Below are 1,150,931 nucleotides of genomic sequence, written 5' to 3' on the forward strand. Positions count from 1 at the left end.
TGTCTTATAACAAAGACTGCAAAAGAGGGAGAAAATAGAACTCAAGAACACTAATGAATATGTCCAAGAATATTTTTCTCAATATTTCCTCTACATCAATAGGAAATGCAGTGGGTCCCCCCCCTCCCCGCAGAGAAGAGCAGAAGGGGAAGGGCCCTCTCACACCTCTTCTTTGGAGTCAACTTGACATTACAATTTGGCAGTATTCGATTTCTATCTGGTTCGTTTTATCGCATGCTCACCCAATACTGTTGTTGTCGTCATGGCATAGTTAACATTTGGTGGTTTTGACCACTGAACTGAGCAGGGAGGCAGCCACTCTTACGCCCTTCACCACCGTCCCCCACCCCAGGACATCCACCTTCCGTGGGCAAGCTACTCCTCCCCATTTGAGAGTAATTTCCTTTCAAAACAAAAATTGGGCAGATGCCCACTTTAGTACCAACTTAGTTGGTTATTTAGGCACAGTTACTGTTTGTCCAGAGAAATCCTGGTAAACATATTCTCCCTGTCCGGGCATCGTGGCCAGCACCCTGTGAGTTTGGGATGATCAATACTGGAATGAAATGAGGTACCCATAGGTCATTCAACAGTTTATTTAGTCACAGGATAATAGAACATTTGGAAGGGGACAGAGCCCCCTTCATTTCCATCTGGTCATCAGGGTGGAGTGGGGGGACTCAGGCAACCTTAGAACATGCACCACCACCTTGGAGGCACCCTGATGCCACATAGGTGCGCCTTTTATGCCCCAACAATATGGTCAGGAACTTCCAGGAGTTAAGGTTAGAATCAACAGAGATAGAGCTTAGCCACCAGACCATATAATAGTGGGGTATCGTTTTTCTTTCCTTTTAGAGAAAGAACTAGACTAATCTAGCTAACAGGGGTTGGGGGAACCCTGGTAGTCGGTGGTCTCATCACACCCTGGAAATTGGAAAAAATCAAATCAGGAACTCTCTTCTTGAAAGGGAAGATAGTGGGAGAGGGTATTCAGATACAATGCATTTTTGGACAGGGACAGGATGAAAGGAGAGAGAAAATAGAATAAATGAGAGTGGGGAAGAATAGAGTGGAGGTACAGCTCGTAATAGCAACTGTAGGAAAAATATTGAAGCAACTTCTCGGTGGAGTTATGATAAAGAAAGCAACTCACTCCCAGAGACAGAGCCATTGGAATCTGAACCCAGACTGAAGTACATTTTTTTCTCTCTCATTATTCTGGATGTTTCTCATCTTCTTGGGGGGGGTATCCCAGTTTCACACATTCTTTCTGCTCACCCTTCTTCTCACCATTCTCAGGCATGGGCCCCTAGTCTCACAACAGTCCCCAATCTCAAAGTCAAGGCAACATTCCCCAGGGATTAAGGAGGAGACCAGTGGAGATTGATGCCTTCAAGGTAGAACTGTTGGTTATAATCAATCATCACATCCATTTCTAGTAACCTGAATTCCCCTTTGTGACTCTTGGAGAAGCTGTAGGGAAGACAAGGGTCCATGTATATGGTTTCCTGCCCCTGCTGCCTTCACTGTGCATCCCGTTCAAATAGTTTTCCCACATCTCTCTGTGGTCATCATTTCTTACAACTCAGTAATATCCTTATTATATTCACCCATTGTATTTACATACCCAACTGCTGGGGCCCCATTACCTTTGATTACTCTTTTGTGCTCAAACATCATTTTAAAACAGGGCTGAAGAATCAGCCTGAATCCCCTAGATCCATCCAACCCCCCCCCCCCCCCCCCCCCCCCCGTGCTAGATACGAATCTCAGAAATCTGGAAAATATTTGAATTTGATTCTAGATTTAGGGATTAATATGAGCACAAATTCTCTATTCAAACCCCAATTTTAAGAACATCAGCAAAAACAATGAGTCTATCTATTCACACAGAGAGTAGTTAGATGATGGCAGGACATTTGCAAATCTGAGACTCTCCATCCAAAACTGTCATTTGCAAAGATGATTTGAGGGAAGAGGACACAAAATGACTCTTTATATGGCCTTCTGGTCTACTCCCACCTTGCTCCCTTCAGGCCAGTGACACTGGCCTCCCGACTGTCCATGAACAATCCCCTCCATCAACCGGCTCCAGCCACTTTCTCTGATCACTGCTCAGGCCTGGAAGGCTTTATCTCCTTGGTCCACCGGCTTATTTCCCAAATAAAACCTCATTTTCTGCAAGACCCCTTCCCCACCTGCTCTTCATTCCAGTGACCTCCCTTTAATTAGAGTTCCTATTTTTCCTCTCTCTAGCTTGCTTGTCCACATTGCTTACTCCTTGTCTCCCCAGGGGATTGGAAGCTCCTAGAAGACAGGGGCTGCTTTGGGCTGCTTTTGTAGCCCCAGCTCTTAGTACTGTTGATCAATCCAAGAAAGAAAAATCAGACAATATCTCGGTTGCTCCCAGCAACTGTCAGTGCTCATTCACACTGCTTAGCGCCATTCCTCCTCCCAAAAGTTCCTTCAATACCCAAGGAGTGGGGGTGGAGTGAGGGAGATGAGACAGAGGGGGGGAGACAGACAGACAGACAGACAGGCAAAGACAGAGAGAGAGAGAGACAGAGAAAGAGAGGAGAGAAAAGAGAAAGGAGAGGAGAAAGAAGGAAGAGAAAAGAAAGACAGAGAGGAAAACTCAAGAAGAGAGAGACAGGCAGAAAGCGAGAAAGAGGAGACAAATGAAGAGAGGTGAGATGGAGAAAGAGAGAGAGACAGAGAGAGAGAGAGACAGAGAGAGAGAAGGAGAGGGAAGAGGGGGATAGAAGGAAAGAGAGAAGAGAAGAAAAGAAGAGGGGAAAGAAGGGAAAGTGAAAAAGGGGGAGAAAGAAGAAAACAAAAAGGGGACATGAAGGGAAAGAGAGGGGAAGTGGGGACATGTTTGCAGGGGGAGAGAGAGAGAGAGAGAGAGAGAGAGAGAGAGAGAGAAGCTGGGCCAACTGAGTCTGGCAGAGGTGGAGGTGTCTTCCCGGGCTCCCTTCCTCTCCTTCCCCTCTTGGCGCACCTTTGCTTCTGCTAAGTGCAGTCACACAGCTAGCCTTGGTGGCCCCCAAAGACATCACCCTGCCACCTCGCCCCATTCGGATCCTCTGTGATTCTAAACTGCTGTAGAAGAGGGCCCGCTCAGATGTTCTTTTTTCCCTGAACTGGTGCCAGAACAAAGCGCTCGGCACAATCAATGTGTTGACAGGTTGTAAATAAGCGTCTCTGTGAACTGGCCCGCTCCTCCTAGCAGCCCCAGCCTTGCCAGGGTAATTACCCATTACTCCCCATCATCTCTCTTTGGTTCCGCCAACCTCCCCGCTGCTCCCCTCCTCTGCCCAGGTTCTCTCAGGCTAAAATGAGCTGCCTCTTCCCTTCCACTTACTGGAACCCCAGACTCCTTTTTAAGCTCAGCTCTAGTCACCTTCTTCCTTCTTCCCACCCCCACCTCTCAGAAATGACTTCGAATTTATTTGATATTTTTATGGTGTTCCTCTAGGTGCCCTTCCTCTCCCTCCACCCCCACTTATGGTTCTGAATCTTAGTTCCTTATGAGCAGAGACTGTTTTGCCTTTGTTTTTATAACCCCAGCACAATGCCAGAATCATGGTAGGTATATAATAGAGGCTTGTTGAATTCAATTGAATTGTTTAATTTTTATTCTAATAAATGATTTATGAACTAGTTGTGGGATGGGGAATCTTAAGCTATAGTCTCATGTCCAGAATATGAATGATTTAACAATGTTTTTTAAAAATACTAATTTGAACTGCAATTAATGAGTGAGAAGCTTGAATTTCTATGATATTGTAAGAATGAAATATAAAATGTCATACTAGGGGCAGCTAGGTGGTGCAGTGGATAGAGCACCGGCCCTGGAGTCAGGAGGACCTGAGTTCAAATCCAGCCTCAGACACATAATAATTACCTAGCTGTGTGGCCTTGAGCAAGTCACTTAATCCCACTGCCTTGTAAAAAAATCTAAACGATAAAGTTAATTTTTTTTAAAAAATTCTGTTTTGTGTGCATACCATGAATATCAGTCTTTTGTTGTTGTTTTTGCAAGGCAGTGGGGTTAAGTGGCTTGCCCACAGTCACACAGCTAGGCAATTATTAAATGTCTGAGGCTGGATTTGAACTCAGGTCCTCCTGACTCCAGGGCCGGTGCTCTATCCACTGCACCACCCAGCCACCCTGAATATCAGTCTTAATCAGCTTGTGATTACCTTCTGTAAACCTACAGGAAGGTAGTGTGTCACTGTATTAATTATCCAGCAAGGGAGTGTATGCAAAATATGCAATGTCCACCAGGGGTCAGCCATTTTCAGACACTAGTTGAAGTGATGCAAGTGTGGCAGAGCCTCCCAAAAGGCTGCAGTATTTTTATTAGTTGTATTTAGGACACAAACAAGGTGAAGAATTCCTGTCCAATGAGACTTCTGGAGTCCCTTGGTTACGAGCTAATGAAGAATTCTCAACATCCTTCTTACATTCTTATTATGTTATTAATTCATACTTTTAACGAAAGTGCTTGTAAGGTGCTATAATAATGACTGTCCCATCCAGAGTTGTCATTAATGAGCTTTATAATTGACCTTACCCCAAAGGTCAAGAAGTGTGAGTAAATAATTTCATTTTCTCATTTAGCCCAAAGAATTAAGATACTTAATCTGGTAGAAAGTGACAGCTAATTACATAGATTTGAATAATTTTAAACTTTAAAAAATTAATTTAAGTATCAAATGGAATAATCTAAGAAATAGTATTTAATTAGTCTGGGATTTGGACCCAATGTCATTAAGGCTGTTAGCTGCAGGGGCTCAGAAAGGGCAATCTGGGAAATCATCACCCAGAAGCTGATGATGACCAAAGTCATCATCTAGGTTCTGGACTGGTCCATTAGCAGCACATTCTTCCTCCACCATCAGAAGATAAAGGTGCTAAAGGATGGAGAGTTTTTGAGAATGAGAGGTTGAGGTATAGACTAGACTGGAGAGTTGAGGAATCTGAAAGTGGATGGAATCCCTTCCAAAGGTGACTCTCCCCATCATAGCAAACAACTGGTAAAGTGGAAGCAAAAGGAAGGTAAGGGAACACACATTTATTAAATGTCCACTAGATGCCAGGAAATACTTCACAAATATTATCTCATTTGATCCTCATCCTAACCCTGAAAGCTAAGTGCTGTCATCTCCCCCATTTTACATTTGAGGGAACTGAGATAAACAGAGGTTAAAGTGACTTTCCCAAGTCACACAGATAGTGTTTGAGACTGGATTGGAACTCAAGTCTTCCTGACTCTTATCCCAGAACTCTTTCCACTTCCAAGAAAGTAAGAAAAGGACACAGTAAGAAATGACCGTTTGAAACTCTAAGATGTTTGCCCAGACCAGAAATGCTGAGGGTACTAGCATCTTTCCTCATCTGTCTATCTCCTCATCTATCTTAAGGCTTTTCAAACTTTTTTGTGCCACTCAAGAACTCAACAAACCAACCTTCTATAGACACCTGGCTATCAACAGAATTAAAATGACCTTGAGCCAGTTCCCTTGCTTCTCTAAACCTCAATTTTCTCATCTATAAGTTTCTTCTCTACAATTGCACTTACAATGCAAAATATATTCACTCATTAATGTGAGGGGAAAATCCCAAATCTGCAGGCACGCTGAGTCATGACCAATGGAGAGTTGGCACCTTCTTACAAGCAATACCCCAAACCCCCATTTCCACGTACAATTGCCTAACAAGTCTGCCATCACAGAAAACAGATCAGAGCCTGTCTTAACTGTCTTCAAAGAGAGACACTGTAGGCGGATCTGTGGGAGTTTTTGGATCTCAAAGGTCAAAATGTCCCAAGAAATATAAAGTGACTAGTGAGTGAGGACAGGCCCTCAGAAGTCACCTTTCTCCCCACCTGAAGGAAGATCTTTACCCCTCTCTCAACATGTGATAAGTCCTGACATGCCAAGACATTCCTAATGAGGGACCACATAACCTCAACTCTCATCCACATGAGTAATCATGGTCATGCATGGACAAATATGATACCAAAATATGAACATTGTTTTTAATGACCTCCATTTAAAATAAATTCTTAGGAAATGAAAAAGAAAGTGTTAAAAAATAAAATATCAAATGATTTAATAAAAAAGGGGATGGTGGTGTAATGAGCTGGGAAGCAGAAGCCTTGAGTTCTACGACGAACTATGTGTGTGACCCTGGAGAGGTCACTTCACTCCCTGGTCTCTTTTCCATCTGTCTGTAACACGAAGGGGTTGAACTAAATTCCATCTCAGACCCTGTTGGCTTGAAAGCATTTCCCTGCCCTGGTCCTGCTTATATGGTACATAAACCCACAGAGTCCCTCTCATTTTAGGGTCTTAGTTAGACCTCTCTTTCATAGTCTTTTCTCACTGGCCCAGACAGGCTGGCGTCACCTGAAATCTCTTTGTTGGAAGGGACCCCAGTGACTAACTGGGTTAATGTCTACTTCCCACTCTAACCCTGGAGGGGAGGGGGTCATTCAGCCTGTCCACCACTCACTGTCCTAAAGTCTTTCCTTCCTCCCTGGACAAGAACAAGAGTCTGCAACCATCAAAAATGCAACATGGAGGTTGTACAGGGCTATGATGCTCATTCAAGAACTCAGTGGCATAGGCCCTGTCTCTGTGAGGGCTGCCTAATTTCTCTGATCTAGCTCCATATCCTCAATATTGGGATGGGCATCATCTCCTACCCTGCAGGATGGTAGGCATGTTTTGTAAGGTGTCCTAAGTGACAACTGAGAACTCCAATGGATGTTATCATATCATGTTTAGGAAAAAAGTCATTTATCTCAACTTTTGAACTTCTCTGCCTTTCGTTTCCTTTTATTTGACCCTAATCTGATTTTCAAGTCAAAAATTTCTTTGGGGCCCTGACTCTCAGAGATTGTTAGCCTTGGTTAGAGAACAGAGGAAAACAGATCAGAGGAGAAGGTCATGGGTCTCTACCCACCCTGCAGGGTCATTAGGAATTCAACAGCCAGGGGCCATGCCCTACCACTGGAGTCTGGCCACAACCTGGGCTTGTTGCTGGGATGGAGAAAGTTGTCTCCTTTCAGAGTAAGGAGGCCGCCTTTAGTGGGGAGATGGAAACGCACCTAAGGATGGGTCCTCATTTCGTCTTTTTTGCCTCTAATAGAAGACTGTGCTGGAAACAACTAGAACCTGGCTCTAGTATGTGACTCAAAGATTCCTGTAAGTTGGAAGGATGAAAGGGGATTGGTTGATGGGTGAGGATGGGACACCAGCCCCCATCCCACCCCATGGGAGTATAGGCATGGAATGATTTATTCAAAAGTAACCCACCTACCCCCTGCCACTGAAACTCATCTTCCCAGAGGGCTTAGTCCATCCATATGGAGTAGAGTTCCAGAGGCTGGGTCCTTAGAGGTGGGTCCCCAGAGGCTGGGTTCCCAGACACAACCAAGAACATGGACAAGTAAACTTCCAAAGTTGGCTTGGAAGGCTACTTTGGTTGATGGTGGAGAAGAAGATGAATCCTGGGGGACAACTGGTTGCCTTCCTGCCAAGGCTGAGAGGTGTCTCTGGTGACCTCCTTCTCCATAGTCTTTGTTCTGTGTTCTGTCCTGGAGCCAACTGCCCCACAAGTGTTCAGGGTTTGCTGGCATAACTCCTGCTGCCGGGATGAGTTCTGGTTCCTTCTCAACGGGGTGGAGAAGACCAAGGGAAAGCCCTCCTTACAGTAAAGGGAGTTGTTCTGCGTGGCCTCCACCACCATCTCGAGAAGCCTCACCACACAGTCTGAAAACAAGTGATTCAACCAGAAGTGGCCCTTCTGGAATGCAATCCTCAGGCTAACGGGGCCCGACGGGATCTTGACACTGAGGCTGAATAGGCAGTCTCCCTGGGCACTGTCCCGAATCAGGTATGTACCCACGGGCTCTGCTGCCAGCCGGGCATGAGCCTCACCCACTGACAGAGGGCCCCAGTAGAAGTCACTGGCCTGCAGAATACTGAGAGAACGCTCTACTACTTCCCATTCGTGGTTGCGGAAGGCCCGATAATGGGTAGGCAAGTTGGATTGAGCTGGGCTGAAGGGAGGTGCCGGCTGCCGATGGGAGGGAGAAGGTCTCTCAGATCCTTGAGTAGCTGCTCCGCTGGCCCTCCCTCCGAACGTCTCCCACATGGCCCATGAGTCCAAGAATGGAGCATCCTTAGCTTCCTTACATCAGACCTAGGGATGAAAGGGAAGGAGAGACATGACTCAGTAGTGACATCAAATGTTTGCCAGGCTCCCAGTTGAGTTGGATGGGCAGAAGACAAGCACCCAAACCCTGAGGGAGGCAAGAACCAGCCCAACTCTCAACCCTGAAATTCAGGTGAATTCATGGACTCATGGAATTCTTTAGTTAATAAGATACCCATTTCCACTACCAACCCCAAATCTAGGTCCAAATGAGCTTCATCCCCATCTGAGGAGTCCTGTGGGTCAATGATGCTGCTGTTTGATGCAACAAGATAATGATTCCAACTTGCTGGGTGATTGGTACAATGGTTCTAGAAGCAGTGGGTGCCACAGACGCATCACCAGAGCTGCCCAGGTGAGCTACTTGGAAGCCAACTATTCATCAGGGAGGATGCTGGTAATAAGTTGGATCAACATGGACATCAATCAGACCATTCCCTCCACGGGTACAAATCTCAACCATCTATGTCTTTTTAGTCTGTTCCCTTCTCTTTGCGATCCTGCTTTACAGCCAGTATAAAAGATCCATGTATCTTACAGTCTTCTTATAGGTAGAGCTTTTATCATGGAGGGGTAAGAGCACAGCCCCCAGGTCATTCACGTTACAGCCCATTGCCTAAAGGTTGGTAGCACGTCTGCTCTAAAACAGTCTCTCTTCTCCATAGTCACCAAAAATATAAGAATGTTTGACTTAAGGGACCATCTGAGCTGTTTAAAGCTTCCCCTTGCCCCTAGTCCCCCATACTCAATGAGGATTATGAACTTGGCTGTTGCCAAAAGGTTGGACCCAGCATGGGAGCTCCTTGAAGAAAGGGATGGCCAGGGATTTGCCTCTCTTTGTATCTCCATCTCTTAGCATGGTGTCTGGCCCCAAAGGAGTGCTTACAGAATGTTTATAGACTGACTCCCTGCCAGTCCCCAACCCACAAATTCCTCATGGCCTTCTCCTAAGGCACGGAAGGTTCTTAGTGGAGAGTAAAACCATCTTGAGGAAGTAAATCATGGGTCCTTAGAACCATGAAGTATGGAGTTGGTCATACCCAAGCTATCAGCATTTCAGATGAAGAAGGCTCTGCTCTCCCATAATATTTTCATGTGATGAAGCCACAGTAATTAGAATTCAGGCTTACACTGTGTTAAATTAGTGAAAAAACCTAATATTTTTAAGGGTACAAAAAACCCAGTGCCTTACCAGGGTAAACTTGCTCCAAATGCTACCTGCCCATTTTTATTTCCCAGTAGCTCAGGATAAGATTGTACTGAGGATCTCATTCTCTGCCACCACCGTAGTCCTCAATTACATGTCAAGCTAATATAAAAAACCCTTCTACCAAAATCACCGGCTCAGAAGCCTCAAAGTGCCACTCACAGTGAATGGCCAGCCTCTGGATTTAATGGAGAATTGGAGGTGAATGCTTCCCACAAATTGTTTTTAAAGTAATGTGTTTATTTCCCAGAAAGACACAAAAACCCAGATTTCCCCCGGCGTTACATTAGTGGAACCCCACCAAGGTTGGCTTAAAAAAAAGTAAACCACTTCCAATTAAAATAAGATCAAATAAAGGCAGCAAATAGGTAAGGTATTTTTGTTTCTTAGTAGCCCCCTCCCTCATCCCTCCTGCCATGTTCTCCAGTTATATTTCTTGAGAACAATTTGGTTTTCTGTCCTTGTTTGACAAGTGAAAGCTATAAATTATTTCAGATGCTGGGTCTAGGACCCTTCTAGTCTGGGTGCAGTAACCTCAGCATGCTAACTGAAAATAATGATGTCTTTCTGCCAATCACGGGGAGGGCTCTGATAGACACAAATTGTGTGCCCATTGTCTAACACAATGTGATAACCCATCATGCGGGGTCTTCTAGGTAAGCCTTTCCTTTGTAAGTTCCATTGGCCTTCGAGGTCAAAAACAAGATACTGATTAAAGAAAAATCCCATCAAGAAAGGATATTTGTAGACATTTACATATATTAATTATGGCAATGGCTTTTAACCATCGCTATTTTGGTGATTTGGGGGCACTCTAAGTAAGAGCTTTTCCCATATGCTCAAAATTATTTTGTCAGCCATTGAATACACAGAGATTGCGTGAGCAACAAAACATGGCCCCGATATGGTGGTACGTCAACAGCTTTCGCCTAGGTCCTTTGTGCTGAGCCATGAAGACCCTTTTGGATCAGGAATTACCAGGGGCCAACTTTTCTAATTTGGTCACTTCATTGTTGACTTTTGAGGAGGACTTCTGAGTAACAAACTGTTACCAGAAAGGAGAGAAATCCTTTCAGCTGTTGACAAGAACGGTGTGACAATGGCTTCATTTATTCTGGAGCAAAGAAACTGGATGGTCCATATGGAACACACTTGTTAGTATCCATTAGGCAAGGAGTTGCTCAAATGAAAAGAGATGGACAATTCAAGAGCTGCCGTATTGCTTCCAGCGTTAAAAGAGGTACCTAGAGGAGGACCTCTGGGAAGAGACATAGACGTACGAGAAGTCATGGAAGAGAAAGGAACAGGAGACAGTAGCAGGATAAAGGAGAGACCAGGAGGGAGGTGGAGGCCAACACACCTTGGCTGTGGATTGTTGTCCCAGTTCTGAGGTCAGGACTCAGAATCCTTAGCTCTCTCATTTTCTTTTTTTTTTTTAATTTAAAATTATTTTTTATTAAAGATATTATTTGAGTTTTACATTTTCCCCCCAATCTTGCTTCCCTCCCCCACCCCACAGATAGCACTCCATCAGTCTTTACTCTGTTTCCATGTTGTACCTTGATCCAAATTGGGTGTGATGAGAAAGAAATCATAGCCTTAAAGAGAAGTCTAAGAGGTCTCATTTTCAGAATGAAATGTGAACAGGAAGATCCTTAAGGCTCCACTCTGAAATGTGGTGTCTAAAAATGATTATTGCCCCATTTTACAGGTGAAGTAACCAAGACAGGAGCATGGTTCATTGTGATTCATACAAGGACATAACATAAACCAACATCATAAATCAATGTATTCTAGCCTAGTACTGAGGTCTTCAACATGGATCCCTTTGGCCTTCTAGGTCAAGAACTCCTCAGAATCATCTCAAGTAATAGAAGAAAATGTTAAATTTCAATGAGAGTTTACTGAAAATAAGAAAGCTTCAGGAGCCTAGGACAAGCATTCTTTTTTTTTTTAAGTTATTTTGGGGGGGATTTTTTTCATGGGTTAAGTGACTTGCCCAAAGTCACACAGCTAGGTAATTATTATGTGTCTGAAGCCACATTTGAACTCAGGTCCTCCTGACTCCAGGGTCAGTGCTCTATCCACTGTGCCCTCTTGAACTAGAGAAACTCCTCCTTGTATAACTTTGGATGTCCAGTCTTTCCTAGTCAAGCTTTTATTTATAAGGAAAAACTAACCCTCTGCTCTCTAATGCATTGGGGTCTCATTTTTGGATTATGCTATACTATTCCCAGCATCTATTCCAACATAAGAACTGGAATTTTGAGGAAAACAAACCTGCCTGAGGTCACAGGTTCAATGCCATGGTGAGGTTATGGCCCATCCATAGAATGGTCCAGGTCGGAGCAAAAATGTCCCCCTTCAGCAGGCCCTATCAAGCCCTTCCCCCTTCTCCCTGTCCTTCCCATCCTCCTCTTCTCCTTGCCTGTCAACCTCTCCTGGAAGACCCTCCCAACCCCAACCCAATGTAGGGGAACTGTATTCTCAATTTAGAACTCGGGCATCTATATGGTAGAGCCATTGTTTGGTTTCTCTTTCCTTTGAACACCTCCCCACTCTGGCCCTTGTTGCTATTCTGCTCTATGACTATCTCTGGGTCCATCTAAGAATGCCCCCTTGGTGAAATGGGAGCTCTACATGCCCAGATTCTGATGCCTCCTAGGGAGATGCCCTCCTAGGGCATGACTCTGGACTCTCAACAACTGTGCCAATGGACGGCAAACCCTAGGAAATCCTACTAAACTGAGACAAGTTCTGGTTTGTTCAGTGATGAACTGTAGACCGGATACCAGAAGACCTGCCTAGCTAGATCTGGAGATCGCCACCGAGGCAGAAACATTTCTTCAGAAACACATCATGAAGATCATATATGACTGAGGTTCTCAGCCTGGGGTCCATGAACTTAAAAAAAATATTCTGATGACCATAGTTCAATATAATTGGCTTCCTTTGTGCAGCTTACTTTATAAATGTAAAAATATTATTCTGAAAAGAGACCCATGAGCTTCACCAGACTACCCAAGGGATCCATGACCTCCCCTAAAAGTCTGAGAACCTGTGATCCACTGTGTCACTCAAAATCACCGTGGTGAGAAGGCAACCCAAGGCTTATTTTTCTACTACCTTGTAATGAGGTCTCTGGTGCCAGAGGAGGAAGAAACCCTCCCTTAGCTCAGTTTGGGACTTTCTGGTGGAAACCACTGGCCATGAAAAAAAGAAATCCTAAACAAACTGCATTAGGGCTAGCTTATAATTGAGATATACATACCATAACGTTTACATTTGTCAATGAAACTTCCCAAAAGTTACAGGCTAACTCAAGGTCAGAGATATTTGGGAGTGTAGCAAATCTATGGTATGTTACTTCCACTTTGTGGTTGTCTTGAATTCTTTTCTCATTTGCCAATTAGAATTTGGGTGTGAAAAATGTCTATGCACGGGGTGGCTAGGTGGCACAGTGGATAGAGCACCGGTCCTGGAGTCAGGAGGACCTGAGTGCAAATCCGGCCTCAGACACTTCATAATGACCTAGCTGTGTGGCCTTGGGCGAGTCACTAACCCCATTGCCTTGCCAAAAAAAAAACAAACTAAAAAAAAGTCTATACAAAAAAAAAACCTCACTGGAAAAGGAAATAAGGAAGGCCTCCCATTGTGAATTTTAAAATCACTAAGCTGTTTCCACCACTTGCTGGTTTTTTTTAGGTTTTTGCAAGGCAATGGGGTTAAGTGACTTGCCCAAGGCCACACAGCTAGGTCATTATGAAGTACCTGAGGCCGGGTTTGAACTCAGGTCCTCCTGACTCCAGGGCCGGTGCTCTATCCACTGTGCCACCTCACTGCCCCGCTACATGGACTTTTTCAATAGCCACATAAGACCCGACACTATAATAATATTAATAACAATAGTTCGTCTGGACAGAGTACTTTAAGGTTCAATATACTTCACACTTTTACCAGTCTGCTCGTCGCTGAGGGGAAGGGGCGGGGAAAGGAGGGTGGGAGAAAATGTGTAATTTATAAATATGCAAGTGGATGAATCTTGAAAAACTTTCATTACGTGTAAGTGGAGAAATAAAATAAAATATCAATGAAAAAAAGATTTTAGATGCCATCTCCTTTGGTTCTCACAACAATCTTGTGTGAGAGGTCCTATTATCATTCCCAAAGGGCAGATAAGGAAACTGAGACAAGCAGTGGTTAAGTGACTTGCCAGGGTCTCCCAGCTAGTAAATGTCTTAGGATGGATTTGAATTCAGGTCTTCCTGACTCCAGGATCAGTTCACTTTCCACTGCGCCCCCTTGTGGCCTCTAAAAGAAAGGTTGCTAACAAGTTAGGATTTCCAGTTCTTATGGGATGTTAATTATTCTTATTTAAAAAAAGCACCAAAATGTGCTTATGAAGGCTTTGCAGAAATACATATACAAAACAGGATGGACAGGATATAAATCCATTTCTCTGCTTATCTAGAGATTTTTAGAATAGAATACTGCTGAGAGGGCGGGCCACCCAGTTCTTAGACACCGGCTTTCTTAATTTGACCCTCATTTTGCCTTTCTAAATCATAAAGATCTTATTAGAACCATTTTAGAAAAGTCGCATCTTCCTGGGACTGTAATAGAGCCAGGGATTCGCCTAGTTCCCTAGCCCCAAAAGGTACAATGCAGGTCAGTAGGCATTTGCCACTGACTCAGCAAAGTCAGATGATTCAGGGGAGTTGTGGCCACCGTGAGACCAATTCGGCCCAGGCCTCTTTCCTTCCAGCTTGGTGGAGCCAGGACAGTCAGATTTGAAGTCAGGAAGACTTGGGTTCAAATCCTGCCCTGTTTACTTAAGATCTGTGACCTGGCTGAGTTTTGAGATGACTTGGAAGGTCAGAAATGCTGCACACACACCCCACTCCATCGCCCTTGCAACTCTCTGAGGCAACTCAGACTAACCTTGGACTAATCTAAGAGTGGGGGGCCTTCCCAGGAGAGCCGAGGGGAGGACCAGAGAGGCCTGAAGGGCTCCTTGAGAGCTCTTCCTCAGCCTCTTTCCTTTGGAATTCATGGAACAGAATTGACATGGAATCCTACCCGCTGAGATGATGAGCGGGTCTTTCAGATCTAAGCCCACACACTCACGTGACTATGCCCATACTATGGAACAGCCGGGGGAGAGCCGTGTTTAATGTGTGCAGAGAGAAGCGGGATCCTCCCTGTCCTAACAGCATCATCACTCGCCTCTCCATCTGTCTCTGTCCTAAGCAGACGGGAAGCAGTCGCCCCCAGGGAGCGGGTCTCTTCTGGCTCTAGACCCCTAATCAATTATGAGCCACAAACCACAAGGACTCCATAAACAATAGGGAAGGGGAGGGAGACAGAAAAGGAACCATGTCCCCCCCCACCAAGCTCAGGCAAAAGGGATTACGGGTAGCCAGAGCAGGCCAAGAATGAGGCTTTACCTCCCATGGTTCCAGCACTGCCCAATGGGGTACCTGCCCAAGCTGATGGCACACCTGGGATGTTCAGGGCCTAGGTTCAGGGTCAATCATCTCTCAAAGCCTAGACCTCAGGACAACACTATTTTCCCAAGCAGCTCGGGACAAAACCCCACTGGAAACTCCCTGAAGAACCAGGCCAGGTTTGTGTGAGGCCAGCAATGACCAAATAGTCATGAAACTCTATGAATTGTAGATCTAGTAATGCAACCTACTTTTGGTGCGGGAATGGAGAAACTAAGGGGATGTAGACAATGAAGACAAGAAGGTGAAATGAAGATCTGAGGAACCAGGGAAACTGATGCACAGGGTAGGGAGCACCCAGTCGGCCTCCTCTCCAAAGAGATGCAAGAAACCCAGAAACATGAACATTATCACTAATGATAACTTGCATTTCTATAAGCACTTTATCTATAGCCATTCTGCATGTTAGATGGGTCAAGTATCATTTATGCTCTTTATTTAGCAGATTGGGAAACTGAGGCTTGGAGCTTAGGTGATTTGTCCAGCATAGTGGAGTTTACCAGTGTCAGAGCTGGGATTTGAACTCAGGTCTCTGAACAACTCTGTCCACTGCACTAAGCTCCTAGATGCCAGGCAAGATTAACGTTAATAGATTATTTTATGAAACATTATGGAACTCGGTCAGATTAAATTGATGATAAGGACTGTTCTCCGTGAGGAAACTCTACATGAACCTGACATGAGGGAAAACCACAGACGTTCCCTACAAGACTCCATTCACAAAACCATTCGTGGAGAAATCCCTTTTAAACTCTTGCCTTCCTAGGTGGCCCATCTGCTCCTCTGGACTCCATCCTCTCCCCCAGATGCTTAACACGTTAGAGTCTACTAGGGACATTGTCAGCCACCTTCCAGATTTCAAATAAATCACCAGGGTGCAGTGGATAGAGCACAGGCCCTGGAGTCAGGAGAACCTAAGCTCAAATCTGGCCTCAGGCACTTAGTAATTCCCTAGCTGTGTGGCCTTGGGAAAGCCACTTAACCCCATTGCTTTGCAAAAAAAAAAAAAAAATCAAATAAATCACCAGCTTCTCTCATGGGGAAGTGATGAGGGCAGAGGGGAAAAGAGTTGTCATGAAGGCAGGGAGACCCTGGTTTCTTGATTGAAGTCAAACTCTGACTAACTATTCCAGGCTCAAAAGATAGGAAGCAGTGAGGGATCTTAGAGACCATCTGGTTGACAGATGAAGAAACTGAGACACTGGATGGAAAGATCAAGAATTCTAGGGCTAGCCCTGGGGTCTCAAAGGGCAACCCCCCCATTTCACAGATGAGGCTTAAAAGAAACATTGAGGAGTATGTGGCAGAGCTGGGATTCAAACCAAAGTCTTCTGACTTCAGAGACATCACATATAATTAATAATAGCATTGCCCTAGAGCTCCAAGGTTTGCAAAACATTTTATGTATATTATTTCATTTGATCCTTACAAGAAGTCTGGAAGGGAGGTGCTATTGCTATACCCATTTTATAAATGAGGAAACCGAGGTTTAGTGACTTACCCAAGGCTACACAGCTCACAAGCATCTGAGGTCACTTTTGAGCTCCCGTCTTCTTGACTCTTTTATCATAATAACCCTGTGCAGGAGGTAATGCACGTTCTTAGTATTCCCATTATATAGAGAAGGAAAATGAAGCTTGGAAAGCTGACATCACTGACAGACAGCTAATAAGTGGCATAGTCAGGATTCGGACCCAAGTCTGGTGCTCTTTCAATTATATTTTTAATTTGGCAAGGGCCTTATGGATGATCTTTAGAGACCCATAGCTCAGGAAGGAAACCCAGGTCCTCTGTGCTTGCAACCCCAAAATAGTCCAACACACTCACCGAAGGCCTGGTATGACTGATCTTAGTAAGGCCTAAGCTGAGCTTCTTAATAAACATTTTACTTAAACTCATTTGGTTCACATTTTGTTTTGCATGAAAGGGCAGAGGTTGACATGCTTTGGAATCTGAAACTTTTTCTACAGTCACTAGAGAGGAACAGCCGGGGAAGTACCAGCTTTCTTTCCCACCCGCTCTGCCAATGTGTGCCTCAACCCTAATGCATGGGGAAGCCCAGCCATGGCTAGAGAGGGAGAGAGGCAGGTCAAGCTATGGGTTCTGCCAGCCTTTGCTTTTTTTTTTTTTTAGGTTTTTGCTAAGCAATGGGGTTAAGTGACTTGCCCAAGGCCCCACAGCTAGGTCATTATTAAGTGTCTGAGGCCGGATTTGAACTCAGGTCCCCCTGACTCCCGGGCCGGGGCTCTATCCACTGCGCCACCTAGCTGCCCCTGGTAAGAATGAGATCATCTGGGAAGTGGAAAGCCCTCAGAAGTCCTCCAGGCCAACTATGCCACAAGAGGAGAGAAATTCCCTCTTCCAATTGGATTGCAGCCTGCAGAAGGAGATGCTGCTTCTTCTTCACCCAGGGCCACAAAGAGCCTACACAGCAAATGGACTCAGAGCTACCAGCTTCATTTTTCCTTCCCCTAGAATAAATTCCCGACTCCCTAATACAGTGAAAAGGTAAAAAAGCAAAACGCTCTCATGATCTTTGGCTCCCAGGATCCTAAATTAGACCTTGAAGGACAGCATCCGGTTACATGTCCACATGGAAAGAGGAGCCCCTCGTATGCCCAGTCATCCAGACCCTCCCAGTGTGTGGAGTGCCATACAATTCCCAAACATATCAACACAGCAAAAGGTTTTAAGTCTGCTCCACATCCCTCCAAGCAGCCAGAACTTCCCAGTCCAACAGTCCCTTCTCCTTGACTTTTCATTGCCTTCGTCTGAAAGCCTAGGCATTAGTGGGAAGGAGGAGATGAGCAGGCAGAGTGCCAAAGCTTGGGGTGGACCTAGAGGCTAGGGGGACCAGTGCTGGAAAGAACATGCAGAACATCAAAACTGGAGAGTCACTGTTGGATCTCTCCAGACCCAAAAAAGAGTCCCCCCCCCCCCCAAACATACCCAGATAACTTGGGAACATACATGATCTCATTTTTAATCTGATGTAACAATAACAGGTGTTAACAAATGTTATCTTATTCGATCCTCAAAACAGCCTGGAAAAGTAGGAAATTATTCCCCTTTTACAGAAGAGGAAACTGAGGCAGGCAGTGACTTGGTTACCCAGCTCATAAGTATCTGAGACTGGATTTGAACTCAGGGTTTCCTGACTTCCACTGTTCTAACCCCTGAGCCAGCATCAGTGGGGGGGATCAAACCTTCTGACTCTTGAGTAGGGTTTCTTCCATCCTGTAGATACTAAAGTATCATCACTATTTTGTCCTTTGTTTTTCTGTCTCCCCTGATGTGCCTAGGTCAGGGTAGGAACACACCGATAATTCTTAAGCTGAGCTTGAGAAGCCGTGTGGCATAGTGGGGACTGAGGCAGCCTCACAGCCAAGAAGACCCGGGTTTGAGTTCTGTCTCTGACACACACTAGCTGAGTGATCATGAGCATCCCGACTGTCTGTTTGATAGGTGAGGAAATCGAGTTTCGAGAGCTCAGTGATTTGCCTAAGCACGAGTAGGCCTTTTGGGCTGGACCTCACATCCAGTTCTCCTGACGCCCGAGCCAGCATCCTCTCCTCAACACGTAGGACCACAAGCGTTTAATATGAAGCCTTGATCAAGTGCCCTCCCCCCGTCCGACTTCTCTTTAATCTTTGTTAATCCTCAGAAGATCCTAAGCAAGTGGCTCAGCAGCGTTTTTTACAGGATGACTTACATGTGAAATGCTTCACCATACCAAAGAAAGGCCATAGGCACCCACTGGGTGCAGGAAACCTTGCAAAACACTTTATGTATATTATTTCATTTGATCCTTACAAGAAGTCTGGAAGGGAGGTGCTATTGCTATACCCATTTTATAAATGAGGAAACCGAGGTTTCCTGGGCTCGGGGGGGGGGGTAAGACGAAGTAGTAATGACATGGCCCCTACCCTCCTGAACCTTTCAAGTTAATAAAGTAGAAAAGACGCCGACACAGAAGCTATGATGGCCCATTAAAGAAGGTTAGGGGAATAGAATGGTCCACAGGGGACAGCTTTACCTATCTGTTCATTTGGTCTTCTCTCCCACAACCTGCTGCCAAATACGCTTTGCATAGGATTATCACAAAAGCCAGTGCTCATCCAGCACCTTAAGATTGTGAAGCCCTTTGCAATCATCTCGTTTGATCCTCACACTAGCTCTCTCTCCTCACACCCATTTTACAGATGAGCAATCTGAGGTAGACAAGAGGTGAAGTGGTTAATAAATGAATGTCTAAGACCAGCTTAGCATTCAGGGCTTCCTGACTCAACACATCACCTGGCTGCATAGTCTTCACGGTGTGAAGTCATTATGAGCCCAAGCAAATAAAAAGATAGTCAAGGTCATCCTTGGTTCAGTTACTCTCTATTAAACAGCTCTCTGGGTCTGCGGGCAAGTGACCAAGGACATGGACCCTTTGCCATGACTGAAGGCTAGCTCCCTTGAAGAGAAAAAGGTCAGAGTGCCCTTCTCCCAGCCTGCCAGGGGAAGGACCACAAGCCCAAATTTCCTCTTCAGCTACTGGGCTGCCCTTCCCCTCCCAAGCAGAGAAGGTCCCAGAGAGCATCCTCCCAAGGTGAATTACCTTCAGGCGGGCACCACCCCCACCGAAGACTGGCCAGGCTCAGACCCCTCCAGCGTTTCCTCCCCAAGGTTGAGCCAGAGCTCCAGTATCCATCATCTCCATCCTATCAGACTTCATTTCTGTAGGTTAAAGACAACAAAAGAGATTCATTCAGGTGTAGAAAATGATTTCTGAAAGCCCTTTCCAATTAGAAATTCCAAGGCTCAAGATGAATTCATTGATCCATGGTAAACCAGAGAGAGGATGCTGTCTGTCTTTTTGAGACAAGACTGCTCCCTAAAGATTCTGCCCTTTTACATCTCCCCAAGTGCCTAGAAAGAGGCAGCCCCATGAAGACTTGTTCCCAGGAGAGCCTTACAGCCAGACCATCCTCTTCACCAAGCATGCAAGGGAGCAAAAGATGTGGGGGCAAAGCTCTTCAGACTTCAGTCTCTGCCCCCCAAGCGAAGGAGGGGGGATTTCAAAATGAGCTGCTTTAGGGAGATACAGCCACGGTTCTCCTCCACCCAACGCCATCAGTTGGTACGTGAGCCATCTTGGCTCTGGAATCAACTGTTGCCAAAGACCCTGGCCTCATCCTACCTTGGCCAGAGGCGCAGGCCTCCAAGCCTAGAAGCGGGCGGCCGGATTCAAGCCCCAGCTTCCCTAGCCCTGCCGAAGAAGACGCAAGCATGGCTCATTGGCTTCTGTTTGTATGGACCAATGTTTGCGTCTCTGTCCGTGAGAGAGGAAGAACGAGCGGCAGCAGGCCAAGTGAAAGGGGGAGGTGAGAGAGAATGTGTGTTACCAAAATATCTTGAGACCAGTTCTTGGAAATATGCAGCCAGGCTGCTCAGCTCTACCAAACACTCATTTCCTGTGAAGTTCACCGAGACATTTTCATCTTTCCACCAAAAGAAAGGAAAATGCAAACAAATCAAGCCCCCTCTCCTGGGAATAGAGCTTCCATGGCTTTTTTCTGGCTCAAAGGCATCTTAACAGGAGAGCAAAATTAATTAATGAACCTGGCTGAGAATAATTATTCACGTCTCCCAAGGTGAGATGGATATCTGCATAGACACACATACATTTCATAATCTGCCTGAGACACAGGGGGTCAAGCTAGGGAGGCTGGTCTAACTGTCCATTTTCTCAGTTTCTTTGCCATCACCCAAACTGGCTGGCCTAATCATGTTTTGGTACAACAAGCTAAATAAGCTACAGGAGCAAGCACCTATTGTATGTGCACGAGGGACAAGCTTCCAAGGGCACTGCTCTCCATTCAGATGACAGACAGCCTTGGAAATAGCTAAATAGACTCACCTATGGGACCTCTGCCTTCAACACCTTTCAAAAAGGGCAGCTAGGTGGCTCAGTGGAGAGATCTGAGTTCAAATCCAGATCAGACACTTAGCAATTGCCAAGCTGTGTGACCTTGGGCAAGCCACTTAACCCCATTGCCTTAAATAAATAAAAAAAAAACATTTTTTAAGATCTTTTGAAAGTCTGTAATGGAATTTGGATAAGTATTTCTGAGCTCACACTTAATGAGGATTCAAGAGAAGAGCACCAAAGCAAATGGTAGGCATGTGATTTCTCAAATCGAAGGCCAGCGGTCAACGAAGCGGCCAGTTTCGCCAGTCCCATCCCGCTATCATCCTCTAATAAGTGATTCACTCTGTACCTCTCTCCCTTCATCCAGATCATTCCCTCATTTGATGGTGAGCGCTCTGAAAATGATGCTCACAACGGCTCACTCCTGCAGGAAGCTGCTGGCCCAGAGCAATTAAAGGCTATTTTTAAATGGGCACATCTCCCCTGGGTGGCACAGCCAAGGCATTTGATCAGACCTGGAAGAGTTTGGCATTCAGGGCCAGCTGGGGCCTTGATGCATCTATCAGCCCCTCCCTCACCTGAAAGATGAGGAAACTGGAGGCAAGAAAGATTCAAACCACGGCCAGAAAAGGGCCCATATCTCTGGACTTCCCCTCTAACATAAGGCTCTGGGTCGTGTTTTTGTTGCCACATTTATAAAACAGGTACCAGGCCTCTATTTTTCGTCCATCTTCATTTCTTTATGTATTATTTAAATAAAAACTCTCCAATGTCAAGATTTCCAATTTAGATGTCCAATGAGGTAATATTTGGAAATGCTGGTGCTTAGCGCAAGGCCTGCCTGGGACATAGTAGGCTCACATTAGCCCCCCACCCAACCCCCCAGGAAAAAAACCTGGAAACAAAGCAGTTTATAATAAGAATTTATGAAATTTAAGCTCTATCACTCCAAGAAGTTTACTGAAGAAGTAAAGGTCTTAGTCTTGTGAGAGGCAACATGGGAGGGCAGTTACGTGGAACAGAGAATAGACCACTGGCCCTGGAGGAAGGAGACCCTGAGTTCAAATCCAAACTCAGACACTTGCTATTTACTAGCCGTGTGACCTTGGGTGAGTCATTTAACCCCATTGTCCAACCAATAAAAAAGCAGTGGGGGAGGTGCTGTGGACCAGTGGTCAGAGTTGGCCTGGCTTCTGCCATGATCTAGATTTAAGTCCCAGTGTCCAACATACCCTGGCTGTGCGACCCTGACTGAGAAACCACTTCTCAGGTCCTAGGCACCTCTCTGAAGGGCCATGGTGCAGAGGAGGTGGCAACTTGTATTTGTGGAGGGAATTGCCTCACTGGGACTATTTCAATTAAAGCACAGGTCTGATTGGAAAACAAACACACACACGCAGACACACAGAGTGATGAAGCCCTGCCTGCCATGATCCAGCTGTGATCTCATTTTTAAGATGAAGAGGAAACAGAAGCCTAGATTAGAGAGTGATGGGCAAGGACAGAATCCCGTTGCCCGCCCTCCCGGTCCACTGCAAAGGTTCTATTTCTGCTTGAACCAGCTGGCCAGCCATTCTGCCCGCCAGAGGCTCCAGATGCTGGAGAAAGCTCCCCAACTGATTTCTCCCTTCACAGCTCATTTTCTCGCCACCCCAAGCATTCCTCTCCCACTTGCCAGCACTGGATTGCCGGGTCATTTCTGGAGAAGGATTTCATGCTTGCGAATTGAAAATAACCATCTATGGCAGAGCAATCTGACCCCAGGTCCTGACTTGCATGAGAGAATTGCCAGCATAGGACGCTTCCTCTGGTGACCCCACATCCACAGGGGAGCAGAAGCGGCAGGTGAGAGTGGGGGCAGAAGAGACAGGAAACGGTCTCATTGCTTCACAGCCAAAGGAAAGACCAAGAGAGACAGAGAGACCAAAATAGAGAGGGACAGAGAAAGAAGAGAGAGTGAGAAAGGAAAAGAGAGAAAGAGTGAGGCAGAGATAGAGAGAGAGAGAGGAGAGACAGAGACAGAAAGGAGAGTGAGGCAAGGACAGAGAGATAGAAGAGAGTAAGACAGAGACAGAAAGGAGAGACAGAAAGACAGAGGGAAGAGAGACAGAGACAAAGAAAAGAGAAGAGAGATAGTGAGACACAGAGAGAGAGACAGACACAGAGAAAGGAGAGAGACAGAGAGATGGTGACATAGAGACAGACAGACACAGGGAGACAGACACAGAGAGAGAGAGAGAAAGACAAAGACAGAGAGAGACAGAGACAGAGAGAGTGAAGTCCAGAGACAGAGACAGAGATAGAGAGACAGAGTTCCTGTCCCTGCATCACACTGGCAACTTAGGAGGGTCCCTCAGGAGGGGCTTCCCCTACATGGTTTTTTTTTGGCTTAAACATTTTCAGTTTTGACATGTCATGTAATCAGTGACCACAATTGTAAAAGTGGCTTTAAAGGAGGTGTCGGCTCTTTCTTCCCGGTTCAGACTTTTTTCATACAATAAACACAAATATGTTGACTTTTCAAAAAAAAAATTCCTGGCTGGAACAACTTGAGAACATGAAAGTCCCTGTAAAATGTTACCTTGATATGTGACTTGTAGAATAAAATCCAGAAAAACAATTAAGGTCCCCAAAGTGGGGGGGGGGGTAACCTTGTAAGGTAGTGAGCTCCCCATCACTGGGAGTGTTCAAGCAGAGGCTTGAACAGAAGAGGTTCATCCAGAGGACAGGTGTTGGGCCCCATGGATTCTGAGGGGACTCACAACTTCAGGGTGCTGGGGCTTCCTGAAAGCCTCTGAATGCCTTTTTCCATTATTTCCAGGATTCTCTCCTTCTGGAACTAAGTCCCAGGGAGCCACAAAAGACTGGACCCTCAGATCTGGAGGTGGCACCCCACCCACCACATCAGATAGCCCCAAAGGAAAAGGAAGAGCTGAAGGAAGTGGGGCTGGGGGCCTGCGGGTGGTGGGTTTTCTTAGCAATAAGTAGTGAACCATCAAGTCATGACAAAGTGAGGAGGGGGTGATTGGGGAGGGGAGGAGAGAGGAGGAGGAAAGAAAGCCCAGCGTCTGCCCACCGTGCCCTTGCAGCAAGGCCCACGGCCCTTTCCAGAAGGCTCACCAGGCTCGGCTCATCATCCCAGCCAAACCCTAAGGAGGGGGCGCAAGATTTGTTTCAACCTGGAGGATTTGGCCAGTCTGCAAAGGAGTCTGGGAAGCAGAATGTAGTGTGAGGAAGGGGAGGGGGCGTCAGCTTGGGTGGAGTGTGGAGCTGCCCCTGCCAAGGTCTGCGGGCACCGGGTTTATCTGGATTGTATTTTGGAAAGATAGACAAGTCTTCTTCCCAGGTGAAGATCCTTAGCCCGGGTTCTGGGTTCTGAGCCTGAAGAGGAAGCATGTGGCAGAAGAAACAAAGGGTTCCCTTCTCCCCCCAAAGGGGAGGCTTCGTGCCAGGCAGAAGTTTCTAGACTGGTTCAACCCAGGGGAGACGGCGGCTGCGGCCCCTGGAGAAGCCCCGACCCTGGGCCGGGGCGGGTGGAGCCGGCCTCCCTCCGGGCCGCCGGGTGGGGGGCCTGGGCCCGTCCCTCCCCTTAGGGGATCCCGTCTGCCCCGGGGGCACAGGGCCCTGCAGGCCGCTCCCAAGGGCAGAGGGCCGGCCCCGGGGGGCAGCTCGGAGGGCCGGGCAGCAGGGGGGGGGCAGCTCGGAGGGCCGGGCAGCAGGGGGGGCGCAGCTCGGAGGGCCGGGCCCGGGGGTGCCCCGCTCTGGCACGCGGGTGGGGGCTCTCCGGGGCGCTTCCCTCCGCCTCTGCAGTGGCATTGACCTTCCCCTGGTCGCCGGCGGGGGGGGGGGGCGGTGACCTACAGGCCCCCCAGGTGTCGGGGCGCCCTGACCCGCCCCCCGCGCTGCACCCCCTTCCACGCGGCGCCCCGGCCGGAGGGGAGGGGCTCCGACCCCCCCCAAGGGGCCGCCCCGGAGCCCCGGGCCCACGGGGGGAGGGGAGGAAGGGGCTTCCCGGGGGCGCCCCCGCCGGGAGGGAAACTGAGGCCCGGAGGTGAGGCCCGGAGGTCCGGCCCGGGGCGGGGCGGGGCGGGGCGGGGCGGGGCGGGGCGGGGCGATGGAGGCGCCCGAGCCGTGGGGCGCGCAGCGGCGCCGGCAAACAGGAGGCGCCTCATAAGTGCTCGGCGGAGAAAGCCCGGCTACCCGCGGAGGGGCTGAGGCCAGGGGCCCGGGGTCTGAGCTCCGGCCTGCGCCCCGCTCCCGCGCTCCTCCCGGACCAGGCCCGGGGCCCCGGGGCGAAGGCGGCTCAGGCCAGGCCCGGCCCGGCGCCGAGCTCCGCCGTGCGCACGCGCCAACCCGGCGCTCCGCCCCCGCCCCCGCCCCCACCGGCCAATCGCGGGCGGGCAGCGCGGCCCGGGTACCGCCCACCTCGCCCCGCCCCTCCCGGCGCACGCGCTCTCCGCTCTCCTCCGGCTCCCCCCCCTTCCCTAAACGCACGCGCTCTCTCGCGCTCGCCTAGGCGGAGGGGGCGGGGCGCGCGCGGCCGACAGGGAGGCCCCGCCCCCTCCCCGCGGCGCGCTCCCGAGCCGGCCCAGCCCCCCCCCCCCCCCGGGGCGGTGTCCTCACTGTCCGCCGGGCCTCAGGTTCCTGTCTGGTCCGCGGGCTCAGAAACTGCTCCCCGGTCCGGCCCCCCTCACCTGCGCCCCATCCCCCTCACCTGCGCCCCATCTCCCTCACCTGCGCCCCATCCCCCTCACCTGCGCCCCATCCCCACCTGCGCCCCATCCCCCTCACCTGCCTCCCATCCCCCTCACCTGCCTCCCATCCCCCTCACCTGCCTCCCATCCCCCCACCTGCGCCCCATCCCCCTCACCTGCGCCCCATCCCCCTCACCTGCGCCCCATCCCCCTCACCTGCGCCCCATCCCCCTCACCTGCCTCCCATCCCCCTCACCTGCGCCCCATCCCCACCTGCGCCCCATCCCCCTCACCTGCCTCCCATCCCCCTCACCTGCCTCCCATCCCCCTCACCTGCCTCCCATCCCCCTCACCTGCCTCCCATCCCCCTCACCTGCCTCCCATCCCCCTCACCTGCCTCCCATCCCCCCACCTGCGCCCCATCCCCCTCACCTGCGCCCCATCCCCCTCACCTGCCTCCCATCCCCCTCACCTGCCTCCCATCCCCCTCACCTGCCTCCCATCCCCCTCACCTGCCTCCCATCCCCCTCACCTGCGCCCCATCCCCCTCACCTGCCTCCCATCCCCCTCACCTGCCTCCCATCCCCCTCACCTGCCTCCCATCCCCCTCACCTGCGCCCCATCCCCCTCACCTGCCTCCCATCCCCACCTGCGCCCCATCCCCCTCACCTGCCTCCCATCCCCACCTGCGCCCCATCCCCCTCACCTGCCTCCCATCCCCCTCACCTGCGCCCCATCCCCCTCACCTGCGCCCCATCCCCACCTGCGCCCCATCCCCCTCACCTGCCTCCCATCTCCCTCACCTGCCTCCCATCCCCACCTGCGCCCCATCCCCCTCACCTGCCTCCCATCCCCACCTGCGCCCCATCCCCCTCACCTGCCTCCCATCCCCCTCACCTGCGCCCCATCCCCCTCACCTGTGCCCCATCCCCACCTGTGCCCCATCCCCACCTGCCTCCCATCCCCCTCACCTGCCTCCCATCCCCCTCACCTGCCTCCCATCCCCCTCACCTGTGCCCCATCCCCACCTGCCTCCCATCCCCCTCACCTGCCTCCCATCCCCCTCACCTGCCTCCCATCCCCACCTGCGCCCCATCCCCCTCACCTGCCTCCCATCCCCCTCACCTGCGCCCCATCCCCCTCACCTGCGCCCCATCCCCACCTGCGCCCCATCCCCCTCACCTGCCTCCCATCCCCCTCACCTGCCTCCCATCCCCCTCAGCTGTGCCCCATCCCCCTCACCTGCCTCCCATCCCCCTCACCTGCGCCCCATCCCCCTCACCTGCGCCCCATCCCCACCTGCGCCCCATCCCCCTCACCTGCGCCCCATCCCCCTCACCTGCCTCCCATCCCCCTCACCTGCCTCCCATCCCCCCACCTGCGCCCCATCCCCCTCACCTGCGCCCCATCCCCCTCACCTGCGCCCCATCCCCCTCACCTGCCTCCCATCCCCCTCACCTGCGCCCCATCCCCACCTGCGCCCCATCCCCCTCACCTGCCTCCCATCCCCCTCACCTGCCTCCCATCCCCCTCACCTGCCTCCCATCCCCCTCACCTGCCTCCCATCCCCCCACCTGCGCCCCATCCCCCTCACCTGCGCCCCATCTCCCTCACCTGCGCCCCATCCCCCTCACCTGCGCCCCATCCCCACCTGCGCCCCATCCCCCTCACCTGCCTCCCATCCCCCTCACCTGCCTCCCATCCCCCTCACCTGCCTCCCATCCCCCTCACCTGCCTCCCATCCCCCCACCTGCGCCCCATCCCCCTCACCTGCGCCCCATCCCCCTCACCTGCCTCCCATCCCCCTCACCTGCCTCCCATCCCCCTCACCTGCGCCCCATCCCCCTCACCTGCGCCCCATCCCCACCTGCGCCCCATCCCCCTCACCTGCCTCCCATCCCCCTCACCTGCCTCCCATCCCCCTCACCTGCGCCCCATCCCCCTCACCTGCCTCCCATCCCCCTCACCTGCCTCCCATCCCCCTCAGCTGCGCCCCATCCCCCTCACCTGCCTCCCATCCCCCTCACCTGCCTCCCATCCCCCTCACCTGCGCCCCATCCCCCTCACCTGCCTCCCATCCCCACCTGCGCCCCATCCCCCTCACCTGCCTCCCATCCCCACCTGCGCCCCATCCCCCTCACCTGCCTCCCATCCCCCTCACCTGCGTCCCATCCCCCTCACCTGCGCCCCATCCCCACCTGCGCCCCATCCCCCTCACCTGCCTCCCATCCCCCTCACCTGCCTCCCATCCCCCTCAGCTGTGCCCCATCCCCCTCACCTGCCTCCCATCCCCTTCACCTGCGCCCCATCCCCCTCACCTGCGCCCCATCCCCCTCACCTGCGCCCCATCCCCACCTGCGCCCCATCCCCCTCACCTGCCTCCCATCCCCCTCACCTGCCTCCCATCCCCACCTGCGCCCCATCCCCCTCACCTGCGCCCCATCCCCCTCACCTGCCTCCCATCCCCCTCACCTGCGCCCCATCCCCCTCACCTGCGCCCCATCCCCACCTGTGCCCCATCCCCACCTGCCTCCCATCCCCCTCACCTGCGCCCCATCCCCCTCACCTGCCTCCCATCCCCCTCACCTGCCTCCCATCCCCCTCACCTGCGCCCCATCCCCCTCACCTGCCTCCCATCCCCCTCACCTGCCTCCCATCCCCCTCACCTGCCTCCCATCCCCCTCACCTGCGCCCCATCCCCCTCACCTGCCTCCCATCCCCACCTGCGCCCCATCCCCCTCACCTGCCTCCCATCCCCACCTGCGCCCCATCCCCCTCACCTGCCTCCCATCCCCCTCACCTGCGTCCCATCCCCCTCACCTGCGCCCCATCCCCACCTGCGCCCCATCCCCCTCACCTGCCTCCCATCCCCCTCACCTGCCTCCCATCCCCCTCAGCTGTGCCCCATCCCCCTCACCTGCCTCCCATCCCCCTCACCTGCGCCCCATCCCCCTCACCTGCGCCCCATCCCCCTCACCTGCGCCCCATCCCCACCTGCGCCCCATCCCCCTCACCTGCGCCCCATCCCCCTCACCTGCCTCCCATCCCCCTCAGCTGTGCCCCATCCCCCTCACCTGCCTCCCATCCCCCTCACCTGCGCCCCATCCCCCTCACCTGCCTCCCATCCCCACCTGCGCCCCATCCCCCTCACCTGCCTCCCATCCCCACCTGCGCCCCATCCCCCTCACCTGCCTCCCATCCCCCTCACCTGCGTCCCATCCCCCTCACCTGCGCCCCATCCCCACCTGCGCCCCATCCCCCTCACCTGCCTCCCATCCCCCTCACCTGCCTCCCATCCCCCTCAGCTGTGCCCCATCCCCCTCACCTGCCTCCCATCCCCCTCACCTGCGCCCCATCCCCCTCACCTGCGCCCCATCCCCCTCACCTGCGCCCCATCCCCACCTGCGCCCCATCCCCCTCACCTGCGCCCCATCCCCCTCACCTGCCTCCCATCCCCCTCAGCTGTGCCCCATCCCCCTCACCTGCCTCCCATCCCCTTCACCTGCGCCCCATCCCCCTCACCTGCGCCCCATCCCCCTCACCTGCGCCCCATCCCCACCTGCGCCCCATCCCCCTCACCTGCCTCCCATCCCCCTCACCTGCCTCCCATCCCCACCTGCGCCCCATCCCCCTCACCTGCGCCCCATCCCCCTCACCTGCCTCCCATCCCCCTCACCTGCCTCCCATCCCCCTCACCTGCCTCCCATCCCCCTCACCTGCGCCCCATCCCCCTCACCTGCCTCCCATCCCCCTCACCTGCGCCCCATCCCCCTCACCTGCCTCCCATCCCCACCTGCGCCCCATCCCCCTCACCTGCCTCCCATCCCCCTCACCTGCGTCCCATCCCCCTCACCTGCGCCCCATCCCCACCTGCGCCCCATCCCCCTCACCTGCCTCCCATCCCCCTCACCTGCCTCCCATCCCCCTCACCTGCCTCCCATCCCCCTCACCTGCCTCCCATCCCCCCACCTGCGCCCCATCCCCCTCACCTGCGCCCCATCCCCCTCACCTGCGCCCCATCCCCACCTGTGCCCCATCCCCACCTGCCTCCCATCCCCCTCACCTGCCTCCCATCCCCCCCACCTGCGCCCCATCCCCCTCACCTGCGCCCCATCCCCACCTGTGCCCCATCCCCACCTGCGCCCCATCCCCCTCACCTGCCTCCCATCCCCACCTGCGCCCCATCCCCCTCACCTGCCTCCCATCCCCACCTGCGCCCCATCCCCCTCACCTGCCTCCCATCCCCCTCACCTGCGCCCCATCCCCCTCACCTGCCTCCCGTCCCCCTCACCTGCGCCCTATCCCCACCTGCGCCCCATCCCCCTCACCTGCCTCCCATCCCCCTCACCTGCCTCCCATCCCCCCACCTGCACCCCATCCCCCTCACCTGCGCCCCATCCCCCTCACCTGCGCCCCATCCCCCTCACCTGCGCCCCATCCCCCTCACCTGCGCCCCATCCCCCTCACCTGCGCCCCATCCCCCTCACCTGCGCCCCATCCCCCTCACCTGCCTCCCATCCCCCTCACCTGCCTCCCATCCCCCTCACCTGCGCCCCATCCCCCTCACCTGCGCCCCATCCCCACCTGCGCCCCATCCCCCTCACCTGCCTCCCATCCCCCTCACCTGCCTCCCATCCCCACCTGCGCCCCATCCCCCTCACCTGCGCCCCATCCCCCTCACCTGCCTCCCATCCCCCTCACCTGCGCCCCATCCCCCTCACCTGCGCCCCATCCCCACCTGTGCCCCATCCCCACCTGCCTCCCATCCCCCTCACCTGCCTCCCATCCCCCTCACCTGCGCCCCATCCCCCTCACCTGCCTCCCATCCCCCTCACCTGCCTCCCATCCCCCTCACCTGCCTCCCATCCCCCTCACCTGCCTCCCATTCCCCTCACCTGCGCCCCATCCCCCTCACCTGCCTCCCATCCCCCTCACCTGCCTCCCATCCCCCTCACCTGCCTCCCATCCCCCTCACCTGCCTCCCATCCCCCTCACCTGCGCCCCATCCCCCTCACCTGCCTCCCATCCCCCTCACCTGCCTCCCATCCCCCTCACCTGCCTCCCATCCCCCTCACCTGCCTCCCATCCCCCTCACCTGCGCCCCATCCCCCTCACCTGCCTCCCATGCTTCTCCCGGGCCGGGGAAGGGCGAGCAGTCATGGGATGGGCCCTCCTCCGGAGGAAGGCAGAGACACCTTAGAGTCTTCCATTCCCAAGAATGCATGTGTGGACCCCTGGGAGGTTCCGGCCAAGGGTGCAGGTGAACGAGCCATGAGCCTAAGAGGAGAGAACTCAGGGCAAGGGGCATCTCTGCCCCAGCCAGGGAATTCCCAGCTTGTCAAGAAAGGTGCGAATTAGTCCTAATTCCTTATACACAAAATGACTAATATGTAAATATGTGAAATACAACCGAGGGCCGGGAAGGGAGAGTGGTAGAAAAATGGAGAACTTATACATATGCAAGTGGAGGGTTGTAGAAAAACTTCCATAACATGGAGTTGGAAAAATAAAATATCAATAAAAGATACAAAGGAAGGAAGGGAGGGAGAGAGAGAGAGAGAGAGGAGAAAAGAAAGAAAAGAAGTGGAAGGAAGAAGAAAGAAGAGAAGTGGAAGAAGAGAAAGAAGAAAAAGGAGGAGGAGGAGGAGAAGGGGGAGGCTAGGTGGTGCAGTGGATAGAGCACCGGCCCTGGAGTCAGGAGGACCTGAGTTCAAATCCAGCCTCAGACACTTAATAACGACCTAGCTGTGTGGCCTTGGGCAAGCCACTTAGCCCCATATGCTTTGCAAAATCCTAAAAAAAAGAGATGAGTTTGCACAGTATATCTTAATACTGATATATCTGTTTTGTTTTTTCAAGGCAGTAGGAGTATATGACTTACCCAAGGTCACACAGTGAGGTCATCATTAATGTCTGAGGCTGGATTTGAACTCCAGGGATTTACCAAACCTTAATTGACATATCAACAGACTCTGGATATTGACAAATTATATTCCAATAAATTCTGATAAAAATTTTTAAAAATGAATGTCAATCTCTTATCAAGAGAGGACTCCAAAACTCTCCTATTTTCATCACAAATTTGTATGAGCATGCATTTTCACTTTATTCTTGTTTTAAATCAAAATACAGAAATAAAATCTATGTTGAAATAAAAAACCAATTTGTCTAAATATACAAAAAAACTGAACCTTAGGGGTAGCCCTCTTTTGTTTACATCCACATTCTGGTCTTGGGAGCCTCCTAGACCATAAGCTCACCCTCATGACCCCTAGGCTAGTTCCGGTCCTCATCCCCTCTCCCAGCCTCTTAGCTTTCCCTCTGACCTTGAGCCTCTCTGGAAGCCTCCCCTCCTGGCTTAATCATTTTCTAATTTGCATTCTCATTTCTTCCCTCCCACCACCCTGTAAATACTTCAGGGGAACCAAGGGTGCTGGTTTTTCCTCTTGGAATCCCCAGCAGTTGGCACAGGATTTTCCTTGTATGCAGGAGGTGTTTAACATATGTACGTTGCATTAGAAAAACTGGAATTGACTGGTACAAGGGATGGCAAAGTCTAGTGTACAAAAGACTGGAGTGCAAAGAGTTTTACCTAAGGTAGGAATTGGCAGGGACGGGGCAGGGCAGGGCTCTCCTCTGCTGATGGGGTGTCATATTGGCACTGTTGCTGAGTTTTATCTAGGAGGGACCCGTGCTTTCAATGGTCTAGAGAACCTCCCAGGTGAGGCAACTCTTTTTACTAACATAGGTCACTACCTTTTGTTTTTCCAATTGATTTATTTTTCCAATTACATGTAAAGATAATTTTCAACTTTCACTTTTATGAAGTTTTCTCCCTTCCACCCTTCCCTCTCCTTAACTTAACAAACTTGATATAGGTCATGCATGTATGATCATGTTATTCATATTTCCCTATTAGTCATGCTATGGAACAAGAATCAGAACAAAAGGGAGAAATCTCAAGAAAGAAAAACCCAAAAAGGTGAAAATAGTCCTCTTTGATCTGCATTCAGACTCCATGGTTTTTTCCTCTGGAGGTGGATGCCATTTCCTATCACAGGTCTTTTAGAATTGTCTTTGATCACAATATTACGGAGAAGAACTAAGAGGGTCCTAGTGGATCCTCTCCACAATGCTGCCGTTACTATGTTCAATCTTCCCGTGCTTCTCCTCACTTCTTTTAGCATCGGTCCATACAAGTTTTTGCAGGTTTTTCTGAAATCTGCCTGCTCAACATTTGTTCAACCATTCCCCAATGGATGGGCATCCCTTCAGTTTCTAATTCGTTGTCATCACAAAAATAGCTGCTGTGAATATTTTTGTGCAGGTGGGTCTTTTCCCCTTTTTTTATGATCTCTTTAAGATTCAGACTAGTATTGGTATTGCTGAGTCAGTTTAATATCCCTTTGGGCATAGTTCCACATTGCTCTCCAGAAGGGTTGGATCAGCCCACAGCTCCACCAACAATGAATTAATGTCTCAGTTTTCCCACATCCTCTCCAAATTCATCATTTTTCTTTTCAGTCATATTAGCCAATCTGATAGGTGTGAGCTGTTTTAATTTGCATTTTGCTAATTAATAGAGATTTAGAGCATTTTTTTCATAGGACTATAGATAACTTTAATTTTTTCATGTGAAAACTGCCTCTTTGTATCCTTTGACCATTTATCAGCTAGGGGATGACATTTATTCTTATCAATTTAACTCAGTTCTTTATCTATTTTAGAAATGAGGCCTTTATCAGAAACACTAACTATAATCATTTCCCCAGCTTTCTGCTTTCCTTCTAACAGTTGATTGCATTGGTTTTGTTTGTGCAAAACCTTTTCCATTTAATGGAATCAAAATTATCCATTTTGCATTTCATAATGTTCTCTATCTCTTGTTGGGTCATAAATTCTTCCCCTCTCCATAGATTTAACAAGTAAACAATCCCAAGCACTTTTCTAATTGGCTTCCAGTATCACCCTTTAGGCCTACATCCTGTACCCATTTTGACCTTATCTTGATAGAAGGCGAGACGCTGGTTTATGCCATACTATTTCCAGTTTTCTCAGCAGTTTTTGTTAAATAGTGATTTCTTAGCCCTTTGGGTTTATCAAGCAATAATTATGGCTATTTACTACTGTGTCTTGTGATCCTAACCTATTCCACTGGTCCATCACTCTGTTTCTTAGCCAGGAGTAAGTAGTTTTAATGAATGAAACTTTACAATAGTTTTAGATCTGGTAGAACTGGGCCACCTTCCTTTCTTTCCATTTCTCCCCCCCCCATTAATTCCTTTGATATTCTTTTGTTCCTCTAAATGAATTTTGTCACTTCTTTCTAGTCGCTTTTTGGTAGTATGATTGGTATGGTATAGAATAAGAAGATTAATTTAGGTAGAATTGGCTCAGCCTACCCATGAGCATCAGTATTTTTCCAGTGGTTTAGATTTTTGACTTTATAGATCAATTGATATAGTTCTAGGGTTGCCTACAGGTGCAGGTCCGCCAGCCAGCACTTCTCAGAGGCCAAACTTGAACCCAGGGCTTTTGGCTCTCTCTCTCTCTCCTCTCTCTCTCTCTCTCTCTCTCTCTCTCTCTCTCTCTCTCTCACACACACACACACATATACACACAGACACACAGACACACACACACACACACACACACACACACACACACACACACACAAGAGAACTCAAATAGTAGGAAGTAGACTGTGCTATCTTCTGTAGAATTGAAAGTGAGCTTTGCTTTCCTAGAAAGACCATTTGTGGTCTCTGCTGCAGGCGGGCCCCCAAGGTGCTGGGGGGGAGGATGTTGGGGAGAGAAAGAGTCAGAGGAACAGACAGATAGCACCCCTTCAACCAGGGAATGACCCGACCCACCTGGCCCACCCGCACCCTCCCAAATGAAGAGGGAGTTTGCTCAGGAGGGTGCATTCATAATACAGCTTCCTTTTCAAAAAGGAAATTTTCAATCCATTTCTCCAGGCTCTCCCTTGAGCTGGGGAGGGGGCAGGGAGGGCCTCAGAGCAATTGGCTGAATTCACTTCACTTTTCTAAAAACTGCCACTTTCTCTAGACTTCCCTGGCCCAGGATTTCTCTTCAACTTGAACCTCCTTCCTCCTTTTTCCTCAAACCCCAACTTACTCCAACTCTCAGAGCTCCTCTGATGCAAGGAGGAAGACCAGAGAGGATCTTGGAGCAGGGTCTTACACTCCCAACTCCTATGTGCCCCCTCCCCATTTTACAAAGAAACTGCAGAGGGGAAGGGGAGGCAGGCAGGCAGATTTGGTTCTCTTTGGAGGAAAATGGGCACATTTTCCCAAGCCTTAAATTCAAAGGCAGGTTCTTCCTTCCCCCTTCCTTCCCCCAGCCCAGCCCCCTCCTAGAGCAGGTCACTTCTGAGTAATGAAGCTGAGCTTCTTTCCAGGAAAGTGAAACCCACAGGCCACCCACAAAGAGGTGACCAGGAAGGTTTGTACTGATCACACACACACACACACACACACACACACACACACACACACACACACACCCTGCTCTATGGGAGAGAAGACTATCTAATAATCATGACCAAGTCCTTTACTTCTCTCTCTCTCTCTCTCTCTCCATTTCTCCATCTGCCAAATGGGGCCACGAAATTCAAACTCCCAAACTTCGATGAGATTTGGGGAGATTTGGCAAGCCTTCAAGCATAATAAAAGTGTGAGTTTTTGGTTTTTTCCCAGAACACTTCAATACATGAAGTGACTGAGGCATCTACTATCCCCCATGAAGGGGCCTCAGAAGAGCTAGTTCAGGTTCAAGGGACTCTGTGGCTCTGCTGCTCCTCAACCTGAAAGCCCCCACCAAGGTTTATCTTTTCTCTAGTCAGGCAAAGGTCATGATTAGTTCAAAACAAAGGTATTGGTTGAATGAAATAATACAATAAGACTTACACACATTCCCCTCATAAATTATATCGGGGACACACACATCATCAATAGAGAAAGCGAGTAGTGTAGAGATTCTGCATGGAGGTCCACACATGGAAGGACAATTCACACATCTGATTCTACAGCAGGAGGTGTCAAACTCAAACTCAAAGACCTGCAAAACTCCCAAGGGCAACCTGAACATATTAAAATGTAATCAAGAAATGTTTAATTAAATAACAACACACAAAAAATACAATAATAATAGTAACAAAACACAAATAAACAAAAATACAATGCAATGTGGCTAGTTGAACCTTTTTGACTTCATTCTGTGAGGGTAGAGTGGCTAAAACTCCTCTCTAGTAGGATTGATGGTGGAGAGCTCATTCATCCTTGTAACTACATCTGGCTAAACAGAAACCAGGATCAATGCTCCTTCCCCTCTACAATTATCAGCCCCCTAAACTGGATTAGCAATCAAAACCTTCTCTTACACAGAGCTCTCTAGCTTAGGGTTCTGACAATCTAATAGACCCCCCAAATCTCAAATCTTCTCTGGCTTAACTGGAAATGAAATGAAGCTAGAACCAAGGGTCAAAGTCATTGATCTCCACTTCTTCACTCCCATTTCTGTCTTTATTATACCAAACCTAAATACTTTCATGGTCTCCCTAGACAGATAATGTCTTCTAAGCTCATCAGAAAGGTGCCCAAGTGTGATGTGAAGAGAAGGGGGAAATCGTTTACCAAGTGGGGGAGTAGGAAAGGCATCGTGGAGGAGATAACTTTTGAGGTGACTTTACAAGGTAGGTAGCAGAGGGGAAAGGAGGAAATTCCAGGTCTAAGAAATAAGGTAGGCAAAGGTGTGGAGGCTAAAAGGTCCTTGGTATGTTCACAGGACAGAGGTTTTCTCAGTAGCATTTTTGCTTTTTTTTACTATGCCTCCCTTAATTGTCCCGGGTCCACCTAAATGGACTTTTTAGGGAAAGGAAGCCCTTTGCTCCCTCTTCTGGAGAATGAGGTCACTTGAAGCTCTAAATTTGTGATTCTAGGACCCCCAAGTCCCTAAGTCCCCTCACTTGTCCTTCTCTCTGTAGGGTGCCCTGTGCAGAGAGGATCACACATATCCATCTACCAAAGAGGATGATAGGAGCCTCAGTTTCCAAACACTGCCTCATTCGGAGGATATGTCCCACGTGCTTTGGAAGTTTCCCTGGCCCATCTCAGTCTTGTTTTCACCTTCCATCCCAGGCTGATTTCACATTGTCTCTTTTACCTTCTTAGACAATCACAGGCTCTTTTGGGTAGAGCTGAGAGGCCATGTCAAAAATTGTCATTTTACAGTTGGGAAAACCGAGCCCCCAGAGGGTTGAAGTGACTTGTCCAAAGTCACAGAGCTATTAACTGGCAGGAATTTGAACCCAGACCACCTCACTTAAACTCAGTCATCTTTCTCTCGTCATTCTCACTTAAATATGCCACTCTATGCTTTCCTAAAATGGAAGTTCCCTGAGGGCAAGACTGAGTGCCTGTTTCCTTTCTAACACAGTCCCTCCAGGGCCTGGAAGGTGCTCCTTTATGCTGGTTGATGGATTAACCAATTGTATAGGGTCCTGGGAAGATAGGGTATGAGCCCCTATAGTCACATGCAAGGGGATCCATTAATTCTTCCATAGGGGACCGACCTCCCTCTGCCAGAGCTGATTGGGCCACAGGCCATATGTATCATAAGACTTGGGTTCAAAGCAGCTTGAAGGAAGGGCACACCATTGTTCCTCACCTCCCAGGCTGTCCTTGGACCCCCTCCCAAAGCTGGCTGTCTAAACACCACTTTCTGACCATCCAGCCAGGTAAGACTGATGTCACAGGGTGGGAGAGGACCTATGCTGGCTTTGCCCAGGCCAGAACAAGGGACCACATCATCCTGGTCACTTCATCCAGCCCTCCAGAATAGGGCATAGCTCAGGGACTCAGTCATGCCCCCCTATCTCCAAGTTCTGCCCTGAATGGAAGGACCTGATGGCAATTCTTCCTTCCCTTCCTTCACCCCCTTCTTTGGGGGACCCATTGTTAGTTAGGTCTCCAGAAGAGGGATAATAATAAGGCTTTTCTAGAGCATGATGAACAGAAGTGGGGGACAGAATCTACAGTCACACATATTTACATAGAATTCTTTGATTAGGCAAAGAATCCTAGAACCAAGGAGCTGGAAGGGATGGGAGAGGAAAAATCACTTGGGAGGTCAGAGAGCAGGTCAGTTTGACTGGATCCCAGAGTGTGGCTGGGGAGAAGAAACGTCCAGAGAGGCTGGTCTGTAAGTTTGGGGCTGGACTGTAAAAATGAAACAGAAGAGTTTACATTTTCTCATAGGGGAAACTGGGAGCCACAGTAGGTGGCTTTTCTTTCTTCTTTTGGAGAGGTTATTGGGGTTCAGTGACTTGCCCAAAGTCACACAGCTAATAAAAGTGTGAGACCAGATTATCCACTCTTTCTACTGTACCACCAAAGTAGACTCTTTGTCTTTCCTTTTGTTTTTTGGATTTTTTTTTTTTTTTTGCATGGCAATGGGGTTAAGTGGCTTGCCCAAAGGCCACACAGCTAGGTCATTATTAAATGTCTGAGGTCACATTTGAACTCACGTCCTCCTGACTCCAGAGCCGGTGCTCTATCCACTGAGCCACCTAGCTGCCCCTTCTCTGGATTATTTAATTGGTCTCCCTGCTTCAATCCACCTCTGCAAAAATCATCTGAAGCCCAGGTCATTCCCTTTGCTCAATAAACTCTATGACTCCCTGTTCCTTGAGATTCAGCACAAAGGCATCTCTTCAGCATTCCAGCCCCTTTACAGCCTTATTATACATTAGTTGTCCTCAGTCCAACCAGACTGGATACCTGGCTGCTTCGCACCCAGTCTCCGCATCCAGTCTCCACATCCCTGTCCAGGTCTCCTTTCTCCTAACACTTCTTCCAATCTCAAACTTCCATCCGGAACTGCCAGCACCCCTCACCCCAAATTTTCCCAAATTTCCTTGCCATTTATTCTGCCTCCCATAGATTGTGTACATGAGCCCCCTATTAGAATGTGCCCCCTGGAGGGCATGGTGTGTTGAATGATTGTCTCATTGCCCCCAGGACAGAGTGCACCCCACTGTAGGCTCTTCATTATTTGCTAGATTGTTGGTCGATGGTGAAAATGAAATGACTTTTTCAGAAGACTTTTTCAGAAGATTTGCCTCCCTGCCTTTCTTGGGGAGAAGGAAGTGTCAGGAGAAAAGGCACCTTCTTTCAAGGTCCTGAGACCTGGGGGGCAGCTAGGTGGTGCAGTGGATAGAGCACCGGCCCTGGAGTCAGAAAGACCTGAGTTCAAATCAGAACTCAGATACTTAATAATTACCCAGCTGTGTGGCGTTGGGCCACTTAACCCTATTGCCTTGCAAAAAACTAAAAAAACAAAACAAAACAAAAAAACAAGGTCCTTAGACCCCAAGGACTTTTCTTTCCCTAGCAGTTAATAACCCAGAATTCCTGCCACCCCCACCCCCCCACTCAGAAAAGAGCAAGATGAGACCTGGAAATCCCCCACCCCAGGGTCCTCTGTTTCTGGGTAATTTGCAGCTCTGTGAAGTCCCCACATGTTTCCTCAAGGAAACCACTTCCCCTCCTTGGAGGCCTGAGGTTTAGGGCCCCCTAGGGTGGCTTGTGATTGGCAGCAAGCCTTTCCTTGTGCCTGGCCTCAGGAAGCCCTGGAAGGAAGCCACCCTAGACCTGGCTGCCTGGAGAGTGTCCGGGCAGTCATGGGGGTCCCCTGGATGCCTCCTGGAGACCTTCACATTCAGCTCAGTATTTAGGATGGGCTTATCCTGTGCAGAGACACAGATATGAAGTAAGACAGCCCCATATCTCATGGAGCTTAGCAGCAAATGATACCAGCCTCGAAGGGTAGACAAGAAAGGGGACCCAGGAAGGTATTGTGGAGAAACCAAGGGTGGCACCATGGGGGAGGCGGTGCTGGCCCTCCAAGGAAGGGAGAATGGAGAGGAGGGCACACCAGGTGTAGGAAACAGCCTAAGCAAAAGCTCAGAGGCAGGAAAGTGAGGAAGGAACATGACCACAAGTGGGGAGTTTTCTTGTTTGCCTGACTGGGCCCCACTCCCCAAATGATTGGGGTTTTTTGGATTGATATTTTTTCCCACTCGCGTTATGAAAGTTTTCCAACAATCATCCGCTTGCCTATGTATGTTATACATTTTTCGACCATCTCCCCCTTCCTTCCCCCCTCCCTTAGCCATGAAGAGTCTAGTAAAAGTCGCACCTGCTCATGTGTGCATGAGGAGTTAGGGCCAAGGGTAAAGGCAGGGCCAGCCTCGCCTCAGGACCCTTCTGGAGCAGAGCTGGGTCCCCTTGATGGGAGGGCTCCCCTACTTCCCAGCCTGCCCAGTGGGGCTCCAGCCCCCATCCTCCACAGAGTCTTGATGGGGCCCCCTCCAGGCGCTGTGGCCTTGCTCTGGGTTTCGGTGGCTATGGGGGTGCTCGTTGATCGGGGCTGCTTGATGCAGTCTCTTCAGGGGTATTGCATTGCAGCCTCCTCGGTCCATCTGTGGCTCCCCTTCGCCCTTTGGACAAACTTTGGGGAGATGGCTCCTCTGGGAAAGTCTCAGAGCTGGGTCCCAAAGGATCCAGAGAGGAAGGGGGCTTGGCTGGATCCTTAGGGTCGCTGTGGCAGGGCTAGGCCAGGTGGGGGCAGCAGAAGACAGCAGATGAAGCCTCTCCAAGGCAGGACGATGAGGGATCCAGATGGGGGGGAGCCAGCAGCCTAGTTTGTGGGAGACAGAGGAGACGGCATCCCAAGGCCTCCGGGACCCCGACTCTAGCCACCTAGCTGTGTCTTTCCAATCTTTTAAACCTATTTCATCTCTCTCATGTGGAAAGCACACACTGATGGAATCCATAGATGAGTAAAGGAGAGGCCATTTCTGTCCCACCCCTGCCCCTACCCCCTCTTTGACTGCTTCTCCTGCTCTCTCCTGATTTGGACTCAGGAAGACCCAAGTTCAAATCCAGCCTCAGGCACTTCCTAGCTGCGGGACCCTGGGCGAGTCACTTCCTAACCCGTTTGCCTCAGTTTCCCCATTTGTAAAAGGAGCTGGAGAAGAAATGGCCAAGCCCTCTATCATCTCTGCCAAGAAAACCCCAAATGGGGTTGTGAAGACTCTGACTCAATAGAAATGACTGAACGAGGATGTACAGATGTGTCTTCACCCGCCTTGCCACTGGAAAGGAGATTCAAATGGCAGGTTTTCCAGGCTCCTTGAAACCCTCCCTCCCCAGGCAAAGTTTTAGATATAATCTCAATGTAAAGCAACAAAGATATAATTCCTCGCTTCAGATTGAGCCAGGGCTCCACATTAGATAACACTGCCCACTTTAGTAAGAGAACAATAGTCATTTCAAGTGTGACCCCCCAAGGGCCAACCATCCCCTTCATTCAGGCCAGGGCCAATTGGATTGGTCAAAAGGGTGCCCACCCTTGCCCAGCCTAGACCCCGACTCTGGCAACTTCTCTGGACAGCTCTGGTATAGGGAAAGGGGCAGGAGTGTGAGGCCTCCCTGGGATCGGGCTGCGGACTGACCAGTTTAATTTTACTCAGTGTGTCCGAGCACCTCATCTGTTGCTAGGGAAAGATTTCTGAATATTTCAAAAAGAGGAGGGAGGGTGGGAATTGTCTTTCCTTACCCCGGGGCCAGGAATACAGGCAGAGTCTGCTTTGGCTCAGGTCCAGGCCTGGAGGCCTCTGGGAGGGGGGGGAGGAGAGGATGCCAACGGAAGCCGAGGGAGATGCTGGGAGAAAGAGGCCAGGAGAGGCCGCTCACCATGGGGCAGGGGTGGGTTGGAGATGGCCCCGTTCCATGTACTCATCTATGTTCTCCAATGGTAGCTTTGTTTCCTATGTTCCCCAGTGGATGCTCGAGAAATATTTGTTGGACGGATCACTGATACCTGCAGGTGTCTCCCAGCTCCCGTTGGAGTCGTCTTGGCAAGAGGAACAACTAAAATGATTAACAAATAAGTGAATTAAAGATCAATGGATCGGGGCAGCTAGGTGGTGCAGTGGATAGAGCACCGGCCCTGGAGTCAGGGGGACCTGAGTTCAAATCCAACCTCAGACACTTCATAATTAACTAGTTGTGTGGCCTTGGGCAAGTCATTTAACCCCATTGCCTTGTGAAAGAAAGAAAGAAAGAAAGAAAGAAAGAAAGAAAGAAAGAAAGAAAGAAAGAAAGAAAGAAAGAAAAAAGAAAGAGGGAGTTTACAAAGGTACAAGAAAGAGACTAGAGCCCTCCTGGCATCCTCCAATGTCCCAGGGCCTAAGTACATAAGATGCCCTGCTCAGGTTGGGCAATTTAGTGAGAGAATGTTTGGGAGTCCATTTCTTATTTACTTTTTAAAAACTTTTGTCAATATTGATAGTAAATGTACAATTCAACTATATTAGTGGGAAAGAAAAATGTAAAAAATACATAATTTACAGACTCTCTGAGCTGGAAGGCCCAAGAGTCCTTGTTCCTCAACAAGTGATCTTTGCTTAAAAACCTCTAAGGAGATAGGGTGGCTAGGTGGCCCAGTGGGTAGAACACCAGTCCTGGCTGGAGTCAGGAGGACCTGAGTTCAAATCTTCCCTCAGACACTCAATAATTATCTAGCTGTGTGATCTTGGACAAGTCACTTAACTCCATCGCCTTGTCAAAAAAAAAAAGAAAAAAAGGAGAACTCCAAGGAGCAAGCTCCCCCAGCCTCCCCAGGCAGTCCTCTCCCTTTGTCTCATTCTTCCCCTCCTCAAACCCAGGGACCACTCGAACCAGCCCTGTTTGCTTGAATCTGCTGACATAAGGGCTGGATTTTCTATGGAGCCCTTGGCTCTCTGACCTAGGCTAGTGTTTCAGCTGAAGAGGATGTTTCGGGGTTATTTTACGTGTGTTTGATTTTTTTTTTATTTCTGTGGGGCATTGGGATAGTGACTTGTGCAAGGACTCACAGCTAGTAAGTGTCAAGTGTCAGAGGCTGAAGATGTTTTGAGTTGTTTTATGTTTGTTTTTTTAATATGTGTGGGACATCGGGATAGTGACTTGCCCAAGGCCACACAGCTAGTATCAAGAGTCTGAGGCTGGATTTGGACTCAGGTCCTCCTGACTCCAGGGCTGGTGCTCTAGCCACTGGGCCACCTAGCTGCCCCTGAAGAAGAGGTTTTAATGCCATTAGACCTCTCTCATCTGGCCAAGGTTAGGTGCTGATTCTATTCCATGTGGCATTTATAAAACTGCACCCCTGGCCAAAGTCTCCCATTGCTCATCTCTAATGGAAAGGGAATAGATTGTGCCAGTTTGGCTTCAGAAAGGGTCAGGAACGGTCCATGTGAGGTTTGCTGCCTGGCAATTCCAAGAGGAAGACCTGGAGCAGAACACCTGCCCACAGAGAGGCGGATCTGACGGCAGCCTTCAGTGCGGTCAGAAAGGAGGGCCCGGGGAAAGCTGTGGGGAAAGCTGGCTGCCCGGCGAGCGTGGGCATTGGCCATCGTTCCGCGATGGCTCGCTGGGCCCGGCTTCTGGCTAGTGCGCGCGGCTCTCCTGCTTCCCCAGTCTCCCAGGGAGAAAAACCAGGCTGTGGCTTATTCCCAGGCCTTTTGACCCAGCGTTTGCCTCGGGGTGGTCAGATGCCTTCCCGGAGGGCGAACACGGCCCAAAGGTTCGCCGAGGCGGCGGGAGGGGTTTAGTTGGAAGAGACTACAAGCCAAGCGAAAGTGGAGAGGCGGGTGGCGCGTGACGGCGGACACCCGTGCCGGCGCAGCCTTTGGGGCTGAGATGTGGGGGTGCGCGTGGGCGGGGCCCCGAGTCCTGTGCTGATCGTGGCCCCACGGCCCCCGCAGTGTAGCGTTCCGAGCGCCGCACCACACTATGCGCGAGTGGAACCAGCATTCACAGCAAATGGAGAAACATTGAAAACTGTGCCCCCCCCGCCGGACCCCCCCCCGCCGGACCCCCCCCCCGCCGGACCCCCCCCCGCCGGACCCCCCCCCGCCGGACCCCCCCCCGCCGGACCCCCCCCCGCCGGACCCCCCCCCGCCCCCCCCCCCCGCCGGACCCTCCTGCCCCCTGCTTCCCGGGGGCCCCGCGCTGTGCCCGCTGGGGGGCTCGCGGCCTGGGGGCGGGGCGGGTGCCCGGAGGAGCCGCCCGGCCTGGCCCGGCCCTGAAAGGCAGGACGTGGCCCGGCCCCGGGGCGGGGCTGCCCGGAGCCTCCCCGGAGCCCGAGCCGCGGCAGCATGGGTGAGGGCGGGGGGCTGCGGGGGGCTGCGGGGGGGGCCGGGGGGCTGCGGGGAGCGGGGGGCTGCGGGGGCGGGGGCGGCCCCCCGGCTCCCCTTCAGCCCCCCCGCCCCCCAGGTCTCCTCTCGGAACTGAAGGTGTCGGTGCCCTGGGGCCACATCGCGGCCAAGGTGTGGGGGTCCCCGCAGGGGCCCCCCGTGCTCTGCCTGCACGGCTGGCTGGACAACGCCAACTCCTTCGACAGGCTCCTCCCTCTGCTGCCTCCAAGTGGGAGCCGGGGGGCCGGGGGGGCTGGGCGGGGGGCCGGGGGGGGCTGGGCGGGGGGCCGGGGGGGCTGGGCCCGGGGGGCCGGGCGGGGGCCGGGGTCCCAGGCCTGACCCCCCCCTCCCTGCAGGCTTCCACTACGTGGCCATGGACTTCGGGGGCCACGGGCTCTCCTCCCACCATCACCCCGGGTTCCCCTACCAGCCCCAGAACTATGTGAACGAGGTGCGCCGGGTGGCAGCAGGTACGGGGGGGGGGTGAGTCTGCCGGAGGGCGAGTGGGGTCCCTAGACAAGCTGCGCCTCCCGGGAGAGGGCAGAGGCCCCCGGGTCCCCCGGGCCCCCCGACACAAGGGCATCAGCCAGCCAAGGCGGAACCGGCCGGGGCGGGGCGGGGCCTCACTGGGGGGTCGGGGCCCTCGGGTGGGGCCCGGGACAGGCCCCCCACACGCTCTCCTCGGGTTTCCAGCCCTGAAATGGAATCGATTCTCCCTCTTGGGACACAGTTTTGGTGAGTGCGGGAGGGGGGCAAGGGGGAGGGGCGGCGGGAGGGGGAGGGGAGCTGAACTCTGCCCCACTTGTTCCTCCCGTGACCTTGGCGGGACAGAGAGGTGGCACGGCGCCACCAGCTGCCTTGGCAGAGCCTGCCCCGGCCTCTATGGTGCCGGGGAGCGGGCGCCCCCCAGGGGCTCTGGGGGAGTTCCCAGGGCCAGGGAGGACCCCGCAGCCCCCATCTGGGGCCCGGGTGGCACGAGGGCCTGGGAGGTGGGGCTCAGGCTCGGGCGCGGGCGAGGGGAGTCACTCTGCGGACTTTCCTCCCCGACCTGCAGGTGGCACCATCGGCGGCATGGTAAGTCTCCGTCTCTGCTGCCCCCGGCGGGGGCTGAGGGGGCACTGCCAGGGCGCATGCCCACATCCCGGGAGCCAGAACCCTGGGCCACTCACCAGCTCTGGGCAGGGGGCGGGGGGCTGAGCCAGAAGGCTGGACTTCCCCCACCCGGGGGAGGGGAGCGGCTGCCAGGGCTGCCCGGGGGCACCGCCTCCTCTTGCCCCCAGCGGCTGCCTAAGAATAGCTCTTCGGGAAGGTCCCTCAGCCTCTCCTCCCCAGTGCCAGGCAGGGCAGGGGCCGAGGCCTCCCCGGATGCCTCCGTCTACCCCGGCCGGGGGGCGGAGGACTCGTGCCAGAGGCTCCACCTGGACCCTGGATCAGTCCCTGAGCACTTATTGAGCTCCCACGGTTTACAGTCCTGCCCCCCCCCCCCCAGACAAGTGCATAAGAATACGGGTCCCTGCCCTCCGGGAGCTTCCAGGCTGGGGGGGGGGGCGGGGGGGCATTAGGTGGAGCCTGGCCCAGCCTCGCCCCCCCCCCCCCCCCAGTTTTCCTGCATCTTCCCGGAGCTGGTGGATAAGCTGATCCTGCTGGACTCCTCTCCCTTCTTCCTGGAGTCCAAGGTGAGGCCCTGGGCTGAACCTGGGCCCGAGTGTGGTGGAGACGCCCGCCCAGCCCCAGGCATGCCCGCGACCCCCTCCTTCATCCCCTCCGTCCTCCGCGGCAAGGGCAGCCCGGGTGAGTGAGGCCCCTGCCCCACCCAGGCCTGGCTCTGCTCCGCTGAGCCCAGGTGAGGCCCCCTCCCTGGGCACGCCCTGCCAGCCTCCCCCACTTCTAGTCTGGGGTCTTCCCCCGGCCCGCAGGGCCTCAGTGGGCCGAGGACCCCCCTCAAAGGACGGAGCCCCCAGGGAGGGGAAGGAGGGCCGCGAGGCAGAGGCAGGGCGGTTTGTCTGACGGGACAGGCCCGGCTCTGCGGGCGGCCAAGTCCAGGAGGGACAAGAGGTGGGGGAGTAGGACCCCACAAGGCAGGTCGGGCAGGTGCCCTTTAGGACCATTGCCAACCTAGCCTGGCATCTGAGGAATGGCCGGTCAGCTTGGCCCAGTGAGTGGGGGTGGGGAGGGAGAAGAGACCTGGGTTCATCCTGACTGCTTTCTGGCTGCCTGGGGCAGGGGCTCCCTGCCCCTCACCCTGGGCAACGTTCCGGACATTGGTGGGTGGGGCCGTCCGGGACTCCTTTGCCAGGGGCTGTTGGGGGTTCGGGTCTCTCCTGGACGGTCCCAGCCGGACCCAAAGGAAGTCTCTGCACCGGGGCAGTGATGGGGAGCCTGGGGCAGAAGGGACCCCTGGGGATGGGAGAATGAGGCAAAGAGGAAACTGAGGCAGGCGGCTGGGAAATGACTTGACCACGGTCACACAATCAGGAAGCGATTGAGATCACGTCCCCAAACCGTTCTTATTAGAGAGGCGGCCCAGGGAAGGTGCAGGAGAGGAAGGGGGGTGTGGGCGGGAGGGCCAAAGGCTGGTGGGGAGGCTCACAGGGCGGGCATGCCCTGCTGGGGGAGGGGCAGCTTCGGGCTCCAGGCAGGGGGCCTGGCACAGTCAGGGCCAGGAGCGAGGGTGGTTCAGGCAAGGTCCAGTGCCCACCCCCACCCCCACCTGCCCTTGGCCTCACCCCCCCCCATCTCCACCCTCTAGGAGATCAAAAACCTGCCGACCTACAAGCGGCAAAGCATCGAGCACGTGCTCCTGGTGGAGGCCAAGGACAAGCCCCCCAAGGTGCTGAGCCCCGAGGAGATGCTGCAGAGGTAGGGCCGGGGCCCACGCGGGCCAATGTCCCAAGCCATGCGTGGCCGCTCCCCCGATCCTTGGGTCCTTGGCCACAGCGCCCGCTCGGGACGCACGCACACTGACCTCACCCGGGGGGCTCCCGGGGCAGAGGCCGCCCCCTCTCCCCCGCGGCCCCCGTTCCCCAATGTCCCTGTGCCTTCCCCAGTTTTCTAAAGAACAACACTCAAGTGGGTGAGGAGTGCGGCAAGCTCCTGCTGGAGAGGGGCACCACCAGAGTGGCCCAAGGTTAGAGGCCCCTCGTGGCCAGACCCCCGGGGCCCCGTGGGGGGCCAGCTGTGGGATCCCCGCTCCCTCCAAGTGTGGCCCAAGAAGAGAGTGGCCCCAGCCCGCTGTGGAACGAGGAGGGGGACCAAGGGTGGGGGGAGTTCGTCTCAGCCGCCCGGCCCCTGCCCGCAGCCTGCCTCAGTTTCCTCCTTTGTAAAATGGGGCCCACGGAAGGCTGTCATGAGTGTAACTGGGAAACACCAGGGTCTCCCTCCCCCTTCTTTCCTAATCTTCCCCTCTCCTGCCTTCTGAGCTGTGGGGAGAAGCCCCCCAGGGTCCCACCCCCATCCAGCCGTGCCCAGACAGCCAGAGGACCTCCAAGGAGGAGAGTCCAGAAGAAGGCCTCACTCTGGGGAGGGGCCACACGGTGGGGAGGGTCTCCCAGAAGCCTCGTTAGACTCCCCAGCTAAAGGGCCCCCTCCGTTCTGGACCCTTAGGTTTGGTGCTGAACCGGGACCGGAGGCTGAGCCAGGTGAGTTCCTCTCCCAATGCAGAATGACCATCCTGGGTGCTGGGGGCCCTGGAGGAGTTGGCGGCCTCCCGGAGAGAAGGTTCAGTTGGGTCTCTGCTGCTTCCTCGGGGTCTTCCTGGCAGAGATCCTGGGGGGGGGGGGGGTTTGTTATTTCCTTCTCCAGCCCATTTGACAGATGAGGAAACTGAGGCAGAGGGTGAAGTGACTCGACCAGGGCCGCACAGCCGAGGTCAAATTTGAACTCAGGTCCTCCTGGCTCCAGACCCCGGGTGCTTTCCACTGCAGCACCCCTCAACTGCCCCCTGCGGGTTAGGAAAGACTCGGCCACTGACCGGCTCTGCCCAAAGTCTGACCTTGACAAGGTTTCAGCACTGGGGTGCCCCGAGGACAGGCTCCCTGCCTGGGAGAGGAGGGGGCCCGCATCTCGTGGGTGCCCCGGGAGCAGCCCACTCGGGGAGAGGGGCAGGTGTGAAGGAGGGCCCGGGGCAAATCTCTCCCCTGGGGGCTTGGTCACGCCCTTAAAAATCCCGACTAAACATCGCGAATATAATATGAAAATAATGAACTGATGATGTGGCTGTCAGAGGGGGGAAGGGCCCCCAAGACCCCCAGCCCCCACCCCCTCGGTGAGCCCGGCCCAACAGCGGGGTAACAGCCCCACCTGGCGGCTCCTGGGAATTGTTGGGAAATCTCGGACCATCACAGTCATTAAGAATTCATTGATTGGAATCGAAAAATTTTGAAACCGTGTCCCGGTTGTTTTGCCATGTAACTGGGGGGGGGGGGGGGGGTTGAGGTTATACTCGAAAGAAGCCAAAGAAGCCAGGGCAGTCCTCTGGCGGCTGGGCGACCTGGGGCCGGCCCTCCCAGCCCTGCCCTTCGTCCTCGCAAAGGAGCCTGAGGCAAGGGGGGGCCACATAGCTGGCTTAAGGGAGGAAGTCGGGCGGAATTTGAACTCGGGTCCTTGGGGACTGCTCCCTAGGGGCACCCCGCACGATCAGTCAGTCCCCCACCTTTCCCAGAGGAGTCTGGATCACCAGGCGTCAGGCCAGGACTCCTGCCTCCCCTGGAAGCCCGTCCCAGACGGCCTCTCGGCTTCCCTCTCCCATGGGGAAGACCCTACAGCCAGGCAGCTCACTAGGAGGCTGCAGTCCCTGAGATCTGGGTTCAAATCCCGCCTCTACCAGCCTCAGTTCCCTCAACTGTAAAATGGGAACCCCCCCCCCAGGTGGTGAGGCTCAAAGTTGGTTTTTATTACAATTCTGGGCCAGACATGTCCTGGCACCCTGGGGGGCACCCAACGGAGGGTCTCACCTCGCTCAAATTTGCTGTTTGATTTCCAGCCAGAGAATCACTTTGAAGTCCTTAGCAAAGACCAGTTTGAGTATATTTGCAAGAAAATCCAAGCCAGAATCCTCGTAGTGAAGTAAGCACCCATAGGGCCCCTCCCTTCCTGAACCCCGTCCTCTGCCGCCCCCCCCAGGCCCAGGGTGGGAGCCCCAACCCTCGGGGGCCCCTGAATCCCACCCAGCCTCCTCCTCAGTTCCAGACAGCTTTGGGACCGCAGGAGGCCTTGCCTTGATTCCTTCCTGCCTCCTTGCCTCCCTCTGCCCTGCTGTGAGGGATAGGGGCGGGGGTGGCATTCATGGACTTGGCTTCCAGGTGGGCCTGGGTCCCCCCCCTCGATCCTGAGGGCCAAGGGGACCACCAGAGCCCTCTCCTCTTAGGGCCGACCAGGGATACAGCTACTTTAGACCCATCAAAGACGACGAAATCAGAGAGTCCATGGACTATATTCTCCAGTTTTTAAAGTCGACACTCAAAGAGGTGAGATGGAGCTGCCCGGTGAGGGGTGGGGCTGGGGTTGGACAGGAAGGAGGCCCCCCCCTCACTGAAGGACCCCCTCGTTTCCAGCGCTTCCAGTACATGGAGGTTGTAGGCAACCATTACGTCCACATGCGGGAGCCTCAGCACGTGGCCGGAGTCATCAGCGACTTCCTGCAGAGCAACCCCTAAGTCGAGGCCCACCCTGCGGCCAGGCCCATCCAGGCTGGGCCCATGGGCAGGCAGCCAGGGCCTGGCCACCTGGGGGAGGGGAGCAGTGAGGAGCCCAAGCCCTTTGGGCAGCACCCCTGGGCAGTCTTCTGTTGCTTACTGAATAAAAAGCTCCGGCTGACCTCAGCACAAGCAACCTTTATTTACAATTGTCCTTTATTTACATCCTCTGGGAAAGGGCTGCAGCTTTTCAGAGACAGGGCACCCCCAGAAATCTGGGGGCGAGGGAGGGGGAAGCAGACAGCTCTGTTCTCTCTCCTCACTCTGGGTTGGCTTGCTCCCTTCCCCAAACCCCCAGATCAGGTGGGGAAATGACCACTCGGGCCTCTCCTCAGTACGGGCGGAACTTGCGCCTGGCACGCATCAGGGCAATTCTCTGCTTGTCCTCCTCAAACTTCTTCCGCAGCTGAGCCAAGTCTGAGAGGGAGAGAGCGGTCAGGGTGGAGGAAGGGTGGGCAGCTGAGGCCTGCTGGTTCCTTGGGCACTGGGGCCTCAGCGTCCTCATCTGTGGAATGGCTCTACTGGCCAGGGCCCTGAACCACCTGGATTCCAATGGAGGCCGGTTTCCTGCTCCCTGTGATCTAGGGAGAGGGTCTGGGGGCAATGAGCCATCTCCCCCCACAGATCTGGGCACAAAGGGTCGTGGGACTGGTCAAGGAGAGAGGGAGAGCAGCAGGCCTGGAGGAAGGGCCCTGAGGGGTCGGGTCTGGCCTGGTCTAGCCAGCCCAGCCTGTTGGAGGTGATCCAAGGCCCAGGAACCCTCTGGGGGGGGGGGGCATCTAACACAGACCCTGGTTCTGTCCAGCCCTGCCCCCCAAGGAAAGAAGGGCCTGGGGAAGGTCTCTCACCCAGCAGGGGAGGGGCTGGCTGCCTGGAGCCAGGCCCACTGGGAGACCTTGGCCCAGTGGCTGCCCTTCCCTCTCTAAACCTGTGAACCCTCGGCTCCTCAGCTGTAAAATGGGGGTCAAGATGTAGGTGGTGAGGGGCAGCTAGGTGATGCAGTGGATAGAGCACCGACCCCGGAGTCAGGAGAACCCGAGTTCACGTTCAGTCTCTCAATAATTACTTACCTGTGTGACCTTGGGGAAGCCACTTAGCCCCACTGCCTTGCAAAAACAAAGTCAAAAAAAAAGGTGTAGGTGGTGAGACCACCCCGAGCGGGCCCACCGGTGGCTACTCACGTTCCATCTTGGTCTCGCGGTGCTGCCAGGCGTAGAAGTTGAGCAGCTCCTTGCGGGCTTTCTTGCGCTTCTCCTTCTCCAGCACACGGAGGCTGGCAGCCTCGGAGCGGGGCAGGCCGGGCCGCCGGCCCTTGCGGGTCACCTTCACCCAGCCCTCCTCGTCCGGGACGCCCTCCTCCGCCTCTGCCTTGGCGTCTTCCTGCAGGAGAAGGCTAGGTCTGAGTCCGAGTTCCGACCCTCCCTGGCTTCCATCCCAGGAGCCTCTCAAGCTTCCTCGGGGAGCCCCGGGGCCAAGCCGCAGCCGCTGCCCCGGGGGCCGGAGCTGCCTCTCGGGCCTCTCGGACCCCCGCCCGCTGCCCGGCCCCGGCGGCCGTACCACGGCGATCTTGCGGTCATACTCCTCCATGAACTTGTCCACCTCCGCCCTGAGGGCCTCCGGGTCCACCAGGGAGTCGGCGTAGTCCGTCACCCACTCTGGCAAACAGACAGCGGCGGGTCAGGGCCCCGGGGCCCGGGCTGGCCTGGCGGTGGGCCCCGTCTCTGGGGCCCCCCGCCCCCCCCGCCCCCATACTGACTCTCCACGCCGGTCTTCACCGGGCGGCTCTCGGTGGACACCACGAGGGGCCCCTGCAGGGCGGCGGCCCGGGCCAGCGCCGCCGGCTTCTTGAACACCACGTAGGCCACGCGGAAGCCCTGCGGGGGGGTGGAGGTGAGGCCTCTGCCCGCTCCCGGGCCCCCCCAGCCCCCCAGCCCCCGGGGAGCCCCCATACCGGGACGGGGTCCGGGCGGAAGCAGGGCGCGTCGGGCTGCGCGGGCGCCTCGGCCGGGTCCGGCTTGTCCAGCAGATGCGCCGCCTGCACCGGGCCGCAGGCCGAGAAGAGCTGGGCCAGGCGGGGCTGCGGAGGGGAGGCGGGCGGTGAGGGGCGCCGGGGGGCCCCCCCCCCCCCGCCCGGGGCACCCCGCCCCCCTCACCTCCGGGCAGTACGGGGGCACGTTGAGCACGAAGAGGGTGCGGTCGGGCGGGCAGTGCGGCTGCGCGGGGCCCCGCGCGCGGTGCGGCTTCACGTACAGCAGGTGCGGGGCCGCCTGCTCCCGGGAGAACTTGATGGGCACGGCTGGGGGGCGGGGGGCGTCACGGGGGCCTGCGCCGGGGCCCCCCGCGCCCCCCCGCTCCGGCCAGCCGCTCCTGGGGGGCCCGCCCCTCCCCGCCCCCCCGCGCGGCACGCCCTCCTGCCCCGCCCCTCCCCGGTCGTCTCCCCTCGGCGCGGGGGGCCGTGCGGGGAGCGGGGCGGCGCGGCCGGGGCCCCCGGCTCTCACCTCGGTACCCCGGCGGACTCTGCGCCCCCTCGGGGGTCTTTTCCTCCACACGCGTTTTCTTCCCTGCCGCCATGATGGGAAACAGCGCGGGGACTGCCGGGAGTCGTAGTTCGCGGCCGGCCGGGACGTCGCCTCGGAAGTGACGACGCGCCGCCCGAGTCACGTGCCCCCGCGGCGGGAGGCGGGCCCTGCCGCGCCGCCGAAGGCACCGCTTCCCGCGTGGCCACGCAGGCGCCGGGGGTGGGGCCTCCGAGCTCCCCGCCCCTCCCCCGGCCCCGCCCCCCCGGGCCGCACTCGGGGCGCCCCTCCCCTCCCCCCCCCGGGCCGCCCCTCCCCTCCCCCCCCCCGGGCCGCACTCGGACTCGGGGCGCCCCGCCCCTCCCCCCCGGGCCGCACTCGGACTCGGGGCGCCCCTCCCCCCCGGGCCGCACTCGGACTCGGGGCGCCTCTCGGTATAACAAACGTTTATTCAGAAACAAGTGAATACACAGTCCCGGCCCCGGGCCCCGCCCCAGCCCCTCCCGCGGGGTGCAGGGTCCGGCCGCCTGGGGGCCCGGGTCTTCTCGGAAGGCCCCCCCCCCCCCCCGCACGGCCCCACAGGGGTGCCGGGGCGCCCCCTCGGGCCGGGCCCCACGCGGCTCCAGGGCCCCGCGCGGGCGGCAGCAGCCCCTCCCCGCGGCGGGGGCCGGGGCGGCCTGGACAAAACAAGGGGGAGACCCCGGGGGGGGGGGGGCTCGGGGCACCGGGGTGCGGCCCCCGCCGGGCCTGCCTGCGGCCGCGGGCCCTCAGAGCTTGATCTTGAACTCCGTGGGCTGCACGGACACCGAGGCCCCCGAGGACTTGAAGAGCGCCCTCAGGATGGTGTCGGGGTCCACCTCGGCGGCGGGGTGCGCCGGGGCCCCCGAGCCCAGCCTCCGCGGCTCGCCCTCCTTCTTCACCGACGGGCTGTCGCTGAGCCGCCTGCGGGGACACGGGCAGGTGAGGCGGGGCCCCCGCAAGACCCCACTTCAGATCCGGCCTCAGACAAGAGTGACCTGGCTGTGTGGCCTTGGGCAAGTCACCTCACCCCATTGTCTTAAGTGGGACCTCTGCCCTCCCAGCGCCACACCCCAAGGGGCACAGCCTGCCCAGGGGCCCCCCGCGGTTACTCACAGCAAGATGGGTTGGTCTGATGTGATGACGCTGCCATTCATGTGAAGGTTGCATTTCATCGGCTGCCCTGAAAACCAGACGGGACACAACGTTGGCAGCGCAACGGGGGGCACAACCGGGCACATGAGGCTGAAGAGCCAACCCGGAGGCGAGGTGTCTGATACAACCCCCCCACACTGGCCCCATCCAAGCTGTCTCCTCCCGGTGGCACCGGGAGGTGCCGGGGGCTGCACCAGGAGCCCCAGCAGTTGGCTCCCCAATCTTCACCCCACAACGCCTCCTGTAGCCACTCTCAATCCTCACATTGCATCAGTTCATACAAGTCTCCCCAAGTTTCTCTGACACCACGGTCCCCCATGGATGGGCCCCCCCTCAGTTTCCAATTCCTTGACACTTCCAGGGGTTAGAAATGACTTTGTACCCCCTCCAAGTTTGTTTCACTGAGGTCTGCTTCCTTAATCTACCAGCCCCCTGGTGCCCCCTCCCCACCTCTCCCCTGTTTCCGGGATTTCCAATCAACTGTGTTTTTTCTCCCCTCCTTCGATGAGTCCAGCAGAAGACAGGTCTCAAGGGTCGGCTCTTCGGCCTTGGTCCACCTCGTCTGCCCCTGGCCACCCCCGCGCTCTCCCCACGAGGCACACTGGAATGCAGCCGGCCCTTCCTCCTGGAGGGATCATTCACATCAACCCTTTTCGGTGTCTGGTACACAAGTTCAAGTTTCTCCACAGCGCCAGGCCCGAGTCCCTGGTGCCAGCCCTGGGCCTCCGGGCTCTCTGCTGCCTCCCGGCGGTGGCTGTGAAATCCCGGGGGGCCCTTTCTACTCCTTCAACCCTCTAGCTCTGGATTCTGGCTTACAAAGTCCCTTTTCATTTGGGGATTTTTCCCAAGAGGCGACTCTCCAGTTGCTCTTTGCACTCCAGATTTCTTCAAGAGGACTTGTGAACTTTCGGGGGGGGGGAAGGGGGGTCCAACGATTCATTTTTTCTGTGATGTTTTCAGGCCAGTAATTTTTACTTGGGGATGACTCTTTTCAACCTTTTGACTTCCTTGTCACCATGCGGTTGGTCGCTTGGACAAGATTTCTTCCCCCTTGAGCCTCTTTCCATTTTTTTCTTCCATGGCTTTCTTGGCCTATTCTTTATTTCAGCTCTCTCACTTCAAGGATTTTAAAATTCTGACTATGTCTCTTCTAGGAATATTGGCACAATCAACATGCGGTGGAGTCATTTCCTGCTGGGCCTGGGTCTTGAGCTGCCCTGGTATGGCATTAATCATCACTATTACCATCACTAATCCCACTCAGGGAGGGAGTCTCTATTTCTTTGTTCATTCTTCCATTCTAGAGACTTGATATGAAGTCGAAAATCTAACAAGATCTTCTCGAGGGCCAGTCTGGGCCGGTCCTTGCTGCTTTCTGAGAGAGCTTAGTGTTGAGCTGTTCCAGGATCGGAGGGACGCCAGGGCCAAGGGGCCCATGGGCTCAGGGCTCCCAGAGGGGGGTCTGGCCTAAGTCTGCTCAGATGCTACAGATTCCAACCCAACTGAGCAGCTGGGAAGCCTTGTGGGTTCCCCCGTGACATGGGATTCCTGCCTGGGCCATTCCTCTGCAGCTTGTCCTGGTCTTGAAGTTAGGATGACCCCGACCACTCTCAGGGTCAGACCCCCATCCACCACTGCCCTTAGTATACATGCAGTCTGGTGCCTGGGACACTCTTTACCCCTGATGGTCAGCCCTGGGCCCAGCTGCCTCCACACTCTACCCTGATCTGTGAGGCAGACCTGGGAGGTGGGTGACAAAGCTACTCGGTGGCACCTGAACCTCCAGCTGTAGGTGCCTCAGGCTGAAAGGGGCAGCCTCTCCCTGGGCACCAGGCTGGCTCCTCACCTTAGTACCCAGAGGCCCTCCATCTGTCTCCCTACATCAACCTAGGCTGGAAAAAGGATTCACATGACTCTGGAGGGGGGTGGGAGAGCTCACCCCACGGGTCTGCTTATTCTGCTACCTCAGTAGTAATACCCGTCTGCCCATCTGGGCTACTTAGTCTGGAGGTCTCATCCATTCTAAATCTTGCTTCATCTGTTCCCAACAACCCCCCCCACACACACACACACTTCTCCCTTCACTCCTGAGTTGGTGCCATACCTTCTGACCAAAACCAATGACCATGAAGGTGAAGGGTCCTCAGAGTCGTCCCTCCCCGCCCTCCAATCCTCTTTCCCAATCTCTCCTTCACACCACATCCAGACTCCTCTTCCTCGTCATCCTTTTCAGTGCCTCCCAAATACACTGTGCTCACCATTTGAAGTTTCCTGCTCTCCTCTCAGATCAGGCACTACTCGCCCCCAGGAACCACCACCTAACAAGGCCTCTCTCCCCTTCTAATAATCAGCACAGGCTCTTTGCCATCCTGGCACTGTCAGCCTTCCCTCCACTCACTGAGCTCCCACTGGTCCTCCCCAATGCCCAGATCAAACTAGTCATGATGACTATCCCATGAGGCCCTGACTTTATGGTCATCCTTCAGTCAGACAGTTGGAGGGAGGGCTGGGTCTCGCCTTAACTCTCTCCAGTACTATGCTTTGCATCCAGCAGGTCTAAGGGAGGAGAGGAAGCCCTGGGCCCCCTCCCAAGCCCAGTCCCTCCTCCATTCAGACCCCTGGGCTCTCATGGAACTAGGTAAAGTGACACTACAGGGGGGAAAAGGCATTTTCCTCTTGCTTTCGATTTTCATGCCTCCATAGAGATGAATTCTTTCTTTCTTTTATACACAGTGATGAAAAATGGATCCGATACAGTGAGCCAAGATGGGGGTGCAGAGGACAAATGATAGACCCTGTCTCCTTCATCTTCTCAGCAGAGAAGTGGTGGTCCCCAGGGACAGAATGAGGCATATGTAGACAGACACGTTTCTTAAGGAAGGATAAGGGGGAACAGGGCATTGTTGGAAAATGACATTGACTTTTTTAAATCATCAATTTAAAAAATACCCTACAAAGAAGTGGAAGTAGAGGAGATGCCCATCACGGGGAGAAAGGTCGAAGATATTATTGGCTCATCAGGAATGAGGACGATTTCAGGAAGCCTGGGAAGATGTCCCTGAACAGACAAAGTGAAGCAAGCAGAACTAGAACACTGTGCCCTCTCTCAGCTATTCTCAGCAGTACAAAGAGCCAAGACAACTGGAAGCACCGAAGATGGACTGAGGCAGTCTGAATGCAGGCCGAAGCACACTAGCTTTTACTTTGTCTGCATTTTCTTTCATGACAAGGCTGGTCTGGAAAACCTTTATCAAAATACTTGGCTTCTCAATGAGGGGGAAAAGTGGGAAAAGGCAAAGAACTGGGAAGTCAAAAATTGTAAAAAAAGATTAAAAAATTCTTTTTACATGTAATTTTAAAAAATGAAATATGGATCACCAGAAAATTCAAACCTCCTGGGAGGGCCCCTGACCCTCAATCTGCATCTATTGAAGGCAATACTTGGGGTCCACAGAAAAGAATGGCTATTGAGCTCCCCAGAAGGGGCTCATTTCTGCAGTGGAAGCCTCTTGGTTTGGAGCAGAAGGGGAAGAAGCAGAGACCAGTTGAACGACCCCCCCCCCCCCAGCTTACCGTCTAGACATCTGTTGTTGTATTTCTTATAGGCGGTGATGGCGTCTTCTTTCTTCACAAACACAACCTCAGCCACCCCGGGATGGACCAGGCGGGCTCGCTTCAGAGCCCCACACACACAGAAAAGTTCCTGGGGAAACCAGAGTGAGTTAGAGCCGAGGACCCATTCAAGTCATCAGACCATAGGCCAGATAAGCTGCTGCCACTTTCCACGCTGCCCAGAACTGACTTTTTCAAGATTATAAAGAATTCAATGTGATCAGCAAGGTCAACAGGTTTTAATCTAACTACTGAAGGAAACTGGGCAGGCAGAATCTGTTAAGGGCAGGATTCCCAGCATCCACCACCATGTCCCAAGGTGATGGTCAGGCTGAGGCCAGGCCCACTGTCAAGTTGTGCTTTTGAGAAGCAGTTGAGTAGCGCTGGAAGGGAGCCCCCACTCTGGTCTGCTCCATCAGTTGGTTAGCTTGGGGGAATGGGCAAGCAAAATCAGGACTGGCAAGAGAACGGAATGTCTTCTCTCCATTTGTCCTGTTTTGAAAATGATGCTTAAAAATCCCCTCCCAGAACAGAAGAAGGGAAGCCCCTGCAGAGGAGGAAGGCCGAGGCCTCTCCCCTGGCCCAGGAAGAGGAGGGCACTCACCACAATGTCCTCCTCGGTGACTCGAGGGTGCAGGTTGTTCACAGTCATCTTGGTACCTTCCAGAGGGCTAAAGATGGGCTGTGACCCCAACAGGGGCAGAGCAGGTGCATCCACACAGCAAATCCATGGGGAAGATACAAGTGATCAGAGAAGGCAGAGGAACAAGAATAAGCCCCCCAGGTATAGGCAGCAACCCCTGGACCCCAGGGGACAGGAAAACACAACTCACATTCTCTAGCACACTTCCCCTCAAAACCTCTAGAGAATAACTCTCCCCATCTTCCAGAGAAGCTGCTCTCGGGTTCACCGAGGGCTCTTTTCATGGCTTACCTCTCGGAGTTAGATCAAAGCTACAACTCGAACTCAGGTCTTTTTGCCCAAGACCAATGCAAGTTCCTGACACTACTTTCCTTGAAGAATTTAACCATCTGAGTGAACAGAAGGTTGGGGCTTTGGGTGGGGTGGTGGAGGCTGTGGGTGGACCCTGAACCTCTTCCCAGTCAACTCTGGGGGTATCCCAGAAGCTTTAAAAAGAATCTAACGATATTCTCTTCCAAGAAGCTCCCAGAGATGAGGAGCCTCAGCTGACGTAAACTGTTTCTTCTGTGAGAACCAAGTACACCTGTCCCAAGGTCACCTGGGAGGGATCCTTTATCCTGGCCTCTCTAAATAGCAATCACCCTTGCACCCCGCCACTCCCCTGCACACCCTTGCTCTCCAGGACACTAACTGGAGCACCCAACCCCTTTTTTACAGAAGGGAAGTGACTGGCCCAGAGCAGCCTTGTGGGCTTCTGTGCTGACACTCACCTCAGCAGGGGGTATCTCTTTGGGGGGTTCTTCCTTTGTAACCAGGGTCCGGGACATGTTGGTCAAGGCTTTTGTCCGCAGAGGGGAAGGTGGGGCTGGAAGGGCTGTGTACGTGTCATTCTGGACGACTTTGGTGAGAGGAAGGGTCTTGGATAAGGAGAATTTGGAACCGCTAAGCCCTGCCTGGAGAAAGAGAATAACATTGTGAGTCAACACGCCAGACCCCACAGCTTCCCCCAGCACCCATGGATTTTAGAGGGTCTGCTGATGCAGAGTCCGAGCTCTGGGATTTGTGTCATCTTTGACTTCTGTGAACTGAGACACTGAAGCCAAGAGTCCCTGCTCCAGGTTGAGGTCTGGACAAGTGAATCGCCGCTTTTCTCTTCTCTGAAGGACCCCAAGTGGAAGGGGCTAGGGACACAACAGGGCAGAAGTGGACAAGGAACTAGCCTTGTCCCTGAGTGGTTACCCAGGGTGGGACAGAACAACGGTGGGAGCCGAAGAAGAAGCCGATCTCAGCCTGAGCCCTAATGATGAGGGCGGCTACCAGGGAGTCTTCAAACAAGTTGTGTGACCTCTGCAAGGAAGGGGGTGGTCATGGCCAGAGTCCCTTCCAACTCTGGTCAGGATGAAGGAGGAAGAAAAGAGGAAGGGGCCATTTCTAAAATTTCCATTCTTAAAACTTAAGGAGCTGCAGGAACGAGGATGGGAGGCCAGCACGACCCTGTCCTGGGGTCTTCCTTAAATTCCTTGCTTCAATGCCCACAGGTTCTTTCCAGAAGGACCTGCAAACTCCTGCTCTGGGACAAAGGCTGCCTGCCCAGGAAAGCAGGCAGGACCCCAATCAAATTGAGCATTTCTCAGTTTGTGAAGGAAATAGGACCTGGGGCTGGTCACTGGCCAGGATGCCTTATGGTATAATGAGACCACCAAATGGGGTTCTGTCCCAGACCATACTCAGAGCCCGAAGAGGAAAGGCCAAGCAGGGGGTCCTCCTGGCTCTCTTCCTTTATTTTCAGCACACTAAGCCCCAAGGGTCTCCTCTGGTTGCCTCTGGGAAGGAGGTCTGCTAAAGGCGTGCATGAGCTCAGGACCTGGGGCTTCTGCTCTGGACACCACAGATGCAACTGTAGCTTCTTATTGTCCGCACTCTCCCCCCTACCCTGTTTCTCAACTCTTACACTTAGGGACCAGAGACAGAGCCCTAAATCCTAGTCTGTGGAGAGGGCATCCAGACTTCCCTAGGATATGAAGTGGGCCCTGGGTTGGGCCGAAGACTGTTCAAGCACACAAGGATTCTGGGAGAGCCATGCTCACAGGTCCTTATTCAAAGAGGGAAACCGAACCCCCAGAATTCCTATTCCTCTCCTCTGGAATGACAAAACAGGACAGGCAGAGCCCCCCAGAGTGTCCTTACCATCTGCTGCAGGAAGCTGGAGGGGGCGTTGACCTTCAACTGTTTGCTGGCTGTGGGCACGGAGGCTTCATCATCTTCATCTGCATCATACAGGCTCTGAGAACGGCACAAAGCATCATTGGCACAGCCCTGTCGGCTGGGGTCCTCCTGCTCATGGACATGGGGAAGGGGAGGCTGGGGACACCTGACTGAGACAGGAAGAAGCTCAGTCCTAACAGTGAGCAAGGCCCAGATGACAGCCCGGCCTGCAGGGAGGCTGGGAAGGGGAATGAACACACCTAGAGACAGACAACCACACTCCCACTGACAACAGTCACGGTATTTCAGATTACTTCATATATTGGTTGAAGGCATTAAGCATTTTCTTCAAAATGACCATCAGAACCCCAGCCTCCCTCACTCGGGAAGCTCCTCCACTTTTCTAATTCTCCTGAGACTGGTGGAACCACCTGCCACTTCTTGGCTCAGCTCCCTCCTCTCTTACTTCCAAAGTCTAGGGGATCTGTCTTTTTCTGGGATGGGTCCTTTCTTTCATCCAAATTCCTAAAGACCCAATCCCTTAAAACAGTGCTATGAACAGAGAATGATTCCAGGAGATAGAAAGAGAACCTTTCCTCACTTGAGTCAGTCTGACTGATTCAATAAATAACTTCTCCTGTCTAAGGAAGCCATTTCCTAACTTGGATGGAACTGAGATAATCAGGGAAGCTCCACATTTACAAAAGGGTCCTCCCAGCTCTTAACAGTCTATGATTTAAGGACAGCTTCCCCAACACAGCCCCCTACCAGCACTAGAAAACATAGAAATAAATGAAACTTTCCTTAAAGTGAGAAATAGTTTCTATCTAAAACCATCAGCAAGCATTATACATAATGGGGATGAGCTGGAAGCATTCCAATAAGATCGGATGAGAAGCAATGATGCCCATTATTACCACTATTATTCAATACTGTTCAGAAATGTTACATAAGGGGCAGCTAGGTGGTACAGTGGATAGAGCACTGGCCCTGGAGTCAGGAGTACCTGAGTTCAAATCCGACCTCAGACACTTGATAATTACCTAGCTGTGTGGCCTTGGGTAAGCCACTTAACCCCATATGGCCTTGCAAAAAACTAAAAAAAAAATTTACATAAAAGAAAAAGAAATTAAAGGAATTAGAATAAAGAGGAAACAAAACTCACCTTTGTAGGGGATAGGATGCTATACTTAGAGAATCCTAGAAAATAAAACTAAAAACTAGTTGAAATAATTAACTACTTCCCTCTCTCAGAATTAGATGAATGTAATCATAAAATAAACAAGAAAGACATCAAAGAGGTAAACAGAATTTTAGAAAAGTTAAGATATGATAGACCTCTGGGGAAAAAACTTAATAGGGACAAAATGGAACATATACTTTCTTTCTCTGTATATGGCACCTACACAAAAACAGACTCTGTATTAGGACATAAAAATATCGTTATCAAATTTGAGGCAAAGTAGAAAAATTAAATGCATATTTTTCAGATGTAAACTAAATAATCTAATCCTAAAGAATGCATGGGTCAAATAACAAATCACAGAAACAACAACTAATTTCCATACTAGATAATGACAATGGGATCAAAGCAATGGAATTCAATCAAAGTAGTTCTTAGGGAAAATTTTGTATCTTAGTTTACATGAATGGAATAAAGAGATCAAAGAATTGGGCTTGTTTTGACAAAATACAACACCAATTCCTGTTAAAAAACACTAGAGAGTGGAGGAATAAATGGACAGTTCCTTAGAGTAATTAGCAGTATCTATCTGAAACCATCAACAAGCATTATATTCAATGGGGATAGACTAGAGGCATTCCCCAAAAGATCAGGGGTGAAACAAGGTTGCCCATTATCACCACTACTATTCAATATTGTATTAGAAATGCTAGCTTCGGGGCAGCTAGGTGGCAGTGGATAAAGCACGGGCCTTGGAGCCAGGAGTACCTGGGTTCAAATCCGGCCTCAGACACATGATAATTACCTAGCTGTGTGGCCTTGGGCAAGACACTTAACTCCATTTGCCTTGCAAAAACCTAAAAGAAATGCTAGCTTCAGCAATTAGAGAAGAAAAAGAAATCCGAAGGAATTAGAGTAGGGAAGGAGGAGACAAAATTCTCACTCTGCAGATGACATGATAGTCTACTTAGAGAATCCCAAGAAATCATCCAAAAAACTACTGGAAACAATTAGCAATTTTTTTAGTTGTTTGTGTTTTTTGTTTTTTTTTTTACAAGGCAAATGGGGTTAAGTGGCTTGCCCAAGGCCACACAGCTAGGTAATTATCAAGTGTCTGAGGCCGGATTTGAACCCAGGTACTCCTGGCTCCAAGGCCCGTGCTTTATCCACTACGCCACCTAGCTGCCCCAACAATTAGCAATTTTAGCAAAGTTGCAGGTTATAAAATAAACCCTCATAAATCCTCAACTTTTCTATATATGTCTAGAAAGACACAGCAGGAAGAGCTAGAAAGAGAAATCCCATTCAAAGTAACCTCAGACAATATAAAATACTTGGGAGTCTATTTGCCAAGACAGACTCAGAATCTTTTTTTGAAAACAATTATAAAACACTTCTCACACATTAAATCAGATATAAATAACTGGGCAAACATCAACTGCTCATGGACAGGTAGAGCTAATATAATAAAAATGACAATTCTACTAAAACTAAACTACCTGTTTAGTGCCCTACCAATCAAAATTCCAAAAAATTACTTTAATGAGTTAGAAAAAGTTGTAAGTAAATTCATATGGAGAAATAAAGTCGAAAATTTCCAGGAGCTTAATGAAAAAAAGTGCAAAAGAAGGGGGCTTAGCCCTACCTGATCTAAAATTATATTATAAAGCAACAGACATCAAAACTGTCTGGTATTAGCTAAGAAATAGAGTGATGGACAGTGGAATAGACTAGGTGTAAAAGCAGGAGACGATTACAGTAATCTGCTGTTTGATAAACCCAAGGAGTCCAGCTATTGGGATAAAAACTCTTTTTGATAAAAACTGCTGGGAAAATTGGAAGTTAGTATGGAAGAAACTTAGATTAGACCAACACCTCATACCCTATACCAAGGTAAGATCCAAATGGGTACAGGATTTAGACATAAAAAACAATACTATAAGCAAATTAGAAGATCAAGGACTAGTTTACCTGTCAGATCTATGGAAAGGGAAGCAGTTTATGACTAAGGAAGAGATGGAGAAGATCACCAAAAACCAATTAGATGATTTTGATTACATTAAATTAAAAAGCTTTTGCACAGATAAAACCACTGTAACCAAGAGCAAAAGAAATGTAGTAAATTGGGAAACAATCTTTACAACTAGTGGTTCTGACAAAGTACTCATTTCTAAAATATACAGAGAACTGAGTCATATTTTTTTTTAAAAAAAAATAGCCATTCCCAATTGACAAATGGTCAGAGGATATGCAAAGGCAATTTACAGATGAGGAGATCAAAGCAATCCATAGCCATATGAAAAACTGATCTAAATCATTACTTATTAGAGAAATGCAAATTAAAGCTTCTCTGAGGTACCACCTCACACCTCTCAGACTGGCCAATATGACCAGAAAGGATAATGATCATTGTTGGAAGGGTTGTGGGAGATCTGGGACACTAGTACATTGCTGGTGGAGCTGTGAACTCATCCAATCTTTCTGGAGAGAAATTTGGAACTATGCCCAAAGGGCAACAAAAATGTGCATCCCCTTTGACCCAGCAATATTATACCCTGAAGAGATGATGAAAAAGGGTAAAAACATCACTTGTACAAAAATACTCATAGCAGCAAGTAAATGTCCTTCATTTGGGGAATGGCTTAGCAAACTGTGGTATATGCATGTCATGGAACACTATTGTTCTATTAGAAACCAGGAGGGATGGGAATTCAGGGAAGCCTGGAGGGATTTGCATGAGCTGATGCTGAGCGAGATGAGCAGAACCAGAAAAACACTGTACACCCTAATAGCAACATGGGGGTGATGATCAACCTTGAGGGACTCGCTCATTCCATCGGTGCAAGAATCAGGGACAATTTGGGGCTGTCTGTGATGGAGAATACCATCTGTATCCAGAGAAAGAGCCATGGAGTCTGCACAAAGTTCAAGGACTATTCCCTTTAATTTAGAAAAATAAAAACCTGCTATCTTATTGTCTGATCTTGCTATCTCTTATACTTTTTTGTTTCTTCCTGAAGGATCTGATTTCTCTCTCATCACACTCAATTTGGATCAATGTACAACATGGAAACAAAGTAAAGACTGACAGACTGTCTTCAGGGGATGGGAAGGAAGTAAGATTGGGGGAAAAATTGTAAAACTCAAATAAAATCTTTAATAAAAGATGAAAAAAGAATTGGGCTTGTAACAAATTAAAAACTTCCAATTAAATACCAAATTAGAAATTCTGAAAAAAAAATCAAAGGAGAAATTAATAAAATCAAAAGTAAGAAAAATGCTGAATAATAAATAAAATTTCTAAGAGATGGTTTTATGAAAACAACAAAAACAACAATAAATAGATAAATCTTTGGTTAATTTGATTAAAAAAAAATAAAAAACCAAATTGCCAGCATAAAAATGGAAAGGTGAACTCACTACTATTGAACAGGAAATTAAAAAGTTAATAATTCAAGGCTATTTTGCCTAACTATGGCAAAAATCTGAGAAGTGAAATGGATGAATATTTATAAAAACATAAATTGCCCAGAAAAAAAATTGAACAAGCCATTAATAAACTCTCTAGGAAAAAATCTCCAGGATCAAATGGATTTACAAGTGAATTCTACCAAACATTTTAAGAACAATAAACTGTAATTCTATATAAACTATTTGAAAAAAATAGGTGGGAGTCTTGACAAATTCCTTTTACAATACAATTTCGTGCTGATACCTTACCCAGGAAGAGCCAAAACCAAGAAAGAAAATTATAGACCAATTTCCCTAACGAATATTGATGCAAAAATTTTAAATAAGCTATTAGCCAAGAGATTACAGCAATTTATCACTAGGATAATTCAAAAATACCAGGAATGCAAGGTTGGTTCAATATTAGGAAAACAATCAGCATACCTGATCATGTAAATAACAAAACTAAGAGAAACCATATGATTATCTCAATAGAAGCTGAAAAAGCTTTTGAGATAATACAGCACCCACTCCTATTAAAAACCCTAAAGAAGGGGCAGCTAGGTGACGCAATGAATAGAACACGGGCCCTGGAGTCAGGAGGACTTGAGTTCAAATCTGGCCAAAGACACTTAATAATTACCTAGCCGTGTGGCCTTGGGCAAGCCACTTAACCCCATTGCCTTGCAAAAACAAAAAAACAAAACAAAACAAAAAAGAATACACTAAAAAAACCCTAAAGAGCACAGGGATAAACGGGGATGAGCAGTATCTATCTAAAGCTGTTGGCAAGCAGTCAAAGTAATGGTAGAAGTTAGAAACACTCCCAGTAGGATCAGGAGTAAAATACCGATGCCCATTATCACCACTATTTAGAACTGTATTAGAAATGTTACTTCAGAGATGGAGAACACCACTAAAAATAAACTAGATAATTTTATTACATTAAATTAAAAAGCTTTTGTGCAGGCAAAACCATTGCAACCAAGATCAAAAGAAATGTAGTAAATTGGGAAACAATTTTTACGACTAGTGTTTCTGACAAAGGACTCATCTCTAAAATACATGTCACTTTTTTTTAAAAAAGACAAGCCATTCCCCAATTGACAAATGGTCAAAGGATATGCAAAGGCAGTTTACAGATAAGGAGATCAAAGCAATCCATAGTCCTATGAAAAGTTGCTCTAAATCATTACTGATTAGAGAAATGAAAATTAAAGCATCTCTGAGGTACCACCTCACACCTCTCTGGCCAAGGTCACCAGAGATATGCATATATTCTTGCTTATTAAATGGATTTGTTGGCTCACCAATGAACCCTGACCTAAACATATAAACCTAAACATAGAGCTAGAGGTATGTGTGAAAACTCTCTAATAAGAAGTCTATGGACTTCAAAGGTTAAAAATTGTAGATTCTATCCAGGGAGCAACTGTCATGTCTGAGATGAGTTTTGTTATAAAAGTCTGAGTATCAAGGAATAAAGTAATAGGGTTTGTATTATGACCTTACGTGTATGTCTCTATTCGACCTGACTCATCAAATGAATGTTTAGACACACACTAGAACTATTGCTTGAGGATAAGCCTGGAGGGATTTGCATGACCTGATGCTGAATGAGATGAGCAGAACCAGAAGGACACTGTACACCCTAACAGCAACATGGGGGTAATGATCAATCTTTTTTTTTTTTTTTTTTTTTTAGATTTTTGCAAGGCAAATGGGGTTAAGTGGCTTGCCCAAGGCCACATGGCTAGGTAATTATTAAGTGTCTGAGACTGGATGTGAACCCAGGTACTCCTGACTCCAGGGTCGGTGCTTTATCCACTATGCCACCTAGCCACCCCTGGTGATGATCAATCTTAATGGACTTGCTCATTCCATCAGTGAAACAACCAGGGACAATTTGTGGCTGTCTGCGATGGAGAATCCCATCTGTATCCAGAGAAAGAACTGTGGAGTTTGAACAAACACCAAGGACTGTTACCTTTAATTTTAATTTCTATTTTTTTTTTTTTTTAGTTTTTGCAAGGCAATGGGGTTAAGTGGCTTGCCCAAGGCCACAAAACTAGGTAATTATTAAGTGTCTGAGACCAGATTTGAACCCAGGTACTCCTGACTCCAAGGCCGGTGCTTTATTCACTACGCCACCTAGCTGCCCGTTAACCTTTAATTTTTTTTTAAAAAATTGTTTTATTATGTAATTCTGCTCTAACTCATACTATGTTTCTTCCTTAAGGATATGATTTCTTTCTAGTCACATTCAACTTAGATCAGTGTAGACCATGGAAACATTGTGAAGACTAACAAACTGCATTCTGTGGCGGGTGGGGGAGGGAAGCAAGATTGGGGAAAACTCAAAATAAATGAAACCTTTCTAAAATTTAAAAAAAGAGAAATGTTAACTTTAGCAATAAAAGAAAAAGAATTTGAAGGAATAAGAACAAGTAAGGAGGAAACAAAAGTCCTTCTATACAGATGACATGATGGGAATCTTTAGAGAATCCTAGAAAATCAACCCAAAACTACTTGAAACAATGAACAACGTTGGCTAGCGGAGCAGGCCGCTTCCTCTAAGCCAAGTTCAACTTGAGGACAGGGGCTGAGACTCATGCCCCAGTTTCCCCAGCAGCCTCACATACAGCCTGGCTTGCAAGATGCCCTAAAGAAATGCCTGAATGGACTTAAATGGGGTCTGATTTGAACCTCATAATAACACAAAGTCAAAGCACTGAAGGAGAGCTTGTGATGAGCCCCATTTTACAGATGAGGAAAGAGAGGCTCAGGGAGGGTTCCTGAAGTGGAATTTGAACCTGGGTCTCCTCCCTTCCAGGCCAGAGCTCTCTCCATCTCACTAGCTAGTGCTCCTTAGGTTATACAAATGTTAGGTTACGAATGTCCTCATCGTGAGGAAGGGGAGGAAGGCTAAGCTGAGGGACTCAGGCACAGTCCTACAGCTGGGAAACAGGGAAACCTGGCTGGGTTGCTCCCCTCTCTCTTTCCTATTCCTGCCTCCTGTCCCCTTCTACCCCCCCCCCCGCCAATTTCCACTGGCAGAGCCTCCCAAGAGCCCAGATCAGCAGAAGGGAGTGCAGGTACCTGCTGCCTCTCCAGGGTCACAAGAAATCCAGAAGTTGAGAAGGCAGAGGGGTCCCTGGGCCCAGTTTCTCTCCAGAGTCACTGAGGCTACTCCCAATTCCTCTGCATCCTCAATGTCAAAAAAAAGCTTCCCTATGTAGCTGAACTCTGCTTGCTCCCTGGCACCCCAATATTTTAGTCAAATGACAAACCATGACACCAATCCTCCTCCACCACTGAAAGGCTGGAACGAGGGTCCTCGGGAAGCCAAGGGTGCCCACCTGTTTGTGCTGATGGTTGTTGACCACGTTGATTCTCATTCCAGCTGGATGGGGAAGGACTGAGAGGGCAGCCTTCTGCTGTGGGATGAGAACCACGAGAGGGTCAGTCAGTCAGCTGGTCAGTCACCAGACTCCTGGTCAGTTTACCTCCCACTGATTCATCCAGAGATGGGTCAGGGCCCAAGTTTGCAATCTGACCCAGCGAGAATGATGCCATCAGAACACTCTTGGCCCCTCCCCTGAAGCCCAGGCCTTAGCAGAGGCCATGCCTGGGAGCCCCCCCCCCCCCCCCCGCCCCGGACCACGGCAGAAGAAGCAGGAGAACATCCCTAACTCTGGGGTGCTCAGAACTCTCCCAAGACGTGACCACCCCCCTAGGATATGGGAGTTGGCTCCCAACAGGCCCCTGAGATCTCCCCTCATCAGCTGGCCCAATCCAAGGAGCCCTCACAATACTAGTCCCATGAGGCAGGAGAGCACCCCAAGTCAACTCAGGACAAGCATGAAAGCTTAGAGGAGTCAGAGGCCCATCCCCCCTGACAAAGGAAGAGACTGAGGGTCAGAGCAGTCTGGCGCAGACTTGCTGCAGCACAGACAGGAAGCCAAGTGCCTAGGCTTGCTGAGGACATGGCCCTGGAGTCCAACCCCCCTGAGCCTGGAGGAACTGGAAGAAGGACACTGGGACCTGTTTATGGGAGGAGGCTCAGAAAGGACCTCTTTCCTCTTAAAAAGCAGAGTCCAGGGGTGGCTAGGTGGCGTAGTGGATAAAGCACCAGCCCTGGAGTCAGGAGTACCTGGGTTCAAGTCCGGTCTCAAACACTTAATAATTACCTAGCTGTGTGGCCTTGGGCAAGCCACTTAACCCCGTTTGCCTTGCAAAAAAACCCTAAAAATAAATAAATAAAAAAGCAGAGTCCAGCAGAGCAAGTGTCCTGTGCCAGGGTAGTCTGGAACTGCCCTCCCCATGACCCAAGCTCCTAGGCTGCAAACTGGAGGACACCAACGAGGACTGAAGTGCCTCCCACCAACCCCCCCCCCCCCCCGCAACCCCACTGACAGGGTCCTCTCAACTAAAAGGGCACCTCTGATCACTGAGTCAACCTGATTACAATTTGCTCTGAAAGCCCTTATTCTGTTCCCTTTGTAGAAGTCACAGACCTGCCATGCAAGTCCCCCCTACCTGGATGGTCTTGGTGATCTTCATGGTGGGAGGCAGTGTGCTGGTGGCCGGCCTCAGCAAGGATGCGGGCAAGCTGCGCTTCAAGCTGATCTTCTCCCGGGCATCGACCACCTTGGTCCCCTTCTCAGGTGCCACGACCTGCTGCTTCCGGGAGTTGAGCATCTCCCGGGCATCCTGCACTTTGCCCTTGATCCGGAAACGGGCATCTTTCTGCACAAGTTTCTCCCGGGCATCTTTGACTCCCAGCTTCTGCCTGGCATCTGTGAGGCCAATCTTCTGCCGAGCATCAAACGTCTGTTGGAAACCTGGAGATGGTGCCGGTCGACTCAGGAGGGTCTGTGGGAGCCCGATGCGAGATCGGATGCCTCCAATCCCAGGCCTGGCATTCAATCTATAAAGAGAATCGCAAAGGTCAGACGCATGGCTTCCCCCATGTCCAACTCAGCTCAGGTTTCCCTGAAGCCGCCCCTCCTCATTGTTTCTTAAAGCAGCCATCTGTCACCATCCCCATGGACAGGCATCCCCTCAGCTTTCAACTGTGCACCCGAGTCCTTGTCCGCTTTCCCATGTGTAGACCTGGCGGCATCATGACAGGGCAACACCAAGGGCCACATGGAGCTCAGAGCTGCCAGCGCCCCAGCCCCTGGGGTACAAACCTGCTAAGTTCGCTGACCAACCTTCCCTGGCTTGCCATCCTACCTCCAGCTCATTCTAGAGAAGGAAACCGAGGATGTGGGGGTCACCCAGCGAGGGGGTGTCTGAACCCAGGAAGACTTGCACACCCAAGACCCTGGGCGCACCTAGACAGGCGCTGAGTGCCCAAGCCCCAGCTCACTGATGGTTCGCTCCTCCGCAAGCAAATGGGGCTAGTCTTGGAGGACAGGTTCTGAAATCATTGGGGAAGAACATGACCTGCGTCACAAGATCTGCTCCTGATGGTGCCTCGCCCAAGTGGGCTTTTCTTTGCAACTGGTCGTCTCCACACTGGACAAGCCACGATGACCTGCTCAGACTCTGGAGTCCATGAATTTTTATTTATTTAAGGCAATGGGGTTAAGTAGCTTGCTCAAGGCCACACAGCTAGGTAATTATTAAGGGTCTGAGGCTGGATTTGAACTCAGGTCCTCCTGACTCCAGGGCCGGTGTTTTATCCACTGCACCATCTTCACTGTCCCTATGGGGTCCATGAACTTTAAAAAACAATTTATAAGTATTTCAAGAGAATGGATTTCCCTTCTGACCCTGCACTGAAAAAGACTGTGAGACCACCCCGAGGTATTCCCAGGCCACCCAGGGCCCTTCCCCCAGAGCCCCAGACCTGGCCCCTTCAATGGGATACCCATATGCTTGGTTTCCTCCTATGGAAAGAGGGAGAAGCCCGACCAGATACAGGCTAACATCTTGGCAAGGCTGATGGCTCAGACTTAAGAAGGGGAAGTAGTGATCAAGCAGCTCAAACTTGGTGTGTGTGTGGGGGGGTGTTGTCTCCTTCAGAGTCAGTCTGCAAACAGCCCCAAGTGGTCCTCTGCTCCCAGACCTGGCATTCCTTGGGTCCAGGCCTCCCAAGGGCACTGGACTGCCCTCCCCTTCAGACCACACCTAATCAATCACAATCACTGAGCAAAGCTCAAGGCCACATCCAACATCCCCATGTCTAATATCCACCTGGAAACCCAGAGAGAGGAGACATGGGAGGAAGGAGGAGCTGGAGAGGAATCCCTAAGGAAGGGGGTGCACCCCCTCCCAGAGGTCCTGACATGGAAATGGGCCGTGGGGTACAGCAGGCCATATGGCCAGGACTGCAGAGACTAGGTAGACACAAGGCAGGAAGAGGCCCAAGGGGCAGGGTTTCCTGAGCAGGGGGACAACCTGGAGAGAGCCACCCTCTGGCAGATAGATGAAGAGGGGCAAATGACCAACTGGCTCTGGGAGAGCGGAAGAGGGAGGATCCAGGGGGACCCGGCAGCCCCCAGAGGCAAGGTGGAAGGCGGTCTGTCTGCAGACACATGGACCAAGGAGAGCGTTCACAGAGCCACCTCTGCATTCAGGAGGAACTGGGGGTCCCCTGCCAATGGCCGTGCCATCATGACTGGCACCTCCAGCCCTCAGTTGGGGGGGAATGTTTCTAGACTCCAGGGCCAAACACTGTCCCAGTTCCTTCCTTCCTGCACAGTCCAGGCCCCTGGAAGGCACTTCCCAGCTGTGTCTATGCTCCTGGCTGCCCCCCTCCCCAAGGCCTCCATATTCATGAACCCCCCCAGAAAATCCACCTGCTTCCTGTGGGCTTTGGACCAGCCTCTGAAAGTCTTGGAGCCCCATTGCTCAACAGTCCTGTTCGAATCCCCATTTCTCAGCTGAGGAAACTGAGGCAAGCAAAGGGGAAGTCGTAACCGAGGCCACATACAAACTCTTCCTCAGCTCCCTTCCCCCTGCCCCCAGCACAGCCTTCTCCAGTGATCAGAACCAGGCTAAAATAGCCCTGAGGAAGTTAACAGAAAACCTAAAAACACCCAAGGGTGCTGCCACGCTGGCGTAGCTGGGAGCCAACGGCCCGGGGCCTCCAGCAAAATGCCCACCGGTGACTTCTTGGTTTATCCAAGGCTCACTTCTGACCCGAGAGCCAAATTGCAGAAGAGAGGAGCACCAGCTCTGGGGCGGCCCATGCGGGCACCTCATAAATGTCTCCTGATTCCTTGGTGGACAACACCAGGGAGCCCTGGGAGACTGTGGGGGAGAAAGCTGCTGAGATAAAGTGAAGGACTCCCCTGGACTGGTGCTGACTGCTGAGGGCTCACAGCCAAGACTCCCTGTGAAACCAGGGGCTCCAAGGAGCTGCCACAGATCACCCAATCTCTGTCCTGCCTCAAAGCTCACCAGACACCAGATAGCATGGCATGGCATGGAGAGAGTTCAGAGACCCAGGCTCAAATCTTGCCTTCGACACCTTGTGGCTGTGACAAGTCCCTTAACCCAGCTCAGTCTCCCCTTCTCTGTAAAGGGTGCACCCCAATAGCCCAGAGTTCCCAAGTGGTGTGAGGACTACAGGAGATAAAGCAAAGTCCCAAATTTGGATTCCTGGGCCCCTGAGGGTCAAGGCCTCCTTCCCAGACCAGGGTCCCTCCACCGTTCCTCCTGCCTCTCAAGGTGCCCAGGTCCGGCTCGGGCTCCTGCCCGGCCTCAGGGAGGCAGGGGACTTCGGACAGCTGGGTGCCGGGCATGCTGCACCCCAGCTCTGCCCTCAGCCAGTTGCCAGCCTCCTCCTCACTGGGAGCTCCCAGCTTCCCCTGAGGTCTGTGCTCCGGGAGCTCATTACACTGGGCCCTGGGCTGTTCCGGCTTTGCTGCTATTTTAAAAATCCATCATCCTGACTAGCTGGCAGACTCCTCTCACCGTCATCATCAATAGCAAATACAGGCGGCCCCCACACATCTGCCGCAGGCGCTGCCGGGAAATATGGATTCAATTCAACACTCCCTCACTCCAGGCAATAAACGTGTATCAAGCGCCCCCCCCCCCCCAGCTGCTCATCACCCGGGATAAAGAGGATAAAGGGACAAAGGTCTCTGCTCTCAAGAAGCTTATGGGGAAGGGGGAAACACACTCAAATCCCCCAAGGGGCTGCGAGGCTGGAGGTTCCAAGGAAAAGGGGGAACTGCCCTCATTCCCCAAGGGAGCTAAGAATTCCCAGGTAAAGTCGAGCAAATCTACAAGTTAGACCTGGGGGGAGCTTGAGGGGAATTCACACAGTAGATTCAATGGAAGACAGATAGGTTCGTGCCAAGGCTCCCCACAGAGCAGATGCCTGGCAATCCTAAAGCAGGTCATTACACCGTATTTTAAAAGCATTACCCAATGGGCTTGTCTAGATGCATGAAAGTGGGAGAGGACTAGGCCCTGGGAATATGGGGGGGCAGTCTGGGGCACAGGGCTGAGACAAGGCCAGGGGCTCTAAGATCACGAAGCCAGACAACAGGTGCTGCCGGGGGCCTCTGCACAGAGGAACCGTGGACCCTAATGAAATACTCAAGGGGAAGCGGGGAAGCGTGAAGGGCTGGGACCGAACTTAGGGGTGAAGGTGCGGCAGAGACTGTGACCTGGGAGGAGAGACTGAAAAGGAAGTCGGAGCAAGAAGAGGAGAGGGATGGAGATGGAGTGCCTCGGGGGAGGGCCCTGGAGGGATGGATGGCGGAGCCCAGGGAAACCTGGCGCTCTGTACCCTTGGGAGCAGCCAGATGGATGCCAAGAGACAGATGCTTAAAATTACAGAGGTAAGAGACTAGAAGAGAGGGGTGTGGGGGCCCAAGGAGGGGGCTGCCGCTAACAAACTGAGCACAGAGGGCACCTGCAGGTGAGAGGAGGGTGGGCACAGCCCCCATGGCCCCTCCTCTGGGGCAGTATCTCTGGGAAAGTCTCATTTTCACGAGAGCTATAAGATGGGGAGGGTGTAAGGCAAAAAGAAAACAAGTGTGTGATGCTGAGGGAGTGGGAGGGGCCTCGACAAAGGATGGGGAGCCTCAGGTGGCACCCCAGCCCCGCATCTCACCATTCCCCACTTGTTCCTTCAGCCAGTGGGGGAGGGCAGGAGGTGTTCGTGTTCTGATAACTTTCTCAACTCACCTTTTAGCAAGGGTGCTAATGCTGCTGAGCCTGGGCCAGGCCCCTCACTTCTAACAGGGTCCGCTCCTCTACCAGGCACCAGCCTCCCAGTCACAGAGAAGCTGACCTAAGCCTTGCTCCCCCAGACCTTGGGTCTCCTCCAGAGTCCTTTGCCCCCCTCCTCTCTTAGCTACAATCAACATATCAAATCTATTAAGAACTTACTATGGACAAAGCAGGTGCTAAAAGAGGAGGAAATGAAGAGGAAAGGCAGCCCCCCCCCCCCAGGAGCTAACAGAGTGAGGGAGGGCCACAAAAGCTCTGATGGGCAAGGGGGCAAAAGTACAGAAGCCAGGAGGTAGAGCGTGCTGGAGGGGCAGGAGAGGAGGGGAGCTCAGGAGCAGCGCCCAGGAGGGCGGCCGAGAGCCCACAGGAAAAAGGACTGCGCCAGTGGGTGTCCCGCAGCCCGGCAGTTCCAGCAAACAGTGAAGGCTGAAGCTGTAGAGGGGTAAAAGGTCAGGAAGCCCGACTGGCTCCATGGGAGGAGGTCCCAAGCCCCCCCAGTGGGAGAGTGGGAGAGACCACCCTGGTCCAAGGGCACTAGCCCTCCCTCCTTTTCCCCATTGCCCTGCTCTGGCTCTGTAAGAAATGATGCTGAGGATGGTCTCAGAAAATCCCCCGAAGGCTCAGATGGCAGAGGGGAGGAGCCCTCCTGACCCAGGCAATGACCCAGTTTCTCCTCTCTTCCTTTAGGGGATTGTGGCCAAGGTGGAAATGGGGCTTATTTTCTTGAAAGACTTCCCAGGTGAGTGGAGTGAAACTGAAACCTCAAAGTGAAAAAGGCCCTGGAAGAAGACGGCAAGGGGCTCGGCCTCCAGAGCCCCTCAGCCTGGTTGGTTCTCAGGCCCCCCCTTCCAACATGAGGGTGGGGGTTTCAAGGACTCCCAGATCTCTGGCTCCAGGTCTCTTGGAGCTTCTAGTCATGTGTCCAACCAAACATCCTCAGTGCCCGTCCATCTGACTAACGCTCCCAAACCCATCTCCAAAAATGACTTCAGTGTCTGCCAGGGCTCCTGCTCCCCAGCCCACTCCAACATTCAGCAAACCTAAGCAGCCTCTTCTCAAAAAACCTTCATTAGCTAAGAAGAGGAAGAACGAGGGCAATGAATGCCGCATTTGTCTTACTGATGTTTGTCTTGTACTCTCAAAGGAGACTCTGCCATCGGGGAGGTGATGCCATGACAAGCTCAGGGATGGGGGTGGGGGTGGGGGTGGGAATGCGCTGTCCCAGTCACCAGCCTCACTTTCTCCTCCAGAACCATCTGGGCCCAGGGGTCAGACACGAATCAGGATGACTGGAGATGACCCTGGATGTGAGGCAGTCAGAGTGAAGTGACTCGCCCCAGGTCACACAACTGGTAAGTGTTAAGTGGCTGGGGCTGGATTTGAACTCTGATCCTCCTGACTCCAAGGCCAATGCTCCACCCACCGCGCCACCTAGCTGTCTATTATTGACACAACTGGACCCGCTCCCACATCCTTCACCAGGCAGACAGTTTTCCAGTTCAACTGGGAAAACCTCTGGAGAAAAATCTCTAGACCATGGAAGCGCCCCTCCCTAGCCGAGCCTCAGGCTTCCATCTCATTGGGGCCTCAACTCAGCCAGGATTTTGACAAGTTTTGGCTCCTTTCTCCACTTCAGGGACCTGAGTCTGGCAACTGATGCTTGCCAGGTGAGGATGGAGTGAGACCTCCCTTCTGCAGCATCCTGGAGGAGGTACAAAGGCCCCTCCTACCTACCACTAGAGACAGGACGTTTGAGTTTAAGCTGAAAAGAAATGCCAATCATCATCATCCTTGTTTTATAGATGAATAAGCTGAGGCCGGGGTGGGTGGGAACTGGCTCACGGGCCTGGGCCTGGTTAGAGCCAAGACAAGGGCAGAAGAGAAGAGAGCCATGGTCCGGTCAGAAGCCACTCTGGTGGCCTGGGGATGGGGCAGTGCAGCCCTATGGACAGGGAATGACATCAGAGGAGGCGAGGTCCTGCCTGCAACAGATGGAGAAGATCCGGAGGATGGGGGTGGGGTTGTGCAATGAGAAGACCGCCCTTCACAGAAATGCCCCAGTTCAGGGGGGGGAGAGGAGGAGGGGGGAAGGGAGGAAGCCTGGAGTTCTGACAATTCCAAGATCATGAGAGGTGGCAGGAGGGGGGTAACTGAGGTCAGAGAGGAGACCAGAAGCCAGATCCTGTCCCATATCAGGCAATCTTGGAAAAGGAAAATAATCCTGACAGGACCAGAGAAGGAAAGCACTTTGTATTCTAACAAAGTATTGACTTTTGGGTAGAGCCCAAGACTGGGGGGGGGGGGGGTATATGTGCCTCGGTGGGCTCCAAAACCGAGAGAGAGAGAGAGAGAGCAAGCGCACCAATGTGGGGGAAGGGGCTGCTGTATAGTAACCCACAAAGCCCCAAGGATCACTGCTCCTGATGTAGACTTAAAAACACCAGAGACTGAGGCACAGAGCTCTGGGCTCTCCCAGCTGCTCAGCAAGCCAAACGACCTCTTTCTAGGGACAAGACGATTGCCCCATAGAGGAGGAACCCCCCGACCAGCTGGCCACCAGCCCTCCTTCTGTAGCATGATGGCCCATGCGCTGGGCAGTGGTGGAGAGAAGCGCCCTGCCAGCCACGGGGAGACTGACTCACAGGAAAGTCAAGCATCTGAACCAAACAGCAAGGGGGGGGGGGTCCTCTAATTAAAAGTGATTTACAGAGAACCTGAACCTTTAAGCGTCAGCTAGCAGCTCACTTTAATCCTAGTGACTCTACCACTCTACCATCCAAGGGCTTTTCTTGGCAGACTGGGTGGTTGGCCATTTTCTTCTTCTCTGGCAGATAAAGGCACACAGGGGTGAGGGCTGCCCTTAACTGGGAAACCAAACCTCCAAACTTACCTTGGAGTGGAAGACTGACTTTGAAGTTATGAATTTCTGAACTGAACTGGAAGACAAGGGCAGGTGTCAGACAGTTTTACCCAAAGGTCAATGGAGACACAGACTAGAAGCAATTACAAAACGGAATCGCTCAATTTGATTTGTTTTCAACAGAAAAAGCCAGTAAAGTCTTTTAGAAATCGGGAGTCAATTATTACTGTCCCCCCAGAGCTCTCCAGGAAGACTGAGTTAGAGGCCCCCTCAATACAGAAGATCCTGGACAGTCCTATCACTCAGAGCTTTGTCTATAAAATGGGGGCGACTCTCCCAAGTCTAAATCTGTGACCTCCGAGGGGCAGGGGCTGGGAGCCAGGACTTCACTGACCAGGCAGTGGGTACAGAGAGCTGGTGGCAACCCCATAGACCCACAACACTGCCCAGTGAGGCAGCCATTATGTTACAAAGGGGCTGGGAAATAGTTAACAATCTAAAAAGACAATAAAACACAGAGAGGATGGCATTGTGAAACCAGGCCAATGGGTAGCCTGTACCTAATGGGGTGTGTATCTCACTCAGGGCATGTGGGGAGTGAGTGGCCCAGGGTCACCCCGGCCCACATTCCTGACCTCAGAGATCTGCAGCTACAGGGGCCAATGCTCTTACTGCTGTCTCCAATGAAATCTAAGTCAGCTGAGGCCCAGAGTTCTGAGGACATCCCCACTATTGATTGAGAAGGCTCCCAAGCACCGATACAAGGTGGCTCTAGCTCCCCAGCAAGTGCAAAGCTCTCCAATGAGTGCGGACATCGCCTGTACAGACGAAGGTTGGAAGGCAGCCTCCTGGGGGGGGGGGCCCAAGCTCTCCTGGTCCTGGAGGAATGCTGAGTGACTGATGGACTGGCACCCCGCAAGGATCCTTAGAAAGCTGACATGTCTCCCTTAAAGTGTGTGGACGGTAAGATGTGTGGCCCCACACACTTAGTAGCTGTGTGACCCTGAGCAAGTCACCCTCCCCAGTCTGCTTCAGTTTTGTCATTTGCCAGATGAGCTGGAGAAGGAAATAGATTCCAGAAGCAGGGTCACGAAGAGCTGGACACAAGTGAACAGTAAGATATGACAAAAAACCCAATTCTTTGGGCCGCTAGGTGGCACAGTGGATACAGCATCGGCTCTGGAGTCAGGAGGACCCGAGTTCAAATCAGACATCAGACACTTAATAATTACCTAGCTGGGTGGCCTTGGGCAAGTCACTGAACCCCACCTCCTTAAATTTAAAAAATTAAAATGAATAAATTAAAGAATTCTTTGAATTTAATTGCTTTCTGGGATAATCTAGCTCAGTGAAGCGGGTCCAACTTCTGAAGCTATAAACATGGCAGAGACAAAGGAAGACACTTAGGGAACTATTTGAAATAGAGGAACAAATCAGCTGCAAATAGAATACAACCAAAAAATGCATTTCAATTTTCTCATCTTAAGTCACCATTGGGACCTAAAATGCTCTAGATACATGATCCCTGTTGTACCCCTCAAAGCGATCCAGAATGGGGAGGCTGTGCTCACTGTTGCACCCCTCAAAGCTCTCCGGAAAGGGGGCTGCGCTCACTGTTGCACCCCTCAAAGCTCTCCAGAAAGGGGGCTGCGCTCACTGTTGCACCCCTCAAAGCTCTCCAGAAAGGGGGCTGCGCTCACTGTTGCACCCCTCAAAGCTCTCCAGAAAGGGGGCTGCGCTCACTGTTGCACCCCTCAAAGCTCTCCAGAAAGGGGGCTGCGCTCACTGTTGCACCCCTCAAAGCTCTCCAGAAAGGGGCTGCGCTCACTGTTGCACCCCTCAAAGCTCTCCTGAAACAGGGCTGTGCTCACTGTTGTACCCCTCAAAGCTCTCCAGAAAGGGGGCTGCGCTCACTGTTGCACCCCTCAAAGCTCTCCAGAAAGGGGCTGCGCTCACTGTTGCACCCCTCAAAGCTCTCCAGAAATGGGCTGTGCTCACTGTTGCACCCCTCAAAACTCTCCTGAAACAGGGCTGTGCTCACTGTTGCACCCCTCAAAGCTCTCCAGAAGGGGGGCTGCGCTCACTGTTGCACCCCTCAAAGCTCTCCTGCCCCCCCCCTCCCCGGGTTCGGCTGCCTCTCCCCCCCCACGCTGGCGCCCCGCCCTCCCTCGAGCTCAGGAGTGACCGGCGGCGGCCCCAGCCAATGAGGAGGCGGAGAGCGCGCGCGGCCGCCGCGGCCCGGCCAATGGGGAGCGCCGCTGGCAGGAGGGGGTGGGCTCCGGGAGGAGGGGAGGGCCCGGGCCGGCCGAAGCGGAGGGCCCGGAGCCCGAGGGAACCCCCGGCGGCCCGCCCCGCCCCCAGCCGGCGTCTCGGCGGGCCCCGGGCCCCGGCTCCGCGGCGGCCCCGGGCGGGGAGGCCCACTCACCGGCCCTTCACCGTCACGCCGCGCTTCCGGATGAGCTCGTCCAGGGACAGGTCCGCCATCTTGCGCCGCGAAAAACGAGCACAGGCGCCGCTCACGCACTCGGCGCTCCCCCGCCCATCGGGGCCGGAGCAGGGACGCGACTGCTTCCGGGCCGGCTCCCGGTCCTTCCGGCGGCGCGCTCCTTCTCGCGACAGCCGGCCCGGCCCGCTCTGGCCAATGCGGGAGCGGGGAGGGGGCGGGGCGGGCGCCGCCGCAGGGCGCCGCCTCCCATGAAGCCTCGCGCCGCCGGCTCGCGATTTGCATAGGGAACGCGGACCGTTAAAGGCCTCCCTTCGCGCTTCCCGGAGGCTTCCCACCGCGTAACGGCGGGGCCCGGGCCCCGACCCGAGGCGGGCGGCCGCGGGGGCGCTGCGGGCGGTCGCGAGCGGGCTCACCCTAAGCGTGAGGGCTGTGGGGCCGGCTCCCGGCCGCGGCCCGGCCGCCGCCCCGCCATGCCTTAAACTTATGAGTAAGGAAAATAACGATTCGGGGTGACGCCCGAATCCTCACTACGCATGTGAGAGGAATTTTTGAGCGGGTACAGGTTGCCCCCGCGGTGATCCGCCTACTTCAGCGGGATGCCCGGGCGAAGCGATCTGCCCGTCCCGTGTGCTGCCAAGGACAGATGGGGGCGCAGCCCCGGGGCCACCCCGCGGGGGGCTTGTGAATGAATGAATGAGTGAGTGAGTGGGTGAGTGAGTGAGTGAGTGAGTGAGTGAGTGAGTGAAGGACGGAGCCCGGGCCCGCCCGGACGCGGAGGGCTCCGATGTGCCCGGCTGCGGGGCACCGTGCCCCTGGGGAGGGTCCGCGCTGACCGCCCTCCGGCCGCGGTCGGGAAAGCTGGCGCACACTCGGGGGAGGTGGGCCGGCTGGGGCCCGCGGGGCATCGGGATGGGCGGAGGCGGGCTAGTGCCCGGTGCCCCCGCCTCGGAGCAAGGGCTGCCCGCAGCCCGTGCCCATCCCCCCGCGCCGGGCAGGCGCGTCCTTGGGGCGCCCAGGGCCGGCCTCGGGGGCACTGTGTGGCTCCAGTGGGGGCCAGGCCGTGCGCTTCAGTGACTCCCGAGGCCGGGCTGCGCCCCAGCTTCTTCACCAGGAGCCATGAGATGGCTCCATGGCGCAGCCCGCGCAGCCCCGGCCCCGGAGGCAGGAGGGCCCGCGCTGAGACAGCAGCCGTGCGGCCCTGGCCAAGTTCCTGCACCCCGGCGCCCCTCACCTGCGCCATCCGGCTGCCTCCCCCACCGCGGCGCCCCGCGGCTCTGGCCTTCGCGGTGCCAGGCCCCCGAACCAGCCTCGGCCTCTCGGGGCCCCGGGAGGAAAGCCGACTCGTTGGAAGACAAAGCACCCAGCCGCGGCGGGCAACGCTGAGCAGAGTTTTATTCTGTTTTCTGCCCAGAGGAACCAGGGCCCGGAAGAAGCCGCTGTCAGAAGGGGAAGCGGGACAAAGGCACCACCGGCAGCAGCCCGCCCGGGGAGCCCTCGGATGCCCCTGGCAGCCGGGCGGAACCGCGCGTGGCGAGCCCGCACCCACACGTCCCTTCCACAGGTCACGCCGGCCCCAAGCTCTGCCCCACCCAGCACCGTGCGGGCACCCCCGGCCACAGGCAGAAAGGGGCTCCGTGCCCACCCTTCCCATTCTCCGGGCCCTTCTCTCTCTCCAGTCCTCTTTGCAGCCCTCTCTCCTTCCCAACACTAGACCACCCCACCCCCTCACCCACAGACCCCCAGTCATTCACTCCTCTACCCATGGGTCTACGTGGGCACCTCTCTACCCACCCCGGCCAAGGGGCACTGCTATCTGCAAAGCAACAATGTGGCAGAGGAAAAGTTGCCCCTGAGCAGAAGGCGGCCTCCTCCCGAAGGGGAAGGAAAAACAAACCTCACGGGTGCCGCCAGACGTGGGGCTGCTGGGCAAGGAGGCCCGCCTGGGCCGGGGCGGCACCTCTGGTTGCCGAGAGAGAGAAGGGAGACTCCCCGGGGAGGGAGGGGGCTGGATCGGGGCTTCCTTCTGCACTGCCATCAGAGGGGCCGGGGCAGGGGGGCTGGCTGGGACCTTGGCTAAGCACGCCGAAGGGGGAAAAGCGGAGGTCCCTGGCTCTCTCTTCATCTCTGTCTCCTTCAGTCCCTCACCCCTCATTTCTCCTCTCTCTGGGGGTGTCTTTGTTTCTGTCACTCACACACACTCATACAGCCCTTGGCCACTCGAGGGTCCCTTCTATCCCTGTATCAGAGGAACCAGACCCTCTTGCCCATATTTCCTCTTCCAACATTCCTGGCCCAACCCTGGCTGTGGCCCCAGGTTTCAGGCTCCCCCAGGACGGTTTCCCCAGACTCAAATAGCTTTTTTCCCCTCTCCCTTCTGAGTCAGAGGAGCAAACAAAGCCCCCCCCCCCCCCTGCTGCCACCAAGACCACCTGCAGGAGGGAGCCTGCCTTCTTTTTCTCTGGAGACCACTGAGGCCCCAAGAAGAGCCCAGTGACAATGCCTTCCTCAGTCGTGACTTCCCAGGAGACTGGGTCCCGCTGCCCGGCCCCACCGTGCCCCCATCTGCCTCAAAAGCCTCAATGACTTGCAAACTCTGCCAGCCTGAGCATGGGTAGTAGTGGGGCCCTTGGCTGGATGTGGCCCCGGGGAGCCCAGACCAGCTGTGGCTAGAGCCGCCTCCTTTTGAGAAGCCCTTTCTTCCATGGGAACTGGCTTTATTGGAGAAGAAATAATAAAAATTAAAAATTAAAATAAAAAAATAGAAAACCTTCCAAGACCAAGAGGAAAAGACTCCAGCCTTTTTGGGCAGCATGAACTATGAAAAGCTGTGACAATGTTCCAGCCGAGTGATGCAGGACCACCCGCCTGGGAAACTGTCACCCGGGGCACAAGAATGGAATTGAGTCACCCCACCCCCCCAGCAGGGGAGGGGAAGGTGGGAAAGCCTGCCTGCTTTAGGAGGAGGGGAGGGCTGCCAGCCTAGAGACCTATGGTCGGGTGTTGCTTCCCGGCTGCTGATGTGGGCCCATTGGTTTATGTGTGCGTGTGAATATGTGGATATAGATGTATAGAGGTGACCTTGTACCCATAAACCAGCTCCCCGTCTATCATGTGACCCCCAGGTCACCCCCCCCCCCTAAAAAGAGAAACGCAGGTCCGTGGAGTATCCCACTTTGTCCAGGTTGGGGATGCAGGCGTACTGAATCATGGGAGGCGGCCCACACATGAGGATTAGGGGTTCGGCTTCAGGGGGAGGCATGTGCTCCCGGATCATATCCTCATTCACAAACCCTTGGCTGTAGTCCCAATCTGAAGGGTCAAGGGAGAAGAAAGGAAAGAGAGTTCTCAGTTTCCCTTTTCCTCCCCAGCCCCACCTGTCGACATCTTGCCCATCCCTCACGGCCCAGCTCAAATGTGCCATCTCCAGGAGGCCTTGACTTCCCCACCACCACTGGGACAGGCCCCCTCCCTCTAGCACATCCCCCACCCCTCACCTTCAGGGGCTTTATCCACGGTGAACCAGAGCTTGAACCGGGCAGAGTGTTGGTTCCTGAGTTCCTCCAGCTCAGATCGGAGCAGAATGTCCTTTTCTGTCTGCAGGAGGGAAGTCCCCCCCACCCAGGGGAAAGAGTCAGGAAGCAGGGGAGACCAGGGCAGAGTTCCCATTCCCCCTTGTAATCCCCCCTACTCCCACTGCCCCTGAGGCTTCCCTTCTTCCAGGCCCATCATGAGGAAAGTCCTCTGGGGACCCTGATGAAATGGGGGGGGCGGTCTAGTCCTATCACACAGGGAGACAGTGATGCATTAGAAGTGGACAGCTCTGATTCTTCCCACCCCACCATAGTGAACCTGAGGGTCATCTGGAACATTACATTAGATAATAGGAGTTCCTTATATTAAAAAGAGAGGGAGGCAGTCACTTTGTCAAAGGGAGTTTGTCAGAGGAGGATTTTATAAAGCAAAGAAACACCCTCCTCTAATCACCCAGATAGAAAAAACTAGATTTTCCCACAATAGTTTTGTTCCCTCTATTCATTTCTATTCGTAAATGGTCCCAGGGAAGATGAGAGACACCAAGGTCACCCAGAGGCAACATCAAGTCCTGGTGATGGGAGGAAGGGGTCTCTGCTCTCCTCTGCTCTAGACAGTGGGAAAGTCAGATTTAGAAGCCAGGAAGGACCTTAGGCATCAGAGTTTGACTCTATTTTTTGGGGGGGGGGGATAGGACAAACATGTAAACAATTGTGAAGTACAGAGAGGGAAGGGATTTTTACCCGAGTAAGGAAATTGTCAGCTAAGATTAAAACTCAGTTTCCAATCCTGTGCTTTCCCTGACTTTATTTGCACCTCAGTTTCCCTATCTGTAAAAATGGGCATATAGCCTCATCTACCTGATCTAGGATCATACAGCCTAGAACTGGGAGGGGCCTTAGAATAGGTGAAGTCAGGTAGGTAGAGGCCATAGGCAAGTCACTTTCTTTTAGCCTCCGTTTTCTCATCTGTAAAATGAAGGACTTAGACAGTATGACCTCTTAGGTTCCAGGTAGCTGGGGGCTTACGATCCTCAAGCCCAAGAGCCCTGAATTCGGGCCACCTCTGCCCTCAGCCTGTGATCTGCAGTCATGGCCCACCCCCTCAAAGGACCAGTGAACCGGACCCTCAAACAACCCCTGCAATGCTCAGTGATCACAGAGACTACGAGTTTGTGTTTCTGGATCAGGAAACTTGAGCCCCGACCAGTGACGGTGGCTGGACCAAGGTGAACCCCGCCAGGAGCCAGTACAGAAGAAAAGACCGGCCTCCATCCTCTCTGGGGACCCATTTCCAAGTTGAGGTAGGGCTACAAAATAGACACAAGGAAAGGAACCAGGGCCAGGAACAATTCTATTTCCTCCCCAGATATTCTTCTTCCTTTCCTCAGAGTGGGTCTCTGTGCCCACCTGTGAGTCTTCAGGAACCAACCAAATAACTGAGTCATGCAGTCAGCCAGTAAGGACCCAAGAGTTCATAAAACTAGCCTCCCCCCTCCATTTTGCAGAGGAGGAAAAAGACAGATTAAAGAATTTGCCAAGTTCACAACAGATCATAGATGTCTAAGGCAGGATTTGAAATCAGGACTAACCAACTCTGTCCCCCATGCCACATTGTCCAGTGACTTAACTTTACAGATGGGGGGGGGGAGAACAAGGCCCAAGGAGAGGCAGCAGGCACCTGCCCAGGAGCAGTTGGCAAGAGAGAAGCAGCAGCAGGGATAGAATCTGGGTCCCTGGTGGGCAGTTCAATGGCTCAGCTGCATGAGGGAGCTCTCTGTGGGATCCAACCCATAATCTCTGCATTCTAAAGTGACAAGGCTCCCACGTCTCCATGGCACAGCAGCATTCATGGGTAAGAGGAGGCTTTATCCTTAGGCTGAAAGAAGACTTTGTTTGGGACTGTTCTGGGGCCCCAGGTTGCAAGGGGACAAGGACAGATGTCATCCAAGGGTTTGAATCTCTGAATCCCAAGGGATGAAGCATCTATTCCAAGGTCAACTTGAACAAAGATCTCCTCTACAGCACATCCAACAAGTGGTCAAATGGGCTTCGCCTGAAGACCCCCAGTGTTGGGGAGCTCCCTACTTCCCAAAGTGGCCCGTTCTACCACCTAACAGCTCCCACAAAAGGAGGACATTTTTTCTGATCATTGATCCTGTTTGTACACACTTGTTTCTATGTTGTGAACTCAAACTTCATGGGCAGGAGGGGAATGCCAAGATTAAGAGTCTAAGACACTAAAAGGATGACACTGCTCTCAATAGAAGTGGAAAAGTTTTGGGGAGAAAAATGAGTTTAGTTTGGACATGATGTCCCTGGATCACCCAAATGAAAATGTCCAAAAGGCAGTGACAGACTGGAGATGAATATATAGCTCTGGGAGTCATTTGCAAGGAGAGAATAATGAAACCCATGGAGGCTGTGACCCCTGAAAGAGAGAAAGAGTATTCAGGCCAGAGCTTTGGGGACTCCTATAACTAGAAAGCATGATATGGATGAAGCTCCAGCAAAGAAGACCAAGAAGAAGCAACCAGACAGCTAAGAGGAGAATGAGGAGAAAGCAGTATCCCCAAAACCTATCAAGGAGAGCAGGTACTCAACAGCATCAAAGGAACCTCTGATTGTGAAAGATGAAAAGAATGGATTTTCCACTTGAGAGATCTCTGAACTTTGAAGAGGGCAGTATCAGTTGAATGAGGAGGTCAGGACCCAGACTGAAGGGGGGCGAGAAGAGGATAAAAGGGAGGAGATGGGGAGAAGTGAATATAGACAGTTGAGGAAGGGAGGAAGGGTTGAACAAGTTATGGTATATGAATATTATGCAGTACTATTCTACAAAAAATCATGAATGGTCAGACTCTAGAGAAGCATGGTATGAATTACAGGAACTGATGCTGAGTGAAGGGAGCAGAACCAGGACAACATGGTACACATTAACAACAACACTGTGAGCTGATCAGTAATGATGGACTCAGCTCCTCTCAGCAATTCAGAGATCTAGGACAACTCTGGGAGACTTGTTATGGACAATGCCATTGGATAAAGAAAAAAACAAAACAAAAAACCACAGAATCTGAATGAACACTATGTTCATTTTTTAAAAATTTCTCTTCCGTTTTTCCTTCCTATCCTCTGGTTTTCTTTCTTTTCCCTTAGTCCTAATTCCTCATACAGAAAGTGACTAATATGAACATATTAGAGATAAATGTACACTTATAATGGTCGCTAGGCTTAGGGAAGGGGGGAAGAAAATTGGGTAACATAAATATGCACATGGATGGATGTTGAAAAACTTTCATAACATGTAATTGGAAAAATAAAATATCAATTAAAAAAGGGAGGAAGGAGACAGGAGAGGGGAAAGGGAGAAATGCAGGAGGCTAAAGGAGGAAGAGAAGGCTTGGAAGAAGTTTGTGAGGATTGAGATGGGGAGGAATAAAAGGACTATCTGACTCCAATAAGGACCCAGATGAAGCTAAATAATATGGAGTGACAGTTTCCAGTAGTCATGGTTGTGTGACTTCCTCAGGTTCCAACCAGTAACACAAAGGAAGGAAGAAGAAAAGGAGAAAGGGAGGAATGGAGGAAGAAAGGGAGGAACTAAGCAAAGATAGAGACAAGACCTCCTTTATATACTGGATAAGAGAAGAAGGGATCTTAGTGTGAATAGGGTGTCTCATACCTCTAGTTTTTTTTTTCATAAACAGAGAAAGAAAAAGAATCTGGTGCCCTTGTTCTGATCACAGTGGCAACCTCTGGGGTCCAGCTGCCCCAGTCTGGAATGTGGTATCACAATGAATAAGCCAACAGAGAACAATACAGGTTATTCTTCAGAGAGCCTGGGCGGTGTCACCCACAAGAAGACTAAACAAAAACTGAACAAAAATCCTTAAGAGAACTGATACCCTAGGAGTCAGAACTAGAAGGAACCTTTGAGATCATCTAAGAGCCTTTGGGGAGAGTAGGTGGAAGAAACTGGCCTCAGCTTATCCTCTCACATAGTCACAGTGCTAGTAGGTGGGATTTGAACCCAAGGTCCTTTAGCTCCAAATCCTGTGGAAATCCCACTTGCCCAGCTCATGATTACAGGTGTACAAATCTTGATCATAAGGGCCATTCCAGGGCAAGCCTTCCACTTTAGAGGAGGAAACTGAGACCCAGATCATTTCCATGATTTGTCCATTTGTCCAAGTCAACTAGTGTCAAAGGGGAACTTCAAACTCCGACCTTGTGCCAAGGTCTTTACCACCACAGTTCCCTGCTGAATAGGTGAACCCTTCTAAGGTTAGTTATGCACATGCCCTGCCCCTTAACCAAAGCTCTAATGGAGAATCTTCCCAAAGTGGAAGCCCAGACTGGATGTCATCCAAGGCTTCCCTTCCCCTGAGACCCTTTGAGTCAGTGGGTCACGCAAGTCATACAAGACCACCCCCAAAGTCAAGGGTCTCCAGAGGGGCTTCAGGTCAAAGATGAGCTCCCACCAGGAGCCTCTAAAATCCCTCAGATAAGAGTGCAGTGGAGAGAAAAGCCAAAGCAGCACATGATTTGTTAACAAGAACAAACGTCCCTGGGAAGGCCCCGACTCATGGACTAGAAGCTGACAAGGGAGAGAGGGGAGAAGGCTGCGATTGTTGTTTGTTCTTTGTTCTCAAAGACATGACATCAGGGAGGTGATGCTAGGACAAGCAGGTGAACTGGATTTAAGTGAGGGGGAGCTATGCCGTCACCACCTCACTTTCTCCTCCAGAGCCATCTGGGTTCAGTGGTCCGAGAGGGATCAGGACAACTTGAGATGGTCTTAGATGCAGACCTTGGCCTTTAAAACCAAGGTCTTTCCCAGGTCTCAGTTTGTCTGAGGCAACACCTGTTCGGTGATTAAGGTTAGGTAAGAGAGAGATGAGGCAAAGAGGCCAAGAAGAACCACCTATAAAAAAGAAAAAGTTTTGTAGAAAGGGGAAGACCCTCAGGTTTTCTCCGTGCTTAAGGCAAGTAAGAATGAAAGGAAGCAAGAGCCTCTTTTGTATGATCCCCCCCACAAACAAATCAATCTGGGAGAAGGAAAAAAAAATGAAAAGAGAATGCCCTGAGAGTCAGATCATGGGATCCAGGTCCACGAACCGAAGGGACCTTGAGGAGTTATCTCTCATATAGAAGGGCAGCTCGGGGCACCAAAAGGCCTGGCATCAGGGAGACTCATCTTCATGAATTCAAATTCAGTCTCAGACACTTATTAGCTGTGTGACCCTGGATAAGTCACTTTACTCTATTTGCCTTAGTTTTCTCAGTTGTAAAATAAGATGGAGAAGGAAATGGCAAACCATTCTAGCATCTATCAAAAAAACCCTTAATGAATGGGGTGGCTAGGTGGCGTAGTGGATAAAGCACCAGCCTTGGAGTCAGGAGTACCTGGGTTCAAATCCGGTCTCAGACACTTAATAATTACCTAGCTGTGTGGCCTTGGGCAAGCCACTTAACCCCACTGCCTTGCAAAAACCTAAAAAAAAAAAAACTCTTAATGGGGGCAACTAGGTGGCACAGTAGATAGAGCACCAGCCCTGGAGTCAGGAGTACCTGGGTTCAAATCTGGCCTCAGACACTTAATAATGATCTAGCTGTGTGGCCTTGGGCAAGCCACTTAACCCCATTGCCTTGAAAAAACTTCAAAAAACAAAAAAAAAACCCTCAATGGGATCATGAAGAGTCAGAAACTACTGAACATCATACAACAAGGAGAAACTGAGGCCCAGGGAGTAGAAGTGACTTGTCCAAGGTTATTGATAGAATCACAGATCTAGAACTGAAAGGGACCTTCAGGCAAGAGGTCCCTTCACTTCTTGAGCCTCAGTTTCCTCATCTGTAAAATGAAGATAATAAGCCTCAATGGGAGGGAAGGGAGAGGGGGCAGCAGGACAGGGACTCTATCTCTCCATTCTCCTGAAGTGGGTAAATAATGACCTGCAAATGAGGAGATCCAAGGCAGTTTTAGGAGAGGAGAGATCCCAGAAAGCTTCCCCTAGGATGGGGCCTGGGAGGGGTGGCCAATTCCAAATCGGGACACTGGGTCTACCACATGCGAGCATATATGCGAGCCCTCAGTCTAGAGCATGTCAGAGACCCAGGGGCCAGGACTGACCTGATTGGCAAAGAGCAGGTGGCAGACAGTATGATCATCAGGGTCCTTCATGATGGCACGGATTATCTGCAGCATTGGGGTGATACCTGGAAGAAAACCAGTACGTGTGTGTGTGTGTGTGTGTGTATATGTGTGTATCCCCAGCCTTCACCCTCCCCTCCTGCTTTGGACTGGGATAGATAGGTGGAGGACAGGTGCAAAAGAACCTTTCACACTATTGTGTCCAACCATGAGCCTCTGTGAAGCAGACCCAAGACAACTGGAGTTCACTTGGCCCTCAGGTGAACTGCCTAGGACTCAGGTTGGGGACCCGTTGGGCAAGCAGATAGGAACAATTTTAGAGCTTTTAGCAGAAGAGACCCCAGCGAACCTCCTTGTCAACGGCTCACTTCCTTGGACTGCTTATTACAACCTTGGGGCTTACCTTTTACTGGAAGGCTGTTGGCCATTTTTATTAAAGGGATTGTTTATCTAAACCATCAGGCTCTGGGTGATCCAATATGATGGCTGGGAAAAGCACTGTCACCCCAGGGAACCCAGGTTCGAGATGGTGGGAATGGGAAGTGGAGATCTACAGGCCCAAAGAATCCTCCTCACTCACCTGTTCCCCCTGCAATCATGCCCACTGATTTCACTATCTTGATGGCGGGCTCTGACTTCTTGTCCGGACGGATGGCAAACTTCCCTGGAAGACAGTTCCATTATATGAAACAAAGTGGGACCAAGAGAGCTTCAAAAGCATAACCTCCTACACAGAGAAGCCGACACAGGAAGCAAAAATATACCCTTATGAAAAACCTGAACTGGAACCAGGACGTCGGCCATAATTTACTCCGGTCTCCACATTTAATATCCAGACGGGGAAAGGGATTGACCCAACATCCTTCACCCCCATGAGGATTTAAATTCAGCTCTATGAAAGGGTTTGCTCAGCCATGTCTCAGGTGAAGCATGATCTGAAAGTTCTTGGTGACTGCTGAAGAGCTATGGCAGAGAACTAGGATCCTGTTTTAATGAATAATTCACCTTTTCTGAATTAAAAAAAAAGTGAAACCAAAGACTACATAAGTAAAATGATCATAGATGCCTAGCCTTGAAGAAGAGATGGAAAAAATGTCCTTCTAAGATGACAGCATCACATGACTTAGATCAGACACCTTGGCCAGGGGGGATTTACACCCCAAATGCAGGATTGCTTCAATCTTTAGGAAACTAGAAACACATCTGACAATATTCAAAACAAAACGTCAAGTGATGTTTTCGTTTTTGTTGTTGTTCAGCTGCTTTGGTTGTGTTGGACTCTTCTTGATCCCATCTGGGTTTTGGGTTCCATTTTTTTTTTTCTGGAAAAGCTATTGGAATGATTTGCCATTTCCTTTCCCAGCTCATTTTACAGATGAGGAAACTGAGGCAAGCAGGCATGTGACTTGCCCAGGGTCAAGTAAATGTGTGAGGTCATATTTGAACTCAGGAAGAATCCTATACAATATGAAATCAATTTTATCAATAGATGCAGAGAAAAAAAAATTTTTTTTAGTTTTTTTTTGCAAGGCAAATGGGGTTAAGTGGCTTGTCCAGGGCCACACAGCTAGGTAATTATTAAGTGTCTCAGGCCGGATTTTAAACTCAGGTTCTCCGGACTCCAGGGCTGGTGCTCTATCCACTGCGCCACCTAGCCGCCCTGCAGAGAAAATTTTCCACAAGATCTAACAACCCATTCCTACTGAAACAAAACCTTGAAACCATAGGATAAATGATTATGTCCTTAATATATAAAGTAAAATCCATCTAATAGTAAGAGCCAGTCTTATCTGTCTTGGCAATAAACTAGAGAGATTCCCCCCAACCCCAATAAGATCAGGTGTTAACAGGCATGTCCACCATCAATATTCCCATTCACTGAAGGGCCAAAAAAGTTACTTGAAACAATAAGATGACAAAAAAGAAATTGAGAGAATAAGCAGAATCAAAGAAGAAATAAAATGATTGCTTATGGCCAATGATAATGATTGAAAGGGTTAACTGGAGAGCTAGCTGAAACAATGACCAACTCCAGCAAAGTTGTAGAGTATAAAGCAAATCCACACAAATCATCCACAGAAAGTATATTATCAATAAAATCCAGCAAGAAGAAATAGAGTGAGAAATTTAAAATAACTTTTTGAAATTCTGCCTTCTAAGACTAACACAGGAACCATAGGAACATAAGATTTTTTACACAAAAAAATAAGAGAGAATAATTGGATAAATTTTGATTGTGGGTGGGCCAAGCCAATAATAGAATAAAAGTGATATATTTCCTAAATTATTTTATTTTTCCTATCAATCAAATTTTTAATGGATTATTTTATAAAATTATAACAAAATTCATCTGGAGGAACAAAAGGAAATGAATGAAAAAAACAATTACAAAAATAATTAGGTAGGGTTTAAATAAAGAGATTGATCTGCAGAAGATTAGATAAAAAACAAATAGAAGCAAATAAGCCCCATAGTTTTGTGACTGATAAACCCAAAGTTCCCAGATATTGCAGAAAAAACTCACTACTCTTCAAAAACTGTTAGGAAAAATGGAAAGTAGTCTGGCAGAAACCAAGTCTATCCTAAACTTCACATCATATGCTAAAATAAGTGCCAAATGAGTGGCATAAACAAATTGCAGGAGCAAGGAAAAAAATACCTATTAGATCTATTAATAGGGAAAGAGTTAGTGCCCAATCAAGAGATAGAGAAGACCACAGCTGGTAAAATGGATACTTTTGATTACATAAAATTCAAAAGTTTTAATTTTGATTTGTTTTTACAAATAAAACCAATGCAGCTAAATTGAGAAGCTAAACAGGCAAATGGGAAAAATATTGGCAGCAAATATTTTCTGAAAAAAAAGATCTCATTTCTAAGATATATAAGAAACTGCTTCAAACTAATAAGAGCCATTTACTAAAGAATCCTAGAGAGTGAACTACAAAACTAATTGAAACAATTAAAATCTTTTGCAAAATTGCAGGATATAAAATAAAGCCATATAAATCATTAGCATTTCTATATCTTGACAATAAAAATCTAGCAGGAAGATATAAAAGGGAAAGAACAAATTGTTTTCATAGAAAGAAATCCAAGTCATTACTAGTCATGTAAGAAAAAAATTTATTCAAATTGCTAGTAATTAGAGAAATGTAAATTAACATAACTCTGAGGTTAAACTTCATACTCATTGGATTATCAAAACTGACAAAAAAAGAAAATGACATATTCTGGAGAGATTATAGGAAAACAGCTATATTAATGCAATGTTGTTGGGTTTTATGAACTGGTTCAGTCATTTTAGAAAGCAATTTGGAACTATAGCCCAGAAATTACTAAACCTTGTGTGGTGCAGGAAGGATACCACTCCCTATTAGGGAAAGCAAGGGCCCACATGTTCAAAAAATTTATGGTGGTATTGTTTACAGTGGGAAAGAACTGGAAACTAAAGGGGGGGGGCCATCAATTGAAGAATAAATAGCTGGACAATTTATGGCATATGAATGAAAGAAATGATAAGCAGGAAACACCTGGGAAGAGTTATATGACCTGATGCAAAATGAAGTGAGAACCAGGAGAGAATAATGTATACAACAACAAAAGATAAACAAAGACTCTGAAGAACTTAACTCTCATAAACACAATGACCAACCATGATTCCAGAATTGATGATGAAACATGCTACCCAACTCCTAATATAGAAGTGATAGATCCAGAGTGCAGATGAAAGCATGTTTTTTTGGAAGTTACCAACAGGAAATTTATTATGTGTGTGTGTGCGTGTGTGTGTGTGTGTGTGTGTACATATATATATATATATATGTATATATATTTAAAATAAAGATTTTGTTTTTCTTGTGTTCTCAATTGCAAGAGAGTGGGCTGTAGAATAGGTAGAGTGTCATCTGAAAATAAAAATATTTAAAAGAGCAAAGAAAATGGACTTCCCTCCCTTCTTTGTAAAAGTGGAGAAATATGGATGTGGAATGTTGTATATCCTGTCAGACTCAATCCTTAAGAGGGTTAGTTTTAATCTACTACCTTGTTTTTCCTTTGTTTTTTTTTCCCCCTCATTCTTTATTACATTCTTTGTTACTCATTGGACAGGTAAAAGGGGAAGAAATTATTTGGAAGTCAAAGTAATGTGATAACACTAGATGGCAAAAACTGAAACCCAGTTCACCTTTTCCATGATAGACCAGCAGTCCACTGGGGCCTCTGAAGTCAATGGTGTCATCAATTTTCAGACTCTCCAGATACTGGGACATCTTTCCACCGGCAGGAAACTTGGGATGCGTGTCTTTGAAGTAAATCTAGAAAACATCACCCCTCCCTATTTAAGTCAAACTCCAAGGCCAGCAGTCCCCTACGGTCTGGGTCTGAGAGCCACTGCTGTCCTGGGCCTCCCTCCAGGGCTGACCCTTCTCATTCATCAACGGTGACCCATCTCTTCCCTTCCCACCACCTGCGAGTTGAGTCCTTCTCCAGCGTCTGACCTCAATGAGCAGTCTTATTTGAAAGCAGCTTGACCACTTAAGTAATACCGCCATAGAAATGAATGATAACAATTTAATAGATTCCAAATCACTGATTGTCAGAGCTGGGAGGAACCTTAACAATAAAATTAACCTTTCATTCTATAGGTTAGGAATCAAGAGATCCTAGGCAAAGAACTGGAAGGGACCTCAAAACCCATTTAGGTCCAATATTTTACAGATGGGCAAACTGAGGCATCAAGAGAGGAAAGCTGACAGTAAACAATAGAGGTAAGACTTAAATTCAAGTCTTCTGCCTTCAGGGCCAGTGTTTTTCCCATTGTACCTCAGGGCTTCCCATCCTTAGGTCCAGAGAAGAGGGTCACTTACTCAAGGTCATAGAGCAACATTAAGCTCCCCAAGGATACTTGTATCCCCAAAGAAGTACCTACTTCAAGTCCAGATTTCATAGTCTTTGGCAGGCTGGTTAGGGAATAAGGAAGAGAGAGAAGAGAGAGAGAGAGAGAGAGAGAGCCCTGAATTGAGAGTTGGAGAAGCTAGGTTTGAATCTGCTGGTCTTGTGCCACTTGTGTCACCTAAAGCTCATTTCCTTGATCTATAAAATAAGGGAATTGGCCTGGATGGTCTCTAAGATCCCTTCCAGCACTGAGTCATCCAGTTCTAGGAGAGGGTTTTGGGGGGAGTTGGGGAGATACGCATTCTGGTTGCCTTACCTAACCAGGAAGGAAAGAATGGTTCTTGCTCAGATCCCCCATTCCAGTGTGCTCCCAGAACTCTCTCCAATCTCCTACAATGCCCTCCTGAGCATCCCCCAAATATGCATATGCCACTGTCTGATGCTCCAGGATGACTCTATTCTAAAGGGCAAGAAGGTCCAGCCTCACTGTTCCCTCTCCGCCTCCACATACATTGTCCCATCAGCTCCTAAGGTTTTAATTACACACTCTCGGTAATTTTCAAATCTACCCATCCTGCCCTCACCTCTCTCCTAAATGCCAATCTTGTATCTCCAACTGCTTACTGGACATCACAAATGGGATGTCCATCAGTGATCTCAAACTCAATATGTCCAATGTCCTCACCCCAAAGTCCTCCCACTTCCTAGCTTTCCTATCATTATCAAGGCCCCACCATCCCCCTAGTCATAGCAGTTTTCTCTCTCAAACCCCACAGATCCATATTTTACCTAAAGAATATCTCTCAACATCTCTTGGCCAGCATGAAGTCTCCCAAAGGTTTTGATGGGTCACAGTAATCTGTAAGCTCCTGGCCAAGGGGGCAATGTGGGGAATTGGGGAAGGAGATAGAAATTCAACAGATTCCAAAAGATGTGGTTTTGTTTACAAAGTGATAACTGGAATTCACTAGCTAAAAGTTTAACATAGGCTCTAGTCCAATGATGGAAAAAGAAGTAACAAGTGATAACTCCTGGAAGACCCAGAGGAAACGTTCAGGTTTCCAATAAATATTAGCTGCCAGCAGCCACCTCCTGGGGCCCCTGGCACTGTTGGGAGAGGTGGAGCTCACCTTGATAACCAGATCCACAAAGCCTTTGTCATCATCACTGGAGACTGGGGTGTAGGGCCGGATAACCAGGTTTCCATCGATACGGGCGGAAAGGTAAATATGCTGACCTGGAGGAAACAGGAGGCGAGGGTTTCAGGTTGGTATTCTCTAGGTAGAGATTCTTCCCATTGTGTGTATCATGGCCACCCTTGATCAATCAGTCTGGGGAAGCTCATGGTGTTGTCCAAGTCAGAATCATGGGGCAAAATCTGTTGTGGTTCAGTTGTGACCGATTCGTTGTGACCCCTTATTTGGGGTTTTCTTGGCAGAGATACTGGGTTGGTTGGCTAAGTTGAAAAATGCATAAAATCAAATCCCACAGGTTACAAAGGAAACCAATCATATTGGAATAGGATGAAACAAGCCCAAAGAGATTGGAATAAGAAGCCTTGATTGAGGATGGGGAGAAGGAAGGGAATGAGAAGGAGGAAGAGGAGCAAGAGGAAAAGGAGGAGGAGGAGGAGAAGCAGGAGTCCTTTTCTTACTCAATAGTCTTAGCCCAGTGGTTGACACCCAGGAGTCAGGACCCAAAATGGAAGTCCCCAGGCCAAACATTCATCCTCAACCTTCTGAGTCACCAGGAGCTCACACTGAGATGAAACCACCCACATTTTCCTTTTTATTATATATATGAACATGTTCATTTGATTTGCTGTTTACATTTAGCCTAAAAATAAATTAAGTTTTCAAAACTGAGGTCTCCGTCTGTGAGATTAGCAGGTCTCAGAGACTCCTTCCCTGTCTATGTCCAGGAGGAAGTCCGCTACTTTGCCAGACTTCAGTGATGGGTTGGTGGCTTGGTTGGATGGCCTTTATTTTCCAGTTTCTTATTTTTTATTACAAATGGCAGCATTCTAGATGGGGAAGGGAAGGGACATATATTCATTTCCATATTATGGATAGGAGCTACAATACAACAATGCATGCAACACATACACGGGAGCAGGGGGGATGTAAAACCAAAAGATAGCAAGAAAAATGAAAATAAAAGCAGTGTGAGCAGGAGAGTTCACAGTCTCATTGATCAACTATAGTTAAAGCAATGGATCTATAAAAGAATCTGACCAGGCCCTAGATTGGCCACCAAAAAACCCCACAAAAAAACAGAAAACAAGGAGAGAGGTCCCAGTGGCTCTGGAAAGGTCCTCCCCCCCGAGCCCCATGTCTTTCCATTCCCCATATCTCCCATTGCCCCCCCCCATGCCTAAGCATGGTCCAAGGAGACCAGGCCTTCCTTGACCCCCTATGGGTGCCCCAGGGCCCAGAGCAGGACTCACCGATGGGGAGGCCCAGCACATGCTGTGGAGATGGAAGAGCGAATCGGAACCTGCGGGTGTCATGGCTGATATTCTGAAAGGGGAAACCAAAAAACAATGTCCTAATTAAGAGCAATCAGAGAGGCACAAAAGTACCAGGACTCACTTTTTAAATAAAATTTTGTAAGGTAATGAGGTTAAGTGACTTGCCCAAGGTCTCACAGCTAGCTAGTCAGTATCAAATATCTGAGGCTGGATTTGAATGCAGGTCCTCCTGACTCCAGGGCAGGTGCCAGGAGTGGTCTTAAAGATAGGAAGGCCTGGGTTCCAGTCCTGCCTTCACTGGTTGTGGTCTTGGTAGAGAAGTGTCCTCACCTGGGATTTCATTTGGACCTATTCCCCTCATTTCTATATGTTGATGTTCTTTGTGATGGAAGAGGGCCATGACATCATATATATGGTGGCATGACTTTTATATTCTGTTCATAATAGTGAGGGGGATATTGTGCAGAGACATCCTCCTGACTACCTTTTCCAGAACTTTTCCACCCCATGATCTAATTTGAGAGGAAACAGGACTTCTGGGGATGATCTAGATGCTGTGAGAGTCCTGGGATCCATCATTTTTGAAGCACCTCAAGGGACTTTTTTCACTCTTTGGGATAAATCACACTAGGGAAATTATAAACATGAAGAAACTAAAGTTAAGAAGGTTAAAGGTCACACAGTTGGGGTACCTAGGTGGTGCAGTGGAAAGAGCACTGGCCCTGGAGTCAGGAGGACTTGAGTTCAAATCCAGCCTCAGACACTTAAATAATTATCTAGCTGTGTGGCCTTGGGCAAGCCACTTAACCACAATACCTTGCAAAAAAAACCAAAAAGTAAAAATAAATAAAAAATTAAAAAGATCACACAATTAGTCAGTATCAAGGCAGGATTCAAACCCAGATCTTCTGCCTCCAAGTTCAGAACTCTTTCCAAACACAATGTGTCACCCCCATGAAAAAATCTGGGCAAATGCCATGAAGAGGGCCTTGGGGCTGTCTGGCTGTCGGGACCCCCTCCCCATCATCAACCCCATGGGAATCCCATCTGTCCATCTACCTCTCCCTCACTAGCTATCTCTTCAGAAGCCCTTGATGCAATGGATAGGGACTTAAGACTTGAATTTGGATGCCCTCCTTGTCTTTAGAAGATAGGACCTTGGGCAAATCTGCTTTCCATGTCTGTCTTCTCTTCTGTAAGGTGAGGGGTTAGATGCTTGCCATCCTCAGAACAGTCCTTGCCCTCCCAGTACCATCTCCTTAAGAGTCCTGCCCTGTACCCTGATTTCTGCCTCCCCTCCCCTCCCCAGCCGGTCAGGAACCTCCAGAAACAGAATGCGGCTCAGCATCTCAAAACAGGAAGGAACCTCACCAAGGGCCACCTGAGGCAGACCAGAAATGCCTGGTTATCCACCTTCTGCCCCAAAGCCCCCTGTTTTTTGTGGGGTTTTTTTAGTTTTTTTTTTACAAGGCAAATGGGGTTAAGTGGCTTGCCCAAGGCCACACAGCTAGGTAATTATTAAGTGTCTGAGACCAGATTTGAACCCAGGTACTCCTGACTCCAAGGCCGGTGCTTTATCCACTATGCCACCTAGCTGCCCCAAAACCTGATTTTTTTCTTTCTTTTTTTTTTAATGTTTTTGCAAGGCAAATGGGGTTATGTGGCTTGCCCAAGGCCACACAGCTAGGTCATTATTAAGTGTCTGAGGCCGGATTTGAACCCAGGTACTCCTGACTCCAAGGCCAGTGCTTTATCTACTATGCCACCTAGCCACCCCCCCAAAGCCCCCTGTTCATGGGGACTCTTAACTGTAACCTCCCAGGGGTTGCCCCCTCTACTTCTGGGCAGCACAAGTTGTTAGGAAGTTTGTTTTCCCTCTGATGGAGCTGGAATTGAACCCTCTAACCTGGCCCCCACTCCCCTGGCTCTCCCCTTGGGTCAAGCAGAGTGAGGTTAATGAGTAAGGGCAGTGAGGTGGGTGTGGAGGCAGCGAGTTGCTGTGGAACCCTTTTTGGTCTTTTCCTGCTCCTCATGACCCCACTTAGGTTGTTTGTTTTTGACAAAGGCACTGGAGGAATCTACTATATCCTCCAAAAGTCAGGAAGACCTGAGTTCAAATTTAGCTTTGGATACCTACTAGCTATGTGACCCCGGACGAGTCACTTAACTCTATTTGCCTCAGTTTCCTCATCTGTAACAATGGCTGGAGAAGGAAATGGCAACCCACTCCAATATCTTTGTCAAAAAGAACTCCAAATGGGCTTTTGAGGAGATACAACTGAAAATAACCTCAATAACAATCTGAAGGCAGCTAGCCTGCCTGGCTCTCCCCCAGCAAGGTTCTTCAATAGGATGAAGGTTCTCAGTTCCTTCAAATGAAACACTGGAAGCTCCCAAGGGGAGGGATTGTTTGACTTTTTATATTGCCAGGCTTGTGCAGAGCTCTTGTAGATGCCCTCCCATACCAGGAAATTCCAGTTCTTTTCCCTCCTGGTCACCCTCCTGCACCACCCCCCCCCCCAAACGTATTGGTTCCTTCCTTACAAGAGGCTCAGAACTGATCCCACTAACCTCTACGTGAGCCGATGGGGCAAAGCCCAGGACACTCTCAGTTCCGTCTCTTAAATGTAGCCTCAGCCAATGGGGTTTCTCTATTATACTGGAGCATTTGTCACCAGGGCCCTTTTGGAGGCCCATTCTGAGCTGGCAGTCCACAAAATTTCACTCTCTTCTTTTTCAAAAATTTACTTGTTTAAGGTAATAGGCATAAGTGACTTGCCCAAGGTCACATAGCTAGGCAATTATTAAATGTCTGAGGCTGGGTTTGAACTTAGGTCCTCCTGACTCTAGGGCCGGTGCTCTATCCACTGTACCACCTAGCTGCCCCCCCTTCCTTTTTCATGACTATTGATCCTCATTCCACATCGTGACCAGGAAATTTCATCTCCCTGACCTGTGACTATAACCTCTCTGTCCTCGGCCACCCAAGTCCTGGAGGGGATGGTAGAGGAGAGGAAGGACCAGAGCCATATGCAGAAAGAGCCCCAAACCAGAGACCCACAGCTTTGGACTGGATAGTGCAATCAAAACTAGCTGAAGAAACTGAGGTTTAGCTTGGAAAGGAGAGGACCCAAAGATGCTGGTTATCCTTAAGGACGGCTATTTGACTGGGACCCAGGAGGTGGGGGTAGGGGAGGCAGGAGGTAGGCAGAGAATTACAGGGAGACTTATGGAAAGAACCATGTAGAACGCCTCTCAGAGAGGAGGGAGAGAGAGCAAACCTAGAACTCAAAATTTTTTAAAAATTGATATTAGAAATTGTCTTTACACATACCTGGGGGAAAATAAAATATTATTAAAACAAAAGAATCAAGGTTCTTCAGAAGTGACATGGATGCCTTGATAGGTAATGAGCTCCCCATCACTAAAAGGTCTTTCAGCAGAGCCTGGATGACTTCTGACCAGGAATGACAAGAAAGATTTCCTGTTCAGACAAAGGTAGACTAAAGATGTTGTGAGATATCACATGAAACTAATTGTGTCCTCCAAACCAGGTCTTTGGAAGAAAAGCCTAGAGCCAAGGCAACTAGGCAGTGCAGTGGATAGAGTACCTGCCCTAGAGTCAGGAGGACTTGAGTTCAAATTTAGCCTCAGATACTTGATACTAGCTGTGTGGTCTTTGGTAAGTCACTTAACCCCATTGCCTCACCCCCCCCCAAAACAAACAAACAAATGAAAAAGAAAAGAAAGAAAGAAAACCCTAGATCCAACAGGAACCCCTCCTAACAAAACTGTTGAAGGATGCAGGGGCAGGGGCATGGCAAGAAAGGTTTAACTCAAGCTGGAAGTCTCCCTTTTCAGCCTCAACTCCTACTGTAACTGAGTTCTGCCATTGCTGTCACTGGGAGCATGGCAAGATCACCTAGACTTTCTGGGACTCAGTTTTCCCATCTATAGAATGAGGGAGTTGACCCCAATGGTCTCTGGAGCCCTTCAGGAAGCTGATCCTGGATCACCTGTGTGTCTCTGGGCAAGTCATTTAAAATCTTCTGTTTTGTTTTCTTAACTGAAAAATAAGAGGGGCGGGGAGTGCAGCTAGGTGGCACAGTGGATAGAGCACCGACCCTGAAGTCAGGAGTACAGGAGTTTAAATCTGACCTTAGACAATTAATAACGACCTAGCTGTGTGGCCTTGGGCAAGTTACTTAACCCCTTTGCCTTGCAAAACTAAAAAGAAAGGAAGGGGGTTGGATAGTCATTCCCTGCTGGCTTCCTGTGCTGACAAGCCTCTTGCTCTGACATCTTCATATTTGACATAACCATCATCCCAAGACAAAATGACTCAGGATGTTTGGTGAGTGGCCTAACACTTCTAAAAAAGGTCTAAATACTGAGGGTGCGGGGGCTGGAGCCTGGATTATCTAGCCACAGGCATGGTGTGTGTGTGGGGGCTGTTATTCCGGGGAGGTCAGGAAAGTCTTGGAACAGAGAAGGGATGAATCACAAAATGACAGTTAGGAGAACCTTAAACAGGATGTCAGAGCTGAAGAGATCTTAGAACAGGGATGTCAGGCCAATTTTGGAACCTCCCCAATTTTGAAGAAATAGGCGAAGGCCTCTGGAGTTTTGTTTTTTTGTTTTTGTTTTTGTTTTTTTTTTGGTAATTCTTCTTTAGAGAATTTCTCTTTAGAGAAACTCAGAGGCTGAACAGACCTGGATGGGTTGCAATCTATACCGGTGAAAGGACTACACGCCAATAGATGTGACTTGCCTAGGATCCTATAGCTAGTGTCTGAGGCTGGATTTGAACTCAGGTCTGTCAACTCCAGGATCAGAGTTCCATGCCCTCATGGCCTCTAAGCAGTAGAATGGGTCATCAGGATAGGGTCTTCAGCAATATCAGGACAGGTAGAAGGAGCTGAAGGTGTTTAGAATGGAGAAGAGAAGGCTCAGAGGGACATGAGGGTTGTCTTCAACAAGGGCTGCCATGATCCACTTGGTCCCCAAGGGAGAGTCCCAGGGACTCTGAAAGGACTTCCTGACTATCAGAGCTACTGTCCAGCAATAGACAGTGCAAAGTAGTGAGCTCCCCTCCCTGGGGAAGTTCAGCAAAGACTGGATAACAGCTTGAGTCTACAAAGAGTCTGTGGTCCCAGAGCTGGAGATTGGAAGAGACTTTTCTCAGGGTGCTCCACATAAGCCACTTCTCCTCTGACTATCTCCATCTTCTCATCTGTAAAATGGGATGATCACATCTCATAGAGGTAAATATAAGCCACCTTTACTTGGTTTATTGACTCCACCAGTACAAGATGGTGGAGTTATGTCCCCATTATCTAAGCCAAGTTGAAAAAACTGGGGAGGCTTAGCCTGGAGAAGAGACACAAAGAGCCCAAGAGAACTCTCTTTGAGGATGTCCCATAGAGGAAGAATCTGCTTGACCCTAAGCTCTGACTGGGGGTGATGGGTGGAAATTTCATCTGGCATTAGGCATGCCAGTAAACAGAACTGTCCCAGAATGAACTAGTGAGTTCCCCAACCCCATCGGTGCTCAAGCAGAACCTGGCCAGCCACTGGCCCGGGGTGCGGTGGGGTCCATTCTAGCTTCACTACAGGCCTCTCCTGCTCTGAGGGTCAGTGCCTGCCCTGCCCCACTTTGCAGTTCTAGGTGAGAACCAAAACGGAGACAGAAGTGACACAGTTTGGTGAAAGCCAACATTGCTGAGAGAGGGTCATGTCAGGGAACATACCTGTCCAGGCCCTGGGAGCCAGCCCAGCCATGACATCATCCAGTGGGAGAAAGGACACAAGGAACAGTTTGTCGGGTTGGATTTTTGGTTACTCAAATGCATGTTTACAGGGGTGGGAAGAAGAGAATTTTTAATGGGTAAGTTGGCTTCAGTCCTTCCTGTTTGTATGGAACATTCAAGATTCAAAGAGAGTCAATTCAGTCCTGAGTCCTTTACAGGCCTTGAAAATAGACCTGGATTGGGTGGTCCAGTGGCTAGGCCTTAGAGTCAAGAAGCCCAGAGTTCAAATATGGTCTCAGGCAAGCTAAACTATGTGCCCCTCCATGAGTCACTTGGCTGCTCCCTGCCTCAGGTTCCTTATCTGTAAAATGAGCCTATTAGAAGGAAAAACATGGAAAAGCACTTGCTATGCAAACCTTAATAGCAATCTAGGAATGGAAACTATAATTATCATGCTTATCAGGGGATCAAGAGATTGCTGTATAAATGTTCACTATTATTAAGATTATTATCAGTTCAGAGGCAGGGACACACTAAGCATCGCTTTGTTTCTTTCCAGATCGAAGAGAGGGTTTGGAGCAGTCAGGGGGGCCTCTGGTCCCAGGTCTCCTACTAACTGGGTGACCCTGAGCAAATAATTCTACCTCAATCAATCAATCAATCAATCAATCTATCCCAAGGATTTATTAAGAGTCTAATTTTGCCAGGTCCTGGAGATGCAAGGAGAAAGAATGAGACAATTCTTATCTCACAAGAAGCTTTATTGCAGTTGGTGAAATAAGGAGGGTTGGAATCAGAGTCAAAAGGATCTTAAAGAGTCATCTCCACCTCCTGGAGGAATGCTTGCTAGATAATCAACTGATGATGAGGTCATTCTCTAAGAAGACCATGACATCAGGGAGATGCTGCCATGACTAGCAAGTGACTTGGATGTGAATGGGGGGGTTGGTTAAGTCACCAGCCTCACCTTCTCCTCCAGAGCCAGACATGAGCCAGGATGACTGGAGATGGCCCTGGATGCCAGGCAATCAGGGTGAAATGACCTGGCGAAGACCTTTCCAGAGAAGGACCATGATATAGTGGACAGTACTAAGCTTAGACTTAGGAAGATCTAGGTTTGAATCTTGTCTCAGACCCTCATTGGGTGACCCTGGGAGTAAAATGAACAACTGTCTAACCTTTGAGTGATACCATAAGTGATGAGAAAAGCAGGGAGTTTCATCACCACTGGGACAATTCCTTCCCAATTAAAACTGCCCAAATGTCAAAATTATTCCTTCTATCAACCTAAAATCTTTCTTTTTGTACTATTTTGTACTTTTTGTACTATTAATCCTGGTTTCTCCTTCTAGAACCCCATTATTAAGTCTAACCCAACCCCTATAAGGTTGCTTTTCTGACCGTGGGTCCTATATTTGCCTCTCACAACCACGTGCCCTTGTCTTTTCCCCTTTCTGACTAGGCCTCAATCTCCTTTTCTGTAAATTGAGGGTCTCTGACATCCCTACCAGATCTAAGATCTACATCCCATGAGAAATCAGGGTCCAGTTTCCTCCTCTCACTCCCTTCTTTTTTTAAAATTTAATTTAATTTTTTTTATTTTTGAATTTTACAATTTTTCCCCTAATCTCACTTCCCTCCCCCCACTCCCACAGAAGGCAGTCTGTTAATCTTTACATTGTCTCCATGGTATACATTTATCTCAGCTGAATGTGATGAGAGAGAAATAATATCCTTAAGGAAGAAAAAATAAAGTATAAGAGATAGAAAAAATACATAACAAGATAGCTTTTTTTTTTTTTTAAATTAAAGGTAATAGTCTTTGGTCTTTGTTCAAGCTCCACAATTCTTTATCTGGATACAGATGGTATTCTCCATTGTAGCTATCCCAAAATTGTGCCTGATTGGTGCACTGATGGAATGAGTGAGGTTGATCATTGCCCCCATGTTGCTGTTAGAGTGGACAATGCTCTGGTTCTGCTCATCTCATTCATCATCAGTTCATGCAAATCCTCTGAGGCTTCCCTGAATTCCCATCCCTCCTGGTTTTTAATAGAACAATAGTGTTCCATGACATACATAAGACCACAGTTTGCTAAGCCATTCCCCAATTGATGGACTCAATTTCCAATTTTTTGCCACCACAAACAGGGCTGCTATGAATATTTTTGTACAATTGATGTTTTGACCCTTTTCCATCATCTCTTCAGGGTATAAACCCAGTGGTATTGATGGATCAAAGAGGATGCACATTTTTATTGCCCTTTGGGTATAATTCCAAATTGCTCTCCAGAAAGGTTGGATGAGTTCCCAGCTCCACCAACAATGTACTAGTGTCCCAGATTTCCCACATCCCTTCCAATATTGCTCATTGTCCTTTCTGGTCATAATGAGAAGTGTGAGTTGGTTTCTCAGAGATGCTTTAATTTGCATTTCTCTAATAAGTAGTGAATTAGAGCAATTTTTCATATGACTACATATTTGATTTCCTCATCTGTAAATTGCCTCTTCATATCCTTTGACCATTTGTCAATTGGGGAATGGCTTGTTTTTGTTTTTGTTTTTATAAATTTGACTCAGTTCTCTATATATTTTAGACATGAGTCCTTTGTCAGAAATGAAAGTTATATGGAGCAGCTAGGTGGCACAGCGGATACAGCATTGAACCTGGAGTCAGGAGAACCTGAGTTCAAATTTGGCTTCAGACACTTAATAATTACCTAATTTGTGTGACCTTGGTCAAGTCACTTAACCTCCTTGCCTTGCAAAAATAAAAAAAAGAAATACTAGTTGTAAAAATTGGTTTCCCAATTTACTATGTTTCTTTTGATCTTGGTTACAGTGGTTTTGTTTGTGCAAAATCTTTTTTAACTTAATGCAACTGAAATGATCTAGCTTGTTTTTGGTGATGTTCTCCATCTCTTCCTTGGTCATAAACTGCTTCCCTTTCCACAGATCTGACAGGTAAACTATTCCTTGATCTCCTAGTTTGCTTCTTTAGATAGATTCTCTCCTCTAGGCTTAACATTCTTTGCTCCTTCAGCTGTAACTTTTAAGGCCAAATATGCCCCAGGGCTGAAGTCTGGGAGCCATCTCAGATTTCTCATCCTCTTCCTCCTCCTTAGGACCTCTTCCTTTCCATCTTGCCCTTTCTCTGGAATCCCTCATAGTCTATTCCAGGTCAGCTTGTGGCCTCAAGGATGGGAATCCAATCAGACCACAGCCACTCTCCATAAAAAAACAGCTGATAGCAATATGATCTGATGGGAAATGTGTTGGCTTTGGAATTGGGAGATTCCTTTTGAATTCTGGCTCAGCATGTGTGATTGTACTATTTTCTCTCTCTGGGCCTCAGTGGTCTCCTCTATAAAGAAAGTTGGGACTAGATCGCTTTGTTTGAATGTCATTATCCAAGGATCCCTAACATCTACCCCCTTGCTCCCCCTCCCATCCCCTCCATGGTCTCCTGGGTATCTTCTAGGTTGATCATAGGGTCTTCCTTTGAAATCGAGTCATAGCAGATTGCACATGGGCAGTGGGAAATTTGTTTTGATTGCCTGGATATGTTTATTACAGGGCTTGGTTTACTCTTTTTTTTTTAATTTAACGGGATGGGAGTGATGGGAGAGAAAATAAATGTTTATTAATTTAAAATAAAATAGAGAAATGACATGCCAGAGACTGTGGGAAACTAGGTATAATAAGGAAATGTTGGTGGAGCTGTGAATTGGTCCAGCTAGTCTGGAAAGCAATTTGGAACTCTGTTCCCTAAATTACTGAATGTGCATACTTAGTCTTTGCCCCAAAGACATCAAAGGAGGAAGATAAAAGACTAAAGTGTACAAAAGTATCGATAGCAGCTCTTTTGTTGGGGCAAAGAATTAGAAACTAAGAGGATGACAAATTATGATATATAAAGGTGATGTGACCCTGTTGTGTTGTATGACATGAGAAAGGATTTAAAGAAACCTGGGAAGACTTGTCTGAACTGATGCAGAATGAGGTGAACAGAACCAGCAGAACAATTTGTATTATAAAACACAGTAAAAATAAGCAACTTTGAAAGACTCAAAGAGTGAACAATGCAATGACTCAGGGAGGATTCATGTTGAAGCCTGCTGCCTACCTCCTTACAGAGAAGTGATGGATTCAAGGTAAAGACTGAGACAAAAATTTCTGGACATGTAGAAATATTTGTACATTTGTTAGAAGGGTTGTTGTTTTTCTTTCTTTTTTTTTCATTGCATGGTAGGGGGGAGAGAATAGGCAAAGAAGAGTTTGAAGGGGAAAAATAGATTTTTATTAAAAAAACTTAATTTTCAAAAAATTGAAAGATAGAAAATAAAAGTGAAAAAAATGTAAAGGTCTAGTAGAATCCTATTACTTTTTGCATTGAATAGCTTTTCTGATTTTCTTCAGAGTTCCTAGACAACCAACACACCAGCTGTTTATTAGAGTAGGAGCTACTCGGCCCTCCAGAGGTGAATGGAATGGCTGAGTATTCCTAGAGGCGTACCTAGGCAGTGATGCCAGGGAGATGCAGCAAATGTCAGCAAATAGCTAACTTGTACTTTTCTCTGTTGACTTTCTACCTTACCAAAAGATCCATCACTGCAAACTTAAAGAAATGCTATGGTTTTGTAACATCTCTGGGAAAGCTTGCTGTTTTGTGCCCTTCTGCACTGCCCTTAAGCTGACAGAGTATCTCAAATACTTTATCTGGTCAGAAACTTTCACAATATATCATGTATTTAGTATCTTGTAAACATTTCCATACATTTTGTCCAAGCTATCATGCCCCAGACAAGGACCAGAACCATCTGACCCCTGGAAGGGAGACTGAGGCACATAAAGAATGCTGACATAATAGAATGTTGCCCAAGTAATGAGCAAATTATTCTTGCCTGTTTCTGACTTGCTGCAGAAGGCATCCCCCCAAGCCCTCCCCAATCCCTCTCAGCTCATCTCACTTGTTTGACTTTCCCTTTAAATGTTTCTCCCTGTTTTCTCTCAGGTTGACAGTTCTTGGAGCTCAACCTACTTGGAGAAGCATAATAAACTAATCTGTCCCCCCACCTCAGGGTCATCAAGTCTTTGAATTCTTTCAACCCCACTCAGACTCTACACTTCATTCGTCGGAGTTCAGTAGACAACAGCTACTGGTGATGGGGCCTGGGATCTAGGATCCGGAGGCACCCCACAGTCCAACCAGGAAGCGGCAAATTTTAAGGGAACTCAATCCCCTTGACTTTCCAGCATTAGTGATTTTGCATAGTGGCCCCCAGAAAGGATTGTCCCCAAGGATAGAGGTCACTCCCATCCCCGGCTGGGCCCTATCACTCACCTCTTTGTCAATCAGCCTCAATGGGTATTTCACCTCAGGGTTCTCTAGGGTGATGGGTGGAGCTGACTTCCCGAAAAGCTTCATGAAGAGGCTATAGATGAACCAGACAGGAGATAGCACAAAGCTACCCAACTGCAAAGAGATGGAAAAAAAAAAGTCATCAAGGGCTCATTGGAACCCAGGAAGGGGAAGGAAAATGAGGCATCTGATACTCTTAAACTTGTTCTAAATGAGACTCTTCCCTGGTAGCTTTAATGGGTTGCATTTTTCAAGAAGTCCAGTTTCTCCAGCTCCCCAAAGGGTCACAGATAAGGACCCTAAAGGTCACTGTAAAATCCTTTCATTTTCCTGATGTGAGAACCTGAGGAGAGGAAAGGACTGGTCCAAGGTCACACAGATAGGGACAGGACTTGTGTGGGCTATGTGAGGATAAGTCAAGGCTAGGCCACAGCAAAATGAGGAGAGTCAAGTTGACTTGCCTTGAGATTCCCTGACTCTCCCTTGAGTCACCCCTGGCCAGCCGAAGCCCTGTGTGCCCTCCCCAGCAGGCCCACCCTGCCTTAAACCAAATGACCTTTCCAAGTCTCAAAGAAACACACAGACATACAGACACACACACAAATACACAGACGCCCCTTTTTTATTTTTTGTTATAAGGGATGGGTATCTGGGAAGAGAACAAGAGAAGTATCAGTGATTTACCAAGACATCAATAAATGTATATTTAAATAAAAATATATAAAATGTAAAGGATTATTATAATTATAAAGGAGAGTTTCCGAAGTTCTTAAGCCCCTGTTATCCAGGTGGTGATTGTTGCTGTGGTTATTGTTTGCTATATAGTTCGTCCTTCCTTCTTGTAGAGGACCATAACTTTAGGGAGGTGATGCCAGCACAAACATTTGATTTGTAAGGGGGGGGAAGGGGTTGTGCTAAGTCACTTTTTCCTTTGGAGCCAACTGGGTCCAGATGTGAGTTGGGATGACTGGAGATGGCCATGGATGAGAGGGGATACCTTGGTCTTTTTAAGCTAAGAAATTTAATAGGTCTCAGTTTGGCTGAGGCAACAGTCATTCAGTCATTAAGGCTGGACAAGAGAGAGAGAGGAGACAAAGAATGGCTTATTTACCTAGTCAAAAAATAAAATAATATCAATCAATCTGGGAGGAGGGAACCTCAGGGTTTCTGAACAAAACAGAAACAATCGCTATTTACACTCACTCTTAGCCAATCAGGGCCCGAACAACCACAACAACCTTTGAGAGTATAAGAAGATAGAAGAGAGTGTAAGATGGAGGCAGGAAGACTTGGGTTCAAATCCACCTTGTTGTATTCATTAACACTCTTAAGTAAGACCTATAAACTCTCCCAGCCTCAGTTTCTTTATCCATCCATAAACTGGATGGAATAATACCATAGAAGCTTCTTAAAAGTACAGATGCAAGAATTGGTTTTGCTTAACAGAAATAATATTACAAAAGTTTTTTTCTTGTTTCTTTTAAATAAGTGGAAGAGAAGGTATAATTTTTGGTTTAAATAGGTAGAAGAGAAGATAAATAATTATCACTTAAAGAAAAAAGAATACTGTAGGGTCAGAAATTCCCCCATAAAAGAGAACCCTACAGTATCTTTGCCTGGGAGTGGCTGGAAGGCCTAAAAAAAGGCAAAGCAGGGAAGGCTCCCAAGGACCCAAGGATCGGGAAAGGCCCTTGTGGTAGGTCTGAGCTTATTTTGGAATTCTGTCTCCAAGTTCTCAGTCCATTGTGTCAAGAAGCTTCCTAAGAAGTCACCCCAGTGGAGGAGCTAAGCTGAGCATGCACCAGCTTCTGGATAAGTTCCTTTCTCCTTTCCTCCTTTCTCTTAGCCTAGACTCAAAAACAGAGATTATAGTTGTACTTTGAGTTGGGGAGTTCAAAGTTGACCACAGAGATTTACCTAGCTGTGCGGCCCTGTTCCCTTCTCTCTGCCTCTCTGATAACAAGAGCACCAATCTCCCAGAGAATTGGAAGGATCAAAAGAGATAATAGCTGTAAAGGTGCCCTGAAAACCTTAAAACCCATAAAGAAATTAGCTAGTATTATTAGAATGCTAGGCAGCTCAGGCTAAGAAGTTGGCTCCAGAAGCCTCTGCCCCAGACTGCCTATGTGACCATGGGCAGACTAACTGAGGCCACCTATGCAACACAGGATCTTTAGAACATCCCAACCTAAGACCCAAGGAAAGAAGAAGAGCTGGATCAAGTCACCCAGAACATTCACTGCAGAGTCACAGAGGCCGCTGTGGTTAGGCCAGTCCTGAGTGGGGAGCACCTCCCTCCGCCCCAGCATCAACAGGGGCCAGCCTGGGCCTCTGCCTAAGACCTCCATCCATGGACATCTTACTGATGCTGGGCATACTGCTTTTAAGAGTTACCATCACTCTATAAGCAACTGCCAGTACTAAGGGCTAGGGCTACAAAAAGAGGCAAAAGATAGTCCCTGCCCTGCCCTCAAGGAGCTCACAATCTAATGAAGTCATTCATTATACTGAACCAACACACACACACACACACACACACACACACACACACACACACACATACACACACGATCCAATTCTATCCTGGGGGAGGCCAACTAGAACCAGTCTAGTCTCCTCAGCTCCAGAAAACCCTGAATATATTGAGAAACAAATGAGAAAGGATAGAAGGGGCCATTAAGAGAGAACCCTAGTGAAGTCTCTTCCTCTATAAAATGAATACATTAGATGACCTTCTTTCCCCCTTCCTTTTTTCCTTTCTTCCTTCTTCCCTCCCCCTTTCTTTCTTCCTTCTTTCTTTCCTTCCTTCCTTCTTCTTTCCCTTTTCCTTCTTTCCTCCCCTCCTTCCTTCTTTCCTTCCTCCCTTCCTTTCTATAAAGTTTCATTATCTTCTCTGACTCCCATCCTGAATCTGTAATAGAAAATTCTCTTAATGCATGCCACAATAAAAACAAATTTAAAAAGAGTGACTCTGCAGGTAACCTTTTTAACATTTCTCAAGATGAACACATTTAAGCAACCAATTGTCAAACACAAAAGAAGCGAACGCTCCACGAGTAGGAAAGCACTAGTTACTATGTGGTGATGAGCTCTCCGCTATTTTCTTTTCTACTCTTAAGAAAAATGCACACTTAGGATTATTCTGACATTTCAATTGTAGCTGAGTTCATTCCAAAAGATCTTCAAATGGAAGGAATTAATAAAAATGGCCAAATTACCATCGAGTGAATTTTCATGTATTATACATTCTTCAATACCATGGAACTCTGATTTTCTAGGTGTGGGGCATCCTCTCCTGCCAGAGATTACAGCCCCATGTGTCACTATATACATTTAACTGAGCTGCCATGGTTAAAAATAATTCTTCCCCCAGTGGCTAGCCATTTGACTCTAAACTGGCTTTTGGCTGATCATGAGGTCCACTCGTGGGCTCGTAGTGCTGCTTATCCTTAGTCCCATCCACACCACAGTCTTTTAATAGCTGACATTTATAAACAGCTTTAAAGATGGGAAACAACTGAATGTCCATTATCAGATTTGACGCACCCAAATAAAACTTTAGTACACGATATCTGAAGTAGACATTTACAATCAAATGATTAAACTAGAATTTTTAACTGTCTACTGTGAAAAAAAATAGGCATCTCCTGTGAAGGAGTTTAATTGCTTGGGCCTCCATTTCACATTCCACAGGATGAAGGGGTTGGTGGACCTGGTCTCTGCCCCATAAACCTAGGGTCTCACCTCAGCCTTTCCCATTCCCAATGATCCATTTGGTCCCTCTTTGCTTGGAATTATTATTCAAGGCAATTTACTTTGCTATGTGACCCCATTCCCTTCTCAGGACAAGATTTTAAGCCCTTGGTTGTACTCCAAATGCAAGCAAAGGCTCTATTTCCTCCAATTCTCCTCCAGCCTTCAAGGCCCCAGAGCTTCCAGAGCTTCCTCCTTAGCCTACGTCATCTCCTTTGAAGTACAAATAGGCCATGGGGTGCTTCTTAATTAGGGTGATCATTGGACAAAGTGGGCAGTGAGAATTTTTATTCCTCTTTTACAGATGGGGAAATCAAGGTTCACAGAACGGTGGGAGAGGTAAGAGATGATGGAGTCAAAAATGGGACCTGGAGCTCCAATATCGCACATAGACTGCCATTTTTCCAATAAGGAAAACACAGAAATAGTTTGGAGTTGGGAGCCTGGGTTCAAATCCTGAACTTGCCACTTCTTTCAGCTTCCTGGACCTCCCTTTGAGGTGGGGTCAGAAGATGCTGGTCTGTGAAGCCCTTGGCAGCCTTGGGTGATAGATCAAGAGCCCAAGTGAAATTAGTAGAGTTAGAAAGACTAACTGGACCAACAGAAAGAATAATGGACAGGGAACCAGAAGCCCAGGGGTCAAATGGGCCCTCTAATGCTCACTGCCCACATGACCTTGGGTAAATCACTTAATTGCTTGGGCCTCGATTTCATCTTCCATAGGATGAAGGGATTGTGCACATAACCTCTGCCCTATACATCTAGGATCTCAACTCATCCTTTCCCATTCCCAATGATCCATCTGGTCGGGTCCCTCTTTAGTCGGGTCCCTCTTTGGTTGGAACAGTCTCCATTTACTCAGGTAATTTACTCAGCTGTGTGACTCTGTTCCCATCTCGGTGCCTCAGTTTGTTCAACTCTAAAATGAGCATGATAACAATAGTACCAATCCCTCAAGGGAACTGAAAGGATCAAAAGAGATAATAGCTGTAAAGTTCTTTTATTAACCTTAAAACCCATAAAGTAGCTCTTTAGTATTACTTGGGAGACAGGCAGGCCAGCCTAGAGGTGAGAAGCTGGGCCAGCCCAGGGCTCATGGGTACCCTCTGCCCTAGATTAGCTATGTGACCATGGGCAGACTATCTGAGGGTAACCCATCAACAACAATTTTTTTCCTATTTTCTTTTCTTTTTTTAAAGATGCCAAGTTATTTCAATTGAAAACTCCTGAATTCCAAACTTGGTGACCACACACAGAGCTAGAATGAAAGGAGGAGGCTGTTATCTCAACTTGCTAAGCTTTTTTGTGGTAGGAAGAGGACATAGTTTAGAGAAGCCAGGCTCCTTCTTTGTACAATGGGGAGATCCCTAACCCCCCCCCCAAGTTACTCAGCTTGTTTTTAGCCCCTTCATCCAGCCTTGAGGGGCACAAGGGGGAGGAACAGAAGCTGACGTGCCAGACATCATAGAATTAGACCAGAAGGAAACTTGGGAATGGTGACTAGTCCAGTACCTCACTCTATGACTGAAGGAACAGGCCCAGGGAGAGAGAGCTAGAATGAGCTCTCAGATTTAGTTCATGACAGAGTTGGAATCTGAACTCAGGTCTTCATTCTTAATTGATTACTATAGAGCTCTTTCCCCTCAATAGAGAGTGTGCTGCCTCCTCCTGGCATCAGCTCCTCTGGTTTTCCCAACGCTAATGCTTTCCCCTATTTCCATCCATCCTATTTAATGGCAATAATCTTGGCCAGGCTCCTTTCAAAGTCAATCATTTAATCACAACCCTAGATCACCTTCTGTGTGCCTAAGACTTTGTTAAGTGACTGGCATTCAAACATCAAACGAAACCTTGTCCTTAGGAGCTTCCCTTTAACTCTACCTCGGTTTCCTTGTCTGTAAAATGAGTGGCTTAAACCAGATCCACCATCTATATTCCTTTCCAGGTTTGGCACTCTCCTGTCCTTTTCTGAATCATAAGAAATAAAACACCAGGATGCCACCGAAGGTCTGATCCTAGACAAAGAGCTGACTCCCCTCAGGAATTTATCTCTGTAAACAGAGTAGGGGTGGGGGTGGGGGGGATGCTCTGCTGGTCAGGGCTTCCTGCTCTAATAGGTGGTCCCATAAGGGGTGTCTGGGCCTGCTGGTCTCCTCTCCACCTTTCTCCAAATTAGAGACTCTTTAAAATAGAAAATCCAGAGTTTGTCCATGGGTGTGGCTGGTCCAGGCTCCAGTCAGGCCAGGGTGACTCACACCCTCCAGCTCCCATTCCCTCCAGCCCACTGAATTCCTTCTCTGTGGGGTGCCCAGGCTCCTCCCTGCCAGGCCTGGGGACTAAGGCTGTGCCCGGGGGAGGTGGGGGGGTATGGCTCACCTGCTTGTTAGCCTTCAGTCTGCCTCTGGGCCCAGCTCTGGCAAGGGAAGTGGGAGGGGAGCAGGGAGGAAGCCAGGGAGGGACAGGGCCTGCAGGGAAGATGGAAGTGGGGGGGACCCAGGAGATGGCATGTGACAGCAGGTTAGGGGGCTGTCGGCATAGTCAGTAGAGAGAATCAAGACAGTCACATCATACCATGGAAATACTGTAAAGACTGACAGACTGGCCTTCTGGGGGGTGGGGTGGGGAAGGGAAGCAAGAATGGGGGGGGGTTGTGAAACTCAAAAGAAATCAAATCTTTCTTTAAAAAATAAAATAAAATGCTTCAAAAAAAAAAAAAAGATAGTCACATCCCCCAACACCCCAAACCGATGAGGATGAAAAACTCTAAACTGAGAACAGGGAAATCTGTGTTCTAGGCCCACTCAAGAACTTGAGCAGGTCCCCTCCTCCCCTCTATTAACTTCAGTTTTATCTCCTGCCTAATGAGGAACTAGACTTAAATGGTCCCCTGGCCTAAGGCCTCCCAGCCCTGACATCCCCTGACCTAAGGGCCCTCCCAGGACATCCCCTGGCCTAAGCCCCCCCCAGCCCTGACATCCCCTTGTCTAAGGGCCCTCCCAGCCCTGACATCCCCTGGCCTAAGGCCCCTCCCAGCCCTGACATCCCCTTGTCTAAGGCCCCTCCCAGCCCTGACATCCCCTTGTCTAAGGGCCCTCCCAGCCCTGACATCCCCTGGCCTAAGACCTCTCAGAGCTCTGACATTCTCTATCCCAAGTTTAAAGCTTCCCCCATACACAGACACAACTGACCAATACTCAGGACTATTTCCCTCTTTCCAAAAGCAGGCTCGAGTCTTATCCCAGGAGTTTGCTGGTGGCTGCAACTCCCAACTTAGGCCCACAAAGCTGAGCCAGCAAAGCCAGCCAGGTCATTGAACCAGAGAGCTGGAAAAGTCTAGTGGAATGAGTTCTCTCAGGTCTACCCAGACATACTCCTACCTCAGCATAGGCCCTTCATGGGAGGCCTATCATGCCCCATTCTCTCTCTCCCTCCCACCTCAGCCTCTCAGGGAGCTGATACCTGCACCAGGGGTCACCTGGACCTAACTCACAGGGAGCAAGGGAGGCCAGGCGACTGTCCACAGGGACCCAGTCAGCCGTTTTCAGTTAAAGGAAGGGAAAGACCCACCACTTCCTGGGCTCTGAGGCTGCACCCTTCCTGATAAGAGAAACCCAGCCCCTAAGAGCAGGTCTGGTCCGGGGGCACACCCACCCTGAGGCACCCAGCTGCCTGATTTGGTGACACTGTCTACTTTCTGGAAAGTGGGAGAAAAGGAGGATATTGGGGAGAAACAGCAACATCCTTTCCACTATCCTAGGTCTGTTCTCTGCTCCCTATTACCTCTCATCACCTCTCTGGGCCTCAGTTTCCTTCATAAGGTAAGGACAGCGAGGTATCTGCCAGTCCAAGCTATGCCAATGACACTCCTCCCCCCATTGGCCCCAATTTATTCTTCTATAAAGAGAGGGGGTTGTGTTGTAAGGTTCCCCCTGGCTGGAAATATAGGGTCTTCCCTGACCTCAGTGTCCTTTTCTCTGAGATGAAGAAGCTAGAAGAGACATGTCACATATGATTCCGACATCTCTTTAGAATGTACAAGTTTGCAGAAGCATCTTACATACATTTGCTCTTCCCACCCTGGGAAGTTAAGTGCTGTTGTAAGCCTCCAACTTTACAAGTAAACTGAGGCACAGAATGACTGCCAGGGTGACATAAACAGGAAGTATCTGGGCCCATATTCGAATTGGGGGCTCCCTGGCTTCACACTCAGAACCCCACAATGATTTCCTCCTCCTTTTCTTCCTCCTTCTGTGGGTCAGACCTGCCCCCATCATACTTCCTGTTCACAAATACAGTTCTCACACCCCCCTGGGAAGCTGAGCATTATTCCTCATTCCTCTCATTTCTCTGATAGAAATGTTGAACTCTGATGCCAAAGCATCTGGACCACAGTCAGAAGATGGAGAAAAAGTCCCCATCCAGGCCCAGGGCTACTTCTGGCCTTCCCTTGCACACTTCACATTATCACAATCCTAAGAATAAGACTCTCTCTTCACTGCTAGGGAAGGACTGGTTGACTAAACCAGGCATTATACACTGAGCTAAGTGTGGGGAAAGAACTGCCCTTTCTTCCTCACAATCTCTTGAGAACTGGGGGGAAGTGGGAGGAGAGTAGGTTTTAGTCAGCCCTCTCCTGTTCTTGGACTGAAGGGTCACTTCAGAGCCAGGCAGCTTGGAAGAAGCGGGGGGTACCAAGAGACTTTGGACCAAGAACTTGGTGGGGCCAGCCTATAGACTAGGGGAATCCAGATTCAACTGTGATCTCAATCCCCTTCCTTTCCCCCAAAGAAAGAGAGGGTATGATGGGGGGGGGCAGGGAATAATGCCCCCCAGTAGTTGGGGTAGATATTTGTATGTTTGCTCTTGTTACATCTCTGAAACCTCCCATTGTAAAAGCTAAAAAATAAATGAAGACATAGTTCACCATCCATTAAAATTTAGTGCTTAGGATCTTACCTTTGCGCAAAAAAGATCAGTCTACAAAGTGTTTTTCCACATCTACCCTAGGAGGCAGGGAATAACACCAATGAGTGACTCAGTAATTAGTAAATCAGGATATAGTCCAAAGGCATAGAGCCAGAATTCAAACCCAGGCCCTTCTGATAGCAAACTGCAATAATAGGGGCGGCTAGGTGGCACAGTGGATAGAGCACCGGCCCTGGAGTCAGGAGGACCTGAGTTCAAATCCAACCTCAGACACTTAATAATTACCTAGCTGTGTGGCCTTGGGCAAGTCACTTAACCCCACTGCCTTGCAAAAACCCTAAAAAACCCTGTAATAATGGTGGGACATTCCATTCATTTTGGAACAAATCCTTTCCCAATTCCTTGCCACAAAGAATCAGAGGGAGAAAAGCTTTAAAAAAAAAGTGAAAGGGGATTCTGGGAAACTAAGCAACACAATAACAGAGTCTGAAAGTATGTACACTATTTCACACCCATAGATCCCCACCCCTGCAATAAAGTGACACATTTCCTCCATTTCTTGGACCAGGCTTGAGCATTATAACATAGAATGGAATACTTTATTATTCAATTGTACAAGAAATTCTGTGCTCAGATACAATGGTGGATAACCATGAAGTCCCTGAAGCTTCCAATCTATTGGTCATGAGCTGGGGAGGGATGAGTTATGTATACAAGTCATTAACAGGGGTTAATGAGAGATCTAGCCTTAATGCTACAGGAAATGGAGGGGATGGGGGAGAGAAGGACAAAGAGAGTGCAGGAGGAGAAGGAACAAGAGAAACAGAGAGAGAGAGAGAGAGAGAGAGAGAACGAGAATGAGAACATTTTTGATTGGGGAAATCTGGGAGGTTTTTATGGAGGAAGCAGTTTCCAAAACCCTACCTCATCTCTCATCCTACAGAATAGTTGCCAGGAGAATTAGATGGCTAAGCCAGGATGGTTCAGAAAGACTGGAAAGATGGAGTGGAAAAAGGAACCAAAATACCATCTTTGGTCTCAGTTCTTTGAAGAAGAAGATCTCAAGGTGGAAAGGATATATTCAGAAATCAGTGTGATGTAAAAAATCAAAAGATATCAATAAAAATATAATAAAATTTTAAGGTAATTATTAGCCAAGAACATTTAAAACAAGAATCAAAGGAACACCTCCAGGTGTGGTTCCCCAGGCCTCCCCCATCATTGGGCTTAGGCTGGTATACACATCTGGCTACTGGACCTGGATGGCTCCAGAGGAAAAAGTGAGGCTGGTGCCTTTGCATAGTTCTCCCTCACTTAAATCCAATTCACCTGCAAGTCATGGAATCTCTTCTCTGAAGTCATTCTTCCACCATGAAGGACGAACAATAGCGGCAACCTTGGAGTCTCTTTAAAGGGTCCAAAGAGCCTGCCCTCCCATGTGGGAAAGATCTATAGAACATTCCAGCCTCCTTAATCCTTTCTAGAATGGACAGAGATGGGAACTTGCCAAATGTTACATGACTTATCCAAGGTTCCACAGCTACTCCAAAGCTTCTGAGGTCTTCCCAAACTCTCAGGCCCTCCACTAAATCACCCCACCTCTCAGAGCAAGTAAACACACAAAAATAAATGACACATGAGAGAGTAGCCTGGAAAAAGAGACAGAAGAAATATCACAAAGCTTTTGACAAGTCCTAGTTGATTGAATTTTGTGATAACTGCTCTCTGCCTTAGTTTCCCCTTTTGCAAAAAAGAGGACAGTTAGTTATCCAAGTGGATAATGTGCCTCTGGGTCCGGAGTCAGGAAGACCCTACTTCCATAGTTCAAATCCAGTCTCACACATTTAGTAGCTGTATGACCCTAGGCAAGTTATTCAATCCTGTTTACCTCAGTTTCCTCATCCGTAAAATGAGCTGGAGAAGGAAACGGCAAACCACTCCTGTGTCTCTGTAAATCATATAACCTCTCTACCTTAGTTTCTCCATCTGTAAAATGGGAAGCCACTTCAGTATCTTTGTCAAGAAAATTCCAAATAAGGTCATGGAAAATCACGACTGTAAAACTGAACCAGCAACAAATGGGAAGGGCTGCACTGGATCCCATTGTCCTGGGTGGGAAGAGGGCCAGAGGATTTGGGGCTGTCATCCAGAGGCCAGGTAAGTTGCAAAGGGCTTTGCAGGGCCTTGAGGAGGGCAGGGCCCACTCCAGACTCAGAGAGGGAGGGCTTTTCAGCCTAGCCCTCAGCCCCAGACCCTTTCCCAGGGCCCCTCCCTAGCTTTACCAGAGACACTTTGAAACAGAAAAAAAACCACAGCTGTGGAATCATTAGTCAAATCAATCAACAAGCAAGTATAAAATTAAGCACCATGGGTGTGTCACCCAGGAACTGGGCCAGCCCCTGGAGATACAAAAAAAAAAAAAAAAAAAAAAAAAGCTGAGAGTTACACAAAACAGCTCCTTGTGGGACAGATGGGAAAACGGAGGTCTAGACAAGTGACGTCCCACATCCAATTATCAAGAGAGGTATGATTTCATACTACAATGATATGGTATGAATTTAATAATTTAGTTTCTAGAGATCCTTTTCTCAAGCAGGATATGGGAAATGGTGAAAACAAAGCAGCCGAGAGAAATTTGTTTTAATTTTGACAAGTTCTGCACTCTGTGTTAAGTGAAGTCCTACAGTACTGAACCAAAGCAGAACCATGACCCCAGGACCCTACAATCAACTTAGCCATTCCCACAGGCCTGGAGGAGATGGAATCAAGTCCCAAACCTCATTGTCCTAAGATTCACCTTCCCCCTCCCTCCCCACTTGTGATAGTGTAGATAGATAGATAGATGAAAGATAGATGATAGAAATATGATAGCTAGAGATGAGAGGGAGAGATGATGGATAGAGAGATAAAAGATATGATAGACTGACAGATAAATGAGAAATAAGATAGATAATGGACAGGTAGGTGGGTAGATAGACACAGACTGTATAGATGATAGAGATAGATAGTATAGATAGGTGATAGATGACAGATAGTGATGATAGATGATAGATGATAGATAGATAGATAGATGATAAGATTTTTTTTTCTGTCTAAACTATAGCTAGGTGGAGTTCCAATCAGGAGAAATCCCATGATTTGTTGCTTATAATGAAAGTAATGAATAAAACCATTACATGATGACTGACACTCTGCCTCTGGCCTGCTCTGTTTCACCCAGGTTAAAGAGGAACTCTAAAATTTGGTTAACAAATGAATGGTAGAGGCAGGGTTGTGCTGTTGAGGTCATTTTCAGTAGGGTCTGCCTTCATGACCCTATATGGGGTTTTCTTGGCAGAGTTTGCCATGTCCTCCAGCTCATTTGACAGATGAGAAAATGGAGGCAAACAGGGTTAAATGACTTGCCCAGGGTCACGCATCTGGGAACTATATCTGAGACCTGATTTGAACTCAGGTCCTCCTGACCTCAGGTCCAGCACACTAGTACTAATGAAACTTTCCATGATGCTAAGCTGGCAAAGACGTTTCCACTCTTGGGCCTCATGTGACAGGAGAGATGACATCTCTTCTCTAAATTGCTCATGTTCTCTCCCTTGTAATCCAGATCCTAAGACATTGACTGAATGAAATCAAATCCCTCCTTTTTTACACAGGAGGAAACTGAGGCCCATAGAGGGTTAAGGGCATAGGAATACTGGTGCAAACTCATAGGAAGAAATGGTTTCCATTTCCTGTGTGAGCTTTCCACTCACTGGAAATTGGCCAATGGCCCAAATCAGGGCTCGACTTTTGGAATTTGCTTATTGGCTGGACTTGAGGGAGCAGAGAGGAAATGTTCATAACAGAGGATCAACTGAAAGGTTGTGAGTTCTGGAGAGAACAGGAGAGTGGGCCGTTCAACTTTGAGAAGCATACCATTGGTTAAGTTTGCTGAATTGGTGTAATCCCATGGCTCCTCTACTCTAGGGGTCTGCAAAATGTGACCAGGTATCCACGGGGTCTGGGAGGCCATGTTACAGGGTCTGCATGACAATACCATTGTGTTCTGATTTCTAATCCAGTGGCATGATAGGTGTAAGAAAAAGAGAAATCAAAAGTTTGTGGAGGCAGCACCTAGTGAGGGGGCTACACAGAGGGCCCTTTAGAACCTCCTGGAGCACCAAGGTTGTGTCTTCAATGCCCCTCACATGTGCCAGTCCTTCCCCCTGAGTGGCTGGCCCTCCATTCAAATAGCAGTTGGGCAGGATCTAGGCAAGAGAGGTTTGGGGCATCTTTAGTAACCAAGTGGGGAAACAGGAACTGTTTAGGACAGGGAGAGAGAGAGAGAGAGAGAGAGAGAGAGAGAGAGAGAGAGAGAGAGAGAGAGAGAGAGAGAGTAGTAGAAGGGGGAGATGAGCTGGCCATAGGATGGGTGAGTAGAGACAAATGGGATGGAGAGGCACAAATGGAGAAACTGAGGAAAGGCAGCCCTACAGAAACCTGAGGGAGTGCCAAAGCTAAGAGTCCCGGGCGGAGGGGTGTAGCTGCCTCACCGGAGGGCACTCCCACGGGCGGGAGACCCCGGAGCAAATAGGAAAGCCAAAGCAGTCAGCAACTGTGCATTAACCAGGCAGCTTTGTGAGGCGCATTGGCATTCTTGGCCCCGCTTTACAGAGGGGTGAGCCAGGAAGAGGAGGGTAAGAGCCCCATGAGGGGGCAGGGCAGGGCTGCGGGGGCCGCACGGGGGGCCCCCCGCGGGCTGACCCGGCCGGCCCGGCCCCGCCCCTGGGCCTCAGTTTCCCCGGACGGGTGGGTGCCCTTCAGCCCCGGGGCTAGGCTGGCCGGGGGCGGGGCCGGGTGAGGGGAGCCCCCCCGGCGGAGAGCTCAGAATAGCAGGGGGGGGCAAGGGACGAGGGGGCCCCCCGGGGGCGGGGCCGGGTGAGGGGAGCCCCCCCGGCGGAGAGCTCAGAATAGCAGGGGGGGGCAAGGGACGAGGGGGCCCCCCGGGGGCGGGGCCGGGTGAGGGGAGCCCCCCCGGCGGAGAGCTCAGAATAGCAGGGGGGCAAGGGACGAGGGGGCCCCCCGGGGGCGCCTGGGCCCTCCCCGCCCCCGGCCTCCCCCGCCCCCCGGGGCTGCGCGCGCGGCCCCCGGCCCCGGCCCCCTACCGTGCTCAGCTGGCTCCCCATGGCGCCGCCCGACTCGCCGCGGAGCCCCGCCGGCCCAGCCAGGCCCGAGGCCGCGCCCCGCCTCCGGGGTGGGCCCAGCCGGCCCAGGGCGGAGTCCGCCTCCGCCGCGCTCCGAGGCCGGGCCGCGGGGCGGGGCCCGCTGGGGGCGGCGCTGGCCCTGTCGGTGCGGCCTGGCCCCCCAGGCGGTCTGACCCGGGCGCCCGCAAAGACACCGCGAGGTGTGGATTTTCACGTTTTTCTCCCCCCCACTTGCCCATAAGAGAGAGCCATCTCATAGGGACAACCATGCTAAACATACATCCATATTCGAATGGGGTTTTGGTCCTTCAATGTTTTTTGGGTTTTTTGCAAGGCAGTGGGGTTAAGTGATTTGGCCAAAGTCACACAGCTAGACGATCATTAGGTGTCTGAGGTCAGATTTGAACTCTCCTGATTCCAGGGCCGCTGCTCTATCCATTGCACCACCTTTGAGTTCCAATTCTCTCCCTCGCCAACCCCCTCTTTGAGAAGACAAATAGTTTTGAGATGGATGTTGTCATGCCAAAATTTCCGTAATAAACCATGTTGGGAAAGAAAACATAGACCAAAAAGAAAAATGCCTCAAGAAAAATAAAGCAAACAAACCACGTTTCTTTTTTTCACCAAACCTTCTGAGAGACTAGAAATGAGTTAACTTAAATCCCAGGAGTGGTGACTGTGGTGGACAGACTGCAGGCTCTAGAAGTCAGTGAGGGCAATCACACTGGGGATCAGACCCTGTGGGTGTCAAAAACTAATGGAAGAGGTGCAGCTAGGTGGAGCACTGACCCTAGAGTCAAAGGAACCTGATTCCAAATCAGGTCTCAGACACTTAATACTTACTAGCTGTGTGACCTTGGGCAAGTCACTCAACCCCATTGCTTCACAAAAACAACAAAAACTAATGAAAGAGGAGCACAGGGAAGTATTGGTGTCTACTGGGGCCCAGACCATTCTGCATGACAGACAAACCCAAGAGCAGCATTAGAAGCAGCTGCTCAAAATCTGGACAACCTCACTGTGTGCACAAATGATCAACTTTTCATCAAAGATATAATGATTGGAATGAAAACTGGAAAGAAAATGGCTGGAAAGCAAGTAAAAATACCATGATTCAGGACATGGATGTTAAGTGGAAGTGTTGGAAGTATGTATCTGCTCATTCAAAAGACGAAGTTTGGGGGCAGCTAGGTGGCACAGTACATAGAGCACCGGCCCTGGAGTCAGGAGGACCTCAGTTCAAATATGACCTCAGACACTTCATAATGACCTAGCTGTGTGGCCTTGGGCAAGCCACTGAACCCCATTTGCCTTGCAAAAACCTAAAAAAAACAAAAAAGAAAAAGAAATGAGAAGACTCATTCAATACTGGTAGATATTGAAATTTCTTTTAAAGTGTTCCTCTGTTTCACTTTGCAGTATAATCATTTTCTTTTTATCTCCCCCCCCCATCCCTGTTTTGTGCTTGAGCAGTAGCAGTATTCTATGGCAATCTTTGTTCAATTTTTTTTGGTTTGTTTTTGCAAGGCAATGGGGTTAAGTGACTTGCCCAAGGCCACACAGCTAGGTCATTATTAAGTGTCTGAATTTGAATTTGAACTCAAGTCCTCCTGACTCCAGGGCCAGTGCTCTATCCACTGTGCCACCTAGCAGTCTGGTCATTTTCTTCATATGCTTTCTTGGTTTTTTTATTTTAATTTTTCTTTAATAACATAAATAAAAAAGAAATGCCTACTACAAGCATGTACTACAATAAATAAGAAGATAGATATCCTTATCTCTGTCAGATCCATCTGAACTCTGACTTGCTCAACTCTTGCTCCAGACCACCTAGAAACCAGTCCAGACTGCTTGATTGCTCACCCAGATTGGGTTAATGGGAGTCACTCTCTCTTTTCCTTCAGGTAATATGGACTATGAAACAAACCTTGCCATCTGCCCTGCTGCTGTTTCCTCAGGACTCCCTGGTTTTACCCCTTTCCTTCCTTGTATGCCCTACAGTTTCCCACTGTCATCTGACCTCCAGACATTCTACACATGCCTGCCTGGGCATAATCACCCTCTGGTGCATTCTTAGGACTTGGAGAACTTGGAACTTTAAAAAGTCTTCATTTACTCAACAGCTGTTGTCTTTCTTCCTGTGCCCCTTCACCCCCAAGAGTGCACTTGACCACAGATATCTCGGCAACTTAGTAGGTAAGGGGTTCAATAAATGTTTTTCATTAAAAAAAAAAAAAGAAAGCAAGTCAAAAGTCCGCTTCGTTCTGTAATCTGACACCATCAATTCTTTCTCTGGGGATGGCAAGCATTCTTCATCCTAAATCCTTCCAAGTTGTCTTGGAGCATTGGATTTCTGAAGCTAGTTAATTCATTCACAGCTGATCATCTTACAATATTGCTTCAACAAACACTTATTAATCGCCTACTGTGTGCTGAGCTTAGTACTTAGTGACATGAGATACAAAGTGCTCACCCAGTCTAATGAGGGGAGAATGGAGAGGCTACCTGCATGTCCAGCCAAGGACACACTGTCTACCAAGGATCAGGCATTCTCACATGTCCACAGATCTGCAGATATTAAATGAGTATGGGGCAGAGATCCTAAGGACTGGAGATTTGAGGAAAGGCCCTGGGAGCCGACAGCTGAGCAGGCCTAGGAAGAAAGGTAGAGATTCTGAGAGGCAGAACTTAGGAGGTGCAACCTTCTTGTTGAAACTGGAGACTGTGTTGAGGGGACAAAAGAAGGGTGAAAGCCCCATGGTGGAGGGCTTTCAATGACCAAGGCTGGCTTAATAGTCTAGGCCAGAGCTGCTGTGTCATCTAGCTAGCTGCTGACTGTGTAGGCAGAGACAAGGATAAAGATGGGGAGATCCTGGGGAAGCAGAATTAGCATCTGCCTGGATGTGGCTGGCAAAAGAAGGGGCATAGGGGAGCCCCGGGGATCCAAGTTCTGAACTTGGGTGCCTTAGAGGGAAAGAAGGAAATTTAAAAAGGGGGGGGGGAATTCTAGAGTTAGAGTTAGGGAAGACATCTTAGCCAAACCTTTTACAGGGGAGAGAATGAAAGCTACTCTCTTTGCTCTAGGACTGTTATTGGAAAATGTAATCATAACTTTTTCTTCCTTCCCTCTCTTTCCTTCCTTCCTTCTTTCTTTCTTTCTTTCTTTCTTTCTTTCTTTCTTTCTTTCTTTCTTTCTTTCTTTCTTTCTTTCTTTCTCCCTCTCTTTCTTTATTCCTTCCTTCCTTCCCTCCTCTCTCTTTCTCTTTCTCTCTTTCTCTCTCCTTTTCTCTTTTCCTTCCTTTCTGTCTCTCTCTCTCTCTCTCTCTCTCTCTCTCTCTCTCTCTCTCTCTCTCTTTTAGATTTTTGCAAGGCAAATGGGGTTAAGTGGCTTGCCCAAGGCCACATAGCTAGGTAATTATTAAGTGTCTGAGACCAGATTTGAACCCAGGTACTCCTGACTCCAAGGCTGGTGCTTTATCCACTACGCCACCTAGATGCCACCCCCCTCTTTCTTTTCTTATTTTCTTATTTTCTTTCTTTCTTTCTTTCTTTCTTTCTTTCTTTCTTTCTTTCTTTCTTTCTTTCTTTCTTTCTTCTTTCTTTCCTTCTTTCTGTCTGTCTCTCCCTTCCTTCCTTTCTCTCTTCCTCCCTTCCTTTTTCTCTCTCTTTCTTTCCTTGTCTTCCTTCCTGTCTTTCTCTCTGTCTGTCTCTTCCTTCCTTCCTCTCTCCCTTCCTTTCGCTCTCTCTTTCTACCTTCCATTCTCTCTCTCTACCTTCCATTCTCTCTCTCTCTCTCTCTCTCTCTCTCTCTCTCTCCTTCCTTTCTTCCCTTTCTCTCTCTCTCTCTGTCTCTCTCTTCCTTCCTTCCTTCCTTCCAATCAGGGTTAAGTGACTTGCCCAGGGTCACAGAGCTAATTAATGTCTGAGGCTGGATTTGAATTCAGGTCCTCCTGACCCCAGGGTTGGTGCTCTATCCATGTTTCTAAAGCACTCTAAGTGTGAAGGGCCACACTGGTGAGTTCTGGCCTGGAAGTCAGAATGTGAATTTAAATCTTGCCTCCAACTTACTAGCTGTATTACTTTAGGCAATGCCCTCACTGCCTTTGATTTCCTACATTTCCTAAATAGAGGGTTAGACACTGATTTTTTCATAGCACCTACCAGCTCCAACTCCTTTTTTCCTTCCTTCCTTCCTTCCTTCCTTCCTTCCTTCCTTCCTTCCTTCCTTCCTGTCTCTCGTTCTCTTTCTTCCATTCTTCCAGTCAGGACCAGAGCATTATAATGCTCATTTCACAGGTCAGGAATTTCCTTGCTTAAGACTGAGTCTAGGTGAACTGGAAATATCACTTCTCTCAGTGCCTAAGAGGATGCTGGTAAATGTTTAACAAGTGGCTCACTGGATTCAGTTTAATCAACTTTTCTCTGTCACTTTCTTAAGTCTAGAGAAGCAACAACATCCTAAAGCAAGCTCTGATTCCCCATTTCTGAGGTCCTCATCATCATACTGAACATTTACCAAGCAGCTCTCTTGACGGAGCTGTAGCAGGTTGCAGCATTTCCCTCTTGGGGTGGTCTCTCCCAATCATGGTCTCCAATGCTTTCACCAGGCTTCACACCTGCCTTTGAACTCTATCCAATCTGTCACTCAGAATCAAAAATATTATTTCAGAGGTACTCTGATGGGGCCTAGGGTCTTAGATTCAGAAATTAGAGATCATCTAGTCCAAGCCCCTCATGCTACAGATGAGCTAACTAAGGTCCAGAGAGGTCACACTGGGAATAAGCATCAGATGCAGGATTTGAACTTGTTTCTCTTACACCAAAGTTCTTTCCATCACCCCCAGGCTATCTGTTTCCCTTTCACCCCAGTACTGGACATGAAACTCTCTTAATACAACCTCAGTTTATAAAGGCTTTCTCGCCTGCCTTAACTCATGCTGACTCATATAAAAAACCTGCTGACTCATATAGAAACTTCCCAAATCTTCTTCATATCAACTGCTTTCAAACCACACCTCCTAACAGCTGCCTCTAGGCATGCACAATTGCTTTTTAAAAATAAGTCCTCTGTTTCATCATATTCCCAGTATACTTTCTCCTCCTCCGCCCCAAAAACTATCTCATATAACAAACAGCATTTTTTAGAGAGGAAAAAAAATCCACACAACTGATTGATACAATAAAAAAATCTGAAAATATGGGCAATGGGTTACACCTGTGGCCCTGCCACCTCCACCAAGGAGTAGATTGGACTTGTTTTCTCATTTCTTTTCACTTGTCCTGCTTGAGCTTTATAATTCTGTTACATTTACGGTTGATTTTTATGTCTTTTTAATTGCATTTACATTTTTTGTCATTGTTTTTATATATGTATATATATATATATATATATATATATATATATATATATATATATATATATATATGTTTCCTTGACTCTGCTGACTTTATTCTGCTTCAGTTCAAGATAAATCTTCCCATGCTTCTTGCACACACATTTATTACCACACAGGAATATTTCATTTCATTCATGTATTACAATTTGTTTAGCCATTCTCCATTGATAGGCATCCACCTAGTCATCACAAAGAGTGCTGATAAAAATACAGAGTATATGGGGACTCCAAATACTTTGGAGACTATGGCTTCCTTGGAAAGGAGGGAAAGTCACTATTGAAGTCTCTAATTCAAAGGATATGGATGTCTTAGTCATTTTATTTGCATGATTCCAAATTGCTTTCTAAAATGGTTTAGGATTTCACAGCTCCACCAACAATGAATTAGTGTGCCTATCTTTCCACAACCCCTCCAACATGGATTGTTGACATTTTGGGACTTTTTTTTGCCAGTTTGCAGAATGTGAGGTGAAAACCAAAAGTTATTTTGAGCTACATTTCTCTTATTATTAGTGATTTTTTTGTTAAATAGTATTTTATTTTTTCCAATTATGCGTAATGATAGTTTCAACATCCATTTTCATAAGATTTTGTTTCCAATTTTTCTCCCTCCCTTCCTTCTTCCCCTACTCAAGATGACAAGTAATCATTAATAGATTGTACACATACAATTGTGGTAAACTTATTTCCACATTAGTCATGTTGTGAAAGAAGAACCAGAACAAAAACCAAAGACCAAAAAAAAGTAAAAATAGTATGCTGTGATTTGCATCCAAATTCCATAGTTCTTTTTCTGGATGTGGATAGCATTTTTCATCACCAGTCTTTTAGAATTGTCTTCATTCCCTGTATTGCTGAGAAGAGAAGTCTATCATAGATGTTCATCCTACATTGTTGCTTGTTGCTGTGTACAATGTTCTCCTGGTTCTGTTCACTTCACTTAGCATCAGTTCATGGAAGTCTTTCCAGGTTTTTCTGAAATCTGCCTGCTCATATGATTCTTATAGCACAATAGTATTCCAATACATTCATATTCCACAATTTATTCAGTCATTCCACAATTGTTGGTCATCCCTTCCATTTCCAATTTTTTTTGCCACCACCAAAAATAGTTGCTATAAACATTTTGTATATGGGGCCTTTTCTTTGGGATACACACCCAGTAATGGTAATCCTGGATCAAAGAGTATGTATAGTTTAATTGCCCTTTGATTATGCTTCCAAATTGTTCTCCAAAATGGATGGATCAGCTACAACTTCACCAACAATGCCTTGGTGTACCAATTTTCCACATCCTTTCCAACAATGGCCATTTTCCCTTTTTGTCATCTTAGCCAATCCGATAAGTATGAGATACCTCAGAGTTATTTTAAGTTGCATTTCTCTAATCAATAGTGATTAAGAGCATTTCTTCCCATAAGACTATGGATAGCTTTAATTTCTTCATCTGAAAGTTGCTTGCTCATATCCTGTGACCAGTTACCAATTAGGGAATGACTTGTATTCATATACATTTGACCTTGCTCTCTATATAAAGAACTTTGAAGTTGGCATCACAAGATGTGAACAACCCACAAAGACTTGGCCAAGTCTTTGGACCTCATTTTTCTTTTGTGTGAAGTGAAGTTGGGGCTAAATCTGCAATGTGATGAACCTACCCCTCAGTCTATGGAAATTCCCTGACACCTCCTTTTTCCTCTGAGAAACCAATTCTTTATTTTACTGAAAAGAAAACTGAGGCCCAGAAGGGTTCTGTGACACCATTCATTGCTCATGGATCTAGAAAGGATCTAATTAAACTGCAGTCCATGAACTTTTTCAAAAGTCTATTTGACAACTGGGCTTCTATAGAATTGACTTCTTGGTAATCCTTTGTATTGGAAAAAAAATGCTTCTGGGAAGAGTTGCCCAAGGAATCCAAGACAGCCAAGAATCTACATGGGATTTTAGAAGTCACCTAACCTCACTCTCTAGAGAGAGACCTGCTCTTTCAATGGGAAGGGGGAAATGACAATGACCCAAAAGCAAGGTGGCAAAGAGCAGAACCAGTATTCGAACTCAGGTCCTTGGATCTTTTTGAAAAAGAATCCCAACATGAAGACATCCTACTTCCACTTGATGGGAAGTTCACTACCTTTCAAGCTGTCCACTGAGCTCTCATGGTTAGGAAGGTTCTCTCCAATTCTCCTTCCCTTTCTTAGTCCCAATTCTGCATTCTGGGGCCAAGCAGAGCAAAGTAGATACTGATGCCCTCCTCCTTTTCTGCTGAAGCCCTGTTCCCTTCCCATACCTAGCCTCTAAGTTATCCCCACCCTTTCCCTGGGCTTCTTTCAAGTCTCCTAAGGAGAATGATGTCTTTTTTTCTTTTTGAGACAATGAGGGTTAAGTGTCTTGCCCAGAAACTGGATTTGAATTCAGATCCTCCTGTCTCTAGGGCTGCTGTTCTATTCACTTAGCTGTCCCTCCAAACCTCCTACTAGGGTTAACCTGCATGACCCAGCCTGGTTTCTTCAGGGGATGGTGGGAAATGGATAGACCAGTGGAGAGATGGAGCCAGCCTATCCGTGAGGAGATGAAAGAGGGAACCACATCAAAGGCCCTTGGGTGGACCTGGGTCAGACAGGAAGAAACAAGAACTCCTTGTTTTATTTAATGAGAAAAACCCAGTGCCCTAGTGAAGGGGCATACCTGGTTAACTGGGGAACCGGGTTCTGAGAGGAGGTAGTGGACACCATGTCCTGGAGGGAGGAATATCAGTCTGACCATGACTCCCCAGGACTTGTTCTTCTGGAGTTCACAGGCTGCCCAAAACAGTGCTGGAGGGACCTCAAAGGTGTTCTTGTCTATCTCTCTGATTTTACAAAGGAGGAAACTGAGGCCCAAGGTCACCTAGGTGTTTGTTGGGTGACCCTGTAAAAAGCTGGGACCTCCTTCCCCAGTCCTGTGTCCTGCCTCTGAGTTGCTGAGCCTAAGCATAAGGCTTTGTACTTCTCTCTTATGGTATTTCAGCTCATTCATTTTAGTCCCATGTTCCAACATGTGATCAGATTTCTTTGGATCTTGACCCTGTGGTGGGGTAGCTCTCCCTCCTGGTTTGGTGTCATCTGCAGAGGTGTTGAGCATGCTATTTGTGCCTTTATCTGAGTGACTGACAGCACAGAGCTAGGCACAGATCCCTAGGCACTCCACTGGAGACCTCTCTCAAAGTTGATATAGAAACATTTATAACATCTAGCCTGTTCCTGAATTCTAACATACAACTCTCAATCTTACCCCTACCTCCCCCCCCCCCATAGCATAGGTTAGAAGGTAAGTTCTTTGAGGTCAGAGACTACTCTATTTTTGCCTATGTCCTCAGCATATTGGTTTGTGAGGCAGTAGGGTTAAGTGACTTGCCCAAGGTCACACAGCTAGTAAGTATCAAAGTGTTTGAATCTGAATTTGAACTCGGGTCCTTCTGACTCTAGGGCCAGTACTCTATCCACTGTGCCAACTAACTACCTCTTCCCCCTCCAAGATACAGTAATGTAAGGGGAATTAAATTGAATTGTCAAATTTTCTGAAAAGTATAGTTAAAATCTTTCCATTGGGGAAGCGATGGGTTATGGAGACAAAATGTTGCTTACTCTGGCAGACAGTCACTGTTTTGTCTGTTTTTTTTTTCTTTTGATTGGTGTGACTTTGGCTATCCTTTTGTATGTAGGTGGAAATGGGTCTGAGTTCCAGATATTTCTGCTGAGTATTGTGGCATTAATTATGTCCAGAAATAAGAATGATCTTTTAAAAGGGCATCAATACTTTTTTTTTAAATAAAGGTGAGGGATACTTCAAAAAAATACTCAAAAAATCTAAGTAAGGTAAAAGAAAGTATAGGGAGAAAGGGAAAGAGAAGTTAGGGCAAAAAAAGAGGAGAAGAAGGAAGAAAGAAGAAGGAGGAGGAGGAAGAGGAGAAGGAGAAGAAGGAGAAGGAGGAGGAGAAGACAAAGAGGAAGGAAGAAAGAAAAGAAAGAAAGAAAGAAAGAAAGAAAGGAAGAAAGAAAGAAAGAAAGAAAGAAAGAAAGAAAGAAAGAAAGAAAGAAAGAGAAAAGAGTAAGGGGAGAAGTAAACGACTGGAGCTGTCATCCAAGACACTTATGATGAAGTATCTTATGCTAAAAAATCCCCAGAGAAAGAACTGATGGTTTCTGAATACAGATTGAAGCATTTTCTCTCACAACATGGAAATGTTTTTCATGTCTACATATGTATAATCTGTATTGAATTGCTTGCCTTCTCAACAGGGGAGGGCTGGGGCAAGGGCATGGTAGAGAATTTGAAATTCAAGGGTTAAAAAATTAATGTTAAAATTGCTTTTACATGTAACTGGGGAAAAATAAATAGGAACCTCAGCAATAAAAGAATGGAGTTGCCTTGTCAATGAAGAAGATTCATTCATGTGAAGAAATTCGGAAGCCACAAAGGGGAGGCATGATAGGGAGCATCTGAAGGAAGATCAATGGAGGCAGGATCAAAAGTTACCATTTCATCAGACTACAGACCACCTGGACAGAAAGAGAAAATAGATGAGGAAAATATCACAGGGCTGATACAGAAGTGGAGAGACACTTCAACTACAAGGACAGCTTCCACAGCTCTTTCCCCTCCCCTCCCCTCCCCACCGCTCCTTCTCTTCTCTCTGGGCCATTGCATTATGCTACACTTGTTTAGGGTGATGGGGAGGAGGAAGTTAGCTCATGATGCCATTGGTTTAAACCTTGGCTTAGAAACAGTGTCCCACTCTGTAGTACAGGTCAGCCTGGTCCTGGCCAGGGGTCCCAAGTGTGGACAACTTCATAAAGTTTCTATCCAGAGTTTCATTTTTCCTGCCCCCCCCACCCAAACACACATGCGCAGACAAAATTGAGATCCTAAGAAGAAAAGTGCATGTTGGTTTATATACAGTAATTAATAAGGAAATGCTGAATGAAAAAGAAGGGATTTGTCTGAACTTATTTAATATAGTTATAGAAAGTCTAGGACTAGAATGCAGGTTTTCTAATTCTCAGTCCAATGCTGTTTTTATCGTCAACCTTTTATTTACTGTTGGGGAAAGTGAGTCCCACAGAAAGGAGTTTGTGCTTTGTGGGTCATGGATCTAGCTAGAGCTGTCTAAGGTACTAATTCCTTATTATGTGACCAGGCCTTGGGTTAAGGATCAAGGATATAAAGAAAGACAAAAACTTGGTCTCTGCCTCCACAGAAACAACATGGCAGTCACTCGGTAGTTATAGGATAGGTCATGTCAGTGGGAAGTGTCAGTAGGAACTGGAGGCAATGGAGGGTTCGAGGAATGAACACCTGTTGAAGGTAGAATCTGAGCTGGATCTTGAGGGGACGCAGAGATGGGTAGGGACGGCATCCCAGCCTGAGAACCCCAAACTAAGGTTCAAAGCCTTGGAGTCTAGAGATGGAGTATCATGTTCAAGGAATAATAAGAAGACTCAGATCATTGGATCAGAGTTAATGAAGAAAAGCACAATGTAAGAAGCCCAGAAGGCTGGAAAGGGCCACACCATCAAATCAGCAGATCAAAGGGTTTTTCCAATGACGGGGAGAAGAAGGAATCAGTAAAAGGAAATTGACTGGTAGCCTCTGATGTCCTTCTTCCTCTAAATCCTAGGATCCTGTGAGACTTGCTCCATCACCAGCACAATACTGTAGACACCTGACTGGTAGAGCTGATACTCGAACCCAGAGCTTGGAGTCTCTTCTGACTCCAGAGACAGAGGGATGGGTGGGGAGGGAGACTTGAGTAGCTCTTGGAATGAGTTCTGGCTCTTCTTCCCACTAGCACCCTATTAATACTCATTTATTCTACAATTCTATCAATAAGCATTTATTGATCGCCTACTGAATGCTATGGCATGATTTTTGACTCTGGGGATACACAGATAAAAATAAATAAATCCTCACCCTCAAGGGGTGGAGGTACAATGATGGAAAGGGGGGGTTGAAAACAACTGGACATATACAAATTAGCTGTAAAGTAATTCAAAAATGATGGGAGCAGAGAGGGCATTAGCAGAGAGTCAGGAGAGGAGGTGATTCGAGCTGAGCCTTGAGGGAAAACAGGATTCTAAGAGGCAAAGGTGAGGAGGCCTGCCTCTGCAACAGCTCACATTTTAAGCTTGGGGTCACTAGAGGGCATTGTGGGCACAGCACTGGACCCAGGGTAGGGGATGCTCTGCCTGCTCTCTACGACAATGTTTCCAACACAGGTGCCCTTCCAATATTGATGCTCCCTGGCCTGGGTGGGCTTTTCTTTGCTCGCATCAATGGCTTAGGAACCTAGAGGAAAAGATGCTCCCTTGTCAACTATTTTGCTTTGTTGTTTAATTAAATGTATTTTGCTTTGAATAAATGTGTCTCCTGGCTGACATGTGATGAAAAGAAAACCAGTTGGGGCTCATGAGAAGCAGAGTTGAGTAGATGCCTTGCTGGGCCTAGGAAAGCAAAGAAGGGAGGAGTCTCTTTAGTTCTTTTTTGTCTTTCAGGTGTGGCCCCAGGGGCATAGTGAGAGTAGAGCACTAGCCCTGAAGTCAGGAGGACCCAATTCAAATCCAGCCTCAGACACTTACTAGTTTTATGATCTTGGGCAAGTCACTTAACCTTGATTGCCTTCCCATCAAGAGCCTACTCCAGTCTTCTTGATTCATATCTAGCCAGTGGACCCAAAGGTCTCTGAAGGAGAATGTGAGTCTGCTGACTTTGCACAGTCCTCCCTCCCTCCTCCAATCCAATTCATATGTATGTCATAGTATTATTTCCCATTTCCTCAGATGTCATTAAAGGAAAGGGCTTCAACTCCCAATCCTCTCTCTTCCTGGTACCTTTATTTCTCTGACCATAGCTGGTCTGGACCACCTTTCTCTGGAATACTGGTCTGAGATTTTGTAGAAAGTCCTAATTAGAAAGATCTTGAGGCATGTTAAAATGACAGATGATTCTTCCTCCCCTCTTCTCCCCATATCCCCAGATAACTGCATGGGGGGGGGTGAAGGGACCACCCAACATTTGTTAAGCTTGGGCGTCCTACACTGTGACTGACACCAGAATACAAAGACATGGGAAAGGTGAAACAGTCCCATTCTCAAGGAGTTCACATTCTATTGGGAGTAATGGGGGAAGGGGAATGTGAGAAGACTGAAATGGAAGCCTGAACCTTCTGGATGCCCATCAATCAGACTTCGGAGGCTTCTTAGGTTCTGGTGAGGGGAATGCATCCTTAAAAACCAAAAATCTATGTAAAGCCATGTGTAGCTCTTGGAGTAAGGGCCTTGGTCAGCAGCGAGACTTCATTTGTTCCTGGCCCTGGGCTGCCCCAAGTGCCAAGAGACCTCATTGCATTTTATTTCTTTTTGTGGTTCAGTCGTTTCAGTTGTGTCTGACTCACCATGACCCAGTTGGGGCTTTTTTGGCAAAGATACTGGAGCAGTTTGCCATTTCCTTCTCCAATTCATTTTACAGATGAAAAGAACTGAGGCTGTTGTTGTCTATCCTTCATTTTTAAAGACTGATGACCTCACAAGTGAGTGAATTAGATTTAAATGAGACAAACCGGGATAATGGACTTTCCCAGATCACACAACGAGTGAGTATTGATATGTGAGATCACACCTGAACTCAGGTCTTTCTGATTTGAGGTCTAATTTGAGGATCCATTTTGCCACCTAACTGCCCATCCTAACTCTGAGGTTACTATTATAGACGATATTAGGGTGTAAATTCAGGTGGAAGGTGGGCGGTGTGGTGTAAATCTTTGATTTACTCCTACCGTTCACCATAGAGCTTCCTTCCCACCTGAAGCTGGATAATGCCAGTACAGCAGAAGATAATCCAGATCTTAGGCTCAGCTCTGAAAAATGGTTTAGAGATTATCTAGTCCAATGATCCCCAAAGTTCGTTGTTCTGTGAACTCTTCCCAATAGAAAAAACATGTGGGGGCGGCTAGGTGGCGTAGTGGATAAAGCACCAGCCCTGGAGTCAGGAGTACCTGGGTTCAAATCCGGTCTCAGACACTTAATAATTCCCTAGCTGTGTGGCCTTGGGCAAGCCACTTAATTCTGATTTCCTCGCATCCAGGCCATCTCCAGTTGTTGTCTGGAGGAGAAAGTGAGACTGGTGACTGAGCATAGCTCCCCTCACTCCAATCCAATTCATGTGCTTGTTGTGGCATCACCTCCCTTGATGTTGTGGTCTTCTTCGAAAATGAAGGACAAAATTAATATTTTATTTTTGCATAACATTTGGAAAATTGTTAGGCTCTTGTAACTACAGTGATCATTTTTTGCCCCCAAAGCTCCAAATTAAAATTTATATTATATAATTAAAATGATCAAATATAACATTTTATTCTACCTATAATTAGGAAGACAGAATTTTAAAACTATAATTATAAAATAACTGTGAACATTTTATATGGGGCATTTTGTAAGTACCAAAAGAAGCAATCTGGTAAGACCTCAAGTTTATTTTTTTTACAAGGCAAATGGGGTTAAGTGGCTTGCCCAAGGCCACACAGGTAGGGAATTATTAAGTGTCTGAGACCGGATTTGAACCCAGGTACTCCTGACTCCAGGGCCGGTGCTTTATCCACTGTGCCACCTAGGCGCCCCAAGACCTCAAGTTTATTAACTACAAGACTTCATATTAAATTCATTTTTACAAATTGTGTTGAGTCATAACATTCTTAATGAATTAAAAACCTGGAGGACGCTTAACTGATAGAAGTATCCTGTGTAAAGTTTATTTCGATGTTAGGTTTTTTAACTGGACAAAGGCTCGTGATATTTAGCTCATTTCCAGGGCAGCAGTCTTAAATCTACTTATACTTCAAGTTTATCTCTTTATTTTTTTAATTGGTTTTTGAATTTTACAATTTTCCCCCCAATCTCATGCCCCCACCCAGAAGGCAGTCGGTCAGTCTTTACATTGTTTCCCTGGTATACCTTGATCCAAATTGAGTGTGATGAGAGAGAAATCACATCCTTAAGGAAGAAACATAAAGTATAAGAGATAGCAAAATTACATAAGAAGATAATGATTTTTTTTTAAATTAAAGGTAATAGTCTTTGGTCTTTGCTTAACAAACTTCACAATTATTTCTTTGGATGCAGGTGGTATTCTCCATCTCAGATAACCTAAAATTGTCCCTGACTGTTGCACTGATGGAATGAGCCAGTCCAACAAGGTTGATCATCGCCCCCATGTTACTGCTAGGGTGGACAAAGTTTTTCTGGTTCTGCTCATCTCACTCAGCATCAGTTCATGCAAATCCCTCCAGGCTTCCCTGAATTCCCACCCCCCTGGTTTCTAATAAAACAATAGTGTTCCATAACATACATAGACCACAGTTTGTTAAGCCATTCCCCAATTGAAGGACATTCACTTGATTTCCAATTCTTTGCCACCACAAACAGGGCTGCTATGAGCATTTTTGTACAAGTGATGTTTTTACCCTTTTTTCATCATCTCTTCAGGGTATAGGCCCAGTAGTGGTATTGCTGGATCAAAGGGGGTACACATTTTTGTGGCCCTTTGGGAGCAATTCCAAATTGCTCTCCAGGAAGGTTGGATGAATTCCCAGCTCTACCAACAATGTATTAGTGTCCCAGATCTCCCACATCCACAAGGTCCATTCTTCTAAAAACCTTGTGATGGAAAATATCATCCACAACCAGAGAAAGGACTATGGAGTCTAAGTGCTGAGCAAAGCAGACTGTTTTCACTTTTTAAAACTTGTTATATATGTTTTCCTTCTTCTCAAGCTTTCCCCCCATTTTAGCTCTGATTCTTCTTTCACAACATGAGTAATATGGAAATAGGTTAAACATGATTGTACCTGTATAATCCTTATCAGATTATTTGCTGTCCTAGGGAGCGAGGGAAGAGAGGGAAATAGAAAAATGTGGAAAGCAAAAACTTGCAAAAAGATCAAAGTTGTAAACATTTGTGCATGTAATTGAAAAAAATAAAATAAAATAACATTAGAGAAAGAGGAGGAGGAGAAGGCAAAGAAGAAGGAGGAGGAGGAAGGAGAAGAAGAAGGAGGAGAAGAAGAAGAAGAAGAAGAAGAAGAAGAAGAAGAAGAAGAAGAAGAAGAAGAAGGAGAAGAAGGAGAAGAAGTTTCTTGGCACAAGTATGTGGTGAAGAATGGCAGAATTTAGTGGATAGAGCACTGGCCCTGGAGTCAGGAGGACCTGAGTTCAAATCTGTCCTCAGACATTTAATAATGACCTAGCTGTGTGGCTTTGGGCAAGCCACTTAATCCCATTACCTTAAAAAAAAACTAAGAATGGCAGAATTTTTACAAGCTCTTTTGCTGAGAGCTGAAAATTCATTTTTAATTTTTGGTTATCTAACCAATCGATAGAAAGAAATAGTGGGTTACCATATAAAATATTTCTTTTTCTCCTAGCTAATGACAAGTGCTATATTAAATGATGGATATATTTAAAGTTCAATGACTGTATCACTTTGATTTTCCACAATATTTCTCTAGAAATTGTGAGGGGCAAAAGTGCTGACTTTTCAGAAACAGTGCTAAATTAGTCTAAGCCATAGGCCTCAGTTTCTATTTCTCAAGAATCAGATGAGCATGAGAACCCGGATCTCCGGCTAGAAAAATTATGTCACCCTAACCATATAAGGTGTAAACAAAGACAAGCCTACCCCCCCCCCCCTTCTCTTTGGACCATCAAGTTTGAGCAATTGTTGTAAGGGGCAGCAGAAAGAGGAGGGGGAGTGGGTGGTGGCTTTTGTGGTTTTTGAACCCTGCTTCAGCTTCTGTAATTCAGCTTTCCTGCGCGCTCTCTCTCTCATGTTGGGAACTGCCCCGCTTCTTGCAAGAACCGAATTAAATCTTGCCTCTTTGCTGCCACTTTGAGAGGACTCCGAGGAGTCATCTGGGGTTTGGGGCTCAGTACCCTGCACACAATCAGGAACACTCTTCGCACGTGCCTCCTCTTTCCTCCACCCTGGGATGCTCACCAGAGGCCTGGCCAGAGTGAGGATTGATGGCTCTGCCTCAGTGGATCTTCTTGGGCAACCAATGGGATGATGGATGGAAAGGGCAATCCATATAAATGCCATCTCTCGTGACAATCCAGAGCAATGGCACCCCCGCTATCAGGAATTCATTATAGTAGTGAGTCGAGATGGAGTGGGAATTAGGGCAACCTTGACCAGACAGGAGGGGAGGATGGAGGGGGAAGGGGGTCCTTGAGTCTCCCGAGTCTGTTTTGTTCCCTTTCTCCTCACCCCACCGCCTGCCCCCAAGTCCCTGCCCAGCCAGCCCTTGCCATGGTGCTGTAGACTAAGTCGCTGTCTACTCACCAGGGTAGAAAAATAGATGGATTTCCTCTATTGTTTGTAGAGGACAAGGCCAGAACAATATGACCTGCTGCCTTCTAGAAGTCACCCCCAACCCACAGCCTTTTCCATGTGCTCCCCAGTTTGAGGGGAAGGGGGGGGGGACAGACTCCAAGCTCCTTCCCACTCCTTCCCCTGGCTGCAGCCCCTCCATCTGGCCAAGTGAAGGGCATCCAAAGGCCCTCTCTTCTCTTTCTGGAGGTTTCCCACCCAGCAGTGGCCACTTTGAGTTTCCAGAGGTGCCCAGCTGTGGAAACCTCAAGGCTTTGACAAGAACTGACTGGGTGTTCCCATACCTGCTTACCTGCTTGGGCAGGCAGATGAGGCAGGAGGGGGTTGGCTTTGGGTCCATTCCCTTGCTTCTGATTGGGCCTCCTGAGGGTGGGAGGGCCAGTTCCCTGGGGGAGGGGGGGGGGGCTCTTCAAATGGCTTCAGAAAAGCAGCTCCTCCGGGGAGGCTCCCTTGCATTCAGCCAAGCTCCCCTCCTGACAGCATGGCGAGCCGGTAAGAGAGCCTGGGACCAGAGCCAGGTCTGATTGGGCATCCCTTAGAAACTAGGATCGGATTCCCCTTGTCTCTCCCCGGGCCTCTCCCATCTCCATAGTCCAGAGGCTCAGCCCCTTGCCAATCTCCTTCCCCAATACCCCCACCCACCCAAACCCTTTGTCAAACCCACCTAAGACCCTCTAAGAAGCCTCTAAGGACTTCCCCCTCCTCCCACGACTCCCTTCAAGAATCTTCCCCCCATCCCTCTCTCTTTGCTTCTGTACCCCTCCCAAAGCCCTCCTCCTTCCCCCATCTGCCCCCCCCCCCCAGTTCCCCTTTGGGACCCTCAGAGGAAAGAGGGATGTCCCAGGGTTGGCTTTGAAAGGTAAGGCACTCTTTGGTCCCCATCTTTCTCTCTGAACAGAAAGCTTAAGTTCCCAGAGGGCAGTACCATCCATTTTTGTCTCTGTTCTCATCACTCCAGCCTGGTCTTTCGTAAGCTTGCCCTCTGTAAAATGGGCATTAACAGTAGTGAAGGCAGTACTTTGTAAATCTGAAAATTCCAGAAACATGAGATTAAAAACCAGAATAATACATAAGATGAGAGATTCATGGATGGGAGAGATCTTATTAGACCCATGTCCTCATTGCATGTGTAAGGCACCTGTGGGACAAAGATGGGAAGTCGCAAAAGAAAGCAGAAAATGAAGGCATAGGGCAGCTAGGTGGTACAGTGGATAGAGCACTGGCCCTGCAGTCAGCAGGACCCGAGTTCAAATTCGACCTCAGACTCTTAATAATGACCTGTGTGGCCTTGGGCAAGACACTTTAACCCCACTACCTTGCAAAAAACTAAAAAAAAAAAAAATGAAGGCAGGATTCAATTCCTGGCCCTTTCTAAGAATCTATTGTTCTTTCTGCCACATCATGCCCCCTCCCTGTATGAGACAGAGGTGATAGGGAAGGAGAAGGATTGGGGCACTGTAGAAACCAGGGAGGTCTTCATAGAGGAGGCGGCATTATGGGCCTTGAAGGGTGAGAGGGATGTTCTCTATTCCAGTCTATGGCAGGAGGGCAAGTTTGGGACTGGGCCTCCCTCATATGTCATTTAGCTTTCTCCATCCTATTTCTCCTGGGCCTCAGTTTCCTTATTTGTAAAATGAGAGTATTGGACTTGAAGGCTCTCCGATGTCCCCTTACGCCCTAACTCTGGGGTCACAGATCTTTTGGGCAGTGCCCTCCTCCCTGAGGCAGCTCTCTCAAAAGCCAAAATGCTAGTGGTTAGAGCTTTGCCTTGGAAGTAAGTTGGCCCAGGGCCATTGAAACCCCTGAATGACTTGGTATTTTGTAGAATTGGGACTTGGCCACTTTTCTTGGATGGGACCTGTTGGACTGGTTCTGCTGAGAACCAGTGCAAACACTGGCTGCTGGATCTTTGAGAAGAGAAAGAAGGGAGGGAGGGAATGGGGGGGGGGTCCAGGACCCCTGCCCAGGGTCATTCCATCCCTGGACTCTGGCTCTGACATGCTATATGATGGTAAGAGCCCCGGGTCCTTCCATGTGTAAGGTTAAATGTATGGATGGGAAAGCCTAAGATAAGAGGACAACAATGAGACAAATGGAAAAGGGTCTAAGCTGATTACTGGAGGAAGGAAGGGTGGGCTAGGTCCCAAGAGACTCCAGCACCAGTTGTAGGGAGATGCTTTTTACAGGGTGAATGCTATGGGAAAGCAGGGTGCTTCCATGGAGGTTTGAGAATTGCTTGGAGTCTCATAGACATTGAGAGGCATTTGGAGCTTCTGTAGAGGTTAGGCTGCATTTTGTAGGTTAAGTTTCGTTTCTCTGGAAGTGATAAGGAACAACCTGGGCAAAAGTGAAACCAGGCCTGGCTCCAGCACAGTGTCGAAATGGTTACCAGACCCAGCCAGCCTGACCCTCCTAGAATTCCCCCTGGATCAGGACAGGGCCTGCCTCTTTTGGGCTGGGTTTTTTAAATTTCCTCTAGTTCAACTGTCAGCAGGAGAAGAACAAATAATCCAATTTACATAAAGGGTAAGGTTCTTCCAGTTGTACCGGCTCTATAAACAGCGTAAAACCAAATGCACAAAAAAAGTCACTGTTGAGTCCATGGAAAACTGCTGCCAGGGGCCTCTGCCCACCCTTCCCCCTTCCCTCCAACCCTGGACTCTGAGATGCTTTAAAAAGTCAACACAATTAAGCCATTTGACCATGCACTGACTGAGCCAGATCGTGTAGTCCTCATTCTTTATGTTATAATTGGCTCATGAATACTTAGTCCAGAGAGATTAAAATGGTTTTTATTAAGATATCTTAACAAAATGGCACACTTCTCTCATGGTGGGAGAGGGGGCGAGGAAATCCCAAAATACAAGGTCTTTTATGCACTTTGCAAGGCCTTGTTCCTGCCCCCCTCATGCCAGTCATGGGCTGGGTCACAATCTAAGTGATACATTGGTCCCTATACAACCCCCCTTCCCTGCCCTGCTCATTATATTCATGAGCCAGAACAGTCAGATCTCCTTGAGCCTGCCCCAAAGGAGAAGGTCTAAGACTCTAGGTTAAGTTCAAAGCAGGTGGGGTGCTCTCATCAGTTTTTGATCAGATGGAGGCACCTGCCCATAGGCACCAATAGAGGCAGAGCCCAGTCTTCGTCATGTAAACTAACAATCCCCCCTTCACATTCTTGGGCAACCCAAACACCCCCATATTCCTCACACTTTCCCCTTTTCTTTTATAATAAGAATTGGGGGTTCCTACTTATTAGGGATTTCTTTCTTGAATCACAATCCTTCTTATCGACATTACTGACTTTTTCTTCTACCAAGATTTTTACTTCCTCATTATCAGGCTTGGACCCAACCCATTTTTCAGATTTGTGCAGGAGCACATGTCAACTGTCTGATATCTTTTACTACTTGCCTATTGACGTCTTTCTTTAGGCTACAACTTGATAGATTCAATTTGCCACAAACTCCTCCAGTCAACAGATTTGTTTGCATGACTTAGCCAGCCAGCAAGTCGAGGGCCCTAGCTGTCTGATTGGTAATTGTTTCTACTACAACTTAGAATCTAATCAGGATATAAATTGGGGTTCCATAGCCTTGACTCCCATCCTGTGCTCAGGTAGCAAGCCCATAAGTCTAGATAACAACTCCCTGACCAATCCTTGGCAGATGTGCATAGTGCAGCAATTTTCTTTACCATAGTGGATCCTGACAAGGGATCCATGTGTCATCATTACATCTCCCATGAGTCCCAGTCCACCTATCTCTTTAAGTTGTACAGTTCAGAATATGTGTATCTCTCTTCTGGACATGTCTACAGCCATTTGCTACTCCCTAGGAAAATATCCTGGCTAGACTGGTATAAGCAATAGTCACCCTGACTCAGTCATATGTCACTGGTGTTTCTCTCTTCTGGACCAGAATCCTGTGCCACAGTGCACTTCTGACCAGGAACTGAGAATCTAGGCCAGACCCAGGGGGACTGGCACCCAAGGCCATTTCTCAAACTGCTGTGGTCTACAGCAAATCCAACAGTTAGCCACACCACAAGACTGGCCAATGACTTCTGTCAGCTAGATGCTCCTCCCATCATTACTAATACCCCATTCTCTAGAGATAGGACTCTCCCTAGATGGGTTATACAGACTTATGTGGGATATAATCATGCCACCCAATAATCTTCCTCCTTTTCTCTCAATGGAGAGCATCCTCACCTGCCTCTCCTCCTCCTTTCCATAAGGAGAGGGGCATAAGTAGGGGTGTCACACTCACAGAGTCAAGGGGGAGTTACAGGTACAGACCCCCTGACTACACAATGTACACATGTGAGAGATGGTGGAGATGAACTGGTCCAGGATCTCTCCTTCTATCTTCTCTTCTCCCCTGGAGACATCCAATGTCCTTCTGCATCTTCTGAATCTGTTCCAAAAAGTCCTCTCCAACTCTGGTGTCTTGTTGAGATCTTGACTTCTGGTAAAGAAACTACTGAACATTTTACTCAGATTAAAACACATGTTTTCATCAGAAGACAATGAGATTCTGGAGCTTACGACAATTGCCATTATGCCTTACTCACTGTTCTATTGACATACATACTTCAGTTTAGTACAATAATCTTCCATAAATGTTTTACTACATGAGTAAACACGGAAAATTACCATTTTGACTTAAGCTTGTAACATATACGTTCAGTACAAAAATAAACCCAGCATATGGTTGAAAAATAAAAACAGTCTTAACTTTTGCTCTCATCACAACAATGACTCATTATTAACCAAAATGAATTTTTTTTCCAAAATATTTCCAAATATATCATAGATTCTCATTTTCCTGATGGACTTATCTGGCTCACCTTCTTTTCCCTAAATTAGACCTTGAAACTGAAATTATTCCAAGAATTTCCCTTTTCTCTTCTTACCTAAATATCCCCTCTAACATAAAAATTAAGGAAACTTTTTTTTTAAGATTTTTGCAAGGCAAATGGGGTTAAGGGGCTTGCCCAAGCCCACTCAGCTAGGTAATTAAGTGTCTGAGGCTGGATTTGAACTCAGGTCCTCCTGACTCCAGGGCCCGTGCTCTATCCACTGCACCACCTAGCTGCCCCTAAAGTTAAGGAAACTTAATTCCTATCTAAACATGTAGCTGATAGCAGGTCTCAGAGCCACACCCCTTATCTATTGCTGGCTATTAAATCCAATTCACCTGAAACTTCTTTTTCTAGTGTGTTTAGTTACTATAAAGATTTAGGACATCAAAGAAAAATTCCTTTATAGATATTAGTATTGAATGTCAGTATCCAGGTAGAGGTCATGTTGGTAGCTAAATGTCTTAGACCAGATTTATTCTTCCAGATGAGACATTATCCAAATGAAATTTGGGGGTAAATGAAGTCAAAAGGGTCCAGCCTCAGGTCATACTGAAAAGCCACCTCTTCAACTGTACATTCTTGTTACCTGACATCTTCAATCTATTGGCTTCCTGGGCCCCAAGAACACATTAACCCAGTAACATTTACTTTTTGCTGACCATCCTGGTATCTGACATAAAAGGAGAAAATTGATTCAAAAGTCCCATGATCTAAAATAGTTGTTTCACCTAATTGGAACTTCCAGTGAGTCCAATTCACTAAACTCCCATTATAGTCTTAATGGGGTCCCAATTAATGAACTCCCTACTGAAAGCTCCAAGTGTCCTTCCTGGGTCCTTGCAAAACCAAGAATTCTAACAATGACTGGGCCTACATGCCTGTCCGACCTCTTACTGGAGGCCTCTGATTTCCAGACCCACATCCCTTTGTCTGAAATCCTATTCTATCTCTATATAAAGATGGTATATCAGATTCCCCTTGGCTAGATACCCCTCCTTCTAGCCTGTTGTATTTTACAACAAATAAATGCCTCCTTTGGCCTAGAGACTTCTTATCATCTCCTAAACCCTCACATAACAACTAGCTAAATATTGTCACAGAAAAAAAAAATCTGCTCCCGAGCTCCAGGTCTAGTCTTGCTATTATGTGAGACCTTGGGCAAGTTACCTGCTACATTTATTCTCAGGAAAACCTAGGGAGGATCCCATCTCCTAGGGGAAAGATTGAAGCATTTTGGAAGTCATTGACTCCATTTAAATTCAGGGGGAGGGAGTACGCATTTATAGAGCACCTACTGTGTCCCAGACACAAATAATTCATTTGATCCTTACCATAACCCTGTAAGGTAGGTAGGTATTATAATTTTCCCCATCATTTTATAGGGAGGAAACTGAGGCAGACAGAGATTAAAGTGACTTGCCCAGGGTCACACAGCTAGTAAGCATCTGAAGTTAGATTAGAAATCAAGTCTTCTTGACTCCAGTTCTTTGTCCATTACACTACTAGTTGCCTAAACACAGGGGGATAGTATTTATTGCAAATAAATGTCATAATTATTTTCCATAAAATAAAAACTCAGACTTCAGGGATATCAGGAAAAAGCTAATCTAATTCTTATTTTATAGACAAGAAAGCAGAAGCCCAGAGAAACAAAGTGACTTATTGCTTTAATCTCCACTATTCCTAGGGGGGAAACTGAGGCACAGAACTATCAGGTGTCACAAAAGTGGTGTGTAGCTGAAGTATTGAACATAGAAACAGAAAAATCTGAGTTTTAATCCTGCTTCAGACACTTACTAGCTGAGGGACCCTGAGATACACTTAACCTTAGTTTTTTCCTTCTGAGAAATTAGAAATAATAGTAATAATAAGACCCACCTCAGAAGCTCACTTACCCAGGTTGTAAGCATCCAAATCAGGATTTGAACCCAGGACTTTCTGACTGTCCTGTGTTTAATCTAACATTTCCTTTTACCTTGTGCCCATCCACTCCACAGATGCCAACTAGGACAATCCCAGGGATGTCTCTTGGGAGACCTGTCCCACCTCAGGCTGACAGATGCCCTCCCACTCTCTAGGGGTGTTGGGAGGACAGAGGTGTGGAAACTACAGGAATGGGTGTTAGTTAGAGGAGAACCTCAGTTGTCCCCCTACCTCAGAACTATCTCTCTAGCATGACCTCATTTGGCAGCTGGGTACCAGAAAAGCTGCTCAGGGACCATTCCTAAGTCATGGTAAGTAGGAGGGGTGAGGTTTGAACCCAGCTCCTTTGACGCCAAACCCTTTGAGCCACAGGGGAGCCTGCCACCTATAGCTTGATGCCTTGAATCTGCTTTTCAAAATCTGCTTCTCTGTTTCCCTGCAGGTCAGTTTTAAATCATGAACTCTCTAAACTTTTCAACCAACTGTGGGATGCCGACATTAACCGCTTTGGCCCTGGCAGAGACTATGCCATCTCTCTACAGGTGGGTGTTTCCAGTGCCTGGTGGTAATCTGAGACAAGGGATGGTTGAGGAGGAGGAGGAACCAATCAGAGTCTGTGGACTTTGTTCGGAGGGGCTTCCCTCCAAAGGGCTCCATGAGGCGGCAAGAAAGCACTTGTTCCTCCACCTCTTACATTATCTGCCTCAGTTTCCCCAACTGTAAAATTGGGAAACTAAGAGCCCCCTCTTTGTAGGATTGTTGTGAGGATAAAATGAAATTGTATTTGCAAACAGTAGTGATGGAAGGATGGCTCATTTGGGAGGTCTGGGAAGGAAATGCAATTTAGATTCTAAGGGGTAGATCTGGGCAAGAAGACAGCAGTGGGAGGTTAAGGTCAATTAGAGGCGCTTGTAGCCGGGAAGAGGGAGGAAATGCACAATGTCCTTCTAGGTTGACCTGGATGGAGAAGTAAAGACACATGGATGGATGAGACCAAGTACTGTGTATTATCCCCTCTGGGATAACCCCTCCACAAGGTTGGGTCCCCAAGGAACAATTCCTGCAGGGTCAGGGGTTCTGTGAGTCAGAACACTTTATCTAGAGATTGAACCTTCACTAGTTCATTCACTTTCTTTTTTTTTTTAGTTAGTTTTTTTTTTTTTTTTGCAAGGCAATGGGCTTAAGTGGCTTCCCCAAAGCCACACAGCTAGGTCATTATTAAGTGTCTGAGGCCAGATTTGAACTCAGGTCCTCCTGACTCCAGGGCTGGTGCTCTATCCACTGCACCACCTAGCTGCCTCAGTTCATTCACTTTCGATACTCAGCCAGTTGATGTAATGAACTCAAAACAAAGCATTTATTGAGATGAATAAAAACAACAGACCGCTCCTTCCATAAACCTAATGCATGTCTTCCCATAAACACCCACATTCTAATGGAGAAAAGTGGGGTGGAAGAACCACTTTGGAAGATACTGCAGTGCCTTTCAAATTATCTGCCAAAGGGCAAAGTTCTAGCTCTCCCGCCCTGGTGTGGGCGCTGAGTTTGCCATCACTAGGGAGAGCATAGCTCTTCCCAGAGCTTTTTACCCATAATCATTATTCCCTTGAAGAAGACACGGCTCTACGGTCTTGAGGTCATAGGGTCCGAAACATCTGGACGTCACGAGGATATCCGAGATAACTCTTCTTAGCCCCTTAGGTTTGCAGGGAAGAAAACTGGCCATTGAGGAAGGTGGGAAGGTATGAAGGAGAGTAGGCCAGGACGGGAAGAGAGCAATGGAATCGGAAGGCCCGACTTCAAAGGAGAGCTGAAGAGGAAGAGCCTGGAAGTCCCTTGGGCATGGGTAAAAGGGAGCTGCCGGTTGTGGAGGGCTGCTGTGTCTTCAGAGAAAACCAAACTCCGGTTTGGACAAAGAAGAGAATGAGATGAAGAGTAGAAACCTAGAATGGGACCCAATGGAAGGGATGCAGGGAGGTGGATGGGCTGGTAATGGTCTGTGTAGGTAGAGAGGTCCTATAGGTAGAGCATCTGCCCCCATGAAACCATCCAGTGCTTTCTGCTTCAGAAAGGGACTGGGGCTGGACCAACTTCAGGAGTTTCTAAACTGAAGATTTGGGGTCACCCAGGGATCACTCATAGTCCCTTCTCTGTTTCCCTCTTCCTCTCCTAGGGGAAGGCAGACTTTGTCCCCCAAGGTGTCCAAAAAACCACTGACCATGCTTCTCAGTCTCTCTTCCTCTGGGTGAATGAGGGCCGGTTACAAAGCATCAAGACCTTTGCAGGTAAGAGTCACTCCCCACCTGGTGGGTTGCACTTCCAGCCTAGCTAACTGGTCCTTGGGCACTGGACTCATCACCAGGCCTATGCTTGCAGTCTTCCTCCTTGGCAAGCCCTGTCAAGGCTTCTATTTCACTGATGGATATTCAGGAGCCCCCATCAGAGTATCCTCATTGTAAAGACACATGTGTGTGAGCATGTGTATTCTATCTCTTATCTACTTCCTCACTTAAATCCAATTCATTTGCAAGTCATGGCATCCCCTTCCTGATATCATGGTCCTCTTCAGGAGTGAAGGCCTTGCAAAAAACAGAAACATCTACTACCTCTGAGGCTGCTTAACCTATCTAACCTTGGCCAACTGGCTGTCTCCTAAATTATGACTTGAGGATTCCCACAAACCAGCTTGCTGGCCCACCACCTGTAGAAGCTTGAAGTTTTTGGTATGTTTTCAATCTGTTATCTCACTTAGCCCCGTGACTAAAGGAATCATGGGGCAGGAATCATGGTCCTTCTTTCATAAAAGCTAGAAAAATGGAGCCTTGGTTCAAACTTAAGTAATTTTTCTTTTTTTTATTCTCATTTTGTACAATTTTTTTACATTAATAAAATATTCTTGTTTAAGAGTAAACAAAATACCCCCTCCCCCCATGAATATAGACTTGCTTGAGTGATAAAGTAAAGGGGAAAGAAAAAAAATTAAAATAAAAAAATAGTAATAATTGTAGGTATGGCTAGGTGGCGAATGGACAAAGCACCAGCCCTGGACCCACGAGCACCCGAGTCCACATCCAGCCCTGTAAACCCAACAATCACTCAGCCGTGTCACATGCAAGCCACCCGATCCCCACTGCCCTGCAAAAACCAAAAAGAAGAAAAAAAAAGACCCAAAATAAAATAAAATAGTAATAATAGTAGGGGTGGCTGGGTGGTGGACAGAGCATTGGCCCTTGAGCCAGGAGCACCCGGGTCCAAATCTGGCCTCAGACACCCAAAGATCACCCTGCCGGATTTGCCCTGCGCCCTCCCCCAAATAATAATAAAAACTGTGCTTCAGTCCTTGTTCCAACACCAACAACTCTGTCACGGGTGGATCACATTCTTTATGATGATAAGTCCATCACAAAAGTTACTTCCATATTTTTCCAATGTTGCCATTGCTGATCACAGCTCCCTCCTTTCATATTTCTCCACTACCATGTATTATATTTTCTCTCTCCTTTCACTCTGACTCTGCTGTAGTGTCGCTGAGTGGCACAGCAGACAGATCCCCGGTCCTGGGGCCAAGAGGCCCTGAGCCACCCTACCACCCCTTAGGCCCAGAATCCACCTGGCCCTATGGTTCTGGGCAGGCCCTCCAATCCCAGCCCCTTGCAAGAAGTAAAAAAGAAAATGTGTTATATCTGACCACTCTCCCCCCATGGTCCATCCTCTCCTCCTTTATTCACATCCCCACCCCTTCCCCCTGCTCCCCCTCTTCTTACTCTAGATGCCTATGCCCCATTGAGTATATTTGCTGTTTCCTCTCCTAGCCATCTCTGATGAGAGCAAAGGTTCCCTCATTCCCCCTTGCCTCCCCCCCCTTCCATATCTTTGCAGTAGCTCATTGTAATAAAGAAAAATCTTATTATATGAAATATCTTGGCCTATTCCCCCTCTCCTTTTTCTTTCTCCCATTCCATTTCCCTTTTTTTATTGACTCCATTTTTACACCATATCTTATCTTCGAAATCAGCTTTCTCCTGTGCTTCAACTATAAAAGCTCCCTCTACCTGCTCTATTAACTGAGAAGGTTCATATGAGTATTATCAGTGTCATTTTTCTATGCAGGAATACATGCAGTTCATCCTCATTAAGTCCCTCATATTTTACCCTTCTCCTCCACTCTCTATGCTTCACCTGAGTCCTGCTTCTGTTTCTGGATCAGGGCTGCCGAAAGACCAAGCTGCTGGCTGTGTGCCCTGAGGGCTGGGCTCCACGTGCTCGCTCTGGCAGAATTCCCCAGCTGTTCCCCCACTTTGTGCCCAGTGTTCCCCGGGGTGCAGCTCAGGAGACTCCCCCGCTGCTGTGAGCCGAGGCTCCCAGCGCCCTGGGGCTGCCTCCGGGAGGCTGAAGTTCTTTCACTCTAGCGGGCCACCCCTCTGGCGGGCCGCCCCTCCGACCCCGACCCTGGGGACCAGAGCCTTTCTGCTCTTTTCCAGGTTACCTTGAGTAGGAGAACTGCCTCCCTGGGTCCCTTTGTGGGTTCTTTCTCTCAAAAGTTTAGTTAGAGTCCTTAGTTTCTAAGTTTTATCAGAGAGTGCCTCTTAAGTAATTTTTCTTTCAAAATCCTTTCTTTTTCTACTCACAATGCTCTTGGGAAGGCATGGTCCTCATTCACAGCTGAAGAATCTGAGGCTAGAAAGGGAGACTTTGTCCAAAATGGCTAGATCCTGGGAGTTTTTCCATTGCTCCTGGGGAGGCTCCCTACTTTCCTTTCTTTGTCCCAATGAGTTGGTCTCTGGGTTTTTTTGGGCAGCTTTTATCTCCCTTTTGGATAACTACGAGACCTCGACGGGCATAGCAGAAGTTGTGACCCCAGAGGAAGAAGCAGAAAATAACCGATTCTTGGATGCCCTCTTAGAGACGGAGGTGATGAAGGTGAGTCAAGGCCTGCTCTGAGTTGCGCTTCTCCTCCCTGCCCCCCCCCCATCTTCCTTTTGCTTTAAGTTACATTCATTTGTTCAAATAACCAGTAACCCTGTACTAGGCACCTACTGTTTCTGGAGCTCAGACTTGAGACATCCAGGTTAAACAGAAGTCAGAGTGCTGGACTCAGATCAAGAAGACACTAATTCAAATCCTACCTTAGATAGTTCCCAGCTGGGAGATACCCAAGCAAGTCCCTGAAACCTTCTCAGCCTCAGTACCCTTGTCTGTAAAATGGGAATGATGATAATTAGCACATTTTATCAAGTTATTACGATTTGTTACCTACTGCTTTATAATAAATGATTTAAATGGGAATAATAAAAAGCACTTAGAATGACCCGTTGTTGCTTCCTAATTCCTCATTACACTATTTAAATGGGAATAAGAATATCTGGCGTTTATTAAATCATGATTTGTCACATTACAATTTGTAATTCCTTAAATGGGGGTAACAGCCAGCACTTATTATCAAATGACGATGATTTGCTAGGTTGTAATTTCAAAACTACTTAAATGGGCACGACTACTTCTTATCAGATTATTATAATTCACAACTGAATTTTTTTTAGGTTTTTTCCAAGGCAAATGGGGTTAAGTGACCTACCCAAGGCCACACGGCTAGGTCATTATGAAGTGTCTGAGGCTGGATCTGAGCTCAGGTCCTCCTGACTCCAGGGCCGGTGCTCTATCCACTGCACCACCTAGCCGCCCCTAGGCTTCTTATTCCTATTCTAATTGTTGGATATTGAGGGACTTGGAAAATCGAGATGAGATGTTTTTTTACCTTACCTTTTTTTGACGAGTTTAGAATTTCTCAGAGCTAAAAGGAATCTTGGAGACCAGAGGTTCCGATCCCCTCATTCTCCAGATGTGACTTGCTCGAGGTCACCCAGCTGTTAAACAGGAAAAGCAAGATTTGCATTCAGATCTCTCTGGAGCCCAATTGAGTAGTGGTAGGATTGATCCCTGTGATCCTCAGATCAAATCTGAAAGGGAGAGAAGAACCTTGGGAAGAGCAGTTGGAGTAGAAAGAGCAATGGATTTGAAAATGGAAGACCTGGGTTCAAGTCCTACCTGAGACATTTTCTTGCTGTGTAACCTGGGGCATGCCGCGCAGACTCAGTTCCTTCTTCCTAGATGAGCATTCAGGGGTCTTCCAACTCTAAATCGATGACCCTAAGTCTGGGTCAGGGCTTCCCTCTCTTTCCAAAGAGAAGGTAATTTTCAGCTAGGACATGTGATTATCCTGTGAGCAACCTTGGGGATTGCCCAGGAACAGAGAGTCCTTGGATCTGGGGCAACTTTAGGGTCGACTGGAAGTTGTAGGGTGATGGCACCCTGCTCCAAAATGAGAAGAGTTCCCATTTCTTTTTTTGTTGTTTTTTTTTTTGCAAGGCAAATGGAGTTGTGACTTGTCCAAGGCCACACAGCTAGATAATTATTAAGTGTCTGAGGTCAGATTTGAACTCAGGTCCTTCTGACTCCAGGGCTGGTGCTCTATCCACTGCACCACCTAGCCACCCCCCATTTCTTTTTTTTAATTTTTTACTTAAGGCAATGGGGTTAAGTGACTTGTCCAAGGTCACACAGCTAGGCAATTATTATATATCTGAGGCTGGATTTGAATTCAGGTCCTCCTGACTCCAGGACTGGTGCTCTAGCCACTGTGCCACCTAGCTGCCCTGAGAGCTCCCATTTCTAAAATACAATAGACCCTTGAGGTTGGGGATGAAAGTATTATGATCCCCATTTTACAGAGGAAGAACCTGAGGCTCAGAGCACCTTGCTGGAAGTCCAGAGCTGAGAGCTAGAGGTCAAGCTGCCTCAAAGGGGCTTCCATGCCACGGGGCTCCATGGCTGTGGAATGCGTAACTCATCCCTTTTCTCTCTTCCAGCTCGCCCATCAGTACCTGGTGAGGAAAAACTGGTCCAAGCCCAGCCTGATGGATTTCAAGGCTCAGCTCTACAGCATCTGGTTCCAGCTATATTCTCGGGAGGGACGAGGGTAGGGAGTTCAATTCAAAGTCAGAGGGTACTGGGTGAGGACCCTGGCATCGGTAGTTGGGTGACCCCAGGGGGTCAGGAGAGACCTGGAGTGCAGTCCTAAATTGGCCATTCTTCAGTTCCTCAGTTTCCTTATCTGTCAAATGGCTCCTGAGGTCTATTTTAACCAGGATTCTCTGACTTCTGACTAGTTCAGTGACAAGTAATACCTAGAGTGCCAGACTTGGATTTCAGAGCTGAGTTCAAATCCTGCTGTAGACAATTACTGGCTGTGTGACCCTGGACAAGGTACTTAACGCTGCCTGCCTCAGTTTCCTCATCTGTAAAATGAAGGGAGCTGGACTAATGTCTGATGTCAATTCTAGCTCTAATATTCTATGATCTGGGAAGGGTAGAGAGAGAGGGCCAGCCAGGTCTGACACAGGGCAGGCATGGTGGTAGGTGATCATTGGTTACCTTTCTAGCCAAGGGCTCTGGACTGAGACACTGCATCCTGGACCTGGTTCTTGAGAAGGTCAACCCAGAAGGTGGCTCCCTCCCTGGGCAAGGGTCACTGTAGGATGATGATACTAAAAATGCTCCCCATAAACATTTCTAAGGTGCTCGAAGGCTTCCATGTTGCTTTTCTCCGGAAGTGGTTAACTGCACATATTTTACAGATTGGGGAACAGGGGCAGGACTCGCTCATAAATATTGGAGCTGGGGCTTGAATCCTGCCTCTTCTCCTTCCAAGTCTCCACACCTTAGGAGCTGCCCCAAACACCTTGGGGATGGAGAAGGGATCGGGAAGACGAATGCCACCCAGGCGTGATGTGGAGTCTTACCAGGGAGGGAAAAAAAGTACACAAACATTTATTAAGACCTACTTTGTGTCAAATACTTTCCAAATGATATCTCATTTCAGCCTCACAACAATACTACAACATAGATGCTGTTATTATCACCATTTTACAAATGAGGAAACTGAGGCAGGGACCTACACAAGGTCTCACAACTAGTAAATGTCTGAGGTCAGATTTGAATCTTTTTTTAAATTTTTATTTTTTTAAGGCAATGGGATTAAGTGACTTGCCCAAGGTCACACAGCTAGGCAATTACGAAGTCCCTGAGGCCAAATTTGAACTCCAGTCCTCCTGATTCCCAGGCTCTATCCACTGGTCCACCTAGCTGCCCCATCGGAGGTCAGATTTGAGCTTGGGTCTTCTTGACTCTAGGTCCAACTCCTTCATGTCACAGGGTAGAGGCCCTCTCTTCCGGCTGACACCCGTTCTCCTAATCCTATAGGCCAGACTCTTGTGGTTTCGAGCATGTGTTTGTGGGTGAAACCCGGCGAGGACGGGACATCCTTGGCTTCCATAACTGGGTCCAGTTCTACCTGCAGGAGAAGAGGGGAAACATCGATTACAAAGGCTATGTTGCCAGACAGTCCAAGAGCCGGGTGAGTGGGCTGGCCAGGAGTCCAGGGGTCCAGTTGGAGGGGGGGCAGTACCTCCCCTCTCCCTTCCCTCCTCTCTGTTCTGGCCTTTCTCTTCCTTCCTCCCTCCCTCCTCACTTCTATTCCCTCTTTCCTTTTCTCTAATCCTTCCTCTCTTCTCTTTCATCCTCCTTTCTTTCTCTTCATCTCCTTCCTTTTTCTTCCCCCTCTTCCTCCTATCCTCTTCTCTCCTCTCTCCCTTCTTCTTCCTCCCTTTCCCTTCTTTTTAAGTATCCCCTCCCCCTTGAATAGACTCCACACCAGACTTTTCCCAAAGCTCCGCCTTCCACCTCCCAACTCCTACAAGTTGAACCTCAAGGCTCTAACTCTTGGCCTCCTTCCATCTCCTTAGTTGCCTTCCAGATTCAGTTCAGGAGCCCCCCTGCCACAGGAATGGGGGAAGGAGATATGAACCCATAAAAAGCATCAGTTGTCATCCAGGATTATTATCAAGTTGTAACCTCCAGTAGAAAGTCAACTCTTTGAGGGCAATCCTGATGCCTGGAAGGACTGGACTGAAGTGAAGGGGGTGAAGGATTCCAATAGATGTTAAGCCAGATGTTGCCAACCCAACCAGTTCAGGCTGGGGTCCAGATCTTTGTTGTGGGGCAACTTTTGGCCTCCAGGGGTCGCCTCTCACCCAGGTTTCTGCCAGTTCAGCTCCACCTGCTCCCCTCACTCCCCACACCTATTTGGAGACTCCCTGGACAGCTCCCGGGGGACGGGCTGAAGGAGTCTCCCTTGGGGATTGCAAAAGAACCTCTGTCTCTCAGTCACCAATCTGACTCCCAAGATAATTTCGGGTGCATTTTAATATTTGTTGCTTACAGAATCCCTTTGAGGAGGCAGAGGGGGGCAATGGAAAGAGGTTGAATGAGGCTTGGAGAGAGAAAAAGGATTCACCCTAAGTCACACAGGTTACTCTTCTGGTTTAGCTAACCCCTGATAAATAGAGATTTTAGTTGAATTCAGTAAGCTCCATTTTGTTTTTAATGTTTTCTTGAGGACTTTGATTTTTATATTAGTTCTTCCCCAGCACATTCTCCACTGAATGTTCCTATATAGCAAAGAAAACCTAACCAACCCATTGACCCCATTGGGTGGCTGATGGTGCAGCCCACTCCTCACGCATCTCACCCTTTTACCAAGAGAGTATGTTGGTCATTCCAAAAGTGAGCTAGAGATTGAGGGTGGGGTGCCCAGAGTCCAGATATGAAGAAGAGAATGCGCTAAGAAAGTCTAGATTTGAGCATCTGAGGGCATTCAATGAGCAGGAGGTGGTACCTGAACCTTGAAGGAACTACACCTCTAGCATCCAAATCAAACATCTTTATCCTCAAAGAGTCTACCTTGTACTGGGGGGGCAACAAAGTCAAAACAGATGACATTTATATGGCACTAAACCTGGAATCAGGAAGATCTGGGTTCCAATCCTCCCTCTGACCTTTGCCAGCTGTTGTACCTTAGTGTCCCTATCTATAAGCTGAGCTTGGAGGAATCTTAGAACATGGACCATCAGGGCTCAAAGGGATCTTAGGACCTAAAATGGGGAGGACTTTGAAACATGGGATGTCAGGGTTGGGAGGACCCTTAAAACTTGGAATATCAGGGCCAGGAAGGACTTCTAACATTTTCTCTTCTTCTGACCCCAGCCTGATGAAGATGACCAGGTGTTGAACCTTCAGTTCAGCTGGAAGGGTTTGGTGAAACCTGTGGGCAGCACCTTCCTGGGTGTGAGCCCTGAGTTTGAATTTGCCCTCTTCACCATTGTCTTCCTGCAGTCTCAGGAAAAGGTCACTCGGATGCTTGTCCACATTGAGGAGTATGAGCTGCAACTTGTGGTCACCCGCCATGGCCGTCATATTGGTTCTGCCTACCCTGTCCTGCTCAGCAGCAACAGTGAAGAGTTATAGAGAGATGGGGTTGGCTTGAGGGCCAGGGAGTCCATGCTGCAGGGATAATGAAGAAAGCCTTCTTGGTAGATGTCTCTGGTCGGTTATTAGGAATAGAATGCAAAGAGGGACATAAGCTATTGTCCAGACTCTAGTGGAATGTTAGTGCTGGTTCTGGTCCCTAAGTATTGCTTTGTGTCTCTTTGGACAAGTGGTAAAAACTATTCTCTTTCTCAGATCTGAACATTTCTATGTATACCTCTCCCTCCTCATTTTCCAAAGGCAAGTTAGACTAGTTGTGATTTCACTTGCCTCATTCAGACTTGCTTCCTAAAGTCTGCCTGAAGGCAACGCTTGCCAACTTTCCTGAGAGGAGAAACTCTTGAAGAACACAGCTAAAAGGGCCCTATTGGCCATCTTCATATTACAGTTAAAAGTGAGACCCAGGGGCAGCTAGGTGGTGCAGTGGATAGAGCACCAGCCCTGGAGTCAGGAGGACCTGAGTTCAAATGTGACTTCAGATACTTAATAATCACCTCGCTGTGTGGTCTTGGACAAGTCACTTAACCCCATTGCCTTACAAAAAATGGGAAAAAGAAGTGAGACCCAGAATCAAGATCATACAGCGAGGTAAAGCTACAGCCCAGTTCCCCAGAATCCTGGTCCAAAGCCCCTTGTCTAGCATCAATGAAATTCTGGATAGGCCAATGTTCTCTAAGTACTAGTTTCAGGCAAAGCTCTCAAGATTCCGTCCAATGGAAGTGCAGAAGCCAGAGCTGTTTTTTAAAAATTCTGAACTTAAAGAAAACAAAACAAGGGGCAACTAGGTGGTTCAGTGGATAGAGCACCGGCCCTTGAGTCAGGAGTACCTGAGTTCAAATCCGGTCTCAGACACTTAATCATGACCTAGCTGTGTGGCCTTGGGCAAGCCATTTATCCCCATTGCCTAGCAAAAACCTAAAAAAAGAAAAAAAAGAAAACAGTCAAATAGAAAAAAAATCATCTATGAAATTCTCTTATGTATAGCTTGCTTCTTTTTTTAAGTCTACAATAAATTCAGCATCAGACTTTCAAGGCTATCCTGATGGTGCTTCCTTCTGTTTTCTTTCACGTATAAAAAAAAAAGAAGACTTCAATGACTCTCTTTCTCTCCTTTTTTGGTAACTCTTCTTGCTTTTCTTCCTCCCCACCTCCTGCAATTGAAAAGAAAAAAAAACAAAATACCCCAATCCTCAAACTAAATATCAATAGTCAATAAAACAAATTCTTACATAGAAATGAACATCTTGTTCTGCACTTGTGGTCTGTCTTGTCCTGGTCAGCAGGTGGTAGCTTGCTTTATCATTGGTCCTTCACCTTCTGAGTCTTTCAATATGGTATTTCCTAACAGGGTAGTTGTCATGGTATAAATGGTTCTCTCAGTTCTGCTCCCTTCATCCAAGTCTTCCAGGTTTCTGATCATTTCTGAGAACAAATGAGCTCCAAAAAAGCACTGATGCCTCACCCATGCCTATATTTATTTTATATGGCATGGGGCATCTCATCTACCTAAGTGATACACTATCCACTATTCACCCAAGAAGGAGACAGGGAAACATCGAACGGGTTTTATCATCTCCAAGAATTTCCGTGATGGTGTTGGTCATTCTCCCACATGCAAACTGTAAAACTCTGTAGATAGACTCTATAAAACACCTTATTCCAGAAGTAACATTTAGGCTGTTGAGATGATAGCAAAAAAAAAAGAGCAAAAACCAAAAACAAACAAATCCATCTAACTTTGCAATAGCACTAGGAGAAGAAAAAGAAATAGAAGGAATTAGAATAGGGAAAGAGGTAGTTATAAAACTATCTCTTTTGCAGACTATATGATGATATACTCGGACAATCCCAAAGATCAGCTAAAAAGTTAGTTAAAACAATAATTTTAGCAAAGTAGCTGAATATAATGTAAATCCACATAAATCATCAGCATTTCTATATATCACAAGCAAAATTCTGCAAGAAGAGATAGCAAAAGATACCCCATTTAAAGTAACTTGGAATCTACTTACCAAAGCAAACTGAGAGAAATGATTGTTAATAACTAATATCTTGGGGAGATTCAGAGGTTCTCTCCTTCTTCCAAAGTCTGGATTTTAAAAATTTCAGTCTTTTTGAGGGATATTACTATTAAGGAGAATGCAGTAACTCCTCATCTGGGTCACACCCCACTCAACCTTACAAAGAATGTAATACAAGGTAGGGATGCCCCTTGTGTTCTACTCAAGCTTGGGTGCAGAGAGATCCTTTTGTCTAGGTTGTCCAAGGCTGGGGGTAGTCTGAAATAGTTTCTCTGTCCAAGAGTACCTTGCTGTCACTTGCAGCCCCTCATTTGAAACATCTACTCTTAGGGAAGGATATCTAAACTGTGAGTCTGCCACCATAATTGTCTTTGATCTGAAGAAAGGACCAAATGACCAACCTTTTGTTAATAACCGGCTGGTCTTATCAATAAAATGATTAAATCACCCCAAAACTCCTGAAACTTTTTGATTGTCTCAAAACTCAGGTACTAGGGGCAGCTAGGTGGCGCAGTGGATAGAGCACCAGCCCTGGAGTCAGGAGGACCTGAGTTCAAATCCAGCGTCAGACATTTAATAATTACCTAGCTGTGTGGCCTTGGGCAAGCCACTTAACCCCATTGCCTAGCAAAAACCTAAAAAAAAAAACCTTTTTATACAAATAAAATCAGATTTAAATAATTGGAGAAATATTAGTTGTTCATGGTTAGTCAGGGCTAATATAATAAAAATAAGTTTTTACCTAAACTAATTTATATATTCAATGACATTAAATTACCAAATTAAATGACCAAAAATTCATTTTTCTAAGTTAGAAAAAATAATAACAAAAAAGTCATTTGGAAGAACAAAATGTCAAGAATACCCAAAGAACTAATAAAAAAGGTAAAGGAAAGAGTTTCATCAGTACCAAATCTTAAACTATATTATAAGGCATCAAAACTATCTGGCCAATCTCATATGTGTAAAATGATATCTCAAGATTGTTTTAGGCAGCTAGGTGGCACATTGGCAAAGATGTAGATAGGGAGATCGGTGGAACAGAGTAGACATGCAATTTATAGTAGCAAATAAACACAATTACCTTGTATTTCACACATGTAAAGATTTAAGATTTGGGGATAAGAATTAATTATTTGGTAAAAAATAATTATTGGGAAAGCAGTCTGACAGAAACTGAACATAGACCAATATCTCTCACTTTTTACCAAGATAAGGTCAATGGATATGTGATCCAGACACAAAAGAGAGAGAGAGAGAGAGAGAGAGAGAGAGAGAGAGAGAGAGAGATTACAAGAAAATTAGAAAAACATGGAACATGTTATTTAGAAGACTTTTAGATAGGTGAACAATTCATAAATAAATGAGTTTAAAAAATTAGGTATAAAATGGCTAATTTGATTACATTAAATTAAAAGATTTTGTACAAAATAATACAAATACAGCCAAGATGAGAAGGAAAGCAGAAAATTGGGGGCGGGGGGAATTTTATAGACAGTTTATTCGATAGAGGTCTCATATCAAAAAATATATAAAGAACTTTGTCAAATCTATAAAAATACAAGTCATTCCCCAATTGATAAATGCTCAACCGATATGAAGTTATCCAAGGAAGAAATCAAAACAATTTATAGCCATATTTTAAAACTGCTCTAGATTACTATTGATTAGAGAAATGCAAATTAAAGCAATCTTTTTTTAACCATCTTTTCTTTTTTTTTTTGGCACAGCAATAGGGTTAAGTGACTTACCCAAGGTCACCCAGCTAGGTCATTATTAAGTGTCTGAGGCCAAATTTGAACTCAGGTCCTCCTGACTCCAGCGTCAGTGTTCTAACCAATGTGCCACCTAGCTGCCTAAAACAATCTTGAGATATCATTTTACACATATGAGATTGGCCAAAATGATTGAAAGGGAAAGTGACAAATGTTGGAGGAGATGAAGAAAAAGTCTGGAGGACAATCTGGAATTATGCCAAAAGAGTTATCAAACCACCTATACTCTTTATCCAGCAATACTGCTACTAGCAGGTTTATTTCCAAAGATGATTATGGAAAAAGGAAAAGAACTTTTATATTCTAAAATGTTTATAGCAACTTTCTTTGTGGAGGCAAAGTCCTGGAATTTGCAGGTTGCCCATCCACTGAGAAATGACTGAACAAGTTGTGACCGTGGCAATGGCATTGGCAAAAATGTGATGGAGTAAGTACTATGGTGCTATAAGCTATAAGAAATGATGAGCCTAATGATCTTACAAAAACATAGAAAGTTTGGGGGTTTGGGGCTTTTTTGTAAGGAAATGTGGTTAGGTGACTTGCCCAAGATCACACAGCAGAGTATTAAGTGTCTGAGGTCAAATTTGAACTCAGGTTCTCCTGACTCCAGGGCTCTATCCACTGTGCCATCTAGCTTCCCCCCAAAATGCAAAAAGTCTTGCATGAAATAATGAAAAGCAAAATGAGCAGAACTAAGAAAACATTGCATACCTTAACAGCAATATTATTTTAAGAATTATTTTGAATGAATAAGTTTTTTTTTGACTATTTTAAGTAAGCAGATTAGCTATAAAGGACATATGAAGAAAGGTGCTATCTGCACCTAGAGAAAGAATGGATAAATAGGGATCTATATAAAATAATTTTACATACATGAATATATATATATTTACATATTCTTTTTTTGTATTTTTTTGGTAAGGAAATGGGGTTAAGTGACTTGCCCAAGGCCACACGGCTAGGCAATTATTAAGTGTCTGAGGCCAAATTTGAACTCAGGGACTCCTGACTCCAGGGCTCATGCTCTAACCACTGAGCCACCTAGCTGCCCCTTTATTCATTTTTGTAAGAATTTTGAATCCCACATTTTTCTCCCTCCCTTCCCTCTCACTTCCCCTTTACAACAGGCAATAATAGAAGCTACATCTCTTTAACTATGTCAAACTTTTTTTATGCAAGTTATGTTGTGAAAAAAGAATCAGAACATGAGAGGGAAAAAACCCCAAAACATAAAACAAATTTTAAAATGTGTAGATAGTGCACTTTAAGACGCAGACTCCATTTTTCTCTGGATGCGAACAGCATTTTCCACTACAAGTCTTTAATTGACTTTGACCACAGTATTCCTGAGAAGAGTTAAACTGATCCCAGTTCATCATCACAAAATGTTGCTATTGCTATGGGCAATGTTGTCCTGGTTCCATTCATTTCATTCGGCTTCAGGTCTGCATCACAGTCCTTGGCTCTCAATCATTCATACTTTGTATTTACAATGATTTTCTGCCTCAAGGATTCACTGAGATGAAGAGTTATGAAAGGTTATTGTGTGGGATAAGAATCCACTTAAAAAAAAAGAGAGGGGTGGCTAGGTGGCGCAGTGGATAGAGCACCGGCCCTGGAGTCAGGAGGATCTGAATTCAAATCCTGCCTCAGACACTTAATAATTACCTAGCTGTGTGGCCTTGGGCAAGTCACTGAACCCCATTGCCTTGCAAAAAAACCTAAACAAAAAATACAGAGATTCCTCTGAGCAAAAGGAAAGTTTATTTTGGCTTTTCTTGAGAAAAGGGCACTCCCAAGTTTCCCGAGGTGACCACCAATGGACTAGCACCATTGCCCCATCCCTAGGCCCCTCTCTTCCAACCTGATTGGTTAAAGTTTTTCAGAGTTACAATCTTTATGCAAAAAAATCTACCAAGCAACAAAGAGAAGAATTAAAGGTTTTCATAAAATATTACCTCACCATCCAGATGGCAAGGGGATCAGAAGGAGATTTCTAATGACCTTCTGTTAAATGAGTTCACGTCTGAGTTTGTAAGGTCTTCTTAGTTTAGCACTTAGCAAACAAGAGAAGGCAGGCTACTGTTCTCCCAGTCTACTATCAAACAGGTGGCGAACTAAGACTGCAAGGTCTCTTCTCTGGAAATATTCCACTGTTTCCCTCCCTAACAGAATCAATGCAAGGTCTTTCTGGAAACAGTCCACTGTTTCCCTCCCTAGCAGAATGGGGAGGGTGTCTGGTTGGGAATGCAAGGCCTCTCTCCCTCTCCTAAGACTGAGAGTAATAGTCTGTCTTTGTTTTAATGATTTTTAGCCCTGAGAGGACTTCACTAAGAATATTAACTCTTAAGAGGGAATATTCCACTCATTATGAAGTCCAAAAAAGCAAAACCTTAAAAATGATCCCTATCCTGTAGGAGATTAGACTCCCTGAGGGGATAGAGTTGATTTTTCCTCACTAGAAAACTTTAAGCCAAGGTGAGATAACCACTTGTTTTGTGTTGTCAGACTGATTGGGCTAAAGTGCAATGAGGTCTCTGAATTCTAACATTCTATGCTATCTTGGGTATCCTAGGTAACCAATCATCTCAAACAAGAGGATGCAGTTGATGAGGTCTTTGACCATCATCTGAACCCTACAGAACAGATCAGAGACTCTCTAGACTTCTGAGTCTTAATTCTTCCAATCACTCAAACTTAGTCTCTGCTAACTTCTCTGTTTTGAAGGTATGTGCACTGAAAGATGGTTTTGGAGCATTTTCCCTTCACTAGCCTGGGATGCCCACTGGTCCACTATTATGGTTCATCAATATTGAGCTGGGAGCTGTGCTGAGACCCAAAAGTGAGTTTTGCAAGAACAGAAATGGGGAGATGGCTGTGCTTTCTCTGGGAGAAAAAAAAATGGAGATGGGTCAGCATTAGAAGAAAGGCAAAATGTTGTATTTTGTCAAAGCCTTTTTCCGCCTATTTTGAAATAATCTGATGATTTCTGTTGAGTTTGCTATTGATCTGTTCAATTATGTTGACTGTTTTCAAAATATTAAATTATTCCTCACTACCTACTATAGCTCTTACTTGATCATTGCATATTATCTTAGTAATGACTTCCTGGAATTGCTTTGCTCAAATTTTATTTAACATTTTTGCATCAAATGTTCCTTAGGGAGATTGGTCTATGATTTTCCTTGTTTTGATTCTTCCTTGTTTAGGTGTGCCATATTTGTGTCATAAAAGGAATTTGGCAGAACTCCTTCTTCTCCTGTTTGTTTTTAAATAGTTTGAATTAGAATGAATTGTTCCTTAACTGTTCAGTAGAATTCACTTGTAAAGCCATCTTGACCTGAGACTTTTCCATAAGAAGTTTATTGATGGTCTCTTTAATTTCTTCTTTCTGAAATGAGGTTATTGTATTTTATTTCCTCTTCTGCTAATTTGGGCAGTTTGTATTTTTGCAAATATTTGCAAACCATTTCACTCAGGCTATCAAATTGATTGGCATGCAGTTAGGCAAAATAGTGCCAAATTATTTTTTTTTCATTTCCTCCTCTTCAATAGTTCACTCTTTTCACTTTTGATACTGGTAATTTTTTTTCATCAGATTAACCAAAGGTTTATTCATTTTATTGTTTTTTTCATAAAACCAGTTCTTAGTTTTATTTTATAGGCCAATGTATTTCTTGCTTTCAATTTCTGAATTTCTTCCTTAATTTTCAGAATTTCTCATTTCATTGGGCTCTGTAATTTGTTTTTTCTAGCTTTTTTATTTGCATACCCAATTCATTGATTTCTTCTTTCTCTATTTTATTCAAATAAGCATTTTAAGATGGAAAATTCCCCTAAAGACTACTTTGGCTACATCCCATAAATTTTGGTATAATGTCACATTATTCTCATTTTCTTGTATGACATGGTTGATTATATCTATGAATTGTTGCTTGATCCACCCATTCTTTAAAATTAAATTACTTAGTTTCCAGTGAATTTTTTGGTTGATTACATGATTCCATGTAATTTTTTATTGAATCATGACCTGAAAAGTCTGCATTTGTTATTTCTGCCTTTCTACATTTGACTGTAGATTGTAGGGTATGTTCAAGGAAGACCAGTGCCTTGGTGTGAGGGCTGCTTTCCACCTTTGATATCTGCCTGAACCACCTAACTCTTACCTGTGGCTCCAAGACAATGTACCATGCACAGCACCCACATCCCAGTAAACCATTTTGGCAGGTGGGCTAAACCAGGCTGAGGGTAACTGAGGGAGTCTCAAATTCATTGGTGAATAGTAGGGGGTGTCTACCTCAAGCATTTGAAGTCTTCCACTGGTGGAATGGGCAGAGGAGAACACCTGTTTCCAATGGCCAAGGAGCCAGATGAAGCAGGTGCTACGGAGTGCTTAGAGCTTGGATAGACATTGAAGATGCCAAGGTCATCCACTGCATCCAGAGGCATCTCCACTTGTCTTGATTCTTGTCTTGCCACGCTGGATCATGATGACTCTGGAAGAGAGAGTGAGGTGGTTGATTTTGTGTAACTCTACTTCACTTAAATCTAATGTATACACAAAACAAAAGACATCACTCATAACCATTCCTCACAGTTCTTTCGTGACAGGTACATGATGAAGCAGCAGGTGAGGATACCCCGGAAGCTGTAGTCATAACCTTACACACAAGTGACCCAGGTAAAAAGGTCATTTCCCCACTGAAAGCAGCAGTGGGATTTGACAGCCCCACCTCATCCTCCCCCCCACCAGTGACTGAGCTGCCTTTTTAAGCATCACACTGCTCATCTCCTGATACGGGGAAGGGGCTAGAAAAGGTGCCCTAAAAATGTCTGCTTACCCAACCCTGGCCTGATAAGCACAGCAGGTAGGGAATCCCACAGTGTGGTTCAGACACAAAAAAATCTACAAAAACTTCTTCAAAGAAGATTCCACTCATCATTGGTGCATGGAACATGCACACTCTCATGGACTATTCAAGTCCAATAGACATGAATGACCAACAGCTCTTGTGGTCAAAGAACTCAGCAGGTATAGTGTCCAAATAGCAGCTCTGAGGGAAACAAGGCTGTCAAATGAAGGCCAGCTGACTAAAGTCGGAGCTGGATACACGTTTTTCTGTAGTGGTTGTAGTGAAAGGGAACACCATCAAGTTGGGGTAGGTTTTGCAATCAAAACTAATCCCATCAACATTCTTGATTGTCTCCCAAAAGGGGTGAAGGATAGGCTTGTGTCAATGAGACTGCCATTTCCAGGAAAATGCCATGCCACCATCATCAGTGCCTATGCTCCCACCCTGATGAACACCAATGAAGATAAAGAAAAATTTTATGAAGATCTGGAGACCCTTACTGTCAATGTACCAAAAAAGGACAAGTTTATTATTCTAGGTGATTTTAATGCTAGAATAGCTCAGACTACCAGACATGTCAGGGAATCCTTGGGAGGAATAGAGTTGGAAATAGCCATAACAATGGTCACCTTCTACTGAAGACTTGCACATCTCATGACATTCTCATCATAAACACTGTCTTCTATTTCCCTAAATGAAACAAAACTTCCTGGATGCACCCTTGTGGTAAACATTGGTTATCTTCCTAGACCATGTGATTGTAAGGAGAAGGGACAGACAAGAAGTGAGTGACAAAGGAATGTGTGGTGCAGAGTGCTGGACTGATCACAGACTCAACCTCTCTAAGTTAAATATTCAAATTAGTCTAACAATTAACACCAAGAAAACCCAGGTGCTCCATCAGCCAGCACCATACCATCCATATGTGGAACCATTGATTACAGCAAATGGAGAAGTTTTGAGTGCTGTGGACAAGTTCACTTCCGTTGGCAGTGTCCTTTCCAAGAAGGTATGTACCTGTGAGGTTGGCACTCACATTGCCAGAGCTAGCTCAGTATTTGGGAGGTCCCAAAAGAAAGTGTGGGAGAGAAGAGGTATTAGACTGCCACCAAAGTGAAGGTCTACAGAGCCGTCTTACTCACCTCTTTGCTATATGCCTGTGAAACCTGGATAGTTGACTAGTGCTATGTCAGGAAACTGAATCACTCCCGTTTAAATTATCTTAGGAAGATTCTGAAGTTCACCTGGCAGAAGATACCAGACACCGAGGTCCTTTCTCAAACTAAACTGTCTAGCATTCCAACATGACCACAGAGAGTGAAACTACAATGGCCTAGACATGTTAGAATACCAAATACATGCTTGCTAAAAACTGTTTTATGGAGAACTCACTCAGGGCAAGCGCTCACATGGGGGTCAGAAGAAGTGATACTGAGATACCCGGAAGATCTAATTGCTTTAGAATTGATTGTACATCATGGGAGACACAGACACAGGACCACGCAGCATGGTGTGCCCTCAACCATGATGGGGCTGCACTCTACGAGGGAGGCAGAATTGAATCAGCTCAAAGGACATAGTGTACCCACACCAGGTGTTCACATGGGCTATTTGTGCCTGACCTGTGGTAGAACATCCTGAGCTCGTATTGGTCTGATCAGCCACAGCAGGACATACTGTCTTTTGTCTCAAGCAGAGTGATGTCACTTTAGTCTTTTGTCAAGAACCAACCATTTACAAACAAAATACACACACTTATTTGTGTCTAGTAGTCGCCATCTCTAGGATGAGGGGAGGATTAAAAAAAAAAAGGAAAAAATATAGAAATTTACATGCTGATTTTGAGGTATATTTGAAAGGAATAGCAAGTTGAGCCTAGTAGATTTGTGGGTTCATGTATAATCCTCTGTTTTAAATTAAACTATGTCATGAAAATACTTGTTTTTATTCCATAAATATATGTTGATGTAAAAAAAGGGAAAAAAGAACTGTTGTGTGCTTAACCAATCATTATCTTCAGATGTAATACAATCTTTGTACAGTTCCTGTAAGGCTAAGTCTTATTCTCTAGACCTGGACATGAATTCTTACCTGTTCTGCCTTATCACATCATTTATTTCTAACTGGATTCTCTCTTTGTCCAACAAACCTTGGCTGACCTGATACTTGATCACTGCTTCTAGCCTTTTGAGAGCCTTTGAAATCATGATACTAATTTCTTAAGAAATGTAGAAAGAGGCTAATTCCACTTTGGCTTCCATTTGGGGCATTCATGATGTTTAGAATGCTTTACTGAAGTTGTTTCCTTTTACATTTCAATCATTTCCCTTAAATTCTTTGTGCCACATCGAACTCCTGTATGTGTTAAAAAGAAAAAAAAAAGGTAATTATAACTATTGATATATTATTTTTCACATCCATAGCCCCCTTCCATTTTCAATTACCCTCTGCTTCTGTTCATACAAAACTTCCTATGTTTCTCTAATTTCTTCCTGTTCATTGTTTCTTAGTATCTAAAACTCCCACATTGCATTGTGTTCTACAACTTGCTTAGCCACCCCTCAATTGGTAGACATCTGCTTTGCCTCCACCTGTGTGGTCCCATGAGGAGCAATGCTATGAATATCTTGATATGTATATGTGGGACTTTATTTTTGTCTTTGGCACCCTTGGGAGCCCTACATGCTCATGGGTCTGAATAGGTTAGTGACTTTTCCTGGACAATTCCATGCTTAGGTTTCATATGACAAGAGTCACTGTCCATTCCTAGCATGGAGTTGAAATGATGGTCCAGTGCTAAGTAGACTGGGTGTGAGGCTGGTCAGTCTCAGAATGGAGCTGGAAGTATGGAGAAATGACCTAGGGAAGCTTATTGTCTTTTTAGTTCCTTCTAATGGAATGATACTGAACTGTTTTGTCACCTCAAAATCATCCTACCTGCATGTTCTGATGGTGTTTTGATCACTCTCTCATACCTCAACCTTGGCAGGCTCTGTACCACACTTTGTTGTAGTGGCAATATTTGAGTTGTTGAGATGATCCCCAAGAAAAACATTTAACTTTGCTTGAGAAATATTTTGGTGTTTAACCAACCATCAGATAGAGAACACTCTTTGTACAGCTCCTGGGGATGTGGGGGGGAAGGAAATTCCTCTTACAAAAATTCTTCACTAAGTATAAATTTGCACTAAGTGTAAACATTTGTGTACACACTGACCAGACCAAGGTCTTCAATCTTTGGGGTTGGTCCATCTCTTTTTCAGGACTCAAAGTAGCCTGAAATGACTCTGAACTAATCTGCCCTTAGTTGCACTGACATTATTACAAAGACAAAAGGAAATATTGCCAGCCCACTAGGAGCTCATAGTCTGGGTGTTAAGAGAGTTTACACTACACAGATTTGTATGTTCACCTGGCAGTTTGATGCTGAGAAGAGGGGGTGGAATGGAAATATGGAACTTATAAACATGCATGTGCATGTGGATGAAACTTTCATAACATGTAACTGGAAAAATAAAATATAATATCAATTTTTAAAAAAGAATTTGCCCTGGAGGTTTTGGCATCACCTTGGTCCAGTCTGGAAGCTTCTGGGATACTAGTATCCTCATCGATGAATGTAATTCCCCATTTATGTCATTTTCTCTAATGGGAAAAATTTAATCTCTCTCAGCATCTTATTTCCAGAAAGTGCCTCAAAAAGTCTTGTTTTCTACATTAATTCATTTGTTTGTTCATTTGTTTTTTTATTTCTTTCAAGTGAGTTTTGTTGGTGCCTTGTTTTTACCTCCTGGTAATCTTCAGATGTGAGGCAGTATGGCGTTAGTACATAGGGAGCCTTCCTAAGAGTTAGGAAGACCTAGGTTCAAGTGCTCCACCCCCACACACATATCCTGATTTATTGGGGGGTGGTTCATAACTTTCCAGTGTCCAAGGTAACTTTCTAGGGAGGGTCATTTGAAGAAAAGGGGCCACTCCACACTGCTAGAGGGAATCACAGCTTCAGGCCCAAACAAAACAAAACAACAAAATCTATAATCCCCTGCCACAGCCCCCAGTGGGTGAACTCTCCTGTGAAATAAAAAAGAAAAAGTCAATTTATAGAATGACCATGATTCTAAGAAAGCTTGTAATTTGTAATTGCATTCTGCCCCAAGGGTCCACCACCTTTCTGTGAAATGAGGGAGATATATTTCATTATCTCTTTCCAGGATCATTCCTGATTATTCAATTATTCAGCACACATTTCCATTTAGTTGTGATTTCCATTCCAATTTTGTTGTGATTCTTTGGTGTGAGATGTTAGGCGAGGCACACAAGAGATTTGTTCACTCATTTATTTATTTTAATGTTTTAAAAAACTTTTGAATTCCAAATTCTCCCACCCCCTGCCGGCACTCATTAAAAAGTCAAGCCATATGATGCTCATTACACATGTGAAATCATGCAAAACAGGGGGAGGCCTTGATAGGACTAGACTGAGTTCCCCCTTGGAGCCAAACGCATTTGTGGAACGGGGGATATGGGCAAAATACGATGATTTTTATCCGTTTACTTGCCTTCAGAGAAAGAACTGAAGAAGTCTGAATGCAAAGGGAAGCAGAGTCCTTTTTGTGTGGTTCTCTTATTCTTTCGTACCATGACTAATATGGAAATGTGTTTTATATGATTGTGTATCATAACCTTCATTAAATTGCTTATCTTAGGGAGGTAATGATGAAGGAAAGAGGAAGATGGGTTGGAATTCGCATTTTTTTAAATATTAAAAATTGTCTTTCCACGTAATTGGAAAAATGCTATTTAAAAAATAGGAAGAACTGAGTTCAAATTCAGCTTATTTACTAACTCTGTGACCCGGGGCAAGTTATTTGGCCTCTACTTGCTTCAGTTTCCTCATCTGTAAAATAAAATTAATAATAGCTCCTACTTTGCAGGATTGTTGTGAAGATGAAACGAGATCATAAGTATAAGTGCTTAGGACCCTGGCACACATAGAGATCTTACCCATTATTATTATGATGTGGAGAAGCAGTGAGGTGTGATGGATATAACACTGGGACCTGCATTCAAATTCTGCTTTCCTAGCTGTCATTTTATTTCTAGACTCAGTTTCCTCATCTATGAATTAAAGATCAAATTCTTACCCCCAAGTCACAGAGGTCATCTAGTCCAACATCTTAGGAAATGGAGACCCTGGGGAAGTACTGTAACTTCTCCAAGGTCATACTGATGGCTGATCCTTCACCCTAACTAGGGTGGAAATTCACTTTTTCCTTTGATGCCTGTGCTCATAGGACCCTAGATTTAACAATTGCTAACATTTACAAAGTGCTTACTATTAAATTAAATAGTAAATTAAATTTAGAATTAGAAGGGGCCTGACAGACCTAGCCCTTCATTTGATGGATGAGGAAACTGAGACCTCCTATAGGTTAGGTATCTGGACATACAGTATCTCAGGGAGGAATTAAGCCCAAGTCCCCTGTCTGTAGGGCCAGTGCCCTCCTCCCCAACTCTGCAGTTTTGTCTGGCCAGCCCCCAGGATCTCACAGACTAAGGGTGGGATTAGCGACCAGTGTCTGTGGGGCTGGAGATGCTGCCAGCTATTCTCCCCAGGGAGTCCTCGCTTCTGTGGGAGTCCGACCTCTAGTCCAGGTTCCTTGGGCCTCCCATTCGGGTTCTCTGGTTTCCTGGCAGCAGAACCAGCCTTGGGAGGCCAGCAGTTCCCAGACCCAGAGCATTCCCTGGGGCCCACTTGGCCATTCAATGTTCTGGTCTATAAATGGGCATGCTGAGCTCTCTGTAGGAGAAGGGGTGGAAACTGAGAAAGGGGGAGTCAACAGGAGAGTGGAAGGGAGGGGCAGACTACGAAACTGAATCCCTGCCCATACAAATGCTGCCCATTTTGTCATGATTTAGCATCTTATGTTTCTTTAAATGACTGGCACCGGAAAGAAGCTGAATGGGGGGGGGGGGGGCTCGATTCCTTCCTGGACACGTCGTTCTGTGTGGCAGAGGGCCAGAACCCCACCTCACAATTCTGACTTATCTTTGGTGTGACCTAAGACCAGTCTGAAAAACAGAGGAATGGGAGAAGGAAAGATCTTGAGTCTGGAGGCCTGGGTGCTAATCTTGGATGGGCTGCTGCTTAGTCTAGAACTCCTTCCTGTGGAGAAGACACTTTCCCCTCTGGGCCTCATTTTCTAGTTCTTTTTTTTGTTTGTTTTTTCATTTTTGTGGGGCTTCAGAGTTAAGTGACTTGCCCAAGGTCACACAGTTAGTATGTATCAAGTGTTTGAGGTCAGATTTGAATTCTGGTCCTCCTGACTCTAGGGCTGGTTACTCTATCCATTGTGCCACCTAGCTGCCCCACCCCATTGGGGGACTGGAGGGTTTTGGGGTTTTTTTTAGGTTTTTGCAAGGCACATGGGGTTAAGTGACTTGCCCAAGGCCACACAGCTAGGTCATTATTAAATGTCTGAGACCGGATCTGAACCCAGGTACTCCTGACTCCAGGGCTGGTGCTTTATCCACTACGCCACCTAGCCGCCCCGGAGGGTTTTTTAAAATTTATTTAAGGTAATAGGGTTAAGTGACTTGCCCAAGATCACACAGCTAGGCAATTTTTTTTTTAGTTTTTTTTTGCAAAGCAACAGGGTTAAGTTACTCACCCAAGGCCACACAGATAGGTCATTATTAAGTGTCTGAGGTCAGATTTGAACTCAAGGAACTTTCAGTCTAATGGGGGAAGCAATGTGCAAAGGGCTGCTTCAAACAAAGAGGAAAATAAGAGAAATTATTGCTATCTACAGAGAGAAAGCATCATTAATTTTTTTAGTTGTTTTTTTTTTGCAAGGCAAATGGGGTTAAGTGGCTTGCCCAAGGCCACACAGATAGGCAATTATTAAGTGTCTGAGGTCAGATTTGAACTCAGGGACTCCTGACTCCAGGGCCAGTGCTCTATCCACTGTGCCGCCTATCTGCCCCTGAGAAGGCATCATTATTAAGGGAGATTTTTGGAGAAGGTAGGATTTTAACTGAGGGCTAGAGAAAGCCAGGGGTTAGATACAGGACAGAAAGCATTCCAGACATGGGCACAACCAGTGAAAACGATAACACTAATCATACTATTTATAGACCATCTTAAAGTTGACAAAATGCTTTACAGAAACACTGCAACACTGCTTTGAGGTAGAGGTATAATTATCCCCATTTTACAAATGAGGAAACTGAGGATCACATCAAGTAAATATCTGAGCAAGATTGGAATTCAGGTCTTCTGGACTCCAAATTCGCATTCCATCTGCTCTATCTTCTAGCGGCCTGGCTGCAAATGTAGGAAAGGGGTATAAGATATTAAAAACCTGGAAAGGGAGGAGGGGACACGTGTGGAAGTTGTTGTAGAGAGATGCCATAAAGTAATAGGAAAACTACGAAGGAAGGAAGGTGGATTTGGGCAGGAAGCTAATGAGTTCAGTTCCAAACTGTAGTACTATGAGGTCTCTATTGACTTCCAGTTTGAGACATCTGATAAGCAGCTGGAACCCAGATGTGGAGGTCAGGAGAAAGATTAGGGAGGGCTGGGTAAACGGATTGGAGATGTCTGCAATGGTAAAAAAATCCATCTCTAAGAGCTGATGAGCTCTCCATGTGAGGTAGTCACAAGGATGAAGAGAAGGGAACTCAGGTCCAAGCCTTGGAGGTCACTCATATTTAGAAAGCATGGCCTGGACAAAAGGTCATTGAGAGGGATGTTCAGATAGATGGGAAAATCAGGAGAAAATGGTGTCATGAAAACCCAGAGGGAAAAGAGAATCCAGGACCCGAGTGAACAACGGTCAAAGGTGATAGAGAGCAAGAAGGATAAGGATGGACCTGAGTTCAAGTCCACTTCAGACACTTACTTACTAGCCGTGTGACCCTGGGTAAGTCACTTGCTGAGAGACTCCTGTCCCCATCTTCAGGAGTAGTAGTAAGAAGCCTGGACGTGTTGTCTGTTCACGTGGGCTTGAAACCTGGCACTGCCTTGAGTTGTATGATCTTGGACAAGCCACCTTCTTTTGCGGGCTCAGACTCCTCATTTATGAAACAGGGGTGATAATCATCCTGCTCCCTCTCTCCAATAGCTCTTCATAAACCTTGCAGTGCTATAAGAAGTGGGAGCAGATCCTAACTGACTGGGAAACCCTTAGAGAGCAGAGCAAGGTAGGATGGAAGCCAGAGATGACTTTGCATCTCCATTTTGACACAGTTCTAGTTCAGACATTCGCCAGTATTTTACAAATGAGAAGATATTTGTAAGAGTTGTAAGCATCACAGGTCCTGCAGAAATGCTTTTTTTTTTGTAGAGGGCTGGGTCCCTGAATATTTGTCTGAGCTAATGGGTAGGGCTGTAGCCATACAGAAAAAAACTTTTGTTCCATCAAAACAAGAGCACACCCAGCACACCCCCCAACCACAAACTCTTGAGTAATCCAATTTCTCTTGGTCATCTAGACTTCTGCAAGCTCTGGGAAGCCACCCATAGTCCTGAGATACTAAAGTCGATCCCTCTCTATGGATCAAATCCTTTTAAAAATAATCTAGAAGTTTTTTGGAGGGAAGGGAAACAAAATTCCCTGAATGTTGACCATCTCAAAAAGGGGTAAAATCATTCACAAAGAAATAGGAATTGACTATGCTTGATTTCTCCTTCTGGGAAAGGAAAACCTCCCATCTCCTTTCAAGCCTCTCCTGTCTTAGCTCAGCAACAGGCCTGAGGAAGGCTGCCAGGCAAATGAACTGGCTCTCCGCCTAAAGGCCTGTTGGGGAAGAGCTCAAAGACGAGAAACATGGCTTATAAATCTGCCTCCACCAATTTCTATGTTCGTGTTGAAGTCATCTAGTTTAAGGACAAGAGTGGAGAGGAAGACTATGTCATTGACTGGCATGACCTTTGCAAAGTGCCCAACCCTTCAGAGTCTCAGTTTCCTCCCCTGTATAAGAGAATCATCGAACTTGAAGGAAGCACAGAGAATATTTTGTTCGAATCCTTCTTTTTACAGATGTGGAAACTGAGTCCCAAGGATTGAACTAGGTCACATAGTTAATAAATATCAGAGACCAGATTTGTACCCACATTGTCTTGATTGCAGTTCTTAATTCTTCTTTCTCCCCTGACATCACCCCCCCCCCAAATTTAACCAGAATGAAGAATGGATGGAAATCAAAACATTGTAACAAACATAGTAAAACAAAAACAAAAATAAAAAATAACCCCCCCCCCCCAGTGGCCACATCCAAAAGTGTGATCCAATTTTTCCATCCTCTCTTCATCAGGAAGTGGGGAAAATGCTTCATCATCAGTCCTACAGACCCATGGCTGGACAGCAGTCAGTATTCGGAAGTCTAGGGGTTTTTGCATGTTGCTGTCCTCATATAAATTGTTCTCTAGATTCTGCTCACAGCAGTTTGCCACTTCTTGTGGCCTAAGAGACTGAAATCTCTTTCATCATTGTTCATGGAAAAAGAAAACATTAATATACACTATGTGCAACTGAGTCTAGTTCTTGCCTTTCTCCCTCCCTTTTAATTTTCCCTTTAGGATCAGGAAATTGGTTTGCTCGTAGTTATTCCCTCTCAGATACTATCCTTCTTCCCTCCTCTCTATCCTTGCTCATTTCTCTCGTGAATTTGCTGCAATTGTACACTAATTTCGGTGTGTCCAGCCTTCCTACATCCCCTTTAGATAAAAGTGAGATCCAACTGCTGCCCACACCCTCCCTTCTCTTCTTTTTAAAAAAAATATTTTATTTATTTTTCTAATTACAGGCAGATAGTTTTCAACAATCATTTTTTAAGGTTTTGAGTTTCACACTTTTCTCCCTCCCTCCTTTCCCTCCCCCCATCCCCTTGACCGAAAGCTATCTAATATAAGTTATACAGGTATAATTAGGTTAAACAGAAATCCATATTAATCATGTTGGGAAAGAAGGGAAAAACATAAAACAAATTTTAAAACTTTTAAATAGCAATCTCTGGTCTGTATTCAGACGCCATAGTTCCATCTCTGGGTGTGGATAGTATTTTCCATCATAAATCCTTTAGAATTGTCTTTGATTATGTAAAGCTGAGATGAGCAAGACCATCATAGCTGATCATCCATGTTCTTCTGGTTCTGTTCACTTCACTCAGCATCAGTTTGAGCAAGTATTTTGAGGTTTTTTTGAATTTCTCTCTCTCATGATTTCTTTTTTTTTTTAAGTTTTATTTAAGGCAATGGAGTTAAGTGACTTGCCCCAAGGTCACATAGCAATTATTAAGTGCTTGAGGGTGGATTTGAACTCAGGTCCTCCTGACTCCAGGGTCAGTGCCCTATCCACTGTGATACCTAGTTGCCCCTCTCATGATTCATTACAGAACCGTAATACTCCATCACATTCATATGCCAAAATTTGTTCAGCCATTCCCCAATTTGTCATCCCCTCAATTTCCAATTCTTTGTCATTATGAAAAGAGGTGCTATAAATATTTTTGTACATGTGGTTTTTACCCTTTTTGTGATCTCTTTGGGATACAGATCTAGTTTTATGAAGAAAAAAATATGCTCATCTAGCACATCTTGTGAGTTTCTAATTTCTATCTCATTATCTAGCTGGAATGGAAACATCTTAGCCTTAATTTCTTTCCAAACCCATCCTGAGGACTTTCCCACAGGAATTGGGTACTGAGATGGTGGGAATCAACTCGGCCTCTTCTGAGATGAGAATTGTCTCAAACCCTTTTTCCCCTTTTTCCCAGTGATGGATGCTGTTGTTAGTGAAACAGTTGCACTTGCAACTGTCCCTAATTTCTCTTCCTTCTACTGCTCCCTTACACTGATGTTTGTCCTTTACTCTTGGAGAAGACCATGATATCAGAGAGCTGATACCATGACAAGCACACGAATTGGATTGGAGTGAGGGGGGGCTGTGCTAAGTCACCAGCCTCATTTTCTCCTCCAGAACCATCTGAATCCACAGACAACTGGAGATGCCCTGGATGTGAGGCAGAGCTAAGTGACTTGTCCAAGGTCACACAGCTAATAAGCATCAAATGTTGGAAGTCACATTTGAACTCCAATCCTTCTGACTCCAAGGCCAGTGCTGTATCCACGGCATCGCCTAGCTGCACTAGCTCTCTCTGCTACTTCTGTTGTCTGACCAGAGGGCTGCAGTGGCCTTTGTTGCTGCTTCTAACTGTCCTTCTGTTCATCCTCACCTCCACATTGTCTTTATCTTCTTTCCTCTAGTTTCCACTGATCATAGCAATACTTAAATTAACCCTTTTCCCTAAATTCTTCTGGGTCAAAGTCAGTCTTTTAACTTAATTCTTTCACATTTGTTCAAATCCCTGAAACCTTTAGTCAGTCACATTTTCCCGGGCAACAGTAGTGTTGATTCAAAAGGTATGCAGTTTATAGTCCTTTGGGCATAGTTTCAATTGCTCTCCAGAATGGTTGGATCAGTTCACAACTCTTACCAACAGAGCATTAGTATACCAGTTTTCCCACAACATGTATCTCCTCCAACATTTATCTTTTCTCTTTTTTGTCATATTAGTCTATCTGATAGGTGTGAAATGGGAGCTCAGAATTTTTTATGTACATTTCTCTAATTAACAGTGATCTAGAGCATATTTTGCTATGACTATGGATAGCTTTAAATTCTTCATCTGAAAACTCTGGTTCATCTCCTTTGACCATTTATCAATTGGGGAATGACTTCTATTCTTATAAATTTAACTCAGTTCTCTATAAATTTTAGAAATGAAGCCCTTATCAGAAACATTGGCTATAAAAATTTCTTTCTGTTTTCCTTCTAATCTTCTTTGTGCAAAAATTTGTTTTGCAAAAACTTTTCAATTAAATGTAATCAAATTACCCATTTTGCATTTCATAAAGTCCTCTATATCTTATTTGGTCATAAGTTTTCCTTTCCATTGATCTGACAGGTAAACATTCCTTGTTTTCCCATCTTTATGTCTAAATCAGGACTGTCTTCCTTTTGGATGCTTTCAGTTTTCAGCATTTTTTTTCCTGGATTTTAGCTATGATATTCCTGGGAATTTTTCTTGTGGGAAGTCAACGGGATCAGAGGATTCTTTCTAACTTAACTTTGTCTTTCTGACTTGAATAGATCTGAGTAATTTTCATTTTAATTTCTTAAAATCTAATATCTAGTCTTAAAAAAGCACTATTTTTTTCAGAAAATAATCTTAAATTAGTTCTTGACTAGTCTTCAGAACTAGTTTATATTTTTTATTAGCTATCTTATATTTTCTTCTTTTTTCATCTTTTCATTTTGGCTCATCTTTCTGCTGTCACATATAGTTGGTGAATTCTGTTTGGCCTACCCTAGTTTTCAGGTCATTTCTGGAGTTAGATTTACCACTTTCTGTTCTGTTCTTGGTCTCTTTCCAAATTTTTTTTGAGAAATTTTTTCATTTTTAAAAACTTCTTGCTTAACTAGCTACCCTAAGTATTAAAATTACTTACCTCTTTAACTCAATTCTCAATCCAATGAAGGTAAAATCGATATCTCCTCTTTCCCTGGGGTCTTCTAAAGCGGTATCATATTCATGGCTAGCAACCCATGCGACTCATCAAAATCCAAAGTACAGTTGGAACAAGATTAAAATTTAATTGAGAATTGTTTACCAAAAGAATGCAATTCAACATGAAAAAAAAATAATCTCTTGCTTCATTTCTCAGTGTGAGAGAGAGACCACCATCTCACTGAAGAGGAAATTCCCTAAAGTTTCTAGGGAAGCAGGGGAGAAATTAGGGAGGAGTTGAGCTGGCTTTTTTTTTTTAGGTTTTTTTTGTAAGGCAAATGGGGTTAAGTGGCTTGCCCAAGGCCACACAGTTAGGTCATTATTAAGTGTCTGAGACCAGATTTGAACCCAGGTACTCCTGACTCCAGGGCTGGTGCTCTATCCACTACGCCACCTAGCCGCCCCCAAGCTGGCTTTTCTTTTTCTCTCTGGAGCAGTCTTCAAGAGGAGTTGGAGCCACTGGTCCCTTTCCCCAAAAAGGAAGGTTTCTTTTCATCCAATCTCTCCCGTCAACTCCCCTCCTTCCCAGTGACACATGTACATCATTTTTTCCAGTAATAAAGAGTCTTAAACAAATGCTCCAGATTTGAATTGGAGTTACATGATGATGATGGGAAATTTTAGATTAAGGGAGAGAGATCACTGGTTTGCAGGACCTTTGTGTGACTCAGACTCATTCCCTCTTACTTCTTTCCCTGCTCCCTGCAAAGTGGTAGAGATAGATTTGATGATAAGAAGATAGGGAGGTGAGGGAGAGTGGATAAGATGATTTATGGGAGGGGTTGAAGGAGAGAATAGTTTGGGGGGGTGGGAGACTGGGAATGGGAGGGAGCCTAAGACTGGAGGGGAAAATGTATGTCTAGAAAGAGGAGCTGATGGGGAGAATGGAGAGTCGGCAGAGGTGGGATAGACCAAAAGAGTAGAGGGGGTAGAAGGAACAGAGAAAGGGACCTTGACAATCATCATCATTTTACAGTTGAGGAAACTGAGGCTCAAGGAAATTCAATTACTTTCCCAAGATAGCAAGAGGAGAATTTAAATCTAAGACCTCTAATACAAAAATAGTGCTATTTCCACTATATCATTCTGGGAGAAATGAGGCACAGGAATGAAGGGGAGTGGGCAGGTCCACCCAGCATGGGAGATAGGACTCTGCAGGGAAGAGATGAAAAGAGAAAATATAATGTCCTTCAAGTGCTTGGGAGCAGGGGGTTGAGCAGATTCAGAGGAAAGTCTCCCATGTTCTCGGACTTGCTAAATGGGGCCCGATGACAGAAACCACTAAGAATCTCTTTGTATAGCTTCCAAGAAGTTCATACTTTCATGATTGGGCTAATGCCAAAGCAACCCATACCCTCTAAGCATCCTGACCATTTCAGGAGGAGAAGAACATGAGCCAAAATGAGAACCTCCAGTCAGGGGTGGTACCATACTGGGGAGCCAACCACGGTCCATCCAGAGTCTTCGCTGGGAGATCAAAAGTAGAGAGAAACATTATAATTTAATATTTAAACAGCATGTTTAATATTTATACAATGAGGCAGAATTAGTCCCTTTATGAGCTAAAGATTCCAGAAACACTTCACTGCTCAGTGATTCCAGACACAGCTGGAATGTTTATTAAATAATTTAATGACGTACACACTGAGTTCTGTACCCCTAAACTGCAGAAAGGGGTGGGTAGAGAAGGTTCTGTGCTTTCTTTTTCATATATGCTCAAATTTTGATGCCATAGGGTCCTTGTGAACAGTCTACTTCTGAGAGGGAAGTAAAATGATATTAGATCTGGAGTTGAACAGTCTACTTCTGAGAGGGAAGTAAAATGATATTAGATCTGGAGTTGATCCCTCTAACCCAACCTACCCATTTTGCAGGAATAAACTGGGACCCAGAGAAAAGAAAGGACTTACCTAGGATCACCTAGTTAGTGTCTGAGGCAGGATTTGAACTCAGGTCCAATGCTCAACCTATGCCAAGAAGCCTGCCATAGATCATCCCTCTCTCTGTAACACTACAGCATCCAGGACCATTTTGGACAACATACAAGGGCTTAGCTTAGCCAAAGACTGCAAAAGACTTATCTGAAACTTGAGAAGAACCCAAGTTTGGGGTAAATCAATTGTCCCTATGTCCTCCTTTCATCATAGGGGCAGACATGGGCTCTGGAAAGTTATGCCACTGGAGCCTAAGAGAGAAAGACTAGGGGCAACTAGGTGGCACAGTGGATAGAGCACCAGCCCTGGAGTCTGGAGGACCTGAATTCAAATCTGACCTCAGACACCTAATAATTACCTAGCTGTGTGGCCTTGAAAAACCCAAAAGGACTGCCAGAGCGAGAGAGAACGAAGAATACAATCCCATGATGCTCTGTGAGTCTGTCTTAAGCATCAAGGTTTGGTGGGGGAAAGGGGAACTTTTGAAAACTGTTTACCAAGTCATTGGACTTAGATTCAAAATATGACTCTGCCACTAACTCCCAGTATGATCCTGGGCAAATCACTTCACATCCCTGAGTCTCAGTTTCCCCATCTGTTAAATGAGGTGAACAAGATGTTCTTGAGGCCTCTTCCAACTTAGTCTGAGAAGTTGCCATCTCTATGGGTGGAAAAGACGTGGAGAACCCCAATGAGAAAGGTTAACTGCACAAGGTATGGGGCTGTTTACAGTTCTGTGTCTTCACACCCCTTATTATCCACTAAGGCCATTATCACTTTCTGTACATCACCCTTGAAATCCTGCTTTGAACCTGCCCTCAAACACTCTCTGAGCAATCTCGGACAAGTATCTAAATTCTTACAGTCACTAGTTTGCTCCTCTGGAAATGACCACAACAACTAGGAAATTCTTTGCTGTCACAGAAGCACTCTTCAAACCTCCCAACCAGAAAGAAATGGGCATGACTGCAAAAGGGTGGGAGAGAAAACACTGAGGAAATGAATGTAGGCTCTGAAAAGGAGACAAATGTGGGTCATCAGGGAGACGAGGGCCGCTTCCAGCATGGTGGTCGGTCCTTTGTGGGCAAGAAGCCTGGAAGATGAGACGTGCTCATTCACATCCACACCATTGGGGAGATCTCTCATCCCTTGACTTATTATTAACTATAGGAAGGATGGACTGAGGATATCTTTGGAGTTTGGGGAGGAGAAATAAGGGAGAAAAGCATATCCTTCAAACTTGGAAACTCAAGCTGACCCAAACCAAGGAGAACCTTGGAGATTCAAAGCTTTGGGGCAAGGTCAAGAAAATGTCAGTGGAGATGGTGCATTTATTCCCTTGGCAAAATCACATGCCATGGCCAGTGAGGTTTGCTGCCAATAGACCTTTATAATAAAGGTAGAGAGCAATGACTTTGGCCCCCTTCTACTTGTCGGATCATTCTAGTTTTTTGGTTGCTATCATTTCTGAGTCCTTCTGCTCAGGAACAAGATGGGAAAAGTTTGATACCACCAGTGATCCTTTTATAGGCCAGCAAAGAATGGCATCTTCCCCAAAGGTTCTAGCCAATTTGAGTGCAACCTCAAGCAATGAGACTTGAGAATTGTCTCCCGTTCTCATTAACAAAATGCCAGTCAGTTGACATGTCCATACTCCATAGGATGTGTCAAAGGTTCCATATGCTCATCAGATTCAGTAGTAATCTCTCTTGATAAACATTGACTAATCTTCAGTGTAGTGGTCCCAAGAAGAGGAGGGGAACTGAGACATCTTGATGCGTGTTTCTGTTTGGAGCCCCCAGTGCTCTAAGATAGCTTGACCTCATTCCTAAAGGATTAAGTATTTCCCAAACAAAGATTCACAAGTAAAAGAAGGGAGGAAAAGGAGAAATTTTGGCTCTCTTAAGATGGCTTCATAGGACCTGGATGATATCCACCTTGTTAGCTTCAAGCTTCTGAGCTCCCTAACTTCCATCCTATACCCATTGTCAGTGGAAAAGGGAAAGGGAATTGGGGTACTAGGTCTCAAGCAATTTTGGGGAACAGGACTTTCTCTCATTCACTTGCTAAGGCATCCTGCCACACCCTGATCCTAGATGAAGTCAACAAAGAAATGACTCTTTGACGGGCAGAGATAAACCAGTTCTGAGCCAATCCCTGAGATTGTTGAGCCTGGCCAGCTCACATTTGTTTATTATGCTCAGTCTAATGTTATTTCGATCCAGCTAAATCTGATTACAGTCCCAGCCCAATCATTTAGAGGCAAAAACCCTTCATGTGTCAGAAGAACAAGATGCCACAGAACAGAATGTTTTCATGGAAGTAGAAAAGGGAAAAAACCCAATAAACCCAGCAATTATCCCCTCTTACCCCCACCCCCTCCCAATAAATATTTTAAAAAAGAAGGAAAAAAGGGTGACCCAGTTCATTCTGTAAATGATGACATCTGTGCCTGAGAAAGCTCTAGAAGAAACTGGCATCTGGTTAGAGTTGAAATAACATCTCTGGAGTGGGGGCAGGGGCCAACTCATTAGCTTCCCTCCAGGCCTTGTGCAAGGCCTCCACCCAGGATTCTCAAAGCTCCAAAGAAATGCAAGGGATATTAGCTTTGTAGTCATAAGGAATTCAGGGGTCATCCATTCTAGCCCCCTCGTTTTACAGTGAGGAAACTGAGGTACTGAGGGTAAAGCAACCTGCCAGAGATTCCAAAGGGATAAATGGCAGTATAAAGATATGAACTGAGGTAGATTCCGGATTCTTCCCACTGTACTACCCTTCCTCTCATCTCTCTCCCTAGAGGTTTTCCAGGTCTTGGAAGCCAGAACTGAGCTGCCTCCTACCTTGTATCCTGGTTCCCCAGGCAACGAGGACCTGCCATCCAAGCTTGGAGTCTTGGAGTCAACTTCAGTCAGGACCCAGTCTAGCAGAAAAGTGGGTGCATGGGATACTTGCAAATCCAATGCCAACCACCTTTCTGGACTAGCAGTCAGGAAGCAGAAAGGGCTAGTTGGATCTGGATAGGCTTCCTCTTTGAAAGTGTCTAAAAGGTTTCAGACTCCTCCTGCCTCATTAGCCAATCAAAGTGGCTTAGTCAAGGATAGCAAATAAACTGTTGGTTTGGTCTCCCTTTTGGAGAAGAAACAGCTCTATGATATCAGAGGAACAGAAATGAAGACAGGACAGAGCTCTAGAGGCAGAGGATGAAACACGATCTATTGAGGAACTCTCCCCTTAATCCTTCTCCATCCCCCTCCCCCCTCCACCAGATAATCTGTGAAGAGGACAAGGGAGAGGCGTGTAACATGTCATTGTTCAAGTTATTTCTCCTTCACTTCAAATCACAGCTCAGGAGCTCCCACTCGTGTGTGACTTTTGGACCAAGACCAGGAGGAAAAAAACCCCAACAGCCCACGACCTCTGTATCATAACAAAGAATTATGGTACATATCTTCTTTCCTGCCTGTTTCAGCCTTGGTAGGGGAGCAGAACCTAAGTTGAGATAAACAGATAAGGTGAGTAGCCAGGGTTACTTATTACCCATAACTCTCTGTTGCCTAGGGCCCCACACCATGAAGGCACTGGGTGCCCCCAACTCAAGGTCCTGACCATTTGGCTCTCCTCCTGGGTATCCTGGTAGGGAGTCATCCAACTGTGTTGACTTCTCTTCTCCTGCAGACAGATTTTAATTCTTTCCAGTAGTTACAAGAGCTGGTTTTCTCAAGTCTCAAGATGTTTTCTTTTACCCTTCTTCTTTTTTTTTAAATTTAACACAGTTGGACATTCAGAGTTGAGAATTGAAACAGGAAAGGCCAAGCTCAGCCCTAAAAGAACCCTCCAGTCAGGTTCTCAAAGTCTCAGGAGAGTCTTTGGGAAGCTCACGGGCAGGCAAGGGCAAGGAAGAGCAAGGGAGACACTCAGTGAAGATCATGAGGAAGAGAAAGTCGGTCCTAGATTTGCTCTACTGGTGGTTTGTTCTTTCTTTTTCATTCCTATAAAGATTGGTTTTCAGTGAAAGGGAAGGAAAAGGAAACATGGGGGGAAAAAATAACCAATGAAGAAGGCAGAACCAAGGACGGAGGATGGGACTGAACTTCTGAATTACCTAGCGCAGGAACTCAATTCCTGGACAAAGAAAGTCTCTACCAATGTACACTAACATTCTCAGTGACTGGTGGTGGGTATAGCCACTGAGGGATTAATTAAAATGACTTGTCCAGGATCACACAGCAGCATGAGAGGTGGTATTTCCTAATCCCCTGATCAGCTATCTCCCTCCTGTTTGTCTATCATTAAAAAACAAACAAAAAGCATCCATTAAAAATGTAACTAAAAAGAATATGTTAAAACAAGACATTAGGGGAGACACAGGGAAAGCACTGGAGAAATCTTGAAAAGCTCCTGGTGAAGTCTCCATGGAGATTCATAGGAGGGTAGGGGGCTTTATTGGCCTATCTTCCCTGTGAACCCAGAAACCACTCAGGTTTCCACAATGGCCAAGCCCCAACCTCCCACTCAGGCCTTCAAGGAGACTCCTACATGAATACTTGACTTTTGGAGAACCATTTCCAAACTGAGAATGCCAAACAAAGAAGTGTTTTCCAGCTCACGGTTCCCAACAAAATCCAGGAGAATGGGAAACCCTTGCCAACCAATCTTTACCTGCTTGGATGGAAACTCCTCAGAAAGTTGATTTAGTGAACTCCCTCTTTCAAATTCTAATTAATATCAATCAATCTGATATGATTTTAAGTTCTGTATATTGGGTTCCAGAGCTATGAAATTCAGATGGTAAAAATCATTTGTGCAATCACAGGAAACTAGCTAAAGACCCTCCATCTTGTTTTTCCTGGCCTTTGCTCTGGCAAAGGTGACTCAAATACATGGAAGGTCCCAATTTATTCTTGTCCTTCTGAACCATTCAAATGACCACCTTGTGATTATATACTCAGGATGGATAGCTTATGCCATCTCCTCTTGTCAAACCTAAGAAGTTGCCTGTCCATCTTCGACCTATCTTATGAACACCCAGTCAGTGAAGATGCCCCATGCTTCACCCAATCTATAATCTCCCTGCTAATATGTCATTTTTGGCCCTCAAGAGCAAGGTCTATCAACCAATGAGATTCTGTATTATACCACGCCTCTTTGCATATTTAAATATCAAATCCTATTAAAAACAAGGTCCCAGAAGGAACAGGCATCTCAGATCTTGAAGACCTGAGGTCCACTTCATTAGAGAGGACAATGAACCCTCTAATGAAGTTCTATTGGCTCAGAGCTCTGCCTCAGTTTCTTTATTGTAGGTAGGGCAATTTTTATCCCCATATTCTTCAGAACTTGGCTTTGATCCAGTTTTTTCTTTTGAATCTAGCAAAGTCAGGGGGCCCATGGGAAAAACAAAGCTGACTTCACTCACTGAGCTTCCAAGAAAATGTGAGAGTGACGGTAAATGACAGGAGATTGGGGGAGGAGCATCTACCAAGCTTAGGAATCTTGCCTCAGGCATCCTAACACAAGATTAAAGCCTGACCTCAGCACAGGACTTCAAGGAGGGGAGGGAGACCTGTGTTCAAATCCTACATCAGAGCCTTTTTGGCTCTATAACCCTGAACAAATGACTGTAACCCTCTAAGCCCCAGTTTCTTTCCCTGTGAAATGGGACTAATAAAGCACCTACCTCCCTGGGCTATTGTGAGGTTCAAATGAAATCGTGGAGACAATGTGATTTCAAAACAATGTCAAAAGATGAGTTGTTCTTATTGTATCTCTTCTTCTGGTCTTACCTGATACGTGGGGAGGGGGAAAACAGAGAGAGGGACTGTTTTTAGAGGCTTTCTCAGTCTCTTTTAAAATGTCTTTCTCAAGACCCCCTCACCCCCCAGAGTTAGTGGTTGAGTCCATGCTGGTTGACTCAGTTCCATTCCTAAAAAGGACAAAGTGTGTGTGTGGCGGGGGGGAATAAGATATTGGGGAAGACAAGGAAGCTTTTCCCTTGGGTACTCTAAAACTCAGTTCCCAAAATAGGAGTTCCTGCTTCCAGGCTTCAAAGAACTGAAGAAGTCATATTCATCTCAATATTCAAAGAGACCTGGCAGAGTGGAAGGAAGCTCCCCAGAAGCTTTTGATTTTCAAGACTTCATGAACAACCCTTTATTCCTTTTACTTTATAGACAACCTCTTCTTGCTTTGGGCATTTTCTGCTTTCTTTGCCTGAAGTCTCTGTCCCATCTTCCATTGTCGGATCTCTTGCGACAAATATCTCTCTTGCCTCCATGTCTATTAACTCTTCCTCTATTCTTTTCTTTTGGATATCCACAGTCCTAACTGGTGGATGGCTACCAACACAGGATAGTTGGAGCAGATCTTCTGGGAAGATCATCCATCCCTTCGGGTCTTCAGCACACTCAAAACTCCCTACCCATGAAAGATGACATGTGGTTTTAGTCAGAATGGGCCTTCTATCCAGGTGCTCCTTTCTGTAAAGATGGTGGATAATGTTGAGCCAGTGGTTTTTGGAGGGGGCAGGGAGTCTGGGGTCCACCGCAACTCTTCAGAGATACATTTTCATGACCTCCGATGTCATAGGGCAATATCGGGAGAAGAGCTGTGCTAGAAGGACCTTGGAGGTGATCTCAAAGCTGACACTCTGGCTCTTCTTATTCCACACATGGACTGCGTAGGTCTTCCTCAGCAGTGTATGAAACTCCTGTAATCTGATGTCTTCAAAGTATTTCTTCCAGTTCTGCCATGTGATAGGATAGAAGGCTTCCTGGGGCAGGGCTTGGACCCCTTTGCAGCTGTGGTGATCCTGAAGGCTCCGACTGCCACACCACTTTTTGAAGACCCGAGTCAAGAGCTGAGGGCCTTGGTGGCCCCAGATCCAACCATTGTAATTATCCACAAAGTCTTGCATGCAGAGTTGCATAAACTCATGCCTGGGTTCAAAGGCCAGAAAGGCACCATTCAGCACATACTTGGACTGGGTGCCTAGGACGTTGCTAAAGTTCTTCAAATTCTTAAGGACGATGAAGTCTGTATCCAAATAAATTCCCCCAAACTTCCACATGATGGCTATTCTGGCAGCATCAGAAAGGATGGGGAGAAGGTATGGCTGCCATCTTTGGTGGATAGAGGCATACCAACTGGCTAAAGGGGTGTCCTCAAAAAGGTCAGTCAGGTCCAGTGGCTGGAATTCCACATTGGAGAAGCAACTCAGCAGAGAGAAGCTCAGATGTTTAGGGAGGGTGGAGTTCCTCCCAACCAAGCCCTTCATGAGGACCACAATCCTGGTACCAGGATGAGTCCTGGCAGCCGACTCCACTGAGCACATGAAGAGGAAGTTTGGATTGGTCCGATCAGAAGTTTCCACAAAGAAGATGTCCCCTGGCATGGTCGGGGGCTCACCCACAACAAGGGGAGGAGGTGAAGAAAAGATAAGGGAGCATTTAACCTCTAGAGGCAAATTGTGGAGCCGGTCCTTGTATTTGGATTCTGTCATCCAGTAGAACATGATGCAGACAAGACACATGAGCTTGAAAGAAATGGCGAGCAATGCACACACCCTCCTCTGGTTAGTGGATCCTCGGAGAAACTTCAGCATGCACACGAGTTGCCTGGACATGATCTCCAACCACACAGAGGGCTTCTGAGACAGGGAGATCTGCAAAAGAATTTACATGATAAGACACTTAATACTTACTGAGCTGTGTGACCTTGGGCAAGTCACTAAACCCCATTGCTTTGCAAAAAAAAAAAAAAAAGAATTTTCATGGTAAGGAAAGATTCCCAGAGTCCAAAGTAAGGAACATTTTTCATGGTAAATAAAATTATAGCTGGGATTCTGTTATTTACACCATAACCTACATCTACTAATGACAATGAATACTTCTGTCACATTTTAAAGATTTCAGTGTGTTTTACTGGTGAAACAAGGAAGACGGGATGACTTAGACCAATTGCTTCTCCCCTCCCCCCCCCCAGTTCAACAAATAGAATTTGCAGTCTTCAGAAAAGGGTTAACACACACAATAAGAGGCATACTTGCTTCCATCGGTGTAATCAAGTTTGAATTTGGGCACAGCTAATCATTGGCTGGTTTTAGCACTGACCACCCCATGGTGACCCTTTAAAAATCAAAGTATGGGGGCAGCTAAGTGGAACAGTGGATAGAGTACTGGTCCTGGAGTCAGGAGGACCTGAGTTCAAAAAAAGAAAAGTTAAAAATCAAAGTATACTCTAGGAATATAAAGGAATGCAAGATAAAATTAATTGTAAAATGTCTGTCCATCATAATGACAGTTTTTGATTATTGATTTACAAAAGATATTCCTCCTAAGTCCCCAAGGAAGAAAGTAAAAAATGCTTGTTGAAACCATTCCCCAATTGATAAATGGTCAAAGGATATGCAGAGGCAATTTACAGATGAGGAGATCAAAGTGATCCATAGTCATATGAAAAATTGCTCTAAATCATTACTGATTAGAGAAATGCAAATTAAAGCATTTTTGAGGTACCACCTCACACCTCTCAGACTAGCCAATATGACCAGAAAGGATAATGATCAGTGCTGGAAGGGATGTGGGAAATCTGGGACACTATTACACTGTTGGTGGAGCTGTGAACTCATCCAACCTTTCTGGAAAGAAATTTGGCACTACACCCAAAGGGCAACAAAAATGTGCATACCCTTTGATCCAGCAATACCACTACTGGGTCTATACCCTGAAGAGATGATGAAAAAGGGTAAAAACATCACTTGTACAAAAATATTCATAGCAGCCCTGTTTATGGTGGCAAAGAATTGGAAATCAAGTGAATGTCCTTCAATTGGGGAATGACTTAGCAAACTGTGGTGTATGTATGTCATGGAACACTATTGTTCTATTAGAAACCAGGAGGGATGGGATTTCAGGGAAGCCTGAAGGGATTTGCATGAACTGATGCTGAGTGAGATGAGCAGAACCAGAAGAACATTGAACACCCTAACAGCAACATGGGGGTGATGATCAACCTTGATGGACTCGCTCATTCTATCAGTGCAACAGTCAGGGACAATTTTGGGCCGTCTGCGATGGAGAATCCCATCTGTATCCAGAGAAAGAAGTGTGGAGTTTGAACAAAGACCAAGGACTATTCCCTTTAATTTAGAAAAAAAAAAAAACAGATATCTTACTATCTGATCTTGCTAACTCTTATACTTTATGTTTCTTCCTTAAGGATATGATTTCTCTCTGATAATATTCAACTTAGATCAATGTACAACATGGAAACAATGGAAAGACCAACAAACTGCCTTCTGTGGGGGCTGGGGAGAGGAAAGCAAAATTAGGGGAAAAATTGTAAAATTCAAAATAAATCAAATCTTTTTAAAAATGCTTGTTGAATGACCAGATGAGGTTTTGATTATGTGGATGCCATATTTTGACAAGACTTGGAGGGCAGGGAGAGTAAGGAAGATGGGGAGAAAAGTAGAGACTGACAAAGAAATCAAAAGAGGGAATGTTCAGCTTAGAGAAGTGAGTTGGGAGGAGTGGATATAGTATGGGCACCATCATCAGGTAATCTGAATAGTTATATGAAAAATTTATTTCCATTTGACCTCAAAGGGCAGGGAGAAGGTGCAGAGAGAATCCAACCTCCAAGTGCCTCCTAATCAGGGAGAAGGTAGGCTTGGTAGGCATCCCCTCTTAGGTACTCCTCACATTGGAAATCCTTTGTCACAATGGATGGTGTGTTGAGGAATACCAAAGAAGGAAGGCCTGCCCACCTACACCTCAAGCCTGGGTGCCCTTCCAACTCTGGGATGCTGTGTTCTGGGCTTCTGACTTTTGACTGCACTTGTTGCTTCCTTTAGGAGATGCATTTTGCACTAGGGAAGAGAAGAATCTAGGGGGAAGTGGTTGTTGGCTTAACTTGAATTGGATTGAAGTGAAGCAGAGTTGCACAAACTTGTCAGCCTCAGTCTCTTCCAATTATCTGAGTCCAATGATAAGTCAAAAGCCAGGAGATGGCCCAGGATGCAGTGGATAACCTTGGCATCTTTCAGGTCTGACCAAGCTCTAAGTGCTCCACTGTATCTCCTTCGGCCACCATCAGAGCCATTGAAACAAATGGTTCTCATCATCCTGTTCCTCAAAGAGTAGGCTTCATAGGCTTGGGGCAACCCCCCAACTCACCAACAGTCAGTTGTCCTCAACAAGTTTAACCGCCTGCCAAAATGATTTTACTGGGGTGTGGCCATACTACTGCTTCCTGGAGCCACAAGTGAGAGTTGGGTACAGGTGGGTGAGCAGCCCTGAAAAGGCCTCAAACCAGAGGTGGAGTCCAAACTCCTCTTTCAGTCATCAGAAAACTAAGGCTAAGAAGCAGGAAATGATTATGCCAAGGTCTCCTGGCTAGCCAGTGACTGAATTAATTTCAAGTCCCATTCATAAATGGTCATCTTTCATTATTTGATGGTGGCAAGGTAAGTGCTTCAGATGGCCAAAGGGGAAACAAATATCGATGCTATCAGAAAAACGAAATGTAAGAGGATTGATGCCCCAGACAAGCACTGATGTTTCTGACAAAGGCAGTGGATCCTGGCCTAGTCTCAGTTGTACTCTCTTGGAAGGGACCAGCCTCCTCTAGACCTCAGAGTGCTTTGGAACAAGGTAGATCTTGTGAAGGGACAGCTAGTTGGCACCAAGGATGGAGTGCCCAACTTGGAGTCAGAAAGACCTGAGTTTGTGGGGTGGCTAGGTGGTGCAGTGCATAGAGCACTGGCCTTGGAGTCAGGAGGACCTGAGTTCAAATCCGACCTCAGACTCTTAATAATTACCTGTGTGGCCTTGGGCAAGCCACTGAACCCCATTGCCTTGCAAAAACTTTTTTTTTTTTAGGCTTTTGCAAGGCAATGGGGTTCAGTGGCTCTTGCCCAAGGCCACACAGCTAGGTCATTATTAAGTGTCTGAGGTCAGATTTGAAACCAGGTACTCCTGATTCCAGGGCCGGTGCTTTATCCACTGCGCCACCTAGCCACCCCTTGCAAAAACTTTAAAAAAAAAAAAAGACTTGAGTTCAAATGTGATCTCAGATGCTTCCTAGCTGGGCAAGTCACTTCACCTGCTTGCCTCTGTTTGTTCATCTGTAAAATGAGCTAGAGAAGGAAATTCCCAAACTGGAGTCTTGGAGAATTGGACATGACTGAAACAATAATGAGTCAATAAAAACTGCAGCCCAGTCACTGATGGACCTAATACATCCTGGGAAGGCTGGGAAAATGCTGAGCATCTGGCAGCTAAGGAATTCCAGAGAATCTGTGACCAGGATTTCTCAACATACATGATAGCTGTAAAGTGTGCTGACCTCCCTACCACGAAACTGAAATTATTTCTAGGGAATGCCGGAAGTGGGTCCTAAGGCCTGTGCCAGTCCCTGGGAGCTCAGCAGATTCCCTCATCTTGTTTACGTTTTTTAATAATCTCACATAGGATCAGAAGGTCCATGATGGAGCCAGAAAGGGCCTCAGATTCAGTCTTCCTTATTTTATATATCAGTAAATTGAGACATAGGGGTCTCCCTAGAAGGTCCCCCCAAGTTTATAGGTCTAGAGTTGGAAGAGAATATATTTTGGTCCAAACTCCTCATTTTCCTCATGAGTAAATTAAACTTCCATTCAAAAGACACCCAAAGTCACCTGGGCAGAGTATTCAGGCATTATTATCCTGATTTTACAAATGAGGAAACTGAGGCAAGTCAAGTGACTTGTCCTAGGTCATACATGATTCCAAGCCCAATATCCTTTCCATTCTGTCACATTACTACTCTCCAGGGAAGTGGTAGTAAGAATAGATACAATTCCTGGGAAAATGGGGAAAACAAACTGCAGCCCATGCCCTAGGTTGGGCCTCCCTTTCCTCTGTAAGATGAAGGGTTGGTTGAGTTCTGAATTTTAACATAGCCCCAGAAACCATCCTCTTGGCAGCGTCTTCTTCCCTATGTGGCCAGAGATGTGATGTTCAATGTCTGAAATCTTGAGGGCAGGAGAGGAAGAAAAGGCATTTTCTCATCTTTCGTCTGGGTTTAAAAACAAGAGGCTTCCAGTAAATAGATGGAAGATTGATTTTGGTTAGGATGAGAAGTGGGGAGGGGAAAATGGAAGTGTGCCTCCTTGACAGTCGCTTCCTTGGACTGAGGCACTGGAAGGAGCCTTGGGGTATCTGGCTCAATTAGCATCTATGCAGATTGTTTGGATCCAGACAGGCCTTAACTGAAAGAGTTCCATTCTGGGAGAACTCACTAGCTCTTGGACTATACCTGGGGCCGAATCTAATCTAATAAGACTTTTCAAAATATTATTAGTTTTTAATATTCATTTTTTAAAATTGAGCTTCACAATGTAAAGACTGGCAAATTGCCTTCTGTGGGGGTGGGGGAGGGAAATAAGATTGGGGAAATTGTAAAACTCAAAATAAATAAAATCTTTTAATTTAAAAAAAATAAAAGTTGAGTTTCCAATCCTTTCCCTCCCTCCAACTCCTATCCCTTCTATTGAGAAGGCAAGGGTACTCCTACAAAATAGATATCTAACTTGCCATGTAGAAAGGGAGAAAGGACAAAAGGAAGAAAATAAGAGAAAGAGAAAGGCAGAAAGAGAGAGAGGATAAGAGAAGAAAAATACAGTTCAAAACTGCTTCAATGTGCATTTTAAGTCCATCTTCACTCTCTCAAGTGGTAGAGAGTTTTTTCCATATGGGTTCTTTCAAACCATCTTGGATCAAAGTCATGATCAGGGTAGCTATGGCTTACACATATAGGAGAAAGGATCATTATTACAACACTGCTTTCAAGATGGCACTGGAGCATCCTAGAGGCAAAGGGAAGAAAATGGAGTTGGTTGAAAAGATAGAGGGGCATGGGACCTTGACTTTGGGATGATTACTTTGGCAGAGTGGAGGATGATTGTAGTGGGGGAAGATTTGGAGGAAGGAGACCAGTCAGCAACCTATTGCAACAGTTGGGGACCAGGACCCATTCCACCTTTGCCAAAATCAGGTCCTCCTGACTCCTATTTTTTGGTTTGTTTTTTTTTTTTTTGCAAGGCAATGAGGTTAAGTGACTTGCCCAAGGTCACACAGCTAGGTAATTAAGTGTTTGAGGTTGGATTTGAACTCAGGTCCTCCTGACTCTAGGGCCAGTGCTCTATCCACCTCACCACCTGGCTGCCCCCATTGCCAAAACCAGAAGTTGGATTGGCCTTGCAATTGCTCTTTGCCTTCAAATTCTCTTAGTATAGGATTCGAGACTTCTACGAGCTTCACTCCAAGCAATTTTGAGTGAACATGTTGGGGATCCAAAAAGAGGATGTTGGATTCTTGATTTGAGTGATGAGCTCTGAAGTCTTTTCCTCCTCAGAATCTGTGATTCTCCAAGTTCCCTTCAAGATACTTAGTGTTTGTTAAAGAAGAGACAATAGACTTCCCAGAGCAGAGATAGGTGGCAGGTATCTCCATCTTCTTAAACTGTATCAAAAAAATGGGCTTAAAGCAATGACTACAGACATGTGTTACATGTACCATGGACAGTCCTTTGCCATAATGGAACACTCCAGGGCAATTTCAAGTACCCATAATGAAAAGAATCATCGTTCACTGAAAAAAGGCTTAGGGATCAAGATCCCATGATTTGCACCTGGTTTCAAGGACTACATCTGAGGATTTTAAGTTAGAAAATGAGATATGGGGGCTAGGTGACATAGTGGATAGAACACTGGCCCTGGAGTCAGGAGGACCTGAGTCCTCAGACATGCAATAATTACCTGGCTGGTAATTATTGGGCAAGCCACATTGCCTTGTAAAAATGAAAGAAAGAAAAGCAAAAAGAAGGGGAAGGAGGGGAAGAAAAGGAAGGGAATGGGGTGGCTAGGTGGTGCAGTGGATAAAGCACCGGCCCTGAAGTCAGGAGGACCTGGGTTCAAATCCAGTCTCAGACACAATAATTACCTAGCCATGTGGCTTTGGGCAAGCCACTTAACCCCATTGCCTTGCAAAAAACCTAAAAACAAAAAGAAAAAGGAAGGAAAGAAAAGGAAAGGAAGTGCAATGTAGAAATAAACAGATAGGGAACCCCAAGAGAAAGGGAAGAAAATTCTAGGATATTGTTATACCTTAATTGTTGCAGGCAAAGAGCCAGACTGAAATAGTCAGCTGGTGATGTAGGTATATGTTCAATTGAACAGAAAATGCCTATGGTTTGACACACCCCAGACATACATGCTCAGGGTCCAGACGCTGGAGGACAAAACCCCAGGAGATCCCCTCCATACACAGTTAGCAGCCCAGAGCCAGAGTGAAGATGACGCCAGCTCCAAGGAATAAGCAGGCAGAGAGCATGCTGAAAGGAGATAGAGGATAGCCAACTCTTTCTTCACCCTGTCAAATCCAGATAGGAAAGAGGGCTTTCTACTCCTGCTTAAGTTGACCCCAAGGACTTTTCCTTCCTATCTTTCACATTTGGAAGTGTAGGAGAATGTACTAATTTGCCAATGGGCTACTGAGAACGGCTCTCTTTTCCATTTATTTCTCCCTTGTTATTTGCATTGTTTGTTTCAATTATATGCTTTTCTTTTGGGGGAAAAAAGATGTGCCAGGGCCATGATGACTAAATGTACAACAATCATTTCAAACTCCAAACTCCTCTTTGACCTTCAAAGCCCGCGAGTTCTGAAGGGTTCTCGAGATCTCCTCAAAAACAATGATCTTGCATGCGACATCCTTCCCCCATTTTTATCTGTTCCAGCCCTGACTGTCCATTAGGGCCATAGAAAAGGGATCAAATCTAGAATTAGGAGGGTTCTGGGTTCAAATCTAGCCTCTGACACTTGCTGGCTGAGTGACCCTGAGCAAGTCACTAACTATAGAATGTAAATATCTTGAGGATCAAGTAAGAAAATGCACGGGAGGCAATAGGAGAAAAGCAAGTGTGCTAATCACTTTACAAATCTGATCGCATTTGATTTTCACAACAACCCTGGGAAGCAAAGCTTTTATGATCTCCATGTTACAGCTGAAGAACCTAAGGCAAACAGAGGTTAAGTGATTTTCCCAGGGTCTCTCGAGTGCTGTTCAATTTGAGATGGAGTTGGACCTCAGGGTTCTATCCATTGTGCTCCCAGCTGTCTCATGAGGGATCCATGATGAAACTTCCTCCTTATCACCCCAGATGTGATAAACCCCGGGGGCCAAGTTGAGCTTGGATGGGGTCGATGCAGATATTTGGTTTCCTAGTTCCGAATACTTGTTATATTTTTAAAAAAAAATTTTCCAGTCTGGGAGGTGGAACATGGAGGAGGGAAAGAGAACAGATTTTGGTTCATTGAAAAAACAAGAACAAATTTTTTGGTAAATGTTAGTTGACTAATTGATTGATCATAGTGGGGGAATGTCCCAACCTTAGAAATTCCACTCAGACGCTATCATCTCTGGGAACTCTCTCCCAATGACCCCAACTGAAATTGTTCCCTTCCTCTTCGTATTTTCTCACCTCATCCTTCCTCCCCCCCCCAATAATGAATTTGTTACCTCTCCTTTCCTCTGATATCTTTTCCTCCTAGCAGATTGCATTTTTGGAAAAGAACTCCTGGATTTTCTTGCAGATTCAATGTGTACTTGAGAAATGATGTGTACCAGGTTTATGGGGGAACGATTCGACTATTGCCATGCTTTTATGATGCCATTTCAATGGATGTTTTCACCTTAAGTTAATTGTAAATTACCTGTGAAAATTTAGTTTACCTTTTTTATTTTTTAAAGGGTTGGCTGACCAGAACAAAGGGGAGTCCACCAGTGGGGGCTTGTGAGCTATGGGTGGGAGGGGCAATCCAGAAGGTACACTGTGTATCTTTAAGAAGGGGCAGCTAGGGATCATGTGCTGGCCCTGTGGTCTGGAAGATTCATTTCTACAAGCTCAAATTCAGCTTCAGAAATTTTCTGTTTGATTGTAAGTCATGTAACTTTGTTTGTTTCTGTTGCTTCATGTCAAAGGAGCTGGAGAAAGAAACGATAAGCTACTCCAGTAGCTTTGCCAAGAAAAGCCCAAAGGGTTTACAAAAAGTAGGGCTCATCAACAACGATGACAACGATGATATCTTTATGCAAATATCATGGGAAACAGCCAGAAAGAAATGTCTTTGTGAAGGAGAAGCCCAGAGGTGAGACCCTGGGCCCATTAGCCCTTCACCATATTTGGAGAGGGGAGCAAAATGCATCTAAATAGTGAGTGTCTGAGTCAAAGTTGGCCCAGAACCAACACTTGAGTAGCATCCATTATGTTGACTTCACGCCAAACAAAGCATTTCCCTAAGTTACTCCCCAAAAGAATTGTCTCCTTAGTCACAGCACTTAGAGCTGGAAAGAGTTGAGAAATCAGCTCCCCCAAAGGTCTCATTTTTCAGGTGAGGAAACAAGAACCCATTGGAACTTGAACCTGGCTCCCTGATGTCCAATCCTGTGCCCTTTTCTAGGATGCCTTAAAACCGGCCTTGTCTTTTGGGGAGGTAGAGGTGGAAGGAGAGATCTAGATGCCATCTATGGGCATGGGAGAGCTGAGACTTAGAGAGGTTTTTTTGTTTTTGCAAGGCAATGGGGTTAAGTGGCTTGCCAAGGCCACACAGCTAGGTCATTATTAAGTGTCTGAGGTCAGATTTGAACTCAGGTCCTCCTGACTCCAGGGCTGGTGCTCTATCCACTGTGCCAACTAGCTGCCCTGACTTAGAGAGTCTTAAAGACACCCTTGGGCAGGTGACCTGGCCCCCATGAGTTCAGAGGGGCAGAAAGCCCCTGAAATGCTCTGCCTCACACTGCAGGGGCAACACCAGGACCTCTCTTTCAGCAGCTGGTGCCCCTGGGACAGCACCTAGGGCTCAGCAACATGGTTCCTTCACTCACTTCTCCCCAAGAACATTCAAGGCTTATTCTGTCCTCCTAAATCACCCAGCTGCTAAGGCTCACCCCAGACCAAACCATTCTCCAAATTCCTGCTTAAGGGCCTCAGGAACTCAGGCTAGCTATTCCCAGTCTCCTCCCCCTTCAGGCTTCCTTAGAGATCTCAGATTCTTTTCTTCTGAGGTAGAAACCATCTGCTTCCACCTGGCAGACTGGCCCTCCACATGGAAGGTTCTTGAACTTGGACCCAGACCCCACCCCAAACTTCTGCAAGGAGACTCAGCCTGCTTCCTATTACCTCCGGACCCTAGATTCCAGGAGAAGCCAGTCTAAGCTAGCCAGCTCTATGGCTGAAAACCATCCCCAAGTATCCATCCTCAAACTCCGTTCTTTGTGCTCCCCAATCCCAAGGAGCTGGTCCTCATTTCTCCTCTTATCAGCAGCCCCCCAATACATATACTAACATGTATTCTACTTTATCTGCAAAATGGAGACAATAAAAGGCTCTGCCTCCCAGGATGGGAACCCAGGAAAGCTATTTGTAAGTTCTCACATCCTCTAGAAGTGTAGCAAAGAAGGGGGTTGACTCAAGACCTCTGACCCTATAGATAGGAGGGGGTGGTGGGTGCCCAGATGGAGTATTACTGATACAAAGAAGAAAATAGGAAAATATAAAAAGCCTCATGCCAGCCCTTAATGAGTCTAGATTTTATTGGGAGGGAGAGTAATAGCCATCCACATAAAGCAACACCAAGCCATTTCAAGAGAATAGAGTATCAATAATTGGCAAGCTGGGGATTCTGTAGCAATGGAACCCCTGAACTACAGATATCAAGGGGGCAGGGCAATGCCTTCTCTGCACCTGGCCTGTTCCATGCTACTCAGGATGTTCTCCCCACTCTCCAGGCCTCAGTTTCCCCATTTATAACACCAAAGAGTTTAGGTTCCCTGATCCAAGGTGTCCCTCCCCTAGTTCTGATTCATCTACTGGGCAGATCCAACCCAAGCCTAGCATTTGGGGAATGCATAAACAAACTGTGATCAGGATGAAATGCTATTCTAAGAAATGATGAGCCAGATGTTCCCAGAAAAAGCATGAAAAGATTTCCATGAGCTGATGCAAAGTCAAATAAATGGTGTACAAAGTATCAGCAATATTGTAGGGTGATCAGCTGCATCTGGTTGGGGTTTTTTTTTTTTGGTCAATATTTCATGTGGCTTTATGAAAATGTTCTGCCTGACTACATCTAGAAAACATATTGCTGACCTTCTCAATGAAGGAGGGAAGAAAGGATGAGAGAAGAGAGAAAATAGGGAACTCCAAGTGTTAAAAATGAATGTTAAAAATTATTTTTACATTTGCTAAATATTAAATAAACTTAAAAAAGAGGAAGGAGCAGTTAATGATCAGTTAGAAATAATAAAACCCACATCTAGCTCCTTTTCTTGCTCTAACATGAGAATATGTCCCAAGCAGCTGTGGAATTCCCTACTGGCACCTCCCAACGGAGAACACAGAATGATTTGATTGTTATTTGGAGAAGGAAGTCATGAGCCCTGTCTCTGAAACAGGGGTTTTAATCTTTTGTGTATCAGAGACCCCTTGGGTGGGCAAGGGAAGTGTAGGGAACCTCAGTCAGAATCAGGATCTCAAGTGCCTCTCCCCCTCCCCAAGATACAGTAGTACAAGGAAAGCCAGTTATCCTGAAATGGTTTTTAAAAGGCTCAGAACCTTCACAGAGGATCTGGACTGACCAACTTCTCAAACCCCCGCACCAACCCTGCCCTTGCTCTCGGGGGTCAAAGACCTTATCCCTTACATATTTGAGTGAAAGAAATTGCTCTCATTGGTTTGCCAAGTTCTATATTCCCTCTCTCCTTCCCAGATCCCCACTTTGAGATCACCCCAGCATCAGCCTCCATCCTCTCATCCCAAAAGAGGAGGCCCTTCTCCCTGTCTAGGCCCAGCATCCATCCCCTTCACATGTCTATCAGTCCCTCTCCTTCTGGGCTGCCTTCAGACAAACCAAGATCTCTCACCACCCAACTCTACCATCCTCTCTAGCTGTTGGGGCACCTACCTGGATATACCTGGATAAATGATTCTCCCTGTCAAGCTGCTCCTTCTCTGGCTGAGGCCTATGTGCAAGTATGGATATTATATATACACCAGCCTCCATCGCATCCCCTGTCAAATATTAACTCTTAACTCTGAGCATCGATGATTCCTAAAGACTTGCATCCTGCTTCACCCACCACCCCCTCCTCTTAATCCTTATCATCCCCCCACCTAGAATTAACTTCATCGGCTTCCACTCTCCTCCACCCTCCCCCTCAATAGTGTCCCAGGTGATCTTCCTAGAAGTCTTTTATAACTGGGGAAATCATCTGGAGGATCATATTGGTGAGTTAAGGAAAGGATTCAAACATTTTGGATAATTGCCAGATCAAAGCTAGGCGTGATGGGAGGGAAGAGAGAAAGAAATGGAATCCGGCACAGTGCCAGTCCCCTTGTATGATGTCGTGGACAGATGTGGAATTCTAGGAAAACCACACATTGAGAGAGAAGCAGAAATCCTAAGGGCCATGTACCCTTGAGACCCAAGGCAGGGGAAAGGGAGTGAATAGAAGCTTATCAACTGACCAGTAGTGAAACTACTGCAATAGTGAAACTATTGCAAAATGGGCTGGGGCTATCTAACACTCAACATGTCGAACCACAGCTCATCACTTCTTCCCTTCCAATCTTTCCTCCTTGGGTTGAAGAGAACACCATCCTTCCAGACTCCTGACCCTGGCCTTTTCCATGACTCTCCCCGCCCCCATCTAATCAACTGCCATTGACATTTCTCCATCAATGACTTCTCATAATCACAGTTTCCCAAAAGATGACCTTGCCTCAGGCCTTTCCCTGGCCCAGGTCATCCTACACATGGATGCCAAAGTCATTGCCCTTAATAAAACTGGAGGCCAATTAACTCCAGCAGTTTCATGGCTAGGATAAAAAGTTTCTCTGCCTCATTTTAAAAGTCCTTCACAAATTAGTCCCCACTCCCTATCCATCCTTTGGCCAAAGGGACTGCTCTCTCAGAGGATACTCTGCCTTGCTGGAATGTACCCCCTCTACCACCTGCCTCTTAGAACTCCAACTCCCCCAGACCCTCCCTGAGCCCTCTCCTCTAGTAATGTCCCCTAGTTACCAACGCCTTCCCCATTCACTTCTCTGTGTATGTGCTAACGGACTAGAGGATAATTTAGTACTGTAAAAAAAAAAAAAAAGGAGCAGCTAGATGGTTCAGTGGATAGAGCACTGGACCTCAAGTCAGGCTAGGCCCAAGTTCAAAATTCACCTTAGGTACTTACCAGCTGTATGATCCTGAGCAAATCATTTAGCTTCTGTTTACCTAATCCACTGGCTAAGGAAATGGCAAACTGCTCCAGTATCTTTGCCAAGAAAACCCTATGGATAGTATGATCCATGGGGTCATGACATGACTGAACAACCAAAAAAAACCCCAAAAGACATCACTACAAAATTATTTTGTTTTTAAATGAGAAGGAATGAAGTGATAGTGGTAGAGGAGATGTTGTCAAGAGTATATTTTATAAAAATGGGAAAAGTCCCACATGTTAAAGGTCTGTGGGATTAAAGCAAGACCCCAGTAACTCAAAGCCTTCTCTTTCCAAGCCATCAAACACCATGCCAGTTGTTGGCCCACTTTCTAAAACTAAACCTTGATCCAGAGATCATAGGAGCCATGAGGGAGCCCTAGAGATCCCCTCAGGAGAGCCAGGGCCTCACCAAGGGGATCCCATTTCCACGGACTAGGAGGCAGCATGGGCAATGTCTCCATCCTTCCTGCTGGGAGGCCACGATAAGCTCCAGACAGCTCACAAGACTTGAAGACTACTCAGTTCCCTATAAACTCCACCTGGCCAAGAAAAGCAAATTCCCCCAAGAAAAAGTTTACCCCTACTCACCCCACCCCAAGGAGAATAGAGAAGGAGCTGCACCTGTGGAGGGGAACTCCACACCAGAAGCAAAAAACAAATGACAACTGACAGGTCTATAGTATTTTAAGGTTTACAAAACTATTCCCCAAATGGAAGTTTTACAGAACCATTTTATAGATGAGAAAACTGAGGCAGGAGTGAAGTGACTTGCCTGCAGTCCACCTAGCCAGTAAGTCTGAGATCATTTCTACTCAGATCTTCCTAGGCCCAACTCTTTCTCCTCTATCACCTATGATGGAAGGAAGGTGGAAGCTGACTAAAGAAACCTGAGGATGACATTTTTTTATTATTCTCTCTGGGTTTTGTTTTCCTGGCATTTCCCCACAGATTCCTCCCCACACCCAGAGGTTTATCCTTTGGAACTAAGAATAACTGAGAAAGGTGGGGAGGGAGCACTTCAGCAAAACGAAAACACTGTCAAAGTTGAACATTGGGTGGGGATAGAGGTAGGACCACACAACCTGTTTTTTCATTTCAGGATTTTCCCCCAAAAGACTCTGGAGATAGAAAGATAGCCAACTTTCAGATTGGATAGTCCCTGGCCTCTATTCAACTCTGGTCATCAATATGGTGCTCTGACTATATCCACTCCAGAGAGGACTGAAGGAAATCACCATACTTTCCCCATTTCCAGATACCTCTCATGCTCCCCTTCTCCCCCCCCAAAACCCACAATCCCTGGCAGCCTTAATAACTTTGAGATCTTCCTTTGTTTTTAAAAAAAGATGAAAACTGATTATATTTGCCTTTAAGCCTAGGATGGAATGAGCAGGCCCTTGGCCAATTTATCTAGCCTCAGTTAAGAACAAAAGTGAAAAACAAACAATTTTTGATGCAAAAAATATTTCCTGTTACTAACTCTTGCTACAAGGGGATTATGATTTCAAAATTCAAGCAGTCACTTCTCCCACAGAACTCCCATTCTAGCATAACTAATTCTACTGTCCACACTGCAATGTATTTCCTCTTTCAAAAGCCACTGAGTCAAAGCAGATGGAATACTTCCTAATGGCCTAAATCAAATGAGCTCCTAGGGATGAAATCCAGTGGTCAAAATAAAACCTTTTATTAAGAAGGCTACAGAGTTCAGGAACTGCTATGGGCAGGTATAACTGGTGGGCCAAAAAGACCTGGATTCAAACTCTGCCACATAGTGACTGTGTATTTTCCTTTCCCATCATTATCAAATCACTACCCACAGTACATTTCAGATGGAATGCCCTTGGACACCTCCAACTCAACAAGTCCAGAATAGAACTCATTATTATTTCCCTTCTAAAAAAATTAAAATTCTCCTTCTAAAAACAATTGAACCCTGCTTTTCATCCCAAGCTCTCTACCCTGGCAGTATCTTGACTCTTCACCTGAAATCACCCTTCAGGTCCAATCAGTTAAAAGTCTATACAAAACTGATTTTCTTGCTGCAGCTCAGCCAAGAGGCTCCATCTCCCATCTCCAAGTCAATTAACGGGATCCCCTCCCTCCACTCCTCATCCTGGGCTCCTGAAGAATTGAGTCTCCTTCAAGGACCCACCTCACCAAGGTCAAGTTTGTCTTGTGTCCACCTATATACATTGGGAGCAGTGACTGTTTGAATTTTGCATTTATAATCCCCACATGTAGCAATTAGACAAAGGAATCAAAGAACTCATGGAACCACAGAATTTGGAATTTGGAAGCGACCTCAGCAACCTCTTATCCAGCCCCCACACAAAGAGAAATTCCTTCCATAAAAGAGATCATCCGGTCTCTGCCTGAAGACCAAGGAGGAGGAGCTCACTTCCCTGAAGACAGCTGGTTGCACTTTGGAAAGGCTCCCAGTTTTGCCTTCTGGGACCAAGTAGGTCTAGGAGGGACAGATGTGACTTCTCAGGGCCCCCAGACACTTCCCTGGGCCTAGGGAAGGCAGTGAGATGGCTGGAATTAGAATCAAGAAAACTGGAGTTCAAATCCCACTTTACACACTAACTGTGACTCCAAGACAAGTCAATTAGCCTCTTTCAGACTCAGTTTCCTTAACTGTAAAATATGGGTGATAATGGAACCTACCTTAGAGGACAATTGTGAGGATTAAAAAAAATGTATAAATACTTTACAAATCTTAAAACTGACTATAAAAACTATAAAAATGAATTATGAGGAGGAGGAGGAGGGTGATGCTAGGGATAACCTCCCAGATTTAAAAAAAAATTCATAACAGAAGGAAATTTCAGCTTGAGGTGAGTAAAAGTGAAGATGTAAATATTTTCTCCATCCAAGTTCACAGAGTCACGTCTCCTGGACCCCAGGTTACCATTTCCTTCTCTAAAATCTACAATAGTGGGGCGGCAAGGTGGCATAGTGGATAAAGCACCGGCCTTGGAGCCAGGAGTACCTGGGTTCAAATCCAGCCTCAGACACTTAATAATGACCTAGCTGTGTGGCCTTGGGCAAGCCACTTAACCCCATTGCCTTGCAAAAATAAAACAAAATCTACATTGCAGGGAGAACTTTCTAGAAGTGAATAGACTGAGGAATGAAGTCTCACAGCCAGTCTGCCCTCCTCTGTCCACCTATCAACACCTAGAGGTTGGGCAAAATAGTGAAGAGAATCCTGGATTCAGAAGCCTATCCCTCCCTTCTCTTACATTCACATGTGTGAACTTGTGCAATGAATGTCTGGTGGTTATGTTTTTGTTTAATTTGTAAAATGAGGCAGGTAGGTTAGAACAGTTTAATTTCTTCTATCATTAAATATCTGGTACCAGCCAAATGGTTTGTTTATCTCTACTTTTTCCCAGGTTCCCCAGGTGCGGAAGAAGAAAGCTAATTTCTAAATATGCCCCTTGGGATGCATTTGGCCCCTTCCCACCTTCTCACTGTGTAGTGCAATAATGCAGGGAAAAAATTTGACAAAGAGTTAGAGATGTGAGCAAGATTGGGGGGAAATTATAAAATTTTTCTTTAAAAAAGTTTTTTTAAAGAGTTAGAGATGAGGAGGAGCTGAGCATGTCTCCAAGCTTTCTAGCCTGGATGAATGGGAGCCTGCTGGTACCTTCAATAGAAATAGGGACTGGAGGCAGAGCACCCTAGCTTAAATGTCAAGTCTGAGGAGGTGCTCTGCTGAACAAGCTGTAGGCGAGTGTGATCCTTGGACAAATTCATCTTCAGTCTTGGGTCTTATTTATCTTTTCTGTAAAGGGAATTGGTTCTACTGGGTGACTGCTAAGGTCCACGATCTTTAGTTAAGCTCCTACTGTAGTGAAAGCATATCAAAAACCTTTTGGTAAAATTGAAAATAATCTTTCACAGAAACACTTTTTTCTAGAACTTTTTTTTGGGGGGGGTGTCCTTTCTAGAATTTTTTAAGAAAAAAAGATTCCTTTCTGGAATTTTCCACTTTAGACTCTAAAGAAAAATGGATAAGGCAACGGATCTTTCTTGGAAAAATGGATTAAAGGTGGAAATCAACCTTTTAACAAAGAAGTCTCCAAGTACTGAGGCATAGGAAGCTAGGTGGCTCAGTGCAGGTCTTGAGCCAGGAAGACTCACCTTCTTGAGTTCAAATCTGACCTCAGACACTTAGTTGTATAAGCCTAGGCAAGTAATTTCATCCTGTTTGCCTCAATTCCCTCATTTGTAAAATGAACTGGGGAAGGAAAAGGCAAACCACTAGAAAACCCCAGAGTCAGACAGGATTGGGAAAAAAAAATGAACAAGAAAATTTGTCCAGGAAAGAGGAACCCTCTTTTGCCCAAGAGATTAGTTTAAAATTAGTTTAAATTAGTTTAAAAAAGCCAAGGGATTTCTGAAGAAAGTTCTGAAGGAAGCCTTGAGGCAGAGATGAGCATGGAGAACATTCTGGGGCCAGATAGCCAAAGAGTTCAGAGGGAAGGGAAGGAAGGCTGGAAAGGAAGCAAGGCCAGGTTGGGAAGAGCTCAAAGGCCAGTGGATCTGATGGCCGATCCTGGAAATGTCAGGGAACCACAAGAGCTTATATCCAAGTAGGCATTTCTCAGTTCCTTCCTGTTGTCACTTTGTCTTTAAATTCTGCCTTCAATTCCATTCAAAGGGAAGCTTCCACTTTGGCTCCAAAAAAACTGGAGGAATTGAGGAATCCCAATGAATCCTTGGGGGGATGGGGGTCCAGAAAGGAATGGTCTGGTACTCAACTATTTTGGAACAATAACCCCAAATTATACTTAAACATATTAAGATTTTTTTCAAGATTCCTAGAAATGTTATCTCAAATGGTATGAGGTCTTGTCCTAACATATAGGGTAACTCTGTCCCTTTGAACATCCCTCTCTAGAAATGCTCAGATATTAGTGTTAAGGCAAAACAAGGATGTTGCCTTGAGGAGCCCATCTTCCAATGGGGGAGTTAAGTGTTGAGTATCCAAGGTCACATTCAGAGGAAAAGCACTAGCAGTGGGGAATCTGGGAAAGGACTCCTGTTGTCACTTTATCTTTAAATTCTGGGTATCCAGTGATTATAAAAATGACTTCCCCTTTTAAACCAGACTCCCTTCCTGAAAATGCATTGTTATAAATGACTCACAAATACTTAGTCCAGAGTGATTAAGATGGCTTTAATTAAGAAATCTTAATAAAAGGACCACCTCTCTCTATAGGAAAGAAGGGTGCTGAATTCCAAAAATGCTGGGTCTTATATGCACTTTGAAAGGCTTATACTGGGGTCACAATGTAATTGATCCATTTGCCCCCATATGTTTTTCCCCAATCTGCTCATTATACTAATGAGCACAAGGGAGGGAACAGTAATCTCCTTGAGGATGCAGACCCCAGGTTAACTCAGAACTAGATGGGGCAAACCTGACCTAATCTCAGGTTTTGATCAGTTTGAGGCTAATTCTTTTGTTTTATACTCATATACCTGCCCATAGGCACCAATACAGGCAGACCCCAGTCTTTGTAATGTCAACTAATAATCTCCCTTCACGTTCTTGTGGAAGTCAAACACCCCCATATTCCTCACAATTCCCCCATTTTCTTTTCTTTTTTTTTAATAAGAATTGGGTTCCACACCTTATTAGGGATTTCTTTCTTAAATCACAATCTTTGTTATTGACATGATTATTGACTTTTTCTATCAAGATTTTTACTTCCTCATTTTAAGAAACATGACCCTGTCCTAATTTCCAGCTTTGAACAGGAGCACACGCCAACTTTCTGATGTCCCTGCTTATTTCTTTACTACTTGTCTGGTGTCATCTATCTTTAGGCAGTGACTTGATAGATTCAATTTACCACAAATTCCTCCTCCTCCATTTAACATATAACCTAAAACAAATCTTGTCTCTCTTGTTTGCATGGTTTTGTCAGACAGCTAGTCCAGGTCCCCAGCTGTCTAACTGTTAATTGTTTCCACTTCAGCTTAGAATCTAATCAGGATATAATTGAGGGTTCCATATCCCTAACTCCCATCCTGTGCCTAGGTAGCAGGCCCTAAAGACTAGATAAAAACTCCCTGACCAACCCTTGACTGAGGGGGGAAGCAGCGATAATCATAATTTTCTTTACCTTAATGCTTGCTGACAAAGGATTCAGGTAACATTATTACATCTCACATGAGTGTCAGTCCACCTATCTCTGTAAATTGTACAGTCCAGAATATGTGTACCCTGCTTCCAGACATAAGTCCAAGCCTGTCCATGCTGGTATAAACAATAGTCACCCTGAACTGTCACTGGTATTTCTTTCATCTGGACCAGAATCCTGTGCCATAGTGCAACCCTGACCAAGAACTGAGACTCTAGGCTGGACTGAGGGGGACTGGCACCCAAGGCCAATTCTCAAACTGCTGTGAACCACCCCAAGTCCAACAGTTAGCTACACCACAAGACTGGGCAATAACTTCTGTCAGCTAGATTCTCCTCCCACCATTACTAATACCCCAACTCTCCCTCCATAGGATATACAGACTCATGTATGACATAACCATGCCACCCAATAATCTCAACCTTTTCTCTTAAAGGCATACATCTTCACCCTGCCTCTCCTCTTCCTTTCTATAAGGACAGGGCCATAAGTAGGGGTGTCACACTTACAGAATCAAGGGGAAGTTACAGTTATCAAAGGAGCAGATCCCCTGACTATACAATATATACATGAGCGAGAGATGGTGGAAATGAATTGGTCCAGTGTCCATCCTCCCCTGGAGACATCTGATGTCCTTCTGCATCTTCTGAATCTGTTCCAAAAAGTATTTTCCAGCTCAGGTGACTTGATGAGACCTTCTCTTCTGATAAAGAAACTGCTTAATATTTTACTCAGACCAAAGCTCATGTTTTCATCACAAGACAATAAGATTCTGGAGCTTACTATAATTTACATTTTGCCTTGTTCACTGTCATATTGACATACATATGTCACTTCAACACAATAAACTTCCATAACTGTTTCACTACATGAGTAAACTCCACTGAGAATTACTACATTAACTTAAGCTTGCAACACATATATTTATCAATCATCTTAGTACCCTGCATAGGTCTTAAAATAAAAAGTCTTAACCTTTTGCTCTCATTATAATGATGACTCAAACTAGAACTTGAAATTGTAATTGTCCTAAAAATTTCCCATTATCTCACCTAAATATCACCTCTAACATAAAAATTAAGGCAATCTATCTAAACATGTAGCTGACAGCAGATGCCAAAGTCACATACCTAATCAACCTATCTGGCTATTAAAACCAGTTGACCTAAAACTTCTTTGGTTTGCTCAAAATGGCCTACTATAAAGATCCAGGACATCAAAGGAAAATTCCTTTATAGATATAGTTTTTTAATGTCAGTGTCCAGGCAGAGGTCATATGGGTAGTTAAATGTCTTAGGCCAGATTTATTCTACCAGGTGAGATATTATCCAAACGTCACAGCTGGGGAAATCAAGTCAAAAGGGTTCAACCTCAGGCCATACTGAAAAGTTACCCTTTCAACTATATACCCCATCACCTAGAATCTTCAGTCCATTGCTCTTCTTGACTCCAGGAATACAATGACCTATGTAAATGTTTTGCTGACATCCTGGTATCTGACATAAAAGAGAGAATTGATTAAAAGTCCCGTGATCTAACATAGTAATCTTACCGAATTAGAACTTCAAGTGAGTCCAATTCACTAAATTCCCAATTATAGTCATTATGGGGTCCCAATTAACGAATCCCCTACCTAAAGGTCTGAGTATTCTCCTTGCTAAAAACCAGGAATTCTAACTATGACTGGCCCTACATGCCTCATCTCCTACCTCTGATCCCCAGACTGACAACCCTTTGCCTGAAATCATATGCTATCTCTATATAAAGATGGTTTATCAGATTTCCCCTTGGCTAGAGACCTCTCCTTCTAGCCTGTTGTATTTTGCAACAAATAAACATCACCTTTGGCTAGAACAATGGCCCATCATCTCTTAAATTCTCATATAACAATTAGCTAAATATTGTCACAGAAAAAAATCCCCTCAAATTACCTTTCTTGTGTTTATCTTTCTCATATCACATAGATGCTTTTACTTCAAAGCAAACAACTACAGTTTTGGGATATATATAAAACCACAATAATCCCAATTTACATACACACACACACACACACACACACACACACACATATATATGTAAAACTGAAAAATTTCTATACATAAACTTGTTTAACTACCAGCCATGCTTAACATACAAATCATTACTTTCAGAGCTCTTTCAAACCATTAGAGCAAAATGATTTTAAATTTCTTAACATATGTGATTATTATAACAGATAACATTGTTATTATATAACAAAACAGCAGTAAGACTCATGAATTACTAGATTATACAAAATAATCCTTCCATTATTCCACTATAAATAAATCCACAGATCTATACTAAGTTCATTACATAATTTAAAATTTCAGAGATCCCAGGAGGGGTCATAATTTTTGATATTTCCCTTATTAGCCATTCAAAGTAATCACATGTTAATTCGAGGTTTTAACATTACAACAGGTAAACAAATAATTGTAAATATAATCTCTCTGCAGTTACAAAAGAATATCACATAACTGATAAACACATCCTACTCATCAATGAGTTACCTTACAGTGGGCCACACAATTGTTATTTGTTCAATCATCCTTCAGAGTCTCCCACGCCAACTGTCTGCAGTTAACATGAGAAGTCCACATTCTTGACTTCTTTAAAATTAAATACACAATTATTAACTTACATTAAACATAAGATCCTTACACTAACATCTTATTCCCTTAGAATAAAAGCAAAATGAATATACCAATATCTTATATTTTTATCTTCCAAGCTTCTTTACCCAGATCCTCCAAGAATCCAAACTCATACACACGATCATTTAAAACCCCAATGTAATTCTTATTTATTCTTATTATGGTTAATCCTGTGACAAAGGACTAAATCATTAGATGAAAACTCAATTCATTTAGTTTGCCATCAACAATACGATTTTAACTTTCCAACAGGTTAGTCTGGTAAAAGTTTTAGAGTCCCTTATACAGAGAAATCTAATGCTCATATTCCCAAACTCCATCCAAAAATAATACAATTATTATCAGTATTAGGCTTAACATTAAAACAAATTAGAGAATTAATAAGCCCTCTCCATAAATGCCCTTCACGAAACTCCTCTCCTGTGTTTTCTTCCCCCACAAAAAAATCAGTAAATATTCCTGATAACATAATTATATATTATTCAATATCATAGATAGACTCCCAAGTTTCTTCACATACAATTAATAACATAATTATATATTTTTCTTCTCAGTAACACAACACCACTTTCCTTTAACTCAAAGGTCAATAAAGCTCAAGATTTCAAACCAATTCAGCAATCTAGATTATGTAATCCCTCCCATTCTGAACAAATTTTGTCAGAATGCAACAACACTAATACACCTCTTTTAAAATCCTCAGGGGGTGGAGCCAAGATGCCGACAAGAAGGGATTGAGTCTTAGGAGCTCTCTGATAAAACTTGAAACTAAGGACTCTAACTAAACTTTTGAGACACAGAACCTGCAGAGGGGCCCAGAGAGGCAGTTCTCCTACTCAAGGTAACCTGGAAAAGAGCAGAAAGGCTCTGCTCCCCAGGGTCGGAGGGGCGGCCTGCCAGAGGGGTGGCCCGCCAGAGCTAAAGAACTTCAGCCTCCAGGAGGCAGCCCCAGGGCGCTGGGAGCCCCGGCTCACAGCAGGGGGGGAGTCTCCTGAGCTGCACCCTGGGGGGCACCAGGCACAAAGTGGGGGAACAGTGGGGGACCTCTGCCAGAGCGAGCACATGGAGCCCAGCCCTCAGGGCACACAAGAAGCAGCTTGGCCTTTCCTCAGCCCAGATCTGGAACCAGAAGCAGGCAGAGCCCATAAGCAGGAGCCTCCAGGGCATGAGCCCATTGAGCTGAGGGAGGGGAGTGAAGAGAAAGACTGCAGAGCTCTGTCCTCTGCCTCTGGAATAGGACTCTGGGGCTCTGACCACATTCAAATCCTGATCGCAGTCTAGGTTCCCCCATAGAACAACAGGGCCCCCCCCCCCCCACCTCAGCCCCATGGCAGAGGGGGGCGCTTATGGTCATTCACAGACCAGGAGGGAGGACAGAGCCTCACACACTGAGACCCTTGTGGGAGTGTACCAAAAACTCAGGAAGCACCCCAAAACCAAGCCCAGGCTGGGAAAATGAGCAAGCAGAGAAATAAGAGGAAGACCATTGAGAAATATTTTGCATATGAGCCCAAGAAGGATCAAAATACTCAGTCTGAAGATGAGGAAGCACAAGCTCCTGCATCTAAAGTCTCCAAGAAAAACAGAAATTGGGCTCAGGCTATGACACAGCTCAAAAGACTTTGAAAATCAAATGAGGGAGTTGGAAGAAAAACTGGGAAAAGAAATGAGAGAGATGCAGGAAAAACATGAAAATGAAGTCAGCAGACTAGTCAAGGAAATCAAGAAAAATGCTGAAGAAAATAGCATGCTAAAAACCAGCTTAGGTCAAATGGATAAAACAGGTCAAAAGGTTATGGAGGAGAAGAATGCCTTAAAAAGCAAAATTGGCCAGATGGAAAAAGAGATAAGAAAACTCTCTGAGGAGAACAAATCCTTCAGATAAAGAATAGAATTCAGGGAGATTGATGAATTTACCAGAAATCAGGAATCAATACTTCAAAACCAAAAAAATGAAAAATTAGAAGAAAATGTGAAATATTTCATTGAAAAAACAACTGATATGGAAAACAGATTTAGGAAAGATAATTTTAAAATTATTGGAATACCTGGAAGTCATGATCAGGAAAAGAGCCTTGACATCATTTTCAAAGAATTATACAGGAAAATTGCCCTGATATTCTAGAAGCAGAGGGCAAAATAGAAATGGAGAGAATCCACCAATCCCCCCGAGAAAGAGATCCCAAGAAACCAACCCCTAGGAATATTATAGCCAAGTTCCAGAACTCCCAAGTCAAAGAGAAAATATTACAAGCAGCCGGAAGGACACAGTTCAAATATCGTGTTGCTGCCGTCAGGATCTCACAGGACTTAGCAGCAACTACATTAGAAGCTCGTAGGGCTTGGAATATAATATACCAGAAGGCAAAAGAGCTTAGAATGCAGCCAAGAATGAACTACCCAGCAAGGCTGAATGTCCTCTTCCAGGGAAAAAAGATGGACTTTCAATGAACCAGGGGAATTTCAAATGTTCCTTTTGGAATGGCCAGAGCTGAACAGAAGGTTTGATCTTCAGATACAGGACTCAGGTGAAGCATGGAGATTGGAGGAGAGGGGGAAAATAGGAGGGACTTAATGAGGATGAACTGCATGTATTCCTGTATAGAAAAATGACACTGATAATACTCATATGAACCTTCTCAGCTAATAGAGCAGGTAGAGGGAGCTTTTATAGTTGAAGCACAGGAGAAAGCTGAATTCGAAGATAAAATATGGTGTAAAAATGGAGTCAATAGAAAAAAAGGGAAATGGAATGGGAGAAAGAAAAAAGGAGAGGGGGAATAGGCCAAGATATTTCATATAATAAGTTTTTTCATTATTACAATGAGTTATTGCAGTGATATGGAAGGGGGGAGGCAAGGGGGAATGAGGGAACCTTTGCTCTCATCAGAGGTGGCTAGGAGAGGAAACAGCATATATACTCAATGGGGTATAGATATCTGGAGTAAGAAGGAGGGGGGACAGGGGGAAGGGGTGGGATGTGAATGATGGAGGAGAGGATGGACCATGGGGGGAGAGTGGTCAGATATAACACATTTTCTTTTTTACTTCTTGCAAGGGGCTGGGATTGGAAGGCCTGCCCACGACCATAGGGCCAGGTAGATTCTGGGCCTAAGGGGTGGTATGGGGGCTCAGGGCTTCTTGGCCCCAGGACCAGGGATCTGTCTGCTGCGCCACTCAGCTACCCTACAGCAGAGTCAGAGTGAAAGGAGAGAGGAAATATAGTACATGGTAGTGGAGAAATAAGAAAGGAGGGAGTTGCGATCAGCAATGTCAACGTTGGAAAAATATGGAAGTAACTTTTGTGATGGACTTATCATAAAGAATGTGATCTACTCATGACAGAGTTGATGGTGTTGGAACAAAGACTGAAACACATTTTTTTGTTAATATTATTTGGGGGAGGGTTCAGGGCAAGTGGGGCTGGGTGGCCTGCCTGGGGCCGCATAGCAGGGTGATCTTTGGGTGTCTGAGGCCGGATTTGGACCCGGGTGCTCCTGGCTCAAGGGCCAATGCTCTGTCTGCCACCCAGCTACCCCTACTATGATTACTATTTTATTTTATTTTGGGTCTTTTTTTTTTCCTTCTTTTTGGTTTTTGCAGGGCAGTGGGGATCGGGTGGCTTGCATGTCACACAACTGGGTGATTATTGGGTCTATGGGGCTGGATGTGGGCTCAGGTGCTCGTGGCTCCAGGGCTGGTGCTTCGTCCATTGTGCCACCTGGCCATACCTACAATTATTACTATTTTTTTAACTTAAATTTTTTTTCTCTCCCTTTTACTTTATCGCCCAAGCAAGTCTATATTCGTGGGGGGAGGGGTATTTTGTTTACTCTTAAACAAGAATATTTTATTAATGTAAAAAAAACCAGTTGTACAAAATGAGAATTAAAAAAAATAAAATAAAATAAAACAGCTAAAAAAAAAATCCTCAGAGTAATTTCCAAAACTCTAGTTCTCAAATGAATTAATTTTAAAAACAAAGTGAGAGTCAGGAGTACAGCACTTTTAGGCCACCTGGCTAGAGCAGAGGCATTCATTAAACATTATTTCCTTTCAATAAACTTATCTCCCAACCCATGGTTTTTATATTTTCTTCCTCTCCTGATCACATATCACACCTGTGGTATTCTTTCCCCCTTAAGGGTAAGCACTTGAAGTCTCCTGTCCCTTGCCCCCACTCTTTCCATGGACAGGACACTCCTCCAGCTAAACTCACATTTAGAGTTTGAGTCTTAACAAGATGTCAGATCAAGCCACCAATTGTGCAACCCTTCACCCCCATCCCCCAACCAGGGGGACAGTCATAAGAATAAGCAATCTTCTCTCCTATAACTTCTCAATCTTAATCATTTCCCTAGAATTCGTTGTCTTCTAAACTCTCCCATAAAACAGCCTTTTTCTTTGAGTCCCCCCTCCTCTCTCATCTTCAGTCCCACTCAGAGGGGAGGAGCTAAGCTCCTTGAGGAAGACTGCAAAACTACTTTCTTCTCCACCACCCTCTGAAAACTCCTTTTGCCCTTCTGGTTACCAGCCACAAAACTCCCTGCCCTCCCCCACCCCCAACCAGTCTACCAGTAACTTTCCCGGTGGGTTTTAAATTTTGGAGGAAATTCCTGGAGAGGAAACCCAAATCCTCCTCTCTCCCTTTGGAGCACCCTGTTATTTTCTAATGCTCTGCCCTCTTCTTTGGGTCCCAACCTGGAAGGTTGTCAGACAGGTTAAGGAAGTTCCAGCCAACCCTCCTTACCATCTTAAGGATTGCCCCTTACCTCGGTTTTACCCCCAGACATTTTAATTAATCACTTGGCTCCAAGTCCAGGTCAGGCTTCCCAGATATTTCTCCACAAAGAACATCAAGAAACATGCTTGAAATCAAACTGTTTGCATGAGCTATTTTCTTGTGTTCTTCCAGGAAAACATCAAAAAGATTTACATTCATAAATCCCAAGAGAGCCCCCAAATTGTTATCAATAGTTCATACTTAGTCCAGAGTGATTAAAATGGCTTTAAGACATTTTAACAAAAGGACCACCTCTCTCTCTAAAGGAAAGAGGAGCGCCGAATCCTGAAAATACTTGGTCTAATATACACTTTGAAAAGCTTGTTCCTCCCTCTTCATGCCAGTCATTGGCTGGGGTCACAATCTAATTGATGCATTTCCCCCACACATTTTCCTGCATCTGCTCATCACACTGATAAGTATAGGGGAAGGAACAGTAATCTCCTTGAGCATGCCCACTTAGACCTAGATAGGGCAGATCTGATCTAATCTCAGGTTTTGATAAGGTTAGAGCCAATTCTTTTGTCTTACACCCATATACTTGCCCACAGATACCAATATAGGTACACCTTAGTCTTTGTAATGTAAACTAATAATCTCCCTTCAGAGTCTTGTGGAAACCAAACACTTCCATATTCCTCAGATGCATGCAGTTGCAAAGTTAAAGAAGAGCCTTGGCTTCTGACTCCCTAAGTCATAGCCATAGGATTGTGGGAAGAAGATGCATGGATGCAGCTAAAGACTTGATGTGAAAAAGGGTAGTCTTGCTGTGGTTCAAAACCTCTGTCTGATCTGTAATAAATTGATCACCATTTGAGAGGGTTAGCTGGGATAAGGTATAGGAATGGGGCCTAGCAGAGGAGGATGGAGGCTCTGTGAGGCTCATCTGTGTATGTGTGTATGCGTGGGGGGTGTTCATGAGAAGGAAAGTATAAAAACTGTTAGGGAGGACAGAGGCTTTTTGGAGTTAAGCTAGGACCCAGAACAAATCTAATCTATTTATAGGACAGGATGAAGATGTCAGGAGAGTGGGAGGGAATCTGAAGGGTCCTAAGAGGTTTTTATAGTTAAACCGCTCAGCTTCAAGACCAAGACCTCCAGGGCTCTCTAAGCCCCTAAAGGGAAAGAAGGTGGCCGATGGGAGAAGGCTCTGGTGTCCCAGTTCTTCCTTACCACCAGTGTGGTTTGACTGTCCTGACCTTGACTATTGCTCAGTGGGAGCACAACCATTCCTCCAACAGGGCTCAATTGTGTGCAGGAGGAAGGGAGACTCCATCTCCAACCCTACCTCCCCAGTAGATGGGAGAGAGACACACACAGAGAGAGAGGTGTGTGATATGTGTGATGCATTAAAACCCACTCAATGTGTGAGGTCACATAATTCCAACAAGATTCCGAGATGGAGTCATTTAGGCCAAGTGTTCCTGACACCCACAGAAACAGAAGCCAAGAAGCTGGAGGGTTTTGCCTGGATAAGCTCTTGACCTGCTGCAGGGACCTTGATTCATTCTCATTCATTCTCCTTCTGTAATCATTGGATCCTTCCTCCAATTTGTGGGCCTAATAGAGAAACTCCCCTACCTGAGCTTCACCTGAGATCTTTTCACCATATCTGGGTCTGATTGGGAAGGACCCTCCAACATCTGGCACCAACTACTCATTTTCAACCCAACCCCCACTTAGGGAAGATGATCCTGCCACCTGAAGTCTATCTTTGTTTTAATTTGTTTTTTCTTTTTTCTTTTTGCAAGGCAAATGGGGTTAAGTGGCTTGCCCAAGGAGACACAGCTAGGTCATTATTAAGTGTCTGGGAACTAATTCGAACTCAGGTCCTCCTGACTCCTGGGCCAGTGCTCTATCAAATGTGCCACCCTAGCTGCCCCTTGTTCTTTCATTCAATTAACAATAATTGTGGCTCAGTAAAATCTCATTGACAACCCTACTGCCACTGTGAGGCCTAACTTTGACCCTGTCCCCTCCCCACCTTCCTGCATATGAGGATAAATGTCGTCACATAATGTGTGTATACGATTTATTTGCCTTCTTGCTGAGTGATCACATCACATGAAAACTCATGATCACATCCCTTCTAGAGTACCCAATTTTCTAGACTTCCAGAATCTCAGTATTTGCTTCATTCTAAGCTCCTGAGCCACAGGGGCCAAATGAAACACAATTGTATCAATCACCATTTACCTAAAGACCTTGTGTTTGGGACTCTCGGAGTCCAGGCAAAATGGGTGAGGGTGTGACACACATTTATTAGCCATGGGCAAGTCACTTAATCCCCTTCTGCCTCAGTTTACTGCCTCATCAGTAAAATGGGGATGATAAAAACTGCATCCGCTTCCCAGGGTCTGTGAGGATCAAATAAAATACAACTCGTCTGTAGAATAAGTGCTAGTCGTTACTAGCCTTAGTAACGGTGACTAGTGAGAGGTCCCTTTTAGACTAGCATTCCTACAAAAACCCTTGGAGAAAGTTACTGGGCAGTCCTAACATCTATTATTCCCCACCTTTGGCTAGTAGAGAAACTGAGGTTCAGGCTCCCACGGAGGAGTTAAACCCAGGTTCAGGGATAGGAGAGGGCACAGGTTCTGGAGCCAGGGGTCCTGAGTTCAAATCCCATCTGTGCCCGCTATACCTGTATGACCTTAGAGAAATCCTTGCCCTTTTTCTGAGCCTGCTTTGCATACCAGGACAGATAGAAGACTGGACTTCTGGCTATCTATTAAGAGAAGCCCCAAATGGAGCCAAGATCTAGCTAGAAAGGATCATCTCACAGAGGGGAAAAGTTCCTGACTGAGCAAAGAGGAGGCTCACGAGAGGTAAAACGAATAATTATGAGTTTATAAAACCAAGATTTGGGGCAAACCAACCGGTGCAGTTAAGATTAGAAGTAAACTGGGGGGGGGGGGTGACTAGGTGGCTCAGTGGATAGAATATGGACCCTGGAGTCAGAAGGACCTGAATTCAAATCCAGCCACAGAGATTTAATAATTACCTACTGTGTGACCTTGGGTAAGTTACTTAACCCCATTGCTTTGCAAAAAGCAAAAAATAAATTTAATAAATTAAAAAAGGAGAAGTGAACTGGGGGAAATCCTGGAAGGGTGCTTAGAAACTGCCAAGTCAGATTTGGGTGGGGTCCTCAAAACATGGAAGGGGTTCCTCTCCATCTCTTGGCCCTTTGACAGGACCCCTCATTCTCTTCCTTCCTTTCTTCCAGTCCTCAAGAGGCAGGGGGGCAAGTCTTCTACAAATGATGATGATGATGATGATAATGATGATCCCAGCTAACATTTTTTTTAATTTTTAAAAAGATTTTATTTATTTTGAATTTTATAATTATCCCCCTAATCTCAACCCCCCCCCCCCCCAGAAGGCAGTCCATTAGTCTTTACATTGTTTCCATGATCTACATTGATCTAAATTGAATGTGATGAGAGAGAAGTCAGATCCCTAAGGAAGAATCATTAAGTTTAAGAGAAAGCAGAATTACATAATGTGATAACGGTTTTATTTTCTAAATTAAAGGTAAATTAAAGGTCTTTGGTCTTTGTTCAAACTGCACAGCTCTTTCTCTGGATACAGATGGGATTCTCCATTGCAGATGCCCCAAACTGTCCCTGATTGGTGCACTGATGGAATGAGCGAGTCCATCAAGGTTGACCATCACCCCCATGTTCCAGCTAATATTTAGATGTGTCCCCTGCTTCTATTTACAATTATTACATTTGATCCACCCAACAACATTGCTATCATTAATCCCATTTTACAGATGGGGAAGCTGAGGCCAACAGCAATGACGTGATTTGCCCAGAGATCAGACAGATGGTGTTTGAGTCTACATTTGAATTCAGGTTTTCCTGATTCTGGCCCTGAATCCATGGTACCACCTAGCTGCCTTCAGTGTCTTTGATGCCATCTCTGCTTACGTTATTCTACAAACAGTGCCTTCATCCAATGCTGCCTACTCTCTAATTTCCCATCCCCTCCCTAGCTAATTATTCCTTCTCTTTGGCCCATAGAAAGCCTAGTTATTCCAATCTCCAAAAAGCTCCCCCTCCAAGCCAACCCACCAAGTCCTCCTGCCTTCGCCTCCTCTCACCGACCCTTGGGTTTCTAACGGTCACTGATGCCATCTTCTCCCTGGACGATCCCACAACCTGAAGCTTCTCTACAGAAAGACACCTTTGAACCCTCATCTTAAACTTTGTCTCCTCTGGAGGCTTTTCCTAACCCTCCCCTTTTTTGGGTTCTCCTTCTCCTTTGCCAGGCCACCCATGCCATGCCCCCTCCTGACTGTCTGGCTTTCCTACCTGCCTCACTATTCCTTTTCAAAGCTATTTTATGGTTCAGACATTACAATCAAGTCTGATTTTTCATTTCTTGGCAGAGATACTGGACTGGTCTGCCATTTCCTTCTCTAGCTCATTGTACAGATGGGTAAATTGAAGCAAACAGGGTTAAGTGACTTGCCCAGGGTCATACAGTTAGGAAGTGTCTGAGGCAGGGTTCCAGAGACTTCCTGACTGCAGATCTGGTACTCTAACCAGACCTTTCAAAACCATGGGTGTTCCCTAAGTCTTTGTACAAGTCTTTAATAAACACACACTCTTAATGACCTTATCATCTTCCCTAGCTTTAATTTTCTTCTCTATTCTTTTGACACCTTTGTTCCTTTCCTGAGCTCCAGGCCCCCACTGCCCATGGGACATTTCAACCTTTGTGCCCTTCAATCTTGTCCCCCCACAGGGCCCCCATGCCCCCTCTTTCTGGCCTCCACACTATTCTTCCAGCTCAGGTCTCACCACCACCTGCTTGTGGTTTAGCCCAGCCCTAGGCCTCACCAATTCATGGGACCAAAGGGATTTTGCTTCAGCTCAGGAGGGACCTTGTCATGTTGCTGCCCCCTGAGCTCCCACAGCCCCCTTGGACCTCCAAGATGAAATAGCAGCTCCTCCCACCTTTCTTTCCTGCCTTCCTGTTCTCTGCAATCCAGCCAGGCTGGTCTTCTGGCCAGGCCCCACTGGCCATCCCACCCCTTACTCACTGGGCCCTGAGGATCTGGCCTCGCCTCCCAACAGGAGAGCCCCCCCCCCCCCCCCCGCCCAGCCTCTTAGTTTATATTTATTCTCTATCTGGGTTCATACGTCTAGATGTCCTCCTGCAAAGAGGGAAATGAGCTCCCTCGGAGGAGGAAGGCTCCATCCAGTCTGAGCTAGGGGAGACCGGTAAGGCACACCTGCTGGTGGGCCGAGGAGCTAACTGGTGGAATGGCAGCAGGAGGGAGGGAGCTTAGAACAGGGCATGGCAGAGCTGGGAGGGGGCTTAGAACAGGGGACGGCAGAGCTGGGAGGGGGCTTAGAACAGGGCATGGCAGAGCTGGGAGGGGGCTTAGAACAGGAGATGGCAGAGCTGGGAGGGGGCTTAGAACAGGGCATGGCAGAGCTGGGAGGGGGCTTAGAACAGGGGTTGGCAGAGCTGGGAGGGGGCTTATAACACGGGATGGCAGAGCTGGGAGGGGGCTTAGAACAGGAGATGGCAGAGCTAGGGGGAGCTTTAGAACAGGGGTTGGCAGAGCTGGGAGGGGGCTTAGAACAGGGGTTGGCAGAGCTGGGAGGGGGCTTATAACACGGGATGGCAGAGCTGGGAGGGGGCTTAGAACAGGTCATGGCAGAGCTGGGAGGGGGCTTAGAACAGGGCATGGCAGAGCTGGGAGGGGCTTAGAACAGGGGATGGCAGAGCTGGGAGGGGGCTTAGAACACGGGATGGCAGAGCTGGGAGGGGGCTTAGGACAGGGGACGGCAGAGCTGGGAGGGGGCTTAGAACAGGGCATGGCAGAGCTGGGAGGGGGCTTAGAACAGGGCATGGCAGAGCTGGGAGGGGGCTTAGAACAGGAGATGGCAGAGCTAGGGGGAGCTTAGAACAGGGCATGGCAGAGCTGGGAGGGGGCTTAGAACAGGAATTGTAGAATCTGGTGCCAGAGGGAGAACACAGGATAAGGAGGGTCTGAGCCCCGGCGGAGGGACCTCAGATCAGGGTCACCCGGGGGGCCGACTCGGGAACAGGAAAAGCTGGCGCGGTCGCTGTCCATTTTCCTTCCCTGGCTGCCCGGTTTCCATCTCTGGGGCCCTGCTGGGTGGGGGGCGGGCAGACGTGTCCCCAGAGCCCTCCCGCCCCCAGGAGAGCCCGGCTGGGTCCATTCCCTTGTGTTCACAGACGGACCAACTGAAGGCAGCCCCAGCCCCCGGGCGTGCGCCAGGTCAGCTTTCTGGGCAGCCCCCCCCGGCGCACCCCGGCCCCCCTCTTTCCTCACAGGTGACTTCAGCACACGCCCCCCCAGGTTGGTCCCCCCCCAGACCTGGGCGACAGACACATCTCAGCCCTCACCTCGCCTCCCCCGTCCCACCGATCCGGGGTCCCCGGGCCCAAGGGCGGAGCCCCCCGTCTTAGGGCGCGGTCCTCTCCCCAGGGGATCCGCGGGTCCCCCCACCTGTCCCAGGATCCAGAGGCCTGCCCGACGTAGCTGGGGGCCCCAGGGGACCGCGCCCCGCCGCCTCCCGCAGCGGCCGGGCCCCCTCCTCTCCAAGCCTGCCGGGGGTCCCCGCCCGCCCGCGCCGCCTACCTCCTCCGGCCCGGGCTCCCCGGCTGCCCTGGCCGCCGTGCCTCGCCTTCCCCCGGGCGCCGCGCTGCCCTCTCCGATGCTCCGGCTCCACTTTGGTCCAGCCAACTTGTAGCTGCGGCCGGGCGGGCGCTCCCCGGCCCCCAGGGCCCGCCCAGCTCCCGGCCTGCCCGCCTCCCGGCCCTCCCCGCCCTGTGCCCTCGGGCTGGGACTGGGATCCCTGGGGCCCGGCGCCCGACTCCGGTGTCTTCTCTCCCTGCGGTCGGAGCCAGTGAAAGCGCTTCACGGCCTCCCCCCGCCCCCACCCTCCTGCCTCGGTGGTCCCCGTTGGCATAGCCTCCAGCCCCTCTAACCTGAGCCCCGGGCCCCCTTTTATCTCCATCTCCACCTCCCTCCCAGCTTTGCCGGAGGAGCCCCCCCATTCCCAATTAGACTCTGAAGTGGAACTGGGGGCCACCCCCCTCGGGGAAGCCTCTCCCGATTCCCCCTCCCTCCTCTGGTACTAGGGAGCCCTTGGGCACTCTGCCCCGGACTGCGGGGCCTCTAGAAGCTAGTTGGGGGGGGGTGAATCTGAGAACCAGAAAATGATAAATTTTCCCTTAGAGGTGACAAGATTTAATTTTAATTTTAATTTAATGACAAGATTTGTTCCCCCTTCAAGTTCACTGCCAAGGTTCTACTGCCCCCCTTGTGCTATGTGGCCACACACACACGTGTTCATAAATGGGGGTATACACATCCATACAGAAACACAGCCCGACTCCATGGATCTATTTGTTCATTTCTTACCTGTAGCTGACACTTCCTGAGAACCAGCATCCCCAGCATCTGGACCAGTTGGGAATATGGAAAGAAATTATTGCTTCGTGAGGGACTGATGGAATGATGGATGAGAGGCAGGAGGTGAGGGACTGAGAGCCAGTCCTGGAGTCCCCAAGTTCAAGGTCTGCCTTTGACTATTATTAGCTGTGTGATTTAGGCAAGTCCCTTCACCTCTCTGGGGCTCAGATGATTTTATCTATATGGTACAGAGGATGCTTTTAGAGTGGTGAAGGATGTTTCTCTAGAAGGTCCTGACAGCAAAAATCAGAGGACACAGGAAGGGGCCATGGTTTGAAGTCAGAGCACTGGGTTCAGGTGGTACTTGTCATTTCCTAACTGGGCAACCTGGGGCAAATCCCTCACTGGCAAGTTTCCTTCCCTGCAAAGTCCCTGCCCTATCTCCCTGACAGACACACATCCAAATTGCCAGGTGAGCAAACGATGGAGGATGTGTATAGCAAGCACCTATGAAGGGCACAGCACATTTGAAAGCTGGAAGGTCAGGGTCCAGAAGTTCCCACTCCAACCTTATACTGAAGAAGAGTTGTTGGCCAGAGCCAGAGTCCCCTGCCTCTCTGGACACCAGTTCTCTCTTCTAGAAAATATGGGCATCAGAGGACCTGATCTCTAAGCTCTCTCCCCGCTCTGACATTCCCTTTCCACAGAAGATTCCTCCCAGCTCTGGCATGTTCTGTATTCTAAGATTCCTACCAGCTCTGACAGACTATGCCATTTACTGTGGGACCTTTAAAAGTCAATCCCTTCAGCTGTTAGCACCCATCCTTCCAAACCAGAGTGCCTAATAGGTGGCTGGCTCTAAGTAATTGTAGCTCTGTATGGAGACTAAGGCTGGCTGGATAGATAGATGATAGATGATAGATAGATAGATAGATAGATAGATAGATAGATAGATAGATAGATAGATAGATAAATAGATGGAGATAGATATATAGATAGATGATAGAAATAAATGGATGGATGGACAGATGGATGGATGGATGGATGAATGGATGGAAAGATAGATGAATGGATAGATAGATGATAGATAGATAGATAGATAGATAGATAGATAGATAGATAGATGTGTCCTCTGCACAGAGTTGACTGCTGGACCCAGAAGAGCTGATGAGAGTACAATGGAAAAAGAATTACATTCTTAATGGGCATGATATGTTTGAAGATTCAGCTAAAGAACCTGCGAAGGAGTGGTCCAAAAGAAGGAGAACAGATCACAAAATCCTGGAGAGAAAAGTGAATCTACCAGGAAGTGATCAACCAGGAAGAGAAGCCAAAGAAGAACAGGATTAAAAGGAAAAGTGGCCAAACTGGCTTGAAGAAATGAATGATAACTGAAAAGAGGGCAGATTGAGTGTAGAGATGAGATCAGAAACCAGGGAGCGGGTCTACAAAATGTCCCAGACATGATCAAGGAGCCAAACAGGGGCTCCACGGGTGACATGAGAGGAAATCCAGACAACACTAACAATGAGATCCATCACCAAACAAAGAAGCAGATGAATAGCCTTGCCAAGTAGAATGACAGAAATGAGGGCATCACATAGCAATGCACTTCCAGGTCATAGTTACTAGAAAACACTTAAAGCTTATGCTTGGAGATTTGGCCATGGTGATGAACTTTACAAGGTATTGGCCACAGCTGTGCAAAATGAAAAACCCATGACTTGTGAGAAACCTAGAAAGATGCAACCATAAGCTCAGAATTATTATACCAGAGCATTTCTATCTTTCACAAATGTACAGATAAACAAATCCTGTACTACCAAAACCAGCTCCCAACATCCTTGAGAATTCAGGAGTAAGACAACACTAACCAATAAAATCATCCCCCATAAATATCCAGTAATAATACCGAGCCATTAAAATTTCAGAATATTTTGAATAGATGCCACCATTCTGAACACTTTTAACCTCCAAACTGCTTGGACTGAAAAGCTCTTGAAAGGTAGAGCTTTGTGGAAGGAATCAAAGTTGTGGGAGAGCAGAATAAATCTAATGACCAACAAGCAAGTATAAGGCTGGATGGAGATGGATGGTCTGGAGATGCTTCCAGAGAGTCTGCAACCCCAAATATGTATTCAGCTACAGATACACACACACACACACACACACACACACACACACACACACACACACACACACTTATTTATATATCCAATCAACCAATTAATTTTACTTAGATATGTAATACTTCGCAGAAAGCTAAAATGGTAGGATAGGGACTTGTCCCCAAATTGTCTCTATCTAAACTCCAGGGAACAAAATAAGAATAATGAGAAAACGATAATAATGAAACGTTTAGTTTCGCCACACAAATGCTCATGATGTTGACTTGACTTGAAGGTAATGAAAAGGGGAATATTACTTGATGGCTCTTATGAAATATCTGCCAGTGGAATACGAAGGGTTTCCATATGTGACAAAAACCAATAAATGAACAGGTATTTATATTAAGCTCCAACTCCTTGCCAGGTGCTGGGAATTCAGAACCAGGAATTGTGGGAAAGGATCTCCTCACTTCTATAAGGAGGAGATAACATGCCCATCACCAAAGATCAGCAACAGTTTGCTAACCAAAGTGAATGAAACCAATGGTTGAGTCAGGAGGATTTATTTATAGAGTAGGGAGGCTTATGAGGGTGATTCAAGATGAGTTCTCAACACCAAAAATGATAGAATAGTCATCCCTAAGGAACTCAGATGTAAAGGTCAATACAGAAGGGGATAAAAAACAGTAGAGAGCATGGCCACGCAATCATAGCAAGATGCAAACCTACTCAACATCTAACAAAATAGAAACAAATGAGAGACTCGTTGAAGCAAGAGATGACAAAAGTCATCTCCTATTGTTCTTCCTAATCAATACAGAGCTCAAAACATCCTTTAGAAGTCAGGGAATAAATTGTATACAAGTCAAAGCAGAAGAATGGACAAAATTGGCTTTTTAAAAGCTGCCCGGGGGGGGGGGGGGGGCGGAGCCAAGATGGCGACAATAAAGGATCGAGTCTTAGACGCTCTCTGATAAAACTCATAAACTAAGGACTCTAACTAAACTTTCCAGAGACAGAATCCACAGAGGGACCCAGAGAGGCAGTTCTCCTACTCAAGGTAACCTGGAAAAGAGCAGAAAGGCTCTGCTCCCCGGGGTCGGAGGGGTGGCCTGCCAGAGGGGTGGCCCACCGGAGCGAAAGAACCGCAGCCTCCTGGAGGCAGCCCCAGGGCGCTGGGAACTGTGGATCACAGCAGCGGGGGAGTCTCCTGAGCTGCACCCTGGGGAGCGTCAAACACAAAGTGGGGGAACAACGGGGGACCTCTGCCGGAGCGAGCACGTGGAGCCCAGCCTTGAGGACACACAGCAAGGTCTTTCTGCAGCCCTGATCCAGTAACAGAAGCAGGCAGAGCCAGTAAGCGGAGCCCCCAGGGCATGAGCCCATTGAGCTGAGGGAGGGCAGTGAAGAGAGACTGCAGAGCTCTGTACTCAGCCCCGGGAACAGGACTCTGGGGCTCTGACCACATTCAGATCCTGATCACAGTCTAGGCCCCCCCCATAGAACAGCAGTGCCCCCCCCACCTCAGCCCCGTGGCAGAGGGGGGTGCTTATGGTCATTCACAGACCAGGAGGGAGGACAGAGCCTCACACACTGAGACCCTTGTGGGAGTGTCCCAAAAGATCAGGAAGCACACCAAAACAGACACAAGCTGGGGAAAATGAGCAAGCAGAGAAACAAGAGGAACACAATTGAGAAATATTTTGCAAATGAGCCCAAGAAGGATCAAAACACTCAGTCTGAAGATGAGGAAGCACAAGCTCCTGCATCTAAAGACTCCAAGAAAAACAGAAATTGGGCTCAGGCTATGACAGAGATTTTAAAAAGACTTTGAAAATCAAATGAGGGAGTTAGAAGAAAAACTGGGAAAAGAAAAGAGAGAGATGCAGGAAAAACATGAAAATGAAGTCAGCAGCTTAGTCAAGGAAATCCAAAAAAATGCTGAAGAAAATAGCATGTGAAAAACCAGCTTAGGTCAAATGGAGAAAACAGTTCAAAAAATTATGGAGGAGAAGAATGCTTTAAAAAGCAGAATGGGCCAGATGGAAAAAGAGATAAGAAAACTCTCTGAGGAGAACAAATCCTTCAGACAAAGAATAGAATTCAGGGAGATTGATGAATTTACCAGAAATCAGGAATCAATACTTCAAAACCAAAAAAATGAAAAATTAGAAGAAAATGTGAAATATCTCATTGAAAAAACAACTGATATGGAAAACAGATTTAGGAAAGATAATTTTAAAATTATTGGAATACCTGAAAGTCATGATCAGGAAAAGAGCCTTGACATCATTTTCAAAGAATTACTACAGGAAAATTTCCCTGATATTCTAGAAGCAGAGGGCAAAATAGAAATGGAGAGAATCCACCAACCCCCCTGAGAAAGAGATCCCAAAAAACCAACCTCTAGGAATATCATAGCCAAGTTCCAGAACTCCCAAGTCAAGGAGAAAATATTACAAGCAGCCAGAAGGACACAGTTCAAATATCATGGAGCTGCAGTCAGGATCACACAGGACTTAGCAGCAGCTACATTGGAAGCTCGTAGGGCTTGGAATACAATATACTGGAAGGCAAGAGAGCTTAGAATGCAGCCAAGAATGAACTACCCAGCAAAGCTGAATGTCCTCTTCCAGGGAAAAAAGATGGACTTTCAATGAACCAGGGGAATTTCAAATGTTCCTGTTGGAATGGCCAGAGCTGAACAGAAGGTTTGATCTTCAGAGGACACAGGTGGAGCATAGAAGTGGAGGGGAAGGGGAAAATATGAGGGACTTAATGATGATGAACTGCATGTATTCCTGTATAGAAAAATGACACTGATAATACTCATATGAACCTTCTCAGCTAATAGAGCAGGTAGAGAGAGCTTTTATAGTTGAAGCACAGGAGAAAGCTGAATTCGAAGATAAAATATGGTGTAAAAATGGAGTCAATAGAAAAAAAGGGAAATGGAATGGGAGAAAGAAAAAAGGAGAGGGGGAATAGGCCAAGATATTTCATATAATAAGACTTTTCTTTATTACAATGAGCTATTGCAATGATATGGAAGGGGGGGAGGCAAGGGGGAATGAGGGAAACTTTGCTCTCATCAGAGGTGGCTAGGAGAGGAAACAGCATATATACTCAGTGGGGTATAGGCATTTGGAGTAAGGAGAGGGGGTGACAGGGGGAAGGGGGGATGTGAGTGATGGAGGAGAGAATGGACCATGGAAGGAGAGTGTTCAGATATAACACATTTTCTTTTTTTACTTGTTGCAAGGGGCTGGGATTGGAAGGCCTGTCCAGGACCATAGGACCAGGTGGATTCTGGGCCTAAGGGGTGGTATGGGGGCTCAGGGCTTCTTGGCCCCAGGACCAGGGATCTGTCTGCTGCGCCACTCAGCGACCCTACAGCAGAGTCCGAGTGAAAGGAGAGAGAAAATATAGTACATGGTAGTGGAGAAATAAGAAAGGAGGGAGTTGCGGTCAGCAATGGCAATGTTGGAAAAATATGGAAGTCACTTTTGCCATGGACTAATCATAAAGAATGTGATCCACGCACAACAGAGTTATTGGTGTTAGAACAAAGCCTGAAGCACATTTTTTAATATTATTATTATTTTTTTGGGGGGGGTTCAGGGCAAATGGGGCTGGGTGGCCTGCCTGGGGCCGCATAGCAGGGTGATCATTGGGTGTCTGAGACCGGATTGGGACCCGGGTGCTCCTGGCTCAAGGGCCAATGCTCTGTCTGCCACCCAGCCACCCCTACTATTATTACTATTTTATTTTATTTTGGGTCTTTTCTTTTCTTTTTTTTTGTCTCTTCAGGGCAGTGGGGATCAGGTGGCTTGCATGTCACATGGCTGGGTGACTGTTGGGTTTACGGGGCCGGATGTGGGCTCAGGTGCTCGTGGTTCCAGGGCTGGTGCTCCGTTCATTGCGTCACCTGGCCATACCTACAATTATTACCATTATTTTTTTAATTTTAATTTTTTTCTCTCCCCTTTACTTTATTGCTGAAGCAAGTCTATATTTACGGGGGAGGGGGTATCTCATTTACTCTTAAACAAGAATATTTTACTAATGTAAAAATAACATTAATTGTACAAAATGAGAATAAATATTAAATTTAAAAAAATAAATAAAAGCTGCCCAGGGTCCCCAATACTTAAGACCTCCAAAAGAAGTCTTCCTGAAAAGTGGAAAGAGTTCTGAAAGAGAGAAAGAGGGAGGAACCAAAGCCTTATGGAAACAGGAGGCAGGGTACCCCCCCCCCCACTGACAATGCCCATTTATCCATCTGGGTCATGGACAAAAGATCGACCTTAGAAAGAAGAATCAAGATAGGAGAAGGATGTCCCAGGATCACTTTTTCTATCTAAATTATGAGGATGAGATGAGGAAGGGGCGTGGTTCTCCCTGGAACCATTTTTTCCCATTCTCTCCCTACCATCCACCGTAGTAATCCCTTATTCTTCTTGCCCTTCACTCTAACAGGGACTCTTAAGAGGCTGGCTGCCCTCAGAGTTCTCTGAAGGGGAGGAAGGAGAGAACATATCCCTAGGGCTCCCTGGTCTGGGAAGGATGGATCCAGAGCCCATAGATATAAGACTGGAGAGAGAGACAGAGAGAGACAGACAGAGAGAGAGAGAGAGAGAGAGAGAGAGAGAGAGAGAGAGAGAGAGAGAGAGAGAGAGGAGGAGAGGAGAGGAGAGAAGTCAAGAAGGGAGGGGAGAGAGCACTCTGTGGGAGAGGGTCAGGGTCATCTATGCTGACATAGGTGACGAGTGGGAAACTGCAGTGAATAAGAGCCAATATCATTTGAAGGAACTATTGCCTGTCTTCTAATGCTTGCGGGGCTATCACATGAGAAGAGGTTTGCGGGTGGCGGGGGAAGCAAGGGGAATAGTACATCTCTGGAGCAGAATGGACCTTGTCAGGGCTCCCCGGTCAGGAAGCTCTATCTCTGGCAAGAGTTGGTCGGACTTCGGCAAGCCCTGGGGTATCTCTGAGTTCTGAGCTTCCCAAAGATCCCATAGTCCTCTGGTCTCTCTGGTAACCAAGCCGTGGCATCGCATTAGGTCCAGTGAGGCCTGTGTTGGGGCTGCTGCCAAAGTCACCGCCACAATCCACCTCCACCTGGTTGTAATACAATTGCAACATTCTGTATCATCTTACATTGATGCTGGATCTGGCCTTTACTTGAAGCCTTCTAGGAATGGGGAGCTGACTGCCTCCCAGGTCCTTCCTTGTGTGCCTGGACCCTGGGGGTAGGACCCTCCTTGGGGTGCTAGGAGCCCCCCAGACCTTGACAAGGAGGAGGATGGGAAAATGAGAACACGGCTCCTCCAGGTGGCCGGGGGAGTTGGGATTTCCCTCAGAGTTGCCTCCCATCCTTTTCCTCTTCCTCCTCCCCCATCAACCCCCCGGCTCATGCAAAAGGCTGCAACCTTTGGGGCTTATGCAAAACCCAATGCGCCTGCTCCCTGGGAGTGCCTGCCTAGCAGGAGGTCAAAGCCAGAGGCTGGAGCATTGGGGGTTCCCCCGGGGGATTTCTTGGCAAAGATGTAGCTCAGGAAGGGTACTGCTTCTTTGCTCTGGGAGTCGGTGAGTAGCAGTGGCACAAACCCAAGATCTGAATTCAAATCCTCCTTTTGTGACCCTGGGGAAATCAGATCCCCCTAAAATGAGGGAGTTGGCTAAGGGTCTCTGAGGACTCTTTCTCTTTGGATCCGGGAGCCTTGGACACTTTCCCCAAAGCACAGGGACATGGGACCTCGGTACTGGGGGCCTAACCTGAGGTAGTGGGATGGTGGAAAGAGCTTTGGAGCCAAAACCTTGCTTCCTTGGCTACCACGGTCACTTCCTGGGGGGCAGGTCATTCCTCCCTGAAGCCTAGGAGCCCTCCAGCCCCCCTTGGGGAAGCTTTACTCTGTTGCCACTCACAACGCACTCCATAGCACATTATCTGATCCCTTCCCTGAGCCAAGCAATTCCTGCTCCTTCCCCTGGGGAGGCTGGTCCATCCGTCTCCTCTCCTGAGGCCTCCCGACTCTCATCTGAGGATGAGAAATAACAGCTTAAGTAGCCCTGCTGACCTTCCAAATGCTCATCTGATCCTCACAACCCTGCAAGGAAGGGGCTTTCATTAGCTCCTTTACATATGGGGAAACTGAGGCAGGGTTGGGGACTTGCCTAGCTACAGTCACACAGCTCTGACGTCTGAGAGGGGATTAAAAGCCAGGCTTAGGACTCTGTCTATTGCTTCTGGGCCTCTGAGCTCCTTCCCTCCCCTCCATGTCCTTGACATCATCCTCCCACACCCCATCTTTATTCCACCTTTGATGAAGAGATGAACCTTCTGGGCCAGGCTGTTCCTCTCTTCATGCCTTTTTCTGGGCTGCTCTCCAAGTCTGCCACGTCCTCCCTTCTCCTGGAGACCAGGAGAACATCCTTCAAGAGTGCTCAAACGCCAGCATCTGGAGGCCTTTACCGGTACCTCTCCAAAGTCACCCAGAGAGTTTTGGAGAGATCTCTACCTGTGGAGGGCCACTTATCTCCAGGAGACAGTGTCTAGAGTGTTGGCCTCAGAGGCAGAAAGACCTCAGATATAGGCAGCTAGGCAGCCACAAAATGACCAAGTCATTGTCCTGCTGCCTGCCTCACTTTCCCCATCTGTAAAAGAAGGAGCATCCTAGCACCTCCCTAGAAGGGTTGTTGTGAGGATCAGCCAAGATAAAATTAATTGGGAATCTTCTAGAGAAATGCTAGTCGTTGAGGTTTTGTTTTTTTTTTTTTGACACTGTTGTTGTGTCTCTCCTTCCTTGATGGAATAGAAATTTCTTCAGGGCAGGAACTGTTTCTCCAGGACCTATTTCCCAAGCCTGCCCTATAACCGACCCCCTGACTGTTGCATGCCTTCTCCTCCCTGGATCTTGGCTAAGTCACTTCCCTTCTGGGGTCTCCAATGGGAAAATAGAGGCTCCAAGAGAGCTCCTCAATTCAATGAAATCCTGAAATTTGGCCATGACTAGTTCTCTAAGTCCCCCAGGGTGGACCTTGGGGCTCCCAGACCCTTCTGCCTGTCACCCCAAGGCCTGTCAGGGATTCTTGAGTCCCAAGGAGGCTGCGCTGTGGAGAATTTTAGAGGCCGTTAGGGAGCTTCCTGGACCCCCCCGAGATTCTTAGAAGTAGAGTGCATGCGATAATGGAAGATGGGGGCGTCCTGCCATCGCCATTAATCCTTTCTATAACCACAAGCCGGGCCCTTGGCCCCTCTGGACCTTAAGTTTCTTTTTCTGAAAATCAAGTTTTGGGTACAGGTATTTCTAGGGTCAGGGAGCTCCTGGAAGTAGAGAAGCTAGGGCTGAATCTGTGTTAGCTCAAAAAGTCCCCTCCCCTCCCTGGGCCTCAGTCTCCTTCCCTGTAAAGTGGTCAGGCTGGACTCAGGTGGCCGCAGAAGGTTCCTGTCCCTCTGGCAGGGAGAAGGGGCTCCCCAGCCAAGCCAGGGCGGCCGTCCTTAGCTGCCCTTCCTCCAGACCTGGTGGAGGAGGAGGGCTGCTCCAAGCTGGCGGCATCTCCCGGAGGCCGGTTCCCTGCTTCCCTCCCGCCCGCCCCGCCCATCTCCATCCCTATCTCCATCTCTGGCTCGGTTTCCCCGCAGGCACCGCCTCCTGCTGTGGCCATGGGGGTGAGGTCACTGGCTCCTCTCCCTTGGGCCTTCAAGAATTCTCCTTCCCTGGTTGGCTCAACCTAAAGATGCTACTGGGGAGTGGGGGGGGGGAGGACCACAAGAGAGTGGGCTGGGAGGGGCAGAGGCTGGAATGGGAGGATGGGGGAGGCTGGGGGAGGGGGAAAGGCTCTCCTCCCTGCTCAGCCCTACCCCCACAAAACAGTTTCTGGAGCCCTGCTTACCGCCAATAACCCTCTGGGCAATCAGTGGGACCCCCTTCTTTTGGGGGGAGAAACACCTGTCCTCAAGCCTCATCCACTGGCCCTTGAGTCTGAGGACTCGGGATTAGGGAGAATCAAAGAATGAGGCCACTTTTTCCTTCCTTCAGTAAATATTTATTGAGGGCCTGCTACATGCTAGGCAGGAGCTGACCCTCGTGCGAGAGAGTCGCTATGCCCCAAGGAGTGAATGCGAAATATGGGAAAGCAGAAATTGGGAGGAGGGGACTGGGGAGCAGGGAAGGCTTCTGGGATGATGTACTTTCTCAGCTGAGTCTGTAAGAAAACGGGATTCTGAGAGGCCCAGATGGGGAGGGAGGGCACTGGGAGGGGGACCAGGAGTTAAAATTTCATCTACAGGAAACACCACCTGGAATGTTTGAAAAGAAGGGCTGGGTGAAGGACTGGAAAGACCAGTCCTGGAGCCTGCTGGGGGTAGGGTTCATGCCCCAGAGGCCAGTGGGGTCCCGGGGGGGGGGGGGCAGGGGCCCCTCAATGGCAGAGCCAAGGGACTGAGGGTAGAGCCAGGGGGCTGTGGGGAGGAGCCGGGGGACCTGGGAGTAGGGGGCCTGAGGATGGGGAGCTCCTAGCTGGGGGGACACTCCTTCAGGAGGGAAGTGACATCTTCTAGCACCATTTTTCTCCCTCATGTTTTGATTCTGGTCCCATCCCTGTGCATCAGTTCAGAGGTCTTTGTAGCTTCCTCCAAAATCCTGAGGTTACTTCCCAGGGCTGTGGAGTAGAGTCCAGAATAGCATGGGAGATAGGCTGGAATTGCCCTTGATCATATAGCTAAGGGCCAAGGTAGGATTTGAACCCAGGTCTCTCTTGCTCCCAAGTTCAGTGTTCTTTCCACATGCATCACTGTTGCTGCTTTGGATCCCAAACACAGGTTACTTGGCCCCTTCTGGATGACCCTCCTTGCCATGGGAGGTGGATCCACGTAGGGAGGTGGAGGAAGGTCTGTGGAGGGAGTCACACCTTGCACCACCCACCGGGCACTCCATAAACCCTGGCAGGCCCCTAATCTATCACTTGTCACTATAACAAGAACTTCCCCAAGCCAGATCATTCTATCTTTCAACCGTAACTCCATTCCCAAGGCCCAGACACAGGGAGGACTTGCCCCTTGTGGGGTTGTCCTACCTCTGAGACCTGGGAGGCCTCTGCTGGGATCTCCCCGGAGCCCCCATCTCCATTCGCACCAGTCCCCAGGCCCTAGTGATCCTGCTTCACTTGCCAGCTCTGTATGAACACAATGGTCTCAAAAGAGTCCTCAAGGCCCAGAGTCCAGGCTGGCTCCTCCAGGAAGCCCTCCCGGCCTCCCTCCGTTATCAGCTCTTCTTTCTAGGGAACCTCGCAAGTCCAAAGTGACTTTAGGAAGTGCTCTGGGCAGGACTCCAGCCCCCTCCCCCTTTCCTCTCTGCCCCAAGGACTGACCGTTTTCTGTTCTATATTGCAGGGCTACTTCCATTGTACATACAGATCGGAAGGATCTAGATGGGCGATTGTGAGGAACTCCTTGCCCCAAGACTGGGCTTTGCCCGGGCCTCTCTTCTTTCCTCATCCTCACCAACTCCTGCCCAGCCTACTCAAATACCCACAGAAGCTCGGGGGGGGGGGCAGACCCAAGGAGTCTATTGGAAGACCAGAAAACAAGGCATCTCCACCTAGGTTTAGAATGAGGTCCCTGTTGGGAAGGGCCAGGCCTCCAGGGACGAGGCAGGGAGCTCCAAGGCAAACATCACTAGTTATCTGGTCAGAACCATCTGCTCCTGTCCTGGGAGGTGAAAAACGAGACTTTCGCTCTCAGAGGCTAATAATGGCGCATCTGGATTCATTGCCCTGATCCCCTTATTGATCACAAGAGACGGGGGTGGGGAGAGGTGGACATGCTAAGAGCATCCACGGGTCATTAAACAAGTGCACAAACAGAACATTCAGGAAAACTGAGCTTCTCCTTTCTGCTGGGGTTGATCCGGTTCAGCTGACGTTGGGGGCAAACCATCTGTCTCCAGTTAAATCTGTTCTATGATCTCCATGGAACCCGAACTGAACAAAACAGAAACTTGAAAAAAAAAATGCTGGTTTTTCCAAAGTATTGGCCTTCTAAGAGAGTGTGGCAGCTGAACCATCTTAAGGGTGAGGTGGAGGGGAAGGGGACATGAAACTGAATGGGAGCTGGGGGTTGGAAGAAGGAAGAGATGCAATGATGGTGGAAGGGGATTGGAAGCAGAGGGGCAGGCTGGGAAGAGGAGGCAGAAGCTTGGGGGGATGCTGTTTCTTTAAATACTTTTTAAAAAAACTCCATTGTGCCTTCTGGCTGACTATTAAAGGCAAGTGTATTGGTGGTAGGGGCTCAAGCTTTGGTTTTAAGTAGATGTGGATAGACATATTGAATCTCTTGGCCTTAGGAAAGTCAGTTCAGGGGGACACAAGGCAGGAACCAGGAATGGCCTTGTCCTATAACGAAGCCTGGTCCCATTGGCCATGCTTTCCCATCACTTGAGCCCTTCTGGGCCTGGACAAGAGGAGTCCTAACCTCCTCCAATTGGAGCTAATGGTAAAGGAGAGGGGAGAAAGCAAATAAGTTATGGAAGCAGAGCAAGATAAGAACAGCAAATAGTACCCCCACGCTTTTAACAGAACTGATGACAAATAAATAACAGAAGGGAAGACCTCATATCTCTGACCACATCAGAGGTCACAGCTGTACCAAGGCCTAATACCGTAACCAAGGTAAGCCAAACACTCCTACAGAAACGGGCATAAAGGATGGAAAGTGCACAGGAGTAGACCCATTATCACAAAAACAACATTGAAAGAACAATTCTGACCTGCTTGCTCTCTAATCATGCCGTCTGGGCCAAGAGAAAGGTAAATGACACGGGGTCACAGACTGAGAGCGGTCCTTCTCCCTACAGACACCCCGTGGTGGGGAGCCAGGGTTCGAGCCCAGGCTTGCCTATGTCATCCATGCTGCACACTGCTTCCTATCCCTGCTCTCCCGTTCGCCTGTCACCTACAAAGTCAGAGTGGGGAGCCCTCCCTGGGATTTAGGTATCTCTGAGACCTGCCTTGTTCTGCTCCTAACTCTGAGACCTCTGAGGTCTTAGAGGTAACTTGCTGCTCCTTCAGGAGCTGATTATCTAATCTATGACTTCTTCAGGGCCCTTCCTATATACTGGCCACTTGGTTTTCCTGTACTCTTAGGACCCATCAGAGTGGAAAGGAGTAAAAAAAAAAGGAAGAGACCTCAAAGAAACCATCTTTGACTCTCAGTTGTTGTTTGTGCAAGGCAAGTGACTTGCCCAAGGTCACACAGTTAAGTAAATATTAAATGTCTGAGGCTGGATTTGAACTCAAGTCCCCCTGACTCTGCCAGGGCCAGTGTTTACCCCCTAGCTGCCCTGGCTCCCAGTTCTTAAAGGGGGGGAGTGGATACTGAAATGTATCTAAAGGGAAGCCTGAGGATTCAGTAGAGTCAAGGCATCATATTGTATCTCAGTCTTTGTAATTCATTCTTATGCTGAATCCCAGATGTGGGACAGAGGAGATCCCACAAGCTGCACAGACCAACTGTTTGATTCTACTGAAAAAGACCCTGAGGCCCAGGAGGGCTTCCGACACAGAATCAGTGTTTACAGATCTAGAGTTCCTCATTTTCCAGGTGAAGAAACTGAGACCCGGAGAGGTTGGTCACCTGTCTGAGAGGGCATAAGCAAAGATATGAGGAGGGTTACTGGACTTCAGGCCTTTCCCTGCCGTGCTGTTATTTCAGGGCCTTAAACCTGATAGCTTGGTCTTGCAAGAGTTCATTAAGAGGGGCAACTAGGTGGTACAGTGGATGAAGCACCAGTTCCAGAGTCAGAAGGACCTGAGTTCAAATCCCTCAGACACTTAATAATGACCTAGCTGTGTGACCTCAGGCAGGTCACTCAACCCCATTGCCATGAAAAAAAATTTAAAAATGAAATTAAAACAAAGTTAATTAATGTCTCTTGTTAGAGCACTTTCTAGAGTCAACTACTTGCATTTTCATGGTGCCTCCATGTATTTCCAAAAGCTTCCCAAATCTTTGTTCCATCCAGTTCCATCAGCGCCAGAGCCTGCTGGTCAGCCTTGGCAAGTTCCCATCCTTTGCCAGTTGGTCATCCCGGTTACTGAGCATCTGCCCCCCATCCGAGCCTTTCTAGGTGAGGTGATCTCAGTTATTCTCCTAGTTCTGCTCCCTTCAATCTGCATCCCAACGTCTTTCTGAATTCCTCTGAATCCCTCATGGTCATGTTCATGATTTCTTTTATAAATTAAATTGAAAACAAATTCAATTTAAAATTAAATTTTATTTAAAACTAACAAGCATGCATTTTGTTTCATACCTTCCCTGAAAAAAAGGAGAGAAAATATGTCACAAATTCATTCCTAATTGGTTATTGCACAATAACATTCATGTGACACAATTTTTCCAACCAACTGGGCGGTGTGCCCATTTGGTTTCCAGTCTTTTTGCAATCGCAAAAAGTAATAGGAGCATTTTGTATAGACCTTACTTTTAAGATGAAACTTAATAGGCATTAAGAGAATATCCTACACTTGGGTTCAAAATCATTCCCTTCACAAATATATGAAGAGGGAATCTCGACGAGTCAGCCGTTCTTCTGGGAAAAGATCTAGAGGTCTTAGAGGCCCACCAATTCTGAGTCAAGCTAAAGGAACTGCAGGTGCCTTCAGGGAGGAATGTTGGCTAGGAACAGGTAGCTAAAAGTCCCGGACATATGTCCTGGACACATCTGAGCAGGGCACTTTAAGAAGGTCATTGGCAAATTGGAGATGGTAGCAGTGAGCATTGAGATGAGGTCAAAGAAACTGGAGAGATTTGACTTAGAGAACAAAAGGCTCAGAAGGCCACAAAAGAGGCTTCAGGAGCCAATAGGGTTAAAAGTCAAAAAGATCTGGATTTAATTCCTGCTTTGGGTACTTCTTAGCTGGGTAAATCAATTAACCTCTCTATGCCTCAGTGTCCTCATCTGTAAAATGGGTGGAATAAAACATACATTGTCAAAGATGGCGGATGTGGTGGTTTATTTTGTTTAGTATACTTTAGTGATAATACTGATAGCTAAGGGTAGAGAGAGATGATGTTATAAAAATGTATCACTAATCTTCTCTTCTTTAAGGATATGATTTCTCTCTCATCACACCCAATTTGGATCAAGGTACAACATGGAAACAAAGTAAAGACTGACAGATTGCTTTCTGTGGAGGGGGAGGGAAGTAAGATTGGGGGGAAATTGTAAAACTCAAATAATATCTTAAATAAAAATTAATTAAAAAAAGAAAAAATGTATCAGTAAAACAATCATTTTATAAAAAGTGAAAGTCCTTGCAAAGGGCACTGTGCAAAATTGGAATGAGCTAACTCAAAAAGCAATTTCCTGTCATTGGAAGTTTTCAAGCAAAGGCTGAACAAATCAATTGCTGAGAATATTTTTAAAACTAATTTTTTCAATCAAAAAATTCAACCTATTTTCTCTCCCTCTTATATCATTTTTTCCTTTCTTCTCCTCTCCTCCATGAAAGAAAAAACAAAACTAATAAATTTGCAGTCAAGCAAAATGAATTCTCTCTTTGGTGGGGTCTTCTTCAGTCTCTGGAGTCCCTCACTTCCCCATCAGGAGGAAGGCAGCTGGCTTCATCACTGGCCTTGTGGAATTACCACCATGATCGGAATTCCTCAGTTTTTCCCAGCTGGTTGTCCCTTCTATGTGGCTGTGCCTGTATACATGGTTCTCCTCATTCTGCTTACTCTCTCTGTATCAGTTCAGTTAAATATTTTTTTTCTGAAATTTTTTATTTATTTTCCAAATACATGCAAAAATAGTTTTCAACATTCATCCCTTTGCAAACTTTTGTATTTCACATTTTTCTACCACCTTCCCTTCCCTCCCTCCTCCCCGTGGCAGGATAAAATTTGATAGGTTGCACACATACAATCGAGTTTCCATATTTCCATATTAGTCACATTGTATAAGAAGAACCTTAATAAAGCTGGGAAAATCAGGGGAAAAGGAAAGAACATAAAAGAAGTTCTAAAAGATGAAAATTGAATATTTTTGCTCTGCATTTGGACTGTATAGTTTCTTCTCTGGATGTGGATGCGTCCTTAACAGATCTCTCAGGATCGAGAAGTTGCTTCCAACTTAGTTGTTCATCTCACAATATTGCTGCTAACGTATCCAATGTTTTCCTGGTTTAGATAAATCTTCTTTTGGGAATTGTGTAAAAGAAATTCTTGGCTGCTAGGGAAGGGTTCTCAAGCTAGGTTTTAGAGAACTTTTCTGCTATTTTTTGTAAACTGCATTTCTTCATAATCGGTTTCCTTTGTAATCTATGTGCTTTAGTTATGTTTCATATGTGTTTCTAGAAGAGGTTCATAGGATTCATTAGAATGATGTCCAAGGGTTTCCTGGAGAGCGCCCAGAAAAGACCTCTGAGGTGACCGAACCATAATCTCAGAGCTCGAAACCATCCAACACAGATCCCTTGTCCAACTTCCCAACGTCTTCACTTGGCGATCTCCAGGAATAAGAGGGGTAGTAACCCTGAGGACCTGGAGATCGAGCTATGCCTTCCCATTCTCTGACAAAGGATAAAAAGTATCCCCAGACTTGTCCCATCTGGGCCAAGAGGATGAGAGGGGACTCTGCAGATTTCGAAGGGTCAAAGTCAATTCATACAATGTCCTCAAATTTGGATTGGATCTAGTAGCCATGTTCGAGTAAGCTGTTGGGAAAATCTGGGCCATTTACTCCAGTCTCAACTACATCACTCTTCACCACATTAGATTCCTTTTCATTTCAAAGAAAAACACGGGGAAAGGCAGGGATGGGCAGTCCAGTGTTCCCACAGCAGTCCTAACTGGCCAGGCTGGGTTCGGTCTCAGCTGGGTTGGGCACCAGGTCTGGTGGCCAGAAGCCTCTTCAGTCACTTCTGATGCTGCTGGGGACTAGAAAGGGTTCTGGGAGCTGAGATGCTGTAGATGCCCCAAGGCTAGTCAGTGGCCTTGCCCTGCACTTTAATAAGAAAACAGAGAGGTTTGGGCATGACGGAACAGGATGCATTTTTATAACTTTGGCAAAGAACACCAAGGCTCTGGTGAAAACAAGAGTTCTAAGGAGCCTTAGATGAGATGATCTCCAAGGTTCCCTCCTTGTTCTGTGTTTGTCTGTATTCACATTTGGGAGGAAGCACAGTTAAGTAGTCAAGAGTATCAGATCTGGCGTTAGGGGGGGCTTCCCCAGCTCTGGGCCTCAGCTCCTCCCTCCATGAGTTAGGGGGTCAGGCTCTGGACCCACGAGGACCCGTCCAGCTCCAACTCAGGATCCTGGGAGCCATGTTCATGCTGGGCTGTCAAAGGTAAGCTCCTTGAGGGTAGGAGCTCCCTTGTTTTTGCCTGGGTACGCCAGGGCTAGTAGAGCCAGTAATATCTTGTTGGGTTAGAAGGGGGGCAGTTTTTTTTTTGAAAGATGTTATTAGTTTTACAATTTTCCCCCTAATCTTGCTTCCCTCCCCCCACCCCCCACAGAAGGCAATTTGCCAGTCTTTACATTGTTTCCATGGTATACATTGATCCAAATTGAGTGTGATGAGAAATTATATCCCCAAGGAAGAAATATAAAGTCTCAGAGATAGCAAGATTACATAATAAGATGATGGGTTTTGGTTTTTTTGCAAGGCAAATGGGGTTAAGTGGCTTGCCCAAGGCCACACAGCTAGGCAATTATTAAGTGTCTGAGACCGGATTTGAACCCTGGTACTACTGACTCCAGGGCCGGTGCTTTATCCACTGCACCACCTAGCCGCCCCAATGATGTTTTTTTTTTTTAATTAGAGGTAATATTCTTTGATCTTTGTTCCAACTCCACAGTTGTTTCTCTGGATACAGATGGCACTCTCCATTGCAGACAGCCCCAAATTGTCCCTGGTTGTTGCACTCATGGAATGAGCAAGTCCATCAAGGTTGACTATCACCCCCATGTTGCTGTTAGGGTGTTCAATGTTCTTCTGGTTCTGCTCATCTCACTCAGCATCAGTTCATGCAGCTCCCTCCAGGCTTCCCTGAAATCCCATCCCTCCTGGTTTCCAGTAGAACCATAGTGTTCCATGACATACATATATACCACAGTTTGCTAAGCCATTCCCCAACTGAAGGACATTCACTTGATTTCCAATTCTTTGCTACCACAAACAGGGCTGCTATGAATATTTTTGTACAAGTGGTGTTTTTACCCTTTTTTCATCATCCCTTCAGGGTACAGACCCAGTAGTGGTATTGCTGGGTCAAAGGGTATGCACATTTTTGTTGCTCTTTGGGTGTAGATACAAATTTCTCTCCAGAAAGGTTGGATGAATTCACAGTTCCACCAACAATGTATTAGTGTCCCAGATTACCCACATCCCTTCCAACATTGATCATTGTCCTTTCTGTCATACTGGCCAGTCTGAGAGATGTGAAGTGGTACCTCAGAGAAGCTTTGATTTGCATTTCTCTAATAAGTAATGATTTAGAACAATTTTTCAAATTGCAACAAAGAGATGGATCTCTTTGATCTCATCTGTAAATTGCCTTTGTATATCCTTTGACCATTTGTCAATTGGGGAATGGTTTGTTTTTTGAAAATATGACTCAGTTCTCTGTATATTTTAGAAATGAGTCCTTTGTCAGAATCATTAGTTGTAAATATTGTTTCCCAGTTTACATTTCTTTTAATCTTGGTTAGAATGGTTTCATCTGTGCAAAAGCTTTTTAATTTAATGCAGTCGAAATTATCTAGTTTGTTTTTAGTGATGTTCTGCATCTCTTCCTTGGTCATAAACTGCTTGGAAGAGGGTCAGTTTTAAACATGATCCGAGGTCACAGTGGTTGGCTGCAGGTCATCAAACTAACTGCTTCCTCTTCCTTACTGTCCCTTTGGGGAGGGGGTGGTTTGGAAGGAGCATTCCCATTTCACAGATGAAGAAATGAGGCCACTTGCCCACAGTTCCCCAGCTGGGTCATCCCCAGGGCTGGGATTTATATCATCTCACCTGCAAGGCCAGTGCTGCTCTCCCCATGACCAATCAGCAGCTGAGTCCTACCTGTCTCTATGGGTCTCTACATGGCTCCAGTACCCCCAGCACCAACTCCCCAGAAATACTCCATGTCCAATATACAGGCCACACCATCTACTGCAATTATTTATTAGCTTTAGAAGTTTACAAATTTGAGTTTATCATTTTAAGAGATAGAATCATGAACATTCTAATGGAACCAATTTTCTGGTTTGCCACTTTTCTGCTTATATTTTTCTTGCTGTTTAAAGTACAACCAAGCCATTGGATCATCAGAGATTTGCTGAAATCTAAGATTCTAGTAAAAATATCAATAAAACCGTTCATTGTCACAATGAGTCTCCTCAGCAGTACCGGTGGAACTGATGTGTCAAGCTCTGTGTGTGCTTGTGTGTATGTATGTGTGTGTGTGTGTGTGTGTGTGTGTGTGTGTGTGTGTGTGTGTATGTGTGTACCTGGTTTCCTCCCCATCCAGTCCTTCTGCCAGATCTCCTTGCCTAAGTGAACCTCAGGTTCTTTGCTTGTGTGTCTCCAGAACTGAGAGGCCTCACCCTGCAAGCAGCAAGAGATTCATTCCTGAAGCTACATCAAAGCTTACCTTTATTTAATGCACTCATTGGAAATTTTATAAAATCTTGTATTTCATACAAAGTTAACAATTTAAAAAGGGAAATGTTTGCAATACAATCTTCCCATCCCTTTAGTCAACAGAGACATGGGAACTTTGGAATGTGCTTGGGATCGTTGAGTGACATTGGTCCCTTTGGTGGTGGGGCATCTTCTGACACAGATTGCTGGGAGCAGGAGCTCGGAGAACCCCAGATCTCAAAGCTGACTCCATGGCGATTTGAGAGAGGTGGGGCAGATGGGATGCCGGCCCCTCCCTTGGGTCCCAGCTGTTATGGGAAATGTGACTAGACATAGAAAGGAAGGTAGGGCTTCCTGGGCAGGGAATCAACATGTACCATAAATTAACAGAAATTACTAAAAAAGCTTCTACTACAGCAAGAAAAACAATTTCTCCAAAAGAAGTGAACCACTGGAAAGCACCCTGCTTGGTAGAAATGTGGCTGGACTCTTGGCAGGTCAGATGAGCCAGGAACACAGAAGGCAGCACAGCCACGCAACTCAAGCCGCCACTGCAGTTCCATCAGGAGCCATAGCGATCCTGAAAAGGAACGGGCGGTGACCACCAAGCATCCGTCCCTAGGCCTGCCCTGGCTCCCTCCTGGGGCTCTTCTCCTCCCAGTAACACTAGGTGGTGGACCTCCCCTCCATCCCTATTTTACAGATGAAGGGACGTGGCCACGGTCATATCCATCCTGAGCCTTGGCTCCCTGCTCGCAGCTTCATGCTGCTTCTGACAAGGACACCATGGACATCTGTCTACCAGGGTCCTTAATCTGGGGTCTCTGAACTTGGAGGGGAAGGAGGGCTCACGCCTGTGACTGAACATTTCCTTCCATTGTTAAGCAAAATCCTGGAAGCTGCCCAGGGGCCTCCCCACAATGGGGGGGCCCATGCCCCATAGGCCCAAAGCCCAGCTGGCTGGAAGGCAGGGGAGGAGCCTCCCCAGGCCTCTTGTTTCCAGGCTTCTCCACAATAGATGTGGACTGGAGAGAGAGGACCTTAGAAGCACAGAGTACACCTCTACCAAGTCTTCTCAAATAACCAGAAAGAAGCCCCACCTTCCACTGTTTTCTTCTCTAAAGTGGGTGTTGTGACTCAAGTCTTCCTGGGCCTCCAGGATCCTGGGGGCCAGTCACAGCTGAGAGATCTCCACACAAGTCATTTGTTTTGGCTCCTGGCAGCCCAAGCTCACTATCCACATAAACATGCCACAGAATGTCCTAGGACCCTATGTGGGTGGGGTCTGAGCAGGATACCCCTCCCCCACAGCCTGGAACAATAACAATGGGGGGGCAGGGCTCTGGAGTATCCCACTGACCTGAATGGACGTCATGACTCCGTTGGCCAGGACAGAGAGCTTCCCTGCCACAGATCTCACTCCTTGCTTAAACTGTGTTATGTCCGGGGCATTTGGCAAGACATTGCTAAGGTTGTAGTTTCCTGAGGGAAGAAGGAAAACCTGTGTCATTGCCCATGGTCCCTGGAAGAAGCCAGTATGGATGCATTGGGTGCTCTATCACCCATCTACCCTTCCCTGTCGCCTACCAGCTGCCTGGATAAAGGAGAGACAGACGGGGCAATGAGTGCCCCACAGGCCCGCCCTCAGCACCAGGCAGTCATGGCTTCCCCCCACATTGGATGTACTCTTCAAGGCCACGTCCCAGATTGTTTACAAGTTCTGGATACCTGTGTGAGTGGGGTGAGAGCTCAGGGTGGGGAGCCCAAGCTTCCCTGCCCTTTCTATGCCCTGGAAGCTTGTCAAGGGGCCAGTAGCTGTCAGAGTAACTGATAGATGGGCCTCCGAGGACAAAAGCCAGCCAGGCTGAGCCAGAATGGGCCAGGCTGGGCAGACTGGGCTGCCTACATCCTGGGACCTGTTCCTGAGTCCTTTAGAAATACAAATAGCTTTTCTAGGGGGAATCTGACCAAGGTTTTCTTGTTTTGATCCTGGGTGATGGCAAAGTCCAGGACAAAGCCATAAGCCTTCAAGACCCAGTCACAGGGCAGGCAGGAGAGGGTGGCCATGATGGTGGGGGCCAGGTTCAGTGACTTCTCTCTGGGTTACCACAGTGGCCTTGGAAAGAGCACTGGCCTTGGAGTCAGGAAGACAGGAGTTCAAATCAAGTCTTAGACACTTGACTCTTACTAGCTGTGTGACCTTGGGCAAGTCACTTAGCCCATCCAGGGCCATCTCCAGAGGAGAAAGTGAGGTGGTGACTTAGCACAACCCTCCCTCACTCAAATCCAATTCACTTGCATGTTAAAGCATCCCCTCCCTGATGTCAGAGTCTTCTTTAAAAATGAAGATTTATTTATTCACCACCTAGTGTCCTTCATCTGTCCTGGGAATGACAGAGCCCCACACGCCTGAGGGCCCCTCTCCAGGCCCTAGGAATCTCTTATGGCCTCTCTCTTTGGTAGCCTTGGTTTCCACTGCTGTTTCTGGGTCATCTCCCAGGCCTACAGTGCCCCTGATCAGACTGTTCCCCCCTCTCCTGAGTCCCTCTAATAAAACACAGAATTGGAAGCTCCCTGAGGGTAGGAAGTCTTGCTCACTGTCACCCTCGGGACCAGACCCCCATCATGCCTCTGGGTCCCCAATACAAAACCTGGGCAGAAGCTAAGAGTCAGCCATTTCCACTCTGTAGTTAAACAGACCAAACCAGACAGCGAGCATCATCTTTGCTTCCTGTTATTATGAAACTAATGGGATTAGTCTGTCGACAGACATCACAGAAACCCACTTGCTAAAATGAACAAAATTCTACTTTGTATAATCAAGTCTGGGTTGGCCATGGCAGCACAGAGGATAAAAGAGAGGCAGCCCCAAGAAGGCCCAGCCTAACAGCTTGGGGGGCTCCCCAATGCTGGTATCAAGTGCTGCCCTCAGTCGGGAGGTACAAAGACAGTGCCCCCCACCATGGAACCTATGTATTAAAAAAGCAGGGTTGACGAGGCCAGGATCAGAGTCAGCATCCAAGGGAGATGGGCAATGATGCCATCTCTGCTCTGAGTCTAGCTGGCACCATCTCCTTGGGTCGAGCAAGGGCAGCTCAATAGGGAGTCCTCCCAGACTCCCAGGAGCCCCTCAATGATTTAAGTCACAGAGATGCTGGGTGGGGGAACGACACACAGTCCCACTTAATCCTGCTAAATAGAATTCTTGCTGAAATTTGTAAAAAAAAAAAAAAAAAAAAAAATGACTGCTAACAGCAAGACTTACACAAACAAATAAAATTAAATGCACCCCCCAAACAAAGGGCCATATCCTGTCCTCCAACTTTTTCCCTTAAGGAGGGCTCAGGGGATGCCAGTGTAAATGAATCTATATTTACAGCCAAGGATTGGCTCTTGGGTCACTCTTCCCCCTCCTCTCCAGCCCCCTCCAGTTTGGGGAGGCCACGCCAGCTGCCTTTCTAAGGCCTCTCTCCAACCTCTGAACTGCACAAGCCCATTATCTCCCAGAGTCTGGCAGTAGCATGACCTCAGTGGACATTAGGGAAGTCAAGGTTATCCAGGCTTACCAACCAAAGAAGACTCTGTTTGGGCAGAACATTGGATGGAGCCAAAATTGGGGCTCTCAGGAAACACCTTCTGAGGGTGAGGTTCTCCCTCACTAGAATCCTGATGTTCACCAGGTGCCTATGGATGGCCTTGTGGAGTTTTCCTGGTGGCCTTGGGCCATCTCTGCAGACACACTGACCCTGCCAGGACCAGCACACCCAAGGGAGCCAGTCTTGGCCCAGGGCTGAACCTCAGTTCCACCACTTAGCTACCTCTGGGCATTCTTGGCCTAATTGGCCCCTGACCAGGAGGAGGAAGAGGAGGTCCGACTGCCAGGATGGTCTCTGGGCTCCTCCCTGCCGGACCTATAGATCGATTTACTGGGAACATGCTTCAGAGACTCACAACAGTGCTGCTGTCTGTACCCAGAGCAAAGGCTGAGATGCAGCCAGAGCACTTTGAGTTTGAAAAGCTTTTCTAGGGGGAATCTGTCTCATTAGAGACCACAGCCCCTTTGAAACTCTATGCTTTTGTCTAATCGGCTTCTTGAGACTCCTCACACACACAACCCTCATCCCCCCCCCCTGGGCTTTTGCCTGGCTGTTCCCGTGCCTGAATCCCTGGTTTCCTTTAAGGCTCATGTCCAAGGAGCTGCCTCTACCTTCCCCACTCCCTCCTTGTCCCATCTAGGTCGTCTTGCTCCTATGAGGGCAGGGAATGTCTGAGTTGTCTTTATTCTCAGACTTTAGCACCAGGCCTGGCAGGACAAGAGCAGAGAATCTGTTCGCTGAAGTTCCCCTAGGAAGGCTTCCACATGGGGAACTGCAAGAGACCTGGGGGAACTCCTGAGGAACTAGGCCTGGGCAGGTGGGGCAGGAGCCCCAGGTGCTATGGGGGGGGGGGGGGGCTTGGGCTGGGTTCCACACCCTAAGTTCCATCCTCTTTCTTTCCCAGACCTCCCAGGCTTCTCTGTAGTGACCTAACAACACCCTTAGTATCTGGCTTTATAAAGCTTTGGTCTATGGCATGGCCACAACCTTTGGCTGAGCTGCCCCTCTGAGCCTTATGACTTTTGTGCCTAATGAGGGGTGACCCTCCTGCCTCCTTCCCCAGGATCATCCAGAAGAGGGCTTAGAGTCAGGATGGAGCTGGAAACATCTGGCTCCATGGCCAGCACCAGCCCTTCCTCAGTATGTGAGCAGTGAGGGCAGACCAGGCCTGGCAGCCTCCACCTCTGTGGGGATGTGGGAGTGGTGCTTTCAAGAGAGCTCAGCTACAGATCTGGGAAGGGATCACTCGTCATGCTTCCTCCTCCAAACAAGTTCCCCTCCTTCCTCCTCCTGAGCGGAGGCTCTGGGGGAGTCAGCTGGCTCCAGATGCCCAGGCAGCTGCCCCCTCTTTCTGTTCCTACCCTCTTCTTCAAGACTGACTTCAAAGCACTGAAGCTGGTGAGGCGTCCAAAGGCCTGACCCTGATTGGCAAGAACGCTGCTGTGAACCTGGATCTCATTGAGTCCCTCCACAGGGCAGCTCTGTGTCCAAGAAACAAGAGGAGCCCACTCTGGTCTTGTGTTGGCCAGGGGTCTCAGAGAAAGCTCCATGCTCTAAGAAGATGGGGTCCTGAGGGAGGCCAGGCCCTATGGCAGGGAAGCCTCCTCCACCAAGAGGGACAGGCCCCCATGACAGAAAGCAAAGAAACGATGAGCCAGCTTCTGGGTCCGAGGGGAGGAAGCCTAGGGAGAGGAATGACTCTTTCCAAGAAAGAGGTGAGTCGGGAAGTGGCTCCTGCAGCCTGACCCCCTTGAACCTCAGGGGAGAAATCTTGGTGAGCCCTCCCAGGGATTGAGGGTCTGAAACCTGGAAGGGCTTGTCTAGGAACGAAAGAGTGACTTAGGAGCCTGAGACTTGTCCATGCAGATGGCTCCTTGAGTCCAGGGCTCCTAAGAGGTGCAGAGTGTTGGAAAATTCTACTCAAAGTAGCCAATTTTCAGTCATTTTTGACATGGTTGTCAAGATCAGAATGGGGGGGGCGGTGCATCTAGGTGGTGCAGTAAATGGGTGAAGCTAGATGGTGCAGTAAATAGAGCACCGGCTCTGGAGTCAGAAGGTCCTGAGCTCAAATCCAGCCTCAGACACTTAATTACCTAGCTGTGTGGCCTTGCAAAAAGCTAAAACAAACAAACAAAAAAAAAACAACCCAGAATGAACTTAAAGGAAGACCAGGGAAAGTCACCAAAGCCCTGTCTGCTCTCAAGTTGTCATTTCCTACCTGTCTCCTCCCTTTCTGAGCTAATACCACCCCCCCCCACACACACACAGAAAAAGCTGTCTACACTCGCTGCCCAAGGTGTCTCCTTACATGCTCCTTAGGCCGCTGCAATTTGGTCTATCTCCTGGGACCTCAGGGTTGACAAATCCAGGAGCTTCTGCAGCATCCCTGCCCCCTGTGATACCTTGGTGACACTGGTCCCAGACAATGATCCCCTCCATCTCAAACTGCTCCTGTCCCAGATCTCCCCATTTCTGGTGAGGGTACTCCCTTCCCTGTCCCCTAGCTCTACAGTGTAGATGTCCTTCCTCACTCCTCACATCCATTCAATGGCCAAGTCTCAGCATTTCTTTTTCCTCAAAGGTAGCTCTCTTGTTTCTGTCCTTAGGTGGCCACCACCTTGGTACAGGTCCTCACCATTCAGAGATTCCTGGCTGTTCTCCTTGCCCCAGGCTTCTCCCAGTTTTGGCTTCCAGTGATTTTCCTAAGGCCCAGGGAGGCCCAGGGCTGGCCATGTCATTCCTCAGTTTGGTAAACACCGAGATCTCCTCTGAACTTGAGGGTGAGTCACAGCCTTCCAACCTCCTTGATCCGGCTCTTCCCAGGTCAGCCACCCCAGCCTGTCATGCTCCCTTACACAATACTTCCTTCTACATACATGTCTCCTTCAGTCCAGCCACAGCTGCCTTCTTGCTGCTTCTCCCACCCAACTGGCCATCCCCTGCCCCCCAGACCTTTACGCCCTCCTCCTCATCTCTTAGAATTGCTTCCTTCCCATAAGACCCAGTCCACAACCCTTTCTTGGAGAGGCCCCTGAGTCCTGGTTCCTGGGGCCCTCCCTTCCTATTCATTTTGCACTCTATATCTTTATCCACAACATGTTGCCTCCTCCATTAGACTATAAGCTTCCTGAGGGCAAAGATGCATCAGATCATAGTTAAGATATGCATCCCTCTTTTGAGCTCATTCCCCAAAAACTTGATTTTCCTCCCTTACTCTAAGTCAAGAAGACCTTGACCACAGCCATGGCAATCAGAGAAGGGTGATCTTGAGAGGCCTATTTCACATCTCTAGAACTACACAGAAATGAGCTGGAGGTTTGTCACCTGGAGTCCCCCTCCAAACCTGAGGAGTCCAGGTCATGCCGACTTGGAGGTGCCTCTTCCCTGATAACCAGGGCACCTGTCTGCCAACCTCCCCAGGCCGGCTGTCCAGCCTTACCTGATGATTGTTTCCTCTGATCATCAAACAAGTCAGCTGAACTTATGGAGGAGCTTCCTGAGAGCCTCTCGAGCCGAGCCCTTGTCTCATACTAGAAGAAGAAAACACAGCAGGTCAGGGGCTGACATTCCTGGAAGATTCTTTGTGTTCCCACTTTATCAGGTTAAACATAGGCCTAATGCCTCTCCCTAAAAATGGGGTGGCCCCACCGGGGCCTCTGTTCTTTTATAAGACAGAAGGATCGAGCAGCCCAGTGGGTGGAGAGTGACCCTGGGACCATCCTGCCTCGGACAAACCTGGCCACGTGACCCTGGATAAGGCTATCCAGCACCCCTATTTTAGACACTCAATCAGTGCGCCCTGCCTTAGGCATCTCAGTAAGACATAGAAAGAATTTGAACACTTGGAAGCATCTGAACTAAAGGAGTCAAAGAACTGCAAAGAAACAAAGACCAAGGTCTCCATAAGCAAACAGAGAGAGAGAGAGAGAGAGAGAGAGAGAGAGAGAGAGAGGTCCAGGAGGCAAGATGGATAATTTAGATTAGAAAAAAAATTTAGTTTTTACAATAATAAACTCAATGCAGCTTAAATGAGAAGAAAAGTAGGAAATTGGGGTGGGGGGGAGGAATCGCTATAGCTAGTCTCTCTGAAAAACATCTCAAATCAAGAACCATTCCTCAATTGGAAAACAGTCAAAGGACAGGAAGAGACAATTTTCAGAGGAAGAAATCAAAGTTATCAAAAGTCATATGAAATATGTACCAAATATAAGTTAAATAGCTATGAGGTATCACCTCAAAGACAAAAGTTGGAGGGGATGTAGGGAAACCAGACACACTAATGCACTGCTGGTGAAGTTGTGAATGGGTCCAACCATTCTGAAGAATAATATGGAACTATACCCAAAGAAAGACAAAAAACTACATACTCTTTGATTCAGCTATATCACTGATAGGTCTGTATCCCATAAAGCTTAAATGAAAAGGAAATATTTGTACAAAAATATTTCTAGAAGCTCTTTTTGTGAGTACAAAGAACTGGAAACTGAGGGCATCCCCCATCCATTGAGGAACAAGTTGTGCTAAGAAATGACAAGGGGCATAGTTTCAGAAAAAGATGATTCAGAAACTGATGCAAAATTAAGTGAATAGGAAAACATTGCACAAGCTAACAGCAAGACTGTATGACGAAGAACTGTGAAAGTCTTCACTGCTCTGATGGGTACAGTGACCAAAGAGAATTCCAGAGGACCCATGACAAAGTTTGTTCCCTCTAGATAGAGAACTGATGGACTCAGAGAGCCAACTGAGGCATCTTTTCTTCTTTCTTTTACTTGTTTTGCATGGCCTTTCAGATTTGTATAGGTTTTGTTTCTTGTAGGGGGAGGGAAGAGAATTTGGAACCAAAAAATGCCTTAAAAGTCTCTGTGCTAAAAATAAAAAACAAAATATAAAATAAAATACAATAAAAGAGTTATGAGAAGCACTGTGGTTGAATGGGAACAGTGCTGAGCTTAGAGTAAGAAGATCTGGGTTCAAATGCCAGTCTGACTACTTCATGCAGGTTCCCCTTTGAGGAGCCCCCATGTGTCCTGCTACAAGAAGTCAAAAAGAGTGAGTGTTTGAAGCTTCCATTTGTCCTTTGAGAAGCCAGACATTTTGAAAGAAATGAGCAGAAGGGCCCTGCCATCCCTCCCCTGACTCTCTGATCTTATGCTAAGTCCTTAAGAAATATTTACTGAAAAAGAGGTACAAAAATCCAATAAAGAAAATAATGCCTTGAAAAGCAGAATTAGTCAAATAGAAAAGGAGGTACAAAAACTTTCTAAAGAAAATAATTCCTTAAAAATTAGAATCAGGCTAGTGGAAGCAAATGACTTTATGAAATATAAAGAAGCAATAAAACAAACTCAAAAGATTGAAAAAGAGAAGAAAATGTGATTGATCTGGAAAATAGATCCAGCATAGGTAATTTAAGAATTATTAAACTACCTGATAGCCATGAGTCTGGATATCATCTTTCATGAAATTACCAAGAAAAACATTCTAGAACCAGAGGGTAAAATAGAAATGGAAAGACTCCACCAATCACCTCCTGAAAAAGTTTCCAAAAGGAAAACTCCCAGGAAAATTACAGCCAAATTCCAGAGCTCCCAGGTCAAGGACAATCAGAGGGCTTAGAATATAATTATTCTGGAGTGCAAAGGAGCTAAGATTAGATCCAAGAATCACCCAGTAAAACTGAGTATAATCCTTTAGGGGAAAGAATGGATATTCAATGAAATAGACTTTTAAGCACTCCTGATAAAAAGACCTGAGCTGAATACAAAATTTGTTTTGTTTTTTTGTTTGTTTGTTTGTTTGTTTTGCAAGGCAAATGGATTGCCCAAGGCAACACAGCTAGGTAATTATTAAGTGTTGGAGACCGGATTTGAACCCAGGTACTCCTGATTCCAGGGCCGGTGCTTTATCCACTGTGCCACCTAGATGCCACCTAGCCCCTGCTGAATACAAAATTTGACTTTCAAATACAGACTCAAGAGCAGCAGAAAAAGATACACAGGAAAGAGAAATCACAAGGAATTATAAGGTTAAACTATTTACATTTCCACATAAAAAAGTCACACTTGTAACTCCTAAAAACTTTCTCATTATTAGGGCAGATAGGAGTATACATAGACAGAAAGTTCAGATATGAATTGAATATGATAGGATGATTATCTAAAAAAAATTAAATTAAGGGGTGAGAAAGAAGAATGCACTGGGAGAAGAGGAAAGGGAAAGAATGGAGTGACTTATCTGATATGCAGGAGCAAAAGAGCTTTTATAGTAGAAAGATGGGAGAGATGGAGGAAAGTAAGTGAACCTTATTCTCATTGGAATTGGCTCAAAGAGAGAATAACAAACATACTGTAGAAATCTATCTCACCATAGAGGAAAGTGGGAGGGGAAAGGCATAAAAGAGGGGTTCCTGATTGACAGATGTGAAGGGGGGAGAGAGAGAGAGAGAGAGAGAGAGAGAGAGAGAGAGAGAGAAGTAAAATGAAGAAAAATCATAGCTGATAATCATTACCACAAATAAAAGATTCAAAGCAAGTCTCTTTGATAAAGATCTCATTCTCAAATATATAGAGAACTAGGTCAAATTTATAGAGATAAGATCCATTCCTCAATTGCTAAATGGTCAAAAGATACAAACAGGTAGTTTTCAGACAAAGTAATCAAAACTATAATAATATGAAAAAATGCTTTAAATCACTATTGATTAGAGCAAGGGCTTTTTTTCCTACAGAGTTCATAATGTCAAAGCCATACAAAATCATCAACTTAAAAGTTAACCTGCTATAGTTGTTCAAAAGTTTAATTAATGCATCCCTAAAAAGTTCCTAGATTTATTGGATTTCAAGTCCCATCTATGGTTGCTGTGGTAATGTCAGACCAAATGATTTTGCAGGCTTTATACTGTCAAAATTCCCTCCTCCCGGTGGATTAGAGAAATGCAAATTAAAACAACTCAGAGCTACCATCCCACGCCTAACAGATCAGTTAATATGACAGAAAAAGAAAAATGACAAATGTTGGAGATGTAGAAAAATTGAGACATGAATGCACTGCTGGTGGAGTTGTGAACTGATCCAACCATTCTTGTGAGCAATTTGGAACTATGCCCAAAGGGGAATACAACTCTGCATATCATTTGATTCAGCAAAACCACTACTAAGTTTGTATTCCAGAGATAAAAACAAAAAGGGCAAAGAAACTATGTACAAAAATATTTCTTTTTTCTTTTTATATAAGTGACCTGCCAAAAGTCACACAGCTAGGCAATTATCAAGTGTCTAAGGCCGAATTTGAACTCAGGTTCTCCTGACTCCAAGGCCGGTGCTCTATCCACTGGACCACCTAGGCACCCCTACAAAAATATTTCTAACAGTTCTTTTACTGGTAGGAAAGAGTTGGAAATGGAGGAGATGCTCATTAGCTGAGCAGTGGTTGAACAAACTGAGGTATGTTACTATGCTCTTAAGAAATAACGAAGGGGGCGGCTAGGTGGTGCAGTAGATAAAGCACAGGCCTTGGAGTCAGGAGTACCTGGGCTCAAATCCAGTCTCAGACACTTGATAATTACCTAGCTGTGTGGCCTCGGACAAGCCACTTAACCCCATTTGCCTTGCAAAAAAAAAAAAAACCAAAACCTAAAAATAAAGGTGGGGTTGGTCTAAGATCAAAGTTTGTGAACTTGGTCTTTAAAAAGATTTCTAGTATATTAACTGTAGTTCAACAAGATGAGCCTCCTTTGTGAGGCTGTGCTTTGGTTTTATTCACAATGGGCTTTTCAGAAGGGATGCCTGCTTGCCCACGAGATGGACACTCAGTGAAGACCTCCTCTTTGGAATATCTGGGTCACATCTGGCACTTTGATCCGAGAGCCTGGAATTGTTCAATTCTGTCTAAGTCTTAGGTTGAACCCTGCTCTGAGATGCTATTTCTCTCTCTCACACACACACACACACACAGCTTTGTTTCACTGGGGTCGAAGCTGATGACAAGACTAGTCCTGGCCTGCTTTCCCCATCAGTGGCAAGGCCAGGGCTAACCTATGTTCATCCAATATGGAGCCAGGGAGTGACTCTGAGAGCCTAGCACAAGCCTGGGTCCCTGAGGCCCCAAGTAAAGGTATGGTGTGAACCATGCCTGGGCCTCCTGAAGGTCAAAGTCTTGCTTGGGGGAGAAGTTAGAAGCAATGTGGGGACATTCCATATGATGAGGGTCCCTAAGTGTGCACAAAATGCTGGGATGGGAGAGCTGGAGAAGGCCTGGAGAACCACATGGACCCCAAGCCAAGACCCATGGCCTATATCTTACAGCAGCATCCCTCTACTGCCTCCCCTCCTGCCACAGAAACCTTTATAATACTTACATCAGCCTGGTCTTGTCTTCCAAAATACATGTCCGATGAGATGGCTTTGACATTGCCAAATTTTTTTTGTGCCTCGTCTGTATGTCCAGCTGGCTCATAATCAGGTTTGCGACGTGAAGTTGGTCTACAATTAAAATTAAATTGGCTTCAAGATTACAGCAAAAATGGACTTAATTGAAGATAAGGTGAATGCCATTTTCATCGATAATCTAAAAATTTGTATTTGCATTTGAAAAGAGAGTAGAAAATGAGAACAATCATTTTAAGAACCAACTCTTCAGAACTGGAATCTTCTAAATGAAATCAACTCCCCCCCCTCTCCCTCTCCGTCACGCAACATATACAGACACTATCATTTGGTTTCCTCTTAGACCATCATCCTTCCAAACTGTGGCTCCTCTACTGTGGGGTGAAAGTCAGTCCCTCCATTCAATTAGTGAGCAGAAAGCCCCTGACCAAGGGACTCTGGGCCAACCAAGAGGCAGTGGCAAGGCCAGAGGTGTTCCACATCTCTCTTGGCTGTCTGTTCTCTGCCACTCCAGGAAGGGATGCCATCAAGGATTCTGTGCATGAGGATCCCCAGAGTAAAAGAAAGGGCAGCCATGAGCAAAGCCGGGGAAGCCCAAGGGCTGCCCATGATTGGGGTGGGCAGATGGACAGCCAGACCTAGGCTACATGAGCATCACATTGTAAAATATTCAGAAGAACCTGGGAAAGCTGGATGACCTGCCTGGCAGGTGGAGAAAGAATAAAATGACAATGATGAGGAGAACAGTTGGCATTTATATAGTACCTACTGTGTTCAAAGTGCTTCACAAATTTTACCTCATTTGATTCTCACAATACCCCAGGAGGGAGGAACTGTTATACTCCTCATTTAAAGGGCTGGTCCAGGGTCATCCAACCCATAAGGATCTAAGGCAGATTTGAACTCAGAGCCTTCCTGACGATAACCACTGTGTTCCCTAGCTGATCCTAAGAGAGCCAAGAGAACAAAGAGTAGCCGTGCTGACTCCAACAGTGTGGATGAAAAAGCAGTCGCTGGTGAAGGATGGGCCCAAGGCCTAGGGGATGAATGCCAAGGAATGGATGAGAGACAGTGGGAAAGGAACCTTCTCAGGCAGGGCTGCTCTAGACACTGGTTTTCCTAAGTCATTTTTCTCCTTTCAATGCTGGGAAGAGATAAAAGCTAGTTCCATCAGTCATTTCCAATAAGCACCAAGAAAATGGGAACAAAAAAAAGGGACCTCCCCCACCCCCATCTCCCTCAGGATGAAAAGAATGACTCCCAGCCCTGTGGCCTGCAGGGCCTGGAGTCTAGGGCCTTCCTCTCTGACTCAATCTCAATGATGCAGTTGTTACACACAGCATTTTGGGGAAATGTGGAAAAGTCCTTAACTTCCTCTATTTGGTTCCCCTTTCCCCATCCCTCCCTCATCCTGCTGGTCACTGTATATCCACTGAGATGAACAGCTGCTCCTGGGGTGGCCAAGGTAAGTTTGGGGGACTCGGAGCTGGCAGGTATGGAAGTTTCAAAAATCTACCATGAGACAAGCCTAAGTGCCATGGGTCTGCTTGGTCCTCGGGAATGGCTCAGTCACCTTTCTTGGGAGGGGCCTGCATGCTCTCTCCTCTGTCCATCCATGGAGCCTTCAAATCCAAGGCTCATAGAGGAGCTGGAACCTCCAAGGGAAAGCTTCCTGGAGGAGATCATGCCCAAGGAATTCCTGAAATTAGGGTCTGGCTGGGCCTGATCACAGGTATGCTGGGCAGGAGGGCTGAGGAGCCAACTGGCTTCCTGTACAGAGCTGGACCCAGAAGGGAAGGAAAGGTGAGCCATATTATTGTGATGGTCAAAGACCCCCAGATCAGGAAGCAAAGAACAAAGGGCCACATCACCACCTGCTGCCTGTGCCACCCTGGGTCTCGGCAGTGTGCCTGAGAAGACCTGTGAGGACCTTGGATCTCAGCCTTGTGACCCCATGGAGTTGCAAAGGGCTCTGGAGGGGCTGGGCTGGCCTGGTGCTACTAAAGTTGGGTCATCTACATCTACCATCTGGGGAACCCCCCACAGATTGACTTAGAAAGTGACATGTTTGGATCTCCCACCATCCTAAGTTCTGTGAGGGCCATACTCAGGGGTTTGGGGGGGCTTCCTGAGGCCTCTCACAGTTTTAAATGACCCTCTCGTAGGGGGTTGAGCTGCTGGGCTCTGGATATGTCCTGAGTCCCTTTACTGTTCAAGGGTTGACCACAGTAAACTGTTCAATCACCAATCACAACAGCCAGATGTGAGCCTGCCTTAAATCACAGCTATGCCACCTTGGACAAGTCATTGTCTGTGAATGGCAAGATTATTTGTCCTCCCTACCTGGTTGCTATGAGAAGTCCATTAAAAGATTGTTGGGAAAAAAGTTTTCCACAGGAAGCAGCTGTTAATGAGGAAGGGGCTGAAAGAAGGGCTCAGGAGGAGGGCCTGGGTCTCTAGAAGCGGCAGAACCACCCAAGCCCAACTTGGATGGGAAAGTTTGTTCGCCCCCACCCTGCTAGGTGAAGCCCAGAGTTCTGGGACATACCTGTCTGCATAACTTGTCCCTTTTGAACTCAGGATGGTTTCTGTCTCTCTGAGGGGCTCGTTCCTCCAAAAGAGGTCTGTGCTATCATCCCATTTAGTGAGACTGTTGCTCCTCATTTCAGCAGGGTCTTCAAGGTACCTGCAGGAAAGAAGCACGAGAGGGCGACCTCAGAGATCCAAGGGCTGTAGCGGCCATTCTGCCAGGGCCCTGGAATTGGCTTGTGACTTCTCAGCACCTGGAACCCACCAGATGGCACAGGGAGCATTCATATGTAGCTGCTGCCCATCTGGAGTGCTTCACCTCCCCCCACTGTCTCCATGTATCCCAGGCTCCCTCCTCCTCCTCTTCTTCTGCCATTTCCTATGCCTGGCAGACCCTCCACCAGAACCAGGTACCCTCCTATCCTCTAAAGTCTAACGTGGTGGGGCCTCTTCCTTGGATATGGCTCTGCTAAGAGGCTCTAGGAGCTTCTCTCCAGCCCCCTGGCTCATGTACAGGGCTCCACAATCAGGTGAACCCTAGCTTTGAAGCACTACTTGCCAGCTAGGATCTCCTGTCCAGGCGGCATGAGAACCACCTGCATACCATTTCCTTCATTGGGAGGCAAGTGAGGATGCCAGTGAAATCCCTATGTCTAAAGTTCCAAACCAGCCCAGCCCAGGCCCCACCTTCAGACCTGGTCTCAGACACTTCCTAGCTGTGTGGTCCTGGAGAAATCACTTTACCTCCTCCTCCTTCCCTGGGTCGTAGTGAGGATCAATAGAGACCATGTTATAAATGGCTTTTCCTATCTGAAAGTCTACCACTAGGTTGGCTATTATTGTTACTATTATCATGCTGTACCCATTTTCTGTCTCAACTTTGCTTCTAAACTTCTTTTTTATCTTCTTATCTTCAGGAGAAAGAAGGTTTGAGGTAAACACCCCCCACCCTCCCCAGTCTTCGAGTATGTGAAGACAAAATCAGACTCCGGGGCAGGTGTAAGGCGGCCACCTTAGGCTTGATTGATTGGCAAACTGGTCCAATGACAAGACTTGGGAATGGGCTGCAATGGGATAGTGAGGACTCCCAACCCCCTGGAGTCTCAGGTACAGAGCAGATGACCAACTGTCAGTACTGTCAGCATGGTGGTCAGCTAACAGCCAGACTGACAGATGACACACAGGCTCAAGTTGGAGGGGATGCCCTTCTCCCAGATATCCCACGGGCAGTGCCAGGTGGTGAGGCAGGCATTTGTGGCTGTAGAGAGGACAAGGCATCCATGTCCACCATTTTGGAAAGGCACCAGCTACAAATTGGTCCAATTTTTTCTGGTTTCATGAAACCATACTTGTTACTCTCACCCGCCAGGCTGCTTATTTATAAGCTACACACATACCCGGTTGTCAATCAATAGCTCAGGTCAGAGCTTTCCCCATCTCTACCTCCGTCCACCTGCCCCTTGATGTAGTTTCAATGGCTTTGCCAATCCCACATTTCATTCTTGATCCAGCCTCAAACATTATGGAGAGTTATGGATCCTCCCCACCCCTCTTCTCTGCTGCAGTCACTCAGAAAAGTTGCTTAGTAACAGGGGGCTGTTTGGATTGTTCTAGATCACACAAAAGAGCCAATTAGGCCACATTTGCTTTCCAGACAGAGAAACAGTACGTGACATTTGGAATGGCACCAATATCGAGGGAGCCACCACAAGGGGTGCCTTTTATTCCTCATTGTGTGACACAAATAATTTGAGTGCATATTTTCTGAAAAGAATAAGGTTCACTTCAAACGAAAACTCAGGATGGCATCGATCTAATTTTTAAAATAGAAACAGCTCAAAAGTCCTTCCATAATTCATAATATTTCAGGATTAATGGGCTAATGAATAATTTGGAAGTGGTAAAAGTTGTTCAGAGAAGATTGGGGGGAATCTGCAGAGGAAACCAATTCTCCTCCCAGCCCAACCAGATCTGTGACCTTCCTCCAGAGAAGGAGAACAGAAAATAGCTCTTGTTTTCTTCCCTGATGATGGGCAGGTAATGATAAGCCTTTCTCCAATGTCCCCCTGCCAAGATCTAACAATGGAGTCTTTCCACAAAAAGACCATCTGGTCCCTAGCATCAGTCCATAAATGAGTGTCTCTGATTCACTGTGACCTTTGTCAAGGGCAGACTCTTGCTATTCCTAGCTGGTTGCCAGTGGCATGGTCCAGGCCAGGCTTTAGAAGGGCAGGTACCCAGGTTACAGCTCAGGACTTGTACCCTGGGGTTCCCCATAGCCACAAAAGGAGCTCATGAGGAACTGAGGAAGAGCATAGAGGAAGGAAAACCAAAAGAAGCTTCACTAAAAGAGGGGAAGGTGACACGGTTAGCTCTTTACAGGATCTGGGGGCCTGAGCGGATGGCAAGCTCCACCTGAGGTAGCAGTTGTGATGGGACATCCACAAAGATGAAGATGGGCTTGGGCTGCATCCAAAAGACAGGGAGGTGCCCCTCCCCCTCCCCTGAGGTTTAATCTTATCTGGAGGACTGTGTTCAGTTCTTGGACTTCCAACAACCTGAACAGTGTCCAGAGGAGAGGAAGCAGCATGGACAAAGGCCTCTAGGCCACAGCAAATTGGGATCTGGTGCTAGAAAAAAAGCATGTCAAGCCTAGAAAAGAAAAGATTCTCCAAGAATCTGAAGGATGTCCTGTGAATGGACTCAGATTTGTTTCCTTTGGCTATAGAACACAAAGAGCAGGAGGCTCCATTCTGGTTTTTACTGAATGACCAATAGCACCCCAGTTCAAACTTCTATGGCCCATTGTAAGGTTTTGATGGCTCAAAATGAGTGCAAATTACTGTTCTAGACAGAAACTTTGAGGGTTACCTTCCATCTTTGGGAAGCCATCTTTTGTCTCAAATTTTACGTAGCCTTTAGTCATTGAATGAGTACGGCCTCAGACAAACTGAGCCAGGGAAAGCTTTTCATTGAGAAAGGTGACCATCACCAGTCATCTTGACTTTTGTCCTACCACTGGTCTCTGATGACTCTGGAGAAAAGAATGAGGCTGAGGACTTTGCCAGGCTCTGCCTCACTTAAACCCAATTCCCAGGGAAATGTGGACGTTGCACTTGTGATGTCACTACTCCTCTTCAAGGAAGGATGAACAACAACAGAATGTATTATAAGGAATCAAACAGGAAAGTAGAGGGGAAATGCCACTGGTGCAGAGTTCGAAGTTTAAGTATGACATGGATTGTGGGAATGAGTCACTTCTCTCAGGGCCTTCATTTGTGTCATCAGGACCCTAAAAGATGGTGACTGAAATCATCTCCAAGGTCCCTCCCTGCAGGAGATACTGTTATGTAAGTGAAGAAGGAGTCGGCCAATATGACTGGAACTCTCCAGAGATGTGCAAATGCAGATGCTCCAAACCTCTGGCACAATGGACTGGAATGACCTTGGTTGGGCTAGCACAGACCATGATTCAAGGGGAAACACTTCTGGGTAATATAGCTCTATAAGTTGTGGGGACTCCCCCTACCTATAGTGGTACCTTTTTAAAGGGAGAATGACAAATGATGTCCACAATGGTGCTACCTGAAAGGAAACCATTGATTATCATTCTCACCCGAGGTTGAGCTCTCTTTGGGCCCTGGGCCCAGGGATTCATCTGCTCCCCGTCTCCACAGCTGCTCTCAGAATTACAAGAGACAGGCATAGTGCATACCAGCCACTGCCAGAAGCTCCTTCTCTCTGTTTCTCTCTCTCTCTCTCTCTCTCTCTCAAAACTCACAGTCACTTATTCAAGTAAATAGCACAAATATTACCCCTCCTTTACAGAGAAGGAAACTGAGGGCCTTGTCTGGGGTCCCCCACAGCTCTCAAAGCCAGAGGTAGGGTTCAGATCTTTCTTTCTCCCAAGTCCTTCCCAGCACACCAGCCTCTGCTAATGCTGCCCGGCCAAAGCTTCTTAGGCACGTACTACTCTTTTCACTCCTCTCAGAGAAACCTCCATTGACTCCCGACTGTCTCAGGTGAGATTTCCAGATCCGCCCCTTTCTGGTCAGATCCTGACTTCTCTTTGACCTTCTCCCCTGCATGGAAGGGCCCCCAGCTTTCTGTTCCCTGACTTTGGCTCTGGCTGCTCCAATTCTTAGAGCATCACCCCCCTGCCTCCTGAATTCTGCTCAGTGGCTGAAGTCCATCCCCCTCAAAGGCTGCACCTGCTAAGAACCTTTCCCTTAGGAGGGACATCTCCTCAGGGTCTTAAGGCCTGAGAAACATTTTCCCTCTTATCATCCCATTTGATGCTTACAAAATCCCCATGAGACAGCAATGCAGATGTTACCATCCTCATTTAGTAGATGAGGACAATGAGTCTTGGAGGGTGGCCTATGCTAGTCTTTATATTCCAAGGAATATGTGTGTGTGTGTGTGTGTGTGTGTGTGTGTGTGTGTGTGTGTGTTGTTTGTGCTTATGTGGGATGTGTATGTTGATGTGTGTGTGAGATGTCGGAAGACTAGCCCCTTTACTATTCAAGGGCTGACCACAGTAACCCGTTCAATCACCAATCACAACAGCCAGAGACCCCAGCTATCTATATTCATGGACCAGATGCTCGCTGCAAAGCTAAGGATGGAGGCATAATCATAGAAACCAGCACAAGTCCCAGAAGGATGGTTATAATTTGCCATCAATATGTGGATTCCTAACCCACCAACTATGAGACAACATCCCATTCTGCACTCTGACTACACCTCCTTCCCAAGCAGGCTTCCAACATGTCATTTTGGTCTCCTGAGTAAACCCACCCACTTGGATAGAATGTGTTTTATCAATTCTAGGGCCTGCCAGATGGCATCCCCCACAAAAAAAAATGAATAATCTGTCATTTTGTTAGATAAATCAACCTCTAGTGAATTTGTTTGGCTCAAACTGGTTGCTATGAGCTAGACAATATCTGGGGAATCCAAAGAGTTAAGGGTCAGGCCCTTGACCTGCTCAGGTAGGTGCCCCAGCAGGGCCATATTAACAGTGACAAGACAAAGGAAAAATGATTTGTCTGTATCACACAATTCACAGGTTGAGAGTCCCTGCCCTGAACAATCACAATTTTAATGTGTCACCTTGCACTGGATGAAGTGAAATATGAATCCTCTCTGTCATCACCATACTTCTTCCTTGGTTTGGCCAGAATGGGCGTCTCCTGTTCTATGGTCTGCATGTCTGACACCACGGAGTGAGAAATTCCACTGTCAAAAAAAATAAGAAACACATTAACAATCAGCAGCAAAAAATGCATTAATCAACTCAAACATTCATTTTTTACTTTTACTGTTTAGAGGGAAATGCTAAAGAATATTAACTTCTTTTAATTCTTTTAAATTGAATTTTAAAATAAATATGCAGCCAAATCCACAACAATGAGACTTGCATGTTAATCTTTGATTTATTTTCTCCTTTTCACAAGTCCCAAGCCCCCATCTTGGTTCCCAGCTATCACATTTCAAACATGGAATAACCTCCCCCTTGCACCCATCCTTTGAGGTGGATTGTGTAATTTGCTTGCTTCTAAGAAAGTTGATCATTTTCCAACCATATCAAATTATTCAGTCAATAAAACCACTTATTAACAGGGACCCAATCCCCACATTTAAGGGCTAACAGGATTAGAAGGAACAGATTTTAATCCATTTAAATGAGAACAAGCAGCAGCTCACATACCTTCGGGTGTTCCCAAACCCCATTCCAAGTCTCTCAGCTTCAATCTTCTTTTTACCACCAAAATTCATTTTCTCATCCTTCTTCATTTGAATCTCCAGATCCTTGTAGGCCAAGCGTAAGGAGGACACCCTACAAACACCCAGACAACCAGACAACCACTGGATGTTAATTTCTCATTAACTCCAACAAGACTCAAAGAAATTAGGCATGAACTCTGACCTTGGCACAGTCCATTTGGGGCTGGGGCCTACCTGTGGCCAAGAACCTCCCCTTCCCTCCAACATATGGCATACTCTCAATCAGTAAAGGATAATCCTCAAAAAGGTAGGCAGAACACAGCTAATTGAGATGGAAGCAGAAGAGCCCCTGTTCTTCCCTTTCAGGGACCCCATGGTACTAGTTGGGCCTTGGAGCTGCAACTCTAGCCAAGGGGATGCCCCCAGAAGTTGCCATGATCTCCCTGTGAACCCCAGGCTGGGTCCTGCCTCAATTCTCCGTCTGCCCTAACATATGACTCAGGGTTCTGCTCACAAGGAAGAGTTAACACGTTTACAGATATTGTAAAAAAAATAATTTCTTACTCAGCATGCAATTTTAATTTTATCACCACTCTGCATGTTTGTTTTTAGTGGTGAGAATGAGTGATTAATGGAAGTATGTTAAACACCATTGTCCACGTAGTTTTTACCAGATCGGGGAGGGTGGTAGAAAAAATGTGAAAACTCCCAAACTTGCAAATGGATGAATGCTCAGAACTACCTACGTCTGTAATTGGAAAAATAAAATTTCAATTTAAAAAATGGGTGACTAATTGATAGGAATACAGAGCACAAATAAAGGAAGTGACCTTAACAGTAAATAGCCTTGCCATGGCCCCAGCCTCAACTCCAAACTCCCTCTCTCTCTCTCTGTCCTTCCTCTTGATCCAGGTTAAGGTTCACAGGCAGGGAAATCCCAGAAGCAACTAGGGATTCTGTGTGTGGTTAGCTCCCCAAGTAGGGTCTCCTCAGTTAGACTCAATGCCTCCTAGTAGCATGGGGTCCCCAAGAGGGAAGAACAGGGGTGGTGGGGTGTCTCTTGCCACCATCTCAATCAGTTCTATATTCTACATGCATTTTTGAGGATTATCCTATGTTGATTAAGAATATGTCATATACCAGGGTGGGGGCAGGTTGGGGGGCCCTTGGCCACAGGTTGGACATAGCCCTGTAGGAATGCAGTCTCTCCTGTCCATCTCCCAACATTGTAATATTGTGTGTGTGTGTGTGTGTGTGTGTGTGTGTGTGTGTGTGTGTGAATTATGTACAAACATTTTAGGTTCCCATGGCAGTCCACAACCTGCCTAGAAAACCTTTAATCTCTTCAGGTTCCCTGGGCAGCTCCCAAGAATAGCTCAGTTCTTCTGGAGGGGGTAAGGAAGACCTCTGGGGACATCTGGACCAAGGAGGACCATGCTGAGGACAAGGGTTGCTCTTGGAGCTGGGTGCTGGCTTCCCCAGGAGGAACACAGACTCATGCTTAACTCCTTTAGACCAGGGGCATCTTGAGGGCAGGGACTTTGTTTCCCTCTTTGTCCCAGCCCCTCTTGATATACAGTAGGCATTTAATAAATGCTGGTTGACTCAATTTTTTTTTCTTTGGCAAGGCAAATGGGGTTAAGTGGCTTGCCCAAGGCCACACAGCTAGGTCATTATTAAGTGTCTGAGACCGGATTTGAACCCAGGTACTCCTGACTCCAGGGCCGGTGCTTTATCTACTGTGCCACCTAGCCGCCCCTGGTTGACTCAACTTTCCCTTAGACCAAGGGCTCTAAATCCTTTTTGAACCAGTCTGCATATCCAAAGCCCATGGATACTCTGCGTTTTCTCTAATTTAAGAGAAACAAGAATAAAGAAAACTTTGACAAATGAGCTAAATGAGGGAGCGGGGCTTGACATGATCTGTCCTTCCTCAGTTTTACACCACAGCAAGAACCACAAAGGTTCTTAGACAAAGGTGCCAGGGACCTCATTCCAAAGGAGCCTGAAGAGAGATCCTCCAGGGGGCTCCCTGGCCAAAAGAGCCCAGACACAACTTGATCTGCAAACATCCACCAGGTCAATCATAAAGCTCCAGTCTGGGCCTCGTGTTCAGAGCTACCCATCTGCCCTCCGGGGCTTGCCTTCTAGGGAGCAGACATAGCATGTCCCAAATAAATAGACACATAAAGGGAACTTGACAGGGGACAGAAAACAGGAATAAGTGAAGGATCAGAGGAGGATTCAAGTTGCTGACGAGAATCAGGAAAGAAGAGAGGGTGACAACAAGGGAGGATATGGTATGGGCAAAGGTCTGGAGATGGGAGAGTTTGGAGAAGGAGCTGATCAGTGTGGCTGCAAAGCGGGGTTCAAGAAGGGGAAGAAGGGCAGGCCTGGGCTGCAGAGGGCTTTCCATTTGAGACTCCCTGGCCATCTGTCTGATAAAACCTCTAGCTCCTGTCTCAGAATCATATTTTCAAATGGATGAAGGAAATGCTTAATTTCATTTCAAAGCTAACAAAAAACAAGTCCTTTTCCCTACTCACATTTGTGGAGTCCTCAGAATTCAGGTTAGAAGCTGGGTATTGGAGGCAGAGATTAGTCTCCTAGACACACTAGTCACTAGTGTGTCATCCTCAGCCCCCCCCCAACCCAAATAATTTAGGCTCAAGAGACTGGGTAAGGAGCACATGGCTGGCCGTCAGCATCTAAACTCAGACCCTTTGATCGCCAACTGGATGTTTGGTATTGGGAAGGTTGGGAAGGGAGGCCTGCTAAGCCTAGCTAAAAGTGCCGAGGTCTGGGGAAACTTGTGTGAGTCTGTACAGGGTTGGTCACAGCCTCTTCAGGAGTCAATGCTAGTCTCCCTAGCATTGTGAGAGCTTTCAGAGAATTATTTTGGCCTCTCCAGAAAGAATGGGCTGAAGGAATGAAATGGGAAGTGGTGACATCAGTAAGGAGGCCACTGTTAAAGGTGGGGTGACAGGGGTCTAAGCTGGGTAGAGAGGGGAGGGTGCTGAGCCCAATGTTGTGGAAGGATGAGGGAGAACCCAGAAGGACCTTCTTCAAAAAGGGGATGTTTGGAGAAGAGGTTTAGGAAAGAAGATCAGAAGTTCTGTTTGAGATGCTGCTGCTAGCCTCCTCCAGGACATGTGTGGTGTATGGCCAACAAGGGGACTCTTGAACCAGGCAGACATGAGCAAGAGGCAGACTCAGGGGTGCATCCGACAAGGAGGAAAAGTGATGGGTGGTCCCAGGTCACAGGCTATAGCAGAGGCCCTGGCCCTAGCCTCAGGCACCCAGCTTCACTCTTTAGAGTCAGTCTCAGTGGGGAGGCCTTGGTTCAAACAAATTAAAACATCAACAGTTCAAACTATAGCCTTTGGGGTTGGATTTAGCTTCTGTGTGGCTGGACGGCTTATTCATCTTTTATAAGTGACTCTTAAAAGGCTTTCTCCAGGAACCCTCCCAGGTGTACCTGGGCCAAGCTCTGCATCCCTGCACTAGTGGAAATGGGTTCAGCTCCAACATGGGGCACCTTCCTGCTCTTGAACTTGCCTAGCACCACCCAGATCTCCATGAGGTGTGCAGATGCAAAGACATGGCCTCCATCCTCAGACTTATGGTACCTCAATCCACATGGTAATTTGGGGGGGAAAAGTTGCATTATACCCCAGTATAATTACTTTCAAATAGTAGCAGTCAGATTTATTCTTGAAAAATAAAAGATGACTGCGTTTTTTTGTTTTTGCAAGGCAATGGGGTTAGTGACTTGCTCAAGGTCATACATCTAGGTAATTAGTGAGTGTCTGAAATCAGATTTGGGCTCAGGTCCTCCTGATTCAGGGCCAGTGCTCTAGCCACCTTGTCCCCATGACTGAATTTTAAAAAAAGCAAAAGTGAATTATTATATTCTTCTTCTTATTATTATTATTATTAGTAGTAGTAGTAGTATTCTACTCTTAAGAAATAATGAAAAGTGCCACAAATAACTGAAGAAAGGTACTAGAGAATACTACAATGAATTAAGATCTTTTTTCTTCATAATGTTAGGGTTTGAGGATAGGGTTTCCTCTCAGAAAGCAAATGGAATTCCCTCCTTCACCCCAAGAGTCTCATAGGCCAAGGTGTGGACTTAAGCTGATCATTGCATTGGTGAGCTCGAGTCCAGGGCCTTCCATATGCTGAGAGCTTAGGCCCATTCTGCCCATCAACAAACCCAAAGTAGGTGGCAGTTTCCAGTGGGATTGCCAGAGGTCTAGACAGAGATGCAAAGGTGTGTCACTGGCTGCTACTGGAACACAAGTGGGGTTAAGGCAGAGCTCGGGTGAGAGGAAATGTGATAGAAAGCTCTTTTTGGTAAGAGAAATGGCCATGTGGCCATTCTGGTCTCCTCTGCAAATGTGTGCCATGACTGTGCCCTCGCTCACAGGTATGTGAAGCTGGTTGGCTTCGGTCGAAGCCTGCGCTGCTGACGCTCCAAAAGGCAGGCCATCCCCCTCACCCAGTCTAAGGAGCACGTGGCCATCAGCATCTAAACTCAGACCCTCTGATCGCCAACTGGATGTTTGGCAGTGGGAAGGTTGGGAAGGGAGGCCACCGAGGCCCTGGGGGAGCCTGCGTGGGGTCTGTACAGGGTCAGTGACAGCCTCTCCAGAAGTCAGGCTCCAGATCTCCAGCATGACGCTACTGTTGCCTCATGGCAGCTTTGCCCAGGCTCCCGGACACCAGAGCTTCTGGTGCCACCTGGTGGATACATACAAGAAAAGCCCGGGCATCAACCTGGGAGTGAGTGAGGAGGAACCCAAGGAGAGAAAAAGCACAGATTAGGTGCCTGCTGTCCCACACTAACAGGGTCAGGCTGCTGCACCCCACAGCGGAGGCCCTCTGATGCCCACTCCCCCTGCACCTACATGGCCTCTTCCTTGGGCGCCAGGAGGTCATCCTGCTCCTTCTTCTTCTCCACAGCCTGGGCCTGCTTTTCAATGTCACTGAAGCTCGAGCCGCTCACCTTCTGGGCTCCCAGACCTCCTTTCTTGGCCCCGAGCTGAAAGAGAAGACCCCTGGTGGTCACGGGGCAGCTAGACAAAGGCCTTCACAGAAGGACTGTCCGCTCTGCTCAGTGAGGGCGCCTGAGACAATGTTCCGGCAGAACAGGAAAGATGGAGCCTGACCACAATGTCCTGATGTCTCCCTTTGCTCCAAACTGCATCGAGGAACACCTCCCCACACCCCATCTAGGACAAACCCTCCATAACCGCCTCCTGGTCAGACTCACACCCATGACCAGGGAACTCCAAAGCACAAAGCCTGCCTTTCTAAGGAGGGCAAATGGGCCCCAAACAGTGGGGTCAGCTGGGTTGTACATGCGACTCACCCCTTTTCTGGCTTGGGTTGGTTTCTTTTTTATGAGAGAAGAAACATCTACAAAGAAAAAAGAAATATTACTTCAGCTAAAGAGAAATAATCTTGTCTTTAGGGCAGGTTTTCTATGCCCACAAAAACCCAAATTCAAAAGATTTCATTATACATCAGAATTAACCCGCTAAATGAAAGATCCAGGCCCAGCACTAGAACTTTGAACAACAGAATTTGGGGGGTGGGCTTTCAGCCTGTTCCTGGTCCTGGCCGGCAGGCAGGATGCCGCCTTTTTGAAACAACAGGCCAAGGAAGCGGGAATCTCAGGTGCTTCCCGGCTCCCAGACACCTTCAGGATCACTGTTTTCATGTCAGTTGGCAAAGTCTCCAGAATGAGGGGGAGGGTTGGGAGGGAAGGAGCAAATTTGGAACCAAAAATGTAAAAATAAAGAATGACTTCTATGTTTTCTAAGTGGCAAAGAAAAATGGTCATATGGCATTTTTCTCAAAAGATAACTTTTCTTGTTTATCTCCTGATTACTAGCAGCAAAGTGGTGGACTACAGGTGTGGAATGAGGCATACATTTTCTGTCTAAAATGAGAGATGTGATATGTATATGAAATAAACTAACAGCAATCATTTTAATTCAATTCCACGCATTTAAGTGTCTCCCGTGTCTATGGCAACTAGAATACCAGGCTACCTTCCAAACCACATGAACTATTTCTCTCATGGTGATGTCCAGCTAAGACCAGTGCTTGGGTTTCCAGAGGAACAGGAGGAGAATTACCTGACGAAGCTTTGGGTGACACACTCAGGCCGTCAACACTGGGTCCCTGCTCTGGTCCACCTGCAATTAAAAACACCAAGATCCACATAGACAAGAATGCTCTTCAGAATGGACTGGTTCTCCAGACCATCCCAGCTTCTACTTCTTCTGGGTTCTTTTCTCCCCCTAGTTCCTCATACCCCTTTCTCATCATAGGGACCTTTGCTGATTACTATATATACTATATGTGAAAATACATGGCCCCAAATGACATCTCCCTTATAGGCAGGTGATATGAGCTAAATACCTAAAACTGGTATAAACTGAAAATCTGCAAATACCCAAGGAACAGAGGATCAGTGACTAGTGCTCAAAATATCCACAACATCTTGTATTCCAGGCTTCCAAAGAGAAGGAAGACCCAGCGCCAGAGGTTTTAAATGATTGCTTAGCCTCATCTGGTAGCAAAGGAATATGGCTTGGGACTGTCAGGACAATCAGCTCTGGTCTCTAAGAATCCTAACTAGCAATAAGGTTTTGGTTTAAGCCATTAAAGGACACCGATGCCCACATGCTCAGAGCTCTGGGCTGGTGAGACTCAAAGCAGAGAGGGGGAGAGACAGTCACTCCTCTCCCCGGCTTCCTGAAGTCCTCCAGGACAGAGAAGCCTGGCCGGCTGGTCAGCTCTCCTAGGTGGGGAAGCTGGGGTCAGGCCCATCCGCTCTTTTGCTACCAAGCCCCCCCAATTTTCTTCTCATGTCATCTTTCCATCCACCCCTTGAGGTGATGATTTTCAGCCCTCATCCGAACACGTCCAGATCATCGATGTTCTTTAAAGGCAGAGCCCAGAACTGACCATCAACCCTGCAGATGTGGCCCAACAGGCCAGAGGACAGGTCTAGCCCTACACAAAAAAGGGCCTAAGTTCACCTCGAAGCCCACAATCAGATGCAGTTCCTGAGATTGGAGTCTCATAAAAGCGGTCAATTAGAACAATTCAAAATCTACTCCCCTTCTATACAGTCAAGCCAAATGAAAAGGCCCAAGTGAATGAAAGGGGCCGATGGGCCCTAAGAGAGGGGCCTGGATCTTACATTCTGTGCCTAGCATAACATAAATGAAAGAAAGCTTAGAAACCATCCTACTCTCCTCGAGATACCAATAGAGAAGCTGCTGCTCCCAAAACACAAAGCAAGTCTGACCTGCAGTGGGTACCCTGGACCTAGCTCCTTCCTCCCTATGCCCCAGCTTCTAGCAGTGCACGAGAAGCTCCAATCTGACTGGATGGGGAGGCCAAAGTCCACCCGAGAGCCCATCTGCCAAGGTGGTGGTGGGGGTCATAGAGAGGTTTGTGATTTGGAAATAAGAACACTGCCCTCTGTGAGATTCCCCTGTGCCTGAGTGTCCTCTAAGATTCATCCCCTAGAGAGGGAAGGTTTCCAAGTTTTGTGGAAGGCTCAGCATAACTGAGAGGACTCAAAGACTGAGAGGTGTCATTCTGCCTGTCCTCCTGGACGTCTCTCCTCGGAAGGACGTCTGATGACCCGGCCCATCCTGAGTTGAGGACCATGGCCTTGACGAACAAAGTCAGAGAGTAGTTTTTCAGATCTGGCCTTCTGAGAATCCTTTTGCAAAACTCTATTTTGGGGTCTGGTTTTTCTAGCCAGGTCCCCACACAAGCCTACATAATCAGCAAATTTAGAGAAATATCAATAAATAGTATGTTAACCTAAGTCCATTTCTTTCTTAAGACATTTATCCCTTTTTTAATTGAAAATTTTTAAATTTTTCTAATTACATGAATGTCCCTTATTAGGACAACTCTGGACATTAGTAAATTTCATTTTTTTTAAGGCCAAATTCACAGTTTGTGGAGAGTGGTGGGTCCCTAAGCTATCCAAGCTCCATGGGCTTTCTTTTTTGAACAATGCACTTCCTGCCTTCAAAGAGCTTACAATCTACCAGCAGAGGGATGTGGAATGCACACATCTGCACTAAGTATGAGGTCTATAAAAAATAAAAAATATATATTGTTTGGGGGGTATGGCTCTCTGGGTGGGGGATGGGGCAGGGCAACATTGGAAAATAAAGGTGATGTAAAAACAAGATATTCACCAATAGTAATATTTTCTATTTTGTAGAAAGGAAGAATCTGGAAATGACTTTGTTCCAAGGGCTCAGGGGAAAAGCCCCTCCAAGCCTAAACAGGGAGTCAAGGGAGACCCTAGAGTGGGAAAGTGACTAGACAAAGGGCTCAGAGCTCCGCAGGCCACCCTGTCCTGGGGCAGGGTGCTGGCAAAGAAGGACTGGCCCTACCCTGGGGGCATCGGTCCCCAGGCTCCACCAGGGCTGTTCCTCCAGACCATCCATCACTAGTAGGGCTAGACTTGATGGATGGAGTTTTACAGATTCAGTCTTTAGAGAGAGGGTTGTTTGTTCCCTCCCTCAGCCCTGCCATCCCCCTGGTCTGCTCTCTTTTCCCCTGGTTCTCGGGGGGGGGGGCACTTTCTTTCTTAGATACTTTTTTAAAAAAGTGATCTCAGGGGTGGCTAGGTGGCTCAGTGGATAGAGCACCAGCCCTGGAGTCAGGAGTACCTGGGTTCAAATCCGCTCTCAGACACTCAATAATTCCCTAGCTATGTGGCCTTGGGCAAGCCACTTAACCCCATTTGCCTTACAAAAAAAAAAAAAACCTAAAAAAAAAAGTAATCTCACAGATAGCCTTTGGTTTGACATCACCAGTGTTTGCCAGCTCCTTTCTTTCCCTTCTCCCAGAAAGTAAACCTTATAACACTGAAAGCAAGGGTGAAAACCAGATGAGCAGGGTTCTCCACACCTCAAGCAGCTAAGCCTGACCTGACCTGTTGGGCTTCACCCGCAGTCACAGCCTCCTTTGCAAAGGTGAAAATGCTCTTTCCTCTCTTCATTGGGCAGCTGCTTGACCATCATAAGTGGACACCGAGGCAGTCACTCCTAATTCTGCTCCCTTTCCTCTGCATCAATTGATTGGTACAATCTAGGACTGTCCCTCCAGTCCCAGTCCATCCCAGTCTGGCTTGTTTAGCTCTTCTCTCCCCTTCTGGGCAGCTCCTGATATGTGGGTGTCAGTGGGGACTTTCTGACTTCCTAGGGAACATCCTAAAAGCAAAACCTCTGGGTCAAGGGGCATGGACTACTGAGCAATTTTCCTTGCAGAACTGAAGTTGCTTTCCAGAAGAGTTCCTCCAAATGACAGCTAACCAACAATACACTGGGGTGCCCTTCCTTATGGTATTATTTCCATCTTTGGTCATTTTCCCCTTTTGCTGAGGAAATCATAAGCATTTGGAGTCATTCAGATGGGTTCCTGAGAATGATGTAGAACATCGCTTCCTGCGGTTCCCAAGAGCATGAGATTCTTTCTGAGAAGAGTTTGCTCCTTATCAACTGGGGAAAGGCTGGTGGTTTTTTCCCCATTTTGCTATCTCTTAATTGCCAAGTCTAATCACTTTGACTCTGTCCTCCTTTGTTATCTCTGCCCCTATCCCTTTTTTAGTCCACCATCTATCCCTTGCCATGTACAGAGTCCTCCATGGCTCTCTTCCTGCAATCTTATTCAGTCCCACAGGTTCAAATATCTTAACCCAGGATGGCCTCTGCCTACATCCCATCCCCAAAGTCTAACTAGACCTCCCGTCCCATCATACCAACTACCCACTAACATCTCCAACGTGCCTCCCAGCACCTGTTTTTTTCCATAATAGAGTTGATTTTTTTCCCAGCAAAGCCCACTTCTTATAGGTGCCCAGCTATGCAACTTCATTATTCTTGCCTCTTGCCTCTTCCTCACTCTCCACAAATGATCAGTGACCAACTCTTGTTAATTCTTCCTCCATACCTCTCCCCTGTCACTACTCATCACCATCCTAACTCAGATCACCTATTGCCTTATGGTGTGGACTAACTGGTCCCTGCTTGCGTCTCTGGCCTTGGCAACCCCACACAAGAGTCCAAAATCAGCTTCCTAAAAATACAGGTCTAGGGGGCAGCTAGGTGGTGCAGTGGATAAAGCACCGGCCCTGGAGTCAGGAGTACCTGGGTTCAAATCCGGCCTCAGACACTTCATAATTACCTAGCTGTGTGGCCTTGGGCAAGCCACTTAACCCCATTGCCTTGCAAAAAAAACAACTAAAAATACAGGTCTGGCTGCATAACCTCCCTGCCCCAAAGCTGTCAGGAGGAGCCCCCCACTATCTCAAAACATACAAGACTCTCAGTCTGGCATCTCCCATGCTGGACTTTTAGCTCCTTCACACCAGGCCAAGCCTGGGTGGTTCTCTCTAGGCCAGGAAACCCAAAACAAACACTATGACTCAGAGATCCCCAGACACTTTCCCCACCAAAAAGGCTGGGGGTACCAGCAGGAGGCACAAGTCTAAGCAATACCCTTATACAGTACTCAGTGGCAGGAGAGTCTTACTCACCAGTCCACATTCTTGGGGATTTCTGTGGAATTTTTTTCAAAAATAAAGTCATAAATGTTAACAGATGTATTTACCCCCCCTCACGCCCAACTCTACATGAAAGCTGCCAACTGTGAATTATTTTAGGAAGGGAGGAGTCTCTCCCAGAATCTTCCATTTTGTTCTAATTGTAAAACAGAAGCCTCCCAAGTATCTACCTTCATTCTTCTCTGGTGTGTTTTCTGAAGAACTTGGACTGAAAGAAATTGGGTCTGGTTGTGCTGATGCCCACTCTGGTTCGTGAACCTGGAGCAAAGGGGGAAAAGTTAGTGATGAGCCAAACCCCAAACTATAAAAAATAAACACAGGGATTGGGGAGAGCCCTAGCTCCAGAGGCTTGATCACCTCCTCTCTTCTCTCCAGAGGCTGGCTTCCAACCAACAGTGGGATGAGCCTGTGGAGCTCCTTGAAGCCAGGTTGGACAAAGGGTGACCCCAAGGTAGCAAGGATGGTGCTTTGGAGGAAAACTTTGTACCACACCAAGACCCAGCCTTCATTACACAGAAGAAGTGGGGCCAGGCTGGAGAAAATGGAATGTATGGAAGAAAGACCTAAGAAGTCACCTCCAAGGCCACCAAAAGAAAAGGGGGTGAAGGGTTCATTGCCAAGGGACACATAATGTACTACCTGTCTTAACCCAGATGATTCATGCCCAGACAAGGGAAGCTTTGACTGGTCTAAGCACTGGAAGAATCTTAGAGCTCCCCTAATCCAACCTCATCATTTTAGAGAGAAGGAAGCCATGACCCAGGGTGGAGAAATGACTGGCCAAGGCTCCCTGGGGCAAAGGGATTCCTGTGACTTTCACTTTAGGGCTCCTCCCACTACTCGTTTGTCTCCCAATGAATTTTTAGAAATAGCCACATGACTCAGGTTGAAGAGAATTATTCACCTTTGTGTTGAGTTGGTCTTTAATGAGTATTTGCTGAATAAGAGAAATATTGAAAATGTATGTAGTGCTTTCGTCTCAATAGTTGATCTCCATATTTATACCAATGTTTATCAATCACCTTCATCTTGTTTAAGTTAAAGGTATGGCACCAAGAGAGGAAGAGTCTCGTGGCTCCAGCTGTTAAAGCAGGTCTCTCACTCCAAAGTGGAAAAGGAAAATGCCCAGGTTCCTTCAGAACCAACCTAGTCAGTGATGGTGATTCCATTAGAAGTGTGGATTATTTGGTCATCATTCCCCATACTCCAAGTTTAAAAAAATATTTTCATTATGCAAGAGTACAGTCATTTGGAAAATAAAATAAAACAAAGGGAAAAAATGGACAAAATTAAGTAGAGGGCATCCCCGACCTTGAGAGAAGCATGGGAAGCAAAGAAATCCTCTTCCTTCTGCTGTGGTGATGATGGTGGAACCACACAGCTCTCCAGCCACAACTAAAATAGAAACACAAAGCAGCCTTTAGACCAGGGGGAACATGCCTGACCACAGGATCTCAGAGCTGAAGGACTCTGGAGATAACCAGCCTAACCAGATGACACCCGGACACAAAGTCCTTGGGCAGCGTTTTCATTGGGGCCCATCCAGCCTCCAGGCCAATAATCCGTGAATGGAGAACTCATTGGCTCCCAAAGCTGTCCATCCTGCTATGGGACAGTCACTCTGGGGGGTACCTCCAGTCTGCTCTCAAGGACCTACCTACCCAAGGTTAATCTTTCTTCTCCAAGTCAATGGTTCTTGGAGAAAACAAGGAGCTCTGGTGTCTAGAGATGTCTACACAAGATATAAATGTAGCTATGAAGAAAGTTGTTGGTGGGGAAGTGCGCTGGGAACTCAGGAGACAGATTAGGCTTGGCCACTTAGATGTGGAAATCTTGAATGGATGTAACACCAAGGGAAAGAGGATGAAGAGAAGAAAAAGGAAGTGGCTGAGGATGGAACCTTGGAGGACACCCACTGATACAAGCAAGACCTGGATGAAGAATCAGTCAAAAGACCAAGGAGGAGTGGTCAGAAGAGAGCAGAGTCAAAAACCTGCTAAATGCTTTGGACCCTAGCCCTCAGTTTTAATTCACCCACAAAACTCTAGCTACAGTTCTTCCCAGCCCTGCATAGAGGAAAGAGCATTGGATTTGGAGTTCAAAGGACCGGATTCAACTCTTGGCCCTACCCTTAGAAACAGCCTGAAGTCCAGTAATTTAATCTCTCTGAGGTTCAGCTTCCTCTTCTGTACAATGGGAACAGAACTTGTACTTTTGAGCAAAACTGACCTATGTAGGGGCAGCTAGGTGGTGCAGTGGATACAGTACCGGCCTTGGAGTCAGGAGTACCTGAGTTCAAATCTGGCCTCAGACACTTAATAATTGCCTAGCTGTGTGGCCTTGGGCAAGCCACTTAACCCCATTGGCCTTGAAAAAAATCTAAAAAAAAAACTGGTCTATGTATCCAAAAATGTAAATTTCTTTATACTGTCTGATTTTTCGCAATATTCCACACCTAAGGACCTCTGACTTACAAAAACAGAGTAGGCTCAGATCTCTTTTTTATATTTCTTCTCTGGAGCCATGTTTTGTTCTTTGTAATTCAGTCTTGCTATTATTTTCATCTGCATTTTAATATCTTCCCAGAACTTCAGATTCAAACTCATCCTCTTCCTGTCCCCCCAAAGCTACTTTACCTGACTCCCTGATCTTTGTGAACGGTTCCACTGCTCTCAAGTAGGCCCCTTATCCCCCTTCATTCTATCCCTCTCTCGTTTGCCTCTGTAGTTACTTTCAAATCTTTCATCCCCAGGATCCAGAGCCCAGAGCTGTCTCAGGAAAACTCACCAGACTAGCTAGGCTTGGACCAAGGGAGCTGAAGGAGGTGATGGAGAGGGGGATCTGCTGAGGAGGAGGAAATGAAGACCCAGACAGAAAAGGATTGGCCCAGTATCAGGAGGGCAGAAGAAAGAGAAATGGGACCCACTGATGTCCAGGCCAGCACATCTTCCATTGCTGCAGACCACGTGACCTTGGAAATCCCTCAGTCTGAGCTGTCCAGATTCTGCCTGTGCTGGGACTGGTGGTCAGAGCCCGACAATGTGGCTGTGTCTGACCTTCTTCTTACAAATGGGAATGAGCTCCTATCGACCTCACCCAACAATGCACCGGCCAGTGACAGTCAGCTCTGATGCTGACAGCTTAAGACCTATGGGAGTCTGGATGAATTGATTCAAGTATACCCAATCCTGTACGTATGCTCCCAAAGGAGGAGACGTGAAAGACAAAAAGATCATCAGAACATTTTTTAAATGCACAAGCAAGAAGGAAAGACAGGTGACTGGGGCAGGAAAGGGAAGGTGGCTTTGAGACTGTAGACGACATCACAGACTTTCACAAAAGCAAGCTGCAGGTTTTGTAAATACAGCTCTTTTCTATTCTTTTTATGTGGAAGGGCTGGTGTTTGTGGTGTCTGTCAAACACAGAATAGCAAACGTTTAAATCTCTGCTTATTAATTAGGGACTCCTCCATTTCAGGGAAGGGTTCTGCCTCTTGGGAAGTCACTTTAGCTGTGAGCTCCACTCCCTGTGCATGTCAATTAGTTGGGAAGGTATAAAAGGGTGGACAAGGTTTCTTGTGCTAGTGACTAGCTATATTGGCCATCAAGGAGTGGGGCCAGCAGGGAGCTGCTGCCCAGGCCTCATCTGATCAGGGCTGTTGGGTAGCAAGGCGGTAAGAGGAATTAGCAGCATCAGTCAGAGCAAAGCAGGAGATGTGGCAAAGATGCCCCAGTACAAGGGGCAGGGAATCAAAAGGGCAGAAGAGGCCAGCGCAAGCTAAGGTCAAGTCATGTCACGTCCAAGATGCCTTCAGCACGCTGACCAGGCAAATGAGTTTAGGAGGCCTGGCTTTTAGGGCCAAGGTCTTGTCCCCTTTCACTTCATCTCCAGGAGTGTGGCCTTGGAGAACTGCCCCATAAGCCCCATGGAATGCAGCCATGCTCTGGGATGCCTGACAGAAAGAAATGTTATGCAAATCAGAAATCCTCAGGGTGGTGGATAAAGCACCGGCCCTGGAGTCAGGAGTACCTGGGTTCAAATCCAGTCTCAGACAGACACTTAATAATTACCTAGATGCAAGCCACTTAACCCCATTTGCCTTGTAAAAACCTAAAAAAAAAAAAAAAAAGGAATCCTCTCAATACTTACATCGGTGCCATGCTTCCGAGATGCTTGGGAAGCAAGAGATTTAATCTTCTCCCTATAAAGCTGAGCTGCTCGACTGTTATACTTGGCATTGGAATCATTTGTTGTACAGCCGTGTTGATGAAAGAAGGAAGACTGTAAAAAATGGAGAATGAAATCAGTACTAGAAGATGTGGTTTATGAAGAGATGGAGAATATCATTTAAAAGAAATGAAGAGGGGTGGCTAGGTGGTGCAGTGGATAGAGCACTGGCCCTGGAGTCAGAAGTACCTGAGTTCAAATCTGGCCTCAGACACTTAATAATTACCTAGCTGTGTAGCCTTGGGCAAGCCACTTAACCCCATTTGCCTTGCAAAAAAACCTAAAAAATTAAAAAAAAATGAAGGCCAGCTAGATGGCACAGTGGATAGAACACTGGCCCTGGAGTTAGAAGGACCTAAGTTCAAATCTGGCCTTAGACACTTAATGATTGTCTAGCCATGTGACCTTCAGCAAGTCACTTAACCCCATTGCCTTGCAAAAAAACCCCAAAACAAATGGAGAATATCATTAAAAACAAACTAGATAATTTTAATTACATTAAAAAACCTTTGCATAAACAAAATCATTGTAACCAAGGTCAAAAGAAATGTGATAAATTGGGAAACAATTTTTACAACTAGTATTTCTGACAAAGGACTCATTTCTAAAACATAGTGAACTGAGTCAAATTTATAAAAACAAACAAGTCATTCCCCAATTGATAAATGGTCAAAGGATAAGCAGAGGCAATTTACAGATGAGGAAATCAAAGTGATCCATAGTCATGTGAAAAATTGCTCTAAATCAATAGAATTAGATTAGAGAAATGCAAATTAAAGCATCTGAGGTACCACCTTACACCTCTCAGACTGCCCACTATGACCAGAATGGACAATGATCAATGTTGGAAGGGTTGTGGGAAATCTAGGACACATACATTGTTGGTGGAGCTGTGAATTCATCCAACCTTTCTAGAGAGCAATTTGGAATTACACCCAAAGGGCAACAAAAATGTACATACCCTTTGATCCAGCAATACCACTACTGGGTCTATACCCTGAAGAGATCATGAAAAAGGGTTGTGGCAGCAAAGAATTGGAAATATAGTGAATGTCCATCAATTGTGGAATGGCTGAACTGTGGTATATGTATGTCATGGAACACTATTGTTCTATTAGAAAACAGGAGGGACGGGAATTCAGGGAAGCCTGGAAAGATTTGCATGAAGTGATGCTGAGTGAGATGAGCATAACCAGCAAAATATTGTACACCCTAACAGCAACATGGGAGTGATGATCAACTTTAATGGACTTGCTCATTCCATCAGTGCAATAATCAGGGACAATTTTAGGGTATCTGCGATGGAGAATACCATCTGTATCCAGAGAAAGAATTGTGGAATTTAAATAAAGATCAAAGACTATCACCTTTAATTTTTTTAAAAAACTTATCTTACATATTATGTAAGTTTGCTGTCTCTTATATTTTATTTTTTCCTTAAGGATATGATTTTTCTTTCAACACATTCAATCTTGATCAGTGTATAGCATGGAAGAAATGTAAAGACTATCAGACTGCCTTCTGTGGGGGGTGGGGGGAAGGGAAGCAAGATTGGGGGAAAACTGTAAAATTCAAAAAAAATTAAATTTAAAAAAGAAGATGTGGTTCATATTGAAAGGAGATGATAAAAGTATTTACTTCGCAACTCATTTATTGGGAAACATAAGCAAAATGTGCTTTGTTTATTCAACTGAAACTTAAAAAAACTTTAAAAAAAGAAAACTGTGAATTCATTTAGAATTCATCAACAAACTAAAACCCACTTCTCTGCTCTGCAAGTTGACAGAGACTAAAACAATGTCTCTCCACATGCTTAGGTACAGGACTTGAATTCAAAAATATAGTCTCTGGTGCTTAGCAGTAAGTCCAGGTCCTTCCCATGTCCCTGAAAGGATGGTGGCAGCAAGATTAGACAGTGGTGCCCCATAGCCAGAGGACTGCCGCTTATCTCACTCTCTGCTTTCTTAGCTCAGGAGAGTCACCTTTGGACTTGTAATGACAGAACAAAAATGATTCATAAGGAAGAAATGGTCAGATTACACCTAATTGCTCTGGATCATCCAATAGTTATTAAAGACCTACCATGTAGGACCAGGTCTACCAGGCACCAGGTAGGATGTTGGACTATTAACAGTCCTTACTCACAAGGAGCTGATGTCATTTGAGTTCAGCAGGTCCAACTGAGCAGTGTTCCTCCAACACTGAAAGAACTAATGCAAGTGTTTCCTGGACCCTGAAAGATCCCAGAGAATGAGGAAGGACATGGATGGAGAAGGGTCAAGGTTCTAATTTTCAAAGAGAAGAGAATGGAGCCTGCAAACTATAGGCTAGAGATCTTGACTTAAATTCCAGGCAAACTATTACAATATATTATTAACAAGATGGTGAGTGAACATCTAAAGATAGAAGCAGTGATCCCAAAGAGTCAGCCTGGCTTCAGCAAAACCGGTCACACCACACTAGCTTCACTCTCTTTTTGGACAGTATGACTAGCCTAGTAGGTCCACAAACACTGGACACTTGACCTAGATTTTATTAAAGTATTTGTTTGATAGAGTAGCTCATTCTCACTCTGGGGGTTAGATGTGAGTACAATATGTTCAGAACTGGTTAAAAGGAAAGCGTCAGAGGAGTCCCCAAATGCTTCAATGTCAACTTGCCAGGTCTCTAGTGTAGTACCCTAGTACCTGGGCTAGTCCCTCTATCATTGGCTATTTTTATCAACGACTTGGAGCAATATATAGCTAACACAGTTACATTATGTGCGGATAACAGAGAGGTGGGAGGAGAGCTGACAGGTCTGGGCCCCATCTGTCAACGATGTAATGGACTAGATGGCCAAGACCCTCCTCACCCAAAAACTGGGTGTAACCCAGAGATTTCAGAGGGGCAGGTGATGTTAGGTGAGCTTCTGGATATCTGTAAATGAATGGGTAAACCAGACAATTTCCAAGTTCCTTTCTAGCCCCTGCTTGATGATCCTTTGAGGAATCCCATGCCGCCTTCACTGAGGTTGGCTGCCTCTTCAGACTCTAAAACCAGAAGTTGGTCTGTTCAAATGATGAAAGAACCACATAGTTAAGAGTTGGAAAGGAACTAGGAGGCCAGCTGGTCTAACACCTTTATTTTACATCTGAAGAAACTTGGGCCCAGGGAGGTGTGGGAATTTGGCCAAGGACACAGAGGTAGAAGGCATCAGAGGAGATCCTGAACCTAGGTCTTCTGACTCCAGTCAGGCTCTTTTCCTACACTCACTGCTGCCTGTGATGGGCAGAAGGTTCATGGACCTTCTTCTCTGGAGTCTGGGAAGTTCCCACACTGACGAAAATGGGTCTCCTATGGCAGGACCCCTGTTCTCTTTCCATTTTTCTCTTGCTGGTCTTCTTATTGGTGACAATATTCTCCAAAACTCTCTCCCCTGCTCTGCCTTGGCTTAAAGGTACTAAGGGCCAACCTAGAACCTTCCCCTGCACTGAGGCGAGAGGCGAGGTGGCCCCTCAGAAATAGCCTCCTGTTGCTTTTGATGGTTTTAGATTTTTTTCAGTATTGGAGCGGGGTTTTTGGCTTCTTACCTTTCTATACCTTAAATCCTGCCCAAACGTGAAGCTAAGAGTTCTCAAGTCAAGATAAAAAAACAAATGTATATCTAATTAATAAGGAATGATTTGGTCACCTAAAAGGAACTCTTTTCTCATCTTCAAATTTGTCCAACTTTTGGACTCTCCCCAGAAATGGGGCAGCCAGATGCCTCTGGATCTTCCAGGGAGGGCTCTGGGACTCCACTTAGTCTGGGGTACTGGAGAAGGCCTCAGAGCAGGAATGGTTACCAAACTGTTAACCAAAAAATTTCAATTTTTTTTAGGTTTTTGCAAGGCAATGGGGTTAAGTGACTTGCCCAAGGTCACACAGCTAGGTATTTATTGAGCATCTGAGGCTGGATTTGAACTCAGGTCCTCCTAACTCCAGGGCCAGTGCTCCACTGAGCCACCCAGACATCCCCCAAAACAGTTCAATTTTAAGATGGTCAGTCTCCTTCTGCAGAGGGTCGGCTTCCAAAGTGGGAGTCTATACAAAGCGGAGACCTAGAAGTGTTGTGTAGGTATGCAGGTGTGGGTGAATATGTGTGGTCTCAAATATGTATGCGTACTAGATGGAAATGAGCATGACATCTATCCCTGATTCAATCCTCTCTCCATCTTCTCTTACCAGGCTGTCTTTCAGAAGCAGATAATCCCCATCTGGAAGGCTGCATTCCATTTAAAAAGGGGCCACGAGGGGACTAAGTCTCCCTGAAGACATCAGATGTGATTATGGTGTGGAAATCCTTCAGCCCCTTGGGTCTGACCCTTGAACTGCCCCCTCTATAAACACAGATGGCATTCTCTTTTCAGTCTCTTTTTCCTAGAAGTCTTCAGGCCAAGTGCCCTCTCAGATCTGAAAGGAACTCAGTGTCTGCTGTACCCCACAGTAAAATGACAGAACTTAGCTATCAGGGTGACAACCATTAAAATAGCAGCCCCCCCCATTTCTGAGACAAACTTACAGCATTGGAGTTCCCTCCGACTTGCATGCATCTCAGCTGAAACCAAGACCAGTTTGAATCCAACTCAGTAGACCTAAATGAAGAGAACATTTGCAACTTAACTTAGATTTTCAGCACCATATCACTTTGATGGGGAAGGAAGGGAGAAGGTAACTTGAAGGTTTCTGGGAGTTTCAGAACTCCACGCAACTCCAAAGCTTTGGTATTAGGGTCCACTTCCATAGTAGATGTAAAGTAGTAGCAGAGGAAATGAATGGCCCAGGGCCAGGTCCAAATGAATGGAATGGTTCCAGGTTCCTGGTCCTCACCTACGTCAAAGGAAAAGGGGAGGCAAATTCCAGGTGCTGAGAAGAGCTGATGGACAGGTAGAGAGGGACACCAGAAAATGGGTTCATCCTTCACATACAATGGAGCCTCACTGGTCCGACCATTCCCACTATTCATCTCTATTCAACGGGTGAGGGCACTTCCCATTCAGGCAGGAGGATCCAAGGGCTATTGCTCCTTAGGTCCTCCAGTTCAGGGGCAGAGGGGAGGTGGAAGGTAAAAAGGGGAAGAAAGAAGAAGAGGGACAAGGGGGCAGGGCAGCCCTTCCCCCAGATAAGATATCAGGAGTATCTAGGAGTGAACAGTCCTAGACCAATAACCCAGGTAAAGCGCCCCAAGGCTGTCAACCAGTAAATTCCATTTTTACTGGGATCATCTTTCAGATTCCAGTCTTCAAACCATTAGAAGATTCACTACAACAATTGAGAAAGGCGTGAGCATCCTATTCAATTTTCATTCATTAAAAGCTTCCAAAGCACCTACTTGCCTGAGTCACCAGCGGATTATTCAAGGTACCACCATAGTCTATCCCTAAAGAGACAAGAAAACTAACAACTTCCTTCAGTCAGGTTGCCTCTAAAGAGAAGGGAGAGAGAATGTCAATGAGACTGAAGGGCGAAAGCAAGATTTCCTTCAATCCCAACCTTTTCCGGCTATTTGGGCCTTTGGAAACCTTTTAGCCCCAAGAGAGGTTAGACAATGATTCCATTGGGCTTTTCAAACTTAACCAATACAACTCCACCAAAAACGATGATTAATAATAATGATGAAGACAGGTCCTGTGCTAGGGATTTGGCAATGAAATCATTTGATCTTCTGGACAATCCTGGAAGTTAGGTCTATTATTATTAACTCCATTTTACAGTGGAGGAAACAGAGGCAAACAGAGTTGAAGTGACTTGCACGGGGTCACACAGTTAGTAAGTCTTCCTGTCTCCAGGTCGGGGCCTCTGTTCACTGTAACTTTGATCCATACCCCTCAAAATGTTTCTGAAAATAATAAATAATTATCTTTTCCTACTGGGCAAGAAACAGATGTGTCAAAATTACAAACATTTCCCAAATGTTTCAGCAACCCTTAAGGAACAATGATTATCAATGTTTCCTACAATAAGCATCAAGATATGCTGATGCTAACTCGGGTTTGATTCCATAGATGGATGCTAAAGAACAACTCAGCCACCTGGGTGTGCCTCTGCTGCCTCATCACCCACTTGTTGCTGCTGATTTGTTTCTTGGGTTCGGTTCTGCCCTCCCATGAATCGAGACTCAGACTCAGGAATGCAGATTTTGGGAAGAAAATAGAGATTTATTAAAGGAAGTTACAGTATATTAAGAAGGTAATAGAAAAGTTAAACGAGTTTAAAGAAAAGACCACATGGATTGCTGATTGAATTGGCCAGGCCTGCTGGCCAGGGTTCAACAGGAGAAGGGAAGGTAAAAGAGGACCAGTCCTTCCCTCTGATCTCCTTAAATTCTCTCCCAGAGTCCATGGGAGTGGGTAATGACCTGGTAATGCCCCAAGTCCCTCATTGGAGATTTTGCCTTTTGGGAAGGGGTCTCTTTTGGGTGGTCTTCCAGGGCCTGTGCTCCCTGGCTGCCTCACCAAAAAACAATGCGATCCAAGTCAGGATGAAGGTCAGATCCTCAGGTGTGGAAGGAAGAAGGGAGATTCCCTTTACAAAGCAAACAAAAGATTTACAAAGTTTGTCTCCAACTGGTCTCATCACTGCCATGCCCAGGTTTCTTTGCTTCAGCTCACTCCTCAAGGGGCTATTGAACCTTCTTCCCATCTCAATACTCTCTACTGAAACCAAAGAAAGGAAGTCTTCTGACTCCTCCCTCTCTAACTGATGGTGACTACTTCAAAGATATGATAAGCAGTTGGGGAATGCAGTGGATAGAGCACCAGGTCTGGAAGACTCATTTTCCTGAGTTCAACTCCAGTCTCAGACACTTCCTAGCTAGGTGATCTGGACTAGTTAGTCACTTCATCCTTTTTGCCTCAGTTTACTCATCTGCCAAATGAGCTAGAGAAGGAAATGGCAAACCACTGAAGTATCTCTGCCAAGAAAACCTCAAATGGGGACATGCCTGAAAACGATATGTGTGAGACAAATTTACTGACTTAAATAAAATTTTGAGATTTCTCAAGGTATGAAAAGTTTTATTCAATTCTCAAGAATAGGGCCCACTCTGTCTTTTTTTTTAGGGGTTTTTTTTTTTGCAAGGCAAATGGGGTTAAGTGGCTTGCCCAAGGCCACACAGCTAGGTCATTATTAAGTGTCTGAGACTGAATTTGAACCCAGGTACTCCTGACTCCAGGGCTGGTGCTCTATCCACTGAGCCACCTAGCTGCCCCCACTCTGTCTTAAAACAAGAAGAGAGAGTGAGGCACTGGAGCAAGAAATCCAAAATCCATTTATCCTAATGCAATCTGCCCCCCCCATCATCATTAGTGAGGAATGTAGTCTTCACAATCTAGACGTGTAAATTAATCTAAAGAAAAAGCATATAATTCAAACAGAGACAGGTTTCCCCGCCCCCTCCAGGAGGAGGAATGTAGAAACATCTAGACTTCAATCCAGATAAGACAGGGTCAGTTTACTCTTTACATTTCGGCCAAGGTAACATTAAGTTGCTTGTCAGGGGAAGAAAGGCGGAAGAAATACAATGCACAGTTCAACTGCCTTCCATCTATACTATTCTGAAGAAATCTCAGACTTTATCCCACTCAGATAGAACAATAACAAAGACATAAAAGCTTTAAATTTAATATATTAGTAAACATCAGTTGGAGGAAATCAATAAGATCAGATTGTATATATGTGTGTGATTTGCTACCAAATGTTTTCCATTAGATAAAAGAATGTCCTAAAAGGACTCTTGATAACTGTAATTGCTTTAGGAACCTTAGAAATTTGGCTGTTGTGCCCAAGAAAGCAAATAACAAAAGATGATGGTCCTAAATGAGATGTTTTAAATTTGATCTTGAAGAAAACAGAGGGCACCAACTGAAGGAGGGAGAACAAAGTCCTGCCTTCTCTTTAGGTTCATTTCCAAATGCCTCAATACCAGAGTTTGGAATAAGAACTAAATGGTCCATAGAGTCTCAAGTTGGATTGAGGATCTCATAAATATAGAGTGGTTTTAATTAGTTGTAAGAAACTTTTTAATCATGACCTTTTCCCTGTTTGAGGTGTCTCTAGGAATATCAAGAGAATTATTATTATTATTATTATTATTACTATTATTATTATTATTTTAAATCATTCAATAAGCATTTATTTAGGGGGGGTTGCAAGGCAATGGGGTTAAGTGACTTGCCCAAGGCCACACAGCCAGGTAATTATAAAGTGTCTGAGGGTGGATTTAAACTCAGGTACTCCTGACTCCAGGGCTGCCCCTCAATAAGCATTTATTAAGCCCATTTTATATCAGGCATTATATTAGGCACTGGAAATACAAAGACAGAAATGACAGTTTCTGACCAATTTATCAGAGCCAAGTTAAAGGTGAGGGAGTGCTGGTAAGAGGCAAGGCCTGTATCTCAGGCTATAAGAATTGATGGCTGAGACAAGGAGGGAGGGCTGAGCAGCAAAGGAGCTATTTTTACAAAGTCAAGTCCTCAAAGATTTTCTAAAAAACTCTTCCTCTAGTCTCCTGAGAACATCCTCGGCAATGGCAAGGGTGCAAGCAAAGGCAGAAAGAACAAATCATTTGTGAAAATGGAAACATTTCAAGTTTCCAGATATATTAACAGATAGCTGAATTTAATGTTCTTCCTATAGTTCCAATGTCCAAACTCCATTAGATTTCTACTGACTTTCACCACATGGATGACTTCCTGGAAGGCTGGGTAAGACTCTCCTATATTTTATCAAGTCTTACAACAAACAGGCTTAAGCAACACTATCCTGAAACCTCCAAAGTGGCCTGGAACCTGGAATGTCGATCTACTGGAACAAAGACCTTTGCAAACTGCAGCAACAAGGAGGCAGCAAGCCCACTCCAGATCCGAGTATCAACAGACACTCAACTCAAGAAACCAAGATGCTGACTTGGAAATGCAGCTGAGTTTGAGGGAGCCAAGCTGGACAACTTGTGGAACCCAGTGCAGGACAGATCCCTGAGGATATAGAATTCCATGGGAAAACGTCCCCAGAAGCAGGTGACTTCCTGCAATACATGGTCAACCCGGGACAATGGTGAAGAATTCTAGAAAGGAGAATGAGCTGATGGTGTCTGAATACTTTTTGTCCCCCTCCCACTTGATTTTTCTTGAGGTTTCTCTTTCTTTGTGGGGGGAGGATTATGTTAACTTTTACAACATGACTACTGTAGTATGGAGCTTCATGGCTACACATTTTTTTTTTTAGGTTTTTGCAAGGCAAACGGGGTTAAGTGGCTTGCCCAAGGCCACACAGCTAGGTCATTATTAAGTGTCTGAGACCAGATTTAAACCCAGGTACTCCTGACTCCAGGGCCGGTGCTTTATCCAATACGCCACCTAGCCGCCCCAATGGCTACACATTTTTAACCTACACCAAATAAGTGGCTTGCTCAGTGGGGAGAATGGGGCAGGAGGAAGGGAGAGAACTCAAGGTTTTGAAAGTAAAGGTTAAGACTTGCTTTTGCATGGAGCTGGGGTTAAAAAAATGTAAAAAAGTTAATCATTAAAGGTCATTAAGATGTATTCCTGTATCTTGCTCTTTTCTGTCTTTTTGATTACATTATATTATTGTTCACTGCTCACTTCAAAATGTTGACCCTGGGGAAAATGGGAAAAGGGCCTTCAGGTTAGCTTTAGAACACAACTGGAAGATGACATTCAGGTCCTCTATGTTAGTTCCTTGTAAAATTTTTAAGTAGAACTCAACTCCTAAGATCTGAGCTCCCCAATGTGAGGTGAGGGGCAGGTCACTATTTTGTTAAAATTAATAGTGTGGAGGCTGCAAATGGATTTTGGAAATGGTCCTGATCCACAATCTTGTAAAGAAGTTTTGTTCAGACTCTGAAATTTATTTTTTTAAATTCCTTGTCAAATTTATTATAGACTGTCCCAATAACTCAGAATTGTGAATCTTTAGGTGGTCCCAGGGACCGAGATAATTAATTCCTTTTTAATTCAGGGCCAAAGGAAGAAGTGTCCAAATCAGATCTGGGAGAGAACAACACTGATCCCATTTTGTGCTACAGCTACATTGTTTTTCTTTTTCCAGGTGTCACTAAATGTACAATGTCTATCTTTAGTTCTCCTTTCCCCCAATCATTTTTGGTTTTTGTTGTGATTGTCTTTTTGCAAGGTTAAGTGACTTGCCCAAAGTCACACAGCTAGGTAATTATTTAGTGTCTGAGGAAGCATTTGAACTCAGGTTCTCCTAACTCCAGTACTGCCTCTGTACCATCTAGCTGCCCCCCCATCACTTTTTTTTTTTTGCAAGGCAATGGGGTTACATGGCTTGTCCAAGGCCACACAGTTAGGTAATTAAGTGTCTGAGGCTGGATTTGAACTCAGTCCTCCTGACTCCAGGGCCGGTGCTCTATCCACTGCGCCACCTAGCTGCCCCCCAACCACTTTTACATGGGACTTTGAATAATCTTTATCTTGTCTAATAAGGCCTTTAATAGGGATTTGGCAAATGCTGACCTATGCAAATGCAGAAGACCCTGTTTTCTCTAGTCTGGTAACAGCTGTGCCAAAGACCTTGTGGCTGCTTCAGCATCCTCCTCCTCTTCCTCAAAATGTCCCTTTTACAATCGTGCACATGTCCTAACTGACCACTCCCCAAACTGAGCTGTAAGCCTGTCTCCATGACCTACCTCATCTCATACATGTGTGTGCATCACCTGGGGAGTTGGGAGATACACCTGTCCATCACCTCCTTTTACAGGTGTCTGCCTAGCCAGAACCTGGGCAGGGGCTATTAAAGAGCTCGAAAATCCTTGCAACAAATACATCAGCCTTTTTGAGTCTTCTTCCTCCCACTCTCCCTGCAGCTTTAATAGCGGTGACCACATCAAGCTCCTTGACTTCCAACACATCGGCCTTTTCTGGCTTCCCTCCCTTGGGTACAACTGATGGCTCCTTATTGGTCCACTTTGATAAATCCCATCAATCCAATCTTCTTCCCTTTTCATGGACTGTCCCCAAGTTGGGCTGCATTCTTTTCTCTTCCTTTTCTGTTCCAATGAGTTCAATTCAGGTCTAGGCCATCTCCTGACATTCAGCACTGTGCTACTGCTGGCAGGCCACCTTTTCCTGGGGGTCCCATAGGTACCTTAAATTCAATGAATTCAAAACAGGTCTGAATAGCTCTCTTCACTCTGACTCCCACCTAAAACCCTGCTCTCCTTGAAATTTCCCTATTTCTTTTTGAGGGTAGTCATCCTTCTGATCTCCCAAATTCCAAACCTCTGAGTTGTCTCTGACTCCCCCTGCATTCAGAGCTTCCACAATAAGCCCCCCCCATCTTTCCAAAGTCAACTGCCACCCGTGCCCTGGCCACTCATTCTTCTGCTCTGTTCAAAATAGACTATTCACCATTGCCTAAAAACATTTCCTCTGAATCTCTGTGATAATCTTCATCATTAAATATGTCTTGAAATTCTGCTGATCCTTCAAGGCTTGACTCAAATGCCACCTCCTGCCTTTGTCCTCTGAATGCCCGGGACCCTCTCTCTTCCATGTCCACAATGCTCGGCAGCTCTCCCATGGTCCCTCTGAGGATTCTCCTTATATTGGAAGGAGATGTACATTCATCTGAACTCCCACAGGAGACTACCAGCTCTTCCAGGGACCATGTGCGAATCATCTTCCTATCCTCCTCTGTGAGTATGATGCTAGATGACCACTTGTCAGTTCCATGATGGTGGACCACCACAGCAGGCCATGGGGGTCACCCTTGACTCTTACCTTCTGTGATCCTCAATGTCTGATGAAGGCATACCAGCTGTCATCCTCATTCACCCTACCAAAACCACATCCTCTGAAATGTTTGCCAGATCTATTATTTGCTTACTTAAACCTCCCCCCAAACCAAAGGTTTCTTATCATTCAAATAAACCACCTTCCAGGCCTCTTGTTTACATTTATTTGGCTCCTTCTCTGCTCCCTATTTAAAAGAACTGGATGGTTGGTTCTGTTCCAGGCAAAAGCAAACTTTTCTGAGCAGCCCATCTGACAAGGGGCTGGCGGGCTCACAGGGTCAGATGCATGCTCAGAACTGTGGCTTCTCCTTTGATGTCGGGAGGTGGGGTGGGGGTAGGGATTCCAGCTGTCTCCCAAGCACACCTCTGAATTAAATTCTCTGGGTCAACTCTTGGGCATTCTATGGATTTTGGAAAGTGGAGGTTTCATCATCCTCCCTGTCTGTGGAGGGGAATGTGTGGCTCATCCCCAAGAAATCAAACAAAAAATTGTGTACACTTCCTTCTCTGTTCCCCCAAATGGAAAACAAAGAAAATAGCCATAGTCAAGCAAAAACAAATTCCTTGTTTTTTAGGCCATGCCTTAAATATTTCTCATTTTGTAACAAGTTCGACACCTGGCCCTGGGGAGATATGAACAGAAGGATCCATGCAGAAAAGGGAACTGGAATTGGAGTGCCTGGGCCCCAGAGAGGAAAAAGACCTGTTGTGGCAGGCTCAGGTTTAGCTCAGGGATATGTTCTATTAGACTTTGACAAGGCCCTCCCAAAGTCCTGCTCTGACAGGGGAGGGTAGGTCCCACAAAGCTGGGAAGGACTTACCCACTGAACCAAGGATGCGACAGAAAACCAAGGAATATGGTAGAGTCAGGACTGAGGAGAAGAGGTGCTTGAGGAAGGGGATGGCATGAGGACTGGCATGAGGAGAGGCCGGGAGCCCTGAGCTGGCCACACTCCCCCTGGAACTAGGAACATGTTGAATTATTAGGCTCTGATCCTAGCAAGTGGCTAACAGTAAAGAGTACTATGGGGGTGGCTAGGTGGCGCAGTGGACAGAGCACCGGCCCTGGAGTCAGGAGTACCTGAGTTCAAATCTGGCCTCAGACACTTAATAAAGACCTAGCTGTGTGGCCTTGGGCAAGCCACTTAACCCCATTGCCTTGCAAAAACCTAAAAAAAAAAAAGAGGTCTATGTATAAATGGTCACCCTGTACCAAGCCTCCCAGGGAGAAAGCATTCATTGAACTGGTAAAGGCTGCTGGGAGAAGCAGAAAAGAAGGTCATCTTATCCTGTGGGACTTAGTGAAGGACAGAAGTGTCAAACAAAGCCCCCAGGTCACACTATGGACCACTATACTCCCCAGTGCTGTCCAAATCAGATTAAAAGTTTACTGGGAAATAGAAAATAAATAAAAATGCAATAAAACATTAAAGAACAACCAAACAACCCTATGTTTGCTACTTATATGTGGTGATCAACCTTTCAAAAATTTCAAAAGACAGCCCACCAGAACCAAGGCCCCCCATGATCCTCTCCCTCAAACCCCCCCCCCCCACCTCACCTACAAGTGGAGGGAGGTGGGTCTGTGCCTCTGGCCTTACCAGGCTCTAACCCAGGCTGACCCTGGACTCCATCCAGGTGGCCCCCCCCCAGAAGAGCAAGGTGGCCAAGAAGAGATGTTCACACAGAAGAAAAGAGCAGGAAAAGGCCAAGGGGGAAAAGGGAAGATGTGGAGAGAAAGCAAGAGAGGCTGGCCTACAGAGGGCCCAGAATAAGGCACTGGGGTCAGGAAAGGGCAGAGAGCAAGGAGCTGTGAGTAGTCCCCCAATCCTGAGCCTCAGCAAGGTTCCTTGCCTCACCCTATAGTTTTAAACTCTGTAGGGACAGAAAAAGGAAGAGAGAAGGGAAGTCCTGTCCCTGCCCAGGCCACATCTGATGGGACTGTGTCTCTAGAAAATAAACATGCATAATAAGATTGTCCTAGACATTAGAAATCTCCCTTTGGGAAAAGGGACACAAGAAAATGATGATGCAGCTACGACTGAGTCTGGCCCCTCTTCCAAAGGGGGCAAGAACCAGAAAGTGCAGGTGCACAGCAGTGAGACCCCACCTCCACCCCAGACTAAGTTCCTTCCAGATGAACCAGGCCAGGTGGCAAGAGAGCTGCCCTCTCTGAGAAGATACTGCTATTATGCCCCTTCAGTTTTCTCCAGGACCCAAAGGAAAGCCTTATCTCCAGGACCCAAAGGAAAGACTCATCTCCAGGAAATCAGTGTGAGGACAAAAGATGGAAGCCGTGGCAATGAGAGTTTCGACCAGAGAAGCTCCCCTCCAGGCCAGCTGGGCTGGCTGTCCTGTTCTTGGCCAGGAGCTGGAGCTGGGCTATGGTGAGGCAGTAGGTCCATGAGGCCCAGCCGGCACCTCCCCTCTGAGCTTAGAGGCCAGGTTGGGGGAGAACTCAGAGCTTCATTTGCTTTGGGGTCTGTGACCTGCGCGGGCTGGTCAGATAAGGGCCATGCCCAGGAGGGCAGGAGTGACAGTGAGTCATGGGTGAACCGTGGCTATCTGATGGCTTCACTCACAGAGGAAGAGTGGTAGTCAAAGTTTTGGGGTGATCAGGGACAGACATACCCCCACATTGCAACAGGTTAATGTGAACCCAGAAACAGTTCCCAGGGGCAGGGACATGCATCAGACTGTCCTCAGAGATCCTGATTGTTAGAAACGAGACCCTAGAAAGACAAAGTCCTAGAGCCTGGAGCTCAGAGCAGGGAAGGCCCAAATGGTCATTTAGTCCAAAGGGAAGAAACTGACCCAGAGAGGGAAATGGGTTATTGGAAGACCCACAAGCAAATTAGTGGCCAGCATGGATGGGCTCTCATCACTAACAAGAGTCTGCCCCAAGGAGATCAAGTAAAAATGGAACTGGTCCTTCCTGCAAGGGAAGAGAGCTTTTCTTTTTGCTTCTAACCAGGTCCCCACTCCCATTTTCACTGCACTGGACACCTGACAGCAGATCCCCACATGTGGCCAATAGTTCTGGGTCCATTGGCTGGTTCAACACCAGCCATGGATAAGATTATGTCAGTGGAAATGATGTCGTGACCAACATATGGGCATGATGACCATGGAAGTACCTGCATCACTTTGACCACTTTCACCAGATTGTGCACAACTGACTAGGGTAAGGGTGGAAAGAGAAAAATGTAGAACCTATTTGTTGAAAGGCTGTCAGGACATATAGTTGGAAAAGGAAATAGAAAAAATGACGTAGGAAGCCAGACTGGTGCCCCTGAAGGCCCAGGGATGGGGTGGGGGGCCAACCGATCCAGGGGCAGGAACTGGCTGATTCAGGACTCTGCATAGAAGCCATAAACCATTCATTCTTTCATTCATTCACTCTTTCTGGGGCCATATTTAATCTCTTGATTCTCCTGAGTCCATCCAGAAGCAGACCCACGAGGGCAGCCAGGACCAGGATGGTGATGGTCACTCACCGAATGAAGCTCAGGTGAACCCCAAGGGAGCGGTGTGTGCCAGAGCAATCGATGCAGAGAAACACCCCATAGGTGATGCTGGCCCAGCTGGGGTTCTTGGCTCCACAGTCAAAGCATATCTGGAAGAACAATGGCACCCATGAGTCTAATGGGTCACCCTCTGACATCCAGACAGCACTTGACCAGCTAAAATTGAGAATTCAAGGCTGTAACTCTCATCACTGGAGAGAGAGCTCAAAGCAAAGTGGAATGTCTGGGGATCTGGGATCAAATTCTTCCCCATGGCCCCAGGAAAAGCTGCTCTACTCTCTGGTTATAAGAAAAGGGCTGACCCCAATTGGGCTGGAGTCTGACCCTCCAGGGCTCAGCCAACCAGGAGGAGGTGGAGGGAAGCCCTGTGCTCATGGCCATGACAGTGAAAGGCCGGCCTCCTTCCACCCCTTTCACTTTAGGGAAGGAGGCATGAGTCAGACAGGATGGTGGGGTGGGGTAGAGAGAATGGAATCTGCATCACAGTTCTTATGATATTATTTTTCCCCTGAATCTGCCTTCCTCATTTTCCTAGTTCTATTGAGAACAAAATCTCCATCTTTTCTGTCAACCCAGGGTCAGCTTTGACCCTTCTCTCCCCCTCCCTGTCATATTCCCTTGGCTGTCCAATGTCTCCCCCTCTCCTGACCCTGCCCAGATGCTCAGTCCATCTGGCTGCTCAGTCTCTCCCCACTTCAATGGAGCTAGAAGCCGATGCACATGTCTGACCATGTGCTTAAACTGCCCTGGCTCCCTATTACCCCAAGTTGTGTCATCGTCATCTCCTCTGTTTTATGTCTATTTTCTGTGTAGAATAGTCATAATTATTAGCAGCTTGGTCATGTTTATAATTTACAAATCAACATACATGTTGGGGATATATGCTCAAGCATTACTGATGGTTGGGGTGCACATTGCAGGAAGGCCTCCCGAACGTTAAGTTTTTAGGATACCAACACTGCTTAGGAAAAGAAATGGTGCTCCTTCCAAGTTTCTAAGTTTTTCTGATATACCTAAAACCTCCTCCAAGCCTTTCCACCCAGAGGGAGTCCTTTCAGATGACTTCTTCCAGGTGACATTTGATGATAATGATGTTTGTCCTTCCATAACATCAGGGAGGTGATGCCAGGACAAGCAAGTGAACTGGATTGGAGGCAGGGCTGGGTTAAATCACCAGCCTCACTTTCTCCTCCAGAGCCATCTGGGTCCAGGGGCCAGATGTGAACCAGGACGACTGGAGATGACTCTGGATGTGAAGCATTCAGGGTGAAGTGACTTGCCCAAGGTCACATAGCTAGGAAGTGTCAAATGCCTGAGGCTGCATTTGAATTTAGATCTTCCTGACTCCAGGGCTGGTGCTCTACCCACCTGATAGCACCATTTAATAAAGGGTGACATTGAGGGGTGTTGAGCCAGGCTCTCTCCCCGGCACCACCGTCTGGACCAGGTATTCATACCTAGTCAGTCTCCGGGCCTATCCACCAGGCTGCTGGGAGGATGTCAAGGGCCTGGAGACTGGGCAAGTAATATTGGCTCATTCCCCCTGCTGCCCACAAAATCATCTTTCCTTTCCAAACATGACCCCGGCCAAAGCTGAATAAGCATCCTCTGCCACCCGCCAAGCAGTGTGGCCGGAAGGGCAGGCCACCTGACCTGCGGGTCTCAGGGAGGTGACCAAGGCTGACAAGGCTCTTGGTCACGGGGGAGCGTATGGGCCTAGAAAATACGGGGCGTGCCCATCCCTGGGGCTTGGGTTTGAATCACGACCATGACCCTGCAGAGATGGCACTGGGAGCCTCAGTTCTCTCATCTGTAAAACATCTTTTTTCAGACCTGGGTCACGTTTTGGGTGTCACAGCCCAGGGAGCCAGGGGCAAAGGGCTGGTGGCCGTGGTGGAGGGGCGCTGCCTGGCGTGGCCAGGCTAGGTGTGCACCAGGCCCGCAGCACCAGCACGGCAGGCGCCCCCAGGGGAGGCCCGAGCGCCGGCTCTGGTGCGGGCAACACACACACAAAGGCGGTGGCAGGCCCCCCGCAGCCCGGGCTCCCATGCCCACGGGGTGGGGAGGGCAGGCCCCCCGCAGAGAGCGTGCGGAGGCAGGAGAGCAGAGTGCCAGTCCTGCCTCCCACCTAAGTCCGGCTCATCGGGCCGGCGGGCTGCCGGCGCCGGGCACTGCGCTTGGCACGAGAAGCGAGGGGTGACCGGCTCAGCGCCCTGCGCGCCGGAAGCGCCACCGCAACGCGGCCATCAGCGCTGCCAGGCCCGCCGGGCACGGCCACGGGGAAGCCCCCACCCCGACCCCGGGCCGGGCCTGTGCCTGGCGGAGCAGGCGGGCCTGGCAGGCCGGGCGAGCCCGAGGCCCGGCCACGAGGCACAAAGGGGGCGCCCAGCCCGGGCCCCGGGCACCCCCATATCGGGCCCCGGGCGCCGGAGGCGGGCCCCTCGGGGGCGCCTCGGGGTCCCGGCCCCCGGCCCCACAGGGCGACGTGTCCCTGGCGGCCGCCGCTCCGCCCCCTCCCCCGCCCCGGCCGGGGTCCGCGCAGGCGCACGAGCGCTCCTCCGCCGGCTCCCCCGCCCGCCGCGGGCTGGGCGCAGGCGCACTCCGCGCCCCCCCCCCCCCCCGGCCGCGCGGCCGTTACCTTATTGGGCGGCACGGAGCGGAGGCGCCTGAACACGGCCGCGATGTCCTGCTTGCTCGGCTCCGCCATGGCCGAGGCGGCCCGCGAGGCGGCCCGCGAGGCGGCGGCTGCGGAGGTGGCGGCGGAGGCGGCGGAGGCGGTGGCGGCGGCTGGCCCGGACGCGACGGGGAGCCCGGGCCCAGGGCAGGGCGGCGAGGCCCCGCCCCCGCCGGCGCCGCCTCCCCAGGCCCCGCCTCCTCCGCCCGCGCCGCCGCCTGACTGGCCGGCCTGGCGCGCGCCCCGGCCCCGCCCCCTCCCGGCCCCGCCCCCGGGCCCGCCCCCGCCGCTCCGCCCGCGCGCCACATCGACGGCTGCGGCCGGGGGCGGGGCCGGGGCGGGGCCGGGGCGGGGCCGGGGCGGGGCCGGGGCGGGGCCGGGGGGCCCCGGGGTGGGAGAAGCGCCCACCTCTGAGTCCGAGCCCCCAGCTCCTCATTCGCCCCTGTGGCCGCCCCCCGCCTTTTCCTGGGCCTCAGTTTCCCCGGGACCCCAACAGCACGGCACAGGGACGCCCCGGGGCAGGGGTGCTGGGGCTGCGGACCCCTCTGCCCGGCTCCACAGGGCCTGGACCCGCCGGTCGGCCGGGGCTGGCCTTGGCCTCACGTGCGGAAGCCTGGTCCTTCCCCTCCCCGCGGCACCAGACCCCCTGCCGCACAGCCCCGAAGTGGGCCCCAGGCCCCGCGATGCCCGCCCCGGCCCTCCCAGCCCCTAGGCCTGAGCAGGCAGGCGCAGAGTCCACCTGCGGCCCGGCCAGCGGCGAGCCTTGCCAGTGTTTAGGCAGAGCCCCAGACAAGCCCCACGAGCTCACGGGCCAAGGCTCCTAAACCACAGGGCTTCCCCTCAATGTTCAGGTAAGGAAACTGGGGGACCCACCAAAGATGGCCAGCATAGCACTCAAACACGTCCCGAATGAACCCAAAGGAGCCAAAGCAGAGACTTGCAGTCCAGGGAGATCAGATAAAGAGAGATGGTCAGAATAGCAAGGGTCCCTATTTACCCGGCAGCGGCCCGGACACAACGTCCGCCAGCCGGCTGATGACTCAGGAAACTGAGGTCATGTCACTTAACTGACGCCGAGGATAAGCCTGTCCGAGCCCCTTCCACGTTGTCCTGCGTTCTGGTAGTTGATGTCTATCAGGAGGAAAACAACACAGATTTCCAACAGCTGGGCTCAGAACTACCTACCCGGCTTCCATTTGGACCGTGCACTGTTTTTTCTGATTAAAGCTCCCATCCTGGAGGTTGGCACAGGCTCAGATTCTGCTGTGGGTTAGGGTGACCCTAGGCTGCCTGCCAACCCCATGTGCTTTCCACACCTGCTCAGAGATTGGAAAGAACATATCAATAAAGGATCACAGTCACCCTTCCTCTAAGGAGGTGGCTGAACGGATCCCCGCACTCTCTCAGCAAGCATTGGGGCTTCAAATACTCCTCCCCCTTGTCACTTCCAGGGTCTTTCTCTGTCACCATCACTTGTAGTCACCTTCCCTTCTTTGGGGTCCAGCCTAATTTGTCACCCTCTCCAGATCCCGGCGGTTGTTACTTCCTTAACACTCATTTTCCTTAAGAAATGCTTTGGCCATCATCCATATGGTTCATTTCCCTGAGGTTCCCAAAGCCTAACATTCCTTTTTCTGACCATAATCTTTTATCATTTCAGCTTTCTCAATGCCTAACCATGATCTGGCTCCTTCCTGTGACCTCTACCCCTCTGTCCTTTTCTAGGCCATCACCTCTGTACTGGCAGCTTCTCCTTCTGTCCTCATTTCTATCCCTTGGTGAACCAACTCCACCCTACTTCTCTCTCTCTCTCTCTCTCTCTCTCTCTCCAAGGCAATAGGGCTAAGTGACTTGCCCAAGGTCACACAGCTAGGTAATTATTAAGTGTATGAGGCTGGATTTGAACTTAGGTCCTCCCAGCTCCAACACCAGTACTCTATCCATTGCATCACCTAGCTGCCCCTACCCTCTGTCTTTATGAATGTCAAACATACTCTTGCCAAAAAGACTAGTTTATGGAGAGCTCACATAGGGCCAGTGCTCACAGAAGGGTCAGAAGAAGCAATAACAGAAGGCCCTGAAGGTCTCCCTCAAGAACTTTGGAACGATTGTGCAGCATGGAAGACCCTGGCATAGGACTGCCCAGTATGGCGTACTCTCATCAGAGAGGGAGCTGCGTTCTAGAGCAAGGCAGAATAGAAGCCACTCAAAGGAAACATGAGATGTGTGAGTTTAGAATAACCACTCCAGGTGTTCAAATGGGCAATCTGTGCCCAGCCTGTGGTAGAGCATGCCAAGCTCATATTGATCTGATCAGACACAGACACTGTGTAACCTGATCCAACATAGTGACGTCACTTTGGTCTTCAGTAATGGACAAGAATCAACCAACTCTCTCTCTTTAATCCCTCACCCTCTTGTTCAACACCAGTCCCATCTTGATGAAGTGGTTTTTTTGTTTTGTTTTTTTTTCCACAAGGCAAATGGGGTTAAGCAGCTTGCCCAAGGCCGCACCCCTAGGTAATTACTAAGTGTCTCAGGTCACATTTGAACCCAGGTCCTCCTGACGACAAGGCCGGTGCTCTATGCACTACATCACCTAGCTGCCCCTATCTTGACAAAGTGTAAGCCTGAATCATTCCTACCATCCGGCTTCTTTACCTCTATTCACAAGCTGCTGAATGGAACCAGAGGAACAGGAAAAACCTCTCCTTTTTCCTCTCCTCTCCTGTCTGCGATGGAGAATACTATCTGTATCCAGAGAAGAAATGTGGGATTTGAACAAAGACCAAAGACTATTGCCTTTAATTTAGGGGAAAAAAACCATTATCTTTTTATTTAATTTTACTATCTCATACTTTATTTTTCTTCCTTAAGGATATGATTTCTCTCTCATTACACTCAACTGAGATCAATGCATACTGTGAAACCAATGGAAAGACTAACAGAATGCCTTCTGTGGGGGGTGGGAAGCAAGAATGGGGGGAAAATTGTAAAACTCAAAATAAATAAAATCTTTAAAAAACAAACAAAAAACAAAAACAAAATAGGACTCCTCTTTCCTTCCAAATCCTCCCCTCTTCAGAACTTTCCCATTAATTCTGAAAGCACCACTCTCATCCTAGTCCCCCAGGCTTAGGATCAATGTTGACTCCTGTGGCTAAATTAACTGTCTCTGTGTTCACATTTCTCATATACGTGCCCTTCTCTCCAATCACATAACCAAAACCTGACTCGGGCCCTCATCACATCTCTGAACTATAAGGCAATCTTTTTAATTGGTCTCACTGCCTCTAGCCTCTCCCCCACTATCCATCCTCCACTCAGCTGCCGAGATGGTACATCAGAAGAGCAACCCAGGCTGATCATCAACTCTGTCTAAGGACAAAAGCTCCGACAGTCTCTGGGTTTCTCTCAAGGACAATTCCTGGAAGTCTGAACTACCTGCATAGTCAGTATCGTAAAATGGAAAAGAAAAAACAAACCATGTCTTGAACTTTGCCTTGGGTGACAACACCTGTGGACTTTAGTTAGTGATGGAAAAAGAGCCAACCACCCATGTACACATGAGGAGTCACCTTGTATTCCCTTCTGATGAACTGTCCAAGAGTCCCATGGATTGTGTGTGTGTGTGTGATTTTAGTTAAGTCCTTCCACATCCATATTTCCTTTGATCCACATTCAGCTCTAGAAAGAACCTTGGGCATCTTTTCCATCTTGTCCCCTCATTTAAAGAATAAATTAGGGGCAGCTAGATGGTGCAGTAGATAGAGCACCAGCCCTGGAGTCAGGAGGACTTGAGTTCAAATGCAGTCTCAGACACTTCATAATGACCTAGCCGTGTGGCCTTGGGTAAGCCACTTAATCCCATTTGCCTTGCAAAAACCTAAACAAAAAAAAAAAAATAAAGAATAAATTAGTATTGCCTTGCTATGAACTTGACAGACATATTAGTACTTTCAGATAGGAAGAAGGAAAACCCACAAATCCCCATCACTAGGGGCTTGGGGGTGACGGTGGAGGCGGTCTTTAAGGATGCGATCCATTCGTCTCATCAGCCCCCAAACTGTCTTGTGGCACTTGCTTCTTTTGGGAGCTCCCTCTGGGCTGGCCCCCGCCTCGGCTGAAATCTCAGTCTCAGTCATAACCACGGGCCTAGTGAGACTAAAGCTCCAGCTGATACTGAGTGGACGTTGTCGTTGTCGTTGTTATTTTGTTAGGGCAGTGGGGTTGAGTGACACACAGTAAGTATTGAGCATCTAAGGCTGGATTTGAATTCAGGTCCTCCTGTTTCCAGGGCCTGTGTTCTATGCACCACACCATCTAACTGCCCCTTTTAGTAAATATTGAGAGGCCCAATTAGCTTTTTTTAAAAAACTAGTTATGATTTAATTATTTAATATTATTTAATATTATTTAATTATTAAGTGTCTGAGGTCTGATTTGAATCCAGGTCCTCCTGACTCCAAGGCTGGGTGCTCTATCCACTGTGCCACCTAGCCGCCCCTGACCAATTAGCTCTTAAAAGGTCTATTTACTGAGAAGGCATTGGGAAGAATGGGGTCCAACCCCCCAAGTCAGGGGCACATTCTATCTCCCCCACTTTGGGGTCTGGGGAGACAGATTAACCTAAGTACCAGCTCCACAATGGGTCGCTTCACCACAATGGTCACTTGTGAACATAGCATCTCTGATAGAGTCACCCTCTTGCCTGCAGGATGGGGGGTTTTTGCTTGCTAGGGAGACTCACTTTGGGTCCCCTGGTTGACCCCTGTGGCCCTTGCTTACTCCTTGTGTTTTCACATCTTTTGATTCTCTCAAGATGTCACTAGAGAGAGAAGGAAACTCTTTTTTTCTGAAACAGTCAAAGCCTCAAAGTCTTTGGATCAACCTATACTGATTTTGGTTAATTCTGCAGGCATCTATGTCTGCTGACTCTAACACCTTGGCTAGAGGGAGCCCTATTTAGGAGAAAGATGTCCAGTTTGTTACTGTAGAGGACACAACCATCCTCCTGGTCTTCCAGATTCCCAACCTAGGAATCATCCTCACCCCCTCACCCCCATATCCAGGCTGTTGCCAAGGCCCAGAGAATCCACTTCTGCACCATCTCTCCATGACACCCTTACCCTGGTGAAGTCCCTCATCCCCTCAGGCCTGGATCATAGCAGTAGCTTATGGGGGTGTGATGGGGTCTGCCTGCTTCACTCTATCCTCTGTCCATTCAGTCTCCAAAGGGATTCTTCTGAACAGCAAGAAAAGCCATGTCAATACCAATGAACTCCAAGGGCTCCCTATTGCCTCCAGGTACCACTACAGAACCCTCTGTTTGGCATTCAAAGCCCTTAGTTCCCTGCCACCTTCCTGTCTCCTCACACTCATCCCCCATGATGCCGGCCTTGCTCTTCCTCCCTCAAGACTCACCTTCTCCCAGCTTTGGGTCTTACCCCTGGCTGCTCTCCAGTGCCTAGAATGTTCTGCCTCCCCATGGCCCCTTCCAGGTTTCCATGGCTTTCTTTACATGTCAGCTCAGACCCACCTTCTCTACAGAAACCTTCCCAAGCCCCTTCATTTCAGGGCCTCCTCTCTCCATCATCTGCGACGGATCCTGAATGTAGCTTGCTGGTACATAGGGATTCGCCTCCCCATCAGCCTATGAGCTCCCTGAAGGCAGGAACTGCCTCTTACTTCCTCTCCACCAGCCCGCTAGAAGTGTATCATATCTATTGACCTGACGCTCTGCGGTGGTCTGGGTTTGGCCCAGAGCATCCATCTGATTCTCTGTTTGTGGGGGGTCAGGAGGGAGATGGGCATATTCATAAATGATGGATGAAAAAAGGAAAGGGGTCAGGAGGAGAATCCCGGGAAGCACCAGCCCATAGTCATTTTTTGTCATTGTCTGCCTTCCAGAAACATGGCATGAATAAACTGCTTTGGTTTTTCTGAAGCTTTTCTCCTGCTCCTTGCACTTGGCTAACCTCAATGGCCTTGGACATCATCTAGTTCTATTTGTTTTGGCTTTTATCTGCCAAACTCTGGCCTGGGTAACAATGACCCAGGCCTTTCTGAAGGCAATCAGGGCACCTGGATCATAGCAGTAGCTTATGGGGGTGCGATGGGGTCTGCCTGCTCCACACTATACTCCCTCCGTTCAGCCTCAATCATCGCAATCAGGGCAGCCTGAGGGAGCCTAGACTCAGGAAAGTCCAGTGGGGCAGCCTGTGAGGACATAGGAACTCCTCTGCTTCTGCCAGGCTCTTGGTGACAAGCTGGTTCTGCCCCTTGTAGCCTGGGCGATACACTCCTTTATGGACCTCATCCCCCTCCTCTGTAAAGTGAGAGAACAGGACCCGATCTGTCCTTTAAGCCTGTCCTCTTCGGTGATGTGTCCATTTCTTTAAGGACTAAGAGATCTAAACTCACTGTGGGACCTTGGGCTAATGACTTCCCCCAGGGTCTCAGTGTTCCCATCTCTCAAGTCAGTTTGGCAGCAATGTGGTAGAGTAGAAAGATCCCATGACTTGGTTTGGAAAGACCTAAATTAGCAGCGTGCCTAGGGCAAGTTCCTTCCCTGGACAGAGCCTTACTTTCCCCCTGTAACATCATTAAAATAATAGCTAGCCTTTATACAGCAATTTAAAGTTGGGGCAACTGGTGCCTCACTGGATAGAGTGCCAGGTCTGGGGTCAGGAAGCCGAGTTCAAATCTGGTCTCCCACACTTACCAGTCACGTGACTCTGGCTGAACCCTATGATGTGCTGGGCCTTGTTTCTCATCTGTAAAATGGGCATAATAACATCTATTCCCAGGGTTGAGAGATCCAACGAGACCTTACATCACTGACAATAAGAGCTAGTACCTAGAGAGCACCTTAAAGTTCGCAAGGACCCTACAAACATCATCTCATTGCATCCTCACAACAGTCTGGGGAAGTAGGTGCTATTGTTATTCCTGGTTTACAGTCAAGGAAACTGAGGCAGCCAAGGTTAAGTGACTTGGCCAGGGTCACAGAGAAGCATGTATTCATCTTCACTTAGGCAACGTTCTGGGCTTCCCCACATCCCTGCACTGGGAGGCCCTAATAAAAATTCTGTTGGAGTTGTGCTGGGGAACGATGCTGGAGGTGCCCATGCTGTGAAGGTACCCGACTCCCTGGAGGCTCCCTACCCAGGGGTCTGTCTGGGGATCAGTATGGGGAGAACAAACGACCTGGGCTCCAATGCCAGCCACATCAGTCATCGGCTGTGTGACCCTGGGCAATGTCCAATGAGCCTTGGACGCCATGGCCCCGGTGGTCCCTCCTATCTGAGTCCATGGACTCTCTATGGAGAGCCTCTGCTGATAATCCCACCCACCCCAAAGCTCCCTCCACCCATGGACCCTCTCAGCTCCCCTAGGTGTGACCCCTTCACCAGTATATTCTGGACATGGAGACTCACTGGGGAGATGGGATTGGGCATTGGGAGCGGGATGTTCCCAAATGGTTACTTACAGACTACTCTGGGACCCAGGGCACTGAGAGACATTGAAATGCCAGTGTGAAGCCAAACCAAAAGGTCCACCATGGATCCAGAAGACTCCCTGATCAGTTGGAGGCATCCCCCCCGGGGTAGACTACCTCAGTTATCTTAGCCTGTTTGCCAGTATAACATTGGGTAACATCCTTCCCCTCTCTGGGCCTCAGTTTCCTTGTCTGTCACATGGGGTAGAGCCCCCCCCATCTGACATTCCTTGTGGTAAGATCCTGTTAACCCGCCCCCCCCAAAACTCTTACTTTCTAGATGTGACATTCAATGTTCCAAGGTCCCTGCCAGTCTATGTTCCACAGTCTGACTCTTTCTAACCTGGGTCTCGAGTTTTTCAGCTGTGGACTGAGGAGCCTGGGATTCCAGGGTGATTGAATCACCCCTCACCTTATCCCTTTCTCTCCATCTAGTGGCCCCCAAACCTGCAGGCCACCTGTGGCAGATGGCTATCTCCGTGACCTCCCCTCCGACTGCATCCCTGGTGCTCCCTGTATCAAAGTCCCTTCTTGACCACCGCTGCTGGACAATGCGTGTAGCAGGGATAGTCCTCACTGGTTGAACTCCTTTCCACCTCACCACCTTCAAATTGAATTTGGGGTGTTTAGGTCCATTTCAATCGACCTATTGGAGTCAAAAGCTTCCTCAGTATCTCCTGGAGCTATGTCGTTATCCTCAGGGCAGACCCCTTGGTAGGTGCTTCATTGCAGAATTAATGTAGCCCACACTCAGCCAGCCAGCCAAAGGAGGGGGTGCCCCATGGAATCTCTCTTCTAGGCACCTGGGCAGGCTTTCCAGGTAGGGCTGTTAGAGAAAATATATTGAGAAAGCTTTTTTTTTTTCCTATTCAAAGCCACGTTCTATTCAGTGCAAAATGTTGGAAACTGGACAGTCCAGCTTCTGTCATTTCTTCGGGAGAGGGAACCAAGGTCCAGAGAGGGGACATAACTGACCCATCATTACAGAGGAGCCACACTGGACCCAAGAGCTGAATCCCAAGTCCGAGGGATTCCAGATGGCATCCCATGATATCAGCAAGCTCGACTGTCTCACCTCAGTCACCCCAACAAATGGGCTTTCCTATTCAAGTTTCCAGCTAGCTTTTCCAAACCAAAGTCATTAAAGAGGGTCCTATTCAGTCTCAGAGCAGGGTCTGTAGGGAGAAAGGAACATCCCAGAATGTCCTTGTTGAAAGGGACCTTTGAACATGGAATGTCCAAGTCCAAGGCCTTATGGATGCTCTCTTTTTAAGGTACCCCTTTAATGCAAGACAAGTGGCAATGGAAATTTTGGGGGGCAGGTCATTCTGTGGAATGATTTTCCTCCCCAGGGGGTTGGGGCTGTTTCTCCCTTGAAATTCTCTGGTGCCCTTAAATGGTCTAGCCGGAGCTGGGACTTGCTCACTAATCCTGCCGCTGACTCACCACCCATCCACCTAGAAGCCAAGATCTGCCCCATGGAGAGCAGCAACTTGTTTCTTGGCCATTCCATGACACAGCAGGCTAGTCACATGTCTAACCTTTCCCAAGGTTTGCCTTTGATAATAGGGGATGGTTGGAGTAATGGTGACCTAGCTCCAGGAGATACTGGGGAAGCTTTTGACTCTAATAGGTCGATTGAAATGGACCTAAACACCGCAAATTCAATTTGAAGGTGGTGAGGTAGAAAGGAGTTCAGCTGGTGAGGAAGGCTTATTGTCCAAACTCTACCTGTCTGCCCATGAATCCCTTCTAACAAAATCCCCAAGCAGACATCCCTCCTTTGTCCTGAGACCACAGGTGACAAAGGAAGGTTGCCCATTTTGAGTCCAAATAGTTCTTTCCAAAGACTCTTTCCTAACAGCAAGCTGAAATCCAATCTCCCGAGATTTCAACACATTTTTCTTACTTTTGCATCCCGAAGCCAAAGACAGTAAACTTCATCTCTTGGCCACAGGCTCAGACACCTTCTGTGTCTTCCATCAGTTAGGTTGTTCACCCAGCTCTTGTCTGACCACATCCTGGTGGTGTCGATCCATCAATAAATGTCTAATAGTAAATTCTGTGCCAAGCCCTGGGACTCTACCCTCAAGAAGCTTTGAGAACCATAGAAGTACGTTCAAAGTGAAGAGAAGAAATACAAGGTGGCTTGGGAGGGAGGTGGGCATCCCATTTGGGGGAAGAGGGAGATTCTATTAAGTGGAGGCAAGGAGGAAGTGTATTCCAGGCAGGGAGGCTGGCAGGGAGGCAGACTAGGGATGGTCTTCTCTATGGAATCCTAGATGAGGTTGGAGAGGGAGGTTGAGACTGGTGGGAAAGGACTGAAAAAGCTAGACAAGTCAATTTAAATTGTGTCCAGGAGGCAATAACCCACCACTGGCGTTGTCACTTTGGGGAGTGTCACTGACAGCTGTGAGGCGGATGAACTGGAAAGGGGAGAGGCCCAGGTCTGGGGACCCATGAGGAGGTATAGTCAGAGGGAGAGAGGATGACACCTGGTGGCCATGTAGAGAAGGGGTTCTGGAGAGAGAATGAGAGGGGGCTCATCTGTGGGATCCAGGCCCGTCTTCCTCCCCTCCCCTCCTCTGGCCTGGACACTAGGGTTGTGCCACAGTACAGTCAAGAAGACTCATTTCCCTGACTCAGCTGTGTGACCCTGGACAAGTCATTGCACCTATTTACCTCAGTTTCCTCATCTGCAAAATGAACTCGAGAAGGAAATGATTAAAACCACCCCAGGATCTCTGCCTAGAAAGCCCCAAAAGGAGCTATGACAAGTTGGACATGACTGAAAGCAACTGGACACCACGAACCCCAACCTCCCTGGTCTTCTTAAATCCCATCGCCACCTCCTGCACCTCACTTCAGTTACCCACAGGGATAGCCAGGGCTCTCACCATTATCTCCAAATACTAGACAGCTTCAGAAGCAGTGATGAGGAAGACACATGGAAATCTGGTCTCAAAATTACTAGTCATACGATCCTAAGCAAGTCATTGACCTGCTGCCTGCTTCAGTTTCCTTCTGTAAAATGGGAAGAACAGCCCCCCAGGGGTAGTTATGAGAATAAAGTGACTTCCTATTTGTAAAGCCTTTTGCAGACTTTCAAGAGATTTACAAACTTCACCCCCCCCATAGCCTCCGCCCCCTGTTGTCTCCTCCACTGCCCACCCTCTCCAGTCCTTCCTGGCACCCGCCGTCCTTCCACTGCAGGCCACTACCCTGGCTCTGAAGTCACTAGCCTCCGTCTCTGATGCTCACCCTCTCCATCTTCTCCTTGGAGGTCTCGCCGCTTCGTCTCAATGCTTGCCTCTTGCCCAATCTGGGCCCATCGTTTCCTCATTGGTGTGTTGCCGAGAGTGGCTAAAGGAGATCCCAGACTCGGTTGACTGGGCCCATTCTACATTCAGGTTAGGCAGCGAGGTGGCCTGTCTGTTGGTTACTGTATTGTTCCTTGCACAAGCTGTTCTCTTGCCTTTTCCCAACTCCCTTCTCCCCTTCTCCAAGGACCACCCCCTCTTTTTGAATAGAAAAAAAGGGAAACCATTCAACAGAAAATTGCTTTCCTGTCCATTTCAACACCCCCCCATCTTCCCTCACATTCTGCCCCTCTACCCTGCTCTGATTAGCCAGTGGCCTTTCACACTCCCTATCAATACTTTCCCTACTGCCTTTAAACATGCCCTTAAAAGTCTTCGCTAGACCTTACCATCCCCTTAGCTTAGCATCCCATACCCACTCTCCCTTTCTCACCAAAGGTCCATAAAAAAAAGTCAGCCATCCCCAGTTATTCCCCTGCGTACATTCTCCTCTCATTTGCTTCTCAATTTCTCCTCAAACTGAATTCCAGCCTCTTTACAACTCAAAGTGATCTCCTAATTATCTGATCTGGTGGTCTTTTTAGTCCACACCCTTACTTGCCTCTTGGCTGCCCCTAGGCTCTGGACCTGGCCTCCCCTCCCTCTGGGTCTCTTTGGTGGGTTCATCGCACCATTTTGTTGGCATTTACCTCCGAGCCTGTGCCCTGGGCTCCTTTCTCTCATTTGGATTCTCCCTCAATGGACCTCAGAAGACTATGCAACTTTCGACCCAAATGGACAATTTTAGACCTAGTCCTTCCCTTGAGGCTGGATGTAGGGAGATATCCGAAACTCAATCCATTCCAAACAAGACTAGTCAGTCAAGGCCCTTCCAATGGCCTTTCAGTGCGATATTCTAGATGGGCAGAGGACATCAGGACCACCACCTCCCTCTGGAAAGCCCCACTCCCAGCAACATGTTGCTCCTCACCCAGGCCCATTCCAGACTTACCCTAATGAGTCTTGCTTCTACTGGCAAGTGATCTATTTGGGGGGGGGAGTATTCCCCCCCCATTTTATCCCAGTGAGGTGAAGATATAAACCAACTAGCTAAGTTAAAACCCAAGGCGCAAGAAAAAGGGAATTCTCACATTCATGAGATTAATAGTTTATTGATTTTCTAAAATATGCATTTCAAAGAAGACTCCAAAACTGAGGTTTTGACAATGTTTTTTGGCTAATTTTTAGCTTGTGGATGAATAATTATGATGGTAAACTTCCATGACAGACACATCCACTTCAAGCAAAGTATTGAGGCTCATGGGAAATGTTCCATGAATATATAATCTATGATCTCCTAAAGCAAAGAGCATAGCTAAGCAATGCCTACAGCATTTTAGTTACACAAAATAAAGACTTTCTCCCCTCCCCCCCCCCCAAGGTAATGCCAGAACAGGCTCCTATAGAGGAACATGCCAACTTACCTGGCCATGACTGACTCCTTGTCTATGGGGAAGACCTAGTTTTCCATTGATCACAAATGGACAATTTCGGTACAACATTACCTTAACAAAATGGAGGGAGTTTTCACAGTGTTCTCCTATGAGAACTCACAGAGGGACTGCTGAAATCCCAACTGATCCCAAAGGAAAAGACTGCAGCCCTGGATGTCCCTGATCCCTTTATTTTTTGGGGGGTGGTGACCAGAAGCCACATTCATTACAGAGGGATCCACCAAGCAGATTTCAATATGCCTTAATTTAATAGTGGTGTTCAAATCAGATCCAACTCATTTTAAAACAGTAGACATGCTCTTTAGATTTTCTGGATGTCCAATTTTATCTATACATATCTATATATTGAGACATGACTGACAAGAGAGGCTAAGAAAGAGCTTCTGAATTGATTTTACAGGTGCATTTTGAGGAAAAGTTAGTCTCCATTCTTTTAACCTTCCAAATCATTGATAAAATTGTTGATCAATTTGCAAAGAGTGGAGTCTGAAGAGGACATAGCTTGGCGATATTCGGAATTTTGAGTGCTACTTAAAGCCTACTTTGGAAAACCATCTAGATAGCAAAAATGCATTGAGAGCACTGAGGATTGAGGCAAACACATTATTTTCTGATCTTCCCATGATCCATTGCAACAACTGTCACCTGCATTTGCTGTTCCTCTGCAGCAGCCAACCCACATGGACACAGAGCCCCCCTTGACTTGAGGGAGGTGTGCAGAGATTGGCATCATAATTTACATAGAAGTGAATGGATAAATAAAAAGGTGCATAAAAAAAGGCTAATTGTACAGAACCTTGAAATAAAACAAATCTCAAAAGGAACACCTAAGAAAATGAACTGTAAGTTTTTAATTTGAGATGCAGATGACACAGGAAAATAATCAGTTAAACAAAAAAATAATCAGCTGAACCCACCATTTAATTAGAGGAATAAAGAAGAGGAGGATGTGGGAAGGGTTCTTCAAATCCATGATAAGAAAGCTAGCCAGGGAGAACAGGACTCGGAATATTTCTGGGTTGTGCTGCCTTTCACCCTTAGCCCTCCAGATCTGCATTAGGAAGGGGCTTCACAACCCCCCAAGGGACATGACCAACTCATCTGGCTCCAAGGGCTCACAATCCTGAGGCCCAAAGCAACAGAACCATCATTCTGTGCAGGAAAACAAATATGTCCATTCTCTGCACCATGTACGTGTCTATGGGCACAATGCACACACCCATCTGTCCAGGGCCCACAGTGAATGCAGCACTTTGGGGGTGCTTCCTTCTGGGTCACTGAATTGCCTCAACGTAATTTGCTGGGTAGAGGCCGACCTGCCCGTTGTCCAAACGTCCTTTGCACCAGCCTTGTTCATCTTCATCCTCGATTTTGGTCAGCTCGTCTCCTGGAAGAAGCAAAGCCAAGAAAGCCCAGAGGTAAGTGGCAAAAGGAGAACATGGGCCAGTAGGGTGGCCAGGGCTCCCTGCACTCTGTCACAAACACATGGCCTGAGTGCAGACCGAGACTCCCAAGAGGTATGAATGGTGGCACTCCAAGTAAAGATGCAGGATTCAAAATAAGGCAGCAAAGGAAGGGGGAAGAGAAAACACATTGCTATGGGGCCACAAAGACCCTCTTATTCAATCGCTATACCAAGTGGGATTTGATGCTATTTTTTTATCTTCATTTTTTACAGTTGAGAAAACTGAGGTAAACAGAGGATAAGTGACTTGCCCAGGATCATCCAGTTCAGAGTTTAAGGCTGGATTAAGTCAGGGATTTTCCTGACTTTTTATAACCACTGAGCCACCAGTTGCAGGAAAGGGAGGAAAACTAAATGGGAAAAAAAAAATCTTTGCATCAAAAGTCAATAAAAGGGGCAGCTAAGTGGCATAGTGGATAAAGCACTGGCCTTGGAGTCAGGAGTACCTGGGTTCAAATCTGGTTTCAGACACTTAATAATTACCTAGCTGTGTGGCCTTGGGCAAGCTACTTAACCCCATTGCCTTGCATGCACAAAAAAAGGAACAAAAAAGAAGAAAAACCTAATCTCCAGTATATACGCAGTGCACTAATACAAATCTAAAAGACCAGAGTCCTACTCCAAGAGATGGCCAAAGTATTCAGAGTTAAGGGGAAAAAAAGATTTTGTAAATTAGCAATGAAAATTCTCAGCTCCTACCAGGGCCCCATCAACATACCGGCCTTGAAACTGAGCTCATCATGTTCCTGGCCTTCATAGTCGTAGAGAGCCCGCACCCGCACTGCCGTCACCGAGGTGGCGTCTTCATCAAATGGGTTGGAGTCTCCATTGGCGTCCGTGGAGGAGAATGGGTTGTTGGCCTCCTCATCGGACCACTCAGTTGGGTAACTCTGAGTTTTCTCATAGCTGCTGACGCTGAAAAGAAACAGGCAGAAGCTTGTCGTTCAAGGGCTGGCAGCCCTGTGCTGAGTGACTAGCGCCCCCGCCCACCATCAGGGCAGACTCAGAGCTGTAGCCCGGAGGGGGTGAAGGGAGCAGGAAGGGGAGAGATGCCGGACTTGAGGTGAACATCCAAGCCACATTCACAATCAGAGCCAGGAAAATATGCCAGGGACAGAGTGAGTGCCTGAGGGCACCTTCAGAACGACCACCCTCTCAGCAGAGACCGCTGGCAAAGCCAAGCTCTGGTAGATGCTGCCCAGCCGAGCAGTCGCCTCTGTGCCGAGGGCTGGCCGAGCACTTAAACCATGGTTAAGAGTAGGACTAGGAAGAAGCAAACCATGATGGTGTTAGCAGGCGTCAGCCAGGGCGCCCTGAAGAGCCCGGGGGCCGACCAAGAACGAAGAAGAAAGACACAGTTAGGTGGGCGAGACAGAGCCCGGAGGCCAGGTCTTCATGCAGTGTGGAGTGCTGCCAAGCCCTCCCGTGCCGCTGACAATCCCCCTGCCCCGGGAAGCCCGAGCGGAGAGCGTGGAGAGGAGGAGGAGGAGGAGGAAGAAGACAGAACTGCAAACTTTCTTTCACCAACTTTTTCCGCTTATTGTCCTCCTTCTCACTGACAGTACTTTCTGTGTCGTCTTCGTCCTCAAAAGGGTTGTAACTTGACTGGGACTGCACTGACTGTACCGTGTCACTCTGGATGCTAAGGTTACTATTTGGGAAAGAAAAAGCAGCAAAGTGACCGTGTCTATTGTCTATTAGGAGGTGGCGGTGTGCCGATGTCCGGCTGCCAGAACCCTGCGCCAATCACGTGGAGGAGGAGGTGGCCACCCATGGTCTGTTCTGTCCTGAGAAAGGCCTCCACTGGCATTCCAGCCCTCTGCTTCCTTCTCAGGGACACCTCCATCTGGCGCAAGAAGACCAGTCCTTCCACTGATTCATTCCCACAGCAAATGGAGGGGGGCCAAAGGGCCAGAGCTGCCCTCCAAATTGTCCCAGTCTTTGGAATTGCAGTCACCCCCCTGCCTGGGCTGAATGAGCTGCAGCAGCTCGTTGGGGCCTCACAGAGAGGGGGCTGGGACTCTCCTACCCCAGAGGTTGGGGTCACCCTGGGGAATGGGAGAAAGGCCTGGGAGGAGCTGGTTTTCTTCTGCTCCAGCTGTGGATGAAATGAAGGCTAACTTTGGAAAGTGACCGACCCAGCTGGGAGTATGTGGGGCAGACCTTCAGCCAGTCAGAGGTCAGAGAGTATAGCCCTCCGAGGGTCAGCTGGGCCCCGGCCCAAAGGTGATATCAAAGGCTTTGCTGCAAGCCCACTCCCCTTGGGAACAGCCACCCCACCCACTCCTAGGTGGCTCCTAAGCCCGGGTCTGAAGGGGCCAAGCTGAGGACGCCCAGCCTGTCCCACTGAGTCGCCACAGGGGCCAGGGCACTCTCCTGGACATCCCGGGTATGCAAACCTAGCTGCTCTGCCAGCAAGACAGTCAGGGAAAGCAGGCCCAGACCCCCAGAGACCCTGGAGCCTTGGTCCAAAGGCCTGACAATGGAGCTGCTCAGGGGTTTAGGGAAACAGCTGGGGCCTTGGAACTTCTGCTTTACAGTCAGGAGCCCCTTGAGTCTCACAAGCACTTGGTGAGCCAAGAGAGAAGCGGCCGCTTTTCTTCTCAATTTACAGAGGAGGAAACTGAGGGACCTAGGTCCCTAGTCCCTCACCCCAGGCGAGGAGCAGCTTCTCCCCAGAAGCCCCTTGAAGTCTGATTTTTTGGGAGCACCCTGAAATTCCTGGACTCCAGGGATGGTGCTCCAGAGAGCTCTTTCCTCAAGCTACTGTGTCCAGCAGTCTCCCCTGTGTACACCCTTCCCCCACTGGGAGCCCCTTGAGGACATTTGCATTTTCACACTTCTAGAGCCTTTTACCTAATAGGAACTGGAAAATGTAGAAGCTGCACTTTACCCCCAGTGGGCAAAGAAAGCTCCTGGTGACTGGGCATCAAAGGTGCTCCCAACAGCAGGGGCTCCTGGAGGACCCAAAAGGGCCTAGGATGGAGGTGGGGAGGAGGCATGAGAGGGCACCAGCATCCTTAGACAGCTCAAGATTATATACTAGCTGAAGCTGATTTCATTTCGAAAGTGAGGATCATCCAGAGGCAGCAATGGAGCCAATGAGGGCCCAGGACCAGGGAAGGAAGCAGGGGCCCTGCCCCCTCTCGCAGTACTTACTGCTATTTGGTCTTGTGATGTTTCCCCCAGGGAGGGGCTGCAGACTCACAGCCAAGGTCCTTTGGGGGACCCCTGGCATATTTTCAGCATCCCAGTGACCACTGAGAAGGATGCCTAAGGACCCTCAGGTGGAGTGGAGGGTACCCATCAGCGCTCACCTGCTGTGCTTGGTAGGCAGGGCCTGGTCGCCAGTCTGATTAATCCCTGTTAGAGTCACGCCATCTGAAGCCTTCTTCTTCTCTCGCCTACTCAGCGTCCGATTGAGATCTGCAGACCATTCCTGGACAGCAAGCAGAGGGGGAAGGAGAAGCCTTTTAAAGATGAGACAGCTGGCATCTGCCCCCTTTCTTGTCTTCAGTTCCCCTTCTCTCCCTCATCACCACACAACAGCCTCTGCTCTCCAGCACCACAGTGCCTACCAAGAGCTCTCTGCCTGACAGCCTAGCTAGGATGGACATGCCAGCCAAGCGAGACCCATGCCACAGAGGAGCCAGGCTCAGACCTGCCCCTAGCCCTGGGGACACCAGGATGTCAAGTGCCCTTGGCCTCTCTTGGGGACCCGAGCCTTTGATGTGATATCCTGGGACGGTCCGGCTAGAAGAGAGCTCTGAGTGTGAGGTTCAGGCCTTGCTTCTCCAAGTCCACAGCTCAGACAGTGCGCACACAAGCTCTGGGCACCAGCCTCCCACATGGGAGAGCAGGGCATGTCCAGAGGGAAAAGCAAGCTGGCACAGAGGCGTGCTCTCTGTCACACCTGGAACATTCCTTTTCTCCTTCCTGTCCCAACAATAATAATGCCCTGGGGAAGGGGCAGTGTCTACCAGAGGAGAAGACAGGGCAAGCCCCTTCCTTTGGTTCAACCTATAGGTCATCTCTTCCTGATGGCAAGGCACCCAAAAGGCCCCAATGAGGGAGGGAGACCAGGCCATCAACAAATAGCAAGGAGGACAAGGAGGACTGTGCCAAGCCAGTGAGCCCCATGGGGAATGGGAAAGCCTAGCGACCAACCGTCTACCAACCTTTCCTACCCCAACCCTTCCATAGAGACTGCATCCAACTACTGAGGCTCACGCAGAAAGGAAGCAGCCCTTGCCCTCTAGAATATTCCATTCAGGAGGCAACAGGTACCCTCCGAGTGGAGACAAAAAGGCTGCACACCAGATGCAGGGCAAACTTGCAAGCAGAACCATGACATGCATAGATTCCCACAAGGTCGTCACGAAGGGGGGACCTGGAGGGACCCTCTAATGGGAGTTCTTCCTCTGGGCCTCCCAGATGCTCATCATCAGACATGCAAGAACATCAATGAGTAAAAAGGGCCTCTTTCTTTCCACTACACTCACTGAAACTGCACTCCCCCCCATTCTTTACCAACACCACTTTGGGAAGAGGGCCTAGGCTGTCGAGGGGTCCCTGACCCAAAGAAGCTTCAGAAATTCTGACCTGTCCTCGTCTTGTAGCTGCTCCAGGGGGGTCAGGAGCCTGCCCTGAGAACTGCTAGACTCAGTTGTTCCTTTGAGAAAGGCCAGACCAAGGTGGCTAAGTGGCACCATGGATAGAGCACAGGCCTTGGAGTCAGGAGGACCTGAGTTCAAATCTGACCTCAGACACTTAGTAATTGCCTAGCTGTGTGGCCTTGGGTGAGTCACTTAACCTAATACATTGTTAAAAAAAGAAAAAAGGCCAGACCTCCAACTCTCTCCCTCAGAGTGGGGCCAGCTACAGTTACAAAGATGGACTTAAAAAACCAGATGTCCCACAAGGTCACATGCCTGTATAGAAGCTGTCTTCTGGGGCGGTTAAGTGACACAGTGAATAGAGCACCGGCCCTGGAGTCAGGACAACCTGAGTTCAAATCTGGCCTCAGACACTTAATAATTCCCTAGCTGTGTGGCCTTGGGCAAGCCACTGAACCCCACTGCCTTGCAGAAAAACCTAAAAACCTAAAAAAAAACAACAAAAAAAACTGTCTGGCAGCAGGCCAACCAAAACAGGAACGGAGCGGCTCACCCAGGAGGCAGGCTGACGAGCTTCTTTCTGAGCACTGAGTCACGGGCCTTCCCCTCTTTAGGGGAATGGCTGGTTTTTCATCTGGATCCCATGAAGCCAGGCTCTGGGCTTGTGTCTCTTCACCTTGGTTTGCTCTTTACTGCATTAGAAACCAATTGGGGGGGGGGTCGGGTTTGGGGTGTGTGTGTGTTTAGGTGGGGGGAGTAGAGTATAAGCCCACTGCAGGAGAAATGAAGGCAGTGGCTTTTGCATGAATTTTCCTTTCTCTCCCAAGTCTCCAATTTTCAGGACGACCTGGCAGGGTTCTAGATGCAGTCTGCACAGATAGATCTGTCTACTGATCTCGACTCTGAGAGCCAAAGCACATCCTGGGATATGACGAACAAGAACAAGGAACTGGACGAATGCATCAAGAACATCAAAGTATCACTTACTTCATCCTTATGGTATGGAAAGCATAAAAAGCAAGATCATTTCATTAGAAAAGATTTACATCTGGATGGCCACGGGCTCAGAAAGCACAATGTGGGGCGGCCTCTCTCCCTTCTTACCCCCCCCCCCAGGGTGGTCCGGGGGGAGTGCCAGCTTACAAATCTGGCATACAGTAGCAACATGACTCTCAGTAAGAATCCCCATGTCTCAAGAAGTCCCAAGGGCCCCTGCTTCTACACTGCAGCCCCTCCCCCAAGTGCTGTCCTAACCCTGGCTCCTTCTCCCCCAGGATGATGGGGAGAAGAAGCTGTTACAACCCCAGAGAGTTGGTGGGGCCTGTCTGTTCTCCCTCCCCAGCAAGTCTGTGTTGGGAACTCTAAGAGTTCAGGGCAGATCTGGACCCCACTCAAAGGAAGGTCACTCCCAGGTGGATCCTAGCTGGGGTCAATGCCATGACTGTGATGGGCAGAAATGGTTTCTCCCAACCATTTCTCTGCATCAGGACCATGCAGCAGGTGAGGAGGAGGATGAATCTCTCCTGTGCATACAGGCTGGAGGTCATGGCCTTGGTCACCCAGACAGGCCAGGTTCTGGGACTCTCCTCAAAGTGGACAAACCATTGAATCTCCATATTGAGATTCAAAGGCATCAGCGGAAGGAACTGTTCGGGGGTCACCTGGTCCAATGCCCTCATTCTACAAAGGAGCAACCTCAGGTCTAGAGAGGGACCACAGGTTAAGTATGGATCACTCAAGCTGGGGGAGGCAGCCCCAATCAAGTTCCCCATCAGAGGGGCTAGATGGACATTTGGGGGTGGAACCATGAGCCCATAAAGGGCAGAGCCCCCCCCCCACTTCCATCTGCAAAGCATCTTGGAGTCACTTCAGAAGAATGAGAATTTTAATGGCCAAGATCTGTCGAATTTTGACAATGAAAGGAAGGCCAAGAGCAAGGGTGATTAAGACAGAACAAAGCAGATTTCTCACCAAGAAAAACCCGAAAGTTTTAAGGGAATTGTTTCAACTCCCCTTCCCATTCTAGGCCCAGCTGTAAACCTTGAGTCTTCTGGGCAAGGACTTGGAGCAGAGGACAGAGGAGGAAAACCGAGGCTCAGGGAAACAAAGTCACATGGGCAGTGTCAGAAGAGGCTGTGGACCCCAGGGCCTAGGACCACAGAGTACCCACTCACCTTTGCTAATCTGACCAACCTTTCTTGGCACGGCTAGGAAAACCTTTCCCAACTTAGTTGCCATAATTCCAGAGCAGGAAAAGTCCTTTACCCCGAATCCCCTCTTGGTCCTCTCCTTAGCTCCCCATAGCATCCTACTGAGGGGCTGGAAAGCACCTGCCACCCACGTGCTCTCCTCATGTCGTCTGACCCGCTATGTCCCCAGTGTCCCCTCTTCTCCAGCATAAACACTCACAGTTTTTTCAGCTGTGCGCAGTGAGGTCCCAGCCCATCCTGCCTAGCCCTGGACCCATTCTGCCTCAGTTTAAGGTACACTTCTGCTGACTGCTGGGGGCCAAGGGATTCCAGAGATGATTCGGGCCTCCACCTGCCTGGTCAGTCATCTCAGACATCATGGTTCCAGCACAAAGGGCTAGCTGAGAATTCTGGGCCATGGACACTTTCTAAAATAGTCAAGTGGCTCAGCTCTTGCTGCCCCTTCCCTTCCTGGAACAAGGATGAAAGAAAAGGCCCAGGGAGGGCTCACTGCCTACCTCAAACTGCGGCCAGTTCATGGACATTCCAGGGCCATGGTTGGCGCGGAACCATCGCAGATCCTCCACCGCGTCTGCCGCTTGGATGCTCTGCTCCAGCTCTCTGTAGATGTTCTTGTAGCTGGATTGGGGAGAACAGGAAGAATTGTCACTAGGATGGGAGGGACAGCCCCATGCTGGGCAGGAGCAGACACAGACATTCATGCCCTCCAGTGGCATCGGGTCTATCTAGCTGGGGAACTAAAGCAGGGACACAAACCCTTCTCCTGTCAACGAGGAAAGAAGATGAACCAAGAGCTCCTTTCCAAGACCTTACAACGGAAGATGTAGCAGTTGAAGAAACAGGCCCCCAGAAATGATGTCATTTGCAAGAATCCCAAAGCCAGGAAGGGACAAGTGGAGGACTCCAACCTCCCTCCTGGGGGTCCTTTCCAGATCAACAACTCCATTGGCCCAAACCAAGTTACATCCAAGGCTCAGGGGAGGTCCCTTCTAACTGCAAGGGCAAGAAGGAGGAATCTGAGCGGCCTTTACAGAGGGCTGGCTGTGGGAACTTGGAAGGACTCCGGAGAGAGCCAGGGTTCTGAACACTCTGTCCCACCCCATGCCTACAGAGGCCTGGCTGACCAGGAGGGCCCCCCATCTCTCTTCACCGGCACAAGCCCCAGGCTGGCTGCTGTGACTTCTGCAGGAATCTGATCAATCAGGAAGTGCAGGCGGGGCTCTTGGGAGAAGCTGAGGCTTTCTGTGCCTTAACCTCCCCTTCTGAAGCCCTGGAGCTGCTGCCTTCATCACTACAATACTCAACAAACATCGATCAGTTCAGAGCCCACAATGTCAGGCACTGTCCAAAGTGCTAACTGTTCAAAAAGAGACCAAAGTCAGGCCCTACCCACAGGAGCTTTGACTCTGATGGGGAAGACACTGGGCTAGCCAGAGATAAGCCAAAGAGAGGAGGTCAGAGGAGGAAAGGCTTCCTGCGGCAGGTGGGTGAGCCTCGGCACCTTCCAAAGACCCATGGATCCCCTTGAGGGAAGGGACAAGGGTTTTGTCTTTCTTTGGATCCCTAGTGCCCAGCCAAGGCAGGGATTCTTTGTGAAGGGACAGCAGGAGAGATGAGATGCCTGATTTTAGGGGTGAATCCCACTTCAGGACCCAGCCTAATGAAGGCTCTGCCCTCTCTCCCCCTTACCTGGCAATGTTCGACAGGTCCAGATGCTTCTGAACCTCCAGCAACACCTCCCGGAAGAAACGCAGGCGTTTTTCCTCAAACTGCTGACACTGTTCAAAGACCTGCTCCATGTTCTCCATGTACTGGGGGGTCCCCTGGTCCAACTCCTTCAGGGACTTCTCATACTTCTCCTTGGTCTAGAAAAGACCCATTTACATCGTCAGCCAGTAATCATCATTCACCCCTCCCCCTGACTCAGCAGCCTCCTGACTGGGCCCCTAAATAGCCCCCCACAGAAGTACCACCCACAGATCCTGCTGCTGCCTCCATCGCTTTACAAACAACGAGCCACTGGGGGGGAGGGTGTGTGTGTGTGTGTGTGTGTGTGTGTGTGTGTGTGTGTGTGTGCTGTGTACAAAAGAACCACAATGTCGGCTGCTATTTGGGGGGGGGGGTATTCCTAGAGAGGGAGAGTCAGAAAAGGCTTTGAGCAGAAGTTGGTGTCAGAACAGTTTTGAAGGTCACTAGGGCTGCCAACAGACGGGAGGAGGAAGGAGGACAGGCCAGGGTTGGAGAGCTCACATTTCTGCTATGAAGAACATCTCAGGGACCACTTTGGCTAGGGGGAGGGGGATAAACAGATCCCAAATTTGGAAAGGGCTTTGAAAGCCAAACAGGGCTTTCTGTTTGATTGTGGAGGCAACAGGGAGCTCCAGACCGTGCAGAGGAGGAAAGGCCCCTGGTCGGCTCTGGGTGGGCAGAACGTCACTTTGGCAGCTGTGTGGCGAGGGGGAGATTTGATGCTTAGAACAAAAGGCTTAGTCCTGGCAGGAGACATGAGGAGGCCTGAGCCAGGGGGCTGTTGGGGAGTGCAGAGAAGGTCCTCCAAGGAAAAGAAGCCGTGCCCCTAGAAATGTAAGGACCATCTACCCATGGGCTCTGCAGAGGGAGGGATGGGAGGAATCATGGAAGATGCTAAGGTTTTAAACCTTGTTAAACCTGTTTGGTAAGCATAAGAACAGAGGAAGAGGAATGAGAGGGTTAGTTGTACACAGGCTGAGACAGAGACGTGGACATGAGGCTGGAATCTGCAGCCCAATGGGAGTTGATGAGGTGATGGAGTCAGAATGAGGGGTCTCAGACTAGAGATTCGGGGACCCTCATGTTAACAGAAGTGACATGGAAAATGGCCCAGCAGTGGAGGCTGAGAAGGGGTTTTCAGCTAGGCCTAAAGAGAAGCAAGAGAGTCCAGCATGGGGAAAGCCCAGAGACAAGTTGGGGTGACCAGGAGAGATGGCAGCGTAAGAGGCAACACAGGGTGAGAAAGGAGAAAAAGTTATCAGACAAAGGCAAGTCTGAGCCCATGGCTAACTCTGCAAGGGCTGCTACAGGTGAGTTTGACTGTGAAAGGGAGGAATGACAAATTGAGGGGACAGTCAGAAGGTCTAGGGAGGCTTGGCAGTTTGGGGGAGATCTGGGCATGTTTGGAGCCCACAGGGAAGAAGAGACGGTGAGAATAGGCAGGAGGGCCTGGGATCAAGGTTAGAGGCAGACAGCATTAGTCTTGGGGAAGAGGAAGGTCAATTCTTTAGCGGAGGCTAGACCAGAGGAGCAGAAAATGAGAGATGATTCCAAGGGTTTGGAGGTGCAGAGCCTTAGAGGAGGCCCCCCCAGGGATGACTGATGCCCTGCTAATTACCCGAGGATTGGGGAGGCCCTCTGCCTTGTGGTCCAGGCAGACTGGGGTCCATCTATGGAACACATCTGCAATGATCTTTCTGTTACTTCAAATTCATCCTTTAAAACTCAGTCACTCCAACCCTATTAGACTGGCTATGGACAATACTATCCCCTTTCAGCCAAAGAAAAACAAAACAAAACCCTACAGAATCTGAAAGAAGCCTATACTTGCCTTTTAAAATTGTCTCTTCTTTCCTGTCTCACGGTTTTCTTTCTTTTCTATTACTCCTAATTTCTCCTAGAGAATATGACCAATCTATAAACATGTTAAACACAAATGTCTGTGTACAATGTTCACCTGACTGTTCACCACCGAGGGGAGGGGGTGGGAAGGGAGGGTGGAAGGAAATTATGTAACTTAAAAATAAGCATATGTAATCTAGATGAAAGTTGAAAAACTTTCATAACATGTAATTGGAAAAATATCAATAAAAATTTAAAACGTCAGCTACGTGATGTAGTACATAGAGCATCGGCCCTGGAGTCAGGAGGACCTGAGTTCAAATCCAACCTCAGATGCTTAATAATCACCTAGCTGTGTGACCTTGGGCAAGCCACTTAACCACAATGCCTAGCAAAAGAAAACAAACCTAAAAGTAAATAAAACTCAGTCCCTCCCATCCAGTCTCCCTAAAGCCAAGAGCCTTCTCTCTTCCACATCACGTCTCTCATGTGCTGACCATGAGTTACTTCTGTTCTACTCTCCATGAAGCTTTAGATGAGAGCAGGGACTTGGTGTCTTTGCCTCTTTTCACCCCCAGCACAAGAACCTGGGAAGGGTCAGCAGGAGGAACAGTGAAATTTTTGTTCATGGCTTTGGTTTTGGCATCATCTCTGTTTTGTACTGGATTTCTCTTCTACCCCCTCTCAGAAAACTATCTCCACAAGAGGGAAATGAGGAGGAACTAATTCTGTCTTGACCAGTTTCTGGGGGTAGGGAAACCAAGAGGAAAGGCTGGAAATCACCACCTCTCCCTAGGGGCCCTTGTGAGCTCCAGGTGAGCTCTCCTGTGTGGCCGGCTCTGCGGCCCTGATCATGCTGCTCTCTCCGGTCCTTGCTTGGATACAAGTGGACCACATCTCAGTCCTTCTGATTCGTACATTTTAAAGTTTTCTTTTTGCTACCACAGAAAACACTACTGTGAATGAATATCCCAGTCTGCCCGAGACCCCCCTCCCTGCACCTTCTTTGTGCAATGAAGACTTGCTTATTAATGTGGCATAATTTCCAAGTCAGCCACCTGGGTAGAGTCAGGCTCCTGACTTATTAGAGAAGTGATTAAAGTCATGAATAAATGAACAAAACCGATAACAACAAGGATCTTCACCTAAAGGTTTGCAAATCATGTTACATATGTCATCTCATTGGACTCTCACAACTCTGGGAGGAAGGTCCACTGCTATCTTCATTTTAGAGATGAGGAAACCGAGGCAGAAAGAGATGAAGTGACATGCCCAGGGTTTTCCAAATAGGAATGGCCTGAGTCAGATTTGAATGCAGATCTCCTTGACTCCAGGTCCAGCATTCTAATCCTACAGATATCTAAAATGAAAATAGCCTCAACTTGAACTATTTAAACCACCTGCTGGAACTAAAAAGGGAGTGATGGTAAAGACACTGCATGGACGCCTGCCATTCCCTAGAAGAGGATAGGTGCACCAGACCTCTGGAGGCCAACTGTGTGTGGGAGAGGGAGAGGGAGAGGGAGAGGGAGAGGGAGAGGGAGAGGGAGAGGGAGAGGGAGAGGGAGAGGGAGAGGGAGAGGGAGAGGGAGAGGGAGAGGGAGAGGGAGAGGGAGAGGGAGAGGGAGAGGGAGGGAGATATCACAATCACGATCACATCCACTGGGGTTGAAGCCTGGCTCTGCTCCCTCACTTCCACAGTAACCTTGGCCACCAGGTCACCTCTACAAGCCTCAGTTTCCTATGGAGATTAGAACCCAGCATCTTCACATCTTTTTGATTTTTCAACCCCTGATCCTAGGACGGCCAGCCAAGAACAACACTGCTGCAGACTCTCAATTCACTGCAGAACCGTGTGGAGGAGGATGCTGGAGCCAACCTGGCCTCCCACCTTACCGATGAGAAAGTTTTTAGAAACAGTCCAGGAAGGTGAGAAGAGCAGGCCCAGCCAAATGCACTTTCCAAGTCAGAGTCAGAGGAGACTGATGATTGAAGTTACTGAGGGTCAATTTTCAGCATAAGTGAAAGAGAATGGAGCAAATAATGGGAAAACCCCAAATGACGTTCAAATTTCACTAAGAAAATCACCAAGTACTAAACCATGTGCCTCCCCTACTTTCTACCATCAATCACATCTTTGTCCCGATCTGCAGATTTTGAGAGTGGGAATGACCTCAATTAGCATCTGGCCTAGTCCCTCGGCAGCAAACCCCACTGCTGCCTCCCAAGGAAGGCCATGTCACTTCTTGGCAGGAGTTTTAACTATTTCCAAGTGTTTTCTTAGATCGAGGCTAAACTTGCCACTGTGCAACTTGGACATGCGGTTCTGTTTTGTCTCATTCTTCCTTACATGAAAGCCACTCGAATTATCTGAAGGCAGCTCTCATGGTCCAAAACCACCCAGAACCCTCCAACCTTCTTGTCTCAACCCAATACTCACTAGGCCCTTTCGCTGTCCTGGCTGCCATCCTTGGACCACTTTGTCCAAACCAAGCAGAACACAGAGAAAGGGGGCCCTTTCAGGGCTGCCTTGGCTTTCTTGGCCATCACCTCCCACCCTGCTGACTCTATTGGCTCACAGGCCCCTAAGGCTCCCAAGGCTTCTTTCAGACAACCGAGGCTTTGGCCAGCCTCCGCAGGCCAGGCTTCCTCAACCCAAATGTAAAATTTTACACTTCCTCTTCTTTATTTGATTTTTCTCAGTGGTGTAGCCATGGCAGCTTTAACATCCACACTCTTACGTGATGACTGTGCAAGGCTACGGATGAAGCCCACCTTCAGTCATCTTTAGACACCTGACAAAGGCCAGTGGTCACAAGATCTCTCAGAAAGCATTTGATTCAGTGGAGTAAAGGGGGCCTCCTCCAAAAGGTGCATCCAGAATGTGTCCAGACAGTTGAAACAACAACAGAGAGCTCTGATGACCATGTGCCTCCCACTGCTGAGCAGCGACTGCCAAGGGTGCTTCCCATCACCTGGAGACTGGTCAGAGGATCCCGATGGAAAAGCTACTTCCCTTCCGTGGGAGGTGCTGCCATCCTTGCTACTGGTAGAGGACATCCCAGAACAGGGCAAGGTTTTCCTTTGGGTATGTCATTTCCCCCCCAGCTAGATGTCACCCGAGAGAAAGAAGGCTTTGCCCCAGACTCTGTGGGGTCCAGGGGTGGACAGAACCAAAGGCCGGCCTGCATTTGGGAAGTCATGCAGCCACCCTGTCAATGACCTTGAGAATCTCCCAGAAACCGAGGCCTCTACTTTTCACACCCCTAGTCTTCCAGTGATGATGTGGGGCTGACATCAAAAACTCTCCCACTCTCAGAAGACTTCTAACTGCAGGTTGCTGAATGGGCAACTACAAGGTGTAAGCCATCTAAAATCCTCCTCTATGGCTTGTGGGTAAAAAGCACAACTTTATAAATAAAATGTCACTGCTGAATGAGGAAAGAAGATTGGTCATGCACTGTGGCAGGAAGAGAAAAGGGGCTGGGGAGACCACCCCCTAGGACCATAATCTTGGGAGGCAGGGAGGCAGTCCCAATTGCTCAGAGAAAGAAAGAAGGCTTTGAAGCAGGCGGTTGCAAGCTGGCATCCTGAAGCTGCCACATGCTGCCTGCTTCACCTATCTGGGCCCAACACTCCCTCAAATCTAAAATACAGGGTGAGGGATGCTGGATGCCATGGTTATTCAATACCTTCCAAAGCTATGTATTATGATCCCCTTAATTTTTTTTTTAATTTTTAAAATTTTATTTAACTCAATGGGATTATGAGTGACTTGCCCAAGGTCACACAGCTAAGCAATTATTAAGTGTCTGAGGACACATTTCAACTCGGGTCCTCCTGACTCCAGGGCCAGTGCTCGCTCCACTATGCCACCTAGCTGCCCCCTTCCATAATCTTTTAAAAACTGCCTTTAATTCAACAAATGTATCAAACAAATAATTATTAAGTGTCCAAGTGTGGGTACATTGTAAGAGGCAGGGATGGCAATCGGAGGAAGACAGTAAAGTTCAAAATCCAAAAAATGGGGTTAAAGGCCATGCCTTAGACACATCCTGGCTATCTGGCCCTGAGCAAGTCAGAGCCACAGGATCTGAGAGTTGGGGACTCAGGGCCTCTGGTCCAAGCTCCACATTCTTTCACCTCTCCAAAGTGGAGGTTCAGCTTCCACCTCTAGTGGCAGCCCTCTGGCTACTGAGGGGCAGCTTTCCTGACATCGAGCTTACACTGACCTCCTGCTATCTTCCACTCATCACTCTTGGTCTTGAGGTCCAGTCGACCAGGTCTGGTCCCTCTGGCACCTCAGATACTCTAAGCCATCCTGAGGTACCAATCTGTATCAGTGGAGGGAGTTCTCTGACCAGGAACAGATGAACACAGCTATCTGACCCCTCCAGAATGTACACAGGATGGGGTGAGAAGTCTTGAGATCAGCCACTGACTCCAATACTTCAATTAAATTAAATTCAGCAAATATTTATAAATGGTTCATCAAGGGCAAAGCATTCTCTAATCTTCCCACAACCTCAGCTCTCTCTACTTTCCTTTCTATCTTTTGTCGTTCACTTCTAAGAGAGAGAGAGAGCGCGCGTGCGTGTGTGTGTGTGTGTGTGTATTTGGGGGTGAGTGTGGGGGGGGTGAGTGTGTGGGGCCCTTCAAGTGCTAGCTGCTCCCTTCGCCCTTTCTCCTTTGCACAGATTCTCCTTGGGTAGATTTTGGCCTCCTTCACCTCTCTACTGAGCCCCCTGCCTCCACTGGGTGCTCAAGACCCTCCTCTCTCCTGTCTGAGGGCTCCTTCCCAGCTCCTCTGCAGCTGCTGCTTCTTCCTCCAGGTCATGCCCCCTCCCTAACAGGGAGAACTCCCCAAGGCTCAGCTCAGCTCACCTGGTGACCCCATCAGCCCCTAGATTTCTTGGCATCTTCATGGGTATGACTCCCAGATCCCTCCAGGCTGCCCCAGCCTCCCTCCTGATCTCCAGGTAGGCATCATGGCCTACCCACCAGACATTCCAAACCGGGCAGCTCAAGCTCTGGCTACCACAGAGCTCATTTTCTCTCTCATCCCGTCTCTAAGCGGGTTCACAGCTGGCAAGACATCCTCCCCTTCTCCCTTCCCTGAATGCCCCAGACAAAATCCCAGCCAGTTGTTTCCATCTTCCCTGATTCCTCATAAGCCCAGCACTACAGCCTGGGTCCTCATCATTGCCTGTCTGGGCACTGTGGCCTCCTCCTCCACGCAGCTCCCGAGGGGGCATTTCTAAAACACAGGCCGCTGAACTCCAGGGGCTCCCCATCCCACAAGACAAACCTCCAACCTCTCTTTGTGGCCTCGGTTCACCTTTCCCAGGACCTGCCCTCGATGGGCCTATGGGGGGGGGGGTCCTTAGGCATGATCCCCCTGGCACTCTGCCGAGGCAGAGCTCACGAATGCATGTTGGTTCTGGGTGTCCCCTGAAGAGACGGGAGGACAGAGGGGTGCAGGGCCCAGGTTGGACAAGAGCTAGCTACAGCTTCTGGTACAAAGGGGATGAGTGTGGATGACCGCTAAGGACTCAGATCAAAAGTCCTCTAAGCGGCCGCAGGGAAGCGGCGTGGCTGTACCTTCAGTACGTCTTGCTTGCATTTCTCCACCTTGTCCTGGAGCTTCTTGAGCTGCTCCGGGTTGAGGGCAGGGTCCGCCTTGCTGTTGTTCTCCCGCGACACAGCCAGCTTCTCCTCTTTGCAGGCGGCATGGTATGCTTTCTTGGATGCCTCCACCTAGAGGGAACAGTTCTCAGTATTCTATTTCTAGGATTTAGGAGGAGGAAGCAAGAATGTTCCAGCTGGGCCCGACTAACGGGGCCCTCTTCCACAGGAAACATCCGAGATGAGGAAGAGGTGGGGGAGAAAGGCCTGGAGCCGGAGGAAAAGAGAGGAAAATGCACAGGCCATGGGCAAGATGGGCTCCAAAAAAGGAGGAAGGCCCCCAAAGCCCCAGGGAAAGCCAGTTCAGGAGAAGCAGGTGGCGCCATTTTAGCTGCAGGGCAGAGGCAGCCCAGGGCTCCTGGTCCCCTCTAGAGCAAGCTCACCAATGACCTGCCCCCAGCCCTTACTAAGCCTGGGCCATCAGCCGAAGTAGGAACCCTCTCATCCCGATCCCGACACCCTACCCCACCCCCGCTCAGGAAGCCTTTGTTCAAGGTGGGGAGCCAGGTACCTCCTTGAGCTTCTTTGCCCAGGGCTTCTGGGCCTTCCTGAATCCGTCCTCTGCTTCTCGGGTCTCCTTGAACCCCCCCATCATCTGCTTGTGAAATGCCTCTTTCTGCCAGTTCTTGATCTTCTCAAAATCCTCATTCATCAGGGAGGCCTTAACTTCCAGATGCAGCTCGCTGACCTTCTCCGCTTCCGACATCACGGCGTTCCAAGCCTTCTCGACGGTGCCATATTGGGGACCTAGACACAACAGAGGGGTCCGTGTGGGACTGAGTGGCAGGCCTGGGACTGCCGGCAACAGCTGCGATGGAGGATGGGACTGCATTTCCATTTCCGTGACCAATCTACCCCTTCCCCGCATCCCCATCCCTAACCCTGCTGAATATTCAGTCCCTACTTTGGAAGTCCAGACAGAAAACAGTTTGAGTGGTTTGCTCCAATATTTTTTACTTTATTAACCTGGTTTAAATATATTTTTAATGGCACCAAGTGCTTTTTGTGAGGGAGGTTATAGGAGATGTAGAAGGAATCAAACTGAAACTCCCACCCCTGCCGCAGCCACTGTCTTCATTCCTAGGCAGGTGCTGTTGTACAGAGGTGAGGAAAATCAGGAAACCACGCTGGACCACTACCAGATGGTTCCCTAAGCTCTTCTGGAGCCTCCCTGTTTCTGGGCAGCCCTTCTGATCTCTCCCCACTCCCCCCATTCTTCAGCACTATCTCATCCCTCCTGAATCCTCTCAGGACTCCCCCATCTCCCCCTCAGCTAAGGATCTTGCCTCATCTTTCACTCCACATGAGCAAGGCCATTCCGAGAGCTCTTCCTGACTTCCTGCTTCCCATCCCCCCCCCCCCAGTGGCTTCCGCCACTCTCCTCTCCCTGACCTCCCTCCATCCCTTCTCCTCTCCCTTCACTTATCTTTGGTCACTCCCAATCTACCGGACCCTTCCCTCTGGCCACCCAGTATGCCATGCCTCCTCGGTCCCCAATACGCCCAATAGATCCACCCCTCTCTCCTTTGGTGGCTGGACTCTGAACAAGGCTATCTCTAGGAGATGCCTCCACTTCTTTTCTCCCTCTCTTCTCAATGGCAGCCTGGCTTCCCACCTCACCCAAGTCACAGTGATTTCTCCTCCATCCTTGACTTCTTTGCCTCTGCTGCAGCCTCTGATGCTGGTGCTCCCTCTCTCTCCTTGTCTCTTCTCCCCTCTCCCTTCCATCCCACCCCTTTGGGTCTCTTCTAACTGCCCCTTCTTTGTCTCCTTTGCTATCTCTTCATTCAGATCACTTGGGCATTGGTAACTACACAGGGTGGGGGGCAGGGGGCACCCAGGCCCTCTTCTCTTCTTACTCTATGCTAATCCCTCAGTGATGTCTTCAGTTCCCATGATTTTAATGATCATCTTTACCCAGATGACCCTCAGATCTAGTGGGCCAGCCCCAAATCTCATCTAGTCTCTATCTTTAATTGCTTTTTAGACACCTTGAGGTATGTGTTGCAGAGAAATAGTAAACTTAGCACGTTCAAATCTTTAGAATGCACAAACCCTGGCCACTCCCTAACTTCCTTGTACTGTCAAGGGGCCCAGGACCCCCCTCCTCCCTCATGCCCAATCAGTGGCCACACTTCTGTCATTTCTACCTCGGTCATTTCCCTCCTCTGAGCCAACCCCAGTCTGACCCTCCAGGCCCTTTCACCTCCCCAGTTTGGTCAACTGCCCAAGCTGCTGGGGGTCTGCCCACCTCAGGCTTCTCCCCCTCCAAACTATCTTCCTTGTCAACCTCAAACCAAGCTTGTGACCAGGTCACAGCTCTGCCTATGGCCTCCAGCAACCACTATAAAGTCCTCTATAACCATTCCTCCACCTCCCATTTTACACCTTCTTCTCCCCCTTGGGAGTCTTCGGTCCTGTGACCCCGGACTCTGGCCTGTTCTTCCCACAACAAGCTCCATCTCCCGACTCCGGGCGCTCTGCCCCCACCTGGGATGCCCACCCCACTTCTCCAAGAAGCCTTTCCTGGTGAATGCTCCTCCTGTGGGAAGCCCGTCTGCAATCCCACTGGGGGCCCCTAGGGGTCAGCGTGTCTCTTCTCTGCCAGTCCTGGGCATGGGCACGCAGCAGGTGCTTAATAGATGCAGACCCACGGGCTGCGGTCTGAGGCCACAGGAGCACGCTCGCTCAGCTCAAGCCTGCCAAACATCTGACCTTTCCCTCAGGCTGCAGGCTTGACTTCAGGGAAATGTGCTCCCCTGGTCTGGGATGGGGAACACCATGCTTAGGGAAGTACCCCCCAGATCACTGGAGGAAGGCGACCCCACACAGGGAAGGCCCTGAAGCCTCACCCCGAGAGCCTGCCCCCTGCCCAGCTCCTTCCCCCACTCTGCTTCTTGCCTAGTTCTGGCTCCTGTGTCCCCTTCCTGGAGCCTCTTCTGGGCCTTCTGTCTGGGGCTCTGCCCCAAGACAAACAGGGCTGGAGCCCGGCTAGTGTACCCAAACCCATGGGCACCATGCTTCTGGAGAAGGTCCACCCATTGTCACCACCACCCTGCTCCCCGAGGGAGGCTGCGCTGCCAGCTGCTGGCACAGGGGCTCATTGAGCCTCACCTGCAACATGGGACAGTTTTAGAAATACCTCTGAGGAAATGAACAGAGGCTCTTAGCCATTGGGCTAGTGAGAGCTGGTCTCAGTCTGGGGGCCTGGAGCCACACGGGATCTGAAACCAACCTTCTGGCTCCTCCAGAGATCCCAGCCATGTCCACGCATTCCTGGAGTCCTGACCCCAAGGGCTGCCCAGTGTGTGGACAAGCATGGAATGGTCACAGAAATGCCTGCCTTGGAGGAGGGAGGGGAGCCCAGTGTAAGTCCCACCTTGCCATAGGGAGGAGAGCTCCTCCCCCAAGGTGGCAGGACCCCTTGCCATCAGAGGGCCTGGCTTCCTTGCCATGGGTCACTCCTGCTCTTTGGGCCTCACTGTCCTTTTCTGTAAAAAGAGGACAGGACTAGAGGGTCTGAGATCCTTCATGGGACCCTCAGGCTTTTCAGGGCTGGAAGGAACTTGGGGAAAAAAAGAAGAAGACTGAGGATGTGCTGCTACTGAAAGAGGGGCTTCCTTTGGAGGAACTTCCCCTGAACCCCAGTTTCTGTCACAACCAGGTCCAGCTCTGCCACTGAGCATTGAGGCCAACCATTTTAGACCTGGACGTGGCTGGTACTAGTCATTCTAGAAGTGGATTATTTACAAAATCACTTTTCTTTTCTTTCCTCTCCTCTGATTGGAGAGAGGAGGGGAGAGTTCCATTGGGATGGAAAAACAAAAGATATTAATTAAAAGAAGGTTTAAAAAGGAAAATGACCAAAGAGGGGATCCTATGATAGCCACTCATTTTACAGATGAGGAAACTGAGGCCTCATTCTAGAAGGAAAGGGCCCCACCTCACCAATGATATGCCGAGGCCCAGGCATCAGGGCAGGTCTGCTCTTACCCTTTTCCACAAGCTGCTTCCATCGCTTGGCCCACTCCGTAAGCTGCTGTGCATAGGCCTTCTCAATGCGTGCCCGCTCATGGACGCAGTTCATGAGGTCGTTGCAGAGCCTGTGGCCATCATCAATCCTCTTGACCGTCCGTTTGTAATTCCCAACCTAGAAAACAAGACCACATTCATGTGTCATGGGAACATCATGGGGGAGAACCCAGGGGTCCTGAAAAGGCAAGACGGGACGGGATGAGACAACCCCTCTTAAAGACCAGGAGAGGGATGGTACCCAGACAAAGCAACAAGGAGGCCCAGATGGCATTTTTGCCACCACCAGGAAGTGACATCACATTTTCTTAGTTGTCATTTTGGAAACACCCCCCACCATTATTCTGTGGGTGGTTGCCAGGGGTCCTCCTGCAGGAGCAGAAGAGTCTTTGAGGCAGAACTGACAAGCTCCAGCAAGTGTCTGCATGTGGTTCTCAGGGTGGGGGTCCAGCCGGGTGGCTCTGGGGGATGCACAGAAGCAAGCCTCACCTTCTGGCTGAGCTCAGGAGTCAGCCCAGCTTGGCTGGAGCACAGCATGAAGGGAAGGCAACAGGCCTGGGAGTGGAGGCCGTGGCCATTCTGGGGAGGCCCTGGAAATCTCTTCCCATATTAGGCAGCTCCCAGAGGTGTGCCAACCCCATGGCCCTAGTGAGGAGGCCCTGCCAGTGACTAGGGCAGAGGGGCCTGGACCTGAAGTCAATTCAAATCTGGCCTCAGTTGCTTCCCTTCTCCTGCCTTCCAGTGGAAGCTCTGCTAAGGAAGGTGTTGTGACCCAGGTACAAATAACAGGGCCTGGGTTGGGCAATCAGAAGAGCTTTATTTTTCCAGGATGGCACAGGCAGAGGTGTGAACTGCCCAGAGCCCATCTCAGGGACATGTATTCAGTAAGAGCAAGCCCAAATCCCAGAACTGAATCCCTCTGTATAGTGGGGGATGACAGTGGGGGATACCTTCTACCCACCACTCTCTGACAAAGAAGAAGCCAAAGCACACTGCCTGGCAGAGAAGGGAAAAACGATCTTATCTGAAGACAATGTGATCATTTGCCTAGAAAAGCTTCCATTCAGGATAAGGACACAATGCTGGTCAAGCCACAAAATCCATCAGGATTTCTCTGCTTAGCAGCGACAAGATGCAGGAGGAAACAACAGGAAGGGAAATGCCACTCAAAACAGTTGTGAAACTTAGCCAACCTAAAAAAAGTCAAAGGGAGCTCATTTCCAAATCTTTGACAGCTTTATAAGGGGGCATCTTATTCATACTTCACCATCTCAGTACATTAGTTTTACAGTTTGAAAAATCACCTCCCACCCTTTCCAAAGTATCAGCTTGTGGTAATTTTAGATCATAAAATGGTAGAGATGATCTGAGTAACACCACAGACTTCCTCCAGAATTTAACAGGAATCCATTTCATTCACAGCATACTAAGTCTTTCCAGCTGATCTGCAGGGACGGCCCAACTACATAGCCTTGGCCCTTCCAAAAAAACATTTATTTGGGTGAGTATGGCAGAGTGGGAAGAAGTGCCACCTGAATGCATGCACCTGTACAGGACCCAATGGGGAACGAGCCAACATCACATTTTGAAGAGATAGTGTCCTAGGGGAATGGAATCTTGTCAAGGGCTTCTCCTCATCTGCTGATGTAAGAGCATGCTTTAGGAGGTTTTTGTTTAATCTGATTGTATTGATGGCTTTCCTGATGCTGATGCATCCTTGCATTCGTGGTCCACATCCAACTTCCTCATATTGAATGATTTGGGGGTGAACTACTGTAAGCCTTTTTGCTAAGATTTTATTTAAAAAACTCTGGATAATATTCATTAATGAGTGTTCTTCTATAACCAAAGAGCAATAAAATTAATCATCTCCTTTGGCCCAGTAATGCCAATACTAGGCCTAGAGCCAAAAGAAATCATAGAAAATGGGACAAGTCTTACATGTTCCAAAATATTCATAGCCGCTCTTTTTGTAGTGGCAAAGAATCGGACAGCAAGAGGAATGCCCATTAACTGGGGAATGGCTGAAGAAGTCATAGCATATGAGGGGCCGCTAGGTGGCACAGTGGATAGGGCACTGACCCTGGAGTCAGGAGGACCTGGGTTCAGGTCCAGACTCATACACTTAATAATTGCCTGACCTCGGGCAAGTCACTTAACCCCATTGCCTTAAATAAATAAATAAACAAATAAGCAGTTATGGTATATGGATGTTACGAAGTACTATTGTTCTATAAGAGAAAACATGAGTGGTCAGAGTCTAGAGAAGAATGAAAACAATGACAGGAACTGCTACTGAGCAAAGGCAGCAGAAGCAAGAGGTCACTGTCCACATTAACAACACTGTGAGATGATCAACTGGGGTGGATGCAGCTCCTCTCCGCAGTTCAGTGATCAAGGACAATCCTGGGAGACCTGTTAAGGACAACACCATCCCCCTCCAGAAGAAAAACAAAACAAAACAAAAAACTACAGGATCTAAACAAACATTATGCTCACTTTTTTGAAAATTTCTCTCTTCCCCCCCCCTTAGTTCTAATTCTCACACACCAAATGACTATTATATAAACATGCTAAACACAAATGTACAACATTCATTAGACTGTTTACCACTGAGGGGAGGGAGTGGAAGAACAGTCTGATTTCTAAATATGCAAGTGGATGAGTGTTGAAAAACTATCCTAATATGTAACTGGAAAAATCAAATATTAATTAAAATGACATTGTTCTCAAATTCCCTTTCTTAGCTTTCTCCTTCTCTGGTTTAGGTATTCAAAAAAATTATAAAAATTTTCTTAACATGTAATTGAAAAAACAAAATGTCAACCATGAAAAAATCAGGAAATTTATTGGTTTCTCTTGAACGCTTTCCTTATTTTGAATTTTATAATTTTCCCCCCATCTTGCTTCCCTCCTCCCACATAGTATACACTGATCTAAGTTGAATGTGATAAGAAAGAAATCATATCCTTAAGGAATCTTGAATGCTTTTTTGAGAATTCTCTTGAATAACGAATGGAATAAACACAGAAAAGCCAAGACAGCCTCATGTGAACTGATGCAGAGTTAGGACGATGTCAACAGTGAGTATAACGTATATGGACAGAATAACAACATAATGATGAAAACTGAATGTTGTGGTATTACAAGCTCTGAGTTTGGTCCCAAGGAAGAACTAGGAGCAGGCATTTCCAGAGGTGGAGCACCATGGATATGAACTACTACACGTAATGTCAAGACTTTTCCCATCTTTTCATTAATTCTGCCAAAATGTTTTTTCTTGTTATAAAGGGCAGGTTCTCTGGGAGGAAGGAGGGAAGAAGGGATATACTGGGAAATGTAGGTGGTAGTTTGTTTTTTTTTAGTAAGCCCCTCATGTGATCCAGCTCCTGTCCTGAGCACTGGGGAAGTAAAGAAAAGTTTAGGAGAGTCCCTGCTCCCCCAGAAGTTTGTGGTGAGATGGGGGAGACAGTCAGCAAACCCCTCTGTGCACACAGACTTTGTTGGAGGGAATCACTGAGAGAAGACACTGGGATTGAATGACATCAGGAAGGGCTTCCTGGAGGGATCTGGGAAGGAAGGCAGGGAAGCAAGTGACTGGAAAAGAAGAGGAACCTACAGCCTGTGAAAAGACACGATACTGATACAGTTTTTATTTTAAAACACAATCCAACTGAATTTTGCATCCCCTCTATTCCCTGCCTGTGTTCTCACCAAAGCACAGCTTTCAAGGCAGATTTTGTCTTGACCTTGTTCAAGAGCACCGTGGCCTCAATGGTCACTGCATCTTAGAAGTGATGGAAACATGGCCCATCAGCAGGCTTGGCAGCCTGAGGTTTCTGGGGGCCTCGACACAGGTGTCCTCTCAGAGGCCAATTCATGGATGAGTTTCGGGTTGGGCTGGGGATCGGGGCAGCAGCATTTGAACTAGAAAAGAATCAAGGGAGCCACAGAACCAGAGAGGGCAGGGTCTCATCTTCCCCACCCCAGAGAGATAATGGTCAGAGTCTTTTCTTCCAACTCTCCAGAGATGCAGCTGTCTCAGGAAACTACTCCAGCTCCTCACAATCTCCCCGGTCATGAAATCCGTCTGAAGGGCCAAGCGAAACCTCTGGCTGCCAACCCGCGCCTGCCTCTCATTGTCCAGTCCTCGGAGGCCGCACCCGTCAACCTTCCTGTGTCTCATTACGGGCTCTGAGACTTATTAATTAGCTGTTGTGCAGCCTCAAGCTCATCCTTCCAGTCTATTCTGAGCCAGATGCTGGGTGGGGCTTTGAACCATCTCTCTCCTCCTGTTTCTGTCAATTTGCTCCCATCCTGGGCTACCACAGGGCTCGCAATTCCATTTACAAAATCACTTCACTCATTCTTATTCACTTCAAGAGTATCTGATGGGGGCAGCTAGGTGTTGCAGTGGATAGAGCACTGGCCCTGGAGTCAGGAGGAGCTGAGTTCAAATCCGACCTCAAACACTTCATAATTACCTAGCTGTCTGGCCTTGGACAAGTCACTTAACTCCATTTGTCTTGCAAAAAAAAAAGAGTATCTGATGAATGTTGGGACATAGGAGGGCTCAACCAGGATTATAACTCCCTGGACTCGATGAATTTGCTGTGTGTGTGGCCCTACCCCCATCCCCTTCTCTGTGTCTCCCTCTCCCTCCTGGCTCTCCTCTGCCCTGCTGAACACTCCTCTCCTGCACAAATCCTCCTCCGGGGCTCTGGCCAAGACCCTGCTCTTCCTAAGTTCCCAAGAATAGATGACCATCTCCATGCTAATGATTCTTAGATTTATTTATCCAGCCCTAACCTCTGTCTTGGCTTCTGGACATTTCAAATTATTCATATACAGATATAGATGTATCTCAAACTAAACTCACTCTCCTCCTCTTTTCCCAACTTCCCTACTCCCTACACATCATCTCTCATTTACACTTCCTCCTCCCCTGACAGTGGACGGATGAGGGGTAGGTCTTCACCTGCCCATGCCCAACTACGGCTATAGCTGCTGAGGGGAGGGTTTGTTTGCCTCAAGATTCTCTCCACTTCCAACCTCCAACTGTCAAAGCCTGGGTCTCACTAGGTCACCTCCTTATTCAAGAAACGCCACTGGTTCTCTATGGTCCAGCATGCAATAGAGCATCCTCCACCTGTCATTCAAAATCCCTTCCTCCCTTTCCTTCCCATTCTTTGTGATCTGCTGGCCTCAGAGCTGTTTTTCCCACAAGCTATTTCCTGGCCCAGCTCCCATGTCTTTTCACGGGCTGTAGGTGCCTCCTTTTTTCCAGTCACTCCCCACCTTCCTTCCCAGATCCCTCCAGGAAGCCCTTCCTGATGTTGTTCAATCCCAGTGTCTTCTTTCAGTGATTCCCTTCAAAGTCTGTGTGCACAGAGAGGGGTTTGCTGACTGTCTCCCCCATCTCACCACAAATTTCTGGGCGGGGGGCAGGGACTCTCCTAAACTTTTCTTTACTTCCCCAGTGCTCAGGACAGGAGCTGGATCACATGAGGGGCTTACTAAGTGAGGGCTGATCTGACAAACAACTCTTGACATGTTGACTAACAAGGCTTAAATGAAGTTGTGATGAGAGATTGGCCAGTCAGGATCAGCAGGAAGGCTGAGGTCTAAGCCCCTTGGTTAAGTGGTCTTTCTGGGTCATTTCCCATATTGGATCCCATTTTCTTCATCTATAAGACTTGATGATGTCCAAAGGCCTTGTCTAGTTCTCAAGTATGATCCCATTCAGGAAGCGCACCTAGAACAGGATGCACAAACTAACCACACTTTTTGCAGGGGTTCCAGCATCTTCACACAGTTTGATGATCGTCCATTGGGGCAGAAGTGTTTAGGATGAATTTGACCAGAATTAGTCCAGCTGCTTGTGGCAGACTCAGGTCTAAAACATAAAGGATGACCCCCCCCACCTGCAAACACCTGCAGAAGGCCCAGCAGGACCTCCAGTCTGGGGGACTCACCGAGTCAATTTTCATCTCCACGTATTTTTTCAGTTTATTATCAGGCCAAGACTTTCACTAGTTCTGTCTGCCTGGCTTCACAAAGCACTATTGTATGTGTGATGTCATTGAACTGTTAAGAGGCCAGTACCGTTTTCTTTTATTAAATTTGATTCAGCCGTTCCTCGGGGTGGCTGGGCCAATGGCAGCCTGTCCACATTAACCTCACCGAACTCAGGGAAAGACAGTGTGAAGAGAAGCTTTCTGCCATCCTCCCATAAGCCAAAGTGCCTTGGCAACTATTTGTGGAGGGATTCCCAGGACTCTGAAATCTGCGGGGAGGAAGCTGTGTGACCTCAGTCTGTGGTGAAGAGGCAGGAGAAGACTGTTTGTCAAGGGGAGGGGGAAGAGAAGGAAGGGTAAGAGAAAAATGTGGAACTCATAAGTTTGCAAAGAAATGAATGTTGAAAACGATTTTTGCACATCACTGAAAAATAAAATAAAATAAAGTGGAGAGGGGAAAGGAGAGGAGAGGGTTCATTTTACAGACTCGGTGTTTAAATCTGTAACTTTGTTTAACCATGAGAGCACTGAAGGAAGTAGAGATAATGAATCTATTTGACTAAGAGGCCATAAAGATTGTTCTATGTTAGCAATGATTTCGATCTGCCTTGTTAACCTCTGTCCTAGAGCTGGCCCACTGGTATTGGCCTCTCCTCACTGGAGGATGTGAAAGTCCTGCCGGCCATGAGGGGCAAGGCAGAGGTGAAGGGAGGTGAGAGCTGTAGCCTTCCCCTGCCACCCCTCCAGGAACTCTTCACGTTTCGAGTGCCGCTTCCAGTTTTGAGCAAGAAGATGGAAGCAGCCGATGCCCTTGAGGTGCGTGAGGAGAGACGAAGACATGAGAGGAGCAGCAGTCTCATCCTGTCCACATCCCTGGCATGATACTCTATAGACTTGGGGAGTTTTCCCTGGCTCATGATCAAAGCCCCAATCACACCGCTCACACATTCTGCAGGAGTCCAAAGATGACCTTGAGTCCCCTTCAAGGGATCCTCAGTTAATTTCTCCCACAATACAGAATCCTCTGAAAACCAGTTTAGGTTGAACTCTAAAATAATGTACTGGGCTGGAAATACCCTGGGGTTCTCTGGAACACCCATAACTCTTAATTAAGGGACTTGTCAATGGGCCCAAATGTGAAAAATAAGATTGCTTATGTAAACAAACTGTTTTTCAGGCTTCTTTTGAAAGCTGACCTTGGCCAACATCCAACATCCTAAGGACCTTTAAAGGGTGCATTTTTTCCAGTGATGGCAGAAACCCAAGAGCTAACCTGCTCACTGTTGTTCTAAGTTTCAAAGGCAAACTCAATGTGCTAAAGTGTAAAACCGAATTCAACTTCCTAGGGTCCTGTGAGTTCACAAAATAATAATGAAGCAGAGCTGAGGCAATGTGAAGAGGGTGGAAAGAATAGAGCAGAAGGCAGGAGGTTTTTCTCTCAAGGCCTGACTCTACTGGAGGAGGGAGTGGGGTTGGAATTCAGAGCTTCATCACCTGGACCCCTCCACGCTCACCCCCACCCCTTTAGCAGTTTAGTAGTGAAATTCATGGGCCTATTCCCAGAATCATGTTTTCAAATGCCTAAAACCCACAAAGGAAATCCCTTTGAATGAAATCCAGTGATTGACACCTGGATCCCATCCTTTCCCATCTTGGTTCAGTCCAACTTTTCACAACTCCATTTGGGGTTTTCTTGGCAAAGACAACTGGAGTGGAGTTTAAATGCAGAACAAAATTTATCTTCAACTTTTAAAAGTTGTCTTGGGTACTATGGTTTTTTTGTTTCTATTTGATTCTTCTTTCACAACATGATTAATATGGATCTATGTTCAGCATGGTTATACATATATAGCCTAGATTAGATTGCTTTTGGGGTGGGGGGGGAAGGAAGGAAGGGAGAAAAATAAAACTCAAAACCTAGCAAAAAATTGATTGCTGAAAGCTACTATTGCATGTAGTCGGATAAATAAATAAAATATTTCCTGGGGGGAAAAAAGATACAAAAGTGCTTTGCCATTTCCTTCTCCAGCTTATTTGGTAGATGAGGAAACTGAGGCAAATAGAGTAGAATGACTTCCCCAGGGTCACACAACTAGGAAATGTCTAAAGTCACAATTGAACACAAGAAAATTAGTTTTCCTAACTCCAGGTCCAATATTCTACCCATGAGCCACCTAGCTGCTCCATTCTTCTGTGAGGGGGGGGTGTCAATTTTATAACACACCAATGAAAAACTGAATCCTATGATATATTCAGTTTTTTAATGGCTTATTTTTCCCATTTGCAAATTTATGAGCTTCAATTTTTTTCTTGTTTTTGTTTATTTTTTTTTGGCAAGGCAATGGGATTAAGTGACTTGCCCAAGGTCACACAGCTAGGTAATTATTAAGTGTCTGAGGCAGAATTTGAACTCAGGTCCTCCTGACTCCAGGGTCTGTGCACTATCCACTTTTTTGTTTTGTTTTGTTGTTGTTAAGTTCCACATTTTTCTGCTACCCTCCCCATGGCGGCAAACAATCTGGTAAAAGTTGTACATACAATCATGTTTACCATATTTCCCTATCAGTCACACCGTGAAAGAGGAATGAGAACTAAGGGCAAAGAAAAACTCATGACCAAGAAAGGAAAAGCATCAAAGAACTTTTAAAAGGGAACAGTGTCTGCTTTGCTCTGCATTCAGATCCACAGCTTTTTCTCTCTGTGGATGATGTGGGTGGCGCTGGCCATGGCAGGTCCTGGATCTCCGAACTGTACCCACCCAAGTACTATGTTCAGCCAAAAGATGGAGCCCCAGTCACTAGCAGACCTAAAATGTGGTTTCTATATTTAGAATGGCTCTAATGCAAATAGTGAGCCCTGGAATGGGCAGGATAACCCAGGAACTGCTCCCAGGGTCCTTGGGAAATTCGGGACAGGCACCCGTTGGGGATGAGAGGTGTTCTAAAAAGGTTTAGGATGCTGGGTACTAGAGACATATTCTGACTTGGCTCTGTGGATGCCAGGAGAAAACCAATACTTGAGAAGCACTGATCCCACCGATTATTTCTTCTGGGCCTCCAAACAACCCTGGGAGGCAGGGCCACTCATCCTCATTTTACAAAGAGAGGGGAAGTGCCTTGCCCAGGCAGGATCTGAATTCAGGCCTTCCTGACAGGCCCAAGGCTCCAACCACCATCCCTGGCAGCAGCATCACAGCAGGAAGGGCTCCAGCAAGGCTCTCTGGAGAACTCAAGCCCATCTAACCCAGAGAGAAGGGCATGGTATCAGAGCACTCTGCAGAGAAGCTGGCCAGGCCACATCCCATCAAGGGCATAAAAGGCAGGGCAGGCCATACCACTGTCCTCCCTCCCGGCCATCCACCAGGCTCTGGGCAGAACAGAGATTCAATCCTGGGGTTCCCTGGCCTTCCCATTACACTTGGCTACACGGACTGGCTGGAGGAGGCCTCCCTCCTCCTGCAAAGGCTGCCCCTCTTAACTCAAGGGGGAAACTGGAGAGATCCAAGGATTTTCATTTAACACCCCTCTCTAGGTCAGTGCTCCCCCTCTGTCCAGGACGTCTGGCCCCACACTGCTTCTTCCTAAGCTTGACCTACTGAGAACTTGGGGACAGGAAAGAAATCTAGAACCCCCAAAAGCTGCTTTGGAGAGTCCTCCTGAGGGGGTTAAGAACCTTCAGTGTAAAATGCAGGCAATTTAAATCTCTCTCACACCCAAGCCTCAGAATGTCCCCAAACTCTCTGGGGCAAACGTTGCCAGTGCTCCTATTACCTGATTTTACCCACGAGGAAACCAAGGTTCATAAAGGTACCCTACTTGTCCAGAACCAGATAAACTGTGGCGCCAGGATTGGAACCCAAGGCTCTCCTCAGTCCAAGTCTGACGCACTTCCCGTTGATAACGATAAAGACAAGAAGCATTTCCACAGTGCTTTGAGTACTCAGCAAACATGACCTGAGTTACCCTCCCAATAGCCCTGAGACCCAGGTGCTCTTAGTAACTCCAAGTTACAGATGAGACAAGGGAGGCAGAACTGCTTGATGACTTGCCCAAGGTCACACTGCTGGCAATGGTTGAGGATGGATTTGAGCCCAGATCTTTCCATCCACTGCATCACTAGCCGCCTAGGGCATCAACAGCCAAATCACATCCCACTTTCACATTTCACATGTTAAGGAATTGCCCACTCTTATCCTATGAAGAATTAACTGTGCTGTGACTGAAATGGAGGTATTCCTTCTATCTACTGCTTCTTGGAAGCAGCACCCCAGAGGTGACAGAGACAAAGCTGGCCTTGCAGAGCTCCTTTCATGCACAATCCTGGCAGGATTTTGAAACTTCTTTGCTAAAATCACAGACTCCTTGGAAGATGAGATCCCTCCCAGGAAGCCTGGCCCTTCAGGATGGGAGACAAACTCCCTCAGCACTAGCGGGACCAGAACAAGCTGTGTCTCAGGCACTGATGTTGGGGGCACCCTCAGCCCAGGCTCTGCAGGGTACCTTCTCAGCAAACTGCCTGGGACTTCCTAAGAAGTTTGCCCCCACTGAGTTCTCCTGAGTGTTTCCCAGCATCCATTCCTGGGAGCCCAGGAGTCCAGGGAGGTGGTCACTCACATAAGGACACATGGCTAAGGTTGAAGTTGAGATTCTGAGTGTAGCTCCGGGCTCTGCATTCAGGACTCTGGCCACTGCATCTCACTGCCTGCAGTTCAGACTACTTTATAGAATGGTTCCATCTCAGAATCAAGAGGGATTCTTCAAAAGGTCTTGTCGAACTCCCCCCCCCCCCCGAATCAAAGGACCCGGGACAGACAACAGACAACATGGATACTGTCACGAAGGAATCCCTAGCTGGGTGACCACAGGTAGGCCACTCAAGCCCCACTCTGCTCATCTGGAAACAAGATCACGGAAAATGCATTCCCAAAATCTTAGAGAGGTGCAAGGGCAGTGGTGTAAGACTACCCCAAGAGATGGATGGTCAGAAAAGGAGAGGAACTGGTGATGATCCCTGCTACCCACAGAGCAGCAGAGCCCCTGCCATGGGGAGGCACTGACATCCAGAAGCATTCCTTGGGAGCCCCCAGCATCCCAATCAGGGCCTGGGATCAACCATCCTCACACTCACCATGCAGGGGGAAGATCTTTCCCAGTAGCAGCAATTGGGGCAAGGGCACCTTCAGGGAGGTAAGAAACAATCTTGCCCAACTGGTTTTCTATTCTCCAGGACATGTGTTCCTCGAGCCTGTTGTATTAAAAGCCAGCACAATAGCAACCAATGAAAAGAGGTCCCAAGGAGGAAGCAAGCTAGCATGAGTCACTGAGGCCATTTTTCAGGCCTCAGGCCCCACACTGTCAAAGAAGGTAAGTGCAGGGTGGCTAGGTGGTGCAGTGGATAGAGCACCAGCCCTGGAGTCAGGAGTACCTGAGTTCAAATTTGGCCTCAGACACCTAATAATGACCTAGCTGTGTGGCCTTGGGCAAGCCACTTAACCCCATTTGCCTTGCAAAAACCTAAAAAACAAAAAACAAACAAAAAAGTAAGTGAATTATCCGGACCCTAAGGCTCCTTTCAGCCCCCATCTCAAGGACTCTGAGTGGTGAGTGGCAGCATGAGATAGATAGTCTAGCCTGGGTGGGGCACTCTGTAATGGCTAGATATGGGACTCCCAGAGACCTTAGGAATGATCTCATCCAAGCCCTTATTTTATAGAAAATCCAGGCCCAAAGTGCTTCTCCAGTTTAACTGTAAGCAACAGATCTCTTTTTACCAAATCAGTCCCTTGCTTATCTGTCCATACAAAAATAAAGGCTTAAAAAAAATAAACATAGAACAAAAGCACTTTGATTTCACTCAGGGTTATAACTGCCAAAGAACCAGGATAAAAACAATCATTTTTATTAGGACTAATGTCCAGATGTGGGAGTTTAGAAAAAAAGACCAGACAAAATGATTACAAGGGACAAATGTCCAACAGGACAATTTTCAAAAGTTTCCTGACTCCCCCCCACACACACACTGTAATGTGCCTTAATAATAAGGGAAAGATAGAGCTCAACCTCCAACCAAATCCAGGAAAACAAGCCACTTCTGGCCCCATCCTGCTCCTCTGTCTTCCCAGACACAATGCTTCAGGGTAACAGACATGGGGGGGGGGGTGGCAGAGGATGCCAGGAAAGAGGCCCTAGACCCGGTAAGCACAAGGCCTCAGCTCCAACTCCACTTTGGTTGTTTCACCTGGGCAGGAAGGCCTTGGGCAAATCCTTGAGCCTCAGTTTCCTCATCTGCAAAGGAGGAGGTTGGACTAGATGGTCTCCCCTGGGTCTCCTTAACCTGCAGGTTTATATCCTATGGGGCCTGGGACAGTAGATAGAGAATCAAATATAAAGAGCTCTTCCACGGCAAGTGTATTAGAGGAATAGAGCCAAGGCCAAGGGAGCAGACAAGGCTCCAGGCACTGGCAGAAGGGGCAGTATTCTCACTAGACCCTGAAGACAAGAGCAAGTCCAAGGGGGTAGCAGGGGGAATACATAGCAAACAAGGCCTGTTTTCAATGATGATTTATATGAATGAAAACAACTGAAACAACTGTTTAACTACTGGATCACTGCCTCTCATTGTGTTCGATTCACAGCCCACAACTGGCTTGGACTCCCTGAAGGTCAATGTAGAGGGCTCTTTATCCATCCACCATCCCTACCCCCAAGTGAAAGGGAAGGAACACATATTTTCTCATAAGGATTCCATTTTGTCTAAAAGCCTAGGGGAATTTGGGTCAACAATATTCATATAAGTGGTTCTTTTAAATCATCTCAATAATTATTGTAACTATTTTGTTGTCAGAGAGACAGGTAACTCAAAAATGAGCAGGAAGGCATGTTTGGAGTAAAGTCAATTCTAAGTCACTGAAATATCTTCCACATAGTTTTCAAAAATGATGAGACCTATAAAAATCCTTTTTGGACCACTGAGTCTGGTTGGACCTTCACTTGTTATGTCCATGGTCAGTCCTCACCTCTTTGTGGGCTTTCCAGCTCAATGGCCAAGAAGAAGGTGAACTGATGTTGGCCCAACACATCATCTGTTTTTCCTCAGTATCCTCTCTTCAAAGGCACCCAATTCAATGATCATTTTTTATTATCATTCTCCTGACTTGGACACCTAACTCTATTCTTTTTTTTCTTCAAGTCATTAAGTGTCTGAGGCCAGATTTGAACTCAGGTACTCCTGACTCCAGGGCTGGGGCTCTATCCACTGCACCACCTAGCCACCCCAACACTTAAATCCAGACTACTTCTTCCTCCTTCCTACACTTTCTTACCTTGGATTCTATGATATAGAATTCTCTTTTTCATCTCCTACATTTGATTATATCATTGATCATATTATTACCCCTATTTCTATGAATTTTATTTTTAAGAATATTTTTATCATCCAAATTTCTTGTGTCCCCCCTACCCCACTTTCAGAAAATCATATATAACAAAGAAAAAAAAAGATGAGTTTAATTAGTAAAAATATTGACACAGTCTGAATAGATGCAAGGTTCCACAGCAATGGTCCTACCAGGCCTGAAGGGTGTCTCTTCCATTTTAAACACAGTCACCATTACAAAAAAAAAAAAAAAGATCTGCAGTGTGAGAAGTGGCATGTGTGAAAATGAATCTAGTTTGGGCCTTGGCTTGTCCAGTTAACAAGAACATTAAATATATGAGCCTGACCCTAGTGTAGACCAGTTAGGGTTTATATGCCTGCTGACTCACTCTGCCACTGCAGCCAGCCAGCCATTCTGTCACAGGGCAGGGTTGCAGTTAGGGGAGGGAAGGAGGCTGTTCGCCACAGAGTTCGATAGACCAAGACTGTATGATGGATTGAAGCAAAGTCCTTCCCCCTCCTACAGCAGTCCTTTCCCCTTTGGGCCAGTTGAACTGTTCTGTTCTTCCTTACATCAAACTTAATACCAGGTCAGGACTGAGAGGCTCTGAGTCTTCACTCAAACATATGCTGCACCAAGGCTCAGGTTATAGAGAATGGATTTTTTTAAGCATTCAAAATATGTGTTTACAGTCAAAAAGATTACTCATCTGGGTCCAAGCTAGTGGAGGATTGAGAGGTTGGTCCTTGGGCACCCAATAATTTCTTACTGCCCCTCCACACACAGTTGGCATTCTTCTGATACCACCTTCCACCAGGCTGAGTCATCTCCAGGTCACAGAAGAGGCTATGAAGGGAGGTCTCCCTCAGTGCCTTTAGGTCCTGGCCATCACCTGTGTTACTGGCAGCTGCCCACCTGTTCCCATTCTAATGGAAAGACTTCTAGTGAGCTCTTTCCAGGTAAAGACCGAGTTCAGAGTTATTGTTAAGGACAAGTCTTGACGCGAAAATCAGTCTCATCATAAGAACCATGAAGGAGGCCGAGGAAAAGCAGACCAACTCTAAGGATACTGGGTTCACAGGTATGCTGGCTCCAGATATCAAGGACTTTTCATTTCAATGATAAAGAGAAACCTGCCCTCTAACAGGTAAACCAGTTAAATTAATCAGTTTAAAAGAAAACCCCAAACTCCCCCGATTCCCAGTCTCTCATATCCAAAGACTTCCCAGACTCTTCAGAATAGTGCCCCAGTGCTCTCCTTCTACACATCCCAGAAGAGCTCACTTGCTCCAGAGATCATGATGACCAATGGGTAATCATCAAAACTGCCTGATATTGGTTAAGAAATAGAGTAATGGGGGTGGCTAGGTGGTGCAGTGGATAAGAGCACCGGCCCTGGAGTCAGGAGTACCTGAGTTCGAATCCGGCCTCAGACACTTAATAATTACCTAGCTGTGTGGCCTTGGGCAAGCCACTTAACCCCACTGCCTTGAAAAAACCTAAAAAAAATATATATATACCTAGACCAAATGACTAGAGTAATCAACTGACAAACTCCAAAGACTCTTAGTTTCTAGGATAAGAACTCACTATTTGATAAAAAAAAAAAAAAACTGCTGGGAAAACTAGAAGAGAGTATGGCAAAAGCTAAGTATAGACCACATCTCACTTCCTATACCAAAATAAGGCCAAAATGGGTGCAGAATTTAGTGTGATACCATAGACCAATGAACAGATCGAGAAACACTTTGAAATTTGTGGAAAGGGGAGAAATCTTTGATCAAAAAAGAAATAAAGTACATTATAAATTGCAAAATGGATGATTTTGACTATATTAAATTAAAATGGTTTTGCACTGATAAAATCAATGCAGCCAAGATTAGAAGGAAAACAGAAAGCTGGGAAACAATTTTCACAGCCAGAGGTTCTGAAAAAGGTCTCATTTCTAAAATACATAGAGAAATGAATCAAATTAATAAGGTTATATTAGTCAATCTCCTTTGAAAATAGCCAAGGACATATACAGGTGGTTTTCAAATGAAGAAATTAAAGCAATATATATAAAATCATATGGAAAAAATGCTCCCTTATTGATTAGAGAAATGCAAATTAAAACAATGACGAGGTACCACCTCACACCTATCAGGTTAGCTAAGACTAAAAAGGAAAATGCTCAATGTTGGAGAGACTGTGGGAAGATTGGCTCACTGATACACTGTTAGTGGAGTTGTGGAGCAATCCAATCATTCTGGAGAGCAATAAGGAAATGCCCAAAGAGCAATAAAACTGATTATGCCTTTTAAACCTAATAGCACCAATACTAGATTTATACCCAAAATAAATCATTAAAAAAATGGGAAAAGTCCCACATGCTCAAAAATATTTACAGCAGCTCTTTTAGGAGTGGCACAGAATTGGAAACAGGGGGAATGCCCATAAATTGGAGAGTAGCTGAACAAGTTATGGTATATGAATGTTCCATAAGAAACTATAAATGGTCAGACCCTAGAAAAAACATGGAAAGGATTACAGGAACTGATGCTGAGGGAAGGGAGCAGAAGCAAGAGATCATTGTACATATTAACAACTGAACTGATCAACTCTGATGGATGTAGCTCCTCTCAGCAGTTCAGTGATCAGGACAATTCTGAGAGATCTGTTATGAACAACACCATCCACATGCGGGGGGGGGGGGGGACAACAAAAAAACCACAGACTCTGAATGGATTTTACTTTTTAAAAACTGCTCTTATGTTTTTCCTTCCTATCCCATGATTTTCTTTCTTTTCCTTTAGTTATAATTCCTCATATAAAAAATGACTAAGATATAAACATGTTAAACACAAGCACAACTTTTACTGGACTGTTTGTTCACCACAGAGGGGGGAAAAAAGTGAGAAGGAAAAATGGTAGAAAAATGTGTTAACTTATAAATAGGCAAGTGGGCAAAAGCTGAAAAACCTTCATAACTCTCGGGGGGGGGGGAAGTGGGGGTTCTGTTTGTCTGGGGGAGTTTTGTCAGGGAAACTTGATTTTTCTTCTTTCTGTTACTCTGCCATGTTGACCCACCCTCCAACAAGCAACTTTCTTTTTTTTCTTTTAAAGGTTTTTGCAAGGCAATGGGGTTAAGTGACTTGCCCAAGGCCACACAGCTAGGTTATTATTAAGTGTCTGAGGCCAGATTTGAACTCAGGTACTCCTGACTCCAGGGCCAGTGCTCTATCACTAGCTGCCCCCAACAAACAACTTTCAAAGGAAGTAATCCAAACTATCAAGAGCATGGGAAAACATGCTCCACTCACTAATAAATTAAAGAAATGCAAATTAAAACACCTCTCAGGTTTCACCTCATCCCCATCACACTGGTAAAATTGCCTCAGATAAGTTAAGTGACAAAATTAGAGGCCAAAGGCACATTACCTCTCAATTGATGAAGCTGTGTTTGGTCCTGTCATTTGGGCCCATGGTTCCAAAGCTACTATGTGGAACATACCCTTTAACTCAGTGATACCAATATGTGGCCTATATCCCACAGAAAGAAACAGATGTACTCATATACACAAAAATATCGACAACAAGTATTTTTGTAGTGTCAAAGAACTGGAAACTCAGGGTGGGGGAAGGGGTGCCCATCCACTGGAGACTAGCTATACTGTCATTTGTTCAGTGGAATACCACTCAGTCTGAGGAAATGATGAAACTGGTGAGACTTGTCTGAGTTGATGCAGAGAGAAGAGAGCTGAACCAGGAGACCAATTAGATAACAAAAAGATTGAAAAGACTGACAACTTTGGAGGACTCAGGAATTCTAATCGATACAATAATTAACCAGGATTTGAGAGGACTGCCATGATGCCTCCCATCCTTCTCCTGAAAGATGCCTAATGAAATCTATGTGTTTGGATACAACCAAAATGGGCATTTGTTACAACTCCTTTTTTCCAATGAGGGACTGGGAGAGTGAGAAAAGGAAAGAAAATGAATATTTGTCCACTGGAAAAAAAATCTGGGGGCAGCTAGGTGGCATAGTGGATAAAGCACCTGCCCTGGAGTCAGGAGTACCTGGGTTCAAATCTGGTCTCAGACACTTAATGATTGCCTAGTTGTGTGGCCTTGGGCAAGACACTTAACCCCATTTGCCTTGCAAAAAAACAAAAAAAAAATCTGCCATCACAACATCTTACACACACTTGATCACACCCTGATCTCAATCTTGACTCACTTCCCACCCCCCCATTAGTCCAGACCAATGTTCCCTCTCACCTGGACTGCTACTCCGACTTGGCTTCCTTGTATCTAGTCTCTCCCCTCTCCAATCTAGTGGCCATCCAGCTGCCCAATGAATGTTCCTCAAGCACAGGTCCAACCACATCTCTCCCTTGCTCTTTCCAGAATGGTTTCACATGTACTTTGTTCCAACTGAATAGGCTATTCCCAGGCCTTGATATTCCATTTCTCATCTCTAAGCCTCTTAAGCATCCCTACCTCTAGTCAAGACCCAATTCAACCACCTCTATCAGGAGCTATTTCTTAAATGTCATTTTGCCGAAGGCACTTGAGCCACATATCCGTGCACATGTCAGCCTCCCCAGCCCCTGCAGAAGTGCGCTTCTCCAGGGCTGGGTCAAATTCATTGTTGCCTCTGTGTTCTCAGCACCTGTGAAAAGTACAGCCCCCACCCCCACCCCCACCCCCAGCACAGGAATTTCCTCAGGAAATGAAGAAAAAGATAGTTATTCAAAAATAAAAATCAATTATTGTATTTGATTATCAGGGTTGCATCTGACTTCAACAGGATTACAATTAAATTAAAAAAGAAAAGACTTGGGGCAGCTAGGTGGAGCAGTGGATAAAGCACCAGCCCTGGAATCAGGAGGACCTTAGTTCAAACCCAGCTTCTGACACTTAACACTTATTTAACTGTGTGACTCTGGACACCTGTCCAAATTGACACTTGTCACTTAGCCCCACACTAACTTGAGAGAGAGAGAGAGAGAGAGAGAGAGAGAGAGAGAGAGAGAGAGAGAGAAAAGACTGCATTTTCTATATTTGGACCTTGGCAAAAAGATTGAGCAAAGCAATTGTTTTCATCCTTTTATAGATGCAGTACTATTTTAGGTTATTATAGTAAACACTACGTATTGCTGAATTTGAGCCAGAAATTCCATTTTCCCTGTTGGAGGTTGGGGGGTGAGAGTGGTAATGGATGTGGTCTATAGGCTTCAGATAACTGGGCATTGTTCAATCAATAGTAAAAGAAAAGCCCCCAGTTCTGCTACTTCCCAGGCTAGAGCCCTGACCCATTCTGAAACAGGCTTCCGTGAGACAGTGTCCAGGACAGTTCTAGGAACCAGTTGTTTTATTCAGCTGAAATCTCCAGGAATCAGCATCTCTCTGAACTGACTATAAACAACTACCCTCCTTAAATAGGTGTGAGTTCACTTCAATGATAAGGTAAACATTACATAGGCCAGTCTGCCCTATTTCATAGGGAAATGCTACCACACTAGCCATGGTCAAATGATCCAAAGGGAGGCCCTCAGGTGACAGAGTCTCAAAGCAAATGGATAGGGTTTAATGGACCCTAGTCACAGGTTTGGTTGGGTTAAAGAGTTTCTTGTGACCTCTATCCAGGTCTAGGTGGAGGAGTCGTTCTTGAACCTTTACACTTATTCAGAAGCACAGATACCATTAAGTCATTGTGAAGAACTGACCAGCCAACAGGCCCCTGAGTGAAGGGAAGCAGTGGCATAGTCACTAAGTGCTGGGGATTCAAGGGTTAAGAGACAAGACCATGGCTTGGAAACAGAAGCAGCATATTTCAGAGCCCCTGGATTGGAGAGGCTTCAGGGCCAGCTCCATCATCCAGCTTTAGCCCCCACCCTACCCCAACAAACCCCTCCCCAGAGCTCTGCTCTGAGCAGGTAAACTTCTGTAGCATGCATTCATTCCACCTATTCCACTAGACTGGTGTGGAGTCCTTTGTTCGATGGCTGCCCATGGATGAGCAGCTACTAGAGGGGAAACTGAGGCAGAGCAGCTTCCAAAAGCCACAAAGTTTCACCCACAAAGACCACCCAGCATTCTCCTTCACCCCCTCTCTTTCTACAGTCTTGAAACTCTTATGATGCATTTTGTAGGTCTCTGGTCGAGCCAGCCTGGACATCTAAAAGGTCCCCCTGGTGACCAATGATGTTGTCCAGAATCAGGACCAAAAGTCCCACTGGTCAAGGAACTTCTGAGCCACATCAAAGAGAAGAAGACAAGTCTCACCTCCCAGAAGCTGTCACTGGAAACTTCAACGCCAACAGAATCATCATAAGTCACAGACATTTCTTCAAAAGTTGAGGAAGAATCCTCGAAGACTGAGGCTTAGAATCACTGGTGCAAGGTGTTCTACAAAAAAAAGGGGGGGTAGGGGGAGATGATGAGTTTATTGTGTGGATATTAGTCTCTAACTTTCAACGTAAAGAAGGAAAAGATAATTCCACTTCACAAATAATTTCCATTTCCTAGCCTGGTCTTCTTCCTAAATTCCCTTGAGAGGAGGGGAGAGGAGAGATGATAAAAAAGTTAAGAAATACCACATTTTATCCATCAACAACAGACTAGAATGAAACTTGACTGTTCAATATTTTCCTGGAAATGCCAAGGACATGAGAGAGAATAGAGAATAGAAAAACTTTTCAAGCAAAATTCTTCCACTCAGAAGGGATTACATGGGGTGTAATAGCTAAGGTTTCTTTCCCAGGTTATCATGCTTTCCCAGGCTTGCTCTCTTTCAGTCCTAAAGTTCAGAAAGAGACTCCAAAGGTGCCACCTGTCCTTGCTGTGGCTGTGACCTTGGGTCCGAGAAGCATCAAGACCAAGGAAGTCCTGGTTATACTACTGCCAATGACCACATCTCCTATACAAAGCCTCTAATTTTCTCCCCAAGCAAGACTGGTTCAGAAAAAAATGAAATCAATCAGCAACTGTGTAGTGAAGTGATGGTCCTGAAACAAACTCATTAATTCAGATTTTAAAACCTTGGAAAGAGTTTTTAATTAAAAGAAGTTAAGGAAATTTTTTTTTCCTCTATAAAGTATATGGAGATGAAGCCCATCTAAGCCACAAAGTTCAGAAAAAGGCTTTGCCAAGTGGGTATGGGGATCCTCTGGGGAGCTCTGGAAGCAAAGGGTGCCAGGCTGCTGAAGGAGGGGACTTGGCCTAGAAAGACTCACTGCATTTAACTGGCAATCTTAGGCCTTGAAAGGGTTCCTGTATTTTAAATACTTTGAAATAAGAGTCTAAACTCTGTATCATCTTCTCCCTGGAACGTTCTCCCCTTCCCCTCCCTCCACCATAGAGCCAAACTTGCCAGGCCTCAAGATTCCATTTCCAATCTCAAATCTGTATGAGCCCATCCCAGTCCATTGGAAGCCATTGGCCTTCCCTTTAACATGACCTTTTGTCTACTCCGTAGCTATCTTTGTACCTATGTTTATTTACCTGGAGCTCCCAGGGAGCAGGGACCAGACCTAGCTTCTCTGGAACCTGTGGCCCTCAGTGCAGAGGTTGTTCCATGACTAAGTGCTTGGCTTATAGACACACTTAGTAATATAAGTGTACTCTATGATTAGCACTTCTTAATTGCTTGAAGACAGAAATACAAAAGAGAAGCTGTCTCTGCCCACAGGGAACTAATACTTTCCTGGGAGATGGTGATATGTTCACAGATCACCAAACAGAGGGCATAAATAAACTGGAAGCTCATTCCAATGCTAGGGGAAGCCCCTGTGGCAGAATCTCCATCCTGATGGGCTTGAAACTCCAGAGGGGCTTTTATTTTCTGACAGAAGCAATGGGAGCCTTTGAAACTTCTTGAAGACAAGAGGGACGTTGTCCCCCCACAGACGTAGAGGGAAGGTCAATTTGGTAGCCATGTGTCAGAGAGGAAGCTACCGGAACAGCCCCAGAAAGCAATGGTGCCCTCCTAGCCAGGGAGACTTATGGCATGAGAAGAGAGAGGGACCCAAGGGAGAGGAAGGGAGTGATGGGGACAGTGAAGAAGAGGATGGTAGGCTGCAGACCAGGGCCAGTAGGAGAAGAGGTGGGCTTCAGAGGTCCGATTTAGACAAACGAGTTTGAGCTGCCTAAGGGACATAGAAGAGAGGTGGCACTGGAGTTCAGAAAAGGGACAGGGGCTGCCACAAGACAGGAGAGGAAGGAGGAAGGAGGCATGCACTGAGGAGCTGAATGTCTCTTGGGATGAGAGATGGTGGGAAGAGAAGGTGAGAGGGCCTGGGCATGTAGGGCCAGGACCTTCCCTCACATATTTTACATTTATAGAGGATATAAATAGCTCCAGTTGCATGGTTACAATAAATACATCGCTTCTTAAGGGCAACTGGCCTTAACAAAAATACCAACGACTCAATGGTTTCGTCATCTGAGTCTTTGTGAAATAAAGACAAAAGAAACTATGTGGAATATTAGCTAGGAGTTCAATAAAGCCTAAAAGGCCAGTGTGCCTTCCCTGATGGCATTTTCTCAGAATGCATTTCTCAGCCACTATTTTCTCCATTGACAACACCCCTAAAGGCAGATCCCCTGGACACCACAGTGGCACAAGAATGACTGTTGCATTCTTAGGTTTCTGTTCCCGAGCTTAATAAAATGTGAGGGATATAAACCTAACCCAACCAAGCCCAACAGCTCATGATCTAAGGAGCACAGGCTGGATTTTCACACCTTTGCCCTTGGAAAGTGGCACCTGCAGACCTCAGAGCTCAGTCCAATGGCCTAAGAGTCACCAGATCAGAGAAGAAACATGAAAATAAATGGTCAATAAAAACCAATTATGAAGCGAGTCCTCTGAGAGGTCCTACGTCTACCATATTTCTCGTGCCAATCCGTGGCAAATATGAGGGGGGGGCTGGCCAATAGTACAACCAGGTGGATGTAACACTGGATGAATAGCCAGACCCCAAAGGAGCAGCTAACAAGCTTCACATTGACCTAGAGGGTGGCCAGGGACATGTCTCAGACATCTGGCATTGGACCACTCCTATTTTTGACATTCTGAAAAGTAAATGAATAAAAGCTTAAATTACTTCTGATATTTATACCTGGGCCTAGGCAAGTCAGAGACCCTCTGGATGGCTCAGTTTCCTCAACTATAGCATTCATCAGACTTACAGATAACATGGATCTGGGGACAAAGACAACTCCCCTGAGTGGCAGGCCCCAAACACTGGTGAAACATAATGTCCCATTACAATCCATTGAGGAGGAGGTCCCCCTGGGAGAGGGCATAAGGTTCTCTGTCTTCCCTTGCTGTCTACCAATGGATTCGAGGGACCAGGCTCATCCACAGTGGAGGCATCTACAAAGAGCTAGTCTTGGCCATGGTGCTCTAGGTCCCTGAGCTAATGGAAGGGGACTACCAGGAGTTCCCCTGGTGGTGGTGGGGGGAAGCAATGCTCTTTGGATACGCTCCCTGGGAAAGATCAAGTGGGCAGTACTGCATCAATCACACTTAAGAGTCTAGTAGATGGAGTCTTATTTACTTCAGTGTTAGTTCCTTATCCTTACTTCAATATCTTCCTTAATTTACAAAAGGTTTTGTTGGGGGGCGGCTAGGTGGCATAGTGAATAAGCACTGGCCCTGGAGTCAGGAGTACCTGGGTTCAAATCCAGTCTCAGACACTTAATAATTACCTAGCTGTGTGGGCTTGGGCAAGCCACTTAACCCTGTTTGCCTTGCAAAAACATAAAAAAAAAAAAAAAAAAAGTTTTTGTTGGTTTTTCTTGGGCATGTGGGGAGAGGGTCAGATGGAGGGAATCATTACTCTGCGGCCTAGCTGCCACAGTCTTCATATATGACCTCAGTTCATTTAGGAAGCAATTTGCAAGTGACTTCTAGGTTCCTTTTACCCACTTACTCTCTAAGAGGGACCGAGGCTCAGTCACCACCACTTCCGGCTCTAAGGGCTACTTCTCTTGCTCCATCAGATCTGCTCCTTCCTGCTTCCTGTCTCTAGAAACTCTAACATCTCTAGTCCTCTGGGTCTGGCCTTGACCCCAAAAGTCAGGAAGGGAAGAGCTTCCAATGTAAATTCAGCACCCAGTCGGATCTCAGCCTAAATGTGAATGATGATCCTGATTGCCTGAAATAGCTCAGACTAGGACTCAGACCACTTTGTCTAAAATAAAAGTCCTAAAACCAGAGAAGATGCACTCCTGTAGATCCTAATCAAACTAGGCAGCATTTAATAAAGCACCCATAGAATTCTGGAAGCTCCATGCTAAAAGTTGAGGGTCAAAAGAAAGGCAAAAAGACACCCCTGCTCTCCTGAAGCTCAGTCAAATGGGGGAAATAACATGAAAACATGAAAACAGCCATACCAGAATGAAGAGGGATGAGGACAACATCTTCTAGAAAATGGGATTTGAGCTGGAAAAAGCTAGGAGGAAGAGATGGAGGGCATTCCAGGCAAGAAGCACAGGGGAGAGACAATGCCTGGAGAAGGAAGTTGCTATCAGTGGGGTGGGGGGAGGATGCTGTGGGACATGATGAGAAGTTAGGGGGAAGAAGGCTGGCAAAGTGGGAGGTGCTTGGACCCAATCAGAGGACTGGGTAGCTGCTCTCTTGGGGTGACTGAAGAGGGGGGGACAAGGTCAGACCTGGGCTTTGGGAAGATCCCTTTGGCAACTGAGGGAAGGATGGGCTGGAACAGGCAGAACCACAAGGAAGCTTCAACAATAGTTCAGGCCTGAGATGATAAGGGCTTGCAGCAGGGGAGGGAAAGGAGGAGAGAGGAGAAGCAGGCCATATGATTGCTCTTAGGTTTAAAATCACCTATTGTAAGGAGGTGTTACAAATAGACAGTTTTCTTCCATTATTTTGTATAATTGGGAGTTAAATAGGTTTTCCTTCTGAAGATTTCAAAGCATAACTAATATTTTTCTGATTAACTTGATAATATTTTGGGGAAATATATATGTGTGCTCCTTGAAGGGGCATCACCCTGAAGGGTGTTTTTTGGTATCACAGACTTAATCACAAAAAACTGATCAATGGAAAAGCTCTTCTTCTAGAACCAATGTCTTTCCAATTTCAGAGGATTGACACCAGCCCTGGCGTCTCTCTCAGATTACTCATAAAAGTTAAATGATAAGAAAAAGTTAAAAGCAGAAAAGTTCTTTTTTCTTGGCACAAGAAGCACAAATGCTCTCAATAATGGTTTCACCCAGACCTGATTGTAGGAACTTTCAGAATACCTCAGCTATTATTAAACCCTTATGACATTCACAAGGTCCAACCAGACCACATGCATCTGCTCCAAAAATGGCAGAAGCGCTCTATTCTCTTTATACATATTTCAGGTCCTGCTCAGCTGTTTTCCAAACTATTTCCAACCTCAAATTTCCTATGACTCTCAACCATGTCCTCCACATTTAGCCAAATTACTGAGATTACTGTGCTCTGGGCCTGGCCTGCCCTCTACTATCTCTATGTCCTTGCAAAAGGTGATATCCCTTGCCAGATGCGCATTTTTGTCTTCTAGATCTTGTATCTCTGTTCCAAGAGGAAGATGATTTCTTCCTCCTCATCCCCTACCTTTGTCTAGAAGTTATTTGATGGGAACATTTGCCATTTTTATCTTTTAATCCCGAGGGCTTCACATGGTCTTAGCATAAAGAGACACTGAATAAATGGTAACACAAATAGTAATACAACCAAAACATTGGACTCCATCTAGAACATAGAGCTGAGAATACAAGAAAGACTGAAGGTCTGAGTCAGAATTAAAAGCTAGATTTCTCTGAGGGCTAAGGCCAAATACTCAGCATCACTAGAGAGGCAGGAGAACACAGAGGAAGAAAAAATCATGCTCACTCAGCTGAGGAAGATAAGGGAGACTTCAAAAAGGAGCTAGCCTCTTTGTGAGATGCTGACAGAGGAGATTTTGCAAAAGGATCATTTAAGCAAAGCCACAAAAGGAGTAAGGTACTGGGCACAGTTTAGATACAACAAAGTGTTCATCTGTTTAAACTGAAATGGAAAACTCAAAGGGAGCAATGAACTAAAGGAAGGTTGAAGCCCAAGGAATAGGGCCTGGAATAGTATTCAGGGTCTTCATGAACCAGGAGGAAGAAGTGAAAAAACATTTCATCAAAAAATGACCAAAGCTGTGTTTCTGAGGATTAGCCTGGCAACATGCACATGACCGGGTGGAAGAAGGGAGGCAAAGTTGGGCAGCTACTGGCTCACTGGCAAGGGCACCAGCTTTGGAGTAAAGAGATGTCAGCTGTCATACATCCAATACCAAAAAGGAGTGATTAATGGACCAATGGCAATGAGATGACACCTCTAGTTGATCTACCCAATGATTGGTCCTTAGTTCTATGCTCTTTGACATTTTTAGCAATGACCTTGAAACTACAAATGACACATTTATTGAATTTTTAAATGACACACAGCCATGAAGGATATAAAGTTTTTCAAAAGATACAAATAGACAGATAGGTAGATAAATAGATGGAAGACAAATAGAGAGATACAGAAATATTGCTATCTAACTCAAAATCAGTAGTCACCGGAGCTAAAACAAAGGACAACATACCCAGTTTCCAAGAAATCCTAACAGCTAGAAATGAGATCCTGATCCTCCCCAGAAGCAGCAACACAAAATGTGGGGGTGGCCCAGTGAGGGACTGCCTCCAGTGACATGGTGACCCCTAAAACTACTTTGCTCTTCAGTCATCCACTTCAAACAGTGTCCAGGCAAGAAAGGTGCAGATGATGCCCCTGCTCTTCTTGGCTATATCTGCAATAATGCAGAAGGTATTAAGACTTTGAGAAAGGAAAACTTAGCCTGTTGCCTGGACAGGATATTTACTTTATTTTATTTTATTTTCCAGTTGACAGGTCAGGCCAATGCTCTCTTGGTCATTCCCCCAGGGAGACACTTCTCCAGCAAAAGTTGTCTCTACCGGGGTAGTGCAGCCTGTTTCATTATGGTGACTTGTCAAATAAAGGCTAGGGAACCTTTGGTCCTCAGGGACAGCAGGTCTGATGGTCTGTCCCCATTCATCCATTTTCCGTGTCTGAGGTGGGAGACATTTATCTCAATCATACACCTCCTCCTTTGTGCTGGGGCAACCTTCATGAGAGCTTCATCCTTCATGTTCAAGGTCGAGCTGGAGACAAGGTAGTGATCAAGACCTTGTGTCATCAGTAGGGATTGGAAACAAAGCGAAGCTCCACTTTAGGATGTCCCAAACCCTTGGAGCCTGAGCTCAGGAGTCAAGAGGACTACTACAGAAAACATGAAAGAATTGTTCTTTTCCATGATGAGCAGTTTAGACTAGTTCTCTATTGTTCTTGGATCAATGATTCAGCACAATACACCATGGCACCCTTGAGCTTGTGGAATACATGGGAGAAATAGTTATTCAACGGAATCATCTGATGTTGAAGCTAAAAGGGGCCTTAGAGATTATCTATCTGGTCCAATTATCTCAAGTTATAAACATGAACAAATGGCTGGTCCAAAGTGATTTAATGGCAGAGCTAAGGCTGGAATCCAGTTTCCCTGACTCCTCACCTCTTTACCAGACAATGAAGCCCTCTCAGTTCAGAAAAACCAAAGAAGGAAATAAATTCTCAAAGATCAAACTGGCATGGTGTGCCTCCATCAGGGCACTCAGGGCACCTAGCCTCTGAGGAAAAGAACCAATCTCCTCGTTTTACAGTTAGTGGGGAAAAAGCCAGAGAGGATGAACAAAAACATGGCCCAGATCAAACAGCAAAGAGGCAGAGAACCAGGTCCTGATCCTGATTCCTCTCACCACTGCTCCTCAATCCAAAAAACCCTCAATGCTGTCCCTATCACCACACAGTTCCAGTCCAATTTCCTGCCTATGGAGAAGCTGCTGGGTCAGCACAGTCCGAGTGCCATCAGGAAGCCAATCACTCCTGATCAGGCTGCTTTCCAAGGTAAATACAATGGGTATCTGTATGGTCCAGGCAGAGTTTGAAAAACTTCCTGTGTGCTACTGTCTAAACCAAAGGCTTTGAAGCTGTAGCCACTCTGAACAGACAAAGTCTGACATCACCAAATCATGATCTAAATCCTTGCATTGATTTCCTGAATTAAAAATCACTCCTCCTCCAAAGCCCCATTCACTAAACATTCATTATCGGCTTTTCCTGCCTCTCACTAGTCTTAGCCTGGTCTTCATCAAAGCTTGAAATCAAGAATGGAATTGTAATCCTAAGGCCATCAGTCCTGCTTTGTGAGCCTCCTTGACCTCTCATTCATTTGTTCACCAGACAATCAGGCGCTAAGGCAAGCCAGAAGAAAATGAAAATTGGGGACCACCTAGTGGATTTTACTTTTAGAAACAGCCTAATTTCTGACAGGAAGCCAGAATTGATTGAGGAATGATTTGTAATCCCCCCCTGCCTCCCCCAAGACTCCCTCCTTCCAGGCTTCTCTACACAGTCCAGATTGTTGAGTCAGATATTATTACATTTAAGTCCTGCCCCCAGGAAACCCAAAGGTAAAAAAATACAGACCTTGACTCTGAAGGGCTCACAATCTAATGAGGGGAATAAGATTTGGGGAAAGAATGGGATACAAGACATAATCCAAAGGGTTCTAGCAAAAATGTGAGACAGCATCAAACTCTGGGGTGTGGAATGATAAGGGGAGGCTTCATTCATTTAGTACCTGGTGACTGAGTGGGAGCACAAGGACAGGAGGGCTCTGACAGACAGATGCAGAGGGAAGTCATTCTTGGCCCAAAGGTCAGTGTCTCCAAGCGTGCTGAGGTGATAAAGGGCAGGCCAAGCCTAGGGGATGTCTAGCAGCATAGCCTGGCTAGAAGGAAGACTTCATGAGCTGAGCCAGGAGTGAATAGGCTTGGAAAGTGAAGAATGAAACAAAGCAGCCTGGGGATGTCCAGAAGATCCCCTCTTTATCTAATTACAGAACCAATCAAGGAAATTAGATTTGTTCATTCCTAGAAATGGTCTGCTTAGATCTGTCTAACAGGGCGATGGCACTCACAGAAGGTTGGAGGGATAGGAGAATGAAAGCAGTGCTGGCAGTTAGGAAAGGCCTGCAACAGATGTCATGAGTACTAACGAGGGCCTCCATGGCCCAGACAAAGAAAAAAGAGGAGAGGGAGGAGATACAGGGAATATGGTCTCCTTAGCTGGATGCATGGCAATGTACCAGTGATGCCTGTTGAAATAAGGCCACTATGGGGTGGCTAGGTGGCGCAGTGGATAAAGCACTGGCCCTGGAGTTAGGAGTACCTGGGTTCAAATTCGGTCTCAAACACTTAATAATTACCTAGCTGTGTGGCCTTGGGCAAGCCACTTAACCCAATTTGCCTTGCAAAAAAAAAAAAAAAGAAAAAAAAGAAATAAGGCCACTGGAAGGAAAGGAAAACTCCAGAAGACCTACATCTATTTCCTGTGAGGTTGGTTTAAAGACACCCACAGGGAGGTGTGCAGCAGATAGAAATGTGAGATGAACTCAGGGGAGAGAGCAGGGCTGAAGATGCATGTGGAGGCGATGACTGGAGCTGGAAGAAGAGAAGAGCAACCTAAGGATGAGGACCAAGTCCAAAGCATGCCCAACCTTGGGAGCAGAAGAGGAAGCAGAATGGACAAAAGGAATGACTCAAGTGAAAGGAGAATTGGCAGTGTCTCAGAAACAAAGGAAAGTGAGAATAATCCGAAGAGGGAGATCAACCCAATTAAAGCGCGCACATGCACACACACACACACACACACACACACACACACACCCATATGCTGAGGAAAAAGTTGGTAATTGGGGAGCTGCTGGTAGCTTTGCTCAAAGTGGGACAGGGAGGATCAGACACCAAGGAGTTACAGAGGAGGAATGGTCACTATGGGCATTATTTGAACCCTGAAGGAATAGTCAATATTGCTCGGTAACCCCACTGACCAGCAAAATGTGAAGAAAGCTGTGACCTTTCCTGAGAAACAGGTTTTCTAAATGACCAGCAAAGAACTTGGGGCCCACAGTAGTTTACGGTGCAAGGACAGATAAGCATGTGATGGTTCTTATCTCTCAGATGGGAACCAGTAGGAGGTCAGGGAAAGAAGCAAAGCATTCCTCAGATCCAATGAGCCCTGACATGACCTTGCTGTATGATCAAGGCTGCCAAGGACTGAGGAGAAAATGTCTCAAGCCGTAAAGAAGGTTCATTAAATCACAGCCTGAATGCCAAATGAAAGAGACCCTGGTAGAAAGACTCGTGACCTTCAGTACTGGAAGGGCCCCAGAGAACAACTGGCCCAACCCTGGAGGAAAAGGAGGCCCTGTCTGGGAACTACTCTTCCAAGGATCCCTAGGTGGCAAATACAAATGAAGCCCTACTCCCTGACTCTTTCTACTGACTACACCGAGTGATCTTCCTCTCCAAGGTCCACTTCAACTCTACATGGAGGCAGTGGCCTAGGCCTCCCAAAGGCAGCCAGAGCTGGGGGAGCGGGGGAGAGAATGATCAGTTCCAGTTGAACAGTCGCTGAGATCTTATCAGAAGGGAAATATCATTGTCAGTGGTTTCTTATAGGTAACACTAAACTAATCTCCAGCTCCTTGGCCTCAGATATGGAGGACACCTCCACTGCTTCTTGGGAAGGTTTCCTAAGTCCCATATGATGATTTCTTAACTAATCCCCTAGAACAGGGTGGGGAACCTTTCTTTTGTCAAAGGACAAAACTTAAAAATTAGCCTGCCTTATTTGGCCAAATATTTAATCAATTCATCCTTAAAAAGCTTCTAAATTCATTGAATTTTGAGTCTCTTCTGCAGTTGCCTTGGCAGCCCCAGACCAAATGTTTCCACAGGTCTTATATGGCCCTGAGTTGGATGGTCCCTGCCCTAGAATAATCTAAGATGTCAGCCTACCCCGAGGGAGATTTAGGGAGGGGATCTTCTCTGTGGGGACTCAGTAGGACATAGTGGGCTCTAACACCTGAAACACCCCCTCTGCCTTCTTTTATTCACCCAGCACTTGCACAGTATGCGGTGCTAGGCTAAGGAAGAGAAAACGGGTGGGTAAATGCAAAACTGGACCAGTGGCCCTCATGAAAGGGGTGTTCCAGAGTCCCCGGGTCAGGGTCCAGCATGAGCACCGACTGTCTAAGACGTCATCCCTCTGGCGGTGAGATACCCACCCACCCCCATCTGCACACAGTCTCTGGATTCTTCCCACAGCCTGGCCAAGAGAGCTTACCATGCAGACAGAGAGTGGTCCCAGATATGCTTTGAGTACAAGCCAAGTCTATAAGCCCTATTAACAAATGCTTCCTACGTGTTGAGGACCCAGTGAAGGATAAAAACAGTCCTTGCTCCAAGAAACTCACAGTGCTAATGGGGAATACAATATGGGGCAGCCAGACCTGGCAGTGGATAGAGAGATGTAAGTTCAAATCTGACCTCAGGCATTTCCTAGCTGTGTGATCCTGGAAAAGTCACAGCCTCAGTTTCCTCATCTGTAGAATGGCAAACCAGTCCAAGATCTTGGCCAACAGAAGTCCCAAATGGGGCCCCAAAGAGTTGGATATAACTGACACATGCCTGAACAACAGATGGACAAACTGGATCAAGGATAAACAGGAGATAATCTCATAGGAAAGGTGTTGTCACTAACAGGGTCCAAGACAGACCTCTTGCTCGAAGAGGAAATTTAGCAGGGACTTGAGGAAAGCCAGGAGGAAGAGAGGAGGAGAGCACCACAGGCCACGAATCACTGCCTGCAGAAATGCCTATATATCGGCCTGGAGATGGAGCACAGTGTGTGTGAAGAACGACAAGGTCTGTGCCCCTGGATCACAGAGGATGGGGCAGAGCCAAAGCTGGAAGAAGCTGGAGAGGCTGGAAGAGAATAGGTCTTGGGGGGTGTGTGAGACAAACAGGTACAAAAAAGGCAAATGATCAGTGTTGGGGGGGGCAGTGGGAAATCTGGGACACTAAGGCACTGCTGGTGGAGTAGCGAACTGATCCCCCCATTCTTAAAAGCACTTTGGAACTTTGGCCAAAGAACTCTAAAACTCTGCATCCCCTCTGACCCAGCAACACCACTGTTAGGTCTGGATCCCAAAGAGATCATAAAAAGGGGGAAAGTCCCACATGTACAAAAATATTTATAGCAGCTTTACCACCATAGTGGCAGTAAAGATCTAGAAATTGAGAGGATGCCCATCAACTGAGGAAATGCTGAATAAGTTATGGTATATAAATGTGATGGAGTCATACTGTTCTGCAAGAAACCATGAGTGGCCAGACTTTGGAAAAGTCTGGAAAGACTTACATGAACAGATGCTGAGTGAAGGGAGCAAAACCAGGAGAACACTGTACACAGTAACAGCAACATATTGATCAACTGTGATGGACACAGCTCCTCTCAACATTACAAATGATCAAGGATAATCAAAAGACTTGTGATAGAAAATGCCATCTATATCCAGAAAAAGAAAACAAAACTATGGAATCTGAATACAGAGCAAAACATACTATGTTCACATTTTAAAATTTCTTTCTCATGGATCCCCGCCACCTTCGTTCTAAATTCTCTCCTATAACATACCCAATATGGAAATATGGCAAGAGTGCTCGCTGACACTGGGAGGGGGGAAGGTAGAAAAATATGGAAGTGAAAAAATTTGAAAAAGGAAGGTCTGGGTCCCAAAGAGATCATAAAAGTGGAAACTACTTTTGCATGAGATTGGAAAAATAAAGTAATAAAAGGGAAAACAAACAAAAAAAGTCAAATAGGATTTTCTCCTGGATCTTGGGAGGCTCTGGAGTTTATTGGTAAGGTCAAAGGAATGATGACATGGTTAGGTCAATGTTTTCAGAAGATCATTCAGAGAGCCGAGAGGAGGATGAAATGGAGAGGTAAGAATGGTGGCAAGGTGGCCAACCTGAGGTTATTGTCAGAATTGTTATGTCAGGGAACAAGGTCTGCAGTGGGTGGGTAGGGGGCGACAGGGCCACTGTGATGGGGTGAAACTATAATTCTGAGATCGAGCTATGCCTGAAAGAGATCTTTTTATTATAAAAATACAGCCATAAGAAGATTCCTGCCCATGTGGCCTTGGGCAAGCTACTTAACCTCACTGCCTTGCTAAAACCTTAAAAAAAAAAAAAAAAAAAAGATTGGTCCACATTGGTCCACACTCTGCATGGCTGAACACAGACTTCAGAAGATTGCTCCCTAACCATTTCTCCTTGCATGACTGCATGACTGACTGCACACAGGCTTGAGAAAATGTCTCCCTCTCCATTTGCCCCTATCTTTATCTACATAGTTTCTGAATTATACTTTGCTGAGAATCTTCCCTGCAGCTGGGGAATTGCTTCCTCCATCTGGTTCTGTGATTTCCTTCCATCCTACCTAGCCCCTTAGCTCATCCCTTCAGTAGCACATTAAAGTCCCCAACACCTGGTCATCTGGCAAGAAGGAAAGGTCAGATTCTCCTCTATTTGGTTTCACCCTGTTTTCTCAGCACCAGTAATTAGTCTGACCTGTGCTAATTGTCTCACAGCTGCTCCTTAGTATAATCATTTAAATTTGACTCTGAAGGGATCCTATTGTAGGTGTTCTCTCATGAAACAGACCCCAGACCAGGGTACCAGAGAACACCCCTCCTTGGGAATACAACTACAACAAGGGGAGACACCAGAAACATTCCAAAGGTAGAATCAACAGTAGATTCATTTCACAACTATGGAGAGGGGGAACAATTCTTGACCAAACATGAGACAGAGAGAATTGAAAAGCATCTGAACAAAGAAAAATCGATGCAGGAAAAATTAGAAGTCAAAAAGCTAGAGAAAAAAATTCTTTGCAGTAAACTGTTCTATTAAAGGGCTTCTTATTCAAACTAGACAGAAAACTGATTTAAGTATCTAAAAACTAGAGCGAGTCCCTATATGAGCATGCAGTTCAAGGGAAGATGCCCATGTTTTCAAAAGCCATATAAAAATGCTCTGAACACCAGAGAGGCAAAACAACTCTAAGGTTCCAACTTATATCCATAAGATAAAGAGAGGTAACAAAAAGGGAAACTGACAGTCACTGGAGGCTCTATGGGAGGACAAACACACTACAGTGTCATTGGTGCAGAACGCTTCAGTCACTCTGAAAAGCAAACTGCAATTATACACTTTGAAAACCACTAACCAGAGCCTAAACCCTTTGGTCAATCATATTACAGCAAGGCCTCCATTCCAAAGAGATCAAGGACAATGGGAAAGGTCTCATTTATACAAAAATATTGATAATGGCACTTTCTGTAGAAAAGAACGATGCAGTGGATAAAGCACCGGCCTTCGAGTCAGGAGTACCTGGGTTCAAATCCGGTCTTAGACACTTAATAATTACCTAGCTGTGTGGCCTTGGCCAAGCCACTTAACCCCATTTGAGGGAAGGGGAGGGGAGGGGAGGGGAGGGGAGGGAAGGGAAGGGAAGGGGAGGGAAGGGGAGGGAAGGGGAGGGGAGGGAAGGGGAGGGAAGGGGAGGGAAGGGAAGGGAAGGGAAGGGAAGGACTGGAAAATAAGTGGGCAGGGGAAATGAACACCTAGGGAAGGGCAGAACAAATGAAAGCATGTGAATAAATGGAATGAAAAGGATGGAGTCAGAGAAAGCTTTGTACACACTTTTGCAGGGTGAAAAGAGAACCATCGAGAGAATAACATAGACAATGACTCCAAGACTGTAAAAATCAATGCTTCGGAAGAGATACGAACTTCAAGATTCAATGTCTCTCTGACCCAGAGAGGTCAAAATGGGAGGTGGGGGTAACTTGTTGATCCCTTCCACTTGACTTTTTATTCTCTTACATGGGAAGGCTTTTCTTTTTTAAATGGGAGGGGAAAGGGGTAGCAATGCCCTACCTGCCCCCCCCCCCAAAAGAAGGAAGCAGTGTCACCTGGAGTCAACAGAAGGCAACTCAGAAGGAGACAGAAAAGGCAGAGAAGACTGGAAGGAAATGAACATGTATTTATTATTTGCTTTTTTAGAAGCATATGAGAACTGTTCATAACAGAGATGTGCTGTTTGCTAAGCAGTCCTCTTTTTCTGTACTGGAAGAATTATCTGTTTTAACTGGTGTATGTCAAATCCCCAAAACCAAAAGATTAAAAGTGCTTTTTTAAAAGGTCATGAGAGGGGGTCGGAGCCAAAATGGCAACAAGAAGTGATCCAGTCTTAGGCGCTCTGTGATAAAACTTGAAACTAAGGCCTCTAACTAAACTTTCGAGAGACAGAACCCACAAAGAGACCCAGTGAGGCAGTTCTCCTACTCAAGGTAACCTGGAAAAGAGCAGAAAGGCTCTGCTCCCGGGGGTCGGAGGGGTGGTCCACCAGAGCTAAAGAACTTAAGCCTCCCGGAGGCAGCCCCAGGGCTCTGGGAGCCACAGCTCACAGCAGCGGGGGGGAGTCTCCTGAGCTGCACCCCAGGGAGCACCGGGCACAAAGTGGGGGAACAGTGGGGGACCTCTGCCAGAGAGAGCACCTAGAGCCCAGCCCTCGGGGCACACAGGGAGCAGCTTGGCCTTTCCTCAGCCCAGATCTGGAAACAGAAGCAGGCAGAGCTGGTAAGCAGGAGCCTCCAGGGCATGAGCCCATCGAGCTGAGGGAGGGGAGTGAAGAGAGACTGCAGAGCTCTGTCCTCTGCCCCTGGAACAGGACTCTGGGGCTCTGACCACGTTCAGATCCTGATCGCAGTCCTGTGGCAGAGGGGGGGCACTTATGGTCATTCACAGACCAGGAGGGAAGACAGAACCTCACACACTGAGAACCTTGTGGGAGTGTCCCAAAAGATCAGGAAGCACCCCAAAACCAGGCCCAGGCTGGGAAAATGAGCAAGCTAAGAAACAAGAGGAAGACCATTGAGAAATATTTTGCAAATGAGCCCAAGAAGGATCAAAATACTCAGTCTGAAGATGAGGAAGCACAAGCTCCTGCATCTAAAGTCTAGAAGAAAAACAGAAATTGGGCTCAGGCTATGACAGAGCTCAAAAGACTTTGAAAATCAAATGACAGAGTTGGAAGAAAAACTGGGAAAAGAAAGGAGAGATATGCAGGAAAAACATGAAAATGAAGTTAGCAGACTAGTCAAGGAAATCAAAAAAAATGCTGAAGAAAATAGCATGCTAAAAACCAGCTTAGGTCAAATGGATAAAACAGTTCAAAAAGTTACTGAGGAGAAGAATGCCTTAAAAAGCAAAATTGGACAGATGGAAAAAGAGATAAGAAAACTCTCTGAGGAGAACAAATCCTTCAGACAAAGAATAGAATTCAGGGAGATTGATGAATTTACCAGAAATCAGGAATCAATATTTCAAAACCAAAAAAATGAAAAATTAGAAGAAAATGTGAAATATTTCATTGAAAAAACAACTGATATGGAAAAGAGACTTAGGAAAGATAATTTAAAAATTATTGGAATACCTGAAAGTCATGATCAGGAAAAGAGCCTTGACATCATTTTCAAAGAATTATACAGGAAAATTGCCCTGATATTCTAGAAGCAGAGCGCAAAATAGAAATGGAGAAAATCCACCGATCCCTCCGATAAAGAGATCCCAAAAAACCAACCCCTAGGAATATTATAGCCAAGTTCCAGAACTCCCAAGTCAAAGAGAAAATATTACAAGCAGCCAGAAGGACACAGTTCAAATATCGTGTTGCTGCCGTCAGGATCTCACAGGACTTAGCAGCTCGTAGGGCTTGGAATATAATATACCAGAAGGCAAAAGAGCTTAGAATGCAGCCAAGAATGAACTACTCAGCCAGGCTGAATGTCCTCTTCCAGGGAAAAAGATGGACTTTCAATGAACCAGGGGAATTTCAAAGGTTCCTTTTGGAATGGCCAGAGCTGAACAGAAGGTTTGATCTTCAGATACAGAACCCGGGTGAAAATATGAGGGACTTAATGAGGATGAACTGCATGTATTCCTGTATAGAAAAATGACACTGATAATACTCATATGAACCTTCTCAGTGAATAGAGCAGGTAGAAGGAGCTTTTATAGTTGAAGCACAGGAGAAAGCTGAATTCGAAGATAAAATATGGTGTAAAAATGGAGTCAATAGAAAAAAAGGGAAATGCAATGGGAGAAAGAAAAAGGAGAGGGGGAATAGTCCAAGATATTTCACATAATAAAATTTTTTTATTACAATGAGCTATTGCAATGATATGGAAGGGGGGAGGCAAGGGGGAATGAGGGAAACTTTGCTCTCATCAGAGATGGCTAGGAGAGGAAACAGCAAATATACTCAATGGGGTATAGACAACTGGAGTAAGAAGGAGGGGGGAGCAGGGGGAAGGGGTGGGGATGTGAATAAAGGAGGAGAGGATGGACCATGGGGGGAGAGTGGTCAGATATAACACATTTTCTTTTTTACTTCTTGCAAGGGGCTGGGATTGGAAGGCTTGTCCAGGACCATAGGGCCAGGTGGATGCTGGGCCTAAGGGGTGGTATGGGGGCTCAGGGCTTCTTGGCCCCAGGGCCAGGGACCTGTCTGCTGCGCCACTCAGCGACCCTACAGCAGAGTCAGAGGGAAAGGAGAGAGAAAATAGAGTACATGGTCGTGGAGAAATACGAAAGGAGGGAGTTGTGATCAGCAATGGCAGTGTTGGAAAAATATGGAAGTAACTTTTGCGATGGACTTACCATAAAGAATGTGATCCACCCGCGACAGTTGTTGGTGTTGGAACAAAGACTGAAGCACGTTTTTTGTTATTATTATTTGGGGGAGGGTGCAGGGCAAGTGGGGCTGGATGGCCTGCCTGGGGCCACATAGCAGGGTGATCTTTGGGTGTCTGGGGCCGGATTTGGATCCGGGTGCTCCTGGCTCAAGGGCCAATGCTCTGTCTGCCACCCAGTCACCCCTACTATTATTACTATTTTATTTTATTTTGGGTCTTTTTTCCCCCTTCTTTTTTGTTTTTGCAGGGCAATGGGGTGATTGTTGGGTCTATGGGGCTGGATGTAGGCTCAGGTGCTCGTGGCCCCAGGGCTGGTGCTTCATCCATTGCGTCACCTGGCCATACCTACAATTATTACTATCATTTTTTTTAATTTTAATTTTTTTTCTCTCCCCTTTACTTTATCGCCCAATCAAGTCTATATTCATGGGGGGAGGGGTATTTTCTTTACTCTTAAACAAGAATATTTTATTAATGTAAAAAAAAACATTTGTACAAAATGAGAATAAAAAAATAAAATAAAAATTAAATTAAATTAAAAAAAAGAGTTGTAAGTTTGGTCATGAGAAAAAAAAAGGTCATGGGAGGAGAGGAAAACTGCAATAGCTAAAGCTCCCTAAAACTCCTGGAGCTCTTTGGCAGAGAGGATGCACCCCCCCAATATGACCACTTCCCAGACAGCACACATGGTTGCTGTGGACACTTTCTCTTTGACCTCATAGTCAAGGGCAGGGGAATTTCAAACCATTCTGTATTGTTAACCAATCATGGATGATGGGAAAGAGTCAGAATAAGATCTCTTCTTGAGAGGCCTATAAATCTCTTTGGGAACATTATCCAAGAGTCCTGGATCATGAGGTCTGGGCTCAAATCTAGATTCTGTCACTAATAAGCAGTGTCTCCCAGCCAATCCCTTAAACTTCCTGGGTCTCAGGGTTTTGTATTTAGAAAATGAGAAGTATGTACTCAATAATCTCCCACATGGCAGTTGGTAACCAATCAAAAGTCACACAGTTTCTAAGACTGAAGGTACAAATGTAGAATCTAAAATGTCTAGCTTTTCAATCACAGGACCTAAGAGATGATGTCTATAAGAAGGTACATTACCTTTCTATTGAAAAAAAAAAGATGTTTTATTTTCTCATTTTTCACTTCCCAACAAATATTCTACCACCATCAACACCGATTTTCAGGTATAATCATTCTACTTTTGTTTATTTTTTTGAGAAGGAGGTAGGAAGGAGGAATCTTCCGCTAAATATAAACTAGTTTTAACCCAAATGTTAAAATTTAGGGGTAGCACATAGTTAATACTATTGAGATGTAGTCTGTGTCTTTTAATGATAGTTTTGGCCTGGCCCTTCATGGACAGCTGCCTTCTGGAATGACATGAAGCTAATTCTATAGGACAAAATGAATCAAGAGAAGGGGGGGGCCAGAACATTGCATAGGGGGTGAGACTGAGATCATGCCAAAGCACCACCTCTGATCAGGAAGCAGAAAACTCATACCCAATGCTGTACCTCCCACAGCTGCCACCACCACCAAAGCCTGCACCCCACTCCTTACTCTCAGGACTAGGCATTCTGCTCAACCCAAAAGGGACAAGAATATTCTGAACCCAACAAATTCACGAAGCACAATATAAAAAAGCAAGCCAATGTGAGAGGTCCTAATGAGGTATCATCTTCTGTTTCTCAGAAAGTTACTTGCTTCCTTGCTTTATTTTTTTTTATTTTTGCAAGACAATGGGATTAAGTGACTTGCCCAAGATCAAACAGCTAGGTAATTATTAAGTGTCTAAGGTCACAGGTACTCCTGACTCCAGGAGCAGTGCTCTATCCATTGTGCCACCTAGTTGCCCCTCTCAAAGTTACTTGGGGAATATTTGAAGATACAAATGTTTTCTCTGTAATTATAACAATCTAGAAAGGGAAGACAAACCAAAAGTTAAATTAAGAATTAAATTTATGTATTTAAATAAATGAATCTTGAAAGTTCTCTAAACACAACTAGGTTTAAAAAAACAGAAAATTTAAGCGACTGCAAAACTTGTTCATCAAATTTCAAATGTGAATTACAAAATTAAATATTTTCAGAGTAAACTAAAGTTGGAGACTATTCAGATCAGGGAACCCCAACATTAATGAAGCTTCATAGAAAAGTGCACAATTATGTCAACCACTACCAGAAATGGTGGTAGTGGTAGTGGTAGTGGAGGAGGAGGAGGAGGAGGAGGAGGAGGAGGAGGAGGAGGAGGGTATCAAAGTTGAGAGTTTTCCTTCCATGTACTGTCATGGTCATGAACTCCAATGCCCTGATTGGAATCCCTCCAGCCCTCTGCTCTTTCCTAGGAAAACTCCCTACTCTGGCTACCCCATCCATGCTCCTTTCCCTTTCTGGAATGCTCAGTGAACTCAATCCTCTCCTCTTCATCCTCAGCACTGATTGTCATGGGCACTCACTACAGCCAGGCAATCCTCTGACATCTTCCAAATCAATTCACTGTCCCAGGTACATCAGTTGTTCCCAACTTTTCATCCCGTAAGCCTCCACTGGCAACCCCTCCCAGCAGCTTCTCAGATGCAGTTCCTCTCCTCCTGTCACTCAGATGTTACCTCACCATCAGAGGCAACCTCTTCTTGTCAAAGAAATCCCCTCGACATGCCCTGAGGAGCTCATTCCATCTGTCTCCTCCTTCAGACCACTTCCTCCATCACCCCATTATCTGACCCTCTCTTCCTCTCCATTCCTTACAAAGATGCCTTCCCTTGCTAAGACCAGCCTACTAACTAGAATCACTTCTCTTTCTTTCATGGCTACACATTTTGAGGTTTACACCTGGTGCCTCATGCCTCTCCTCTCACCTGCTTCCAAGCCCTCTGGAATCTGAGGCTGCTCTCTCAACAGTTGGTCACAACTGTTCTCTTGGAGTGACGGCTCCAATGGCCTTTCCTTAGTTTTCTTGATCCTTTTGCGCCATGCCTCTTCTCCTGAATCCTCTCAAGGTGGTCCTGACCTTGCTATCTCCTGGCACTCCTGCTAATTCTCTGTTCTTCCTCAGTCTCTTTGGCTCTACCTTCCTCCAGACCAAACTCACATACTAGATGTATTCCAGGGTTGATCCTGGGCCCTCTTCTCCCTCTCCACTCTTTTAGTGATCTCAACAGCTGCTATGGGTACACTTTCATGGAGATGACTCCTTGATCTATTTATCTAGCCCTATGTCCCACATCACCAATCAGCAACTAGTGTAAGTCTCAAACTGGATGTCCCAAAGCCCCAGATGTCCTCAAATTCCCCATCTCCAAAATAGCATTATTTGGCCCCAGGCCTTCCTCCCTATCATCCAGGCTAAGGCTGTGGGTCTTATCCTCAACTCCTCACTTATCCTACACATGCGATGGACTGCTAGTTCATGTCATTTCTGCCTTCACAGTATCTTGTGTGGCACAATGACAAACCATGAGAGCAGAAAGCAAAGCTGCTTAAGCCTTCTTTGACCACTCTTTTCTCAGCCTCTGGATGACAAAGGACAGAATCATAACAGTCCATCAATGGTCACCATTATGTAGGAGATGGCAGAGGGCCATGAGCTGCCTTCCAAGGAATCCGAGACATTATTCTCATTCACTAAGTGGCCTGTGAGCTGGGATGGGGAACTACAATGAAGGACTCCAAGAGGAAGAGAATCTGCAAAGTGTTTGTTGGAAAACTGGACTCTGATCTTCCCTGAGGAGGTGGGATTTGGCAGGAGCCTTGAAGGAAGAGAAAAATGTAGAGTAGGTCTCAGAAAGGAAGAGTAGGTCTCAATCAGAAGGCAGAATGGAGAAGGGCAGAAAAGGTCAAGAGGAGGAAAACGAGGAGGATGACAAAGCATAGGGATTCCTGAAATCAGCAAGCAGTCAATAGCTCCACTTGGTTGAATCATCAAATATGCATTATTGCCCCCACTTCAGAGTGGAAAAAATTAAAGCTCTTTAGCATGGGGTAGCTTTGTCAAGATCACAGTGAGCTAGATTTGGTTACTTCTTCCAATAGTGTTTGTTGCTCTGGAGTAGGAGAAAAGAGGATGAAAGGTGGGAGTTATCTAAGGTCAGGAATTTGTAGGTTAGAAAAAAGTAGGAGTGCAACAGCTATGGCTTAGAAAAGGTATTATATCCTGCATACTGTTTGAGGAAGATACGAAAGGTCCATATGGCCTAAGTGTGCTTCAAGAACATCAGCATTAAATAGACTTTAATTCATTTGTAAAGCAAAATTAATTGGTAACTTTACAAATGTCCCAAACTGAGAGTTTTCTGAATTGGATTCTAATTAGATTCAAGAAAAGACTCTTAAAAGTCTTAAAACTCTTAAAAGGACACTGAATAGTGTTCCAGTAATTAAAGCTTAGAGAAGGGGTATGTGGTCACATACAAATGACTGCCATGATATGTCACCTTTAGAGGGAACAGTAATTTTGGCATGAAAAGGGAGGTGGGTGGACTGGAGGGACAGGAGTAGGAGAGAATAAGAAAATCTGTCTTGGCTGTCCCAGAGTGGGGGAACAAAAGACAACACAAAATAAACTCTCTTAAGAAGCTTCGAATAGCTTGCAAGCACAAAGAAATGATTTCCCAAAAACTCAAGCATTTACCAAAACTGAACCTTGACTATGGTTCTCCTGGATGGAGCTGTACGATGAGCCAGACTGGGCTCTCTTCCCTAGAAGAGTGGATCCTCTCACTCCCCCCAGAGCAAAATAGCTGGTGTGCACAAGCCCCTTTGCTATACAAATATTTACAACCCTAAAATGTTCGAAAGTGCTCTAAGCTTTCAGGAGGAAAAAGTCACCTTTCCCAAATCCTCCATCAAAGGGAAAGAAAATAGATGATTCCCAGCAAGTACAAGTAAGCAGGCTTTTGCATGAACAAACCAACCTAGCCAGGACGGGGAAAACTCACCGGGACATAAATTACTTGACATAAAATATTTCTAATCAAAGTCAATGAATGATCAATGACATGAACAGTTCTTTCCCCACCCCAAAAGAACTAAAAACTATTATTAATCCCATTACTGAGAGATGTAAATTAAAACATTGAAATTTCACCTTACACTCAGTAAATTGGCAAAGATGATGAGAGACCATTGTAATTGGAGAGACTACAAGAAGACTTAAAAATCAATTTTTTTTAGAAATAAAAGAGATAAATTTCAACTAGAGTGATTAGGAAAGGATTTGCAGAATAGAATAACAAGTGGTTAAGACAATTTAGACATAATGCTAGTAGCTGAGTATTATTCACCAAAAACTGGCTTCAGAATGTCTTCCAATTCATGGATCTATTCTAGTATTTGTGAACAGAAGGCATGAGAAGGGAAATGTAGGTTTAGTCTGGCAGATTGGGCAAATTTAAATTTGTCTTTCAACAGAAGGTACCAGAATAATCTGAAGAGCTGATTCAGGATGAAGATGAAATGGGGATGATTTCCCTGACATTTGGGAAATGCTATCTGGCCTGCTGAAGATCTCCACATGACTTAACTGGTCATCACTTTGGGTCCAATATAAGCGACAAACTGGAAAATCAATGAATGGTTACAATTTACTCATGAAAAGGGAGAAGGGATAATTTGATTCATTATACAAAGTTTGAGATGTTCCCATAAGGTATTTTTCTCCAACGAACACACTCATTCTCCCAACAGATTCAAGGGGTGGTGCCAATAACCTTGTTTTACAGGGAGAAACTGAAAAACAACAGCAAAAAGGACTTTCTGACTGACCCAAGTAACCCATAAACAGAATCTTCCTTTCAAATGGTTACCTCTAAGTTCATACAGAAGACATTGTGCTGTTGTACTACTACAATGCAATAGTATAGGATTGCAGAAGGAGAAATCAGGACCCCACTTGCTTCCTGACCAGTGTATGAATGGCCTCATCACTCAGCAAAATCTATCATCCTCTGTTCTTTAACCCTTCACTGCCTTGTCCTCAATTAAGGCCCTAGAGCAAGTCACACAATTGCATCAACCAGGGGATGTTCTATATTCATATTAACTAAGTTCAAAGGAAGCCCTTACTGCAATAAGGTAATCCATTTATTCCTCCCCAATAAATCCCTATCACAGTACCTACAGAACTAGTAGAGTTCTTTTCTTTTCACCTCCGGCCTCCACCATCTGCCACTGCTCTCCTTCAACTGAGGATCTTGCTTCTTACTTTGTCAAGAAAAATGAGATCCTTCACCATGATTTCCCTCTTATCTCATAACCAATCCTTTTACATTTTCCCTTGACCATTTCCTCTCCTCAAATAGAAAGCATCCTCAAACACCACCTCAACTATCTTCAATCTCCCTCTATTAACTGGCTCCTTCCTTTCTACCTTCAAAGATGTCCACTTCACCCCCCACCCTATGTTTATAAAATCTTCTGGAGACCCTTTCTTCCCCTCAAAATAACAGGCAGTCACAGAAGTTTACTGAATGTAGGAGTGACAAAGTCAAATCTTTGGTAGCAGAAGGTAGGCTGAACTAGACTAGGAAGAGATGATGCAAGGAGACCAATCAATTGGGAGGCATCTAGGCCAGAGGGGATGGGAGTCTGAATCAAGGTGCAAGCAGGAAAAAAAAGATTGGATAGGAGAGATCTTGAGTATGTAGAAAAAGCTATCTCTGGCATCTGACTGGCTAATGGAGTGAGGGGACAGAGAAGAGTTGAGAGCAACCAGAGGTTACAAACCTGGAAGACCAAAAGAATGGGGGGTAATCAGGGGCAGCTAGGTAACGCAGTAGGGGCAGCTAAATGGCACAGTGAATAGCGCACCGGCCCTGGAGTCAGGAGTACCTGAGTTCAAATCTGACCTCAATTTACTAACTGCCTAGCTTGTGACCTTGGGCAAGTCACTTAACCCCATTGCCTAAAATTAAAAAAAAAAAAGAATGGGGGCAATCAAACAGAAACTCATTGGCTCAGCCTTTAAGACCCCATGATCTGTCCCTGACCCATCTTTCTGGCTTTCTTACTCTCCTCTCCCCTACACCCCCCAACCCTCAAACACACAGTCTTCAATCCAGTCAAACTGACCTCATCTCTGTTCTTCACACAGGCCCTGTCATCTTCTATCCTATATCTCCATGTCCTGCTCCTGCTCACAAAACCCTCCAAGAACCACCTTATTAGCTAGGCCTTTGCTGACTCTCTTGACTGCTCTTATCTGCCTCCCTCCCAAACCCCTTTAGTTAACATGACTTCTGTTCTTCAAATACTTATATATATGAACTTGGTTTCTGTCCCTCTCAAAGGCAAGTTATTCAGCTTCTGTGGCAACAAAGAACAAGAAACAAAGGAGACGGCCATCAATTGAGAAATGACTGAATAAGACAATGTCATGGAATCTGTGCTGTGAGGAGTGATATGGTGAGGAATCCAGAGAAAGCAGCAAAGAACAAGAAGTGATGCAGAGGGAAGTCAGCAGAGCCAGAAAAACACTAAACACAGGGATAACAACAGTGTAAACAGAACACAGAGCCACAAAGCAATCAGAAATACTGCAAATATAAAGAGCAAGCGGGGTTCTAAAGATGAGATATGACAAGACATCTCCCCCCACTCATTGGGGGGGGGGGGAGAGTAACTAACTTGCCCTGTTATTTTGATTAGTTTAGCTGAAATTTTTTCTTTCCTTTTTTTAAAAAAATGTTTTTTAAAGGAGAAGTAAGAACAACTCAGGAAACAATGTAAAAACAAAGGACATCAAAATCTTTTTTTAAAATTGAAGACTGTTAGGCTCCTTGTAGCTAGAAACAGTTTCATTCTTTATATCTGTATTCCCAGTAGTGCCTCACCAAGATGATCTCAGGAAATCCTCACAACAACCCTGGGAGGCAGGTGCTGCTGTTAGCCCCATCTTACGGAGGAGGAAATCGAGGCAGAGGTTGAGTAACTTGCTCCAGGACATACCCACCACTCATAAGGTCTGACTCCAGAAGCAAGATTCTTTCACATCCTGTCAGACCACATACAAGTCTAAAGTTTCTGAATTCTATTCCATTTTCTAATTCTCCTGTGAATTCCAATGAAAGATTAGAACAATTCTCCAAAGGGATTTAGTCATAGAATAACTCTTAGATGTATCAAGGAAAACCAAAAATACCACCGGCCTGGCAAGAATTTTTACAAAGTGATGGGGGGCATTGTTGGAAAAACTGGGGGCAGAGTTGAGCCTTTTTTCCCCAGAAAAAACTCTCCCTAACCATCTTCCCTACCTCTCCCAGTCTCTCTACTCTCCAGCTTTATTCCATTCATCTGACCATGAGAAGCCAAGTCTGAGCTGAGCTGCTCCACCTTCATCCCACCCACCACAGCTCAGTTTCAGTCTTTTTTTTTCCTTTCCCTGGGCTTTCTCCATAGCTTTTAGCTGAGGCTTCAAGCACTATTCCCACCCAACCACCCCCTGACTTTGCAGTATTTATCTCATTACCTACCTCAGCTTTTTCTACACACATTTTTTACAAATCTTACAAATCTTAAATTGGTTGCTGAGTTTCCTACCTGAAAAATCCCCCACCCCATTCTCTTCTCATAGAAGCTGTTTCTTGGAGCCTTCATAATTTCATTCATTCAAATTTCCCTGATCATCCCTGGGACTCCCTTCCCCACTCTCCCCAAATCCAAGGGACACAACAGTCTCTTTCAGCTTTCCTCCCCTTGTTAGCTCTCTAGGGACATGCGGCAGAATTTCTGTACTTATCACTCCTCCCCTTTAACATCTTTACTGGTTCCCTAGGGCCTGCCAAGTTCCAGGTCCTTTGGCTGACAAATTCAAAGGCCCCCACATGTGGAGGTCTCACTCTCTTTCCAATCTTTTACACACACACACACACACACAAATGCTCCAGTCAAACTCTGACCTCTCTTCTGCCCTTGAGCTGTTACCCACATTATTCCATTCCATTTCTGAGATTCTTTGATAGTTCTTTAGTAACAAGAATTAGACACATATCCCCAGGGTCAAATACCAATAGGCAAAGTGCTGAACAAAAAGTACCCTTTCTATTTGTACAGTGAGTTTGAACAGGTTTCAACTTAAGACCCAAGAGCTTTGGGGCAGAACAGGAAGACAAAAGGTCATCAAGGAAAACCTGAGAGAAATCAGAGAAGATGTTAAGTGAGAGGGAAAGAGGCAGAAGGCTGGGTCTGGGTCAGGAGATGATGAGGAGATACTCCCCCCCCAACACTCTGTGGCTGAAAGCCTCTGATGATGAATTGGAGAGGAGTACATTGACAAGAAATGCAGGGGATAGACAATCATGGAAGGATTCCTAAATCAATGAAATCATCAATCCATATGAATATTTGAGAGGAAAGAGTGAAAAGCACTTAGTGGAAAGAGTTTAGACTGGAAGTAGGAAAGGAATAGTCCCAACTGGTTATGTGTGACATCAGGAAAAGCTGCCTTTCTAACCGTCATTTCCATTAGGGAAGAAATTTAATTTAGTGATTTGCAAGATCAAAACTTTTTTAAGACAGACCTAAGCAACTCCATAGGAAGAGCATTAAACTGAGGTTCCAAAGGTTGGGGGCTTTCTGGATAGGGGGTTGTCACTTTAGAAGCCTGTTTGAGGCAATGTCCTATGCTACTGCTCATCTTTGTTACCAAGTTCTGTAAGTCATCAAGAGGACACTTATCCAATGTGAAGATGATAAAAAGTTAGGAAGTAAGCAGACAGCAGTGTTTGGAATCCAGAAAGCTTGAAAGGAAAGAAAATAGGCCCACTCTGAGAGGATGAAACAAAAAAGATAAAGGTAAAGGCCAACATGGAGATCCAAAAAGTCAACATCCTGAGTTCAAGATGGCAGCAGGTTCAGGGTTAAAGTAGATTTCAATGTGTAAACAATATGACCCAGCAGCCCTAAAAGCTGTGCCGTATCATACCGCATGAAGAGAAGTACAGTCCAGTATCTCACCAATGAAGGAGGCCACCTTCCCACTGCTCTCTACTCTGCTAACAGTATATCGGAGTGTTGCGGTCTTCAGTCCCAAGGGTCACAGGTGGGTAGGACATGGATCAGCTGGACTGCATTCACGGGAATGACCAGATATCAAAAGAATCAGAGCTGAAGGAACTGGAGAAGTCTCAGGGGAACAGAGAGGGGTTGTAGAAAGTGGACCTTGGGTTTGAAAAGAAGAATAAAGAGTAACAGGTACAAGTAGTAGAGGCAAAAGTCAGCTCTATCAGAGGAAACACTTGCCCAAACTAATGCTGTTCCACCTTCCCCGTTCCTGCCAATTAAGAAGCTTCAACGGAAGCTATCTGGAGGGTAGAGGGTTGTCATTTTGTTAGCTCTGGGAATTCAGTCAATACGAAAGCTCAATTATTGACAAAAGGCAAAGCCCTGCAGGTCTAAGGCCTAATGAAGAAATGAAGAGGCCCACTTCTCAGGGTTCTAAGATGTCAGCATCCATCTCCTGCCTCAAGGTTGAGGCCGTCCATTTCTGCCCAGGTTTTTGGCACCTGAAACATTGTGAGTACACCTGCTACAAGGGGAGAGGCTAGACATCAGCCCTACTTTTTGTCTTCTGGCAGCCATCTTCTGAAGTGATAAGGCTGCCCACCTCTAAGAAGCTAAGGAGAGGTGAGATGAACAAGAAGAGCAGAGATGTTCAGCTTTCAAGTCCAACCCTGGTCTTCCTAGAGCAGATTCGGAAGAATGGAGACTGTGCTCTCAAGTCTTCAATTTAAATAGGAACTGCGTCAGCATATGGGGAGGGGAGAGAGGAGGTGGGACCGGAGACAGAACCTGGCTGCCTTTACCAAATGACTGAAGTGTCACAGAGCCATTCTTCCAAACACATTCTGCCTCTTGGACTTCCCATTCACTAGCAGGTAGGCCGAGGAAGTCACCAACGCTAGCTGTAACCCTTGTGAGTCTAATCTCAGGGGTCAGAGGTCAGAGCCAGGGCCACAAAGCTGGGCTTTGAAGCTTTACTACTAGCTTCCTAGTCCTCTGAGCAAAGAAAAAACTAAATGACTAGTGTTCCTCATGTTGGAATAAACTCTGCTAGCTGAATAAACATTCTTAGATATTCTAAGTAGGATATCTGAGTTCTACTAAACTATAATTTTGAGGAGTGTGTGTGTGTGTGTGTGTGAAAGAATGAAGAAGTGATTTATAGAAATATTATGATGCCATGGAAACAGAAACCAGGGAAGAAACCCCAGTTGCCCAGAGTTGTTTAAAAATAAACCGGATACTAAAATACCAATATTAATCTACAATGACTCATATTGTCCTCCTCCAATAGGATTTAGAGAACAGCCAGTTCTTAAGCACACTTGTCTTCAGGGTTTTTCCCTGCTAGAGAAGTGTGAACAAGGGAAAGGAAAAGGCTTTTCTTGTCCCTTAAAACTGGAGCAGGCAGTGATGACTAGGACCTCATATGCCCAGGAGGAAGGAGGAGACTGGGGCTATGGGAAAACTCAGAGACGAGAACATTCATAGGCTTTTTGGACAAATGGTCATGGGGGCACCATGACAGGTTGCCCGCTACAGCATACACTCCCAGAAAGCTGAAGCAGAGAGAAAAACCGTAAATCCAAACGGTTGGCCCTGGAGGGTTCTTTCCCTGTCATTTAGGCCATCCTCCCCATTCTGCAAAGATGAACATGGAAGCACAGAGAGGGGAATGGGTTCACCAAGGCAACAGTTTGGCAGTCTCAGAGGCCAGCCTTAAGTCATGGTCTCCATCCCCCCCAAGGCCAGAGCTCCTGCCACAGCCCCAGGATGGCCTCCCCGTGGCCAAAGTTATCTTAGATTCACTCCTATTTTATTATCTCCAGATGCGTCTTCAGGAAAGGAAGTGGGAAAGCAGCAGAGTCAATATTTGGATTCTGAGTGGGCATCATGTAAGCACTGAGGACAATCCTTCCACGTTCTGGCCTTCTTGGGACTCCATCTCAGTACATGGAGCAGAGGTTGAGACAGATAACTTCCAGTGTTTCTTCTAGATGAAATATATACATGACATACCATCTACTATGAGGTACAATTTTACAATAAAAACAAAAACCCAGACATCACAATTTATCAAAAACTAACTATAACCCAGACTTACAGACTGTTCAGCCTCTTCAGGCTTGATTCCTTAAGGGATGGGATATGGGGCTTTTCATCCATGACTTCCCAGGCCAGTGGCCTTCTTAAATAGAACTAATGGTGAACTGAGTTGACCACCATACAGCCACATCCCTTCTCAAGGTTCCTAACTAGCTCCCCAAGGACCCAAGTTTCCTCTCCTGGAGCTCACTGCCACCCAACTCTTAGCACAGGGACCTGAACACAGGAGATACACCATTGACATTGGAGCTCGGGGTTCACTTCAAAGCTTCCACAAACATCTATATAACTTGGGTTCCAAACAGTTTCCAGAAATCATCCAATGCCAAGCTTAGTTTAAGGCTAAATAATTACCCTCTAATCCTTTTCATCCCATTTGACATATCGCCCAAATTGTAATGCATGTGGGTGAAAATGAAGGTGCTTCCAGACATCATACAAGAAGAAATCTGATGTAAGGTTTTCATTTCTAACATCTCACACTGGCCCACTCCATGTAATGATAACTTGACTGTATTTGGAAATGAGTGATAGAAAAATAAAAGAAAACAAGGATTTGCGTTCAAACCCATGTCAAAGGAGATGGTGGAAATAGAAACCTTTAAGACAAGATCCTTCTTCTCCAACAGGACAGCTTTACTGAGAAAAAAATGTATAGGAAGGAATGCCTCTAATCAAGAAGATCCGGTTCAGCAATAAGATTTTCTTGCCCCAAAGCGTCATGTTAACCAAGATTTTACTGAGCTATCTCTAACCTGGGCATGACATAGCAGAGTGCCAGAAACAAAGGTAGTGGTTTAATCATTACTATCTTTCTAAGAAATCAATTTGGGAAATCATGGGATACCTCCATTCCTTGAGCTCCACCTTGCTCTTATAGAGCCAGATAGTTTATGTGTGATCCTAAGTGCAAAGGTGGATCACAGAACAATTAAGTTTGGGGTCTGGGTGATCTACCACCATTAGAGAAGGCAGAGGCAGAGTCCCTTGCATTCAGGGTTCCCTTGAACCCTAGGTCCCTGACTCTGGAATATCCCTTGGGGCTGCTAGGTGGCACAGTGGATAGAGCACTGGCCCTGAAGTCAGGAGGACCTGAGTTCAAATCCGACCTCAGACACTTAATTACCTTGGGCAAGCCACTTAGCCCCATTGCCTTGCAAAAATCTAAAAAAATAGAATAAAATAAAATAGAATGTCCATTGCACCCAAGCACTAGACAGCTGGCAGAACTGGGCCTGGGGAGATTCTCAGTCCCTCCTTTCCAGATCTCTTGCTAAATCACTTTGTTGTTGGTCAAGACACCTCAGTTCTCTGGGACTGAGCTTTTTCTAGACCAGATGGACTCTAAGGATCTGTCCAGAGCTGACATGGCACCCCACCACAAGTTAGGATCATTGCCAGGCTGGGATTGAGAAGAGCCATGCACAGAGCATTATATCTTTTGATGTAATGGAAACCTGTCAGGTAGCAGGCCAGTCCTTCAGGATAATATTTGCTTCTAATCCTCTTGTTGCCAAGCACTCTGGGAACTTTTTTTTTACTCCCAAGGTTAATTCTAAGCTAATGATTCCCAGCTTACCAACAGAAATTATGTCTTAAAGAGACTATAAGTACATATTTTCAAATCTGATATAAAATGAGATGAAGCACAGCAAAGTGGAAAAAATGACTATTTTTGTGTGACCCATTGAAAATAAAGCCTGTCAAAATTTGCTTTTATCATTCAGATGACCTTACTTTCTATTTCCTTATATAATAGTGATGTATTTTTTAGCTTTCCTCAGTTTTGACTCCATAGTTTATCGTCATGCATAATCAATTCAATGGGCATTTCAGTTCCCCCCATGTATAGACCCTGTGAGGGGCGCGCACACACACACACACATACACACACACACACACATATACACGCACACGAGTAGATATGCACAGGGATCGGTGTTTCATGCTTGACCTCTGGGGTGGGGAGGCCAGAACTGATGAGCAGAATCAACTGGGGAGGCTCCCCTGGGGGAAAAGGGAGCAGATTCCAACACAACGTCCAAGGGAGTCAGCAGGAAAAGCTTCCAAGGGTCACAAAACAGTCCAACAGGTCTCCTGGCCCTTCCTTCTGAGACTCTCAGGTTGGGCCCATGGAGCAAGCCTCTCCCCTAGCCACCTGTTCTACCTGGAACCCTCCTCATGATGTGGTTCTGAATCCTCTCATCCTCCAAGGAATCTTTACAATGCCAGACCTGTTCTGTATTCAATCAATACTGACTGCCTGGGGTAGCTAGGTGGTGCAGTGGGTAGAACACTGACCCTGGAGTCAGGAGGACCTGAGCTCAAATCCAGCCTCAGACAGGTAAAGCATACTTAGCTGTGTGACCGTGGGCAAGTTACTTAATGCTATTGTCTTCCAAAAATCGAAAAGGAAGAAAGGAAGAAAGGAAGGAAGGAAGGAAGGAAGGAAGGAAGGAAGGAAGGAAGGAAGGAAGGAAGGAAGGAAGGAAGGAGAAAGAAATCAAAGGAGCAGGAGAAAGAATGATCCTTCTTAGAGCCTTGGGACCCAGACAATGATGCTGGAGCTACTGTGTGGCTGCCCCAGAGACTAGTTGTGACACATTCTCCCCTTTATGGTTGATGCAAGGAAAGAAGGGATGGTCAATAGGCAGGTTTCCACTCTAACAAATGCCCCCACCAAGTGACCAGGGCAGTGTGTCTAGTCTGTTCATAAAAGGATCTTGTTTAAAGAGGTATTATTATATTATTATATTATTGTCTTCTTCCATGGTTTCTCCAATAATTTAAAAACATTTCCAATTAAGTGTAACCAGACCCTCCTACCAAACAGGCTTGGCTGGGCCCAGGCTGCCAGAACCCTAACTCATGGGCTCTCTTACAACATGCTGTTTTCTTCCACATTCCCAAAAATGATAGCTTCTATGAGAACCAGATCATTTCAAAAACATGTTATTAGGAATGATACTGAGCTCCCCCTCCCCAAAAAAAGGCTAATTATTCTTTTTATTTGGCTGATTTTCTAATTCGCTCACACTCTCAGAGAAACGTTCCCTTTGACAGCTCCTGGCTGGACTGCTAAGCTTCCACCACAGTCTCCAAAGATAATTAATGAGATCCATGTCGGTGCTAAGTGCACCTAATATTTAAGTTCTTCACAGAAGAGCAGGGGAAAAGAGAACTGACGCGGCAACACTTAAGAAAGGTAATTATGGTTAAATAACTTTATGGAAACTGAAATAAATCTTTTCAAAAACCCTCTATTTTTAATATAGTAATTACAGGCACTTATGTTCCAGGATGGAGTAATTATTTTTTTCTTTCCAGGTCATGTAGATCACTGGATATTAAACAGTCAGAGGACCTGGGTTCGAATAAGGGTTGTACTCCTTTCCACCTGGGGCAACCATAGATAAGTCGCTATATGCCTAGATTTCAACTTCCCATATGTACAAATGACCATCTTTTCAGGTCCACAGCCAAATTTCTCTATCTGAGAATGGTTGATATTGAAGCCAATATGGTATCTCTTAGGTGGCTCTTCTATCCCCAAACTCTGCTAGGTACTAAGTAGGGGGGTAAAAAATAAGCTAGATTCTAGTCCAACAGGAGCCGAAGCAACTCGTGGAGAGAGGGTTAGGAAGTCTGGCAGCCTAACAACTACTTTAGAAAATTTGAACAAAGATTGATTTGATCCAGAGGTAATCTGGTCTAACCTGTATTTAAACAAGAATCCCTTCTTGGGAAGAGAAAGTCATTAGCCCCTTCCTGAGAACGGTTTAGCCCATAGGCTGAGATGGTTTGACCAGAATGCGGCTGCTGCACATTCCAGTTTCTTGGAGCCACAGTTGAGTCAGGTAAAAATAGACACTAAAGGGCTCAACAATTCCTCCCACTTGGAGGTACCAGGCCTACCTGAACACCCCACCCACCCCTCTGTTGTCCTCTACAATTACAAGGAAGATGATTTAGGAGGGAAGATGTGTTCTGCTTCAGACAACAGAAGATGTGCTGTACTAAGAGCTAAGAACAGAAAATCCTTGAGGAGCTCACCAACTAATGGGGAAGATAACATATAACCAAATATATAGAAAACGAATTACACACAAAACAGATAAGAGATGATTAACAGAGGGAAGGTCCGAGAAGGAAAACAATCCCTGCTTCAAGGAGCTTATGTTTTATCATGAGCATTTTATTAATACACACATACACACACCCATGCATACGGATGGAAAGAAAAATAAATACCAAGTCATTGAACTCTGAAAAGAAGGTGAGCCAAGGGGGATATGACATTTCAGACACAAGGAAGAGTGAATTTAGGTAGAAAATGGACTCTTGTGTATGAGAAGGAATAAGATGGCCACTCTGGCTAGATCAGAGAATATGGCAAAGAGAGCAGTGTGTAAGAAGTCAGGAGGAAAGGTAGGAAAGGTAGATTAGAGTCAGGTTGTAATGGGCTTTAAATGCTACACAGTGGATATTATGTGTGATCCTCCAGGTAATGGGGAAGCACAGGGGAATGACACAGTAAAAATTCACTATGGCAGTTGTGTGGACAACAAATAGAAACAGGGAGTTGAGACAGGTAGATCAATGAGGAGATGACTGCTACGATCCAGGCAAGAGGAGAAGTAGCTTTGTCAGTACAGAAAAAAGGATGACAGAAATGACAAAACTTGACATCTGACTGGCTATGTGGTTGACAGTAAAAATGAAAAGAAAGAATAAGACACCAGAGAATGAAAACTTTGCTGAACAGAAAGATGATGGGGCCTTCAATAAAAATAGGCAATTCTGGAAAAGGAGAAAATATGGTTACTTTGATAACATCAACAAGAAAACTGCCCATTAAGTACAGAAGGGCCCCAGGAGAATACACTTGGAGAATTACAGTTCTAGGTCATTAACTTAAGTATTCTCAGAACTCAAGTCACCAAAAAAAAGCCTTCAAAAATACTGTACACCCTAACAGCAACATGGGGGCAATGATCAACCTTGATGGACTTGCTCATTCCATCAGGGCAACAATTAGGGACAATTTGGGGCTGTCTGTGATGGAGAATTCCATCTGTATCCAGAGAAAGAACTGGGGAGTTTGAACAAAGACCAAGGACTATTTCCTTTAATTTATTTTGTTTGTTTTTTTAGTTTTTTGCAAAGCAATGGATTAAGTGGCTTGCCCAAGGCCACACAGCTAGGTAATTATTAAGTGTCTGAGGCCAGATTTGAACTCAGGTACTCCTGACTCCAAGGCTGGTGCTCTGTCCACTGTGCCACCTAGCCGCTCCCTATTTCCTTTAATTTAGAAAAAAAAACTGATATCATATTGTTTGACCTTGCTATCTCTTATACTTTGTTTCTTCCTTAAGGATATGATTTCTCTCTCACCACACTCAATTTGGATCCATGTACACCATGGAAACAATGGAAAGACTGGCAAATTGCCTTCTGTGGGGGGGGGGGGAGTAAGATTGGGGGAAAAATTGTAAAACTCAAAATCAAAATCTTTAATAATGGTCTAAAAAAATTTAAAAAGTCAAAAAGGAACTGGATAGGAATTTGGCAGATACAGGTATGGATTCTAGGCTTCCCTGTCTTACCCTTGTCCCCGTGTTGACAGACTTCAGGGAGACAAAGTCTGTCTCTTGATGTAGACCTGGGTGAGTGAAATTCATTTGCAATGCTTTCTCCAAGGAATTGTTGTCTTTTCATGATTCAATGTTTGGGAGTTGTTTATTTTTTTAATCGCTCTGAGAGATATAAGCTGTTTTGCTTCCACTTACTCTGCCATGTTCAGGAGAGTTTTCCATTATTTCTGAAATCTCTTTGTCACATTAACTATTTTTCTAGGTACTTATAGTATCTTTTCTTTGACTTGTAAACTCGAGTGCTTCATAATTACATTTCTGGGGTTATTGAGCCTGGAAAAAAAAAGCCTTCAAAATAAGTCATCACTATTTGCATCATTAGTGGGGAGGGAGAAGCAGTCCAACATACCCCCCATAAGTTAGGAGCATGGGAACAGTTCATCACAATTCAACTCTGCAAGCAGGAAAGAAGTAAAATTTAACCATCCTTCATTAAGTCATGTAGGATGGAATGCCCTGGTCCTCTTTGATGGACATAAAATGATGTGGAGATCAAAGGAAAGCCAGCCTCCTATAGCAGAAATTATTGTACTGGAGGCTAAGGATGAGCTCTGCCACTTAACAGCTATGTGATCTTCAGCAAGATTACTGCATCTCTGAGCCTCAATTTCAGTAAGTTTTAAAAAAAGGGATAACAGAAGCTACTCTGGTGTCATAGTCAAGATTAATAAAGTAATCTATGGAAAGCTTGTCTAACCTTTGTCTACAGTAAAAAAAAAAAACAACCCTCATCTATGAAGGTATATGCCATTATTAAAGTAAAATTCAGCTGCTTCATCATGGAAAAGAGAAAATCCTGGGCTCTCAAAGATCCCACCAAGCTAAAAAGGCTTCATGGATAGCAACATGGCAGATTAACGGCAGGTGGGTCAAAGCTAAACAAGTTTTCAGTCACATCAAGTATCAAAAACCATCAGTCACAGGAATGCAAACTGCAGAGACTGAGGAAACACCACCAACAATGAAATGTTGAAATGTCGATCATCATCTTTGCTTTCATTCTTATCTCTTCTTCAACAAATTTCTATTTGGGACTGGCCCAGGAGGAAAACAACTGGTGCTTCTGGCTGTTGGACAAAACGACGGAGGGAAATGCTCCCCCTCAAGGGGAGGCATCCTCAAAACAAATGCAGGCATGGTCAGGACAGAATGAGGGGCCTACATCATTCTGATTTCTTCAGCTAGCCTTCTATGGTCGGGGAGTTTTTTATTCCATCAGTTGGACAACAGCTATTCAAAATGTCCTTGAGTTTTTATGGGTTAATATCATGTGTTGTCTGAGCTGAGACTTTGGTTCCAGGGAATTCTCCAGGCTCTTTGGGAATGGGAAGCGAGGGGGCTGTCACCTGGTAAATTCATGAAGGCTGGCCTGCTTGTGGTATTGTATTCCTGCCATTAGCTCAATTGTGTACTGGTATGTGGGAGGCTCCCTGCAGTGATATGTTGCAGAGTTATCACCCATTTCCTTGGCAAACCTGAATCAATCAATAAATGAGTATTTGGAGGACTCTCATTCAATCACTTCACCTCTCAATGATCCAGTGGCAGAGAAGGTACGAACCCAAACTCCCTCATCGGATCATTTCCTATCCCAATGAGATCACAGGTCTAGTCCTTGGTCTTCTGACACCTCGGTAGGAAAACAGAAGGCAGGACAGGCAGGACTTCCTTGGGAATGGAGTCCTTAAAAATAGACAATTTTAAAAGTCATAATAACTTGGACTACTATAAGCGATAATGTCACAGTAGGTTCCCATCCATAAGCAAATTCATTTTTGCTGTTTATTTCTTGGGGAAGTTTGAAATTGTTATGATAATGTTCAAAATCTCATGAATTTTGGTAGTAAATGTCATATGATGACATTCCTGTAATTGAAGTGAAAAATGTGATATGGTCTCAAAGACCATGGAGACTGTCTCCAGTTATTTGGGGGCCACTAATTCTTGGCAGTACCAGAAAATCATCCATAGGATCTAAACCTGGAAGGAGTCTTAGGATTAATCTGCCTCTAACTCTAACTAATCTTTGAGTTTCACAAATGGAGGGTCAAATAAGCAAGTGACTTAATCTGTAAGAAGTTTCTAGAAAGTAGGTGCTATAATTATTTCCATTTTGCATATTGGGAAGCAGAGAGCATCTAAGTGACTTGACTGGGGTCACAAAGGTTGAAGCCAAATTTGAACTTAGGTCTTCTGACTCCAAGTCCAGCATTCTATCCACTGAACCATCTTGCTGTGATAGAAAAGCTCACAAAAGACCATGAGAACAGAAAACAAAGCCCTATTTTTTTCCTTTCAAGATAGAAAGGTAAGGAACCATTAGGCCTGAATATTGCAGTGTGCTATTTGGCAGATATGACTTTGTTCTAAGAAGCAGGGGGCTTGAACACCAATCCCACAGCAGCAGCAGCAGCAGCAGATCCCTGACAGTATCTCCAGGTCCAGGTTGCCTCAAATCTGTACTCCTATAGATACACACTGCATTAAACAACTGTTGGGCAGCAATCTCTCTCAAAGGGAATGTGTTGTGCTAGGATCACTTCCGCTGAAGGTGAGAGGAACAGTGTTTTCACTGAAAAAGGTGCCAATGTTATATGGGAGTTGTTCTCAAAAATACCCCCAATGCTGTTGGCTCATCATCACTTGCTTCCATTACACTAGAAGAGCAGAAGGGACCTTACGTGACCAGCCAGTCCGACGTTTTCCTTTGAAGAATAAGGAAATGGAAGATCAAGAAGGTTGGTGATTGGACACCCAAGGCCACCCAGGGACAACAGCTGGCAGCCGAGCCTGGCCCCTCGTTTCCAAGAATGGTGCTCTAGACACTACATATGCACACCATGGGAATGTGTACCTAGAGTGCTAGACACACAGACACACATATTTAAAACAAACAAATGGAGTCCAGGGATGCCTCTGAATATTTGGATCATGACAGACTAGACATTCATGGTATGAGAGTGATCTCTGTGATAAAACTAGGCATAGTAATGAAATCCACCTCCTTTCCAAATGGAACTGCATTCTCTGGCAGCACTCCGTGCCCTCTTTCTCTCCTTCCTTCTGGCCAAGTTCTGGGTGCCCTAGTTACTCTGGAATGGGAGCAGAGGCAATTCTAAAGATGCCTTAAGCCCTGCCACCAAGACACCTTCTGTCAGCAAATCCTTCTTCATCCAGAGGGAAAAAGGAAAATATAGCACAGTTTAGTGCCTGGGCTCATCCAGGTCAACCATTTGGGCTAAAGGCTCAGGGGTGAGAGAGATAGTAAAGTCTGGAACCGGAAGGTATTTTGGAGATTAACCTCTTCTCCTCATGGAGAGGAAGAAACCGAGGCCCATGAACAGGAAGGGGCTTGCCCAATCACCCAGGCCCCTAGCTGTTCAGCGTTCCAGTGATCCTGGAGACAAATCAACCAGTTTAAACTGAAGAAGCAAATGAAAGTGCACACCTTTCCCCTCTGCCAAGGGGGAAAAAATAAGCATTAAACACTTTCAGGTGAGAGAAAAGAAAAGCTAGAACATTCTCTGGCTTCTTCATAAAGAAAATGACCTTAAAGTTCCTCTTAAGGCCTGTTCCCAAGATCAGACAAAGGCTATTCTATTAATGAGGCAGAGGTAGGTCACTGCAGGCAGTGTCCTGGATGTCCCCACACTTTTCACTACTCGCACCATTACCAAGGTTTCTGGGCAGACAAAGGGACTCTGTTGGCATCCTCTGCCAGGAGTCTTGTTTCCTGCACAGAGCAGATTGTTTTCATCTCCTCTCCATGACCCCACCAAGTTCCCAAAATGACATGCACTCACCGGCTGAACTAATCTGGCCCAAAGAGGATTCCCTATATATGGTAGAGGGCTTCAAGATCAGCTTAGAGAGTGGAAATCTCTCCCATGTTAAAATTGGAGGTAAGGCTAGAAAAACCTCCAAAAGCCCCAGGAATAAGAAACTTGTCTGAATGACACAGCGGGTCAAAGACTGTGACTTTAGAGGTCATCAAATCCAAACCTCACATTTTATAGAGAAGGAAACCTAAGTTTAAAGAGGTGAGCATGAGAATTGTCCAAAGTCACTGAGTCATTTACTGTCACGGGTGGGATCTGAACCCAGATGTTCCTGACTCCAAGTGCAACCTAATACCCTTATCTCAGGTGCAGATGAACGGGAGGAAGAAAAACATTTACTTAGCACCTTGTGCTAAGTGTTCTATAAATATTATCGATCTGACCCTACGAAGTAGGTACATTATTATCCCCATTTTATAGTTAATGAATCTGAAGAGAATGGGGTGAAGGGATCTGGTCTGAGGATGGGGTGAAGGGATCTGGTCTGAGGTCACACATCCAGAAAGTATCTGAAGCCAAATTTAAACACAGATCTTCCAGATTCTTGTACCAACCAGGGCTGGGGAACCTTCTTTTCTATCAAGGGCCATTTAGAGATCATCCTTAATATGATTCATGGGCTATATTTGATCAAACATTAAATTAATTCACACCTAAAAAGCTGGATTTATTGAATGTTGAATTCTACCTATGGTTGCCTTGGCCATGCCAGACCAATACAGCCCGCTGAGGGGAGGCTCCCAGTCCCTGAGTCCTGGCCCAAGAGCTTCAGAAAGGCTGAGAAGCTCACAGTTCTTGCTGTTAGACAGTGAGACAGGTGACCTCATTCAGCAGGTAGCTCCCTATTCCTGGAAGTTTCAGTGGATGCCTCATTTTAGATCTGACCTAAGTCAGACAACCATCCTCCAAGGCAACCAAGGCCCACAACACTCCAGAGGGAGGCCAGAACAAATGCAAATGTAACTGGAAAAGAAAGAGCAAAGTAAATAAAAATACAACAGAACACAGATAATGTTGTTCTGTGGTTTTCTATGTCAATGTGGCCCTTCCTAGAGTTAGTGAGTCCTGCTTCTGCCTGCATTTGACAGGGCCCCTCCCTGCCCAAGGCCTTGATGAGGAGAGAACAAATGGTTGCAGGAGTTTTGATCTAAGTCCCTGTATGAGATCCACCTTATGTCACGTAAGGGCAACTTTATAATTTCCAAACTGTAGACTCCATAAACCAAGCCAGAAACAATTTCAAAAGTCTGCCCTAGAGCCTTGCTCATGTGAGTAGGGTACCCAATCCCTTTCAAGGAACAGGAGTCTATTCAATGGGAAATAGTCACATTTATTGAGTCAGCAGATGCCCCCAAGCAGGTACATGATGGGGAATCTATGGATGAAGTACATAAGACTAGAAAGGCTGACAAAACAAGTTGGGGCAACATACACAGGTCCAACTGAGGCACTACTGATGAGGAGGTCAGAAACAAAAGGAACCATGGTTTCTCATCCTTTCCCAAGAGGCGTTCAAAGGAATGAGAAAGACAGATGACAGATGAGCTGTGAGGATGCATGCAGAATGAAATTAGTCAGACTCTCACATGCACCTGAATATGTATCCCATCCCTCATCAGTCAAAGTTAGCTGAAAAGTGTGCAGGGATGGAAGCTCACTTCCTCTTCCAACACCTCATTCAACCCAAAAGCAGCTGCTCCCTTAAAAAGGGTTATTTGAAGGGGCAGCTAGGTGACATAGTGGATAGAGCACTGATCCTGGAGTCAGGAGTACCTGAGTTCAAATCCAGCCTCAGACACTTAATAATTGCCTAGCTGGGTGTCAAAAAAAAAACAACTAAAAAAAAGTTATTTGAGGTAAGTGGGAGGGGGTTCCCCCCAAAAAGTGGAGGTCTGGAAGGGAGGGCAGCAACACTTCAAGGACAATCCTCTCCCACAATGCTTTTTGGCCCTTCCTCTGCCTTGTTATCATGGGAGGGAGAGGTGAGAATTCAGCCAATGTGAACCCCCAGGTTTCATTCACTAACCTCAAAGAGATGACAACAAACTAACAAAGAGAAACAAGAAGAAAAAAGAAACCCTCCAATATAATACACAACTTGTCTTACAGAGGAGCAAACAGCTATTCCAGTACCTTCAGAATTTTCTAGTGGGACTTCCTTCCCCACCAAAAATAACAGAAGAAGGGGAACATAAAGCTCCAAATTTCCACATCCAGGTCAGAGAAGCTTCCAAGAAGGTCCCTGCACTAGAGTTTGGAAACCCGAGGACCCAAGCACCAAGACTGCTACCCATAGGCAGGTCTAAAAGTAGGGAAGAAACAGGTTCAAGTCGTCCCTTTGTATGGCCCTGAGCAAGTCACTTGACCATTCAAGTCCCAGACACTCTCCAGATACCAAAGTATGGATGAATTGCCACTGTGTAACATCAAACTAGGTGCTGGGAAGTGAATTCAAGGACAAAGAAGGCACCAAGTCCTATTTGCAATCCCCTTCTATTCTAGTGGGGAGACAAACACACATAGAAATAGAAAAGCACATGTGAATGACCATACATACATACAGCAGAGCCTAGACCAGAGACCAGAGGGCACAGCAGGCCTGAGGGACCCAGAGCGAAGGGGGAGGGAGCGTCCCAAGTGAAGAACAGAGAAGGCCAGGCTGGCTGGATTCTGAGGCCAGGCCAGGTTTTACAGGACTTAAAATGCTAAACAAAGGAGCGTCTATTTGATTCTGGAGGCAACAGGAAGTTACTGGAGCTGGTTAAATAGAGGAGTCACAAGGTCAGAGCTGCTCTTATGGCAAATTCTTTGGACAGCAGTGAGGAGAATGGACTGGAATGGTAAGAGACTAGAGGCAGGGAGGTCAGTGAAGAGACTGTTACCCTAATTATCAAGGCACGAGGGGATGAGGTCTTGAACTGAGATCTTAGCTGTAGGAGCAAGAATAAAGAGTTCTATAGAAGAGATGCTGGCATTGGAGAGACAGTAAAATTTGGCAGCTACTTAGCTGGGGGTGGGGGGGCGTTGATTCCTGTCCTTCATTATGACATCACTATGTTTGAGACAAATCACATGTGTCCGACTGGCTGATCAGCCCAATATGAGCTCAGAATGCTCTACCACAGGTTGGGCACAAATAGTCCATGTGTATGGAAGACCTGGAGGATGAGAAATTGAGAATAATGCTAAGGACCATGCCTCTGGGGCTCTGGAGGAATGAGGGGGACTACAACATGAGTGGAATACAAACAGAAACAGGAAAAACCGAGAGAATTTATGGAGGAAGAGAGGAGATAAGGGAACACTGAGTTCTAGAGGCAATTGGTGGAGGAGCTGGGGAGAGACTGGGGCTGGTCTATAAGCCAGGTTAACATCTGCATAGAGCAGAGGAGGAGGCAGAGGGAGAAGGGAAGAAGCCCAGGACAGAGTCTTTGCAAAAAAGTTCTAGCTGGGGTGGGGGGTTGAGACGTGGATGATAAGTCCAAAAAAAGGAGAAGGTAGCCAGGTAGAAGGTGAGAACGAGGAGATATTTGTGTTCTAAAACATGAGTAGAAACATGATCTGGAAGGAGAGAAAGGTCAAAGGAAGGCAGAGGAGGCCAAGGCCTCAGAAAAGACCACCCTGACGAGGCCACTAAGAGATCACTGGTGCCTGGAGAAGCCGTTTCAGTTGAATGATGAGGGTGGAGAAGTGAGAAATGAAGTGGGGGCAGTCAGGGTAGACAGCTTATCCCAGGAGTTAAGCTCCAAAAGAGAGGAAAGATATGGGAAGGCAGGTCTAGGGAAAGGCTTGGAAAAATGGGGAAAACATGGGCTTGCTGGAAAGCTGAGGGGACGCAACAACTGAAAGGTTAAATGAGCTGATAAACTACAAAACTGAAGGGTTTGGGTCTTGTAATTAGGTTCAGTTTTTGGCTGGCTCAGGAGGAAACACCCTGAAAATATTTCATCATTTCCAACAAATGCTTCCCTGTCACCAATTGCTCTGGAGGCTCCCAGAACACCCAGAGAATGTCCTCCAATTCAATTCAGTTACTGAGCATTTATTAAATGGGGGTTCTCACTGCACAGAAGTGACCTTTCCCCCCTTGGTAATCTCCCCATGCACTTCAACTTATTGGGTCCAAGTATCTTTGTAGCTTTCTCTGTGTGCAGGATGGACGCCTTTGCCCAGAGCCGAATTCAACCTGTTTATATATGCATTCAAGTCACAAACATGTCAAGTTTAATTTTGAATGTGGAATACATCTGGCTGGACTGTTAGAGGAGGCCTAAAGACAAAGAAAACCTGGTGAACCAGTTCGACAAGGATTTATAATCTAGTAATGAAGATAAGGCAGATAGATGGTTACCATAATACAAATTAGAATGGGATAAGCACATAAATACTGAGTTCTGGGAGTTCAGATGAGGTGTCCAGGAGGCAGAGATCAAAACAGAAAAAGCAGGAAAGGTTTCCTGAGGAGAGAGCATTGGATGGGGCCCAGAGGGCTAGCTCCAGCCTCCCCAGCAGAGATAGGAAGGAAGCCTCATTCCAGGTCCAGGAGAAGCAGGAGCCAGAAGCCCAGGAAGCAGGAATGTGAGTGAGCGGCATGTTGGGCCCAGGGCTCTGGAAGGAAGCTGACTCTGGAGGACGTCTGCAAAAGGAGGCTGGTCCTTCATTAACAGGAGATCCATGAATGGTTTGCAGGCAGGGGAGTGATGGGATGAGATCTGGGTGCAAGGAAGAGGGACCAGGTGTCTGTAAAACCTCCTTCAGCAAGAATGCTGGCCACATAGAGTGGCCATTTGGAAACTGATCATCACAAAAATCAAGGCCCCCAAATAAAGCCAAGTTCAGGAAGGGTCATGGACCATGTGGATCCAGGATGCTTCCCTGAGACCCTCAGCTCTAATGTACCCACTCTCAATCTTCATTATTTATCATACATGGCTGTATGTGGTCCCTTCCTTAGACTGGAAGCTCCCAGAAGTCAGGAGCTATTGGTTGGCTTGATACAGCATAGGCGGCACTACTGCTACATGTGAGGTCCTTGAACCAGCACCTCAATGCTTCCCTTAATTTAGGAGCAGGGGGAGGGGGGAGAGAGGAGGGGAAGGACCCCAAGGGTTTTCTCTAAGGAGTTTTCTCACCCTTTAAGGTGGTCCTTTTGATGACCTGGCTGGCCTCAGTGGTCTCCAGATCTAGGATGGGAAGACAAACACAAGAGCCTTTAATCAGAACCCTTTCCAATGACAAATCCATTCCCCACGATCCCAGGTAACCTTTGACTGTTGCTGCAGCTCAGGGAATTCCTTCCTGCTCCTCCTCCCTGCTCCTGAGGTCCCACCCAACACTTGGTGTCCCCAAATCACCTCACTTCCTTTTTAGAGGAAGAATAAACTGAGCCCAGCCTGTCCCTCTTATTCCCACTGCTTGGGCCTGGAGCCGGTGGTGGAGCCTTCTTTCTTCTCCATGGAACTTCCTTCATTTCACTGAGAACAGCTCCTTTTCTCCCCCATTTTGGAAGGGGAAATAAAACTCCCCTTGACTGAAAGCGATCTATCCCCACATCCTGTCACACCAGCCACTGTCCTCTTCATTGACATACAAGGTCAGGATGTTTCACCCCAAAAGGTTATAAATGGCGCCTTTGAAAGGTTCTGGACAGAGAGAGGTGGCCACAAAGATCCCACGCATGTTCCACAGCCCAATGAGGTTTCTGCCATTATTACAACCTTGCAACTGCCCAGTATCCCACTGGGCTGCTGAAGCCACCAGAAACCACTGGGTTTTGGCAGACTGCCTCAGCTCCGTCCGACTCCCACTGCAGTATCCTGGGTAGAGGGCCACCACCAGATGACCTTTTGGGGGCCTATCTGTCCACCAAAAAAGCCTGCCCTGCTCTTTTGAGGAAACTTGGCTTTTACCCTAATTGCTCATTTAATTTTGTAAAGATAATTATGCATTTAGTTAACAGCAATAAATATGAACATTTTCATAGCTGAAGAACAAAAATAAAGGACTATATATGAAACTAGTAATGTCTGATATATATAAAACTTGTTTCTTTTTAGCTATTTTTTTCTGATGAGCAAAAAAATCTATTTTTTGTCTCATCTTCCCCTCCCCCTTCCCTTCACCAATGAGAAAAGAAAAAGAGAAAAGAAAACATAACCCTGGTAACAAATATTCATCATCAAGTAAAACAAATTCCTGCCCTGCTCAGAAACTGCCCTTTTATTTTAGGCCACCAAGAGCCAAAGGCAGAAGCTAATTGGCAAAGATCTCAAGGAGCTCAGTGACTTGTGTTTTAGGCCTCCCCTGCTCTGGCTAAGGGTCCCATCATTCTCTGGAGGCCCCTCAGCGCTCTCCTGGACCCCTAGGTCTGCCACCCATGGCTAATTCCAATCAATTATTTGTCCACAGAGGCCCTTTCCTCTAATCCCACAGCTTCTGTTTCTGTTTGGGCCCTCACCATGTCCCCAGGGTCTCCCGCTCCCATCTATCCAGCTGTTGATGCTTAAAGTTACATCTTACCAAGTCATTCCCTAAAATCGAGAACACTAGTGTTTCCCCAGGGATTCCAGGATAAAGGGCTATACAAGAAGGATCTTCCTGGGGGCAGCTAGGTGGTACAGTGGATAAAGCACTGGCCTTGGAGTCAGGAGTACCTGGGTTCAAATCTGGTCTCAGACACTTAAAAATTACCTAGCTGTGTGGCCTTGGGCTAGCCACTTAACCCCGTTTGCCTTGCAAAAACCTTTTTTTAAAAAAAAAAAGAAGGATCTTCCTTACCTTTCCAGGCTTTCTATACCTCACTGCCCCACCTAACTCTACTGGCTTCTTCTTTAGTACCAGCCTCTGGATCTTTGCCCTAGCTATCTCCCATGCCTGAAATGCCCTCCCTGCTCCTGTCTAGCTCTAACATTTCCTTGTATCTACCTTATTTGTATCTCCCACAGACGGAGGCATGTCTAGGCTCTCTGAGGGCAAGGCAGGGCTTCTGGCCGTTCTCTTATCCCTGGCACAGTGTTTGTAATGCTTAGGAAGCCTCTCATGAATGCTTACTGATGTGCCAACAATGTGAAAAGGCATTTTTTACAGAGAGGAGAGCTTGGATAACTGGCAGTTTCTCTTCAGATCCAGGCTAAGACTTTACCCAAGCCTCCCCACTCTCATCTCAGACCGAGGGCTCTGTAGGATGACCCGAGCTCAGCATCTCCCAGACTGGACTCATTCTTTCTCTCCCCTTCCACCGAGAGCAGGCCTGGGTGGCCTGCATCATCAACCCATTGGTCAAACATGTCTTTCCATTCAAAAGCCAGGGTTTTCCAAACATTTAAGGAACAACTGGTTCCAATTCTATATAAACTCTTTGGAAGAATAGGGAAAGATGGAACTCTGCCTAACTCTTTCTATGAAACCAATATGGTACTGTTACCTAAACCGGGAAGAGTTAAAACAGAGAAAGAAAATTATAGACCTATTTCCCTGATGAATATAGATGCAAAAATCTTAAATAAAATCTTAGCAAAACAATTACAAGTTATCACTGGGATAATACATTATGATCAAGTAGGATTTATTCCAGGAATGCAGGGTTGGTTCAATATTAGGAAAACTGTTAGCATACTCAATTATATCAACAACAAACCTATCAGAAATCATATGATCATATCAATTGATGCTGAAAAAAGCTTTTGACAAAATACAGCATCCATTCCTATTAAAAACACTAGAGAGTGTAGGAATAAATGGACTATTCCTTAAAATAATTAGCAGTATCTATCTGAAACCATCAACAAGTATTATACTCAATGGGGAGAGGCTAGAGGCATTCCCGATAAGATCAGGGGTGAAACAAGCGTGTCCATTATCACCACTACTATTCAGTATTGTATTAGAAATGTTAGCATCAGCAATTAGAGAAGAAAAAGAAATTGAAGGAATTAGAATTGGGAAGGAAGAGACAAAACTCTCACTCTTTGCAGATGACATGATGGTCTACCTAGAGAATCCCAAGAAATCATCCAAAAACCAACTGGAAACAATTAGCAATTTTAGCAAAGTTGCAGGTTATAAAATAAACCCTCACAAATCCTCAACTTTTCTATATATGTCTAGCAAGATATAGCAGGAAGAGCTAGAAAGAGAAATCCCATTTAAAGTAACCTCAGACAATATAAAATACTTGGGAGTCTATTTGCCAAGACAGACTCAGAATCTTTTTTTGAAAACAATTATAAAACACTTCTCACACAAATTAAATGAGATTTAAATAACTGGGCAAATATCAACTGCTCATGGACAGGTAGAGCTAATATAATAAAAATGACAATTCTACCAAAACTAAACTACCTGTTTAGTGCCCTCCCAATCAAAATTCCAAAAAATTACTTTAATGTTAGAAAAAATTGTAAGTAAATTCATATGGAGAAATAAAAAGTCAAGAATTGCCAGGAGCTTAATGAAAAAAAGTGCAAAAGAAGGTGGCCTAGCCCTACCTGATCTAAAATTATATTATAAAGCATCAGTCATCAAAACTGTTTGGTATTGGCTAAGAAAAGAGTGGTGGACCAGTGGAATAGACTAGGCATAAAAGCAGGAGATGATTAAAGTAATCTGCTGTTTGATAAACCCAAAGAGTCTGGCCATTGGAATAAAAACTCCCTCTTTGACAAAAGCCAGAGTTTTTTGTCTCATTCAAAGATCCATCTTCAGAACAGACCATGATGCAGACCTAGACTCAAAATCCAGACTGTGGAAGGGGCATCAGAATCACTAAAGCCTGGTCAGAAATCCCTGGATTTTTGTGGAATTTTAGAATTTCCTCTCAACTTTCTAACTTCCCTAGAGGTCAGACCAGGACTCTGCATAAAGTAGGCACCCAAGGTTTGATGCAAGGAGTCAGCATAAACCTGGGAAGCCCTGTCTGATATACAAAGTGGTATTAAGTGAAGTGAGCAGAACCCGGAGGATCATTTCGCTACTGACTGGTATAGAAGGGATTCTGACTGCTAGTGCACTTCAAAAAAGACCTCAATGAAGTGTGCTCCCTCCCCATCTCTGGGTGGTGAAATAAGGAGAGAAACTGAGGTGCACAATGAGGCGTCTTTTTCCATCATGGACAATGTGAGAATCTGTTCTGCTGATCTGAACGACTTTGTTACAAAGGAAGGCCCTTATTGAGGGTGTGGGGAGCCTGGGAAGGGAGTAAATGTAATTAAGGCATCAATGAAACGTTTTTTACAATATAGAGACAAGAATGGAAGGAAGTTCAGAAGGGAGTGTAAACACTAGTATGTGAAATCTGATATGGAGCAGTCTCCCAAGTCGAGTTTGAAGCCAGTTTAAACACCTTATTCATAGCTTAAAACTGCATGAAAACATTAGAATAGTCTCGAGCTGTGCACGAGACTCACAATTCCACAGTCTTCTTCATACATTTGTCTAGTTCATAATAAAAAGAGACTTTTACCAAACAAAAACCAATTTTCCAATTTTCATCAGTCATTCCTTGCATCTGTCTCTGACCAAGGTCTCGCAAAATGTAGGGGGTGACCAGTTCAGTGGCTCTATTTGCATCTGACCATCACGTTGGAGCCAAAATTCAGAGTCTGGAGGAAGTGCCCCCTTCCCAAAATGATCCCGGGAGGCTCAGGTACCTGCTACTTGAAGGCCATCTATCGGCAATTCGTCCCACAGTCAGCCAGAGGAGACATTGCAAGATGACTTCCTCCAACCTTTGGGATCACAGCAGAACTAAAGTCTACTATCACCACCATTTTCATATTGCATTGATTTCTGCTGATTTTTTTCCCTCTTTTTCCTCATCACCTCCCCCCTAGCCACCCCATTTTTGAATTTAAAGAATGCTGTTTGTTACATAAGATGGCTTTCTCAGAGAAAGGGATAAAGAGGAGATTCTGATATTTAAAAAAAGAGAGCAATAAGAACTTTATTAAAATAACACAGGATTTTTCAATCCAAACAACCAACCAACCCAACATCGAACTACATCAATTTACAGGTCACAAAGTCTTCCCTCTCAACACTCCTGGACAGCAGGTAGCATGTATATTAGTATACTCCCCCACCCACCCACCAATCTTTTAGAGAAGAGAAAGCTGGAGGACAGAGAGGTTCAGGGTTTTTTAGGCACAAAGGAAAAAGCAGAGTCAAAGACCCTGGGGCAAGTCACTTAACTGTCTGCCTCAGTTTTCTCAACTATCAAAAGGATGATGATAATAAGAGCACTTACTTCTCAGGGTTGCCTTAAGCATCAATTAAATGTTTAGCCCAGGGCCTCTCTGGTATACTGGAGGCACCTACTAAACGCTTGTTTCTTCCTGAGACCTCTAGCTCGGAAGAGTCAGAGTTGGGATTCACGCAGTGGTGGAATTCAACCAGTTCACATCAGAACTGATACCTAATTTTATGTTGAGTTTGGTGAACCAGTTGTGAAAATGGCACAGGGTTCTCTCTAAGGTGGGTACCTGCGTAGCCACCCAATGTGGAAATTACAAAGTTACATTCCTTATTCTTTTTTTAACCTTCATCAGCACAACTGCATTTTCTGAATGCCTGTTATAATGTTCATTCCATCCACAGGTGAAAAAAATGAACAACTTTGCTTCTAATATTTATTTATTCATTTCTTCAAAGTCATCATACCTTTGATGAAATACTACATTTTAATTCCCTCATTTTTGTTACTTCAGTAAACAAACATATAAGGTAAAGAGAAAAAGTGTCAAACAACCAGGGGGTTGTTTGTCATTCATTTCTACTTTGTGTTAGGCCAAAAATTCCCCTGAGATATTATGAGTGTGCTGGTGCTCCCTGAAGGTGAAACCAATAGGAAGCTGGAACATAATGAACCAATGGAAATCTAGATTTCACAGGTTATCTTATTAACCCATTTCAGAAGTCATGGAAGTAGAAGAAAAAGAGTTAGAATAGGTAATGAGTTCAGAATATGTTCTAAAATTGGCTGCTTTCACTCCATAAGGATACATTTGCTTACTGTGAGTAACATGACAATCTACTTTTGTGGACCTCTTTTCTGGTTCTTATTTGAGAATTAAATGCATGAAATATTAAACTACATTTCGGAATATCTTTTTGTATACTTAAAACAATCATTAGCACACAGAATTAGTTGTTAACTTATTTGAATGCCACCACTGGGTTCAAGCCCTAAGGGGTAAGGCTGTTCTGGACACCATGTCCACAGTACTTTCTCCTACAATATGTTGTCTCTACAACCACATCAACCAAATCTGTCAGTTCTTTTCAAGGCAGAAGAATACTGACTCAGGGCTTAAGAGACCTGGGTTCAAACTGGATGATCACAGGGTCACTAATATAGAGGCCAGTCCAACAAGTCAAGTGACTCATCCAAGGACTAGGAAGATCTAAAACTAAATTTGAATTCAAGTCATTCTTACTGTCCAGTCCTCTGCTCACTGCATCCTCTAGTGGCCAGAGAGAGGAACACAGTGGCATCTAGAAGAGGGACTACACCAAGACTTCTTTCTGGTTTAAGCAGAACTCAATAAGCTGGTTTCTAAGGCTGGTTCTTCCCTAGAACTAAACAATCATCTCCCACACTTCTTTTCATAACTCTTGGGGAACTCATTCTACAAACCTTCAGGACCTAGAAAAAGGTTAAAGATGATATTTGACTTATGATTTCATTAACAATACAAAAAACACTAGACATCTTCCAACCAGAGATGCACAGGAAAACATTTTACAACTTGCAGTCCCCCTTCCACCACAAATAGCTTCTAGATCCAGATTTAATTCAGTTCAGTAAGCACTTATTAGAAGCACCTACCATGTACAAGGTCCAAAAGGCAAAAACTGATGCAACGGGAAACCTCAGCCTGGCTAAAGTTCGCCAAAACTATCAAGTTGGGAAGGATGTCAGAGACCACCAAAGCCACCCCCTACCTAACATTCACATCCACTGTCCACAAGGCCCATGTACAGTAGCAAAGAAGAGGAAAAGTGAAATACTTCTTGTCCTGGAGGAGCTAACAATTCCCTAAGAGTAGGGGGTAGGCAGTGTACCCAGATAAGTAAATACTAGACCAAAGTAATCCTAAAGAAGGAAGCCCTCCTTTGTAATGGGTGGGGTGGGGGTTCGTCAAGACTACTTTCTGAAAATGGAATGTAAACGAAATAAAGGCAGCCAAAAAAATATGATTTCAAAGCAAGGAAGGAGGCACTCATCCCTTGAGCTGTGCCTAGGAAGGGAACTGGAAAGGAGCAGAGGAGGTATTGTAGGCACAGAAGATGGTAAGTACAAGGAGGAATTGGTCATCATGTATGAGAAAGAACAGTTGAAATGGAGAGGGAAGCTAGCAGGAGCAGAAATATGGCAAAAATGGGCAAGAGGGGAGAAGAGGGGAGAAGGGTCTGGATTGGGATGGTGGTGGGGTGAAGGGAGAGGCAGGAGTTGACCAAGAGATGCTAGGACTGCGTTAGCAATAGTACTTGGAAAGTGACTTGTGGCTGGAAAAACGGCAGAGCCTTGATGGGACTAAGGAAGGTCGGGGAGGGAGGTAGAGAGAGGAGCCTGGGCATCTTTTATAGCTGAAAAACAGTGATAATTCAATGACAGTGGAATTAGAAGGCAACTGGGTTCAAAATCCCTCCTCTGACACTTCTTAGATGTGTCACCATAGGAAGGTCAACCACATCACTCATTATTTTTACTTCTCCATTTGCACTGACTGAATGACATAAAATAAACACTTTAAAAGATGCTGACAAATCCTTTGACATTTAAAAACAACACTAAGCTCAACACTGCTACAGCTTTATTAGAAAAATGAACTCATATTCAAGCATACTATTCCTTAAACAACATTATACAGGAGGAAGAAAGAAGACATCTCACCAAAGGTCTATAAGGACCTGAGTTTGAATCCCCAGATCTATAACCAATTAGCTGTAAGATCCTGGACACTATCTGGCTCTAAATTTCTTCATCAATAAAATAAGGTCTGGGGCAGCTAGGTGGCACAGTGGATAGAGCACCGGCCCTGGAGTCAGGAGTACCTGAGTTCAAATCCAGTCTCAGACCTTCATAATTACCTAGCTGTGTGGCCTTGGGCAAACCACTTAAACCCATTGCCTTACAAAAACCTAAAAAAATAAAAATAAAAAATAAAATAAGGTCTACATCAGCTACCAAATTCTGTGCATTGCTTGCCATTCCACCAACCAGATGAAGAGATCAAAATAATCAGGTTGAAACCACAACATAAGAGAAAACCACTGAGCTCTCAGTGCAAAGGAAGTATCATTTCTATTTTAATGAACCTAGCAGTCCACTTAAAAGTTTACAGAGTAAACTCCCTAAGTCTCAGCACCAAGAAGAGAATTCAGGTCATGATCAGGGTTGGGAAGCAGGTAGAAGGAGATGGCACAACCACCAGCAGCCCAACCAAGAGGAAGGTGGACATTCTCCATGCTCCTAGGGCTATCTTCTACGCTCTTAGACAACAATGATTCTCAGAAGGCCAAAATCTGCTTGAATGAGGAAAAAACAAAAATCATCTTAGGAATATCAATAAAAACACCCCATATGAGACATTCTTCCATGCTTTCTTCAAAAGAAGCCCCAAGATGTATTTTGCACAATGTGCAACATCAAGGCAAATGGGCAATAAGAGAAATCAGATTTAAATCGTGGCCACTTAAAACACTGCATTGTAATTATCATAGGATGTAATGAAGGATCAAAAAGAAAAGATGCTAAAGGTTCCCATTCTGGTCAAACTCCTCACAGCAAGAAGCCAGTTGAGGTGTTGAGGCCAAGTCACCAAGGCAGTTTGAGAGCACCCTCTTCAATGTGGTAACAAATTCAGATAGAAGGCTGCCAGTCACCATCAGGCAGCCCTGGGGTCACACTGCCAATTGACCACAAGGCTGGAAGAGTGAGAGCGCAGGGAAAAGTGAGGCAGGAGACAAGGTCAAGCAAGAAGATCCAAGGGACTGAAGGGGAGGAAAAGAGAATTCAAACCAGCTCAGTAAGTTGATGTGTCCTGTAGCAGAGTCATGAGAGGGCAGAAGAGGCTTCCCGTAAGCCTGTGGGCTTATTTTTCCAGGCAAGTACCATTAACCACACAAGGCAGGTTGTGTCTGACTACTGTGGAAGGAAACGGTAGCATAGTATGTGACCAACACCCAATATGAAAAATATCTCAGTCTAACAGAGTCTCAGCTCAGACTTAACTTAGCTCCCTCTGAGAACCACTGAGATTCAGCTATAATTTTGTCAAGTTACACTAAACACTCTGATAAAATTCTTCCATTTATTTTTCCAAACAAAGAATGCATCCATTTTCTAAAACATGAGACAAGATAACAAATCCTTATTCATTGATTTAAGCACAAATCCATTTGCAAAAAACACAAAATCCCTGACTCCCTCAATGTTTTCTTCCAGTATTTTGGTTCAAATATTCAGCTTTATTCAGGGACTATGAAACTAATTTACAGGCTTCCAATAAGCAGCTTAAAACCTATATGACTTAAAAGATAAGATTTCCCTTAAATTAATCACTTGGGTTTAGTTAAAAAGCAGCCAAACAATGATCAGTCTTGATGGAGTCACTCATTCCATCTTGCAAGAATCAGGGACAATTTGGGGCTGTCTGCGATCCAGAGAAGAGGCGTGGAGTCTGAACAAAGACCAAAGACAATTACTTTTAATTTAGAAAAAACAGATATCTTATTGTCTGACCTTGCTATCTCATACTTTATGTTTCTTCCTTAAGGATATGAATTCTCTCTCATCACATTCCATTTGGATCAATGTACAACAAGGAAACAATGGAAAGACTGACAGATTGCTTTCTGTGGGGGGGAAGTAAGATGAGGGGAAAAATTGTAAAATTCAAAATAAATACAATCTTTAATAAAAATAAAAAATAAAAAGCAGTCAAAGTACAACTTACAGAACCGCCCCTCCTTGCCCCTAACCGTCTTCTCCAGACAGCCTACTAAAGAACTTTGGGAGTTGGGCAGGGAGGTCTGTCCTCCTCACTTTCACCAGTAGAATTTTCTACCCATACGTTTCATCATTTCCTGTTGGCTGCCAACATCCCTGTCACCTCAGAGAAGGTCAGTCCCTTACACTGCAGCACTCCACATGGACATCCAATAGACCAGGTTCACAAAACTGCTCACAAAACAGAAACTGTTCTGGCCGATCTCTCACTCCCTGCACTCAGCAGGAAGACACCAGATCCTCAGAGAGAAGTCATATTCAAATACTTAAATCTTGGAGTATAAAAATACTAGGATATCTTCACAGAAACCAGTGAGAGAAAGAAAGGGGTAAACTCTCTCCTCTCCACGGCAAAAATTCCAAAGGAGTTTTCCTCAAATACCTTGAAATCTTGCATATAAACCAACTCACAAAAATGTACAGTAGACAGCCTTAGGATCTCCCCTTGTACTGGGGATCATTTTAATTCTGCTAAAGCTAATTTCTTTCTGAGACATTTCTTTCTGAGAAAGTAGTTCACACAGTAATACTGATTTGCAGGAAGCAGATAAAGTTAGTATTCATAGTCCAGCTCAGACAGCATTCCACCCCCCACTTCATTTTCCTAGAAGCCTGGTTAGTCAATCAATAGAAGGAATTCTTTCATTCTGGGAAAAGGAGCCAAAGATAAGGTACAATCTCTGATTTCACCCCCAAATGATTTGACCGTAAAACTCAAACAAAAGTTAGAACATTTCCAAAATAGCCTTCAATAGAGGAAGGCCAGGATCGTTTGCCCTCAAGTTTGTTGTTCAATAGATCTCCAGAGCCTTAAAATGTTAGCCTCGACTCAATAAAATACAGACCTTGAGTTCCTCACACCATTACTCAGTATCATTATGGCTGTTTCTAGACATTTTAAGTACATCAATGGATCATCTTGTAAGATTCTTTTTTAAAGAATTCAATCAATACTCAATTATTGAGAACCTATTACGCTCATGGCGCTGTTTTGAATATTGAGTTTAGAGTGAGGAGGCAATATTCTTGAACACCATTTCCTCCAAGGCCATATCCAATGGTATCTTCTCCATTCTTGTTTCACTAACAATTTATGGTTTATAGAGGGATTCTCAGTTGTGAGACTATCTGGCCAGTGATGAACCTACAATTCAGAGAGGGTTCCCCACAGGCTGGGGTGATCATCCTCTTCTTATTGCCCTATAAAGGCAGTAAAGAAAACAATGACTGAAACAACTCTCCAAACTCAACAGGTGAACTAGACACTTGAAAAAATGTTCATTATCTCCAGGGGAAGTTTCTTTTGTGATAAACCTTCTGTTCAGAGCACTGATCTTTTAGCAGAAGTGAAAATCTAAAGTTATGTGAAGGTGCGGCTAGGTGGTGAAGTGGATAAAGCACCAGCCCTGGAGTCAGGAGTACCTGGGTTCAAATCCGGTCTCAGACACTTCATAATTACCTAGCTGTGTGGCCTTGGGCAAGTCACTTAACCCCATTTGCCTTGCAAAAAAAAACAACCTAAAAAAAAATAAAGTTATGTGAATGTTAGTCCTCTGTCAGATCCAAATGTTCAATGGTGTATAAAAATATGACTTTTGTGCCTGAGCTCACAAAGAAAAATTATACACCAGGGAGGAAAAGCAGGTAGTCAATTCCCAAGAGATTCCTTGGCAAGAAGTACAGAGGGAAAGCCTGGGAGTGGGGACAGACCAGTCAGCAGAGGCAAGCGTGGAGGGAGGGCATCAGGAAGGAGGGGGAAGGATTGCTTCATTTTGCTGATAAGGCCTTTTTTTCTTTTCTCTTTTTTCATTCATTCATCCATTCATTTAGGAAGAAAGGGAAGAAGGGTTATTCAGGTGCTAATTTTGTGCTAAGCACTCTACAAAAATCTTATTTGATATAATGAGAAATGAAGATGGAAGAACAAAAATATCAATGACAGTTTTTATAAACATGTGGCCAAGAGCAACTTTTATAGTTGCTATTTGAAATTATAATATTATATTATATTATAAAGTAATAAAGCAACTCAAAATTGGGCCAGTTAGGTGCAGTCCTAGACGTATGAGCTAGAAGGGATCTCAGAGATCATCTGGATCATTTTCATATGAGAAAACTGAGGACAAAGAGGGTGAGAGACCTAAGATCCCACAGGTATTATCAGTATATCTCTTTTATCAGTTTACTCAGTCTGTAGCATTTGGGCCTTCCAATTTCTCTTTCATTCCTGCCAATAATGATTATGAGTCCTAGTTCTATCAATACTGAAAATAATATATTTCTTGTAATTCCAGCAGATGAAGATGAAGATGATTCACATATGTTTCAATTATACAGCACTTTCTAATTCACATGATTAGGATCATTTATTTATAATGACTAAATCAAGAACTGACGTGAATGACACAGATTAATCTTGTTATACAGTTAAGGAAATCGAGGTTCCAAGTAGGGAATAAGAGACTTGCTCCAGTCCAGAGATGGGGAATCTGTCAGAAAGAGGCTCCAAAGGCTGCCCCAAGTACTCTGGGCTCTACAGTCAATGCTCTGTTCTTTAAAAATGCCAGAGCACAAAGTAAAGAGAGAGAGAAGTTGTGACAAAGTCTCCAAATTTGAATGGATTAAGCATCTGTCGAAAATGGGATCTAAGATTTTTTTTTAAAGTAAGCTGGGTTTGTTTTCTTTTCAAATTTTTCTAAAATTGATTCTATTTCCGGGGTAGCTACAACTCTGGGAATCTAAGACAGTGATATCCAGTCACATCAGGCAACAGAGATTTTTTATCACAGGCCTGGAGAGCCGTTGTGGGGGAGAACCTTTACAACTCCCTCTTTTATGTTATCAAACATGAGACTGTCACATCTTACAATCGACCTTTCAGTCAGTCCTGCGACTTGTAAAGATAGGAGCTGATGAGAGAGGTCTGGGCCCAAGTCCAAGGAGAGAAATTCCCTACTGGCAGAGGCTTCTCCAAGAAGAGTAATAATAGAATGAGGACATCAAGAACTAAAACAGTACAAAACCTCTGGAGAGCCACATTACATGAGAGATTGTTTTCACTGGTCACACTGGAAAAACACAAGAAATGAAAAGATCATACTGGCTAAGCCCGGGGTGGTCCCATGTCATGCAGATGAAGCAGGAGCCTAGGGAGCCAATGTATGTCCAACAGAGGGACTGCAGACAGCCCCTGAGCCAGGCCCAGGACCGAGCTTAACTGGCTGGCCTTTGGCAGACTGAAGGACTAGACTAACAATGATCCCCAAATTCTCTCAGCTCCTTAAAGCAAACACCCCTCAGAGATGCTCTCCCTGACCCCAAAGGGTCTAACTGCCCCATCAACAGGGCTCCTTCCTCCAGTGACACTAACTGCAACATCCTCAAGTCCACCAACCCTGTCTACCTCTAATCATGTTTTGCCCTTCATTCTTTAGTGGTTTTTTTTGTTTTGTTTTTAGGTTTTTGCAAGGCAATGGGGTTAAGTGGCTAATGGCTTAGTAATTATTAAGTGTCTGAGGCCACATTTGAACTCAGGTACTCCTGACTCCAGGGCTGTGCTCTATCCACTTGCCGTTCATTCTTATTTAGGTTTTTTTTTTTTTTGCAAGGCAATGGGGTTAAGTGGCTTGCCCAAGGCCACACGTAATTATTAAGTGTCTGAGACCGGATTTGAACCCAGGTACTCCTGACTCCAGGGCCAGTCCTTTATCCATTGAGCCACCTAGCTGCCCCTACTTGCCATTCATTCTTGAAGAAGACCCTGACATCAGGAAGATGGTGCCATGATAAGCACGTGAATTGGATATGAGTGAGGGGCTGCTGTGCTAGGTCACTGGCCTCACTGCCTCCTTCTAGAATCATCTGGGTCCAGTGGCCCGATATGAATCAAGGCAACTGGAGATGGCCCTGGATGGGAAGCAATCAGGTTAAGTGACTTGCCCAAGATGACAACTAGGTAATTATTATGGGGTTGAGGCCAGATTTGAATTCAGGTCCTCCTGACTCCAGGGTCAGTGCTCTAGCCACCTGCCTGCCCTTCCACCTATTTTTCATAAGAGAAACAGATGGCATTCTTCCCCAATGTGGGCAGCTCTGCCAAACTCTGAATTACTATGGATCTCCTTCAGGAAACAGCAGCAGCACACAACTGCTAGCCAACAAGAGCCTCTCGAGACCTTCCCATTCGGGGGCAATGCTGTGTCCATTTGGACTCTGTGGTTCCAATAAGGAGACCCCGTTATCTCAGGACAATCGGCTCCTCTAGGCATCAGTGGCCAGAACCTCCTACTTGAGAGATACATGTGACATTCTGACCCCATTCGGACTACTTGTATCTATAACAAAGTTCTTTTATTTGACTCTCAAACCACAAAATGTTACAGATGAAAATAACTTGGAACACAAGAGCTCACAAGATAAAAGGTAACTAAGAAAATTTTCTTTCCTGATCTAACAGGCTTCCTAAATGTTTGAAACGTTTTTCATGTCTCCTAAACATACTGTCATGGTGTGTCGAAAGGCATTAGGTAAACAACATTCCAACGAAAGCAGTTCCACCATGGGCTATGCATTTGGGGCAATCAATCAGTTGTTCTAGTCTGCCAGGATCCAGGACATTGTGATGCAGTTTGAGAACAATCCATTTCTTTACCATTACTAATGCAAAATATGAGAGTGGGGCAGCGAGCAGACAAAAAACACAGTCTTGAACTGGAGAAGTTAAGCATCTAGCAAGCTGGCTTTAAAATGCATCAAAGAAAAATTAGCAGTTAAAATATTATTAAAACTACTTATTCTTCTTGCTTGTATAATTAGTTTGTCTTAAAGTTCCATTCTTTGTCCAAGAATGCAACAATCTGTACTAATAAACACTACACACAAACTTAGAAACCAGGGAACTTTTCGCCTTGAGGATCTAGAGTTTGAGTCCTGGTCCCCCCCCCCAAGAAACATGTGATCTTGGGGGGGGGGGTGTTACTTGGGCCAGTTGGAGTCTCAGGGGTCTGAAGGTGATCAAACCAAAGACTTTAAAGTATAAAATAAATCACATGAGATTAAGAACACCGACTCCAGTGAAAAAGTTATCTGAATACTAACAAATTGACAGACCCCTCCCTCCTTTTACAAATTCCTTCTATCTTCCAATACCCTTTTAAAGCTCTCTACAATCCCATACATGTATCATGTATCATGCAACCTGTGACCATTTCCTGCCAATGTTCTCTCTCCCATTTCTGGGGCATCCTTCCCCTCCAGCCCATGTTTAAAGTGCCCTCTGCATCATTCATTCTCTCCTCCAAAGAGGCTTTGCCAGTTGCCCCCTCAGATGGCAATCTGTTATGTCTCCCCATCTCTCACCCTCCCTCCAAGTCCCCTTGGTATTTACTAGCAGACACGTCTCATACCCCAAACTAAGGTTTTCTGGGGCTAACCCAGGACCTTGCCCAACATAAACTCATAATAAAAGTGTACTGAACAAGACTGAAGCCAAGTTTTTGTTACCGTCAGAGCTGAGGTGCAAGCTCTATGAGGTGAGAGCCATGTCTTCTCCCTTCAATACATAATGAATGCCACCTGATATATGGGCAAGGGCAGCAATCCCTTAAAAATACAGCCATCACATTCAACTGAGATCAATGCATACCATGGAAACAATATAAAGACTAACAGAATTCCTTCTGTGGGGGGTGGGGGGTGGGGGGAGGGAAGCAAGAATAGGGGAAAAATTGTAAAACTCAAAATAACTAAAATCTTTCTTAAAAAAAAAAAAAGACTAGGGGCAGCTAGGTGGCGTAGTGGATAAAGCACTGGCCCTGGAGTCAGGAGTACCTGGGTTCAAATCTAGTCTCAGACGCTTAATAATTACCTAGCTGTGTGGCCTTGGGCAAGCCACTTGACCCCATGGCCTTGCAAAAAAGCCTAAAAAAAAGGACTGGGAAAAAAAAGACTGAATCTAGTATCACCTACTAAGCTTTAGGCCCTTAGAAAAGACCTGTTTACAACGGGGGGGGGGGGGGGGGGGGGAGAATGATCAACCTTAATGGACTTGCTCATACCAACAGGGCAACAATCAGGCACAATTTTGAGGTATCTGCGACAAAGAATGCCATCTGTAACCTGAGAAAGAAGTGTGGAGTTTGAACAAAGATCAAAAACATTACCTTTAATTTTTTAAAAAAATATTATCTTACTATGTAATTCTGCTCTATCTCATACTTTATGTTTCTTCCTTAAGGATATGATTGCTCTCATCACATTCAACTTAGATCAATGTTTACATGGAACCAATGTAAAGACTAAGAGACTGCCTTCTGTGGGGGGTGGGGGAGGGGAATTGGGGGAAAATTGTAAAATTCAAAATAAACAAAATCTTTCTAAAAGAAACAAAATAGCCATCAAAAGCATGACTGGCCATCTGCAAAGCCTGGAGACAATCAGAGACAAGGAGAGGTGCTGCTCAGAGGGGATCTTCCCTAGGAGTCCCCTCTCTCCTCCCTTCCCTTGGTCAACACAAAGACAAATGATTTTCAGGACATCTGAGCTCACAGCTGGCTCTGGGAGGATCCCTGGCCACTGGAGTCCTGCTCCTCTCATGAACCTCCTAGGTGAAACTTGTAGGAAGCCATTCCTTCTGCTGGTAAGCCTGCTTCATCCTTTGTAAAATGGGTAAGATGCCATCCCCTGCTTACTTCTTAGGTGCTCGCTATTCAAACAGATGCTTCGTTGGGGCTTTAGAATTGAGCTAAAATCAGTTTAAGCTGTCCCTGAAACAGCTTCAGGAGCCACCCGCATTTTTGGTGTTTCATCCTTCAGGAAAATTTCCCCAATATTCTAAAACACTGTAAAAGGGAAGTGTGCCCATGTAACTGCAAGAAAAATCACTGTGTTTTTGATACATGAATAAAACAGCACAAATGAAATAGCTATTCCATGGTAGACACTGTGCTCTACAGCACCTGCATATTCGGGAAATGTCAGACATGAAAGAATACATAGTCAACAAAATTCCAGCAGTCCCTGTCCAAAGACAGAAACTCAATAACTTTATTCTTCAGGAGAATCATTCCTGACTTAAGGAATTTGTATAATTCATCAATTTCCTAAATGCTATAGAGCCCCCCTCCAAAAAAAATGCTTAGAGAATGCATCTCTTCCCTTTCTTTGCAGAAGTGAGGGCTCATGGGTATGGAACACAACCTACATGGTCAGGCTCACTGGATGTATAGGGGAGTTTGGATGGAATGTTTTTTATTTTTCCTCCTTATCCTTTGTTATGGAGGAGACTTAATGGGGAGGGAGGCAAGAAGGAGCCAACTTAGGTCAAAGTCAGGAGCATGAGGCCTAACAAGGTGAGAGAGAGCAAGTGTCCCTGACTGGCTGGCTCCCGATCTCAGAAGCCCATATAATTAGCACCCTGGGTATGCGCACAGGTGGGGCCAGCTTCCCACGCCACACAGACCTACAAGGGCATCATCTGCTGAGAGGTCTGGCAAGTCACTGTCTGCCCGGCCCATTAACCCACATGTCCACATGCTTCACATCAGAGGTTTGTGTTTGTGCAACTGCAGGCCTAAATTCCACAGTCAAATAAAGACCATCAGCTCAAAGGGCTTTGGACCACATGGGGAGAACAATTGCTGCTTCTGGGTAAACACATCTGGGAAGGGTGACAGGCCTCCCAATCAACTGTGAATCACAAGGAGGGATTAGGAATGTTAGCTTTAAGAAGGGAAGACTTTGGAGGATGGGAGTCTCAGATTCAAGGATCTGGAAGTCAAGAGAGACTGATTTAATGATTAAAGGCCCTGAGGTTGGCCCTTGGACCAATGAGAAGAGCCTAAGAAGAGGAGCTGTTCAAAAAGAGAAATAGGCAACACTTGAGGGGCTGAGCTAAGAATAAGTAGCCCTGGGCTCTGGGTTTCCACTTCTGAAACCTTGCCTTCTTGGTAAAGGATGGAAACAAAGGAATCAACTTGCCCACTGCCAATTCCTCCCACCACAAGCACTCTAGCTCCTGAGTCCGAATGGAGCCAGTTTCCAGGTCAAAAGGAGGCAGAAGCCAAGGTGAAAGTCAACTAGACCTTTCACGGTCCGGTCAAAGTGAAGAGACTGACATAAAGTGCTGGCCCAAAATGAACCAATAAGTCTGGGTCAATTAAAAAGGGAAGCTCATGAGGCCAGCTGGGTAGCACAGTAGATAGAGCTCTGGTCCTGGAGTCAGGAGGATCTGAGTTCAAATCCAGATTCAGACACTTATTAATTACCTAGCTGTGTGACCTTGGACAAGTCACTTAACCCCATTGCCTTAAATTAAAAAATAAAATCAAATAAAAGGGAAGCCATTCTAGACAAGCCTCAAAAAAGTAGGAGTTAACATGAGCACCTGCCTCTTTATGAATTAATGAAATCTCAAACCACTCTCCTGAGAAAAAGATGTTGGTTCCCAATTCAATAAAAGTTGGGCAAACACCCTAATAGCTTGAGAGCACTTCCTGAGGATGAGGAAGATTTCTTAGCAATCCATGAACCCAACCCACAACAGAGCACTAGGGAATCACTGGAAGTCAACTTCAGCCACTGAAGAGCTCTGGGAAAAATGGTTTCCTCATCTGTCAAATGGGAAAACTCACCACCCCCTACTCTCCCAGGTGATCGTCACACCAACCCTGGCAGGGAAGAAGCTTCCATGTTGTCATTTCACAGTTGATCACATGAAGGCTCTGAGAGTGAGGGAGGCTGGTTTTGAAGCCAGTTTTCCTGATGCCAAGGTCATGATCTCACCACCAAAATATACTGCCTCCCAAGAACATATGCACAGTACATGTCGAAGGGCTAGTGAGAGGATGAAACGAGAAACTGGTCCTCACCATCACATGCCCATGCATATCCCTCAAGGGAGGCAGAACCACTTTTGGTCTTTGCAGCTCCAGCAGTTGGCACAGAGCAGGCACAGTATGAACATCTGGAATTGAACTGTCATCTGAATTAATTTCCCACTGTCTCTACTGGTGTCCCCATACTCCAACCCAATACACTTCCCGGAGTGCTTTCAAATACAGTATTAGCGAATTTCAGTTCCACAACCACCTTAGGTCCTACAGGTACTCTCCTCCTAATACAAATGGGGAAAATGAGGCTCAGAGGCAAAGGGATTTGCTCCTGGTCTCCCAGCCAGTAGGTATAAGAGGTACGCTTCAAAACCAGGTCTTCCAATTGATTCCCTGCACCATCCCACCTTCAGGATTCAGTGAAATACTGGGCCAGATGGCTGGTTCTTACATAACCCTTTCCCGTTTCCCTTCCAAACACAGGCTGGCATGGATTGTTAAAGAAGGGCAAACAACTCAAGCTGCTAGACTAGAAAGCATGAAACCCAAACACAAGCTGGTCCAACTCACCAAATCGACTTGGAAGCACACGAGTCAGTGAAACACTCTTGAAGCTGCAGAGAAGAAAACATTAGAGTTATTTATGACATGACTTGTAGGAATCTATCAATACAGGGCAGCCCCACCTATCTCCAGCCCATCTCTCCAAGCTGCCCAAAGCATCTGGGTAAGCAGGCTGGGATTTCAAGTAGGCTTTCCTCTGGTAATGTCGGACAGAGTCATCTGCCCATGGACCAAACTACCTCATCACTCAGACACAAAATGGGAGGGCTGGAAAACACCTAGATTCACCAAGTCCAACTCTCTCCTATTACAGATTTTAAAAAATGCAGACTTCCCCAAGGCCACACTGTGAGTAAGCTATGACTCAGGCCTCTGGCTTTCCCATTTGACCAGACTACTCAGCATCCCCCAAATAGAACTCTGCATTGTCATAGGAAAGCTTAATAGATCATGGCTTCCTTGGCAGCAATGATTATTACTATTAACAACTCAGATTTTTGGAACATCTTTCTATAAAATACCAGTTTTATGAGGTAGAGAATTCAAATATTGTCCCCATTTTACAACTGAAGATTTTTTTTAGGATGAAAGAGATTTGGGCAAAAAGCTTCTGGACAGAGAGGCCTGACATTAGGGAGAAAAAGAACAAACTTGGGGAGATTACATCCAGGAGGGGATCATAAAGAGGGCTCTTAAAGTTGGGAAATTTCGGCTAGGTGTCCTAGTGGATAAAGCACTGGCCTTGGAGTCGGGAGTACCTGGGTTCAAATCCAGTCTCAGACACTTACTAATTACCTAGCTGTGTGGCCTTGGGCAAGCCACTTAACCCCATTTGACTTGCAAAAACCTTTAAAAGAAAAGATGTGACTTCAAAAGGTGGTGATTATCAAGGAGGACATGCCTAAAGAAGGACACTAAGAGGTAGGAAGTCTAAAATTCATTAAAGAGACATAAATATGTCCCCTAGGCAGGAATCTAGGATTATGGAAGAGAATAAGCAAAACAAAGGGAGATTGAGGCTGGGAGCTGCCTCGGCCCAGCCCAGGAATTGTACTTAATGCAGTAAAAAGATGGGAAGCTGGGGGGGGGGGGGGGGGGGGGGGGGGGGGGGGGGGGGGGGGGGGGGGGCTTGGAACAAGGAAGTGACACAATCCATGCCAATCACTAGAAAAACTGAGGTGTGAAAAGGCTCTTGGGCTACCAGCTCTCAGGTCACAGTGACAGTGATCTCAGAGATGAGAAGGAACAGAGTGAGGTTGTGATTCCAGGAATGGAGAGGATGGAGCTAGGACTGAGATGCCCAGCAAGGAAAACAGGAGAGGAAAAAGTCTAACTTACCTTCTGGATACATGGGGTGGAGGGAGAGAGAGGGAAAGAGATAGAAAGAAAGAGAGAGAGAGAGAGAGAGAGAGAGAGAAAGAGAGACAGACAGACAGACAGACAGACAGAGAGAGAGAGAGAGAGAGAGAGAGAGAGAGAGAGAGAGAGAGAGCTGGAATCTGGGCATCATCTCTACAGTTGTCAGAGTTGTTCTAAGAGTGGTGGTTTTCGAGTGCCTAAAAGCTAAGAGCCAAGAAGCAAATCTTTGGGGAGCTCGTACGTTTTGAAGTCTGGACAAGGGAAGCCAGGAAACCTAAAGAACAGTCAGAGATGGAAGGCGGGCCAGGCCAACTGAGCCAAGAAGTGGTCCAAGATAGAAGTCAAGGAATGAGCAGGCAAAATTGAAAAGGTTTAGAGACTTCAGTAATCCCTGCCCAAGTCCTCATTTAACAATTAAACAGGGGCAACCAGGTGGTGTAGTGGATAGAGTACAGCCCTGGAGTCAGGAGACTTGAGTTCAAATCCAAACTCAGATACTTATTACCTTACCTTGCCAAAAAAAAACCCAAACAAATAAGCAAACTGTGACCCAGAAAAGGACAGCACCCAAGGTAGATTATGCAAGAGTTCTCCCCATTTTCCAACTAAAGACAGAGGCTCAGACCACTTCAGTGAGCAGCCTGAGAGGGAGGTGTGGGGACATAAGGGACACCCAAACCCTGCTAATCCAAACACAGGCTGTAACAGGAGAGTGCCAGCATGGCCCTGAGAAGGCATGCTCTCCAGAGAGGGACTCATAGTACCCCCCCCCAAAAAAAACTACCAGGAGATGCCAGAATAGCAGTGGAGAAGACTCAGTCAGGAGAGCTGGAGAGGTGAGATCAGGGTGGCCCTGCCCTGCCCAACCCAAGTGACTACACCATAAAAGCAGAACTCTGACAAAATGACTACTTTTGGAAATAATTTCAGAATAAGATGACTAGCCCATGACCTCCAGAGAGCAGAATGCCCCACCCCACTCACACATTGACCCAATAATGGTGAAGAAGGAAGCCCGTTCTCTCCTCCTTTCCTCTTCCTCTATGTTCCAGCCCTCAGCTTCTATTTGATGACTCACTCAAAATCCGAAAGCTCATTGCTCTGTATGTGCAGAGCTGTCCCTCTCACTGACAGTCAAGAACCTCTTCCAGTTCTGCCACTTAGTAGTTGTGGTCCTTGGCCATGGCATCTCAGCCCTCTGTACCTCAATTTCCCCATATGACCAATCTAAAACCACTCGTAAGCCAACCTCTCCTAGACACAGGATCCTGTGTCATTCTCACTGCTCTCAAGGCCCTGTGCTTGGGGACAGTGCTATCAGACAAAGCCAAACCTAGCCCTGGCCAAATGGACCCAACAGCAAGTGTGTGACTTTTCAAATTTGCTTGTAAACATTCATCTCACTTTGGATGGACCAAGAAAACCAACCAAAAAGGCAGCAACAAAAGGGAAAAGGTCCATCGATTCCTGAACCAGTGCCTTGGAGTACCAAAGGAAGGAGTGGACAGGGAAGAATATGCTTTCATGCTTAGGCTCCATGTGGAACATGAATTTTTTTTTTTTAACAAAATCAGAATTGAAGCTTGTGAGATCCCCAGAATGCTGGGGGTGGGGGTTACTGGCCAGGAGGGGAGCAACAGAAAAAGGAGAGGTCAGACTGCAATGAGAACATCAGAACATTAAAGTTTAGACAATAACTGAAGGCTCACAGAGAGTCTAACATGTTCCCTCCATGATCCCCATTTTAGAGACAAGCGGTTCTTCCCATCTCCATCCAGAACTCTATCCACTGTGAGAAGACAGCTTTTTTCTTGTATTCTGGACATTTCCCACACATACACCTTGGACTGTAGGGGGAAGGCTGAGGAGCCCTTCTCAAAATCATGTCTTTCAATGAATATGTTAAGACTCACAGAATCACCAAGAAAACTAGTTATGCTGAAATGAAGAGGTTTTCCCCCCACCCAAGTTCATGAGTGGGCCTCTCCCCCCAGCTGCTTGCTCTGATCCAGGGACTGATAATCAAAACCCCATTAGCAGCTTCTGGAAAGGCCGTGTCCTGTGGCACCACTCTGAGGCTGTCAGTCTAGACCGGAGTTCCCCCTGGGGTCATCACGTCTGGATCCCTCAGACCCCACCCAGGGCTCCATCCTTCTGGGTCCCAGTCGTGCTCCCCACCCTTCCACCGATGGCTGTCCTGCCCAGAAATGACTGTGGATGTAATTTAGATTTAATGTCCTGGGTGGTCATCCCAAAAAAGCATGGATGAAGTCCTTAGACTAAGGGCTGAGTGAACCAACAGAAGGGAAGAAGAAAGCCAGCCCCCCCCCACCCCCGCCAAGCTTCCATTTCACTGGGAAAAGATGACACAGAAAAAAGAATTGTAAAGGGGGGAGGTGGAAATACTGGACAGGGTGGTCAGGTCTGGCCAGGCCGGCCACCTCCTAAACAGAGCTTCAGGAAAGAAGGCAGTGATGGGAAAAGGGCCGAGGGCCAAGGGCAGCTTCACTGCCTTGGTCCCCTCAGTAAAACCTGTGGGAGAGAATTTAAGGGACTGGAGAGGGCTTCTTGGAGCCCAGCCACCTGCCATTCAGCAGGCCAGGGGTGAGGGGCCAAGGGACAGATCAGGACAAGGCCACAATTGCTCCTAGCACGCCCCAAGTTTTTCCAGGGCCCCAGCAGTGAATCACTGGCTTGCCCATGTGCATGGAGATCCATGTCTGTGGATGTCTGTGTTATCACCCACAGGTCTCCCTAGGCCACTACCAGCACCCTGATCTCTGTTTCTCCCCTGGCCTTCCCCAGTGGCAGCTCTCTGCCTCAATCAGGGGGCCAGCTTCTCTGAACCTTGATTTCCTCATCTTAGAAAAATGGACAAATTAATATCTGCATTACAATTATCTACCCAAAGGCTTGCCATGAGTCACTTCTAAACCAAAGAGCATCCTACACAGGTTGGTTGCCAAGAGAATTTTGGTTTTGGGGGGGGGGGGATGGAAGATGGGGCATCCCCCTCCTTGGTCCCCTTCAGATCTCACTTCTCTCCCTCCATGGTTTCCCCTCTCCAGACAAAGGCACATGTGACCACCCCCTACCCCACCACACTCCAAAGAAGCAATTCTCAGTTCCTTGTTTTGAGAGTGTACAGCCTGGCCACCCCCCCCCCCCCCAGATCAGGCTTCCTTTCTTACTCCTTCCACCATTAGGAATGAAAATCTTTGAAGAGCCAGTACATTTACTCCAACCTTCCAGAAGACCCAGAACTCTGCTTGGCTTTTCAGACCTCATGATTTTTAAAAAAAGCTTTACTGATTCAATTTTAATTTTTAATTTGTTAAAAATCTGCACACCATGTATGTATAAAAAGTTGACAACACAGACTCCACCAAGTCGATGGGTTCAAGAAGCAGCCAAGGAAGACCTGAGGCCTACTTCTGTCTCACATGTTTCCTAGCTGGGACCCTGGGGAAGGCATTTCCTTGCCTCAGTTTCCTCAACTGTAAAATGGGGATCATAACAGTACCTACTTAAGGATCAAAGAGATGATCTGATACAGGAGTCATTTCCTAAATGCATCTTCCCTTCCCTCTCCCTTCCCTGGGCCTCAACTGCTCTTCTGACCTGTGGCCAATGAGCAGAATAGAAACCCAGAGGGAAATAGCCAAGTCACTGACTGATGCTGTCCGACTGCGGGTGGTGGGTGGCGGTGGGAGGCCTCAGAGCCTCCCCTTTGAAAAGCTCACAGCCCCAGGAGGATGGCCACCTTCTGGTCTTGCAGGTGTCCATGACAGGCTTGCTGAACTGACCTCCTAGAGGTCTCCCTCACTCCATTCATTCATTCTTCATTTCCGAAGGTTATGAAGGTGGGGGGTACAGAAGTCTCTGCTGCCCCCCTCCCCCCATGGTGGAGGGCAGCAGGGTGACACAGAGAGCTCCTACACACATAATACACCACTGCAAGGGAGGGAACATAAATGTTATCATCCTCCTTTTACAAAGGAGGAAACAAAGGCTCAGAAAAGTGACTTGCCTAGGGTTAAGGGCCCACACTGCTCAAGGTCTTTTTAGGGGTTCTTCATTGTTCCTTATTCAACTCATTAGCCTCAAGGGCACCAAGGAAGGTGGCCTCTTTGTCTCTCCTCCCAGAATTTATACCCACTCTACTGCTTCTCCACTTATTAAAATGACTACAGGGTGGCACTGCAGATAGAGTCCTGCCATCAGGAAGCCCTGAGTTCAAATCCAGCCTCAGACACCTGAGACTTAACTAGCTGTGAGACCTTGAGCAAGTCACTTAATTCTGATCACCAAAAAAAGAAAAAAAAACTTTATATTTCCTGTTTCTTCACATACTTCCACTGGGAAGAAGAGTCTGGCATCTAGAATGGTTTGGAATTGCAAGATGAAAGTAAACTCTGAGATTATCTTGTCCAACCTCTTCCCCAGGGCAGCCTCTCTCCAGTCACCCCACAGATAGCCAGGACATTTTTGTAAAGATTACAAATTCCAAAGAGCATATTCTACAAATTCAATTGCATGTGACCCGCCTAACCCTGTTTCCTGAAATCCTGGGGTCGAACCAGCCCAGACCTCAGTGGAATTCACTGGGCCCTCAAGTCCCTGGGAACCCAGGGCTTCTGGAAGAAGCTTCTCTGACACTGGCTAGACTGACCCCTCCTCCAGCAGGAGGCCATCCTGTGGTGGCAGCAGCAGCTTCCTCATCCTTCTGCCTCATTCTGTGAATTTCTCAAAAATGACTTGCAAATAGCAGCTCTTTTTGTGGTAGTTAAGAATTGGAACTCAAAGGGGTGTCCTTCCGCTGGGAAATGGCTAAGCAAGCTGCAGGACGGGACTCTGATGGAATTATTTCAGAAAACCCTGGGAAGTTATATGAACTGATGCCGAGTGAAGGGAACAGAACCGGGAGAACACTGGACACAGAAACATTTGTATGATGACCAACTGTGATTGGCTCAGCTCTTCTCAAGCAAAAAAATAATCTGAGACAATCCCAAAACACTCATGATGAACCAGACTATCTGTCTCTAGCCAAAGAACTGATAATGGTTGAATACAGACTGAAGCAACCTATTTTTCACTTTTCCTTTCATTTTTTCTTTTATTCAAAACTTTTACAAATTGACTAAAATGGAAATTTTTACATAATTGCAGATATATTATCTATCTGACTGCTTAACGTTTTGGGGAGGGAGGGAAGGAAGGAGACAAGGAAAGATAGATGGAACTCAAACTTTAAATAAAAATCCTAAAACCGTTTTTTTTTAAATGACTTGCAAAACCCACATCAAAAATTTTCCTCAACACTAAATTAGGCAATCGCAAATCTGCACAAGACAAGACAGCATCATTGCTCAATCCCTATACTGGGTGGTTTTCCAGAACTTCACTAAGCAAAAGCATCCTGCCCACATTGGAGCCATTTCTGGTCCCACAAACCCTTTCATTCATTCAACCAACCAATCATTTGTCAACATTTACTGTGGGCAATGCTGTGTGATGCAAGGAATGAGACCATGAGCTCGACAATGTTCTTCCTGGGCCCCAAGGAGGCTAAAGCCCAGGGCATGCTAAAACCATCTTTTCTGATGCTTCTTCTGATTCTGGGTTTGCAAAGACTGTGCCATGGTCTGGCTGGCTCTGAAGGCAGGCCTGGTGAGGGTCTGTGTGCCCAATATTCAGAGTCTAATTCAGCCAAGACCTAGAGCTCATCACCAGACTGGAAGCTGCCCTGGGCAAGACAGGCTACTAAATTAAAAAGGGGGCTCCATCTGCAGCAGTGGAGAGAATGTCCACATCAAGGAAATCCAGAGTCATGAAAACACTGAAGATGCACAGTGGGGAGGGGAGTCTCTGGGAACAAGATATGGTGGTGGCTAAACTGGGCCTTGGGAAAGGGGTTAGGCAGGGGATTAGCTGTCATAGTAGTCCAGATATAGGACACAGGATCAGTGGACTAGAAGTTGGAAAAGACCTTCAAGATTTTACAACTGCTTCATTTTAAAGAAGAAAAAACCCAAATCCAATGATGTCAATAATATACCCTGAGAGAAAACCAGGTGGCAACATTGGACTGGAGAGGCTACCACCTGAAATCTAGGCACCCATCTGAGATCTCCTCTCTGAGATCCTTTCCTCAGCAACCTGACAGGCCTCAAAGGTCAGGGCGATACTGGGCCCTTGTCTGAAAAGGATCCATCTACATGGTAGGTAGTTCAGGTGCTGCCTCAAATCAATAAACCTCCACAGGGCTCTCCCTCTCTTCACAGCCCAGTCCATTCTTGTCTCTCCAAGTCTAATTAGTTTCCCTTCCAATACAGTGAATTCTGTTAGCGTCTTCACTGAAGTTGTACTTCAATGCCTGTCCATGATATGAAGAGGATGGGAGCCTTGCCAATGGATCCCAAGCTCTAGCAAGACTGGCCCAAACAGCAGCCCAGGAATCTGGCTTGCTTTGTTTTACTGAACACTGGAATAGCTTCATTTCAATACAGTTCATCTCTTCTGTAATCCTATGTACTTTATGTTTACAAGTCTTTAAACAAAGTCCTCTTCCTAAACCAGAAACCTGGCCATGGGCCCCATTGTCTCAGGGTTGGAGCAGAGCCCCTCCTGCCTGACTGCCCACCACCTCCTCTGCCCTGGTGGCTGTTCCTGCTCCCAAAGGCAGGCATTGTCCTGGCTCTCCTTCCCTTCCAGGAGGCCTTTCCTGCCCCCTCAATGCTAGGGTCTGCCCTTTGGGGATTGTCTCCCGGTTCTCCTACCTAGAGCTTATTCATATGGAGTTGTTTTCAAGTCTTCTCTCCACTTAGATTGGGCCTTCCTTTATATCCTCAGGCTCAGCATGAAGCCTAGTACAGAGATAACCTTTGTCCTTCATTTTGGAAGAAGACCCTGAGGTCTGGGAGGTGATGCCATGACAAGGATTGGGGGCAGAGGGGGGCAGTGCAAAATCACCAGCCTCACTTTCTCCTCCAGTCATCAGGAGTCCAGTGGCCACTAGGTCCAGTGGTCAGACAGGGATCAGAATGAGTGGCCCAGGCTCTGAGGACAAGGCCTGGCCCTTTTTGTCTCTTGCCAATGTCTGCTGAATTCAACTGATGGAAAGGAAAAGGCAAAAATCTCAGGTGGGGCAGCTAGATGGCACAGTGGATAAAGCACCTGCCCGGCCCTGGAGTCAGGAGTACCTGGGTTCAAATCCGGTCTCAGACACTTAATAATTACCTAGCTGTGTGGCCTTAGGCAAGCCACTTAACCCCAGTTGCCTTGCAAAAACCTAAAAAAAGAAAAAAAAATCTCAGGCATCGATAGAATCTTGAAGCTGTGGACAAAAGCACTGTGCCCAGAGTGCCCAGCCCCAGCAGGAGGCCTCCCAGCCTCAGTTTCCTCCTGTGGGACAGATGATCAGATTCCAACACGCTTCCAGCACTGACCTAGGGTGGCCTTCCTAGAGGAGGAGGGCTCTATAGGAGGTCCCCAGAACACATCCTCATTGGGATTTCTGGCACCTGCTGGTCATTTTCCCAGTCTTCTTCACCCCCACTCCCCCAATGTTGTCTCTGGGGAGGGCTTCTGAGAGCTCAAGTACAAAGTAAAGTTCTTAATTTCAGTTTGCTAAACTGCCCCCCCAAAGGCAGGTTCTCCCAAGCAGGAATGAGGAAAAGAGCCACCTTCTTACAGGATTAAACACAACACCCCTCCCCAATACTCCCAGCCCCAAACACAACACCCCCCCCCCACCCCCCCCACCCCCGCTCCTAGTCTTGGCTTCTGTAACAGCATTTCCTAAAGTCATGGGAATTCTAAATCCGCCCTCCAAATCATAAATCACAGTGTAGGCCCAGATAATCTGTTCCCCTCATTTGATAGGGAAGGTCAGAGCCAGGAGGTGCCCAAGGTCTTTTCCATGACAACAAGCTGGCTTGTGTAACTATGTCTAACAGAAAAACTTGCTAGCACAGGAGAGGGGAGATAGAAGAGAGGGGAAAGAAAGGGCATGCTCAGCAGACAGAGCTGAACTTGAAGTCAAAGGCCCTGAATTCAAAACCTGACTCTGACACTTACTACCTATACAACTTGTGTGGCCTCAGGCAAGTCACTCACTTTCCCCATGTTGAAAATGAGAGGATTTCCCCAAATGACCTCTAAGGTCCCTTTCATTTTTAAATCTGTTTCTGAGTGGCCACTTCTGGTGGACATTCTCTCAATTTCTCTCATTGCTACTGAACCCAAATGGCTTCTTCCTTTTTCACTGCCCAACAACTAGGTTTGGACAAAAAGCCTCATGTTGTGATGGAGGGTCGCTGGCCCTGCAGTCAGAAGTCCTGGATCCAATGGGCACTGACACTTCAAGTTACCATTTTTCATCCGCAGAACTGGGACACCAGCTCTCCCTCCCCCACAGGATAGGTTAAAAAGAAAAAGTCTGCAGTAACATTTACATTCCATATGCTCGTGACTGGAACTCATCCTTGTCACCTGTAAAACAATACAATCCAACCCAACTGCCACCGACTAAATTATAATCAGGAAAATGGGAACACCAAGGGGACAAACCCTTAGGCTCTGGTCACCTTCTAGGCCATGAGGACCCCCTCTGAAAAACTGATAAAGACAACACCAGTCTTGGCTGTCACTCAGCCAAATGCATTTACTTCTGGAACCCATTGTTTTTATCTGTACAAGACTGGTGGAAGAAGCTTAAAGAGTCTGTTTGGGGAAGGCTCAGGGTGAAAGGAAGACTGCCCCTGCTGCCTTTGTTGCCCTCAGAAGAACCTATGGGAGTGACTGGTCTTAGAATGATCTTCTTTCTGCAATCTCAAGATTTTTATTTCCTGCACCCTGAGGCCCAATGAGGTCCCATTGTCACTGCCCAGAAGAAGGTAGAGGAATGCTTAGGATGCATTTACAACAAGAAACAAGGTTCAGTTGATCACTAGATGTAGCCAAACTACCTTCAGGCAGGCATCTGGAACATAGTCTGGAATCTGGAGCTTATAACACTGTCCACTGGGAAGTAGTCAGAAACCAATGAGGGAACGTCAGCACTAACAACAGACTAAAGGCAGGCAAGGTCCCACCTGGCGGGCTGCCCCCTCATTCCCAGATCTTGGGTTCACTGAAGGAGAGAGCAGAAAATGACTATCAATAAAATATTAAAACATGAATGCAATAACTAGGGTGGGGCGAACAGACCTTTGTCCCCCTCATGAATCAGCATATCTCCCAACAAATTAGCCTAAAAGGGAATGGAACTGCAGTTTCTTCTACCTGACATTACCAACAAGACCAACCACAAAAAATGGTCTGGTAGCATCTGCCTTCTGTCTTGCTCCAAGACAAGCCAATTCCAGGCCAGAGACAGGGAGATGATGTTTCTATTACCCTTTCCAATTTGTAAAAGGCTTTTTCCCCTGGGATACAGCACATAAATGTGGCTGCAGAATCTTGGCACTGGAAGAGGCTGTAGAGACAGAATATTTAGTAAAGATGAGAAAGCTCAAGGTCACACAGGTTGTAGAAGTTACAGAATCAGGATGAGAAAGCAAACCCTAGTTCCATTTTACAGATAAGAATATGGAGGTCAAGAGAGTGTAAATAACTCATCCATGGTTGCCGGGCTCCATCATACAAGGTACAGAGTAGGTTTTGTTTGCTGATCCTAAGATACCCTGTGGCCCCTTGGGGAGATGTTGCTGCTCTCCATTATAATGGTCAGTAATATCTACTCCTTGGATAGCGAGAGGACTTCAAGATGAAGCCAAGGTAGACGTTAAAGGAAATGAAACAAAAGCCAGGCAAGCCAACACTTGGCTTTCTTTTCTCCTGATTCCTTGAATCAGGAAGGTTTCCTTTGGGGAGGGGGGGTGGCAAAAAAATCCCAACTACAGAAAACTTGGCAATGTCTTCAGGCAAATGAAACCCTGATCCTGGAGTTCATCCTTCTTGTCTCTGACCCTCTTCATGGCGGTGGCGAAGGCCATGATAGCCCACCTCACAGGTATCAAGAGGGGAACCCTCAGGAAACTGGACATCATGTAAGAAGGGGTCAGGGAAAGATGTAGGTGTTCTCTAGGCCATCCAGTTCACTAAGCCAGAGAAGAAGCCATTCCACATCCTGGACATGAGCACTGGGGAGGCCAATGGCAAAGGGGACTCAATACCTGTCCTCAAGGAGCTCATGCTGGGTTGGGGGTGTCAACACCTAAAAGAAAGATCAGCTGCAGGGCAGAAAGACCCAGGAATCTTCAGAACCCAGTGATGAAGAGGTTGTCAAGACCCAGAAGTGCTTTGATGACTCAGTAGGCCATACAGCACTGCCAGAGAACTGCGAGACAGAGGCAGGGTGGGCAGCAGGACCTGGAAGAACTGAGAAGCCAAGGAAAGGCCTTGTGGTCCTCCTCCACAGATTTCCCTATGAAATTTCTCTACGAATGCTAGGCTGCTCTATCAAGAAGAAAGAGAGGCGGCTAGGTGGCATAGTGGAGGGGCGGCTAGGTGGCATAGTAAAGCACTGGCCTTGGAGTAAGGAGTACCTGGGTTCAAATCCGGTCTCAGACACTTAATAATTACCTAGCTGTGTGGCCTTGGGCAAGCCACTTAACCCCATTTGCCTTGCAAAAAAAAGAAAAGAAAGAAGAAAGAACCCTAGGTTCAAATTCTGACTCATTCTACTTGTGACTCATCTGACCTTGGGGAAGGTGCTGCTCTCCTCTAAGGACTTCCTCATCCCAATAATTAAAGGATCAAGAAGGGAAATTCCCTTGCAGATTGCAATTCTATCTGAAGATTTTAAGTTTCTTGAAGACAAGGCTCTTGCCCATTTTTCTCTGTAAATGTCCCTGTAGGAGTACTTGGCAGAAGAGCCAGGCCAGTTAAATGACTTTGCAAGCATGGTCAAAAATCAGTTATTAGAATTTCAGAGAAAAACAGAGCAACTCCATTCCTCAGCATCCCCCCCTTAAGCAGGGGACAAATGTGGGCCACTCCTCCAAGAGAGAATAAAATACATTGAGGCACAAAAACCAACCAGGTTTTGGTCCATGATTTCCACTGCTATGGCTCTTTCCAAAAATCATCATAAAAAGAAAAAAAAAATGTGGCCCCAAATTATTACAATTCTGCGTTCTCAGAATCAAATGGACACAGCAGAAAACAAAGCTAACTGCTCCTACCTGTAGCAGGCATATATTCAATGGGGGGGAGGGAATGATGGTGGTGGTGGTGGTGGAGAGGTCATGGACATAAAAATATATCCATAGCACAAAGGAAATCACAGAAGTTTCAGGGAATGGAAAGGACAGTCCATGGAATTGGGGGAGGGGACAAGTCCATGAGACTGGGGTGGGGGGCAGGATAGCCCATGGTATTGGGAGAAGGGGAATGGGGTCTCTTAGGAAAGAGTCTCAGGTAGGAGGAGACACATAAGCTGAGCCTTGAAGGGGGGAAGGTTTCCATGAGGAGTTGAAGCATTCTGGTCTGAGAGTCAGCACGGCTGGACCAGAATATGAAATGGAGCAATAAGAACTGGAAAGGTAGTGGTAGCAGCAAGTGGGTTGTTAAATGGTTTGAGATATGGATCAGAGCAGCTCATAGTTCATCCTAAGAAAGATAGGGAGCCATGGCCCTTCTTGAGCAACAGTTACCCAGTAAGGCCAGTACTTTAGAAATACACTTTGGGGGGTGGCTAGATGGCACAGTGGATAGAGCACCAGCCCTGGAGTCAGGACCTGAGTTCAAATCCAGTCTCAGACACTTAATAATGACCTAGCTGTGTGACCTTGGGCAAGTCACTTAACCCTATTTGCCTTGGGGAAAAAAAGAAATACACTTTGGGAGTGAGGTTATCTGACTGGAAAGGAAAGGGGGTGACAAATATGAAAGCGGAAAAACATCTCTGATCAAGACATCAAGACATGGACCATGACAAGATAATAACAGTTTGTGGATTCATTCATTTCACAAGCATGTATGAAGTCCAACAACAAAAACCAGTCTGCCTTTCAGGACTCTGCCATTCTAGTACAATGAATATAATTAAGATGGTGCCTGCCGGAAAAACATAAAGTCCATGAACACAGATGAGCAGACTCTTTGGAGGTAATATAAATTCCTTGCACTAACTACAAGTAGCATATTTTCAAAAGAAAGGAAAGAAGAAATGAGCCCAAAGGGACACATGTTCAAGAAAATCTTCTAAAGAGACCCTGAAAGAAGCACTGTATTTGTGGTTTGTTCATTCTTTGCGATCTGCTTAGACTTTAGAGTAAGACTTAGCTTCTTATTTTATACATTTATTTCACTGTTGGTGTTAATGACTATTAAGCTTACAATAAAAAACAATTTTTTTAACTGAGAGAGAAGAGTGTGGATGACTCCCCTGGATGCATCACCTTTGCTGAAGGGAAAACCAGCTCCAAGGGCAATCTATTGATCTTGAATCACTGTAACTTTATATTAAGGGCAATAAAATATTCATTTGCTATTTTATCTTAAAGTGCCTTCAGGGAACTCTACTAAAAATACTAATTTCTGAAGAATTTAGCAAGATATCAGAGTCAGAAAATTGTAAAACTCAAATAATATCTTTAATAAAAATTAAAAAAAAATATATCAGAGTCAGGAGATTTTAAACTGTTTAGATATAGAAGTCAGAAAGAAAACAATTCTTCATATTTGAATCCCCAGTTCTCCCTTTCCCAGCAGCAATTCCAGATAAAACTGAACACCTCCTTGAGCTAATTATTTCTCCCAAGAGCAGCATGAAAAGTCTCTTAGCATGTTGGTGTGTTCTCTCTCATCACATTCAACTGAGATCAATGTATACCATGGAAACAAGGCAAGACTAACAGACTACCTTCTGGGGGTGGGGTGGGGTGGAGTGGGGGGGAAGGGAAGTGAGATTAGGGGAAAAACTATAAAATTCAAAATAAATACATTTTTTTTAAAAATGAAAGAGAAAACTCATGTTAGGATTTGACCTGGATTGAGGACGGCAGCCTTTCATAGAGAAGAGCAAGTTAGGCTGGGAGCCAAAAGGCATGGGTTCATAGGCCACTCAGAAGATATTTCTGCCTCAATTTCCTCACTTATAAAACTGGGGATAATAATGACACCAAGCTCCCAGGGTTACTGTAGAAACATGATAAAAAAAAATCTTAAAACCCTTGCTGACTGTGAATTGCTTATGATGAGTACAGATTCTATGGGAGATGGACAATCTTCTAAAAAATGAGCCAGTATTCTTCCCACTTCTCTAACCAACAAATGAAACAGAGGTGGAAAACAAGTAAAAGTGAACCATCCCGTCCAATAATGAAGTAAAATGCTGACAAACTGCCCCCTTTTCTCTTTAGTTTTATTGATGTCTTTCATTTGTAAAGTATCTACAGTCTCTCTGGAGGAACAGGGGGACAAGCCCTGTTTGAGGAGGAAACTACTAGTGTAGGCCACAGGCTACAGCTCCAACCCTAAACCTGAACCCAGGGAAGATTCCTCCAGTCACTGACTGGGTAAGAATTCTGGACAAACCACCTCTCTTTGGCTGTCTGCTCCTCAATCAAATGATAATGGCTAATAGAAACAGCTAGCATTTAAAGGTTTGCTTTAATGTTTGCAATCCGGTTTTACAAATCACTGGAGTAAGACAACTACCTTGAGAGGTGGGTGCCATAATTATTTCCATTTTACAGACAAGGAAACTGAGGTAGACAGAGGCTAGGCAACCTTCCATGGGTGACTTAGTAAGTAAAGATGCCAAGGCCTCATTTGAAGCCAGGGTCCTTAGCTCCGGGCTCTAAACTATCTACAGGGCCCTAAGAGGCTTCAAGGTAGCAAAGCCAACATATTTGCATGTTGTTCTTGGGATATGTCAAGGAAGACACTTTGTAACCCTTAATGCACCACAGATATAAGTAGTATTTTTTATTGTTTTAAACAAGTAGCAAAATTCCCATTTTAGATATGAAGAAACCAAATCTCACAAGACCAGGTCCTTTGCCCAAGACCACATGGGTGCTCCATGGAAAGTAAAGCAAGGCTCTACCACATTGTGTTCTGACTTACACTGAACAACTGCCCTGAGAAGAGAGTTAGAGAAACCAAAGGACGCCAACAACTCCCACTCTTAGACAAAACCACTGGGAAGTAGCCTAGCAAACATTAGGCTGGGCCTGAAATCTCCCACTGTCCCCCAAAGGAGAGTGTTATATGGATACAGGACTTAGAGAAGGTCATATCAAACATGAAAGGAGGGCCATTTCCCAACCCAGGCAAAGAAAGAGAGATAACAATGGAGAAAGATGATCACAAAAGAAAACCTAAAAGTTTGGATTAGACCTATGGGTCAATGGCAGCCAATGTCTCTGAGGAATAGCAAGTAGTGTGGGAAGGAGCACCAGAGACCACCAGTCCTGCCTGGGACAGAGTCTCTGGGACCCAGGATCAGTCACTTCACCTTAGAGTACCCTGGGAAACTCTCCAAAGGCAGAAGACCACCTGCCTGCCTTGCTAAAGGGAGAATCCAGCCACTGTCACCCCTTTTCTCAGTCATTCATTTGTCCATTCCCTAAAATACAACTGACTAAAAGAGAGCAGTGAAGAAATACCAGCTATGGCCAACTGTATCAAATGCTCCCCATCACCAACATTAATAAAAATAATAGCAACAGTTGGGCGCATTCAAAGAGGACCTCGCCAAGTTCATGGTGGCATGACTTGCACATTCTGTTCACTATAGGGAGGGGGATGCTGTGCAAAGACATCCTCCCATTATCCTTTGCCAGAACCATCTTACCCCATGGCCTGAGGTGACAAGGGAACAGCACTTCTGGTTTTGTTACAAAAGACAGGTTTTGTTTTTTGTTTTTTTTATGAGGAAAGGAGAGTAATGAGGAGTGAGGATGGAGAAATGATGCAAAAAGCAAGAAAAGAGCATCAAGGAAACAGTTAAAAGGTACAAGGAAGAAAGCAAAGGAAGGTCAGCAAGGGCCGCCCACAGGCAGGGCCATGTTGCTGCCATGCTAAGAGGAAAATGTAAACAAGTTGAACAATAGAGTCACAGTCTCATTTACAAGCTTCATTCAGATCTTGGAAATGGAAATGTCCATGTTTGTCGAGTTCATCATTTCTGGAAAGGTTCTCATTAAATTCAGTGGTTCGCATCTTGCCCATGCCCAGCAAAGTCTAACCTCAAGGTGAATCAGCCAAGAAACCGACTCAATGCCTCAGTTATTCGAGTCCAGGAAGTATCTTCCTATTGAGGCCCGTCAAACATCCCCAAACCCTACACACTTCTTTGGAGTCAACGGCCTCCTTGATAACTCAGATCACCCCAAGTGGTCCAGGAAATGGACCATCAAAATGCCAGTAGACAAAGGAACAAGAATGGGGGACGTCCCGAAGACCAAGCCTCCAGGACAGGCTCCCAGTGCACAAGAGTAATTTTCATAGTTCCATAATAGGCAGAGCCTCCAAAATAATCCCCCACCTCCCCCAGAAGCAAAGCTACATCTACAAAGGTCAGGTTTTATTTACCGAAAGAAGCTAAGATGGTTTCATGATACCCAGCCAAATATCAATATTAATTTCTGTGTAGAGGCAGAAGAGTTCTACTAAAGATTTTCAGCACTACTTTTTTTTTAATTTAAGGCAATGAGGTTAAGTGACTTGCTTAAGGTCACACAACTAGGCAATTATTAAGTGTCTAAGGCTGGACTGGAACTCAGGTCCTCCTGACTCCAGGGCCAGTGCCCTATCCACTGCACCACCTAGCCACCCAGCACTAGCTTTTAAGTCAATTAATGTTTTGTGAAGAGGGGCAGTGAAAAAGAAGGTAAACCTAACACCCCCTTAAAGATGTAACCTACTGCAAACCAGGGCTTTAGATCCCTTACATCTGACTTGAATCAAAACAAATTGTTCAACTGACTTGGTCAAGAAACAAAACAAGAAGGCACCATGATTTTCTTGGCACCATCATCTCCATCCTGCCCCCACCCCACCCACCGGCCCATACCATAAAATATCTGGCAGAAAGACTGGGCTGTGAGGTGGGAGGGGAGGTCCTAACTCAGGGCTGGAGCCAGGAAGGGCAGAAACTTTCCTCCTTCCCCTTGCTCCACTTCCAATAAACAGGGTCCACTACCCTCAGCCTTGTACAATATTCAATACAAAGAGGCTCACTGGATTGATTAGAGACAAATAAGTCCACACCCCCCCACACACACACACACACACTTTAAAAATAATTAAAGTGTGGCTCAGAAAGATGACTGGATTTCTCCATGGTTACGGGGGTGAGTGGCAACAACAAATTCTAGGTCCTTTAACTCCACAATCAGTGTAGTCCTCACTTCCCCACTCTACTATAAGGCTGCCATCTTCTTTCAGATTCCAAAGGGTCCGAGTTCAAGCCAATCCTAATCAAAATAATTTATGCAAAACAAACGAGAGTCCGTTTATCTCTAGGAGCCTGACCTAATTACTTTCTCTTTTCTACTGAAACCCATGATGCTGTGGGAAGGACCCTCTCCTTGGAAAATCACACCCTGAGTGGATATTCAATGCAGGCCCAACTACACAACTATAGCTGTCTTAGGAAAGCTAATACTGCACCTAGTTGGCTAAGTCACCAAGCCTTCCCATTGGAGAGAATGTGTTTGTCATCTACTCAGATTTCCACCACCAAAGAAGCCACAGGATACAAAAGAAAGGGAGATATCCTCTAGAGGAGAATAAGGAATCCTGGAGACTTATTGGGACAAAAGCAGGAATGGGTTTTTTAGGGTTTTTTTTTTTGCAAGGCAATGGGGTTAAGTGACTTGCCCAAGATCACACAGCTAGGTAATAATTAAGTGTTTGAGGTCAAATTTGAATTCAGGTCCTCGGACTCCAGGGCTCTACCTTCTTAATACCTAGCTGAAAAACTATTACAACTGCCCTCCCAACAGTAAACAAAACTTATTACAAACAGCTAAAAAGAGGACAGTAGTGGGTTTCCACACCTGAGAAGGTCATGAACAAAATGGACCAAGTCCAAGGGAACGCTAGACCCTCCATGGGGCAGGATGCTGAGTGTAAAAAGGAGATTTCCTGAGGACACAGCTGTCCTCAGGATGAGAGCATTTGTTCTCCTATGCCCAGAGGACAGGGCTGCAAGATTGGGTAGAGGTGGCAGGGCACCCAAGGGCTCTAAGGAAGAGTGACAGCTAAATCTGCAGAGCTCATCATCTCCCTGCTCATCCACCAAGCCTTTCACTGGGATTCAGGATGAGGCAGCAGGCTGAGTGGGGGGCAGGGAAGAGGGGGAGGAGGATGGGGTTGATCTTTTTTGTCCTACATCTGACACACTTGTTGACTGTGATCCTGGGCAAGGTCCCATCTCCTCAGTACTGGTAGAGGAAATTTCCTCACCTGGGAGTTGTCTATTCCAAAGCAATCACAAGCTCAAGGCTGAGATTCCTTTCAATGAAACTTTTTCTGATCTCCTTGCTTCGAAGGGCTCTCTCTCACCTCAAACTAACTGGCACTTACTTAGCTATGGGTAGCCCAGGCGCAATCTTTAAAGTCTTGAGGCATTTTTTTAAAAATGCAACTCTAGAGCAACATAAAAATTCTAAGAGATAAACTGTTCAGGGGAAATTTAAGCATAGAGAATAAAAAAGGCAGATGTGATGTATCATTAACCAACATCTTTATTTTATAAAGTTGAAAAATGACAAGAAACTTAAATAGTCTAGGGAACAAAACAATCCTAGAATACTCGGTATCCTATTAAAAGAGGGTTGTTCACTTCTGAATTTTAAAGAAACTCTGATTTGGGTTTACTCATCAGCAAAATGAGGCAAGTGTTCCATCCAATCAGCTCTTGTCTTACTGACTTGACCTCCCCCTGTCACCCTACCACCCAAAGGGATGTCTCCAAGGGTCTCTGAAGGGGCCTCTACATCTCTAGTCACAACATATCCCATTCCCTCCTAGCATCTCTTCTCTGTACACAGAGCTGCCAGATCTTCTACAGACTGACCTGCCAGCAACATGCCTGAAGGAGGGGCCTGGTTTTTGTCTTTCTGTACAATGCCTTGCAAACAGTAGATGTTTCATGTTTGGTAAACTGAATTTCAGAGAAATGCAAAGCTATTCATCATTTTTTTACTTAAGTTGTCAATGTTTCCCAAAATTCTGCCACTTTTGCCAAGTGGAGAATCCACTTTGGAGAATCCAAGGTGGAGGGGAAAGACCCAGGCTAGAGGCAAAGGAGCACCGAGCTCCTCCCCTGGGCCTGGGCCACATCTAGCTGTCGCAGTCGGTAAAGCAGCCCCTACCCTTGCACAGACAATCTATGTGAGGATGGAAAAATAATCCCAAAGTAACTGTCTTTGGAAGGGTAGGTGGAAGGGTCAGGAAGACATGGACCAAGTGGCCCATAAGCTAACCTTTGAAAGAAGTCAGGGATTCTGAGGGACAAAGGTGACAAGGCAATCCTGTCCAGATGAGGTGCCAAGTCCCAGAGCTTTGAGGGGCAGAGAGAAAGCCAAGTGAGCCAGACTCACAGATTGTAGGAAGGAGGGTAAGGGCGGCTCGGATCAGAAAGGCCTTCAATGCCTCCAAGAAGCTTAACTACAATCCAGGAGATGATCGGGAGCCCCGGGGGGAGGGGGGGTGACACCAACCTGTGCTTTAGGAAAATCACTGGCAGCAGGGCAGAGGGAGGAGTCTGGGAGAGGTGATGAGGGCTGAAATCTGTTTGCTCATTCCATGGTGAAGTCACCCTCCTCCCACTCAAGCACCATTTTTAGGCCCATGATGTATCTCTAGTTAGTAGAATGTGCACTTTCTTGACACACCCATGAAAAGCAAATGACCCTGAGAGTGGTTGAGGATGAGAACTCAGGGATGGATTTCTATCACAGAATGTCGGATCTAGCTCTCAGCCCTACACCATGAAAACATATCCCATTCTCTCCTTAAAATGTGCACCTGTGGCACAGTGGATAGAGACTTCAGGGGTCAAGAGGGCCTGAGTTCAAATTCGGCCTCTGACACTAACTACCTAGCTGTGTGACCCTGGACGAGTCACCTAACCCCATTGCCTTGCAACCCCCCCCCCCAAAATAAATGTTCACCTGACCCTGACCCCAGGTCAGACAAGGGTAGGATGGGTGTGGTAACATCCCAAAGTATCCCCTAACTGGACTGATTGACTAGAATCTGAAAGAGCAAAGAACTATGGGGGATGGGAGGGGGATGAAGAAGGACAGGAAAGCTATCTACTTCAGAAGGTCTCACACCCCCCCCACCCTACCTCAAGACACATGAACATGAAAGAAACTGTCTTCATAAGGTACATGGGAATTAGTTCCCCATCAGGTAAGATGCCCAAGCATGTGAAAAGGACTCCACTCGATGGGGACTTGGGAAGGGAAAGGGAGGGTTGGGATTCATTTAGCTCATTCTGATTAGTCCCTCAACCAAATCAAAAATTCCCCTGCTTTGGTGGTCCTGGGTAAATGACTCCACTTGGGGGGGGGAGTAGTAGTGTTTTCATTGACTTATTTAAAGGGGGCTTAGTCTGACATCTTATGGTCTCCCAAGTTCTCAATTCCAGGACTCTGGGTAAGCTAACAGGGAGCTAGACCAGAAAGACAGGGTCAGGGCGGTTTCTTAAACACAGAGACTAAATCTGAGGAAAACAAGGATGAATTTTAATTAACACTGAAGTGCCACAGATGGTTTAAAACCGTTCACTGAAGTAATGGAAACAATTAAGTTTATAACCTTGTGAGAACAGAAGATTAGCGGGGATGATTAGCAGGAGGCCCACTAAAGTGGTCCGGCTTCATCATTTCTTACTTAGGGGAAGCAACCATACTCATTCAACTCAATGATATCCCAAGCCATGGGAAGAAGTCACACATAGGAAGAGGTAGCCAGAACCTACCCAGTTCTTTCTTCATAAAATATTAAGGGACTAAGTTTTTAGTCCCACCAGGACTCCACCAGGAAACTCTCCTGGATTTGTCCAGTGAAAGAAAGGTACTTTAGACTCCTCAGTCACCTTTTATCACCCTGGAATGTCTCTCTGCTTCTCTCTCTCTATCTGGGGTCAAGGCAAGAGTCCTCCCCATCCCACCCCACTCCCTGCACTAAATGACAATGCCCATGGCGGGGGGTAGGGACCCTGGCTTCCCCAACTCTGTAACTCCAATAATGAACAGAAAGGCAAAGAGGAGCTACTTAATGAATGAAAAAACTTTGGTGACCAGGAAGGAAAACAAGTGGCACTCAAAACCAGATGGAAAGAGCAAACATTTACTCTAATTTACAGTGGTGAGAGATTTCCTATCAACGTACCACATACATAAATGCTGCCAAACCTGTTAAGAATGTTAACGAGTTGCTGAAATGTCCTTCAACGGGCCTTCCAAAGGTCTGAGCTCAGATACAGAACCTGAACTAAGGGTTGATGGCACCATCGCCTCCACCCCCCCCCACCCCGGATCCACCCTGATCTCCCTGATCCACTGACCTCTGCAAAACTCAACTACCTGCACACAGTCTCACATTCCATAAGCTAAGGCAGCAGACATACCACAAATGAATGAAGAATGAATCACCAGCCGTGCCTCCACATTTTCACTCATGGACCCAAAGAGCTCTTTCTTCTTTCCTCCTCTATTTTTGCTTCTTAGAATATGGCACATTCATTCCTCACAACTCCTAAAGCTGCCAGCTGACTTCTTTTAAAAATGGAGAATTTCCAGCACAGTGCGAGATCCCTAGGAATGCCTATGGAATGACCGAATGATTAGAGAGTGAACATCTAGGTTCATATGAAGTAGGAGAAAGCAAGGGTTGAGACACACAATCTAGAGCCTTTAGTTTCACTGCTGACACTCACAATGGCCAATGACCAACAGCAATCACAGGACCACTCAACATTGGGGAAACCGAATCACTCCAACCTTGGCATCCCTGCTATCAACAAAGCTGGACAACAGGACAGGAGAAGTGGTCACTCACAGGTTCTCTCAGAAAAGGCAAGTAAAGGCAATAAGAAGCACCTCAGGGGGCAGTCATTCATTTGTATTGTCCTCCTTCCCATCAGCTCTTCCATAGACTAAGACACAAATGAAAAAAGCTTATGTCCCAACATGCATTGTAGAAGCTAAAGGAAGGGAAAATGTATGTATATGTGTGTGTGTGTGTGTGTGTGTGTGTGTGTGTGTGTGTGTGTGTTTTGTATACAAAGACTTTCCAGATTAAATCAATAGATTCTTTGATTCTCAGTGACTTCAATGCAAAAATGGAAGTAGGTGAGGACTACTGTTGGCAAATAGGGATGGGAACAAGAACCAGAAAGCCCAAATGTGTCCTTTGCCTGGAATCCACCCCTTCTTTACTTCTCCCTCCATGGAATCCCTCTCTTCCTTCAATTCCCAGACAGCTTGTGTGAGCCTCTGGAATGCTCTGAATTTCAGGAGAAACCAAGGCAGATTCCTGGCATGGTAGGTGGACCCCTGAGAGTGACTTGTTGGTGTGAATACCCCACCTATGAACCCTGAGATGCATTTGTGTATCTGACAGTTAATTCTAATTAAGTTCCCAGATCTGGAGCCAGGGAGAGCAACCAACCTCAATAGGCATCCAGTTTCACATCTTCCCATTACAATTGAGGAAAAGCAAATAATTTGCCAGAAGTTTGGCCCCAAAACAAAACAGCTCCATGAAACGCTCTTTTCAGATGAATGATGCTGACAGTGGAGTGCCCCATACTATATTAATACTGGCCCACCTTAGTCCCAGAGAACAGAGACTCCACTTGGAAAATGGGACCCTTGCAGTCATTCCAGCACTAAATATGGGGGATGTGGGCCAGTGCTCCTTCTGCAGGAGGTGAGACTAGAAGTGAAATCAGACAACGATGGGGAAACAAATAGGTCAAGGGAAGGAGGGTAGGTACCAAAGCCTAGGAGGCTGACTGGAGGCAGGCACTGGGCCAGAAAGTAGAAAAGCAACAATAGACCAACAACTAGATGGGATGGTGGGGGCTACAAGCAAAGTTTCCGAAGCATATTAACTTCCTGCATTAAAAAAGATCACACACATACAAACTGGGGGCCAAGAAAGGAGTCTCTATGTTCCAATACATACAATAACTCTAAAATCCATTGATGATTCAGTGGACATTAGAGACCCTTGATTCACCCCATCTTGCAGAGCTGAGACTTTGGATTCAATGGTACAGCTGCCCAACAACTGTCTGAATTGGTATCCAAAAGGGGCCCAGTCATATGGTTCAAATAGATGAAAATGTTCTCAAATTGGAGTATCTAAATAGCATTTCAATTTGATCTGTAAAATAAAACCTCATTTATGCTAAACTTTCAAGTCATGAATACTAAGTAGAAAGAAACTTTTCAAAATCATTAACCATATGCGTAAAATTAGTAAAGCTGTGCAAATATGGTAGAAAGTGTTTCCCACCCCACTTCTCCCAATGATCATATTGACCAAAATCCTTTCACAGACACAGTAGTCTAATTCAACCCCTCCTTTGGTGCCTAAGAAATCAGCATCACTGAGCAGACAGCTTGAACCCCAAAGCTGGGGATCACCAAAGGGCAATCTAAGCTAAAACTTGGGCTCACACTATGGGCTTATTCTTTATTCTATCTGCCAGCTCACCGGAGCAGAACTTCATCCAACAGCGATTTTATGGAGCCACATTGGCTGAGTATGTCTGTAAAAAGGATTATCAACAGTAATCTGGACAATTCCCTTATGCAGAGCATCTCCTCCCAATAAGGCCCCCAAAATGAGGTTACTGGATCCCATGAGAGCTGACTGCATGAATTCCAGTTCAACTACACACTTGCAGTAACTCCATCCATATGGAAGGAGACCCAGCATGGATTACTGACCATTCTGGGCATAGATGCTGCTGGTTAAGCGCCCTTCTCCCCCCGGCCTCCAATGTGGACAAACAGAGTTATTCATTGGAGTCATCCTGATCTCTTCCCACCCAAACCATTACAGGCAAGACCCCACCTCTACAGTTCTCACATCTGCCCCATTCTCTCTCTCCTCTACACAAAAACTCTAACCCGGGCCAGATCCATTTCCCCACCTACCCTAATGGGATCACCTGCTTCTAATCTCCCCCCACTCATCCAGTCTCCACATACAGCAGTGGAGAGAAAATCATGTAACTAAAAAAGAATTTTTTTTTTTTTTAGCAAATTGACAATGCTCCACTTCAGGGGTGTCATTCTCTCCCCATTCCACCCTAGAAAACACTCACTAGCTCCCTATTGCATTTAGAATAAAACAAATGAATAAATAAATAATAAATAAATGAATAAATAAATAAAATAAAAAATCCTTAGCCAGGCATTCAATGGCCTGCAGGGTCTGGCTGCCCCTCTTCTACATGTGTTCTCTCTCTCTCTTTTTCTCTTCCAGTTCAAGTGACTCCTCCTACATGATAAGCCATCCATCACATTGCTTGAGACCTCTACCTGGGCTTCCTTCCAAGTCCAATACAGATGGCCCTCCTCTTCCTCCTTCAAGGGCCCTTCCTCATCTGCTTCACCTGGATCCTGCCTAGCAAAGTAGAACTTCTCTGAAGTCTCATTATCTAGAAGAGTCAATTGGGAGACTAAGGTCATTTCTACTGAGGGTCAGCAACCATTCTCCACAGTTGTGGGGTTTGGCCCCTGCTGAAGGGAAATCACCATGAGCTCTTGACTTTGTGGGACATAACTTCAATCACCTGTCTCCTGCTATTTCCCAGAGGTGCCCTTCTTTGCTGAAGCATTAATGTCATCCTCCAAGCATCTCTTCTGATGCCCTTGTTACGTATCATTTTATGGAAGTTCATGATGTAAGAAGAGCCAAGTAGGTATGCTCACGAGTAAATGAGTACAGTCAAAAAAGTTTATGTCAATGAGAGCCCAGAGATGCTGCCGATCCTACTTGGATCAAGCCCAGTATGGCCCCAGACATTCAGGATGGTTCCGAGGTGATCCAGATCCAACTGCCTGGAAGATCACTAGAGCAGAGGGCGAGACCATGATGGGCTCCCAAGTCACAAATCCCAGGAGCTAACCAGCAGTTCTCCTTTCCCTGGATACCTACTCAACCCAGATGCAGACTTTTGGAACTAACTGGATAAGACTCAAGAGGTTATGGAGATTTTCCAAGGCTTCTTCACCCATGTGCCACAGACACTTTCAACAGATTGATGAAGCCAACAGACTTCTTCTCAGAACCAAAGTTTTGAACATAAATTATAAAGAAAATTGGTCATACGGGGTGGCTAGATGGCTAGTGGATAAAGCACTGGCCCTGGAGTCAGGAGTACCTGGGTTCAAATCTGGCCTCAGACACTAAAATAATTACCTAGCTGTGTGGCCTGGGGCAAGCCTGTTTACCTTGCAAAAACCTAAAAAAAAAAAAAAAAAAAAAAAAAACAATCATACTGAAATACAATTATCAAAATATTTATTTTAAAAAAGCAGGTTCGGGGCGGCTAGGTGGCGTACTGGATAGCGCACTGGCCTTGGAGTCAAGAGTACCTGAGTTCAAATCTGGCCTCAGACAATAATTACCTAGCCGTGTGGCCTTGGGCAAACCACTTAACCCCATTGCCTTGAAAAATCTAAAAACAGTTTCATAGAACCCAGTTTCAAAATCTGCAATAATCCAACTTCATTCTACAAAGAAGTAAACTGAGGCTCAGAAAGATGAAATAATTGACCCAATATAGGCACACACAGGGCTTCTGAATCCTAGTCCAACTTGATTCAAAGGCAATGATTAAGCCCCCATATTCTTCCGACTGGAACTTATGTTCTTCCAGCCCTGAACCAATTTACTAAGCCTTTCAAGGGGCATATTCAAGACCCAACATTCTGCTTTCACCCACCAGTCTAGCACTTAGTGTCGCCAACAAGACAGCCAAAGTCACCATTGCTTTTAACCAGGAAGTATAGCTGGATGGATGGATTGATGGATAGGTGAATGGATAGAAGGATGGAAAGATAGATGGATGGATGGACAGATAGACAGAGCTGGCTAGGCAGGGGGATCCTCTGGGTGCAGGCTGATCTACAAGAACATAAATCAGGAAGGTTGTTTATCCAAGCATCTTCCATATCTTCTCATATATTACAATCACACATCAGCAATCTTGAACCCACTTGACTAATTTTCTTTCATCCCTCCACAGAGAATGGATGGTCCATAAACTTGTTTGATTAGATTTGATTCATTTTTTTCCACCAGATAATCTTAAATCTAAGATCAACATTGTTTTGAGATCAGTTATTCTAATGCTCAAAGCCTCTTTTTTTGGTCTAGGTCATGATGTCATTGGTGTAGAGAGTTTCTAGTGAAGAAATCCCCTCTCCTGATACATACAAATCAATTATACAGTCTGGAGAGGTACCTGGGGCATTGCATCAAGGGTCTTGACTAGGATCACATAACACAGCCTGGATCCCAGACAAACAGCTGGAAGGGCCTTCAAAAGCCATTAGATCAGGGCAGCTAGGTGGCACAGTGGATAAAGCACTGGCCTTGCAGTCAGGAGTACCTGAGTTCAAATCCGGTCTCAGACACTTAATAATTACCCAGCTGTGTGGCCTTGGGCAAGCCACGTAACCCCATTTGCCTTGCAAAAAAAAAAAAAACCTAAAAAAAAGCCATTAGACCAACCTCCTCATGGTGAGAAAATTGAAGCATTGGAAAGCTGGGAGTCTGAGTCACATGTCGGATTGGAACCCAGATCCTGGGACTCCAGGGCTAAATAGATCACACTGTGCTTCATCAACTCTTTGTATCCCTATTAATAAACTGAGGGTCTAGGAATGTATTAGAAAAAAATCAGGCGACAAGATGAAAGAGATTGAGTTGAAGTCACAGTTAAATATGGGGATAGGAGAAGATTCTGGGAAGTTGATGGAATTGTCAGAAAACTTTAAGCTCTCTAAATTTTCTCCACAAAAAAAGGCAGACTATAGCCTCAGAGCAGCAGAAATTCAGGGAGCAAAGCAGTTGTCCTCCTAAGACAACTTGAGAAGACCCAGGAAAGACCCAATATCCAGGAGCAGAGATTTGGTTATAGTGAGGTACAAACACCTCCAGGCTCTACAAAGTCCTCAAACAATGGGGACAGTTGAGTTGAGAGGCAGCTTCAGGCTTAGAAATTTTCATGTCATAGGCAGTGTGGTGTTGGGTTCTAATGGCAGAGTAGGAAATGTCTGAAGAACCTTCCACGGTTGAAGGATACCAAACACAGCTGTACCGACCAGACCCATTCAGGACTGTGGCTGCAGCTGCAGGGAAAAGGAGCTAGCATACATCTGGTGAGGGCAGTAGGGAGGGGCAGGGACCCTGCTGGCTGTGGGCACGTGCTGGAGAGTCTAGTCCCTGGTTTCAGTTCCAGGGCAGAGAGGACAGCTATAGTTTGCAGCTCCTGGGGGGACAGCAAGGTCATGAGGGACAGTGTGGCTTGGGGCCCTAGCTATGACTTAGAAGTGGAAAGGAGAGCCCAAGGTTGAGTCTGAGACAGACTTCAGAACCCAACCATAGATAGTAACTATGGGGATTGAGAATTAAAAAAAGATAATGGAGCATAGAAAGTCATTCTTTTTTCAATGAGAAGCAGCAAATGATCCCACACACAAAAGGAGAAATTAAAAAGGACTTTAAAAATCCAGTAAGAAATTGAAAAATACTTTTTAAAAAAAAGCAATTCAAAAAATCATGAAAATTATGAAAGTCAACCAACCTGAAACAGAGAATCAAAAACTAGAAATGGGCAAGGGAAAGCTAATGACATTCTAAAATCATAAAAGAAATCATAAAACAAAATCAAAAGAATGAAAAAAATAGGGGCAGCTAGGTGGTGTAGTGGATAAAGCACTGGCCTTGGAGTCAGGATTACCTGGGTTCAAATCTGGTCTCAGACACTTAATAATTACCTAGCTGTGTGGCCCTGGGCAAGCTACTTAACCCTGTTTGCCTTGCAAAAATCTAAAAAAAAAAATAATGAAAAAAATAGAAGAGAAAGTAAAATATCTAATCAGAAAAAACAACTAATCTGTAGGACAGATTGAGGAGAAATCATTTAAGAATAGTCAGACTACTTGAAAATTACACTAAAAAAAAGGCATCTTGATAACAAGAAATTATCAAGAAAAATTGCCCTGAAGTTCTAGAACAAGAAAGCAAAACAGAAATAGAAAAAAAATCTACTATTCATCACCTGAAAGAGATGTAGGAAGATAACTTTACAGGAGTACCATAACCAAGTTTCAAAACTCTCAGGTTAAGGAGAAAATATTGGAAGCAACAAGAAAAAAAAATCTAATATCCTATAAGGATTAAACAAGACATTCCATAGAGTCTAAGAGCTGAGGTTCCAGAAACCCAGAGGGATGGAAATTCAGAGAAGCCTGGAAGGATTCCTATGAACTCATGCTGAATGAGATGAGCAGAACCAGAAAAACACTGTACACCCTAACAGCAACATGGGGGGGTGATGATCAACCTTGATAGACTTGCTCAAACTTTCAATGCAACAATCAGGGACAATTTGGGGCTGTCTGCAATGGAGAATGCCATCTGTGTCCAAAGAAAGAATTGTGGAGCTTAAACAAAGACCAAAGACTATTACCTTTAATTTATTTTTCTATTTTTGTTTGTCAGGTGTTTTTGCAAGGCAACGAGGTTAAGTGGCTTGCCCAAGGCCACACAGCTAGGTAATTATTAAACGTCTGAGGCCAGATTTGAACTCAGGTCCTCCTGACTCCAGAGCTGGTGCTCTATCCACTGTACCACCTAGCTGCCCCCTACCTTTAATTTAAAGGGGGAAAAAAAAGGTATCTTATTATATAATTTTGCTATCTCTTATATTTTATTTTTTCCTTAAGGATATGATTTCTCTCTCAACATATTCAATTTTGATCAAAACATGGAAACATGTAAAGACTATCAGAATGCCTTCTGTGGGGGATGAGGGAGGGAACAAGATTGGGGGGAAAATTATAAAATTCAAAAAAACAACAAAAAAAATTAAGAAGTCAAAAAAAAAGTTAGGGTTCTGACCAAAGGTAACTTACCCAGCAAAGTTAAGTATAATACTGAATGAAAAAAGTCATTTAATGAACTAAAAGTCTTTCAAGTTTTTGTGAAAAAAACACCACCAGAACTTAAGGGAAAATCTGACATATAACATTCAGGAGAAATAGAAGTTAAATATTAAAGTCCAATTATAAGGGACTCAATAAGGACATCTTTACTTCATATGTCTGAAAATACTGGCAATACTCTTATGACTGTCATCATAATTTGAGTCATTTAAAAGAAAGGCTTAGACTAGACCGAGTATGAGGTGAGTGATTCTAAAAGAAAAACCACAATAACTTCATAGGGAAAGATGAAAAGGAGCAATTATCACATACAATGAGGCAGAGAAGGAAAAAATGGATAAAGAAGTTGTTAGTGGGGGTAAGGTGAATAGTGCTAGAACCTTGCTCTCACTGGTAATGAGTTAAAGAAGGAATTCTCTCTCACACACTCACCCCTACCAAGCAGGGTATAAAAGATTTCTAAATTCAGAAAGAAATTAGAGGACAAGAGGATGGAGTGGGGGGAGAGGTTAAAAGGGACTTTTAGAGGGGTGGGTAAATTAAGGAATAATAAGCAAGGCAGTGGATAGAAGTAAAGCAGAGGAGTAAGGAGTAATAAAGTAAATATGCTGAGAAGGATCATGAGGAAAAATAGGAAGAAAGACAATACACAAGCTACTACTCAGAATGTAAATGGAACAAATTTACCCATAAAATGAAAATAGAGAGCAGATTAAAAATCTGAATTCAACAATAAGCTGCTTTCAAGAAACAGTATGAAAATGAGAGATATACAAAGATAAAATAAAGGGCAAGAGTAGAATTTATTATATCAAAAAAGCAGAGATAGTAATCACGATCTCAAAGTCAAACTAGATTTAATCAGAAGTGAAAAACAGAAAAACTGCACTACATATCAGCAATATTATTTAATATTGTTTTAGACAATTTAAAATACCTAGACAGTATAAAATACTTGAGCACACACCTGCCAAAACAGACAAAAACTACATGAACATCAACATAAAATACTTTTCACACAAATAAACTCAGATCTAAATAACTGAAGCAATATTTATTGTTCATGGGTAAATCAAGTCGAATATAATTTAACTTAACTAATCTATTTATTCAATGTCATCCCAATTAAATTACTAAAAAAATTATTTTACTGAGAAAAAATAATAACAAAGTTCATTTGAAAGAGCAGAAGATCAAGAATTTCAAAGAAACCAGGAAAAAAAAGATGGAAAGGAAGTATTTGGTAGTAGCAGACCTTAAATTATAAGGGAGAGGGGCAGCTAGGTAGCATAGTGGATAGAGCACCGGCCTTGGAGTCAGGAGTACCTGGGTTCAAATCTGGTCTCTGAAACTTAATAATGACCTAGCTGTGTGGCCTTGGGCAAGCCACTTAACCCCATTTGCCTTGCAAAAATCTAAAAAAACAAAAAAAACAAAACAAAAAAAATATAAGGGAGAGCACTGTTGAAGTGTAAAAGGGACAATTTCGATTATTCTAAATTTAAATTTTACTATATAAATAAAATCCATATAGCTAATATTAGAAAGACTGCAGAAAATTGGGGGAGAATTATTCAGTCTCTTAGATAGGATGTGATTGGGTTGAATCTTGCTACAGTGTAGCAGATGATGAGCTGGTTGATTCAGAAAAACATGGAAATGCTTTTGAACCTATGAAGTTAGATGCTATCCACCTTCAGAGAAACAGAAGACAATATGTTCTTACATACTGTGCTGCATTATTATGCTTTGTATTTGTCACATTCTGGTAGGATTTCCAATAGATGACCATTTCTATTACATATCACATATAATATATATCTATATATACCATAGTTTCTTCTTAATTAAAAATTTTCAAATCATTTATTATTTATTTTACTTTTTCTTAAACAATTTCACATTTGTATAGATTATCTTTATAAGGTAAGCATAAATACATGTAGAACATATTAAGGTATCAAAATGTTTACTGATACTTAAGATACCCCCCAAAAAAATTAGTAAGTAAATGGATTTGATTATTATATGGTTATTAATCAAAAAGTGTTTGTTTGTTTTTTAGGTTTCTGCAAGGCAATGGGGTTAAGTGGCTTGCCCAAGGCCACACAGCTAGGTCATTATTAAGTGTCTGAGACCAAATTTAAACTCAAGTCCTCCTGACTCCAGGTCCGATGCTCTATCCACTGAGCTACCTAGCCACCCCTAAGAAGTGATTACAAGTATATTTTTTTGTATAAAATGGTTTTGTGTCAAACTTTTAACTGGTCAAAATGTTTTTAAGCTTGTAATAAACTACAACATAATGGCTAATTTCAAAAATATGTATGAGTATATGTTTATGTTTATAGATATCTATGTATGTGTTTATAGATATCTGTTATGTTTATAGATATCTATATATATGTAAATAACTGTAACTTTCTTTAGAGTGGAGGGAGGAAAAGGAGGGGGGAAATAAACTTTAAAAAGTACACAATAGAGAACAGAAGAAAAACCAACAAGGAAGCAAAGAAAAGTTGAGCAGCCCTGAAAACAATGTGCAGTGCTTACTATATAGATTTTCTTAAAATCAAAATTTTTGTTTTATACTGAATCCCTTCAAGGTCTGATTCATGGCAATGCTTTGTGTTTTCTTTTTTCATTTTTCATTTTAAGTTTAAAATAAAAAAAAAGTTACCACCAAAACAAACAAAAAACTCCATGGTATGAAAATAGAAAGGAAGAAAATACACAAGTTAGCTCTTCATGGTCTTAGCAGCAAGTTCAGAATTCCACCATTGCTATGAATTGCATCTCCTTTCACCCCGGGACAAGAGGCAGAGGTCAAGGAGGAGCTTCTTAGACAACTGGGAGTTTCAAATATGACAAGGACACATTGGAATTCAAAAAGATTTAATTTTCACTTTATGTTTGTTTCAGAACTTTCTTAAGGGCTTCTAGTAAATACATCTTTAAATGCATATTGCGATCAGCAATTACCAAATAAGACCCAGAATACTTTGCATTCTAAGAGTCAAAACTTTGGCCCTATGACAAATATGGCAAAGAAAATGGAAAAATAACAAGAATTTTGCCTGTTGACCAACATGATGTGTGTATGTGTGGCTTAATACTTACAAATTCGGAAAACAGCCTTTTTAGCTATTGAAAAAAGGTCTCTTCTCCAAATGATATATTCCTCGGTAAAGGAACAAGCAACCGTGAAGAAAGACATCCATATGGAAAAAAAATTTTCTAAATTATAAAAAAAAAAAAATCACAAAAATGCAGATTTAATCAACTGTGAGGTTTCACCTCCTATCCTCTAGATTAGCAAAGATGACAAATGAAGAAAATGTCAAATGCTGGAGAAGCTTCAGGAAACAAACACACATACCAGTGTACTGCAGGAAGAACTGTGAACCGGTCCAGACATTCTGGAGAGCACTTTAGAAGTAGGACCACAAAGTTATCAGACTGAATATGTCCTCTGGCTCAACTTTACTAGGAACAAACTAAAACATATCCCAAAGAGATCCAAGAAAAATAACATTAAAACAACTTTGACTTGAAGACTTATAATTCTGATCAATAAAATAAGCCTCAAGCTCAAAAAAATGAAGATGAATCTTATCACCTACCCCCTGACAGAGATGATAAATTTAAAATGCAGATATACACATTTTTGGACACGACTAACATGGCAATTTGTTCCATTGGACGATATAGATATAGATATAGATATAGATATAGATATAGATATATAGATATAGATATAGATGATATAGATATAGATACGCTATGGAGGGATCTGATGGGGGCTGGCTCTTTTTTTTTCATTTGAAGGAGCAGGGCAATGGGAGGGTCAAATTAATTTTTTAAAGTTATTTATCATTTAAAAAATAGAAAAATATTTTTAAGAAAAAATTACAAACTCCACAAGATCAACTACAAATGGTCATGTCAAGCAATAAGAACTGGACAGAATCAGTTACATAGATTTTTACTCCAACACTTTCACTGTAAAATGAAACTAATTTTCAAAATTGAGAGCAAGAAATGAGGGTATTCAAAGTCATTGCCTCCAGTTCCCTCATTTACAGATGAGTAAAGTTAAGGAGCCAACCTATATCCTGTAGACAAATATAGGGCACTTTCCACCACAACCTCCTAAATTACCAGAGAAATACCTTAAAGATTATAAAATAAGAAAGGAAATGCTCTGGAATCAATGTTTTTAGAGAAAGAAACGTTATCATTTTTTATAGTTAAGTGATACCGGGAAATCATCTACACCTCAACAAGATCAAACAAATGTATTATGAGTAGAGATATAAAATATCTTATAAAAAGTCATTTAAAATATGATTTTAACATCACTTGTACAAAAATATTCATAGCAGCCCTGTTTGTGGTGGCAAAGAATTGGAAATCAAGTAAATGTCCTTCCATTGGGGAATGGCTTAGCAAACTGTGGTGTGTATATGTCATGGAACACTATTGTTCTATTAGAAACCAGGAGGGACGGGAATTCAGGGAAGCCTGGAGGGATTTGCATGAACTGATGCTGAGTGAGGTGAGCAGAACCAGAAAAACACTGTACACCCCAACAGCAACATGGGGGCGATGATCAACCTTGAAGGACTTGCTCATTCCATCAGTGCAACAATCAGGGACAATTTGGGGCTGTCTGCAATGGAGAATACCATCTGTATCCAGAGAAAGAACCGTGGAATTTGAACAACGATCAAGGACTATTACCTTTAATTTAGGGGAAAAAACCAGATATCTTATTGTCTGATCTTGTTATCTCTTAGACTTTATGTTTCATCCTTAAGGATGTGATTTCTCTCTTATCACATTCCATTTGGATCCATGTATACCAGGGAAACAATGTAGACACTGACAAATTGCCTTCTGTTGGGGGTGAGGGGAGGGAAGTAAGATTAGGGGGAAAATCATATAACTCAAAATAAATAAAATCTTTAAAAAATATTTTTTAAAAATATGGTTTTAAAATGACAAAGAAGTTTTTGATTATGCTAAAAAAGAATAGAAAAGAGAAATCATCACATCCATGTTTTACTGTGGAAGAACAAACTAGAGAAATGACCCACCAGCCATCAAAAGCTGCACGCCTCATTTGCTCAAACTGGAACTTGCTGATTCAAATGAGGTCTGCCCATCCTTCTCCAAAGCAACCTCTCTAATTATCCCATCAGTACAGACACTGCCCACAGTGGCCACAAACACAAGTCAGATCCATCAACTTCCTCATATTCCCCAGCTTGGTCCCCTACCAGAGACCTTATTCCCCAGATCTGGCTCCAAAAAACTTTTGGCTGATCTAAAATCCTATGTCTTTCAAGAGTAACTGCCCTCGTGGCTAAGACAATACAGAAGACTTTTCTCATGACAGGCTCGGAAGGCAATTCCAAAAAGGGAATTGCTCCAAGTCCTCTGGATGACGTCAAAGCTTTTATGGCCACTGTCTTGTTTCTCTCTCCCTACTCCTCCCCATCTAAATAAAGGAAGAACCCTGGTATCAAACACTTTCTTAAAAAGCGTACCTACATTTGTTGACATGGAGATCAATTCCAGTGGTTATACCATGGAGAAAATACATTGTTTCCACATGGGTGCCCCAGACAACCAGAAAAGCCAGCAAACCCCTGAGTCCCATGGCCAGTCCGCCTCTTTGGGCTGCCATTTCTCTACATGTCCACCTTGGAGGTCCCTCCAATAGACAAAGGCTCCGCGTGATCACTGGCCAGCCTCCAGTCGCATCTAGGTCTGCTGTCACACATGGAAACTGTGATACAGAAGGAACCACTGACCCCTGAAACCCTGGGGGCCTCTGCTTAGTTCCCCCTCTTCGATTTGCATGACTTTCATTCACTTTCTGGAGCTTGTCCATCTTAGATCTCACCATCCATCAGTCTGACAACTGTGACTACACTATGATCTTACACTCTCAACTTCCCCTTTCCGACCATAATATCCCATCCTTTATCACCCCTTTTGCTCTCCCCTACATCAAGTCTTCATAGTCTTCCTTTGGCCCCACTCACACTTCTCACAATCCTGTCCAACCATCAGTCCTGTCAGTTTGACCAGTGGAACCAGTTTACCAGGGGTTGACGTCCTCAGTACGTGTACTTCTTAGTCCCTTATGTCAATCCTCAACCCTGAATCACCACCACCATCTAGCGCCTCTATCCTTCTCCCATGATGCTAAACAGATAGCAGAAATCATTCCAAGATACCAATTAGGCTTACTAGAAATTTAGATGGTTTCATCTCCATTGGGCCCCACCTCCTACTTAGCAGTCATTTTCTTCTCCTTTCATCGGTTTCATCATAATATCCATAAAGTCTATTCAAAATTTTCTCTCAATCAGAGCCCCAAACCACCACCACCAATTCCTATTCATCTTTTGACAGGGAATATACCTTCTACTTGCTGAGAAAATGAAGACCATCCATCTGTCCACTCAAATGCCTTTCATTCTCCCTGTACTCTCCTTCTTCAGTGTAAGGCGAGTCTCCTTCCCTGCGCCCTTCCTCTCCAAAGGTCTCCACCTTACCTAAACTTTGCCATCCCTAGGGGCTACCATCTTCCCTTCACTACAAGCTCCCAGTCACTGGGCAGTCCCTTCCCACCCCTCTTCTCCACAATTCTGACAAAGTCGTCTTCAAGGTGATCAACTATCTCTTTCTGGAAATTACTTGCCTCTACATCTTATTCATGGGAATGCATGCATGGAAATGCATCCCTCCCCATATCTCCTGTCCAGCCTCTTTCCCTTATAACAAAAAGAAAAAAAAAAAGACAAAAACAGTTCAGCAAAACTACTGAAATCACAAAAATGGCACCTGCTGGGATTCTCTATAATCCAAAACTATAGGATCCTCCCTTTTACCCCACCCATCTCTAGGCAAAGAGAGGGAGGCATTTTTTCTTCATTCTTTGACAAACCTAGCACCAAAGATCTCTTCACAGCTAGATCCAAAGACCTCTTCTCCTTGGTCTCCTTAAGGATCCCTTTTCCTCCTGACTTCCATGACAGTGCTCCTTCTGACTCCAAATTGAGGTATGTTTCCACAGGCCTATGATCATAGCCACTCCCTTCTTTCCACTCACACAACTGTCCACTGCATCCTGGCCCCTACCACCCCTTGCCTGGATGACAGGCATTGGTCTCCTCAAATCCCTGCCCTCTTTGGCCTCTCCTCTGCCCGACGATTGCCAAAATCATCTCTGTTAAGGTACAAATGAATCAGTGTTTGTGCCAAACAACCCAAGTTAAAGGACACATTCCTCATGGCTGGTAATAATAAACTGGTTTCTCAGGCATGTACTTGCTTTCTAAAGGAATTTGTTTGGAAGCAACTGTTTTTGTTAAAAACAAAATTAGATCAATAAATTTATTTTAGGGGTGGCTAGGTGGCGCAGTGGATAGAACACTGGCCCTGGAGTCAGGAGTACCTGAGTTCAAATCTGGTCTCAGAAATTTAATAATTACCTAGCTGTGTGGCCTTGGGCAAGCCACTTAACCCCATTTGCCCTGCAAAAATCTAAAAAAACAAAAATTTTTATTAGCTCAATTTAACATCCCAGTTCATACTCTAGTATTTCTAAACTACCTCATGTGAAAAAGTAAACTCTTTCAACCTAAAATGTGATGTTCCCAGGGCATACTTTCCTGTGTTTCCTAAGCCAGAGATTCAATGTGGGCATCATTTGTCTAAAGGGGGAGCCCCTGCACTCGTCAACACACACCTACATGCTAAAAGAACACAAGAGTCACTCTTTTGATTGCCAGAAGCTTGATAACTGAAATGACTAGTGTAGATTGCCCATTACTGCTAGAAACCATCAAGAGATGACTTCAGCTGTGGAATGTCATTAAAGTGTCATACTTCAGGATTCTCCAGTGAACCTATTTAGAAAAACCAAGCCTGTGCTGTCACTTGGGAAAGGTTGGTCATGACCTAAACGATCTCTGTTTGGTCACAATGATAAAACCCAATATTAGTTATGGTGTGACTAGAGAGACATTAAAGAATCAATTGAGTAAGCTACTTAAGCTAGCAAATTCCAGCCTTCGTTTTAATGTTCCATCATACCTTGAAACTATCTATGGACCAATCACAGGCTCTAGCTTTCAAGGGGACTCAAACTAGGTACTCAGGATATGTGTACCTTTAAGAAAAAAAAAAGAAAAACAGAAATCTCCAGCTCAGGAACAAATACCCCTGCTCTCCCACTCAGGAATGGGGACTGGCCATCTGTAACCTTGACCGGGTTTGTGGAACTCAACTCAAAACATTCATTAACCACCTGAAAACTAATCCTATCTCCCTCTCCCCATATCACTTATTATGTTGGCATATCTCTTAACAAATAACAAATGGCATGGCCTCTTAAACATTTCAACTCGGAGGTAATTGAACAAAGATTGCCAATACCTCTTCGGAAAACAAAGAGCATAAGACTCCAGTTACAGCTGGTCTTCATCCGATTCTAGAAGAGAAGAAAAATTACAAAGAGACCCACTCATTGATCTACTTCTCTGGTTTATGTCACCTTTCTCAAGTAATAAGTATCATCTGCCTTAATGGCCCTTCAAGGATTCTAAAAGGATTTCAGTTTCTACAAGATTGAGGATAATACTCCCCCCCCCCCCAAGGAAGCTTTTTTGATCTACTGGCTCCTGTCTTAACTGGTACGGCCCTGCCAAGGAGTCTGCAGGCTTGGGATTAGGTTTAGATTTGCACAGAAGAAAAGTTTCCCATACAGAAGGAGGGGAAAAGTAAGTGAACCCTGGCAAGTGTACAAGGAATAGCCAAAGGGGCTGTGGTATGACTCGGGACTCTGAAGTCAAACTTCAGGAGGAGCTCCACCAAAAGGGGGAGAGCCGGAGAGGAGGGGCACAAAGGAGCGAATGTTTGTCTGGAACTCCTCAGGCTGATCCGGACGTTCATCAGCACCTCTGGGAAAGCCCAGGACCAAGGAGTCACTGTGGAGACTTCCGGCCAGCAAGGACCTGGGAAGGGCACAGGGCAGAAGAGGCTGCTTCGTGGGGGCCTGATTTCCTCATTCCCTCCAACTGCGGCACCAGGTGGCCTTAGGAAACGGGCCCACTCCTGCCCCAGTCTGGAGCCTAGGCAAGCCTGAGGATGGCACTGCCGGCGGCGGCCCCAAGTCAGAGATGCCCTTCTTTTTGAGAGGAGGCTTCGAGGGGGCACCAGGCCCTTTGGTTCAAAGGAAAATTCCAGAGCTCCGGAAGGCAACCACTCAGCCCATCCCTGACCCGTCACTGCCCTCGGTGCTGACAGCAAGGGGGGCCTGGGCTGCCTCCCCCCATAGGAGGGTCCCAGAAGGGGAACGGGAGGACCCCGGGGGGCCTGAAAAGAAGCCCAGCTGGGAGGGCCCAGCCTGGCTCCCAGGGCCACAGCGGCGAGGGCTACGTCACCAGCACCCCGGGGCGCCCAGGCCGCCCCCTCCGGGGAGCCCCCCCCCCCAAGTGACCCTCAGGTGGTTAGTAGGGGCGCCCCTCCCCCACCGACCAGCCGCGGCAGGTTCTGGGGGGAGAAGGGCTTCTGCCGGCGGGTGTCTCCCGCGCCCATGCCCGCGGGCGGGGGCACTGACGGGTGCAGGCCGGGCGGGGGCCGCCGCCACCGCCGGGGCAGGGGCACGGGTGCCACCGGACCCACAGGCAGCGCCAGGGAAGCGCGGCTGGGCCGGGCCCCGCGGCACCTGCTCTGGGCCCCGGGGGCTGCCCCCGGGGCGCTCGGGGCCTCCGGGCCGCGGCGGGTGCTTGGCGCAGCCCCGTACACCGTGGGCGCCTAATAAGCGCTCGGGGCGCCGGGCCCGCACACAGTAGGCGCCTCAGGACTCCGGGACGGCCCCTCCCCCGCACCGGATGTCCCGCCCCCGCGGCCGGCCTTCCCTCCCCCCGGCGCCCAGCCCGAGTCCGGACCCGCAGCCGCGCTCCCGCCCGCCCGGGTGACCTTGGGCCAGTCCCGGCCCGGCCGCGCTCCCGGCCCGGGCCCCGCGCTCGTGCCCGCCCAGCTCGTGCCCGCCGCGCTCGTGCCCGCGCTCCCCTCCCCCGCCCCCAACGGTCCCCGGCCGCGCCGCCTCACCTGGGCCTCGGCCCGGGGCCGCAGCCAGCCCGCCTCGGCCCGCTCCCGGCCCGCCGCGCCTGCTCCCGGGCCCGCTGCCGCTCGGACCGACCGACGGAACCGCGGCCTGACGGGCGGACGGACCAACTGCCTTCCCCGCCCGCCGCGGCCCGGCCCTGCCCGCCGCGGCCCTGCCTCCCGCCCGCCCGCTCCCCATTGGCCGGCCGCGCGCGGGGCACCGCCCCCGCCCGCCTCCGCCGCCCTCATTGGACGCGGCGCTCCGCGAGGGGCGGGGAGCCGGAGCCACGCCCCCGGCGCGCCGGAGAGAAGCTCGCTGCGCGCCCATTGGTCGGGGGCCCTGTCGGTCCGATCTCGTCGCCCTTCCAGCGGCCTGAGGCCGGGGCGGGGGCGGGCTCAGTCGTCGCTTAGTGACTTAGTTAATTACTTTTGGCTCCTGCCAGCTGGGCTGGGTGGTCCGGGCGGTGAGCGCCGCCCGGCCCCGGGCCGCGGCGGCCCCCACCCGAGGGTGGGCTCCCAGCCTGCGCCTGGCCCGGCCCGGCCCCCGACTTCGGAGCCCTCCACGCCCCGGGGCGGCCTGGCTGCTGCCCCCCGACCCCGGCCCTCCCCTCTGCCCAGCTGTCACTCGTAGCCTGGGTCCAGGCCCCGGGCGCTTATGGCTCGGCTCTCCCTTAGATGGGGAGCTCGCGGAGGGCAAGAACTCGGCTTAGCCCGGAGGCAGCAGGTGCTTAATAAATGGTGATTGGGGATGGATCCCAATCCACCGCCCCGGCAGAGCCACAGTCCCCTCTCCCTGCCCCGCGGCCCGGCCCGGCCCGTTTTAGGGCCTTCAGGGAGGGGGATGGATGGACGGACTTCTCCCAGGCCGCCCCGTCTGGCTAGCAGACTGGTACTTAGTAGGGCATAACAGTCTCCCTGTGGATGTGGAGATGGGTTTCCCTCGACTGTGCCCACGTGCTGCAAGGTTTGCTTTTCTTTTTCTCCAGTGGGAGAGTGGAGGACCAGGGAGCATAGAGAAGAAGAAAGGAAAGAAGAAACTAAAAGCAAAGGAGAGGAGGGAAGGGAAGGAATAAAGGAGGAAGACGGCAGCTTTTAAGTGCAGAGAAGCAGAATTGTTTTTATTTACTCTTATAGTAGCTGGGGAATGCCACAATGTCCAGGGCACCAAACCTGGAGTCCAGGAAGCTCTTACTAGCTGAGTGACCCTGGGTGAGTCACTTAACCTCCTTCTGCTTCAGCTTCCTCAGTTGTAAAATGGAGATACTAAAAGCATCTCCCGGGGTTATCCTGAGGTTTAAACAGGGTCAGAATGCAACTAGCCTGGAAGCCTTGGAGGCTCAGATCTCATCCCAACCCTAACTCTGCCTCCACTTCTCACTAGGTGACCTTGGGCCTCAGTTTCTCCTTCAAGGACAGCCAGGGACAAGTTCTGTTTCACTCTCTCTGAACCTCAGTTTCCTTATCTGACAAATTAAGATTTTCCCAGCACTTTGGTCATGGAGCGATCATGAGGCTGGAATGAGATCATGTATGCTTTGCAAATATTTAATGTCTATAAAAAGTTCAGCTATTACTCTTCAAATTCATAAGATTTAAAGTTGGAAGGGTCTAGTCCAGTCTCATTGTCCACATGGGGGAACTATGATCCAGAGAGGAGCCCCAGCAGTCATCGCCACAGTGAGGGACCCCAGGTCCAGAGTTTTCCCCACTACGCAAGACTGTGGTTAAGGCAGGTGTGGGATTGGGGGGAGGGGGAATGTCAAATACAGTTATAAAAAGCTTGGAAGTCAAGATTTCCTTCCTTCCTGGGATGCCAAGCTGCAGGATGACCACCCAAATATCAGTGACCGGGCATAATACTGGATCTAGAGCCAAGGTTCCGGATTCAAATTCCACCTCAGTCACTGATGGCAATGCTCAAGTCAGGGTCACCACTCTAAGCCTCAGTTTTCCCATCCATAAAATGGGGGCAGTTCTTACTTCACAGATGGTTAGGAAGGACTCAGCTTTGTAAATCATCAAGTGTTGTAGACCTAAGACCATGGGGGCAATGCCATTTCCCTTTAAAATGTTTATTCTCCTACAATGTATTTTGTAAAGTATTTCTGCAAATCCTTTTTGGCCCTGCAAGCTGTGCCCTGCTTCCTAGTTTGCACAGCACTCTATAGAGAATACAGGATGTGGCCAAAGTCTCAGTTTTAAGCTTTGAGCTACTAATATGAAAACTACCAGAAGACTTTTGGAGACCACCAGTCTGTGCATCTGGCAATAGTCTGTCTCCTCTTTGGTCTCCCTGCTGGGGTCTCTTCCCACTCAGCTCCATCTCCATACACCCATCAAAGACATTTTCTTGAGATGTAAATCTGACCATATCATTCCCACCCTACTTTCCATCAACTCCAGTGGCTCCCTATTATTACCTCCAGGATCAAAAATAAAACCCTCTGTTGGTTATTCAGAGTCCTTCATATCTGGGTCCCCCCTCACTCTTGGGCTACACAAGGGCATTCTCATAGGTCCCCACATTGCCTGTCCCCTATAGTTGGAATGTCTCCTTCCTCCCCTGAGTTTCTCAGAATTCCCAGGTTTCCCTGGAATCTCCACTGAGGCACTAATTTCTAAAGACTGCAGGCCTTTTCTTGGGTATCCTGATCTCATCCCCCACCCCTAAAGTTTCTTATTCTCCCTTCCCCAAACTACCTGTATTTACCCATATACATGTCCAGATCATTTCCCCCCCTTAAGCTTTGTGAGCACCCACAATTCACAGAAGTTGGTCAATGAGATCACTTCCAGTTGTGTTCAAGGTGGGTCTTGAAGGACAGGCAGAACGCTAACATGGCCTGGGTCTGTAAGATGTCTAAGAAAGTCACACAAGTGTGTTTGTGTGTATGTGTGTGAGGGCGGGGGTGTACTTGCTGACTTTCCACCCTAAAAATGTTGGAGGAGGTTGAGGGGGGCAGGGCAGGCTCATCACAAGGGCCAAACCAGTGCTGGTGCCCAAGAACCAGCCACTGTCCCATTCCACTGGGAGCACCCCTCCCTTTCCTCCCTCCCCAGCCCACACCCACAAGTTAAACAAGGCCCTGCTAATTCAGGTGTTGAGTATCAATCACTTCCTGGAATAAAAACAGGGAGAGAAACTCGAGAGGCCCAAGGGCCGGTTCATGGCTCCCCAGAGGCTGCCCAGGCCAGCGAGGCCCTTGGCCTGATTTCAAGCCCCCCCCCCCATCCTCTGACTCTGGAGTGCTACGTGTCAGGATATTTTATCAATTTGGGGCCTTTGGGGAAGGAGGTGTAGTTTTATCTGTTTGGGGTTTTCTGTTCAATCCTCTAAACCCTGTGGAGAATCAAGACTTGAAAGTTTAGATTACTGACTTTTAAGTGTCCCACCCCCACCTCCCAGCTCCACCCTGAAGGATTCAGTGGTGTCCTTGACCAAGTCCCTTCTCCTGGACTTTGGGTTTTTCCTTCTGTAGGATAAGGAAGGTGGACAAGGTGACCCATCAAGTCCCTTCCAGCTCTGAAATCCCATTTGGCCCTCCTGCCTCAGGGACGCCCACTCTCTACTTACCTGAATCTTGCTCATTTTGCTCAGTTTATTAAAGCAAACTGAGATGGTGGGATGCTTCCATGCAGCCTCCCCAGATTCTGACCATGTCAGTCCCTGACTTAGGGTGAACTTCAATGACTCCCCCTTATCTCCAGGATCAAACAGAAAACTCTGATTAGGCCTTGAAAGACCTTCTAACCCAGTCTCATCTCCCTCCACAAATGCCTCAGTTCTTTTTCACCCACCACACCATCTGGAATGCCCTCCACTCTCTTGGTTGCTTCAAAGATCACCCCAAGGCCACTTTAAGGCCATTGTCCAGGACCAACTCAAGATCACCATGAGGTCACTGCCCAGGGTCAACTGAAGGCCTACCCTCTACGAGGGGGCCACTGCCCATGGCCACTCTCCTTGAGCCTCCCCATTCATGCCTCTTATCTCTATTGGACATAACTTGTGCATTATAGCATTGTCTCACTTTTTGACGTTGTGCCCCCAGCACCAGTCCAGGACTAGGGACAGCTAGGTGATAGAGCACCAAGGCTGGAATCAAGAGTTCTTGGCCTCAGACAATACTTACCTAGCAGAGTGACCTTGGACAAATCCTTTAATCCCAAAACCTTGCAACAAACCCCCCCCCAAATAAACAACCTAGTTCAGTACTGGTATACAATGGGCGCTTCATCAATGCTCATAAACTGAGTCCAGTTGTATCTGTAACATCATAATTCTCTCATTTTACAAATCCCAAATCAAGTGTCTTCATAGAACCTCTAGGCGACAGGTGCTATGAGCCACAATAAGAGCCACTATTGAAAGGTTGCCAAGCCTGTTATCTAGGTAACACCCTCCTCTTCTAGATGATGAAAGGGAGATTCCCCAAAGGTGCTGTGATTTACCTTGACATTCCAACTGACTCTGGACAGTGGCCTTAAGGTGGCCTTGGGGTGATCTTTGAAGTGACCAAGAGTGGAGGGCATTCCAGACAAGGCCCTCGTAGAAGGGACAGGAGATGGTGCAGTGGGTGAGAAAGAACAAAGAGATCTGTTTGGCTGAACTGAGGCATTAGGCCTGGGCCACCAACCAGTTAGTCAAAAGCATGGATGGTCAAGCCAAGGCCTGTACTGCCAAGGCCCATGCTTTCTTTTTTGTTTGTTTGTTTATTTATGACAATGGGGTTAAGAGTGACTTGCCCAAGGTCACACAGCTAGGCAATTATTGTCTGAGTTCAGTTTGAATTTAGGTCCTCCTGACTCTAGGGCAGACCACCTAGGCCCCAGGCCTACATTTTCTAAATCCCAAGGGGATGGTGAGGAAATACTTGATACCTCAGGGTAAGAGAAGTAGATGATTGCTAATGTTTTATAATCCCCTGATGAAGTGGGCTCTCTTTTTCCCAGGGAGGGCTAAATGGGGAGGGGGGTGATATATAGTGTATACAATAGAAACTATATAGTAATCTTTGCCCATATTGTTCCTTGGCCCTGGGCAGCACCCAACCAGCACAGTGCCTCGCATTCAGTAGGGGCTTAATAAAGGCTTCATCTCTTTTTTGCTCAATAAACTCTACCCAGCTGCTCTGAATTTCCTCCCAAGTCAGGTTGTTTCATTTTCTCTCACTTCCCCTCCCTCCATATGGTGGCCTCATTTCCACTCCTTCAGCCAACTATTTTTAACTTAATTCTAACACCTGAAATACCCAGTGGAGTCTGGTTTGGATGCCCCAAGGGCACTTTAGCAGAGAGGGAGGAAGACTGTCTTGGTTGTTCCTTTGGCTGACCTGACGTGATAGGAAATTCTCTATTTTGTGCAGAGTCTAGGTTGACCCCTTCTTCTGTGTTGACCCCTTTCCTGTGTTGATCGCTTCCTCCATATTGACCCCTTCTTCCAGGTTGACTCCTTCCTCTCTTCTCTCAGTCAGGTCTGGAGGTGAGAAGTTCCCAAGGCTTATGGCCATGTTGATCCATTTGACCTCTGTTGACCCTTTCCCCATGTTGACCCCTTTCCCTGTGTTGATCGCTTCCTCCATATTGACCCCTTCCTCCACGTTGACCAAAGCTTGCGGCCACGTCTCTCCATTCCTAAATAAAGCAGGTAGCTGATCTCAGCGAGCCCTCTCTTACCTCCAGGTTTATAAAGGCCATCTCCCATATTTGGCACCAATGCTTCCATCTCTCTCCTCTTCCTTCAGTGACCAGTTCAGGTCACCTCCTCTGAGCCCTCCATCTAGAAGGGTCCTTCCCACCTATAGGACTTCTTTATTGGTTGTTTTGTATACCACGTACAGAAGGTATCCAATAATCATTCTTAGAACCATAATCACAACACTTGCTAACATTTTTATAGCCCTACAGGTTTTCAACATGCTCAGGCAGGTGTGTCTCCCCTGCACAGGATGCAGAGGCCCTGGGGAGCCCATTCATTCCAGCAGCCAGTGATCCCAAGTGAGTAGTTAGAGATGCGGGTTGGATATTGAGTCTGTCTGGCCCTTGAGAGGTTTTTGTTGGGTGGTGAGGCCCAGAAAGGCTAAAAACCTACTTTACAGCTTATCCAATGGATCCTCTCCATATCTCTCTGAGACTGTTGGACTAATTTTATCCCCATTTCACCAGTGGGAAAACAGAGGTTTAAGGATGCACAACTAAGCAAGTATCTAAGGTCCCTTTCTGTTTCAAATCTGTGATCCTAGGAACTTCTCAGTTTCCCTGTTACCTTGTAAGGCTGCCTTGAGTTGGGTCAGGCGCAGTCCTGGTATGGAGTGGGAAGGTAGGAATAATGTGTCCAATTGAATTAGATTCCTGAAATCTCAGAGATGGCAGAGACTTAAGGGTCATTCAGTCCACTATGGGCTCCTCAGCCCAACAAGAACCTCTGCACCAAAGAAGTCCAAGTCTCCCTTGAAGGAAGACTGAGAGATCCATTTTCTCCCTCTCTGGGAAGCCCACCAGATCTAACCCTGCTTGTCAGCAGTTTCTTTGTATGGCAATTGGGCACCTTTGATTGCAGGTGGATTGGAGCATCCATTTGCCTTACAACTACCAAAAATCTGAGGTACAGATCTGAACAATGTCCACCCCTGCTCCAAAACCTTCCAGAGTTCCCTATTACTTCAAGGACAAAATCAGTCCTGATTCCTTCCCTTTTTTCAGCCTTATTTCATAGACCTTCCTTTCAAGACCTCTAGGATCTAGTCCTGCTGCCCCAATCAACATTCCCTCTCCTTCAGAACTGCCTGTCCCTGGAGGCTGGAATATTCCCTCCCCTTATCTCAGGCTCTTCCCATCCTTATCTGCTTTCCGGGCTTAATTCCATGGACACTTTCCTTCCAGAAGCCTTCCCTGACCTCCACCCACTCAAGTTGTTTCTCTTTGCACTTGTCTGGATTCCTGTTACCCCAGTCCTTCCAGGCCAGTAGAATAAATACAAATTCGTTGAGGCCACAGGTGAAATAAGTGTGGTCTTTGTAGCCTGGTACATAGTAATCACTTTCATAAATACTGGTTGGGTGCATTGGAATGGATCTGCCCCTAGTTCCACCCCCATCTCCAGCCACCTGATAAGGCCAGAAGGCAGTTCCACACCCCCCAAACCCAGCTCTCCTTTTCTTTAGGGTAGAAACAAACAGTGGATCCTTCCATGGCTAGATCTTAAGACCCTTCATCCATCTCAGGAAACTCTTCAGTTTATCGACATATGTCCTCAAATGGGGAGGGGGGTGCTAGGGTTGACCCCAACCCTCCACAGTCAACAATGGCAAGAAGACACCAACTCCTTTCATTGTTCCTTAGGAGCATGGTTCTGGGTTCAATGGACCATAGACTTTGCCTTGGTGTGGGTGGCAAGCAGGTGATGCCATCAGCTCCCAGGAGGAGATGCCATCAGCTCCCAGAGCCACCCCTTCCTGTTATGACAACTTGAGTTTTTGTACAACTGGTTTGAGGCTGACAGCTCTGGTTTCAGGCTAGGGCACGTGCTTATCATTAAGTTTAATGGCAGTATCATATGGGCCCAGAGAGAACACGCCCCTGTCCTCCTGGGAGGCCTCCTGGTGGCTGGCTTCAGGCTTGGGGCTGGAATCACTGAAAGATAACAGCAGCAGAAAGTGGATTTTCAGAGGAAAAACTGTGCCCAAGTGTAAATCTTGAGGTGAGTTCCCCAGTCCTGAAGGTCTTCAGGAAGAGGCATAATGTAGAGGGGACAGGAAAGGAATAAACAGTTCTGCTTGGGGCTGGGCAGATACCAAATATCTCTCACCTGGTCCTCAAAACAGCCCTTGGGAGGCAAGCACTTTATTAACTCTATTTTACAGTGTGGGGAACCAAGGCAGGCAGGGGTGAAATGACTCGTCCAATCACAAAGCTGGTAAATGAGATGGGATTTGAACTCAGGTCTTTCTGACTCCCGAACCAGCTCTTCAGTCGCTGTGGCGCCCACCCTAGGGTCTTCAGAGGTTCTTTTGTCACTCAGTGATTTAGTATTTGCATAAGAAACTTCCTCACTTGATCATGAACAGTCCACTATGAATTGAATTCCATTTGACAAGCATGAATTAGGCACCTCTTCTTTGCAAAGAAGTGGTAGTGGGGGGAGGGGGAATGCAAAGACCAAAAATTCAATGTTTCCTGCCCTCAAGGAGCTTCCACTCTATGGGGCACATGTGTGTTCAAATAAGGAAATAGGAGGGTGGCTAGGTGGCACAGTGGATAAAGCACTGGCCCTGGAGTCAGGAGTACCTGGATTCAAATCCGATTTTTTTTTAAATTTTAATTTTTTTCTCTCTCCTTTACTTTATTGCTCAAGCAAGTCTATATTTATGGGGCGGGAGGGGGTATTTCCTTTACTCTTAAACAAGAATATTTTATTAATGTAAAAAAAATTATTTGTACAAAATGAGAATAAATATTAAATAAAAAAATCCGATTTCACACACTTAATAATTACCTAGCTGTGTGGCTTTGGGCAAGCCACTTAACCCCATCTGCCTTGCAAAAACCTATTAATAATAATAATAATAATAATAATAATAATAATAATGAAATAGAATAGAAATTGAAGAAGATAATTTGAGAAGTCCTTCCTCTTGTGCTCTCTTTCTTCCTCTCTCCCTTCCTCCTTCCCTTCATTCTTCCCTTCCTCCTTCCCTCTTTTGCTCCCTTCTTTCCTTCTTCCTCTTTCTCTCTTTCTCCCTCTATTCCCCTTTCCTTTTTTCTTCCCTTCCTTTTTCTTTCTCTCCCCTTTCCCTCCCTTCCTCATTCTTCCGGTGTTTTCTTCATTTTAAGAATTAACTAGTCACTTGATTAAAATCATCCAAACAAGATCTATTATATATCCATTATTTTAAAAAAGATCCATCATTTAACCCCTAAATATGCACATTTCTGTAGCATTTTTTCCCAAATTAAAAAAAAAACTTTTCCAAACTAGTTAATGAAAAAACTCTTCAATTTCTCAGTTCCTAAGGCTCCCTCACTTCCTTATTTCCTCCCTCCCTCATTCCCTCCTCTCTTCCTCTTTCCTCCTTCCCTTTCCTTCCCCCTTACTCATTGTTTTCTTCCCTCCCTTCCTCCTTCCCTCTCTTCCTCGCTTCTTTTCTTCCTCCCCACTTGATGCTCTGGGGTCAGGGGATAGCTTGTAACTAGAGGACATTGGGGAGCTGCCACTGGGTCTCTAAAGGCAGTAGGAGCAGGGGCTGTTTCCCTTCTTTCACTATTTTGATCATTATATCTCAATATAGTTGGCATTTTAGGCCTTTAATCAACAGGATTTGGGGAAGGCTAGTCCATGGGCTCCCCAATGTTACCAAAAAGTTTAGGGGGCTCCTCCTCCAGAGGAGGGCACCCCAGCACTTTGATTGGTGCCCACTTTAGGGGTTTTGGGGAAAATGTGGAGAAAAGGCAGCTAGGTGGTGCAATGGTGGATAGAGCTTTGACCCTGAAGTCAGCTGGACCTGAGTTCAAAACCAAACTCAGAAACTTGGGCAAGTCACAATCCAATTACCTTCTCCCTTCAAAAAAAAAAAGACATGGGAAAATGTGGATAAGAATCATAAGGGATGAGAATAAAAGAATGAGTGGGGGATCTGTTCTGGCAAAGGGGGGAACCACACTGAAATAGTGAACAAATATCTTTGAAATGTAGCTCAATCACCACATGTTAGACCTCAGAAATACAAAGAAAAAATGGAAACTATTCCCCATCTTGCATTGAGGGAATCTTACTTCTAATGAGAAGATACATGCAAACAGGTGTTTGCTAAATATATGCTCATCTCAGGAAAGAGAAGGGAATAAGCATTTCTATAGCACCTACTGTACACTAAGCACTTTTTTACAATTTGATCCTTGCAACAACCCTCTAAGTTGGGTGCTATTATTATCACCCCTATTTTACACTTGAGGAAACTAGTCAAAGATTAAATGATTTGCCCAGAGTCACTCAGCTAGTTAAGTGTCTGAGGCTGAATCTGAACTCGAGTCTTCCTAACTCAAGAGCCAGTACTCAGTTGCCTCTAAGGACTAAGTGGGGGAGGGGTCGGGAAAGTTTTGCTGTAGAAGTTGGCCCCTGAGTTGAGAAATGCTAGCCCCTTCACAGACTGGCCCATGCTGATCAAACCTCACTCCATTTCCATATTTCTATCTACCCACACAGTCAATACCTTTGCCAGGCCATACCTTCATGACCTCTCACCAAAACTGCTGGCCCCTTCCATGCCCTCCGTGAAGCTGATTCATCCTTCACCCAATAAGATGTCCCAGAAATGCAGGGCTGATCATTTCCCCCTTTTGCTCTAGAAACCTTCATGGCTCCCTCTGGTCTCTAGGATAAAATACAATCCATCCTTGGGCATTTAAGTGATTTATAGACGGGTCTGTCCCCTCCCTCTCATCACCCCTGCTCAGTCCGTCTGTCAAATCTAGTCAAGCCACCAGGATCTGGAGAGAGCCCCCCCATTCAGGGATAGTACTCCTCCTCTGCCCCAGATGGCCTCCTCTGGTTGTTTCCTTGTCTTTGAAAGAGTGGCTTCCCCTTAGTCAAATGAAAGTTCACTGAAGGCAGAAAAAATTTGTATCCTCAGAGCCTGAGCCCAGGAGCTGGGACATAGACACCTAAGAAATCCTTGTTAACTGAAGTAAACAGAATGACTTCTATTCTTCTAACCCAGGCACCTGACTGCATGTCCAGCTCTTAGAGAAGGGATTCTCCCTCAGGTGCAGAGAGGGTGAGATGTCCCCCTCTGGGGGGTCCCCCTCATTCTAAGCTCCTGAGATCTGAACAACTAAAAATGGCCAGATCCTTTGTAAAAGGTCTGTGAGTTTGTGTGGGAACGTGTGATGACGTATCTGTAACTTGTGAATATAAGTGTGTCTGTAAAGGTATGTCTGGATATAAGGCTGTAAGTGTGTCAGTATGTGAGTGTGTGTGTGTGTGTGTGTGAAGGTGTATGTATCTGTGAGCATGTGAATAAGTGAGTGAACATTTCTATGTCTGTGTAGGTCTGTGTGTAAATTGTCAAAGCATGTGCATCTGTGAATATAATGTGAGTCTGTGTGGCTCTGTATGAAGGTGTATATGTTTGTGTGCAAATGTATGAATATAAGTTTCTACATGTGAACTGTGAAAGCAAGTGTCTATGTATATGCTAGTGAGCCTGTGAATGTGTGTATGAGTGTAGGGGGCGGTGTGAATATCTGTATTGATGTGTGAAGTGGGAAAGCACGTGTGTGTGTGTGTGTCTGTGCATGTGAGCATGCATGTTTGTGTGTGTGCTTCTAGGAGCATGTGAATGTGCCGATGCATGTGTATCTGGGCCTAGGTGTGAGTGTTTAGGGAGTGGAGTGTGTCTGCATGTCTGTGTGTGTGTTGGTGTAGTATGTGTGTGGATGTGTTTATGCCCATGAAGGCTTTTCTGGAACTTTCCATGCCTTCACCCATTCCCTTCCTTTCGAGCCTTTTTGTTCCTGCCAGTGTCTCTCTGTGGACAGACAGACTCACACTGTTCTGGGAAGGCAGGTTGGACCACGCCAGGAAACAGCCTCAGAGACTGAAAACAGTTTCAGATCATCCTGAATGCAGCTCTTTCTATGGTCATGAATCAGGTTTTCTCCATTTGTGGGGCAGTCCCAGCTCGGGGGCCATCCCTGCCCAGCAGGCACTTCCTGCTGCCCAGCTTTAGATCTCCCTGGCCTTGGCTGCCTATGAATCGGGGCTAGACAATGCCAGCATCTCAGATTGATGAGGATGAGGAGGAGGAGGAGGAGGAGGAAAATGAGGGGGGGAAATAAGGAGGAAGAGAATGAGGTAGGAGGAGGAAGAGGAGGAGGAGGAGGAGGAGGAAGAGGTTGATGATGATAGCTCACATGGACAGACCTTTCTTTGCACAGTTTCCCTGGAGAGTAGGCATTGACTTTTGCCTTTATGTGTCTTCCTGGTGTTTAGCAGTGTCCACCCCAGAGCAGATGCTTCACCAATGTTTACTGACTGACTGAACAACTCTGAGGCAGAGGTTATTACTGTCCTCCTCAAATGACAGATGAGAAAACAGAATGGCAGTGACTTGCCCAAGGTTTCCCAGCTCATTAGTATTCTGAACACTGAAGCCTTTTCCACTTAGGCTCATGGGAAACCAAAAACAGAACAAGACAGAAGAGACAGGACGTAGTGCAGGGTTGCATAGCTCCATTAAGCCTGGAGGAGCCCTGCGTTCAGAAGTGGGACCTATGTCCAACACGGAAGAAAAACAAGATAACTCTAAAGTCCGGTTGCCAGGGAAACTGCCATCAAAGAGGAAGGAGTCAGAAAGTGAATGATAAGGGAACTGAGTACTAGGAGGAAAAATGGCTGATCTTGCCAAAGATCTAGAGAAAGAAAAAGCCACCAAAACCTCTAGTGTACACAGACAGAACCTACACAACCTCTAGACAGAACTGGGGAGACATTAGCAGTAGAATCCCATCATTTAAGAGATCCTATTTTGTGATCCATTTAAAGAATCCAGAAATCTGTGAATAAATATTGCAAGACAACAGGACCCAAATTATCACCTGATGAGGCAGAGGAACCTGTGGATTCCCAAGAGAATGCAGAACCAAAGCAGGATATTTCTGAAGGGTTTAAAAGAGACAAAAGAATTGTGAAAGCAGAATTTTGGCCCATGCAGTAGAAATAATTAGCAGAATATAACAACTTGAATCCACTATGACTTTCCAAAGAAACAAAAAGGGGAACACAAATGCAGAGAAGTGAAGAATAAGTTGGTGGAAGAGAAGGAAATGGGTGACTGGTGATAGGACAATGGGCAAAAGTCTCAAGGGTTGAGTTGAATCAGTGAACAATAGAGTCAAAATTCTTCAGGACACAGAAAGTGAGGCCAGACAAGAGGGATAGCCTAGGAAAGCAGGTCTGGAAGGAAGGTGTGAAGCATAGGAGATGATGGAAGAACAGGGCATGCAGCACTGGGGGTCCCTGTATGTGGTTGCCATATTCTGAAGTTATAGATCATAGGAGTGAGGTCTGGGAAGCAAGGGTCTATCAACTTGAGGTAACTCAGGAACTCAAAGATTAAGTAGAATTTGGGGAGGGGAGGAAGATGATGAACTTGGTACTGAATTCCTTAACAACACAAGGGGAACACCTATGAGCCAGGACAGCCACCAGAATATGGAGGGAGCTAAATTTGTAGCTGGATTAATAATAATAATAATAATAATAATGATAGCAGCTGGGACGCCTAGGTGGTGCAGTGGATAGAGCACCAGCCTTGGAGTCAGGGGTCCCTGAGTTCAAATCTGGCCTCAGACACTTCATAATGACCTAGCTGTGTGGCCTTGGGCAAGTCACTTAACCCCATTGCCTTGCAAAACCCTAAAATAATAATAATAATAAGAAGAAGAACAGCTAAATTTTATATTATGTTTACCATGGACTAGGCCCTTTGCTAAGCACTTTTCAAGTCTGGTTCTCACAACAATATTAAGAAGATGCTATTATTATCTCCATTTTACAGTTGAGGAAACCTAACTAAAGGTTGAGGATGACACAGCCAGATTTGAATTTAGCTCTTCCTGACTCGAGGTTGGGACCTCTTATCTATGGGCCACAGAGAGCCCTTTAGACTTGTGGGTAGTACAAAAGAAGAGGCAAGCCTGGCTGTAGTAAGGAAAGAGTTCTGTAAACAATTCACTGCTCCAGTCATAGGAGACATTTCCCCATTATCACCAATACTACTGATGGTGTAGTAGAGAAAGGATCAGGTCTTCTGTTCCCTAGAAGAGAATCAGGGGTCCTCAACCTTTTTTGGTGCCCTTGGCTTTTTTTCATAAATCCTCCCATTCAATGTAAAGGAAACGAATTGTAGAGTTTACTCTGAATGTGGACATAAGTGAAAAAAGCAATGCACTGGAATAGGATGATATAATTATACCCTCTTGCCAGGTTCTCCTATCCCTGCAGGCATGCGTAATAAGGAAGGTCTGGACTCTCCCCAGAACTCTTTGAAAAGAAGAATAGACCAAGTTCTATTTTAAAATAATAGTTCCAAGGCAGCTAGGTGGTACAGTGGATAGAGCACTGGCCCTAAAAAAAAAAAAAAAGGGGAGGGTCTAGTTCTATTTAGAGGAGATTTGGACTTAGATCTCTCAATAGGCCTGGATCTTCAATTGACTGCCCAACAGTTGCTGCATAATTCTCATCTGCTCCCACCTGCCTAACCAGACTTGCCTTCACAACCCCCGGATCTCAAGCCAAAGCCCTCCATCCTCCCTCCTCCCCCATAAGAAGAGGCTACTTCAGATCCAGAATTTAGCCTGAATGAGTCCCTCTCAGGGACACTCAACTTTCTCTCCAACCCATCCTGGGGTAGCCCCTTGCTCAGGATTCAAGTTAAGTTGTGGCATCTGGAAGCCCCTTCTTTCCTTCCTTCCTTTGACTTGAAGGCAAAGTCTATAGAACTATCACTACAGCTGGCCCCAGGGGATCCAAGTTAGAAGAGACCTGGGGTCAGAGAGATCATACCAATAGAATCTGAATGGGAATCCCTCTTCCAGCTTCCCTGATAAGAAGTCATCAACACATCCCCTCCTACTAGATCTCCAGAAGAAGGGAGGGCCCCTCTCCTGACTTGGGGGCAGATGGAGCCTCACTGACATTCCTAGAAATTGCTCCTAATTGTGTCAAATAGGACCTGGCTGATCCCCCCCCCTCTCCATGATATATCTTTACATAATATTCCCCTAAAACCTCCAGACCCCTAATTCCTTCAAGTAGTCTTCAGATATTGGGGCCTGGAGGCCATCACCATCCTGGCTGCCCTCTGGAAGTCTGCCAGCTTTATCTGCTTCCTTCCTCACTGGGGTGCTCAGAGCTGAACACAATGGTCCTCAAGGAATCTGATGAGGGCAAAGCCTATCATGACTATTAACAAGGGTCAAGGAGAGACTGTTTTGGGGAGGGGACCCATCAGGTATCCCTAGCAGCCTCTTCTTATGGGGGAGGAGGAGGATGAAAGGCTTTGGCTTGAGATCAGGAGATGGTGAGGGCAAGACTGGTTAGGCAGGCAGGAGCTGCTGTTGGGCAGTCAATTGAAGATCCAGTTGCCAGGGAGAGGTCTTCGCAACCTATATTGTAACAGGGGAAAGTCCTCAGGAAGCAAGAGAAAAGTTCAGCCATTCTAGGGTCAAAGTGTGTGTGTGTGTGTGTGTGAGTGAGAGAGAGAGAGAGAGAGAGAGAGAGAGAGAGAGAGAGACTGAGAGATTAGGTGGAAGAACTCTTAAAGAGTCTGGGGAGGCAAACCGGGTGGTACAATAGATAGAGCACTGGTCCTGAAGTCAGGAGGACCTGAGTTCAAATTCAGCCTCACACACTTAATAATTACCTAGCTGTGTGACCTTGGGCAAGTCACTTAATCTCATTGCTTTGCAAAAACCAAAAAAACAAAAGAGTTGGGGAATCTGGGTTTTCCACTTATAAACTGTGTGATTTCAGGGAAGTTAATCTGTCCCTCAACTCCAGTCTCCTCTGTAAAATGTACACTAGTTCTCAGGCTAGCTGATTCCCTGGTTGTTGTAAGGAGAGTTTTGTAAACAATTCACTGCTGCAGTCAGAGGAGATATTTCCCCCTTATCATCAATAGGCCCTTATGGGTCGGGTCCCATGTTAAACACTGGGAATGATAAGGGCCTCCACTAAGAAGTGTAGACCAGGGAAATGGCAGCATTCCACTGGGGACCCTGCAAGGCGATTGTGGTCAAGAACAGGAGGTGGTATATGTTGGGGGGGAGGGAGAAGACTCATACCTTGGTCCCTGATGCTGAGCCTGGACTCTGGAGCTTAAACAGAGTCCCTGGAGTAGGTGGCACTTAGAGGCAGGGGCTGCTTCCCTGGTGGCTCCTCTGTAAGGGGACATGATTCTTGCTCCAGTGGTCTAATATGGGAGATAAGTAAGAACTGAGAGTAATAATAATAATAATAATAAAGTGGAACATAAGTGCCTCATCACAAGCATAAACTACCAGAGATCTACTGTCTGGCATCCAGCCAGAGATCTCTCAACTCAACAAGGGTTGTGCTGGCATCGTGTAGTCTTTCTCAGGGGCCCCTTCTCAGAATGATGTATTTAAATCTGTAAAATGAAACCCACAGGATTGAAGCAGAGTAATCAAAATGTCAGGGAGAGAACTTGATGACACTCAGACCATGAAATGTTCCTATGTGCATTGAGCACCATAACAATTCAGAACTTTCTGTATGAAATCTACAGTGTTATAACCAGCCGCACTGGAAAACATATATTGGTCAGACAATGATGGGAAACTGGAAACATAGACTGTCGAGTGATGAGTAAGCCCATCAGTAGAATAGATATATTTTCAATAGACGCTGTAATCGGACAATAGGTTGAACCCAGGAGGAGGAAGAAGATATGTCTTAATTGTATATGAGATTTGGACCATACTTTCAATTATCCTAAATGAATTTATAAAAGCATCATTGTCTTCCCAAAGATAATCAATGGTTGCCAATCATGGAATGCCATGACCTCGGAAACATAATATATAATCCTAGGAACCAACAGGGTGACGTAAGAATACTTAGCAGGTATAAGCAGTCTGTGGCACATCACCAGCAAGTTAGGAGGTAGCACACCACCAGAGATGTTAGGCTCAGAAATGCAGATCACAGAGAAAACGATGACAGATATGGCCGAGGAGGGGGAGGTCAGCATCCATCCCCAAGATGTTAAAAGGATTGGGAGATCTTTGGGGTCTGGGGCACAGCCACTGTCGAAGTATATCCTTTATGAAGACACTTGGATATGAACTACACAAGATGCGTTGTTGCTGCAATGGTCTGCACTATTGTAAGCCTCCTGGGGAGGCGGGGGGGGGGGTCGGTGTTTGCCTGTCTCACGCCTCAGCCTCTCCAATCCATCCTCCATTTAGCCAGCAAAGTGATTTTCCTAAAGCTAAGGTCTGACTGTGTCACCTACTCAATAACTCTGGCAGCCTCCTATTGCCTCTAGGATCAAATACAAAATTCTCTGCTTCACATTCAAAGCCCTTCAAACCTCAGCCACCTTCCTTTCCAGTCTTGTAACCCCCTGATCCCCAGCACGTATTCCTCAATTCTGTGACACTGGTCTGGCTGTTCCACCAAGACCCTCCATACCATTCTCTCTGGCCATTCCCCTTGCCTGGATGGTACTTCCTCCATCTCTGCTTACTGGTTTTCCTGGTTTAATTCAAGTGCCAGTCAGTACCCCACATTTGACAAGTCTTCCCCAACTTAATTCCACCAACTGCTCTGTTAATTATGCCCAATGATCCTGTATTTAGCTAGCATGAATATATTTGTTGTCTCCCCATTAGACTGTAAGCTCCTTGAGGACAGGCACTATCTTTTGCCTCTTTTTGTATCTCTAGAGCTTAGTATAGGGCCTTGCACAGTGCTGCTTAATAAATGTTTACTGACTGATAAACATACTCCTAGATCAGAGATCTTTCAAAATGTGAATGTAGGCACTGAAGAGTTTGAGCAAAAAGACAATATATAAAAAAGAAAGAAATTTGGTCTCCCTGCATTATCTAGGCTTCCTCTCCCAGCATCAAAGAATTTTAGCATTGGAAAGGGGTCTCAAATACAGTCAGGCCCCAAAGAGTCATTCAGCCTTCTCCAGCAATAAGGACCTCTGCAGGGGTGGCTAGGTGGTGCAGTGGATAAAGAACCGGCCTTGGAGTCAGGAGTACCTGGGTTCAAATCTGGTCTCAGACACTTAATAATTAGCTAGCTGTGTGGCCTTGGGTGAGCCACTTAACCCCATTTGCCTTGCAAAAAATAAAAAAATAAGGACCCCTGGACCTCTCAAAGCAGTTCATTGTATTTTTGGAGAGTCCTGATTGTTGTGAAGGTTTTCCTTCCACTCAGCCAAGATCCGATGCTTTGTAACTCTCTCCACAGTCTCCCCCTAACACCCCAGGCCAACAGCCTGTTCCACTCCACCCTCATCATGCTCCTCCGGGGCCAGAAGGAAAAAGCCTAATCTATCTTCCAGATGACAGGATAATTGAATACAATTCTGTCTTCTCCTTAGTTTCTGATTCCAAAAGCTCAACATCTCCAGTTCCTTGAATGGACCCTCATATGGTTTCTACTTCCATCACGCTTCCGGTTGTTTTCCTTTAGAGAGATTTCAGTTTGTCCCCAGGCTTCCTGAAACGTTTTTATTCAGCCCTGAATACAATCCTATCTGTAGGGGCAGAATGTGGAAGAGTTGCTTGCTTCTTCAGTGGCTGTGGACGGGGGTTCCTCTCGATACTTCCTCAGGTTCTATGGACCCTGCTGATGGCCCACTCTGGCTGCTGATAGCTCCTATTTAGGCCTTCTTTCTAAAATTGCTTGGTCTTTTTCACATATATAGTTCCTCTACCCCTAGTATTTTGTTTCCAAGGGAAAGGGACTTTGTGGAAGGTAGAGAGCTTGGTACTGGAATGAAAAGACAAAGATGACCCAGTCCTTGCCCTTACTGGACTCTGGTTCCTCTGGTAGAGAACAGCATTCTGCTTGGTTGGAGCAAATGGCAAGGAGAGCACTGTCAAAGGTCACCCTAAGGAGACACTGCCCTTTGCCAAGGGGGTACCATGACAGATTCCTGACCAATGGGTTAGGACTGTGCTTTAAGAAATCTGGCAATAGGGATATCTGTGACAGAGAATGCCATCTGTATCCTGAGAATTGTGGAGTTTGAACAAAGACCAAAAACTATTACCTTTAATTTTAAAAAAAAACTGTTGTCTTATTATGTAATTCTGCTCTCTCTCATACTTTATGTTTCTTCCTTAAGGAAATGATTTCTCTCTCATCACATCCAACTTAGATCAATGTTTACATGGAAACAGTGTAAAGACTGACAGACTGCCTGCTGTGGGAGGTGGGGAGGGGAGTGAGATTAGGGAAAAAATTGTGAAATTCAAAATAAATAAAATTTTTCTAAAAAAATAAAACAAGCTCTTCTTCTATGGATAAGAAACAAACAAACAAAAAGAAATCTGTCAATAATGTAGAGAACTGATTTATCAGGAGAGGGAGAAGATGGAAGCAGGGGGACCAGTGGGGAATTCCTACAAGAGTTTAGAATGAAGATAATTAGGGTCTCAACAAGGCTGCTTGTCATGGTAATGCAGAGGAGAGGCAAAGGGCAAGGACAAAGAATTGCAGAATCCAGACCAAAAGGCCTATTGGACTGGTGGGGTATTAGGGTGAAGGATGAGGGAGAAATCAAGGATGACTAAGGTTTCCAGCCTGGGTGAGTAGGGATCCTGGAAGATGGGAGAAAAGAACATCTATTCTGTACAACTGGAAATTCTGGGGGAGAAATGTCATTGAAATGTTTTTTCCTCACTTGGAATGTGGCCATGATCCCAGAATGAACATTCCCAGTCAAGGAAGGCAGGAAGGGTTTTCCAATCTAGAAGCAATGGAGCTCTTGATTTGGAAAACTCCCTCCTGGGATAAGCTACCACTGGACACTTGGACAACAATATATTCTAGATCCAATGAAGGAAGTAAGGGAGAGAAGGAGTCAAATTTATAAAAAAACAAGCCATTCCCCAATTGACAAATGGTCAAAGGATATGCAAAGGCAGTTTACAGATGAGGAAATCAAAGCTATCCATAGTCATATGAAAAATTGCTCTAAATCATTACTTATTAGAGAAATGCAAATCAAAACTTCTCTGAGGTACCATCTCACACCTCTCAGACAGGTGAATATGACTAGAAAGGACAATGATCAATGTTGGAAGGGATGTGGGAAATCTGGGATATTGTTGGTGGAGCTGTGAACTCATTCAACCTTTCTGGAGAGCAATTTGGAATTACACCCAAAGGGCAACAAAAAGGTGCATACAGGGGTGGCTAGGTAGCACAGTGGATAGAGCACTGGTCCTGGAGTCAGGAGGACCTGAGTTCAAATCCAGCCTCAGATACTTAATAATTACCTAGCTGTGTGGCCATGGGCAAGCCACTTAACCCCATTTGTCTTGCAAAAAAACCTTAAAAATTTTTAAGGTTCACACCCTTTGATCTAATAATGCCACTACTGGGTCTATACCCTGAAGAGATCATGAAAAAGGGTAAAAACATCACTTGTCCAAAAATATTCATAGCAGCCCTGTTTGTGGTGGCCAAGAATTGGAAATTGTGTAAATGTCCTTCAATTGGGGAATGGCTTAGCAAACTGTGGTGTATATATGTCATGGAACACTTGTGTTCTATTAGAAACCAGGAGGGATGGGAATTCAGAGAAGCCTGGAAGGATCTGCATGAACTGATGCTGAGTGAGATGAGCAGAACTAGAAGAACACTGTACACCCTAACAGCAGTGTGGGGGTGATGATCAACTTTGATGGACACACTCATTCCATCAGTGCAACAATCAGAGACAATTTTAGGTATCTGCAATGGAGAATACCATCTGTATCCAGAGAAAGAATTGTGGAGTTTCAACAAAGACCAAAGACTATTACCTCTAATTAAAAAAACAAAAACAAAAACAAAAAACTGTTATCTTATTATGTAATTTTGTTATCTCTTATATTTTGGTTTTTTTTTCCCCTTAAGGATATGATTTCTCTCTCAAGACATTCAATTTAGATCAATGCATACCATGGAAACAATGTAAAGACTAACAAACTGCCTTCTGTGGGAGGTGAGGGGATGAAAGAGATTAGGGGAAAAATTGTAAAATTCAAAAAATAAATAAATATTTTTAAACCTTAAGATACAAAAAAAAATTGGGAGGATGGAGAGAGAATAGCATAAGGAAGGGCTATACCCCTGCCCAGAGCATCATATTTCCACTCAGTACATAGGGAAAACCTTGTGCTTTTCAGAACAGCTGCTTCCAGGATGTGGCATCAACAGAGCCTGGATGGCCACTTTGTGAGGGATACTCTAAGGGCAGGATGCCTGCTTAGGTCTTACCATCTTCTGATCCAGGCTCCATTCTAGCAGACATGCCTCCCTACCATGTGGTTGCATCTTAACCTTGAATTGCCTACAAGATCAAAAGTCAAAAGCAATCTAGCCCCAGCCTTCTGAGGGATGCAACAGCAAAGTAAGCTTGGAGCACAAGACAAGAGTGAGAGGCGAGAAGGGGAGATGGAAGGACCAAGCCCAGGGCTGAGAAAAATCATTTTAGCTCAGAAGAATCAGAGAAAATATTGTGGACAGGCTGAGAACGCCCTTGACCAAAAGAGCATATCAACATTTTATTTATATCAAATAATACTTCTGCAGAAAGTTCAAAAGGCTAGTGTCTTATCAAAAGCATCTTCTATTACAGGAAAACCATGTGAGAGAATGACTCAAAAACTCTTTTGGTCAGACCACAAGCAGCATGTGGTGGGAGAGACAAGGGTGATGCTCTTGGTGAGGAGAGGAGTGGACAGTACAATGGTGGGGAAAGAACTTTGAAGTGTCTTTTACCTGAAGTCTGGCTGAAGACTTTTCCTCCTGAATACCCCTGTCTGATATTCACTGTCTTTTATGAGACATAAGGGCAAGACAGGTCTGATTTTGGTGTACCAAGGCTAGTGGGAGAAGGGGAGAAGTACATTTTCAGCGAGCTGTGGACAGGCCCTAGAAGAGCCCAGCTGGTGATCCTGTTGTAGTGAGAAGGTTTGGATAACTGAGGAAAGAAAGCAGGGAAGATAAAAGCCTGGAGAAGGATGGCAGAAAGAGTCTTGGCCTTGGGAGCTAGAAGACTGATTCAGGACTTCTAGGTGTAGGACCCTGATCTGAAACTCCTTTTCTTCATCCATGACAAGAGTAAAGCTTGGGCAGCTTGGTCCCAGGGGTGGTCTCTTGTCCCACAGGACTCAGATCAAGGAGGGACTGGACAGAGCCTCTGGTCCAGGGGCCCTTCCCTTGGGTCCACTCACTTATTTTGTAAATTTTTTGATAACCATCTTTAAATATGATTTGTTTCCCTGTGCATGGAACAATCTGACTGTGAGGAGTCCTTTGCCTTCCCTAGACTGACTGCCACAGAGGCCAAAGAACATCAAGGACTCAAAGAAGCCTTGCTCCAATCTGCTTTCCAAATGAGAAACCTGTACCCTAAAGAGGTTAAATGACTTCCCCAAAGTCATGGAAGTCCAGAGCTGCAGAGCTGGGAATCAGGCACAAAGTGTTTGAAGGAAACCGCTTTGTAAATCAGGAATTGAGAGATGAAAAGGAGCTTTTCAGGCTAGTCAAAGATGGGATTCCTGGGAGTGGCTGAGGCCTATGGAGGGCTTGGATCACTGGTCCTTGGAGGCTAAGGACCATGGCCCTTGGCTAATCCCAGGTTGTCTGACTGAGGGCAATTCATCTCTCCCAGGGAGTTAGCTCTATGTCCTCTTCTGTGCCATTAGAGAGTGAGGCAGAACAATCCTAGTGAACTGCACTTCATCCACTTTCAATGTGATCCCCTGAGTAGCACAGAAGCCAAATGATGGGACAAAGAGAGGCTGTTGCCACTCCAAAGACTTGTGAGCCCTTTGACAGAGAAGGGCTGGGGAACAACATGAGGAAAGAAAGACATTCCCCCATCAAGGGCAATTGGGCGGGGGGGGGGGGTAGGGGTCTGGCTTCCCTGGGTCACTTGGCAAAACACACTGTTGACACCTGACAGTTTTTCCCAGACCTGCTCACAACACTGCACACATTTCCTCCCCATGTGGGATTTGGAAGAGCTGGAGGACATGACATCATCAGTAGGATGGTCCATATTTGCCATCTGACCTAGCAGGGCCTCTCTCTTCTCCAGATGTTGTTTTGCTCCTCACCTAGAAGCTCTTTGCACTCAGCACCCAAATTCTTGTCATCTCTCCAAGGGAAGTGAAGGTTTCATCCTATTTCAGTGTCTGGAATGAACAAGGTGACATTATTCACTGGCCCCAGGCCACAGGTAGAGACCTGAAGGAGGAACAAGGGCACTGAGGGAAGAGCTGGAGGCCAAGAGATCTCTGGGATGGCCCAAAGGACTGAGGGCAATGCCTCTGGGGAGAAGAGAGGGAAAGGGAGGAAGCATCTTGTTGTGTTTGGCCTACAGGGGCTTGAGTTGGGAGGGAGGAGGAAGTTGCAAAGAGGCAGGTTCTCACTTGGTGTCAGAAAAAAAAACTCCTAATAATGAGAGTCATCCCCCAGCGGATTGGTCTGCCATGGGATTCAATGAGCTTCCCCTTCTTGGAGATTTTCCAAAGAAGTCCAGATATCCCGTCAGGGCTGTGATTGAGGGGGTTGCTGTTCAGGCTTGATTCGGCTAAATATACTCTCCTGAGGTCTCCGGTTTGTGATTTGATCAGCTGAGATGCTCCCTCCAATCACAAACCCATGAATACCATGTATTCTCAAATAAGTAAGTACTGAATGGTTTAGGCCTTGACTAGGGCCCCAGTTAGTTCGTGTCAGTGGCGGGACCTGAACCCATAAGGGTCTTCCTGACTCCAATGCCGGCCCCCCATCAGATTCTTCTACATCATCATGGTTCCCAGGAGCTCTGAGAGGAGGCAGCAACTTGGCTGCAGGCACACAAGCAGCTGAGCTAGGACACAAAACCTAGTCCTGAAGACTTCCTGGGTATTCCTGGGCCTCCAAAGTAACCCAAGCTCGAGTGGCCATCCCTCCTTCACACCAACATACCACAAATGGAATATCTGGAATATATTGGTCGTTTTGATCAAGTTCCATCTGACTGGAGACTAGGAGTTTTAAGATACTTAAAGAGTATTTTCTCTCCAAATTTGCAAGTCGATTGTTAAGGAACACACAGACAGGCGAGTCCCTTTCCAATGGTCAGAGTCATCCAAAACTCTTCGATGTCAGAAGCTTAGAGGAAATGGAGAAGGACAAAGACCCGAAATTGATTTTCATGCTCTGGTTTCCCTGGTGAAAATGCAAATTAGATTTGTGTTTCATCACCCTCAGCTGGATGCAGAACCAGAAATATTCCAAGGGACTATGTCTGGCATCGCAAACCTTTCACATGTAGCACATGGTGGGGCATCCACGCACATAAACTTCCACACACAATTGACTACAGGTAGTAAGTAGTAGAGTAAGACTGGTTTTAAAGAACATAGTTCAACCCTCTCATTTTATAGAAGCAGAAACTGAGGCCCAGAGAACAGAGATCTTGGTTAAAATCTCCCTGAAAGAGCCAGAATCTAAGCCAGGGCTTCAGATTTCAAATCCAGGTCATGACAAGGGAGGGAGGCAGAGAGGAGGAAGGGAAAAAAGAGAGAGAGAGAGAGAGAGAGAGAGAGAGAAAGAGAGAGAGAATGAATGAATGAACAATTAGGGAGTTCAGTAAGGTAGGAGTTTTAGGGCAAATCTGATGAAGTAAAAATGCATGTGCCAATGCAAAAGCATTATGAACCCAAATCAGATCAATCCTTTTGGATTAAGCTGACACCTCAAAACCTCTCTGGTACCAATGGGTTTTCTCCAGTCAATAATTCCCCTCAAACCCAAGTGTACCTGTCTACTAAGAGCTACTTTTGTCCATCCCTTGACCGAACCAGGGCCCTAACTGCTAATACTCCAGTCACCAGTGCACAGCTGATTCTCCCTGGGGCCTCTCTCCTTCAAAGTTGAACCCCATCAATCTGGACTGAAGGCCATGTCCTGCCACAAGGTGATGGGACAGAGACAAAGATCACATCAACAAGGCACAATCACAGCTTGCTGGCATTGGAGGCCATAAGCTGAGACTGATGACCTCCCCCTGTTGAGGGGTGATTCAGCCCAAGGGTGATTCAGCTTAGGATGGGGCTAAGGGCCCTTCTAGCTTGGAAAGCCAGGGTTCTATCATTCCACAGCCAAATGGCTTGGCTTGGGGTGAGCTCCGTGTAGCTGTTAATTCCTAAGCAAGGCAGAGCATTCTACCAAAGGATGGCTATCTGTCCATCTGGGATATCTGGTGGATGGATAGTTTCCTGGGGCATTCTGGGATGGGACCAATGTCCTCTAAGGTCTCTTCTGGGGTTCTAAGGTACTTCTGGAGAACTCCCTGCAAGACCTTTCTCTATCAAAGGAATGGTCCAAGAAAAGGAAGATCAAACTGAAGTTAGCCCTCAGATCAAATTGATTTCCTTCAATATAACTCTAAAACCATATTGCTTTTTTTTTAAGGTTTTTGCAAGGCAAATGGGGTTAAGTGGCTTGCCCAAGGCCACACAGCTAGGTAATTATTAAGTGTTTGAGACCGGATTTGAACCCAGGTACTCCTGACTCCAGGGCCGGTGCTTTATCCACTGCGCCACTTAGCCGCCCCCCATGCTGCTTTTTTAAACACAAAAAATTAACCTAATTAAACTTTAAAAAACAGCAGTGACATTTATTAGATTCACTGACATGCAAAAGATGATTGAATTGTTGGAAAAACTAATTATATACAGTAGCAATGGAAACAGTGAAAAGGATCCCATTCATACCTTCCAATGGAATGCATTTCTCCCATATACCTCTGTCAGTGAAGGAAGGAAGGAAGGAAGGAAGGGAGGGAGGGAGTTAATAAGGAGGAAGGAAGTCAGAGAAAGACTAGGGTCCAAGGCAAGGTCTGGGAGAAGCTGGGCCTCCCCAGACCACTGAGCCCTGACCATGCGCTCTTTCTTGGCTATTTCCATGTGGTCAGGGCAGTTTTTCCTGAGTCTCTGGTCCGACTGCCTTTAAGACCAATGGATGGCCCAGAACGATTCCTCAGGTCTCGATCTGCCCCATCATTCTGAGCTAATTCTTCATCAAACCTAAGAACAAGAAAGTAGAGGGTCCACATTGTTGCTTAGATCAGGGGCAGCCACCAAGGCAGTTCTCAAGTCACTGTGGCCTTCCTGAGTGGAACTGCTCTCTCCTCCCCATCAGAGTGAGCACCAACTGAAGACAGCCTGTCTTTTTTTAAGGTTTTTTTGGCAAGGCAAATGGGGTTAAGTGACTTGCCCAAGGCCACATAGCTAGGTAATTATTAAGTGTCTGAGACCGGATTAGAACCCAGGTACTCCTGACTCCAGGGCCAGTGCTTTATTCACTGCGCCACCTAGCCACCCCTAAGACAGCCTGTCTTTGCTGTCTGATGGGGAACAGGGGGCTCAAGAGGGAGGCTGGCCAGGGTAGGACACCTGTCAGGTCTATTAAACGCCCAGAGCCTCCTGACCACCCCCAATGCTGGTGGTGGGGGTGCATTTATTAAGCCCCAACTGGGCAAAGGCAGTGAAGCAAACAAGAGATGATCTCCATCATCAGTCTTTCCCTGCTAAGGCTGCTGGGAGAATGCCATGAGACACACAGTGCTGGGCATCCAGTGGGAGCTGCACCTTGGGTCAAAAGATACCAATTCAAGACATTGTGAGATGTACTTGAGCTAGGAGCCTGGGGGAAGTTCTTTGAAGTAGGGAGCCAGTCACCAAGGGAGTTGCTGCAGGCCTGGGCCTCATTTCCTTCACAAGGACCTCAGCAGGGTACCCTGCCCTCTGTCAATGATCTTGCACCTATGGCCTAGGGTCTGGTCTAGTGTGTGTCAGTTGACAAGGCCTTTCACATCTAAAATGAAGAATGTCTTGGTCCCACCAAAATCAGTGTTAACTGTGGGGAAACCTCTAGAAAGCCCTGAGACAAGCCAGTAGCAGGGTCTAGGGCCCCACCTGGCTTTGGCCACTTGCTTTCTGGGAGTCCCCCTGCCCAATCTCCTTTGGCCTGGGTTCTCAGGAGCTTCTGGCCAGGCCAGGCCCAAGTCCCCAGCCCCAACCACTCTTCCAACTTACAATATTTCATAATTGCCCAGCACTTCCTTGGGTGGAGACTTATTCCACTTGCAGTCTGGAATTTCGCCGTTGGGCACAGCAATGTTGAGGGTGTCATTGATCAGATTGTACTTGAGGATTCGGTCATTGGCTGTGCTGGAGGTGAGAGACGGGGACGCGTTAACCTAAGGAGACAACACAATGTGGCATTGACCAGGGACCCAGACAATGGCGTTAGAGAAAGGGTGGTTCCCCTCTGCTCTGCCAGGGCCTCCACCCGCCATTTGGAGGAGGGACATCCTGTCTTGTCCAAGATCACCCAGCTGAATGGAGCAGAACTGGGACCCTAAAAGCCATGCAGATCCTCTGAGCTTCAGTCCAGTGCTCTTACCACTACCCCAAACTGCCCTGGCCAAGGTAAACTGCATGCAATTCGATAAATTTGTTAAATTTATTGAATGTACACCAGGGCTTCAGAAGGCCTTTTCATCGCCAAGTACAATCCAAACACCAAAGGTTTTGTTCTGTTTCATCTACAAAACAGCAGAAGTCACAGCGCACTTCCCCTCAGCCTACAAACACCTGATGATGTGCTCCAGAAACTCAATCACTGGGAAGAGCCCCAGCTCAGGCCCCTTTCCCTCCACTCCCTGAGGTCTTCCTTGTGATGTTCTCTGTCCTCTGACAATGGACTGGTGCCCCCTTGAGCCTGTTTCTTGGAACAGCAATCAGCTGCAGGGTCACTGCACAGTGCAAAGAGGCCTTGTCACCTCCTTGTTCACTGGACACTATGTCAACTCCCTGTAGTTCTTTACGAAATTCCCAGCATGCTGAGATTTCCCTGTCTGTCCCATCAGAGGCATCCTTGGCCCTCTTGCCAGTTGCTAAAGGGACACTTTCTCTACTTCTTGGACCAGAATGGAATTTTATCATAGAGGACTCACTGCTGTGCCTCGAGGCTCACCAGAACATGTGCCTGGCAAACATCAGAGCAGGGAACAGCTGCAAGAGAGGACCAGGAGAAACACAAGGAAGGGCCAGAAAGGCCTGGGGCCACTGCATCACCAGCTCCTTCAATTTACTATGCAGGTTTTAAAAACAAGATGTGTGACGTGTTCTCAGGTACTGAGAGAAGCCTTTTGGGTTCACTGTGCATGTAGAACAGAAGGGGTGGGTATGCTGATGACAAACGGCCCACCAGTCCTACCACCATCCTGTCCTCTCTGCAGCATCTATACTGCAAGAACCGAGCCTGGCCTCAATCTGAAGACTCAACAGAGCCATCCTCTTGGTGAGGAACAGCAAAAGCAGACCCCTAGACAGGTCTCGAACATCACACAGATTCATCCAGGAAGCTCCTATGATCCTCCTGCTCTATCTTCATGGAGCCCGTGATACACCACTAGTTACAGATGGAGAATTATGGTATGTACATGGGTGCCATTTTCTCTGTTAGAATGGGAGATCCTTGAAGACCCAAGCCAGTCTTACTTTCTCCTCTCTCCACAGCCTTAAGCAGAGCCTGGACACTGCTTAATAACAGCTTGCAGACTGAGTGAGACTGTGAGGTGGTGCTGGGGGGATCATCCCTATTTTAATGAGGCAGTCAGCTGTCAATGACTGAAGCTCCAAGGGCTGAAGGGATTTACCCATGGTCTCATAGTTATTCAGGAATGGGGTAGGATTGGAACCCAGGTTCCTCCTGCTCTCAAGTCCAGTGCTCTCTGAGCCTTAGCAGGTTGTCCATATGGTCTATTGCTGCCATTTAAAAAAAAAATCACTTTAGTCCTTTATTCTGTCCCAGCTTAAGAAAACGCCTGGTCACCCCAGGGCAGGCTGGGCTCTCTCCACAGATGCCCCTTTATAGAGAAAGACATTGTAGCTTAGGGAATAACAAACAAGTGCAGTCCAGGGGGAACCATGGTACCTCGCCCACTGCCTTCCATGCCCACTTTCTCCCCCTGTACTCAACTTGTTTGCTTGCCCCTCTGCACCCACCTTGCCTGCCACCCCCACCTTATGCCTGCCATGAAGAGGAAAGCCAGTCGGGGCTGGAGGGTCAGTTACCTCAATGAGCCAGGGTTTCAGTTTATCATCGATGATGATGTCGTAGCCATAGCATTCAAAGCAGTGCTTGTCATTGTTCATCACAGGCTGAAAAGAGGCAGAAAGAGAGGAGAACTTATCAGGGAAGGACAAAGCCAATCTGTTTGTCTCCTGTCACAGGCCCCAGTCCTGGGGGCACCACCATTCCTGGCAAGACCTAAACAACATGGCCCACATGGGACCACTCAAGGGCAGGTTTCACCATTGCATTTTGTCTCCTGGCAAGGGAGATGATGGTACCTTTTTTCAGAGGGGGAAAAAAAGCCCAACTTCAAGTTAAATGAGCCAACTCCTGCAGAGCTCACACTTTTGGCTCTCCTCCATCAGAGCTAGAAAAGTGAAGCCATGGATGGGAAGGGACCTGACTATTGTGCCATGATTTACCACTTCTTAACAGAGAGCAAGGAGTCCTCAAAACCAACCTAGCCCTCATCTTTGGCTCAAATTCTGTGGTCTCCCAGTGTTGTCTTCATTCCCCTTGTTGCAATGACTCCATGGAGGGTGGCCCTGGCCAAGCTCACTTCCTCCCAGAGTTCCTGTCATTCCTAATGATGCACTAATATCCATTACATTTGCATGACCAAACTTCCACCATTCCCCAATTGCATCTACTTTGTTTCCAGCTTTTTGTACTATTGGATCACACTGCTATGATCACTTTGGGACCTATGGGGCCCTTCTTTTTGCCTTGGTCGTCCGTTGGAGTATATGAATCTGGTGACAGGAGGCTGGGCCAGCTGAGCCTCTCAGGACCTATTTCACATAGTGCCAAGCTGTCATCCCAAATGGCCTGACCACTTCTGCCTTGCTAAGAGTATCTGAGTATGCCTGTCTTCCCTCGGGCCCCCAACACGGACTACTCCCACCTTTCCCCATCCTCACCAAGCTGAAGAGTGTTGGGCAGCTCTCAGAACACAGTTGTAATCTGTTCTCCTCTTCTTGGTGAGTGAGAGCATTTTTATGTGATGGCTGACCACTGAAATTTCTTCTTTTGAAAAGCCCTCCTTCATATCCTCTGACCACTTATCTACTAAAGAATGATAGCTTAATAAATATACAGGTTCTGGATGTCCTGCCTGTCATGAAGGTGTTATAGAAGGTGTTTTATAAGGCATGTTTTATAAGATTACCTGAATTCATCTATTATTATTCAAAGTAGTAAGAATAACTCAGTTAGTTACATAACACTGTAAGGTACAAAACACTTTCTCTACAACAAATTTGGTGTTATTGAGAATGTTGAGCAGTTATTGCTATGATTAATTTACAGATGGAGAAACTGAGGCTTTGGGGAGAAATGACTACTAAAAAGTTGCTCCATTCCATGAAAGTTCTGATTATCCTTGAAGGGGAGAAGGTTCTCAGGCTAACACTGACCAAGTGTAGACATTTGAAATTTGGGTCCCCCTAACCCCTTTTCTCATTCCTTCCTTAACCAAAGGCAGGGTAAGGAAGGGCAGTGCCCCCACAGGAACTGTCACCCCATAATGCCTGCCTCCCTGGAGGGCCCCCTAGATTCTAGAGGGCTACTTGGGTACAGGACCAAACCTCATCTGTCTGACCAGGCTGCCCCAGTTAATGGCTGCTCTTCCACAGTAGGATGATGGACTGGATTCAGAAAGCCTCAGAAGGAGGGTTTGCTCAAATCTAAAACTAGGGCTACAATCTGTGCAGCTAGGTGGTACAGTGGATAGAGCACTGGTCCTGGAGTCAGGAAGATCTGAGTTCAAATCTGACCTCATTTACTTAATAATGTGATCTTGGGCAAGTCACTTAACCCCATTGCCTTGCAAAAAAAAAAAAAACCCAACTCCCCCCCCCAAAAAAAATCTGTGCTGATGGAAGGAGGTCTCAACATGTAAATCACCAGTCCTTGGAGACCTGGAGGATATCATTGCTCTGCTTCTATCCACTCCAGAATCATTAAAAATCCCACTCTCAGCATAAAAATCAAGTGACTTTGAACTTTTCTGTTGTGCTCCCCAATGTCTCTGGGAACTTATGTGACTGTTTTGGAGAACTGGCCTGGGGTGAGGAGATTTTGAATTGGCAGGGAGGAGAGGATGGACCTCACTGCCCCTCTGCTGGTTTACCCCAATGGGATATCAGATGAAATGATGCTCTGAGAGCCTCCATCAAATTTCAGAGGAAATAGTTTCAGACAACATTAGGGACTCCCAACCTCTTTTAAATCCCAGATTACCATTAACAGAGCTCTTTAATGACCATGATGGAGTAGATGACATGTGGAACTATTTTAAAATACTTGCAAATTTTTTTGTGGTAGATTTAGCAAAAGTTGGGAAAATGCAGTATAAGATATTGATTAACTCTACAGGTCTGAAATCAATGCTCTTTAGAGTAATGTGGATGTAGTAGAAAGAGCAGTATTCTTATATGACTAGGGCTTGTTCCAGCATTTATGAGCTGAGTGACTTGGATAAATCTCTTATGAACCTCAGTTTCCCTATCTCTGTAAAATGGAGGACATACTTAGTCTCCTTCCTTCCATCCCAGGTCTGCTGTGAGAAAAGTGCTCAGCAAACCTAAAACTACTATGGAAACAGGAATGATATCCTGGTCATGCTCAATCCTGCCATCCCTCAGGACCAAGGGCCAGTCCTGGTACTTTCCTGACCACAGTGATCTTTCCTTCTTTCAATTTGTGCATCACAAAGCCTCTCACTCGTTTTGGACATAGCAACATCACTTTAGAGTCCTAGGATTATGGAATCCAGAGATGGAAGACATGGGAGGCACCGAGTCCAACCCCTCTCAGTTTACAGAAAAGGAAACTCAAGAGAAGGTAGGATGAGAACAAGGTCACCTACAGGAAGCAAACTGGAATTTAAGCCATGGTTTTCTCACTCAGCACATTCACTTCGTAATGCTCCAGACATGCTGGCTGTTTAACCCTTTGTGGTCTCAGGGATTAGGAACACTTGAAGGCAGATTCAAATTCAAACAACCCTCAGATATCACTTCTCACTCAAAAGTTTTGCAAATATAGGTAAAGGATGGAAAAACTGAGTACTGGCCAGGATGCAGGGAAAAAATGCAAGTAATTCACCGAGGGTGAAGCTGTGAATTGGTCAGACTCTTGTAGAAAACAATTCAGAATTATGCAAGAGAAAGAGTCAGTTCTTCAGTCCCATTGACCCCCAAGAGTTCACTATTTGGCTGCTTTACTGTAAGAGATCCATCTGCATGAAAACCAACCAGAGTATGGTTGGTCTGTTAGGATTCATGGCCAAAAACTGGAAACAGATGATAAGCGCCTATAGAAACTAGGGACTGGCACGGTCAGGAGCACCCAATGGGAAGAATTCTGAGGAGTATCTGAAGACTTGGGTAAAGTGAAGCAAAGTGAAGGGAGCAGGACCGGAACTCTTGAGACTGAGACCGTAACTAGAGAAATGAAGACAAGACAACTTCGGAAGGCCACAGGATCCAGACCCAAACCCTGGCTCATAAGACCCTGGCTTTCCTTTCATGCTCAAGATGGGCAGTTGTCACTTTTTGGTCCTAGTTGACTTTAATGTTCTCAGGGCCTGTCTGAGGGGGAGATTCTGTAGAGGTCACTGGCCCCCAGAGTAATATGCTGGAACAAGTTATCGATATCCTTGCTTCTATTTTCCTTTTGTCACAGCCTCCCAGGACCTTAGCCAGGAGGCTGCAGAACTGTTCTGGGTCTCTCAGAGTAGAAAGCACTGGCAGCTCCTTCACCACTACCTTCAAGAAACAAGGTGAGCTCCTCCCCAATTCAGGAGGGAGATATGTGTTCCTGGATTTAAAGTCACAATCCCTTCCTGCTCCTTTCCTCTGCTGGGAAATTCTGCCTGATGACTATATTGAGTCAACCCTGAGGCTAGTGATGGGATGGTCAAAGGGGACATTGCAATTGGAAGATTGAGTAAAAGCCTGGGAGTCAGGATCCCTGGTAGTCAGCCCAATATTGCCAATGACTGGTCATGGGGATCACTTCTGTTTTCTGAGACTCAATTCTCTATCTGGAAAATCAGGGAGTTGCATCAGACTATTATAACTCTAATCAGGGAAAAGCAAATATCTGAGTGCCAATGTTTAATGATGGACTCTCAGCTTTGAGGTCAGTTTTTAACTACCAGGCATCATACTTATGGGACAGCAGCCCATCACACATAATTTACATGTCAGCTCCTTCCTCTCAAGTTTGCCTTTATCCTTGGTAGACACATAGGAGGCAAGACTTTTAAAACAGACACTGGAACAGAAGGGAACCAGTAAAACACACACACACACACACACACACACACACACACACACAGAAATACAAACCACTTTTAAACACTTCCTACAAAAGACACCCTTTTCATTTCTAAAATTGCTAATAACACACAACTGTGACCCAGGTTTCTCTCTCTCTCTCTCTCTCTCTCTCACACACACACACACCCATTACTCACAGCCACAGCTTTCAGGGACTGCACAATTATCCAGTGGATTTCATCAAACAGCTTGCCTGTGACCTCCTTCCCACGTGTACTCTCCAGATATAATCGTAAGTTATTCACTGTCCACTTGCCCCCGTGGATGTGGTTGTAGTCATCCTGGTAACATTATAAGGAGAAGGAAGGAAAAAAAGAAAAGATTTCCATCTTAGTTCTCAAGGAATTAGCATCACTTGCTATACAATTCTGAATACTTATTTTAAAAAGAGGAAAACCAGCTATCCAAGCCAGGAGGAAGATCAACCACTCTGTCTTTGTCTTATCAGATCTAAATAATTGGAAAAATGTCAACTGCTCATGGGGATGCCAAGTGTATATAATATAAATGACAATTCTACCTAAATTACTTATTCAGTGCCATACCAAACTACCAAAAATTATTTTATTGAGCTAGAAAAAAATAGTAACAAAATTTATCTGAAGGAAAAAAAAGTCAAGGAATGAATAAAAAAAAACACAAGGGAAGGTGACCTAGGCTGTATTAGATCTAAAATTATGCTATAAAGCATCAGTCATCAAAACTTTGATACTGGATAAGAACTAAGAGTGGTGGATCAGTGGAATAGATTAGGTACAAAAGAAACAGAAGTAAATGACTATGGTAATCAACTGTTGATAAACACAAAGGCTCCAGCTTCTGGGATAAGAACTCAGTTTTTGTTTTTTTGTTTGTATTTTTGCAAGGCAAAGGGGTTAAGTGACTTGCCCAAGGTCACACAGCTAGGCAATTATTAAGTGACCACATTTGAACTCAGGTCCTCCAGACTTCAGGGCTGGAGCTCTATCCACTGAGCCACCTAGCTGCCTCAAAAACTCTATTTGACAAAAACTGCTGAGAAAATTGGAAAACAGTTTGGCAGAAAACATAGCTAGGCCAACATCTCACATCCTATACCAAGGTCGAAACAGGTACAGAATTTAGACATAAAGGATGATACCATAAGTCAATTAAGAGGAAAAAAGATATAGTTTTTTTGTCAGATTTATGGAGAGGTGAGGAGTTTATGAATAAATGAGAGAGAAAACAGTATAAAATGCAAAATGGACAATTTTGATTACATTAAATTAAAAAGGTTTTACACAAATAAAAGCAATGCAACCAAGATTAGAAAGCTGGGAAACAATTTTTGAAAAAGGATTTAAATTTATAAGAATACAAGTCATTCTCCGATTGTTAAATGATCAAAGGATATGAACAGGCAGTTTTCAGATGAAAAAATTAAAGCTATCTATAGTCATATGAAAAAATGTTCTAAATCATTACTGATTAGAGAAATGTAAATTAAAACAACCCTGAGGTACCACCTCATACTTATCAGATTGGCTGAAATGATAAAAAAAAAAAAAGGAAAATGATCAATGTTGGAGGGGATGTGGGAAAACTGGGACACTAATGCACTGCTGGTAGAGTTGTGCACTGTCCAACCTTTCTGGAGAGTAATTTGGAACTATACTTAAAGGGCAATAAAACCATGCATACCCTTTGATCCAGCAATACACTACCAGGTCTGTATCCAGAAAAGATCATAACAAAAGGGAAAAGACCTACATGTAGAAAAATATTTATGGCAGCTCTTTTTGTAGTGACAAAGAATTAGAAATTGTGGGGATGCCCATACATTAGGGAATGGCTGAACAAATTATGGTATATGAATACTACAGAATTATTATTCTATAAGAAATCTTAAGCAGGGAGACTTCAGAAAAGCCTTTGAAAAGACTTATATGAACTGATGTTAATGCAGTGAGCAGAACCAGGAGAACATTGTACACAATAACACCAACATTTTGAGATGATTGCCTATGATGGATGCAGTTCCTCTCAAAAATTCAGTGATCAAAGACAATTCTTTTTTTTTTTTAAGGTTTTTGCAAGGCAATGGGATTAAGTGCCTTGCCCAAGGCCACACAGCTAGGTGATTATTAAGTGTCTGAGACCAGATTTGAACCCAGGTCCTCCTGACTCCAGGGCAGGTGCTTTATCCACTATGCCACCTAGTCGCTCCGGAACTCAAAATCTTACCCAAAAATGAATGTTGAAAACTCTCTTTATGTAGTTGGGATAATAAATGAATTTATAACAAAAATAAAGAAGGTGGGTCATGTTTTTTCTTACAAGAAGAATATTTTAGTAAAGTGTAAAGAAATAAAAAGAAATTAGAAAATAAAAGAAAAACCTCAAAAAAAATAAGGAAAATAAATGAGGAAGGGAAGAACCCAATTAGGCAGACCCTAATTTTTTTTCCCTCATGGGAAAATAAAGTGAAAGCATTTTCTATATTTCTTTGTAAACTAGATTTTTTCTATCTTATTAAAGAAAGAAGTGTGACTTGGGATTAGAAGGAATCAAATAAATAGCAAGTCAGAGAAAATGCTCTCTTCTTCATGTGCTGGACCAATGATAGTTGGAACCTATTCTCCTCTGTCCCTTTCTCTCTCTCTCTCTTCTTCTTCCTCCTCCTCCTCCTCTCTCTCTCTCTCTGACACATATACACTTTAATACAAAACCTGAATATTTAAAAGTCAACCTTTTCTTCATTTGGAAGTCCTCTGATATACTCTGATGCTAGAGCTCTAGCTTTGTCACTGACTTTGTGATCTTGGGCAAGTCTCTCTACTTTCCTGGACCTCAGTTTCCTCTTCTGTAAAATAAAGAGGCAACCGAGGTGTTTCCTCTGAATATCCCTTCTAGATCCTCATTCAAGGATTTTAAGTTGGAGTTATCATATTCAAACCCCCAAAGAGCCATCACTGCCAAAGAGGGATTAGTTTTCCTCATCTTGGCCTCCCAGGGTAGACCCAGGGCCAAGGGTGAGGCAAGAGATGCCTTTGCCTTGGAATGTAAAACTGGGGTGCTTAGGCTTGAAGCCAGGTTCTTCTCTAGTTCTCTGTGGTTAACGTTCTCTTGTGGAACAAGAGTGGCCTTCAAGGCTCTACACTCCTCAGACTGGGCTTCTTCTGAGAACAACTATTGGGGTTTTTTCCCCCTGCCTTTTTTTAACCTCTAGTTTTACTTAGCATAGACATTTAATAAATGCTTCCTCCTCTGGGGGTAGATGAAGTCCCTGCCACCTCTAAATCCTATGATCTTGAGTTACAAGGGGTAGACTTAGGTTCCCAAAGCCAGGAACATCTCTACAAGAAGAGCTGGCCACAATTGAAGGGGCTCCCTGGGAGGTAGTGAGTCTTCTCTCAATGAAGTTCCTTAGGAAGAAATGAGATGACTTGCCCCTTTGGGGGACAGTAGGTGGTACCTCTCAATGGTTCTGCATCAAATATGCAGTGTTGGGAAGCATCCATTTCACAGTTGGTATCCAGGTCAATCTGAAGGGTACCCTGAGTCAATTCAGCAAGAATGTATTAGGTGGAAGCCTTGTGTGGGATCAAGAAGACCAAGAGGCAACTGGCAGGGCCCCTGGATGGGATTGGGTTCAATCCAAGTATTTCTCTTCTCTCTTGATGCTACCCAGATCCTGGCTGCCCTCAGTCTCCTGGTACACATATTCCCCCCAACCCTTTCATCTCCAGGATTGGCTGGCTGGCAGCACTGGAGCCAGTGCCTTCCTGAGGCTCTTCAGCCTCTTTGGCAGTGGTGTCAAGTGGATTCGGGGTCAGGGCCTGGCTTTTCTCCTTTGTTGCCATCTTAAATCTAGTGCTTATTTCTGCAAGAATGACCTATTGTGGCTCTGCCTTGGAACACAAGTGCAGGTGCTTCAGATTATTTCTCAGTTGCTGCAGAGGGTTGTGGCTCACCACACAATCCCTGTCTCAGACACTAGTTCTTATCCTAGCGCTGTGAATAGTCTCCTAGGGGCCACAGTGTGGAAAAGTGAGGGGTAGGGGGGAGGAGAGTTGCTCCCTCAGGCACTTTTCTGTCTGGTCTCCAAATCATTCCTCTGCAAAAAAACAAGTGAAAAATGTGTTCCTGAGGTTGGAAGGGTCTCACAATTCCCTCCTATCTTCCCCAAAGGAAAACAAATGTAGCTGGCATTGGGGGAAACATGAGCTAGACACATTATTACCTGTCTGCCTGAGATGAAAGGTCCCCAGATACCTTGGAAGAGGACACCCGGATCAAGTCTCCAAAGACCCTTAGTTCCTGAGCCAAGCCGAATGGTGCCTCGGCCTGAGGCCCACCAGAGCTAACAGGATGTCTGAGGCTGCTGAGGACATGAGCTCCAGGGCCACCCAGTTGGACCATTCAAACTTCGTCCCCCCATTTCCAATGAAAATAACAAGAGACACCTTCTACTCAAAAAGTCTAGGTCTTCGAAATTAGTCATTAAACCCTACTTAACTCTGACTTTGCCCATGGTACAAAATCATGACAAGAAAAAAAACTGAAATCGTCAGCACATCCTGGGTCACTAAAAAAAGAGGCTAGCACCTAGGACATAGGTGACCAGGAGAAGATGTGAGTCTGTCCTAGGGTGAGATCAAGAACCAACAGATGGCCAACAAAAGTCGTTGCCCTGGTGTGTGAAGTGCAAAAAGGCTCAGGAGAAGGGCCTGCAGTTCACTGGGTAGGGGGGAGGGATCACCTGGGTGCCCCCCATCGACGATGGCCTCCAGCACACACTGGAGGATGGGTCACTGGGCAGGGAAGCCAGAAGGGCATCTCTATTGGCCCAAGGGTTCAGCCAAATCTGCCTGCATCCTGGAGGACCTGAGGAAGGTGGCTGCCAAGCCATTCTCTCCTGACTTCCATTTTTAATGGACATTAAATGAACAACAAACAAATCCAGCAAATATGACTTGCCTCCTGCAGAGGGACTTGAACATAAAACTTTGCTCAGAAAGGGCTATCAACCTAGGGCACAGGGCTCCAGGAGGACAGAGCACATGAGCATCTCTGTGCCCACTGGATAACCAGGCAGATGCAGCCTGGACCAGGCCTTTGGCAGCAGGGCCCAGACCAGCAGGGAAACCTGCCATTTTTGGGTTTCAGCAAAGTTCCACTGAGAAGTGACCTCTGAAGGCCTCCTGGTCTGACCTCACTGATGCAGGCACCCCCATTTCCACTAGGCAGTGCACATGGGAGAGGATAAAGATCTAGCAATTAGAGAACCTGGTGCTTTGCCCTGTCTTTGCCACTGGCTCTCTGGGTGGTCTTGGGGAAAAGCAATGACCTTTCTTGGTATTTCTTTGTTCACCTGCCTGTAACTTCATGACTCACGAGGGGACCAGCACATCCCGGGTCCAGCTCTGCCATAGTCCATTGACATTCTTATGCATCAACTCGCTACCAAACTCAAAGAACCTGAGAGGTTTCTTTCAAGACATGTGGGGTGCCCTGACGGAGTCACTGTGCCCAAATATTTGGAGGAATGTTGTGTGTGAGAATTAGAATTATTTTACAATTCTCTACAGAGACCCACAAGACAAGACCAAGCCCTGAGAAAAGTGTTAAGGAGTCAAGTTTGAACCCAAGAGGAGAAAGACATGCAGAACTCTGAGATCTCCCCAGGTGGAGCAGGGGAGCCTCTGGAAGCAGGAGGTGTCAGCAGAAGCCGGTTGGTCACTTGTCAGGGAGATCAGAGAGACTAAGACTCTCCAGGGTCCTCTCAATTCTGGGATCATACCTTATCCCAGGTTGGGCATCATGGGCAGCATTGTGGGGACAAAAGATAAATTTCCTGTTCCAATTTATATGTGATTATATGAAGAAACAAGAAGTGGGTAAAGAAACAGTCCAACTCTAGAGTGAATTCATCTTAAAAAGCCTGTGTCTGGCTGCACATCGATAGTCCACAAATGAGAGGCATGGACGGCATATCCTGGAAAGTTGTAGATCTGGAACATGCCACAGCAATGCTCATTGCTCTTGGCCAGCTCTCACCAGGAAAAAAAGCTTTTCACTTCCTTTTATGATCTTTGATGGGTTGTCATGGCGGCCTGAATGAGGGCATTGCCTAAGGGACCAACCCCAGGTGGTAAGGCATTAAAAACTCAGCAGTGCCAGGGTAGGATGAGGACAAGGTTTGCTCAAAGATGACCAGGATATCCTAGTGGAACATGCATGCTTAAGGAATATGAGGCACAAGTTAAGCATGGTGACACTCAACAAGTGGTTGAGTGAGACCTGAGTTGCACAAAGAGAGGAGGTCTGCAAAAAGGGGACACATCAGGTCACTGACCTCTGGCCTGCTTGGATGTCCAGAAAGGGGTGCCCCACATCCCACAGACAAGACGTGTTATGGAGGAGAAGCCAATGGGGGACTCATATCTACATGAGAAGGAACTAGGTGTGCCCACCCTGAAGAAGAGAAAACTGGTCAGAGGATGGGGATGGGGCGACTTCCAGATGTGTTAGGAGGAAGGAAACAGACTCCGGGTACTGGGAGTCTCACACAAGCACATTTTGGACTGATGTAGAGTCATGCAAAAGTAGCACAAGTTCCCTTGGGGGAAATGTAGTAAGTTCTCCATCAGGGGAGGTATTCAAGCAGAGGCTGCTTGAGCCTCTGCTCCCAATCCTGAAAGCCCTCTTCTGTAAAGAAAGGCGGGGGCAGATGACCTCCGGGATTCCTTCTGAGATGATGAGGATGATGTTTGTCTTTCACTCTTGAAGGGAAGGCGATGCCACGACAAGCACATGAACTGGACTGGGTTTTTTTTTTTTGGAGTTGGGGGGCTGGGCTCAGTCACCAGTCTCCAGAGATATCTGGGTCCAGATCAGGATGACTTGAAGATGGCTCTGGATGCGAGGCAGTCAGGGCAAAGTGACTTGCCCAAGGTCTCATAAAGCTGGTAAGTGTTTAGGATCTGTGACTGGATTCCAACTCCTGTCCTCCTGACTCTAAGGTCAGTGCTCTATCCACTGTACCAACTAGGTGCCCATTCTGAGATAACAGAAACTTCTTGAGGCAGGGGACTCAAGACCTTTTGAGGAGACATGCGACAACCCCCACCCCGGTATGGCTGGCCCTCTACATTCCTTCTGTGCCCCGAAGACAAAATGGCAACAAGACCTGCCAAAGGACAAAGAGGTGCAGCAGCCCCCACCACCCGGAGCCTTGGGCACTTACCCCATGCTTCTGGATGGCAACATTGGTGAGGTGCACAAACATATTGTCCAATTCACTTGTGCTTGGGGTATACTTCACAGTGCAAAATCGACAGAAGCCCAGTTTATACCTGCAAAGATAGATGAGGGCATTACACAGGCCCAAGAGGGCGAGCCATCCCCAGGACAGCGTTCAGAACACCAAAGGTCCTGGCTTGCGGGAGTGCTAGGACCCATGCTCCAACAACCGAGAGAAGAAAGGAGGGAAGAAAAAAAACAGAAACAAGAGAAAGAGGAGAGACAGATGCTGAAAGAGAGAAGAGAGAGACAAAGAGTGGGAGGGAGGGAAGAGAGAGACAGAGACAGGACAAGACAGGGAATAGAGAAAAGAAAAATAGAGATGCTGGGAGGTAGAGGAGAGAGAAAGAGTGAGACTAGGAAGGAGAGAAAGAGAACAAGAGAGGAGACAGACAGATGGAGAGGAGAAATGCTATCCTCTTACATGTAACACCTCAGGGGCCGGTACGTGGACACTAAGACATACAAGCGCAGATCGAACTTCCTCCCACCTATGAGCAGTGGATTGCTGATATACAGAGAGATGACGTAGGCTTCTTTGGATGACTGAGATACAAACCTAGAGAAAGAGTCTCTGAGTCAGCTCAAGGCCCAGCCTCTGCCCTGCCTCTGCCCCTGGGGATGAGGAGCAGGGGCTGCTTTTTCCCTGCATCTCATCCAGAACCAAGCTCAGATTCAACTGTTTGGGGAATTGAATTTCCTGCTCTGGGCATGTGACTGCACAGCGGGATGGGCCTCGGTATCCCCTGGGTATGATGCACGGAGACAATGCTGTACAGATATAGGACAAGCCCTGGGTTTAGGTCCACCTCCAGCTAGACCACATCTCTGGGACTCCCATCCTAAAACATGTCCCAGGAAGATCATAGGTCTGCAGCAATTTCTTCAATCCTCTCCTCTGCCCCAGAGCTAACAGAACAATGGTGACTGACTTTGGACAGTTGGGGGGTGGGGAGGTCTCACAAGGCCTTCTGACCATTTCAGAGAGGACCCTGAGGCTTGGCCTGGCTGTCTCCACAGTTCAAGGATATGGGGCAGGTTGAGGCTCTGCTCCCCTCCCTGAGACCCATGGCTCAAACTGGGGGAGACTATCCAGGAAGTGCAGTCCTCATATTCCTGCCAGAAGTGAAGGCCTCCCTGCCCCCGTTCTAGGGTGTTGGCCACAAAGGAGGGTCATGTCATTTCTCTCCACTTACGATGATGTTTTGCTGTCCCGAGACCACTTTTTAATTTGCGAGAGTTTATTGATGAGAAATATTCCCTTGCCCTGGGCTTTCCCACAAGGTTTCATAATCCAGGTGCTTGAGGGGCTTTTCCGGAATTCCTCCACAAAAAGGTTGTAGTCAGCAGGGAGCATGAAGGTGACTGGCACAAAGTCTGTGGGACCACAGCAGAGGGCAGAGTTCAGGGCAGGGTCAAGGCAAGACCCAGAGCTGAAGCTTTCAAGAACAGCCCAGCCACTACTCACTGACTCATTGCCTCAAAAACTCTGCCCTTTGGCACAGAGTTCAGTGACTTCTCCCTATGGACCTTCCTGACCCTCACGGGTCTGGGCAGTTTCCCACCTTTGGGGGGGCTGTCACCCCAAGAGGCTCTAGGATCAGCAGGGACTGATAAACTGGGAGGGAGGGGACATAGAGACTAAAGGAATTACTTTATCGAAGGTAAACCCAGTCCTTAGGAACTAAAGAAGGGATGATGGTGATAGGCCAGGAGAGAGACAAAGGACAGGGAAGGTCAAGGGCCGGGGTGATCAAGAAGGAAGCAGGTGAGTGGGGGGCAGGGATGAGGGAAGAACTTAGTACTCAGTGGGGCCACTAACTTATCCTGGGACCCACTTAAGTTAGTTCCCTCCATGGGACTGGGCTTCCTCTTCAGTAACATGAAGGTTGGATTAAATCCCTTGGGTATATCCCAGCTCTGACATTCCCTGTTCTAAGACCCCTCCCAGCTCTGACATTCTGTTATCCTTTGGCCTAGGAGGTGATGCTCATCTCTGGCCTTTGCTAGTTAGGTCCAGTGTGGGAGGACAGGACTGGAATCTGTATCCAGGGCTGCATCTCAGCCTCAGTAGGGCTTGTCAGGCCTTGCCCTTGGCTGGCCTGGCCTTTTTAGACTCTGGAGGTCTAAGTGTGATGGACAGGGTGAGATGCAGACACGCCAACGGATACAAACCCAAATAGATGTATTTGCCATTCTCATCCTTCTCTGCCAGGGGACTCCCTTCTTTCTCCAGTTCTTTCCTGTATCTTTTAATGTTCTTCACCATTAAGTCCTTCCTGGTCAATTCATAATGATTTGGGAAATGGTTGACTATCTGATCATCGGAGAGGCGGTAACCAGCTTCGAGACTGAACACATTCCGGATCGTCTGCACACTCATCCTGAAATGCAAGCACAGGCACCGGCCGCTGAGTGCCTCACGGCTTCAATGCTGTGGGAGAGGCGGGGGTCAGCATGGTCACTAGAAACAGCAAGGGTGCTGCTAACCCTGGACCTGGAGCAAGGTGCCACTGACCTCCAGCTCGTTTCCTCCTCTAAAAATGGAGGGTCCTTCAACTCAGGATCTCCGGCCTCCTCATCTTTGCTCTAGCTGTCTCTCCTGCCTGAAATGCCCCTCCCTCTTCCCCTCTCCTCTAGGAATCCTCTAGTTGCTTCCAAAGTGCAGCTCCTATGCTACCTCCTAAAGAAAATCCTTCCTGAAACCTAGGGTCTCCTTTCCCACTCCTCCAAAAATAATGATATTTAATCTTTTGGGGGGGCAGTGAGGGAGAGTAAATTAGAGTTAACCTGGGGGTCAGGCCCCATTTTCTAGATAATAGTGGCACATCACATCTCAGTGCTCCAGATCTGGCCAAGGGCCCATGTTTGCGGAGGGAGATCTGGCTGCTGGGCCACAGTTCCCTGACTCCTGCCTTAGATAACCACACAAAACTCTAATGAGTTACAGGGAACCTATAGCATGGTTTTAGGATGCAATCTGTAGAAACAGCAGCACTTTGTAACTTCTTTGTTTCAAGTTGTTAAAAAAGGAGACAACATTAAAAATGTACAGACTATTGTTTATCATAGTCTACTTCCTGAATATGATCCTTGTGTGTTTCAGGTCTTTTAAGAACACTTCATATTGAAAAAAATAAAATACAAAAAAAGGGGGGGAAAAAACCAAGTTACAGGGAAGGGGTCACCTGAGAGATGCCCTGTCCTCAGACAGCGGAATAGAGGGAGTGAGGAGGAGTCTACTAGCTGGCCGATGGGAGGATCGGACAAGTGTGATGGGAGAAGAAGGGGATTAGGTCAGACTTGTCACCGGCCCACTAGGGTCTCAGTCTCCTCCACCATCAATGAAGGAGGGGTTTGTACTAGAGGATTCATGGGGTCTTTCGGGACTTTAGCATTCTTCATTCTAGTCACAAGAGGACAGTTTTGAATATTATATGAGATGATGTTGGTGAAATCACTTTGAAAATTCTAAAGTGAAAGGTGCAAATGTGATCTTTTGTTTCCATCCTCCTCTGCCCAGATGGTCTTCTCCAGTCAATGTCTGCCCTTCCTCCCAACCCCGACCTCATTGAGGGCTGCAGCCTAGGCTCTGGCATTCAAGAACCTGCCCCAGATGTCAGATGCAAGGCTGGCAAACTGTGATTCTGCTTGTCTTGACTGAAGCACTACTAATTTAAGCATCCATCAATGGCTACATCTAAGTAACTTCAATTCTCTGGGTGAAAAAGCAGGTTATAAGACTCAATAATGCTTTCTAGGGAGATGCCACCTGATGGGGAGGAGGGAAGCTTGATGCCATTTCCAAAGAGCTTTCTCCAAACAGTCCCATGATGAGCCCATTTACAGATAGGGGCACCAAGGCCCAGAGAGGTTCACTTCTGTAGAGGGCAGGACATGAACCCTCCTTACAATCTCCATTTGTAATTATGCCCAAAGAGCAATAAAACTGGTCATACCCTTTGACCCAGCAATTCCAATTCTAGACCTATATCCATAAGAAACCATAAAATAACCAGAAAAGTCCAACATGCTCCAAACTATTTATAGCAGCTCTTTCTGTAGGGGACAAAGAATTGGAAATTAAGGGATGCCCATCCACTGGGGGATGGCTGAACAAGTTATGGTACATGAATACTCTGGAATACCATTGTTCTATAAGAAACCATAAATGGTCAGACTCTAGAGAAGCATGGAAAGAATTACAGGACCTGATGCTGAGTGAAGGGAGAAGAACCAAGGAAACAATGTGCACATTAACAGCAACATCATGAGATGATCAACTTTGATGGATGCAGCTGCTCTCAGCAGTTCAGAGAGCTAGGACAACCCTATTAGACCTGCTGTGGACAATACTTTACCCATCCAGAGGAAGAAAAACAAAACAAACTAAAAAAAACCCTTTAGAATCTGATGAAGACTACATCCATTTAAAAAAAAAATCTCTCTTATGCATTTCTTTCCCTTAATCCTAATTCCTCATACTGAAAATGACTAATCTGTTTAACACAAATGCTTATGGACAATATTTGGACTGTTCACCGGAGGGGGTGGGAAGGGAGGGTGGAGGGAAATTTTGCAACTTAAAAATATGCATATGCATGTGGATGAATGTTGAAAAACTTTTATAACATTATTTGAAAAAATATCAATTAAAAAAATTTGCATTCCTGCCACCAACATCTCTGGGGAGTGGAAGTGCCGAGTGGAAAAGAAAGGAGAAGCGACCAGCTCACCAATAAAAATTCCAGTCTTCATTTTCTGTCACTTGAATCCAGCCTCTCTTTTCAAAGTTATTAATGAGTACTGACTTCTCAATGTCCGTCACCCATTTCACTTTGCCTGCCATCGTCCTAGAGGGAGGGAGAGATAGAGAGATAGAGAGCACATGCATGATGAGGGATGCTCCTCATGGATGACTGCTGGAGAAGGGTAGCCACTTGGTTTCCTGATCTCCCCACCCATCAAATCCCTCCTGTATGGGAGGCAAGGTGTGCAGAGGGAAGGATGCCCAACTACTAATTAAAGTAATTAACCTGGAGTCAGGAGACCTAGGTTCAAGTCCTGCCTCCAACATTAGCTGTGTGATCCCCAAAATAGGAATAATCCTAGGCTGGTCTCCCTCCCAGAGTGGACAGGGGGGCATATGCTGTGTAAACTTTAACATGCTAAGTAAACACAGACTGTTATTGATACTCCAGTCCTTTCTCTGTCAATAAACTAGCTGCACACCATCAGGCAAGTCTCTCCTCTACTCCGAACCTCAGTTTACCCATCTACAAAATGGCAGGGCTCGATGAGATGATTTTGAGGGGAGATCTTGGGTTCCTTTCCCTGCAGTGGAAGTGGAAGTGTCCTCTGTTTCCTGAGTGTACAAAGTGCTGTCCAAGCACCAGGACAGAACAGGCTCAAGGAGGCACAGCCCATATTCCTCACACAATTGCTTCCAGGGGAGAGACAACAGCTGAAATGACTGATGGCCAATTTCACAAAATCACAGAAAAATGGGGTTTTCTTGGCAAAAATACTGAAGTGTTTGCCATTTCTTTCTCCAGTTCATTTTACAGAAGAGAAAACTAAGGCAAACTGGGTGAAGTGACTTATCTAGGACCACACAACAAGTCTGAGGCTCTCACTTTACAGATGGTGAAACTGTAGCCCATGTCACCCCACACCTCAATTCAAGAAACTCCAGTGATTTCCAATAACTTCCAGGATCGAATATACCTGTCTGATGATCAAAGCCCTTCATGACCTGCACTGCCCCCTTCCCTGCCCTCCCCCCAGTTTCCTGCTTTCAAAACTCTCAAACCCACAAAGCAAATTCTGTGGCAGTGGTCTTTCCAGAACTGTCTTGTCACTCCCAAGCATGGAAGATTTTCCCTCCTCATCCCCATCTTCTGGCTTCTGTGGCCTCTTTCAGAGACCTAGTCAACATACCTTTGTGAAATAAGGTTGGTGCCTTTCCTTGAAGGCAGCCTTCAGGGTCTCCTGTCTTTCTCCCATTCATCCCCCTGGGAGGGCAGGGACTATCTTTTGGCTCCTTTTGTAGCCCTGGCTTTTAACACAGGGCCTGATCTATAGTAGGTGCTTCATCAATGGTTATTGACTGACTGGGTTCTTTGGATCTCCATTTCCTCCTTTCCACCTCTCCTGATCTGGTGAGCCCCAAAGTCAGAACACTTGGGACAGTCTTGCTCAAATTCTGCCGCCTAGTGTCCACTGGTAGGTCTAAGGTTTCTTGGCCACATTAACTATTCAAGTCAAAAGAATTCCCAGGATGAGCCAAAGTTACTGGTCATCAAAGGAAAGAATGAGCACCACACTGCTGTTAAAAGCTACCAACAGAAATATAAATGGCTGGAACCTCCAATCTCCTTCCAACTCATAGGAATTTAAAATATGACTCATTGTGATGACTGGCCTGAGAGTGTACCCACCATTGTGCTAACTGGGGTTTTAGACTTCCTTTACAGCAAATTCAAATTTTTAAAATCTTCCATCTCCTCCACTTAGGACGTGAGTCACTACTCAAGGTCAATGGTTTACCTCCTTTTTAAATTTTTTTTTACAAAAACCACTGTTCCCAAGCTTAAAAAAAAGTAAAAAAGAAAAAAAATCTAACTACAAAGAAAAAAATTAACTTACATTCCAGGCAAAAAGCAAATGCAAGGTAAAAAGGACAGAACAATTTTTTTTAGGGTTTTTTTTTGGCAAGGAAATGGGGTCAAGTGACTTGTCCAAGGCCACACAACTAGGTAATTATTAAGTATCTGAGGTCAAATTTGAACTCAGGCACTCCTGACTCCAGGACTGGTGCTCTATCCACTGTGCCACCTAGCTTCCCCTGAACAATTTTTTTTTAAACAAGCATTTCTTGAGCTCTGATTCAGCTTTGAAAATCTTTTTATTTATAGAAACTTTTTTTCAAAAGATTTTCAAATCTATGACCTCAAAATCATCCCCATCAAATTCTGTGGGATAAATACATCAAGTAACAGATGTGGAATCATGGGCCTGAGAAACAAGATGATGTGCCTCAAGTCCCCCAGCCAGTTAATGACAAAATATGGGCTCTGTCACTATTTGGACAATCTAAACACTGGTTCTCATGTCCCCGGGGCAGGTTGGAGAAGGGCAAGAGGGGTCTGAGTGGGGGCAGCTAGGTGGTACAGTGGATAGAGCACCAGCCCTGGAGTCAGGAGTACCTGAGTTCAAATCCGGCCTCAGACATTTAATAATGACCTAGCTGTGTGCCCTCGGGCAAGCCATTTAACCCCATTTGCCTTGCAAAAACTTTAAAAAAAAAAAAAGAGGGGTCTGAGTGCTCAACTAGACCAATCCCTTTGTGTTACTGAGCATAGAAAAGAATTTCACTGATGGCCTTTGCCTTTCTTTCTTCTTTCTTTCTTTCTTTCTTTCTTTCTTTCCTTCCTTCCTTTTTAAGTTTTTGCTAGGCAATGGGGTTAAGTGGCTTGGCCAAGGCCACACAGCTAGGTCATTATTAAGTGTCTGAGGCCCGATTTGAACTCAGATACTCCTGACTCCAGGGTCATGCTTGATCCATTGCACCACCTAGCCACCCCAATCCTTTGCCTTTCTAGAGAAAGACTGATGCCTTTTGTATTTATACCACCATCCTTGTGCACATACCTGCTTGCTCACACACCCACACCAACCTCTAGACTAACCCCCCCAACTTCATATGATAAAGGGGAAAAAACCCAACTCTGTCCACCACTGACCCTCCAGGTCACCAACAGTGACAGTCTATTCTCAGGTCTCTTTTTTGCCCCTGGAGAGAAGGCCCTGACCTTGGAGGCTGGCTCTGCACCATGCCAACTGGGAGTCAGGTGAGGCCCTTCAGCTCCTTTTGCTTGCTCACCTGCTGGACCTGCTCCCCTGCTCATCCAACAGGCTCTCTCCATTCATTTGCTGATCCAAATTCTGTGATCCCACAGTTCAAAGGGCTCCTCCCCTACAGCAGTTCCTCCCTTTATCATGCATAGGACAATGAATCCCATCTTGTCTTGGAGTCCTACCTAGACTGTAAGCTCCCAGCACCTAGTCCTGGCCCTTGCACATGGCAGGCATGTTCTTTGGTTACCCTGAGCATCAATTCTTCCTGGATAGATCTGCTGCTCTGGGTGATGGGACAGAATCTCAAAGGAACCCAAACATACCATTTAAGTTGCTTCTTGAATAAATTGCTGGTTGTCAGTGGACTTTCTTGTCTAATGACTCCACCTAAAAGAGAAATGCAGAAAAAAATCAAATTGGGGAGAGTGTCAGAGTTACTTGGGATACAAAGAACTAAACCTTTTAAATGCCAAGGACCAAAAAGTAGCCAAATTTGGAGAGAATTCAGTCTCTCATGTAAAGTGTGTAATTCAGGACAAGTCTCTATGTTGTGAGACAGGTGTCAATCTGCATTCACCATACTCCTGCTCCCTGCTCTAATGACATCACAGGTCAAAATACCCACTGCATTTCCCCCAAATAGTAGTGAAGCAGAAGAAAACTCAGGCCCAGGGAAGAAGAAGTGACCCAAGGTCAACTAGCAGTGAGTGACAGGATCCCAAGAGAAAGGCAGCATGGGCTGGGTTTGAGCTGACTCCAGGCTCAAGGAGCAGTATGACTAGGAGTGGATCACAGACATCACCACTGGAAGGGCCACCATCACTGTTGCATTTCTGCAGAGTTTTGTACACATTGCCTCACTGGTGGCCATAAGGAACTGAGAAATAAATGGTTTCAGGTTTGAGAAGAGATGAATTCAGAGACAACATGACCTGAAGTTATGGGGAACAGATAGTTTAATACACTTCCCCAAGTGGGTTGTGTTCCAAGAACTAGCAAGTATTTGTAGACAGTGGGGAAAGGCAAGAAAGGAAGGTTGGGCTGGGAGATTTGGGCTTCAGGGGGATGCTTTTTTTTTGCATGTGTGGGTTAGGGAATCACATCAGAAATGGTTCCGGACAGTTTGCTCATTGTTTGGAGAATATTGCCCCCCTCAACATGCTGTGTGTGCCTCAGGGGGTCAGATGGTTCTGGTCTATGTCTGAGGCAGAGAGCTTTGATATAAGGTATGGGGAAATGTTTACGGGATGATATTGTCACTACAACATTAGCTGCCTCTTCCAGAACTGCCTTAAACCAGAGGTCTGAGAGTCTAGGAAACAGGACTTCTGGTGTGGGTCTGGATACAGCGGAGACCTTAGTCTTTCAGACAGAGGTCTTTCCCATGTAAGCAAGGTAATGGGGCTGTGGACTTAGGGGTTTTGATTTGGCAACAATGAATCAAAGTTCCACCACTGGTAGATGCCCCCTTCAGCCTTGGTCACGTGGTACATCCAATGTAAGGAGTTACGGTTCCACTTCTGCCCAGGTGGGGACATATCAGTGTAGTCAAATTAACAAAAGTGGGAGCTTTGAAGATGATCAGATACCGTGGTAGTTCCAACCATAAATGATGTCAACTAGTGATCTGGCGGTGTTATTCCTTTAGGCAGCTTCTGGGAAACCAAAATCTTTGGAGGATGGTTGCAGAGTTGTTTAAAGGATCCGAAGCACATGATATGGGGACGTTTCTGATCAGATAAAGGATAATGAGATAGTCTCTATCAGCCCAAGGGTAACATAGAGAGGCATAAAATAACAAGCTTTTTCCAGGATGTTAGAAAAGCAAAACATTACACAAGCTAGGCTTTCTAGAGAGAAGGTCCGACAAGTTCCCTCTCTGTTTTCTCCCCAGTATTTCCACTTCATCAGAATCAGGTAGAGAGAGTCTGTGAAGTCACCCAGTCAGTCCAGGAAGAAGAACCTTGAGATCCCAAGACCAAGCTTCTCAGCAGCGCCCTGGAGCATCTCAAAGAGAGCAAAATGATCAAGTCTTCCAAGATAAATGAAAAGGCTCCCTTCGATTCAGAAAGCTGTGGGCCGTGAATGACAGCACCATTTGGTGAGCCTGAGGACACATAGCTCTGACTCTTTACATCCATCATATGCTCTCTGGAAGCTGTTTGGCGTTGGGAATCAATGATACTCAATGACTTTCCACTTGCAGTTGTGAGCAAGCACCAGATTGTTACATGGGAATAACTGCACCTGAATAACGAATAAAAACTCAGCAGATATAATAATAAAATGAGTAACGATGATAAAAACTACTAAGCCCCGTCTACTAAGAGAAGGTAAATCACGTGTTGTCAGTGCTGGAGCAGGGACTAGGCTATTTAATAGAAATAATCAGCCAGCAAAGACTTATTGTACATTTGGGGCTACAGGGCGTTCAGGGAGGACCAACACTTCGGAGGTGATGGCGGCTCATCCACCTTTGGCGTCTCACCCAACTCTACCTGCGGCTCCCGGAAGTTCTAGCATGGGCAGCGGCCACTCCTCAGTAAAACTGACCGGAAGACGGGCTACACGGGTGGAGGAAGCCGACGGTCCTCGTGCCCAGAAGTGAGTTGGGGCGCACGCGAAGACTTGTCTCTCTGTGGAGTGGGTGCCCGGGCATAACTTGATCCAAACGAGGTGAAGGCGGCTGAAGCGGCGTCGTGGGGGCCGAGAGCCCGGTCGGGTGCCAGGGTCCAGGCCAGGCCTCTGGACTTCGGTCCTGCCAGCGGCTCTGCCTCACTTCCACCCAAACCATGCCCTCGAGGATGAAGGACCGGCATCGGCGCTGCCACCGCCAGCATCCCAGGCCTCGGTGTTGGGGAGACCCGGGGAGGGGAGGGCCCTGCCCTCGGGGAGGCGGCAGCTCCGGCCATGTGCCACGGTCCTCCCGAGAAGTCGGGGTGCGGAAGGGTGGGAGAAGGGGAGGCCAAGCCGCCAAAGCCCTCACGGGGGTGGGGGCGGCAGCAGGTCTGGGGGCCCGGCTCGGGGAGCCTCGCCGCCCGGAAGGGGGGTGTCCGGGGGGCGGGAGCCCCTCCCCCCAGCCCCGCCCTCAGCCGGGAGCCCCCCTGGGCCGCAGAGACAAGGCCCTCGGGGGGCGGGGCCGGGCCGCGCTCACCTGCCAGTCCGGCCCGGGTCCGCCGGGCAGTCCGCCCCTGCCGTCCCCTCGGGGCTCGGCTGCGCCCGGGAGCCGCGGCTGGGAAGACCCCGCCCCGCCTTCTGCTTCCGGGTCGGTGTCCCGGCAACGCGAGGCGCGGCGCAGGCGCCGGCCGCCTCCGCGGGGTTACTTCCGGGGCACCCACCTGGCGCCGCGCCCCGCCCCTCCGGGCCGACGCAGCGCGCAGGCGCGCGGGACCTCAGCCGCGTTGGGCTCCCCGAGCCCCCCGGTCTTGGCCGCCCCTGGAGCCCTCTTTTGTCAGCTGGGGAAACTGAGGCAAACGCAGGCTGGGTTAGAGCCCAGCCCCGCAACGGGCATCGCCGTGGCACCTCCCCCCGCTTGGCCCCCGGGCCAAGGCCACTCAAGCTCGTGCCCCCGGAGCCCCCCGCGGCCTCGGCGCCCCGAGGACCATCGGAGACACAGCGGCAGCAATCACGGTGACGCCGAGGGACTTGAGTTCGAATCCTGCCCCAGTTATTTGGGGGCTTGGCACTTGATCTCCGTAGCCCTCTGTTTTGGCGAGGCTCACCCGAGGCAGCGTATGGGATGCTTTGCAAACCTTGACAAGACTGCGAAATGTTCACTGTTCCCGTTTTCTATAAGAATACGTTCATTTCCCCTAATTGGCCACTCCCGAGTCTGTTTTGCATCAGGAGCCTGGGACCTCCAGACTAGCCCCGATTTCCCTTTGGTTGCCAGAGGCCTGGGCAGCCCCTCTCGCCTTCCCCTTCCTCCGTACCCGCAGTGATAGCCCAGGCCTGTTGACAGCAGGGCAGGGCCGTCACCTTCCGGCTTCTCCGGGATGTCCTGGCAAGGTCTGGCCCTTCCAGCCGCTGCGCCATGCCAGGCTTCTTATCGGCCCGCTGACCCGGAGCTGGATTTCTGAGCTATCTGAGAGGCCTGAGGACCTAATCTCCATTCTCTTGGGTCGGGGCACTTGGAATATTTACTTTTTTTGGCTCTGGGGACGTTCCACTCAACTGCACTGTGTTTCATCACAAGCCAAGACTTTAAGGCCTTATCTGCTGGGGCATGTGTAAGACCTGATTCTGCCACTCCCTTTCTCCTCTGGGGCCTTGTTGGGATACAGAGATGACCTTGGACTCTGGGAGGCCTGGTCAGTGAACCAGTCAGTCTCCAAGTACAGTCCAACAAAAACCTGTGACCAGGACCCAAAGGACCCTCCTTCCCAAGCTGTGACTTGGTCACAGCAAGAAGAATCACTTTGACCATGGGATCTGATGAACTTCTCCTGAGGCTCAGAGCAAGTGGTGGTCTCTGTCCCCCGTGTGGAGAGGGACTGCCTACACCTGTGACACATACCAGCTGTGGGGCTGAGGGCTAGCCTTCCCATCTCCGAACCTCAGCTTCCTTCTCGGTAATATGGGCATAACAGTCCTTCCAATCCTTCTCCTACAGCCAGGGCCAAGTGCCTTGAAAACATTAGAGTGTTGTGGAAATGGAAGCAGAGACAGCAGCAGCTCCTCTGGTAACATCCAAGAGTGCCCAGAAGTTATCACACCAAGGTGTCGCTCCATGGTCTTGGTCTCCAGGTGTCTAGAGGGAGAGGGGAGAAGAGAAGCGAAGAGGAGCCAGATCAGGCTCTGCACATCCACCAAGATAAACTCTGCTATAGAGAAAAGGGAGGCATGGGAAGTCTTCATGGAAGAGTCAGGGCTTCCTTCCTGATGTCTGCCCCTGGGTTCTTCTCTTCTTCCTCCTTCTTTCCCTTTTATTCTTCCCCCACTCTTCAGATTGCAGGACTTGGAATTAGAAAGACTTGAGCTTGAATTCTGACTGGATACTTCCCAGCAGTGTGATTCTGATCGAGTCACTTTGTGTCCTCTTTCTGCCTCAGTGTCCTCATCTGGAACTTGATGATGCCCACCTCCCAGTTTGTTATGAGGCCTCAGGCTAATATTTATAAAGTGATTCACAGATTTTACAATGCCCTAGAAATAGGATCTGTTCTCTTTCTCTCTTCCCAAAATGGTAGACAACAGATTGGGAGCATGTGATAAGGAGTTTGGGGGAAACCAAGCTAACTTCTGATTACGGCCTTTCAACATCCTACCTTCTGGACCAACTGACATAGAAGTCCTGGTCCTACCCCGCCTAGCCCTCTACCTGCAGTTCCTACCAGCATCCAGCAGATGGCTCTCTCTTTCCTTTTTTCTTCCTTTCTCCCTTTCTGTTTGTTTCTTTTTCCTTCCTTCCTTCCTTCCTTCCTTCCTTCCTTCCTTCCTTCCTTCCTCTCTCCCTCCCTCCCTTCCTTCCTTTCTTTCTTCTTTCTTCCTTCCTTCCTTTCTTTCCTTTTTTCTTTCTTCCTTTCTCCCTTTCTTCCTTCCCTTTCTTTCTTTCTTTCCTTTTTTTCTTCCTTTCTCCTTCCTTTATGTTTCTTTCTTTTTCCTTTCTTTCTTTGTTTCCTTTTTCTTTCTTCCTTTCTCCCTTTCTTCCTTCCTTTTTCTTTCTTTCTCTCTTTCCTTTTTCCTTTCTCCTTCCTTTCTGTTTCTTTCTTTCCTTCCTTTTTTCTTCCTTTCTCCTTCCTTTCTGTTTCTTTGTTTCCTTTTTTCTTTCTTCATTTCTCCCCTTCTTCCTTCCTTTCTCTCTTTCTTCCTTCTTTCTCTCCCTTCCTTTCTCTCTTTTTTCCTTATTTATTTCCTTTTTCTTTCTTTCTTTCTTTCTTTCTTTCTTTCTCCCTTCATTTCTCTCTCCCTTCCTTCCTCTTTCTTTCCTTTCTTTCCTTCTTTCTTTTTTCTCATTCTTTCTTTCCTCCTCTCTCCCTTCCTTCCTTTCTTCCCTCTTTCTTTCTTATTGAATTTAATGAGACAGAGAGATAGATAGATAGAAAAGGAGACAGAAAAAGAAAGAAACAAAGAAAAACAACACTAGGTCTGTTGGGACAGTTTGTTAATTTTTTACTTTGTAAAATAATTTTATGTGAGAAATATAATTTGAGTTGCTTTAAGAATTTGGTACTTTTGAAATAAACTTGTAACCTGGTTTTATTTTAGAGTGAAGAGTTGGAAGGGCCCTAGGGTTAGCCCCGATATGGCCTTGGTATTCAGAAAACTCATCCTCTCTGAGCTTCAGTCCTGTAGATTGGAGTGACTGCCCTGGCTGGAGGGGGTACCAGGGAGGCTCAGCAGGACCAAGGGCTTGTAAGTACTTTGTCTTTTCTTTGACTGTCTGGAACTCCAGCTATAACATACAGTGTATGTTGTAGACATTGTTGCTGTGTCCAAATTTTTATTAATGGACTTACATGTGTTTGATTTTGTTTTAAGTTATTAAAAAGTTTAGGAATCTTGGCAAGGACTATGAAGCAGCCGTGAAACTGACCAAGAGTCCATGTGGCACTTGACCTGTGGCCTTGGTTCTTCTGAGATGGAGTCCAGCTTGGAGCCCAGCATATGATGGTCTAAAGACTGAGTTCTGGTTCTAAAACCTAGGGGCAGCTAGGGAGCTCGATGAATAGAGTGCCAGGCTTGGAGTCAGGAGGATCTGAATCCTAATTTGACCTCAGACACAACTGTGTGATCCTGAGCAAATTACTTTATCCTGCTTGCCTCAGTTTCCTCCTCTGTAAAATGAGCTGGAGAAGGAAAAAGCAAACCACTCCAGTATCTGTGCAAGAATACCCAAATGAAGAGTTGGACATGACTGCAAGATAACAAACAGAAAAGATCCCTCCCAGCCAGAAAAGAGATTGGGGGTAGGTGGGTGAGAGGAGGGACAATGTTGGCAGAGCTGGGCTTAGGGAGCACATCTCCCTCCTCTGTGTTTGTGAAAATGCCCAGACAACCCTGGCAGATTACATGAGCTTTCCTTTGTCAACACTGTAGCTGTCAGTTAAGGCCCCCTGTTCATCAAGTAGGTTCTCAATCAATAGACAAATATTTACTGGGAGAGAGAGATGTGGGGTTACCCTGGCCCTGGGGGCCTGGAGCCCAAAGGTAGAGCCCCTGGTTTCAAGGGAGGCCCCTTGCAATTAAAAAGTACCCTAAGTGTGGAAGCTAGGCTTAGTATTATTATTATTAAATAGATTTTTCTTTATTTCATTAACTATTTCCCAATTACATGTAAAAAAATTTCACATTCATTTTTTAAATCGAGCCCCAAATTCCCTCTCACCTGTCCTCCCCTTGCCCACCCCTTGAGAAGATACATGTGAAGTCATGCAAAACTTACTTCTTTTTTGTTTTTTTTTAGATTTTTGCAAGGCAAACGGGGTTAAGTGACTTGCCCAAGGCCACATAGCTAGGTAATTATTAAGTGTCTGAGACCAGATTTGAACCCAGGTACTTCTGACTCCAGGGCCGGTGCTTTATCCACTATGCCACCTAGCTGCCCCTAAAACTTATTTCCATTGTAGCCTTAGGAACCCTCAAGTTTCCAAAACCCTATTTTTGCCTTTTTTTTAGGTTTGTTTTTTTTTTTCAAGGCAATGGGGTTAAGTGGTTTGCCCAAGGCCACACAGCTAGGTAGTTATTAAGTATCTGAGGTCAGATTTGAACTCAGGTCCTCCTGACTCCAGGGTCAGTGCTCCATCCACTGGCCCACCTAGCTGCCCCTATTTTTGCCTTTCTTTGATGTTGATGATGATCTCTACATTCTGTCACTGGAAAGAAGCTACATGTCTACACCTCCCTCATGATCACAAATAGAACAAATGGAATCCCTATCCCCAAGACAAAGCCTTCTAATACCTGGAGACAGCTGGAATGTCTCCAGTACCCCCAGTCTTCTTCAAGGCCCTTCACTGGTTCTTCAGGGTTTTTTGACATCTCCTAATTATTGATTTATAATGGCAATCCTTGTGGCAACTATCTAGGGAGATTCTAGATCTACTGAGTCACAGACCCCTTTGGGATCAACATCAAGTCTGGGACTGTGTGAGCTGAGCCACAGAGACCGAGGACATCTTGAAGAGGTCAGGTATATTGGGGAGAGGGAAACTCATAAAATTCTGCAGGAATTTTCCTAATCCCCTCTGCTATGGAGGAGAAACTGAGGTACAGAGAGGGATTATTTAAAGGAATGTACATTTTGGAGCTAGAAGATGAAATGATTTGCTTAAAACACCATGATGTTTTCAGCTTCAAACACCCCCCCCAAGCTGCCTCCCCTTTTCCCCCCCGACACAGAGAGGGCATAAATCTCAAACTGAGGTCCCCCCCCCAAGTGTATTAAGGAGGTTCTCTTGCCCTTCTCAGGTTTGGAGGATAGAGATGCGGTGACCTGGAGATAGTTCTGGGAACGTGTGATGTGAACAGAAACTGCTCTCCTTGGAAGCAGACACACCTACAAACCGAAACTCTTGCCAGTTTTTGTTAGATTGTCTCCTGGAGATGGGGAAAGGGATAAAAGGGGAAAATGAAGCCCTCGGTTCTCCTGTTATGACTACAGCTGTTGCCAGGCATTGGAGCAGGGCTGACCAGACATGAGTCTTCTCCTCCAGCCCTTTTCAGCCTGGTACCACCTGGCCTCAGAGTATTTTCCTGCCCTTTGCACCCTCCCACGCTCCTACCATACTGGAGGAGGACACTCTGTCTCCAATGGGCATTGGGTTTTCACACGACCGTGCTTTTGTTCAGGCCTGTGCCTAGAATGCCATCCCTATGTATCTTCACCTATTGAATTCTTAGGTGGCGTGGATAAAACACCAGTCCTGGAATCAGGAGGACCTGAATTCAAATACGACCTCAAACACTTAATAATTACCTAGCTGTGTGACCTTGGGCAAGTCACTTAACCCCATTGCCTTAAATAAAATTTAAACAAAGAAAAAGAAATCCCCAAAAGGGTTGACAGAGCATTGGATTCAACTAAAATGACTGCACCCTTGTCTTTCAAAGCCCAACTCAAAAGACCAGCAATTCCCTATGGCCTTTAGATAAAACCCAAAGCCTGAAGGCATCAAAAATCCTCCATAACTCAAATCCAACCTTTCTTCTTCCTAGGCTTTGTTAGCTTTTTCATGTTTTCCACATCCCATCAAACTGGACGTTTGTTGGCTCCCAAACTTGGCCTCTCTCTCCCATTGTAGTGCAATCAAGAGGTCTTTGATTTATTCCCTTCTCATTTTTGTCTCTGAGCATTCTGCTCATCCGTGAGGGCTCAGCTCTCCACCAGGTGGTCTCACTAGATCCCTGTAGCCCAAAGTGCTTTTCTCAGATTTCCTTTGGGCACTTTGGGGAGCTCTTTGCCCCATCTTTCATTACAATCCTGTATCTTGTGTCCAGGTGCTATTTCCCCAGTAGAATGGAAATTCCTTGAGGGCAGGTGGTTAGCAGGGTATAGGCCTTGCTTTTGTCTCTTAATCCCCAGTTTCCAGGGCAGTGCCTAGTACCCAACAGCCACTTGTCTTGCCGGAAAATCCTTCTTCAGTGGGATATTCAAAGTTTCCCCCACAAGTAAGGGTCCCACCTGATTCTGAAGAGGGAGGCCAGGGAGCTTCAGATTAATTATATAAGTGGTTTAATAATCAAAGTGATATACTTACATTGGGACAGTCTGAGGCAGTAGCTAGATAACATATTGAATTTCCTGCAAAGTTCCCTCAAAATCTTGTAGTAATTATAGAAATCAGACAAAAGGAGGAGTGATAGAGTATAATAATGTGGATTGACTGACATTTTGGGGTTTCTGCAACTCAGCACTGGCCTTGGGTCCCAGACTCCAGGGTGTCATATCAGTGTTGCTTTGTCTGGAGTCCTGGACATCTGAGGCCTTGTCCTGGTCATTTACTGGTCAAGTCTTGGTTATCTCTAGTCAGTGTGCTTTCTTTTGACTTATAGTAATCTTGGTTAATATTATTTATACCTTCCATGGATGGGGAGTTTTATATAATTATTATTATGACTTTCACATACAGAAATTTTTACTAGGAAACCCACATTATTCCTGGCTTAGGGATTCACATTCTAGCTTTCTCCAGTAGGGATCCCACACATACTGTCTTTCAGAGGCTTTGAGTGCCACACTAATAAGTTTGCCCTGTTCCTTTTGCTTCACTGACAAGGACTCCATATCATCATTATTATTATTATTATTACTTTCACTTAAACTTTTGCTGGGGACCTATGTTATTCATGAACTTTACTGCTAGAGACTTTTGCTAGGAAATCTACATTATTTCTGGCTTAAATGATTCACATTATAACTTTCACCAATAGGGACCCCATGGACTTAATAAAAACTTGCCCAATTGATGCAGCTCAGCTTGAATTTGAACTAGGGTCACTATGTCTGACTCCAGACTTTGGGGCTCACCTCCCCTGAGCTGCTGAATGGGGTTAGGTCTCCTTATTTCAAAGGACTTTGCTCCCCCCTCTCCCTTTTTTTATTACCATATAATCTCTGTGATATGAAAGGTAAACACTTGGCCAGAACCCCATTCCACCCCCACTACCATGAGACAGATAGGAAACAGCAGGGAAAATGGTAAGTAAATACTGGGGAACATTATCTGAAAGGCGGGCAGGAAGGAATGGCAATAGCAAGCAGTTAGGAAGAGTTTCTGTCAGGTGACTTCAATGATTTTCTCTTGGGGAGGTTATTTCTAGATAGGTCATATTTTCAGGGGTTCAAGGTAGAATGGAAGGCAGTCTTGAGAGACTCACTGGCCCAGTCACTTGCCAGAACCTTATTTTCATTTTCTGAAACTATGACAAATGCCCAGTCAACTGATGTGTGGTGTCCAGGGCCCTTTTGGGTGTGGGCTAACCCAGGGTTGGAGAGGGAAGAACAGAGACTGGGAGACCAAAGAGTAAATAGATTGGGGGTCAGTACTGTACAGCCTGTACATCATAAAATCATGAGGATACCCTATTTCAAAATGAAAGTCATATAATTAAACTGCATAGTAAAGTAAAGGATAAATCTCCTCCACAGACACACAGGTTACCACACAACTAGTGTAAAAGGGCAGCTGTGGGTGAGTAGGGGATTGTATCAAGAGGGATTGTCTAAGGCAAACATGGAGATGGCCAAGGTGCAGGGAATGACCATGGCCAAGTGGCTTGGTGACTGAGGGTAATGTGGGGTGCTGGAAGTGGGATCCCTGCTGGGCCACCTTCCTTGACTATGATGCTGCCACTTATTGCAGGAGGTGCTGGGGTTATCTCTTGGTTGTGTGATATCATAGTTAGTTGTCAGCTCCCTTCTCTGCTTCTAGTCTTCAGCTCGAACCTTCCCTCTGCTGGGCTGCCATCTTCTGGTTCTCTGCTGAATTTCAGCTGCTGTGTGGGAAGGATCTCTCAGCTCTTTTAGTGTCTAGCCCCAGGGGCCATTTCTGTACTTTATAGAGTCTGCCCTGGAAGAGCCAGCTCTCCAGGAAAACCTTTGAGGCACTATTTCTGAATAGTAAGTGCTTTTGCTTCTTCTCTAAATTTGATCTATTCTTTGAGCTAGGTGAGGCAGGAGATAGTAGGGAGAGCTAGAGGGACAGTAAGCAGGACCATAGACTTTGTGATGGAGAGTAATATGAAATGAAGAAGGAAAGGAAGGTTGGAGTTAGATTTTGGAGGGCCTGATTGAGAAGTTTATATTTTATCCTACAAACAAAAGGAAGCCTCTGTAGACCTTTGATCAGAGGAATGATATAACCAAACCTGGGCCTTACAAAAATGAATATGATAACTGAGGGGAGGATGGCTTAGAGAATGAAAAGGGTGGTGACTGGGAGACCAATGGAGAGGCAACAGTGATAGTCTAAGAATGGATGGTGAGGAACTAAACAAGGGTGGTGGCCTGGTCAGAGGAGAGAAGGGGACAGATGAGATCTGTGTTGTTGAATAACAGTCACCCATTTTTGTTTTTTTATTTTTTAAATTGTATTTATTTAAGGCAATGGGATTAAGTGACTTGCCCAAAGTCACTCAACTAAGCAATTATTGAGTGTCTGAGGCTGGTTTTGAACTCAGGTCCTCCTGACTCCAGGGCTGGTGCTCTATCCACTGTGCCCCCAGTCACCTACTTTCACAAAGACTCACACCCAAGCTCCAGGTCCATTAGCTTCTCCCCAGGGAGCTCAGCTATGCTGGTCTCTGCCATCACTAGCTCCTGATACTGGAATGGTAACTCAAACCAAAGACTATCCAGACTCTTTGAAGCAGTACAAAGGCAAGGGTCACCTGCCTCTGCCTTAACTAGATCCCATTCTTCCCATTTCCAGGCTTACTCATTCAATCTGAGCACAGAATGGCTTCTTGGCTCCATACCCTCACTCATCACTTTGGCTGGATTGAAAAAAGTAGGAAGAAGAAGGATGTATCAGGAAGGTAAAAAGATCACTTGGGTTCAGGTTGTATACCCAACCAAGGCAGCCTGAGATGAGAGAGAGAGAGAGAACGAGCAATGGTGGCAAAGTGGATAGAATACTGTAATTGGGATCAGGAAGAACTGAGTTCAAATTATGACTCACAAGTTACGTGACCTCATTCAACTAAACTCCTTGAAAGTAGGAATGAATGCTTTTGATTTTCATTGTATCCCCACATAGTAGACACTTAATAAATACATGTTGATTTGACTCAGTTTCCCCATTAAAATAGAAAAAATAATAACACCCACCTCCCAGGGTTGTCGTGATGATCAAGTGAGATAATATTTGTAAATGTTTTGCCAGCCTTAAATTGTATAAATGTTAGCGCAGATAATCCCCATGGGACAGGAGGCAGTCATAGGTGTTTCAAGGGGTCAGGTGTTTTTCAGAGTGGCCACACCTGGAGTCAGTACACCTGGGTCCACGTCCTACCTTGGACACTTACTTGCTGTGAGATTGTGAACAAATCTTTCAGTCTTTGAGCCCTGTGAAACTTTCTAAAATTACCAGTCAGAATCGAGTAATCCCAGGAGAGGGATTTTCCAACCAGGAGTTAAATCACTGGTCCTTGAGACATCAAGGTTACAAAGGCCTTCACAGGAATACACATGATCTCATAATCCTCACAGTATCACTGGGAGGTTGGTAGCACAAGGATCACCTTTCCATTTTTCAGATGAGGAAACAGAGGTGGAGAAATCGTAGGATTTTCTTTTTTCTCTCAGAAGTTTATTTTAGGAGGAAGTAACATTAGCACTCTCCTCCCCAGGTTTTAGATGGGGCTGTTCTAACCAGATAAAGGGGTGAGTTGGTCCCTCTCATTCTACTTTTCCTGGTGGCCCAATGGATGAAACACTCTCCTTGGAATCAGAATGGGAGTTCGAATTCACCCTCTGACACTAGTTGTATGACCTTGGGCGAATCACTTAACTCTGACTTGCATCCAGGGCCATCTCTAGTTGTCATGATTCATATCTGGCCACTGGACCCAGATGGCCAGATACTAAGTAGGTGACTTGGCACAGCTCCACCTCACTCAAATCTAATTCATATGTTTGTCATGGCATCCCCTCCCTGATGTCGTGGTCTTCGAGAATAAAGGACAAACCTCTTCATTGTACTTTTCCTGCCAATTCAATGCCATGGGGGCAGGGGCAGGGAAGAGATTCATCCCTTCCCGGGAGATGGCCTCCCTTGATATGGAGGGATCAAAGGATCTCAGCATTCTAGTCTAAGTTTCTTGTTCAGATGAGGAAAATGGGTCCAAGGGAGAGAAGTGACTTGCTGAAGAGCACTTGGGTAGTAAATGATATAATTGGGTAGAATTTGAATTCAGACCCTCTGCTCTTTTAGCTATACCCCACTGGTTCCTTGGGGTACTTGCTCCCAGTCACCTTCTGGTCCTGGAAGAGGTCATTCAACCTTTCCTGGAATTGTCTACAGTCATAGGACCTCTGAGTTGAACAGATGAGGGCAATTGAGGCACAGAGAGGTTAACCTCCTTGCCCAAGATCTCAAAGACAGCAGCATAGGATTTGAACCCAGGTCTCTGATTCCCAATATGGCTTCTACTAGGTCATATTGCCTGCAAAGTAGTTAACAGTAGTTGGTTAAGGCCTCAAACTCAGCTCTCCATTGACAAATCCAGTTTTTCTTCTCCAGCCCTTGGCTGCCTCTCCCAGAATCCTAGAGCCCCTCACAGCCATTAATACCCTTCAATAATGGAACTTTCTTACCAGGTTCTACCCATCATAAGGGCTACAAGAACTATTAGTATTTTTCTTTTTAGTTTTATCTAGGAATTCTAGACCTTGGAGATTTGTAAAGTAGGCTAAGTAACTGCCCAGAATTACTCATTGCTAGGCAACATTTGAACCCAGTTCTTTCTGACTTCAAATGCATAGCTCTATCCCCTGGATCACTGAGGTGCTCATTAAATAAGAAGTGGTCCCTGCTGCCAATCAATCACCTGAGAAATATTTCTTAGGTTCCTACTGGATGTACTCACCAGTGGGTATTGTTGACTTGACTTAGTTTCTCAAAATGAAAGTTTTGATGAAATCCCAGTCTCCTGGAGTCCCTAGATCAGGAGGAAGCATATTCCTTTGTTATTAATATAACTGCTATATGGAAAACTACCCTAGAAATTCATAACTTCATGGTCAAGGCTTAAGAGAGTCACAAAAGCTCTGCCAGGTCTAAAGGGGAGAGGCCATTGCTAACTAAGGCAATGACAGAAAACTTCAAGGAGGAGTTGAGCCTTGAGCTGAGGAGAAAGGGGATGATGATGATGATGCAGGAAGGTGGAGGGCAAAGACTTCTCCAGTCTGGATGAAGGAAAGAGCTCAATAAAAGCAGTGAGGGAGATATTTGTGGATGGATGAGTTATGGATTCTTGACAAGTTTGGATCTATACCTTGCATTTTGGGTTCTGGGTTCTGGAGGCAAATAGGGAGCCATTGAAAAGTTCTGAGCAAGGACAATACCCTAAGGAGAACCATATTATCAAGTGTGGTACATGGAAGGAGAGCTGGTTGTAGCATCAGTGAACCACATCCTACCTCTGCCATTTGTTCCCCTTGTGATCTGGGGAGGCTCCCTCACCCTTTTGGATCTAGGTGTAAAATGAGGGGTTGAACTAGATGATCTAGGGGATCCTTTGAGCCTGAAATTCTCTGGTTCTGAGGATAATAAGGTGAATTTAGGTTAGTAAATGGAGAATAGAGCTGTGGGAATAGGGAGCAGGTCATGGAGATGGAATCCTTGGGGTGGCTAGCCCTTGGGATGTGTAGCAGAGGAGAGGCCAGAGGGGCACCTCCATCCGGTAGTGGACATATGGAGAGCAGCCAGGGCTATGAACAGAATCAGGAGCAGGGGAAAGATAAGGGACAGAAGGTGAAGGGACCCTTGAGTTTACCATCTAAGGAGCTGAGAATGCCAACTTCAGCTACAATGAGTAAAGACAGAGCAAGGCTGAGTGTTTCCTTCTGAAGGAATATATAAGTTCTTTGAGAAAAAGGATGGCTTTCTTTTTGTCTTTGGCTATTTCTAATCTAGAGCCTAACCTATAGTCTGCCTTGATTTCTTCCCAGATTTATTCTTTTTTCTAACTATCTTTTTAAACTTTTGACTTCCATATCCTCTTCCCCCCTCCCCACTTCCCCCAACTGAGAAGATAAGCAATATGGCGATGCATTTTCTAAAAGAGGATTGATTGATCAGAAAGTGGCTGGGAGAGTTGGATAAATAAGCACCTACTCAGATACCAGACCTGGAGGGTCGAGGCAACTCCTATCAGTCACACGGGCATCAGTGTGACTCTGTGTGTGTGTGACCTTGGACAAGTCACTCCACCTTCCTGAAATGAGATTTTCCTTTTTGACTTAAGTCCATACTAGCTGTGAATTTTGAAGTCACTCGAAGCTCCCTCCCAGCTCTGCCCTTCTGGGTGCCATGGCCCCCTTCAGCTCTGCCACTCCCCATTCCAGCTTGCAGGCCGGCCTGCCATGCTCTGCTTTTCCTTCTCCAGTTCCTTCCCTGGGCTCCTGGGCAGGCGGGCGCGGGAACAAGCAGAGGCAGGACAGGGGCGTGGTGGGGGCGGGTCCCCTCTCCCCAAGTCCTGCCCCCCGGGCCTCAGCGGCCCCCAGCAGCCGCAGACAATAAACCCCACTTAGGAGTGACCCTGCGGTGAGTGGCTCCCTCTCCCTTCCTCCCTCCGGCCCTTGGCCCCCCAGGCCCCCCAACCCACCGGGCCCCGGGGAGCTGGGGGGCAGCAGACCTGACTCTTCCTCCCCCTGTTCTCTTCTCCGCAGGGCAGCGGTCGCTTTGCACCCCACTCCAGGCGGAGGCACCGGCAGGTAAGGCAGACGTGATGGGGGGGGCTGATGTTTGGGGGTGTCGGCATCTGGCTGAGGCGGCCGGGGTCTGTCCGAGGAACCCCCACCGGAGGGTTGGAGTTGGGGGGCTTTAAATGGGGAGGGGGGCGCAGGGAGTCTGGATGGCCGCGAGCCACCGCTTTGCTCTATTGCCTCAAGCTCCCCAGCTCCCCCTTCCTCCCGGGTCTCTTCGTTTTCCCCATATCTGTTAAGTCCTCCCCCCGAGTCTGACAGCGCTTTCGGTTGGTGACCCCATCTACCCCTACCCCTCCTCCTCCTGACTCTATCCACCCCAGCGCCCTCCCGCTGTCTCCAATGTTCCAGAGGTCTGATTGCCCTGAGGCTCTCCTAATCTGGTGGCCCCAGCCCAGGCTGGCATGGACCTGGGGGGGGGGGGCCTCTCCCCGGCCTGGAGGGGAGGGATGGAGGGGGCTTTCTCTGGACCCGAGCCGGCAAAGTCAAAGTCACTTTCGCTTCACCGGCCTGGGGAGATTGAGGTTAATCACCCGCCCGGAGACCTGCCCCCAGCCCCTTACTCACTCCCACCTGGAGCCCCCGAGGTGGGCAGTGGGAGGAGGGTCCTGCAGGGATGCTGGGGTGGTTGGGAGTGGAGCTGGTCCAGCCACTGACTCCGATCTGGAATCGTTGCTTCTGAGATCTGTAATGACCCGGTTCTTGTTCTGTTATCCTCCGCCTTCTGGAGCTGCCCTTGAGGGAGAGAGAAAGCATACTAGAACGCAGAAACCCATTCTACAGAAGAGCATAGTGAGGCGCAGGACCTACCCATCACTTAGCTAGCAAGTGAAGGCTCTAGAGTCCAAGGTCTCCCCCAACTTCAGACCTAGCCCTGAGCCTGGGTAAGTCAGCCCATCCAATCACATTCTAGTCTCAGAGAGGTAGAAACTGGTTCCTTTGGCCCGCCCCCCTTGGGGAAGGGGCCCTGCCCGATGGAGAGAGATGAGGAGGGGACTGCAGCTCATCTAGATTGTCCCCTCAATACACTTTCCCTAAGCCCTCCCTGGGAGGAAAGTGAAGTCAGTGGGATTGCCCAAGATGAGGAAACTGAGGCTCTTGAAAGTTTCCTAGAATGCAGCCGAGCTGGCCAGAGGAGGGCTCTCCAGAGACCAGACTGGGGCCTCTTCCTGAACGCTGGGAAGTGGCGGGGGGCTGCCTGGCAGGATCCCATGATTGTAGAGGCCAGAGCCCAGCTGGGCTGGCCCATGAGAGCTTGGGTGGGCAGTTGGTGGAGAGGCTGCAGATGACCTTTCAGGTAGTCCTAGCCAGGCTAGAAGCTCCAGAACACAGACTTCTGCTGCCTTTCTTCCCAGGAAGATGGAGTGTCCGGCTGCAGGGGCTGGGGCAGTGGGCTTTCTCTGGACTCTTAGATAATGTGCCAGGCCAGGCTTCCCCACCAGGGGAAGGACAAGGGCTTGGCAGGCTTGCCACGGAGTGGGGAGCCCATCCATCTGTGGCTGCTCCCAGTTTCCCCTCTACTAAAGATATGGGGAGGGGTTGCGAGGAAGCCAGAGCTGCCCAGCTTTGTTTGGCTCCACAACCAGGAAGCAAAATTGAAAGCCTTAGGACACTGGAGGTGGCCCCTGAAGAGGCCCAGGCCACGTCTGCTTTGTCCACAGACAGCGTTTGTCAGCCTGTGGTCAGCAGAAGAAACTGAGGCCCTCCCTGCTGGGTGATTGGCCAAGGCCAGGGCTGGGAAAGGCAATGGGTTCCTAGGAACCCCCTGGTTCTGCAGTTTGCAGGGGGGCAACACCCACCCCAGCTCAGATGTCACTGATTGAAGGATTGGCACTTTGAGAAGTAGTTAAGGGACTCACCCCCAGGAAAAGGACTAGGAAATGGGGGAGAGGAAAGCTCAGGGCTGAGCTCAGCCTTTGTCAGGGCTGGGAGGCTCTTTAGAACAGGGGATGTCAGGGCTGGGGTGACCTGGATATCAGAGCTGGGAGGGCCCCTAAGTGAGCTCTTGCTCTGATCTGAGGAGGGGGAGGCTTCTGGGAGAAGGAAGACAGAGGGCTGGCTCTCCAAGCCAGGTCTGAGGCTGACAGGGCAGATCCCTGGAGTCAGAGTGACAACCCAAAACAGTGAAGAGGGAGCCAAGACTGAACAAACCTGTTTTTCTGGGATTTGGAGTTGAACGATAAATATTGGTGACTGGCTTCTGATGAAAAGTGCTTTGAGAAGGGCACGAGAGCCACGTGCTTGTCCGTGCAGTGGCTCAGCTATGGTTCATGGCTGGCCACTCCTTGGATTCCCCCTCTCACTCATGAGTTAAGGTGTCAGGACTCCGGTTTACAGAGATGCTTGGGGTTCACAAGGTGATGTGACCAGTCCAGGGTCACACAGCCAGAACATATCAATGGCAGGGGTCCAACAGCCTCCAGATGGCATCCTTTCCCCTACCCTGGATATAATGGCACAGATGCTGGCAGATGAAGACCTGGATTCAACTCCTGACTGCCACTGAGTCATCTCTTCTCCTCTCCTGCCCTCCCTTGTAGGAGTTCCATGGCTTTTGAACAATAGGGATGATTTTCAGAAGAGTAAACCATATTATTCACTTTGTGCTGGGCTTTGCCATGAGCATCTTTGTTTAGAAATGACTCTTCTTTGCAGAAAAATAAAAATAAATGGTTCCCATGGCTTTCTAAGTCCAGTGCCCAGGGAATGGGATGCACCCTTTATGGCCTGGGCATCAGCTGGGCCTGGTGCTTCCCTGGGGGTTCTGTGCATTCTTTTTTAAACCCCAGGTGAATAAGTCCCTTGTTTTGGTCTGTGTGTGGCCAGACTCAGAGGTGGGACTATCCTTAGTGATTCTCAGTCAAAGCTCTCAGTTGATTGATAAACCCATTGCCATCTTATCAGCATTAAAGGCTCATTGAAGCCTCCTGTTTTTATACCACAATGGGGGTGAGCAGCTGATTTCAATCATGTCTGACACTTCCTGACCCCAGAGGTACTGGAATGTTGGCCCCTGCCTCCTCCAGCTCATTTGATAGATGAGGAAACTGAGGCACACAGGGAGTGACTTGTCCAAGGTCACACAGCTGGGAAGTGGCTGAGGTTGAATTTGAACTTGAATCTTCCTGACTGCAGGCCTGGGGCTCTGGCACCTTTAGCAGTCTTCAGATCGAAGGGATTACCTGATAAATCCCCTCTCCTCTAATGCTCTTAGAACAAAGAAAGCAGGAAAGTCAAACTGATGGATCAGACTGTGTCCACTAGTGACCCCAAGATGAAGGACATGTGTTTCATCCTCTGTCCAAACCCCATCCCCCATTTTCTAGATGAAGAAACAGGGACCCAGAGGGGTTGGCTAAAAAAAAGATGAGGAAGGGGACTGATCCTACCTGGATTTGTCATTTCCATCTGCAGTAATTTAGCCTATTCACAAAGGTTAATGGTGAGACCTTGTGAGACTGAGGTTGACCTTTCCTGATGCTCTCCAGTAAAGGTGACCAAGGAGAGAATTGAACCCAGCACCTCATATGGAACCTCTCATGGAAGACAGTTGGAAGAGATCTTAGAACCAAAAATGTCAGAGAGGTGAGGACCTCTTAGAACCGGGAATGTCAAAGCTGGGAAGGGCCTTAGAACAAGGAATGTCAGAGCTGGGAGAAACCTTAGAACAGGGAATAGCAGAGGGGTCTTAGAATAGAGAAGGTCAAAGCTGGGAGGGGTCTTAGAACAGGGGATGGCAGAGCTGGGAGGGACCTTAAAGTTCACCTCACCCAACCCTTTTTGGAGAGAATCAGAAAACAGAAGAGAAAGGGGAAGGGATTTGCTCCAGTCATATAAAGACCCTAATGAGTGGAAGTCAGGACCAGATTCCAGGTTTCCTTCCTTGCTTCTTTTGGCCTAACTCTGGCTGAGTCTTCACCCTCAGAACAATTGGGCCTGGGTGTGACTCAACTTGATTGGTTGGAAGGGATGGACCACTGTGAAAGTGGGAAGATTCTTCACCATGATTTCTTTTTTCTCAATTGAAGTGTGAACTGTTTTGGTTTCCTTTCTCATGAACTTCCTTTTTCCTCTGGAAATTAATTAATTCATAGATATGCCTGCCCCAGCAGATAAGACCAAAGGAAGTCACATGTTTTGACCATCAATTTGCTTTCCAGAGTCTGGCCAAAGGTCAAGGGGATAACCCTTGACATCAGCTGCCAGGATTTAGAAGACCTGAGTCCTTGTCCTTCTGTTGACTTGTTATGTTATTTTAACTTAGATACTCTCTCTCTCTTTCTCTCCCTCTCCCTCTCCCTCTCTCTCTGGTCCAATTTGAACTCAGGTCTTTTTCAGATGAAATCTGGGGTAACAGGATTGACTGAAGGGAAGGACATTGGGGGAAGTGATTCCTTTAATCCTTTTGAAATATTCTTTAGATTAATTTTTTAGAGAAAAATTAGACTTATTTTTCAATTTTGCCCCATTCCTCTGCTTTTCATGAGTCCACTGGTGACTTCTGCTGGAGTATGGTATCAGGGAAAAACTATTTTGCTTCTGGATTATGTTCTTTCTCCTACTATGATCTTGGGCAAGTCCCTTCTCTCTGGGCTTCCATTTTTTTTCCTAATGTAGGATGAAAGGGGGTGGACTTGATGAATCACTAAAGCTCCTGCCAACACTGAATCCTATAAGCTTAAAAGGATGGGGTATTTGGGAACTAGAATATGTCAGATTGATATTCCTGAATTTCTTCAGCCCAATCAGCACCTGGTGTTGGAAGAGGGAGGACCCCTGGGTCTTTTATAAGGAGACTAGGAAAGAAGGCCAGGAATATCTTGAGTGGGGGAAAGAGAGGAGCTCCTGGTGTGGTCACTCAAGTGACTGCCCAGCTCTCTTATTTTATTTTGCTTCTGTCCAATGACATCACTAGCTTGATGTCATGGTCTTCTTCAAGTTGGAAGGACAACTCCCTAACTCCCTACAGTCTAGTCAAGTGCTGTGGTCACTGCCAACATGGCTTTGCTTGTAGGTGTTTTAGAGTTAATCTCTTATGGGTTTGTGTTTTGGGTCTCGTCGTTTCCATAATGGTGAGACCTTTATCATTGGTGTATTTTTTTTTCTTCCTGAATTTGAACTTTATTTTGGGGGGGGGGGGACTGAACATTTCTCTCAGTGATATCAATCAGTAAACATTTATCAAGCATTTACTATGCTCTAATCACTGTTTGGAAGAAATATTAGGGTCTTGTATGGTGCTGATCATCATTATTCAGAGTTTTGTTGCTTCAGTCTCTGGGTATGGAGTCCTGTATTTTTTAAGGCCAAGTCTGTAAACGTTCACCATATAGTCTGGTCTTGGCACAGTCTGATTGCTCCCCTCCTTAGTCTTTGGACCTGTCTGAGTCTAGTTAACACAGATGCAGATCTGTCCTTAGGGGAAGCACCAATAGATAGCTGCTGGCCCCAGACTCTGTCAACTAATGGAAGGCTTTACAGATTCAGATGGATAGAACTCTAGGTCTGCCCCATCTTCTTTTTTTTTTTTTTTTGGCAAGGCAATGGGGTTAAGTGGCTTGCCCAAGGCCACACGGTTAGGTCATTATGAAATGTCTGAGGCAGATTTGAACTCGGGTACTCCTGACTCCAGGGCTGGTGCTCTATCCACTGTGCCACCTAGCTTCCCCCAAGGTCTGCTACATCTTGAGAATCCCTGCCTAGTCATTTTAACCTGGCAGAACTGTGGGTACTTCTGAAACCCTGGAGATTCTGCCTCAGGCTCACTGATGGTTAGTACCCAGAGGGTAGCACCCTGCCCTGCTCCATGGCCAGAGTGACAAAGCCCAAGCAGAACCCTGGAAAGTGGGTTAGCCTGCCTGGGCAAGCTTGGTCCTAAGGAGGGGCAATATTTAAGTTCACCAAGGACCTGGAAAAATATAGGTGCTTAAATGCTTATTGGTTTTGAGGATTTGGAGAGGAGAGGTGGGTATCTCAGAATGACTCACTCCATTCCCAGGCTCTGGGACGATACTCCTTCAGTAATAATGAATTAGGCAGATCTTCAATTTAGAGAGGATGCTATGGAAGGGGAGAAGGGAAACTCCTGCTGAGAGTTGGATTCTTTGACCCTAAAGGCCTTTCCAGCTCTGAGACCCTATAATACCTTAATCTCTGTGCCTGAACAGAATCTCATGTTCTTTTGTGGCTGCTGCCCTATCCTCCGAGAGATGCCATACCAGGACAGTCAGAAGTCTGAATGTGTTGGGTGTTTGTCCTAGAGAAGAAAAGGCTTGGGGGAGCTTGAATGTTACTTCCAAGTAGGAGAAGAGCCATCATGGGAGGGAGGGATTAGTCTTCCTCTGGGGGCCATTGACAGGCAGTTCTAAGTTTGATATCAAGTAAAACCTCATGACCATTAGGTGTGTTTCAAAGTGTCAGGGTCTGCCTTTGGGATGATGTGGACCTGGAGGCAGGGGGGTGCTGGCAAAAGTTTAAAAACTGGTTCTCTAGGTGGGGAAATGTATGCATGACACAGTTTTAGGTTTAATAGGCATAATTAAGATTTTCTTCAGTTTCTTAAATCTAGACCTTCATTAGACCGAACAATCAAGCTTTGATTTATAGAACTGGCCAGTTTTCAGGATGTAGCCGCTCACAATCATTCTGAGGATTGTCATGGACCAGCTGTAGCTAGACAACCACTGGTCAACTGGACTTGTTGCTGAGGTGAACTCAGTGTTCCATGTGGTCCTCAGATGTGAGACCCAGGGTCCTTGCATCAATACACTTGGGCCCAATATCATTGTAAAGGGCTACCTGGGCAGGGAAGGTCCTGGGTACCATGTATCCAACAAAGAAAGACAGATTTTTGCCTAAGAGCATCAGTTCTAAGAATGGGGAATGTCAGAGCTGGGAGCAACCTTATGACAGAGAATGTTAGAACTGAGAGGGGCCTTAGAGCAATGTCCCAGACAGGGAGGACCTTAGGGCTCACCTAAGAGAAAATGGGAAGGGGGCAGTTAGGTGGTTAGGTGGTGCAGTAGATAGGCCACCGACCCTAGAGTCAGGAGGACCTAAATTCAAATCCAGCTTCAGACATTTAATAATTACCTAACTGTGTGGCCTTGGGCAAGTCATTTAACCCTATTACCCTGCAAAAAAACAAAAAAAAAACCCTGAGAAAATGACAAGATAATGGGACTAGAGAGGGTCCTCAAGATCCCCCAGCTGGTTCCTGACTGAGTCAGAGCTAAACCACAGCCCCTCTCTAGATAGACTTCTAAGTTCACAGCGTGGGAGTGCTCCTGGATGATGGATGAGCCAGGAGGCAGAAGCCTGGCCTTTTTTCTAATTCCTGCCTCTTGTGAATAGGTGGGTTGAGGGAGACTTTCTGTTCCTCACCTCAGGAGACTGCCTGGGTTGGGGTGGGGGCTCCCATCAGGCCAGCTGTTCCATTTGCATGGGGCCTTGGGCTGTTACTCCGTGGCTGTGACTGCAATACAGTTGCAGAGGAAAGGTAAAAATAGATCTCCTGGTGGGTCACTTGTTTTTTCCCTTGGGGAAGGGTGTGGGTGGCCAGCGGCTATGGTGGTGGGCATAGAACTAGAGCTTTGGTCCAGATTTGGACATTAGATAGTTTCAGAGAATATCACTCCACAAATAGTTATTAAATTTGTTAAATGTGACTGGCATCATGTGCTAATGGGGAGACACAAAAGCAAGGAGCTCAGGAGCTCATAGTCTAATATGGGAATTAGCATGCTGACAATTTTGTCTATTTAAGATATATATATATATGGAGGAGCATCTCAAAGAGGAGGCATTGAATGGTGGCAAGGACCAGAAAAGGGCCTCCTGCAGAAGTGGGACTTGAGCTACATCTTACAGGAATCCAGGGAAGCAGGAAGAAGAGGTGAGGTAGGAAAGCATTCCAGGCATGGGGCACAGCCAGGGCAAAAGTGAGGAGTCAGGAGATGGAGAATTGTATGAGAGCAACAAGTTTTTCCTAGATCATAAAGTACCTACTGGAGAATAGTCCCAATGGGACCCATGATCTTTTCCCATAACTCTTCCTCCCTTTCCAGCTTCCTATTACTATGGAGGGCTCTGCCATCTTCCCAAATATCGAGGCTCACATGACCGAAGGGTTGATCCTGAAGAAAACCACTGAAGCTTAGTGAATATGGGGATAAGGATATGACACAGCCATTCCTATATTTTAGGGAAATCATTTTGGATTGACTAGAATGGAATGACACATTTGAGTCAGGGAGACCCAGCTGAGGGCTATTCTAACAATCTGGGCACAAGGTGGTAAGGTCCTGCACCAGGGTGGTAGCAGTATGAGAAGAGAAAAAGGGGTATATGCAAGAGACGTTGCCAAGATAGAAATGACAGGCCTTGGAACAGATGGTACGTGGGGGTGGTGGTGAGAGAGTGAGAAGTCAAGGGTGACAACAAGGTTGTGAGCCTCAGTATTTGGGAAGATGGCGGTGCCCTCCACAGTAAAAGGAAGCTGGAAAGAGGGGAGGAGTTATGGGAAAAGATCACGGGTTCTATTAGGACAGGTAGAGACATTTTGGGAACATCCAGTTCAAGATGTCTAAAAGGTAGTTGGTGATAAGAGGCCAAGAGCCCAGGAGAGAGGTTAGGGTTGGGTTTATGGATCTTGGAATCAGTTGCATAAAGACAGATGATAATTAAATCTAGGGATGTCAATGAGATCCCCAAGTAGGAGATGAATAAAAAGAGTCCAAGACAGAGCCTTGATGTATATGGAGATCCTACAAAGGAGTCCAAGGAGAGATCAGACAGGAAGAGAGAGAGCCAGGAGGGAGCAAGGTCATGAAAACCAAGAGAGAAGAGAGGATCCAGAAGAGACTAATTGAAAGTGTTGGAATCTGCAGAAAGGTCCAGATGAGGATGGAGGAAACGGTCCTTTGATCAGGCAGATAAGAGATCACCAGTGACTTTGGAGAGAGCAGTTTCCGAAGATTTGCGAGGTCTGAAGCCAGATTGAAAAGGGTTAAAGATTGAGTGAGAAGAGAGGAAAAGAAGGTACCGAGTTTAGACCACGTTAACATCAAGTGTAGTCAAGAAGGGAAGGAGAGCTATATGATGCTAGCTAGTAGAGATGGGATGACCCAAGTGAGTTTGTAGGCAACAGAGAAGGAACCAGTAAGTAGGAAGCAATTGAAGCCTAGAGAGAGAATAGGGGTGAGAGTGAGTGAAGTTACTGGAAAAGACAGAATGGGATAATATGGGTATGTGCAGACAGGTTGGCCCGAGAGGAAGGGGCCCTCAATGGCTGACTTTCCTTTTTGCTAGATGAAGTCCTCAGCTGAGAGGGTGTGGGGAAAGGGATGTCCAGGCAAGCTAGAAAAGAGAAGGTTTGGAGGAGCTGCCATGGTGAGTGGGATAGTGAGTCCACTAGGAAGGTGTGAAAGTGTCGTCTTGCTCCAGGGAGAGTCCAGTTGAGGTTATGTATCATAAATTTGAGGAGACTAAGCACAGCTCGCAATTTTTTCTAGCTCTGGCAGCTTGTGAACAGAAGGAAAAAACAGTAGATGATGGGAATGATTCAGGCCTGGGATTGGCAAGTGACATTCCTCTATAGAACAAGGGGATATTGAGAACACAGTATGGTGAACTAGAAGACAGAGATGCTCAAGGGAAGAATTAAAGGTCACAAGAGGATTGTGGCCTAAGAGAGCAGAGGAGAGAGTGGAGGGGCTAGGGGTTTCAGAAAAATCGACTTTGAGAAAATGGAGGCACAGGGCAACCTGGAAAGGTAGAGGTTTTGATCAGACACAAGGGTGTCAGCGTCCTGGATTGGGGAGGGAGAATGCTTATGAGTAATGACAGTGATTCCCTGGATTCTGAAACATTTTTCACAATTTTTAGTGAAAATTCTGAGGAATGAAAGCTCTAAAGCTCCCCTCTGGATCTCTCCTAATGATTGTCCTTTTGAGAGATTCCCTGGCTGGAAGTGGGCTAGGGTGGGGAGTGGTGGCTTCAGGCAACATCATCACCCCCTTCCCACCCCAAACAAGAGTCCTATTGATTTGAAAGGGCAAGGAACCAGCACCTGTCTTCCTGGAAACTGAAAACTGTATCTGGGTGTGGCTCCTTCCCCACTCTCCCTTTGGAAGTGATTATCCATACAGTTGATTCCAGAGAGAGGTTTCAGTTGAGGAGAGAGAGCCTAACGTGGTGCAGAGAGCACTGGATTTTTGACCAGATTTTGGTTTGAATCCCGACTCTGCCATCATCTAACTCTCTGACTGGCCAAGTTGGTGAGTCTTAGTTTCCTCATTTGTAAAGGAGATGATGCTTCTACAAGCTACCTGCCTCCCGTGGTTGTTAGGAGGAAAGAATGGTTGTTATTGCTGACCCCCTGCCACCCACTTGCTGGGTGACTTTGGTCAAGTCCTTTTTCTTCTCAAGAGTCTCCTCCTCCGCCCCAGGAGCCTAGATCACATCAAAGGTCTTCTTGTCCTTCTGCAGTCTACAGCCTCGAACTTACTTTAAAAAAAGAATAATTTGTTATGAACTTAACTTTGAGCAAGAACAAAACCTTTGAAGCTCAAACGTCTTAAAATTTGCACATGAAAATGGCTTCTTAGGGGCGGCTAGGTGGCGCAGTGAATAGAGCACTGGCCTTGGAGTCAGGAGTACCTGGGTTCAAATCCAACCTCAGACACTTAATAATTACCTAGCCATGTGGCTTGGGTAAGCCACTTAACCCCATTCATTGCCTTGAAAAAAATCTTTAAAAAAATGGCTTCTTTTCCTTTTTTATTATGGGGTACCAAAAGGCAAACATTACAAGGAAAAAGGAGTAAGGATCTATTTAGAAGGGAGAGGCTCCTAAAAACCAAAGCTATCAAGAAAATGGTTTAAAAGTCAGATTTGAAGACCTGGGTATGTATGTTTGGCAATGGCCATCTGTATGCATGCGTGTATCTGGTGTGTGGGTGTGTGTATGTGGTGGATGGGTGTGTGCACATACATTAGAGAGTCTGTCAGATAGATCTTTGCACTTTTTCAGCCTCTGGATTCTCATTAACCCTGTGAGCCAAGATAGTGGAAACTGAGTCTCCTTGAGATAAAGTGCTTTGAGCAGGGTCCCAGATTGGATTCAGACCCTGAACACATTGAGTCTCCTGAGTAGCATAGAAGCTTCATGACCCGGGGCTGGTTTCCTATGGTTTCCAGCAAGTAACATCTCATCTTTAAGTCTTGGTTTTCTCATCTTTAAAACTGATATTTACTGACACTGTCTTCCTCCAAGGCTAGAATCAATTAATCCACAGGCATTTATGAAGGACCTACTGTGTGCCAGATGCAATGGGATGCAGACTATAGCGCTACCAAGTCTTGAGAAGGTTGACTCTTACAGGCTCACAGGCCCATGAAACTCTGGCTGTGGGAGGGGAGATGGTGAGCCTGGGGTCATCTCTGACCCAACTGAACTGGACCCAGCTGTCAGGTGGTTGTCTTCCTTCATGCAACAAATGGTGCTTAGGAAGCCCCATATCTGGGTGAGAATTCTTCCTCCACCCTCTGACTGGTTTCCACCCCAAGGAAGACAGTGGCCATAAGTTCAATCAACAACCCAGGAGGAGGGGACGGCTAGGTGGCCCAGTGGATGGAGCACAGGCTCTGGAGTCAGGAGTACCTGAGTTCAAATCTGGCCTCAGACACTTAATAATGACCTAGCTGTGTGGCCTTGGGCAAGCCACTTAACCGCGTTTGCCTTGCAAAAACCTAAAAAAAAAAACCCCAACCCCGGAGGACAGCCCTGCCAACAGCACTCACCTTTGAGGGTCCCTTAGTCCAGCAAGTACTCCCTTTGACCCTTGGGAGACTGGAGGTTAAACCCCGGGCAGCAACTCTGGATCTTTTCAGAGCTTGGCTTGTCTGGCATCTATGCAGTCATGCACCTAAAATGTGTGTGAAAGGGACTGTGGCCATGACAGGTTCATAAGGTCAGTGATAGAATAATAATTAGCATTGCTGTGGCCCTTGAAGGTTTGTGAAGAAGCCCTTTGCTATAACCTGTGAAGTGTGTGCTTTTGTGCTTCCCATTATTCAGAGGAGCAAACTGAGGCTGTGTGGCTTGTACAAGTTCACACAGCTACTATGGGGATTTGAACTCAGGACTCCTGCTCTCTGTGGACAGTGCTCTCCCAGCTGTGCCACCTGGCAACCCCTAAAAGGGACTCTAAAAGCCATTTTAGTCCAAAGTCCTTATTTTACAAAAGAAGAAATGAGGTCCAGAGAAGTGATTGGGCATATGGGAGGATTTGAGGGGATCCGAGTGAGAATTCTGGAGAAACAATTACTGGCTGCCCGGTCCTTCTTCCTCAGCTAGGTCCAGGTGGCTCCTGGTTGGCTGCCAGAAAACAGACTCCACCTGACCAGTGAAGGTACTGGCCCCCCTGGGTGGTGGAAGATGCAAATTCTCCTGGTTCAGCCCCCTGTTTTCCCTTGTAAATTTGTATTTGCTTCGCTGGGCAGATGGCAGACTTCCAGGCCTCTGGGTGGGCTGCAGGTTTCTGAGGATGAGTCTGGGATGGGGCTACCCACCCTTGCAGGTCAATCCAATTATTCATAGACCAGCCACACCCGGATGAGAGCTTCCCTATGGAGCCAAAGGACCCTGGGACTTCTGGGTGGGGGATCAGATCCTTTGAATCTGATGGATTTGAATTCAGTACCTGATACAAGTGTGGACACTGGTGCTTCCTCTCTTCACCTTCAATATAGCACATCCTCTCAGTGCCTCAGTTTCCTCATCTGTCAAGGGAAGGAGTTGGATGAGAAGGCTTTTGGTGTCCTTTTTGACTCCAGGATCCTCTGATGCCTTTTGTTTCTACATTATAATTATGTTTAGATCTACTCCCCACACCCTCTCTTCTAACTCAGTGTCCATCTCTGACAAGGCCACCCTCCTGCTACCTTTCTCTATTTTCATCCTCAATTTTCTGGGCAATTGTTGGTTTTTCAGTTTCTTGACATCCCATTGCCAACAAGTGATCTCCTCACCCACACTGCTGGACACTGTCCAGGGTCTATCTTTAGTTCTGTTGAGGTAGTTTCGTTGGAGTGGAAGCCTCTTGAGGGCAGGGCTCCTCTTCTGGAGCTGGGTCATCTGGATGGTCCAGCAGTGATCAACTCAGTCTTCCTCCTCTTCCTCTCACTTTTTTAGGAATGGGGAAGTCTCACTAGTTGCTTCTCCAACTGGGCCATCCGGGCCTGAGAGAGACAAATTGATTTTAGGAATAACAATGCCCCTTAGATTATCAGGGTTTTGCTTTTCCATTGCCATGTCAGTTCTGTTAGTTTTTGAACTAAGAATTTCCCTGCTAGCCTATCTCTATAGCCAAGCTGTGTCTATTTTGTGGAGTTCAAGTCAGCTTGCATGCTATATGTCCCCAAAATAGTCAACATATTTAGGGTATAAGCAGTATTGAGTGTAGGGAGAGTCTTCTCCAAAATAATAATAATAATAATAATAAATAAAATGAATTTTAGTAATATAATATAGATGATGGTTCCAAATTCTAGGGGGCCTTAAGGTTAACAAAGCACACTCTTCCTTTCATTGGTGGGAAGATTAGTAAAGTTCATCCTCATTTGACAGGTTAAGAAACTGAGGCTCAGAGAGAGTGAGCCACTTCCCCATGGTTGCACAGCATGCTCACGACACAACCAGGGTTTGGGTTCATCACCAGAAAGGCCCTCAGAAGCTGTCTAGTCCAACACTTCATTTTACGATGGAAAACCAAGGCCCTGGAATAAAATGATTTGTCCAAGCTTTCACATGGAGGTTCACCTGTGGCTCCAAGAAGCTGAAGCCTGCACAGTGACCCCACCTGATAGAACCTCTTGGCAGATTAGGCTACGCCAGATGGAGGGTGACCGACAGGTGTCCGTCCCGCAGTGGCCTGAGCCAAGGAGAACAATTTGTTCCAACAGCCATGAAAGCCGCTGAAGCAGGGGCCCGGCCCAAGTCTAATCCTTAGCCAATCCCCTGCATCCAAGGCCATTGCCAGTCATCCTGACTTTCGTTCTGCCCTGGACTTGGATGACTCTGAAGGAGGGAGTGAGGCTCATGACTTTGGGTCTCACTTTAATCCAGTTCACACATGAGACAAAAAAGTTTCTCCCTCTTCTTTCAGGTGCATTGGCATCTGAGCAGTAAAGACCAGCTAAGTGGGGAAAAGAGAGAAATAGGGAAGGTGGGGGTGGCGGCTGAGCTGAGGCAGCTGGGAGATGGAATGGTAGGGGACATTCTGGGGATGTCCTGGGGGTGAGGGGAATGCTAAGAAGTAATCATGGAAAGAGAGGGGCACCAGTTTGTGAAATGTGGGGAAATGCCAGAAGCACCTTGGCCAAGTGGCTTGTGCTTCTCAGTTTTTTCATCTGTAAGGGGGAGGGCCTGGACTAGAGAGTTGGCCTCTAAGACCACTTGCAGATAGAGCCACATCTGTAGTTCTGGGGTCTAATATGATGGTGAGGCCCTCGGGGGATATGGGGAGGCAGGCTCTGTGCTCCTGTTTTCACCCCCCTCCCCCACTCTTGCTCCTACCCCCAGCTGTATTGTTGAGGTTTGGAGTTGGGTTTCTCATTGTTCTTAGGTCTCCTCCCACCCCATCCTGGGCTGTCAGCTGTCACTGCTGCTGCCCTGGGCTACCTGGGTCTCTAGCATCCCCCACCTCTACCTGAGAGCCATTTTTTTTTCTAATCATTAGGGGACTTGGTAAGAGGCTAGAGTAGAAAGACCTAGCTTAATGATTTGCTGTGTGGTCTTGGGCAAGTCAAGGCCTCAGCTATGTCATCTGTGCAATGGGGCTCATTGGGAAGATAAAATAAGGTGATCGAAAGAAAGGGACTAGAACCCTGTGCTGACCAGGCAGCTGTCAGTCAATCTTCTCATATTGAAGGCTTGAGATGCCCGTGCTGGGCTCATTACTGTGGCTCTGGTGTTCCTAACCCCCAAGAAGCTTGTTCTTGAAGTAGTACAGTCTGTAGGAGAGTAGTGCTGCAGAGACTTGAGTGATGAGAGGAGACCCCTGAGGTGACCAGAGGGTTAGAGCAGAGCTAAGAGGGAAGAGTGAGGGATGATGGGCTTGAGAAAAGGGGACCCCCAAGGTGACGAGGGGTCAGAACACCGGCTGAAAGGATCCAGTCCCTGGTCCTGGAGCCTCCTGTGTCCTTCCTAGTCCTAGAGAATCCCTGAGCAGGAAGTGATATCCCATAGGACTCTGGACTTGGCCCCCTCAGTGTCCTCTGGTGTAAAATGGGGGGAGGTGGCCTTGCTGATCTTATCATAGTTCATCAAATTCCATTCATTGTCCATCAAGTCCATAAGAAGTAGGGTGCCAGCTGTGGGGGGTGGGGGGACTCGTCCAGCCTCCCTCCAGGGTAGGTCTGTGCCACTCTGCTTCAGGAGCGCCCGGCAGGCAGGAGGACACCTGAGATTGTTGGAGGCCTGACCTCTGGACAGGCCCATTCTCTCCTAACAAACAAGCAGATTAAGTCAGCTTCCGATCCTCTCCTGAGGGCCGTGGGGCATAGTGGAGAGAGCTCAGGGGTTGTGGCCAGGATTCCTGAGTCCGAGCCCCAGCTCTGGGTCTCGCCAACTGGGTGGTCCTGGACCAGCCGCGCTTTAAGGGCTTTAAGGGGGTCTCAGTTCCCTCATCTTCCTCATGGGTCGATTTCCTTTGAAAACTGCCAAGTGAAAGAGAAACGTGACACATACATATTCACGTGTCTACGAATTTTTATGTTTATCTAGTTATTCATTTTATTAAAAGTAGCAGAGGGTAGTGGAAGGGGCCTTAGGTTGGAATCTTGTTTCCAGTGGCCTCCAGAGACCCTCCAAAGTTCTAAGGCCATGACCCTGTGAACACGGTGGACATCAGGGACCTTTCTGTCTCGGTAGTTTTTGACTTCCACGGGGCAATCCCTGGGTCGGTGGAGGAACACTTGGTAACTTTTCTCACTTAGTTTCTAATTGTTTTCCAGTATGGCTGGACAAATCTGTAGTCCTAACAAGGATGAGTTCTGTCTGACTAGGCACCAGCCTCTTTCCTTCTCTGAGCCTCAGCAAACTTCGAGGCCTAGAGAGAGGGGTTTCTGGCTATTTGCACTGACATGGGGAGGCTGTCCGGATGGCTCACTCTGAGCCCAGCATTGCAGACCCTGTCGATCTGGCCTTCCAGAAGCAGGTCACAAGAAGGGTGGTGAGCCCTTGTTGGCAAACATGGGTGCTCTCGGGGCCCAGATGGACTGGAACAGGTGCAGAGGGTTGGTGGAGGGGGCCTTCTTAAGTTTCCCCCAGTCGGACTCCAAATCCGTCTACACTGTAGGGAGGGGCCCCATCCCTGGGCCACCGCTGCAGCCACTAAGTCCCTGTGTCTAGGCCTTCAAGAGCCTGCCTCTCCAAGTGTGGTTGTCAATGTCCCTTTTGTTCCTGCTCCGCTGGTCCTGCCTTTCAGACAGGCTGGGTTGGGCCAGAAGAGACCGGGACTGGGCAGGGGGGCTGAGGTGGGGGTGGGGCAGGGAGCGCGGGGCTGGAGGCTCAGAGGCTCGTGAGCTCATGTGTGACAGTTTCTTTTTTAGCCTGTGGGAGGAAGGTATTATCCCAACAGGTGTGAGGTAGCATCTGTCAGCCTCCAGGCCTTTGTCCTGGCAGCGGGCGGGCGGGCGCCAAGGGGAGTTTGTTGACACGTCTGGTTCAGCCAGCCCAGGGTCTTGTGTTCATTGCCCTTTCAGTACTCAACAATCCTGGGGAGAAGACACAGGTCTGACTCCTGGTACCTCCTGGGGACCTGCCAGGGCCCCTCCTGTTTTTAAGAGATGGAAAACTCCCTCCCCTGAGAAGAGGCTCCACATGGGCTTGCTCCCCATGTCCAGACCTGCAGGTTTCTGAAGCCAGCCACCCTGAGGACCCCCGCATTCTTGTGGCCCTAGTAATTCAGAGCTCTGAGCTGATGATGTTTTGTTAAAGTGAGGGGATGGGGACCTGGGGCGGGGTGGACCTGTCCTAGGTCTGGGCAACTCCCAGAAGAGAAACTCCCTTCACCAATACAGATCAGCACCTCATCTGCCACTTCCAGTTTGAGAGAGTTGCCCTGGGACACTGAGACTTAGCCCAGGGCACACACCAAGAGGCGCAGGACTTGTGGGATTCTTCACCTGCTCTCAAGCCCCTAGGCCAACGCAAAAGCAGGCCATAGGATCAAAATGCTGGAGAGACCCTAAGAGACCTTCTGGTCTGGGGAGGGAATTGAGGTCCCAGTGGTCAGCCAGAGAGTCATACAGCTTGTGGGGCAGGAGAACTGAGCTTCCATCCCTGAAGGGGTGACTTGGAAAATGGGTCTTAGTGTCCTCATCTCTAAAGTAGTGACTCTATTCTTGGACTCCCTCACTCCCTCACTGGAGGATTGCTAATTAGGAGAACTCTGGGGCAGCCCAGGCCCCTTGGCTTGGGAAGCCTTTCCTGATATCTCCTAATTCCTATCACTGTAATAAACATAATGATGAAGTCATGCTGTCTTATATAGGACTGGATGGTACCATTACAAAGGGATACTACTGCCACCTTCCTATATTAGTGGTCCTCCCAGTGTGTCCAGAACTGAGAATTTGGCCGCAGGAATGGTCTGACCAGGCAGAGGGCATCAGCTTCTTCCTGGTTGCTCTGTCTGCCTCAATACAACTCAAGATTGTATGAACTTTCCTGGATACTACATGCCATTGCTGACTAATAGTGTTTGCTTGTAGTCCATTCAGACCCCCAGATCTTTTTCTAAAAAGCTGCTATTTAACCAAGCCTCCCTATCTTGTATTTGGGAAGTTGATTTTTTTTTAATTCAAAGAGTAAGATTTTATAACAATCTCTAATTAAATTGAATCTTGTTAGATTCAACCCAATGTTCTTACCTATCTAGGTCACTATGGATTCTGACTCTCTCACCCAGTGTCATTCTTTAGAAGAGGATGGCAAAGATGGGCAAAGTTGAGGTTGGGGCTGTGGGAAGTTGGGCAGTGGCTCTTAGAACGATGAATTTATTTGATTATTCTGGAAAACATTTTGGAACTATGTAAGAAAAATTACCCAGAGATCCTTTTACTAGCTTTATGTCTTAAGGGGAGGTCAAAGTCAGAAAGAAAGAGCCCATAACATGTCAAGGTGGATATGATCATAGACATGAATCACATCACAGGAATCTGTGAAAGTCATATCACAGAGTTGGTATGACTAAAGCCCCTTTAGAGGTAATTAGGTTCAACATTTTACAAATGAGGAAACAAAGACACAGGGTGATGTGACTTGCCCAGGATCATCTACAAGGTCAGTGATCTGGAGCTGGAAGGTCTTTAGAGATCATTGAGTACAACCCTCTCATTTCACAATTGGAGGAACTGAGGCACAGGGTGGTTAAGTGACCTGTCCAGGGTCACCCAAATAATGTTTGAGGCAAGATAAGAACTTAATTGTCCAGGGTCTGTCCATTAATAACAAAAAGCAGGAAAGAAGATCTGTACCTGATGATTGGGGAATGGTGGGACAAAATCAAAATAACCCAAAGCCGTGGGCTGTCCCTAAGCCATAAGAAATGAGGAATATGGAGAGATGTGAGATGACTTGTATGAAGTGATCAATGCAAAACAGGAAGAACTGAGAGGATAACGTCCCCATGGATCTGAGGCTTGTAAAGGAAGATGACACCAAAATCAACAAAGTGTTGTATGAGGCAGGCAGAGCATCCAGAAAGGAGGAGGTGCCCTCTGCCCTGGTCAGACCATTCCTCCGGCCAGGTTCTCAGTTCTGGACACATTGGGAGGACCACTAATATAGGAAGGTGACAGTAGCTTCCCTTTGTCATGGTACCATGCAAAACAGGAAGAGTTGAGAGGATAATGTCCCCATGGATCTGGGGCTTGTAAAGGAAGATGGCACCAAAGTCAACAAGACTCAGTCCAATACAATGGGCTGGGCAGGGGCCAAATGGCTGACTGAGGTTGGATCACATTTCCTTCCTTTCTGTTGGCAAACAGTAAACCACTTTAAAAAAAAAAGAAAAAATTTATCTCCATGGTCAGATACCATCATGAGATAAGACATATGTCATTGGCAAGTGTCTCCTGGGCCATGCTGTGTCATCCTGTCTCACACACAGTGTCTGCTGTCTCAGCTCACATACATTGCCTGGGGAGGAGTCGGGGCCAAAGGGCCTTTCTATAAGAGAGCAGACATGAGCCTACCTGTGTCTGGCCAGGCTGGCCCAGGATTAACAGACTCATTCTGGTGCTAGAATTGTAGGAGAGTCTTTCCGAGCTCAGTGGGACCTGCCAGACCTTGAACTTTGCTAGAATGTCCTCTGGGAGTCCAAGGACCCCTCCTCATTCTGAGGAGGATTTTGCAACAGGCTAGACAGAAGCTACAAGGAGAGAGCACTATCCGTTCTGTGGTTCTGAAAAGTTTACTGCTTGCTTTGGTAGCGATCTGAGAGAGGCCTAGACAGGCAGGCACTTGGTAAATGTTTGTTGACTAACCAACTTTTCTTTCAACAATATAGGGAAGTCAGTAGTGCAAACATGCTAATATACCCATTTTATAGATGAAGAGAGTGAGGTTCAAAGTGGAATGACCTGTCTGTGGCCACACTCTTTCTCTTTGTGTGTATGTGTGTGTGTGTGTCTGTGTGTGTGAGAGAGAGAGAGAGAGACAGACAGACAGACAGATACATTGGCAGATGCCAAGTTCAGTCTTTGGTCCACTATTCCATGCTTTCTCTCAAGTGGAATCCCCTACCCTGAAGAAATGAATAATCTGGGAAGGAAGATGAGACATGGAAACAGATTCCAGATTCCATGGTATCTACTTCATTTCAGAGTATGGCAAGGGGACGGACAGGTGCTGGGTTAGTGTGCAGGAGGGCCAGAGAGAATACTTTCCTGCTGGTGGTATCTGGGGAGGACTGGGGAGAGGATGGGGCAGGATGTCAGCAGGTCCAAATGGGACAGGCAGCAGGAACTTCAATATTGTAAGAAGAGGCAAGAGACCTGGAAAACTAGAATGAAATGAATGGATGAGGGAGCAGGCTCTCAAGGCTTGCTCTGGGCCAGGAGCTCAGCGAAGCAAGGACTGGCATGTTGATCACACTGTTTGCATTAGAAAGGTAGGCCGTGGACAGATGATGGAGGCCTTGAATGCAACTGCCTTCCGTTATTTGAAGGCCTGTCATGTGCTTGGCCTGTTCTGCTTGGCTGCAGAGGGAAGACCCAGCAGCACAAGCTGGCAGCTACAGAGAGCTCTAAGGCAGGACAGCGACAGCCATCCCAGCACGGAAGGGTCTGTTTTGAGAGAGAGGTTGCTCTATGGAGGCCTTCAAGTGGAGGCCGGCTGAGCATTGAGAGGGACGTCCTTGGGGAGGAGGGATTCCTATCCAGACGTGGGACAAGGTTTGGTTCTGGGATGCCATGGTCTCTGGGCTCCCCCAGAGCCCCACACATATCAGAGTCAGCCTGGACAGATACTTGTTGAGTTGGATTGACACGTCAACAGATGGGGTAGTGACTGTTGTGAAGGAAATAGAGGAGTCATTGACCTCAGTCTTTCCCACAGAAAACCACTGCCCTGGTCCACACTGTCATCCCCTCTCACCTGGACCCTGGAGGGTGTGTCCTAGCTGACCTCTCTGCTTCCAGATGTTCCCATCCCTGATCCATCTCAGTTACCCCAATGGTGCCCCTAAGACACAGGTCAGATCAGGCCCCTTATGCCTTGGGGACAAACTCCAGCCTCCTAGCTTGACCCTAAAGACACCCCACAATCTGACTCTTGCTGACCTTTGTTATCCTTCCTCCATACAACATCCCGGACAAACAAGACACTAGCTGGTCCCTGATCTCAAGTGGTCATCTGCTGCCTCTGCTACAGAGTCATCCTTTTCTTTCCTGAGTGAAATATTTCTTTATCTCCCAGCTCAGAGGCTTGTCTCCTCCTTAAAACTTTCCCAGATTCCTTCAGTTGAAAACAATCCCTTCTTTGGACTTAGACCTTCAGTCCTCGAACCTTTTGTCTGGACTTCTTCTGCCCCATCAACTTTTTTCTGCCATCTTTCTTTTCATAGATCTTGTATTTCCACTATCACACCTCCCCAGTAGATTGTAAGTTCTGTGAGGGCAGGGGTGAACATTTTCATCTTTGCATCACTAGTATAGAGATCAAGGATTTGAATCCTGTAGACCCTCAAATGCTTGTGCTGATGGGTTGAATTGAATGAAGACTCCAAGCTTTGACAGCTCATGGTGATCCTAAGCAGTGTGTGGAGGGAATACATGTATGTGCTTTTCTCTCCTAGAGAAGAAATGACTCAGGCAAGAGTTCTGTCCCAACGTTGGATTCCTCCTAGCTATGGCCAGGGAGTGATGGCGGCCATAGCACCTGAGGCAGATGCTCATTATGGACCACTGACTTCAAGGCTTCCTGGCATCACTGAACAAACGGAGTTCAATAGCAGGTACCCACCCCCTGCACAGTCTCCCTCTTATACCTAACCGCTGCATTTTCCTTCTTTTCAATTAAGTTTTTTCTTTCACTGTCACCATCTTAGTAAGGCACACTACTGCTAACATAATTTCGATGGTGTGAGTCCCCCTGCCTCCTGCCTCACTTGACAGCTTTTTCTGTGCTTTGTTGGCTTAAAAAAAATGGTCCTACTATTACACTGTTGGTAGAGCTGTGAAGTCATCCAACCTTTCTGGAGAGACATTTGGAACTATGCCCAAAGGGCAACAAAAATGAGCATCCCCCTTGACCCAGCAATACCACTACTGGGTCTATACCCTGAAGAGATGAGGAAAAAGGGTAAAACATCACTTGTACAAAAATGTTCACAGCAGCCCTGTTTGTAGTGGCAAAGAATTGGAAATCAAGTAAATGTCCTTCAAACTGTGGTCTATGTATGTCATGGAACACTATTGTTCTATTAGAAACCAGGAGGGATGGGAATTCAGGGAAGCCTGGAGGGATTTGCATGAACTATGCTGAGTGAGATGAGCAGAACCAGAAAAATATTATACACCCTAACAGCAACATGGGGGTGAGGATCAACCTTGATGGACTTGCTCATTCCATCAGGGCAAAAATCAGGGACAATTTGGAAGTCTGCAGTGGAAAGAATCCCATCTGTATCCAGAGAAAGGGCTGTGGAGTTTGAACAAAGACCAAGGACTATTCCTTTTAATTTAGAAAAAAAAACCAGATATCTTATTGTCTGATCTTGTTACCTCTTAGACGTCTCTTCTCTTTAAGGATATGATTTCTCTCTCACCACACTCAATTTGGATCAATGTACAACATGGAAACAAAGTAAAGACTGACAGAGTGCTTTCCATAGGGAGGTTGGGGGGAGGGAAGTAAGATGGGGGGGGGGAATTGTAAAAGTCAAATGATATCTTTAATAAAAAAAAATGGTCCGCCAGCAGCCTGAGAAGACCATTTTCACATTTATTTAGGCCTGTCCTAGGATGATGGGCAAATAGCCCATCTCTAGCCCATCCTCAAAATCTTCCCAACCATAGTTTGGACTCTACTAGACAGTCTTGGAGAAGCCAGAATCACCTATATCAATCAATCAGTCAACAAGTATTAATCATCCTCTCTCCTCTGGACAGTGACCAAAGATAAAAATAAAATTCAGCACATCTCTGCCCTCCAGGAGCTTACGTTCTATATCAGTATCTCTCAATCATACATATAACAAATGCCAGCTAGATAGAATCTCAAATGAAATCATGGATTATAGGTTTTTCATTTTGATACAAAATGCATGGATAAACTTTAAGAAACCAAAGCCAATAGTAGCTCTCTTACATTCTGCAAGGATCTTTGTTCTATTCACATATTTTGAAAGGTTCCCTACATCTTGTTAGTAACTTTTAGGTGGAAACGTGATCTGGGAAGGCAATGATAGGGCCCTGATCTTCCCATCACAGAATCAAAAAGTCATTTAATCAGAGAATCTAGAGAACTAGAAAGGAGATGGCCTTCCTAGGTTATCTAGGCCACATTCTACTTGAGTGCAAATACCCTCTACCCTGTCTTTGACAAGATCATCCACCTTCTGCTTGAGGATCACCAGTGAGGAGAACTCTGTTATTTCTTGGGGCAGCCCATTTCACTTTTGAGCAGCCTCATTCAGTGATAGGGAGTGTCTCCTATTGAGGGTCAAACATCTTCCTTTATTCATTTCTCCCTGACTGCTCTTAATTCTTTCCTCTGGAGCCAGAAAAAACACATTTACTCCCTTGGGCTGGTGACAACACTTCAGATACATGAAGACAACTACTATAGTCTCCCTAGCCTTCTATCCATCCATCCACCCTTCTATTCACCCACCCATCCACTCATCCATCCATCCATCCATCCATCCATCCATTCATTCATCCATTCATCCATCCCCAGTTCTTTAGACTAAAACTCCTGTGATAAGATCTTGAATTTGTCCACCATCTTGTATGAAATTCTCTGGATATTCTCCAGATTATCAGCATCCTTCCCAAAATATGGTGCCCAGAAGAGAAAGGTCTGACAATGGCAGAGGACAACAAGACTCTTTACTCCCCAGTAATTCTGAATGCTACCCTTTCCCAGGAGTAGCTTAAGTGGCACAGAGGAGAGAGTGAATCGATTCCAGAGGCCTAGAGTCAGGAAGATCTATCAATCTAACCTCAGAGACTTACTAGTTGTGTGACCCTGGCAAGCCATTTCATCCTGTTTGTCTCAGTTTCCTCATCTGTAAAAATGAACTGGAGAAAGAAATAGCAGAACACTCCAGAATCTCTGCTAAGGAACCTCCAAATGGAATCCCAAAGCAACAACAAAACAACACCCTCATAATTAATAGAATGTAAGTTCAATGAGAGAAGGGATTGTTTCAATCTTTGTACTTGTGTCACAAAGTAGGTACCTAATAAATATTTGAATGCTACCCAAGGCTTCAGAAGCTTTCTTGGCTACCAAGTCACACTACCATCTCCTATTGATCTTGTAGACACTCTGCTTCCTACCCATACTTTTGTCTGTCTCCTATTTGTGATGTTGGAAAAGACTTTACATTTATCCCTTCACAAAAATTTTAAATGTCACTCTGTTGAGTCCTTTTCCAAACTCCCTTATTCTTTCTCCAGGTAAACCTCGAAGGGGTAGGAGATGAGACAAGATCTCCAAGATCTCTGTTTATTGAACCAAATACTATGCTTAAATATCTTCCCCAGTCCCTGGTCCACTCTCACTCCCATGGCACTTAGTAAAACAATGCTCTGGTGCTCAAGGACACCAGGTGATGAAGGTTTTACAGTACTCCCACACACAACAGTCCCTAACATCACTCAATATCCTCACCTATCAAGATCTCTTTGGATTCTGTTATCCAACATATGAACTCTCTCTCTCCTAACTTTATAACCTTTGCATATTTGATAAGAAAGCCAATAATTGCCTTGCTGCAAGTCTTTGATAAAAATGTCTTCATTGTTTTCAAAAGCACAAGGTCGGAGCAGGTCTGCTCACTAGAAAGGTTCTAAGCTAACCCTGAGCCAATAGTGACTCTGCCTGGATCTGGCCATTTATCCAGTCTCCCTAAATGGGCTCTTATCTAGCCCATGTCTCTCCATCTGGTTCATAAAAATAGCATGAGAGATTCTGTGGGATGCTTTACCAAAGTCAAGGTAAGCAATACATATCATGAGTCCTAGAGGAAGCACTGCTGGCCCTTGGAAATAGTCACTAAACATCCCAATGGTTACATATCTCAGAGGTTTGCTAGAATTCAAAGACAAATGCACAGGCCTGGAATTTGTAGACCCCATTTTCTTCTTTTTTTATTTCGTTTTTAAGATTCTGAACTTAGAACACCAAATAAAATGAACACTTCCATATGTAATAAAACAACAGCAACACAAAGGATTATATATGATATAGCAGAACTCTGTTATGTATAATTTGCTTTACCTTTAGATCTAGAGCATGTGCAAAATATGTTCAATAAACTGAACAAGTGACCTTTAGAACTGTCTTAGTTATCCAGGATTCTTCTGATCTTCCTCCCATGCATTTTAAAAATGTTTAAATGAACTCCCTTCCTTTCCCTCCCCTTCCTTTCCTTCCCCTCCCCTCCCCTTCCTTCCTTTCCCTCCCCTTCCTTCCTTTCCTTCCCCTCCTTCCTTTCCTGCTTCTTCCCCTTTCCTTTCATTCTGAGGTTTAGCAGATCTTCACACTTTTCTTACAGAGTGAAGTTTTACTTTTTACCTTATGGCACTTGTGGGGAATCCTCTGATACTTAGCCTTGCTTCCATCTTTGGTAATGTCTTTTAAAAAGCTGCTCAGTGAGACCCCTATGCAAACCCGACAGTCTCTCTAGATGACCCCCTCACCTTCTCTCCATTAGAACCATGTTATGTTCAGGGTTTTTCATTTTGGAGAGCACCCCCTCTTTCCTGACTTGGCTTACCCTGGAGAGCTCTGGTTCAGGGTTATCTTGCCTATCCCTTTTCTGAACTATTTGAGTCTTAACACCTAAAATCTCCTTTTCTCCTTTATGAAATCAGGGTGTTGGATCAGATGATCTTCAAGGGTCCTGGGGCTCGATGGTCTCTAGTTCTAAATTCCATGAAAGGGACTTGAACCTGAATCTAGTGGGCAGAAACACAAGGTTTATTTTTTTAAAGTAATTTTATTCAATTACCAGAAATTTCCTTTCCTCCTTCCCTCTCTGAAAACAAAAATAAAATTCATAATAAATAAGCAGAGTCAAACAAAATAAATTCCCTCCCTATTTATATCCAAAAACCTATGTTCATGGGGCAGCTAGGTGGCATAGTGGATAAAGCACCGGCCCTGGAGTCAGGAGTACCTGGGTTCAAATCTGGTCTCAGACACTTAATAATTACCTAGCTGTGTGGCCTTGGGCAAGCCACTTAACCCCGTCTGCCTTGCAAAAACCTTAAAAACAAAACAAAACAAAACAAAAAACCTGTGTTCAGGTAGTGTGGCCCACTTCATCACTGTCTTCTGAAATCATCCATTACTGGTCAGGCCACTGATAGAGTGCTGTTTGTCCATTGTTTGCCCTTATAATGGCAACATATGGTTTAGGGGTCATTGGGTCTATCCCTCTCATTTTGCAAATGAGGAAGTAAAGCTCAGGTGACTTCTCCCTAGAGATTCAATCTGGGTGTGGAGACTCCAGGAGATGACTGATAGCCTGGGGAAATTCCAGATTCCCCTGAAAGAGGAGGCCTGAGTGGTTGTGGCCATTAGGAGCCTTCACCTAGATTATCTGACCTTACCTTCCCAGTGACTGCATGGGAAAGGAGGGGGAAATTGTTCTTATTTGCTAGCCTAGGAAGCTTTTTCAGAGAAGTCACCACACTGGCTCTGGAGGAAGAGGTTGGAGGGAGAATGAATGGGGAAGCTCTGGACCTCCACCTCTCAGCCCTCCTGGTCCCCTTCCCATTGACCCATCAGGGTAGGGGTGTGGGATATTGGCAGGAAGTAGGTCAGGAAGTAGGCTCTGGAAGGTCTGGGTCTTGGGGCTGGACTGGACAGACTGTACAAAGGGCTGATGGTGATACAAGTTTGGGTAGGGGGTGACTTTCTTGCATATTATAAATAAAGTCTGGGAATTCCAAGTTTACTCATTTGAATGGAATGCGAGACAGTCCAGAAAACCATGAAGATTTTTATCCAAAGCAGGGGGGAGAAGAGGAGCAGGTCCAACCACTTAGGTCATTGTGGGCATGAAGCTGGTGAGGAAAAAGCCAATTTAAAAAAAAGGCAGTGGTGGTGAGGCTTCACTTTGTCCTCAGTCAACTCTCAGTGACCACGCCTGATTTTGCTCTTTAGTCTCCTGACCCAGTGTAGATCTGTCCATCTTATTCTTTTGTATGTCTTGGGTTCAGTGGACAGAAGGCTGAATTTGAAGTTAGGTATGGATTCCTAGGATCAGAGAACTTTGAGATCATTATGTCCAACTGCCCTATTTTACAGATGAGATAACTGAGGCACAGAGAGAGAGAGAGAGAGAGAGGGAGGGGCTTGCCCATGGTCACACAGATCAGAGAGATTCAAACCTGAATCTCCTGCCTCCAAATCAGGTGGAAGGAGGAAGGCCTTTTCACTGTGCTGTGTGATCTTGGGTGAATCACAACCTCTGAGCATCAGAGGGGTTCTTAATCTTTTTTGTGTCAAGGCCCCATGGCAGTCTGGGGAAAACTGTGGACTTCCCTTTCTCTGGATAATTTGCTTGAATGTACAAAACAAAATGCAGAGGATTACAAAGGAAAATGATTTTAGAGGAAGTTACTCAAATACTTAACCCCCCCCAAACCAACTAAGTTCATGGTCCCAGAGTAGGTGAAGATATTAGTCTTTTTTTTATAAAGATTTTATTTATTTTGAGTTTTACAATTTTCCCCCTATTCTTGCTTCCCTCCCCCCACCCCCCATGGAAGGCATTCTGTTAGTGTTTACATTGGTTCCACGTTATACAGTTATACATTGATCTCAGTTGAATGTGATGACAGAGAAATCATATCCGTAAGGAAGAAAAATAAAGTATGAGATAGTAAAGTTACATAATAAGATAATAGTTTTTTTTCCTAATTTGAAGGTAATAATCTTTGGTCTTTGTTCAAAACCCATAATTCTTTCTCTGGATACAGATGGTATTCTCCATCGCAGACAGCCCCAAATTATCTCTGGTTGTTGCACTGATGGGATGAGCGAGTCCATCGAGGTTGGTCATCACTGCCTTGTTGCTGTTAGGGTGGACAGTGTTCTTCAGGTTCTGGTCATCTTGCTCAGCAGAGGATATTAGTCTTGAAATCCTATTGAATACAAATTACTTCTAATCCTGGGCTAAGTGGCACTCAGAAAGACTACTGGGTCATTTCCCCCAATGTTTTTGCCAAAGCAAAAGTCTAGGACATTTGGAAGGACTGCCCAGCCCAAGCCCACCATTCTAGGTGCTACTGATTGACCACTACCTCTAATTCTGTGCCCACACTAAATCTGATTTCAATTCTAAGTCTGGTTTTCCATTCTCCTGACAGTGCAGCTATTCAGGTTGGTCATCAGCTGGCTGTCATTGGGGATGAATTTAACAGGATGTACTACGGGAAGAACCAGGACACAGCATCCCGAGTGGCCCTGGCACCTGTGTGGAGGTAACCCAGAGTGTCTGTCTGTGCTCCCAGGGTGATGCATACCCTCCTTCCAATCATGTCTCCACCCTCTCCCCTCCTGAAATATTTGTAAAGCGCTTAAACCAGTATCAAGCATGTAGGAAGCGCTTCCACAAATGCTTGTTCCTTCCCCTTCCTTCTCTTCTCAGTTGACTGAGAGGGCTCTTGTTCATAAATGGGTGTTGGCAAGGAGAAGAAAGATGGACTCATTTGTTCTCAAGAATAACAGCAGGCACTATTTTAAAGTACAAATAATGTTGATGGGGCTTCACAGATGCCTGTGAGGAGGGAGTATTGTCCTTATTTACAGATGAGGAAACTGAGGTTCTGTCACATAGAGAAGGGCCTCGCCAGGGGTTCCATTGCTAGCAAAAAGAAAGCAGGTGTCTTCTTACTCCAGTCTGGCTATCTTGCCACTCCACCATGAAGCCTGGTTTTGGTGACTGCCCAGGTAGAGACAGAATGTCTTCAGGGGGCCAACTTCCCGTCTGCTACCTCACTGGGAAGTTCTGAGATCCAGAGATAAAGCATTTCAGTGTAGAAAGGAGTCTGAGAGGTCATCTAGTGCAACATGGTCCTGAATTTGAAAACTCTGTACAACATCACCATCAAGGAGTCATCCATAATCTGCTTGAATACCTCTGGTGATGGGATATCATTACTTATCCAGGAAATTCATTCCACTGTTGGACAGCTCTGAAAATCAGGCACATCTTCCTTTGCATGCAGACAAATCTGGAACTATCCCCCTGTCCCTCCTAGTCTCCTGGTTCTACTCTTGAAGGCCAAAGAGCTTTCAGGTCCCTTCCTCCTTGGGATTCCCTTGTTTCCACCGTGTCCTTAGTTCTTTCAGCCAGTTGACGTGCAGTATGCTCTCCAGCCCCTCCCAGCCTGGTCCCTCTCTACCGGACATCCTCAGCAGGACCCAAGTCCCTCCTCCTCTCTTGACCCTTGCTAGTTTCTGGTTCTTAGAATGAGCCAAGAAAAAGGACAAGAAGCTCATCAAGGTCCGACCACAAAGTGTCAGTTGCTGTAGGTGTCAGTGAAAGGGGTAGCATCTGGTCTGGGCCTTCCAAAGAGTACCCACTGAGGTGGGGGGTGCTTATCAATCAGATCGGGGGGTTTCCAGACTGAAATAAAGTCCACTCTGGATGACAAAACTGTAGACAGGGTTGCGAGAGGGGGAGGAGAAAGCCTCTCTTTACTTCAGAGACCTGTGATAAGTCATGAGGAGGCTGCCCATCTAGTCAGAACCCAGCACAGATGACAGAATACCTTTTATATGTCCAGTGTAGCTAGGGAAAATCCCTTGGGTTCAAGGAAGGCTTCCTGGAGCAAGGGCCATTCCATGTAGTGAGGGACAAAGACCAAATAGGAAAGGGGGTCAGGGCAGATTGGAGTTGGGGGTGCTCCTGCTGTCAGATGTGAAGACCAGCTAGAAGGCTTTTCCCTTGTAGAGGCTCATTTCCAAATTAGGGGGACACATGCTTTCATTTGTTTTTCTGGGCATGGAGATGGGTTGTACACTTTTCTGTGGTCAAGGCTTCTTGGGGAGATAGGAGAGGTACCGTTCAGCTCCAAGGGACCTTGGCTGGTCCTGCAGAGCTCACAATCTCAGGTTTGGTAGAATTCCTGAAACACTGTAGTCAGAGGCATGAAAAAAAGGCAGGTGTTTAGCCTGGGGCTTCAGGGAGCACCTCATTGCTGTCTCACTGAAATCCACAGTCTTTATTACCCAGGCCTGGACTTGACTGAGTTGGTGCCACAAGGATGAAACCCTGCAAAACTAATGGGAGGTGGGAGAATACAGGAAGGAAGATTTGGGCTCAGTGTAAGGATGAATGTACTAGGGAAGAATGTCCCATTGTGTAATGGGTGGCTCACATATGGTAGTGAGCTCCCCGTCACTGAAAGTGTGTGAGTGGAGGCTGTGATGGCTTCTCCTGGAGGCAGAGGTTCTCTCCAATCCAATTTGCTATGATTCTAACTGAATTTTACAATTTTAGATCAGATGGAGATTTCATGTGGCCCCCACACTGAATAGGTCCTTGAGAGCCAAGACCCCATTTTTCATCCTTTCTTGTTGGCTGAGTACCTCCTGGGACATGTCACAGACAGAGCAGTGTCATAGGAGAAATGAGCTCTGTAGGACCTTGGACTGGTGACTCCATCTGTACAATGGGATAATAGGAGATAAAAGTGCTTTATAAATGAAAAGAGCCCAAGAAGCAGGGGTGGAGCAGGGCACACTGTCAGTTCTAGGCAAATAATGGCCAGGGAAGACCCAACTGGGGAGGGTCCAGGCCTGCCTTTAACCCACGAATGATCAGTCTAATGCTGCCCAAGTTCATGAATTCTGTAACCTCAGTCTTGTCTACTCATGGCCTTCCAGCAAGTGTCAGAGACAGGATTGGAATACGGATCTTTCTGCCTCCATGTTCAGCACTCCATTTACCACATCACATTTCCTCCCTAAAAGGATATTAGGGCAACACAACGCCCCCCAAGTGTAAGTGCAAGTTTAGCTTTAATATCTTGGGGACACTGTATTGTTTTTTTTTTTTAAGGTTTTTGCAAGGCAAATGGGGTTAAGTGGCTTGCCCAAGGCCACACAGCTAAGTAATTATTAAGTGTCTGAGACCAGATTTAAACCCAGGTACTCCTGACTCCAGGGCCGGTGCTTTATCCACTACGCCACCTAGCCACCCTGACACTGTATTCTTAAAATATATTGGTTTTGAATGGGCACCCTCAGTTTTCTCATCTGGGCAATGGGTATAATACAATTGGGCAATGGAGACAGAAGACGTTGGTTCCAACTCCAGCTGCCCCTGTTCCTCCCTGTGTTACCTTGGGAGAGTCATTTCTTCTCTAGGTCTCAGCTTCTTCCTCTGGCAATTTCATGGCATTTTTTATACTTTTGCAAAGTGTTTTGCATCTTATCTCACCTGATCCTTACAACAATACCAAGGCAGGTGCTACTATTAAAATGATTAATAATTACTATTAATAAAATTATTCCCATTTCACAGATAAAGAAACTGAGGTTGAGAGAAACACAGAGTGTCTGTAGCAGGATATGAACCCAGGTCTTCTTGGCTCCAAGGCCAGTGCTCTATATGACAGTCCTCCTAGGTTATCTTTTCAGCTCTGAGGCGATGCTCCTCATTCAAATGCATCATCCCGATTCCATTTCTGCCATATTGCCCTGTGTTCAATTGTCAACATCTCCATGAGGAAGCCCCCTGCCCCCTTTCCCTATTCCGCAGCCGCCCAAGAGGCCGCCTGCTTCTCCCCTGATGGGGCGGCACCTGATTGGCCTCACAACAGAGTCTCTCTGTCCTGCTTCTGTTACAGACCAACTTTCAGTTTCGTCCAGACAGGTGTCCTGAGTATTTTTAGAAGTGTTGTGAAGTGTTTGACTGAGCTCTGGGACAGCAGCTGGATGCGTAGGCTTGTGACCTGTGGACACTGGGTGAGTCTGGCTGCCTCATGTGGGTGGGGGTGCTGGTGGGGAGGGCACCTAAGAGGTCCTCTAGACGTGCCTGGGGAAAACGGGGAGCTTGAATGCCAGCACTCCTCTCACACAGCTGTGTGGTCTTGGACAAGTCACTTCCCCTTTGGGGGTCTTGGTTTCCCCATCTGTAAATGGGGAAAGTGAGCCTCACGGTCTGCATCACAGGGTCACAAAGCCCAAGGGGCCCTTTTCCCTAGAGAAGGCTGAAGAGTCATTGCTGGGTTTGTGTCCTCCTGTAGGAAAGGTGGGCCTTCTATCTGGGGGTCCATTGTGGGATTTCCTGCTGAAAGGAACTTTCCCACTCAAGTTCAATTTCATCACAAGATGGGTGGAGAAACCGAGGGATGAGAAACCAGTGAGTTGCATGATGAGATGTGGCGAGTCTGGGGCCTCTCTTCATGGAGCTTGGTCCAAGACCTTTCACTTCCTATTTCAAACAGCTAAGGCCTGCTCTGATTTTTGGTTTAATTTGCAGATTTAGAGGCAGTTAGATGGTGCTGGGCCTGGAACCAGGAAGACCCAAGTTCAAATCCAAGCTCAGGAACTGACTAGCTAGTTGTGTGACCCTGAACAAATCACTTCACTTCTTACCTCTTCCTCAACTGTAAAATGGGAATGTTAACCATCTTAGGATGGTTATGAGGATCAAATATTTGTAAAACATCTTCCAGATGAAGAGACCAAGTGCTGAGGATATAAAGAAAAAGCAAAAACATAATCCTGCCCTCCCAGGACTCATATTTTCAATGGGTTTCCATCCCTGGAGGTGTCTAGGCAGAGGCTGGGCACAGCCGAGAGGGAATTACTGGTGAGGTATAAATTGGTTGGACCAAGATGGTCTTGCCTTCTGACTTGGCAACAAGGGCAGCTGCAGGGCTGCCACTCATGTCGTGTTCCCCTTGTCTGTGTTGCAGGTCCCTGTGCTGCCAGCCAGCACCATGTACCAGGTGATTCCAGTGGCCCTGCTTCTGATCCTCTTTGGACTGGTAGTCAATTATGGCTTGCCAAACTGATGCAGGGAATGCAAAGAAGGTGGCCACTGCTGGCCTCTGGCCCACCCTCTAACCTGCCACCCTGGAGGTGGAAGTCTGCCTGGTTAGCTTAGTGTTTTGGTTTTTTAAATTTTTTAATTATGGTTCCTGATGAAACCCTTTATTCTATGTAAACTTTGAGATAGTGCTGGCACACTGCTAAGGTTTCATATGAATTTGTTGTTCATATTTTTACAAGAGATGTGATTTAAATAATGTTCGGTAGTTGCTGGATAACTTCCTGGTTGGTTGGTTTGGAAATGTTTAGTCCAGGGAATCACCAGCTCTGGCTTGGCTTTTCTTAAGAACCATCCCATTAAAAGGTGCTTCCATTCCCAGGAGCGGGCATCTCAGGTATTGGGTTTGTTGGCACTGGTGGCTCAGAGAAGGAATGCTGGTCATCCTTTAGCACTGGGGGGCCCACTGCCATTTTTTTTTAAATCTTCTGGTAAAGATTTTTTTGAGAATAAATAAATAAATGAGCAAATACTAACGTGGCTTCTGGTTCTCTGAGATATTTCTGCACTGTGGATCAGCTGAGACACACATAGATACACTGACAGATATAGACACAGGAAAGTGGACCACAGCTGGAGGGCAGCAAGGCCTAGAGAGGGGAAAGGATTTGGGAGCCTAGAGTTGAGAGATAGAAGGGGCCTTGGAGTCCTTCAAGCCCTTCATTTTAGAGGAAAAGAAGGCCCAGCAAATACATACATTAATAGCTGTGCTAGGGATTTTCTCACCCCAAGAAGTCTCAGGTGTACCCCAGCAATGGGGAATCAGAAGGGATCTTTGACACCAATCTAGTGCGTATTACTCATTTTATAGATGAGGAAACTGAGATGGAGGGAGAACAGACCCAAGGTTGCAGGAGGCAGTGGTAGAACCAGGATGAAAACCTGGGTGATGATGGATCTCAGTCCCTGAAATAAAGGGTTTTCAGAAATCTGAGGTTCTTAACCTGGGCTCCATGAACTTGAAACAAAAACATTTTGATGAGTATCTTGCACCATAATTGGTTTCCTTTGTAATCTCATGCGTTGTTTTGTATATTTAGCTCAGAGAAAAGGCCCATGACCCCAGAATAGTGAAGCATGGGCTGGGGGAACAACTTTGAACCCAGTCTTCCTGACACTTTCCCCTGGACAGCCCAGCCCACGACCACCCTGCCAGGGCCCAGCTACTTCTCCATCTACTGAATGGATCAGGTGAAAGTCCTCCTCCTGGCCTCTTCCCCAGCACCAAGCAGAGCCAACTTTAGTGCCCCTGTGAGGAACAAACCTCATAACCCAGATTCTTGGGGAGGCTGAGGCTGGGGAGACTTGAAGAGTGAAAGCCAGTTCAGAAATGTCCTGTCCACACAGCAGTGATGGTGAATATCCTGTCTTGCAAAAGTCTTGTGGCCTGTCAAATTTGATCCCTACAAGCTTGGGAGGGAAGCAATGCTTGGGCCCATTTACAGATAAGGAAAGTGGGGCTTGCTGAAATAGCTTCACTGAAGGGGCCTTCGAGGTTGTGCAACCAGCCCGGGGCAGAATCCAGGCCTCAGGTTTAGGGTCAGACTTTTGTTCTGCTTCAGGGCCTGAGTCACCTGTAAAACAGGGAGGACAACAGCACCTGCGAGGATTTATAGAACTTGGGAGCTCATTATTATTACTGCTGAAACCTAACCCCCCACTCCTTCCTTGCCTGTATCCAAGATGACTCCTGGAAGTGAGGCGTCCCCTCCCTGGACCTCAGTCTCCTCATCTAAAAAATGGGGACCCTGGATTCAAGTTTTCTGTAACAGTGTGTCTTCTTACTGTGCCTCCCAGGTTCCCTTGTAGGTCTGACACTCACTAGCTCAGCCTCCCACCAGTACCAGAACCCCTTCCGCACAAGACTCAGGGTACAGTTTGGTCCCTTAAGCCAGCACATCTCTATTACTCTGAGGAGTGATGGAAATGTAGAACACCCCTTTATTGGGGGGGAAGGAGAGGGAAGCCCAGTGGCCCCCTGGAGCATCACTCCCTGATCCACCTGGACTGAGACAATGCACAGGTGCCAGGCCAAAGGCTGAGGACCAGGGATGAAGAGAGAGGCACAGGGAGCTCTGGGGGAGAAGGCTCAGTGTCTGGAGAAAATAAAAACAAACACCCACAAAGCAGGTAAAAATGTGACAAAGCTGGGCCAGTGGCAGGAGGGGTTTTCAGGGCCAGGCAGAGGAGTCTGTGGTCTCTCCTAGAGGACAAAGGGAGCAGTAGAGGGTGACAGGAGGCAGCCCTAGAGCAGAGGCCTGTAGACAACAGAATTGATATGGAAATGTCATGGGCTCAGGTCAGGCTGGAGTGTGGAGGGGGGCCTATGCCTCAGGGACAGAGATGGGAGGCAGGGAGCCCCTGCACCAAATGGGGACATCCATTCATTTAAGGGAAGGACAGTTTTGCTTGAAACTCCTGAGTGGCATCATCTGCTAAGGAGAACTGAGGGTACTTAAGGAGGAGCCCTACATGTGAGGAGTTTGGAATCCTGGGCCACTCTGCCCCTGACCCTGGGCAAGGAGTTTGCTCTCTGGGTCCACAAATCAAAGGGAGTAAATTAGATAGTTCCTTTGGCTCATCAGCGCTCTGCCATTCCTTGTTCCAAGACCCTCCCAGCTCTGCCATCCCCATACCATGCAGATGGTACAAACCAAGGAGCATTCTGTTTGGGGCAGGACTTTCTCTGAGCTGTTGGAGTGACTGCTCCACTCATCTTCCATCTCTTCCTGTGACAAATGAGCCTGGCTCCAGACCTCTGAGGGCCAGCCTGGCTGGGGCAACAACAGCAGCTCATCACATGCTCATCCTCCTGAGCCCTGGGCTGTCCCCACTGAGCCTCGAGCTCCTGAAAAGAGTTTTTCTCAGGTTCAAGAGGAGGTAAAGGTCTGGGGATACTCATGTCCTCAAAGGGCCATGATTCTGACAAACAGAAAGGGCAAATGCCTCCTTAGGAAATTAATTTCCTAACTCCCCCCCCAAAAGGCCTCTGGAAACCAGTCAATCTCAATTCATACCTGAGTATAAGAGAAATCAATTAAGAAATTCAGCATCTCCAAGGCAAAGGGGAGACCTTCCTATTGACATCCTGGACAAGTCCACCATGCTTGAAAGATAAGGGTAACTGCAGGCAGCTTTAAAAGCCTCCATGTGAAACCACTTAAGCCCCCCCCCCCCCCCCCAGTCACCCAAGGCCAACTAAGTAATCCCAAGGTCAATGGTTCAAGCCTCGAACCAATGACCTAAGCCCCAGAGCTGACAGGAAAAGCCGGTAGGGAGCCTGCCCTTCCAGGTCCACATTCCCATCCCAGGTCTGTATTTAGCCATAGTGTGGGTGTAAAGATCCCTTACTAGTCATGCTCCTTCTTGGAGCTTCAGGTTCCTCACTACACTGTGTCTTCATGATCCTCATAAGGAGGAATATGGGGGATGATGCAGAGGCAGATTTTGGGACGATGGAGGTCAGGAGGAGCTTCCTCTTATAAAGGACGGGCTGCTTCTCTGGAGGCCTGCCAGCAGAGGCCAGTCTGTGGCAAAGGGCCAAGCATCTCTGGGGAGGCTGGAGGGGCTCCCCTCCCCTGCTTGGGAGCTAACCCTCTGGGCTCTACAAGAATGTTGAGGACAGAATTCTCCTGTCAACTTTTTTTGCAGACATGAAATATTTTCAAAGGCCACTTGACACAAGACAGCCCCCAAAGAACCCAGACTCTCATGGTGCTCAGAATGCACTTTCTATTTTTACCTCTCTTTGGGGCCAAAGGCCTGAAGTCAGTGCAGAGAATGGTTCTGGGAGGGAGGGAGGTGCCAGCTGCAGGCCCTGGAGCCACCCACTCTTCCAACCAACCCCTCAGCTAGCCCTCCAGGGGCTCCTCCTCCTCTTCCTCCTCCATCACTTCCACATGGCTGTAGGTCTTCCAAGCCTTGAGGTTACAGTTCTTGAGGATGGTCCCCAGCTGCTTCCCAGGACCCACTTCAAGTGTCTGCGGAAACTCTGTCCCCTTCCTCCGCTCATAAATGGCATGCATGGTCTGCTCCCACTTCACAGGCAACACGACCTGCTTGACCAGCAGCTGCTGGATGTGTCTGGCATGCATGTACTTGTTGCCATCCACATTGGAATAAACGGAAACCAAAGGTTTCTTTATGTCCATTTTCTTTAAGACTCGAGTCAGCGGCTCCAAAGCAGGCTCCATGAGGCGTGTGTGGAAGCCTCCACTGACGGGCAGCAGCCTGGTCCTTTTGAAGTGGTACCTGGAGGAGTTCTTCTGGAGGAACTGTAGGGCCTGGAATGGAACAAAGTACCATCAAGGGCTGGGCCAGGGCTCGCTGTCAGGACCCTGAGGACCCACACTGAGGACTTCAATTTGGTCTTAAGAGTTGGGAGGGAAGGGGAGGTCCAAGCTCTTAGAAAAGAGAGATGAAGGGATGAGACCCCTGGTGTCCTCAAACCCCATGTCCAAAATTGCCTCCACTAATCAGTGCGCTGGCCACTGGACCCTCCTGAGATTCGGACCTATCACCTCCTTCTGCGGCTAGACCCCTAGGCTGAACCCATTCTTTTTAAACTCCTTCCACTGAACTCATGAAGAGCCCAAAAAGCTCTTCACTCAAACAAGGAGGATGGATAAGGTATCTCTCTAAATGAACACATATGAGCTATGGAAGAATGGAAGAATGGCCAATAGTGAGAAGGAAGGTGCTCTGTGAAAATGGGAGAAGGGAGAAATGAGTTCAAGGGATGGGGAAGCCTTCTAGGAGGAGGTAACCCCTGTACTGCACACTGAAGAGAGAAAATAATTTCAGCAGGTTGAGGGGGGCACTGTGGAGGATGGCCAGGGCAATACAGAAAGGACTAGAATATTTGGCTCAGACCACAGGAAGCACTACTCAGGGAGGTCAATGTGGGATTTGCACTGAGCCTCCAAGGGAAACTACTACAGCAAGAGAGGAAAATGACTAACCAAAAGGGGAATGGCCAGCACCTGACTGGAGGGGCTGCAGGAGACAGGAAACACTTAGGAATTGTTGGTGGAACTGTAAATAGACCAAAATAAACTGCAGAACAAAACATTCACAATAGCAGCTTTTGGGGGTATCTGGTCAGTAGAAATGAACTGGGGGTGTCCATCAGTCGGGGTGGCTGACAAAGTTGTTTGTGGTATCTAAAAGCAGTGGGGCAAGATGAGGGTCTAACAAATGTTTCTAATGAGGAATTCAAGGAACATGGGAAGACCTGTGTGAGATGAGGCTAAGCCAGAATTATAAATAGTTGGTTTCAGGCTGACAGGAATGACCCATCTTGGTGGAGGAGACAACCTTCCTCTGTCAAAGATGGAGGCTGAACTTTGTGGCTGAAACACTTCCCTGCCCTAGCTCTGGGACCCTCTGGTCTTGGGAACCCTGTGTCCATCCAGGAAACACTACATGAAGGAAGGGTCAGGCTCAGCCCCTTGGTCCCCCAACTGTGCTTTCCCACGTATCCTTGTTAGATGGAAGGGGGATGGGATGGGGACCTATGGACTGTATCATAAAAAGACTGATTTAAAAATAAAAAAAAAGGCAACTCTGGGACCCAGAGATACTAGATGATCATTAGGATGGAGATGAAAGAATTCTGTATCCTGGAGTCGGGGGCTCCTATGGCCTCAAGCAAATTCTATAATCTCCGTGAACACCTCAGATCTCCCACCTGTGGAGGAAGGACCAGAGGACCCCATGGATGCTGGGATCCTGGGAAGCAGATGGGGCATCTTCTCCAAAGGAGGGCCTCAGCTTGGGAGCTGTCGTCAGACAATGGTCCACATCAGATTCATGCCTTTTTTTTTTTTAGGTTTTTGCAAGGCAATGGGGTTAAGTGGTTTGCCCAAGGCCACACAGCTAGGTCATTATTAAGTGTCTGAGACTGGATTTGAACCCAGGTCCTCCTGACTCCAGGGCCGGTGCTTTATCCACTGTGCCACCTAGCTGCCCTAGATTCATGCCTTTTCAAATCCAAGCTCCTCATTTCAGAACCGAGGCCCAAAGGGCAGCAGCAGCTTGTCTGAGGCCCCATGTCTGGCTAGAGGCAGAGTTAGGTTTGGAGGGGCCCAGCAGGGGCTCACTCCTTCTTGAACCTGGAAGACAAGGGCATGAACACTGCGCCCTCGGTATGGCTCTGCTTCCTCAACCTTTCCCCTGGGGAGGAGGACCAAGGCTCCCAGACCCCCTTGATCCTCACCAACAGAATGGAGAAAACTCAAAGGGAGGGGGTGGGGGTGGGGGGGGTCACTGCATGCAGACTTGTCTCAAGTGCTGGCCCATTCTCTACCTGGTCAGGTCAGACTTGCTTGTATGGATCCAACACTGTAGCTAAAAGTTGGATGGGGCTCAGGGATGGATGGTCCAGTTTGGCCTAACAGAGAAGGAAGTTGAGGCCTGAGCTCCAAGGGAAGTCACCTGCCTGAGGTCACAGAGCTGGACCCAGACACCTTCTGATCTTGAGGATGGTGTCCCTTCCATTCTGTCATGCTGCCTCTTGTCTGCCAGCTGGCATCTCCAAGGCAAACAGGGGTGATGTGCAAAGGGTCAAGGACCGGGACCTAAGGCCCTGCCTTGGCCACTCACCAGTTGTGGGACCTGAGAGGGTCACAGAATGTTACTCAGTGTCAATTTCCCCCTCTGTATAACCTGGAGAATAAAGCCTACATGACCTGCTTCCTCCACTAAGTCCTACTCTGAGTCTGCCCTGGTCTCTAGGCTTTCCAAGGCCCTGACAGTTGGCCCTGCATCCTCCCTATGCTGGAAAGGTTTCAAGGGTGAGCTTGGCCCTGCCCCAGGGAGGATCCTTAGAGCTGCTCTAAGTGGGTCTGCAAGATGCCCTCGTGGAGGGAGTCCCCACTCAGTCTCCTTGAGATAGTTAAGTCATTCCCTCCCTCCCAGGGTTCTCAGAAAATTTCCAGGAACTCTCCTGGGAAGCCATGCTTAGTGTCTTCTGGCCTCGGTCTGGCCATTCTGGCACAAGCATGAAATCTCACTTCTGCTTCCACATCTTTTTACGTCCCCCATGGCCTCTAGGGTTTCAAGGACGCTCACCTGGAGGTGCCCAGAGATCACTCGGCAGTCAGGAAACAGATAGTTGGCCACTTCACAGACAGGCTGCTCGATGCCCAAGGTCTGGCAATGCTCTCTCGCCTCCAGGCATGCCACCTTATACTGGGACTGAGGCCTCCCCAGGACTGACAACATCCCACTGGGCACGACCTCTGATGCTTCCTGCATGGCCTCAGCACGGACTCTGACCGCGTGCAACCCTAACAGGGAACAAAGGCAATCAGTCATGTGGCATGTGATGGGGGTTCAAAGACAGTATAAGGACAGTCTCTGCCCTCAAGAGGCTCCTATTTTAATGGTGGAAACAAAGTAAATAGCCAGGGACATACAAGGCAGAGCTAAGATTTCAACAAAGACACCAGGAGATAAGAAGAGAGCTGGGAGTGTGGAGAGTGTGAGTGTTTATGTCTGTGTATCTGTGTGTCCAAGACCTTTGAGGAATGACAGATGCAACTCTGGGAGCTCACACAGGCTGGCCTTCACTTCCCAGAGTGACACGAAACTAAGGCATCTGGGAAGGCAGGGCTAGAAGAAAGAAGAAAAAGAGTTCAATGTCCTAGGAAGCTGAACCACATACACAGTAACATTGTGTTTGCTGAGACAGGAGGAGAGCATCCGCTAAAGGGCAGAAAACAAAGCACTTCTTCAAAACTTTGTATTCCACAAATTAGTGTCTTTTTTGGTTCAGCCATATGACTTTATCACTTTGGAGAGGCATTAACTGGCTTATCCTGGGTGCCACACCAGTGGAGAGCGGGGGCAGACCCTTCTGGCTCCAAGGCAGGCCCTGAAGCACTATGCTATCCTGACTCTCACTACAACTGCCATTTTATAGATTAGGAACCTGAAGCTAAGGAAGATGAAGGGATGTAGTCCAAGTCACAGCCAGAGGCAGAACCAGGACCAGAAAACAGCTCTTCTGGGTCCAGTGCTCTCCCCATTGCACCTCACTAGCTCGCAACTCAGTTACTCTGCCTGCCACCTCCCCAGAGCCAAAGCCCACAAACGTCCTTTAGTACCTTCTTCAAATCCAAAGGCACCAGCAAATGCAAGGGCTGCAAACTCTCCCACGCTGAATCCAGCTGCAGCAACACAATTCTCAATAACCTGTGGCAAGAGATGCAGAAACAAAAGGTCAGCTCGTGAAGGAGGGCTCTGAAATCATGAAGGGGAACTGGACTTGGAGACTGATGCCTCTCTGTGAGCAGCAAGGAATCCTGTGCTCCCCTGAGGAGGAGAGGCTTCCAGGATGGTCAAGGTTCCCTCTTGGCGACAGGAAAACTGAATCCTCCAATACAGAATGAAGTATTTTCTTTTAGTTTTTTTTTTTTTTAACAAGGCAAAGGGGGTTAAGTGGCTTGCCCAAGGCCACACAGCTAGGTCATTATTAAGTGTCTGAGACCGGATTTGAACTCCTGACTCCAGGGCTGGTGCTTTATCCACTACACCACCCAGCTGCCTGCAAAATGAAGTATTTTCAATAGTCCACAGTTGGTTTCTGTGAAAAACTCTCTTTTCCTCAGTGCCTTAAAGTGTCCCTGTACCCTGGGCCTTTTTCTCCCTCTGGTGAGGGCCTTTCAGAATCTCTATTTTGAGAAAGGGCCCAGACTAGCCGTGCTCTTTTCCTCTCTTGGCTCTGCTTCCACCTTTGCTTGTCTCCATGCCCCATTCATAGCTCCTATTACACATGGTTTTTCCCCCTTAGAATGTAAACTTGCCAAGGACAGACACTATTTTTCCTTTTGCTTGTATTTCTATCTTCAGCATTTCATACGATTCCTGGCACAGAGGAATCACTTAACAAATGTTAGCTGCTGATTGACAACTGGACTACAGTAGAGAGGATAAACCAACATGGGAGACTACGGAAGAGAAACGACAGCCAGCAGTAAATCTACAAGCACCGTGGGGAGGTGGGGGAAGTAATTAATATGAAAAGCTTCATGGGGTCTGAGCCACGACCTTCTCCCTTTATTCCTCTGCCTCACAATCTTTGCAATATGCCTCTCCTATGCCCCAACCATTTCCTTCTCCCAATTTATCCATTCCCACTGCCTGACAGACCTTTGCACGTCATCCTCCTAAACTGGAATGCTTCCTTTCTCTCTTCTTTGCCGGTGTACGGCCCTTCTCAATTCATGCATTAAACAAGAGACACTCGGAGGTCCTTCTAATTCTGCACCGATGAACCTTCCACCTCAAAAGCTCTAATTCAGGGTGGCTAGGTGGCACAGTGGATAGAGCACCGGCCTTGGAGTCAGGACCTGAGTTCAAATCTGACCTCAGACACTTAATAAATTACCTAGCTGTGTGGCCTTGGGCAAGTCACTTAACCCTATTGCCTTGAAAAAAAAAAGCTCTAATCTCCCTTCACCCTCCCCCTATTTGACACTACTGGAGCCTGAAAAAAAATTAAAGAACATTACAACTGGTTGGAAAAAGCCACTTGCCAATAAGCATGCTAATATTATGAATGAACTGGCAGCCGGGTGGTGGAGTGGGCAGAGGGCTGAGTCTACAGTCACCATGAATTATCTTCCTCAATTCAACTTCACTCTGTGTGCCTCAGTTTCCTCATCTGAAGATGGAAATGGTGAATCGTACCAGTGTCTTTGCCAAGAAAACTCCAGCTGGGATCACGAAGAGTCAGACATGAGTGAAACAGTAGGAAAGCCAACTTCGTGATTGTGATGATGATGCTTGTCCTTCCTTCTGGAAGATCCCGCCCTCCGGATGCCAAGACACACACCAGAAGCCTCCCTGTGTCCTCCAGAGCCTCTGGGTCCAGCGGCCACATGGGATTCAGGACGACTGGAGATGGGCCTGGAGGCGCCTAGGACCACCAGCCAGGGCTCTTCACCATCCTCCTCCTCCTCCTCCATCCCCGGCAGCAGCACCATGCTCGCCAGCTTGTCTGCCATCTGCAGTTTGCGGTGAGTGACCGAGGCCGGACTGGACCTCGGGTTCTCTGGAGCCCCTCATCTCTGGTCAGAGAAGTCTGCCATCAATCAGCCTCTGCCCCTTGAGAAACCTCCGGGGCAGCTGGGTGGCACAGCGGGTAGAGCAGCGGCCCCAGGCTCAGGAGGACCCGAGTTCAAATCCGGCCTCACGTGGCCTAGCTGTGTGACCTTGGGCAAATCACGGAACCCTCTGCCTTAAATAATTAAAAAAACCAAGTCTGCCAAAGGGGGGATGCAAACGTGAACGGTTCGGATTGGGGGTCCGCAGCCTGTCATCTGCCGGTGGCTCGAGGCGGCATGTTGGGGCAGGCGGGGCGCGCAGGCGCGGCGCGGGGGGTGGGGGCGGAGCGCGCAGGCACGGGGCGGGGCGGAGCGCGCAGGCGCAGGGCGGGGCGGGGGAGCGCGCAGGCGGGGCGCGCAGGCACGGGGCGGGGCGGAGCGCGCAGGCGCGGGGCGGGGCGGGCGGAGCGCGCAGGCGCAGGCGCAGGCGCGGCGCGGGGCGGGGCTCACCTCGGGCCGCCGGTGGCGCAGCGCCTCCAGGGCCGCCAGCGACACCACGTAGAGCGCGGGCTGGCAGTGCGCCGTGCGCTCCAGGGCCTCGCGCGGCCCGCGCAGGCTCAGTTCCAGCAGGTCGTAGCCCAGCACGCGCCCGGCGGCTTCGTAGAGCGCGCGCGCGCCCGGGTAGCGGAGGAGCGCGCGCCCCATGCCCACGGCCTGGCTGCCCTGGCCCGGGAAGAGCAGCACCGAGGTGGTCTCGGGGCTCTGCCGGGGGCGCGGCGGGGGCGCCGGCCGCGGCTCCGCGCCCACCGTGGCGTCCCTCAGCAGCGCCGCCACGTCCACCACGTCGGGCGGGCCCCGGGCTGCCGCCGACCAGAGGCGCCGGCGGAGCGAGCGGGCCGCCATGACGGCCGCCATGACGGGCGCCCTGCGTGACGTCGTCGCGACGCGACGCCGCCCCGGCGCGCCCCTCCGGGTGCGCGCGCACCTCCGTCGGCTCCGACGCGGAAGCCAGAGGCCGGAAGCCAGGCTCCTCCCCCCCCCCGCAGCGCCCCCTGCCTCTCGGAGCGCAGACGTGGCCGCCGCGCTGGCCGGGCACCGGGGGGAGCCGAGGCTCCGAGAGCCGGCCACCTCCCCACCGGGCTTGGGGTGCATCGGCCCCCCGAAGCACAGGCCTCCCCCGCCGAGTGGGGGTGTCTGAGCTGTGTGACCCTCGGACAGAGACTGGAAGGCAGAGCCGAGTTCAGGGCCTGCCCCGGAGCCGTCCTGGCTGTCCGGGCCAGTGTAGCCTCTTAAATTGGAAAGCTGGCACATGCGCGTTGGCAGGAGCCGCTGTCATCTGGAGCTCCCTAGACAGATAGCTCTGGGACGCCCCCAATGATGGGTAGAGTGGTGCTTGCTTAGCTAAGGATTGTGGGAGCAACTGCTGGGGAACGGACAGGCACTTTGGTGCCCCTGTCAAAAACCCAGGGATTTCATTCTGGTCCCCACACCCAGCCACAGGTGGCAGACACACTGGCAAGCATGCTGCTGCTGCTGGCGATGCGGAGGAGGAGGAGGAGGAGGATGGTGAAGAGCCCTGGCTCAGTAGTCCTAGGACTGGGGTTTAGATCCTGCCTCCAATGCTTAGTGTATGTGTGACCACCCAGGGCAAGTCAGTCAACCTCGGAGCCCCAGTTTCTCTGGCTCAAAAACAAAAGGGTGACTAGTTTCCTTCCCCAGCCAACTTGAGATCTAGGATCCCTTGACCTGGCCCTTGGGGGTTCTTTAAGGCCTTGTGAGTTTGTGATGCAGGTGGGATCAGGAAAGGTTCTCTGCTGAGCCAAACCTCGAAGGAGAGGATGGAGTGTCCCCTCAGGCCCAAATGTTTGGAGACCAGAGCCAGCGCCCCCCCCCAGTTAACAGGTCAGTTTGTAGGTCAGTGTTGCCTGGAAAGAAGAGGGTGCCAGGGAACATCAAATGAAATCAGCCCAGAACGAGGAGGGCCTTCAATGCAAGGCTTTGCCCAGTGCCCTGGGATGACACTGAAGATAGCGGGGCAAGTATAATCAGTAACTCAGTGGCCTCTTGCCCACTGGGGCTCTAAATCTATGATCTTTGGGCTGCCAAGTCACAACTTCTCTGGGCTTCAGTTTTCTCCTCTATAAAATGGGAGATTGGTGAGCCTGAATCTAGACTCTGACATTGGGTAGCTGAGTGACCTTGACTCAATGAGTTCTGCTTTCCCTTCTACAACATGAGAAAGCTGAATCTTATCCCCTCAGGGCTGGTGGGAGGAAAAGACTCAAAAGTTCTTTGATTTTTCTCACTTAACTTCTAGGTAAATCTTAGTTAAAGGTCACTGGTGGCAGACTAGTTCAGGGTCACATGACCAGGAAGTGTCAAATTTGAATTCAGGTCTTTCAGTCTCTGTCCTCTACATTGTCCTGCCTCCCACTGTGAATGGATGCTCCTCATTCTGCCAAAGAGAGGGGTGATAAGGATGAAAAGGAGGGAAGGAGGGAAGGTGCTGAGCTGATCCCAATCTCTTCTGGGACCTTAAGCCTCAGATCTCTGATTTGCAGGGACATCTCTGAGGATCTGGGAGAATTTGTTACCATAAGGTTTGGGAGAATGATGGAATCATGGATTTATATTGAAAAGGGACCTTCAAGGTCATCTATAACCTCAAGAGCAAGAAGTGACTTGCCCAAGATCATACAAGTTTTAAGTAGCATACACAGGATTTGAACCAAGAGCTTTTAGGATGCCCAACGTCCCATCCTTTGACCAAGTGAATGAATGTATAGATTATTAAGCACTAACTTTTGGAATTACAAACAAAAGTCAGACAATCTCTGCCTTCAGGGAGCTCCCATTCTAATGGAGGAGACAACTCATAGGGAAGGTTTCAGCCACAAGTCACATGGGAGGGACCCCAGATCCTAGGGGGCAGCAGCAAAGCAACTGGGCAGGCCTTGTCTTTAATGCCATTTCCATGGACAAAATTCTGACTGCTGAATATTCCAAAGGGGCCAACTGAGGCTTGGTCTCAGGATCTTGTCCCAGTGTGGAATGCATCAACTGTGGTTTTTGAGTTCCCCATCTATGGAGATCTTTGACAAAGTCTAGACACAGGCTAGAGAAATGACAAACCCCAAACACCAAATGGCATCACAAAGAGCTGGGTGTAATGGACTGAAATGACCCAACAACATTCCCAGCTCCTGCCCTAATGTCTGCCACATAGTACTTAGTACTCAGTAACTGGGTGACCTTGGTCAGGTCCTGTATCTATGACTCAGTTTCTTCCTCTGTCAAATGAGGGGTCAGACTCAATGAGCCCTAGGTCCGCTCTGTTACTGCCATTCTGGAATCTCCTGATGTCAAGGTCTCTGGCAGGAACAAGGGCTGCTCAGAGGGCAGGAGCTGCGGCTGTTGTAAGAGAACGCTGGAGGACGGATGAGACCATAGAGGAATGGGGCAGATGGGGCCCAGGGGCTACAGAATTAGTTTCATGGTGGAACTGGAACTGTGGGCAGAACCTGAACCTGCAGCTGTCAGAGGCCAGAAGGGGGCAGAGTAGGGATGGAGGCAGAGACTGGGGGCAGGGGCAGAAGGGGAGAACTGGGAGCCCCTGAGTGGATGAGCCTGGTGTGTTTGGGGCAGGGGAGGAGCCCTGGCTAATGGGAGAGGAGGGGAGAGGAGGGCATCACAAGAGGGAATGGGGCACAAGAGGGAAAGGGAAAAGGGGCAGCTAAGCTGGCACAGTGGATAGAGCACCGGCCCTGGAGTCAGAGACACTTCATCATGACCTAGCCCGGTGGCCTTGGGCAAGTCACTTAACCCCATTGCTTTGCAAAAAAAAAAACCCAAAAAAGAGGGAGAGAAAGGAGGGGAAGGGAGGGAGGAGAGGGTATGGGGGCACAGTAGGGAAAGGGGGAGGGCAGGGGCTCAGATAAGTCCGAAAGCTAATGGAGAGGACCAGGGGCCCACTGGCTGAGGAACAGCCCCCATTTATGCGCCTTTCCAGCCTCTGTCCACACCTCCAGAATTTCCGAATGCTCAGGCCCGGGGGCCCTCCCTGGCCCCTCGGACTCTGAGGGGGCTGAGCCGGCCTGGGGCCTCTGTGGAGGGCGCTTCCTCCTGGAAGAGAGAGGTCACCGTTTTGGGCCACTAGAGACACAAACGGGCAAGTGAGGCCCCGCGGAAAGCCGGGAGGCGCCGGAGGGGAGCTGGGGCGCGGGCGTGGCCTCTGGGCCAGCCCTGGCCGGGGTGGGCGGGGAGGCCTCGGCTGCCACTTCCTCGGCCGGCTGGGCTCTGGGCCGTTTCGGGGCGCACCTTCCTTCCACGAGCCCTGCGGAGCCTCCAGGTGAGTGAGCCGGGGCCCCCCAGACCCGCTCTCGGGGCTTGCCCTCGGCGGCTGGGGCGGGGTTTGCGAGGGCCCCAGCCGAAACTCCCCGAAGCTGGAGTTTCCCTGTGGGTCCTGGCCCCCTGGGCCACCCGGGCAAGGATCTCCAAGCCCCTTCCTGGCTCTTGACCCTCCGGCCCCCCCAAGAAGCAGCGGCCCTTGGTCGTGCTCTGGGGCGCCCCTAAGAGGGCACCACCCTGCCCCGTGGTCCCGATCATTGGGGGGCCTCCTCTAAGAGACAAAGCCCAGCCCAACCCCACCCCTGGCCTTCTCTGAGCGGCTGGCCCCGGATGTGGGGGGCTGGAAGGAAGAGGTTCAGGAAGGCCTTGCCCTACTTAGCAATGGAACTGAGGCAACCCAAGCCTTCTTGCCATGGAAGTGTCCCAAGATGGAGCAGCCCGATTCTGGAGGGAGTGAGCTCCCCACCTCTGGAAGGAGTTGAGATGGAAGCTAGATGATTCCTCTGAGACCCACATACCTTCTGATGTTCCAGACTTTGATTTCTAAGTTATTAGACTGGCACCAGAGCCCTGGAGAAGCTACTTGGGGGGCAGGGAGAAGGGACCAAGACAGTTTTTACTGGTGGAGGATAGTTCCTCTTTTCACCCCCCCCAAGAATCTGGAGGAAAGGAGAGCTGCTGGCCTCCCCCTCTGCCCAGGGGCCACTTTTCATATTAGCTGGGGTATCCCTTTAGCTGTGGGGTTAGTGGGCATCACCTGCAGGAGTGGAGGCCACCCCGACTGTGGGAGGAGAGATCTTATCCTTTGGAATCAAGTTGTTTTTGTGGCTTGGTCACTTGGTAAACCTCCTGGAAGAAGAAGAGATAGCAGGGGTTCTCCCATTCCTGTTTTCCAGGTGAGGAAACAGAGGCCCGGAGAAGTTGTAGCTTGTCCAGGGTCACACCTAAGGCAGAAATAGTTAAACACAGCAGACCTCTGGGTCACTTACCCCATGAATGCATATTGCCCCCCCCCCCCAGGGAAGACCCTCAAAATTTAGCATAAAGAAAGGATGCATTTATGGTTCAAGAGTGTTTGTAGGGGGAATTCCTGCTTTCAGGGCTCCCAGGGAGTGAAAAAGAACTGGAGGATTCAGTGGACCAAAAGCTCAGGTCAGTCCATAGTGTTCCAGAGCAGCCAAGGTGAGCCCTGAGTGGTTCCATGTTGTGGCTCCTTCCCTTGGCTGGGGTTATCCCTCATTCCTGCCTGGGATGCACTCCTTCTGGCCTTCCTGCATTAAATAAACATTTAGTCAGAGCCTGCAGTTTGCCTAGCCCCATGTTAGATGCTGGGAATGCAAAGACAAAATGGGCCCTGCCCTCGAGAGGCTTCGCTTTATCTGTTCCTCGCAGGTGCCCTTCCTCCTCCTGAAGCGGCTGCTCTTCATTTCTTCTCCTCTCTCTAATGTCTGGAGGCCCCGCCTCCACAGAAGATACTTTGTATCCACACTACAGTCTTTGTGGTAACTTTGTATCTACTTTGATTCTACTTTCTACACGGTTTGCCTCCTGCAGAGTGGAAGCTTCATGAGGGCAGTTAGGTTCCGTTTTTGTCTTTGAAGCCCAGCCTCAGGGCAGCTAAGGCCTGCTCTGCCATAGCAGATGCTTAATAGAGCCATCAGTGCTGAGTGGTAGTCATCAGCCTCCTGGGAGGGAACAGTCCCCCAAAGCCCTTTCCAGAGAGAGTGTGGCTGCATTTTGGAGGTTGGATCCTCTGGTGCCATCGAGGCAGAGTTGGCTTGAACAGCCTCTGAGATGGGGCGGGGGTTGATGATTCTTGCCACAGCAGGCCTACTTTTTACAATCGGTCCTACCCAGGGATCTGAGAAAGGCACCAGGGGGACCAAGGTTTCTGAAGGCCTCCCTTGGCTATTGGGTATTCCATTCCCTTCCAAGGCCTTGGAAGTAAGCGCTTGCAGATTGGAACAGCTGTGGAGCATTGCATTAACGTCCTTCGGGGTGTTTTAGGAGGAGGCTAGGCCTGGGAATCATGAAGGGAAGGACCCTCTGCCCTGTCAGACAGACAGGGTTCCATTCTTAGCATCACTGACAATGCTTGGGTGCATTCAGAGGAGGGTATAGGGTCCTAAACTTGGGAGCCAGGAAGATCTAGATTATAACCCCACTAAAGACACCCAGAACCTGGGTGGCCAAGTCACTTCTCTTCCTCTCTGAACTTCATTTTCCTCAACTATCCACTGTGTTAACATGGAGAAGACACTTTACCTCTCTGGGACTCCTTATCTGTAACATGGGGTCCGGGGGGAGACGTTTAAATCTGATTCTTCACGATGAGGTCAATTTGTCCTCAGACAGTTTGCCGCCAGGCCCGACCTGTTCTTAGCACAGTAGGAAACGCAAGCTCATTCGGGTTGGAGAAGGCCAATTGTGATCCTCTTTACAGATTGAGGCTCAGAGGGAATGATAGACTTAGAGAGAGAGAAGAGACCCTAGGGATCAGCTTTCATTTTACAGATGAGGAAACTGAGGCTCTGAGAAGCCTTGTGAAGGTGAACCCATAATAATAGATTGCTTTCTCAATGTCTTTTCCACTCTACAAATGTAAGTCAGATTGACTCTAACTGCCACTTCATGAGGGAAGGGAGGGGATAATGTTTGTTATTTTTACAGATGAGGCTCCCAGAAGGAAGGGACCTGCCCAAGCCAGCAGAGCTGGGAAGGAGCAGCCCTGGGAAGCTAGTGGGAAAAACCCTCACCACAGGAATCCCACTGTGCCAAGGCTGTGGAGCCCACACCCCAAGCCAGTAAAGATGCAGTCATCCTAGACCTGGCATGTGGGCAGCTGGCAGAGACCAAGGTGTTAGTCCTTAAGGGGGTGGAGGAAGTCAGAGAAGGGAAGGGAAGGGGAGAGGGAGAGGGAGAGACTGATTATGCCACTAAGTTACTGTGTGATCTTGGATCAGTCTCTTCTTTCTCAACCTGTTTCCTCCTCTGTAAAATGACGGTCAGATTAGATCTTGAAGGATTGGGGCCAGCCAGGTCTTTGTTTTGTTCTATCAGCCCCACTGGCTGTTCCAGCCTGACCTTGTTTTTCACTCTTTGAATCTCTCTCTGAGAAGTGTAGCCTTTGGGGTGGGTGACCCAGGGACTGGACATAAAAGCTGCTCACTCTGACCCTGTGCAGGCCAAGTTTTTTTGTTGTTTTGTTTTGTTTTTTAGGGGTTTTTTTTGCAAGGCAGTGGGGTTCAGTGACTTGCCCAAGGCCACACAGCTAGGTCATTATTAAGTGTCTGAGGCCGGATTTGAACCCAGGTCCTCCTGACTCCAGGGCCGGTGCTCCATCCACTGTGCCACCTAGCCGCCCCTCAGGCCAAGTTTTTAAGCTTCATCCTAGGACTTGCTTGTTGGAGGGCCCCCCCCCCGGGTCTCTGAGGTCCTGCTCACTGTGCTACAGTGATGAGGGGGGAGAGAGTGTGTGTGTGTGTGTGTATGTATGTATGTGTGTGGCGCGGCACTGACCCAGGGACTTTCCTTTCTTAATTGCCCTGAATTGTAAAGGACCTGCCAGTCTAATGCAGTGGAGCTGGCCCTCGATCCTTTCTCCTCCCACTCTCCTCCCCACCACTGGACCCTAGTGTCTACTACATTACACCCTTCACTAGCTCTTTCTGATTTCTCACGAGAGTCAAGCTGATTCTCTGGGTCTCAGTTTAGTCATCTGTAAAATGGAAATGTCAGAATTCAGATCATTTAGACTGAATCATTCATTTCACTAATGGGGAAATTGAGACTCAGCAGAGATCAGATAAATTGAAGGTCACTAATTCTTGGGGCAGCCATGTCTCCTGACTCCCTCTGTGGGGCTCTTTCCACCATCCCAGGCTGCCTTCCTTGGTTCCGTTCCCTAGAGGTGAGCGAGGGCTGCTGTAGAGGGATTGGGAAGCCCTGAAGCTTCTTACATTTTCCTGTCAAATCATGACTTGATCAGAGGTCTGTGACTCTCCCTCCTACTCCAATAGGACCTGACTCTGTTTCCCTCCTTGCTGCTCCCTTCCTGCTCATTTATCAGGTGTTGATTTGAATTTGCCTTTGAGCTGAGAAAGCTAGGGTGGGTCTTGGGTATTCCACACCCCATGAGTGTCTTCAGCCCAACAGGAACCAGTGAGGGCATGTCAACATCTTTCTTCCTTCATGGGACCTAGAGTGAGGATTCTAAGACATCGAGCATCGGAGTCAGGAAGGACCTTGGGGATCACAGGCTTTCAAGGAGCAATAATGAGAACAATCATTTTAAAAACGTGTGACACTTAGGCTACCAGTATTTTTGTTTGTTTTTTGCTAGGCAATGTGTTTAAGTAGCTTGCCCAAGACCACACAGCTAGGTAATTATTAAGTGATGGAGGCTGGATTTGAACTCAGGTCCTCCTGACTCCAGGGCCACTCCCTTATCCACTGCACAATACCAGTATTAATGTACACTTTTGAAATTACAAAAATGGTTCACAAAAGATTGGGCAAGTATCCTAGAAAAGCCTATACAACATTAACAAAATATCAGGTCCATCACCCTAAGAAAGATTTCCACTTCTATACTGGCAAGGAGAAAGGACTGAAAGAAAATTTTAGAATATGTGATGCACGGGTTAAACAAACCCAATAAGCCTGCAGAAAAGTTTTTTTTTTTCATAACATGGTAGCTCCTTCACTGACGAACAGTCTAGGTAATGAACAGACAAGCACTATTGAAATTGTTCAAAGTGACTCCTCTCCTCTGATCGAGCTGATGAAATTATAAAGATTTAGGAGCAAAATCAAAAGACCCTGCGAGGGTGATGCCCATGGGAATCTAGCCAAGGTTACATCAACAAGAAAATGGTGATCCAGTGGCCAAGTCCTACAAAAACTGAGAGGATTATGATGGAGATTCACACTTGGGTTATTGCCACTAGAAACTGGACAAGGAGGGTTCCTTAGGGATCCCCAGCTTAGAGATCAACATAGGCAATACAGAAAAGTGGTGGAGAGCATACAACACATCAGAGTGTAAAAGTTTTAGTACCTGCTGAATACCCAGGATATAACCTGGTAGCTAGACTTATCCCATAGAGCAGAAGCTTGCCTAATCTTCAGGCAGCAGATCCCCAGACTACAAGTTCAGATCTCCAAAAATCCTGGAGAACTCAATCAACCAACTGTACTGGAAATTACCATCAAACCCATTGTTGCCCTCTGTCCCCAATCCTCTTAGCACAATAAGTTTTTTTATAACAATGATCTGATTACTCCAAATAATCATAATTTTTATTATATATTTTATTATCTATTATATAATATTATCCCCAATTACATGTTAAAACAGTTTTAAAAAATATTTTAAAAGTTTTGAGTTCCAAATTCTTTTCTTCTCACTATCCCTTCCCTCATCCATTCCTGAGATAACAAGCAATCAGCTACACATGTGTAATCATGTACAAAAATTTCCATATCAGTCATTTCGTATAAGGAGACATATTAAAAAAAGCATAAAGGGAAAATTAACTGACTCCAGTCTGTATTCAGTTAATATCAATTCTTTCTCTGGAGGCAGAGAGTCTGCTTCATCATTAGTCCTTTGGGATTGTCTTGGATCATTGTATTGTTGAGAATAGTGGGTTACTCGTAGTTCATTGGTCAATATTGCTGTTTCCGTGTACAACGTTTCCTTGACTTTGCTCACTCCACTTTGCACTGGCTGATATAAGTCATGCCAGGTTTTTCTGAGATCATCCTGCTTGTTCTTTCTTATAGTGTAATAGTATTTCATCACATTCATATGCCACAACTGTTCAGCCATTCCCAATTGATGGGCATGCCCTCGATTTCCAATTCTTAACCATCACAATAAGAGCTGTTATAAATATTTTTGTATAAATAGGTCCTTTTCCTTGTTCTCTTTGGGATATAGACTAGCTGATTAAAGGGTATGCACGTTTTTATAACCCTTTGTGCATAGTTCCAAATTGCCATCCAAAAGGTTGGACTAGTTCACAATTCCACCAACAATGCATGAGTATTCCAGTTTTCCCATATCCTCTCCAACATTGATCATTTTCCTTTTTGTCATAGTAGCCAATCTGAGAGATGTGAGGTGATCATTTGGTTTTTTAACCACTCATAATCTTTTTTTTTTTAGGAAAGAGTTTATTTATTTTGAGTTTTACAATTTTTCCCCCATTCTTGCTTCCCTCCCCCCACCCCCCACAGAAGGCATTATGTTAGTCTTTACATTGGTTCCATGGTATACACTGATCTCAGTTGAATATGATAACAGAGAAATCAGATCCTGATTTTTTTCTTTTTTTAGGTTTTTGCAAGACAATGGGGTTAAGTGGCTTGTCCAAGGCCACACAGCTCTAGGTAATTATTAAGTGTCTGAGGCCAGATTTGAACTCAGGTATTCCTGGCAACAGGGCCAGTGCTCTATCCACTGTGCCACCACCTGCCCAAAAAATCATATCCTTAAGGAAGAAAAATAAAGTATGAGATAGTAAAATTACATAATAATATAACGGGTTTTTTTTCTGATTTGAAGGTAATAGCCCTTGGTCTTTGTTCAAAGTCCATAATTCTTTCTCTGGATACAGATGGTATTCTCTTTTTTTCTTTTTTAGGTTTTTGGAAGGTAATGGGGTTAAGTGACTTGCCCAAGGCCACACAGCTAGGTCATTATTAAATTATTAAATGTCTGAGACCGGATTTGAACTTAGGTACTCCTAACTCCAGGGCCGGTGCTCTATCCACTGCACCACCTAACCACCTCTATATGGTATTCTCCATTGCAGATAGCTCAGAATTGTTCCTGGTTGTTGCATTGAAGGGATGAGTGAGTCCATCAAGGTTGATCATCACCCCCATGTTGCTCTCAGTGTGTACAGTGTTCTTCTGGTTCTGCTCATCTCACTCAGCATCAGTTCATGCAAATCTTTCCAGGCTTCCCTGAATTCCCATCCCTCCTGGTTTCTAATAGAACAATAGCAAACACTCAATCTTTAAGCAATAGAGAACAAATATCTTTCAAAATAGAGTCCTGATGATAGAGCACCGGCCTTGGAGTCAGGAGTACCTGGGTTCAAATCCTGTCTCAGACACTTCATAATTACCTAGCCGTGTGGCCTTGGGCAAGCCGCTTAACCCCATTGCCTTGAAAAATCTAAAAAAATAAAAAATAAAAAAAATAGAGTCCTGACAAAGGAGAGTGGAAACCATGAAGGAATGTGATATGATACTTCCCTGGCATCCCCATCAGCCTGCTGGTTGTTGGGGCGTGGAGGTCACCAGAGACAATTTCAGTCAGCCTATAGTAGATGTGCTCATATTCCAATGGTTTTATTCAATTATAAAAATAATTCTTTCATCTGTCTGTGCAATAGTCCACAGGACATTAGCTAGGAAGGAATAGTAGTGGAATCATCCCAGGGCTCTCTTCATCCAAAAAAATGAAGGGTAATGATGTTAATGAGAATGAGTGTGGTAGAGTCAAAACAAGAACCAAATCATCTGCCTCTTGACCTGTCCCAACCAGCCCATCTGCTCTATACTCCGGCCTACCAACTTTAATGGAACATCTGAGCCCTTTGTCTTACAGAGAGAGATCACTAGTCATGGCACATCCGTGGGTCCCTGCAGTCGGTTTCACACTGTTCCCGAGCATCGGCGGCATGCTGGGAACCCGGATCACCAGCCAGGAGGTTCCAATGTGGTATGCTACACTGAAGAAGCCAGCATGGCATCCACCCTACTGGACACTGGGTCCCGTCTGGGGGACACTGTACTCGGCTATGGGGTAGGTTGGGAATAGATTTAAATGCCAAAATATCAGTAGAATTAGAAGCATAGAATCTCTGAATTAGAAATGAATCTCTTCACACCCAATACAGGCGGTCATCTGCTTGTACACTTCTGGTGATGGGGATCTCAGTACTTCACAATGCAATCTATTCTGATTTTTCTAAAGTCTTTTGTATACTGAGTCATAGCAACCTGGTTGGATGGTAAGAACATGGACACACAAGGCAGTCACTGGCCTTGATGATAAAGTCTGCAACCCTGCTTTTGGCAGAGGTGATGGACTCTAGGTGTGGAATGTATGCTTTACGGCTGTGACTTTTATTGACCAAAGAGGGTTCTCTTTGATAGGGTGGGGGTGAGGAAAGGGGAATTGATGTAAATGGGACAGTGATGTAAAGAGGCATTGATAAAACTTGAAGTAACCAAAAAACTTGACGTTGGAGTCTGGAGATCTGGGTCCAATTCACAGCCCTATTACTTATCATGTAATCTGGGACCTCAGTTTCCTCTGCTGTAAAATAAGGGACTGGACTGGGGCCCTCCAAGCACACATCCATCCCTAAGACCATCCACCCTGGTGCAAGTTGTCACCTTAGCTCTTGGCCCTTTGAGGCCGACTGGGTCATGTGGAATCCCTCTTCCTGGAAATCACCCTTCAGGATCATTTTGAAGATATCTATCATGTCTTCCCATGAATCTATCTTATACTGGAATGGGCTGCTTCAGGAGGCAGTGAATTCCCCAGCTCTGTTCATCTACAAAATGAATCTGCTGGGAATTTGTAGGGGAGATTCCTGCTGTTCATGTTCATTCAATCATTCATCAAGCTAAGGGCCACTCACTGTTTTAGATGGTAGGATTTTTTTTTCTCAGTTTTTGCAAGGCAATGGGGTTAAGTGACTTGCCCAAGGCCACATAGCTAGGTCATTATTAAGTGTCTCAGGCCAGATTTGAACTCAGATGCTCTATTCACTGCACCACCTAGCCACCCCCACTCTGTTTTAAATGCTTAGGATACAAAGACTATAAAATGCTGTCTGTCCTCAAGGAGCCAATGTGACCATAAAACATACATATGTATATATGGATATAAAATAAAGTAACTTTTGGAGGTGGAAGGGGGAGGGCACAATTAGCTTCAGCTCTCAGTTTCCCCTTTTGTGAAATAGGGGTTGGGCTTAATGATACCCAAGGGCCCCCCAGCTTGGACCCTGGAGTCTCTGGGCTCTTGGAGGACTTGCACTGCTCTTCTCTTCCTGGGGCCTATGCCCCTGGTTACAGGTATTCCTCAGTAAGGATGACAATGGAAAGATTTGCCTCTTTAGGAGAAGTGGTGTGGAAAGTTGGCTTTGAAGTTAGGGGAGCTGGGTCTCTGTTGCTTATTACCCATGGGACCTTGGGCAAGTCTGTTTCTCTCTCTCTGAGTCTCATTTTCCCTGTTTAATGAAGGGACTGAACAAGATGGCCTGTCAGGGAGCCCTTTTTTAGAGGGGCCACTTTTAAGATTCTGTTTTATAGATGAGAAATTGAGGCTGAGAGAGAAACGAAATCAGGGCCATATGTCTAGTAAGTGTGAGAGGCAGGATTTGAACTCGGGCTATCTTGACTTCAGGTCTAGGTTCTCACTTCTGTTCCAACTGAGACATGTTCTTGGCTTCTTGGTCCTGGATCTCGGGATAATCCAAGAGCAGCCAGGGTCATTCAGCACAGCAACTCTGTTTCCTGTAGGGGGCTTATCTTTTTTTTTTTAATTATAAAGATTTTATTTATTTTGAATTTTACAATTTCCCCCCTAATCTTACTTCCCACCCCCCACAGAAGGCAATTGGCCAGTCTTTACATTGCTTCCATGTTGTACATTGAGCCAAATTGAGTGTGATGAGAGAGAAATCAGATCCTTAAGGAAGAAACATAAAGTATGAGAGACAGCCAAATCAGACAATAGGATATCAGTTTTTTTCTCTAAATTAAAGATAATAGTCCTTGGTCTTTGTTCAAACTCCACAGTTCTTTCTCTGGATACAGATGGCATTCTCCAGTGCAGACAGCCCCAAATCGTCCCTGGTTGTTGCACTGATGGAATGAGTGAGTCCATTAAGACTGAACATCACTCCCATGTTGCTGTTAGGATGTACAGTGTTTTTCTGGTTCTGCTCATCTCACTCAGCATCGGTTCATGCAAATCCCTCCAGGTTTCCCAGAATTCCCGTCCCTCCTGGTTTCTAATAGAACAATAGTGTTCCAAGACATACATAGACCACAGTTTGCTAAGCCATTCCCCAACTGAAGGACATTCACTTGATTTCCAATTCTGTGCCACCACAAACGGGGCTGCTATGAATATTTTTGTACAAGTGATATTTTTACCCTTTTTCCTCATCTCTTCAAGGGTATAGACCCAGTAGTGGTATTGCTGGATCAAAGGGGATGCACGTTTTTGTTGCGCTTTGGGTGGAGTTCCAAATTGTTCTCCAGAAAGGTTGGATGAGTTCACAGCTCCACCAACAATATATTAGTGTCTAGGGGGTTTATCTTGAGAATGAAATGGAAGGTGAGAGGTATAGATAATACCACTCCTGCTCAGCCTGTGACCCTGCTCGGCTGGGTGGTGCAGTGGATATAAGCAGGACCTGGAGTCAGGAAGACCTGAGACCAAGTCCTACCTCAGAGGTTTACTGGCTATGTGACCCTGGGCATGTCACTTAACTCCATTGCCTATAAAACCAAGATAAAACAAACAAAAAATCCCTCAACCAACCCAAGCAACAAGCCTATTACGTTGGATAGGATGGCCTCTGAGGTCCTTCCCAGCTCTGATATCCTCTGCTCTAAGGACCCCCCAGTCCTGACAGTGTTTGATGTTCTAATTTATTTACCAAATCCGAAATTCCTTGCATCTGATTCTAATATACCAAGAGTTAAAATCCTGGTCTCTGAGGTGGGAAGCGCAGAGTCTGGGTCCCTAGGCTTATCATAATCAAAATAGGGAGAGGTTATGTAACAATGTAAAGTTCTCTGTCCAGATTATTCGGTTTGATTCTCATAAGAAGCTGCTGTTGTCCCCGTTTTACAGATGAGCACACTGAGGCTGAGGGTGGTTCAGCGGGGTGCCCAGCATCACAGAGCTAGTGAGTGTCTAAAGCAGGATTTGGACTCGGTTTTTTGACTCTGGCGCAGCTCTCTACCCATTGGACCACTCAGCTGCCTGTGAAGCCCGGGGAAGACCCTGGCCTTCACTGGGCTCTGTGGCTGGACCTGTCTGGGCTGGACAGGGAGAGCTCCCTGGAGGCTGAAGCTGTCGTGTGGCTTGGCCGCCCTCCAGTGGCCACAGGAGGAACAAATCCCTGCCGTAAAGAGAATGTGTGCATGGCTCTGGGCAGTGGGTCGGGGCTCTGGGGGTGTTGGAACCAGGGTGGGGAAGGCCTGGATTCGGTTCCATTCCAATAATCTTCCCTCTTTGGCCCAGCAGCCCGCATTGTAGAAGGCAGATGGGCTCCTCAAGGAGCCAGGAAGGATGAGAGTGGATGGGCGCGGGCCCCTCTATTTGGGGCGCCGACCTCAATCCAATCCCACTTCTGACAGGATTAAGACTATGACTAGCCCCTCAATTTCTCTGGGCTTGGCTCTCCTTATCTGTAAAATGATGGAGCTGGAGTAGATCAGGGTCCTTAAACTGGGGTCCATGGACAATATCGGGAAGTCTGTGAACTTAGGTGGGATCAAATTAATATTTAGCCTTTCCTTCAGCTACTTGATTGGGGGGCAGTTAGATGGCACAGTGGATAGAGCACCAGCCCTGGAGTCAGGAGGACCTGAGTTCAAATTTGACCTCAGACACATTATAATTACCTAGCTGTATGACTTGGGGCAAGTCACTTAACCCCATTGCCTTGCAAAAACAAACAAAAAACCCCAACCAAACCCCAAAACAAAGCCTGATTGGGAGAAGGGTGCTTGAACTTCACCAGATTGTCTGCTGAGACAGTCCAGGATACCCAGAAAGGCAAGGGGGTCCAAGCTAGGCCTCTGGGGGTCCTGTGATCACTTCCAGCATGTCTCACAGTGACCTTTAATCAAGACCTGGGTTCTAGTTTAGACTTCAGTCCTTATCAGGTCTGTGACCTTGGGCAAGTCCCTTCAGCTGCAAAGCCTCAGTTTTCTTGCCTGTAATAATATCACCATTGCTCTCTCTCTCTCTCTCTGGGCTCTTATAAACTTTAAATGTGCTATGGAAAGGTAATTACTATTAATAATGAATTATAATTAATGTATCACACATTCTAATACACAATGGATTACAATATAGAATATATAAAATATACAATAATATTCTTAATTATATTATTGTAAGAACATGGCAATAAAACTTTCCAAAGAAATGTAATCAAAACTACACAAACAAGATGGCCAGAAAGGGGCTAGACAACAGTGCACATGAAAAAGATTTGGAGGCCTCCAGTCTCCCTATAAGAGAAAGTGTGATAGGCCGGCCGAAACCACACATTTAACCTTCGACTGGAGGAAAAGCAGCATAGTGAGGATGGAGACAGAAGAGCTGAGTGAGAGTTCTTCCTCAGGTGCCCATTACGTGGTCTCTCTTGGGCCAGTCTACACCTACATCAGTGGAGGGAATGTTCATACCAGGAATATCTCTTATAGATTAAAGTACAGGTCCAGAGTCTTCCAGAAAATTTCTCCTCCCAGTCCAGTGTCATAAATGCTTCTTCAACTCGAAAGGCCCCTGTTGGCCTCTTTCAGATGGATCCACCCCACCCCTGCAGTGTTGTGCTCAGTTCTGAGAATGTCAGAGTTGGGAGTTTCTTGCAGATGGTGGCCAGGACCATAAAGGGCCTGGAAATATTCTCATTCTAGAAGAATCTATTGAAAGATCTGGCTACTTCTGGATCTGCTTGGCCCCCAAGGGGAGAACGGGATCAGGGTCCAGAAGCTCTTGTGAGACAGATGCAGGTGGGGTATCAGGACAAACCTAAGGAGAGCTGTGCAGAGGGGGGTGATGGGAGGCCTTAGAGGGGTGGGTTCTTTACTATCAAGTGAGGAACCCTGGGATCAGTTTTTCCACCTTGCCTTCCACATGGAGCTCACCTCTGCTCTATGCTCTCTTTCAGATATGGTTCCTACCTGGTTTGGAAGGAGCTGGGGGGCTTCACCGAGAAGGCCCTGGTACCCCTAGGACTCTATGCGGGACAGCTGGCTCTCAATTGGGCCTGGCCACCCTTATTCTTTGGTGCTCACCAGATGGGCTGGGTAAGTCTGGGCTTGGGGCTTTCTCTGCTTTTTCTAGCTCTGACCCAGAGAGTGGGCAGAGCAGGGAGGTGAGCCTCCCTTGGATCCACTGTTTCTTTGGTGAGAGCCAAGGGAGAAACATGATAATGAAGATGATCAATAATCATGATGGGAATGATGACCAAAGTGGTCCTCCGCTCTCCCTCTCCTGATGCCCGGGGCTCTTGAAGCTGGAAAGGCTTTTTTTTTTTTAGGTTTTTGCAAGGCAATGGGGTTAAGTGGCTTGCCCAAGGCCACACGGCTAGGTCATTATTAAGTGTCTGAGGCCGGATTTGAACCCAGGTACTGCTGACTCCAAGGCCGGTGCTCTATCATCAGGACTATTTTGAAAGATATTTGTTCTCTATTGCTTAAAGATTATGAGTGTTTGCTATTGTTCTATTAGAAACCAGGAGGGATGGGAATTCAGCGAAGCAAGCCTGCAAAGACTTGCATGAACTGATGCTGAGTGAGATGAGCAGAACCAGAACACTTGAAGCCAGGTGTCTCCTGATTTGCACCCAAGGCTTCCCTGCAGCCTCTCTGAACTAAGGGGACCAGCAACTTCTACCTAGGAATTGTTCCACATTGAAAAGTTTCTGGGCTGGCATCTCTGGGTCTTTGTAAAGTGACAGTGACCACTTCCTTCTTGTGCTTCTGCAGGGCTTGGTGGAGATTGTCCTGACCACTGGGGCTGCAGTGGCCACCACCGTGTCCTGGTATCCAGTGAGCCGGACAGCCGCCCGCCTCATGTACCCTTACCTGGCCTGGATGGTGATGGCCACAACCCTGAATTACTGTGTCTGGAGGGATAACAGAGATAAGAAGCATCACCCTGATGCTGAATAGAGCAGCTGGGGGAGTTTCTGTTTGAGATGGGTCTCAGAACTGAGATGAAGATGCTGCTAAAGCTGCCCAAGGTTCTCAATTTGAAGCCTCCTTAAACTGGCCATCTCAGTGAGGAAGCAAAACACATTCCCTCTGTAGGTGGGACCACCCAAAAGGGGGCATCTTATTTTTAAATTGCCTCAAGGATTTGTCTCCTTGCCTCAAGATACATGAAAATTGGGATAAATCCAGTTTTTGAGACGGCCCTTGTGTCTGTCAACAATAGCGACAAGTCCAACTTGGTCCCACCATTTTGGTGAAACTGTAGCGGCTCATGGGCCCAACTTTTATATGCAAATAAATTTCTCAACAACCATATTGTTGTGAAGACCTTTAACACGAACAAGATCCCAAGTCCTTTCTGAAACTATAGGCTGTTTAAGGGGTGGGCAGGTGTGTGGAGAGAATACTGACTCAGGATTCTCAGAATCACAGAATCTGGGGGGGTGGGAAGGTCCAAGCCACACCTTGAAGAAATCACCACCAACACCCACCAACTGGTTGTTCAGCCTTTACTGGCAGATCTCCAAGGAGGAACCCATTCCTCCACCCCCCCCCCCAGGCAGCACATCCTACTTTGGGGCACCCCTTATCGCTGGGAATCTTGCCATCCAACTTCAATCCGCCTCTCCTCAGCTTCCACCCCTTGTCGACAAATAGAATCAAGCGAATCCTGCTCCTATTCTCATATCATGATCCTGTTTTTATTTCGAAAACTTTATTCATATTATTAACTTATCTGTTAATGATTTTCCTTGTTATATGCTTCAGTTCTTAGATCTAATCTTTACTAAACACTAATTTTTAAAAATTAAAAGAAAATCTTTGAGTTACAAAGTTCAAAGATAAAGAGCTGCCATTCCCGTCTCTCCATGATGCACATGCCCAGCTTCTCGAACCCATCTGGGTTGTCATGAATGCAAGACCTTATCTAACCCTGGTTGTCCTCCTCTGGACACTCCCAGGTTATCAATATCTTTCTTTTTCTCTTTTTTCTTTTTTTTTTGTTTTTTTAGATTTTTCAAGGCAATGGGGTTAAGTGGCTTGCCCAAAGCCACACAGCTAGGTAATTATCAAGTGTCTGAGGTTGAATTTGAACCCAGGTACTCCTGACTCCAAGGCTGGTGCTCTATTCACTGCTCCACCTAGCCACCCCTCATCAATATCTTTCTGAAAAGATATTTTGGTGGTGCCCAGAATGAACACGATCCAATAGGGGCAGAGTACAAAAGGACTCACTATCTTATTACTGAAAATTATGACTCTACATGAGGTTTAGGATTTAGTTTTGTTTTGCAAGGCAATGCGGTTAAGTGGCTTGCCTAAGGCCACACAGCTAGGCAATTAGGAAGGGTCTGAGGGCAGATGTGAACTCAGGTACTCCTGACTCCAGGGCTGGTGCTCTATCCACTACGCCACCTAGCCACCCCCATTAGCTTTTTTTTTTTAAGTTAGTTAAAAAAATTATTTTTGAAAGCATGACTGACTCCTAATAAGCTTGTGGTCCACTAGAACCTCCCCATATTTTGCGTAATCATGCCTTTCCATGGATTGGTGACATTGATTTTTTGAGGCCCCGATAATAAGACTTTACATTTAGTTCTACTTTCATTAGATTCAGCCTGATGCTTCGACCTGTGAGACCTCTTTGGATCCAGGATATTAGCAAGCTTAGTGTCAACTGCAGGCTGGACAATTGGATATTTATGTCTTTACCAAGTCAGAGATGGAATCATTAAACAACAGGTTCCCTGGGTCACTTAACTGCCAGGCTGACCCAGTCGCTAGAATGGTACTTTTGTCCAATTCTGGCTTGTATTTCTGCTTTTTAGAGACAAAGATCATCCGTCTAGTCAAGAGCTCCATTTTTATCAGTTGAAGTCACAAAGAAGTTGGTGGTCGTATCTTTTAGTTCAGGGCTCTGTCCAGATTGTGCAGCCTCTCCTGACCAAGTGACCTGTCCGGGTCTCTGTTTCTTCATTTGTGGGATCTGACATTTGTCCTTCATTTCAGAAGACAACCACAACATCAGGGAGGTGATAGCATGACAAGCACATGAACTGGATTTGAGTGAGGGTGGGTTGTGCTAGGTCACCAGCCTCACTCTCCTCCAGACCATCTGGGTCCAGTGGCCGGATATGGATCAGGATGACTGGAGATGGCCCTGGATCTGAGGGCTGGTGCTTCTTAGTTACCAAGTCATGCAAGGGTGGCGAGGTAAGGGAGGATGCCTTCGTTTTGTAGATAAGGGGACTGTGGTTCAGAGAGGGTCATACCTCACTCAAATAACACAGATAAGGTAGCAGTTGTAGATGAGTAAGTGAAACACCTTCATTTTCTACCATCACAGCCAACAGTGCCAAGTTCTGGAGATACAAATATAAAACTGAGAATCCCTTATTATTCAGGGGTGCAATGGCCCATGGTATTTAGGGTAGGCTGGTAGAACAGATGGCAAGGCATCTTCTGTGCCTTAAGACCCTGAGGAGTTTACATTAGGCTGCACAAGAATTACAATGCAGGTTAGAAAGAAATTAGATTGGAGGTTTGGATAAGGGAAAGTCTGGGCAGGTCTGGTACCTGAAGAATGGATGGGATGGCAATATTGGAGAGGAGGAAGGGGAGGGATGGTATGACCCCTATGGGGTCTCATGGGGTAAGAACTGGGAGAATGACAATGAGAGATCTGAGCCCTGTTCCTCTAATTGGAAAGATGCCCAGCACCAGGAACATTTTAGGGAGATTGGCACTGCCAAGATGGCCTATAAAATTGAACCCAAACCCAATCAAAGATATTTTATAAGTAAGTTTCAAAGAGCTAGTCAGCATGCATTTGTTTATGGAACTGAAGTCTTTCCTTAAAGATTAAAGAGCATTTTCCCCACTACTCCAAGGTCCAAAAGCCCATTCACAAAGCCTAAGGATGTTAAAATTAAACCTTTAGGTGAGATAATTGTCACTCCACCTTCCCTCCACAATTTCCAGGAGTTCCAATGTCAATTGTAGTTAAATCTTTCTAAATTTGTTGGTCTCCTCTCCAGGCCTTTGCCATTCTTTCAAGGCGCCCCATCTCGCTCCCTCCCTGTCCTCTGGGCCGGCCTGTTCCTGCCTGTCTAGGTGGAAACTTCCACTGCTGTGCCTCCCTGGCCTGTCTACAGGGAAGGAACTGTCCTGGCAACTCCCCAACACTGGTCCCCTTGTCTGAGCTGCCTAGCCCCTTGAAATGCCTCTAGCATGAGGCCAAACCCTAAGGATGCTGGGAACTCAAAGGCTCCCCTCCCCACCCTAATCCCCTACTCTGCCCTTTGCAATGCTGGCTCCTTTAGGAATGTTTCTAGCTTCCATCTCCTCTCCCGGTCAGGGATAGCACAGCTCCTGACACAGTCACCTTCCTGCGGGCCACTTTTGTGGATGTTCCACCGCGCCAGCCTCATGTCCATCCGGCTTTACTTCCAACAGAACTGTTCTCAAGACCACCCACCTGCTCCTGCAGATCTCCCCCCCTACAGATGTCCTCTCCCACCTCACCCCAAACTCCTCTGCTAGAGTGGAAGCGTTTTGTGGGTGGGTGCTTTAGCCTTTGTCCTGGACATACCAGGCTGTGGCCAGGGAGAGGGAGAGCAATGGGCAGCTCAGAGCATGGAAACCATGGGGCAAGCGTCCCAGAAGATGGGGTAATAGGGCTTTGATCTGCACATAGCATGTCCTGACCACCATGGACCTCCTGGGATTCTAGAACTCTTTGTACAAGCCTCGAGATTTCTGTGCAGGTGGCCACCCGGTGACTCTTGGAGATTAATGACAAGGCTGGACTGAATATGAAGCAGCTCTTTATTGTGATTACAAATCTACAAAGGAGGAATCATGGCAGAGAACAGTTATTCAGGAGAGGACACCAGAGTGGGGAGGAGCCTGATACATTCAACAATCCTGGTTCTCCCAGAAAACCTCAGCAGGATGAGTGTTGCTGCAGTCACCATTCAGCCAGTGTGGCCCAGGCTGGAAGCCCAGAGTGAACTAATTGTTTTGGGTCTGGCTGCTTGTGGCCACCAAGCCTCCCCACTCCTTATTGGTGACATGGAACTAGGGCTAGGACCATGATCCCATTTCATAGATGAGCAAACTGAGGGAGCCCAAGGGACTTGCTCCTGGTCACACCTGGGAAAGTCCAGAGACAGAACTTTCTACCAAACAGGAAAATTGGACAGCTCATTACTGTGCCCAACAACACTGGCGTCGAGTTCAAAATTTTTTCAGGATCAATCTAAATGCGAGTCTTTAAACAAATGAGTCAGATGTTGAGGCTTAAAAGAAAGCCAATGGCGTGTGTGTGCACACACACATGCAAGTGCAGTCCTGCATCCTGAAAAGCCATCTGAGCTGCTCTGAGTCCCAGCTGTCGCAGGCAACAAGTCACCTTCACTCCCATACATCAGTTTCCTCATCTGTCAAATGGGAATTTAAGTCCTACCCACAAATTCTGAGAATTGTGAACAAAGTGCAGTGTGACTGAATCACTGCGTACGTGACAAGCTCCACTTAGACAGACCAGAGAGCTCCCCAGTAAAAAGGTTCTTTGGCAAATAGTCAATCCTCTTCATGGGAGGATGTGGAAAAAGGCTGAGGCTGCTGGTGAAGGTTTCCTTCTTGCTAAGTGTGGGGAGAACACGATTCAAGAAGATGTTACAAATTCCCCTAACCTGGGGAGGGGGGGGGGGGAGTCATGGGAGGAAGCGCCTGCTGACGCTGGCCAGCGGTGTGGGCTCAAGGTGGTCATCTTTCTGAGTACATCCAGGTCTGTCTGGGCTATGACTCAATGGGACCTGGAGGTCCCGCCCACCCAGCAACTTGGATCCCAAAAGCAACTAGAGAGAGGTCAGTCCCATCCTAGCAGACATCCCCGTCTTCACCCAGCTTTTCAGCCCAAAACCCCACAGACAGCCACCCTTGTCTCCAGGCCCTGAAGGACCAGAGGGAGACCCTGAAGCACATTAAGAAGGAAGCACAAAGGGGAGGAGAGGGGACGCCCCTGGCCTAGATGATGGAGGTCACATGACAGTTCTTTGTCTCATCCAGGAACAAGACGCTGAAGATGTCATTGAAGAAGCTTGGGTGGTACTTGCAGGCTCTCTCACAGTCTGGGTTGAAGTTCACCTCAAGGATCTGGGGCTGCATGATTTTCTTGCCTGGGGTCAAATACAAGGGGTCACACAGACCAGCCACATCCCCTCCCCTCAGCCCCTGGTTTGCTCCCTTGTCTTCCTTCCATGGGCTCATCCATCGCCCATTGCCTGCGGGGCCGTTCCCCAGAGCTGGAGGAAATGGCCAAAAAGTATGTGGCAAGTCTCAGGGATGTTTCTCTCCTCTGGCCTCAAATCTTGTCTGCATCCTCATCAGTTCGGGATCCTTCCCCAGAGTCACAGGGAAAAGGTACCTGGGGCCCTAGCCCTGCCTGCCGCTTCTCTACATCCTACCGGCCTCGATGCCATCTCCCTTCTCTTGTTCCCTTCCCCACACAGAGGCCAAGGCCCTGACACCAGTCACTGTAATGTTCCATCTCTCTGGGTCTGTCTACTGGCACCCCTCACTACCCCACCCCCAGTTTAGCCTTAGGGCTTCCATTCCCTTCTCACTCAGCTGAACTCGTTCCCTTCAAAGGCCTTTTCTTCTCAGCCTCACCTTTGGTCACACTGACCACCCTCTCTGCTGGACTTTTCTGAGTTTCGGCTGGCTCAGCATCACCTGAACCCCTGCCCCCTGGGGTAGGCACCCCAGGCTCTGATCCAGGCCTTCTCTCTCTACTCTTCCCCCTACAACAGCCTCTGCTCTCTTCCCACTAAGTTTCTCCATTCAGGTGCCAGTGACCCGATCGTGTTAAATATTAACTCCAGTGACCTCTCCCACTCTCTGGTGCCGGCCTAGCTTCCCCAGCTCTCTGGCTACTGCATCCTTCTCTGCATTCTGACTCAGCCTGACCAATCTTCCTTCTGCTCCTCCCAATGCCCTGCCCACCCTCACCATGTTTCTGCACTGACCAGAGCCCAATCCCAGCAGGCTTTCCTTTCTCACCTCCACATAATCAGTCACTTGTTCATGGACTTCATGAACCTGTGTTGAGGGCCAGAAGCCAGAATCTGTCATAATGATGACAGACACCTGGGAGAAAGAGAGCTGGGCTGGGGCAGGAGCATTAGGCCAGCTCTAAATGTTCTTGGCTGTTTCTGCCTGGGAAGTCCTCTCTGTCAGGCCAGAGGCTGGCCTCCATGATGGCCCCCTCCATGTTCCGTGACCCAACATCTTAAGAGCCTCTTCAACACCCTTTGCTTTGAAAGACAATGAGGGACCTTATAGCAAGATAAGACTGGAATGGGGTACAGGATTTAAGGGTGATACCATAAGCCAATTAGGAGAACAAGAAATAGTTTACCTGTCAGATCTATGGAGAGAAGAATTTATGCCAAACAAGAGATAAAGAACATTATAAAATGTAAAATGGATAATTTTGATTACATTGAATTAAAAGGTTATTGCACAAATAAAACCAATGAAACCAAAATTAGAAAGCTGAGAAATAATTTTTTCAATGAGCATCTCTGATAAAGGTCTCATTTCTAAAATATACAGAGAACTTAGTCATATTTAGAGAATATATTTCCCATTTGATAAATGGTCAAAGGATGTGAACGGGCAGTTTACAAAGAAATTAATACTATCTATAGTCAAATGAAAAAGCTCTAAATCACAATTAATCAGAGGAATGCAAATTAAAGCAACTCTCACCTATCTCACCTATCAGATTGCCAGAAAAGGGAAATAATCAATGTTGAAGAGGATGTGGGAAAACTGGGACCCTTATGCACATTGTTGGTGGAGTTGAGAACTGTTCCTGCCATTCTGGAGAGCAATTAGGAATGATGCCCAAAGGGCTACAAAACTATCCATACCCTTTAATCCAGCAATATTACTACTAGGTCTGTATCCTGAAGAGATCATAAAAAAGGGGAAAAGACCTCTATGAACAAAAATATTTATGGTGGCTCTTTTTGTGATAGCAAAGAATGGGAAATTGAGGGAATGTTCATCAGCTGGGAATGGCTGAACAAGCTGTAGTCTATGAATGTTATGGACTGCTATTATTCTGAAGAAAATCATGACTCAAGAAAGCCTGGAAAGACTTCCATGAACTGATGCTGAGTGACAGGAGCAGAACCAGGAGAATGTCATTCACAGTAACATTGCAATCAACCATAATGGGATGGAGCTCCTCTCAGCATTTCAGGGGTCAAAGACAATTCATGTGATGGAAAATACCATCCATATCCAGAAAAAGAACTATGGAGTCTCTATGTAGACCAAAGCAGATGGTTTTCCTTTTTTAAATTTTCTTGCACTTTTTCTCATGGTATTTTCCTTTTGTTCTGATTCCTTTTTCACAACGTGACTAATGTGGAAATATGAGTAAAATGATTGTGTATGTAATCTATGTTGGATTGCTTGCCACCTTGGGGAGTAGGGAGGGCAGGGAGAAAAATGATGGGGCGGCTAGGTGGTGCAGTGGATAGATCACCGGCCCTGGAGTCAGAAGTACCTGAGTTCAAATCTGGCCTCAGACACTTAATAATTACCTAGCCGTGTGGCCTTGGGCAAGCCACTTAACCCCATTGCCTTGCAAAAAAAAAAAACAAAAAAAACCTCTAGAAAAATGAATATTGTAAATATCTTTATATGTAATTGGAAAAAAAAATTAAATTTAAAAAAAGGAAGGAAGAAAGAAAATAAAAGCTCTTGCCCTTCATCCTGCTGACCAAGCTCTTGTAGCCCCATGACCAGAGCCCAGGTGGGAGCAGGGTCACAGCGAGGGTGGCACAAGGGCAGGGTTTGACCTCAGGGGAGACTCCTAGGTTATTGCTCAAGCTGGACTCACTTGTCCCCAGGTCTTGGTGTCAAGTCTAGATGCATCTTGTCCTTATGAAGTGGACACTCCTGAGCAGGGAGGGTCAAATACAAATAGCATGTCCTTAAGAGGCCTCTGAAAACCAGGGGCTACATGAGTTCCAAAGGACAAAGGTCATGGGGTCAAGAGGGAAAGCAGAGCACTGGCTTGGGGGTGGGGGGAGAGTATGAATCAATGATGGGGAACAGGAGGGACAGGGAAGTGGGGTTCTCTCTTACTGTCAGGAGGAGGAGTGTGGTCCCACTTCAGCATGAGGTCAATGGCATACACGGCTCTTGATGCAGGGTAGTCACAGACCCCGAGGGGTGCAGGCTTGGCAGTGGCGGCCTGGAATAACTCGGCAAAAGCCTTGAAGATCTCAGCCTGAGAAGGGAACAGCCCAAGAGCTCAAAGAGGAGGGGACTTTGAGGCCAGGATTCAGGGGCTACTGCTGCAGTCACCCCTGTCCCCAGGTGGTCAGGTTGGGACCCTGGCTGAGGAGCCAGCACTTCTTGCGCCTGCTTCCCTATAAGCCCATGGACTCACTTGGCAGGGCTCTGGTAGGATCAATGGATGGGACATTAGGGAGAAAGCTTATAGCAGAAGAATTCCAGACCACTGACCCTCAACAAGGGGTCATCTATGTGAATGCGCACATGCAAAGCCCCATGTCAAGTACTGGACCGGGGAAATTGGAACAAAAGGCCCAGCCACCATAAGCTGGACTCTAGGAGAGGTGAGAAGCCTGGAGGCAGGCCCCTTCATCTTTCACTGGGTGTGTTTCCTAATCAATCAAATGGGGATAATGACCCTTGAGCCATGAGTCACAGGGTGGGCGCTAACAAAGTACCCTGTGACCCTAAAGCATCAGAGAAAAGGGGGTCCATGGGGTGGAGGTGCTCAGCAGCTGGCCCACAGGCTCACTCACCTGCACATTCTTCCATGGATATTCTGGGTACTGCTTCTCAAACAGAGGAATGAATTCATCATAGTGAACCTGAAACAGAGTGACCCCATGAAATTGGCCCTTCTAGAATGCTCCCAGGGTGCTCTCCCAGCCTGCCCCCCATGGGGTCCTCAGAGGTGACTCAGGCCTGCCTGTTCTGTGAAAAGGAAGCTCCTTCTCCCTTTCAAATGGATTTCTGCTTTAGCAATAGCAGCAGGGACAAAGTCTTTTGTGCCAGATCTGCTGGACTCTGACAGCCACATTCCTGGGACTTCCCCTTCAAGACCTCTCGCTCGCAGCCGACCACTTGGCTCCCGAGCCTCTGAGCTTTAGCACAGCCCCTAATGTGGCTTCTTGCCTCCGATGCTTCCCATCTGAACCAGATACACACACACCCCTTCTTCCTCAAGCCCCCCCCCAACCCACCAAGTCCCTCTGCTAGCTCCCCTGACCACTCTGTCTTTCCCACCTCCATGTGTTCAGACTGTTCTATATACCCTGACTGGCACATAGCCGCCATACCCCCTTCACCCAGTAAACCCTGCCAGTCCTTAAAGGTTGGCTGGCATCCTCCACACCACCAGTAACTCCCCTCTCCCAGCCCTAGGCATCACCTATTGCTTCTTTTAGTGCCAAACTTTTTTCCAGAACCGTCTGTACACTGATGTTTGAGAAGGGTTTGTGATAGTGATTGGTGGGCCCGTCTCCTGCCAACTGTCTTCCCTGTGGCTCCTCCAATCTATCCTCAGATGAACTGAAAACCTGGCATCCTCCCCAGGCCCGGCAGACTATTCCACACAGCTCACCTGCTTCAGAGGCACGTCTGGGTTATAGTTCATCACAGTAAAGTGCTTCTCATAGTCATCCAAATCGTTGAGTGCAAAAGCCCTAGGACAGACACAGGAACAAGGAAGGGAGGAAGAGTCAAAGTTGAGTCCTGGCTGTCCAGGCCCCTCCCCCAGCTCCGGGTGATTACCGGTTGGAGAAGCGCAGCCAGAACACGTCATAGGCATAGAGTCTCAGGGGCCTGACAGAGCGCAGCAGCACAATGTAGCGGATGTCAAATTTGACCATTCCTACATCTTCTCGCTGGAATAAGACGGGACTCTCTATGTACTTGGAGACCACCTAAGGGAGATGAGGATAAAATAAATGGGCGTGAACAAGGGCCCCTCCAGGCTCACAGGGGCTGACTGTGGAATTCCTCAGGATTACCTGTTTGGCCAAAGGAAAGCTTTGGCACACAAATGTGCACTCCTCCCACCCTGCCACTGTAGGCTTAGGGAAAAAACGATTTTAAAAAATAACTATAGGGAAAAAACGTGCTCTCCTGCGAGCAGAGTAGTGAGAGCATTGGGCTTGCTTATAGGAAGGAGGGCCAGGTTTGAATTATAGCTCTGATATTAAGGGTATGATCACGGGCACATCACCTGCCCCTCTGGAGCCTTAGCTGCCTGGCCTCGTCAACTTCATGGATCTGGAGCTGGACAACACTTCAGAAAGCCTCTGGTTCAAAGTCCTCAATTTACAGATAAGGAAATTGAGAGCAGAGAAGTGGGGCCCCTTACCTAAAAGAGAGCCATTGGGCAGACCACGCTTTGGAGCTCCCAGAAATAGGGGCTCATTTTCATTCTGAAACTTTGTAACTGCGGGACTGGCCTGACCATGGTCACTTTAATTCTAAAGATATTTTTTCCAGTCATGATGTACACAGTAGCTGTGCACGAGACTGCCCAGGGAGGCTATCTTCATCCAACAAGTTATACGACTAAGGCTTGGGAGTCAAATGACTTCCCAGAGTCACATCCCTTGTAAGTGGAGGAGTTGGGCCTACCCTGAGGCCCTTGGCCTGGCACAGGCCAGGGTTCCTTCTCCTATGCCATGTGACAAGTAGGGCTGGGGCCATGTACAGGGCTGGGAAGGGCAGAGAATTTCCAGCTTTTGGGTTAATGTCACAGGGTCTTAGCATGTGACCACTGAGTTAGAAAGGCGCCTCCAAACCTAAATGGAGCAAGGATAGGGAGGCTGGAGGTGTTTGGGAGCTGTGCAGTGACCCAACATTCTGAATGATGTTTCTGTTTAAATGGGAGTGGATGTTTGGCCAGCCGTTGCTCTGACTGACCTTTGGCGCACTCTCCCGGAGCCGGATGATATTGTGGAGGCTGTTAGTGACATGAGTGTCTAGGCTTCGAGCTAAGTTCCATGGTTTGCAAATCCAATGATTGTCTTCTTCCCTGGGACAAAAGGCAGTCATGGTTAGATGGTTAGGCATCTGGCCCAATTGGCTCCCCGCCCCCCCATGTTACCCCAGGCTTCAATTTAATGAAGTTTGAATTCTGGGAAGAGCTAGGGATTCCCAGCTAGCCTGGGGGACTAGGTTCAAAAGAGAATCCCCAAGGGGCTTCTGATTGACCCCCATCTAATCTGGTCTCCCTTTGTAGAAGGGGCACATTCAAGTTGGCTTCAACTTCATTCACTTCTAAAATCATCCCATGAGCCCAAGGGCTGCAGGGCTGGTGGGGTGGTGGTAGGGCAGCACCCTCTGCTTGCAGGAGGATTCCTAGTCCAACCCTTCTGACCCTGATGATGAGCCGTTGGGCAGCTTTGGTTCCAGAGATGGGCAGTGGCCAACTTTACTTCAGAATCCCAGGCATCACAACTGAAGGAGCCCCCTGCGGGGGCATCAGGGCCAGCTCCCTCCTCAATATGTAGTCAGTGGGGGAGGTCCAGGGGATTGGGGGAGTGAGCAGCAGGGTCAGAGTCAACCCCGGGCTGGCCCACTTGACAGTTCATTTTTTTGGCCTGTCCCTGTGCTGTTTTCTGTTGCTTCACCCTGGAAAGCTCTTTATTACTGGTTTTCTCTTCCATTCAGTCAAGTCTGACTTCCTGTGCCTCCAGGCCAGGTCCTGCTTTTGCTCTCTGGAGTTGAGAAGCCCTCTAGTCCCTTTTCCTAGACCTTGGCAGCCAGCTGATGAGTCCTTCCTGAGGTCCAATGTTCTTGCTTCCCTCCAGTGTGTGTCATGACACAGCCCTGCCCTGCTCTGGGGCTCCTGACGTGGCCTGCTCTGCTCACTGCTGGGAGTCCTAATGGACCTGGTGCTCCTGCTGAATGGGGGCTCAGTACAAGAGAAGCTTCAGATCCACAAATGGGTCCTGGAGCACTGGCCTAAAGATATGTGCAAACTCTGTGGAAGGAATCCCCTTTACAGCTTTTCTAAAATTGCAGAGTAACCCAGTTCTTCCCAAAGCAGCCTTCTCCTCTTTTCCACAGTTCCCATGGTCAGGAAATGGTTTTGACGTCAAGCCTCTGGGTCAAGCAGAACCAGGTAGCCAATAGTAAACAGCCTTCCTGTCGTCTGGTCTGGGTGCTGCAGGTGATCCACACAGTGTTCTGACCATTCTGCTGAGACCTTCCTCTGGCTGCCCTTGTCCCGGGCTGAGCAGGTCATCAGGACAGAGGTCGTCCCACCTCCTCCTTTTGCAGGAGGACCTCTGTCTAATCCCATCCAGCTGCTCCAACTGATCTGATAGCTTTCTTGCTGTATACGCGCACAGAGGAAAGTGCTCTATTACTCCCATTTTACAGTTGAGGAAATTGAGGCAGAGTCCCTGGTTACACAGTTAGGACGGATCTGAACTCAGCAGGCCCATCACTGTCACTGTCTGTTGCACCAGCTGGTGTGTCCTGGAGGAAAAGTCTGGTAGAGAAACTTGCTGAGCTCTCTTTTGAGCACTCACTTTTCTCACCTGTAAAATGGGAGTAACCTGCTCAACAATGCCCCCCTCCCCCATGTCCTGAGAATGTTCCAGGAAATGGAAGAAGCAAAGAAGCAGCCTCTGCCAAGAACCTGCATCAAGCTGTTTGTGAGTCTTCCTGGGCATCTCTCCAGGGCGGTGGGAAGACAACAAGACTCCCTCCTGAGCAGAGAGCTAAGGACTGTGACGAGGGTAAGTTGAGGAGAGCAGATAGGACCCAAAAAGACCACCACTGACCCCCTTGCCTTTGTAAAGGGCTTGGGGGCTCACCAAGTATTTCCCCCACAAGGACTTGTGAACCAGGTGATCGCCTGGAGGCTGAAACCCTTGAAGAATGCTTCCTATGTATGGCTGGCATGCAGGAGTCTTCACTTTACAGAGGAGGAAACTGAGGGTCAGGGAGATAAATGTCACTTGCCCAAAGTCACAAGCCTGGATTTGTAGCCAGGTCTTTCAAATTTTGAGTCCTGCTGGATGTGGGGATGTGGGGGCCTGGAGGTACAGCAGGCAAGGCCTTCCTAGGGGCAGGAAGCCCTGAGGTCACAGAAGCCCCCAATTTTGTTACCACCTAATGAGTTACCTTCTTTCTCTTTGCTGAAAGTAGCTGATGAACTGGGGCAATTCTGTTCGGAGGTTGAAGGTCCTAGGCAACCACGGGGGACCCTCAGGTCCCCCAGCTCTCCTGGAGATGGAGGCAAGGCAGTCCTTCACTGTTAGGAGGTTTTCGCAAGGGAATTGACTGAGCATCACATGAGGCCTCTCTTCACTGAATTTCCTGCAAGTGGAGTAAAAATTCCTATTTACACAAAATCCCTTCCCACCTTTCCTGTCATTTGAATTTCCCAACACCCTTCCAACTCAAAATCCAATCAATGCTATTTTACAGGAGGGAGGAATCTGAGGCTTCAACTGGGGGGTGGGGGCTTACTGAAGTCAGAGAATGGGGACCTGCAGCTGGGTCTTGTGACAACCAGCTTCAGGCTGTTGGCAATCATCGCAAAGGTGCCTTTAGATGAGAGGAAGATAAACTTCTACTGTGCAGTGAGACAAGACAAAATGAGGAATTCACAGAAGTGTGGCTGATTATGTGAACGGAGGCAGAGCCAGGGAAATGATTCTGTTCAACTACAATGATAAAAATGGAAATAGTGAGCCCAACTCATGAAACTCCCACGACCATGATGGGGGATTGTAGGAGGGCAACGAGGTTGACCACAAAATGGTCATCTGGTCTCAATCAGGAGGGAAGGACCACTGGGGGACATACTGGGGGAAAATCAATGGTTAAAAGGTGTCCGTAAGAGCTTGAGAGGGAGACCTGGGGCTGCCGATACCTGTAGTCTTTGAAATGTGAGAAGTTGTACAGGATGTCCGCCTCAGCCTCCGAGGTGGTAAATTGAAACTGGGGATGGGTGAGGTTGTTGAGCACCTGCTGGAGATCTGTGTAAACCCTAGAAGGGAGGAAAAAAGGCAGAGCACATGGATTCCTCTTGTACTTACTGCTGGAATGCATTCTGGGACCCCAGGGAGCAACTCAGCACCTCTGCCAGGCACCAAAGATGGACCATGTCCTACCCCCCAAGCCTCCTCTTCTCTAGGATTAAAGACTTGGGTTCAAATGCTGCCAAGCCAAGTCACTAAACTCTCACCAGCTTCTGTGGCCTTGGTTGAAGGTCAAAGGTCTCCTTCAGTCAGCCACTTTATAGCAGTACAGTCTCAAGGCCCGATCACCTTCTTCTTCCTAGAATGGGGTGCCCATAACAAAACAATGCTGGGGGGGGGGGGGAGGGAGGCCAGGGCAGACGATTCCAGGGCAGAAGACAGCAGGACTCTGGTCCTTAACTCTACCTGTCTCTAAGGGCCCTTCTCTCAGCTCTGGAGGTTTCCTGCAGGTCCTTGTTTAGGCACAAGGTGTCTCTCCCATTAGAACGTCAGCTTCCTGCGAGCACAGGCTGTGCTGGCTTTGGCTTGGTATCCTCTGAGCTAAGCTGTCCTGTTTACAGTAATGATAATGTCTGTCTGCCGACTGGCTGGGGATGACAGTGGTGTTTGGGCTGCCCACACTTGGATGTATTCAGGTGATTCTGTCTGTCTGGGCCCCTCCCTCTTCCAGCCCTGTCCAGCTTCTCCCTAGTCCATTATCCCCTTTTAAGGTACTGATTACCACTCTGAACTTGGACTATCTGCTTCTGTTTGGATCCTGTCATTCAGGGGGCTCACCCATCCCACAAAGCCTGGTGCCATTAGAAAATTGGCTGAACATGCTGTTTAGGCATTCACCGAATTGGTGATAAAACCGTTCAACAGCCCAGCCCCAAGTGCCCTCCCTCTGGGGAGGATGACCCCTGGGGTCTGATCATGCAACCACTTCCTAACCCAGTAACTGTCACTGTCATACTCCCAAGAATAGTGTGAAAAATTTTGCTCTGCTTACATCAAGCCCATTCCCCTTATTAAATCTCACAAACATTTATGAAGCAGGGCTTTGGGCTAAGGGCTCAAAAACAAAATGAATCCATCCCTGCCCTGCCCTGAGATGAGCAGTTCTTCTGAAGACCCTGAGCACTCCCAGGTGGCTAGGAGTGGGCTGCAGCTGGCCACCCTGGGGTGAGAGCTAGAACCCTCAGGGGCTCTGCAGAGAACCAGCTGAGGATCGAGTAAGCAACATCACTGGAGGTAGGAAGTGAGTGGCCTTCCGAAAAGGGAAAGTCCATCACTTAGCCCAGGCAATCTCCTGCAATGACTGTTGCTGAGGGAAGTCATCTGAGTGAAGTTCAGAAAGAAAGAGTCAGAGAAGAGAAGCCAGGTGCTCCTCCATCCAAAGAGATGCTGCCCCTGAAGACCTGGCTTTCCCATCACTAGAAAGATGCAGCCTGTCACAGAAAAGCAGGTGGGGAGTGATGGTGCCACGGTTAAGAGCTGCTCAGCCGCTGCCTTATGGCATTCCCTTGGGCACATCTCAGTCTTCTCATCTCTGAACTAAAGAGCCTGAACCCATGTTTCAACAGGGATGCTGTGAACCTAATATATCGTCACAGGGTTTGTAAACTATCAAGAGTTATGTATGGCCTCTTCTCTGTCAGCTGCCCATCTTTTCTGCTCCTGACCTAGGGTCACCTCAGCCCAGCCTCATCACTCCCAGGACACCTACAGCAGGTGAAATTCTGTCCCCTCCAATCACTCATCAGTTGCTTCACTTTCCCCAGTAGGTGAGCTTTGCCTCCCACACCCCCTCTAGGTCTTTTTGCTGGGGGTTGGGAAGGGGGACAGAATGAGTCCCTTAGGGGGGAAGAGATGATGGATGACCTCTTCCCCCCCAGTCCCACCCTTGGTTTTGCCATGTTCCTCCTTCTGAAGGTTGGCAATCTTGGCTTATTGCCAGTTTGTCATGACATCTCCTATGTTCCTTTTCTCTAGTCCACCCCAGGCTGAGCTCTTTTATCACCTTTCCTCTATCACGGTGATGTTCTTCTAATTCATCTCTCTGCCCCACCAGTTCCTTCCAACTCCATTGAGTCTTTCACAGCTACCAAAGGGATTTTCCTAAAGCACAGATCTGGCCCTCCACTATCTATAAATTGTGATAGCCTCTTAATGACTCTGGAATTAAATATCTCTCTCATTCTTTTACAATGTACAAAATTATCAGTATAGTAGTACATGCATATACCTTTTTTTTAAATGTTTTTTGCAAGGCAAATGGGGTTAAGTGGCTTGCCCAAGGCCACACAGCTAGGTAATTATTAAGTGTCTGAGACCGGATTTGAACCCAGGTACTCCTGACTCCAGGGCCAGTGCTTTATCCACTTTATCCACCTAGCTGCCCCAAAACCTGATTTTTTTTCTTTCTTTTTTTTTTAATGTTTTTGCAAGGCAAATGGGGTTAAGTGGCTTTTTAAGTAATAAATTCATATATTCTGGGGGTACACGATCAAATTTTTTTTTGTACTGATAGTGTGCAAGTTCAAAAAAGTTTGGAGATCATGGTTATATCCAATGAATTGATTTCTGTAGCCAACACAAATTCTCTCATCAGACTGCCAAACTCCCTCTATTCTCGTGTTTCCTGAAACAACTTTAAAACCTTCAATTTAGTTTTCCCAGAATTCTAATGCTAGGAGTCGGGAGATTAGGATATAAAACAGACACTAGAGAGGCAGTCTCTCTATGAACTGATGCAAAGGAAAGGGAGCAGAACCAGGAGAGCACAGTACACAGTAATAGTAATATCATATTATGGATGAGATAAGAATTGGAACAATACAATTCCAAGGATTCATGATAAAAAAAATGCCATCCATCTCCAGAGAACTGATGGACCTGAATGCAGATTTCAAGGAAGGGAGAAGCGAGTTGAGGAGAATTTGGAACTCAATATTTAAAAAAAAATGATAAATTGTTTCTTTTTTGTAAACATTAAAAAGGAAAGGCACAGTCTCCATTACAAATTGTCCTCATGATTTTATTCTAATAGCAGATGCACTTTTGGTCTTATGTGGGTCTACTTAATTTTAGAACACAGACTTCTGAGCTTTTGAGGACTTCCAAAATCCCTAAATCCCATGTCTCATTCTCCACAAGTGACTTGTCCAGGGTCACATAGGGCAGGAGAATGAGGCCTCAAGTACTGTCCTCCAAGCTTCCTTAGAGGAAGGCTTTCTCAGCCCTGGATTGGTGATTAGATCACATGGTAACTCTTGGACCTGCCCCAAAGTTTGCATGAGCATTCATTTTGAGAAGCTGTCCAGGTCATACAGAGACTCTCTTTGTCACAGAGACTAGGTTGTGGGTCATGTTATCTCTTTTCCAGAAGAGCTGGGAGAGGCTCAGAAAAGTGAAAACTTATTGAAACCTCCGGCCCCACAGTCATTAAGCTGCCAAGCCCCAAGACTCAAACCAAGGCTCCTGGTTCCAGGCCCAAGGTCTTTGGACTGTCTTTGTGGGAGACCCAGACTACAGGTATTGCCTGTTCTCTAGCCTGTCATGCCTCTAAAGCTTACTCCCCATGGCCCTAGAGGCAGTTTGGGGGCAGGGGATAGTCTTGGTTTCTTTGAATGGCCCCTCAAGGGGCCTGGCTGGCCTGGAAGCATCTCATTCAGGGCCCAGGCTACCATGGTTATATGTGTCAGATTCAAAGCTGGAAGAGGCTGTCCCAGTCATCTACCCCAACCCCTGCTATCTCTTTATTTTTCCAAAAGGAGGCCTCTGCCTCGACTTGCACACTCCCAGTGGTGTGAAGCTTCTTACAAGGTCTCCCTTCAACTTTCTTTTTTGTTTTATTTTATTTAAGGCAATGGGGTTAAGTGACTTGCTCAAGGTCACACAGCTAGGCAATTATGAAGTGTCTGAGGCCAGATTTGAATTCAGGTGTTTTGACTCCAGGGCCGGTGCCCTAAACATAGCTTCCTTGTCTGAAGCTTGGGTGGGTCTCCCTCTAACCTCCGTGACCCCTGACTCCCAGGACGCTAACAAAGACTCATCACTCCTCTAGCATCTTAAGAGGACAACTAGGTCTTCCTCAGTCCTCTCTGCCTGCTCCTGTAATGAGCTGAGGGCAGACATGGGATCAGACCTGTCAAGGTGGCTGCCACCTGGGATGAAGGGAGTCTCCTGTTTGCTGCAGCTGGAGGCCAGGCTTCTCCAGACCCAGCACTGAGCACACAAGTCATGCCGGGAGGGCCATGATGTGAAGCTTCCCCAGCTCGTCAGGACCTGTCAGGGCTGGGACTTCAATAAGAGTTTCCAGGTGGGGTGGCTAGGTGGCACAGTGGATAAAGCACCGGCCCTGGAGTCAGGAGTACCTGGGTTCAAATCCGGTCTCAGACACTTAATAACAACCACATGCCAGGTGAATGACCACGAACAAAATCAAAACAAGACCAGAGTGACATGGTCCTTGGGGGCACCATGGCTCTTGCCAGCTAATTATGTAATTATGTAATGACAGGTGTTGACCTATCTGATACCAACCACCTGGGGAGACTTGAGACCAGGCCCTGCCCCAACATGGGGCTTCTGGGACTGTCCTGCACTGGCCATGGATAAGGAAGAGGACATGCTGGGGGAGCAGGAGGAGGAGAGGCTGGTAAGGCTGGATTATCAGAAGGGAAGATGAAAGGAGAAGATTTAAGTTGAAAACAAGTTGGCTACCTTTGGAACAAGTACTCTAGAGAGGTCCTGGTCTACCTCAGTTTACCACCTTGTAAAATAAAGATAATTTTGTAATAGCACCTACGTCAAAGGGTTGTTGTGAAAATAAAATGAGACAAAATTTGTCAGGTACTTTGCAAACCTAAAACTGCTATAAAAAAGTTAGTGTTTGCTATTATTAAATGGATAGCTTTAGAGTGGGATATAAGGGGGATGGATGAGGGAATAAAGGGGGGCTGCAGGGTTCAGAATCTCAGACATAGGGAGGACATGACTAGGAGGCAGTCTGTTCATTCTGGCTCCCTGGAGGGTTGGTCTCAGAGCAGAGTCCCCTGCTTTGGGAATGGGGGGAGGGGGGAAGCTGACAGAATGACACTTATTCCCTTCCCCAGAAGTCAAGAGACCAGGAGATGTTGTAGTCTTGTGAGAAGGGTTGGAATGGGAAATGCCAAGGTTTCAATCAGCATTGCTATGGCTGACTGAATCTCCATATCAAAGAAACCATAGAGGCAGTGACAGTGACCCTAAAAGAAAGTTGGTTTCCCTCATTTAGGGTTGGTGAAAGAATATGCCAAGGAGCCTTGAATGCAGTTTCTTGCCCCCATATTTGTACTTCATAACTGGGCCAGTTGAGTACAGTCTTCCTTTCCAGAAGACAACTTCATGGAGAGTCACAGAACCAAGAACACTTCTTTAGTTCAAACCTCTTGGCTAAACTCCCTGTCCTGGAGAGCTGAGCCTGCCCTCTGCCAGGCCTTGGCTCAGACCTGCCCAGAGTTTCACAACCAACCTGTCCCAACATGCAACAGTCTAGGCTTGGCAGTTCAAAACCACCCTGGACTTCCCTAGTCTCGTTAACAGCTATAAATTAGAGATGACTCCCTAGTTTTGTTTCAATTTAAAAGACTACATCCCCAAAACAGATAGCTAGGTATACAAAGAAACTCTTCCGTGCCTCAAGTTTTATGGCTAATGACACCATAGTGTTACTCTAATCCCGAATGTTAAAAAAACAAAACAAGCCCATAACCAATGTCCATTTGACTGCTCACTAACAGCTCCCTGAATGAGGATCCAGAGAAAACTCTTGTCATTATGGTATTTTAGCCTCAAGCAGAGGTGGATACCTGGCAGGGAGGATGCTAGCTAGACCTTACAAAGTCAATTCCAAGGATCCTATGTGAAGGAAGTGTCCCATGTCTGGGGTTGGCCCCTAAACCAGGATGCATCGCTCACCACACAGCTCTCCAACTCAACGCTTCCTTCTAGAACCCCAAGGACACACTTCCATGAGACTGAGTCAGAAGCCAAGGCTCTCTTCCTAGTAGAGTCCCCGCCAAGCCCTTCCTAGGGGACCCAGGGCAGGTACCGCCATCTCCCATTAGATTGCAAGCTGAAGACAGGAACTGTCTGTGGCCTTTTTCTGTGTCTCAGCTTTAGCCCCGGGCTTGGCCTCCCTCATGGATCTTTCTCCATTAGTAAAATGGGATGAGATGCTGGGCTCTTGCCCTAGGGTCCTACACACATGGCCAGTCAGAGCCAAGCCTGAGATCTCCCCACTCCAGCCTTGTCCTATTTTAACTGATCCAACAGTCCCAGACGAGGCACGCTTCAGTTTGGGAGAACGGCCCCAGGGAGCGTTTAAGTTACTGGGCCACCAACAGTGCCAACATTCTGGAGCGGAAGCACTTTTCTAGGACAAAGTCACTGAGGAAATACTTGCAGAATTCCCTCTCTCTGATCCCAGCTTTGAAGATGTTGCTTTTCAAGAACTGTTAAAAAAAGACTGAGAAACTCTATTTCAACAGAACTGGCTTTCTTTGAAACCTCTGTATTTTGTTTTATGCACTTAAAAACCCGAATCTGAGAAAGGCCCAGGCCCAGATCTGGATCCAAAGCCCCAGAAGGTACATCCACTCTAGGGCAGCATGTCTCCTGGATACAGACCATTTGCTCTAACTCCCTCCCCACTCAGAGCCTTCTGCTGCTGCCTTCATCATAACCCTTTCTGGAAATGGAGCTGCTCCCACCTTCAGATGATTGACTAAGAAGGGATGAAATGATTAGGAAAAAGGGAAGGTAGAGACACTTTTTGTGCAATTTGAACTCGAGTCCTCCTGACTCTGGGGCCAGTGCCCTATCCACTGAGCCCCCTTTTTTGTGCAATTTGAAGAAGAAATTACATACCTGAATATATGGTCTTTGGGATAAACTGGTGGACTTATCCCAATGGGAAGCTTCTCTTTGTTTTCCTCTAAAATGGCCTGGGAGGAAACAGAATACAAAAGCTCTTATGAGAAGGGGAACAAATTCATGAGATCTTTTTTTCGCCCATTAAGGTCAAGTTTCTTACAGTTCTCAAAATGATTAGGGGATGTTAGAATTTCCTTTCTGCTTTCTATCATGCTCTATTTTTGTCTTTCACTGTTCAGAGACCTGTGTTGTTGTGGTTTGAGAAATTCATGGCACTTCAACTGAAAATTCAAACCATCTGTTGTCCCAATTAAAAGTCAATTAGGAAAATTAGAAAATGAATAACAACATTTTTTTGGGAAAAAATCCCTCTCCAGATTAGGAGATAGTTATCTTGAAAACAGAAAACTCTGGGCAACTTGGTTGTGGTCAAAAGAGCAAATGACAGCAAGGAGGAGATGTGGTTCAAGCTCCTGCTTGGTAACCCATTGGATCATTTCATTCAGTTGATCTCTGGGCTGAGGTCTGCAGGCTTCCTCCTCTGGAAGTGCTACTGTTACTGCTGGAATGGCAAACCAAGAAGCCCGGGAGGTACAGCAAGTCATTAGAGGCCCAGAAAGGGAAGGAGGATGAAAGAATTTCTCAGATTCCTTCCAGCTCTTTCAAGTTTGGAATCTCAGTCTGCAGAGCGTTCCTATTCCTGATATAGAAGTAGGCAGAATGAAGGAAAACCTCCATCCAGTTTCCCTGGGCAATTCGGTTTCCTCTTACTACTGTGGATGAAGAGAAAGTCACCTGAGGCAAGATGCTGAGTGAGAGAATCCAAAGTGAACAAGTCTTCCCAACCACTGGGCTTCCCTTATGGAGACTGGCCCTTTGCTTCAGTTTTCTTCCGCCCAGGCCTCAGCATCTGGAAGGGGCTGAGAGTCCAGCCTCTAAAACACCCCTGTGCCACTGCCCCCCCCAGCAGTGGACTGCCCCAGAATTTCTTCCCAACAAGATGGAGGATGAGGCAGGGCAAGTCACTTCTCTCTGAAGTCCATCCAGGTTCTACAACTGGAAAATGAAGGGGTTGAACATATGCTTCTTATGTAAAGATCCCTGGATGGAACCAGAGGGCCTGGGTGCTCAATTCTTCTATTTCCCTTGCTTATGGGACATGGGACAAGTCAAGTGAACTCTTGAGACCTCAGTTTCCTGTAAAACTGAGGGGCAGCCCTTTTTATTCCAGCTTCCCAACATGGATGCCATCCTCTTCACACTTGTTTCTGATCGCATCACAAGCAGCAACTCTCCCAGACTCAGTAGGCAACTGTTAAAATCTGTCCCCAAGAATTTCGATCCATGAATCTGTGTTCCTCTCTCAGAGTTGCCCCATGATATCCTTTCAGGGCTCTGAGGTTGGCCAGGGGTCTCCTGTTCCTTCTGACCAGCCCCACAGCTGTGTCCTTGCTACAATTCACATTACATCCCATCCACTGATGAGAACAATTTGGCCTACTTTGGACTTCACTATTTAGCCATTGTTGAAAGTTCTTCCCTCTTACAGAATTGTTAAAATGCCACAGGGACACTGGAGGAAAGTGCTCTCTATCATTCTTCACTTCTCCTGGCTGGAAGGTCCCCATTCTTCTCACCAACCGTCACACGTCACAGATCTTGAGTCAGGGTAGTGGGGGGAACACTCAGGTTAGAGTCATCTGAGTGTCAGAAGGTTAGAAGGGTGCAACTGTTATCTTCTTCTTATGCAGGTGACCTGGCACAAGCCTCTGTAGAAATCAGCCTTTGTATCTCTGTGAAGAGGGAGTTGGGCTAGATCAGGGGTTAGCCTGGACTCTGTGAACTTGGTTTTAAAAGTATTTTAATAACTATATTTCAATAGATTATTTTATGTTTTTAAAAACATTATTCCATCAAGGGAATTGAAAAAAAATGGCAAAGGAGCAGGACCAGATCTAAAACTATACATAAAGAAACAGTCATCAAAACTCCCAGGTAGAGAGCACGCACCACTGGATTAGAACAGTAGTAAATGATTATAGTAATCCACTGACAAACCCAGAGAGTCTAGCTTCTGGGATAAGAATTCACTATTCGACAAAAACTGCTCAGAAAACTGGAAAATGGCATGGGGAAAACTTAGCATAAACCCAAATCTCCCATCCCATACCAAAGTAAGGTCAGAATGAGTACAGAAATTAGACATAAATGGCAATATTACAGACCAATTAAGCAATCAAGAAATACTCTGTTGGATCTATGGAAAGGGAAGAGTTTTGTAACCAAACAAAATAGAGAACATTATAAATTGCAAAATGGATGGTTTTGACTATATTAAATTAAAAAAGTTTTGCACTAATAAAACCGATGTAGTTAGGATTAGAAGGAAAGGAGAAAGCTGGGAAATAGTTTTCACAGCTGTTTCTGAAAAAGGACTCATTTCTGAAATATACAGAGAACCAAATTAAATTTATAAGATTCTAAGTCATTTCTTAATTAATAAATGGTCAAAGGGTAGAACAAGTCGTTTTCAGATGAAGACATTCAAGCTATATATATAGTCATATGAAAAGCTGTTTCCAATTATTATTGATTAGAGAGATGTAAATTAAAACAACTATGCGACACTATCACACACCTATCAGAATGGCTAAGTAAGATGATGGGGGGGGGAACTGGGATATTAATGCACTGCTGGTGAAGTTATGAACTGATCCTACCATTCTGGAGAGTAATCTGCAACTATGCCCAAAGAGCAATAAACCTGATCATAACCTATAACCCAGCAATATCTATACTAGTCTATCTCCAAAAGAAATCATAAAAACTGGAAAATGTTCAAAGTATTTATAGCAGCTCTTTCTGAAGTGGCAAAGAATTGGAAATTGAGGGGATGCCCATCCACTGGGGAATGGATGAACAAGTTATGGTACATGAATACTATGGAATATTCTTGTTCTATGAGAAACCATGAATGGTTGGACTCTAGAGAGGCATGGAAAGAATTACAGGAACTGATGCTGAGTGAAGGGAGAAAAAGCAAGAGAACTATGTTCACATTAACAACAACACTGTGAGATGCTCAGCCATGATGGATGCAGCTCCTCTAAGCAGTTTAGAGAGTTAGAACAACCCTAGGAGACTGGCTATGGACAATGCCATCCCCATGCAGAGGGGAAAAACCATGGATTTTAAAAAACTTCTCTTATGGTTTTCCTTCCTATTTCATGGTTTTCTTTCCTCTTAGTCCTAATTCCTCATACACAAAATGATTAATATGTAAATATTTTTAAACACAAATATACACAGTACAGATTGTTATTGGCGGGAGTGGTAGAAAAATGTATAACTTATTAATTTGCAAATGGATGAATGTTGAAAAACTATCTATGTCTGCAACTGGAAAAATAAAATAAAATTTCAATTAAAACAAAACCTAGGCATTATTCCCAGTCTTCCCCAGACTGATCCCCTGAGGTGTTGACCTAGCACAAATGATTGTGTCAAAGGCTCCTTCCAACTCTAGAGTCTATGGTTTCACGATTCAAATGAAACAAAGGGACCCTTGACTTCTGGGGCAGAAAAAGGAGTTATTTGAGGCCACTACTAAATGTGACATTTATAGAATTGAAAAAAATCTGAAAACCATCATGTGTATTAGTTCATGTGAGTTGCACAAGAATCCATGAGTCCACAGTATTGATTTTTCCCCCATTTTACAGGTGAGCAATCTGACCCACGTTCACTAAGATGAACTCTGACCCAAGATCTTCCTGTCTTCACATCCAGCACTTATTTCACTACTTTAGGATACCCCTTTTGACATATGCTGATGAATCTAAGGCAACAGGGCCAGGAATATAAAGGGGGTAACAAGATGGGGAACCCTTCAGAGAATACTCCCCTGCCCAAAAGGCCTGAAGAGGCTCTGGGCACCTACAGCTGAGGGAGCTAAAATATTTTTCCTGCTTCTAAACCTGACCTTGTTTCTGAGGGTCTTGATTCTGTCATTTGGGTCAAGCACCCTCTTTTTGCACAAAGGCCCAACTAGGCAAGAGCTGGCCTCCTAATGTGTGAAGAGGGTGGCCAGCAGTGAGGATCAGCACCATCTTACCTGGTAGTGTTCCTCTGATGGCTCTGGTGTAGAGGAACTGATGTCCACCATGTCTGCAGGAACCCACGGCAACAACACACATTTGCGGATCAGCTGGTCCATTTCTCCATAGGCAAAGTCCCGGGTCACCTCCTCTGTGACAAGGTACATAGCTTAAAAGGTGGTAGTGAGACTCTTGGCACCTCTCCTCCATCTGTTATGGCAGCTGTTGCACATTCAAAGGAGTGAAGATACCCCCACAAGGGCCCCAACTTCCCATTTTCTCAACCTCTATAAATGTCAAAGCCTACTCTTCTATTCTACCTGAGTCACAAACAGGGTGGTGCCATTCAAGATCTTACCAGAAAGATCCATCAGGCCACTCGTTCCCAGCCTCTTAACTCTTACTCATGATTTTTATTACACTTGGTTAGGTCTCTGTCCCTTTCATCCTCCACACTTTCCCAGATCATCTCCCCTACTTGACTTTCCTTCCTTTCCAAGCTCAATCCAACAGTTGGTCACTTCACTTCTCTCTTATGCTTTGCTCTGGAATCTCTGGTCCTCTTCTATCATTCTTCTGACTAACTTCAGCCCTGGCTCCTTCATGCTCCTTCTGCCGTTCTCCAAAGCCTTAACATCATCGTCTATTCTCTTTTTTTATCCCCTTTGGTCTCTGACAGAGGTCGTCCTCCTTGACAAGACTGCCACCTTTCAAAGACCTTCACTGACCCTATCATCCTCTCAAGTCACCACACTGTCTCCATTCTTTTTTTTCCTCAAACTCATTGAGAAAATGTGGCCTGTTTCCCTTTGCTGCCTGTGCTTTCTGCTCTCTCCCTCATACCTCAATCCCGTTCCTTTCAGGAATCTCAATTGCCAAATCTGATGGGCTTCTCTTTGCCTTCACTTTTCCTGACAGGTCTGCCGTGTTTGCCCCTGTTGATCTTCCTCTCTTGTCCATTATGACTTTCCCCTCTCCTGATCTGCCTCCTGAAGGCTTGACTGTAGTCACTTCTAGCTTTCCCTTCTGCCTCTGACCTCTCCCTCTTGGTAACTCATCAGCTCCAAAATTTAACCTCAGTGTATGGGACTTTCAAGTCTGGGCAACCAGCCAGTTTCTCCCTTAGGCTTCAGTCCTGTACCATCAAGGACCTTAGACATGATCTTAAAGCCTGAAAAACTCATTTCCTTTCTCCATAAACGCAAGTAGTCTCCTTCCAAATTTCCCTGCTTCTGTTGAAAACACCCCACCCCCTCCCCAATCTCCCAGGTATGCGACCTCAGTATTCTCTCTACACAGCCACTCAACTGCCAATCCTCATTCTTGCTACCTTCATATCAGACTCTTCTCTCATTCATTCTCACCTAGTCTCTCACTGCTCCAAGACATCCTTCCCAGAGATCTGACAATATGTACCATATGACTCTCTCCTGCCCCAATGATGAAGCCTAAGCTCCTCTGCCTGTCTTCTACCACCTGGCTTTCACTTACCTTTCCAGCCTCATTATTCCCATTCAGTGACACAGCTACACTAACCTGCTCTCTGGTCCTCACAAAAGACAACTTCACTCCTGTCTCTGAGCCTTGGTCCTGGCCAACCCTCCCTGCTTATGTTTGCCTACCTCAAGGACCCTGTTTCCTTTAGATACCATTCTCTGTATGAAGCCCTTCCTGCCAAATGACTCTGTATCTAACTCTTTTGTATACATGTGCATTTCTTAATGGTTGTTATGTTGTTTATGTGTATGCACTTGTGTCTCCTGTGTAGAGGAACTGTTTTCTTTTTTTGTGTGTGTATCCACAGAGCTTGGCACAGTTGGTGCTTCACTGATGTTTGGGGACTGATTCAAATAAGGAGAAGCAGACTTACCACCTGTTTCAAGGTCTCTAAGGGGCCAAAGAACTGTGTAGGCGAGCTGCTGAGGCATGTAAAATAAAGGTGCTGTAGCAAAGCTTGGGACATCCGAGTGTTGAATTCTAGAGCCAAATTCATCCATGATATACCATACAGGAACCTTTTCCTCTGCACTCTTTTTGGACAGAAAGAACATAAAAATCATGTTATAAAAACTGTTTCCAAAATGCAATGATTTAGTTTACCTTCACAGCTATGGGAATCAAGTTGTGTATTTTGGGGTACCTAATTCTGTAACTATGGACATTATTTCAAGGACCTATCATTCCACTAATGGTATTACCTTCCATGGCTGTAGGCCTCATCCTTCTTTAACTAGCAGAAAGTCGGGAACTTCAGAGCCACCATGGCCAAAACAATCATGGGACTCTTCCAATAACATCAGACAAACAGAGTGCTATTTTATCATTTACAATTTTATAACAGTGAATAGAAAGCTAGCCCTGAAGAATGGTTCAGTTCTACTATTGATCCTTGAGGCTGGATTACTGTGGACAAGTTTCTTTACAGCTCATTGCTTTAGACGACTTTCCAAGAGAAGGGACTGACCAGCACTGGAAAAGTGAGTTGTCTTATCTAGGAGTTCCTTTTGCCAATGAAATACCTGGCACAGTTCCCATTCTCCATCACTGATTCTCACAACAACCCTGTGATATTGATTTTCCAGGACTTTATCTCTGGATTATAGGCTGGAGACCTGATGCTCAAAGGGGTCAATCAATGATTTGGCCAAGGTCACAGAGTTGATCAGCAATGGAATCGGGATTCAAGTTTTGGTCTGGGCTCCTAGTTTGAGGTTTATATCACAGGAACTTCCTCTAAACTTTTAGGCTGAGGTATATCTGAACCAAAGTGGTACTAATTTGAAAGTTCATCAGTTTCCCAACCCAACAAATTGATTTTCATGATCATATTCATGGGTGCCAGTCCATACTTTTTTTAGGTTTTTTTTTTTTTTTGCAAGGCAAATGGGGTTAAGTGGCTTGCCCAAGGCCACACATCTAGGTAATTACTAAATGTCTGAGACCAGATTTGAACCCAGGTACTCCTGACTCCAAGGCCGGTGCTTTATCCACTGCGCCACCTAGCTGCCCCTAGTCCATACTTCTTAAAGCAAAACTTTCCCTAGCCAGGTGAACAATGTTGCTGTCCTTTGTCGAAGATGAGTGATAACCAGGACATGCAGCTGAATTGGTTTTAAGCGAGGAAGGACTGTACAAAGCCACCAGTTTCATCATTTCTGGTCTAGTGGCCAGTTATGGATCAAGATGACCGGCGATGGCCTGGATGCAGTGAGAGACTTAGTTCTTTTTTGAGGTAAGGTCTTCAAAAGCTCTCAGTTTGATTGTGGCAATATCCAGTCAATGATTAAGGCTAGGAAGAAAGAGATGAAACAAAGAGGCCCAGAATGATCACTTTTACCTAGTTCAAAAAGAAGAAAACCAAAATGGAAGGGCAAGAACCTTAGGGTTTCTCAATTATTAAGGCAGGGATGAAATAAATGAAGCAAAGAATAGCTTTGGGAATAGTAAAATAAAACCAAACGTAACAAATAACCTGGGAGGGAAAGGCCAAAACAGAAACAAATTGGTATTTACATTTGTTTTGAAACAATCTGGGCCCAAATAATACCAAAGAAATTTTAGGGAGCTGCAGATATCATTGCTTTAGGCTGGAAGACTCAAACTGACAAGTCAAATCTGACAAATCAAACTCAAACTCAGTCCTTACAGTTTAGGTAAGGAGATGCCAGAATGGAGACTTCTTATTCCACTGCTGTTACCATAGGTCAAAAAAAGGATTTAGAAGGAAGAATTTAAACAGTTTTCACATCCAAAGCGAAACTCTTTTCTTTTTTTTTTTTTGCAGGGCAATGGGGTTAAGTGACTTGCCCAAGGCCACACAGCTAGATCATTATTAAGTGTCTGAGGCCGGATTTGAACTCAGGTCCTCCTGACTCCAGGACCAGTGCTCTATCCACTGCGCCACCTAGCAGCCCCTCTCATTTCTTTTCTTTTTTGATATTCCAGAGCTGTGTGCTTCTACAACATCAGGGCAAAATGGAGAATCTCGGACAAGTGGCTTACACACTCCAAGACTACTGTGACCCTAGGATCAAACACCATTAGAGACAGGAAAGACCTCCTCAGAGCTGTGTTTGGGGAATGCAGTCCTCTTCCTGCTCCCTTTCCTGACTAAGCTCTTTTGAGCATTAGAGAAGCATTTCTTTATATTATTCTCTCTCTCTCTATATATATATTTATTATTCTTTATATTTCTAGGTGCTCTTTACCTAATGAAAACTACAGGTATAACAGTAATTTTTTTTTTTCCTCTTCCCATGGTGAACTTTTCATTTTTGATAGTCCTACAAAATAGCACAGAATTGCTACAGATGCCTGGGCACCTTGTTGCTTTTCTTCAGATGATCTGTGTCCATGTCACATACTTTCAAAAACACAAAGGGTTCCTACCACTAGCAAAGCAAAATTCTGGCAACCAACTGTAAGAATACCTCTATTTCTTTTTAGGTTTTTTTTTAAACATTTTAATATTTTATTTGTTTTCCAATTACATACAATAGTAATATGTATCCATCATTTTTGCAAGGCTCTGAATTCTACAATTCCCTCCCCCACAGAAGGGTGTCTGACAGTCTCTACATTGTTTCCATGCCATACATTGATGTAAATTGAATGTTACAAGAGTAAACATAACAATAAACATACCCCCCCCCAAGAAGATGAGAAACCTCAAGAATAGAGAAAAAACTGTACTTCAGCCTGTGCTCAGATTCCAATGGCTCGGTCTCTGGGGTGAGTTGCTTCCTTTATTTTAAGTCCACCAGAGAAGTTGCTTCAATACCTTTCCCACAATTGCTATTACTAGCTGCACCTCCACTGTTTTTAGTTTTTTTGCAAGGCAATAGGGTTAAAGGGCTTGCCTAAGGTCATACAGCTAGGTAGTGCCTGAGGCCAAATTTGAACTCAGGTCTTCCTGACTCTAGGGGCCCGTGCTCTATCCACTACGCCACCTAGCCATCCCTCTTTTTCCTTTTTTTTTAAATGCCATCATTTCTGACAGAGACAAGCATGGGAAAGTGTAGGGCTAGCTGGCTACACCTCCCTGCCTTATAGAGCCAAAGGCTTTCTGCAGCTGTTGTCTATTGATGTGCAAGCACAAAGCTGGGCCATGTGCTATCTAGGTCCTTCATGTTATTGTCCTAGAAAGGAAATCCTTCCTCAAAGCTTTCTTCTGCCATCTCCGATGGCAGAGGAAGATCTTGGTTTCTTGAAGGTGATGCAGCTGGAGTATAAGGAATTACATTAAATGGAAAAGGCTTCAAGGACAGGCCTGGCAGCTGGCTTGTTCAAGGAGCAACCCCAATAAAGGAGAAGAGACTTTAGCACCATCAACGTCAACTTAAGTCTCTCAGCCGGGGATATAGGTGGAGAGGAAACCAGAGATTTGTGGAACAGCACACAAATGGAACAATTTTTCTCAAGATTCCTCCCCTTAAGTTTCCTTCTCTTTTCAAATCCTCTGAGCAGTGTCTGGAGACTGAATGACCCCAAGTTTATGGATACTAAAGCGACTCCTTTGGGAGCTGCTAGAAGCCCATTGTCAAACAATGGCTTGATCCAACTGTTTCAGAGAGTGTGATGATGAGGCCTAACTCCAGTCAGGAACAGTCAACTTTACACCGGCCCAGTCCTGAGGGTCTGCCATGCCCAGAATCCAGAATATCTGAACCTCTGTCTTACCCCTTGAGAGAGCTGGTAAGTCTGGTTGTACTTCCACATTTCTTCCAAAACAAGCTCCACAGAGCCCTCATCTGGAATTTCCCCATGAAACTCAATCCCCATCAGGTTGGCCATTCGGTGGAGCAGCCCTGGAACCTGCATCAGCTGCTGGCGGGCATGTTCTATGCGGTATGTCCAGGCGTGGTCAATAAGAAATATGCTTCAAAACAAACAAAAAAACTCATCAGGCCACTCAGTAGGCAGGCTGAACCTATGGAGCTCATGGCTCTGCATGAAAGACAACTGGCTCCATGATGGCTGTTTCTTGGCCAAGGCCAAGGCCAAGACAGGGTCATATAATTCCTGCACTTCGCCTTGAGGGACACCAGATATGGAAAACACAGGGCCAAGGGAGGAGGGACAAAGATGGAAAGGAGAGGACCAAAAGAAAAGCAGAGAGGGCAAGCAATGCAGCTGGTGCATGGTAGGGGGCAAAAGAGAACCACCAACTATGCCTCTAGGTGCCTCTCATGGCTCAGGGGCACCATCTCAGCTCTGAATCAGTTGGTCACCCCATTTATAGGAATATGAGGCAAAGCAGAACCCAGTTCTGAATTGCCACAAGCCACAGAAGGGTGATTCCAAAGCACCAGGAGAGGAGCAGGCTGAAAAGCTAAGCATGGATGCCTGCGGCTTCTCAGGCCCCTGGAGGCAGCAGGGTGAGCAGGTAGCAAGGCCTAGGCACTGGGCAGTGATAGGACTCCTCTAAAAGCACTGGAGGCCCCTTGAAGGGGAAGCTATCCAGGGGCAGAGTCATTCTCTGTCTAATGGGCAAAGCAGGCAGGTGGCAAACAAGGTCAAGATCCCCAGGGTCCTCCCTCAAATCCTGATCCTCTCTACGTCTCTGGCATCACTTTGCTCTCCTCCTCTCCTGCTGCCCTCTGCATTCTACTCCCCCCTGCCTTGCTCAAGGGGTTATTTTTGGTCTCCTATCATTCTTCTCCTTTATGCCTCTCCCCTGCCCAGGTCTCTTTTTCTCTACCAGTACATCAACCACTCACTCACTTGAGCTTCCCCAGTCCAAACTGGTAAGCTGGAAACACACACACATCTTGCTTATTTTCCCAAAGGACACTGGGCACCTGTGGCTGGTTCTCATGTAGGAGCCTCAAGCTCATTCTCTTCTCCCTCCCCCTTTCAGTCAAGACTTTCACCAGCCTTCTGACCATCCAGCTTCTCATCCTTGATGACCTCAACCCACGCATCAAATTGGTCCTCAATAGCCTCCTGCTTGGTCTCTATGCCTTTCACCCCACCTCCCCCACCCCTGCCCCACATTCATAGAGCTACCAAAATACAGATCTGAACAAGGCATTCTTTTCTCATTTATTCCACGGGTCTCCTATTACTTACAGGACCAAATTCAAACTCCTGTTTGGCACCAAAGGTCCTTCCCTATCTGGCCTCAGCCTTATACATAATTCCTTCTTTCTCCTCTGTCCATGTTTCAGACTGCTTGCTGTTCTCAGTGATCTTGTCTGGGCTGACCCCAGGCTCAGAATCTTTCCCCTTTGCCTTCTCTCCCTCTTTTGTATGGCCTCTTTCTTTCAAAGAGCGACTCAAGCCCCAACTCCACCAGAGAACTTGCCTTATACTAGACTTTGTACATATTTCCATTAACACAGTCCTTCAACTTTGAGTATTCCATGGCCAACATGACACTACTGCCCACCTCTAGCATGGGTGTCCTCCATCCCTGGAATGCCCTCTGAGATCTTGCTATCTCAGAATCTTTAGACTTCTTCAAAAATTCAGCTCATACTTTCAGAGCATTTTTCACCATGTTCCTCTCCATCTATTTCCTTACACATTATCATTAATGTGTGAACTCTTTATGGATAGGGATTGTTTCTGCATTCTTAATGCTAGCTCAGTGGAGCTAATTGTTTCCCTTGTCAGAATGTAAGCCTGGGTCCTGGACCTGTGATTTCATGGTTTAGAGAATTATCAGGTGAGGGATCTTCCTTGACCTCAAAGGACAGTGCAGCCTAGAGGGTGGAGAGATGAGGTGATCCACCGATGGCTGTTTAATTCCTGTGCCAGAGGCAGGACTTGAACCAGGCCTCAGCTGCCTTAGAAATGCCTGTTGACTGATTAGCTGGTTTGTTTGCATGTATCTGCATTGGAGGTGTGTGGGTTTGGAAGAAGTCAGCCATGCATTTCCAGGAAGGACACAATCCCCTCAAAGTAATCTCCAGTAGCTCCTGTGGAAGTTTTTTAAAACATTAAGCTAATGAATTTGTCTTCCCTAATTCCTTAATTCCTCATATGCAATTAACAGGAAGGTGAACCGCCTAATTTCAAAATGAGACAGGCTATAAATGACACAAGACTCACTCAGTGTTGGCACTCACAACTTTTGCTAAAAAAACAATAAAAAATAAAACCCCAACCTTGAACAGATAGTACCAACAGCTTAAAATGCCCTTAAAGAGATGACAGCCACCTCCTATCCTTTCTCAAAGGTCCTCTCTACCAAAAAAGGGACCCATCCCTTAGCCTGACATTCAAGGCCTTATCTCAATTTGTGGGTTTTCAAATATTCTACATCTTCATAGCACATTTATGTGTCACTTTGTTTTAAAAGAAAACACTTTACCCAGGCTCTTTCATTTGGACCTCACAGCAACCCTGAGAGGCAGGAACTATCATTATTCCCATTTTACCACAGAGAAAACTGAGGCAGAGGAAGGTCTAGTGATTTGCTAATAAGTGTTGGGGGGGCAGCTAGGTGGCGCAGTGGATACAGCACTGGCCCTGGAGTAAGGAGTTCAAATTCGGCCCCAGACACTTTTAACCCCATTGCCTAGGTAAAAAAAAAAAAAAAAAAAAGTGTTGGAGACCAGATTTGAACTCAGGTCTTCCTGACTGCAGTGTTCAGCCATCCCAGTTATTCATGATTTCCCAAGCAGCCTATGGTTTTCTACCTCTGTCTTTCCAATCTCTCTATAATAACTAAATGTCAACTTGAATGCCGTCCTTTGGGAGACTTTGATTTCTCCAAGTCATCTCCCACCCCTTTTACGCATCTATCCACTTCTAATTCAGCTTCATTGACTTGCCCGTGTCTTTTCTATCAAGAATTTCCCTTGTACTCCTTTCTGGCACGGGGGTGACCCTGGGCTCTCCAAGTCCCTAGTATCAGTTGGAGTACCTTAGAGAGACTGGTCTTCGGTTTGATTTCTCTGACTCTCTCATATTTTTATCTCTGAAGGAATCTGGTAGAACTCCTTTTTTGTCTCACGTTTTCATATCACTTATAGTTTTCTAATTAGTTTTTTAAATGTTTGATAGAATTTGCTTTAAAATTTATCTGATCTTTCAATTCTTTATCTTGGATTATATCTTTTTCAATTTCTTTTGAGTCTAGGTTATTTCAGCATTTGATTTCTTGTTCTGTTAATCTGGGCATTTCATATTTCTGTAACTATCCATCCACGTATTTAGATTATCAGTATTTTTCTCTTCAACTTTCCCACCTCCAACACTAAGTTTTGCTAATCTCTTCTTTGATTTTCAGGACTTCTATTTTGGTGTTTAACTGGTTGGTTTTCTAGCTGTTTTATTTGCACAGGTCTTCACAATTCCATGCCATTGGCCTTCTTGCTCTTCCTCACACAATTCTCTACCTCATCACTCTGTGGAGCTACCTTCCTATCCTAGGTCTTGCAATGCTCTCCTTTCCCTGCCTGGGCTAAAAACCTCAACTTCTGCCTCAAGTCCTTTTTGATTCCTCTCAGAGACCCAATGTATCCTGCCTATGGTCTTCTCATCAGACTGTGGGCTCCATGATGACAGGGACATTTTGGCTGTTTGGACCTGGGACATAAGAAGTGCCCCAAAGTTGACCGAGTGCTGACATAAAGTCAACTTCAAAGCCAGATTAGTTCCCCTCAACCTTGAGTTTACATTCCATAGCATCAAACTGTGCCTACCCTTTGATCAAGCAATATGAGGTATGTATTTCAAAAAGTTCATAAAAAAAGGGGGAAAAGGATCCATATGTGCTAAAATATTCCCAGGAGTTCTTTTTTTTTTTTTGGAATGGTCAAGAATAGGAACTTGAAGGGCAGTCCATCAACTGGGGAATGGCTGAGCAAGCTATGTGCATGATTTTGATGGAATATATCATGTTATAAGAAATGATGAGCAGATGGATTTCAAAAAGCTTGGGAAGACTTACATGAACTGATACAAACGGAAGTCAGTAGAATCAGGAGAACATCACAGTAACAGTAATACTGTAAGATGATCAACTCTGAATAACTACCTGGCTCTTCTCAGCAATACAATGATCCAAAACAATTCTGCTGGAAAGTGCTAACCACATCCAGAGTAACAACTAAAAGAGTCTGAATGTAGGTCAAAGCATACTATTTTCCCTTTTTTGTATAACCTATTTTACTGTTTTAAGGAAAGGGGAAAGGAGAAAAGGGAATAAAAATTTAAATCTCAAAAGTTTTTAAAAATGAACGTTAAAAGTTGTCTTTACATGTAACTGGAAAAAATAAAATGTTTTTTTAAAGTCTGTTATAATTAGAACACTCATTAAGATTTTAGATGGAGACGTCTGTCATTTACATATTAAACAAATTGAATACAATGTAGGAAAGAGTGAATAATTAATTGTTATGTTATGGGTCTATGCTGCAGTCACAGTGATGGAAGATATTTATGAATTCACCAAACAAAATCTTGACATTTTACAATGTGAGAACTTGTTTCTAAGAGATTAAACTTGCCCAAGGTCACATTTCAATTTAGTGAGAGGTAGGAGCATTTAATACACCCTGAATTCAGTTCATAGGTCAGCTTTTACAATAAGAAAAGAGGCTTAGAATATTAGCAATGCTGCTTAAACTGACCACATACTCAAGGCAAACATATTCAGTGCTGATCCAGAATGAGTGACCAGGATCTTTACGGTCTTTTCAATTATTGCTTTTTTTATGTTAGAATAATGTTCTTAAGAGTAAGGGGGTCTTCTAGTAAAGTCCCCAAAATAAATAGCCTGGAAGATGTAGAATTTTTGCTTTTTTTAAGAGGCAGTATTAAGGAAGAGTGGTTAGGGTAGAAGGAATATTAGATCAGGAGTCAGTAAACAGTCTTCCATTCCAGCTTGGCACTATCTGCTGATATGACCCTTAGTTGTGTTACATTCCTCTCTTTGGGCCAGTTTTGCCACATGAGGATTAAAGAGGTGGGTTAGAACATTTTTTTTTTTACAGTGCAATGGGGCTAAATGACTTGCCCAAGGACACACAGCTAGATAATTATTTAAATATCTGAGACTGGATTTGAACTCGGATCCTCCTGACTCCAGGGCTGGTGCTTTATCCACTGTCACTTGGGTGCCCCAGGGTTAGAACATTTCTAAGGTTCCTTCCAGCTCTCAGAACCCTAAACTTCCCAACACTGGCATCTTCTTTCATGCCTCACTCTTACTTTATGGCTTCCACCAATTGTCTCTAGAGCTAGGATGAAAGAAATGATTGAGTCCTGTCTTAGATGACCTAAAATCTTCTCTACAATAAATGGCCCCCCAACCTCCAGGAGAAAAGGGAAGAAATCTCTTACCTCCCAACATTGTTTACTACACTCTGGGAGAAAAGCTTTCACCACATCCAGCTGAACTATACTTCTTTCTCACTTCTACAAAATGACCTCAGTTTTGCCCCATGGGGGAGGGGAGGGGAGATGATCCCTCTTTTACACAACAGTTCATCAAATCCCCCAATGACAGCTACCTCCTCCCTCTTACTCTTCAGGTTAAATATGATGGCTCCTTTAGCCCCTTCCAGTCCTTTCTCTTTCTGGGTCCCCCTCATCTTCCTCTAGGGAGGCTTTCTTTACTTTGTCAGTCAGAGAATGATGAGGCATCATGGTACAGTTGGCGGGGGGGGCTGGATTGGAGAGACAGAGGATCTGGCTTCCAATTCCAGTACTGTTGATGAATTTACTTCTGTCTGACTCTTGGTGATCCCATTTGGGGTTTTCTTGGCAGAGATACTGGAATGGTTTGCCGTTTCCTTCTCCAGATCATTTGACAGATGAGAAAACTAAGGCAGACAAGGTGAAGTGATTTGTCCTAGGCACAGAGCTGTTAAGTGTCTGAGGCTGGATTTGGACATAGGAAGATGAGCCTTCCCAACTCCAGGCCTGGTGCCCTGTCTGCTGTGCCACCCAGCTACCCAATCCTAGTTCTACTTTACACTAACAGGGTGAGCTTGGGCAAATCCCTTAACCTTTTGGATCCCAGGTTCCTTCTCCTCTAGGAAATGAAGAGGTGGACTCGAGGCTCTTTGAGGCTCCTTTCCATGTTGATGTTTAGCCTGTGTCATGTGACCAGACCAATGACTCTGCTATGCCTTTCACAGGGATCTCTCTATGCTAGAGTAGGTGATAGGTCAGTACCTTCTCCAAACTGCTGTCTGAGTCTTAAGAGGATCTCAAAGAAAGACAAAAATGAACTTATGTCCGAGGCAGGATTTGAACTCAGGACTTCCTGACTGAAGCCAACTGTCTACTTTGTCAAAGCATGAAATAGGAAGTATTTGGTTCAGAGAGTAAAGCAAGAAGGAAGACGGAAGGGGAGTAAGAGGTTTGGATATGAAGAGCTGCTGCCAGGATTCAGGAGTGGGGTGGCCCAGGCAGTGATTGACTGGTACTAAAAGGGGCTCCAAGACAACTGGTAGGACATGGGGACCTAAGGGTGATGCCACTGCTGGAACCAGATGTCTACAACTATCAGAGAGGTACGTAGGAGATACCCCAAGTCACAGAAGGTTGGCGTAAGAAGGGATCTCAGTGATATGTTCTAGTGACTTCCAAAGAACTAGTTTTCTTTTTGCAAGGCAGTGGGGTTAAGTGACTTGCCCAAGGCCACACAGACCGGATTTGAATTCAGGTCCTCCTGACTCCAGGGCTGGTGCTCTATCCACTGAGCCAACCTAATTGCCCCTTCAGACTCTTTTTACTGAAACAGGGGAACTGCTGGAAGACAAATATTTGAGTTTTGTTCCTTTGAGGACAGAGGATGCAGCATACTGGTATGGGGAGGAAGGTGAAAAAAAAAAGGAGTCTATGTAAATAAAGGTCAAAGAGAAAGTTAATAAAATGAACATCCCATAACCTGTTCTCTCATCTTCTCCAAACTAAACAATCCTATCCCCAAAAAGAGCCCCGCCTCCAATCTCAAATTCTTGCATTATCTGCCTATTGAGTCTTCATCTAGCTATGCCAAGAAGCAAATTTTCTTTGTGATTCAGATCCATAATGACCAGATCTTCAACTGAATATCAATTCCTAACACCCAACTAAATCTTTCATCATTATCCCCCTCTTCATAATCCAAGTGTGAGCCGTATATTGTTAACGTTCAACATAGAGAGAACTAGAAAAGTGAAGTTTAAAATGAAATTTAAATTAAATCTAGTTTCACTTTGATTCTTCCCCCAGTCAGGAAAGGAACATTGGTAGAAAACATTCCCAAATAATGGAATGGTACCAGTCTGGAGCACAAGTCTATTTGTGATTTTCTAGTCTTAAGGCAGAAATGGAAACCTACCTATTGGGATCATTTGCTCGCAGTCCATTTTCATTGGTCACAATTACTTTGTAACAGAGCTCATTTCCTGGATTTGGCTTCTTTTTCAATTCTTCTTGCATTTCTTCATCAGCTTCTTCATCTTCCTCAACTTCTTCTACTTGCATGATTCCAAACATCTCACCAGCATCGAATATCTGAGATCAGAAGTATAGGTCAGTCAAGAATACTACATATTGTTACACTAGGCTTTCCCAAATGTCATTAAATCAGGTTTACACAAAAGAAACAGGATCAAAGAATATCAGAGCCTGAGGGCACCACTGAGATTATTTATTTCAGCCTTCCCATGAATACCAATTTAGAGAGTTGGGATGAGTCAGTGCTAAACTAAAACAAGTTACAGACAACTAAAAATCTGGCTTTTACAGTAAAACTTCCCTCTTGTTGTCAACAGAACCACCATGCTTCCAGTCACTTGGATTCACCATCAGATTTCAGTCCAGTGGTTTATCACCACCAGGGTCAAATATAAAATCCTCATTTTGGCTTTTAAAGACCTTTGTAGGGGCGGCTAGGTGGCACAGTGGATAAAACACCGGCCTTGGAGTCAGGAGTACCTGGGTTCAAATCCAGTCTCAAGACACTTAATAATTACCTAGCTGTGTGGCCTTGGGCAAGCCACTGAACCCCATTTGCCTTGCAAAAAACAAAAAAACAAAAACAAAGACCTTTGTAACCTGGCTCCTTCCTACCTACCAGATTTCCCCATTCCTCATTCCCTTGCATAGTGACAGTGGCCTCCTGGCTGCTCTGCATACAGGATACTCCATGTCCCTAGCTTTCCCATGTCTGCTTCATCCTCATCTCTGCCTCCTAGCTTCCCAGGCTTTCTTCAGGTCTCAGCCAAAGCACTCATCTCTTAGAAGAAGCTTTTCCCAGTCCTCCTTAATCTTTGTGTCTCCCATCTAAGAGGATTCCTATTTCAATCTGTCTCTTTCTTGCTTGTACACAGTTGTATGCTGTTTCTCCCATTAGATTGTGAGCAGAAAACATTTCTTCCATCTTTTGTATCCCCAGCTCTTAGCACAGTGATTATTATTTAGCAAACATGTATGATAGAATTTTAAAGATCCTGACAGCCTAGAACACCAGCCCAAATCTATTGAGATGAAATTTAATAGGAATCAAATGAAAAGTCCAATGCTTGAATTAAAAAAATCAACTTTTCCAATAGAAGATGGTTAGAGAATGGTTTGGCTGAAAACCGTCTTGGGGTTTTAACAGATTTACAAGTTCAATATGACTTAACAGTGAGATCTGGTTTTTGCCAAAACAGCCCAGGGAGGAAATTTGGTGTACTAGCCTAGTTTTTACAAGACTGGAAACCGAGGCTGGGAAAGATGAGATGACTAACTTGTTACTGCTAGAACCTCTTCCATTAGACTAATCACCTCTAGGACACTAAGCTAACACTAATTTCTTTTGACATCTCCAACTTTCAAAAATTTGTTTTAAGAATGTTTTACTGTTACCTTTCTTTTTCAAAAGTCAAATCATTTTGAGATACTGCCCTATCTATCCTTCCTTTCTCATAACAAAGAAAAGCAGTTAAGTAAAAGCAACAAAGAGAGGTTGCCAAATGGTGTAGTGGACAGAATACAGGAAGACTAGAGTTCTAATTCTGCCTCAGACCCTAGGCAAAGCACTTTAACTGCCTGTTTCCTCAGCTAAAAAATGGGAAGGTAGAACCTGCCTTCCAAGGTAGTATCTGTATAGTGTTCTGCAAACCTTAAAGCATATTACAGAAATGCTATTATCTCAACATTCTTCCCTAAACCCAACCCCCCCAATTCCAAACATTTTCAATTTCTGTTATCTGGGATTGTTAAATTCTTAAAAGCTCAGATTTGGGTGTCTTTTCAGTGACATTCCTTTTTATCTGGTTCTAGTCACTGGCTTTGCAGTTCTACTGCCATTTCTTTGACTCTACCTCTGTTCAAACTTGTCTTGTGTGCCACGGAAGGCCTCAATGTCATTTTGTGCCTCACAAACATGCTTCATTACATTCAGGTAGCAACTGCACCCCACTCCTGGGCTTTCTATGACCTTGGGACTGTTACAAGCCCTGTGTTGGCCATAGGACATTTGTTTGTCTCTTTCCTTGGGGTTCTCTATGAGTTGTGCAAGATGCTTGTTTTCTCATTTTTTAAAATGGGCTAAGTATAATATAAAGTTTTCTATATGAATATGTACGTGTGTCTGTATGTGTAAATAGATGGAGTTTATTGTGGTATATGCAGATAAATGTTGGTTTCTAATTTCTGACAAACTGCTTTCTAGTTTTCCCAGGAGCTCTTATCAAAGAGGCAGACCTTCTGCAAGTAACTTTATATTCTTGGACCTATCAAACACTAGGCTACTGTTTTTTTTAGTCCTTATCTCTGATTTTCTTTTAATCATCACTTCAATGATACTGATTTAAAATCTCCCTGAGGAACTGGAGGCACCATGCCTGCTTCCCTCCTGATGAAGCACCCTATCTCAATACTGGACAGCTCCACTAGTTTGGAAGATCTAAGAATAAATCAGTAAATGATGTTTGAAACTCCCACCCACCCTCCTCTTCCCCTAGAAAACTTTAGATACCTGAACATCAAGACTACAATCCCCACCTTCTCTTCTTCTAGGGAAATAAAAGGCTTTCCAAATGTCTTAGGGGGAGCAATCTGATGATGGTAAAATAAAGTTTTCTGTGGCCAGAATACTTCTATTTAGATGCTTCACATGGGGTTTCTAAACTTTCAGTTACATGAAATAGTTCTTAGGTTTTTATTTTAGGCTGCAAAAACAGCACTGTATTGATGAGGGATTCTCTCCCTTGAGGGTTTTGTTTTTGTAAGGCAATGGGGTTAAGTGACCTGCCCAAGGTCACACAGCTAGTATGTCTGAGGCCAGATTTGAACACCCGGGTCCTTCTGACAGTAGGGCCAGTGCTCTATCACTGCACCACTTAGCTGCCACTCTCTCTTGAGTTTTGACCTCCATCTCCCCAACCTGACTAAAGAGGGACCTTCTTTAAAGACTTCACAACCATCACAACATCTTCAGGGAAGCCTCCAGTGGGGTAGTCACGATCAGGAGCCCTGACTTTACAGAAACCCAGTGAGATCATAACATTTTGCCCAGGGCCAAACAGCTAGTAATGCGGGGACAGGGATTTGAACCCAAGTCTCCCCAGATTTCAATGGACCATCTTTCCAGAAACCTCATGGCTTCTCAGGATTAAGTGGTACAAATTCCCAGTACCAGCTGCTCCTGAGGCATCATCAGTAACAAGGTCTTCTCTGTTAATGGAGTGAGTCAGGAGTACAATTATAATAATGAATTCTAATAATGAGCTCCTTCCAGAGAGAGCTTTTGGAAAAGCACTCTGGGGGGATTCTATGTCCAATGAATCAGCCAGAGTTCTTCATGCTCTCTTTGGGCCACATAAAAACAAGCCACCAGGGCTGGGGTGGGGAGGCTCAGGAAGTTCAGGAGGCCAGGAAAAGTGGGGGGGGGGGGTCTGAATTCAAAGATATCTCAGGTTCCTTCTAGTTCTGACATTCTATAATTCTAAGAATAAGAAAGTGAATGAACACCAAGTCTTCCAAAGAAGGAAAAATTCACTCAAGGGCCTTACAAACAAAGCTATTGCTGAATTGTATTTTTAATAGAAATGTAAAGGTTCTTTGAAGTTTTAACAATTCATTTGGCAATTCAGTAATTTTGGAAGACATTTTTCGGCACTGAGTCTGTATGGTATGGTGAGGTGAAACATTATTTGCTAAGTTAGAGATAAAAAGCAAACCAACCAAGGAGATAACTTAGGTCTGCTACCTCATTTATGAGATGGGAGCCCTGGGGCTTGACTAGGAAGAAAGGACCTTGCTCAAGTTCCCACCCTCAAACTGGTGGGAGAGGGGAAAAGCCTCAGCTCTTGGGGCACTTCCCTTACATGAGGCCAAACCCAAGGAGGGCTGCCCAGGGAGTCCAGCTGCACAACCATGAGTAATATAAAGCTTTTTCTTCAGTCTCTTCAACTGTTAAAAGAGGGGAAACAACATTATGCAACATAAGTTGAACACAGTCCATAACACTTCCCAGTGCACCTGAACTAGATTAAAATGTATAAGTCTGTAACATACATTTTAGACAAAATAAATCAACTGCAATGAAACAAAGATAAAATGAAGGAGTGGCTAGGTGGTGCAGTGGCCCTGGAGTCAGGAGTACCTGGGTTCAAATCAGGTCTCAGACACTTAACAAGGACCTAAGCTGTGTGGCCTTGGGTAAGCCACTTAACTCCATTTGCCTTGCAAAAAAAAAAAAAAAAGATAAAATGACCCAGTAAAACAAAGTCACCAGGTGGCCTTATGTCCTGAATTTTGGCTTGAATTTGACCCCACTGCTTTACCCTAGACAGGACGGAGTTGTGAGGGAAGCACGTTTAAAGTTTACTTGGTGTTTCCTGAGATGGATTTTTGTCAAATTAAACTTTAAGCCACGAATTCACTTCTACTGGGCTTCAAATAGTTTACCAATTGCTTTTCTCACAAGTTTCTGAAGTTGGTGGGACAAGTGGGAACCCCATTTTACAGATGAAAACAGAGGAAGCTCATGCAGAAAGGTGCTGGGTGTCCAGGGTGACAAAATGCTTTACAATAGAGGTTTCTGAAAGGTGTGGTCCATTCCTGGAAGAACCAGCTATTAAAAGTCTCTCATAAAGCCTTCTGCTCAGTAAAGAATCCATCAGTAAAAGTCTAGGGCCCCCCAACCCCAAGCCCCCTGGTATCTCTGCCTATTAGGTTTAGTCTCAAATAAGAACTAGTATTTCTATGGCACCTACATGGGGCTGGGCATCGAACCCTTCACAGCAGCCTCGGAGGCAAGGGCTCTCGTGATCCCAGTATTACAGCCGAGGAAACTGAGGCAGCAATGCAGCGGCAGGGTTTGAACTCGGGTCTTCCCGAGCCCAGTCCTGAACGCCGTGGAGAATCGCCGGAGCAAGCTCAGGCTGCCCGTCCGTGCCCGTCCGGCCATCATGCCTCCGACCCTATCAGGAAGGCGGGGGCGCACCAAGGACGGGCACCGAGGATCCAGGGCACAGCCTGGGGCCGGGGCGTCCCTGGGGTCAGCCCGGCAAATGGAGAAGAGGAAGGCACTTGTGGGACCCGCAGGGCGGGAAGGAACATTCCAGGAATGGGGGGGGTCCCGATGGGCTAAGGGGCATCCTCCGGCGCTGGGGGGCGTCGGGGGCCCCCTTTCCGACCCCTCCGCAGGGTCGGGCCAGTCGGGCACAGGGCCCAGCGCCGGAGCGGGCCCGGCGAGGGGGGCGCGGGCAGTCTCTGGCCAGTCCTGGGGGCCCGCTCCGGGCTCTCCGGCCTGTCCCTCCCCCGGCGGCCTCGGGCGCTCCCCCCGCAACGCGGCCAGAGCGGGCCCGGCCGGCCGGGCAGTGGCGTCCGAGGAAGCCCCGGGCCCCCGGCCCCGGCCCCAGCCCCCAGCTCCGGCCCCGGCCCCGGCCCCCGCTCCGGCCCCCGCTCCGGCCCCGGCCCCGGCCCCCGCTCCGGCCCCCGCTCCGGCCCCGGCCCCGGCCCCGGCCCCCGCTCCGGCCCCCGCTCCGGCCCCGGCCCCCATCAGAGAGCCCCCAGGGCCGCCGCCGCGGAGGCGCAGAGCAGGCGCAGGTGCGGCGGGGCCTCCCCCCGGGCGCCCACCTCGCGGTGCAGCTTGTGCAGGAGGCGCCCCCAGTAGAGCTCGGGGATGGCGGAGGCCCGCAGCGCCGGCCCGTGCAGCGCCACGAACGCCTGGTAGTCCTCGCCGCCGCCCTCCATCGCCGCCGCCGCCGCCGCCTCAGTGCCAGGCGGCCCCGCCCCTCCCGCGGCCCCGCCCCCACGCCCGCTGCGCCGGCCCGGCCTCGCTCCGGTCGTCACGCCCCGCCCCTCGGCCCGGCGCTTCCTCCCGACGCCCCGCCCCTCGTCCCGGCGCGCCCTCCTCGGCTCCCAGGCCCCGCCCCTCGGCCCGGCGCGCCCTCCTCTGCTCGCAGGCCCCGCCCCTCGGCCCGGCGCTTCCTCCTCGGCTTCTAGGCCCCGCCCGGCGCTTCCTCCCGACGCCCCGCCCCTCGGCCCGGCGCTCCCCCTCGGCTTCTAGGCCCCGCCCCTCGGCCCGGCGCTTCCTCCTCGGCTCCCAGGCCCCGCCCCTCGGCCCGGCGCTCCCTCCTCGGCTCCCAGGCCCCGCCCCTCGGCCCGGCGCGCCCTCCTCGGCTTCTAGGCCCCGCCCCTCGGCCCGGCGCTCCCTCCTCGGCTCCCAGGCCCCGCCCCTCGGCCCGGCGCGCCCTCCTCGGCTCCCAGGCCCCGCCCCCACGCCCGCTGCGCCGGCCCGGCCTCGCTCCGGTCGTCACGCCCCGCCCCTCGGCCCGGCGCTTCCTCCCGACGCCCCGCCCCTCGGCCCGGCGCGCCCTCCTCGGCTCCCAGGCCCCGCCCCTCGGCCCGGCGCGCCCTCCTCTGCTCGCAGGCCCCGCCCCTCGGCCCGGCGCTTCCTCCTCGGCTTCTAGGCCCCGCCCCCTATGCCCGGCGCTTCCTCCCGACGCCCCGCCCCTCGGCCCGGCGCTCCCCCTCGGCTTCTAGGCCCCGCCCCTCTGCCCGGCGCTTCCTCCTCGGCTCCCAGGCCCCGCCCCTCGGCCCGGCGCGCCCTCTTCGGCTTCTAGGCCCCGCCCCTCGGCCCAGCGCTTCCTCCTCGGCCTCTCGGCCCGGCGCTTCCTCCCGACGCCCCGCCTCTCGTCCCGGCGCGCCCCCCTCGGCCTCTCGGCCCCGCCTCTCGGCCCGGCGCGCCCCCCTCGGCTCCCAGGCCCCGCCCCTCGGCCCGGCGCTTCCTCCCGACGCCCCGCCCCTCGGCCCGGCGCTCCCCCTCGGCTTCTAGGCCCCGCCCCTCGGCCCGGCGCTCCCTCCTCGGCTTCTAGGCCCCGCCCCTCGTCCCGGCGCTTCCTCCTCGGCTCCCAGGCCCCGCCCCTCGTCCCGGCGCTTCCTCCTCGGCTCCCAGGCCCCGCCCCTCGGCCCGGCGCGCCCTCTTCGGCTTCTAGGCCCCGCCCCCTATGCTCGGCGCTTCCTCCCGACGCCCCGCCCCTCGGCCCGGCGCTCCCCCTCGGCTTCTAGGCCCCGCCCCTCGGCCCGGCGCTCCCTCCTCGGCTTCTAGGCCCCGCCCCTCGGCCCGGCGCTTCCTCCTCGGCTCCCAGGCCCCGCCCCTCGGCCCGGAGCTTCCTCCCGACGCCCCGCCTCTCGGCCCGGCGCTCCCCCTCGGCCTCTCGGCCCCGCCCCTCGGCCCGGCGCGCCCTCCTCGGCCTCTCGGCCCCGCCCCTATGCCCGGCGCTTCCTCCTCGGCCTCTCGGCCCCGCCTCCTTCGGGAGTCTCCTGCGCCTGCGCGGCCTGCCTGGGCCTCACTACCCCCGCTTCCCTCCGCAAGCACTAGTTGAGCGCCTACTGCATGCCTCCCAGCAGGCTAGGCCCTGGAACTAGGGAGGGCGGGGATGCGTGTCTTCACGTGCCTCTCTTGTACCTTGAGAGACTCGGGGCCTGTGGCAAAGCTTCAGCAAAGCATGGAGCTCAACTTCGTGCAGGACGCTTTAATATAAACACACGCGGCTATTTCCTGCCTCCCTTTTATTTACTGCTGAAACAATGCATACGCCCCCTGGGACTGCGGGAGGCGAGTACCGGAGGAAACACCTTTCCCTCGTAACTTTACTTCGGGAAGGCGGTTCTTCTACTTAGGAAAGATACATATTTCTAAATAGCTCCACAAATCACAGTTCTGCCCAGGAAATCCTACCCAGCCCGCGTGACTCATAAAATGGGAGACGCTTTGGCCCATTGGAAACGATTAGGGGGACAAACCAGGGAAAAATCACCTTGTGGCAAATGAAAGTGTGCGTGAGGCCCTGAGGAAGCACAAAGGGCCGGCCTGGAGCCTGTGGCAGTCCCCAGGTAAGCAGTACAAGGCGGCGCGCACAAAAGCTCCCCAAGGACTGAGAACATGAGAGCTCAAGCCTGGGAACATCATGCCTTAAGAAAGGATTAATTAGGGGCGGCTAGGTGGGTAAAGCACCGGCCTCGGAGTCAGGAGGACCTGGGTTCAAATCCGGCCTCAGACACTTAACTACCTAGCTGTGGCCTTGGGCAAGCCACTTAACCGCATTTGCCTTGCAAAAAAAAAAGTATTAATTAACACTCAAAATACACATGCAAAAATGCTTGAGGTGTTCTGGGCCCTTAGCAATGACCATTTCAGTGGGGACACCATGCTGGATTCTTGAGTGATCCATACATCTTCACCACCGGCTCCTCCAGGGGCCCTGACTCTCCCCCACCCCAAAAAGATCATGTTAAAAATTGTTTTTCTATGTTATTGGAAATAACATAATTACAAAATATAGAAAATGAGTTTTACAAATAGGTTGAGAACAGAGAGAGACGTGTGAAGGGGAATGAAATGTTCCCGAAGTTAATCAAGTCTAACCTCTCTCTCCGACGTTTTAAGAATGAAAATGATCTTTTTTTTAGGGTGCTGGTGGTCCCCCCAAAAAACAAGGATAAAAAGTCTTAACTGGGCTAAAAATCAATTTTGCCTGTAGAGATTAGGGGAGTAATTGATCTGGCAAAGATGCAGGGTAGGGTAGGGTTGGTGGACCTTCATTTGACACAAGTCCTCGAATGCCACCTTGACCTGTCTCCAGGAATAGAGTGACAATCCCTCTGTCCTCTGCCCTGTCAGGCTGTATCTAGTACACGGTGTTCCATTTTGGGGGGGGCATAGTTAAGAAGGATCTTGGTTGACCAGAGGGCATCTAGAGCAGTGACAATATGGAAGGGTTTGGAGTCCAAGCTATGCCAAAGCTGGTGGGAGGAAGAGGGATGTTTAGCCCCAGAAGAAAGAACTTGGGTGGTCGGGAGTGGGCCAGATCCATGTACAAGAATTTAAGTAGTGATCCTACAAGAAGGATGACGCTTGATCTGCTTGGCCTCAGAGAGCAGAACCAGAAGAAAGGGGGGAAGGGGGAGAGAGAGAGAGAGAGAGAGAGAGAGAGAGAGAGAGAGAGAGAGAGAGAGAGAGAGAGAGAGAGAGAGAGACAGCTTTAGGCTGGCTGCCAAGAGAAATGCCTAATGCTAAGCACCCAGGCTACCTCTGAGGCCATGGGCTTTCCTGGGGGTCTTCAAGGGGTTCAATGTCTCCTTGTCTGTAGGGTTCTAGGGCAGACTCACTTCCTAGTAGGGGCTAGATTTGTGGAGTTTCTTGTCTTTCATTACTGAAGAAGACTAAAATGACATCCCAATGTTAGAGGCAATTTACGATGTGTCTGACTGTGGCTGATCGGACCAGTAGGAGCTCTGAATGCTCTACCACAAATCGGGCACAGATTGTCCATGTGAACACCTGGGATGCTTTTATTCTAAACTTATGTATGTCATATTTCCTCTGAGCTGCTTCCATTCTGCCTTGCTCATAGAGCATGGTACCCTCTCTGATGAGGGCATGTCATGCTGGGCAATCCTATGCCATTGTCTCCCATATTATACAATTGATACTTTTTTCCCTATTTGATATTTTATTTTGTATTTTCAATGTCATGTTATGAAAGTTTTTCAACATTCACCCACACACATATGCATATTTTAAAATTAATATTAAATAATTTATAAAATTAATTCAATAATTAAAATATTAATCAATATTAAAATTAAATTTCCACCCTCCCTTCCCACCCCCTCCCCTCTGTGGTGAACAGTCAAGTGAATATTGTACATACACATTTGTGTTTAACATGTTTTCAGAACAGTCATTTTTGGCATGAGGAATTAGGATTAAGGGAAAAGAAAGAAAACCAGGGGATAGGAAAGAAATACAGAAGAGAAAATTTTAAAAAGTGAATGCAGTGTTCATTCAGATTCCGTAGGGTTTTATTTTGTTTTGTTTTTCTTTCTCTGGATGGGGATAGCATTGTCCAGCCTATCTCCTAGGATTGTCTGAGTTCTCTGCTCTGAACTGCTCAGAGGAGTTGCATCCATCACAGTCAATCAGCTCACAATGTTGTTAATGTGTACAATGTTTTCTGGTTCTGCTCCTTTCACTCAGCATCAGATCCTGTAATTCATTCCATGTTTCTCTAGTCCAACCATTCATGATTTCTTATCAAACAACAGTACTCAATAACTCAATAACTTGTTCAGTTATTCCTCAATTAATGGGCATCCCCTCAATTTCTAATTCCTTGATACTACAAAAAGAACTGCTTTGAATATTTTGGAATATATGGGACTTTTTCAATTTTTTTTTGCATGGCAATGGGTTAAATGGCTTGCCCAAGGCCACACAGCTAGGTAATGATTAAGTGTCTGAGACCGGATTTGAACCCAGGTACTCCTGACTCCAGGGCTGGTGCTTTATCCACTGCGCCACCTAGCCACCCCTGACTTTTTCCATTTTTTATGATTTCTTCTGGATATAGGCCTAGTATTGGAATTGTTGGGTCAAAGGGTATGATCACGTTTATTGCTCTTTGGGCATAGTTTCATTTTGCTCTCTAGAATGGTTGGATTAGTTCACAATTCTACCAACAATGCATTAATGTGTCAGTCCTCCTACAACCTCTAATGTTGGATTGTTTTCCCTTTTTGTCATTTTAGCTAATCTGATAGGTATGAGGTGATAACTCATGGATGCTTTAATTTGCATTTCTCTAATTAGTAATGATTTGGAGCATTTTTTCTTATGATTATATATAGCTTTAATTTCTTCATTTGAAAATTGTCTGTTCATATCCTTTGACCATTTATCAATTGGGGAATGACTTGTGCAATAAATTCTAAAGTTCTTAAAAGAGACCTTCAGGGTGTCCCAGTGTTACTTTTTCTGACCCCCTTATGAGCACTTGCCCTGTATGAGTTTTCCATAAAATAATCTTTTTGGCAAGCATAGGCCAGACATTCTAATAACATGCCCAGCCCATCGTAGTTGTATTCTCTGTAGTAACACTTGAATGCTTGGAAGTTTAACTCAAGAAAGGATCTCGGGGACTGGCATCTTCTCCTGCCAGGTGGTCTTTAGAATTTTCCTTAGACAATTTAAATAGAAACAGTTCAATTTCTTGGCATGGCATTGTTAGACTGTCCAGGTCTCACAGGTATATAGCAATGAGATCAGCATGACCGTTCTATAGACCTTCAGTTTGGGATTCAGTCCAATACCTCTTTTCTTCCACACATTGTTTTGGAGCCTCCCAAATTTTGAGCTAACTCTGGCAATGTCAGTCTCTGTTAATGTGTACCTCCCTGGAAAGTACATTGCCAAGGTAAGTGAATTCATCCACAATATTCAGTACTTCTCCATTTGCTGTAATTGTTGTTTCCACATATGGATGGGGTAGTGCTGGCTGATAGAGCACCTGTTTTTTTTTGGTTTTAATTTTAAGCCTAAAGTTAAAACAAACCACAGAGGATCTTTCCATACTTTGTTGCACCTCAGCTTCAGAGGCTGCATTGAGGGCAAAAATTATTTGCAAACAGAAGATCATGCACCAATACTCCCTCCACTTTGGTCTGGGCCTGTTGCCTTTTCAAGTTGAAGAATTTACTGGCACTGCTGTAGCTGATCTTGAATGTAGCCGTGGTCATCCTCAGTGAAGGTATTTGATAACATGTTTGAAAACATGATGCTGAAAAGCTTGGGAGCAGGGGTGCAGCCTTGTTTCACTTCATTGATGAATGGAAAATCTTGAGAGCATCGTCCACTATCCAGAACCTGGGCATGCGTGCTGTCATGAAATTGATGTACAATACTGATGAACTTCTCTGGGCAACTAAATTTTGATATAATTTTCCATAAAACCTCTCAACTGATCAAAGGCCTTGGTCAGAGCTATAAAGTTGTATACAGACCTCTGTTCTGCTCTTGTCATTTTTCCTGGAATTGCCAAGCAGTAAAACCATATCAACAATTCCTTGACCCTTTCTGAAGCTCTCAGGGAGGTGACCATCTTGTAGGTGAAGGATCAGTCTATTGAGGAGGGTTCTTTTGATGGAATTAAATGCTGCCTTCTTATGCTGGTAAACTCTATGGAGTTCGCACTTTTCATTCCGGAGCTTCTGTATAATTTTCATCAAACCAGTCTTGATATTTGTGAGTGTTCTGATCCAGGTGAGCAAGTGCAGTGCTGTATACCAAGTCTCTGAAAGTTGTCCACTCCTTTTCTGCTCTTCTGTGGCCAACTGTGTGTTGGCTTAATTTTTCCTCCAAGTTAGTAACAACTGTTCTCGCTCAGAGAAGTACTCTAATCTCTTTTACATTAATTCATCTGGTAGTCACTTCGCCTCTGACTTCAGTTTAATGTGAATATTTAGCTTGGAGAGGATGAGTCTGTGATCAGTTCAGCACTCTGCACCACACATTGCCTTTTTCATCCATCTTGGCTGTCTCTTCTCCTTACTATCAAATAGTCTATTAGATGCCAGTGCTTGCTGTGAGGGAGCATCCAGGAAGTTTTATTGCATTTGGGTAAATGGAAGACAGTGATTGTGATGAGAAGATCATGAGATGCACAAGTCTTCAGTAGTAGGTGACCATTGCTGTGCTGTTTCCAATTCCCATTCCTTCCAAGGACTCCCTCCCACATCTAGTAGTCTGAGTTCACTCTAGGATTAAAGTCACCCGGAATTATAACTTGTCCTCTTTTGGTACATTGATGATGAGGATCTCTAGTTCTTCTAAAATGTTTCTTTCACTTCATCACAGTACATAGGCACTAATGATGGTGGGCATGACATTTTCCTTCAAGTGACAATCTCATTATCATGAGCCTGTCCTTCACAACTTTTGGTAGACATGCGAGCTTGTTGACTAGATTAATTTTGATTGCAATATCTACCCCAACTTCATGGCACTCCCCTTCACTGTGGCCACTCTAGAAAAACACATATCCAGTTCTGAATTCAGTGTTCTGACCTTTGTTTGTCAACTTTGCTTCACTCAGGGCTCCTATTTGGATACCATACATGCTAGGTTCTTTTTCAAGGGGCTAGACTAGATGGTAGCTGAAGTCCTTTCACCTCTGAAATGTGGGGATTCTGTGAGGGGCTGCCTAAACATCAAGAAGAATATATCAGTCAGTTAATCAGCGAGCATTTATTAGGCCTCTATTATGTATTGGACACTGCTTAGTGCCAGACATACCCTGACAGAAGTGAAGACTGTTCCTGACCATAAAGAGCTTACATACTGTTGGGGCAAACAAGACATCTGCCCTTAAGTAGCTACATTATTAATATGCTCATGTGTGTATAGGTCTGTATGTGCTCAGATATATAATACAAACAAACATCTATCCATAGTTCTATGTGTAATGAATACAGGACAGTTTGGGGCACTAGCAACTGGGGTGGGAGGAAGAAGAGGGTAGATCAGAAAAAGTTTCAGACAGAATTTTGCCTTTGAATTCAGGTGTGAAGGAAATCAACTATTCTAAAAAGCTGAGGTGATCAGGGAGAACATTTCAGGCATGGTGAACTATAGGGACAAAGGGGTGAAGATGGGGTGTTGTGAAGAATATTGAAAAGACCAGTTTGACGGTATCATGGAGCTTTTATGGGGAGGGGGTAATGTGGATGATAAGCAGAAAGGTAAGAGGACAAGTGGTATCAAATAGAGGTGTTTATATTTGATCCTAAAGGACTTTACTTCTAGTCCAGCCCCTGTAGTCATCACTAGGGAATGAGGAAAAGGGGCCCTTTCCTGGGAAGAGTAGCAATCAATCAATAAACATCTATTAAGTATCTACCAAATTCTAAGTGCTGTGGGTAAGGCAAAAACAAGTCCCTCAGTCAAGTGAGTTCACATTTTAATGGGGGGAGAGCATTTTCAGGCCACTGGTCCTGCTCCTGGCTTGTCCCCCAGAACCATCATTCAGGGAAGGAACTCTTGTTGGGGGTGGGGCCTTGTAGGGGCTGCAGCTCCCACTTCCTCAGCAGCCGTACTCACTGAAGGCCCAGAGGAGAAGGTTCTTGTTATCGGAGTCCTTGAAAATGTTACACCCAAGCCATATGGCAGGAATGGAGAGTTTTATCACTAAGCAAGAAACATCACTAGCTACTTTCTGCTGAGCCTCAAGGACCACAACACCTTTCCTTCTGACTTGCAGCTGAAACTTCCTGTATTGGTTCCCCAATAGAATGTGAGCTCCTTAAGAGCAGAGAATACTTTTTATTTTCTCTTTGTATACCTATAGTGTCTCATATGTAGTAAGTGTTTAATGTATGTTATTTATCCATCCATGCATCCATCCATGCATTCTCCCTTGCTCAATACATCCAATAATTAAATTTGGATGTTTCTATCTTCACATCCTTTCCTTGCATCAGCCCCCTTCTCTGTCTTCACAGGGCTACCCCCTTATTCTGGGTCCTCATCCCCTTTCATCTGGACTATTACCTTTGTCTTCTCATTGATCTCCCTGCCTAGCAACATTTTCCATCCTTCTAAAGATCTAGGTTTGTTTATGGGCAGCAGAGAAGGAATCTGTGGAAAAGGAAGGAACAAGAAGATGGGGATGTCTCTATCTTTTACTTTCTATGTGACTTTGACCAAGTCTCTTTCCTCCCCAACAACTCATTTCATCCACCATTTAATATGTGATGACTTAAGTATCAAGTGTTGAGCTAAAATTTAAATTTAATCAATGTTGATGAAGTGCCCATTCTGGGCCAGGTCCTGTGAATGCAAAGAAGATGCCCCTGAGGGATTTGTAATCTACTGGAGGAAAGCTGAGGAGCAGTGGGTGGGGAGGGTATACTTTGTTCTACTTTGATGGTGTATAGAGTCACCAGGAAGCCCTGGAGAAAGGAAGGTTTGGGGAAGAATTTATTGGCCTGTGCTTCCTGTTCCTCCACCAGAGGGGAGTTGAGAAGGTATGGCATGTTTGCATGTTTAATCATGTCAGACACTTTGTGATCCTGTGGACCATAGTGTCAGGGTGTTCTTGGCAAAGATAATGCAGTGGTTTGCTTTTTTCTCCCTCCCTTAGTGGATTAAGGCAAACTGAGGTAAAGTTGACTTGCCCAGGGTCACACAGGCCTAGTGCCCACTCCAGGCCCAGTGTGATATCCACTGAGCCACCCAGCTGCCTCCTTAGAGGTATTGCGAAGGTGTAGACTATCCAATTCTGAACCATTTTTCTTGGTGATAAGATTTCAGATGATCAATTTACGGGAAGAGGGGGAGAATGTTGTTCCCTTGTAGTTGAAGTCAGGTAGAGCTGCTGATGGAGAATGGTATAGAATGGCCTAGAGATGTTCCAGTCTCCTCTGTGGGTCTGTCTCTTCTCTGAAATGAGTGGGAATCCTAAAGGTCCTTGTTGCACTCTGCTTAGACAGCATCACTTGAAGAGTCCCCTGAATTTGGAAGAGACTCCTAGGATTCTAGGAGTAGACAAGCTCTCCTTGAGGTGGAGCCCTGTTCAGAAGGCTGAACCTGGAGTCCAAATCCAGACTCAGTCATTAGTCAGGTAACCCTGGGCAAGTCATTGTACCCCTTTGCCTCAGTTTCCCCAGCTATAAAATGAAGATAATAACAACACTTACCTCCCAGGACCAAAAGAGACAATATTTATAAAGAGTTATTATTAGCTCACAGGGCCTTTTGAGGGTTTAGTGAAGTAAAAGAATCATTTAGGGAGGGACGTAGTTTGTGAAAGGCTTTATAAGGTCAGATAAGGGTTAGTTATTGTTATCAATAGTAACAATTCCTTCCATTCCCAGTTGTTTTGTTTGAGTTGGGTTTTAGGGTGTGTTATAAATGAATGGAAAGAAACACCTGTGAGTGTGAGACAAAACTGTACGTTTTATTCAAGAACCGTGCAATATACACCTTACAAGATAGGGGTACCTCACTCCTAGGGGCACACCTTAGTCTCAGGAGTCAGGTAATTTATTGTCCTCACAAACTCTTTCCCCTTCCTCTTGGATGTTCATAGGCTCTCAGAGTTTGAGTTACAATCTGAAAGGTCTGCCCATTCCATGACATGCTCCTAATATGATCCCCCCCCACATCATCCAAGGCATGACATGCTAAAGAACCCCAATCTTCACAGGGGGTGTGTGGGTTAATATTCAATTACCTAATTGCACAAACTCAGTAGCATTAGGTCAAGATCTCTAGGTCACTCTTGACCTTTGGGGTTTGGTATCCCTGGAATGGCATTAGGAAGACTCTTCCATTCTTGTGATTAGCTGGGGCATCCCCCCTTTGTAATGGATTCCCTAAGGGCTCCCTTCCACACCCTGTGAAGACCTTCACCCTATATTTCTCTCAGGGTGTAATTTGATAATCTGGAGGCCAGAATTATTTCCAGAAGACCACATCTCCAATTTTCTAATGAAAATCTGTGGGGCAAAAAAGGATTTTATATAACTGGGTTGGTTTTATAGCAATCTGGACTGAATTCACCAGAGTTGGTTTGGGAGAATGCCACATACTGTTCCTGCTTCTTATACATCAGTTTGGATCCTTTACAGACCAAGAAGCAGAACCTCCCCAAGATTGGGGTGTTTATCCAATTGCAGATGGCAAATCAGCAGTAGAAGGAGCTCAAAGTCCCATCTCCTCACTCTTCTCACCAAAGCACTGAGATCTCCTGGGAAAACTGCAATTCGTGCCTGCCTCGCTCAGGAAGGGAGTGACATCCATGATCACACAACAGTTAGTATCTGACTTGTTTTTTTTGGTAAAAGCTCAAAAGAGATCAAAGGAATCAAGTGTCCTACAAATGAGAAGGGTTTGTTATTGTCCATCTAGTTAATGGACTTAATGGTCTCCAGCTCTAGCATCCCAATGATTGTCTAAAGTTGGAAATCTTTCTTTGATGCAGATCTCTGAGCTGCAGTGCCATTTGTTATTACTGGTTCTAACTTCTTCTGACTTCTAATAGCTTCTCTGTGCAGGATGAGCCACTTTTGGGATGTAGTGTGCAGTTCAGTTTCCCCATCCTATACAATAACAATGTGAGAGGGATGATTGATTAGGTCCCAGTCTTCTCTAAATGATGGAGTCAGAGGATCTGAGATCTAGAATCAGAAGGGGGTCTTAGAGTACATTTAATCCAATCCCTTTAGCAGATGAAGAAAAGGAGGCCCAGGAAGGTTTAAAGTACAGATTAGGTAAAGAGGCCGTGAGTCACCCGTTGTCTGCTGCCCCACCCTTTCTTCCTTTTTTCTTTGGAGCGCTCCCTAATTCTCTTAACCTGCCCTCTCCTGCCCCTCCCGCCCAGCCTAGGAGAATGGCCAGGGAAGGAAAACAAAGAGAATGGGGAGAACTTTTGCAAACCCCAGGAAACTCATTGGGTGGAGCAGATTGAGGAAAGACAGGCCTGCTAAGTGGAGCACTAAATTGACCTAATAATTCTGGAAAACAGTTTGGAATTATCCTTAGAAAATGACTAAAATGCTCATGTCTTTTAACCCAGATATCCCACTGCTGGTCATGGAATCTGAGGAGTCTCAGAAAGAAAAGCCTCTTCTTCCATAAAATAGTTATAGTGACAATTTTTGTAGGGGCAAAGAAGATGCCCATCAGCAGGGGAATGCCCGAATTTATTAAACAGTTACTATTGCCATGCTCTGGGAATGCAAATTGATTGATTGTTGGCCTTTGTAATTGAAAAAGACTATAACATCGTGTGAATGATGACATGACAAGCACATTATATTGATTAAAGTGAAGGGAATGATGTGCAAAGACATCTTCTCACTGCCTTTTCCAGAACCATCTATATACCCAGTGGCCTGCTAGTAAAGGAAACAGGACTTCTGATGTTGGTCTGGAGGCCTTGGCCATTTGGATGTTGGTTCTTCCTGTTTTTAGACACCATAGTATTATAATAATGCTGGGTGAAAGTGTTTGCCAAGAATGTTTTCATTAATCGAGAACGGAAGTCGGAGGTTTGAAGATGATCAAATAGCCTAGTAGTTCTGACCATCAATGATGCTGACTAGGCATCTAGCAGTATTATTTCCATGACCCACCAAGCAGGTGCTGGGAAACTACAGTCTTTGGATTGGGGGGGGGGGGTTGCAGAGTTGAGTAGCAGAGACCATTGAATGATGGGTTAGCTTTGCCTTACTGTCAAAGTCTTATTGCCAAATATTATCCTACTGACAATTAGTCCATTATGAAACAGATTAGCTCTTCATCATAAAATTACCATACTGATGATTAGATCATTAAATGACAGGTATAGCTTAAAAAATTGCCAAAAGATTATTGCCATAGAAATAACCATACTGGCTGGCAATTTAGACCATTGAGAGATAGGTTAGATTTACTGTAGTGTGGCAGATTTGTTGCCAAAAATACCAAATTGGGAATTGTTATAAATGAATGAAAAGAAAAACCTGCTAGAGTGAGAGAAAATTGTACATTTTATTTACGAACCTTGCAATATACACCTTACAAGATATGGGTACCTCCTAGGAGTGAGGCACACCATAGTCTCAGGAGTCAGGTAATTTATTGTCCTCAGAAACTCTTTCCCCTTCCTCTTGGATGTTCATAGGCTCTCAGAGTTTGAGTTACAATCTAAAAGGTCTGCCCATTCCATGACATGCCCCTAATATGATTCCCTCCCCTACACATCATCTGAGGCATGACATGTTAAAGAACCCCAGTCTTCACTGGGGGTGTGTGGGTTAATGTTCAATTACCTAATTGCACAAACTCAGTAGCATTGGGTCAAGATCTCTAGGTCACTCTTGACCCTTGGGGTTTGGTATCCCTGGAATGGGATTAGGAAGACTCTCCCCTTCTTGTGATTGGCTGGGCCATCCCCCCTTTGTAATGGATTCCCTAAGGGCTCCCCTCCACACCCTGTGAAGACCAACACCCTGCATTTCTCCCAGGAATATACATACAAATAAAAAGAAAGACAGTCCCTGTCCTTAAGAAACTTCCAGTTTAGTGAAGGAGACCTCACACACAAGTAAGCTGAAAAGGAAGGGGTAGGGAAACAAAGGTACCTGGAGGACCTTTGCCCTATAGCAAGTCTTGAGTGAAACCTATAATGAGGTACAAATAAATTGTGATCCTTGAAATATAATGGAATACTACTGTACCAGCTTTTCATATATATGCTGCCAAAATGAGCACAATGTGTACCATAAATAACAGTGAAAATAAGAGAAGCTTGGGACATATCAAAACCAGAAAAACAACATACAGGATAATTACAATGTAAATAGAAAGTACAGCAACTAGAAAATGATTGAAACAATGTGAAATGACAGCGACCAAGCTTGGAGTCAAACAACAGATGATAAATTTACCTTCCTCCCTTCCTTGGAGATGTCTGTTTGTCTGTGGGAATGGAATATTGATAGCATGCACTAATTGGAAAAGCTATAGAAGGGCATGTGCGCCAATGCATCCTTGGTGGAGTTGTGAGTTATTATGGCCATGTTGGAAAGGAATCTATAGCTATACCCCAAAGTCACTTAATTGTGTATGCTCTTTGAACTAGCAATACCACCACCAGGCATAAACCCTGAAAGAACAAGACAGAGAGAAAAGACCCATTAAGTTCAAAAATAGTTTTAATAACAAAGAATCAGAATAAAATTATCAGGAGAATGGATGAATAAACTAAAGTACTTGTATAGGGTTTATGTATTGTCCATGTAGGTTACATATGTCTACTTGGGTCCAGTTATAGCTCATAGGGAAGCTTGAAAAGCTTAAAAAGGCTCCCTTTAAAGGAGACTGATTCCTGCCAAGAAAAGAAGCAGATTGGGGCCAGAAGCTGACCACCCTGCTCCCCTCAAGAAGGGTTGTCAGACTAGAATTATATCTCTCTGTCCCTCTAAATATTCTTAGATTAGGGGAAATCATCTTTGGGTTCAAGTCAAGCTCCTGATGATTATCCCTTAGTGAGGAAGGAATAACTCAAGCTGTAATTCTCTTCTCACAAAATTTACCAGTTACAAAGCCTACCCCTAGTGAATAGTAAATAAACTCATTTATATAGGGCACTAGCAAACAGACATCAGAGAAATTATATAGATCAGAATATACATACAGGATGAATGAGTTCCTCCCCCTGAGAATGAGATTGTGTGTCTTTGTGTGTGTGTGTATGTGTGTGTGGGTGAGAGAGAGAGAGAGACAGAGAGAGAGACAGAGAGAGAGACAGAGAGAGATTGACTCTCACATCTCACTCAAGGGAAAATTTCCTGAAGTCTCTAGTGTGGTAAGGTGGTGATGGGACATGACTGAGGAACTGATGCCCCTCTCTCACAGTATCATAGTTCTTCCCAGAATCTTGCTGCCCATCCAGGGACCTCTCCCTAGAACCTGGAGATCTGGAACTGTGTGTCTTCTCTCTCTAAACTGTAAGCCGTAAGAACAAGAACCTCTTTTCTCCTGTACTCTCGATAACTTCATTCTTTTCTATGGCAGAAAATACTGAGTACTCAGTATGTCTTCACCAACAAGAAGTTATGCAAATGAGATTGAAGTGAGACTTAGAATCCTCACCTCGGCTAAAACTTTTTGTAGTCCCTTGAAAGCAAATTTGAAATGTGCCACTCTACAATTTAAAGATAGATGTCACAGCTTTAAACAAAGGTCATTTTCCTGGTGTCCCAGATTACCAATTTATGATCCTGCTGAGACCAAAAGAAAGCAAATGGGCCTCAACAGGACAGGCAAAGATGGGATGTGCTACAGAACATCACCTGAGATGATAATGCTCTGCTCTGATGACACCTAACTCCATCTAGGGCATGACTTCCACTTTTCAAAAGTACATACACATCCATGGGTCCTAGCAGTAAGGAAAAGCCAAAAATCCTGAGCCAAGGCAAAGCTACCCCTCTGCAATGATAATTCTCTCATTCTACCTATATGAAAGTACAGCTAGCTTAACTCAAGGTTTCGAATTTGTGTAAAGCAGTGAACAAATGGACAATGGTCTAGCAGAAACAGAACATGAACTAGCCCCTGAAGGGCCTGCTGGTGGGGGCACTGGGGTTCCTGGACCCAGGCCTAAAGGGCTGGTTGATGAGCTCAGAGGGCCTTGGAGGTCCAGTGCCAACAGCCTGGCAGCTGAGGCTCCAGGCAACCCTAGCAGGCTGCTTAGGCAGTAGTCTGGAGAGAAGGTCGCTCCTGCCATCTGCTGGTGAAGTGCTGAACATCAGGGAGCTGCTTCCAGGGTCCCCTCCATACCATGATGTAGTGGCAGAATGGGTGCTCTGTCAGGACAGCGACTGTTCTGTGAAAGTCACTGTATATTCTTGGTGTCTCGGGACACAGAGGATGTTCACGAAATGTTTGGTGAATTGAATTGTCAGTCAACATTTATTAAACACCTACTGTATTCTGGCCACCAGGTTAAGCTCTGGGGATACTGACCTGAAGGGGCAGTCGTTAGAATAGAGGAGGCAACATGGGAACAATAATACATATAAGACATAGATGTACAAGATACAGGTACATATAAGGTATTGGAAGTGTATGTCAAAAGGAAAATGCAAGCTATGAAGAGGTGGGGAGAAAAGAGAAATTAGGAGGAGGAAGAGGAAGAGAAAAGTTTCCTTTTTTGATGGAATTTGAGTTCAGGCTTGAAGACATCTATAAGACAGAGGATAGAGTCATGAAAATGTAGAGAGAGAATCCAGAAGAGCTGCAGTGACTTGCCCAGGGTCACCAAGCTAACATGAGTCTAAAGCAGGACTTGAATCTAAAACTTTCTTGCTCAGTCCATAAACAGAGCCTGCCATGTGCTTGGCACTGTGCTAAGTACAAAGCACCTACTATGTGCTCCACACAGGCTTACATACAAAAGTGCCTACTATATGTTCCTCACAAAGTAGACACTTCACAAATTCTTATCAATTGACTCACTAGTCTTCAGACAGAAATTACACAGTCAGAAACGGAGAGTCTGAGAGAACTCAGATTTTGACAACTTAAATCAGCATTCTCATTTCTAGAATGATTTAAAGTTCACAGAATACTTTCCTTATAATAGTCCTGGGTTGGGAGTGGAGGGTGCTATGAGGAAATGGAGGAATGAGTTGAACAAAAACACTTGGGCAACTTTTTATTGTCTACCTCCTTGTAAATGACTGTCATTTTAGCATTTGTGAATTCACAAAGCAGCTGTGGGTGTTGCAGTGGGCCTGGAGTCAGAAGACCTGATTTAAAATCTGGCCTCAGACACTTACAAGCTGTGTGCTCCTGGTCAAATAACTTCTCTGCCTCAATTTCCTCATCTGTAAAGTGAGCTGAAAATAAAATGGCAAATCACTCCAGTTGCCAAGAAAACCCAAAATGGGGTCATGAAGCATTGTATAGGACTCAAAAAAAAGGGTATTCACAAATGTTGAATGGTCCCAGACCATCAATGCTTGGCTCTAGTTGCTGTAATGGGGGTCATGTGCTTCCTACTCATAAATGGTTATGTCTGTTCATCCATCTTTTTATTCACCATTAATCTCTTCCCTAGGTAACTTCATAATTTATGACTAATGACTCATTTTTATTGACTTCTGTGGCTGTACCTCAGATATTCCTGTTTCTAGATTTTTTTGGTTAAGTCTGTCAAACTCAAACACATCAACACATAGAAAGGCAGAAGTGAGAGGGGCTTCAGGGGGCATTTGATTCAGCTCTTGCACAAATGATAAATCTTTCTTTCTTTCTTTCTTTCTTTCTTTCTTTTTCTTTTTTTTTAAAACTTTTTGCAAGGCAGTGGGGTTAAGTGGCTTGCCCAAGGCCACACAGGTAATTATTAAGTGTCTGAAGCTTGATTTGAACTCAGGTACTCTTGACTCCAGGGCCAGTGCTCTATTCACTGCACCACCTAGCCCCCCCTTCAAATGATAAATCTTTCTATGACATCTCTGATAAGGGGTTATTACCTGTGCTGTGATGGGGAACTCACTACTTTCTTAGGCTAGCCCAACCCACTTTTGGATTATTCTAATGGTTGGGAATTTTTTCCTGATGGTGAGCCCCAAATCTACTTATCTCTGATCTCTGCCCATGAGTTATGGTTGTTCCATCAGGGTTAAGCAGAAATCTCACCCTTTATCAACTTGACAAGAGTCAATCCTTTAAGGATCTAACATTTCAGCAGGGAGGCAGTCCTCTGCTAATGTGCTTTGTGACCCTTCCATGGTTGGGTCTTTGAGAGTTACTGTGTTTGAAAATTTCATTTCCTGTGACCAATGTGAGAATGACCTTCTTCAGGTTGGTTCTTTGATGAGAGATCCACATCTGACATTAGACCCACACCTTTCTAGATAGGTGGGACTGATCATCAGAGCTTGAATGTAGACCAAGAATCTTCAAAAGCATAGCCTGTTGTGTGCAGAGGCAACAGACTGGGATGTCAAAAGTTTGAAGGTAATTCTTATTTTTTCTTTTTTTCAGGTTAAATTTCCCCATTTCCTGTAATCAGTGTTCCCATGACATGGTTTTGCATCCTTCTGTCTCCATACCCATTCTCATCACCCTTTTCTGGAGGTGCTTCAGCCTTCTAAAATCGGTTACTGCCAATGAGACACTGGCTTGCTTTAGATACAGTCTGTACAGGACCCAGCTAAGAGAGTGGCTCCTAGACTGTGGACTCTATAGTCAATGACTAAGCTATCTCAGTATGTGAGGCAGAGCTTCCTGGTGGATGGGGTGATGGCTGTAGAAGGCAGAAGATCCTGGTTCACATCCTACCTCAAACACATGCTAGATGTGTGATGCTGGGCAAATCGCTTAAACCTCTCAGGGCCCTGGGTCTGCATTGGAGGAAACAGTGATGTCCCCATCTTCAGACAGAGAACAGTCAACACCAGTGGGTCATTTACAGCCTGGGGGATGAGGAAGGAGGGGAGAGGACAGTCTTATACTGGTAAGCCTGGCTAGATCACATTCAGTTCTGTGGTGACCTTGCATCATCTGTACTAGAACAAGAATTCCTGTTGGTGTTTGATATGGTCCTATTCATGGCCTCTGGCATCAGGTAGGTGTTCTCCTATTGCTTCACTTTTGGAAGTGTTGACACATATAACTTTGAATGATGGTTTTCTTCCTTTTCCATTGTTGCCCTGCAAAGGGGTGGTTTGAGACTTCCCCCTTCAGCAGCATTCGCCAGCAAAGGAGCAGATGCAATCAGGAGGAGGGGTCTTAGGCTTCTCTGGACACTGTCCCCTTATCTCCATGTTGCTATGAAGGGCATGGAGTTATCTTCAGTGATCTATCAAGTCTGAAAGGGCATAAATTTCCCCGTGGTTGGGATTTTTTTTAATGACCTCAGGAGACCAAGGAGCTCCATCCCAGATGGAGTGACACTTTTGTCTCCTTTTGGAAGAGGGGTCTAGGTCTACTCTGTATTGAGAGTGTGAGAAATGCTGGTAGATATTAGTCCTATTACACCAGGCTTCCTGATCCATGGGGAATCCTTCTTTTGGGGATGGGTAGGAATAGTGAGCTCCACTGGTCATTTTCCTATCCAGTAAGCAGACCAGGGAAATTCTCTTGATAGTCTTACCCAAGAAAAAGTTTCAAGGGAATTCAGGTCCCACTTTTGCATTCTACATCTTCTCTGGGGATATTTGCTAAAAGAACAACTAATTCCCTAGGTCATCCACTTCTCAGTGAGTCTCAGTGAATTTAAACTGCTTTGCAATTTAAGAGAACTCTCCCATGATGTCTAAGAAGCATTCATTCACATAGTCTGGGAGTTAAGCCAGAGGCTCTATGAGTCGCGCCCTTGTTGGAGCTACTTGGGAGTCTTAATATGGGAATCATCATGATCCACAAGGACTTGTGGCAGCAGAATGTTCAGGTTGATGAGGGTGATGTCTTGAGGATGCTGTGCAGATCCTCTATGATGCATCACAGTTCCAGCCAGAAGTCCACAAGTGTGGTGATGTCTGTTTTCAAGAGGAGCAATCTGCAGGGTTCTGGGGCAAATGCTTCTCTTCTTATACACAGCCCTCAGAAACCAGATTACATTGCTTTAGGTTGAATACTATTCAAATTAATGTAGTCTAAGTCAATCTAATCCATATTTACCATGCCTTCTAGATTCTAGGCATTGAGCTGGGTTCCAGAGCCCTAGTTAACACTTTTTGTGCATGGGGCAAGAGGCATGAAATGTACCCTCAAATCAACTTTTACAGACAAATTCAGAGCCAGAGACCCTGGGACGCAGGAAGACCACTCATATCGGCCACCTGGAGTGTTGGAGGACTTATTGTAATGAATTTAAAAAAATCTGCATGTTATTATTATTATTATTAATATAAATTCCAATGCTACTTTAAAGGCTCTCTTGCTTCTCTCTAAATTTCTTTATTGATTAGTTGTATTCTTTTCAATAACTCAATCTCCCCCTTTTTTCTTTTTATACTTTAGTTAGCTTCCTTCTTGCTTTCTAACCCCACTTCCCAAATGAGAAAAAGCCTTGTAATAAGTATAGTCAAGCAAAATAAATTTTCACATTGGTCATGTCCAAAATGGTTGTCTCATTTTACCCTGTAGGTCCCTCACTTTTCTGTTAGGAGATGGATAGGCAGCATGTTTCATCACTGGTCATTTAGAATCATCATTGGTGACTGCACTGATCAGGGTTTTTAAGTTTTTCAAAAGAGTTTGCCATTACAATGTTGTTACTGTGCACGTAGTGCTATTTCTGCTCATTTCATTTGGAGCTGGTTTGCACAAGACTTCCCAGGTTTCTTAAGGTACCACATTCTTGTAATGTGATATATTCCATTTCACACATGTACCACATGATCTCTCCCCAGCTGATGGGCACCCTCTTAGCTTCCAGTTCTTTATTAGTTCTAAAGAGCTGCTTGAATCTTTTGATACACATTTGATTTCTTTGGAGCAGATGGCTAGTAGAGAGACCATGGATCTAAGGACAAAGTCATTAAACTTTGGGAGCATAGCTCCAATTGCTTTTCAGTATGGCTAGAGTATATTACCCTCAAAGCCCATGCATAGGGTCTGAGTTGTGTAACAGGAAAATGAAGGAACAGGTGAGTGCATGTGCCAATGATGCAACAGGAGAGACCAGCTTAACCCTTAAGTAACATGGCTCAACTTTTTCTCATAACTCTGAGCAGTCTCATAGACCACAGGGGTTTTTTCCTTTTTGCTTTTACAAAAGATATGCATAGAGGAATTAGGATCTTTATTTTAAAATGTTATATGACTCATAGTTGCAACAGACATCTTTTTATATGTAGCATTAATTACTGTTTTATCATAGGACTGAGAATAGATTTCAAGATTTTATAAAACTGCATTTCAGTAATTTGCTACTTCATTCTCAGTTGACATCAACACATTACTTGCACACTTGCAAATAGAATACAGAGTTGCAGTCAGATATGATTTAAAGAAAAATTTATTCAAGTGTATTTATCAGATTTTTTTATAAGTTATTCCTGTCTATAGGAAAAATATATCTGGCATTTCATGAATATGCCTTATTCATGATGTCTCTTTTGAGGAGTATGCATATTTGCAAGCAAAATTTTTCCCATATGAAACATACAAAAATTAAAATAGAAAATTTCAGATGATCATCTTGAAACTGTTCTTTGAATTTCTACAATCTCCATAAAACCATTTATAGATGCTCTGGTATAAAAAAGACGGGTTTAGTGTTCACATTAAAAATACCATGTTCTTATTTTTTGTTTAAAAAACAACAAAAAAAGTAAATGTTTTGTTACTATACTTGTTTTTACTATGCTTTATTGTATTTTATACTTTATTACATTATTACATTTTATTATATTCATTGGTAATATGGGTTACATTATAGTTAAAAATATTAAGTTCTGTAGGTGGCTCTTGATAAATTTTTGTTGGGAAATTCTGTCCAAAGAGCCAAAAGGTCAGATACCCATTACATAGCTCTTCCAATTTAATTATTCTTGGAATCAAGCAATCAGTAAACATTGATTTATCATACAGTATGTGCCAGGTCTTGGAGCCAGAGGCTAGTGAATATGCAACAGTTCCTGTGCTGAGTTCAGCTCATAGGCTCAAGAGCTGGAAGGCTCTTTATGGTTCATTAGTCCAACCTTCACTTTCTAAAAAAAAGTTTTTTTTCCCCATGGGGCAAGAGGAGTATAGGTGCTCCCAGCAATCTTTCTCTTTAAAAGTTAGGGCAGAAAACCCTTGGTCACTTGTATGGCTATGGGGAATACAGACAGGTAGTTAGACATACACATAGCAGACAAATCCATACTAAGGGTCATGAGAAATGTGCAAAAAGAGCTTGCTTTGATGGGAATAAACTCAGAGCATTTCTTTCTTTCTTTTTTTTTTTGCAAAGCAATGGGGTTAAATGGCTTGTCCAAGGCCACACAGCTAGGTCATTATTAAGTGTCTGAGGCCGGATTTGAACTCAGGTACTCCTGACTCCAGGGCCGGTGCTCTATCCACTGTGCCACCTAGCTGGCCCACTCAGAGCATTTCTAATAAATTCAGGGGGTGAAACAAAAATGGCCATTATCACCATTACTATTCACTATAGTATTGGGAATGTTAGCAGTAGCAATAAGAGAAGAAAAAGGAATTGGAGGACTCAGAATTGGCAATGAGGAAACAAAACTTTCACTCTTTGCAAATGATATGATGGTTTACCTAGAGAACCCAACAAAATCATCTAAAAAACTCCTTGAAACAATTAACAAATTCAGCAAAGTAGTAGGATATAAAATAAACCCACATAAATCATCAGTATTTCTATATATGAATGATAAATCCCAAGAACAGGAGATAAATTCCATTTAAAATAACTGTAGACAACATTAAATACTTGGGAATCTACCTCCTAAGACAAACCCAGAAACTGTATGAACACAATTATAAAGTTCTCCTCACCCAAATAAAGTTGGATCTAAATAATTGGAAAAATGTCAAATGTTCATGGTTAGGTCAGGCTAATATAATAAAAATGACAATTCTACCCAAATTAAATTACTTATTCAGTGCCATATCAAGAAAACTACCAAATAACTTTACCCAGCTAGAAAAAAATAATAATAAAATTTATTTGGAACAATAAAAGGTCAAGAATAGCAAGGGAAATGATGGAAAAAATGTAAAGGAAGGTAGCCTATCTCTAGCAAATCTCACACTATACTATAAAGCAGCAGTCATCAAAACTGCCTGGTACTGGTTAAGAAATAGTCATGGATCAGTGCATTAGGACAGGTTCAAAAGAAACTGCAGTAAATGACGACAGCAATCTACTATTTGATCAATCCAAAGACATCAGCCTCTGGGATAAGAACTCACTATCTGACAAAAATTGTGGGGAGAACTGGAAAATAATATGGCAACAACTAGGCATAGATCCATATCTCACATTCTATACCAAAATAAAGTTAAAATGGGTACAGGATTTAGACATAAAGAGCAATACCATAGACAAAGGACCAAAAAATATCTGATCTATGGAAAAGGGGTAAATTTATGAATTACAACACATTATAAACTGGAAAATCAATGATTTTGACTATAATAAATTAAAATGTTTTTGCACTAATAAAATCAATGCTGCCAAAATTAGAAAAGTAGAAAGCTGGGAAACAATCTTCACAACCAGGAGTTCTGATAAAGGGCTCATTTCTAAAATATATAGAGAATTGCATCAAATTTATAAGGTCAAAAGTCATTCCCCAATTGATAAATGGTCAAAGGATATGAACAGACAGTTTTCAAATGAAAAAAATTAAAGCTATATATAATCATATGAAAAAATATCACAAATCAATATTAGAGAAATGCAAATTAAAGCAAAATGAAATATCATCTCATACCTATTAGATTAGCCCAGATGAGAAAAAGGGAAGATCATCAATGTTGGAGAGGTTGTGGGAGGATTGGGACATTGATGCATTGCTGGTGGAGTTGTGAACAGATCAGCCTTTTTGGAGAGCAATATGGAACTTTGCCCAGAGAGTAATAAAATTGTTTATACCCTTTGACCCAGAAATTCCAATTCTGGGACTATATTCAGAAGAAATTGTAAAAAATGGGAAAAGTTCTACATATTCCAAAGTATTCATAAGCAGCTCTTTTTGTAGTGGCAAAAATTTGGAAATTGAGAGGATGCCTATCAATTGGGGAATGGCTAAACAAGTTATGGTACATAAATACTATGGTATATCATTGTTCTATAAGAAACCATAAATGAAATGACTTATGGGATCTGATGCTGAGTAAGCGAGTAGAGTCAAGAGAACAATGTACACATCAATATGATGAGATGGAAGCAACTCCTCTCAACAGTCCAGAGAGCTAAGACAACTGCGTTAGACTGGTTATGGACTATATTATCCCTAACCAGAGGAAGAAAAACAAAGCACACAGAAAAAAAATCACCCCTACTGAATCTGAACACTTAAAATTCTTTCCCTTAATTCTAATTCCTCATGTCCAAAATTTGTAAATATGTATGGTGCTATCCTGACTGTTCCCTACAGAGTGGTGGGGAGTGGGAAGGAAAGGTGGAGGGAAATTTTGTAACTTGGAAATATGCCAATGGATAAAAATTAAAATTTAAAAGATTGGAGTCAGGGGTGGGTAGTAGTTGGGAAGGATCAGGCCAGTGTGTGTGGGGGTGGGGTGGGGTGAGTGTAGGCAGAGAAGCTGAAGGCAGGGAGAGTTATCATCCATGCTTCCAACCAGAATAAGCATACTAGAGCTGTGGTGAATTGGCATAATTCTTACTCTTCTATGCGATGACCAGGGACAAATCCCTTCAATCTGAGTCTTTTTTCTATAAATTGGAACATTGAAAGGGGAATGTTAAGGTGTTCTGAGAGGCTCCCTATGACCCATTGTTCTTCTGTGTCCAGGTTTGGCTCTACTTTGTACTATGGACATTGGCTGACAGCAGTTTGGTCCCCAATTGGGGGTGGGATAGAAGGCACTTTAGGGTCTGGGCTGTTTGAGTACTTTTCTCATCCATATTAGATTGAACTTTGCCCAGATGATGCAAATAAATGTCAAAAGCTGAAGGTGCACTGAAATTCCAAGCGTATTGCAATTATAAACAGATCCTATTGGCTCTGCCATCCAGTCTCATCATGCTTGGCACAAATGGAAAAGATAGGCCAGGGGACTTAACATCCAGCGAAGAGTTTGTTCAGTGTCCAGAGGCCAAAGCAGAGCCAACATAGGAACCCTATAAGCTCAGAAGTGAAAAGATTTCTATTTCAAAGTTAAAAAAAATCTGATTAGTTTAACTGTATATTTTATATGTAGTAGAGTATTAGGGAGATGGACTGGTATACCAAATTATATTACATATTATGTAGAGCTTGTAAACAGGCTAAACGATGTGTCTGACCGTGTTTAAACTGTGTCCCCCCCATCCAAGAAGAGCAATTGCCTGCCAGAATGTGCTCAGCATTGAATATCTACAGAAAAAAATGGCTACCTTTGGCCTTCAGGAGCCTAATGGAGGGAAATCATGTGTATAAAATTTCTTTTGTCAGGTCAGATCAAAGTGTCATGATCCTTAAAGACAAAGCAGATGGTAACATCTTTCATGTTCTCATTGAAAAATTAAAAGATATAACTGCAAAAACAGAAAACACAATTTAATGTTTATTAGGTTCCTGATATGACTCTGTATTAGCTGAAATTTAAATTTCTTCTAATGGGATAGTAGCATATTACTGCTATTAGTCTTTCCCATAGAAGTCATTTTGTATTGTATTTCTTCTCTCAGACTCTACCATCTTCTTCTAGAGGTCTTTAATGTCATTACAAGTAGTTACACAGTGAGATGAAGCATCCGAGGTATAGGAAATGTCTACTCGACTTTGTTTCCAAATCAGTTGGAATATGAAATGCGAGCAGTTGTTTCCAAGAGTTCTATGACTGCTCTGATTTCCAGAGTAGGACCACCTATGGAAATAGAATTTCCTTATATTGTCTGCCCCCTGGTTTCCTGCTCACCTGATTCTGTGGAATTATGACCTGTCAACATTGGTGCACTCAGATGATTGGTTTAGAGTACAGATAACTAGGATCCCCAGTATCTTACATAACTCGAGTTGCAGTTTTTATTGGGCAATCTCTCAAGATTTTACATCAACCACCTGTCCAACTTTTGCAATGACCTCAATTGGCTTGTTTGGCAAAAATGTATTCCATAATTGACACTTAGCTTTGCAAATCCTTGGGGCAGCCTTCCAAGGCTACAGGAAGATGCAAGCTTATGCCATTAACTTGCCAAAGACTAACCCTAGAGTTTAATCCTGTTGGTTTCAGTTCTGTAAAGGGCAAAAGGCAAAGGGCATGACCAGTGAAATCTATGACATCTTAACCCAAATCAAACTTCTTAACCACATCTCACAGTGGTGTTTTCCTAGATCAATACTCTCAAAAGTTCTGAAGTCTTTTTCATTAAAATTGGAAACACATTGAGTTTCTTGAGCTTGAGTTACTCAAAGATAGCCCAGCAGCTGGTTGCCAGGACTTTGCCTCAGCGGAAGAACCTTAATAGAGCTTCCCTCCTTTGTAAATAACACTTCCTTTAGTCATTTTCCAAGTCCAAATACTGGGTGACTTCTGTATAAAGCAGCATCTTAACCAACTGACCATTAGCCAAAGGGAATTTGGGAATTAGATCTGCATACTGTCTTTCCCCCTTCCCATTGAGACTGCTCATGATCCTGGCATAATGAACCTTTGGTAATGAACCTTCTGAGACAGGGAAGAGGGGACACATAGGGAGTGCATACATTTTCAATTCCAAGTAGGTATTCAATCCATGGGACAGAAGTTTCCATTTACTGACTTGATCCCTAAGAGCATGGGGTCCGTGAAGCCAGTGTCTGACATGATCACATCATACTCCTTCATGGAAGGAGAGGAAAATGAAGACGGGAACGAAAGCTCCAAATGGAAGAAAATCAGCCCAATGGGAGAGGAGAGAGCAACTCTGCAAAATCAGCCCCAGTGGGAGAGGGGAGAACAGGTCTATGCCACCTCCAGGGAAGAGAATATGGAGGCAGAGGAGGAGGAGGAGGAGGAGAAATGTTCCAGCTACATTGCAGTCTTTTCTCCTTTGGAGGCTCATAGGCAATTATTAATTTTTTTTTGTCTCTCTCTACCCTCAGTGCCAAGGGAACACAGCAGGCTCATAATAAATGCTTGTTGAATTGAATTGAATTGAATTGGATGTCTGATGTAGCTATCGGGCTACATATAAAGCCAGGAATGAAGAATGAGGACATTTTTTTTTTTGTACATTCTTAACTTTCAGCTGAGGAGTCAGGGCAGGAAGCATCAGGGAAGGTCTGGTGGATCTCTGGTTTCTGGAGTGGGGCAGGGGGCTCAGGAAGAAGTCCCAGCAGTACTAAAGAGGAATGCTGGCAAATTGTCCAGGAGCATCTTTGCTGACTACTGGGGAGGAGGACAAAGTCAGACTTGAAAGCTTGTCAACCTATTTGTGACTGGTTCGAGCAATGCCAATGATTAGGCTTTGAAGGGTGTGTCAGAGCTTGGCATTCGGGATTCAAGTCCTGAGGGTTCTGAGATCTCCTGGTCCAAGGAGCACAAGACCGTCAGTTGACAGATGCTCTCTCTTTCCAATTTGGGGAAGAGTAAGGGCATAGAGGGCTACCATCTTTGCTGGATCCATGGAAGAGTTGATCTAGGGGATAAACAGAAGAGGGGAAAAGTGTGACTCCATGTCTGACTTTTGCCTCCAACAAAAACCCAAGTCATAAGCTGGCTGCTCCCCATCACCCAGATGTTGTCCTGGGGCTAGGATCCCTTTAGCTGTTCCCTTACAGTTCTCTGTGGAAATGTTGGCCCCATGTGCAAAACGATTGGAAAAGCTAAATAACTGAAGGCAGTTGAGGAAATTATCTCCAATAGTTGTCTGGCCTTTCCTGGTCAAAGCCTCTCAGCTAGGTTATCAACCCTACAGAGAAATGCAACTGGTCCTGGGGAGGTTTACAGACAAGCAGTATGCCCATTTTGGCCTCCCCTGTTGGTTTCGTTATTTTGAACAGCTTTTCAAGGGCACCCCAATCTGTCAATGAGGCAGAGAGTTTTGCTTTTAAACTTTGGGGAATGGAAGAAGCAGCATGATCTAAGGAGCAGGAGCTGTATCTTTTCATAGGTGGTGATGCCCATCCTCTTCAGCATGAGGACACCTTTTAAATTGCCAAATCTCCCCCGCCCCAATTCAAAGCTGGCAAGCATTAGGTTCTTGCAGCATGCAGAGCTCTTGAGTAAGGGAGGAAAGCTTTTGTGATTGACCATATATATGTCCTGGAGAATGTTTCTAGAGAGCCCCTTCCATGCCAACAATATCACAGTTCCAGTAAAAAAAAAAAGCTCCACTGAAAAATAATCTGTAACCATTAACAAAAACCAAAACCATTAGGGATTCAAACACTTAGTGAACTTGTGTTTTATTAATCACAGCATCTCTATATAACATGACCCCCCAAAATAATTCTGGACTTGCGATTCCATTGGTTTGGAAAATGCCTTCAAAAGGAAATCCCTTGACCAATAGCATTACAGAATGAACTGGGGTACAGAGAGGGCATGTGCTTGCCTAGGTTGTCAGAGACAGGTGTACAGGAAGTGTACAGGAAGTGTGTCATGGGTTAGGAATCTCTGATCTGGGACCCAACTCTCATTCCCCAATCTAGTGGTAGGGATGATGGAGGCTTAGAAGAAAACCTGTGTCATTTCAGATTTACAGACCCGCCTCACCTAGGACCATCTATAGGGCCTTGGGTGACCCAATCTAGAACAAGGTCTTGAACAAGATGGTGGTGGTGAGATGGAGGCCCCTAAAACAGAGCTATCAACTATGCCCAACTTGCAGATTTGTAACACCAAGATCAGTCTACAACGTGTGACTGACCACATGGCTTAGGTAATGTCTGAGGGGATACCCCATTAGAACATAGTAGCAGGGGAAAGCAGACATAGGCAGGCAGATATTCTAAGGGAGATAAGGTACCTGCTTGGCCTGCTCTTGGGATCTGAGTCTTATTCCTTGTCTCACTGGGGTCTCCCAGGGCTGCTGACTTGCCAGGCTTCTTCCTGACTTTTGTTTGCTTCATTCCTACCTGAGGATCACTATTCCTCAGCTGCAGACTGACCTGTATCTTACTACAAATAGGATAGAAAAAATAAGGGTCTACATCTTCCCTTAAGTCTTCACTCAGGAAAATTGACATCTGCCAGGCACCTGCTGTTTATTAATTGCCATCACCAGACTTCAGAGGCAATTCCTAAGAATTCTAGAGCTTGGCCCTCAGAAGTCATTTACATCAAACCCATTTTACAGAGAAGGAAAACCAAGGGAAGGGAAGGGACTAGGCTGAAGCAGGAAGCCTGCAGTTTTTCTGCTGAACCTCCCAATGGATCATGGGCCACACCCAACAGTGGTCATGTCACAGTCCCCATTGGGCTAGATCATTGATCCCAAAGGGAAGCTAAACATCTCAGACAAAAACAGATGGCCAGATAACATCAAGGCTGGGCAGGGAATTGGACCATCATGCTCTAGGCTCCCATGGTTGAGAATTAGAACCCAGAATCCTGACCTTGTCTTACCCAGTTGTGCAGGAGGGAGCACTTTGAAGGCTCACCTCTGAGCAGTGCCTCCTATAAAAGGAAAACTCAGTTGTTAAAGGCATTACTTACACCATGCAGCTCTGGCCCTCTGATTGACTTGGACCTGGTTCCTTTCCAGGATATTTTGATTCTGGTTTTTGAACAGCAAATGAGAAGTAGGCTGTCATAGGGGATCGAGAACTGGCCTTGGAGTCAGGGTTCAAGTTTTGCCTCTGATACCCACCTCAAGACACCTCAAGAGATGGGGTCTCAGGGGCAGAAAAGCTGCTGAGCTGCATTGGGGAGGCCAGTAGGCCTTCTCTGTGCCGACTGACTACCTCCTTTGATCCACTGTGGTGGATGGTGCCGTAACAAGAGTTCACATCTTTCTGGGTGGTTGATTTACTCTTTGGCACATCTCGTTCCTCCCAAGTCTGCCAGGGTAGGTGGTGCAAGTTTTCTTTTCAGAAGATCATGAAGCTCAGCAAAGACACTCCCTTGGATGAATACATTCTGATGCAAGCCACCATATCCTGTCTTCAGGTCAAGAGCTGTGGCCTCCAGTGGAGAAGGGACAGAGACATGACCCAAAGTCTCTTGTCCTTGCCTTCCTTAGATCACATTCTGCTAATAACCAGTTGTCTCCAGATGACAGGATGGCAGTGATAGCATAATCCTAAATGCCCTCAAATATTTAGAATCTAAAGAGTCTCATGGATGTGTTCATCTCAATTCCCCAAGCAGATCAGAAACTCCTTGCCAGCAAGGATTGGGAAAGGGTTTGGAGGATGGAGCAGCTGAGACTTAAGGAAGTTGGGCTGCTTATTCCCTTCCCCTCTAAAGGGGACCAGGAGTTATGTCATGAACTTTGATGGAACACTTTTTCCTCACCCCCCTCCCCCGTCCCCCATCCCCATTCTCTTTTCTACATTTTCCCATGTGTTTGTGCAGTCCAGGTTCCCTCACTTTACCCAAGCCCTTAGGTTCAAGTCTGAATCTGGGGATACATTTGTTTCCTTGGTCTATGGAGAACGCTGGTTTTTTTTTCCTTCTGTTTGAAGGAGCTGAAACTCACAGAGCTTAGAATTCCTCTAACAGAGTTTCAAGGAAGTAGTTAACTCTAGACCCAAAGCAAGGGGATGATGATTTGTGTGATTTATGTACAATAGGCATTGCATTTCCTGCCTTCTCAATGGATGGAGAGAATTTGGAAATGAACCTAAAAACATATTTAAAAAGGAAAATAAAGGGAAGTAGGGATCTGGAGCTGCAGGGCACCTGGCACAGCCCTTATTGTTGCAGTTCATCTACTGCCATTAGGCTCTCGGAGCCCAGCAGTTGCTCACTGTCCCGGGCTCTGCATTGGTGTCTCTTCTCCCCATTCTCCCCATTTCCTGTTTTGACATGGTCCCTCTTTTTCCAATAATGACAAGGAGGACCAACTTAAGGGAGTTTGCTAACATTCCAGCCCTAGAAAGCATTTGAATATCTGGCAGGTTCACAGCTTTGTTCCCAAGACTTAGGCCCCTACAGCCTCCTTATGGGTTATTGGTGAGTGATCAGAGAGGCCCCTCCAATGGATATCACCTCTCATCAGGTGGTTGTCTCCTCTTCGGTAGTCAAGTTTCTCCCTTGAGTCTTCTACCCAAAGGCAGACTGCAGAGGGCAATAAGGAGCAGGAGCAGGATTTGAACCCAGGTCTTCTGAGTTCCAAATTCAATACTTCTCCTAAGGTAGACTTAGCCTGCAAACAGCCTGGTTTTCCAGATGTTCTGGACTTGTGTCCATGGGCTTTCCTTGGGAGCAGCTATTTAAAGCTTGGCTTATGCCAAGACATTATAGAGAGTAGGGTCCACAGAACAAGTTCCATTCACTTCTACTTGCATCTGCCATTTTTAGAGGACTCATGCTGCCTCTGTTGTTTCTCCTGGGGCTAGGCTGGGGGCCAGCTCCTCTGCATTTCTGCTCTCTGGCATCATGGCTGGGCCCTGGACCTATGACTCTCTGTCTTTGCCATTCCCAGGCCTGAGAAACCTTCACTGCTCACCTTTACCTCTAGGAAGGACAATAGTTAACATAAAAGAGTGTTGTGTAGCTAAAAGCTACACATAATCACATCTGAATCTTTCCCCCAGCTCTGGGAAAGAGGGACTGTGATTATCCCCAATTTATAGATGAGGAAACTGAGGCAGATAGAGGTGAAGTGACTTGTCCAGGGTCACACCCTGTCAATGAGAACAGAATTCAGGTCTTCCTGACTCCAGGCCCAGTACCAGATAAAGATGTGCTAATGTGATATCTTCTGTTAGCTCCCTGACCCCCATGAAGGTGATTTATTTTATATATATTTTCTATTTATTTATCTGTCACTATGGTGTATCCCACTCGGAGACTGTCAGCTCCCTGAGGACAAGGAAGCTTCATTTTTGTCCTTGTCTTTGTAGTCCTAAAATCATTCCTAACACAGAGTAGGCACTTAAAGCTCCCAGTTTTTGAATGCTTTGACTTTCCTTGTTGGGCAAACTGCATATCGATTAGGCTACAGAATCAGTGTTCCCTAATCCCTCTTGATGGACATAGGATACCCAACACATCCCTGGACTGGGAGAATTAACCATGGAAACACCTACCACACAGCTTATCTCGGGAGGCTCACGCTCTTTGCCAATTCTGAACATCAGATGACAACTTGGTTCTCACACTCTAAGCTCTGTGAGCCAGTTGGCACTGAATCCCTGAAGCTTCAGCCTTTAAATCTGTTTCTTCACCATTGGGGAAGGCTTGAAGAAAAGTATGCTGGGAAGAGCTGAACCTGTGTGGAAAAAAAATAAAAAAAATCAGATAGTAAACTCTTTTTTCTGTGTCAGTAGCTGGGGACTGGCTGGGTTGTTGGGGCCTAAGTTTTGGGAACAAAGCTGTCCTGGATGCCAAGAGATTCTTTTCTTCAAGTCTTACTCTATCCTTGGGACTAAGTAGGCATCATGGGGCAGACTTCTCAGGTTCAGAAGAGCCTTCTCAGATTACCCATGAGGAAAGGTGCCTAAGGGTCCAGTGATGGGAGGAAAGGGCCCATGGAGCTCCCTGTAATGGAGTCACCTGCCTCTGGGATTTCCCCTTTTCCAGGCTCTGGTAGAGTGGAAGCAGCAGGAGTCTGCTCATGGGGAGTCACTTGACATGTTGGAGCCTTGATGCTCTCTTGAGTCCTCCCCAGAGCCAAGCCACACATCATCAACCAACAAACCTTTCTTGAGTAGAGGAAGAAATGGCAAGTTGCTCCAGGATCTTTGCCAAGAAAGTCCTCAATGATATTACAAAGAGTTGCACCTGCCTGGAATTTACCTGACTCAAATGGCCAAAGTATGTTGACCAAGAAGTGACCAGAAAAGGAAGAGAGGGGGTTGCTAATGGGAGTGTGCCCCTGGCTTAGGGGAGGAGTACAATTGTCTGGTTTTGTATTGGCATGTGAAAGTATCTGGGAAGAAAAAACCTGGGGAGTGACCTGCCCAACTTTACAGATCTTCAAATGCTTTCTAGGGTTGGAATGTAAGCAAACTCTCTTACAGTGAGATTTCTGTTTCCCTGATGCTTCAGAGAACCTGGCACTGAGTAATCACCCAATTAGTGTTTATTGATTGGCCTTCCTGCTCCAAGAGGGTGAAGGATGGCATCAGAGGAAAGGTCATGGGCTCTTAGATTATAAAGCAGAGTGTCTTGAGGCATGAGTCCCCTAGGACATGGATGGATGCATGAACTGCCATCTTTACCAAGGGGCATTGGCCCTATCAGGGACAGCTGTGTCACAGAAAGTGAAAAAGCCCATTCCACTGTCCCCATTAGCTGTATGACCTTGACACTTGAACACCTACTGGAGGAGAGTTTGGTCTCATTCTCCAGGAGAGAGTGCTTAGCAAAGTGCTAAAGTGAGGCGCTAGGAGGAAGGCTTTTACCATTGGGGGGGTCAGTGAACTGGGTTTTAAAGGTCTGGTAGGAATTGAGCAGGTGAAGGAGAGGCAGGGGAAGCCCTACTGGTTCTGCCTTTTGCTAGCCATGTGCCCTTGGAGTCTGGGACTCAGTTTCCTCCCATGTATAACTGAGAAAGCTGAAATGTATGGTTGACCTTTCCTTGAACATCTCTGCTTTCTAGCCTCTGGGCCTTTGTTGACCTAGAATGGTTTCTTCTTGGTACTCACCTTTTCCCATTGACTTGGAGATGGGAGATGAAGTTCAGGTCCAGTTTGGCTGAAATGCAGGGAATGCAAAAGGAGAGTTATAGATTCTAACTGTCTAAGTCAGTAGAGGTCATCTAATCCAATCCTCTCATTTCTTGATGGAGGAAAAAGAGGGCCAGAGTCTGGAAATGTACATTCTGGATGTTGGGAAGGTAGAAATGGAGGGATCTGACAACCAATTGATATGGAGGTGGGAAGGAAAGTCAGGGTATCACCCAGATGGTGAGCCTGGTGACTGGCAGAATGGGGGGTGAGTAACCTTGATAGTACCAGTGAAATTAGGAAGAGGGGTAGTATTGGGGAAAAGATAATTCAATTTTGGAACCAAGGAGTTTGAGATACTAAGGAGGCATCTTATTAGGGATAACCTTAGGCAGATGGAGGGGTTAACTCAGGCTGAATATGTACATTTGGCAATCCATGGAGTTAAGTGCCTTCCCTCATTCATCCTCTGGTTTTTTTTCTGTCCTTTCTTGAAGATGACCATGCCATCTTTGAGGTGATGCCCTGATAGGCACATGAATTGGATTGGAGTGAGTGGGGGCTGTGCTAAGCCCCCAGTCTCACTTTTTCCCCCAGAGTCATCTGGGTCCAATCAGGATGACTGGAGATAGCCCTGGATGCAAGGCTTTCAGGGCTAGGTGACTCCTCCAAGGTCCCATGGCTAGTGAGTGTCAAGTGTCTGAGGTCCAATTTGAACTCCCGTCCTCCTAACTCCAAGGCCAGGGCTCCATCCACTGCCTCATCTAGCTGCCCCGTCTCCTCTATCTTCTTAGTATGTAGGGGTTTTCAGGTTCTCTCTCTCTCTCTCTCCCTCTCCTTCTCCTTCTGTCTCTGTCTCTTTCTCTGTGTCTCTCTCTCCCCGTCTCTTTCTCTCTTCTCTCTGTCTCTATTTCTCTTTCCCTCTGTCTCTCCTCTCTTCTCTCTTTCCCTCTCCCTGTCTGTCTCGCTCTGTCTGTCTATCTGTCTCTCTCCCTCCCTCTGTTTCTCTCCCCCCCCCTCTTTTCTCTGTGTGTCTGTCTCTCTCCTCTGTCTCCCTCTCCCTCTGTCCTTCTGGCTCTCTCTCCTTTCTTTTCGCTCTCTCTCTCCTCTCTCTTTTCTCTGGGTCTGTCTCTCCTCTGTCACTCTCCCTCTCCCTCTCTCTCTGTCTCTGTCTCTCGACGCCTCGGCCGCTCCCGCTGTCCTGTCCCCACGGGATGGGAGGCGGCCCCCCCAGGCCGGGCCCTCCAGGCCCCCCCCAGGCCGGGCCCCCCAGGCCGGTCGCCCCCAGGCCGGGCCCCCCAGGCCGGGCCCTCCAGGCCGGTCGCCCCCAGGCCGGGCCCCCCAGGCCGGACCCCCCAGGCCGGGCCCCCCAGGCCGGTCGCCCCCAGGCCGGGCCCCCCAGGCCGGTCGCCCCCAGGCCGGGCCCCCCAGGCCGGTCGCCCCCAGGCCGGGCCCCCCAGGCTGGTCGCCCCCAGGCCGGGCCCTCCAGGCCGGACCCCCCAGGCCGGTCGCCCCCAGGCCGGGTCCCCCAGGCCGGGCCCCCCAGGCCGGACCCCCCTCACCGGCCCGGCCGCTCTTTTCTGTTGGCGTCTTTCTGCGGCTCGGACGTTGGAGCTCCTCGCGTGCAGGCGGTTGGGGGCGGTGCTTCCCGCCTCGGGACTCCGCCGGGACCAATCCCCGGTCTGCCGGCGTCGGGCCCCTCCCCCTCCCCGGCGGGCCGGGCCAATCGGCGAGAGCTTCCGTTGCCTCGGCAACCCGGCCGGGACGCGAGAGCCGGGGCTCGGGGCGGAGGGCTTCCGGCGGCCGAGGCGCGAGAGGCTGGGGCCGGGCTCGGGCTGGGGCCGGGCTCGGGCTGGGCCGGGAGTGGGCGGCGCGGGGGGCGTGACGGAGCGGAGCGAGGCGGGTAGGTGCGGGGTGGGCGGCAGCCGAGGGGTGGGGAGCAGGGCGGGGCCGGGGGGCTGGGGGGGGGCCGCGCCCCTCGGCCTCGTGCCGCCGTCCCCGGAGGGCGCGGGCCGCTGGGCCCCGAGACCCGCGGGCCCGCCCCGCCTGCCCCCCGCGGCCGGACCCCGCGGCCCGCCCGGGCCCCACAGGGAAGCCGGGCCTCGGGAGGCCACTCCCTGGGGCGAGCCGTGGCGTGCCCGGAGGTGATGCGGGGGCCCGCGGGCCACCTGAGGAGAGCGGGCGGGCCTGGGGTCCCCACCAGCCCCGGGGGCGCCTCGGAGAGCTCAGCGCTTCTGCCAGGCCCGAAACAGGCCGGAGACGGTGGGGCCGGACTCCGGCCCGGGGCCGCGGCCGCCCCCCGTTGGCCCCGCTGTGAAACGGGAACTGGGTGTTCGGGCGGATTCCCTTCAGCCCCAGCGTCTGCGGTTCTAGGTTCCAAGTTCTCTTTTGGCTCCCAACCCCGCGGTTCTGTGGGTCAGTGAATCAGTAACCCACAAAGAGCGCATGTTTCCCGAGGGCCCGGTCCCCCGCCGTTTGCTTGCATTGTCCCCCTCAAGGGGAGATCTCTGCTGGTAAATACTCCCCCAGTGCTCCTGAGCACGGGCCGGGCCCCAGGAAGCCTCTCAGAGCCCTAGGGCCCAGCTGCCCAAACCCAAGAGCCGCCGTCTAAGAGGCATCAAAGGGCACAAGGACTGGCCGGTATGGTGGCAGAGGCATCATGGGCCATGGGGGGTTCCCTCCTTTCCCCCTCCCATTTTCTCATGCCCTCAGGATTATCATCTATTCTTGTTCTTCCCTTTGGCCGTAGCAGCCAGAGATTCTCACTTGTAGTTTTCGGTCCCTGGAACCTCACAAGGAGCCCATGCTTGCTCAATGCTTATTGCTTTCACAATTGATGGAGAAACTTGGGGACTGAGGTTCCTAGATGGGGTTTAGCCATGAACTCATTGTAGAGGATTGGGAAAGGGACTTTTCCTCTATAGAACAGTTTCTCCATTTGTAAAATGAGTAGGTTGAACCAGGTCAGGCTCTACATTGTGGATAATCGGAGATTTTAGACAGAACACCTGTCAAAAGCCTCCCTCTGAGACCAATGTGCTGATGCTGCCATTTTGGGTTGGATGAGGCACATGTTCACTTGGGGTTTTTGATTCGGGTGTTCTCTGGATGCTGAGGCAGAATTGGGTTGAACTTTTGCTATGTATCTGATGGAAATAGCATCTGTTAGAGGTTGGAAATGGATATATGTCTGGAAGATCTATAAGTGGGTGCCCACGTCTTGTCCTGTCCTTATGAAGTCCTTCTGTAGGACAGATACCCCAAAGCGTTAGGGAAGGCGTGGCTGCTGCTCTCACTAGCTTCCCCTTCACGCCCCTGAAATGAATGCTGAGCAGAACTCAGTGAGGTTAGGTTTGTTTCCACCTCAGCCCTTTGTGGTTCTTGCCAGTGACCTTGCCTAGACCTGCCCATAGTATCTTCTTTTGTAACTAAGACATTTAAGTCATGGCTGTATCACAGCTATCTTTGGCTTCCTGCTCAATCAATCATTCAATCAATGACACTTCTGATGCAGGCATGGTGCCAGACAGTGACATGTGGTAGAGTCCATGCCTGGGAGGCACAAATAGTATCCGAATTAGGATTTGCACTGGATGAGTCTAACAGAGGTAGCCTGGGCACTCCTCCTTCGGGGACTGCCTGCTTCACCCAATGCTTTTTCAAGTGGTTAAAATCAAGATTCAGCAATACAAAATATCTTACACACAGATGTGAAATGTAGCATCTAGACTATGGAAAATGAACACATAGACTAAAGCACAAACATTATACTGGTGACATATAGAGGAATAGCAACAGGCATGCACTCTACTCAGTCTGTGAGGGATTGCACAATGTGAGGTGAGGCACAGCTTGCTGCTGTCTTAACCTCACATCTTTCAGTATTCGAGGCTAAAATTTGCAAATTCAGCTTTTTTTTTTTGTTTGGGAATATGACTGGAATCATACAAAAATTACTTATTTAACACCAGTGAACAGGTATTAATACTTATTTTATTTTATCTTATCATTATCAGAAGTGTGAGGTCAGGGGAAACTCTGCCTCCCCTACTTCCTCTAATTGCACATCCCTAATGCTAGATGCTGATGATATTAAAACAAAAACCCAAATGGTTCTTGCCCACAAGGAGAGGTGATAAATAAGATGACAAACTTCTTCAAGGCAAGGTTTATCTTACCTAAATATTGGACCAAAAATTCTTACTGCTCACAGCGCATGCAGAAAAAATGTTTGTTGAGTGAATGCTATTGTCTGTGTGTGTTTGTGTGTTTGTGTGTGTGTCATTGTGTGTGTGTGTCGTAGGAAGGACATAGCCTTGAAGGGAATAGGAGGCACATAATAAATTCTGTTGAATTGTCAAGTTGAAATATATAGTAACTATAGTCAGAATGGAGAGGCAGAATAGAGACAGAATTGGTCTTGGAGTCAGGAAGACCCTATTATAAGTTTACCTTTGACCTCTTCTGGCTGCACATATACAGTTTACCTTTCAAGGCTCAAGGCAGAGTGGACCCACATTGATAAACAAAAGATCTGGATTCAGATATGCATGGTATGTCCTAAAAATCGCATTGCAGTTTTAAGGTTTAATACTAAATATCTAATTTAATTTTATAATTTTAACTTAATAGCTAGAACATCTTGCATTTGTATGTGTCTATAAATATACATATTCATGTACTTTATTTTATACATATATATTTATATATATATGTATATACGTGTTTTATTTATACACACACACACACACACACACACAGAAACAGACTAGAGCATACAGAATAAGAGTATAAGGCAAATCCAGAGAGCTATGCAAAGAGGAACAAAGGAAGGATTCTTACTTTACTAAAGGACAGCTATTAGGGAAGTCTTCTCTGAAGAGATGACATTTAAACTGGATTTTAAAGGAAGGCTTATGTGGGTTCCAAGAAGCTTGGGAATTAGAATAGAGGTTTAGGTGGAATTACATGAATGGGGAGACTCATCAGTCTAGGTTCAGAAAGAGTAGTTCAGGCTATATACAGAAGCAGACCTCTGGGGCCCTGCCCACAATGGTGAGGAGAGGTTTTTTCCCTGGGGGGAGAGGGATTGGGACTATTCCTATGACCTCATTAGCATAGGGAATTTTCCCAGGAGGACAGGCTGGTTGGCCCCTGTTCTCTAATTTAAGAGATTAATATCACCAGCCAGGATGTTTCAGGGATGAGACTTGACTCCGAAGTTGGCTTCCTGTTCTTTATGTCATGTTGTCTTGCCTCCATAGCCCCTGCAGTAGAATATGTAAGGCTTTCCCAAACAAGGGGTCCAACATGATCCCTAAGAAAAAGACTGGAGGGCTCCAGTTGGATTATACAAATAGTTTAATGTTCACATTAAGGCAGTCACATTGAGGCTCCCATTGAGTGACCAGGCAACATGTTGAATTTCCTACTAAATCCCCTCAACCCCCACCATCATGGTTTAAAGATATCAGACAAAGGAGGAGGCATTATAAGATGTATTAGTGTGAATTGACTGATATTTTGGGTTTACTCTGCTCATCATTGGGATCAGATCCCAGGTGCCATATCAGTGCCATTTTGTCTGGAATCCTGAGCATATGAGATCTTATACTGGTCATTGTGATCATGCCCTGGTTAATGTTTTCTTTTGGCTTACGTTATTCTTGGTTTACATCACTCATAGCTTTCATTGATAGAGATTTCTAATTATTATTGATGATGTTTGTCCTTCATTCTTGAAGAAGACCATGACATAGGGAGGTGATGCCATGACAAGCACATGAATTGGAGTTGAGTGAGGGAGGGCTGTGCTAAATCACAAACCTCTCTTCTCCAGAGTCATCCGGGTCCAGTAGCCAGATATGAATCAGGATGACTGGAGATAGTCCTGGATGTGAAGCCTTCAGGGTTAAATGACTTGCCCAAGGTCAGTCAGCTAATAAGCATCAAGTGTCAGAGGCTGGATTTGGACTCCAAGGCCAGTGCTCTATCCACTGTACCACCTAGTTGTCCCTAAATTATTATTATGGCTTTCACTGATAGAAAATTTTGCTAGTAAACCTACATTATTCCTGGTTTAAGGGTCCACGCTATGGATTTCACTAATAGGAACCCCACACATGCTATCTTTCAGATGTCTTGAGTACCAGACTAATGAGTTCACCCTGTTCTTTTGTTTTTCAGAATTTTCAAATTTGAAATTATTAGGTCTTTTTGACAATGAAAGGAGGAGAAAGGAAAGCAAGGTAAGCATTTCTGATCCTTGTTGGGCCCTTACATTTCTGACTGTCTGTCCTATATACCTGTTTCAGTCTTCCTTGAAAACAGGTCACTCATTGATATTCCTTCGTGCCTTCATCCAATCCTCCATATCATCCAATGCAACCACTTACAGTATGATGAACCTACTGAATGCACATCACTGCAGGCTTTAGAAAGATGACCAAACAGTGCCAAGAAAAGGGGCCTGCTGTCATCGCAGTCATACTACAAATAGAAGCTATTTGGGGGGAATGGGAATGGACTTTTCATCTGTGTCAGGATCTCTCCATGTGGAAACAGCTATTCATCTGTAATTTCTACTCTTTTGACCTTTGCCTGGGGCACTAAGAGGTTAAGTGACTTAGCCCTAAGCATGGGTCAGGCAGGGTGGGCACTAGCTCCTCTGAATTCTAAGACCTGCCCTGTATCCACTGCCTCCACTGCTTCCACTGCCTCTCATACAGTGACTATTATACAGAAAATGCTATGAGATAAGAAGGAGAAGAAATCACTCTTGTCATTTGAGAAAGGTTGATGTGATAACTCATCAGGGAAAGCTTCCTGAAGTGGGGGGAGAGGTAGTCAGTCATCAAGTGTTTATGAAGTACTTTATATCTGCCAGATATGGGGCTAAGCTCTGGGCTTAAAAATACAAGCAAAGTAGAATACTGCCCTCAAGGAGCTTCCATTATAAAGGCAGAAGATAACACTAAAAAGGGGCTGCAAAGCGGGAAACAGATGGGGAAAGAAATCTGTCCCTGAAGGGTGAAGTCCAGAGAGTCAGACACACAACTGGGAGGATGGATAACCTTAGCTTGTCCCCCAAATGGAGGTCCTGGGAGGAATTCACTAAGGAGAGAAAGGGACCAGCATGGTGGAGACATGTTCCAGGCTGAGAAGGCAAGGATTGGCAATATTTTGACAAGGGATGACAAAGGGTATGAGATGGCAAAGGATGCCATTCCAAGTAGAATGAATGCAGTATGAGCATAACAAAAGGAAAATAGAAATAGTAAATAGTAACAATAGAGAGAAATGGAACAGGTATTTTTTGAAGGAGCTAGGGGAAATGAGTTCTATTTTGGATGTGAGTTGTAGATTTTCGCTGTATGGAAAGCTTGGATGAGAAAGTCACTTAGATTCTTCTAATGCTGCCATTTTGTTATTTTTTAATATTTTATTTATTTTTAATATTTAATATTTATTCTAATTTTATACAAATGTTTTTTATACATTAATAAAATATTCTTGTTTAAGAGTAAACAAAGTACCCCCTCCCCCCAAAATATAGATTCGCTTGAGCGATAAAGGGGAGAGAAAAAAATTAAAATAAAAAAATAATAGTAATAATTGTAGGTATGGCCAGGTGGCGCAGTGGATGGAGCACCAGCCCTGGAGCCATGAGCACCCGAGCCCACATCTGGCCCCATACACCCAAAAAATCACCCAGCTGTGTGACATGCAAGCCACCCCAGCCCCACTGCCCTGCAAAAACCAAAACAAAAAAAAAAAAAGACAAAAAAAGACCCAAAATAAAATAAAATAGTAATAATAGTAGGGGTGGCTGGGTGGCAGACAGAGCATTGGCCCTTGAGCCAGGAGCACCCGGGTCCAAATCTGACCTCAGACACTCAACGATCACCCTGCTATGTGGCCCCAGGCAGGCCACCCAGCCCCATTTGCCCTGAACCCCCCCCCAAAATAATGATAATAATAAAAAATGTGCTTCAGTCTTTCTTCCAATACCAACAACTCTGTCGTGGGTGGATCACATTCTTTATGATAAGTCCATTGTAAAAGTTACTTCCATATTTTTCCACCATTGCCATTGCCGATTGCAACTCCCTCCTTTCGTATTTCTCCACTACCATATACTATATTTTCTCTCTTCTTTCACTCTGACTCTGCTGTAGGGTCACTGAGTGGCGCAGCAGACAGATCCCTGGTCCTGGGGCCAAGAGGCCCCGAGCCCCCCTACCATCCCTTAGGCCCAGCATCCACCTGGTCCTATGGTCCCGGATAGGCCATCCAATCCCAGCCCCTTGCAAGAAGTAAAAAAGAAAATGTGTTATATCTGACCACTCTCCCACCATGGTCCATCCTCTCTTCCTTTATTCACATCCCCACCCCTTCCCCCTGCTCCCCCTTCCTTCTTACTCCAGATGCCTATACCCCATTGAGTATATATGCTGTTTCCTCTCCTAGCCACCTCTGATGAGAGTGAAGATTCCCTCATTCTCCCCTGTCTTCCCCCTTCCATATCATTGTAATAGCTCATTGTAATAAAGAAAAATCTTCTTATATGAAATATCTTGGCCTCTTCCCCCTCTCCTTTTTCTTTCTCCCATTACATTTCCCTTTTTTCTATTGACTCCATTTTTACACCATATTTTATCTTCAAATTCAGCCTTCTCCTGTGCCTCAACTATAAAAGCTCCTTCTACCTGCTCTATTAACTGAGAAGGTTCATATGAGTATTGTCAGTGTCATTTTTCTATGCAGGAATACATGCAGTTCGTCATCATTAAGTCCCTCATATTATCCCCCTCTCCTCCAATCTCCATGCTTCACCTGAGTCCTGTATTTGAAGATCAAACCTTCTGTTCATCTCTGGCCATTCCAAAAGGAACATTTGAAATTTCCCTGGTTCATTGAAAGTCCATCTTTTTTCCCTGGAAGAGGACATTCATTTTTGCTGGGTAGTTGATTCTTGGTTGCATTCCAAGCTCTTTTGCCTTCTGGTATATTATATTCCAAGCCCTACGAGCTTTTAATGTGGTTGCTGCTAAGTCCTGTGTGATCCTGACTGCAGCTCCATGATATTTGAATTGTGTCCTTCTGGCTTCTTGTAATATTTTTCTCTTTGACTTGGGGGTTCTGGAACTTGGTTATAATATTCCTAGGGGTTGGTTTTTTGGGGTATCTTTCTCAGGGGTATCGGTGGATTCTCTCCATTTCTATTTTGCCCTCTGCTTCTAGGATATCGGGCAATTTTCCTGTAGTAATTCTTTGAAAATGATGTCAAGGCTCTTTTCCTGATCATGACTTTCAGGTATTCCAATAATTTTTAAATTATCTTTTCTAAATCTGTTTTCCATATCAGTTGTTTTTTCAATGAGATGTTTCACATTTTCTTCCAATTTTTCATTTTTTTTTGGTTTTGAAGTAATGAGTCCTGATTTCTTGTAAATTCATCATTCTCCCTGAGTTCTATTCTTTGTCTGAAGGATTTGTTTTCCTCAGAGAATTTTCTTATCTCTTTTTCCATCTGGCCAGTTTTGCTTTTTAAAGTATTCTTCTCCTCAATAACTTTTTGAACTGTTTTATCCATTTGACCTAAGTTGGTTTTTAGCATGCTATTTTCTTCAGCATTTTTTTGCATTTCCTTGACTAGGCTGCTGACTTCATTTTCATGTTTTTCCTGCATCTCTCTCATTTCTTTTCCCATTTTTTCTTCTAACTCCCTCATTTGATTTCCAAAGTCTTTTTTGAGCTCTGTCATAGACTGATCCCAATTTCTGTTTTTCTTGGAGTCTTTAGATGCAGGTGCTTCCTCATCTTCAGACTGAGTATATTGAACCTTCTTGGGATCATAGATAATGTATTTCTCAATGGTGTTACTCTTTTTTTCTCTGTTTGCTCATTTTCCCAGCCTAAGCCTGTTTTGGGGGTGTTTCCTGAGCTTTTGGGACACTCCCACAAGGGTCTCTTGTCATTATCTTGGCTCCACCCCCATTCTGTTATTCTTTGGGCAGGCGTGTGATCCCTGGGTGGTTGGACAAGGGACTGGGGAAACCAGAGTGTGAGACAGTAAAGTTGAATTGATCAGATTTTCTTCAAGATGATGAAGAAAGGAGAGATCAGAGTATGAATGCTGAGCTGGGAGAGCAGGGAGCGATGGAAGACCCTAGGTAGAGAGGGTGAAGAAGAGGTGAGGTAGGATTGTAGTGGAGGGAGAGAGAAATTGTTTAGGAAGCTGATGACCTGGAAGGCTGGATTGTGAAATTTGAGGGGATAGGTGAGGTCAAGGAGTGTCTTATAGGCATGGGGAACATCTTATGAAGAGTTTTGGAGATGGGAGGAATGTTATGGAGGTCCTCAATTCAGCCCATATTTGGTAATGTGGTAGGCATGATGGTATATAGCCATCAATGAAGGGAGTGATAGGAAGTACCTCCCTTGCAAGGTCAAATTGACAAATTCTGGTTACTTAAATGGGGGATAAAGGCAATTGAAGAACCTACCTCTACCTTTCTTCTTGCACTAGAGAAATGTTCTTTAATGGGTCAGGAGTGGAGAGCCTGGCTTCCTCAAAGGCAGTGCCCTCTTTATGCAGTGCTGTGGGATCCAAGAAGGCACATGGCTCTGTCATGTAATGGGCCTTCAATGTCTTCCTGACAAACTGCTTTTCTTCCTCTAGCAGAGTTAACAGTGTGGACAGGCAGTGCTTCACCTCAGAGGACATAGACCTGGGAGGGAACATGTGATTCAGCTTGTGACCTGGTCTGACTAGAAGTAGTGGACAAGATTTCAGGAGTCTAGCTTCATTGTGTCTCCTCCCTTCTTCTCCTTTTTCCCCTTCTCCTACTCTTCCCCTAGTCTATCCCTTTCTTTCCCCTTCTTCCCCTTCCTTTTCTCTCCACTTTCCTCCAATCCTATTCCTTCTTTTCCTCTCCCACACCTCTTCCCCCTGCACTTTCTCCTTCTCCTCTTCCCCTTTCCTTTCCCCTTTATGATTTTTCTCTAACTTTTCCTGGAAACAAGAGTTCAGAGACAGTTTTCCTACCTTCCTTTTCTTTGAGTGGTCAAGACAAACTCTGGGTCTCCATCCTCCTTTGCCTTGATTTTTGTCTTGAAACTCTTCTAAGGGAGCTCTCAGTTTGCCAATTTGCTTGCCTGTGTTTGTCTATTTCTATCAGTCTATTTGTCCCTTTCTCTCTTATAGTACCATACACCAAGAAATGCCCTTATGAGCCTTGGAGAAGTATTTCAGAGCCATCTTCATTATAGGAATAATTGTTTGCCTTTTATTCCTAGGATTATGGCTAAGCATTATTAGGCTAATGATTCCCCTGATGAACCGCACATACCAGATTGGTATATTCACTACTGAGCTAAGTGTCACTGTGTCCATGGGGCTGTTAACAGAAGATGAAAAGTTCAACTAGATCACTTCAGAAGGGGAAGGGGTTCCCAGAATGTGGGAGTCCCAGTCTTGTTCAATCAGTATCCTCCTCCTTTCACCAGGCATGATCTACTGTCTAGATACTGCCCTCAACTCTACTTATATAGGGGATTTTTTCTGCATATTCATGGGTGAGAGTGATGATATGAGTCATATGATCACTACAACATAATTCCAGCCCCCATCCAAGAAACAATGACTGCTAGTTGACTGTCAACTCAGAGGAAATTCTAGACTCAATTTTAACTCCATTTTTAGAAACTCATTTAAAAGAAAAGACCAATAAGCTTCTCTTTCATATGGCTTAGGAGCCCCCAGTTGGGGAGAAGAACTCTCCATACCTGTACTGACTATTCAGAGGGTTTGTATGCCTCTTTGTTTCTGTCTTTCTGTGTCTCTGCCTAGCATGCCTTATTGTCTCTCTCTCTTTTTTTACAATTCCCTACTCACAAATAATAAAACACACAAACCATAAGTAGTTATGATCAATCAAAACTTTATCTAAGCCTGCAGTCAAACTCGTTAAACAGAAAATGTAAACAACTTTAAAGAACAGGAAAACTTTGAAATCAACATCTGCCCCCAAAGGAAGGGGGGGGGGTGAGGGGGAAAGAAGGAGAGAGAGGTTTCGCCTTCTTTGATTGGTTAGTTCTGATTATGCTCTAGATACAGCTTGCTGCTGTCCCTTGGGGCTACAGGGTCCTAGATGGGACTCAAATACCAGCCAAGCTGGTTTTCTCTCCTCTCCTCATTCCAATCAGCTGGTCAAGCCCTGATGCCAATCTGATACCCCTCCTCCTTACTTAGCCCCTTGTGAGTCCTATTTTTGAAGTTCCTCCTGCCAGGCAAAGAGGGGGGGCATGGAAAACAAAACCAGATGCTGCTACTCAGTCTTTCTTCAGGCTGTGGGCCAAAGAATTTCATTTTGTTTAGCAGGAACTTCTTTTCCTCTGTGTGCATTTTCCTCCCTCAGAGAATAGTGCAGGACTATATGAAAATCTCAGAGTTTATATTCTGATTGTTTCTAGAGAAAAATTGTAGTTATTTTGTGGGTTCATTTTCACTGATATGCTGCGAAAGACCAAAGAAGACTGAAAAGATCTCAGGATGTGGAGATCTCAACCGATGTGGAGATGCTATAGACTCAAGAGTGGAAGCCTCACTGACAAAGCTTGAGGTTGCCGAGTAGGTGGCTGGAACATAGACTGCTCATTGTGGGAGGAATAGACAGTACTTCTGGAAAGGAAGGTTGGACCCCAATCATGGAAGGTTTTTAGTGCCAGATTGAAGTCTGGAGTGAATCAGGAGGTCCTGAATTCAAATTCTGCCCCAGACCCTTACCAGGTATTTGACTAGGACAAGTCTGACTTAGTTTTTCCAACTGTAAAACAGAGGTACCTGCCTTGTTGTGAGGACAAATGAGATCATATTTGTAAAGTTCTCAGCATATAATATATGCTTCATAAAGGCTTTGCCTTCTACATTTGTATTTTAGCTAAATTTTTGAGCAGGAAAGCAATGTGGTCTTACCTATACTGTAAGATTATTTTGGAAGCTAGAGAGGGAAGGGACAGAAAACAGGGGAAGTAATTGGAAATTGGAAATGAAATGCAGGTTTTGAGGAATAGTCTGTAGGACAATTTGATTATCAAACATGTGGTTAGAGAATGCCTGATACAGATATGTACCCACATAAACTTGCATTCTTGTGCACATGTTCTTATGTGTGTGTGTGTGGGGGGGCGTATGAATGTATGTATTTGTTCTTCATTCTCAAAGAGGACCAAAATGAGATCACTGATAAAGACAAGTTACAGGTTACAGTGTGTCCAATAGACTGATCTGAACATTATGAGCTCAGAATAATCTACCACAGATCGAGCACAAATATTTGGGATGAATTCTCTAAATTTGCTACTCTTGCAATTTTTTGAGCCACTTTCATTCTGCCTTGCTGGTAGAGCTCAGCATCTTCTCTGATACACCATGTTGGTGGTCCTGTGCCCAAGTCTCCCAGGCTGCACTATCAATACCAAAGTTCTTAAGAGAGACCTTCAGAGTATCCTTGTATCACTTTTTTCTGACCCCTCCACCCCACCAGTTGAGTGCTTGCTATGTGTGACATGGCCTGCCCTTGTAGCTGCCCTTTTTGCAGTAGTTTGAATGCTTGGCAGTTTAGCTGAGAAAGGACCTCTGTCTGGGATCTTTTCCTGCCAAGCCATCTTTAGAATCTTCTTAAGACAATTTAAATGGAAGTGATTCAGTTTGCTGACATGGAGCTGGTAGACTGTCTAGGTTTCATAAGCATACAGCAATGAGATCATCACAACAACTATGTAGACCTTTGGTTGGGAGTTAGTCTAATACAATACTGAGCTAGTTCTAGCCATGTGTACAATGCCAAGGTAAGGAAACCTACCTACAACATTCAAAACCTCTCTATTTGCTGTAACCAGTGGTTCCACATATGGATGGATGGTATGGTGCTGGCTGATGGAGCTTTAATATATTAAGCCTTACTAATTACAGTTTCATTGTTTTATGATAAATAAAATATGTATCATGAACATTTTAGAATTTATAAGTTCTTTATGTTCTGCCACAATGTAATTTTTCTGTTTGTCACTCTTGACCACATCCATTTTTACAGTTTACAGAAGGACATCATGATTGTCCTTCTTTCTTATAAAGATGCAACTGAATCATAATAAGTTCTATAATATTTCATTTTAATTGCAGGACTATGTTAAGTATGTTTCTTTTATAGGCTGAAACTTGGGGTTTTGCTTTCAAATTCAGTTATTTACTCTCTTCTATTTGTTGGACAAATTCAACTCTTTTTTTTTTTTTTAGGTTTTTGCAAGGCAAATGGGGTTAAGTGGCTTGCCCAAGGCCACACAGCTAGGTCATTATTAAGTGTCTGAGACCGGATTTGAACCCAGGTCCTCCTGACTCCAAGGCTGGTGCTTTACCCACTACGCCACACATTCAACTCTTTAACATCGATGGTTTTGATTTTTTTGTTTGTTTTTATTCTCCATCAAATTCTGTTATATTTCTTTCCCTTTCCTTTTCCCATTCTCTTTTTGAAAGAAAGTAGCATTCGCTGTAATTGCAGTTCATTATGCTTGAAACAATTTGATCCTAGTCATCTTCCTTCATCCTACCTTTCCAGACCAGACCCAAATCACTGGATCTTGTAGTCAGTTCAACTGTCATTTGTGGTTTGTATTGTTTGAGATGTCCCCTCTCTGAAGTCACCCACTGAGGCAGAGCCCTCTCTCCTTTCTAGTCTAGCTCAAATGAGAACATGGTTCACTCCTTGATCTTTCCTTCTTTGAGTCTGAATGACCTTTACTTAGAGTGATCCTATGTAAGGGGAAAAAAGTGCCTTTGTCTTCCTTCACCTTCACTTCTTGAAAACACAATTTATCTTTGTTTCCCATACCTCAATGATTCTTGAACAATATGAAACTTACTTGTCTTTCATTATTTAGCACTAAATCATCACCTAGCCCTTTTACTTTCTTGTTTCTTTTGTATTCTGTTTGCATTCCAAGGACCCAGTTCAACTCTGGCTTTCTCAAAAGAATGCTTTGAACTTATTATTTTATAAAGCATTATTCTTGCTTCTCCCTCCTTTCTCCTAATATAATAGTTGTAGGATAAAATATTCTCTGGTAGAACCTACTTCTCTTTGCTTTTTGGTATATCATATTCTAGCCTTTTCTTCCATTTCTCATTGTTGGTGATTAGGACTAGGTGATTGCTGCTAGAATTCCTTGGTATATGAGCTGCCTTTTTCTGGTCATTTGGAATAGTTTCTCTTTGATGTGAAAGCTCTGGAGATTGACTACTATTTGCATCAGTTCATTAGAGGATTACTCTCTGTTGGCATTCTGTGTCTCCTGTAAATTTACACATAGCCCCTTGATTCCAATACTTTTGCATAATTAAAAAATGATTTTCTGAACTGTTTTTATTTTTGCTTCATGTTTTCCAGGAAGGGCAATAATTTTTGTGCTCTCTCTTCATATTCTGTCTTCCAGGTTAATTATCTTTGCTTTTTGAGATCTCCCATATAATTCTGATTTTGTTTTCTTTTGATACAAATCATTATATTTGGAATGCCCTCATTTTAGTTTTCTGTTTTAGGATGAATGCTGTTTTGTTAAGATTTTCTGCTTTCTGTTCTAAACCATATATCTTCCTTTTTTTTTTTTTTTTTTTTTTTTTTGCAAGGCAGTGGGGTGAAGTGGCTTGCCCAGGGCCACACAGCTAGGTAATTATTAAGTATCTGAGGTCAAATTTGAACTTAGGTCCTCCTGACTCCAGGGCTGGTGCTCTATCCACTGTGCCACCTAACTGCCCCCACTTTTTTGAAAGACATTGGGGTTAAGGGATTTGCCCAAGGTCACACAGCTAGGTAATTAATAAGTGTCTGGGGCTGGATTTGAACTCAGGTTTTCCTGACTTCAGGACCAATGTTCTACCTTCTGCACCACCTAGCCGCCCCATATCTTATTTTCTTCATGAAAAGCTCTAATGTCACTCCTTATCTTTCTTTTTTTTAGTTTTTTTTTTTTGCAAGGCAGTGGGGTTAAGTGGCTTGCTCAAGGCCACACAGCTAGGTAATTATGAAGTGTCTGAGGTCAGATTTGAATTCAGGTTCTCCTGACTTCAGGGTCGGTGCTCTATCCACTGTGCCACCTAGCCACCCCCCTTATCTTTCTTAAATTTTTTTTTAGGCTTTTCCAAGTGTGTAGGATTAAAGTGGTCATCTAATTATTTTTCTCCCTAGAGTTCTAGTTGAAGTTATTGTATAATTCTGTTCGTTTTTTTTTCTGGAAATTTCTTCTTGATTTAAAAATATTTATTTTTATTAACTTAACAAGTAGCAAATAAAATGAGGATTTCCATATGGAAATTTAAAAGAAAAAAATGGACTGTATCTGAAACTGCAAGTCTCTACTCCATATAGTTTGCCTTTCCTTTTAAGCTTGAAATAAATATAACATTTTATTTTCAGATTTTTATAGCTGTCCTGTGTATGTTTCCTTCTGATCTTCTTTTATTCTTTGCATTTTAGAAAATACCCCACGGTCTTTTTCTTTTCTTTTCTTTAAAAACCCAGCTGCTAGGCTCTTGTTCCTCTCAATTCCTTCCTATTCCCATTAAAAATAAAATACAAAGAAAACCCTTGTAACAAATATTCACAGTGAAGCAAAATAAATCCTCACATTGGCCATATCTGGAAATATTAATCTCATTTTATGTTGATTCATGGGAGGGGTAGGATAACAGGTTATGATTGGAAAGTGATATTTCAAGGTTTAGAATACTGGAGGTGCTGCCATTCCATGGGACAGCAGATCTAAGGTGTGACTTTGTTGACTGATGATGAAATGGGGTAGGTAAGGAAAGATCCTGGAATGAAGAAGACTGAAGAATACTGCATTTGGGTTGAATCTGTAATACTGATGATGGTTGAAAAATGGAGAAAGATGGTCAGATAGATTGACATTTTTACAATTGTTTTAACTTTAGATGAACAATGGTTATTTTTTCTTTCTCCCACTTTACCCTGCCATTAAAAGAAAGGAAAAAAAAAAGAAAGAAAGAAAGAAAGAAAGAAAAACAAAACCTTTGTGAAAAATATGCATGGTCAAGCCCAACCAGTTTCCATATTAGCCATGAGTGAGTGTCTGGGTCTTGAGTCCATTCCTCCTCTATCAGGAGATGGGCAACCTTATCAAAAGTGCTCTGGTTGATTATCATTCTTTAGACTTTCATAGTAATGGAATACTGTTGTGCCTTAAGGAACGACAAAAGGGACAGTTAAAGAGAAATCTGAAATTCAGTTGTACAAACTGGTATAGACTGAAGTAGGAGAACCAAATATAGTAATATAGTAATGAGACAGATACCATATAAGTCAGAGAGAAAGTGGAGAGAGGGACTTGGAGCTGGATGGATAAGAGCAGTCAGGTGGAATTGAGGAAGCTTTCCTGGAGCAGGGGCTGTTGGAGGGTGGCTGCAGCAAAATACCCAAGGCCCACCAAGGGGGACCCCCGATTTTAGTCAGGAGGCTATGGAGAAAGCTAGAGATAAGTCAGCTCATTGTGGCAGAGACTACTTGGCTGGCTTCTCCCCTCCTTTTGGTTGGCTTCTTTCCCTGGGCTCTGGAGGCCTCTGTCGAAAGTTGGTGAGGCCGTGGGCCTAGCTTCCTTCTCTCTGGAGTCCACCAGGCTCGTTCATGTAAAGGGACAGACAGCAGGTGGCAGCAGCAGCAATAACATTTTTTCCTCTAACCAAATTTAAAGATGGAAAAACTCTGTGGGCGCTGCCCATGGTCATCCCAACACCTGTCTGGGCTTGGTCAGAAGGGCAATAGATCGCTGACGAGATTCCTTGTCTCAGGAGACAGGAGGAAGAATCCTCCTCCCTTGTTTGGTGGAAAACAGTCCTATTTGAGGAGGTGAGGGAGGAGGGAGCTGACCAGCTGGGCAGTCCTGGAGACCAACTTGGATGCTGACTGGTCTCAGTCCCAAGGACATCCTTGGTAAGCCCCTGAGGGCCGGAGGTGGCTGCTTTTTAAATTTGATTTCTCTTGTGACATTAATCTGACTTATCCAATTAAATCATTAGAATCTCTTCTAGAACCACTCTGTGGACACTTTTGCTTTACTTTGCAGACTTGGGGTGATGAGATGCTCACTGACTCCCAGGGTAGACCATTCCATTCTGGGAAAGTGCTAATTAATGACCATCAATCAACAGGCATTTGGTAAATACTGAGACAAAGAAAGGGAAAGAACCCAGATGAATAGGACAGACAACAGGCCAATAAACTGCTTATGAGATCTGAAGACGCCAAGGGGAAGTCTTCTCAGAGGGAAGGAGGAAGGTAGACTTGTTCACTCTTGAAGGAAACTAGGGAAGGCAGGAGGTGGAGATGAGGAGGAGAAGGGAATCTCTCTTGGCATGGGGAACAGAGAGGGCCACAGGCTGGAATCAGGAAAAGAGCACAAAGTTTGAACTTTATCATAGGATGCATGAAGGAGAGGAAAATGTAGAAAGACTGGAAAGGAAGGACGGGGCCTGAGGATTAAGCCCTCAAATCCCATTTAAAAAAATCTTAATAGTATTTTATTAAATTAATTCTTGTAAGATTTTGAGCTCCACATTTTTCTTCTTCCCTCCCTTTCCCCCCTCCCCAAGACAGCAAGCAATCTGATATAGGTTATACATGTCCAATCATGTAAAACAAAGTCATGTTGTGAAAGAAGAATCAGAACAAAAGGGAAACCACGAAAGAAAAAAGAAAAAACAAAACAAAAAAATTTGTTTGAAACTGCATAATTCTTTGTCTGGATGTGGATGGTATTTTTTTTTTTTATCACAAATCTTTTAGAAGTGTTTTGGATCACTGAGAAGAGCTGAATCTATCATAATTGATCATAATACAATGTTGCTATTAATGTACACAATATTCTCCTGGTTCTGCTCATTTCACTCAGTATAAGTTCATGGAAGTCTTTCAAAAGCTTTTTTGAAATTAGTCTGCCCGTGATTTCTTACAGAACAATAACACTCCATCACATCATATACCAGAGGTGTTCACTCATTCCCCAAATGATGGCTACCTCCCTCAATTTCTAATTCTTTGCCAGGAAAAGAGCTGCTATAAATATTTTTGTATTTGTGGGTCCTTTTCCCCTTTTTAATGATCTCTTCAGGATGCAGACCTATTAGTATTACTGCTGGATCAAAGGGTAAGTATAGTTTATAGTCCTTTAAGTGTAGTTCCAAATTGTTCCCCAGAATGATTCGATCAGTTCACAGCTCCACCAACAATATATTCATATCCTAGTTTTCCCATATCCCCTTCAACATTTTCCTTTCTTTTGTCATTTTAGCCAGATTGATAGGTGTGAGGTAGTACTCAGAGTTGCTTTAATTTGCCCTTCTCTAATCAATAGTGATTTAGAGTATTTTTTATATGATTTATAACTTTAATTTCTTTATCTGAAACCTGTTTGGGGTCTGACTTTTATGCTTATAAATTTGACTCGATTCTTTATATAATTTATAAATAAGGTCTTTATCAGAAGCACTGACTAAAAATTGTTACTTAGATGTTTGCTTTCCTTCTAATTATGGTTGCATTAGTTGTGTTTCTGCATTTAATTTAATCAAAATTATCCATTTTGAATTTCATTATGTTTTCTATTTCTTGTTTGTTCATAAATTCTACCCCTCTTCACAGATCTGATAGGTAAATTATTCCTTGCTCTCATAACTGGCTTGTGGTATCATTCTTTATGTCTAAATCATATGTTCATTTCAACCTTATTTTGCCATAGGTTATGAGATTTAAATCCCATTTTGATGCCAAATTTTTATGTTGACTTGTAAAAGAAATTTTTGTTGGGTGATCATCCCATAAAGTCTAGTATTACACTTTGTATTCCTTACAATGCTCACAGACTCACTAATTTTTTGAGTTGGACTCGGGTCCAATCTGTATCCCCAACCAACACCATTTTGAAATAATACTGTGATATACCAGTATATGCATTATAACAGACAAATTATAGTTGGATTGACATCCCAATAGCTGATCCATTAGCACATATCCTGAACAGGTACTTTGAGTGGATAGTGAGCTAGGACAGAATTGACAGGAGAAGGAAAGAAAGCTGAATGGCCTTTGTAAACTTACAGTGTGCTTTTTACAGCCCCAAACTTCTCCCTGAAACAGAAGGCCATCCATCTTCTTAGAGCCAGTTTTCTTTTATTTTAAGAACATTTTAAAAATAGAGACTTTTATTGCTATCTTTTCTTTCTACATTGCCTAGATTTATCCTTATATTCCTCCCTTACCCCACAGAGAGTCAGTCCATAGAAAAATAATTTAAAAAAAAAGAGAAAAGAAGCAAATAATTAGCCCACTGATCAACATGTTGAAAAAAAATCTGATGTTATATGTAAGGTTCACACATGAAGATCAATCTTCTACAAAGTGTGTGTATGTGTGAGGGTGGTATCTTTCTTTTATTGAACCCAATCTTATTCTGTATGATTATATGATATTGCATTTTAATCATTTTTTGGTGTTTATTCTTTCCATTTTCATTGTTGTACTGCATGTGTATAATATTGATTTCTTGACTCTGCTGATTTTATTTTGCATCAGTTCATAGAGATCTTTTCATGGTTCTCTTTATTCATCATATTAGCTAATTCTTCTAGCCCAGTAATATTGCATTATAATGCATGTGCCACTGTTTGGCCATTCCCCAATTAATTGCCATTTCCTTTGTTGCCAGTTCTTTGCTGTCACGAAAAATGTTTCTTTACAATTTTGGTGTATAGAGAGCCTTGATGACCTCATTGGGGATATTTGTCTAATAGTAGAATCTCTGGTTCAAAGGGTATAGACATTTTAGCTTTTATTTACATGATTGGGGGCAGCTATTTGGCACAATGAATAGAATGCTGGGCCAGGAGTCAGGAGAACTTGAGTTTAACTTTGGCCTCTAACTTGGGCAAATCATCTAATCTCTATTTGCCTCAGTTTTCTCAGCTATAAAATGGGGATAATAATAGCAGCCTTTTTTTCAGGGTGGTGGTGAAGGTCAAATGAAATTATGTTTGTAAAGTATCTAACAGGGTACCTGAAATATAATAAATGCTATATAAATGTTATTGTTGTTATTATTAATTCCATATAGCTTTGTTCAAAATGATTGGGGCCTACTCAGAACTTGCATCCAATATCTATCTGAGGATGTTGTTTGATTGAGGCATAGAATGCCACAGCTTCAAAGAAGTAAAGTTGGGGCAGCTAGGTAATGCAGTGGATAGAGTACTGGCCCGGGAGTCAGGAGGACTTGAGTTCAAATTTGGCCTCAGACACTTAATTACCTAGCTGTGTGGCCTTGGGCAAGTCACTTAACCCCATTGCCTTGCAAAATAACCTTAAAAAAACTCTCAAAGAAGGAAAGTTGAGGGAGTTGTAGACTGGCTGTTACTAGGCTGCAACACATCACTGGGCAAGAATTGCCCAAGGGTAAAGGGTAAAGGAAATTCCTAGAAAGATGTCTGACTAGAGGGAAAGATAACTGATGGACAGTCCCCACAGTCCACTCACTAGTAGTGCTGTTGGTTAGGGCTTTTGTGGAAGTAGTATGGGAAGACAAGTAGAGGAGTGGACATGGATGGGCTTCAGGATGTGCTCTGGGAGAGGACCCACATTGAGGAGTTCATGGACCTGTGGAATTATCAAAGTGACTCAGATCCTCCATCACATTGTGAAATCCTCCTCTGTCTCCCTATGGCAGACGCATGACTGCCCATAATACAGATTGGCATCTTGGCTGGGATACAACTTAGCACTTGCTCATCCATTTGCTGACCATTCCATTAATAACATTGTTGATATGGAAAAATCTCCCTGCCCTCATTCCATTGTCTCACCCAATACTGTGATTTTGTGGAACCAGTTAATAGCATTCGGCAAGGTGTGCCTAGATCCAAGAGCGAATGATATATCTGTGAGTCATGAGTTAAGATTTACCAAGTGTCTGTGCTAACCCTAGCACTGAACAGAAAACACAACTCAGTACTCTGACATGTTTCATCTTAAGGCAGTGTGACACACAGGTCCTCCTGGCTTTACATATAATCAACATTAAAAAGAAAAAAAACCTAAGCAAATATTACATTCCCTTTGAAAGATTTGTTTGGTATTTTGAGTTTGATCTTCAGTTTTCTCTCACAGTTTCTTTTAAGTGTATCCCTTGGGAAAAGGTAATTGCTAAGTGGAGGTTTGGGAGGAGGACTGGAGGAGGATTGTGGATGAAGGGGGAGAGAGGCTTGGCGGATGGAAGGTGGGCGGCTGTTCTGGCATATGGGACTGAATACCATTGAAACATAACTTCCCTGGCTGTCGAGATGGGTCAGTTTTTTCCTCATTTAATTTTCTGTAGAACATAATGTACAAGGACGCTTCACTAAAAGTTAGGGCCATGTAGAGTACACCACCATTTGGGTCATCTTGGACCTCAGCAAGCAGTTATCAGAATCATGGAGTCCTACTGATGACTTCTATGTACAAAATGGGATCCTAGGCAGCAACAGAGTCTGCTTTGGAGAATCGGGAACCATGAGGGGTGTGATGCTCACTGGTTGGATTGCTCATATGAATATTCACGGACTATTTAAATGCCCCATTTGCAGGTCTTTTGGCTACCCTTTTGCAAGCCAGGAACTTTTTGTATAGATATTCTCTTTTCCCTTTCCACTTTTTAAGCCTTAGACACTAAACTTAAATATAAGATTCAAGGTTTTCAGAGACTGCATTCTGGTCTTAAAGTATTTTATTTTCTGGCAAATTTAACAATTTTTCATGGCTTATCAGGGAAGTGAAGGGAAATGAAGTGTTCCTTGGGGGAAATGGCAGAAATGCTTTAAGAGTAAAACAAAGTAGAAAGAGAATCAGAGAAGGCAGAAGGAGACTTCAAACTGTTTGGGAGATGGAAGAAGGGCAGGAAAGGAAGGATGGAAGGGAGGGGCCACTAAATTGTTGGAGCAACATCACAGATTTGATGTTCTCACAAAGAATGGAGCTGGACCCCTTCAACTTTCTCCCCCTCCATGTCCAAGGAGGAGGAGGAGGAAGAAGGACATTGGGTTAATGGAAACAAGATGAGATACCATGAATGCCACTAGGAAGATTGGACAGGTCACAGGAAGAGGAGTTAAGTCCTGGTGCAACCAAGTGTGACTCAGTTTCCTGATGAGAAGAATGGGTGTGACCACTTAGCAATTGGATAGGATCTGCTGAGAGGCATATTGGCCTTCTGTGGAGGTGGATTTAGAATGAAATTAGAGTGTACCATAATCCCACTGACAAAATGACAGATAAGCATCCTAGAAGGAACTTAAGACTTCATTATCTTAGTATCCCAAAATTCTGACAGTGTTCTCTGGGAACTAATTTTGAGCTCTGAACACTGGAGGGGCCAACCTAGTCCCAGCATTCCTTTTTTGCCCCAGTCTGTCCCAGGAGACACAAAATGGGTCCTTACATTATCTGACGATCTTAATTTACCACCTTCCCATGTATGATCCCCTGAGGCTTCTAGCTCTACCACCAGATACCCATAATCACTCTGGTGCAAACGCTCAGGGGTCAATATTTAAAATTGCCTATTCCATTCTCTCCCCTCCATGTACAATTCCTGGTCTGTTATTGATCTGTTTTTTAGTTTGGTATCCCCAGAATATGACACTTGAGGTCGCATCTCCGTTACCACTGCACATTGAAGTGTTAGAGGAAAAAAGGAAGATATGGTAAATGAACAGTTGGTTACAAAGATAGGAGAAGAAAATGGAATTTGAATTTTTGGATCAGAGCTCAAGATACAGGGATGATGAGTGTAGAGACTGATATGAGACTGTCAAGTTTGCAGATTGCTTTCTGTTTATTATTTCTTTTGTGCTTCACAACTCCCTCACCACCATGACTGAATGGGACTCTTCCTCTATTGTGTGTCCTGGAGCACTGGGGTGGGAGAAAACATGGTCAGTCTGGGAAGATTTTGTATTAGTGAATGTGGAACATAAACTATAGAGGATGACAAAGGGAACCAACTAGACTGAATAATGATTCTCCTAATAGATGTATAGATGTCTTTTAAGTGGTGTATAGAACGAGGGAAATTGTTCCTATCAATGAGATCATTGTGTCTGGCATACAGTGGGTACCGTATAAATGTTACTCCCTTCCCTTTCCCTCCCCCCCCCCCACTGTTCTGGATCTGATTGTGACCAAGAAGGAACTTTGGGAGGAAATGACAGTACAATCTTAGAGCTTGTGATACATGAGGAGGAGGAGGAAGGTGGTTTCCATCTGAGGTGTGAGGTAAGTTTGGTTTTAAAGAGCTAGGAGAAAGAACAAATTGATTCTCATTGCTGAAAATTTTACTGGGGTAAGTTGGCTGAAGATGTAGGAGGTGGTCTCAAATCCAGGCTCTGATGACCCAAGCCTAAATACTTCCAATAGTGAAGGAAAGGGACCATAATTCAAATATTTGGGGACAAATGCTTGTGTCTCCCTCCAATATTTTATCAGGCTACATCCTGGAACATAATTTCAAGTCAGAAGGAAACTTTAGAGGACTCTAAAGGGACCCTCAATTCCTTCCACTGATAAGATGGCCTGGGATCCTGCCAATGTCCAAATCTTTCTCCCTTGGGCACAGTCCAGCTTGTCAGTGTCTCTTCACTCATCAGTGGCCCACCAGAATTGTATACATAATATTCCGTATGTTGGCGTGAGCAGGGTAGAGTGTGGCTGGGCTGCCACCTCCCTTCCTCAGAGTACCAGTCTTCTATGAAGGTAGTCTCATGGGTACCATTTTTCCTTGGTGAACTCATGCTGGGTCATAATAATCATCACTTCCTTGTATGAGTGCCCATGAGTCACCTGTTTTATAATTTAATGTTATGGGAATGCCAAATGTGCTCAGACTGAGCTTATAAAGGGCACTATAGAATCACGTTAACATTTAAACGCAAGTTGGGAATGATATTTTAGTAGCAGTTGGGTGGCTGGAGGATTATACCAAATATTCACAGAGTGACACCATCTTCAAAGAGTCACCTTTGGAACACTCATTTTTTAATCTAAGATGGGTACAAATCAATTCAACTCAACATGTAGTTATCATCAATCCTTTTCATGACCCTAGGACTAGTAGAAATTGAAAATGGAGATAACCCACAAACCCCATCCTGCCCCTTCTCCTGCTCCCAGTGGTTCTGTGGGGGGGTTTCCTTTCTCATGTGGACCATCTCTAAGTGTGCTCTGGATTGTAACACTCTGTATTCAACTAATAAAATACACACCAGGAAGTACATTTCTGGGTGATTATCTCTCTCCTTAGGTGGTGTAATAAGGCAGGAGGCCAAAGCCCAGGCGTGCCTTATTGCTATTAGGGAGAGAATTTATGGATAAAATAAAGAAAATGTATATTTGCATCAGCAATAACTGCAACAAGGTAAATAGTTATAGCTGAGACCCACACAGCTGAAAGGCTCATTGTGAAGCAAAAACGGAAGTGTTCTTAATCAGTCAGCAATGGATAGCTGGGAGGATTTTAGAACAACAGCAGCAGCAACAATCAGCACTGGTATAGTACTTTAAGGTTTGCAGATTGTAAGATTTTTAGAACATTAAGGATCTTAGGGATCATTTAGTCCAATCCTGTTATTTACAGAGGAGAAAACTGAGGCTCCCTAAAAGGAAGTGACTTGCCCAAAGCAACACATTATTAAATAGCAGAGTTGGGCTTTGAACCCAGCTCCTTTGACTCTGAGTCAATCTCTCTTTCCAATGGATCAAGTACATTCTTGGAAATTAGAAGGGATTTTGGTTGTTTAGCATAAGCCACTCATTTTACAGGTGAAGGGGGGACAGCACCCTAGTCTTCTAGTTCTGAACTGGGTGCTCTCTTCCCTAACCAGCTTGTGGAAGCCACTTGTGACTGACCTGAGCAGAGAAAGAGAAATAGAACACAGTCAGGATTTTATTTTTATTTATTTATTTGTTTATTTATTTTTATTTTTATTTTATTTTTTTTGCAAGGCAATGGGGTTAAGTAGTTTGGCCAAGGCCACACAGCTAGGTAATTATTAAGTGTCTGAGGCTAGATTTGAACTCGGGTCCTTCTGACTCCAGGGCCGATGCTCTATCCACTGTACCACCTAGCCACCCCACACAGTCAAGATTTTAAACCCAGGTTGCTATTGATGTCAGATGAGGAAGGATGCTGGAGGTTCATCTTCTCCATCTGTGAGGAAGGGAGAACTAGCTTCCAAGCCAGGAGGAAGGCTTCACCTGTGATCCCTCCTGGCCTTGGGACTTTGGGCAGGTTCCCTTCTCAACCTCAGCTGTAGAGCCAGTGTTGTCCTGCTCCATAGTAAAGAGATCTCCTATTGGTACAGTGTTTCAGGGATGGCAGATAGACTTCATGTAAGGAAATGGAGACTGAATGCAAGGAAATGATGCATCCCTGGGATCCCCCCAGGTCAGATGCAGACAAAGACTGCTTAACTGACCCTCAGGCAGCAAGATTCTCCCATCCCAGTGTTAGGTGACCTGTCCCTGTCCCTTAAACTCTGAACCTTGAATTCTCTTCCCACTGCACCTCTGTCATATGTACTTCTGCCTTGATCAGGGAAGCTTCTGGAGGGCAGGGCTTATTTCAGTTTTGTCTTTTGTCTCAGGATACTGTAGAGGGCCTGATGCACAGGAAGCCCTAATAAATGCCTGTTGATTCAGCATTGACTCAGATCCATCAGTGGGGGGGGGGTTCCCTTTTGCTATTCAATAGGGCTCAAACTCTTTAATCTGACTTGTGTTGTGTGTGTATGTGTGTGTGTGTGTGTGTACTAAGCTCCAATGAGACACACACACACACACACACTCACACTCACACATACACACAGTTTTCCAGTTTTCTTAAGCAATTGTTAAATAGGGAATCTGTTTCTAGTCCTCCCACCTACTTTGTTTTTAAATGTTGTATATAATGTTAGTCATTGTGATTGTGTCGGTCTGTTTTGCTCAACTTTTTCTTTGTTATAGGGGAGGCTCCAATGGGGAGGGCATGTTGGTCACTGAGTTTGATATAAAATGCATAAACAAAAGCTATTAATAAGTGTATTTAGCCATATCATACATTAAATAAAAGGCATCAGCTGAGAGGCAGCATATCTTCCTTGACCTAGGAATTAGGATTGGAGAACTAGCCCTTGCTCCATAGTTTAAAAGTTATATAATTTTAGGCAGCTTTCTTATCTATTAAATAAGCCTAATCTTTCCTTGTTTGTTTGCCTCACAGTTTTCCTGAGTTCTGGATCACTTGAAACTACAGCACTTCCAAGATAATGGACTCTGACATTTTCCTCTCTAATCACAATCTTTTGTCCTATCTCCCCTTTCTCTTCCTTATTCCCTCCCAAACTTGCTCTTTCCCTTCATCATGATTTTTGTTTTTTTGATTTCCCCCATTTTCCTAGTTAATTAACCCCATTGTTCAGTACTTAGCCATTTAAACCATGCCATTTTTTTTTCTACTTTAGGAAACAGTAGGTGGCTTGTCCAGGGTCATACAGATAGTATCTGAGGCTGGATTTGAATTCAGATCTTCTTAACTTTAGAGATTATTCTACCAACTTTACCACCTAGTTGCTTCTCTTTTCTACTTTTGAAACCTCGATTCCCTCTGTATCATTTACTATTCCTGTGTTCCTAATCTTTGAGTCTAGATAACTCTCACAAAATGTCTGCTCCTTTCATGACCCTGAGCTATTCATATATATTTGGACTTATGCTACCTGTACCTTTATACAAATGCACAGAATCTGGGGAGTAAACAAATTGAGCTAGAGATCCTAACCCAAAGATGTAAAGTTTACCTAATAGCTATTACCAAAAGTCGGTAAAATGCAATGAATGTATAATTTATTGAAAAGAAGGCTTTTAGATAAACGAATCAGTGGATTAATATATATCAAGAAGACAGAGGAAATCTGTAAACTGTAGGGAGATATATGATAAAGAGCACTTGGACAAGAATTGATGAAGGGAGAAACAGAAGTAATATTATGGAGGGAATATGCTATTGACCACCTAGCCAGAAGGAAGAAATGGATATTGTGTCTAAGAAACAAAATTGACATGTAACCATGAATGATGGGGGACCTGAACATTAGTTGCACGTTAGTTGGAACTGTTCTCTTCTTCTGCTAAAAGCAGAACAGTTGGAAACTTTTTTAAAATTGAATTTTATTTCATTTTCAGTTCTGTCTTCCCATCTCCTTTTCCTATCCCCTCTCTCCTATTGAGAAAACAAGAAAAACATTCCATTAAAAAGAATAGTCAAGCCAAACAAATTCCTGATTAACCATGTTAAAAAAAGTCCCATTCTGCAATCTGAGTCCTCACTTCTCTTTCAGGAAATATATTAGATGTTTCATCACAAGTCCTCTGAAATTATGGTTGCTTATTATATTGGTAAGAGTTTCTAAGTTTTTAAAAGTTGTTTGTCTTTACACTATTGTTGTTATATACATTGTTCTCCTGTTCACTTTACTTGGCATTGGATCAGACAAGTCTTCCTAGGTTTCTCTGAAACAATTCCCTTCATCCTTTCATATAACATAATAGTATTCCATTACATTCTTATATAATAACTTGTTTAACCATTCCTTAATTAAGGGACACACTTTCAGTTTCCAATTCTTTGACACCATAAAAGGAGATGATATAAATTTTTTTGTTTGTGTGGGTTGTTTTCCTCTTTTTTAAAAATCTCTTTGGGGTATATTAGGAAGGCTTCTAGCTTATTCCCCTTTCAGATAATGCTAGTAGATAGTTTTTTTTTGTTTTTTTATTTTTGTTTTTTAGGTATTGTGCAAGGCAAATGGGGTTAAGTGGCTTGCCCAAGGCCACACAGCTAGGTAATTATTAAGTGTCTGAGGTCAGATCTGAACCCAGATACTCCTGACTCCAGGGCCGGTGCTTTATACAGTGCGCCACCTAGCCACCCCTAGCAGATAGTTTTAGGTAGATATTTCCTATCATTTTAAGGAAAAATCTATACCTATGCTTTCAAGTATTTTTAATAAAAATGAGTATAGTATTTTATCAAAGTTTTTCCACCCTATATCTATTAAGATAATCTTATGATTTTTTGTTGGTTAATAGTTTTCTTTATATTGAAATACTGGCTCTGCATTAGAAGTATGAATCCCACTTGCTCACAATGTAAATTCTTTGAGCTATACTGCTATAGTCTCCTAGCTAGTATTTTACTTAGGATGTTTGCTTCAATATTCATTAAGGAAATTGACCTATAATTTTCTTTCTCTGTTTTTACTCTTCCTGGTTTAGGTATCAGCATCATATTTGTTTCATAGAAGGAGTTTGGTAGGACTCCTTTGCTTATTATTCTAAATAATTCATTTAACATTAGAATTAGTTGATTGATTAAATTGATTAAATTCCAATTGTAAATCCACCTCTTTCTGCTGCTTTTTTCCTTGGGAAGCTCATTTATGACCTGTTCAATTTATTTTTTCTGGAACAGGTTTATTTAGATACTCCATTTCTTCTTTTGTTAATTTTGGCAGTTGGTATTTTTGAAAGTATGCTTTCATTTCACTTAAATTGTTATATTTATTGACATTATAATTGAGCAAAGTAATTTCTGATAATTGTTTAATTTCATCTTCTTTAGTGATGCATTCATCTTTTATTTTAATAGAGATTCAGTTTTCTTCTCTCATTTTAAAAATCATAGTAACCAATGCTTTCTCTATTTTACTATTTTTCCCTCCCATAAAAACAGCTCACAGTTTTATATTTTAAGTAAATGATTTTCTTATATTCAATTTTGTTAATCTTAACTTTAGTTTTTAACATTTCCAATTTAGTGTTTAATTGGAAATTTTTAATTTGTTCTTTTTTTCTAGTTTTTTAATTGGATACCCAATTCAATAATCTGTTCTTTCTCTATTTTATCACTTAAAAATATTGATTTTTTGCTGATTACTGATTTTACTGCATCCCATAAGTTTTGATGTGTTGTCTCATTATTATCACTCTTTAGTAAAATTATTGTTTCTGTGATTTATTCTTTGACCCATTTATTCTTTCAGATTAAATTGTTTAGTTTCCAATGAATTTTTTGTTTTTGTTTTTTTGTTAAAAATGATTTTTATTGAATTATATTATAAAAAGGATACATTTGATATTTCTGCCTTCCTTCATTTGACTATAAAGTTTTTATGCTCTAATATATGGTCAGTTTTTGTAAAGGTGCCAAGTATCACTAAAAAAAGATATATTCCTTTCTATTCCCATTCAGTTCTCTCCATATGTTTATTATATCTAATTTATCTAAGATTGTACTTATCTCCTGGACTTCTTTCTTATTTATTTTTGGTTTGATTTATCTAGTTCTAAGAGGATAAGGTTAAAGTCTCCCACTATTATAATTTTCCTATATATTTCCACCTGTAATTCATTTATCTCTTCCTTCATAAGTTTGGGTGTTAAAGCATCTGGTGCCTATAAAGTCAGTATTTCCTTGAAAATAAGACCTAGCCAAGAAAGAAGCCTTAGCATGATTTTTTTAGGATGCTTGCAATATAAGCCCTACCCCCCAAAATAAGCTCCAGTAAGATCATCAGTCAGACAGACAGTATGTCCATTGCCACACATGACAGATGTATTGAATTATAAAATAATAATAAAATATAATTGAACATAAATAAATAATATTATTGACATTAATATTTAAAATAAAATAATAATATAAATTAAAATTAAGTATTTGTAGATACCCAGGTGGGTGCCTTTGGATGAGAGGTCAATACCTATATAAACAGATGAACTCAAAATTTATTGCTGAATGACTGGAGTAAAGATACAATGTATGAATTATATGCACAATTGATAATGTCTGGATGAAAATAAAGCCCCACTCTAGTCATCATTAAGGACAAGAATGATAAGATTGATCATGTTTCAGACATTTTTGTGATTGAAACTGAAAAAGTCTGGTGCACAAAAGCAGTTATAAGGCAATAGGTCGATTCAGTGCTGCCACTTGTTTTGCAAGGTGGCCAAAAAAGTCTTCTGGGGGGCGCTAGGTGGTGCAGTGGATAAAGCACCGGCCCTGGAGTCAGGAGTACCTGGGTTCAAATCCAGTCTCAGACACTTAATAATTACCTAGCTGTGTGGCCTTGGGCAAGCCACTTAACCCCATTTGCCTTACAAAAAAAACCTTAAAAAAAAAAGGTCTGCTGGTCTGCAATTCAGCCAGCACTCTATCAGACCAAAGACTTGAAGACCTTCCTTGTGGAAAGAATACTAGATTAAATAATTATTCCTAGAGGAAATAGCTACCTGTCTGCAGACTCTTGATATTGCAATAAATAAATCATTCAAAGATGCTTTGTGCATGGAAATCAGTGACTACATTGAAAATAGAATGAAGAGAAATCAGTGTGGAAACCTTGTGAAGCTGAGCCTACAAGAGGTAGTGACTTGGGTGAAGAATTCATGGGATAGAATCACTGATAGCTGTGTTGCCAATGCACTATGAGCAGGCTACGTGGACAAGAAGTGTTCAGTTAAGGAGAGCTTTATTGCTGGAAATGAGGGATTGAGATCAATGGTTCTCAGGAAATGCAGTCACAAGAAATTCAAGCTGGAATTTGGGGTTTGGAGTTATGAGGATGTTCCAGAAGAAGATGACATGACTATTTGAATAAATGTAGATTTTTGTACATGAGTAAATGTAGATTTTGCATATGAACAAATGTAGATTGTACATGAAAAAAATAATACATTCCTTGAAAATAAGTGTCTTCTGGAATAAAAATTAATATAAAGATCTGGTCTTATTTTGAGGGAAATATGGTATGTTTAGTATTGATATTATTTCATTGTTTATGGTACTTTTTAGCAAAATGTAGTTTCCCTGTGTATTTCTTTTAATTAGATCTATTTTTGCTTTGTCTGAAATCATGATTGCTACTCCTGATTTTTTTCCTTTAGCTTTGCATAATAAATTCTACTCCATCCCTTTATTTTTGACTCTATGTATGTTCCTCATTTTTAATTGTAAACAATATATTGCCAGGTTCTGGTTTTTGATAAATTCTGCTATTTGTTTCTGTTTTGTAGTTGAGTTCATCTAATTTTCATTTAAAATTATAATTACCCAGTTGTGTATTTCCTTCCATTCTATTTTTCCCCCCAGGACAGCTAGATGGTGAAGGATAGAGCACCAGCCCTGAAGTCAGGAGAACCTGAGTTCAAATGTGGCCTCAGATACTTACTAACTCTGTGATCTTGGGCATGCCACTTAACCCTAATTGCCTGGAACTCAGAGCCATCTTCAGTCATCCTGATTCATGTCTGGTTACTGGATCCAGATGACTCTGGAGGATAAAGTGACATGGTGACTTAACATAGCATCCCCCTCACTCAAATCCAATTTACATACTTGTCATGACATAACTTCCCTGATGCCGTGGCCTTCTTCGAGAATGATCAAACATCAGCATCATCATCATTTTCCCTCTTCTCCCACTGTTTATCCTCTTCTCCTCCTTTCTCCCTCTCTCCCCTCATGTCTCCTCATGATTCACCCTCTACTCCCTTCTGCTCTCTACTGTAATAGTTCTTTCTCTTTTGTTTGAGATAATTTGCTCCATTTTATCTTTTTGTACCCACTGTTATTTTTAGGATCATACCATCATAATTGACTCAACCTCAAGTCTTCTATTTATGAATATTCAAGTTTAAGCTGCCCTAATAATGACAACATTCTTAAGTTATACAAATATTATTTTCCATATAAGAAAATAGATTAATATTATTAAATTTCTTATGATTTGTTTTTATGTTTACCTTATGTTTCTTCTGATTTTTATATTAAGTTCAGTACTTTTCCTTAGGAATGCCTGAAAGTCATTTAATTCATTAGCTAGCCATTTTTTCTCTTACAGGATTATATTCCACTTTGCTGAGTAGATTATTCTTGAATGCAAATCCAGCTCCTTTGCTTATATTCCACACATTTGTAGAGCTTTTTAAATATTGTTATTCTGATTTTAATTTCATTGTATTTGGATCATTTCTTTCTAGTTGCTTATAATATTTTTTTTCTTTACCTGGGAGCTTTGAAACTTAGTTATAATGTTCTTGTGATTTTTCATTTTAGGATTTCTTTTGTGAGGTGACTGGTGTATTCTTTCAATTTCTATTTTACCCTTTAGTTCTGAAATATTATGGTAATTTTCCTTAATAATTTCTTGCATATTGTCTAGATTCTTTTTTTTGATCATGACTTTCAAGTAGTCCAACAATTCTTATATTATCTCCCCTCAATTTGTTTTCTCGGGTAGTTGTTTTTCCAATGAGATTTTTCCTTCCAATGAGTTTTTCCTTATATTTTTCTATTCTTTTGATCTTGTTTTCATTTCTTGATGTCTTATGAAGTCTTTAGCCTCCCCACAGCTCAATTCTAATTTATAAGAAGTTATTTTTTCCAGTAAGTTTTTGAATCTATTTTTTAATTGGTTGACTTTATTTTCATATTTTTCTTGATTTTCTTTCATTACTCATTTCTTTTTTTTTTAAAGATTTTTCAAGGCAATGGGGTTAAGTGGCTTGCCCAAGGCCACACAGCTAGGTAATTATTAAGTGTATGAGGTCAGATTTGAACCCAGGTACTCCTGACTCCAAGGCCAGTGCTTTATCCACTGCGCCACCTAGCCACCCCATTACTCTTATTTCTTTCTTCAAATTTTCTTCAACATATTTTATTAGATTTTAAAAATCCTTTTTAAGCTCTTCAAAGAGCTCTTTTTGGGCTTATGACCATTTTATATTTTTCTTTGAAACTTTACAAGTAGTTGTTTTGACTTTATTGTCTTCAGAGTTTGAACCCTGATTTTCTTTATCACCATGTGGTTGGGTTCTTTTTCGGTTGTTTACTCATTATTTAATGACCTATTTCTTGGTTGTTAATTTTATGTTATAGTTGGGCTTTGCTGCTGGGGAATGGAAAAAGTTTTTCATACTGTTGTTTTCTTAGATATATTTGAGGGCCGTTTGACCTCTAGTGTATTCCAATGAACTATTATCCAAGGCCGGGTGTGGTTCCTGTTCTTCCAGCTTACACCTTGGTTTATGAGTGACCTCAGGTTCTCTTCTTTTCCCCTGAGCTGCAACCACAGGGCTGCTACACTACTGTATGATTAAAGGCTCTCACTCTCCTAGATTCCAGAAATGCACTACTGACCTCTGTTCTCCTGTGGCTGTGGATGTCAGTTAATTCCTTTGCTCTGGAACCCAAACCAGGGACGCTGTTCTCCTGCAAATGGGGCTCCTCCCTCTTGCTTGCCTGGGACCTTGTACAGCCAATGCACCTGGGCTTTGTGTCTATCGCCAGCAGAAGCCAACCCACCAATCCTCTTGATCAACTCCCTTCCCCCTAGTCTTTCTATGAGTAGCTCCTCACTCTCAGATGGTCCTGGTGTGAAAGTTCCCGAATCCCCTGACTCCAGCACAGTTCCCTCCAAGTCTTGCTGTGGGTGACTGTCCATATTTCAAATTTTGATTTGAGGTATTATTTTAAAGTTTTTTGGAGAGGAATGTTGGAAGGGTTCAGCTGGGTGAACCTCTTCCATCTTGGCTCCTCACTTTATACTTTTAGGGCAGATTTTTAATTCCTCTCTCCCCTAGACACCCATACTCCCACCTCTTTCTCATCATTCAGTGACATTTTAAGTAAGTATTTGAGTTCTTCCTTTCCTGAGGATCCATTCAGATTGCCCTTTGTGTATGAAGTCTCTGTGTATGAAGGTCCCCATAAACTGGGCAGGCAGACCATACCCTGAGTCTTCTTGTTTCCATTCAGGGCCATGACTCAGGGACTCCCCAGTCATGGGATGCTGTTTTCTTTTCTGTCACAGGGAGTTAATACGAACGGTTGCAAATTCAGTGGATTTGAGTTCCTTGCATCATATGCCTGCTGGAAGCAAAGCAGATGTAAGGCCTCATTCTTCACCCCTTAATATTGTGAACGCTAATGCTGGCAGAAATCTCATCAAGTCATCCTCATGTGAGTATTCAGGATTGTATGTAGAAAAGCACTGTATTCAAATCATATAACCAAAGTTTCAATGAGGCTTGAGTCTCAGATTTGTCACTTGATTAATCTATGGCTCTGAGCAAGTCATTGTTTTCCTCTGGGGTTTGGTTTCCTCATCTGGAGAATGGGACAGTTGGATGAGATTTAAAAAAAATTATTTAAAATATTTTTACACTTACATGTAAAAATAGTTTTCAATATTCATCTTTTTGCAGGCTTTTGAATTTCATATTTTTCTCCCTCCCTCCTTTCCCTCTTCCCCTTCCAAGGCAGCAATCTGATATGAGTTGCATATGTAAAATCGTATTTATATTAGTCATGTTGTGAAAGAAGAATTAGAACTAAGGGGGAAAAACCATGAGAAAGAAAGAAAAATGATTAGAGAAATTATAAGTGGTGAAAATATCATGCTTTGTTCTGTATTCAGACTTGTTTTTTCTTTGGATATGGATAGTATTTTCCATAACAGGTCTTTCAGAATTATCCTTGATGACCCTAACCCTATCCCAACTGCTGAGAGGAGCCAAGTCCATCATAGTTGATCATTTCACAATGTTTCTATTAAAGTGTACAATGTTCTCTTTTCTCTCAGCATCAACACAGGCTTTTCTGAAACCCAGCCACTCATGATTTCTTTTTCTTTTTCTTTTTTTTAATTTTTAGGTTTTTGCAAGGCAAATGGGGTTAAGTGGCTTACCCAAGGCCACACAGCTAGGTCATTATTAAGTGTCTGAGACTGAATTTGAGCCCAGGTACTCCTGACTCCAGGGCGGGTGCTTTATCCACTGTGCCACCTAACCGCCCCAACTCATGATTTCTTTCAGAACAATAATATTCCATCACTTTCATATACCATAACTTGTTTGTCCAATGGATGGGCATCCCCTCAGTTTCCAATTCTTTTCCACTACAAAAAGAGCTCTACTATGAATATTTTTGTACATATGGATCCCCCGCTTATATAATCTCTTTGGGATACAGACTTAGTAGTGGTGTTACTGGTTTAAAGGGTATGCACAGTTTTATTGCCCTTTGGGTGTAGTTCCAAAGTATTTTCTGGAAAGATAGGTCAGTTCACAACTCCACCAACAGAGCATTAATGCCCCAGTTTTCCCACATTCTCTCCAATATTTATCATTTTCCTTTTTTGTCATTTTAGTCAATCTGAGAGGTGTGGGATAATACCTCATTGTTGTTTTAATTTGCATTTCTCTAATCAATATTTTTTTGATAATTTTTTATGACTATGGGTAGCTTTAATTTCTTTACCTGAAAAATGCCTGCTCACATCCTTTGACAAGCAGTCAATAGAATGACTTGTATTCTTATAAATTTGACTTAGTTCTCTAATATTTTAGAATTGAGTCCTTTGTTAGAAACACTAGCTGTGAAAATTGTTTTCAGCTTTAGCTTTCCTTCTAATCTTGATCATATTGGTTTTATTTATGCAAAACTTTAATTTAATATAGTCAAAATTATACATTTTGCAGTTTATAATATTCTTTCTCTCTTGTTTGGTCATAAATGCCTCCCCTCTCCATACAGCTTAAAGATAGACGATTCCTTGTTCTCCTGATTGGCTTATGGTGTCACCCTTTATGTCTAATCTTGTACCCATTTCAACCTTCTTTTGGTATTGGATGTGAGATATTGGTCTATGTCTCCTTTCTGTCATACTATTTTTCAATTTCTTTAGCAGTTTTTGTCAAATTGTGAATTCTTATCCCAGAAACTTGAGGTTTTGGGTTTATCAAATAGGAGATTACTATAGTCATTTATTACTACTTCCTTTGTACCTATCTATTCCACTGATCCACTTCTCTGTTTCTTAGTCAGCACCAAACAGTTTTGCTGACTGCCACTTTATAGCATAGTTTTGGATCTATTATGGCTAGGCCACCTTCTTTTGCATTTTTATTATTAATTCCCTTGATATTCTTTATTTTTTTTGCAAGGCAATGAGGTTAAGTGAATTGCCAAAGGTCACACAGTTAGGTCATTATTAAGTATCTGAGGCCGGATTTGAACTCAGGTCCTCCTGACTCCAGGGTCAGTGCTCTATCCACTGAACCACTTAGCTGGCTCTCCCTTGATATTCTTGAACTTTTGTTCCTCCAGATAAATTTGCTTACTCTTTTTTCTAACTTTGTAAAATAATTTTTTGGTAGTTTGATAAGCCATTGAATTAGTAATTTAATTTAGTTTAATTGTCATTTTTTTTTATTATATTAACTTGGCCTACCCATAAACAATTGACATTTTTCCAGTTGTTTCAATCTGACTTTATTTGTTGGATGAAATTTTTGATGGAGTTGCCTTCCATGCTACCATTCTTTGATTCCAATCTTAATACAGAATAGAACAGATAGATCCCATGTAATGTTGCCCTGAGCAGTGCAATGAGCTGAAATGTCCTTGTCCTCTAGAGTCATCACTTTGGGTGACTGAATTGAACATTCTGAGATCGTCTTGTGGGATGACGGAGGGGGGCAGAAGGTGGAGGAAGTGAAACTCCTTGACCAGTACCTGGCTTTGACTCTGTTGAAAAGAGAGAGATCAGACCTGACTTCCTCAATGGATGATGGCTTGGGAAAGGACTAGCCTCCTTTTCTAACTTCTTCTCAAGTGTCAGAGACTTTACTTCGTCTCCCTCCCAAGCTAGCTAGCTAATTGGATTTTTCTTCTTTCCTAGAGTGTGCTTCTGTACCTTAAAAAAGAACTTTCGAAGAAAGAGAAATTAATTGATGGTGGCTTCAGGCAGGTCCCCCTAGAGGGTGAAACAGGGCCAAGTCATTCAAAAGCAATTTTCAGCTTTTGGGAACTTGGGGAAAGAAAAAAAATTCCATGTCTGGGAATGAAATCTTTCCAATCCCTCAGCATGAGGCCTCTGGTGACTCCCCTCCCCTCTTATTTATGTGTCTCACTGACCCTGGCTGTTTTTCTCTACCTCCTACATTTCTCCAGACCCCTCCCTGGTTACCCCAGGCCATGAGGGTTCATGTGTTACTTATCAGTTGACAGGAACACAGAGTTGACTAAAATGCTCAACACTCCTGAGAAGAACCACTTGTCCTCAGTTTACAAATGAATCCCTATTGTATCAAAGCCCTCCTGTGGATTTTAGATTAAAGATATTGAGCTCAGTTAGTTTTGCTTTTGCTTCAAATGCTTGCTCTCCCTCCCCCAAGATGTTTCTCAAAATTCAGATCTAATAATTCCTACCTCTACATATACATAGTAATACATTTATGAATCATATGCACATGTCAACATTAGATAATAATCTGCATGTAAATGTTCAATAAGAAACAGATCCACAGCAATATTACCACAGCATGTATAATAGGCACCGATATCATGAACCCCAAATAACATATAGAATGCAATATCACATACAGTATAACATATATATATATATATATATATATATATATATATATATATGACATATCACAGGACAGACATGCACTGTATCTGCATGGTATGGAATAATGCTTATAATAGAGAATGCTTTCAGTATGCACACATGTTATTGTACACACATGTATACAGCACATATAATAGCAAATGCTTAATAATAATAATGCACAATACAAATATTTTCAGCACACAATGGTTTCATTACACATATACATTGCTGTAATATATGCCTAACAATATAGATACACAACACGCAACAATGCGATACACAATGCACAATGCTCATGCAATATTTACAGTGTAGAATACATAAACAATAATATGCACACAAACAATATTTCCGCTGTGATTATGATTATGACTACTATGACGACCAGTACCACCACCACCACTACTGCTACTACCACTACTACCACCACCACTACTACCACTACTACTTTGGGGGTTGTTTTCCTCATTTTACAGATGGGAAAATGAAAGTTTTGAATTGCTAAGAAATTGACCCAGGGTCAAACAGCCATGTACTTGAGATGAACTTTGAGTCCCAGGCCTCTCCTGACCCCATGGCTCTCCCCCTTTCCTGAACACACACACACATGCACATTCAAGATAAAGATGTACCTGCGTCTATATATATACATATATATATATATATACATATATATATATATATACATATATATATATACATATACATATATATACATACACATACCTAACACATTCTGCATATACATATTCTCCATTGATGCCCTCATCATACCTCTCTGTATTAAAGCCCTTTATATACTTTAAACAGCTATTTGCTCTCTATTGGATGATGACAATGATGACGAGATATCAGCATCGCTGTCTTGGACCTGTAATTCCACTGTTGTAGGAGGCTCCCATGGAGGAAGCTCTCTTCCATCAATACAGGTGGACCATAATCTACAGCACAGAGATTTGGAGAATCAACTTCTGGGGCTTCACTGCTGACTTCTGCTCAGATGAGACTCAAATTCAATTCTCCAGTCCAAGCCTCTTTCTTGGCCTCCATCGTTCCTCTTGGACATCTTAGACTTTACATGTCTCAAGTGGAATTCACTACTGCCTCCCCTCCTCTCTCCTAAGCTTCTCTGTCTCAGCTGAGGATACAGCCATCCTCCAGAATGACCTTATCCAAAACTTTATCTCCCCACTCTTCCCATCCCACTCTCCTGACAGTCTCTGTCTCCTCTCCTCACATAGCACCCCCCAGTCCAATACGTATCACTTTTGCCTTGGACTGTGACTGTAGCTGCCTTCTAGTCCATCCAGTGTGCATTCTTTTTTTTGGGGGGGTTGCAAGGCAAATGGGGTTAAGTGGCTTGCCCAAGGCCACACAGCTAGGTAATTATTAAGTGTCTGAGACCGGATTTGAACCCAGGTACTCCTGACTCCAAGGCCAGTGCTTTATCCACTACGCCACCTAGCCTCCCCTCAGTGTGCATTCTTAATGAGATTTTCCTAAACCATGGGCCTGAGAGTGTCACTCTCCTGTGCAGTCAACTATAGGAACTTCCTATTTCCTCAAGGATCCAACAAAATTCTCTGTTTGGCTATGAAAGCCCTTCCTGGCCTGTTCTCCTGTTTCAGATCCTTTAATTCTTAATCTAATGTGCCTCTTCCCATAAGCTTCCTTCTCTGAGATTGGAGATGCTGCAGATCAGTTGGGGAACTCATTTTTGTGTTTCTTTGTGCCCCTTGGGCTTGTCATAGGCTTTGCCACAGGCCAAATCCTTCCTAAATAATTTGTTCATTGGGAAGTTCAGTGACTTATCCAGGGCTATGCAGCTGGTTTGGGTCAGAGACTAGATTGAACTCTCATTTTCCTGATACAGAGCTGGAGAGGGGGTCTGCTCTCATAGGCTATGTGTCCATGAAGGAGAACTCCTGGGCATTGAGATTTGGTTCTGGGGCAGCTGTTAGCTCACATGGCCATGTGATTGTAGGAACACAGATTTAGAGATGGAAGAAATTTAACATTTTAATAATAGAAACTAGCATTCATAGAATACTTTACATTTTGCAATATACTTTACTTAGATTATTTCATTGGATCCTATTAATAACCCTGGAAAGTAGGTCCTTTTATTATACCCAATTTACAGATGAGGAAACTGAGGCTGAGAGAAGTTAGGTGACTTGCCCAATGTCACATGGCTAAGTGTCTGAGGCTGAATTTGAACACAAGTCTTCCAGACTACAGGTCCAGGATTTTAGGCCATCTAGTTCAACCTCCTCATTTTTCAGATGAGGAAACTGTGGCTCAGTGAGAGATTAACTGACTTTCCTGGGATCATATAGGTAACCAGGAGATGGGAAAGCCTGGACTAAGAATGTGTAGAAATCAGAGCTAGACCAGCTTGCTCTTCCCATAACCGGAGCAGGAATCTCCTCCCCAAGAGGTCCCCTGGGACGACTCCCATGATGGGGAGCAAAGCAACCTATTCCATGCTGGAACAGCTTCAGTCATTAAGATGTGTTTCCTGACTTCTGACCCAAACCCCCAGTTTCTTGTTCTGTCCTTTGGCTCAGGCAGCAAGCCGAAGGCTCTGAAGAGGCCCTGCCCAGGATGCTTAGGGTTAGGTATGAAGAGCTATGTCCCAGGAGGGTCTGGAGGCAGACTGCTGAGGGTGAGGAAAAACCCCAGTGAACCTGGCTAGTCTCCCTCTCTTCCAGAAGAGGTAGGGAGCGTGCTCTCACTCATTATCCATCTCTGCACCCGCAACTCCTTCATGGACACTTTTAGCTGATTGTGCTATGCATCCTGCCAGGGGCACTTAGACACAGACCAGGGCTGTCCAAAATGTGACCCAGGGGTCTCATGCAACCTGTAGGATGATTTTGTGCTGTGGGTTTGCTAAATTACTGTGGATTTACTAAATGCTTTAGTAAACAAAGCTGAACTACTGCAGAGCTCTCACTAAAATGGCAAATCAAAATATTGTCTATTTTTTTTTGTAAGGCAAACGTGGTTAAGTGGCCTGCTCAAGGCCACACAGCTAGGTAATTATTAAGTGTCTGAGACCGGATTTGAACCCAAGTACTCCTGACTCCAGGGCTGGTGCTTTATCCACTACGCCACCTAGCTGCCCTTAATATTGTCTATTGTTGCAATAAAAATTTTAAAAGTAAGTTGGATAGATCTGATATAGACAGTGAAGCTTGAGACAGCTTGGGCTATCCAGACTCTTGGAGATGTCTCAAGTGGGACTGGTCCTCAAGGCCTAGACCTAGGAGCCTGGTCTCTCCAAGAAGCCTGTGCCAAGGTCACAATGTCTGGCCCTAGGCAGAGCCCAGGAGTTGGGAAGGGTAAGACCAAGGCAGGCTGTCTGAGTCTTTCCTTCCTCACTTGCCAAAAAGGAAAAAAGGAAGTTATGTCGATGGTCAGTTGTCTGCTGTGCCAATAAAATAACATTCAAAGAGCTTCTATAACCTTGGACTCTCAACAGGAACTTCATGTCTAGAGGAAAGTGAGTGACAATCCTTCTGTCCTCCCCTCTGACCAGGCCTGTTTTACTTTGGGGTACTACTTCTTGGGAAGGGAGAGGGAGTAGATTCAGAGGAGAGCAGCCAGGTCAGGGAATGGAATGCGAAAGCTAGCTTCAGTTATCTGAAGCAGTCTTAAGTTCCTTGTAAGAAGAAGCTTTTCCACAGCATCATCCAAGGATAGAATAGGCTGTGTCCAGAGGGAATGAGTTCCCCATCCCTGAAGATTGCTGGTGACCACATGATCAGGGATGTCTGAAGCCAGACAAGATGACCCCTGAGCTTCCTTCCAGCTCTGAAATTGGGGGAATAATAGTGGGTCATCTTTATGTAGCATTTTGATGCTTCCCAAGCACTTCCCTTCCACCGACCCTGTGAGGGTTGGGAACCCAATAACTATTATCTCCATTTTATAGAAGGCTTTGAAAGCAGGGAACTGACTTGCTCATGTTCATAATCTAAAAATGACAAGAAGACACTATTAGTTCATCTTCTGACTCTCAGTGCAATGGACTTTGCACCCCCTTTGGATGGATGGATTCTTTGTCCCTGTCTAGGATCTCAGGGGGCATCAGGGCTGGACCCAGAGTGATTCAGTGACTCAGTGAGAAATCATGATGAGAAATGAAAGTGATTTTTTTTCCCTTGGATCTTATGTGTGCCTTCTAATTCATTTTATCTCTGCCCAGTGCTTAATAAGTGATGGACAGAGCTAATAAATAAACTGTAATCACAAAACCATTTACAGCCTTGTGCATAAAAGCTGAAGATTTACCAGCCCACAAACATTCTTTCTCTGCCTTCTCTCTCTTTCCCTGGTAGGTAGTAAAATAATTAAATTCCATGGTAAAAGAAAATTAAGTCATTTATTACTAATTTGTGCCATCAATGAGTATATACCATATTTACCCATATAACATCCTGTTGTATTTAACTTGCATGTTCCTCTCTTTTCCAGTTTAATACTGAAATGGAAGATGTGCATGTGTGTACATAATGTAAACATGTGGTTGGAAAGGGTACGTTGATTTAATTTGTCCCAGGGAAACTCTTCTGAACCAACTTGCCTTGGTTAGTCCTCAGTAGTGAACACTGACTGGTGCAGGCACCATATTTGAGTAGAGATGTTGACAAGCTGGAGCAAGAGCCTTGGAGGTCATGGCAGAGGAAGACTGGGGAAAGGACTGGCCAGTGGTGGCCTGGAGGAGACAAGACATAGACCGGGCATGGGTCGTCATGTGGAGGAGGGAGACAGCTAGCCAGCCAGAGAGTATCAGTGATAGGAAATCATTGACAGCTAATCACCAACTTTCTAAGCTTTGTCTTTTATCTCTGTGTCTTCAGCCCCCTAGCCCTCTGCCTTGCATACAGTAGGAACTTGCTAAGTACCATTATTTGGTTGGTTGGTTGGTTGCAGGGCAGCCAGCAAAGACTGGCGCGTGCCATTTTGGGAACACTGTAGAAGATATTTAGCCACAAGTCCAACAGGAGGTTGGATGACGTGGGAGCATAGCATAGCATCATGGAGGTTGCTGACCTGAGCCTGAGTTCTGGATGAGCCGCTTACCCTACATGGGCCTCAGTTTCCTCATCTGTGCTCTGGAAATGAGGCTGGGAGCACTAGAAGAGCTTCAGAATCTCTCTGGTCCAAGAACGCTGTTGCTGAGCATATTTCATTCCCCATATGGGAGGGATGACTGGCAATGTTCATGCTCCCCTTTTCTTTTAGCCAAAGTAGCTTCACTGCTCCATGATCTGGGGCATTCACTGATCTTGCCAAGGAGAGTGAATTCAGATGGGGCACCCTGGAGAATGGACTGGAAAAATAACCAAAATTAGATTTCAGGCAGTGTGGATTCTCCTTCCTCTGTAGCAGAATGAAACCCTTCTTGGGTTTTGTACCAGGGGTCACCCTGGTAGGAGTGTTTCCCCAAACCCGACTGTTGGGGTCCCCTGTCCCTCAGTCTCATTTTGATCCAAGGTTTCTATAAAATGATGCAGTTTACTCCCAGTTAGATTCTCCTGTAACTCCCCTGGTCACAGATCTGTGAAGTAAAGCTCCTACTATATGCAGAGTCCAGAACCTGGAGTCCCTGCCCTCAGGAAGATTATGTTCTCCTGGGAGAGATAAGAGGGAGTCTTTCCTTTGCACTACTTTGTGTTCATTCTCTCAGAGCTGGAATCTCCTTGGGGGCAGGACAGTACAGTGGGGAAACCCTTGAACTCATCATCCTAGGTTTTGAGTTCAACTCCCTGCTCTGCCTCAGATGACCTGTATGGTCGTACCCTGATTGGATTCAAGATCTAGATCTAGGGTCCTTTGGTTGGTCAGAAAAAGAATCAGAGACCTTTTCATTGCCAGTTGGCTAGAGCAGCCTAGAAGGCATCCACGGTCTTAGAGCCAGCAAAGTGGTGTCACCTCAGACAAATTTCTGGCCTCTCTGAACCTTCCCCCCCTTCCCCCCAAACCCTCACCCAGTATTGACTGGGACCAGGACTATACCCATGGGACCAGGACTATACCCATGGGACCAGTGAGGTCCCAGGCTGTTACTTAAGTTGATCTGGTCTGGCCCAACTCTGAACGTTTCTCTCTGGTTTTTTGTTGTAAATGCATTTATTAAATGGTTGCTTCTGTTTTCCAGCCATATGTGTTGTAAATCCCATCTTGTCCTTTGCGGATGTCGATCGAATCTTCTTTCAAAAAATTCTCAAAAAAGAAGAAGAATTGAAGAAAGCATTTAACATAATTGATTCTGAGCAAACCCTGACAGTGACAAAGAATCAGCTGAGAAGAATAATTGAAATCTACCTTCTGCCCCTCACCCGAAAGCAGTTTAATGAAGTTCTATCTCAGGTACAGATGGTGGTGAGACACTTACCATGATAGGATTATGAGGAAGGGGCAGTAGATTGTCCCAAGATGTCAGCCGCCTTTTTGTTCTTCAAAGAAATGGGAGGCCCTGTTCTAGGATCCCTGGGGCTCAGAGCAAGGGAATTCCCTTCTGTGCTTTCATTACCTCATTTGTCAGATTAAGGGGTTGGACTCTGATACTGCCCAGGCCCCATCTAACCTTGACCTTCCCTGTCCTGGGGACCCTCCCGATCCTGACATTCCATCTTTTAAGGCTTCCCCTGCCTCTTATATTCTTTCTTCTCTGTTCTATGGACTCCCCATGGCTTTAATAAGTATGCTCTCCTTTGAGCTCTGTTCCTATGAGGAAGCTTTGGGAAGAAGCTAACTTCTTCTAGCCTGCACTGCAACTAGTATATGTCATAATGCCTTCATGGAGCCTTCAAGACCTTTACAATTTGATCCAACGCATTCCAAATAAATCTGGGTAAATACAGCGTTGACAAGGGGGCAGCTAGGTGTAGCAGGGGATGGAGTGCTGGACCTAGGGTCAGGAAGAACTGAGTTCAAATATGACTGGAGACTCTTCCTAGAGGTATGACCCTGGGCAGGTCACTTATTTCATTTGCTTTGGTTTCCTCATTTGTAAAATAAACTGGAGAAGGAAAGACAAGCCACTCTCATAGCTCTGTCAGGAAAACCTAACATGGGATCATGAGAAGTCAGATCTGACAGAACGACTGATGACAAGAATGTGCACTGGCGGGGCAGTTTGATCTAGAAAAGCACACACACACACACACACACGCACACACACAAACAGATTCTCAGTGGTTGTAGTGCTTATGGTAGAGCAGTGTTTTGGTGGGGGTTTCTCTTTCCACTCTGGCATTGTAGATTCTTGCATTGGCTGTTGGGGTTTTCTGAGGTTTTGTAGACATCTCTGGTGTGATCTTGCTCCAATCTACACTTGCTCAGGAATCTGCTCTGCACCATCTGACATAGGTTTATCCCACAACTATTTGAAAACTCATAGGGATGGGGAGCTCATCACTGCCTGCTTGAAGCTTCCTATTCTGGTTTTGAAACAGCTCTCTGTACCTGTGGGTGATTCTGATTCTTCCTCATTCTTCTCTCTGGGGTCAGTCAGAGCCAGGCTAATCCTTGCAATCCTCCCCAGGCTCCTCTGGCCATGAGCAACCCTGGCTTTATCACTGTCCATGGTGATTGATTGAATAGCCAGACCTGTGCCTCCTGGGCTCTCTCTGGGGGTCTTCAGCCACCTGCCTCAGACCCCACCAGCAGCTTCTGGCTTATTGTTAGGTTCTTTGTCCCTTCTCAAGCTTCTGGGTCATAAAAACAAATGGCCACAGATGAATTTGTGGCAGCTTCAGTCCTACTCATGACTCCCAGCCTTGATGTTCCTGTCCTCAGATTTCACAGGCTCTTCTGAGCTTTTTCCAGATGTGTTGGTTGTTTTTTCCTTTCAAGCAGGTATCAGTTTTTGATTCCTGCTGCTCTTAAGGCTCTTGTCTCTGAAAGCCCAGTATTCTTACCAACAGTAGCTCTAGAAATTGAGCAGATTCCCCATCTACTCTTCAGGACGTCCTCTAGGATTGTAGTCTCTCCACTGGTACTGATTGTTATCCTTTACACTGCAGTAGATGGTCATCATTTAAGTGACTGAAAAATCTGTCCCCCAGGGGCCAGCCTTCCCTGCTGGGGAGGGAATGAGGCCAACTCCTTGAGAACTGATCCTATGTGGTCCATCATCAGGCTGATCCATGAAACCTTCCCATCCTGAGAGTAGGAGCTCAGATTCTGCCGGCAGAGCCTTAGAGAGCCAGCATCCCTTCCAGGCCTTGGTAAGGAGGATTATAGTGAAGGACAGGTCATGCTTCTATTTAAAAAATTGACAAATGCCTCCCTACCCCCCCCCCCCCCCAAAGTGGACTCTTAGCGTATTCAGCCCTATCTCTACAGGCTGTCTTTCAATAGATGCCTCAAAGGAGAAGTATCCGAGGTCAAGTTTGAAAACAGGTCCTCCTGAAGCCCTCGGTACATCCTCTGCATGTGTCTTGTCTCTACCTCTTTGTCTCTGCCTGTTCTTTATAGGTTGACTCCCTCCTTGGAATGGGGGCTCCCTGAGGGCAGAGTCAGTTCTTTTGACTTTGTGACCCCAGTGCTCAGCACACAGTCCTAGTACACAGTAGGTGCTTCATAAGCGTTGCCTGATTGATTGGTTGCTCCTCTCCTCCATATGCCCTACAATCCAGGCCAACTGTGCCCTCCCACCTCCATGCTCTTTCTTCCCCTGCAGCTCTTGAGTCTAGGAACTCTTTCCCTATTGAATTCCTATTAGTTGTTACAAGTTTGGCTCAAGTGCTGCCTCCTCTAGAATGGATCCCCACCTTCCTGCCAGACTGATTGAGCGGGACATAGTGTGTCTTCTTTGTGTCCCCCCAGGAGACACAGCTATTCTCCTGGTTTCCCCTGGTTCTGCATTGGTAGAGTCTTAGTGTTGGCCATCGATTCCTTTCTCTGGCTACTGCAAATTTTGGAGCTCGGGACTGTCCTTGTGTAGGTGAACCTCAGGCTACAAATTCAGATTTGTATGGGAGCCTTTCCAGTTTGGGATACCAACTGTCCTTGTTCTCTCATCCAACATGACTGATGGGGATGGCACCTGTTCTTGATTTTGTTGTGTGTGGGAGGCACCAAATTTTGAGGGAAGGAGAAACAATGTCCAGGAAGAATGATCAAAAGAACTAGGGGTATTTAGGATGGAGAAGACTTGGGCGACAGGTTTGACTTCAGTATCTGAAGGATTATCATCCAAAATATGGATTTGATTGATTCTTTTGGGAACTCTGGAAGTCAGAATTAGGATAATGGGTAGACATCGGAATGAGGAAAGACTCACCTTTCCCATTGCCCAGCATTGTAGACTGAGTATATAAAGAGATCCCTAGGCCAGGGCTGGTGGTCCCTAAGCAGGAATGGGCCTGGATGAAGCCAGGTGACTATTTTGAGTCCTTTTCCAACTGGGAGATTAGGATTCTAGAAGATTCCTGGGTACTGTGATTGCCAGAATCCTCGAATCTCTTTCTGCTTTTGTCAGGATAAAAAAAGCCAATGAAGAGACCAATGAACTCTGAAGGATTGATCAGGATCAGAGCTAGTGAAAAGGACCCTAGCAGAAATGATTTGAATGGACTGGATCTATCTCTTCCAAATCTGTATCCACTTGGAGTGTGGGGCTAATTGCTTGGACTTGTAAACCCTTTTTCCTGCTATAATGAACATTGGAGTTCACAGATATGTTTGGATAGGAATCAAAACTTATTTATACTCAGTTTATTGTTTTCAGAAACCAGTGACTATAATATGAATTAAATATAATCTTTCTTGTTTTGCTTCACATTTTGGTTTTACAAGAGGACAGAGTCCTTAAGGTGCCTAGGAATTGAGTTCTAGATTTTGCTGGGTCCTCAGTTACTTGAGAAGTGTTGAACTCCTGGGGTTATTTTGGAGAAGGACTTGACTTCTCCTGGTACCCAACTAGGTATTCTCTCCTTGGGTAGTGTTCATAACTGGGGTTGTTCTGGTCCCCTTGAATATTGGAGGGGAGCGTTTTGAATCTCTGAGTCAGCTGTCCACCCCACCCTACCTGCAAGCAAGAGGGTGAAGACTAGTTATGGATTTCCCTCCTCTGGACACAGTCACTTGACTGTTGTTTGTCTTCCATTGTAGATACCCCTTACCAGCAATGGGGACGTTCCCTATCTGGAGTTCCTGGCCAGGTTTGGCAGACTGATTACAAATGTTCAAACTCTAAAAAGGTAAGGAATGGCTTGTTTTTTTTATGGAATCCAATGTTGGCCTTATCGTTCCAATGAAAATATGGGGATGGAGGCAGGTGTTGACAGTCTGCTTGGGTATCTCTTTTTGGCATGGAGTGACCCTGAGCTCTAGAAATTGGACCAGAGAGGCTCAAGGGTCATAGCCTCTTCCTTTGGTTCTGATGCCCTGGCAGGTGCTGCTCAGCTGACAAGGCTATGAGTGCCAGACCAGTGGATGGCCTAGTCCTGTCTTGTCAGAGAACCAGCCCAGCTGGGAGTGGAGAGGCCCAGCCCCAGAGCAGCAACCATTAACTTATGATGGCTTTTGGCCAAAGCAACTCACAGGGACTCTCTGCTGACTCTGACGGGTCAGTTCCATGAATATTCATGAAATGCTCGCTTGGCACCAGGTGAGGGGCAGCATGGCAGAATACTTGGAAGGCTTGGTTTGGCCTCTGACTCAGACTGACTGCATGGCCCTCCGTTTCCCAAATGAGTTCCCTGGATAGGTCTCTGGGGTGCTATTGCAGAGAAAAGAGCTCTCGCTTACAGAACTCCTTATGCCACAGATGTCCACTGACCACCCCTGCCCCTGCACAATGTACCAGGGATACTGAGACAAAAGCAAAGACATCTCTGACACCTTGAGGAGTTTGATTTGAATAAGGGTTATGATCAGCCTTGAGAACCATGAAGGCCATAACTCATGGATCTTGGAATTCTGAATGAATGGGAAAAATTATTTTATTCAGGCATTGTGCTGAGGACAGAACATACAAAGGTGTATAAACCTCACTTAGGGAAAGACCTGCTATATAGAACAGCAGTAGTCAGGGAGGAGGGAATAATTAATTGACAAGGCCTTTCTAGTGTTGATTCAATACTGATCCCAGAGTCAAGAGGGCCAGGAGGGAGGGGTGTGAACAAGGGGACACAGCATGAAGATCTCTGGGGAGTTCCATGTTGGGTTTGGGTCAGCCTAGATATGGTGAACTCTCACCACTCCAAAGCCCAGGGTCTGCTGGCAGTAGCCAGAGTCGAGACATTATCATTAAGAGCATCAGAACTAATCTAACTGATGGATCCATTGTTATTCATGATTCATTCAACAAATGCTTAATAAATGTCTTTTTCAGTCAGTCAATTAATAAACATTTATTAAGCTCCTACTATGGGCCAGACAGTGTGGTAAGGGCTGGCTGACCAATACCCATGTAAGGGTCAAGAGAAGGTACAAAGATGCTTGCAACTTGGGGTGTCCCTTCAGGAAGCTTATAATCCAGCAGGGGAGATAAGAGGAATCCACATAATTATGAGAGAAATCAGAGTATTAAGAGGGGAAAGAGAAGAGCATTGTGCTTGGGTAATCAAGGAAGGCTTCTGGGAGGAGTGGGTATTGGAGGCCGCTGGGAGAGGTGAGGTTTCAAAGGGCCAGTGCCAGTCCTTCTCAGTTTCTTTGTCTGTGAAATGGGGTTAATAATACTTTCAGACCCAATCTCATAGGATTGTTTTGAAATAAGTTTTAGAAGGTAAGTTCCTTAAGGGTAGGAATTTTCCCATTTTGTATTTGTATTTGTTAGCTTGAGCATATACCAAGTGCTAAATAAATGCCAGTTGATTGTAAATGTCCAAGTTCTAGAGGATTGAGAATTATTCTCATCAGAACTGTAATTTATCCAAATGCAATGAAACATGCTGAGAAATAACCCAGAACTCTGGAGCTAGTTCTTACCTGGAGTCAAAGGACTCATAAGCATGGATAGGAAAATGACATCTTGATTTCACTCTACCTGGTTTCCTTTGCAATCCAAATCCAGTGGGTTATATTCACCACTCAGGAAAGGCCACAGGCTTCTTTAGACTGATTGCCCAAGGGATCCAGGACACAAAAAGGGGAAGAACCCTTGATCCAAAGCCAGACTGATGAGGTAAATGGGAAGCATATTAACAATGAGGAGTCATTATATTAATTGGACTTGTAAGAAGGAAGCAAAAGGTAAAATTTTAAATTCCCACATTTGTACATGTGCCATCTGCTCTTTGTTTCCTCTTGAAAAGACTCAAAGGGACTTAGGTTTAAATCTAGAAAGGACCTCAGATGTTGGTTATTTCCATTCCCTTAATTTTTCACTGGAGGAAACTTAGGCCCAAAGATGTAGGAAGGGACTTGCTCAAGGTCAAACAACATTTTAGAGATCTAACACTGGAAGAGACCCCAAAGTTCTTTAGACTAATTTCACAGATGAAGAAATTGAGGTCCAGACTGGGAAAACGATTTACCCCAAATCACAAAGGTGACAAAAATGATCTCCTGACTTCAAATTCAGTGCTCTTTGGTGGCCATAGTTTTGTGATTCTAAGTTTACTAGAGCAAAACAGAATAAATTTGTGTAAAAATAAACATACAGGCAGCCTCATTTTCCTCTGAAATGAATCAGAATCTCAGACTGAAAAGTCTTCAGAGGCCACAAGGTCCTTCCATTCTAATCCAAGGAACCTCTCTGTGACTTACCTGACAAGGGGCCCCTAGAATCTGCTTGAAGACAGAGGGGATGCCTTTGCTCCCAAGACAACCTATCACACTTGGATGCTGGGATTATAGAAGTTTCTTTTTGCATCAAGTTCAAGTCTTTCTCTTTGCACCTTGTGTTACTACTAGTTCTGCCTCCTGAGGTCAGGAACAAGTCTAATCCTGTTTCTGGCCATGATGAGGGTCTAGGTTAGAATCCCAGCTCATCTTGCTAAGTCATTTACTCTTTCTGGATCTCAGTTTCCACACGTAAAATGGGAGGAATGGGCTGGATGAATTCTGAACCCTCTCAGCTGCCACAAAATCTTTGGAGAGAACTCAATGTCCTCCTTGTGACTTTGCCTCTCCAAGATAATATCCCCAGTGCAGCGCCTTTGAAGGGTGTTCATGTAGCCCTGTTCCGTCCTGGCTGCCCAGAACTGAACCCAGATGCTCTCCAGATAGTGTTGGACCAGGGTCCAGGACCCCCTGGCTCTCATAATGAGTGCTCTGCTCTCCCTTTCTGATTCTGTTTTCGGTTTCATTTTAAATGTATGGGATTCTCCCCTTGCTAGTGACAATGGCAGTAATTAAAAGTTAGCTATTTAGTCTCCTTTCTTAAAGTTAGCTTCCTTTCTCTAGGTGAACCTCCCACATAAAAACAACTCCCTAATCCCCAGGGAGCAGGTTCTAACATTCTTTCCATTCATGAGCTGTGACTCACCATTGGCTTCAGGGACCAAATACCGAGGAACCTGATGATTCTTGCTCAAAAGGGCCCCATCCTAATCTTGGGTTTCATCACGAGGGATTATTGTTTGTTTTGTAAACTTTATATCTTAAGAGCTCATTTGAGAAACTCCATTTGAGGAGAAATGGAAGTTACCAACTGAGCTGGGTTCTAAAAAGAGGATGAGAAAAGAAATCAGGGTGTCAATTTGGATTTTCTTTGTTTTGTGATCGGACCCATTGACCCTTGTTTCCTTGAGGTGAAAGAGATGGAGATGTATCTTCCCCCTCCCCTTTTATTATTATTTTATTATTTTATTATTTATTTTTATTATTTTATTATTTTATTATTTATTATTATTTTATTATTATCTCTCTCTCTCTCTCTATATATATGTATATATACATATATATTCCATTTTGGCTGAACCTAAACTGGGCCTGGGTTGTGCTGGGACTAGCCTTGGCCAAGTTGAGGGCAGTGATTTCCTAAGCCTCATTCTTGGGTATGACAGGGCTATGGTGTGCACTGGAGAAATTCCTTACATCTCTGTTTTAGTCCTGCTCTGATCCTTGTCACTGATCCTTGAGGTCAGTGTGGAGTGTGTGATAATGTCTAGGTTCAGGAGACACATTGCTTTACTGCTACAGGCCTTAGTTTCCTTACCTGTCAAATGAGGGGATTGGGCCAAATGATTTCTCAGGTTCCTTTCAACTGTGATCCGATACTCTGTGGTTTTTGTTCAATGGAACCACTCAGGAGAGAGCCAAACTTGCAGTGCCTAGGACAAGAAGCATGGATTTAGAGTCAGAGGATCTGGGTTCAAATTTGACTTTACCTTGTGACACTGGGTAGGTCACTCCACTTTACTGGACCCCAGTTCCTTGTCTGTAAAATGAGGAGGTTGTATGAAACAATCTTCAAGGTCTTTTTCATGACCCTTGCACTAAACAGGACAAATTATCCTTGAGCCAAACCAGAAAGTCTCTCTTTTTATGTTGCACATGAAGCCAGAAGCTCTGGTTCAAATCCTGTCTCTCCCCCTGGCCCTGTGGTTGTTTCCCTTTCTCCAAACATTTGTTGTGAAAAAAAAGCCTGAAAAATTCAAATTCAATAATTAAACAAATTGCTTAATGTTGGAGGGTTCCTCCACTATTAGTGACTAAAGAAACTGCAGATTTTACATAATTCACAGTTCTGTCCTCATAGAGTTTGCAGGATGTGACACAGTGAGCACCTTTGCCCTGAGACTGGAGGAATCTGTTGCTTTACTGATGTGAGAATTCCTTCATTTTCAGCCAACACCCTGGATGCCTTCTTTAGGTCTCAATATATTTTATTTGCCAGGGCAACACTATCCTTGGCAAGATCCCTCTTTTACATGCCTGACCCACCTTGTCTCTGGTCCTGTTTACCATATTTACACATGTTATTTACACTTGTTTCAGTGAGAAGAAGACATGGTTGGTGACTTGTGGCAACCTGTGAGTGTTTCCACTGGTGTTGACTTTTCATTGTCTTCTGGTACACCAATGACAATGATACCAAAAAAAAAAAAACAACACATGTGGTGGCGTTCCCATTCTGGTCATCCTTATAATTAATGGAATTCAGATAGAAATGGTCCACTATTATATTAATTATTGTTGCCATCTATGTCTAAGTTTGATTTTATTTGGTTTGCTGTAAGGTTTTTGGGAGCCCAGACTAAACTTAAATAACAATTATAAGATGCAAATGAAGTTTATGTGTAATGCTACTACAAGAATTTTTTGTTTCTCCTTTGTTTTGAATCCAGTATTCATCTTTTTGCCTTTTTTATTTTTTCAGGGTCAATGGGAAACAGTGTACCAGCAGGTCATTGAGTCAGCTTGAATGTCTTTTAGGAGAAAAGGTATCATCATATTAGAATGTTTCCTAAATTACTTTCCCTTTCAATCTTGACCCAAGTAACAGTTCCCAGAGGTAAATGCCAGGAAACAAACTGCATGTTGTCACTAGTTCTCATGTCAGACTCTTCTCGGCTGAGGAGATATTTTTGTCCTGATCTGATTTGAAGCCTATATTCGGCTACATTTCTTGCCTCGTGTGGTGTTGATTGGGATGAATGACAAACAGAAGACTCAGAATCTTAATGACTTTGTATTAACTCTCACTCCAGTTGGTGATGAGCCCTTCCCCACTGGTGTCTGAGAAGGCCTAGGAAACCTAAAGTGTTCTAGTCGCCAGCACCCATCATGCGCCACACAGATGCATTGAGCCTGCGGAGATGCTCTGGGTCCTCAGGAACAAGGCTTTGTTTCTATTAGCCTCCAGCATGGTCCAGTGCAAAGAGGGCTGGATTTGGAGCTAGAGGGAGGGCATTCCAGGCCCATGTGAGCTTGAGCATGTCATTTCATATTTCTAGGATTCAGTTTTCTCCACTCCAAAATAAGGGGTTTGGGATAGGAGGCCCTTAAGAAGTCTCTCAAGTGTAAGTATCATCCAGGGTTTGCTCCCTCCAATCTCTCTGTCCTCCTTCATACACCTCAGAATAATCTTGGTTATCTCTCTATCTAGGTCAATAGAATGAAAGTTCCTAGAGGCTGGGGTGGGGGATGGGGGATTTTTTTTTTAATTTCCAGTACTTAACACAATCCCTTTCTATATGACACTCTTGAATTCCTGATTATTGGAGTCACTCCTCTGCTCAAAAGTTTTCACTGGCTTCCTACTCTTTTGAGTCAAGCTCTGACTCTTATGCTAAGTGTACCAGGTCTTCCTCTCTTACATTAGCTCCCATGGGTACTTCTCTCCTCTGGTCCATTGGATGACTCCTTAGCCCCAGACTGTTTTGCCTCCCCTTCATTCATTTAAAGGACCATTTCAGTGCTAGCTTCTCCATGGAGCTCTTTAGGATTCCCCCTTCAAATGTCACCCAGGATTTGTTCTCTTTAGAATGCATTCATGCGGGTGGCTAGGTGGCACAGTGGATAAAGCACCGGCCCTGGAGTCAGGAGTACCTGGGTTCAAATCCGGTCTCAGACACTTAATAATTACCTAGCTGTGTGGCCTTGGGCAAGCCACTTAACTCCATTTGCCTTGCAAAAACCTAAAAAAAAAAGAATGTATTCATGGGTAAGCTTGTTTGTGAGGACATCAGGGTAGACCCCTCTTGACCCCTACCAAACAGTAACTCTTCCTTAAGCTAGGCCTTTCCCCTAGTACTCAACTCTGAGCTCTGCAAATAGAGGGTGCTGAATAAGTGTTTCTGACCCAGCATAGTGATCTCAAAATCCATAGGCGTAGCTGGTGTTTGCCCCAGATGTTGGAGCCATGAAGCCAGTGAATTATATTAACAAGGTAGGGGCTGTGGCTGAAAGCGTTCCATTTAAAATGTCAATTTGAATCGTGCCTAATTGATTTTCTTCCACTGAATTCTTCTGAGATTTTTCAAGAATAAAAAAAAACAACCACAACCACCCTAAAGCTCTCAAATAATCTGTGAAAGCACTTGTCTTGCTGGTCACCCCAACATTATTGTAGGCAAGAGTTTGGTGACATCCGGAACCATTAAACCCACTTGGGAGCCAGGAGCCTGGGTTTAATGACAGACTCACTGTGTGACCTTGGATGAATCATTTTTTGTTCTTGTGCCTCGGCATCTCCTCAGCAGAATGAGGGGTTGGATTGGCTGGCCTTGGGGGCCCCCTCTGAGCTCTGAAATTCTCTGGTCAGTTTGTTACATAACTGTGTCCAAGGCTGCTTTCAAGAAACCTGTCTGATGGGAAGGCAAATATCTCTCCTATTTGGGTCCTTTCCAAGTTGGCTTTATCAGTGAATAAGTCAAGGCAAAGGGAATGGGCAAACACCTACCTAAGTTGGATCATGGAAATTCTCCTTGCTTGTTGGAATCATTGCCAAATCCATTGTAGCTTCTTGGAGCCTCCACACACCTCCCCCCTCGCCCACCCTCAGGGGTGGGGGAAATCTGGGACATGCCAAATAGTCCTGTCAAGTCTGGGATTTCTTCAGGGTGGGAGATCTCTGGGATGGAAAGCCCCTCTGCCAGTCAACCTGGGAGGGCTCTACACCTTCATCTTCCCTAGCTAGGAAATGAGAATGAGGTGGTGTGACTTACCCAGGGATACACCAGGAAGTCTTGAACCCAGGTTTCCCTGATTCCCAACCCTGCTTCTAGTAACTTGGTGGGGCTACCTCTTCTTCCCCAACCCCAATTCTGGAGTCAGAGATGTAATGGGGTTGCCTTGGGTTTGTAATCAGGAAGACTGGGGTCGGATTCCACCCTCTCTGTTGGCAAGTCCCTTTTTCTTTCTCTAAAAGGAGAAAAGGTTCCTTTGAGCTTACAATCTACAATCTTTTGACATGTCCTATGTCAGTGTGCGACTGTGGGCAGGTAGTCACTAATTATTGTATCTCAGTTAATTCTTTTGTAAAATGGGGAGGCGTTGGATTTGATGGCCTTTGAAATCAATGCTCCTATGATCCTGAGGTACTTTTGCCTTTCTGTGCATCAGTTTCCTTATCTGTCCAGTGGAGGGATTTGATGTTCTCAGAGGCCCCTTTTAGCTCTAGATCTGAAATCCTAGAGCCTCTGGGTCCCTTCCCTTGCAAAGTGTAATTGGAGCCTCAAATCAAATGAACAGAAGTGGTTGGAGAAGAAATAAATACCTTACAGGAAATATGTCCTGTCCAGGTCTAGGGCAGGGCAGAATAAACATCAGATTCATTCACTGAGATTCCGTTTATTGTTCCATTGTCAAGTCTAATGGTTTTGTCTTTCTTAGGATCATTAGTGGGAGCAAAGAAAGGCAAGTGGGTTTGAATTTCCTCATAAGCATGTTTAAATTTCACATATCTAGCATTTTCCATCCCAGAGCCCAGCCCTACCAACAGTTTCATCTCTAATCAAGGCCTAACGTCTCACTTAAACTAACAAATGATTAGCCTTGAGTCTAGAAATGTTAATTGAACCACAATTCACATGTTGGCTAATTGTTGTTTCCCACTGTGCATGTAAGTGGGTGTTAATATTCCTACATTACCCAGACTCAAGTCTGTCCACATTGGTCAGCATGGTAGGACCACAGAAGCTGTCAGAGAAGTCAATGGAAAAGCCCAGAAGCTCCAAGGTCATTCCGAAGCCTAGATTTTCAGCCACCTTCAAAGAAAACTCCAAGCCCCATCCTGACCTGCTGTGAGAAAACCCTGGTACTTTGGCATCTCAGAGCTCTTTTCCCCGCTTCATGACTGAATATTCGATCTGAAGAATGTGCCCTTCAGTTAGGGAAGTTAAGGTACCTCTGGTACATGTTCATAAGCTTGTATGTATTCTAGTCCATGAGGGTGCGTAGGGGGAAGCGAAGTATAGGGCCTGTTATGCGGCAAACACTTTACATAGATTATCTCATTTGATCTTCACAAGAACCCTGTAAAAAGGGCTTATTACTCTCAGAGAACAGTGGAGGAAACTGAGGCAGACAGAGATACCTAGCATCCCACATCCAGTGTGTCTTTGGGGCTGGATTTGAACTCAGCTCTTGACTCCAGGTTCAGCATCATCTAACTGCCTAGGAATTGCAGCTATTGCTGAAAATTGCAAATCTTGTTGCAAAAGAATTAGCTGAAGACTAGATTGGGGAAGGGAGCAGACAAAGGTTATCTGGTAAAGGGCCAAGGTCAGAATTTGAACCCAGGTCTTTTGACTCCAAATCTGACACCCTTTCCCCTGCATCATTTCTGGTTCAGTTTAGTAGCTTTGAGAGCACTGGGCTGAGTCTTGGAGGAGAGATGGAGATCAGTGACTGGGAATTCCTGCCTTCATGGAGCTTCTAGTCTAGTAGAGAGCTCTGTCACTTTTCACAGACATGCGGAGTCACCTAGAACATGGACCAGAACATGGACCAATGAGGTCCTGAGCCAAGGCTGAGGAAGGACTTTTAGATGGCCATGACTGGCCTTGTGCCGATCTGCCTTTGATCCCACTCAGAAGATGTGCTTGACTGGGGGTCCCCTGATTGGTGGTCCCCCAGCTCTGCTGCTCATTCCCTGGATAGCTTCAGCCATGGGCAGGCAGCATTGATTAGACTCTGCCTGGGTGTGCTAGGTGCTGTCTTATGAAGAATTGCTGTCACAGGCTCCAGTTGTGTGCAGCCAGTGGGTGAGATCACATCTGAGGTTTCTCTTTGCTCAGATCCTTGAACCTGCTCAGGAGCTGTGACCTGCAGGGAGGCTTTGGGGGGCAGGTCCTAGGGCATGTCACGAGCTGCTCTTGAACTCAGGTCTTCTGGCCTTGAAGCGGACAGCCAGTCGACTCTTCTTCCTTGCAGTAGTAAATAATAGGAACTCCCTTGGCTCTAGTGCTGTGTGAACCTTCCTCGTCCATTATGTCATTCTAGAAGTCAGGAAGACTTGAGCCCTAGCTGGTCTTAGCTGTGTGACCTTGGGCAAGTCAACTAACTTGGGTTTGTCTCAATTTCCTCAACTCTAAAATGAGGATAATAACAGCAGCTCCTCCCTCTTTGGGTTGTTGTGAGGATCAAATGAAATAATATTTTAGAGGCTTTGCAATCCTTTAAAGCATAATATAAATGATTATTATTACAATGACATCGGCTCACATCTTGGTAGCACCTGCTCAGGAACGTCTGCAAGGTGTGGCCTTGACAGAAGGGAACGCTGAGGCTCAGAGAATTTAACTGTTCGTCCTGTGATTTACCTCAATCTAGAACTGCTCCTACTATGCCACCCCAGGAGGCAGAATCCTGGACTCCTCCACCCGAGATCTCCAATTCAACTTCCTCATTTTCCAGAGGAGGAAACTGAGGCTCATCACAGAGGTAGCAAGTGATGGAGGTCAGTCTTCTGTTTCCAGGGCCTGAGGCTCTCTCCCCACTCGAAGCGGACATTTTGAGATCCTGTCCTGGATGTGCAGCTCCAGGCATTAAGCCTTGACTGCAGGGAGGAAGGATTAGACTGCCAAGAGTTTTTGCCGAGATGGTGGAATGCCGCCTGTTTCCACAACAGATGCCCATTCACAATGGGCCCACTGACGAGCCAGCTAAGCTCCAGGTTTAGCGGCATCCCCTCCTAATCCTGCTTTCATCGGCTCCCCTTGGGTTGGCCCACTGGGTAGTCAATGACTGCGGCAGGTATCTGGACGCATCGCTCCCCTCTCCCCTCCCCTCATCTGAGGGAAATATTACCATATCGCAGAGCTGTTAGGACAGATTGCATCCCGAGGTTTCTGCCTTTGCTGCAGAGAAGTCTATCAATCAGAACTGAATATGGTGATTAATAATGTCACAGCTTTTATTCGGTTTGTCTGTGTGCAGAGGGAAGACTAGCATTTCCATTTTGATGTTGAATGTTTCACATCACAAAATAATCAGTTGCCATTTTATTTTTTTAAAAATTGTTCTGGAAATGCCTCCGCCCCAAGGCCTACTTTTGACTCCCCCCCTATTATGAGTTTTCTAAAGCCTTTGAAGGGAAGCGGTAATGAAAGCCTCTTGTTTGGGGCAGTACACATTTGGAATTTGAGATGGTTTCAGAAGGGAGTGCATTCTTACTCAGCAGATGCGTTCTGCCCTGTGTTGGTAGGACAAGGGATCATTCATTCATTCATTCATTCATTCAGCAGCCACTGCTAAGGGCCTCTGACATGCCTGGCAGTTACTTGGAACCAGGGATGGAGAAAGAAGTGAGGTTCCATCCTTGCTCTCATGGGCTGAGATATTAACAGCAGAGCCGTGAGTCCAGTGCTCCCATGTATCCATGTTTCTATTCCCTCCAGAGATGGAGACCAAGGCTCTTCTCAGCCTCTGCATTCCACTGATCTCTCTAGAGTCCCTTCCTTATAATGACCACAGGGCTGCTCCGTCCAATTGGCAGTTTTCCTTAATTTCTCTTGATTCTCCAGACAGTGCTGCTCTGCCCGCCCCCCCCCTTTCTCAACTCTTGTGTTTTGACTTTCCGCATTAGACTATAAGCTCTGGGAGGGCAGAATTGTGAGTTTTGTGGGTTTTATTTTTTGATTTGTAATACCAGGCATGGCCCAGTCCCTGTGTGTGTGACCCTGGGTGAGGGTCTACATAGATGCTGGTTGGTTGATAAATAATGGCAGAAGATTTGCAAACTATGAAGTCCTAGGACCATGTCCTTGATAGTGCTATAGCCTTGAGTAGGGCCTCAGTTTCCTCATCGTTTTTGTGTGTGTCATGACCCACTGTAGCAGGGAGGCTGGTGAATGTACGGACCCCTTCTCGGAATCTTGTTTTCAAAATACATAAATGATAAAAGCAATCACACTGAAATACAGTTAACTAGATTTTGGATCCCAAGTTAAAAACTCCTGACCTAGCTACCTCTGAGCTTCCTTCTAGAAACTCCTCCAAAGAACCCTAGTAAGAGAGGCAAGGGGGCTACAAGGGCAAGTAGACAGTGCTGGGGCTTGAAGCAGAGCATTGTCAGAAGCATGTTTGTGCTTCAAGAAGATGAAACTGGGAACAGTTAAAAGATCAGGGATTTTTTTTGTAGTGCCCACTTGAGTTATTCTTGCATTAAAAATACATCTTCAGGGGCAGCTAGGTGGTGCAGTGGATAAAACACCGGCCCTGGAGTCAGGAGGACCTGGGTTCAAATACGATCTCAGACAATAATGATCTAGCCGTACGGCCTTGGGCAAGCCACTTAACCCCATTTGCCTTGCAAAACCCTAAAAAAAAAAAATACATCTTCAAACACCAGAAAATACAGGGGCCTGAGCTGGATTCAATGAGACACCAAGAAGCAGCTGAGGGGGGTGGTCTTAGAAAGGCTTGGCTCTTGTTGAGGAAGCATTAGTTCTGCGTTCTGCCCTGTGTTAGTAGGGCAAGGGATCATTCATTCATTCATTCATTCATTTAGCAGCCACTGCTAAGAGCAGGGGGCAAGGGGAAGAATTGGTGGAGTGGCGGTCTTGACCAGGACTCTCTGGATTGCCAGGTTCCAGCCTAGCTAGGGCATGTAGTAGTAGTAGTAGTAGTAGTAGTAGTAGTAGTAATGATAATAATAATATCAATAATACTATTAATAATAAACTAACACATATATCACTTTGCACTTTTATTTGGGAGATACTTTTATTATGTCCATTTTACAGATGAGGAAACTGAAGCAGACAGAGATCAAATGACTTTTTCGGGTCATACAATTAATAATTTAGACTGAATTTGAACTTGAGTCTTTCCTGACTCCAGACCCAGTGCTCTACTCAGTGCTTGTGATTTGATTGATTGTGCATCCCCTCAGTAAATACTTTTTTTTTTTTTTAGGATTTTGCAAGGCAAATGGGGTTAAGTGGCTTGCCCAAGGCCACACAGCTAGGTGATTATTAAGTGATTTGAACCCAGGTACTCCTGACTCCAGGGCTGGTGCTTTATCCACTATACTACCTAGCCACCCCCCCAGTAAATAGTTTTTGAGCACCCCACATTGTTTATATGTACAGAATTCTCCTGGGTTAGTTTGGCACAGAGTTCTAAAGGAGGATGCCTCAGAATTTTGCCAAATGGAGGAAGTACCTTCATACTGTCCTTTGAAAATGAGATGCTTATGTTTTCTCCCTATCCGCTAATTATGGAATTAGGGTTGCTGTTGAAATTAGGAGATTAATATTGTCATCTTCCCAGAGGTTTGTCAGTTTTTCTCTCAAAGCCTCCTTTCTCCCTGAGGCCCTGGGGAGATGGATTGTGTAGCCCCTGGGGTACTTCCAGAGCCATCTCAGGGGTGTTTGGTCCCCCACCCCTGCCCCTGCTCTGGAGGCCACTGGTCTGGACAGTAAATCAGAGGAATGGAAATGTATGGCAGTAGTTAGAGAAAGACCCATGGAGGAGTTTGAACCTGGCCTGGGACACCTTGAAGGATTCATGACAGCAGACACGGATTCAGGGACACGGGCAGCACAACAGGGCAGCATAGGATGGGCTTTCCTCTCTGGAGTCTGTGGGCTCTTCAGTCCAACACAGGATTTATGTATGTGTGGCCCTGGGTGAGGCTTTGGGGGTTTGATTTTTTAAAAATGTAGTGGTCAGGTGGTGCAGTGGATAGAACACTAGCCCTGAAGTCTGACAGACTTGAGTTCAAATCCAGACCTCAGATATTTGAGACTTATTACCTGTGTGACCTTGGGCAAGTCACTTCCATTGCCCCTGCTCCCAAGGAATTTCCACATTCTTCTGAAGGGATGCAACCTACACATGGATAAGCAAATCCAAAGTATTTTGAAGGAGAGAAGGAACACCAACCAGTTGTGAATGGTTCAGGTGGAAGAAGGCACAAAGGCAGTCATTTCAGGTAATAAGAACAGCTTGGACAAATGCTGGAGGTGTCAAGTCTGGGAACCAGCTGGTTTGCCTGGAGAATGGGATGTGTGAACTAAGTGTGGAGAGATGAATGAGAGCCAGCCTGGTTGGGACAGATTTGTTTGGGAGGAGGCCACAGCCCGTCTGGCTCCAGAGCTTCCCATCTGGGATGGGGGGGTTTCTAGAGTGACCCAAGGGGCAGAACTAGGTCTGTCCTCAGAGCCTCTAAGAAGAAACTGGCATGAGCTTTAGTTAGTGGGATTATTGAGTGTGCAAGGCCAAGCAAGGGAACCCCCCTAGAGAGTTCCAGATAGAAGGACGCATCTAAAGTAATAGGTGAGAACTGTTGGTTAGAATAGCTGAGAGTGTCCCAGTTGGGTAAGCCAGTGAGCTATGGGCCAGAGAGCAGGTCAAAGGATGGAGACTTGAGGAGCCTCAAGGCTGCCTAAGCGGAACCTTCATGCAGACTGTGGTGAGGAAGCTGAGCCTGTTAGGAAAGGTTCTGAGTCCCTAAGGAGGGAGAACATTCTAGGAGGAGCAGAGAAAGTCAGAGTGACTAGATGCTAACTTGATGAAAGGAATAATAGATGCTAACTTGATGAAAAGGAATAAAGCCGTAAGGGCAGGTTGTAACCAGGCTGGACAGAGCCTTTGGTACCCCACAGAGGAGTCTAGGCAACAAGAAGGAGGCCCTGGAGATTTGGGGCTGGGCAGTCAGAGGGTTTAGGGCAATCATTTGGGCAATGGGGAGGAGCAGAGGCCTTGTGGGAAGAGAAACAAGAGCTGTTAACATGGATGGGGGAATGAGAGGAAAGCTGGGCATCATGGAAGTCATGACCTAAAGTGACTGGGAGGATGGAGCATCTTGGGAGAAGGCAGGGTTTGGGGTGCTTCCTGGGCCAGGTGGAGCTTGAAATGATTCTCAGATATCCACTTGGAGATGCCCAACAAGGCCTTTGGAGGCGGAGCTCATTGAAGAGATGATCCAGACAAGGAACACCTATTTAACATGTCAAGCTCAGTCTTAGCAATAAGGAAGGGTGGACAGGAAAGGGACTGAGAATCTTTGGAAGATGGGAAGCAGAAGAGCCTGGCTGGGGTGAAAGCCGCTGAGAGCAGGCACTATATTTTTATCTCTATTGACTGACAATAGTAGTTATCTGTAAATACTTGTTTGAGGGGAAATACATTTCAAAAGGGAGGGTGGTCAGAGGTTCATCTGTAAAATGGGTGCACTTGCTCTTACCCCTCTTGCTTCAGAGGCTTCTTGAGGGGATTAAATGAAATGTAAAAACCTTTTGGTCATTCTGGAAGGATAGCCACAGTCTCCTTCAAGCATCTGTTGGAAACAGAATGCTTGGCTTGCCCAATTAAACTAACAGTTGGAAATAGGTCAACTAGAAGGAATTATGGCTGTACAGTATAGCAAGTCAATTTATGAAAATTGCCTTCTCATTTTTTCAAATTTTGATTGGAGAATCTGGGATGAATTATAGAATAATAAAATGTTGGGTCTGGAAGGGGTTTTAGAATAGGAAAGGTTAGAGTTGAAAGGGGCCTTAGAACAGGGAAGGTCAGAACTGGGAGAGTCCTTAGAACAGGAAAGGTTAAAAGCTGAGAGGGAGCTTACAAGAAATTTTGGAGCTGGAAGGGGCCTCAGAGATTTTTAATCAGTCCCCTTTATTAAAAGATGTGGAAGGTCTGACTCAGAGTGAGGACATGGCTGCTAGTTCTTTTACTCTCAGGATCCATGTACCATCTCCTCTATTCCATTGATCAGACCAGTTGTTATTTTCTGAATATTTTTATTCTAAATTTCTGTTCAACTAAAAAGCAAATCAGAAATCTAGTCTAATTTGATACAGATGGAATAGAGTATGGAATCCAGTGTTAAGATCTGAGTTCATATCTAGCCTGTCACTCACTAGCTGTATGACTACAGCAAGTCACTTCCCCTCTTTCCTACTCAGTTTCCTCATCTGTAAAATGGGGGTCAAACAGCACCTGCCTCCTAGGATGGTTGTGAGGTTGAAGAGTGCTTTCTAAGTTTTCAAAGGTCATAGAAATACCATCTGTTATGACTCTTGATGATCACCATGCACAGGGGTGCTTGAGCTGGGTGGTTTTCAAGGGAATAATAACCTTTTCTTCAGCATGGCCTGGTTCATCCTGGCTGTGGGTCTTTGGTTCCCTGGTAAAAAGATAATCAAAATGATGGGGAAGTCATTGTGGGTGACATTGCACCATGTTAGAAATACTGGTGAAATGGGCCTTCTCACTAGATGATGGGTTCCATGGGCTGGGAGAGTCTTCAGAGGAGGGTGGGAAGTTGCTCATTATTCTTCACCAGAGTTTCCTCTCAGGGACAGTTTGGTCTTTAGAAGCTCTCTATCTCTTATTATTGCACTCTCCCATTTTCCTCCAAGGTTGTGTTCTCACCTACAAATCACTCCAAGTCATTCATCATTTCCATATTCTTGGGGGAAAGTCTTGTGACTGTCTAGGAGCTTCTAGAGCAAGGAAAAATCTTAGGAAAACTCATTCACTGTCACTCTTTTCCCCTTCCTCCAGGACCTCCCAAGGCTAAAAATCCTTTCTTTAAAAGACCATGAATAAATGAAAAATGTGTTTTGAATGGCTGTACATACTCCCAAATCTAGAACTAGTAAACTTCAGAAGTCATTGTGTTCACCCCCCCACTTAACAGGTAGAGAAACTGAGGCTCAGAGAGATCAAAGTAAATTTAATAGGATCATTAAGATCACAGATTTAGAGAGAGGAAGAAGGTCAAAAGTCATTGGTCTAATTACCTCATCTTAGAAATGAGGAAATTGCTAGAAAAGTGAAGACACTTATTCAAGGTTCCACATGAAATGAATAGCTAAGCCAGGATTTTAATATAGATCCAGTACATTACCCAGGACTTGGCACATAGTAGGTCTTGAATAAGTGTTTATTGATTAATGGTTGGTGACCCTCTGACTCCCAGCCCTATGTGTTCTCATTCCCAAGACTCCTGGTTGGTAGGACATGGAAGGCTCATTCTGGAGTTCTGTGGGAACAAGTCTCTCCCCCTCCCCCCTCCCCCCAGGCACCCCAGGATGGCATCCTTGGCCGGCTCTAGAGGTCCTTTGTTGTGCTCAGATCGCATCTCAAGCCATGTGGCTGATTCTGGATATCACATGGAGGACAGACTGGACCCAGGAGGGAGTGGAGGGGCCCTTTACTTAAAACAGGGAAGAAAAGGTTGGGGTGAGACAGCATACTTTGAGGATCAGATAGGATTTTCTCAGACCCAGGGGAGGGAGACAACAGGGAACAAGAACTTCTGAAAAAATTTCTCCCAGTTACTGTCCCTTTGAAAAGGGTCTCTGTGTCAACAAAAGGTTAAGGAAATGGCCCTTGATGACTGAGTTGGGATTGAGAGGGAAGTCATGATCTAGAGTGACTGGGAGGATGGAGCATCTTGGGAGAAGGTAGGGTGAGGGGTGCTTCCTGGGCCAGATTGAGCTTGAGATGCTTCTCAGATGACCATTTGAAGATGCCCAACAAGGCCTTTGGAGGCATGATTGAGTTGGGACTGAGAAGAAACAGTTTGGCTCGACATAAAGAGGAATTTCCTAATTCTGGTTGTCTAACAATGGAGAGGGTTGCTTGGGTTCTTTCAAGACTCAGCTCCAAACCCAGTTCTGCAGGAGATCTTTCCTCATCCCTCTCCTGCTTTCTCTCTGAAATGACTGTCAATCTGTTAACATGTCTTGTCTGTCTATACGAGTTTACATGTTGTCTCCCCATCCCCCTTAGAATATAATCTTGAGGGCAGGGGTTGTGTCTTTCTCTCTCTTTGTCTCCCCAGCACAGTGGTTGGCAGGAAGATTGAACTTTAGGCTTGTGGATTTTCTGTGGCTGGTTGAATCCAAGCAGAGGATGGATGGATGGATAAGTGCTGGTGAGGAGTCTCAGAAATGGAGTTCAGGTCTCATAAAGGATTTCAACTGGATTACCTCTGAGCTCCTTCCAGCTTTGAGATTCTCTGAGAAGCAGTAGTAGTCATTATTGTCATCATCATTGTTACAGCTTGAAGACCTGGAGTTGGACAGAGCTGCCAAGCTTCAGATATAGGTGTGGGGAGGGACCTTCTTTATCCCTTCTCTCTTCCATCTCTACTACTACCTGCAAATTCAGGTCATCAATACTGCTCATCCCCAAATTTGCAACAATCCGCTGAAAGGTAGTCATCTCCTCCCTCCAAATCATTTTACAATTGTTTCCAGTCACTTTTCATTCATACCTCTGATCTTTCCCTGTCCTTATATCCTTTTAAGATCTCTGCTAGCTGCAAAATGAAGTCAGAACATCTTGAAGCTTCCATTCTAGCAAGGGGAAATAACACAAATAGGGAAAGGGAGTTCTGGTATGAGAAATCTATCTGGGATGGGGGGGTCTATCTAAGGACTGCTGATTGATAGGCCCTTTCCTGAAGCAGGGGTCAGGGTGGGGAAGATCCCCAAATATAGATGGAATTGATAAGGTAATGATTCTATGGCTTGAATCATGCCTGAATTTCCTTTTCTAGAAGTATTTGATGTACAAGTGGCAAAAATTAAAAAACCCAACCACTTGGGGGCCCATTTCCTTAGCCTTTTGGTGACAGCCGGAGGGTGGGGGGCCAAACACAGAGACCTCTTTCAAAGGGACAGTAGCTGGGAGAAATTTTTTCAGAAGTTCTTGTCCCCTGTTGTCTGCCTCCCTGATGTGTCCCCTGTTTGCAAGTTTGTGTTTATGGGGCTCTGAATGCAGTCTAATTTTTTCCGATCTGGTTTGGCCCATCTCTACCAGCTGGTGAATAGGAAATGTTCACTGTCGGAAGCCAGCGCTGGGTAGAGTGTAAACAGATGGAATCAATATAAAGTGACAAGTCAGACTGCGCTGCTGAGAATACGGAGGCCGATCTCCCCACATAACCGTCACGATGCTTACTCGGTTCCAGTTCATTTAGTCCTGAATAGGGCTTCATCGCTGCACAGCTGTGTTTTTCTCTCATTTTTTTCTCTCTCTTTCTTCTGGGTTGATAATGACAATTTCAAAGAAAAACTTTAATTAAAGATTTTATACAAAATCGCCAAAAGTAGAATAATAAGGAAAATGAGCATTGATGCGTTTATTGTAAGAGCCATCTTTCTTCATGATTCCATGGGGGAGGGTTTGGGGGGAGGGTTTTGTCCTGAATGTATAGGGATTTAGTAGATAGGAAAGCAAGATATGCTCCATTGGCAGCAGTGTGGTATAAGGTCTTCCATTTTTCTCTGAATCAGAAGCAGCTTGCCGAGGAAGTCACCTCTCTTTGGACTAAGTCCACTCAGAGTCAGAATTACAGACAACAGCCGAATAGTGGCTATTCCAGAACCCATTCCCTCTGGAATGGTTGGATTCATCAGACAATACAAAAAGTTACCTGGTTAGTGACACACAGGTTGGCACGTGAAAGACACAGTGACTGTGTAATCCAACCCAAAGGACTCCTCACTATGATCCCCTGTTTAGGGGATCTAGACTCTGCTTGAAGACCCCAAGAAGGGAACTTGGAGGTTCCACTCCTTTTACCTCTCAAGGCAATCTGATCTATTTTTGGATATCTCTGAATATCAGAAAGTTTTATCTCTGATCAAGTTTCAGTTGACTTCTTGGAAATTGTCTTTTATTGCTCCTTGTCTTGCTCACCACCCCCCCCCACCCCCCGCCCCCAGCAGAGACTAGGAGATTTCCAAATGAGGACCCTTCAGATATCCTGTATATTTTCTTCTCCATACTGAACATCTTTTCTCTCTCCTCATTTGATGAAGACCTAAAGCACTTCACCACCTTGTGGGCTTCCATCCTCCCTACCATGCTCTCCAGATCACCTACCCTTGGAGACCATGCCTGGGACACTTGAACCAACTTTGAGACTGTCCTGGGGCTGAGCTGTCCTGATGGGTGAGGCCCCATCATATCATCAACTATTGAGTCCCCTGTCTAACTTTCACTTGGGCTACATCTTGGAGGAAGAGGCAGGTTCTATTCCAGTCATCATTCTCACAATGTCCTCTCCCCCCCCCCCCCCGCCTTTTTTGTGGGGCAATGAGATTAAGTGACTTGCCGAAGGTCACATAAATAAAAAATGCCCAAGTATCTGAATCTGGATTTGAACTCAGGTCCTCCTGACTTCAGGACTGGTGTTCTATCCACTGTAACATCTAGCTGCCTCTATCTATTTGCATATTGTAAGGTTCTTGAAGCCAGGCACATGATTGTTGATCTTTCTCTCTCTCTCTCTCTCTCTCTCTCTCTCATCTTTCTTTTAGAAAGATGCTTAGAGAACTAAGAGGTTAAGTGACTTGTCCAGGTTCTTAGAGTCAATGTCAGAGGCAGATGTGGCTCCAGTTCCAACTTTCTATTTATTTTGCCATGTTATCTGTAATTACTGTCTAGCATGTAACAGACATCTAATAAGTGTGGGTTGAATTGTATTGTTGAAATTGGATGTGTCTTAGTCTGACAGTCTATCCAGAATCTGGCTCTAACTGACCTTTAAAAAAAAGTATTAGTAATGCTTTTTTTTTTTAAAAAAAATTGCTATGAAATGTATTATATTTGTATTATTTTAATAATAATACTATCATGTATAGACTAAAGATTTGAAAAATTATGAAGTTTATATGATTTTATCCTCACAACAATCTTTGGGGGTAGGCAGTTATTCTCATTCTACAGTTGAGGAAACTGAGGCAGACTGAGGTTAAGTGACTTGTCCAAGGTCATATAGCTAGGAAATGTTTGACATTAAATTTGAATTTGGGTCTTTCTGACTTTGGGTACAGTATTCTATCTACTGTACCACCTAACTACCTCAAAAATATTCTATTCTTTTAGTTTTGGACAATTTTTCTGCAGGATGGCATTCAAATTTTCTTTTTCAGGTTGTTTTTCCTCGAAGTCCTATAATTCTTAGGCCATGACTTTGCATCTTATTTTCAAGTTTCCTTTTAATGTTTTGTCCATCTCTCATTTGATTTTGTTCAATCCCCTTTCCTTCTATCTCTGATTTTTTGAGTTCTGATTTGATTCCCTATTTCAGTGAGTTCTGAATATGTTGTTATGGCCATTGTCTATCTCTTTGAGTTCACCTGTCTCTAGTTATAATTGAGATGATTGCTTCCTTAAGAATGCCAGCTTTGGTCCTTAGCTCTGGCATATTTTCCCTTAGTCTTTGATTGTCCTGAGGCATTCTGAAGATTCCTAGAGCTATTCCATTGTCATTTCATATGACCTTGTGGAATGCTGGGAGTGCCAGAACCTGGGGAGATGGAACTACCTCTCCTAGCTGGCTCACTTTCCTCTGCCAAATGAACTAATGCATTTCTCTTTAAAACTTCAGATTTGGGAGTTTGTTCTAGTAAACAACATGTAGATAACTTAAGAGACATGAAGATCATTTCTATCACCTCCCCCTAGAACTTTGGATTCTGTTCTGGGCCCAGCCTGGACTCTGTCATGGCATCCTTACTCTTCCTCATCAGGTCCAGCTCATTACCTTACTTCTTGGCCATCACCACGTCACACTGTCCTTCCTGACCTCAGCTGTGCCATGGACTCCCTTTTGTGTCTTATGTTTCCCCATTAGAGTATTTGCTTGTCTTTGTCTCTCTGTCTCTCTGTCTCTGTCTCTCTCTCTCTCTCTGTCTCTCTTTGTCTGTCTGTCTGTCTGTCTGTCTGTCTCTTTCTCCCTCCACCCTGCTCCTTCCCCTCAATTTCTCTCTCAGCTGTAAGAATTCCTTAGGGCAGTTTCATTCAGTTACTTTTTCTTTATGTTAATATTGTATTTGTTCCATTGGAGATATTTTAAAATTATATTTGAGGGAGGTGGCAGGATGACAGGTGAGGAACTGTTTCTCTCCTTTTACCACCTTCCAGGATTCCTCCATGACATGTTTTTGATCAAGCAGAAATTGATATTAGTGGTTACTGTTTCCCTTTCTGTATGACCCCAAACTATCTCTTTAATAATATGCTCTCTCCATATTAGAATGTAGAGAACATTCTCTTCAGTGTTGCAGAGATCAAGAACATGTCTCAGCTATCACATTTGCAGTTCTTTCAGGACAGTTAGATGACACAATGAGTAGAGCAATGTCCCTGAGTAAAAATCCAACCTCAGGGGCAGCTAGATGATGCAGTGGTTAGAGAACTGGCTCCAGAGTCAGGAGGACCAGAGTTCAAATATGACCTCAGACATTTACCTACCTGTATGACCTTAGGCAAATCACTTAATCCCATTGCCTTGCAAAAACCAAAAAAAAAAAAAAAATCCAACCTCAGCCCTTGCTAGTTGTGTGATCTTGGGCAAGTCACTTAACCCTGATTACCTTACATCCAGGGCCATCTCCTGGCATCCTGTTTCCTATTGGCCACTGGACCCAGATGGATCTGAAAGACAAAGTGAGGCTGGTGACTTAGCACAGCCCCCCTTCACACAAATCCAATTCACTTGTGTGTCATGACATCACCTCTCAGATGTCATGGTCTTCTTTGAGAATGAAGGACAAACATCATCATCATCAGACACAAGGTTGTAGTACACCTGGACCTGGGCTCACCTATCGTAGCTTTTCTTACTATCTTTGTATTTAATTTGTGTTTAGTTCATTGAGCTCCATTTTTTCTGTTCTTCTAAGTACAAGGAATATTCTCTTAATAGAGAAGAAGATAGGGATTAGACCAGTGATGTCAGTGGCATAGGGAGCTGGCACATGAGGAAAGTCCTGTGATCATTTCAGGTCAGCACCTTCTCTGCAACCTCCCCTCTTAGAGGATTTACCCAGGGCCACACAGTCAGTGTGTGACAGAGGCACAAAATTAATGGGGGAATGTTCTACCTTTTCTTTTTCCTCACTGTCCCATCCCTCCCTCCCCTTGCCCTTTGCTTTCCTTGATAGCATCGTACTCTCTCATCTCCACACCTTTATGTCTGTTCTTCAGTGTACCTACAATGTCCTCCCTTCCTCTCTGTATCCTAAATTGCTGCCTATCATTTAAAGACCAACTTAAGTCCTCCTCCTCCTCTGTGAAGTCTCCTTGATCTTGGTCCTCTTCCCCTTTCCTCTCAGAGCTTTCAGGGTGTTTTGTATTGTTCTTTTCTACTATTATAACACTCTGTAATTTATGTTAGTTATCTGTGCTATTGTCCTATCCCTTGATAAAGGGCTTGTGGCCCACAGAGAGAAGTGGGGCTTGATATATGCTCTCTGTTGGCTATGTTCTTCCTCAGGACCCTTGCTCTAGCTGACCAGCAGAGCTGGACAGAATTCCCTCCTTCTCTCTGAAGGTTACTTTGGGGGTGCTCTGATTCCTCCATCCACTGAGTTGGAGAGCATGTGGTTTAAAGGTGCTTACTTTTTCTAGATCCCTTGGTCCAGATCTTTCTATTGTTCTCCACCTTTGGTCCTCTGTGCTTTTATCTTGCTCATGAAAATGTCAGTTCCTGGAGGGAGAGGTCTAGCTGGTTTTCTGTTTTTCCCCACTCACCCATGTTTTGTCTTTTTCTGCTTTCTCCTTCTCTGAAATGGCAGGTGGCAAAAGGTCCAGTCTAGTGGACAGGGATTACAGGGGCCTCTTCTGTCTCTTTTCTCCTTTGTTTCATCTCATCTCTTGCCTAGGGCCAGTGCTGTATCAGGGGCCTAATGCTACTGCCTTTGCCAGGCTCTTACCATCTGTAGCTGCCATGCTGTTTAGGCTGGCACCCAGGATGCTCCACCCAGCCCCATACTCATGGAGAGGGATACAGAGTAGACTTGGGAGTGAAGAAATGAGATTATCCCTCTGAGTCTCTGGGATCTGGAAGCTGAGGAAAATAAATTCCCACATTGACTATGTCTCAAAATGTATGTCCCATTCTGCCCCTTCAGTTCACCACCCCTCTGTGAGGAAGTGGCTAATTTGCCTCCACATTGCTCCTTGTTGTGGTTGGTCGTTGCACTGGTCAGAATTGTCTTGATTTTGCTCCCTTTACTTTGTGTCAGTTCACGCAAATCTTCCCGGGTTTCTTTGAAGCTGTTCCTTTTATAAATAAACACTTAAGAACTCTGATTAACATAATGACCAACACAATTCCAGAGCATGGATGATGAGGTGACTTGCCTCTTGATGGAGAGAGGATGGATTCCAATGCAAAAGGACACATTTAGGGTCTCTTAGATGTCAATATGGGAATTTGCTTAAAGTAGGGAAGGTAATGCCTGTAGCCTGTGCTACTTCATGGTGTTGTTTGTAAGGCTCAGCTAATGATAGAGATTCATCAAGTGTCTATATTTATTAAATGCCATTTTTTTTAGGTTTTTGCAAGGCAAATGAGGTTAAGTGGCTTGCCCAAGGCCACGTAGCTAGGTAATTATTAAGTGTTTGAGACCGGATTTGAACCCAGGTACTCCTGACTCCAGGGCCGGTGCTTTATCCACTGCGCCACCTAGCCGCCCCAATGCCAGTTTTTAATTTGCCTGCCTGTCTATCTATTTAGCTACAAGTACTATTAATTCATCTATCCAACTCATCTCTATCCATTTTTATATTTTTCTCTTCCCATCTTCCTCTCTTTATTCATCTACTTCTCTCTCTCTCCCTTTTACTTCTCTCTGTGTGCTTCTCTCACTTTATTCTCTCTCTCTCTGTGCCCCCCTCTTCTCATTAGTTTAGAGAATTCCCACAATGAACCTGCTTTATAATGTCATTGAAGAGTTTTCAGTTCTTTATCTGCTATGCCCCTGTGTCCTCTTTATTTATATTATTATTATTATCATCATCATTATTATTATTATTATTAATGTGTACATCTCCAGAAACTAGTCAAGTACATTGTATATGATAGCTGCTACATAAATATTCACTGGAATGAATGAATGAATGAATGAATGTTCTCAACAACCTATGTTAAAAACCCCTTCACAGAGAAGAGGCACAGCAGCTGTTCTTGTCTTAGATATTTACAGTATCTGACCTTGGGCAATACCTCAGTTTCCTCCTCTGTAAATGAGAGAATTTGGACCTCTCAAGTCCCTGAATTGATGTTCTTATGATGCTCTGATGGAAAGAATGTTAGGATGGTGGTGGTTCAGGTGACCTGGGCCTTGTCCCTCCTGGGCCCTCAATTGTTTCCGGAACTTGAGCCAAGGTGACCTGGTATTTTGAGCCTTAGTGTTGTTGCCCATGGCACTGAGCTGACCTTTGAGTTTATGAGACACGAGACACTGTTGGGAGAGTGAAATAAAAACCTGTGTGGGAAGTCCTTTGTCAAAGAACCATGGAAGCATAACTGGTTACCATGATTCTCCTGTTTAGCCATTGTACAAATGGGCTGTTGTTCTTTAGTACGTGCCCGTGAAAAATTGCTGTTTACTAAAATTGAAATACTTTAAAGTTTCAATTAACACAAAAGGTTTTTCTTGTATCTCTAAAATGGATTGAATTGTAGATGAAACGTATTGCTTTACATCAAAGGGAATTTTTTTTAACTCACCAATACCATTTACTGAGAAAATTGCCTTGAAAATATTCAATAAATGCAAAGTGTTTGCCTCTCCTGCGATGGCTCCCTTTTCAGGCCCCGCTTTGGCAGAAGGCTTTCTTCCGCCTGGAGTAGACATGTTAGACAATAATCATCCGCCACACCCGGCCTATTTCTAGTTGGCACTTTTTTGTTTGTGGTGCTCAGGCTTTGTGATCTCCTCTTTGGTTTTGTTGCTGAAATTTTCCCCCATTGGTTGTTTAACCCCCAGATTTTCAAGAATATGAAAGGAATCACCAAGGCCTTTAAGCTCTTTGACTGCACTCAATCTGGACAGATTCATCACAACGGGCTGAGACAAGTTCTGGAGAATTACTGCTTCAAGATGAGGGATGAGGATTTTGAGAAGTAAGTGCAGCAGTGGGGGACCAGAGGAGGCCAGGCCAGGCCAGTGTGGGGGGAGGCTTCTTCCAGACTGGCCTCATGTGGGGCTGGACCTCGCACTGAACTCTTTTGTCTTGGGATCATGGGCACCTCTATAGAGGCCTCTGAAGGGATCATTAATGCCATTGTCTGGGCTGCTGCCCTTTCCTCAAGGATCCTCAGGCTTGCAGATTGGAGTCAGTTGTGTTTAGTTAAATAATCCATCACCAAGCTGCTCCCCTTGCCTACCTGACTTCCTTCTGACTCGCCCTGGGCTTTGGGTTCACAGTTGACTGTTCCTACGAAGCCCAGGGTGCAGAAGTCTCTGCCCTCATGACCAAGGAGCCAGGCAGGCAGCTCCCATTGTTAAGCTTTCTACCTGTCCTTGGACTGAGGGTGTTTTAATGGGGTGAGGAGGAAGAGGAAGGAGACAAAGCTCTTCCCAAGGTTCCAAGTGGGAATAACTGGATTGGAATTCTGAGAAGCATGCTACTGAATCTTTTGGGCTGGCTCTCAGTTTCCCCATAGAGAGTCCCACGTGTCTGGACTTGTGGTGCCTGTAGCCCATAATGGTAATTTGTGGATGAATGTTGGAAACTGGTGCCCCTTACAGTGATGGCCACAAGGGGAGGCTCAGTAGAAACCCCTTGACCCAATGGCCTCAGGACCATGATGGAAACTACATGTTGGAGGTCAGGGCTTCTGGAATGTGGAATTTTGACTGTCCAGGCAGGCTGGTCTCTGAAGATGATGGTAAAGGTCTCTAGCTTGTCCAAGAAGCACTTTTAGTGGAGATGGCCCTGACTGGGAATATGATTGTAGAAACCATCCTAGCTCTCCAGTGCCACCTTTCCTCAGACACAGTTTTGCGCTCTCCTGTGCCTCAGTTTCTTCACTTGTAAAATGAAGTCTTGGCCACTCTATCTTATCTCCAAGGTCCCAGGATCCCTGAAAATGAAGACTTGGCCTCTAACTTCCTCCCCTACTAGGTTCCAGGATCCCTGCCCTCAGGCTCCTCATCTGTCAAACAAGAGGGTTTAGCTAACTAGGTTAGCCTCTAAGTGTTCTCCCAGCTCCTGACCTTATAGAGACTCCTTCTCCTTTATTTTAAAAATGCATTACTGAAAATTAATTTTTTAAACTTTGCTTAAACTTTGCTATCTTTTCCTAAAGATTCCCTCTCTCCCCACCCAACAGAATCTTTTTCTAAAACATAGAATTACTCAAAAGAAAAACAAAGCATTTTGACCATCCTATCCATGTGACCTTGGATAAATCACTTAATCTCCTGGGGACTCAAGTTTCCTCATTTATAGAACAAAGGACTATGTGGAAGGAGAAGTCCAGACTGGGAGATTATAAACATCTGTCTCAGTTTGTGAGCAAGGTTCAAAGAAGCTCATAGGTCACGGACCCAAAGAGTAGTGGGACCAGAGCCTGCACCTAGGAGGTATGGTGCTGGCCCACTCCATAGCAATCTGAACAGTGCAGCATGGCTACTTGGGGAAGGGGGAAGGGGGAAGAGGAAGGTGGTCTTTCCCTCCCCACCCCCCCCTGCAAGGTGACCAGAAGTTGTGGCATGTGGTTCTGGGAGATAGTTGAGTGGGGGAGGCAGTGGTCTGCCTTTGGGTTACAACCCACCTTGATCCTTCAGCAGGATCCTTAAACCCTTCCTCTTTATAAGACTCCATGGTAGCTGTTTTAATTTCTTCATCCATTTAGACTGGGAAAGTATCCAGGACAAGATGTGAACACAACAAATTAAATCTTGTTCTTGTGATGCCCAGGGTGAGGGTTGTAGGTGAGCCCCCTTCTCTCCAGCAGCCATCAGAACCCTTCCCATCCCCCCACCAGGTGAGGGGTAGATGATAAACCTTGAGCTTGGCATCGTGGTCCCAGACTTGGGCAGCTGATGATGTTGCAACACCCCTAAGCAATGAATAATAAAGAATAATCACCCATTTTTACTGAAGTTTTTTAAGCTGAGAAAAAAAATGTTGTTTGTCTGATCCAACTTCAGCAGCTTAGCATAATGGACTGACTTTCCCAGAATGAGAAAAATAGCATCAAAAGTGGAATCTTTCTTAATTTGATTTAAGGCTTTCTTGTTGAATCTCAAGAAAATACTATCTTCCTGAGAGCCTTTACATTAATCTTGTTGCCTTTGAAGTTACTTAACAGGAAACACCAAGAATTTTGAATTCCTTTCTTTGTACCATTAATTCATATTTAATGTCAGCATTCACAGACTAACAGAATGTCAGAGTTGAAAGGGACCTTAGAGCATGAAATTGAATGGGAGGGTGTGGGGAAGGGACCTTAGAAGAGAAGAGGTCAAAACTGGGGGGTGGGAGAAGAGGCTTTGAGACATTAATGGGCACAAGTAGGAGGGACATGAAACAGTGAATGTCTTCTAGGAAGGACCCTAGAATACATGATGTCAGGGTTGGGAAGGATCTTGGAGAGTGGAATTGTTAGAGCTGGAAGAAACCTTGAAAAATGGAATGTAGAATACATATAACGTCAGAATTGGAAGAGAGTTCCATTTAATTTTATTTTTTTATTATAATTTAAGGCAATGGGGTTAAGTGACTTGCCCAAGGTCACACAACTAGGCAATTATTAAGTGTCTGAGAGTGGATTTGAACTCAGGTCCTCCTGACTCCAGGACTAGTGCTTTATCCACTGTGCCACCTACCTGCCCTTGGAAGAGAATGTCAAACAGAGAATGTCAGAGCTTGGAGGGAACTTAGAATATGCAATGTAAAAGTTAGGAGGCAGGCTTAGAACAGAGAATGTCAGAGAAGGAAGGGGCCTTAGAACCAAGACTATCAGAGTTGAGAGGGCTTTAGACTACAGATCAGGGAGGAATTTTAGACTAGAACTTGAACCTGATTGCTGGAAAAATTCTAGAATATGTTAGTAAAAAGATGGTTAGTGAACATTTAGAAAAGGAAGCAGTGATCTCAAAGAGCCAACTAGGAGCAGGCTATTCTAGACTCATCTCATTCCTTTTTTGATAAAGTCACTTGACCAATGTAACCCTGCAGATACAGGCTAGGCAGTAAGATGGCCAGTTGGATTTGGAACCAGTTGAATCACTAGATGCCAGTAATAGTTACTGATAGGTTGGAGTTGTAACCTATAAGCCACAACTATAAGAGGTTCCTGGGCTCTTGTTTACTCCATGGCTGAGGGTTACCTTGGAATCTAGGATCAGAAGTATGTGACCTATGAACCTCTCTGACCTTTGTTCACAAATTCTGAGACAAGTGCTTAATCTCTCAGTCTGGACCCCTCTTTCTATATAGCCCTTTGTTTTATAAATGAGGAAACTGAGTCTCCAGGAGATTAAGTAATTTACCAAGGTCTCACAGATGAGATGGTCAGAATTCTTTGTTTTTCTTATGAGCAATTCTTTGTTTTAGGAAAAGATTCTGTTGGGTGGGCCTCTGATTAGAGATGGTGTGTCCTGTGGATTCAGCAAGAGCTGAGTCACAATGGCATTTACTCTTCCATAAGTGGAGTAGGAGGTATCTTCATGACAAGCTCCCATGAGAACAGGTGATGCCCTCAAGAATGAAGGGTGTGGTTCAAAAACAATCTAGTTTATAATTTAGCTCTTCTGAAAGGCATCTAAGAGTTTTAGTAACTCTGAGCTTAATTTAATAGTGGGATAAAGTTGCCAAGAAAGCTGGTACACTCTTGTTGTTGCTGGTCTTTCATTCTCAGAGAAGACTGTGACATCAGGGAGGTGATGCCATGACAAGCATGTGTGCTGCATCACACTCATTTTCTCCTCCAAAGCCATCAGGGGCCAGATATGAATCAGGATGACTGGAGATGACCCTGGATGAAAGGCATTCAGGGCTAAATGACTTGTCCAGGGTCACACAGCTAGTAGGTGTCAGTATCTGGGGTCATATTTGAATTCAGGTCCTCCTGACTCCAGGACTGATGCTCTATCCACCACCACCTAGCTGCCCTGCATTCAGAGGGCCAGAGGATGACTGTGGCCTGCTCTCCCTGCTTCATCTCTTCCTCCCTTCTACTGAAAACCCACATGCTGCTAGAGTTCTCTCTCCCTTTCTCACTATGGGGTGTGTGTAACTACCTTGCATTTTCTTTATATTTATTCTTCATATAATTATATGCACATATAATCTTCCAGGGATCATATATGATCCAGTACCTGTATTCAGGGTGCTTACAATTTTGTGTAAAATGGTATGTCCTCATATGCAGTGTTCAATATATTGCCTATATTGGAATCATTCCACCCATGAAGGAGATAGCGTTTAGTGTGGGTCTGTGGGCAGGTCCTCCAGTGATGCAGACTGAAGTGACCACATCCATAGGTCACTTCTATAGTGGAAGTTTATGTGTGGAGGGGGAGAGAGGCAGGAAGAAGTGTGTTCAAATCTTATCTCTTCCCTGGATAAGCCGAACTGGCTTTACCTTCATGTGGTTAGACTCCAGCTGTGCTGAGAGCTAGGTAGTGGTGGTCTTTGCTAGAAAACTTGTAGGTCCTTTGTTCTCTACAGAGAGGTTTTCAGCAATGGCAGAATGCTTCTCATTCATCATATTACTTGAGCTTGGCAACAGTTCTGTGAGGGACCTGCTCTGGCAATGGTGGTTCCCATTTTATAGAGATGGATATGTAGTCTGTTTTTGATATTACATTTTAAAATAAAACACACTTTGTTTAAAAAGAAAATAAAAACCACTCTTGGCAAATTGATCATCAAAAGAAGAGTCATGGGGGTAAAGCTTGGCTCTTCCTTTATGTTTTGCCAGATTTATACACCAGCCCTTCCAAAACTTGACCCTCAGCTCTCATGTCTCCCTGAGCCTTTCTCCATGGTTCAATTTCTCCATTGGATCCTCAGATGATGCAGACTCAGAACCTGTTACCAACCTAGAGGCTCCTCAGAAATGAAGGGACTATTGACTCTTACTGAGCTTGTAGTCCATTGGAACCTTTTTTAGGACAATTGAAAATAACTTAGCTCTTTTGTTTTATGCATGGGGAAGCTGAGGTCCAGGGCTATGTGACAATATGACAGATAGTAAGTGACAGAACTGGGATTTGAACTTAGGTTCCTGGCCTTTAAATTCAGGACTATTTCCACTGTCTTTTGAGGGAGGTGATAAAAGAATGAACAATTTCATTTTACAAAAATTCACTTGCAGAATGATAGGAACTAGAACCATAAGGAAGCTTGGAAGTCTTATAGTCTGACTTGCTCATTTTACCCAAAGGAAACAATGCAGGCCTAGAGAATTTAAATGACTTGCCCATTGTCACCCAAGTAGTAAGGGCTTGGGCCTGGATTTGGACCCATATCTTCCTACTGCATAGTATCAATAGATTGAGGCTTTGGACTTACTTTCCCAGTTCATATCTGTCCTAGCAGTGTGGGTCCCAGACCATGGTGGACTGAGTCACAACAACAGCAACCAATCAACCAACCAACCAATCAATCAATCAACATCGATGAAGTACCTAGTTTGAGCCAGGTCCTACTGCACTAAGCACTTTACAGACATCTCCCTTTATTCCCACAACAAACCTGTGAGGTAGATGCTATTATTATCACGGCTTCACAACTGAGGAAACTGAGGCAGACAGCAATAAAATGATCTGCCCAGCGTCACTCCACTAGAATTGTCTGAGCCTGGATTTATCCTCGAGTCTTTATGACTCTATGCACTGTGGTGCCCCCGAGCGGCTCCAAGGGAGCCCTTGTAATTCCTGCTAGCAGCTCGAGCCCCAGTTCGGATGTCAGTCTCTCCTCAGTATCGTCTAGGGGCAATCCCATTCAATCGGCTTTCACAATGGGCTTTTTTTTTTTTACTGAAATCTCTAGCAAGGACAAAAGTCCAGATGCCCCCTCCAACATTCCATTGGGCCACGCTCCAAGTGCCCCCAGCCCCACTGAGGTTACGAGGCACCCCCTTACTACCAGGGTCCGGGCGCCTTCGCTCTTCAGGGCCGAACCCTTCCTAGACTGACTCAAGGAGAGGACCTCGGGCGGCCTTTGGCGATCTCAACAGTTCAGCACCAAGGCCAGAGGAGAGCCACGGAGCCCCCAGCCCCGGCGGACGAAGGCTGGCCAAAGAGGGCTGGCTGGGCGGAGAGGAGGGCGCGCTTTCCTGGGCCTCTTTGCCCACGCTCAGCTGTGCCTCAGTAGGCCATTTAAAGACCCACTTAATAAACAGACAGGAAACAGCCCCAGAAAAACTGTTCATGCTCTGAATTGGGGCAGCATCCCCTCCTTCCTCAGCGAGGAGGAGGCATTCCTCCCCCCCCCCCCCCCCCGTTCCCCCAAGGGCCAGTGCCCTACTCTGTAGAATGACACCTTGTTTTCCTGGCCAACCAATCAGTTTGAAAAGGCGGTGACATCAAATAAGCATTTATCCTTTGAAAAGGGGGCTGCTGCCATTTTCACATCTGGTAAATCTCTCAAGATTCTTTTTTTCTGGGCGGAACAATAGACGAGCTCCATTCGAGGGGGAAAATAAAGTAGGTGTTTAAATGAATAAATGACATGGCTATTGGTGGGGTTTAGAAAACAGAAAAATAACAAATCCTTTAAGTGATAATTACTCCATTTTTAGAAAGCAGCAACAAATGGAGGTAATTTTAGAATCCAGCACATACGGAGATAACGATGTGACGGGAACACTTTGGAAGCTTCCATTTCGGTGCAAATGTCGAAAAAAAAGATGGGGAGTAGCAGTGAGAGCTTTGACTCTGCAGGTTTGAAGAAAGAAGTGATCCCTCTTAATATAAAACAAAACTCTTGCTACAGTAACTCTCAAATCACTTCTATATTTTAAAGACCCCTCATATTTTTTGAGCATCTTTTTTATTTCAGATAATTTTTTTCTTTGAATTTCCAAAGACTAGGGTGTTTCCTCCCCCTATCTTGTCTTGTGTTTGAGACTCAAATTCGAATTCAGCAAACATTTATGGAGCATCTATGAGTTTGAATCTTGAACCTATGAGTGACTTCCTGGATGACTGGACAAGTCCCTTCTCTGGGCTTCAGTTTCCTCTTCTATAAAAGGAGGGGTTTTGACTAGGAAAACTCCGAGATTCCTTCCAATTCTAAAGTCTGTGATCTCATTCAGCCCTGTACAAAGCATTGAGCTGGGTAATAAGAATGAAGATGGGGGGGGGTTGGAGAGATGTCAACATAAATTAAAATGAAATCTGTGAGAAGTTGATTCATGTAATGGAAAGAAGACATAATCTTGAATTCCTTCTCTGACACTTTCTTATGGGGGAACCCCTGGCAAGATATTCCTCTCCCAGTTCAGCTTTTTCCCCTCCCTCCCAGGGTGACTGGAGGAAAGTGGTATACCTACCAAGCCCCTTTCCCCCGATAGAATGTAAGCTCCCTGAGGGCAAGTACTATTTCAGGTTTGTCTTGATATTTGTCTAGCCTGGTGTCTGGCTAGCATTATATAGCTTTATTAGTAGCTAAGTGGCATAGTGGCGCTGGCCTTGGAGTCAGGAGGATGGGAGTTCAAATCCAACTTCAGACATTTGCTGTGTGACTTTGGGCAAGTCACCTAACCCTAATCTCCAGTTGTCTTGATTCATTTCTGGTCACTGGACCTAGAGAGTTAGATTCTTGGGAAATTACAACATTTTAAGACAAAAGAAACTTATAGTCTAGACTGATGTTGATGCTATGATAATTTTATTTATTTTATTTATTATTAGGTAATTATTAGGGATTGGCAGGTGATCCAGGAAGGCTTCTAGAAAGAGGAGGAATTGATATTAAAGGGGGGCTTTAAAGAATGGACCAGAATTCAGCCAGTAATACAAGGGAGGAGGTGGGCTTCCCAGGTCCTGGGAAGAGCAGGCAAAGACACTGAGGAGGAAAAGCTTAGCAGAAGTACTGAAACTACTGGACTGGCTGTCCTCCTGATACTCTTCTCTTTTCATTTTTTAAAATTAATTTTGATTAAAGATATTATTTGAGTTTTACAATTTCCCCCCAATCTTACTTCCCTCCCCTCACCCCCACAGAAAGCAATCTGTCAGTCTTTACTTTGTTTCCATGTTGTACCTTGATCCAAATTGGGTGTGATGAGAGAGAAATCATATCCTTAGAGAAGAGACAAGAAGTCTAAGAGGTAACAAGATCAGACAATAAGATATCTGTGTTTTTCTAAATTAAAGGGAATAGTCCTTGAACTTTGCTCCTTATCTGGATACAGATGGTACTCTTCTTTGCAGACAGCCCAAAATTGCTCCCAATTGTTGCACTGATGGAATGAGTGAGTCCTTCAAGGTTGATCACTCCCATGTTGCTGTTAGGGTGTACAGTGTTTTTCTGGTTCTGCTCATCTCACTCAGCATCAGTTCATGCAAATCCCTCCAGGCTTTCCTGAAATCCTGTCCCTCCTGGTTTCTAATAGAACAATAGTGTTCCATGACATACATATACCACAGTTTGCTAAGCCATTCCCCAATTGAAGGACATTTACTTGATTTCCAATTCTTTGCCACCACAAACAGGGCTGCTATAAATATTTTTGTACAAGTAATGTTTTTACCCTTTTTCATCATCTCTTCAGGATATAGACCCCAGTAGTGGTATTGCTGGGTCAAAGGGTATGCACATTTTTGTTGCCCTTTGGGCATAGTTCCAAATAGCTCTCCAGAAGGGTTGGATGAGTTCACAGCTCCACCAACAGTGTAATAGTGTCCCAGATTTCCCACAACCCTTCCAACAATGATCATTATCCTTTCTGGTCATATTGGCCAATCTTAGAAGTGTGAGGTGGTACCTCAGAGAAGCTTTAATTTGCATTTCTCTAATAATTAATTTAGAGCATTTTTTCATATGGCTATGAATTGCTTTGATCTCCTCATCTGTAAATTGCCTTTGCATATCCTTTGACCATTTGTCAATTGGGGAATGGCTTTTTGTTTTAAAAATATTACTCAATTCTCTGTATATTTTAGAAATGAGTCCTTTGTCAGATCATTAGTTGTAAAGATTGTTTCCCAATTTACTACATTTCTTTTGATCTTGGTTACAGTGGTTTTATCTGTGTAAAAGCCTTTTAATTTAATGTAATCGAAATCATCTAATTGGTTTTTGGTGATGTTCTCCAACTCTTCCTTAGTCATAAACTGCTCCCCTTTCCATAGATCTGACAGGTAAATTAGTCCTTGATCTTCTAATTTGCTTATAGTATTGTTTTTTATGTCTAAGTCCTGTAACCATTTGGATAGGTGTTCGTCTAATCTAAGTTTCTTGCATACTAACTTCCAATTATCCCAGCAGTTTTTTTTTATCAAAGAGGGAGTTTTTATCCCAATGGCTGGACTCTTTGGGTTTATCAAACAGCAGATTACTATAATCATCTCCTGCTTTTATGCCTAGTCTATTACACTGGTCCACTACCCTATTTCTTAGCCAATACCAAAAAGTTTTGATGACTGATGCTTTATAATATAATTTTAGATCAGGTAGGGCTAAGCCACCTTCTTTTGCACTTTTTTCATTAAGCTCCTGGGATTCTTGACTTTTTATTTCTCCATATGATTTTACTTAGAATTTTTTCTAACTCATTAAAGTAATTTTTTGGAATTTTGATTGGTAGGGCACTAAACAGATAGTTTAGTTTTGGTAGAATTGTCATTTTTATTCTATTAGCCCTACCTATCCATGAGCAGTTGATATTTGCCCAGTTATTTAAATATGATTTAATTTGTGTGAGAAGTGTTTTATAATTATTTTCAAAAAGATTCTGAGTCTGTCTTGGCAAATAGACTCCCAAGTATTTTATATTGTCTGAGGTTACTTTGAATGGGATTTCTCTTTCTAGCTCTTACTGCTGTATCTTGCTAGACATAAATAGAAAAGTTGAGGATTTATGAGGGTTTATTTTATAACCTGCAACTTTGCTAAAATTGTTAATTGTTTCCAGTAGTTTTTTGGATGATTTCTTGGGATTCTCTAGGTAGATCATTATGTCATCTGCAAAGAGTGAGAGTTTTGTCTCTTCCTTCCCAATTTTAATTCCTTCAATTTCTTTTGCTTCTCTAATTGCTGAAGCTAACATTTCTAATACAATATTGAATAGTAGTGGTGATAATGGGCATCCTTGTTTCACCCCTGATCTTACTGGGAATGCCTCTCTATTCTCTCCATTGAATATAATGCTTGTTGATAGTTTCACATATTTTAAGGAACAGTCCATTTATTCCTACACTCGCTAGTGTTTTTAGTAGGAATGGATGCTGTATTTTGTCAAAAGCTTTTACAGCATCTATTGATATGATTATATGATTTCTGATAGGTTTGTTGTTGATATAATTGAGTATACTAACAGTTTTCCTAAAATTGAACCAACCCTGCATTCCTGGAATAAATCCTACTTGATCATAATGTATTATCCCAGTGATAACTTGTTGTAATCGTTTTGCTAAGATTTTATTTAAGATTTTTGCATCTATATTCATCAGGGAAATAGGTCTATAATTTTCTTTCTCTTCCTAGTTTAGGTAACAGCACCACATTGGTTTCATAGAAAGAGTTAGGTGAGTTCCATCTTTCCCTATTTTCCCAAAGAGTTTATATAGATTTGGAACCAGTTGTTCCTTAAATATTTGGTAGAATTCACTTGTGAATCCATCAGGCCCTGGAGATTTTTTTTTAGGGAGTTCAATGATTACTTGTTGAATTTCTTTTTCTGAGATAGGGTTGTTTAGGTATTTAATATCTTCTTCATTTAACCTGGGAAACTTATATTTTTGTAAATATTCATCCATTTCACTTAGATTATTAAATTTATTGGCATAGAGTTGGGCAAAATAATTTCAAATTATTACTTTAATTTCCTCCTCATTGGTAGTGAGCTCACCTTTTTCATTTATGATACTAGCAATTTTGTTTTCTTCTTTCTTTTTTTTAATCAAATTGACCAGAGGTTTATCAATTTTATTGGTTTTTTCATAATACCAACTTTTGGTTTTATTTATTAATTCAATAGTTTTTTTGCTTTCAATTTTATTAATTTCTCCTTTAATTTTTAGGAATTCTAATTTGGTATTTAATTGGGGATTTTTGATTTGTTCTTTCTCTAATTTTTTTAGTTGCATGTTTAGTTCATTGATTTCCTCTTTCTCCAATTTATTCATGTAAGCATTTAGAGCTATAATATATCCCCTGAGAGTCGCTTTGAATGAATCCCATAGGTTTTGGTATGTTGTTTCATCATTATCATTATCTAGGATAAAATGGTTAATTCTTTATATAATTTGTTTTTTGGTCCACTCCTTTTTTAAAATGAGGTTATTCAGTTTCCAATTTGTTCTGGTTCTATATCTCATTGGCCCAATATTGCATGTAACTTTTATTGCATTGTGATCTGAGAAAGATGTATTCACTTTTTTCTGCCTTTCTGCAGTTGATCATTAGGTTTTTATGTCCTAGTACATGGTCAATTTTTTCCCCCTTCTTTTTAGGTTTTTTTTTTTACATGGTCAATTTTTGTATAAGTTCCATGTACTGCAGAGAAAAAAGGTATATTCCTTTCTATCCCCATTCAGTTTCCTCCATAAGTCTACCATATCTAATTTTTCTAACAATCTATTTACCTCCTTAACTTCTTTCTTGTTTATTTTATGATTTGATTTATCTAGATCTGAGAGTGGGAGGTTGAGGTCTCCCACCAGTAGAGTTTTGCTGTCTATGTCTTCCTGTAGTTCTTTCAGCTTCTCCTCTAAGAATTTGGGTGCTGTCCCACTGGGTGCATGTATATTCAGTATTGAAATGACTTTATTGTCTATGGTACCTTTTAGGAGGATAAAGTTTCCTTCCTTATCTCTTTTAATGCTATCTATTTTTGAAGCTGCTTTGTCTGAGATAAGGATTGCTACCCCTACTTTTTTTACTTCGGCTGAAGCAAAATATATTTTGCTCCAACCTTTTATCTTTACTCTATATGTATCTCTCTGCTTCAAATGAGTTTCTTGTAAGCAGCATATTGTAGGATTCTGTTTTTTAATCCACTCTGCTATTTCCTTACATTTTAAGGGAAAGTTCATTCTATTCACATTCAAAGTTATGATTATTAATTCTTTATTGCCCTCTGTGCTATCTTCCTTCTGTTTGTATTTTCCCCCTTCCCCCCTTTTATCCATATTCCCGAGTATTTTGTTTCTGAATACCACCCCCTTCAATGTGTTTGCCCTCCTATATCACACCCATCCCTTTATTTCCTCTTTCCCCTTTTCCCTTTTCCCTTCCCTTCCTTTTGTTATTTCCCCTTCCCCCCCACTCCCCTTCCCTTTCTCCGCCCCCTCCCCCCTTTCCCCCCTTTTAATACTTGAAAGGTTAGATGTTTTATAAGTTAACTGAGTATGTGTAGGTTGACTTTAAGCCAAGTCTGATGAGAAGAAGATTCAGGTGTTTCTCATCTGCTCCCTTCTTCCCCTCTATTACCATAGGTTTTTTATACTTCTTGGTGTAATGAGATTTACCCCATTCAATCCCCTCCCTCCTCCCATTTCTTTCCTGTCCCCCTTTTTAAGGAGGTAGTGTTTTTTAGATCATTCTAAGTCATAGAAAATTCTGAGTATCTGTCCCTTCTAGTTCAGTATATTCTATCGAATAGAGTCAAAATTCCTGAGAGTTATTAGAGTCTTTCTCCCAAGTGGGGTTAAAGCCAGCTGCATCCCATTAGATAGCAGTCTCATGGATAGGTCATGAATGTCCATCATTTCTGGCTAGGTATATTCTCTCTGTTAGAGTTATAATTCTTAAGATTTATGAGAATCTTTTCCCCCATGCTGGGATATAGCCAGTTTCAACTTACTGGATAGCATTTTTTTCCTTTTACCGCCCCCCCCCCTTTTTTACCTTTTCATGTGTCTCTTGAACCTCCTGTTTGATGTCCAAATTTTCTGTTTAGCTCTGGTCTTTTCATCTGAAATACTCTTCTCTTTTTAACCCAAATCCTTCCTTTCTGCCTTGGTCTACTCAGATCTGGTCAAAAAGGAGAGAAGTTATTGATCTCTTGGAGGTAAGAGCCCAACCATTCATTTAACACCTGCAGAGATATTTATTGTTCCTCCCTCTTTCTGTTCTTTTATCCCTGAAATGATTAAACTTAGTTATTCCTAACAAATATCCCTGAGTCTCTGTGGGTTTAAAGTTAGATTTTTCCAGCTCTCTTCACAACACAATGACCAAAGAGGGACTCAATCTATGTTCATAAAGAAAGACATTGGAAGGACAGAGCCTGTGAGACAGGAGGTGTGGGCCCCAGCTCTGCACTCACTCTCTGGACAACCTTAGGGAAGCCACTTCCTCTGATTCTGTTTCCCCATTAATAAAATGAAATGACTGCATCAGCTGATTTCAGAAAGGCCAATCCTTTAGGTTGGATATTTGGTCTTCAGAATTCCAAACAGGGCCATCCCTCCAAAAGAAAAAGGATCCAAAAACTCTTGATGGGGAACTCGCAGATATGGAGGCCTTCTTGTTCAGAGCCTTTGAGAAGAGTGGAGTGTGTATTCTGACACTGGAGTTGTCCAGACAGAGGCTAAATGACCAACCATTTTTTGGGGGGAGTATTGGAGGAGGAGTGTTCAACTGGGCCTCAGAGGATCTGGAAAGGCGAGTCTCCTGGGATGCCATGTCTACACAGTATCTAATTCTTCTTTTTTTTTTTTTAGGTTTTTGCAAGGAAAATGGGGTTAAGTGGCTTGCCCAAGGCCACACAGCTAGGTCATTATTAAGTGTCTGAGACCGGATTTGAACCCAGGTACTCCCGACTCCAAGGCAGTGCTTTATCTACTATGCCACCTAGTTGTCCCTAGTATCCAATTATTGTAGCAATTGGATCATCCCTTATACCATCACCCTCAGCTCCAAGTCTTTTCAGTTCACTGTGAGTCACAACCATAGAGAGTTCACACCAAAAGTATTCCTGTGGGAAAGATGAACCTTGCAGTTCTCCCTTCATCTTTGCAGAGCCCTGTGTATGGAGGGGCAGGGGGGGCTATGGGTGTGGAACATGGCTTATAAAATCAGGCTTTTTTAATATGTTGGTTAATTTTGAAGACTTGGTTTGCCTGCATAACTGCCTTTTTTTTTGGTACTATGTTCTAAGGGATAGTTTTCTGGGAGGAGGAGGAAGGGAGAGGGATCCATTGGGATATGTAAATATGGTAAAAACAAGAGACTAATAACAATTCATTTTTAAAAAAAGAATGGTCTTTGTTTTAGATTTCCCAGAGGCCACCAGCCTGGATTTCTCCTCTTGTTCAACCCTGAGTCTTGTTTCTGCCCCAGTTCTGGGTACTATTGGGCCAGCTGGCTAGATAGTCCTTCAAGCTGCCCATTGGAGCCTCCCAAGAGGCATTCCATTCTATATGCTTAGTACAAAGTAGGAACTTCATAAATGCCTATTAGTATTGTTAGGTCAAACTTTTGAATAATACTTTTTTTTAAAAAGAACCTATAATTTCATTACTCTTTACTAACAAAAGATTAACCCTTTCCCAGTGACTGAGATTTTTGGGGAGTTACCTGGGGCACAGAGTGGGAAGGGACCTACAAATTATAGAAGAGGAAGATTTGAACTTAGGCTTTCCTGACTCTGAGTTTGCTATCTCTCTACAACCTCCTGGCTGTTGGTCTTTCTGAATGGTTTAAGGCCTTCCTGAGGACCTGATTACTAGCATCTGCAAACAGGAGCCTATGGAAGACTTTCCTTGCCTTCCATGAGACTCCAGGCTGGCTGTCCTACTGCCAGATAGCAGGCACTTTTGGTGTGTGGATGTCTCCCCTATACTCAAAGGCAATGAAGAGTTACATGGTAGGTGTGGTTAGTGAAGAACCCAGCAAGACATTGTCCTCAAAAAGATGTGTGACCAGAGTCTTGGAGGGGGAAAAGGGGACTATCTAGTGGAAAACCACCAGATGATGAAAAGAGCTTCTAGCAGATCAGGTGGGCCATCCCTCCAAGGAGGACTTAAAGGACACGTGGACCAGAGTCTCATAGCACAGAAGGAAATAGATGGACTGCATGTGTTTCCCTGGAGCACATCTCCACAAAGATTTGATCATGGATCCACTGAAACATCAAGAAAATAAATAAAACTTCCAGATAGTAAAGGGTTAGAGTTAGCTCCATGGACAGAATGCTAGGGCTAGTCAGGAAGACCTGAGTTCAAATCCAACCTTAGACAGTTCCTGGCTGTGTGACCCTGAACAAGTTACATAAGCTTTTGTCTGCCTCTTCAGACTTCCAAACTTTTTGCTAGGATCAAATTAAATAAAATTTGTAAACAGGGATTTGCAAACAAAGTTCAATATAAATAATAACTATTATTATTAATCACAGAATATGAGGGTTGGTCGGAGCCTCAGTCTCCCCATAGTCCAAGCCTGGCCTTGAAGAAGGCTCTGTCCAGTATTTGTTGGGAAACTCCCCAAGGAGGATGAAGCCCCTCCACCCCCACCCTCAGAGGCTGCCAGCTCTGCTTGGGATGGAAGCTCCTCTTGAACTCAAGTCTTTGCCCCTCCTTCCCCATGTCCCTCCTAGTTCTGCCCTCAGGGTGAGCAGAGCAATTTGACCCCTGGACCTCATTGCAGCCCTGGACCTCATCCCCAACCCATTAGGAGGGGAGTGCCCTGCCAGCCCCTGGCACTGGGGACCTGGGCCTTCTTCAGGCAGGAAGGCCACTGGTTTCCCAAAGATAGTGTGGATGTTTCAAGACTAGGGTGGTTTATTTTAGCTGCTTTTGCAGAAGGAGGTTAAGTACTGGGCAGTTCCTAAACTAGTGAGTCATGAGTCTTGGGAGTGTCAGATGGTAGATTGGGATGGAGTAGCCTGGAGAGACCTGACTGACCCCCTCACTTCATGCGGAGGGTCAGAGGCAGGATTGGAACCTAGGGCCTGACTCTAGAGCCCATACTTGAAAGATGGTGAGTGTCTAAGAGATGCATTCTCCTCCCTCCCCACCTTCCTCTCCCTCTCTCTCCCTCCCTCCTCCCCTTCCTCCCCTTTCTCCTTCCCTTCTCTCTCTTTCTGTCCCTTCCTCTCTTCTTCTCCCCTTCCCCCTTTTCCCTTTCTCTTTCCCTCCCTCTCTCTTCCCTTCCTCCTCCCCCCTTCTCTCCTTTTTCTCACTTTTCTCCTCTCCCCTTTCTTTCTCTCTTTTCTCTGTCTCTTCACTTCCCTCCCCCCCCCTCAACCCTTTCCTTTGCCCTCCTCTCTCTCTATGTCTCGTACTCCCATGCTACCTATGTTATCTTCTTCCTCCCCACAACATGAACAAAGAAAAGCAAGTAAATCAACTAACGCAATGCCTACTTCTGTCCGTGGATGCTGTATTTCACACCCATAGTCCCCAAACTTTCTACTGAGAGGAAGAGAGAGATGGAGCCCAATTCTATTTCCTCTACAATCCTTTCTAAACCCCTTGAAGTCCTCCATTTCCCATCACTCAACTGGAGCTCTTTCCTCTAAAGTTGCCCATGACCTTATTTGCCAAACCCAATGACCTTTTCTCAGTCTTCCTTCTCCTTGATCTGTCCCCTACCCCCTCCTTGGAAGCTCTTTTCTCCCTTGGCTTGGATTTCGTGGCCACCCAGGCACCCTCCCACCTGGGCACCCCTTGTTTTTCAGGATCTGGAATCGCTATAGCATTGGCAAGAACACCACCCTGGATTACAATGCATTCCTAAAGAACTTGGCTGTGAATGTTAACCTGCATCAGAAATACAACATAAGCAACAAAGGTGGGTACTGGGCCTTCAGGACCCCTGGGGGAAGCCAGGTCCAAGAAGGCAGAACCTGGGCAAGAGCAATTCCTCTTTCTCAGATACCAGCAAGTGACCCTCTGTACAATACATTGTCACTTCAGGGGGAGTGGGATGGTGGGCTGTGGACCCATCTTGGTGAAAAAGAAGTTCTGGGAGTTCCAAGTCCTAGGGGAGGCTCTGAGAGAAGTAAGATGTGGCCATGCCCTCAGGGACCTGCCCGTTAGTAAGGAAAGGTAGGACAGGGTCAGAGATCAGTGAGATACAGATTGGACCATGGAAACTGTGCCAGGATCTGGTCAAGGCAATAAACTCTGGAAAACTACTCCTGTGTGAAGAGTGCTGTGCTGAGTACTGGAGATACAAAGAAAGGCAAAGGAGAGTCCCTGCCCTCATGAGACTCAGTCTAATGGGGGCAACAACTATGGTGACCAGTCAGGAAGTCCTGTGGCTACGGGTGAGCGACTGGGAACTGGAGCCACCCCCAGACCTCCACCAGAGGCCGGGGCATTGGACTGAAGAACGGCCACTGGTGCCCCCAGGATGGAGTGTTCTGAGCTTGAGTGAACTGATCAGCATCATCAAAGCAGTGGATGCAGCACTGGACCCAGCATTGAGACATCTGTCATTGGTCTTCCTTAGGGCATATCCAGCCCTGCCTCCCCCTTTATGGAGGGTGAAACTGAGGCTCAGAGAGCTAAAAGGACTTGACAGATTTAGAGCTGGCAGGGACCTGAGAGCTCACAATGCCCTTGTTCTGTAGCCCAGGGATGGTAAGGGACTTGTACCAGGTGACATAGTAATATAGTAAGAGGCAGAAGTGAGATTTGAACCCAAGCCTCCTAACCTCAGGCCAGCAGTCATTCTGTGTAGCAGGTGCACTGAACTTGAAGATGAGGTGGAAGGGAAATCACTTAGGATGGAAGGACTCAGGAAATGTTTGATGGAGAAGACACCATCAGAGCAACATGAGAAATGGGGGCAAAATGAAAAGCCAAGTCCTTTAGGAGGGGCAGCTGTAGGACTCCACCCAGGACTGGTACAGCTTTAGGCTGGTAATTGCTTTGGAGAGCCAAGGCTGTGGGCATGACATAAGATTTAATGTCTTAATTATTAAGATCAGCCTTACAGCTCAGATGGAAGCAAACTTCATTTAGTCATTTGTTCATCCAACAAAAATGTCAGAAGGGAAGACCTTCACAATAGAATCTCATGGAGACATTTCCCTTTTGTGGCTATTCTGTGGCATATTCAGGGCCTCTTTCTCTTCCTATTCTCTCATATCTTGGCTCTGCCCCTGAGGCTTCTGGCTCCAAGGTCCAAGGCCAGGCTCGCACTTAAGGAGGACTAGTTCCAAAGCTTGAGTAGGGAGGAAGGGGACGATGTAGAAGACAGAATGCTGGATTTGTCATCAGAAGGCCTCAGTTCAAATCCTGTCTCTGCCAAGGGTTAGCTGTATGACCTTGGGCTAGTCACTGGCCCTTGTCTTCTATAAGATGAGGGGATTGGGCTAGATGGTTTCTAAGGCTTTGGAGCTCTTGAGCTTGCCAATCTTTGATTCATAGAAAGACATAGAAGAAAATCATGCTGGCAGAGATGGTATGGAGCTGCCCTTAGGAGGAGCGCCCCCGAACATGAGACTACAAATGAGGATGATGGATTGAAAGTCACTCAGAAAGAGCTTTGAGGAAGGGACTAACCAACATTTTTTGGAGATTGAGAAATTTTTCCCCTCTTCTGCTGAAATCATTAGGAAAAAAGAATGAAACCACTTTCTCAGCCATATCCCTTTTTTTAAAAAATTATTCATTCATTCATTTATTTTTTTTGTTTATTTAATCTATCTATCTATCTATCTATCTATCTATCTATCTATCTATCACCTATCAAATCTGTTGTCAATGGTGGTGTGGGCTTGTAATTAGCCTCATAACACCCACAGCTATTGTGGAGAGCATTGATGGATCTCGTCTAAGAATCATATGAAGAATTATGGACTCTCTCCTTTTTTCCCCATCCATGTGATGGGGAATATGGAACCAGAACAGATTTGTGTTTGTCAAGAATCCTTAGAAGAAGGCCTGGACAGAGCCAGCCCCTCCACCAGCTCTAATGGAGCCCCTTCTGTGTGGTCAGCATTGCCCAAGGCTCTGTGGGGGGAGAGAGAAGTCTGAGGGCCAGCTCCTGAACTCAAGGGGCAATGCTCTAGTTGAGCAGATGTTCACAGGGTACGCTAGTGATGATAGACTGTGGCAACCTGATCTGTGGGCTATCAACTGGCCAAAATGAAACTGGATCCTCCGGACTGGGGCTTGGCGGTGAATTCTGGCTCCACAGAAAGCAATGGGGCGGCTGGGATTTGGGGAGCTGCAGGGACTGGGCAGTGTGTGATTGAATAGACCAGATTGATCACTGAGCAGGAATCTCAGAGGCCATCTTTTTATAGAGTCTCCTCCAGGAGAACACACGTTCTGTCACAGTGGGGTAGCTTAGCAAGCATCTGCCTCCAGGGAGTGAAGTGATATGGATGGAGAGATCTAAGATGTAGGCCAGGTGTTGAACAGCAAGGACGAGTGGGAGCAACCGAAACCTCTATCAAGGGAGCAGCACTTTGAGTCAAAGATGGATAAAAAAACCATCAACAATCTCAAACACAGGGAGAAAGCACAGTCTGAAGCTGGAGTCAGAAGACCGGGCTGGTTTTATCCCTGATCGATGAGTGACTTTGAACATGTCACTGCCTTTGGTCTCAGGTGCCTCCTTTTGTATTGATGCTGGGCCTGGAGTCAGGAAGACCTGAGTTCAAATTTGTCCTCAAGACACTTACTAATTGTGGGAGCCTCAGCAAGTCACCTCATTTCTTCCTGTCTCAGTTTCTTCCAGTGTAAAATGGGGCTAACAGCAGCTCCCTCCTAGGACTGTTGTCAAATAAGGTAACGATCGTACAGAACTCAACCTGGTCTGTGGCACACAGTCATGCTTAACAGAGGTTTGTCCCTTCCCTCTCTTTTTGTACTGCTGAACCCCTTGCCTCCTGGGGCTGTTATCAGGATTAGCAGGATTAAGAAAAAAATCTGACAACAGCTCCTGGTTCTGAGGATACTGAGATTCATCCCAGGGTTTTGTCAGGGCAGGCTGTGAGGGGGTGTGTGAAGAGTGGTTTGTACCTGTAAAGGGCTATACAGATGGAAGCTATTATACATAAGCACTAGAACTTGGCTTTCTTCTGTGTTTATGAAATATTGCATCATGATTGTACCTTAATGGAATATGAAGGAACTTGTGATCTCCTTGATGATGTCCTCTCTGCGCCAGTACAGATTGCAATCCTTCTATGCTGTCTCTCTTCCTTTTTTATTCATATCCAAGTCTTCCTACTGACCCTATGCAGGGTGTTCACCCAGTGCTGAGGTCCTTTCTCCAGGTCTCTTAATGTCGAGGTGGCTGTCCAGTGTCACATAGGGTGTCTGTCTGCCACATGAGGATAAGGCCATATTCTTTCTGGACAAGTCTTTTTGATGTTTTTCCTCCTTGTCTTTTACATATGACTGGTGCACAATTTATTTCTATCAATTACTATTCTATCAATTATTCATTACGATCAACTATTCATTATACAATTCAATATTACTATCAACTTTCCACAAAAATGCCATTAACGATTGTAGAACTAGTAATATTTGAGGAACAAAGTCTCTTCCAAGTCTGACATCCCCTGTTCTAAGCTTCCTCCCAGCTCAGACATCTTCTGTTCTAAGATTCCCTTCCCAGTTCTGACATTCCTTGTTTGAAAATCTCTCCCAGCTCTAACACCCCCTATTCTAAAGTCCTTTCTAGTTCTGACATTCCTTGTTCTGGACTCTCTCCCAGCTCTGACATTCCTTATTCTAAGACCCCCTCCCAGCTCTGGCATCCCCTGTTCTAAGCTCCCTTCCAGTTCTGACATTCCTTGTTCTAAGACCCTTCCCAGCTCTGACATTTCTTTTCTAGGCTTCAGCCCAGACATCCCCTGTTCTACGACTCCCCTCCCCAGTTCTGACCTCCTTTGTTCCTAGGACATTTCCAGCCAGCATTCTATGATTGAGATTTCTTTGACCTGGTCCTCCATAAATGAGAACACACTCTTACCAAATTGAAATTAGTGTCCAATGTTGCCATATTATGTCCTGGGACACCTTATTACATGGATTCTCTAGGGCTTTTGTGCTTATAAGCACAATGGAATTCCCGACTCAGGGAGATGCCTGAGACATAATGCCAGCCAGAGATGGACAGGACCTATTTTCAAATCTTGCCTGCAGTGAGAAGTGGTGTCTGAATTAACCTTAAAGCCCATGAAGCCCTGCACAGTCTGAGGGGGAAAGGGCCAGCATCTGGCTGAACCACTGGGACTTTGAGGATGACTGGTCTCTTGGAGTGAGGACCTTTCCAGGCATGGCCCTTCCCCCAGCTGCCTTCATTGGTCTTTGGTCAGAGGTTGGGCTCAGAATGGTGCAGAATCTCTAGGAGTGACAGCTAGTTCATTTGTCACTTTTCAAGATGTCAGAGGCTCTTTTTTGTTTGTTGATGATTGTGATTTTACTGTCTAGTTCATGTCATGAACTGTCAGAGCTGTCTAATTAATCTGTTATCTGGACTATCAATAAGGTCTGACATTCCTTCCTCCATCCCAGGGCTTTGTATCTTCCTCACTTTCAGGTGTCTTGACAATTGAGCCCTCAATGTCCCAGAAACTGTCCCCTGTCACACAGTTTTTCTGTTTGTAGGCCCTGGACCTAGTCTTTGACCTGATCTGTTTTCTTCCTAATTCTCACTTGTTTCTTCCTCCTCCTCAGGGACTGGAATGGGAGAATATGAATATGGCGCCATCACTATCTTGGTTTGAGATGTTTGTTAGGGAACGTTTACTAGATCTTTTTGATTTTTCAGATATCTACTATTTCCACATTTAATGGGCCTACTATGTTGCCATTGCAAAAGCTTCCAATTAGTTTGTCTGTTTCTACTTTCCTGACTCTCCAATCCTTCTTTTCCAAAGTTTCCAAAATCATCTTCCAAATCTAAGACCGGACCATATCAGTCCTTACTTCAGAATCTTCAGTGACACCCTCTCGACTCATTGGTTAAAACTGAACACCCTAGGGGCGGCTAGGTGGCGCAGTGGATAAAGCACCAGCCCTGGAGTCAGGAGTACCTGGGTTCAAATCCAATCTCAGACACTTAATAATGACCTAGCTGTGTGGCCTTGGGCAAGCCACTTAACCCCATTTGCCTAGCAAAAACCTAAAAAAAACCAAAACCAAAAAACCAAAAAACAAAACTGAACGCCCTTAATATGATATCTATTCTCAACTGGGTCCTCATTGCAGCAAAGCAATCTATCCATTTCTATCCATTAACTCCCTTCAATAGTTATTCTGAAACATCTCCATCATTTCTATCTTTCCTTTCAGATAACAGAAATGATGAAAAGCAAGTTTTGTCCTCTACATTCTTTAATGTCATCAAGTGGATCGAGGACCCAGTTGACCAATGGCCCCCAACAATCCCCCCTCTACAATCCTTAGGCACAGGTCTGATGATGCTACTCCTTAAAAGCCTTCAGTGGCTCCCTATCTCCTGTTTTCTCTTTTGGGGCTGTCTAGACCAGACCTCCCTTATGTACATTCCTTATTTTCCCACTTTTTTAGAATAGAATAGAATAGAATAGAATAGAATAATAGAATTTGCCTCTACTCCCTTCTCTGTTCCTTTATCCTGCCCCATCTCTACCCATCCTTTACAGCTTAAATAACTTCCTCTATGAAAATTTCCCTGCTTTCTTTCCCCAGTTTTATCTCCTTTTGACCAAACATCACTGTAACTCAGGGACCCCCAAGTATCTCTGTGACTCTAAGCTGGGATGGGGTGGGATGGGTGGGGTTGGATGATCCTAATTATGCAAATAAGACTCAATGCAATTTACTCTTAGACTATGTAGGAGCCACCAATCAAATGATAAAGTCACATATAGGAGATAAATGGGGACAGCATCTTTCTCTGTCCCCCTTATTCCTCCTTCTGCAGAATGAGTATGTTCTCTGGGTTCTGAGGGGGCAGGACAAAGACTCAACCAGAATCATTGGGGGTGGAGGTGGGGGGGTGGAAGGGACAGGTGTTGGCCAGTCACTCCCTGTCTCCTCTCTGCTTGGTTTCAGCAACCAGTGGTATGAGGACCTGCAGAGATAGCCGTGAGTTTCCCCAGCTCCAGAGGCAGCGGCGTTCTATGGTGGCGGCACAGACTTGGCCCACAGCTTCTGTTCCTTCTCATTGCAGCTCCAGGCCCACTGTCTCTTCCAACCCAACCCCTCCCTCATGACATGGTGCCCTGGACCCCAGGCTCAGTGGGTCCTGACATCCTGGGTGAGTTTCCTGCCTTGGTCCCTGGGGACTGATGGGGCAGATGCAAGTCACCCAAGATGCAGAGCCCCTTTACCAAGGTGACCCAGGCCAGTCACCTGTCCTCCCAGCACTTGGTGGTGGAGTGTGAGGGCAGGGGTTGTTGGAGTCTTTGCCAGCCCCACAGGCCTGGTGTATACCACCTGGGCTCCACTATAAGTCTTTGTTCACCTGACAATATATTATGTTGGACCAATGCATCTGGACCAAACCAGATGCAGCCTCTATAACATGAGGGGCTGGACCAAGTGATCTCAGAGAAACTGTCCGGCTTTGGTTCTGGGACCCCAAAAACCTCTAGGGTTCCTTCTTGCTTTTTTTGCAAGGCAGTGGGGTTAAGTGACTTGCCCAAGGTTACATAGCTTAGGTAATTATTAAGTGTCTAAGGCCGGATTTGAACTCAAGTACTCTTGACTCCAGGGTTGTTGCTCTATCCACTGCGCCATCTAGCTGCCCCTGGTTCGTTCTTCTTCACTGCCATCTTCTGGTTCTGATTCTGGGCCCTGAAGACCAGTATTTCTTTGAAGACCTCACAAATTGGGTCTCATGGGGGTGGGGATGCCAGTGGCTTCCTCTGGAGGATGGTGGCAATGAAATGGTCGTTCTTCTCCCAATCCAAATCATGTTCTAAGTGTGCTTATTTGGGCTGGAGCCTAGGAGAGGTGTGATTTACTCAGTCATTTTGGGAAGTCAATCTGTAAAGCCATTTGGGATTCTTCACAGGCCTCATCGTATTTCAGGCTTGTTGAACTCCCCACAACCATCTTATCTGAGAAGAGTCGAGTCAATCATTCGGTATTTTTACTTTGGTGTTTTTGGCAGATGGAGAACTGGCTTTAGAGTCAGGGAGGTGCCTGTCTTCCAGTCCTTCCTCTCTCCCCTCCTGAGACCAGCTTTGGTGGGTGGGGATTCACCAAATTATTGAAATCCTGAGATAGTCAACAAAGGAAAGCACTCCTGGAACAAATAATGGTTGGTAATTCACCAAGGCTATTTCTCCTCCTTCATTAACAGAGTGCACATGGAGGGTGAAACCTGAAAATAAATATGTTTTTTCCTTCTCTTCAACAAATGGAGATAGTTGGGAAAACTCTTCTATGGATGAAGTTGAGTCTGCATTCTGCAGAGAGGTGAGCTGTTTTTTGGGACACCTTCATTCCTCCCATAGTTTCATCTGTGCAGGTTTGCCCTCCATCAAGGAGGATCCCAGTCCTAAGAATTCATCTCCCAGGGTAGTTGTGTGGACCAAATGAGGTATCCTTTGTACCTGCTATTCAGTAAGTGCTTAATAAGGGCTCATCCTTCCCCTTCCCCTTCCCCCCTTCCCCCCTTCCTTTTCCCCTATGATTTAACTGTCAGTATTCTAGTGCAGAGTCTTTCTGAGCTGAGCCAGGCCAATAACTCTGATATCCATGAAGGCCACCACTGGCAGAATCTGTTGGCAAATATATTCTTCTGGCTTGGCCTTATGAAATCTTCAAGATGGAAGCTTGTTCTCCTCCCTATGAGTGACTAGCTGGCAGGCACATTGGATAGAGTATTGGTCCCAGAGTCAGGACAACCAGAGTTCAGATGCCTGACACACTAGCTGTATGACCTTGGGCAAGTCACTTCACTCTGTCTCACATTCAAGGCCATCTCCAGTCATCCTGGTTCATATTTGACAACTGGATCTAGATGGGTCTGGAGGAGAAAGTGAGGCTGTTGACTTAGCACAGCAGCCTCACTCAAATCCAATTCACTTGTTTGTAGTGGCAAGTCATTGAGGTAACTCTCTGATGTCATAGTCTTTGAGAATGAAGGAGAAACATCATGAGTGACTGAAGGCACTGCTACTGTTCACTGCCTAATACTTCATTTAAGACTAAGCTTCAAACTCCCCTGAACAAGTATAAACTTGGCTCAAATAGTTTTATGAGTGAATCCATCTCTCTTGGTTGGTTCTACCAAAAGAATATGGGTTCCATTTACTCCCTGTCTGACCTTGGGCAAGACCCTTAACTCTTATTTTCAATTTCCTCACAAAATGAAAGAATTGGACAAGGGGATCTCTAAGGTCTATAATTTTTAAGGTCTATGATCCTATGGTAGTGTGGACCAATCGAATGAGTTTCCTTAATCCACTGGGGACACTTCCCACAAACCCAGACATGTGCTCTAGTCTCTGTCTGAAATAACACAGCAACTCCTGGTTTTTTCCTGTGACTGTGGGACTATGACTGAACCCCTCAATTGGCCTGGCTAACTCCCCTGCAATGTTTTCCCCTCTGTGAAATATTCTCTACCCGAACAAAGTATGTATGCTTCATAATTGCTGGTGTGCATGTCAAACTTTCCATCTGTCAAAGGTCCATGGCTTATAATTTTATCAAATAGACTCCTCAATCAGTCCTCTCCCCATCTACATTTCATAGCAAACATAGACTACAATAAGGCCCTTGGAGCAGATTTTAATAGAAATAATAATGTCAGCAATTTAAAGTTACTGTTAGTAGTTCAAGAAGAAAGCCTTCAGAATAGTCTTTGAAAATCGTTAGCTCAAGACATCCTCTTTGTCTTTAAATGTTAAATTAGCTCCTTCTGCCTTTATTAATAGCTCAACCTTTCAACCCAGGTAACTCTGTCTCCTTCTCCCTGCCTCCTCCCTCCCTCCAGGTTGGCCCTCTGGTCCTATGCCAACCTCAGCTACTTTGAATCCCTTTACCAACATCCTCCCTAAAATAGTAAGAGAACAAAAAGAGAAGGGTGTGTGTGTGTGTGTGTGTGTGTGTGTGTGTGTGTGTGTGTGTGTAAGAATTTGATAGACAGAATTGTTCCTTAACCTCCCATCTGATTTGGTGGGGTGGGAAAGGGGTGAAGTTTATTAAACCTCCTTGAGGGTGAGTCCTGGCTTCATTCAGAACATCTCCCATAGCCAGAGGACTTAAGGATGTAAAGTGTTTTTTTTTCACCACCACCCTTTGGGAACAGATGGATGTCCATCTCCCCTTTGGCAGAGGAAGAAATTAAGTCTTGGAGATGGGGCAGATTGTCTGTAGCTATGTGGTTGGGAAGTAGTGGAGCTGTCATAGTAGTCCAGTCATCTGAATCTAAGTTCAGAGATCTCTTGCCTGAATATTTTCAGAGATCAAATGACCAGAAGTGTGGGTGAGGAGAAAACTTCATGGAGAAGTTTTCGTCGGTCATTTCTTCAAAGGGAACATCTTTCTGTAGGATTGTACAGTCAGCCATATTTTCAGAAGATTCTTTTCTTGTGTCAGAAGACCTGGAACTTGATCCCCTCTAAAAGAGATAAAGTAGAAAACTATTCTGGGGATTTGCTATCTCGCACCCCTGGCAGTGGAATTCAGAACCTCTGTCCAGGGCCTTACACTATCCAGAGATCTCCATCCCTCTTGCATAGTTGTGGAGGAGAGTCTACATTGTGGTCTTTCATTTCTTGTCATTGGACATGCATAGGTATCCTCAGACCAGTGCTGAAGTGTCCTGAGCTGTGGGAGCTGCTTTGTCTCCACACACTCATACCACCTGCCCTTTCCTCCACGCTTTCCACCTATTGATTGTTGATGATCTCATGACATCCTGTTCATCATCATCCACATGACATCTCTATGCATGAACATGTGTCCACCCTGCTCCTCCTTTACTCTTTGCACACTACCCCTACCACAGATATTTTATACTATGCCATCACCTGGTCTACACCTATTTTTGAAGCACATTTTGCTTCTGGTCAGTGAACCCAGCCAACAAAACTTGGCTCCTTGCTTGTCTCTACGGCTTCTTCCAGCAGTCATTAGGGACCACTGGAAAAAGGGAATATGGAGGCAGACTAGAATGCACATAATTTAGAGAAGGAGGGACAGGCAGGAGGCAAAACTGGAGACTGTCATTATTGTTCAACAATAAACAGCAGGAAAATTCTTCAAAAAACCAAAGCCTTCTTCATATGATTTTATATGTCATCTCCCCACTGCAGTTAACCTAGTTTACTGAAATTTTGGAGTCCCATAAGCAAAGCTCATTTCCCCAATTTTTTGAGGGGGGGGGAAGGAGAAAGGGAGTTTGCCGTGTGTGTGTGTGTGTGTGTGTGTGTGTGTGTGTGTGTGTGTGTGTGTGTGTAGTTCCCATTAATTAAAAAAGAACAAAAGAAATAATTAAAGAAATGCTTGCAGCTTCCATGTTTAAGTTGCCTTTCCATTTGTTGGTTTCTTTGTGGTTAAAAAAAGGAGCTGTTTTTAATAAGATGTTGCTGGTTTTTCTTGTTTGATTGACCTGATTAAATGGAGAGCAGCCTGGCATGGGCTCACAGTAGGGATAGCTTGGAAGTATATTAAGGAAGATGTATCAAATTGGCAGTTTCCCCCAAGTATTTTTAGCTCCATGAAATGTGAGACTGAGCAGCGTCCTAACATCCCATCTTCCTCATCTGCCTTGTCACTTGGGCGATGGGGACGGCAAAGCTGGCTTTGTAGAGAGCTCATTCATTAAACATCTGAAGGTCAGTACATGCCACAATAACCTTTTTGATCAGTTTGGGGAGAAGAGGGAATTTGAAAAGGTTTTGCAGAAATACAACGTATTGAGAGTAGAGATTCTCCACAAACAGATCTCGGCTGAGCATGCCACTCTGAACTGAATTCTTTCCAGTTTGGTGTGTCCATGGTGAATATCGAAAAAGCTCTCAGTGCATTTGACACCACCAAAAGAGGATATGTGTCCTTGAATTACTTAAAGATCGTTGTTGACAGCTTTATATTCCCACTACCGAAAGGGATTTTCCTGCAGCTACTGAAAAGGTAAGTTTTCCTGGCCCCATTTATACATGTTAACCAAGCACCTGGAGAAAGGAGATGGTCTGGGCAGTGGGACTTGAGAAACAGTGCTCTCAGGGGATCTCTGGATCTCTCAGAATAAAATACAAAGCTCTAATGGGTCTCAGTGATCTAAAGGAGCATTTGATAGAACTAGGGCCAGTGAGCCTGCAAAAAGACCAGAATAAGGAGCCATTCAGGGAAGCTTCAGAGAAAACAGATTTCAGCTCAGGACCAAGAAGGATTTCCCAACAATCACAGCTCCCGAGTGGGATGGCTGTCTCAGAAGGTAGTGAGCTCCTCCTCCCTGGGGATATCCAAGCAGAAGATTGGTTAGGGAATTCCTATCAATTCCTTCCAACCTAGGAGTTTTAATGAAGAACTTGAGGTCCATTTAACTCCAGGCTGACATGGTCCTAGCCTCGCTGCCCCCTCCTAGGTGCCCATTTATCCCTGTGGAACACATGACCATAGAATCAATGTTCCTGAGTAGAAGGCTGTGCTTCCCTCTACTTCATCTAGCTCACTAAGCATCTATTAAGTACCAATTGCATACTAGATATCTGGGGATGCACAGGAAGAAAACACCCTGGGGCCTGGCCTCCAACAGCTTCCATTCAGAACTGTCTAGCAATGATTTTGAGGCTGCTCATCTTTTTGACACTGGGGCATGGTAGGACTATGTGTTTTGGGAGCTGGGCTAACTGTCCAGCCTCCTCATTTTTCAGATGAGGAAACTGAGGTCTAGAGCATAAAAGCCGGACCTTGATCATGGATCTTCTTGAGGTCTGTGCCCTTTTCATTAGAAATGGCCTGATTCCTGTCTTCAAAGAGGGTCTGGCTTCTCCCGGGGGGTGGGGAAGGGCAAGTCCAGAGGACAGGGAATTCAAAGGCCTGGGTTAAATTTTATGTATGTATGTATGTATGTATGTATGTATGTATGTATGTATCTATATCTACCTAAAAGATTTTATTTATTTTGAGTTTTACAATTTCCCCCCAATCTTACTTCCCTCCCTCCACCCCCCCCCCACAGAAGGCAATTTGTCAGTTTTTACATTGCTTCCATGTTGTACATTGATCCAAATTGAGTGTGATGAGAAATCATATGCTTTAGGAAGAAACATAAAGTATAAGAGATAACAAGATCAGACAATAAAATATCTTGTTTTTTTCCTAAATTAAAGGGAATAGTCCTTGGTCTTTGTTTGAACTCCCCCGTTCTTTCTCTGGATACAGATGGTATTCTCCATTGCAGACAGCCCCAAATTGTGGGACAAGTTTTCAAGGATTACTTTTCCATGGGGCCATGGGGAAGAGGGTAGGATCAGAGAGGCTTCATGGGCATCTTGGGGAGATTCTTATGGGAACTCTCATTCTCCTGAGCTTTCATTCTGCAAAGGGAAAGTTGAGCTAAGCTCATGTAGAGCCCAGGCACTAAATGGTCATCTCATTGCACACTTGAGAATCTTGGCTGATTTTTCTCATGGCTGAGTATTGGATATCCTCGGTGGACCTTTGATCTTTAGGCAACAATGAGATGATCTTTTATTCTGAGACATATGAGTCTTATTACTTCAATGGAAAAAGTGTACCTCACTTGAGAATGATACCCCAAACCAAGCATGGGATGGTTTGGCTCCCATTTCTCTGACATCCCCTGTACTCAGGACCTTTCCAGCTCTGCCATCCTCTGTTTCCAGACCCCTCTAGCTTTGCCATCCCCTTTTCTCAGGTCCCTTCCATTTCTGCCATCCCCTCTTCTCAGGTCCCTCCAACTCTGATATCCCTGTTCTAAGGGTTTTGAGGCCTAAGTCCAACCCAGAACAGAAATCCCAACTTCAATCCCCAGCAAGAGCACAGCAGCTGCAATCACATCATCATCATGACAATGACGTCCCTGACAGTGATCATCCCAATTCTCACTTGTCCTTTAATTAATGGGGAGTTCACCACCTTCCAAGGCAGTCTCCCCTACCTTAGGACAACTCAGTTGGCCTCTCCCCCTCTCTTGCTCCCTTCTCCCTCCATTCCCCCTACCCCCAGCAGCTACTTGTTCTACCACTGGAAGGTAGCACTCCCATAAGACCAGCAGACTTGGACAGTAGATGAAGCATAGATAGTGGTGACTTTGACTCCCTCTCTCCCTCCCTCCCTCCCCCATCCCCTTCAGCCACCATACAACTCTCCTGGACATGTGGCTCCCAGCTGAGGCTGTGTCTCAGATGGCCAGGACTCCCATCGCTGAGTTGGGGGTGAGATAGAATTTGGCGATGAGTCTGAGTTTGAAGAGTAGCTCACTGTCACTCCCCTTCCACTTTAGTATGGCTGTCACTATCCCTGGCCTGCTGACCATCTCGCTCTGCAAGGGAGGTGGGGGGAAGGATTAAATAGTTCTTATATGCCTTCTGTGTACTAGGCATGCCTCTGAGCAGTAGAGTGCTTCTTGGGAGGCCGCAGGATGGCCAAGTGGTCATGGCAGGAAGGATGCCTGCCCCAGGGCATTTTGGGCCCCATCCCACATTGGACCCAGACTCTAGGACCCCAGGCTACATTGGGTCCCAGGCCCTTGGGGGCAGGGCCTCAGAAGCTTGTGACCCATTCCTCCTTACCCTCTTGCTGCCCCCACAAGCCCCACACAATCCGGCTCGTGTTTCCTCCAAGTCTCCAGGCTTGGATGGAGCCTCCCCAGTCCACCATGGCTGCCTGGACCTGGACCAGAGGCCAACTCGCCTGACACGGTCTTTCTATTGTACTTGACCCAGACTAGGATTTAAAACCACCGGGAAAATTGCTTGGAAGCAGTTTTTAAGGAAATGTCAGGAGTGTGCTTTGGCTGACAACGGACACATGATTCCTATGAGGAAAAAGAAAAAGTAAGTGGCCTCTTCTGCTCCCTCTATGAACCAGAACATACAGTGGGGAGATTGGAGGGCAGAGGTGGTGGAATCCCAGTGTGGGGCTTTTGAGGAACAACAGATGGGGTTGAGGGCTTTAAACTTGCCTGCAGACAGAGGGATCTTCTGGGCAAGTAATACCTATTTTTAGAGCCCTTTATATCTGCAACGTCTTCATATGCAGCCTCTGATAATTCTCAAAAGAGTTCAGGGAGTAGGGAGGGCAAGAAATTTTATGCTCATTTTTCAGATGAGGAAAACTGAAGCACAAGGAAATGAGGTGCCTGGATCCCTCCAAGGCTATTTAGGCAATAATGACAGAGCTGGGACCCTAGACGGTGCTACTTACTCCACCGTTGGAAGTCCTTTCTTTGCATCATGCATTCCTGAGCAAGTGGACCTCACACTATTCAATTTAATTATAATAAACAAATGGATAAATAATCAGCATTGCTGGAGATCGTTAAGGTTTGCAAAGTGCAATACAAGCACGATCTCACTCTTATATTATCCTTATTTTACTGAAGAGGAAATGTGTGAGTCGGCTGCCCAGGGGCTTTTGAACTCAGGTCTTTCAGACTCTAGGCAAAGTGCTTCACCAGATGCTGCAAGCTTAGTCCCATCCTTGGACAGTTAATCCACCTAGTTTAGTAACTCCTCCCTGTGACTGTATTTCCTGGTGGGTTAGTGAGTGAATAAGTGAAGGTAAGCTGGGCATCCCAGTCCTGGGCCTGGCTCACAAATACTGAGTAAGCCCAGGGCGGGCTCCCAATACAAACCCTCTCAGAGCCTTTGGAAGATGGATGGCCCAGCTCCACAGCCCGCAGGGCCCCGGAACAAGGCTGGAGGCCATCCTTCTTCTTAAAACCCTGCCTGCTTCCAACATTGAGTCATTTGGAAATGCCAAGGACTTTGGGGGTGAGATGGGAAGTGGTTGAGCCTACTGGCACCTGCTGCTCCTCCAAGCCCTCCTGTATTAGAACATAGCCTCCCCAAGGCCAGGCCTAGTCTTTGTTTTAGGTTTTCTGACTCCAGCATCTGCTGTGTAAGTCAATTGTTCAACTATCATCTGTGAAGTATCTAATATAGACCAGGTGCTGAGGATGCAGGAGCAGCCCACTTAATAGTGGCTTCTTCATTTCCTTTCAGTAACTGCAGGAAAGAAAATTATGTTTCAAAGATTATAATCTGAATCACATTCTGTACTGCTTTTCATTTTAATTTCAGAGTTATGTTCCCAAAGTAAAAAAAGGGGGGAACTCATATCCTGGCAATTGTTGGGGACAGAGGGAGTTGGAGTAGGGAAGGGGGAACTGCTAGTTATCTGGAAGACCTGAGTGCAAATGGAGCCATAGATCTTGGCTACTGAGTGACCCTGGGCAACTCATTTGATCTCTACCCGCCTCAGTTTCATCCTCTGTGATACACTAATGTCTCAATACCAAAAATTAATTCTAACATTTGGAAAGCACTTTGCTAACCTACCAATGTTCTCAAAATGCTGGCTATGACATGGTCACCACAGAAACACATATTCACATAAACATGTGTGTCTAGGTTTGTATGTTTATCTATTTGTATGTGTGTAGCTATGTCTGTTTAAAAAACCATTCCTTTTCTGTGGCCACTTTTGGCAAACCTCTTCCTCTTGCTGTGTGGGTGACCTTGAGGGATGGTTTCACCCACCCATCAGTGTCCATCAAACTCTGTTCAGTGATTTAGTGCAAGAGGGGCCTGAGAGCCATCTCTGACCATCTCCTGGGCCTATCTGGGCATTTATCACTACTGCATAGACCTGGGCCCTCTGCCTGGAAGGAGGACCAGGGACTGAAAGGGGGGGGAAGCTATGGGGAGCAATGGAACCTTGCAAGCCAAGGCTCCCAGCCCAAACTTTGACATCAGGCTGGGGCAGATGCCCAATGACTGTGGCTGACTGGCCAAACTCTGAGGAGGGTCCTGAGGAAGACCTTCCCTCTTTTTGTTCTTCCCCTCAGAATGTATGGAACAGATCCCATCTTCAAGGAGACTATTATCATGAAGCTCTGCAGCCATGTGGATGATGGCTTTTCTGCTCTGAAGAAGGCTCTCTATATAGTTAACCCGGTAAGACTGATGCTGGTCCTGGTGGGACCTAGGCTTGGTCAACCACGCAGAAGGATGTGGGCAGCTGCCCTCTCCTTGGCCAGGAGAGGCATCTCTGTACAGGGATTCCCTGGGGACCCCCACCTAACTTGTTACCTACAGCAGCCCTCCAGTCATTTTTCTCAGCCACAGGCTGCTCAGGAGACTAGAATGTCAGTCAGAAGCCCCTGGAAGGATCAGTCTGACTCCTTCATCTCACAGATGAGGCTCAGGAGGGTCCAGTGAATCCCAGAAGGTTATATTTTCTTCTGCTTTGATGTCTCTTTTTAAAAAGGCAACATTTGAAGATGAGTTTAAAAAAGAGAAGCAGTAAAATGTTTGTTAGTCATATAATCTTAGACGAGTCCCTTGATCTCTCAGGGTAGTTTTGCTATCTGTAAAATGGGCATAATGCATACACTGCTGATCTGGTGGGGCTGTTCTGAGGGTAGGCTTTGTGAACATTAGGGTATTAAGCCCCCATCCCAGGGCCTGGCACTGCAGATCAATTGGTTGATTTGAATCATTAAAGTATGGAGAAGCAAGGAGGTAGAGTGGGCTGGAGCACAGACCACAAGTCAAGTGGATCTTGGTTCCAATTCCACCTAATGAATATTAGTCGGGTGACCACAGGCAAGTCAATTAATCTGAATCTCAATTTTAGGAAATGGAATAATAATGTCTGAGGTTCCTCAAGCACCTTAGAGGGTTGCTGTGAGGTCTCAGTGGAAGCTTTGGATTTGGGGGACAAGCACATTGGAGATCTCTGGCATGGCCATAATTGCTGTCCTTGGATTTGAGAAACATGTCCCTGGTTTTGGGTGCTCAGATCACTCTGAAATTAAATTCCTGGTGATTGGGGGATGGGAAAGCTGCAAGAAATTCAAGGGAGTGGGGCCCAGACTGAAGTTAGTCTGATAGGATCATTGCCTGGAGAAAATCTTCTCCAGAGGGTTGGCCTCATCATAATGCTTCCAGACACTAAGGGAATGGGGAGAATACTTGAGCTGGGGAGACCCTAGGATGGATGGGGAGAGTGGAACAGGGCCCCAGAGATGAAAGGAAAAGATGTGAGCCCCTGAAGATGGATGGTTGAGTCTAGAACTCAGAAACTAGAGGAAAAAGAGTGAGCTCCCAGAGCCCCTGAGGCAGGATGGGATAGCTGAGCCTAGAACCCAGGGACTATAGGAAAAGGAGGATGTGTGAGCTCCCAGAGCCCCCGAGGCAGGATGGGATAGCTGAGCCTAGAACCCAGGGACTAAAGGAAGAGGAAAAATTGGTGATCTTGTTGAACCCCTGGTGTTGGATGGGATGAATGACTGAACCCAGGATTCAGAGGTGCTTAATAGGGTGGTTAGAGAGCAAAGACAGGGTTCATGATACCATGAAGACAATGTTAACTTTTTTTTCCATGAAAAAATACATTTCTGTACAGAATAAATTTACTTAGATGGACCTTAGAAGAGCATGCTGAATGGATCCCACCTTTCTGGGTGGGATCTGGATTTGGGATTCTGGAAGTTGTTCCTTTAAAATAAATTAGACCCTCTGATTAAGGAGAAAAAATATAATAATAATAATAATAATAATAATAAATAGTTGATATTTATAGGGTAGTTTTTGTTTCACTTTATTTTTAAACATTAAGAAACATCTTGCTAAGTACCAGCAATATGAGAAGCTAAAATAAAATAATTTCTGCCCTCAAGGGTCTTACATTCACTGGGGCGATATCACAGGTACATAGAAATATGAATAAGAGGATTTGAAGTGGGTGGAGCTAATTGAGATTTGAAAGAAGCTTGGGCTTGGGTTTGTGATTTTCTCCTCTATTCAGCAGGATGTAGAAAGGAGCAGAGTCGGCAGATGTTGGATGTTAATAGAGAGTTAGGAGAAATGTTCTCTGGGAGAAGGGTACTTTGTTATGTTTTTTTAGGATTTTTAGGGTATTTTAGGGTATTTTTTTTAGGTTTTTGCAAGGCAACGGGGTTAAGTGGCTTGCCCAAGGCCACACAGCTAGGTCATTATGAAGTGTCTGAGGTTAAATTTGAACCCAGGTCCTCCTGACTCCAGGGCCGGTGCTCTATCCACTGTGCCGCCTAGCTGCCCCGAGAAGTACTTTGGGAGAAGGGTTCGAGTGTAGTGAAGATCATGCCAAGAGAGGGCCGTGGAACCAGGGCAGGTGGGGGAGATGGTGCTGAGGAGTAGAGGAATTGGAGGCGAAAGGGAATGAAGGTCAGGTTGAGGAGGAAGAAGACACAGAGAGGGAAAGATAACAAAACCATTTGATGAGGGAATTTTAGTATTCTGGAAGGGACTTCTGAGGCCATTCAGCTCAGTTCTCTCCTTTTCCAGAAAAGGCAGACAAGTAAAATGACTTGCCCAGGGTCACCCAGTCAGTCAGTGTTTGAGGCCACTTTTGGCCTCAGTTCTTCCGACTCCAGGCTCTATTCAGGGCACCGGCTCAATGAGCTGAGGCCCCTCTCCCCTGGTTCCCTTACTCATGGCTCTCTTTCGCTGACCGAGTCTCCTCCACACTCATGTGTGTCTTCCGATACGGCCCCTGCCTCCACTCCGCCATCTCTTCCAGCCCCTTGCCCAGCCTGGAGCAGTCCGACTCCTCTTTCCCCAAATGTAATCCATGTTGACTTAGAAGAAGCACATTTTGCAGCTGAATTCCGTACAGGTCAGGCATGGTTGTACCCATTTCACAGAGGTAAGAAAACAGAGGCCCCACAGGGGAGAGAGGGGCGGCTGGCTCCCTCCCCCCGCCCGGGGCCAACTCACAGTGCGAGGCTCCTTCCCCACTCTCTGTTTCTCTCCCTTTCCTCCTCCACAACCGCGAGAAACCGGACGGGAAGATCTCGGGCAAAGAACTGCGGCAGGTCCTGAACTGTGTCTTCTGGAAGGTCAGCGACGCCGACTTCAAGGAGCTGCTGCAGCTCCTGGACCCGGCCGCCACCGGCTACGTCAGCTCCGCCGCCTTCCTGAGCCTGCTGGAGGAGGAGGCCACCGCGGTGAGTGAGCGGCCCGGAGCTGGCCGAGGTGCTGCCGGGCGCGGGAGCTGGCCGAGGTGCTGCCGGGCGCGGGAGCTGGCCGAGGTGCTGCCGGGCCGAGGTGCTGCGGGGCCGAGGTGCTGCCGGGCCAGGGGGCTGCCGGGCCAGGGGGCTGCCGGGCCAGGGGGCTGCCGGGCCAGGGGCCTGGGCGGCACCCCTGACACCTAAGACCTCCCGGGAGCACCCCCCACGCCGCCTCAGCGTGTGAGTGGGTCTGTGTGCGCGCACGTGTGCGGACATGCGTGTGCGGATGCGTTGTGTGTGCAGGTGCATGTGCACACACAGGTGCTTGCACATGTGCGTTCTTACATGTGCTTGTGGACGGGTGCATGTGCGTGTACATGCATGTGTGCGTGACACATATGAGTTCGGGCCTGTGCAGGCACACGCATGTGCACATGTGGATGTGCGCACACGCACTCGCATGTTGCATGTGCATCTGTACACTGTATGCATGTATGCCCGTGTGTGCTCGCATGTACTTCTGTGTAGGTGTGGGTGAGATGAGCTCATCTAAACAGAGAAACCGATCTAACAGAAATTGAAGCGGGAGAGAGAGCTCTTAACTGACTGAACTGAGAAAGACTTGGGTGTATAGGTTTGTACTGTGCCTAGCCTCAAGGGGGATTGAGGATTGCAAGTGATGCAGGGAGGGAGAGCCTTCCAGGCCCAGGACCGTTTGGGCACCGACAGATGCAGGGGGAAGTGTGGGGGAGATTGGAAATAGTAGCAAAAGCTCCTATGAGAGCTGAGTTTTTATTACATCATCAGCTTTCATTTGCCAATATTCTGCCCTCTTTCTCCCTCCTTCAGATTAGAAAAAAGACACTATTTGAAAGAATCAAAGATAAGACTCCTCAATTTCTGGCTTGGGATTCAGTAAGTAACATTGCCCTTATTAATAAAATCAGCAGCAATCCTATTAACCTTATGCTAGGCTGACTCGAGATTTCATCAGTGGGTGCACTCATCCCATCCCTTTGAAAGTTAGTTGGCAGGGCAGCTAGGTGGTGCAGTGGATAAAGCACCGGCCCTGGAGTCAGGAGTACTTGGGTTCAAATCTGATCTCAGACACTTAATAATTACCTAGCTGTGTGGCCTTGGGCAAGCCACTTAACCCTATTTGCCTTGCAAAAACCTAAAAAAAAAAAGAAAGTTGGCCACCCAAAGCCGTCATCTTCAGGTGACTATCATTTTGATGAGGAGCCTCTCCATGTCTGGTGATCAATGGTTGAGTAGCTGGTCCATCCCACTTTGCCCTCAGAGCTTTCTTACCTTGCTAGCATCTGGCAAAGCTTGTACCTGCTGAGATGGCTATTAGAGATGGAGGATGACTATAAGGAGGCTTGGTCATCAGACACAAGCTTTAGAGTGAACAAAGCATGTGCTCATTTTATAGAGAAGCAAATTGCCCAGCAAAGAGATAGGCTTTCTTGTGGGCTATATGTTTGGTATGCATCAGAGCCAGACTTAGACCCCAATTTAGAACCCAAAGCCCAGTTTTCATAATGCTACAGTTTCTTCTCTCCATGTTCCTTCAGTGGACATTTTATATATATTTTTATAGGACAAAAGATCACTAAAAATGTTCCTGATGTTTTAGGTGGAAGAAATTCTTCAAGATACCATTTCCAAAAATTGGCAAGACTTCTGTGATATGCTGAACAGCTATGATATTGGAGACACAGGACTCATTAGTAGAAATAACTTAAAGAAAATCTTACTAACTTTCTGCCGGTATTTGTCTGATGATTATCTGACAAAGTAAGTTTTCTGGCTACTGATTCCATGCCTGTTGCTTCATCTCCAGACTTCTCTAATTCTTCTCTCTGCCAATTCACCACTTATTTGGTCAACTCTGAGCGATTCTCTAGGCAGCTGTTATGGAGAGGCAGCAAGCTGGGTTCAGCCCTTAGCCCAGAGTTGGCCAGTTCCTGCTCTAGGTAATTAGTTAAGGCCAGGGGCACACTAGCATGTCTTCCAACCACAAGAGCTTCCATTCTGAGCTGGTACCATGTGAAGCTATGCCAGTGTATGTCACTGACTTAAAGCCTCAAGCAGGGACTGGCAGAGGTTGAAATAAACTCTCAGCTCTTGCCCTCTCATGCTGTGATCTTTTGGACTGAGTGTTTCCAAACCTCCAAAGGCAGAGGCTGTTGCTGCTACAAACATCCACAGCCTTCTGGGGGATGAAGTCCTGCTACCTCTAAGCCAGGAGGTCTTCTTGAGAGGGTCAAGAAATGCAGATTGAGGGCAAGACAGCTGAGGGACAGACAGAACCAGACTCGCTGTACTCTACAGACACCCCTCCCCCCCAGTTCCCACATACATCCGTGTGTGTATCCATATCCACGTGCCATCAAAACATCCTAGTCTTCTGTAAGACACTGAGGGAATGAATGAGTCCTTATAAAATGTGTGGTGGCTGACCCTGGGCTTGCCCTCAACTAATCAGATTTCATTGAATCCTCACAACTCTAGGAGAGATGCCTTCATTATCCCTGTTTTAAAGAGGAGGAAAGCCTAAGAAACTGAGGTACAGTGACCAGGTGACTTTCCAGGGTCACCCAGCTGGTCATTATTTGAGGCAGGATTTGAACTCGGTTTTCTGACTCCAGGCCTAGGGTTCTGTCAATGGTGCCACCTGATGTACATCATAACAATCCTGCACATTTACTAACACCCCATAGTTGCTAGGGGACACATTCTCTTCCTCAGTTTAGAGATATCATTGCATCTTTGCTCAGTCCAGTCTCAGTGTTTGGAACGGCCTTCTCCTCCTTGCCCATTAAGTTCCTATTTAAAATCTCAATTCCTCTAGCCCTCCCATAGCTCTTTGTCTCACACTTTACCTTCATCCTGTGATATCTCTGTGTGTCATTGCCTTGGTAGTCAATGACCCCCGGGAGGGCTGGGACTGCAAAATTTGATATCTCCTTCAGGACACAGTACAGGGCCCTGTACAGAGTTGGAGTTTAATGCTTGTTTATTGTTGTCAACTGGATTTGTGAAAATTTTTTTTAAAACACTTGTGTTGTCTTTACAGGCAAAATGTTTCTGATGGAGAAAACCCTGGTCGATTTGGAAGCCCTTGGCTACTTCTGCAATCCCAAGGGCACTCTACCTTGGGGCCAGTTGGGCTGCCCAACTCTTTCTAGCATATTTACCAAGGAGGAAGATGTGGAGTGAGGCTTTTCTTTCATCCCCCCAAGTTCTAATGGTTTCTTTCTTTTATTCAGACTCTGTGATAAATTCCAGGATGGAACTTCAGGAGGAATCCTTTACAAGAAACTTTTGGCCAGTATTGGAATCACCAGCCCAACCTTTGAATCTCCAGTCACTGTACAAAATTTCCAGCCAATAAACATTTTTTCTAGAAGAGATGATACTTCTGAGAGGGATAGAGACAAAATTTTTGATTGCAGGTAAAAATAATTTGTTTTACCAGGCTGTTTTTGTTTAAATAAGACTAATATAACAATTACTATATTACAGATTTTTTTGGGGGGTAATTGAGTTATACCATTTATTGTATAACAGATAAACAAAGTAAACTTGCTTTCCTTCTTATTGAAGTGAGGAACTGGGGAGAGGGAAGAGAATTTGGAAATCAAAAAATGGAATATCAAAAAAAGTCTTCTTTTTTTAAAATTTTTTATTTTTATTAAAGATATTATTTGAGTTTTACAATTTTCCCCCAATCTTGCTTCCCTCCCCCCACCCCCACCCCAGAGATAGCACTCCATCAGTCTTTACTTTGTTTTGTACCTTGATCCAAATTGGGTGTGATGAGAGAGAAATCATATCCTTAAAGAGAACAGAATTCTCAGAGGTAACAAGATCAGACAAGACATCTGTTTTTTTCCCCAAGTTAAAGGGAATAGTCCTTGTACTTTGTTCAAACTCCACAGCTCCTTATCTGGATACAGACAGTACTCTCCTTTGCAGACAGCCCAAAATTGTTCCCAATTGTTGCACTGATGGAATGAGCAAGTCCTTCAAGGTTGAACATCACTCCCATGTTGCTGTTAGGGTGTACAGTGTTTTTCTGGTTCTGCTCATCTCACTCAGCATCAGTTCATGCAAATCCCTCCAGGTTTCCCCTGAAATCCCACCCCTCCTGGTTTCTAATAGAACAATAGTGTTCCATGACATACATATACCACAGTTTGCTAAGCCATTGTGCAATTGGAGGACATTTACTGGATTTCCAATTCTTTGCCACTACAAACAGGGCTGCTATAAATATTTTTGTATAAGTAATGTTTTTACCCTTTTTCCTCATCTCTTCAGGGTATAGACCCAGTAGTGGTATTGCTGGGTCAAAGGGTATGTACATTTTTGTTGCCCTTTGAGCATAGTTCCAAAAAAAATTTCTTCTAAAAAAAACCCCAAAATAAACACTGCCTTCTGATAACTGAGGAGGTACTGTAAAGTTCCAACATGGCTCTTGGAAAACTGAAAAAATGATTAACTCCTGATAGGTAGGGACTATGTTTCATTCTAAATTTCCAGATTTGGCAGGGTGCTTGGCACTTGGTCCAATCTAAACTTCTTGAGGACAAGCATTGTTCAATTTATCTCTGGCATTCCCCGCAGGATTTGGCACACAGTAGGTACCAATAAATGCTTGTTTATTGGTTAGAGCCTATTTCGTAACTTTACTTTTTGATGTTACACTCACCAGTTAGCCATTGACTGTGGTTCTGCCATATTTCAGAGTTGAAGAGGGGTCCATCTTTTCAAAAGTTCATCTAATCAAAATCTCTCATGATATGGAGGGGGAAATAGGCTTAAGGTCACCCATAGTAAATGGAAGAGGCAAGAATTGACTTAAATCTTCTGATTCCCATTTGGGGTTCTCTGGCATGGACTGTACAAGGGTTTCCTCCATCCTTGTTAGGCTTGGAGTTAGTCATTGGATTTAAGGTCCCTTCTGATTTCAAACAAGAGTCCATCATTTTAACCAAAGGATTATATATTTCTCAGCTCAGACGGTTTCATCTTTTTTTGTTTTTGCTTTTGGACTTTTGCCAGGCAATGGAGTTAAGGAACATGCCCAAGGTCACATGGCTAAGTAAGTTTTAAGTGTTTGAGACCAGATTTGAACTTAGATCCTCCTGACTCCAGGGCCTATGCTCTATCCATTACATCACCTAGCTGCCCCAGCTTCCTTTCATCTTCTTGGGAAAAGCTGCCATTAAATTGTTTATTTAATGTTTCCAGTACAAGTGATCAAGCTATTAAAATGATTGCTAAATTTAAGTCTTAACATAAAACACACTTAGTGAATCTATTAAAAAGTCCAACCAAAGAACGAACATTCTGACTCTTCATTTTGAAAGATGCTATTGAGTGCTAATGAAAAAGAATGATTTTTTTAACTTGCTTGTTCCTGGTCATAATAAATCCATAAAGAAATGTAAAAGAGATGCAAGATTTTCACTTTATAATCTCACTTGGAAGATGTTCTGGGATAAGTAACAATGGATTATCTTAATGGGTGGCTGATGAAATCTGAAGGTGTTCCTAGTAGGGTGGGGCACTAGCATAGGATTCCAAAATGGGGGAGATGAATCAGAATGAAAACAATCACAAGTCCCTGTGGGGTGGAGAGAGGGCAAGGATGGCCTCAAAGGTCTAGGCGTTAATGCTGGTCTCAGACAGTACTCTCCTTTGCAGACAGCCCAAAATTGTTCCCAATGCTGAAAGGACCTTTCAGATGATCCAGTCCAATCTCATCCACATGAATGAGGAAAGCAGACCCAGAGAGGGAAGAGCCTTGCTCCAATCTACTTCATGGGCTACCAAGACAAAAATGAAACACTTCTGGCTCTCAAGGAGCTTACTGCCTAGCTGTGTGATACTGGGCAAGTCACCTAAGCCCTCTGACTCAGTTTCCTCACCTGTAAAATATAAAATAACAGCTCCCACCTTCTAGGATTATTGTGAGGAGCAAATGAAGTTAATATTTGTAAACACTTTACAAACCATAAAGAACTACAAAAAGACTATTACTATTTTTTTTTTACAAGGCAGTGGGGTTAAGTGGCTTGCCCAAGGCCACACAGCTAGGTAATTATGAAGTGTCTGAGGCCAGATTTGAACTCAGGTACTCCTGACTCCAGGGCTGGTGCTCTATCCACTGTGCCACCTAGCTGCCCCATATTATTAATATTTTTAAGAGTCTACCTTTTGCCCCAGGATGTGTTGGGAAACCCACCATGGTCTCCCCCCCCCCCACACACACAGTGATCTGTGTCTGAGTTTCTAGAAAAGTAGTGAGTCTCTTCATCTCTTCACCTACCTGGGCCTCTGTTTCCTCATGTGTAAAAATGAGGGTAGTAGACTGGGTAACCTCTGAGAAGCTATACTCTCAGAGAATCTGGTGCCTGTTTTCCCCCAAATAGTTCTAGGGTAAGGGGGTCTTGTTTGAGCCTCAAAACAACCCTGAGAGTTATATCCAGTCATTATCCCCATAGTACAGGTGAGGAAAATGAGGCAGGAAGAGGTGAAATGACTTGCCCTGGTCATACAAAGGAATGTCTGAGACAGAATTTGAACTCAGGTTTCCTGACTGCGGAGCATTACACTTCACCACTAGGATTTAGGAGCAATGGAGTGGGGAGGGCCTAGGTCAAGTTGCTTAGCTTTATCTGTAGCTGTTAGATGTCTAGCCCTGTTTGAAGCCCTAGGAATCAGGAGCTCCCAGTTAGATGTGGGGAGACCACCTGCCAACAACTATGGACAAGAGATGCAAACAAGATAAACTGGAGACCAGAGACTGGCCTGAGGGCCATTGCAGGCAGGCCTGGACTGCAATGTGATCTGATGATTGTACAGAATGTCAGCCAGCCCAGGCCTTGGCAGCCCTCTAGACTAGCCAGTTCCTGAATAGGCATCCTCTCTAACACCCTCCCCAACAGGGAGTCATTGCCTGCCCCCAAACCTCTACTATCAGAGGGGATGGCTTCATTTCCCAAAGGCATCTAGACCATTTCCTCCCATACTGGATAGCTAGAGAGAACCAAGGCTTATGCTGACCAGCTGACCTTGGTCCATAGAGGTGGCATCTGCTTCAGCTCAAGGCATCCCCATTCACCAGTCTGCATGCCAATGTGCTTTTGTCCACTTTGGGGCCTCTGTTTTTAGGAACAGGTACAGTGACTGTAAATATGAGCTAATGAGAAACAAGACTCTGGAAGAAGTGATTGAAAGTCTTAAGAACTGGATCCAGCTGCAGGACACAGGCTTTCGGGACAGCTTCCTTGAGTACAGCAAGCACCCCCTGGCAAAAATCAGCAACGAGGAATTTAGGAAGGTAGGAAAGTGGGGTGTCTGTGTGTGTGGGTGTGAGCATGTGTACTTCTGCACAGCTGTGCATGCTCTTGTGTGCACATGCATATGTATTTGACTTGCTTCGTTTCCTCAAGTTGGTGACCTCTGGTCTTCCAATGGTCCCAAAGAATCAGGAACCTGAGAGCATCACATAAAAAATCAACCATTGCCTGGTTCTCTGAGGACATAATTGTCTGAAGACAGTCTTGGAAAATAGATGCCCATCAGACTGGCCAAACTTTGACTAGTCAAGTCAGAGGCTACATTTTAATGCCCTTGATGAGAAGTCCAATGTGTTTGACCCAGTCCTGGGCCATCCCTTGGAGTTAGGACAGCCATGCAATGTTTAATGAAATGCAGTTATCCATTCCACATCATACCTGCTGCCATCCCAGTTTCAATACATCAAGATATGAAATTAAATGAGAATTTTTGGGGGGGTATTGGGGGGGTAAGCTGCATAGGACACCAAAAGATCAGTAGATGATACAGAACAAGTTTAGAAACTCAGAAATGCATGATATATATATATATATATATATATATATATATATATATATATATATATATGGTATTGTATGATATCAACCCAGATTTTACAATAAGATATTTAAAACACCCCATAAAAGAAAAAAGAAAAAAAATCAGATGTCTTTTCTGGTTTAGAGGGAGGGCCAAAAAATTTTATGTGGATTTTCCAAATTTTAGGATGCCATGTCCCTAACCCCTGTGATTGGAAGGAATAATTATATATGGGAAGTCAGAAATGTATTAGAAAAAGATAAAGAGTCTTGGAGAGTTTCTTAATTGCCTCTGATTAAGGGAATTAGTAAATGTCTACTAGAAAGACCTTAGGAAAATGGTATAGACATTTAGGCAAATATAAAATATCCCTCTCATCTCCTTTGCTTGAATGGATCATAATAAAACCCCAGTCTACAAATATACTGAAAAACTAAAATATATGTAAATTGTTCCAAATGTTGGCCAGGCAAATAAATAAGGGCAGGAAAGGAGAAAGAGGGAAGAAGAGATAACATGAATAATTAATATTAAATAACTCTATGTGCCTCATTCTCAAACAGGACTATGACATCATCACCATCAGGGAGATGATGCCATGACATGCAATTGAATTGGATTTGTGTGAGGGAGGGCTGTGCAAAATCTCCAGTCTCACTTTCTTCTCTTGAGCCATCTGGGTTCAGTGACAGGATATATAGAGAAGGAAGACTGGAGATGTCCCTGGAATCTAGATTCTGGGATACCAGTTTCTGAAATGAAACAAACCCTATCCTCAAGGAACTTCTATTTTATTGAGGAAAAACATTTCCACATGTAAGAATATGTGAAATATAAACCAGTTTTCAAAGTGAAGAAAAGGAGTAAAGCCTTGAGGACCTTAGAGAGTTGGGGTTTTTGAGGTGAGGGTTAGTAGAAGTCACCTGTTGTGCCCCTCCTGCTCTTCATGAGCCTGTGTGCCTCCTGGCAGGTCATCATTGCCAGCTGTTCAGACTCTTCAGGAACACAGAAAAAAAGTCTTTGCCTTGGCAAAAACGAAAACTGCCACTGTTTTCACACCATGGTTTATTTTTACAATGAAGGTTTTATATGTGTGTGAAGAAATGACAGGCTAGAGAGAAATGAATTTACTTTGAAAATTTAGACATACGTTCATTGATTGAGAGCTAGGAAGGATTTGAGAGATCACCTGGTCTAGTCCTCTCTTTTTACAGAGGAAGAAATTGCCTCACTTCCTGGCTGTTATGATTCCTGACAAGTCATTTCACCTCTGTTTGCCTCAGTTTCCTCATCTGTAAAAGATATAATAATGACCTCTGTTTCCAAGAATTGTTAAATGAGATCACAGAATAAATGCTTTGCAAACCTGAAAGCATTATGATAGGTATTGCTGTCATGAGCTAAAAGTACCTGCTCTTATTTCTAAAGACATTTCTATGTGAATCTTGGTCTACATAAGTTAAGAATTTCACATATTTTAATATAATACATTAACATTTCCAGTTTATACCTTTCAAAATAAGGACTTTTTAAGCCATGTTGCATTTTCACAACTATAGTCACAAACAGAAGTCTCATTTCTTGGTCATTGTTGTTGGCTCAAATGAAATTCAAACTAGGACCAAATTTAGACCAATCTCTCAATTCCTCATTTCATAGCTCAGTCCTACTTGGGTTTATTAGAGGATTGTTTCTATATGTGGGTATTTCCAGGTAAAACCATTAGGAATTTACTGATTTTCTTCTGAATATATTGTGAATAGGATACTTCTGATATGTACAGCTCCAGAACTCTTACTTTCTGAGTAGAGATAGTTCCCAGTGCCTCACTGTTGTTGTTGGTTCCTAAATGTATCCTGAATGATTGATTGACTGATGATTGATTGTTGTCCTTTGAAATTGAAGAAGACACCATGACATCAGATGAATGATGGCATGACATGCAAATTATGTTGATAATAGTGAGGGGAATGTTGTGCAACTTCTCATTGCCTTTTCCAGAGCCATCATCACTCATTGGCTTGATCTGGTAGGAAACAGGACCCCTGGTGATGGCCTGGATGCTGTGGGAGTCTGTCCTTTAGAATGTGGGCCCCTCCTATATCAGCGAGGCACTTGGCATTTTGTGATGTGTTTAGAATATTAGCGATTCCACAGAGAAGTTCTGCGGTCCATTTCAACCTGGGCTCTGACCTTATGGTCTCACTCAAAATAAGTCAGTCACCCTAGTCCAGGTGGTATGTGGTGGTGAGATATGACTCTGAAGACCTAGGCTTCATCTTGCCTCTACAGCTTGATTCCTGTTTGACTTACCTTACCTCATCTATAAAATTCTAAAACATCTAGCTCTAAATACAATGAATTTCTTGTGTAACCTCAAATAAATCAGTATGATAATTGACATTTACATAGGAGTTTAATATTTTAAAAATCACCTTACATACATCATTCTCCCACCATTGAGGCACATGTTTTACTGGTATTATATTCATTTTATAGTATACTAACACACCCTCTGAGCAACTCCCATTTGCACTGAGATTTGCAGATTGAGTCCCCAGAGGGCAACTGTTACCTCAGTTTCTAGGGGAAACTACTCCTAGATCATGAGCCCCCATTGATGTGTTTCCCATTAACAATTGGCCAATGCCTAGCAAAGACATTTTCTTAAATGGCATAGCAAAGTTAGTTAGTGGTTCCAAAATATTCCTCCTGTAAATCTTATTTGCACTTCCCCTCAAATGAATAGAACATCTGTAGGAAGAATAGACATAAACCTAAACTATAATGGTAATGAGGAACACATGTAGGAGACATGTGGCAAAGGAAGCTTCATAATTTTTGATACAAAGGTATTGAAAGTGCTTTCTCACTTCATCAAGTCCTCATGAGGCTCCCCTTGGGTGTAACATCTCTACTGGGAGGATTCACAAAGCCTACTCCTCTCTCAGCTCAACTCTCAATTCACAAAGGTTCTGTTTCTTGGACTTGCTTTCCCTTACAGGTGACTCTGTGTGTGTGTGTGTGTGTGTGTGTGTGTGTGTGTGTGTGTGTGTGTGTGTGTCCATGTCTGTCTCTGTGTGTCTGTGTGTGGGGAAATCTGTTGCTCTGCCCTCATGACAGGCTTCCTCTATAGGCAGAGCTCCTAGCTTGCAATCTCCCCCATCCTTGAAGGTGAACCACTGAACTTCACTTAAGGCTTAGCTATTTAAAACCCTTTAACTTGTTTAGCTTCTTTGTTCAGTCAATTGCTTTGTTCTCCTCTTCACCCAATCAGAGAGGCATTTACACATCATAAATGGATCATAAAGGGAGCATAAGTGGAAATGGGAGAGCCCTGAGGGCTATACAGAGTCATAGTCATGTTAAGGATGAAGAATAAGGATGGGGGGAGGTACTGAAGGAGGGGTGGAATAGAAGTTCTGGTCATATGGAGGAATGTTAGAACTCTTGGTCATAGAAATGAATCAGTGGGTGATGTGAAATCCTGGCTATGACTGTGGATCCCCAAACCTAGGATCACCACCTGGGGATCCATGCATTTGGAACACCCCTTCCCCTGTCTCTCACCCCCCTGCCATGGTCCCTTCTTAGCTCCAGTCTCAGTTCCAGTCTCTTTAACCAGCTCCCTGTTTGCCCTAACTGCATTTTCTGCTCAGTCCCTCCAGTCTTCCTCTCCCCCTCCCCACTTTTCTCTGTTCAGTCTTTGCTCTTCCTACTGAGGATTCTCTTCTTCTTCCAAGGCTGCTCTGGGCCAGCACTCCACAACCAATTCAGTAGGAAAATGTCTTCACGCTATTGGCAGAGGATGGAGGTTAAGTGGCAGTGGGGGAGAGGGGCTTTGCTTCCTGCTACTGTGCCTCTCCCCAGCTCCTAGAGTTAAATTCCAGCAGCAAGGGCAACACTTGACAAATCTAAGACGGAGAACACGGTGGCAGCTGTGCGCAGGTAGATTCTTCCTCTCTCCCTCCTGTGCCTCCTCCTTTCCCCCAGAGTGGTCCAAGATCGATTAATGGGTCAGTAAACTCCCTATGACCCAGACAACTAGGCTAAGCGCTGAGGACATACAAAAGGAGGCAAAAACAATCTCTGCCCTCAAGGAGATCCCAATCAAAGGAGATGACTTGCCAAGCTCTAACCAGGATAACTGGGCATAACCAACAGGGGAATGGGCACTAAAGTGAGGCAGGATGGTGAAAAGCTTGTAGAAGAAGAGATTTTTTGAATATTAAGGAAGTCAGGGTAGTAGGTCAGGATGAGAAAGGAGGGTGCTCCAGGCAGGAGGAACGGCCAGAGAAAATGCCCAGAGCTAAGAGATGCAGGGTCTTCTTGTTGGTAGACCAGCCAGGAGGCCCATGTTTCTGGATCAGAGAGTGTTTGTTAGGGAAGAAGGGAGGAGGGGCCAGTTTAGGCAGGGTTTTGCATGCCAAACACAGCTTCCTATTTGATCCTGGAGGTAATAGGAAGTCACTGGAGTGGATTCATTTGGGGAAGTCACATTTTAGGAAGACATTTCTACCTCTGGCTTCAAATCAAGTTTTGGGAGAGTATTTCCCAGCACAGATCTGAGAGGAAGAGGGGAGGAAGCCAAGAAATTCTGTCTTTTGTCCCAATCTTCTTTAATATCAATTGTCTGAGAAGTTGTCTGAGAAGTCTCCCCTCTAAGTCCAGCTGCTTGTAATAAGTCTTGTTGCTTTGCTGTCCTCTTCAGCTTAGAAATATCAGAGGAGCAAGAAGAGACTGAGGAGGCAAGAGAGCCATTTATTTTGTCAAAGGTTTAGTCTCTCCCTAAAATTGGTTTTCTTTTCTTTCTTTTTTCCCTCTTGTTTCTGTGTGATAGTCTGTCCTGATCCCCCACTGCACAGCTTTAGGGTAATCTTCTGGAAGCATTCAGAACTGCATCCCCTTTCTCTAGGTACTGCTAGCATCCTGGAGGAGGTTTCTTATCTCCATTCTGGGGGGAGGTTTATGGAAGAACTAGGCAGGAAGAATTCCCAATAAAAAAAAATCGACATTGACACGTATTTATTTTCCAAGGTTCTGTTTTAAAAAGAGCAGCCAATATATCCATTTGGGAGTGTGTGTGTGTGTGTGTGTGTGTGTGTGTTGTGTCTGTGTGTGTTGTGTGTGTGTGTGTGTGTGTTGTGTGTGTGTGTGTGTGTGTGTGTGTGTGTGTGTGTGTGATGCTTTTGAAGTAGCCTGCAGCTTCATATTGTGATATTCAGCACGAGCCATTCCCAGAGTGGCCCAACTTCTCCCTTAGAACTGGAACCTACTTGCCCATTTGAGCAAGCAGCAGGAGGTGGTTGTGAACAGAGGTTGCATTGCTGCCAAAACATGTAGCTATTTCCCCTTCTTGTCAATAGATTGATAACTGGGGGTCCAGGAAGTGCTTTCAATAATAGCTTTGCTGCCAGGCTTGGGCCAGCTTGCAGGTTTTGTGTGACTGAGAATTCAAAATGAATTCTCCCTTGGCTACCCTGATCTTTCCTGGATGTCGAGTAGACTTTTTTTGGTTAGGTTTTTGCAAGGCAAATGGGGTTGCATGGCTTGCCCAAGGCCACACAGCTGGGTAATTAAGTGTCTGAGGTCGGATTTGAACTCAGGTCCTCCTGACTCCAGGGCCAGTGCTCTACTTGCTGTGCCACCTAGCTGCCCCTAGAGTAGACTTTTGAAGCAGCTTGAAACATGGATTAGAAGCTAGAAGAGACCCTAAAACTTTTCTAGTTCCCTTCTCCTCACTTCCATTTTACAAGTGAAAGGTCCAGAAAAGGATTTGAGTTTTGTAGATTTAAGAGCTGGACCCAAGGTGAGAACACAACTTGAGATTTCGAGAGGACTCATGGGGATCATGAGTTGAGAACTGGAAACTCTCTTATCTGTCATTTAAAGACCTTTAGAAGTTGGCTCCAGCTCCCTTTCCAGGATAATGGTGCATGTCATCCTTCCTGCCGCATTGATCTGCTTGCTGTTACCCATCTCTACTATTCTCTTCTCCCACCTTTGCACATGTCAAGAAAGGTCTCCCTCCTCATCTTTGCCTTGGAGTTACCAGCTCCCTTCAAGGCTCAACTTAAATTTGGAGGCCAGTCTTGGTTAACCCTTGCCCCAGTCATTGGATTTGGTTTGTAGATACTCTTGTCTATTTACTAGCTCGTACACATTGGGATGCTGTGTGGTACAATGGAAACCAGAGGAAGTGGGTTCAAATTTCATCTGGGACACCTTGAACAAGTCACTCAACCTGTCTTGAGCCTCAGTTTTCTCATAAATAAAAGGAGGGAGTTCAATTAGATAACCCTTGGGTCCCTTTTAGTTCAGGAACTAGGATTCTAGGTAGTTTAGTCCTGGCAGACTGAATGCCTTGGCAGCAGGGAAGAACTTTTAAGTTGTTAAATCCTCACCTTTAGCCCCCAAAGCATGTGTTAGGTGCTTAATAAATGCTTGTTGAATTGAATGGGGAAAAACACTTTAGTAGGCATCTAGTCTATTCCCCTCATTTTATTATTATGGAGACAGACCTGGAGAAAAAATAGTGACTTGCCCAAGGTTATATAGGTAGAGAGTCAAGATTTAAACTCAGATCCTTTGAGTCTATATTTTCCCAATTCTCTTTCTTCTTGTCCTTCAAGGCCTTCCAATGAAAGCTGGGTTCATTTTCACCTCCTTTCCTTAGTTCCTATTGGTAGTCCAGTATACCAGCTACTATAATTCTTTCTCTTCATTGCCACTGGGGGCTTTCCCCTTTATCACTGTCATTGCAATGACTGATGGCACTTCCTCAGGTTGGGCTCTGAACCCCTTCCATCTGGAGATTATTATTTCTTTTCATAATCGTCAGTCAACTAACATTTATTAAGTATATACTGTTTGCCAGGTTGGAAATACAAAGAAGCAAAAGACAATCTTGTCTTCAAGTCTAAGGAAGGAGGCAACATGCAAACAGTTATTTATGAGAAGTTCTAGATAGAAAGATGGAAGTCATCTAGTCTGACCCCCTCCTTTTACAGATGGCCCAGAATAATTTGCTCAGGGTCACATAGATAGTATGTGGCTAGTTCTTCCTCCAGTTTAGACTAGTACAGGGCTTAGAGTCTGGGAGACCTGAGTTCCAATTTCAGACATTAACTAGCTATGTGACCCTGGACAAGTCACTTTAACCCTGTTTACTTCAGTTTCCTCATCTGTAAAATGAGATGTAGGTGGAAAGGGTGAACTACTCTAGTATCTTCTGCAAAGAAAATTCTCAAATGGGATCACAAAAAGTGGGCACATTTGAAAATGACTCACCAACAGTCTTCCTCTTTCCAGTTTATCCCATGCTAGTTGGTGCCCTCCAACTTGACTTTGGCTGCAGACTCCTCAGTGACTCACCTCTTGGATCCCCTTTGCCTCCTCCCCACTTTTCTCTCAAGTGTGATGACTGTGTTTTATTCAGTCAATCCAGACCAGCAAAACTGCCCTCAGTTTACCTTGACTCAGGCCTGGATTTTCACATGCTTTTCTGAGGTGACTACATCTGATCTTTCTCATTAAGGATGAAGCTCCTAAGCAGGACATTTGAAGCCTCCTGTGATAGAGCTCCAAAGGTCTGACTTCTGGGTGCTCTCCCCGAGCCCTTGGTCTCCCCCTGGAAAACTCTCAGACTCTTTGCCATCCATGAGTAGGTCCCATTTCTGCCTCCTGCTGTTCCCCCAAATTGGAATACCTCCCCCCCAATATGTCTGATGTGGTCATCATATTTCCTCTTTGGTGGATTTCTCATATCCCTCCCATGGCAGCATGTAAATTTTTTGAGAACAGAGCCCAGTTTTCATCTTTGTGTAGTCTCAGGGCATTGTGTACACAGTAGACATTTAATAAATGCTTTATACCATCCCTTAGTTGGGGGTGATTTCCCATCTCACCACCTGTGCCTTTAGTATCCTCCTGCTTTGTCATGGAGGTAAAGCTAGGCGGTGTAGTAGATAAAGCACTGAACCTGGAGTCAGAAAGATCTGAGTTCCTATCTGACCTCAGACATGTGTCCATGGATAAGTGGTCTATTTGTCTCAGTTTCCTCATCTGGAAAATGAGCTGGAGAAGGAAATGGCAAAGTACTCCAGTATCTCTGCCAAGAAAATCTGAGGTGGGGTCACAAAGAGTCAGACAGGACTGAACTCTTGGGTTTTGTTAGTTCACAGATCTAGGGCTGGAAGGGATCTCAGGAACTATCTAGGCCCATTTTACAGATGAAGTAACTGGGACCCAGGGAAAGGAAATGACTTGCTCAGAGTCACACAGCTAGGAAACATTAGTCATTATTTGAATTTAGGTCTTTCTGACTCTTAAGACTACCACTCTATCCATTAAACCCAAGTTGTTTCAAGTAGTTATCACAATTTAAATTGTATTTATCCCCATTTTATCCTATCTCTCTCCCTTCCTCCCTCCTCCCATCCCCCAGACTGAGCTTCCTGATATTAGGGGCAGCACAGAAATCTTTGCAGAGGATTCTTCCATTTTGCATCCCTAGGATGTTGTCTCATTTTTTCCCGATCATTTCTACCTTCCCTTCATTGAAGCCTAACCCAAGACTCACAGTCCTGGGGCGGGCAGCCCTCTCCACCTCCACCTGGCTCTTGGCCCTCTGTCCATGGTTCCTGCTGGGATCCTTTGTGGGCATTTGTGTGTGTCTTTGGGGCTGTGGGGGTGGCCTTGTGCCCCTCCTGAGCCCCAACTCTATCTGCCCCCTTCAGATCACAAGTTCTAGGAGAGCGTGGCCTTGGCTCTGGCTTCCCTTGGCTGGTTTCCCATCCTCTGCCCTCAGCAGGCGGGCGGGGCACCCAGGAAAGGGAGCTTTCTAACTGGAGTGTTGTGACATCACCGGCTCCTCTGCTCTGTCCAGCCAATCAGCTCCCCGAAAGGGGGCCCCAGCCTCTGCAGTCACATCTGCAAAACCTTAGGAAGTAGAGGTGTTTTGGTTTCTTTTTAAATCTACCTCCCCTCACCCAGTGTCTTGAGCCAGAAGGTAGGTTATAATTCATTTTGTGGTCATGTTCTTTTCTGTGTTTGTGAAGGGAACCCCTGAGAGTGACTTGGAGCCCACTGGGTGAGACAGGGGGAGAAAGAACAGCCCAGTCAACGGTGAATGAGCAAAGGATTGGCTCATATGTTGGATCGAAAGTTACAATTAAGTTGACATAGATGTTGTGCTTAGAATGAGAGCTTGGGCTTCATGAGCTGGAAGGGACCTCAGAAACCATTTTATCTGACCCTGCCAGTGTCCACAGAGGTGAAGGGCATTAACGAAGGTCCTCTGCTACCGGGTACTCCCAGCCCAGCTCCCTGGCTTCCCAGTCCAATGCTCGTTCCCTACCCCCACACTCTTTCCCTCCTAAGAGGCAACTGTGCATTGCCAAATATACTTAGTTTTTAATTCTTTGTAAAGTGAAATAATGCCCCTGTCAATCATGGCCAGAACTGGGGATGCTATTGATGGAGCCAAGCAGGCAAGTTTTTGGCCAGCCTGCCCTTGTCCCTGACAGTAGTAGTGCCTGTTCCAAAGTGCCAGTTGAGTCACCCAGTGGAGACAGTGACTTGACTTCCTCCTTTTTTTTTTCCTTCTCTGCTAGGTGCTAGAAGATAACGGAATGCCTATGGATGATGAACAGTTTGGTCTGCTCGTTAAAAAGATAGGATATAAAAATGAAGGACTGAGTTATCTTGATTTTGCGTCTGGATTTGAAGGTAGCTAAACATCAGATGCAAATGTTGCCTGAAACAAATCTTGTATGAACAGCTGGACCGTTCCCTTTGTCCTGCAGCCATCCCATAGACACGAGCTGAAGCTTGTGAGCCACTCAGCCCAGGATGCAGCCTCAAGGGGAATATGCTTGCAGGCTAAGCTCCTAGGGGCAGTGCCATGGCATTACTGGCCTAATGATAGTGTTGGAGTAACCACAGATGCTAAGCTGATGCTAAATGGATGAACAGTGTGACCAGTTACTTCATCTAGCACAAATGCTTACTTAGCAAGCTCCCAGTTTAGGCCTGGTCTGGTGCCATGCCCTGTGATGGGAATGATCAAAAGGGAAAATAGCCCTATCCTCTTGTAGCTTACATTTTATTGGGGGAAATAATACTTTCACATGTGCATCAACATAAAATACTGAATGCAATGCAAATTTATGCAAAGCAATTTCAAAGGGGAGGAGCTAATGGCCACTGGGAAGGTCAGGAGGTGGCCCTTGATCTGGGCCTTGAAGGATTCTACATGGGGGAGGCAAGAAGGGGTGTATTCCAAGCACGGGGACAACTTGTGCAAAGGTGTGAATTCTGAAGATGAAGGAGTTTCATGTGTTTGGGATAGCAAGGCAGCCTTTGGGCTGGACCATAGAGCAGAGAACATCACCCAGTAGGATGCTTGTGGTTCTGCATGTGCTTTCCTCTAGGGGGAAGGGAGGCGCTAGCATTCACTAACTTCATCCAACCCCATTTAGATTTAAAAAAAAAACATTCAGATAATGATCTTTGATGGCAGGGACTAGGTCCTGGCTGTTTTTCCCCACAAAGGAAGATCTGTACCTGGTTAAACCAGATTAAGATGAATAAGATTTTAAGGACAGAATGTTAAATTCACAGTCCCTTCCAAAGTTAAAACCTTCCCCTGTGTCCTGGATTTCCTAAATCTAGGCTTGCTATTCATAGACTAGGGGATCTAGAGTGGAAGGGACCTCACAGACCATCTGGTCCAAGCCCCTCACTTGACAGAGAAGGAAACTGAGGCCCAGGAGGTGAAATCATGAATTTGAGCTTTGAAGGAGCTTAGAGACCAGCTGAGGATGTCAGGAACAAAGATTCAAAGCTAGACCACCTCAATTTTCCAGAGGAAGCTGATGAGGCTGAGAGAAGGGAAGGGATTTGATACATTCACTCCACTTCCCACCATGCCACATTACCTCTGTTCTTCAATCTGTCACAGATAGGAGGACCAATGGTTGGCCCCACCTAACTGCCCATATGCCTTGGCCATCTTTGCTTGGTCCATGGTGCTGGTTCTCTTCTTAGGGGTAGACAGATGAAGATTTCCTGTCAGATACAATGGCAGTGAGCATCTGTTGTTTGGGTGTGCCCAGGATATATGTGCAGGTCTCCCTCTGCCCAGTGTTCTTGAGTTTTTCTTCAGCATCATCTGCATTCCAGTGGGAGCCCTTTGGAGGTGCTCTAAAGATGGTATAAATAAGAACTCAAGGATTTTTAAAAGTCATGGTGATATGAGGCACAAAGTTCAGGGATCTTTGAGTACTGTATGGGCTAAGGAAGGGGAGCAAGGGACTAAAAAATCCAGAGTCAGATGGCGGAAGAGTTTAGGGCCCAGGAGGAAGAGGGTAGGTTTTATCCTAGAGGACCAGGAGCTACTCCCTTTGAGTTGAGCAGTAACTAGAGTCACATCTTGGAAAGATTGACTTGCAGCCAGGGAGGGCTATTGTGTGGGTAATAGTTCTGATGAGAGAAGTGGTGGAGTCTTCACCTAAGGAGGTGGTCCTGAGTCTTGGGAGCAGAGGGAATGGATGCCAGTGCCTCTGGGGCAGCCAGACGCTTCCATCACCCTCAGCAAACCTCAGATGATTGTCTTTGCTGTGAGGCAATCTTGGAAATTCCTCTGTCGTAGTGAAGTCCCATGCCTCCCATATTTTTTCCACTCTCCTGTTGGGCCTGTGCAGCATTTTTCAGTGTTTTTGCCTGATAGGGCCAGAGGATTGATCTCCATGACCTCTGAGGCTCCTTTTAGTTATGAGATTAATGTCCTAGAGTACTACAGATGGCATGATGGAGAAAGCTCCGATCTAGGAGTCAGGAGACCTGGGCTACAGGTTGGGGCTGGAAGGGAAGGGCCATGGGGGCCATTGACTTCCACCCTGTCATTTAATAGCAAAGGAGACTCAGCCTGAGGAAGACCTTGTTCAAGATGGTGCCAGTCATTTTACGCAGTGCCCTCTGACCCCAGAGTCTGGGCTCTTTCACTGTAGCTTTTGAGGCCCCATTTGCTAGATCTTTTACCCACTCTAGGGTTCTGGGCAAGCTGTTTCCTCTCTGTGGCTCAGTGGAGTTGGACCAGCCTAGAGATTTAAAAAAAAATGTTGATAAGAGTTTCAATGTGATGGGTTCCCTTTGTAGTTCCTTGTATTTTATTTTATACATTTTTAAAAGACTGATTTTAAGAAGGGAGCTCCACATGTTAAGTGATCTCTGTAAGGTTCCTTCCAACTCAGACACTAGATCACAACTAAAACATCTAAGAACAGGCCTTTAATAAACACCTTCTGTATGTATTGGCAATACAACTCCTAAAAGGAGACTACTTTTCCTTCTCAAAAGCTTCTAATCCACTGAAGGGAACTATGTGAATACATATTAAGAAAAAGAAATAAATAGGAAATATGGACAGATGTCATTGGGGGGCCCTGCAGCTGGAGACAGCAGACCAAAGTTGGGAATCAGAGGAAAGCTTCATGGGGAGAGGGGTGACTTATTTTTGATCAGTGCTCTCCCCTGTGTGAATGGACTGGAATTTGTCCCTGGGGGGGGCTTCATTTGGATGAACTCCTTGATGCAGTCAGAGCAAATTTGGTGGTCTAGGCTCCAGCAAAGCAAACAGGGGCCTTTTGACCTTTGACCTTTTATGATTTTTTTTAATAGCTTCAGAAGGGAAACCCAATGGACAAGAGTCTTCCTTGAATGTGCCAGTGCCATCTTCTCTTACTCCAAAGGGTAGTTTTGAGAGTCATTTTACATCTGCTGAAGAATGCATGAAAGTCTTCCCTAAGAAGATTAAGGAAATATATGGGGTAAAGTACAGCCTCAAGATGCTGGGATCCTTGCCCTGGAAGTTCTACAAATAACCTTTCCTCCCCCAAATAATCCAGTCCAAACCCATGAAAGAGCTAGGGTGACATATCAAGAACTTCACAGGAATTCAGAGGCAGAGCCAGGATTCAAACCCAGATCTTTTGGCACTCCACTGCTCTTCATCAAGAGGCAGCAAAGCCTAGGGGAGGCCTGGGTTCTGACCATGTGGCTAGAAGTTACAGGCCTGGGGCTTACTGGCATTGGTGGAGGGAGTGTTCATGCTGGGAGTGTCCCATGTTGGTCAGAAACAGGTCTAGGAAAAAGAGAGAGGTTCATTTTCTGGCCTTAGCTTGTCATGGCTTCCTCTGGTCCCAGGCTTGAGGAGATAAGCAGCTGCCTCTAGATTAGTCTCTTTGGCCTTAGGTTTTCCTTCAACAATGATGCCTGGAAATATCCCAGGAAACTGGGTCTGCTGAGAAAAGAGCATCAGTGAATGAAATCCTGAATCATCATTGCAAATTCCAGTTCTACTGGTGTCACCTCTGTGAGTTTCTATTTCCTCATCTCTAAAAGGAGGATATCACTGCTTGGAGTTTCATCTCACATAATTGTAGTGAGGAAAATACTCCAGAAATGGAGGATTATTATTTTTAACATTTTATTACATTCTTTGCTTGGAGGTCACTTCCATTTCCTAATAGATAACCTTCTTGCATCTCATATAACCAAAAAGAGAAAACTGAGTTTGGAAAACAAACTAGTCCATCAGTCAAGTCTGAGACTATGTACTATTCCACACCCATAGTTCCCCACTTCTTTAAAGTAGGGGGAGAAGTTTCCTTATAGCCTTCTTTTTATAGTTTCACAGTATCAGTTTTGATTTTTCTCTGTATTCCTCTTCCCATTTCTGTAGTTGCTGTCACTGTGGATATATTTTCCAGTTTTGCGCACTTCACTTTGCATCAGTTCATAAAAGCTTTTCTGTAATCTTTTATTCACTGTTTCTTGCAACATATTCATGGAGCTTTGCCCTGCTGGACTCTGGTTCTGCTCACTTTTCTTTGCACCATTTTCATATTAGATTTTCTATAATTTTCTTAATCTTTTATTTGTGTGGAATAGTGCAAGGAAATGTAGTATTCTATCTTCAACTGGGAATTTTTGACATCCTGAAATAATTCTTTTTTTAAAAAATATCAACATATTTTCCAGAGATCATCATAAGATTCCTAGGTTTACTGGTCTTAAAAGATTCCCAAAATATATGGGGGAGTGATTATTTTAGTATTCAATGAAATGCCCAGATAGTCTTACAGATCCACTGACATTTCTTTTGCCAGTAGTTTTGGCAGAAGTTTTTCATCAATAGAAAGAAGCTTTTCCTAATCTTCAGGACTCTGATTTTTGTATTGCCTTGCCCACAGTCATTTTCTCTTTGCAGCAGTGGATAGCAGCTGGTCCTTCTTCTTGAGCTTCTCAAGGTTCTTCCAACATCAGGAAGCTTCTGATGCATGGTAGAGGAATCAGTAACAATCCTATCCAGATTCCAAGTCTGTTGGAATGGCTTTGTTTTTTAAGATTTAGGCTTTTTCATGGCAGTTGTTCCTCAAGTTCTTGGTTTTGTGCTTCGGCAGAACCAATCCTGTTACACTGGGGCCTTGAGTAATCCTTGAATTGCTCTCCACATTGATAGCTCCTGTCATTTATCTAACAGTTGCTGTCATGGAAGAATGATTGATATCCATTTAAAAAACCACAGAACTAAAAAAGAAAAGTGAAATAAAATGTGTGAAGTTTAGCTCAACAACTGACAGGGAACTAACTCAAGTTAAAACGTGATGACTTTCATCAATCCAAGGTAGATATCCTGAGTTAGCCTAATGTCAGCAGAAGCATAGACATACGATCATTGCTGTCATGACATACAAATTATTACTTCTCCCAAATAACTTGCATAAGTTTGCAAAAATTTGTGTTTTATTTTACCTCTTTGGAGAACATGCCCAGGATAGCATAGGTAGGTTAAAGGGATTAGCAATTGTACCACTTTATTAATATAATTCCAAATTGTTTTCCAAAATGGTCTGACCAACTCCACAGCTCTATAAACAATGTATTAGTGGACCTATTTTTCCCACAACCCCTTTAGCATTAACTGTTTCCATCTTTTTGTCGTCTCCAATTTTCTGGGTGTAAAGCTTCAGCTGTTTTGATTTTTATTTCTCATATCATTAGTGATTTGGAGCAGTCTTTCAAATGATTGTTAATAGTTTTCTGATTTGCCTTCAAGAACTGTTTATTCATATCCTTTGACCACATATCCATTTGAAATTAACTTCTGATATTATATATTTGTATTAATTCCTATATATCTTGGATTTGGAACCTGCAGCAGAGATATTTGATACAAAATTTTTTTTCTTCGTTGATCATTTCCTTTCTTATTGTACCTTCATTGGTTTTGGTTGTGCAAAAGTTGTTCACTTCCATGTTATCAAAATCATAATCATATCTTTTTTGATGACCTCTAACCCTTGTCTGGTTAGTAATTCTCATTCTTGCTGCTAAAAGTACCTGATTCAGTTTTAATATGATTCTTATACTATGATTTTTAATATTCAGTTCTCTACATTGGATTTATTAGAGAATGGCTACTAAATTGCTCTCTTAGTTTTCCCAGAGGTCCTTATCAATTAGGGATTCCTTCCTCAAGTAATTTATGTTCTCAGATTTCTAGAATACTGAGTTATTAAGTTCAATTGTTACTGGATGTAACGATCAGTACTGGAAACCAGGTCCCTCTAAACCCATTCTTCTTTTGGTGACTTCCTGGATAATAGAAGTGCCACCTTGCTTGAAAACAAAACCTCCCAATCCCCCTTTGTTTTTAAAGGATGCTTACTCTGCTTTTTACAAAACGGACACAAACCATGATGGCATCATTAACATGACCGATTTCAGGTCGATATTGCATAACATGCTAATGACCTTGAAAGAGGAGGAGTTTTCTCGTCTACTGGATTTAATGAATCTGAAGCCGGGCTTAACACTAAATTACAGGGAGTTTCGTAACTTGTGTGAGAAGAAACAGTTCAGAAAAGATGACCCTCCACAAAGGCTTATCAGGTAAGGAGAAATTCTTAATGAAAGACTGATGTTGCCTTTCTGCCTTTACATTAGGGACACAACTCAGATGGGACAAAAAGGCTTGCCTTACAAAGGCACCTGCTAATCTATTAGGATGTCAGAGCTGGGAGGGACCCTAGAACAGAAAAGGTCCAAAGGCCTTAGAACAAGGAAGATCATAACGGGAAGCCTTACAACAGGGAAGGTTAGAACTGGAGGGCCTTAGAGCAAGGAAGGTCAGAGCTGGGAAGGCCTTAGAGCAAGGAAGGTCAGAGCTGGGAAGGCCTTAGAGCAAGGAAGGTCAGAGCTGGGAAGGCCTTAGAGCAAGGAAGGCCAGAGCTGGGAAGGCCTTAGAGCAAGCAAGGTCAGAACTGGAGGGTCTTAGAACAAAGAAGGTCAGAACTGGAGGGCCTTAGAACAAAGATGGTCAGAACTGGAAAGCCTTAGAGCAAGGATGGTCAGAACTGAAGAGCCTTAGAACAGGGAAGGTTGAGTTTGGAGGGAGCTTAGAGGCTTAGAACACAAAATCAGAGCCCTAATTAGGAAATTCCAGTATCTGTGGCCAATCTAGTTCAGTGTTATCTGAGCTATGACCATAGGACCACTTCATAACTTAGGTGAAGGAGGCAGAAGTCATGAAAATTGAAGAGAATGGGAGAAACTAGAACTTTTTGAAAGAGATGGGATTTAGGGTGGAAAAGAAAATGGTGAACCAAATTCCTGAGTTTATCGGCAAGGAAGGAGAATAATGACCTAAAGAGGTCCCTAAATGGTAAGATTGTGGACAAGATGGATGGGACTTGGGGAATGATTGTGGCAGAGAACAGCTGTAAAAGTGGGAAACAAGGACCTTCTGATTGATAAGAAAACAATTTTGAGCTGGGGGATGACATGGTCTGGTCTGGTCTTTTCCTAGCTGTATTAAAATAGCTGTTTTAATGATGGGTTAGAGAGGGATAGTATTATTTAGCTTTGGGAGTTATCCAAGGAAGAGGTGACAAGGACCTCAGGGTAGTAGATGTGTGAGTGGAGAGGAGGGGAGAAATATCAGAGGTGTTGAGACTATGGGATGGGCATAATGCTGTTTCTAGGTCAGTAAGTATGTACAAAACTGAAGTCTCAGCACTCCTGAATCCCTGCTAGACCTTTTCCTCATTCCCTACCCCAGAACCCTAAGTTGAGCACTGGATGGTGAGAAGAGAGCTCCTCCAAAGAACAAAATATATCAATTGAAGGCAAATTTTGTTCAAATGCATTATTCCTCTGATTTACACAACTATTTTGAGGATTTTGAAGTTGAAACTGGGAAACCATGATAAAACTTTGTGATGACTATGAGACAGTCTTATATAGCATCACTTTGAACAGAAATGTGGATTTTAAGGTTCTCAGCCTAAATTAAAGGTGAATTATTACATGAGCAGACCTGATTAGAGGTAGGTGAAGCCAGATGAAAAGGCAAGGAATTGGAAGGACATCTTCATTAGACCCTGAGTATAGAAGTCAGAAACTAACAGCTGTGAAGTCAATCCAGAGAGCAAAACCAAGTGAGAACAAAGGAGGAAACCAGTAGCTTCTTGGAACTGAGACTAGCTGAGGAGAGAGAGAGAGAGAGAGAGAGAGAGAGAGAGAGAGAGAGAGAGAGAGAGAGAGAGAGAGCGAAACCTCATGGATGGGAGTGGATCTGCCTGAAGGGATCTGCTTCTGCTGCTAGGAGCAGATTAGAGAGGGGGAGTTGATTAGAAAAAGGTTCTGTGCTTTTGAGCACCATTGATGGCTTGAGAGGAAAAAGTCCCTTGCAGGTCTGTTTGGGTCAGCTTTATCATCTGCTGTGGCTTGAGAGAAGAACTTTCCAGCCTTAAGGAAACTGCTTTTCACTGAAAAATGTTGAATGCTCAAGACACCACCAAGAGAGCAGGTTGGCCTAGGAAGCTCTACATATCCTAGGATTAGGGCTTCTGTTTACTTCAAGCCCCTATCTCTGCCTCAGTGATCCATGTGTAATAGGAAGGGGCTTTATGAGCAGAAGAGCCATGAGGCCAAGAAGCGGGACATTGTCTGGGAGATGAGATGGAGCTGGCTGACTCCACACTAAGAGTGCCTGATTCAGGTTTAGAGGTGGTTATGTCAGGATAGCGTGCTTGTCCCTTCGCCTTCTGTTAAATGAATGTTTCATGATGGTCAGTTAATGTCCCTGGGAGCTATATTTAAATCAGAAGCACCAAGCAAAGCCACATACCATTTCCTCCATCCTGTAGTTTCCTGTTACCTCCCTCATAGGGTTATTTTGAGGAAGGCACTTTGTAAACAACAAAGTCACTTTAGAAATGAAGGCACTGGACTCATAGTCAGGAGGCCCTGCATTCAAATCCTGAAGCCCCTCCTAGCTGTGCCTCCCAGGTCTGTAATGTCATCAGCAGCCCTGAGTCTATACTCTCCCTCACCCACAGGGTCAGTCGGATGCCCACATTTTTGTCTTCTTTTGGGCACTGCATTACCAGAGTTCCCAACAGCAAGGAGATCCCAGCTTCTTGGATTGTTTTCAGGGGCAGGCATCTGTATGTGACGGACTCTTCAGTATCTACCCTTGGAACTTTGAGGGGAGGGAGATTCTCCATGAGAGTCTGCCTCCTTTAGAAGATGGGATTGAAGGGAAACTCTGGAGGAAATAGGGTAAATGGTGAGCATTCTAAGTCTGGGGGGCACAGCCTGGACAAAGACTTGGAGGTGGAATGTTGTGTATGAAGAACAACAAGGAGACCAAAATGAGGAAGGGCATGAAATTGGTCTTTGAAAGGCAGTAGGAAGCTTCTGGATTGGGACAGAACCATGTTCTAACTTTAGGAATAGAAGGTTGGCAACTGAAAGAAGATGGAGCCTGAAGGCAGGGAGACCCTGGAAGGAGGCCATGTGCTAGGATAGGGGCAGAGTTGGAGCTGGCTGAGGAGCAGGAGTGAGGACTCGGCCATTTTAGTTTTACAATGACAATCCTGAGGTCCAGAAATGTTCGGCAATGTACTTGTCCAAGGTCACACAGCTAGGAAGCAGTAGAGCTAGGATTTGAACCTGGGCCGACTCCTAATCCAACCAACTTGCCCCTGCCCTCAGCTCTTCTTTTTAACTGCAGCCAAGGGGATGGGAGAGAGGGCTAGGGAGGGAGAAGCATGAAGTTACCAGGGGAGACTCATCTTAGGCCAGAGTCAGAATCTGAACCAAGCTTTCTGGCCCCCCTGCTCCCAGGTCGTGGCAGTCATGGTAAGCCACATGGTCATCAATGTAGCATCTGTGATGCTATAGCCGCTGCCTTCATGACTGGACCCTGGGGCCATAGTGCACTGTGCAGGCTATCCTTGGGTCAACTCCTTGGGCTGCTTCCTAAGACATCGAACACTTTATTTTTGTCATTGTTGGCTTTCTGAGAGAATAAATGAACTCTCTGTTTTGTGGGACTGCAAGAGCGGAATGGCATCCACTGGAAAGTAAATGAGGACAAAGGAAATTCAGGAAGACTTCCCTAACATGCAGCTGGGGAAATAAGACAGCGTTTTAAGAATTAAGTTAAACCAGATGTGAAATAACAGATGCCAACCAGTGTCTTTGATACTGAGGGGAGAGGAGGCTTTGGAAGGGGGAGTGCTAAGCCCATGGGAGATTCATGATCCCTTTACATTGAAAACACATTTATTATTATCTTTTCCCTTTTCAAGGCCCAAACTGAAGATCACAGATTCAGACTTAGCTTGTGAACAGGCTCATAACTACCTTGCTTCAGAAGCAAAAAACAGATGGTTCGACTTGTCTAAGGTAAGGAGGAGGAGGAGAATGTATTCTGTAAAGGGAAAGAGCATCTCTTTCCATGTTGCCCAGATCTTGGTCCCCAGCAGAGACCAACTACGCCAGCTTGAGGACACTAGGCTTTCCAGAGCAGGACCTACTGATTGGGCCAGCCTCTCTAGTTTTCAGTCTTCCAATTTGGGGGTTCTTGTCAGAGGCAGAGGTTCAGAGAGGAGCAGCTTTCAATGCCAATACTGTGTGGACATATTTCAGGTGTAAAATATTCCTACAAATTAAATTCTTAAGGTCTTAAGTGAGTCAATACTGGGAAGGATAATTTTTTTTTTGCAGGACTTGTGTGGGATGGTGATGCCTGGCATTACTTCAGAAAAGGTTGTAGATTTGGAAGATCTGGGTTCAACTTCTGCCCCAGATGCTTACTCACTGTGTGACCCTGGGCAAGTCACTTCAACTCTCTGTCCCTCATTTTCTCCATCTGTAAATTGAAAATGATAATAGCATCCACCTGATGATGTTGTAGAATCTGATGAGATCTTAGATAAAAGTGCTTTGCACACCTGAGAGTACTGTGATTAGCCCAGCAAGTGCCAACCCCAAGATTGTCCAGGAAGAAGTTTCTGAAACTCAGCCAACAGAAGGACAAAGGGTCCCTCTTAAGATAGAGACATGGGAGAGCATTCAGTAAGTGTCTAATGTTTGCTGGGTGTAGGGGCTTACAAAGAGGAAAAGCAGCCCTATTTTTTTTTTTTTTGGAGAGGAGAGGGGTATCCCCAGAAAGCTCTCTGGGGCTGCTGGAGGAGACAGTTGACTGGACTCAACCTCCTCCCAGCTCGTTTCTTTCCCTTTCTGGAAATTTTATAGACCTGCTAAAATAAGAAATATTTTCTTTAATATATAGACTGTGGTCCATGTGGGTCCACCTGTGGCTGCATTATGAAGTTTCTGTTAAGCAGGGAGTTAACCAGGACAGTCCTAAGGGCAATGGGTCCCACCCAGGATGGGAGAGTTCCCAGGATGAAGGCAGAACTTTCCCTCACTGCTCTACTCTGTGTAACCCTAAATCTTTGAATTTTTGAGGAGAAATTCAGGTATAGGAGAAGATGGGGAAGGGAATAAGCATTGATTAGCCATCTATTTTGTATTATTAGGGCTGGGCAGTTATAACCTCATTAGAGATGTCCCAAGTGAGCCTACTGTACTTTTGTGGGTGGGCAGCCCCTGGAAGTGGAGATTGGGGAAAGCATTCAACAGTTGTCTAAGAGATTTCCTCAGGCCTTGAAGAGGCAGGGGGCCCTGTGGCTACAGCTTGGGCCCCCTTAGAGGTAGCTTGGTAGAGGTGAAGGCCAGGATCCCTAGGGAGGGGGGTGATGGCTGCTCTCCATGATGGTGGCTGATCCCCTGTCTCAGGGCACCTTTTTTCTTCTCCTTTTTCTGTTGCCCTAATTCTTTCTGGATCAGTTTGTTAAGGCAGTGAAGTGGGGAAGATGGGGTAGGGAAAGCTGACCCCCGTCATCAGCCTGTTCATGATGAATGTCTCCCTCCTGCCTCTCAGTCTGTGTCTCATTCAGAACTTTGGGCTGTGACTTAGTTGTGCTCAAAGATGAACCCACATTGTTCTCAAGGCTGAATGGGATACCTGTCCTATCTACACATCCCAAGATTTCACTCAAATCCTTAAGACACATCCAAACAAAATAGAAAGTAATTTAAGTAAGGGAGAGTTAACTGTGGGAGGATTAGGAAAAGCTTCATGTAAAATAGCCCTCAAGCTGAACTTTAAAGGGTCCTAGAGAGTCTAAGAGGTGGGCAGGGGAAGAGAGCATTCTGGACTCTGGGCAGAGGACTGTTGGGAGGGAAATGCTTTACAAGCTCTAATGCATCCTATATGCTTGAATTAGAATAATTATGCAAATTTTAAGTGTGTAAGGTAAGGTAAGGTAAGTTTCTCTATCTGTAAAATGAAGATAATAATAACATCCAAAAAGCATTTAAATTCTAATATGTAGAAGGAACTCTTAGGCCCATAAGTTGCAGAGTAGCAGCTGATCTGTTGGTGGAAGGACTTTCCCAACTTAGAGTTCCCTACCTCTCCCCCCTGCCAAATGAGATACTATTGGTACAGAATCAAATGTGAAGCAATTCTTAGCTTGGAGGAGCTGACATTCCACTGAATCTGTCACTTAGGTAAAGGCCATGCTTCAATCTGTCTCATCTAAAGAATGAAAAGTCCCTTAGCCAGCCTTGCCTGTTGGGGGCCATATGGATGCTGGGAAGCCATGTGTTAGATGTGAGATTTGAACCCAGGTCTCTCCAGTTCCAAGTCATTACCTCTCCTATCACCTGCCCATGCTGCTGCCCCAGGGGAGGAGCATCCCAAAGACTTCCTTGGATAGTTTTTCTTTGATTCAGAAATTAGTCAATCTTGAGTCCTTTTTTCCCCCTTTTATTTATGGTTTTATATTTCTCAAAATAAGGAAGTGCTACTTAGAATCAAGGTTGTCTTTCCCCACTTCCCCCCCACCCCAAAGAATAAACCATATCATGCAAGAGTGAGCTCCTTGCCCCCAGCAGTGTGGACTGAGACCCTGTGGACAGTGCTGGGGAGAGCGTTTCTTTCAGGGTTCTGGAGCAGAGATCAGAACTTCCTATCCTTTCTTGTCTTTGACTCTTGAATTCCATTCTGGATCCCTTTGGGCTTCCAGATCAGTGGCCACCTCTCCACTCTCTTATCACATTTCTTCTTGGAAAGGTGGGAGTTGAGGAAGGGGGAGCAGGGATCATGAATGAGACATTTCTCTGGGTCATAGTAAAGGCACAAGTAGAAAAATGGAACACTGCTAGCCCCTTGATAATAAACTTCTCTCTTCTCTTGGGATGGTGGATGAGCAAGGGAGGGCGAGAAAAGAACTGTAAGTTAAACAGAAATGACTATAAGGGAGGGAAAGGGAGAGTGTAGATCAGTTTCTCAGTGACATCTTATGAGACTGAGTATTCAGAGAGTTGGCATAAGGTTAAAAAACCAGTTATGGGGTCTAAGAACCAGGAGCAACAATCCAGCCTCAATTAAGTGCCAGCCACGTAGGTGCTGTGCCAGGAATGAAGCAATCCTTCCCCACAAGGGGCTTCTGTTCTAAAGAGGGAGATGACAAGGACATAAGAAAATGGATATGTTATAATTATATAGAAAAATATAATACAGCATATAGAGCCAGAATACAAAGGCAATAAAAAGACAAATCTATATATCTCCATTTACAAATGCATACATACCTCTACATATATGCAACTACAGAAGGTGGTCAAATACAGGATAGGGAGGATATTAGAAACTGAAGGGTGGGGGACGTGGAATGGCTTCTTGTAGAGGATGCTGCTTGAGCATCTTTATTTTTTTAGGTTTTTGCAAGGCAAATGGGGTTAAGTGGCTTGCCCAAGGCCACACAGCTAGGTAATTATTAAGTGTCTGAGACCAGATTTGAACCCAGGTACTCCAAGGCCGGTGCTTTATCCACTATGCCACCTAGCCGCCACCTAGCCGTCCCCTTGCTTGAGCATATTTAAAGGAAAAGATAGACTCTATGAGCTGGAGCTGAGGGAGGAGGTTATTACAGGTCTAGGGGATGGCCTGTGCAAAAGTACAGAGGTGGGAATTGGAATAGAGCATGTGAAAATCAACTAGAGAGGCCTAGCTCTTATGGACCCCCCCCCCCCCGCCCCTGCCACAAGAACCTCAGAGGGCCGACCTGAAACTTCAGTGAGACACAAGAGCTGAAACTTGGAACAGTTTCTGTGGAAGTGTTTCATTGACTTAGCTGTTGAAATAGCCGAGATTGGCTCCTCCGCCCTCAGTGTGAATCTTCCAAAGCATTTACCAGCCAAATGGAAAATTCTCCATTTCGACTCAGATGGTAATTTCCATTTTTGTCTCCATGATTTCAGAAGCTGAACCCTAGTCGTGAAATGTCCTGGCATAGTTTTCGAAATGGGGACAGTAGTCATGGGAGCTGACAGGACCTTTGAGGATACTGAGTCTAAACCTCACCTTATTTTACAGATAAGGAAACTGAGTTTCAGAGAATTGAACTGACCCAAAGTTCTCCAGTTAATAAGTATCAAAGGCAGGGTTTGAGCCCAGATCTCTTTACCCTTCAACTCAGTATACTTCCCATCCCTCTCTTCTACTTTTCTATGAGTCTGTGGTCCTCCTAATTTGAAGTCTTAATGCACCAAGGGGATGCCTTTCTGAAAGGTGGAGGATACTTGGGAAAACCAAACATCACTCACTTCTTATTAAAGATATTGAATAAAGCAAAAGTAATTTTAGTCTTCCTTACTCACGCAGTAACTGTACTCCCAACTTGCAAATGGGCCATGTTCCAAAAATTAATTTGCAAGTTGGTTGTTGGGAGCTTGGAACTCACTTCCCCATAGAAACAACATTATAAATAGCGGCTAAGCCCCCAGGTTAATCCAGAAAGGTCCATGTTATAAGTAGAAGGGAGGGCAGTATAGTTTGGTAGGGAGAATGCAGAACTGGGAGTCATTTTCTATTCTTCAGAGGCTACTGGGGGTCCATGACTCACAGTCCTATGGCACCCTGGAAACATGAACCTGTAAACTTGTCTGCTCTCTGGGATGGCAAGGAGCACCTGAGGTTACCTCCCCTGCTCTGCGAATCATGCATGAATCCCCTCTGCAGAGTATGCAAGGGACTATGACTACTACCAAGGACAGGTAGTGAGCTCACTAGTCGCCTGAAGCTGCCCATTCTGCACCTAAGTGGCTCTGATGGGGAGGCAGCTTGGGCAGATGCTATTAACTCCCTCTGTCCATGCTCTGAGCTCTTTTTCTTGAAGAAGACAACAGTAACGATTTTGCTTATCCCCATGTGTTAGCACTGGCCAGGACATAAACAACTTAACCAACTAAAACTGAGGAGCCCCTCCCCTGAGAGAGCCCTCCTTCTAACGGAGAGAAGACACTGCTGTGTCTGAAGAGATGGATAGAGTAGATGGAAGGCAATCTTGGAAGGGAAGACAACCAGCTCCTGTGGGAAGACAGGCTTGAGCTGCATCTTTTTATGAGGGTTTATTTTATATCCTGCTTCTTTACAAAAGTTGCTAATTATTTCTAGTAGATTTTTAGATGATTTTTTAGGGATTCTTTAGGTAGACCATCATGCCATCTGCAAAGAGTGAGAGTTTTGTCTCTTCCTTCCCAGTTCGAATTCCTTCAATTTCGTTTTCTTCTCTTATTGCTGAGGCTGACGTTTCTAATACAATATTGAATAGTAGTGGTGATCCTGGGCATCCTTGTTTCACCCCTGATCTTATTGGGACTGCCTCTAGACTATCCCTGTTACATATAAAGCTTGTTGGTGGTTTCAAATAGATACTGCTTATTATTCTAAGGAAAATCCATTTATTCCTACACTCTCTAGGGTTTTTAGTTGGAATGGATGCTGTATTTTTTGAGCTGCATCTTAAAGGGGGGCCTGAGATTCTAGGAGATGGAAGTAAGGACGGAGAATGTTCCAAGGCTCTGAGTATCTGGAAGAGCTATTAGAAAGACAGGGAGGGGCCAGTCAGACTCGAAGAGCTTTCAATGTTCAAAGGCTTCTTATGGGTACTGGACGTCCTAGGGAGACCCTATGGCTAGAAAAGCAGAGATTAGAGGGTGTAGGTTAGAGTTAATGGTGGAAGGAGATGACAGGATATGGGAAGGGACTGGCTTCATGGCATGAGGGAAAGAAGGGTCAAAGGAGACCTGGGGATGGAGGGAGGAGGGAGTCACATTGAGTTTGAGGTACCTAGGAGATGTCTGGCTGGGTAGTAATGTAGGGCTAAGCTCAGGAGAGAGAATAGTCCTGGATAGAGATCTGAAATGATAATTGAAGCTGTGGGAGCCAAGACAGCGAAATCATAGAGCAGAGAGCAGAAGAGGGTCCAGGCAAGCCTTGAGGGACAATCCCCAGTCAACAGACAGGGCAGTATGCATACTCAGAAGAAAATAGCTGAAAGGAATGGTCAAACAGGTTGGGGCCAAGAGGAGGACCCTCAATATCAAAGGGAGGCCAAGAAAAATGAGAATTGGGGAAAGGACTTGAACTTTTGTCCTTTATGGAAAGTGCATCTTCTGACCCCCCTATGACATCAGGGGCCATATTGTCTAGGGCTTAGAAGAGTGAGAGAAGAAACACTGTTTTAGACAGTTTTTAAGGGGTTTAATGGAGAAGGGGGGACCTAGGATGGAGGTTGGTGGGTACGATAGAGCTAATGAGGGATGGAGGTGACTAGGCAGCCAGGAAGAAGATAATGAAGATGAGATGAAGCTGGGGAATCATTCAACAGGAAATTTGCTAGAGAAGAGGGGATGGGATGGGACTAAGGGAATGTGTACAGAAGCTGGCCCTTGGCAGAGGCTAGGGGACAGGAGGTTTATCTTTCTTCCTTAAGGATCTGATTTCTCTCTCATCACATTCAACTTAGATCAATGCATACCAGGGAAACAATGGAAAGACTATCAGACTGTCTTCTCTGGAGGGGGGATACAAGATTAGGGGAAGAACTGTAAAATTCAAAATAAATAAAATCTTTCAAAAAAAAGAATGGGAGACAGTGATGAAGGAAAGAGGAGGGGAGAAGGGAAAGCTTATTTTGGTGAGTCTTGGGGAGCCATGGGGAGAAGAGGGAAAATGTGGATCAGACACTGTGGAGAAAGGAATAACAGTTCAAATGAGTGGAGAGTAGGCTTTAATGGAGTGAGGGGCCAGTCACCACTTCTTAAGGGATAGTAGTCTCCCAAAGACTTATCCAACTAAAACACTCCCAGTTCCTTCCAGTCATTCTTGTTGGCTTGGTCTCCTGTCCTTTTTCTATTCTTGGAGACAAGACACTGGCTTGATAATGCCTTTTTGCAGAACTGAGATCCAAATGTGACCTACCTGAGCAGGGTCCAGTTGGACTGTACCCTCCTCACTCTGGGCACTGGATTTGTCATGCAGTCTGAAGTTCAAGTGCCCTTTTGACTGATTAATCTCCTGTTGTTGAACTATGAACAACAGCCTGCAGTCCAGGCCCTCCCCCTGCCCCCTTCCTCCCCACATTGAAACTGGCAGCAGCATCGCCCAGTAGATGATAGGGCCCTGGGCTTGAAGTCACTAAGACCTAGGTTCAGATCCCACCTCAGGCATTTACTCTATGACCCTTAGAACATCTCCCCTGGTCTAAGCTGACTCCCAGATCTGACAATAGTTCCATGAATTTAGTAGGGCACCAATCGTTAGCCCCATTTTGTGGAAGAGAAAACCAAGATAAAATGACTCCTAGCAAATCATTGCTTGAGTTGGGATTTGAATCCAGCTCTCTGGACTCCAAGTCCAGTGTTTTAGCTCTGTCTCCTTAGGGTTTCTCAATAATTCTTGCTTCTCACTTCATAAGGTTGTGAAAAAATTGCTTTAGAAAACTCAAAGGACAAGAGAAATAGGAGATGGGATACTATTAAATCATTCAAGAGTTTTTGATCATTGCAACCCTATCCTTTTGTATAGTAAAAAGCTATAAGTCAGACTTATTTTTCATTACCAGTGGTGGTTCAGTGAGGAAGAAGAAGGGGATGTGTGTGTGGGGTGAGGACACCAGCCCAGAGGTCAGGGGAGCCATCAGGCACTGCCTTGCTTTGTGTTCTTGGGTAAAACATGCCCCATCTCTGAGCCTCCAAGTGATTTGATTAGTCTTGCTTTTCTTTGTATTTTTATAACACATTGACTGATATATAGTAAGTGTTTAAATAAATGGTGACTGATTGATTGAGATGGTAAAGCATTAGCATCTTGGATTGTCTTCAGTCAAGGGCTATTGACTTCATCAATTCTTTAATAGGAAAATCTTGACCATAATTGACTTGCGATGGTCAGATTGATGAAGAGAAGTTGAATGGGAGGGGGCATCCATTTCCAGAAATTGCACCTCCACCCAATGCCTATGAATGTAACTTATTTTGATTTTACAAACTAATTTTTTTTTTTAGTTTTTTGCAAGGCAATGGGGTTAAGCAGCTTGCCCGAGGCCACACAGCTAGGTAATTATTAAGTGTCTGAGGCCAGATTTGAACTCAGGTACTCCTGACTCCAGGGCTGGTGCTCTAGCCACTGTGCTACTTAGCTGTCCCATAAACTGATATTTTTTAAAAAAGTTCCTTAGTATGAGTGGGACCAGTACCAAGAGGACCAATCATAGAGAAGATTATATCATAGTCTCAGAATCATGGAATTTTAGAGGTTTGGGGGTCTCAAAATCATGAAATCTTATGCTCTTGGGATCTCAGAATCAGGGATCTTAGAGATTTGGGGTCTCAGAATCATGGAATCTTCAGTTTTGGCTTTTGTTTGTTTTTTTGCAAAGCTGTAGGGTTAAGTGACTTGCCCAAAGTTGGACAGCTAGGTAATTATTAAGTGTCTGAGGGTGGATTTGAACTCAGGTACTTCTGACTCCAGGGCTGGTGCTCTATCCACTGCACCACTTAGCTGCCCCAGAATCATGGATTCTTTATTTTTATTTTATTAATTTAATTTAATTTAATTTAATTTAATTTTTTAGGTTTTTGCAAGGCAATGGGGTTAAGTGAGTTGCCCAAGGTCACACAGCTAGGTAATCATTAAGTGTCTGAGGTAGGATTTGAACTCAGGTACCCCTGACTCCAGGGCCAGTACTGTATCCACTGCGCCACCTAACCATCCCTCCACTGCGCCACCTAGCTGCCCCTGAGAATCATGGAATCTTAAAGACTTGGGGTCTTAGAATCCTAGAATGTAGTAATTGGAAAATTCCCTTCTCTCTAAGACAATGAACATGTTTTAAATTATTGCTAAATTTTATTCTTTTTTTTTTTTTTTACTTTTAGGAAGATTTTATTTATTTTGAATTTTACATTTTTTCCCCTAATCTTGCTTCCCTCCCCTCACCCCCCACAGAAGGCAGTCTTTTAGTCTTTACATTGTTTCCATGGTTTACATTGATTTCAGTTGTATGTGTTGAGAAAGAAATCATATCCTTAAAGGGAAAAAAATAAAGTATAAAAGATAGCAAAATTACATAATAAGATAATAGTTTTTTTTTTTAATTGAGGGAAATAGTCTTTGATCTTTGTTCAAACTCCACAATTCTTTCTCTGGATGCAGATGGTATTCTCCATCGCAGATACCTAAAATTGTCCCCGATTGTTGCACTGATGGAATGAACAAGTCCATCAAGGCTGATCATCACCCCCATGTTGCTGTTAGGGTGTCCAGTGTTCTTCTGGTTGTGCTCATCTTGCTCAGCATCAGTTCATTCAAATCCTTCCAGGCTTCCCTGAATTCCCATTCCTCCTGGTTTCTAATAGAATAATAGTGTTCCATCCCATACATATACCACAGTTTGCCAAGCCATTCCCCAATTGAAGGACATTTACTTGATTTCCAATTCTTTGCTGCCACAAACAGGGGTGCTATGAATATTTTTGTACAAGTGATGTTTTTACCCTTTTTCATGATCTCTTCAGGGTATAGACCCAGTAGTGGTATTGCTGGATCAAAGGGGATGCACATAATTCCAAATTGCTCTCCAGAAAGGCTAGATGAGTTCACAGCTCCACCAACAATGTATTAATGTTTCAGATTTCCCACATCCCCTCAAACATTGATCATTGTCCTTTCTGGTCATTTTGGCCAGTCCGAGAGGTGTGAGGTGGTACCTCAGAGATGCTTTAATTTGTATTTCCCTAAAATGTATTGATTTAAAGCAATTTTTCATATGACTATGGATCACTTTGATTTTTTCACCTGTAAATTGCCTTTGCATATCCATTGACCATTTGTCAATTGGGGAATGGCTTGTTTTTTGAAAATTTGACTCAGTTCTCTGTATATTTTAGAGACGAGTCCTTTGTCAGAAATACTGGTTGCAAAAATTGTTTCCCAATTTACTACATGTCTTTTGATCTTAGTTACAGTGATTTTGTCTGTGCAAAACCTTTAATTTAATGTAATCAAAATTGTCTAGTTTGTTTTTAATGATGTTCTCCATCTTCCTTGGTCATAAATTGCTTCCCTTTCCATAGATCTGACAGGTAAACTATTCCTTGATCTCTCCTAGTTTGCTGCTAAATTTTATTCTTAACAATGACAAATGTAAGACTTTCATTTTTTGCATGATATGCCTCTGAAAAGAAACTCTCTATCACACTTGTTCTTCTGAGTTCTGACTTAACCCCATTTTTTCATGTTGCAGAATTTTCTCGAAACTGATAATGAGGGCAATGGCATTCTACGGCGACGGGATGTTCGAAATGCTCTGTATGGCTTTGACATTCCCATCACACCAAGGGAGTTTGAAAAGCTCTGGGCGAGGTAGGAGTCCTTTTTCAATCTAACCATTTCAGGTAACTTGACACCATTGGAATGAATGAATCTTATTAGCTGTTCTTCCACAGCATCAGGAGACCTAGGGAGCTAGTGATAGTGGGGTCGCTTCAACTAGATCTGGGACAGATAAGTGTGACTTCACTAGGCTGTGACACTCTGGCTGAGAAAAGCTTCCTCCACTTAGGCAGAGGATGGGCATCTTCCTGGTATCACACAGGTCCATGGCTGTGCGTAGAAGTATTTGTAACCCTTACAGAGAAGCCTCCTGGGGGTCTACAGAGCTCTCTCAGTAAACATAGCCCCAGTATAAGCGGATCAATCAACATTAGTTGTTTGAAGAAAAATGTTATAGAAGCAAGAAGTTAGCAAACCTGTGATCAACCTCTCAGCATTGTTCCTGCTACTTTTCTGAGAGGAAGCAAGAGTCTTGTTTACCTCAGTTATTTTGTCTGTAAAATGGGGATCTTGGACTATATGACTCTGAGGTTTTATCTGACAGGTCACATTAGCTGCCATGTGTCCCTCTTAGCTCTGACACTCCCTGTTCCAAATTCTACTCCCCCCCGACACCCCCATTTTAAAATATACTCACAGCTCTGACACCTCCATTCTAAGATTCCTCCCAGTCTGACATCCCCTGTTCTAAGGCCCTGCTCCCAATCCTGATACCCACTGGACTAAGCGCCTCCCAGCTCTGACACATCCTGTTCCAAGCTCCACTCTCAGCCCTGACATCCTCTGTTCTAAGCTCCCTCCCAGCTCTGATATCACATGTTCTAAGACCCCCTTCCAGCCCTGACATCCCCTGTTCTAAGCTTCTCCAAGCTCTGACATTCTATTTATGTCTTCAAACTGGGATCAGCATGATGATGGGTTCCATTAATGAATGTCTTTCCATATTCCTTTCATAACCAAATTAGTTCTGTTAATGTTATGATAGAAAGTCTGCTCCTATAAAACAGGGAATGTCAGAACTGAGCACTTTGTAGAATAGGGAATGTCAGATTTTGGGAGGGGGAGAGATCTTAGAACAGGGAATGATGGAGCTGGAAGACATGTTGTGGGGAGAGAGATCTATTCTTTGAGTTATGTGTTAGGAAACTGCTGCCAAATAGATATATGCCTAAGTGATAGAGGTTAAAACTTTGATTTTTCTCATCATGCTTGAGCCCAGACTCAATCCTCAGAGAATACATGACCCTGATTTGGACCCTTCCAAGCAGAGTTCTGGCAGCATGACAGGGAGGTGATTCTTTTTTCTTTTGTAAGGCAAATGGGGTTAAGTAGCTTGCTCAAGGCCACACAGCTAGGTAATTATTAAGTGTCTGAGACTGGATTTGAACCCAGGTACTCCTGACTCCAGGGCCGGTGCTTTATCCACTATGCCACCTAGCCGTCCCCAGGGAGGTGATTCTTTTACACTCTAATTAGAATATACATGTAGGAGAGAAGCTGACTCTACAAGCCTCCCCTTCCTTAAACAAGTCATAGTCACACACCTCTACTCTCCACCCCAAGAAACAAACTTCATCCTGAAAATTCTATAGGAAAACTAAGCCAGATTTACAGATACATTTAGCAATTTCCCAAAGAAGCTGATGGAGAGGGAGAATTTTCCATGTATGTCACCAGGAGTCAGGGATAGTTGAGAATCCTCTGACGTCTGATCTAGGGAATATTTAAAATTCTAACAACAAACTAAGTCCAAAAACATCTGAACTAAACCTGAGACAGGTGTAAACAGATGAGGTTCATATTAACCAAAATTTGCAGGAGGTGTGGTCTTGAGTCCCAAATAATAAAAGGAAATAAAAAATTCCCACACGTGAACAGAGACTGTCAGAGCTGAGAAGTCTTTGAGTTGGGGCCACTGGGGTGGGCATTGGGAAGGCCTTCTCCAGTGACAACCTACTGTTTGAATGAACCTTGGGTGGGCTTCTTCATCCCTTTGCCTCCTTTCCCTCACGTATAAATAACAATAACAAGATTTGAGCACCGTCTCACTGTGTGTTTTGTAACCCTGAATGCGTGTGGGGAGAATGGTAAAGCCAGAAGAAAGCTTGGATGTCTTCTGGCCTGGCCTCACTCCCCAAGAATCAGCCAATCAGCATGGATTGTATTAATGCTTTTCCAACAGAAGACTTCTGTCTCCTTGGCTAGAGTTGTCCCCTTCAGGTGGTCCCTTCTCTGCCCCTTGGAAGGCTCTGCCAGGCCTTGCTTCTCCAACAGAATGGAAGCACCTTGAAAGCAGGCAAGACCATGTTTTTGCTTTCCTTTTAGTCACCAGAGATTAGCCTGGTGACACAGTAGGCACTTGATAAATGCCCCATCAACTGACAGCTTTTTACATCTGTCCTGGCTCATAGGATTTAAGGCTGGAATATTGTCAAATCTCTGGTTTTAGAGATGAAGAGGCTGAGTGACGTCCTTGCTTGCCCTGTGGTCCCCGAGTCATCTGCTCTCCTGGCTATCCATGTTCTTTCTTTTCCTTCCAGTTCCCCTAGTCAAGGCTAAAATGTTGGCTGCATTTCGAAACAAGTGGGCTGTGGTAGTTCTAATTTAGCAAGGCCGTGGGACATTCTTTCACACCCCTTTTTATTTCTCCTCTTTGCTTCCAACCCTGGGCCAAATTAGACTGCTTGTTCATTTGCCTCCCCTTTAATTACAATCCACAGTCCAACTGGCTGACCAGAAGTTTAGGGTTCTCTGAAAGTTACTGAATAGATTGCATCTCCAGTGGGGAGGGGACCAGGGAGCCCCTCTGGAGTATCAAAGACTTTTTCTAATAAAGTCCCCCCACCCCATTGCTGAAGCAGAGCCAATCTTGCTTAGCTGAGATTCCTCTGAAAGGCCCCTGGTCTCCTGGCAAGATGTCCTCTACCAGCCTTCTGTGCCCAAGGTCAGAGCTGGGAGGGGCCTTAGAATAGAAGATGTCAGAGCTGAGAGGGGTCTTAGAATAGGGGGTATCAGTGCTGGGAGGGGTTTTAGAACAGGGCATGTCAGGGCTGGGAGAGGAAACTGAGGTTCAGGGACCTTGAAGGACTTATTTGAGGTTGTGTGGTTGTGGGAGTCAGAATTAGAGCCTAGACTGAGTCTTGGCACTCTGGAGCAGCATTTTCCTTACTTGGTGACAAGTCCATGCTGGCTGTAGGGGGCAAGTCCACCTACCACTCGCCCAGAAGATCAGCCAGATGCTGCTGTCTTAGGGATCTCACTGGTCTGACCTGGACTGTTTATATAATGATGTGTGTGTGTGTGTGTGTGTGTGTGTGTGTGTGTGTGTGTAGGGGAGGTTGTTGCCCTGGGACTTGTGTCTTAGGACTTTCCATCAAAATAGAACTCCCTCCTCTTTTAAAGGCAGATTGGCAATTTGCCTAGAGAATTTTTATGGAACTCATTCTGTTCTGTTGGAATAACACTGGGAAATCAGATGCTCTAGAAACTCTGTAGTAGAATGCAGAAAAATTCAATGGCAGAAAATGAGATAAGAGCCTGGTCTGTGTCCTTCAGATCCCCTCCTTCTGACTGTCCTCTAAATTTTGTGAAATTAGAGTGAAGGAGCCTTACAACTTTTGAACCAAAACACATTGTATAATTTCGAGGGAGAGGGAGTTGAGATATCTCTCATTCTATAGACCTAAAAACTGAAGCCCAGAGAGGGGTCATGAACCAATGGGTTTATCACAGAGAAGAAACATGACAAGGCAACTAAGGCAACTAGTCCAGTTCCTTTATTTTTTTCTTTTTTTTGCTATTGTTCAGTTGTTTCAGTTGTGTTCAACTCTCTGTTGCCCCACATGGGTTTTTCTTGGCAGGGATCCTGGAGTGGTTTTGCCATTTTCTTCTCCAGTTCATTTGTCAGATGAAGAAACTGAGGTAACAGGCTTTCAGAGACTTGCCTAGGTCACCCAGCTAGGAAGTGTCTGAGGCTGGATTTGAACTCAGGTCCGCTTGATTCCAGTCCAGTGTTCTGTACACTGCTCTTTTCCTGCTTATTTTGCAGAGGGGGGAAAATGAGGCTTATGGAATTCACAAGACTTTCCTGAGGTTATGTATAAGTAGAAAATGACTCGTTTGTTTATGAGAGCTTTGATGTTTTGGTTTTTGTATTTTGGCCTGTAAAAGTCCTCACTCTAACTGGGACCTTCTCCATAGAAAGGACTCAGATGTGATCTATGAAGTGAATAGATTATTCTGGTTTTTAATTCTGTCTTACAAGTTATGTTGGGCAAAATGATGGAACCATAGAATCAAATGCAGTTTTCTGAGAACTTCTATATGTAACTGTCAGAACATCTTATGAACAAACAGTTGTGGTCAGCCTAGTGGGCAGAGGAACTGGATATAAAGGTCTGGTTTCAGGTGACACCCACTCTACACTCTGGGACAGCCCTTTGGGGGGCAGACGGCAGCTCCATAAAATCGATCTGCTAATTTATCTACTGAAATTATAGACTGTCTGCTAGAACAGTTGGTAAAACTTGTCTCTGGTGGTTCCTGAATTAAGGGTCAGAGCACAGGGCAATTTGGGAGAAGACCAGGGTTCCAGGCTCTTCCCAGTTAGCTAATGTTTTCCTAAGGCTTTAGCTACAAAATGATTGATTGGAACCAGTCTGTGAAGATGGATGGGAAAATTAATGTAGTTATTTCAGAATAATTGGTTCTGTTTGTGATCTTTTACATTTTATTTTATTCATTTTAAAACATGATTCTTGAAGAATCCATGACCTGCATCAGACCAACTACCAAAGGGGTTCCATAATATCCCCAAAGGTTAAGAATTCATGGACTAGATGATCTCTAAAACCCCTCTCAGCTCTAATATTCCCTGTTCTATGCCCCCCCCCCCAACTCTGGTCTTCCTTGTTCTAAGTCTCTTCCTAGCTCTGATCTTCCCTGTTCTAAGACCCCCCCCCCCCATTCTGCCATTCCCTGTTCTGCCTCTCTCCCAAAGAGACAAAGCTAAATAAACCATTTTACTGTACCTCCTTCTGATAGTGACTGAAAATTTTCTTTTCACAGATATGACAACACTCAAAAAGGGTATATTACTTACCAAGAATTTTTGAATCGATTGGGAATTGAGTATTCACCTTCTGTCCATCGGCCATATGTGGTAGATCATTTCAACTTCATGGGCCACTTCACAAAACCTGAACAGATACTGGAAGAGACCAATTTGCTGCAACAGTTAGAGTTCAAGTCATTCAAGTAAGTACATGATACAAATCTGAATGGGACAGGAAACATAGGTGATGGACACAGTTCTCTGGTCATGTGGGTACCCCAGGCTCAACCCTCAACCTTTTCCTCACTGACCTCTCCCTCCCACCATCTTCTGCCTTTCCCCCTCTCCCCCAGGGTCCCACACTAATCTCCTTTGCTTTGCTCCAGCTTCCTGAGGTCAGGTCCTCATCTCCCCTATTGCCTTAGCCTTCTGACTGGTCTTCCTGCCTCCTAGTCTCTTTCCTTCTGCTTCATCCTTCCTCGTTGTTGTTTGTCCTTCATTTTTGAAGTGGATCAATGCCACCACAGGGTGCTGTCCTGACTCATGTACTAAGCCATAGGCAGTTTCTGATAGTCTGCTACAAAGTCATCATGATCTATAATCTTTCACTGCCTCAGTTTCCTCAGCTGTCAGATGGAGGGGTTGGATTTGGAAACCCCTCTGACTTAGAGTCCATCATCCTGTCATCTTTCATTAGTTCCATGTCCCTAGCAGCCTAAAATACAAACTCCTTAGTGTGGTATTTAAGGCTTTCCCTTACCAGAAGTGGTTGCTTGTCTTTTTTGATTATTCTCATTTCTTCATTGTCTGCCCCGACTTAACTGATCTAGAGTGATTTCATAAACATTAATATAGACAAAGAACAGGAAAGGAGGATTCTATGTGAAACCATAATGTCTAGTTCAGATGGTTTGTTTTTGAAATGAATAATTAAATGTCCCATCCTAATTCAAACATAGCCCTGCATGTCTACACTTCCCTAGACTTTTCTTCTGTCTTTAACAATGTATCACTGATATTTTCTTTTTCTTGGATATCCCTGCCTCAGTTCCCTCCATAACTTTCCTCATAAGAAATCAGAAGCCTTTCCTTAGAGCAAATGCTTCTGTTTGTAATCATAATAACAGCCTAGATACATTTATCCAGCTTTACAGAGATTCTCTCATTTGAACCTCATAACAATCCTGGTGGGGGCTACTATTATCTTCCCCATTTTACAGATGACAAAAGTGAGTCAGAGATCAAATGGCTTGCTTAGCCTCTCATAGCTAGCAGATGTCTGAGACTAGATTGGAATACAGGCCTGGTGCTCCCTCAGGCTGGGGATGGGGTCAAAGTCCCCTAACTGTGTTGATATTGCAGCCCCATGGTAGTCTGGTGATTTGGGAGAGACCCACATCCGAATGGTCAAGTCTCCCATTGCATCCAGACCAACACTAGTTGTCCTATTCCTTTTATACCAGGCCAATGGGTTCAGATGGTTCTGGAAGACCTAGAGAGAAAGGTGTCTTGGCACATCACTCCCTCACTTTAATCCAATTAGGTGCAAGTCATCATTTTTGGATGTTATGCTCATCTTCAGTACCAAAGGATAGCAACATCCACATCTAGCTACCATTGAAGCAAAACAGGTCCATACGTTGATGTGTCTGAAAATGTTTGTCTGCTCTTTGCCCTCTAGCCCCCTAGCCCCTGCCTAGATGGGGCAGGACTGGGAGGGGTGGGGTGGGGATGGGAAAGGCTTTATCACTGGTCTAGTATTAATTTTCTTATGAAGCCTGGTGGTGACCTTTTCCTTGCTCCTATTGTGCATACTCAAAAGCCTAGAAGTGTTTGGGTAACTTCAGATTGTGGGGCTAAGATTATGGTAAGTGGCAGCATTGTTCTGAGCCCTTCTTCCCCCTGCCCCCCAATTCTGCTTGAGAGCTCATTCCCTTTTTAAGCTTTTTTCCTCATTGGCGTCCCAGGACTTTCACATCCTTAGATTTCAGGAATTCACATTTCAAAACTTTAGATTGAGGTGAGTTGGGATCAAACTTAGGCTTTGGACTGCCACTTGAGGGCTATTCCTACTATATTCCAGGCTATGCCCTGCCCCAAGCTCCAGCTCCCAGCTCTATATTGAATGATGCTACATGAGCAGGGTCCCCTGAAAGGTGGGCACAGAAATCCAGAGTCAGGACAGGCCAAATCTGAGTTCAGAGTGGTCCTGAGCCCTGGGTATGTTCTTGGCAATAGTCAGGAGCTGCTTTGTGTTGTGTTGTGTGAGGAATAATGCCTTCCCTGTATTCTTTCCCACAATTGCAGACCATACAAGCAGGGTCTAGTCATGGTCAGGCCACATTTGAAGTATGAGGGCTTGTTTTAGAAACCAAATTAAAAAAAATCAAAATCTGGATCACCCGTCCCCCAGATAAAGGTAAAGCAATTGTCCAAGACCTGGAGTTGTACAGCCTAGGGAAAGTCCAGGGCAGGTGTGATCACCATGCTCAGCCAACAAGGGTGGGATCTGCCTTAGGAAAGAGGAAAGCCACAGATCCTGCTTGGCCTGAGGGCAAAGAGCTAGGAACAATGGTGGTGGTGGTGGTAGTGGTGGTGGTAGTGGGGACAGATCCTGGGGGGCTGATTCCTGCTCTGAGAAAGGAAGAACTTTCTCATGGAAGTGCAACAATGGAATGAGCTGCCTCCCCGGGGGGTGGGGGGGAGTCCTTTATTTACTTCTTGGCATAGTTCAACCAATCACTGCTTCCTCCAGGATCCCTCCCTTTCTCCACCAAATGTGTCTTCTCTCTATATTTTGCATGTGTTTATCTGTATATAGGTTATTGTTCACCTCCCCACTTCAATGTAGAATGTAAACTGGCGGATAGGTAGTGTAGTGGATGGAGCACTGGGTTTGGGATCAGAAAGACCTGAGTTCAAATTATGCTTCATATGCTTTCTAGCTGGGTGACTCTGGGCAAGCCACTTAACCTGTGACTGCCTCAGTTTCCTCATTTTTAAGATGCAGGGATTAGATCTGATGGCTTCCAGGATTTATTCCACTTTAAAAACCACGATTCTAGAATTCTTGATAGTAATCAATCCATCAATTAACAACCATCGTTGTAACAACTGTAACAACTGTACAGGACGCCCTGGTCTAAGGCAGGAGCTATTTTTCACAATGAATGCTGGTTGAATGGATAAAGTTAAGAAGAAATAGGAGTCAGTGAGCTTGGGTTAGTCAAGCAGGTGAGAACATCCTTGATCAGAGGCTAAAGTCCAGCCCTCCTCATTTTACAGATGGGGAAAGTGAGATTCTGGCTGTGGGTGCAGGGCCCAGAGGGCAAGGGGGTTCCTTCCAGCCCTGGGGTTTAAAAAGTCCCCTGGATGGTTGTCACCATCCAGGATGGGAAATTCTTGGCATCATGACTTTTTCCTGACTTAAAACTTCTCACTGGCTTGCTCTGAGTACGCATTTCCTTCTGCAAGAGGAATAATTACTGCCTGGAAACCATGGCTTCGTCCAGGAATCGTTGAATGCCTCAATTTTCTAAAAATATGTATCTCAGAATTGTTTTGATTTTCTGCCGTCATTTGCTTTCATTTTGAAGGATTAAGTGGAAGATAATAGTAGTGGTGAAGAGAGAGCTTTGTGCAGGCTGAGATGGAGCATACCTGGGACATACACCTGCAAGGGCTTCTGTTTGGGGAGGGGGTGCTCCCAGAAAAAACAACCCACTGGGCAATGGGGGGTGATGGGGCAGGAACCTATACTCTGTCTGCTTTAGGCGCATGTTTGTCTATTTGTTTTTCTTGTTTAATTTTTAATTTTGAACTCACACACAAAAGGGCAGAACACAAAAAGAGAATTTCTAGGAAAGAAACCTTGAATCTCCATTTCATTCCCCAGGCTTTCAAAATACCCAAGTATATAATTGTACATATCACTTTGAAAACGATGGCTGGTTTCTGCATCTTTGAGCATCCTTCTGTTCATCCTCCCCCCTCCGCCCTCCCCTCCTTGCTTCTTGCCATTGCTATTTCTAACCTTTCTTCTTCCTTAGTTATAAGTTGCTCTTCAGAATGGCTGAATCAATTCACAATTCTATTAGTTTTGTTTATGTCCGTTTTTCTACAATCCCTCTGACATTTGCCCTTTGTTATCTTTGTTAATCTGATGTGTGTATGAGGTTGAATCTCAAAATTGCTTTAATTATTAATGATTTTGAACTTTTTAATGATTGCTGATAGCTTGGATTTCTTCCTTTGAAAATTGCTATAGTGGTGGTGCAGTGGACAGAGCACTGGCCTTGGATTCAAGAGGACAGGGGTTTGAATCCAGCCTCAGATACTCATACTAGCTGTGTGACCTTGCGCAAGTTACTTAACTCTGATTGTCTCACATACAGGGCCATCTTCAGTTGTTCTGATTCTATCTGGCCACTGGACCCAGATGGTTCTGGAGGAGAAAGTGAAGCTGGTGACTTAGCACAGCCCCGCCCCCAATTCAATTCATGTGCTTGTCATGGCATCACCTCCCTGATGTTGTTGTGTTCTTTGAAAATGAAGGACAAAACATTATCATTTCAAAACATTATCATTTATATATTGAGGAATGGCTCTTAATCTTAAACATTTGAATCAGTTCTTTATAATCTTGGTAATGAGACTTATTAAGGAAATTTGTGTAAAGATTTTCCCCCAATTACTTGTTTTCCTTCTACCTAACTACATTAGATTTGTTTAAAATTTTATATAATAATAATAATAGTTAACATTTATTTAGTGCTTATGATATGCTTGACACTATGCTAAGCCCTTTGTGCTGGTATTATCCCCATTTTACAGATAAGGAACCTAGGCTCACAGGGTTAAATGCCTTGCCCAGGGTCACCTTGGCTAGTAAGTTTCTGAGATCAGATTTGAATTCAGGTCTTCCTGACCCCAGACCTGGCCCTCTATCCACTATGCCACCTAACCAAAGATGTCTATTTTATCTTGTGACCTCTCTATTGCTTGCTTAGTCAAGAACTCTTCCCCAACTCACAGATCCTATTTGTTTATAGCATGATCATATATCCATTTGGACCTTATCACGATGTGAAGTGTTGATCTAAATCTGTTTTCCACTGGCCAGCTCTCCTGTTTCCCAGGATTTTTCCTCAAATAGGAAGTATTTCTCCCAGTTACTAGGATCCTGGGTTTAGCAAATACTATGTTAATGCTGTATACCTAATCTGTCATACAGTTTAACCTCTCTATTTTTAATCAATACCATATTACTTTATATTACTGCTTTGACATGTAATTTGATTTCTGGCATTGATATATCCCCTCCCTTCTCCCCTTTTTTCCACATTAGTAGCCTTGAGATTCTCAACTTTCTGTTCTTTCTTATGGATTTCATTATTTTTTTCTAGCTCTGCAAGCTATTCCTTTGGTAGATTGATTGGTACAGTTCTGAATGTGCAAATTAATTTAGGGTAATATTCTTATTTTATTTTATTGGTTTGTCCTACTCCTGAACAACTGATGTATCTCTTATTATTTAGTTTTGTCTTTATATTCATAAAGGGTGTTTTCTACTTGAATTCATATAGTTTCTGGATGAATCTTCGTAGATACACTCCCAAATATTTTATGCCTTCTATAGTTATTTTGAATTTAAAGTTACTTTTTCTAGCTTTTTTTTGTTGAGTTTTGGAATGCTTACGATTTGTGTAGAAATTGTCGTCATCTTCATGAGTCCAACTCTGACCTCATACTTACTAGTAGTGTGAGACTGGGTAAGTCACTGAACCTTGTTTGTCTCAGTTTCCTCATTCATAAAATGAGTTAGAGAAGGAAATGGTCAACCACTCCAAGATCTTTGACAAGAAAATCCTAAATGGAGTCATAAAGAGTTGGACATGACTGAAAACAATTGAAATTGAACCCCCCCCCCCCCATATTTTATTTGCCCTGTAGGGTCAGAAAGCTTGACTTGCTTCCAAAACAATTCCTTTTCTGGTATTATCCTTCTTCTTATCTAGCCTGGACTCATGCCCTTTCCCTTTTCATGATGTCCTTCTACAGTAAATTTCTGCATGAGTGCATGTCTGTATTGGGTCCCCCTTTGTCCATTTCAGATAAGAGTTAGGTTCATCTAATGGCTGCTTCTACTCACCTTCCTCTCTGTTTATATCCAGTTAGGAGAAATAAGGAGTTCCATATTCCCTGGTTGAATGAATAAAGGAAGGAAGGAATATCAGCCAGTGAGTTGTTTCCTTGCCCTCTCTAAGCCTCAGTTTCCTCTTCTCTACAAAGAAGAAGTTGGACTAGATGCCTGCTAAGATCCCTTAGAACTGAGATCAACATGAGTTCAAATCTCACCTCTGTTGGGGCTATCCAGAGAACCAAGGAAATTTACATCAGACCCCTTATTTTTATACAGAAGTAAACTGAATCTTTGAAAAGGGAAATGACTTGATTAGGTTTACATGGCGAATTAATCACAAATCTGGGACAATAACTCAGGTCATGAGCTCTCAAACTGGGACTACAATCTGCATTTACCTACTAATGTGCCTGGATTCTGGGGCCATTGTGAGAATTTGTTTGACTTGAATATGCATAGCTGATCAGGGCTTTATTTTGCTTCTTTTGGGAATTGGTGGTGGGAAGGATAGAAAAATAAATTCTTATTAACTGGAAAGCTAGAAATTCAAAGGAAAAAATTGACAAAAAACTTTTTTAGAAGGATCTAGATTTATTTATATTATTATAATAATTTTGTCATAAGAGTAAACATAACTCCCCCCCCAAGAAGATGAGAAATCTCAAGAATAGTAAGAGAGAGAAAATAATTGTACTTTAGTTTGTATTCAGATTCCAATGGTGAGTTTCTTTCTTTATCTTAAGTCCACCAGAGAAGTTTCCCATAGTTGCTATTACCGGCTGTATTTCCCTCCACTCCATTCCTCTCTACCCTCATCCACTCCATTCTCTCTCCTTTCATCCTGGCCCTGCCCAAAAGTGTGTTGTATCTGAGTATCCTCTCCCACAATCTTCCCTCTCTTCTATTACCTATCCCCCCTTCCCTCCCCCGCCATTTACCCCTTATTCCATCCATTTCTTCTCATTTTTCTCTAGGGCAAGATAGAAGTGTGTATGTTATTTCCTCTCTGAGCCATTTCTGATGAGAATCACTCATTCCCCCTTGCCTTTCCCTGTTCAACTCCATTGAAAAAGCTTTTTCTTGCCTCTTATGTGAAATTTCTTAGCTTCTTCTTCATTTCCTCTCCCTTCCTCCCAGTGCTTTCCTTTATTACCCATTGACTCCATCTTTTTACTATATTATACCATTATATTCTGCCTCTTCCTATGTCCTGTCTATATATGCTCCTTCTAACAGCTCTTATAAATGAAAAAGTTCATATGAGTTATCAATATCTTCTTCCTGTTCAGGAATATAAACAGTTCAACATCATTAAGTTCCTCATAGTCCCTCTCTTTCACCCCAACTATGCTTCACCTGAGACTTGTACTTGGAGATCAAACTTTCTGTTCAGCTCTGGTTGTTTCAATAGGGAAGTTTGAAAGTCCCCTGTTTCATTCAGAGTCCATCTTTTCCCCTGAAAGAGGATGTTCAGTTTTGCTGGGTAGTTGATTCTCAGTTGTAATTGAAGATTTTATTTATTTATTTTGAGTTTTACAATTTTTCGCCTAATCTTACTCCCCCCCCCCCCCACAGAAAGCAATTTGTCAGTCTTTACATTGTTTCCATGTTGTACATGATTCTCAGTTGTAAACCAAGATCTTATGCCTTCTGGAATATCATATTCCAATCCCTACGAGCCCTTGATGTAGATGCTGCCAGATCTGTATAATCCTGACTATGGAGCCTCTATAGTTGAATTGTTTGTTTCTGGCAGCTTTTAGAATTTTCTCTTTGATTTGGGAGTTTTGGAACTTGGCTATAATATTCCTGCAGGTTTTTCTTTTGGTATCTCTTTCAGAGATGAATTCCCTCAATTTCTATTTCACCCTCTGCTTCTAGGATCTCAGGGCAATTTTGCTGTATTATTTCTTGAACAATGAAGTCTAGGCTCTTTTCCTGGTTGTGTCTTTCAGGTAGCCCAATAGTTTTAAAATTGTTTCTTCTGGATCTGTTTTTGAGGTTGGTTGTTTTTCCAATGAGATATTTCACATTTTCTTCTAACTTTTGGCTTTTTTTTTTTGGAAGAGTTTTATTTCTTTCTGATTTCTTGCAAAGTCATCAGCTTCCTTTAGTTCCATTCTGCATTTGAAGGAGTTATTTTCTTCAGAGAGATTTTTTATTTTATTTTCCAGCTGGCCAATTCTGCTTTTTAAGGCATTCTTCTCCTCATTTGCCTTTTGTTTTGCTTTTTCCATTTGGTCTAAACTGGTTTTTAACATCTTATTTTTTTAAGTATTTTTTTTGTATTTCTTTCACCAAGCTGCTGATTTGGTTTTCATGATTTTTCTGTGTCGCTCTCATTTCTCTTCCCAATTTTTCCTCTACCTCCCTTAATTGCTTTTCAAAGTGTTTTTTGACCTCATCCATAGTCTGAGCCCATTTTCTATTTCTCTTGGAGGTTTTGGATACAGAAGCTTTGATTTTGTCATCATCTGCATATGTGTTTTGATCTTCCATGAGACTAAAGTAATTTTCTATGGTCAGATTCATCTTTTTTTCTGTTGTTTACTCATTTCCTCATCCCAAGACTAATTTACAGCACTTCCAAGGCTTTGGTTTTTTGGTTGGGAAATGCCCCACTGGGATCTTTATTCCTCCAAGGTCTTATGCTCTCTTGCCTGTGCTTTGATATGTAGATGACCACAGCACTCCCCTCTGCCTGGAGCTGTAAGGAGGGGCCCTGCTCAACTAATCTTAGTATGGAAGCCCAAACTGCAACCTGGATCTGAGTGTGGGCAAACAGCAGAGTCCTGCCCCCAGGGAGAGGAGAGAAATTTCTTTTTTTTTTAAGTTCAGAAGAACTTTAATTGAATTCTTTCAGCAAGTACAGCAGAATTAAGATCCACCCCACCAAGCCAGTCCAATCTTCAGGTGTGTGCACCCAAAAGAGAAAAATCTTGGGCTGTGCTTGATGAGGAAATGCAACTTTGGGGTCGATCGTCTTCGAATCTAACTCATGATGGGGCTGAGTTAATACTTTATCTACACTTGCTGGGTTGGCAAACGTGACGAAACCAAAGCCTCTGGAGCATTTGGTGGTGGGATCTCTCATGACCATACATTCCTCTAATTTCTCCAAATTTGCTAAAATAGTCTCTAAGGCTATCTGGTGAGGTTTGCCAGCTCAGGCCACCAATAAACATTTTACCGGGGTTGTGCTGTGAGTCGGGGCTTCTAGAGGTGGCCTGGCTCCCATCTGCCTCCATATCTGAGGCCCCCCGCCCCCCCTCCCCCCAAAATGAAGCCCCACAGTGATTGGAGCAGAGCAGCGGCCTGAGGAGAGAAATTTCTGCAGTCTCCCCTGACCCCCTTACCATCTGTGGGCTGTGCTCTGGAGGTACAGGCTGGTTTCTCCCAATTCTCACTGCAGGTTCTGTGGCTGGTGCTCCTCATTCCACACTCATTCTGGTGTAGCTGAATTCTCTCAATGCCCCTTACAGCTGTTCCTGGCTGTGCTATGACTGGGGCTTTTTCCAGCTCCTGGTCCTGGTGAAACACACCTTTCCTGTTGAACTTCTAAGTTATCTTGGACTGGGAAAATGTATCACTCAGTCTTTCTGTGGGTTCTGCCCCTCTAAATTTTGGCTAGAGTCATAATTTGATGGCTTTTGGAATTTTGGGGGGAAGGAGTTCCCGGGAAATGCTGCCTTCACACTGCTATCTTGGCTCCACCCGGCAAAAAACTTTAAAAAAAGAAAATGGACTTTACATGTTGAAAGTATTTCTCCATTTCAACTGCACAATAACAATTCGGTACATAGAGCCTTTCCTCTTCAACAGAGCCCTGTGTGAGGGAGAACACAAAGATTTCACGGGGGGGGGGGGGGGGGGAAGTGAGGCACAGGGACCAAGTGATCAGCCAACTGTGTGACCAGGGTGCTTTCCATGGTGCTGAATTTGTTCTCATAAACAAAGAATTTCTTTCTCCAATTGTGAGGCTGTTTCCAGGATGCCACATGCCTGCCTGGGAGGAGAAGAAGCCAAGGACATCTGATGAGAGAAGGTACCTGGAGAGAAACTAATTCATCCAAAACATTGGAAGACATGAGATGAGGATGGCAGGGATTAGGCTGGTTCTTCTTGGTCTACAAGGCCAGAACAAGAAGCAATGGGAGAGGAATGGGGCAGGGGCAGATTTTGTCCAATATCGAATGAGATCATGTTGGTGAAGCACTTCAGAAACCTTAGATCACAAGATCATTGCTACCAGCTATTGTCACTATCAATAATCAGCACAATTAGCTCATGAACAAAGAGCCTCTTGTCAATCAAAGCTGGCTGGCTACTTCGAGGGAGAGTTCCAACAGAGAATGAATGTTCTCTCATTAGGGATCCTGTAGGCAGAAGTTTGACCTAGATCACCCATTTCCAATGCTCAGATCCTGGGATTCTTAAAGAGGGTGTATCTAAGCTGGCCAGACACTCATGGAAACTATTTTCCTTTTGCACCACATAAAACTTTGTACTGTTCTGACTTGTACTGGATTATTTTCCTCTAGGGCTTATAATAAGAGAATCTGGGACAAGTTATAGTCTTAAGATAAGACATGAACTTCACTAACAATGTCCAACTTTGAGCTTTGAGCTAAACACATACTACAACTTACAGTGAAATCATACACGACAATGAAGAGACTCTGGAGCCCCAGGAAGGCTGGAGGGTGAACAAGACCCTTCATGTTGTTATAGGTTACAGGCCTTAAAACTTTTGGTGTCCTCCACAGCCTGCCTGTCCTTGAAAACCCAGCTGAAGGTCTCTGCCCTTCTAGGAGCTTTCTCTACTCTGCCTGTCCTGCTCAGATCTCCCCCACTGCTTTGCCCCCTCTAATACCCTTGAAACTGAGCAACAGAACAGTGAGGAAGAGGCACCAGACTTGGAGGTTCCTTGTCATGTGGTCATGGGTAGGCCAATTCACTGACCTGCAGCTCTGTTTCTTCATGTGTAAAAGGAGGGTGATGGATGAGGTGGCCTCACAGATCCTTTTCTAAATCTAAAATTGATCCCATGACTGATCTTTCTTTCATCTGCTTCTTCAGATGGATTTCTCCTTACTTTAGGGTAAACTGGCTTTCCTGCTGCTCATTCTTCTACATAACATTCCACCTCCAACCCCAAATCTTTATCTAGGCTGTTCCACCAATGTTCTCAGCAGCTCAGATGCCCCCCCAATATCCCAACCAATCCACGTGCATTTATTAGATGCCTACTGTTTGCCAGGCAGTTTCTGTAGATGTCAGGGATATAGAGACAAAAAGGAAATAGTCCCTGTCCTCAGAGAGCTTCCATTTCACTAGAGGAAGACAACACATAGAGACAGCGTATTCCAAAGTCTAAGTATTGTAAGCAGAGGACTCGTGGGACACACTGTAAAGGTACATTCAAAAAATATACCTGACAGAGACAGGTTAATCTGAAGGTGAGGAGGGAGTCTTGGCAGGCAGGGCCTCTTTCTAACCCTTCAGTTCTACAAACTTCCTTCCTCCCAATCACCTTGTGTTTCCTTTTGTGTATTTTTCTTGGCTTCTCTGCATATACTTTGTGACTCCTAGGTAGAATGGAGGCCCTCTAAGAGCAGATACTGATCCTTTTGTCCTTCTGCCCTCAGCAAAGTGCCCCTTAGCACAGAACCAGTTAATATATGCTAATAGAATTGATTTGTTGAATTTCTTAGTTTTCCTCTTCATTGTCCCACCTAAGTGTTTCCCCCTCATTCTAGCTCCCATTATATAGATATGTAATAAATATGTTGTATTTCATATATAATATAGTAGTTTGTGATCTCCTTTGGTGTCCCCAGCACTTCCATGGCGTCATAGGGCAAGCATATCCATTCCCATTTAACAGATGGGACAATAAAGGGTCTGACATGTTAAGGGATTCCCCCCAAGTCCTGTAACTAGTGAGCATCAGACCCAGACTTCTGACCTTGTCCATACACCCCCCTGAAGGGCGCCCCTGGTCTGTCCTGGCTGCAGGAACTCTTTCAAGGTAATATATACAAATTAACAGGAAAATGTTTACTTTGATCTTTCTTGCAGGGAAAGGCTGAAAGACCATTACCAAGACCTCAGTCAGGCCTTTGCAAGATTGGATAAACAGCGAAATGACTTTATCTCCCTGTACGAGTTGCATAAAGTCTTGCAAGAATATCAGCCCAACATAACTGAAGAGGAGATAATGACAATGCTCAAAAGGTCTCTCTTTCTTGTCTGTAATAGCAGGGGTTCTCTTTCTGCCACACAGTCACTGCCTAGTTGAGGGAGCTCTGGCCTTCTCTATGGAGGTTGATCAGGGCCCCGCAGAGTGTATCCATCATTCACTGAGGCTGACCAGAACCCCCTCATAGGGGGTCCATCCTTTGTTGAGGTCAATCAAGGTCCCTCCGTAGCTTTGTAGATGGTCTCTGAGAGTTGTTAGGCTATGTGTAAAGGAATTTCTTTGAAAAAGGCCAGGAAGGTCTTTGGACAATGGACACCCTATGTTCTGCTCAGCTTGCAAGACCAGTCATGATGAAAGAAGAGTTCTGGGTTCTTTTTTGCCTTGGGCATGATGGGGGGAGGGTCTCTGTCTCTGAGCACCAAACTGGTTCAGGGTCTGAACCTTTACAAAGTCAGGCCAAGAAGATATATCAGGTTGAGGTTGGGGTGGAGAGGCAGAAGTCACAGTTTGTGACAAGAGTCCAAGTAGCCACAGTATATAAACAGATCAGGAGCCACATATAAAACATCCTCTGTGCATACAATGAGAGGGGAAGGAAGGGCACAAGATTAGGTCAGAGATGGTGACTGCTGTCATTGAGTCACTGTCAGGCAGGCTCAGGTAATTCCTAGATTCCAGGCGTGAGGTAAGGACTTACTACGGGGGCGAGGTCTGTGGCAGCTAAGCATGTGTGTGCTCCCCTGGGTGGCTGCATTGGACACTGCTGGGAGCAGCCACACTTGGGGGATCTGAGCAGGCAGCATCTCCAGACACTGGATTAGGAAGTTCAGGTGGTGGGGGGGCTGGGGCAGCAGGTCCAACGTATGACAACAGGTGGGCAGGCAGCTAGAGGGCAAGTCACCAAGTCAGCCAGTGGAAGGGACTTCATTTTACAAATGAGGAAATGGGGATGATGCAGAGAGTTTAAATCACCTGCCCAAGACTAGACAGCAAGTAAGTGTCTCAGAGGAGCTTCCATCCCAGGTCTTTGTGGACCCAAGTCCAGTGGGGTTTGTGTGTGTGTGTGTGTGTGTGTGTGTGTGTGTGTGTGTACTTATTCTCTCAAATTGCAGATTCAAGGGAGTCTGGCTGCAGTGAACAGAGGCCTTGGGTGATTGGCTGTTCAGGCCACCTCAAAAGCCTTCTGTCCACTGTGTGACCTTGGTCAAGTCACTTAACACATTACCTTGCAAAAACCAAAACCAAAAAATAGTTTTCTGTCTAATATAGGAATAGCACAGAAAAGGCAGGGTATGGCTAGCATGGCAAAGGCACTGGAAGCTGTACTGGATGAGGATTATGCCAAGCTGGGGGACACAGGGCAAGTGATTTTCCTTCCCTGGACTTCAGTTTCCTCACCTGTAAAATGAATGAGTTTGACTAGGGATCCTGACATCCATTCCAATTCCAGCTCATTGAACCTGTGGGAGTGGGAGAAGCTGGCGCTGGGTAAGACATGGTTACTACCCTCTAGTTGTTGAAGGGATCTCTCTGAGATCTTCGAGTGTTGAAGCTTGCAGAGGGAAGAACCAGCAGCATCAAGTGAGAAGACAGAATCAAGTGACTTTTAATAGCCTGCAAAGAGAAAATAAAATAAAAAAGAGAAAACTTCTTTCCTAGTAAGAGTCCTCCAAAGGCTGAAGGGGCAACCTTGGAGGAGGTAGGGGTCTCACCCTGGCTAGAGGCTAGTCAGGGAGAGTGAAAAGAAGGACTCCCGGCTGATAGAATCACTGAGTGGTTATCCGGGCCAAGCTAGACACAGACATCTTCCCAATTATCTCTGAGCATCAGCTATAGGGGGGCATCTAGCCTCTATTCAAAGATCTCCAAGGAGGGGCCCAGAACTTCTTGTGGCAGCCCATTCCGTTTTTGGATGGCTCTAATTATGGATAATTATGAATGATTGCTGTGATTCCAAGCCTCAGTTGTCCTCTTTTTGACACCCATCCCCCCATTGTTTTTGGTCCTGGAACCAAGCAGGACACGTTGTGAACATTCTGGCCTTTCAAACACTTTAACACAAGTGACAGTCTCCTCCCTTAACTCCTCCTCACCTTCTTTTCCAGGCCTTTCACATCCTGTTGCCTCCTCTGGACACTCCAGATTGTCAACAGCCTTCTTCAATGGTGGCAGCTAGAACAGAAGACACACCCCTTGCAGAGGAAGACTCTCTCTGCCCCTCTTGATGCAGTTCAGAATTGCCATAGCTCTGTGGCTGCTACACCACTCATATTGAGGATGCAGTCCATTAACACCCCTGGATCCTTTGCAGAACAATTCCCATCTATCCAGGTCTTCTCTGTTTACACTTGTGAAGGCTGAATGCTTTGCATTCAGTTTGAAGATTTCACATTGATCCCTACTGAATTTCATCTTCACAGAAATGTGCTCCAGTGCTCTATTCTGTCAAACCATTGTGTATTCCAACTTTCCTTCATCCACTGTATTAGCTGTTCCTCCCATCTTGGAGTCACTGTCATATTTAATGAACATGTCATTTATGTCTTTGGCCAAGTCATTGTCCAATAACAGATCCCAGGGCACTCCAATGGTGCAATCCTGCCATACTGACTTTGAATGATTAACTGCATTTTGAGACTGGTCTATGGATTCATCTGATGATATCATCTAGTCCACAGTCTTCCATCTTTTTTTTTAGATTTTTTTTAGATTTTTGCAAGGCAAATGGGGTCAAGTGGCTTGCCTAAGGCTCCAGGGCCAGTGCTTTATCCACTACACCGCCTAGCCGCCCCGTCTTCCATCATCTTTGCAGGAATTGTAGCGAGCTTTATATCCACAGCATCCCCTTTCTGTATTAGTTTAGCAATTCTGTTAAAAAAGGAAAATGAAGTCACACTAGCCTGTTTTGATAACATCTTCCTGGCTCTTCTCAATCTCCACATACATTTCTGGGTACTTGCCAACCATCTTTTTAACGCTCTTACTAGAATTCCTCTAGGAATTGATGTCAAACTTGCTGATCTGCAGACTATTCTCACTCTTTGAGAAAATCTCAACCATTTTCTCCTTCCTTCTTCTGTTTTCCTTGACTTTTAACAGGTTAGAAATCCTATCTCCAGTTCTTTCATGACCCAAGAATGTAGTCATATGGCCTGCGGGATTTGAATCCATCAGGGGCAGCCAAAGTCTCTCTTGGTAACAGGTGAAAAACTCAACCTTCTCATAATTGTAAGCTAGTTCTTCTCTTGAGTCTCTTGTTCTCCCAATGGAGCTAAAGAGACACCATCCATTCCTCTCCTTCTACATCTCTTCTTTCTCCTTATCTTCCTTCTCCTCCCCTTCCTCCTCCTTTCCCTCTACTTCCTTCTCCTTTTCTTTCCCTCCTTTCTCCTTCTCTTTCAACCTGGAAACTATGGCATTAGGAAATAAATATATTTAATATGCATTGGTGCCGCTGTGTTGTATATCTAAGAGAGGAAGAATCAAGGATATTCCAGATCAAGGAATGTCATAAGCATAGATTGGGTGTGGACCAAATGACCTTTGAAGTCATTTTCAACTCTTCCAGGGCTCTGAATTTGACCTCTAGATTCTTCTTGTCTTTCTCTAAGTCAGCTCTTTGAAGTTTATGAGTAACCCTTGGAGGATGGGCAGTGCAAGAATGGTAATCCCTCTTTGAGAGATGATACTAATGAGGGTTCTCAGTGTCAGTAGTATGGGGATGGGCTGCCTTGCAGTGAACAAGAGTCTTATTGCAGAGGCATCCTACATGGGCTATGATCAGCACTGATAAAGCCCCCTCATCAAGGATGTCGTTAGCCCACTAGAGCATTTTTGAAGGTAATAAGGTCTCCCATTCTTATGTCCCTTTTTGACAAACAAAGGAGTGTCAGAGACTAGGGTTCAAAGCCAGTCACCCAACTTCACATCCATGCTTAACACTTTCCTTGTGAGGCTACTTCCTCAAACCAACCTGGATGTGTCTCTAGAGGTTTCTCTTCCCTTGTCCTAGTCCTTAAAAGAGTGAGTTTTCATCTCTTCTCCCTTAAACAAGTTTCCTCCTCAAGTGACTGGATTCCCAGGTCACAGAGGAGTCTACTCCAGTTGCAGGGCAGTCCCAGACAAGTCCTAGCCTAAGTGAGTGTAAGATCATCTATGTTCCCAGAGCCAGACCTGATGCCTTTCTAAGCAGCTCCCCCAGAACCCACCAAGCCTACCTTCCAATGGAATGATCAACTCTTTTTTCTAAATTGCCACCCAAAAAGGAATCTGTCTCTCCAACGACGACATTTGTTTTTCTCAAAGCCCTCCTGATGAAACCATCTCTTTATCTGTAATTATCCATGAATTCTTCTTTCCTGGGTCCAAAATAGACTTTTTTCCCTCAATAATGCAGAGGCGATTAGCATATGCATTTGATTTTATTACTAAATTTTAATACCAACTTGGCAATTTATCTTTCAGATGAAATACTGTTGATTATTCTTTGGTGTTCTGTCGCTGGCGTTTTCGCCAGCTCGAGCCTGGCAGCTGTGGAGTTAGGAAATAAAGTTCTATGTTGTTTATTCAGAGAGGCAGACACTCAGCAATAAGCTTCTGTTCCTTTCTGCTCCCTCATTCAACTCAGGAAGCATTTCTTAAGTGCCTACTGAATACCAGGCCCCGGTGATGTCATGGAGAGAGGCAGAGTTCCTAGGGAGGACTGTAATGGGAAAACATTCTTCAGTGTGCAGGGATTGGGGGTGGAAGGAGAGAATATGAACTAGGAACAGCACCTGGCCAGCCTTGAAAGGAGTGAGGAGAACATTCTCCCAGGAGCCAGGAGAGGTAGATCTGATTTGGGGGAGCACACTGAACCTGGAAAAGCAAGGTCAGATGGGGAACTTGGTATTGTATCTTAGTGATCATTGGGAGCTACTGGAGTTTGGTGAGCAGTGGAGTGGGAACAAAGAGGGAACAAACATTTATGAATTGTCCTCAGTCTGCTAGACATTATGCTAAGCTCTTGTTTTTACACCCCAGGCCTATTCTTATCTCCACTCTATGTTTGAGGAAATGGAGTCAAGTGAGTTTGCCTTGCCTAGAATTTTTACTCAACCAGTTGTAGTAGAGAAAGTTCTGTACTTGCCAAAGAACACTTCAATAGTTGTGTGGAGGATGGATCGAAGATTGGAAACCCCAAACCTATTATTTCCTATAAGCTACTGGTTCAGTGAGAGAGAGGAAGTCCTCACTTGGGGGTGGTAGTGATGAGCATCTAGGTGGAAGGGGATGGGGGCTGGAGAGGCAGAATCAAGAGTGATGATTGGATGGAAAGGAGAAGAGGGAGATATCTCAATCAAGGTCAAAGCTTTTGTAAACAGTGAAGTTAGTCTGGGAACCTGGGTTCTTCGCCTTCAGCTCCAAAGCGCTTTCCAGAATGCTGTGTAGCCTCTCCCAGCAGAAGCTGGATTCTGCTCCAGACCTAGGACATCTAGACCTATTAACTGTGCCCCTTGGCAGTGCAGATTGTCACCCCTCCTCCATCTTCCATGGTGGACATACCCAATGTGTAGGTGAAATTCTTCTTCTGGGCATCCTCATATGACTAGATAACTTAAGCTCCTTGGGGGCAAGGGCTGTTTTCTTTTCTCTTTGCATACCTGGCTCCTTGTGAGTGATTTATAAATGATTTTGAATAAGATGACATTGAGTGCTGATTGTATCAGGAGGGAGCAAATCTATTCTTTTTTATTCCTCATTCTCATTCCTTAGCCAGTCTGTGTTCTCTGACACTCCAGCATACTCTCCATGGCAAGGGGAACTTCAGTCTTAATACCTATGTCATTGTCTTTAACATGTTTCCATCAGTATTGATGAGCTTGTTATACCTAACAACCATTGGTGATCCTCAAACTTGGGGATCTCCTTGGCAGTGACTTAGTAGGCTACTTGAGATCAGATAAAGGGATTAAATGAGAACCTACCAAGCTTCTACAAACCAGTGGGGAAGATCTTAGCTCAAAAATGAATATCTAGATACTGGTTAAGTAAAAAGTATCAAATATCTGAATTCTCTGGAGAAATTCCTCTATCAAAAATGAAAATATGTCCAAATATAATTAATTCAGAGTTCCTGCCTTAAGAAGCTCATTCTTATATCTTTCTAATTCAGTCTCTGAAAGATATGTACTATGACCTATGGAAACCATGGATCCATGGACAAAGGACCTGGGTTCAAATCCTGGGTTACCACAATGAGTAAGCTGTTATCCTCCCTGGGTTTCTCATCAATGACCTCTAAGGTCTTGTCCAGCTCTGAATCCCTCTGATTAGGGGCTTTTTAATGTCCTTGTAGCTGTAAATATGATGAATGACAGATTCTGAACTGAAATGATATCTCTGCTCCTCAGAGAAATGGGGGAGAAATGAGAGCATATCTTTACATAGATGTCTATATTTAGATATACAACTCAGTGGGCTGGCTCCCTCCCTCCCTCCCTTCCTTCCTTCCTTCCTTCCTTCCTTCCTTCCTTCCTTCCTTCCTTCCTTCCTTCCTTCCTTCCTTTTCTTCCTTCTCTTTCTTCCTTTCCTTCTTTCTTTTCTTCTCTTTTGAAAAACTACTAAACTGCCAAGCTTCTGGTTGCAAAAATATATTTTTGAGTATTTTCTGCCAGGGTTTTGAGAGCAAAGTTTGGCAACGTCACTTTCAAGCCTGGAAGAAAGGCTTTTTAAAAGGACTTTAACTTGGATTCTCACCAGTCAGTAAGCTTTGCCAATTCAATCTTCCTTCAAGGTGTCTCTTAAATCTGTCCCTTCCTTCTTCCAGTCCCTGGTCTAGTTCAATCTCTCATTACTTCTCACCTGGACTAGGTGAGTTCCTTAAGAGATTGCCTCTAGTTTTTTGCTTCTCCAGGCCAAGCAAGTCACACTCTCAAAGAAATTATCCTAAGAATCTGGAGCTATTAAAGATATTTGAGTTTTCTAGTCCAACCCCATCATTTTCTCTTTTCTTTCCTTCTTTCTGTTCTCTCTTCTTCTTTTCTCTCTTCCCTCCTTTTCTCTTTTTCTCCTTTCTCCTTTCTTCTTTTTTCTCCTTTCTTCTTTTTTCTTCTCTCCTTTTCCCTCTCTGTCTCTCCTCTCCTTCCCTTCCATTCCCTTCTATTCCTTTATTTTGTTTTCCTTTTCTTTTTTGGATTGGGTTTATGATTTTTTTTGGTGTTAGGAGCTCCTAGTGAAACTCTCCCTCCATCAATGGAGACAGATACATGTTGTGAGTTATAGACTCTTGGGAACACCATTTCCCTTCACATTCCCAGCTCCTTGGACACATCATTCACATCTCTGGCTGACTGTTTCCTCACCTCTAATTGGATGAATGAATGATAAAGCATTTATTCCATATTAGACTATGCCACTGTGCTGAGGATTCAGGTGATTCCAGCTCTCACAGAGCTTGCACTCTGATCAGGAAGGCACTTCCCTAGGAGGGTCCATGATGATGTGCTTAGGGTTCTGCTGTGGAGTTGATGGTAATTCCTGGGGAACTTGGGTGCCCTCTTGGGTCACTTCCAGCACAAGGTCTGTGCTCTTACAAGTAACCCTGTGAGGGTCACATTGTGCTACAAATCTCTCCATTTGTCTGATGAGGAAGTCAAGACTTGGCTCAGTCAAGTGACCTTCCTGTGGTTATAGAATAAGTATCCAAGGTCTCTTTGGCTTCTAGGACAAGCATATTCCCTCCTTATTTTCTGCCCCACTCATTATCCTCTTTCTTTTGGCCAGTCAACAATGATAGTGCTGTCAAAAACCTTGGAATTTGAAGAGAGCCAACATCTTAGTTTACAGAAGAGGAAACTGAGGTCTGGAGGAGTGGCCTGTGACTTGTCCAAGGCCACACAGTCAGAGAAGGTGGGATGGCCTAGTGGAAAGGGCATTAGCTTTAGAGTCAGAGAATCTGTATTCACCCTCTAACCTGTGGGATTCTGGACCCGTCCCTTTCCTCCTGTGGGCCTGAGTTTTCTCATCTATAAAATGGGAAGGTTGTCCCCCAGATCTCTGATCTATGTTGTAACAGAGGTGGGACTGCAGCCTGGGTCTTCTCCTTGACTGGGGGTCCTGGACTACTTGAGCAGGTGGTCTGGGGAAGCCTAGAGCCAAGCCTTCTCCGAACTGCTCTATCCACTGTGCCCCCTAACCGTCCCCTCATTTTTTTTAATCGAAAGAACCACAGCAAAGCAGTTGGAATATTGAACATTGTGGTATTATAAAGATCTGGGTTTGACTCCTGTCTCAGATACTTCCTGGCTGTGTGACTCTGAAGAAGTCACTTTGATCTCTCTAAGCAGAGGATGACTAAAGAAGCCATTTTTGTAGAATTATAATCACCAAAGCATGTTTTGGAAACCGAGTTTCACAGAGCGCTGGACATACATTCTAGTAGTTTTAAGTAAAAGAGTAGAGGGTGATGTGTAAGAGTGTGTGTGTGTGTGTGTGTGTGTGTGTGTAGTGGGCTGGGTCTCTAGTTGAAATACCAATGGAATGATCGAGGAGGTCAGATGGGAGACTTCACTGCTGGCTGCCAAAGGGCCTGAGGGATTTCTGGAGGGGTCCATCCTGGTGCTCCCAAGACATCCAATGAATGGTGACTTTGGTTATTGTAACCCCCCCCCCACCATGTGTTTTTCACCTTAGCTGGGGGCTCTCCTATGTTGACAACATCATCTACTACCATGAATTCCTCAAAGCACTTGAAAACTTGAAACCTGTCAAGACATATTCCAAGGAGAAGGAAGATCACTCGCCCGTTGTTTTTTCAATGCTCCCCCCAGACCAAGTCCTGAAGAAGATGAAGGAAATGGTCTCAACAAACTACAACGCTTTCTTCAAGGTACTGCCCATGCCCTCCTCACCTTCTCCAGGGGTTTCTGAGCTTACCTGGGCATCACCCTGGTGGCTCCATCGCCTCCAGCTCTTCTGCCCTCCAGATGCTCCCATATCCATGACTCTCCATGGTTTCTAAAGTTCCTTCCCTATTGAGGTAAATGATGCAAGGGCAACTGTACCCATTTGACCAATGAGAAAATAGAGGCAGTAGAATGCCAGTTGCCTCAAGACTGGAAAATAGACTCTTTCTTGTTTCTGTAATGCTGCAGGGCTTGCTTTTTATATCTTGATGACCTAGATAGCATATATGATTCCTCTTTTTTCCTTTGTTTCTGCAAGGCAATGGGGTTAAGTGGGGTTAAGTTGCCCAAAGTCACACAGCTAAATAATTATTAAGTATCTGAGGCTGGATTTGAACTCAGGTCCTCCTGATTCCAGGACTGGTGCTCTATCCACTGTGCCACCTAGCTGCCCCCTCATTTTTTTTTAATGAAAATTACCACTGCAAAGCACTTAGAATATTGAACATTGTGGCATTAAAAAGATCTGGGTTTGACACTTACCTCAGATACTTCCTGGCTGTGTGACCTTGAACAAGTCACTTTGATCTCTCTAAGCTTCAGCTCTGTTTCCTCAAAACTAGCACTTACCTCTCAGTGCTGTTGTGAGGATCTACTGAGATAATAATGCAGGTGAAGTGCTAAATAAATGGGAACTGTTCCTGTAAGGGAGGTACAAATAAGGATATTGAGACTCAGATCCAGTGAAGAAAAAAGGGCTCACCCATAGGGTCAGGACTAGTGAGGGCAGAACCATCTTCCTCCCCTTCCTGTGCTTTCCAGCAGGAGAGACAGGTCCATAAGAAAGTCCCCCCTTTCCAAGGGTTGCAAGAGAGTTTTGTGCCTTTCATCTGCTGGGACGGCAGCTGGGGGCTGTGGCCAAGGACTGAGGAGGGTCTGGGGATCCCCTGACTTATGGATGACAGTCATTGAACCAAACCCATTCAGAGGAGAAAGAATAAGCAAAGAGTCCAGAGTCCTAGGAATTTCTAGTCATTGTTATCTATTTGATGTCATCTTAATCAAATGATGAAAATACCTGATGGTGTGGGATGGGGGGTGGCCTCAGAGCTTCCACCTCCCACAGGGATTCCCAGGATCTGATACCCCTGGGGACTCAAATGCCCCTGTCAAGTTCTACTGCTCAGATTCTTTTTTTTTTTTTTTTTTTTTAGGTTTTTGCAAGGCAAATGGGGTTAAGTGGCTTGCCCAAGGCCACACAGCTAGGTAATTATTAAGTGTCTGAGACCAGATTTGAACTCAGGTACTCCTGACTCCAGGGCCAGTGCTTTATCCACTACGCCACCTAGCCGCCCCCAGATTCTTTTTTAAAAAAAATTTCTTTCTTTATTTTGAATTTTACAATTCCCCCCCCCCCCCCATTCTTGCTCCCCACCCAGAAAGCAGTCTGTTAGTCTTTCCATTGGTTCTATGGTATGCATTGATCTAAGTTGGATGTGATGAGAGAGAAATCATATCCTTAAGGAAGAAAAATCAAGTATAAGAGAGAGCAAAATTACATAATAAGATAACGGGTTTTTTTTAAATTAGTGGTAATGATCCTTGATCTTTGTTCAAACTCCACAATTCTTTCTCAGGATACAGATGGTATTCTCCATTGCAGAGAGCCCCAAATTGTGCCTGATTGTTGCACTGATGGAATGAGCGAGTCCATCAAGGTTGAGCATGACCCCCATGTTACAGTTAGGATGTACAGTGTTTTTTTTGGTTCTGCTCATCTCGCTCTACTGCTCAGATTTTTGATTGGGCCCCAAATCCAAGTGTGTTTATTGCTTTTCTGGTTTCTTTAAAAGCCAAACTAATGGGAAAAGCACAAAATCTGGAGTTAAAAGACCTTAGTTCTATCCCTGGTTTTGCTACTTTGCTGTATGATCTGGAACAAACAGGCATTTTCTTTCTCTGAGGCTGCTTCTTTAAAAACTTATCACACTTTTTAAAAACATTCATTTTTAAAAATTTTGAGTTTCTAATTCACTTCCTCCCTCCTGACTTCCCCCCACCCATTAAGAGGGCAATTAATAAGCTATTCATTGTACCTAGTAAATCATGCAAAACATTTCCATATAGATTTTCAAAATGAAAACAAGAAAATTTAAGTAAGCGAGAAAAATCTGCTTCATTTTGTACTCAGAGACTATCAGTTCTCTCTCTGAAGGTGGATAACCTTTGGAACTGCCTTGGCTCATTGGACTGATCAGAACAGTTAAGCCATTAACAGTTGATCATCGTTCAGTGCTATTATTATTGTGTACAATATTCTCCTGATTCTGCCCACTTCACCTTGCACCAGTTCATGTATATTTTTTCAGGTTTTTCTGAGAACATCCTGCTTATCATTTTTGTTACTATACCATTCCCCAAATGATAGATGTTCCCTCAATTTCTTATTCTTTGCCACCACAAAAAAAATTTGTGTACATGTGGGACTTTTCCTTTTTTTAATGATCTCTTTGGGACACAGACTAGTAGTAAAAGTAGCTGGATCAAATGGACTGCACAGTTTTATAGCCCTCTGGACATAGTTCCAAATTGCTCTCCAGATTGCTTGGATCAGTCCACAAATCCACCAACAGTGTCCCAGTTCTCTTGCATCTCCAACATTGTCATTTTTCTTTTCTGCTATAGTAGCCAGTCTCCTAGGTGAGGGTGGTACTACAGAGTTATTTTAATTTGTATTTCTCTAGTCAATAATGAATAATGATTTTTAGCATTTTTTCATATGACACTAAGTAACTTCGATTTCTTCATTTGAAAACTGTTCATATCCTTTGACCATTTATCAATTAGGGAATGACATTTATTATAAATTTGGATCAGTTCCTTATATATTTGAGAAATGAGGCTTTTATCAAAGAAACTTGCTGTAATAATTATTCCCCAACTTCCTGCTCTCCTTCTAATTTTGGTTGCATTGGTTTTGTATAAAAACCTAAAAGCACTGGTTTGGTCATACCACCCCCCTCATCAATAAGCTCCAGTGGTTTTCTATTGCCTCTTGGTTTAAATCTAAAATCCTCTGTTTGGCATTTCTAGCCCTTCATCACCTAGACCCTTCCTACCTTCCAACTCTCCTTCACCTCCCTATCTATCTACTTAGTTTTTGTTACAGTGACACTGTCCTCCTTGCTGTTCCATGAACAAGATTCTCCATCTCCCAACTCTACACATTTCCTCTGGATGTCCTCCATGACTGGAATGCTCTCCCTCTTCATCTCTACTTTCTGCTTTCTCTGTCTTCCTCCAAGTCCTAGCATTGTCCCTTCTTCCATCAGATTGGGAAAAGTTTCTAGAAGCCCTCTTCACCAGTACTTTCTCCTCCATTAATTAGCTCCCATTTCTCCTGTGCACATTTTCTCTGGACACAGTCAATTGAATGTCCAGACCATGAGCTCCCTGAGAACTAAGATGGTTTGGCCTCTTTTTCTGTCCCTAGCTCAGAATGGAGCCTGCCACAGGATAGATGTGGGAGGGAGTGACTGTTGACTTGATCTAGGCATGGAGCATGTTGGACTAGATGACCTGGAAGATCCTTTCTGGCTTTTGATACAGGCTCTTGGTTTCTTCTATAGTCAAAGATATCAGCTTTCTGAGGGCTCTGTCTGTGTCTAAAAGATCTGGGGACAAAGAGGGACCTGGGGTTCCATTCTCCTGCTGCCCTGGAAGCTTCCCTTCCCAAGGATTCCAGAGCCTAGGGCCGCTTAACTGCCATTTCTTTCTGTAGAGAAGTAGCCTTAGAGAACTGGTGTTTAGTGACTGGCTCAGGTCCCTGAGAGAGAAACCTAAGGGAGGCAAAGGCCTTGCCACCTTGACCTGCCCAAATTCAGGCACCTGATAGTCTTGAACCTGAGATTTCTGGAGGTATCGGGTCCCCATCAGTTCTGGAGCATCCTGGTTCAGGGATGGGTCTGGCTTCCACATGATCAGTGCATGCTAGTGACTAGGATCAGGATACTAATCTAGGTGCCTGGACTCAGCTGGCAGGGACTTAGGATGCCTTCTAAGAGCTCTCAGGAAGGCCAGGCCCCAGACCCAGGCTGCCTCCTAGGAAGGATCTCTAGTGCTAGCCTTTGACTTCAAAGTTGGCCCTCTCCCCACCCTCCCTCCTTCTCCATGCTGCCTCCTCAACCATTGCCTAGAGTAGGCACTCTTTCCTTGGGCCTACAAGCTGGTTTTTAAATAGATTTTGGTAGCTATATTTCAAAATAATTTTCTTTGTAATCTTTTTTATGCATTGAAAACATGATTCTGAGAAGGGGCCCAGAGACATTATCAGGGGAGGTCCATGACATAAAAAAGTTACGAATTCCTGACCTATAAAGATAAAAGGAATCCCCAAGGCCTTGCCTTTTGATAATTTGGTGATTTCCCCTGTCCTCAGCTTACTTAATACACCTGCCTCTTCCTTGCTTCTGAAGAGCTCTGGAGCATCTCATGGAGAACTTGCCTTACTTTTCTTACTTTATAAATGGGGAAACCGAGTCAGCATGCCTGGCCCACAGTCCTATGATAGTGTCAAGGCTCTGTCCGCTTGCCTCCTGAGTCTTGCTCATTGTTTGCTTCATGCCGTGCTCCATGTTTGGGAGCAGGAGTTTTCATGATAGCTAATAAGAAAAAGATGATTTCTGACAAGATGGGTCCTGTATTTTGAAAGTTGTTTTATAATACACCTGCTGTTCTCCTGGGGTGAAGGGATATGTCTTGGTTAACCTTTGCTGAACATTAATTTGTGGGGGTCTTCCATTTTGGGGTTTGCTGGGAGGGTTGGCAACGTGGGGAGGAGTTTGAGCCTACTCTGCCCATCCCCAGCCAAGTGACCTTGGGGAAGTCACCTCTATCCTTTGGGATTCTATAGAATTGTGAGCTGTTTTTATAAGCAAATGAATATTCCTAAAAATTCTGTCAAAGGATTAACTTTATGGTGTATTTATACATGTTTCAATCCTCCCTTAGAAACAATGCCTCAGAAATCTTTCTGAAACCTGTGCCTGCCTCTGACAGGTCTGCTTCCTTTTTTCTTTAGGCATTTTCTGCATATGATAAAGAAGACACAGGCATAATCAAAGCATCAGAATTTGCACAGGTCATAAAAGATTTATGCTTTAAGCTCAAAGATTCTCAGTACACTTATGTGCTGAAGAAATTAAGACTTCATCTCAACACCCACATAAATTGGAAATTTTTCCTCTGGAACTTCCCCTGTTTCTTTGAGGAGGTAAGAATGTCAATGCAGTGGGCTCCATATCTGTGAAAATACTATTAATGATTATTTAAAATGTGAGAGGATGAACTAATAGCAACAGAGAATTCTCAGTGAACAACAGGCTGAGCTTTCACGTGAGGCATTAGAAGGTGAGTGAATGCTATTGGCGATGCTAGAGTGACCAAAGACATCTCTAATCATGGGGTTTTGGCATTGGAAGGAACCCTATGAGATTGTTAAGGCAGCCAGCCTCCTGTAGTGTGGGAGGAACCCAGGATTTCCCAATCGGTAAATAAGCTGGCTCTTAGAATTTCGAGGCTTCATTTTTCATCTGCATGAAATGTGACTGTCAACAGATTAGTATTCAGACAGTTAGGAGCTAGCCATTGATGTTTTATAAAAATATGATTTCTTTATTTTCAACACTCTTTTCTTGTTTAATTTTGAGTTTCAAATTCTCTCCCTGACTCCTACCCCTCCCCCACTCATGGAGAAGGAGAGAAATAGAATATCAGTTATATATAGGAAATCAGGTAAAACATTTCCAGTTTAGTCATGTTGCAAAAAAAGCAAGAATAATAATCAAAGAGACAATGATACTTATGCACGCAAAGTTCCTCAGCTCTCTCTCTGGAGGTGGAGAGCATCTTTTATTGTGAATCCTTTGGTGTTGTTTTGAATCATTGGATTGGCTGGAGCAGCCAAGTTAGTCATTGACTTCAGGTCTAGGGGTCAGCACAGGTTAGGTGGGGTGGATGGGAAAAGGACTGGTTTTGAATTAGTTTGGGTGCTTGAATGCCTCAGTGATCCTGGACCAAATGGTTTAATTTCTCTCAACCTCAGTTTCTTCTTCTGTCAAAGGGAGGGTAGGATGTGATCTGATGTTAGAGAAGCATCTAGCATGATAGATGGTGTACTGGGTGACCTGGGCAAGTCCCTATGTATTTCTGAGCCTCAGACAATTCTCTGAAACAGGTCCAAGTGATTCTGCTTTTTGGCTTCCTCCACAAAGGATCCATGAACAGTTAGGTCAGCACGTCAAAGATCTGAGACTTTGTTGATATGGGATGAGACCCACAAAATCACAGGACTGGCCAGCACAGGGACATAATCTGGGTGGGCTCTATCTGGGTGATGGACAAAGAAGCTGCCTCATCCTCGCTCTCAGGATAGGTGAGGTGATCACAATTTCAGAGCAATCACTTGTGGGGTGGGTGAAACACATGGGTAGAGACAGACCGCTGGAGACTGAAGCCTGGTTGAGGGAATAGGACAAAGAAAGATATGTAGACATTATCTGAGCAGGAGCAGAGAAGATGAAATGAGAGAGAGAAGCAGATTGGAGACAGTCACCATAGGGCATGGCACAGGTGAGGGGTTGGTGGAGAGCCAGGAAAGTGAAGGGAAAACAGGTCATTGGGGGTTATTGGCAGTCTTAGTGAAGACAGGCTCAGACCATTGCAGGACCACTGATGGTCGTCACCTAATGGTGTCGTTAATGGTGTCCAAAGGCAGTTTTGGGTGAGGGTGGAGAGGGGACACTCCAAAGTGTTTCCTCAAAATCACTCACTTAGGAGCAGTAAGATGGCACAGTGACAGAGCACCGGCCCTGGAGTCAGGAGTACCTGAGTTCAAATCCAGCCTCAGAAACTAAATAATTACCTACCTGTGTGACCTTGGACAAGTCACTTAATCCCATTGCCTTATAAAAAATCATTCATTTGCGGCCTGGGAATATTGTAGAAATTGGGGAAATGGAAAGCATCATTTACTTGGGAAGCTGCAGTCATTTGACAAAGAAAAAGGAGGTAAAAGCACCCTCAGGTAAAGCCTCATCAAGACTGCCAACCATATCCCCAGCTGTCCTTCCTGGGAGGTAGGTAAACAGGTAAAGGCAATAGCCCAAGATTAATGCTGACAATCTGCCCCCAGTGGAATGCATCCAGTGTGGGGGCTCTGCCAATCATTCTCTGGGTGACTTTTTGTGAGCAACTGCCTCTCCTTGGGCTTCAATTTTTCTCATATGTAAAATAGGGATGATGATCATAGTTGTTTCCCTCACTCCAGGACATATTGGGAGGAAAGTGCTATCGTGAATCTTAAAGATGCATCCCACATTTATGCCATGATAGAAAGATGGTGGATGCAGAGCTAGTCCTAAACCATCATCTTGTCCAAAGGTTAGGCACTGTTGTTGTTCTTGATAATAATGATAAATCAAAAATGAGCTAGGTTGTGGCAGAGGTAGCAAATCAAACTCATCCCTTTTATTCTGCATTTTAATTTTTCTTATTTGACTAAACATGAATATTTCTAAATTCTTTCCTTCCTGCCTATGCCCCACCTCCCCCCTCATTGAGAAAGCAAGCAACATATCAATTATACATGTGAAATCATGCAAAACATATTTCTGTATTAGCCATATTGTAAAAGAGACAAAAAAGAAAATGAGAAAATTATATTTCAGTTTTCACTCAGGGTTCATTAGTTATCAGTTTTCTCTCAGGAGGTGGAGACCATTTTTCCATCATGAGTCCTATGAAATTGTCTTGGATCATTGTATTGATCAGACTAGCCAAGTCTTTCTCAGATGATTATCATTACAACATTGCTGTTAGTGTGGTCTTCTGCTTTTTTTGTCACTTCACTTTGTATCAATTCATAAAGTTCTTGCCATGTTTTTCTGAAGCCTCTTCCCTTGTCATTTCTTATAGCTCAATAGTCCTCCATCATAACTATTTGCCATGGGGCATCCCCTCAATTTCTTTGTCCACCACAAAAGAACTGCAACTAATACTTTCATGCATATTGGTCCTTTTCCTTTTTCTTTGATCTCTTTTAGATATAGATCTCCTAGCAGCCTTTCTTAAATTGCTGTCTAAAAGGTTGGATCAGTTCAGAACTCCACCAACAGTGTTTTATTGTACCTACTTCCTCTATCCTCTCCAGGATCTGTCATTTCTGACATGTGTGAGATGGTACCCTTTTGGAGCTGTTTTAATTTGTTTTTCTCTATTCAATGACTATAGTTTCACATTATTCTTCTGAAAACTGCCTGTTCTTATCTGGCCCTTTATCAATTAGGAATGGCTCTTAATTTTAGAAATTTGATTCAGTTTTTTTATGTTTAAGAAATAAGGCCTTTATTTGAGAAACTTGCTGTGATTTTTTTTTGATTTTACTTCGTTGCCTATGATACCTTTTTAGCAAAATGAAATTTCCCTGATTCTCTGTTATAATTAGATTTGTTTATTTTTGCTTTTGTCTTATCCAAGACCATGATTGCTACAAATGCCTATTTTACTTCAACTGAAGCATGTTAGATTCTGTTCCACTTCCTTATTTTAACTTTCTAAGTATGCTTTTTTGGTTCATGTGTGTCTTTTATAAATGACATATTGTTGGATTCTGGATTCTAATCTGGATTCTAATCCTTCATTTTATGGGTGAGCTCTTTCCATCCACATTCACCATTATTATTATTGTGTATTTACTGCTATCATCTTTCCTTCTGTTTCTTTGTCTTTTTATCCAGTTCCTTCTCAAAAGTCTGTTTTAATTCTGACAACTTCCTCCCTTAATCTGCCCTCCCTTTTTTTCTTTTCCCTCCTGCTATTTTGTTTCTTCCCTTCTTATTTCCCTATTGGGTAAGATAGTTTTCTATGTCCATTTGAGTTTGTATATATGTACTTCCTTCTTTGAACCAATTTTGCTAAGAGGGAGCTTTAAGTACTGTCACTCTCCTCTTCATCTCCCCATTTCTTGTAAAAGCTCTTTTTTGTGTATAGCTTTTATGGAAAAAACTTGCCCCATTCCACTTCTCCCTTCCTTCTGCTCCTAGTGCATCCTTCTTTCAGATCATCTCAACAAAATTGGATAAAGTCCTCAGGAGTTACTCATCTTTCCATACAGGAATGTAAATGGTTTGACTTTATTGAGTCCCTTACGATTATTCTTTCATATTTACCTTTTTTATGTTTCTCCTGAGTCTTGTGTTTGAATGTCAAATTTTCTTTTCAGCTCTGGTCTTTTCATCAGGAATGCTTGAAAGATTTCTATTGCATTAAATGTAAGTTTTCCCCTCTTAAGTATTATACTTAGTCTTGCTGGGTAGGTTATTCTTGGTTGTAATCCTACTTTCTTTGCCTTCCAGAATATCACATTACAAGCCCTTTGCTCTTTTAAAGGGGAAGCCAGGAAATCTTGGGTGATCCTGATTATGGCTCTATTATGCTCAAATTATTTGTTTCAGGATGTTTAAAATATTTCCTAGTCCCCTGTCCCTGCAGCCCTTCCCACCTTCTCATCAGTGTCATCCACACAATGGACTGCAAGCTTGATCTTCCTAGGAGGTGACCTGAGTGGCCCCCTTACCACTGCCTGGTTGGTTGTATAAAGGTTGTTTCTCCCTTGGGATCTGGCAGCTCTAGTAGTGTCTACTCTTATTACTTCACTGCCCAGTAGGACTGGGGGGAGTTGTGTGACTGCTGACTTTTGTTGGGCTCCATCCAGGGAGATGGTCGGATGAATGTCACACTGGGGTGGTGGTTCCTCCTGGTGTGGTAACATTGAGGGACACCATGATTTCCACTCACTTTAGTTTTGGGCTTCGGGGGAGTATGTCTTACTCCTGACACTGGGGTTCCCCTGACTATAGCAATCTGTCCATTCTCCCCATCTGCCTTGCTCCGAGCCCCCCTCCATATGTGCTCTTCTTTGAGGTCCTGTCTCCTGGGCTAGCAAGCAACACTCTTCCTGGTCCTTGGTTTGCCCTCCTGGGCACACAGGAGCATGTGTTTATTAGAGCAACTCCACCTCTGGGTAGTCTTTCTCTCCTGTTGTCACTTCCCATCCCTATATCCCCCTCCCTGTTCTGGGAGCTTTGGTGGTGGGACCTGCCCCCCTGAGGAAATCAGGCAGTGGCGTCTGTGGCCCTCTCCAAGAGAGAGTGATAAGGGGGGAGGACTGGCACTCCAAGGTGAGTTTTTAGTGAATCCCTGTGCTGCTTGTCCAGCTTACTTTTTCTGCTTTCTTAAGGATCATCTCTCTACTTGGTTAATCCTGATCATAATGACAATTAGTCCACCATGAAACAGGCTTGGGTATACTGTGTGTAGCCATTCCATCACCAGAGACCATGTGCTGGCATTTTACCAAGCATTATAGGAGAGTCCCCCTTGCTCTCCATGATGCTCAGGAGAGGAAACCATATTCAAGGGCTGAGACTCTCTTGTGTCATTCAGAGTATCACTAGAAGTGATTCAGGCCACTGAGGTGAAATGGTTCTAGAAAAGGTAAGTGAGTGGATGTTTTGTACCACAAACATCTCACTCTAATAAACCTATTGTGCCACCACTAACTTGAATGGGGTGGTCTTCTTCAAATATGAAGGACAACTTTTAGCATTATCATTATTTATATTTTAAGGGGTTCTTTTCTTTAGCATTCTTTGTGCCTCTTTTACCAAGCTGTTAATTCTCTTTTTATAATTTTCTTGCACTTTTCTAATTTATTTTATCATTTTTTCCTTTAACTCTTCCAGAAATTCTTGTTGGGTTTGGATCCAATTAACATTTTTCTTTGAGGCTTTGCTTGTAACTATTCCTGCATTGTTATCTTGGGTCCGTATCTTGGTCTTCTCTGCCACTATTGTAGTTTTTGTGATAAAATTCTTTTCATCATTTTCCCATTTCTTGACTTCTCATTTTCTATTTCTTGACATTGAATTTTATGTTAAACTTGGACTCTGTTCCTGGGGTTGGGGGAGGCTCTCTCCTAAGCTTCAGGCTAGTTCTGAGGCTTTGCAAGTTTTCAGTGCTTCCAAGCTGGTCTTATCCTGGGAGAAGTATGGTCACTGCTCTCTGCAGCCACAATTGTGTGAATTTCCTCTTGGTCCTGAAACTCTGACCAGGGTCCCTGCTCCTTTTCAGCTGACCCCTAGTGCTTCTCTTCACCCTGGAACTGCAATCTAGAACTGTGTATGGGCATTAAAATTGCCAGTCAGTGTCAGCTGCACCCGGGGCCAGCAAAGGGCCCTCTGCAATCTCTTTCTGACCACTTGTCTAACCCCTTCACTGGTGAGAGCTCCTGAAGCTGCTGATGCTGGAACCTTTTTCTTTGGACTAGAAAAATGTCCCACTCTAACCTTTTTTTTTTAGTTTTTTTTGCAAGGTAATGGGGTCAAGTGACTTGCCAAAGGTCACACAGCTAGCTAATTATTAAGTGTCTGAGGCCAGATTTGAACTCAGGTTCTCCTGATTCCAGGGCTGGTGCTCTATCTACTGTGCCACCTAGCTGCCCCAACCACTCTAACCTTTTGTCTCTGCCACTCCAAAATATGATTTTAAAGTTGTTTAGAGGGAGGATATTGAGAGTTCATCTGGGTGCCATCTTGGTTTTGACTCTCAGAAATATATCAACATGTAATCTTCCTTTTCTATTTTCTTTTTTTTCCCTTTTCTTCTTTTCTTTGTATAAGAAACTGTGAACTTCTGTAATATATAGTTTGTGGTTCCTAAAGAAGTGTATCCATTTTTGAAAGGGCCTTTTTCTGTGTCTCCACTGTGTGGCCCAAGGCCACACAGAGACCTAAAAACTAACCTGTGGAGGCAGTGTGAGGTGAAGGAAAGGACTGGACTTGACAAAGATAGAGGGTCTGGGTTCAAATCCTTATTCTGCTACTACCTCTATGATCTTGGACATGTCACTTCCTTTCTTGGAAACTCATTTTTCCCTTGAAAATAAGGAGATTAGGGTAGGGGCCTCTAGGGTCCCCTCATCCTCTAGGTATGGCCCTAAAATCCTCTATATTCCCTGTAAGATCTTGCCCATGAGCCTCTCTCTAGCTCCCTGGGTCGCATGTGGGTCATCTATTTGCTTCTTCTAACATGAACAGCCCACGCACCTGCTTGCATGTTATGCTGCCACTGTGGTCCGCTTTGCCACTCCCCCTCCAAGGTTCCTTTCTATCTGACTTGCAACATACTTCCATATGTGTTATCTCCTTCAATAGAACATGACCTTCTGGAGGGCAGAGCCTAGCTCATTTTCACCTCATTTTAGCAGAGTACTTGGCCCCTAGTATGGCTGAATCAATGTTTTCAGTGCTTTTTCACTCATTTATATATTTTTTCCATATTTTCCACATCTCCAGGATAAGCTTCATCAGAACAATCTCTGTGTGTCCCTCCTGTAGCTTAGGAACCTGTAATGACTTTCTGTCGCTTCTGAGACAAAGTCTAAACTACAAATCCCTGTTAAATAAAATTGATTTGGATTCTTCATGTAGGTGGTGGGTGAATAACCCGGTGGTAGATGGGCCTCAAGGTAGAGACTTCTGCCTCCAAATCTAGGGATTTCTTCTACATTGCAATGGTGAAATAAATTGAATTGTGTCCAAAGAGCCTAGGTGGGTAGGGGATGAGAGAGAAAGGCAGAGAATGATAGACACAGAAAGAGGGAAGGATAGAAAAAAGAAGGGGAAGGGGAGAGAGAAGAGGAAGGGGGGGGAAGGGAGGTAGTGATAGATGAATACAGATGTATGAGGAGACACAAAAGACAGAGACAGAGACAAAGACAGGAGGGAAGGAGACAGAGAAATGAACGGGGTGGGGGAGAGACCCAGAGATAGACAAGAAGCTCAGAGACCTCCTGTACAGGAGCTGTCCATATTTCTCATCCCTTGTGTTCTGTCATAAATAACATGCTGACACTTGGTGATGGTAGAACTAAGTAAGGCTTCCCTGTTTCAACCCAGAGATCCTTTTCTTTTTCTTTTTTTTAAGTCCCAATACAGCAGAAACCCATTTCCAACCTCTCTACTTTTCTTCCAATTTTATGGCCATGCAAGTAATAGGCTTTTGAATGAAACCATCCATTCCATCCTTGGGGTAATTAAATGGATCATAGAATGTCAAAGCTGGCCGGGAATTGAAGAAGCTCAGTGTGCACCCTCACTCCCATTTGGCAGACAAAGAAACAAAGCCCCTGGAAAGGTGGATTGAATTGCCCTTTAAGGTCTCTGAGTTAGAAGGCAATAGGGCTGGGATTTGAACTCACTCCACATCCAGCCCTGTGATGCCATGGTCCAACCCCTGGGGGACCAATGAGAGCCTTGCCTAGTTGCTGCAATTATCTTGGATTTTTTTTTAAAGAAAAAATATAGCTCCAGTGAAAATACTGCTGCTACAACTCCAGGGTTTGGGTTCCCCCCCTCCCATGGAGAGAGAAAGTTTAGAATGTAGTTTTCCCACTGAGGAAGATCCCATAAACCACCTGGAAATGTTTTTAATCTTTTATTGTCTTCATCTCTTTATATGGGTTGCCAATGGTGTTCCTTAGATTTATTTTTCTTTTTACTGTGTTACACTGTCCGTGTATTTTTCAAGAGAGGAAAGAGGACGTGGGGAAAGTTTTCTTTTCTGGAGGGGCTGCCCTAGAGATTGTTGTGAACTACTTAGAGTCAGCTGTACCACTGTGTCACCATGACGACTAACATACTCTTCCCTCTGAGGCTGAATGTTGCTGAGAGGATGGAAATGATTTCAAGATCCCTAGATGTCTTCCTTGCTCCCCATTTCCTCTGCTGTCTCCCTTCCTGCTTCCCTAATAGACTCTTGAAGTAAGGGACTATATTTCTTTTTGACATCCACAGGATTTAGTACCAGCATACAGTAGGTGATTAATGAGTGCTTGCTTGCCAGATTGATTTGGAGGAGGACCTTTAGTTAGCCAGGCTGCTCTTTTCTGGGCCCTCCTTTCCTCTTCCAAGAAAGGAGGGGGTTGGACTGGATAGATCCACCAATGGAAGCACCCATTGTGAGCATTTACACCTTGAAAGTCCTGAACATCACAAGTCGGGGCTTAATTGTTTTGTAGGAGGGCTAGACATAGTGTCAGGGATGCAGATGAAATTTTAAAACATGCCATGAAGACAAAGCTGCTTGTTAAATGTTTGTTAAGAATGATTAAATGAATATATATATATTTTTAGGTTTTTGCAAGGCAATGGGGTTAAGTGGCTTGCCCAAGGCCACACAGCTAAGTAATTTCATGTCTGAGACTGGATTTGAACTCAGGTACTCCTGACTCCAAGGCTGGTGCTCTATCCACTGTGCCACCTAGTCACCCATGAATGTATGTCTTAATGAACATTTGTTGAGTTACTATGTGGCTGGTACAATATTCAACCTGATGATAGCTGTAACTAATGGTGGGGGTGTAGAGTGACCGCTGGACCTGGAAATCAGCAAGACCTGGGTTGAAATCCCACCTCAGACACTTACTAGCCATGTGACCCTGGGCCTCAGTTTCCCTACCTGTGAAATGAAGGGTTTGGCTGGGATGACTAGCTCTAAATCAAAGATCTCAGACTCCTTGGACCTTTTGACTGGCCAACAGCTAGACTCGACTGCAGAATGGGAATGGGCCCCCTTGTACTGGCTGACAGCAGGATGATGTCATGAGCATCTGGCAACTGTGCTGAGAGAGTGGGGGACTGACCCCCGTTAGAACTGCCCAGGCCCTTTGTTCATCACAATTCTTCCCAGGTGGAGCGATCATTGATTTAGAGCAGGCAGGGCCCTCGGTGGCTGTTCAGTCCATTGAGTCCATTGAGTTCAGCTGCTCTGCCATTCACAGAAGGAAAGCCAGTCCTAGGATGGAGACTTGCTTTGCACTTCTTCACAGGCCCTGCCTAGGGAGCTGGGTCTTGAACCCTGATCCGCTCTCCAGTGATGTGAGAAATGATTTTTTTAGTCCTCATTTTCCAAGTTAGGAAACATGGTGAGGTTGGAATCCCACATCTCTCCTTCTGTCTCTTGTTCTTTCATTGCCCCACTGCCCTGGTTCTCCCCTGGAGGAGCCCAAAACGCTCATTATTTTCATTTGTATGTTGAGGATGGTTTTTATCTTTTTTTTCCTTTATGACAAAGCTTTTTTTTTTTAAACTGCTGTTGTTTCTTCCAATTCTCATTTTTCCTTTGGTAAATACAAATGAAGATACAGTACAATTAATTTGCCTGCTAATCAAAATATTTGATCAAATGAAGCAATTTTTCAATTCTTGGAAGCAATTACCCCATTCTCTGAGAAGAAGGAGGGGGCTTCTTTCCTGAGTGATCCCCATTAGGATTCTTGCCACCTGCCTGGCCTCTGTGGAGTGAAAGGTTGACTTGGTTCATTCCCTGAACCAAGGTCCATATACAGATACAGACACATAAAAATGGAAATATAGAAATATATCACTTTAGATATGCATGTTTATATATAATTAATCCTAACCCTGAAATGCACTAAATGAATCATGCAGCTTAATTAAGTAAATTAGAACTTTTAGCACTATTGAACTCCTCATTTGTAGTCCCAGAATTCTAGGGTGGGCAGAGACCTGCTCCCTGTCCTCTGCCCCTACCTCCCCTTCAGGCACATCATCAGGTTCACGGTCAGTCATATCTAGGACCCTGGAGCTAGAAGAACACCCAGGGATGGCTGAATCCAACTTTCCTTTTACATAGGAGGAACTAGCTTCAGAGCGGGAAGGTGACTTGCCCCAAGATGATCAAAGCAGACCTTGAACCTGGGTAGGATTTCCTACTCACTTCTTGTGGTGGTCTTTCTTTGGGATCCACCCGTGTGGGAGGAAGTAGAGGGCCAGAGAGGGGGAAGTCATATATATTGTGAGAGGCCAAGCTAGGCTCTGGAGCCAGGCTCTTCTATCATGGGCTTCCCTCCAGTGTGGCCACCCACTGGAGCTGAACTGGGCAAATCACCTTAAAAGTGAAGTAAATCAAAGTGTTCCTTGTGGACCAGGTCCTAGATTAAGTGTGGCCCAGATCTGGGTTCTGAGAACTACTGATCCAGCCCATAGGGAAGCAGCTCCTCAGGCAGAATGACAAGCCAGACAAGGGATGAATGATGGTGAAAGTTGGACAGACCACCACATGGAGAGATGGACCCTGACCATAAGGGGTTTGGACACTTGAGGAAGAGTTTTAATCTTGGGGAAGTGGATGGCAGACCTCTTTACAATCTTGGGGTGTGGGGGGAAGAGCAGGGACTGTCACAGCTGTCACAGAGGATGGCAGAGCTGGGAAAGGCCTTTGGACAGAGGGTAAGAGAGCTGGGAGGGAACTTAGAACATGAAATGTCATATTGGGGAGGGTCTAGAGAATAGGGAATGGCATGGCTGGGAGGGACCTTAGAACATGGGATGTCAGAGCTGCAAGGATGCTTGGAACAGAGAATGATCAGAGGGAGCTAAGAGAGGGACCTTGGAATAGGTGAGGTAAGAACTGGGAGGAGTCTCAGAATAGAGAATGCTAGAGCCAGGAGGTTCCTTAGAACATGGAATGCCCTTAGAACACAGGATTTCAGAGTTGGAATAGAGCTAAAGTCTTCCAGTTGGACTATTGGTCCTACCTCCTTATTTCCAGGAGAAAACAAAGGCTCAGAGGGCCAAATTGACCTGTTCTACCTCACAAGGGTGAGGTTAGAACCCAGGTCTACCCCCTCCTTCTTGTAGGGATATTTCCCAGTTTGTAGTGATTTTCAGAAACCACAGAATCCAACAAACTTACTTAGAAATGGAATTCCATATATATTCTCTTAAAATTGATGAATAGGTAGGAAAATCCCCTTAAAATGTGTTATAAATAGATCTCATCTACAATCCTAAAAATCCTGCTAATAATTTTAACATTTAAGAAATAAGTAGCCCCATCTCATTTCTTTACCAGTTGCCACCTGTAGGCTGGTGGGGAGGTTCAGGGCACCCTAACAAGAGCTGGAGAGCACCAGCCACAATGTAGACCTGTCTCCCACATCTGCATGCTCAATCCCTTTTCTCATATTTCTTCTCTTAATAATACAGCTGTAGCTCCTATCCTGAGGGGACTTTTTATGTAAAGCGTAGTTAATATTGGAAAGTGTTATTTGCATCTGAAGATGGTGGTGTCTTCTCTGATTAGGAGAAGCATTCCGTCTAGTCAGGGAAAAAAGAATAATTTTTTTTCCATTCAGATATAATGATCCTGGGAGAAGTGACAGAGAAATGATCAGGCCAGACCAGCAGCCATCTGCTGTTGCCAGCGTCGCCTCCCCCTCTTAAGTGCGATGATGGCGAGACAGGCTGGTGGGGACTGGAAGGAAGGACCCACAATCCTTGTCTTGCACTGATTTTCCCTTACAAGAAGTCTGACTCAGGAGAAATCCTTCCAGGACTAGCAAGAGCCTGATGAAATGTTAAATGATATGAGAGAAGTGCCCATTTACTGGGCATGTTATGATCCCCCTCATTTTACAGAGGGGAAGAATATGGCTCGTAGGCTTACATCAGAGCCAGAGATGACTAGATGACTAGGGCCATAGGGTTCATCTTGATGAGGAATCTGAGTGGGGGGGACTTCCCAGGATCATGTGGGTAGGTGGCAGAATGGGGTTAGAATCCCAGGTCCTCTGCTGCCAACTCTATCCTCTTTTCTATGGTACCTTCTCTTTGGAGATTGAATGAAGAAGATATTTTTCATTTTACTACCAAAAATGAGTTAGAAAAATCTAGTTTCTAAAAACTCAATTCAGTTGAATTCCAAAGCCTCCATTAAGCAAATGCCTACAGGGGTGGAGGATGCTGGGTGCCAATATATGGTGGTTGGAAAGGGTAAGTTGGAACTACGTTTGGAGTTCAGTGGGACTCAATGCAGAGTCATGTGAAATAGGAAAGCTAGCCTGGAGCCAAGTTCTGGACTAGAGGTCATGAGTACTAGGCCGAAGACTACAGGAGCATCTGAAGGTTTTTGGGGAGGCAAGAGTTGAACTGGAATTTGCCAAGAACTTTCCCAAGTATAGAGAAAAACCCATATGGTGGGGGGTCAGGGCTTCAGTTCTAGTCTGGATGACCCCTTGGTTTGGGCAGTGGAGAATGCTATGAAGATGCACAGTGCCTCACCATGATGTGCTCGGTGGCCTTTCTCAGGGGAACTGTACCTCCAATTCATTTGGTCCTTCTTACAGATGGGGGAACTGAGGCCCAGGGTCCCTTTATGGTGATTTCTCTAAGGTCCACAGGTTGTTAGCATGAGAGATGGGAGTTGAACCAGGTCCTTTGAGTCCAGAACCTTTCTATTGTCCTAGTGGCCTCCAGACTTCCTTCCAGTCTTGACACATGACAGTTCTGTGCTGTCCTTGGCCTTTCTAGTGTCTGGTAATGAAGATGGGTTTATATAGATGGTGTGAAATCTCCCTTCTCTCTGAGAACTTCCCAAGAGAAGCCGACAGACCTGGTTTTTTCCCTTCGTTCTCTTCATTTCTTTAACTTTGGTTGGAGGTCACATGTGTTGAGTAGGGCAACTTCTGGTCAAAATGTTGCCCTTAGATGTTTGAGTTAGTGTCCTATTTTGGCAGTTTATTCCTTCAATCCCAGTACTACAACTATCATCTCAATTTCATCTTTTTTGATGGCGTTTAGTCAAGTCACCATCCACCTGGACAAAATGGCTGCTTCTTATAATGGAATGAAAGTAGTGACTGCTAGCATAATTAATAATAGATTGATAAGTAATCTATTTAGCCTTGTTAGTCTCCAGGCACTCTGCTATTAATAATAATCCTCCTGGTGTTTTACAGTCTTGCCATGGAGCCAAGAAGTCCTAGGTTCCAGTCCTGCCTCTGACCCACAGTTAGGTGTGTCCTTGGTGTGCCATCTGAGACTGCAAGTTGCAAACAAGGTTCTCCTTTGTGTCAGTGGAGGGAGCTTCCCCTTTTCCAATGAACCCCTCATCTGGAGCCCCTCCCGATCTGGAGAAAATCATTTTTTAAAGGACAAAATGAAACTAAAAATTTTATGGCCAGCCTTCTGCCTCTTCCTGTCTCAGGAGGGGAGAATCTAGCAAGTAGGGCTTGTCAATGCAGAGTGACTGAATGATGACTACCCCATCCCGTGTATTCAGAAGGTGCCCTCAAGGAACACTTTGTATGGTTTATAAAGTACTCCCATCCCAACAACCTGCAAGGTATGTTATTGTCCCCATATCACAGGTGAAGAAACTGAGGTTTAGAGGGAGGAAACAAATGATGTAAGATGATCACACAGTGAACTTCTGGCTGACCAATAGAGAAGTTGACCCCAAGCCTGGGCACTTGCTCCCCCTTTTTGTCTCCCAGGGTTGTGGCAGGGCTCCATTTCTTCCTCACTTGCTTGGACAGGTCTTCCAACAAAGGCAGGCCCTGCTCGTCCATCATTAGAGTGGATCCCCAGTGGGAGGTCCTACTGGAGCTGAACTAAGCTTGGTCCTTTTATTGTTAAATTCACGACTGTTTTTCCTTGTCTAGACTGGGTTTGAGTGGTCCAATAAAATGCAGAAAGCCTGTCAACCCAAATCTCCCAAGGACCAGTTCTTGAAAGATATCCTGTCGCGGATTCGGGATATTGTGACAACTCGCTACATGAATCTGGTCCAGGAATTTTCTGAAACTGATTGTTTCAAAACAAATTTGGTGTCCAGAGAGGAATTCAGAAACATCTGCAATCAGCACTTCCAGATTTTGAATGATGAGCAAGTAAGACTCGCCCCCACCTGTCCTGCTGGTGCCTGATGCAGAAACATCAGAGCCCCCCAGGGAGGGGGTGGGTGAGGGAGCTTGAATGATCCAGTGGAAGTTGGGGGGCAGGTGTCCAAAAACCATCTGAGACAGGATTGGTAGCACGACCAGTCATAGAATTCTAACTCGAAGCGAGAGGAAAGCAGAAGGCTCCCAGTCCCCCACCCCGACACCCCCCCCTGAAATTACAGGTTCTTAGAAGGTCTGAACCAAACTGAAGAATACTTGTGGCAGTTCAGTTCAAACCCAAACATAAGAAATATTTAGAGCATTTCTACTTTGAACTAGCGGAGGTAAAAAGTTGAGATAGGCCCAGTCCCTGTCCTCAAGAAGCTTCCAGTCTACATGCACATGAAGAATCCTAACACCCGATAAAAACCTCTAGCCTCAGCTGAGGGAGGGCAGAGTGCAAGGGGAGGTCAGAAATAGGAAATGGCCTTTCTGATTGGGGAACCGGGGAGGGCGTCTTGTTAGAAGCAACATTTGAGCCATCCAGAGAAAGCTGGAGAGATGGCGTGTGGGACTGGGGTGGGGGTTGGGGATGGAAGCACCTTACTTCCAGCCTGAGGGATGGCAATCCAGGGCCTTGAGTTCTGATTTTCCTAAAAGTTCAGCTACTGTATTTCTTGAAAGGACAAAATGAAATTCAAAATTTGGTTTTTTAAAGCTGTGACTTTTCTCTAATTATGGTCAAGCTTTCTGCCTATTCCTGACTCAGGAAGGAGGGGCCAGTTACTCATTATCTGGGTGACCCATGGAACCTTTAATAATTCATCTCCCGGGGCACTTTAGGGTTTTCAAACCTTCCCCCCATTTGACCCTGTGAGGTAAGGAATGTAAATCTTATTATCCCCATTTTTCAGGTGAAGACATTGAGGTTTGGAGAAAGGGACTTAGCCAAAGTCACTCAATTCATAGGTTCTTAGGGTGGTGGGATTTGGAGATGGGAGGAAGGGGTCAGAGAGAGATGGTGTGGCCCGATCTCCTCATTCTTCAGAGGAGAAAACCCCAGAAAGGAGGTAAGCGGGTTTCATAAGGTCACATAAAGTCAGAACTTAAACCCCATTGGAGCTGGAGGCCAGGCCCTTCATTTGAGAGAGGAAGAAACTAAGGTAGGTGCAGAGAGGTGAGGCCATTTGTCCAAAGTCTCAGAGGTCATGAGTGGGGAGAGAGAGAGAGAGAGAGAGAGAGAGAGAGAGAGAGAGAGAGAGAGAGAGAGAGAGAGAGAGAGAGAGAGAGAGAGAATATGAATGTGTGTTTGTGTGTGTATGTGAGAGAAATTCCCATTTGAACTTTGAACTCCTCTAAAGCTTTCAGAAGCTTTGTCTTGCCAAAACTCACTCATCTCCAGTGCAAAGACACACTCGATCGTCCCTCTGCCTTCAGCCTGTCTCTTACTGCACCCCGCTTTGAGGGAAGAGGAAGAGGAAAGTTGGGGAACAAAATTTCCTTCTCCAGCCTCATCTCTAGCCTTTGTGTAGCAGGGCCCTCCCTATGAGCATGTGCCTCCCACCTCATACTGCACTTCCCTCCAACCACGTCTCCAACCTCTGATGGGAGGAGTGGCACCTTGGACTCAGTGATACATATTCTCATGCTTGGTCATACTCTTCATATCCCAGTGACTCTGAACCCCATTCCCCATCCCACCCCATTATCTGATTCCTCATCTCAACCCTCTCAACCCTCCCATACCTCCCTATAACCCAACCCAACCTAATCCTACCTCCAAGTTTTAACCAAACACCACCCAGTCTTTCCACTTTGTCCTTGCAATGCCTGTTCCATAGGCAATACATTTGATTTTGCCTGAAATCCCTTCCTCTCACTCCTTTCATCTCTTAATTATTATTAAGCCTTGGTTCATTTTGATAATACAGTCGCCCTTTCCAGTACTGACTGCATCTTCCAAGCATTCTCTTTGGCTCTTTGGTCAGGGGTGTGTTTGTTTGAGAATTGGAATATTCATCCTCCCCACTGCCATCTCCATCATTCAGTCATCCACTTCTCTTGGGTTCATGTTGCTCATATTCACCATTCAATCAAAACCCTGACAGCTCTTGCCTATATCCTCCAGTTTCCCTCCTGGTCCCCCTTTCTTCCTCATTGAGTTTGCTGTTTCTCTTTACAAGTTTTCTCTCTTCCCTAGCTCCCACCCTCCTACTAGGGGACTTCAAAATACATATTGAAGCCTCTTCAGACATCTTATCAGTTTTTCAGTCTTCCCCACTTCCCATGAACTACTCGTCTGCCCCACCTCAGCCACACACGAAGATGATCATACTCATGATCTTGCCAATACTCACAAATGCAGTCTCTCTATTGTCAAGAATTCTTAAATCCTCTAATTATTCTATTGATTTTTCATCTCTTATAAATCCCTATTCTTCATCTGGCCTGTGATATCTAATCCCTTGGTACCTCGATTCTCTCCCAGCCCGTCTCCCCTGCACAAACTGCTCTCTCCTCTTTTGTTCTATCTTGGCCCCTTGGTGAACCAATTCCTTTTCCCTTGAATCCTTAACCCCCTTAATCATACTGCCAAGAGTGCCCAACTAAGCCTCAGCCTTGGATCCCTCATATTATCCACTGACTTTGCTCTTATACATTTACTAGTGAACAGAGTTGGAGAAAATCACACGACTTAACGTTTCCAGCTCCATTACAGGTTTATGCCATGTTACTTCACCTGGGCCTGCATGTACCTCCACAGTGGCTATTCCAAAACTTCTCATTCCTCTGCAAGCATCCCATGGTCCCCCATTCCCTTACCCTTGTTTAATATTTTATGGAACAAATCAAGACTGTTTGCTGTGATCGCCTCCCTACCCCTCATTTCCTATCACTCAAGGGCCTTCTGCCACTATCTTCTCCAACACCCCCATCTCACAGGCTGGGGAGGCCTAATGCTGCTGCCCGCTCGATGATCCCCTTCCACTCCATCTCCTCCAACAGATCGCCCCCTGCCATCGCCTCTCTTTTACTTGGTTTCTATCATTTCCTATTGTCACAAGCATTCCCAGGTGGCTCCACTTTTGATCCTTCCACCACATTAATCATTGCCTTAGATCTTTTCTGCCCCTTGAAGCTAAACCCCAAGAGGTCATTTACAAGAAGTAATTCTACTTCCTCTCCTCCTCTTCTCTTCTGACCCAAATCCTTACAATCTTGCTGTCAACCTTTCCATTTTACCAAAACTGCTCTCTCCCTAGTTACTAATGGTCTTAGTTACCAAGGCCAATGACCTTTAGTCTCACTCTCCTCAACCTCTCTGCAGCCTTTGGTCACTCTCTTCTCCTGGATATTCTCTCTGGGTTTTCAGGACAGCCTCCCCATCCTCACCTGGTCCTCTTACTTCTCTGCCCTCTTTCTCTGCCTCCTTTGCTGAATTCTCCTCCAGAACATACCCTCTCACTGACTATAGATTTCTCTCCTGTACCCTCTTCCTTTCTTCCTGTAGACTACTTCACTCGATGACCTCATTAGTTGACATAGATTTAATGACATCTCTATGTTGAGGATTCTCAAGTTTACCTCTCCTGTTCTTAGTTCTCTCCAGTCTCTTATCTGCTCTCCAGTCTCTCATCTCCAACTGCTTTTCTGATAGTTCAAACTGGATATGCAGTAGTCATCTTAAATTCAGTATGCTCAGACTTCAACTCTTTCTTCCTAACTTCCCAGGATGTTGCTGAGGGCAGCATCCTTCTCCGGGTCCTCCAGCTCCAGACCCAGAACTCAGTCTGGATTCCTCACTATCTCTCGCCCCCACCCCTTATCCAATTGTTGGCCTGTTGAGTTGACCTCTTCATCTGCCTCCTCTCTGACACCATTGCAAAAGCTGCAGGTAGGTTTGCTGGTCTCCAGGTCATCCTCCGTTCATCTTCCAAAGTGATTTTCCTCAAGGGCAGGTCTGATGGTATTGCCTCTCTCCTCCCTGACTTCGGTATACTCTAGTGACTCCCGTTACTTCCAGCATCAACTATAAAATCTTCCCAATGCAGTTCCTTCCTGGTTTTCCAATTTGTTCTAAAAACAATGATCTTTTCATCGTTTTACCACCTTCCAGTCCTGGTTCTGTCCCCTGACCATCCCTCCTCATCTCTGCCTCCTGGCTTCCCACAAAGTGCAGCCCAAAACTGCCCTCCCACAGGAGAGCCATCTCCCTTCATTCTGGGGATTTTCCTTTGGTGATTATTTTCAGTTTATGTTACTCACAGAAGTGTTGGCATGTCTTCTCCGTTAGACCCTGAAAACAAGGAATGTTTTTTTGTTTCACATTTGGTTTGTACCCAGTAGGTACTCAATAAATGTGTACTGACTTGACTTGAATGTGGTTTAGAGGGAGGGAGAGGGTGGAAGTGGGGGAAGCTTGTTAAGAAGAAAGCTGCCAGGGGTGGCTAGGTAGCACAGTGGATAAAGCACCGGCCCTGGAGTCAGGAGTACCTGGGTTCAAATCCAGTCTCAGACACTTAATAATTACCTAGCTGTGTGGCCTTGGGCAAGTCACTTAATTCCATTGTCTTAGATAAAATAAAAATTAAAAAGGAGAATGCTGCCAAAGCCTAGGCCAGTGGTCTTGTGGGACTGTACTAGGAGGGAGACAATGGGGATTGAGAGGGTGAAGCCGAAGGTTCTTTCCAGGTTTACCTCTCCAATACTGGGGCCCAACCCATCTGGTGCTCTCTGCTGGGATGGAGGAGGTGAGGGAGGGCAGCAAGTCTGGGCTCTTTGAAGGAGACAATCCCCGGAGAATGCTGAGAAAGATGGCACATCCAGGGTCATCCAGGCCATTCCCCTGCCTGGTTCCCATAGCATGGCTCAGGCACCATAAGCTAGCAAATCATTTCCACTTTTTCAGCATCTCCCTGTTGATTTTGCCAGGAGACATACTCTTCCTCCAGGTGAAATGCCCTGCTGATGCTGGAGCAGCAGGTGGGTGGGGCCTCTTGAGATGGGCACAGAGCACAGTGTCCCAGGGAGAAAGAAGGGTGGACCAGGAGGTCCCCTCACTGATAAAGGGGTGCTGTCTATCTGCCGGCACAGGAACCTTGCCTCCCCCGGCCTTCATCTCCTGACTGACCCCATGGTGGAATGGCTGTAACCTGCTCACCAGGGTCCTATGGCCCTACAGAAGCTGTGAAGACTCTACTTGTCATTGTTTCCTCCTCTTCCTTCTTAGGGTTGAAGCTGGATGGAAGTGAGGGGGATGTTAGTTTGTCTGACTGTCCAAGGCTGTCCGTGGGTCCCCAGAGTTCCAGTTTGGGGAGGGTCTCCCATTCTTCCCCGTCTAAGATGTCTTCCCCTCTGTCACCAGTTCGAGAGCCTCTGGAATGAGCTGCCTCTCAGCAGTGATGGGAGGCTCAAATACCAGGACTTCTTAAACAAATTCAACATGGGAAAAGCCTGGAGCCCTCCATCCTCAGGGGAATCTGCTAGGACCCAACGATCTGGAGGCATCAGTCCCAAGGCTGAGGCAGCAGCAGCGGCAGGACCACCAACTGGGTCACCAGCATCTGCACCAGGATCAGGAGGCAGGGCTTCGCCCCCAGGGTCAGCGACACGTCCCCAGACCACACACAAAATTGTAAGTTGGCCAAAGGAGTGGCGCTATTCCTGCTCTGGGTTGGGGGGGAGATGGTGGTGATAGATACAGGTCTGCTTGACCTGTGGAGACATGTGAAAAGGGAGGGGGAGGGGAGGCCCCCCCAGGTTCACACTCTGACTCTCTGGCTCTTGCTGGGTGATACTAGGAGAATCCCTTACTCCTTCTCTGAGCCTCAGCTGTCTCATCCATAAAATGGCCTTAATCCTATTTGCACTTGGTAATTCTAGAAATATGGAATCATAGGCTATCATGTACAGATTTTTGAGCTGAAAAGTTCCTACAGATCATCTGATCCAGCTCTCTCAATATAAAGGTGGGGAAACTGAGGCAAGAGGGGGACTGGAGCAGGGCTAAGCCCTGATCCTTGTAGAGGGGAACCCTTTGCTCTTTCCTGCTGTCTACATCAGTGCATCTCATGCATCCATGCATCTCATGGATGAGTCCAATCGTCCTCTATTTCTTCATCATCTACCCTGTTCTTGTAGATACTCAGGAAATGGATGCTGAATATTTTTGGGTGAGTGGGGGAAAGCGGGTCCGGGGTCATGGAAGGAGAGGTTGCACAGCCCAAGAGGAAGGCCAGAGCCCTGTGGCAAGACCAGGGGTATGGGCCCAGAGCAGAGGGTGGCAAATACCTTGTCCTAGTGATCTGGGGAGAGCTCATCCCTTGTCCAACCTTTAGTATTAGTCTAGTAGTCTGTTGGGAGTGGGCAGCCCCCTTTCCAGCCTCTGCACATGATCCTCCACCTGGCTGCCAGGCAGCCACATCTGTTTACTAATTAATTTGATATTTCGAGATGCATAGCTGTTGGGAAAATGACTCTGAATAAATTCCAGAGATACTGTGAGAAGAGGCTTCAGCCTAAATGCTGGCCTCCTCAGGTGCCTGGCTCCTTCCTGGGAAGCAGTCGGCTCCATTATCCATTCAATCCAGAGAACATTTATTAAGCATTCCATAAGATGTGGTCAGAGAACCGAGGCCTGAGCATCCTGGGAGAGGAGGTGTGGGGTTCACAGCTGGGGAGAGGGCAAATGACTGTGAGGAAGGGCATCGAGGGGGCAGAAGTTTTGTAGTCTTGAGGGGGCAAAGGTCCTCGAGGAGCTGGCATTTTAACTGAGTGAGTGTGGATTCAAGGGGTGACAAGGGAGAGAGAACAAGTGCTGGGCAGAGGGAACAGCATAAGCAAAGGCTTGGCGGTGGGAATTGTGAGGCATGTTTATGGGACAGGATAGCGCCAGGACCTGGGTATCTGGATCCCTGGGCCACAGCTTGGAGCTAGGACTCGACTCCATCCCCCACGGTCCATGATCCCAGGCTCAGCTCCAGGGGTTCATAGTGGGGTTGAACTTTTGTGTGTTCTCCTGCCCGAAGCACAGTCCTCTGGACACGGCTGGTGCTTATTCTACATTTGCTGCATTAGGAGGCCTTGGGGGAGAGGAAGTGGGGCAATGATTTGGAGTCAGAAGGCCAGGGGTCCAGATCTGCCCCTGTTACACACTGACTGTGAGACTGTGGGCCAGTCCCTCCACCTCCACCTCCACTCCAGGCTCTTCTTGTTCTGCTGTGATCACACCAGTGATCAGGTGAGAGAGCAGCGAGGAAGCCTCCTCTGTGACTTGGGGCAGGTTCCTTGCCCTCTCTGGGCAAAGGCGAGCTGCGCCTTCCTTTCCCCTGAGGCAGGCTGGGAGGGGAGCCCCTTGGGGACCCCTCCAGCAGCCGAGTTTTCCTCTCTGATCCCTCTATTCTTGCTCCCAGGTTCCAGGGACTGCTGGCTCCACGACTTCACGGGCCTGGGTCCCCCCCTTGCAGAACTGTGAAGCGATAGAAGCCAAGGTGAGGAAGAAGATCCAGGGCTGCTGGAAGGAGATGCTGAAGGAATGTAAAGAGAAGGATGTAGACAAGCATGGAGAAATCACAGTGGCCGAATTCCAAGGTTTGAGCTCTTTGCGCCCCCCCCCCCGCCCATTGGTCACAGACCGGCAGAGAGAGAGCTAGGAGGGGCACCAGGTCTGATCTCATTGGACAAACAGGGAAACTGAGGCTGGAGAAGGGCCGCAACTGAGCCCATGATGGGATGGCTGGAGAGGAGACCAATCCCGTCTCTCCTGGACTCTGGGCTTCCTCCTCTGAGTGAGGGGTAGGGTCTACACTGGCATTTCCTTCCTTCCCGAGTAGTGAAAAAGGGGAAAGACCAGGCCAGGTCCCTCCTGGAGAAATGGGAGCTGAGGCATCCATAGTATTCTACCTAATGTCTCAAATCCAAGCTGCACAATTATTTGACTAACTGTCCTTGACCTACATCAGCCAAGTGGCCAAGAGCTGAGCCAGTGCGCTGTGGCTCTGGGGTCAGTCTCCCTACCTCCTCGCAGGTTTTCAAGGGTTTTGGGGTGAGAGTAATTGAAGATGGTGTTGGAGAGAGTCACAGATTCAGACTCTAGCCCAAGGGTGAGTCCTCTGCTCTTACTGAGCCTCAGTGTTCCTGTCTGTAAAACGAGAACAACCTTCTCTGTCTTCCCCCTGCTGGTGCAGGGAAGTGCACCTAGAATAAGGGTGCAAAGTCCCTTGGAAGGTGAATAATGTTTATTTGGAGAGATCTGGGAGTGAATCCTGCCTCTGACATTCCTGATAGGGTGACCTTGGCTCAGCATAAACCTTTCCATGAGGCACTGCCTGTTTCAAAGGGTTCCTGAGAGGATGGAAAGGGATAGGGAGACGGGTGCAGGGGATGGACGGACAGGTGGTTGACAGGCTGGGCTTCCCCTCTTGTGCCCTAGCTCTGGTGGACAAGTACAACCTGGACATCAGCAAGGAGGAATGCCAGCATCTTGTGACCAAGTATGACCTGAAGAACAATGGCAAGTTCGCGTACTGTGACTTCTTCCAGAGCTGCGTCCTCCTCTTAAAGGCGAAGGAGACCTCACTGATGCAGAGAATGAAAATCCAGCAGGTCTCTGTGATGGTAGGTATGGGCTCAGCCCCCATCTGCCGGCCTTGGGTTGGTTGGTGTGGACATGCACAGCCTTGGGTGGAGCTCTCAGGATCCGAGCTGACCACTTAGGGGTCTTGGCCCGAGGCTGGGCCCTCTATAGAGGGCTTTACAAATTGTCTCTGATTTGATCCCCACAACCATGCTATTATTGACCTCGACTTACAGGAGGTAGATTGAGGTCAAATGACCAGCCCAGGGTCACCCAATGAGGGTCTGAGGCTGGACTTGAACTCAGGTCTTGGTGACTCAGGTCCAGCACTCTCCACCTCGCCACTATAGGTGAGATGATCTCTGATTTGAGGTTCTTCAGCCTCCTGATGAATCTGAGATTCTCTGATGGGAGACCCCTCCTCACTTGTCATTCCTCCTGTTCTGTGGAGCGCCCCCCCCCCAGAGTTGGGTGGTCTCTATTTGTATACCCAGCACTCAGGATGCAGAGCAGGTACTTGGTGCTTGCTAACTGGCTGCGTCCCAAGGACCCCAGACAGTCCGTGGTCCATGATCTCTGTTGTGTTATTTCCACCTGACGGGGAACCCTCCTTGTTTGTGTGGGTGCCCTCCACCCCAGTCCCAACAGTGATTGGACATGAAGGGCCTTGAGGAGCTGGGAGGAAGGAATGGAGCTGGCCATGTACTAATGGGACCCTTCCAAGGACACATGAAGACAGAGGGGCTGTGAGGGGCCCCAGAGGATAGTGAAGATGCTCTGTGTGATTCAGGCCAAGGGGTGCTTCTGAGAGAGGGAGAAGCCAGGTGTTGGGAGCCCAGAGCAGAGAGAAGAGAAGAAAGGCCAGAGGCGAGACAGTGCCAACCAGGAGGACAAGGAGTGGCCCAGACTCAACCCATGTGGATTGTAGAAGGGTTTGGGGCTGAATCAATCCTACCCTAATCTGAAGTCTTGTACTTGTGTGGGGGCTGAGCGTCCTGTTTTGAAGAAAGCAAAATGGCAGCTTGTTCTCAGATATTTGCAAAATTTCCCAGGGTGGGGGGCCATGGGGATAAACCAAAGAAATTATATGAGAGATTCTCCCCCCCCCCACCAAGTGACCCATGTACATGGTGCAAAAATGATTCAAGTTTACAAGCTAATGGAAGTCTATGGGGTGGGTTGTACCTGGAAAGGCCCAAAGGCTTGGAAACTCTTTTTTTGTTCATGTCCTTCAACCATGGGTTGGCTGAGCCAGTTGGAGGCCTCTCACTGTGCCATGTGGGGTCCTGTGCCAGGGTCTCCATGAAGGAAGGGTTTCCCTGCCACCAAAAGTCATCTGCCAATAGCTAAATGTCAGAGGATGAGGACAAATACCTCCAAAGAATTACAAACTATTGGTAATCATGTGAAATGATGTCCAGGTCTTTAATAATAAGAAATACAAATCACTTCCCTCCAAGAAGACTGGCAAAGATGAGGTGAGAATGGTCAGTACTGAAGGGTTTGGGGTCAGATAGGCATACTGATGCATTGATGGTGGAGTTGTGAATTGTCCCAATCAGTCTGGAAAGCAAATTGGAATTGTGTGAAGAAAGCATCTAAAATGGTTTTGATACCAATTCCACTGCTGGCCCCATATCCTTAAGAAGGCAATGAGGATAGAGATGGGCTCCATGCCCACCAAAAGATTCATAGCCCCGCTTTTTGTGTTAGCAAAGACATGGAAGCAATAGAGGGAATGGCCCAATGCATTGTGTTCCATGAATAGGAGGGATGATTGATGTCTGGGAGCACCACAGAGTAGCGTGGGAAGATAGATGAACTGATACAAGTGAAGTCAGAAAAACCACGAAACACCAAACCCGATGAAGATGGAAAGAACATCATTTGAAAGGCAGCTTGGTACTTCCAATGGCCAACTTTGGGACTGAAGCCGATGATGAAAGGGGAGCTTAGCATCGGAAGCGGAGGGATGGGGAGGAATATTGGACTACAGGAGCCCCGAGAAGGTCCGGCCTGATGACTCCTTGTCTCCCTCATCCATACTCTGCTCCCTCCACGTTGGTCATCCTCTTCAAGTTCCTCATTCCCTGGGCCCGAGGCCGCCTCCCTTCTGGCCTCTACCTTCCCCTGTAAGGCCCTGTAGCCTCCGGGGTCAAATACCAAACTACTTGTTTTGTTTGTGTTTTGTGAGCACCACGGTCAGGGCCTGGGCTGCTTTTTCCTTCCTTTGTCTTCCCACCATGGAGCTGGGGCAAATATGTTGACATGTCCCTTGATAAAGAAGGTGAGCCCCTCAAGGGTGAGACCAGCTCCCCACTAGCTAGTACACAGTAGGGGCCTAATCCAGGCATTGTTTCCCTGGATAGTCCAGAAACTTCTAGAGGGCCAGCAGGGCCGGCTCTGCCAGCATCTCTTTGTTTCCACCCCCAGTACCAAATAAATATTTGTTGGGGACCCCTGGGAGTGGGGTGGGAGAGCTGAGCTGTGGAGGAGGAAGGGGAAAATGGGCAGCTGTCCTGAATGAAAGGGACGATGGAGTCATGAGGTGGGGGTTTGCCGGCTGTGGGCAGGACGCCAAGCATGGAGAAGCTTGGCCCTATGGCTCCATGGGTGACTCTGCCCCTACCTGAATTATTACTATTAAAGTTCTTGGTGTCCTTCTGTCTCCCTTAACCAGAAAGGTGCAGGAACCCAGAGTGCTTCGTTTTATGCGGCTTTGCTGAGAATTCAGCCCCAAATCCTCCACAGCTGGAGACCCATGAGGCGTACCTTTAAAAGCTATGATGAATCTGGGACTGGCCTCTTAAGCGTAGCTGACTTCCGGAAGGTAAGCAGGGTCCTGGGGCTTCTGGTGAGTCTGGAAAAGGAGCCAAAGGGCAAACGGTAGAAACCTGACCAGTCCCTTCTTACCAGAGGCATCCATCTTCGCTGATGCTATCTCTCCAGCATGGACCCGTCCCTCCACCAGGACAGATTGCACCTCCACCCATGTCTTTCCAGGCATTTTTCATAGATGAATGACACAAGTCCTGAGGACTTTCTCAGGGTCACCTCATAACTTGGGATCATTTTTTATATCTTAGGGTACCATGAAGATTCACCCAGAAAAAAGTGAAATTGCTCCCGTTGCTTAAATCTAAGAGATGCTGGGTGCAGCATCTCCCCACGAGAGTGTTTCATTTAAAAAAAATTTTTTTTCAAGGCAAAGGGGTTAGGTGACTTGCTCAAGGTCACACAGCTAGGCAATTATTACGGGTCTGAGGCTGGATTTGAACTCAGGTCCTCCTGACTCTAGGGCTGGTGCTCTATCCACTGTACCACTTAGTCACCCCAAGCATTTTTCATTTTAAAGGATGTTTATTTTTTTAAGAAAGTTTTATTGTCTTTTCACCCCATAGTCTTCTCCCCCTATGCTCCCCCCACCTCTGTTCACTGCCTTGTTTTTCTAACAAAATCCCATCATTGAAGCAAACCTGAGGGACACAATGATGGCATCTACCACATCTTTACTGCTCCCTATGTCTGTAGAAAGGGATAATTAAATGGGAAGTAAAAGGGGGTAAGAGGAGCAGTTTGGCACAGGGTGGCTAGTGGCTCCCAGCTTGGGAGCCCCAGGACCTCAGATGAAAATCTGCAGTTGCCCCTTATTGGCTGAGTGACCTTAAGCTGGTCATTTCCTCTTTCTGTGTTTCAGTGATCCTATCAAGTTTGCACTAGGTGGACTGTGAGGCCCCTTCGCCTCAAGAACTAGGGTCTTGGTTTTCTACAAAAATTACTTCTCCTGGCTATTTCCTCATCTGTCCCTGATTTCTGAGTGACATCAGGTCATTTCCCATTTCCATGCCTCAGTTTCCTCCTCCATAAAATGAGAAGGTTGGGCTACCAGTGAGCTGAGGTCCCACCAGCTCTGACATTCTTTGACTCTGTGATTGACAGACCCTTTGCTGATCCAAGTCAAGCCACAAATGAAAGAATTCGACCCTCGGACCTAGGCAGCACCTGAGAGATCACCTCACTAATGGAGGTGTCCTTCTGAAACTGGGAGTTGGAGCTCATTGCTTTTTTGTAGAACCCCAGAGTCCCCAAGTTGGAACAGCTGTACAAGGCCACCCAGCCCAGGCCTGCTGCAGGATCCCCCTCTCTTACCTCCCTGCTAAGGGTGGCCTGTCACGATGGGGCCACTATCCTTGTTTTGGCAGCCTGTTCCATCACGGGGGAGGGGGATGTCCCTTCCTTCAGAATAAGTTAATCCTCACCCCTGAGCTAGCCCCAGGATCCCCAACTCTTTGTAGCCCCCAATGCCCCTAACCCCATGTCTTCTATTCTCCAGGTTCTGCGGCAATATGGAATCAATCTTTCTGAAGAAGAGTTCTTTCATATTTTGGAATATTATGACAAAACTTTGTCTTCAAAAATATCCTATAATGATTTCTTACGAGCATTTCTTCAGTAGGTGATGTGACCTCCACTGAAAGTGTCAGCTGGCACAAGGCATAGTGGGCTCCGCATCAGACTGTGTGGATGCTAAGGAACTAATAAAGTAATGAAACCCAGGCACCTTCCTTTTCTTTTCGAGGCTTGCTGTTAGAAAAGGGCTCCCATTCCTCTCTTGGGCAAAGCTTTTTTAGGTCTGTCCCCCACCCCCCAACATTTAGCTGCCACCACTGGACCCCTGGGTCCCTGACCTCAGACCCAGGTGACTTCAGCCTCCCAGGGCCCATGGCTGCTACTTACAGCCCTGGTGATCCATGGGCTTACAGCCAGCCAGCTACAGAGAGGTACAGCAAATTGCCCTGGGCCACACTGCTAGCAAGCCTCTGAGGTGGCATTGGAACCCATATCTTCCTGATTCTTTAGTCCAGGAATCTTGCCCAGTCTTCTGTCTCCTCTAGCTGTGGGTGTGGAGGTGGGAGGTGGGGCTGCCTGCCCCAGATCCAAGGGAGTCTGAAAACCAGGAGCCACCCGGCATTTCTCACAGATCCAGGGGCCCACATTTCTATCTAACAACGGCAGCTGGGCTTGCAGCCCTCCTGGCAGAGAGGTGAGCCACTTGGACCTTGGGTCAGGCATGAGAAAAACCACCTCCTTCCAGTCTACAGAGAGAGGCTCATGAGGCAAAGAGGGGCCAACTGAGGCTCATTGGGAGAAGGGAGAAGGATGGAGATGGGATTTGAACTCGTTCTTTTCCAAAGCGTGCAGGATTGGAAGTCAGAAGGCTTCTTTGGACTGAGGCCTTCCTTGGACAAACTCAGTTTCCCATTCTGAAAGACTTGACGGCCTCAGAAGTCCCTTCCAGCTCTCTGTCTGTGAGTCCAAGATCTCCAGACTAATAGTCTCTGCACTTTCTTCCCTTTCACCCCCTTGAGACTCCACTCCAGACCTCTTGCTTGCCCTCCCGATTTCGATGGGCTCACAATGATTTGCTTTAGAACAAATTTGGGCCCTTGGAAGTCTTGGGAAAAAGAGAGAACAAGCCCCCTTTGGAAAGTTGGTCTCCAGATTTAGCTTGGAAATGAGCAGAGCCTGATAGTGAGCTCATAACCCTTCCTCCTGGAGACTTCCTGCTTCCAAGCATTTCCATTTCTGCCAAAGAAACCCCCCATCCTTCCAGGCATGACCCTCTGCTCCTCCCTTATGTTGACTCAATTGCCAAACCTTGTTTCTCAACCTTGATTATTTTAAGGTAATGGGGTTAAATGACTTGCCCAAGGTCACAGAACTAGGCAATTAAGCGTCTGAGGTCACATTTGAACTCAGGTCCTCCTGACTCCAGGGCTGGTGCTATAGCCACCTAGCTGCCCCTCTCAACATCCAATCTTTTCTGTTCCCTACATTATTTCAAAGAGTTCCTCCCAGTCCATCATCCACCCAGTTGCTGAAGTGATTTACCTAAAGCACAGGCAAAACGATGGGCTCAGCTTCCTACTACTGGCTTCCTATTGCCTGGAAACTACTCTGGCATTCAAAGCCCTCCACCTTCCAGTCCCATTCGACCTTTCCATCATTGAGATTCATCACTCCTCTCCCTGAACCCAAATGCAGCACCCCATCTCCCAGCCTTTGCCTTGGCTGTGCCCCACACCTGTAAAGCATGTTCTCTTCACCTTTGCCTCTTGCCATTCCTAATGTCCTTCAGGACTCGGGGCCGCCACCTCCATGAAGCCTTTCCCCACTTCCCCAGTCACTCATCTCCCCTTTCTTTGTTTCTAAATTGTCTTTGAATACATTTTTATCCTATTTATAATGAATATTTCCCCAGATAGATTGAAAGCTCCTTGAGGGCAGGGGCTGTGGGGGTTTTGTGTATATTTGTATCCTTTACTAGCTCAACACCCAGCTTCTTGAATAATTGGTGAGGTGTCATTGAGTATGAAACCCTCACTGGGAAGCATGGAGAGTGTACTTGTCTTCCCAACTGTGTGACCTCGACTAAGTCACTTCCTCTGCATCTGATCCCTCCTAGAAATTGTTTCCCAGTCTCCCTTACAGGGCAGGCCTTTGTAAATGGAAGATGAGCTGGCCTCTTTTCCTCCTGAGGAGGCTCAGCCGCCTCAACCAGTGAGTTCCGCCACATCCTGCGGTGCTTCCGAGTGCTCGTTGCCAGATCTGGGTGACTCACTCGCCTGATGGTGACACCCAGGTGGAGGAGTGACTTACCTGCTGAGCTCCCCGAGGCTCCCCGCTGGGCCGATGGCAGGATATCACGAGGCAGAATTGGACATTTTCAGAGCCTTGCTCTCCCTGCTGCCTACTGAGGTGGAGATGAGATACCTCTTGGGGAAGACAAGCTCATTTCCACCCACAGAGTGTGTGATGGCGCCGAGCTGTGCAGTGAGGCAGGGGCTTCTGGGTCCAAGCCACGTGGCTGCCCTGGGGAGACCAGTCCTACTCTGCAGTCTATGGGACAGGGAGTATTTTTAGAGCCTTAAAGTTTGGGACTGAGTTTAAACCCATTGTCTAGAAGGGTCTAACAGCAGTAAAAGCAAGAATTACTACTCTCGTGACTTGTACAAATATTATCTCTCTGAATCCTCAACGCAATCCTCATTGTTCTTATTCTCCTTGTTTTATAGAGAAGGAAATTGAGGCAGACCTTGCGTGACTTGGAAAAGTTCACAAAACTTTAGTTGGTGTCAGATCTGATTTGAATGCAGACCTTCCTGAAATCAGGTCAAACACTCTGCCCACTTTGTATCTCATGTCTAGGGCTAGAAGAGACCTCTGATGCCACCAAGTCCTACCCCGCATTTTACAGGTGAGGAAACTGAAACCCAAGGAATTTATGGTAGGCTCCCAAGATCCTTTGCCATTCTAATGGGCTCTAGTTATTCTGCATTTTAGGATGATGGAATCATTGATTTAGAGCTAGAAAGGACTTCAGAAGTCTTCCTGACTCCTCCTCCTCCATTTTACAGAGGAAGAAACTGAGGCCTAGGGGGCCACATGCTCAAGGTCATAGAGGCAGTAAGTGGCATTGATAGGATTTGAAGCTGGATCTTCTGACTCCAAACCTAGCACCATTTCTCCTGTACCATGTTGCTACTCTTTAAGCATCTTCCTTCTCCTACTTCAGTGCATCTTCACATAATAGAAGCCACCAGCTCATTCCAGCCAAAATGGACTTTATTTTTTGCTATTCCTCACACCTGCTGCTCCATCTTCCATCTCCAGGCTTTTGCTCAGGCTGTGCTGCATGCCTGGTAGGCCCTCCCTCCCTAGGCTCCATTATTTCCTGCTATGGCCCTGAGACTGGTGTCTCCTTCTTCCCAGATTAACTTGCATTTCTTTTGCAGGTCATTAGATAGATAATGACTTTCTCCCCAGTAAGAGCGGGGAAGGCTGGTACTGTTTTACCTCTGCCTTCTTATTCACAGCACATGCCTGTCACACAGTGTGCAGTCAATGTGGTCGACTCAGCTCTGATTGACCTTGGCTCCAAGAGTCATCCCAGGTACAACTTCTCTGTGATCTGCTTCTCCCCAAATCCCCTGAAAAGTTTTACACTATTGCCTGTGTATAAGATGTACCCTTTCCCAAAAAATTTGGGGTCTAAAAACTGGAAGCATCTTCTACAGTGGTTGGTGACTTTTTGACTTGCATTTCCTGCTTTTTCACAATCACTGTTTCGCATTCGTTACCAGTAGATTAGGTGCCATTTGCCACATTCTGCCCAGAAATGGCTCCAAAAAGATTTTCACCAGTGCTGAATTCAAGTTCAAAGTGATCGAGTTTGCCAAAGGAAATGGAATCGTGCTGCTGAACATCGGTTGGGTCCTCCTCCAATGGGGAAAACAATCTGAGCCTGGCTACGGGAAGAAGAAACGACTGAAAACGCCCTGGCGGAAGATCATGAGAGGCAAGGTGGTAAAATGGCTGATTTAGAGAGGGAATTGAAGAGATGGATGGAAGAGCAAAGGACCATTGGAATTCCTGTGTCCACCAAGATGGTTCAGCAGGAGGCCAGAAGAATTGTGATGAAAAACAAGGGGGGACACAATGGGTGCTTCAGGTTCATGAGCCGGAATGGACTAATCATGTGATGCACCAGACTTGCCCAAAAGATGCCTGAAAGCAAGGAACAGAAGATCCTTGAATCTTATGATGAATGAAACTTGAGTTCAATAACTTTATGTAATACATTTATTTTTCAAATTTCAGGCCCTCAAATTAAGGCGCATCTTATACATGGGAAAATCAGTATTTCCTCTTCTAACTTTCCAACCAGAGTTTTTTTTCCTGGATCTTTCCCTTGTCTCCATTGCTTTCTATGTGATTGGATGTTCATTGTGTTTGTGTAAAGCTTACATGGTGTGTAAGCTCCTTGAGGGCAGAGCATATTTCATAGTAGATGCTTAATATATGTTTGATGAATAAATAGATGTCCTCATTCTTCCTCCCAACAATCCCTGGCATTGCCAGAACTCAAATTTCCAAATTTCAAATTCTCCTCCACCCTGCAGCTCCTCCTTTGATTGGTGAATACCTCCTGCTTCCTCATTTGGGGAAAATGCCCCATCCGATCCTGTTCACCCTGGCTTTGCTCCTGATGCTCAGACTTCTCATGTGTTCTCGGGGCTCTGCACAGTGGCTGCCACTTGCCCAGTGCCCAAGATATCCTCTTGGATTTATTGATACCCCCTTAGTATTTCAAGTCCCAGTCATCCCAGCCAGTGGGGAGACTGAGGCTTGGGATCTCTCGAGGCCTGGAGTGGGCTGAGCCAATCAGATGCCCTTCTAGAGCTGCAATTCCAGATTTCCAATTGCTTGCTCTTCCACAACCTTGGGAAGCAGATGACTTGCCCAGGGTCTCAAGATCTAGCTCGACTTTCTCAAATGACACGGGAATCTTTTCTTACATTGTCACTGAAAAAGGTGCCTCCAGGGACAGAGGCACCTCCTGACCTCCTGAGGCAGCTGCCAGCCAGCTCAGATTGTGAGGAAGCTTTTCCTCACCTCAAGGTGGGGTCTACAGCAATGCCATCTGCACCCATCATTCCTATTGCTGTTCTTGTGACCGTGCAGAAAGAGGCAAAATCCCTCTCCCGCATGAAAGGTCTTTGGACACCTGGAAACAGTGGCCATGAGTCCTCTCGCCCTCTCAGTCTCCTCTGGGCCAAACGTTCCTAGGTCCCTGAGCTCCTTCTTCCAGGGGCTCCTGGTCAACTTGTTCTGGACTTGAGAGCTTGCCTTGGGCAATGGGGCTCACTATGCGCGCAGGCAGATCCAAATGTGGTCCCTCTTGGCAAAACCAAACCCGAAAGCTTCCCTTCTCAAGAGCCAACATGGGCTTGTGGATCAAAATGACCTCCTTTCTGAGGTCCACATGGCCTGGCATCTTACCTTCTTGTGGAATGATGCTCCAGCCTGGTGGATCCAGGCCGGGCTGGACCAGGGAAGATGTTTGTCAAAGCATTGTGGAACTCTTAACTCCTGCTGCTGCTACTATTACCACCATTATTGTTGCTACTGCTGTTCTTATTCCTGCTGCTACTATTACTGTCACTCCTCCTCCGGCTGCTGCTGCAGTTCCTACTGTTAGATAACTAATTGACCGAAGGCCTGGGATTCTCCAGGCATCATCTTAAGGGCTTAAGTCTCTGCCCACAGGGGGCTTCCATTCCAAGGAACCTGACTAACTGCTATAGTATGGAAGGAAGACAACCTTAACTCTAATAGGAAAGACTCAAGACTGAGCTGGAGGGGACTTATGGCCTAAGGGACCCAGATGGAGAAACTGAGGTAAAGGGAGAGGAAAGGACCAGCCCAAGGTCCCTTGCATAAATGAATTGGTGGCAGATCAGAGATTTGGACCTGGGTCCTTTGCTTTCTCCAATCCAAAGCTATCTGCTATCACTTTGAACCCGAATTCTCCTATCCTGATTATATTTTCCTCTTCAGTGTTGGAAAGGCCCCGGTGTACCCTCGAAGCCACCTTTCCTCCAAACTGACTTTCCTGTATATTAGCAGACCCATCCCGGCCTCTCATTTTCTCTTCTCTTATTCTGCTCCAAAGACCCACTCCTTGTCCCTTGAGCACATCCTGCTGTCTGCATTTGGGCAAGGTGAGCTGCTCTTCATTGCCACCCACCTGCCCCGGGCTGCTCTGGGAGTGACTGTAAAGTTTGTTCTAAGCTGGATTGTCAGGGGCTTTGGAGTGGATGCATTTTTTTTTTCTTTAACAAAAGTGACTCAAGTAACAGACAGCAGACATGTAAACCTAATGCTCTGTGGTCTGCAGCAGGCCCCCAGAAATGATCCCAAATGAGCCCCACAACCAGCAGGGAGGTAGAGTTACGGATGCAGAAACTGAGCTGCAGAGAGCCTCACACTGCTTGGTTCACAGTGTCAGAGGTAAGATCTGGACTCGGTTGTTTCTAATTCTTATCTGCTAAGCCCGGCCCTCTGAGGCTTGTTGAGTCTTTGAGAAACCCTTCCGTTGGCCATAGGCATGCTGGGCAGATGACCCTGGGCCCAAGTCAGAAGACCTGCCGTGTAGCCCCAGCTCTGCCCCAAGCTATGGGACCTTGGCCAGGTACTTAGCCTCTCTGAGCATCACTTTCTTCTCTTGGACCATGAAGATGAAAATCTCTTCTTCACTGATTTCATAGATTGTGGGAAGGGAAGACATTTCCAACAGGAAAGTGAGCTCTCCACTAAGTGCACTTTGATAGCCACTCCATGTTGTAATTTTCCTTAATAAACGGAAGCAATATGGGGCGGCAGAATGAGGCCCTAGTGAACATTCAGGGCGCCTGGATTCTAGTTCCAGAATTGCATTTTACCAGCCTAATGACCTCAGACTAGGCACTTTCCTGCTTTGGGTCTCAGCTTTCCCATCTGAGAATTGGGGATGTTACATATTCTTTGAAAGTCCTAATGTCCCTTTCAGCTTTAGGCACAGCACCCCAGGATGCCAGCCGCCAGTGACTCAGGTAAGCTGTTCCAGACTGTTCTTCACTTGCTGTCTACACTGGCATACACGTGCAGACACAGACTTGGCAGCAGCAAGAAGCCCACAGTGATGCCCCATCTCCCTACTACCGATCCACCACCATGCCAAGGAGAGAAGACCCAAGGCCAAAACAAGACTCTCCCAGGGCTGCCAAATTCTCCGTGGCAAGCACGTCTTCCAGAGTCACTCTAGCCACCATGAGAGTAGGAACTTGCTATCTCCACTAGCATAAGATGGACACGTGTAGGCTTTCCCTCTGCTGTCCCAAATAGCAGCACTTGCCCCATTTGTCCTCCCTGTGCCCCTCTAGCCCCTGAGGTCCTAAGTCCCTTCTCCATCTGCTTCTGAAGGTATGGTCTCCAGAACCCCACAGAATACCCCAGAGGGACTCTGCTGTTTGTCCCATTAGAGGATGAAATGACTATTCCGACCATTCACATAATTGAGGCAAACAGGGAGATGCCCCCTAAGTTGAAGAATGTGCTGGCTCACTCATCCCACTTTTTTTAAAGAAAGGATGAGTCTGTATGATTATTTCTATCCTCTTAAATGGTTCCCCAGAGAAGCCATCTCTGAGTCTCTTATGGCTTCTGAAGGAATGGGGAAAGAGAGAGAAAAAAAGAAATAGGCTTCCTCAGTTGACTGCCAGTGGAATACTCGCAAGTCTGGTCTGCAGTGGAGAAAACGGTGAAGGCGGGTGAGCTGGAGGAAATGGGGCTGGGGCTTTCTTCTAAGGATTCCTGAGTTCTGTGACAGAGGAGGCAAGTGCCAGCGAGTGAGGGTGATGGAGGAAAGGTGGCAGTTGTTGCTCATCGTGTTGCTAATAATTATGAGCACAGAATTAGGAAACTGGAAGCTTGTTTCTTGGAGCCCAGAGGAGCTTTTAATGGTGACTAAGATTGGGTTCTTGGGGCCCAGTGGGCGTTGGAGAGAATGGGGGCTACGTGGGAAGTATGTCCAACATCCCCTTCCTCCCCCAGCCACATCCCTTTCCCTTTGGCCCCCACAGAAGGGCAGCAGGTGTAGACAGATACCATTTCTATAGCTGCGTAAATGTTAATATAACCCATGATATATAGACTTTATTACATATAGAGTCACACGAATTGGACAAGAATCATTTATTCAGAATCTGAGATATGCCAGGAATGGGATGAGGTTTGTCCTTCATCTTCAAAGAGGACCACGACATCAGGGAGGTGAGGCCATGCCAAGCACCTGAATTGTATTTGAATGAGATGGGGCTGAGCTAAGTCCCCAGCCTCAGTTTCTCCTCCAGAGCCATCTGGGTCCAGTGACCAGACAGGAATCAGGATTCCTGGAGATGGCCCTGGGTGTTAGGCAATCAGGGTGAAGTGACTTGTCCAAGGTCACAGAGGTAATAAGTATCAAGTGTCTGAGGCCACATTTGAACTCGAGTTCTCCTGCTCTATCCACTTCTCATCGGCACTGGGCCTACAAGGCAGTTCTCTCTCTCAAGGCCCCTCATTCTTTCCCAGCCTGGCCCCTCTCTCTCTGAACTTCTCCACCATATCCCATGGAACGTTCTCCCCTCCTCCTATTGCCTTCTCACCTGAACTGTGCCCCTCTTCTCCCTCTGGGAGACCCTCTGCTCCAGGGCCACTTCCCCCACTGGGCTGCCATTTTCTGACCACCAACGTCCTGGCATTGAAGGAAAGACCTGAATGTCTGCTTTGCTGCTGCACCCACAGGTGGGGGTGGGGGGAGCCTTCCAGCTGCCTGGGAGCTGCAAGCTTCCCTAAGTGGCGTCTTCTTCATTAGAGGAGGAGCTCCCTGAGAACGAGGGCCGGCTTTTCTGGTGGCATTGCCCAGGACTTGGCACACTGCTTGGGACTTGGTAAAGGCTTAATAAATGCTTCTTACTCACGCAATCACTCATTCACTCACTCACTCATTCATTCATTCATTGAGAGGGACAGAAGGGTAAGGACAAAGAAGAGGAAGAGGCTCATTACCAGAAAAATAGCAAGTGGAAAGGCTCATGAAGGTGGAGAGGGGCGTGGGTGCCTGGGTACCTGTGCTGGCACCGTGGGGCGACTGGAGGGGGTGAGGCATGGGTTGGCTTTGTGGGTACCTGTGCTGGCACCGTGGGGCGACTGGAGGGGGTGAGGCATGGGTTGGCTTTGGCACCATAGAGACGGTTGAGACTGAAAGATGTCTCTCTCTCTCTCTCTCTCTCTCTCTCTCTCTCTCTCTCTCTCTCTCTCCAATAGGATGAGTCCCAAACCAAAATGGAGCAGTGGGGCTGGGGGGAGTCTCTGTTTACTGCATAGGAGGTGGTTGTCTCTGGACAGGTCAGAGGGGCAGCAGCCAGCGAGGAGGCCCTCCTAGAGCCGGGTGGGCTTGGGGCTGACACAACGCCCCAACACGTAACTGTACAAGCCCGCTCCCTTGCCCCATGGTAGCTGCCAGAACAAAAGGGATGCCTTCTCCCTGTGTGATCCAGGGAAGCCACTTTTCTCCCTCTGGGCCTCATCTCCCAAATGGCCTCTGAGGCCTCTTCTAGTTCTGGAGCCGTTATGTTAACTGACACCGGCAAAAAGGAGATGAAAGAAATGACAGGAAAAAATCAAGCTCGCCCCACCCCGATCTATTTTCAAAGCACCCGCTTGGTGCAAGGCTAGAATAATGATGATGGTGAGCGTTCCTCCAAGCCCTCAGGTTTACCGAGTGTGTTCACGTCCTTTCTCGTCTGAGCCTCACAGCGGCTCTGTGAGATAGGAAGGTAAGGCGTCATGATTCCCATTGTACAGATGAGCTGTGAAGCTACCTTCCCAGGGTCACACCTCACTCTGCCCATCTGAAGCGGGGTTTTAAATGTAGGCGATACTACGGCATTGCCCCCGCCGCCTTTGAAGGAAAAGACAAAACAAAGAAAAGGTGAGATATCCAAAGAGACAAAACAACCCAGGACTGACTCCAAGACCCTTCAGTCTATAAGGGACACGTAGTCTGGATGCTGATAAGTGAGAGGGTCTGACAGGGGTGAGATGGAGGTCCAGACCCAGCGACTGGGGAAGAGGTGATGAGGGAGAGAACTTGGCACCGGGGCATCTGGGAAGGCTTCAAGGAAGCGGCAGCGCCTAAGCTGGGGTTTAAGGGAGCCGCATTAGGTGGTAGTAAAGGGCTGCAGTGTGTCAGCAGGGGAGTCACCGTGGTGCTAGCGTCATAAGGTCGGACAAGGAGGTTCGGGTGGGGAAAGCCTCGACCTCTAGAATAAGGAGGTCAGGCTACAGCTTACGGACGACAGGGAGCTCTGGAAGGTGCTGGCCGAGGGAGTGAGTGACCAGAGGGGAGAGCTGGAAGACTAGGCAAGGGGCGTATCTCAGGGCAGCGGTCGGAGTCAGGGGGCAGATTGTAAAAGTCATGCAGGCCGGAGCTGCTGCTGCTGACTAAGAGCCTTTGCCAGCCTGTCGTGACAGAATGGAGATGCGATGAGGGATGGGGCCCAGAGGGTCCTTGGGGTGTCCCGGGAGATGGGGAGACACCAAGGGGACTAGGCGGCTGGGGGCCATACTTGCTCCAACGCTCCATTTTTCTGAGCCCCAGAAGAATTCACTTACTGTTTTTCCAAGTCTGTTTTCCTGGGGGAGGAGGGAAGGGCGGCTGACTGGGGGGCTGCTGCGTTCTGACAGGATTTCCACGCCCCGCGCTAGGAGCCAGCCATCTGGCTCTTCTATCAAAGACATTCAGCCCCCGAATCCTGCCTTATGGTACCAGTCAGGGAGGCAGGACAGTATCAATCGGAGGGACAGAAGGCCATCAGCTGTTGCCAATGAGCCTGGCAAGGGGACCAGTCTCTCTCCCCTCTGCGAGGTCTTATAGCCAACTATTAAAAGTAGTGATAGCCCGGGCGTCTGGGCTTCTATTTCCAGTCTGGTCCATGGGGCTGAACCCTGACAAGAGGGAGGGCCGGGCACCACCTTGGGGGAACTGGTTATCTGGGGGGCACTTTCCCTACGTGCCGAGGCTTCTGTTCCCTTGTCTTACTGGGATTTTGTTTTTTGAAGAATCTCATGCATCGGGCTATAGATTCTGAATATAGTCCTGGGCACATGTCCTCCCCGCCATTTGGAAGATTTTATTTTTTTAGGTTTTTTGGCAAGACCATGGGGTTAAGTGACTTGCCCAAGGCCACACAGCTAGGTCATTATGAAGTGTCTGAAAGCCAGATTTGAACCCAGGTCCTCCTGACTCCAGGGCCAGCTCTATCCACTGCGCCACCTGGCCACCCCTGAATGGAAGATTCTTAAGGGCAGAGACTGTATCATTTTTGTCTTGTATCTCAGTGCTTTGATGTAGTAAGGCTTATTATCATTCACTTCCCGATATGTAAGTGCTCGTCGGTGCATTGGCTACACTATGTCTTACCTGGGGTCTTGGGGTGCATTATGGGTGAGAAGCCAAGCGGCCACTCTGGCATCAGGTTAGGAACAGGTCAGTCCTTGGAAACATCTTCAGAGAGCCCATCCCTTCTCTTGGGACTCAGCTTGAGGTCTCTAGCCTTACGTTTCCCTTACATCCCCTGTTTTAAGAACACCCCCCCCCCCCCCGCCCCAGCTTGGATATTCCTGTTGTAAGGTTCTTCTCAGCTCTGACATCCCCTGTTCTAAGTCCCCTTCTTGTCCCAAACTTCCATGTGCTAAGACCCCTTCCAGACCTGATATCTCCCGTTCTAAGGCCCTCCTAGCTCTGACATTTCCTCTTCTAAGGCCTTTCCTAGTCTTACATCTCCAAAGATGCTTTCTCTGAAAAGGAAGCCATCATTTACTTCAACTGAAGTATGTTGTGTGTGTGTGTGTGTGTGTGTGTGTGTGTGTGTGTGTGCATTGGGTGGAGGAGTGGGGGAATTTTTTCTTTGCCTAAGGACTCACACAGCCTTTCCTGGATCCTATTTTGAATTCCCATCTTTTTAATCTTCTGCATTGGAGTAAATGCGAAACTTTTCTAATTACCATTTTTAATTTGCATCTTAATTGCCTGTCAGAGTGTGAAAAGACATGGTGGTTAAGGGAAGAACATTTTTCCTAGCTCCAATGCCATGATGTGAGCCAGCAGGAAAAACACCCAACGCAGAGACGGCTTCGTCATCTAGAACTCTCTTTCCTGGCTGCCCCCCGAGAACAAATCACTTTGCCATCCGCGGCAAACATATTTTAACATTTCCCTTATTTGAAAGCACTGTCTCCTGAAAAAGCCAGCTCCCTCCTGGCTGCCAGAGCAACATGGAGGACCCAGGGACAATGTCTAAGTCTTGTGTGGGCAGAGTGAATGCCAGGGCACCCGTGGACTCTGACTCAGTTTCTCACCTGAGTCATCTGCCTGGAGTCCTGCTCTGGTGGGAAATGATGGGAACCCCAAACTAGCAGACCAAGTGACTGAGGCAAGAATAGCGACTCTCCTGTAGCGTCTGATGTACATGGATCATCATCTCCAACAAGACTTTTCAAGTTGCAGAGAGGCAAATTTCAGCTCAACACAAGGGGAAAAAACATCACTCTCAGGCAACGCTAATTCTCCAAAGTAGAGATTTCCTACCACGGCAAAGCTCCCTAGCTCTCCAGTAGGGCCATGGGCATGCCCCTCACTCATTTAACTCCAATGACTCCCTATTACCTTCCGGACCGAGTTGGCATTTAAAGCTCCTTGTGACCCAGACTCATCCTGCTCCCCAGTCTATGCCACACGTCTCTCCTTCAGTCCGGGCACGTTGACTTTCTTGGAGTTCTTCACACAGAATCTTCACCCCCACTCCCATTTCTACAGGACTCCTTTTGGCACTGCCACATTCCTCTTAAAGCTTACCCTCCATCCTCTTTGGATATATCTTTCTTTTTTTTTGCAAGACAATGGGGTTAAGTGACTTGCCCGAGGCCACACAGCTAGGTCATTATTAAGTGTCTGAGGCTACATTTGAACTCAGATCCTCCTGACTCCAAGGCCGGTGTTCTATCCACTGTGCCACCTAGCTGCTCTCTCTTTGGATATATCTTGCATCTGCGAGGACTTCTGATTGGTGACAGCTGGACTAGATGAGCTCCTAGCACCAGCCTAACTCAGAGGGTCTGTAATTCTGGACACTTCAGAGAGAAGGAAGGGAGACGAGGACCCTTTTTTGAACCTAAGTTCTGCCACATACAGATGAGATGGGTGGCCTTGAGTAGGTCATTACTCCCCAAGGAGTCTGTTTCCTCATCTGTAAAAGGGGGACAATCATATTTCTACTATTGATTTCACAGGAGAGTTTGAGACCAAGACGAGAGATGTGAAAGACTTTCATAGACCAGAAAGGGAGCATATCTCAGTTCTGACATCCCCTAAGGTCCCTCCTAGCTCTGACATTCCCCGTTCTAAGGCCCCTTCTTGTCCCAAACTTCCATGTGCTAAGGTCCCTTCCAGACCTGCTGTCTCCTGTTCTAAGGCCCTCTGCCATTTCCTGTTCTACGCCTCTCCCAGCCTTCTGTGTTCTAAGCGCCCTCCCAGCTTGGACATTCCTTGCTATAAGACCCTTCCAGCTCTCCCATTCTACTGATTTTAAGTTCTTCTTATAACCCTAGAGTCCTCCATGGAAAAACTCCGCACCCCTGGGCCCATCTACCTTCTGCCCTCGGCCATGGGACAATGCAGCTTTAGGGTGGTGTTGGGTGTGGGGGGAGGTGGACATAATTCTGTGGCTGCATCAGGTCACTCCGTCTTCTGGTCCTTTTCTGCCTTCCCTGTTACCCAACCAGCCTCAGATTAGTCCCGACCCAATTACTGGGCCCTAGCTGAGCCTTTCCATTGCCTCTGGGGTGCAGCCTGCCACCGGAGACCTTTCACAAGGGCTCTCTGCTGTCTGCTCTCGGCCCTCTGTGGGCATCATTCCCCTTCAGGCACTCCATGTTCCTCCAAGCTGGGCAGCTGGGCATTCCTGACCTTGCTGTTCCATCTCTCACCTCAGTGGCTTTGCACAGGGCCCGGCCCATTCCTGACATGCCCTCCCTCCGTCCCTTCAGAATCCTTGACTTTGTCCGAGGCTCAGCTCAAGGGCTCCCACCTTCAAGAAGCCCCTCTATCGCCTCCAGGTAATATTGGGGCATCCCTCTCCTAAAATCCTCAGGCCCATGAGAACAAAAGCTTCCCGAGGGCTCGCGGTGTTTTCATCCTCCCCACTTAGTTGGGGCCTGGCACTTTGTAATCCTGCAGATTAGTTTGTGAATATTCTCCTTCCTCCCCATGTGCTTAAGCCTCAGCCCTGGTTCTCTGCCCTGGGCCTCTGAGGATCCAGGCCTGGCTCCTGGCCTGTCCTCAGAGCTCTCTCCAGACAACTTAGACCTAGCTCTGGGGCTGTCTTTTTTTTAATGATTAAATGAATTTATTTAATATTTATTCTTATTTTGGGGCTGAGTCTTTGCTCCTCTTGCCAGACTTCCTGGAGTGATGTCTGCCAGCTTACTCCAAGATCTGTTTCTGCTTCCCTGCCCAGATGCCCACCTGTGGCTGACCACTGAGCTCTTCTCCCTCCCACCCACCCTTAAAGGCTTCCTCGAGTTCCGTACTGGGGCCCTACCTTGCATTGCCCTGCTCTGCCCTATTGGGCCTTCCAGGTCCTCACTCTCCATTCATGGCCACCCCATATCCAACCTGGGCTGCCACCCATGGAGCACCTTCCCTCACTCCAGCGCTCTGGAGATCCAGGGTCTCTGCCGTTCACCACCAGAGAAAGTAGCCAGTCCCTCCTTCCCCCCTCACAAACCCTCCTGAGTCAGGTGCCCCTGAGGAGGGGCATGACAAGGGGCCAGCGCCGGCTTTCTGGGATTTCAGAGATTTTCACATTTTATGTTCCATCCTCGAGAACAGCAGAACTTGGCTGGGAAAGCCAACGCCAAGCCAGCCTTCGCTCAGCCGCCCTCCGCAATCTTCCCTGGCAGCTGGCGCGGGCTGATGGCATTGCACAGACATGGAGGGGCTTCAGCAAGAAAGAGAAAAGAAGGCAAGGGAAGAAGCCAAGAAGACAGAGGGAGGGAGGGCCGGAGAGGGAGGGACAGAGAGAAGAAAAACGGACACGGCAGAGATAAAGAGGGGGAAGGAAGGAAGGCAGAGAGGAGAGAAGAGAGGAAGGAAGGAGGGAAGCACAGCTGGGAGGGTAATTTTACTTGTATTTCAGAGCCAAGCTGAATGTCACAGAAGCAATTTGGGGTGGGCAGAGACACTGTCTATGGGGACTGTCTGCTCCCTGGTTTGATTTGATTTTTAAAAATATGAGAGAGAGACAGAGACAGAGAGAGACAGAGACAGACAGACACACAGAGGAGAGACAGAGACAGAGACTGAGAGAGAGAGAGAGAGAGAGAGATAGGAATGAAGAGAGGAGAAGAAAGGAGAAGGGAGGGAGGGGACAGAGAATGGGGGAAGAAGGGCCGGCCGGCTGGAAGGAAGGAAGGAAGGAAGGAACCAGAGATATCAATCTGGCGAATGGACGCGGGCCTCAGGGAGCACGGCTGCGGTCACTGAGCACCCGAGGGCCCCATGGGAGAGACATCAGCCCAGTCCTCCGACCTAGGGGCTGCACCGGGCCCCGTGGCAGCGGCCCAGGGCCGTGGCCTGGCTCAGGCTCAGGGTGAGGGCGGGCACCGGGCATTGGCAGGCGCCGCACGAGGCCAGGCCAGCTCGGGGCCCGTTCGGGAGCGGCTTTAGGACAAGTGGCCGGCGGAGGCTGGCCTGGAAGGGCGGCGCGGGGGGCTACAGGGGCCGGGGAGACGGGAGGGAAGGCGGGCGGGCCTGGGGTCCGGACTCCCAGAAACAGAGCGGGGAGGGCGGCTGCAGCCCGGGCGCCGCCTGCGCTGTGAGGGTGGCATTTGTGTACCGGCTTGGCGAGAACCCCGGCCGGCCGGCCCGGCCCTGAGCCGCGGCTCCCTCGGGCGCTTGTCCAGCCGCCTCCGCTAAGGCGGCAGCTGGGCCCGTAGCGGTTTCCACGTACAAATACACAGCGTTTTGCACATCCCTTAGGAAACAGGTTCCGTAAGGAGAGTCTGACTGACACCCTGGGGGAGGCGAGGGTGGGCGAAGTGCCTCTGGGCCGCCCTTACCTGGCCTAAGAGGCGGCGCACCGAAGCACTGCGGGGCACCTGAGTCTCCCTTTCTGGCTTCTTTCCGTTTTAGCCCACTCAAGGCCTAGGGGCCCTCGGCCGGACCCTTGTCCGGAGCCAGGTGAAGCCGCACTCTCAGCGAAGCCTCGGCACTTCATGAAGCCTCCAATGACACCTGAAAACCGGTGCATCACTAGGGCAGCAGCGCGGGCCGAGGCCGGGCCCAAGGAAGGAAGCCGCTGCCCTTGTCAGGAGCCTGGGCCGAAGCGAGGAGTCCTGGCGGATTCCAGGCCCTGAACTGGGCTATAACATGAGCCCAAGGCTCCCCCAGCAGAGACCTTCAGTTCTGCCTCTGGAGAAGAACCTGCTCTGGGTCAAGTGGCAGTTGTCTGTCAGCCTGACCGGCCACGTCATAGAATGTGAGCATGAGAACAGGCACGCCAGGGCTGGGAGGGCCTTAGAACAGGGGATGCCAGGGCTGGGAGGGCCTTAGAACAGGCACGCCAGGGCTGGGAGGGCCTTAGAACAGGGGTGTCAGGGCTGGGAGGGCCTTAGAACAGGGGATGCCAGGGCTGGGAGGGCCTTAGAACAGGGGATGTCAGGGCTGGGACAGCCTTAGAACAAAGAATTCTGAGCTCAGAGGCATCTTGGAACATGGAATGTTAAAGGCAGAGGGGCCATACAGTAGAGGATACATACTAGGGCAGTATCTTAGAACGTCAAATATTAAAGCACAAAAACATTGGAACATGGAACATCAGATAGGGAACATTTCTTAGCATGTAGATTGTTAGAACATTTCATTTGAAAGTGGGAAAGGGTCTCAGCTTCCTCCAACCTTCTCATCTGTCAGAGAGGGGAAACCGAGACCCAGTGGGGAAGCAAGTTGTTCATGGGAAGTCAAAAAGCCACCAGGGTCCCCTGGTCTCCAGATTCCTGGCCATGCCCTCCAGCCAGTGAGATCCAGGAATGGTTTTGAATGGTGAAAAGGAAATGGAACTGAGGAAGCTTGTCCTGTCCCAGGGCAGTGTGCTGAGGCAGGAGCCGTGTCAGCGAGACCTCTGGGATGGGCCGCTGTGGCAGTGCATGTGGGTTTGAGCCTCTCCCATTGCCCGTGCACACTTCCAGACTCGGCTTCCAAGCTGTCTGTTTCTGTAAGCAGACTCACAGTATGGACGCCCACATGGCAAATTTCCCCAAATAAAACTGTTTTCACCCTGACTTGGAGAAGCTTGGGCCCGGCCAGGGGAGCAGCCCTTCCCGTGGCCTGGAGGGACTGAAGAGGGGCCCTGGGCCCGGGCACAGGTCTCCTGGGGGGACCTGATTGGGTCATTCCCGTGCCCATGGCTCAGCCCAGATGGCATGGTAGTGGCCCCTTGGGGGAAGGCTCCTCGCTCAGTGTTTGAACACTCTTCGGGGATGGCACAGGCTTGCTCTAATATTTTCATAACAGACATAGATTACAGCTTTGCAGAAAAATGGCCCCAGCTCTGAGGGGAAGAAAAGAAAGGCTCCCATGGGGTCAGCTCCTCGCAGAGCGCCTCTAGCCCTCCACTGCAGGACCAGGGCAGTCAGACCTGGGAAGGGCAGGGGACTTCTGGATAAGGAAGAACAGTCCCAGAGAGAGGGATGCACCCAAGGTCCTGCAGGCCTTAAGGGGATCCCTGGGCCCAGGACTGAGGAGCCCAGACTGGCCATCAGGCCTCCCTCTAAGGAGAAGGTAGGAAGGGCAGTGGGTGAGGGGGAATGACAGGTCTAGAGATTCAGAGCTGGACTCATTGAGCCCCCCCCCCCCCCACAGTCATCTCAGATCTCATGACTCGCTCAGAGTCCTGCGGTCAGGGGCTGAGGCAGGATTGGAACTCAAGTCCTTCTGATTCCTCTTGCTTAGTGCTTGGCCTACCACAGCAGTGGAACCTTCTCAGGACACCCCCTGCCCTTGGACCTCTCTCCCGTCCCACCCTTTCCCACTTTTCAGTGCATTGATCCTGTAATGTCACCGACTAGTCGCCCCTCCCTGAGGTGGAGGCCCACCTTGACTAGCTATGCTCTGCCAGGGTGCTGGCCATAGAGCCACCAAGGATGGGCCGCCCATCAGCGGTCAGCGACATCCTGGTCTAATATCCTCCGGCTGGTGCCCAAGGAGTCCCTGCAACTGTGTGGATAGAGGCCCAATGATTGTTTAAAAACAAGGCACGGAAACGTTGGCGGCGTCATGAGGCGGTGTCCTTTAACAGGTTAAATAGAACATACACGCAGACAAATGGGCCCCAGCCCCTCAGTTCTGCAGCTGCCTCCAGGCCGGACCCAGGGGTGCCGGGCTCCCTCAGGGCCCGAGTCCCTTCCCCTGGGTGGGTGATGCGGGAGGAAGAGAGATGAGGGGGGCAGCACGGGCCCCTGGGGAGCCAGTGGGGGTGGGGGAGGTGACCCGGGGCCCGGAGCAATCAGGAGTTTCGGGGGGTGGGCAGGTCGATGACTATGGGGGGGTTAACAGGCTGGTAGTTGACGGTGCAGACTGAGGCGTTCACATAGGTGGTCGTCCCGTCTGCCATGACTCCATATCCTAGGACAGAAAGAAGCGGGCACCGTTAGACGCTCCTAGGGGAAGAGGCGACATCGGATTCTGGCCGGTGCCTACTATGGGGCTGCACAAGGCCGGGTGTGGGGCACCAGAAATACTCCCCAAGGTTCAAATCCTGCCTCTGACACACCCTGGCTGTGTGACCTGGGCGAGGCAATGAACCCTGGTCTGCCTCAGTTTCCTCCTCTGTAAAATGGCAATAACAACAAGACCTGATATCCTGAGGATTGAATGAGACACCGCGTGGGACTCATGCTGCGTCTCCTCACACCCTCCCAGACATCCAGTGGGGGCTGTGAGGGACCGTGAGCACAGGTTAGACAACCCCTGGACACTGTCTTGTCCAACTCAAGGCCCAGAGAGGGCAAGGCCCTTGGTCCAGGCCACCCAGCTAGTAGTGACCGACCATAACTCACATTAACTATGAGGCAGGTAGGGCGTGGACGATTATTGCCACTTTCAGAGGTCCAAAGAGGAGTGAAGTGACCAAGGCCCCACAAGAAGTCAGAGGCAGAGTTGCCCGGCCTCGGGGGTCATTCTCCAAGCCCAGGGTTCCCCTCGCCGGCCCGGGATTCCGCGCTCACTGACCTTCGTGAATGTGTCCAAAGACATGGAGCCGGGGCTGGATCCGCCTCTGCACTGTGTTCAGCAGCTCCACACAGCCCACCCTCTGCATCTTCTTGGGGACCCAGTCTAGGAAACCTGGGAGAGCAAAGGGAAGCGTGTGAGACGCCAGAGTCAGGGTGGGCCCAGATACTCCTAGATGTGGACCCAGGGCCGGTCACTTCGCCTCTGCCTGCCTTGGTTTTTTTCCATTTGTCAAATGGGGGTAGTAAGAGAGACCACATCACAGCTGTGGCCACCTCAGCTTCCCCGCCAAGGGCCTGGAAGGTCACTTGGGAGCAAGGAGGAGTCACCTCTGTTCTCTCCAGCCTTGCTCTTGTGCAGCCCCGGCCCCTAGAACCTCCCTCCTCCTGCCCAGCTTGTGCCACTCAGTTCCCAAACAACCTTCTGTGACTCTTGACTGCAGAGGACAAAGTCACAACACCTTGGGCTGGCATCCAAAACCCACAATGCCCTTGCTCCACTTCCATCTTGTACCAGTGCCTGGCTTCTTTGCCACAGACCAGGGACCTTCTCTGAACCTTTGATCACCTCCCCAAAGTCCCAGAATCAGAGAGGGTAGACGTTTTAAGTCACAAAGGACTCGAGACAACTCTGGACCACCAGCTCAGGTCCAGAAGGGGCCTAGGAGGGACCAGAGGATTCTGGATCCAGGGAGGGAAGGGGACTCCAAAGCTATGCAGCCCAACTCCCTCATTTTCAGATGGGAAAACTGAAGTTAGATCTGGACCTCAGAGGTCCCTTCCTCAACGACCTTATTTAACACACAAGGAAACTGAGGTTAAAGGTGGACAGATCTGAGGGGTCACCCAGAGCAACTTCCTTCATTTGACAGGCCAGAGGTTCAGTAACTGGCTTAGGTAGAAGAAACATCAGAAGTAAGATTTGAATCTGGCCCTCTGGCTCTTTCCATGGTTCCCCATGGTTCTCCAAAGGGTCTGCCAGGACCCAACCTCAAGTCTACTGTTCTTTCCAACTAACTGTTCACCTGGAAGGGGTTATCAAGGCCAGCCTGCTGTTGGCCGTGCTCCAGGATGGACAGAGCATCAGATGCAGAGTCTCAGAGTGGGGTGGTTTCCTGGAAACCAGGTCTTTGGTACACAGTAGGCACTGAATTAATGCACACTGATCACTTGATTGACTGAAACATCCCAGCCCCAGGGAACGACAACATATGAAGGTAAGAGATCAACTGTGGAAGATGGGGAGCAGCAGGGAGTCCAGTTCTGGGATGTCCCAGCTGTGAAGGAGTCACTCGGGCTTATTTAGAGTTATAAGAGACTTTTGAGATCACCTGACTAGTCCTGGCACCTTATGGGTGAGCAGTGGTATGAGAGGCACAGAGAAGCAGACTGCCGAGGCCTTGAATGCCAGATTCAGGAGTTGGGGTTTTCCCCAGGGTGATAGGGAGTCATTGAAGCTTCTAGAGCTTGGGAGAGACGTGGTTAGGCCTGAAGCTCAGAAATGTTCCTCTGCCACCTCTGTGCCTGAAGGCAGGGAGACAAGTGAGCAGGGAAAAGTGATGGGGGGGCTGCAGAGGGGACTGTTGGCAGGAAGGGATGGAGAGGTAGACCCTGAGTGGGCAGCAGAGTCAGGGACAGGCCTTGTAGACTGATGATCTCTCTCCACTTGTCTCTCATTCTCTGCCTCTGTTTCCCCATCTGAGTCTGAGTCTCCATCTCTTCATCTGTCTCTGTCTTACTCTGATTCTCACTCTAATCTGCAGATGAGGGAAATGAGGCTCAGAGTGAGGTTCATTTTCATTTCAATTCAATTCAAACCAGGTCTCTTTGGCTTTTCATCCCCACTATGGGACCACTGAGTCCTAGGATGACCTAGGTAGCTGGGAAGAGGTCTCATTTTACAGGTGGGGAAGCCAAGCTCCCACGAAGCCCAAGGGCCAGGATGTGTTGGTCTCCTGATCCAATCCAGTCCTCCAGCCATTGGAGCCGCCAAAGCACCTTCCCCACCAGAGCCCGGTGAAGCTGCGATGGGTCCAAGATGGTGCTCCCAAGTGTCTGACAGACCATCCTGGGGAAAGGGTACTAGCCCCTACCATGTTGGTTTTATTTTTTTAGTTTTTGCAAGGCAGTGGGGTTAAGTGGCTTGCCCAAGGTCACACAGCTAGGGAATTAGTAAGTGTCTGAGGCCGGATTTGAACTCAGGTCCTCCTGACTCCAGGACTGGTACTCTATCCACTGCGCCACTTAGCCACCCCACCCCTACCATGTTTTGCCTGACCCCCTGAGAACCAGCCAGAAGCAATAGGGAAAGTTCCCAAAGAGGGCACTTTGGGATCCGGGAAAGGAAAGGCCTCCAGATAATTCAACCTCTCCAAGGGTAGGGGTTAGCTCTCCCTGGAAGCTTTTCCTTAGAGGCGAGGATGGCCTCTTCTCAGATTCAGGTCGAGTCTCTGCCTCCAGGCCCCTGGAGTCCAGGACCCTTCTTGGGGTCCAGACCATGCCATTCTCTGGAGGAAGAAGCTGGGGTTTGGGCAGGGACAGGAGTCTTGAGGAGGGCCATATGAGTGAGGACGGGGGCAGACTCAAGACTCCCGGCTGGCTCTGCTGGCTCCTTTTCATGACGGTTACCATGGGCATCCTTCCCAGCAGGGCGCTGCTACATGGGAAGTGCTCTGAGAATGTCACCTGGCCTTCTTATCTCTCTGCTCCAGTTGGTTTAATGACAAACGATGGGAGAGGGTGAGTCAGGAATCCACTTGAAAGGCCAACTTCTCCCATTCCTGGGCAGCATCTGTTCCCCCAAAGGTTGCCCACTGGAGAAGAGAAATACTCCCAGGCTTTACCCAGCTCCCTCTGTAGAAGGGGTTGGGGAGACAGAGGAACACCCTGAGGCCTTTCAGCCAATCCACGGATTGACAGATGTGGAAACTGAGGCCTGGGGACAGTCAGTGACCTGGCAAAGCCGCACATGATTCTAGATGTAGACCCGAAAAGGACCTTAGAAGTCCCTCTGGTACACTCCCCTCGTGTTACAGATGAAAGAAGCCGAGGCAAATCACCTTGGTTGGTTGATTGGTCTGTCTGAAAAAAGCCCAAGCATTCATTCAATATGGTTTCACTAGGTGGTGCAGTGAAGAGAGTGCTGGGCCTGGGGCCAGAAAGATCTGAGTTCAAATTTGACCTCAGACACTCACTAGCTGAATGACCCTGGGCGAGTCATCTCAATCCCTTTGCCCCAGTTCCCCATCTGCACAATGGGGATGCACTGGAGAAGAAGGAAATGGCAAAAGGAAATAGCCCTGCAGGACCTTTGCCAAGCAAACCTCCTGGCCCAGTGCATGGGGTCCCAAGGGTCAGACGCTGATGAGTGAACACCAACAGGCCAGCTCTGCTATGCCAGGGAAGGCAAGACCAGCCCCTGCCCTCCAGGAGCTCACAGTCTAATGGGGAGGGGGAGGTGACATGTCATTAACCAGGATGGGGAGAAGATCTTTTCAGAGGGAGGGTCTCCAGCAGCCGGGAAGCCCAGACCAGCCTTTTGTGAATGGAGAGATTGGAGCTGAGTCTTGGAGGAGGCCAGGATGGGAAGGGGAGGTCCGGGCAGGGGGCACAGCCAGAGCAAAAAGACTGAGGTGGACCAGGAGTGTTTGAGGAAGATTGACCCATCCTAGAGGACCCAGAGGGGACTGGAAAAGCTGGAAGGTACAGTGCAGAAGGGATCATGACAACGCTCCTACGCCCAAATGAATGCCCTTTGTTTAGCATAGCAAAGGAAAAAAGCAGGAAAGGGCCAAGTTATCCTGAGCTTTCACTGCCAAGGAGAGGATGTTACAGCCGATCCTGAGGGAACCAGGGAGCCAAGGGGGCTCTTTGAGGAGGTGGATGACATGGATGGACCCATCAATACTTTAGGGAAAAAATCACTTTGGCATCCAGAATGGAGGGTGGATTGAAATGGGGAGAGGTCCTCTGAGCCCCTAATAAAACTAAAACAGGTGTCAATCCACCTCAGTGGTGGGATTCTCCTCACTGGGAGGTCATTCTACTAAAGAAAGCCTGGGCATAGTCCTAGACCAAGTGCTTGGGGGTTCATCAGCACTCCACTCGGGGGTTTTTCCCTCCTGAAGAAGGATAAGCACTCTTAGCACCTTCTATACGTTGGTGCTCTGGACATGGCTCCAGTCCTCTCACCTTGGTTACATCTCTGATATATGATTTATTTTTTTATTTTTTTGGTTTTTGCAAGGCAACGGGGTTAAGTGACTTGTTCAAGGTCACAGAGCTAAGTATATAGGCCAAATCTGAATTCAGGTCTTCCTGATTCCTATACATTGAACCACCTAGCTGCCCCACTGATATGTGATTAACCTTGGACTAATCACGTAACTTGTCTGAATCTTCATCTCCTTGTCAGAAAATGGGGATAAGAAAGGGTTTTGCCCTTTCCTTCAGAAGGACAGTGGAACAAGATGGCTCTGAAAGGTTTCCAGCAAGAAGAACTGAGAGGAAAAGACTTAACCAACTTAACTGGCCAGGCCTTAACATGCTGGAAAATTCAACTAACCAAAATACTCTCTGTTCCTCATAGATTGTGAATATGCCAACAGCCAGAGCAGGGTCTTTGGATCTCCTACCAGGCTGAATATTCAATTCCCCTGAAATACAGCAGGAAAGAGACTCTGGATCACAGAATTCTAGAATGCAAGACCCAGGAAGACCTCTAGAACAGGGGAGGTCAGGGCTGGGAGGGTTCATGGGGCAGAGCCGTGAGCGACGGGAGAATCAGAATCCATTCATTTCACAGAGCTTGCAAAGCTGAAGTGCTTCATCCAAGCTCACACCAGCACTAAGTCAAGATTCAAACTCAGGTCCCAGCTCTCTAAGCGTGTCCCTTCCTTCAGCCCCCAGGAGCGGTCCTTCCTCATAGATCTCCAAGTCAACACTGATGACCACGGGTGGTGTTTGGTAACTTAGAGATTCTCGTCCAGGGGCGACTCAGGCCCCATGACCACTGTGGTTGCCTCCAGGTTTCACCATTGGGCTGTGCAGCCCTGGCGACCACCAAGAGGAGCCGCCTTCTCTTCAGACACCTTCCAGAGTCCCAGTCCAGCTCCTTCATAGAAGGAAGCCTTATTTATGTGGCACACGTCTCGGTCGCCATGCTTTATCAGCCTCCTGGAGCCTGCCCATATGTTGGTTACCCAGCCTAAGAATAACTGATAGCATTAGGTGCTGTTTGGGGAGGGGAAGAGAGAGGGGAGAGGCTGCAGCTTGGGGGAGGGGAGGGGTCTGCTGGTCACAGCCAATGGAGCTAGGGGTGGCAGGGGGAGACAGGAATGGGGTAGGGGGCACCAACCAGTCCTCCTGATCTGGCAGTGGTGACAACCTGGATGTGAATCCCAGCTGAGCCACTGACCAACTCTGGGACTTTAGGCAAGACCTTTCCCTACCCCAGGTCTCAGTCTCCCCCTCTGGATCAAAAATGTTCAAACTTTTTTTGATCACATTTCCCATCAGAAAAGAATATTTGTGACTCTAAGTCTGTGCATTTTTACTTATTTATGAATTGTCTGTGTGTGAGGTAATTATTCATAGCATAAAACAAACATAAAGATAAGAGTAAGATCAAATTCAGATTTGAACAGAGGCAATAGGGATCCCCTGCCGTTATTGAGGAGGGGAGTGATGTGGTCAAAACTGGACGGTGAGGGAGCAGCTGGAAGCAGACTCATCAGGAGGCCATCCTCATGTGAGAGGTGGGGGCCGCCTGGATGGCTCCACTGTCTGGAAGGAAACAGACCACCTCAACCCGTGGACCTCAGTCTGGTCCAGGGAGGGCTGGGGTCAGGAGAGGGTCCAGGCTCCCTCCTTCTGGTCACTGGCCCCAAGGACAAAGGCCTCTCTCCCTTGGAGGTACCTGCCAGGAGGTGAGCTGGGGGGCAGGGGCAGGAGCTGGCATCCATGTGGGTGCCTGGAGGGAGGGCAGGTGTGGAGATGGGAGGGGTATGGGGAGCTAAGGGTAGGTGCAGGTCGGGGGCAGACCAGAGGGACAAGTCAGTGAGGGGAAGGAGAATGGCACAATCCAGAATGTCAGAGCTGGAGAGGCTCTAGGAGATCCTCAGTTCAGGTCCTTCATTTCCGGGCAAAGAAACCAAACCCAGAGAGGGTGAGGAACTTGTCCAGGGTCACACAGAGAACCTGGACCCTCTAGCTAGAACTGACTTGGAGGCTCCTGAGTGGGAATCGGGCCCTGCCCTGTAGCTTCCTTCATAGGAAAGAGGAGGTGGGATGTTCAGGGAAGAGGGAGGGCCTCAGGAAGAAGGGGGCAGATTTTCATGGAGAGGGCAGCAAAGAAATCTAGTGTATCACCTTTTGATTTAAAAAAAATCAAACAAACATAGGCAAGGTCAGAGGAAATTCCCCTAAGAGGCCAGGGTCCCCTCTCTGTGAGATCTAAACTCACGACCTCCATCCAAGATGGGTTCAAAACACACTTAAGCCTGTTGAGTCAATGCTTCTAGGAGAGGGGTCCAACATAGGCAGGTGGGGTGTGTTCAGGTGGTCCATTCTTAATGTTCTGTGTCCTAAGCCACTTCCCGGCCTGGCATTGCCGCTGTTCTTGCATTGTGGGTTCTGAGCCACTTTCCAGGATCTGCCATTCCATAGTCTAATCCCTCCCACCCCCAGACATTCCACTATCTAAGCAAGCCCCTCTCTCAGCCCCAGTATTCTCTGATTTGGCAAGGCTTCCTTCACTTCCCCAGCCTAGGCCACCCTCCCTCTCTCCTGTCCCCCTCAGATAATCCTGGGGTGCCCTTTATGGTTTTGGGGGGAACCTTACCCAGGGGCGGTCCGTGTGTTATAAGAATGTCTATTCCTTCTGGGATCAGATTCCATTTCTCTAAAAGAGCTTGGCCTCGAGGAAGATTGAAGCCCCAGCCGTAGAACCAGGGTTGCCTGCCAAGAGAGGAGGAAAGGTTAGTGCCCGGCTGCGGAACGGGGCGGGGGGGGATCCACTGAAAAACAGCCCAGCACCCAGGTCTCAGGACATGATCGGAGTTTGGAAGCGCACGGGGGTGTTCCCCAGGTGCTACAGACTTGTGAGGGGACTCAAGGAAGCACGCCTGCCCATGGTATAACACACACAGGTGTGCCACGCATCACAGGGGAAAACCTCTAAGTAGCACAGGAACACACAGAATCACTTAGCATATGAAAGGGGAGGAGAGAGAAGATTTTATTCGTGTGTATGTGTGTGTGCATAGACAGTATATTATACACCAGATACAAGCACACACACATTTGTGGATATAAACATAGCCAGTGGAGTACATATAAATGTCAAAATCCAAATCTTTTTCTCTTGTCCTCTGTCTCTCTTTCTTCCTCCTTCTCTCTCTCTCTCTTTTCCTTGCTCTCTCTCTCTCTCTGTCTGTCTCTCTGTCTCTCTTCTCTCTCTCTCTCTGTCTCTGTCTCTCTCTCTCTGTCTCTCTGTCTCTCTCTCTCTGTGTCTGTCTGTCTGTCTCTCTGCCTTCCCTTCCCACCTCTCCCACATCCTTGCTGTGGGACCTTAGCCCTTGACCTTTCACTATTTCCAGCAGTTCTCTAGGTCTCGGGTGGGGAGGGGGGCTGTGCCAAATTATCGCAGACTATCTCAGTGATGTCTTGGGTCCAAGACAAAAAAGGACCCTGTGTCTGGAGTCAGAGTTGGCCAGGTCTTAGGTTCTGATCTCCTTTGCTCTCCTCAAGTCTTCCTAACAGTGATCGCTCCCTTCATCATCAGTCATTATTCTGCAGCTCCCAGCATACAGCCAGCAGTTCCATTTGCCCTGATAAACCCTCACGTCCCCCAGTGGCACAACCATTGAAATCACTGAAGCCGTTTGCACAGAACCTTCCCCTGAGCCCCCCGATATGCCTCCACACCAGCACCCAGCGAGATTCGGTTCAATTCATTCAATTCAATTCAATTCAATTCAACTCAACAGACACAGGTCTGTCATTGCTGACATTGGCTCCACATCACTGGGGGTTGTTTGTACAGATTTTGTGTTCACTCGTAAGGCCATTGCTGTGTCTCCCCATAAGAACGGAAGCGCTTTGAGGGCCAAGACTTGTCTTTGTAACCCCAGGGTCTAGTACACACAGCATACAGTAGGTGCTCATAAATGCTTGATGATTAAGTGTCACCTATAGTCTGGGCACTCAAATTAATCATCATCAGGCATGATGGTCCTTCTTGCCATTCCTAAACACTCTGTGAATATACAGGAACCTCGGATCCACTTGTCTCCTTTCTCTTTGCAGCCTCACAGGATCTCCAGGGCTTATCTCTAGGCTGAATGTCTCGGACACATAATGTTTTGAGGTCCCACTGCTATTGAGGAGAGAGGGAGAGAGCAAGAGAGAGAGAGAGACAGAGACAGACAGACAGACAGATAGACAGACAGACAGACAGAGACAGAGATAGAGATGGGAAGGGAAGGGGAAGGAAGGGGAAGAGAGTGGAAGGGAGGGGAGAGAAGAAGAGAGAAAAGGAGGAGAGGAGAGGGAAAAAGAGAGAAATAGGGAGAGAGAGGGTAGGAGAGGATAGAAGAGGGGAGAGAGGGAGAGGGAGAGGGGGGAGGGGAGAGAGAGAGAGAGAGAGAGAGAGAGAGGAATTGAGGGTAGGTATCAGTCACTGTAATGTAGGAAGCTATTTGCTGACCACTGGGTGTTTGACCAAGGCTTCCTGGACTAGGCTTGGAGGCAGCAAGGAGACATGGAGCATCAGTCTGTGTCTGTGGAGGGAGGGTGTGGGGGGAGGTAGAAGAAGGCCCCTGACTTGGAGTCACGCGACTTTGGTTCCATTTCTGGCTCAGTGCCAGAATTACATCCTATTGCATTGTATTCTATTATGCTATAATTACTACAATGATATCTAATGGCTGTGTGACTCCAGGCTCTCTCTGAGCCATCTGTAAAATGGGCATAATGATTCTCTCACCCTCAAAGCATGCTTACAAGAAGAGAACTGCGACCCCCAAGTGCTTAGTGAGTGGACACTGTTAGGATGATGGAAGGCTGGACTTGGAGTCTAAGGGACCTGGGAGGTCCAGTCCTCTTGGTGTGACCTCAGGTTCCTCATCTCTAGAATAAGAGCAGAACTCGGCCTCCAGAGTGGCTCCTTTCCACATCCATTCTTCCAAGTCTCCAGTCTTCCAAGGACCCGCCCCATCGCAAGCAGAAGGCAACTAGAAATGGTGGCTGATGTTCCTCTGGCTTGCTCCATGAGTGAGTTGCTTTTTGTCTGGTTCCTTGTGGGCTGCTCAAAAATTGCTCACTGGGGTCCTCATCACAGACATTGGGCTGTAATTGGAACTTAGCCATGCTCTCTTCAGGAATGTCTCCCCTGAGAGTCCTCAAGTCTGATTTACACACCCAACCTGGAGAGGACAATGACTTATCATCCCATTTGTTCCTCTCTACACCGGTCCTTCCAGGGGATGGGCTGTGAGATCATGGAAAGGAATGAAGAAGAGGAGGATGTTCTCTGGGATGTGGGAAGGGTCCTGGGACTCATCCTGTCCAGCCTGGCCCTGAATCAGGTCAGAATGCTAAGGTCCAGACAAGTCAGTGACTTGCCCAAGGCCTCATGGCTAGATCCTGGAGCCAGGGACCTTTCATCCACATTGTCATTCCAGCTGGGAGAAGTAGTGGAGGAGAAAAGGGTGACAGGAGGAAGGAGCCAGCAAGGGGTTCTGGGACTGTTCTTTCTTTAGCACCACTTTCCTGAACAAGGTCCCTGGGCTTGAGGTCTGGGAGGAAGGCTCTCCAGCCTGTGGCCATGGAAGCAGCCCAGGATGAGTCTGCCCAGTGAGATGTCTTTAGATAAGGAACGTTATCACGATGGCTAAGGGCTCAAAGTGAGGCAGACTGGGCAAGAAGTAGTCCAAGTCTAAAGATATCAAGTCTGAACACAGAGCTGCGTCCCAAGGTAGGTTGGGAGGATTGTTTCTTTTCTGGCTCTTGTTGGCATGGAGTTTAGCTAGCACCAGGAATTGATGCTTCTCTCTCTCAGGGTGGGACTGACCTGGCAAAGGGAGGAGACTGTGTCTCCCTGGTGGAATGATGGAGGTTCTGAAGGAAGATGAAAACTATTTAAGTCCATGAGCCTAGAGGAAAGAATACGTAGTGGGAACCATGACCTGAATCTGCAAATATAGGAAAGGTGGACATGGGCAAGAGGGAGGAGCAGCCCACTACGATGGGAAACATGCTGACTGGAGTCAGGAAGATTGAATGTCTGGCACTAACTGGCTGTCTAGCCCTGGGCAAGTCATTGGAGGCTCTCTAGGCCTCCATTTCCTTCATCTGTCAAATGGGCATATTAACAGCAGATTTACTTCTACAAGTTGTGAAAAGGCTCAAATGGAAGGTGTATATAAAGTGCATTAGAAAAATCATAACACCTCCAAAAATAGTATTATTATAATTATGGAGCCTTTGTTTTCTCAGCTGCAAAACGGGGACAGTTGTATTTCTGCTTTCTTCCTCGAAGGGTTGTGGTGAGGATGATAAAGGATGCCAAGGACTTGGCGAACCCTGGAAAGGTTAGCTTGGTTCTGGAGACCCAAGTACCCAGAGAGGGAGCTGTTCTGCAGAAGCAGACTTCAGCTCACTCCAAGGATGACCTTTCTAATGACGGCTGCTGGCCAAAGGTGGATCGGGCTCCTTCTAGGAGCAGGGAGTTCCTTGTCACTAGAAAACTTTGAGTAAACACTGGCTAACCCCTTGTGGGGGATTTGCACTTTGGGGAGAGGCTGGATAAGATGACCTCTGAGGACTCTTCCAACTCTGCCACTTTCTGATTCTATAAAAGGAGAAAAAACCAATCATTAATTCTTCTGACTATAGAGCTATGAAGGGAATCTGGAGTCCATAGGAAGGAGACCGACAGGAAACTACATTCTAGTAACCTTAAGGCTTCCCCTGAATTGTGGGTATGGTCTGTGGCAGGGGCTCTTGGGAGTCCATGCATTATAGGAGAGGAAGTCAGAAGAGGGCTCAGGGGTCTCAGGGGAACTGAGCCACCAAGTCACATAGGTTCGTAAAACTTATATGATGCCTCCGTGACAGTCCCAAGATAGCATTCTTGATCAGGTGGAGACTGGATTAGATCACCTTGAGGATTCCTCCCATTCCTATAGTTCTGCCTTCCTGGGATATGATAGTCCACGAGCTGGGAAGGATGTGAGCAGCTGGAGCAGAGGGATCATCCAAGGAGAACCTGGGCTGGAAGGCTAAGACCCTGGTCTCTCTGGGCCTCTGCTACTCCTTTTTCCCCCTCCCTGCCTAGGCTGTAGTCAGGAAAGCCTGGGGTAGCCAATAAAAGGTGATTTGAGCTGGAGGCTGTCCTCTCTCCTTGTCCCTGGCATGTGGAAATGGGTAACCAGTGCTTCCCGCTAACCCTCAGGGAGGGGAGAAGGCACCAAGCTACACTAGTGGAACCTTCTTAAAAGCAGGATTCATATTTCAGAAATCTAATCAAATATTTACAAGCCCGGAAAGGGCATAATCAGCCTGGAAATAAGTTATTTTTAAGATTCTCTGTGAAGACAGAGTGCAGGGAATTTTTCTTTCTCTTTTAAAGAGAAACTGAAAATATTTTAGACAATTTATTTAGTCCCAATGAACTGAGTAGATGGAGGAGGCTCCTGGTACCCAAATGAGTGAGAGTGTTGAAGAAAGCCTTGCCCTTGCCCTTGCCCTCACCTTTGTCCTTTCCCTTGCCCAGAAGGTGTGTAGGAATGGGGTTTTTCCTTGGAAAAGTGATTGAAATCAATAGCACCAGGGACCATAAACTGTCAGAGCTGGGAGGGACCTTAGTCCATGAATTGTCCGAGTTATAAAGAACCTTAGGACAGAGAATGTCATCATTGAGTCCAGCACATTCATTTCACAGATGAGTAAACTGAGGCCCAGAAAGTAGTGCTAGAAGAGACCTGGGAATCCATCTACTCTAACTCCATTTTATAGATAAGGAAACTAAGGTCTAAGGAGCTGAACTGATTTGCTGAAGGTCTCATGGATCTTAATTATCAGAGATGGGACTCCCCTGGCTTTCTCCTTCCAAGAAGACCACTTCCATTTACAAAAGCAGTAAGATCTGGCCTTTTGGGAGCCCTGACTCTAGATCCTCTTACTCCAACCAGATCATTCTTTTAAAAAGCAACACGCTCCCCTCTCCCCTCTGCTTTCCTGAGTTTCTGTCCCCCCTCCCCAGTTCCAATTTCCTACTCATCCAGCTTCCTGAAGGAGAGGAGAAGGCAGAGGAAGTCAGAGCCCGGAAGGGGCTGCAACCATACCCAGGGGTCAGACATCAATTCAAGGGCCGAGCATTCCACTGCCCCCGCCCATGTCCATCCACTCTTGCACAGTCCCAAAGCCTGGGGTCTTCTCAAGGAATGCTGGGATCCCTGAAAAACTTCAGTGTCAGGCTGGCTAGGTGGCATAGTGGATAAAGCATGGTCCTGGAGTCAGGAGTACCTGGGTTCAAATCCGGTCTCAGACACTTAATAATTACCTAGCCGTGTGGCCTTGGGCAAGCCACTTAACCCTATTGCCTTGCAAAAACCTAAAAACAAAACAAAACAAAACAAAAAAACTTCAGTCTCTGTGGTGGTGCCACTTGGGGCTTCAAACCAGGAAGCAGGGAATGGGGGAGAAAGAAAGAGAAAAGGAAGGAGAGGGTGAGAAGCTTTTTCTTCCTAGGGCTTAGCCCAGAAATCTAGCCATTTTGAAGTACGCAGGGGGATTTTAGCAATCCTCGACTCCCCTCCTGTGAAATTATCATTACAAAACAGCTATCAAAATTTCACATGGAAAGGGAAAAAAAAAAAGAAATTACTCTGGCAGCCCAAGCCCAAGCCTTCTTGAAAACAATCCCTGAGTTCTGATGTACATACTCCAGCAAGAAACATGGAAAACAGATGATCACTGGGTGAGTTTTCATAGACTACTGGCCCTAGGCACATCTACAAGAGCCCTGTAGAGTTTGAGGGGAAGGGACTGGATCACCCCTTCCTCACCTCTAGGGTCAGCCACCTCCATGCTCCAAAGGCCACCTAAATCACTGTATTTCAGCATCTAAAGATGGCTCCTGGAATGAGTCTAGGAGCAAAGATCTGGACCCTGGGTCGGGGGAATGATTCCCAAATCATCTTCTACCAGTGGGGCCAGGCGAACTGGAAGTTGGGGAGGAATGGAAGGAACTCAAAGCTTGGGAGCTTGAAGAGTTAGGCTTCAGGCCCAGGGAGAGGGTAGCTTCTTAGAAAGCCTGCTGGAATTGGATCAGGGAGGCTGGGCTCAAAACCGGACTCAGTCATTCTTTTCTTGTGACTGAGCCTCAGACCCCTCCTGTATAAAATGGGTGTATAGATTTAGAGCTGAATAGGGGTCTCCTACTGCAAACTTCTTTTTTTGTAAAGGAGGAAGCCAAGAATGATCTCCAAGAGCCCTTCCGACCCCAACCCTGTGATTTTGTGACATCCTTGTTAGTCCATTTTCAGTTTGTCCATCTGTAAAATTGATCCCCCCCTTTGCATAACCCACCTAGAATGGAGGGTTTTGAAATGGAATAGGACTTGTGAGGTCCACTCCTTCATCTCTGAATGCAGCCTCCTGCACAAGGACCCCCCAGGGCCAGAGCTTCTAAGCTGTGAAGGGTGCCTGGGTGGCATCTCTCCTATATGCTAATAAAGGGAGGATGTAAGATCTGAATTCTGGGCTTTTACTGGCAATAGGGAAAAAGCACCGTTCAATATGGCCATTCCTCAAAAAGATGTCCCTGCCGGGATGGAGAAGTTGTCAGAAGCTGGGAGCCCCAAGGCCATCCCCCCCCCCCACCCCCAGGCCCTGCCAAGGCTCTGAGTTGAGGACCACAGACCGCCAGGCGGCCGGACGGTCAGACGTAGCCGTACGGACTGAATTCCCAGCCTTCTATTCTAAAGTAACCATTGAAATAATTTTCTTCCAGAATGATAGTTGCTATGGCAACCCCGGCAAATTCTCCTTTTCTGAAACAGATGTCTCATTTAGTCGAAAATTAGAATGTGAAAAAACCCATGGGAAAAATTAATTCAAACTTTAACAGAACACTGAATACAATGTAATCTCGTCGAGGTTAACCCCTTAACAGCTTTTCCACCAGTGGAGGGGAACCTTCAAGCACAGTCTAATTAAGCTCTTGAACCCCCAGACCTCACCTTCCTCTAAGTGGGGAGACTTGATTTCCCTGGAAGCAGGACTTTCTGATCTCCTAGTCACAAGGATAGGGGAAGGCAGAGATATAATAGGCAGACAAATGGAGAGGAGAGATGGTGATAAAGACTGAGCTAGAGAGGAATTACTTAGCTCTGCAGACTGTCTACAGATTCGAAATAAACACCCAAATGTACCACAATAGTAACTTCCATTTTACATTTCTATATTCATTGAAGGTTCCAGAAGATTCTCCAATGATAATTTTAATAGCTTATATTTAAGGGATGCAAAGGCTTTTATGTGTTATCCCAAAGAAACAGGTGCTATTACTCCCATTTTCTAAATGCAGAAACTGAGGCTCAGAGAGCTTATCTAGATTGTGGAGGTGGGGAGCCACAGAGTTAGGTTGGGGTTTCAATCAAGGTCTCTCAATAGCAGGTCTAGCATTTCTTTCCATTATATCAACTGTCTTCTGCAGTTCAAAGATGAAAAGACATTCCCTAATACTCTGAATGATCCAGGGCAGGTCCCTCCATTCACAAGGTGGCTAGTGAGCTGGTCTCCAAGTTCTGCCCCTGCCACATATGTAGTCCTGGCAAATCACCCACCCTCTCCCTGTCCCCAAGTTACTCTCTGAGACACCAAGCCAGACAGAGAGCTGGCCTCAGAGGCACAGAGACCAGGGTTCAATCGCACCACAGACCCATTGTGGCTGGGAAACTCTGGACAATTCACCCACCCTCTTGGTGGTCCAGGCTCTTCCCTAAGTCTGGTGAATCAGTGAAAATGAAATCCGTTTTCACCGCTCCTCCACAGCTCTGGATTTTCTCTGTCCCTAATGATGTGGTTCAGCAACTTCTGGTCTAGGACAGATCTGCCTGGGGAAACTGAGCCAGCAGGCAGCTTTCTGGCTCTGAGGTGGCTCCTCTCTCTTCCTCTGACATGCCTGCACATATGCACTCACAGAGAAGATAGAGATCCCCAAGCCCATTTTTTAGGACCATGCTTTCTCCTACTGGCATGGCACATGGTGCCCTCAATGGATGGAGTTGTTCCTGGTGATGTAAGCAACAGTATGGTATAATGGAAAGAGCATTGGCTCTGAAGTCCAAGAACCTGGATTGGAATTCCTCCTTGGCTGGATGATATTGGGCAAATCCTTTTTCTTCTCTGGGTCTCAGTTTCCTTATCTGCAAAATGGAGGCTTTCAGGATGCCCAGGGGCTGCCTGCCCTTGCTACATACTTCATCCTGAATCCTGGGAATCACCTGATCTGGATTTAGAAAGGGCTCTGCCCAGTGTGATCAATGTTCCTGGGACTGGCAAAGGATGCTCACAAAATGATTTCCTCACATGGCCAAGGAAAGGAAGCCTCAGTCTTTCAAGAAGTGAGGCAGGCATCAAAGATGGGTTTCTTTTATTTTGGGGGTCCTAGATCAGTTGTTTTGTTTTCCTTTCATTAAGGAGCACCCAGTGAACTGCCAACAAGTTCAGGCAGCTCCTGCTCTATGACTTGGTGTCTCAAAGCGTTCCATGGAGGCAGTGAGAGGGCAGGTGATTTGCCAGGGTGACGTAATCAGTTTGTGTCAGGGCCAAGACTTTGTGACCAGCTCATTAGCCACTACCCCATCCTACCTTTCAGAGAGAGGGGAGGGGTCTTGTTCTGCTCCCCCCCCCCAACACCTTGGAAAATGAAAGGGTTAATGATGACTCAAGTACAGTGTTGGGGTGTGAAAGGAGCCTGGTCCATCCTTTTGTCTCCTCCACTGTGGCAAGCCCAGGCCCTTCCAGAAACATAGTCCTTGGCCCAGGCCCCAGCACACAGTGAAGCCGAGGAGCTGGGTGGGAGGGAGGAAGCTTCTCAGATTCAATATCTCCTGATCACTGGGACCTGGTGTCTGATGTGTCTGCTCTGGCATGATCTCCAGCATGGCCCTAGCTCACCCAGCTCTCCTGACTTCCATAGACCCTCCCCTACATGTGTGACCCTTGCTTCCCCTTCTCCTGGGTGTCTCAGCTGGGAAGGCTTGCCTTGTCTCTGGGATCTGCCACCACATCTCTTCTGGGATTTTACACAGATAATGATTGTGGTTCATAAGCTCATAGGAGCCTGAGGGGCCATATCATCCAGCTTGCCTCATTTTACAGAGAGGGAAACTGAGGCCCCTTGAGAACAGAAGCCTTGCCAAGGCTCGAGGGCCCAGGAGAGGACTCACTGTCTCAGGGATGAGATAGTGCCCTTGCTCTGTTGGTTCTGAAGACATAACTAGCAGCAAGAGGTAGGAATTTTAGAGGAATTTTAGGTTTGACATAAGGGGAAAAACCCAACCATTTCCTTAGTCAGAGCTTTCAATGTGAGGCCCTGGTCAGTGAGGTCACTTGTCCAGGACATCATAAAGAGGATTCTCGGTCCATGACAGGCAGGCCTGGACAGCCAGGAGGAGCCTTCTGGCTCTGAGGGATCTCTGCTTTTGGACATGAAACCTCTTTAAAGAGACTGTGGGGCTTCCCTGGATCTCAGGCTCCTCATTTGAGATCAAGGGTTAAATCAAAGGGACTTGACTGATAGAAAAGTTCTTAGTAGGACATTCCCTGTCCTAAGCCCTCCCCCCCCCCCAGCTCTAATGTTCCATGTTCTTAGATCCCACCCCACCCTCTCATTCCCTATTCTAAGGCTCCTCCCAAACCTGATATTCTGTGACTGTTGATGCTTTGGACTACTAGCAAATTCTAGATCTTAACCCCATCCACGTAATTTGCAATAAATGGCCCTTTCCTATAGTTTGTGTTGGCACAAATCCTACCCTTCTGAGGTCAGTAGTGATGCCTCCTATACCTGTCCTCTCCTAAACAATTTGACATCTGTAACTCCATTTGTTGTGAGCCTCTGGTCACTTTATTCTATTTTTATAGCTAAAGAAACTAAGGATGAGAAATAAAGAGCCTTATCTGTGGTGGGACCAGCCCAAGACCTCAGGTGCTCCAGCCCTGAGCCCTTTTAGTTTTACTAACTGGAGTTTATCCCCCCAGTCTGATGTCTTCAAAGAGATGGATGGATGGACTCCCTGGAGCTTTTTCTGTAGGTCTCCCCGGGCTCCTCTTGCTCAGCCCTGGGCCGTGATCATCTGGTGCGCAGGCTTGTCCTTCTCTTGTTTTGGTTCATTCACATGGGTCATTTCCCTTCACCAGGGGATGCCTTCCTCAACTCTGCTTGTAGAACTCCTTCAAGGCCTTGTTGTGACCCCATCTTCTATGTGAGGCCAGATTGCCCCCCGTCAGAAGTGGGCTCTCCAACCTCAGCTCAGTTTTAAGCCCTAAGTTTGATCATTTGGAAATTTCTTGACCCTCTAGGACAGAGCCTGGTCTATAGTGGCATTAACCAGTGTAGCAGTCGTACTGATAAATGTAGCATGAAGAAATGATAGCTTTTTAGCAGCAAGACTTGACTGTGTGTACACGCTTCCATCTGAGACCATAAGATTCTTGAGGGAAGAGACTTTCATGTTGTCCCCTTGTCTCTCAGTGATGACAGCCTGTGGCCCAGAGTAGCAGCTTAATAAAGGATGGACTTCAATCTGCCCTTTCTTTGTCCAGGGCAGAGCCAGAAGAGTCCCTGGCTGCTTAGGTTCTTCTGAAACCATCAAGGGCAGCCCCCTGGTATTTGTACCTCTTCTGCCCACCCGCCTACCCGTGTGGGAGCTCAATTCCCTCACAGTAATTTCGAGGCGAGAGAAGTGGAACAACAGAACAGGGTCTTTTGTCATTAGTAATTAATTTTTTCCCCTTTTCTTCTGACATGCGGAATCATTCATCTTTTGTTGAGCTGGGGACTTCATACATCTCTCACGGCTGGGGCGTAAGTGAACAATTGGCTTCTGAACATTAATCTTGTGTAAAATGTTGTGGGGTTTTGTTCCCCCTCCCCTTGAAAAATAATGAAATCAATTTTATCTCGACAAGAAAAAAGGGAAGATAAGGCTGGGAAGGAGGCAGGCTGACTGGTGGGGGCTGGAGGCATGAAGAAGTAAGTGGGGGTTAGCTGAGATTTCTGGGCCAACCCTTGCATGCTGAAGGGGGCGAGGGGTGAAAACTGACTAGGGAGAGGCAAATGCTAATCAGCCACAATTATCGAGTCCCTTCACTCTTGGACTGTTGAAATCAGTTCCTCTGCTCTGATTTTCTTTTCTGAGTTTGTCAGCTTGGTACTTTGGCTCCTGAAGCTCTCCTAGCCACAGGATGAAGGCCACATCCTCAGTCTGACCCTCAGGACCCTTCTCATTTTGATGCCAATAGATCTTTCTACCATCATCTCCAACCTTCCTTACTCAGTTGACTCAAATGCGCCAAAGCCATGGAGGGCTCTCCTAATATCCCTGTGGTTTTTAAGTTTTGCTTAGGCTGTTTCCAGGCCTGTAAAAAACCCTTTAACTCTTCCCCTCACAAATTTCTCCTTGTACAAGACCTAAGTCAAATGCTGCTTCCTCTGGGAAGCCTTCTGCATTGCCTTCTTCACTCCCTAACCCCCCCTCCAGCCAAGAGGGATGTCTTGCTCCTTTTAGCACACTATCGTTCTATTTTGGCCAATGTTTCTCATGTCCATACATTCTAATTTATGTCATCTGCTTGTCCACACTCCCTTTCCTTTCCCAGGGTGTGCAGAGTAAGGGGTTACAATTAGATTTGAACCTTGCCGATCACTGAGTGGGCAAACTCGGTGGTGCCATGGTGCCCAGAACATGAAGACTCATCAGGAAGTCTCAGATACGGGCTGGCTGTGTGACCCTGGACAAGTCACTTCTCCCTATTTGCCTCAGTTTCCTCATCTGTCAAATGAGCTGGAGAAGGAAATGTCAAACCATTACAAAATTTTTGCCAAGAAAAGCTCAGATGAAGGGTCAGACAGGACTGAACAGTGACTCCCCAATCACTGAGCTCAGATCCCTAAATATAGGAGCTGCTTAATAAGCATTTGTTAAGGCCTGAATCCCAAGGGGTGGATGTTAAAGTTCATTTCCAACAAGAGGCGGCTTTTAAAGTGGAAGGGCCTGGGGATTTTTAGCTTGGAGAGGAGAAAACTCTGGGAGGAATACAGGGGAGAATAATTATGATAAAAATAAAAATGACAATGAAAATGATAATAAAAATAATAATGGCACTTAGATGGTCATTTCAGATTTTCAAGGTCTTAGCACGGATCCTCTCATCTAGTTCTCATAGCCACATAGGAGGTGTGAGTCAATATTTTACAGACAAGGACACTGAGGCTTCTAGAGGTCAAATGACTTGCCCAAGATCACACAACTAATTATTATCTAAACTGGATTTGGGTTCAAGTCTTCCTGACTCTCAGCTTCATTTGGCTGCAGAGAGGCCACTCTAGGAGATCATCTACCATGTTATAGTGGGGGTACAATAGCAGAAGGTGGAAAGAATTCTTCCCAGCTCTCAGGCTATGACTGTGAGTGAGGATCACTCAGGATCCAGGTGGATGATCTGAAGACTGGCATGTCACGTGGGGAAAGAGTCTCAAAAACTTTGAGTCTGAATCCTGACTCTACACTTATGGCCGGGTGACTCAGTTTCCTCATGTGTGAAACAAGTAAAAAGGATGGTGTTTCTTGCCTTCCAGGGCTGTGAAAAGGAAATCACTGCTCAAATTTGACATGCGGCACAAATCTTCCTTCTCATCATTTAGCTGGAGCTGCCCAGTGACCTGTGTTCTGGAAAAATAATTCTTGCTGTTTAAGATTGACTGCTCTTTTCCCTTGAAAAGAAAATACTCCCTGTGGTCCAGAGGCAAGCCTGCAAGGGGTGGGGGCCAAAGAAGAGAAAAGCCTCCTTGTGGCTCAGGTATGGTGGATCTCAGGACCAGAGGGTAGACCTGGAGGGACCAAGTCCTTTAGGATCACCAAAGGTTCAGGATTTCTGAGCAGATGGTAGGAATTAGCAAGCTAGAGGAGGTGGCCCAGAGTCAAAGGCAAGGGTTCTATGGATCACTGAGCTCCAAGAAGGGGTCAGGAAGTTGATGTGGTCAGTAAGGCTCAGCCTAGGATGAATCTCTGGTGAGGATTCAGATCTGGGAGCCAGGAAGGGGAACATCTCCTAGATGAAGCTGGCAGCTGATGGGATAGTCTCATGGGATTGGGAAGGCTTTGGGTTTGGAAGAATAAAGGGCATCATTTTACAGTTCTGATGTGTAAACAAGGAAGAAGAATTTCTGGGTGTGGAAGTAGCCTCATGGAACATGATTCTCATAGACTCACTGGCTGTTAGAGCTGGGAGGGACCATGTAGGTCAGTGGTTACAACCTGCAGGCCATGGACTTACTGTAAGGGGGTCATGAATGTCTATGTGAACCCACAGACCTGCCCACAGCAACCCTGAAGACCCAGGCCATGATCTATATCCCATAGACCAATCCAAGGCAATTTCCCCAATGAATGGGGATGCAGTTTCAGGGCAGTCTTGCAGAGCTCATCTGAGGTGATGCCTCCCATGCCAAGACATACAGAAATCATCTTTCTCTGCCACAACAAGATGGGTGGGGTAGCTAGGTGATGCAGTAAATAGAGCACTGGTCTTGGTGTCAGGAGGATGAGAGTTTGAATCCAGTCTCAGACACTTAACACTAGCTGTGTGACCTTGGACAAGTCACTTAATCCTGATTGTTCCCCATCCAGGGCCACTTACAGTTGTCAGATTCCTATCTGGCTATTGGATCCAGATGGCTCTGGAGGAGAAATTGGGGCTGGTGACCTAGCATAGTTCTTCCCCCCCCCCCAAATCCAAATCATGGTATCAGCTCCCTGATGTTAGGGTCTTCTTCCAAAACAAAGAATAAACATCATCATCATCATCATCATCATCATCATCATCAACAACAACAAATCACAATAAAAGGAAACAAAATAGAATTGAGGGGTCCTCAATGGGGGATTTGTGGAAGGTCATGGAAGAGTCACACAAGATAAAGGTTGTGATCTAGCTCACCACACTGGTGAGTTCAGGCGTCTAAGGTCCTTCCTAAATATATGTTCTAAGGTTTTCCTCAGTTCTGACATTTCACAGTCTGAAGTCTCTTCTAGTCCTGACATGTTTAGTTCTAGATCTAAGTCCATAGTCTTAGGTCTTTTCCAACTCTGACATTCTTTTTTCTAATTCCACCCCAACTTTGACATTCTAGGTTTATCAATGAATCATGGATTCTCAGAGCTGGAAGGGATCTGAAAAACCACCTAATGCCACTCAAACCAGCCCAAGAATCTGACTGCAGACCTCCAATGATGGCAAGCCCAGGGCTGTCCAGGCAGCTCAACCCACCTCGGGACAGCTCACATTGCCAACAAGTTTTCCCTTGATACCACATCAAAGCTGAATTCTTGTCCATTTCTAAACATCGAACATAGTTTGACCCTCTGCAATGAAGTTAGGTGAGTCCAATTTCCTAGATGAAAACCTGAAATACTTGAGGCCACCATATACTCCTAGCTCCATCAGCTCCCTGTCCCCATGTTCAACATGCCCAATTCCTTTCTTTGATTCCCCTTCTCTTCCAGGGAAGGATCCCAGTTGGCCCTGTGAGGACAAACAGCAGTCATTTGGTCATGGCAGAAGCCTTAACATCTGACATTTTAAGCAAATTACTAAAAACTTCCATTCTCCATAGGAGTTGGAAGTGAGATCATTAGTCTTTGTTGTTCTTGTCAGTAATTCCCCCAGGGACACTTCCATCTCCAACCTTCAATGCTTTGGATTCTAAAGTTCCCTTTTGGACCTAACATTCAATGCTCCTTCTACCTCTTTGGTTCATCCTATGCTACCATACTTTATTCTAATGTTCTTTCTGAAATTTGATGTTCTGGGTCCTAAGATCTCTTTCAGGATTAATATTCTATTGCAAAGATTCCCATTACCTTTCGCTGACATTCTTTGTTCTAAAGTCCTTCCCAGCATAGAACCTATTTTAAGTTCTCTCTCACCCCAGTTCTGCCCTCCCCTGTTCTGAGGCCCCTCCAGGCTCTTACGGTCCCTGCTCTAAGGTCTCTGACGCTGTATAACTCCACGACGTCCTAAGCCCTTGGAGAATAGTTTGTGCACACCCTATCCTTCTCCTGGGTTGCCCTATCACCTGCTCTCACACCAGGAAACAGCCAGGTCACATGGACAGTTAGTATAAAACGATGATCCAGAAGCCAGAATGACTCTTGGGGTGCCTTGGATGCCTCAGTCTTCAAGGGTGGAGTTGGGGAAAAGGATCGCTGTGGAGAGCTCCCTCTGGCCTCTGCCAGGCTGAGGTGGAGCCGTGGACAGCCCTGTCCTGCCACTGCGGGGATGTCCAGCTGGCAAGGGCCCAGTCTTTGCACCATGGAAAGCCTGAGGAAGGTGAGCTCAGGAGCCACTTTTCAAAGTTTAATGTCTCAGCAGGTTTCCAACTCCCCTTTCAAAATACCAGAAGTAATTAGACCATATGGACGAGCTGCCTGCCAATTACGTTTTTAAAAAAAAAATCAAAGCTGTTTCCCGTTAAATGGGGACAAAAACACATCCCAAACCAATAAACGAATCCAGTCTGTAGACAGACTTCTTTTTAACACTTCGCAGTGAGTAACAGCTGACTCTCCCTTCTCCTCCAAGATGCTGCTCTCTCCCTTTAAGCTGCTCTAAGCTCACACACCCTGAGCCAAGTTTCCACCTGAATCTACCTCAAAGTGGTGGCTTTTGCAAACCCCTGGAAGCTCCCACTCCCTTCAGCAGTGGGAGTCTAAACATGTCGCTCTCATCAAACTTTCATCGCTTCCCCCTCCTGCCCAGGGACAGAATCTGGCTGGCACAGCACAGAGCATGGGGGGTGGGGAGGAAGAGGAGGACTTTGAGACATAGCAAGAGCCCAAATGGGAGAATTAGAGATATGGCACAGACCACCAGCCATGGGCTTAGGTCGTGGGGGAGGTCAGGGCTTCAGTCCCAACTTAGCCTTGGATAGGTGATATGACCACCATGGGCAGCATGCCAAGAGACAGGATGATCAGGCTTCAGAACCTGTTTCATAAACATACTGACCATATGACCCTGAGCAAGACAGTCAAACTCTCTGTGCCTCGATTTCCTCACCTGTAAACAGGGATAGTCACCCTGAAGTATCTGCCTCACAGGTTTATTGGAGGCTCTAGGATCCTAAGACCTTGAACTGCAAGGGTCCTCAGAAGCCATCTAGGCCAGATGTCTTTTAACTTGGTTGGTATTATAGATAACCTTAGGCACTTTGGGGAAGCTCTCCTCAGTCTCCTGCTTTTTTTTAGTTTTTTTGTAAGGCAAACGGGGTTAAGTGGCTTGCCTAAGGCCACACAGGTAGGTAATTATTAAGTGTCTGAGAATGGATTTGAACCCAGGTACTCCTGACTCCAGGGCTGGTGCTTTATCCACTATGCCACCTAGCCACCCCTAGTCTCCTGTTTTTAAAGTATAAGATAAAACACATGGGACTCCAAATGAAACCAATTGTGTAGAAATAAAGTTAATAGTATCTATCAATATTTTTCTCTATTGATATCAGTATCTTTTTATCTCTACCCATCTTTGTTTCTTCTTTCTTTCCATCATCCATCCATCCATCCATCCATCCATCCATCCATCCATCCATCCATCCATCCATCCATCCATCCATCTATCCATGAAACCAAATGCAGGTGAAGAACCCTTACCTAGTTTAGACTCCTCTTTTGACAGATGAGAGGTTCAGAAACATCACTCAAGGCTCCTCCCACCCCAAAGCATTTGAACCCAGTTCTTGTGACTTCAGAAGCTCGGGCTCTTTACTCTGAGAGAACACCTCAGAAGCCTTTAGAGTATAGGTCGAGGAATCTGAGCAGGAAGGGACTTGGTGACTTGGTGACCCTTGGTGTTCCCAACCAAAGGCAGAAAGAAATCCTCTCCATAAGATATATCCCAGAAGCTCCACATTTGTTCCTGGCTGCAACTGCAGCAGCAGCACTCTGCTGGGTCAGGATAGGCTGGAGGGTCCCTCACCCAGCTGTCAAAGCAGGCCTCCCCCAGAGCTCTCTAGGACAAATGTCTAGCCCTGGTTATTATCATTACTAGCCATGCCTTGGTGGGTGCTCTCATTTCTACAGGGAGGATCCTAGCCTTTAGTCTGCCTACTTCACAAGGGAAGGGTGGGGCTGGGAAGGAGAAGAAAAACAGACTTGAGAAGTGTTCTGTCTGTCCCTGGCAGCTCAGATGACTCTCAAATTTGAGACTTGGGTGCTAACCACTGTTTGCCTTTGGTCACCAAGGGGGTCCTGCATTCAGCCTAGTTAAAGATGAATGTCACCCTCCCCCCCATTCCCTACACCTCCTCAAACTTGCTGTGAATTGGGCAGCATTGAGTTATCAGGGAGGAGCTGAGGGGTCCTTGTCCCCTGGGGCACCTCCAATTCCATATCCCTGAGGAGGCAGCTGGGCCTGCCCCCAGTTCCTACTAAAGACCACCAGCCCTTGGCTTCCTTTGGTTTCCCAAGTACCACCAGTACATAAGTTCCTTTTATAGGCAGCCTGCTGGGCACAGCTAGGGATACTGGCGGCGGGGGGGGATGAAACTGCTTTGATGCAGTGCAGACCTTAGAACTGGGAACATCAGGGTTGGGACAGGAACCTTAGAACATGCAATGTTCAAGGTCAGGCTGCACCATTTTCAAAGTGCTCTTCTCAGCATCTGCTCCTTCCTCTCCCTCTGCTCCTCTTCCTCCCAGTGCCTTCTCTTGGAGGTCACCTTTCAGCCACATGCTCTCAACCTGGTTTGTCCTTAGGTCTCCCCATTACCTGTGAGCCCCTAAAGGGCAGCCTCCCAGCCATTGTCTTTTTTTTAGCTCTCTGCTCTGAGCAAAGGACTGTGCAGACAGTAGGCACTGAGTAAAAGCTTGTTCGTGATGAGGAAGGGAAAGAGTGTTCCAGATCAGGAGTGTTCCAGCCCTATCCCCTGCCATGTCACCTCCCCTCTTGGTGTCTCAGTTTCTTCCTCTGTAAAATCCAGGACCTGGGACTAAGGACTAGCATTCTGGGCCTTCTGGGCCAGACAGAGGGGCTCTGGGACAATCAACTTCATCTGTCAAGGTATAGAATGAGGCAAGGTGGGAAGATGAGGACTTTAGATGAGAATCCGTCAGTCAGTCAACAAACACTTATTAAGTTCCCACTCTGTGCCAGCCCCTGATCTCAAGGAGTTTCCTTTCTAAAGGAAGATGGCAACAGGAGAGGCTGGGGGGGTGTGGACGGGAGCCAGAGGGGCTGATGTTGGCATCTTCTCCAGGCTTCAGGTTCCTGTTCTAAAAAATCAGGTGACTGGGCTTGGTGGCATTTAACATCTCTCTCAGCCTTGTCACCCCCAGTTCTAAGCCCCCCTCCCAGCCCTGACATCCCCAGTTCTAAGGTCCCTACCAGCTCTGACATCCCTTTTCCTCAGGCCCCCTCAACTCTGACATCCACTGTTCTAAGGTTCTTAGGTTTTAATGTTTTCTGATTTTGTGAAACGAAATGAATTTTTACATTGAACCTTACTGAGGGGCATTAGACTGTGGAGTTCTTTAAGTGTTGTATGTGTGTGTGTGTGGGGGGTTGTGTTTGTATTTGAATGTACCTGTGTGTACTTGCCAGAGGAGAATGTATTTCCAATTCCAAGTATTAAATATGAAACTGAAAGAATGTGCCTCCCCTCCCGAGATTTTCCTAGATCATTGCCCCTCCCCCTTGTCTAGTCTAGGTTGTCCTGTCTCAGAGTCAGACCTTCACCCATTTCCCCTCTTCCTGATGCCCCCACCCTGAGCAGTGCCATCTCTCTTGCTCCTTCTGCTTCACCCTGGGTCCTTAATATAACTTAATGAACTGATGAATTTTGTTTCCTCCTCTTGTTGCATCTGTACCTCCTAGCCCCTGGTACCTCCCACCCCATGTCTATTGAGCTTTCTGCCCAACTGCTGGTGCCCCCTCAGCCCTTGACCCCATCATCTTATATCTAGCTTAGAGAATGTCACCCTTTATTAGCTGAGTATTGGCAATGTTGATTGATTAGCTGAGGCTGCCATCCAGGATTCTGCCCCAGGCCTCTCTGGACCTCTGACCCAGAGCTCTTTCTGGCCTGTCCCCCATAGTTTCTCTTTGTTTGACCTCACCCCAAGCTCAGATTCAATCACTGGGTAGTGGCTCATTCTATCTCTGCCTCCCCCCACCCCACAGGAGCAGGGGCATGTGAAAAGGCAGAAGGATAGGACTCAAGAATACAGTCCTGGCCTGGTCTGTTGGGAAGTCTGCCTTCCCATGCAGACCAGTAAGTTGTGGTCCTGACTATGCCACTGGTCTTGCCTGGCATCAGGTGTCTAATTTGTAAGAAGCAACCATCTCCTGGAGTGTGCCCCTGGCCCGACTTCCAGTTGATGCTCCAGTCATAAGTCATGTCTGCCATGAAAACATCTAATTTCTAAAAGTTGGCCCATCCACCATCAGGAAGGCTTTAGAGGAAATTCCTTCTCAGGTTCAACCTCTGTGGCCATCTGAATCTTCTCTCTGAGCCTAGGTTTTATCATCTGTAAAATGGGGACAATATTACCACCCACCTCATAGGGCTGTTAGGATGATCGAAAGAGATCATATTTGTAAAGCTCTTTGCAAAACTTAATGTGCTCTATAAATTCTATTATAATAATTATTATTATCATTATCATTATTGTTATAATTATCATCACTGTTCACAAGATAAAGACTAAGCAGCTGAAGCTGCTCCAAACAGAGGCAGCCCACCCAGGATTACAGAAGTGGGGGAAGCTGGGGCAATATTCTCTCTCTGGTTGTTGCTTCCTTCAATCTCGAGCTGGAGAATTCTCAATCTCCTGCTCCTTCCTGGTTGCTCTGTCCCTTAGGAAGGGAACAGCTAGGGATTGGCGTATTGGCCAATTGGGTTGGCATCAAAGAGCACCGGGTCATCCCAACTTAGCAGCATTGGTAGCATTTAGTCAGAGACTGGTTACCTTAGAAAAAGATTTTTTACAAAGAAAAGGCTAAAATTTATGTAAAGCTGAGAGCGTGGGAAAGATGGCTACCCAACCGTCAAATTGACTTCCAAGACCCCAAGACTGACCATATTATACTCCTTTCATCCTTAGGGTAAACACCTTTTCCTTTGGTATTTAAAAATCCAAAATTTTGCATGCCACCTCCACTTCATCATCTTTACACAGGCCACCCTGCTCACCCTGGCCATGACAGCTCTCCTTCTGGGCCCAGGTTTCTAGGGATGCCCGACTGCCATGATCCCCTCCAGACCTTTTTTTAATCTTTCCATTGTTAATATTCCCTTCTCTAAATCATTAGTACATGTTGGGTAGATAAGATTGCTTATCATAAACATATGGAAATCCATTGTAGAATATGTTTCTTCTGTTTGATTGTTGTTGTGTATCTCCTAGGGCCCAGCTTCTGGAACACAATATCTTCTTTATCAATGTTTCTTGTTTTGGGGTGGAGCTATAAAAGTCATGGGTGACTTGATTTAAATTTCCCCTCAAATGCTGACTATTTGTATGAGCTTGGGATGTCCCTTTCTCTCTCTGAATCTCAGTTTCCTCATATGTAAAGAGAGTGGGTAGACTCAATCTGGGACATGGGGCTCTACCCATTCATTTTATGTAATTATGAGGATCTCGAGGTTCATCAGAGAAGTGACTTGCTCAGTGTCACACTGCAGAGGATCCTGGGGGCTCCTATCATTCCACAAGCAACCTTTTCTTCTAATGATTATTGGGGGGCAGGGGGGAAGGCAGATAGCCTTCTGGCTGAAATGCAGAAGATGTAAATTATGTACAGTCATTCTCCTCTCTGCTCTTCACTGGACACCCCAAGGACCAGTGATGCTATTTTGTGTGTTTGTGGGGGGGTGTCATCCTTTTGCAGCACCTCATTAGAGGCATTTTAGATGCTCCACCACCTCAGAAGGGCCCAGAGAAGCCTCTGGGGCCACAAGGCACTAATTATTGCAGAACTGGGGCTTACATTGGCAAAACTACCAGCAGTGAGCCCAACTTAATAAGGGAGGGCCTCTGCCGAAAGCGCAGATGAATTTTTAAGCAGGCAGTGTAAGGTAAGACAGATTTGATGTATTCAAATCCAGAAGTTCAGAAAACCTGACTCCCAGGGGGTTCCCAGGAGTTGGCCAACCCCCCCACCCCCGCCAGAAGCTAGAATCCTGGAGTGTTCTCTAAGACAGAGGGAAGGCCTGAGGCTTGGAAATCTACCAGCAACTTGCTCAAGTTTTATAAAAAGGATGATGAAGGAAAGAGGAGAGATCTAAGGCTCACAGATCTTGGGCTAGAAGGACCCTCAGAGGCCCTCAAGTTCAACCTTCTCATTTTACAAATAAGGAAACTGAGGCCCAGAGAGGCTGAGGGATTTACTCATGGTCACACTGCTATGATGTGTCCAAAGCGGGGTCTTGTGGCTACAGCATCAGTGTTCTTTCTCCTATTCCCCAAGCCTTCTTCCTCCTGACCACAAGCCCAGGGGATTTGGAGACAAGACTTTAGGGTGCTCAAACCAGGTTAGCTACCAACTCTTGGTACAACTCAAGGCAAGTCCCTTTTCCTCTCTGAGTCGCAATGCCTTCCCTTGTAAGGGAAGGTGAGGTGGCTGCTATGACCCTGCAACCTTGGGCAGGGTTTCCAGCCATGGCAGTCCATAAATCTCTGGACACTTGGGATGTCTAGTCTCTAGGGAGGGCAATGAAAACCTCCTTGGGTTCCAAAGGCAAAGAGTGATGTAGAAAACTTTGGAGAGGAAAAAGAGAGAAGAAAGAAAAGGGGAATGGAGGGGATCGAGAGGGTAAGGGTAACAAAGAAAGGAGGAGTGAGAAGGGGCAAGCAGAGAGAAGGGCAGACATAGGGGAGGATAAGTAGAAACAAGAAAAAAAGAGGGAAAAAACAGAAGAAAAGAAAGTAGAAGAGGGAAAGACAGAGAGAAGAGGGGAGGAAGAGAGGGGAGGAGAGACAGACAGACAGAGACAGAGATACAGAGTAGAGACAGCAGAAAGGGAGGGAAAGAGAAAGGGAGAGAGATGAGAGGGCAGACAGACACAATAGTGAGTTGAGCATTGAGAGGAGAAAGTGTCCCATATGTTATTTTGCAGCTGAGTATGAGCTTTCTCACCTGAATAGGTTAAATTTATAATAAGAAGAGCTAGCATTAAGGTTTGCAAAGCTCTTTACAAGTATTTTCTCATTTCTTCCTCCCATTTTGCCCCTTGCCTGGGAGGGGGCGATGTGATTAGGAAACTGAGGCAGGCAGAGGTTAGTTGATTTCCCCAGGGTCCTAGCGTTCCAAAGGGTCTGAAGTCAGATTTGAACTCAGATCTTCCTGACTTTAGACCCAGAGCTCTAGGCACCCCCAGCCACCTCAGGATAGGGGAGTCGGGGCAGATTCCAGTTCAATATGAAGTTGTTGTTCAGGCCTTATCCAGGCCTTCATGAACTCATTTAGAAGGTCAACTCCTTGAGGCCAGGAGCTGCTTCTGCTTCTGCTTTGTAACCTCAGCACTGGATAAATGTTTGCCAATTGATTGATTCATCCGTAGAACTTTCTTATTGTCAATCCAAACCATCACCTGACCTGTTCCTTGAACTGTTCCTAGCCTCAGATTCATTTCCTAGGCTGGTCCCGGACCACAATCTTTGGGCCATACTGGCTGTGCACGACTCAGAAAGCGAGCTGAGTTCCTCCCAATCAGAGAGGAGGAAGGTGGCCTGCTAATTGGAAACCTGCTGAAAGAGCCCATTTGGGAAGATTACTTACACAAATATTCCCCAGGGTTGTAATTATTTAAAGTGCCTTGGGGGATGCTCTCCAAGCAGCTAGGAAAACCAAGGACCAAAGACTTAGTCATCTTCTCTGAGAAAGTTTTCAGCAGCTACTTTGAGGGACCACGTGGGTCTTAGGGGATAGGAGAGAGCGCAAGATTACTGAACAGAGCCAGAGGCCCGAGACAGAATAAATATTCAAGGAAAGAGCCAGTTTCATCAACCTGTTGGAAGTCTTTGAACATGATCATCACCAAGGCCCACCAGGGGGTGGGGAGAGACCATCCCCCTCAGAACTTTCAGAAAAGCTTCTGAAGATGGAGAGCATCTGGAGGAAGCAAGAAATAGAATCCAGATGAGGTAAAACATGTCAACTTCTGGGTAAAGTCATATGGAAACAAAGGCCCCCTTGCCATGACCAGGGAGGAGAAATGTGGCATCTTCTGTAGACCAGAATGAGAAGACTAATGAAATCATGCCAGGCCATTGCTGGTAGGTCAATGGCCAATTTCAAGTTTCAAAGAAACTTTCCTTACTTCTGAAGTCCTGTCTGGGAAATTGCTTAAAAATGCCATCTTAAGACCACAACCATGTAAAGAAAACAAACACCAAAAGATTTCAGGCATCTGAAAAGGGCAATGTCTTCAGAGTTGGGATTTCAGAGGACTGAAAATGGTCCAGTGACTGTTGTCTCTTGCCATAGAGGTGATGAACTACTGGTGCAGAATGGGGAATAGATTTTCATATAGGGCTTGTTTGATTAAGTGTATTCATTGTTTACTAGGGAGACTTTTACTGGAGGAGGAAAAGGACAAGAAATGCTTTTTAAAAAGAAGACATCAGTAAGAGATGAAAAAAAATGTTACTCTCAGGAACCTATTCTAGAGAAATATCACTCCCCATTCAAATTCCTTTATAATTATTTCTGTGTACACATCATAAGCTACTTTAGAAAAATGTAAAACTGTAATGTTTTTGTTTTTGTCTCTCCATCATCGAACCCAGTGCCTCACATGAAGGAGACGCTTACTGAATTTTTTATGGGTGGCCACCTGTCAGGGATTCTCTGGAAGGATCGTCCCACTGAGTGAGAGATGGGAACTCCAGAGACCTAAAACCTCTCCCTTATTCTCTCTTAGGATTCTCTAATCTTCACTAGTTTGGATGGAGATGTCCATCGAATTTATCAATCACTCCAATTCACTTCAAATAATTAAACCATAAGACACTTTTCAGGCGATTTGGCACCTCTTCAGATCAACTATGCATCAAAGTGCATCCTCTGTCTTAAACTGGAGACAAAATCCCTTAATTGAGGCACAGTAGTGAAAGCTATTGGAAGAAATGAAATGATTCTACATAGAAAACACCTTGGAATTGGCTGAGGCTACCTAGTCATACCCTATGACGCTTTGTCACCTGGGTTTCTGAGAGGACAATTGAAGGGCAGGTGAACCTAGAGGAGAGAGAGAAAGATGCAGGCAAACCCCTGAGGACAGACTTGGTAACAGGAGGGAAGAGCTTGAAGCACTAGAGGAAAATTCTTATTCTTAGTAATATTACCATCTTATTTTTCTCATCTTTTTTGATGGAGCTCAGTATCACCGAACCAAGCTGCCTTCCTTACCGCTCATTCTATCTTTAATGTTTTGCAGAAAATTACTAAATGATAGTTGTCTGAGTCCTTGATGGTTACCCAAAAGGGCAGGTGGAATGGGGAAATTCCTTTTCTCTAGGTTGATTGAAAGCATCCCTGTCTCAACTCCAGTTAAAGACAGGATAATGAGGTGGTAAGCATCCTGGTCCCATGTGGTGTTTATTTCTTCCATTGGTTCTTCATGAAGCTTGATGGGAGGATGCCATCTATTCAAAATGATAGTCTTATATTGTTATGGATTACTGTTATTGAGTCTGGGCAAATGAGGATGTCAGTTTTGTTGACAATACTGTGGATATTTTGGGGAATGTCTTTGTAGCACAAAGATTTGCCTCAGTTTACAAAGTAAACACTTTGTTTTTGTTTTGTTTTTGGTGTATAAGTTTGATGATGATGATGATGTTTGGCCTTTGTTCTCAGAGAAGATCATGGCATCAGGGAGGTGATGCCGTGATAAACAAGTGAACTGGATTTAAGTGGGGGAGGCTGTGCTAAGTTCATCAACCTCACTTCCTTTTCCAGAGCCATCCAGAGCCAGTGATCAGCTATGAATCAAGGCAACTTGAGATGGCCCTGGAAGTGAGGCAATCAGGGTTGAGTGACTTGATCAAGGCCACATGGTAAGCATCTGAAGCTGGATTGGAACTCAGGTCCTCCTGATCCCAGGGCAGGTGCTCTATTCATTGTGTCATCTAACTATCTAGTGTGTAAATATAGTCCCTATTCTAAGTATAATATCCTGGATCTTATAGCCCAAAAGGGGGTAGGAAGTGAAAGGTCCACTGTGCTGGGACCCCAACCAGGTTGATGAGGGGCACAACTGCTTCCTCCTTTTCTTCTAATATATAAGACCAGTTCCTCTCAAGTACGACTGATCCTTGGGGTTATTCCACCTTTACTTAGAACCTGAAAATGTCAGAGTTGAGAGGGACATAAAACATAGAACATCAAATTGGGGAAGGATCTCAAAACAAACTATCAGGGCTGGGAGGGGCCTCAGAACAAAGAATGTCAAAGTGACAGAGGCCTTGGAACTTAGAATAAGGACTACCAGAGTTGGGAGGGAGTTAGGACAGAAAATGTCAGAGTTGGTGGGAACTGGAGTAACTGGAGAGCAGAGTTCCATTTAAGCAGGCTGACAAGGGCCAGATTTTACCCAGGGCCTGTTGTCAAACTATGAAGGAAGATTTCACTAGTCATTAACAAAAGCCTGGGTTTTCCTGCCTGTGGGCAAGCAGACAGCCACAGTTCCCTGGAAGGGGCTGAGTTTGGCAAGGAGGGGTTTGGGGAACGCCCCCAGGATGCCCAAAGAATGGAAAATAATTGCCTCTCATTTCATGCTGTGCTCTGGAGTGGCCCAAGGCTGACTTTGCCAGGGAGATCCCTCCCTAATTATCTCTGGCATCTTAGGGGCTGAGTACCCATCCGTCTGGGTAAGTGGGCTCCCTCTTTGGAGGCAAGATACCTCAACAGCCTCTGGGTAGTAATGCCGGGCTGATGAGGGAAAGGGATGGGGGGAAATCTATACAAATAAGGGGCTCCAAGCCTGGAGGAGCCCAGCTTCCTCTTGGCTTAGGGCTTTGTTATACTGAAGGGCAGCACATCTATAGTTTCGGGTTAATTGGTACCAGACACTGTGAACTGGTGTCTTTCACCTAAACTAGAGACAAGCCCTTAAGGATGGGGATGCAAGCAACTGCCACACCAGATGGCCTGGCTCGATCCTGGAGGTGTAGATGACTGTGGCTCTCAGCAATGGCTCCACATCCCTCCCCCAGTCTGTGTCTGACACCTCCCATTTCTACTCTGCGATAACAGGGGTCTTGGTAGTGGGGACCCACAACCAAAACAAGGTCTAGATGAGACTATCTTCCAGTCCTAATCTAGGGTTCTGAACTTGCATATCCTACAAACTCCTCCTTCTGGTCTTCAAGGCCCATTGACCCTACTATTCTTATTTTACTTCTACTACTAGCAACTCACTTCCTCTCTTGGCCTTTGATTTGTAAAATGAAGGGGCTGGACTTGAAGACCTCAGACGTCTGCCAGTTCTTGGTCTATGATCCTAAGATCCTAGTTTCCTTCGTTTACTATTGGAATGATGGCCTAGGTATAAATGCTTCCTCTGATACTTACTAGCTGGGTGACCTTGGCAAGGTCACCTTGCTTCTCTGAGACTCGGTTTCCTCCTTTATAAAATAGGGATGGGACAACTTGCACTGCCTTCCTCACAGGGCTTTGGGGAAAACATTGAAAAGTGATGAAATATCTTCCCCTAGGCCTAAAAAATGGCTATCTGCATTGACCATGCCTTGTTTCTCTTCCAGGTCTTCACTCTGGCCATCTGCCATTCCAGTAATGAAAGACTCAGAGCTGGAAGGGACCTCCAGGGCTAATTAGTCCACTTTGTAACTACATTTTACAGAGGGGAAACCGAGGCATGAAGCAGTGACCTGCCCAAGGAGGGATGAGGGAGGTGTTGTAGAAGCCGAGGTTGATTCAATAAGATGTGCTTTTGTACCCTTTAGATTTCACCCCTTGAAGGCAGGGACATAGTTTCATCGAATTATCCACAGAATCTGCTTTGAGGAGTTTCTACCTCTAATACTGAGCTCCTTGCCACTGCAGGTATGCAAGCATTATTCCAGAGGGCAGGATAAAGAATCTGGGAGCAAGAGTGAGGAGATACAGAGAAGGAGAGGTGGCTATGACCTGGGGAAAATTTCCTGTAGATCACCAACAGTGAGCTCTACAGCAGATGGTAGATGACCCTGTGTTGGGTTTGTGATGGTGGGAGAGTCCCTGTCTCAGTTAAGGGGCTGGAGGAGAAGCCTTTGGAGGTCCCTTCCAGCCCCAGGATTCCAGGATTTTAATATTTAATATCACTGGAATTGACAAGAAGCAAAAGAAACAGAAAGAAATGAGGCTGAATAAGTGAAGAATGTTGGAGACAGAGGCAACGGTGCTTTTCAGGGAAAGCCTAATGTGGAGCCATCCGTCCCCAGCATCAGAGCTGTCTGTCACTGTCGGTCAGTACATTTCTCAGCCACTGCAGAGGCTTTTGTGGTGCCTGTGACATGATCCTTCCCACTCTGTTCCCATGTGATGTCCCCATCCTGACTACTCTCATTTTTCATCCTATTAATGGGGATCTTTAGGGCAACGGGCTTCCCATCAATCTGAAAATAACCAACAGGCCCATTTTCCTACGATGTCATCGGCAGACTATCCATCCCTCTTGGCTACATATGGTCACATTTCCCGAAAGAAGGCAGCTCCGTCCACTGGCATTACCACTGATGAGCCAGGAAGACAAAGGAGAGCTTCTTTACCTTCCCAGGCTCTGGCTCCTGGGATGATTCTATTTGTCACTAGAGATGAGGAACTTTCCCTGCCTTCCCTTCCCATCTCTGTTCCTGCCCTTCTCTGCTTCTACAAATCACCCACTCTTCAGTGCCTAGCTCCACTGTGACTGACTCTGGAAGTCTCTCCTAAGTCTCCCACAGGAAGAGATCTTCCCCTAGCTGGTCTCCATCCCTCCAGTTGTCCAGTCTTACAGAAGAGGAAGCTGAGCTACAGGTGGGGTGGGGGGGGGGGTCACACAGCAATGCCTTGCAGGTGCTAGTTGCTCTGATTATTGTACCTTTATTAATCTTTTCCTGGACTATAAGCCCAGAAAAAACAGGGAACTGAGGCGTTCACATTTATTAAGCTGCTACACTGTGCCAATTACTGAGCTTCTGGCTGGGGAGACAAACACAAAACAGTCCCTGCCCTCAGAGAGCTTCTGTTCTCCTGGCTAGAGGATGCAAGGGGAAAGGGAGCTAACCAGAGGAAGGATCAGAGAAAATTCCCTGGCCCTGATACAGAGCCTTGAAGATGGTCCTGATGGTCCTAAGAGACTCCTGAAGCTGGAGAGTACTCCAGGTGGGGGAAGAGCCTGCACTGAGGCAAAGGATGCCAAGGACAACAGAAGGAAGAAGAACTCTAGAGATGAGAAGTAAGTAACAAGGGGAGAAGGGTGGTATGTCCCAGTGGTCTACATTCTAGAGGAATTTTCAGCCCTGACATTCCTTGTTCTCAGGCCCCTCCCAGCCGGACATCCCCTGTTCTAAAACCCCTCTCCTCTCAGCTCTGACCTTCTAGGTTATAGGGTTCCTGCCATTTCTGACCTTCCAGCTGTGAGTCTGATGGGGCAGAGGGATGACACAGGAGAAGGTATCTTCAGTGATGGGATAGAGTGATATTTAGGGACTTTGGGACAAAGCCCCAGGCCTGGCATTGCTCAGTTTGGAGAACATGAGACTTGCCTGGAGGATGAACCAGGGGCTGTACTGAGCGGTGGGCTTGGTCAGAGGGATATTGAGGCTTGTGTTCTTGTTCAGTCCATTCAGGGTCCATGCAGCAGAGTGCTTCCAAAGGACAACGATGGGGGAGTGATGGGGTGAGGAGTCAGCTGTCACGGCCACCTGGGGTAGTTCACCCTGCACCCCCTTGCTCCCCAACCTAAATCATTAATGAGAGTCTCAGTGAGAGGCCCCAACTTTCTCATCAGAGAGAAGTGTGGCATAGGACCTGGGTTCAAATCCTAATCTTGTGAGTTTGGGTAGGTCCCGTGGATTCTCTGACTTTGACCAAGTTTCTTTGCCTGCAGAAGCAGAGAGCAGTACTGACACCTGCCAAGCAGGATTTTCTAGAGGCTCAAATGAGACAATATTTGTCAATCCCTGGGCTGTAGAGAAAGCTGCTCCTCTGTGGGGCATTGAGTGATGCCCTACTCTGACATGTATTGCCAGAAGAGCCTGGGAATGCCTGAGGGCTGAGGCTGGGACAAACACCTCATAGCATCTCTAAAGATGCTGAGAAGGGAGGGCACAACAGGAGGCCACAGAAAGAGGGGGTGGCCAATGCCCCAAGAACCAGCTGCCCCTATTCCATCAGCTTGCCTTTTGACCTGGACCAGCCAGCCTGGTGTGGGTAACAGCCTCTCCAGGCCTGGCCAGCACCATGTCTGCAAGTCTTTGAAGCTCCAGTCAAAGCCCAGCCCCCCTTCCTACTCCCCACAAACAGTTGGGTGGCAGAACTTGGTGGTCCATGTGGCTGGTCCTGAGCATATCACTGGCAGATAGAGAGGAGATCTGGACAATTGAACTGTACCCAAGCCCCTTCCCCACCTCTTCCACCAGATAAAAACGTAAACAGTTGCCTTGGTGATACCAGCAAATTTGCTAGGCCAGGTGCAGGAAGAGCCCACAAGACTGGCCTCCAGAGAAGGTGCTGTCGGTAGAGGGGACATTTTTCAAATATATCCAGTCAACAAACACCCTTGAGCCTGACAAACACTTATCGGACCCACAAAGACCAGAAGCCAGCATTGTGGACGAAGGGAGTTTAGGAGATTCCTGTTTCTGTGCCTCCCAAATTTCCATTGAAGAGCAATCAGGGAGACAGAGGAGCCTAAAGGACAGTGCTCTGGATGTGGAGACAGAAGATCGGGCTTCATCTCCCGCTACTTCAGAGCAAATGGCATATTCTCTTTGAGCCTCAATTTCCCCATCAGGGTTGGAGATGGTGAGAGTAGCTGCCTCCCCAGAACGTGGCGGACACAGATGAGATAATGTGTGAAGGGGTTTTTACCTAAAGACTGAAGCCATTGCTTCCTTTCAGAATTAAAAGTTTAACTTGAGAGCTGGAAGGGAGTCAGAGACCACCTGGTTGAACCCAGTTGTGTGACCCTGGGAAAGTCATTTCATCCTGTCTGCCTCAGTTCCTCATCTATAAAATGAAATGGAGAAGGAAATGACAAACCCCTCCAGTGTCTCAGAAAACCCCAAATGGGATCGGGACTGACACGACCGAACACTAACACCACCAACCGAGCCTTTCCCCACCAGACCACATTCTAGAATGAGAAGGTATCTGAGAGATAGTTATTCCAGTCCCACTGTTTTAGCCCAAAGAGGGGGCTTGCCTCAGGTCACCCAGCTGGGAAGTGACAGAGAAGGATCTGAAACTCAGGGTCTCAGACACTCAAACCCAGATCCTCTCCCCCTACCCCCACCCCAAGCCACACATGTTTGATGTTTACTCAATGAACCTATACAGAATCCTAGTTTGGAAAAACAGATTTAGCTAAAGGTGTTTGAAAGCCCAGCCACCAGACACTCTGCAGTAAAGGAGTTTAATAATTGATGTGCATTATAAATAATTGTATCAGGGAACATCAGTGCTGCATCCAGGACCAGGGTGGGCTCATCTCCTGTCTCTGATTAGCCAGAGCAGTTTGGCCGCTGCAAGGGGGCAGGCAAGGTGTGACATCAACCTCAAGAAGGGCAAGTCCTCGAAGGGGGGATGCACATTTGGGGGTGCCTAGGGAATCCCTGGAGGAATCCCCCCCCAGATACACCAGTTGAGCCAGTCTGCCCCAGCAACACATCCCAGAAGGCCTCCCCCAAGGAGAGGGATCACATAATCTCCTGAGCCCCTGCCCCAACTTAAACCCCTTGGTTCTAGTTCTGCCCTTCAGGGCCAATCCAAATGATGAGACTCAGGGAGTTCAACCAGTGCTACACCTCACTCTGGTTGTTGTTTCTTCCCTGTGAACACAGTTAGCATCTGAGGCTTCTCTTCCCCCCAGATAGCCATCCATTTTCTTAACCAATCTTCATATGCCCTGGTCTAAAATCCCTCCCCCATCCTGGCTGCCCTCTGTAACCCTTCTAATAGGGGGCCCCAGGGAGTAGCTAGGTGGCACAGTGGATAGAGCACCGGCCCAGGGATCAAGAGGACCTGAGTTCAAATCTGACCTCTGAATGTGAAGCCTATTAGCTATGTGATCTTGGGCAAGTCACTTAACCTATTATCTCACAAAAACAAAAACTAAAAATAAAATGGGGACCCCAGAACAGAACACAACAATATTCCACATAAGCAAGTTGCCCTTCAATCTCTAAGACCACGACATCAAGGAAGAGATATCATGACATGTGTAATTTGGATTACAAGAAGTTGTGGTGCAAAGACACATTTCCTCTATTTCTTCTAGAAACATTTAAACCTAGTGGTCTCATATAATGGGAACAGGACAACTACATTGGCCTGGATACATGGGAGACCTTGGCCTTTTAGAGATTGGCCTTTCCCAGATCACTGAGGCACCTCAGCATTGTGATATCTCAGTTGAGGCCTGGTCAGGCCAGAGAGGTGCTCACCTTCCTATTCCTGGAAGCTAACTATGGGTTCAATGATCAGACCTAGAAGGTACCTCGAAGATCATTGCAGCCTCCATCCATTTATTTTACAGACAGGGAAACTGAGGCCCAGAGAAGGAGAGCAGCTTGGACAATGTCACAGTAGGAAGGACTCGTTGTGCTCTAGGTTGTCCAATGACTGAAATTCTGGCTTAGAGTCAGGAAGGTGACCCTGGGTAAGTTACTTAACCTATTGGACCTCAATTTCCTTCTCTGTAAAAAGGAGGCATTAGAGTCCATGGACTTTGATGTTTCTTCTAGTTGCAAATCAATGATCCTAGACTCCTGGTTTGAGTTTAACACTGGGTGGCTCATTCTGGACTCTGAGTAAATGTTTGTTGAATGAATGCACAATGTACAGTGTCTAAAGATCCTGCACCAAGACTAGGAGATCACCTCAAAGGAGGCAATCGAAGCATCAGACCAAAGGGTGTCCACTGTCCTTCTCCCCCACCATCATTTTGTGCATCATTTGTGAGGTGGGGTGGAGAGGATATCATCCAATCACACACACACACTGGCCGAGGCCCCTGTCTCACCTGCTTATCTTCTGTCATTGTGGAGTTGTTATCTTGTGGGACACTGCTGGTATATAGCAGGAGCCTAACAAATGCTGGCTGCTGTTTGTTTGATGTGCATCTGTCTTCCAAATAGTCTGGGAGCTCCAGGAGGGCAGCACCCTCATCTCATCCTAGCTTTGTATCTTCCCTGGTGACTGGCATGGCCCATCTGCCAATCAGCAGGTATTTATTAAATTACTCTATGAGACTAGGTGTGGTTCCAAGGAAGGACTCTACATGCGGGACTATCAGGAGCTAAAAAGGTCCATTGAGTCCCAGGCCTTACTTTATAGATAAGGAAACCGAGACTGCAGGAGAGGAGGGACTTCCTAAGGTCATCCGGATAGAACAGTCTGTATTCAAACTCAGGTCTTCCGATGTTCTATACACTGGCTTGTTAACACCACACTCTGAGTGACTGTGTGTGTGTGTGTGTGTGTGTGTGTTCGCATTGTGGCTCCCCGCACCCTACTGCTCCACTCCCCAAAGCCTCAGGGCCACTCCCGTCCAAGCAGAGTCCTCTGAATCTCACAATAATGCCAACCAGACAGACCTGGCATCTGGTTGGCCTTCTCCCCCTGAAGTCAGTATTCGCTATCTCTGTCCAAGGATTCCTACAAACTGCCAGGGAGGCATGTTCAGACCCAGGGGGACAGAGTTCCCATGCCATCCTATCTAACCACTGTTCACTTCCCTATATCACTCCCTCCTCTGTCCTCGCTCAATAACCAGCCCAGTGCTCCACACCTCCCAGTCTGGGTGTCTCTCTTCTCTTCTAGGTTCAGCTGCCTGCCTTTCCATGTTGGGTCCAACAGACATCTGTGGCTGACATTACACATACATGTCTGTCTGTCTGATGTTCTCTCTGTGTGTGTCCCTGTGATCTCTTTCCTTAGAGGTCTGGGATCTCCCTGGCTGGCCCGACCTCTCTCTCCCCATATTTCCCACTACATCCAAGCTTATCAGAGGAGGGCCACCCTGACTCTGCCTTTCCTCCCCGGCTTCCTATCTCGTAACGGTCCACGAGCCGCCGGACACTCATTGACGCCACGTGAGGAAAGATGCCGTTTTCCCCTCCCCACCCCTCCCACTCTCTCCCACCCCCCTTGCACAGGGTGATGGCAGTTTGACAAGGACAGCAGTGAAGGATGGAGGCCAAGCTGGTGGCCAGGCAGGGGCCTGCTTACCATGGGGAGCCATAGATCCGGAATCCCCGCACGGTCACCTCCGAGTCCTGGAGGTAGATGCAGTTGGTCAGGAGGGACTGTACATTCTCGTAATTCTCCGGCTTCAGTTTCGACACCGAAGGGAAGTAGTAAAAGTCCTGCTTGATCAAGTCGGCCATGAATTCCTGGTCGAAGGTCAACTCGTGGTTCCCAGCGATCACGATCTTGTACTCGTAAGGCAGGCTTCCTGGGGAAACATTGGGATATCAACTTGACAGTCAGGGAGGGCCATGCTGAGGACCAGGGACAGGCACTGGCTCAATGGGCCTTGAGGATTTCCCTTGGGGATTGTTCATGCAAAGCATGGACCCTCCCGTTGGCTCCCATCTGGTGCCTGCCATGCTGCTTCCTCTGGTCCTCATGGGGCAGGGGCTCAGAGAAGGTCAATTAATTTTAACCTGAGACAAAACTAAAAATGACCGTGAAGATAAATTGGAGAGACAACATTCAAATTCCAATATTTCCACTTGGACACCCTTGTAACCTTGGGCAAATGGTTTTACCTTTCTGGGCCTCAGTTTTGTCCTCTGCAAAATGGGGGTGTTGGATAACTTCTAGTTTTAAATCAATGAACCCGGGTGACCTTTCCCGAGACATTTTCTCTCACTAGAACTCAATTTCCTCATCTATAAAAGGGGGAGGCAGGACTAAATAACTTCTAAGAAGCTTATCACCTGAAATTGAAAGCATCGTTTATACAAAATTCAAATATAAGTTTTTAAATTTCTGGGATAATTTTTTAATTCAGAACATCCTTTTACTTTGGTCTCTCAGGTATTTGAGAAGAGACTGACTTGGACAAGTCACTTCCCTTTTTTGGGCCTCTATAGTTCTGCATCTGTAAAATGAGGACAATAATACATGCATTTTCTATCTTTGAGGAAAGTGCTCTACAAACCTAAAAGTTTGGCAACAAGTCCTGTGGCAACCTCGGAGCCTCACGGTTGGAAAGGAGCTCAGAGTTCATTTAGTCCAGGTCAGCCTGGAGAGGAACCTTTCTCAGTATCTCTGACAAGCAGCTTTGCCGTCTCTGCATAGATTTCCAGTGTCGGGGAACTCACTACGTACTTGACTCTGATTTTGGGCAGCCATCTAGGTAAGGAGGCTTTTCCCCTCATAGAGCCAAAGCCGGTTTCCTTATAACTTTACCCTCGGCCCTAGGGAGAGGGAGAGTTGAGTCAGAGAATGGAGGCAGGTCTGCTGCACTGTGTGACCTGGGGAAAGTTTCCTCCCATATCTGGGTCTCAGCATTCCCTAAACAGTCAGGAAGCACCTGGCTCTAAGGAAAGACTTTCTTACAACTGCCTGGAGATCGAAGGGGTTACTTCCCAAGGGGACAGCAGTGGCTGCTTTTGTCTTGGAGCCCTCATAAAGGCTCCCATCTTGTAGATGGGGAAACTACATCACAGGTGGTAAGTGAGGTGCTGGTGGTCACCCAACCAGTGAACAGCCAGATTCAAATCTCAGGCTCTCCTGACTCTGCTAGAGGATGCCTTTCTCATCAGAAGGAGGGAGCTCCCTGCAGTGACAGGGTAGTCCTAGAAGGGATTCCTGTGCATGGTTGAGTTGGACTCTAGACCGTGTGTGTGTGTGTGTGTGTGCGTGTATGTGCATATGGATGGACAACCTGGAGCTGGAAGCTCTAGAACCAATAGGAGCTTCTTGGAGGACATCTCTTTCAACCTCCCATTTTATAGCTGAGACAACTGAGGTCTGGAGAGAACCAAATTCCACATGTTGTGACTGTAGCAACTTTGGGATCCTAATTCTATAGAGCGGATGGAGCTGAGAATGATTAGGAATGCATTCCCTGTCCATGGAGATCTTGATGACCTCTTCACTACTGGGTTCTTTTATTATTAATAATAATATTTAGTCAGCCAGTAAGCATTCATTAAAGGCCTACAGTGTACCACTGCCTGAGGATCCAGAGAAAGGCAAAAGACAGCTTATGATGTTGAGGAGTTTGCAGACCAATGGAGGAGACAGCCTGCAGACACCCAAGTCCATACAGACACAGACACAGACACAGACACAGACACAGACACAGACACAGACACAGACACAGACACACACACACACACACACACACACACACAGACACACACACACATACAGACACAGGCACAGGCACAGGCACAGGCACAGGCACAATCTCATGTTGCACATTGGTCCAGCAGAGACAGATACACAAACACACACACAGACAGATACAAGCACAGTTGTACCATCCTCATGTTGCCCACTGGTCCAGCCTCAGCTCCTCCAGGTTTCCTCCAAAGCTCAGGTTTGCCCTTCCCCTTCCTGAACCTCACTCTCCCCTCCCCGTTACTTTACATACACACTCAGTGCACATGAGCTCCCCCCCACCATGGAGAGAGACTGGTCCTTGCCTTCTGTGCCCTTGTGTGCATCACCAGGATGGAGACCATTGCCTTTCACCCAGTTGGTGCTTAATAAATGCTTGCTGATGGATTGCTTATCCTGTCAGTAGTTGACACCAGGCAAACCCACAAGTGATGAAACCTCCCTAACGGTGCTTCAGATGGGCAGCAGAATCATATCCTATTTCAAACCACCTCCCTCATCACGACTTCTGGGGCACTGTCATATGAAATCCTGTATGGGCCCTGGAGGAGTCATGAGCCTCCTCCTCCTCCTCAGCCACAAGGAAGGACAATTTCATGGGGGTGGGGGGGGTCCTGTGCTCAGAGCTGGGAGGTGCATAGATCATTAGTCTCTAGTCCCTGTCTTCAGAGCACCCACATCTAATGGTGAGAGGAGAATGCAGACCCCCCAGGGTCCTATGAGGACTGCCTTCCTCTCAGGGTGCTCCCAAGGATCCAATGACAGGTGCTGCTATGTTCAACTGGTTTCTGAAAAACTCAGTCAGAGATGCTTGGGGTCTCGTTAGGCAAGGCTGTTGTACAATTGCCTTCCCAGCTCCAAGGACCATAATGGAGAACAGAAAAGAGATACAACTGCTTGGAAGGGAAATGATTTCTGACTGGGGCATCATAGAAAGTTTATCAAAAAATGTGGCGTTTGAACTAAGGCTTGAAGGAGGGATGGAAATTCAACGAATGAAAATGGAGTTGAGGAAGAGAAGGAGATGGAACAGGGAGCAAAGGCATGGTGGTGGGAATGAATCAGCCACTAAACATTGATTAAGCACCTATTGTATGTCAGGCCCTCTGATAAAACCTCAAAGTGGGTAAGTAGGAGAGACAGCAAGTGGTCCAATTTTACCAAAGCATGGTATATATAGAGGAGGCACATTTGAGAGAGGGATGGGAAAACAGAGCCAAATGCAAAGTAAACAATATTGAACAGAACATTGATGGTTCAGTTGGGCAGTTTGGGTTGCCATGGTTTCAAATAGTTGGACCAAAGTGACCATGTGGATCTCAGATCCCCAAAGGCTGCTCCACTGCTGTCCATGCAGCTGGCTGGCCAAGCCCAGTCTGCTCAGGCCTAGTGCTCACTGGGCAGCTGTATGAGCAGGGGGAGGGGCCAGGAATGGGGGGGCAGTTCCATTTGTTCCTTGCTCTCCTTCATGCCATCCCTCCATCCATGAGCCAAAGAACTGGTTACAGGCAGCACTGGCACCCATGTATTCATGTCATGTTTCTGTCTGTGGGTGTTAAGCAAATTAGCAAATTACTCTAACTCTAGGATTCCATTTGTTATCATGACACCCGCTGACTGTGACGCAGGCCAAGGACTGCTGCCTGGGTGCTACCAAGTGCTGTGCCTGCTGTGTCCGAAGGGGGAGCACTTCAGGGTCCCCGTCTCCCCTTTTCTGAAGCAATTGTAGTTTGGGGGAACCCTCAGTCTCAGGATCATTTGGCTGTGCTGCCTTCTCAGGTACAAGGGCCAGCATGGGCTTCCAAATGGTCTTAGGGTCTCTGCGAGCAAAATGGTGGTCATCTTCAGTTAGTATTCAGGAAGTTTTTCAAACTTCCAATATTTGAAAAGATTCAATATTGATTAAAACCCCAAAGGCCAGAGCCAGGAACTTCTTGTAAAAGAGTAGCATCTTAAAGAAAGGTCATATGGAATTGGCAGTCAGAGGCCCTAGGTTCAAATCCTGGTACCACACTCATTGCCTGGGTGACCTAGGGAAGATCACCTCCCTGACCAAGAACTCCAGTCTTGAAGCTCCTATCCATTTTTAAACAGATGATGCCAGAATCCTGCCAAAATTGCTCACCCTGGGCCTCAGTTTCTTCCTCTCAATGATGCATAGAGCAGTCTAGATAACCTCCTAACTCTAAATCTGGGATCCTGGATTAGGAAGAGACTTTGGTGATGATGTTGTCTGACATCGGGGGGCAGCCTAAATCCAGATGACACATCTGGGACACACTAGTACCTTGAATCCTACCAGAACTGAGGATCCCTGGGGGGGGGGGGGATTTCCAGTGCTTGAATAGCCCTACTGATAATGTGGGGAGCATCCAGAGGATGGCAGCCAGGAGGGGGAAGACCAGGTGAAGGACCTGGGGAGGTCTAGCAAACATTCTTGAGAAATATTTTCAAGTCCTGAAAGGATCAGATTGTGAAGAGAGATCTGTTTGGTTCTGGTTGGTCCCAGAGCTAGGAGCATGGTAGGACTCTGCAAAGTTAAACATTGAGGTTGGATCTTAGGGAAATCTTCCTAGAGATGAGCACTGTCCCAAAGAGGAATGGGCACCTTTAGTGGGGCAAGTGGAAGCTCCCCTTCCTCCAGAGCTCTTTGAGGAGAGGCTGGTTATATGTTGGAGAGGGAAGTCAGGTCCAAGTAGCAGGCCAGACTACATGATACCTTCCAGTTCTGAATTCTGTGAATGTTCAGACCATGACAAGTGTGAGTGAGTTACTGAAAATCATAAAAGCCCAGATCTAGAGCTGGAAAACCTGAGGGGTGACCTGACCCAAGCCTCCCATTTTTCAGATGAAGAAAGTGAGGCCCAGCAAGGCCCTGGGAAGTTCAGTCTCAGGTCCATAGGCATAGTAATCCAGAGTTTTCTGTCCCCAGAGCCTGTGCCATGACTTCACATTCGCGAGGCTTGCATTTCCTGGCTTCATCTTCCAAAAGGTGATGATTCTTTATCGTTCCCAGTTCCCCATCCCATTTAAATGAAAATGTTGCCTTGAAACAGCCTAATCTGTTACATTCAACAAGCTCGGCGCCTGCTCCTCCCATCATCTCCGCCGTTTCCTTCGCTCCATATTGAGTTAGACAGGGTTTTAGTGTTGTCTAAATGTGGTGATGATGGAGTCAATGCCCACTTAATGCTTTTCTCTCTCATTCCACTCTGCAAATACAGCACCGAGGGGGGGAGGGAAGGAGGGGGAGAGGAGGATGAGGCAGCCGCAGCCCAACTCAACTGCCTCTGATTGCATTTTTAGCACCTCTTTGACGCCTTCACTGTTTAAATACTTGCAGAAGTCTGGGAAAAGCACATTTCCACATTTGCTAGGACTGCACCCTATGGGATCCAGAATTACACTGGGAAAGAATATCCCTTGGGAGATGTCTAAAACGGTGAGGTAGTCCGCCATCTTAACCTAGTGAAGAGCCACCCACACTCAAAGACTACTGCAATCTAGAACAAGGAGACAGGGAATTTGATATGTCTAATTTTCTCCTCAGGGACAGAACATCCCCCTTCCTCTAGAGAATGAGAAATGATTTATAGTTAATGACTGATATTTAGGGAGGGGGAGTCAAAATTTCAAAGCAAGTCTATCTTCATGGGGAGTCCTGCAGAATAATCCTAGACTCAAAACTTGGCCACCCAGAACAAGTCTATGGTCTCTTCCTTTCTCTTGCCCATGACAGCCTTTTGGTTCTGGGAGACTGTTGGAGCACCATTTCTTGATATTAAGGTTTTCAATACTCCACTTCTTCAAAGAATCAAGATGTTATCACCATGGGCATTCCCTCCCCTGATGAGCATACCAATCCCTCTCAGGCCCAGGAGAGTCTTTTGATAGAAAATACTCCTACTTTTGGCTTATTGGCTTATTCTTTGAGGAGGGAGGTTTCTGGGCTTGGTTCAACTGATCTGTACTAAGACTATGATGGAATATCTCATGATCTAGGATCTGCCAGAGACTGCCTTTCATTGGCATCATCTTACTAGGCTACTATCCTTGACATAAGGATGCAGCAGAAGAGGGTCACAAAAGGGGTGACCTTTATATTACTTATTGCAGAATCCCCCAGAAGGGGCAATACTTTTGGCTATGAATCAGCCTGGAGTGAATGGAGGATGTATGAGAGCAGAATTTGGTATAGGGAAGGAGGAAGACAAAGAGAAAGGAGCCGGTGGGATGTTATGGTATTGGATGTTTGAGGAATGGGAAAAATGGAAGAGAATCACATGGAAAAAAGATCTTGGGAGCAGTTGGACTCTATTGCTATCCTGCCCCGTCTCGCTCTTATTTTGCCTGGTCTTCTAATTCCCTCAATCTTCAGGCATCTAGTCCCAAATTGCAAGGCATTCAATAGTTGTGTCAGGCTGGGGACTAAAGAGAAATGCTCTCATCTATTTAGCTTGCTGTCAGTATTAGCCATCCCATTTCCACTGGAAAGCAGCTTAACACAATGGCAAGTGGATGGTTTGATTGTGCTTCCTTCCAGCCAGGTCATCTGGTTGGCTATACTCCAGCATAAAGGGCCTCCTAATCATGGACTTGGAGTCTCAGATTCCTAAGGACATTCAAGGTTCAGAATCTTGTATTCAAAACCTTAGAATGGAGCAGAGATTCTTAGAATCTTAGACTCTCAAGCTTATAATTATAGAATCTTGAGAGTCCTCAGAGCTGAACTAGTCCAAACTTCCATCTCTCCTCAATCTCTTGCAAAACTCCCCCAAAATTAGAACCTGGAGCTCAATGTATTTTAGACTCACAACTCCTGTTTAGTATGGTCAATGTTCAAAACGAAGAAGCTTGGGATTACAAAAATAGGATGAAGGAGAGTTGTCAACTGTCCAGTGGAATGAGGGCAAAGTCAACAGCAAAGCAGATGACTTGGGGCCTGCAGTCTGCTCACACAACTCAATTCACCAGATGATGTCCAACTTTGGACTTGACTTGAGGCTCTTTGGATCTGGCTCAAAAGTCATGACTATATGGTCAGAGAGCTGGCTTCCTAATAAACCAATGTTTCCAAAACATGCTTCCACAGGTGCATTCCAGCTAATGCCAACCTATTTTTTTAGAACCCACAAAATGCTCTTGGCTGTCCCTTCTGTCCAAAACAAATATTTGTTTTGCTCCAACATTGGAGCAAATATTTGAAAATTAGAGCTCAATGTTCTGGTTTTTGAAATATTTCCTTTTTTTAGACAAATTTAATGTATTGGAAATCAATCAAACAAACAAACATGTGGATTGCCAGGATGTCAGTGTGGGTGTATGCTGGGGGCTGAAGGAGCAAGGAAGTGGGCAGGCTGGGCAGAGAGGTGGGGTTGTTTCATCATGAAGATCTTGGGACCATGGAATCCATGGAATCCATGAAATACAACCCTGTCATCAGACAAAGACAAAAGTCTTAGTGCCATTTTAATCTTTAATAAGGTTCTGGTTGGAGAAATATCAGGGAAGCCCCAGATGTGTGTGTATGTGTGTGTGTGTGTGTGTGTGTGTGTGTGTGGTATTTAGGGTATAAAAAGACAAGGAAAGAAGAATGGGGGAGAAGCAGAGAAGAAAAAGTGGGAGAGAAGGGACAGAGAGAAAGAAGGAAGAAAGTGACTTGCCTAGGATCACACAGCAAGTAAGGGTCAAAAGCAGGATGTGAAGGTCTTGCTGACTCTAGACTCAACTTTATCCACTGGAGCGGGGTGGGGGAAGTTATAAAGGGCTTTGAACACCAAACTCAAGAGTCAATAAACATTTATTAGATGCCTACTGTATTTTAGGCTCTGATCCCACAAGTAATAAGGAGCCATTGGAGTCTATGGAATAGGAAATGATATGGTCAGAAGTGGGCTTTAGGAAGATCACCTGGACAGCTAAGTGCAGGATGGACCTGGTGGAATTTATCAGAGTCCCTCTAGGCTAGTCCCAGACAGAGATCCATGGCTGGGGCCTACCCAGTTTAGTGTAGTCAAGTCTCTTCCTTTGTAACATCATACTTTCCTCACAGACTTTAGGATCTGGTCAAACTAGCCTTCTTGCTGTTTCACATAGTAGAGATATTAGGAAATTTGCTGGCTGTGCAATCCTGAGGAAATCACTTAACTTCCTAATGCTCCAGACAAATTCTCTAAGCCTCTTAACCTCTAAGGTTGCTGTGAAAGCACTGGAGGGACTTTCCTGCTCTGGGAGCCCTCTATGCTCCTAGGCCTCTATGTCAGTCCTCCTACTATGTGTCTTATATATGTCTATGTTGTCTCCCCAGGAGAATGCCAGTTCTTAGAGGCAGGGGTTGGAGTATTTTGGTCTTTGGATCTCCAGCGTCTAGTCAGTCTACTATGAAATGAGAGTAGCATCTGGCAAATAGTAGCATCTCCATTGGCGCAGCTTTCAAGAACCTGGGATGACATCTACCCAGAACCTGGCAATGGAGGAGGCCTGGAGTGATGTTCAGATTCTATAACCCAGTTTGAATTTTCATTTTTTTTCTTGGTGCCTAGCAAATGGCATGGAGAATTGGGGGAAAGGGGAACCAAATTTCTACCTTGGTTGAACTGCAAAAAAGAAAGGGGGAATTCTTGAATCAGCTGGGAGAAGCCAAGGGAGAAGCCAGGCAAGAAAGGGCAAATGGAGCCTCAACACTCCCCACCACATACATCTGAAGGGGCAGAATGTGGATGGCCCAAATAAGGATATCCAAATAAGGAGTAGATCTCATCCTTGGAAGACCAAACTCCTGCCTGTGTTTTCTCATGTGTTCTCAACCAAAAACCAATGAATGGACCAATTGTTCATGGAGGGTGCTAGAGAGGCCGAGATACTCCCAAGACTGGCTCAGCGCTTTGCCAAGCAAGATGTCTCCTCCTGGCATCACAGCTGTCAGAGCAAACCCGAATTAGCTCCAACGGGCCCTTTCACAAGTCCTAGTATCTTTATTTACATTTCCATTGCTGCAAAAGGTGTGAAATTATTCTCCTCTTTAAAATAAATCAAAGAAATAGGTCTATGCAATTAAAATGACTTTTTCTTTGGGGAAAGAAAATAAAGAAACCCAAATTCTTGCACTAAGTATCCAGGAAGGTGGGAGGAAGCAAGACATCTTGGAAGAGTTCCAATCTAAGATCTCATTTTGCCTACTGATTTTCAATCTTGATTAGCTTCAGGGCCCTAGACAAACCACATAACTATATTGGCCCTCAGTCTTTTCATCTTTAAAATGAGAGACTGATCTGGCAATCCAAAATCTCGCCCCACCCCAGCTCTTAACCTTGGGAATTCCATGCTATTGGAAAAACAATTTTTGTACAAAAGCATGGCTACAACCAGGGTTCCTGAGTTACCCCATATAGGCATCAGGGCTAACTGCTTCATGGGAACTAGAGATCAGTTGAAGGAGAAATACCTTCATCATTATTATTAAAGATAATCTTTCATTAGCTTAAGTAAGTCTCAGTCACTACCAAGAACATTTTAGACCTTGAAGATCATCTGTGGGGGCCCCCCTTTCTGCCGATGAAGAAGCCAAGGCAAAAGGGGATAAAATGACTGTCCAATACCAATGGCAAAGCTAGGAGAGGAGCCCCCAGGCCAGGCCTCTTTCCACTACATCAGAGCCAGACTCAGAATCAGAAAGGTCTGTATAAACTTGCCATGAGGTAGAAGATCTGGAAAATTTAAAAAATTTGTGAAAATTCAGATACTTATCCCATTATTCCTGGGTCTTAAGAAGAGCAATAAAAACAAATGATTAACCTTGACAATATAACATATGTCCAAAGAGAACCTATAGAAGAGAAGGTGTAGATGGAAGATGCCTCTATTTATAATTCTATGTATCCTTAATGTAGTATAATGATGATGATGATGATATATAACATTTATAACCTTTACAATGTTCCAAATACTTGCCACTTAACTCATTTGAGAGTCTTCCTGACTTCAGGTCCAAAGTTCTGTCTGCTGTATTACCTAGTTTTCCTAGGTTTACTATACAGAAGTGAGCTCTTAGAGGGCAGGGAGTTTCACTTCTGTCTTTGTATCTCTAGCATTCAATAAGGCCTGGCACCTATGCAGTCGGCACTTAATAAATACTTGTTGGTCAATTGGCTGACGGATGATGGAAGAGGTTTCCCTTCTACTGGAGGGTTATGACATGCACAAAGATAAGGAAATACACATAATATACAAAGACATTTCAACAGAAAAGGGCGTTGGATGAAGGAGGTATCTGCCTTGGGTCCTTCCCATATCCTGTAGAATGGGAGCTCCTGGGGGCAGGGGCATTTACCCAATGGTGTATTTGTTTCAACTTGTTTGTCCTTCCTTCACTTAGAGTTCTAATGATGTTGGAAGGTGATGCCATAGTAATTATGTGGGGAAGAGGCAATATGATATAGCTAGCTAGCTAGCTAGCTAGATAACTGACCTTAAAATCAAAAAAGATCTGGGTTCAAGTTCCATCTCAACTCATATTGGCTTCATGACCCTGGACAAAATCAAGCTTACTGTTCAGCTCTGGTTGATTCAATAGGAAAGTTTGAAAGTTCCCTGTTTCATTGAAAGTCCATCTTTTCCCCCTGAAAGAGGTTGTTCAGCTTTGCTGGGTAGTTGATTCTTAGTTGTAAACCAAGATCTTTTGCCTTCCAGAATATCATATTCCAATCCCTACAAGCCCTTAATGCCAGACCCTGTGTAATCCTTACTATGGAGCCTTGGTAGTTGAATTGTTTGTTCAGGGCTGTGCAAGGAGGTGCTGAATAAATGTTGAATTAAATGGCTGCCCATTTTAAAAAATCTGTCCTATCACTCCTTAAAGCCAGAGACAACGTCTCACCCACCTTTGTACCATTTTTAGGGTTTGGCACATAAGATGAACTTGCTCAATGCCTACTGACTCTTAGGTGGAAGAGGCTGGAATTTTTGTCTGCCCAGTAGAATTTTTTAGTTTTAAATCCCCAGGAAACCTAGTGTGTTTCATCCCTCCCTCTACTATCCCCCACCACCACCACTCCAGCCATTCTTTTGTAAATAGATAATTAGCACTTAAACACCCTATTCCCAGGAGTTTGTCCATTAACTTTAAAACACTGTAATTACTAGTGGTCAAAATGGCAGGCCTGAGACTTCTAATTCTAGTTTCTGTTCCTTTTCTGGTAGCTGAATTTCTGTCCTTTTGCAAAAAATAAAACTTGGCTCTGGGAAGAATGTTTTCTCTTGAAATGCAGAAAATTCATTAATTTTTAAAATAAACACCCAACCTCAGTTGCATAATCTATTGCTGGCCCTCCTAAGAGTCTACTTGGCTTTTACCAGTCACTAACTGGGTCATACAACCATAGATCTGAAGCACCAGATGTGGGATGGTAAGCAGAATACAGGAAATAAAATTTTTCAGAGATTGGGAGGGAAGGTTCTGCCTGTCACTTACTAGGTACCAGGGAGATGTGATAGGAAGTAGCTCAGGTCTGGGTCAGGGCCACATCAGAAATGAACAGGTTTGGGATGACAGGGCAGCACTACAGCTGGGGAAGAAGGTCACCTATCTGGAGCTAATCCACAAATGTGATGGGAGACTTAGAGCAGAGAGATTGTACATAAGGTCCCAAGTTAGAGAACAGAAGAGTACTATAGACCCCCAGGACAACTGGAGGAAATGGATGATGAATTACTCACACAAATCTCAGAGTTGGCAGAATGAGGAATTTACCATTTCAGATTCTATGAGAGGATGCAGAGACTGACCACTCTCTATCTGCTACAACATACCAATTCTAAAGCTAAGAAGATGAACTTTAAAAGGAGTGTGCATAAAATATCACATTTGCAAAAGGTCAAGATTGGAAGAAAAGTAGTGAGAAAATTAAGTCCAATGAAAAAGACCCAGAGGGTCTTAGTGACCAGAACTGTTACATATGAATCACTGAGATAACATGACAGTCAAGAAAAAGCTGTAACATATTAATAGAAGAAGAGTATCTAGCTAGAAGGAGGGAAGGGTCTCATTTCCCTCTGCCTTGCTCAGACAATGAGTGGAGATCAGTTCTAGTCACCACATCTCAGGAAGGGCATTGAGAAGTGGAAGAGTGTCCAGGGGAGGGTGACCAGGAGTGTGAGGGGACTGGAGCACAAGGCTTACAAGATCAAAGAATATCCAGTCCAAAGAATAGAAGTCCTGGGATAATGTGAACATTCATCCTTCAAATATCTGAAGGATTATCCTATGGGAGAGCAATGAAAGCAGTTGCTCTGGACCTCAGAGGGTTCCCCAAGATGAATGGGGGGCAAGGAGATGGAGGAAGATGTCTAGTCTGTAGGAGGCATAATTTCCTTACAATGAGATCTGTTCCCAAATGGAATGGGTGATATGTGGAGGAGGGAGGGTTCAAGTAGAGGATGGATGACCATTTGTAGGGTTGAGTTGAAGAGAACTTGGCTGGGGTCTGGGATGGACAGAGAAGATGTCAAGCCAAGCTGTCACAAGTCTTCTAATGATGAAAGTCTGAGATCCTAGGAAAGACTTTGTGAGTAAAAATTGAACTTAGAACAGGGAAGGTCATATCTGGGAGAGAACTAAGAACAGGATTGAGTCCAAATTTACAGAAGATGATAAGTCCAAAGGAGGGCAAATGACTTGGCCACAGTCTCATAGATACTCAAATATTTATCTCCTGCCTCTCAGTTCTTTACAATCTTATCAACAGCCACATTCACTCCATGAGATTTCACCTTAGATCATCTTTGGGTCTCAAGTCTGAACATCAAAGTAGTAAATGAGGACCATCCAAAGGGGCTGGGCTTGAGTCTCATTGTTAGGATTTTTTCCTTCCCCTTCCCCCTCTAACAACTTAATTAAAGGTTTGCTTCTTTTATTCTATTTTACTGAAGGTATTGGTCCCCTTTTCCATTGTCACAGATGCCATTTTATGTTAGTATACAGGACAAAGTTAATTATCACTTGGAACTCTCCAGTCCTCCTCACCATCTTTCCCCACCCTCTCCCTTTTGCTAAGACTATTGACACCTCATTATCCAGTAAAGTTCATATTCTCCTGTAACAGCCCCTTCTCAGTCCCCAGACATTCTGGGCTGGATAATGAGTCCAGGTCATTCCCTGGTGAGGACAGCACTCATTTCCTAGAGTCATCTGCCTAAACCTGCCTCCTGGAACTCTCCTCTGTCAGTCCACTATTCTTCTTAGTACTGCCCTTGGGGGTCCAAACCAGGCTAAACCCCCCTCTTGTGGGGCAGCCTTTCAAACACTTAAAGCCAGAGTTACACCTTCTGTATCATCAGTTCCCGCCCCCCCCCCCCCCCAAACTCCATCTGTATTCCCAGTATGGCCTGGTCTCCAGTTCATTCACTGTGCTGTTCACTCTTTTCTGGATGCTCTATCACCTTGTAAGTGACTTTCTTAAAATCTCTCCACTGATGTAGCCACTTCCCTAAGTAGGCTGTTATCACCTCACCCTGACCTAAGGCTTCAGTCTCTTGAAAAGTCTACTTGCCTCAAATCTTTCTCAACTTCAATCCATCCCCCATTTGGCTAACAAAATCACTTTACTGAAACACAGGCCTGACTTGTTCCTTGCTCACAAACCTCCAGTGGCTCCTCATCCCTTGCAGGAACCAATATAAAACCTGTTCTTTGATTTTAAAGCCCCTTGTGGCCACTCCGACCTTTTTAACTCCTCAGGTGTTCCTGCCCTCCAGGTATGGTGCAATCGAGTCACAGGACTTGTCTTATTCTTCACACTGATGGCTTCATCTCCCATTACTCATGTCAGGAAGATTCTCCCTCCTCAACTAGGAATCCTTCAAGGCTCAAGCACTCCCACCAGGAAGACTTTCCTGGTCTGCTGCCTGGTATTTCCATTTTGAATAGATTAGAGGGCTATTTATATGGGTTCCTGCTTTGTCCTCATTAGAGTGTAAACCTCTCCAGGCACTTTTCTCTCTCTATCAATAATACATATTATTGACTGATGCCCACCTCCCTGTTTGACTCCCTTGCTATTCTCTGACTGGTAGGTCCTGGTGTGGTATATTCAGGGATCATCTGCTCCAACCTTCTCATTTTATAGGGGAAGAAACTGAGGGTCAGAATGGGGAAAGGAACTAGGGTCCCAGTGAGAAAGAATCAGAGCTAGCCCTGGCACTCAGGGCCTTTGATTATAAATGGAGGGCTCTTTGCACAATGCCCTACTCCTTATCCTTCCTCTTCTGAGTGTTTGACTCCTCTTTCACCCCTCAGTGTCTCCTTACTGACCTCAGCTGTCACTCTTGATTTACCCAGAGGTCTTACCTCTTCAGCTGAAGTATGCCAGTGTGGATGGAGGTCTAACTTCCTGATTTGGAAACGGAAAGACGTCCTTCCATTCTGCCTGTGATAGCAAGTGAGTTTCTGAGCCTCAGTTTTCTCATCTGTTAAAATGGGGAGCTTGGAAGATGACTTCTAACGCTAAGATTATATAATTCAGTAAGGATCCTTGCAGTCAGAGATCCTGGGACCCCTAACACTAGCCTTTGTAGAAGATGTGGAGATGAAAATGGGAAATCCTCTTCTTTCAATTGTTTGACCTAAAATAAAATGCTCCAGATTCTCAATTCCTAATTCTGTTTGGGATCCTGATTGTTACAAAGAAAACTCAGGAATATGCTCCAATGAGAAGTCCCATCAGTGTCATCCTTTGTTTGGGATGGAAAGTTAGAAGCAATATCTGTCCCCCAAATGGATTCTCCCCCTCCACTCTGTTTGGGATCTGTTGGAGTCTCCTGCTGCATTTCTTTATTAATTATCTTAATCTACTCTTGTAAGTCTGTAGGTGGCCCCTGGAAGATTATTGTAAAGGCTTTCAATAAGATTAATGAACAGGGAAGAAGCTGGTAGTGAATTCCAAATTCATTAACTGAGTCAACTCCCTCACACTCATACATCAGACATGGTGGGGAAATGACACCCAAATGAAATCCAGCCTACTATCTCTGGTAAGGAATCGACTGTGTGTGAAGATAAGGTGGGGAAGAGAGAAGGAGGGGAGTACTGACACATACAGAGAAGGTGACATGGTCATTGCTGGGGCTCAGTTTGCATGTATGGCAAACTCCATACATGGGGTGGGGGCTATGTCCTTTGACTTAAATTTTGGCAGAATTGAAGTCATCTAATCTCCCTCATTTTAGGAGAAGAAAATTGAGGCTCAAATGGGAAATTCGCAGTAGTCATTTCAGTGATGATGACAAAATCTCACATTTGCATTTTGGTCCAAAACTGAGGTTTCCAGTACAGGACTCCCTCCACCAAGGCAAGTCAGCCCCACCCTCTACAACCAGAGAGACCTTTAGCCTCAAAAGAATGCTGTGAAGTAGGGGTTAGATCCATTAGATAGGCCAGGAAACTGAGTCCTGGAAAAATGAAGCAATTTGCCTGAGGTCACACAGCTAGTCCGTGTCAGAGGTGGCATTTGTGCATAGAACTTCTTAACTCCTTCACTATTCCAGGTTATGGAGGCAACAGAGACAGGTCTAGATCTGTTCATGAAACAAGTGATACCTCTTCAAGGAAGAGTAGAATATCTTTAGCAGAGGCTGGAGTTTGCTCCATGTGTCTGATATACATGGATGTATTCTGTGTTGTGTATCCCTAGGAAGGCCCGGCTGCTCCATGTGTCTGATATACATGGATGTATTCTGTGTTGTGTATCCCTAGGAAGGCCCGGCTGCTCCGTGAGTCTGATATACATGGATGTATTCTGTGTTGTGTATCCCTAGGAAGGCCCGGCTGCTCCGTGAGTCTGATATACATGGATGTATTCTGTGTTGTGTATCCCTAGGAAGGCCCAACTGCTGTATGCATCTGATAAACATGGAGGCATCCTGTATTGTGTATCCCTAGGAAGGCCCAGCTGCTCCATGTATCTTATATACATGGATGTATCATGGGCTGTGCATCCCTAGGAAGGTCTGCCACACTGTGCTAGGCTGAATGATGATGGCCTGAGATCTTGAGCAGAAAGAGCACACAAGGGTTTGAACAATGACAACTCTAACCTTCATTCTCGAAGAAGATCATGACATCAGGGTGGTGATGCCTTGACATACACATAAATTGCATTGAAGTGAGGCAGGCCTGGACTAAGTCACCAGCCTCACTTCCCCCACCCCCCGGAGCTACTTGGGTCCAGTGGTCAGATATGCATCAGAATTGGAGATGACCCTGAATTTGAGGCAGAGTTAAGTGACTTGCTCAAGGTCACACAGATAGCAATTGTCAAGTGTCTGAGATCACATTTGAACTCCAGTCCTCTTGTCTCTAGGGTGGGTACACTATACACTGCACCATCTAATTGCCCAACAATGACAACTCTATTTCAAGGTAAATGTACAATTTTGACAATTTATCCTAAATATGAATTTATTTGCTGTGTAATCTCAGGAAAATCATTTAATCTCTCTGGGCCTTAGTTTCCCCATCTGTAAAACCAGGGTCATAATCCTTGCCCTGGCTATCTCCCAGGGATTGTGATGACTGATTTTGAAAATGGATATGCAAATAACTTTAAAGCAGCTCAGAGGCATTTAGTTCTATCTTTACTAGGGTAGAAATCCCACCCTCTCCACCATAATATCTCTGACATGTGGTCATTAGCATCTACTTGAATGCCTGTAAGGATGGAGAGCCTACTATGTATCAAGGTGACCCCATTTGGGAGCAAGTATAATGGCTGAGTTTGTCCTGCCATCATACCCCAAAATGCCTTTCTCCAACTGCTATTCTATCTGGCTATTGGTTCTACCTTCTGCTATAGGAGTAGAATAACTAGGGGAGGGAAAAGAAGTAAATATGGAAATTTATCTTTAGTATAAAATTTGATGGCTAATCCAAATAGAATAGAACTGACCCTTGAAAGTTAAAAGATAGATTTTTGCTCTTTCCTTTTAAAATGTAATAAATAATTTAATTAATGGTGAATAAATAATTTAATGTGATAAGGAAGGGAAATGCAATTGATTAATCCCTAGGTCAACAATGACAAGGCAGTGAGGGATATGTGCTCCTTCCTGGTAGCTGACCCAGTGTTGTCTACGATTGGCTTTTTTATTAGTGCAGAGCCTAGCCTGTCTATAACATTCCTAACCAAAGACCTTCCTACCTCTGCTTCATTACCTCCAGGGATGGGGAGCTCACTACTTAACAAGGCCCCTCAAACCATTCTCAATGCTAGACAGCTCTTCCTTAGGTTCTCCTTAGGTTAGGTTCTCCTGCCCTTTCCCACATTGGGTCTAGCTTGCCTACTGGGGCTGCACAAAAAAGATAGCCAAATCCTTCCTCCTTCCAAAAGTGTTTTTTTGTTAGAGAAGAATCTCTTAAAGAACATATTTGCTTCTCTTTTGCCCTGAGAACCAAGACATCTAGAAAGAGTTGCTGGGTCATTTGATTCTGGCAGGGTTCAGTGCCCATTGGGCATCTCTGGAATGCTCTCCCCCCTCACCTTTATCTCCTGGCTTCCCGGGCTTCTGTCAAGTGCCTACCCAAATTCCACCTTCTCCAGAAAGAAACCCCCTAAGCCTCCCAATGCCAGATTTTTCCTCCATTCATCCCCAATCTAGCCTGTCTCTATCTGGTTTGTACCAGCAGTTTACATGTTCTTGACCCTCATTTGGCCATGAACTCCTGGGGATGCATTCATCTCAGAGTCTGCACACTGTAGGTGCCTAATCAGTGTTTATTGGTGAATTGACTGTTTCGTGTTCTCAGTTCCCTCCCAAGTCTCTCTCTCCAAGGTTTGTTCAAACTTTCTCTCTTTCTCAATCCTGACCAGTTGGCCACTGTCTGGTCAATAAATAGAAACCAGCGAACCCATTCCAAGTGCCTCCAAGCAGGCCTTGGGAACCCTGATGGGGTTGGAGGCTGATTTCTATTTGAGTGGTGTGCTAGACTGGGGGAGAGGTCAGTCACAGCCCTTGTGGGAAACATGAAGGTTGTGCTTGGCCAGGCCTAGTCCAAGAGGTTAGCAAAGCAGCCTCCTGGTCTAGGCCTGGGCAAACACAAGGTTCCTGTTTCCCAAATGGGCTGTGACTGAAATTGGATCAGTATAACTGCCTATGGGGGTGATTCAGATCACCCCAACATGAACATGTACCTACACACACGCACACACACTCACACCTCTTCTGAGTTTCTTTGCCTAAATTCTCTCAAAGGTCTGTGTGACTTCAGGTGAACCATTTACACTCAATGAACCTCAGTTTCCAGCTCTGTAAAACAATGACAGTAAAGATGGCATGGCACTCCCTCTTGGGCATGTCCAGTCTGAGTGAGAATATCCTTATAGTGATTTTTAGAAAAAATGTGGATTTTTTTTTTTTTGCTCAACTGTTGATATTGCCTCTGTAGGTCCTTCTCTAATGACCAAAGTGGGGCATGACATGGGGGCAGGATCCTTGAATTAGGCCTGCTCTGCTTCCTAAGGGACTCTGAACTTCTGGGGATTTTGTTATATCTGTTTTTCCTACCCTTAGATCAAAATAAGAAACCAAATCACCCACTGGGATCCATCCATCTGAGCCCTGCAACAAGATTCTTAGAAGACCAGAGTTAGAGATTTCCAGTCCAAAAATTTTCAATGTATTAATGGAAGAAAAGGAGCTAGGAAGGACCTTAGAACAGAGAAGGTCAGATCTGAGAAAGGTCTTAGAACCAGGACTAGGAGGGGCCTTAGAACAGGGAAAGTCAGAGCTGGGGGTGGGGCTTAACATCAGGGATGTCAGGTGTGAATAAAGTCTTATAGGCGATCTACTCTATAGACTTCCAATTCTAGATGGGGACATTAAGATCCAGAGTGAGGAAGTTTAAGCAAGCCAGATCCCAGAAAAGTAACTCAAACTCTGATTAAATCCTTGCAGTGACAGGGAGCTCACAACCTTCCAAAACAGCCTTGTCACTTTGCCTCTGTTACATTTTCTCATTGTTGCATACTGAATTCTGAGCTAGCCATGGAGAATGATGCCCCAACCTCACACACATTTTAACACATTTTTGAATTGCTGTGTGTTCACAGAACACATTATTAGGATTTCCAGTTAAAAATCAATATTTATTAGTTAGAGCTGCCAAAAATAGAGGAAGGACTTGATTGCAAATATTTGTTAAGACTAAAAAAAAGCCAAACATTTCTCTTCTTGCATCTCCATCTCCAGGCTGCTGGCTTGTGGCTTTGTGCTGGCACTTGCCAGTGTCTCCCTGGGAAGAGAAACTGCTGTGAAACCCAGGGGAGCCAGGGAGGCCTCAGGAGCCCTAGAGTCAGGGAGCTCACTCCCAGGGCAGCCAGACTGACTTGACCCTCTCGTAGCTCAGTTTATTTATTTGTAAAAGAAAGGATAGGTTAACCATTATGTCCACCCCACCCCCAGTTCTGACTTCCCTGTCCTAAGATCTTTCCCAACTCTGACTTTCTCTGTTCTAAGGCCCCGCTGCCCCACACTGACCTTCCCTGTTCTAAGGCCTCTTCCAGCTCTGACATCCCCTATTCTAAGACCCTTCCCAATTCTGACATTCCCTGCTCTGAGATTTCTCCCAGTCCTGACCTTGACTATTCTGAGCCTTCCTAGCCCTGATATTCTCATATTCTGACTTTCCCAGCTTTGAAATTCCCCACCCAAGGGCCCTTTCTAGCTACGTCTCTGCTTCCTCAGGCTCCTGGTCCCATATATCTCTAGCATCTCTAGAAACAATGCAGTAGAGTTTCCCATAATGCAGCATGACAGGAAGCCCCCCCCCAACACAAACATGGTGGGAGGCTGTATAAATCACCCCGTGACTCTCCAGAGAGACAGTAGTGCCACTCTCCCTGCCAAGTGGGGCCTGCAGACCGCATGTGTACTGGCTCTGCTTTGGCCAGGCCTGGAGCTCCCACATGTAGCTTCCCTCCCTTTGGCATCCATCCCCAGTGGTGCAGCTGAGCCTCCGCCTGGGAAGCCATCAGCCCCGAGGGAAAGAGTCCATGTTCCAGCCGGCCCAGAGAGCTCTCCCTTGTTTCTGGTTCCCCGGTGCCCAACTCCCCGGTGCACAGAAGGGCCATTATGAAGAGCATTCACCAGGAGGGCTGCTGCAGCCATCTCTGCCATTCTCCAGCTCTGGCCCAAGTCCCACCCACCTGGACTTTACAATTTTCTCCTGGGGAGCCTCCCTGGCCTCCCTTCCTCTCCATCCAAACTATCTTGCACTAAGGAATTGTACTAAAGTCTGAGTCTGCTTGTGTTGCCCTGCAGCTCAAGAGACTCCCATGACTACCCAGTTCCCAGAAGATCCTTGATCCAACCTTGAAGACCCTCCATAGCTGGCCCAACATATCCTTCCTCTTATCAGTCATTGACCAATCACAAAATATCAGTGCTACTTGGGGGCAGGGACTGTGTGAAGCACTAGGGAAGCAGACTTAAGTCAAAAAAGTCCACTCCTGAGAGAGAGAGAGATGACACGTGCATAGACAGGGACGTGCCAAACAGACCCGGAGTGATGGCAGCAATGATTCCCTGTCTTGGAGGTAGGAGGTGCTATTTAAACTGACTGCTGAAGGAAAAGGGAGGTTCAAAGGGGTTCTGCCCTCCCTCCCTTCCTGCCTTTGCTAGTAGGGCCCCTTCCCCTGTTGGTTGATGAATGGATGGATGGATGAAGAAATAGAGGGGCAAATGGGTAGATGAATGAAAATGGAAAGCATATGTTAATCATTTACTGGGGGGAGAGGGCTGCCTGTTTCCATATCTGTCTGTTTGTGATGGTGGTGGGGATCTACATGGTTGGAGGGCAGAAATGACTGCATGAAGAGTAGGAGACAAACTGGGTTTGAATCTGGGTTCTGATACTCTTTACCAAGGCTTTCACCACACCTCTCTATCCTCTTTCTACTCATCTGCAAAATGGGTATAATAATACTTCACAGCGTTGGATATAGCTAGGAGGAGCGGTACACAGAGTGGGAGCCAGGAAGACCCAAGCGAGTGTTTTCATTTCAGTTTTCCTCACATGGAAAATGGATAATTATCATACCTCCCTCTCAGGATCTTCAGGGCTCAAATGAGACCCAACTTGCAAAGCCTTTGGCCTAGTGCTTGGCAAAGAGGAAGCACTATATAAATAAGGGCTGACAGTTGTGTCTGACTTTCCATGACCCCACATGGAGTTTTCTTGTCAAAGATACTGGAGTGGTTTTAGCCATTTCCTTTTTCAGCTCATTTTACAGGTGAGGAAACTGAGGCAGACAGGATTAAGTGACTTGCCCAGGATCGCCCAGCAGTCAGTGTCTGAAGTAAGATTTGAACTCGTCTTCCTGACTCATTTCTCAGTTGCCCCTATGCCAAATAAGAACAATAATGATCATCTTTCAGTGCTCAGCTTCATTTATAAAGAACCTACTGGCTGCTGGGCAGTAGCTCATTGCTGAGGACATGGCTTCTACCCTGAGAGGCTTTGCCGTCTGTCCCAGACATCTCCCATGATGTTTCCTTCTCCCTCCCAACCTTGCTGGGTCACTCGCTGTCAGTCATCTCTATTCCCAGCTCTGGGTCTAAGTCGGCTTTTCTAGGTGTATAAAGTACTTCCCTTGGTCTCCAAGGGCCCTGGATCCTGGTGAGGGCAGCCAGAGGGACCATCCTATGATTGGAGCTGGAAGGAGGGCAACCTGAGATCCACAGAGAGGAAGGGTACCTGGGTGACCCCTGACTCTAAATCATGGACAAGTCAACGGCACAGGGAAGGATTCGGCAGATGCTACTTGGCCCCAGAGGACAGCTGGGCCCACATTTGGGACTGATGTCAGGAAGGCCTTCCTAACACTTCGAGCTCTCTAACAGTGGGATAGGTAGTGCGCTCCCTATCACTGGAGGTTTTCAAAAGAAGGCAGGATGAAAACCCCTCATTCAGGGATTTTGCTGGAGGAGTTTCCGCTCTCAATGGTCCCTGGGATCTCTGATTGGTGCTTCTAAGTATGGCTCTTTCTGGTTTCTAAGTGAGGAACTGACAGTCAGGAAAGGCCAGTCCTTGCCCAGGTGGTAGAGCTAGACTTTGGGCAGAATTCAAGACTCTAGACCCTCCCTTTAGGCCCTTTCCAACATGGGTCCTTGGACTCTTGAGGCAGAAATCAGTTTCTTTCATTGGAGGTGGTACCTGGCCTGGGCACACCTGTCACTGGACTCTCCCATGGGTCACTTACCGAGCCACTCATTGAATTTCTTGACCTCGCTGGGGAGCCCCAGCTCTGTGAAGTCCCCGGCGTGGATTAGAACGTCTCCATAGGGCATCTGGATGGGATCTGTCCTGGAGTGAGTGTCAGAGACACAAACAAAGCGGGTGTATCCTGGAGGCTTGGGGGCATCGTGGGGGACAGGATCCACCCTGCGGGAGAAGAAGGTAACATGGGTCACTGGGAGCCCTGTGGAGGGAAGGGGGCAGGTTTCTTCAGCAACCCCTCCCCCCATGCTGGGAAAAGTCTCCAACTTTTCCAGGGAAAATGGGAATCTGTTAGAGCTGGAAGGAACCTGAGAGATGACTCAGTCCAATCCTCTCAAATTAAGGAAAAGCACACCAAGACTGAGGGGTGAGTGGGTGGGGGTTGGCCTAAAGACCATTAGCAAATTTGTTCAGAGATCAAGAGCCTTCAGAAGTCACCCTCCCCCATTTTACAGATGAGGAAGCTGAGGCTACAGAAATTCAGAGACTCATTCTGGAAGTATGAGCGAGAGGCTGGATTTGAGCCTGGGGTCTTTGACGCCACTGTGAGTGGTAGAACCAGGGCATCCTGTCTGGCACTTGTCATGTGGGTGACCTTGGGCAAATTCCTGGTCCTCAGTTTCCTCTTTTGTTCCCTTCTGTCTCTGCCACTAACCCGAAGTCTGAGGTCACCTTTGGCCCCCATCTTTGGGGGCCTCAGTTTCCATCTCTACATGGCCTCCCAGACCCCGACTCCCAGGACCCAGGACAGTGCTGCTCCCCATCCACTTGCATCTGCCCCGTTTCCAAGGCTTGCCCATCTTCCGACTCTTCAGCACTGACATTTCTGTCTCTCCGTGAGAACGCCACTCGAGGAGTTTTGTTCCAATCTAATTATACTGCAAACCCAACTCGGTATCATATCAGTTACATAAATACTTTTAAAGACATCTTTCTAATTAGACTTTTTTTTTCAGACAATATACTTCGAAGAAATTTAATTAACACATTATGAGAGGCATGGGTTCAGCATGCTAATGTACTGGGAACACGCGCACCCTCTGTTTCCCAGGCGGCGGCAGCCGTCATAACCGCTCTGTGGAACCTCTCCCGCTTGTTCCTGCTTGCTCCCGTTCACCAGACATCCATGGAGAAGCAAGGCAATGTAGTTAGGAGGCACTGATGGGAGACAGAAGGAAGAAGCTCTCCTCCCAGAGCCAGGAGCAAGGGTAGTTTGGAAGGCCCAAGAGGATGTCAGACCCCACAGGATGTGTGCATGGCCAGTCAGGTATGCTGCCTCAGTTTCCCCCTTAATTAAACTATCTTCCCCCTTACCTCATGAACTGTATGACCCCGGACAAGTTACTACCTCACTTCTCTCGAACTCATATTCTAATAGTGGCCACCGCATAGGGGTGGTGGGAGGATCAAATGTGATCCTTAAAGCACTAGGGAAGTGTCAGTGATGACGATTGTTAGAGCTTAGGAGAAAAATAATTGCCAGGCTCTGAGAGGAAGATGCCAGTAAGCCAAGCAAAGCCAAATGTTTTTGAAATTCATCCTGAATAGGACATCAGTCATCCTTCATGGCCAGGGAAACCTCAGGTGGGGCTGGGAGGCCCGAGTCCAACTATCTCATTTCCCAGAGGAGACAGAAGTGAAACAACCTTCCTGGGGTCACCCAGCTCATTAGAGTCTGAGGCAGGATTTGAATTGTGGTCTTCCTGACTTCACATCCAGAGTCTTCCATTCCCTAAGACATGGAGACCTAAAGGGGCAAGTACCTGCTTTGGAGTCAGAGGACATCTACTTATGATCCTTACTACCATGGGATCTTGGCAAGCCCCTAAATCAATCAGGTCTCAGTTTCCTTCTCATGACGAGAGGCTTAGACCAAATCATCTTTGGGGTCTTTTCCAACTCCACACACAAAAATACCTAAAATGGCCTTGGGAGATTAGAAATGGGGATTATTTGCCCTGAAGTGACAAGAACTATCTAGTCCAAGCTCCATATTTAATAAGGGAGGAAACTACCTGAGATCTTCTAGTTAGGAAGTCCAAAGTCAGGATTTGAACCCAGAGCAGTCTCCAAATCCCAGGCCTCTCCCACTATGGTGCTCAGACTCTAAGCAATGGGAGGGAGAGAAGGAGCAGCTATGGTGAGTGGAGGGCAGGGAGAGGTCCCGATGCTCTGCTCAATACTGTGAGTGTCTCCATGCAGAAATATTGTTGTCGCTCTTTTCTCAGTACTTTAATTAAGAGTACTCTTATTTTAACTTATACCCCGAGGCTTCAGAGCTTACCATGCAAACCTAATAATCCCAAAAGGAAAATAAATACACTTTTATCGTACATGCCTGTAGCTGTTTGTAATTAAAAAAAAAAGAAAAGAAAAAATACCTCCTTTTTTTTGGAACCTGGGCATTTCACTTCAGTGGGCCCATTTCCAGAGAGTGAGGGGGAGAGAGAGAGAGAGAGAGAGAGAGAGAGAGAGAGAGAGAGAGAGAGAGAGAGAGAGTTATTAGCCCACTAGTTTAGGGTGGAGACTTTTAGGTCAACTCTGGTCTCTTCCCATTCCAATCCATGGAAGGCATACACGCAACCATTACTGACCATGATGTGGGAATTGGACATAGAATTGTTAGAGGGGCAACTTGGACATTATGACTGGATTTGGAGTTGGGGGATGTAGGTTAAATCCTGGCTCCACTCCTATCTGGGTGACAGGCAAGGTAGACCTAAATGAGGGGGCTGCCTTTGTCTTAGATGACCTTGAAGATCCCTCCAGGCTCTAAAGCTATGGTCCTGGGCCTCCAGAAGGCCAGCCCACTCCCTAGAGGTCTTCCCCCTTTATTCTAGTCATCCTCCCCTGGTCAGGCTTCAGCTTCAAGTTTTGTCTAAAAGCCTCCTCACACAGAATAGAAGCTCCTTGAATGCAGGGACTCATTTTTGTCTTTGTGCCCGTAGCAGAGGATCTGGCAGAGTAGGTATTGAATAAATTCTTGTTCATCAATTGATCATATTTCAAGGACTGCCAGTGTAGGTAGATGTCTAGCCTGGCATAAACTGCAACCCTATTGAGATGAACAGACAGACCTCAAGAGCTGGCATAATGGAAAACATCCTCTGCCCTTAGCTGAGGCATTGATGCGATATTCTCCAAGGACCTGGGGCAGGACATGGATGGCAGACATGGAGGCTCCTATGACCAGAGAATGAACTCCATACCTGTCTCACTGTCAGATATCTGAAGAAGTCACCGGTGGGGAGGTTGGCTTGCATCTCTTTTGGTTTCCTGGCTTCTTGCAAAGATTTACCTCAGCTAAGTGACCCAGCAGGTGGAATGACAGACTTGGAGTCAACCTATCTCAGACACTCACTATTTCCTTGGCTGTGTCACACTCTCTTACTAATCTGTAAAAAGGGAATGACAATAGCACCTACTTTATAGGATTGTCTTAAGGATTAATATTTATTATTATTATTATTATTATTATCCCATCTTTTACAGGAAATCTTTCCTATTCTCCTTCCCATTGCTAGCACTTTCGCCCTGAGGTTACTTTGCCTTTTATACTTTATTTTAGACACACTGTGTTATTTATAGAAGTTTTTGAGCCTCTAACTGGTTTTGCCTTTCTTTGTATGACCCATATATACTTAGCACACAGCAGGTGATTAATTAATGCTCAGTACTGACTGGGATACAGCACCTAGTTAAAACCCAAGACAACTCTGAAATCAAGTGACTGATCAGGGCTGTGTTCTTATGGGCAATGGGGAGCTAGAGAAGTACTGAGCAGCCTTCCCTACTAGACCATGAATTCCTGGAGGGCAGAGGCGAGGTTTACACTGCAGTAAAAGCCTGCCAGACTGAGCCCTGGATTGGCACCTATTCAGTAGTTTTGTTCACCAATCACCTCCACTTGTGACCCAAGAAGGAATGGAGAAGACTTCAGATGGAGGTGGGCTTAGGGTGGAGACTTTTAGGTCAACTCTGGTCTCTTCCCATTCCAATCCATGGAAGGGATACACGCAACCATTACAGAAGGCCTCAGCTTCTCCTTTGTAAGCTCTAGTCACACTTATATGTCTTCCTCCTTCCTTCTTCCCCTCCCTACCTTCCTGCTTGCCTCTTTCTGTCCCTGCTTCTGTCTCCTTCCTTTCTTCTTCCCTTCCTTTCTTTTCTTCCATTCCTTCCTTCCTTTCCTCCCTCCCTTCATTTCCTTCATTTCCATTTCTTCCTTCATCTTTTCTTCCCTCCTTTCCTTTCCTTCCTTCCATTTCTTCCCTGTTTCCTCCTTCCCTCCTTCAATTCCTTCCTTCTTTCCTTCTTCCATCCTTTCTTTCATTCCTTTCTTATCTCCCTCCCTTCAATTTCTTCCTTCCTTCTGTTGCCTTCCATCCTCCTTCCATTTCTTCTTTCTTTCTTTCCTTGCTTTCTTTTTCTCTCCCTTCAATTCTTTTCTTTCCTCCTTTCCCTTCCTTCCTATCCCTTTATTCCCCCTTTCTCTCCTGTCTTCCCTTCCTTCCCTCTTCAATGCCTTCCTTCTTTCCTTCCTTCCTTTTCCTTTCTTCCTTCCATTCCTTTCCTTCTTTCCCTTCCTTCCTCCCTCCCTTTTCTCTTTTCCTTTCCTTTCTTCCATTCTTTCCTTCCTTCCTGCTTTCCCTCCATCCTTTCCCTCTCTTCCTTCCATTCCTTTTCTCCTTAATTCCCTCCCTTCTCTCTTGTCCTCCCTCCTTTCTCTCTTTCCCTCCCTTCCTTTTTATGACTCCATTCCTTCCTTTCCCCCTACTTTCCCTACCTTTCATTTCTTTCTTTCCTTCTCTTCTGCCTTTCATCTCTCCTTCCCTCCCTCCCTTCCTTCCCTCCTTCCTCCCTTCTTCCCTCCCCCTCCCTCCCTCCCTCCCTCCCTTCCTTCCTTCCTTCCTTCCTTCCTTCCTTCCTTCCTTCCTTCCTTCCTTCCTTCCTTCCTTCCTTCCTCTCTCCCTCCATTCCTTCTTCTTCACTTCCATTCCTGCCTTCCTTCTTTGTCTTTCTATTCCTTGACTTTCCTTTATCTTTTAAAATAAGTTTGCTGATGTCTTTTTCTTCCCAAGCTGTGATGCTTTCTAGTGTCCTGAACTCAAATATGCCCTTTCAGTCTTTGTCCCCTTTCTTTCTCCAGTATACTAAAGTCAGGGGTTCAGGAACCTTTTAACCACAGAATATTTGTGCTGTAAAGGAACCTAATCAATAATTTAAAAACTTCATTCAACAGGGATTTCTCTCCTTCCACAGCTCTCTGTGCCACCAGGTAGAAACCAGTGACATTGGGAAAGGGAGTTTCCACACCAGGAGACAATGACACAAGAAAAATTCCAGGCTCTGGCCTAGATAAGGTAGACAAAGACAAAGTCAAAGTCCTATCTGTCTTCAGAAAACCTCTGATCTAAATAAGGCCAAGTATGCAGCCCATGCCCCAGTGAGCACATTCAGACTGAAAGGGATAGAAACCTATGGACAATTAAGGTAAACTAGTCCAGGGAAACCTAAGGAGTAGAAAAATCAGAGAAGGCTGTATGGAGGAAGTGGTGTCTGAGCTGATTCCAGAAGGAAAGAAAGGGTTTCAGAGGCAGGGGGGAGGGGTGACAGGGAGGAGACATTCTGTTTCAGAGAAGCATGGGGGCAGGTGATGGGATGACAAACTAGAAACCAGTTTGGTTGGAACAGAGGATGAGGCCAATGAAAGTGACATAAGGCTAGAAGAAAGCCATACTGTAGAGACCCTTAATGTCAGGCTAGGAAGCTTGTATCTTCTCCTAGAGGCAAAGTGACTCAGTGGATATAGAGAGGGACTTGTGTCTTGCCTCAGTCCAGGTAACATTGAAGAGATGGTACTAATCTATATAGATAGAGGCATTTCCTCACCTGAGAGTTCCCCACCAAATCCACCTTTCATCCAAACAACCTCACCTCATTGGACATGTCTTAGGACCAGACCCTGGCCAGGAGGTTGAAACTTTAGATTCAGGGGTCTCCCTTGGCTCCCTGTAAGAATGAAAGCTCTTGGTGAGTGGGGAAACTCTCGCATCCCCAGCACAGGAAAATGAGTAGGGCTCTATCAAGATTTGTAGACTGGTTTGAGAGAGTGAATGAATGACTGACCTCTATAGAAAAGAAAGGATTTCAAAAGAAAGGAACAGAGAAATCTTTGAGAGACAGGAAAGCAGTTCTGTTTAGGATGTCTGCATGGATAACCAGGTGGAGAAATCAAAGCAGGCTGACCCAGGGGGCTAAATTTAATGACTTGGGAGGCATCACCATGGAGATGACAACTGACTTCTAGGGAGCTGATAAGGCTACTGAGAAGGAGAATATGGAGAAAGAAGAGAAGAGGACTCAGGGTAGACTTCACCACCCTCATCTTCTGGGAGTGAGGAAAGAATAGCAAACTCTCTAAGGAGATGGAGACAGGGAAGGCAGACAGATAGGACGAGAGCTAGGGAAGAGTCATGGTCTAGAATTTGAAAGAAAAGAGAGGAAGGAGAAGTGGGAAGGAGGAAGCAGAGAGGAAGGGGGGAGGGGAGGAGGGGAAGAGGGGAGGAAAGAAAAGGGGGGAGGAGAGAGAAGGAGGTCAAGATCTTTGAAGGGGTATCCAGAGTATAAGAAAAGGGGAACCCTAAGAGGGACCATAAGAATTCCCTATTCTCTCATAAAATTGTCTGAATGAAGGCAAAAGGACTGGGGGCTGTTGGGAGTCATAAAGACATGGCCAGAAGGAGGGGGATCAGGACATTTTCTGCCTCTGGATTGTTAGGTGACCATTTCTTTTAGGCTCAGTTTCTACCCCTGCACATCAAAGGATATTGCAGGAGGCTATGAGGTCCCTGTGTCTCAGATTTATCATTCTTGGACTAGGAGGTGATGACCTCCATTGGTAGATGAAGCTTCTTCTCCTGGGAATCCCACCCCCCATCTCCAGCCTGCTGCTCCTCTTAAACACCTTTATCGCTATGTGTGCCACAGGACTATGCCCATGCCCTGCAGAAGCAAGTATCTGTATGGCTGAGGACGATCATCTCCACTGTTCTAAATCCCTGGGTACTCACTTGGTTCTTCGCTCCCATCCACTTATAATTATCACACTATTTTACATTTTGACAACATGTTAAGGTTTACAAAGCTTACAACACTCTCTCAGTATGATAATCCCCATTTTAAAGATGAGGAAACTGAATCAAAGGAAGCTTAAGCAGCTTGCCCAGGGTCATGTAGACAAAAAGGCAAAACTTGAATCCAGATCTTCTAGCAAAGTCAGACTTCTTTTTATTACATCAGGTTCATTCTCAACACCCACTTCAGCGTGATAGGGAAACGTAATGAAATCAGACTCCCAGAACCGGGGCTCCAATTCCCACTTACTACCCGTGTGATCCAGAACCAATCACTTAAACTTTCTGGACATTAATGTCCTTATCTGTAAAACTGGGGTCTTAGACGAGGTGGCTTCTGCAAACTTCCTGCTTTGAATGCCGTGACTTGCGAGGAAGAGGAGAGTCAGTGGCAGATCCCGGTTGTGGGACCCAGAGCAAGTTTCTTGCTCTAGGCAAGTCTCTAGGATGATAAATACTAGAAACAGCGCTGACCTGCATTGGTGGAGGGAGAGTCCTCCCTTGGGAGTGTCTTAGAGTCTTAAAATCACAAATCTAGTCCCCTATTGAAACCTCCATCTTTTGGAACGGATGGAAGCTAAGGTCCAATGATCCTAAGATTCAGTGAAAATTAACCTGACATTTGCTACACATTGAAGAGAATGGCCCTGCCCTCGGGGACCTTCCATTCTCCGGGCGGGGAGAGTTCCAGGGCCACCACCTCTAAGGAGCCCTCCCTGACAGCATTCAGCCCCTCCCAGTTGTCACCCTACGCTTTGTGGGCATCTCTCTTGGGCACAGGCCTCAGCCACTGCCTATGACCGCTTCTCCCTTGGATACGGGGTCAGGGACTTGAAGCTTAGTTCTGACCCTTAGGGGAGACGACCACAACTCTGGGCCTCGGATGTCTTCTCTGTCTTCTACGGGCGTCAGATCACCTCACGGATGCTCAGAGGCCGTCCAGTCTAACCCTTTCGTCTTGCAGAGGGTGACACCGAGGCACCTTGGAGCGGCTAGGTGACTGAGGACCGTAGGGCCGCAGACTGAGCCCTTTATTTCGCCAGAGAGGAAACTGCTGCCCGGGGACATTCGGGGGGCTTGCCCCAAGGCAGCCTCCCGGCGCTCTCGGTCTGCGATGCGTGACTCTGTTTCTTCTGCAGCTCCCCCAGACATCCCCCTCCCCATCGCGGCCCTAGAAGGGCCTTCCCCGACGGGGCTCGGCCTCCCCACCAGAGGGGAGCTTCCCGCTTAAAGGAGCCGCAGCGAGTCTTCCTCCAGCCCTAGTTAGGAAGATTCATTACTCGGCGATGGAGCCCTCATTATACGCGGGGCTCTCCTGGGGCAGCCACATTAATCGTGCGGCTCCATCGGAGGAGTCCACATCCTTGCTGTCATTGCCATTATTAAAAATAAGTTGTGGATTTATTAAACAAGGCCCCTTCTCCCCCTCGCCCCCGAGACAAAGCTCACGGCGGCAATAAATCACGTGTCCCCAAGTAGCATACATTTTACATGTCGTCCTCCCTGCCAAACAGCTGACTTACCATGGCAACCCCACATCCCACAATACACGCGCTTCCCCCATTGAAGGGTGAGGGAGCGTGGAGCCGATGAAAGGGGGCACGCGGGGCCCGGCTGAGCCCCCGCTGCTCTCAGTTACTTCCCACCGGAGACCTTCCATGGCCCAGCTTGGAAAATTCCCTACCGCGATCCTGGATTCAGAGCTGGTCCCTGTGGCTGGCCATCCTGGCAGGCCCACGGGCCCCAAAACCCATCGGTACCTTTGGCTCCGCCCCCCAGAGCCAGGCTTCGCCAAATGCTGGCAAGCCTGGCTCCCCAACAGCTCTGGCTTCCAGCACCCCCCTCCGTGTCCGTGCCCACCGTCACCAGCTTAGTCAGGGGAGAGCTATAAATAAATGGAAAACCTGGGCTCAAGTCTACGCACTCCCATTGGCAAGCCGTGGGGCTTGGGGCAAGGTGAGACATCTCTTTGAGTCTCATTTTCCTCATCTGTAAAATGGAGATAATCTTCACTGGACTAGCTACCTCTGGGGAATGCTTTGAAGCTGAATTGAGGTCAATCGATCAACAGTCATGTACCACACACCAGCCCCTATGCTAAGCAATGGGGGCGCAAAGACAGCAAAAACACGACCCCTTCACTCAAGGAGCTCTCATTCTAATGGGGGGGGGCAACATGCAAATAAGTATAAATACAAGATACAGACAGAGTAGATGAAAGATCATCTAAAGGGCTGGGCAAACCTGAAATGTCAGGGGTTTTTTCCAGTCCTATCCAAATATTTTTGACCCCATTTGGGTTTCTCAGTAGAAATATTTGGAAGGATTGACCATTTCCCTCTCCAGCTCATTTTACAAATGAGGAAACTGAGGCAAAGAGGGCTAGGTGACTTGCCCAGGGTCATACAGTCTCTATCATCATTGTCTCTCACTGCCCAGAATTCAGTAGGACTTCCATAAATGCTTGTAGAGAACAGTCAAAACTGAACGCTTAGTCTCTTCTTTGCAGACGTGAGGGACTATGGGTATGGAATACTGTATACATCAACCTTTTTTGAATGTATTAGTTAGTTATACAGAAGCTTTTTTCCTTTTTTTTTCTTCTTTATTACAAGGGATAGCTCTCTGGGTGGGGGAGGATTGGGAAATGAGGGTGAAATACAAGTTTACAGATAACAATAAGATAAATGTGCTGTTGAATGGAGCTGAATGTCAGTTATGATTAATACCTATGCCCAGGAATACTGCCACAGACTTCTTGGGAGGCTGGGTAGCTAGGCTGGACAGTGGATAGAGTGAGGGACCTGGAGTAGCCAAGTCATTTAACCTTTGCCTGCCTCAGTTTCCTCATCTGTAAAATGGGGGTTATAAAAACACCTTCCTCCCAGGATTGCTGTGAGGATCAAATGAGATTATATTTGCAAAGCTCATGGTATCCATTTAATAAAACTTGTTTCCTTCCCCTGATTCAGCTTGTACACATTTCCAGAAAAAAAAAATCTTAAAATGTCATTCTAATTATGTAACTCCCTTGCTTAAGTTCCTAGGGGTCCTTTTAGGGATAACGATATTAAGGTGCTTTCACAACTAGGTGCCACATTCTTGGCCAGTTACATTGGGTTAGGTGCTCACACCTAAGGAATATCTCACACTCTCACCCCAGTGGGATTTGACCTGGGCTCCCCTTTTCCCACCCCCCTTGACCTGCCGACATGATGCTCAGCCTACAAGTTCCAGATCAAGCTCTCACCCTTTGGGGAAGCTTCCAGGTCCCTCAAGGGACTCAGAACATTTATGGCTCTTCTAGATTGACTTTATTCTAGGCAGAGATCTGGATAGTGGAATGGAAGGGACTGGTGGCTAGCACAGCGCCTGGGAAAGGGTGGGGGCTTATTAGCCCTTGTTGATAAGCTAGAATTGGCAATGTGATTCTCCCCCATCTCCATACACTCAACAGCCATCAGGAGTTCCCTATTTCCCTCTAACTTGGGTTCACACTCCTTATCTTATCATTCAGGGGTCACCATAGTCTGGCATCCCTCTTTGTATCCAGTCTTGTCTCCTATTACTTCTCTTCATACAGTCTATCTCTAACCCTCAAAAACATCCTGGAATCAATCATGACCTAACTGTATGGCCTTAGGCAAGCCACTTAACCCCATTGCCTTGCAAAAAAACTAAAAAAAACCCAAACTTCCTGGAATCTATCAACTTTACATCTGCTGAATTCCTCCCCATCTGTCAAAGTCTAACTCAAAAACCCCTTCCTTCAGAAAGTCTTCCTTGGTTCCCCTGATCAACAGCAACCACTGAGACCTGGGGTCTCCCAGAACTCATTGTTGGTCCCTCTGTGTCAAAGGTATTTCTCAGGTTATATTATGTAGTAGAGTTCCTATGTTTATGCCTTAGAAATCCCTAAAAGCAAGGACAGTATCTCATGGAAAATTGATCTTTTTATGGAAAATTGATCTTTCCTAGGATAAGGAGGGTGCTCTGCACATAGTAGGTGCTTAATAAATGGTTACTGGACTAAATATATAGAATTGAATGTTATTTTGTATTAGAGTTCTTTGTATCTAATAAACTGTAAGCTCCTTGAAGATAAGCACAAAGTCTCCTTTAATCTTTGTAGTCGTTGGTTGAAATTTTTTTTAGGAGTAGCACATTAACCTGTGCTTACCATCCCCTGTTAGACCTCCAGGTTATGGTAAAGCAAATAGGCATCTCTCTAGGCTGTGTTTATACATAAATACCTGTGGAGCAAGATAAGGGATCCAAGGAACAGCTGTTGCAATAACCAGTTTGTCATGGTACCCAATTTCCACCATTAGAGAGTCATTCTTTGGGTCCAATATTATTCCCTAAAGGTGGTTTCCTTATAAAATGAGGGACCATACTGTAGTCCAATGAGCACCAACTTGGCATCTGAATTTCAGGATTCTAGACCTGGCATTGCCACGATTTTACTGTGTGTGTGTGACCTAAAGAAAGTCACTACCCTCGTCTGAATTTAAATCTCCTTAAATGGAATAGGAAGGGGTTGGACAAGATACTCCCTGATCTCCAAATTCTGAAATTCTAGGACCTGTAACATACCCCAATATCCACAAACTTTGTAATGATCAAATCACTGCTTCCACCACTTATGGTTTCTCCTTAATGCATCTTTGACCTTCACTATCCCAATCAGTCCCAGTCATTACTTAGACCTCTCCAGTCAAGAAGCCCAAGCTAATCCCAAAGATATGGAGTTTTCTGTTCAATCTTCTAATAGGCTCTGTCCTAAGTCCTCTACCAGTTCAAATCGTTTATTTCCTAATCTCCCTTCCAGCACTGACATTTCCTCTTCTAAGGACCCCATCAAATTTGAACTTTCTTGTTCTAAGATCCTTCCCACCTCCACCATTATTCCCAGGTCTGACATTATTCTGTTCTAAGGCCCCTACCAACTCTGACCTTCCTTGTTCAAAGACCTGCCCCAGCTCTGATGTTCCTTGTTCTAAGACTCCTCCCAGTTCTGCCACCTCCTGTTCTAGGGCCCTTCTGAGCAGACATTTCCTGTTCAAAGCCCCCTCCCAGCTCTGACATTCTAGGATCATATGGAAAAAATTTCCAACTGATGAGGATACAACTTTTGCTTCTTCCTTTCCCTCTATTCCTCACCTCAGAGCCTCATGTTTGAGTAAGATTGATTTTGAGGATGACCCACAATGAACCCTTTCTTTGTGAGTGAATTATGATCAATTTTTGGAAATCCCAATAACCTCTTCAATAGAACCAGTATATGCTTACATTTTCTTCAGTCTTCCCATCATGAGAGTAGTTCCCTTCCTAAATAACCATTTCCTTATCCCTAGAACAGAGGCACATTCTCAAGACTACAGGTATGGTCATCATTATCAGCACCACATAAGCCTTAGTTTCCCCATCTGTAAAATGAAAGGGTGGACTTGATGATCCCCTACTCCTTCAAACTTTAGGCATTAGTATCTCCATATTAAAGATGAGGAAACATAGAGAGGACATGATTTCACAGAATCTTGGGTTTGGAAGGGACCTCCCAAGTTATATCTAGTCCAGGGAATATCTGACAAAGTCCCTTCTCCCCACCCCAACATATGATCTGAATTAGGATTAAGAGGGTCTGAGTTTGGATCCTAGCTTTGCTACTTCTTTTCTGTGTGACTCTAGGCAAGTCATCAAACCCCTAGGGGTCTTGTTTTCCTTCTCTATAAAAGGAAAGATTGGAATGAGATGGCCTTGGAGGTCCCTTTATATAATCTCCAACTTGGTTTCATCCTGATTCCCCACTTTTCAAGGTGGCCCCTTATGGTCTTCTGGAAGAGTGCCCATGGACACATGGTGGTAGAGGTGGGTTCTAATGTTGGTGTCAAATTCTGTACTCTGGACACAACACTTTGCACCTCAAGGCCAAAGACTCCCTGGGACTCCATATCTCCCTAGCTCCAGGAGTTGGAATGAACTTCACTCATGAGATTGGAGCTCATAGGTCATTGATAGGAGCCTGGGCAAAAGCTCAAGGCTGGAAGATGGGAGAGTGTTTGCATATGTATGTGTGTGTGTATGTGTGTGTGTATGTGGGCATGTGTGTGTATGTAAAACAGACATCTGCAGTCTTTTGGAATAAGCAGAGGGGAAAAGGATACCCTGAATAACCCTGGAAAGGGAGGCGAGTATGAGGGCAGCATTGGAGAAGGCCAGGGCAGTGGGGTAGGGCTCCCATACTCACATTTGCACATGTGGGGGCTGGAAGCGTCCCTGGTTAATGTTGTAGAACGTGAAGGCCTGCGTGGGGTTCGAGCTATACTCATCCACCTCGATGATGAGGCGGCTGTGCTGGTGCCTTCGAGCTGCCATGATGTGGGACTGGGAGAACGCCATGCTCGGCCAGCGTGGGGAGAGGGCTTCGGCCGCCTTCAGGCCGTCATCCCGTCTCCGGTCACTCCACATGGACAGGCAGGGCCCAGGCCATTCCCTGTGGGCAGCAGTGGCAGTGTCTCCAGACCGTCCTCTTCTCAGAACCTACGGAGGAGCAGATTGGAGATGTGAAGAAGGGCAGGACCAGGAGCTGGGAAATCATCTTGGATTTGCTTTATTTAATGCCAGAGGAAGATTTGGGAGGTCAAAAAGGGAAGGGGAGAAAACACAGACTCTCACACATACACACACACACACACACATGTATCCACACATCCACATGCTCCCACACATAGGTATACCTAACCATACATATATACATACATACATACATACATACACACACACTCTCTCTCTCTCACACACACACACACACACACACACACACACACAAACACTCATGCATACACACAACCAGCTTGCCTCTCTGCTCCAAGAACTCATTATAAATCTTTCCAACTCAGCAGTTTGATGAATTTACTTTAGTAAAGAGAGAAGGGGAGCAGGAGGGAACACCCCCATGAAGGAGAGCTTGACTTGACATGCTTAAATACTTAAGACATGGCTTTCAAAAAAAAAGTAACACTCTAAATGCAAAGACATACAGGAAGATGGTACAAGGCTGGGACTGATGTGGGATCGAGCCAACAGTTCTTCCAGTTTTACTTTTCAGAAACAAAAACTGGACCATGGATACCTCCTGCCCAACCCACACACACCACCTATGCACACACACAAACACACTTCAATGTCTGAGCAGGAATTAGGAGAAGGAAATCTGATATTCCTTCAGCAGAATCCATTTTGACTGATGATGGAGGTTTTAGGAGCAGAGGCATCTGGAAAAGGGATTTTCCATTGAGATGTGTTGCTAGAACAATTTTCCCTAGAGAGAGAAGGGAAAGAAAATTACCTGGGAGTGGGGGAAGGGGATACAGTAGGAAATCCCTTCCTGGAATATTTTACTATAGAATCATATAGAATCATTAGAGCTTCAAGGTCTTCAAACAGGAAAGGCCTGGGAGAGGCCTTAGAACAGGGAAGGTCAGAGCAGGGAAGAGCCTTAGACCAGGGGAGATCTGGGAAGAGGTCTGAGAACAGAGAATGTCAGGGCTGAGAGGGACTTAGAACATGAACAGTCAAGAGTTGGATAGGACCTTCAAGATTCCATAGACCAAGCTTTTTGAAGAATCTGGGCCTCTAGAGACAAAATGACTTGAGCAAAAACGCCGAAGTATTTAGCCCCGTCTTTTTTTTTTTTTAATTTAAGTTTTTGTGTCTCCAGTTCCTAGCTTGATGCATCACCTAGATTTCATGTGTTTCATGAATGGATGAACAAATGAATAGCTTAAAATAATTTCTAAGACACTCATTTCTTAATTCTATCTCCCAGGCTTTCTCAAAAGCATGTTCGGAGTGAAGGAATCTGAGAAAAATATTTGAAAGTTGTCTTTGGAATGGGAATCTTCTGTTGAGATTTTCCAAGGTAATTTTAAAAAATTTCATAGTGACATTTTCAGAATTCTAGTATATTAAACAAAAGTCCTAGAAATTCTAGGACTAAGTCCCTGCATTCCTCCATTTTACTTTTCTCCTATTTATTATCAGCAGACACCCACACCCACTTAGAACTAGCAAATGGGGCCAGTTCTGCCCTCTTCCCTTTGTAGCAACTTCTAAGAGCAAAGGGGCCGTTTTTTGATCATTGAGGCCACAACCACTGAGTTTATTTTCTCCTTGTTTAACCAAAAAGAAAAGAACAGAATCGATGCAATTCCGGACAGGCACGTTTCAGGCTTCTGAAAGAGGGGGGCAGAAATTCCTTTTGCATTTGGAAGAAAAATCGACAGCGACAGAAAACAAATTAGATTAGGAAAATGGGGAGAATTAGAGGCTGCAGAGCATTTTAATTATGACTAGAGGAGAACTGGATTATTAATGTATTTCATAGTGGGTTTTTTTCCTCCTTTAAAATGTTTCTTAAAAATATAGAAGCTACCCATGTGGAAATGGTGCCTTGTTACTGATGATGGCCAGTCTCTATTTTTGAGGACTCTTTATTCTCTTTCCCTTTGTCCTCAGAATTATTTTGAAGGTGATGTGGAAGATGCCAGCAAGACAGGGTAACCTCATTTTTGGGTGAGACATGTTTGTGAACAGTTTGCCCGATAACCTTCAGCTCATTCAATCTCTCCTGGAAAACAAGTTCTACCTCAAAGGGTTCTGGGGAAAAGGACTACCTGGGAGAGAAAGAAGGGTGAGGACAACCACCAAGCTGGCTGCAGTACTGGGATAACTTACATTTTTTGGAAGGGAGAAGAGCTAGAGTACTCTCAGTATCATTTAAAACATATCATATTCATTATCTCATCTTACTCATTGTACATTTTTTCTTTTTATATTTACTTATCTTTATACATGTAGTCTCCCCCAGTAGAATATAAGCTTCTTGATGGTAGCATCATTCTGCTTTGTCTTGTCTTGTCTTGTCTTATCTTGTCTTGTCTTGTCTTGTACTGCCAGCTTCTAGCATGGCAGCTGGTGGTTAAAAAATGTTTGTCATTTTGGCAATTCCAGCAACCCTGAGAGGAATAGTGTTGCCTCTTGGGATGGAATCTTCAAGTAGAAGCTGGGAGGCCCCTTATCCCAATCAACAATTTCCATTCTAATTTTAACTACATTCATTTTGTTCATGCAAAGTTTTTAAAAAATTTAATGGAATTGAGCTTTGTTTAGTTTTCAGTTCTTTCTGTATTCAGAGTCGCAAAGGGTTTTTCAGAAGACTACTTGTAGGTAAAATACTAAAGAAGGGATTCCTTTCGTGAATGGCCACTGAGGTCTCTCCAAGTGTTCAAATTCTGTGATCCTGGAAGGCTTGTTACAGAGAAAGCATTTAATAATGTTTGTTTTTTAAATACCTGAACTCCTTGAAGACAGGGAAAAATGTGCTTTTCCTCTATATCCCTAGTACTTGGCATATTTTGTCACTGCTGTTCAGTTGTTCCAGTCATGCTCAAGTTTTCATGACCACATTTGAGGTTTTCTTGGCAAAGATACTAAAATGATTTGCTATTTCTTTCTCCAGCTCATTTGACAGATGAGAAAACTGAGGCAAGAAGATTAAGTGAGTTGGCCAGGGTTGCCCAGTTAGTAAGTGTCTGAGGCAAAATTTGAACAGAGATCTCCGTCATTCCAGGTGCAGCTCCCTATCCACTGCACCACTTAGCTGCATTCAATAGGTGCTTAATAAATGCTTGCTATTGAACTAAGTGGATTAGGCAACAAAGGCAGAGGTAAGGAATCATACTTAGCTGGAGAACTAGAAGAATTGGGAGAGACCTCAGTGGCCATTCACGAAAGGAATCCCTTCTTTAGTACTTTACCTACATGTAGTCTTCTGAAAAACCCTTTGTGACTCTAAATAAGGAAAGAACTGAAGGCTAAACAAGGGTCAGAGTTCAGTGGAAGGGCAAGGGTCACAGGAGATAAAATGTCTTATTTTGTTCCATTACATTAAAAAAAAAACTTTGCATGAACAAAATGAATGCAGTTAAAATTGGAAGGAAAATTGTTGATTGAAATAATTTCCTTCCAATTTCCAACAAGATGGTCTTACAGACCATCTATTCCAATCATCTTGTTTTACAGATGAGGAAACTGAGGTTGAGAGACAGAAAGGGACTTTTCCAATATCAAAAAGGAAGGAATTGGCAGAGGAGGGATTTGAACTCGGGTCCTTAGACTCTGATTCTAAGAACCTTACCAGTACTCAATTCAGAGAGAGTTTGGCTAAATCACAGGGATGGGGAGGAGAGAAATCTACCACTGTTCTCTAAAAGTGATCTGGGCAAGACTGGCTTTTACTAGTCATGTAATTTCCAGGGACAGGGTCAATTGATTTGTTTAACACTCCAAATGGGGGTGGGGGGGAGTAACATATGGGCAGAAGTGGGAGCTGAACCAAGAAGGCAGCAGGGATGGCAAGCTGGGTGGGCAGCATCGCTGACAGCCTGGGAGCCTGCTCTAGGGGACTCACAAAAGCCCAGAGCCAGCTCCATAACTCTAGCTTTTTTAGGCAATAGGCAGGCTACCTAAGCTCCAAGGGAGACTGGGGAAGAACTCTCAGCAGAGGTTTGCAAGCATCAGTCTTGACGAGCCCTATAATTAAGGGGGGGAAATGGTACCAGCCCTGCAAGTTTTTTTTAATTTATTTTTTATGAATCAACCAGCCCCAGTCTGTCCCTGGGAGGTGCACAGAGAAGAAAAGAAAGGAAATCAGAGGGAAGTGTATGCTGCTTCCCTCCAGGATGCTGGCTGTGACAATTACAGATTGGAGCTTGTCTGCATGACTATCACTCACAGAATCATCAAATTAAAGAATCTCAGAACTCTAGGGTCACAGATTCTTGGGAGCATGGAATGTCATAACCTTAGGGTGATAGAATCTCAGAATTACAGAATCATCTAGCTTAATATGCTAGAACCTTAGAATTATAGAATCTCAGAATTGTAAAACCACAGGATTTGGCTTCAACAAATCATGGAATATAAGTCAATAAATATTCATGAAACAATATTCATGAAATACCTACCATGTGCCAGTGGAGGCAAAAGATAATTCCTGCCCTCTGGAGGAGGCAACATGCAAACAACTAAATACAAACCATCTAAAATTCTAAAAGATAAATAGGAAATAATTAGTTGGGGAAAGATACTGGAATTAAGAGGGGGTGGGGCTTCTTGCTGAAGGTGGAATTTTGTTGGGATTAAAAAAAGCCAGGGAGGTCAGTGGGCAGAGCAGAGGAGGGAGAGCTTTCTAGAAATGAGGGATAGCCAGAGCTAATGACCAGAAGCCAGAGATGGAGGATTTTGTCCATGGAACAATGCCAGTGGATTGAAGAGGATGTGTTGGAGAGTAAGATGTAAGAAGATTGGAAAAGGAGAAGAGGGTCAATTATAAAGGACTTTGACAGATGGGGAAACTGAGGTCCAGAAAGATGAAATGATTTCCCATGTATGCTCCTGGAGATGATAGGAAACCACTAGAGTTTATTGGATGGAGGTGAGAAGGGTGACATAGTCAGACCTATACTTTGGGAAGATCATTTGACAGATGGGGAAACTGAGGCCCAGAAAAGTTACATGATTTTCTGTGCTCATATAGGGAGAGAGGTGAAGGTGGGTGGGTAGGGGTGGCAAATCTTTCCAAAAGACCCTATCTTCACTAAATTGGCTAACATTCTGTTTAAGCTTGTTGGAATCTGTGGGGGGAGACTGCAGAAAATGGGATCTGGACAGAGGTGGGAATTATCTCCCAGAATTCCATCCTCTGGACATTTCTCTGTGCAGGATTTAAGCCTCAAAAAAGAGAGCAAGAGAAGCGGGAAGCAGTCCCTGGAGGGACGTTTTTATGGGAAATGCTGCATTTCACATAAAGTAGGTTTGAAATGGGCCTTGCCTGGGAACATCAGTGATTTTACACTAAAGGAGATGGGAGCATAGAGCCTTCTTTTAATGTCCGTTTAATATTTATGGAACTCCGACAACGGGCCAGACACCATGCCGAGGTGTGCGGCATGCTTGGTTCTCTGCAGCTGAAGCAGTGGGGAGGAGGACGGCGCCATTCTCAGAACAAGCTGGAATTGGCTCTGCTTGTGGAGAACAAGAGCTGAGGATCAGAGCATCCCAGAATCTCTGAACCACAAGAGGCCTCCATGGGGGTCTAGTCTAGCCTGTGCTTGAACACAATGATAAAGTTCACTGCCTCCCTAGGTAGGGTGGGAGGAAGGTAAGGAAGTGCTACAGGGTTTGACCCTGACATGGGGAGCAGGGAGTCTTCAAAGCCTAGACCAGTGGACTTGACTTCAATTCCTAATAACATTCTTCAAGCAATGATTTCTGAGCATTTAGAAGGGGAAGCAGTGATTACCAGGAGCCAGCATGGGAGAGTATTAAAGAACTGACCAGCATCTGAAACTCTCATTATGAGGAGCGATAGGAGAAGGGACTTTGAGGAGTAATAGTAGGGAATAGAAGGGATTTAGCTGCTCTCAATGTGTTCAAGGTATCAGATCTATCCATGACCCGTTGTATTGAAAGAATCAATGGATGTAGTTAATAGTGATCTCTGAAAAATAATGGAGGATGGCACGGGTGTTTCAGTACTGGGGAAAGGCAAAGGTCCCAATTCCAACAAAGGAATGAGAGTAGAATCTTCAGACTATAGGCTAATGAGGGAGGCTTCAGTTCCTGGACAGTTCTAGAATATATCATTAAAGGAATAGATTGTGAAAATTTAGAAAAGGAAGCAATAATCTCTAGAAGTCAATCTGCCTGGCTTCATTGAGATGAGTTAGTCAGACAAATCTCATTTTCTTTTTTGTTTGGGTTACCAGACTGGTAGAGCAGGGAATATTGCAGCCGGAGTTCACTTGGATTTTAGTCAATCATTTAATAAAGGCTCCTGTGTCATTCATGGCAGAGGAAGAAGAGAGAAACTAAATGAGAGAACCATTCGGAGGGGCTAAAACTGGTTGAATGGTCAGGCCCAAGGAACCCTCTGAGGCCAAGACAATGCGTTTTGGCACTGTGGGCATTCCTATTAAGGTCTGAATTTATCCACTGTTCTGTTTTGGGCAGAGAGAGAGAGAGCTTCAGGATACAGCTCAAGAACTGAAACTAGTCAATGCCACTATATCTTGATTTAATACCATATGTTTGATCTGTTTCTTGATACCTTACGTATGGATTTCTCCTATCCAAGTGGTCAGTCCCACCACAATATCACTTTAGTGTCTCCTTTTACTGTCCTCCATCAGCCTTGACTCTGGCTTTACTCACTTAAATCTATCTTTTTGATATACAGGGCATTCCAAAAATCATAGTAAAACCAAATCTTTGGGGAAGCCCTGTACCATACCCCTGAACCTCATTTGAGCTCCTCTGTTATTTTTGAATAAGCCAAAGTCTAGTCACAAGTCCCAACTCACCAAGTTTCAGTAACCATCTGTCCAGATTTTTCTCCTTGGATTAAGATTCCTGGTACTTCTTACTCACATCTACATATTCCAAGTCAAACTCATTCTCTTTCCCCCCAAACCCTTCCCTTTTCCAAAATTCCTCATTTCTGCCAAGGTCTTGTTCATTCTTCCACTTTCCCAGGTTTATAATGTAGCTCCTCTCTTCTCCTTGTTCCACAAATCCAACTTACCAAATTTTGCCCACCTTTCTCACCCAATCCCTTCTCCCCTCTCATATAATCACTATGCACCTTAGTTCAGGCCCTCATTGTCTCTTGTTTCCATTAATGCAAAAGGTTTTCTAATTGTTTTCCCCAGTTCAAGTTTCTTCTCATTCTAGTCCATCATCTACACTGCAGTCAAAGGGATTCTCCTTAAGCACAGATTTGACTATGTCGGCCCTCCTTACTATTCAATAAACTACAGGGGCATTTGAAAATATGAACTCCTTTGCTGAGTTTTTAAACCCTTCACAACATGGCTCCAACCCAAGTTCCTAGTCTCATTTGACATTTGTTCATCTGCCCTCTGTGATCCACCCAAACTGACTCTCACATGGAACAGCTCCTTTCCCATCTCCATGCCTTTCTATTGGCCATCCCCTCATTTTTGGAGTGCCCTCCCTCCTCACCTCTGTCTCACAGAATCCCTCTCTGCTTTCAATATTCATCTCAAGCTCATGAAACATGCCCTGATCTTGCCAAACTCTTATTTCCTTTCCTTTTCTTCCCTTCCTTCTGCCTTTCTCCCTCCAGATCTTTCTCTTACCCTCCCCTATCTCCTTGTCTCCTCCTTTAGATTGTAAATTCCCTGGGCATAGGGATTGCTTCAGTCCCTATTTCTATATTCTTCTCTAGCCCTTGGCACCATGTCTGTCACATAAGAAGAACATCATCATCATCATCATCATCATCATCTCTGGCATTTATAGAGCTCTTTAAGGTGAGGGAAGTATGTAATAAGTGTTAACTTATCCAGCCCTCACAATGACCTTGGGAGGTAGGAACTTGGTCCTGATTTTACAGATTGAGGAAACTGAAGCTGGGAGATTGACTTGCTCAGTTACTTAGATCCTAAGTTAGGATCCAAACTTAGGTTTTTCTGACCCCAGATCCCATGCTTTATTTTTCATCCTTTTATTCATCTATCCATTCACCTGTCCACCCACCTATCCATCCATCCATCCATCCATCCATCCATCCATCCATCCATCCATCCATCCATCCATTCATCCATCCATCCATCCATCCATCTATCCATCCATCCATTTGTGTATGGATATTTTAGGCCATGAGTTTTATTACTGCTCTTCTTCAAGGAAGTCATTTCCTGAGAATCACTCTTCATCTCCATTAATACTCTTCTTTCTAGGTCATATCTGTTACTTTCTCTGGAACCTGCCTTATTATACTTCCATGAATATTTTCTGCCTGTCCCCTACATTTTGAGCTATCATAATCAGATCCACAAGATCCCTGGCAAATTGATTTTCCCCAGCCCTTATTAGATGCACTCCATCCCTGATTGGGAGTCCATCATTCTGGGGTGGTTAGGTGGCATAGTGGATAGAGCACTGGCCCTGGAGTCAAGAGGACCTAAGTTCAAATCCAGCCTCAGATACTTAATAATTGCCTAGTTGTGTGACCTTATATATATTATATATAATATACCTTATATATATTATATATAATAATTGCCTAGTTGTATGACCTTACTTAACCATATTACCTTACATAAAAAGAAAAAAAGAGGGAAGAGTCCATTATTCCAATATCTTAAGTCAGGGTCCAGGCATTCATATGCCACTTGCTATCATCATCATCATCATCATCATCATCATCATCATCATCATCATCATCATCATCTGATTAACCAGATATTCATTTTCAAAATCTTTCTCTTCCAAAACAGAAACCTTCTACTGATCACAACAAAGACAAGTGACACAAGGCCTTGCCCAGGGCACCATCATTCTGAGCATCACTGTTAGGGATCCTTCTGGTCCCATTGTGGATCTCCAGAAGTGGCTGGTCACCATCCATGGCTTGTTATGTTTCGGGAGGCTATTTGTCATTTCCCAGACATATGATCTGGGAATAAAATAGACCTCTATGTTGATTCCCCCAAAGTAGGGGTTGTTTCATCTACTCTTTTTGTTTTCCTAACACCAAGCACAGTGTCTGACATAGGAGGCACACCATCATCATCATCATCACCACCATCATTAGCATTTCTATAGCTCTTTAAGTTATGCAAAACACTTAACATATGGTAGCTAATTTGACACTCAACACATCCTTGGTTGTTTCTTAGGTCAGGCTGGCCAATAGCTACTTTCAAGCTCAGAAACATGGAAAGTGTCTGGTGGAAAGGGCATGGGAAAATCAGAAGAGACCTGGTTAAATCAAACCTCTGACATTTACCAGATTTTTCCCTTGGGTCAATAATTTAAACTCTCTGAGCCTCAGTTCCTTAAATATAAAATGGAGACAAAAATGACTATCGTAAGGAGAGCAATGGAAAGGTACATGGTGAGGTATGAACCAATAAGGATTGCCAAGTAAGAATGAATGGAAATAATTCCTTTAAAAAATCAACTGTGTGATAGGAAAAATGAACTGGTCACATAGAGAGATGGAGGAATGAAAAGTGGGAGAACCAGAGCACTTCACTATGTGAAGAGAAAGGAAGGCAGGCACTCGTACATTGGCAGGGAATGGAGAACGTGTGGGGAAACTTGGAAATGAGTGGCACAGGTTAGGCAGGATGGAGAGGACTTGTGCAGCAGAGAGTATTTGAGCATGAGAGTATTTGAGGACCTATTGGACAGGTCATGGGGAGGGCCAAATAAAGCCCTTTGAAGACCTTGGATTGCTATAGAAGGGCCAGGGGATTCTCAAACAGTCCCTTCCTGCTGTCCTCTTCTGCACAGGGCTGGTTGTCTTGTTGACCAAATGATGCAATGGAGAAAGTTCTGGACTTGGAATTGGGAAGACCTGAGTTCAAATCCTGCCACAGACACTTCCTTAGTCTTGGCCTCTCTCACCTTCAGTTTCCTCTTCTTTAAAATGGAAATAATAAGTGCACCTACTTCCCAAGGCTGTTGGGACGATCAAATGAGATGATAGCTATAAAGCATTTTTGTAAAACTAAAAATACCATAAAATATCATCATCATCATCATCATCATCATCATTAGCTATGACTTCACATGACCTTCACTCATAGTATAAGTTGCAGCTTAGTCCTCAGAGGTTCCAATCCTCTAGTTATAAGCAGGTACTCCCCTTCCTTCCCCTTAAACCCGCCCACCTCTGAGCTTGGATTAGGCCTCCCCTCTATAGCTTTTTCTCTTCTTTATTTCTCTCTTGAAAACTTTTTCTACTCTCTTAGGGAATATTGAGTCCTCCTTGATAACTTCTAGGCATTAGAGAGGTGTTCATTTAGCTCATTCACCTGTTCTCCTCGTAGGAGGGCCAGTCTACATTCTGGGCAGCCCTGGTTGTCACCGCTGACAGAAATGCAATCATGGCACACTCCATAGCTTATCATGCCCAAACTAAAATGGTCCTATGAGGTCATTTTGCTCCAACTCCTCAATGGTCATGAGTCTGTGGTTTCCTAGGAGGAACATTTATCTATAACTGAGTCATTGAAAATTGTCTAAGGTCCAAGGTCACAAAGCTAATTTGAATTAGAGGCAGACTTTGAATCTAAGTCTATCTGGTTACAAGGCCATCATTCATTCTATCTATTACCTAATACTGCTTTGCATGGTGGTAGATATTTAATAATCTTTGTTAAATTTATTTCCTGAGATAAGCCTCAGTTTTCTCATCTGTCGAATGGGGATAATAAAACTGACACTGCTTTCACTGTGAGGAAAGCACTGGATAAATCTAAACTATTTTATTGTTACAGTAAATCACAATAAAAATGATTATAGGAATTCATGTTTTTATAATTCTTTACAGTTATGAGGTATTTCATGTGTTTTCTCTCAACAGACCATCAGACCATCCTCAATTACCTTGGGTAAGTGACACCACCCTCTGAGCCTGTTTCCTTATCTATAACGTGAAAGGGACTGAAAGATGTGACTCCACGTTCCTTCCAGCTTAAAAATCTGTAATCACATAATCTTTAACATAATAAGACCAACAAGGTAGATGCTCATCAATTCAGGAGTGACTAGACAAGCTGTTGCCCATGAATATTATGGCATATTACTGTGCTATTTGAGAACTATAGAGATTCATGGGAAGACTTCTATGAACTGATATAGAGTGAAGTAATCGGAACCAGGAAGTCAAAATTTAGAATGATTGGAACAATGTAAACGGAAACAACAGCAACAAAATAGCTGAAACTGAATGCTGTGGGGTGGCTAGGTAGTACAGTGGATAGAGCACTGGCCCTGGGATCAGGAGTACCTGAGCTCAAATCTGGCCTCAGACACTTAATAATTGCCTAGCTGTGTGACCTTGGGCAAGTCACTTAACCCCATTGCCTAGCCAAAAAAAAAAAAGAAACTGAATGCTGTGACATGATGAGGCCTCAGTTTGACTGGGAAGAAGAGAGGTAGGAACCCTCTGCCACTTCTTTGCAGAGGTGGGGGACAATGGGTTCAGAAGACAGTATATAATACTATATAGCTTTGATATTTTGGTTAATTCTGATGAACTCTTTCAGATGAGGCCTTTTTTGGTCCTTGTTCTTCTTGGTTTTCAGTAAGCTTTGCTCCCCCTATTTAATTTGGAAGGAAATAACTTCTCGGTAAATTTCTTGAGTTTACCACACATCTCCATGGCAGAAATCAAGTAGACTAATTTCAATAGGAGATAATTGTATCTCAGGTTGGGAAGCCCTAATATAAGGGATAACTCCCTGGAAAGGGAAAGGAGAGTATACTGGAAAATATATATGAAGTAAAAACAAGAAGATACAAATAATTTTTTTAGGTTTTTGCAAGGCAAATGGGGTTAAGTGGCTTGCCCAAGGCCACACAGCTAGGTCATTATTAAGTGTCTGAGACCAGATTTGAACCCAGCTACTCCTGACTCCAAGGCCGGTGCTTTATCCACTATGCCACCTAGCCACCCCCAAATAATTTTTTAAAGAGAGGGTTGTACTATGTTATCTAAGGATCCTTCCATCTGTAATTATAAGGTTGGCAAATCAAAACATTATTGCCCATTTGACAGAAGTGAAAAGAGGTGAGGTGATTTGTCTAAGGATACAAATCCACTAATTCGAGGAGCAGGTAGTTGAACCCTTTCCTTTTGGGACCCAGTTCACTGTCCTTTCCAACACACCTACTACCTCCCAAGGACAAGAAGAAATCTTGAATATTAGAATTAAAGGCAATGTCATTGTTTTGAATGATGTGGAGTTATGCACATGGAGTTGGGGTTGTGCATGCCTGGGCTGCCCAACGATTTCCCTAGTTCCAGTCTGTGATGGTGACTGGTGTGAGAGGCTGATGGCCTGAGGGGAATCACTCTTAGAACTGTTACTCACAGAAGGGACTATATAAATGCTGGTCAATTGATTGAACACTCAATGCCTTTTTCTGGAAGAAACAAAAGGCAGAAGTGAGGCTCTCCCAAGGTTGTACCATTAGAACCTCTGAGGCAGAAGAGAACCTCAGAAAACCACTCAGATGAGTCTCTCTGAGAGCCAGGTTGGTTGAACCTGTACTTGAAGCCTTTTCAACTGGTAGCACTTTCCATATCCTCAGTTCATGATTGTGAAGCATTAGAAGAGGACTCAATGGAAGGACAAGCATATGGACCAAAATACACCTGACCCACAAGATTTTTACTTGGACATTAATCTGGCACAATTCCCAAGGGATTTAGGCTGCCTTTTCAGAACCAGGACTCCCCATCTCTGGGTCTCAGTTTCCCACTCTGTAATATAAATGGCTTGCCCCCTGAGGCCCCTGAACCAATGAGCCTGAAAATGAGCAGGTCAACCTCGGCCTGAATGGCCATCCCAAAAGAAACAGATGTTTGCTCCTACAATGGATTTCCCAGGGGATCCTGAGTAAGGGGTTCTCAGAAGGAATGCTACTGAACTACTCTCTGTCTTTATTCAAGGGGATAATATGGGAGACACACCTTCTGAGCTCCTTCCTTTTCTTTGCCCACTTTTCTAGTCAACTGCCGGCCACGTCAAGTCTTTCTCATTCTCCCACAGTATCCACCAACTCTCTCACATATCTTAGGATTCCAAGATACACAAAAAGTACAGAATGGTTACTTTGACCCAGGAGATCTGGAAGCCAACTGCAGATATATGGGACATTAAGAAGATCCTAGGGTCAGCTAGATAGTGCAGTGTATAGAGCACCAGCCCTGGAGTCAGAAGGAACTGAGTTCAAATGTGGCCTCAGACACTTAATAACTGCCTAGCTGTGTGACCTTGGGTAAGTCACTTAACCCATTGACCAGCAAAAACAAAAACACCCCCAAAAATCAAATGCACAGCAGGGGATGTTTCCCAAATTAGAATTCTTGAACAGAATCAATAATACCCACTACTGATTTGGGCTCTCCAGAGTGCTTGTATATGCCCCCTCTCTACCTCCCCCAACCATTTTGTGTGGGTGTGATTGGGAACGTCTTTTTAAATTTCTTTTCTTTAATAGGAAAAGATACTTGTAAAATAGGCTTTGAAATCATTCCAAAATACAGTGATCACCAAGACCTGTGTTTAAAGGTCCATTCCTCATGGGTCACATGGTCTTGGGTCTATTTTGTTTCTCAGGACCTCAATTTCCTCATCTACAAAGGGGAGTGGTCTTTAAGGTCCCTTCTAGGTCTGAAGTCCATGAACCCATGAAAGGTAAAGGGGTGTGATGGGCAAGAAGCCAGAGATGACCCTGCCAAGCCCAACTTTCTCCTTGACTCCCCATGGGACCTTCCTCTTTCTGGGTCTCAAGTGTCAAACAGACTGGACAGTTGTGGAGCATCAGACAGATTTCTTGGTTCCAGTCACAGGGGGTAGGTCCAAATCAGATCACACAAGTCCTAATTTGCCACATAAATGTGGACCAGGTTTACATTTGGTGACCACTTCAAAAGCTTAAGACTTTAGACCAAATGGGCTAAAATGAAAATGATATGAAAAGAGGAACTGGGTGGGGGTTGGTGTAGGGAAGGTCTGGTGGTAGGTAGATAGTAGGTGCTTAATAAATGCCTCTTGAGAGACTTAAACGGAAATATGGAAGGGAGATTAGAGACCGTAGGGTCTTGACCTCCATGAATCTTGGTTGACAGGCAATGGGAGTTGTAGAGGGGATTTAATCAGTCCAGGACTTTCAGTTCAATTCCAAAAGCATCCATTGAGTTGTACCAGGGATAGGAGAGAGTATGCACAAAAGCCCGGAGGCAGGAGAGGGTCAGAAGAGAGCAGAGAGTAACTACAATAATAATAGCACTGATTAAGCAAGTGAAGGCAGGTAAAACATTTTTCATATATCATCTCCTCTGATCTTTACAACATCCCTTTGAAATAAGAACTGGTTATCCCCATTTTATAGAAGAGGAAACTGAGGCTGCTGCCTAGGTTCCTATAGTGATGAAGTCTCTAAGGACGATTTGAATTCAGGTCTTCCAGACTCTTAGTCCAGCACCCTCCCCTGCTGCCAATCACCACCTGGTAGCACAACATTCTGTGAGGTTCTCTGCCCCTTCTCTGCCCATCTCACTTGCCCAGCAGCCCCGAGAGGAAGACCCATTAGGGCTTGCCAGCTTCATTACATAGATAAAGAAACTGTGACTCTCAGATAACAATGACTTGTTCAAGGTCATATAGCTAACACTTGGACCCAAGCCTCTCCCATCCCAGGGCAGGGCATTCCCCCACCATCCCTAAGTATGGCTACCTATTAAAGCAGAGACTTATCTCTCCTACCCATTTCTTTCAGCTTTTGAATGCCAAACTTTGCAGCACAGACATCAAGAACCCCAGGAAGATTTGGTCAGTGATTACTCCCTCCATCTGGCCTAGACTATACAAGCTCTGTAGAGGGGGAGCCAGGGGATTTGGGTCGTGGGAAGGGTTTGAGAACATGGGGATGCCAAGGTGTGGGGATGCTGCCTGGCTCTGTAACATAAGCAACCTAGCCCACAACACAGTGAGAGACAAGAATGGGGTGGGGAGGAGAGGAAATATAGTTCTTGCTACATATCAGGGATTTAATAATTACCTCTTAAATTGAATGGAAGATGAAGTAGGGAAAAAGAGGTCAGAGACATTTTGTAGGGCCTTGAATGCCATGAATTTTGGAGGGTTGTTAATGGGAGCCATTTCTTGGGGCAAGAAAGAGACATGGTACATTCAATTCAATTTAATACGTATTTATTAAGCTGTGCTAGTCGATCAAGAAAATTCCTTTGGCAATAGTGTCCAAGTAATTGAAGGATAAATTCCTAGAGGAGTCGTGTGGTTTAGTGGAGAGAGGCTGGGCTTGGAGTCAGGGAGGCTGATCTTGCAGCCGATTATTACTAGCCTGGGTGGCCCTGGTCAGGTTGCTTAAATGCTCTCAGTCTCAGTTTCTTCAGTAGTGAAATGGGATGCCACACCCCATACATACAACATATTGTGAGAATCTATGAGATAAGTTAGGTGATATATTCTCTACAAACTCTGAAGAGTCATAGCATGAATAACATGGTATCCAAGTTTCTTCCCCTAGCTGGGCTTCAGTTTCCTCATTTGTGAAATAAGGAGGGATGGACTAATTGGTCTCTGAGGTCCCCTCAAGTTTGGATCTATGATTCTGGGGGGGGCAACTAGGGGGTGCCATAAAGGATAGAACTCCAGGCCAGGAATCAGCAAGATACTTCTTAGCAAGTCCAAATCCTGCCTCAGACACTTAATAGCCATATGACCCTGGGCAAGTCATTTCACCCTGTATGCCTCAGTTTTCTCCTCTGCAAAAGTAGTTGGAGAAGGAAATGGCAAAATATTTCTATATTTTTGCCAAGAAAAGCCCAAATGGGGTCACAAAGAGTCAGAAACAACTGAACAACAATAAACTCACCCAAATCACTCAACATCTGTTCCACCAGTAGGATCTGGAGTGTTAGGAACACTCAAGCATTTTTCAAAAGCATTTTCCTTGCAAAAGTCCCCTTGCCCTCAAGACATTTGCATTTAGAATGAAATTAGACCTGACCCAAGAGATTTTACTTCCATGCAGAAGCTGCCAAAATATGGGCAGCAGGACAGATATCACCATCAAATCTCCACTCTATGTTTGCAATTACATAATTTAATTTAAGGAATATTTAATAAGCACCTACTGGGAGCAGAGACCTATGCTCAGTGTTGGGGAGAGACAAGGTTTAGAATAGACACAGACCTTGACTGCCGAGAACTCATAGGCCATGAGGAGGTCAGGGCATAAACCCATTCCAGTGACCTCAACCCAACTCAGTTAGTTCATGCTGGGGACCTCAAGAGAAACAGGTGAGAAAAACCAAAGGTAGATCTCTAATAGGAAGCAGTAAAATCAGTTCACTGACCAGATCATGCAAATAGCTGCCTAGACCAGGGTCTAGAAGGTACCTCATGTTACCTGTGAAGAAGCTGAGACTCAACAGGGTCAAGTGACTTGCTCAAGGTCACACAAGCAGTAGGCATCAAAGGTGGCACCACCCTGCCTCTGCCTCAGGGATGGACCACCTGGTTATCTTCTAGTTCCAAGAGGCCACGAGGACACTCTTGAGGGTTCTTGGGCTGGAGAGAAGGTCAATGGAAAGGTACAAAATGGTCAGTGGGCTAGTGTGGAGCATTCGATCAGGAGACAGGAAGACTAGAACTGATAATTACTGAGGCAAAATTCATGTCCCAGTTTTTCTGAATGCTTGTACCCAGGGAAGATTCCTTCTTTTCTTTTCTTTTTTGACTAGCTGTGGAATATTAGAGCTAGGGGTGAGCTTAAAATATGGAACATTGGATTTGGGAGGGAGTTGAGAACAGGGGATGTGAGAATAGGAGAGAGTTTAGAACTGACCCATTTGGGTTAGAACTCCTCCATATCTCAGTCTATAAGAATTCCTTTCCAGTCCACTAGTGGCTGGACCAACCTTGCTTCCCCAATAGAAGGCAAACTGTTTGAGAGAAGGGGAAGTTTCTTCTTTGTCTTTCTATGCTCAGAGCCTAATCCAATATCTGTCTTTTTTCTTCCCCTAGGCCTATGATTTCATTGGTGTAGGGGCTTTCTGCTGGAGTATGCTAACAATGGAGATCAGTCATTTTTCCCATTTATGGTCCAGGAGCTACCCGGGACCCTTGGGGGTTAAGGGTCTTGTCACACAGTCTGCAATGTCAGGAGTCAGATTTGAATCCAAGACCAATTCTCTACCCATTCTGCCATGCTCTCTCTTCCCTCATGTATAGAAGGTCCTTAATGTTGCTTGGTTACTTATTAGGATCAGAGTAGCTTGGGACTAGAGTCCATCCAGTTAAAATGAGATATAGTAGACCAGAGATATGAATTTCAAATCAGAAGATTGGCATTCAGATCCAGGGACTGGGTGAATCACTTAATCTCTTTGGTTTCCAAATCTTTTAATGAAGACACTGACCCACTTTATCTAAATGATCACAGATGCCCCCCACCCCGGTCTGGAATGTTCTCCCTCCTCCTTCCCTCAGATCTGACCTTTTTCCTGCAAGTGTCCTGTCCTGGCCCCTCCAAGAAGACCTTCCAGTCATGGTGCCTAGGTCCTGGATGAATAGGGTGGTTCAGTTGCTTGCTTTTGCCCATTTAGGATGGGAGTTCCTTCAGGGCAGCTGCTATCTTGGCCTTTCTTGATGGTCAGTTCTTAGCACTATGCCACCTGTGGGCAATTAATAAGTGCTCAGCTCTCAATATAAGTCCCTTGTATTTTTATGATTTTCTCCATGTAGGGAACTTATTCATCAATGCAGGGCAGCACCTTTCACCCTCAGAGAAGCTGGGTCTTCCCTGGGCCTCAGTCTGCAGAAAACAGAGGCAGACCCTGAACCATCCAGAGGCAGATCTGGCTGCCCCAAGACCCTCACTTTATAGAAGAGAAAACTCCAAGCAGTGCTTAGGAGATTGTGGGGGTGTGTTGCTAGGGACTGCATCCTCTGGCTACATCTGGTGCCCTTTCCTGGGCAGCCCCTCCATCCTGTGTAAAAACAAGAGAAGGGAGGCCCAGGGAGGGAAGAGACTGACCAGGGAATGGAGCCCCTATGTCCCAATTGCCCCACCCTCAAACATCACCCATCACACCCTCCAACCCATGTTTAAGGTTCATTAAAGAGCCCAATAAATGTTGGTGTGGAGGGTCCCAAGTCTTTCCTTTTTCTTCCTTCTGGTTTCCTATGCTAACCATATTTAAGGGCAGTCTACTCCCAGGCTTTATATGCATAACACTGAATAGCAAAGCCAGCCAGGCTGTTTTCTAGAGAAAAGCAGAAGCTATTTCCATACAGAGCAGTTATCTGGAGATGCTGTTTGCTCAGGTCTGGATTGGCTATGGGGAGACGACTTATTTGCAGTCTGTGGAAATGTGATGGAGCTAGCAAAAGGAAGGAATTGCAGGAGATTTCATGGACAAGGGGAAAAGGGGGGGGCCTAGGTTTCTAGCCCCCTCTCCGCCAATACCCACTATTTCTGTCCTTTCCCTATTCATTGCAAGATATCAAAAATCACTTTAAATTCATTTTTGTCTTGAGAAGACTTGGATAAACTGTTGCAGGGAAGAAAGCTGAGCCAGGAGAACAATAGAGGCAAGGATGATAATAGTATAAATGAAAATAAAACCAAAGGCATCAGGATTCACATTAAGACAATGCTCCATCTCGACTGGGGAGACCCAGTGATTCCCTGGTGGGAATCAGGGATACTGGCTGTGGGATAGTAAGTGTTCAGGCCAGGTTGTCCAGCTGGTCAGTTAAACACTTTACTATGTCACCAGGAAGAGCTCTATGGGATCAAAGGTTAGGGGATGTCAGCAAGTAACTGTCAGTAAAACTTCAAAAAGTGCATAAAAATCAAATAAAGTCACAATTTTGTCAAAAATTCCCTTCCCCTTCCTGTTTGGTTTTGTCTTGAGTAGTTGTGTGTGGACCAACCATCTGAGAAAGTTAAGTTTGGAGGACTGACTGAGGTGGACTGACCTCTTTAGGCACCCCAGGTCTTAATCACCACCTGTGACCTTACTTGTGTCCAAGGTCATGGAGGGCAAGCAGAGGAGGCACTAGAGGCCCAAAGAGGGAAGGCAATTGTCCAAGATCACATAGCACGTTGCCCCTTCCCACTGCCTAGTTGCCCCAATCTCTGTTGCAGAGTTGGGCAAATTGAGTGGCCATTGCCAAGATCCTCCTGGATCCCTGAAATCTGTGTTGGCAAAGTTTGGGGTTCATCAGTGGCAGGAGAAATGGGCACAAGAGACAAACTGCTCACTTGTAGAATAGGCTGCCATGCACGAGGATGGAGAGAGTGGGCTGAGGGAGGGTTGGGTTCTGGCCCTGGTCTGGGTCTTCTGTTAGCTGTGGTTTCTTCATTTGTATAACAGAGCTGGGAAACTCTGCTTGGCTTAGCTCTCTGGGCTGTTGGGCAGTGAGATGGGATAAAGGGGCAGGGAAACCCACAGTTCCTAGCTCTGACATTCTGTCAAATGGAGGAATATTTGTGACAGCACTCTGCAAATCTTAAATAGATAGGGCAATGGATTAGGATGTGAGAAGATCTGAGTTCAAATTCTGCCTCAGACACTTTAGTAGGTGTGTGACCTTGGACAAGTCACTTAAGTCACTTCTGCCTACCTCAGTTTCCTTATCTGTAAAATGAGCGTAATAATAGCACCTACTAGCCAGGGATCAAATGATATATGTACTTTTCAAACCATTATGTCATCATCATCACCATCATCATTATCATTATCATCATCATTATTTTTATTATTTGGCAGTTTTGGGGGGAAGCCATTGCTGGCTCCTGTCATACACTGACTCATGAGAGCTGGATAGAATGTTAATGAGCCCATATTCCAATTAAATGCTTTCGTAAATTAGGAACCCAAAATCTAGAGAGGGAAAGTGATTTTCTTAAGGTCACTCCAGTCTGGTGGTGAGCCCAAACCAGTAATTGTGACCAAGACAGGGGCCCCACATGGCAAGCTCAGGAGGTTTTCATCATTTCTAAACCTGATGGAAATCAGAGGACTCTTCCTTAAAAAAGAAAAAAAAACACAACAAAATAAAATATCCCAACAGTCTCCAAAGCTTTTACCACTTAAAAACCTTTTAGCAAGGCACATTTTGAATTATGCCCACATGATTTTAAATTATCCTTTCTAATTCTTTGACCACCCCTCCCCCAACTGGCAAGCCAAAAGGAAAAAAAAGGGGGGGGTTCTATCCTCTATTTCTCTTGATCTGCACATTCCTTTTGGAATGATGAACAATCCAGGCTTAGTGGCTCATGTCCTTTAGCTCACCCTAGCTCCTCCCTTGTTGCTTGCATTTCACTGCCCCAGGTTAACCTGGGTGATCTCCAAAAACACGTCCAATGAATCAACGAGTCCACCAGAAATAATGTCAGTGTAGTTAATAGTATTTATGTAGCTTTGAAGGTTTACAAAGTGCTTTCTTTATGTCATCTCACTTGATAAGAAAGTTACATGAAAGTAGCAGCTTTCCACTAAGGAAAGGGTTGAAGTCACTGAGGCCGTGAGCCATAAATTATCATTACCCTTGGTGTGTCCTGATTTGCCTAGCCTATAGTCTATTACACAAATAATACTGAACGCATGAATTGTCCTCAGCTATAGACTGCATCCTATTTTTTAAATAAGGCATCCACACTCTATCCCTCTCCAGAATGAATTGTGAGTGCATTTCGTCTGCTTGGGTACATTAAAACACATACTCATGCATGTGGACACATGGAGATGTTAGGGAGATTCATTAAAAAAAGGAAGCCCGAGAAATATTCCTCTTTGCATGCGTGTATCAGATCATAAGCTACATTAATGGGAGTTTGGGGCATACTCAGAGTAGGCCACGTAGGCTGGTGGGTATTTTGTATTCTCATTTGTCAAAAACTCATTGGCCGAGGGCCCCTTCTGGCCTTGAAGTAGACTGTGGGAACCTAGCATAGATGGGCTTCTCTGGACGGGGAGGGCGCAATCTGGGGGCTGCATGAGCACATAATCTAGATAAAAGAGGTAGGGATGTGAGCAGATACTATCACTTTGGAGCAGATGAGGTTGATATTACTGATTTAGAGACAATCAATTGTATTTTTCATAGCAAAAATAAAAAAGATAAAAACTCAGGTGAAAAGTAATTATCTGTATATAACATTTTAATTTTTAATATCTCGTGAGAGAAAAATGTCTCTAAGTATAAACATTTCTCCACAGATGTTTTGCATTAAAAGGAAAATACACCCAGAGAAAGTCCCTGAGAAGATCCTTCTCTGGTGAAAATGGGGTGAGCAGCTGTTGAAAAGGCCAGATGACTTGAGTGCTGGGCAGCTCCAGCAACGGAGTTGGAGGCTGGCCTTTGGCTACTTCCACGGTGCCGTTCCAGCCCTTTCCAAAAAGAAAAAAAAAGGTAGAAATGAGGCCACCGCCATGTGTTCGATCTGCTCCTGTACCCAGGTGGCAAACCCAACAATTGGGCAGGCAGACTGGCAGGCCTTCTTACAAGGGGTCCTTTCCTCATCCTCACACTTTAGACCCTCCATTAGGAGAAGAAAGGAACAAGGAGCTTCGACTCTAAGGTATTTCAGCCAATATATATTTTACTGTCTACTGTCAGCAAGGCAATAGTTGGAGAGGAAAAGGCCTGCCTGTTTGGAATTTCCAGGACCCATCCAGATCTCTACCGAATGTCAGAATTAACTGGAATGATGCTGAAAGACCAGAGGCCCATGTCAACACCCCTGTACCAGTCAGGATAAGTCCTTCATGAGACCACCTTGGAAAGAGAACTTTCAGAGGCAGGCCAGGGGCAAAGGAATCTGCTACCTTTTTGACTTTGGAAAGAATGTCAATTCTGTGCTGCAGTCATCTGGGGGACTTTCATTGTTCCTGCTTCTACCGATGATAAATGGAATGTTTCCAGTCCCTAGATTTGCTGGGTTCAGCCCTGAAGAAGGACTCACAAGGAATCATTCCAAAAAGAGGTCCCTCTACTCCCAATCCCATTCCAACAAGCAAGACCAGGGCACTTCTTAGGGATCAAAGAAGAGGAGCAAAAGTTACCTTTTTACTTCATAAATTGGTCTGTGAAGCTGTGAAGTAAGATGGAAAGGGTTCTAGGCTTGGGAGTTGAGAGATGTGGGTTCTAGGCAGAACACTACCACATGCTAACCTTGGCTCCCTAAGCACAATAGGTCTCAGTTTCCTTCTCTGTAAAATGAAAACAACTAAATGATCTCTAAAACTCCTTCCAGATCCACGTTCCTTGTTCTAATATCTGTCCGAGGTCTAACATTCTATGTTTTAAGTCCCCTCCTAGCTCTGATCTGTTCTCTTCTAAAGTTCCCCTCTCCCCACATTTGGCTATTCCATGTTTGAAGGTTCCCTTCCTGGTCTGAAATCTCATTTTCTAAGGCCCCCCTCATATCAATATGCTCTGTTCTAAGTTTCCTCTCAACTGTGACATTCCACAGTACTATGATTTTTAGTAATGACTTTGGTGTAACTAAGCTTTGTCAAGTCGATAAAAATCAAAATTAAGTGATGTTTTTTAATAGCCTCTGATAATGGACTCTGAGCCTGAATCTGGCCTCTTCTAACCAACTTGACGATTTCCACATTGATCAAATTAACTACCTTCTCACCCCATTCCCAAAGTTAGAGGCCAGAATGGGGGGGATGGCACATCTCCCCTTCACATTTGTTCCTGGCTAGAACCCAAGAGAAAGTGCCTCTCAGTTGCTCTAATTAGTAGATTTGCTCTCCTGGTGCCCACCTCTTGGCTGCCCCAACTGCAGGGGATTTGGGCCAAGTCTACATAGAGTAGAGCCCAGGTTTTTGCTAGGCATCATTTCAGCTGAGGGTGAAGCTTTCAAACCCTATAGGGGATATCACCAATGATTTGGGAGCTGCCATCTGTTTGACTAGGAGAGAGAGAGAGAGAGAGAGGGAGAGAGAGAGAGAGAGAGAGAAAGAGAGAGAAAGAGAGAGAACCTGTCCTGGGGATACTGTCCCTCCAGACACTGTATACTCAGGGCAGACAGTTAGTTACTCACTAAGAAACAGAAATGCATCCCTAGCTAAATGAATGAAAGACATAAAGAGGAAGAAGGAAAGAAACATAAAGACCCTTTTCTGTGTCATTGGAACAAGCCAGGAACAATCTGAGGATAAAACTGAAATCCCACCCTTAGTGTTCTTCACCCAGAGTTTGAAAGAATCACCCCAGACATGCTAATTTCCTAGGATTTTTTAAAAGAATATTCACTCCGTGGATCTGGGTCTGCTGAACTGATTAATTTTCTTTGCTTGTTCCTAACAATCGTTTCACATTTCTGAAATCAGGAATCTGAAATCATTTGGAGAGATTAAAAGACATTGGGTTTTCTGGTGGCTTTTGCATAGAAAGACTCTGCTCTCCTCTACCGAAATCATGGCAGTCACCACCAAGAATGTCCTTCCGAGTTGCTCCCCAGCAGAAACTGGGGCAGTATGCCTATACCTTCCCAGGGGGGAGCACAGGAGAAACCAGCACTGGCCACACTAAGCTAAGGTCTCTGGCAATGGCATATCAGGTTCAGAACCCAGTAAAGCCATTCCTCAAGTGAGAAGGCCAGTCATCTCCCATGGACATTAGAAGAAAATTTAAAACTGGCATTCTTTTTACATCCCCTCTCTAGGCAAAGCAATGTAAGACCTAAACAATTTCAATTCCATCGCAAGTCCATGGATGTGATCGGTGAATGGATCTGTAAAGATTGGACAATTGTTGCTGGTCAAATACATTCCTACAAACTTGTATCTCCATGAGTACATCCTTCCAGAAACATGTCAGACCTTCAGATGTTGATATGTCCATGGCTTAACACAAAGTGGGCAGCTCTGCATGTTTGCCACTCACAGATGTGTATACTCAGGTCACATTTTTGTGCCTAAAAGGGACCTTAAAGGTCACTGGAGGCAAGCACTCCTCTCATTTTACACAGGAAGGACCTGAGGCCTAGAGAAGGGGAACACCTTGACCAAGGTCATACAGGAAGTAAATAGAATCCGAACCCAGGTCCTCTTGCACCAAATCAAGCTCATTTGTGACAGGATCACATTGCACATCAGCACCTAGCATGTGAATGACGAGCAGACCCATCTGCAAGACTGCCATTGTGTACAGGTCCTGGGAAATTCTAGGCAACAATGAAAGAATCCCCAGAACGACGGCGGCAAATCTCTGAGAAACCCATCAGTTGGCCCAGTAAACTGATGCAGAATCACCCATCGCTTTGCAAACAGACATCAAGCCATTAATGTATGGCCAATAAACAGTCCTTCTCATCATTGGAACAGTTTCCCCAGAATCATCTCTGGGAGAGGACTTCCCAAGTGGTGTTTTGCTGCTGCATCCAAAGTCCATTTGCAGGGAGTCGGGCGTCATGAAGCACAATTTATAACGCATGGACCACCTTCCATAGTCCTCCCTCCCAGACTGCCGTTCTATTATAATAGCTCCTTGTTACCATCGCTTTAAAAACCCGATCCAACACACAATGGCCCCAAGCCTGCTCTCCCAAATCCCTTCTGAAAGGCATTTCTCCTGATTTCTTTGGTAATTCGTTTGACTTCATCACTCCAACCCCACTTTTCAAAGTTTCTGCCCAGGGGCAAGTGTCCAGTGTATTGGCCAAGACAGGTCTGGGAGCCTTCCTCACCATCCTTCTTTGGGTTCTTTTTACTTTATGGACTCCCAGGACCATGGAAGGCCACTGAGGGTCAGACTCAGAGGCAGCATCGCCCCTTAGGCCCCAGCAGACCCCTCCTAATGAGCCTCGCACCCCTATTCATCTCTTCAAGCTGCCTGCCCAATGTAGCCCATTCACTTCTGGCTACTTTTGTTCCTCCTCCTCCTCCTCCTCCTCCTCCTCCTCCTCCTCCTCCCCCTCCTCCTCCTCCTCCTCCTCCTCCTCCTCCTAGTCTGGTTTAATTTCATAATTGTTTACAACTTAACAAGCTGGGGCTTGGAGCAATTAAGAAGGGGGCCTTAGAAATGGGCAGAGTGGAGCCCCCTCTGTTGGCTGAGAAGGAGCCCAGCCAAGTGGCGGCAGAAGGCATCCACCCCACTGAAATCCCATTTGGCAGAGACTGAAGCTGAGGCTCCAGGGCTGAGGCTCCAGGGTTGGGTCTCCAAGGCTGGGGTTCCCCTTTTCTGGCCTTCTCAGCTCCCGGGAACTACTGCTGGCCAGAGTGAATGTGGAGCCAGCTTCAGTCTCCTCAAGGGATGGAGACCCTCTAACCCCACTCACAAGATTCAAGCGATGCGCTCCAGGGATGTTGCTTCATGACGCCCAGGGTCAGCATGGCATGGAGAGAGAGAGCTGCTCTAGCTGTCTGAATCAGGAAGGCTTCCTTGGGATTCAGGAGCCCAAGAGTCAGTTGGTAACATATAGGAATTCTAGAGATCTCGTGGGAGAAGGGGAAAAGTTTTCCAGACCACTGGAAGCCAACTCCCGGAGCCTGAAGCGCCCAGCCCCCCAAGAGGCTCAGGGAGAAGCAGCTGTTGAGGGGCCTCCCCACCCCCAAACAGCCCACCACTGGCTCAGCCCAAAGGACTAAGGTGGGAGGAGGGAGAGGTCTGGAGAACTCTGGAAAAGAAAAGTAACTTTGCTGCCAGAGTGGAGAAGAGTCCTCCTCCCTGACCTGGGCAGCCAGGGGCCTGGCCAGCCAACTGGAGGGCGAGAGACACAGAAAAGGGTGGGGGGGGACCCTTAGCCTCTGCTCCCTCCTACCCACCCCCACAGGCACACCCCACTCCCTCCCCTCTCCCCAGATGCACACTCATTCATTGGAGAAGTCAGCCTACCTGGAGACCCCCATCCACTGGCACGCCCCCAGCACCCGGAGCCTCAGACTGGGCAGGGGAAGAGGCACAAGTCTGGAGCGGAGAGGGGAAGGATGCAGTCGCTTTGGGGACCGGGAGGAGGGAGGGAGGACAGGAGGGAGGGGGTGGCAGGAGATAAAGGGGAAGGAGGAGGGAGGAGGAGGGGGAAGAAAGGGGAGGAGAAGGGGGAAGAAGGGGGAGGAAAAGGGGGGAGGGAGAGAGGAAGATGGGAAGGAGGGGGAGGAGGGAGGACGGAGGAGGAGGAGGAGGAGGAGGAGGAGGAGGAGGAGGAGGAGGAAGGCTCTGGTCTGTCTCTCCTGCAGCTGCCTCTTTGCGGAAAAGGTCAGAGGGAGCCAGCCAGTGGGATAGTGTTAGGAAGCTGCTCTCGTTCGCTCTCTGCTTCTCTGTGTGAGTGCGTGTGTGTGAGTGTGTGTGCGTGTGCGCGCGTGTGTCTCCCTTGTCCCTCCTTCTCTGTCTGTTTCTCCCATTCTCCCCCCCAGTCTCTCCTTCTCTCTCCAGCTCCTGCTCCCTGTCTCCCCAGCCTCCCCCCCCATCTCCAGCTCCTGCTCCCCCGCACACTCTGCCTCCCACCCAGGCCCCCCACCCGGGTCCCCCCGGACTTGGTGCCGACTAGCCATCCCCCTCCCGAAGCCGGGAGCTCTGGGTCACTCCAGGGAGAGGGAGAAGCCCAGAGGGGCCGTCTTCCCGGCTCGACCGCCGGCCCCCCCACGGCGCCCCCCTCCCCCGCCCGTGCTGCTGACCCGGGAGAGGGGCTCCGGGACCCAGAGATCGGACCCGCAGCATCTCCTCCAGACTGGGGGTGGGGGAGAGGGAGGAGGAGGAGGAGGAGGAGAAGGAGGAAGAGAGAAGGGGGAGGGGAAGAAGGGAGGAGGAAGGAGTGTGGGGGGGGAGGAAACGCGGCTGCGGAAAAGGAGGAAAAAAAAAGGCTGCGGAGCAAGCAGGCAGCCGGCCGGCCCGCCGGGTAGACGATCAGACGGTCAGAGGCGGCCGGCCGGGCAGACAGGCCGGAGGGGGGGCGGGGAGGAAGTGGCCAGGCTGGCTGGGCCCCCGGGGCTCACTCACCTCCTGGGCACCCGCCGAGCCGCCTCGGGGTGGGGAGACAGCCCACGCTCCCTTCCCCCTTTCCCCTCCCACCTCCCAGTTCCCACCTGGGGGGGGGGCAAGCTAGCACCCCCCCACACTCTTTACCTTCATTATTCCTCTTTCCATCCTCCTCCTCAGCCTGGGCCCGGGTTGGTACACTGAGGCTGGGAAGTGTACCTTGGCCCAGAGGGGTCAAGATCAGTGAGCTAGCAGCTGGCTCCCCCCTCCAGCTCAGAGTTCCTTCCGGGGTTCCCTTTACCTTTCTTGAGCTACTGGAAAGAATGCTGCCATGAGAGGCCGGGCCCTGAATTCAAATCCCAGCACTTCCATTATCCTGACCTTTGAATCTTGGGCAAGTCTTTCTCCTGGACCTCAGCTTCCTCATCTGCAAACCCAGAGGTTTGGGCAGTTGACCCCTCCAAATTTAAATCTATAACACTGTGACTCAACTTCCCTAAAACTATCCAAGATGCCTGGGGAGGGGAGGGAGGACAGAAAACAACCCAAGACCTATAACCTCCCCTGAGGTTGTGGGGGTTCAGAAAAAAAAAGCTTTCCTTTAGGATTTCTCAGTTCTGGGAAGGCTGGGGTCACTCTGGGGAACAAAGTTGCCAAGGTTTGGGGAGGCTTCCCAGTCTTCTGGGATTTAGTGAAGGGAGAACACTAGGGCCAAGCCTCCCTCTTGCCTTCAGTCCCTCAGTAACCAGCAAAGTTGCACCCCAAAGCGAAGAGGGGGAAAAGCTGCACTGGTAGCCATTTCCCCCTTTGATTCCTGACTCCATTCCAGTGCATGTGGGTCCCTTCAGTTCATAAGATGAGAGCTGGTACAGAGCTCCATTTCTAGGCCAGACCTCATTTTGCACATGAAGAAACTGAGGCCCAGGGAGTAGAGGGTCAGCATCACAGACATCATGGCCATCCTGACAGCATGGCCCCAGCAGACTCTTCTCTGTTCTGCTGCCTCCAGGCCGGACAGGTCCTAGGATTCAATATTCTGGGCCCTTGTCCAGAGCTTAAGGATTTCCAGTCAATTTGACTTTTCATTCAACAAATATTCACTGAGCACATCCTTCCTATACATAAGAACCCCTGGCTGCTCTCCTTTCTCAGGATGATGGCAAGGTAAGGGGGGAGCGGCACTGATGTTTCTGGACTAGCTTCCCTTTGCCCCCTTCCCCAGAGAACCATCACTTCCTGGGCTGCAGGAGTGGGGAGAGGTGAACAAGGCTAACTTAAAGTTGCTGTCCCCGGGTGTGGGGGCACAAATACACATTCCATCTATTGAGGAAGTCACTGAATATCTCCTAGTCTTCAAGAAAAGCTGCATGGCTCAGCTAGGTGGTGCAATGAATAGAGCACCAACCCTGGAGTCAGGAAGACCTGCAAATCTGACCTGCAAAACACTTAATAATTACCTAGCTGTGTGATCTTGGGTAAGTCACTTAACCTTATTGTCTTGCAAAAATCAAAAAGAAAAAAGAAAAGAAAAGCTGCATTTTGGGCACTGAAGGAACAAGACAGTGCAGAACTTTTGGCCTGGAGTATTTTTAAGGCCCCCTCCCAGCTCTGACATTCCCTGTTCTACAGTTTAGTTTTCCTCCAGGACTCCCAACTCTTTCCAACTTGTATGATTGTATTGAAGGGGTGCCCTCACCACCTACAGATAATTTATTGTGACTGAGTATTTCCTCTCCCCTACTGGAGACTCAGTTTCTTTCCTGGGATCTCTTCCAGCTCTGGGTAGCGATGGCCTCCTCTCACGCTTTCTGTAGCATTTAACATCCTGGCATTGTCCTCCCAGATTCTCTCTCCTCTGAGTTTTTGTGACTTTTCCTGATCTGTTTGCCTCTGGCCTCTGATTGCTCTTCTTCAGTCTGGTCTGCTGGTTCTTTATCCATGGGCCATGGACTCTAGGGGCTTTCATGGCGCTGTCTCACTAGGTGGGGGCTCTATGATCATCTCCCTGAGGATGACTCCTAGATCCATGTATGCAGCCCTAGTCACCCTCCTGAGCTCCAGACCAACACCAATCAGTCAAGAAACATTTATTTAAGTGCCTTGTCTGTGCCAGGCATGCTTTCAAGGAGCGTCCAGTCTAAGGGGGAAGACAACATGAAAATGCACAATGAAAACTCAAATTAAAGCCCAAGAAATTGGAAATCCTCACCAGAGGGAAAGTGGGAGAATGAAGCAGAGTCAGGAAAGGCTTCCTTTAGAAGGGGGGTTGTTTGCTGGACTCTGGAGGAGACTGAGTATGAGGGAGGAGGGAATTCCAAGCTTGGAAATACAGCCAGGAAAAATGTTCCAAACTGGGAGTTAAAGTGTCTTGTGGGAGACCATAACTGGTGGTGGTGACTGGGGGGTTAGATGTAGGAAACCTGGAAAGGGAGGAAGTGCCTGATTATGCAGGACTTTGAACACCAAATGTGCTTTTATACTTGATTCCAGAGTCATGAGGATCCATTGGAGTTTATTAAGTGCCGGTGGTGGTGACTAGAAAGAATGGGCAGCGACTTGTGGCAGGTGAGTCAACCAGCCAGCTAATGCAATAGTCTAGGTATGAGGTGATAGGGGTCTGCATCAGGTGGACCTTGGCAAGAGATTGGATATGAGGTGGGGGCTGGGGAGGGGGCATGAGAGAGTGATGATGGTGAAGGACAGGACAACCACTGGGTTGAGAGCCTGGAGGACAAGGAAGATGTTAATATCTTCAGCCATAATAAGGAAATTCAAAAGGGAGGGCAAAAGAGAATGAATTCCATTTTGGACATGTGGAATTGAAGATGTCTACTAGTCACCCAGTTGGAGATGTCTAATAGGTAGCTGGAGATACAAGACTGCAGGTCAGAAGAGAGGTTAGGGCTGAATAAGTAGATTCAGACTTTTCAAAATGGATGTTTCAAAGGCATCTTAAACTCAATATATCCCAAAATGGAGTTTCCCCTTCAGCCTTCCCCTCTTCTGAATTTGTTGATTACCATGTAAGGCACCACTATCATCCTTCTCACTCACTCATTAGATTCAATCACCGGCCAATATTTTCACTTCAATCTCTATGTCTTTCTCCCTCATTTACATAAAATCACTTCCAGAATGGATTAGGTATTTCATTGGGCATCTGGGGGCACAGAAGAGAGAGCATTGGCCTTGGAGTCAGGAGGATAGATTTCAAATCTAACCTCAGATCCTTACTAGCTGTGTGACCCTGGGCAAGTCACCTAACCCTGATTATTTCACCATTAGACCCCAGATGACTCTGGAGGAGAAAGTGAAGCTGGTGACTAAGCACTCAAATACAGTTCATGTGCTTGTCTTGGCATCACCTCCCTAATGTCAATCATAGTCTTCTTCAAGAATGAAGGACAAACATCATCATCAGGGATTTCATTAACCTTCTAAGTGATCTCCCTAGTTCAGGTCTGTCTCCATTGCAATACATCCTTCCTCTCAGATGCCAAAGTGGGTTTTCTAAAATGCAGTTCTGAGGGGCAGCTAGGTGGTGCAGTGAATAGAGCACCAGCCCTGGAGTCAGGAGTACCTGAGTTCAAATCCAACCTCAGACACTTCATAATTACCTAGCTGTGTGGCCTTGGGCAAGCCACTTAACCCCATTGTCCTGCAAAAAAACCCTAAAAATAAAGTTATTATAAAATGCAGGTCACTCTTCCCCAGTAAACTCCAGTGACTCCCTATTTCTGCCAGAATCAAAGATAAAACTCACTGCCTGGAATTTCAAGTCTTTACAACCTGGCTCTATTCTTCCCTATTTAGTCTTATTCCTTGTGTAAACTTCTCAATCTAGGCCTCTTGGCTGCTCCTCACACAGGGCCCTCCATTTGCTGTGGCCATGCCTGGAAGACTGTCTCTCCAAACCTCCAGCTCTTGGATTCTGAGACTCCTTTAGGCTTCAGCTCATGGACCATCTCTCCAGAAGCCTACCAGTCACTGGAGCCATTCTCTCAGGCTACCTCTCATCTCCTCTGATTTTATGATGATGAAGGTTTGGATTTATAAATGCCGCCTTCCCTATTAGGATGGGGCCACAGGACCTGCTGTACCACAAGCACTTAATACATGCAGGCTGATTGGATGTTTCCACATGAGATATGCTCTAACATTGCCATTCTAAGGTCTTTTTTGACTCTGACATTCTCAGATCTCACTCAGTTCTGGCATTCTAGGTTCTAAGGTTCTCACATCTGGTATTTGAAGGCTTTCCTCTCTGACTCTCTGTGATATTCCAATCATAATCCTTGCCCTCCAAGACATTTTAGTCTCCCTGAAGAAGTTGGTCACACTAACAGGAAACAGATTTATAAGATGAGGCAGTTCAGAGGTAAATGTGACCCCTAGTTCTAAGGAGGTTCTGAGGAGGGTTCACTCACAAAGGGTCCAAGTGGTGAGGACAGGCTTCCTGCAGGAGAGTGGGCTTGAATCAGACTTCAAAGAATGGGGACAACTGAATGGGCCAGCAGGGGAGATCAGGATTTTTCAAATGGAAGCAAGCTTGAGAAGAACTGTGGAAGGGGACCTAGGAAGGGGGGGGACCAAGTTGAGTATTTCTATTTGAAAGTGAAAAAGTCTGGTTGAAGTGGAGGACTTGGTGGAGGACAGGGAGAATATTTGTGCTCTTTTGGGGTTCAAGAGTTCATAGTAGATATTTGCTCAACAAACATAGGTAGCAACTCTTCTGCTTCAAGAGTCACTATGGCTGAACAAGTCATGCCCCAGTTTCAGGCTAATTCTTAGCAGGAAAGCTCATGGTCCATCCTCAGGCTGGGCTCGGAGCCTACCCAGCTCTCAGGGCCCCAGAGCTTGAATTCTTTCTTGAGAGTCCTCTTTTTCTCTAGATGATAATTCAGGTGGGGGGGGATGCAAAAACTTGAAAACAGGGTAGGACACATTTAGAAAGACAGAGATATTAAGACAAGTAAGTGAGGACAGTTGGGCAGAGATGATCCTGGAAAACAACAACTGGAATGAGGATAATAGTTTCTTCCAGTTACTGGTTCTAGAAGAAGTTCCCCCCCTCCATGGGACCATTAGAGAGCTCTTTAATTTTTTTTAAGATTTTATTTATTTTGAGTTTTACAATTTTCTCCCTAATCTTACTCCCTCCCCCCACCCCCAACAGAAGGTAATTTGCCAGTCTTTACACTGTTTCCATGGTAAACATTGATCCAAATTGAATGAGATGAGAGAGAAATCAGATCCTTAAGGAAGAAACATAATGTATAAGAGATAGCGAGATCAGACAGTAAGATATCAGGTTTTTTCCCTAAATTAAAGGTAATAGTCCTTGGTCTTTGTTCAAACTCCACCATTCTTTCTCTGGATTCAGATGGTATTCTCCATAGCAGACAGCCCCAAATTGTCCCTGATTGTTGCATTGATGGAATGAGCAAGTCTATTAAGGTTAATCATCACCCCCATGTTGCTGTTAGGGTATATACAGTGTTTTTCTGGTTCTGCTCATCTCGCTCAGCATCAGTTCATGCAAATCCCTCCAGGCTTCCCTGAACTCCCATCCCTCCTGGTTTCTAATAGAACAATAGTGTTCCATGACATGCATAGACCACAGTTTGCTAAGCCATTCCCCAATTGAAGGACATTGACTTGATTTCCAATTCTTTGCCACCACAAACAGGGCTGCTATGAATATTTTTGTACAAGTGATATTTTTATCCTTTTTCATCATCTTAGAGGGCTCTTTAAAAGGGCAGGAGCTTCTTCTATAAGGTCCTTAGGTCTAGAACAGTGAACTCAACTCACTCATTTTGATGGAAAAGAAAGTGAATTAGCCAGGGCTACACTGATGACAAGAGTCAGAGTCTGTATTTGAAACCCAATGTCATTTGGGTCAATGATCATTGGTATTTTGGAGAAGATGCTTTTCAAGTTACAAAGCACTTTTGATAGGGTGACGCAGCTAACCCATGGTCCAGTGGGGACTGGGTACCAGATTGAGCCTTGTGACTCCACACCAGGGCTTTCTTCTATGGAATATTGGATTTCTTCTAGAAGGTCAGTTAGTCACCAAACTTTTATTAAGAGATTATTAGAGGGTGGCTAGGTGGCGCAGTGGATAAAGCACCGGCCCTGGAGTCAGGAGTACCTGAGTTCAAATCCAGCCTCAGACATTTAATTACCTAGCTGTGTGTCCTTGGGCAAGCCACTTAACCCCATTTGCCTTGCAAAAAAACCTAAAAAACAGAGATTATTAGGTATCAGGAACTACAGAGGGTACAGAGAAAAGATCAAGAGAGATCACTCCCTCAGGGACAGCTAGGTGGATAGAGCACTGGCCCTGGAGTCAGGAAGACTTGAGTTTAAAATTGGCTTCAGACACTTAATAATTACCTAGCTGAGTGACCTTGTGTAAGTCACTTAACCCCATTGCCTTACAAAAAAACCACCCCCCTGCCATACAAAAAGAGAAATCACTCCCTGCTACATCCACCAACCAGTAGGGGTCTAACTCAGTTGGGTCTAAGGGAACTCCAGGATCTTGGAACCTGGATAGTATAGGATTGTCACCCCACTGTCCTCAGAGACCAAGTGGAACATTTGGGACTCAGGTTTCTTCATTTCTACTAATCTGTTTCCTTCAAGATTTGGCTGTAGTGCTGAGTCCTGTGCAAGGGCTTTTCTGGGCTCCCATTTCATTAGGGCCTCCCCCCGCCTCCAAATTCCTGTGTATTCAATGACATAAAGCTTATTTATTAGGCTCCTGTCCTCTGCCCAGCCCAGCAGGAGGTGCTGGAGACACAAGGACAAAAGTGAGATTCAAAACAGTGTCCATTTGAAGAGGGGAGACACCTGCAGAGGAAGGGGAGGCCATCCAGGGGGAAGACCACCATCATGTCTGTTCCTGACATGGGACCATTGCTTTGATGTCTGTGCCCAGAGCAAGAGCTGAAAGGTGGGTTGGGGTGGCCTGGTCAGGGACTGACAGTTGAGCCTGGACCCACTCACCAATCAAAATTCCTCTGCGTCAGACTGAGCATTCCAACACTTTATAGACTAACTTCCTTGTTGGAAAAAGGGAGGCATGACATGGCTCTGGAGAGCAGGCCCAGAGGATGCTAGTCAATGATGGAAGATGGGGCACTTACAAGGCCTGAAGCAAGACGCTCAGGGTGGATGGATTCTCCATAGAATGGAAGTTCTTTGAGGGTGGAGAATATTTATGTTTTTATTATTGTATGTCTAGAATCTGTAACAACATCAAGCATGGGATGGGAGCTTAATAAGAATTTGTTGAATGATATCTGTATAGTAGACATATCTGGGCCTGCATCTCCATCCCCTAAACTGTGCGCATCATGAGGACAGGATTCTGCCACAGTTAAACTATGTACATCCCTCAAATCCCAACCTGGTGATCTGTCAGGGGAATTAATAAGTCTACTCTTATTCCCTCCTCCCCCTCCCCTCTCCTCCCCTCTCCTCCCCTCCCCTCCCCTCCTCTCCCCTCCTCTCTCCTCTCCTCTCCTCTCCTCTCCTCTCTCCTCTCCTCTCTCCTCTCCTCTCCTCTCCTCTCCTCTCCTCTCCTCTCCTCTCCTCTCCTCTCCTCTCCTCTCCTCTCCTCTCCTCTCCTCTCCTCTCCTCTCCTCTCCTCTCCTCTCCTCTCCTCTCTTCTCCTCTCCTCTCCTCTCCTCTTCTTTCTTTCTCTTACTTTTTCTACATCTCTTTTCTTCTTTCTGCTTCTTTTCTCTCTCTCTCTTTTGCTATCTCTATCTCTTTAGCCCTATCTCTTCACTCTTTCTCCATCTCTGCATCTCTGTCTCTATGTCTTCCTAGAGAATAAAGGAGCAGCTTGAAGCTGCCCAGGTCTGCCTGTTTGTTTCCTCTTCTGGCTGCCAGCTTCTGAGGGTGTTCACAGAGAAAACTCACAGATGGTCCAGAGATCTGTTAGGAGAAGGCCTGCCGGAGGGCTGGGGACTCACTCTTTCCACAGACTCGTCTGTCTTTCTCAGGGAGGACAATGCCAGGGTTTTGGGGGAAGGGTCTGCAGGGTGCCCTGCCCCTGTTGGGACACTTGCTCCAAGACACATTTGGAGAAAGCAGAGAGATCAGGTTGGAAAACAGCCTGGGACATCTGGGGATGATGATGATGATCACAAAGAGGAAGAGAAGGAGAAAGAACTGCTGCAAGACATGTCAGGAAAGAACCCGAGGAAAAGAGCAGCCAAGCTGGCAATTGGAGCCGACATGCTGCTCCTAGGAAAAACTATTAACAGAGTGAGAGATGTTACTAATGGAGTTTGATGGAAGCATCACACAACGTATCATGGACAAAATAAACATATATGGACTCTGGGCAACACCAGCTGGCAGCCAGGAGGCTTGAAGTCTTCCTGGTTCTGCCATTTACAGACCATGGCTACATGGACAACCAATTGATCAAAAAACATTTAAGCACCTACAATGTGGCAGGCCCTGTGTTAAGTAAAGAGACAAAAGACAGAGCCTGTCCTCAAGGAGTTTACAATCTAATGGGGGACACTGCATACAAACAAATGTATATAAAGCTTGAGAGCTATATGCAAAAGAAATAAGAAATAATTAAGAGAGGAAAGGGGTTAAATACAGCTTCCTATAGAAGATAGGATGTAAGGGAAACCAGAGAGTAAGAGAGGAAGGGGAGAGTGTTCCAGACAAGACTGACAGCTAGAGAAAATGTCTGGAGCTAAGAGACAGAGGGTCAGGAGGGTGTCACTGGATCAAAGAGAAAGGCTCAGGGCAAGTGAGGTTTAAGATGATTGTAAAAGTAGAATGGGGCAGGTTATATTGGACTTTGAATGCCAAGCAGAACTTTTTGTATTCACTCCTGGAGACAATTGGGAGCCACTAGAGTTTATTGAGTACAGGAATGACATGGTCAAATCCACTCTTTAGGAATGGCTGAATAGAGTATAAGTTGGAGAAGGGCGAGATTTGAGGTAGGAAGACCCACCCATAAGCTATCAAGGTGAGGTGATGAGAACCCGCATTAGGGTTGGGGCAGTGTAAAAGGAGAGATGGGGGGAATATTAGTGAGATGTTATGAAGTTAAATTCAAGGAATGCTAGGAATAGATTTATTATAAGGGTTGAGAGAGTGAATGTTAAAACCTATGGTTTAAGCCTGAGGGACTGGAGGATGGTGTTACCTTTGATAATAATAGGGAAGTTTGGAAGGGGGAGGTTTTGGGGGGGAAGATATTGAATTCTATCTGGGACATGTTGAGCTTAAGATGTCTGTTGGACATTTGGATCAAGATGTCTAATAGGTAATTGGAGATGCAAAGTCAGTAGAGGGTAGTTTTAGTTAAGAAGATCTGAGAATTATCATCCTAGAAATGTTCATGGAATCCATGGAGATGCTGGGATCACCGAATGAGATAGTATAGAAAGAGAAAAGAGAAGAAGGTCCAGAGTAGAGTCATGGCAAATATTCACGGTCATTGGGTATGACCTGGAGGAAAGTTCAGATAAGGCAGTGAGAGCAATAGGCAGACTGCTGAGAAAAAAGAGGAGAGAGTAGTGTCATGAAAGCATTGAGGAGATGGGAATCACCAGTGTCAACAGTGGCAGAGAGGTCAGGAAGGAAAAGGATGAAGAGAAAAGGTTACTAGATTTGGTCATTAAGAGATCACAGTCATTTTGGAGAGAGCAGTTCTGGCGGAAGGATGGAGTCAGAGGTTAGACCGTGGAGGATTAAGAAGAGAATAAAGATGAGTAAGTAGAGGTGCCTATTGGAAATGACCTTCTCAAAGTGTCTGATTACAAAAGGCAGAGATAGGAGATGATGGTGAGGACTGACGAATCAAATGAGGGATTTTTGAGAATTGGAGAGCTATGCAGGTGGTAGAGAAGTAGCCATTTTATGAGAGATGTTAAAGAGAAATAAGTGTGGGCATGACAGATGGGACAATCTGTTGGGTAAGGTAGGGCGGGATGAGAGGACTTTTGCATGTAGGAACAGTAACTAGGTTGAGTATGGAAAGAGGGAAAAGTGCAAGAAGAATAGAGAAGTAGGAAGGAACCAGTTTGAAAAGTGATTTAGAAGTAAAACAGGATTTTATATGTAATCCTGGGGGTCTAGGGAGCCACTAGAGTTTAATAAAAAGGGAGGCAACATGATTAGAACTCCAGCTTAGGAAACTCATTTTGGAAGCTGAATAGAGGATGTCAGAGCTGAAAGGAATTTAGAACAGATAATGGCAGAACTGAGGCTTTCAAAACATTGTAGGAATGGCGTGGATTCTCAGACTATGAGTTCTAAATCTGCTGTCCATTCCCTGTCTGACTTACTTTACCTCTCTGGTCCTCAGTTCTTTTTTTTAGTTTGTTTTTTGCAAGGCAGTGGGGTTAAGTGGCTTGCCCAAGGCCACACAGCTAGGTCATTATTAAGTGTCTGAGGCAGGATTTGAACTCAGGTACTCCTGACTCCAGGGCTGGTGCTCTATCCACTGCACCACCTAGCTGCCCCTGGTCCTCAGTTTTTGACTCTACAAAATGAATGTCCTGATCCTTGTAAGAGCTATGGTAGAGAAGGCATTATCTAGGTTTCAAAGCAACATGAGCTGCTGTTCTCACTCTCTATTCAGCAACTTGAGCTGCTCCTTCCCTGTAGTTTGAAGGAGGGCCTGTGGACACTGATGAAATAAATGACCTGACCCAAGGCCTGGGCTAGGAACAGTTGAATTGAGTGCATAGGCTGATAGCAGGGATCTGCTGAAAAATGCATGGTACCCTGGGACTCAGCTACAGTTGGGAAGGTGGCCAGGCCAAAAGGAGAGCTGTGGCATCCAACCCAACCTTCAGGCTGGCTCTCTACACCAAAGACTGTGGATTAAAAGATTACAACTATGGACCTTTGCCACAAAACTAGGAAGCAGATGAATTGGGACTTAACATAAACCAAATTAAACCAAACCTGGTTTCAGGGACAGGGCTTATCACCCTTTTATGCTGTTTGTTTTTGGCAAGGCAGGAGGGTTAAGTGACTTGCCCAAGGTCACATAGCTAGGTAATTCTTAAGGGTCTGAAGTCAAATTTGAACTCAGTTCCTCCTGACTCCAGGGTCAGTGCTCTATTCACTGTACTACCTAGCTGCCCCTTCTTGCTGGTTTAAATTGGGGCCCACTGGGTGATTGGTTCTGTCTGTGGCAAGGTTGGGGGGGTAATTGATAAAGAGACAGTATAGAAGGAAAAAAAGAGAAGGTATAGCCCCAGGCCCCAGGCCCCCAAGGGCAAGACCTACACTTGAGCTTTAGACTTTGTACCAATCTTAATCAGGATACTATCTCTTCCAAAAAGACTTCCATGATACCCCAGATGAAATATATGTTTTATTCCCATGAATTAACAGTCTACTCACCCATCCAACCAACTCCCCATCAAACAACTCTATCCAGCTAACACTCATATATTTTTCTCCATCTAACGTCTTCCTTTCATGACCTTCTCAGTCTTCTTCCACCTTACTTCCTATAATTCATTTTTCAGTCTAGGATCCTGGCTTCCAGGCTGTTGACAAACAAGAAGTTCCAGCTTTCAGCTCTGGACATATTTTTTGGCTGCCTGCTTGTATGAAATGCTCTTCATTTTCATGTCTACCCATTGCCTTCCATGCCTCCTTTAAATCCCAATTCAAACCTCCTTTTCTACAAGGAGGATGCCTTTCCCAACCCCAATTCTAGTGCTTTAACTCTCTTACTTCTCATTCATCCTGTCTATAGCTTGTTTGTATGTTTGTTTTCTTGTTGCCTCCCCCATTGGATTGTAAACTCCTGCCTCTTTGTATACTTAGTTCTCAACACAGTGTCATGCACATGATGAAAACTTAATAAATGTCTGTGGACTGACTAACCCCTCCCATCCAAACAACTCCTCATTAAACATCTCTTATCTAACCAACATATCATCAAATAGCTTGAGTCAACTCCCCATTGATCCTTTCCTCTCTGATGAATTCAACTACTCATCAAACATCTTGCATCCAGCCAACTGGATCAAATGTCCCTTATCTACCCAACTCTCCATCAAAGCTTTCTGTTCAACTAATTGCTTCACTTCCCCCACCAACTTTCAATAAAGTAATTGTTCTATTTAATAGATAAGCCTTTTTAACTAACTCCATCCTTCTAGCCATCCCATTTAACTACCCTATCTATGAAAATATCCCATTATACTACTCAATTCACCAAAGTGCCATATCCAACCAACTACTTATCTAATTCTCCTTCCTTATAATCCAAGCAAGGTGAATACATTCGATTTTTTTTATTTAATTGCATCAGCAAAACACACCATCTAAATCCCAGTTTTGTAGCAGGAATATCTCCTTCTCTCTCCACCTCTCAGCCTTAGCTCCTTGAACCCTTCAGTCCTCCTCTTGTACCTTCCTTAAACTACACTGACAGGGTGTACAATTAAAAAACACCATGATCATGATCAGTTTGAGATTCCTCTGTCCTGAGCCTAATATGTTAGAAGCATGAAATGTGTGACAAATTGAAAACCATTTTGAAGGTGGTAGAAGGGCTGCTATTTTCTTCAAATTTAAGAAGCCTGGCAAAACAGACTCCCAGCTCTGAACTGGACAGGAACCCAGAAATCTCCTTAAGAAAAGCCTGTGTACATCCTCATTCAGCCTCTCTAAAAGTCTGCAGGGATGCAGAACTCCCAGTCACCCAGGGCAGCCTCATTTAGTTTTAGGTAGTTGTTTATCTTCCCTTGACTTCCAACCATTGGTGCTTGATCTTCTCTCTGGTAATGGACTGCTTTTTGTCTCTCAAAACAAATTCCTGGGGCGGCTAGGTGGTGCAGTGGATAGAGCACAGGCCCTGGAGTCAGGAGTACCTGAGTTTAAATTCGGTCTCAGACACTTAATATTGACCTAGATGTGTGGCCTTGGGCAAGCCACTTAACTCCATTGCCTTGAAAAAACCCTAAAAAAACAAAACAGCAAACTCCTATCTCTGCCTCTTGGAATTTCCTTATTTGAAGCTCAACTCAAGTGCCAACTCTGCTTGAAGCCTTCAACAATTCCTTGAGGATTGCCCTTTCTCTCTGGATGCTGTCTCCTCCCAGTAGAATAGAAACTCTTTCAGGGCAGGTATAACTTTATCTCTGTCTTTGTAAACCCAACACTCCAAAGACCCCTAATAAGTGCTTGGTAAATTTAATTAAATGATATTTCCCTAAATTTTCTCTTCACTAAGCTAAATATTCTCAAGTCTTTTTACCTGATAGAGTAATTTTCAAACCACATCCCCATCCTGGCTATCCTCCTTTGAACATTCTTCAGTACATAAATATTTCCCCTAAATTGTGGCTTCCAGAACTAAACCCAATCCTTTAGATTTAGTTAGAGTAGTGAAGAAGGAATTGGAGACATTCCTTTTTTCTGATTTAAGAAGCTTAGAGTTCCAAATTTAGAGCTGAAATGGAGGTTAGAGGCAATCTAATCCACCCCCCCTCCATTTTGTAGATGAGAAAAACAAGTGATTTGACTTGCTGAAAGTCACAAAAGTGTCAAGTCATACTACCATAGAACCAGAGTTAGAAGGGGCCTTAAAGGCCATTATATCCACAAACCTCACCTCATTTTATAGATGAGGTAGTGGAGCCCTGAGAATGGTCACTCAGATAGTTAAATGGCTGAGCTTAAGATTTGGCAACTAGGTCCTCTCATTCCTAATCCCAATGCCCTGCTGTACCTTCTAAAAAAAATAACATGAGATTCCATTAAGTTTTTGACTATTGTATCAAACTGCTGGACCATTGTGTTTATAGCATTAAATTTCCTAGGTGTTCCCTCATCCCATCTTTTCTGATCCAGCTGTCTAGCTGATTTTTTGGAACCTACCTGAGGAATTTACATTGATCTCAAATCAATTTCATCCTATAATATTCAGCCCATTCTTCTAACCCATAAAAATCTTTGAGGATTCTAATTCTTTCACCCAAATTATCCACCTGTCTCTTCCAGCTTAGCATCATTTGATAATCATCATGCCACCTATACATCAAGCAGTAATTGATAAAAATGAGGAAGAGCACATGACCAAAAGCAAATCCCACTAGAGACCTTCTTTCAAGATGACAACAGCCTTTAATGTCTGATCAACCAACCAGCCCCTATCCTGCCACTGTACACTAAGCTGCATTTCTCTGTCTTATGTTCAAATCCAGCCTCAGGCACTTATAGTAGAAGCTCTTGGAGAGAGGGATTATTTTATTCTTTGTACTAGAATTCCCTGATGATTTCTGACTATTGCCACCACCATTCAAAATTACAACAACAATAATGAAAATGACTACAACTACAAACAAATTGTTGCATCATGCCAATTTGTTTATGAAAACAGAAAAGTTGAAGATGTCAGTTGGGGATCAGGTCATGGTCACCTGAAATTATAGAAAGATTATCCATAAGGAGCCTGACTCATTCAATGATCAATAAACTTTTGCAAAGAAGTCATTAAAATTGTGCAATATATTATATGACAATATACAAACATTTAACACTTATTGAATAACCCCAAAGACAGCATATGGACGGAATTCTACACCCTAGAATCTTGATAACATTCATAAACTAACAAATGACAGAGGTACACCCTGCAACTACAGGCCCCAAAATGTATTTGAGAATTCAGCAAATGAGTGATACTTAGTAGCTTTATGATTTTTGAGGAAAACATTTTATCTCATTGTGTCTCAGTTCTCTCATCTGTAAAGTAAGGGAGTTGAATGAGATGACCTCTGAGGTCCCTTCTAGATCTAGGCCTAAGATCCTAAAATCTTGGACTGGGAGGAGAACCTTCAAAAAGGTAAAAGTGCTGCCTACAACTGATCATTGATCTATAAACATTTAAGAACAATGAAATGATAAACACATGGAATTAAAAGCTTCCAGAGTGCAGAGACCTTGAAGAAATCCAAACCATGTGGGTCAAGGGGAGGTTCACGATTCCCATCATCCTCTCTAATATAGGAGGCTTCAAAGAAGCTTTCAGTGACTCTATGAAAGGTAGCAATGGATGCTAGGGCTGCTGTTTCTATCTCTCCATTGAAAAAGATGAAAAGAACAAGACAACCCCAATAAGAATTATTATATTAGGACATATAATACTTATTTGCTTTTTTTGGTTTTTGCAGGGCAATGGGGTTAAGTGACTTGCCCAAGGTCACACAGTTAGGTAATTATTAAGTGTCTGAGGTTGGATTTGAACTCAGGTCATCCTGATTCCAGGGCTGTTGCTCTATCCACTGTGCCACCCAGTTGCCCTATTTATTTGCTTTTGACAGCAACCCTGTGGGATAAGCACTGCAGTGATCATTGTCCCCATTTTGTAGCTCAGGAAGCTGAGATATGTAGAGTGTAAGCTCTTTGCCAGTAGCCATACAAATAAGGTCAGTCTGATTCAAATTTAGGCCTTTCCTGATTTAAGTTCAGTCATCATCCCACAATGCCCCTCCCTTCCTCAAATATCTTCCCAAAATGAAAATTCAGTGCATTAATGGCATTTCTCTGCTCTCCTAGCCAATGAACCCTGTTCAAAAGAGGGGTTATAGTTAACTTCACATGACTCCTTAGAACTGAACTGTGCTGGGGCAAAGTGATCACATCTCCCTTTTCTAAAGGCCACAAACACTCTCTTAAATAATCTATCCCACTGTCAATATATTCTTTGCTTTTGTTGAACTGTCTTTGTTATAAGGGAAGGTTGTTTGGGTTGGGGGAGTGTGGGGAGAAGTGGTATATCTAGAAAGGAACTGGAGATAAAAATAAAGGCAATCAATTAAAATGAATAAAATAAACTATCCTAGAATTTTATCAGGAATTCCCTCCTCTTTCCTTTTCCCCAACTTAGTGAGCAAAGAAAGTTGTCTTTGAATTATAACAATCTTTAGTTTACACCGAGGTTTAGCCTTTCTGAAGCTATTTTTTCCCAGAACTATGCTATTTTTTAAAAAATGTATGCTTCATCTGCTTGCCTTAGTTCTTATAGTTTGCCCATAGCCTTTTAAATGTTGATAAGCATCAGAATTTGAGTCTCTCATTCCTCATTTTTATTCTTTTATTGGCATCTTTTTAAATAGACTTCAATAAGTTTCCCTCAAACCAACCTCTGCAAGTTAAATCTTCGATTGTAGTAACATTGTAACCTCTGGTTACAGCAACTATCCTGCTGTGTACAACCACACTACACTTCATCATTAGCTCTCAGGGACAGATCATTGGAACTTGGTTGTCTTTTGTCACTATTTGTTTTTATTATTTCTATGCACTTGGAAGGTATGTTGTTGTCCTGGCTCTGATGTCTTCACTTTGTATCAGTTCATACAAATCTTCATAAGTTTTTTCCAATTCCTTTCATTGATAGTTTCTTACAGAGCAACAATGTTTCACATACTTTGATACAGAATGTCACCAGCCCTACTTGGCTTCTTGGTGGTTGAATGATAAAACCCAAAATGTATTCTTCTGGGAAGAGAAAATAGGTTATCTTCCTGCTCCTCAAAGAAGCAACAAGCTCAACATGGGTCGGTGGCTGCCAGGAAACCTCCCCAGATATTGGGGGACTGAGAAAGGTGGAGAGTCCAAAGGAGGGTGATGGCAGCTCCACGGGTCTCTACATCAGAGGTCTGGGAAGTAGAGCTAAGGAAAGAAATGAACATTCTACAAGTTGGTGATGGGGAGGCTAAGAGGATTGAAGGCAATTCCATACAAGAATGCGTTGGAGGAAATGGAGATATTTGGCCTGGGGAAAAAATGTGCTAGGGAGAGAGCTACTCTCAAGTATTTGAAGGGCAGACCTAGAATTAAGAGAGAAAGTATAGAAAGATTCTAGCTCAGACTGGTTAGAGTGTTAGAAAAGGGGAATGGGCTTCTCTAGGAGAGGATAGGTTCTCCCTCAAGATGGAGAATGTCCCTCAGAGGCTGAGTGTTTGCTACCTTGTAGGAGGTAGGTAGAGGAGATGCATACTGTAGAGAGTATAGGGCTAGATGATCTCTCTTATTTGATCTCGTTTGTTTTCTGGGCATAACTAAAGATGAGGCAGCATGAACATCTGATGACCTGGAAGGCTCAGAGTCCATCCCCAGTCTCTTGGTTCCCAGGGTTTTCTCCCAGGCTGAGGATGGCTCGGGTCATATAATCAGCAGTTGCTCAATCCATGTTCACCGAATCAAGGGTCAATTGGGACCTTGTTATAATTTGCAGTTCCTGATGGATGTATTGAGTAGGCATATAGAGTTAGTTTTTCAAAGGGGCACCAGGTCAACTGAAATTTTACAAAAGGAAGATGAAAGATAGTGGCTGGGGTTTAAGATGAAAATAATTATAAGATATACCTGGGATCAAGATAAGAAAATACTGAGTGTGAAGGCTTTAAACTCCACACATGGGAAGTGAGGAAGACATTGATCTTGGACTAGAAATAAGACTTAGGATCATAGAATTTAGAGTGCAAAGGCACCTGGACAATCTTCTTATTTTTGTGAGAAGAGTTAGGACCATGGAAAATGACTTACCCATGGTTTCTAGCAGTGAATTTAAGAGTTAGAGGTTGTGTCAAGTTGTAGCTCCATCAATTACCTGTGTGGCTTTGGGTAAATTGCTTAACCTCTCTGGGTCTTAGCCTCATCTGGAAAAGAAGACATTGGACCAGATGGTCTCTGAGGTCTTTACCAGCTCAAAGTCTGTGATCCCATCTGGATTCAAACTCCAGATCTATAACTCCACATCCCATGCTTATATCCCTACACCTGAAAGCAGTAGTTGATAAAGGTGAATAAAATATGATTATCCAATTAAAGAACTCTGATCATCTAACCCTAACTCTAACCCATATTTTCAACAAAATATATTTCAATATGATAGCTTTATGTAGCTAATTTTCAATATTAAACTAGAGCAACCTGTCTAATGTGAAGCACCCCAGAAAACTCATCTCAGGTTCAAGGTACTCTTTGAGTCAAGATGCATTCAAGATGATACCAAGGTAGGATCTACCCTGGGTCCACCATTTTTACTTTTACTAGCTAACCAAAGAATATATTATTTCAAAACAAAAGTCATTTGATCAAAGAATATAGTATTGAAGTTACAAAAATGTACCAATGGGATACAGTCTCTCAAAGGTTTTTGCAATAGTAATGTGTGTGTGGAGTATTCACATAAAAATATAAATTACCAGAGAATATCTATGACCAGGAAAAATATATGGAGGGGCACCCAGGAACAACTTGAGTAGGCAGGGCACACATATTGAGGGCATGTTTATAGAGGGCATGAATGGCTAGGACAAGTTTGAGAGCAGAACAAATTGTACTCCAGATATGGCTAATATCTTCTACAAATGTCTACACTGGTCTCTAATGCTGATAGTTAATTGTTTCTGAGTTCTGGTTAGCATATAATCTCTGTTGAATGAATAATCTCTGTTTTGATCATTGCATTTCCTCTTGATGTCTTTGGTCAGCAAGCTTCTCTCTGTTTCATCTGTGCTTTAGCTCTTTAAGACCATCTTATGGACTCTCAACTCTCATCTACTAAGGTGCAGTGACTAGGAAGCCTCTTCCTGACAAGTGCAGATTAACAGATAGCAAGCCACTGTGCCTAGCAAGGTGCTGATTCACAGTCAGAGGATCAGAGGATCATGATAACTTAAGGCTGGTAGGGAATTCAGAGATCATGTAGTTCATTTCCTCCTTTTTCTACAGATAAATATACTGAGACTCAAAGACCTTAAGTGACTTTCCCAGGGTCATTAGTAATATGGGGCAGAATTTGAATCCAAATTCTCTGACTCTAATCCAGTGTTCTTTCTATTGTACCCTGCTTTCATTCTAGAAAATTTGATGTAGGAATAGAAAAGTTCTCTTAATTTTTGTTTATCCCTTGATGAATCTTTGGAATCTAGTTTGAGATTCTGCCAAACTCCACATTATAGGAGTTATATATGAAGACCCACTTCACTCCCAAGATCCTCCCAGGCTGGCACACAAATGATATTGAACAGAAAGAAAAACCAATCTCTAAATAAAAAGACTATATAATTGATACATAAAATTGAGATATTTTTCAAAACACTTTAAAAATCAACAAATCATTAACTGACTTGATCAAGAAAAAAAAAGAGGAAACTCAAATTATCAGTATAAAGAAATGAAGATTGAATACATAACAAGCAGAGAGGAAATAAAAAGAATGACCAGAATTAGCCAGCTAGAAACAATCATCTGCTAACAAGTATGAGGATTTAAGAGAAATTGCTGAGAATATGCAACTATCAAAACTACCCAAACTAATAAGACAGGACATAATATTAGGCCTTTGTCAGAAAAAAAATCTGAGTGAACTATAAATTAATTGTTAAAAGTCACTTGGAAATCAATCTGAACTCAGTTTTTATCCTTTCAAAATTTAAAGAACAATTAATGCACATGCTAGCATTTTTTCCCTCAAAAACAGAAAACCTCTCTAAAGATGCTTACCTTTTGTGAAACAACTATGATTCTGATACCCAAACAAGGGAAAGTAAAAATAGTGGAAGAAAAGCTTTGATCAATCTCATAATGAATTTTGATACAAACATTTTATATAAAGTCCTCAGAAGTTGACTATAGAAATAAAGTCAGAAAATAATTTACTAATGACCAAACAGGTTGGATTCATAGTAGGAATTCAAAGCCAGTTCAATATTTAGAAAAACTGATTTAATCAATTGTGTAAACAAAAAAAGTAATAAAAAGTACATGGTTAGTTCAATTGATGCAGAAAATCTATTTGACAAAATATAGCATTTATGTTTTAAAAACTCTAAAAGCTTAGACACGAAAGGTCTATTATCAAATATGAACAAAATCATATATTTAAAATTTAGCAAAGGAAAAACTTTAGATGCCTTCCCAATATAAACAGGAAGTAAAACAAGGGTCCCTCTGTTTCTCACTATTATTTGATATAGTTTTTTGGGAAACTTTATTTCATTTTATTTTTCCCCCAGTTACTTGTAAAAATAAGTTTTAATATCCATTTTTAAAAATTGGACTTCCAAATTCTCTTCCTTCTTCCCATCCCACTCCCCCTCATTGAGAAATAGTTATTTGATATAATTTTTAAAATGCTAGCTAAAGCAATCAACAAGAGAACAAAAATCAAACACTGGCAAAAAAGAATACAAAACTATTACTATTTGCAGATGGCATGATTCTCCTGTACTTAGAAATCCCCAGAGAATCAGTGAAGGGAAGAAAGTAATTGATATGATTAATAGCTATAGAAAAATAAATTCATGCAATCATTAGCATTTCTATACAGGACCAACAGAAAGAAATTATACCCCCCAAAAATGAGTAAAAGTGATTAATAAATAAACTAGAGTAAAAGTGATTAATAAATAAAACCAAGAAACAAAGAAGTTTTATATAAAAAACTAAAAATATTCTTTAGAGAAATCAAGGTAGACAAGTAATTGTAGAGACATCAGTTGTACATGTTTAGGTTGTGACACTATGACAAAGATATTAATACTCCCTAAATTCATTTATATATTTAATATTATACTAATTAAATTCCTGAAAGACACTTTTAAAAGTAGATTAAAATAATAACAAAATACATTTGGAAAAACAAAAAGTCATGAATTTCTATGGAAATAATGAGGAAAAATTTTAGATGAAAGGATCATAACATTATTAGATTTCAGTCAATACTGCATAGCAGTAGTCAATTATTTGATACAGATTTTTAAAAAGAAATAAAAAAATAAAAAAATGGGGAAAAAGCAAAACTAGATACCTAGGAAACAAAAGTAGTTAAAAAATATGATTAAACTAAATGTAATGTAATGTTTCTGTGAGTTAAGAAGTCATAAAAATGAGAAAATCTGGAGAAATAGAGAAAGGCTTGTATTAACTGATGCAGAACAATTTACCCAATGACTAAAGAATGTAAATAAGTAATGGAGAAAAACAATTAAATTTCCAGAGGAGGGATAGTGAAATGTACTTCTTCCCCCATGACAGAGAAGTGAGGACTATTGGGACAGAGACAAGTTGTCAAAGTATCTTGTCAGATGTTTTTGCTTAATTGGGTTTTTTTTGGTCATGAGGGAGGGTATAGTCTGGAAAATAACTATGACAAAACACATTAATAAAATTTATTTTTAAAAAAATGAAAGCTAATATGGGGGAAATCATTGAAGAAAAATAGTTTCTTGCTCCTGGTAAGTAATCAGTCATAAAAGATTCAAAGTTCTGTTTGTAATAGTAAAAAAAATTGGAAATACCTTCTAAGTTCGACAATTGGAGAATGGATAAATAAATTTTTGTATTTTAATGTAATAGAATATTACAGTGCCATGAGACACGATGAATATGAAACATAAAAGAAAACAAGGAAAGACCTAGATGGCAGGTAATGTAGAGGGAGATCAGCAGAACCAGAAGGATCTGTGTGCATACATGTGTGAATAGGTGTGTGTGTGTGTGTGTGTGTGTGTGTGTGAAGAAAGAAAAAAGAAAGGAAAAAAGAAAATAGGATGTAAAAAAGAGGAATTTCAGATAAAAAGTATTTTATTTCAATTAACCAACAAGAATTCATCAGGGACCTATTCTGCACCAAACACTCTACTACAAGGACCAAAAATGAAATTGCCCCTGCCCTTAAGGAGCTTCCATTCTACCTATTTATTAGTTTGCTGATTATTTTGTTTTTTTCTTGTTAAGGGTTCAGGGGTTACAGTGAAATTTTGCCACTTGTTTTGTATTTATCAGATCATTTTTGTTACCATTAAAATAATTTTGAAAAGAAATCCATCATGATATTTGTAAGGGAAACATCGATGATTGCCAAGCGTTCATCAATAAGAAATAGCTACAGTTTTTTAATGGAAGTTAAATACTAAGGGCAATGCCATCATTCTCTATTCTCCTGGTTCATTCATGATTTTATCATCTCTGTCAGCTCCAGTGATCCTGCCTTTTATCTTCTGTTCTGGTCATTCTCTCCCTAACATATATCTTTTTTCCCTTTAATTTCCTAATGTGTCAATATATTTTGTTCTTCTTATGTAAAATGGATATTATATTTCTTATCATATCAGAGGGTGGGGGAAGGAATGCAAGTAGGGAGAAAATTGGAACTGAAAAGAAAAATTAAGAAACATTTTTAAAAGAGTCATTGTCTTCTCACACAAATTGAATCAGATTTAGATTTCTCAAGGCAATGGGGTTAAGTGGCTTGCCCAAGGCCACATGGCTAGGTAATTATTAAGTGTCTGAGGTTGGATTTGAACGCAGGTACTCCTGACTCCAAGGCCAGTGCTCTATTCACTGCGCCACCTAGCCACCTCTAAATCAGATTTAAATAACTGGGCAAACATTAACTGCTCATGTATAGGACAAGTTAATATAATAAAAATGACAAATCTACCAAATTTAAACTACCTGTTTAGTGCCCTACCAATAAAAATTAGAAAAATTACTTTAATGAGTTAGTAAGTAAATTCTTATGGAGAAATAAAAAGTCAAGAATTTCCAGGGATTTAATGAAAAAAATAGTCCAAAAGAAGAAGGCTTAGCCTTACTAGATCTAAAATTATATTATAAAGCATCAATCATCAAAACTATCTGGTACTGGCTAAGAAATAGAGTGGTGGACGTGTGGAATAGACTAGGTGCAATAGCAGGAAACAATTATAATTGTCTGCTGTTTGATAAACCCAAAGAGTCCAGCTATTGGGATTAAAACTCTCTCTTCAATAAAAAATTTTGAGAAAATTGGAAGTTAGTATGGACAAAACTTGGATTAACCCAACACTTCACATCCTACACCAAGATGAGATCCAAATGGATACAGGATTTAGACATAAAAAGCAATATCATAAGCAAACTAGAAGATCAAGGAGTAGTATAACTGTCAGATCTATGGAAAGGGAAGCAATTTATGATAAAGGAAGAGATGGAGAACATCACTTAAAAATAAATTAGATAATTTTAATTACATTAAATTAAAAAGCTTTTGCACAGATGAAACCACTGTAACCAAGATCAAAAGAAATGTAGTAAATTGGGAAACAACTTTTACAACTAGTATTTCTGACAAAGGACTCATTTCTGAAATATACAGAGAACTGAGTCAAATTTTCAAAAAAAAAATCCCAAGCCATTCCCCAACTGACAAATGGTCAAAGGATATGCAAAGGCAATTTACAGATGAGGAGATCAAAGCAATCCTTAGTCATATGAAAAAGTACTCTAAATCACCACGTATTAGAGAAATGCAAATTAAAGCTTCTCTGGGGTACCACCTCACACCTCTCAGCCTGATCAATATGACTAGAAAGGACAATGATCAATGTTGGAAGGGATGTGGGAAATCTGGAACACTAATACATTGTTGGTGGAACTGTGAATTCATCCAACCTTTCTGGAGAGCAATTTAGAACTACGTCCAAAGGGCAACAAAAATGTACATCCCCTTTGATCCAGCAATACCACTACTGGGTCTATACCCTGAAGAGATGATGAAAATGGGTAAAAACATCACTTGTACAAAAATATTCACAGCAGCCATGTTTGTAGTGGCAAAGAATTGGAAATCAAGTAAATGTCCTTCAATTGGGGAATGGCTTAGCAAATTGTGGTATATGCATGTCATGGAACACTATTGTTCTATTAGAAACCAGGGGGATGGGAATTCAGGGAAGCCTGGGGGGATTTGCATGAACTGATGCTGGCCGAGATGAGCAGAACCAGAAAAACATTGTACACTCTAAAAGCAACATGGGGGTGATGATCAACCTTAATGGGCCCACTCATTCCATCAGTGCAACCATCAGGGACAATTTTGGGCTATCTGTGATGGAGAATACCATTTGTATCCAGAGAAAGAATTGTGGAGTTTGAACAGAGACCAAAAACTATTACCTTCAATTGAGAAAAATACCCATTATCTTATTATGTAATTTTGCTATCACTTAAACTTTATATTTCCTTTCTTAAAGATATGATTTCTCTCTCATCACATTCAACTGAGATGAATGTATACCATGGAGACAATATAAAGACTAACAGACTGCCTTCTTGTGGGGGAGGGAAGCAAGAATGGGGGAAAATTGTAAAACTTAAATAAAATCTTCCTTTGGAAAAAAAAGAGTTTATTGTCAGGGGTCATCTATATCAAGACCAATAGAATACTTTTCCCCTTTGCTTAATTTATTTTAAGTGAAATAAGTGCCCAAGAACCCTAATGAGCCCACCAGACAGCAGGGAGAGACATTAAGTGCCATCAGAAATTCCTTTGCAAGAAAAAATCCAGAGTTGAACACTAAACTGTTGAGCTTTCCGGTATTGTTGACTAGGACACAACTAGAATCAGAATTGTTGCCTTGGTGTTCAATATCTTTCAGCAATTGAGCTAAAAATGGGGTTGAACCTAAATACTGACTGGACCCTATCTCTGACTTCTGTGCAGATGACTCTTAGATCTTTAGCCAGGTCTTCCCCCTCAACTTGAGACCCAAATAATCAGCAGCCCATTGGTCATTGCCCTCCCCCAAACACACCCAGGGATCATTGTGTCCCAAAAGGAACACTTCTTCTTTCTCTCCCAGTCTGGTCTCCTCCTGACTCCCCTGTGAGATGGAACTCAAACTAAAAAGAACAGGATAAGGTTGGAGACCATGATATGTGAAAACTAGGTGAAGGGACTGAGATATTTATCTAGAAGAAAAGGCTTGGAATGGGGTGAGGGAGAACAGATTGCTTTCTATTTAAAAAAATGTATTAATACACTTTTGTTTTGACACAGCAAACACTCCCTAACAGTCCCTTCCACAACTTCCTCCTCACAAAGTTCCCCACCATCATCAGAGTGTTAGACAAGACAACTGTCTCCAGGTATTGGAAAGGTTCTTAAAGGGAACCCCCACAGGGCAGAAAGGAAGTTCAGTTGGTATAAAAGAAAACTTCTTAATGGTAAGAACAGCTTCAGAAAAAATGGGCTGCCTAGGGAAGGAATGGAGAAGATCTAGAGAGGACTTTTCAGGGATATTGGGGAGGAGATTCATGAACAGGTAAGAACTGGTCTAGATGTGTATTGATATCTCCCAACTCAGAGGTTCTGAGAAACATTCTCCAAACTGAAGTAAGGCTTTCTTTCTTTCAAAGTGCCAGGTAAACTTGCACCTTCATGTAAAAGACATTGTGAAGATTTGGGGGCATCATTTCATGTAACTTTAGGAATCAAAGTCAATCCAGCAATCAGGATGCATTCATTAAGTACCTGCTAAGTACCTTTCACTACCCTAGGGATACACAGACAAATTGAAATAGATTCTCCCTTCTGGGGAGGTGTTGGGAAGAGGGAATATTCACAGAGAAGTAAATACAAAATGGAGAGGTAGGGGGAGGACTTTTATTTTCCTATTTTTGATATTAATGACATTTTAGAATAAACCTCTATTTTTATGTAATTAGGAAATCATGCCTCTATTTTTGTAGTGCAAAGATAACCAAAAGAAAAATGGAATCTCACACCCTAATGCCAAGGACAGATGAGCAGATTAGGGGGTCTCTACCCCATCTCTTATACCTGAGGGCTAACTGTATGTGAATCCAGTTGGACAGTGAATTTTGTATATATTATAAAAACCCATGGGAAATGGTTCCTATTTAGAGGACTGTTTGCTACAGATGTGCTCCCTTCTCCATAGGTCAACTGATGCTTCTCCTTGCCTTGGCTTGTGACCATGGATTAAACCTTTTTAATGACTTAAGAGTCCTAAGTGACATATATAATATATATGTATATATATATATATATATATTTTCTACAACAAAGCTATATCCCAAATTAATATAGAGTGGCTAGGGGAGGAGAGAAAGGTCTCTTCAATGGGACAGGTGGGGGAATCAGAAAAGCCTCAGGAAGGAGGATACATGAGCTCTGCCCTAAAGGGAATGAGGATTTCAAAAGGAAGAGAGAGTGAGAAGGGAATAAGTACATTTAGACAGAAAATAGTCTTCCAAGAACACAGAAACAGGGGATCAAATGGTCTACTGCAAGTAAAGGTCTTTAAATAGAACACAGAAGAGTTTTTATTTTTCCAAGGCCAATGGGAAGAAATGGAAGCTTTCAGGAAGGGATACGACACAATCAGATCCACACTTCAGGAATATCAGTTTGATAACTAAATTGAGGATAGATTGGAGAGAGGAGAATTTGGAGGCAGAGAGATCAATGCAGACACTATTTCAATACTCTAGCTAAATAATCTAACAAATAATGAGGACTATGATGTGGGTAGAGAGAAAGGAGAGGAGTGCAAGGGAAATTGAAGATGTGACATGCCATGCTAAATGACTGGTTGTGGATGGAATGAGGGAAAGGAAAAGGTTGAATCTTGTATGGTAAATCTCTTCAGTTAGAAGAATGGAGGAACCTTTGATAGAAATGGGACAGTTTAGAAGGAAGAACTGTTTAAGGGGAAAGCTAATGAGTTTGGTTCTAGGCAGTCTGAATGGAAGATGCCTGTGGAACTCTGTGGGGGAATATGTTGTCTGGTTGTGTAGATATGGGAATTATCCACAGAGAAATGAGATGATTTTTGTGTCCATGGACCAAACTAGAAAGCAAGTATAGGAAAGGAAGAGTGGCGAGCCAGGACAGACCACCTAGCTGTGCCCAGGCATAGGGGGCAGATGGCAGGTGATGAGTCTTCAAAGGAGGCTGTACAAAACTGATCTGACAAGGAAGAGAGAACCATGAGAGATCTGAGCTACAAAAACAGAGGAAGGACATTATCTGGAATGAAGTGGTGCCAACTGTTGCAGAAAAGGGAAGTAAAACATGAGGAGAGATCTTGGGATTTAGCAATTGAATGATTGAAAAACCTCGAAGAAAACATTTTCAGTCCAATGGTGGGTGGGAATAGAATTAAGAATGCAAAAAGTTGAGAAATAAGCAGAAAACGAGAGAACAAAGACAAAAAAGGCAAACAGCCTTCTCTAGAACTAACTGAAAAAGTCAATCTACTCCTTACTAAAGTGAGAGGATATTACCAGTTGTTTTGTGTTGGATGTTTGACCACAGTAATCTAATCTCCTGCTAAAGAAATGCCAATGACTCCCTTCTGTCCTAGGACCAAGCACAATCTCTTACTTGGCATTTAAAACCCCCTTACCATTTGGTTCCAGTCCATCTTACCAGATGTAAGGAATATTGTTCTCCTTTCCTCTCTCAACAATCTAGTCAAGTTGATCTTGCTATGTTGTGTCAGCCCTGCTCGGTCTGAGCACTGGGAATGTTTCAATGTAAAAAAAATTGGCACAAAGTTGCATTCGGGTCAGGCACCAGAATGAGAAACCTCAGTATATCATCCAGGTTTCACCTTCAGCATCCAGGGGGGTTTGTTTCTCTTCAATCTTCAAGCCTCTCATCTTTTATGGGCCTCAATTTCCTCTCCTTGAGCTAGATGATGGCAAAAAAGTAGAAAGTACTGAAGCTCATTTTTCCCTTTACCAAACCTCCAAATAGATATAAAAATTGTACCAAACTGAATTCTCATTGGGAAATCCAAGAAAAACATAAATGAGTCATTTCTCCAGCACAGGATTAAATAGGGACAATGATGTTGTCTCCCAAGATTTAGTTTAATGACTGCAGAACTGGAAGAGATTTTTAGAGGCCATCTGCACAGATCTCTTCATTTGACAGGTGAGAAAAGGTGAAGTGACTTACCCAATATCACCAGGCAGGAAATGGCAGAGCCAGGATTCAAACTCAGGCCCTGTAACTCTAAGGTCAGGGCCTTTGCCTGCTATGGATTCACTTTGTGATGTTGGGGATGCTTTTATCTCACTCTGGATTGTGGTTGTGTCATCTATAAAAATTGTAACCCATCATTGCACAGGTCCTATCCAGCTCTAATGTCCCCTATTCTAAGACCCCTCCTTAGTTCTGATATCGCCTGTTCTAAGGACCCTCCAAGTTCTGACAATCCTTGTTCTAAGGGCCCTCTGTGTTCTGGCATTCTCCATTCCAGGACCCCTTACAACTCTGACATTTCTTCTTCTAAACCCTCTCTTAGATCTGATTGATATTCAGTGTTCTACTCTGAAGTCTTACTGGGCACGGAGGTGATTCTAGGTTTTTTAAGGTTGTGTCAGCAAAGCACCAACTGTGACAAATTCCATCATTTTGTAAAGGTTTTGAGAGACAGTGGAAAGACAGGCAAACTGATGCCTGTTGGTGGAGCTGTGAATACGATCCAGTCATTTGGATTAAAACTTCAAATTATATAAGAAAAGAGGCCAAATTGTTCAAACTCCTTAACCCAGTGTCTCGTTACTCAGAATTCATGCCACGTAAGTAAAAAAGTAACACAAAGGTTCAATACACATCTAAATATTTATAGCAAGACTCTTTATAGAAGCCAATAACCAGGAAAGATAGGAGAATGAACACTATGCACTATGGTACATATAAGTGATGGAATATTATTAGGAATTAAGAAATGATGAATATGATGGCAAAAAAGTAGAAAGTACTGAAGCTGATTTTTCCCTTTACCAAACCTCCAAATAGATATAAAAATTGTACCAAACTGAATTTTCATTGGGAAATCCAAGAAAAACATAAATGAGTCATTTCTCCAGCACAGGATTAAATAGGGAAGCAAACAGAGAGATTTGAGAATAGTGAGTATGGGGTCTTCCTGGAAGCATAATGTATGAACTATTCTAGCACAGAGAGTCAATAAGTCTCAGATCCATTCAAGGACACCTCATGAAGTGGGGGAAATAGGTGTGAATTGGCAGTTTTATCATCTACTATGCAATCCTGAGTCACATATCCAGGGTAGATTGAGGTAGGTCCCTGTACCCAGGGGTGGGGTTCAGGGATAAGGAGTTGTCTTGGATCTGGTGCACTATGTACTAAGTACTGTGTCCTGAATGAGAAAGGAGCTCAGAAGCAAACAACAGTGATGTGGTTTGGACTCTAAGAGCAGAGTAGGGTCTTAGTTCCATCCTCCAATTCAGTCTGAAGCCTAGAGAGGAATAATGAGGCCAGAAATCCCAGACCAAAGGAAAGTTACAGTTGTCACTGATCCATCAGAGCTTCCCAGTTGCTGATAAGTCCAGTAGTAATATATTATTGCTTAGATGCAAACTGCCTATTTTAGAGGCATTAAAACCTTTCAGGTGCTGAGCGTGAGTTGCCTAATAGCCTGGAATAATATTCAATGCTGCCAAGAAAACAGAACAACTCAGAGCTTCCCTCCAGAAATGTGCAAACCTCAACCTCAATCCTCAAGAAAATGGACTTGAAGAATGAATAAACAATAAAAAAGAATTATACCATGAAAAGTTATCAGGTTGAGAGGGATACTCAAGATAAAAACACAGAAGAAAAAATTACTCCAAAGCCTCAAAGAAAAACATGGCTTGAATTCAACTAGAACTCCTCTAAGAAATAAAGCAAAGGTTTCAAAAAGAGATAAGTATTTTAATATGTGAAATGAGAAAGCTAAAGGGAAAAAAATTAGAAAATAAATGCAAAAAAAGAAGTAGAAAGGGAATTATAAACTTTACAAAAGAAATACGAAATCTTATCCAAGCACCAAACACCTTGAAAGTTAGAAATTGAATAAATAGAAGCCAATGACTAAAGGAAACATCAAGAAATATTAAAACAAAGTCTATATAGAAAAATTTAGAAGAAAATCATAACAAAAAACAAAACCAAAAACTGACTGGAATACAGTTAGAAGAGAAAACATTATGAATTATTGGCTTGCTTGAGAGTCATGATCAAGAATATTAAAGGAAAACAGGCCTGATCTCTTAGAATCAGGGAACAAGGTAGAAATACAAAGAATTCACTGATTACCCTCTGAAAGAATTCTCAAAATGAAAAATCCCAGGAACATTGTAGCCAAAATTCAGAGTCTCCAGATTAAAGAAAAAACTGCAAGTAATCAAAAAGAAAGAATTCAAGGACCAAGGATCTACAGTCATGATCACTCATGATTTAGTAGCCACCACTATAGAGAAGTGGAGAGTTTGTAATATTATATTTCAAAAGAAAATGGTATATAGATTTATAACTAAGAATAACTTATTTACAATATACAATTCTAAAGGGGGTAATGAATCTTTAATAAAATAGAGTACTTCTAGCCATTTTTGATAAAAAAAAATCAGAGGTGTATAGAAATTTTGATATTCAGACACAGGAGTTAAAAGAAACAAAAAGGTGAACATAAACAATCAATGATAAAGGACTAAAGAAGCATAATCTGCTTGCATTTGAATATAGAAAGATGAAAAATGTGACCCCTCTGAGCTCTATCATCATCAGAGGTTGTAGAGGAAGTTGAATCAGACAAAAAGCCTGGGTTCTGGTATGTCTTGATGTTCTTAAAAGAAGAATGGAAAAGGAGGGGAATAGAAATGCACTAGAGGTAGAGGAAGGAAAGAAAAGTTAGGGGAAATTACTTCATAAAATCAGATGGGCAAATGGAAGCCTATGTAAACAGTCAAGAAGTGGGGGGGGCTACTAACCCTTAAACATTCTTCTCATCTATATTGGTCAAAGGAGGAAATCACACACATTGTATGAAAGAGATTTCACTCATAAGAGGAAGAGGTAAATGAAGAAGGGGGGAAATTGAAGGAAAAGTAGATTAAAGGATAAATTATTCTTCAACAGAACAAAGGATATATCAAAATATTTGTGTTAGCTCTTTTTGAGTTGGTAAAGAATGAGAATCTGAGGAGATACACATCAATTAGGGAATATCTGAAGAGGTTGTGATACGTGAACTCGTGAACTACTGTGGTGCTATAAGAAATGATGAAGGAGATGGTTCAGAGAAACCTGGGAATACTTGAGTGAACTAATGGAGACAGAAGTGAGAAACCTTATGCAATAATATTATGATAAAGACAAAAAACTTTGAAAGAATTAAGAATTGGTCAATGCAACAGCCAACTGATTCCAGAAGAGTCATGATTTCAGAAGACTAATGATGAAATGCATTACCCACCTCCTGGTAGAAAGATGAGAAAGACTCAGAATGTAGCGTCACATGCACATACACACACAAATCTTTTAGACATGATCAATGCAAAAATTTTGTTTGACTATACATGTTTGTAACTAAGATTTTGTTTTTACTTTATTCTCAACCAAGTGTGCTAGGTGGGATGGGAGGTGGGGAGCATATTTTTGGCTGATTAAAAGTTTTAATTTGATTTTTAAAAAGAAATAGGAATAATTCAGAAAACTGGGAAGATTTGTTTTGAAGATTTGGTAAGATTTATATGAATAAAACTAGGGTGAAATAAACAGAACCAAGAAAACAATTTGCCAAATAATTATACCAGTGCAAATAGACAAATCCTTATAGGGAAGTCAAATTTGGAGAACTGGGGCAAAAAAAAATTTCCATGAAAAGGGCAAAACTCATCTCATGATCCATGGCATAGAGGTAAGGAAACACTAGATAGTAGTTTCCCATATCTTTGAGGTCAAAGGTCCTATCTTAGACATGTTGCTTCACTAGACATTTCTGGGTAGTCTTATTTCTTATTTTAAAAACTACTACTCAATCTAGCAGAGGGAATAATGACTACCATAAGGACTGAAGACATTTTGTATAAAACATTTTAAAGAAAAGGTAAAAAAAATTCCTCCAATATGATTCAGGCATTGGCATTTAAGAACAAATCAAGTAAAGAATAAAGTGGTTCACTGATGGTAGACCTACCAGGCAATGATGTGATAGGTTTTTACAGTCGTGACCATCCACCAAACAAATAAATACCCCTCCAGTCTTGACAGCCTATGTTCAAGGAAATTCTGCATTCTAGGTTCTACCATTCTTTGTTTCAAACTTGCATTTTGAGCCATTTTCCATGAACCTTCTGTTCTAAGGTCTCTCCCTACTCTGTCATTCCATGTTCTTTGATATATCAGTCACCAGCTGTGCCAGCTGAGGAGCCCCTCTGTAGAAGAATGCTTTGGGTCCAAACCTTGAGGGTTCATAGACCCTCTTATTGCTTGATGCTGCAGATAAACAAGCAGACACTGGAGGACAGCCAAGAGTAATGGCCAAGTGCCAGTGATAATCTACATTCAATTGTTGATGGTTCAGTGTTAGGTGAATCCCTTGTCATGTAATTGTACATTGACCTTGGCTGTTCACCAGCCACCAAAGAGCTCCCTGTTGCCTGGCTCTGAAGAAGCTGAAGCGCCAAATGCCAATTAACACTGATTCTCTTCATCACCAGGCTGTAAGCAAAGTGCCAGTCACAGCTCCACATGGTCTTACAAGAGGCTGGAAGGCATTGTGGAGTTGAGGGGCAGGAGCATAGGACTAGGGATAGATGGCTTAAGTCCTCATCATGGTACTGCCATTTGCTGGTCATGAGTTTGTTATGGACTTTGAAAACTTTCAAGAGATGCAGAAATGTCACCCATTCCCTTCTTCTTTTTCATTATTATCATATGTGTGGCCTTCCCTCTTTGGGAATAGATTTCTCTATCCATAAAATGAGAGAGTGAGAGAGGATCCCTTCTAAGATCCCTCCCAGTTCAGCCCTGCAACTCTATGGTCCTCTATGATTTCTTATGATATTATTAACAACACAACAAAAACTAGCACTGCCTTAGAACAAAATCTAAAGATTTTAGGCTTGCAGAATCACAGAGACTTAGAATTCTGCTTTGAATAAAAAAATCCTAGATTGTTACATTTAAAAGAATCCTAGGAGATCATATGTCATCCTAAAGTATGAATCCTCCCTACAAAATTGCCAACAGATGATCAATCACTAAACCTCTGTCTGCACCCAGCCTATAAACGTGCAGTTCCCTACCTATCAAAGCTACCCATCACATAATCTTAGTCACTGTGATTGTTAAAAAGACCTTAAATGTAATGGGTTGAAATGGATTTCCCTGGGCCATCCATTATGTTATTCATAAGTCTCTTCATCTTGTCTTCATAGGGCATAGTTTCTAGCTCTTCTCCTATCCTCTGTCTCTCCCTAGCTGTGGTTCCATTGGTCATTCATATATACATGGCTGCCTTGTGTGCAGGCTAGTCTTGGATTGAAATATGTATATTTGGGGACATGGGACTAAGGGAGACTTCAAGTGATAGAAGTTTTCCCTTATGACCAGTCAAAATCTGCCTCTGTTGATTTTCTCCATTGCTCCTGATGATGTCCTTTGGAACCAAGAATAATAGAATTGATTCCTTTCCCCATATGCAAGAACTTGAAAACAGCCAATATGTCCTCCGAGCCTTCTCTTCTTTAACTTAAATACCACCAGTTCTTTCACAACCTCACTCAATTCATCTCAGTTCAACCTTCATCGTGCTTGATCTACTGGCTGCCCATACTCCAGATGTTCTCACACTTACTAAATATGGCATCTATGACTAACCCTGTCTTCCAGAGGAGCCTGACTGGACACTGGGTTTTTTAAGAATAACTCTGAGTCACTACCAACTTCCCCTTGACCTACCCAAGATTGTCCCTGCTCCAATATACCCATAATCCTGGTTTTGCTTTGCCCTCCCTCTCTACTGTTTTTTTGGAGACTTTAGAGTGAACAAACTCCACCTCCAAGAAGAGTCTGAAATGACTGACCAACCACAACAACAACAGCAGCAGCAGCAGCAGCAGCAGCAGCAGCAGCAACAACTTCCTTCCATGTCTTTTCTTTCACATTCTCTCTATCCTGGTACATGGTATTTAGTAGATACTTTAAAACTGATTGAGTTAACCATGTCAGATCTAAAACTATTATTATAAAAGGGCAGTCATCAAAAGTGTCTGGAACTGGCTAAGAAACAGAGAAGTGGATCAGTAGACTAGATTAGGTACAAAAGAAACAGTAGTAAATGACTACTCTCTGAACCCAAAGACTTCAGCATCTGGGATAAGAAACTCACTATCTGACAAAAATTGCTGGAAAAGTTGGAAAATACTATGGCAGAAATTAGGCATAGACCAGCATCTCATCCCTCTATCAAGATAAGATTGAAATGAGAATAGGACTTAGAAATAAGGGGCAATACCATAAGCCAATTAGGTAAAAAAGGAATAGTCTATCAGATCTATGGAGAAGGAAGACGTTTATAACCAAACAAGAGATAGAGAACATTATAAAATACAAAATGGATAATTTTGACAACATTGAATTAAAAAGGTTTTGCATAAATAAAACCAATACAACCAAGATTTGAAGGAATGCAGAAAGCTGGGAAACTGGTAAACAATTTTCCTGTTTCTGATAAAGAACTCATTTCTAAAATAGAGAATTGAGTCAAATTATCAGAATACAAGTCATTCTTTAATTGATAAATGGTCAAAGGATATGAATAGGCAATTTTCAGATGAAGAAATTAAAACTATATAGTCATAGGAAATAACGGTCCAAATCATTATTATTTATAGAAATGCAAATTAAAACAACTCTGAGGATCCTCTCACACCTATCAGACTGACTAAAATGACAAAAAAAAAAAGAAAAATGATCATTGTTGAACAGGATATTGGAAAACTCAACCTGTGCATGGCCCTGTACTTCTGGTGTTGCCAGTGGCCCCAGCTGGAGAGGGAAGTTTTGCTCTCCACTGTTGGTGGAACTGTGAACTGATCTAACCATTCTGGAGAGCAATTTGGAGCTAAACCCAAAATGCAACCAAACTGTGCCTTCCCTTTGTTCCAACAATATCACCAAGTCTATGTCCCAAAGAAATCATAAAAAAGGGGAAAAGACTCATATGTACAAAAACATTTATAGCAGTTTTCTTTTTTCTTTTTTTGCAGTGGCAAAGAGTTGGACATTGAAGGGATGGCCATAAATTGGGGAATGGCTGAACAATGGTCTATGAATAGGATGGAGTGCTATTGTTCTGTAAGAAATCATGACTGTCTGGACTTAGAAAAGTGTGGAAAGACTTGCATGAACGGATACCAAGTGAAGTGGACAGAACGAGGAGAACATTGTACACATTAATAGCAATCAACTATGATGGATGCTGTTTCTCTCAGCAGTTTAATGATCAAAGTCAATCTTGAGAGAGCAGTTATGGAAAATACCCTCCACATCCGGAGAAATTCTCTGGATTCTGAATGCAAAGCAAAGCAGATTTTGTTCACTTTTTAAAACTTCTTTTGTGTTTTTTCGTTCTTTCTCACCCCCCCCCTTAGTTCTAATTCTTCTTTCAGAACATGACTAATGACTAACATGGAAATATGTTAAATATGATTGTCTATATACACTCTATAAGTTTGCAAAAGGATGAATGTTGAAAACTTTCTTTGCATGTTATTGGAAAAAAATGTAAAACCTGATTGGGTGATTGATTCACTAACACCTAATATTTGTCCTTCATTTTTGAAGAAGACCACAACATCAGGGAGGTGATGCTATGACAAGCACATGAATTGGATTTGAGTGAAGGAGGCTGTGCTAGATCACTAGCTTCACTTTCTCCTCCTGAGATATCTGGGTCTAGTGGCCAGATAGGAATCAGGATGACTGGAGATGGCCCTGGATGAGAGACAATCAGGATTAAGTGACTTGCCCACAATCACACACACAGCTAGTTAAGAGTCAAGTGTCTAAGGCTGGATTTGTAATCCCATCCTCTTGGCTTCAAGGTCAGTACTCTATCCACTGTGCCACCTAGCTGCCCTCACTAACACCTAGTTAGGACTTCTCCCACAGACCACCCCGCCTTTGCTTAAGGTTTCTTTTCTCTGACAAACAGTATTGGGAGGAGTGTTTTCACACAAGCCTCTGGCTCCTGAGCTGACCTCTAGGGCCTTGGACCAAGTGTGGGGTACAGCAGGACCCCAACTGCCCATGGGTGGCCATCACATGATTCCTTTGTCAGTGGCCCCAGATCCATTTCCAAAGAGAAGGGTCTGACTCATCCTGAGAAGTCATTGCTAGGGAGGTGAAGCTGACAAGTGCTTGGCATTGGTCTGTGCCTCCCACACTGCCAGCTGCCCTGGCTATAGAGGGCAACCTCTCTCTTAGAAGAATTGAAGATAATAATCAGTGACAGAATAAGCAGTCCTCAGTTAATAATAACATGGGTCCTAGTAACACTCACTGACTGTCTCCCTCCAAATGGATGAGGAGGAGCTGTGGAAAAAGAACCCAAGGGTCCAGGAGAGAGGGGAAGCAGCTGAAAAGTAGAGCTGAACTATTCTGACAAACTATGATTGCCTGGAAGAAGCAAGAGGTTGGAACATACACACAGATGTACACACATACATGTACCAGCTCATGCACACTCACACGAGCTGATCCATTAGAAACACTGAGTCAGGGACCTGGAAGGCTTCTGAGGTCATGGGAGTTAACTTCTATCTGAAGAACAAGACAGATTATAATAGCTCCAGTGTCCATAGTGATGGAAGGTTTGCAAAGGGCTGAACTGGTGCTATTACATTTGATCACCACAAGCTCCCTGTGAGGTAGGTGCTATGGTTATTCTCATCTTACAGTTCAGGAAACTGAGGCTGAGACTTTAAGTGACTTATCCAGGGTTATCAAGTCAGTAAAGGTCTGAGGTAGGATTTGAATTTGGGTCTTCCATCTCTCCACCAAGATTAAAGAGTTTAGAGGTAGGATTTCTACTCCTGAGGCAGCTACTGGCAACTCAGTGGATAGAGATTTGGGCCTGAACTAAGTCAGGAAGATTTGGTTCAAATCTGACTTTAGACACTTACTAGTTGTGTAACATTGGGCAAATCATTTAAACTTCATTTCCTCAGTTTCTTCAACTGTAACCTGAGAATAATAAGAACATTTATCTCCCAAGGAGGTAATCTCTCCTGGAATAGACAAGGCAGGAATTGTCCTCCCTGTCTTCCAGATTTGGAAACTGAGACTCAGGGAGGGTCAGTAGCTTTTCAACATTCCCTAGTTCATAAACAACAAAGTTGAGACTGGAAGTCTGGTCTTCTGACTCCATGGTTCATCAGCTGCTGCTGCCTAGACTGCAGGTTAATGACGGATCCCACAATTAATAGATTCATTACTTATGATCTTGCCAATACTTCTGTTGTTGAAGAGTAACATTGGTTCATTTTAAGTATGATGCTTTCCCCCTTGGTTCCTCAGGAAAGGGCCAAGGACTGACTGGAGCAATGATATTATTGGTCTAGGAAACTCTCAGTGGAGGAGAGGTCCTCTACTGATAGAGGTCAGCTTTTTCCCTTCAGCTCAGAGGAATCTGCCCACAGGCCCACTGTCAGTGGCTGGACCCAGATCTTTGGCTCAATTTGGGGGGCAGTGCTGCCTCAGTTGCATCTTCTGTGACATTGTCCCATATCTTCCAGATCCATGGAGGGATCCTTGTGTCAGTTTACTCACTTCACTCAATCTATCCTCTATTCCCATCCTAACCCTCAGGTCAAAGCCACCACTTGTTCTCTTAGCCTGTGTGAGAACTAGTGAGGAGGACAATGAAGTTAGATTATCAAAGTCACAAAGGAGAGTGAAGTCCAGTAAGTCTAGAAAGGCAGGCAGGGTCAGATTAGGAAGAGCTTCAGATGCTATACACAGGACTTTGTATTTGACCCCATGGATGATGGAAAGCCACTGGAGTTTGTTTGGGAAGGGGAGATGATATGCTCAGACTACAAAGAGGAATGGACTGATGAATAGAGGAATGCTGAGACCCCTGCGGCTGATTTCCCAGGAGGTTATTGCCACAGTGCAGGTGTGAGAGGATGAGGGCTTGATCAGAGAACAACTGCTGAGAGGGAACAGTGGAGGTAAAACGTAACAAAGCTTGTGAGCTGAGGTGACAGGGAGGGTGTGGACATCTTCTAGACTAAAATGGGAGCTGGGAAGAGTTCAGGCTTATCAGTCTCCAGGCTGATCTTGTATGAAAATCCTGGCTTTACCTCTTATTTCTGGGTGACATTGGTCAAGTCAATACTCCTGTCTGGGCTTCAGGTTCTAGTCAGCCTTGGTTCCTACCCAGCTCTGGGTCTGGGGGATTCTTCTGATCTTAGCCCCATGACCTTGTGACTCAGCTTCCTCTGCCACACACTTCAAAAACCAGCCAATCCCCCACAGGCAAGAAAAGAAATTCCCCCCAAGTTGCCTTTGAGCAATGAGTGCCAGGCCTGCCCAAGCAGGCACCCACCAGGAGATGGAGTGTTTATGTTGCAAACAGGGTATGAACATTGGCTTATGCTCAGAGGCCAAACTGCTGAAACAATGCATCAAAGAGGCCAGTGCATCATGATGCCTATTTTACATTGTTTGCTTGTCATTAGTCTGTCTTTCTTGCTCTTTTCTCCCAACAGGAGGATTTATGGACTCAATTTGTTCCCACCACGTGTTGCGTGTGGGCCATCGGGCAAGCTTTATCTGCATGTTATTACAAGATAAAATGTTCAGTGTGGGCTCTCGGTAACTTCACCATCCTCCCTGCTGGAGCCGCTGCCACTTCTCACACATCATATTTAACTAACACCTATTATCCATGCTCCATGGATATGGGAGCACAAAATTGCAGAGTACTGGTGCCCATCTGAAAGGGGTATGAAGGACCCTGGAACCCAGGGATGGAAGTCAACTCAAGGCCACTCCACAAGTCAGAGGAGGGCATGGGGCTGGGTGTCTAAGAGTCCAAGTGTCCCTAGAGTCACTTGAGTAACTGTGGACAAGGAGCTGCAACTCAACAGCCCCTTTGGGTCTAGAGCTCAAACCCTGGTCACCAGGCTTGTAGCCTTGGATGAGCCTTTCTCCTCAGTGGGTCTCAATTCCATTTGTACATGGGCTCCCAGGTCTTGATTTCCACTTGAAACCAGCAATCATTCTCTTCCATTTTCTTTCCAAGGAAGAGCCCTGGATATGCCACAGGAGTCTTCAGCCTCTGCCCCTTCCTAGTATCTTGGGTAGGTCTACCCTAAGCCTGACCCTGCCTCTTCAGGCTTTAGCATCATCATATGTAGAATGAGAAGTTTGGTCTAGATAAAAGTCTCCACCAGTTCTCAAAGTCCTAGCATCAGAATGAAGGTTTCCCAGAATGTCCAGGCTGCTGGAAAGAGCATTGTTCTTTGAGTAAAGGGATCAGGAATCCCATCTGAACCTGCTGTTTTTCTCTCTCTGGGCCTCAGTTTCCTCAATATTTAATGAGAACTCCCTCCTCTCATGAAACTAAAATGAGAAAAATTTCCTGGAAACCTGAGAGAGCTGTAGAGATGTGGCTTGGTCCTCTTATTATTATCAAGGTCAAAGGCCAAAGTCCAAGGCAGAAGAACTGTGACATGGGTCAGGAGACTAGGGAGGGTTGGTGGTTCAGGGAGGACTGGCTGGAGCTCATGTGGCTTCGAGCTGAGCAGGAAGGATCAGGGGATGAGGGGGAGCAATGGTATGAGATGCTTCCAAAATGGAAGAGAGTGGCTGCAGTGACACCAGGAAGCAGAACAGGATTTCTGAGATCAGAGGAAGTTTGGAGATGGCCTGTTCAGGCAGTATCCAACTCTATCACCTAGTACAGACCCACCAACCATCAGTTCATTCTCTGGCTTTTCTCAATCTCTTTCTTTTTACTTAAGGGTATTCATTTTTAATCCACCCACAAATATTATGATGTACCTACTTTGTGGCAGGCTCTGGAGATAGAGAAACAAAAGGGAGAAAAGTCATAGCCATTGCAGAGTCTTTAAGCATGGAGACCTCTGCATGAAGTGACCATGAAGAAATGCAGCCTGCTTTTCTCTTGGCTCTTCCTTAGGTGCATTGGCATTCCTCAAGTCACCTTAGAGCCCATTACCCCTTAACACATTACATCCACAATTGGAAATGTCCTGATCACTGTCTCTTGTTCTTTTACTTCTTTCTCTAGACACTTCTAGAATATTCATGCTCACTGTTGGTGCCATCTCCTCTGTCCTTTCTGTTCTAATCCTCCCCTCCACCCTGTCTTCCACTGCCTGGTTTCCTCCCCCATACTACTGATACTTCACTGGTCAATCTGATTCTATTGTGCTCTTTTGTCTACATATTCATATCCAGCCAGACCCTTCTTGGCCACAGAGAGCAGAACCAGGAGCTTTGGTAGTGGGGGGGGGGGGGGAGGAAGAGGAAGGGAATTGCAAAGATTTGGGCTTGATGTTTGGACACATTTCCTAAAAATAAGAACTGTCCAAGGACTTTTATGATTTCCATTTCACAGATGGGAAAACTGAATTATACAGAGGTCAAGTGACTTGTCCAAGGACACATAACCATTAAGCATCTGAGACTGGATTTGAACTCAGGCTCAGAGCTCTATCTACTGGGCCACTTGGGTGATCTATATCCTTGTTTAGACAAACCCCTCCACAGATCCCTTCCACCTTGTTTGGGAGCTTGCTTCTCCCATCATGTCCTTTCTTCTCTACCTTTCATTTCTGGCTCTTTCTTAGCTCCTCCCTTGCTGCCTACAAGTATTCTCAAGCTTCCTTATCCTACAAAACCCTTCTCTTGGGCTTGCTATTGCCTCCAGCTAGCATGCCTATCTCTTCTCTTTGAAATCTAAACTCATAGGAAAAAAATAATTGCTTTTCCTTATTCCACTTCTTCCCTAACCACTCAGGCCTCAATCTCACCCCACTGTCTTGAAGCTATTCTCTGCAGGGTTACCCACGATCTCTTAGCCTTCCTCAGACCTCCTCTTCCTCTTCACCATTCCCTCTTTCCAAATATTTTCTCTTTCTTCCTTGGTTTCTGTGACCCCCTCTCTCCTGGGTGTTTTCCTTCCTCTTGGGGTACCCATTAGGACCCTCTGCTAAATCTTCATCCATCTGATTCTCCCTAAACTGATTCTCCCCACCATCTCCTCAGAAATTACTTCTCAAGTCCCACTTCACTCTTTAGATTCTCTCTCTGGGTGAACTTACCCACCATTGAACACATCTATGCAGTGTCTGTATCTCTAGTATTCATTGCGTCCCTGAGCACCACCCCCACCACATTACTATTTCTACTTCCTTGTTTCCCTTTTCCCTCCTCCCCCAATGCACATCAAACATGCCTACAACCTGATAAATCAGTCCATGTCTAACAGGTCCCTCCTCATCCCAACTCCCCTATTTCTACTAGAGGCACTGCGATACTTTGAGATGATAATAATGGTGATGATGCTAATAATAGCTAACACATATATCATTTTAAGATTTGCAGATACCCTTATATATGTTATGCCACTGGATAATCACAACAAGGCTGTGAGATAGATGGTATTTATAGAGGAGGGAACTGAGGCTGAGAAAGGCTAAATGACTTACTTGCCAGTCACCCAGCTAGTTAGATTCAGGTTTTCCTGACTTCTGATTCTCTCTTCACTATGCAACCCAGAGATGGAAAGACAAAGAGAAAAACAGATACTAAAGATGGAAAGATTAAAGAAAGAGACAGGAGTTTGGCTTCCCCATTGGTCCTTCCCTCTCTCTTCTCCTCTCCCATCACAATCTGTTCAGTTTTATGACTTGTTGAAACTGCCCCTTCAACATCTCTCACATCTCTGCCCTCCTTTTGTCTCTGTTTCTCTTTATATCTCTCTAGATATCTGTTTTGGTCTCTATCTCTATTGCTCTCTCCTTTCTTGCCTAGCTTTGCCCCTCTCTGTGTTTGTCTTTATTTTATTTTGTCTCTTTCTGTCTCTCTTTGTCTCTCAACCTACACTTCTCTGCTATTATTTCTTTTCTCTCTCTAATTATGTCTGTGTTGGTTTCAAGGTCTCTCATCTTTCTGTCTCTTTCTCTTTCTGAATCTGGTTTTCTCTCTGTGTCTTCATCATTCTGTCCTGTCTCTCTCGTTCTCTGTATCTTTTATTATTACCTTATTTCACCCCCCCCCCCAGTGATAGAAGGATAGCTTTCTTTGAGGGCAGGTAAACTTTAAAAGTCCAATTTCCTGCCTAATGGAAGAAAGACATTCACTGGGGTCTTAACTCCTGAGAACTCAAACAAGTCCTGTCTTTAATTGATGAAGCTGTCAATTAGGCTGGGACTTCGGTGGGCTCCCGGCCCGGTGGGCAGCTCTCTGATCAGCAGACGCCAGTTTAGCATCAGGCAAGTCATTAAGGGCCAGGGGACCACTCCTATGGTGATGAGGGGCCCGGGGTGGGGGGGGGGGGGGGAAGAATGGGTGGATTTTTTAAAAAAGGGATAAGAAGGGCTCTCTGAAAGGACAAAGCCAAGCTCTATGAAGCCCTGGAGGAAAAGGATCAGGCCTTCTCATGTCCATAGTTAGAAAACATACCTAAGATCTTCAGTTCTACATCTCTGTTTTATAGTTGAGGAAATTGAGGTCCACAGAGTGGAAGTGATTTGTCCAAAACCAGAAATCATAGATATGGTACTGGAAGGGCCCTTATATAGGTTCACATCCTCTTTTATACTGTTGGGGAAACTGAGGCCCAGAGAAGTGACTTGCTCAATGAAACACAGAGTTAGTGGCAAATCCTAGTCCTAAAACCTTAGTCTTCTGCTTGGAAGTAATGTCACGGGAAGAGTTATGTCCTGTGTGACCCTGGGCAAATCACTTTCCTAACATGAGTTTCTTCCTTTGTAAAATGATGGGACTGGAGTTGATCTAAGGTTCTTTCTGGTCCTAAAACAAGTTCAGATCTGGGCTTTGCCCCCACATCACTGTAATTCCCTGTGGGCCTCCTCTTGGGGCCTCTGGTGGGCTCATTTGGCTAATCACCCTTGCTCTGACCACCTCCTGGGGCTTCTGGGAGGATTAAGTAAGGCAAGAGAAGGGAAGGGGCCGAGGCCAGTTAAAAGGGCTTTTTAGGAACATAAGGGATTATCACAGTCCAGGCCCATTCGGGCTCATTCTGGCTTCCACCTGGTGTGTGAGCACAGGACTTTTGTGGGGTTTCCGGAGGGGCCTTCTCTAATTGGCTGCAATTTGTACATAGGAGATAGCATTGAACAAGTCTGTAAGGTCCCTGGTAATTACCCTCCCGCTCCTCTTTTCTCTTGGAGCTGCTCCCCTCCTCCCCAAATCTCTCTCAGGCAAAAAAGAAAGATTTCTTATTATTCTCCATCATGTTGACACACAAATGACCTCACCCCATAGAGGGGCCTGGTGACTTGTGAGAAGAGGCCCGCCTGGAAAGGGCCTGGGGAGGAGAAAGGAGCACAGAGAAAGAGAGTGATGGGAGAGAGTGAGACCGAGGGAGGGTGGGAGACACGGGGATTTCAAAGCCAGGGGCCCAGGTTGGGATAGAACAGGGATTCTTAGGACAAAGGAGAGCTGAGAAGCTGTGCTCTGAATCCCTCCATAGAGAAAAACAATTTCCATAACCAAAGCCCAGCTTTTCATTAAAGGGGAGAAAACGGAATTAATCAATCAGCAAGTATGGCCTGATCACTGAGTAGATTGTGATGGGGCCATTCTGAGAAACATCAATGGGGGAATGGGGCAAGAGAGAACATTGAATAGGGAGGTGAGAGGCTCAAGCTTGAGTTCTCCCCCCCTTAAGCATTAGAGGACTCCTCTGAGAACCTCCATTTTCCATCTGAAAAATGAAGAGTTGAACTGACTTTGCTTTATTTAGCCCCATGTTGCAATGTTCTAAGGCTCCTTTCCAGTCCTCACATTCCAAGTTCCAAACTCCCCCTCCATTCTACCATTCCAAGTTCTAAGCTCCCCCTCTATTCTGGCATTCCAGGTTCTGTGATTCCAAGCCTGTCAACAAAGGGAGTCCCTTTCCGCTCATCCCTCATCCTTTGTCTCTCCATTCTCTCTTAATCTCTTTCTTTCTTCTCCTTCCATATTTTCCAGACTTGACAATGACTTCTCATCTCTGACTGTTAGTGCTCCTGATGACTGTGCTCATACCCAATCCCTATAGGGAAAGATTTGCGGAGCTCAGGACAGGATGCTTTCCTTGGTACTCCCTACCAGGAGCCAGGCTACTGGGTTAGGCATCCCAAACTGGAAATGGCTGCTGATTGACCTCAATCCTGTCCAAGAGGAAAAGTTTCCAGGACTTCTGAGAGAATTCTCAATTGTTCTCTGAACTTCCACATTCTTACTGTAAGAATCTATTCATCAATTTACTGAGCTTTCACTGTCTACCCATGTTAATGCTAGAATCTATGTGGGATGCTAGGATGATTTCTAACAATTCCAAGACACCTAAGACTGTCTTTTCTTAAAGAGTTTCCAGTTCAGTCCCTGTGGGGGATATATAAAACCTGTGGGGTTCAGAAACCCCACAAAAGTCCTGTGCTCACACACCACCAATTGGTGGACATCACAAAGTTTGCTATGATTTACAAGGTTGAATCCAAGAGGCATTTGGCCTAGTTGGTCCTCCTCAGCTCTAGCTCTGCAATTGGATGCCAGTTCCTTGATCTACCTGACCATAGTCCCCTGACCAAAGGAAAAAAGGAAATTAAGTGAAATGAATGTGGTAGGACCTGTTATTGATGAAACAGGCTAATCAGTTGGGATCTCTGTTATACTTTCTAATTGCATGAACCATTAATGCCTTTGGTAGTAAGTCACAGAAATTTTTCAGGAACCAAAGATATTTAAAGATATATAATTTGAAGATTACTCCTTCTATTTCCTTTTAAAAAAAAAAAAACAAAACATTTAAAAAGAAAAGATGATCAATCCTCTTGGCTGGAATATTCAGGCTGAAGCCAGGGGCCCAGAGAAAAAAACATCTTCTTATCTAGCTTCCTTCTTTCTTCTTCCTTTTCTTTCTTTCCTTTCTTCTTTCTATCCCTTCCCTCTCCCATTTTCTCCTCTTTCTTTCTCTGCTTCTTTCCTTTCTTGCTTTTGCTCTGTTTCTCCTCCTTTCTTCCTTGCCTCCTTTCTCTCTCCTGTCTTCCTTCCCTCTCTCCCCTCATTTCTTTCTTTTCTTTCTTCCTTCTTTCTTTTCTTTCTCTCTCTTTCTCTTCCTTCCTTCCTTTCTCTCTCTCTCTCTTTCTTTCTTTCTTTCTTGTCAGGAGCTGAAAGAAGAGTGGGGATAATATTCTAATTGCCCCCCATGGAGTTCACCTACCATTGATAGGGTGTTAAATAACATGCAATTTGCACGTCTTCCCTGTAGGAAATTATAGAATCTGAACATTAAAATTAGCAATAGATTTTTCTAATTGAATCTATTTCCCGTATGGTGGGTGAAGTACAAAATTATCAGGGAGTCGAGTTTCAACAGCAAATGGATCGCCAGACAAGTAAAAAAAATGCCCTTGGTGCTTATTAAAAGTGCAGGTAAAATTAAAATTATGTTTCTGGGAAATCCATCTGCAGAATGATATTCTTGGTGCATTTTTGTCTCCATAATATTTTTATTGCAAGATAAAAGGAGATCAGCCCCCAGAAAGAAGCAGCCCATAGATGACAGATTGGTCTTAGAACAAATGTAGACTTGGCAAGGTCCCTTCCAGACCTTCTCCATTCTCCTCTGGCTCCCTCCCCTCCCCATCTCCTCAGGCCTCCAGGTTTTGATCACCACCTTCTCAAGACAAGTGATTTCTTTGTAACTGGGGATGCAGAAGCAGAGAGTGAGGGATTGGCCTACATTGGAGGCAGTGGGATGGAGGTAGGGGGCCTGAATTAGGGGATCTGCAAACTCTGATCAAGCAACTCCAAATTTCTAGACATCCCAACCCTGATTGCCCAAAATCACACCAGTAGAAGAGTGACCCCTGGCCCATGAAATGGAGGGTTGGCTTCCAGGATGACCTTGCCAGAAACTTGCTGTGGGACTCTGGAAGAATGACTGTTTCTCCCAGGGATGGGTCTAGAATGCTATGAACCCATGACTTGACCAAAAAAAATCCAAGAATGTGAGAACTTGAAGGATTTAAGCCCAAAGAATGTCAGAGGTGGGAGGGGCCTTAGAACAAAGAAAGTCAGAGCTCAGAAGTAGTTAGAACAGGGAATATAAGAATTGGGAGGGACCTAACAATAAGTGTCCTTATAACAAATGTCCACTGTGACAAGATATTTCTTCCCTATTGTCATTTCCACTCCATTTCCAGATGCCCATTGCTCCCTATCCTTCCCCAAACTCTCCTATCACACCTTGCTTTCTAGAAAAGATGGAAGGACAAATATATACCATTCAAGGAGAATGTCAGGTCTGCCCTGGCTTCCCTTTTCCAGGGGAATTTACAATTTAAACTTTTTTCTTTATGAGAAATGAAAGGCAATAACTTTCTGCCAAAGGTACTGCTGACTTCAGCCAGTAGATCAGAAAGCTGGGGGGGAGGGGGAGGGACAGAAAGATGGTTGAAGGCAGTGTGTGTGTGTGTGTGTGTGTGTGTGTGTGTGTGTGTGTGTGTGTGTGTGTGTGTGTGTTTGTGTGTGTGTGTTTGTGTCCTTAAGACTCATGATTGGTGAGGACAAGGCAGACTCCCAGAGGTTGAGCAGGTGTTGTAGGAAGGTCTCAATAGAACAGGACAAGAGGGGGGCAGCTAGGTGGCACAGTGGATAGAGCACTGGCCTTGGAGTCAAGGAGTACCTGGATCCAAATTCGACCTCAGACACTTAATAATTACCTAGCTGTGTGGCCTTGGGCAAGCCACTTAAGCCCATTTGCCTTGCAAAAACCTAAAAAAACAAAAAACACGACAAGAGCACCCCATACAGATAGGCAGTTTAGAAGGAATAACAATAGGCAAGAAGGAAAGATCATAGAACTATCCAACATCCTTATTCTGTTGATAAGGAAACTGAGGCAAGGGTTGGTCCATCCATTGATTAGACTCAATCCATTTCAATTCAACAAAACAATAGAAGACACTTAGCAGATACAAGACAAATATGGGATGCTAGGGGTGGAAAGACAAAAACTTAAACCTCTCCATCCTCCAGATGTGAAGATTGGAGAAAATGGGGATCCACATGTGGTTCTTGAGCAAGGGAGTAACATAGTCAGTGTTTTAGGAAGATCACTTTGGCCACCAAGGGGAAAATGGATTGGGAAGAGGAGACTTTGAGAAAGAGAAAGAATTAAAAATCAAGCAAAGGAAGAGAAAGCCAGGGCCTCAGAAATAAAGGGATAGAAAAGAGCCTGGGTTGGGCTTCAGACCTGAGACCCTAGGTGAGAAAGACAGAGAGCTTGATCAAGCCCAGACCAGTCCCAGGTCTCTAGTAGAGGCCTAGAGAAGAGAAGCATGCAGGCCACCCCTCTCTAGTTGTCCACAGGGTTTCTCTCTAATGAGTGGGTCCTGGCTCTGGGGTTGAAGAAGGAGAGTTCAAGTCATGGCAGAGCATGACTTTGGGCAAAATCACTTTATTTGGGGGGGACCTTGCCCATGAGGTTCCTTCCAGCTCTAGATGGAGGATTCAATGACATGACAATTCCTCCATGTCTGTAAGGATCTCTTGGGACAAAGGGGACAACAGCTCCCAGACCAGCTTTGATTTGGGGCTTAGACACTTTTTTTTTTTTTTTTTTTTTTTAGTTTTTGCAAGGCAATGGGGTTAAGTGGCTTGCCCAAGGCCACAAGGCTAGGTAATTATTAAGTGTGTGAGGTCAGATTTGAACTCAGGGACTCCTGACTCCAAGGCCAGTGCTTTATCCACTGCGCCACCTAGATGCCCTGGCTTAGACACTTTCTAATGTTTCTACATTGGAAGCAAAAAGGCAACCCCAGTGGGAGGGGATTGAATAATGGCCCCTAAACCAGGAACCCTGGACATGATGAAATGTCTGACCACCAGGCTTTAAACTTGGAGATCTCAGCTGATTTGCCATTTTCCACTTGGGCTCAGACTTTTGGGAAGAAATGTTCTGGAATATCTCATCTGGATCCCTCATTTTATGGATGAAAACCATTCCACACATTGAACTAATCTGTGTCTCCCTGAAGCCAGACAGGTGTAGACACTCAAGACCCACACTAGGCACCTGATTTGAACAGAAAAGATGGGTTTGGTCTTTCTGTCCACCTAGAGTTACAAGGAGAGATGGACAATATAAGGCATGGAAACAATGTAAAGACTAACTGACTGGGCGGCTAGGTGGTGGGCATAGTGGATAAAGCACCGGCCTTGGAGTCAGGAGGACCTGGGTTCAAACCGGTCTCAGACACTTAATAATTACCTAGCTGTGTGGCCTTGGGCAAGCCACTTAACCCCATTGCCTTTCAAAAAAAAAAAACAACCTGAAAAAAAAAGACTAACTGACTGTCTTCTGTGAGGGTGGGGAGAGGGAAGCAATATTGGGAGGAAATTATAAAATGCAAAATAAATAAATAAACTAAATTTAAAGAGAGAGAGAGAGAGAGAGATCTATAAATATATAGAGTACTATCTGGGTCTATTAGCTAAGAGATCAGAAACTGAATCTGTGATCCCAAAGATTCTGGGAACTCCCAGGTGAGAACACTCCTCCTACAGATATAGTACGCTACCTTCTCTGCACTTTTACAGTCTTGGAGAAGGACTGAGAGCACTAAGAAGCCACATAAATGACTTGCCCAGGGTCACACAGCCAGGATAATTCAGAGCATAGGAACAGAAATCTCTCTCTTTCTCTACTTCCTGTCCCACGACTTCTCCTACATAGGTGTCCATAGCATAAAGGCTGAGAAAGGTGGAAGAGCACGGGACAAGCAAGGACTCTGGGAGGACTGGGATCTACTGCTTCTAGAATTAGCCCTCCCAAGCCATCACCTTCCTGGTGGTTTGATAGACTTCCCTTAGTTTGGGGCTCCTGAAGGCTGCAGAGTCTGCTTTGGCTGATGGGTTCAAAACCATTAGGAAGGGCCTTCCCCAGGGAAGGCCCAGCCTCCACCTAAAGGTGGAGGAACTGGGAACCAGAGATCAGACCCAGGACCCCAGGACCCCAGGACCCAGGCATTGCCATGGCTCCCTTCCTCTGTGGGCCCGTCTGCACAGACTGCCTGGGCTTGGAGGATGTCTGGCTGAGTCCCAGCCTCCTCCCACGCTGTTTGGCATCCCAGCTAATATTAGCGATAATAATAATAGCCTTCAGTGACACTCTGTAGGTTGATCTGGGCCTGCCGGCTCCCCAGTCTGGAATTCTGCCGATTCCTGGTCGCCTGTGCAGGAGTTTCCCAGAGTCCCCTGCTGTGGAGAGGACTGGGTGACTGCTGAGAAGTCTTTTTTCTTACTCAGAGGTAGACCTCAGGAAGTGAGGGGGGTCATAGAGTCTGGCAGCCAAGGGGTTGGTAGGAATCCCAACAGAGCAGGCCCAAGTCAAAAGGTTCTTGGAGGAAACTTAGGCCCAGAAAGGGGAAGGGTCTGGCCATGGGTCCCAGGGGGAGCAAATATCACATTTGGTAACATACTGGTATCCCAACAACTCTGTGATTATTGTGCCACTTAGAATCTTCATTGTACTGGAGAGGAAGTAGAGGCAGACAGAAGTAAAGTGACTTGCCTAGAGTCACACAGCTAGTGGCTGTCTGAGGCAGGACCCAGCATCAGATCCACTGGCAACAAGACACTTCAGTACACACGGACCAGGTTCTGGCTTGGTACAGGCACCAGGCCACCAGGCCAATCATAGGGGCTACAAAGACAAATGGCAAATAGTCTCTGTCATCCAATGGGGAGATGACAAGGATACACCATCTTGGAGCAGCAGGCGCTGGGGGACCAAAGGAGATCAGTGAAGATGGTGCCGGATGAATTGAATCTTGAGGGAAGGGAAGGAGGAAGGAGAGCATCCCAGGCAAGGAGGACACAGGCCACACCCAACATATCCTCACAGACACCATGCTACAAAATAGCTCTAATACAACATTGACCAGGAAAGGGCTGACCAAAGGGAGCGTGGAGCCAGATGGATGGATGTGCTTGTTTGTGTGTGTGTGTGTGTGTGTGTGTGTGTGTGTGTGTGTGTGTGTGTGGCATGCCACCTCCAAGAAGTCCCTCAGCCCTGCCCCCAGGCCCAGGAAGTAGTCTCTTTGCCCTGGACTGGCCACAGTGAGCATGGTTGGGTGCCTTTTCTGACTTGTGAGCCTGAGGGTCACATAGGAAGGGCTCAGTTCTCAAGGCTCCTTCCAGACCCTGACAAGTTCTCCTCTTAGCTGAAGGGCCAGGGGAGCCCTCCCCCTTCCCATCCCCAAGGTCCCCCATGGAGAAGGTTGGGGCTTCATAGGCTGGGGAAGGCTGCCACCTGCTGCAGATCAGACACAACTACACCCAAGCCCAAGCCTGGCCTTCCAGCTCAGTTGAATGGGCCAGGGGCCTGCACCTTGATCCATCAAGGTTTGGGAAGCAACCTCCATGTGAGTTCTCCTTGGCCTCTGTCTGCTTTGATGGGAGAGAGAAAGTCAGGGAGGGAGAGGGAGAGGGAGAGATAGAGACAGAGACAGAGACAGAGACAGACAGAGACAGAGACAGAGACACAAAGACAGAGACAGAGAGAGAGAGAGACAGACAGAGACAGAGACAGTGTGTGTGTGTGTTTGTGTGTGTATGTCTGTGTGTATATTTATGTGTGTTCCACATATCTGCTTGACCAGGGAAGCAAAGGAGGCAGAAGAGGAAGTCAAGTTCCAGGGAAATGGGGCTCACTTTGACTTATTTGAACCCCCAATACTACATTCTATTGAGCTAAGAACCATAAAAAGTTGAGTTTTGAGGAGCTTAGAACAGAGTGGTGGGTGTCAGGGATGAAGAGAGGGAGAGAAGCATAGTAATCAGGACAAATTCTGATGGGGAAAGGTTGGGCCAGCCCAGCCTACTGGCCTCTACCTCATTACAAGGCCTAAGACAAAAGGGGCTTCCAAGTATGGAGAAAGAGGATGTATCTGACTTGATACTTGCATAACATGAAAGTTGAGAAGGTTCGCCAAACAGGGCCTGGCCGAGGTGGGGGTAAGGGAAGCTTGGGAGACCCTTGAGCTGGGGAACTGCAGAGGTGGGAGGGCCCTGAGGGACCTGCTGCAGTCACTTCTTAAGACATAGGAGTCCCTGGGAGGGAAGGCATCTTCCTAAGTGGGTCAGTGAATCAAGGGCAGGGCCAGGCCCGGGCTCCAGGTCTCCCGGTGCCCACCGAGGATGCTGCCTCAGCCTATCTTCCTCAAGCCAAACCCTTGTTTTCATAAAGCAAGCTGGTGAGATCATTGATTCTGTGCATGGATGGCCTCCAGAAGCACAGAATAAACAAAGCCAAGACAAGTTGACTCTCAGGGATCAGCCTGGCAGGTGGGAGCAGGAGACCTGGGTTCTCCTCTCTGCTCTGCCTCAATGTACAAAGAAAGAAGAGAGGAGGATTGCCAGGTTTCCTGTGGACTTCAAATCCAGGGGCTTCCCACTGCCCATCTATTCCCTCCAGCCCCCCCATCCCAGGTCCCCTCTTGCCCCATAGGCACAGGACTTCATAGCAGCAGGAGGGTATAGGGAGTAGGCTCCTTCCTGAAAGCCTGGGATGCCAGGCTCCCAAACCTGGGAGAACTATTTCTTCATTGGTTAGATTGGCACTATGTGGACAGAAGAAGCCAGCCCTTCCTGAGGCTGCTGGGCCCTTCCTCAGGCTGGGATAATGCCTCTGGTGACAGCAAAGAAAAGACCTCAAGGCCTAGAGAGAGTTTCGTCTCCTGGGTCTGTCATCTTTCAAATTCACCACAGGGCTTTAGCTTGTTGCTTCCTAACTCTGTGACCTTGGACAAGTTCCTTACTTTTCCTAGTCTCAGTTTCTTCCATGATAAAATGAGGGGATTGAACTTCTGAGGGCCCTTTGAGCTCTGCATGTGTGATCCTATGACTATATGGAGAGCCTGGGGGGGGGCACAATGGGAAGGGCACTGTTCCATCAGAAACTAGAGAGCTTGGGTTCAAATCATAGCTCAGCCTCTTCCTCCCTGAGTGAACTGTGGCAAGTCCTTTCCCCTCTGGGTTCTGTAACATGGGGGGAGGGAGAAGCCAAACTCAAAATTTATGGATCTTTCTGGGCCTCATGCGGAGTTTGACAACCGGTGCTTCTGGGTCCTTTCTAGCCCTAACTCCAGCTACAATATGGCAGAATGAAGGGACCTCACAAGTCTACAGTCTAGCCCCAACAGAAACAAAGGAGTCCCTCCAATGCCTTCAACAAGCAATCATCCAGTCTGCTTGAAAACCTCCACAGATGGGCAGCTCACTACCTCTCAGGGGAGCCCGTCTCACTTAGGTACACCTTTCATCGGGAAGAACTGTTTTTGTTCAGAGAGCTGAAAATCTACTTCTCTAAGTTCCTGCTGGAGCTTAGACAAAGCAGAAGACATTTTAATCCTTTCATACACACACACACAGACACACACACAGACACACACAGACACACACACACACATACACACACACAAACACACTTCAGCCTCAGATCCTTCAGCATTCTCCCCACTCCCTCAATCCAGCAAGACTTCACTTTTTTTAGGCTGGGTCTTAGTTTTCCCACTCTGTAAAGTGGGGACAGTAGTGACCAACCTGCTTTCCACCCAGGACTCTTGTAAGAATCCAATTAGAGGGTGAGTCAGGAAGCTTCATTTCCACTTTTCTGCTTCAAGAGAGAATTGGAGGCAGGAGCCCTCACCTGCCTAAGCCTCAGCAGTGAAATAGGGATGATGACTTGCATTTTCAATTTAGCACTGATATGTGGAAAACCTTGAGGTGAGTACTATTAGCATAATATGGGTGACCTTGTCCAAGTCACTTCCCCTCTTCCCCACCTCCACTAAACCTGTGTAAAATGATGGAGCTGCACTGGATGACCTCAAAGCTCGAACATGATAATTCATTGAGAGTGGGGAGGATGTCTGACTTATTGGGGGAGGGGGAAGGGGAGTAGTAGTAGTAGCTTCACTTTTGTCTCTGTAGCTCCAGCCCCAGGACAATGCCCCAACATCCACTACAGAATAAATAGTTCAACATTGGAGGGAACAGCAGGTGTATGCCTCAGCATCAGCACGAGGGGGCAGCATTCTCCTAAAAACTCAGGCATTTTAGCCAAGTCTTAGCAAGGATATGGATGCTGTAAGCTAAGAGTGCAGGTGCTGGAGGTTAGAGCTGGAAGAGATTTGGAGAAATCTGGCTCAACCTCCCCCTCTTACAGAGGTGAAGAGGTCAGAGCAGGGGGGTGACTTATTCAGGGTCACCCGGATGGGGATGATAGTTTGTCCTTTGTTCTTGAGGAAGACCACGACCTCAGGGAGGTGATGCTTTGACAAGCACATGGATCGGATTGGAGAGAGGAGGGCTGTGCTAAGTCCCCAGCCTCACTTTCTCTTCCAGAGTCATCTGGGTCCAGTGGCCAGATGTGAATCAGGATGACTGGCGATGGTCCTGGGTATGAGGTATTCAGGGTGAAGTGACTTGCTTGAGGTCACAGATAGTGTTTGAGGCTGGATTTGTATTCAGGTCCTCCAGACTTCAGGGCTGGCACTCTACCCACTGCACCATCTATCTGCATAAAGAGCTAATCCACATATAATACTAGGAGATTGGCTGGGGAGACAGAAAGTGGATGGACAGGTCAGACCCAAGACTTTCTCCAATGTCTGGGAGCTCAGGCCCAGTGGGGGTTGTGGGGGTTGGAGAGGCATTAAGCAGCTTTTGGAGCTGTTAGATACAACATTAAGGTGAGGGCTAACTTATTTATCATTATCTGGGAACCTGCTCACTTCTGGGATGTGTGGTCCTGACAGTGTGACCTTGGACAAGTCATTGTCTCTCACTAACAGGTAGCCCTACTTCCTGTTCCCCTCATAGCTGGTATTTCCTTCTACTGGGACTATTAGCATTAGTTGGCAGGGACTGTGTCAGAAGTGTTTTTGCTCTACCTTCCAGTAGAAAGTCCAAGACAGACAATCCCCAGGGCTAGCAGGAAGCTTCAGGTCTATATGGAACAAGGCTGATCTCTCTTCTACACATACCCACCAATGGAGGGATTGGGGTGGTTTAATCCTCAAAAGGTTTCTAAGGAAGAGAATCTTGGTAGTCCCAGGAAGCAGATTTCAGCTCATTATAAGGAAGGCCTGGGTCACAGTTTGAGCCATCTCTGAGTTAAATGGGCTGTTTTGAGAGGTAATGAGCTCCTCATCACTGTAGAGTGTAGAGCTAGATTTGGGTTCAAATCCTGACTCTGCATCTTACTACCTGACTGGTTGTAGGCAAGTCACTTCTCTGGTCCTCAGTGATCTCATCTGTAAAATGGGGGGGGGGCTTGGACTTAAACACCTGGAAGGACCCTTCCAGGTCCCAAGAACACCTGGGGATGCTGTGGAGGTTACCCATGCCCCAGGCAGGGGTTGGGTGAGGTGCTCTCTGGGGATTTTGGCTGTCTTCTGCCTGGGGCCCCTGTGCCAGCTCTGACTATGGCACAGAGCCCATGTTTCTGACCACCCAAAGGAGCTGGTGAAATATTGAGTGAGGCCTCTGAGCTCCCTTCCCAGGGCCCTCCCAAGGCCCAGCAGCCTAAATATTTTTTTTCCTCTGGAGGCTCCTTCTCCTCAGTAGTGTCTGAGAAACAAGAATGGGTGGAAATGCTGAGGGATGGAAAGTGCTCCTGATTTCCCTCCCCATCACAAGTCTGAGCATCAGTCCTTGCCCAGGTTCACTCGCAGATGGGGAGGAGGCTGCCCTGGGCCTTTCCCTTGGTTGAACCTGGGTCTGCCTCAATCCCACAAGTGAAGCCCCTCCTTAGTAACACAAAGACACAGGAGACATGTCTTTGGGGGCATTGGTGTCATCCATCCTATCCATCTGCACCTAGCCTTTACTCAGGAGAGACCCAGAGCCTCATATCTCCATGGAATCATGGAATGCAGACTAGAAATGACCTCTTTACATGAGAATAGGTCACCCAGGTTCCACCTGAAGAGCTATTGTGACAGGGAGCTCACTACCTCCAAATCTGCACTTATGGTCAGCTTTCACTGTTCGGAAGCATTTCCTTATTCAGAACACAAATTTGGCTCTCTCTAATTTCCACCCAGTGTTCCTTGTTCTGCCTCTGAAGCCAAGCTGAACAAAGATGGTCGCTCTTTAACATGGCAGCCTTTTCAATGACTGAAGACAGTTATCAATGAGTCCCATGAGTCTTTTCTTCCCTAGGTCAAGCATGCCCAGCTTCTTTGACTGGTTTTCCCACTGCATGGTTCTCAGCCTCTGCCAGGCTGATTGTCTTTTTCAGATTGTGCTGCAACTAGTTATTGGACTTTGGAAATCTCTGATTTGGAGGTTAATAGCTTCCCCTAAGAAGGCTCTCAGCCACCTTTCATAATGACTTCCCATCCAGGTTATGAAGATCTATTAGGGTATTTTCCTAAGGCTGAGAAAGTGAGGCTGGGGACTGTCACAGCATCACCTCCCTGAGGTCATGGTCTTCCTCAAGAACAAAGGACGAACACCATCATCACCATCTGGGTGATCCTGGATAAGGTGTGACTGTAGGGGATGGAGTTCCAGGCTCATGTTCCCAACTGCCCATCTAACATGAATGAATGATTGGAAGAAGGATCTCTCAGAGTTGGTGGTAAAGTACACACCCCTGTAAGATGTAACTGTAGGGGATGGAGAGAGAGTTTGTGTAGCTGAGGGAACCTGAGTCAGTGGTGTTCAAATGCAGGTTCCTAAGCACCTTGAGGGGAAACTTTGGGAAAACTGTTGGTGGAGGGAAGATTCGAGGGACAAAGTCAATCTGGCTAGAGACAAGGTATATGGGGGAGAGTTAAATGGGCTCAAGCTGGAAAGGTAGGGAGCAGTTGGATTGTGGAGGGCCTTCACTGCCATGAGGATTGGTAAGCAGTAGGGAACCAAGGATAGATTTTTGAATTAAAGGAGTAACGTGACCCATTCAATGAGTCAGAAAACATGCTAGCAGCATGTGAAGGATGATGGGGAAAGAGACTAGAGGCAGGAAGGCTTCAGGCAGCCATTTGCAATAGTGCAAGCGAGTAGTCATTAGGGCCTTGCTATTGGATGGTGGCTTTGGGAAGAGAAGAACAGAATGAACCCCCTGGACCTGGTATCTGGCCATAGGGTCAGAGGAAGCCAAATGAGCAGTGGGCTCACAGAGATACAGCCAAGTCAGGGAGGAGGAAGGAGGAGGAGGATGGGGATAGGTCATGAGTTCTATTGGATTAGAGCATGTTAATGAAATTAGGACAAAGGTCCAGACTCATTTAGTTTAATCAAGAGTCCCAGCATGGACTTAACTAGACACATGTGAATACCTGCTGTTCATTGACTCCCCCAGTCTTGCCTTACTTATCTCACTTGCCTTGCTCAAACTTCCCCAGTCATGGCTCTACTGAAATTCTCCTTCTGGGTCATCAGTGACCTGGCATGGTCACTCATCCAGTGGCATCTGAGGAAGCCTCATCTTCCTTGGCATCTAAGACTATTGACTATTCCCTTTTCTCTTGATTCCAAAGGAATGGCTCTTTCCTGGTTTCTATTTCTCTGTCACCATCTCCATCTCTTCCATTCTTTCTCTCCCTGTCTTTGCTGCTCTTCAATGAAAGTGTCCTTCTACGGTGTCTTGGGGTCTTTTCTTCTTTTCTCTGTGTCTCTCTGGATTTCTCTGTCTCTATCTCCCTCTTTGTCTCTCTGTCTGTTTTTCTCTCCCTTCTCCACTAGGATGCTCTCATATGTGGCTTCCTAGGTATCTCTTTGGAGATCTAGGCTCATGTTTCCAACTGCCCAGCTAACATCTCCCTCTCAATGGCCAATAATATCTCAAACGATGGAACTGATCATGCTCTCCCTAAATCCATCTCTTTAGTGAACTTCTCTTTTTTGAGGACTCTCTCATCTCCCCAGTCCCTGAGTTCTAAACCTTTGCTCCATTCCCCTTACTCTCACACCTCAGTCAGGGTTTCTGGATCTAGCACTGGAAGGGACCTCAGAGACAATCTAATCCAACTGTTCCATTTTATACCTGAGGAAACCAAGCCCCGAGGAGGCAGATTAATGCCCAACACCACCCACTGCCAAGTGGCAGCTCATGTGAAGGACTTCCAGATCCCATGTTCAAGCTCATGGTTAGTTACTCTCTAGTTGCAGCTGGTCCTTATGCTTCTTCTTCTTCCTTTCTCTCCACCTGACTCCATGACTTCTCCCTCTCAAGTCATTCATCATATTTTTTTTTATCCTCACGATCATAGAATCCAAGCCTTTCACAACCAAGGTGGGAACTCCTCTGCCTGTGTGACCTTGGACAGGTCACTTTCCCTTTGTGGACCTTGGTTTTCCCACCTGTAATATGAGGGAGTTGGCATTGATGTCTCCAGTCAACTCAGGCTGATACTATGATTCTCCCCTCAGTCAGTCTGGAGAGGACAAAGGGCGTGCCATCGTGGGGGAGGGGAGCTATAAGGGGAAGGGTAGGGAGAGAGGACAAGCAGACAGGCCAGTGTGGGGGGAGGGATGAAGGGAAGGAAGGAGGAGGGAACAAGGAGGGAGGAATGGGCCTCCTCGAGTGGGCTGCAGTTGGTACAGCTGGGGCTCGTTAACCATCAAGGACGAGGCCACAGGAAGCTGAGGCCCAGACTCTGGTCAGGCCTGGGAAGCCATCTGGCCCAAGGAGTTCTTGCTGGCTTTGCCGCCAGACTCTCCCTGAGGCAGAGGCCTACCTTTTTTTCTTTTGTCTGGACTCCATCCCAATCCCCAGAGCAGGAGGCCACCTCCTTGCCAAAAAAAACGCCAGCCCCAATGGCCTTGCTCATAGGCATTGGGTCCTGGAGTTTTGCACTCACCCAATACAGCCCCTCCTTCCTGCTTGCTGCTGCCAGGGGAAAGGAGAGACCTTGAGAAAATGAGGAAATAGAAGCTTTTGGCAAGCCTTTGGGTCCTTAAACTAAGAGAAGAAAAACATTCAAAAGGCTACAACTGCCAGTGACAGAGAGGAAACTTGTCAGTTAATGATCCCTCCATCACTGGATGGATGTGAGCAGATGAAATAGGTCCCTATCAGGAACATTTGGGGGGGGGGGGGATGGTTGACCATTTCAGACTCATGTGAGTTTATGAAGCTAAGATTCTGTCCAACAAACATTTCTTAGCTCTTGCTATTCTTGGGGGCCCCATGCATGGTGCCCAGGAGGGCCATGATAGTCCCTCTCCTCAAGAGGCCTCTAGTGTCCCTGAGGCAGGAGGTGATGGAGGAAGAGGCTGTAACAAGTTCACAGATCACACTATAGAACACAATGGAAGAAAGGAGAAATACTGGGGGTGTGGGAGTATGGGGGGGGGGCTTCATGGAGGAGGTGGTAGTGAAACCAGGGAGGAACTTTGGCAGAGATGAAGAGGTCAGGGAGGAGTTTGAACAAAGCCAAGGGAAGGAAGCATGAGATGGGCTCAGGGGAGAAGCCCAACTTGGCTGGATGAAGGGACTGATGAGAGATGAGGCTGGACTCTCAGGATGGTGTCACACTGTCCAGGTCCTGGACCCAGTACCTGTAAGGTAAGGGGAAGCAAGGAAGGTCTTTGAGGAAAAGTGGTGAGTTAGGAGAATTCCTCTGGTAGCTGAGGTTATCAAAGAGCCAGCAGGCTTTCCCAACAGACTATTCTTTCTGGGTTTCTCCATCATGCCCCAGAAACGTCTTCCCCTGGAAGATTATTTCAGCCCCCTCCCCACTAGTGCCAGGGCCCACCCTCTGACAGGCTAGTGGAGGACTCCTCCCAGAGCCTCCACTGGAAGGGGACACCCAGACCCACTGCCTCTGCTCAGGTACCTTCTCTCCCATTAGATTGGAGGGTTTTCCAGGCAGAGCCAATCCTTTCACTCCTTTCTAGAGGCTGCCACATAGTTGGCATTTCACAAATACCTGTAGACTGATGAGAATTTTCAGGCCCTCAGGTTTTATTAAAACAGCATGCCCTTGCATGGATCATTTCTAAGATCCCTCCCAACTCTGAAACCCAGGATTCTAAAGATTTTTATTAGAGTTTTGAGTTTTATAATTTTTCTTCCAATCTTACTTCCCTCCCTCCCCCAGAAAGCAATCTGTCAGTCTTTGTTTCCATGTTGTACATTGATCCAAATTGAGTGTGATGAGAGAGAAATCATATCCTTAAGGAAGAGACAAAAGGTCTAAGAGATAAGATTAGACAATAAGATATTTTTTTTTTCTAGATTAAAGGGAATAGTCCTTGAACTTTGCTCAAACTCCACAGCTCTTTATCTGGATACAGATGGTATTCTCCATTGCAGACAGCCCCAAATTGTCGCTGGTTGTTGCACTGATGGAACTAACAAGTCCATCAAGGTTGATCATCACCCCCATGTTGCTGTTAGGGTGTACAGTGTTCTTCTGGTTCTGCTCATTTCGCTCAGCATCAGTTCATGCAAATCCCTCCAGGTTTCCCTGAATTCCCATCCCTCCTGGTTTCTAATACAACAATAGTGTTCCATGACATACATATACCACAGTTTGCTAAGCCATTCCCCAATTAAAGGACATTGACTTGATTTCCAATTCTTTGCCACCACAAACAGGGCTGCTATGAATATTTTTGTACAAGTGATGTTTTTACACTTTTTCATCATCTCTTCAGGGTATAGACCCAGTAGTGGTATTGCTGGATCAAAGGGGATGCTCGTTTTTGCTGTCCTTTGGCTGTAGTTCCAAATTTCTTTCCAGAAAGATTGGATGAGTTCACAGCTCCAGCAACAATGTATTAGTGTCCCAGATTTCCTACAACCCTCCCAACAATGATCATTATCCTTTCTGGTTATATTGGCCAGTCTAAGAGGTGTGAGGTGGTGTGAGGTGGTGTCTCAGAGAAGCTTTAATTTGCATTTTTCTAATAATTAATGATTTAGAGCAATTTTTCATATGGCTATGGATTGCTTTGATCTCATCTGTAAATTGCCTTTGCATATCCTTTGACCATTTGTCAATTGGGGAATGGCTTTTGTAAAAAAAATGACTCAGTTCTCTGTATTTAGAAACGAGTCCTTTGTCAGAATTATTAGTTGTAAAGATTGTTTCCCAATTTACTGCATTTCTTTTGATTTTGGTTACAGTGGTTTTATCTGTGCAAAAGCTTTTAAATTTAATGTAATTGAAATCATCTAGTTCATTTTTGGTGATGTTCTCCATCTCTTCCTTAGTCATAAACTGCTTCCCTTTCCATAGATCTGACAGGTAAACTAGTCCTTGATCTTCTAATTTGCTTATAGTATTGTTTTTTATGTCTAAATCCTGTAAGCATTTGGATCTTATCTTGGTAAGAATGTTAGGTGTTGATCTAATCTAAGTTCTTCATACTAACTTCCAATTTTCCCAGCAGTTTTTATCAAAGAGAGTTTTTATTGCAATAGCTGGACTCTTTGGATTTATCAAACAGCAGATTACTATAATAGTCTCCTGCTTTTGCACCTAGTCTATTCCACTGGTCCACCACTCTATTTCTTCGCCAATACTGAATAGTTTTGATAACTGATGCTTTATAATCTAATTTTAGAACAGGTAGGGCTAAGCCCCCTTCTTTTTCACTTTTTTATTAAATTCCTGGAAATTCTTGACTTTTTATTTCTCCATATGAATTTATTTACAATTTTTTCTGACTCATTAAAGTAATTTTTTTGGAATTTTGATTGGTAGGGCACTAAACAGGTAGTTTAGTTTTGGTAGAATTGTCATTTTTATTATATTAGCTTGACCTATCCATGAGCAGTTGATGTTTGCCCAGTTATTTAAATCTGATTTAATTTGTGTGAGAAGTGTTTTATAATTGTTTTCAAAAAAGTTTCTGACTTTTTAGACTCCCAGGTATTTTATATTGTCTGAGGTTACTTTGAATGGGATTTCTCTTTCTAGCTCTTCCTGCTGTATCTTTCTAGACATATATGGAAAAGTTGAGGATTTATGAGGGTTTATTTTATAACCTGCAACTTTGCTAAAATTGCTAATTGTTTCCAGTAGATTTTTGGATGATTTCTTGGGATTCTCTAGGTAGACCATCATGTCATCTGCAAAGAGTGAGAGTTTTGTCTCTTCCTTCCCAATTCTAATTTCTTTTTCTTCTCTAAATGCTGAAGCCAACACTTCTAATATGATATTGAATAGCAGTGGTGATAATGGGCACCCTTGTTTCATCCCGATCTTATTGGAAATGCCTCTAGCCTCTCCTCATTGAATATAATGCTTGTTGATGGTGAAACCCATGATTCTATAGGGCAATCTCAGTACCCAACAATGAGATAATTAAGGCTCAGGGTATTGAAGTGACTTGCCTGGGATCAGAGTCCAAGCTGGAGATTTCAGCTATTCAGATTCAGAGAAGTCTCTTTCTCATCTCCCTGAGGGTCACACATGCTTCCCCCACACACACACACACATTTGCTGGGGCACATCTATCTTTGTCTTCTGTCCTGGGCATCTCAGTGGGGCTGATGTCACAGGCAGCTTGAACCAAAACCAAATTCTTCTGGAGAGGGGGGTGGCAGAAAGGAAGTAGATCCAAGAGAAGTGAACAGATCTCCTCAAAGGTAGATCTATCTATGTGCCCATAGTCCCTGATGTTCAGGCCTGGTCCCTGGGATAAAGCCCCCCAGGCTGGCAGCACTACCAGCTGCTCAACTTCAAAGGGATTCCCACTGATCAAAGGGGTGAGCCTTGAGGCCAGAATTAGTTCAGATGTGGTCCCTGACTCAAACTGTGTTACTTTAAATCATGTCACCTTTTAGAACCTCAATCTTCTCTTCTGTAAAATAGGGATAACAAGTCCTTCCAGGGCTTACCTCACGGGGAGGGTCCTTATGAAATTTAGAGAAATGTGAGCTGTCACGATAATGTCCTGTCATGTCCTACCCTCTCCTTTCCTTTCCCTAGCCTACCCTAGGCTCTCCAAGTCATCTTTAAGCACTTGAAGTACCTACCAAGTGCTGGGGACTATCCTAGCCTCACCTAGCCTAGTCCCTTTTATTCTACTCAGTGAAAAGAAATGATCAGCTATCAAGTGTAAGGGCCAGGCAATGGGAATACAAACAGCAGAACAAAATGGTACCTGCCCTCAAGAGGCTAACTTTCTCCTGGGGAGGGGGTGGGGGTGGGGAGAAGTACAACTAGAGTAGAAAACAATAAAAAAAACACAAAGTAATTTCAAGAGAGAGGGAGGGCCCACTACAAAGATGATCAGTAAAAACTCAGTATTCTGAAGGAGGTGGAATGTGCTTCTGGCCAAATAGTCAGAACACTGGGAGGCAAATATGGAGGTATTGAGTGTCCCCTGATTTTGCAGGGGTATCTGCCTGGGTCAATGGATTGGGGCAGTCTGGAGTTAGAGTTCAAATACTACCACTTAGTATCTGTGTGCCCTTGGGGAAGTAGCCTTGTGGATTTGATTTCCTCACCTATAAAATGGAGATAATCATTCTTTTTTGTTTGATTTTTTTCTTTTAATTGTTAAGATTTATTTATTTTTGAATTTTACAATCTCACTTCCCTCCCCCTACCCCACACAGAAGGCAGTGTGATAATCTCTACATTGTTTCCATGCTATACATTGATCCAAATTGAATGTGTTGAGAAATCATGTCCTTAAGGAAAAAAAATAAATTATAAGAGATAGCAAAATTACATAATAAGATACCTTTTTAAAAAATTAAAGGTAATAATCTTTGGTTTTTGTTCAAAAATCCACTTTCTATGGATACAGATGGTATTCTCCATCACAGATAGCCCCCAATTTATCCCTGATTGTTGCAGTGATGATGAGCAAGTCCTTTAAGGTTGATCATCACCCCCATGTTGCTGTTAGGGTGTACAATGTTCTTCTGGTTCTGCTCATCTCACCCAGCATCAGTTCATGCAAATCCTTCCAGGCTTCCCTGAATTCCTATCCCTCCTGGTTCCTAATAGAACAATAGTGTTCCCTAATGTACATATACCACAATTTGTTCAGTCATTCCCCAATTGAAGGACATTCACTCAATTTCCAGTTCTTTGCCACCACAAACAGGGCTGCTATGAATGATTTTGTACAAGTGATGTTTTTACCCTTTTTTCATGAGAGATAATCATTCTTGAGCTCTCTACTTCCCCAGTTTGTTGAGAGGAATAAACTTTGGTCCACACGTGTTATTTTCTATCTATGATCTCATTCTAGGGAAGAAACCAGAGTAGGAGTGGGATGACCTCCAAGGTCCATTCCACTTCTCGATCTATGATCTTATTGCCCTACTGTCACTGCCTGGTGTTTCATACAGTGCCTAGCCTAATAGGTACTTACTAAATGTTTAATGAATTAACTGTTTTGCCACTGAGGAAGCAGAAGCCCAGAGAAGATGAGTGATTTTTCCAAATTTACACATCAGGAGAGTGGAAGAACCAGAACTCACCCCCAGGATCAGTTTCACCTCACCCCATGGTCTCTTCTATGTTCTCTTCCTTAAGATGTATGGTCACTATATTCCTCTTTTACTTAATGCTTTTCTATTGAATCTGTCCCAGGATCTCCCATGTCTGACTTGTGTAAGAGGTCTAAGAGAAACCCTGAGCATTGTGCTCACGCTGGGAACATTCACCCTTGAAGAGAGAGCCTAAGAGAGTCCTGAGATCACCCAGTTGGTTAGTGAGGAGATGAACCCTCGTTTCCCACTTCGAAGTAGAGAATCTTCCCACTTCGAAGTAGAGAATCTTCCCAGTTCACTCCCTTCTAGGCTTTCTTCCCAGCTCACCATCTCTCCTGCACTACATCTCCTCCTGTCTGTCCCAATGCTAGATACAGCAATTTCTCAATAAACGTTTATTCACTAAATGAAAGGATAAATGAAAAATAAAAGACTAAATGAGCTGATCTCAAAGTCAGAATTTCAGACTATTAACCTCATGAACAGCTTCCCCAAATCACTAAAGGCAAGAGAAAAGTTAGGGAAAATCACTCAAAGATTTCACCTTACACTTAGCCAAGTGATAAAGATGACAAAAGATGGGAAAGACCATACACTACTGACAGTGTGAACATACCTCACAAGGTATGACACATACCTCAAAAAGATTAAAGAAAAATATTCAGCAAAATATTTATAGTGGCAAATTTTATAGAAGCAAAGAACTAAAAATAAAGTAGGCAACCATTGCTCAGGGGTCTAAATAAATTATAACACCTACATATGGAATGAAATATTACTGCTCTGTACAAAATGCTAAATATGAAGACAACAAAGAATGGAAATATTTGTAATAACTGATTTGTAGTAATTTTAGTTAGCAAACCCTAGTCTCTACATTGTTTCCATGCTATACATTGATCCAAATGGAATGTGTTGAGAAATCATATCCTTAAGGAAAAAAATAAAGTATAAGAGATAGCAAAATTATATAATAAGATATCATTTTATAAATAAAGGTAATAATCTTTGTTTTTTTTGTTCAAACTCCACTTTCTCTGGATACAGATGGTATTCTCCAGCACAGTAAAATAATATATACAGTGGTTTCAGAAATACAGAGGAAACTAATAGCAGCCCCAAGAGTCAGAACTGAATGCTCTGTAATTGTAACAACCAAATCAGATCCCAAAGAAGATACAGAACACACAGTTAGAGTTAACAAGTTTGCTAAGCTGCTTTGCCCCCATCTTTTTCTATTATAAAAACTGACTCTAGGGCACCTAGGTGGTGCAGCCCTGGAGTCAGGAGGACCTGAGTCTAATTACCTAGCAGTGTGACCTTGGTCAGGTCACTTAAGCCCACTGCCTTGCAAAAAAAAAAAACAACTAAAAAACTGACTCTCTGGGTGGGGAGGGGAAGGGACACTGAGAAACACTGATGATATAAAAACAAAAGTTATTAATTAACTTAGAAAATTATTTGATTTGATATTTGTCCTTCATACTCAAAGAAGACCATGACATCAGGGAGGTCATGCCATGACAAATGCATGAATTGGATTCTTGAATGAGGAGAGACTGTGCTATGTCACCAATCTCACATTCTCCTCTGAAGCCATCCAGATCCAGTGGCAAGATATGAATCAGGATGTCAGGAGATGACTCTAGTCATCTAGTGAGGCAATCGGGGTTAAGTGATTTGCCTGAAGTCACACAGCTAGTTAGTGTCAAATGTCTGAGGCTGGATTCAAACTCCTGTCCTCTTGACTCCAAGTGATGAATGGATGTTTGGATAAAAGGGTAAGTGTATGAGTGAATGAATGCATGGGTGGAGGGATTGATAGGTGGAAGAATAAAATGAACAGATGAAATGAATGGATTGAGATGAATGGGTAGATCAATAGATTTGTGAATGGAGGCATTCCTGAAAATCTGAATCTTTTGTTGTTATTATTGTTGTTAAGAAGCAGCACAACATATTAGATAAAGATAGGACTCAGGGTCAAGAAGATGTCTAATACATGATGTCTTTGTGACCTTAGACAATTCACTTGACCTCTATTCTGGGCATTCAGTGTATAGTCATCAACTGCTGAAAGAGTATTGACCTACACTGGTGGATGGTCTCCTCAACATCAATGAACTCACAGTTTTGATCTCTCCTTTCCTGTTTTTTAATTGATGGGCTTTGCCTGAGTTAGGAACTTCACTTTCCCATCCAGTTGGTTTTCATCTGGTATTGGGTCCTTTCCCTCAGTCCTTGTAATTGCTTCTCTATCACTTACTTTATGGGCATTTGGATAGACATTTGGACAGAAAAGGGGAATGAACGCACATATGGATAGATGGACAGAGGCAAAGCAACAAGATGGATGGATGGATGCCTGGTGGAGTGATGGACTGTTGAATGAATGAATGAATGAATGAATGAATGAATGAATAGGCAGAGTAACTGGTGGGTGCCAGATGAATGGACAGGAGGATGGAGTTGAATCCTATTTTCTCAATAATCTTTGTTCTCTTTGGAGCTTTATTTTTGTCCCTAGTTGATGTGCAACTCTCAAGGCTTTTTCTCTCAGTCCCCATTTCCATTAGCCCAGCTAGTCTATCAGCTAGGTGAAATGACTTCCAAATGAACTCAGGGTCCTAGATATTTAGAGGAAGCATTTGGGAAGAAGGAAGAATCCTTTGGTCATGAAAGGAATAGCCCCCAATTGATCTTCTTTAAAGTTGGGAATTGTCAGACATTGAGTTATCTGTTCCAGAGGGAAGTCCTAGCATTTCAGTGGGAAGAGGTTCAAGTGCTGATTCTGGTTCCATCACTGACCCTGGGCAGTCACTTCTTGGCTATAAGCCTCAATATCCTCTTCTGGGGTATTACTCCACCTTGAAGGACTGTTGGGAAGAATATGTTTTAGAAACCCTCAGGTACAATCAAAGGGGAGTATGGAAATCTTTCCAGTCATGCCACATTCTCATTACAGTAGGGAGATAGGAAGGTCAGTGCTACGGTCCAGTATGTTTTGATTTTGTGCTGGTTCTAATAACAGCTTCATCTCTGATGTTTTTTCTCAACACATGGACACAACTAGCATGTGAGGAACACTTCTCTCTGGTTCAAAAGGAAAAAAATATTTCATGTCCACTAAAGTCACTCCAACCAAAATAGCAGGTTTGCAGGATCTAGCAGTTGTTAACAAGAAGCTGTGATCAGTGGAGATCAATAATCTGTAAGATCAATACAGATATGTTTGACAAGTCAGGGCTGCATGGATTCTTTGGATTTTTCAAAGTAGCTAATTTCTACACTGAAAACTGTAGGAACTCTTTCAAAATATTTCTTCTGCTAATGCTTCCCTTACTCACTTCTAACCTGAGGGAAATCTCCCTAACAGTAAATCTTTTTTTAAGGACCACTGGTAAAATTATATTTTTTTTTCCACAATTGAGTTCTGTTTTGATCTTGATTCTGGCAAAAAGAAACATATAGTGCAAGTGACCATGAGAAGTTGGTAGGTTTTGCCAAGCAAAACAAGCTCTAAGAATGCACATCTGGGTTGGCAACCTTTGTGAAATTTATATCCTATTTTTTTTTCCTTTTAAAAATCTGAAAACAACCATGAAATCAAATAATTGAAAAATGGCATTTACCCTGGAAACCCTGACTGGATCATAACTAGAGATGCACTTGCTCTCATTCTATTCTAGGGCAGAGCTCTCTGAATAAAGACCACAGAGAATGATAGAATGCTAAGGTTGGACATGCCCTTAAGAACACCAAATAGAAATCCGTAGAGCTGGAGGCTGGTAAATCATGGAATAGAAAACATTAGAGTTGAAAGGGTTTTGAGAATCCAGAATGCCAAGAACTTAGAGGGACCTTAGAACCTTAGGGTTAGGAAAACATAACTTTGTGGAGCTGGGAGGGACCTTGAATAGAATTACAAAGATGAAAGGGACTTTGGAATAGAAAATGTCAGAGTTTTGAAGGCCCTTAAAGCACAGAACTCAAGATCTGTTAGGAACGTTAGAACTCTGATGTTGGTTATAGAAGATAGAATGTCAGACCTTGGAGAGATCTGAAGGATTATTCAGTCCAACCCTCTTCCTTTAGAGAAGAGAACTGAAACCCAGACAGCTTTAATTTCCATCACAGATCTCAAAATCTAAACCTCTATGATGCTAAGGCATCTTTAGCAGAAATCACTATTGGAAAAATAATATAATTTGGAATGGGGGGGTGCCAAACCACCAATTTTGCTAGTCTTCTTTTCTCTCCCTCTCTACCCTCCCTAGTCCACTGGAAAAAAATCCCAGCTCTAATTCCATTGTACCCAAGGACTTTTCAGATCCTAGTCACTCCAAATACTTTCCCTCAAAACATCACCTTATTTTTTTATGTATTTCATATAGGACTGTTGGTCTTGAACCAAAAGTGGTAATGAGATGTTAAATTTAATGTAAAGAAGCTTCTGTGTCCTGATACACTTACAAGGAACAAACCACCTTCCAGTTAAAAAGAGAGATAAGGTGATAATTAGGGACTTTAGATAACAAAGTCTTGGGTGAATTCCAGCAGTTTTAATAAATTGCACACTTAGCTCCTAGTGAAGGATACTCCTACAAAGGAAGGGAAGTAATTTTTTTCTCTTTCTCATTCCCACATTAGCTATGTAGCCTTGAAGCAGAGTTGCTGGACAGTGAACCAGTATATGTACTTGTGAGAAGGTTTATATAAAGTGAGAAGGATGTTTTTGCTATTCCCTTTTTTAGTAAGTATCTTTACTAAGAACTAAATGAATTTACTGGCTGTTAAATTTAATGGAAAGGACACTGGTGGGGGCTCATGGACTATAATGTTAGAAGTAGGTCTCTACAAGGCACCTCTGAATCTTGAGGTAGCAGGCACTCCACTAGAACCTCATTCTGCATATGGCATTGCAAGTTAAAGGAATAAATAACCCAAGGAAATAATACATGTATATATGTATGTGCTCTCTTCTTCAGTAGAATGTAAGCTCTTTGAGGGCAGGCCCTATTTCACTTTCAGTCCCTAAGAGGTTGGCCCAATACTCTTTGATCCAGCAATACCACTACTGGGTCTATACCCTGAAGAGATGATGAAAAAGGGTAAAAACATCACTTGTACAAAAATATTCATAGCAGCCCTGTTTGTGGTGGCAAAGAATTGGAAATCAAGTCAGTGTCCTTCAGTTGGGGAATGGCTTAGCAAACTGTGGTATATGTGTGTCATGGAACACTATTGTTGTATTAGAAACCAGGAGGGATGGGAATTTAGGGAAGCCTAGAAAGATTTGCATGAACTGGTGCTGAGTGAGATGAGCAGAACCAGAAAAACACTGTATACCCTAACAGCAACATGGGGGTGATGATCAATCTTGATGGACTCACTCATTCTATCAGTGCAACAATCAGGGACAATTTTAGAGTAGCTGTGATAGAGAATATCATGTGTATCTAGAGAAAGAATTGTGGAGACCAAAGACCAAAGTTCATTACTTTCATTTTTTTTTTAAAAAAAAGTGTCCTATGTACTACATAATTTTGTTATCTCTAATATTTTATTTTCTCCTCAAGGACATGATTTCTCTCTCAACACATTCAATTTCAGTCAATGTATAGCATGGAAACAATGGAAAAATTATCAGACTCACTTCTGTGGGGGGTTGGGGGAGGGAAGGGAGGGTGGGGGGGAATTGTAAAATTCAAAACATTACAAAAATGATAGGTAGAAACTACTATTGTATATAATTGGAAAACAAATAAAATATTAATTAAAAAGAGAGGTTGGCCCAGCAACACCTGGCACACAACAGGCACTTCATAAATAGTTATTGATAGATACCCTCAATGGAAAAGAAAGAATCTCTTAAAATGTGTTGAGTGCTTACCAGAATGATGATGTTCAGGACCAAAACTTCACATAGTGATAACATTTAATACATACCTACTCCCACCCCTTACCAATCACTTAATAAATGCTTCTTGCACTGAACTGAATTGAATTGAATTGATGCATGGTAGATTCTGAACAAGAGCATTATAGATATTTAGGAAAGATAAAACAGTCTGACTTGACTCCAATTCATCCTTTGCTTGATCAGCTTAAGGAAGAGTGAAGAGAAAAACACCACCAATTTTGCCCCATGACTTCCTAGCTGTGTGAGGAGAAGAAAGAAACTTCTTTCATTCAGCACTGATCCCCAGGCAGAATCAGCATGCAAGTTTTGGGAAAAGACAAGGGAAGAAAAGAGAGTTCAAGAAGAGATGAGTCAAGATGGCCATCAGGATGGAGAGAATCTTTTAGCTACCTGGGTTCCCTTGTCTTTGGCTAGGAGCCAGGAGCCAAGAGCCAGGAACCAGGGGGGCTGACCTGAGCAAAGCAGCTGACCAGAGAAGTTTCTTTCAGAATCAGGGGTTGTACTATAGCCACTTCCAAATCCACAGGAAGGAACTGAGTCACCTGAGTTCCTTTTCTTCAGCTCACTGTGATTCTTTCAGGGACACCAAGTACGGCTTATCCCTTGAGAATGGTGCTTCAGACTTCCGTGCTGACTCAAGCTGGGCCTCAGTACCTGAGCTGAGCCAGAGAAGCACTGGATGGGGGCTTCTTGTAGAGAATGGGGAAAGACATCCTAAGCAGATATATCAAGTCCACTGTTGTCTGACCACATTTCTGATTTTTGCTTCTCATAGGGCTTCTGTGCCTAGGTATGAACTTGGTGAAAGGAGAGTTTGTAGTTTAAGCTTGAGGCCCAGTTTGCCCATGAAGGATAAGAACAGTAAGCTTCCAGTTTAAGAGGGTTTCAGACCCTTTTCAATAAATATCCTTTTATAAAAGCTAATAAATGCATATTGGTTATCTATGATATCAAAAAGATATTAAAGTACAGGTTGATATTGAAGTATTAATCCCTGAAATGGATAATATGGAAGTTACATCAATCGGTCAATTGATACTGTAAATTAAATGCATGGGGGGTCATCATCAGTAGAATTAGAAGACAACTATAGCCCCCTACTCCTTGAGTCTCTGGAGCCCTGAGTATAGCCAAATCTAGTTTTGCTATAGGATTTGACCAGGCAGGGCAAGTGGAAGCTGGGAGAGTGGGCAAGTGGAAGCTGGGAGAGTGAGCCCAGAACTTAGGAGGGCTCCAAAATGAAAACATATAGAGGGACTTTCTTTCCCCAGGTCATAGGAGAGTAGAAAATGATCAATGAGGCCATCTGTTTCAACTCCATTATTTTACAGATGAGAAAATTGAGGCCCTATGAAGTTGAGAAATTTGTTCCAGCATCAGATAGGAAATAAATGACAGCACTGGGATGAGAATCCAGGATTTGTGACTCCCAATCCTCCAGTCTTTCCTGAATGTATGTATGATTGAAAAGGAATTTAAGACCAATCTGATTCCCTCATGTTACAAAGGAGGAAACTAAGTCCATGAAGGTCCTCTGAAACAGTTGTGTCTGACCCATATAGGACAAATGTTGCTCTCCACTGTGTGAGGTGGGGAGGTGGAGGGAAGGGAGAGCAAGGATTAGGGTGGGGTGGGAGGAAGCTCAGCCAGACTCATCATGTGGCAGCTTCCTATTTTCACTCCTTCTTCTTGCTAAACTGTTGCTCAGTTCTGGCATTGCTAAAAGAATGCGTTTGCTGTTTGTGCCCTCTGGATGTGGCCTGTTGGAGGAAGCCCTGCTTGCCCCACCCTCATTTCAGCTTGACCTCTTCCACATCCAGAGCCCCACCAGGTCACCTTCCCTGGGTCTGCTGGGTGCTATTTGCCTTGGAAATCTGACCTACTCTCTGTGAATCACTGACTTTCATTGTTTGCTCTTTCCTAGGAACAAAGGGTCTCAGGGATCTGATCCCAGGGGAGAGCACAGTGAGTGTGAATGTTTGAGGCGGGGGGAAAGTCTGGAGCTTTGATCTTGTCAGGGTTTTTCTTCCTTGTTTCAGATCTAAAAGTATTCAAGTGAATTTGAGAGAGTTGGAGGGAAAATGGTTTCCTTCAGGAGACTGGACTCCTCCCTAGTAGGAGCCACCATAGTGCCTCTCTCCAGATCCAGACTGGGTGACCCTGGCAAGTCACTTTCCCATTAGAGTCTTGTTTGGTCATCTGTCAAATGCAGAAGTTGGGCTGTTTGGCCTCAAAGATTCCTTCCTTCAGTGGGGACAGTCTAAGATTCATTCCCATAAGCGTATGGTTTTACATGCCTCAGACAGTCAGCCCACTTCAATTCAGCAAGTATCCATCAAGTTCCTGTTATCTGCCAGTGTGTCAGGCCTGGGGGTAAAATGAAAACTAGAAGTGGGGAAGTCTGCAGAGAGGACCTCATCTGGAGAAGCCACCATGCCATGGGGGAGGGCAAAACCTGAAACCCTGTCCTAACTCCCCCACCCAGGAGGTCAGAGAAAGGAAAGGCAGCTAGCCTAATGGTCAAGACTCTTGGTCTTGGTCCCTGCTTCTGCCCCTCCTGGCTCTGTGAGTGGGAACAAAGTCTTTCAGGGGAGTGAAGGGGGAAACCTTTGAGTCTGGGGGGCGCAGGAAGGAAGGAAAGAAGGAAGGAGGGAAGGGAGGGAGGGAGGAAGGAAGGAAGGAAGGAAGGAAGGAAGGAAGGAAGGAAGGAAGGAAGGAAGGAAGGAAGGAGGGAGGGAAGGAAGGAAGGAAGGGAGGGAGGGAGGAAGGAAGGGAGGGAGGGAGGGAGGAGGGAAGGGATGAAGGAAGGGAGGGAGGAAGGAGGGAAGGAAGGAGGGAAGGAAGGGAGGGAGGGAAGGAAGGGAGGAAGGAAGGAAGGGAGGGAGGAAGGAGGGAAGGAGGGAAGGAAGGGAGGGAGGGAAGGAAGGGAGGAAGGAAGGAAGGAAGGAAGGAAGGAAGGAAGGAAGGGAGGGAGGGAGGAAGGGAGAGAGGGAGGAAGAAGGCGAATAACTAGGGTAAGCTTTTGTGAGCAAGAAAAGGTTGTAAAATTGGCTAATCCAGACTGAAACTGAAAGAAGCCTGGATAAAGAGCCAAACCTTCAGCTGTCCACTCTGGCAGCTGCCTGCCATAACCATGGTTTTCTGCTGTGCTGAGGGAGAATGGTAATATTCTGTTTGGGAGCTTCAGGAGCCACAATGTTGTGGCTACCGATGGTGGTCGATGACAGAAATCTCTAGGGCAAGCCAGTGGCCTCAAACCCTTTAGCCTCCAGCAAAGGCCCTGCCTGAAGCTTCACGATTGGGCCTAGGGGAGGAAGGAAGGTCCTGTGCCGCCCCTTTCCCTGGGAGCTCAACAGAGGAGTTGCTTTCTTGAGTAGATCTACAATCCCCCCCCCACCCCGGCAACCCACTTCTCCTCTGACCTTTTTTTAAAAGTGAGAAGACCGGACTCTAATTTTCACACCACTTTCCCAGCGAGACCTCTCCAATCCTGCTATTCTTTCATTATGTGGAACTAATGAAGTGCTCGACAGGCCCCAGGCCTTCAAAGACTCAGCTCTTGGGGAATCTAGTTCTTACATAAAACATGTTTCATTGATCAGCTTCAAAAATAATTCTTGCAAAGGAGTTGGGGAGAGAAGCTGGTGGGGGAAGGGGAGAGACGGGTCCAGAGTCTTAGTGAAGAAGGACCTCTGGGGTTTTCTGTTTGGTCATTTTATAGAATGACTTGGGTTCAGTTCAGCTTTTTCAATGCCACAAATGTTGCTATTAATAATAATAATAATAAATAGTAATAATAATAATAATAATCATGCAAAGAAGAAAAAAGCAAGATGGAGATCAAGAAGCACGCACAGCAGACAAGGGAGAAAGAAACACAAAGATTGTTATCCCCATTTTACAGAGGAGGAAGTTGAGGCTCAGAGCAGTTAAGTAATGAATGTGGTCCCCAAATAGTAAATAACAGGGCCAGGCACCAAACTAGAGTCTACTCTATACCTCTTAGAAATAGGATTCCTAGACCAGGACCCAGAGAGGGGAAAGGACTTGCCCATGGACCCCAGGCTTCCAGACTCAGCCTGCAGCAAATATGATTTAAGTGCCTACCATGGGCACTGTCCACACTAGTAAACACTCTAGCCAGCCCTGTCCTGGAGGCTAAGGATGTTCTTGTCCTTCAAGTGCTCGCATTTGAGGGTGACTAAGAGATTGTTGTGATTCCTAAGTGCCATGAGACCACCATGGCTCTCATTACATATGGCATACTTCTAAAATGCCTCCCATGCATTCAGCAACAAGAGCTCCTCCCCCAGGAAGATCTGAGACCTACTCTGTCCTCATTTCTGAAATAATTTGGGCTCTGAGTTCAAAGTATCCCAGTAGATGGAACAATATCAAGGGGTCCTTGGATGACTACATGCATGGGAGTTGCTTTTCCTTCTGGGAACAAATGCAATACTGGCTTCATGAAAGAGGCGAGATGTTCATCCATAGCTTGGGAATCTGAGCCCTAAGGTTGTTATGCTCATCTTGTCCATGGGATTTGGAGAACATGATTTGGGGTGCTAGAGATGTGCCAGAGCACCTCAGTCCTCCAGTCATCCCCCTAACTTGAGTCTGGAGTATTGGATGGGTTCCTTTTGCCACTCTGGCAGTTTTCATTGACTTGAGTTCCATTCTCCTTCTCTGTCCCCACCATCTTCTCCTAGAATACATTTTCCCACCCTTTCTCAGAATCTGCCACACCCCTTTGGGAAATTCCAAGTGAAGGTGGAATGATCAGAGAGGCAAGGGCCATGGAAAGAATGCTCTGAATGGGACCTCATGGACCAATTAATCCAACCCTTCCATCTTACAGATAAGGAAAATGAGATCTGTCAAAGGGAAGAGACCAAACCAAGGGAGACTGGAACATGGGCCTTCTGCTTTACCATTGGATGCTCTTTTTACAACACTACCTTTTTACAACACTTCCGAGAGAACATGGGCTCAAATCTTAACTCTGTCCTCAGACAAGTCTCCCAGTCTAAAGTGCTTCCTTGGATGAGGGCATAAACTAAATGGCCATGTTGGTCCATGAACCCTTGACTCTTCTTACTCCCTGTATGACCCTGGATAAGTCATTTAACCCCTGAGCCTCAGTTTTCTCATCTTTAAAATAGGAACCGTTGGACTAGAAGACTGCTGAGGTTTGAGTCCTATATCTGGGTCCTCAGTCCTTTGCAGCCTCAGAATCTTGATTTTCCCTCTATGTGCTCAACTCAATGCGTACAACTCTGGGCACTGATAGCAAATACATTCTTTCTTCTCTTTCTTTCTTTTTCCTTCTCCCCACCGCCCACCCTGTTTTTAGTTCCTTCTGAGTAGCTGAGCCCTTTCAAGCAGTTGCAATGATAGGAGCAATACTATTCATGCTGGGGATGCTGGTATGGGTGATCACTTGGCCTAGTTTCAGGAAAAAACTAGAACAAACAGTTGGGTTGGACTTCTGCACGAGGGAAAATGGGTATTTATAGAAGCTGGGCTCTCCCTCTGTAGGCCGGGAGAGCAAGGTGCTTGGGAGCCTGCAGTCTCCATGGCATCTTTGGAGATGGATTTCTCTTCTAGTCAGACCGGCTCACAAGAACCCTAGTCCTCAGTCTGATGAAATTCCACAAGAAGCCACTTGCATTGTACACCAGACACTGTGATAGGAAAGTGTTCCCGATGGGCATCCAAAGACAACCTCTGATCCCTTAGGAAGTTTCTGTTCCCTAGGAGACAAGCACCTCTCCAGACAGACATTTCAAAGATAAAAGGAAGCAGAAATCTGCCCTCAGGAAGATTATATTCCAAATGGGTGGTCCTACTACAGACTTCACTGTGCTGTCCCCAAAGTTTCTGAACATTCAATGCTCCTGGAAGTCATCTCATCTAGCCCATCTGAAAAGAAACCCTTTCTCTAGGATTCTCAATGAATGAACAGCCAGTCCAACCCTGAATAAAGACCTTCAGTGATGGAGCATCTAGTTTTTCTTCAGCACCCACCAATAGAAATCAGGACAGAAACCAGATACCCTATCTCTGCTGGTCAGGTGGTACAGTCAAATGAGAGGAATCAGGAAAAGAGGGTTTGAACTGACTCCTCCAACTCCTACCTGGCTAGTTGGGCATCTCACCTCTGTAACTCAATTTCCTCTTTTGAAAAAAAAAACCATGAGGAATAGAAACAATACCTGCCTTACTCATCTCACAGGAGAACGTTGTATTAAAGTGGAGTTACTAGAGGCTGTGTGCTGAAGATAAGAGGTTGCCTTTAGGCTCAGGAAGATCTGGGTGAGACTGAACCTGACTTTGCCCCAGAATGTTCCTTGTAGGGGAAGCTCCTCACTGGTAGCTGCCAACACTAATGAAATCACAGGCAACTCTACTAAAGGAAAAAAGGGAATTATTTCTTCCTGTAACAGAGTGAGCTGTTAGAAAGTGAACTTCAGTTCCACTGGGGTAGGGACATTATGTCCATAGTCCAAAGAATATTCACTGGAAGAGAAAATCAAAAGGAAGCCCATGTTTTAAGTGGAAGGTACCCCTTAATTGCTGGGGGGGCCTAAGGCAAGGAAAGTCCTCTCTGAGCTAATCATACCTGCCCAACCCACCTTGCAGGGTGCTTTAATGAGGCTCAAATGAATTGTTTGTGAAACACCTGGATAAGAGACTGATAAGAAATGGGAGCTCATTGATAAAATGCCAAGTCCCTGCTTGGGTTGAGGTCCAGGATGGAAGAGGGTGATTGGATGGTAGTTTGTGTGATATAAACTGGGAGTCTCAGTAGGAGACAGAAGAGTTCAATAAGCTGGGACCTTGGTTCTCATTGAATTCCATTGAATTCCATTGGGTTCCATTGAGAAAGGTCTGGTGCCCAGAGGAGAAGAATGGTCTATTGTCTTTTGCCTTAAAGAGCAAAATGTCAGTGAATGTCCAACAGAAGATGATTGGGATGGAGACCTCACCCTAGGAAGCTCTGTTGAAGGACCTGGGGGGTTTTACTTGGAGAAGAGACTAGATGATTAAGGAGAGGTAGGATGTCTATCTTTGAAGGGCTGTCTCAGCTAACAGAACCAATAGCAGTGGGGATGAGTGACACGGAGGCAGCCTTGGTTCAATGATGAGAGCAGCCCCATGGGAAGCAGTAATTGATCTAAAGATTGGAAGTGTTGAAGCAGGGGCTAGCTACCCACCCATCCAGGAGGTTCTGAGGGGACTATTGATCAGGTACACACTGAATTTCAAGGCAAGGGCCTCATCCTTGAGCCTACCTTTGTACATCCCATCCTATAAGGGGTCATCTAACTTCTGCCCAATAACCTCTAACAAAGAGCAGCTCTCATGGATAGGGTTCCTCCTTGTCAATAAGTCCTATTCTGCCTCTCTGACACTTCCCCTCATGGCTTCTGATGCTCTGGGATGAAGCAGAAGATGGCCAATTCCTCTTCTATGGGTCAGTACCTCCAAGACTTAAGGCAGTGGTTATATCCTTTCCAAATTTAGGTTCTTTCTGAGCTGACTTCCAGGCCTGAGATTCTATGTGTGGGTTTTTTAAAAAAAAATTTATTTATTTAAGGCAATGGGGTTAAAAGTGACTTGCCTAAGGTCACAAAACTAGGCAATTATTACATTTCTGAGACCCGATTTGAACTCAGGTACTCCTGACTCCAGGACCAGTGCTCTATCCACTGTACCATCTAGCTGTCTCCCTGAGACTCTATGTAAAGAACCCCAATTGTTGGAATCCATCCAGTGCCTTTCTTGTTGAATTCTGTGAAATGATTCTTTGGCCATAAAAAGCATTGTTGGAACTTGGCCCCTTTCAATTCTCTTCACAGAAGAGGGAGCTGAGGTTTAAGCAAGTGACCAGATGTGTCCAGAGTCACCCATCTAGGAATTACAAAATTACAATTGATCCCAGTGCTCCTGATTCCCGGGTTCCTCCCTTCCTCTGTCTGTGGCATCCTCCCTGTGGTAGGCCTATTCCTGGTGGACCTTAACCTTTGTCCTAGGAGCTGGGAGGGAGTTTTTGTTTCTCATTCTGCTCAGTTAGGACTTCATTTTCCCCATTTCCCATGCTGACCTTTCCAGACTAAAAAAAATGGCATTGACTGACTCCCTAAGGAAAGAGAGGATCCTGGCTAATAGTCAAGGGAAGATCCCTGGAAAAGCTTTTGATCTCAGGTACATTAGTGTCATGCTTCCTGCAGAATATGAAAATTGTGGAGACAGACTGAGCATCCCTTGGAGAAATTTTTGGTTCATTTTTTTTTTGGTTGAGGGCCCAAGTGTTATCTTATTTATATTGCCTATGTCTGGAGGGCTTCATAAGGCCCAAGCTTAAGGCTGGTCTCTGGTGGGTGGACATATACCACCCACATGACATAGCAAGAAGTCTTTAATATTCCTAGATATTGTTTCCTCGTCTGTGAAACTGGAAGAATGACATGGGCACAAGACTGTTGGAGGGACCTTTGTGCCAATCAATCTAGTATTTATTAGATGAGCAAGATGCAATGGGGGAAGATGGGCAAAGGGATAGGCCAGTCAATACACTGATAAAAGGAACTCCCAGAAATCCCTCTCCCAGTGATTCTGATCCTCAGAGTGGCCTCAGGCACTAGAAGGAAAGGAAATTACCCAAACTCCCATGGCAGGAAGGGGTCAGAGGCTGGGCTAGACCCCAAGGCTTCTGGGCCAGCTCTGCCTTTACTATGGAAGCTATCCCTCTCTGGGTACTGGGGACTTAAGGAGCTTGTATTCCACAGAATTACTGGGAATGTGACACACACATATGCACACATGTATGCAGATGGATGTATATATGTATGAATGTGTCTATAGAGGTGTCCATCTGTATGTGCACTGTGTATTGAGACATGTGCAAATATTCATGTAATATATAGCATACATATAGATTACACATAGAATATATAAAATAAACTTCCATATAACCTATATATGAAATAGAATATAAATATCCATATATAAAGGAACAGTTATAGACATACACACATATATTAACACATATATGAAGAGATGAACCAGGGTAAGTAATATGAGAGGGCAAAGGAGAAAGCCAGACCAAGTATTTGTGAGAGATTTAGACAACATGATGACTGTAGATACCCTCTTGTAGCTGAACTCAAAAAGGCCAGGGCAGCCTATGTCAACATCTTACCCTGTTGGGGGTAAGATGGGTCACAGGTCCAGTGTCTGGGGCTTTGACATCCCTGGGCTGCCTGTTCTGGGGCTTTGACATCCCTGGGCTGCCTGTATCCCCCATCTCCCCAAACACAGGAGACTGAATTGTAATTTAATAGGTAATTTAAGGCTCTGGGGCAACTTTGGAGATGTAGCTGGAACTGTAAGCTTTTAGAGAATGAGCCCTCCATGTATTCTCCAAAGGCAAAATGAGGGCAGTTTCACAGGGTATGGAAAGATTGATGTCTCTGAACAGAATGGAGCTGTTAATATCTTTGGATGTTCTGAGAGAGCTGCAGAGGCCCATGGTGGAAACAATGTCTTTCTGTTTAAACATATAAGTTGTGTTGACACATTAACCCCCCAGAGGCAGAGGTGGGGGGAGGGCAGGGGATTCAGTTGAGGTCACTTTGGGAGGAATCTAATCTGGGAGGTGGGAGGCAGAGCTCTGATGAGGCTTTGTCACTATTGAACAAAAGAAATAAAAAATGCAATTAAACAGAGATAACATTTTTTAAAAATATGAAGTCAATATGCTGCTAAAAAGATTCTTATACACACACACACACACACACACACACACACACACATATATGTTCATGGCCCCCATTTTTATCTGAGTTTGAAATGTAGGTGTGGTAGTGTAGATGAGCTCTAAAATTCTTTTCCATTCTGTCATTCTGTGTTCTAAGGTACATTCCATCCCTGATAGTTCCTAGTCTAAGACCTGTCCCAGCCCTAATAGTTCCCTCCCAGGTCTGACATCCCCATTCTAAACTCTCTCCCAGCTCTGACATATGATTTTAAGCACCACTACCCCAACCCCAGCTCTGACATTTCATGTTCTAAGAATCCATTAAGCTGTAATGATATCTACAAAGAGGATTTCTATAGCACTAGACATCTGCCTTGCATTTTTGATTTATGTCCTATAGACTGAGAGGCTGATGGCAAGGTAGGGCCCAAAGGCTATACACCAACTCTGGGTCTCATCTCTGATGCACCCAGGCTGTGGGATCTTCAGGCAAGTCACTTCTAAGCATCTTAATAACAGATGAATTCCTAATCTGCTTAGGTAATGTCAGCATATACAGAATTTCTTATTTCAGAGAATATGCAGGCCCATGATGCTTCCCTCACATTTCACCCCCGATCAAAATGGATGATTATTACACCTGCTCCTGTTTCCCAGGTCTTGATCTCCACCTTTTCTTCTGTGGACCTAGCAGCCCAGATACCCGTGAGGCAGCCATAGCAGAGAGAACATACTAGAAAGGGTCATGGCAGCACTGCCACCAATAAATATTTATGAAGAACAGTCCAGGGCAGAAGTCTGTGGTGATGCAGCACTTGGATAAGAGCTGGTCTATGTCCTCTGGACAGACACCATGTCTCTGATCCAGACAATTGCAGTGGATTGCTTAGAGGGACCTCATGTGTCAACAGAGAGGGCACTGTCAAATTGTCTTGGTCAATCAACCCACCAAGTGCTAGACACTATGCAGTGGAGACACAAAAGAGGGAAAATGGAAACATCAGAAAGCAATGTCATCCAGTGTAAAGCTTATCACGATTTTGCACAAATCTTCCATAGATTTACTCAACATGCTGGACCTCTTCCTCTGGATCTTCTCCCATTTCATGGCTGCTAGGACAACACTAAGTTTTCCCATCCACTATCCAATGTGACGAGTTGACCCCACTGTCCAATCATTTATGTGCTAGAAGACATCTCGCACACAAACCATCCTTGAGAAACAATGGCAACCTTTCTCTCACCCCCTAAAGTATACAACCTTCCATCTTCCTTGGGGTAACTTGGCCATGATGACTCTTTGGAAGTCATTGGTGCTTCATGATCCCCACTCATCAAGTGACATATTTTTTTGTTAGGGAGCAAGTTGGAACTATTGAAAGTCCTGTCGATTTTCCTAAGGCTCCAAACTTCTATTCTCTTCTGGTTCATTCACAGTCCATTTGCATTAACTATCCAATATATGTGTACTGATGGATCAATCTAAATTGTCCAAATACATATAATATGCAGAGCAGTGTGAATTCCTCAATCACTTGGTTTTTCTCATGGCCATTACAAGGTTGATCTCTTTGCAAAGACTGTGGACCTCATTAAGAATGCTCTGAATTCTAGGAGAGTTCTTTTACAAAGAGAAAAATTTCCTTTTTTTTATTGAAAAAAGAAAGCAGACAGATTGTTAGATGCTGGTATCTTCTCAGTTACCTTAGGGAAGGGGTTATCATTCTTTAGAAATCTTTCCTTCTGAGATTTCTTGAACATCAATTCCTTAGTACTTTCAATATTGTGTTGCCACAACACAGATGGTGTATGTGTGTGTGTGTGTGTGTGTGTATGTGTGTGTGCACGCGTGTTTATAAATATTCAGGTCCAGCTGCTTTTCCTGACTTCATTTTCTTAAGTGTCCTTCCCACTTGTGCTCATCTGAGTAGAGGCACTGAGGTAGTAAGACTACAAATGGTGTGGGGTCCCATGGTTATTATGAAAAGAGCCCACTATAGAAAGGCTGGTTCATTTTTTAGCTTTTTGTTCTTCCCTTTTCATCTACAAATACCCTCTGGATTATCTGGTTCAGTTCCATAGGCAGTCTTCAAGCTTATTTTTTTCAAGCGATATTATTTTTTGGTATGATTCAAGTAGGTATCGCTGTTTATAATTTTATAGTTGGAAGGGATCACAAAAAGTCATCTAGACCAACAAACCCCCAAAGACTTCATTTTCTTGAGTAGCCCTCTGGCTACTGCTTGGGGATCTCCAATAAGGGGAGCCACAATCTCCTGAGGCAGCCCATGTTAAATTAGACCACCTTTAGTTTTGGGGAGGTTTCTTCTTAAATTAGAGTCTAATTTGGCCTCTTTTAAGTTTTCCCCATTGTCCCTGATCTGCTCCAGTCTACAGAACCATTCTCATCTTTCTGTATGAAAGACTTCAAACACTTGAAGAGCCCATCTTGTCTCCTCTAAATCTTCTGTTCTTTAGGCTTATCTTTCATCATCCTTTTCTGGCATGTTCTACCAGGCCCTTGGACTTGGAATCAATTGAACCTTTGACTGCCATGTTTCTTTATATCATTTTTAGAAAAGAGATCATATTTTACTGACAAAGGTTATTTCCAAGCTTCTTTGGATTCACTATTGCAGTGGCTATTCTAGTCTGTTTGAATTTCTTAAGAGATGGCGATAAAATAAATCCATATTTATCTTTTTGTGTATTGGCTACTCCAGACCATCGACAAGTTGTTGAGACAGTTGGAGCTGTCTTAATTGCACGTGAGATTTTCTCATCTTTATTATTTCATCAAACTTTATATGTATTTTGGCCTGTGTTCCAACTATCTTATGAGATGACTACACACCCTTTATAGTGTCCAGCATGTAGCAGGGAGTTAAAGATTTGCTTACCAATTAATATACACAAAGAGCAGATTCTGTAATGACTCACATCACCAACCAGTCATTTCTCATTTATTAAAGATAGCAACACTTTTATCTTTTAATGCTGTTGTTGTAAGCTCACAACGTTCAGTGAGTCTCACTCTCTCTCTTCTTGTAGAAAATATTTACAATACACCAACATGAGGTTGTTGGGTCATCTTCAAGTCTTTTGCCTCTTTCATTTCTTAATCCCAAGCTACTTTTTCTCAGCATCAGTTGTGGGTTTTTTGTTATTTTTTTGCCAAGTTCCCCTGTGCTTACTTTTCCACTGTAGCCTCCAAGTACAGTTCATGGGTGCCTCCTCTGTTATACAGCCCAGACTAGGACACAGACCCACAGGGACCTTAAATTGTAAGTTCTCCAGCTTGTCTCACCCAGGATATTCAGTTTGAGTATCAAGAACGTCCAAAGTGAACTCAGGCCCCAGCATCCAGCTGGTCCCTGTGCTAATATATCCAGGAGGCAAAGACCAGCACCTCCACAGCAACGTTTTCATAGAGACGGAAATAAATATTGAAGGAATGAAAACAGTCCCAAGCTACATTCCCAAAGGAATACAGTGTCCTTCCACCCTTCCCAATTCTCAAGTAGTTTGGGACTTGGAGTTCCTCCAGACTCAAAATTCCAGTAGAGAAGGATGATCTGGATCTCTGTAGTCAGAAGGAACACCTGGAAGACCCCAGGGCAGAGGACTTCAGGGAAGGGTTGAGTGTATGTCTGGGGTCTTCTGCCTCCACTTGTAACCTGCCTTGGCTCCTCATTATGCCATCTCCATGTGATTCTCCAGAGAATGCTAGACTTAGAGTCTGATTTCAAAGTCACCCTTCAGATACTTGATTACCTGTAGGACCTTAGACAAGTGGCTTGTCCTCTCTGGGCTTTAGTTAACTCATCTGTAAAATCAGGGAGCTGGATTAGCTCAACTGAAGACTCTTCCAGCTCTAGATCCCAAGGTATCTCTTATTCCTCAAACCAATAGAGGTCAACTTCCTCCCTAGTGACTGTACTGAGAGAAGGCCGACATCTCTTCACTAGGAAAATATCTTCTACTTTTTTCCCCCTATGAGATGAGGCTAAGAGTCTGGTCATCTTCAGTCTTTGTAGAAAACTCGTTTCATCAGGGATTCAAGGAGTGTTTCTCCTTCCTAAGCACAAGAATCAGGGATTGAGGGGAAGAAAGAGGAAGTGATTTGTAAGCTGGTCCCACACTTCAAGTCACCAATGACTATGTAAATATTGAAGAACAAATAATAAACTTAATAAGCTCCAGTGCTTCCAATGCCTCCAGGAACAGCTACAAACTACACAATTTAGCTAGTGCTGCCTCAGACAGACTAAGACCAGGGAAAGAGCTTACTTTAGAAAGGCCAAGGTCTCCCACTACATCCAGAGCCATGTCCAATCATCTTGATCAAATCTAGCCACTGGACCCAGATAGCTCAGGAGGAGAGAGTGAGGCTGGAGATTGCCTAACCCTCCCTTCCTCAAATCCAATTCACTTGATCATAAAGGCATCACATCCCTGATTCAGGGACCTCTTTGAGAATGAAGGATGCACAACGACAACAACAACAACAACATTATTTCATTCTGTTTTCTAGGCAGACTGGCCTTATTGCTGGTCCTCAAACTCATCAATCCATCTCCCACCTCCATGTCTTTGCACAGGCTCAGCCTTGGACTCCATCTCTTGGAATTAGCTGCAGCAGCATCTCCTACATGAGTGTTTTCCCAACTCTTCTGGCCCTTAATGCCTCTCCTCCAGGGTATTTCATTTGTATAGATTCTGTACATATTTGTGCATCTAGGTTGTCTCCCTCATTAGAATGTAAGCTCCTTGAGGACAGGGACTGTCTTACTTTTGTATCTCCATCTCTAGCACCTAGTATAATGCTTGTTGGTTGACTGATGTTAGCTTGATCTGGAGGACTTTAATGAGTTCTTCATAGACTGTCTTCTTCATCTTCTGCAACAGATGTTGGCATCTAAATGGGAATGATCTTCATAGAGATCTCTTTGATCACTCTTAGCATGAGCACTTCAAGGCAAGATGAATGGGAATCCCATGAAATTACAAGTGTTGACCTTGGGCTCAGAATGAAATCAATTCCACCAACTCCTGTAATCATCAATTGAAGGAGCCCCTCTGAGCTGCACTTCTAAGCCCCCTCAACGTTGGGTTTCCTAGGAGTACAAGACCCAATGATCGTAGCTCTAAATAGAAGAGAAATGGAAGAGAGCTCAGAGGTCACCTGATCTAATTCCTTATTTTATAGAGTTTCAGACTTGCCCTTGTAAAAGTAGAATCTCTTTCTGAACACAGTTCTTAGGATTCTCAATCTAGTGCTCTTTCCCATTAGCATTCATTAAGTTTACCAGGCATTTTGCTAGATACCAGAGAGTCCCGTGCAAAAATAAGACTTTGCCTGACAATGTATAGAATGACAAGAGAAAAAAGAATAATTGTAAGTCTTCTCAAATGCTGGGTGTCTCCATTCTTGCCAGGCCTGAAATGTAGAGTGTACATTAAAATGTACAATGTTCTTCTGGTTCTGCTCATTTCACTTGGCATCAGTTCATGCAAGTCTTTCCAGACTTCTCTAAAGGGCCTGAAGTCACCTAAAACAGCTCTGGCACTGGGTTTGAGGTCAAAGTGTCCCCAGTCTTACCCACTACCTCCTCTGAAGCCCTCAGGGCAAAGTAATTTCTCTCTCCAAGCTTCAACTTGCTGTTCTGTCAAATGGGCACAAAATACTTGTATTAGCAACACAAGGGTGTTTGTACATCTAAAAGCAAGATGGAAAACTGAGATAATAAAAATAAAAATGCTGAATAGAAAGTTCTCATTTTTTCAATAAAATTCAGTTAGAAACATTCCCAGAACACCATAAGAGTGCTATTATTCTCATTATCTTTTCACTCAAGCCTTCCTCTTCTGCTTTATCATCTATAGGGTCCAAGGTATGTTTGAGGAAGGATGATCTTTTGGTCTAGAAGACTCCATTAGTGCTAGGTCCTGACCTGCTGGAAATATCAGAGGGTCCTCGATGGACATCTGGAAGAGATGGAGAGGCCAGCTGCCTCAGCTTCCTCATTTTACAGTTGAGAAAACCGAGGCACAGGAAGTGGTGATTTTCTCAAAGTCACCCAGGCAGTAAGGGGCAAAGCAGGGATCTCTGCAAGCTGCATATTGACTTAGAAACATCACGTGTTTTTATGTTTCCTTTAAGCTCACCTTTAATGTGATTCACGTTTTGCTGATGAGGAGGAGAATATGGTGGGTTGCATGAAGTGACAGGGTGCCCCCATCCATGTACTTTAGGCCCCTCTGTAAGGCAGAAAGATGCAGAAGAATTGTCAGTCTATATATTAGTAGAGAGGCAGTTGGCCATAGCATTGAAATCATAAATCTGGAACTAATAACCATAAATGTGCCGACTTCTTCAAAGGAGTGTTAGAGGAAAGTGATCTCCAAAGGTGAAATTTTATTTAAGTAGGTGGTCATTTTCAACCTCTTCCAAACTATCCTCTACTGTCTCCCATGGGATCAGGATGCTGCTGGTCTCTAAAGGCTCTGCTGCTAGATCCCAGTTCTTGCCAGGGCCCTCTGAGCTGGCAAGGGCCAGTCCTGGACCACACTGTATCTGCTCTCAGGCAGCTCCTCTCAGCAGTTCAGTGAGTCAGAACAATCCTGAGAGAATTATTATGGAAAATGCCATCCACATCCAGAAAACAAAACAAGACAAAATAAAAACAACCCCACTGCGGATTTTGAATGCAGAGAAAGAAATGCTATGTTCACTTTTTAACATTTCTTTTACATTTTTTTCTTTTTTCCTCATGGGTTTTCTTCCCCTTGGTTCTAATTCCTTTTTCACAACAGAACTAATATGGAAATATGTTAAACACCATTGCACACATACAATCTATATAAGACTGTTCACTCCCATGGAGAAGGGGGAGGGAGGTGGGGGTGGAAAACTGAAACTCATAAATTTGCAAATGGATAAATGCTAAAAAAAAAACTGCCTTTGCATGTAACTGGAAAAGAAAGAAAAGAAAAAATAGAGTGACTCCAGGTCATCTGACTCTAAGCTCAGGGCCTCTGCTCTCATCAATAGGAAGATGGCAAGAGAAGAATGTTCTCTGTGAAACATTTTCATTTTTTCTCCAAGTATACACTTAGAGGGCACTTTATTTCCCCTATCCCTACCTCAGTCCAGAAATTCAAGACACCAAGGCAGGGCTAATAAGAAGAGCTGACTGAGGTACCTAGAAGCCAGACCTGGCAACTCTCTCTCCATGGAACTTTCTCCTCCTTTAGAGAGCAGAACTCCACACTAGGTGGAGCCCTAAGTCTCCAGGTAGGGCACCCATCATATCAAGAAAGTACAAAACTGGTCAACAGCCTTCTATTTCTCTCCTGGGAAAGCAGAGAGACTAGGGACTTGTGAGGAAATGGGAAGTGGAGTGAGAAAAAAGGGGCCTTCCCTCGGAATCCCCAGGCTGGTAGTATGAACCTACCTCGGGGTTCAGGGCACAGTATATCTGGAGAGTCCCTATTGAAAACAGAAAAAGTACTGGCTCTCAAGTCAGAGGATCTGGGTTCAAATCCCACCCCTCTGATATTTACTACCTATATTGCTTTGGAAAAGTTACAACCTTCCCAAACCTCAATTTCCCACCAAAACATTGAAGTGTTGGACTAGATGGTCCCTGAGATCAGTCTCTTCCCATTCTAAATCTATGATTCTATGATACTAAGATGAGGTGTAGTAGAAAGTTAGAGTTGGAGTCAGAAAAAACCTGGGTTCAAATCTTAGCTCTAACCCTACTAGCTGGGTGATTCTAAGCAAGTCATTTCTTTTCTGATCAGTCAGTCAATAAATATTTGCCAAATGCCTCTTAAGTGCTAGACACTGTATTAAGTTCTAGGGATACAATACAAAAAAAGAAAGAAAGAAAGAAAGAAAGAAAGAAAGAAAGAAAGAAAGAAAGAAAGAAAGAAAGAAAGAAAGAAAGAACATCCTACACTCCTTTACTTAAGGTCATAAAGGAGTTTATAGTACTGGGGTTAGGGGGCACAGTGGATAGATCACTGGGTCTGGAGTCAGATGTGAGTTCAAATCCATCCTCAGACATTTAAAAACTGTGTGGTACTGGGAAAGTCACTTAACTGCTGTCTCAATTGATTCATTTGTAAAATGGGGATAGGAGCACCTTTCTCTTAGGATTGTTGTGAGGACCAAATGAGATTATAATTGTAAGGCACTTAGAGCAGTAACCGGCATATAATAAGCATTATATAAATGTTTGTAGTTGTTGTCGTCGTCTAACAGAGTAACATACTAGAGATATGTGAGTGTGAGTGAGTGGGGAAATAGTCAGCATAAGGGAAGAACTCCAAAGCAGTGAAGCCAAATGAGAAATGAATAATTGCTGACCTGAGTATCACCTTAAATGGAGGTTCTAGAAGCAACTTCTGATCTCATGGCTCTGCCCTCCAATCCTAGGGCCAGGGGGCACTGGGGGTGTCTAAGTACCATGGCTGATGGGATCTTTCAGGTTGATAAGCTTGAGGGGGTGGTTATAGTGATGGAGAAATTCAAAGGAGTGTAGCTAGGTAGGGGAAAAGGCCTCAATTTCCTCACATGTAAAATGGGGTTAACAGTATCCACTTCACCAGGTTTCTGGGAGACTTAGCTGTGATTGTAGATGTAAATCACTTTTTGCAAACCCTCAGGTGCTAAAGCTTCTGATACTTTATTAAGACAGGTGAGAGACAGGATGAATTTAGACCAGTCAAGTTTCTCTTCCTCCTCCTCCTCTTCCCTTGTACTGGGTCATCTTTCCTCACCAATTCTATAGTAATGACTTGGGCCCCTGCCCACAGCCCCCCAGTGGCCTGACTGCATTATCCTTATTTCTAACAGCTGTCTGTCTTAGTATCTTAGGCCCCCACTAGTCTGGGAGTTCCAAGGAGCTTTGTCTCCTCTAAGCCTAGGGGCCAGGGCTCTCTCCCTTTTCTGGGGTGCATCCTGCCAGCATCCAAAGCCTAACAGTTTCTCTCTGGGAAAGCAGATATGTGGAGAACAAGGGACCTCCTGCCTCTGAACTCTTTCTCTCAACCATCCCCAGTCATGTTCATCTTCTTATACAGTCCAAAAATCATGTTGCTCCCCTTTATAAACACCTTCAATGATTTTCTGTTTCCAGAACACTTGAAAATTTTATGTACCTTGTTTCATTTGATCTAACAACAACCCAAGGAGGTTAAGTTCTATTCTTGTCCTCTCATTTCCCATTTTCATATGAAAAAAACAGGGTTGGTGTGATATGTCCCTAGTCACCCAGCTTATGACAGAGCTGGGATTCTAACTCTGTTCATTCCTGGCTCTTTCCCAGTCCACTGCCTATCAGCCCTACAAAGAGAGTGTAAGCATCTGGTGACCCACGGAGTCCACAATGATCTGTCCTGCTATTCAAGTGCCCCAGGAATTCTAAGGGGGTACCATAGACTGCCTGGCACGGGTTGCCTTCCTTTTTTGTTTGTGACCAGGACTCCAAACTCAAATGTAAACATTTGAGGTAGGAGGTATGTCTGATACCTATTTATCACCATCAGTGGCAAAACAAATCTTGGTTAAATGCCTATTATGTACAACCCCTAGGTTACAAAACACTGGACCTGGTTCTTTCCTAAAATGTCTCCACATCTTTAGAGTGCTGAAGGCATTCAAAGAGGAAGGATAGATTGAGGGGGAATCCACTATTCTGGGGAGGTTTCAACTAGGAGATGGACTAGTCTATGAGCAGGTTCTATGATTTTAGGTTGTGCTCGCCACAATCATAACTGGCATTTCTAGAGCACTTTTAAGTTGGCAAAGACTGCAGCATTATCTCCTTTCTTTTCAGTTTGAGGAAAGAGGCTCAAAGTGGTTATCACTAGCCTGGGTCCCATACTAGTAAGTATCTGGGGGGGGGGTAGAATTTGAATTCAGGTCTTTCTGACTGGTGTTTAACTGTGTTTATCTGGGGCAAAAGAAACAGGATCATCTCAGTTTTGAGGATCACCAAGTTGGATAATTCAAACTTCAAGGAGCCTGTCTACAGGGCTTTAGATGAAGGGTAGTTGTCAACATTGCCCCTCCCCACCCCCACTTCACTTCATGTTGTGTAGACCCGGACTCCATGTTCTAGGCAAGCCCTGGTGACCAAGCTTCCCAAGGCCCTGGAGGGGGGAGCCATCTGCAACGCATGTCATCGGAAGGTCAATGATGAATGATCCCGAGGAAGGAAATCGATTGGATCAAAGGACATTGTTTAAATAAGTCCCAGCATCCTGAAAGGGTCTCCATCCAGTGCATAGGGGCTTTCCTGTGTAACCTGAATCACAAGACTATTTTCTCCTGAACTTTCATGGTCTTTTGCCCTGGGAACATAGAGGCAAGAGATCTTGGTGGGGACAATGAAATGAAAGCTGATAGCCTCCATTCACACCCTAGGTGGTGTTGTCCAGGGGGCATCCTGGGTGTAGAGGGGAAATGTGGAGGGATAATTCTGACCTGAGGGGCCCCGTTGTCTTTTCTCTGACATTATAGTGCCCTGACTCCCATTCTCTTCCTCCATGAAGTTTTTTTTAATTAATGGTGATGATAGCTGATATTTGTATAATCTGCTAAGTAATGCAAAGCATTTTATGAGTATTATCTTATTTGAACCTCTACTCTGTGAGATTGATGCTATCATTCCTCCCCAGTCCCCAGAAGAAACCAAGGTTCACAGAGATTGTGACTTGTCCAGGATTTTATAACTAGTCAGTGATTCAAGCACCCTATGAGGGAGAGATTGCAAAAGTTATTGCCCTCTTCTTTTTGAGGAGGCAGCTGAGGCTCAAAGAGAAGAGTTCCCCAGAGAAAGGGACATGTCTCCTAGCATGGAATATTCTGAATCCAGGTTACCTGATTCCAAATCTGCTGCTTTAGCCATTGCTGTATCTTCCATCAGCAGGGCACCCCCCCCCATGACCCCAGGGAATAAGGTGAAGCTAAATTTAATAAGTCAGACATGAGTAGGGGTTCAGTTAATTGTTCTCCATATTCACTTGTCATTTGCCTCTCCAATCTTGTAAAGAATCATCTTCCCAAACTTGGGAGGGGGAACTGGAGGGAATGGAAAATGCCCCTCAGAGGGTGCGCAGAAGAACAGGGAGCCCAGGACAGGAAAGAAAAGTCCTTCTTTAGTCTGAGGTTGAGAGGAAGAAGGAGGTGGGGTGGGGTAGGGTGGCGGACGGAAGACTCAATGCTGGTTGCCAAGGAGATCTTGGGCTTACTAAACTTTCTCCCTTCAAAGCCTCCCGCTTTTCCTTTGAGGGAAGCCATTGATTTCCATCAAGAGGTTCCTGAATCTCAGAGCTAAGAGGAATCTCTAGAGCCAGCTCTGCTAACTCTCAAGGCATTTCATGTGGAAGGGGATCATCCAAAGGAGTATTTCAAAGATGCTATGCTGCTTCTCTTCCTCCTCCTCCTCCTCTTCTTCCATTCCATCTGAAAAGAGGCCAAGTCTCCTGGAAGCTGGGGGAGGGTCACCTGTCCCAGAGTACTAAAAGAAAAGGTGAAAAGGGTGGAATGGGAAAATCTCCTGGGACTTGGAGTCTGCACTCTGTGACCTTCCAGTATATGTCTGCATCCTTTCAAGCGCTTCTAGGAAGGGTGGATTGAGAGTTGAGAGCATTCTCAGGGAGCATCTGCTCCAACTCCCTCTCATTTTACATAGGAGGAAATTGAGGGTAGAGGAGGCTTGCCTCCAGTGTCTCCAATTCTTAGTCTGGGTCAGTTCTTTGTGGCCAGCCGCTGGACTTTGTAATCTGTGGTGTGTCCTAAAGGGGAGAACACTGGATTTTGGAGTCAGACAACTGGAGTCTGAATTCAAGCCCTATTCTTCATTAGTTAGTCACCTTCACACTCTCTGGGCCTCAGTTTCCTCCTCTGTAAAAGGGGGAGAAGATCTGACCACACCCAGCCTTTGATATCCCAGCTTGCTTAAATCTCCAATTCTAGACCTTTGAGGCTGTGCAGCCTAAGGGGTGGAACCTAAAACGTCACACTCCCTTCCAAACTCATTTGAGCTCAGGCTAAGTCCTTGTCCTGACTCCTTCAGACGAGATGCTCCCTCCAGGTCGGGAGCTCCTTAGTTTAGAGGCTTGTCTACAGGGCTCTGTCTAGGGGGCCATTTAAGGGTGAGGAGTCCTTTGGGATAAAATGAGCTCTTGGTAAAGAGCTGAGTTCACTGGCCCGCACACAGTAGGCACTTTAGAAATGCTTCTTCCCTTCCCAAGGTTTCTCTGGGATTTGTTTTCCTGAGAATGGAGGGAAAAGGAGGCAGGTTTCTGGGGATCCCAGGCCCAGAGATTCTGTGCCAGCTGAGGAGGTGAAACTCAAGAGTCACACAGCCAGGAGGTGTTTGAGATTGGCAGGAGACGAGGACAGGGAAAAGGCCAAGGTGAGCCCAAGGCCCCAAACTTGGGGCCGGGCTGAGAAGGGAGAGGCGCAGGGAAGCCCCAGCTGGCACTTCTCTTTACGGAGAAAGAAGTGGAGGCCAAGGGATGAAGGCTCCTGCCCTGGTCACTCTTGACTCCCAACTCTAAATTAAACGAAAGGTGGAGAGATGCCACCAGGCTCGTCCCGGAGAAAGCTTCGAGTCTGGGCATCCCAGTCGGCCTGCGGCTGGGTGACCTTGGGCACGTCTCTTCTCTCCGGGTCTCGGATTCCTTTATGTTCTGGAGGACAAGGGGCTTGGACTAGATCGTCCCCGGGGGCCCTTTCGGCTTTGATTTGCTCAGACCCCGGGCGCGCCCCGCCCCGTCCCAGCGCCCGGGGACCCGCGCTCCGCAGTCACATCCCCACCTCGCTGCCCCCTCCCCTCCACCCGCCCCCAGACCCTACCTCGGCTCGGGTGCCCCCCTCCGAAGCGCGTCCGGAGCCCGACAGGGGATTGGCCCGCCTCCGGCGCGGTCCCGCCCACCCTCGGGAGCCCTGGACGAATCAGCGGGAGGCTGTCAGGTCGTCAGCACCGCGGACTCCCCGCAGCCCCCGGCGGCGCCCAGTCCCTTATCAGAGATCCGGAGGGGCCGGGCGGGCGGCCGAGCGGCGGCGGGAGCTGCAGCCACAGCGGCGGCCGCGGAGGCAGCGCCGACGCCGGGGCCACAGCAGCCCCGAAAGCCGGGAGCCGCCGGGGAGGGCCAGCCCCGCGGCCGGACCCCCCAGCGCCGCCCGGGCCGCGCCGAGCGTGGCCTCAGCATGGGGGCGGCAGCGCTGCCCTGGCACTGGTGCCTGCTTCTCGTCCTCGGCGCCCCGGGCCGCCTGGCCAGAGCCACCGGCGCCCCAGGTAAGCCCGTGGCTGCCCTCTCGGCGCCCCGAGCCCGGCTGGGACGAGGCACCGGCGAGCGCGCTGGCCGGCCCGGCCCCAACGTGCGGGTTTGCCCTTTAAAGAGGGAGGTCGCAGGGGAGGGGGAGGGGCCGGGGGTCTGCCGGGAAGAAAGATGCTTTGAGTTCTGCCAAAGTAACTTCTCCCTCCCGGGCGCGTGAAGGCAGGAGGGGGCTGCGAGCGGGGCCCGGGGCCGGGGCCGGGGCCGGGGCCCGGAGCGGGCTGGGCGCACGGGGCGGGGCGCTCCCTCCCCCGGCTGGCCCAGACCTGGAGACCCGCACCCCGCCGGCCTGTGCGTGTGCCTGTATGTGCGTGTGTATGTGTGCGTGTGTGTGTGTGTGTGTGTGAGAGAGAGAGAGAGAGAGAGAGAGAGAGAGAGAGAGAGAGAGAGAGAGAGAGAGAGAGAGAGCAGGAATAAATTCCGAGTGAGCTCAATCGCAGCTAATTGTCCGACTCTCAGTCCTGGTCGCTGCCTCCCTCCGTCTCTTCCCATCTCCTCTCTCGCCCTTAAGAGGTGCGGATGCGGGGAGCTTGGGACAGACCCTGTGGCCGGACTCGGTTTCCACCTCTCTCCCTGGGCCTGGGTCTCCTCTCCTGGCCTCTGCTCTCCCTCTCTCTTTGCCTTGGGGTCTGCCTCCTCCTTCCTCCTCATCCCTTCTCTCCACTCTGAAGAGGGATCGGGGAGCGGCGGGAGAGCAATCCCACAGAGTTTCCACGTCCCGCAGGACCGCTGGCCCCTCACCCAAGATCGTGAAATCGCGGCCGAGTTCTTCTGCCTCGCTTTATCTCTTTACTTAACTGGGAGTCGGGGTGCCAAGAGGGATTCAGTTCAATATTGAAGTGATCTGAGATATGACTCAGATTCTCTCTCTCTCTCTCTCTCTCTCTCTCTCTCTCTCTCCTCTCTCCCCTCTCCTCTCTCCTCTCTCTCCTCCCTTCTCGTGAGAGGGAAAGGGAGATTAAGTCCCAGGTTGGTCCCAGCTGAGCCAGCTGTCTCTTTCCAAAGAGAGGAGTTGGTCATTGACTAGCTGAGGCTGAATTGTTTTCTGTCGTCTCCCCACCCCCTTTCCTCTCCAGGCTCTCCCCAGACCCTCTCCTCCCCATCCAGCCATGCCGCCCTCTTCGGAAAAATATGAGGGAACAATCTCCCCACTCCCCCAAGCCCTTGTCTTGAGTGAAGTGGATGATCGGTCTTTAACCTGCATCTTATTTTCATACACATCCTCATCTCTGCTCCTCTTACCTGGGATCTCCATCTCTGTCTGTCTGTCTGTCTGTCTGTCTGTCTGTCTGTCTGTCTCTCTCTGGAAGGAGCAGCAGGGAAACCCCTGGAGAAAGGAATATTGGGTGTTTCAGTTAAGAAACACTTTACAAACTGAGTCCAAGTCCTCCATCTTTCAGACCAGAGAGGGAAAAGATTGACCTGTGGTCTCATTGTGATAAAGCCTTGACTAGAACGGGGAATCAGTGAAGAGAAATGGACTCTTAAGAGGGGAGGTATAAGGAGGAAGGGAAAGGAAAGAGGAGGGAGGAAAAGTTGGTGGGGGGACACTCCCCCAGGGTTCTGGTCCAAAAATACTTAGTCCCAATTGCCAACCTATAAGTCCTGTGTGGATCTTGGGTAAAGGAGTAAGTGCTGTGGCCCAGTCCTCGGAGCCCCCCACCCCACCCCACCCCAGCCACCTACTAGCCCTTTTGTCTGCCCTTCTCTATGGGTACTACCTCAGGTGCTGTTGACCTGTTGAACCTTTCTTGGAATTCACCCTTAGCCACCAACACCCAATCTCACAGGAAAGGTGGAAGTGTTTCTGGATCTGTTTCTGTGTATGTGTGTCTGAGTATCGATGATTTTCTCTTTCTGGGGAGAAGGGGTGCTAACTAAACAAGCTCACCTGTAAGGGAGGCAGCCTCTAGAATGAGATAATTAATCTGGCGTAAATGATCTGTTTCCAAGCTGCTATGTACACCCCTAAATAGATCCAGGAAACACTTGGGCACCAATTCTCCATGTGCTGATGTCATCTTAATGAAACATAAATAAGAGCGTGGGGTGTGGGGGGGGGGGATCAGTAGTGGATCTCAGCCTCCCAACCGCATTTCAAGCTTAGGCTCACTCACAACACTCACCCAAACCGGATGTCTGTTGTTGCCCCTTCTTTCTCTGGCTATACCTGAGTGCATCGTGCATCTCTACTTTCTTTAAAGTCAAATTTCGAATTTGTCTGTCTCCCCAAGTTAAGGAATTTGAGTTCTGGCCTCTCTCCCGCCATTGACCCTCTCTCTTTGTAGCACTGTGGCCCCTCCTATCCTTTCTCTCTCTGTTTCTCTTTTCCATTCTCTCAGCTCTCCTAAATATGAAGCCAGGCATGGAGCTTTCCTGGTGGGTCCCGTGTCCTTCAGAGCCTGAGTTTTCCCTGTGTCTGCCTCCCGGTGTCCCCCACCCCCTGCCTAGCTGGGGAGGGATCCATTGAAGCCGGCTTCCCAGGAAGGCTGACTTTTCCTTATTGACATTAGGGCTTTCTATCAATAGCTCCTTGCCTTGCCTCTAGGCTGGAGGGGGTGGATGGGAGGGGGGAGGTCGGGAGGGCCGGGCTCCCAGAGGCTCCCACGGTCTCATTCCGGGCCAGCCAGGGCAGTCTGTGACCCGACCCTCCCTCCTCCTTCCCCCTCCCCCTCCCCAATAGGGCCAGATTCTCTTTGCTTCTTTCTGGGCTCTTAACTCAGACCTTAGCTCAGTGTTTGATGGAGAGGAGGGACAATCATTCCTGTTTTCAGGTCTTCAGTGCCCCAAAGACCGCCCCCCACCCCCAACGCCTCCATGTGAGTTCAGTGTTTGGAAATTGGCATAGACAATCACAGGCTGGTCGAAAATGGGAAGGACCTTCCAGGTCATTTTAAATTAACCCCTTCAGTTTTCTGGCTAAGGAAACTAGCACAGCCATCCCCTGGCACTTAGAGGGTTGGAAGACTGGGGCGGGGGGGGGGGGGGGGGGGGGGGGGGGGAGAAAAGAAAATTCAGTGACTGGTGGTTAGAGGGTAGAAAATTAGCAAGGGTTTGGGAGCAAAAGACTTGGACTGGGCCAGAAAAAGAATTTTCTTTTCCCTCTACCACCCAATAAAAGGGTGATTTGTGATCTGTTACTCTTTTGGGGAGGCACTTTGTATGGAAAGTCCATGAAGTATAGTGAAAAATATTTATTGACTTTTGAGTCCAAGGCCCTGGGTTCAGATCTCCCACCAGTCCGTATTCTATATACTGTGACTTTCAGCAGGTTACTCAACTGCATTGGGTCTCAGGTTACTCATATATAAAATAAAAGGATTGAATCTAAATGATCACTAAGATCCCTTTGGTTCTAAATCCTAGGATCCCTCTCTGTACCTGTTTCCATATATATGTGTGTGTGTGTGTGTGTGTGTGTGTGTGTGTGTATGTTTGTATGTATGTATAAAGGGAAAACAATCATAGCATTAGGTGATATATTTATCATTGCAGGTCTTCTAAGGCTGGGGCCTTGTGTCAGGGATGACACAGAGCAGAGCAGTGGTATCCAATTCTGATAGAAATGGATGCCTACAGACTGCAGTTTGACCTTGAAAAGTACAAAGTCACATCAACTATGTCATGCTGTATTTTCATTTATTTTGTTGGGTCAACACTATGGAACACAAACATTGGATCCCTCTGAGAGAGTGCTGGTCTTTAGAAATCTAAAATGAGAACCACAGATTGAGAACTGAAAGGCTAAAACCATCAAATCAATCCTTTCATTTTACAAATGGGAAAACCAAGACCCAGAGAAGGTATATGTGAGTTGCAGCTAATGAATGAGGTGGGATTTGAAGCTAAACCCTTACTCATTCCAAGTCTGATGTTCTTAGAGTTGGAGAAGCCAGTAGTCAAACTTGGACCTGTGGTCTCTTACCCACCTTAGACCTGGAACATGCTCTCTCCTCACCTTAACCTCCTAGAATCCCTCAGTTTGAGTATCACTAGTCTAAGTCTTTCCCCCCAAAACACTTGGAAGTAGAATTGTCTGTATATAAATAGCGACATCTCACCCAACTGGTGCCATTTCTCTGGTGGTTAATACTTAATCCATGCTTGTTTAAGTGATCACTTGAACCCAGCCCTAACCTGACTGACAAGTAGTTATGCAGTCTTCACTTGGACACTTAAAATGATGGGGAGATCAGTACCTCAAAAAGCAGCCTACTTTAATTTTTAATAATGTCTTTAACTCCAAAAGTCTGGGATCCCTTGGCTTTAGAAATCTCAAACCACCTGAATGTCAGTCGTTAGTCCCCATCATAATAAATGTGAATTGCTATCACTTGTTAGCCAGCCAGCCAGCCAGCCAGCCAGCTAGCTATCTATCTTAGTGAGCCGTCAGGAGACCACTTAGTTCCTGAGTGGATGTGAAGACAGAGGGGAAGGAGAACAAATAGTGGCAGAATTCATTTCTCTAGCACAGTGCCTCCCTTAAAATGGTATTCAATAAATGTCTTGAAAATAATAATAAATTGACTTGATGATGTGCCAAACACCTTTGTGAGCTAGGGAGCATAAAGATGATCATTTTGATTTTAGAAACAGGAAAATGAACCCTCAGAGAGGGGGAAAATGTTTCTAAGGATCAGACTAGGAAGTGTAGGAGCCAGCTCCTGGACCTAGGTCTTCTGTTCCCACTTGGCACAACCTTCCTAAATATTCAAGCCAGTAGAGTCTCTGAATCCATTAACTGGGAGGAATGGGGGAAAGGGAGGGTATTGACCAATTCTATTTTTCACAGAATGCTTTGAGGTGAAGTTCTTATAGTTTTCAGTCTACTTTTCTCTTTATAGATGGGGAAACTGAGGTTCAGAACTTAAAATGTAAATACTGTCCCCTCTCTTTGAAGTCGAGTGGTGCAAGCTCTGGGATTCTGAGTGAGGAGAGCAGTTGATATAGTTGGTACCTGGGAAGCAGAAGGATGTCTATGCGTGTGTGTCAGTGTGAAAAAGATAGAAACAAAGAGAGACAGAGAAAAGAGAGAGTGGGACAGAAGGAGACAGAGAGACCAGAGACAGGTGCTGGGGCTGGGCCTGGCTTCTGAGGTATCTGCCCTTTCTCCTTCGGGGCTGCTGCTGAGTGGAGCTTTGCCTTATTTGTACCTCTGATGGTCTCTCCTCAGATTCAGACGAGTGTGCTGAGGGGACTGATGACTGCCACATTGATGCCATCTGTCAGAACACCCCCAAAGCTTACAAATGCCTCTGTAAGCCGGGCTACAAAGGAGAAGGCAGACAGTGTGAAGGTAAGGCTGCTTCAGAGCTTCCTGGGCTCACCCAGGCCTACTTGCTAATGTGGTTGGTTTGTTGGATTAGAATTTGGGTTATTGAAATGCTGAATAGAGTGGAAGAGAGGCTGCCCCCTCCTGTTTCTGCTTTACTGGCCAGCTGATGTTTGGGCTATCTCAGAAATGGTACCTTCTTCCCACGCAGGGAAAAGTGACTTAATTTGCAGGATGGTGATAATTGAAGCTTTGATTTTAATTTTCCTTGGTCTAAAAAAAAAAATTGGATTTTTTTCCTTTTAAAGTAAATGGTGTTTACAGTGATCCTTAAGATGGTGAAAGGGGTAATAGATTAATCTAGAATGGCAGAGTGGAAGGGATCTGAGAAATATGGAACATCAGAGCTAGGAGGGCCTTTAGAGGCTATTTAATCTAGCCCTACCCCCCAAAACAGATGAAGAAACTGAAGTTGGGAGAATAGGAATGACTGACTTACACAAAAAGTCCCAGAGCATGTACCTGGGAGAGGGGGAACATCCACTCTTTTTTCACATGGTTAAAAATTTGCGTAAGAGAATGAAAAGAATAGTCAGAATTCTTTCTGTCTTCCCAATATCACTTTCTCTATGGAAACAAAGATAATACAATGTAATGGAAAGAGTACAAGATTTAGAATCATGGAATCAACGATTTTGATCTGGGAGAGACCTTAGAGATTATTTTTGGTGACTTGCCAAAGGTCACTCAGATAGTAAGTACATTTAGATTCCTATCTCAGCTCTGGCACCTTGTAGACACTTAATAAATGTTTATTGATTAAGAGTGTGAAATCTTGGCTAAGGCTCTGTCCTCTGTGGGCCTCAGTTTCCTATTCTGTATAATGAGGGGAGTTAGATGAGATGATCTCTCAGGATGCCTTCCAGTTCTAAATCCTGTGATGATAATTTAAGAAAGACCGAATCTCTCAGAATCTCTCAGTTTCGTTTACAAATCCTGTTCCACCCACACTCCTGATTTAGACAGATTCCTCTGAGCCTCCAGCAGATTAGTCCAGGGAAGACAGCCTGGTTTATGATGATCTGGAAATGAAGTCAGCTAGTCTCAAGTGATGTCAACGTGCCCTTGACTCAGTGTGCATCCTCTCAGAGACTTTCAGAGGGGAAAGAGGTATTCCTGTGTCAGAGACTCCAATAAAAGAGGAATGATGGTCAGAGATGAAAAAGCCAGGGTCAGTTGCTCTGCTGAAGTGAACAGAACACTTTGAAACACCTTATTCCTGGGGATTTACCCAAAGGGACCCACACAGTGTTTCTGGATTTGGTTCCTATCTTCTGTCTCTTGTTCTGAGGCTACCCACCTCTTCTGACTGTGGCTTCAGGGGATCCAGACCCTCATCAAAAAAGAAAGACAAAAGCCTTTCTTTGGTTAGCATCCTATCTTGTCTTCAAGTCCCAGTGCCTAAGGTCAGTCAGCACTGAGAAAAAACTCATTTGGAGGATTTGGGGAGCATAAATTGTTAGAGCTGGGAGGGCCCTTAGAACAGGTAATGTTGTTGTCCAATGAGATCTTACAATGCTGAATATCAGAACTGGAGAGAACTTGCCACAGAATGACAGAACTCAGAATAGGGATTGTTGGAGCTGGGAGGGAGCCCCAAATTGTAGAACATGGTATTTCAGAACAGTCTGAGGAGTCCCTGAATATAGAATGGTCAAGTTAGAAGAGACTGTAGAGAGTTAATGGTCTAGCTCCCTCGGGTTAGACAGGAGGAAACTGAGGTCTTAGAGAGGAGAGGAATGAGCAGTGTCTGGGGGAGGGCCCTAGAGGAGGATCAGTTGACAAAAATGCACATGATTAGTCTGAGACTAATGGTATTACCAATATCAAACCCCAAAGCCATCCAGTCTTCTGTCTTCTACCCACTTAGTCTGGGGCCCAGTTCATTGTCAAACTACAGGGTTTGCTGTTCATGGTATGAGGTCTAAAGGACTAACTCATTGGGCTACTCATCTAGTCTAGGGATTTCTCATCTACTTTTTTGCTGATGTGAATGATTGGGTGAATCTTTTTTGAGTGGCTTTGCCTCTTTTGGAGGGGATTCTGAGAGCTGATGCAATCAGTACAGTGTCATTCTCAGGCAGAAATAAATGAAGGACCTCTCCATTTAGAGGGAATCCTTCCTTACTGCACTCTCCTCAGAATTCCCTCTATTATAGTGATTATTTTCAGTGATGTATACCTTTCTAGGTGGCATGGTAGATAACATGTTGGACCTGGAGTCAGGAAAATCTGAAATCAAATCAGATACCCTGGGCAAGTCACTTAACCTCTGTCTGCCTCACTTCTTCTGCTTAACATGGCCATAATAATAACTTCTTCCTCCCCAAGATGTTGTAAATGTTATAAATGTAAAAGTGAGATATTTGTTTAAAAAAAAAAAGTTTCGCAAGCCTTCAGAGGCTCTCTAAATGCCAGCTTTTACTAAGTCTATTCACACTGATAATGAGAGGATCGTTAAGCATTTATCTCTGTTGCTCCATCTACCGGGAACCCTGGTATGAATTTAGAAGAATCATGGGAGACACCCTGTTGGAGGGGATTTTTAAGGTTGCATTTTCTCTCCTAAGTCTTCTGCTATGGGGTTAATGAGGTGGGAGTGATTCATCTATCATCAAACCTTGCAAGTGCCGGATTTTTACCAGGCAATATTCTAAGCCCTGGACAATGTATTGGGATACAACAGGGTGTCCAACAAACAATAAAAACAACAGGCTCCAGTATTTTTTGCAAAATGATGACTAAGTACACTGGAGAGGGCCCAAGTCTGGGGTTAGAAGTCTTAAGGACCAGGGAGATGAGGGAAGGCTTCTTGGAAGAGGACTTGGAGTTCCCCATAGACCATTCCAATCCAAGGGAGGTGTGTGATCACAGGACATCTTGGTAGAAAGAGAATGGTGTTTACATGGAGAGCAGAGAAAGAAGCCAAGTCTGGAAGTGTGGACTCCAAGTTGCAGCGTGGGAAGGGACTTGGGAAGTCAAAGAGCTTGGCCCCTTCATGAGGGAATGGAACCCTTAAGGCAGTTCTCCAGATAATTTAAATGAAACTTCACACTCAAATGAAACCAGCCAGAATGCTTCCTCTTCAGTTATCTTGGGTCAAAGTCAAAGTGAGACTTGAATGCTTTGGGAAGCTTTTGGATCTCTGGGAAGACCATGAGACCCTGACCAGCACTGCTCGTCTTGTCCAGCTTCAGCCAGTGGGGAGGAAACCTTACTCCAAGGGAAGGGATCCAGGTTCAAGAGGGCCTTGGGACTATGCCATGGGAGGATCAGCTAATGGCTGGAAATGTTTAGCCTGAAGAAGAAAAGACTTGGGGCAAAGAACTGTCTCCAAGTGTCTGAGGGGCTATCTAGGGAAGATAAGAGTCCCTTAGATCCTAGGGTCCTAGATATATGGTTGAATGGGACTTAAGAAACCATCTTTGAACCCTCTCATTTTAAAGATGAGGAAATTGAGAGCCAGGAAGTTGTCCAGTACAGTGGCAGATCTAGGTCCCTGATTCAAAATTCAGTTTCTTTTCTATTGCTTCTTGACTCCACAGATCAGATATGGAAGCAGCAGGAGAGGGGAGGGTGCCTTTGGGGGTTGGGAGGAAAATTCATTGTAAAGAGGCAGATTTAAGCTGAATGTCAGGAAAAAGGGAAATACTGACAGTTATCCCAAAGAGAATAGGCTGCTGCAGGAGGAAGAGAGTTCTCTCTCACTGGAGGGCTGCTGGCCAGGATGTTGTAGAAAGACTTTCTCTTCAGGTAGGGACCACACTGTGATTTCTAAGATTTCTTCCAGTCTGGAGATTCTAGGAACTCTCAAATGAATTTAGTACTTGAGTGTCTTAACCTCTTAGCCTGAGGTTAATTGCTTTGTATTCTCAGGATTACAAGTCTGAGACAGTCCTAAGATATGAGCCCCTTCCTCTAAGCTCTGCTATAAGTAGGGGAGGTGGCTTATTGAAAGCAGGAAGTTGAGACTCAGATCAGAAAGAATGATGTATCCCCAAATCAGAAAATGAGGTATGGGAGCAGAAAGAATTCAGGACCTGAGGTCAGGACTTCGGGACCTGAGGTCAGGAGGTTTGGCTTTAAGGACAGTCTCTGACTCTTATGAGTTGATATGATCTGGGATAAATCATTTTACTGCTCTGGAGTCTGTTTTCTTATCAATAAAATGGGAACAGTGACCTGTCTGTCCCACAAAGATATGAAATCAAGTGTTTTGAAAACCATGATATTCTAGCTAAAGGTTTCTTATCTTTTAAAATAATAATTCTAATTATTTTCTATCCAATTAGGAACCAGATTTGTCATGTCACTGGTCTAAGAAACTCCCTGGTGAGAAAACTTCCTCCCCTAATATAGCTCCACACATTTTTGAACCTCAGGGACTTCTTGGGAGCAACAAATCAGAGTTTGAATGACTTGCCCAGGACCCCACACAGCCAGTGTATATCAGAAGTAGGCCAGTTTATTTTCTCTAAAGACATCTAAAGAACAGTGGAATGGTGTCATGGATAAGCAGCATGCCTGGTGGCAAGTCTTTGCCAATTAACTCAGTTTCCACCAGTCTCCTGGCTTCTATAGTGGATGCCTGGATCTCAGACCTAGATTAATGACATGGCCCCAGGAACTCAAGAGAGACCCTCTGCTGCCAGCCCCACCTTGTGGCTGTCTTCAATACCCATGCTTTCCCAAATATCCTTCTTGCCCTAGCGGGCAGCACTATTTCTTGTCCCTCTCTCCTTGGTCTTGCTTTATTGCCCATATGTAGACCACCCCAATGACATGAGATCCATTTTGTAATAATTCAGACCTTGACTGTCTCAACCCCATGCACTCCCAGTGGTCACTGACCTGGGTTCTAGACTCTTAGATCACTGATGAAAAGAGCCCTTTCCATTGTGCAAAACATGAGCTAGAAACTGAGGCTGCAGCTCTTGGGGTCTTTGTTTACTTCATGAGGCTGCAAGCATATTGGAAAGCTTGCTTCATTCTCTAGACCCAGAACTGCCTCTGAGTCCTAAAACCTTGGAGTATGCTTTGTGTCTTACTAGCTGGATGTGACCTGGAGGAAGTCACTTTCCTCTGGGGTCCTTGGTTTCTTTCTCTTCAGAACCAAGGGAGTAGACCAGGGATTCACAGATTCACAAAATTCTTGAGCTGGGAGAGAGCAGACATTCCCCAACCTAACCCCAATCTGAAGGAGCAGCATAGAATGGTAGCTGGGCTTGGAACTGGGAAAACCTTGGTTTAGAGCCCATCTCAGAAAGATGTTAGCTGTGGAACTGTGATTGAGTCAAGGCTTGCTCTGATCTGCTTCAGGCTCCTCATACTTAAAGGAGGCAGTTGGGCTGGACCCCCAAGAATCTTTTTTTGACATTTGAGCTTCTGACTTATCCTTCTACCATACTGGCTTCTGGAAGACCCACAGTGACAGGGAGTTCCTTCCAGTTGTAGGTAGGTTTTATCCCTAGGAAGTGCGCCATTGACCTGAGGTGGAATCTGACTCTCTGCCACCCGCCACCCACTCCACCTGCTCTCAGAGTTATTCTCTGGGGTCAAGCACAACAAGTGGGATCCTTCTTCCCTGAAATATTCCCTCTTCATATATTATAAGGAATATCATTTCAATTAAATGGGGGTAAGGGAGAGTATTGTGCTCCCAGAATCCTGGGAGACTGTTGCTGTGGGTGTTCTGGGAGCAAGGCAGGATGGGGTGGTATGGGTGGGAGAGAAGAAAGCTGCCATTTATGGTCTACTGGTATAACTCATTGTGCTTCCTAACCAGGGTTGAAGCTCTGCCATTCCTACATGACTGAAGGTGGATGGTGCTGCCAGAATCCTCCCTGGCCTTCTGAGAGAGTCTTGGGTAGATCTTCTGGCTTTTCTGGGACACTATTTGACAATGTCTCCTCAGGGGTGTGAGGGGCTGGTACTGGTTCTCTTCATCCTTAGATTCCCTTCTGGGCCTCCCATGCCTGGACCTAGACTGAGTCCCTCCTGTGAAGTGTAAACAGGGCCTAGTTTCCTATTTTTGCTTTCTCAGTGCTGTCACAGTGCCTTCTATGGAAGCGGGCAGATGACCTCCATGGGGGCTTCTGACCTAGGTGCCTTTTTCTCCAAATCACTGAGTGTTGAGTCTGGGAACATGAAATATGGGCCTGCTGTGGGCTAGGACCTGGGGCCACAGGGACAAAATGATAAAGAGTCCTTTCCTCCAGGGTCTTGCTGTCTCCTGAAGGAGCTAGAGTCCATCTTCTTTCCACCCCAGTTGGATAAGCATTTTCCTCCCAAAGTGTGATTCTTTATATTTTACAGAAGAAGAATCTGAAGCCTACCCCACCCAACTCACTCTAGGCTAGGGGAAGAACTTAGGGTTCCTATCCAGGGTTTATATACACCATCATTTTACTAAAATCAAAATGGGCACAGAGAGGGGAAAGGACTTGCCCCCCAAAAGTGAATAATTTCTTCTCCATTTGGGTCTATGTCTTTGGACTCTATACAAATCTTGGCCTCTTCCCATTATGCCATAAAGTACCAATGAAGTGGCTAACTTCTCCATAACTTGGATAAACCCCAGATAATTGCTTGAGGCTTGGGGAGTGACTTGCCCATGGTCACAGATTGGGAACTGTTAGAAACAGACCTGGGCCTTCATGCTTTATCCACTCTGCCAAACTGCTTGTCTAATAAGAATTAATTATCTTGATGAATGATGACAACAACAGTAGCCCTGGAATACCTAGATTCCCCTCCAGTGGATGTTTCCCCAAGGGCTGGAAGTCTCTCTCCTTCCCCCTTCCCCACTGCTCACAAACCAGGCCAGGTCTTGTTCCTGTCCTAGCTGTCTGTCCAGCTCTGCTTGGCATTAACCTATCTGCTTCAATAGATTTTGTTTTTAAAGGGGGCTGGGGAAGGGAGTTCATATGCCCTTGAAACTCTTCATCTCATTTAAACTTAATTGCCTCGTTTTTCTAGACATTTGCTAATGAAAGAAGCCAAATTATAGTTGGAATTAGGCCTTAACTAATCTTAATTAAAAGCCCTTGCTGATAATCAGAAACAGCCCCTCTTGTGGAGGGCCAGCGGCTGAGGCCAGGCCTTAAATACCTTGTTTAAATAACTGCAGCCCTTTTGATAATAATTGTTTAGTCTGAACTCAGGAGCCTGCATTGCTCAGGCCATGTTACATGGAAATTTGTGTTTTGTTCATTTTCGGCAAGAAGATCCCACTCTGAAGTGCTTGGTTCCAAAGTGCTGTCATTGAGATGGGGGGAAGAAGAGGACCCATTCTTAGGTTGGAACCTCAGCCTGGAAAGTCTCTAATGTGGCTGGGGGCGGGGGGTGGAGGTGGTCACTGTTCCAGAACCCACCTCTTGGATCTCCAAGCCCCAACATCTACAGTGGATAAAGAGTAACTTCCTACCTTTTTAATATCTACCCTGTGACTGGTTGTCTGCCACTTAAATGAAGGGGGATTATGAACTCTGTTATTAGGAGTTGGGGGGAACCTCTTCTAATAATATACTCAGGAATCCATTTAGTTAGATGTAAAACAAAACCTTGAAACCAATTAGCATTGTTCGTGTAGCGGGACCCGGCCTCATTAAGGTATTTCCATCATCTGTTAGAGCTCTCTGCAGCTTAACTCTTGATAAAGTAATGGTATTTCCCTGCCTCTGGAGGCCAGGACGAGCTTGGGAAGACAAAGGAGGGGGTGAAATAAGAATTACAAAATCTCAACCCTGGAAGAAACTGCATTGTTCACTGAATCTTGACCTTCCTTAATCAGGAACCCCTCCACAGTACAAGACTCTAGATTGGGAGTTGGGAGGGTGGCTACACCCCTCCTCCTTATAGATGAAGAAACTGGGGCCTAGGGAGGTATGGTGACTTTTCCAAGGTCTCACAGCTATGCTGGGTTGGAATTCAAACTCAGTGATCCCTGGCAAGTGGTCATGTGGCCCCAATTCAATTCTCCAGTGACAGCGAATTCCCAGCCTGTTTCCCTTTGTGATGACTTGGATTGTTTGGATGTTGGTCAGAATCTTCCTCCCTATTAGTACCCCCAGAGTAGCCCCTGGGGCTTCTCTCTCCCTTCTCAGAAGCACCTTCCCTTGCTGGTCTTCTCCTTCCACTCTCTCATTTGGTCCAAGGGTATTCCTCTGGGGTTAAACACAACTGGCCTCTTCCCTCTTTCATGGGGGAGCCCTTCAATATTCACAGATAATTGTCTTGTCACTTCTGATGAGACATTTCTCCAGGCTAAACAAGCTTAGTTCCTTCTATAGGTCCCCTGAAAACAGAGAAGAAACTTGAGAATGTCAGGAAAAGTCTGAACTGGTGACCTCAAAATCAGGAATATCTCCTTCCTGATTCAGTTCCATAATTGGGTGAACAGCTCTTTATCTCAAACCTAAGTGCCTGCCATCTATGTGAGTGACAGTCTCAAGGCAGGGGGTCCCAAGGCCAGGATTCTGGTCCAGATTACTCCTTAGGAACTCTGTCTAAGCCTTAGTGACCTCCTCTGTTCTTAGAAGGAAGTTTGTAAACTCCATGAGGACAGAGTCTTCCCAGAAGGTACTTAATAAGACCTTTCATTTGGAAGAGAGATTTGAGTTTTCCTACTTGTCAGAGAGGGCAGAATCAGGAGCAATAGAGGAGAGAAGCTCCCAAGAACTAGATTGAGGCTAACTGGAAGGAAGGGCTCCTCTTGTACTGGAGCAGTCCTACTGAGGTCAAAGCTGCCCAGATTCCTCAAAGTTCCCCAGGCGGAGAGGCAAGAGCACTTTCCAAACTTGGGCTCCTAAATGGCTCAAGTTCCTTCCTTCCTGAAGATTCTGTCATTCTTTGCTCATCTCTGATCCTTCTTCCTACACCAATGTGCCCTAGAGGATGTAGCAGGATATAGCATATAGAGCCCTGAATGCTAGACTTTACACCATGCTCACTGTCTCCAGCTCCCTCTTTGACCTTAGGGATATCATCATCTCCAGGTCTGTTTGCATTCCTAAAATGAGGGAGCTGATAGTCCTTCCCCTGTGACATTCTCAGATCCTAAGACTAGGTGACCTCAGCCTCTTCCTGTCCTACCTCTAGGATACCAGCATTAGAGACTGGAACCAGAACTTGAGCCCTGGGTTCAAGTTCTGGCCACACCACATACTTGGTTAGTGATGATCAGTCACTCAAGTTTCATATTCTGTAAAAATGAAAAAATTAAATGAGATGACCTTGAAGACCCCTTCAAATTCTGAATTGATGAAAAGTGTTTTAAGGTCCCTTAGTCTCTTGCGGCCTCAGTTTTCTCATCTGTCAGATGATGAAGATGATGCCAGCCCTGTCTATTATATGTATGAAATCCAGTCTGTGAAAAGGCTTATTTTAAGTCCCACCAAAGGACATCATTCTTTCTGTACAGTTTTGAAGTCTTTGGTAGGAACCCAAAACTCTTCCTGTGGCTCTCCCTGCTTTGGCTCATTCATTGGGAGCCACTTTCAGGTTTCCTTTAGAATTGCCTTTTATTACATTCTCTGTATTTGCTTTTCTAGGGAGGAATGTGACCCAGAGAAGGCCATTATCTCTAAGAAAATAAACTAGGAGGGGGCTTTGGAGAGCTACTGAAAATGGCTCCTGCATCCTGAAGGCCTCTCATTCTCCCCAGATGAAATGGGCAGGGTTTGGAGTCACAAAGCCTGGACTGAGCTTCTTGGGCTGGTCACATTGGCTAAGTCATCACCCTCTCTGGGTCTAAGAAATGACTGGGCTTGTTGCACCCTCCTCCCAAAATCATCCTGGCAGCCCAAGAGAACTGGGGTGATCATGATACAAGTAGCAGATCTGTGGTTTTTGAAGGGAAGTTCCTTTAGGCTGATTTCTTGAGACAATATTTGTAACATGGGAAGTCTGTGTGGGCCTCAGAATCTGGACTAGATGGATTGACATCCTCCCAGGAGCCCCACTGCCCACTGCTCCTAGGTAAGGTCTCAATGCTGCTTGCCTGGATTAAAGCTCTCTAAATTGGTCTCCATAGCTCTGGACTTTTTCCACCTCAGGGTGCTGGACCTCTCATCCTTATTCACAGAGAAAAATCAAAGGCTCCCAGATTTTGAGTCAGGAGCTTAAGGGCATCAAACCCCAGCCCTCCCATTTTACACATGAAGAAAACTGAGTCCCAGAGAGGTGAAGATTCCCTAGGACACATGGATTGGATTGGGGAAATGGTCCTCTGCCTCCCTATCCCTTATTCTCCATTTGCTCTCTTCATCCCTGGAAAGCCCTTCTTACCCCCTTCCATCCCTCTCTTTCTCTTTCTCTCCTCTTCACTCTCTCCTTCTATCCATCCTTCCCTCCTTCTCTCCTCTCTTCTATCCCTCTCTTCTCTCTCCTTCCTTCTCTCCTTCCCTACTTCCTTTTCTCCCTTCTTCTTTCTCTTCATTGTCTTGTTACTTTATTCTCTTACTCTCTCCTTCTCTCTCCTCTCCATCCCTCCTTCTCTTCTTTTCTCTCTTCTCTCTCTTCTTTGCTCTCTATTCCTTTCTCCTTCTCTCCATCCCTTCTGCTTCCTATCCCTCTCTCCTCTCTTCTTTCTAGCCCTATCTCCTTTCCATCTCTTCTTCTTTTCTTCTCTTTCCCTTCCTCCTCTCTTTCCCTGTCTCCTCCTCTCCATATTTTCATCCTTTCCTCCCCCCTCCTTCCCTTTGCCTCTTGCCTCTTTTTGTGAGGATGAAATGACAGAATATTTGAAAAGCATTTATAAAGCACACTGACTAGTAGGTAGCGGGTACTCTGTCAATGCTAGCTCTCATTATTATTATTATGGTGGTGGTTGGGTGCTCATTAGAGCTCCCTCTGGCCACTTCAGTGACAAGCCTTGAAACTCAGCCAGGCTGACTTGAGGATGGACATACTGCTTGTCTCTGGACCTTTCCTGAAGCTGGCTAGACTTGGAAGGGGCACATGGTTGGGGCACAGGGGCCTTCCTGGACCAAGTCTTGCACTTGAGCCACTTTACCAACTGAGGACCCCAAAACCCCTGATGTCTTTTGAACAAAGAATCAAGCCTCCTGAGGGTGTGGACAAGCAGAAAGGGGAAGGGGTTTATGGGATCCAATAGATGAGATGCCCTTTCCCAAGGCAGGGCTGCACCTTCACTATAACTTAAAGTAGCGAGAGGGTGATTTGCCCAGGCTCAGCCAATAAAGATGGGCCTTGCCAACTACCAGACACATAGTGTGACCGCTGTGGAATACTCCCTGACTAGGCAAACTCTAAGGCTCCTCTGGTTTCTGATCAGCCTTCTCTGAGCCTCCTAATGGAACTGAGTTCAGGCTCTTTGACTCCTCAGATCCCTCTGACCTCTCCTATGTACCTACTTTTCTAGTTTGTCATCTGATTATTGGGGTGCCTGGATTCAGCACACTGCCTGACCCTTGATAAATGTCTATGACAAAAACAGTGCAGGCTCCTTAGACTGTCCCCTTATTATGACCAAGAACATCTTTTTTTCCTCCAGAAATAAGCACATTTACTGAATTTGACTGAGATGTCCTAGAACTCAAAGGTGCCCTCTTGCCATGGCTGCCCATTAGCTCTGGCCCATCATACGTTTAGGTCAGTTTGGTCTCTCTTCCATGGGTCAGGAACTCCAATGAAAGCTTTCATACCTCAGGAAGCTGAAATCCAGGGACCTTGACATTTGTCTGTGATTGTAGACCTACTAAGCAGCATTGCCAAGGCCTGAACTCAAATTTCTAGGCCTTAATCTAGAACCCAGCCACACCCATTAGAAAATCTAGCTCAGAGGCTTTGAAGAGCAGGATGACAATATTCCCTAAGCAGCTGCAGCCATGAGCCAGCCCCATTTGCTGGGGACATAATGATCGACCAAATTCTGAGCTCCTTCAGGAATAATGATTCTAGTTGGAGGCCCTAGGTCTTTTCTAAAACAAATTGCCTTTTCCAACCCCAAGTCTGCCTGATATTGTAGAAGGAATACAGGCTGCAGAGTAGGAAGACCTGGGTTTGAATCCCAGCTCCAAAACTGCAGAGCCAGGAGCAAGGCACATTTGCAGTCTGAGCTTGTTTATGCTCCAGAAAGGTAGGTCCAGCTGGCCTTCGGGGTCCCTGATTTTATCTGTGTGAAGCCTCTTGGATTGAGGGATACTGGGGGGGCGGGCAGTGGAGCCAGAAGGTCTTGACTGGAAGCCCAGCTCAGACACTTATAATGACCTCCCAGCTGCTTCCTGACTCTTCTGTAAAACTAAAGAAGTGGGCTGAATGATCTCTTAGTTCCCATCTCATCAATGACCTTACGATCCCTCCACCAACAGAGATTGCAAACAATGTTTAGATTAGATGCCACCAGCTCAGTGATGATCCTCTCTGAATTCAGCCTGGCAGGTCCCAGGACAGGCATATAGCCTAGGTTAAAAAGCCCACACTAAGCTTGCCTTCACTTAAGCCAGGGACCTCTTGCCCACTTCACTAGAGGCATCGGAGGAGGACTTGGATGACAGCTCAGAGAACTAGAGAAATGGAAGCCTCATGAGCTGGCTAAAAGAACCAGAGTCAGTGAAGGGGAAGCTAAGGACAAGGAGGGTTTGCTTCATCCTTGGACTAGCCACCTTCACTGACAAGAGCTACTCCCAGGTGAAACTCAATTATCTGCTAATATTTGGCCCCAGTGCTTTGGAGAGGAGGTGCAGTGACTCTTCGATGACGGCAGGGGCACATTTTAATGTGTCCACAGTTGGGGCGGGGGATGGGTGGGTGAGGAGGAAACATAGCACAAGAGATGGGAGGGGGTTGTTTGAAAAAAATGCAACTCTTAGGAAAATATTCTAAAATAGTTTTAAAATGAAATAAAAAAGGAAGCTCTGTATTCAATACAATAAGATTAAAAACCTCAATACCACAGAAAAATTGTTACTGTGTGAGGCTGAAAGAAGCACGACTGAATGGAGCCCCTAAGTCCCCCAAATGTCCCTTCCTTGGGTTCCCAAAGAGCATTGTGGGTACTGGCCCCAGTCAGGGAGCCCTTGCTGGTCTGTTGGTTTGGGTGTTTGTGCCACTGACATTTTTGTCCAAAAAAGTCGACTTAAGTAACCTTATTAAAACCCCATAATGAGCAGTTTGGTCTTTTATTTGTTTCCTCTGTAGAGGACAGAGGAAGATGGTCCCTGCTGGCTGCTGGACCTTTAGGAGATTTTATTTGAATGCAGAGTCAGAGGAGAGAACAGTAAGGGGTGCCTCAGCTGCCCAATCCTCTCTGGAAAGGAAGCTTGGACTAGAAAATCTCAAAGCCCCCCCCCTTTGAGCTGAGATTCTGTTTTAAGGTTTCATCCTGTTATGATATTGAACGTTCTAAGGACCCTCCCACATTTCTGACATTTGAAGTTCTATGACCCTCTCAAGACTACAAGTATTTATTAAATATCTGCAATGGTTCTAAGAGCAGGAGAGAAAAGACTTTAAAAAGCCCTGCTCTCTGCCCTTCAGGGGCTCAGACTCGTCTCCTGGAGGAGATAAAAGTCACTTGAAGAGTAAAGTAAAAGGGTCCCCAGAGGGAGAGTGCTAGTGGGACTGGGGAGAGGGAAGGTCTAAAGCTGCTTCTGGAGGCAGAAGTGAAGAGGGAGAGCTTTCTGGGTCTAGGCGGCAGCTGGTGCCAAGGCAGAAGCAGGAGAGGGACTGGCTTATGTAAGAGCAACAGGGAGGCCAGTGTCTCTAGACAGCACCAAGACATGAAAGGTAGGAAGGCTCTGTGGTGTGAAGGGCTTTAAAATCCATTCTTCCAATAAATATATCAATAAAAATATGAGAGGTGAGAAAAAGTGATAAGTGGATGATGACTCCAAAGGTAGGAGCCTGAGGGATGGGAGGATGGTGGTACCTCTACCCTATTAAGCAGGAAGGGTTGAGAAAGTTGTTGAATTGACTAGACATTCAGTTCCAAATATATGAGTGGCAGTTGGAGATGAGAAGTCAGCAGAGAGTTTGGGGCAGGAAAGGCAGATGGAGAGTCATCAGTATAGAGATGGTCATTAAGTACACAAAACCAATGAGATCATCAAGGGAAGTAGAGGAGGAGTGATCAGAGAGGGAGGAGAAATTTGATCCTGAGGGTAATAGGGAACCATTGGGATTTATTGATGGGGAGCAGGGTGAAGTGCTGAAGTGGTCAGACCTGCATCCTAAGAAGAACACTCTGGCAGGTGAAGGAGACAGACATGGAGGGTGAAGAAAATTGAGGGAGACCAAGCGGCAGGAGAGAGGTGATAAGGTCCTACACCAAGGTGGTCAGAGGAGAGATTGCTGAAGAATGGCTAAGGCTTGGCAGCAGTTTGGATAGGGATTGGGTAGGGAAGTGAGGATGGTCCCTAGGGTGACTAGGAAGATGGTGGAAGATGGGGGTCCCCTCAATAGTAATGGGGAAGTTTCCAAGTTCTGTGTTTTAGGTTCCCCTAGCTCCAATATCACAGCTTTAAAGTCTCTCCCAGCATTGACTTTCTAGTAGAATTTTCAGGCCCTTCTTGCTAGTTCCCCACTGTCTTAGATTTCATACTTTTCTTCTACAATTAGCTTTTTCATACATGAAGTCTGGCCGATGGAATTTATGTGGAATCTTTTCTCTGAGGTTTGCTGCCATTATTGTTTTGAATCTTTCAGAGTCAAGATGCCTGATTCTAAAGGCTAATGAAAATGGCATGGCTAAGACACTTAACCCTGCTTCTGACCATTAGACAACAGGGCAATTAATAATCTACTCACATGAGGCAGTGGGGTGCAAGAGAGGGGCTGGGAACTGGGATCTGAAGACCCGATCTCTCCTCTCAGATCAGTCCCTTATGCCTCAGATGACCTTTGTGGAGTCACTCCATAAGCCTTGAAGCACTATCAATGCACAGTTCTAACTGTAGAGCTGGAAGGGACATCCAGCTAGCCCCATCATTTCACAGAGGAGGAAATGGAGGGTCCAAGAGTAAATCAGGTGAATAGCCCAATATTATGGAATTTAGCGGATGAGCCAAATAGGGTTTGAATCCAAGGTCTCTGACTCCAAATCTAACACTTTATGCTGCAATATTCTACTTTAATCTGTTTCCCCATTTACAGAACTGTACAATTATTATCCAAAGTTGTTTTGGGTGTCACATGGAATTATATATGTGAAAGTGTCTTGCAATTGGAAAGGGTCATCTTAAAAGTGAGCTCTCATCAAAATCAGTTGAACTGGGAATTCCTCGGATTTCATTCAATACAACAAGCTTTGACTCAGTACTTAATGAATGTGAGGTACTGGATATGCCGAGATAATAGCAAAACAGCCTAGGATTTTGAGGGTTTACATTCTATTGGGGTGACTTCACACAACCAGGAACCTTAAAAACCATCCAGAGCAGCCAAGATTTACAAGTCTGGGAAGTGAAACTCAGAAAATAGTAATAATAGTTGCTGCCATTTAGAAAACCCTTACTTGTCTCATTTGATCCTCTTAACAACCCTGCGAGGCAGATCCTACTATTATTCCCACTTTATAAGGAAGGAAACTCAGGAAGACTGAGGTGAAATGATTTGTCTGGGATAGTGCTCTGTCCCCAGAGATAACCACTTTGCTGCCTGTCCCCCTGGCTCCCCAATCCCAGACCCAGGGTTCCTTTGCATCTCATGTTGCTGAGTTCTGGGGGCCCTGGCACAGGTTACATTTCTCCCCCAGGCCCCTTTTTGGTCCAGGTTATGTCATGGAGACATGTGGTTGATGGCTAGGGAATAAGTTAAGCTAATTGGCCCATCTAGGCCTTGAACTGGTGACCCTGGCCTCATTAGCCCCTTCTCTTGCAAACTGCCTTCTCTCTGTACACAAAAAGAGTCCTCCTGTTGGAGGCAAGGGTGTCCAGAGGTGGCCTCTTGGTGGATGCTTTCAAGCTATCGTTTCAAAGACCCCTGATTTCTTCCCAGGAAACCTTTGTTTGCCAAGATAGGCCACACTGAGACCTCCCTTCCCCCCTCCTCAAGAGTCCACAGACAGCATTGTCCAGCACACAATAATCTTACTCAAGTTCCTTGTTGTGGTCTGTCGTGTGTATGTGTGTGTGTGTTTGTGTGTGTGTGTGTGTGTTAATGTGTGACTGTGTGTGAGAGAATGAGTGTGCGTGTGTGTGTGTGAGACAGTGAGAATGTGTGTGTGAGTGTTTGTCTGAATATGAGTGTGAGGGAGTGTGTGTGTGAGAGTGTTTGTATCTTGCCTCACCAAATGGATTCTGCTAGACTCCCATCTTCAGCTCTTGCCCTAGTGTCCTTTATAGAGTACGGATGGATTTCAATTCTTTTTTTTTAATTTAATGTTTATTTATTCTCATTTTGTACAAATAATTTTTTATACATTAATAAAATATTCTTGTTTAAGAGTAAACAAAATACCCCTCCCCCAAAATATAGACTCACTTGAGTGATAAAGTAAAGGGGAGAGAAAAAAAATTAAAATTAAAATTAAAAAAAATAGTAATAATAGTAGGAATGGCCAGGTGGCGCAGTGGACAGAGCACCAGCCCTGGAGCCAGGAGCACCCGAGCCCAAATCTGGCCCTGTACACCCAACAATCACTCAGCAGTGTGACATGCAAGCTTCCTCAACCCCACTGCCCTGCAAAAACCAAAAAAAGAAAAAAAAAAGACCTAAAATAAAATAAAATAAGATAGTAATCATAGTAGGGGCAGCTGGGTGGCAGACAGAGCACTGGCCCTTGAGCCAGGAGCACCCAGGTCCAAATCCGGCCTCAGACACCCAATGATCACCCCACTATGAGGCCCCAGGCAGGCCACCCAGCCCCATTTGCCCTGCACCCACGCAAAATAATAATAATAAAAAAATGTGCTTCAGTCTGTGTTCCAACCCCACCAACTCTGTCACAGGTGGATCACATTCTTTATGATAAGTCCATCACAAAAGTTACTTCCATACTTTTCCACCATTGCCATTGCTGATCACAACTCCCTCCTTTCGTATTTCTTCACTACCATGTACTCTATTTTCTCTCTCCTTTCACTCTGACTCTGCTGTAGGGTCGCTGAGTGGCGCAGCAGACAGATCCCTGGCTCTGGGGCCAAGAGGCCCTGAGCCCCCATACCACCCCTTAGGCCCAGCATCCACCTGGCCCTAGGTCCTGGACAGGCCCTCCAATCCCAGCCCCTTGCAAGAAGTAAAAAAGAAGATGTGTTATATATCCCACCATGGTCCATCCTCTCCTCCTTCATTCACATCCCCACTCCTTCCCCCTGTCCTCCCCCTCTCCTTCTTACTCCAGATATCTATACACCATTCAGTATATATGCTGTTTCCTCTCCTAGCCACCTCTGATGACAGTGAAAATTCCTTCATTCCCCCTTGCTTTCCCTGCTTCCATATCATTGCAATAGCTCATTGTAATAAAGAAAAATCTTATATGAAATATCTTGGCCTATTCCCCCTCTCCTTTTTCTTTCTCCCATCACATTTCCCTTTTTTCCTATTGACTCCATTTTTACACCATATTTTATCTTCAAATTCAGCTTTTTCCTGTGCTTCATCTATAAAATCTCCTTCTACCTGCTCTGTTAATTGAAAAGGTTCATATGAGTATTATCAGTGTCATTTTTCTATGCAGGAATACATGCAGTTCATCATCATTAAGTCTCTCATATTTTCCCCTTCTCTTCCAATCTCTATGTTTCACCTGAGTCCTGTATTTGAAGATCAAACCTTCTGTTCAGCTCTGGCCATTCCAACAGGAACATTTGAAATTCCCCTGGTTCATTGAAAGTCCATCTTTTTCCCTGGAAGAGGATATTCAGCCTTGCTGGGTAGTTCATTCTTGGCTGCATTCTAAGCTCTTTCGCCTTCCAGTATATTATATTCCAAGCCCTACGAGCTTTTAATGTAGTTGCTGCTAAGTCCTGTGAGATCCTGATTGCAGCTCCACTGTATTTGAATTGTGTCCTTCTGGCTGCTTGTAATATTTTCTCTTTGACTTGGGAGTTCTGGAACTTGGCTATAATATTCCTGGGGGTTGGTTTTTGGGGATCTCTTTCTCAGGGGGATTGGTGGAGTCTCTCCATTTCTATTTTTCCCTCTGCTTCTAGGATATCAGGACAATTTTCCTGTAGTAATTCTTTGAAAATGATTTCAAGGCTCTTTTCCTGATCATGACTTTCAGGTATTCCAATCATTTTTAAATTATCTTTCCTAAATCCATTTTCCATATCAGTTGTTTTTTTCAATGAGATGTTTCACATTTTCTTCTAATTTTTCATTCTTTTGGTTTTGAAGTATTGAGTCCTGATTTTTAGTAAATTCATCAATCTCCCTGAGTTCTATTCTTTGTCTGAAGGATTTGTTTTCCTCAAAGCTTTCTTATCTCTATTTCCATCTAGCCAATTCTGCTTTTTAAAGCATTCTTCTCCTCAATAACTTTTTGAACTGTTTTATCCACTTGACTTTTGCTGGTTTTTAGCATGCTATTTTCTTCAGCATTTTTTTTTTTTTGGATTTCCTTGATTAAGCTGCTGACTTCATTTTCATGTTTTTCCTGCATTTCTTTCATTTCTTTTCCCAGTTTTTCCTTCTAATTCCCTCATTTGATTTTCAAAGTCTTTTTTGAGCTCTGTCATAGCCTGAGCACAATTTCTGTTTTTCTTGGAGTCTTTAGATGCAGGAGCTTGTGCTTCCTCATCTTCAGACTGAGTATTTTGATCCTTCTTGGGCTCACAGGCAAAGGCAAACTATTTCTCAATGGTGTTCCTCTTGTTTCTCTGCTTGCTCATTTTCCCAGCCTGAGCCTGTTTTGGGGGTGCTTCCTGAGCTTTTGGGACACTCCCACAAGGATCTCAGTGTGTGAGGTTCTGTCCTCCCTCCTGGTCTGTGAATGACCATAAGCACCCCTCTCTGCCATGGGGCTGAGGTGGGATGGGGGGGCCCTGCTGTTCTATGGGGGGGGGCTAGACTGCGATCAGGATCTGAATGTGGTCAGAACCCCAGTGTCCTGTTCCAGGGGCAGAGCTAGGCAGGTTTAATGGGCTCATGCCCTGGGGGCTCCTGCTTACTGGCTCTGCCTGCTTCTGTTTCCTGGATTTGGGCTGCCTTGGCTACTGCTCACTGTGTACCCTGAGGGCTAGGATTCATGTGCTCCCTCTGGCAGAGGTCCCCCGCTGTTCCCCCACTTTGTGCACGGTGCTCCCCGGGGCCTAGGTCAGGAAACTCCCCCGCTGCTGTGAGCCAGGGCTCCCAGTACCCTGGGGCTGCCTCCGGGAGGCTGAAGTTTTTTCGCTCAGGCAGGCCACCCCTCTGACGGGCTGCGCCTCCAACCCTGGGGAGCAGAGCCTTTCTGCTCTTTTCCAGGTTACCTTGAGTAGGAGAACTGCCTCATTGGGTCCCTCTGTGGGTTCTGTCTCTCGAAATTTTAGTTAGAGTCCTTAGTTTAGAAGTTTTATGAGAGAGCGCCTAAGAAAGGATCCTCTCTAGTCACCATCTTGGCTCCACCCCCCGGGCTTCAATTCTTGAGGAGATAAGAGACAGAGAAGAGGGAATTTCTCAAGCATTTCCTTGCTCTGACCCAGGCAGACATACAGATAGAAACATAAGAGAGCATCCTGACCTTAACAGGGTTTGCATTCTAATGGGAAAGATAGTTCCTCCAGGGAACTGGAGAGCAGGGAGGGAGGCCAGACTAGGCCAGGCTTCTGGGGAGGAGGGGGAAGTGTACATAGAGGAAGAGCAGACTTGGCAATAAGCTGAGCTCCTCTGTCCCCACACCCAGCACTCCTCTGCCATCTAGACACCTTCCTCTCCATCTCTGTAGGGTAGATGCCTGGCTCCTGATCACAAAGCTGGTGCCTCTAAAGCTAGGGTGCCTCAGGGTGGCTGGGCCTTATATATGTCATAAATGTCTCTGAGCTGAAGGAATCCTTCTTCAAAGGGGAAACTCCTAAGGACTGATCTGGAAAAAGGAGGTCTTGCAATGGAGCAGACGGGGGAAGATTGAGATCTTAGATAAGGGGGCTTCAAGGGCTTTAGTCCAAGGCATTCATTGTGGAAACTGAGGACCAGAAAGGCCAAGAGTAAGGATCAATATGCCCAAGAACCTTCTGACTTCCCATCCAGACCTTCATTCTACTTCCCTTGCTGGGCAGGAGGCAGAAAAGACACCTTGGTAGAAAGCAGGGAGGCACATGAGCTGGTATGGAAGGAGAGGAAAGACTGGCCAGGGCTTCCCTTTGGACTCCTTTTTTTTCCCTGAAGTTCTGTAAAGATTTCCTCGAACATGCCTCGATTTATTTTTCTTAGGAAAGTGGATACTCGAAGGCTGTATTATGTTTGTTTGCCTCATGTCTGGATTTCCATCAGACTCTAACCTCTAAAGAGTTTGGGGTCTTCTCAGACTTCCCAAGAACAATTCCCATGTGGGGTTCTGAGGGTCTGTTTTGCCCTTCTTTCTTATTTACCCTCACCCCATCTCTTTCCCTCTTGTAGTAAGACAGGAACAGGAAGGATTACTGTGTGTGTGTGTGTGTGTGTGTGTGTGTGTGTGTGTTGTAAGGGCAGTGTTGAGGAGGGGAAGAGTATCTAACATTTGGTGAAATCCTTCCCTAGAATGATTAGGTAGATATAAGGCCTAGGCTCTTGTTCCAGGCTAGGAACTTGCCAGGTGCTTTTGGAAGACACTTTAGACCTCAGCTTCCTTGTCTATAAAATGGGAAGAATACCTCACAAGGCTTAAAGGTTAAATGTGATAAAGAACATGAAAGAAGTTTGTGGTGTTCTCTAAGGCCCCTCCAGCTTTTCCCTATTCTGAGATCTTTCCCAGATCTGCCATTCCCTGTTCTGGGGACCCTCACCTTTGATTATGACATTCTCTATTCTAAGGCCACAAAATTACAGATTTTAAGAGTTGGCAGAAGACAACCCATAAAGGAAGGAGTGACCACTCTGATACCAAATAAGTGCTCACAGAATCACAGAGAGTTAAAGGCATCCTATTTTCCCCCTCTAACCTTGTCTCACCTCTCTCATTTCCTATGATCTTTCAGATCTCATAGACCATGGCTTAGTCTTATCTCTCAGTTCTTTAGGACCCAAGGATGTAGTTCCTCTGGGCCATGTGATGCAAGCTCATCCAGTTATGGAGATGTTCTCTTTTTAATCTCCTTATGTTCCTGGGCAGCAGCTACACAAGTAGCTTTTGCTCTCTCCCTTCCAGGGAAAATGGCATTTTTTTGAAGAGAAAAGAAGGGGAAATGTATTTAATAGCTTGAACTTTAGCTTTGATGTTAGTTATCTTCATCCCATTCAGCTCCTGCAAAGGTCTGACTTCTTTTTTGGTCACTTTTCTCTGGTTGTCCTTAGTTTCCCTCAACAAACAGCTTTAGTTTATTGTGAGCTTTTAGAGTTATTGACACTATTGATATAGAACCATGTCATTCTCTTGTATTCCTTTAGTGTGACCTGCCTTGCTTCCATCTTTTCCTCTTTTTCTTCCTCTTCCTTTTCTTCCTCCTCCTCCTCCTTTCTAGTCCTTCCTTTTTCTATTGGTTGAGGATTTCTCTGGATATCCATCTTCAGACAGGTCCCACTTTTTCCTCTCATTAGAATTGTTTCCCTTTGTATCTTTAGATTTCATTCCTAAGTATCTCCCCTTTTGGACTGACTCTCTCTGAAGCACTTTAGAATGTAGCTCCTACCTGCCTTTTCTCTGATCCCGATGATATCTGCTGGGTGCCAGTCAGACTATGCCCAGACTTCCTATTCTCTATCACAGACTCTAGGATGGAAAGCGACTTTCCCTTAAGATCACTTCCTCTCATTTTTTCCATCTAAGTAACCAGTTCTTCCTTGTCAAACAGAGCACAGGGGATGCCTACATGTTATCCCTTGATCTTGCAATGAGACCAGAGAGCCATCATTTGTGGTCCCATATTTTCTTTGGAACATTTCCTCAAATTTGAAGACATCTTTGGTAACAAACATGCTGTAGTTTTTCTACTCCCCTTTGGCATCTCTCTATTTTCCTTTGTATCCTGTTATTCTGATTCTCCTGTGTTTCACAGACAACCAGTACCACTGGGTGACAAGCAAAGGGAGGGCAAGTACATCACTGCTGTTGGTTGGTTGGTTGGTTGGTTCTTGTCCTTCATTATCAAAGAAGACCAAAATGTATGTTAGAGACAATTTAGAGTGTGTTTGACCAAGGCTGATCAGACCAATATGAATTCAGAATGGTCTACCATAGGTCAATGTGGATTGTCAAATATGTCAAAGTTGAACAAACTTACTTCTCTATCATGAAGTCTTATTCTGTCATAATATAAGGTCATAGGTTAACACGGAAAATAGATTCAGAGCCAGAAGGGACCTTAGAGACCCCTTCATATTAGAAAAATGGCATCTGAGGCCCTGAAAATCAAAGTGACTTGCCCAGAGTCACACAGTTGATGAATTTATAAGGGAGGATTCGAACCCTAGTCTTCCTGACCCCAAGTTCATTACTTTCTCCACTGTGTTCTGTTTCATGTAAACATGGAAGTCATCTTACTGGGGCAAGGGAAGATTTTACCACTATATCATGTTCTTATTAAATTAAATTAAATTAAATATTTTTTTAAAAAGGTCAATCAATCCTAGATACAGTGGAATCCTTTATTCCCTGCACTAGTTCCAATCAATTGGGTGCCTCTGCCTAGGTGATTTAGTAGTGAATACATGTTCTCATGATTTTGTCAAACATACCCTTTTAGTGACTGTGAACCATTTTCATAATTGTAGAGATGAGAAAACATGTTTATGGTGTCTTTTTATCACCTTTAAAAAAGTCTATGATCTTTTCTTTGAGGGCAACATTCTTCTCTTTGAACAGTCATGAAAATCATTCCTCTAGGGTCATATGACCAACAAAATGGAGGCCTAGAGATTTTCTCTGATCCTCAGAAGCTCTCAAACCTTTCCAAAAATAGAAAGCATACACAATAGATAAGGCAGATTTAGTAGTCTCACTGGTTAGGACACCAAGAATCTAAAGTTAAAAAAAAGAATTAATAACAGAGAAAGGTGATATTCCCTTCCCTTTACAATGCTCATTCAGTATCCCACTGCCACCAGGCTGGGGTAACAGGGGTACATAATCCAGTCCACAGAATTGCAAGTAGCACTTGACTGTACACCTACCCTTCCACTCTTCCTAAAAGTGACTTGGAAATCCAAAAGGCAGGAGGCTGCACAATAGAGCTCCATGCCACATCAGAGCTCAGCAAGAGAAAAGGGGAAGAAGGAACAAGTGGCACATGTGTGGGGGCAGGGGGTACTCTACTAAGCCCAATAGAAAGGCAACTGGCATCAGTTATAGTCCCCAAAAAGCCACTTGGAGCAGAAACATAAGCCAGTAAACCATGAACTGCCCAAGGTGGGAGGAGATCGAGAAGGATTTGAGGTCTAGACTCATTTAATATTGATTACCATTTGATGATCAATAAAAAACACATATTGAAGGGGAAAACCGAGTGCTTCATGCTCTTCCACATAACAGTTATCATTTCCTCTAAGCTTTACTCCAATTCTGCTCCTCTCCAGACTAAACAGTCCTGGTTCCATCACTGGAGGAACATTTTTATGGTATAATCCCTAGTCTCTTCACCATCCTGATTGCTCTCTTTGGATCCTCCCAAAGTTATTATGCCCTTTCCAAAATGTAGTGTTGATAGTGGAACACCACATGACCTGCCTGCAAATGACAGCCCCCCAGCCCAGGTCTCTCTCCCCTTTAGGTTTTTGGGCTGTGTGTCTCTCAATGGAGCCCTGATCACATGAGCTGCCTTGGCTGAGCTGACCCTGGGTCTGAACCTTGGCTCTGTCACACATCTTTGTGTGACTCCCTTTCCTTCTTGTTTCCTTAATCTCCTGATCTGTAAAACTGGGGAAGGCCTCATTTGTCCATCTCTCTCAGAGAAGGACCTGAAAAACTCATTTTCACTGAGATAAATTCAATTATGGAATGAGGTCTAAGGGACCTTGGAGATCTTCTCATCCTACACCCTCATTTTACAAAGGAAGATCTGAGATGTTGCAAGGTGAAGTGATTGGGAATAATGAATGACAGAGCTAACTTTTAAACCCAGGTCCTTTCATTCCAAGTCCAATCTGTTGTCTACAATACAAAGTGAATGGGAAAGTTATTCTGGATGAATGGAACAATGTGACCAATAGCAGAGTGGTAGTAAAGTACAAGTATCACGGGGTGGCTAGGTGGCACAGTGGATAGGGCACCAGCCCTGGAGTCAGGAGTACCTGAGTTCAAATCCGGCCTCAGACACTTAATAATTACCTAGCTGTGTAGCCTTGGGCAAACCACTTAACCCCATTGCCTTGCAAAATCCTAAAAAAAAAAAAAGTACAAGCATCACCATCACCATAAAATATCTGACATTTCTGGCTCATATTGGCAAGATCTTTTAAAGCTAAAACAACCCTTTGCATGCCTCATCCCATTAGTGACTGTCTCAGAGGGATTAAGAGATGTTACTTGTTGTAATAGAAAGATCATTGCATTGGAAATCAGGAAATCTTGATTCAAATCCCGACTTTGCCCAGATATTAGTTTCATGATGCTGAACATGGAGAGTGATTGTATCCAACCAGATCCACCATGAGAAAATCTGCAGTAGAAGGGACATTGATTTTCCAGATTGTCCTTCACTTCTATGGATATGCATTCTCAATCACTTATTCTCTCTTTTGTTTCTTTAATAAGATCTGCCACTATGGATTCATGTTTTTCTATTCTTTCACATTTTTTTTTTGCTGCTGTGATATTAGATTCTTGCTGGCCCAAGATCTTAGATTCTGCTTTTATAATTTCCATTTCTTATTAAACCATTCAGGAATATACTTCTGTATACGACTGTGTTTCATTCTTTCTTGGAAACCCTTAAGATCCTCTGCCTCAACAAATGTTGATTCATTGTCCTTTGTCTTACAATATTTATTAATAGATGTCTAGACTCTTACCTGATCTGGAGGCCAATAGTCCTTTCTATTATTAGCATCTACCCTGTTAGTTTATGTACTTCTTATGAAAACCTTTTAACTGAGTTCTTTTCTTTCTGAGATTCTTTGGTAATTTTAGTTTCTTTCTATCACTCACTTTTTGACTCTTCCCTTTTGACGAGTTTTGGTTTGATATAAGGGGCAGCCAGGTAGCACAGAGAAAGAGAGCACTGAATCTGGAATCAGAAAGATTATCTTCCTGAGTTCAAACCTGGCCTTAGATACTTATTAACTGTTGTGACCCTGGGAAAGTCACTTAACCCTCTTTGCCTTAGTTCCTCATCTGTAAAATGAGTTGGAGAAGGAAATGACAAAACTCTTCAGCATCTCTACCAAGGAAAACCACCAATGAAGTCACAGAATAACCAAAGTGACTGAACAATGACAACAAAAAAGAAAAGATTCCCTAAACCGAGAACTGCCCCAAAGGGAAATGTGTGACCTGAGGAGTGAGTGGGTTCCTCTAGAGGTCTCCAGATAAAGGTTGGATGAGCTCTAGTTGAGAGTAGTATAGAAAGGTATTAGACAAAATTAACTCTGAGCTCTCTCCCTTCCAACTGTGTGATGCCGATGATTTGTAAAGGTGCTTATCATATACAGGGGCATTTGGTAACTGAATACAAGCTTTAATGGTGAAGGATCCATAGGGGTTGTTGTGGTAGGATAGAGGAGTCCTTCTCTTGTGTTTGTGAAGTCCCACTTCTCTGCTGCCCCTTGATAAATTGTTGTGCAGTGGATCAAATGAGACAGCAGGTACTTAATAAATGCTTATTCCCTTCCCTTTCTCCAATGGTAATGATATAAAGTGATCATAACCCATGCTCTTTTAGGATGTACAGAGACCTTTCATCACCGATTCCCCCTCATTTTATGAGTGAAGAAATTAAAAGTCAAATCCCTTGCCCAAGTCACACAGTTCTCAAGGGTCCCCATTGCTCAGGTGTGCAGGCAGTGGGCATAGGCACTAAGCCCTTTGATGACAACACCTCTTCTTTTCCTCCCCATGTGTTTTCTTTGTTACAGATATAGATGAATGTGAAAATGACTACTACAATGGGGGCTGTGTCCACGAATGCATCAACATCCCAGGAAACTATAGATGCACCTGCTATGATGGCTTCATGCTGGCTCATGATGGTCACAACTGCTTGGGTGAGTTCAAGTGGCTGAGGAAGAATCCTCCAGCTAGGCAAATGCTTTGGGGGTCTACACGGCCTCCCTGGGACTCAAGGAATCATCATCAGTAATTATAATATCATATCATTTGACAGATAGGTGATAGCATTAGCATGTAAAATAAGGTTTGTCCAGTCTTTTTTTAAAAGATTTTATTTATTTTGAGTTTTATAATTTTCCCCCTAATCTTACTTCCCTCCCCCCACCCCCCACAGAAGGCAATTTGCCAGTCTTTACATTGTTTCCATGGTATACATTGATCCAAATTGAATGTGATGAGAGAGAAATCACATCCTTAAGGAAGAAATATAAAGCATAAGAGATAGCAAGATCAGACAATAAGATATCAGGTTTTTTTTTTCTAATTTAAAGGTAATAGTCCTTGGTTTTTGTTCAAACTCTACAGTTCTTTCTCTGGGTACAGATGGTATTCTCCATTGAAGACAGCCCCAAATTATCCCTGATTGTTGCACTGGTGGAATGAGTGAGTCCATCAAGGTGGATCATCGCCCTCATGTTGCTGTTAGGGTGGACAGTGTTTTGCTGGTTCTGCTCATCTTGCTTAGCATCAGTTCATGCAAATCCTTCCAGGCTTCCCTGAATTCCCATCCCTCCTGGTTTCTAATAGAACAATAGTGTTTCATGACATATATATATATATATATATATACCACAGTTTGCTAAGCCATTCCCCAGTTGAAGTTGTCCTTCATTCTTAAAGATGACCATGACATGGGGTGGCTAGGTGGCACAGTGGATAAAGCACTGGCCCTGGAGTCAGGAGTACCTGGGTTCAAGTCCAGGCTGAGACACTTAATAATTACCTAGCTGTGTGCAAGCCACTTAACCCCATTTGCCTTGCAAAATCCTAAAAATCCTAAAAAAAACCCAACAACAAAAAAAAAGATGACCATGACATCAAGAAGGTGATGCCATGACAAGCACATGAATTGAATTTGAGTGAGGGGGTGCTATGCTCAGGCACCAGCCTCATTTTCTCCTCCAGACCACCTGGGTCCAGTGGCCAGAGATGAATCTGGATGACTGGAGATGGTCCTGCATGCAAGGCAATCAGGGTTAAGTGATTTGCCCAGGGTCACCCAGCTAGTTAGTGTCAAGTGTCTGAAGTTGGATTCAAACTCAGGTCCTCCTGACTCCAAGGACAGTGCTCTTTCCACTGTGCCACCTAGCTGCCCTAGTGAATGATGTCATCAGCCAAGAGGGACCTTAGGATAAAGAAAAATCAGAGTTGGGATGGACTTTAGAACAGGGAGTGTCAGAGAGAGGAGAGATCTTAGAACATGGAAGGTCAGAGTTAGGAAGAGCCTTAAAACACTGGATGGTGCAGGAAGAGTCAGAGTGGAGAGGGACCAAAGAACCGATCTTTTTGACCAACTACTTCATTTTAAAAGTAGGCAGTGGAAGCCTAGAGCATAGAATGGACTTATCTAAATTTGTCCCAGAAGTAGTGGCAGAGATGATTCAAAACATATTAAAATCTAGAGAGTGAAAAACCTTCTCCTCTTTGGCTGGTGAATAGTGGCTGCTGTTCCTGGTTGGCAGAACATCCTGGTTCATATTGTGGAGGCAGAAGGTGGCTCCCCAGTGGTTCTACACTTGATCCTGACTCATTGCCTTCAGTGTTTTCTCCAGTTGTTCATGGCAGGATGAAGAAACTTAAGAGAAAATGTTATTTTTCCTAAGAGAAGCTCAAAGGTTGAGAGCTCCCTCCAATTCTGGGAGGTCACCACCTCTAAGCAAACTAGAAGAAACTTCACTTGATAACCATCGGATAGAGATGGATTTACTTTATTCTTTTTGCCCCCTCAGAGCAGAACTAGAATGTTCAGAGAGATGCAGTTAGGCTTAATTTAAGGGAAAAAAGTAGAAAGTCTCTGACTCTCAACGCATGCTGGTTTCCTTTCTCATGACATAAAAGAGCATCTGTAAGATGGTTCCCTATGCCCAGCATCAGGGTACTCATCCCTCCCAACTGGCAGATTTCTGCTGCTTCAAAGGTGCGAGCTATTCCATTTTGCACTCCTAGAAAAGAAAGGACAAAGAATGTACAGATTTGGAACCAAAAGACTCAAGAAATCCTGGATGGGGTTCTGACTGTCACTATCACCAGCTGGGTGACTTTAGGCAAAGGATTCCCTTCTTCACCTCATTTTCATCCTCTATAAAATGAGAGGGCAGAACTACACCAAATAAGTTCCATAAACCTCTATTGGTTGTCTGAGATATCAAGAGGAAACATGACTCAGCCCTTGCCCTCAAGGAACTTAGAGTCATGGACCTAGAAAAGATGATGAGAAAGCTAGGAGCAAAGGAAAGAGCCTGACAGAGTGTCCTGGGGATATTGGAGATGGGAGAGAATATTTGTATATTAGGAGGAGGAAGGAATCAGGGAATCCTGGCTCAAGAGTATAGAATCTGGCCCAAGGCTAGGCCTTGAGGAGAGAATAGTTGTAGATGAGGGAATAATCTTTAATAATGGTTCCATTTTCAACACTTGTAGGGATCTTAGAAGTTCTACATCCAACTCTGCCTCCTTTTCTTTATAGATGAGGAGACTGAGGCCCAGAAAGTTAGTGACTTGTCCCAGATTACAGATGTGACTGAGAGAGAATTTGAACCCAGGCCTTTGACTCAGAATTCAGATCATCAATTCAATCAGTTGCTCAGTCTGAAAAGTATTTCCAAAGGTTTAAGGCTAATTTTTTTCAGCTTCTCCCTTTTTCTCTAGTAAAGTGATTAGCATTTTCTCTGGGTTTAATAGCTGGACAATACATTTGTCCTGGAAAGGGACAAGGGGATCCCCTTGATGGGGGTAGGGGGGGAGGGAGAAGTCAGACTCTCTCTCCAATCCACATTTTTATTGAGGGAATTTCTCACATAGAACTGAAAATGAACCTGTGGAGAATCAAACTGTCAATGAACTGATTTTTCAACTAAGAACAAATGGGAGTAAGAGAGGGGCCCTTTGGAAAACAAACAATAAATAGGGGAGACAAGTGATAGTTGTTTAACCTGATACAATGAGATGGTTTTTGCATCTTCAACGAAAATCAGGGCTGGGTGTGTTTCTCTCTTCCCCTCAAAGCACCAGAGACTTGGAGTTCACTTGTCCAGAGTGGTCTTATGCTTGGCTCCTGTCATTCATTGATTGGGAAAGAGCTTCCTCCAGCCCCTTCCCCTAAGGATACCTCAGGGGCCTCTAATCTTTCTCTGTTGGTTCTTAGTTGGCTGTGGGCAGCAGGTCTTGAAGTGCAGCCACAGTCATCTCCCTGTAACCTCTGTGAGGGCACAAGCCCTATCCTATCACTGTACCTCACCAGACAGTTGGGGTTCATGTCATTGTCTCCCTGCTAGACTAGAAGTTCTATGAAAATGGGGAATCAAAGTCACTCTTATTCTGACAGAATCACAAACATAGAATTTTAGAAGTTTAAAGCTGGAAGGGCCCCTAAAAAGAGCAGAGGATCTTGGATTTCATGAGCTTGCTTCCTGTGTGTCTTGAGATAAGACCCTTTCCCTTTCTGGCCTCATTTCCCTCATCTCTAAAATGATGAGGAGGTTGGACCAGCCCAGCCCTCAGCTCTCTCCCCAAGTCCCAACACTTCCTCAGGTTACAAAAAGAATGGATAGCTTCACCATCCCCAGACCACCCTTCATGGAAGAGGGATGAGCCAACAATTGTATATTGTACATTTTTGCACTTTTTCAAAGTATTGATTGGTTGCTGATTTTGTTGTCTTCTTTTTATTTCTTTGTCTTTAAAGAAATACTATTTGCTAGATGGTATGAGTCTCTGGAAGGGGAAAAGGAAAAGAATCTGAGAAAAATGAGGATGTAAAAAACAAAAGGTATCAGTAAATTAAAAATAAAAGAGTAGAAACCTCAGGAAAATAATTCCCATTCAAGGATCAAACTGGATAAAGGGAGCAGCTAGATTGTGAAGTGGACAGAGCACCGGCCCTGGAATCAGGAGGACCTGAGTTCAAAGCCAGCTTCAGACACTTAATAATTGCCTAGCTTTGTGACCTTGGGCAAGTCACTTAACCCCATTGTCTAATATAAAAAAGAAAAAACTAAAAAACAACTGGATAAAGGATGGTGAGTGTTGGGGGTAGGTACTAAGACTGAGGGAGAACCTCATGTCTGACCTGTTAGTGCTGACAGCAGCTTTGGAGGTACAGAACTCAGCCAGGCCTAGCCCATTGGCCTACCTTTGTTTGTGAGTAGGATAACTCTGAGTATTCTGGGTTTGGTTAGTCACTTGGTTAATCCTTTCTAAGCTCTACCCAAATAACTAGAAAGTCAGCAGAACCCTCAACCCCAACATCCCATTACCTTCTGTCTGGGGCTCTGTGCCAGTCTGGTCAGTGGAGGAGCTGCTCAAACCCCCAGAAGTCAAATGTCTCCTTCTCTTTCTTCCTTCATCCTGCTTCCCATCCCCTTCCCCATGAGTGGCTTCCTGCCCACTGTAGGGAAGGAGCTTGGGCTTGAGGGATAACATCAGCACCCTAGCTATCAGGATCTGCTTTCTTCTTAAAAGGAATTTGTGAGATTCCAGAAACAAAGAAGCTCAGAGCAGGAGGGGCCTCAATGGCCAGCAAGACCAACTGGAATAAAAATTTCTTCAACCTCCAGTGAGAGGGAATCAACCCAGTCATCCAGCTATCTAGACATGGGTAAAGCATAGACCATGAGCCAATGGAAGTTCTGGGCAGACAGAGACAAAACAAAGCAAAAGTTAATCCCTGTCCTCAAGAAACTCTTATTTCTATGTGCATGCAAATATACAAACAGGAAATGTAGACCAAGATATATGAGGAAATTGAGGCAGGCTGAAGTCAGGAGGTGGAAAAGTTGGGCCAGCCTGTGGTTGAACCCTACTAAAATGTAACTGAGAAAGATTTAATAAAAATAAAGAAAAGTACAATAGAACATTGATAATGTGACTGTGGTTTTCTAAATCAAAATGCTTCCAGCAAGGATCCATATGAACTGTGCCATGGATTTGCATGTGATACCACTGGTAAATAAGGCAGAATTTCAGTTGAACTTGGAAGGCAGCTAGGGAGTCTAAGGACAGAGGTGAAGGGGGCACAACCTGTCAAGGGAACAGAGATTGAAGCTGACATGTTGGGTCTGAGGAACAGGAGAGGCTAATTTGGCTCAAACATGTGAAAATTATTCCTCCACAGTTGGCCTCAAAGGCTTGACTGGGAGGGTGAAATCCATCCTAGAATCAATAAGGGACCTGAGGGTAAACATCAGATCTGAGCTTTAGGGATGTTGCTTTGGTGTCTATGTGGGAGATGGGTTGGAGAGGAGAGAGACCAAAGCTGGGCGAGCAATTAGGAAACCATTGCAATAGTCCAGGTAGACAGTGATGACATGTGGACCATGGATCGGGGTCATGTTGGTGGAGAGCAGACAGACTGAGAGATGTTGTGGAGAGAGACCCAAAGAAACTTTACATCTGCTGATGAACTTCAGAGTTTCTTTCCTCTCCCTGTAACTTCAGAATCACAGACACTCCACATCAGAAGGGGACTCAGTGCAGGCCTCATTTAACCCATCCCAAAGTAGGGAGTTAAAGGACAATGTACCCAACCACTGCTTGCACAGCACTAGTGATGGAAAACTCAGTGTATGCTGAAGCTTCCTGTATCTCTCAATGGCATAGTCCTTCTTGTTAGACAGAAATCACCTTCTCAGTCTCTTCTGTGTACTCCTTCCTTAGGAACTAATAATAACTAACATTTAGGTAGCACTACTAGGGCCCACTGTATTCTATGCTAAGCATTTTACAAATATCTCATTTGATCCTCACAATAACCCTGAGAGGTAGATGCAATTACTATCTTCATACTATAAATGAGAAGACTGAGGCAAACAGAGGTGAAGTGACCTATCCAGGGACACATAGCTAGTTAGTATTTGAGGCTAGATTTGAACTCAGGTCTTCCTGACTCCAAGCCTAGCCTTCTATCTACTGCAGTGCCCCCTTGTTCCCTCTTCTACAAGACAGCAGAAGGCCATGTCCTACCCTTAACTATGTGCAAGGAGACCCCTGCAGATACAAATACAAGGGGCTCCCATATTATTAAAGGCTGGGCAGGGAGGACCCATGAGAGGGCCAGGCAGCTTCTCTTCTGGTCCTTTAACTGATTCTCATAGAGTGGGACCATAGTCCTCTTCTTGTCAGTAACAATCATTGTTAAGTGCCATATACTAGTTTTATATAAGGACAAAAGTCGGTCACTATACATAAAGAGCTCTTCGTCTAAAGGAGGGAACAATCATGTACAAATGAGATACATGGGAGATGATAACCCATGGGAAAGCATGAGCATTGTGATGGTAGCTTCTTAGAGAAGGTGGTATTGTAGCTTGGATAGGAAAGAATCCAGGGAAAGCAGGAGGCTGAGGGGGGGGGGGGAGGGAAGAAGATTCCTGTAGGGGCCACAGCTGGGGAAATGCCCAGAGTCAGGAGATGGAGTCTTGTTCTAGGAATAACAAGAAGAATGTTTGGGGGTGGGGAGGGAAGAAGGAGCTTGATGTAAGGTAGAAGAAGACTGCAAATGAGGGAAGGGGTCAGACTCTGGAGCTTCTTGTGACTCAGATTCTCTGACCTCTGGACCCTAGATGGTGGGACTCTCCCATCTCTTGCTCTGGATGCTCTAAGGTTGAGTTGGGGAAGAGGCGAGCATTTCAAGAGTGTGAGGGAGTTGCTCCCCCTACTCCCCAGATGCTGAATGTCAACCAGTTGTAGCTCTAATTAATTTAAGATTGCATCATCACGGTCATGATTAAAGAGCCCAGTGGCCTCTGCCTTCCTTTTGAAGCACATTTCCTTGGCTCTCAGGGGACAGCTGGAGGCAACGTGCTGTTTGTCGAACCTCCTGAATGAAGGCTGCAATTGCCCATGTTTATTTTTCTTTATACTTAGACAGTTCAGATCAGTTCCCTGTGGAGGGAAGGAGAAACATGGAGCATTTTTAATGTGGAACTAAACAATCCTTTGAGGTCACACGCTCTGTAAACAGCTGGCGTTTTTACCAGGCACTTGAAAGATTCCTTCCTGTTTTCTTATTTATCAGCCTCATTCCTTCCCCGACAGCCTACGCTTTTGGTCCTCTTTGGGCTGTGCAGGTGAGTCTGGCTCTTCAAGGCCAAGCCAGCCAAGTACGGGCACTGGTGAGTTCCACCATGTTGGAAAGGCTTTACCAGGGGCCTTGGGGGGGGGTTGGTCTGTCTGTCTGTCACTTCAGTCTTGCCATGGGGGACTGGTTCTCAAATAATGAATTGTTTTGGCAATGTTGATTATCATTTTGGACTACCTGTCTGCAACCTTTGGTAGAGCCTTCCGAACTCCTATTGGACTGATAAGTCACAGTTGAACACAACATAAATGCCAACCCCTACATCATAACATTACTGATCCTCTTTGAAAACAAATGACAAACAACATTCTGGCAAAGGTGAAGAGAAGGTTTCTAAGTGATGAATTGTTTTGGCAAAGGAAGGGAAAAAGGGGGGAAGGGAGGGAGGCCTACCAGATATCAGGTACTATGCTGAGCCCTTGACAAATGTTATTTCATTTGATTCTCACAACAGTTCTGGTATGTGGGTACTATAATTATCTCCATATTAAGGATCAGAAAACTGAGGCAAACAGGGGTGAAGTAACTTGCCCAGGGTCACATGTCTGAGGCCAGATTTGAACTCAGATTTCTCTGATCCCAGGACCAGTCCTTTCTCTGCTGCATCATCTGGCCACTTTCCTAGTAAAGACCTGTCTTTGAATCTTGATTCCTCTATCTTCACTTCTCCAATCTAGCCATCCCCAGTGACTTCAACTGATCCATATGGCACATGGCCCCATCTGAGTCTCCTCCTGCCTTCTGGGCCTCTCCTAAATGTTCTTTGTTGGATTATCATTCCTATTCCATTGCCTCATTGTGGATAGTACTCAAGGCTCTTTCCTGGGCCCCTTCTCTTTCTTTATTAGTCAATCTAATATAGATAGGAGCTAAGGACTGGGAATTTAAAGAAAGGCAAAAACAGTCCCTGCTTCCAAGAAGTCTAGAGTTACAGTCTAATGGTGGTAATGGTGATGGGGTAAACAAGAGATCTTGGTGAGCCTCCATCTTCATCTCTAGCCCTAAATCAGTTCCCACTGATTCAGTTGTTCTCTCTAGGTAGCCTAATCCAAAGCGATGGCACAGGCATTTATTAAGAAGCATAAATTAAGCATCTACTCTATGGTCAGGCACTGAATTACGTACTGGAGAGATAAAGACAAAAGACAATCCTTCCTCTCAAGGAGTATGGTCTCATGAAGGAGGCAACATGCCAACAGCCATGTACAAACAAGGTGTATTCAGGATCAACTGAGCACAGTCTCAAAAGAAAGATATTACCAGGGACTGGCAAAGGCTTCTCCTAGAAGGTAAACTTCAGAGTGAGATTCAAAGAAAGTCAGAAAATGGAGATGAGAGAGAGTCCCAGGAACGGGAGACAGCCAGTGAGGATGCTCAGAGTTATGTATACTTTATTTTTTTTTCCTTAAGGATATGAGTTCTCTCTTATCACATTCAACTTAGATGACTGTATACCATAGAAACAATGTAAAGACTAACCAACTGCCTTCTGTGGGGGGGGTGGGGGGAGAGGGGGAGCAAGATTAGGGGGGAAATAAATAAATTTTTTAAAAAGAATGCTCAGAGTTAGAGATGGGAGGAGCAACAAGGGAGAGAGTATCACTACATCACAGTGAGTGGAGGGAGGAAGGGGTAAGAAGGGGAACAGAAGAGTTTATATTTGATCTTGAAAGCAATAGGTGACAGCCCCTGGAAGTTAACTGAATTGGGGGAGGAGTGTGGCATGGTTCAGTTTGACAGAGGAGTGGAGGATGGACTAGTTTCTCTCCTAGTCCAGCAGGTTATTTCAGTAGTCCAGGTGTGAGGTGATGGAGACCTGCACCAGAGTAGTGGTAGTGCTACCCAGGAAAGGGAATGAGAACTAGTGGGGATGGACAGATAAAATGAGGGTTTGTAGAAGAGTGGGGAGACATGGACATGTTTGGGAAACCAGTAGACAGGAAGAGATTAAAGGCGAGGGGTAAAGAGAGGGGAGCTGATAGAAGAGGCAGGAGAAGACAGGATGGAATGGAATCACTTTGGGTATGTGAGAGGTTTGCTCTCATAAGAAGAAAGGTCACCTATACCCAATAATGGGTTGGGAAGGGAGGAGGTAAGGGAAGAATGATATGACTTTCTCTGTGTGCAGTGGTGGATTGTGCAGAAGTAGCTTCTGGGAAATGGAAAGCTGAGGAATTGAGAGGTTAGAGTGTTTGAGATAATGTCGATATGAAGGTTGAAGTTCTCTTGTATGAAGAGTTAGAGAAGAGAGAAAGCCTGTGTGACTAAAATCATTGAAGAAGGAGAGCACCTGAGAGGTCTGTAATCAGAAAAACTAGGGCAGCTAGGTGGCACAGTGGATAGAGCACTGGCCCTGGAGTCAGGAGGACCTGAGTTCAAATTTGACCTCACACACTTAATAATTACCTAGCTGTGTGATCTTGGGCAAGTCACTCAACCCTACTGCCTAGCAACCCCAACCCCCAAAAAACCCCAAACCCAGGAAAAACTAGATGAGGTGATAAATATGGATTGATGACCTCCAAGGAGCAGAGTTTACTGAGTGTTGTTGGTGGAGACAACAGGGAGCAAGAAACAGCTTGTCCATACCCTCACCTGCCAGGACCAGTGCAGCCAGTGTTGGAAAGGGGAGTCAGGAAGCCAGCAGTGCAAGAAAATGAAGGGAGGCTTAAGGGGAAGCTAGCCGGACTCTATGCAAGATGCTCTCCTAGGACCTAAGGATATAAAGGCCAAACTGAAAACCAGTTCCTGTCCTCCAGAAGCTTACATTCTACTGGGGGACATGGCATGTTAATAGGTAACTAAATTGAGAAGTGTGTCATGATGAGGAAACAGTCACAATGAAGGGAAGCAGGAAAAACTTCCTATAGAAAGTGATTCATCTTGAGGAGAGCTAGGGTCACTAAGATGAAGATATGAAGAGGGTGGGCATTCCCAGCATGTGGGGCAGCTGTTCACAGACCTGGAATCAGGAGGGCAACTTAATTCCCCATTGTTCTTGTACATGAATAGAGTCAGGGTCATGTAGATGGAGATAAAGAGCTGGCTGAAGCCCTTGTGGCACTTCCCAGAAAGCCCCAAATACAAGCCCCAGTAGGAATACAGCCCATCCTCTGGAATTAGGATTTAGAGGCCTGGTTTATGATGCAACCTTTAATCTATACTACAGCATAGTATCATATTTAAAAGAAAATGATCCTACACTTATTTATGTCTTTTGTTTTTATATTTTTCATTTCCAAACAGATTCTTCCCCTTTTCTCTACTCAACAAGTGATTTCTTATAACAGTTATAAAAAGAAAAAAAATTAAATAAATTTACCAACACATTAACTCTGATAGCATATGCAACATTCCTCATCTCTAGACCCCCACTTCTCAAATGGAAGAAGGTACATTTTCTCAACTCTTCTCCAGGGTCAAGCTTGCTCATTAGAATTTCACAGTATCCAGTTTCTATTTCATTCTTTCCCTTGATAATGTAATCCTCATGTGTACACCGATTTGGTATTGATTCATTTATTTTCAAATGCTTTTGACTTCCAACTCTGTCATTTCTTACAGCACATTTATGACACTCTACATTGAAGTTTGCTTAGCTTTCCCCAAATGACAGATACCCATTTTGTTTCCAGCTCTTTGCTATCACAAAAGGAGTTCTGACTTCTTTGGGGTCAACGGGAACTACCTTTGTGTCTTTGACCTCCTTGGGGAATATGTATATTGTCAACATGTGGCCAGCAATTGGGCTTTCATTGTATTGAGTATATCAAGGAATATTTTGCCCTGAAGCAGTGAGGAAGGGAACCAGCCTCAGGTTCTGGGTAGCAGAGGGGGATGATTGATGGTTCTGCAACCCAGAGCCTACTGGACTAGTAGCAGAATGTGGACTGAACCATATAATTCATATCTAGGTTCCAGAGAACCAACGACTTGACCAACCAACCAGCATAAAAACAAATAAAGGGAACTGGACCTCAGTCTCCACCAACTAAGTCCACAGAGGTCTCATCAAAGGTTTTAATAGTCTTTATAACAGGAGGGATGAGGAGAAGGAGGAGGAGGAGAGATGTGGAAGGGGAGGAGAGTGAGTTCCAGATGATTATTTCTGCCAGAATTCCAGACTCTCTGAGCAGAAGGGACTTTGAAGGTGTTTAATCCAAGACCAGGCTGAAAGAGTCCTATGTGGCACTTTACCAGACCAGGTTGGATCTAGCCTTTGCTTCTCTGATTTCTTGCTTTCTGTGGAGAGTTCACGGAAGGATTCTTCATTAGTGAAGCAAACCAAGGTGCATGGATGGGCTGGGAAAGATGCCCACATGGATGTGATCAGAGCACTGGAGTGATGAAGGGATCACCTCTGGGTCCACCTACCCTGTATGTTTGAACAGCATCATCTGGGATTTCTGTCCTAGAAAGAATCCCAACACTGTGGATAAAGGAATGGTGAAGCAATGGAGAGAGCAGATTTCTAGGACCATACATATAGAAGAAAGGAAGGACATGAATATTTATCAAGCATATACTGCTTTCTGTTTTCATCCTCACAACAACCCTGGGCAGGAGGGCTTCTCATTATCCCCATTTTATCGATCTCAGGTACAGAGATCAAGGGATTTTCCCATGGTCACAAAACTCATAGTAGGATTTGAGCCCAGGTCTTCCTGACTTTAGGCCCTGCATTCTATCCACTGCAACATACCGCCTCATTCATGAGAAAAGGGAAAAAAGGAAGGAAAAAGCAGCTGGTTCTTAACTTCTTTATCACATCCCTAGTGCCCCTGGTACTAGGCTTTTTTTTTTTTGAGAAACCACACTTCAATCTCCCTTACTAATTAGGTTGCTAATTAAAGCCACCTGGATAGAACTGAGACTTCTGGCATATCTCATTGTTAGGGAGTTCAAGGACTAAAGGCATCTGGCTGAGGCATTGGTGACGTGAACAGTGTTAGCAGGGGCCTCCTTGTCATTGCTTTCTCCCTCCTGCAGGTGTCAAGGACTAGTCAAAAACAAAACAAAACAACACAGATTGTCAGAGTTGGAAGAGGACCTCCGTATCATCTGGTCCAGAGATGGGCAACAATTGGCTAATTTCACTCATCTAGCTCATGGAAGGCCAAATCAGAATACAGGTCTCAGCTCCTCTTCTTCCTCCTCTTTTCCTCTTCTTCTTCCTCCCCAACTCCTCTTCCTCCTCAGTTCCATCTCAGCTTTTTTTTTAGTTTTTTTGCAAGGCAAATGGGGGTTAAGTGGCTTGCCCAAGATCACACAGCTAGGTAATTATAACGTGTCTGAGGCCAAATTTGAACTCAGGTACTCCTGACTCCAGGGCAGGTGCTCTATCCACTGTGTCACCTAGCTGCCCTCCCCATCTCAGCTTTTTTCTTCCTCTTCTTTTTCCTCCTCCTCCTCCTCCTCCTCAGTTCCTCTTCCTCCTTCCTTCTCCTTAACTTCTCCTCTTCCTCTTCCTCCTCAGATGCTCCTTCCTCTAAGGTGGGCTCACAGCTATTCCTGCTTCACCTGGGTGCCGCTTTTCTCAAGAGCTGACCTTGGTTTGGGTGTCTGCCTACACTTCTTGTTTGGTTCATACATTAAAACCCTGAGTTTGTTCTGAGGGAACAAAGGTGAAAAATGCCCTGACTGGGGATGGGGGTAGGGATATGACCCATGTACCAATAACTGTGATCCAAGGTAGAGGGTGGTAGAGTTAAGGTGAGATCCCCCACAATGTACTCCAGAGAAATTAAGGGGGATGATTTTTAGCCAGGGGATAATGGAAAGATGTGCATCAGGGAAAACTTTCTGCAAGAAGTTGGGCTGGGTCTTGAAGAAAGAGATGGGTTTCAATGGAGACCACCTTCCAGGACGAGGACACACCACCTACACACATAGGCGGGGGAGCCCAGGATTATTAGATTGAAGTATGCTCCCTAAATCATAAACTATGCCATCAGAGTTTTTATTACCTTCTCAACTTCAAGGATTCAAGGTGGAAATGAGCTCATCTGCATTTCTGTGGCTATGATATAGAGCAATCTCGTCATGACTCTGTTGAAGATCTATAAGAGATTCCTTGGCTAGATGAGCTGGCCAGTAAGCGAGGCTCAGATAAGCTTTGTCTGGTGCTGGCCATCTCAGCAGGCCCGACCATACCTATTGCTCCCATGTCAGAGTCATTGGAAGCCCAGGGCCACCTCAACCTGCCAATGCAATGTCACAAAAAGACCAGGGACAAGTGATATTAATTACAATAATCTACATAATTCCAGCCGTATTGTTACTCTAGTAAAGCAGCAGTGCAAAGAGTGCAATGGATCATTGAGGGCAGATAGGCTGGAGGCAAATTGGGGAGGGAAGACAGTGAGCAATGCCATGAAGCCAGACACGCCATGCAGTACCATGGGGCACTCAAAATAGCTTTGGAACCAATACAACTGTTGGGGAAGGAAACCACATTCCCTTCCCACCAATGTAGGAAAAAGCTGGCAGTCCAAGGAGTTGTTTTAATTGGCTGTTATCGATGTGCTGGACATTCTATTCAAATTGACAGCTCAAACATCAATGTAAGAGGACAGAGCAGTACTAGGGACCAAATTTCCTCTGCAACCACTTTGCAGGTTCAGTACTAGAAGACAGACAAGGATAACCACCAGAGGATTCAAAATGTGACCTGCTGATGTGCAAATGCTGGCCCCAGAGCAGAATGTGGCCCTCAAGAAGCTGCAACTCCTGGTTGCCTCCTAAATAATAGAATCGTAGAATTGGAAAAGCCCTTAGAAGACACTGGGTTCAACCCCTGCATGAGTCCCTTCTCAGTCTCCCAGGCAGGTGGCTGGTCAGCCTCCTCTGAAAAACCTTCAGGAATGGTGAGCTACTACTTCCTGAGTAGCCCATTCCACGTTTGTTCATTGGTAGGAAATGAATCCTTCTGGTCTTTCAGTAGTTGTGTCCAACTCTATAAGACCCCATTTGAGTTTTTCTTGGCAGAGATAACTGGAGTGGTTTTAGCCATTTTCTTTTGTAGCTCAGGATGAAATGACTTGCCCAGGGTCACACAGATAGTGAGTGTCTGAGGTCTTCTGAATTCAGGTCTTCCTGACTTTAAGCTCAATGCTCTATCCACTATGGCATTGCCTAGCTGCCCCAGTGCTTCTTTATACCTAGTTTCTTCAAACCCAGTTTCTCTCCTCTCTCTTCCTCATTCTACCCTCTGGGCCTACACAGAATAAAGCTAATTCCTCTTCAACACATGTTGGGAAAGAACTGCTGTGTCTTGGTGCGAAGCCTTTTTTCTCCAGGCCTGGTTCCTTCAGCAGGTCCTCATGTGGCCTGATCTCCAGCCCCTTCACCATCCTGGTCTGGCCCCTTCCTTAGGGAGAAATGGGGAGAGAGAAAGTAGTTCCAGCTTTTGGTGGTGTCTTGGAGAGAGTGTCAGACTTGGAATCAGGAGTCTTAGCTAGGCCACATCCTCTCGTGGGAGGATGGGGCAGCGCCCCTGGATGCCCCCATTTGGTCACACCCCTGGATCTCTCTCAATAGGATTCCGACAGAATGTGGCCTAATGAAAAGCTATAATTTAGTGATGAGGGGAAAATAAATAACTCACTATTTACCCAGGCAGATTCAGATGTGTTAGTAAACAGGGAGGAAAAATATGGATGATTATTTGGAGTAGGGGAGGCAGAGAAAGAAAGGACAGTGAGGAACCTTCATCCATGGCTTTGGGTTTGTCATGATGAGTCAAAGTCATAATTTTTAAAACTTCAAGGAACATATGCATCTGGCAAAAGCCTTTTTTTAATGAAAAGAAAAGCAACAGGGTGGGTGGTGTGTCCCACACAGGGAAATTTTAAGGGAAAACAGGGTTGGAGACTGGGAGGCAAATATCATCTGAGACAGCAGACCTGTTTGCTTTGGAAAGGCTGGGTCTTGGGTCAGAAAGACAGCTGTCAGTGCCCAGTTGTTTAGGGAGCTTAGACAGCAGTGATCACATCAGGAGGGCTAAACCATGCCAGCTACTGGCAAGACGCACCTCTGCCTCTTTTTCCCTCTTCCTGACCCTCAGCTCACAGGGCAGAACGTTGGGAGCCTACCCAGAGCTTCATGGGTGTGGGACAAGCAAGGCTCCCTCAGAATCCCCAGGTCTCAGGAGTTTAGAAAAATAAGGTAATAAAAGCCAATCATTCCAAACAGCTCAAGGGCTACAGGGCTCTAGAAGGCCATCTTCTCATCTGATTCACAAAACACCTTGTCCTGAGGGACATAGTCCAGACATATTTGCTCCATTTTTACAGATGAGTTAACTGAGGCTCAGAAAGAAGAGATTCATTCACACAGAGAATCTGATTCAAAGCCAGATTCCTCCTGATTTCCAGTTTTGATTTCTTTCTACTCTACTGGTCTGTCCTGTAATTCGTTCAAATGACATCACTTCATGAAGTTCAGTAACATATAGGTTTGTAGTTTCATAGAGCAGAAGGGACTCCAGAGACCCTCGAGGACAGCACCATTCATTAGTATACAGATGAGGACAGGGGTAGGAAATGGGCACCTTAGAAAGTCTGTGAAAACAGTTGATCTCGTGCTGCCAAGGCAAACACTGGCAGGACTCAAAACTCAGTAAATCTAGATTTTCAGGGGCAAATGAATTAAATATTTGACCATAGCAGGCTAATTTTAAAATTTTGGTCCTTGGCAGAAAAAAAGGTTCCCTACCCCCACTCTAGGGATTGGGTAGGTTGCCCAAGAACTGCTAGACATTCATCACCGTCACAAAACCAGGCCTTCTGATTCGCAGTGATCCAGGCAGAACACAACAGTGTCCTCTTCCATTGCCCCTGGGGGGCTGCCCATCTAGCTTGCTTCTAGTCCTCTTGAGCTGCCCCTAAGGAATCCCATGTCTTCTCTTCACCGGGCCCAATGTGTTCCAGCTTCCAGGCCTGACTTCAGTTGCTCCACCTGCCTGGGAGATCCCCTTCCCTGTGTGGAATTCCTTCATCCTCAGAAACTCTACTCCTGGACCACCCACTCCAGGAAACCTTTCCTGATGCTGCAAACCACCTGCCTGGCAGGACTTGTGCTCACCTCTGTTGGCCCCTCATTGGTGTCTTTAGGTTCACATGTCACAGGAGAATAACTTAAATGATAATGTCATCTATGTTATGTATTATTCTCCTCTCTTGAGTTTCCTAGAATGTGTCTTCTCTAGACTTGTCTAGCATAGGAGTCTGCCAACAGCTGGGGCCCCAGTCAATGTCTCTCTCTCTTTTATAAAAAGTGTTATTTATTTAAGGCAATGGGTTAAGTGACTTGCTCAAGGTCACACAGCAGGCAATTATTAAATGTCTGAGGCTGAATTTGAACTCAGGTCCTCCTGTCTCCAGGTGTTCTATCCATGTGCCACATAGCCGCCCCCCCCCCCAGGGGCAATGGAGGAAGACACTGTTGTGTTCTGCCTGGATCACTGCCAATCAGTCTCTTAAAGGATTACTGAAAACAGGGGATGTTTGCCCCAATGCCCCAACCTTTGGAGAAGATATTGGATCACCCAACTGGCTCAAAGTGTGGCAGTCACAGATCTGGGGGGCTTGAAAGCCTAACCTCATATACACCCACAAACTGGCCTTGAGAGTCAGCCCCTTTAGTTTTGGGAGGCCCGGGCTTGGAGTCCAACTTCATCACTTTGCCAATGTTCCACTGTGCAGAGGTCCCTTCCCCTTCTGAGTCTATAAATTGTAATAAGACTTTAGCTTCTCATCTCAGAGGCTCATAGTTGAGAAAGTGCCCCGCAAATCATTGAACCTGAGTTAAGATGACAGAGGCTGCTCTGGGCTTGCCATCTGATTCCTCTCTGCCACTGTGCTTGTGGGCCAGTCACTTCACCCTGGACCTCAGTAAAATGAACCCTGGCTCTGTGACCCTAAGCCAGGCAGCTCCTAGCTTGGAGCTCCATTTCAGTCCTGGGGATCATGAGAATTCTATAGCTCACCCCCAGGACTGTTGGGAAGAATGTGCTTGGTGAGTTGGAAAGCTCTGCAAGAAATGGGAACTACTGTGTGGATGCTGCAGTAGGAAAAGCAGGGGGGAGGGACAGGCCCAGGACCCTGGACTCTCCCCTTTCCTATCTTCCTCTCAAGTGTTCCTCAGGCCCATCCTTCAAGTCTCCCACAACTGAGAGCCACTGTCTTGAGGTCCATCTTCATCTTTAGGCAATTGTTATCAATCTGGAGTTACCAATATCTTTACAGCTTCCTGAGGAACAAGAAGGGGGAGCCGGGAAGGGGGAAGGGAAAGGAAGAAGTATTTTATAAAATGTCTACTATGTGACCTTAGTATTTTTTTCATGAATACCTCTTTTATGAGGTTTACATGATGTAAACATCACCTCAGATCTGAGAGGGGGGAAGAGGGATTGTATTTTCTTAAAGCCCATTTTCTTGAGCAAAGCATTTGGGGGGTGCCAAATGCTCATTCCATTCCCTGGGTTATTCAGCAAAATCATCCCTAAATCATCTCCCTCTAAAGGAATTCTGGCGACTTTGGCTGTGTTACACCCACTGAGTGAGTCCCCTCACTGCTCCGGGCCTCAGGCTCTTCTGTACAGAGTGGGCCGGGCTGCTTGCCCTGGAAGGCCCTTTGATGCCATTCCACCTGGTAGGGAAGCAAGTGCTGGTGGGGGATTGTTGTCTTCCCAGCATGGAAAATGGCACTTAGTTTCTGAGCCAAAGGCTAGCCTTCAGTTAAAATTTATCCTTGATAGAAAACTTGGTAAAGAGCAAGTATGAGGCTTGTGGTTGGTGGAAATGAATATTTCTGTCCTGATTCATTCGGAGGGTGGGAGCTCTAGCAGCTTTGTGGGGTGGGACACCTCTTAGGGCATACCTCCTGCCATATTGCCATATATGTGAACATTATTTCTGTATTTTTGCAAATCTTGTCTTTTGAGTGATTGGTTTGGACCGCACTTGATAGTTTACCAAGCTCCACTGCCCTTCTCGCCTCTAGGATAAAATGCTGGCTCCTCTACAGTCTTTGGCAATTCAGCCCTTCTCACTCTCCAGGAGGATGCTGGCCTGATGTTCTGGTCCCTTGCTGTTGTTAGCTTGGCTGTTACGATCCCTCCCCATCTCTGGGCCTTTCCATGGCCTGGGTACCCTGGTCTTAGCACACTTTACACATCGTACCTCGACTTCCTTTCAAGACTCAGTTCTATAAGAGGATTCCCTAGTACCTTCAGCTCTAGTGCTTCCCTCCCCAATTCCTTGGTATTAACTTTGTATTTGGTACTAACTTCTCTGTCCATATGTTGTCACCCCTCTTGGGGGCAGATGGGTTCATTTCTTTAGACCCCTAACACTTGGGGTCCATGCTTGCACATGGGGCATGCCTAAAAGAGCTAGTGACTTGAGTAATTCAAGAGTGAAGGAGTCATGATCTCATGGCCGAGGCTCAGCTCACAAAGTAAATCATTCCAGCCCAGTCCCTGAATCTGGATCAGTACCTCTTCCCATGACAACCCCAGGGCTCTTCTCCTCTTCCCTCCTCCACATGCTGACTCAGTGGTGCAGTCAGGCCTTTCTGTCTCAGTAGCCCATTTGACACAAGCCCTTCGCTCTCTCTCCATAGCCCCCATTGGGTCATCAGGCCAGTGTTCAGTACAGACATAAAACAGCTGGAAACCCCCCTACTCACAAGAAGGATATACTCCAGGTGAGGAGGCAGCAAGAACATATCCAAGTATATGGAGAGAATAAATACAACTAAATTGAAAGAAGTTGAATACAAAAGAGAGAGATTTGAATACAAGCTTCTGGTCTTGAAATTCTGCTCCTTCCACTGGATTCTCTGTCTCTCCTAAAGAGGGCAGCTAGGTGGCATTGTAGATAGAGTGCTAGTCTTGGATTCAGGAGGACAGGAGTTTGAATCCAACCCCAGACACTTACCATTTCTAGCTGTGTGACCTTGGGCAAGTCACTTAACCTTGATTTCCTCATATCCAGGGCCATCTCCAGTCATCCTGATTCCTATCTGGTCACTGGACCCAGACTGGAAGAGAAAGTGAGGCTGGGGACTTAGTACAGGCCCCTCACTCAAAGCCAATTCATGTGCTTGTCATGGCATCACCTCCCTGACATTGTGGTTGTCTTCGAAAATGAAGGACAAAAACATTATTATTATTCATGTCTCTGACTCGTGGATTCCTCAGCTTCCAGTAAATCTCAAGGGGGGGGGGCAGAATCAGGATCGGCCTCTTGTAGGAGAGAGCACTTGAATGGAGCCCTGCAGGGAGCTGAGGGGGTCAGAGGGGAAACATGAGGAGGGAGAGGATTCCAGGGTCCCCCTTTGTACCACCTGCTCATTGTATGCCAAACATTGTCCTAGAGGCAGAAGGGAGATGGGAGAGCTAGGGCCAACTCTGTGCTCTGGAAATATCAATTGTAAGCTGTGTGAAGGATGGAATGGAGAAGGGAGAACTGGGAGGAGAATTACACAACAGTTCCAACAGTGGGACCTAAGACATGCCAACCTGGTTCCTGATTTTGCCTCCTCGTCATTGCAGGAGGCTCTTCTATAGCAGATTGTGCTTTTGGCATTTTACCAGAGGTCTAAGTTCTAAGAGATCCTCTTTGACCCTCTTGGGTTTGACTATCCTAGAGAAGAGGTTTGGAAGAAGCGGGAGAAATTATTTACAGCTGTGGGAAGGATGGATTACAGAGAGGAGAGCCGGGAGAACAGTGAGGAGGCTATGAAAATTATTCAGATAAGAGGTGATGAGGCCTGAACCTGAGCTAGGGCGAGGCCTTGTGAGAGGAAAAAGTGACTGATGCAAAATAGGGTGGGTGTGGGATGAGCAAGACCTGGGGACTAATGGGCAATGTGAAGGGGGAGGGGGCTTTCTGGGGAGGGCTGGCCTTAGCCTAACCTGAGCAGCCTCTTAACTGAGAGTAGAACCCTAAGGTGACCCTTTCCTCCATGTCTTCAACATGAAACCAGGGAAGAAGTGACCACTTGTACACCAGGGGTGTTACTACTGGTAACAAACAATTCTAATCAGAAAGGACCCTAGTGGAATAGTTCTGTCATCCGAGTGCTGAACCCCATTTTGGCCACTTTCCCGCTCACACTGTGCTTGGGCTCTTCGAAGCTAGAGGTCCAGCCATTTCCCCTCATTCTTCTCCTTCTTAAAGTAATCAGAACCAGGTGTGGCCTGGCTGCATTTCTCAGGGTGCTCTGCCGATTTTCTCCTTCATTTAAAAATCTTCATGCTTTGGTTCCATCTGATTTGTTTCTTTTTCTTCCTCTAGTCCGCCATCACCTCTGGGTCTACCCCTTGCCCCTCAAGTCATAAATGCCTCTTCAGATGCTCTACTGGAAGGTCTGGGCCCTGCAGTGAGTCCCTCTCTCTCATCTCTGGGCTCCCAAAGAGAGTAGAAACTCTCTTCATTCTGTCTCTGTATCTCCAGTGGCACCCCAAGTTCCTGATCACTTAAGAGTTGAAGAAGTGGCTGTCTGGTCCAGCCTCTTCATCCCTTAAGGGAGGAGGGGCTGGAATAAGGACACACAATGGAAGGCAGGGAGTGGGAGGGAGGGTGGCAGTTATCTCCAAAGACAGGACTCTACACTACCAAAGCAGAATGGGCCTGAGTTGAACCCCCTCCCAGTGGCTGATGGTAACAGGAACATTTGGCACAGAGAGGAGCCTTCTGGTGTGTGAAACTTTTAACAGACACTCCCTGCTCCTCTGAGATTCCCTACAATCTGTGAGGTATTTGGGGAGGGGCAATTTCCCATTTGAGAGAAGAAGACTTGATACCCCCCCCCCTTCTGCTCCATGGTCCAGCCTAGTTGGCCTCTTTGTTCTTCCAGAGCCTAGTGTTCCACGTCTGGCCCCAGGTCTTCTCAAGGTTATCTCTTATGCCAAGAATGTTCTATCATCGCCTCCACCTTTCAGAACCTTCTCTCCCTTCAAGCCTGGGCACAGATCCCACCTCCAAGAGGGAGCCTGTCCTTGTACTTTCTCTCTCCTGAAACAATCTTGTCTTTACTCAGCGACTATTCAGCCCTCTCCATCTTCTATAGAGATGAAGTAGAGGAAGGAGAAAGCACCAGAAACTAAGGGGATGAGGAAAGGCTTCTAGAGAGCTGAGGGGGGAGGGGTGGTCTGCTCCAGTGCTTAGTGTTGAGAGGACATAAAGGACATAAAGAAGGTCCCCAGCACATGCAGCTGCTGGCGAAGGATGGGCACAGATGGCTTGTGACCTGCATCACTAAAGAAAGGACATCAGGGAGGCTCAGTCCTCACACTCAAAACTTGTAGGGTGTGGCCCTTGTCAAACAATATCTTTGAGGATAGAGACTTTTCTGTTTCGTACCTTATACCCCAGGACTTCCTTAGTATAGGGCTCTGCAGAGATAGGAACTTAAGAAATGCTAGCTGAATTGGATGGAGGGGCTGCCTTTTCTAATTTCATGCCCATCATTTTATGCTCTTCCATTTCTCTAACATTGTCACATTCACAAGGTGTATTTTCCTCACCACAGCCCTGCAAAGTGGCTACTGCAGGCATCAGGATCCCCTCCCCTATTTTACATGTGACAAAGAGAGATTTAGGGAGAGGAGGCTACTCAGGGCTCCTGGGTGGCTCCTGGGCAGCTCTGGATGACCTTTTCCTTCCTCTCTGGCCTCTCAACTCAAGATTCATCTCAACTCAACTGAGATTGTTTGTTTGATTTCCCATCACTTCCTCCTTGAAGCCCTGGTGGGGATGTTTTAAAGAACTGTTTCTATTTAGGATCTGGGATAGAATAAGAAAAGAGGAAGAAAGCATGGGGTCTTTCTCTTGTAGAACTCCCTTTCTCTCCCTCTTGGTCCTGATGGAGATTGGAAGCCGGAGTGGGACATGCCTGTGCAATTTCACCAGTGGAGCCCTGGACCCCATCCAACAAGATTCAAGTCAACCACCAAGAGGACCCAGGGAAGCTGGCATTGCATCCTCAGTCTTCCCAGCAGTTTTCTCTGGTTCCCCCTGGATGCTGCTGCCCCTCCTAGTTTATCAAGTGCCACAAAATCTGAGAATTGGACAGGATTTCGGTGATGATTGAGTCCAGTCCATGCTAGAAAAAAGAATCCCTTCTATGTCACATTCTTGGTGAATGGTTTTCTACCCATTCCTTGAAGACATCCAATAATAGAAAGCTACCTGCTACCCTTCCCTGCAGTCTGTTTCATTTCTGGAAAACTAACTATTAGAAAGCTGTTCTTTCTGTCAAGCTGAAATTTCTATATCTTCCATCTCTTATAACTCCACTCTCTCTGGGGCCAGGCAGAACATCCCAATTCCTCCTAGAAGAAGTGGTCCATCAAATATTTATTCAAAGCAGCAAACACTTTCTCTCCCCCTCTCTAACCCCTTCCCCCCACCTGAGTTTACCTCCTCTGCATGGGCAGGCTTTGTATTCTTGAGTTGGTTGGTAAAGACTTTGCTTGGTCAAATTTTAAATTTATGGTTCTGTTCTTTTCCACATGGAGGATAAAATTGGGCCTGGTGAGCATAATATGGCTCAGAAATAGCATAGGCTCCCTTGAGGAGTAATGAGTTCCCCATCAATGGGGATCCTCAAATGGAGGCTAAATGACCAATTATGGTGGATAGTATTATGAAGATTCTTGGACTAAATGCCCTCTCAGGCTCCCTCCAGCTCTGAGCACCTATGAATAAGGTCCAACCTTTGAGGTCTAGCATTTCTAGTCATGGATGATACTGGTTCTGATGAGCCTGCCTTTATTCAAGTCTTTGATCTCAGTGGCAGTCTGGGGCCAAGCAGTTTCTCAAGGCACTTCAGGGAGGCTTCCTATGGACATCATTTCCTTGGAATATTCTGAATCCTTTGGATGGTATTCTCATGACATTTTTAACTTTCCACCTGCTCCACAGTAATATGAGAAATTTTATCCAAAGCTTTACTAAAAATCAAAATAAACTGTATTTAAAGCTCCTCTTCATCTGCTAGTATAGTAATCCTGCTTAAAAGTGAAATGAGGTTAGCCTGGTATAAGCCATGATCACTTCCTTTTCCAGATGTTTGTACTCAAAAGGCACTCAGAAGATATTTGTTGCCTGACCTTTATAGCTGTGACTTTGGGCAAGTCCTTATCCCTTTCTGAGATTGTTTTCCCATCTGTGAAATGGGCACAATGATCTTGACCCTGCTTCCCTCAGGAGCTCTGATCTGTAGAACTTGGCACAGTCTGCCTCTGATAATTCCTAGATGAGTGAACCCAGACAGGTCAATAAACCTTTCTGAGAATCAGTTTCCTTATCTGAAAATGATGGACATGGAATATCATGTCCAGGGTTGGAGAATAATATACTTATTAGGTGGCTGTGAAATGTTGTGCCAGGGTGCCTGGCAGACAGGGGGTGGTTAATATGTTTATTGAATTGGATTGAGGATGAAGTGTGATAAGTAAAGCACTCTGGAAATCCAGAGAGTTGAGAAGTTTACATCATTGTTGTCTCTAATCACTAAAGTGAACAGCTTGAAAGTCCCACAGAAATGTTTGTGGGAATAGATAGTTGTAGGGGGAAATCTAATACAACAGCGTTAAAAAGAGAAAAATCTCCAAGCCAAGGGCAAGTGGGAAGACTAGCTATCTGAACATTGGAAAGTTGGACCCTGGAGATGGATGGCCACACCAGTAACTTATTAGGTCATGACCTGGCCTAGAAAATGAAAAGGAGGGGGGGTAAAGGTGGGCTTGAGGAAGGGTCATCCCAGCTCCCATTTATGATGCCAGGACTCACCAGGGGGAATCCTGCTTCTTTCTACTTCTCCCCCATCCCCGGGATATTCTCCTAGAATATTGCTCAGAGCTTTGCTGGTGACATTCCACCACTAATTCACTGAATATTTCCTAAACACCTAAGATATTAGGAAACACTAGGATCTTCCCTGAAAGACGATAAGTAGTTAATAATGTTTGCAGAGCACTTTACATCCATAACCTCATTTGATCCTTGTTACTCCCCTCTCACCTTAAAATAGAACACTGTGCCTATTGCAGAGACAGGGCATTAAGGGCAGGCTTCCTCAAAAGTAACTGGCTCCAGGGTGAGATTCATGGGGCCAAGGAAAGTTCTTCCTTCCTTGGCCTTGGGGTCTCTCCCTTTATTGTGGACACCTGAAGGTCTTCAGGAAGACTTTTCTAGTCTTTATAGCTATGTACCTCCCCAAGCCAGATGGGGAGGATCAGTGGTAGGAGAGGTCAGAGGGTGAGGCCCTGTGAACTCTTCCTTCCTGACAGCTTAATGAGAATACAGAATTTCAGATCGGGTGTGACCTAGGGAAGGAGGGCAGGGAAAATTCAGGGAGAGTGGTAAGAGCTCTGGAGTTGGAACCAGATCCTGAGTTCACAGGACTAGCTTGGGCAAATTCTTGTCCATCTCCAGCCCTCAGTTTCCTCCCCAGTAAAATGAGGAGGTTGGTCTAAATAAATTTTCAGGTTCTTTTCCTCTCTGTGATATCTGATACCACGGGTTTCCTCAGGAAAAGGGATTCCTACCTGCTGACCCTGTAGGCTTAGGCTGAGCAAAGCTGAACTCTACAGCCTCCATGTCCTGCTCTTGGGCAATGCCAGAGCTAATCCTAAGAAAACCAGGGCTCTGGTCCCAGTTGTGACATCTCTGTGTGATCTTGTGTGACTGAACCCAAGGGAGCCTTCCCCATTCCGGCAGTGTGTGCAGAAGCACTTTAGAAACTGGGAAAGGTTTTTAGCATGGAAGGAATGGGCTCATTCTGTTGTGGCTGATGTCCAGGCAAGAGAATGGTCTCTCTCCAGAGAACTGTTAGGACCTCTCCAGGGAGGGAGGCTTTCACAGGCATTTGACCTCTGAGGTCCCTGTCAGCTCCATGAGCCTCGGGGCTTTGATGTTCTGGGCTGAAGGGTGACCTTGGGCTCTTGAAACATTCTTTTAGGGGACCCCAAGTTTTGGAATGTTCTCCCTAGCTACAAAGGCTTCAGGTAGGAAGACAAAGACTGGTTGTGCTTATGAGTGTGGGTCACCTTAGGATCAACTAAGCTAAGGTGGAAGAAGTTCCTTGCCATGTCAGCTTCAGGGGTACAAATAGAAAGCCACAGACAATGTTCATCCCTAGAGGAGGAGAAAGACCTGTGTTCTGCCTTACTGGAGGGAGGGACTGACCCTAGAAGGACCTAACCCTTCTATTCCAAAATTCTTTCCAGTCCATCCCTGGGTCTCCCAAACAAGACCAGAACGAATAACCTGAGAGCTGTGTCTGCCCCCCCACCAAACATACATTGTGGATCCACACAGAGGACTGGCTCTACTCATTGAATCATCCCCATGATCCTGGCCTGGCCCATCTGGAGGAGAAACTAAGGCTATTGCTTGTGAGGTGGGGGCTGGGGCACAGACTTGGCCCTCACAGAAAATCCCCTGAGCATTCTGGGTCTGGCCAAATCTGAAGTGAACTTTGCCAAGGGCAGAGTCCCTGAAGCCTTAAAGCTCATGTGTATTTTACAAGAGATCGGGCCCATATGTTTCTCATTTATTTACACTTAACTCATCAGATGCAATTTTGCCAGAGCTGTTTGATGTCCAAGAAGCTTTTCTCCCTAAGCCACTCCTTGGCAAAGGAGGAAGAACCTTGCTCCTTGCCAAGCAGTAGAAGGACTAGGAGGCCAGCCAACCTTCATCCAGCTGGCAAGCTGATGGGGTCCCAAGTTGAAGGTCCGCATCACCAAAGTAGTCAAAAGTGTCTGCCCCACTCTCCCCAACCTGTGCCCAATTCCTCTGATAGCTAGGCAGTGGAAGCCTACTAAGAGGAACCAACTGGCCTGTCTTCATCTTCTTCTCTTGCCTTCCACCCATGGCCTTTCTTGGGAGTTTTTCACAGAAAGGGGCCATTTGCCTCAATCTTCCCCCAGACCAGCAAGCAATGGCAGGTGATAATAGCTCACACACGTGACGCTGTGTGGTTTACGAAGGCTTCAGCAGTTCCCAAAGACCCTTATAGTCTTCCTAACATTCTACAATTTATAGTCTATTATTACAGAATTTCGTGTTTTACAGAGTACTTTACAGATGATAAAATGGTTCAGTTTACAGCGATTGAATGCTCCCAACAAAGCTTTCATGTCTTCTCATGGATTTCTCACATTACCAAGTGATTTTGTTTATAAAGAGTTTTTGCATTCATTCTTTCCTTAGATCCTCATAGAATAGCAAAGCAGAAATTATTTATTTGCATCATACTGATAGGGACTTCCTAAGGTCATGTGGCATTACATGTCCACACTTTCTGGGCTACAAGAACCATCCAGGATCTGGAAATAAATCCCCAGGTCATCAATGTAGCCATGGAAGAGCCATCTGAGCTCATTGAGTCCAACTCCCTCATTTTAGAGAGGAGGGAACTTAAGTTTGAGAAGGAAGGAGACTTGCCCAGGGTCACACAAACACAAGCAGCAGATTGGGATGGAAGCTCATTCTCTGACACTTTTCCCTGGATGTGCTGCCTCCACAGGGTCCCCCGTGTACTGTTCTCTACTCTAGGAGATCCTGGTTCTCACTATCTACACTAGCCACCTGAACTTTGTAGATGTCCTGAGGCTGAGGGCCTTAACAATTTGTTGCAAGTGGCTCCCTCCAGGGCATAAGGAGAATGGGCCCTGGGATGTACAAAGGGCGGCACTGCTGTGGGACTGGCTGTAGTCAGGCTCAGCTCCAAACCAAAACAGGGTGGGGAAGGAATCAGCCCCAGCAGTCATGTGCAGGGGTCAGCAGCCAAGTCTGCTGTCAGGTCTGTGGAGTGTCCAGTTCCTTGGCTTCCCTTCTTGCTCTGCTTTAGGTTTCTCCACTGAAAGTTGGCTCCTTACTCCTCAGATTCCATAATCAGAGAATCTTAGAAGCTGGAGCAATAGGGGAGGGTCAGTCCTTGCAACAGGAACAGTATAGCTCAAGCAGATGGGCTCATCCAGAGGAGGCTGGCCCCTGGATTCTTTGCCCATAGCAGAAAACAATGATAGCAATGATTGGATAAGCTGTCCACCAGGGAGCTGTATAACCACTATGGTGGAGGATATCCAGCACAAAATCCAAAGCAGGAAAACACTTCCCTGAGGATTGGTGAGGATATCTGGGCATTCCTGTTTTCAGATGGCATTGTGGTGGTCACTATAAACCTGGCAGAACCTCCTGAAAGAGCCAGACTTCTCAGGCCAATTCAGCCTAGCCCATCCACATAGGAAAATCCAAGTGGAGTGTTTGTCCAGCACTTACACTTCTGGGACATCAGATGGTAAAAATGGCCACAGTTTGGATCCAGAGTCAAACAGAAAGAGGAAAATGGGCTGGGCTACCCTCAGGGACTTGGAGCCAAGCGCTTAGCCATCCCCTCAGTGGTGTGGTGGGGCTATGAATCATAGAACAGGTACCACTGGCTCTGAAGAAGTTGAGCTCAGGGGATGATGGGGAGACCAACGTGGCCACAGCCACCAAGTGGAACCGACAAGGAAAGACCTTTCACCACTGTACCTGAGGGAGAACTCATCACTAAAAAAAGGTTAGAATGATCCTAGAAGACAAAATGGACAATTTCAATGGCATAAAATGGAAATGCTTTTGTAGCAGCAAAACCAATTTAGATTTGGAAGGGGAACAGGTAGCAGGAGGTAGCTTTATAGGAAGTTGATGAGCTTTTATAAGACCAGGAGCCATTCCTTGAAATAAAAGCGTTAAGGCACACAAAGGAGAAGTTTTCAATTGAAGGAAATGTATGAGTAAAAAAGCAAGTAGTTCAGTCAAATGATGAGAATGTGGGATCACCAGAGTCCAGCCCAGGGATGCTCTTGAGATCAGGAGAAATGAAGGAAGAATGCCCAGGCAGACTCCCTGTAGCCCATTTAGACAGAACCTGGATAGGAGTCATGCAGGATGGCCAAGAAGCCCTGGAGGGAACATACATACCAATCATATTTTAGATCCCTGGGAAGTGCTTTGAGAGGTTCTAGATCCTAGAACCAAGGAATTATCTTCACTGCTCCACACCTCCTGAGAAGCCCCCAAGTCTGACCAAATGACTTATCATAACTCACTACTTCATTCAAGACTTGCCCAGGACTTTCTGACACATTTCCTAACTCCAGGCTCCCTTCACATGCTCCATGTTCCAGTCAAACTGAGCTCTTGGCTATTCCTGACCTGTGGCATTTCATCTCCTGACCCCATACCTTTTCCCAGGCTGTACCCACTGCCTAGAGGTCTTCCCTCTCCTTGTATGGTTAACTTCTTTCACAGCTGACTGTAGCTTTTCTTGTGATGCTTCCAGTTGCTAATGGTCTTCCCCACAACTTCACCTTTAATCAGTTGTGCATGAGCTTGATATGGATGTATCTGTGGATACATTATCTCAAGGCCTGTGTCAGATTGCCTTTGTCTTCCTATGCTGAGTTCTTAGCAGTTCTTGGCAGGCAGTTGGTTCTATGGAATGAATGACTGAAATTTATTAAAGATGACACTGAAGGCCAGAGAAGGGCAGTGTCATGCCCAAGATCACCCAGGTGTATGTGATTGAGATGGGATTCAGCCAAAGGGGCAGAGTTCCGAACCACAGTTATCAAGACCTGAGTCCCTCCTGGGACCCTTCCTAGACCTGGGTCTAGGAAGAACATATATTCCTAGTGAGGCTGACTGCTAAGCCCTGTAGAAAGCACCTTGTTCCATAGAGAGACCGCATCGGCTTCAACAAATAATGAGTGGTGAAGAGTATGCCACATTCATTCATTCCATCTGTGCTGCTTCCTTCCCTGGGTCATCTTAGAAAAGTGTCTTTGGGTCATCGACCTCAGTTCTATCATCTGTAAAATGGGAAGAGCAGCAACACTGACCACCTGGCAGGGCTCTTGTCATCATCAAGGGAGATCCTGAATGTCAGGGCTTTCCAAGGTCTGTAGAAATGCTCTTGTTATTGACAACAGTAATAGTGAACATCTGTACAGTTCACCATGTTACAGAGTGCCTTGCTCATATTCTCTTCTTTGATCACCATTGTTACTGATAATGGACCTGGGAAACATTTGTGTGGGGCCAGCTGGGTGCCAGGTCCTGCCCAAGGGGCATGGACAAGAAGGGCACCCATGGAACATTCCCTGCTGGCTTACTATGGGAGAAGGAATCTATGGGATGAAGAAATCAGGAGATGGAGAATTCTGTATGAAATACAGACAAGAGTAAAGGGGAAAGACACTGAATAGCTGGGAGGATATTCTGTATGAATTGGCAAAGAGATGACAGGCCTATTTGTAGATATCATAATGGTTTACTTAGAAAACTGAAGAGAACAGGCAAAGAAAAGCATGGAAAGGAAATATGGGGAACAATGAGAAGCAGCACTTATAATGTACCAGGCCCTGTGCTTTACAAATTTATATCATTTTTTCTTGATCCTTGCCACAACCCAGGGCTGTCTGTGTGTGTGTGTGTGTGTGTGTGTGTGTGTGTGTGTGTTTCTGATGCTCATTTTATAGGAAACTAACACAGAGAGAGGTGAAATGATTTTCCCATAGTTATACCCTAAAGGACTGAGACAGGACTTGAATTCAGGTCTTCTGACTACAGATTCATCGAGCCACCTAGATGCACTATTAATAGCTTCAGTAAAATAGTAAGGAAATAAAATAAATCTACAAAATCACCTATATATTTATCACAAAACTTGAAGATAAGGTCAAAAAGAACAATCTCCTTCAAACTATGAGATGATCACTTAAAAAATTTTATGTTTTTTCCTTTCTCATGGTTTTTCCCTTTTTATCCTTCCTTTACAATATGACTAAAATGGAAATATGTTTAATATGACTGTACATTTATAATCTATATCAGATTACTCACTATCAAGGGAAGCTATAGGAGGAAAGGAGGGAGGCAGAAAAATATGAAACTCCAAATCTTAAAAAATGAATTCTGAAAACTGTCTTTACATGTAATTAGAAAAAAATAAAATAAAACTTTTTTTTACAAGTCACACACACAACCATTAGGTGGAAATAAGATGGGGAGTCAGTGAGCTACCACACATCTGGGTGGGTTTGGGGTTTTTTTTGTTTTTGCAAGGCAGTGGGGTTAAGTGACTTGCCCAAGGTCACATAACTAGGTAATAATTAAGTATCTGAGGCCAGATTTGAGTCCTGCTGATTCCAGGGCCAGTGCGTATCCATTGTGCCACCTAGCTCCCCCCACATCTGTTTAGAAGCAGCTGGTGAGCCTGAGGAAGGGGCCAGAGTGAACCACTAGAAGATGCTGCTGTGGTCAGATAGACACTATGCTCTGGGAGCAATGCTGGAGACCACGGAGTACTACAGATTCTTGGAGATGGGCATCCTTCACTGGCACAGGCCAAGTCATTTGGTGGTTTTCCCTACTCCCCCTGTCTTGGCCAAGCTTCTAGTTGTGAGCCTTCCTTTATTTAGGCCCCAAACCCCTTCTCCCTCCTCCCTCCTCCTGCTGGTGAAGGCCCCCTGGGGCCATTGTGGGGAGGATCTGGGCCAATCCAGCTTCATCCTCCTCCCAGCTGCCCCCATCCCCACCCCAGCCCCTGCTGGTACCTTGACCCTTACTCTCCTTCCCCTAGTTGTTCAGCTCCACTTGCATGTGTCATGGTCTTAGAATGGAAGCTCCTCAAACATTGGCAGTGTCTGGCTCCTACTAATAGCTTAGGCTTTGGAGTCTTTCCACCTCAGCAGGACCTGATAAGAATACTTACTCCTCAACCAGCCTCTGAGAACCCAAGACACTGGCCAATTTCAGTGAGGGTTGATAATCCCATCTCCCCTTTACATCTGCAGTGCTGAACCAGGGAGATCCATCTTCTAATCACAGGGAAACAGTCTTTTATCTGGTTAATCTACTGATTACAGTCTTCTTTGTCTATTTTCTTATTGCTTGCTTTGTCTAATTTGAATGCATCAGGCGAGTTAACTCAGCACTTAAAAGTTGTCCTTTTTGGTTATAGATAAAAATGGTCTTGGAATCCAAGGGTCTTGAGATGAATTAATCCAATCTTCTCATTTTAAGGGGGCAAGACAATTTACCCAAGGCCATTTAGATGTGTGACCTTGGGCAAAAGACTCCCCTCTCTGAGGCCCTGGTTCCTTCTCACCAAAATGAATGGCCAGATTAGACAATCCCCTAACTCCCTCCTCTCCCAGGTCTCAAGTTCATGATCCTAAAACTGAAAAGAGCCAAAAATATCCTAAGATCTTTTTTGTCCACATCCAAATTAGCCTGCTCTAGAGCAGCTGAACTGATAATCCTCTCTACTGGTGGGGAAGGGGCGCAGAAAGGGATGGTCCCACAGTCCAAGAGGGAAGTCTTGGGGATTTGCTGTTTGGGAGCCTAAAAAATAATGTTTACAAGACCTTGCATTTGTTTCAAATTATTCATCTGAACTGGAAAGCGATGGGTCGAGTTGTTCTGTGCTAATGTAAACACCAACACTTGGAAGGCCAGCCGCTGGTCCCCACAAGAGACTGATGTTGTGGGTGTGTGATGTGTATTGATTTCCTTTTTATTTCTACTTAAATCCGATTTAAATTTTGGGGGGAGATGAGTTTGAAATCACCATATTGTGAAATTTACCAAAATATGGGCTGGTACATGATTTTCAAAGAATGGCATCCAGGCCCTAGTTCAACCACAATGACTTATTACAAGTTTATTTTGTGTTGAATTCTGTGCTTTCCATTGGAGAAGACAGAGATCTGGCCCTCGCCTTCATCCAGATCCCTCTGAACCCTTTGTGTCTCCCCCCCCACCACCTGGTAAAGCTTCTCCCTACTAGGCTCAACTTAATGCTTTGCACATGTTTTTGGTATGATTTCATCATTGTGCAAATTCCATTCCCAGGATATGAACTCCCTCCACCAATACAGATCAGCAGCATTTCAGAAAGCAACCGAAAATGTCGGGAAGCTGCTTAGGCCATTGGATGATGAAGGGATTGCCTTAGAAATGTTGAAGGCAGGATTTGGTATCAGGGTTCCAGGACCAGCTTTCACCTTGCGGAGGTTTAAACTCATGTTTAGTGGAAGGAACTCAAGCACCCCATCCTTCAAGGCACCTTTTCTCATCCCTCCTTCTCCTTCCAGGTGAAAGCAATCTCTCCCTCCTTCAACCCCTCTTAGCATTTTGCTTGGATCTCTCCATTGTCCCTGTCATGTTCTACCCTTTTTTGCTGGGTAGATGACTTTTCTCCCTCCTCCTTACCTTGCAAGCTCATGGAAAATATGGAATCATTCAGTCTGTCAGAAAGCTTTATTAACTGGCAGTACTCTTTCATAAAGGTTTTGTTGGGCAGTTGTTTCAGTCCCGCACAAACTCTTCATGACCCTAAATTGGGGTTTTCTTGGTGAAGATACTGGAGGAGTTAATTCCTCCTCCAGTGTGTTTCCTGATTTGGTGTCTATCCACTGTACCACCTTGCTGTTGCAAACCATGGGACAAAGTTGAAACTTGGCTAACTCATTCAGTTCAATCATTTAGGAATGTTTTATTATTCAGTCATTTCCAGCTGTGTCCAACTCCCTGTTGGGTTTTCATTTGGGGTTTTCATGACTCCTTTGGGGTTGGATACTAGAACAGCTTGCAATTTCTTATCCAGCGTGCCCCTATTTTATAGATGAGGACTGGAAGCAAAGAGAGGTTAAGTGACCTATCTAGGGTCACACTGCTAATCTCAGGCCTGATTTGAACTCAGGTTTTCTTCACTTCAAACCCAGTGTACTCTCTACAGTAGATGCTTCAATCATTTCACTACACCATCTAAAGTTGAAATTTTGCCTACTTCAACAAAAATCAGTTCCTGAATCATTTGGTAATGTTAAGAGATGCTAATCTCAATCCTAACAAGTAGGCTCACTCTGCTGAGGCAGAATGTTATATGACTGAGTCTCCACTCTACTGGAGACTAGGAAACCAGTGAGATTGTCTGCCTGGGCTCCCACAGCTTTAATGGGATGTGGTCAGAGGGGACTTCAGGCCACAACCCTCCCATTGCATGAATCCTTTCTAAAACATCTCCACTTCTGATGGAATGACTTTCAGACATGGCAAAGTCACAACCCAGTGGAAAGGAAAAAGGTTTGATGAGGATGGCTTAGCTCCTTTAGCTTCAACTCCACCATGCTACTTTTCCCCTAACTCTCTTCCCTGAACCTTCTCCCCAAGGAATTCCTTCTGAGATGGAGGGAACTCCTGAGGTAGAAAGACCTGGCTTGGTGAGAAAACAGCAGTATGTGGAACAAGGAGCAGAGGACTCTGAACCAGAGCTGCTTGGAAGGAGTCCTGCATGAAAAGAGAGGGACCAGAGGATAAACAAGGGGAAAAGGAGACTCAAGTTCCCAGGCCTCAGGGCTTACACTTTTCTAGTTCTTCAGCCCTCTAGCTTCCCTACTCCATCTACACCTGCATTTTGCAGAGAAAGAAACTGAGTCCCCTGGGGGCAGCTAGGGGGCCTAAGGGACAGAGCATGGAGCTTGGAATTTTGAAGACCTGAGTTCTAATTCTATCTTGGACTCTCCTGGATGGAGGACCCTAAGTCAATCACTGCAGATACCTTTCTGGGTCCAAGTCAGGTTGAAAATGGATTTCCTAGCCTGGCTGGGCTCCCTCCACCTTTGTTATGCCTGCTTATGTCCCAGGGGTGAAGTATATATACAATGTTAAAAAGAACTTCATAAAATGTTTAATGGCATGGGTGGGGGGGCAGTAGCAGAGAGGGCTTTGTGGTCGGGTGGCCTGTTCAAATGACAGCCCAGACCTGGAACCCTGGGACTTAAGAAGCCTCCTTTCATTAAATGGCATTAACCCAACTGCCAGCCAGAGGAAGGGGGCGGGGGTGGGGGAGGTTACGAGCACGCTAATTGAAACACGATGTGTTCTGGAGACCAGGGATCCCTCCAGATTCTTGGCAGCCCTGATGGATGCCCTTTGTGTCTGCTGGCCCTGCTCTGTCTGGAGAGGCCCAGAGGGATCGGGCAGGACTGGGGGCATGCTGGGGGTGGGGTGCTCGAGTCCAGGGGCTGTGGAGTTCAGGGCTCTGGCCTTAGTCGGGCTCACGACCTCGGTTCACAAGCCAGGAAGCAGAGGCCCAGCGGAAGAGACTTGCCTAAGGTCCCATAATGAGTCCGAGCTGCAACTAAAATCAATCATGCGTTTTACAGGATTATGGGATTTCAAACAAGAAGAACCTGGGCTTGAGAGAATTCCATCCCTCCTCTCCTGTTTTATAAAGGATGAGATGGAAGTACTGAGAGGAGATCCAAGCAGCCCAAGGGCCCTGGGTTGTATACACATACATAATAACTTGGTAAAAAGTTATAAAAAGACAAATGTAGCCACTTTAAAGGAAAAAACCCCAAATCTATTGACTAAGGAGTCAAAAGGATGGCCTAAGAGTCCCAGGAGTCAAAAGAGGGACCATCACATAACTGATTTCCTCATCCCTGGACCAAGGCCTGAAGCATTTAAACTAGATCCCTGCAAAGCCTGGGATTTTGGTGGGCATCCATGGTTGAGTTGAAGACAGCAAGGCCAGGCGTCCCCAGAGGCTCAGGGAAGCTGAGAGCTTTAATAGCTTTATTATAAAACTTCCTTGTGCCTTTGGGAACAGCCTAAATATAAACTGGACCAAGCAAAGTGAGGACACTAGGATGTTCAGTGTCCACATGAAAAAATGGTCTTTCAAAAATGGCCCCAACAAAATGGTGTCAAGAACAATTCATCTAAAATATGGTATTTTCCAGGAAGATTGTTTAAACTTACTACTGTACTACCTAGCATTGCTCCATCTAAAACTCAAAGGGTCTGGTTTTTAACAGCCATGTTGCCACCCCAAGAGTTCCTAATCTCCAAATTATATGGAATGAAATACTTCCTGAGGAGATCAAGCCAATGTAATCACCAGGTGGGAACAGGCCCAAGCCAAGGCCCAGGTTACTGCTTCCCTGCCTTCTGCACTCCTCAAGTTGTCTAGAAGACCATTCGGGGAGCTTCCAGAAGGGGCCTTCATAGCCTAATACTCATACTGAATTAAAAACGTAGTCATTTTATCCACTTGTGCAACTGTTCAGAACACTATATCTAAAAAGTTAATAGAATAATGATTTAGCCCAGGATCATTTTTAAAAAGATGAGAATAATAATAACAAATGTATTATCAAAAAAAGTATTAAAATAGCATAGCATTATTCAGAAATAATTCTGAAGAAGAGATGGACATATTTACCCTGGAAAAAGCTGGTCCTGCAAATTACCACCATCCATGAATGAACAGAACACTACATGTGGAAGCTACTGCCAGGATGCCTAGTTGGTTCATGTAGAAAACATGAATGCCACTTAAAGGCAACAGAAAAGAACTATGTTTACATGGCAATCAAGAAATTGAAAACACATCAAAAATTCAATTATAGGTCAAAATTAAATGATCAAACTGACATAAAGAGGTTGAAGCAGGCAGGGTAAGTAACAAAATAAATAATTCAACGCTGATCAAAAATTTTACAAGTCTTTGAGAAATAATGAAAACAACAGGAAGCAAGACAGAACTTGTGAAGAAGGATGTAGAAAATTTCTGGTTATCTTTGTGGTGTAATGAAATACAGTAAAAATGAAAATTAGTATTGAATCACAAAATACACAGAAAAGTTACATACCATTAATATAATAAAAGAAAAAATAGGTACATTAAAGGGAAGTGATTGAAACTCTAACTTCTTTGTAAAACTGGAAAGGGGGGGACAGAGATTACATATCTGATATTAAAGGATGACAATATGAATGCCCCCCACCCCATAAAGGCAGCTATAAGTTATATTCTACATATAAAACATTCATAACTTGTAACATGAAGAAAAAAAATCTATAAACAATCTAAAATTTTTTTAAACTTATTCATTCTTATTTTGTACAAATAATGTTTTTATAAATACTTTTTTCTTTTCTTTTCTTTTCTTTTTTTTTTTTTTTTTTAGGTTTTTGTAAGGCAAATGGGGTTAAGTGGCTTGCCCAAGGCCACACAGCTGAGACCGGATTTGAACCCAAGTACTCCTGACTCCAGGGCCAGTGCTTTATCCACTGCGCCACCTAGCCCCCCCTATAAATACTTTTTAAAAACTCAAATATTTGACTAAAGGGTAAAAAGGATTTGCCAAAAAGTCCCACAGGGGAAGAACAACTTATTGTAATTATTGAATGCACCACAACATATATACTTCCTTTGTGGATCACTGCAAAGCCTTTTACTCAATTCTGTACTCATGGCTCACTCACAAACTACAAGTAAATAAATGATACCCAAGAATGCTAGAATATTTGGTGTCTATATGGAAACCTATTCTTTATTTAAAACTTGCTACTCACAAAATAATGTCAAGAACAATTTGTATGCAATGTAGGATTCAGTAATGCAGTTTAAGCCCATTATAATTCTAACTCACTTTAAATATATTATGATCTCTCCTAAAAAGAAGCATGGCTTCTAAATTAAAGAATAAAGCGATCCAAAAATGCTTCATTAGCAACTGAATGTACATAGAAAGGTGATTTTTAAACTATGCAACTTCACTGAAAAAACAAATAAAAGCATTCCTTCAACTATGGAATCTTTTCCCAGTGACAGAAAAGTATTACTTGGACTCCAAATTTTTAAGAATTTATTGCAAACTTATACTCTGACAACTTCACTTTGGACCGATGGATGAAGGCAATACCTACAAATTCACTTAGTCTCCTTCAGTAAAGACACAAATCATAAAGAAATCCAAGAGAAGCCTAGAGCTGCAGAGACATATTGGCATTTTGAAATCAAAACTAAATGGGAAGAACATATTTAAAGTAGTTAACTCGTGAGACTATGCAATGGAACTAGTGCTGGAATCAAGAAGTCTCGAGTTCATATCCTGTCTCTGGCACTTGGTAGCTGTGCGGGCAAGTCACTTAATCTTCCTCTTCTTTAGTTTCCCCATCTGCAAAATGGGGGTGATTATGAGTACTTTGCTCACAGACTGCTTGTGAGAATCAAATGTGAAGCACTTTGCAAACCTGAAAAGAAATGCCTCTTTGTATAATTAGGGTGATGACCATGTGACAGATCTGTGCAGGAACCTGATGAGATTCTGTATAGTATTGACAAAAGACAGATGGCATTGCCCCAGGCAGCTGAACAAGATTAGCAATTCCAAGACAAAAAGCAGGAAAAAGGACTGAGAGACTTGGCTTTGAGCAAATGATGAGCAAGTTAGAAACTTCTGGAATAAGCAGTCAGTGCTCTAAAGGGTAGGGGCAAAGACTGTCAATAAGATGTAAGATTTGTCAAATGTAGCTGAATATGTCTCACTCCCAAATGGAACCTGGGTATAGTGTGTGCCTGAACTGGGTCACCCCATGTCCAAGAAGAACCAAGGAATCCAGGTCTTAGTGGAACAAGTCTCTTTGGGGCACTTCAGGCCTGAGCTCGCCTATGGAGTCTGCACTCGGTGATTGGCAGAGATCACCCATGGATGGTGGAGGCAGTGCCAACCTCTCAGTGCCTACCAAACAATTACCAAGACTTCAAGACTATGATTCTTTATACTACAAATACTGATAAGAAAAGGTCTTGGAAAATACACCAAAAAAGTGTATGACAACTGGACCATCATCACCATCAGAATTCTTGCCCACAATCAGCAGGCATCACATTGATTTATAAAACTTAAGAACCAAGGTTTAATAGATTCCACTAGCCTATTAATGCCAAGCTACATGGAAGATCTGGTGGGAAGATGAAAATCATGTGGCAGTGAGATGAAAGGTATATCATCTCTGGGGCCCGACAGTCATACACTGGTATTGTGCTGAGGATACTTTCACTGAGATGAACAAAGGTGCATTTATATCCACATTTCTTTTTTCACTTAACTACAGAAAACACTTATTTTATCCCTTGTGAGAAATTCCATAGACCATTAAATAGAAAAGAATAACAGCAGGACAGCAACATTTTTCAATTGTTTTTCCACTTATTTCTAAATAAGCTCCATCAAAAAGATGGTGAGAATAAAATGATGGTGGTGGTGATGATGATAGTGATTATGATAGATGTGGTAGTGATGATGATAGTAACATAATATAGTATGGTGTAGTATTAGAGTAGTTAAGTAGCATTAGAATACTGGGCCTGGACTCTTCTTCCTGGAGTTCAAATCTAGCCCCAACATGTACTAGCTATGGGACTCTGGGCAAGTCTCTTAACTTTATTTAACTCGGTTTCCTCATCTATAGAATGAATTGAAGAAGGAAACGGCAAACCAATCCAATATCTTTGCCAAGAAAACCCCAATGGGATCCTGAAAAGTCAGAAATTATGAAATGGCTGAACAACAAGAAGTTTATTAGATAAAGAACTGATCTTGGACTCAGGAAGACCTGAATTCAAATTCTACCCCCTGAACAAATTAACAGTATGAGCTTGGCCAAAATACCTAACTGTGAAACAGTTTATGATCTGAATGGGTTATGGGGATCTTCCTCATCAGAGGTATCAATGCTGAGGAAATCATAGGTCTATCTAGATTTTAAAAAATAATAAGAGAAATTTCTTTAGTAATTTAAAGTTTGACCAATGCTTTATATCCATAATTTCTTTTGAGCCTCACAAAAATCCTTTAATACAAGGGCTACAGAAATTATTACCCTGATTTTACAGGGAGGCTATGAATTCAGGTACTCTTGTCTTCTACACTGTGCTGTTCTGTGACAAACAGTTTAGCATTGTGTTATAGAGCTAAACATGGAGTCAGAAAGACATGGGCTTAGAGGGTTCTTGATCCCAGATTTCATTGCCATGGGGAAATTTTGAGGTGGAACCTGCCTCCACTTTTACAGTTTGGCACAAGTCTGGAACTTAATGTCTTAGAGAGTTGATGGGATCAGATGGTTGAGATACATCCACTGCAGAGCTTGAACCCAGGTCTTCCTGATGACCATGCTGGCCCCTCTGTCCAACACACCACAGTGCCCCCAACCTCTCTCTCCTCCTCTCTTTTCTCACTTCTTCCTATTGCTCCCTCTGTCTTCCTGTCTCCCTCTGCCTCTGTCTCTCTCCTTTTTCCTCTTTTTTCCTTCTCTCTTGCTTTCTCTCTGTTTCCATCTCTCCTGTCTGTCTGTCTCTCTTAGTTGCTATTATAATTTTGACCAGCAGTAGATGGTAGAGACTTTCTTAGTTGAGCCCCTTATCACCTCTTGCCTCTATTATTGAAGCCATCTCCTCAGTGGTCTCTCTATCTCAAGACTGAGCATTGTTGTTCATTTGTGATCTCTACTACCAAGAGAAATTTTCCTAAAGTGTAGATCAGTGCATGTGACTTATCTATTAACCAACTCCAATGACTTAGTATTTCTTCTGAGATGAAATAGAAACACTTCCGTTGAGCTTTTTCCAGCCTCACTGGGCAGCCAGAACAGCCTTCTCTCTGTCTCTCACATGAATTCCATCTCCTGGCTCTGGCTCTCTCACCTCCTAACTATAATGGCCTTGCTTGGAATGCATACTTTACTTGCCCTTCTTTATAGAATTACTGTCTTCCTCAAAAACCATCTTCTGGATCAAGTTTCCTTTTTTTTTTTTTTTTTTTTTTTTTGGTCTTCCCCAACTGCTTGGGCTCTCTCTTTCAGACTACTTTGTATTTTATTACTTTGTATATCTTTGCAGTAATTTATTTTATTTGGGGATTATATATACTGCACAAGAAGACAAGAATCTGAATTCTAAGCTTAGTCCTGACACTGACTCAATGGGTCACTTGGCCACCAGCTCTATCTTTAATCCTGTAAAGCAAAGATAATGCACTGCTGCCCAATCACTCTGCGGCAGTACTAGACGAGAATGGAGAGGTCACAAGACCATGGGTACATAAGGACCCATACTGAGAGGGTTGAGAAGTCATCTAATCTGACCTCCCACTTTGGGCTGAGAGAACTCAGGAATAACAGGACCTGGATCTTGGAGTCAGTAGGGTCTTCCCAGAGCACAGAGTCCAATCCCCTTTACGGCAGGACAGCCCAACTAACTTGAGGTCAGACTTGTCCTCACCTGTTTCATGGCATTATTTTAAGGCCCAGATCAGGGGTAGAGGCCCTGAGGCCACAGTGAAGCACTGTACAAATAAATGTAGCCACCCAACAAGCATGCATTGACATGCACTATCTTTTAGGTCCCAAGTAAGGGACTGTTACTTCCAGACTTCTTGATTTTTTTTCAGTACAAAGGCTCCTACCATCAAATTCTAATTTAGGTAGTTGTGTTAACTTGGCTAAGTCACTCCCCTGCCTTGGGCCTCTCTTCTCACTTATAAAATGAAAATGTTGAGCTGAATGACCTTGAAGCTCCCCTGTAGCTACAAAACTCATGTTTTTGCTATATTCTGCATAGCTCATAGGGTGTCAAAGGGTCACTCATTCTTTATCTTCTTTTTCTTGGGTTAGACGTGGATGAATGCCTGGATAACAATGGTGGGTGTCAGCAGATATGTGTGAACACGATGGGCAGCTATGAATGCCAGTGCCGTGAGGGCTTTTTCCTGAGTGATAACCAACATACCTGCATTCACCGCTCCAATGGTAAGTGTCTAGGAGGAAAGATACCTCCTGCGCCTCCTCCTTGTCTCTCTTTTCAATCCTAGAGCTAAGTTTGGGGATATGGTAGACTTGGGACAAGTCATGAGAGTTTTGATGCTATAGAAATAGAAAATGATGGGTCACTGAAATTCTGCCTCAATCTGCCATCTTTATCTTCTCTCTCCCTCTACCTGGGTTTACTGGTGGCAGAAATCTTCTTTGGAGAAGTGGTGGTGAAGGCCCTGGGAGCTCAGGGCTCGGCTGGCCTTGGAGTATGCAGCTCTTATGGGGAAGAGCCCCTACTCTATGCCTTACTCTCTAAGGCTCTGGTGGGGATAGAGAAAGACAAGTGAAACTTTCTCTCCCAAACAAGCTACACTATTTGAGATCATAGTTGGATGTGCAACTTGGAATGACTGTAGCAATGAGCTCCTAACCCTGATTGACATAAGAGTAGGACATAATGCTGAGTGAGTGGAGAGAAAGGGACAGATTGCACTAGGTGTTGTGGAGGTAGCAACAGGAAGGTTTGGCAGCTGATGTGGGGTAAGGGGAATTAATAGTCAAAGATGAATCAAGTATAGTGGTACCCCACCAGTAATAGGGAAGTTGGAAGCAGGAAAGTCTTGAGGAAAAATGAGACATTTGATGAAGATCACACCCCATTCATGCTTATTTATCTTATGATATTCACTCTGTCCAAACCAAAGTAAAAGAGAGAAGAGGGACTTCTGCCTATGGTTAGTTTTTAAAAATTAGTTCTGGACATGCCTTGTTTCTTTGATCTCCTTGGAGTAGGTTCCAGGAACCTGGTATTTATGAGCCCCAGAGGCAGGAGAGAAGTCACCAGAAAGTGTAGCTAAATACATCAGAGAAGCAATGGAGTAGGGGTAGGAGAAGATAATTAAGGATAAATGGAATATTTCTGGGAGGACAACTTGTCCTATTGGTCCTCAGGGACTGAAGTGGCACTAGAACTGTCCCAGGAGCACAGGTGTTCTGATTCAGACACCCTTTGGTTACTGAACTCATGGTTGGTTGTGTCTCTGATCTAGACTTAGGCAAGAGGTAGAGGAGTCTAATGGAAGAGAACAACAGTGGGTAAGAACAAAGGCTGGCAGGATCTTTGAAATGAGGATTTGGAAGATTAGAATTGGAGCCCCAATTCTACCATTTGTGTGACCCTGGGCAAATCCTTGTCTCTTAGCCTCAGGTCCCCTTCTGTCAAATGGGGGAGTTAGAATAGACTCTAATCTCCATGGCCCCTTCCAGCTTAGAGATCTCCTTTGAAGACCAACAGTCCAAATATAGAGTTCAGTTCATAGGGAGTGTCCTCCATGTAGTCTTTTCTGACTGGCCTGGCTATTGGTGTCCTCTCCCTCCTGAAAAAGTTTATGTCTATGCTGTTCATTGGGCCTGAGAACTTTACCTCATGCTGTGGTTTGTGTTTAGATGTATATGTTTTGTCCCTTCTCCCCAAATGGACTCTAAGACCCTTGAGGGCAGCTTGGTACAGGGTCCTATGCACAGTAGCTTCCTAAGGGACAATGAATGTATTAAAGTTTCTCCTTGAGCAGATCCAATCCAATCCAGTCTAAAAACATTTATTAAGAGTCTACTGTGAACAGACCCCAGAACTGGGAGCTGGGCAAGAAGATGCAAAGACTTCAGAATTTGAAGGATCTCTGATTTTGTCTGAGTACTTCCTCCACCAGTGCACATCATGATATCCTCTCTCTGGCTTGGTAGATTCCCAGGCCAAAACAGTTTTTGGCTGTGATCAAATAAATCAAGGCTCCTGTCACTAGCTTTCTGATGATAAATAACCCTGATGATTAACTGACTTGTGACTGATTGAATTTTGGAGTTAAGAGAAAGGGAAGATGACCTCAAGGTTTTGATCTTGGGATTTGGGTTAATGCTGGTACCGTGAGTCAGAATGAGGAAAATCAGAGAGGAACAGGTTGATAGCAAAAGATGATGAGTTTCGGTTAGGCTGAATTTGAGATGCTAGTGGACTGATTGGATAGAGATAGGTATTTATGGACAGACACATTGGAGATGCAAAGCTGAAGCTCAGGAGAGATGTCATGGCTAGAGATACATGTTTGAAAGTCAGAAAGGGACAATGGCCACTGGATCCTGCATGAGGTGCCTGAAGGGCAGGCTTGGTTTTTAGGCTCTTTACAAATATCTCATTGGATCCTCACAATAATCCTGAAGATAGATGACATTTGAACCCCATTTTACAATTGGGGAAACTGAGGTAAGCAGAAGTTAAAGTGACAGTCCTGGGTTACGCAGTCATTAAGGGTCAGAATTCAGGTCTTCCTGCCTCCAGGCTGAGCTCCACATCAGTCTCTAATGTGTGAATGCTTGAAGAGGAAGAGAATCAAGGCTGGAAATACTTATTTGGGAGCTCCTTAGCATGGTCTGGGCAGGCTCAGCATTTCTAGAGCATCTTATCATTGACCATGGGGACATTAGCTCTTCTCCCAAAAGGCAATCCTTCAAGTCCATGTTCAGAGAGAACATCTTTATTGGATAAGTGGATGCTCCCCAATTATGGATCGTTGCACTCTTAGATGTAAAAGATGTTTTAGTACTCTCTTGTTCCGGTGTTGGCCCGAGCAAGTCATTCACTTTCCCTGAATTTCAGTTTCGTCGTCTGTAAAAAGGGGAATAATAATACTTATAGCAGCTATCTCACAGGGAGCTGAGGAGCAAATGAGATAATAGCCATAAAACGTTTCACAAATTTTAAAGTGCATAATCAAAGGTAATTCTAAGGGATTTGTGATAGAAAATACCATCCACATCCAGAGAAGGAACTGTGGAGTCTGAATGCAGACCAAAGCTAACTGTTTTCAATTTTTAAAATGTTTCATGCTTTATGGTTTTTATTCCTTCTCATGGTTTTTTCCCCTTTTTGTTCTGATTCTTCTTTTACAACATGATTAATATGGAAATATGTTTAACAGAATTAAATATGTATTAACTATATCAGATGGCTCTCTGTCAGGGGATGGAGAAGAAAGGGAGGGAAGGAGAAAAATGCAAAACTCAAAACCTTACAAAAATGATTGTTGAAAACTATCTTGGCGTGAAATTGGAAAAATAAATAAATATTAAATAAAAACAAAAACAACACCCCTTCCAAATTTTTAAATGCTACAGAAAAGTCAGCTTGTTGTTATAAAAATGATGATGATGATTATTACAAGCATATCAGCATCAGAAGATTCTTAGATATCTAATCCAACTCCCTCATTTTACCAGTGAGATAAACTAAGGGGGAAGGGCCTAGCCCAAGGTAACCTAGCCAGGGTCT

At 45.8% G+C, this 1,150,931-nt stretch overlaps 18 protein-coding genes, 1 long non-coding RNA gene and 1 other non-coding gene across 53 annotated transcripts in view; 9 read left to right on the plus strand and 11 right to left on the minus strand.

Moving 5' to 3' along the window:
* Nucleotides 1–4,550: 4,550 nt before the first annotated feature.
* Nucleotides 4,551–24,508, minus strand: LOC141515478 (suppressor of cytokine signaling 1-like). 3 transcript variants are annotated; one of them, XM_074227081.1, is made up of 4 exons: nucleotides 23,984–24,508; nucleotides 19,550–19,668; nucleotides 16,448–16,523; nucleotides 4,551–8,220 (listed from the first exon to the last, which is right to left on the minus strand). In XM_074227081.1, exon 4 carries the CDS (start codon nucleotides 8,170–8,172, stop codon nucleotides 7,492–7,494), a length of 681 nt encoding a protein of 226 aa, XP_074083182.1. In that variant the 5' UTR covers nucleotides 8,173–8,220; nucleotides 16,448–16,523; nucleotides 19,550–19,668; nucleotides 23,984–24,508; the 3' UTR covers nucleotides 4,551–7,491. The 3 variants fall into 3 exon arrangements, with proteins under 3 accessions (XP_074083182.1, XP_074083181.1, XP_074083184.1); XM_074227080.1 differs by lacking the exon at nucleotides 23,984–24,508 and adding an exon at nucleotides 20,132–20,418; XM_074227083.1 differs by lacking the exons at nucleotides 16,448–16,523; nucleotides 23,984–24,508 and adding an exon at nucleotides 20,132–20,418.
* Nucleotides 24,509–43,696: 19,188 nt separating this feature from the next.
* On the plus strand, nucleotides 43,697–49,644 carry SERHL2 (serine hydrolase like 2). 2 transcript variants are annotated; one of them, XM_074227084.1, is made up of 12 exons: nucleotides 43,719–43,784; nucleotides 43,899–44,048; nucleotides 44,176–44,289; nucleotides 44,513–44,554; nucleotides 44,874–44,893; nucleotides 45,421–45,495; nucleotides 46,569–46,678; nucleotides 46,867–46,946; nucleotides 47,423–47,457; nucleotides 48,801–48,883; nucleotides 49,185–49,284; nucleotides 49,372–49,644. In XM_074227084.1, exons 1-12 carry the CDS (start codon nucleotides 43,781–43,783, stop codon nucleotides 49,471–49,473), a joined length of 915 nt encoding a protein of 304 aa, XP_074083185.1. In that variant the 5' UTR covers nucleotides 43,719–43,780; the 3' UTR covers nucleotides 49,474–49,644. The 2 variants fall into 2 exon arrangements, with proteins under 2 accessions (XP_074083186.1, XP_074083185.1); XM_074227085.1 differs by lacking the exon at nucleotides 43,899–44,048 and having other exon boundaries at nucleotides 43,697–43,784.
* Nucleotides 49,631–52,129, minus strand: RRP7A (ribosomal RNA processing 7 homolog A). The gene is made up of 7 exons (XM_074227086.1): nucleotides 52,011–52,129; nucleotides 51,666–51,808; nucleotides 51,464–51,589; nucleotides 51,269–51,386; nucleotides 51,070–51,167; nucleotides 50,694–50,892; nucleotides 49,631–49,929 (listed from the first exon to the last, which is right to left on the minus strand). The coding sequence occupies exons 1-7, from the start codon at nucleotides 52,081–52,083 to the stop codon at nucleotides 49,844–49,846; spliced, it is 843 nt and encodes a 280-aa protein (XP_074083187.1). The 5' UTR covers nucleotides 52,084–52,129; the 3' UTR covers nucleotides 49,631–49,843.
* A 474-nt stretch (nucleotides 52,130–52,603) lies between these two features.
* On the minus strand, nucleotides 52,604–78,958 carry POLDIP3 (DNA polymerase delta interacting protein 3). Of its 2 annotated transcripts, none has more exons than XM_074227088.1 (9): nucleotides 78,781–78,958; nucleotides 68,834–69,224; nucleotides 67,654–67,728; nucleotides 59,644–59,739; nucleotides 58,227–58,409; nucleotides 57,418–57,495; nucleotides 56,775–56,904; nucleotides 53,163–53,229; nucleotides 52,604–52,970 (listed from the first exon to the last, which is right to left on the minus strand). In XM_074227088.1, the coding sequence occupies exons 1-9, from the start codon at nucleotides 78,837–78,839 to the stop codon at nucleotides 52,796–52,798; spliced, it is 1,254 nt and encodes a 417-aa protein (XP_074083189.1). In that variant the 5' UTR covers nucleotides 78,840–78,958; the 3' UTR covers nucleotides 52,604–52,795. The 2 variants fall into 2 exon arrangements, with proteins under 2 accessions (XP_074083189.1, XP_074083188.1); XM_074227087.1 differs by having other exon boundaries at nucleotides 52,606–52,970; nucleotides 67,654–67,731; nucleotides 78,781–78,956.
* Nucleotides 78,959–79,118: 160 nt separating this feature from the next.
* On the plus strand, nucleotides 79,119–81,936 carry LOC141515482 (uncharacterized). Its single transcript, XM_074227089.1, has 2 exons — nucleotides 79,119–79,288; nucleotides 80,213–81,936. The coding sequence occupies exons 1-2, from the start codon at nucleotides 79,285–79,287 to the stop codon at nucleotides 81,154–81,156; spliced, it is 948 nt and encodes a 315-aa protein (XP_074083190.1). The 5' UTR covers nucleotides 79,119–79,284; the 3' UTR covers nucleotides 81,157–81,936.
* On the plus strand, nucleotides 79,272–79,422 carry LOC141515808 (U12 minor spliceosomal RNA). Its single transcript, XR_012476545.1, has one exon. It is a non-coding gene; the product is annotated as a U12 minor spliceosomal RNA (small nuclear RNA).
* On the minus strand, nucleotides 80,571–120,871 carry CYB5R3 (cytochrome b5 reductase 3). Of its 4 annotated transcripts, none has more exons than XM_074227093.1 (9): nucleotides 114,210–114,275; nucleotides 106,949–107,080; nucleotides 95,831–95,903; nucleotides 94,515–94,621; nucleotides 92,675–92,804; nucleotides 89,069–89,152; nucleotides 88,468–88,553; nucleotides 82,296–82,395; nucleotides 80,571–82,110 (listed from the first exon to the last, which is right to left on the minus strand). In XM_074227093.1, exons 2-9 carry the CDS (start codon nucleotides 107,030–107,032, stop codon nucleotides 81,938–81,940), a joined length of 837 nt encoding a protein of 278 aa, XP_074083194.1. In that variant the 5' UTR covers nucleotides 107,033–107,080; nucleotides 114,210–114,275; the 3' UTR covers nucleotides 80,571–81,937. The 4 variants fall into 4 exon arrangements, with proteins under 4 accessions (XP_074083194.1, XP_074083193.1, XP_074083195.1 ...); XM_074227092.1 differs by having other exon boundaries at nucleotides 114,179–114,266; XM_074227094.1 differs by lacking the exon at nucleotides 114,210–114,275 and adding an exon at nucleotides 113,096–113,120.
* A 17,184-nt stretch (nucleotides 120,872–138,055) lies between these two features.
* Nucleotides 138,056–155,755, plus strand: LOC141515484 (poly(U)-specific endoribonuclease-like). The gene is made up of 7 exons (XM_074227095.1): nucleotides 138,056–138,137; nucleotides 144,877–144,976; nucleotides 146,608–146,719; nucleotides 149,233–149,354; nucleotides 151,301–151,410; nucleotides 152,694–152,847; nucleotides 154,536–155,755. The coding sequence occupies exons 1-7, from the start codon at nucleotides 138,127–138,129 to the stop codon at nucleotides 154,794–154,796; spliced, it is 870 nt and encodes a 289-aa protein (XP_074083196.1). The 5' UTR covers nucleotides 138,056–138,126; the 3' UTR covers nucleotides 154,797–155,755.
* Nucleotides 155,756–184,430: 28,675 nt separating this feature from the next.
* On the minus strand, nucleotides 184,431–218,586 carry A4GALT (alpha 1,4-galactosyltransferase (P1PK blood group)). The gene is made up of 2 exons (XM_074227096.1): nucleotides 218,539–218,586; nucleotides 184,431–185,633 (listed from the first exon to the last, which is right to left on the minus strand). Exon 2 carries the CDS (start codon nucleotides 185,592–185,594, stop codon nucleotides 184,524–184,526), a length of 1,071 nt encoding a protein of 356 aa, XP_074083197.1. The 5' UTR covers nucleotides 185,595–185,633; nucleotides 218,539–218,586; the 3' UTR covers nucleotides 184,431–184,523.
* A 20,272-nt stretch (nucleotides 218,587–238,858) lies between these two features.
* ARFGAP3 (ARF GTPase activating protein 3) lies at nucleotides 238,859–292,213 on the minus strand. The gene is made up of 16 exons (XM_074227097.1): nucleotides 292,107–292,213; nucleotides 289,439–289,557; nucleotides 278,685–278,757; nucleotides 274,064–274,195; nucleotides 271,226–271,309; nucleotides 270,085–270,172; nucleotides 265,446–265,505; nucleotides 264,674–264,720; nucleotides 264,210–264,343; nucleotides 259,280–259,408; nucleotides 258,682–258,807; nucleotides 253,586–253,723; nucleotides 251,010–251,133; nucleotides 246,090–246,180; nucleotides 240,415–240,536; nucleotides 238,859–239,634 (listed from the first exon to the last, which is right to left on the minus strand). Exons 1-16 carry the CDS (start codon nucleotides 292,173–292,175, stop codon nucleotides 239,617–239,619), a joined length of 1,554 nt encoding a protein of 517 aa, XP_074083198.1. The 5' UTR covers nucleotides 292,176–292,213; the 3' UTR covers nucleotides 238,859–239,616.
* Nucleotides 292,214–304,094: 11,881 nt separating this feature from the next.
* On the minus strand, nucleotides 304,095–449,006 carry PACSIN2 (protein kinase C and casein kinase substrate in neurons 2). Of its 3 annotated transcripts, XM_074227099.1 has the most exons (13): nucleotides 448,875–449,003; nucleotides 409,216–409,259; nucleotides 389,940–389,990; nucleotides 345,721–345,843; nucleotides 326,017–326,173; nucleotides 322,535–322,770; nucleotides 321,940–322,095; nucleotides 314,437–314,612; nucleotides 313,245–313,365; nucleotides 309,239–309,360; nucleotides 307,450–307,572; nucleotides 306,640–306,836; nucleotides 304,095–305,843 (listed from the first exon to the last, which is right to left on the minus strand). In XM_074227099.1, the coding sequence occupies exons 4-13, from the start codon at nucleotides 345,778–345,780 to the stop codon at nucleotides 305,731–305,733; spliced, it is 1,461 nt and encodes a 486-aa protein (XP_074083200.1). In that variant the 5' UTR covers nucleotides 345,781–345,843; nucleotides 389,940–389,990; nucleotides 409,216–409,259; nucleotides 448,875–449,003; the 3' UTR covers nucleotides 304,095–305,730. The 3 variants fall into 3 exon arrangements, with proteins under 3 accessions (XP_074083200.1, XP_074083199.1, XP_074083202.1); XM_074227098.1 differs by lacking the exon at nucleotides 389,940–389,990; XM_074227101.1 differs by lacking the exons at nucleotides 307,450–307,572; nucleotides 389,940–389,990 and having other exon boundaries at nucleotides 448,875–449,006.
* A 161-nt stretch (nucleotides 449,007–449,167) lies between these two features.
* On the plus strand, nucleotides 449,168–449,967 carry LOC141511808 (uncharacterized). The gene is made up of 2 exons (XR_012475418.1): nucleotides 449,168–449,595; nucleotides 449,858–449,967. It is a non-coding gene; the product is annotated as an uncharacterized LOC141511808 (long non-coding RNA).
* A 24,304-nt stretch (nucleotides 449,968–474,271) lies between these two features.
* TTLL1 (TTL family tubulin polyglutamylase complex subunit L1) lies at nucleotides 474,272–500,508 on the minus strand. Of its 3 annotated transcripts, none has more exons than XM_074227103.1 (11): nucleotides 500,392–500,508; nucleotides 497,561–497,624; nucleotides 494,114–494,230; nucleotides 491,553–491,761; nucleotides 490,574–490,754; nucleotides 489,802–489,936; nucleotides 489,322–489,430; nucleotides 482,249–482,392; nucleotides 477,765–477,851; nucleotides 475,719–475,882; nucleotides 474,272–474,707 (listed from the first exon to the last, which is right to left on the minus strand). In XM_074227103.1, the coding sequence occupies exons 3-11, from the start codon at nucleotides 494,224–494,226 to the stop codon at nucleotides 474,578–474,580; spliced, it is 1,272 nt and encodes a 423-aa protein (XP_074083204.1). In that variant the 5' UTR covers nucleotides 494,227–494,230; nucleotides 497,561–497,624; nucleotides 500,392–500,508; the 3' UTR covers nucleotides 474,272–474,577. The 3 variants fall into 3 exon arrangements, with proteins under 3 accessions (XP_074083204.1, XP_074083203.1, XP_074083205.1); XM_074227102.1 differs by lacking the exon at nucleotides 500,392–500,508 and adding an exon at nucleotides 499,736–499,858; XM_074227104.1 differs by lacking the exon at nucleotides 500,392–500,508 and adding an exon at nucleotides 498,827–499,719.
* Nucleotides 500,509–500,578: 70 nt separating this feature from the next.
* LOC141515490 (uncharacterized) lies at nucleotides 500,579–549,215 on the plus strand. 7 transcript variants are annotated; one of them, XM_074227108.1, is made up of 8 exons: nucleotides 500,579–501,808; nucleotides 503,445–503,591; nucleotides 504,643–509,714; nucleotides 513,571–513,615; nucleotides 534,972–535,130; nucleotides 541,726–541,839; nucleotides 545,215–545,332; nucleotides 546,289–549,215. In XM_074227108.1, the coding sequence occupies exons 3-8, from the start codon at nucleotides 509,635–509,637 to the stop codon at nucleotides 546,385–546,387; spliced, it is 615 nt and encodes a 204-aa protein (XP_074083209.1). In that variant the 5' UTR covers nucleotides 500,579–501,808; nucleotides 503,445–503,591; nucleotides 504,643–509,634; the 3' UTR covers nucleotides 546,388–549,215. The 7 variants fall into 7 exon arrangements, with proteins under 7 accessions (XP_074083209.1, XP_074083207.1, XP_074083208.1 ...); XM_074227106.1 differs by having other exon boundaries at nucleotides 545,215–546,382; XM_074227107.1 differs by having other exon boundaries at nucleotides 509,609–509,714; nucleotides 545,215–546,382.
* A 392-nt stretch (nucleotides 549,216–549,607) lies between these two features.
* On the minus strand, nucleotides 549,608–557,401 carry MCAT (malonyl-CoA-acyl carrier protein transacylase). Its single transcript, XM_074227105.1, has 4 exons — nucleotides 556,982–557,401; nucleotides 554,531–554,618; nucleotides 553,494–553,711; nucleotides 549,608–550,705 (listed from the first exon to the last, which is right to left on the minus strand). Exons 1-4 carry the CDS (start codon nucleotides 557,384–557,386, stop codon nucleotides 550,274–550,276), a joined length of 1,143 nt encoding a protein of 380 aa, XP_074083206.1. The 5' UTR covers nucleotides 557,387–557,401; the 3' UTR covers nucleotides 549,608–550,273.
* Nucleotides 557,402–560,715: 3,314 nt separating this feature from the next.
* Nucleotides 560,716–575,515, plus strand: TSPO (translocator protein). Its single transcript, XM_074227116.1, has 4 exons — nucleotides 560,716–560,819; nucleotides 568,443–568,640; nucleotides 573,772–573,910; nucleotides 574,592–575,515. Exons 2-4 carry the CDS (start codon nucleotides 568,459–568,461, stop codon nucleotides 574,775–574,777), a joined length of 507 nt encoding a protein of 168 aa, XP_074083217.1. The 5' UTR covers nucleotides 560,716–560,819; nucleotides 568,443–568,458; the 3' UTR covers nucleotides 574,778–575,515.
* Nucleotides 575,516–578,564: 3,049 nt separating this feature from the next.
* On the minus strand, nucleotides 578,565–619,031 carry TTLL12 (tubulin tyrosine ligase like 12). Of its 3 annotated transcripts, none has more exons than XM_074227113.1 (14): nucleotides 618,912–619,031; nucleotides 613,177–613,352; nucleotides 605,571–605,769; nucleotides 601,762–601,921; nucleotides 599,909–600,042; nucleotides 595,789–595,865; nucleotides 588,786–588,902; nucleotides 588,032–588,226; nucleotides 585,818–585,929; nucleotides 584,672–584,823; nucleotides 584,502–584,583; nucleotides 583,678–583,746; nucleotides 582,989–583,133; nucleotides 578,565–580,002 (listed from the first exon to the last, which is right to left on the minus strand). In XM_074227113.1, the coding sequence occupies exons 1-14, from the start codon at nucleotides 619,026–619,028 to the stop codon at nucleotides 579,851–579,853; spliced, it is 1,887 nt and encodes a 628-aa protein (XP_074083214.1). In that variant the 5' UTR covers nucleotides 619,029–619,031; the 3' UTR covers nucleotides 578,565–579,850. The 3 variants fall into 3 exon arrangements, with proteins under 3 accessions (XP_074083214.1, XP_074083215.1, XP_074083216.1); XM_074227114.1 differs by lacking the exon at nucleotides 618,912–619,031 and adding an exon at nucleotides 617,156–618,011 and having other exon boundaries at nucleotides 578,566–580,002; XM_074227115.1 differs by lacking the exon at nucleotides 618,912–619,031 and adding an exon at nucleotides 618,047–618,173 and having other exon boundaries at nucleotides 578,568–580,002.
* Nucleotides 619,032–620,628: 1,597 nt separating this feature from the next.
* Nucleotides 620,629–859,745, plus strand: EFCAB6 (EF-hand calcium binding domain 6). Of its 8 annotated transcripts, none has more exons than XM_074227119.1 (34): nucleotides 620,629–621,173; nucleotides 658,248–658,309; nucleotides 687,079–687,227; nucleotides 696,836–697,047; nucleotides 700,798–700,886; nucleotides 705,956–706,019; nucleotides 726,276–726,412; nucleotides 743,099–743,211; nucleotides 749,430–749,462; nucleotides 749,548–749,634; nucleotides 750,685–750,800; nucleotides 754,321–754,469; nucleotides 757,250–757,360; nucleotides 759,376–759,484; nucleotides 762,349–762,519; nucleotides 763,372–763,437; nucleotides 764,162–764,322; nucleotides 765,798–765,983; nucleotides 769,711–769,879; nucleotides 780,033–780,147; nucleotides 783,100–783,248; nucleotides 786,143–786,375; nucleotides 790,083–790,179; nucleotides 800,439–800,557; nucleotides 805,595–805,783; nucleotides 817,804–817,959; nucleotides 826,598–826,793; nucleotides 831,890–832,081; nucleotides 846,395–846,622; nucleotides 851,979–852,248; nucleotides 854,026–854,203; nucleotides 855,045–855,229; nucleotides 857,869–858,018; nucleotides 859,522–859,745. In XM_074227119.1, the coding sequence occupies exons 2-34, from the start codon at nucleotides 658,284–658,286 to the stop codon at nucleotides 859,642–859,644; spliced, it is 4,728 nt and encodes a 1,575-aa protein (XP_074083220.1). In that variant the 5' UTR covers nucleotides 620,629–621,173; nucleotides 658,248–658,283; the 3' UTR covers nucleotides 859,645–859,745. The 8 variants fall into 8 exon arrangements, with proteins under 8 accessions (XP_074083220.1, XP_074083218.1, XP_074083221.1 ...); XM_074227117.1 differs by lacking the exon at nucleotides 620,629–621,173 and adding an exon at nucleotides 653,933–653,964; XM_074227120.1 differs by lacking the exons at nucleotides 620,629–621,173; nucleotides 749,430–749,462 and adding an exon at nucleotides 653,934–653,964.
* Nucleotides 859,746–878,176: 18,431 nt separating this feature from the next.
* On the minus strand, nucleotides 878,177–955,631 carry MPPED1 (metallophosphoesterase domain containing 1). Its single transcript, XM_074220839.1, has 6 exons — nucleotides 955,411–955,631; nucleotides 942,008–942,189; nucleotides 919,632–919,857; nucleotides 885,742–885,857; nucleotides 878,902–879,015; nucleotides 878,177–878,295 (listed from the first exon to the last, which is right to left on the minus strand). The coding sequence occupies exons 1-6, from the start codon at nucleotides 955,629–955,631 to the stop codon at nucleotides 878,177–878,179; spliced, it is 978 nt and encodes a 325-aa protein (XP_074076940.1).
* Nucleotides 955,632–1,075,044: 119,413 nt separating this feature from the next.
* SCUBE1 (signal peptide, CUB domain and EGF like domain containing 1) overlaps nucleotides 1,075,045–1,150,931 on the plus strand; it is a 228,219-nt gene continuing 152,332 nt past the window's right edge. For all 8 annotated transcript variants that reach the window (XM_074227126.1, XM_074227127.1, XM_074227129.1 and 5 more), the window contains exons 1-4: nucleotides 1,075,045–1,075,132; nucleotides 1,080,346–1,080,468; nucleotides 1,106,593–1,106,721; nucleotides 1,147,469–1,147,603. In XM_074227126.1, coding sequence (XP_074083227.1) covers nucleotides 1,075,045–1,075,132; nucleotides 1,080,346–1,080,468; nucleotides 1,106,593–1,106,721; nucleotides 1,147,469–1,147,603 — 475 coding nt within the window. The remainder of the gene's footprint in view (nucleotides 1,075,133–1,080,345; nucleotides 1,080,469–1,106,592; nucleotides 1,106,722–1,147,468; nucleotides 1,147,604–1,150,931) is intronic.

Source organism: Macrotis lagotis, chromosome 2 (genome assembly GCF_037893015.1).
Source record: "Macrotis lagotis isolate mMagLag1 chromosome 2, bilby.v1.9.chrom.fasta, whole genome shotgun sequence".
NCBI classification, from domain to species: domain Eukaryota; kingdom Metazoa; phylum Chordata; class Mammalia; order Peramelemorphia; family Peramelidae; genus Macrotis; species Macrotis lagotis.

Coding starts and splice junctions, on each gene's coding strand:
- LOC141515478 (XM_074227081.1), bottom strand. CDS start 8,172: ATGTGGGAGACGTTCGGAGGGAGGGCCAGCGGAGCAGCTACTCAAGGA.
- SERHL2 (XM_074227084.1), top strand. Junction 46,947..47,422: donor CACCACCAGAGTGGCCCAAG/GTTAGAGGCCCC, acceptor CTGGACCCTTAG/GTTTGGTGCTGAACCGGGAC. Junction 49,285..49,371: donor TAAAGTCGACACTCAAAGAG/GTGAGATGGAGC, acceptor CCTCGTTTCCAG/CGCTTCCAGTACATGGAGGT.
- RRP7A (XM_074227086.1), bottom strand. CDS start 52,083: ATGGCGGCAGGGAAGAAAACGCGTGTGGAGGAAAAGACCCCCGAGGGG. Junction 51,590..51,665: donor TGCCCCCGTACTGCCCGGAG/GTGAGGGGGGCG, acceptor TCCCCTCCGCAG/CCCCGCCTGGCCCAGCTCTT. Junction 50,893..51,069: donor ATGACCGCAAGATCGCCGTG/GTACGGCCGCCG, acceptor CTTCTCCTGCAG/GAAGACGCCAAGGCAGAGGC.
- POLDIP3 (XM_074227087.1), bottom strand. CDS start 78,839: ATGGCGGACCTGTCCCTGGACGAGCTCATCCGGAAGCGCGGCGTGACG. Junction 69,225..78,780: donor GGCGTGACGGTGAAGGGCCG/GTGAGTGGGCCT, acceptor TTCTCTTTATAG/ATTGAATGCCAGGCCTGGGA. Junction 52,971..53,162: donor TCAGACCAACCCATCTTGCT/GTGAGTAACCGC, acceptor GTGTCCCCGCAG/GCGGCTCAGCGACAGCCCGT.
- CYB5R3 (XM_074227090.1), bottom strand. CDS start 120,810: ATGGGGAGCCAGCTGAGCACG. Junction 88,554..89,068: donor CATGATTGCAGGGGGAACAG/GTGAGTGAGGAG, acceptor GTTTTCTTCCAG/GTATCACCCCAATGCTGCAG. Junction 82,111..82,295: donor CGTGGATAAAGCCCCTGAAG/GTGAGGGGTGGG, acceptor TTGACCCTTCAG/ATTGGGACTACAGCCAAGGG.
- LOC141515484 (XM_074227095.1), top strand. Junction 146,720..149,232: donor AAGCATCAAGACCTTTGCAG/GTAAGAGTCACT, acceptor TTTTTTGGGCAG/CTTTTATCTCCCTTTTGGAT. Junction 152,848..154,535: donor CCAGACAGTCCAAGAGCCGG/GTGAGTGGGCTG, acceptor TTCTGACCCCAG/CCTGATGAAGATGACCAGGT.
- A4GALT (XM_074227096.1), bottom strand. CDS start 185,594: ATGTCCAGGCAACTCGTGTGCATGCTGAAGTTTCTCCGAGGATCCACT.
- ARFGAP3 (XM_074227097.1), bottom strand. CDS start 292,175: ATGGCGGAGCCGAGCAAGCAGGACATCGCGGCCGTGTTCAGGCGCCTC. Junction 264,344..264,673: donor CAACCCAAGCCAGAAAAGGG/GTGAGTCGCATG, acceptor CTTCTCTTTCAG/CTCGGGGCCAAGAAAGGAGG. Junction 253,724..258,681: donor TTCACTTCATCCAGTGCAAG/GTGACACATTAA, acceptor TCTTTCCTGCAG/GTACCTTGAAGACCCTGCTG.
- PACSIN2 (XM_074227098.1), bottom strand. CDS start 345,780: ATGTCTGTGACTTATGATGATTCTGTTGGCGTTGAAGTTTCCAGTGAC. Junction 313,366..314,436: donor GACCTGTCGAACATTGCCAG/GTAAGGGGGAGA, acceptor TCCCCAATCCAG/CTACAAGAACATCTACAGAG. Junction 306,837..307,449: donor GAGGACAATAAGCGGAAAAA/GTTGGTGAAAGA, acceptor GTTTCTTTTCAG/CGTCAGCAGCTATGAGAAAA.
- TTLL1 (XM_074227102.1), bottom strand. CDS start 499,760: ATGCTAGAACTTCCGGGAGCCGCAG. Junction 491,762..494,113: donor GAAGACTGGAATTTTTATTG/GTGAGCTGGTCG, acceptor CTTGCATTTCAG/GATGAGTGTGCAGACGATCC. Junction 490,755..491,552: donor TGGCAAATACATCTATTTGG/GTTTGTATCCGT, acceptor GTGGTCCCACAG/ACTTTGTGCCAGTCACCTTC.
- LOC141515490 (XM_074227106.1), top strand. CDS start 509,635: ATGGCTTCTTGGCTCCATACCCTCACTCATCACTTTGGCTGGATTGAA. Junction 535,131..541,725: donor CAAACGGAGTTCAATAGCAG/GTACCCACCCCC, acceptor TTCTCCTGACAG/TGCAGCTATTCAGGTTGGTC. Junction 541,840..545,214: donor GCCCTGGCACCTGTGTGGAG/GTAACCCAGAGT, acceptor CTTCTGTTACAG/ACCAACTTTCAGTTTCGTCC.
- MCAT (XM_074227105.1), bottom strand. CDS start 557,386: ATGGCGGCCGTCATGGCGGCCCGCTCGCTCCGCCGGCGCCTCTGGTCG. Junction 554,619..556,981: donor TGCGCCACCGGCGGCCCGAG/GTGAGCCCCGCC, acceptor CTCTTGCCACAG/GTTATTGAGAATTGTGTTGC. Junction 553,712..554,530: donor TGCCTTTGGATTTGAAGAAG/GTACTAAAGGAC, acceptor GTTCCCTGTTAG/GGTTGCACGCGGTCAGAGTC.
- TSPO (XM_074227116.1), top strand. CDS start 568,459: ATGGCACATCCGTGGGTCCCTGCAGTCGGTTTCACACTGTTCCCGAGC. Junction 568,641..573,771: donor ACACTGTACTCGGCTATGGG/GTAGGTTGGGAA, acceptor GCTCTCTTTCAG/ATATGGTTCCTACCTGGTTT. Junction 573,911..574,591: donor GTGCTCACCAGATGGGCTGG/GTAAGTCTGGGC, acceptor GTGCTTCTGCAG/GGCTTGGTGGAGATTGTCCT.
- TTLL12 (XM_074227113.1), bottom strand. CDS start 619,028: ATGGAGGGCGGCGGCGAGGACTACCAGGCGTTCGTGGCGCTGCACGGG. Junction 588,903..595,788: donor CCCAAAGACCATATATTCAG/GTATGTAATTTC, acceptor CCTCCCTTCTAG/GGTTTACACAGATCTCCAGC. Junction 583,134..583,677: donor ATCCATGGAAGAATGTGCAG/GTGAGTGAGCCT, acceptor TTCCCTTCTCAG/GCTGAGATCTTCAAGGCTTT.
- EFCAB6 (XM_074227119.1), top strand. CDS start 658,284: ATGAAAGGAGGAGAAAGGAAAGCAAG. Junction 786,376..790,082: donor CCTCCACAAAGGCTTATCAG/GTAAGGAGAAAT, acceptor TCCCTTTTCAAG/GCCCAAACTGAAGATCACAG. Junction 854,204..855,044: donor CACAGTGGCCGAATTCCAAG/GTTTGAGCTCTT, acceptor CTTGTGCCCTAG/CTCTGGTGGACAAGTACAAC.
- MPPED1 (XM_074220839.1), bottom strand. CDS start 955,631: ATGTGGAGTGACCGGAGACGGGATGACGGCCTGAAGGCGGCCGAAGCC. Junction 942,190..955,410: donor CAGCCCCCACATGTGCAAAT/GTGAGTATGGGA, acceptor CTTCTCCCGCAG/GGTGGATCCTGTCCCCCACG. Junction 919,858..942,007: donor GAAATTCAATGAGTGGCTCG/GTAAGTGACCCA, acceptor ATGTTTCCCCAG/GAAGCCTGCCTTACGAGTAC.